At 38.3% G+C, this 977,685-nt stretch overlaps 6 protein-coding genes, 1 non-coding gene and 3 pseudogenes across 9 annotated transcripts; 6 read left to right on the top strand and 4 right to left on the bottom strand.

Annotated features, from left to right (window-relative positions):
• Positions 1-12,819: 12,819 nt before the first annotated feature.
• On the top strand, positions 12,820-13,330 carry LOC122751641 (jupiter microtubule associated homolog 1-like). Its single transcript, XM_043998766.1, has one exon. The coding sequence runs from the start codon at positions 12,820-12,822 to the stop codon at positions 13,276-13,278; it is 459 nt and encodes a 152-aa protein (XP_043854701.1). The 3' UTR covers positions 13,279-13,330.
• Positions 13,331-40,491: 27,161 nt separating this feature from the next.
• LOC122749667 (60S acidic ribosomal protein P0-like) lies at positions 40,492-41,563 on the top strand. Its single transcript, XM_043996134.1, has one exon. It carries the CDS (start codon positions 40,542-40,544, stop codon positions 41,478-41,480), a length of 939 nt encoding a protein of 312 aa, XP_043852069.1. The 5' UTR covers positions 40,492-40,541; the 3' UTR covers positions 41,481-41,563.
• Positions 41,564-83,991: 42,428 nt separating this feature from the next.
• Positions 83,992-114,911, top strand: SLC15A1 (solute carrier family 15 member 1; the record flags this gene model as incomplete). Its single annotated transcript, XM_043996384.1, has 22 exons — positions 83,992-84,009; positions 86,366-86,447; positions 86,548-86,689; positions 88,367-88,486; positions 90,995-91,094; positions 91,316-91,406; positions 95,429-95,509; positions 98,923-99,005; positions 99,884-99,970; positions 100,353-100,442; positions 100,880-100,924; positions 101,010-101,042; positions 101,147-101,235; positions 102,621-102,702; positions 104,166-104,282; positions 105,538-105,681; positions 106,709-106,758; positions 110,382-110,489; positions 111,601-111,685; positions 112,272-112,418; positions 114,199-114,306; positions 114,565-114,911. Coding segments are annotated over 22 exons (2,115 nt in total), but the record flags the coding sequence as incomplete, so codon positions are not given.
• Positions 114,912-251,643: 136,732 nt separating this feature from the next.
• STK24 (serine/threonine kinase 24) lies at positions 251,644-403,813 on the top strand. The gene is given in 16 exon segments (XM_043994998.1): positions 251,644-251,824; positions 312,989-313,219; positions 367,046-367,102; positions 375,332-375,440; positions 375,824-375,981; positions 386,831-386,914; positions 386,916-386,969; positions 386,971-387,038; position 389,524; positions 390,961-391,062; positions 391,064-391,106; positions 393,309-393,432; positions 393,749-393,769; positions 394,975-395,023; positions 397,141-397,277; positions 401,494-403,813. Coding segments are annotated over 16 exon segments (1,317 nt in total). The 5' UTR covers positions 251,644-251,782; the 3' UTR covers positions 401,531-403,813.
• Positions 403,814-406,549: 2,736 nt separating this feature from the next.
• On the bottom strand, positions 406,550-746,115 carry FARP1 (FERM, ARH/RhoGEF and pleckstrin domain protein 1). 3 transcript variants are annotated; one of them, XM_043998981.1, is made up of 27 exons: positions 745,348-746,115; positions 685,806-685,999; positions 526,335-526,439; positions 521,522-521,564; positions 519,162-519,240; positions 512,258-512,355; positions 500,845-500,959; positions 494,111-494,258; positions 491,548-491,643; positions 488,185-488,348; positions 487,279-487,347; positions 484,857-484,932; positions 482,878-483,118; positions 467,455-467,642; positions 465,053-465,142; positions 462,070-462,203; positions 441,144-441,225; positions 433,971-434,208; positions 432,540-432,670; positions 426,592-426,660; positions 425,910-425,999; positions 422,558-422,640; positions 422,358-422,470; positions 420,903-421,066; positions 413,277-413,384; positions 411,294-411,445; positions 406,550-408,245 (listed from the first exon to the last, which is right to left on the bottom strand). In XM_043998981.1, the coding sequence occupies exons 2-27, from the start codon at positions 685,974-685,976 to the stop codon at positions 408,164-408,166; spliced, it is 3,129 nt and encodes a 1,042-aa protein (XP_043854916.1). In that variant the 5' UTR covers positions 685,977-685,999; positions 745,348-746,115; the 3' UTR covers positions 406,550-408,163. The 3 variants fall into 3 exon arrangements, with proteins under 3 accessions (XP_043854916.1, XP_043854917.1, XP_043854918.1); XM_043998982.1 differs by lacking the exon at positions 745,348-746,115 and adding an exon at positions 744,022-744,155; XM_043998983.1 differs by lacking the exon at positions 745,348-746,115 and adding an exon at positions 743,735-743,833.
• On the top strand, positions 607,897-608,662 carry LOC122751819 (annotated as a pseudogene).
• A 66,168-nt stretch (positions 746,116-812,283) lies between the features above and the next one.
• On the bottom strand, positions 812,284-812,445 carry LOC122752411. The gene has a single exon (XR_006356156.1). It is a non-coding gene; the product is annotated as a U1 spliceosomal RNA (small nuclear RNA).
• Positions 812,446-845,397: 32,952 nt separating this feature from the next.
• LOC122745358 lies at positions 845,398-845,730 on the bottom strand (annotated as a pseudogene).
• A 7,383-nt stretch (positions 845,731-853,113) lies between these two features.
• Positions 853,114-855,966, top strand: LOC122747275 (annotated as a pseudogene).
• Positions 855,967-867,643: 11,677 nt separating this feature from the next.
• On the bottom strand, positions 867,644-924,568 carry IPO5 (importin 5). The gene is made up of 26 exons (XM_043996324.1): positions 924,299-924,568; positions 914,969-915,049; positions 908,489-908,681; positions 905,239-905,341; positions 903,799-903,895; positions 903,454-903,558; positions 898,336-898,458; positions 898,135-898,255; positions 894,769-894,856; positions 892,206-892,312; positions 889,553-889,677; positions 889,369-889,458; positions 889,113-889,286; positions 885,142-885,360; positions 884,129-884,212; positions 882,034-882,166; positions 881,819-881,940; positions 877,732-877,828; positions 876,169-876,341; positions 874,558-874,669; positions 874,377-874,432; positions 872,670-872,792; positions 871,840-872,059; positions 871,458-871,686; positions 868,920-869,061; positions 867,644-868,418 (listed from the first exon to the last, which is right to left on the bottom strand). Exons 1-26 carry the CDS (start codon positions 924,395-924,397, stop codon positions 868,332-868,334), a joined length of 3,303 nt encoding a protein of 1,100 aa, XP_043852259.1. The 5' UTR covers positions 924,398-924,568; the 3' UTR covers positions 867,644-868,331.
• Positions 924,569-977,685: the final 53,117 nt, after the last annotated feature.

Raw genomic sequence — 977,685 nt, 5'->3', positions numbered from 1 at the left:
TTCTGTGATGGCTAAAAATTAGAAATCAAAAGAATGGCCGCCAATTGGGGAATGGCTAAACAAGTTGTGGTGTATGATTGTAATGGACTATTATTGTGCTATAAAGAAATGACAACCAGGATGATTTCAGAAAGGCCTAGAAAGACTTATATGAACTGATGTATAGTGAAGTGAGCAGAACCAGGAGAACATTGAGCAGAATCAGTGAGAGCAATATTGTTTGATGAAGAACTGTGAATGACTTGACTATTGTCACCAATACAATGATCCAAGACAATCCCAAAGGACTTCTGATGAAGCATACCATCCACCAACAAAGAACTGATACTGACTGAACACAGACTGAAGCATGCTATTTTTCACTTTCGTTCTTTTATTTTTTTTTCTTTTATTAGAGTTTTCTTATACAAAATTACTAATGTGGTAATGTTTTACATAATTGCACATGTTTAATCTATATCTGATTGCTTATCACCTTAGAGAAGGGGGAGGAGAGGGAGGGAAGGAGGGATAGAATTTGGAGCTCAAAACGTTAAATAAAAATGTTTATTTTTTTAAAATGTTAGTCAGAACTGAATAGTAACTTTCTGTTGACCCGAATATTGGAAGGCCCAGAAGAGCATTTTCCTTGACTTCACTGTTATTTGTGTGTGATTCTGTCCACCAAGGGCATCCCCAAACAAACAAACCCCAAAAAAGGCCTCAAACACTAGAGAAAAATCGTCTAAGAGGAATCTTTTAATGAATGAATATTCTGTGCTCTCTGGAAACTGTTGAATTTGTAGCTAATTTACCTTTCATGTTACAACTAAAGGCAACAGTATCATTTGAGGGAAGGACCTACTTGGGGCTCACTCTCCCCACTTGCAAAAGCACTGACTGGTTGGGTCCAAGGCAATGACTAATTCTCTGTTGAGGGTCCTAGGGGCAGCCTCGAAGGTTCAGGTTTCCAATTCTGTCATGCAAAAGTCCCTGTTATGTCTGTCCGGGCTGTGCTCACTGATCATGAGAGTCCCCCAAGACTTTTCTAGGCCACCTCTTCTCTCTCCACTATGGATTCAATTATCATCCCTAATGGGGCTGATTCTCCAATCTGTTAATCTAGTCCTAATTCTCCTGACCTATTGTCTCCCTCTCCAACTGCCCACTGGGCATTTCAAACTGGATGTCCTAAAGACACCTTAAAGTCAACTTGTCAAAAACCTCACCTCACATGTGGCAGACTTGATTCCTCATGTATAGAATGAAGGAGATCAGAACAGGTGAATTCTCAGGTCTTTTCTAACTCTGGCAGTCTAGATACTTATCACACTTTATGATTTACAAAATACAACTATTATGATCCCTCTTTAACTTATGGGTAAACTGAGGCTCAAAGAAGTGATTCCATGGATTCAGGAGGACCTGAGTTCAAATCTGGTCTCAGACACTTAACACTTACTAGCTGTGTGACCCTAGGCAAGTCACTTAACCCTCACTGCCCTGCAAAAAACAAAGTAAGTGACTTTGTTCAAGGTCATATACTGGTATTCTCTAGTAAAACAGGAGATCTGGATGCAGTCTTAGATCCAAATCCAGAGCTTTTCCCATTGTATCACATTGTATCACAGTTCCCCTCTGAACCCGTAGGCATCTAAAAGACATGTACCATGCTCATTTAATCTTGGCAAGAGTTTATTTTTTTCCCCTTCTCACATGACCACACCCTTTCCAATTCTAGTTCTGGACCTAAGGTCATGTTTTAGTGGCAGAAAAATTGCACCACAATAATCCTTACATCATGGAAAAAACAACAATCTATAGTTGATGAACACTCAGTAGTGTTGCTATTTTAAAATCTCTCAAAGAAGCTAATTAACGTGGTTCATTTTGCCAGTGTTAATCAACAAAGCCTTGTGGTATTATTTAGTCTTTATTCACACTTTGACTTTATGCGGAGCTATTGCTATAGTGACAATGTTTTCCAATCTCATGTCTACTTCTTGAAATTCCTCATATCCTTCAAAATTCACCTCAAGCACGACCTCCTTGGGGAGGCTGTCTTGGCACACTTCCCCTGTTCTTTGTGCTCTCCTCCAAAAAGAATTATTTTCTATTTATTTATATGCATACCTGTTATTTCCCTTCAGTAGAGTATAAGGTTTAATTTTTCATCTTCGTATCCCCAGAGTCTAGCATATGGTAGACCCTTAAGTGCTTATTCAATTAAATTTAACCTCTTTTACTTAACTGTGTGATGTTGGGCAGGTCATTTAACCTCTCTAAGGCTTATTTCCTCATCTGTAACATTAAGAGTTGAGACCATGGGGCAGCTAGATGGCGCAGTGGATAAAGCACTGGCCCTGGATTCAGGAGGACCTGAGTTCAAATCCAGCCTCAGCCACTTGACACTTACTAGCTGTGTGACCCTGGGCAAGTCACTTAACCCTCAGTGCCCCTCCAAAAAAAAAAAAAAAGAGTTGGGACCAGAAGACCCCCAAGGTCCCTTCAAGCATGAATCCTTGACTCTAAGGATCATGGGGAGGGAGACACGGTAACTAGATGTTACCTTCTGGTTTCCTAGACTTCATTTCTTTGTGGGGAGTTGGGGGAGGGGAGAAGAGACAAAAGAATGTGCACTAATAACTGTCCTGTCTTCTGCTTAAGTCCTTCACAGAATGAATTAGTATTGATTAACAGTAGGCAAATGGAAATAGAAGTTTGGAATGTATAAAACTCGACCAACACACTGGACAAAATATCAGGATTTCTTCATGTGTGATCATAACCCTTTAATGACTTTCTCCGTAGCTGACTCACCTCTAAGACAGAAAGAATGCAGGTCTCCTCCCTACTTCACAAGAACACATAACCTGGAATTACTATTGACTTTGAGTGTGACTTCTGAAAAGGAGTGAAGGTCTTCTACTTGTGTCAGGAAAATCTCTAAGTCCGACAGAGGAACAGAAACAACAGGCTCCAGGCTGAAGCAAATAGGTTTATTGAGAGAGTTTAATCCCACAAATCAGGGTTGGACCTAAAAGACCTTGAGTGACAAAATCAACATTTTTTTTTAATACCCCTCCAGAGCTTATGGGCTTCTGTACAATTGTAATTGAAAAGTATCTAAAATTAAAGCATCTTCTTAGGAAATATCAAAACTGCCTACATAACAAATGTCAGCATTTTCCAGTTACTCATATCATCCTTCTTGTGGCAACAAGGTCATAACCCTGCTGCATGACCCCTTCCAATCAAGTATATCACTAGTGAGCTGCATGAGCCATGAAACCCAGTGGTTTCTAAAATATAATATTGCTGACTATTGTATCTTCTGATATTACTTAATGCTTGAGATTGGAAAGTATCATCTGACATTATTAAGTAGTAAAAAAAGAGACAATCTAATAATACAATTAAAATATCTAAATATAATAAATCACAATTTTAGTTAATATGCTGGTTGTTGTCATAATTAAATCACTTATATAACTATATTAAATCTCTTATAACTAAGGGGTGGGGAAAATCTCACTCACACCAGACTTGTAAGAATAATAACCCTTCAGGGATATAGTTAGATAGATAGATATGTCTCTCTCTCTCTCTCTGTACATATATATGGCTTTTAAAATATGACTGGGGGGCAGCTAGGTGGCGCAGTGGATAAAGCACCAACCCTGGATTCAGGAGGACCTGAGTTCAAATCCAGCCTCAGACACTTGACACTTACTAGCTGTGTGACCCTGGGCAAGTCACTTAACCCCAATTGCCTTACCAAAAAAAACAAAAAAATGACTGGAATGTAATCCCACCTGACTGCAATGGGAACGTTGGCCCCTGCTGATAAGTCACTGACAACCACAATAATAATCACACGTTCCTAGCACTTGACTACTCCTGCCATAGGTCCCATAGGCAAAGAGCAGGGAGCGTGTCCTATGTATACGTTGCATCTCTCCTGGGGCCTTGTGCCAGTGGATTATACAGAAGAGCAGAATCTCAGAGTTAAAAGGGCCCTGATAGGCCATCCAGTCCAACCTGTACTTGGACAGAATTCCCACAAGTGGTCCTCTAGCTTTTGCTTGATAACTTCACCCCCTCTCAAGACAACCCATCCCATTTAAGGGTCTATTTATCCATTCTTTCTCTGTATACAGATAGTATCTTTCTTCATATGTACTTTATTGTTAATGAGTATTTATAAGAGTGAAAATAACTACTTTGTTCAAACTCATTCTTTTTTTTTTTTTGGTGAGGCAATTGGGGTTAAGTGACTTGCCCAGGGTCACACAGCCAGTAAGTGTTAAGTGTCTGAGGCTGGATTTGAACTCAGGTCCTCCTGACTCCAGGGCCAGTGCTCGATTATCCACTGCGCCACCTAGCTGCCCCCAAACTCATTCTTAAAACAATATTCTATTACTGTATACAAAGTTCTCTTGGTTCTGTTCATTTCACTTTTTGTTCCTTTGTGCAAGTCTTTCCATGTTTTTCCTTTTTTATTATTATTTCGAATTTTATTTTCCCAAATTACATGTAAAATAAAATTTTTGACATCAATTTTTAAAAAAACTTTGTATTCCAAATTCTCTTCCTCCCTCCCTTTCTACCACCCTCTCCAAGAATTCAAGCAATTCAATATAAGCTATACATGAGCAGTCATACAAAACATTTCCACATTAGCCAGGTTGTGAAAGAAAAGAGACAAAAACAAAACTTCAGATAAAGGAACTTGAATTGAATGTATTTTCCTCATAATAACCCCATGAGGTAGTTATTCTAAGTCATATTACCTCCACTTTCCAGATGAGGAAACTGAGGCTTAGATTGGTTAAATGGCTTGCCTGTGTAGCCTGTCTTTAGGGTATAGCCTCAGCTCTTATATTTCTTAGGATCATCAAGCCAGACCTAGAAGAGACCTCAGAGGCTTCCTGATCACACGGCTAGTAAGTGGCTGAGATTTGAATTCAGGTTCAGCTTCTTCCATTTTCTACCCACCATTCTTTTTTCCAACGGTTAGGGGGAGAGGCAAACATGAAAGTTAAGGTCTACCCACTCCATCAAGTGGTAGGGCTATTTCCCTATATCTCTTTCCCCTAAAATCGTGTTGCACCCACAGTTACACAGCTAGTAAGCTGAGGACTTCCCTATGCAGTTTCTGTACCCAGTAAGAAGAAAAAGGTAAAATCGATGGGACTACTTGCCAGCCCTAGACAATTAGATTATAGCTGGGGGGAGGGGGGGGTTATGTCTAGTCCAACTTTAAGTTTATTAGATGAATATTATGAATGAAGTTGACTGAGAAAGTGACACTGACCCTTTCAGCTTGAGAATATATGACTGAGCAGTAAACAACAGGGGCGTGGAATCTTGGGAGAGGCACTAGGATTCTCTCCTGGATTGAGGAATTTTCTCTATGTTCAGGAATGTAGCCAACCTATCCAGAAGTGCTGGGGAGTAACTAGGTTCTGGAATCTGTTCTATAAGAGCTGTGCACTGTGCTGAAATACATGTGGTCATTTGCTGGCTCAGAGGGTGAGGAGGGCCTCTCCTACATTGTTCCTGTATATGTATATGCATATATGTATATATACATATTTGTATGTGTGTACATATGTACACACACACACATTTATATATCACACAAAGTAGAACCTGGGAAGAAATCCAGGGCGTCCTTCAGATGCTGAAAGGCAGCTTGGGTGGGTACCAGCCATTTCACCAGATGAATGGCAGTATTCTGAATGGTCCAATCCAACCTGACAAGTATTTGAGCACTCTGGGATGCAATGATCAAATGATAAAATAGTCCCTGTCCTTGAAGATATTACATTCTCCTAAGCAGGGAGGAGGGAGAAAGAAAGGAATCAGGCTTTTGTTAAGTATCTGCTCTGTCAGGCACTGTGCTAAGCACCCTCTCAACAACCAGGAGAAGCAGGTGCTGTTTTTAACCCCATTTTACAGTGGAGGAAACTGAGGCAGATAGCTTTTAAGTGACTTGCCTAGGGTCACACAAGTAGAAAGTATCTGAAGGGGGCAACTAGGTGGCACAGTGGATAAAGCACCGGCCCTGGATTCAGGAGTACCTGAGTTCAAATCTGGCACTACCTACCAGACTTGACTGTTTCTGTTATGACTTCCTTGACACTTACTAGCTGTGTGACCCTGGGCAAGTCACTTAACCCCCATAGCCCTGCAAAATTTAAAAAAAAAAAAAAAAGGAAAGTATCTGAAGCTGGGGATTTGAACTCAGGTCTATCCTGGCTCCAGGAGCCAGTGCTCCATCCACTGAATCACCTAACTGGAAAGGTGCAAGGCAAACAATCTCTTCAAGGATAGAGGCCTATGAATCCTATCTCAGCCACAGGGTGGCACAGCTGACTTAGGGGAAATAACTCCTAGTCAGAGAGGAATAGCGGAATAGACAGCAGGCCCCTGAAGAGACTGATTATCCTTAGATAACTGAGTGACGTCAGGGAACATAAAACTGTAGGACCCTGGACTTGAGTGCCTCTCCCAGGCTGGTTTGCTTGGGTTGTTTGGCTGGTTGCTAATAAAGCTCTCCCGGAGTACTTGCAAGTAGGGAAATTGACCTGCCCAGTTATCTTTCCTGGTAGAGGTAGGAAGAGACCTGGATTCAGAATCATGCCTGCCACTTAACTACCACCTGTCCAACCTTGGGCAAGTCTCTTCCTTTCTATTCCTCTCCGTTTCCTCAGCTGCAGAATGAGCTGGTTAGACCAGATCAGCTACCTCCAAAATCCTTCCTGTAATTCTGAAAAGCAGCCAGATGTCGTGGGAAGGGCCCTAGACTTCATGTGCTGTCACAGAAGCTAAGGAAGGATCTGTTCTTTTCTTGTTCCAGCAAAACCCGGGTCCCTGCGGCACTGGTCCCTCCCCTCTTCCTTCTTCCTCTCAGTGCCATCTCCCCAGCTGTTGAATTTAATTGAACTGTTTGGTCAAACAAGTATCCTATGTTTCTGGGTGTGGGCTCAAATTTGTAATGGATGGTTTCAGTCGAGGATGCCTCTTATTAGAGTCATGACGGTAGGATCCCACATACTCAAAGCAGTGGACAAATCCCAAGAAACACGAATGAGCACTTCCCTTGAAAATTTGCAAGCTCACTATACACCTTGAGGAAAGCAGAGTCCAGCCCCACCTAAGAGCAGATTTCCCAGAGTTCTAGAATCTAGTAACCTTTCAGCTCAATATGTGCTGAGTATTACATCTCTTCTTATTGTTATGGCATATTCCAAGCCAAGTCTGATAAAAATTCTTTCCTCTTTCTTTTTTCTCCTTCCCCCTCCCTCTCCTTTCTTCCTCCTCCTCCTCCTCCTCCTTCTCCTTCTCTCTCTCTCTCTCTCTCTGTCTCTCTCTCTCTCTCACTTTCTTTCTCTCTCTTTCCTTTCCCTCTCCCTCCCTCCAGATTGGCCACAACTGTAGCTTGTTTTTCCACCTCCATGAAGTAATTAAGAAACACCTGGAATTACCAGCTCTTCAAGCTGTCTGTGGAAAGACAGCCTATTATCTGTTGGATCCAAGTTGGACAACTAAATGTCCTGTGTGTCAGTTTCAGGAGCACTTCAGACCATGGGCATCAGTGGGCAGCATCCAGGTATCTCCCATATCAAAGTAAATGTCATCAACAATCTGGCACTACCTACCAGACTTGACTGTTTCTGTTACGACTTCCTTAAGAGAAATTCTACTGAAATTTCTATGCAAATCCAGATAAACCAATAGAACTAATCGATTATGATCCATTTTGTTGTTGCTCAGTCATTTTTAAGTTGTGACCCCATTTGGGGTTTTCTGGGCAAAGATACTAGAGTGGTTTTCCATTTACTTCTCCAGATTATTTTACAGATGAGGAACTAAAAGGCAGACAGGGCTAAGTGACTTGTCCAGGGTCACACAACTAGTAAATATCTGAGTTCAGATTTTAACTCAAGATGAATCTTCCTGACACCACACCCAGCAGTCTACCCACTGCACCACCCAGTTGCCCTTATGACCCATAGTATGATTGAAAGGGCTCACAGAAGTTCAACAAATCCCTCTTTCCAAAAAAAAGAAAAGAAAAGGAACAAATCTCTTCACTGACTTAAATGCTTATCTTAACAGTACAGTCTGAAATTCTACCATTAAGAGTTTCATCTTGATTATATTAAATTAAAAAATTTTTGTACAAACAGAAGCAATGCATCCAAAATTGGAAGGGAGGCAGAAAACTGGGAAACAATTTTTTGAGGCCAGTGCTTCTGATAAAGGCCTCATCTCTAAAATATATAGGGAATTAAATCAAATTTATAAGAATCCAAGTCATTCCCCAATTGAGAAATGGTCAAAGGATATGAACAGGCAGTTTTCTGATGAAGAAACCAAAGCTATCTATTCCCATATGAAAAAATGCTCTAAATCTCTAATGATTAGAGAGATGCAAATTAAAACAACTCTGAGGTACCACCTGACACCTATCAAATTGGCTAAAATGACAAAAAAGGAAGATAATAAATGTTGGAGAGGCTGTGGAAAAATTGGAACACTAATCCATTGTTGGTGGAGCTGTGAGCTGATCCAACCATTCTGGAGAGCAATTTGGAATTATGCCCAAAGGACGATAAAGCTGTGCATACCCTTTGACCCAGCAATTCCACTTTTAGGTCTTTTGCCCAAAGAAATCATGGAAGGGGGAAAGGGACCCACATGTACAAAAATATTTATAGCTGCTCTTTACGTGGTAGCAAGGAATTGGAAGTTGAGGGGGTGCCCATCAATTGGGGAATGGCTGGACAAGTTGTGGTATAGGAATACAATGGAATACTATTGTGCTGTAAGAAATGATGAGCAGGAAGAGTTCAGAGAAACCTGGAGGGTCTTACGTGAGCTGATGATGAGTGAGATGAGCAGAACCAGAAGAACATTGTACACAGTATCATCAACATTGAGTGTTGACCTACTGTGATGGACTATATTCTTCTCACCAATGCAATGGTACAGAAGAGTTCCAGGGAACTCATGATAGAAGAGGATCTCCAAATCCAAGAAAAAAAAAAGAAAGAAAGAACTGTGGAGTATAGATGCTGATTGAACCATATTATTTCTTTTGTTTTGGGTGCTGTTGGGTTTTTTTTCTATTTTGAGGTTTTGCATCACTGCTCTGATTTTTTCTCTTGTAACAGGATTAATGCAGAAAGAGGATTAATGTTATTATGTATATATATATATGTGTGTGTATATATCTATATGTATATGTATATGTATAGAGATATATAGATATAACCTATATCAGATTACCTGCTGTCTAGGGGAGGGGGGAGGGAGGGGAGGGAGGGAGAAAAATCTGAAATTGTAAAGCATGTATAAACAAAAGTTGAGAATTATCTTTACATGTAACGGAAAAAATAAAATACCTTATACATTAAAAAAAAAAAAAGAGTTTCATCTGAGTTTACAAGCAGGTGTTCATACCATGGTGTGCACTGGTTTAGTCAGTAATGAAATATAGCTAAGTCTAGGTTTAGTCATAATGGGCTTCTGAATCAACTCTCCTCATAAACTTTTCTTCCTTGTCAACTTCCCTACTTAGCCTGAGCCTCAGGGTCAGCCATTGATATCCTCAACAGGCTAGCCATCCTAGATTTCCTATTCTCTCGATCACTCCCTCTTCCATCCCACTGATCCTCAACCATAGGGGATTTCTTTCATTTATTTTCATCACTCCTACTCACAAGCTGTAGAGAAAGTCAAGAAACTGCTGATTTTATGTGTTCTAAATTTAGTTGAATAGTTTCAAGGAGGGCCCTCAATGCCTCTTGTCAGTCCTTTCATATCACATCAAATCTTTACTACATTCTTCACCAGGTATATCCTAAATCATCTCCTCTAGGTTTAAAAATCCAACTGCATTCTCAGCAAATGACATGACCTCCTACTTTATTGGAAAGGTTAAGGCAAATCTTGACAACCCTGACTTCTCATCTCAAAACAAGTCATAGAATCCTAAAATTGGACCAAGTCACAGAATCCTAAAATTGAGCACATACCCATAATCCCTGCTGCTGGGGAATCCCAGACAGGATTCTGATTAGTTGTCTAACACTAATATGCTGAGCCCATCAGCCCCTACCCAAGAGTAGGGGATCACCAATCTGCCTAAGGAAGAGTGAACTTCCAAGGTAGGAAAATGGAACAGATTAAAACATCTGTGCGGATTAGTAGTGTTATGGGGAAATAGGGTAGGGGGTTTGGGATAGGGGTTGGGGTTCTTAGGAATTCCTCTTTAAAGAATTACACCCTCGGGGGCAGCTAGGTGGCTCAGTGGATAAAGCACCGGCCCTGGATTCAGGAGTACCTGAGTTCAAATCCGGCCTCAGACACTTGACACTTACTAGTGTGTGACCCTGGGCAAGTCACTTAACCCCCATTGCCCTGCAAAAAAACCAAAAAACCAAAAAAAAAAAAAAAAGAATTACACCCTCTTGCACACAAATCCAATAGAATAAGATAATAGTTTATTTAAGGGCTGGGGAAGGGAAATCAAGAGAGAAATCCTTGGACTCGTGGGGAGAAGGTATGGCACAGAACATGGCTCTGAGATACCAATCTCCTTGATCAGGAGACAGGCAGGTACTTTTATAGAGGACTGGTGGGGGTGATCATCTGACTGTGGAAAGTTCCCTTATTGAGGGAGGACCATCTCCCACTGGTGGTGGCTGTGGGAGTTGGGTGAAGGGTGGCTTCAGATCTCTCAAGCCATCTCTCTCCTCCTCTGCCACAAAAGGCAGCAGCCACACATAATCTTATTTTAGCAGGGGTGGGGGAGACTGGAATGAAGAGTGATGGCCCCGAAGCTAGGGAGCTATCTCAGTCCTATTCTGGTTCCACTTATCTCTTTAGGTACATCTATCCTTTGGTTTAGTTTCTCAAGGAGAAGGTTCTCTGATATACCCCAGAAAACTGCTGGGGGGCTAGGCCCATAACAGTAGAGGAATTAAGCCAATAAGTAACCATTGTATTTCCTATTTGGGGAAGGAAGGAAGGAATCACAAAGGCATCTTGTGGCTCCTCTCATTGTATACTGACTCACTCACTTTAGCCAACACAGGCCATGAGGTAGGGCAGAAATCAGCTGTTATAGCCCATGATCCTTCGGGCAGGTGGGGCTCGTTAACCTTGGCAGGCAACCGGCGTAGGGGAAAGAAACCCTGATTTTAAACCCCTGCTGCCTTGCAGCTGTACCCATAAATGGGAAAGGCTTCGGGAGTTAACCCCAAGGAAAAATGAGGAGTCGCAGTCCCTTAGACAGTTGGATGTTGGACATCACATCCCTCTGACAACTCCTGCGGCGGCACTGGTGCCAAACTGTATTGGCTCTGCCTCTTGATCCACCAATGTCGAGGAGAAGGAAAACCTGCTGCATGGGCAACAGCTTGTTTTCCAATTGATCTGCCCAGGCCAGCACTCTGGAGAGGACACTCCAGCTACTCCTCATGGGGTAGATACAACATGGGATGCAGCAGTTACCGGTTATAAGTCACTCAGGAGCTGCGGCTCCTGTATCGGACTGCACAGCCACACGGTGGCCTGTGGCTCTTCAAGGCGCTGATCCATGGTTGTCCAAGACTGATGGAGGCCTACAGCCCATGATCTATGTGCCCCTTTTACATCTAGTCAAACCTATATTTGGACAACAATCCTCTCTAAAACATCTCCAGTAAGTAGTCACTCTTCCTTAAATTAATCCATTTGTGTGGAACCCAATACCTCCTGAGGCAGTCGGTGGATAAGTCTAATAATTAGAAAAACATGGAAAGACTTGCACAAAATAATAAAGAGTAAAATGAGCAGAACCTACAGAACAGTGTATACAAAACCATCAATGTTGTTTTAAGAATGACTTTGAGTGACTAAGTCATTTTGACTACTATAAATACCCAACTTAACTATAAAGGACATATGAAGAAAGATATTATCTGCATCCAGAAAAAGAACTGATAAATAGAAGTATGTATAGAATAATTTTATATACATGTACCTATTTATATCTAATGGTAGCCAGATATCTCTAGGGTAGGAGAGGGGGAAGGGGAGGAAAAAAAGAAATTTATGTGATAATTTTATTATATATTTAAAAGAAATAGCAAGTTGTACATAATAGATTTACAGTTTAATGTGCAATTATCTTTTTATTATACTATGTTATGAAAATTCTTATTTTATTCCATAAATTAAAATTTAAAAAATTTTTAAAATACAAGAAATTATTTCCTTATAGCAAACAGAAACCCACCTCTACCACTTCCATTCATTGTTCTTAGTAGTGGTCTAGGGCCAAGAAAGACAAATGCAATTCCTTTTACATATCTTTCCTTCTGTTTAACATACCGGTGCTCCTAAAAGTCACTTTTATGCTTGCTTTAAGGCATGTTTAAAACTTGCACTAGGGGCAGCTAAGTTGCACAGTGGATAGAGCACTGGCCCTGGAGTCAGGAGGACCTGAGTTCAAATACGGCCACAGACATTTAACACTAGTAAGTTAGTAAGCTGTGTGACCCTGGGCAAGTCACTTAACCCCAATTGCCTCACTAAAAACAAACAAACAAAAAAACAACAAAAAAAACCCATGCACTAAGAGGGTGTGTGTGTGTGTGTGTGTGTGTGTGTGTGTGTGTGTGTGTGTGTGTGTGTCTGTGAGTGGATGGATGGAATATATTTCAACGACCTGATTGAAGACATGACAAAGTCATGGTTCAGTCAGACCTTGTCTGAGAGCGGTGCTGCTCTCTGTCTTCACCTGTCCAACCTTCCCAGCCCTAGTCTGACTCCGGCTTCGCCATGACCACCACCACTACCTTCAAGGGTGTCGATCCCAATGGCAGGAATAGCTCTGGGGTGTTGCATCCTCCAGGTGGTGGGTCAAATTTTACTCTGGGCTTTGATGAGCCTACAGAACAACCAGTGAGAAAGAACAAAATGGCATCTAATATTTTTGGAACACCTGAAGAAAATCGACCTCTTTGGGCCAAGTCAGTAGGGGCTCAGTCTAGTAGGGATTATCCTGAACCATCTGGACTCCAAAGAAGAAACTCTTCTGAAGCAGGTTCTGGAGATTTTTTAGGTCCAAAGGGAGAAGGTGATGTGCATGAAAATGTGGAGGCAGACTTACAAGTTGACCTGGGACAGGATGAAGAGAAATCTGTGCCTGTTGCACCTGTTCCCAGCCCAGTTGCATCAGCACCAGCACCATCCAGAAGAAATCCACCTGGTGGCAAGTCCAGCTTAGTCCTTGGTTAAATATGACTTTTTTTTCCCCTCCCCTTCATGCTTGTGAACTGCACAACTTGAGCCTGACTGTACATCTCTCTAAAATTTATTTCATTAAAAAAGCGCTTTATGTTAAAACAAAAATGCACTAAGACTCTTGGCCTGTGCACGTATGTTGGTATTTATAAGCTTTCTCTCATTGCTGTTTGGAAATATTAAGGATCTATTTCTGGCCTCAATCAACAACCCAGTAGGATCTGCACAAAACAAGATTATTTCACTGGACAGTGGGAGCAGGTTAAAAATGCAGCACAAGCACAAAGAGTGGATTGTGGGGAGGATACCCAGTCAAGATGAAGGAAAAGGTATTTCATCATTTTGGTGCCTATGGTTTTCCTGCACATGTGATTAGATGTACAAAACTGTTTGAATCTGAAGCTTTTCTTTGTAAATCCTGGCAGCACAGTAGTTGTCTGGCTGCAATCATTTTCTCTCTCTTTCTTTTCACAACAATAAAAGCAAATAATAAATCACTTTTTAAAAAATCGAATGGGCATCAATTCTGTTTCTCCCTTTGCATCTAGGATTTTTTTTTATTCTGACCTTGAACAAATACATCCCTTTGCTTTCCTTTTCTGTCTTTAAGCTTCAAAATGATTCATTTTACCAAGTGTCAGGGACAAAAATTTATGTCATGTCTTCAATCAGGGCGTTGAAATATATTCCATCCATACAGCCAGGGTAGCTAGTAGTGCTCAGCTTAGAGTCAGGAAGACTTGAATTCAAATGTAACCTCACACACTTACTAGCTATGTGACTTTGGGCAAATCACTTAAGCCTCTTTGCCTCAGTTTCCTCTTCTGTAAAAATGAGCTAGAGAAGGAAATGGCAAACCACTCTCGTATCTTTGCCAAGAAAACCCCAAATGGGGTCACAAAAAGTCTGAAATGACTGAACAGCAACATCCATACAGACGCTAATCTGAGCTTTTTTTTTTTTTCATTTTTTCCTATACCCTTTAACAGCAGAACACCTATCACATCTTTTAGGTACTAAAAATTGAAGTCCTGTTGGCAAGAAAGACTAATATTTGTACTTTAGAAGCAAATTGCCTTCTTGCTTAGGAACTGTTATTGAACTTTTATACTACTTGCTTTTAAAAAATAAAGTATAGTTGCAAACTACCTCTACGTGTAACTGGAAAATAATAAAATACTTTTATGGAAAAAAGTATATAATAAATTCCATGCATTATTGCTCTCAGGAGGCATGCCACTGCAGTGATCAATTAAGACTTTTGAAGTTGCTTTTCTTTACAGTGTTGTTGTCCATGTATAAACTGTCCTGGTTCTGCTCATTTCACTCTGTTTGTTTGTTTTCCTTTCTTCTTCTTTTTTTTTTTTTTTGTGTGTGGTTTTGTTTTGTTTTGTTTTGGTGAGGCAAATGGGGTTAAGTGACTTGCCCAGGGTCACACAGCTAGTAAGTGTCAAGGGTCTGAGGCCAGATTTGAACTCAGCTCCTCCTGAATCCAGGGCTGGTGCTCTATCCACTGCGCCACCTAGCTGCCCCTCTTCTTTTTTTAGTAAGGCAATTGGGGTTAAGTGACTTGCCCAAGGTCACACAGCTAGTAAGTATTAAGTGTCTAAGGACGGATTTGAACTCAGGTACTCCTGATTCTAGGGCCGTTGCTCTATCCACTGTGTCATCTAGCTGCCCCTGCTCATTTCACTCTGCATCAATTCATAATCCCCAGGATTCTCTAAAATGGTCTCATGATTTATTTAATTATTATTATCTTATAACTTTTGAAAAATTGCGATTAGCAAGTGTTTAACTTCTTTTCTTTCTACCCTTCCACTTATTAGGAAAAAAAGGAAAACAAAACTCTTGTAACAGATATTCACAATCAAACAAAACAAATTCCCACGTTTACCATGTCAAAAAATGACATTGTGTGGGTAGTATGAATCAGTATTTGGTTCCCTGACATTGTGGTTGGTTATTGCATTGTTCAAAGTTAAGTCTTTCAAAGTTGTTTGTCTTTACAATGTTGTTATCATATATAAATTATTTTCCTGGTTCTGTTTACTTCATAGTGCATCTGTTTATAATTCTCATAATTCTCTGAAATTCTCATTTCTAGCAGCACTATAATATTCAATTACATTCATATACCACAATATACTTAGCTATTGCCTAATTGATAGGTCAGGAAGACCTGAGTTCAAATTTAACCTCAAGGGGTAGCTAGGTGGCGCAGCAGATAAAGCACTGGCCCTAGATTCAGGAGGACCCAAGTTCAAATCCAGCCTCAGACGCTTGACACTTACTAGCTGTGTGACCTTGGGCAAGTCACTTAATCTCTATTTGTCTTAATCCACCTGAGAAAGAAATGGCAAACTATTCCAAGTGTCTTTGCCTAAAGACCTTTTATTTCGTTTTAAATTCTTGCTTTGTTTCTTCTAGGTATTCATGTAGTTCTTGTGAAAAATCCATTTTTTTCTTTTGTTTCTTCTTAGATTTGTTAGTTATTTTTTCCTTCTAAACTAGGGTTTGTTTTTGTTGTTGTTGTTCTGTAAATCCACAGTAACATTTTTATACCATTTTATCTGCTTTGTTTTACTCATGTCTCCATATTTATTTCCTGAATTGGGACTTTTTCTTAGAATTTAGGCTCTACTTCTTGATGTATTTTCAGGCAGGCCTGGAGCCTCTGTGTCCCCTAGGTTATGGTGCTGATTTCCACTGGCCAGGATTAGGCCCCATGTATCTTTGAGATTCAGAGTACTGGTTATTCAGGGCCTTCTATAGCATATAGGACCTCAGAGCACTTGGGTACCTGGGACATCTTGGCCTGCATGAACATTGTTTTGAATAGTCAGTTATTATCTGTTCCATCTTGGGCAGTTCAATTTATTTCTCCAACCTTCAGTGTCTTGTTATGCAAAAATTTGAAGGTTGGATCCTTATTCTATGATCCTATTTCCTAGCAGGACTGCAGAATAATCTCTTTCCTTCCATAGTGATCACCTTTGGAGCATATTAGTCCATTCCTTAATCATCTACTTATCTATGTACACTCAGGGCACTGATAACAAAGATCAAAATTAATACAAAACAAGAAGGACTAAAATAATGAACAGAAGAAAAATATATGACCAACATAAGAAATTAGGAATTCATAAAAACTTAGGAAGACTTATATAGAATGAAGTAAGCAGGTTCCGGAAAATAATTTACCCAATGATAACTATTTAAGTGGCAAAAACAATAAAATAAAAATGAATGTTGTGCAACTACAGTGACCAATCTTGTTCTATAAGAGATAAGAAAATGGGCCCTCTGCCTTTTACTGACTAGGTGGGGGTGGACAACAAGTGTAGAATGTTGTTGTTTTGTCAATTTAGATATATCTGACCCTTCTTGACTCCATTTTATTCATTTTTCTGGGAAAGAGGGGACTGGGTGGGGAATCAGTTCTCAGTAAATCTTGTAGTTCTCACTAGAAAATGAGAGATAGGGGCAGCTAGGTGGCACAGTGGATAGAGCACCGGCCCTGGATTCAGGAGGACCTGAGTTCAAATCCAACCTCAGACCCTTGACACTTACTAGCTGTGTGATCCTGGGCAAGTCACTTAACCCCAATTGCTTCACCAAAAAAAAAAAGAAAATGAGAGATATATGGAAGATCGGGCATTGATCTTAGATTATAAACATTTACCAAAGAAGTTAAGGTGATATAAATCATTTGGCATAAGGAGAATAAAAGTGCTTAATAATCACCTCAGCCAGCAAACACTTGATCTCTTTGCCTAACAGAGAGATGAGGTAGTCAAGACCAACACTACTTTGAAATATAAATTTGTTTTTCAGATTTTGTGGAGAAAGAAGGAAGATTTTGAACAGTACTGTTTCCTATGATAGTGAGAAGCACAGTGTAGAGAAACAAGTTTTAATGAAAGTTTGGCAAAAGACACAACTAAGCAAAATCACACTGGAAGTGTGTAATAATAAGGAAGCTGGAAAGAAGACAAGAAAAAAATGAAAATGGAAAAAATATGCAAAAATAAGTATAATAAACTCTTTTCATCATTAAGGATAGTTGGAACCATCATGTCTAAACTCTAATGTAATACTACTGTATGTGCTGCATGAGAAATTGAAGTGTCTCTGAAGAAAATAGAATCGGAGTATATAAAATTTACATGGAGGAAGTTCATGTTGGAGATGACATAATTTGGAGGGTGTTCTGGTGTTGAGTATCAAGGTATATAAAAGAAAATACCAAAGGTTTGGAGAAAATGGCAGATCTTATTACAAAAAAAAAGAACAAAAGCAAATGAGAGAATATTAGTGACTTCCAATTCATGTGCATGTTTTCCCATCTTTAAAAAAATTTATGAGAATAATCTGTTCATACATTGTGAGGATTCTCAAAGGAGGTATAATATGAGAATAGGTGGGTTTTAGAAATCATGGTCTATAGCATATCACATCTTTACAACCATAAATTGAGTCAAAAGAATTGAGAATACACTATCTCACTTCTATTTGTCAACTATCAGAAAGCGCTTGATTCTGTAGAGCACAATGATACCTTAAGGCTCTGCTCCAGCAAGGTATTTCCCATGCATATGTCAAAATCTTGAAAAAGCAAAGAACAGAGATCACTTTCTTTCACTTTGCTATTCATTTCAATTAAAATATAAAACAGGAAGACAGGTGTTCACCAAAGGTGACTGCCACCATCATAGAGGATGTCCAGCATAGAGTCCAAGACATTGAAGATTCTCAGTAGTGAGATCCTCTAGATACTTCTTGCAGAGCACATTTTACCAATTGCATTAGTGCCTAAACATTGAAAAACCTCCTGGGAAAGATTGTAATCATTCAAAGGGTAGGGCTTACCTGTCTATACAGGAAAAATGAAGTAGATGAAGAATGCCGAATGTTAATACTAGGATATTCAGATGGATGAACACCCTATGGATTTCACCATTAGGGCTTGGAGTTGAACAGGAAGAGGATGGGCTGGATTTCCTTTGAGAAACAACTTATTTCTTACTCAAGCTTCTCCCTCAAACCAAGATTTATCTTTTTTTTTTTTGGGTGGGGCAGTGAGGGTTAAGTGACTTGCCCAGGGTCACACAGCTAGTAAGTGTCAAGTGTCTGAGGCCAGATTTGAACTCAGGTACTCCTGAATCCAGGGCCGGTGCTTTATCCACTGAGCCATCAAGCTGCCCCCACAAAGATTTATCTTTTTTTTTTAAGTGAGGCAATTGGGGTTAAGTGACTTGCCCAGGGTCACACAGCTAGTAAGTATTAAGTGTCTGAGGCCAGACCTGAACTCAGGTACTCCTGACTCCAGGGCCGGTACTCTATCCCCTGGCTGCGCCACCTAGCTGCCCCCACAAAGATTTATCTTTAACAACAATTTGTCTTCAGGTGATGTTATACGCCAGTAAGTCATGAAACACTGCTGTCTATGAAAAAGTGATATTCAAGATCACCCAATGAACAATGGAAAGATGTATGAAGGAAAGAATAGGCTACAACACATTGCAAATAAGGAACTACATGGAAGAAGCAGCGTTAATAGATGTCATCAGAGAAATATATGACTAGAAAATAGGATACATTGGTCAAATAGTAACAATGAGGGATAACTGATGATAACATGTGTCCCACTGGCACTCATAGAACATCAAGATAACTTAAGAGCTTCTATCCGACTGTAATGATTGGAATGATGTCACCTGCTAGAGACTTACTGTAGAAAAGCTCCACCATGAGGAGAAGGCCTCTGAGGGCAAGCCATGCAGTCAAGGTCCTTGGTGTCAGGAAGTGATGTTTGCTCGTGGGTACTATCTATTAAGGCTACCAGTCAATCAACTTGAGGAGCCTCCCACTTCTGGGAGGAGGACGCGAAGTAGGAAGCAGATGCTGGTGGAGGGGTTCTGTCTTTTTTGGTTCCTGACCTCGCCATGGTGGGTCGGATGATGGGGTCTCTTAGAAATAGTTAGATTTTTACCTTTCTCTCTGATCCTAATGCTCTTTAATAAATACTTAAATACTCTTGCTAAAGCTTATAATTTATTGGCAACCACTCATTAGATTTTAGAGAGTATAGCTAGAATTTTAGCCCCTTACACAACACAGCACATTGGGAGCACCCCTTATGGTAAATTCATGGGAGATCATGGACAAGAACATCACAAGATGGGCATGCATAGATGGACTATCATATTCATTGTTGGAGCAAGCAAACTCAATGAGATTACATTGAAGTACAATGAATAATATCTTAGTATATTTACACACCCATGAGAAATTCTGCTTTGGTTTGCAGACCCTACATTTGGAGGGAAATATAAGGAAAGAGGGAGATTTTAAGGTTGTTTCATTCCCTTGGGATCCTTGCTCTAGTGCCTCTCTGATACTTTTTTTTTGGGGGGGGGGGGCAGGGCAATGAAGGTTAAGTGACTTGCCCAAGGTCACACAGCTAGTACGTGTCAAGTATCTGAACCAGATTTGAACTCAGGTCCTCTGAATCCAGGGCCAGTACTTTATCCACTGCGTCACCTAGCTGCCCCACTCTGCTACCTTTTTTTTTTTTTTTTTAGTGAGGCAATTGGGGTTAAGTGACTTGCCCAGGGTCACACAGCTAGTAAGTGTTAAGTGTCTAAGGCCGGATTTGAACTCAGGTACTCCTGAATTCAGGGCCGGTGCTTTATCCACTGGACCACCTAGCTGCCCCTCTGCTACCTTTTGAATCATATTTAAAGCCTTTTACAGCTGTCCCTGACCTACCTTTCTGGCTTCATTATATAGTACTCCCTGGCACACATGCTATGGTCTACTCATATTGGTCTTTTTACTATTCCTCATACACTGCATCTCTGTGTTTTTGCACTGGCTGCCCCCCCCCCGCCCCCCCCACCTCTCAAGTCTTTGTCACAAAAAACACATGTCTAATCATGTGTGTATATATATATGTAATATGGATATACACATATGTGTGTACGTATATAGACATTCTATGTCTGTGTATACAGACTATATATAGATCTATATCTATACACATGCATATATCCACATGCACATAAATGCATACACACACATATATATATATTCATGTCTCACTTTTGTATTTGTGAATGTTTGGGTTTTTTTGGTGAGGCAATTGGGGTTAAGTGACTTGCCCATGGTCACACAAGCCAGTAAGTATTAAGTGACTGAGACCATATTTGAACTCAGGTCCTCCTGACTCCAGGGTCTGTGCTCTATCCACTGTGCCACCTAGCTGCCCCTCACTTTTGTATTTGTATCCTCAATGTCTGCTTGTTGATAGAGAGATTGGATAGTTCTGTTGAATGCTTTTCAATATATCCAGAACGAGAAAAACAGAACCAAAACCTTTCTCATTCTCCCTTGCACTGAAAAAGATTCAATTTATGAGGTTCAAGTTGGGATTAGAGGGCAGCTAGGTGGTGTGTATTTAAAAATTCTAAATATGGGTTCTAATCTGTCCCCCCAATTTTGGAGGGAAATTGGCTAAAATCACTGATAAATGAGTTTAGGCTTTTTAAGAGTTTGTTAAAAGATAAGACAATAAAGAGAGAGAAAGATTAAGAACAGATTTCTTATAGCATGGAAATCCTAGCCTTCCTAAACCTCCCACTTGAAGTCCTGCCACCAAACCGATGTCTCGAACCAAAAGAGATCAAATACTGATGTCTCGAACCAAAAGAGATCAATCAACCCTCAGCCAGGGTCCACTTCTTACTTCATGTTCAGAAATGGGAGGTTCTTCAAGCTGATTGGCTAGCGTCATTCAAATCCATTGGTTCACTGGACTTGAAGGTGGTCTAGAGTTAAGTTCAAAGTTTTTAGTTTCTGAAAACAATAACTTTTTTTTCCTTCTTTTTTCTTTTCCGGGCAATGAGGGTTAATTGACTTGCCCAGGGTCACACAGCTAGTTAAGTGTCAAGTGTCTGGGGTCGAATTTGAACTCAGGTCCTCCTGACTCCAGAGGTGGTGCTTTAACCACTGTGCCACCTAGCTGCCCCTACAACAATACCTTTTTTTTTTTTTTTTTGGTGAGGCAATTGGGGTTAAGTGACTTGCCCAGGGTCACACAGCTAGTAAGTGTCAAGAGTGTGAGGCTGGATTTGAACTCAGGTCCTCCTGAATTCAGGGCCGGTGCTCTATCCACTGTGCCACCTAGCTGCCCCCACAGCAATACCTTCTTAAGGGCTAGCCAGTTGTGCTTGCAATCTAGTTAACTGAAGTAGGCTAATCAGCAGTCAATCACTCTCACTTAATTCAATCAGTTTAGATTAATCTCTAAGTGGGCCTTTGAGTATCTGCTAAATCCCCTTATCTATCACATTCCATTATCTTGACACAGTGCCGCAGTGGATAAAGCACCTGCCCTGAAGTCAGGAGGACCTGAGTTCAAATCCAGCCTCAGATGCTTGATACTTACTAGCTGTGTGACCCTGGGCAATTCACTTAACCCCAATTGCCTCACCCCTCCCCCCCCCAAAAAAAAAGGTGGGATCAGAACACTCCATGATATGAATTGCCACAACCAGTAATTATGTCCTGTCCCCTCTGTGGGAACAGTCAGAAAAAAGCAGAGGGTTCCCCCAAGGAGATACCTGATGGTAGATAACAACTCTTAACAAAATCCAGTTACATTTTTCATCTGAATGACTTGTAGTGCAAGTTTTCCCTTTTTACCTGTAAGCACTGTCACTCTATCCTACCCTAGAGTTTGCTATACTCTTCAAAGTGCCCCAAGTGCTAGAATGGAATTTGAACCAATGTCCTGGCCCCAGGGTGACAGTGCTTCCATCAGTCTCTAAATAGGGCTTTCTCAAGACTTTTAGAATGAAACTCAAGAGCTGGCATCCCATCTGTAATTGCCTGGTACAATGCTGGAAAAAAATACCTTATCTTGTACTTTAAAATGCTTATCTTGTCATTTGTCACCAATTCATTGACAGGTATTGGGTGTAATAGAAAGAGGAGACAAAAAGGAATAAAGTGAGTCAGTTCCAAAGTTGAGACTAAAGTCCTCAAATCTCTGTGAATCTTATTTACAGGCTATCTTAGGGCCACAACAGGACATGACTCCTAGATTATAAATTCCTTTAGGGTAGGGTGTCAGGGTCTTATACCTCTGACCTAAGAAGAAGGAATTACTCAGATATTGTCTAAGGTAAACCTTGTTCATGGTTTCATGATAAGAAGTCAGCACTTGGGTGTACAACTTGTGCCAAAGACCTTGGGGAACTAGTGGCATGGCATGGCTAGTCACCCAAGACTTCTCCCGGGACACATCAATGTGTCAGAGATATATAGGAAAAGGTGATGATTTAAGTATTAATTTCATATTCCACTATTTTGCTGAACTTTAAAATTAATTAATTTAACTGTAGTTGGCTCTCTAGGATTCTCTAAGTAAATAATATCATCTGCAAAAAGTCATAAATCTGTTTCCTTTTTGCCTGCATTTCTTTTCCTTGCCATTGCTATAACTAGTATTTCTAGAACAGTTAAATAGTAGTGGTGAAAAAGGACATTCTTGTTTATCCTCTAATTTTACTGGAAAGTTCTTTTTTGTTTGTTTGTTTGTTTTTAGTGAGGCAATTGGGGTTAAGTGACTTGCCCAGGGTCACACAGCTAGTAAGCATTAAGTGTCTGAGGCCGGATTTGAACTCAGGTACTCCTGACTCCAGGGCCGGTCCTCTATCCACTGCGCCACCTAGCCGCCCCTACTGGAAAGTTTATTCCTATAATATATAATGTTGATTCTTGGTTTACATAGATACTGCTTGCCATATTAAAGAAAAGTCTATTTGTTTCTATTTTTTCTAATGTTTTTATCAGGGAAGGATATTGGATATTTTCAAAAAGCCTTTTCTGTATCTATTAATACAATATGATGTTTTGTTGTTCTTGTTATTAACATGGTCTATTTTGTCCATAGTTACCTTTTTAAAAAATTTGTGGAATAAAATAAACATTTCCATAATACAGTATAATAAAAAAACAGATGATTGCACATGAAACTGCAAATCTATTACGTAAAGCTTGCTATTCCTTTTAAATATATAATCAAGTTATCATGTACATTTCTTTTTTCCCTCTCTTCCCCTCCCCCACCCTAGAGATGGCTACTATAAGACAGAAATAGGTAAATGCATGTAAAATTATTCTATACATACTTCTGTTTATCAATTCTTTCTCTGGATGCAGATAACATCTTTCTTCGGATGTCCTTTATAGTTAACTTGATATTTATAATAGCAAAAATGAGTTATTTGCTCAACGTTGTTCTTAAAATAATATTACTGTTACTGTATACAATGTTCTGTTGGTTCTGTTCATTTTGCTCTTCATTATTTCATGCAAGTCTTTTCATGTATTTCTAGGATAGTTATCTTAATATTAAACCAGCCCTACATTCCTAACATAAAGCCAATCTGGTCATAGCGTATGAAATTTTTGATACATTGGCCTCTTTGTTAATATTTTATTTAAAATGTGTCAATATTTATTAGGGATATTGGTCTATAGGTTTGTTTGTTTTTTCTGTATCGACTTTTTCTGGCTCAGGATTTAAGGCTATATTTGTGCCACAGGATGAATTTGGTTGCATCATTTCTTTTCCTGTTTTTACAAACACTTTCTGTTATATTGAAATTAAGTGTTCTTCGACAATTTGCTTCACTTGTAAATCCATTTGATCCTGTGATTCTTTGGAAGCTCACTTTTTTTTAATGTCTTTTTTTCCCCCTAAAATGGTCCTATTAAAATTCTCTATTTTTTGTTCTGTTAATCTGGAGATTTTATATTTTCATATATAATTGTTTCATTTAAGTTTTTGTTTTTATCAGCATATAGTTGGTAAAATAATTTCTAAAATAATTTTCTTTATTCTTTTGTTGTGAATTTTTTCTTTTGCTAACAGCAACTTAGTTATATTCTACAAAAAAAATTAAAATTACCTAATGGTTTATCTATTTTATTGTTTAAAAAATAACTCCTAGCTTTATTTGTTAATTTGATGTTTGTTTCTTTTTCTATCAGTTTAGTTAATTTCTTTTAAAATTCTTTGTATTTCTATTTTGGGTGTTTAATATTTTTATTTATTTATTTATTGGTGAGGCAATTGGGGTTAAGTGACTTGCCCAGGGTCACACAGCTAGTAAGTGTTAAGTGCCTGAGGTCGGATTTGAACTCAGGTCCTCCTGACTCCAGGGCCAGTGCTCTATCCACTGCACCACCTAGCTGCCCCTGTTTAAATTTTTTTTTAATTGTGCATTTTCTAGTTCATTTTAGTTGCATTCCCAATTTATAGATATATTCTTACTCTCTTTTTTTTTCTTAAAATTTTAGTGAGGCAATTGGGGTTAATTGACTTGCTCAGGGTCACACAGCTAGTAAGTGTTAAGTGTTTGAAGCTGGATTTGAACTCAGGTCCTCCTGAATCCAGGGCCGGTGCTTTATCCACTGTGCCACCTAGCTGCCCCTTACTCTCTTTTGTTGATGAAAATGTTTATAGATATAAATTTCTCCCTAAGGACTGAATCCCCCAAATTTTGGTATATTCTCATTATTATCTTCTCTTTAATGAAATTGTCTATCGTTTTTATGATTTGTTCTTTGCTTTTGTTTTTGCAGAAGAAAATATTACAGTATTCTTATTATTTGGTGCTACATTATAAATTATTTTAAAAATAATTTTCTGTAAGGCTGGGAAGAGTATTCTCAGAGGGACTTCAGAACCTTATCTCAGACTGGCAGTCAAGACTACTAACCCTTCAAGGAAGGGAGCCAATTGTCCTTTGCTACCTCTTACCTGGAAGTGAACTTGGTGGACATGCCTCCAAGGGAGAAGATGACTAACGAGAGCCAGGTAGAACACTCTGTTCCACTCACCCTCCCACCTCAGTTTAGAGGGAAATGTTTTATATTACCACATTTCATCTAAGTATACTGTCCCCCCCAGTCAGTCAGTCAGTTAGCATTTATTAAACACCTATTATGTACTAGACTGACTCTAAGCTAAATGCTAGGGATACAAAGGAAGTCAAATAAAATTTAAAAACCCAACCATAAAACAGTATCTGTTCTCAAGGAGCTCACAATCTGTGAGGAAAAATAACATGCAAATAATTATGTACAAATAAGATATAACCAGGATAAATTGGGTGTAGTCTAATAAAGAAGACACCAAGATTGAAGAAGACAGTGAAAGACCTCTTGTGGAGGGTGGGACTTGAAGGAAGCCAGGGAAGTTAGGAGGCTGTGATGAAGAGGGAGAGAACTCCAAGCATGTGCCATCTAGCTGCTAGACTGAAACTTAAGGGAGAGACAATGAACTAATCCTTGAAGGTTACCTATTAATGCAATATGGACTTTGGTGGGGCCTATGCTTTCATGGAAAACCTTTAATTTTTAAAAAATCAAATGCTTTCTGAAAGGTTATTATTAGAGATTAACATTGACTAGCATAAAATATGAACTAGGGAGTTTGGGACAAAGCATTCTGCATTCTGTTGTTAAGCTTCAAAATCTGTCTGTCTCTCTCAGAAGTTGAACAAAGGCAGTAGCTTCTTGGTGTCATGTTCTTGAGCATTGTGGACTCTCTCTCCATTCTGTTTGCACTCTGTAAACAATGGGACACATTGATTAAATAGATTTCCTGCAGTATGTCCAGCATGGTGATGGAACTAGACATCACACCATACGTGGTCTGACAGAACTGCAGCTACTTGGTGTGGCGAGGGGTAGTGATGGTCCATCACTGTTTTTAAGTATTTAAAGTTCTGTTGCTTTGCTTAACCCCACAGGGTAAAACCTAGCTCAATATAAAGACTTCCTAACCTTTAGAGCTATTTTTAAATGGTGGGTTGGCTAGGGAGGGAGTGGTTTCATCACTGGAAGCTGGATAGCTCCTTGTTAGGAATGTCATGGAACCATCAGTCAAATATTGGTTAGACTAGATGACTTAGGTTCTCTTTCTAACTCAGATGCTGGAAATCCATGGCTCATTTATCCTACAAATTTGTAGGCAAAGTATCAAAAAACAACAGACTCTCAGAATGCTGTGTTTCCTTGAGGCCATTTTTCTCCCTTTGCAGATCGTTTAATCTCCTTAGACTAGAGATAACGTCTCTAGACCTAAGGCTAGGACATCACATGACTGCTGGAAATATTGAGCTCCCCTACAAGTAAAATTCTATTCTTAAAAACCACACCCAAACAAATAAAAGAAAGAACAAGCAGGAATGGTAAAGACTAAAGTCCTTAGATTTCTCTGGTTGAGTATCTTTTAGAGCTTACTTAGTTATTCGAAAATCTTGATTACTATTAATCAATTATAAGACAATCAATAGCTATATATTGTCTCTCCTTCTCTGACTCTCCTCCCCCATCAAATTCAAACTTCTTCAAAGAGTCAGAGAATATAAATCCTAGAAGCTACCTTGGAGATCACAAAGTCCAAGTTAATAACATCTTGTTTCCCTGACATCCCCATTCTTCATATCAATGAACAACAAAAAAAAAAGGGAAAGGAAAAAAGGAAGGAACAAAGAATGAAAAGAAACAACAGTTTTTCTTTAAGGAAAAAAAAAATATTGTTCAGTTGTTCAGTCATGTCCAACTCTTCATGACCATATTTGATTTTCTTGACAAAGATACTGGAGTAGTTTGCCATTTCCTTCTCCAGCTCATTTTATGGATGAAGAAAGTGAGAGAGTTAAGTGACTTACCCAAGGTCACACAACAAGTAAGCTGAACCCAAGAAGAGTCTTTCTGACTCCAGGCTTAGCTTTCTATCCACTGCATCACTTAAATTATACTTCTACCTTCAACAGTCTAGCATTAACAAATATTTCCTTTTAAATGTAACAAATTTGAAAATAGGATTTTGCCTGTTTCTTATTTACTAATATAATAACATATATTTATAAAGCACTTTATAATAGTTTTACTTGTTCCCAAATCTGAGTTAGGTATTTCATGGAGTATGCTGGGTCTCTCCTGGGGGGAAAGGGGAAGTTTTATTCTTATTCTGAATGCTCTAAAAGTCGATTAACAAGCATTTATTAAGCCCCTACTATATACCAAGCACTGTGATAGGGACTGGAGTTAAAAGTACAAAAAATGGGGAGAACACAGAGGGGAAGGAGTTGAGCATGACGCCTAGGTTGCAAGCCTGTGCAGCTGGAAAGACGATGGTACCCTAGACAGTAAGAGGGAAGTTTGGAACTGGGGAGGGCTTAGTGGTTGGTGGGAAGGGGAAGATATAAGGAATCTGATCTCTTTGGAAGCAAGGTCAGTCTTGCTTTTCTATTTGTTTCCATTGGCATTAAGCACATTGTTGTTGTTTTTTAGGTTTTTTTTGTTTTTTTTAGTGAGGCAATTGGGGTTAAGTGACTTGCCCAGGGTCACACAGCTAGCAAATGTTAAGTGTCTGAGGCCAGATTTGAACTCAGGTACTCCTGACTCCAGGGCCAGTGCTCTATCCACTGCACCACCTAGCTGCCCCCATTAAGCACATTGTTAACCCATTCTTAATAAATGTCTTTTCATTCCTTCATTACCAATTCCATTGCTAGTAGTGGGCATATCCATTTCTTCAGTCTTGTCTGTACCAAGATAACTAGTGAATGGAGCCACATTGAAGTCTACTCTTGCAGAAGACCTCTGAAAATGCTGGAGTAAAAAAGGTTTACCTCAGCTGGTTATGGTATGGGACATCTGTAATTTCTGCTACTGGGGAGTCTGGTGGATCACTTGAACTTAGAAGTTCTGAACAGCAGCAAGGCTAAAATCAATCAGGTGCATCCATTCAAAGTCCAACACCAATGTGGGAAGTCCCCAGGAGAAGAGGACCAGCAGGCTGCCAAAGGCAATAACTGGCTCAGGTTAGAAAAGGAGCATGTCAAAGCTTCTGAGTGGATCCAAATGGAATGCCTGAACGAACTTAGAGTTCCCACTCCCCTACCTACCCACCCAAATATACCTCCTAAAATTGTCTATGAGATACTTGGAAGAGAAAATTGTGGTTAGCTGTGGATAGTAAAAATGAGGCACAGAAGGACTGAAGCAACTTAGCCAGGCCAATTTGTCATGATGGACCTGCAATTTAGATTGTCTCCTGATTCCTGTCCAAGGTTCCCTTGAGCCATGACACATAAATAGGTCTACTTAGAAAAGAACTGCCTGTCTCCAATGATGTCTGTCCCCACCCCCAACTATTAGGAACCAAAAACAAATCTAAAAATTTCAACTTGCTGAGCTTTAAAAAAGCACAAATGTATTTTGTAAGCTTATTCAAACAGGAATTGTAACATTATTCAAACATAAATAATGAATGATAAAGAATGAATAGTCAACTATTTTAAGTTTTATTTTTCCCCAGTTATATGTCAAAATAATTTTCAACATTCACTTTTTTAAATTTTGAGTTCCAAATTCTCTTTTCCTTCTTCCCTCCCTCCCTCCTCCCTCACTGAGATGGGAAGCAATTTGATATGTTATATATGTGCAATAATATAAAACATATATTTCCAAATGGAAGAAAAATGGAAGTAAAACTCAAATTTTTTTAAAAAGTGAAAAATAGTATGCTTCAGGCTGCATTCAGACTCCATCAGTTGTTTTTCTAGAGGTAAATAACATGTTTCATTATGAGTTCTTTGAAATTATCTTGGATCATTGCATTGCTGAGGATAGCTAAGTCATTCATAGTTGTTCATCATATAACACCACTGATATTGTGTATAATGTTCTCCCGGTTCTGTTCACTTCGCTCTGTATCAGTTCATGTAAGTCTTTCCAGGTTTTTCTGAAATCATCCTGCTGTTCATTTCTTATACCATAATATTATAACATTACAATCATATACAACAACTTGTTTATCCTTTTCCCAATTGATGGGCATCCCTGAATAATCAACTATTTCTTTTTTTTTTCTTTTCTTTTTTTTTTCTTTTAGTGAGGCAATTGGGGTTAAGTGACTTGCTCAGGGTCACACAGCTAGTAAGTGTTAAGTGTCTGAGATCGGATTTGAACTCAGGTCCTCCTGAATCCAGGGCCACTGCTTTATCCACTGCGCCACCTAGCTGCCCCTAATAATCAACTATTTAGAAAACATAAATTTGGTGCTATTATAGAACCGTGCCAAAAATGTAAATACTTGGAAGCAATCAGGGAAGGATTTATAAACAGAAAACCCTACCCCTTCTTGAACATTATTTTTTAAAATAATAACAAACATTTTAATTTAAAGTTTTGAGTTCCAAATTCTATCTGTCCTTCCCTACCAATCCTCCCTCACTCCCTGAGGCAGTAAGCAATCAGATATAGGTTATACATGTACAATTTTGTAAAACTACCATATTAGTCACTTTGTATAATCAAATTTCAATAAAAGAAAAAATTAAAGAAAGTGAAAATAGCATGCTTCAGTCTGTGTTCAATCAATATCAGTTCTTTCTTTGGAGGTGGATAGTATGCTTTATCATTAGTCCTTTGGGATTGTCTTGGATTATTGTATTGCTGAGAATAGCTCAGTCATTCACAGTTCCTTATCCAACCATATTGCTGTTACTGTGTACCAAGTTCTACTGGTTCTGTTCACTTCACTATGCATCAGTTCATGTAAGTCTTTCTAGGCCTTTCTAAAATCATACCATTTGTCATTTCTTATAGAACAAAAATACTCCATTATAATCATATACCACAGCTTGTTAAGCCATTCCCCAATTAGTGGGCATTCCTTTGATTTCCAATTCTTAGCCACCAGAAAAAGAACCGCTAAATTCTTTTTGTACAAATAGGTCTTTTCTTGAACAAATTATAAGAATAGGGGCAGCTAGGTTGTGCAGTGGATAGAGCACCAGCCCTGGATTCAGGAGGACGTGAATTCAAATCCGGCCTCAGACATTTGACACTTACTAGCTGTGTGACCCTGGGCAAGTCACTTAACTCCAACTGCCCTGCAAAAAAAAAAAAAGAAAGAAAGAAAGAAGAGAAAAGAAAAGAAATATAAGAGTAATAAAGATTTCAGGGTGTTGCCTCCTTCATGTGTTAAAAATAACTGAGAAAGCAAAGTTCTCGAGGAAGTCCTGTGTGGAGAACATCACAATCAAATTCCAGAGGACGATTTGTATCACTCATCATTCATTCAAGAAATATTTACCAGCATACCAAAATGATAACACAAAATTTCTGTCATGAAGGAGTTATAGCCTAGCAAAAGGAGATAAGCCAAATAGAAAAATAATTTAATCTCATCTTGAATATGGTAAGTGCTTTAACAGAGTTACAAAGTCCTACCTGTAAATGCAGAGGAAGGGGAGGTGACTTCTTGTTGGAGGAATTGGACAAAGCTTCATGGAAAAAGTAACATCTGATCTAAGCTTTGTACAGTTGGATAAGAGTTCAAAAGTGGGAAATAGCAGGGCTGGGAGAGGGACCAAGAGGAAAAGGCATTCCAGTAAGGGGGAATAGTATAAGAAAAGGCATAAAAGTAAGAAAATGCAGGCCATATTCAGGGAATATTGATCAAAGCAGTGTGACTCGGGTCACGTCATTTAACCCTGTTTGCCTCAGTTTCTTCATTTGTAAAATGAGCTGGAGAAGGAAATGGAAAACCATACCAGTATCTTTGCCAAGAAAACCCCAAATGGGGTCATGAAGAGTTGGACATGGCTGAAATGAATAAACAACAACAACAAAATAGAATATATTGTACCTAATAGAATGTAAGCTCCTCGAGGGCAGGGGCCATTTCATTTTTGTCTTTGTATCCCTAGCGTCTAGCATGGTGTATAACAAACAATCAATAAATGCTGATTGACTGATGTGGATATTTTGCCTCCTGGGAAGGTAGAGGAATGGAGAGATCAATTTCTAATTTTCATTCCTCTAAATTAAAGCCATTCATTAGGCCATAAAACAAGTACTAAAGTAAATTAGAGCTGTATATGTATCAGCAAGGGTCATGATTAAAATAATCCTCATCATCTTTTGGTGGAATAAATATATATCATCTAGAAGGGTAGCAAGGCAAGGCAGATTAAGGGCTGACTTCAGATTGAGAAAAACATAGGTAGAGGTCCTTCTTGTGATCCATATAAGATGTATCACCTTGGCCAAATAACTTAGCCTCTTAGTACCACAGGCAACTCAAGTTAAAACTGAGTTTCTGACCTGGTACAAGGAGGGTGGGAATGGGGAGGGGGAAAGAAGGATATTTCTATAATAAGAGTTCCCTAGATAGATGGAATCATAGATGAGGACCAAATAAATAAATCAGTTAACCATATAATGAATAAAAATTTTAAAAAATGAATGAATGAATAAGCAAATAAATAAATAAGCAAATGAATGAATAGATAGATAGATAGATAAGTTCAGTTGTGGAAGTGTTGTCCAAGTAAGCCCATGCCATACAGAAAGTTTCAGGAAAAGAGAATAAAGGGCTAATTTGTTGGGGGCTTGCTAGGTCAGATGGAGCAGGAAGGAGGATTACAAAAGAAATATAGAAATTGTGTAGACATCTGATGAACCAGAACAAAGCCAAAAGAACACATGTAAGAACATGACAGCTTATCTTACAGTGATCATCTGCGATTATTTACAACCATATACTCCCAAAATAGTTCAAGAAGAAGAAATTCACTAGGATAACGATCCAACTTCTTCCAACCATGCTTGCTTGGGCTATGTTAAACACCTTTGGAATTCACCTTTAACTCCTTCAAGCCATTAAGATAATATAGATTTGGGACCTTGCCAAATTTTAGTCAAGGTTTTATGCAACTTTTTTCTATACTACTGAGCACTTAATTCTCTTCTGCCTCCTTATCTTGGTTAATGTGGAAGTAATGTCATTCATATACATGTATATGTATGCATACACAAGTAAAGATGTGTGTCCTCTGTGTATATATACACATGGAATGTGTATGTGTGTATCTCTCCACATACACATATGCATACTTATACACATAAAAAATGATTTTTTGCTACTGACCACTACTTGAAACCAATTCTATACAAGCAGTTCTGTCTGCTATAACATGACATACGAATTCCCCCAAAGCATCTTGATTTGCAAAATTGTTCAATAAAAACCAGAATTTATGTGGAAAATGGGGTTGTGGCACAATGAACAAAAAACTTTGTAACACATAAAAATATGTAGGGACCTAGTTAAAAAATGGCAACACAATGTTATGCATGTTAAATGGTTAAGAAATACACAAATACTACTATAGAGACTCAATTCCTAGTCCCCTTTATGGAGTCCTCACGAATATCCCTTTAGGTATCATTCTCTGTTGGGCTCTGAGGATTGGTGCCTTCCTGATCCATGGCCAACAACTTTTTTTCACAGAGGGTCATAATCACTGAAGTCACCATGCTCAGGGGATTTTCTTTTCATTTCCATCTTAAGTCATGTTCTCCTCTGTCAGCTTCTACTTGTGAAATATTTTTGATTTGACTAGCCTAATTTGGGGGGCTATTCTGACTGGAGGACTAATCTGGGGACTTTTGACTGTTTAGCTATCTGACTGCGTTTAATTTAATATGGGTCGTTTATAAAGTTCCACCACACTGCTCCACTCCCAAATTGATAAACACAGGATTAAGAAGCCTCTTAACTAAATAATCCAAGCAGAGTTTATTTATGAGATACTATTTAAAATTAAGAATACAGGAAAATAAAATGTACAATCTGACTGCTTTCCTGCGGTCTCTTTCCACTGCGTCTCTTTCACCCCTGCTGCGAGGACTTCTTGAATACAATAATGGCCTTAGCCATTGTTGTATTAAGAGAAATGTAATATAATTGGTAATTGCTTTTAGCAAAAATGACAATGTGGGCAAACTATATTAGACTGTGCCTAAAAAGAACTGGACTAATGTCAGGACAAAATGCAGATATGTAAGTCTCCGGCCTCAGGGCACGTTATACTTTCCCTGGTTTGTATTAAGGCCTGTAACTTTGTCAGCCCCATCTCTCCTTTTCCAAATGGGAACTCTCCTCCGTCCTTGTCCGGGCTCCCCTCTAGTCACACCCTCTTTCTTGTCTATCTCATCCGTCCTCCTCTAGTCAGCCCCTCTCCCAGTCCGTCCCCCCCCCCTACTTCTTTTACTCCCAAGTCTCTCTCTCTGTCTCTCTGTCTCTCTGTCTCTCTGTCTCTCTGTCTCTCTCTCTGTCTCTCTCTCTCTCTCTCTATCTACACACACACACACACACACACACACACACACACACACACACACACACACACACACACACACACACATACACACACACCCCTCTTTTCTTCTCTCCACTCAAATCTCGGGGCTTCCTTCACCCCCACAGACCAAGCTAATCCACCAGCCAGAGCTGCAGCTGGGAGGGGAGGGGGTGTGCTCTCGAGCCTCATGCCTCAGCACAGGCTTTCTGAGATCCTCCAGATAGCTCCGCTCAGGTCGGAGGGAGCTGGGGCTTTCCCGCACCCCCCCCAGCTGTCTGACCTGGCGTCTTCTATGGCCCATGGGGCTTTTTCCGCTCAGCTGAAGCTGAGGAGGAGGGGGAGAGACCCTGAGGGCCTAAGGCTTTCTAATCTCAGTTTAAAGGTAGGGTCCCCAAATCAAAATAAATTTCCACATACTACTGTGGTGGACTCTGCTATTAATTATCGTTGCTGGTGGGACAACTTATGGCTTTGATGGATCTCCCAGTAATCTGTACATGATACCCTTTCAGAATCTTCATTCATTTAAGATCAGGTAAGAACAAACACAAAAGAAAAAAGACGCTATGCCTGAGGACACATGGTGAGTGTATGAAAGATAGGGTAGCTGCCCTCTCTCATTCTTGGCATACTCTATGTCAATCCTTGACACACTTGGTGACCAGGAAGGAAAAGAGGATGAGAAATCATTGTCTTTCCTTTTGTGTTTGAACTCAGTCCTGCCTCAGCCTATTATCCATTCCTTCCATTACATAAGAATAAAGTTTTGGAACCATTCATTTAATTTAAAGTTGGTGGGTTGAATGTTTTTCTTTATCATTTGTAGTTATAATAATAGCTAGATAGTGTTTCCTGGTTTACAAGACACATTCCTGTGAGTTACAGATGAGGAAAGTGAGGTTCCATTAGCTTGCAGGTGATTATTTAAATGGTGGAGATGGGACTCAAGCCCATGTCTCTTGGCCCCAAGATCATTACTCTTTCCTAAACTATTCCAATTTCTCTCAAATTCATCATCCTAGCCAAATAAATCAAACTCACCTCTTTGTTAAGGAGGCTTTGAGTTTGTCATTGTTAGAGGATTCTGGAAACAATATGTGGGACATCTGTGTATGAATGTGTTTGTATATATTTATCTCTAAAAAAATTGGTTTCTATAACTATAGGATATTAGCTATGAGTAGCTTAGGTGGGGCACACTTCATAATAGAATAATGTCAGCCCTTAACCTTCTTTTTGGAAGGAGTAGAGACATGTATTGAAAAGCCTGAGTTTCTCCTGAAGCCATCTTGCCAAAACATTTATATTCTCTATGTTGTCATACTTTCTTATATTCCAAAGAGATCTCTAGGAAGACCTGGGTTCAAATTCTGCCTTTAACAAATACTGGTTATGTAAAACTAGGAAAGTGACTCAACCCGAGTCTTGGTTTCTCCATTTATTAAACAGGGATAAGAAAACTTACAGTGTCTACCTCATAGGGTTGTTGTAAACCCTAAATTAGAAAATATTTGGGTTGTGGGCAGAACCAAGATGGTGGAGGAAAGACATTAAATGCACAGAGCTCCTGATACAATCACCCCAAAAATAGCAATAAAGAACCCTTGGAGCAGAAAAACACACAAAAATATGGACTGAGAGTTTTCTCCAGCTATAGATAGATTTCAGGGGGCCATGCTTGGCCATGAATAAAGCCTAACCCTGCAGTCGGGTCAACACACCAGACACCCACCCGAGGAATTTGCCCCAGTGCCTCTGAATCAGCTGCAGCACCAGCGTCTTCTGGAACCAAGCACAGTCGGGTTGAATGGCTGGCCCAGGGGGGTAAGTGCAGGGGTACCAGGAAGAAATCCTGGTTCATCGAAGCTAAAAAACCACACCACAGAAAGCTTTCTTCCTTGCTTGCTTAATAAGTAGACTTGAGGTTATCTCTGGACCAGAGAACAGGCCAGGTGAGATTAAAACCTGCCCCCCCCCCTTCAAACCAAAGCACCTGGAACCCTCTGAAGCTGGGAACAGGAGGGGAGCCGAGAAGCAGTCGCCCCACCCCACCCCACCCCACAGTGGAGAGTTTAAAATCAAATAAAAGCAAGGCCAGGCAGGCTGAGAAGAAGCCCAATCACCCACTGGGCCACACTGTAGCTTGAACAGTGTGTCCTGGAAGCAGCGCCACACTTTAAGGAGTTAAAAGCCAAGAAATAGTAAGTCAGGATGAGTAGGCAGAGAAAGCAGAAGACCATCAAAAACTTCTTTGAGGTAAGGTAGACCACGCTACAACCTCAGAAGAAGAAGAAGATAATAACAGGGTCAAAGATCCAACATCCAAAGCTTCCAAGAAAAATCTGAACTGGTCTCAGGCCATGGAAGCTCTCAAAAGGGACTTTGAAGAGAAAGTAGGAGAAATATAAAGAAGATGTAGAGAAAGGGAAGAAAGAATAGAAAGATAAATGACCACGATGCAGGAAAGTCTTGAGAAAAAAGTCAACAGTTTGAAAAGCCAAATGGAAAAGGAGATTAAAAAACTGTCTGATGGAGCAGCTAGGTGGTGCAGTGGATAGAGCACTGGCCCTGGATTCAGAAGGACCTGAGTTCAAATCCGGCCTCAGACACTTTACACTTACTAGCCCTGTGACCCTAGGCAAGTCACTTAACCCCAATTGCCTCACCAAAAAAACAAAACAAACAAAAAAACTGTCTGATGAAAATAACTGCCTAAGAATTAGGATTGAACAAATGGAAGCTAGTGACCTTATGAGAAACCAAGACACAGCAAAGCAAATTCAATTGAATGAAAAAATAGAGGGCAATGTGAAATATCTCCTTGGTAAAACAGCTGACAGAAAATAAATCTAGGAGAGATAATTTAAAAATTATTGGACTACCTGAAAACCATGACCAAAACAAAAGCTTAGACACCATCCTCCAAGAGATTGTGAGGGAAAATTGCCCTGATATTCTAGAAGCAGAAGCTAAAATAGAAATTGAAAGAATCCATCTCCTGAAAGAGATCCCAAAAGGAAAACCTCCAGGAATATTATAGCCAAATTCCAGAACTCCCAGGTCAAGGAGAAAATATTGCAAGCAGCTAGAAAAAAGGAATTCAAATACTGTGGAGCTCCAATAAGGATAAAGCAAGATCTAGCAGCTTCTACATTAAAGGACCAGAGGGCATGGAATATGATATTCCAGAGGGCAAAGAAACTGGGACTACAGCCAAAAATCATATACCCAGCAAAACTGAGTATAATCTTTCAGAGGAAAAAATAGGATTTCAATGAGAAAGATGTCTTTCAGGCATTTGTGATGAAAAGACCTGAACCGAATAGAAAATTTGACTTTCAAATACAAGACCCTGGAGAAGCATAAAAAGCTCAGCAGGAAAAAGATTTCATGAGGGATATTAAAAGATCAAACTGTTTACATTCCTACATGGGAAGATAATACTTCAAACTCATTAGAACTATCTCAGTAAGGAATTCACAGAAGACACAGGTCTGAACTGAATATGAAGGGATGATATCTGTAAAGCATTTATGTTTTGTCCTTTGTGGGGCAGACAGGGTGGGGTGTCTTATGTCTGGGGCTGGATTTGGGCTTGGGGCCTCCCGTGTCCAGGGATGGTGCTTTGTCCACTGTGCCACCTAACTAACCCATGATGACATCATTAAAATAGGGTTGAGGTATAGGAGGAATAGACTGGGGGAAGGAGAAGGGGAGAGATGGTCTGGGGAGAGGTAGTTCACATGAAGGAAACAAGAAAAAAAAGCTTATGGAGGGAAGGAGAAGAGGGGGAAGGAGTTGGGGAGTGAGTGAACCTTAATATCATCAGAATTGACTCAAAGAAGGACTAACATACATACTCAAGTAGGTATAGTAATATATTTTTGCCCTGAGGGAGGGAAGGAAGATAAGGGGAGGGGGGAAGAAGGGAAGGGCAGATTGGGAGAGAGAGTAATAAAAAGCAAAACACTTTCAAGGAAGATGATGTTCTGCTTTACTGCACAAGTATGACATATTGAATTGCTTGATCTCATAGGGAGGGTTGAGGAGGGAGGGAGGAAGAAAAACTTAGAACACAGAATTAGTTCAGGGACCTTGATCTCATCAGAGTGGGCTCATGGAGGGAATAGCATTCATACTGTGTGATTTAAAATTGGATATAAGAGCATTAAACTCCCTCTGGCTAAAAATTTTCTGATTCAGCACAAAGAAGGAAAGGCATGTTGTTGCAAAAGAAATCCAGTCATTTCAACAAAAGTGTTCAGAACAGAATTGTTCATCTTTCCCACAGACTACAAATGTAAACTCTTCTTTAGCACCAGTTCTTGTAAACCCAAATGGAAGTATTTCAGCCCAACTGTCTAATATAACTTTCAACAAGGGTATTACATCTTTACCAAATGTGAATAGTTCACGACCACAGACTTTCCCCTCCGTAACTTCAGCAAGTAATTTAGCACTACCAGTTAAAATAAGCCAAAGTGAAACTGGAAAAGTTAGGAACATAGTTTTCACAACCACATTCCCCCGACCTGTTGCCTCACCCACTATTTCCTCAACAATTCAGCCTCTAATATCAGCAGCAACACTAAGTGGATCTACATATCCTAATAGTTCCCTTCACAGTTTAGCATCACAGCCAACTACTGACTCTTCTGATGCAAAGCAAGAACTTAAAACTGTGTGTATAAGAGATTCACAATCAATCCTTGTCAGGACATGTGGTGGAAACACTGGGATTGTAAAAGTGCAGACCAATCCAGATCAGAATTCACCTAATAATTTATCTCCAAATTCAGTTTTCGCATTTACCCCTCAGCTTCAGGCATTTCTGGTGCCCAAGTCTATCTACCGCTTTGTCATCCTCCACCTTTTCACCAGTAGCAGCAGCAACAGCTACATCTTGTCTCCCTCCTTTTGCCCAATCTCCTGTCTCTGGGTTCGTGCCCCCACCATCTTCTGTTTCCATTCCAGCCCTCCCTTCTGGTTTTAATCAGACAACAGGGAAGAACCTCAAGCTTACCTTAGGCCAACCTTCTTGCAGTAATAATTTGGGTCAAATGGTAGATAAAACGGCACCAGTGTCCTCTTCTTCCCCCTGCATGTCCTCTGCTTCTTCTGGCCCTCTATTGCAATCAACAACAAGCAATTCAGTTAATGTAATAAGCATTTCAACAGGAAATTTTGGACAAACCAACACAAATATTATCCATGCTCCAACTACACAGCAACAGGTAGATTATAAAACAAAGAATTACCCTGTTACACCACCTGAGTCAACTACAGCAACAAGTGGAGACATGATCAGTGGTCCTCCAGTTCAGAAACTCATGTTGGTTACAACTCCATCTATTCTTTCCCCTTGTGGCAGTGCTGTAGTTAACATGGTGCCTACACCAACATCCACTGGTGTTTCTACCCAGAAATTAGTTTTCATTAATGCTCCAATGTCCAGTGGCACTTCAACTCCAACTATAATTGCAGAATCATTAAAGCAAGCCAGACATCCCTCCATGAGCAAAACCTATGTTAAGACCACAGAATGGGGCGGCTAGGTGGCGCAGTGGATAAAGCACCGGCCCTGGATTCAGGAGTTCCTGAGTTCAAATCCGGTCTCAGACACTTGACACTTACTGGCTGTGTGACCCTGGGCAAGTCACTTAACTCCCCATTGCCCCACAAAAACAAACAAACAACAAGACCACAGAACAACCTCAAATAGTGCTAATTCCATCTTCAGTGGGAGCCCCAATAAAAATAAATTCATCACCTACTGTATCTCAAATAAAAGATGTAAAACTACTCAACTAACAGTGTCTCCTCAGTGTTTAACATCAGCTTTACAGATCCCGGTTATGAAACTTCTTCAAGAATTATGCCAATTTTAACAAACAGACTGTGTACATCAAATATTGGAAATACTGCGGCTATTTCAACTGTGAAAACAGGGCATCTTGCATCATCTGTGCTGATTTCAGCCCAATAAAGCAAGCATTGACCTGCCAGACCAGTACTAAGGGTCCTTTACAGATGGTGTACAAAATGCCCTGTGGCCCGTGTGTGCCAATAGATCTTCATAATAGTCCTGTTAAGATTCAGATGCAACCTGTGACAGATCCTAAAACAGGAGAGAAAGTCTCATGCAGCAAGTTGCAGGGGCTCCTGGCTCATGGTGCCCCAGGAGACTGCTCTTCCCCATCAGGTCCTGTGTGCCCGGGCCAGAAAGATGCTGTCCCTTCATAGTCGCCAAACTGTGAGATTTAAAATTGGATATAAGAGCATTAAACTCCCCTTTAACCTTTCCCTTATATATATCTCCCAGACCAGTAAGAGAAAGAAACCTCTGAGCTTTAAATTAGAGATGGATTACTTAGCTTTTATTGTTTGGGAATTAATTAGCCAACAAACAGGTGATGCTGATTAGGGAAATAGGAAAGTAGAAATACAAATAAATAGTCTTAGATCTAAGCTTGGTCTATATTCTTTTATAAAACTCACCGAATCCCAAAGCTACCTCTCAGGCTGAGAACTAGCATCAAGCACATGCTGCCACCGAGGACCAGGGCTGATCATCTAAACACACCGTCAAACCTGAGCCAGTGTGCCAGTGTGTGTGTGTGTGTGTGTGTGTCTCGAGAGCGAGAGAGACCACTTCCATTCTCTCCTCGTTTTTAAGCTCGCACCCCGGAAGTGGAGTGCTTGGTCATGCTCTCCCAAGCATCAGCAGGCGCACGGCTGTTAGTCACAGTCTCCTCCCCGAAAGGGTGGTCCTTCAAAAACTGGCAGTCCTTCAGTTATTGTTAGCCAACTCTTAAATTTTAGTTAAAAACTTTCATTTTTTTACCACAATACCCACTTGGGAGGAGTAATCTATTTAACCCTGCAGGAAAGTAGGAGGGGAGGAGGATAAGGAAGGAAGGGTGAAAAAAGGGAGTGCACTCTTTCTCGGTGTCTTCGTGCGAGTGACATTGTCTTTAAACCCCACGTGGCAATCCCTGAAGTACCTTCGAGATGCCCAGGGAAGACAGGGCTACCTGGAAGTCAAATTACTTTCTCAAGATCATTCAACTTTTGGATGATTATCCAAAATGCTTCATTGTGGGAGCAGACAATGTGGGCTCCAAGCAGATGCAGCAGATCCGAATGTCCTTTCCTGGGAAGGCTGTAGTGTTGATGGGAAAAAACACCATGATGCGCAAAGCCATTCGTGGGCATCTGGAGAACAACCCTGTCCTGGAGAAACTGCTGGCTCATATCTGGGGGAATGTGGGCTTTGTGTTCACCAAGGAAAACTTGACAGAGGTCAGGGATATGCTTCTGGCCAATAAGGTGCCAGCTGCTGTCCGTGCTGGTGCCATTGCCCCATGTGATGTCACCATGCCAGCCCAGAATACTGGTCTGGGGCCCGAGAAGACTTCCTTCTTCCAGGAGCTGGGTATCACCACCAAGATTTCCAGGGGCACCATTGAAATTTTGAGTGATGTGCAGCTGATTAAGACTGGAGACAAAATGGGCGCCAGCGAGGCCACCTTGTTGAACATGCTGAATATCTCCCCATTCTTCTTTGGGCTGATCATTCAGCAGGTATTTGACAATGGTAGCATCTACAATCCTGAAGTTCTGGACATCATGGAGGACACTCTGCACCTTTTGTTCTTAGAGGGTGTCCACAGTGTTGCCAGCGTCTGTCTGCAGATTGGCTACCCAACTGTTGCATTAGTCCTCCACTCCATCATCAATGGGTACAAGTGGGTATTGGCTGTAGCTGTGGAGACTGATTACACCTTCCCACTTGCTGAAAAGGTGAAGGCCTTCCTGGCTGATCCTTCAGCTTTTGCTGTGGCCGCCCCTGCAGCTGCTACCCCAGCTGCTCCCGTGCTAGCCAAGGTGGAAGCTAAGGAAGAGTCAGAGGAGTCTGATGAAAATATGGGATTTGGTCTGTTGGATTAGCCCATCTAAAACAACTATTTCAGCCAGTTTATTTCTGAAACAAAGAAATAAAAGTGCTCATTTCTCTGCAAAAAAAAAAAAAAGGGAGTGCAGAGCGGGGGAGAGGATAGTCAGAAGTAAAACACTTTTGAGGAGGAATAGGTAAAAAGAAGATAGAGTAAATGTCATGGGAAGGGAGTGGGATGGAGGGAAATAGTTATGATGATTGATTATAATGGCAAAACATGGTACCTACTTTGCTGGGCTTTTATGAAGAAAATTCTCTGTCAACCTTAAGGTACTATATACAGTGTATGATGAACAGGATACCATCAGAAAAACCTGGAAAGACCTACATGAACTGAAGCAGAGTGAAATGTACTGTATACAAAATAACAGCAATAGTGGGGGATGATCTGCTGGGAAGCATGTGGTTATTTTCAGCAAGGCAATATAACCCTGAAGGACTTATGAAGATTGCAGCCCATCTGCAGAGAAAGAACTGATAGTATCTGAAAACAGATGGAAACACATTTAAAATAATTTTTTTTCTTTTCCTCTTTGACAATTCCTTAATCTGAAATTTTGGGGGTTTTTAACTGTTTTCTCTCACGACTAGCTAATATGGGAATTTTTCCATGACTACTCATTGTAACGATTGGAATGATGCCACCTGCTGGAGACTTACTGTAGAAAAGCTGCACCATGAGGTGAATGTCTCTGAGGGCAAGACCATGCATCTTTTCTTTGGCTTCAGGAAGTGACGTTTGCTGGTAGGAGGAAGAAGGGGGAGCCGGGTGCTCTAATGCGCTCTTTTTCCTGGGGACTCTGGAGGAGAGGGGAGCTAGAAATGTGCTCTCTCTTTGATAGATAGATGAATGTAGGCCTTTCTCTCTCTTTATCAAATTCTTATTCTCCTTAATAAATGCTTAAAAGTCTAACTCTTGCTAAAGCTTATAATTTATTGGCAACTACTCATTAGATATTTTAGACAGACTAGCTAGAATTTTAGCATTTAACATCATGTATAACTTATTTTGAATTGCTTGAGTTCTTGTGAGTGGGGGTGGGAAAGGAAGGAGAAAGAGAAGTTGGAACACAAAGTTTTTTAAAAAATTGATGTTAAAATTTGTTTTTACATATGTTTTGGAAAATAAAATTCTATTCAAAGCAAAAAAAATCTTTGTTACAAGGAAAGGAATAAATTCAAAATTAGAATTTCTGATATTAAAGTCATCATTTTTTAAAAAAAAGAACCCTTTTAAAAAGTCATCAATAGGGGGCAGCTAGGTTGGCGCACTAGATAGAGAACCGGCCCTGGATTCAGTAGGACCTGAGTTCAAATCTGACCTCAGACACATGACACTTATTAGCTGTGTGACCCTGGGCAAGTCACCTAACCCTCATTGCCCTGCCGGAAAAAAAAAAAGAAGTCATCAATAAAAGTCTTACTGAAAAAAATCATCCAGCTAAAAACAAGGAGCTAATGTAACTAAAACTCAAAATATGAATTGAAACATTACCATAGGGTGACATCTCTGTGTTTCCTGAAGTTTCTTTTCCTTCAGTAATCAAATATTCTGGTTTTACAAGTTAAATAATAATTTTCCTAACTGCTGGCACTCTAAATCAAATCTAGCACTTAAAAATCAGGTTTCCAGCCTTTCATTTCACTATACCTTCAACTGTCTTTTTACAAAGAAATGGCCTTTAGGCCTACATAACTTTATACATGTTTTTGCCATTTACAACAAAAGGTGGTATGGACTGTGATGTGGACTCAGGAATACCTGGGTTCAAATCTTGCCTAAGCCATTTACAACCTGTGTGATCCCGGACCAATCACTTAAGTTCTCTGTGTCTTTTCTTCATCCATTAAAAAAAAAAAAAAAAGAGGGGGTTAGACCCAATGTTCTTTAAGGTCCCTTCAGGCTCTTTTTCAATGATCCTATAATCATATTTCCTTTTTGTCCATTAAAAAGCCAATAATATAAAACTTCATAAAAAATATATATATATTTGTAAAGAGCCATATTATTAGATTGACAAGAGTCAATTATTCATTGATAGGGTTAAGTGACTTCCCCAAGATAACAAAGCTAGGAAGTGTCTGAGGCTAGATTTGAACTCAGAAGATGAGTCGGCCTGACTCCAGGCCTGGCACTCTGTGCACTCCGGTGCCACCTAGCTGCCACTTCTACCTTTTCATATATATAGTTTTAGAGAATTATCCCAGATACTAAGAGATTGAATGGCTTGCCCCAGGTAAACACAGCATGCGTCAGAGCTAATATTTGAATTCAGGATTTCCTTATTATCAGGGCAGCTCTCTACTACTCCAGGTTCCCTCCTAGCCACAATGGGATATAATTCCTGTTAAGGGCTAAAATTCTAGCTAAACTGTCTAAAATATCTAATGAGTGGTCGCCAATAAATTATAAGCTTTAGCAAGAGTTAGACTTTTAAGCATTTATTAAGGAGAATAAGAATTTGGTAAAGAGAGAGAGAAAGGCCTAGATTTCTATCTATTAAAGGGAGAGCACATTTTTAGCTCCCTTCTCCACCAGAGTCCAGAGGAAAGAGCGCCTCCGTCTCCTCCTTCCTCCTCCCACTAGTCCGCGTCACTTCCTGATACCAAAGAAAAGACTCCTGGTCTTGCCCTCAAAGACCTTCGCTTCATGGGCAGAACTCTTCTACAGTTAGTATCCAGCAGGTGGCGTTATTCCAATCGTTACATTCCCCAAGGCTTCCTAGCCAGAATATGAAGTGGCCCTTAAAAATACAAATACTTGGGGGCAGCTAGGTGGTGCAGTGGATAGAGCACCGGCCCTGGATTCAGTAGGACCTGATTTCAAATCTGGCCTCAGACACAACACTTACTAGCTGTGTGACCCTGGGCAAGTCACTTAACCCTCATTGCCCTGCCAAAAATATATATATATATATATATATATATTAATATTTAGTTTATTCTTATCAAGAAAATTATTTTCTCACTTGATAATAAAGTGGAAATTAAGGTAGTGATGGAGGAGGCAAAAAGGGGTTAACAGATGAACTGAGGCTTGAGTCCTTATCAATAGTACCTAAAAGGGTTAACAGAGAAATTTAGGTTTGTGTTCTTACAGTAACCATGAGGTTTCAGTCCCTATCAACCCTTACTGTCAATAGAAACTGTAACCAGGGACCATTAACCATTAATATTCCTAGATGACAGGACACCTAGAAACCAGATCTTAAGTAAAGAGATACCATCAACACAGAGATACTGAGACTGACAAGTTTAAGCATGTCCTTGGGAACATGCACAGAAAAGACCAAATGTGTCCTTAGGTTCACCTCATGTCATGTAAACCCCAAAAACACACCTCCAGGGAAAAAGCTACCAGCCTTGGAGGTTGTTTTAGGACCTTAGGAAGTCCAAATTAGAATAAGACCTTCCATGAACCTCCCACAAGGAGGAGACTAAGATAATGAGGAGATAAACCACTTTTTCTTACTATAAACATAACCATTATCATCCCCCTATTTGAGATACAAATCTCTATGGTGCTCTCCCTGTGGTCACTCACAATATTGCAATAAAACTTGGGAAACTGAGTCACTGAGTCTTGTAATTCTTTGGGACACCTCACAATCAATCTGATCAATTAAACCAACAACCCACACTTCAGTAATATTCTTACTCTTTGGCACAATTATGTAGCCTTTCTTTTTTTTCTTTCTTTTGTGTGTGTGTGTGTGTGTGTGTGTGTGTGTGAGGCAGTGAGGGTTAAGTGACTTGCCCAGGGCTACACAGCTAGTATGTATCAAATGTCTGAGGCTGGATTTGAACTCAGGTCTCAGGTCCTCCTGAATCCAGGGCCAGTGCTTTATCCACTGCACCACCTGTAGCCTTTCATACATAATAGAAGAAATATCTTCAGAGAATTACAGGTGATTCTCATTTCTTCTCCCCCCCCCTCCCCCGGCCCAATTGGTTTCCCCACTTAGCATTCTCCATCAAGAAAAATGCTTATCAGCATCAGAATGGAAATAAACAAATCACTATAATGTTTTACAAGTTTATATCAGAATGCTGGTAGAAAATATCTGGACTGGGGGCAGCTAGATGGCACAGCACCAGCCCTGGAGTCAGGAGGACCTGAGTTCAAATCCGGCCTCAGACACTTAACACTTACTGGCTATGTGACCCTGGACAAGTCACTTAACCCCAATTGCCTCACCACCCCCCCCCCAAAAATCTGGACTATAGAAAAGGATACATGGGGGGGCCGGGGAAGGTTAAAATTATTCATTAACATTCCAGCCCTGGAGTCAGGAGGACCTGAGTTCAAATCCAGCCTCAGATACTTACTAGCTGTGTGACCCTGGGCAAGTCACTCGCCTCTGTTTTGCCTCAGTTTCCTCATCTGTGAAATGAGCTGGAGAAGGAAAGGACAAACCACTCTAGCGTCTCTGCCAAGAAAACCCCAAATCAGAGTCACAGAGAGTCAGACATGACTGAAACAACTCAACAATAAGTAGAAGGCTGAATTATAAATGATTTTCTGGGACATAGAAATAATAGAATGAGAACCATTTTTCAATGAACAGCCTAATTTTATAAATATATTTCATTTGTAGCTACCTTACCCTAGGCAGATTCTGAATGATGGCAATCTGACCATGTAACTATCAGAGAAGAAACGTGTTAAGTGAACCTTGTAACCAGGAATAATGCTGCCTATCAGTGTTACTCATTTACGACCCTGTTTATACCAAACTTGCTTTTTTAGCTTTTTATATGTTTTCCTTTACTGGATTTGCAGATATATACCATAAAGGTGCCAATACTTCCTACATGGGTGATTTGCAGTCTTTTTTTTTTTTAATTCTTGCATCAATATATCAAGTGTCTGTGATTTTGTAGATAGGTGAACTCCACCTACACCAATTCAAGGGCAACCACCTATAAACTTAATGAGATGAGGACAGGGCTAGACATGTGACTTCATTAGGATTGTAGGAATTCCTGGGTGAGGCAACACCCTCAGTTAATTCAGGTTTCAATCCTTCTCAGAAATTTATGGGGTTAAAATTATCTAGGGCAGAGGTATTGTGAGGGAAAACAATCCTCTTCTCAATAATTCTTGGAGACTGAGCAGTGGTGTGACAAAGGTTCTTTTATTTCCTTCTCATGAGAAGGAGGCACCTTAGTGTGCAGCTAGTGGGTGCAAAGAAAGGGGGCTCACAGGCCCGGTTTTAAACCCTAGTCCCTAAAGCAAGTGGACCCTCCCCTTTTTCATCATTGATCTGATTACTCAAGGGTTACAATCTATGTGCAAAAACTAGCTAATCTAAACACAATATTCCCACCCCTCTTCCTTATGTGGGCATAACTCAGGAGTGGACCTTATTCTTCCTTATGATATGGGGGGAAATGGGGTATGGGTTGGTGGGAGTTGGGGTTCTTAGGAATTCCTCTTTAAAGAATTACACCTGGGGGCGGCTAGGTGGCGCAGTGGATAAAGCACCGGCCTTGGATTCAGGAGTACCTGAGTTCAAATCCGGCCTCAGACACTTGACTTACTAGCTGTGTGACCCTGGGCAAGTCACTTAACCCCCATTGCCCAGAAAGAAAAAAAAAAAGGAATTACACCCGCTTGCACACAAAAGTAGTTAGAAAAAGGTGGTAGTTTATTTAGGAGCAAGAGAAGGGAAGGGTGGGGGGAGGGAAACCATGAAAGAAATCCTTGGACTTTTCATGGGGGGACAGGCACAAAGCACATGGCTCAGGGGTACCAAATCTCCTCGAACAGGAGACTGGAAAGTACTTTTATAGAGGCCTGATGGGGGTGGACCATCTGCCTGTGGAAAGTTCCTTTAGTGAAGGTGGACCATCCCCCACTGGTGGTAGCTGGGGGAATTGGGTGAGGAGTGGAGGACCATCCCCCACTGGTAGTGACTAAAGGAATTGGGTGAAGGGTGGCTACAGATCCCTCTTTAGAACACAACACAGCCACACCCAAACTTATCTCCCCAGGGTAAGGGAGACCAGAATGAAGGGTAGGAATCCAAAGCTAGCTCAGTCAGATTTGGTTCAGCTTATCTCTCTAGGCCTTATCTGTCCTCTGGTTTAGTTTCTCAAGGAGAAGGTTCCTTGATGTGCCCCCAGAGAACTTCTGGGGTGCTCTGCACCCCATGACATTTATATGGACACAACTCAGGAGTGGACCTTATTGAGACCAGGGCTCCTTGAACCATGTGATTTTGTTAGCCAGAGAGGGAGGAGGGGATCTGAGACCTTTGTCCTACAAACAGGTCAGGAGGAGTATGATTGACTGTTATATCCTCATTGAGAAGAGACAACTACTCATTTTCTCACAAGTATTATTAAGGGTAAAAATTCTAGCTATTCTGTCCAAAATCTCTAATGAGTGGTCACCAATAAATTATAAGCTTCAGCAAGAGTTAGGCTTTTAAGCATTTATTAAGGAGAATAAGAATTTGGTAAAGAGAGAGAAAGGCCTACATTCATCTATCTATTAAAGGGAGAGCACGTACATTTCTAGCTCTGCTCTCCGCCAGAGTCCCCAGGAAAGAACGCAAGTCAGAGCACCCAGCTCTTCCTTCTTCCTCCCACTAGCAAAACGTCACTTCCTGATGCCAAAGAAAAGACACATGTTCTTGCCCTCAAAGACCTTCCTTTCATGGCGGAACTTTTCTACAGTAAGTCTCCAGCAGGTGGCGTCATTCCAATCGGTACAGTATCAAACTCAAGGCACATCAGAAAATAAAGGAAAACTTAGAGAGTAGCTTTGAAAATGATTTGTAGGGGGCAGCTAGATGGCGCAGTGGATAGAGCACTGGCTCTGGAGTCAGGAGTACTTGAGTTCAAATCCGGCCTCAGACACATAACACATACTAGCTGTGTGACCCTGGTCAAGTCACTTAACCCCAATTGCCTCACTAAAAAAAAAAAAGAAAAAAAGAAAAAAAAAGAAAATGATTTGTAGGGGGCAGCTCGATAGCGCAGTGAATAAAGCACCGGTGCTGGATTCAGGACCTGAGTTCAAATCTGGACTCAGACACTTGACACTTACTAGCTGTGTGACCCTGGGCAAGTCACTTAACCCTCATTGCCAAACAAAACAAAATAAGAAAATGATTTGTAGTACTTACTATATAGTTTCTTTTTAAAAAGTAAACAGTGTGAAATGGAAATTTATGGTTCTGCATTGAATCCTCTTTTATGTACATGGAAATGTTCTTTTTTTGTCTTTATGTACTTAAGTTCAAAATGAAATAAAAAATGTTTTTGAAGGTTTATGGGTCACAAGCCCCACAAAACTCCTCAGTGCAGTAGAAGCAGATTAAAATTGGGAAATGTTTTTAAAAAATAAATCAATGGCAATTAACATAAATAATGTTTGTTTTGGGTTTCCTAAATCCATATGAAGCTAGCTGTTCTGTTTTAATTTAAATTTGATGCCCCTGGCTAGAGTACTGAAATATTAAATGGCCTGCTGAAGGTTAGAATGGGTCTTTTTGACTCAGGACAGATTTCTAACTATCACACTGCCTCTCCTGCCTAGTACATAGTAGGTATTTAATAACTAATGGTCGAATTTGAATTTCATTCAAAAAATAAATATATCTGATAATATAGCATAAGTTGGGAAACATTGCTAAAAGTAATAGATAGGGGCAGCTAGGTGGCACAGTGGATAAAGCACTGGCCCTGGATTCAGGAGGATCTGAGTTCAAATCCAGCCTCAGACACTTGACACTTACTAGCTGTGTGATCCTGGGCAAATCACTTAACCCTCATTGCCCCATGCAAAAAACAACAACAACAACAAAAGTAATAGATTAAAATATTTTTTGAATGGAATAATTTAGGATTTTATATTCACAAGATTTCAGAACCTTAGATTTGAAAGGGAATACGGAGGCCTCTAGTCTAACCCAAACCTGAAAAAAGAAACCCCTTGGAGAATGATAAAATTGGGGCTTTTTATAGGAGGTAAAAAAGTCAACCAGCCTTCCAAATAGCACTTTGACATGGCACAGACTTGTTTGACCTTTGTAGAACTCTTTTATGATGGCTGTGAAAATTTTAAAGTGGACAACAATTAGATGCTTTTTGTGTGTCAACAGCTGCAGGGAGGTGAAGAAGGAAGAACCTTTAAATTCAGTGATTAAGAGATCACTGGAGGGGCAGCTAGGTGGTGCAGTGGATAAAGCACCAGCCCTGGATTCAGAAGTACCTGAGTTCAAATCTGGCCTTGGACACTTGACACTTACTAGCTGTGTGACCCTGGGCAAATCACTTAACCCCCATTGCCCCGCAAAAAAAAAAAAAAGAGAGAGAGAGATCACTGGAAATATTGGAGAGAACAGTTTTGGTTGAATAATGACATCAGAAGTCTAACTGGAGAGAGTTATTGGCTTGATTTGCGTGTGTGTGTGTGTGTGTGTGTGTGTGTGTGTGTGTGACTGGAGAGAGTTAAGAAGAAAGTGAGTTTAGAGGAAATGGAAGCATCTATTATAAGTGACCCTCTCTAGGAGTTTAAGGAGTAACAATGTTAGGAGTAGAATTATAATAGCTTCAAGCCCCCAGTTTTCTTGTAGTTACAAGAATTTAGAAATAAGTTTGGCTCTCTGCTCTAATTTGAATTTATGTTTATCTCTAGCTTCTTCATAATTGAGGCAAAGATTCAAGTTAGAAGGTAAAGAAAAAATTAGAGCATGTCACAATGCCTATTAATGGATAGGCACGAGGAAGGCAATTTGGGCAAAGAGCTAACCTGTTCATTTAACTTCTTGAGTCTTTGAGAGGTTGTGTATAACTTGAACCTTCAGTCCAAGTCTTCTGCTCTGAGATGCCTTTGGGGGCCAATGGCCTTTCTTGATCTCTCCTTTCTTTTCCCCACATCAGCTTTCTTTTTCATTTTCCTTTGGCATTTTGCCCTTTTGCTAAGGACTATTTCTGACTTGGATCTTAGTCCCAAGTCTCCTTTGTTTTTCTCAGTCTGCTTCTTGAAGATTGAGTTTCTTTTAGAACTATGGGGTGTGACTCAATTCCTATGTCTGGCTCTCAAGACTGAGGGACTACATATGACTACTTAAATGCTAGAAGATTGCCTTATTGGCAACCTCAAGTCTTATTTCCTTCTAAGGAGAAGCTGATAGGCTATTTGAACACATTATCTGTTTCTGTATGTTGCCTGTGAATCCTCTGAGTCTTGTGGTGAAATAAATGCCATCTGTACTTGTATGGGAGCTGGGGACCCTATTACCTACATTTGGAAAGACTTAGACAATAGGGGACAGCTAGGTGGCGCAGTGGTTAAACCATTGGCCCTGGATTCAGGAGGATCCAGCCTTAGATACTTGACACTAGCTGTGTGACCCTGGGCAAGTCACTTAATCCTCATTGCCCCACCCCACCCCCCAAAAATAACATTTTTTTTTTCAAAAAAAAGACAGACAATGTGAATATGCTATAAAATTTTTGTGGAACAACTTTAAAGATATTAGGGAAATGAAAGACTACTTGTCCTCTAGTCCATTACAATTTTGGAGAGCTTTTTCCTTGTGTTAAACCTAGCCAAGAGAGATAACAACCCTCTTGAGGTTCCAGGTGAACCTAGAGTCCTTTTGGCTGGACCACAGGTTACATATTGTTTTATAAAAATTAAGACAACCACTACTAAGATTAAAATCTGAGCTAAGAGCCTTTGTCATTAAAAAAATGGCAACAGCATTATTATTCTATATAACAATTAAAGATTTTCCTTATAGATACAAAGAATTTTTAAAACTCTGTCTTGTTCTACCTGATAAGTCAATGAATTAGAAACACATACTGTGCTGACCTCTACATATAGTAGACCTCAAGCTACCACTAAGTTACAATATAGAATCTGTACTGCTATTTGAGGGGTCGAAGACGAAATAATTGAGGAAACAAAGGTTTGAACTTCTGAGCATATTGATTTATTAAGCAGTGCATGCCAATTGCATAACAAATCAGGACCAGGCCTCTTCAGCTTGGCACCGGATCCCAAATACAAGAGGAGACAGATTTTTGTGCATTCAAAGAAAACAAATAACAGGATGTAAACCAGGATGCAAGATTAGGTAATCTGATTTCTAATTAGAGCAAAAATTGGAGTCTTTCTGAGTTGAAGAGGGAGTGGATGAGTTTCAAGATCTGGAAGGGGGGGCAGCTAGGTGGCGCAGTGGATCGAGCACTGGCCCTGGAGTCAGGAGGACCCGAGTTCGAATCTGGCCTCAGACACTTGGCACTTACTAGCTGTGTAACCCTGGGCTTAACCCCAATTGCCTCACCTACCCCCCCCCCCAAAAAGATCTGGAAGGGGAGAACAAACAGATGCAATTCCCTGAAATCAGAAAAAGAGGTATCTCCCTCCCCCCCCCCCCCCCCCTGCCAGTGTCTGTATTCAATCAAAGGAACAAGGAAACAGTAACTGATTGACCAGTACAGAGCCAGTTGTCAGATAAGACATATGCCTTGAGATATATAATTGCGAAAAAACTCCTTGAATCAATCTTTGGATATGACTGTGTTTCTGGTCAGCATAACTAAGTTGGTCATTAGTTAAAGGTCTCTAAGCAACATATAGAGGTGGCACATCTTCCTAGCTATGAAGGGCTAGGTTCAAACAATGCATTAAAGTTTTCTCACAATTCCCATAATTGAAGAAAGTTTTCTCACAAGACCAAAATTGGACTGGACCCACAATTAGATAGAAAAGGAACTGAGCTAGATCTAGAATTGAGTCACAAGATGGAGTCAGTGTGGTTCACTCAATTTCCACAATTCCCTCAGTTTCTCTCTAAGATTTGCTCTTTATGGAAAAAAAGACTTCCAGTTCCAGAAATGCCCTTCAAAAGGAAAGAAACTTTGGCTTTTTTTTTTCTTCTACCTTCCCCTTGGGTCTTTCAACTGCATTTATAAAATCATGAAGATGAATCATCTGACATTTCTTATTTTTCCAGAAGAAGCACTGTTCCATATCAAGGAGAGAGAATAGGATGGAGGGAAATACAGTTAGCAATAGTAACTGTGAAAAAAATTTGAAGAAGAGATTAGGTTGGAACACAATTGTGCTGTAAGGAATGAAGAGCAGGATGCTATCAGAAGGATTTATGAAAAGTGCAATCCATCTACAGAGAAAGAACTGATGGTATCTGAATACAGATTGAAGTATGATTTTTTGTTAGTTCCTCTTTCTAAAGATTTTTTGTCTGTTATGTTTTGCATGACTGAACATATATAACTTATATTGAATTGCTTGAGTTCTTAAGGGGAAGTGGGCAGGGAGGGAGGTGGAAAATTTGGAACTCAAAGTTTTAAAAAATCAATGTGAAAATTTGTTTTTACATGTAACTTGGGGAAAATTCTAGATAAATAAATGAATAAATAGAGAAAAGGAAGAAGCATGCTATTTTTTTTTAAATGTCATCTGTAAAGCTCGCTTCATAGACTCAGAGGTGTAAATCTGGAAGGGACATTGGAGGTCATCAAAGTCTAACCCTTTTATTTTACAGAAGAGGAAACAGAGAGATGAAATTACTTGCCCAAGGTCATAAAGGTAGTAAATGGCTGAGCTCAGATTAGAATCTATGTCTTCTGTTTGTTTGTTTGTTTGTTTGTTTTTGGTGAGGCAATTGGGTTTAAGTGACTTGCCCAGAGTCACACAGCTAGTAAGTGTTAAGTGTCTGAGGTCAGATTTGAACTCAGGTACTCCTGACTCCAGGGCCGGTGCTCTATCCACTGTGCCATCTAGCTGCCCCTAGAATCTATGTCTTCTGGCTCCAAATTCAGCATTATTCATATCATCTTAGATTTTAGACATTTTTTTCTCACAAAAATCTTTTTTCAAATATAAATTCACTGCAAATTTGTTAATGTATCATTCATTTAGTTCTTGGAAAGATTTAACATTTGATTGCAAACTTTCAATATATCAGTTGGTGATAAGGGATAGAAAAAGCATAATCCTATTATTAATCATTAACAAATACAGAGATATACATTTCTAATATTTAAAAATTACTTTTAAAATGAAAGAAATGGAAAATGAACACAAAGGATAATTCTTGCTTTCTTTTTGAATTTCCAAAAGAAGTTATTGTTAATAATAAAGAGGAAGTGGTTTGACAAAGAGAAAATTAAAAATAAAAGCAAAATGTTATTATTCTAATGAATGTGGGAATTTTCTTCCTTCTCTAGTTCATCCTCCACACCACTGCTAAGTTACCCAGTTCTATGTTACTTAGCTACTTATACATCTTCAAAGGGCTCCTTATTGCTTCTAGGATCAAAAATGAATTCTTCAACCTGGCACTTTAAACTTTTCCACAGTAGGACTGTCATCATTAGACTAAGGAAGGGGGCGGCTAGGTGACACAGTGGATAAAGCACCGGCCCTGGATTCAGGAGTACCTGAGTTCAAATCCAGCCTCAGATACTTACTAGCTGTGTGACCCTGGGTTAAGTCACTTAACCCCCATTGCCCCACAAAAAAACCAAAACCAAAAACAAACAAACAAAAAGTATAGTCACATCATTAGACTAAGAAGAACTCTAAGAAGGGCTTTTTTTTTGCTTTTCTTTGCAGTTTCACACCCCACCCCCCCTTACATCTCCCACCCCCACCCCTGCCTGGCACATATTAGGTGCTTAATAAATGTTTGCTGACTGACTAGTCTTACTTAATATTACTATCCTTCATGAAGTTCTCTTTTCCCTTTACACAACATCACATCTCTTGCTCCAAGCCTTAACACAAGTGGAAAGGAAAATTGTTAGAGGGGCTGTGAGAAAATAGGCATATTAATGTATACGCCTGTGAATTGATCCAGGCATTCTAGAAAGCAATTTGAAGCTATACTGAGAAAAAAAATCACTGAACTGTGTTTTTTCTTTGACCCAGTGATTACCATTACCAAGCATATAATCCAAAGACACCAAAGACTGAGAGAAAGGACCTGTGTGTACAAATATATTTATAGCAGCACTTTTTGCTACAGAAAGAACTTTTTTTTTAAGTGAGTATCCACTAATTGGGGAATAGTTGAATGAAATAGAATATTATTGTGCTGTAAAAAATGATGAAAAAAACCTGGGAAGACTTGCATGAACTGATGCAGACTGAAGTGAGCAGAACCAGCTAGGTGAGCACAGTGGTGAGTACAACATCTGGAGTCAGGAAGACCTGAATTCGAATTTGGCCTCAGATGCTTACTGGTTATATGACCTTAGGCAAGTGACTTAACCTCTGCTTGTCTCAGTTTGCTCATTTGTAAAATGATAATAATAGCACCTGCCTCCCAGGATTGTTGTGAGATCAAATGAGATAATGATTGTAAAGCACTTTGCATAGTGACCTATCTTTTCAAGCCCAGGTCAAGAACCCTATCATTCAGGGAGTCTTGTGTGACCATGCCCAAAGACTTTGATCTCACCCTCACCTCTATTAGAATAGATTCTAATATTAACATTTACATATTAAGGCCTTAGTAAATTAAATATTACATTTTAAAATAATGTTAGCTGACTTTACTTATAGATATCTCACCTCCCCTTTCTAGCTAAATTGTAAACTCTTGAGGAAAGAGGCTGCTTTATATGTCTTAAATTGGATCTTTGTACCTTCTGAATACTTGGTAAATGTCTGTGGATTGATTAAGATTTCCAAAGCTTATTATTAGGTAAGAACCATGTGACTAGGTCAATAAAACCTTTCCAATTTCTTCCACAGTTTTGTGGTCATATGACTGAGGGAAGGGAAGTGAATCCCATACTTGAGGACAAGGTAAGTGAACACTCAGGTGCCTTCAAGAGTCCAAATCACCTCTCCTAGTCCATCTGCAACCTAGAGTATACAAACTTGCAGATGTGATTCCTGGTAAAATTCTAGAACAAGTGACTGAAGAAGTTGTTTCTTGGGGGCAGGTAGGTGGCACAGTGGATAGAGTACTGGCCCTGGAGTCAGGAGGACCTGAGTTCAAATCCGGCCTCAGATACCTAACACTTACTAGCTGTGTGACCCTGGGCAAGTCACTTAACCCCAATTGCCTCACTTAAAAAAAAAAGTTGTGATTCCCTAAAAAAAAAAAGAATCTCAATCACTAGAATAGGCTCTATAAGTACTAATCCATCCCACTTAAACATTATTTCCTTCTTTTAAAAGTAAGGTTACAGATTACCTGCTGTCTAGGGGAGCAGAAGGGAGGGGAGGGAGGGAGAAAAATTTGAAATTGGAAATCTTATCAAATTAAAATTAATTAATTATTTAAAAAAAAAATAAGGTTACAAGACTACCAGATTGGGGCAGCTAGGCAGTACAGTGGATAAAGCACCAACCCTGGATTCAGGAGGACCTGAGTTCAAATGTGGCCTCAGACACATGAGACTTACTAGCTGTGTGACCCCGGGCAAGTCAAACAAACAAAACAACAAAAAACAAAAACAAGACTACCAGATCTACACAGAATTGCTAATTTTAGCAAGGCATTTGACAATGTACTTCATGAGAGGCTTCTGGGGAAATGGAGATAGTACAATTAGATGGATTCAGAACTGATTAAATGACTAGCCCCCAAGAGTAGTGGTTAATAGATATGTACCATCTTGGAAGAGAGTTTCTAGTCAGGTACCACAAGATTCTGTCCTTCTGTTTTGTTCATAGTGTTTATCAATGACTTAGATCTTAAAGTGTGGTCCAGGGACCCGTGGAGTTCACCAAAACCCTTTCAGGGTCAAAACTGTATTCAGAATCATACTAAGATGTTTTAATTTGCAATATAGTAAATAGCAATAGAAATAATCTACATGAACAAAAGGTTCTTGGTGGGTCCTCAATAATTTTTTAACAGTGTAAAGAGGTTCTGAGACCAGAAAGTTTAAGAACTGCTGATTTAGAAGAAAGGCAAAGATGGCCGACTTGTCAGGTTTTCAAATAAGATTAAGCTGAGGGGAATGGTCAATTAACCAACAAGTTCAAATCCTGCCTCAGACACTTACTAACTGTATGATGCCACACAGGTCACCTAACATCTCTGTACCTCAGTTTCTTCATTTGTAAAATAAGGGGGTTGGACTTGACCTCAAGTTTCTTTCTAGTTCTAAATCTATGATCCTCTTATATACTTAATGTGTGTTAGGCACTGTGCTAAGTGCTGGGAATATACAAAAACAAAACTGAAACAACCCCTCTATCCTAGGAGCTTATATTCTAATAGGAAGACAACATTTTCATACATAGGATGTACCAAAAGTCTTCATACAGTTTTAAGCTATTAAAGCTTAGATTTTCAAGAAGTTTGATGCTATTGAGGCTTAATCTTAAATCACTTAAACCTGCATGAAGACTTCTGGTACACTCTGTATATAGTAAGCACGTTCACAATATGAACACAAGGTGCGTTTTTACATAGAGATGCTTTCAGCACCTAGAGGAATCTGGAAAGGCTTCATGTAGAAGGTAGCACTTGATCTGAATCTTTTTTTTTTTTTTTTGGTGAGGCAATTGGGGTTAAGTGACTTGCCCAGGGTCACACAGCTAGTAAGTGTCAAGGGTCTAAGGCCGGATTTGAACTCAGGTCCTCCTGAATGCATGGCTGGTGCTCTATACACTGTGCAACCTAGCTGCCCTCTTGATCTAAATCTTAAAGGAGGTCAGGGATTCCAAGAGACAAAAATAAGGAAGAAGCCCATCACAGGCATGGAAAGCAGTCAGTACAAAGACACGGAGAGAGGAGATAGACAATTTTATGTGTGAAACAGCAGGCAGGAGAGTACAGCAAGATCTCAGTGTGCATGGTAGGAAATAATATAGAAATATTGGGGAATGACAGAAAGTGGCCATGTCATAAAGAGATTTAAATGCCAAAAAATCTGACCCAAAAGATAATGAGAAATTGGAATATACAAAATAGGGGTGGGGATGCTATGGTTAGATCTTCACTTTAGGAGAATCACTTTGGTGCTTGTGCAAGTGATAGGTTAGGGGGCAGCTAGGTGGCATAGGAGATAAAGCATCGGCCCTGGATTTGGGAGGACCTGAGTTCAAATCCAGCCTCAGACACCTGACACTAGCTGTGTGACCCTGGGCAAGTCACTTAACTCCCATTGCCCCACAAAACAAAACAAAAAAACAAAGCAAGTGATAGGCTGAGAGGAGGAGAGACTTGAGAGAGACAGACAGACAAACACAGACAACATAGGAGCCTATTGTAAGAGTCCAAATGAGAGACAATAAAGGTCTGTACCAGGACAATGGGTGTGTGACTAGAGAGAAGGTGACATACGTGAAAGCTGTTGTGGAGATAGAAGCAGCAAGACTGGACAAATAAATGAAGAGTTGAACACAACAATGACATTACAAATGAGTGGGAGGATTGTGGTGCCCTCTTTGTAATAGGCAAGTGGAGAAGAATAAGTTCTACGGGAAAGATGAATTCTGTTTTGAATGTGTTGAATTTGAAATGCTTAATGGAACATCTGATTCAAAATATCCAACAGGTAGTTCATGATGCAGGATTGGAGTTTGGGAAAAAGACAAGAGATGTGTGTGTATATAGATGCAGGATTCATATGCATAAAAATAGCAACTGAACAGTTTCCATGACAGCTCATGAAAGAAATGTAGAGTCACTGCCCTGAGCCTCAATTTCCTCATCTGTATTTAGGGGAGGATGGGTTGGTTAAGACATTACTGATAGGGGGCAGCTAGGTGGCACAGCGGACAAAGCACTGGCCATGGATTCAGGAAGACCTGAGTTCAAAATCTTGGCCATAGCCACTTGACACTAACTGTGGGACCCTGGGCAAATCACTTAACCCTCATTGCCTCCCCCCCGCCTCGGCCCCGGCCAAAAAAAAAAGACATTACTGATCAATTATTCCCCCTATGTCCAACCAAAGAAATTACAAAAGGGCCAAGGTATTAATTTCTTGAACAAATTACAAAGCAAGGTTTTTACTTCCTTTATGAGTTGTAAAAACATTCTTCATTGATAGAATTAGAAGGGTACCTTGTCATAGTCTGGCAAAAGATCAACTATGCCTCAGATAGCCTTTAAAAAGTTAGCTTGTGGGGTGGCTAGGTGGCACAGTAGATAGAGCACCGGCCCTGGAGTCAGGAGTACCTGAGTTCAAATACGGCCTCAGACACTTAACACTTACTAGCTGTGTGACCCTGGGCAAGTCACTTAACCCCAATTGCCTCACTTAAAAAAAAAAGTTAGCTTGTGGTCCATTTGAACAGTGAGGGTGGGAGAGTTTTGTGGTGTGTGATCCCTGGCAGCTACAAAGGAAGAATCCAGCTCCTGAGAAAGCATCACTCTCTGCCTTTCCTCTTGCCCCTTTAACAAAGGACATCAGAGGGGAGGAGGCTTATTGCATTGGAGTTAATTATCTAATGGAAGAACACAACAAGCAAGTCCTCAACAAGCCAGTCCAAGGATTGTGATCCCTGGCAGCAGAGAAGGAACCAGCAATGTCTAACTCCTGGTAAGTAGGAGGCCATCTGTAGATGGCCAGCCCAGGAAGCCCAGCTAAAAAAGCTGCCCAGCAGAAATAGATCTCCACGTGAGAAGCAAAGTGAGGTCACTACAAAAAGACAAAGGCCATTAGAGCTCTGCATTCACAGGGAAAATGACTTTCCTTTGTCACATGTGATCTTTACATGTGTGTTTCACTATGAATGTAACTGATTTATCTGTCCACTCTTCCAGGTGCCATTGGGTATATTTGTGGGATAGTGTGTCCCAAATTTGTTGCAGGGTGTGGGGTGTTTTGTAGCTACTTAATATACCATCTTAGTAAATGCCTTTGCTTTGAGCTAATTGTTTTTGTTTTTTGGTGAGGCAATTGGGGTTAAGTGACTTGCCCAGGGTCACACAGCTAGTAAGTGTCAAGTGTCTGAGGCCAGATTTAGGTCTGCCTGAATCCAGAGCTGGTGCTCTATCCACTGTGCCACCTAGCTGCCTCTGAGCTAATTGTTTGTACTGGCCATCTATCAAAGGTAAGGACATTAGTTGGGGCTCATGAGCTATATAGTTTAGAAGTGTAGAACCACAGAGTAATTTTAAGTCTGGGTGAGTAATTACCCTCTGATGGACACAACCTGTGAAGATGAGTAAGAGAGCAAGTTGGGGGATACCCACTTGGCAGGTAGCCTACTTATAAAATAACAGTTATGATACCTACCTCACAAGATTAGTGGGAAGATCAGATATGATATACCTGTACTTTGTAAATATGTATGATACATTTTGTAAACCATATAATATTGTATGAATGGCTACTGTTGTTAATGAGAAATGCTACTATGTTTAATTTTTAAAAATCAGCTGTAAGAATACAAAAATGAGAAAGGCAGAGCTGAAACTACAATTCATATAAATAAAGACTTGGGGTTTATAAGTCTCAAGTGCTATTTAACCATGAGTTGTTTTTTTAAATCACTACACAGTGTGACATGGCAGCCGAAAAAGGTAATGTGATTTTAGACTAAATTTTGTTCATTCATTTCAATCCTGTCCCACTCTTCGTGGGGTTTTCTTGGCAAAGATACTGAAGTGGTTTGCCATTTCCTTCTCCAGCACATTTTACAGATGAAGAAAATTGAGGCCAAGAAGAGTTAAGGGACTTGGCCAGTGTCATACAGCTATTATGTATCTGAGGTGAGATTTGAACTCAGGAGGATAAGTCTTTGTGAGGGAAAAATCCATCCTCAATAATTCTCAGGAACTCAGCAGTAAGGTGACAACGGCTTTATTTTCTTCTCATGAGAAGGAAGCACCCTAGTGTGCAGCTAGTGGGTGCCCAGAAAGGGGGCTTGCAGGCCCTGTTTTATACCCTGGTCCCTAACACAAAGGGACAGTCCCCTTTTTCATCACTGGTGGGGTTACAATCTATGCGCAAAAGCTAGCTAATCAGAACGCAGTATTCCCACCCTTCTTCCTTGTATGGGCATGACTCAGGAGTGGACCTTATACTTCCTTATATGGACACAACTCTGAAACAGACCTTATTGAGACCAGGGCTCCTTGAACCATGTGACCTGCTAACCTGAGGGGGAGGAGGGGATCTGAGACCTTTGTCCTACAAACAGGTCAGGGGGAGTATGACTGACTGTTATATCCACATTGAGAGGAGACAACTACCCATTTCTCACAATCCCTCCTCTTTATTTTTGACTATTTGGCTCCTCTCATTACATTTATTGAATATATCCTCTACCTTTTGGTCTAAATCTGTGAATTCTATGCTATCTAGGCAGATTAGAGAGTCAGATGACCCTTTTTGCCCCTCTGGGCTGTGTTTCTTTCTTGATTTAGACTCAGATTTGAGAAATGCTCAGATGCCATGGTAAAGAGGGTGGCCAGCCACACCAACCCACAAGTCCCAGCCCAGTTAGGGGGTAAGGTTGATCTTCCACCACAATACCACCATAGGTCGGCTCAGGGGAGGATCAGGGATAAAAAATCTACCAAGTTGTTCTCGGTTACTTCCCATGTTTGGACACAACTCATATTACCCAAGACCAGAAAACCTCTCACCCATCTGGAGAGACAAGCAGGATGGTTTCCTGGGACTCCAACAAAAGTGGATCTTTTCTGCTGTCCTTTTTATCACAGGGAAGAGTAGCTCCAAATCCCTGCAACTCTCACCCTTTGCCAACCCATTCTGGTATAATTGAAGGAGACACCGGAACCCCTCCAGGCTAAAATGTGGACTTAGAGTATGGGCAGCTGGTCTTCCCAAAGTGCTGACCCATTCCATCTGAGCATTTGAATCTCCAAACCCATTCTCTGTCTCCACTGTCTGTCTCACATCCTTAACTTCACTGGCCTGTAACTCAGGAGTTTCAGGGTTTCCTAATTTCCCTTCTGGACTTGGAGAGGTTATTTCTGGAGTCTTAAAAGGATGGGGGGAAGGGGCAGCTAGGTGGCGCAGTGGATAAAGAACCGGCCCTGGATTCAGGAGTACCTGAGTTCAAATCTGGCCTCAGACACTTACTAGCTGTGTGACCCTGGGCAAGTCACTTAACCCCCATTGCCCTGCTAAAATTAAAAAAAAAAAGGATGGGGGGAGAGGGGGAAGCTAGGTGGCACAGTGGATAGAGCACCAGCCCTGGAGTCAGGAGTACCTGAATTCAAATCTGGCCTCAGACATTTAACACTTACTAGCTGTGTGACCCTGGGCAAGTCACTTAACCCCAATTGCCTCACACACACACACAAAAAAAGGATAGGGGGATGTAGGATCCATGAGATTTTCAAAAGATATTCCTATTCTTCCTATGGGATCAGTTCCTCCTTCAGATGCCCATATACCAAATCCTTTTTGCTCCTCCACTACTTGTTTGCCTGAGCAGCTCCCTCTACCCCAAAATGTTACCTCCCTTCCCCCTTTTTGTACCAGGCTTAGTATATTGTACATTAAAGTCTTTTTTAAACTTCACCCTCAGTAGATCAGATTCCTTATTAACAGTCTACTGCTCATGTTTTGGCTCTGGTTTTTCTTCTGGAAAAGGTGTCCCTTTTACTTGAGAGTAGTGAGTAGTGAGTCCAGTTTTGTTCCTCAGTCCTCACCGCAATGTCAGTGAAAAGTAACACCAGGAACGGCCCTTCCCAATCAGGTTCCAACTTGTTGCACTTCCAGGTTCTTATCAATACCCAGTCTCCAGGCTTAAATTGGTGAGCTGGAAACTTGAGGAGTCTGGGCCAGAAGTCCCTTCTGTCGGACTAAAGAAACAGAGGCAGAGAGGCCAGAAATATCTGAGAAACATGCTTTTCATTTCTATTATTGGGAACTCCCTTCCCAAATAAAAATCACATATACATTTAAGGCTTGGCAAACCCGATTTTCATTAGACCTAAATTTAGGCAAAAAGTACTGAACCTCCCTTGAGGTGAACCCCAGCCCATATTAGGCAACAATATTTTATCATTCTCTTCTTGCATTTTCCTCTATTCTTCTCAAGCTTATCCCAAGTTTCTAATTTGTCTCCCAAAGGACTTTGGGAATTTTAGGGAGGTGTACTTTCTTCCTTTTCTGTATCACTAGACATGGCATTCATCTTTAATGAACCCTTTGAATTCTTGGGGACTACCCCCACCTGGAACATTGCTTGGCATCTCCTGGCACATTGCTTGGCATGCATGGTACCTATGGATGTTAACCGCCTGGCACCCTGGTTGGCACACCTGGCACCTGTGGACTTTAACCGCCTGGCACACTGGTCAGCACACCTGGCACCTACAAACTTTAACCGCCTGGCACCTTGGCACACCCAAAACCAAGAAAGAGAATCCAGAAACCCTAGAATCCTGCATCAGGAGTGAAAAGCTGTTCTAGTGAGAGATGCCAAGAATGCCCCATGCTGCTTTATCTAACAAATTATTTAACATAACAAAACATTCTATAAGTTAGCCATCTCTACTTCTCTTGAAACAAACTTGAGATGTTAAAAAAACTTCCCAAGCCACATACAAAGGAGTCCATAAAGTTATATTCCTATACTCTTCTAATTTAATATAAAACAATTAAGAATAGAATTTTCATCTTGGTTTCATAAAGAGTCTAATACCATTGGTACCAGATACCATGGCCAAATTCAACATTGTGTTTATCATGCCACCTGGGATGATCATGGGGGTTACCATAAAAGAACAGAAGTTGCCAAGCCTCATGGAATACAGTGTAGGGGAAACGGAGTCCTCTCTCCCAGTGGATAGTTGGCACCTTGTTTGCTCAGATCTGATAACTCTGAATAAAGGCAATTAATGTTAATGAGGAGGAGGGCTATATAGGTACAATTTCTTACACAAAAGCTGCAGTGAAAGCTTTCGGTTAATCAATAAACTCAAACAGTATTTAACCCTTAGCAAAATCACAAAACCAATTTACAATAGCATGCAACAATTGCTAAATATTACTATCAACAGTTTACCAATTAAAACATGGAATCAGTTTTCTCAGGATTTTAAAGTGGGATTCTCAAACTTTTTTTTTTTAACTTTTTCTTTTCTAAGAAAAGGCTCTAAATTCACACTCCCCTTTCCCAAGCAAATGAATTGCCTGGGGCTAACCGATCTTTGTTAATCCTAGACTCTAGAAGGATCCATAGGCCTCCCCCACCTTCCCAAGCAAACCCTTTTGTTTTTCTAATGGACCTAGTTTACCAGAGAAGTTCCCTAGGGCAAATTAAAAGAACCCCCTCCCCACGAAACCAAACCAAAGGACAGACACTCTGAGTAACTCCAGGACCACCACCCTTCACTCCAAGTCTCCTCCACTCCCACGGAAGACAAGATTAGGTGTGGCTGCTGTCCCTGTGGTGTGAGGGGGAGAGAGAGATGACCTGAGGGATCTGGAGCTGCCCCTCGACCAAATTCTCTCAGCCACCACCAGTGGGGGATGGCCCTCCCCCAATAAGATACCCCTTCAGTCAGATGATGACCCCACTGGACCAGGACCACCACCACCACCACCACACACACACACACACACACACACACACACAAATGCCTGCTCATCTCCTACTCAGGGATAAAGGCATCCCAGAGAGCCACGCCTCTACACCATGCTCTCTTCTCTAGAGATGAAATTCAGGGACCTCTCTCCTGGCTTTTCCCCCAAACAAAACATTATACTAAACTCCAGTAACATTCCCCTCTATCCCCACAATCCTGGGAGGTAAACTTTCATTCATAAATTCACCCAATACTCCTGCAAAAGACGTATAGCAAGTGACTCCCCAACATGAGCCTAACAAACCAGAGCACTGGCTTTTCCTTCTTCCCCACGGCAGTCCCTGTTTTGATAAATTCTTACCCCTTTGGTGAGCATATTCCACCCTACATTTGACGTCTCTGCTGAGTTCTCTGCTGAGTTCCTCCGACTCAGGAGTTGGGAGTGGCCCCCTCGCTGGTGAAGGGCGCTGGGAGTGCTGGAACCCAGAGGGCCCTGCAGCTCCTTACATCTCGGTGGAACCTCCAATTGTGAGGGAAAAATCCATCCTCTTCTCAATAATTCTCAGGAACTCAGCAGTAAGGTGACAAAGGCTTTATTTTCTTCTCATGAGAAGGAAGCACCCTAGTGTGCAGCTAGTGGGTGCCCAGAAAGGGGGCTTGCAGGCCCTGTTTTATACCCTAGTCCCTAACACAAAGGGACAGTCCCCTTTTTCATCACTGGTGGGGTTACAATCTATGCGCAAAAGCTAGCTAATCAGAACGCAGTATTCCCACCCTTCTTCCTTGTATGGGCACGACTCAGGAGTGGACCTTATACTTCCTTATATGGACACAACTCTGAAACAGACCTTATTGAGACCAGGGCTCCTTGAACCATGTGACCTGCTAACCTGAGGGGGAGGAGGGGATCTGAGACCTTTGTCCTACAAACAGGTCAGGGGGAGTATGACTGACTGTTATATCCACATTGAGAGGAGACAACTACCCATTTCTCACAGTCTTCCCAACTTCAGGTCCAGTATTCTAAGCACTGCTATCTAGTTGCCCCTTAGGCTAAATTAATAAAAGCAAGTTATCCAGATTAAGGGACATTATAGTTTTGCTTTAATTTGATATGGTCAGATTGCTGTTGGAATACTGTGTTCAATTCTGGGCACCATATTTTAGGAAAGTCATTGACAAATTAGAGCATATCTAGATCTATAAAACAATCCTCTGATAATTTAATTTGGTATGGCACATAAATTGATTTAGAGTATTGCCATTTTATTATATTGGCTTGGCCTTACTCATAAACAAGTAATATTTCTCTAATCATTTAGGTTTTTATTTCTGTAAAGAGTATTATCTAATTTTATTCATACAAGGAAGCATATCTAAAGGAAAACAACCAGGACAGAGCAAGTTAATTCATACCTTATGAGATTTGGTTAAAAGAATTGGGGAAGTCTAGTTAGAGAAGAAAAGACATAGGGAAATGTAATATTTATCTTCAAGGATTTGTATGGAAGAGTTATTATTTTTGTCTTGTTTGGACCTAGAAGGCAAACCTAGGTTTAAAGGATGGAATGGGGGGGGGGCAATGAAGGTTAAGTGACTTGCCCAGGGTCACACAGCTAATAAATGTCAAGTGTCTGAGGCTGAATTTGAACTCAGGTCCTCCTGAATCCAGGGCCAGTGCTTTATCCACTGTGCCACCTAGCAGCCCCCATAAAGGAAGGAAATTTTAAGGAGGCAGATTTCAACTTGACGAGGAGGGGAGGGGAGTCCATAATAAGATTGGCAGAAAATGAAATGGACCTCTTCAAAATGTAAGGAATTCCCCATTAGTGCAGGTGTTTAAGTATGGGATCATTTATCCAAGAAGTTGTAAAGGAGATTCTTTCTCAAATACAAGGTGGACTAGATAACCTCTGATGTCCCTTGCAATTCTAAGTATCTATGAATTCATTGTCTTCTCACACACATCCTTAGCAGACATGTAATACCATGGGTTTCAAAGCAATTGCCTTCAAACTATAAAGAGAGAGATTAGATTAAAGATTGCTATAAAAGAATATTTAAAATGAACAAATGCTGTAAATTTGAAGGGAAAGTTTGCCAATTGTCAACATAAACCAGTCTAAGTATGTTTGTTCTTCCTCACCAAAATAAGCCAGCTTTCCTCTTAGCTACTTTGACTTCTAGTGCTACAAAAAGCACACCACAGGTAGGAATTAGATAGGAAGCACATCATTCTCTCGGAGAACTTCTCTCATGTTACCACCTTGATTTCAGTTGCTCAATTTTATAAAAATTTTTCTTTTGGCATTAAGTTTTTGCATACCAACTCTGGGAACTGACCAGACTTAAAACTGGTCTGGCCTCCTTTCTATTACCATTTGTTTTCTTCTGAATGACAATGTGCTTTCTGGACAAGTCTCCAAATGAGATTTTTCAAAATACTTCTTCATTCTCAAATTGTTTGTTGCAGAATTCACTTCTGAATATTAGCATTTCTATAGCAACTAAAGTTGCTTTATTTTTAATTTCTCCTCAATCTCCCTATGTGGGAAAACTCATTTGTTTTACATTATTTTACCTTAGGAGAACTGAGGCAATGAAATGAAAGGAATGATGTTTTTGTTTAAAGGCATTTTTAAAGACATTGTTTAAAGACAATTTGCTCTAGGAAGTTTTTTTTTTTAATTTAAAGAATAGATTATGGGGCAGCTGGGTGGCGCAGTGGATGAAGCACCAGCCCTGGAGTCAGGAGTACCTGGGTTCCGATCCGGCCTCAGACACTTAACACTTACTAGCTGTGTGACCCTGGGCAAGTCACTTAACCCCAATTGCCTCACTTAAAAAAAAAGAATAGATTATGTTATTTTCTTAATATACAGGAATTTATAAGTAAACAAGAAATAATTAAGGTTGTAGTTCCCCCCCACCCCTCCGCATTTTCACTGACTGCCTCAGGCATGGAATTCTTACCCTTCTTATCTTTATCTTCTGGTTTCTTTCAAGTCTTTGCTAAAGTCCACCTTTTGCAAGAATCCTATCTCATCCCTTTTAATACTGTTCTTTATTATCTCCACTTTACCTAGTATGTATGTATGGTATTTAATATATATATATATATACATATATACATATATATAAAGAGAGAATGTTTGTATGTATGTGTATATAGATGTAGATAAAGTCTGTACATAGTTGTTTGCAATGTTATCTCCCTCATTAAACTGTAAGCACTTTAAGAGTAGGGACTATTTTTGCCTTTATTTTTACCTCAAACCTGGCATACAGTATGCACTTAAATGCTTCTTGACTTGACATATAAAGAAAATTAGGTTCTTCACAAATCACTGTTCCAAGTAAACATTGTATTCATCACTAACCATTAGCTATTATGTATTACTATTTTGCTTATAATGTATACTTGCAGATATTCCTGGGTAATCTATAATAATTTCCTAGGACTGCAAATTCTTTACCTGGGGGAAGAATACAGAGGAATAGCTAGGATTTTTCCCTGGCCAAATACAGTACTGCTGACAAATAAGGTTTTAAAAAAGGGCAGAAATGAAGGTGAGTACACAACAATGTTTTTGCCTCTTTAGCTTATCTTTGGTTGTGATACAAATTTATTTGCCGGCCAAACCATAAAGGAATGTGTAATATCTAACCCTAAATTAGATAATTATCTGGAATGAAATATTAATATTCTCAAATTTAGTTGAAGAGAAAAGAATCTTAGCCTGGGGATGATATGCCTAGCTTTTATTAGATAACATCATGGCCACTACTAAAGATCTATAACACTGTCTTTATCATGGAGAAATTTTAGTCAATGAACCCTAGTAAATGAGCTATGGACAGTGTGACCCTGAAGAGATGGTCCCAGAATCTGGTGGCAACAGATAATTCCTAGCCCAGCAGCTACCACAAGACCCAGAAGTCACCATGAGCTTAGCAAGAACCAGGGGAGATAATATGGAAGGAGTTTGGGACATTGGGAGAAGTTTGATAACATCAGATCAGCACCAACCATTGCAATTGTTGCTCTTTGTGCACACACCCTTCTTCATGTCTCATTTCTCTAGCCCCTAATGCACTCACACTCTCCCCACTAAGTGTGCTTATTTGTGAGAGTGTCCTAGGTTTATTGGGAGGAATGTTCTATTGAAACTTTTCTTATATTTGTTCATTAATTTGACCCTCTGTTCACTAGTAAAAAAAAAAAAGGGACAGTTAGGTAGCACAGCTGATAGAGCACTGGGCTTGGAATCAGGAAGACTCATCTTCAGTAATTGAAATCTGCCCTCAGATACATCCTAACAGTGTAACCCTGGACAAATCACTTAACCCTGTTTCTTCAGTTCCTCATCTGTAAAATGAGCTGGAGAAGGAAATGGCAAGTCACTCCATTATCTTTGCTAAGAAAATCCCAAAATGGGGTTACAGAAAGTCAGACAAGACTGAAACAACTGAATAACAAAATTGCTAGTGGAAAAAGTGATTGTGAGCCATGGTTTCAAAGTATACCCACAAAATGTCTTAAACCTGGGTTGGCTATTCTATTTCTTTTTCTTTCTTTCTTTTTTTTTGCAGGCAATGGGGATTAAGTGACTTGCCCAGGGTCACACAGCTAGTAAGTGTCAAGTGTCTGAGGCTGGATTTGAACTCAGGTACTCCTGAATCCAGGGCCGGTGCTTTAACCACTGTGCCACCTAGCTGCTCCCTGGTTGGCTATTCTAGAGGCTCTAAAATAAATGCAAATACCTTAGATGATTGATTAAAAAAAAAAAAGAGGTCCCATGTGAAGCCCAGGAGCCATCAGGGAAGGCTTCCTGGAGGAGATGGCATTTGAATTAGACTTCAACAGATAGGTAGGAATTCAGCTAGGAGATAAAGGAAGACAAGACAGAAAGTTTCTTAATAGCAGACTTTTCTCCCCCCCCCCCTTTGTATCCCTGGCATCCAGCACAGTGCTAGAGATATTTGATAAATGACTAATTAATATTCTGTGAAGAGTGCCACCTGAGTAAGATTTACAAAGTAATTGTGTCTCTTCTGCTTTAAGGGCAGGAAAAGTCCAGTTTCCCAACTGTATCAGCTATGGTAAAATAGTTCCTGACATTGCCAAAGAAAAATTGCCTGCGTCTGGGAGTCAGGAACATCTTAGGAGAGAGACCCTAGGGAATCCAGGAGTTTTGAAAACCATCTAGCACCATATCTAGAATCCTCTTGTGTCCTCTTCTCCCCCCCCCCCTTTTTTTGTTCTCTCAGTGTTCTGCCTTGGGAAAACATTTTCTTCCCCTTAAAGCAATAATAGATGAGACTTGTCAAGGTCAACAATATAAAAAAAAGTCATTCAATTCTGCTGAAAGGTATGATTCTAGTCCGAATCAGAGGAAAACTCGATTCCTTGTGGAAGCAACGGAGCAATGTTTCCAACTACCCAGAAGTCAAAGGTGTATGAGAATGGCAAAAAGAGAAATCCCAAATTGAGAAACTTCAAATTGATCAAGATAAAATATCACAAACTTGATCTTTCTACCTCTGGTTTCTACTTAAGTTTAAAGTAATAACGACGAAATATCCTTTCTTCCTTTCCCGAAGTTTATTTTGGTTATCCCTCAGTAGATCCCATACTTGACTTTTGCTCAAGCCCTCATGCCCTTGGCTAACAACAGCACCTGATATTTAAGAAGAATGTATGCCACGATCTCACGTGCTTACCAACCACACCCCTGTAGATGAAGAAAGGTGAAGAGAGGAGGCCCTTCTGTCCCAGATTCCCATTGCCTAATCAGGGCTGGAAAGTTTTGAGACCAGTCACCCTTCAGAACCTGTAACAAGTTTCTGGTGTAGGCGAGAGAGACATCTGAAGTGGAGGATGTGACACATCTCCATTCTCCCGGCCACCTGAGTTGAGCCCGACTCCCTTGCGGTTAGATAAGGGAAAACTAGCTCGACCTCCCAACCTGTCCTTCCTGATGTTTTCATTCATTCTCCACTTGACTCGAGGCAAAATTCCCCAGGTTGTGCCCATGATTCCTTAATGGTCCTCTTTGCCTTAAGCTTCCCCGCAGATGCTACAGCTGCCCTCCCCACACCTGTTATTAGGAAATTTGGCCCCAGGCCTCTCTTATAGGGAAAGACCTAAGGCATGGTTACCTGCCCGGGTCTTTAAACCTTCAAACCTTAGAGCTTTCCCCCATCCTTTCTCTTTCCCCCTCCCGCCCCCGAAGGTGGAGCCCTAGCCCCGCCCGGCCTCTTACGTTGGACTGGGCTTGGAACAACACCTTTATAGGAGGAAGAAAAAAAACCCAGCCTCCCAGTTCCGCTGAAGCACTCCAACCTGCCGCTATGGGTAAGTGAGGGGATAGAAACTTGGTGAGAATCAAAAGTTTTGTCAAACTTCTTGAACTTCTCCCTTTACCACTGCAGAATGCGTGCTGACGTTCAGACGAAGACCTCTGGACCTAGCGGGTGGGCTAAGCGAGACGCATTCAAACTGAGCTCTTAGAATTTCAGCGGCGCAGTAGTAGGAGAGCGCAGTAGTAGTAGGGGTGGGAGCGGGTCCAGGGTAGCAGCGATCTAGCCCTCCCTGTAATAGCAGCAACCCCCCTCCCCAAGTGAGCCTTTCCTCCGCTCCCCATCCCCGTAGCACCGAGTCCCCCTTACCTCCCCACCTCCAATAACACCTGAGTTGTCCTTGCGTAGCTTCATCCTCCTCTTCCCCAACTCCCGCTTGCATATGAAGCCGAGACACTGGGCTCTGCTAAGTGCCAGGTTCACCCAGGGGTTACGGGGCACGTTCTCTGGGTGTTTTCTACCAGACCCCGTAAGCCCCAGGAGTCTTCAGTCCCACTTCGGTGATTAGGAGGGGGGAAAGCAGACGCCAGAGCAGAAGGGATAAGAGATGGGGAGAACAGTGAGTGCTCAGATATCACTGAGGTTGCTTAGGCTGGGACCCCAGAGTTCGATCCCCTCCCTTCAAATACTGAAATAACGTTAGAGGGCTACACTAAGTGGGTGCTAGGTGCGCGGCACCAAATGGGTCTGCTTGCTTGGGAGGCACTAGTCTTCGGCTACCTCCAGGGAGTCTCTGCCTTTAGGGAAGAGAAACCTGGGAGCAGACTTTCCTGGTTATTCTGTGCGCCGGGATGATTTGGGACTCCTTTTGTGATGGAAGTGGGAGGTTGGGGGGGGGAAGGGACAGAAGAGCTTAAACTAGGAGAGACAAAGACAGTGACAGAGACGTAGAGAGAGTCGGACAGACAGACGGAGACAATCAGAGTTTGTCTCAAGGAGGAAGGACTAACTTAACATGCTCTCTTTGTCCAAAGGATTCCTATTGAGTCCTTCCCCAACTGGGCATTCTTTCTATGTGCTAGAAGCAATTGTTCACTCTTTGCTGTCTGAACAAATACAAACAAGGCGATGCTCGTTATCTTGGGAGGCACTCCTTTCTAAATAGCCAGCCGTCTAAAAATCTCTTCTGTTGCCAAATTGAAGTAACGGCAAGCGAAGTATCCAAAGTAACGGCATCAGTCGGTCCTAGTTGTGACTCCTTCGAGAGGAGGCCCTTGCAGACCAGTGAAGATAGCTCTGTACTCCCTCCTTCCTCTTCTTCTTGAGGCTCCTCATTCACAAAATTTTTTTCCCCAATGTGGCATGATTTTCTCACCACTTGGTTCCTTTCATTGTACTGGGTAGACTCCAATTTGTCAGTATTTTTCTGAAAATTGGGCATCCAGACCCGACTATCATTTCTGTCCCCCTCACCTATGTCTTTAACTTAGTAAAATAACTTTTGGCTGTGGTTTTGGTTTTGGTGGGGATAGGGGAGGAAGATAAATTTGTCCTGCCTAGACAATGGGAAGGAGGGAATGGGTAGAAAAATGAAACTCCAAGTTTCTCAAGTATAGGTCTTAACAGTGGTCAAATCTGTCACCTGGGGAAGAATGAATACTACCAAATTGTGGGCTTGTTTGGCACGGTTTTAAAGGAGTGGTGCTCCAGCAGCTAGGTTGTGTTTGTATTGCGTTGCCTCTTTAGTGCTCTTGTGAAATGGCCCCCTGGTAGCAACTACTCTGCTAGGGGAAAAGAATCAGTGCCCCCCCCCCTTTTTTTAAAGTGAGGCAGTTGGGGTTAAGTGACCTGCCTAAAGTCACACAGCTAGTAAGTGCTAAGTGTCTGAGGCCAGATTTGAACTCTGGTCCTCCTCACTCCAGGGCGGGTGCTCTATCCACTGGGCCACCTAGCTGCCCGCAGAATCAGTGCTTTTTGAGGGTCATCTTTTAGTGTTGTGGAGCTAATATTCTCTCTCTCTCTCTCTCTCTCTCTCTCTCTCTCTCTCTCTCTCTCTCTCTCTCTCTCTCTCACACACACACACATATTTTTTTGCCGGGCAATTGGGGTTAAGTGACTTGCCCAGGGTCACACAGCTAGTAAGTGTTAAGTGTCTGAGGCTGGATTTGAACTCGGGTACTACTGACTCCAAGGCCAGTGCTGTTCACATACTTTTAAAGTTAAAGTTTAAAACTTAAATAATTCTGTGTCTCCAAATAAGTGGCCTCAGCTCACATCTCATCAACTCTAGAGTATTGTATTCTCTTCATGGAGAACAGTAAATCAGCCAGTTGGGCTGAAACATGGAGTAAATGAATGGGAAAAATGCAAAATATGTCTAAAAAAGTAGGTTGGAGCCAGATTTTTGAAAAGTTTGAAGGCCAAACCAATGAATTTATATTTTGTCCTAGAGGCAATAGGGAGCTACTGGAATTTCTTGTGTTTTTTAGTTTTCAACATTAATTTTTGTAAGATTTGAGTTTCAATTTTTTCCCTCCCTATGACAGGAAGCAATACGATATGTTATACACATACAATTATGTTAAACATATCTCCACATATGTTGTGAAAGAAGCATCAGAACAAAAAGGGAAAATCACAAGAAAGGAGGGGAAAAAGTGAAAATAGCATGCTTTGATCTGTGTTCAGACTCCATAGTTATTTCTTTGCTTGTGGAGAGCATTTTCCATCATGAGTCTTTTGGAATTGTCTTGGATCATTGAATTGCTGAGAAGAGCTATGTCTTTTGTAGTTGATCATTGCACAATATAGAAGTTATTGTGTACAAAGTTCTCCTGATTCTTCTCACTTCAGTCAGCATCAGTTCATGTAAGTCTTTTCAAGTTTTTCTGAAATCTGCCTGCTCATCATTTCTTAGAGCACTATAGTAATCCATTACATTCATATATGTGGAAAACACAACTTGTTCTGCCATTCCTCAATTGATGGCCATCCCCTTGATTTCCAATTTTTTGCCACCACAAAAAGAGCTGCTATAAATATTTTTGTAAATGTGGGTCCTTTTCCCTTTTTTATGAACTCTTTGGGATATAGACCTAGTAATGGTCTTGCTTGATCAAAAGGTATATTGGTTGCCCTTTGGGTGTAGTTCCAAATTGTTTTCCAGAATAGTTGCATCAGTTCACAACTCTACTGGCAATGCATTAGCATTGCAAATTTTTTTTTTTTTTTTTTAGCGGGGCAATGAGGGCTAAGTGACTTGCCTAGAGTTACACAGCTAGTAAGTGTCAAGTGTCTGAGGTCAGATTTGAACTTGGGTCCTCCTGAATCCAGAGCTGGTGCTTTATCCACTGCACCACCTAGCTGCCCCCCAGATACTTTTTTTTATTAGTGTTCCAATTTTCCCACATCTTCTCCAATATTTATCATTTTTCTTTTCTGTCTTATTAGACAATCTAATAGTTGTGAGGTGGTACCTCAGAGTTGTTTTAATTTGCATTTCTCTAATCAAAAGTGAATTAGCATTTTTAATATGACTACGGACAGTTTTAATTTCTTCATCTGAAAACTGCCCATTCATATCCTTTCACTGTGTCTCAGTTGGGGAATGACTTGTATCCTTAGAAATTTGATTTTCAGAATTTCTTATTTGGAACTTAATTGAGGATTTTTAATTTGTTCTTTTTTTTTTTAGTTTTTTGAATTGCATACCTAATTCATTGATCTGCTCTTTCTCTGTTATTCATGTGAGCATTTAGAGATACAAAATTTCCCCATAGTACTTCTTTGGCTGTAGTGCTATGTCATCTCATTATTGTAATTTTCTTTGATGAAATTATTGATTGTTTCTATGGTTTATTGTTTGACCCACTCCTTCAGGATTAGATTATTTAGTTTCTGATTAATATTTAATCTATCTTTTTATGTCCCTTTATTACATGTATTTTTTATTACATCATGATCTGAAAAGGATGCTCTTAACTTTTCTGCCTTTCTGCATTTGATTGTGAGGTTTTTATGCCTGAGTACATCGTCAGTTTTTGTGTTGGTTCCATGTACCACTGAGAAAAAGGTATATTTCCTTTCTATCCCATTCAGTTTTCTCCAGAGGTCTATCATATTTAACTTTTCTAAAGTTCCATTCACCTCATTAACTTCTTTCTTGTTTATATTATGTTTAGATTTTTCTAGTTCTGAGGGAGGGGATGTTGAGGTCCCCTATTAGTATAGTTTTGCTCTCTATTGCTTCCCATAACTCAACTTCTCCGCTAAGAATTTGGTTGCTATACCACTTGGTACATATGTTTAGTATTGATATTGCTTCATTGTCTATGGTACCTTTTAGCAAGATATAGTTTCCTTCCTTATCTCTCTCTTTTTTTTTTTTTTTTTTTTGGTGAGGCAATTGGAGTTAAGTGACTTGCCCAGGGTCACACAGCTAGTAAGTATCAAACATCTGAGGCTGGATTTGAACTCAGGTCCTTCTGACTTCAGGGCCTGTGCTCTATCCACTGCGCCACCTAGCTGCCCCTCCTTATCTCTTTTAATTAGATCATATTTGCTTTGAATGAGACCAAGATTGCTACCCCTGCTTTTTTTTACTTCAGCTGAAGTATAATATATTCTGTTCCAGTTGGCTTCTATGCCCAACTGAGTGTGTATATTATCCACTCTTTGAACCAAATGTGATGAGAATAATGTTCATCCCCTCACTTCTTTCCCTCTACTGTAATAGGACTTTTGCACCCATTCATGTGATGTAATTTACCCTATTTTATCTCCTCCCTTCCTTTTCTTCCAGTATGATTCTTTTTTTAACCCCTAATTTTCTTAATATCACATCAAAGTCAACTCACACCCACATCCTCTGTCTATGTATACTCCTAACTGCCCTAATAAACAGTTCTCAAGAGTTACAAGTATCTTCTCCCTATGTAGGGATGTAAACAGTGTAACCTTATTGAATAACATGGTTTGTTTTTTTCCTGTTTACCTTTTTATGCTTTTCTTGAATCTTATATTAGAAGACCAAATTTTCTGTTGAGCTCTGGTCTTGTCATTAAGAAAGTTTGGAAGTCCCCTATTTCATTGAATCTTTTTTCCTGGAAGATTAGGCTCAATTCTTGCTTGTAATCCAATTGTGCTACTTGAATATAAATTGTATAGCTGTGTGAGGCATGGATTGGAGAAGGGGAGGACTAGAAGCACTGAGACCAATTAGGAAGGAAACAAGCCTTTATTAAGCATCTATCGTGTGTCCAACACTGATAAGCACTTTGTTAATATCTCATTTGATCCTCACAACAACCCTGGGAGGTAGGAGTTATTATCCCCATTTTACAGTTGTGGAAACAGAGGCAAACGGGTTAAGTGACTTGCCCAAGGCCTCATGACTAGTATCTGAGGATAGATTTGAGTCTTCTTGACTCCAACTACAATGCTCTATCCACTGGGCTAGCAAGAGATTATTGCAGTGACGGTCTTTTTAATGGAGAGAAAATGATGGTTGTGAGATATTGCAGAGGGAGGGTAAAGAAGTCTTGTCATCTCATTGGATATAATGGATGAGAGAACCTGAGGACTGGAAGATGTCAAAGGTTTTTGAACCTAGAGCACTTAAAAGATGCCTATGCCTTCAACAGAAATAAGTGAAAGGAGCAGAACGGCAGGTTTAGGAGAGATGAATTTTGTTTTGGGATTTGTTAATTTTGAAGAAGCGTATGGTGGGTGCATCCAGGTGGTGATGATCAGTAGGTAGAACTGAAACTGAGATGTGAGGGCTGGATATATAGATATAGGAATTGCCTACACAGAAATAATTAATGAGATCACTGTCAGTATGTGGCAAGAGAAGTGAGCTGAGAAAAGAACTTTGGGAGATAACCTGGAGTTAGGCAGAAGGATTTGGATGATCTCAAATAACTTTGGACAGCTTCATCTAGGTCCCCTAGACCAGTGGTATCAAATTCAAACATCTGGAGTCTGAGAAATTTGAGATTAGTAGTGATGTGGGATAAAATTTGGGGTCAAATTGATTATGAGTTGTCCCAAAAGAATTAAAAGACTCAGTGACTCAGTTTCCCAAGTTTTACTGCAATACTATGGGTGATCACAGGGAGAGAACCAGAATAGTGGAAAGCTATCTCTTGAATAGTGAAAGGAAAGACAGTTATATTTATAGTATGGATAAATTGATTATCAGTCTCATTATAATAATCTCCACCTTGGGGAGGTACAAGGGGAGGGCCTGTCCTTCTCATTATAATATTCTCCACCTAGGGGTGTTACAGGGGAGGGCTTATCCTAATTTGGAGTTCCTGGGGTCCTAAGCCAACCCCCGAGGTGGGTACCTTTTTCAGTGGAGGTGTGTTTTGGGGGTTTACATGTCATAAGGTGAATCTGGTGACAAATTTGGCCTCTTCTGTGCATGTCTCTTTCTGATTCCCATGAGTAGTTTCAAAATATCTCCATTTTTCATTGGAATTTCTATAGCCTTGTCTTTCCTTTATTGTTATTTTTTTTTGTTTTTTTGTTTTTTGTTTTTGTTTTTGTTTTTTGCGGGGCAATGGGGGTTAAGTGACTTGCCCAGGGTCACACAGCTAGTAAGTGTCAAGTGTCTGAGGCCGGATTTGAACTCAGGTACTCCTGAATCCAGGGCCGGTGCTTTATCCACTGCGCCACCTAGCTGCCCCCTCTTTATTGTTATTTTGACCTGACCTGTTTTGGTCCGTTATGGATGCTGATCACTGTGGGTATGAGAACATAGCATTTTGACTTGTAAGTTATCCATTAACTGGGGTCTGACTCCCTTTTTAAGCTAATATCTGAATTAGACCTTGGATCTTAGGTTTTTCTATTAACCCCTTTTTGCCTCCTATATCATTCCCCCCTCTTCATATACCCCAAGAAAAAGGACAAAGATCATCTCTTCTGTTACTGCTTCCTGCTGAACGGGGGTAAAGTAGGGGCCCATAGAGGGTTTATGAATTGAGGGAGATGTAGGGACTAGTGTTACAAATGCAAGAACCACAACACAAAACACAAATGATATACAAACAGACCAAGGGGCAACAGGGACTCTAATACAGAATAAATCTAAGGGTTCCATGAAAAAAACTGGATGAAGCAAACAGTTGTGAACAGTTTCAGCCATCCAGGTAATCTCTGTACAGCAGCTCAAACTTCAGAAGGTGTTCTGAACTATATAGACTCCACCTCAGTCCAGGACCACGTTTGCCAGAGTTCAAGTACTATTCCAATTCTTTTTTTTTTTTTTTGCAGGGCAATGAAGGTTAAGTGACTTGCCCAGGGTCACAGCTAGTATCTTCCAATTCTTGTAACCCTAATACAGTAGAATTAGAAATTTACTCCATTACCAAAGTTAAATTTGTAAGCATAGCTTCATGTTCAAGTTATCCCACAAAAGGAATGGTGAGGGCAGCAGTTTTCCAAACCCACCAAAGAAAATTATCCCAGGTTCCTCTTCTAACTCTAGTACAAGAAGAAGGAGTAGCATTCTTACTCTATAATCCAAATAGCCCAAGATAACATATGGGCTTGAGCTAGTGGTAGTTAACCCTAAAGACTTCTAATCTCCTCCTTGTCATTGGGAGGGGAAATACCTTTGGGGCACAATGGGATACAAGGGGACCAGGGCTAGGGTTGACCGGTGAATGGATCTGGCAACTAATCTAGCAGTATCCCCAGTATCACTCCCCCCTTCTGGAGAGTCATCCCACGTAACAAATACTATTTTAAAAGAGAAAAAGAGGGGGGAAATCAGCGTAAGTAATCAATACTGAAAATATGTGCAAAGTTCAACACTTATAGACTTCCCACTTCTGTAAAGGGGAAAGTGCAAAGCTTCTTAAACTGTGAGTAGGGACTCCATATGGGGTCAAGTAACGGAATGTGCAGGTCATGAAAAATTTGGCAACAGTAAAAGGTAATGTATACCTATTTTATATACATACATACCCTGGGTTGAGTAAAAATTTCTCTGGAGAAAAGCGGTTGTGAGTGGAAAAAGTTTAAGAAGCCTTGGTCTAGGGCAGCTAGATGGCGCAGTGGATAGAGCACCGGCCCTGGAGTCAGGAGTACCTGAGTTCAAATCCGGCCTCAGACACTTAACACTTACTAGCTGTGTGACCCTGGGCAAGTCACTTAACCCCAATTGCCTCACTAAAAAAAAAAAAAAGAAAAAAGAAAAATTAAATTCTAACAATTTGGGGCAGCTAGGTGGCGCAGTGGATAAGCACCGGCCCTGGAGTCAGGAGTACCTGAGTTCAAATACGGCCTCAGACACTTAACACTTACTAGCTGTGTGACCCTGGGCAAGTCACTTAACCCCAATTGCCTGACCTAAAAAAAAAAAAAAAGCCTTGGTCTAGTAGAAGAGTCTTCTCCTATCTCTCCTTTGAATCATGCTTGTCCTTAGGAATTTTACAACAATCATTTTTATTTGTGTGTTCACAGTCTAAATTTCCATTTATATTGTGATAGTCATTATGTATGTAGTTTTCTCTGCTTTACTCTACCAATTCATGCAGATCCTTCCATACTGCTCTGTATTCATCACATTTATTATTTAAAGCAAAGGCATTTTAATGAAGTGACTTGGTAAATAGCCATAGTTGTTGTTGTTGCTGTTTTTTTTAACCTCTGCTATAAACCTAGGGGTGTACTCTCCTACAAAAATATACAGCAGGAAAAATGGGCACAGGTGAGAGCAAAGGTAGAAGGCCATGCATTTGAAACATATGTGTGGTCCTGGAACACTGCGGGAGAGGCCACTCTAACAGTGCAGAGGCACGAATACTTTCAAGCAGACAATGAGATGATTAGTCTCTGCTGGATGGGCCTGTTCCCCAGTTATTTTGTAGTGCTGCCAAAGACTATTTAAATGTCACTACTGGATGTAGTTTAGACCCATACTGGGCCCCTTCATATGCAGATACATCCAAGTCTAACTGAGGCTTGTGCCTCAGTAGATATATTGTTTTGTAAACTACTCCCTTGCCGAAGTCCTAAAATCAGTAAGCATATCTTAAGCACCTAAAAAGTGTCTGGCACTGGTGCTGAGAGCTAGGGGAAAGGAGGGGGCAGGGAGGGAATCTATTTATGAGAAACAAACTAATCCTTGTTGTGAGTCTTCTCTTCTGGAAAGGTTCTTTTCTCCTCAGACAGGGAATTCTTTTCTTTTTTTTTTCTTTTTTCTTTTTCTTTTTTTTTTTTGTGGAGCAATGAAGGTTAAGTGACTTGCCCAGGGTCACACAGCTAATGTCAAGTGTCTGAGGACGGATTACAACTCGGGTCTTCCTGAATCCAGGGCAGGTGCTCTACCCACTGCACCACCTAGCTGCCCTTCTCTCTTGTCCTCCGCACTCCTCTATCCACTCTCTGGATCTTGTGTCCCGCCAACTAAAGGGATGGATGGACTCTTTCTTCAACATTTTGACAAACTGTATTACACTTAATGTAACCAATAAAAGAAATCATTTGCGAAGCTAATTTGGCATTTTAATATAGAAATGTGTAGTGTAAATTTTATGCAGTTATTATTTACAATAACTATTGTAAGAACATACATGTCCCCTTTTCTGCAAAACAAATGGGTTCCTAGCATTAACTCTGCAATACTATTTTCCTAATTCTAGCTAATAACTAAAATAAAAATAATTCTAGCTAATAATTAAAAAATAAACACTTCATTTACTTAGTTCAGAGCTGATCAAAAGAGAAGAAAAATGTACAAAAAATTTATAGTAACTCTTTGTGGTGGCTGAGAATTGGAAATCGAAGGAATGTCCATCAATTGGGGAATGACTGAACAAGCTATGGTATATGATTGTAATGGAATATTATTGTGCTATAAGAAATGACAAGCAGAGTTGATCTCATTGAGGATAATTTCTCCACAAATTGAATTAATGACTTTACTGGGACAGTATCCAGTTCTATTATATGCTGGGTCTTATAGTGCTAAGGTTTCTGCTGAACACTTGGAAATCATTTGTCATAACTGGGGGTGGGGGGTTTGGGACAGGCAGTATTAAGTCAGTGAAGGTTAACTTTTACTGGTGTCAATGTAGGTAGAAGGCACCTGAATTTCATTTAGTTTTTGAGTAGGCTAGCAGCAGTGATGTGGAGAAATTGCCTCTGGAGAAATTGGTATATAAATAGCCCTGTTAAAGGGAGTTCAGCCAAAGAAAGGAAATGACCATTGTCAGTAGGATGGGCAAGAGAGCATTACTGGGATATAAGTCAGGATTCAAGGAACTGGGTTGGGGTATGTACCAAACCCAAAGTCAACAGAGCCAGACAGAGTAATCATGATGACAATACTAAAGAGCAGACGAGTCAGAGGGGAAGAGGGGGAGAGAGAGAGAGGGGATGGATCCATTAAATTTTTATAGGCATTCAGGGGACATGATTGAGGTCAGCTGCACATTGATGAGGTCTTTACAGGAAATGGTTCCTTTTGGTTGACTAGTATAATCTGGTAGCCATTTTTCCATATCAATTCTTGGTCACTGGTTCATTAGCCCTAGAACCTGTGGTACTTTTCTGATTTGCCATGATATCCTATTTTGATTTTGTTGTTCAGTTCTTTTCAGTGTTGTTTAGGGGGTTTCCTTAGCAAAGATACTGAAGTGGTTTGCCATTTAATTCTCCAGCTCATTTTACAGAATTGGAAACTGAGACCTGGCATTGTACTAGTGGAATAGAACACATACACAGATAAATATATTCATAGTAATCCTTCACCTCCCTAGACTTCAGTTGTCTCCTCTTCAGAATGTTGGGATTGGACTAGATTTCTCAGGTCCTTTCAGTCATTATAAGATTCAACTGTATCATATGCCCACACACTCTGGATGTTTGAAATAAACCCCTTTTCAATGAGATTCCTCACCTTCTAACTTCAAAATATTACACTTAGCAGCTGACCTCTGATAAGAGGAGATTGACTATTCTTTTTTCTTTCTTTTTTTTTTTTTTTTTGGTGAGGCAATTGGGGTTAAGTGACTTGCCCAGGGTCACACAGGTAGTAAGTGTCAAGTGTCTGAGGCTGGATTTGAACTCAGGTCCTCCTGAATCCAGGGCCGGCACTCTATCCACTGTGCCACCTAGGTGCCCCAAGATTGACTCTTGGAAAGAGGCATGCCAAGATTCCTAACAGTTTTCATTCTGATAGACAAGGCAGGATTTATCTTAAGGTAAGTGAGTTGGGGGAACAGGAAGAAGGCATATGGAAGGCAACTTGGACATTGACCACCTACCACTGAGCCTGAAAAACAGTGGGGATGGCCTGCTTCCTATTGGTAGTGCCTTTTCAAAATGGGTTCAGCAAACCAATTATTTCAGATCTCTATCAAATCAAAATGAATAGAAACTCCAGTCTGAGACTGATTCATGGTTTTGGTTCTACCTCTATATTGCTTTGCTACCTGTTCCTATCTGTTCTCTTGTAAAATGTAGTAAATTTTTTTTTTTTTGGCGGGGCAATGAGGGTTAAGTGACTTGCCCAGTGTTACACAGCTAGTAAGTGTCAAGCAGCTGAGGTCTGAGGTCAAATTTGAACTCTGGTTCTCCTGAATTCAGGGCCAGTGCTTTATCTACTGCGCCACCTAGCTGCCTCAAAATGTAGTAATTTTAATATTCCTAAGGCAAGTGCTAAAAATCAGTCTTGCTACTAACTCCTAGAAATTCAGTGCTTCATGTTACTACTCCCTGTCTCAATGCCAACAAAGAACACCATTCTATAGTCACCTGATGTTCTAAGAATCATTCGCCCCCACCTACCCTTGAGACAACACCACATTTTCCTTATGCTTTTTTCTTAGGTCAAACTAACCTAAGAACTGTAGTTTACCAGTGCTATTTCAAGTACTTCCTGTTAAATAATGTATTGTATTATGTCGGAGAACCTACAGACTGATTGATGTAGGAGATATCTAAAATGACCCCAGTATTATGTCAATGTCAAAACAATTTTTTTAAAATGTCAGCTTCCCAAAAGCTTTTTGAAAAACTTAACTTGGATTTGTATAGCCTGGTTGTGTAAAGTATTTTCAAGGGTACACACTTAGCCCTTGAGTTATTCATCTCTTTTTTGTTTCTTAGAACCCCCTCTTTTTGATATTTTATTACTCACACGATACTGCTGTAAACCTCATGCTCAGTATGTCTTTTCATCACCTTTGGGATAGCTTCATTTTAGATTCCTCAAATTGTGATATTTTATGTTTTGTCACCATGGAGCACTGATTAGTTAAAATGAGTTAAGGGTTGGCTTTCATGGCAATGAATAACTTTGGATTACTGAAAATACCGAGCAATTTGCCAGATGACAAATCCAGCCTGATGTCTTATTGGTAAATTCTGGGTCTGGCTCATTGGCCAACTATCTAGGCAAGATTGTTTTTTCTGAGCATGTGCCTTTCCATCTGTATATTTGCATCACCTTCCTACAAAGAATGTTAAGTTTAAGTAGATCCACTTTGCAAATTAAGAACAAACATGGTACCAAAGAAAACAAACATGTAGCCCAGCACATAAGCTTAAAATTTCATGTGCATACAAACTTAAATATCAAAGTACACATCATCATCCTTGCAATTGAGCTTTATGCCCCTGATAAATCTGTTTACACATAATATATTAAGATAAGAAATGCTGACCATAATTATAGGCAATAGATTTCCTGAGGGTCTCTTAAACCTAGTCCAATAACCTTTGATCTCTCTTGTAAATAACATTCCCCTTTAGGGAGGCTGTAAAGGTGACTACTTGAAGTACTACTACAGGTGGGGCCTCCCTTCAATGCCAGAGGTCAAGTATTCAATCTCAGATTTTACTTGAAGTTTCTTATACTTCAGAGCTTGGAAGAGACCTATCCAACATTCTCATTTTATATGCAAGGAAATCATTGCTCAAGTTATCCAAATCTTATGTAAAATAACATAGCTGTTAAAACCCAAGACCTCAAGATGCCAAATTCAGTGTTTCTTTTCAATGAGAGGACATGGATATTTTTAGTAACTTGAGATTCTGTAGTATTTATGACGACTGGTGGATGCACATTAATGAAGTCACGGGTCCAATCACACATGAAAACTGTGCTAAGACTCTACCTCTTCATTGAAACTAATCCCTTAAAGGAAACCACTTCTCTCTTTATAGTACAATTCAGTGGCGTTCTCTCATTCCTCATCTACCACAGTATTTCAATACTGAAAACCCCTTCCTTCTGGATCATTTCTCTTTCCCTGGCTTCTCTGACACTTCTCTCCTGGCTGCTTTCTCACAGCAACTCGTCAGTGTCCCTGGCCTCTTTGTCTCTTGTTTCCCCACTATGAAATATCACTCCAGGCTGTATTGTCGACTGCTTTGTTGAATCCATCTGTTTCCATATCACATCTGTGAAGATGACCCCCCCCCCCACCAATTTATATCCCCAGTCCTCACTTCTTGTGAATGCTAGTCCCATATCTCCAACCTCTTCCTAGACATAGCCTCCTGTATCCCTTGATAGCAACTCAGATCAAACACGTCCAAAACAAAAAAAAACCTCTTTCCTCTCTCTGAACCTATTCTTCCTCTCAATTGTAAGGGGCTAAAATTCTAACTAGTCTGTCTAAAATATCTAATGAGTGGTTGCCAATAAATTATAAGCTTTAGCAATAGTTTAGACTTTTTTTTTTTAGTGAGGTAATTGGGGTTAAGTGACTTGCCCAGGGTCACACAGCTAGTAAGTGTCAAGTGTCTGAGGCCGGATTTGAACTCGGGTACTCCTGATTCCAGGGCCCGTGCTCTATCCATTGCGCCACCTAGCTGCCCAATAGTTTAGACTTTTAAGCATTTATTAAGGAGAATAAGAATTTGGTGTAGAGAGAGAGGCCTAGATTCATCTATTAAAGGGAGAGCACATTTTAGCTCCACTCTCCACCAGAGTCCTCATGAAAGAGAGCTAGAGCTCCGGCCTTGCCCCCTCTTCCTCCCACAAGCACTTCCTGACAAAAAAAGCTACATGTCTTGCCCTCAGGCGCCTTCTCCTCATGTAGGAGCTTTCCTACAGTAAGTCTCCAACAGGTGGCGTCATTCCAATCGTTACACAATCTGTCATGAAGCAAAGGAACCACAATCTTTCCAGCCACCCAAGGTTACAACCTCAGTCCTGGATCTCCCATCCAATCAGATGCCAAATTCTATCAGTTTCATCATCACTATGTTTTATGTATTCCCCTCCTCTCAGGGTCACACACACACACACACACACACACACACACACACACACACCATTCTACTTCAGATCTTCTACCACCTGCCTTAACCATTACAATAGTGCTTCCTTGGAGCGGCTAGGTGGCACAGTGAATAAAGCACTGTCCCTGGATTCAGGAGGACCTGAGTTCAAATCTGGCCTCAGACACTTGATACTTACTAGCTGTGTGACCCTAGGCAAGTCCCTTAACCCTCACTGACCTGCAAAAAACCCCAACCAACCAAACAAGAAAAAAACCTATTACAATAGCCATAAATTGAGCTTCCAGTCTCTCCAGGCTTCACATGAAGGGGACACAGAGAGGGGAAAAAACCACAACCTATCTATATAGCACCTACTATGTATCAGGCACTGTGTTAGTACTTTTTACAAATAATTTTTTTTTTTGATTCTCACAACAACCTTGTTAGGTAGGTGGTATTATTATCCATCTCCAATTTACAGTCAAAGAAACTGAGACAGAGGGAGGTCAAGTGACTTGTCTAGGGTCACATAGCTAGTCAGTATTTGAACCTGGATTTTAACTTTTTCAGATCCACTGAGGCATCTAGTATTTAATTTAAACATTAAAGTGACTGGTATGGTTTTATGACTTTCTTCTAAAGTAGCTAGGAAGCCATTGCCCTTCTCCCTCCCCATCCCTACTTTGGTAGCCAGAGCACCCTCTTCCAAGTGGGAAACAAGTTCAATTCTCTTCCAGATAATCTGAGTAAGTTTCCCAATGAGCTTCTCACTATACCAATTAAACCAGAGCATAATAAGCATAATAATAAATCCACAAGGATTATGGGCTAAAGAATATGACTCTTTAGATATCTGGGATTCATTCACTTGTATTTTCACTGAGTAAATCAGGGGTCACCAAGTCAAAATATTGCTTTGGTCCTTTTGAAGTAAACACAATCAGGTCACAGGTATATTGTACTCTTCCTTTTTCAAGAAGAAAAAATAGAAACCAGGATATTTCACAATTTGATTTGCATGTATGTAGGTGGGGCAAGCATAGTTCAGTTCCGAGTTTTTCTTTTTTTAATCACATTGTGAGTAGGAAGCTTTAAAAATTGAAACTTAGCCAAAGTTCCCTACTCAGTGACACAAATCAAAGATCTTTATTTCTGTTTTTTATTTGGAAAATAAACCCCAAATGCATTAAAGTAAAAGTGTAACACAATTGTTTATGGTGTTCTAAAAAAAGTGATTTCATATCTAAAAGAACATATACTTTGTATTCACAGTAAACTGAGTTATCCAGTCATTAACCAATACATTTGAATTCAAGTTTCAGCATTTTTGAGATTAATATAGAAAATATTTAGAAATATTTTATTTGATTTCCTGAACTTAACTAAATTTTTTCCCCTCCATTTTTAGGGACTGCGAAATCACCGGTGAGTATATCATTTTAGTTATTGTTTAGTATCTTCCTTCTTTAAAGACTTCCATATGTGTAAACAATTCTTTTATATTCTTAAATTTTTATTGTTAATTATCAAGTAGTCCTCTACCTATCCCTTTTTAATTATGAATAGGTTATACTGACAAGTAAATATATATCAAATATTTCATTCATAAATGCTGTGGCTAAACTTTTTTCTTAGATCAGTTTATAGTAAGTAGGTGTGAAACAATTTAAGACAAAGAATTGTGAATTTTTAAACTCTGAGTTGTTAGATAACATTGGAACTAAAGTAACTAAATATAGCTGTCTCTTTTCTTGTCTCTGAGCATACTAATGTGAAATAAACTTCTATGAGTCCATGATGTATGCTCCAGTTGTGTAACTAGACTACTTTCTCCCTTTCCTCTTCAGAGTTGCTTTGGTTATCCTGTAAGCATCTTTTTCATTGTCGTCAATGAATTCTGTGAAAGATTTTCCTACTATGGAATGAGAGGTAACTTTTGAATTCACATTTTTCCATTAGCTTCAATAAATTATTGTCTTGGATATTTTAACATCTTTCTTTTCTTACTCCTTGCTCCCTCCACATACAGCAATTCTAGTTTTGTATTTCCAACGTTTCCTTGGATGGGATGATAACCTCTCTACTGCCATCTATCACTCATTTGTTGCTCTATGCTATCTAACACCAATCCTTGGAGCTATCATTGCTGACTCATGGCTGGGAAAGTTCAAGTGAGTAGTTTCTATGTTTTTTATTTAAGGAGAGAATCTTTGTTAATTCAGTATTCTTTTTAGAGTCTGGGAGTTATGGACTAAGCAAAGCGTATATGCTTTTTTCTTTAATGTATTCAGAGTCAATTGTTAACATTCTTTTTAAAAAATTTTATTTATTTCATTATTATTTGGGGGGGGGCTGGGCAATGGGGGTTAAGTGACTTGCCCAGGGTCACACAGCTAATAAGTGTCAAGTGTCTGAGGCCAGATTTGAACTTGGGTCCTCCTGAATCCAGGGCCTGTGCTTTATCCACTGTGCCACCTAGCTGCCCCCAATCTTTAGCATTCTTTAAGTAATAGAACAACATTTAAGCACATGCTATGTGTAGCGCACCATGTTGAAGTAAAGGTCAGGATGGGTACATGGAACATCTTTCCTCATAGGCTTTGTGATTTCACTGGAGTTGTAAACATGAATACACACACAAGAGAATGTTCTAACTTTTATTAAATGAGATTATGCTATAGGTGGTCAAAGAAAGTGGGAAGATTTGAGCTGTGAAACGATTGTTGTTGTTTGCCCCACAAAAAAAAGTCAATAAGGACAATGGGGGTTAAGTGACTTGTCCAGGATCACACAGCTAGTAAGCGTCAAGTGTCTGAGGCCAGATTTGAACTCGGGTCCTCCTGAATCCAGGGCTGGTGCTTTATCCACTGCGCCACCTAGCTGCCCCCTTTCATTGTCATTATTGAAGAGGACTGTGACAGATGCTATGACATGTAATGAATTGGATTTAAGTGAAGGAGGACTGTGCAAGGTCACCTATCTCACTCGCTCCTCCAGAGCCATTTGGGTCCAGTAGCAAGATATACATCAGGATGACTGGAGATGGCCCCAGATGTTTAAAGCAATTGAGGTTAAGTGACTTTCTCAAGGTCACACGGCTAGTAAGTATCTGAGGTGAGATTTGAACTCGGGGTCCTCATGACTCTAGGGCCAGTGCTTTATCCACTGTGCCACCTAGCAGCACCCCCTGGGAAATAAAGGAAGTGTAGGAAGATTTTTTTTTTTTTGGTGAGGCAATTGGGGTTAAGTGGCTTGCCCAGGGTCCCGCAGCTAATAAGTGTCAAATGTCTGAAGCCGGATTTGAACTCAGAACTCTGGTCCTCCTGACTCCAGGGCCAGTGCTCTATCCACTGTGCCACCTAGCTGCCCCAGGAAGATATTCTTAAATGGAAGAATGGTTTGAACAAAGATGAAGAGCCTAGAATTTCTGATTTTAATCACATTAAATCATTTTAATCACTGTACCACAGCTAGGTGGTACAGTTGATAAAGCACTGGCCCTGGAGTCAGGAGGACCTGAGTTCAAATCTCACCTCAGACACTCAACACTTACTAGCTGTGTGACCCTGGGCAAATCCTTTAACCCTCATTGCCCCACAAAAAAAGAAAAGTAAAATAAATAAATTTTTAAAAAGTATTTTTGTAACTGCTCTGTTTAATTCAACAGGTGTTTTTCATAATATTTGTCATATGGGGCAGAGAGTTATAAAAGATCTTGAAGTAACTTAGTACAAATTGTTATCAATATGGTATCATGAGCAATTGATGTTTATGAAATGGAGAATGGAAAGAAGTTTACAAGTATAGATAAATCTTATCCCAACTTTTTGTTTTGTTTTCTTTTAAAGGACAATTGTCTCATTGTCCATTATTTATACTTTGGGGCAAGCAGTCACTGCCATCAGTTCCAGTGGCGACCTCTCCAACATTGATGATAATGGGAACCCAGATAATCTTCCTTTACATATGTAAGTTGAAACTTATTCTCTTATGTACTTTTTTCATCTTTGTCCATTTAATTTCATTCTCTCTTGCCCCCTAAATATGTACCTGTTCTTCCATAGTTAACTTATAGAAATAAGAGACCATTCTTCTTGACAATACATTGGATCTTGGATATATCATCATTTTGATGTCAGATGGCAATTTCTCTCCTCCAGTTTTGATGTCCCACCTAGCTCCGTGTCTTAGTAATAAAAAAGGAATTTGTATTGTGACCAGACTCTCCTTGGCAAACACAGGGTGCTTTCTCAGGGCTTAGGAAGCACCTTTTTGCTGACTTTGGTGTTTAAGTCAAATGTTAATGTTTTCTAGACTGAATGAATTTTCTCTTCAGTGGGGTGTGGCCTAATGGCTGATGGCCTTTGTTGTATACTTTTTTTTTTTTCCATGAGTCTAGAGAAAGTGAAGTTGAGAACTAATACTATGCTTTGAAGTATGAACAACCTGAGCTAGGAAAAATTATTCATATAAAAACTAGGTCCCTTTGAATAATTTTACTTTTCATGGAGAATTGTGGGTCGGTCAAGTAATAGATTCTTTTATGCTAAGAGTAATAATAACATTCCTTCCAAGAAGGCAATGTAACATTTAAAAGCCTCGATAGCTAAGTAAATCAGAAAAACCAAACATTTTAAAGAATTTTTACTTTCAGGCAATATGCTTTAGATTTCCATCTGTTTTTTTCTAAAGTTTACAAGATTTGGCAGGGTTAGCAGCCTTTTATATGCATTCATATTGTTTTTCATGTAAATCTTTGAACAGGACATCCTTTTAATATAAGACAAATTATTTAACCTAAATTTTCTTTTCATATATATATATATATATATATAGCTAAATCTTCTGGCTAAGACTTGCTGGTTTGTTGGCATTAACTTGTTATACTATAGTAAATTTTTTTTCTTTAAAAAAAGGCATTGAGAGAGTGTAGGGTACTAAGTCTTTGCCAACTCTGTAGTCAAGATGAATTATTTAACCTATAAGTGTATCAAGGAACTCTGACAGTAAATAACAGATGAACTGCCAGTCTGTATTAACTTAAGGAACTGGGAATCCCTACACCCAAACTGGGACCCCCAAATAACTGCCCTAACCTGTGTCATTTTATGACAATGTCATGTTTATTCTATACTCCACCCTACAAGTGGGATTCTCCATCCCAAGGGTCTTTAACCAAAACAGAGACTATCCAAGCTCAGGGATTCAGTCTCATATCTTTATGTGAGAACTTAAGTTTCATAAAGAAGTCAGTTACTTTACATAAACTGTCAATATTTAAGGACTGTCAGTAGTAAGAATATTAATATTAGCTAGCATTTATGTAGTATTTTAAGGTTTACAAATGTTACCTCAATTGTTCCTCACAATAGTCCTGTAAACTAGATGAATGTATGAAAAGTATCCCTAGAGCAGAGTTAAATGATTTTTCGCAGAGTCACACAGTAAATAAGTATCTAAGGCAGGATTCAAATTCAGGACTCCGTGACTCAAAACTCCAGCACTCTATCCATTATGCTACCTAGCTGCCTAATTCATGACAAGCGGGTAAGATGTGGCTACTTGAATGTAGCCAATAAAACAAAGATAAAAGTCACATACATTTAAAAAAAAAATTTAGTCCATGTTCCATAATTTTAGGTCAGTGTCCCATTGATTTATTCAGCATCTACACAAGGGGTTTCAGGGATATTTGGCTATCTAATCCCAGGTTCCGGTTTTAGTTTACCCACCCCCATATCACTTATTATGCTAAAACTTAAGACCTGCTCTATTCTTATCGGATGGCTTATACCACTTCCCCTAGAAGTGGTCAATAGATTTTCTTCCTAAGAGGTCAGTCTAAACTCATTTGAATTTGAATTGTCATCTCTATTTGTGAGGATCTGGTGATCACTAGGGGAAAAAGTGAGTCCCTCTTCCCGTTCTGCTTTAAGAAAATTACTTAAATTCATCTTCTGTCATTGAATCAACCATATCTTAGCACTCCAGCATTCTATCATTTGTAAACCTCAGGTTACTTAATACACAGATCTCAATGTTTTGCATCTGTTAGCACAGCCTAACAGAACCACTTGCCACCCAGGACTATTAATCCTAATAGCTCTCTAAAGGCTGATTGTAAGCTGATTTTGTTCAAACTTTAGCTGTTCAAGTATACCCCTTTCAGTTATATGTTGTAGCCATGGAACTTAACCATCCCTCGTAACATTACTTTACTTGGTCATATTTTTTGTGGAACCAATCAATGGCATTGTACTGTATACTTGTGTCCTTCCTCTAGATATGCTGTTCCCTGGGATTAGAGAAAAATTATTGTATGCTACTAAAATATTGTAGACAAAATTTGTAGGAATAAGAATTTCACTTGATTTCTTCAATAAATATTTGAGCCTTCTCTGTCACCATATCAAATATTACAGAAAGGGAGTGTTGTTAAGGAATGGATATTTTTAAAAGTTAATTCCTTTCCCTAGATCTTTGTCTATGATTGGGCTTGTCCTGATTGCTTTTGGTACTGGTGGAATAAAACCTTGCGTGTCGGCATTTGGTGGAGATCAGTTTGAAGAAAATCAGGTATGTGCCCTTTGTTGAAAATGGATGACTGGATCAATATTTCTAGGAATAAAATTCTACTGACATAAGTTCCATTAGCCACTTGGTTGTTTCAAGTATGCTTGGAGTAATGTGCACGGTGATAAAAGATGAGCTACTGTCAAGATAACCAGCTGGTTTTTGTCCTTAACAGTTGATATTGATTTGTGCTCAATATTTTTTTAATATCCTTTTCAATACAGGAGAAACAAAGAAACAGATTTTTTTCCATCTTTTATTTGTCCATCAATGCCGGAAGTCTACTTTCTACAATCATTACTCCCATGCTCAGAGGTAAAATATCTTGACCCATAGGGTTCCTAATTTCTCCTCTTTCTTGGATGGCAAAATCACATTGAATTGAGAGTCAGAGTTTGAATTTGAATGCCAAGTCTGCTAACTGACAATGTGTCCATTTAAGTCAAGTCTCGTAATCTCCATTGCCCTCAGTTTCCTCAACTGTAAAATGAGAGGACTTGACTAGATGACTTCTGAGGTTCTTTCCAGTGCTAACTTTGATTCTGTGAACCTTTCCTTTTTTCCCTTGACGTTTACCTTATAGGAATAGAAAGTGCTTTCCCCTTATTGCAGCTCAGGCTAAGAAGAACAATCTGGACTTGGTTTCTACTCAATTTTATTTCTACATTCTTATTTCTTACTAGTTATATCCCAAACCTCAAAGAAACCTATGAGGACTTTTTATTCATTAGTTGTTGTTTTGTTTGTTTTTTTGGTGAGGCAATTGGGGTTAAGTGACTTGCCCAGGGCCACACAGCTAGTAAGTGTCAAGTGTCTGAGGCCGGATCTGAACTCAGGTCCTCCTGATTCCAGGGCTGGTGCTTTATCCACTGTGCCACCTAGCTGCCTCTATTCATTAGTTTTTAATCCACAATTCAATTTATTTAAAGTGAAGGAGGTTAGTTGATATTCCCATTTCCCCCTCCCTTATCTACCATATGAACTAGAAGTTGTTTCTTGAAAACTAAAGAAAAGAATATCACCATTCAGGACAGCTAGGTGGTGCAGTGGATAAAGCATGGGGCCTGGATTCAGGAGGACCTGAGTTCAAATCCACCATTCAGAAAATAGCACAAGTATTTCCAAGAAAAAAATTGAAAAGACAATATGAAAATCAACAGAATTCATAGGATACCAATAGGAATAAACTTCCATTGTAGCTTACCTGGATGTTGTTATACTTTAAGACTACAACAAGGTTGATTTCATAATAGCTTAGTAGAAAGGTATCACATTAACAATTAGTCATTCACCCAACAAAATTCTTCTACCAAAAAGCCCCACAAACTATGGGTAATACAATAGTTTGAATAAGATAGTCTGATAGTTGATTTTCAAACTAGCTCCTCAGAAAAACCAAATGTTTTTTTTCTAATACATAAAATTGTATTGATACTTTATATCACCTAAATTTCTCCCCATATCCCTTCCCCTCCCAGATAGCCATCCATATAAAAAATATTTTTAAGGAAAAAGAGGGAAAAGATGTTTAAACCAGCAAAACTGATCAATACATTGAAAAAGTCTGAAAAAATATAAGAATAGGGCAAAGATTAGGCTGATCCCTACACAACACTCTCAAATCAAACAGGTAGAGATGTGTTGGAGGAGAAAAGAATATAGGACTGGAAAATGCAAATTTCAAATGAAATCTAGAGTTAATAGTCTAAAATAGAATGATGTTGAGTTATAAATGTTTGCATAGAGTTAATGAAAATGAAATGAAGTTATCTATTCTAATGAAACAATTTTTTATCAAAATATAAGAGAAAATAGAGAGCTTGATTATGAAAATAAAATTCACTGTAAATAAATTGTTCTCCTGTTTAGAAGAAAAGATATCTAAGGAGATTAAACACAATCTAACAATGTTGCTTCCAAGCAGCAACATTATAGCACAAATACATATATACATATGTATATATAAATATATACATATTTGCTAAAGAGGGGATCTATTTGAGTTTGGGGGATTTTATTTTGGGTGGCTTTTTCTCAACTGGAAAGTGAAAGATTTACCACCATGAAGTATTTATTTAGAACTGTCATAACATTTTCCCAAAAGTGTTTATTGATATAATTCATTTTTTAATCTTTATTTTTACTTTATGGAATAAAATAAGCATTTCCAAAACATAATCCAATAAAAATGATTGTATATGAACCTGCATATCCACCATGTACAACTTGCTATTCCTTTCAAATATACAACAAAATTACCATGTAAAGTTCTTTTTTTTTCCTTCTCCCCCACCCTAAACGTGGCTACCATTAGAGACAGAGGTGTGTATATATAAATGTATATATGTGTGTATACATATATAAAACTGTTAAATGCTTTCTTACATATACCTCTTTTTTTTTTGCTCAGTGACCCAAATGTTGTAAAGAACAAGGAAAAAAAGTGTGTGTGTGTGTGTGTGTGTGTGTGTACACAAATCAAGTCAACCATCACACCACTCAGTGTGACAGTATATGCAATATATCTTACCTGTAGTCCCCCTGCCCCCTGCAAAGAAGGGATCATAAACTAGAAGATAACTTAGAGTGCATTGATAACAATTCCCTCATTTTGCAGATAAGAAACTTGAGGATGAAATAGGTTAAAGGATAAGTCTTAATTTTTTTTTTTTGGTGAGGCAATTGGGGTTAAGTGACTTGCCCAGGGTCACACAGCTAGTGTCAAGTGTCTGAGGCTGGATTTGAACTTGGGTCTTCCTGAAAGAAAAAGTTTAGGATTTTGTTATTATTTCTTCAAAGTTGTATGTAGTTGAATTGAAAGTACCATAATAATGAAATCTTACAACTTGTAATTTTAAAATTCATTATGTATTAAAATCTGTAATAAAACATTTCACAATTGCTCATATGCCATCCAGTCTTCTTCCTTCTGCTGGATTCTGGTTCCAATTCATTGCCCATATTAACTGCCTCTCCCTAATACGTGTATAATCTAATCATGAGCTAAGTCAATGGACTTGCTATCCAACTGCATGTCATAGTTTGGATCACACATAATTTACATCTCTTTATTTTTTTTCTACAGTTTTAGGCTAATTTTTTTTTAATCCTCAGATGCTCCTTAGCACCAAAGCCCATTTTCTTAAACCAAATATTTTTCCTGGTCATGCTGTAAGGTTGCAAATCTTGACATTCCAGTCTCCAAAGAACCAGAATAGTATAGGGACTGAGAATCATAATGCATGTTAGGAGCTGTAACATATTTCTAATTATCACATACTGCAGGAAGTGTGGAGTAAAGAGTAGCTGGGAAATGTGTGGTAAGAAAAGATGGCCCTGTTGTGTAGAAAGTATAAGACACAACTGATGGATGGCTATAAAGCTACACTGGTACTCACAAAATGTAAAAATGCCCAGAAGTAGGTCTTTGTAATGTGCATTGAGATCTTCTATGGAGGACCCATGGGATGTATGATCAAATATCTCATAGGATGAGAAGGCACAGATGGGTTGTTATATACTTCAACAGAGATGATACCTGAGTCATTAAAATCACAAATATTTAAATATAATGGATCTAAATATTTCTGTGGATGGCTATTGTTTGTGAATTCTTTTTGAGGAGGCAATAAAAGATCAGAAGCATCAATCTGAATTTTTGTCTAATTTTCAAGAGACATTCTGTTACAGAAACTTTTTTTTGGGTGTGTGACTCATACAAACTTCATGGTATCAAGGATTATATTAAAAATTAAACATTGAGGGGCGGCTCGGTGGCGCAGTGGATAGAACACCAGCCCTAGAGTCAGGAGTACCTGAGTTCAAATCCGGCCTCAGACACTTAACACTTACTAGCTGTGTGACCCTGGGCAAGTCACAGAGTTTTGTTAAGGGCTGGTTGCTGTCATCTATGCCAACTCACTTTTTTTTCCTATGAGGAAACTGACCTAGAGAGGTATCTTGCCTAAGGTTGGGGGGCCAAGTTTGAATAAGAAACTAGGTTTCCTATCTCCAAGGTCATTACCCTTCCCTATTCTTTTTTTGCTCCATTCATTATAACAGACTATTGAAATAGGAGCTGTTGTATGTCAGGCAAAACGGAAAGTCCAAGTGGTTGAGTAAAGAAAAAAAAAAAGTATTTGACTATTAGCTCTTTGAGGGCAGGGTCTATTTTTAAAGTTTGTTTCATCTAGCATCATGCTTTTTATGTGCTAGGTGCTTAATATACAATTTTATCTTTGAATTGGTAACTAATTTAACTTTTATTAAATAAAATGTGTGTGAGAGCTTACCATTATTACTATAATGAAATGTGGTCTGACTTCATTTTCCTATAGTCCAAGTATGCGGGCGTAAAAAACAAGCATGTTACCCATTGGCATTTGGAGTTCCTGCTGCTCTCATGGCTGTAGCTCTAAGTAAGTCTCTTCCAATTCATTAATGCAACAAACTTTCTGAGTCTACCATTGTACACAGCACTGTGGATAGCTTTTTTCCTTAACTGTTTACAACCTTTGAGAATCTAGGAAGAAAAATTATATTCCTAGAATGTAAGTATGGGTGATTTTATGTTTTGCCTTTGTTTCTCTAGCACCTGGTATATTGCTTTATACATCTATCTGGTTGATTCCTCCTTCCTTCTGTTAGAATATTTTTAAATTGACTAGCCTAATTTGGGGGGCTATTCTGACTGGAGGACTAATCTGGGGACTTTTGACTGTTTGGCTATCTGACTGCTGTTAATTTAATGTGGGCCATTGATAAAGTTCCACCGTACTGCTCCATTCCCAAGTTACAAAATATTAAGAATCCTCTTAACTAAATAATCAAAGCAGAGTTTATTTATGAGATACTGTTGAAAATTAAGAATACAGGGAAATAAAATGTACAACCTGACTGCTTTCCTGCGGTCTCTTTCTACTGTGTCTCTTTCCTACCTACTGGCTTTGAACTTCTTGAATACAATAAGGGCCTTAGCTGCCTGAGGCCTTAGGACACTCAGGTCCTTTATTCTAACTCCTCTTAATCTTCACTTTTTCCAACCTGTACCCAGTGCTGACCTGCTTCTGTGCTCTCCGCTGCCTCCTGGTCAGTCTGTCTTCTGCTGCCTTTGCTCCTAGTCCTGCGTTGCTGTTCGTCTAGTCCCCAGTCTCCTTTCTAATCCTGTCAACTGCCCTCTTGACCTCTTCTCAGCCCCGGCTCCTTTTCCGAACCAAACTCTCCTCTATCCTTGTCTGTGCTCCCCTCTAGTCAGCTTCCCTCCTAATCTTGTCTATCTAGTCCGTCCTGCTTCCTGTCTCACTCCCAGGTCTATGTATACCTTTTCTTCTCTCCACTCAAATCTCAAGGTTTCCTTCGCCCCCACAGACCAAGCTAATCCGCCAGCCAGGGCAGCAGCTGGTTGGGGGGGGGGGTGTACTCCCACTTCACGTGCCTCAGCACAGGCTATCCGGGATCTTTCAGATAGCTCCCCTCAGGTTGGAGGGAGCTGGGGGCATTTTTCCCCCCAGCTGTCTGACCTGGCATCTTGTATAGCCCACGGGGCTTTTTTTGCTCAGCTGAAGCAGAGGAGGAGGGGGAGAGACCCTCAGGGCCTAAGGCTTTCTAATCTCAGCCTAAAGGTAGGGTCCCCAAATCAAAATAAATTTCCACACTTCCTCAATGAGTTCAGAAACTGACTGATGGTCTTTCTCTTCTCCCAAACTACTTCTGTAATACTAGGAGACTTCAGCCTCTACTGGCTACTCCCTCAAATACCTTAATTTTCTAGTTCCTCAATTTACTAATTTCCCATTGTCTATTTCTCCACTCCTAAATCCAAACATAGTTATGCCTTTGATATTGCCGTCGCCCACAAATGTTATACTTCCATGTTTATAAGCTGAAATTTCTTTATCTGTTAATAATCGTTTACCTTTTTTTCCTCTGCTTTGCAATGCCTAACCCTATTCCTTATCTTCACTGTGACCTTCATCCCTCAGTTCTTTCTCAGGCCATCATCTCTACACTAGCTACACATTCTCCTCTGTTCTCTTGACCCCTTGGTGAACCAGTTCAACACTACACTATTGTTGATAATCAAGTCCATCAACCCTAGATTATTCTCATTATCCTCTGCCTTTCTCCTCTTATTCAAATGAGATAATGTTTGTAAAGCACTTAGCGTGTGGTAGGAGCTATTCAAATGCTTGTTCCCTTCCCCTCCTCTACCCTTATGTACATGTTACTGAGAAAAGCTAAAAAAAAAACCTATGAAACTGTTGTATCCTACAATGTTATGTTACATAATCTCAACTAGGCTGTCATTACAGTGAGTCAATCCTGTTATACCTCCCTAATTGATTATAATTCTACTTTACTCACCACAATGATTTTCCCAAACTTTTTCATCCTTCCTCAAATCTCCCATTATACCCTCTCAGCTGAGATCCTTGCTTCATACTTTGCTTAACAAAAAATGAGGCCATTTCCCAACAGCTCTAACTTCCCTTCTCCTCATCTTATATCACTCAATTATCTTCCCCCATTACCTCACAGGAAGAAGTGGCCCTTTTCCTTGCCAAAGCAAATGTTCCTACATACATGTGATCTCATTCCATCTCATCTTTTCCAGAAAATTATTCCCTCTATCATCTCTACTCTCTCACTAAACTTTAATCTTTCCCTATCTACAGGCTCCTTATTTGTTGCCTACAAACATGCTTGTGTTTCCTCCATCCTTGACTAACCTCCCTTGAACCATCCATCCTTATTAATTGTACTTCTATATCACTTTCCTTTCCTAACCATATTCCTTGAGAGTCTTCAACAATCACTACTTCCACTTCGTCTCCTCACTCTCTTCTAAATCCTTTTCAGTCCGACTTCCTAGCTCATAATTTAATTGAAGCTGCTCTCTCCAAAGTTACCAATCATGTATTAACTTCCAAATCTTTCACATAATTATTGTTTCTACGATTTGTAATACTTGGAAAGTTAAACATTGGCATAAGGCAGAGCCAAATGGTTATGAGAAATGGTGTTAAAAGAATTCTGAAAATCAAGACTCTGGACTGAAGTATCTGAGAAAGGCGTCTTCAAGTAGGGCACAGAATTTAGGCTGGACCTTAATGGTTAAGCAGAATCTGAACAAACCTACTCAGGTCAAAGTTTAGGGATTCCAGGGGACTCACTGTGAGAAAGCGTTTGGAGAAGGATGAACTATATGAGCTATGGCTCTGCATAATGAGTAAATATTTTTAAAAAAACAGTCTAGAAGGATAAGAGCATGTTTGTTGGATCTTATTACATGTTAACTATTATAAAGTAATTATTTTGTGGATAGTTTTGTTATAGGAGACAGAATTTCTAATATCCAAGTCATGAAAGCAAAATACTATTTAATGGAACAGTAGAGCGATGCTTTAGAAGATTCAAAACTCATAGGTTAGAACTGTAGCATTTGAAATGCTTATGGGACATGCAAGGGGAGATGTCTAGCAGGGAGCTATTGATATAAGATGATTGGTGCTCAAAGAAGAAACAAGGGTTCTATGTGAAGATTTGGGAGTCATCTATCCAAAAATGATTCTCCTATGGGAGCTGAGGAAATCAATGAGAGATGGTGTAGTGAAAAGTCATAATAGCTGATTAATGATTTAATTATGGCATGAGTCAATTCAGGGACATTGTATACTTTAAAGGTCGCAAGGTAATTTTGAATTTGATACGACCCTATAAAATGTAAGCTCCTTGACAGCAAAAACTGTTTGATTTTTGTCTTTTTATTCCTAGCACAGGACATGAATTTAATAAAGACTTGCTGATGATTCTCTGATCTGTTCCTCTCTAGTTGTGTTTGTCATTGGCAGCAGCATGTACAAGAAGGTTCAACCTCAGGGAAATGTAATTGCTAAAGTTGCCAAATGCATTGGTGTAAGTATGACAAACGATTTCTTTTTCTTTTTGTGGGGCAATGAGGGTTAAGTGACTTGCCCAGGGTCACACAGCTAGTTGTGTCAAGTGTCTGAGTTCAGATTTGAACTCTGGTCCTCCTGAATCCAGGGCTGGTGCTTTATCCACTGCGCCACCTACCTGCCCCTGACAAATTATTTCATGCTTATATTTGACCATCTTAGGAAAATCTTTCTGTTTACTACTGGGGAAAAAAAGTTTCCTGTGTATTAGATTCATATTGTTCCTTACTATTTCACTTTTTAAATGCCCTGTAATTTGCATTGAAAGACTTTTTGAAAATATCAGGCAGTTCTAAGATAGTCTTGGGTCTCTTCTAGTTCCAAATAGCTAACTTATATGCTTGACATTACAGCTTTAAGAACCCCAGCAAATCTGCTTTTTAACAATATATACATTTATTCCTAAAGTTGCCTGCAAGAATACATCCACTTCAAACAATCATCTTCTCCTTGGGCTTCCATTTTAAGAAACTAAAGATTTTTCCTCCAAAAAGAGCTTTAATGATCATTTAAATGAGAAACCTGCCACTGACTAGCTGTGTGCCTTGGGACTAGTCAACTTAAGTCACTCTGGACCTCAGACCTGTGAGGACTGATACAGGCCTTCTGACTCTTCATGCAATGCTTCTTCTATTGTGCCACTTGACGGGGAAAAAAAAAGCACCCATGCTTAACTACACTGGTAGTCAGTCATTGCTCAAAATCAATTCTTTTCCATCTTATATGATCAAGATATTCCCCTTACTCTTGCCTTTTTATTGCTGTAGTCTTTTCTGATTTAATTTCTGACTATCTTTAATAGTGACTCTCTTTGTTTTGGTTTTGTTTTTTTTCCAGTTTGCGATCAAGAATAGATTTAATCACCGGAGTAAAGAATTCCCAAAGAGGGAGCACTGGCTGGATTGGGCTAAAGAAAAATATGATGTAAGTGTTTTGTTCATCTTAGATTGGACCCAATCGATGGTTTCCCTCTGGAAAGAGCTTCAGTAGGGCTTCTGTGTGGCAGTCTCTGTCTGAGTTGAATTTAAATCATCATCAAACTTATGAAACCAAACAATATGTTCCTGATTTCAAAGGCAAACCTTATTTTTTGTGTACTTGGTACAGTACTGAAATATGTCTAAGTCTGGAATCACAGTTCAAAAAATTGTCAAGTTCTTCCATAACTTTTAGGCTTTTTAATCATGTGAATTTTGCAATTGCTTATAAATATTTGACCCCTATAAAAAAGGGAGACACTGGAGTTGGCAGGTTAGAAATGAAGGAAATACTTTCATGAGGTGTCCTTTTGTTTCCCCCATTTTAGGAGCGGCTTATTGCCCAAATAAAGATGGTTGTAAAGGTGATGTTCCTGTATATTCCTCTCCCGATGTTTTGGGCTTTGTTTGATCAACAGGTAATAAAGCTATTGTCAGGTCTGCATTTTAAATATTTGGCTTCTCAGGAAGCATCCATTTGACAGGCTGGGAGAGCATCTTGGCTCCCTGTGGCATTCTTTTTTAAGTGACTTGCCCAGGGTCACACAGCTAGTAAGTGTTAAGTGTCTGAGGCCGGATTTGAACTCGGGTACTCCTTACTCCAGGGCCAATGCTCTATCCACTGTGCCATTCTTAGCCACCCTGATGGCTACACTTCTGACTCAGAAATTAAGTGAGAAAGTTGGATTTGGCCAAAACATCCTGTGAAAGCTTTGGCCAAATTTTTAAAAAAAATCATTTCAGTATCTGAGGTAGAAGTGTAGTCGGTGGAGCAGCTTAGAACAGTTGTTGCTTCCTAAGAATTCAGACAATTTCTTTCTTACTATACCATTGGATATTTATAATTATTTTCAAGGGCTCAAGATGGACCCTACAAGCTACAGCCATGAATGGAGACTTTGTAAGTGTTTATCCCTCCCCCAACTTTAGGCATTCATTGCTCATCTGGGCTTGCTGATTGTTGAAGCCTCCTTTCTCTCTTTCAGGGAGCAATTGAAATTCAGCCTGATCAGATGCAGGTATGGTTGAGGAGTGGGGGTACTTGAATTCTTGAAGGTGACTCGAAACTTTGAAAACAGCCAAATTAATTGTATTAACTTTATTCCTTATTTACTTGCAACAGACTGTGAATGCCATCCTCATTGTTATCATGGTACCCATTGTAGATGCTGTCATTTATCCTTTAATTGCCAAGTGTGGGTTCAATTTCACGTAAGTATAAGTTACTTTATATATCAATATGTTTATTTCTTTGTATACATATGCACACGTGTGTATATATATATGAATATATAAATAAAATAACTACATCTGTAATATACACATACCCTATATATGTGCACATATGACTTGTGTTGCTTCTTATTTGTATGTGGGGGTTCTGGAAGGAAATTACTTTTTATTCACTTCCTCTCATGTCCCAACTATAATGCCCATTAGTGTTTTGCAGCCAAGAGTCCAATAAATAGATTCACTTAAGTTGGTCAGGTATGTGTTCCTGGGGCCTCTGAGAGCTTACTCTTTAACATTAAGCACCCCTCAAAGAAATCATGAATGTGTAATCTCTAATTTAGGGTTTCCTTGTGAATCTGGGAGAGGTGAAGGTTGATTAGACAATTTTGGATATCGTTGGATTTAGAATTGGAAGGGATTTTTGGAGGCCATCAATAACAACGCTTCCTTTTACAGATGAGGAAACTGAGGCTGAGAGGTTAACTGATGTGCCTGTGATCACACAGATCCTAAGTCTCTGAGGCAGGATTTGAACTTGGGTTCCTTTTGACTGCAGCTCCAGTGCTCTATGCACAGGGTCACCCAGCTGCTTCAAGAAACAGCCCTTGACTCAAATAAGGTCTACCTGAGATGTTTTTAGCTAAACAGTTTTTTTAAACCTAATCTAGTCATCTCCAGTAGGCCAGCAGTGAATAACTATGTATTATAAATTAAAGCTTCCTAGTAATTAGGAACTGCAATTAAATCTGAATGCAACTAATTATATAATTAAGCTTATTTAACCTGCAGAGAGATGAATTTCTGCTGTAGTCCATTGGTGAAAACTTAAGACACCCCTAATTACATTTTTGGTGGGTCTTTTTGAATGGTTTAGCTAGTCTTTTCAGACCGATGTCAAATTCTTCTTCTTTGATCCAGGCCTGTAGTATCAGGAGTTCCCTATGTAGAAACTCCTTCCACCAGGTGTGCAACTGAGTCACTTCACCTGTAATGAAGAAGGAACTGCCTAATGGTCCTGTAAGAAATGGCACTCAAACCTAGCTCTTTCTAACTCCAAGGCAAGCCTTCTGTCCATCATCCAATGTTTGTCTCTGATTAGTGTTCCCAAGGCCAGTGCACAAATACTCTAAGATCAGTTTGTCCTTTTAAATTTGTTGAGCCATTAAGACCGCCTTCTCTACTTCCTTCTTCCCCACCCCCTCCTACTCCTCCCTTTCCTTCTCTGCCTCCATCTTGCTCTCATATTGACCATCCAAATCTAATGGAATTCAGTCCCGGGCTATGTTTATTTTATTTGCATAAAGCAGTTTATGAAGAATTGATACCAGATACTAGTATAAATGTACCATATCTTTCTTTTGCAGGTCCCTGAAGAAGATGACGGTGGGCATGTTCTTAGCTTCCATGGCTTTTGTTGTGGCTGCAATAGTGCAAGTGGAAATAGATGTAAGTTGCCCTTTGTCACTAGGTAGCATCTGGAGGCATTTCTCCGACTGGTTCTAGGGAGGTGGGGGTTCCTTGGATAATGGAAGAAAGGTTCTTTTTCTCCCATGAAAGCCCCAAAAGTCTAAGGAGTGAACCTTCTCAAGACAGGGAACTTCCTAAGTGAATTAACACATCACCTAAAAGCTAGAGATTGACAAACTATCAGCTTTGACTTTCTCTCCAATCAAGCAGATAAAAAACGAAAAGATTGTGAATCTTTTTTCTGAGAAACTTATCTAAAGAATGGGAGGGAAGAAAGTGGTTTCTCAAATGCCATTTGTAAGTGGATGGACAAGGCATTAGGGCAGGGCTTGACCAATTTTCAAATAGGTTTTGTTTCCTCTTTTGGCAACCTCCTCCTCTCTCTATTTTTTCCATATTTTCACAAGGTGCGGTCTACCCTTCCCCAAAGTGCTAAAAACTAATATTATAGGAAATGTTTGTTTTTCTTCAATGAAATGGATCCCAAATGTTCAGGCTAGTTCTGATATACCTCTCTAAGATATCATGGAACGTTACTTCCTTTTGTGTTCATTGTTGTAGCCATTGTTCTAGCTTTCTTTTATGTCTGTTCTAGCTTGCTTGGTTAGCAACCTCGGACTTGACATTCAACCTCCATTCCTTTCTACAAGCTGTTTCTCCACTTCCCATCTGGAATGTAGTTCTCTGCTTACTTCCACTTATTTCTACCTATAGTTTAATTAGACTCACTCATTGTTTAACTTACGCTGTGCCTCTTAAAATTACCTTGCATTTACTTCTCTGGGTACACTGTATACCACCCACCCAAAAGTAAGCTCCCTGAGGGCAGTTACTATTCTATTTTTATCTTTGCTTTGCTCATAGCAAACCTAAATGTTTAGTTTGAACTCAAAGAAATAGGAAAGATGTATGATATACAACCTAAAATGCAATGTTGGGCCCACATCTTCTAGAATTTGCCAAACAGGGCCATGCCAGTAGGTCAGCTTAGCAAAAAGTATAACTAACAATGAAAGTGTGTGTGTGTGTGTGTGTGTGTGTGTGTGTGTGTGTTCAAGACCTTCATGTTAGGTGATAGAAATGTAAGGGTGTGCTGGTAAATGTTTAACAATCAGATCTGGAGAAATGGGAAGTGAACATACCTAGCACATTCTAAAGTTTAATCTTCATTATTAACATTTTCCTCCATAGATTTTCCTAAGTATAGATAATCAACAAAACAATAAGGGATAAATGCTTATGCTGAAAAATTAACATTCAGTTCTTGCAGGCCACTTTGAGTTGGTTCTAGTACATGCCTGTGTATAAGCCAATTTAGAGGTTTTTCATTATGATTAAGGCTACTTTTATGCAGTTTTTATTTAGATAGAATTCCACTGATAATTATTACTGCACTAAACATTACCCTACCTGCTTTTTTCTTTTCTTTTCATTTTTCCCAGAAAACTCTTCCAGTTTTTCCTACAGAAAATCAAATCCAAGTTCAGATACTGAATGTAGGCAGTGAAAGCATACATGCATATTTTCCTGGACATAATGTGCAAGTACCAGCGGGTATTGTAAGTAGATCTGAGTAACTCTTTTTTTTTTTTTTTTTGGTACTTTTGATTTCTTGTCTGCTTTTACTTTGACTTGGAGAATCTATTCTCCCATAAACCATTAGAAGAAGAATACCTATTACCCAGACTATGATAAATATCAGGATGAATAATTTCTAGAGCTTGTCCATGAGTATATGTAGATGTTCATGTTTGCATGTGTATATACACATGTATATATGTGGGTATATACATGTGTGTGTTCCAAGTCTTGAAGCAGGTATAGAGATGATCGATACAGAACAATTTGGAATGGCATGGTTTATTTTTGGTTTGGACTAGAAATTTTGCTTAAGGCTTAAAGTCCTGAAACCATTTTTATAGAAAGAATTACTTTTGCTGGTTCCTGATGTTTGAAACAGCATATCTGAATATCTAACTGACACCTAGAATAATTGCAGTAGAATTAAGATTTCAAACTATTTCAAAGTCATTAGGCTCTATTCCTATTTCTTTGTTTTTGGGGGGGTGGGGGTGGCAATGAGAGTTCATTGTTCAGCTATTATAGTTAGTAGAAATCTCAATGTATGACATCCAGTGTGAACCGAGCCTTTTGAGAAATTCTAATGTACCCCTTTGTACAGTGAAAAGGATGTTTTTCTTTTTCTTTTAACCATTGAGTATGAGAGAATAAGGGAGGTATAAGACCCTTCCTTATCATGGCTAGGAAGATAACACATAAGGAGAAAATTGTTCACAGTTTTGCTTCTGCTTACTTTGCCAAAAAGAATCTTTATATTGGGAAAGATAAAACAAAAGTTAACTGAGTAACTGGAACCCATTTAAGTAAGAATAAGGTAAGGTCATAAAAGCTGTGGTCATCTGAAGCTTCTCTCGGCCACTTGACATGGTCCATCACTAGATCCATTGTTAGATCCTATCCATTGGTAATAATTTCTGTGGCGATGCTCTTTGACCTTCATAGGATAGAATAAAGACAGATTTGACACAATTTCTGGAAATTTACCAGACCTTCTGTAATTCAAAGATGTCTTGAGGCAAAGGCCAAAGGCAGAAGTTATTGGATAGAAAGTCTAGGCAAATAAAGAAAATGTCAGCCAAAAAAGCCTGACTGTTTGTTTACACATATGAAGATGATTTATGAATGACAGGAAGTGTTCCACAAGCAACTGAATTCCAGAATCCTGAAGTTTCCAATTTGTCATAATATGATAAACTGAATTTTTTGATTACACCATCTTTTTCTCTTCTATAGTCCAGTAACTTCATGACTTTGGATAACAATAGTCCACAAAATATAATCATTACTTATGGGCAACAAAACTATACAGTTCCAAATAACTTTGAAAATGGTTCCCGCTACAGCATTCTAACATGGAATTTCAACAACATTGTTGTGGTAAGTGTTTCTATTAAAGAAGAGTACTAGCTCTATGTTGGTGGGGCCTATAGTTGATGTCATTGGCTTATTACTATAGTTAAATATAATTTCTGTAGACTTTATTTTTTATTAAAAAAATTTTTTTTAAGAATTATCTCTATTCTTGTTGCTCACAAACATTAGTTACTTTATCTCATTTCTATATAAGTTGGTAGGTGAAGCTAGCAAGATAATACTTGATTTTGGTTATAAGGGTGTTAGCACATCGGAGTTCCTTGGGAAGAAAGGAACTGGAGATTTCTGCTGGATATTCTGCTATGCACTGAAGATACGAATATAAAGTTAAGAATTCTCATTCTGAAGGAGAGAAGTTATTCCTTCCACAAGATTCTCGACTTTCCTAATTGTGGTTTTGATGTATCATCAGTAGGCATAAGAAATTACATGGAACTTTTGGGGAGTTTTGCAGAAGCTGCAGAAAACAGAGAAAAAGTTTAGAAATGTAAACACATAAAATATATGTATAGCATTGTATAATATCAACATATTTTATATTTTAATACCATAATAATTTAAACTTCTTCTGATATGAAGGGTGAGCCAAGAAATTTTATGCAGATTTCCCAGATTACAGGAGTATCCCTAATCCCTACAATGTGGAAGGGATAATTATACATTCTATATGTAACACTGAACACTGAAACTAGTAGTGTTTTTTCCAATGAACTAGTAAGCCACCAACATCATCTTAGCTTTCTTACTACTTGAGAAGCCAGATTTCCCAATGAAATTAATATGGTAAAACTAAGCCCTATTATACAGCAAGGAAATGCAGATATATACACTGTGTCTTCTACTGACACACCTCAGCAACAAGGAGGGTGGCAAAATTAATTGCTCTGCCCATTGCACCAGCTAGCCTTTGAACTAAGCATCATTCTATTTCAAAGATATTAATGGTTTATACTTAATCTGATCTTTATTCTGAGAATATGTATTCAAATAACTTCTTTTAAAAAAAAAACAAACATTTTTCTTTTCTCAGCTGAAAGACGGCCTTAAAAGCAAGCCAGACAAAGGACAAAATGGAATCAGGTATCTGTAAATCTACATTTATTTCCTCTTCAGCAGTCTAGATTTCACTTAGGAGATTTGACATTTTCAGTATAATTTTTATTATATTAACACAAGCTATAAGTTGACTTGGCAAAGTAATTGAGGGAAATAATAAAAATTAAAAACCAAATGGAAAAGCTCTCTGAAGAAAATAATTATCTAAGAATTAGGGTTGAACAAACGGAAGCTAATGACTTTATGAGAAACCAAGACACGATAAGGCAAATCCAAATGAATGAAAAATAGAGGGCAATGTGAAATATCTTCTTGGAAAAACAGGTCACCTGGAAAATCCAGGAGAGATAATTTGAAAATTATTGGACTACTGGAAAACTATGATCAAAATAAGAGCTTAAACATCTTCCAAGAGATTGTCAGGGAAAATTACCCTGATATTCTAGAAGCAGAAGGTAAAATATAAAATGAAAGAATCCATCAATCACCTCCTGAAAGAGATGCCAAAATGAAAACTTCCAGGAATATTGTAGCCAAATTCCAGAGCTCCCACGTCAAGTACTGTGGAGCCACAGTCAGAATAGCACAAGATCTATCAGCTTTTACATTAAATGATCAGAGGGCATGGTGGCAAAGAAATGGGATTATAACCAAGAATCACCTACCCAGCAAAACTGGGTATATTCTTTCAGGGGAAAAAATGGGACTTCAATGAAAAACTTAATTTTACCTGAGATTCTAAGGCACCTGCAATTAAAAAATTTTTTTATTAATTTCTTTAGAATTTTCCCCATTTTACAATGAAAAAAGAGAACTTTCAGGCTTTTGTGATAAAAAGACCTGAACTGAATAGAAAATTTGACTTTCAAATACAAGACTCTAGAGAAGCATAAAAGGGTAAACAGGAAAAAGAAATCATGAGGGATGTTAAAAGGTTAAACTGTTTGCATTCCTACATGGGAAGATGATGCATCTAATTCATAAGAACTTTTTCAATATTAGGGCAGATGATAGGAATGAATTTAGACAGAGGCTACAGGTGGGAATTGATGATGATTATGAAAGGATGATGTCTGTAAGTCATTTATTTTTTGTTTATCTTTTTTTTTATGTGTATGGGGCAGTCAGAGGTAGATGGTATGCCCAGGGTTGCACAGCTGGTGAGTGTCTTGTGTCTGAGGCTAGATTTGGGCTTGGGTCCTCCTGGGACACTGTGTAACCTAGCTGCCCCATGATGACATCTTTTTGTTTTGTTTTGTTTTTGTTTTTTGGTGAGGCAATTGGGGTTAAGTGACTTGCCCAGGGTCTCACAGCTGGTAAGTGTCTGAGGCTGGATTTGACCTCAGGTCCTCCTGAATCCAGGGCTGGTGCTCTATCCACTGCGCCACCTAGTTGCCCCCAATGATGACATCTTTAAAATAAAATTAAGGAGTGAGAGGATTGCACTGGGAGAAAGAAAAAGGGAGAGGTGAAATGGTGTAAAATATCTCACATAAAAGAAGCAAGACAAAGCTTATGGAGTGGAGAGAAAGTTAGGGGAGGAGCAGGGGAGTAATTGAGCCTTACACTCATCAGAATTGGATCAAAGAGGGAATAACATACACACTCAAGTTGGTATAGTAATGTATCTTGCCCTGAGGGGGAATTGGGAGTGGAAGGGGGAGGAGCAAAGGAAGGGAAGGCAGATTGGAGGAGGGACAACCAGAAGCAAAACACTTTTGAGGAGGGATAGGGTAAAATAAGATAGAAAAATGGAGTGAATATCATGGGGAACAAATAAGATGGAGGGAAACACAGCAATAGTAATTGGGGAAAAATTTTTGAAGCAGAGGCAAGAACAGTGTAAGATGAGGATAATGAGGATACTTTGCTGGGTTACTGTGAAGAAAATTCTTTGTCAGGTATAAGGTACTATATAGATATTGGCTATTATTGTTATTGCAATAATCAACCTCCTGGTTTTTTGTAAGGAAATCTCCCTTTAAAGTACTTTGTAAATGTAGTTTATTACTATTTAAAAAAAAAAAAACCTGGAAAGACTTACATGAGCTGATGCAAAGTGAAATGTACTGTATGCAAAAAAACAGCAATATTATAGGATGATAGGATGATCTGCTGCAAATGACTTAGTTATTTTCAGCAGTGTAGTGATCCAAGACAACTCTGAAGGACTTATGAAAAATGCAATCCATCTACAGAGAAAGAACTGATGGTATCTGAATACAGATGGAAGTATATTTTTGTCGTTGTTGCTATTTCCTTTTTCTAAAGTTTTTTTCTGATATGTTTTGCATGACTGCACATGTATAGCTTATATTGAATTGCTTGAGTTCTTAAGGGGGAGTTATAAAAATCAATGTTAAACTTGTTTTTACATGTAAGATGGGGAAAATTCTAAATAAATTAATAAACTAATTAAAAAATTTTAAAATGGATGCCTAACGTGGGGCGGCTAGGTGGTGCAGTGTGGATAAAGCACTGGCCCTGGATTCAGGAGGACCTGAGTTCAAATCCGGCCTCAGACACTTGACACTAACTGTGTGACCCTGGGCAAGTCACTTAACTCCCACTGCCCCGCAAAAAAAAAAAAATGGATACCTAAAATTAACTGATCTCTTCATTTTGAATTTTTCTCTCCTAAAAGCAGTGACCAGAAAATACTGGTATTTTTAGAATTTGGAATAGTTGTATGTTGCACTTTTGCAGGTGCCTTAGAATTTCAGGTAAAATTAAGTTTCAACTTGGATTTAGTGGCCACTTTTTATTTATTTAAATTCTGAGAATTTTTATAGTGCTTTGAGACTTCTAGAGTACTCATTTTCCTTGTTAGACTCTCCTAATTTTGTTTTGTTTTGGTTTTGGTTTTTTGGTGGGGCAATGGGGGTTAAGTAACTTGCCCAGAGTCACACAGCTAGTAAGTGTCAAGTGTCTGAAGCTGGATTTGAACTCAGGTACTCCTGAATCCAGGGCCAGTGCTTTATTCACTGTGCTACCTAGCTGCCCCCGACTCTACTAATTTTTAAGGAACCTCCCCCCGCCCAAAGCTTTCAACCTCATTTTTCTTGCCCCAAGTCATGGGTTTCTGGGTAGAAAAGCCAGTAAAGGAACCCAAGTTTTTCAACCCCTGGACTAGTGTTTTTTCTGCTATGTCATTATGGTTATTTTAGCGCCTTTAGAACTTTGTACCTTATTTACATTTTTGCTCTATGGAGTTATTTTCACAATGCCAAAATAAGTAAAGGAATTTTTTCAGATTTGGTACTAAACTAAACAGCTTATACAGTAAGTTCTGTAGTAGATATATTTAAATATTGGGGGAACTCTTCTTTTTAATTAATTGGCGAGGCAGTTGGGGTTAAGTGACTTGCCCAGGGTCACACATCTAGTAAGTGTCTAAGTCTGGATTTGAACTCAGATCCTCCTGATTCCAGGGCTTGTGGTATATCCACTGTGCCACTTAGCTGCCCCTGGAACTATTCTTTTCTAAGTATTAGACATATTTTTAACAGAAATTCCATCAAAGAATAGATCTTAGGAAAGATAATAAAATATGGAGACTCCATTAGAAAACTACTTCCTGATGACACGTTAAGTGCTCAAGATTCTGTACTTTATTGAATTTTTAAAAGCACCTTTAAATCTTTCAGATTCGTCAATGCCTTGGATCAAACCATCAATATCAGCATGGATGGAAAATTGTATCAGAATATCTCCCAGTACAATGCCAGTGATTTTCTTTTTTTTTCTTCTGGCAGGTAAGTAAATTGAAAATTTAAGTGGGAATTTTTAGTTCTGTTTTCTTTAAAAATAATAGTCAGAGGCAGCTAGGTGGCGCAGTGGATAAAGCACTGGCCCTGGAGTCAGGAGTACCTGAGTTCAAATCCGGCCTCAGACACTTAATACTTACTAGCTGTGTGACCCTGGGAAAGTCACTTAACCTCAATTGCCTCACTAAAAAAAAAAAAAAAAAATAGTCAAGGCAAAGCTCAGTGAAGATGGTGAAATAGGAGGCAATACAACACAACTCTACCAACAACTATTTCAGAAAAGGCCTAGAACATCAAAATCCCACAACCAAAGTGTGCAGTTAGATCATAAGGATGAAGAGATTGGGGGATCAGACAACAGTTGAATCTTATTTTCATCTGAACTAGTCACAGGAGGGTAGACTATATCCATACTCACACACATGCAAGGAATTGGGTCCAGATATACACCTCCGTCTACAGGAAAGTCCACTGAAGAAATAATTAAAAATTAGAAATTAAATAACTTAATCTTAAAGAATTAGTAGGTCAAAGAACAAATTATAGAAACAATAGTTAATTTTGTTAATGATAATAACTACAACTAGATAACAGGCCAAAATTTGTGAGATACAGTCAAAGCAGTTCTTTGAAAAAAATGTACATCTCTTAACATGTTTATGAACAAAAGAAAGGGGAAATAAAGGATCAATGAATTGTGTGCAAGCAACTAAAAAAACCCTTAGAAAGCCAAGAAATTAAGAAACCCCAATTAAACACACAAAATGGAATTCAGAAAATAAAGTGATCAACAATACTGAAAGAAAAAACAAAAACAAAACAACCCACTGAATTAATAAAAAAGGAAAAGTCAAGCTATTTGCTAATTTGATTTAAAAAACACACCAAATTACCATTTTTAAAAAGAAAAAGGAATGTTCACAACAAATGAAGAACAAGGGTTTCATTATGAAGTATTTTGTCCACTACATTATGCAAACAAAAAAGTGGGGAAGAAATAGATGTTAATTAATTGGACATCTTAAATTAAAAGTAGTATATGCTTGTGGAAAAATATTGGTTATTAAATGAGAAATCCTTTTTCCCCCCCTTTCAATAGTAAAACTGTCAGTATTTCAGAGGGCTGTGAAGGTAGTATTCCAAAACTTGGATTTGGCAGTGCATATACCTATGTGATCAAAAAGGTAAGTTACCAATCCCATTGTAGCAGATTTGCTACAGATTTCTGTGCTATTTGTCTCAAACCCCCCCCAACATCACCATAGTTAATATTATATTTCTAGTATTTAGAAGGTAATTATCAACTCAGTGTGTATTTAATTTGGGATTTATCTTGTTAAACATTCTTTCTAACCTTAACTCTAATTCCTTAAAACCGGAGAACATTTAAATAATCTTAATTTTTTTGTTCTAAAATTTTAAAAAATCAAGCCCTGTTTTCTTGAAACATTAGTGACTAATAAAATTTGAGAGATTTTTGTCCTGTTAAGATGTCTTAAGCAAACTGTATTTTTGCTCAGATATTATTCTTACCCTTTGAAAGAAGTATTGGTGGCAAACACTTTTATATAGTTAAGATATAATTCCATAATTCCTTCATGTGAATTAGGGCATCTTCCTTAAACTTCATTGGGAATGCTCATTGTTTGTCTTGGTTAAAAGAAAACAACTCATGACTGTCCCATACCCTTTAAATTCCCATTACTGTTGTTTTTTAAGAAGAAAAAAATGTATTGATCTCTATCTCTATTTCTTTTCTTACTACTTTAGTGTGATGCTGGTACCCTGGAGTTGACAAGTTTTACAGATATCCTACCCAATACAGTTAATATGGCCCTACAGATCCCACAATATTTCCTTCTGACTTGTGGTGAAGTTGTCTTCTCTATAACTGGCCTGGAGTTCTCATATTCACAGGTTCTGTATTAACTTGTTCTCTCCCCCAAGAACATTCACATTTGTAGCTTTGTTATTTAGATTGTAGGGGCAGCTGAGTGGTGCAGTGGATAGAGTACTAGCCTTGAAGTCAGGAGGACCTGAGTTCAAATCCAGCCTCAGACACTTGATACTTACTAGTTGTATGACCCTGGGCAAGTCACTTAACCCCAATTGCCTCATCACACACAAAAAAGTCAAAATATTTGGATTGTAGATCTAGAAACATCATGAGTTCATACACATGAAATTCATTTCTCTTTGAAGTAGTATTAGAACAATTTTGTTCTGAGGTTCATTTGAAAATTTATTCATCCTAAACCATATAAGTAATTGAACCCAATCTGAATTGGAATTACGGGGAGCAGGGAATCTCCCCACCTTGATGATCATGGTAGCCAAGTTTTGGAGCAAAGGGTGATATTCAAGCATAATTTAAAAAAAAATAAATAAAAATTTTGTCATTCTCTGTAACTAATATCTTGACAAAGTACAGTTGTGTAGTAATTTCTGTTCTCACTGAGAACACTTTAAAAAACAACACTTAAACATAGCAAAAATAATACTTAGTAAAACATTAATTAAAAGAATGTTTATGCTCCTGTGACTGGAGGGCTTAGGTCATTGAGGTAAACATTTATCCATTTCCAAATGTCCTTAGAGCTATGGTATAGTGGGATGAGCATTGAACTGAATCAGGTGTAGATCCCATCTCTACCATTTCCTGTGCTTGCAATTTGAGGTTACTTCACCTCTCCTGTAAAAATTGAGAGGTTGAACTAGATCGTCTCCATTTCTAAAACCCTGTGAATCTCTTAGGCCTTCCTATAACCAGGAATGTTACCATATCACTCTCAATAATAGTTATCAGTTTAATTCTAGTCATCTTCATTTTTTGGATGCTATGAGAATCCATAACATTTTGGAGACATCTCGCCACATTATCAGTTCAGAATGAAGGTCAGAATAATCCAAATGATGTTTGATTTCCTATATAGTGAAACTTTTTTGTAATAACTATCAAGGTTCTTCATTAATACTTGAATGGGTTTTTCTAAATATTAGCTCATGTAGGAACTATCCCCAAAAGGTCACATGTTTAATGTCAACCTAGTAGGTGTCTAGGTAGCTAAGGAAAAATCATTTTTTCCTAAAGAAATGGTGAACTGGTTGATTTTAGAAAGACTTGCATGAAATAATGAAAAGTGAAATAAGCTGGACCAAGAGAACATATACGGTAAAAGCAATATTGTTCAAAGAATCATTGTGAACAATCAAGTTCTTTTGAGTACTATAAATACTCAGATCAACTATAAATGACTCATGAAGGAAAATGCTATCCATCTCCAGAGGGAGAACTGATAAAAATGGTTTTACATAAATTTATAAATTTGGGTCAGGTGGTGGCTTTCTTTAGTGCAGGGTAGGGAGGGAGACAGTTTAGAACTTAAAGTAACAATAAATTTAATTTTTAAAAAATTAAAAAGATAACAGTATTATGAAGGAAGACAGTTTTCATGTTAAAAAAGCAAATAACCTCCCCTCACCCATATATAGGATAGGATTGTGTGTGTGTGTGTGTGTGTGTGTGTGTGTGTGTGTGTAAAATTTCCTATGTAAGTGGCTATTGCAAGGGTATTTTTTTTCTATATGTAAGACAGAATGATTGGCTTGATGATAAAATTTTAATTCTAACTAAGCAGCAAATAAAATCTTCCTACCATTGAATTTGAATCCTTTTGTTAATGTCTTATTTCTACAGGCTCCTTCCAACATGAAGTCAGTACTTCAAGCAGGCTGGCTGCTTACAGTGGCTGTTGGGAACATCATTGTTCTTATTGTGGCTGAAGCAGGAAAATTCCATGTACAGGTAAGTATTTGCTTGAAAAAGCCCTGGTTATGTTCAACCCCTTTGAGCTCCACTTGGGCAGAGATAATTGGCTCCATTGTTGAGCTCATATTCCCAGTCTGCAGTATTGTTAGTACCAGTGACCTGGCTGTCTTTGTTGCAGTAGCAAGGGCTCCATAGCTTTCCCTGTACTTAGATGATTGGCACAGGGCAATTTCCCTGAAGTATATTAACAATTTTTCCCTCTCTTTTCTCTCAACTATTTCTATACCTTTAAAGTGGGCGGAGTACATTCTCTTTGCTGCGCTGCTGTTGGTTGTTTGTGTTATATTTGCCATTATGGCTTATTACTACACCTACGTCAATCCAGCAGAGATTGAAGCCCAGTTTGATGATGATGATGATGATGACAAAAAAAAGAAGCTTGGAAAAATTGGGGACGTGTCTGATCCATATGAAAAACCTGAATCCTCTTCACAGACCACATTGTGAATGTTAAAAAACAAATGTTGAGAACAGTAGAGTTCACATCAGGACTACTCCATAAGCAGAGCACTATTGGATTGTGACTGTTGAGGAAGAACAATTTCTCAACACCTTGGTGGGCAACCAAAGCAAGATAACACTTCTCAAGTGTACTGAATGACAAACTATGGAAGGGTTTATAAGACTGATTCACTTTTTTTAATGTTTTTTTTTTAAGTGAGGCAATTGGGGTTAAATGACTTGCCCAGGGTCACACAGCTAGTAAGTGTCAAGTGTCTGAGGCCGGATTTGAACTCAGGTACTCCTGACTCCAGGGCCTGTGCTCTATCCACTGCACCACCTAGCTGCCCTGACTGATTCACTTTTAAAAAGAAAGCACATAATTAATTTTTATAGCACAAACTCGACTTCATTGAGGACAACCTCCATCTCTACCATGAAGAAAACTAACCATTATTTTTGTTATTTTTTTTATTGTGAAAAAATTTTCAGAACATACCATACTGTCTACACTTCAGCACATGTATAACGTACAATGTTAGGGAATGTAACTAAAACCCATGCTAAAAACAAACCAAGCAACCAAAATTACCAGTTAGTATTACTTTGCTGTCCACTTTCACAAACCCCTACCTCTTTTTAAGCTGTGTATGTAACTAAAAAAAAAAAAACCACTTAGGTGAAGGCCCGTTATGGTACTGGGTGTATAAATTGTATATTGAATAAAATGTTTAGAATTCTTGCTTTGGAGGAGGTGAACAGTTTTACTTGTTGGGTCTTGAATACTTAATACATTATCATTTCAATGGTTGAACACTGTATATTTACTTATTAGGGGCATTTCATACTCCACAAACTCAGGTTTCTATATTTTCCCAATTTCTGTACTTCTTTAGTCAGCTAATCTAGAATGTGAGTGAAATTAGTTCTTTGGAAATAATTAGTGTGGATATTTACTCTGCCAACCTAAACAGAACCCTTCCACACCTTAAGTGTGGAAAATTTCATCTCCTGATAGTCTTTCTGTATTCTTTGAGCTCAATGGATTGAGAAGTACGTGAGGGATGGGAATGTCTTTGAGATGCTGTTGTGTTTTTTTTTTTTCTCTTTCTCCTCACCCAGGTGAGACTGAATACCTGGTAACTCCTCAAATAGTGGGGAAAGTTTTAATCCCCTAAGGTTCTGAAGTTGTTCAAGGAGTGAAGATAGGGTTGGATGTGAACTCAGGTCCTTCCGAATCCAGGGCATGTGCTTTATCCACTGAGCCATCTAGCTGCCCTGATGGTTGTTCTTAATCCTCAATACTCACCTACTTTATTAAAATGCAGAACTCTGAACACTGTAAGAAATTTAGGCTAAAAAGGATTAGGCTTTGTAAGTAGCTAAAATTAGCCTCAGGTGCTCCTCCCCTATCATGACTACTCTCCCAGGCATGTGCCTCACATGCTCACACTCTGCTCATGTGCACAGAGGGCCTCCTGCCTTAGTGCCCTGGCCAGCCTTGGGCCCAGCCCTGCGGGCTCCAGCAAATTAACTTGATTTGTGTGTGAGTGGCCCTGCCTGAGGCTTCTGAGAGGAAGAAGGGTTATATAGCCTGGAGGGTAGAGACATTAGAGATGGAGGGGAAGAGTGAAAGGAGGTAGTGAAGAGGACAGGTAGAGGACTGAGAAAAGAGACACCACTTCCTATGCTTAATTTTTAGGGTGTTGTTGTGGTTGTTTGTTGTTTGTTGTGGTTGTTTGTTGTTTGTTGTGGTTGTTTGTTGTTTGTTGTGGTTGTTTGTTGTTTGTTGTTTGTTGTTTGTTGTGGTTGGTTGTTTGTTGTTTGTTGTTTGTTGTGGTTGGTTGTTGTTTGTTGTGGTTGGTTGTTTGTTGTGGTTGTTTGTTGTTTGTTGTGGTTGTTTGTTGTTTGTTGTGGTTGTTTGTTGTTGTTGTTGGGCAATGGGGGTTAAGTGACTTGCCCAGAGTCACACAGCTAGTGTCAAGTGTCTGAGGCCGGATTTGAACTCAGGTCCTCCTGAATCCAGGGCCAGTGCTTTAACCACTGAACCACCTAGCTGCCCCCAATTTTTAGGTTTTTATTTCTAGATCCAAAGACCTTACTGAGTTCAGACTAAAACAGTCACCAGAACTGGATCTGACAACTTTGGGAGCACTGAAAGCATGTAGGTTTCCAGCCCAAGCTACCCTCACATCATGTAATAACGCAACACTCAGAATCTCAAGAAAGAAGCAAAAAGACCCAAGAGGACAAAAACTCATCCCAGACATTCTTTCTTGAAGTGTGCAGTCTAGTTCTAACATGAAGTCAAAAGTCAGAAAGTAGGCTAGAAGAATGAGCAAACAAAAAAAAGAATTCCACCATAAAGTGTTATTATGGTGACATAGAAATTCAAGATACAAACCAAGAAGAAAATGATTCTGAAAATCTAAAAGCAAGATGGAGCAAGACTTTACAAAGTAGTTTAAATGTGTTTTTTTTAAGTGAGTACTAGAGGAAAAAAATGGAAAATAAAAGTCATGGAAAAAAGAATCAGAAAGGGAACTAACATGTTGGAACAAGAATTAGAATGGGCCAAATAGAATTTCATAACTTGATGAGACAAGAAATAGACTGAAAAATAGAAGAAAATGTAAGATATCAGCAAAAAAAACTGTCCTGGAAAATCAAGGAGATTTAAGAATCACTGGACAACATGAAAGTCATGACTTGCCCCAGCAAAAAAAATTTTTTTAAAGCCTAGACATTATATTTCAAGAAATCATAAAAGAAAACTGCTTGGATCTCTTAGAACAGGCACAGTAGAAAGAATCCACTGGTTACCTTCTGAAAGAAACCCCAAAATGAAAACTCCCAGGAATACTATAGCCCAAATCCAGAGCTTCCAGATCACAGTAAAATATTGCATACAGCCAAAAAGAAAGAACTCAAATACTGAGGACCTAAAGTCAGGATCACACAGGATTTAGTAGCCACAACTTTAAAGAATTAGAGACCTTGGAACCCAATATTCCAGAAGGAAAAGTATATAGGCTTACAAACAAGAATAATTTATTTAGTTATCAAAGTTGAGTATTGTGACAAAAAGCCCAAGAGACATAATTTCTGGGTGATTATCATTTCATTATTATTCATCAGAGAAATGCAAATTAAAACAACTCTGACATACCACCTCACACCTATTAGAGTTGCAAATATAACAAAAAAGGAAAATGTTGGATGTTGAGGGGATGTGGGAAAACTGAAACACTAATGTACTGTTGGTGAAGTTGTGAACTGATCCAACCATTTTAGATGCAATTTGGAACTATACCCAAAGGGCTATAAAACTGAATACCCTTTGATCCAGCAATACTATTGCTAGGTTTATATCCCAAGACATCCCCAAAAAGAGAAAAAGACCTATTTTTACAAAAATATTTATAGCAGCTCTTTTTGTGATGGTTAAGAATTAGAAATCAAAAGAATGCCCATCAATTGGTGAACGACTAAACAAGCTGTGGTACATGATTGTAATGAAATGTGATTGCGCTACAAGAAATGACAAGCAGGATGACTTCAGAAAGGCCTGGAAAGATTTGTATGAGCTGTGAGCAGAACCAGGAGAATGTTGTACACAGTGACAACTATATTATTCAATGTAGAATTTGGAATTCAAAACTTTAAATAAAAATGTTCATTTTCAATCAATCAATAAATAGGTGAATAAGTAATTAGGGTTAGAAAATAATTAATAAAATGTAGTCAGTGATGAACCTTGGGGACAGCTGAATGCTTAAAAAGCCTTTGGAAAAGGGGGTGTATCTGAGGGTGGAAATCAAGTCTGATTGGTTAACAATCAATGAGGGGGTGGACATATTAATGAGGAGGTGGGCAAAAAGTCTCCAGTTCCTCCTGCAGAGAATGTGGCCTGATTATGAGACTCGGTTATCTCCAGCAATCTGGACAAAAGAATCCATCTCTACCCAAACCTCATTGGCTGGCTTTCCACTGCTTAAGCTGGGTCACCCTAAATTCTAATGGAAGGTTTCAAGGACAGGGGCTTATTTCCTAAGGGCAGGATCTTGCCTATACTGTATTCTGTTTGTAAGATCTTCTAGTTGGATAGAGTCCCAATCAAGATAAAAAAGCATGTACCCCCAAAATTTGGGCAATCTCATCCATCAGCAATGTTGTTTTGAGATTGACTGAACAACCCACAGGTTTCTGGTTTCTGAATGAGGAAATAAAAAGAAAACCTTAATCCTAATTTAATAATTGGTTATTAACATGAGAGAAATAATCATTTCTCTCAGAACCTTAAATGAAATACAGCAGAGGTGTCACTGCATGCTAGAGGAAAAAAATTGGAAAAGAAATGAATGGTCAGTCCACAATGGTCTATGGGCTGTATGCAGCACTTGTTACTATAGCCCAAATCAGAATAAAATGTAATTGGAAAATAATTAACAAAATAAATAAAAATACAATAAAACATAGATAATATTACATTTTAAAACTAAGTCAATATGCAGCCTGTAGGGATCCTTATTTACAGATTAGTGATCTCCATTCCTACTTGAATTTGACACCACTGAAGTAGAGAACTTCCAAGTATTCCTGATCTGAAGACCAGAACTGCATAGAAATTTTGACATATAAACATAGAAGACAAGAGAAACACCAAAAGGTAAACATGAGTAAACAATCATAAGGGACCAAACAAGGATAAACTCTTTACATTTGTCCCTTCAGAACCATATCATCACCAGGGGTTTTAGTGTGAGTCTAATTAGATAGATGGTCTGGGAATGGTTCTCTTAAGTTTTGATCTTAAAAGAAGAATGGAAAGGGAAGGGAAGAAGAATACAATAGGAGGGGAAAAGGAGAGTAAGAGTGTGAAAAATTATCTCCATAATCACTTAACCCTCATTGCCCCATAAAAAAAAATACGGGGGTGCCTGTCTCTGTTCTAGGTTTTAGGGAACTTAGCTGAGGTTTCTAATATATTGCTACTACTATTACTACTAAATGCATTAAGCATTCATTAAAGCATATTGAATATTAGTAAAGAGAGAGAACACATTGTTCAGAATTAGAATCCCTACATACCTAGGTAGAAAGGGGGGGGGGGCCTGCGCCATGTGGCTGCCTCCTCCAGCATCCCAGGCCCAACATAAAATCCCAGGATGGGGAGAGGTACAGCAAGAAGAGCAAGGGAAGAGAGTGACCCGCCTTGCTCCAAGGATTTTTATCCTATCTCAGGTAGAGGTGGGTCACTGCACATTGATCCAAGCTAATTGACCAATCCATTGATTGACATGACTTGGTGGGGGTGGGGGTGGGGGGGAGTCTCCTAGGTGAGTTACCTTTCTTTAGGTAGTCAGGAAGGTCAATCTACATTTCTTTTGCAATTTTACTGACTCGGCTGTCGAGTGGGAGGCCCCCCAAACCCATTATTTTCTCATAAGAGTCAAATAAAAAACTAGTTCAAATAACTAACAACTTTAACAAAGTTGAAAGATAAAATAAGCCCTCCTAAATCATCAGTATTTCTATATATAATCAATAAAGTCCAGTAGCAAGAGACAGAAAGAGAAATTCCATTTTAGTTTTTTATTTTTTATTTAAAAAAAATTTTTTTTAAGTGAGGCAATTGGGGTTAAGTGACTTGCCCTAGGTCACACAGCTAGTAAGTGTTAAGTGTCTGAGGCCGGATTTGAACTCAGGTACTCCTGACTCCAGGGCCGGTGCTCTGTCCACTGCGCCACCTAGCTGCCCCAAGAAATTCTATTTTAAATAACTACATAATTTTAATACTTGAGAGTCTATTTGTGAAGACAAACCCAGGAACTATATGAACACAATTATGAAACACTTTTCATATAGAGTCAAATCTAAACAATTGGAAAAAATTGTTCATGGGTAGGTCAAGTCAATATAACAAAAATACCAATTCCACATAATTAATTTACTTATTCTTTACCATACCAAACTACCAAAAAGTTATTTTATAGAGCTAGAAAAAAATAAAATTCATCTAGAAAAACAAAATCAGGAATGTCAAGCGAATTAATAGAAAAATGTGGAAGAAGGTGATCTCAAATTCTATTATAGAGTGATAATTATCAAAACAATCTGGTAGATCAGTGGAATAGATTGGGTACACAATACACAATAGTAAATGATCTTAGTAATGTAGTGTTTGATAAACCCAAAGATCCAAGATTTTTGGGGAAAAAACCTCATTATTTGACAAAAACTACTGGGAAAATTGGAAAGTAATTTGGCAGAAACTGGGTATAGACCAACATCTCACACAATATACCAAAATAAGGTCAAAATAGTTACAAGATTTAAACATAAAGGATGATACCACAAGCAAATTAGAGGGACATGGAATAGTTTACGAGTCAGATCCATGGATAAGGAAGAATTTATGACCAAATAAGAGATAGAAAACAGTATGGAATGTAAAATAGATCATTTTGATTGCATAAATTTCAAAAACTTTTGCACAAATAAAACCAACGCAATCAAGATTAGAAGGAAAACAGAAAGCTGGGAAACAACTTTTATGACCAGTGTCTCTGATAAGGGTCATATTTCTCAACAAAAACGAAACAAAACAAACAAACAAAAAACACCCAAAAAAACACTGGAAAGACTTACTTATATGAACTAATGCAAAGTGAAGTGAACAAAACCAGGAGAACACTAGAGACAGTATCGACAACATTGTAGAATGATCAACTGTGAATGATTTAGCTATTGTCAGCAATACAGTGATGTTATCCACTTCCAGAGAAAAAAATAGAGTCTGAATGCAGATAAAGCATACTTTTTTTTTTTTTTGCATGGGGCAATGGGGGTTAAGTGACTTGCCCAGAGTCACACAGCTAATAAGTGTCAAGTGTCTGAGGCTGAATTTGAACTCAGGTCCTCCTGAATCCAGGGCGGGTGCTTTATCCACTGCGCCACCTAGCCGCCCCTAAAGCATACTTTTACAAAAATATTTCTTTATTGTTCTTGGTTTTGGTTTGGTTTGGATTTTTTTGGTCTGTGTTTTCTTTTATATCATGACTAATATGAAAATGTTTTCATAACTGCATATGTGTAACCTATATCAAATTGATTGCCTTTTCAATGAAGAGGGAGGGAGGGAGAAAATTTAGAAATCAACATTTTTTTAAAAACCCAAGTTAAAAGCTGTTTTTACAGCTTTTACTTTTTAATTGGGAAACATTTTTTTTTAAATAATGAACTGGGGACAGCTAGGTGGCACAGTGGGTAAAACACCAGCCCTGGATTCAGGAGGACCTGAGTTCAAATCTGGTCTCAGACACTTGACACCTTTTAGCTGAGTGACCCTGAGCAAGTCACTTAACCCTCATTGCCCTGCAAAAACCCCAAAAAACAAAAAGAATGAAGTGAACAGAACCAGTTACAGTATTATTTTTTTTTTGCAGGGCAATGAGAGTTAAGTGCCTTGCCCAGGGTCACACAGCTATTAAGTGTCTGAGGCTGGATTTGAACTCAGGTCCTCCTGAATCCAAGGCCAGTACCTTATCCACTGTGTCACCTAGCTGCCCCCTCCAGTGACAATATTAACACACATTAAAAAAAATTACCAATGAAGAGATTTGTTTTGATTGGTAATACATGTTTATAATGGGGGTTTTGTTATTCTTTCTTTCTCAGTGTGTGTGTGTGTGTGTGTGTATGTGTGTGTATGTGGTATAAGAAGGGAAAAGGTGGGTTTTTAAATTTTCAAAATGTAATAAAAATAATGTTTTATACTCATACAAATGTTAAGTATGGTATAAGAAGTCCTTTTGGATCTAAGGAATAGAATTTGGTAATTGATGCCACTTCAATAATCTATAAGTTTAAATGCTTTTATTTATCTAGTTGTATTTTCCTACTAGCAAGACTTGAAACAGTGTTAGGTAGTATTTTTCCCGGTAACTGTCAGAGACAATCTTTCTAAGAAATATTATTGTATCATAAGAAATTGTGTACAATTATATCCAATATAATGTATGGAAGGCTGACAATGGATTTTCAAGTCCTAAGTCTGACACATATTAACCGTGAGGCCATGAGCAAACTACTGAACCTCTGAGTGTCCTAGGTAGCGCTATTAAACTATAAATTGCAAAACAGGTGCTGATCTGCATTGGGAGAGTTTCCTCATGGAAAGCTCCCTTTACCAGAAAAACTTACCCAAACTATTTCTCCATTATCTAGCACAGTGATTGGCACTTCATAACTGCTCTTTAAATGAATGAATGATTAAATGCTGCTTGTGGCATTCACTTACTCTAAGCAAGAGTCCACACAAGGGTAGGTTGAATCCTTAATCATTCGGACAATCTCAGTAGTAATTTTAAATGACCCAAATAATATAGATATAATCAGGTCATTTTCAGTTGTCAAGCTGTCCAAAATGATTGAACTGTGTTAGAATATTTTGACTGACTGGGTCTAATTTGGGGGTACTAAACTGTGGATGACTAATCTGGGGAGTTTTGACTATTTGGCTATCTGACTGCGTTTAATTTAATGTGGGCCATTGATAAAGTTCCACCACACTGCTCCCAAACTGATAAACTAAAGATTAAGAAGCCTCTTAACCAAATATCAAAGCAGAGTTTATTTATGAGATACTGTTTCAAATTAGGAATACAGGGAAATAAAGTACAACCTGACTGCTTTCCTGCGGTCTCTTTCCACTGCGTCTCTTTCCCACCTGGTGAACTTCTTGAATACAATAAGGGCCTTAGCTGCCTCCGGCCTCAGGGCACAATACACTTTCCCTGGTCAGCTATTTTCTTCTAACTCCTCTTAATCTTCACTTTCTCCAACCTGTACCCTGTGCTGACCTGCTTCTGTGCTCTCCGCTGCCTCCTGGTCAGTCTGTCTTCTGCTCCATCCTTGTCCGAGCTCCCCTCTAGTTCCTCTATCTAGTCTGTCCTCGAGTCTCCTTTTTTTCTTCTGTCTAACTCCCAGGTCTATATATACCTTTTCTTCTCTCCACTCAAATCTCCGGGCTTCCTTCGCCCCCACAGACGAAGCTAATCCGCCAGCCAGAGCTGCAGCTGGTTGGGGCAGGGGGTGCTCTCGAGCCCCATGCCTCAGCACAGGCCATCTGGGATCCTTCAGATAGCTCCGCTCAGGTCGGAGGGAGCTGGGGGCTTTTTTCCCCCCAGCTGTCTGACCTGGCGTCTTGTATAGTCCACGGGGCTTTTTTGCTCAGCTGAAGCTGAGGAGGAGGGGGAGAGACCCTGAGGGCCTAAGGCTTTCTAATCTCAGCCTAAAGGTAGGGTCCCCAAATCAAAATAATTTTCCACAACTGGATATCACACAAGAGTTATACAATGGAGGGCAGGTGGCACAGTGGATAAAGCACCAGCCCTGGATTCAGGAGGACCTGAGTTCAAATGTGGCCTCAGACACTTAACACTTACTATCTGTGTGACCCTGGGCAAGTCACTTAACCCCAATTGCCTCACTAAAAAAAAAAAAAAAAGTTATGCAATGGAGAAAAACACTGTTCTTGGAAACAAGAAGCCCTGGGTTTTAAGTTTACATCTGATAGAGAGTAGCTTTATGACTGAACAAGTGACCTAACCTGTCCCAGTCTGTTTCTTTGTCTGAAAGATGGGGATCATATTACCCATGGCACCCATCTCATAAAGTTGTTATGAGGGTTCAAATGAAATATGGGATATAAAATTGCTGTGCAAATTGTAAAGTGCTATGTCACAGGATCTTAGAGACAGAATGGACCTTAGAAGCAATCTAGTCTAACTCATTCTTTTTTTTTTCTTTTTTCTTTTTTCTTTTTTTTGTGGGGCAATGAAGGTTAAGTGACTTGCTCAGGGTCACACAGCTAGTAAGTGTCAAATGTCTGGGGTTGGATTTGAACTCAGATCCTCCTGAATCCAGGGCCGGTGCTTTATCCACTGAGCCACTTACCACACTCATTCATTTTTAATGTAAGGAAACTGAGGTTCAGAGAACTCATAAGACTTGCCCCAAATTACATAGAAGGTAAATATAAAAGGGAAGATTTTAACCCTTTGGTCCTTTGAGTCTAAATCAAATGCTCTAACCTCCCCCATGTAAATTTCACTTGTTATGATTACCATTAGAGTTAAGTACATGAATGTGGTCTGTAATTGAAAACTAGTATTACATGAAATGAAAAGAAATGGAAAATGGGGAGCAATTGTAATTCTAAGTTAGCTGCCTATAACCTTTCTGGATAGTTCAGTAGATAGAGTGACTCAAAGTCAGGAAGATCTGAGTTCAAACCCTGCCTCACTAAGCTATATGTATGGCCTTGGGCAAGTCACTTAACCTGTGTCTGTCTGAGTTTCCCCAACTGATAAAATAGGTCTAATAATAGCACCTACCTCCCAGGGTTGTTGTAGGGATCAAATTATATAATTGCAAAGTGCTTAGCACAGTGACTGGAACCTAGTAGTGCTTCATAAATGCTTGTTTCCTCCCTTCCTCCTTCTGAACACACTCCTAGATTGCCTCTTCTACTTGTTGGTTAGGATGTGCTTAGAGAAACAAACTAATTTTCAGGTTAACAAATAGAAAAACAAACAGCAAAATAAATCTTGGTGAGGGGACAGTCAAATTGCATCATAAAATAAAAAGTTAATTACTTTAGAATTATCCTTATCACTACTTCTCTCCAGAAGCGCAAACAGTATTTGAAGTGTTTGAAATTATCCATCAGAGTATTTGCTTGGTCCACCCCTCCAGATTCAGTGGCAGGTAGAACTGATGCTTCAAGATCCTTTTAGGACCTTCAATAGCAAAGGATTGAATCTCATGACTTACATTGAGGAATGAGTCTTCAATGTTTGTTTGGAGGAGGAAATTACAATTTTGTTTTGCAACTCTCATTTTCATGCTTGAGAGAATCCAGATATTCTCTTATTTTCTAACATTTTAAGCCTAATTTTTTAAAAGAAGGAACCGCTTTCCCTTCATTTGTCCTTTTATCTAATCCTCACTAAGAAAAGATTCCAAGGGGGTTCCCACCCAGAATATGTTTTATCAATATCAAGTGCTTTCTATATTCCCCAGACCTTAAAAAGAGCCCAAAACGATCCTGCTGTATATTCACTTCTTCTCACCATTTCAGGGGCATGAAGTGAGTGTTAAACCTGTTCTCTGCACTCTGATACACTAAAAAGCTATGAGGGATTTATTTCTATTTTATTTTCCTGGAGATAGGCTCTATTGTGGGTGCAGTATTAATGATCTAGCAGTATTCTTTGTCAACAGCCCAACACATATTAAAGTGAGGGAGATCAAAGGCATAAACAAGAAGAGGGCTACATGCTGTGATGTCTTTGCCAACTATCAGTGATGGCGGTCCACACCCTGGCACCCTGATTCTGGCCTCCCTCCACAGGAACAGTTGCTTTTAATCTCAGACCAGAAATGTGTGTTCAAACATCCTCCCATCCAGCCTGAATCTCAAAATCTCAAAGTCCTTCTGGCTTTTATTTATTTTCTGTAGCAGCTGGCCTGTTCTAATGAGGACCCCTGGCTCTATGAAGTCCTTAGAGATTTGAATGGAGTACGTAGTTATCTATGTGGACGTGAAGCTGCTCCTTTTTGTCTGTGATTCTTGAACCTCTACCTGCTGAGCTGAAGACCGATCTTTTTTTTTCTTCTTCATCTTCTGAAGGTATCTTTGGTATTTTAAGATCCTTTCACTTCTGTAGTAATCAAAAGGCAACTCCCCAGTATAGGACTGGGATTTGGGACTTGGCTACTTTCTCCATTGTTAATGCTATACAAAGATATACACACACACACACACACACACACACACACACACACACACACACACACACACATATATATATATACACAAATATGTATATATTTTTCTTTCTTTTTTTTCCATAACAGTTTCTATTTCATAAGTGACTTTTGGAAACTTAAGCACACCCCATCCCTACCAAGAAAAAAAAGAGAAGGAACCAGCAGCACCAAGTAAGTGCTCATACATGATTAAGTCTGACAGGTTTTCCCTAAATTCATTGTTATGGGCAAATACCACTCTTTAGGGAGTCAGAAAATGTGGCTACTAGTACCAATTCTGCCACTAAGTACTTGTGTGACTTCAAGGAAGTCACTATCTGGCCTCAGCTTCATTATCTGTCAAATGAAACTGTCATTCTAGGTAATAACTGAGAGATCTTGAGCAAGTCATTTGAGACATGGTAGCATGGAATAATCATTGGAGAAGGAAATGACAAACCACTCCAGTATCCTTGCCAAGAAAACCCCATGGACAGTATGGTCCTCAAGGTCATAAAGAGTTGGACATGACTCAATGACTGAACAATATAAAAAAATATTGTTGTTTGTTCTTTGTTCTCAAAGAGGACCATGAGTGACATCAGGAGGTGATGTCATGACTTGCAGCAAATTGGATTTAAGTGAGGGAGGGATGTGCAAAGTCAACAACCTCACTCTCTCCTCCAGAGCCATCTGGGTCCAGTGGCAAGATATAGATCAGGACGTGATCAACTGTGATAGACTTAGGTCTTCTCAGCAATACAATGATCCAAGACAATTCCAAAGGACTTGTGATGGAAAATGTTTTTCTTTTTTTGAGGTTTTACCTTTTGTTCTGATTCTTCTTTCACAACATGACTAATGCAGAAATATGTTTAATATGATTGTACAAATATAACCTATATGAGTTTGCTTTTTGTCTTGGGGAGGGGGAAGGGAAAGGGGGGAGGGAGAAAAATTTGGAACTTAAAATCTTATGAAAACAAATGTTGAAAACTATCTTTACATGTAACTGGAAAATAATACTTTTATGATTAAAAAAGATATATATCAGGATGACTGGAGATGGCCCCGGATGTTTTTAAGACAATTGGAATTAAGTAGGGTCACACAGTTACTAAGTGTCTTAGGTGAGATTTGAACTCAGGTCCTCCCAACTTTTTTTTTTTAAATTTTTAGTGAGGCAATTGGGGTTAAGTGACTTGCCCAGGGTCACACAGCTAGTAAGTGTTAAGTCTCTGAGGCTGGATTTGAACTCAGGTACTCCTGACTCCAGGGCCAGTGCTCTATCCACTGTGCCACCTAGCTACCCCAATTTTTTTCTTTTAAATGACTGAATATAAAAAAAATGTATATATATATATATATATATATATAACGAAATAGTTGAAAGAATACCAGATTTAGAGGAGTTAATAGGCATGGGTTCAAATCTATAGTTCTGTAGCCTTGAGTGAGTTGTCGGTCTGGTCTTCAGTTTCATTCACCATTTGAGTTAGTAACCTCTAAGGTCCTTCCAGATCTCCATCTATGAATTTATTAATGATTTAGCCTCAGTCTTCTCATCTGTAAAATGAATAGTTAGCTAAAATGACTTTTAAGGTAGCATCCAGTTATAAATCTATGGCCGTGATTCCTTTCAGCACTAATTATTGGAAGAATCTGATGGAACTGTCTCATGATGTTCCCTCATCTGTAAGGTCTCTTCCAGCTCTAATAGGTTGATGATCCTATGCACCAAATAGAAACCCAAGCCGGATCTTTGTGCAGAGATTATGATTTCCAGCTGCCCCCTGCTGTTCAGCTGTCATCTTATTTCTCTCACTTTGGCTATTGGGTTGAATACTTAGAGGAATTCTCAGGATGCAACCTTGCTCCAACCAATCAACAAACAATCACTTATTCATTCATTCATTCACTTGTTCATCCGTTCATTCCTTTGCTCATCTATCTATCCATTTATTTATTTGTGGGGCAATGAGGGTTAAGTGACTTACCCAGGGTCACACAGCTAGTAAGTGTCAAGTGTCTGAGGCTGGATTTGAACTCAGATCCTCTTGAATCCAGGGCTGGTGCTTTATCCACTGTGCCACCTAGCTGCCCCCAACAAATATTTATTATGCTCCTACTGTATGCCAGGAATTGTGCCATGTTCCAGGAGTACAAAGACAAGAATCAAGCAGTACTTGTCCTCCAGGGGCTTATGTTCTGTTATGTCATAGAACCCAAAACTGATAGAACTGTTAGAGCTTAAGGGAAGCTGAGATCTCAGGAAAATGAACCCCACTGAGGTTAAGGGGCTTGCTGAAGACCTGACACTCCTATAAATGTGAAGCCATATTTGAATTCTATAAGTGAAAATTCAAATGTAATTCATTATATATAGACTGTATTATATATGGACTATGTGTATTATATATGGACAGTAAGTGACATTCAAATGTAATTTATTATATATGGATGATATGTCCTGTGTTAGGCATTATTGGGAATATACAAGTAGAAACCATGTTCCCTTCCTAAAGGAGTTATCATTTAACTGGGGAGATTACCATGTAAGGAAAAAGCAAGCGAGTGCAATAGATAATTGGGAGTTTCTCTCTCTGTTTCTCTTTTTCTTTTTCTCTCTCTGTTTCTCTGTCTCTGTCTCTGTCTCTCTTTCTCTCTCTCTTTGAGTCAAAAGGTCTCAGACTTTTATTAAGTATTTGCCTTCTATGTGATAGAAGCATACCATATGCCTTAAACTTCAATTTATGTTTATGTATCTCTCCTAGCTCCTGTTCCACCTGTTTAAAATTTTTATTTTATTCTGAACTTAAGAAATAAAGCAAACTTTTCATAACATAGTAAAGTAGGGGGAAAAAGAGATGATTGTACATGGAGCTCTCTTTCAATAGTCTGATTCATCTTCATTTGGGGAACAGATATCTTGATAGGCTCTTTTAATTATCCTGGATCTAACTTGTGGAGGGGATGGGGGCAGGGCTGGTGTGTAAGGCCTAAATGGGATGATGAGAAGACAGAGAATCTGCAAAAGTATTCTTGACTCGTCATCTGTTGACCTTTTTAGGTTCCATCCTCAAATTGTATCTTTTTTGTTTGTTTGTTTGTTTTGTGGGCAATGAGGGTTAAATGACTTGCCCAGGGTCACACAGCTAGTAAGTGTCAAGTGTCCGAGGCCAGATTTGAGCTCAGGTCCTCCTGAATCCAGGTATGGTGCTTCATCCACTTCGCCACCTAGCTGCTCCCCTCAAATTGTATCTTAATGAGTACTTGCTAATCCAGTGAGATAAGGAGAAGTTATTCATGGATCAGAAATGGTTAAATGATATTGTAACAATGCTGGTAAAACTAGGACTGTGGTAGTATTTTCCTTTTTTTGTATATAGTATTTTATTTTTTCCAATTACATGTAAAGATAGTTTTCAACAATCATTTTTATAAGATTTCAAGTTCCAAATTTTTCTCCTTCCCTCTCTTCCTTCCCCTCCCCCCAACAAGATGCCAAGCAATCTGATATACATTACACATGTGCAGTCACGTTAAACTTATTTCCACATTAATTCTGTTGTGAAAGAAGAAACAGAAAAAAATGGAAAACCACAAAAAAAAATGAAAATATGCTTTCATCTACATTCAAACTCCATAGTTGTTTCTCTGGATGTGGAGAGCATTTTCCATCATGAGTCTTTTGGAAGTGTCTTAAATCATTGCATTGCTGAGAAGAGCTAAGTCTTTCATAGTTGATCATTGCACAATATTGCTGTTATTGTGTACAATGTTCTCCTGATTCTGCTCACTTCACTCATCATCAGTTCATGTGAGTCTTTCCAGGTTTTTCTGAAATCTGCCTGCTTGTCATTTCTTATAGCACAATAGCATGTAATGTTTTCCTTTCATGATGCATAGGAAGCATCCAGGTGGCACAGTGACTAGAATGCTGGACTTGGAGTCAGAAAGAACCGAATTCAAATCCTGCCACACACATTTACTAATGGTATAACACATGGGAAGCTCTTTTAGCCTTAGCTTCCTCATCTGTGAAATGGGAATAATAATAGCACCTCCTTCACAAGGCTATTGTGAGGCAATAAATGAGGTAGTATACATAAAGTGTTTTGTAAGCCTTAATGCCTCATATAAATGGTAGCTATGATTATGTAAATATTTTGTTCTGGATACATGATTTCATCTGCATAGGAAATTTCCAGGTTAGGAAAGTTCTTCAGCAATGCAAATCAATACCTGCTCTGCTTTTAATAGTCTTAGAGAGTTGCCCCGGACAATGAGAAATTAAATGATTTGCCCAGGGTCACACAGGCAGTAGGTGTCTGAGCCAGGACTAAACCATGGTCGTCTTCTTTCTTCTCCTTCTCCTTCTCCTTCTCCTTCTCCTTCTCCTTCTCCTTCTCCTTCTCCTTCTCCTTCTCCTTCTCCTCCTCCTCCTCCTCCTTCTTTTTCTTCTTCTTCTCCTTCTCTTCCTCCTCCTCCTTTTCCTTCTTCTTCTTCTCCTTCTCCTCCTCTTCCTCCTCCTCCTCCTCCTCTTCTTCCTCCTCCTCCTCCTTCTTCTTCTCCTTCTCCTCCTCCTCCTCCTCCTCCTCTTCACGGGGCAGTGAGGGTTAAGTGACTTGCCCAGGGTCACACAGCTAGTAAGTGTCAAGTGTCTGAGGTCAGATTTGAACTCAGGTCCTCCTAAATCCAGGCCCGTGCTTTATCCACTGCACAACCTAGCTGCCCCAAGACATGGGCTTTTTGACCCAACTTCCAATCCTCTAGCCTCACAGCTTATTTTGTTAGAGTTAGGGACTCGACCTATGATTTCACTGGTATAAGGAGCTCCCTCAACCAATTATAGTTCATCTTCTCTTAGCATTACCTAGATCAGAGCACTGAGAGATCAGACTTGCCCAGGGTCACACAGACAGTAAGTGGTTGGAGACAGGTCTTGAACCTAGTCTCTTTCTGAGGCTACTCTCTGTTATTCACTGTTGCCTTTCAGAGGTTTATTTAATATTATTATAACTGCAAATAGTTCCTTTCCTTTTGTAAATGAATTGACATTGCTTGCTAGGGAATATAGCAATGGAAAGCTAAAATCTCCTTCCAGAAGGACCCTATTGTCTTTCCACCAAAGAACATGCCTCAAGGTCATTGCCCTTGGCCATAGTCAAAGCATTTAGAGATAAAACAACTCCCTTTAAGATACTGACTGTATTTTCCTGCTTACCTATACAGTTTGCCTCTTTAGAGTTTGGACTGTTCATTTTCCTGCTTACCTATGCAATTTTTGCTTTCCATTATTTTGCTTTTCATTCCTAAACTGCTGATATCTCTCCCTATTTCCAAAAATTACTAGTGTATTTCATAGATAATGCTCATCTCAGACCAAACATAGTCATTTTTTTAGAGTTCTATAGTTCCCATAGATCACATTTCTGTATCCAGAGTGGATAAGGGAAACTTTTTCCCCTTTTTTTTTCTCTTATTATGTTCCTCCCATTAGTATGCCTCCCACCTTCATTAAATAATATTTAAAAAATGAAAAATAAGGCCCACGATAGAAAAATGAATAGTCCAGAAAAAAATTCTCATATTGGCCATGTCTGGATATGTATGTCTCAAATATATTTGCCTTCCCATCTAGCCAGTTACTGTCCTGAAATCTCTGGGCACTAGAAAATTGAAATAAAGCTGACTTGCATCAGAGATGGAACTTTTTCTGTTAAAAAGGGAGAGATAATGAGCCCTTATCGGTGTTGCAATATCCCAGTCTCCCATGAGTCGATCTGAGGCACTGGTCTCAGTGTCTGCTCAGAGAGCTGGTGGAGAGACAACTCAAGATGAAGATTTGAGGGGCCATGGAACCACTATTTCCATTCTTCATGAGACCTCTTCTGACTATAAAGAATATCTTTCAATCTGTGTGGATGTTTTCTTTTTTTCTTAGTGTGACAAATAGTTTCCCACAAAATCAGTCATTTAGAAAGTAATGATGCTAACTGTAAAAAATAATATGGACAAGAGAATTGGATCTCAAAATAACACTAGATGTTCCTGGTATGACTTGTTAGTATTCTAAAGATAAAGAAAATAAACAAATTAACCTTTTCACTCCTAGGGTAGACAGTAGTCGAAATTATCAATGAACACTAAAAAAGTAAAATCTATTTTGGTACACAAAAAGAATTCCTCAGCGTCTTGTCAAGAGGATTTAGAAAACAAAATTTAAAATAAGTAATTAATGAACAAGGGAGTTTTTCAAACAGTTATAGCAACTCCAATAGGACATGAATAATAAAAATTACAACATGGCTATTGTATTAACTAATATATACTTTTGGCTGAATTTTGTATTTGTTTTCATGTAATTCATGACAATTTATCACCATCATGGAAGAAATCCAGAAGAGATGGATTCTCTATAGATAATGAGATTCTGCAGATACCCTTGTTTGCACTTTACATTATACTGAGTACATTAATCAAAAGAATATAATCAACAATTACTAATCAATCGATAAATATTTAATAAGTGCCAACTATGTGCCAGGCACTGTATTAAACTATAAGTTTGCCCTAATTCTCTATGCAGAAAAAACAAAGTGGATTAAGAATGCTTGTTGTTAAGACAATAATGTACAGATTGTACAAACTATTGACATGGGGCTTATGATAAATCAGAAGTTTCTCCTGTGAGAAGCAAAACCAAAGATGACCAGATAACAGGACAGACATATCAAGGAATCAAGGGACTATAAAAGTTTAGATTGACCAACTAGATATCAGGATATACATACCTAAGAAGTAAGGGGAGATAAAATTTTATACCAGGAAAGTCAAGTAGAGATAACCCCAAAGGTCAGGACCATCATTTCCAAAAAAATCCCCATCGACTCTCAGGAATATGACAAGCATCTAAGCTTTCCCCATCCCACTCCAAAAGGAAACTTTCCAGTTTTCAATTGGATACCCCACCTATTCTTTATAAAAGCTTTTGCCTTCCTTCTGTTTGGGGGAGAAGAATGTTTCTAAGACCTCCTTCCTAAGGGGTAAAGTCTTTGACTTCCCATTAGATCACTTTTTCTAGCACCAAATAAAAGACCGCTTTAATTCTAAATGGACTGTGTATGAGAACATAATTATTTTTTTTTAATTTTTTTTTCCCCCTTAGGGCAATGAGGGTTAAGTGACTTGCCCAGGATCACACAGCTAGTAAATGTCAAGTGTCTGAGGCCAGTTTTGAATTCAGGTCCTCCTGAATCCAGGTCTGGTGCTTTATCCACTGTGCTACCTAGCTGCCACCGAATGTAATTCTTTATTGTGGAAATTTATTTTGATTTGGGGACCCTACCTTTAGGCTGAGATTAGAAAGCCTTAGGCCCTCAGTGTCTCTCCCCCTCCTCCTCAGCTTCAGCTGAGCGGAAAAAGCCCCGTGGGCTATACAAGACCCCAGGTCAGACAGCTGGGGGAAAAAAAAAGCCCCAGCTCCCTCTGACCTGAGCGGATCCCAGATACCCTGTGCTGAGGCACGTGAAACTTGGAGCGCACCCCGCCCCCCCCCCCCCACCAGCCTCAGCCCTGGCTGGCGGATTAGCTTGGTCTGTGGGGGTAAAAGAAGCCCCGAGATTTGAGTGGAGAGAAGAAAAGGTATATATAGACCTGGGAGTGAGACTAGGAGGGGAGACTACCTAGAGTGAGGAAAGAAAAAGGAGGGAGACTCGGAGACAGACTAGAAGGGGGGAACGGAGGAAGGCTGACTAGAGCAAGGGAAGCTGACTAGGAAGACAGATTAGAAAAGAAGGAGCCGGGACGGACTAGAGGAAGGAGACTAGAGGGAGACGGACTAGAGAAGGACGGACTAGGAGAGAAGCTGACTAGAGGGGAGCCCGGACAAGGACAGAGGAGAGTTCGGTTCGGAAAAGGAGAGACCGGGCTGACAAAGTTACCGGCCTTAATACAAACCAGGGAAAGTGTAACGTGCCCTGAGGCCGGAGGCGGCTAAGGCCCTTATTGTATTCGAGAAGTTCGAAGCGCAGCAGGGGCGAAAGAGACTGCAGGAAAGCAGTCAGGTTGTACATTTTATTTCCCTGTATTCCTAATTTGAAATAGTATCTCATAAATAAACTCTGCTTTGATTATTTAGTTAGAGGTTTCTTAATCTTTAGTCTATCAGTTTGGGAGCAGTGTGGTGGAACTTTATCAAGGCCCACATTAAATGAACAAAGTCAGATAGCCAAATAGTCAACAATCCCCAGTTTAATCCTCCAGTCAGCTTCAGCCCCCAAAATTGGGCTAGTCATTTTAAAATATTTCTACATTATTAAGGAATACCTAAGGACAACCACAACTCCCTCGTGACACTATGAAGATCTGTTTGTGTGTGTGTGTGTGTGTGTGTGTGTGTGTGTGTCACTCTGTCTCTTTTTCTCTCTACGTATATCTTGATAACTATGTAGCTCTATATATACATATAGTTATAAATAGCTATATAGTTAATTATCAAGATAAATGTTTGTATGTGTGTATGTATACAGAGAGAGATCTCAGATAGTCATTGTGAGAAGAAAATGAGCTCAGACCAAAATCTAACAGGAGAAAGAGGACACAGATCTAATATTGGAAAAATATTAATTGCTCATGAGTAGGATGAGTCAATATAATAAAAATTATAATTCTGCTTAAATTAATGTACTTATTCAGTGCCATACCAAATTACCAAAGGAAATTACAAAGCTTTTTTAATGACTCCAAATTTCTCCTTCAGTTTCTTTTTAATTTTTAATGTTTTTTTATTGATGCCTTCTATTCTGTACAACAGCATAATTATCCCAAATATCCCCTCCTTTACCCTCTGAGAGAATCATCCCGTATAACCAGCAGTATTTTTAAAAAGAAAAAAAAATCAGCATACTTATGAATACATTGAAAAAGTTAAAAAACATGTGCAATGTATAATACCTATGAACCTCTGATCTCCACAAAGGGGTGGGTTGGGGATGTCCTCTTATATCTCTTCATTTGAGCCCTGTTTGAGCTTTATAATTTTGCTGCACTCACTTTTGGGTTTTTGGTGTATAGTTGTTCTTTCCATTTACATTGTTGTAGTTATTTTGCATACTATTTTCTTGGTTCTGCTTACTTCATTCTGCATCAGCTCCTGGAGATCTTTCCATGCTTCTCTGTATTCATCATATACATCATTTCTAATAGCACATTCCATTACATTCATGTACCACAGTTTATTTGGCCATTTCCCAGCCAATGGAAACTTTATTTCCATTCTTTGCTATCACAAAAAGTGTTTTTTAAAGTGCTTTATCTACTGCGCCACACTATTAAGTATTAAAGCCTTTTTAGTTAAAAAAAAAAAAACAAGTAATTGGCAATTTAAAAATATTTAGACTTGAAATTAGAATAAAATATTTTAATAAAAGTCCATCTTTAGAACACCAATATACTTCTGGTGAAGAATAGTTTTGGGTTATAGAACCCTGCACTATCTAAAGAATTAAAGTAGAGAAAGGACAGTAGGGAAATAATGGACTTGGGCGTACTGATATTACAAACAAGAGATTATGAAGGAGAAGTGTAAGGGATGTCATTAAAAATAAATGATGGGGGGCGGCTAGGTGGCGCAGTGGATAAAGCACCGGCCCTGGATTCAGGAGTTCCTGAGTTCAAATCCGGCCTCAGACACTTGACACTTACTAGCTGTGTGACCCTGGGCAAGTCACTTAACCCCAACTGCCCCGCAAAAAAAAATAAAAAAATAAATGATGGAGGATAAAGCACTGGCCCTGGATTCAGGAGGGCCTGAGTTCAAATCCAGCCTCAGACACTTAACACTTACTAGCTGTGTGACCCTGGGCAAGTCACTTAACCCTCATTGCCCTGCAAAAAAAAAAAAAAGAATGATGGAAAAAGATGAGCCAATCACATGGTAAGAGCCAGGAATCACCAATAATTAATGAACATACTCCATTGGTATTCTCATAATGTCAGTTCAAGGAAGATTCTCCTTTCCCTGAATAGTGGGTGGATCTCCTTGTGCTGAACTTATGAGAAAATATGGATAACACATAGAACGGGCAGGCAGGGATGGATTGTGGTCTATGTTGTTAAAGAAATTTATCAATGAAATAACAGATGCATTGAATTTTTTTTTTTTTTTTGGTGAGGCAATTGGGGTTAAGCGACTTGCCCAGGGTCACACAACTAGTAAGTGTCAAGGGTCTGAGGCCGCATTTGAATTCAGGTCCTCCTGAATCCAGGGCCAGTGCTCTATCCACTGTGCCACCTAGCTGCCCCAGATCCCTTGAAATTTTAAGGCATTCATGTAATTGTAAACTACAATGCACATAAATTCATGTAAATTATAATTCATGTAAATTTTTTTCAATAAAGAATATTTATCATATGCATAAGTAAATGTGATTTGATTTTTTTTTTCGTGAGGTAGCATGCTGTAGTGGATGGAGAGCTGTCCAGGAAGACCTGGCTTCAAGTCCTACCTTTGACACATATTGGCTGTGTGATTCTGTGCAAGTCACTTAACCTCTTTTTGGTTTTGGTTTTTGTTTTTTATTTTAGTGAGGCAGTTGGGGTTAAGTGACTTGCCCAGGGTCACACAGCTAGTAAGTGTTAAGTGTCTGAGGCTGGATTTGAACTCAGGTCCTCCTGACTCCAGGGCCGGTGCTCTATCCACTGCACCACCTAGCTGCCCCCACTTAACCTCTTTTTGCTCTAGGATAGGGCTTCTTAAACATTTTCTACTTGCAATTCCTTTCCACCTGAGAAATTTTTACAAAACCCCGGGTATGTAGGTGTCTAACAAAGCTTCTTAACCTTTTACTGTTGCTGTGTCCTTAGAGCAGCTTGGTGGAACAGTGGATAAAGTGCCAGGCATGAACTCAGGAAGACCTGAGTTCAAATCCAGCCTTAGACACTTAGCTGTCTTAGCTTTGTGATCCTGTAGTCACCCAGCTGGTAAGAAGGTATAAGAAACCACATTTCAATGCAGATTTTTTTTTCTGGCTTCAGGTCAGCACTCTATGATAGATTACAATGCAGCCTCTAAGAAAGTTGTAGTCAATTTATGTTTTCTTATTCTGCTGAACAGTTTCTTTCCAGTTCCCTGCAGTTAGATGAACCTTGGAAAACAATTTTTTTTATTATGTGAGGAATCATGACCTCTCAATTAGATGCCTCCTGGTGATTACCATGCACTGGGACTGGGGGAGGGAGATGCGAGGTAGTTCTGGAAGTCTAAAGTCTTTATTTTAGCAGATTCTTGCCTTGAATCTTTGAAAGTTGATGAACCCAGGCAGCATAAGGGCAGTAAAAAGAACTGCAATTTAGGAGTTGAATCTTGCCTCTATTCTCAACTACAAGAGTACCAGTTTTCCCATCTATAAAAGGAGGAGATGTTCTAGATGGTCTCTATAGGGACCCAGCAGTGTTCTAGTAAGTGTTTAATAACCAGCACTCAGGGGGTGGAGTGATGTATACATGACACACCTTTAAGTTTAACCTGTATTATTAGCATTTTCTCCATCTCTTTCTTAAGTATAGAAAATTGATAAAAACAATAAATTAAGGGGGCAGCTAGGTGGCGCAGTGGATAGAGCACTGGCCTTGGAGTCGGGAGTACCTGAGTTCAAATCCAGCCTCAGACACTTAACACTTAACTAGCTGTGTGACCCTGGGCAAGTCACTTAACCCCAATTGCCTCACTAAAAACAAAAAAACAAAAAAAAAAACAATAAATTAAGCCCTTATTTGGTGTAAATGCTCACACTGAAAATTTAACAATTTTCACAAATCAGTACTGCCCTTTTAAAGGTGCCTGCCAACTCTAAATCTTATTAACTCATTTATTTTCCTTTTGTTGTTTAGTCGAGTCTGACTCTCTGTGGCCCCGTGGACCATACTGTCCATGGGGTTCTCTTGGCAAAGATACTGGAGTGCTTTGCCATTTCCTTCCCTAGTATTATTTTCCTACCCTGTAGCTGAGGAGGGATTCTGAGTTTGATATGAGTTTCTGGCAGACCCTGATGTTATATTTTATTTTATTTATTTATTTATTTTAGTGAGGCAATTGGGGTTAAGTGACTTGCCCAGGGTCACACAGCTAGTAAGTGTTAAGTGTCTGAGGCTGGATTTGAACTCAGGTACTCCTGACTCCAGGGCCGGTGCTCTATCCACTGCGCCATCTAGCTGCCCTGATGCTATATTTTATGAGTAAGAGAGATACCAGTCCAGTTGAGGTGATTTGACTTCACCCCATGCTCCAGGAGAGCAAATTAGAAAATAGTTGGGGTCCCTAATCAGCCCTTAGACCATTCAGGAGCAGTTCTTTAGGAGAGGAGAGCCCAATCCTTATAAATAAATGTAAGAAAGATGTCAAGATTAAGCTGAGGTTTCAGTCACCCTACCTACAAAAGGCATCTGTCTAGCTGGCAGCTTGGGAGGGGAAATTCTGGTGAAGCCGGATATTCCAGAGTATTACACAACCATCTGCCATAGTGAATCTTTGTGGTTAAAATTCTAGCTCTGCTACTTACCAGCTGTGTGACCTTGAGTAGGTCACTTCTGCAGCAGGAAGTCCCAAAGGAATGAATAATAGCATCTCTTCCTTGCATAGGAAGGGGGTGTCAGTGTGGCATTGAGGGGGAATGCCCGCTTGGGGTATACACCCAGATTTCTGCCAGGTCACCACTGGGAGCAACTGAGCTGGCCGGCCAAAAGCAACCTGCTGTCCAAAGAGACTACAGGTGAAGAGCTAAGCCAGGAGCCCTGAGAACCTCAGGTCAAAAGATAGTTGGGGTGCCCTGCAAACCAAAAAAAAAAATCATTCGTAGAGTGTTTTAGACTTTACACAATGCTTGACAGATATTATTTCATTTTATCCTCACAGCAATCTCTGGAAGGTAGGTGACCATTATTATCCCCACTTTACAACTGAGATAACTAAGGCAGACAAAGATTTAGTGACTTAACCAGGGATCACACAGCTAGTAAGTGCTAAGACTGGATTCGAATGCAGGTCTTCCTGCTTCCAGGTAGGTTACTATCTATGGAGCCTCCTAGATTGTCTAGCAATGGTGCCTACAGAAATAGGTGTGGGAGGGAAGTGATCCACCCCAAAGAGAAACATCCAAGGGCTGAGGAGAACACTGTCCCTTCTCTGAGGCCCCCAAGTCTATTCACTAAGTACTACACTGAGTTTTCAGAGATGGAAGTCAAACCTCATTAGAAGGTGAGCTCACTGGAAGAGGCTGTTTATTTTGCCTTTGTGTTCTTGCCAATAAACCTGTTCTTTGTTTAATATTTTGTTAGCCTCAGTGCTTGCAGAGAATTTGGTCACTTAAGGAGACATAAGGCAATTCTGATGTTTATAGGGCTACCCTATGTGCTGGCAGAACCAAGCAGATGAAGAGAAGGAAAACTTAAAGACTGAACCTGGTGCATCATAGCTGACCTACTGAGCAATGGGTTATACCACTTTTCTGGGCCTCAGTTTCCTCATCTGAAAAATGAGGTGGGTTTTTTGCTTAAACCAAATTTCCCCTAAATTTCCTCTAAATATAGAGGCAGTTGAATTATTCTTGCATTTGAAATTATTATTGAATATGAAATATTATTGAATTATTAGCCAGATTAATATGTCTTAATGAAGGGAAACCATTTATCTAGCACCTAAATGCTAGATTTATGAATTCTATATGAGAGAGCAGGAACCATCTGGTCAAACAAAGGGATAAGCTCTTAGACTCCTCCTTAAAGATGTATTATGGAATTTTTTTTTTTGCAGGGCAATTGGGGTTAAGTGACTTGCCCAAGGTCACACAGCTAGTAAGTGTCAAGTGTCTGAGGCCAGATTAGAGATCAACCCAAAAGCAAATACTATAATAAGAATGGATGTACCTGAGGCATCATGATAAGATTACAGGATTCCAAAAAAGGGTTTGGCAAGGATGAGGACACTGAGATGTCCCCATAAGATAAGAATTTACTATCCTTAGGGAAAGGAAGTTATCAGGTAGGGACTTTTATCAGCTAGCTATCTGGGTTCAGTTTGGAGTTCAGCTGAAGGACATTTTGCTCCTATTAACCCAGGGTTTCATAAAAAATACTTTTGTATAATAAGGCACCTCTATCAAATGCGGGTGATCCATATATTCATATTAACAAAAGAAACTTAGAAGCTATCAAGTCTGACCCTTAACTGAATAATAGCAATCTCCTCTACATTGACAAATGGTCCCCAGTCTCTAGGAATGGGGAATCCATTCCTTCTTTCTCTTTTTTGGCAGGGCAATGGGCTTAAGTGACTTGCCCAAGGTCACACAGCTAGTAAGTGTCAAGTGTCTCAGGCCAGATTTGAAATCAGGAACTCCTGAGTCCAGGGCTGGTGCTTTATCCACTGCGCCACCTAGCCGCCCCTGTATTATGGAATTTTAATTAGAAAGTGTTGAATTATTAAAATATATTTTCATACCCATCCTCCTACAAGATAATAAATAGGTCAGAGATATCAATAATATCTCCTATAATTTGTTCACCCAGATCAGAGAAGGCTATTTCTGCCTCTCCTACCAGAAGTAGGTACCTCACAGAAACCCAATCAGAGAATGGATAGGAGAAACACAATAACTATTTTGTCCCAAGAAGAAAGAACCATGATCATGTGGAGACTCCCCCTTTTTGAGGGTATATAAGGGGCTTGGGGGTTTTTTTGTCCATGGGTTATAGGGCATTGTCGGTTAGAGATCAACCCAAAAGCAAATACTATAATAAGAATGGATGTACCTGAGGCATCATGATAAGATTACAGGATTCCAAAAAAGGGTTTGGCAAGGATGAGGACACTGAGATGTCCCCATAAGATAAGAATTTACTGTCCTTAGGGAAAAGAAGTTACCAGGTAGGGACTTTTATCAGCTAGCTATCTGGGTTCAGTTTGGAGTTCAGCTGAAGGACATTTTGCTCCTATTAACCTAGGGTTTCATAAAAAATACTTTTGTATAATAAGGCACCTCTATCAAATGCGGGTGATCCATATATTCATATTAACAAAAGAAACTTAGAGGCTATCAAGTCTGACCCTTAACTGAATAACAGCAATCTCCTCTACATTGACAAATGGTCCCCAGTCTCTAGGAATGGGGAATCCATTCCTTCTCTTTTTCTTTTTTTTTTTTTTTTGGCAGGGCAATGGGGCTTAAGTGACTTGCCCAAGGTCACACAGCTAGTAAGTGTCAAGTATCTGAGGCCAGATTTGAACTCAGGAACTCCTGAATCCAGGGCCGGTGCTTTATCCACTGCACCACCTAGCCACCCCGAATCCATTCCTTCTCAAGGCATTCTATTCCTCTTTTGAGTAGCTCTAGCTGTTAGCAATAATTTCCCCCCTTACACTGAATTGAAATCTGCTCCCTTACATCTATGTCTCCTAATTCTTTTATTTAGGGTCTAGCCAAACATGGAATTCCTCTTCCATTTGGCCACCCTTCCAATATTTGAAGACAGCCTCTGAGTATTCTCCAGGTTAAACTTCTCCAGTTCCTTCAAACCAGGAAAAAGTCATCAGCATTATTTCTAGTCCCACCCTCTGAAACCATTTGTTCTCCTCTGTGTGTGTTCCAGTTTGTCAACATACTAGCTGTTCTTAAAATGTGATCCATGTGCCCCTGCAGGTCCCCAAGACATTTTCAGTGGTTTGCTCAAGGTCAAAACTATTTTCATAATAATACCCAGATGTTATTTGCCTATTAAAATATTCCTCTCTTTTTGAACTACATATCTATATGAGGCTAGATTTTCCTTTTATACTTTGAGCAAAACAGATTGGATATAGAAATAAATATGAAAATTCAATTGCCTTCTATTAAGCCAAACATTAAATAAATTTGTAAAAATATGTAAAACAATGTCACATTTCTCACAATTTTTTTTCTTTCGGAAAATACAGTTCTTTTCATAGAAACATGTTATTTATGTTAACATGTAACAAATTATTGTTATTTTAAATGACCAATATATATTTACAAATTTTTATCTTGTTTGATTTCTAATATATCAAATATTGATAGATATAACCCACATTAAAATATTTTGGGGGTATTCAATAGTTTTTAAAAGTGCAGGGGGGTTAACTGGGGGGGGGGCATGGATAAAACACTGGCCCTGGACTCAGGAGGACCTGAGTTCAAATCTGGCCTCAGACACTTGACACTTACTAGCTGTGTGACCCTGGGCAAATCACTTAACCCTCATTGCCACACACAAAAAAAATGTAGAGGGGTCCTGTGACAGTTGGAGTGATGCCACCTGCTGGAGAGTTACTGTAGGAAAGCTCTGCCATGAGGAGAAGGCATCTGAGGGCAAGCCATGTGGCTTGGAAGGTCACTTCCTTGGCATCAGGAAGGTCAGGAAGTGATGTTTGCTCATGGGTACTGTTGATCAAAGCTACCAGCCAATTAGCTTGGAGCTGTGTGTGGATGAACAGGATGTTTCCAGTTTTCACAGGAGGCTTGTGGGATGAAGAAGGGGCTAAAATGCTGGCTCCCTGAGATAGATAGATGAAGGCATTTGGCCTCTTTCTCTCTCCTCACCAAATTCTTATGCTCCTTAATAAATGCTTAAAAGTCTAAGCTCTTGCTAAAGCTTCTAATTTATTGGAGACCACTCATTAGATTTTTAGACAGAGTAGCCAGAATTTTAGCCACATTACAGAAAGCAACCATTCAGATGGTGACCATGAACTATTCAGTCCTGAGGTAAAAAAGTTTGAGGACCACTGAGCTAGAGTATTCATAAGTAGTGGGCCCCACCAATGATCTAAAGAGAACATGGATCAGAAAAAAAATGTCAGTCTCTTTGCTCTTATTCAGATGCATCTTTCTGGAAGTATCATTCATGGAAACAGTGCGTAAAGCACCCTAACATGAAAGGATTTCTCATGTTGGGAGAGTAAATGACCCAAGGAAACACTAGATTTAGAATCTTGCAGAATTTGCTCTAACCATGATTTTTGTTGCTTGATATATAGTATTTGTTGATTTTTATTTCTGACTAATATTATTTTTTTGCTACATTATGCCAATCTACATACAAGTGGGAGTTGCTACCTCTTCTGGGGGTAGGCTGTCTAGTGGGAACACTGTCCTCAATTTCTCAGTGGGTTATGTAAACCAAGGGGAAAAAAGGATGTTGGAGCTAGAAGGAACTTTAGAAGTCATCTGGTTCATCCCCTTCAATTTACATATGAGGAAACTCAATCTCAGACATTATAAATCATAGGATTTAGAGCTGATGGAACTTTAGAGGTCATGTCATCCAGCCCACTTATTTTGTAGATGAGAAAAGCTAGAAAGCAGCCAAGTTAGCACTTTAACCCAAGTCTCTGGACTTCAAGTCTAGTTCAAAGACATGGTGACTTACTCAAAGTCATACATGCTTCAGTAAGTGGGAGAGCTGGGACTTGAATTCATATTTTCAGATTAGAATTCTATTGCATTCATGCCACTATTAAGTCTGTGTCCCAAAGAGATCAAAGACAAGGGAAAAGGAACTGTTTGTATAAAACATTGTATAGAAGCTCTTTTTATGGTGGTAAAGAATTAGAAACTGAGAGAATGTACATTAATTGGGGAATGGCTGAACAAACTGTGGTTTAAGATTGTAATGGGGGGCTGATGATGAGTGAGATGAGCAGAACCAGAAGAACATTGTACACAGTATCATCAACATTGTGTGTTGATCTACTGTGATGGATTATATTCTTCTCACCAATGCAATGGTACAGAAGAGTTCCAGGGAACTCATGATAGAAGAAGATCTCCAAATCCAGGGAAAAAAAAAAAAAAAAGAACTGTGGAGTATAGATGCTGAATGAACCATAAAATTTCTTTTGCTTTTGGTGCTATTGTTTTTCTATTTTGAGGTTTTTCGTCATTGCTCTGAATTTTCTCTTATAACGTGACTAATGCAGAAATATGTTTAATGCTATTATGTGTATATATATATATGTATATGTATATGTATATGTATATGTATATGTATATGTATATAAAACCTATATCAGATTGCCTGCTGTCTAGGAGAGGGGGGGGGAGGGAGGGGAGGGAGGGAGAAAAATCTGAAATTGGAAAGCTCGTATAAACAAAAGTTGAGAACTATCTTTACATGTAACGGGAAAAAAATAAAATATTTTATTAAAAAAAATAAAAGATTGTAATGGGGGCAGCTAGGTGGTACAGTGGATAAAGCACTGGCCCTGTATTCAGGAGGACCTGAGTTCAAATCCAGCCTCAGATACTTGACACTTACTAGCTGTGTGACCCTGGGCAAGTCACTTAACCCTCATTGCCCCGCCCCCCCCCCCCAAAAAACAAAAAATAAAGATTGTAATGGAATACTGTTGTGTTATAAGAAATGACAAGGGGACAGCTAGGTGGCGCAATGGATAGAGCACCAGCCCTGGAGTCAGGAGGACCTGAGTTCAAATCTGGCCTCAGACACTTAAAACTTACTAGCTGTGTGACCTTGGGCAACTTACTCATTGCCCAACCAAAAACAAACAAACAAAAGGAAAAAAAAAGAAATGATGAGCAGGATGGTTTTAGAAACATCTGGGAAGTCTTATATGAACTGATGCAAATTGAAGTGAGAAGAACCAGAAGAATATTGTACATAACAGCAATACTGTAACAGTGTTCAACCGTGAAAGACTTCGCTACTCTGATCAAGACAATTCCAAAGGTCCCATGATGAAAAATGCTGTCCACTTTCAGAGAGAGAGAGAACTAATGAAATCTAAGTACAGATTGAAGCATAAGTTTTTCACTTTCTTTACTTTTTTGTGTGTGTCTGTTTGCTTTTCTTTCACAACATGGCCAATGTGGAGATATGCTTCGCACGACTTCACATGCATAATTGATATCATATTGCTTGCCTTCTCAAGGGTGAAAGGGAGGGAGAGAATTTGGAACTCAAAATTTTTTTTTTAAATGAATCTTAAAAAACATTAATGTAATTGGTAAATATTTAATGAAATGGAAAATATAAAAAAGAATTTGATTCCATTGAACTATACTTTCCTATAGTGTGACATCTCCCCCAAAGAAACATGAACCCTGGGACAGCTAGGTGGTGCAGTGGATAAAGCACCGGCCCTGGATTCAGGAGGACCTGAGTTCAAATCTGGCCTCAGACACTTAACACTTACTCGCTGTGTGACCCTAGGCAAGTCACTTAACACCCATTGCCCTGCCCAAGAAAGAAAGAAAGAAAGAAAGAAACATGAACCCTTTGTGCCATAGCTATCAGTCCGTTAGTTAATAAACATTTATTAAATGTCTGCTGTGTGCTAGATGCTAAACAGATGGGATGAAAATAAGAAAAAGAAAGACAATCTCTTCCCACAAGAATCATATGATCTAATGGGGGAAGAAAACACACAAAAAGATGCTTAAAGGTGGGGCTTAAGTGGAACCCATCACAGGAGCATAATATTCATGGAATCAAAACCAAGCATATCAAATTGGTGGAAAATGAAAAGTTGACTGGAAAATTCTGAGCTGTCTATAGAGAAAGGCTTTGGGAGGGTTTGTTGCTCAGATCTACAGCCCTCCAATTAGAGGGAAGAGGCGATTAAGACTGCTGGAATACCAAATATGAGTCAGTCTGCATCACTGATCCAAGGATTACATTTTATGAGCTATTCTCTTAACAATAAGTTGTCATTCATTGGCATAATGGTAAATGCCAAATTGTTCATTTCTAGTTAGAGTTAGAATAGCAAATAAGCAAAATAGGTATTCATAGGCACTTACTAGCTGTGTGACCCTGGGCAAGTCACTTAACTCTCAGTTTCCTCATCTGTAAAATGAGCTGGATGGAGAAGGAAATGTCAAACTACTTCAGTATCTGTGCCAAGAACACTCCAAATGGAGTCAAGAAGAGTCAGTTATGACTGAAAACGACTGAACAACAAGTTACCGACATGGTAGAAAATAGCCCTAGATGGAATGAGGCTATCTTGATTTTAATCTTGACTGTTTCTAGAATGACAGAATGGGAAGGGAACTTCTAGATCATATATAATCCAGCCTCCTTATTTTATGGATATGGAAATTGAGATGGAGAGTAATGACGTGACTTGTCTAAAGTCACACAGCTAATAAGCAATAAGAGTTAAAACTCAAGTCCAGGCTATCTGTCTCCAAGTAGGCACAAATTTGACCATGTCAACCCCATAGTCAGTCAACTCCATTGGCTCCCTATTGCCTCTAAGATCAAATATAAAATCCTCTCTGACTTTTAAAACCCTCCATCACTTAGCCCCTTCCTACCTTTGCAGTCTTTTTAAACCTTACTCCCCCATCCCCTCCCCCACCAACTCTTCAATCCAGTGATACTGACCTACTTGTTCTTTCTTTAACCAGAGACTCCATCTTTCAACTCTGGCCATTTTCACTTGCTGTTCCTCATGCCTAGAACTCTCTCCCTCTTCACCTTCACCTTCCTTCAAGTCCCAGCTAAAATCTCACCACCTCCTAGAAACATTCCTGACCCCTTAATGCTAGTGCCTTCCCTCTGTTTATTATTTCCAATAAAGCATATATATGTACACACACACACATCTTACAAGTGGTTATTTGCATGTTTTCTCCCCTAGACTATATGTTGCTTGAAAACAGGGACTGTTTTATTTGTTTTTAATTTTTATTTATTTTATTTAAAATTTATGGAATAAAACAAGCATTTCCATAACACAATATAATAAAAAAATGATTGCACATGAAAATGCTACTCCTTTTAAATGTATAATAAAGTTAACATGCAAATTTCTTTTTTCTTCCCTCCCTTCACCTAGATAGCTACCATTAGACATAAATATGTAATGCATGTGTATTATATGTATATGTATATATATATATATACATAATTTGTAAAATCATTCTATACATCTATTTATCAGTTCTTTCTCTGGATGCAGATAGCATCTTCCTTCATATGCCCTTTGTAGTTAATTTGGGGAGTCAAAATGACTTAGTCAAAGTTGTTCTTAAAACAATATTGCTGTTACTGTATACAATTTTCTCTTGGTTCTGTTCATTTCGCTCTTCATTATTTCATGCAAGTCTATCCATGTTTTTCTAAGATCATTGAGTTCATCATTTCTTATAGCACAGTAGTATTCTATCAAATCATATATCACAACTTATTCAGCCATTCCCCAATGGATGGGCATCCCTGAAATTTCCAGTTCTTTACCACCACAAAGAGAGCTGCTATAAATATTAGAACATATAAGTTCTTTTCCTTTTTCCCTAATCATCTTGGGAAACAGATCTAATAGTGGTATTATTATGTCAATGGATATAGGCAATTTAATAACTCTTGAGGCATAATTCCAGATTGTTCTTCAAAATGGTTGGATCAGCTCACAGATCCACCAACAATAAATTAAGGTCCCAATTTTTCCACATCCTCTCCAAAATTTATCACTTTCCCCCTTTATTATTTTAGCCAATCTGATAGGTGTAAAATGATATCTTAAGGTTGTTTTAATTCATTGGAAAATTGCCTGTTCATATCCTTTGACCATTTATTGATTGGGGAATGACTCATAGATTTGACAAAGTTCTTTAAATATTTGAGAAATGAGACCTTTATCTGAGAAACTGTCTACAAAAAGTTTTCCCAATTTTCTGCTTTTCTTCTGATCTTAGCTACATTGGTTTTATTTATACAAAGCATTTTTAATTTAATGTAATCAAAATTACCCACTTTATACTTCACAATGCTTTCTATCTCTTGTTTATTCATGAAATGTTTGCCTGTTCCTACATCTGCTAAGTAATTTGTTTCATGTTCTTCAAATTTTATTGTAATGACTCCCTTTATATCTATGTCATGTATCCATTTTGACCTTATCTTGGTAAATGGTAAAAGATATTGGTCTGTGCCCAGTTTCTGCTGTAATGATTGGAATAACGCCACCTGCTGGATATTTACTGTAGAAAAGTTCTGCCCATGAAGCGAAGGTCTTTGAGGGCAAGACCAGGAGTCTTTTCTTTGGCGGGAGGAAGTGACGCGGACTAGTGGGAGGAGGAAGGAAGAGACTGGCGCGGACTCTGGGGCTCTTTCCTCTGGACTCTGGCGGAGAAGGGAGCTAGAAATGTGCTCTCCCTTTAATAGATAGGAATCTAGGCCTTTCTCTCTCTCTTTACCAAATTCTTATTCTCCTTAATAAATGCTTAAAAATCTAACTCTTGCTAAAGCTTATAATTTATTGGCGACCACTCATTAGATATTTTAGACAGTTTAGCTAGAATTTTAACCCTTAACACTGCCATACTGTTTTCCAATTTTCCCAACAATTTTTTTAACCAAATAATGAATTCTTATCCCCAAATCTTACCTTTACACTTGTCAAATACAAGATTACTATATTTATTTGCTATTGTAAATGTATGTCCTCTTTTCTGTTGATCTCCTTTATATTTCTTAGCCAGTACCAGATAGTTTTGATAATTACTCCCTTATAATATAGTTTAAGAACAGGTACTGCTAAGCCTTCTTCCTTTACATTTTTTTCATTAGTTCCTTTGATATTTTTGACTTCTTGTTCCTCCAAATGAATTGTTATTATTTTTTCTAATTCAGTAAAATAATTTTTGGTAACTTAATTGGGATGGCATTGAACATATAAAATAGTTTAGGTAAATTGTCATTTTTATTATATTGGCCCTGCCTATCAATGATCAATAAATATTCCTCCAATTATTTAAATTTGATTTTATTTGTATAATTTTGTTTATATATTTCCTGAGATAATCTTGGCAGATGTACTCCCAGGCATTTCATATTGTCTGGATTTATTTTAATTGGGGCATCTCTTACTATCTCTTCTTGGAGAGTTTTGTTTGTGATATATAGGAATGCTGATTATCTATGTGGATTTACTTTATATCCCACTACATTGCTACAATGATCTATTGTTTCAACTAACTCTTTGGTTGAGTCTTTGGTATTTTCCAAGAATATTATCATGTAGCCTGCAAAAAGATATAGTTTTATTACCTTGTTCCCTATTCTGATTCCTCTTATTTCTGTTTCTTCTCATTGTTATTGCTAGGATTTCCAATACAATATTGAGTAATTGGTGTGGGTTTTTTAACCTTTCTTTGTATCTCTAGTGCTTGGTACAATGCATGGAACGTAATTGTTAGGTTGTTTTTCAGTTGTGTCCAACTCTTCATGACCCCATTTGAAGTTTTCTTAGCAAAGATACTGAAGTGGTTTGCCATTTTCTTCTCCAGGTCATTTAAAGATGAAGCACTGAGGCATTCAGGGTTAATTGACTTGCCCAAGGTCACACAGCTAGTAAATGTCTGAGGCCAGATTTAGACTCACAAAGATAAGTCTTCCTGACTCTAAGTCCATACCTCTGTCCAGTACACCAACCTAGCTGTCCTAGGTTTATGGGCATGTAGTGTGGTAGGTGCCTAATAAATGCTTACTGACTGACTTACTGACTCATGCTTCCTCAATCAGCCATATTACTTAAGATAAAGAACAAACTCTATGAATTTAAGGTTCCTCATCTGTAAAATGAAGGGCTTTGACCGAACCACATTTAAACTTGCCACTCTACACTTGTGACCTCATTCCATTTAAGTAGATCTGACTAAACCATTTATAACTACTAACATCTAAGAAACATAGAACTTTTAAGCCAGAAAGACCTTATAAGTTATCTAGCCTAATGCAATTTTTTTTAATTGATCAGAAAACTGAGGTAAGTTCCATCCATGTCATTCAAGTTACATCCAAGTCACATCCCGTGTCACAGGCAGAGGTTACTACTGCCAAGGTCTCCTAATTCCTAGTGTAATACTCATTTCACTACCACATTCTTGTTTTTTTTTAGTGAGGCAATTGGGGTTAAGTGACTTGCCCAGGGTCACACAGCTAGTAAGTGTGTGTTAAGTGTCTGAGGCCGAATTTGAACTCAGGTACTCCTGACTCCAGGGCCAGTGCTCTATCCGATGCGCCACCTAGCTGCCCCTTCACTACCACATTCTTGACTACATATAGTGAATGCCAGGATGTATTCCCTACCCTCTCCTCCTTCTTTTTGAGTGGGAGGTGATGGAAAGGAACAACCCTGTTGTTTCATTGATGCAAGATATTCTCTGGGAGGAAACTTGGATGGAAACCTGCTCTGCACCTTCTACTCTTAGAGAGTTGCCCAGTTGGAGTAACTTGGAAAAATAAAATGTGTCTGGCACCATAGTATGTATGAGGATGGATGGGGTCAGTCACTGAGAGAAACTGAAAAGGAAAACAAGAATATGGAAGATATGGCAGAAGCAACTGGGAGAGAAGCTAGGAGTTTGTCCTCATTTTCCACAAGGGAGATGGAACAGAAAGATAAGGCTTATTTCCACCCGGTGTTATCGCAGAGAAACTGGTAGAATAGAAATCATCCTACAGAGTTAGGAGCATCAAAAGAAACTGGTAGTTAAGAAGTCCTGCCTTATTGACCTACATGGAGCAGTGGGTGAAGACCGTACTTCCGAGGGAGTTACAAGGGAACCTTTGCTAGGGGGAATTCAAAATGGTGACTTCCTGAGTTCAAATTTGGCCATAGACACTTACTATCTGTGTGACCCTAGGCAAGTCATTTAACACCAATTGCTTTAATATCTGGGGCCATCTCCAGTGGTCCTAATATATATCTTGCCATTGGACCCAGATGGCTCTGAAGGAGAGAGTGAGATTGGTGACCTTGCACAGCGCTCTCTCACTTAAATCCAATTTACTGCAATTCATGACATTACCCTGATGTCATGGTCCTCATCTAGAATGAAGGACAAACAACAACAATATCAAGAGAAGACCCTGGATAAGTCACTTAACTCTGTCTCAGTTTCCTCATCTGTAATATAAATGAGCTGGAGATGGAAATGGCAACCACTCCAATATCTTTACCAAGAAAACCCCAAATGGGGTCATGAAGAGTCTGACATGACTGAAAATGACTAACAACAATAGGTATAGATGACTTTGGTATTAACGGCTGCTCATTGGAGGATTTATATTTTGTTTTCTTCCTTCCTTGAATAAAACTTTCCTCTTCTGTAATTCTCTGAACTATGTCATTCCAAGTGAGGAGCTGGTCTGAGGATACTGGGGAGCAGTAGCAGGGATTACTGCAGCCCCCTCATTATACAGCCCAGGAAATGTCATGTAGACATTTCTCAAGATTCCGATTGGGCTGTATAAAACCAAGAGAATGCAAAAGTCATCTGAAGTGTCCCTGGACCCTTCATGTTAAGAGAGTCTCTGGGGCAGCTAGGTGGTGCAGTGGCTAAACAGCCAGCCCTGGATTCAGGAGGACCTGAGTTCAAATCCTACCTTAGACACTTAATACTTACTAGCTGTGTGACCCTGGGCAAGTCACTTAACCCTCACTGCCCCACAAAAAAAAAAAGAGAGTCTCTGACAGGACTGTGTTTTAAGATACATGCCTTCTAAATAAAAATTTTGCTATGGAAACCCCATTTCCAAAAAGGGAAAAAAAAGTTTCTTATGTTTTGAACAAGAATACTCAAACTCGCCAAAAAAAAAAATACTCGAACTCTAATTGGTTGTCCTAGATATTTATTTGAAAAATAAAAAGACCTGTTTAATAATAGAGAGCCCCACCTTCTGAATAATGCCTGAAAATTTAGAATAGCTGGGAACATAGCATTTGAGCCGTAACTATAACATTGTGAGAAAAATACCTTGAATTTATGCATTCATATTTTTTATTCTGTGGGTTGTGTCACTTGATGTAGCACGTGCTTTCATTTTTGTTCACGGCAATAATAACAAGAACTCCTTGAGGTCAGGGACTATGTATGGCTTATGTATCTTTATATTCCCCACAGTATCTCATAAGGGCCTCACACAACAGTAGGCTGTACTTAATCAACATCTATTGATTTGCTTTCTGAGGTTTCTAAACAATGGGGGAGCTTGAGGAGCTGGATAGGATCAGAGTTTAGTCAAAGGGTGACAACAGGCTTTTGGCCTCCTGCCTTCTGCAAGCCTTCATACTTTCAATGATTGATGAAAGGATTCTATTGTAAATGGTAAAAATGGAATGTTGACGCTTGGGCCACTAGATGGCAGAAATGTATATGGCTCAAGAGATGTCTAGGAGACAAAGGAATTTCATCCAGAAGAGAAAAGCTATGTAGAATTTTAATAATTTAAGAATTTCTAGTTTACTGCTATAGCAAGACCTGGTAAATTGACTTGGTTGTATTTCTTTTTTTTTTTTTTGGCGAGGCAATTGGGGTTAAGCGACTTGCCCAGGGTCACACAGCTAGTAAGTGTTAAGTGTCTGAGGCCGGATTTGAACTCAGGTCCTCCTGACTCCAGGGCTGGTGCTCTATCCACTGCACCACCTAGTTGCCCCAGTTGTATTTCTTAGAAGAAAAGAAAGAAGTCCTATGGATGTGGGTGGGTGGAAGAATTAGAAATCTAGCGCTGATTTAGGTTTGCTTGTGGTTTCCAGATTGACATTGTGGTAAGGAGTAAGTAGGTCACCACAAGGCCAGAGGACAATTGAAGGAAGAATTTGCATCTGACTTGGTTTTCTGAAGATCCCTGGGCCATTCTCATGCAACTGAAAATGGATATCATTATATCATCCTTACTTATTGTGTCCCCCACAATGCCCCCAACCAAAACCAAAAAATTAAAACAACAACAAATCAAATGGCCATTTATACAGTGTGATGGTCTTGAAACATGAAAAGAGAGAAACCAGATACTAGCATTATGGACGAATCGGTCAAGATTGAGCACTCAACTGTGTACTCTGCGTTATATTATTGTTGTTGTCATGTTTTCAGTCATGTTTGACTCTTCCTGACTCCACTTGGCAAAGATATTGGAATGGTTTGCCATTTCCTTCTCCAGTTCATTTTAAAGATGAGGAAATTGAGACCAATAAGGTTAAGTGACTTGCCCAGGGTAGCACAGCTAATAAGTGTCTGAGAACAGATTTGAACTAAGGTAGATGAGTCTTTCTAACTTCAGGGCCAGCATTCCATCCACTGGGCCAAAAAGCCTAAATGTTCTTAGCGATTGGGTGGCTAGGGCTCCCTCTTGTACAAATAAATCTATTTGGGGGAGGCTAGGTGGCACAGTGGATAAAGCACCGGCCCTGGATTCAGGAGTACCTGAGTTCAAATCCAGCCTCAGACACTTGACACTTACTAGCTGTGTGATCCTGGGCAAGTCACTTAACCCCCATTGCCCTGCAAAAAAAACAACCAAACAAAAAAACAAATGAATCTATCTGTAGCTATTTCTATAAACACCGAGATATAAGCACCTTGAAGGCAGCAACATGTCTTTTTTGTCTTTGTATCTTTAGTATGCTTTAGTGTGGTGTAACAGGGTGCTTGTGAAACAGCACTAGGGGGAGGATTATAAAGCTGTCCTCTCACCAACCCTCCTCCCCTCCTATAGGAGGAATTCTTCAGCCCAGGGCAGCTCCTCACTCTGACTCCAGAGGCAGAAGCTGTGAGGAATACACACAGTAGGAGCTTATTAGATGATTGCTTAATTGAATTGAACCAAATGGGTCCTATCAGTCTCATCATGGGGCAGAATATTTTGGGCCAAGGGTATTTTCTAAGGGAAAAGGAATGAGCTCTTACACCAAGGAAGATTTAGAAAAATAAGTTTAAGGTGAAGTTCTGACAGTATTGTGCTTACTAGTTTTCCCTTATTTCTTTTTATTTTGTGTGCTGTGTTTGTGGTTTTTTGCCATGCTGTAAGCATTTTTTATTTTTTCTTCCTTCCTGTTTTTTTCAAATTAATAATTTTATTTTTTCCCCGTTACATGTAAAGATAGTTCTCAACTTTTGTTTCTACAAGCTTTCTAATTTCAGCTTTTTCTCCCTCCCTCCCCTCCCTCCTCCCTCCCCTAGACAGCAGGTAATCTGATATAGGTTTTATATATATATACATATATACACATCATAATATTAAACATATTTCTGCATTAATCATGTTATAAGAGAACCATCAGAGCAATGACGAAAAACCTCAAAATAGAAAAACAACAGCACCAAAAACAAAAGAGATAGTATGATTCATTCAGCATCTATACTCCACAGTTCTTTTTTTTTTTTTTCCTGGCTTTGGAGATCCTCTTCTATCATGAGTTCCCTGGAACTCTTCTGTACCATTGCATTGGTGAGAAGAATATAGTTCATCACAGTAGATCAACACTCGATGATACTGTGTACAATATTCTTCTGCTTCTGCTCATCTCACTCATCATCAGTCCACACAAGACCCTCCAGGTTTCTCTGAACTCCTCCTCCTCATCGTTTCTTACAGTGTGTGCTGTGTTTTTAAAGCAAATAATAATTTGTAGTTTACCAAAAGATTGGCTACCAGGTGTTGAATATTTTGTTCACTTCAGACAAAAAGTCTTTCTTGATTCCTCTCCCTTCCGTTGTTAGAGCTCTCCCCACAAAAAAAATGCTTTGTATATGTTTTGTATTTTTTTATATCCTTATTTTAATATGTGCCATTTATCACAATGGAATATAAGCTTCCTTGTGGGGCTGGGAGACTTTTTCCTTTTCTGTTATTAGATCCCCATATACACCTAATACAGTAACTGGTAGATAGTAGGCTGTTGAATTAAATTATCTACAGCAAATCCCAAGGACCTACCTATCCCTGAGCTGTATCTAGAATTGGAGTCTATCCACATAGCCAAAAAGAGTATGGCACCCTGATAAAAATCACAGGTTGTTTCAGGTTTTGAAATGATTTTTTTTTTTTTTTTTGCGAGGCAATGGGGGTTAGGTGATTTGCCCAGGGTCACACAGCTAGTAAGTGTCAAGTGTCTGAGGCCACATTTGAACTCAGGTACTCCTGACTCCAGGGCTGGTGCTTTACCCACTGCGCCACCTAGCTGCCCCGAAATGATATTTCTTAAATAAGATTAAAATGGGTATATGATTTAGACATAAAGGGTGATACCATATGCAAATTAAGAGAGGAAGGAATGGTTTACCTGTCAGATCTATGGAGAGGGGAAGAATGTATGACTGGAGAAGAGATAGAGGAAAGATTTTTCTTGTGGCCGGTCACTTGGATTATTTGCTCTTTCTGTCCAAAGCTCTGGAAATGAGGAAATTCCTCTCACTAGAAGTCAAGGTGTGCTCCTTTAGCTTATTACTGACCTTTTCACCCCTTCACTTTGCTTCTCAGAAGGCATCTGTAACAGAGCAGATTGTTCGTTTTCCTGGTACCATCCTAACATTTCCCTGACTGATTTCATAATAACATCATTAATACATTATCATTATTATCATGTTATTAATACATTATAAACCCCAATATAATGTTATGCTACTCCACTGTATCATCATTTGACCAACCAACCATTGGTAACATTTATAACACAGTTGCTATATATAGCTCCTTTCCCAGGTGTTCTTGGTAGACTCCTGAAAGACAGCCATGGGATTTTGAACATCTGTAGGGAGACATCACTCCTGACTGGTTGACGTGTAGGGAGACATGACTCTGAACTGATTGAGAAGTTTTGAGGGGTGATGAAAGAAGTAGAAGAGAGAGATGGGCTCAGAGTTTAAGATAAGGTGAGTTTTCCATCTTGTGGAAGAACATGAGGAGAGTCTTATTTCCTCCCCAGCTCCTGCATTCAGAGGGAGTGAGAACCAATAACAGCAGAGATACTGCTGAGTTTGGTGAGAAAATGCCTAAATGATGCTTTCCTATCAATGGTTCCCCTTATGGGACGGTGAAGGCTGTTATTGTCTCTTCTCTTTTTCTGTATCTAAGCAAGAAGACCCTTCCTTTTGTCTGTGGTCATAAAATCACTGGCTACCCTCTATCAAAGAGAGATGTGCATCTAAACACCTCTCTCTGCAACCCATTAAGCAACGCTTATTTGAGAGCTGGTCCTTGACACCTGATTTGGTTTCGACAACTTTTCTTTGGTTTATTTTACTAATTGTATAAGTTTAGCCTTGACATATTCGTAGTGTATTTTTTTAAAATTTGAGCTGATCACTTCACGGGGTACATTTCTTTTTCTGAGAGCCCAGGTTGTTTGGTGATTAGACATGGGCATAATTGTAATTGTGCTTCCAGAAGGATAGAATCCTGTTGCCATTGTCTTTGTTCTTCTTAGTCTCATATGCTTTGCTATGGTTATTTTGCCTTAGGAAGGGATTCACATTTTGTTTGGCATTTTCCCCATAGTGAACAGATTTTTTTTTGGGGGGGAGACAGTTTTGTTTCATTTCCTGCTTATATACTGGAATTATTTTCCCGGTGATTATTCCAGATAAGTTCTATTATTTACTATTTTATTTATTTATTTTTACAAGGATGCCTAGCAGTTTTTTCAGACCATCTTGGTTTCTCGTATTCTATTTGCTACTAACATGAAAATATTGTTATGAAATATGTCCCACTGAATTGCACTGATGTGCCACATGTTTATTTTTTGAATGCCAGCTGTATGCATACTTATTTGCCATATATTTAGTACCTAAAAAAGTTATCCATGAGTTTCAATTCATGATTAGAGCTTTGACATTTCTAGCATGGTAGTTTATTCACAGAATATTATTTGCGTAGAGCTTAGCTCGCTGTAATAGTTACATTTTATTGCTTGAAATAACTTTTGGGGTATTCATTATGTCACACATTACACAGTCCCTTAAAAAGATGGGAGTTGAAGCATTTGAATTGTATTGTCACCTGTTTGGTGTGGAATATCATGAGAGGCTCCCTAATTGGTATAGACCCTGGTTTTAAGGATAAATATATTTCAAGAATTTTACAAAGGAATGTGAAAGGTTCAGAAGACTGTAAAAACAGGTGAGACGACTCAGAAAGCATCTGTGATATTTTCTATGCCTTTTGGATACCTCCCAGAGGGACTGACATTTAGAAGTAATATCTGGGGGGCAGCTAGATGGCACAGTGGATAAAGCACTGGCCCTGGAGTCAGGAGTACCTGAGTTCAAATCCAGCCTCAGACACTTAACACTTACTAGCTGTGTGACCTTGGGCAAGTCACTTAACCCTAATTTCCTCACTAAAAAAAAAAAAAAGAAGACAAAGAAGAAGTACTATCTGGGGGCAGCTAGGTGGCACAGTGGATAGAGTATCGGCCCTGGAGTCAGGAGTACCTGAGTTCAAATCCAGCCTCAGACACTTGACACTAGCTGTGTGACCCTGGGCAAGTCACTTAACCCCAATTGCCTCACCACCCCCCCCCCCAAAAAAAGAAGAAGGACCCATCCTAATGAAAAAGGCTTTTCCACAGAGAAAATGAATGGTGCTTCCAGGTTCTCCTTCCACCAATCATCACTCAGTAACCTCTTCCTTTGAGATTTACTAATTCCATCTATATTACCCAATCCAAATTCTGGTAGCTGTTGTCTACTGACCTCCCAGGACACTCCCAACTTCTTTCCTCAATGAGGTCAATGCCTGCTTCACAGTATTTCCTCAACTCCTACCCTCATGCTAAGGGACTTCAATATCTATTTTTGATACTTTCTCTAAATTAATTTCACAGTTCCTCAACTTTTTTAACCAAGTGTCCTATTATAGATATCTGAAAGTCAACATGTCCGAAATGGAGCTCATTATTTCCCCCCCAAAAAACCTACCCCTCTTTCTGGTTTGTAGGGGCCAAATTTATTATGGGGAGAGTTAATTAGGTGGCTCACCATAATATTAGGGTTTAGAAAATAATGAGAGACCTCTAGGTCCAAAGTTTCCTCCCTTCTAAACTGCCTTTTTTAGTTATTTCTCCCAGGCTAATAAGAAAGGAGGTTAACGGCCTCTTTTCCACAAACAAACCAGGTTTTATTAATGGGAATAAAATTTACAACAAAGGTGAAGTTAATAAAGTCAGGAACAAGGAAATAGGGGAAGAGAAAAATAGATAAGCTCCCTGGCTCTAGTAAAGACTGACTCAAACCCCAAACTTGCTTCCTGCTCAGTTAGCTCAAAGAGCTGGCCTCGATTCCACTCACCACCTGGGGTCCATAGTTTCAATGGGAGTCAGCTGTGTAATCCCTCTGCGGTACGCTCCTTCACTCACCAAAAGGAAAGAGAGCTTCTCCAAGAGAGCATTCCCTTTTTCTACTTTTTTTCTCCCTCCCCCAAAAGGGAGGTCCTTCAAGTAGCTTGGCTGAGAGTGGTCCCTTAGTGATGTCAGTAGTACATTAACATCACTCAGGGCAGGCCAGGTGTGGCCTATATCTAATCAACCCCAAGTAGGTACTTAGTCAGTTTCTCATTCTCACCTAATTCAAAAAATACTAAATCAATCAGATGGGACCCCTAAGTGTCTACCAAATTCCATTATTTTATCACATCCCCCCTTTGTTTCTTCAAGATACACGGGGTGTTTCCTTGATGAAACAGTAAGAAATAACAGAATATCATAATCTATGCTAACAAACAATATACTAATAACAATATAGGAAAGAGAGAAAAGGGAAAATTTTGTCCAGAGGGGCAGTCCCTTATGGACTCACACTTTGACAATGTCTACAGAGGAAGGGCCTCTGCAGAAAATACGTATTACAGATGGTGTATATAGTAGCAGAAGGGGAAAAAATGTCCATTTAAAGTCCTTGAAATCTTGTTTTCATTGAGTGTTAAGATGTCATCAGGGAGTCTGGATTCTGGTCCAGATTCCAGAGACAACCAGAATCCAGAATGCAAATTAAAACAACTCTGAGGTACTACCTGACATCTATCATATTGGGTAATATGACAAAAAAGGAAAATAATAAATGTTGGAGAAGGTGTGGAAAAATTGGAACACTAATTGTTGTGAACTGATCCAACCATTCTGGAGATCAATATGGAACTATGCCAAAAGGGCTATGGGATTATTCATACACTTTGACCCAGTAATACCACTATTAGGTCTGTATCCCAAAGACATCATAAAAAGGGAAAAGGACCCACATGTACAAAAATATTTATAGCAGCTCTCTTTGTGGTAGCAAAGAATTGGAAATCAAGGGAATGCCCATCAATTGGGGAATGGCTGAACAAGTTGTGGTATATGAATATAATGGAATAGTATTGTGCCATAAGAAATGATGATCAGGCAGATTTCAGAAAAACCTGGAAAGACTTAAGTGGACTGATGCTGAGTGAAGTGAGCAAAACAAGGAGAACATTGTACACAGTAACAGCAACACTGTGTGATGATCAACTGTGATAGACTTGTCTCTTTTCAGCAATACAATGATCCAAGACAATTCCAAGGAACTCATGATGGAAAATGTTCTCCACATCCAAAAAAAAAAAGAACTGTGGATTCTGAATGTAGATTGAACCATACTCTTTCTACTTTTGTTTTTTGTTTTTTGAGCTTTTCCCCTTTTGTTTTGATTCTTCTTTCACAACATGACTAATGCAGAAATATGTTTAATGTGATTCTACATATATAACCTATATCAGATTGCTTTCTGTCTTGGGGAGGGAGAAAGGAGGTAAGGGAAGGAGAAGAATTTGGAACTAAAAATCTTATGAAAACAAATGTTAAAAACTATCTATATATGTAACTGGAAAATAATAAAATACTTTTATGATTTTTTTTTAAAAAGAAGCATATTCTAATTCTGTGGAAGCTATAATACAATATTAAGGAGAAAAGCCAGAAAAAGAAGGTATGATAGGTGACCCTGATCTGTTCAAGATCATTTCTCTTAGGTGGACACAAGCCTAGATGACAACATGACCTGAAATTGAGATGTTTTCCTGAATGTGGAATGTGAGTCTGGTTGGAAAGGGTCAGCATTGGCTGGCCCAGGATCTTCTTCTTGAAGGTATGCCACAAACGCAATTCTTCAATTTCTTTTTCTTCTCTTATTGCTATAGGTAGCATTTCTAGTACAATAAGTAAAAATAGTGGTGATAGTGGGCATCCTTGTTTCACTTCTAATTCTACTGGGAAGGCTTCTAGTTTATTCCCATTACAGATAATGCTTGCTGATGGTTTTTAGATGTTACTTATCATTTTAAGGAAAGCTCCATTTATTCCTATGTGTTCTAGTGTTTTTAATAGGAATGGGTCCTGAATTTTGTCAAATGCTTTTTCTGCATCTTTTAAGACAATTATATGATTTCTGATGTTTTTATTATTGATATGGTCAATTATGCCGACAGTTTTCCTAATATTGAACCAGCCCTGCATTCATGCTATGACCCGGGGGGGGGTGTCATAGTGTATGATTCAAGTTATATATTGCTGAAATCTCCTTGCTAGTATTTTATTTAATTTTTCTGAATCAATATTCATGTAGTTTTCTTTTTCTGTTTTCACTCTTCCTGGTTTAGGTATCATATTTATATCATAAAAGGAATTTGGTAGGATCTCTTCTTTGCCCATTTTTCTAAATATCTTATGTAATATTGGGATTAATTCTTCTTTAAATGTTTGGTAGAATTTGCTAAACTTGAATTCTTGGCATTGAAATGAGCTTTCACTGAGAAATTAAAAGACTATGTAGGAAGTAAAACTCAAAGTATAGATGGACAGATTTCACTGATATGTTTTCACCAGTGTCAAGTAAAGTGTAGTTTACCAGGGATGGGTAGCAACCTTGGCCTCTGTTGATCTGAGCATAAACTACAGACCTAATAAGATCAATGTGGATGTAGATGCCTTGTGCAGAAACCACGCAACATTGAATTACAGTGAAATCAGAAGAAAGTGTGAGAACAATCTGTGATGCCCAAAAAGTTGGACTACAACCAAGCAGAAATATAGTTGAGAGTTTGAGACTGCCACTAGACAATATGCCACATTAATAGATAAGCCTTCTTTTATTGAACCAATTTTCCTTACCTCAGTTGTCTGCATATGATTGGTAGTGAGAACAGATGGCTGATGAAGGACTAAGAGAAGTGATACAAACCAAAAAGCAAAGAAGCAATTCCAAAAAACCTTACGTCAAGGTCAAGAAGGATGAAGCATGAGAAAAGGTCATGAGATTTATTTTTTTCAAAGAGAGGAGACTAACTAACATACATATAAAGCAAGGTTTCATGTATCAGTCTCCATTTTGATATTCAGCAGGAAGTCTGGAAAAGGTAATTTAGAATTGAAGGTTAAATATAAAATTGTGTGTGTGTGTGTGTGTGATTGCACATGTCACAGGGTTCTAATGTTGTATGTATTCATTAGCATTTTTATACAGAGTAAATCCGTGATTTCAATGTAATGGAAGGAAGGGTAGAAGGAAGCAAGGAAGGATAGATTAATACGTGCTTACTATGTGTCAAGCACTGTGCTAAGTGCTTGTATCTGATAAATTCACTTAAGTTCATCTGGGTCAAGATTCTCCTGGCCCTTCCCCATTCCCGGATTCCTTTATAGCTGCTTCATTTTTTTCCTGAAATTGAATGGGTATTCTATTTGTTTAGATATTTTACATTTTTTTTTTGTAGATAATCCTCTATTCCTTTCAAATTTTTAGTTTTGCTGTTATGCAATAGAAACACAAGCATTCTAGTGACGGAAAACCACGTACAAAAATGAAGCTAAAGAGGGCTGGATTTTATGGTCTAGAGGAAATAAGAAGAAGGGCCAGAAGGAGAATAAAAGCTAGCTGGCTCAGGGTCCCTCCACAAAATGGAAGTTTCTGAAAGAACTCACCATTGGTAGAAGGAGGACAGGCTTTGCAGAAGAATAATTTCTGTTGAGTGTGGGAATGGTGATAGAAGACTCTAGTGCTATAAGGAATAATGCTCTGGTTGGTCTTAGAAAAACATGAAAATACTTGCATGAAATAATGAAAAGTGAAGTGAGCAGAACCAGGAGAACATTATATACAGTAACAATACTATTGCTCAAATAATAATTGTGAATATTCTAGTTATTCTGAGTACTATAAATACTCAAATCAGTTACAAAGGACCTATGAAGGAAGATGTTATCCATCTCTAGAGAAAGAACTGATCCTTAAAAGTAGGCATAGTTTGGTTTTACATGTATTTATAATTCTGTGTCAAATGGTGGCTTTCTCTAGTGCAGGGTGGGGAGGGAGGGAGACAGTTCAGAACTTAAAATGAAACAAAAAAGAATTTAATTTTTAAAGAAAGAAAATGTACCAGGGTTTCTGGGAACGGCTAAAGAAGTCCTCGGGGAGAGAAAAAACATATCCCCAAGAACATAAGCTAACAACTAGAAAAAGAAAAAATTAATGGGGGGGGGGCAAAGGTGGCACAGTGGATAAAGCACCAGCCCTGGATTCAGGAAGACCTGAGTTCAAATCTGGTCTCAGACACTTGACACTAGCTGTGTGACCCTGGGCAAGTCACTTAACCCTCATTAACCCACCCCAAAAACATTTTTTAAAAAAGGTAAAAGGAACAGAAAAATCGGGAGATTGGAAGAGATGGTCTCTAAGGTCCCCTCTAGCTATGTGTTATAATGCCTTTGAAGCATTAGAAAAGATTAATGAACTGAATAAACAATATTTAAAATTCTTAAATAAACATAAAATAGAAAATTACAGAGAAAATAGTTAAGTTGAAATAACAAACACTATAGATCTGATAAAAATAAAATCTTTTAAAATGCTAAAAATGGATAAATCTTTCGCTAATCTGATTAAAAGGAAGAGGTAGGAAAATTAAATTAATTTTTTAAATTATCAAGGTGAATTTATAACAGAGAAGAAATAAAAAGAATTATCAGAACCTTCTATACAATTATGGTAGTGAAACTGGGGATTTAAAAGAAATGGAAGGTTACCTACAAAAGTATAAACTATCTAAATTAACAGAATTCCCAATAGAGATCTTAATTCAATTTTACAAAAAGAATTTGAACAAGTTATAAAGGAACTGGGTAGAAGGTGGGGGATGGCGGAACCTGATCCAGATGAATTTAGAAGTAAATTTTATCACTTATAAAGAAAAATGACAGGGCAGCTAGGTGGCGCAGTGGATAGAGCACTGGCCCTGGAGTCAGGACCACCTGAGTTCAAATCCGGCCTCAGACACATAACACTTACTGGCTGTGTGACCTTGGGCAAATCACTTAACCTCAATTGCCTCACCAAAAAAAGAAAAAGAAAAAAGAAAAATGACTACCTATACTGCACAAATTATTCTCAAAAATTGAGAAAGAAAATGCTATCAAACTCCTTTTATAACCAAAATATAGTCCCAATACCTAAACTAGGGAAGTAGAAGGCAAAGAAAGAGAACTATAGACCAGTATCACTAATTAATATGCGTTTTTTAAAAAGATGAGTAATACATCGAAAATATGATCAAATTGAATTTGTACCAAGGATGAAAGGAAACTCAAACTATAAGAAAACAATTAACATAATTGTATAAAATATTTAAAACATGATTATATCAATATATACAAAAAAAATTTGACAAAGTAAAACATTACACAAAAAACTTACAAAGCATAAGCATAAAAGGATTTTAAAGAGTAATATTACACTTATTTGATATGTTGGTTAGTTTTGCTAAATTACTTTTTCTTTTTTTTATTCTTTGTTAAACGGATTAACTCTTTTGGGTGGGGGAAGGTGAGAATATGTTTGGAAATGGCAATGATATAAAAACAAAAGATACATATCATTTTTAAAGATACACAGACATATACATATGTACACATAGAGCAACTAGGTAGCAAGTAGATAGAGGGCTGGACCTGGAATTAAGAAGACAGCTTCCTGAGTTCAAATCCATCCTAAGACATTTATTTACTTTCTGTGCGACACTGGGCAAGTTGCTTACTCTGCCTCAGTTTTTTCATCTGTAAAAATGATCTGGAGAAATAAATGGCAAACCGATCCAGTATCTTTGCCAAGAAAACCTAAAATTGCATCACAAAGAGTAAGACACAACTGAAACCCAGAGTATAAGAAATATGGGGGCAGCTAGGTGGTGCAGTGGATAGAGCACCGGCCCTGGAGTCAGGAGGACCTGAGTTCAAATCTGGCTTAGACACTTAACACTTACTAGCTGTGTGACCCTGGGCAAGTCACTTAACCCCAATTGCCTCACTAAAAAAAAAAAAAAAAAAAAGAAAGAAATGTGTGTGTGTGTGTGTGTGTGTGTGTGTGTGTGTGTGTATGTATAACTTTGTGAGTAAAATGGAGAGAGGTAGACTAGATGATGGTATATTTAGGTGGGTTCAAAACTGATTAATTGCCCCAGTCCAAAAAGGAATTATTAATCGATTCATGTTGATCTAGAGGGAGGTCCTAGTGCCATTGTCTTTTTGTGTTCAACATTGTTTCAATGACTTGAATGGAAGGATGAATAGTATGCTTATTAAGCATGCAGATCACACAAAACTGGAAGAGATATTAGATGACAGAATTGGTATTCAGAAAAAATCTCTAAAGGCTGAGGCTGACAAGTTAAATATGAATACAGATCATAAATCTAGAATGGGTAGAGACCTCAGAGGCCTTCTAGTACAACCCTCTCATTTTATAAAGGATAATTGTATAGTCATATACTCTAGCTAAAATGTGTTGTTGTTGTTGTTGTTGAGTTATTTCAGTAGTGTCTGACCCCAGTTGGGGCTTTCTTGGCAAAGATACTGGAGTGGTTTGCCATTTCCTTCTCCAGCTCATTTTACAGATGAGGAAACTGAGGCATACAAGGTTAAGTGACTTGCCAATGGTCCCACAGCTAATAAGTGTCTAAGGCCAGATTTGAATTCAGGAAGATGAGTCTTCCTGACTTCAGGCCTACCACTGAATCCATTGTGCCATCTGACTATCCCCAGCTAAAAATTAATTCACATGAAAAAATACCTAAGGGATTTTTGGGACTGCCAACTTAATTTGGGTCACCAGTGAGACAGAGAAGACAAAAACAGAGCAAATGTCTTCTTTGGGTATATTAATAAAGGTATAATGTCCAGAGTAAGGGAAGGAATAGTTCTACTATCGTCTTCCCTGATCACACCATATTGGGATCATTGTATCCAGCTCTGGGTGACACATTTTAGAAAGGACATTGACAAACTGGACCTCAGCAGGCAGATGAGGTGAAAAAATGTTGAATGATACCATGCCATAGCAGTTGAAGGAACAATAATGACATAGTGTATAGAGTGTAAAAACTAGAGTCAGGAAGGCCTTGAGTGTGAATCTTGCCTCAGATACTTATTAGTTGCCTGACCCTAGGCAAGCTGCTTAACCTTTCAGGTTCAGTTTCCTCCATATGCAAAATGGGGATGATAGCATCTACCTTGCAGGGTTGTTGTGAGGATCAAGTGAGTTAATATATGTAAAGAGCTTTGCAAACCTTAAAGTGCTATATTAGTGTTTATTATTATTGTTATTATTACCATTATTATCATTGATAAGAATTAGAAAATACATGATGGCTATCTCCAAATATTTGCATGTTTGTCATAGGAAAGAGAATAAACTTGTTCTGCTTATTTTTAGGACATAGAACTTAGAATGGAAACATGTTTGGAAAATTACAGGAAGACAAATTTTGACTCAATAATGACAACCTTCCTGATAACCAGAACTGATTAAGATGAAGGTGCTAAATTCCCTATTGCTAGGGATCTTCAAGCAAAGCATGGATGACCACTTGTCAGGGATATGGCAAAGGTACCCGTGATTTGGGCAGGAATTAGACTAGTATATTTCTAAGCTCTCTTCCAACATTGAGATTCTATAGTTCTAGGAATTTGTGGACGCTAGGTGGTGCTAGAGTATCAGTCTTGGAGTCAGGAAAATTCATCTCCCTGAGTTCAAATCTGACCTCAGAAACTTACTAACTGTGTCATCCTGGACAAGTCACCCTGTTTGCCTCAGTTTCCTCATCTATAAAATAAGCTAGAGAAGGAAATGTGAAACCACTGCATTATCATTGCCAAGAAAACCCCAAATGAGGTCATGAAGTCAGACACAACTGAACAACAACTACCACCACAAGGATTTAGTTGTGACCCTTCAAAATGATCATGAAATCTTTTAAAAAGCTATTTTGATCCATTGCTTTTTATGGTGTAAAATATTAGAACACTTTTCAAAACAAAATTAAATTTGAGAATCATTAAGGACACTTTAAATCATTAAACCAAAGCCCAGGAAAAACATTAATAGCTGTTACCAGTTAGTCTCTGCTTTATAAAAAGTACAGCAAAATGCAAAAAGCATTGTGCTTCAAGCAGGAGACCTGGGTTGCAGTTTAAACTTGGCTAATTATTGGTTGTGAGAGAGACAGTGTAGTGTAATGATAAAATATTAGAGTGAGAGTCGGGAAAGATATGGGTTAAAATCCTGGCTTCAGACTTTTTTAGCCATGGGACCCTGGAAAGTCACTTAACCTCAGTTCAAACTGAAAAAGTGAGCCAATATCTTATAGAATTTTTGCAACCAAAGCTCCTGTGATGTTAATGTGAATGATGATGATACAGCCTTGAATAAGTTATCCCTTTCTCTGAGCATCAGTTTCCTCATCTGTAAAATGAACTGGAGAAGGAAATGGTGAACTACTCCAGTACCTTTGCCAAGAAAACCCCAAATGGGGTCATGAAGAGTCAGACACAACTGAAACAACTGAACAGAAAACATAACCAAATAGTGTTGAGGACCCTAAATTTTGATCATATATATTAGAATAATAACATCCATTACTATCTCCTAAACTGAGCTTTCAGTCTAATTATACTGTTAATTCATTAGTAGCCTCTGTGAGAAATGTAAAATGTTTTCTAATAACATGATAAATTTGAGGGAGACTAGCATCCAGGAATGTTATTTATAGATAATGAGAATATTATTAGTCAAATGAATGGAACTGTGTTCCACAGATGTCCAATAAATCACCCTTCCAGATTATGTCTTTTTCTTCAGAGCTCCATCACATGGATTTGAATATGAAACAACTATTACAAAGGAGATATTTGTAATCAAATTGAAATGGAAACTCAAAATCATTTCAATGAAATATATATGATTCTAAAATACTTTTAAAATTCTATTATACTTCTAAGAGGCAAATTTTTATTTTCTTTTCCATTTGTCACTTTTTATACTTGAAAAGAAAGATATGTGGAAGGGAAGGGAATATGCATTTGTTCAGTCGTTTTTCAGTTGTGCTGGAAACTTCATGACCCCATTTAAGATTTTCTTGGTAAAGATACTGGAGTGACTTGTTATTTCCTTCTCCAGCTCATTTTACAGATGAGGAAACTGAGGCAGAGGGTTAAATGACTTACCCAGGGTCACATAGCTAGTTAAGGAAATGAAGTTAGATTTGAACTCAGGTCTTCCTGACTCTAGTCCTGGTATTCTATCCACTGTACCACCCAGCTGACTCATCAACACATCAAAAGCATGTGTGATTTGGACAACTACATTGGTGATTGGGCACATTATAGAAGAACTTATATTTTAATTAAGGTACATCTATATTTATTAGCAGCAAATTTACAGCTGGAAGAGACTTTGAGTCTATCCTTGTCATTTTACAGTTGAGGCAATTGAGGCCCAGAAATGTCAAGTGACTTGTCCAGGTTCCCCCAGCTAGTTATTGTCTGAGGCAAAAACTGAACCCAGCTCTTCCAGACTCCAATTCTATGCCATGCGGCCTCTATACCCAACACATAGTAGATACTTAATAACTGCTTGTTGACTTGACTTAAACAGCTTAAGACTTCTTTTTCATCTTCTTTATCTTTTTTTTATTTAGAATTTTCCCCCACCTTACATGTAAAAACAAATTGTAACATTGATTTTTAAAACTTTGTGTTCCAAATTTTCTTTTCCCTCCCTCCCTTCCCCTTAAGAACTCAAGAAATTCAATATAAGTTATACATGTGCAGTTGTGCAAAATATATCAGACAAAAAAACTTTAGAGAAAGGAAATAACAACAACAAAAATACACTTCCATCTGTATTCACATACCATCAGTTTTTTCTCTGTAGATGGATTGCTTCAGAGTTGTCTTAGATAATTGTATTGCTGAAAATAACTGTCGGGGCAGCTAGTTGGCCTAGTGGATAAAGCACCGGCCCTGGATTCTGGAGGACCTGAGTTCAAATCTGGCCTCAGACACTTGACACTAGCTGTGTGACCCTGGGCAAGTCACTTAACCCTCGCTGCTCTGCCCCCCAAAAATAAGTCATTCACAGCAGATCATCTTACAATATTGCTGTTATTTTGTATGCAGTACATTTCACTTTGCATCAGCTCATGTAAGTCTTTCCAGGTTTTTCTGATAGCATCCTGCTCATCTTCTCATCTTTTTTTTTTTTTTAAAGTAAACTACATTCATTGAACTATACAAGTAGGAAGAGCTAGAAGAGAGTGTAGAGGTCACCTGGTGGAATCCAGATGAAAAAACTGTGGCTTAGGAGAAGGTTCTTGTTCACAAGTAATAAGTGGCAGAATCAGTATTTGAACCCAGGTCTCAAGACTCTAATTGGGGCTACTATAACATAGGAAAGCTTCCCAGCACTGTCTGGTTTGGGAAATCCACGCGTGTTTTCTGGAGGAGGAAGCTTTCTCCCTTTCTTTGTCCTCCGTACCATCTTCCACCCCTCAAAGATGTCAAGGTCATCCACTGCATCCCAGGCCAATGCCAGTCATCGTGCCTTTTGTCCTGCCACTGGACTGCAATTCCTCTGGAGGAGAGGGTGAAGCTGACAACTTCGCACTGCTCTTCCTCACTTAAAGCCAATTCACTCACAAATTTTCCTCTTCCTCTCTTTTTGTCTTCCTGTCCTGCTTCACCCCCATGTACCATCACTGCCCAGCCAGAAATGCTCCCAAATTCTACTCTCACCCAGCTGATTGAGAAGGGAAGCAAGAAGTACACCAGTCAACAAGCATGTATTAAGCACTCACTCGGTGCTGTGCCAAGTACTGGTGATACAAAGAAAGGCAAAAATATGATCCCTGCTCTGAAGGAGTTCACATTTTAATGGATGAGACAATATCAGTGCAACTAGGTACATACAATATATACATATGTGTGTACATCTGTTTTTGTGTATGTGTTTATGATATATGTATCATAAACTTATTATACACATATCATAAATACACACACAGGAGGGAGGAAGCCTCTAAAAGGTGTTGGGGGGGCAGCTAGGTGGCGCAGTGGATAAAGCACTGGCCCTGGATTCAGGAGGACCTCAGTTCAAATCTGGCCTCAGACACTTGACACTTACTAGCTGTGTGACCCTGGGCAAGTCACTTAACCCTCATTGCCCCACCCTTCCCCCAAAACGATGTTGGTTGGGGAAAGAGGGCAAGGAGTCAGGAAAGGATTTTTACAGAAAGTAGGATTTGAGCTGAGTCTTGAGGAAGTCAGGGAAATCAGGAGATGGAAACAAGTAGGGAGAACATTCCAGTCAGGGAAATAGCTAGTAAAAAAGCAAGGAGTCAGAGATGGGATGTCTATATACTATAAGCAGCACGTTGGCCAGCATCACTGGCCTTCTCACATGGAAAAACATGTTGTCAGAAGATTGAAAGGTCCAGGAAAGAGATAGGAAGGGATCAGGTTGTGAATTTTAAAAGCCAAACAGAATTGTGTGTTTGGTTTTGGAGGGAATAGGGAGTGATTGGCGTTTGAGTATGGACGAAGGAGTAACATGGTCATGCCTGGGCTTAAGGAAGATTACTTTGGCAGTGCAATGGGGAGAGTCTTGAGGCAGTAAGACTAACCAGAAGACTATGGAAGTGAGGTGATAAGGTTCTGCACCATGGAGATAGCTATATATGTGTAGCGAATGGGTTATACAGAAGAGATGTTGTGAAGGTAGCAACCCCAAGACTTGGCAACAGATTGGATATGTGGGTGAATACAAGTGAGGAATAAAATATGCCAAGATGATTAGGGGAAAAGGAAAAGAACCTATATGTTCTAAAATATTTATAGCCGTCTCTCTGTGGTGGCAAAGAACTGGAAATTGTAGGGGTGCCTGTCAATTGGGGAATGGTTGAACAAGTGGTATGTGATTGTCATGCAATACTACTGAACTATAAGAAATGATGAACTCAATGATGCTAGAAAAACATGGAAAAACTTGCATGAAATAATGAAGAACAAAATGAGCAGAACCAAGAGAACATTGTATAAAGTTGCAGTAATATTGTTTTAAGAACAACTTTGAGTGAATAAGTCATTTTGACTATTATAAATACCCAAATTAACTACAAAGGACATATGAAGAAAGATGTTATCTGTTTCCTTAGAAAAAGAACAGATAAATAGAAGTATGTATAGAATGGCATGTGTGTGTATATGTGTATATATCTCTATATATACACACATATGTACATAAATATGTATACACATATTTATGTCTAATGGTAGTCATGTTGGGGGCTGCAGAGGGAAGAAAAAAGGGGAAAAAGAAAGTTACATGATTAACTTTATTATATATTTAAAAGGAATCATGAGTTATACACAATATAGTTTCAGTTTCATGTATAATCATCTTTTTTCCCAATTCTACTATGTTATAGAAATGCTTGTTTTATTTAAGTTTAGAATAAAATACGAATTTAAAAATATATAACAACAAGGTTTCTGAGAATACATCAGTACCTTTTAAAGTAACACAGAAGAAGCACTAAGAGATCAAGGAATTGATGTCTATAGTGTGGACTAAGAATAGGGTTCGGGGTTGTTGATGTGGGGTATGTGAATAAGACATCTTTCAGTGGGGGGTAGAGAATGAGGTTTAAACAATGATAGCCAAGAGTTCAGCCAAGGGGTATGGGGAAAGGGTTTGATGGAGTGGAAGTTTGCCAATCATTGAGTAATAAGTTCAAATAGGCTATCATTCTGATTGGTCAAAATCTTTTTTGGATCTTTAACCTACAAGCTAATGAATTCACTGTATCTCTCAGCTCTGTGTCATCCAAAAATATGAATATCACATCTAAACTTTCATCCAAATCACTCATTAATGTTGATCAGAAGAAAAAAAAAGCCAAGGAAAGACCTCTGAGATATTACATTAGCAACTTCCTATAAGTTGACATCAAATAGTACTCTTTGAGTTCAATCATTCTACCAATTTGGAATCTACCTAAGTATACTACATTCTTGCTCAGGTGTCTCTCCTCCCCTCTTCTCCCCTCCCCTTCTTCCCCTTCCCTCCTTTCCTCGCCCCTCCTCCCCTTTCCTCCCCTCTCCCCTCCCCTCCTCTGTCTGTCTGCTATCTACAGAATAGCATGAGAAACTCAGTCATATGTTTTGGTTAAATCCATGAATCCTGTATTTATGGAGTCCCCCTGATTTTTCGGCCTAGTATGCTTTGAAATTTCAGTTGGTCCATGATTTTTATGGATATAGCCACTCCCTCTACCAATCCCATTACCTTTTTTTGGGGGGGGGCAGTGGGGGTTAAGTGACTTGCCCAGGGTACTTTATCCACTGCGTCACCTAGCTGCCCCCATTAGTTCTTTTTCTTGCTAGCTTATAAGCCCACTTCCTTTTACAGAAATAAATGTCTTCGATGATGTCTTTTGTGCCTCTTCTAGTGCACAATTGTAATTGATATTATGCTGCTACTCCCTACATACAACCAGCATGTGTCTTTCCTTTGTCCCTTGGGTCACCTGAAGTTCTTTCCTTTCCTTTCCATGATTTGCAGCCAGCATCAATGAAAGAATATTGGTAATTTTTTTAAATATTGGTAATTTTTTTTTTAAAGTTGGACTTTTGTATCAGAGAGCACAGTGGAATCACTAAAAGTGTTCAGTAGTGTCTAACATTCAGGCCAGCCTGAACTGCTCCTTTGATTCTAGCCTAGCTCATTGTCTATTTACAGTGTGTGTCCAGAATATATGAACTAATAGACTGGTTAAATGGCCTTCCTATTTAATTGACTATCATAATTATGCCCAAAGGGCTATGGGACTGTTCATATCCTTTGACCCAGTGGTATACTGCTAGGTCTGTATCCCAAAGAGATCATAGAAGAAGGAAATATATTTATAGCAGCTTTCTTTGTGGTGGCAAAGAATTCGAAATTGAGGGAATGTCCATCAACTTCGGAATGGCTAAACAAGTTTGGTATATGAATGTAATGGAATACTATTGTGCTGTAAGAAATGATGAGCAGGCAGATTTCAGAGAAATCTGGAAGGACTTACATGAACTGATGCTGACTGAGAGGAGCAGAACTAGGAGAACACTGTACACAGTAGCAGCAACATTGTGTGATGAACAACTGTGTTAGACCTGGCTCTTCTCAGCAGGGCGATGATCCAAAACAGCTTCAAAGAACTCATAATAGAAAATGTTCTCAACATCTAGAAAAAAGAATTGTGGGTTATGAATGCAGACTGAACCATACTGTTTCTACTTTTGGGCTGTTTTTTTCCCTTCTTTTTTGAGGTTTTTCCTTTGTGCTCTGATTCTTCTTTCACAATATGACTAATGCAGAAATATGTTTAATGTGATTGTACATATATAACCTATTAGATTGCTTTTCCATCTTGGGGAGGATGGAGGGAAGGGAGGGTGGGAGAAAAATTTGGAACTTAAAATCCTATGAAAACAAATGTTGAAAACTATCCTAACATGTAACTGGAAAATAATAAAATACTTTTATTAATTATCTATTACAATCTGGGTAATATGCATTCTTTATCCATTTGATTTTTCCTGTGCAGATTACTAGATCAATCTTTTTTTTTTAATGACCATGCATCTCACTGAAGAGGGCATATAGTGTTCCATGGCTTAGTGAAGGCAACATGACGATATCCACAAATAAGAGCTATTAGAGAGCTTCACTATCTCTAGGCAATACAGCTTTCTCCCCAGGCTATCTTTGTTCCATCGACACTAGAAAACACATTTGGCATTCAAGCAGATGGCTCTATGTTTTATGCCTCTCTTGATGTTGATGCTGAGGGGAAAGTTGAAAAAAAAGTCATCTCTGCTGTTGCACCTGTCATGAAATCTCATATTCTCCCAATGATAGAAATGGAAGTTATTATTATATGATCATAAGATATTCATGAGAAACAACTTTTTGGAAAAGAGACTTTGCATTTACATTTTCTTATAATAATAATAATAACAGCTAGCATTTATATAGCGCATTAAGGTTTACAAAGTGCTTTACAAATATATCTCATTTTATCCTCATAATATCCCTGGAAGCCATGCTATTATCACTATTTTACAGATAAAGAAAATGAGGCAAGCAGAGATTAAATGACTTGCCCAAGGCAACACAAATAATAAGTGTCTATGGGTGAATTTGAACTCAGGTCTTTCAAATTCAGGTCTAACATTTTATTATAAAGCATATTGCAACTTAAAGCACTATCAAAATGCTAATTATTGTTACATACAAAATGTACAGATTATTTTAATATTTCATGGATATCAGGGCAGGACTTGGATTATTACCACTGTTCCATCCACTGTACCACCTAACTGACTCTACCTAGTCAGTTGTTAGTTGGGGATTTTATTTTTGTAATCAACAAACAATAAACAAAACAGAATTTTATATTTTCTATATGTCTTGGTCAGTTTTATGACACGATGTGGATTGTTGTAGAAAACCATCTTCAAAAGCTCGTTTATGTCTTCCTCAAGGAGGATATCCCCAATACATGTGTAGACATTCTTATGAAGATTTTATAGAGGGAATAAAGTAAGGATGTGGTTTCTTGGTTCTTGCTATTTTCTTGATGTTTGTTTATTTAGAAGAATACTAATTGTGTCATTTTCATTCTTTTGGACTCTTAGCCTCTGGAAATGATCTTGAAAAAGAGATTCCCAAGAGTATTTAAAGTGGTGGTGTCTCTAACATGACACAATTTAGAGGGCTGGAGATGACCAACCTAGTGAAAGAAAGTGGCTGTTGAACCTACCTCTGAGTACTTTACTTACTTTAGAATCATTCTTGACTTTTCCTTCTCTCTTACTGCCTTTCTCACTCCCACTGCATCAAATCCATTGCCAAATCCCTTCATGTCATGGGAGTTAGGGACATGGCACCCCAATAGCCTGGAAAAGCTACATAAAATCTTTTGGCCCTCCCTTCATACCAGAGAAGAGGACTGAAATATTTCTTTTTCTTTAATGGGGTGTTTACAGTACCTTATTGTGAAATTTGGGTTAAGTATTTTGGACATAGGCTCTGAAGCATCTCCTAGTTTTCGTGTGTCATCTTCAGCTTCCACAAAACTCCCCCGAGTTTCCCATTTAATTTCTTATGCCGACCCATGATATATCAAAAATGCAATGGGGAAAGCCAGGATGTGGAAGGGATGATGACTGCAGAGTCATTCTCAGCCTTCCCCTCATTTCTGCTTCTGCCACCAGCCAGTATGGGCTCTCCTGACTGCTTGCATGGATTGTTGTGATAGTGTCCAAATTGGTTTCCCTGTCTCTTTCTCTTTCTCCAAGACATTCTTCATGGTACTGCCAAAGTGATCGTTCTAATGCACAAGTCTGACTGTGTCACTCCTCTGCTGAAAGTCTTCAGTGGCTTTCCTTATAAATAAAATAAAAAGTCTTTATGAAACCCAGTTTTCAAGATTTTCCACAACGCTGCTTCAATTTACTTTTGTGGTTTTATTTCATGCTCCATTTCATGTTTGAACTTACTTGGGCAGTTCCCTAATCTCATCTTGTCCTATCCTGCCCCCCAGGCCTTTGTGTAGCTGGTCTGTAAGAACCTCCTTTACCTAATATCCATTATTTGACATCCTTCCCTTCCTATAACTTCCCAGCTCTGAGACTACTTCTTTCTTAAAGTCTTTCCTCATTCCCCCAAAGAGACATGTTCCTACCAATCTTAGATCTTCTGGGGTACTCTGATGAACCTAGCTTATGCACACAGGATAAACAGCATGGCTCAGTGCCTCTAAAACAGGAAGACCTTGATTCAGTTGGTCCATGATTTTTATGGATATAGCCACTCCCCTCTACCAATCCTTTTACCTTTTTATATTGTGTAATTCTTACCCATAGTATTCAATTCCCAGCTATGACACAGACTGGCTGTGTGATACTAGTCTTTTAATCTTTTAGCAGTCATTAAGCTCTTTTTAAAAAACTTTTTAAAAACTTGAAAAAAAATTTAAGCTCTTTAGGACTCTAAGTTACAGGGAAGGTACCTTCATTTTGTTGTTCAGTTGTTTTAGTCGTGTCCAAGTCTTTGTGACTCCATTTGGGGTTTTCTTGACAAAGATACTGGAGTGGCATGCCATCTTCTCCTCTAGCTCATTTTACAGATGAGGAAACTAGGGCAAACAGGGCTAAGTGACTTGTCCAGAGTCACACAACTACTAAGTGTCGAAGGCCAGATTTGAACTCATGAAGATGAGTCTTCCTGTCTCCAGACCCAGCACTCCATCCACTGTACCACCTAGCTGCTTCCAATGCTACCTGCATTTGTAGAAAGAAATTTTACTTCTGAGAGTTTCCCACACTAAGTAAATCACAGGTCTAGTTCCTAACCCTAAGCATTTGATCCTTTTTTCTAACTTGTTTTATTATTTATGTGCTTATCTTCTATCCTACTAAATTTTAAGATCCTTGAGGGAAAGGACTGTGCATTTTCAAATTTTTCATAAAAATCCTAATTTCCTACCAGCTACATTGCTTTTGACCTTTTTTGTCATGCCTTTCTTCTCTGATAAATTCACCACTGGGAAATCTCATTATCCTGCAAGTTTGAATCAGCCTTGGTACTTATCTCATTAATACTCTTTGCCCCTATGATTGGACCCTCTACCTGAAGGGCAGAGCCATGGGCTCCAGGGCTTCTTTTTAAGGATGGGACTCAGCATAGTCTTCTTCCAATTTCTCACCAGACACACTGCTTTTGGACTTTGGACTTTTCCATAATGCCCCAATAACCAGTACCTTCTCCCCTACTCCTCCCCCACCCCCTTTCAGCTTTTGTGTCTGTGTCTGTTGTCTTCCCCTGTTGGGTTGAAAACTCCTTGAGGGAAGGGGCTTTTGTTTTTATTTGTATTTATATCACTAGCACTTAGCACAGTGTCTGGCACACAGTAGGTGCTTAATAAATGTTTATTGACTGACTGTATCTCTAGCTCCTAGCATAGTACCTTGCCCTAATTGGTGTTTAAGGATTAGTTTTTAAATTGAGTTGTGTTGAACTGAATTTATGGACAAGCTTTATACATAGTAACCAGATTGTTAGCATGTCAGGATCTTTATTTTAAATGTGGTTTGAAAATGTAGATAAAGTAGCCATTTAGTTATTGTTGTTTTTTAGCTGCTCAGTCACATCCGACTTTGTGACTCCGTGGATTTGTCCTTGAGGTTTTCTTGGCAAAGATACTAGAATGGTTTGTCATTTCCTTCTCAGATGTGTCAACATTTTATAGATGAGGAACTGAGGCAAATATGGGTTAAGTGATTTGCCCAGGGTCAAAATAAATTAAAACCTAATGCAATATAATGGTAATTTATCATTTTCTCAGTCAACATATGGCCTACAGGGTTTCTATTTGAGTTTAACATCACTGCTTTAAACCAGTGACTTCCAAGCCTTAAGAGGCTGAGCCATATTTTTGGTTTTACTTAATGTGGCAGAGCAGAGCAGATCCATTGCAGGGCATCAGAGCAGATGGTAGACCAGACACACCAACTGGGAGGTCTGCTATGGCCCTAGCACAGATGCTTCTATAGCAGTAGAGTGAGGAAGCAGGCCAGCAAGTGGGCATGCCTCATAATGATGGCCCTTCAAAGAGATCAGAAAGATAAAGCCAGCCTAAAAACCACCCTAAGAGGCTGCAGACAATTCCCACTCTACCAGAACTACTATGGTAACAGGCTCTTTATAACCACTTCCCTTGCCCACCTTGCTTCCTGTCTTGCTGATCACCTGGGTTTTTTTTTTTTTGTTTTTTGGGTTTTTTTTGTTGGGGCAATGAGGGTTAAGTGACTTGCCAAGGGTCACATAGCTAGTAAGTGTCAAGTGTCTGAGGCCGCATTTGAACTCAGGTCCTCCTAACTCCAGGGCTGGTGCTTTATCCACTGCGCCACCTAGCAGCCCCCAGTACATACATTTTTAAATGTAGTCTAGGATTTAAAATATACAGTTATTTTTACACAACTCAAGAAGGTCCATCAGAGAGATCTGCTTAATTAACTGTGGCATATCAAGATTCCCTCCCCCTTTCTTACACATACAGCTTCACCCCCAACCCTGATTCTGATGTGTTTATTTTAGTCCTGACTCACAAGATAGTTTTACTAATAGGAAACAAGGGGAAAAGCAAATGTGAGGTGGTGAGTCAGCTTCATTCCTCAAGCAATTTAGACAGTTCTTTTCTAAAGGGCTCTCCAGTGACTCACATAAGCTGGAGTACATTAAGAAAAGGGGAACATAGACCTGCTAAAATGTCACAGTCCTCACACACAGATGTTTTCTTCTCTTCCCTTAGGAAAAAAAAAAATCTTTTCCTAATCTAGTCCTTTCTGGCAATCCAAGCACTGAACTTCCAAATTTTTCTTACAGGCCTAATTTGGGGTATGGAATGATGAGTATACTAATGTCTTCTACTACAACATTGACAGATAAAATTACAGATGTGTCCAGGGGTTTCTAATTTAGAAGTTTTGGCCAACCACTTTATGATTGGAGCCTAGAATTGGAAAGTCATAGATCCTGGGAGACCTGTGACTTCATTCCTGGCAGGAAAGCAGGATAAAAGTAACTAGCCTCTCCCAACAAATTTCAGGCTTCCTAAATGAATCTATGATGGGGTTTGAAGGGAATATTCCTGCTTTAGCTCAAAGATTAATTTGAATTCAAAGAGTGGCAGCTGAGGTAGAAGTAAAGCAGTTATAAGGTCAGATAATGCCCAAAGGCTCCTCTGGCTGGCTGTGGGTCTGACTCACAAAGAGTTCAAATAAACCCTAGGACTATGAGTTAAAAGAATTGTCTTCTCCCCCAAGGGGAAAAGGTTACCCAGCAGCTAACTATTCAGAAGAAAACCAACAAGTGGTGGCATCTGAGATTCAGCAGAGACATTAATAAATGGCAGACAAAGAGGACCAAGTAGACTGGCAGAGGACTCTTGCCATTTGTAGAAGGAACACCATCACCATATGGCATCTCCAGTATAGCAGATGAAATCGGCAGTTCTGGGAGGAAACAGACAACAGTATCAGAGGCAGAAAGATCATGGATTGTTAATGAATCAAACAGCCAATACAAGCTGTGTCCCATTCAGGGAGCAGGAACAGAAGCCAAGTGGCACCTGTGTCATTATGACCCTGAACTCCAGTGGGGACCTTGAGCAGATTGCAGCTCAGACCTGAGATTGGGTACCAGGAAAGAGTGTTTGGGGACCCCATTCTACAGAGTGACTATGGAGTGCGGAAATCAAAGAATGGAAAACCATTTAGAAGGTTGGCAGTAGGTACTAAGACCCTGAACTGGAGTAATGACAATGAAAATGGAGAGGAGAGGGTGGATGCAAGGCATACTTCATCCGGAAAAAAGTTAAATAATTCTGAGGTTTTGAGCATTGATATCTGGGAGAATGGCTGCTTCACAGAGAAGAAGGGAATTATCAGCTGGTGACAACAAAGGGGATGATGGAGTCAGGGAATGATGTTTCATTTTGGACAGAATGAATATATATAATACATAATGAATGTTTTCATTCATTAACCATTGATACCGTGCAATCAATGAACCAGTTGCTGCATTTTTGAAATCACCATGGCTTTAATCTATAATCTGGGAGAGCATTAGTGATAGACGGCCTCCTGGCAGATATAAGAGAAGCACAGGGAGCAATGTGAACAACATTGATTCTACCAACATGTTCAATCTCATTAGAAGGCTCACCAAAATATGAGCCAAATTCTCTTCATTGTACATCATTCCCCCTCCTTGTTTAGTATCTTCTTATACCAGCCTATCAGTCACCTACAGGGAGTAAGACATGAACCAGGAATGGAGGAGAAAAGTTTTAATCTCTCTCTCAATCTCTCTCTCTCTCTCTCTCTCTCTCTCATATTACTTGATAGTGATAGCAACGGGATTGATGAACAAATTTATCTCTGTGGTTACATTTTTCAGGGAATCTTGTATAATCTTAACATATATATGGATGACACAATGTTGGAGCAGAACTTTTTTTTTGGTGGGGCAATGAGGGTTAAAGTGACTTGCCCAGGGTCACCCAGGTAGTAAGTGTCAAGTATCGGAGTCCAGATTTGAACTCAGGTCCTCCTGAATCCAGAGCCAGTACTTTATCCACTGTGCCACCTAGCTGCCCTGGAGGAGAACTTTTAAAGCTGAATTTTGTTCTGCTTGGTTGTATACTTTTTATGGTACAAAAACCATAAATACAGCAGGATTTTGTATCGTCTGTACCTCTCAGGTCATAATGTACTATAAATATGAAATTGTAATCAACTATAAAAGTTGTCTAGAGGGATCATGGTACCATGGTGGCGGGGGGACCTCTGGAGGAGGACCTAGATTCAAATACTGACTCTGACACTACTAGTTTGTCCATGGGAAAAGCACTTAACCTGGGACTTACCTGTGATGTAATGGCATGAGACTGAATGGCTTCTGAGGTTGATTCTAGCTCAATATTCCTATTACCCCTATTCTCTTTCCATATAGATACCCCTGCTAGTTGCATACACTACTCATTCTTGTGAAGATTTTAGAAAGATAAGAAAGTAGAAACATGCTTTGGTAACATCATATCAAAAACTTTGGGGGGAGGGTAATAATTCCTCAATATTTTCCCATTAGTCTACCTTCTAATATGGTACTGATCTTGACTTTTTCTCTTTTCAGTGTTTTTTTTTAACCTAAAAATTTGCTTCCCAAATAATTCCTATGCTAGTAACCAGTGATTTATTGTTGTTTAAGATGTAGTCAATTTCATTTTTTCTTATTTTGTTTAGTGAACCCCATGACTAATTCCTTTCCATAGTATCTTTTCAATGGGGGCACCTAGGTAGCACATTAGATAGAGCATTGGCCCTGAAGTTGGGAGAACCTGACTTCAAATCTCACCTCAGACACTTACTAGCTGTGTGACCCAGGGGAAATCACTTATCCCTAATTGCCTTAAACATTCAGAGCCATCTCCAGTCGTCCTGATGTATATCTTGGCACTGGACCCAAATGACTCTGGAGGAGATAGTGAGGTTGGTGACCTTGCACAGCCCTCCATCACTTAAATCTAATTCACTGCAAGTTATGACATCACCCCATGTCATGGTCCTCTTCAAGAATGATGGACAAAAAACAACAACTATCTTTTCAATGAGATCCATAACTACTCAGATGAAATCAGCCTACCAGTCCAACAGAGGAAAAACAAAATGAACGAAAAAGTAGCCTATTTACTCAGTCCATTTAAAAAGATCTTAACAGCAACTACAGACAGACAATGAGCTAGGCCCCAGATTAAATAGGAGATAGACAGTGAGTTGCATTATGTTTGAGGGAAGTGTACCATAGCTTCAAAAATCTGAAGCAGCTTCTGGATATACACAAAATCATCTTTTAACTCTAATATTCTCTATATGATGCTAAGGTTCATGAATTATAGAATACCAGCTTATTAATAAATAAAAATGTTGGTGACCCAAAAGGCAATGATGAAATGCCGTCTAGATAATTGCCTACAACATGCTACAGATGACTTCCATAAAAGAAGGGGCACAAAAATATGATATAAAAATATCATTAAGAAAATGTATGACCAGAAAAGAAGACCGATAATAATGATAATAATTTTTGTTGTGTCATTTCAGTCATGTCTAATTCTTTGTGACCTCATTTGGGGCTTTCTTGGCAAGGGTACTGGAGTGGTTTGCCATTTTCTTCTCCAGCCCATGTTACAAATGAGAAAACTGAGGCAAATAGAGTTAAGTGACTTGCCCAGGGCCACACAGTTTGAGTGTCCGAGGTCGGATTCGAACTCAGGAGGATGAATTCAAATCCTGACTCCTGACTCCAGGCCAGGTGCCTATCCACTTTGCCACCTAACTGCCCTAATGAGTAATAGTGTTTATATAGCTCTTTAAGGTTTGCAAAGAACTTCACAAATATTCTCTCATTCTATCTTCACGATGATCCTGGGAGGTAGGTACTATTATTATTCATAATTTACAGATGAGGAAACTGAGGCAGACATAGGTTAAATGACTTATCCAAGGTCACACATCCGGTTAGTGTCTGAGGTGGGATTTGAATTCAGGTTTTCTGATTTTGTGTCTAACATTCTATCTATTCTACCATCTAGCTGGTTCTAGATGAGTAAGGTATATACTAGGATCATGGATAATAGATAACCTGAATATTGCACTGGGACCCACAAAATATTAAAAGACCAACACACCTCTATGGAGATAAAAGTGTATGGCAAGAATTCCACAATATGGTGGATGTATGTGTGCTGCACTTTGCCCTACTGGAGGGAATTCTAAGGGGAATGGAGGTAGGAAAGGAAGACTCAATTGAAGAGTGTACAAGCATGCACTTCCCTTACATGTCATCTTGACTCTTATGGAAGCAGCTGCCCAGCATCCTTCATGCGGAGATGCCATCTGAGCAAGCACATGTGCCAGACCCCTAAATTGGCTTTCATTTTATCGTCAGGCTTAGAAATGTTGCTTCATGTAGGGAGGTACATGGTTGAAAAAGGCAATGAATTTTCATTGTCTTTTTGTAGAACTGTATACATTCACTCTCTATTCTTATCCCAAACTGAGTCATATTTATAAAATTAATTATTAATTGTAACCCAAAACCTGAAGATAATTCTCTAACTTTTTCTTTCTTTATGTCTAGGAGGCTATTGCTTTGGTAATTCACTAGTGGATTTTAAATCAGTCCATTAAAGACTTGTGAAAGCGTTTCCCCAAGTGCTTATAACTAATGCTTGTACTCCGTCTTATATTGAAGTTGGAAAATTCAGAGAATGAAGAAAACATTTCATAATTATTCTCTTTGTCATGCTTCAGCTAAACTTTTCACACTTTTTCTTTTATTAAACGCGGGAGTTTCACAAATTGAAGACTACTTTTAATATCTTGGAGATTCAAAGTTAACTCATTCATGAGTGAGAATGGATCAAATAAACAATCAAGCTTTGAAATTTATTATGAAAACATTTAGCCAAATTTAAATTCTTTTGCTTTTGCAACACTTGAAATTTATATTTTCAAATTTTACCCTAGGGGCAGTTAGGTGGCGCAATGGATAGAGCACCGGCCCTGGAGTCAGGAGGACCTGAGTTCAGATCCGGCCTCAGACACTTAACACTTACTAGCTGTGTGACCCTGGGCAAGTCACTTAACCCCAATTGCCTCACCAAAAACAAAACAAAACAAAACCAAAAACAAAAACTTACCCAGTCAGTGGTTCTATACATCTGTTTTAATGATAGCCAACGTACTTGAACAATAATTTGTAAATGCTTGTGCTCAGATCCCATATTTATATCCCAAATTGTAAAAATTTGTTTATTCAGTGCTCTATTTTTGTTTGTTTGTTTGTTTTTTAGTGAGGCAGTTGGGGTTAAGTGACTTGCCCAGGGTCACACAGCTAGTAAGTGTTAAGTGTCTGAGGCTGGATTTGAACTCAGGTCCTCCTGACTCCAGGGCCGGTGCTCTATCCACTGTACCACCTAGCTGCCCCAGTGCTCTATTTTTAATATAATTTACAAACTCTACTGATTGTATAAGAACTTCAGTTGAACATATTTTTTTTTTGCTTCTGAATGTGCATAGTTAAGAAAAAGTGTACACATGTAATTTTATCTGTCATGACCTCTTTCATTTTCACTCTTGCTGCCAGTTGTATTGGTTGCTTCATCTGTACATAGTCTAACACATTACCAATCAAGAAATATATCACCAACATGTTAATTATTAACTTAATTAGTTAATTAATTAGTTCCAAACTAGTTGTTCTAAAAGATACTTCAGTAGAACACAACAATTCTTCTTTCATTATCATCAGTTCTTATTATTATCATAGTAATTAATAAAATAAGGCCCTCAGTATAACTGCTTGGCTGGATTTCTTTCCAAGCTTTCTTTAAAACACTTTTACCCTCTTGTCTTTTCCAGCAAATCCCCCACACTTGTTAAGCCTCTTTCTAAGCTTCACTCTTTCCCTGGTCACTGACTCATTCCCTGCTGCCTACAAATGTTTCCATCTCTTTCCTATCCTTAAAAACCTTAATTTGATACAACTATCCACACTAGCTATTATGTTTTAACTTTCCTTCTCTTCTTAGCAAAATGCCTTGAGAAAACCATCTACATTAGGTGCCTACACTTCCTCTTCCCAAACTTGCCTTTTTTTTTTTTTAACAGGGCAATGAGGGTTAAGTGACTTGCTCAGGGTCACATAGCTAGTGTCAAGTGTCTAAGGCCCAGATTTGAACTCAGGTCCTCCTAAATCCAGGGCCAGTGCTTTATCTACTGCACCACCTAGCTGCCCCTCCCTAACTTGCTTTTAAGCCATCTTGAAATCTTGCTTCAAAACTCATCATTCCACTGAAATTACTCCTTCCAAAGTTACCAATGATCTTTTAATTGCCAGTCCTCATCTTTGGTTGTTTGTTGTTGTTGGGGTTTTTTTTTTGGGGGGGGGGCAGGGCAATTGGGGTTAAGTGACTTGCCCAGGCTCACACAGCTAGTAAATGTCAAGTGTTTGAGGCTGAATTTGAACTCAGGTCCTCCTGAATCCAGGGCCAGTGCTTTATCCACTGTGTCACCTAGCTGCTCCCAGTCCTCATCTTTCTTGATCTCTCTGTAATATGTTACTGTTGATTGAGTTCTCCTTCTGGAAACTTCCTCTTTTCTAGATTTTCATGACACTTCTCTCTCCTCTCTGTCTGACTAGACCTTTTCAATCTTCTTGGCTGTATCTGTCTCCCAAGGCTGTGTCCTGGGCTCTCTTATTTTCTTCCTATATATCATCTTGCTTGATGATTTCATCAGCTTCCATGGGTTTAACTATTATCTTATGCAGATATTTCTCATAACTTAATACTTAGCCCTAATCTCTCCCTGTAGCTCCTGCACATCATTAATTTCCTTTTGGACATCTTGAATTGGATTGATTATAGTTCAAACTCAGCATATCCAAAACAGAACCCCCATAAACTTCTCTTCCAAATTTCCCTTTTACTCTTTGGGTCACCACTATCTTCCATGTTACCCAGGTTTATAAAACTTGTTATCATCTTCAAACATTCACTGTCACTTCTTTCCCCGATATCCAATCTATTATCAAATTTGATCATTTTTACCTTCACAGGGCAACTAAGTGGCACAATGGATAGAGTGTTGAGCCTGGAGTCAGGAAGACTCATCTTCATGAGCTTAAATCTGGCCTCAGACACTTACTAGCTATGTGATCCTGGGCAAGTCACTTAACCCCGATTTGCCTCAGTTCCTCATCTGTAAAATGGGAACACATTGGAGAAAAGAAGGCCAAACTACTCCAGTATCTTTGCCAAGAAAACCCCACAGACAACACCATGGGGTCATGAAGAGTTAGACACAGTTGAATGACTGAACAACAACAACAAGATGAACATCAGACACTGTGCCAAGTAAAACTTTTGTAGAACAATAAAAATTTGTTGTGTAATAATTCCATTCTGTAGACCCACAGTGGAGAATATTGCTCTGTAAGGAAATGAAATGATAAATCAAATGCCTGCAAAATCATATGTGAATTCACAAGTGAAAATGATAATAACTCACATTTTATATGACACTTTATGGTTACAAAACATTATCTCATTTGGAAATTCTAAGTAACCAAGTTGTTTGCAATCTTGTTGCCCAAAAGTAACCATAAAAAGAATGTGACTATATAATATTGATAGTGACATACAATATTATCGACTTGTTTTGGAAATATTTTCAAAATGATACCTGTGTGAATACTAAACCCTGTGAAAGTTCTTTATTTTGTTTTATGTAACTTTGAGGTATAATGAAAAAGTATTTGGAAAAATCCCACTAAGTGAATAGGGAAAACTTCATAATCAGACATGGGGTAAAGAAGATAATAAAAGACAAACCAATATCTACAGATTAAAACTGTAAAAACTTTTGAATGGACAAAAGAAATGCAGCTGTATTTACAGGAATGATATATTAAGAAGAATCTTGCTATCAAATATCTATTTGATAAAGTATGATATCCAAATTCTATAGGGAATTGACATCTATAAGATTAGGAATAATTTCCCAATAGACAAGTGACCAAAGGATATGAGTAAATTATTTTCCTTGAAATAAATATGCATATATATGTATATACACACATAAATATTCATCTTTGTATATATTTTGCTTTTGTTTTGACATGATAGTTCCCAATAAACACCTAAAAACCTTTCACAAAGTACATTCGCTTGGAAAACGTTTTGATTATTGATTACTAACAGAAGGAGGGCTGTGTCCTATAGCATGTGTATTAAAATTGAGAGTCTTATTTTCCCTGACTTTTGTTGCCTCCAGGTTGAATTTGTTCACACGGTTATAATCATATTGTTTTCTTGGCTCTGCTTTCCTCCTTCTGGATTATTTCCAGTCCAACCTAATCCAATCACTTTATACAAGTCTTCCCATATTTCCCTGGATTTTTCATATTTGTTATCCTGTATGTGACAGTAATATTCCATGACATTCATCTGCCATAAATTGTTCAATTAATCCCCAATTGTTGATCATATGCTTTCCGGCTTTTTCAAAAAATCACTAATAATGCTGCTGTGAATATTTTTGTATATGAGAATCTTTTGTTAATACAAATAAAATCATTGGGATATTATAGTAGTGAGATCTCTGATTAAAGGGATCTAGATAATTTAGTAACCTTTCTGTCATAATATACCAAATTTTCTTATAAAATAATTGGAAATAACTTACAATTCCATGAGGAATGGATTAGCATGACTTTTTTCTCTTTTTTTTTTCCCAAGAGCTCCTTCAACAATAAATTTTCCCCACCTTTTAGTATCTTTGCAATCTTTATGGGTGAGAGGAAATACCCTGAGGTTCTCTTAATTTTAGCAATTTTCAAATAAAGAAATTAAAACTATCAATATTCATATAAAAATTGTTTTAAATCTCTACTAGGGAGATGCAAATCAAAACTACCTGAGACATCACCTCAAATCCATGAAATTGACAAAAATTATAAAAGACGGAAAAATTCAATATTGAAGGAACTATAGGAAAACAAGTTTGTTAATTCACCATTGGTAGGTTAACCACTCTGGAAAATAATTTGTAATTACTTGAGACAAGCTACTAAATTGTTCATAAATTCTGGATTTATGCCCCACTGACAGAAATGGTCAAATTACCAAAGAATTTATATACCTAAATGATCATATTACCCCTATTTGTAACAGTAAGAAACTAACCATATGCCCAGAAATTGTGGAATTGGTAAATAAATAGTGTCATATGAACATAATGAGACAGTATTTTGTAAAGGATGTTAAGAATGATGTAAAGAATTTTCAGAGTAATGAATAAGGAAAGAAGACTTGTTCAAACTGATACTGAATAAACAAAAAAGAGTCAAAAAACAACATACACAGTATTGAAAAATTGACCCAGGACTATGCATTTGCATAGTCAATTTTTTTTTTTGTACGTACAAGAGCCAAGCCATGAATACATTATTGGGTTTCATAGACATAGCCTTCCCTAACCTGAGAACAGAGTGTTCAATTCTTAGTCTTCAAAGTGGATTACCAAGCCAAAAGATAGACGTAGGTAGTGCAGAGTTGAAAGACAAATGGGGAGATGGGGAAGTAGTACAGAGCATTCTGGGACAAGTAACATACTGACAGAAAAACTGATTACAACATGCTGGGCAAGTGCTTTCTGTTGTTCTGCCTAGAGGCAGCCAAGTTTTAAGGGGAAAGATAATTTCTCATGGTCCCTCTGGGTAGCAATGCTGGTCTACACATTACTCTTTGCAGTAATGTCAACTCTAGAAATACAATGAAGAAGGAAGGACAGACCTTGAATCTTGTTTCCACAACGACTATAATTGTGTAAATAAAGACACCACCAACAGACAATATAATTCAGGTCATGTACAATGGACAATGCTGATTTGAAAATCCTTTCTGTTAAAAAGCAACAACAAGGAAAGTAATGTTTACCATTAAAAAAATTAGTTTGTAAATTTTGCTTTTAGATTATGAACTTGACAAACATCAACAAAAATGAATATTTCCATACACAAAGAACATAAAAGAGAATTTTATATGAAACAATCTATAGTATATACAGCTTATTTTCTAGGTCTATATGAAATGATACCTATTAGTACCAACACCACCCTGCTTATCTGTGTTCCTTTCTGAATTTCCTTCTGTTTACCATGTCATCCTCCTACTTAACTCAATGGCTCCCTACCATATCTAAGATTAAATACGAGATTTTCTGTTTGATGTTCAAAACTCTTTGTAACCTCCCCCAATCCCACCCTTCCAATCTTCTTACATCTTTCCCATCATATATTCTTTGATTCAGTGACATCAGCCTCCTTGTTATTCCTTGGACAAGACACTCCATCTTCCAACTCTGGGCATTCATGCTGCCAATATCCCGTGCCTGGGATGCACTCCCTATTCATCTCTGCCTGCTTCACAGGTTTCGTTAATGTCCTCCCCTATCTCCCATTCTCTCTCTCTCTCTCTCTCTCTCTCTCTCTCTCTCTCTCTCTGTCTCTGTCTCTGTCTCTCTCTCTTTTTGATAAGGCAATTGGGGTTAAGTGACTTGCCCAGGATCACACAGCTAGTAAGTATTAAGTGTCTGAGGTCAGATCTGAACTCTGGTCCTCCTGACTCCAGGGCCGGTGCTCTATGCACTGCAACACCTAGCTGCCCCTCCCCCCCCATTCTCTTTTAATTCTAGTGTCTTACCTTTATTGGTTATTTCCTAATTTTCTTTTATATAGTTTTTTTGGTTCATGGTTATTTGCATCTTTTCTCTCTTTTGACTTTGTGTCTTCAGCACTTAACACAGTTCCTAGCACATAGTAGATGTCTGCTGAATGTTTATTGGCTGACCTCTATGTATTTTTCAAAATTGTTCATTGGTGCTATTTCCTTTTTTTTTCTGCTTCCCCCTTCTCCCATTGCTGTTGATACTCTCTCTTCTTCCCACAACTCTTAGCCACAAAATATAAAAGCTTTTCATTGTAACAAGTAAATGTAGTCAACCAAAACAAATTCTCACATTGCTTGTTTCTGAAAATGTAGGTTTCATTCTGTTCCATCAGTCCATTATATCTCTGCCAAGAAGTGGGAAGCATGCTTCCTTATTAGCCTTCCAGAGTCATGATTGGTCACTGAACTGAAGAGAGTTCTCAAGTCTATCAAAGTTGTTTTCCTCTGCATTAGTGTAATCATTGTAAAGATTGTTCTCCTGGTTCTGCTCACTACATTTCCATTAGTTCTTAAAATTGTGTTTAGATTTTTCTGAATCTGACCTTCCTGTCACTTCCTGAAGCACAAAAAATTCCATTAAACACATACCATAGTTTATTTAGCTCTTCCCTAGATGAGCAACCCCTCAATTCTGAATTCTTTACCACCATAAAAAGAGCTGCTATAAATATTGTTGTAGCTCTGGGTCTATTCTCTCTGTTTTTTTACCTCTTTGGAGTATATGCCTATTAGAAATATTTTTTAGACAAAGGTCATACACAGTTTAGTAGCTTTTGGGGATACAGGTTTTTTTCCATAAAAGTATTTTATTATTTTCCAGTTACATGTAGAGATAGTTTTCAACATTTTTTTTTTCAGTGAGGCAATTAGGGTTAAGTGACTTGCCTAGGATCACACAGCTAGTAATTGTTAAGTGTCTGAGGCCAGATTTGAACTCAGGTCCTCCTGAATCCAGGGCCAGTGCTCTATCCACTGCTCTACCTAGCTGCCACTCAACATTTATTTTTATAAGATTTCTAGTTTCAAATTTTTTCTCCCTCCTTCTCCTCCTTTCTCCCTCCCCAAGACAGCAAGCAATCTGATGTATGTACAATCACATTAAACATATTTCTGCATTAGTCATGCTGTGAAGAAGAATCAGAGCCAAAAGGAAAAACCTCAAAAAACAAAACCAAAAAAATAGAAATAGTATGGTTCAATCTGCATCTAGATTCCAGAATTCATTTTTTATGGATTTGGAGAGCATTTTCCATCATGAGTCCTTTGGAACTATTTTGGACCATTGTATTTCTGAGAAGAGTCAAGTATCACAGTTGATCAACACACAGTGTTGTTGATACTGTGTACAATGTTCTCCTGGTTCTGCTCATCTCACTCAGCATCAGTTCATGTAAGTCCTTCCAGGCTTCTTTGAACTCCTCCAGCTCATCGTTTCTTACAGCACAATATATTCCATTACATTCATATACCACAACTTGTTCAGCCATTCCCCATTTGATGGGCATCCCCTCAATTTCCAATTCCTTGCCACCACGTACAGAGTAGCAATAAATATTTTTGTACATGTGGTTCCTTTTCCCTTTTCCATGATCTCTTTGGAAAAAAGACCCAAAAGTGGTATTGCTGGGTCAAAAGGTATGCACAGCTTTATAGCCCTTTGGGCATAGTTCCAAATTGCTCTCCAAAATGGTTGGATAAGTTCACAACTCCACCAACAATGCATTAGTGTTCCAATTTTTCCACACCTTCTCCAACACTTATTATTTTCCTTTTTTGTCCTATTAGCCAATCTGATAGGTGTCAGGTGGTACCTTAGAGTTGTTTTAATTTCATTTCTCTAATCAATAGTGATTGAGAGCATTTTTTCATATGGCAATAGATAGCTCTGATTTCTTCATCAGAAAACTACCTGTTCATATCCTTTGACCATTTCTCAATTGGGGAATGACTTGGATTCTTATAAATTTGATTTAGTTCCCAATATATTTTAGAAATGAGGCCTTTATCAGAAATACTGGCTCTAAAAATTGTTTCTCAGCTTTCCGCTTCCCTTCTAATTTTGGATGCAAGGCTTCTGTTTATACAAAAACTTTTAAATTTAATGTAATCAAAATCATCCAATTTGCATTTCATAATATTCTCTATCTCTTGTTAAGTCATAAAACTGTTCTTCTTTCCATAAATATGAGAGGTAAACTATTCCTTCCTCTCCTAATTTACCTATGGTACCACCATTATGTCTAAATCATGTACCCATTTTGACCTTATTTTAGTATAAGTTGTAAGATGTTGGTCTATGCCTAGTTTCTGCCATACTATCTTCCAGTTTTCCCATCAGTTTTTGTCAAATACTGAGTTCCTATCCCAGAATTTGGAGTCTTTGGGTTTATCAAACAGTACATTACTAAAGTCATTTACTACTGTGTCTCCTGTGCCTAAGCTATTCCATTGACCCACCACTCTATTTCTTAGCCAGCACCAAATAGTTTTGATGACTGCCACTTTATAGTAAAGCTTCAGATTTACTATAGCCCACCTTCCTGAGCATTTTTTTTCATTAGTCCCCTTGATATTCTTGACCTTTTGTTTTTCCAGATGAATTTTGTTATTATTTTTTCTAGCTCTATAAAATAATTTTAGGTAGTCTGATTGGTATGGCACTGAATAAGTAAATTAATTTAGGTAAAATTGTCATTTTAATTATATTAGCTTGGCCTATCCATGAGGAATTAATATTTTTCCAATTACATAGATCTGATTTTATTTGTGTCAAAAGTATCTTGTAATTGTGTTCATATAGTTCCTGGGTTTGTCTTGGCAAGTAGACTCCCAAGTATTCTATATTGTCTACCATTACTTTAAATGGAATTTCACTTTCTATCTCTTGCTGCTGGACTTTGTTGGTCATGTATAGAAATTCGGATGATTTATGTGGATTTATTTGGGGATATGGTTTTAAATTGCTTTCTAGAATGGTTAGACCAATTCATATCTTTACAAAGAGTGCATTACTGTACCTCCAACAATTTTCATTGCTATCTTTGTTGATCTGATACGAGTGAGGTAGAACCACAGAGTTATATTAAATTATATTTTTATTATTAGTGGTTCGGAACATTTTTCATAAGTTGTATATGTTAGCAGTTTACTTTACTTCTTTTTATCCTTCTTTTTCTTGTTTGTTTTTGTGGGGCAATTAGGGTTAAGTGACTTGCCCAGGGTCACACAGCTAGTAAGTGTCAAGTATCTGAGGCTGGATTTGAACTCAGGTACTCCTGAATCCAGGGCCGGTGCTTTATCCACTGTGCCACCTAGCTGCCTCTCTTTTTATCCTTCTGATCATTAGGCAACTACCTGGTACAGTGGATAGACTGCTGTACTTGTAGCCAGGAAGACCTGAGTTTGAATTTGGTCTCAGATGCTTTCTAGCTGTTGTGAGGGCCGAATTTATTATGGGGAGAGTTAATTGGGTGACTTGCCGTAATATTGGGTTTCAGAAAATAAAGAAGGACCTCTAGGTCCAAAGTTTCCTCTCTTCCAAACTGCCTTTTTAAAGTTATTTCCTCAGGCCAATAAGAAAGGAGATTAACAGCCTCTTTTTCATAAACAAATCAGATTTTATTAATGGGAATAAACTATATAACAAAGGTGAAGTTAATAAAGCCAGGGACAAGGGAATAGGGAAAGAGAAAAATGGATAAGCTCCCTGGCTCTAGCAAAGACTGACTCAATCCTCAAACTTGCTTCCAGCTCAGCTAATTCAAGGAGCTGGCCTTGTTTCTATTAACTCACCACCAGGGGTCTATAGTTTCTATGGGAGTCAGCTGTGCAGCCCCTCTCCAGTCCGCTCCTGGAAGCTCGTCAACAGGAAAGAGAGCTCCCAGCCTCAGCATTCTCTTTTCTACATTTTCTCTCCCTCCCCCAAAAGGGACGTCCTTCAAATTGTGTGGCTGATAGTGGTCCCCCTGCTGACATCAGCAGATATGTCACTTAGGGCAGGCCAGGTATGGCCTATGTCTGATCATCCCAAGTAGGTACTTAGTTTCTCAAACAATATTAAATCAATCAGGTGGGACCCCTGGGTGTCTGCCAAATTCCATTATTTTATTATACTGTATGACCCTGGGCAAGTCATTTAACCTCTGCTTCAATTTTCTCATCTGTAAAATGAGAGTCTAATGAGATGATATATGATTTTTAAACCTTAAAATACTATATAAATGTGAGCTTTTTATTATTGTCTATTGGGGAATGGCTCTTGTCCTTATATAGTTGTATCTGATGGATACTATTATTTTTATTCATGGAAATGATTTTGTTTAACTTATTTTTTACAAGTTACTTGGGAATGGATATTTGTTGGGAAGTGATGGATGTGTCAGGATCAACAAACCATTTAGTAAGCACTTGCCTATTTTGTTCCAGGCACTGTGCTAACTGGTGGGACAAAAACCACAAAAATTAAATAGTCCCTTGCCATCAAGGAGCTTACATTTTATCACACAAAATGTATTAATTTTTTAAAATCCCACCAAAGAGGAGTGCCTAGCATTATTTTTTTAAAAGCTTTCATATTTCTATTTTTACAAGTCCCCATTTAATCATAATTTCTTAATCTCTAAGTCACCATATGGGAATAATTATCATGTTGTGTAACACCTGATGAACAGGGAGCCATTCTGAGCCTGTTCAAGCTGAACATTCTTCAACTTTAGTACTTATGCTGATGCTTTCTCTTAGTGAGCCATAGTTAATCATTGAGATTTCCAGGGAAATGAAAATGCCATAAAAATGAGAACAGGAAAAAGACAAAGATAATACATGCCTCTAGCAGGAATGCTCTGTTTAAACATTTGGAAAAGCTAGCCCCTTTTTATTAGCAGCTCAGAGTAAAGGAAATTATTCTAATAATAGATCCTGGGCACCAGTGAACTGAAAGGTCCTATATTGCCATGATGGCAATACTAGCATGCTTGACTAAGAATAATTTGTAGATTGAAGGATAAACTTTTCTTAGTAACATTTTTAGAGGAAGATATTATACCTAAGCAGTTTTGAATTTTGTTCTCCCTCCCCTCCTCCCCCAAATACCCAATCCCCATCCTATAGATCCTACACTTTCACATTTAAAGAAATGTATTCTTATACAATGATCCAAGATAATTCCAAAGACTCATGATGAAAAATGCTATCCACCTTCAGAGAAAGAATTGATTGAGTCTGAATGCAGATTGAAACATACCATTTTTCATTTTCTTTGTGAATTTTTTTAAATTGTGTGTGTGTGTGTGTGTGTGTGTGTGTGTGTGTGTGTGTGTGTGTTTTCCCCCTTTGGGTCTGTGTCTTCTTTCACAACATGGCTAATATGGAAATATGTTTTGCGTGTTTGAACACATATAACCTATATCAAATTGCTTACTATTTCAAGGAGAAGAGAGGTAAGGGAGGGAGAAAGAAAATTTGGAACTAAAAATTTAAAAAAATTGTTGTTAAAATTGTCTTTACAATGTTATTTTAAAATTTTATTTTTTTAAAACAAAGATTTTTTTTTCTCATGGGGTTTTAACACTTCAAATAGAGATGGAAGAGATATGAAAGTGTGGAGAGACCAATGGCTTGTTTTAATTTTCACTTTGTAGGGGCCAAATTTAATACGAGGAGAATTAATTGGGTGGCTCTAGGGGGACCCCTGGGCATCTGCCAAATTCCATTATTTCATCACAACTTCGCTTACTTGTATTTCAGAGGGGAAGAAAAATTGACCATTTTAAACTTGTTTTCTCATATTGCTTGCACGTGATCATTTTACAGAATAAGATGATAAGATATTACAACTGGAAAGGCCATTGTGGAATCCTGAGATTTGAATCTGTAAGGAAACTCAGAGGTCATCTAGATAAGGTTTGTAAATGAGGAAACCAGGGTCCAAGAAGCTAAATGATTTGCCTAATGTGATTTAAGGTGTGAGAGACAGAATCAGAATGCATACCCAGATACACTGACTGCAAATCTAGCTTTCTTTCCCACTGCACCACATTGCCTTATCTTAAATATCATCTGATGCAACTCTCATCATCTTATAGTTTTGCAAACTGAGATTTCAATAATCTAAATGGGTCACATGCTTACCTGGATGTGACAGAGCCAGGATCCAAACCCAGATCCACTGACTCTAGGTCCAGTTCTCTTTCTACAACATCAGATATTCTACAACTCCATATTTCACTACAGTTTTGTAACAGATGAAAGTGGCCCATCCTAGGGCAGCTAGATGGCAAAGTGGATGGAGAACTGGGTCTGGAGTCAGAAAGACTCATTTTCCTAAGTTCAAATCTGGCCTCAGACACTTCCTAGCTGTGTGACCCTGGGAAAGTCACTTCACTCTGCCTCAGTTTCCTCATTTGTAAAATGAGCTAGAGAAGGAAATGGCAACCCATTCCAGTATCCTTGCCAAGAAAACTCCAAATGCAGTCATAAAGAATCAGACACCGGGGGCGGCTAGGTGGTGCAGTGGATAAAGCACCGGTCCTGGATTCAGGAGTACCTGAGTTCAAATCCGGCCTCAGACATTTGACACTTACTAGCTGTGTGACCCTGGGCAAGTCACTTAACCCCCATTGCCCTGCAAAAAAAAAAAAAAAAAGAATCAGACACCACTGAAAGGACTGAACAATAAGTGGCACATCCAGGATTGGGGGAAGTAGCAAAAGATGGAAAAAAGGGGTTAAATTTAAATCAGCAGGAGGGATATACTGGGGTTTAGTGAGTGTTGGATGAGCCAGACAAGAGATGGCTGAGATCTGTTGACTAGAAAGAATCACTGAGGCAGGAAACTCCAGTGGTTGGTGATTGGAAGAAGCATAGACAGGTGGATGGCCTGTTAGGGGAGTGTGACAGCAGGTAACAGGAAGAGAACCAAGTGGGCAGGCAGATTATTTGCATAAAGGGAGGTCTAGTGATGGGAAGTGCTTGGGTTTCCTGCAAGGTAGATGACGCATGACCTCAGGGGTCATAGCTCTGATGGCATATCATATATGAACATCTAGGCAGGCAGCCAAGATCAGAGAGAGACCAGAAGGAGGTAGCAGGAATCTAACCACAGGGACAATGACTTAGGGAAAGGCCAATTGGATATGAGCAAGAATGTGCTGGTAATTGTTTAATTACCTCTTTTTTCAAAATGTACACTGGGACATTTTAAAGTTTAACCTGTATTACTAACATTTTCTCCATTACTTTTGTTGTTGTTGTTGAGTTGTTGCAGTTATGTCCAACTCTTTGCAATCCCATTTTGGGGTTTTCTTGGCAAAGGTACTGGAGTAGTTTGCCATTTCCTTCTCCAGGTCATTTTGCAGATGAGTAAACTGGGGCAGAGTGAAGTGACTTTTCCAGGGTCACACGGCTAGCTAGGAAGTGTCTGAGGCCAGATTTGGACTAAAAAAAAAATGAGACTTCCTGATTGCAAGCCCAGTGTTCTATGCACTGTACCTCCTAGCTGCACCTTTGCTTTCTTAAGTCTAGACAATCGACAGAAAAATAAATCAATCACTGGTTTGCAGCCTTTGCTGATATAGATGTAAATGCTCACACTGAAAATTTAACATTTGGCTCTGGAGCCTGTTACAGCGGACTACAGCATCAACCCTGGACATGAGACATGCTGCCAAAGTTAGAGATTTAGGCATGGAAGATCTAAGCAAAGACCAATGTGCTGAGACTGGGGTAGAAGGTAACTCGTTGGTCGCAGTGAAGCAAGCCAGAGTGAGAGAAGTCACTCAAGTATGTATACTCTTTGACTCAGTGATCTCACTATTAACTGTATACCTCAAACAGAAAGAAAGATCCCACGTATACCAAAGCATTCATATCAGCTCTCTTAGTAGAAGGGAAAAAAATACAGATTATACTGTGAGTGCCCAGTGATTAGAGAATGGATGAATAAATTGGGGTATAATAAATATATTTGAATGGAATTTTGCCTAGGAGATAATAGGCACCTAATAAATTTTTATTATTGATATTGCAGCACAAGAGATAAGTCAAAGGAATATGAAACTTGCATGAAATAAATGATCTTTCTCTAGATCATAATACTTATCCTGCCCCCCCTCCCAACTCGGGGTATACTCCAAGGCTCTGTGCCCTTGGCTCTCTTTTCCCTCTCTCTAAAGTCCCACTCTCAGTGACCTTACCAGCTTCCTTGACTTTAATTATCATTCCTCTGTAATAACTCACAAATCTATTTTTAATTGAAGTTTAATTTATTAAATAAAACAAGCATTTGTATAACAGTATAATAAAAAATATGATTGCACATGAAATTGCAAATCTATTGTATACAACTTAAATATATAATAAAGTTATCATGGAAATTTAATTTTCTTTCTTGCCAAAGATCTATTTATCCAGCTCCAGTCTCTCTCCTGAGCTGTTTCTGTACTTTATTACCAACTGCCTGTTTATTAGACACTTAGAATTGCCTGTCTCAGGCATCTCAAACTTAACACATCCAGAAATGAACTCACTGTCTTTCTCCTGAGAATATACCCCTCTTTTGACTTTCCCTGTTTTTGTTAAGGGTACCATCATTCTTGGAATCTCCTAGGTTTGATACCTTAGGGTCATCCTTGACCCTTCATATTAATTATTCAATTAGTTGCTCAGTGGCTCAGTGGCTCAGTGGATAGAGCGCCTGGCCTGGAATCAGAAAGACCTGAGTTCAGATCCGGTCTCAGATACTTACTAGTCACTCTGGACAAGTTATTTTAATCTTGTTTGCCTTAGTTTCTTCATCTGTAGAATGAACTAGAGAAGGAACTAGGAAAGCACTCTATGATCTTTGCCAAGAAATCCCCAGATGGGGTCGTGAAGAGTCAGACACGGCTGAACAACAACAACCAACTAAAGTTGTGGATTCTACCTCCACACCGCCCCTCACATCTCTCTCTTTTTCTTCACTCATACCCTAATTCAGGCTCTCCTCTCTTCTTGCCTAGACTATTGCAAACTCTCCCTAATTCTTCTGTCTGCCTCAACTCTCTCTTCTCTAATTCATCCCACCCAGCAGCCAAGTGATTTTTTCTAAAGCACAGGTCTGACCATGTCAGTCCTCTGTTGCCCCTAGGATCAAATACAAACTCCTCTGTTTGATATAAAAAGCCCTCCACACCTTGGATCTAACCTGTCTTCCTTCAGCTTTATTATACCTTATTTGCTTTCTTGCACTCTAAAGTCCAGCTAACCTGGCCTTGTGTTGTCGCTCACCCATAAACACCCTATCTCTGGTCTTTATGCATTTGCACAGACTGTTCTTTCTTCCTGGAATGCCTCTTAGAATGCCTAGTTACCTTCAAAGCTCAGTCCATGTGCTACCTTTTGCATGAGGCCTTTTCTGAGCCAAGATGTTAGCACTTCCCTCTGGAAAAATTCCTTATATTTTTAAATATATATTTTTTTATAAATATACATACCCGTTTTTCTCCCCTGATAGAATGTAAGCTTTTTGAGGATAGAAACTTTCATTGTTGTCTTTGTGTCACCAGTGCCCAGCATAGTAGCTGACACCTAATAAATGCTTGGTTTATTGATTGACTGAAAGAGTGCAGAACAAAGAAAACAGAACCTAGAGAAACATATACAAAACAGCTATGATAATGCAAATGAAAAATAACACTAGTAGGCAATTGGCTTAATTACAATGAAAAACCTTGATTCTAGAAAAAGAAGAATATAATTCTCATAACTCCTCTCTTTAGAGAGGAGGGGGACCGTGTATACAGAATGTTGTATATAATGTCATACAAGGTTGTTTTGTGAGTCAGTTTTGCTTAATTGTTTATCTTTATTACTTATTTTTGTTTGTTTTTTGGCAGGGCTATGGGGGTTAAGTGACTTGCCCAGGGTCACACAGCTAGTAAGTGTCAAGTGTCTGAGGTCGGATTTGAACTCAGGTCCTCCTGAATCCAGGGCCAGTGCTTTATCCACTATGCCACCTAGCTGCCCTGTTTATCTTTATAACAAGAGAAGATTTTAATGGGTGGGGTTGGTATGTCAGGAAATGCTTGTAATGTGAAAACAAGGTATCAATTAAAAATAAAGGAGGCAAGAGCCCTGTTATATAAGGGTATACAAGGTCAAAGAGAGACCAGAAGTAAGGTGCCTTTGACAGGTAAGAATCCATGGATCCTTATTTATCCCTACTGTATGAGTCTAGATTCATTCCACAGCCAGGTGTGGGGAAAATCTATGGGAAGAAGTCAAGGGTCCCTAATTGCAGATACAACTAGTAGGATGCAGGACTGGGAAACCAGGCCAACCATTACAGATCTTCCATTGAATGAGCAGTCTGTTGTCAGTGAATTGCAACACAGGACTTTTTTTTTTTTATACCTAAATTATTTATCAAAATCAGTTTGTTGTCTCAGCAAGTTTCATGCAAAAACAAAGTCTTAAGATGACCAGCATCACACAGGTATGTAGTCTTCCAACTTTCACATCCTTCTGATTGGATGAACAATTAGTAATCCCATCACTCTGCTCCTGCCATTGACTTTTTCTTTGGCTTTAACTCTGTGTTTTTGGGCTGAAGATCACCCACACCCAGAAGGAAATAGAACAGAAACCAGAGAGCAAACAGTTTCAAGGTCATGCTGGTGTTCATTGCTCAATAGTGTAAACTCGCCAACCTTCTGGACTATGTACCTTACCTTCCTTGACATCTAAGGCCTGTGCAAATCCTTTAGACATGTCTGATTCAAGCCATTACTCTATCTGTCTAACCTTATAGTCTTTGATGAGCCAACACCAGTTCTAAGCTCAGCTCTCTTCCTGATATAGTAAGTCAAGTCTCATTTCCAGTCCCATCCCTACTCAATGACTTGTGCCTTGGTTTTCTCCACCTTTCTTTCTTATTCTCTCCAATGTGGGAATTCATCATCTATGAATTCACTCGGTATATTCCACTGACATGAATTGAGTGCCTCTTAGGATGGGGGAGATAATAAAGTGGCATTGCCAAGTTAGGTTAGACACAGTCCCTGCCTTTAAAAAAATAAACTTTACTTTTTCAATGAACAAAAATCTATAATTTTCTCCCTCTTAAGCCACCCTTGCCACTGAAAGAGAGAGAGAGAGAGAGAGAGAGAGAGAGAGAGAGAGAACCTTATCAACAGATATGCATAGCCAAGCAAAAAACAAATTCCTGCCTAGGCCAAGTCCAAAAAATATATTCCTCATTGTACATTTTGAGCCCATCACCTCTTTGTCAGGAAGTGGGTGCATGTTTCATCATTGGTCTTCTGAAATCATAGTCATTTCATTGATTAAAGTTCATAAGTCTTTCAAAGTTATCTTCTGTTTGTTTACTTACAATGTTATTGTCCAAATTGTTCTTAGAGTTTATAGTCTTAGAGAATCTTCGAAACTCTGGATTATATCTAGGGAGCTTTGTTAAGTAAGACTGGTCATTGATTAGGAAGCCTCAAGGTCATCGGTCTGGGTGACTTCGAGCCTGGCATGAAGAGAATAAGCCATCACAGAACTGCCAAGTCTGGGTCAGTCAGTGGAGGCTTTTTAGGGAAAAGGATTAGCCTTGGTGTCAGAAGACCTGTGTTCAAGGTCTGATTTTCACACTTAGAAGCTGTGTGACTATTACCAAGTCACTTAACTTCTCTGGTTTTTCTATTTCCTTGTGAGCACAATAGTTACGCAATGTGCCTCATGTTTTCTTTTGTTTTGTTTTAATAAAGAGCTCTGTGGGCAACTAGGTGGCCCAGCGGATAAAGCACTGGCCTTGGATTCAGGAGGACCTGAGTTCAAATCTGGCCTCAGACACTGGACCCTTACTAGCTGTGTGACCTTGGGCAAGTCACTTAACCCTCATTGCCCTGCAAAAAAAAAAAAAAGCTCTACATTTAAGAATACAAGCTAGTATTTATATTGCGCCTGAAGGTTTGCAAAGTGCTTTACAAAGATTATCTCATTTTATCCTCATAACACTCCTGGAAGGTAGGTGCTATTATTATCTCCATTTTACAGATGAGGAAACTGAAGCTTAGAAAGGTTAAGTGACTTACTCAGGGTCATAGCTAATAAGTGTCTGAGGACATATTTGAACTCAGGTCTTTCTGACCCCAGGTCTAGCATTCTATCTGCTACTATGATTATAAAACCAGGTAGAGGGTCATGGGCAAATATTCATAGCCCATAGTCTGAATAGTTTAAGATAGTGGCTGGGAAATCCCAAGTAAAAACCAGAGCTGAGTCAGAACGGTTATGGCAGCAGAGTACCCATAGATATCTCAGTTAAAAGGGGCTATGAGCAGCCTTTGCTCTGGTGGAACTTCTTTTGTCCTTTCATGATGAAGTAGATCAGTTTCTCTTACGTACCCTGTATAGCTGGCTCTTCTATATGGAAAGAAACCTTGCTTAATTATGACCAGACATCCTCACCATGCCAGCTACACAGGTCTATATGCTTAGGAAGAACTGGGGGGACGGACTACAGGTAAGGTCTATTTTCTCAGGGACTTGAAGGGTAGACCCCAAACTTTCTCTTTATCAATGCTATCTCAAAGCAATCATATCCTTCCACCGGGCTCCATAGGGGCCTTGGAAGGCTAGTGGCTGGCATAGTATTGTGCTAAAAAAATGTTCCTGCCCTTAGATCTCAAGTGAGAGATGCCAGGGTTAAGTAGATGTTGGGGCTTGGAAGAGATATTGATGTTGGCCTGGAGAGTTCTTCAATTGCATGAGGAAGAGTAGGAGGTTTGTCAAGTGAATTGATTCCATTTGCATAAAGAATCATAGTTGTGGAAACAGGTTATTTGCTGCCTAGTTTGGGGTGTTTGGTAGGTGTTGAGCCTGAAAAACAAGTTTTGAGAAGAAAAGGACTACCAATGATTTAATTTTCACATGATCTGGAGATATTTATTTATTTATTAGTTGGTTGGTTTACTTCAATACTCAACAACAAGACATGTGTGGATACATAGATACACACACATACAAAACATATGTGTGCATACATACACACATACACACACAAAACATATGTGTGCATACATACACACATACACATACCTATATCTGTATGTCTTGATATGTTGTTTTTCTTCAGTAGTTTCAGTCATGTCCAACTTTTTGTGACCATATTTGGGGTCTTCCTTTTTTTTTTTATTTTGGCAGGACAGTGAGGGTTAAGTGACTTGTCCAGGGTTACACAGCTAGTAAGTGTCAAGTGTCTGAGGCTGGATTTGAACTCAGGTCCTCCTGAATCCAGGGCCGGTTAATTGGTTAATAGGTTAATTAATTTAACTATCCACTGCACTACCTAGCTTTCCCCATATTTGGGGGTTTCTTGGCAGAGTTGTTAGAATGGTTTGCCATTTCCTTCTCCAGCTCATTTTATAGATGAGGAAACTGAGGCAAACAGGATTAAATGACTTGCCAGTGGTCACACAATTAGTAAGTGACTGAGGCTAAATTTGAATTCATGAAGATGAGTCTTCCTGATTCCAAATCTGGGGCACTATCCACTGCCCCGCCTAGCAGCCCCTATGTCTAGAGATCTAGATATAGATAGATCTACCTATATCTTTAGACAGATAGATCAGATTTAGTCCAGCTATTTTTCTCATCTCCTTTTTCTTCAAACCCATTTCTACTTCTTCAAGAAACATATAAAGAACTGTGATGTCAAAGTATAAATAGAGTGACCATCTCGTTTTTGGTTTTGTATCTCCTGTGTTTAGTATAGTCCCCGTCTTATAGTAGGTGCTTAGTAAATGTCTGTTGATCATTTATGATAATCTTTACTGGTCTTTTCCATCTTTAGTCTACTTGTTATCTTCCCAATTGCAGCCTTAAATGCCCTCTGGATAACTTTATTTAACTAGGTACTTTGCCAGGATTTCTTGAATCTTATTTTAAAAATCTCAGACAGATGCTACAGCTGGGATTGAAACTAAATAGGATACAGAGAGCAGACTGACCTGCCTTTGGGAAATTGCAGAATTATTTTAATGAATTCAAGTTTCTCCTTGAAACAAAAGCCTATCTTTTTTAACACCAGTATTGTTCCAGTACTGTTATATTAGCTATGAGTCACTAAATACAAGCCTCCAAAGAACTAAAGTTGAGGATCACCCAAAGTACAATGAAGAAGCATATGGTGGGTGTGAGCAGGCTGAAACACACTGTCAACAAGGATTTATGCAGAAGTGATGTAAAGCATGTCACTGAAGACACAGAAAATGGGCCAGTCACATGGATCCTCATCAGTATCTTCTCAATGTTCATGGAGGCCCCTAACATTTTGTGAAGGCTTACAAAATTATCTGTGATATGCTTATGGGAATACATGAACAAAAGTCACATAAGCACAGAATAGGCAATTACTGACATGGGAATTAGCCCTGAATCAGCTATCTTTCTATATTCAGACAATCAATTTGGAAGAAGAATATCAAAATAAAAATTTTAAACTAGAAGAAAAAAAGAAAAAAGCCCAGCATATAATTAAAACAACTCCAAGCTAATTTGTACCAAAAATGGGAAATGCATAAAAAAAAAAGTATCAACACCAAGGATCAGAATTTCAGGCAGAAGTTTAACTGATAGAAATCAATTAACCTAAAGACAAGAACAAAAGACCCCAGAAACCCCCTCAACCAGTGTGAACATTTGATCTCCTTGCCAAAGATAAATAGTAGCCAAAGCTAGCACTGCTTTAGAAATATAAACTTATTCATAAAGTCTAATGGGAGATAATAGAAGACTATGCATACTGTCACCTCATAAAACAATGAGAAATGGCAGAAGGAAAAATAAAATTAAAGGAAAACAAGCTTAGTGACAGACCCACCTAAGCAAAGTCATAATGGGGGCATTTAAAGATGAAACTTGACAGAGCACAGTAGAGATGAAAAATGGAAAAGTTCCAATAAGATTTTTATCACTATTTTTCCCCATCGAGGGTCTTCGACATTTGGATTCTAACATCCCAGTTTGTACAGTGATGAAAATAAAGCTGGAGAAAAAGGTTGGACAAGACCTAGTAGACACAGAGGAAGTCTCTGCTAGAGAATACAATTTTAAGGTACTAAGGGATTGACTCCCAAGGTTACAGGAAAGAGGAGAAGGCTTTTAAAGGCTTGGAAAATTTTCATATTTTGTTATTACCAAAAAACGCAACCAAGGTAATTGTAAATAATTAATTGCCAATATATAAGTTGGGACCAGAATCAACTGGGAGGAAGACAATAGGCTCCATTGTTCTTGGGAAATTCTCTAGTGCTTTTAATGAACCTTAAGTACTCTCTAGCACAAAAGCCCATCTTTTTAACATAGATGTTCTCTTGGTGATGCTGTGTGGCTGCAAATCTAAGAAAAATCAAAGCCTAAGAATCTAAATGGTAGCTGACCCAAAAGGCCACATAGAAATGCACAGTAGATGAAAGTGGGCTGTAGAATATTTCCAAAAATGGGATAACTACAAGACATGGCATAAGGGATATAACTCATTTTAAATAAATGAGTATTCTCATTTATGAACCAGTTTCCTATGTATCTGGTCAGTGCCAATCAGTTCATCAAGGAGTTGAGCTTCAGGATCTGCAAAACTGAAGACCCTAGAGCAAAGGGAAGTCTATCGGGGTATAAAATGGATTCTGAGGTTCCCTAACAACCCACAAAACCTCCAAGGAAGCAATAGAAAAGACCACTTTTTTGCCTCAGTGAAAGTGAGGAAAATTCCTAATATGCAAAATCTTTCTAAATAGAAAATAATTTCTTAGAAAATTAGTTTCCTTGCTGTGATATGTTCAAAAAGCCAATTTGCCATAATGCTTTCTGAGACCATTTTGTAAGAAATTATTTCCAATCTGAACACATTTGGGCTCACCCCATGTCTTTTTTTTTTTTTTTAGTGAGGCAATTGGGGTAAAGTGACTTGCTTAGGGTCACAGAACTAGTGTTAAGTGTCTGAGGCCAGATTTGAACTCAGGTACTCTTGACTCCAGGGCCAGTGCTCTATCCACTGTGCCACCTAGCTGCCCCTAGTTTGATGACTATTTCAGTATAATTGATTTCCTTTATAATCCTATGCATTTTTTTTACAGGGCAGTGGGGGTTAAGTGACTTGCCCAGGGTTACACAGCTAGTAAGTGTTAAGTGTCTGAGGTTGGATTTGAACTCAGGTCCTCCTGAATCCAGGGCCGGTGCTCTATCCACTGCGCCACCTAGCTGCCCCCTCACCCCATGTCTTAAGAATCTCTGTAGCCAGAACCACCTCAGTGCCAGGAGAAGGATCTCAAAACTATTCATTTTCACCCCAACCTGAGTTTCCTTCAGTAAATATCTCTAACTTTTTAAAACTGACACATAAGTCACTTCCATCACCATGTAATTCCAAAATGAACATGATGAGCTGATCTCTCAGGTTAACATAGGTCCCATTATTATCCCTTGGATCATAAAAAGATAATTCTTCCCCAGAGGGGGCACTAGGTGGCACAGTGGATAAAGCAGTGGCATTGGACTCAGGAGGACCTGAGTTCAAATCTGGGCTCAGACACTTGACACTTACTAGCTGTGTGACCCTGGGCAACTCACTTAACCCTCATTGACCACCCCCCTCCAAAAGATAATTCTTCCTGAGCAAATTCATCACCACGGCCACCTTCACCTCAGGAAGAGAGTCAGACCTTTTACTTAGCCCCAAACGTTTGTTAGTCCTTCTTGCTTCCTTCTCCTATGTCACATTCTATTGTTCTCAAACCTCCTAACAACTTGAGATCCCTCCATGCTTCTTGATCCTTTTTCTTTTTTCTTTGTTTTTTGATCTCTAAGTATTCATAGGATTCCAGAATTAGAGCTGGAGAGGACTTCTCATTTACAGATAAAGTTAAATGGCTTTCACACAGGTACCATCAGTGATCAGATTTGAACCCAGGGTGTCTGATTTCAAAGAAAGCACTTCCGTTCTTTCCAGGAACATTTCATTCCCCTTAATAACCCAGCAAGTAGAGACACATTTCTCTAGATTCATTTGGACTGCTTGTTTTTGTTTTGTTTGTGTTTGTTTTGTTTGCTATTGGTTGTTTTTGTGTGAGGGGGGGTGGCATGATATTAGTTTATAGAAGCAGTGTGGTATAATGGATAAAGAATTGACCTGAGAGTCAGGAAGACTTGGGTTTAAAATCAACTCACACATGTGTGACCCTAGACAAGTCACTTAATATATAATTTCTAGGCAACTCTAAGTTTCAGAGATGCTACTGGCCTGCCATAGGAGGTAGAATCTACTCATTTTGGGAGCATGAGAAAACAAAAATCACATGTCCAGTCCCTATCTTTTAGTTCTTGGTTTGTGATTTTTAAAAATGATGGGATGGACTACTCGATCTGTATCCCAAAAAGATCATAAAAAAAGGCAAAAGGACCCACATGTACAAAAATATTTATAGCAGCTCTCTTTGTGGTGGCAAAGAATTGGAAATCAAGGGAATGCCCATCAATTGGGGAATGGCTGAACAAGTGATGGTATATGAATGTAATGGAATACTATTGTGCTATAAGAAATAATGAGCAGGCAGATTTCAGAAAAACCTGGAAAGACTTAAGGGGACTGATGCTGAGTGAAGTGAGCAGAACCAGGAGAACATTGTACACAGTAATAGCAACACTGTGTGATGATCAACTGTGATAGACTTTGCTCTTCTCAGCAATACAATAATCAAAGACAATGCCAAACTCACAGTTTCTCTGTCCTCTCCCGCCCAACCTTTTTTTTTTTTTTTAGTGAGGCAATTGGGGTTAAGTGACTTGCCCAGGGTCATACAGCTAGTAAGTGTTAAGTGTCTGAGGTCGGATTTGAACTCAGGTCCTCCTGAATCCAGGGCTGGTGCTCTATCCACTATGCCACCAGCTGCCCCTGAAGACAATTCCAAAGAACTCATGATAGAAAGTGTTCTCCACATGCAGAAAAACGAACTGTGGATTCTGAATACAGATTGAACCATACTGTTAAAAAAAATCATGGAATGGGACCCAATATTGGTACTTTTATTGGTATAAGGAATTCCTAATATGCAAAAATACCTTTATCAATGAAGATCTATAATTGCTCAGTATCTTATAAGTTCACACAGCTAGCAATTGTCAGAAGCAAAATGGAACCCAGCCCTCCCTGATCTGGTGACCTCTCTCTATCCACTATCCACTGCCTTTTAAAAACACACACATGGGCAGCTAGGTGGCACAGTGGATAGAGCACTGGCCCTGGAGTCAGGAGTACCGGAGTTCAAATCCGGCCTCAGACACTTAACACTTACTAGCTGTGTGACCCTGAGCAAGTCACTTAACCCCAATTGCCTCACTCAAAAATAAATAAACAAACACACACACACACACACACACACACACGCACACGCACACGCACACGCACACACTTGAGTACAGGTACTTAAGGTTACCTAACAACAACAAAATGAGAGACAGAGAAAACAGATGGTCATAAGGGAGATGTTTCACCAAGTTATAATAGCTTGAAGAATTCTCCATTATCAGGCTTAATGTTTGTCAGCTAACTGTGCTAGAAGGACCCAGGTAAACGCCTCTCTCTTTCAACTCTCCTCTCTGATGAAAGCTAACATTCCAAATTTATGAAAACAATGTTTCATCTGTATTTATTCAAGTCTCTAGTTTCACTTCCTAATTATCTCCTGCCTGGCCTTTGGGCTTCTGCCCCACTGCCCCACTGCCTATTTCCCCTTCACCCAATTCCTCTGTCCAGTTGCCTAAAAAAGGCCTCTGTGCATCTAAATTTACTGAGAGTGGGAGGGATCAGTTGACATGGAGGGAGGGTGAGTGTAAGCCTGGTACATAGTTCTTATCATGGTAAACTGGAGAAACTGGTTTTTCAGGAAGTCTGCTGAAGCAAACAACTGGTTTTGTTAGGAATGTGTTGGCACACAAAAGGCCTAGTGAGTTCAGGTTTGTATTTCATAGGCTCTAATATCAGACAAGGTCCAACCAGCTCCGATCCTATCAGGCTCCAAAGCAGAAGGTACAGGAATTTGTGAAGGTTTGCAAGAGTCTGCAGGAGTGGTGCTTTCAGCAGCTGGGGAGGTATGTGTTGTATCAGATAGAGTTGGACCCGGAGTCAGGAAGACTTTACTTCAAATCTGGCCTCAGACATTTACTAGCTGTGTGAATCTGGGCAAGACACTTAACTTCTGTTTACCTCAGTTTCTTCAACTATAAAATGGGGATAATAATAATACCTACCTCCCAGGGTTGTTATGTTTGTAAAGCATTTAGCACAATGTCAGACATAGATTAGATGCTTAATAAATAAATTAGATGCTTCCCTTCCCTGGACAGCAGAATTCATAAAAACTTTATCAAATCTGCAAGAATATAAGTCATTTCCCAAATGACAAATGGTCAAATGCAATGAATAGGCAATTTTCCCAAGAAGAAATCAAAACAATTTCTAGTCATATGAAAAAAATGCTCCAAATCATTATTGATTAGAGAAATAAAAATTAAAACAACCTTGAGATATCATTTCACACCTACCAGATTGGCTAAACTGATAGAAAGGGAAAGTGACAGGTGTTGGTGGGAATGTAGAAAAATTGGGACACTAATTCATTGTTGGCGGAATTGTGAACTGATCTAACCATTTTGGAGAGCAATCTGGAATCATGCCCAAAGAGTTACTAAATTACCTATATATGCTCTTTGACCCAACTATACCACTATTTGGTCTATTTCTGAAGATAATTGGGGAAAAAAGAAAAGAACCTATATGTTATTTATAGTAGCTCTCTTTGTGATGGCAAAGAAGTGGAAATTTCAGGGATGCCCATCCATTGAAGAATGGCTGAACAAGTTGTGGTATATGATTGTGATGGAATATTAGTGTTATAAGAAATGTTGAGCTCAACGATTTTAGAAAAACATGGAAAGATATACACAAAATAATGAAAAACAAAATGAGCAGAACCAAGAGAACATTGTATCCAATAACAGCAATATTGTGGGGGGTTTGGGGTTTTGTTTGTTTGCTTTTTTTGTGTTTTTGTGGCGGGGCAATGAGGGTTAAGTGTCTTGCCCAGGGTCACACAGCTAGTAAGTGTCAAGTGTCTGAGGCTGGATTTGAACTCAGGTACTCCTGAATCCAGGGCGAGTGCTTTATCCACTGCGCCATCTAGCTGCCCCCACCTAGGATTTCTTAAGCTTGGGATACTGCAGCCTAGAAACAGTGCCCCACTTTAAGGAGCTAAAAGTCTAGTAAAAGAAAGGCAAGATGAGCTGACAGAGAAACGTGAGGACCATAGAAAGTTTCTTCAGTAACAAGGAAGACCAAGGGGCACCCTCAGAGGAAGATGTCAACATCAGGGCCCCTATATCTAAAGCTTCCAAGAAAAATACGAATTGGTCTCAGGCCATAGAGGTGCTCAAAAAGGACTTTGAAGATAAAATTAGAGAGGTAGAGGAAAAAATGGAAAGAGAAATGAAGGAGATGCAGGAAAGACATGAGAAAAAAGTCAACAGCTTGAAAAGTCAAATGGAAAAGGAGGTACAAAAGCTCTCTGATGAAAATAAGTGCCTAAGAATTAGGATTGAACAAATGGAAGCCAGTGACTTTATGAGAAACCAAGACACAATAAAGCAAATCCAAATGAATAAAAAAATAGAAGGCAATGTGAAATATCTTCTGGGGAAAACTGCTGACCTGGAAAATAGGTCCAGGAGAGATAATTTGAAAATTATTGGTCTACCTGAAAACCATGATCAAGGAAAGAGCTTAGACACCATCTTCCAAGATATTCTCAGGGAAAATTGCCCTGAAATTCTAGAAGAAGAAGCTAAAATAGAAATTCAAAGAATCCACCAATCACCTCCAGAAAGAGATCCCCAAAAGAAAACTCCTAGGAATATTATAGCCAAATTCCAGAGCTCTCAGGTCAAGGAGAAAATATAGCAAGCTGCCAAAAAGAAAGAATTCAAGTACTGTGGAGCCCCAGTCAGGATAGCACAAGATCTAGCAGCTTCTACATTAAAGGACCAGAGGGCATGGAATATGATATTCCAAAGGGCAAAGGAAATGGGATTACAACCAAGAATCACCTACCCAGCAAAACTCAGCATTATCTTTCAGTGGAAAAAATGGGACTTTAATGAAAAAGAAGACTTTCAGATATATGTGATGAAAAGTCCTGAACTGAATAGCAAATTTGACTTTCAAATACAAGACCCTAGAGAACCATAAAAAAAAAAAATTGAAGCTGGGGGACATACCTGGGGTAGTACAGTGGGCGACTGTCTTGTGTCTGAGGCCAGATTTTGGCTGGGATCCTCCTGGGTCCAGGGGTGATGATTTGTCCACTGTGTCACTTAGCTAGATGATAACATCTTTAGGGTTAAATTGAGGGGTGAAGGGAATTCATTGGGGGAGGGGGAAGGGCAGAAGCAAAATCCTACATGAAAGTAATAGGAAAAGGCTTATGGAGTAAGGGAAGAGATGGGAGAGGAACAGGGCAGTAAATGAATTTTACACTCATCAGAAAAGGCTCAAAGATCTTAAACTCATTTGAGCTGCCTCAAGGAGGGACTAACAGACACACCCAACTGGGTGGAGTAATCTATTTAATCTGGGCAGTAAATGAGCCTAACACTCATCAAAATTGGCTCAAAGACCTCAATCTCATTAGAATTGGCTCAAGGAGGGAATAATATACACACTCAATTGGGTGGAATAATCTCTATAACCCTGCAGGAAAATAGGAGGGGAAAGGGATAAAGAGAGAGGGGCAAGAGAAGGAAGGGCAGAGTGGGGGAGGGGACAGACAGAAGCAAATCCCTTTTGAAGAGTGATTGGATGAAAGAAGATGGAAAATAGAATAAATATCATGGGGAAGGGAATAGGATGGAAGGGAAACAGTTAACAATAGTAATCATGAAAAAGAGAAAAGGGGGGAAAATTGTACAAAAAATATTTATAGCAACTCTTGGTGGAGGCTAAGAATTGAGAATCAAGGGAATGTCCATCAATTGAGGAATGATGGAAAAAGCTGTGTTATATGATTGTAGTGGAATGGACTTGTGCTACAGGAAATGACAAACAGGATGATCCCCGAAAAACCTTGAAAGACTAATGAACATTGATGTATAGTGAAGTGAGCAGAGCTGAGAGGACATTGTGCATAGTGATAGCAGTATTGTTCAGTGAGTAATTGTGAATGACTTAACTACTCTCAGCAGTGCAATGATCCAAGACAATCCCAAGGAACTAATGAGGAAGCATACTATGCACCCCTATAGAAAGAAATGATAAAAAGAATACATGTGGATTGTACATATATAACCTGATTGCGATCTTGTGGAGGGGAGAGGAAAGGGAGGGAGGGAGGGAGGGAGAAAAATTTGGAACTCTAAATCTTATGAAAATGAATGCTGAAAACTACCCTTACATGTAAATGGAAAATAAAATAAATGTTTGTTGGAAAAAAAAAAAAAAGAATGACTTTGCCCCCCCCCCCGCCCGCCCGCCAAAAGATTTTGAGTAAATCTTATTTTGACCATTATAAATACCCATATTAACTATAAAGGACATATGAAGAAAGACGCTATCAGTATCCAGAGAAAGAACTGATAAATAGAAGGATGTATAGAATAATGCATATAGATACCTATTTGTGTCTAATGGTAGCCATCTCTAGGGAGTAAGGGGAAGGGAAGAAAAAAATTTACATGATAATTTTGTTGTATATTTAAAAGGAATAGCAAGTTGTACATTTTAGGTTTACAGTTTCATATGCAATCACCTTTTTTATTGTACTATGTTATGGACATGTTTGTTTTATTCCATAAATTAAGAATAAAATTTAAAAGAAAAAAGCTTGAACTCTGTGTGATTGGTTATCACCCGTCTCTTTCATTTTCTCAGCAGAAAGTTTGGGTTACTAGGCAGATCGCCAAGGAAATGCTCAGTGCCCCAACCCAGTTAATGCTATGTGGGGCAGAGAACAAACAATATAGAATGAAGAACTCTAGCCTAAAGCTGCCTTCCAGCATGGTGTACTATCTTGCTTGATCAGTCATGGATGAGAAAAGTAACACCTGGCCTCTAACACATGGCCTTAGCTGGAACAAGCATAATAAGGTATGCATCAGTAGAGGCACTGAAAGGATTTTTTTTTTAAGAGCTAAAAGTGATCTGTAAAAAGTTGACATAACTAACTCCATTTTTGTTCTGTAGTTGTCATTTTTTTAAAGCTATGTGATGTCTCAGCACATGCTACAGGGACAGCTTAAATCGAAATGTCTTCCCCTTTCAAAATCTCTCTTCCTCCTAATCACTTTACAAAAGAAGACTCGAGAAGACTTTAACAGTTCAAGGAAGTTGTCACCTTCTCTTTATCTCATCTGATAATGTCCTTATTGGCGATAGTCCTCGTTAAACCTAATCTGAAGTATTGTGTTCAGTTCTGGGTATCACTGTTTAAGGATGTTGCATCTTTGGGTAGTAGGTGCTTAATGAATGCTGATTGACAGACAAAGTCAATGAATTCACTGATAAAGCAAATGGATTAATCAAAAAGACTGATAAAACTGTTTGGTGGAGGAAAAATGACTGAGCTAGCAAGAACAAATGCTTTCCTTTGTAACAAGTGATAACTCTCCCCTGTTATTGTAATAAGTATCTTTCCTGCTTATATGTTGTACCCACTCTGACCAAAACAGCAAGCACATGATGATGATGATGGTGAGGGTGACGACGATGATAGCTAACATTTACATAGCATCTACAATGTGCCAGGAACTGTGCCTCACAATTATTATCTCATTTAGTTCTCACAACCACCCTAGGAGGTAGATGCTATTATTACCCCCTTTTAAAGTTGGGGAAACTGAGGCAAACAGAGGTCAGGTGACTTGCCCAGGGTCACACAGCTAGTAAATGAGGTCAGCTTCAAACTCAGGTCTTCCTGACTCCAGTACTCTATCCAATGACTATCACTTAGCTGCCTATTTCTTTTGTTTCATCTATTTTGTTGTACTCTGGATCACATAGCTTAGAAAGGGAGAGAGAGAGAGTGTGTGTGTGTGTGTGTGTGTGTGTGTGTAGAGGCAACTAGCTGGCGTAGTAGTAGATTGAGTGCCCAGCCTGGAGCTTCAAAATCTGAGTTCAGATCTGCCCTCAGACACTTAGTAGCTGTGTGACCCTGGGCAAGTCCCTTAACCCTGTTTGCCTCAGTTCCTCATCTGTAAAATGAACTGGAGAAGGAAATGGCAAACCACTTCAGGATCTTTGCTCAAAAAAAACCCAAATGGGGTCACACAGAGTCAGACATGACTGCAAAATGACTGAACAACAACAGTAACACACACACATATATGTCATCTACTGAGTTATCAGACACACATGTCCATCACTGACTGGTGGTGTATGTCCCACTACTGAGTGAATAAACAACCTGCAGTTTACTTGTCTGTATCCTATGCAGGCTTATTTATTGGTAGCAGCCAGGAAGGACCCTGAAAATTGTTTCAACAGAGGGAAGGGGAAGTTTGGCAGTGGCACCCAGCCAGAGACTATATTAAGGTGATAAGGATAGGGAGTGATCAATATCCTCTAAATCAGAGGAGTAGTACAAATAGTCCACTCTATGTTCTATCAATCAATCAGTCAACCCGTAAGTTCCTATGTGTGCTTTTTAGGGATGCTGTTCAATTGTTGTAGTCATGTCTGACTTCAAGACCTCATTTGGGGTTTTCTTGGCAAAGACACTGGAGTGGTGTGCCATTTCCTTCTCCAGTTCATTTTTTTTTTTTTGGGGTGAGGCAATTGGGGTTAAGTGACTTGCCCAGAGTCACACAGCTAGTAAGTGTTAAGTGTCTGAGGCTGGATTTGAACTCAGGTACTTCTGACTCCAGGGCTGGTGCTCTATCCACTGTGCCACCTAGCTGCCCTCTCCAGTTCATTTTACAGATGAAGAAAATGAAGCAAGCAAGGTTAAGTGACTTGCCCAGGGTCACACAACTAGTATGTGTCTGAGGCCAGATTTGAACTCAGGAAGATGAGTCTTCCTGATTCCCTGCTCAGTGCTCAGTGCCACTAAGACAAAAACAAAGTCATCTCTGCCCTCCCAGAGCTTACATTCTAGCCAGGAAGACAACACGTACATATATAAGTATATACAGAATGTATATGTAAGTGCTTGCTGAGCAGTCATTTTCCTCTCCACTGCCCCCAACTTCCCTCCACCCCCACCCCGGCCCCGGCCCCACACACTGGCTCACCCTCACATAGGATTCATTCCATTTTTGGGCAGGACATAATGTCAACCAATCTCAGCCGTCCTGAGCTACATTAAGAAAAGAATATCTTTCAGGAACAGGCAAGTGATAGTCCTCATCAGACTTAATCTGGAGCATTGTGTTCAGTTCAAGGTATCACAGTTTAAGGACATTGAGAGGATGATGAAAGGCCTCTAGTCCATGACATAAGAGGATTAGTTAATGGAACTGGGTGTTGTTAGACTGGAGCAAAGAAGACCCAGGGAGGATATGATGGTTGTCTTCAAGTATTTGAGAAGTTATAATGTGGAGAAGGGATGTGCTTTTTTTACTCCAGTGGGCAGAAAAAGAAGTATTGGGTAAAGTGACAAAGAAGCAAACTTAGATTTAATGTCAAGAAAAAAAATCCCCAACAATCAGAACTTTCTCAAAGTAGAAAGGGTTACCCCTGAATGGGATGAGTCTTCCCTCTTTGGAAGTTCTCAAGCAGATTGGATGCTGTTTGTCTGCTATGGTAGAGATTCCTCTTATACTTGGGCTGGCCTGGATGTTCACTGAGGTCCTTCATAACTTGCAAATCCTGTGATTTTGTGAGCACCTCTGTGTGGAAGACTCAAAGTTTGGGTAAGACACCATTTCTGTTCTTAAAGAGCTTAAGAACATGTAGGATATATGTGTAATTGCTTGCTGGACAGTCATTTTGCTGGAGATAAGACACCCAAAAAGATAACTTTAGATGTAAGATAAATGGCAGTGGGGGCAGCTAGGTGGTACAGTGGACAGAGCACCAGCCCTGGATTCAGGAGGACCTGAGTTCAAATACAGCCTTAGACACTTGACACTTCCTAGCTTTGTGACCCTGGGCAAGTCACTTAACCCCAATTGCCTCACAAAAAAAAGAAAGAAAGAAAGAGATAAAAGGCAGAGGGAAATTTGATATACAGATGGTACAGCTTGGACAAGGCTGCCACCTGTATTGGCGGTTAGTCAACAAGTCAAGTGAAGCCAACAAGAATTTCAGCTATGTACCTGGCACTGTGTTGTTATATGATGGGTATACAAAGAAAGGTAAAACAAACAAAAACAGGCCCTATCCCCCAAAGAGCTAATGAAATGGGGAAAACGACATTCAAATAACTATGACCAAAGAAGTTAAATATATATACAGAGTAAATTGGAGATAATCTCAGTGGAGAAGGACAAAGATTAGGGAGGAGTAGGAATGGTGGGACTTTAGCTAAGACAAGAATTAATATCAGAGATATCTCCAATGCTGGTGATCTGATCTGACTTCCTTTATCAGCTTTGGTGAGGTAGACTGCATAACAGCAGAAGGAAAGAAGGAAGGAAACAAGAATTTATTAAGTGCCTACAAATGTGCCAAGCACAGTGTGTTAAGCCCCTACCCAGAAGCCTGGTGTAATTTCACATATGGGATGCTTAAATAGGATAACAGCAGAGGTTGTAGAGCTACAAGTTTTACAATCCTGATAGTAATACCAGAAGTCTAAGGTCTATTCCACCTGTCCCCATTGTTCCTGTAAACTTAGAGGACCTAATAAAGATTATATGGCAGCTAGGTCGTACAGTAGATAGTAGTACCAAGCTTGGAATCAGGAAGACCAGAGTCCAAATTTGGTCTCAGACATTGACTAGCTATGTGACCCTGGGCAAGTCACTTAATCCCTGTTTGCATCAGCTTTCTCATTTGTGAAATAGGAATAATAATAGCACTTACCTCCCAGAGTAGTTATAAGAATGAAATAAGATAATAATTGTAAAGTACTTAGTAGATTGTAAGTGCTATATAAATGTTAGCCATCAGCATCATCCGGGTGTTGGCTTGTGGCATAGCACAAGTACCTTACCTCACAAGTGACCATGAGAACTCCACAAGTACCCTCCATCTGTGAGCAGAACTGAAGCCTTCCCAGCTGCTTTTGTGATTGACCTCACCCCCACTCCAGGACTGTAAGTGAAGCATCAAAATCTTGCTCAGACCTTGGCATTCACACACACACACACAAAAGACCTTCCAGTGGTTGGACAGAGCTGTAGTGAATAGATTTAAGGGTGCTTGAAGCTTAGTTTCATGAATGTGTGGAATTTAAGAAGCATGTGTACCTTTGATATGATCCAACTTAATATGCTTGTAAGAATGAACTGTGTTGGGGCAGCTAAGTTGTACAATGGATAGAGCACTGGCCCTGGAGTCAGGAGGACCTGAGTTCAAATTTGTCCTTAGACACTTGACACTTAGAAGCTCTGTGACCTTGGGCAAGTCACTTCAACCCCCGTTGCCTCACCAAAAGAAGAAGAAGAAGAAGAAGAAGAATGATCTGTGGGTTCGTGTCCAAATTACATACTTTTGTATGTCAACATGAATGTGTTAGTGCCTGTCTATATAAATATGCCTATGTGTGGACACCTAGTCAATTGGGGGGGGGCAATGAGGGTTAAGTGAGGGGTAGTCTTCACGTGCATGGGGTAGACAAAATTGATGAAAGGTTGGCAGAAGTAGGAAAGACCCAGAGACAAAGCTAGGCTCAGGGGCTAAAGTTATTGTCTAGCCACATTCTTAGCTATACACACAGCAGTCAAAGGTTTCAGGCTTTGGGTCCATCCTTACACCAACAAAAACTATGGTACAATGATACTGAGTATTGTCAGATCAAAAGCTTTTGTTGCACAATCAAAGGATTCATCTGCAAATAGGAGCAAATGGAGGGAATCCCCCATCTCTAGGGAATTAGTCTGTCATTTGGACTCTGGCTTGGACATCCTCTGTATAAGAGGAAATATCTTTGGCAAGCATGTCTTCCTATTTCTTTTTTTTAGTGAGGCAGTTGGGGTTAAGTGACTTGCCCAAGGTCACACAGCTAGTAAGTGTCAAGTATCTGAGGCTGGATTTGAATTCAGGTCCTCCTGAATCCAGGGCCAGTACTTTATGCACTGTGCCACCTAGCTGCCCCTACCTGGTCAATTTTTAATGATAATAAACATTTTTATTTAAAGTTTTGAGTTCCAAATTCTATCCCTCCTGTCCTCCCTATCCTCTCCACCCCCTGAGGCAGTAAGCAATCAGATATAGGTTATACATGTGCAATTATGTAAAACATTACCATATTAGTCATTTTGTATAAGAAAACTTGAATAAAAGAAAAAAATGTATGAAAGTGAAAAATAGCAAACAGAGAGATAAGGTTGGGGGGGGGGGAGAGAGAGAGAGAGAGAGAGAGAGAAAGCCCCCAGAGCCATTGACTGGTATGTGAGGGTCAAGTAGTGTGGAAGTCCCCCATTGAGCCTCTCTCATCAGAAGCATGGAGATGACGTGCCTCTCTGCAAAGACAAGATCTCCATATGTACCTACTAAAGTGATTGAAAACCCTGCGCCTCTAGCTCATCCCCACAGTGACAGGCTGTTTTAGAGAGTGGGAAGTGGGCCCATCATAAGATTATAGTTGTGAAATCACAGAATCAGGAGTAGGCAGATGGTTATGGAGATTGTTGGACCATTCTCTTGACTTGAACTGGACCAACCCTTTTACACCCTTCTTCTTAACACCCCCGGTGCTGTAATACTTTGCCTCCTGACCAGCTTAAACTTTGTGGGGTGAAGTGAAGAGGGGCATCACCTGGGACAAAGCAATATTAAAGTAGTTGTGCTGGGCCCAGTTAGAGAAACCAAATAGCCTTGTAGTGAGATATCTAAAGTTCTATCTCGATAGTATTCACACTCCTGGTGAACAGTCACACCCACAGAATCTGTTTTATCTTCTATATGGAAAAGCATATTTTTACTTTGTCAAGTTCAAAAACAAAAAAAATTAAAGAAAGAAAAGCAGAAGCCCTTAGCTAGGACTAGAGGGAAAAAAAATCTTCCCTAGGAGAGAACGGGTATCTTTCTCTCTTTTTTTTTATTATGAAGTAATGTGTCTTGTTCCTTTCAAAATCATGACTAGAAAGTCTTCCATCTCCAGCAGGAGCTTAACTCAGCTGTCAAGCTCTTTAGGAAACAGAGCAGATACTCTCCTAGCTAAGTAACTAAGTTCTCAGGTTTATTATTATTTTTTTTAAATAAATTTCCTTGTCCTGGGTTTGGGTCTCTAAGAGATTTCACCTTAGCATTTATTCTACCTCAGGGTTCAACCACACCTAGTTATTATCCAGGGTAGAGGTAGTTCTTTCAATAAATTCCCAAAGGAGGAGCAGCTAGGTGGCACAGTGCATAGAGCACCAGTCCTGGAATCAGAAGGACCTGAGTTCAAATCCGGCCTCAGACACTTGACACTTACTAGCTGTGTGACCTTGGGCAAGTCACCCTCATTGCCCTGCAAAAAAAATTTTTTAATTAAAAAAAAAATTACTAAGGGCTTTAGGGTTGCATCTCCCCTAGTTTTTCAATTCCCAATCCCTTTCTGCTCTATCATATAAATTGTTGTTGTTTGCCATTCATTTTCAAAGAGGACCAATGATATCACAGGGTTTGTCTTGATTTGTGCATGAATTGGATTTAAGTGAAGCAGAGTTTACACAGAGTTGTCAGCCTCACTCTCTTTTCTAGAGTCATCAAACCAATGGCAAAACAAAAGTCAAGAGACTGACAATGTCCCAGGATGCAGTGGATGATTCTAACATTTTCAGCCAACTTCATGGCTGTTGGGGGGAAAAATTGTTCTGATGCATCCATTCTGCCAGGGGTAGTCTTCACATGCATGCATGGGGTAGACAAAATTAATGAAAGGTTGGCAGAAGTAGGAAAGACCCAGAGACAAAGCTAGGCTCAGGGGCTAAAGACATTGTCTAGCCACATTATTAGCTATACACACAGCAGTCAAAGGTTTCAGGCTTTGGGTCCATCCTTACACCAACAAAAACTATGGTACAATGATACTGAGTATTGTCGGATCAAAAGCTTTTGTTGCACAATCAAAGAATTCATCTGCAAATAGGAGCATCTGGAGGGAATCCTCCATCTCTAGGGAATTAGTCTGTCATTTGGACTCTTGCTTGGACATCCTCTGTATAAGAGGAAATATCTTTGGCAAGCATGTCTCCCTATTTTATCCCTTGCTTGGTATTAATAATAAGAGGGATGCTGAACAAAGTTATCTCTTTGTTAGATATCATATATTATATCTCTAAAGGAATCTTGTATAATTTTGACAAATGAATAGGAAACTCCTTGTTATAAGAAAGCTTTGAGGGGCAGCTAGGTGGTGCAATGGATAGAGCACCAGCCCTGAAGTCAGGAGTACCTGAGTTCAAATCTGGCCTCAGACACTTGATACTTACTAGCTGTGTGAACCTGGGCAAGTCACTTAACCCCAATTGCCTCACTAAAAAAAAGAAAAAAAAGAAAGAAAGCTTTGGGTTTTTTGCTTTTTGTTTTTGTTTTGTTTTGTTTTGTTGGTGGGGCAATGAGAGTTAAGTGACTTGCCCAGGGTCACACAGCTAGTAAGTATCAAGTGTCTGAGGCCAGATTTGAACTCAGGTCCTCCTGAATCCAGGGCTGGTGCTTCATCCACTGCGCCACCTAGCTGCCCCCTAGAAGAAAGCTTCTAAGGTCACTTTTTGCTCTTCAAATGGAACAAAATTATCTCTGTTGTTATACCTTTCAAGGAATTTTTTAAGATTTTAAATATGTGTATGGGGGCAGCTAGGTGGCACAGTGGTGCAGTGGATAAAGCACCAGCCCTGGATTCAGGAGGATCTGGGTTCAAATTTGGCTTCAGACACTTGATACTTACTAACTGTGTGACCCTGGGCAAGTCATTTAACCTTCATTGCCCTGCAAAAAACAAACAAAACAAAAATAAAATAGTCAATGAAGAAAAAGCACAATGAGATCTTGTATTCTCTGTATCAGCCGAATGTATAATCGTAATGACGTAGCCTGCTGTAGAACATCAAAAAGCCTGCTTTTTCCTTTTCATATATTTCTCAAAGATATATGCATATATGTATATATATACTATTCTAATAAATATTTTATAGAAGTGGAAGTATAGATTGATAGGTCAGTAATTATTATTATTTTCTCTGCTGCCACTTTTTTGGTAATAAGTGTTAGGATTTTTCAGAGCTTTAGTACTCTTCCTTTTTTGCATGTCAATCTATCAACCAATCAATAAGCATTTATTATATACCTACTATATGCCAGGCATATATATTTGGTTATATAAAGATAAAAATAAACCGACCTCTGACCTCAAGGATCCTATCTTCTCTTGGGGGAGGCAACATGTACCTAAGTATATATACACATGTATATTACATACAATAAATATTATATAATGATAGTGTGTGTGTGTGTGTGTGTGTGTGTGTGTGTGTGGTACAAGAGGCGATGGGAAAATCTGGAATATAGCATATATAAATTGAGGACCCAGGCAAAATCCAGAAAAACTTTTATATGATTTCTTTTTTTTTCTTTTCTTTCTTTTTTTTGGGGGGGTGGCAGGGCAATGAGGGTTAAGTGACTTGCCCAGGGTCACACAGGTAGTAAGTGTCAAGTGTCTGAGGTAACTTTTGAACTCAGGTCCTCCTGAATCCAGGGCCAGTGCTTTATCCACTGCGCCACCTAGCTGCCCCCAAACTTTTATACAATTTCAAGGCAAGAGATGGACAAATGAAAAGCAAAGAGACTGAAATGATTGCAAAAAGATACATATCTACTCAAAGGAAGTTTAATAATAAACAAGTTTCCCCACCAAAAAGATAAGTACTTAAGACCATTTAGACTTCTCAAATCAAGATAAACCAGTTCTAACAATGTAAGAACACTTAGATTATCATGTCAGCTAAGTTACTAAATGTATCTGAAAAGCATTTCAGAGAAACAAAAAAGTAAGTGCATGGGGGAGGGAAATTCAAAAAGGAAAGAAGGATTACAAAAGTCAAACTCCCATGTTTTATGGTAGGGGAAGTAAAGTAAAAAAAATCTATCTTGTCATTAGGATAATACAGGAAAACTTTGTATTGCGTGATTTCGTTAACTTTGGGTTAATAATAGAAATAAGAGTAAGAAAGTATATATTCCAATAGGATTTAATAAAAGACAAACCTAACAGCTACAAAACTAAAAGAAAATGGATTGAACTCCCTAATAAAAATGCTGAAAGAAAAAGGAATGACATTTTATTCCAATTATCAATATTTTTATCATCCAAGTAAATTAAATAGATTGAGACAAAAATCAGTTGGTTGGATTATAATAAAGATAAAAGTATTTCATTAAACAAAAAGCAATACCTCATAAATTTTTAAAAATAGATTGAGGAAAAATTGTTTTTGTTTAGTCATTGTCAGTCCCGTCCAACTTTTTGTGACCCCATTTTGGAGTTTTCTTGGCAGAGATACTAGAATAGTTTGCCATTTCCTTCTCCAGCTCATCTTATAGATGAAGAAACAGGTACACAGACTTAAAGTGACTTGCCCATGGTTACACAGCTAGGAAGTGTCTAAGGCCAGATTTTAACTCACCAAGATGAGTCTTTCTGTGTCCAAGATTAGCATTCTATCCACTGCAGCACCTAGCTGAGGGAAAATATTGTCTGTAAAATGTATCTGTTAAAGGTCTCACATCTAGAATCTATAAAGAACTGATACAGATCTATACAACTGGTACACAGTCCCCAATGGAACACTGTAAAAGCACTAATTTTCAAAGGAGAAAATTACACTGTTAAATAATTCCCAATTCTCTAATTGTTAGAGAAAAGCAAATTTTAAGAAACCACTTAATAATACCACCATTCACCCACTAGGATTGTAAAAATAAGAAAAAAGAGTTCAGTGTTAATGTCAACATTGCTGAGGGTTACAGAACTCTGCTACCTTGTTGGTGGAACTGGAGATTTAAAGTGAACATTTTGGAAAGCAACTTGACAACAATATACAGCAAAAGTAACATAGTTTTATAATGATAATTGACATTTATAGAGTGCTTTAAAGGATGCATAGTGCTTTACATACATTACCTCATTTGAGTCCTACAGCACCCTGTGAGGTAAGTACTCTAAACATTATTAACTATTTTACTGATGAAAAAATAGACACGGAAAGATTAAATGACATGTCTGTGGTCGCAGTTAGTGTCAGAGGTAGGACTAGAAATCTAAGTCTTCCTAATCCTCAAGTATAGTGCTCTTTGCACTCTACCTTCTGACCCAATTATTCCTTTCCTAGAATTTTGTCCTTAAAATGAAAAAAAATGCAAAAAATTACTTACTAGCACAAATGTTTTCATAGCTCTACAAAAATATCCATTCATTGTATTATTTATAACAGCCAAAATATATGTCCAAACTATTAGAGAGTAGTGTGGTATGACATATTAATGTAACAGAATAATATAATGCTAAAAAAATAAGATTACAAGGAAATATGGAAATTCCTTTATGAAGTCAACCAAGATTAGCAAAACCAGAATTGTATACATAGTGATATAATAAGAAAGGAAGGAAGGAAGGAAGGGAGGGAGGGAGGGAAAGAGAAAGAAATAAAGAAAGGAAGGAAAGAAGCAAGCAAGCAAACAGAGAGATGGTGAAGCTAAGTAGCACAATGGATAGAGAAATCAGGTAGATCTGAGTTCAAATTTGTCCTCAGGGGTAGCTAGGTGGAACAGTGGATAAAGCACTGGCCCTGGATTCAGGAGGACCTGAGTTCAAATCCAGCCTCTGACACTTGATACTAGGTGTGTGACCTTGGGCAAGTCACTTAACCCTCATTGACCTGCCTAAAAATTAAAAAAATTTTTTTTAATTGTCCTCAGATATTTTCTTGCTGTGTGAACTTGGGTAAGTCACTTAACCTCTGTTTGCCTCACTTCTTCGACTGTCAAATAGGGATAATAATAGCACTCCCCTCTCAGGATTGTTGTAAAGATCAAATGAAATAATATTTGGTGCCTGGCACATAGTAGATGCTATATTAATATTGCTTATTATTATTCATTAGAAAGGGACCCCCCAAAAGGACATTTCTTGTTTGATTGCTTTCTGTTAATTTGGTTTCCTGGATTTTATGTAAAACTCTAGACTTTATTTGTTTGTATTTATTTGGTTATTTGGCTATGACGATTTAAAAAAAAATAACTGGAACATTGGCTCCTCCCACCAAGTTTTCAGCCTCCTTGACGGTCATCTATGGTCCCATCTATTAGTTAGATTCCTCATCATTTCTATTATATTTACTGCCACTGACATTTCTGAAGAGCCATCTAGTTGTCATTCCATCCTGCAGAGAAGCTTGGACATTTGTAATGCACAGATTTCATGTTTTACTGTGGACCTGTATCCTCATGGTTAGAGCATTACAGGCATTGAGGGAGTTAAATGGGCAGCTAGGTGATGTATTGTGCTGCGTTTGGAATCAGGAGGACCTAAGTTAAAATCCATCCTCAGACACTTACTGGCTATGTGAGCCTGGGAAAATCACTTAACCTTGTTTACCTCAGTTTCCTCATCTGTAAAACGAGCTGGAGACAGAAATGGCAAACCACTCCAGTATCTTTGCCAAGAAAACCTCAAATGGAGTCACAGAGAGTCTGAAATGACTGAACTGCCTCAGGAGTCCTCATAACCTCCTCCCCTCCTTATTGATTAACGCTGTAAAATTTTGCAACAAATCCACTCTGCTCTGGAGTTTGGCAGATAGCAGTGAGAAGAATCTAGACTGGATGACTGGGTGATATGTATTAAAGCAATAAATCTCAAAGGAATAAAAGCCATGGATTGATAAGGGATTGCAAAGCAGAACATAATGGAGAGAGTACTGAATTTGTAATTAGGAACACCTAGGCTTGAATCTTGCCTGTGACATCATCTGTGTATGAATATAAAACTGAAGATGGCAAGAAGACACAGATCGGGGTAGCTAGGTGGTGCAGTGGATAAAGCACCGGCCCTGGATTCAGGAGGACCTGAGTTCACATCTGGACTCAGACACTTGACACTAGCTGTATGACCCTGGGCAAGTCACTTAACCCTCATTGCCCTGCAAAAAAACCCCAAACAAACAAACAAACAAACAAACAAAAAAGAAGAGACGGATGCAAAAGAAAATATCTGTGTTTTCTTTCGCCTATCTATGTATATATGTGTGTATGTACATATACATACATATAAATATACAGATATATATCTTTCTTTCTTTTTTTTTTTTTTTTGCAGGGCAATGAGGGTTAAGTGATTTGCCCAGGGTCACACAGGTACTAAGTGTCAAGTGTCTGAGGTCAGATTTGAACTCAGGTCCTCCTGAATCCTGGACTGGTACTTTATCCACTGTGCCACCCAGCTGTCCCCCAGATATATATTTCTAACAATAATCTTTACTGCTGTCACACTGCATCCTTTCTCTCTTCGCTATGGAGAGCTTCTTAGCTCTCAGGATCTATGCATGGAACATGCACAGACTTGGTTCAGTTCTGGAGGAACATTGACTCCAAAATGAGGGGTCAGACTCTTTTGTCTTGTTGTTTCTTTGGGTCTTTATGGCACTACCCTGGAGCCTAGAGGACATCACTTAAAGCTTAAGTCTAGGACATGTCTAGGGTCTCCTCCAAAAGAAGACCAGAAATGCATTTGATGTAAAATGGAGAACAAGTAGGATACCCTTTATTTTCTCTATGCCAAAGAAATGCTTAACACATTTGACCCATAAATACATGTTGACAGAAAAACTTCTAAAAGTAGCAATAACATAACTATTCTGTTTTCTTGGAAAACTGGTGAGTAAATATGTAACCATGAAGAAGTTTGGCATACTGCTTGTTTGCATTTTACATTTGACTTTGGCTCTACACTGTCCAAACAATTTCCTCCGGTCCGCGTCTTTTGGAATAGACAAATCCTTATCCTCCTGATAGTGGATGAAAAGAGGGCCCCTCCCTTAGGACATAGATAATGGAAACCAGATACAGATTATGGAAAACAATAATACAGACTCATAAAACTCATAAAGTTGCCTTCAAGGCTGGATCCATCCATCTCTGGATCACTATGTGGTCACCTACATTTAGGGCAAGAAATACAAAGCCCTCCACTCCTTTACTGTAACTCCTAAATCTTGTGTAATCCTGACTGTGGCTTTACAGTATTTGAATTATTTCTTTATGACTACTTTCAGTATTTTCTCTTTGACTTGGGATCTCTGGAATTTGGCTATAATATTGTTGGGAGTTTTTATTTTTGGATCTCTTTCAGTAGGTTATCAGTGGATTCTTTCCATTTCTACTTTGCTCTCTGGTTCTATGATATTTGGGCAATGTTCCTTGATAATTTCTTGAAATATGATTTCTAGGCTCTTTTTTTTCATCATAGCTTTCAGGCAGTCCAATAATTCTTAAATATATCTTTCCTTGATCCATTTTCCAGGTTAGTTGTTTTTCCAGTGAGATATTTCACTTTTTCTTCTATTTTGTCAGTCTTTTCACTTTGTTTTATTTCTTGATGTCTCATGGAGTTCTTAGCTTCTACCTGAACAACTCTAATTTTTTTTAAATTTAGAATTTTCTCCAAGTTACATATAAAAAACCCAAATTTTTTCACATTGATTTAAAAAAAAAACTTTGTGTTCCAAATTTTCTTCCTCCCTGCCTCCTCAACCCTCCCTAAGAAATCAAGCAATTTATAAAGGAAACAATATATGACTGAAAAGCAGATCCAAGAGACTTTAAGATTTTAAGCTTCTTGATATTTTAAGAAGTCAATATCAAGCATTATTGAATACTTAATTGCTAATAAAGGTAATGTGTAAGGAAATATCTTAATAAATGAATTAATATTCTTCCTGTTCATTAAATTGGTAACCTCACTGAATTAATACTTCCTCTCAACTTACACTGAATGTATTCCTCATTTTTGTTTTTCTTGCCTTCTCAACAGATAAGAGGGGGTGGAGGGAAGGAGATAAATTGAAACTGAAAATAAAATAAAATTGAATTTGAAAATACATTTCCCCATGTTTAAAGTGAACATTAGAACATAATCTTTTTCAATTCTTTTTCTGATTGAAATGAGAACTCCAAATTCTGTGTCTCTGCCTTTGTTATCTAATGAGTTCTTTTCTCTAAATTTGTAAGAGCTATCAAATATATTACAGCTAAAATAGGTATTTATAATCATTTCATCTTCCAAGTTACAGACTGTATGTTTTTTTCTTAGTGCTGTATTTTTTCTTTTCTTTTCTTTTCTTTTTTTGTGGGGCAATGGGGGTTAAGCTTCACACAGCTAGTAAGTGCGAAGTGTCTGAGCTTGGATTTGAACTCAGGTCCTCCTGAATACAGGGCTGGTGCTTTATCCACTGCACCACCTAGCCGCCAAGTACTGTAATATTTCTTTTTTTTTGGTGTGGCAATTGGGGTTAAGTGACTTGCCTAGGGTCACACAGCTAGTAAGTGTTAAGTGTCTGAGGCCGGATTTGAACTCAGGTCCTCCTGAATCCAGGGTCGATGCTCTATCCACTGCTCCACCTAGCTGCCCCGTTGTATTATTTCTTAATACAAGGTTGGATGTTTCTGGGTGAGTGCCTTGACCTCTCAGTGTTCTCTAGGCAGAGAAGGTGCCAACCTGCATTACTAAAAGGGAGTTTCCTTACCTGGGATTCCTTATATCTATGAAGTTATAGGTCTAATTCCAGTCCCCTATTCCCTACTATGAACACAGGATTGTTTTTTACCTAGTGTTTTCTAGGTAGTTACATGCAAAATTAGAATTTCTGGATGATTAATTTTTCCTCATCATTGGAAAATATAATTTCTACATGACTACATATATTAATCATTTTTCTTAATATCTCTGGAGGATGAGGTGGGAAAGGAATGGGGACAGAAGAGAGGACAATTATAACCATGAGCACCTCAAAACTCTACTTACATGAATTTCTTCCTACCCCAAGAAAGTTTGGAGCATTTTGAAATCAAGGTTGAGAATAAAAAATTATTCCAAGGGATAAATGAGGAGGTCACCTACCCAGGTCACCACTCTCAAAGGGCATCAAGTCAGGGACCAAAGGGCCTCTTGATGCTATTTGGTTTCTGCCCTGTTATTTTTGCCCTGTTCCCATTTAGTCCAATCATTCACTGATCTGGAATCAAGACTATAGGCCTGGGTTAGGGCTCTCTGAGATTCCTGTTTCTCTTCAATGCTCAGTTTTGGAAAACAGCTCTACTCCAAAGTAGCTATCCAACCGTAATTATAATGTGTCCTATCTGAGTATGTTCCCATCAAGACTAGGCTATGGTTAGACACTGAGGTTTCGATTTATAAACGGACTTAGGAGGAGAATGTGTGAGCAATAAATTGTTGAGTAAGTTGAATACTTCTTTCTTTCATTGGTTCTACATGCAACCCCCAACCACCAAAGCAGAATATATGTTCCTTGAGGGTAGTGACTGAATTAATATTTTGTCCGTGTTCCCCAGTGTCTAGTATAGTGCCTTGTACATATAGGCTCTTTAAGAAAAGTTGCTTCAATTTTATCTTTTTGGTTCACTGAAGCAGATTTAATTAAAATCATTCCTAACATATTTTTCTCTTCAGGCTATTTGTTCCTGTTGTTATTGCTTGCTTAATTAATGAATGCCAAAGCACCCTGTCAGATTAGACCCTCGTGTTATTCTCCCTAGAGTTATGGAGGTCCACATTTCACAAAACAGAGTCCAAGGAGCTGCTATGAAGGTATCAGATAATTTATGTGAAATTCTAAAGAGCAGAAAACAAATCCTTATGTAACCCATGAGCCAGAACCCTATACTCCAGGCTTACACAAGATAAGTTTAATCTTGGGAACCTCTCATAAATCACCCTTTGACTCATGTTCCTCTGGGAACTTCAGAATTTGGCTTGTTTTTCTCCTCAGACCTTCTCCTGGAAATATCAGCATATAGCTCGTGTTTAAGACTCCACAAATGTGGGCAAAAGGGGCCAAGCACTTTATATCAAAACCCAAACAATAATTTCACACAGAGTTGTAAACAAATCATTTTTCCAGAGGAAATCTCTGAACAAGCCCAAAATATAGACAAATATCGGAGACACTTTAATTTGTTTCTGAGGGGATGGATACAAAGAAGCAAAGTTGTTGTTATCTCAGTTGTGTCTGACTCTTCCTGACCCCATTTGGGGGTTTTCTTGGCAAAGATACTAGAGTGGTTTGGAGTCAAAGTTAAAAAAAATCAAAGTAGAACAAATCTATTTGGCTCAATGACTTTTTCCTATCCCCAAATTTCATCTTTATATTATAAAAATTAGTATTTCTATTTAAGAATAGCATTGAGATTTATAAACTAAGTGAGAAATCATTTTCATACAAATATATAATACTTCAGACCTATTTAAATGATATTATCTCAATTCAATTTTAAATACCTAATACTTGGGGCAGCTAGGTGGTGCAATGGATAAACCACCAGCCCTGGATTCAGGAGGACCTTGAGTTCAAATCTGGCCTCAGACACTTGACACTTACGAGCTATATGACCCTGAGCAAGTCACTTAACCCTCACTGCCCCACCAAATAAATAAATGAATGAATGAATGAATGAATGAATGAATGAATGAATGAATACTCAATATTATGCATTTAAACCTACCTTCCCAGATTAAAAGCATATTTGGTCATGATTTATATTTGTAACTTTACTCATTGGGGAACCAATCATTGCTATTAGTCTTCCTATGTCTGAAAGTCCTACCACATAAAAATGTTCAGAATGTAAAATATAGAACTTTGGGGATAATTAAAGGGCTTGGATTTTCTGGATTTATATGATTATATATATATATATATTTTTTTTTTATGTATAAGGTATTTTATTTTTTCCGTTACATGTAAAGATAGTTCTCAACTTTTGTTTATACAAGCTTTACAATTTATATGATTATATTTTATTAATCTAATCTTTTTGGAAACAGAGTTCTAAAAGTAAAAGGAGTCTCTAGGAACTAGATGAATAGACTCTCAAGATATGTAGCTTGGTGTCTCAAAGAACCCTTTTCTCAGCCTAGAAAGAGACAGGATGGGGGCAGCCAGGTGGTGCAGTGGATAAAGCACTGGCTCTGGATTCAGGAGGACCTGAGTTCAAATCCGACCTCAGACACTTGACATTTAATAGCTGTGTGACCTTGGGCAAATCACTTAACCCTCGTTGCCCCGCCAAAGAGAGAGAGAGAGAGACAGACAGACAGACAGGCAGGCAGGCAGGATCCATCATAGGGTTTGAACTGGACTGAGAGGGGTTTATGTCAGTCCCAAAAGGTAAAATAAGTTTGTAATGAGGATGAAGAGGGAGAAGATACAATAGCAACAATGAAGGAAGCTGTGCATGAGGATTGACAGAAAGTCTTGAGCAGCTGGAGCTTTTTTCTCTACTTTTTAAGAGAATCCAGCTAGGGATTACCTGGAAAGACTGTTAGAACAACTGTGAAATTGCTCCACTCATGGCTTCTCCATCTGTTTTATTGCCACCTGAAAAACAGCCAGAATTGTTTACTTCTAAGTGTTTCCCCATTTAAAAAAAATTTCTTACTTGCTATATCGAGAATATATGTTGCTTTTAGATGATGATGTCTTTCTCTCCCTGAACATATAGTGATCTTAATTGTTTTTTGAGTATATCTTTATTTTAGAGACAATATGGATGGGGGGAAATATTGGGTATTTGAAAACACAGAACTTAACAGATCAGAGAGGGAAGGTAATAATAGTACAAAGCAAAACTTCATGATTGGAGATAGGTGTGATATGAAAGGAACCCTCTTTTCCTATCAAGAAAGGACAGGGGATATTACACCCCAATCAAACTCAGGTCTTTTTGACTTGAGGCCCAAAGCTCTATCTAGCTGAGTTATCTAGCTCACCTCACATATCATCCTTCAAAACTTTTATGATATAGTCAACTGATTCACCTATGCACTAATCCTCTAACCTTGAGTTCCTTATGTCTTTGTCCTATTAAGTTTATCCTTTTATGAGCCCCAGTCTGAATTGTTCCTGCCACCTGCCTTCTCTACTCCTACATCCATGTTACTGATCACAGATAAAGTCATACAAGCATTGGGTCTACTCAAGTTTTATGTTAGCCAATTTCACTTGGTTCTTCACTTTTCCCTTACTGAATCTCTATCACATTCTATTCAATATGTCTGTTCCAAACCTTCTCTTCAAGTCATCTGTACCACTCCTTCTTCTTTCCCTCACAGCAGAGAACTTCTTCAGATAATTCACTGAAAAAGCAGGCCATCCACTATAACCTCCTTCATCTCCACAATTCTATATTTAAATGATCTTGATATCATCTCTCATTCGTTCTTCCTTTTCTTTAGTCTTGGAGAAAGAGGTCATCTTTCTTTTTGCAAATGCCAAACACTCTCCTTGTGACTTAGATTCCCTTCTAACTCCCCCTGGGACTTGCTCCTTCAATCATCACCTATTTCTCTGTGATTTTCAACCTTGTCTTATCCACTAACTCTTTTTCCATTACTTACAAACACACTCAGATCTTCCCTTTCCCTAAAAATCCTTGATTTTCCCTATCACTAAAAATCCTTAACCATTCCTTCAAGCTTTCACCCTATATCTCTTTTTTTTTATAACCAAAACTCCTAGAAAAGCTATCTATATATTGATTCCACTTTCTCACCTTATACTTTTCACCCCTTTGCAATCAAGTTTGTAACCTCATCTGGGCATCATGTTCAAAACAGAACTCATTATCTTTCATCTCAGACACACCATCTATTTCTAACTTTCCCCTTTCTGTCAATAGGACCAACATCCTTTTAGTCACCCAAGTATATGATCTCATAGCCAACTTCAACTCTTCATTCTCCCTTACCTCTCATATAGGATCATTAACAAGTCTTCTCACTTCCATCTCCATGACGTATTTATCTCACATTTACTCTTCCTCTCTTCTCATAAAACCATCATCCCAGTTTGGGCCTTCATTATCTTTTGCCTAAACTGTTATAATAAGCTTCCTACTTGTAATGCCTGACTCCAGTCTCCACATTTCCTATCCCACCTCTAATTCAGCAGCCCCACAGCTGCCAAATGAATATCCCTAAAGCATAGCTCTGACCATATCCCCTATCAACAACAACCAGTGTGGATCCTGACTGTCTCTAAGACAAAATGCAAATTCCTCTGCTTGACTCTTAAAGTCTTTCACAAGTCTGCAGCCTACCTTTCCAGGATTTTTTTTATTGCACATTGAGTACATTGTCCAGTCGAATCAACCTGCTGGCTGTTTCTCACACTTGATATTTCCTCTCCCATCTCCATGCCTTTGCAGAAGATATTGCCCTGGAATACACTCCCTTTCTCCTCTCCGACTCACAGAATTCATTCTTCTTCTTCTTTTTTTTTTTTTAGTGAGGCAATTGGGGTTAAATGACTTGCCCAGGGTCACACAGCTAGTAAGTGTTAAGTGTCTAAGGCTGGATTTGAACTCAGGTACTCCTGACTCCAGGGCTGGTGCTTCATCCACTGTGTCACCTAGCTGCCCCTCATTCTTCTTTCAAAGCTCAGTGAAACCACCAGCTTTTTAAGGAAGCCTCTTCTAATTGCCCCCATTGCTAATGCACTCCCACCAGAAATTATTTTGCATGCATTCATATTCGTATTGATTCCTTCACCCCCTACTTTTCCCTTGCCCCATTTCCCAGAATGCAAACATCTTAAGGGCATGGATTTTTCCATTTTTTGTCTTCATATCTCAGGGCCTAGCATAGTGCCTGGTAGTAGTAGTTGCTTTAAAAAATGTTTGTTAAGGGGAACGGAACAGCCTAATGAGGATACAGACACACATAATACAAGCTGCACCATCTGGTAAAGCCAAATTTCAGTGGGTTTCTTAGATGGCATATTCTTGCTTTGTTTTGTGTAGGGTGTTCATGATGAAGTCTTTCATTGGCACTTTTTGAGAAATAGACAGGTAAGAGTTCTGTGCTGGTTTTTGCAATACTAGAATTTCCAACAGCATCCATGTAAGACAATGGGTATTTACTTACCTCAGTCAAATTTAAAGAATCTGTGGATTCCTTAACAGGAGTATTATCTGAGTTGTAACCATGGTGAAATTGATGATGATGAAATTGGCTACCAAGTTCTGTCCTTTTCTCATCATTCGACATATCACCCTATTTTCAACAATTTTACACAGTTCCACTAAATTACCAATGGAATAAGAATTTTAAAACTTGTCTCAATAGTTTCCCTCCAGATGTATATGAGAATTTACAATATAAATAAGAACATACGTTAGCTTGCAAGCTCCTTGAAGGCAGGGAACCCAGTGCTTAGCACAGTGCTGGCACATGGTATGCACTTAATAAATGTTTATTGATTGATTGATTGATATGTTGATCTTTATTCACCTATTTTTTTTGAAGGTGAATAATTATGGGTGAATTTTATTGTATGCATAAAAAGACAGGTTTCAAGGTCCTACAAGTAAGCCCAATGAGCACATTTGTTGTTTCATTTTCTTTTTGGATGATCTACTGTGTAAAAAGAATACAACTTGGTGGCAGCTAGGTAGTGCTGTGGATTCAGGAGGACCTGAGTTCAAAACCAACTTCAGACATTTGACACTTACTAGCTGTGTGACCCTGGGCAAGTCACTTAACCCCTATTGCCCCATAAAAAAACATACAAACAAACAAAAAAGTATACAACTCAATAAGATACTCTTTTGATACATTATTAACTATATTTTATGAAATGATCTTTTAAACTTTTAAAAAATTAAAAGAAATTGCCCACCCTTCTTAGACAGCTCACCATAAAAGTACAGTAGAGGCAGTGTGGTTTAGTAGTAAGGACCCTGGATTTGAAATCAGAAGACCTGAATTCGTATCTGTGATTGGATGTTCATTGGCCATGGCATCCTGAGGAAATCACTTCAGATGTCTGAGCTTTGGTCTCCACATCTTTGGAGAGGAGGGTGCCTCCCCCATTAATCTATTCTTGGCTAATTTTTACTATAAGAATTAGTCTTGGCTAGAAACTATGGACCAAAGTGTATTCCTGATGCTATAGTTAAGAAAATGGGGTCTTCGCTATCTAAATTCCAAAATACAGTTGAAGAGAAATGGGTAGATCTTGGTAGTTAACTTCTTCTTCAGGATGTCCTTGGCCTAGATTTCTTTTCAACCTGACCACATATGTAGGGAAGATGTAACAGGGTTAATAATCTTCTATTCAATGTTATTCTTGTCTTTAAAGATAATTTTTCTTCTGCAAAGCCTAATCTTCCTAGTATTTCAAGCACACATCTGAGAATTCTTTCTCATAACTTCACCACCCCACTTAAACCTGTCCAATGCATACTTACTCCAGCTCCCCAATCAGCCGAGAGAGAATTCTCAGCTCTCCTCAGTTTTCTATATCTCATCTCTTTTTCTGATCCCATAAATACAATTAAAGCCTTAAAGAGAAACAGTGAAGAAAGGGTCTCTGCTCTTTTCACTATTAAAAAGGTTAAGAACAAGGCTCACCCCTTGGATGTCTTAGCAGCCCTTGTTGCAATGGCCCCATTCTGAATAGCCATGAAATTTTCACAAATATCCTTTAAACCATTTATTGTCCCCTTAATCTACTGAAATAAATTTTGTCTGTGAAATGGCAAACATCCAGGAAGTTGTACAACACGAGATGAAAAAGTACAATTACTTATGTGGATTATAAATTCTTACCAGCAGGCACTATAAGGTTTTATGGGAGAAGCACCGTAAGATTTTATAGGAAAGGCATTGCAAAGTAATTTGACAACACTAATTGCTATTGAAATCACTTTTCTAAAAAAAAAATCCTGATTTGAATAAAGGGGATAAAGGCAGTTGTCAAGTGATATTAGATTCTCATCCCTTGATTCAAGTAGATTATTTATTTATTTTCTTTTAATTTATTTATTTTTATAAACTAGTTTTCAAAATTATTAACAGGAAAAGAAGATGAAATTCCTACTGTCCTTTATTAAGCATCTATTCTGTGCTCTGAACTGAGAGAGATGCATATTTTTTAGACAAAGCATGGTCCCTGTCCCCATAATAGGGATAAGGACAGTCACTGGGATTGGGTAAGAAAACTCCCACTACAAAATCAGGTCAAGCTTTTCTCTGCAACTAAGAATTGCCTGGATCAGTGAGAAGTTAAATGACTTGCCCAGAGTCACATAGCCAGAATCTGTATAAGGTAAGAATTGAATCCAGGTCTTCCAGGGTTTGAGGTCATCTCTCTCTCTCCACTATACTATGCTGCTTCTTCTTCTCCTCCTCCTTCACCATCATTATGCTTGACATTTTATTGTTATTCAGTTGTTTTAAGTTGTGTCCACCTCTTCATAACCATGTTTAGAATTTTCTTGGCAAAGATACCAGAATGATTTGCCATTTCCTTCTCCAGCTCATTTTACAGATGAGGAAACTGAGGCAAACATGGTTAAATAACTTACCCAGGGTCTATAGCTAGTAAGTCTCTGAGGCCAGATTTGAACTCAGGAAGATAACTCTAAGATTGGTACTCTTTCCAATGTGATATGTGTGTCAAGCATCCCTAGGGAACTTTATTACACTCTTTTGACTGCTCAGGAAGTACTCATACTGGGCATATGTTAGAACTCTGGGGTCTTGATCAATCTTATGTTTAAGGGCAGAGATCTCCATAATCTAGAAGAATGGTGAGCTTGTTGGTGATCAGTAGATATTTATATGCTGTATTATGCATCATATGTTAGTTATTATACACTGTGTATGTACTTATTGATTCTTTTTTTTTTTTTAGTGAGGCAATTGGGGTTAAGTGACTTGCCCAGGGTCACACAGCTAGTAAGTGTTAAGTGTCTGAGGCCGGATTTGAACTCAGGTAACTCCTGACTCCAGGGCCAGTGCTTTATCCACTGCGCCACCTAGCCGCCCCTACTTATTGATTCTAAGGTAAGAGGAATAACTGTAGCATCCTGGCCATGTAACTGGTGTCTAATGAGTAGGGGTAGTAGATGGGGGCTCACAGCTAATTTTGATTAGGTAGATACTCAAATCCATACCCCTCTGGACATTGGGTAGCACTGCCACATGGAGAGGCAGAGATGCTCACATAGAGAACATGGCAATCATTCAGCACTTTTGCCCCAGTAGGGTATGTACAAACTATCAGGGTGAGCGTGGAACTCCCCAAGGCAGAATAGCTATCAGCACCACCTAGTGGCTAAACAATGAACAGGATAAAGAGATTGTATAACAAACTTTCTGGGTCTCATATACGTCATCTGGGGGTGGGACTCTATCTAAGATCTGAAACTCAATGATTTTAGATTTTAGTCCAATCATGCAATATATGTAGATGTCAGGATACTGCTAGGAGCCATTTGTAAACGAATTGTCTCCCTAACTCCACAAGGTAAATTCCCTAGAGTGAAAGTAATGCTATCAGAACAAATTGGATATACTGGAAAGGTCAAACTTTCTAGTCCTTTTCCTTCTCGGACCAATATGTCTATCTCTGGCCCAGAATAAAACAGATTCCCAGCAACAGGAAGCACCTCAAATCACCCATTGTTACATACAAAACCAAAAGCAAATTAGTTAGCAAATAGCTTCTAAAATTGTCAAGCTGATGAGAATTCTGTGAACTCAGTACTAGCACTCTATAAATCCTATTCCAATTCTATTCTCTCATGGTGTGAAGGTAGTGTTTCATTCTTGAAGGCTTTGCCGATAGAGTATAAACATTGAAGTGTTGTATTATGCTGAAAAGGCTTTGTGTATTGTCCTAGTAACAGACTGTGGCAGTTTTCTGAGGTCTGTTGAACTTAAATGTGGAGAGGCTCATCCATGATAGGGTAGTCATTTAATGATGAATTTGTTGGTCATGACAACCTACAAAACACAGAAAAATGCAAAGTAGTCTTTATTTCTGCATAACCCTCCCCCCCCATCCCTTGCTATTTGTAGTGATAGTAACAGTGGGAAGGGGATCAGAACAAATAAAATAATAAACTTTAACTTGGCTATTAACACTTATTAAAAGATGTCAGGAAAAAATCATATAGAATGGACAAGCATGAATGGGTTGCTATCTGTATCATTGGAGGGAACATCCAAATAGAAGAGATCACAAATCCATTTGAGGTTGGTTTTTTTTTTTTTAATTATATTCATTATAGTGGATGTGGCTAGGCGGCAGCCTATTACTAAGGTAGAATTATTTGGATAAATAGCATAAAGGATGGCATTAAAGAGTTGCATGTCTGGAAAAGGAGGACCGGTCATGCCCATGCAAAAGCTGGACATCCACTGGTATCCAAACAATGCCAAGAGACCTAGAGGTTCTTTGGTGAGGTGGGGAGACTCACTGTAAGTTATTTATGGGGGTAGATGGCCAAGAGTCATGGAAATATATTCAACAATATCATTCCTTTTCCCATCCAAGCCATTGACACTTTCTCCCCCCCCATTTATTAAGAATTTTATTTTTTCCCAAATTACATGTAAAAACAAATTTTAACATCAATTTTTGAAACTTTGTGTTCCAAATTCTCTTCCTTCCTCCCTTCCCAGCCCCCCCTTTAAGAACTCAAGAAATTCAATATAAGTTATACATGTGTATTCATGCAGAACATTTCCACATTAGTTAGGTTGTGAAAAAAACAAACAAAAAAAAACCTGAAGAAAGGGAACTAAAAAAAAACAAAACAAAACCTATGCTTCAATCTGTATTCAGATGCCATCAATTCTTTTTCTGGAGATGGATCGCATTTTTCCTAAGCCCTTCAAAGCTGTCTTGAATCATTGTATTGCTGTAAATAGCTAAGTAATTCACAGCTGGTAAGCTTACAATATTGCTGTTATTTTGTATACAGTATAGTTCACTTTGCATCAGCTCATGTAAGTCTTACCAGGTTTTTCTGAGAGCATCCTGCTCATCATTTCTTATTTTTATATTTGTTCATTCATTCGTTTGTTTGTCTGTTTATTTGGGTTGGGGCAATGAGGGTTAAGGGACTTGCCCAGGGTCACACAGCTAGTAAGTGTCAAGTGAGGACAGATTCGAACTCAGGTTCTGCTTTATCCACTGCGCCACCTAGCTGCCCCCCTGCTCACAATTTCTTATAGCACAATAGTGTTCCATCATAATCATAATTTGTTCAGCCATTCCCAATTGATAGCCATCTCCTCAATTTTGAATTCAACTTTTCATTTTTTATCTCTTTTTGGATACCTACCTAGTAGTGGTATTACTAGAGTCTAAAAGAATCTTCCTATCCTTTCCAAGTTAACCCTCAGAATAAATAATCTTGGAAGGTCTTCTGATTCATGTCCTACTTCTTCAGGCATGAACACATACAAACCATTCCAGACTGGGGAGGGGAGGGAGGAGAATCTATCCTATTTTTAAAAGGCCATCAGGGAAGAGATTCTACATTGTTTCCCTTAAAAAAAAAAAAAAAAGCAATTCTCTGTCAGGAAATGTTTTTTTCATGTCTAATATAGAACTAAGTCCTCTCCTCTGTTGTTTTGGACTGAATACAGAAATAAAACAAGTGGTTACCATTTTTCTAGGTTATATTGTAGCTTTTTAAATACTTGGAAGCTACTCCTCAAACGTTTCTTCTCCAATCCATCAATGTAGTATTTACTAATGTAATCCTTATTGTCAGAGACTCGTGACAACGAAAGGGCACAGGTATACTTTTAGAAGATTTCTCACTTCTACTTGGCTCTTATGTCTTCACTAAGGAAATCTGAGAATCTCCATATGTGGTCCTTTCTACCTCACACCCTCCCTCCAATATACTGAGACCAACTTGAAACCTACAAGCAAGTTCCCAGTTATTTTAAAATAGCCAAAACATCTACCACATCTGAGAGAATTTGCATCATCCCTTATCTATAGTCCCTTACCTATGCAAAAAGGAGGGAGTTGTATTGGCTTATTGCTTTTCCTATGTCTAGATAGGTTATTACAATTATTCTGCATTCAGTCTCTGCAAAGTGACTTTCTCCTGAGTCCCATATCACCAACTGCCTATTACACATTCCAAAATGGGTATCCATAGACATCTGGGATTCAACATGTCCAGAACAGAACTCATTATCTTCCTCACCAAACCCACCTCGTCATTTGAATTTCCTTATTTAGGTTGGGGCTATCCTTCTAGTCACTAAGGTTTGTAATCTTGGAGTCATGTTTAATTCTTTACTTCCCCTCACCTCACATATCTAATCATTTAATAAGTTTTGTTAATTCTATTTCCAAGCTATATCTCATATCCATCTCCTACTTTCTCTAGATCATTACCCTGCCACTACCCCAGATCAGATACTTCTTGCCTGGATAATCTTAATAGTCTCTTAATTGTATTTCCTGTCTCAAATATCTTTCCTTTCCCCCTAACTATAGTTGTCAGAGGTCCCTACTCCCAATTACATCCAATAAAGTTGTACAAAAAAGTAGAAAGAAAACAAGAGACTATTGGGTGAGCATCCATTAGTTCCTAAGATCGTTTTAAATCTTCAGCCACACTTATCATCTCAAATAGGAGGACTTTTCTTGTAGAGAGTCTCTCCCTCTCCTCCTTACAAGTCTTGACATCAAGGGTTTATATCAACTCTTATCAATACAGAGAGGCATATGAGATGGGAGGTGTTTTGTCTTTCTCTGGCTTCCAGCCCTTCCTGTGGCTTTCCCCCGTTCCATACTTTAGTCTATGAAATTACTCAGGAAAAAGTGAGACTAAGATTTTCTGTCATTTTGTGCCAATTCCTCTTTGCCTTCAGGGGTAAAAATCTCCAGAATTCTCTTCCTCCCTTTTCACTGCTTCCCTAGTCTGTTCTTGCCTTTCTCCCCAACCTCTCCTCGATTCACTCGACCACAATGCTTGTCCTTTCCTTTTAGTTTTATTTTTGAATTCTTTATTCACTATGCCACTGAACCTCTTCCAAGTTCTTCACTTCTGTGATTGAGTGTGTAGCACAAAATGAGACTCCATTCCCGATGAGGATCCCAGAAGTTTTGAATTTGGGATTAAGACAATTACTTCATGATTCTGAATGCTCTGCCCCTTATTAAATGAACTCTGGGATCATTTCCTTATTTCTTTGACTATAATATGACTATACTGCATACTTATTTAGATGAACTCTGGGATTATGCTTCCTTCTTTCCTTTAACTACAATATCATTACACTTCAAACTTACTTAGATTATATGGTCCAGTAGCTGGTCTTGGTATCTTCTGTTATATCTATTATATAACTGCAGTTAGTTCAGGTATTATTCTGAACTTGTTCCGTATCAGTTTAATTCTGCTGATGTATAAATACTCATCCAAATTACCAGACAGCTAGGTAGATCAGTGGATAGAGCACTAGGCTTGGGATCCAGAAGACTCATCTCCCTGAGTTCAAATCTGGCCTCAGATACTTACTAATTGTGTGACCCCTAGCTAGTCTTAACCCTGTTTGCTTCAGTTCCTTATCTGTAAAATGAGTTGGAGAAGGAAATGGCAAACCACTCCAGTATCTTTGCCAAGAAAACCCCAAATGGGGTCACAAAGAGTTGGACACAACTGAAAACAACTGAACAACAAATACCAAGATTACTTGAATTTTGATCTTATTTTCCAGCACCTCCTCAGAAGATGCTCCCCCTGACACTAGGTTAAAAAGATCCATACAGTTTTCACATATAGCAAAAGCATTCTGTGGTCCCCACCGGTATGGTCTCATGGAAACCAAACCACCAGGACTAGAAAGGGGAAGGAGAACATAAAAGTTGTTTTCCCTGGGTTAGGCCTTGATAATAGTTAAAATTTATTTTGATAGTCACTTTTTTTTTTTTTTTTTTGCGGGGCAATTGGGGTTAAGTGACTTGCCCAGGGTCACACAGCTAGTAAGTGTTAACTGTCTGAGGCCGGATTTGAACTCAGGTACTCCTGAATCCAGGGCCAGTGCTCTATCCACTGCGCCATCTAGCTGCCCCATTGATAGTCACTCTTAAAAAGATCTCATCATGGGGCAGCTAGGTGGTGCAGTGGATAAAGCACCGACCCTGAATTCAGGAGGACCTGAGTTCAAATCCGACCTCAGACACTTGACACTTACTAGCTGTGTGACCCTGGGCAAGTCACTTAACCCCAATTTCCTCACCCAAAAAAAAAAAAAAGATCTCATCATGTACCATGTTCAATAAGATCAGTTGGAAAAAGGGGCAGCTAGGTGGTACAGTGGATAGAGCACCCTGAGTTCAAATCCGGCCTCAGACACTTAACACTTACTGGCTGTGTGACTCTGGGCAAATCACTTAACCCCAATTGCCTCACCAAAAAAAAAAAAAAAAAGATCAGTTGCAAAAGACCTCAGAGGCCATCTAGCCCAACTCACTCATGTTATAGGACTAGAGACAAGGGGTGTGCTGGTAAATGTATAACAATCAACTCTCAAAAAAAATACTCATAAAATATTTCTAGATTTAATCTGCATCATTAACATTTTCTCCATCACTTTCTCAAGTCTAGACAATCAGAATAATAAAGCAAGCCTTGGTTTTTTACTTTCTCCAGTTTCTAAGGTATAAATGCTCATGGTAAAAATTTAATGATTGGAGCCAGCACAAGCTAACTCTAGCACACCTCTGGACAGAGAGATTAAATGAGCTGCCAAGGTCACACAGCTATTAAGTATCAGAATTCAGGTCCCTTGACTCCAAATCTAAGCCTCTTTCCATTGCACTGCAACTCATCATCACATGTTGACCTTATGTAATATTGCCTATCTTCAATAAATAGTTAAATACATAGCTCAGATGTATATGAAGTTAAATACATAGCCCAGGTTTACATGAAGAAATATTATTTTGGGGCAGCTAGGTGGCGCAGTGGATAGAGCACCAGCCCTGGAGTCAGGAGTACCTGAGTTCAAATCCAGCCTCAGACACATAACACTTACTAGCTGTGTGACCCTGGGCAAGTCACTTAGCCCCAGTTGCCTCACTAAAAAAAAAAAGAAAGAAAGAAAAGAAAAGAAAAAAAATAAAAAAAGGAAATATTATTTCCCCCAGGCTGCCACTTCTTGTCAGAAAACAGGCCTAATGGCCTAGGAGGATTGGTTCCTGCAGTTGTATGACTGTGACTTGGCATAGCATCTTTTTTATAAGCAATGCTTCACTTCTGCCTTTCCCAAAGAGAGTCTCATATTGAAAACAAATCCTACCTGGGGGAATGCTGGAAATCTTCACACAGTCACAAGTCATAAGGCTTGAGCCCTTCCATGCTTGGGGGCTTTTTGATTTGAGCAGAGATCAAATGGTGATGGTTCAGCAGGTGACCAGCAGCCCTGTGAATTGGCTCTCTGTCAAGCAGGACCTCAGATGAGGATTTCAGTTGTAAACATGCCCCAATGAGTCTTTTGAAAGTGCTAAGACAACTTACTATTGTGAACCCCAAGAACTACCAATCAAAGATTGCAAAGCTTATAAAAGAGTCTGCTTTTTTGGAGGGCTCAGCTCCCTGCTACTGAATAAATTTGAGTCTGAAGTCCCAATCACAGAAATGCAGAATGTTAGAGCTAAAACTGTCTCTTAGAGATCATTTAGTATAAACCCTCTTTGTACATATGAGGAAACTGGGGCCCAGAAGGAGGTGATGCCTTACCCAAAATCAGAATATCTAGAATTAAAAATCACATGTCCTTCAAGTGTAGTCAAGTTTGAGGATCCAAGGGTTGGGGAGGAGGTGGCATTTTGTGGTACCCCAGAAACAGTCAAAACTTTTTTCCAACAGAAAAAATATGCTCAGCCTTTTGGCTGAAAGGAATATTTATTAGAATCGAAAGAAAGCCTCCCTACAAACAATCTAACTTATTTCTGACAGATTTTGCCATGGTCAGAAATACATTATCAAGAAACCACCCAGTTGTGCCTGGCCTTTGCTATCAGGTCTCTGGTCTCTGGATTCCTGTGCAGGAGGCCTGTGTTCTGGTTACATATTCTAGGCGATAAGGCTTGACAACTACTCGCCCAAGGAAGTGAACAAAGAAGGTTTCCTGCTCCTGGCAGAGAGGACTCAGTCAAGAGAAGCTTCCCCATTCAGGACTGAAATGCAGAATCTCTGTGGCCCAGAGACCCTGAATAACAGGGCCACTCAGGCAGTGCTGAAGAGTGAATGGGGTAGAACTCATCTGACCCACAGTTGGCAAGCCTGCCAACAACTGCTCTCTATGCCTCAAATTCACAGCCTGGAACTTTCTTCAGATGCTATGTAAGGGGCTAAAATTCTAGCTATACTGTCTAAGATATCTAATGAGTGGTTGCCAATAAATTATAAGCTTTAGCAACACTTTAGATTTTTAAGCATTTATTAAGGAGAATAAGAATTTGGTAAAGAGAGAAAGGCCTAGATTCATCTATCTATTAAAGAGAGAGCGCATTTCTAGCTCCACTCTCCACCAGAGTCCTGACCAAAGGGTGAGTGTGAGAGCACCAGCCTCACCCCCTCTTCCTCCCACAAGCAAATGTCACTTCCTGACGCCAAAGAAAAGCCACATGTCTTGCCCTCAGGTGCCTTCTCCTCATGGAGGAGCTTTCCTACAATAAGTCTCCAGCAGGTGGCGTCATTCCAATCATTACAGTTGTAAGGCATTTATCATTCCTCCATGTACTAGGAGTGTTTTATTTTTATTTTTCTGCCTACATATTTCTCTCCTTATGTCACCAATCCAGGAATCTCTAATGTTCTGCTTTGTTTGTTTTTTTTAAAGATTTTATTTTTTAGGGACAATGGGGGTTAAGTGACTTGCCAAGGTTACACAGCTAGTAAGTGTCAAGTGTCTGAGGCTGGATTTGAATTCAGGTCTTCCTGAATCTGGGGCTGATGCTTTATCCACTGGGCCACCTAGATGCCCCAGCTATTCCTTGTAATGTGGCATTTGGGGTGTTTACCTTTTCAAATAAAAAGGTGAAGAGGCCTCTCAGAGCCCTCCTGAGACAGCACAGCTGTTTAAATGGAAGAGTTCAGGTCAGGAAGTGGGAGCCTACATTCAAAGGTTCTCACTCTGTGGAAATAACCATTACTCCCATTTATATAGCACCCCCCCAAAGAAAGAAATACATGAATTATTATCCTCATTTTATAAATGAGGCAATTGCAGTTCAGAGAAGATGAGGCATGACCATAGTAACACCAGTAGAAAGTGGTAAATTCCTCCTTCTCTCATCCCAAGGCTGAGTCTCTTTCCACTGTACCATTGCCTCCCTAGAATGCTCTGTGAAGTTCAGAAGATTGCATTTGAAAGACGGAGATAGTCCCCTTGTCATTTGGGGAACAATTTTATTTAGCCCTTGGGATAGAGCCTACAAAGCTAAACCATTTGAAGGTCAGTTGAGTCACCATGGAGACCAGGAAATGAGTAATCTTTATGGAGACCCTCAAAATTGTTCCTTCTGGATTTATGCTGATATGGGAGCTATTGTAATTGCACCTGGCAATAAGAGCAGTGCCAATGTTCATATAGAAGGAAAATAACGTTTAGTTTTTCTATGTTATTTTTTTTTTCCTCAAAGAGGTCAAAGCATATGTATATCTCAATTATCCTTCCTCTCTTACTATAAGGCTAGATAGAAGGATTAATAGAAGGATAGATGCTATTTTACATTTGATTGACCGAGAACCTGAAAAGCAGATTGGTTCAGTGATTTGCCCAAAATCGCACAGCAAGGCAGCAGCAGAATCAATTGTGTTATTAAAATACGTGGTTTGTGAGCACATAGAGAAAAGAAGAGATGATCATTAAGAACCAGCATGGCTTCACTAAAACGAAGTCATTCCAAGCTATCCTTACTTACTTCCTTTTTTATCTTTTGTACTTTCCAGACTGGCAGATCAGAAGAATGCCAAAAACATAGTGCAGCTTGATTTTTTTTTGGTGAGGCAATTGGGGTTAAGTGACTTGCCCAGGGTCACACAGCTAGTAAGTGTTAAGTGTCTGAGGCTGGATTTAAACTCAGGTCCTTCTGAATCCAGGGCCAGTGCTCTATCCACTGTGCCACCTAGCTGCCCCGTGCAGCTTGATTTTAGCAAAGCATTAACAATCTTTCATGATATCTTTCTGGACATGTTGGAGAAAGATTTCTAGCTGGTCAAATAAGACCTAAAGGATACTAGTTAGTCTACAGATATTGGTCTGAAGGGAGATCACTTACGGTGTACTGCAGTTCTCTCTACTTGGCTGTATCCCATTCAACATTTTAATCAGTAATTCAAAATGAAGACATTTCATGATCTTTATGAATTCATGAATGAGTAATTTAAAAATGAAGACAGAGAATGTATGCTGCTTATTAGAACTACAAATGATGAAAAGCAGAGTTGGGGTGGTGGTGTCTAAAACTTTGAAGGCAAGATTCAAAGTTTTCAACTAGCTGAAATGACACATTGAAAGCACCAAAATGAAATGCATTTACATCCTTCAATGAATCCACAATCTTGTCAATTGTGGGTGTTCCTTTCCTAGGTGCGGACTGCAACTCATCCATACCTCAGCCTGTGTGATTATCTTCCATGTTTCTAAATGATCCTTAGAAGACCTAGTTTATGAACTGGAGGCCTTCTCCCAGTTCTTTTTTTTTTTTTTTTAGTGAGGTAATTAGGGTTAAGTGACTTGCCCAGGGTCACACAGCTAGTAAGTGTTAAGTGTCTGAGGCCGGATTTGAACTCAGGTCCTCCTGACTCCAGGGCCGGTGCTCTATCCACTGCGCCACCTAGCTGCCCCTCTCCCAGTTCTTTTAATATTCCAGGGTACTAAGGCAACATTCAGGCTGTTTAATCTCTATTCCCTCCCCCTTAGTAAATGACCATCTCCCTTCCTTTCTTGTCCTGAATGATGGCTTTTATACCAATTCTCTCATACAACTCATTGTTGATAATATGCTTACTCACAACTCACCATGAATTTTTCTATTGCCTTTTGGGTCATCTGATTTTTAGTCTTCTGTGCTGACAATGATGTTTCACTGGAAGAAGTGGATGGGGCTTTTGTGGCAGAGACCAGCCTGGACTCTAAAAGTGATATACCATTTACATCCCCCGAGGGCCATTACAAATGTGTAATTTTGGAAACAATTTGAAAGGCTGGGTCAATGTGCTCTTAAGGATGTAATACATTCACCTCTCTTTTTCCTGTTTAGTTTTGGACTCAGTTCATGAAGTGGCCAATGTATATGCATGGATGAGATAACTCAATGGGCTACCCTTCCAACTGGATAAATATTTTAATTTGGACAAATTGTGCTTTTCAGGGTTAGGTCATTCTCCTTCAAATGATTATGGATTCCATTAGGAGGTTTTTTGATGCAATAAATACAATTGTCATCTGTGAGTAATAGCATTTAGAAATGAAATTTCATAAGGAAAAATATAAAGTCCTATGCCTGAGTCCAAAGAAATCAACTATGTGTGGGGAGGTAACTTGGCTTAAATGCAGTTGATGTGGGGGGAAAAAGACCTAGAGATTTTATTTTACTGAAAATTCAACACTAATCAGCAATGTGACATGGCTGTCAAATAAACTGAAGCAATTTCTCATAGCATTTATAGAAGTATAGAATCCAGAGCAAGGGATGTAATAGCCTCCCTTTAAGCTGTCAAACTATACCTGGGATGTTATATTTAGTTCTAAGCATTGATTTTTTGTCTTTTTAATTTTTTTTGCGGGGCAATGAGGGTTAAGTGACTTTCCCAGGGTCACACAGCTAGTAAGTGTCAAGTGTCTGAGGCTGGATTTGAACTCGGGTCCTCCTGAATCCAAGGCCAGGCTTTATCCACTGTGGCACCTAGCTGCCCCCCTAAGCATTCGATTTTAAGATGGAATAAGAGCACCAAGATGTTGAATGGTCTGGGTAACATATCGTATGAAGAATTTTGCTAGGAACTAGGACAATTAGCTAGCATAAAGGATAACCTTAGGGGAGACATGATAGTTGATGTCACCTACTGGAAAGACTATTCTGTGGAAGAGGGTTAGACTATGTAGTTCCAGAGGCAGAATTAGGACCAATTTTTGAGTCTATATTAGGAATGTTTGAGGCCGTGAGGTTCACTTCTCAGGAAATACCCAAACAAAAGCTAGATGATTAGATCACATATCAGGGATATCAAAGAGGAGATTCCTGCATAGTTCAGTTGTCCAACTCTTCAAGACTCCATTTGGGGTTTTCTTGGCAGAGATACTGGAGTGGTTTGCCATTTCCTTCTCCAGCTTATTTTTACCGATGAGGAAACTGAAGCAAACAGGGCTAAATGACAGCTAGTAAGGGAAGACAGATTTGAACTCAGGAAGATGAGTCTTCTTCATTCTAGGCCTGGTACTCTATCCACTGCACAACCTGGCTGCCCTGAATAGGATGGAGAATTAAAACTATATAACCTTCACAACCTTTCATATCTCTGATCCTCATTTTTTAACTTAATGAACCATTTCTTTCTTATTTTCTAGATAGGGATTGGACCTTTAATTTTATTTATATGAGGAATTCCAAGGTGATTACTCCCTTGACCAGTGCAAATCAGCACATTCTCTGCAATTTATAGTGTTGGAGAACTGCCTAGAACACTATGAGATTAGGTCATTTGACTGTAGTCAAGTTTCAGGGGTGGGGCTTGAACCCAAATTTTCTGGTCTTCAATGCCAGCTCCCTACCCACTATGCATTGCTGCCTCCTCTCCTTGTTTTCTCTTCTTTCAGATTTAGTTGATGATAACATTGATCCACTTTTTTTTTTAGTGAGGCAATTGGTGTTAAGTGACTTGCCCAGGGTCACACAGCTAGTAAGTGTTAAGTGTCTGAGGCTAGCTTTGAACTCATGTCCTCCTGAGTCCAGGGCCAGTGCTTTATCCACTGCACCACCTAGCTGCCCCAACAAGTGGTTTTTAAGGTCAACATTGGGCCCACAGGGATCATCATGTACCATTCTCCTTGAGTTTGACACCAATGGACTACATGACCAAGGAGTTTCCTTACAACACTGAGATTCTATGATCTACTTGAATTTAAATAATGAGTAGCTATTATCTATTTTCCCAATCTATTTAAGTGAGAAAAATATTCAGCTATTTTTAGAGCATAGAATTAGTAGCTACAGAACAGACTTCAGAGATCATTTAGTTCAATCCCCACATTTGTTTGTCTGTGTATCTATCCACTCCATCTAGCTATCTAGCCAATAGCTGAGGATACCAATAGAATGTAAGGTTCTTGAGAATAGGGATGGTTCAATTTTTGTCTTTAATACCCCAGTTCCTAAGCATAGATGCACTTAAATAGATAATTGTGGAATCATTGATTAATCTTTTTTTTTTTTTGCGGGGCAATGGGGGTTAAGTGACTTGCCCAGGGTCACACAGCTAGTAAGTGTCAAGTGTCTGAGGCCAGATTTGAACTCAGGTACTCCTGAATCCAGGGCCGGTGCTTTATCCACTGCGCCACTAGCTGCCCCCTCATTGATTAATCTTGATGTCTAGCCTAGTGCACTTTCCACTGCCCAAGAAGACTGAGTTTTGTGTTTATGGAGGCATTTGGTGGAAACATCACCTTGGTCCTTAGAAAGTACATATATATTGACATAGAAGCATGTTAGGAAGAGTTATCTGGTCCTAGATAGTTGTAAACTGCTCTTCAGAAGCAAATATACTATGATTCAAAGCGGGGGCATGTTCTCACCTCCAGCTAATGATGTAAATTGGGAATATCACTTCAGTGGTTTCTTCTGTCCTACCCAATGAGGTTGAATTCCTAAACTGGAATTCCATGGCCTTTCTCAATCTGGCAGCAACTTTCATTTTTTTATATGAAGAAAAAAATACTTGAGGTTTTATTGGACTGCTAGTTCAATGTGAGTTAACAACATTAGCTTTTTAAAAATTCGGTAATAAACATTTTTATTTATAGTTTTCATTTCACCCAGTTCCATTCTCATGTTCTACATTGTAGCTAAAGTGCATGACTCTCTTATCTTTTGTTTTAGCCCTGTTCTTTTCCATCTCTGGAAGCCATTCACTGAGCCTGGAATATATACCATAATTCCCCCCCCCCCCCAATTCTGTTTCTTAAAATCCCTTCCATTTCCCAGGGTCCATATCAGGTGCTGCCTTTCTTCATGCCATCTCTGATCCACCCAGCTAGAAATGGTGTCTTCCTCATCAGATTTTTCATGACACTCTGGACACCTCTTCATTTTCACATTTTGCCTAGTATGTTTACATAAATGTCATCTCTCCTAGAAGACTGAAGGCAGGGAATGTGTTTGCAGGACCTAGTCTTGCTTCTAACTTTTTGTATTTGTATTCCCAGGATCTAACAAAGTGTCTGGCACATATTAAGTGCTTTGCAAATACTTGTTAATTGACTGATAATAGACACTTCATGATAAGCAAAGAAACTTTTTGTCTCTCTCACAAAAATGACAGCATCACCTATGGCTCCGTTTATGAACCTGGTGTCATAATTTCACACTAAACCCCCAAACCTTTTGGCCGCTCTTCTTCTTCTTCTTCTTCTTCTTCTTCTTCTTCTTCTTCTTCTTCTTCTTCTTCTTCTTCTTCTTCTTCTTCTTCTTCTTCTTCTTCTTCTTCTTCTTCTTCTTCTTCTTCTTCTTCTTCTTCGGCAATTGGGGTTAAGTGACTTGCGCAGGGTCACACAGCTAGTAAGTGTCAAGTGTCTGTGGCCATATTTGAACTCAGGTCCTCCTGACTCCAGGGCCGGTGCTCTATCCAGTGTGCCACCTAGCTGCCCCTCTTTATTCTTGAAAGAGAACACAAAACAAAAAAGGAATGAAACAGGATTAGGTGAAAACTTTGTTATTTGTGGGATTAACAAAGTAGCTTGAGGGGGCAGCTAGGTGGCGCAATGGATAGAGCACCGGCCCTGGAGTCAGGAGGACCTGACCTGAGTTCAAATATGACCACAGACACTTAACACTTACTAGCTGTGTGACCCTGGGCAAGTCACTTAACCCCAATTACCTCACTTAAAAAAAAAAAACAAAGTAGCTTGATATAGTGGAAAGAACACTGGATTTGGAGTCAGAAGGTTTTGCCATTAACTAGGTTGAGCAAGTAATTTAAGCGTCTTGTTGGCAAAACGAAGGTGTTAGATTAGAGGGCCCTGCTTTAACTCTATGATCTTGTTTTTAGACAGAAAGTGGAATCTAATTTAGAGAAGAACATAGCGCTCAATCTGAGTATGAGCTAGAAAAGACCCTAGAGATCATTCATATCCAATTTCATCATTTTACAGATGAAGACACTGAGAGGGACATATGGATATGACCCTCCACTGAGATGGAAAGTGCCCCCCCTTCGGCCTAGTGATCTGATCTCAAAGTCTTAAAGCCCTTTAGAGATGTTATTATGGTCAAATTAGATGTCTGTAAAAAGTATAAAAACTGCTTGATTTCTAATCCCGGTGTGTCACACCTCCTGGTTGTCCCAGTGATTGTGGTGCACCTTTCTTTCGAAAGAAATAAAATCAATGCTTCGGCCTCCTTTCTCCCCGAGTCTCTATTACAGGGGTCAGTGGATGTACTTCCCATCCCACTCAACACTGAGGTCCAGAAAGGTTGTGACTTGTTCAAGGTTACCTAGAGCATTAGGGAAACCACCCCTCATTCCGCTTTGTGTGGTTCTCTATAAGGGAGCTATCTATAATAGAGTAAGGAGCTGATATAGGGAAATTAGTCAAGGAAATCTTTGTCCCTCATTTATTAGTAAGGATCCTAGAACTTTTGTGTTGTTTGCACCAAGGAGAGCTCAAAGAAAACCCATCAGGACCTATTGGTTACTTCACTTTTGAAAGAAAGGAAGGGAGGAAGGCAGGAAAGAAGGGAGGGATGGAGGGAAGGAAGGAAGTTCTTTTGATTTACTCTACTGTTGGCTGCTGAAGTTTATTTCACATGTTCGTTAAAAAGAAGATGGCTAAATGATTCAGGGCCAGGGGACTGAGAGTAAGAATGGATCATAGTTTTGGAGTTGGAACGGATTTTAGAAATCATCTAGCTTAATTTCCTCTTTTTACAGATTCAGGACCCAAAATCATGCAGGTAGCAAATCCCCAAGCTGGGATTGGAACCAACGTGCTATGATTCCATATTCAGCATTCAGCACCTCCTTTCTTCCCCAGAAATTCCTGAAAGTGGGTTAAATTGAGAATAAGGGTTACATGGGATCAAAAGCAGAGCATTAATGGGCAGTGTGGTGTAGAGGGCAGAAGTGAAGATTGGCGTCACAAGTTCTGGCTTCCATTGCTACTGAGACCAAGGAAAGTTACTGAAAGAGCTTTATAAGAGGCGGGAAGGAATTTGTGTTACCTTCCTCCCAGGGCTACCCAGGGTAAAGTGCTTTAGACTTTCCTAAGCAGCTGTACATGTTTGAGCTTATTAATTCTTTCTTGAACTCTATAGTCCCCTCCCCCTCCCGTCCCCATTTACTTCCCTTCCCACGCTTGTGGGTGGACTCTTTTGCCTGGGTCCAGAACTAGGAGATGCAGGAACCCAGCGATGTCACTTTTTATTTGTCAGTAGGCCTGGTGCCAGCTGTGGTCATCGAGTTTCCAGCAATAAAGTCCCCTGGAGGTCCCTCCTCCGATTTTCTCCTCTGCCCTGGCCGTAAAGTCCATCGGATCGTCGGAGCATCCACTGGCTACTCTCCCTATTGTTTCCTTTCTCTCCCTCTCCCCCCGAGTCCCCCGTTCCGCTCGCATCTCGGATCGTTCGGAGTGGCCCGGGAAGGACTATTTATTTCCACGGGGAATGTTTGTTTTAGTCTAACTAGTAACAGCGTGACAGCTGAGGAACAAGGCGATGGAAGGGGGGAGGACACGGGGGAATTCTAAGAGTGGGTGGAAGAGCTAATTGCTTCCTCCTCTCTAGGCAGTTTGGTTACTCTCCCCGTGGGTACTCCGGCCCCGGAATTGGTGACTATGCTTGACCCTCGTGGCCACCCCGAGTTCCTGGTGACCCAAGACCACGGAGATCACTTCCCTCCCTCCCATTTCCTTGCCCTCCTCGCCGCCTCGGCCTGGGGGGAGGGGTAGGCTGACCCCGCCGCCGCCGCCGCCGCGTCGCCCCTTCTCCGCCCGCCCCGGCCGCTCCCGGAGCCCAATCAGCGTCGGCGGCGGCCGCAAAGCTCCTCCCCTCGGAGGAGCCCGCCCCCGCCCCCGCCCGAGGCCCCGGAAGGTGCGGAGCTCTCGCGGCTGCGGACTCGGGTTGCCGGGGCCGGCTGTCTGTCGGAGGCCGCCTCCTTCTCCCGGAAACACCGGGCGGGGGGGGGAGGGGGGGATCCCACACCCCGGGGCCGGCCGGGGGGAGGAGGAGGAGGCGGAGGCTGGGGCGGGGGCGGGGGCTGCTGCTGCTGCCCTGGGCGGGGCGGACACGGCTCCTGGCTGGGTGTGCGTGGGGAGTCGCCGAGCGTCCCGCGGCCGCCCCGGAGAGCCCGGAAGGAGCCGCCGCCGCCGCCGCCGCCTCTGCCAGCCCAGGAGGAGGAGGAAGAAGGAGAAGAAGAGAAGGCGCTGCTGCCCGGGCCGCCACAGCTGCCGCCCGACCGTCGTGCATGGAGACTGCGCGGCCCGCTCCGCGCCGCTGATCCCCGAGCCCCCGCCGCCCCGGCCGGGACGAGCGTGGGGGGTGCCGGGCTGGGCAGGCCGCCGCCGCCGCCCGCCCGTCCTGCTCCTCGTCCGAGTCGCCTGCCGCCGCCGCCGCCGCCGCCGCGGGGAAGGGGCCCGGCCTGGCCTGGCCCGTCCGGAGCGGCGGCGCAGCCATGGCTCACTCGCCCGTGCAGCCGGGCCTGCCCGGGATGCAGGTGAGAGCCGCCGCCGGGGGAGGGGCGGGGAGCGAGCGAGCGAGCGAGCGAGAGAGAGAGAGAGAGAGAGAGAGAGAGAGAGAGAGTGTGTGTGTGTGTGTGTGTGTGTGTGTGTGTGTGTGTGTGTGTGTGTGTGTGTGTGTGTGTTAGTGCGGATTGCACGGGAGTGTGAATGACTGAGAGTGAGTGAATGAGTATGAACGTGTGGGGATACGAGTGCGAGTGTAAGTGTGTGCATGCTTGAGTTTGAGTGCGAGTGTGTGATTGTGTGAAAATGCTGGAGGGAACCTATGTGAGTGAGTGTGCGTGGAAGTGTGAGTGTAACTTGGGGGGGAAGAAGGGGGAGCACGCCCCAGAACTTCGTCCAGTAAACACAGACACCCCCCACACCCCCTCCAACCACCCTTCCGGGAGGGGGGCCGCTGGCGAGGCCGATCCCGCCCCCTGGGCTGCCCCCCTCCCCCCGGGCTTTCCCTGGGCTGGGTGGAGGGGCCCGGGGAGGGCGAGGTCTCGTAGGCTCCGTGCACCCGGACACGCTGCCTGCCCAAGAGAGGGAGGGAGAAGGGAGGAGGAGGAAGTGGAGGAGGAGAAGAGAGGGTCCGGATGACCTTCCCCGCTGCGGGGGGGCTGTGGACGTGAACGTGGCCCTGGCTCCGTGGAGAGGCCGCCCATGCCTCCTGGGAGCGTTTTTATGGGGGGGGGCGTAGAGGAGGCGTGCTTGCTCCCCTCCCCAAAGGCTTCCCTCCCCTTCTCCCCAAACTCTTCTCACCCCTGTAGCCTTTCAGGTCCAGCCTTGGCTCTAGGGAGAATTGATGTCAAGAAATGCCCTTGGAGACCCCCTGTTTACAGTGGGTCTCGAGGTATAAACACCACTGGCTCTCTGGGCTGAAGTGGGAAATGGGGGTAGACGGTGCAGAAGCCCCCTTGGGGTACCACTCGAATGCCTGGGCTGGAGAGCGGGCTGTGAACTTGGGGGGGAGGGAGAAAAGAGAGCAGGTCCAGACTCGTCCTCTTCCTTGCACACCTGAACTGCTTCAGCTTCAGCCTACCTGCGGCGGGCCCGGGGCTGGGTCAGGATGGGGAGAGGGCTGCCCGGAGATGGGGAAGGCTCGTGATTGATTGCTGGGGAAGTCGGGGTGGTGGTGGTTGGGTTTTGGTGGTGTTTTTTCTAAACCTGCTTTGCAGGCAAAAGTTGTTAGGAGAGCTTTGAGTTCACATACTATAGAAGCATCAAACTTGGAGAAGCTAGTTTTGGAACTTTGTTTTGGTGCCAGTGAAGGAGGGAAGGAAGGTTAAGGTGGTAACCTCTGGAAGAAATCCCCTTAGGAGGCAATTCTTGTAGTGGATACAATCTTACTCGTACTCTATCTAATACTAGCCTCAGTCTCAACAAATTCCAGGACGACTTTTTTTTTTCTTTTTAGTTTGACTTCCTGTTTTCATGGGGTATAGTTTTAGCTACCTCAATGAACTTTATGTTAATACTTTCCGGCACCTTGACCAAAAAGTACGTATTTTGGAGCAATTTTTTGTCCAAATATGAAAATGTTTTGGCCATTTGACATACAGGGTTTTTTCCTAAATTCTTAGTGCAGTTTCAAACTATAGGATGACTTTTGGGATGCCCTTTATAAATAGTCCCCTCATATCTCCATAGGTTTTATTATACTATTTTAAAGTAAATAAATAGCTTCAGAATTATTAGGGTGTAAAATCCCCACTCCACCCCCCACATATAAAACACAGAACATCTTTGTTTTCACGTTTGATTTTTTTTTTTACTAAAATGGGGAGTAAAAAGCTAAATCAAAATAATATGTACAAATTGTAAGTATTTTTTTTCTTAAAATTAACCAACATGGCTTTACATAAATAATCCTGCTGACCATTCCTTAGGGATTCATCCCTGTTCCTAAACACTTTGAAGACTTCTAGCAAATAGTTTTTATTTTGACCAGAGAACAACCCCATGGCACTTTGTACCTTTCTTATGGGCTTAACATTCTCCCTTACGATTTAGTTATTTGTGTAATGAACTTATCCTTCTTAATACATTGTGAATTCCTTGTGGGAAGGTGCTAGGCCTTACTTTTAGGTCAAGAGGATGTCAACTTAAAAAAATATATTTTTTTGAAAATCAACATAATTTATTTCCTTTGTAATTCTACGTATTATTATTTTTTGCATTTAGAGACATTTTTTCCTGAGAAGGCATCCCTAGATTTCACCAGACTGCCCAGTGGCACAAAAAGGTTAAGAACTCCTCTTGGTAGAGGAAAGAGGCCTTACTTTGGGGTTAGAAAATCTGAGTTTAAGCTTTAGTTTTGATGCTTAGTAGCTGAGTAAGTCTTAAATTCTCTGGGCCTCTGTTTCCTTATCTGTGACATCAGAATAATGATTTTTACTATCTCTTTGTGGTTGTGAGAAACACTTTATAAGCTGTAAGGTATATAACTGTCATTTCTGTCACCATTTTAAAGAGTGCCTTGCATATTAAAGTGCACAGTACATTGAATTGTGACTGTATGAGTCTTCAAAGTCTTAGGTTTTGTTTTTGTTTTTTCCTTTAAGGAAATTAAAATCCTCAGCTGTGTTCATAAGAGATACTTTCATTTTGGGGGCTTCAAATTTTTTTTTAAAATTGTATGTGCGATTGAGGGTTGATGACAACTGTATTTTCACTTGTGTTTTAGCTATGTGCTTTTAGAAATAAAAGTGAAGGTGGTGACAGTGGATCTTGTGAAACAAACTGGCTTTGAAACTCTTAATTCAATAAGATTAATTATGCTATTGCAACTAAGTAAGTAATTAAAAGTGACTCATTTTTTATGTTGGGAAAACTTTTTGTAGAGAAAAAAGAAATCAGTTCTTGCATCTTGATTTGGGTTGAAGCTCTTTTTTGGTTTAATTTTGAGGGGGTGAACTAGGTGGCATTGAATGTTACCTAACCAGTGAAACAAGAATGGCCTCTTCTATTAAAATAAATCAGGAGGCATTTCATGTTGACTGGTTTCTATATGGCAGTGTCAGATACCATATCATCTCAGAATCAACTAACTTTCTTAGATACTTAGAAATTAGACAAGTGGTAAAAATGGCCCATTTATGTATTAAGTGCTAGATACTAGGGTTTTGTTTGCGCAAGGTGAATTGAAATAGGAAATAATATCATGGAGACTTGGATACATTGGGGCATGAAATTATAGGAATCATTTGGGTACTCAGTATCAGCAACTGCTTAAGATAAGAGATTCATCAGGAAAATCTTTTTTTTTTTTTTAATTTTTAAAAGTGAGGCAATTGGGGTTAAGTGACTTGCCCAGGGTCACACAGCTAGTAAATGTTAAGTGTCTGTGGTCAGATTTGAACTCAGGTCCTCCTGACTCCAGGGCCAGTGCTCTATCCACTGCACCATCTAGCTTCCCCCTAGGAAAATCTTTTTTTTAAACAGGAAAAAAAAATTCTTGCCTTCCTTTGCCTTAAGAGTAAACAAGTATACTTTTTTTTAAAATTATATAGTGAGGAAAATTTGTTTTCTGCTTTTGAAAAAAAAAGATGAAAAAAATGTCTTGACAGGAAAATTATCTAAGTTTTGACCTGTTCCTAGTGGGTTCAGGATTGCTCATGTGATTTGAAGGCATCATCTGTGTGCCTTATGTATTTGTTTATACTTCTTACTCCATTTTGGGTGGAAAATAAGAAAATGTTTTCCCTTCATAGTTGGACCCTCTGGTTCCCCACTACCACCTTTTGTCCTGGATTGAAACAGCAACACCTTAGAAGCTTCATTAAGGAGAGCTAATTTAAAAAAAATAACCTGGGTAAGTAGATGGTTAAATTAAAGGAGTAGCTGGCCATTTGCCATTGCCCAGGCCAGTCTGTAATCCTCTACAAGCGTGCTTAAACTTTTTCCACTCACAACCCCTTTTTGTCTGAGAAATTTTTACTCAGCCTGGGTATGTGGGCATTTTAACCCCCCCCCCCCCAATCTTTTACTGTTGCCAAATTTTTCAAAACCCTCACATTTAGTTACTAGACCTCATCTGGGGTTACATCCCACAGTTTAAGAAACTAAGCTCTATACTACCCAGTAGGCCTCCCTTCTCCCTCCCCCCAATCTCTTAACACTGACTAGACTTTGGGTGTGAGGCATTTGGTATAAATTTTGGGTAGATGGAAGAGCTGTTTATTTTTCCTTCATTTTGGTTACTCAAGGTCTAAACCTGACATTTGAAAAGTGTGTGATATTAAACATTTAGTTTTATTTGCAACACATCTCTCTGCAATATTTCTTTTAAAAATTCATTTAGGGGCAGCTAGGTGGTGCAGTGGATAAAGCACTGGTCTTGGATTCAGGAGTACCTGAGTTCAAATCCGGCCTCAGACACTTAATAGCAGTGTGATCCTGGGCAAGTCACTTAACCCTCATTGCCCTCCCAAAAAAAAAAATTCATTTAAAGTTTTGTGTCTGTCATCATGGTACTGTGGGTTACAACGATGGGGGGAAAAGGGACAAAACTTTCTTTTAGATTGTAAACTTTTTGAGGGTTAGGGCCAGGTATGCAAAGAGCTTTAGTATAGCTATACTATATCACAGCTAAGGACTGTACTTTGTCACACTTATATGGTCTGTGTTAGAAATGCATTGGAGGGGGCAGCTAGATGGTGTAGTGGGTAAAGCACCGGCCCTGGACTCAGGAGTTCCTGAGTTCAAATCCGGCCTCAGACACTTGACACTTACTAGCTGTGTGACCCTGGGCAAGTCACTTAACCCCCATTGCCCCGCAAAAAAAAAAAAAGAAAAGACATGCATTGGAGAGGTCAGAAGAGAAATTTGGGGAGTTGCTACTTCTTTCTAGCTGAGGGAATTAGCCAGAGCTTCTTGAAGGAAGTGGCATCTGAGCTAGATCTTTTTTTTTTTTTTTTTTGGTGGGGCAATTGGGGTTAAGTGACTTGACCAGGGTCACACAGCTAATAAGTGTTAAGTGTCTGAGGCCGGATTTGAACTCAGGTCCTCCTGCATCCAGGGCCAGTGCTCTATCCACTGCCCCACCTAGCTGCCCCTGAGCTAGATCTTAAGGAATAGAGGGTTTCCAAGGGGCAGACATATGCAAATGGACCAATGTAGAAATAGGGGATGAAGCAGGTTCTATTCAGTTAGGCTAGTCTTTGTTAAATGCCAAGGTTGGAGAGTCAAGAATGCTACAGGAGAACAGCCAGGAATCCAGTTTGGCTAGAACATATAATGCATTAAGGGCAACAATGTGAAATAAATGTAGGGTTGGTAGAAAGTGTCCTGAAATTGGAATCAGAAAACCTGTGTTACTCTGACATTTAGTAGCTTCATGACCATGAAAAAACACTCAGCCTCTCTCAGCTTCAGTTTCCTTATTGTAAAGTGGAGGGATAGGCATATTTCCTTCCTTACAGGCTTGTTAGGATCCAATGAAATACTGTACAGAGAGAACATTGTAAACCTTAACGCTCTCTATAAATGGAAGCTGTAATTATTAATGTTAAAGAGGAAGGTTGCATGTTCGTATAAGGAGTTTGAGTATAGGTAATGAGACATGAAAGTCTGTCAGGGGAAGTGGGGAAGATGATTGTGACCTTGGAATTGTTAAGATTATTTTGACAGCAGCAGAGCGAATGATGGGAGTTGGAGAGGGGGGACTCCCAACAGGGAGTCAGCAAGTTGAAAGGCTGCTCTATTAGTCTAGGTGAGAATATTGAATACCTGAATCTACTTGGTGTGGTGGTCAGATTGGAGAGGATGTGGATATAAAGAATGTCCTAGAAGTAGAATTAGATAAGACTTAGCCATTTAGTTCAACCATATTTATTTAGTACCTAGTGGGATACAAAGACAAAATGAAACCGTTTCTATCCTTAAAGAACTTAGGTTCTATTACAATACAACATGTATATAGTTAAATGAGTAGCCTCAAAATGAAGCAATACTGAGTAGTCTCAAGAGGTTGAGAACACTAACTCTTGGTAGGGGGATGGATGGGTGGAGGGAGGATTGATCAGTAAAGTCCTTGACTAGGAAGTGGCACCAAATGAATTATGCTTTTTAGGAAGGTAGGGATTCTAAGAGATGCAGTCCAGTTCAGATACAGCAGACAGACAGGCTTGGAAAGCTGCAGAGGTACAGGAAGGAATATAGATGGGAAACAGGTCAGCTGGAATGGAATGGAGAGTACAAGAAGGCAGATAGCATGAAGTTAGAGAAGACCTATACTCGGGAATATTATAAATTCTAAACTGTGCGTTTTGTATTTTACCCTAAAGCAGGTGTTCTTAACCTCCTTTGTGCCATGGACACCTTTGGTAGTTTGGTGAAGCCTATGGAGCCCTTAAAGGAATTTTGTTTTAAAATGCATACGATAAAATACTTAGCATTACAAAGGACACCAAACATGAGTGAAAATAGATATGATCTTTTTTTTCCTAGTCATTCACAGATCCCTTGGAATCTATCAATGGACCCTAGGTTGAGAACCCCAGTATTAGAGACAAGAAGGCTGATACTCGAAGATTCTTGTGTGGAGGAGTAATGTGTCGAGATCTGTGTTTTAGGGGTGTCATTCAGCAAGTATGAAGTATTTGCTATGTGCTAGGCACTGTACTAGGCAGTGGTGACATGAATACAAAAGACAGTCCTTGCTTTCAAGGAGTTTATTTTCTACTGGGAGGGTATCATTTTGGTAGCTAATTGGATATGGATATGAAGAACTCAAGGAATTCCACCTGGGTGATAGGGAAGATTGTGTCACCGTCAGAGATAGGGAAGTTAGTAGTAAATGTGAGAAAGGGTCAAAGGAAGTTAGGTTTGAATCTTGGGGTCTTTTGGGGGGGGGTCTTCTGTTGATTTGCTGTTTATCCAGATCCTTTTTTGCTACTTCTTTCCCCCTACCCCTATATATTTTAAACATTTCGTTGTTTTTATTACTAAGAGGGTGGTATGTTGGGGGGAAATTGGACTGAGAATCTGAGATCTAGTTAGGAGATCTGAGTTCTAGTTCTGTTATACCAGTGATTAGCAACATAGTCTTGGCAAGGTACATCACCTGTCTGGGTCTCAGTTTCTTTAAGTATAAAAAGGGGAGACTGAACTAAATAAGAGGTACTTCACCTTTTCTTGTTTCCTGGTCCTCTTTGGCTATCTGGTGAAACCCATGAGTCCCTTCTCAGGATAATGTTTTTAAATGCATAAAATAAAATACATAGGATTACAAAGGAAGCCAATTATATTAAAGTTATGAAAATATTTTAAGAAACAAAGGTCATGAACTCTTGATTTAGAACCACTAGGCTGGATGATTCTAAATTGTTACTTGTTTAAATCCCTTAACCTCACAGAGCCTCAGTTTCCTGATTTGTAAAATAAAGGAACATGGATTGGATTGGTGATTTCATTGGCATAGAAAATCTTAGATGAGGGAACATTCTACCAATTAAGGTCAACCTCTTTGTAAGTTGTGGTCTTAGAAAGCTGGTGAGAACACTGTGAAGTTAAATGACTTCCCTAGAGTTCTATAGTGAGTTTGCTTCAGAGGCCGAACTTGAACCCCTGGCCTTTCTGGCTTCCAGGCTAGCTTTCTATCCACTATACAGTACTGCTTCTACATTGCAAAATGGAAATAATACTTAGAATACCTAGCTAACAGGGTGGTTGTAAGGGCGTGCTTTGTAAACCTTAAACTGATATATAAACATGGATTCTTATTATGATTAAAGTTGCAAATGAGGTTGGTCAAGAAATGACAACAAATGAAATTGATACCAGTTGAATTTTCTGTCTGTGCTTGTAATACAGTTAAGTTTTTTGATGGAAGAATACTAGAAGCATCTCAAGAATTGGTAGCGGGGGCAGCTACGTGGAGCAGTGGATAAAGCACTAGCCCTGGATTCAGGAGTACCTGAGTTCAGACACTTGACACTTACTAGCTGTGTGACCCTGGACAAGTCACTTAACCCCATTGGGCCCCCCCCCCCCCCAAAAAAAAAGAATTGGTAGGAACCTTAGAGATCAGAAGAATTTGTTCACTTTTGGGGGTTATGTATGTAAACTTGAATTTTCCATGTTCACTCTGACCCTCCATAACTGTAGAAAGTTAGTTTGATAGACTTTGAAGTTGTTTCTTTTAAAGGTTGGCACTGTAGATAGAAAATGACCCCAAGTCAGATTTGTTAAGGTTGGTTTCTAACTTACTTCCCAGAGTTGTTATTCTGTGAATAGTTGCTAATGATGTGAAGCAGGTGCTATTTTGATACTGGGCCTCAGGTTGGAGAAACCTTTTCTTTTCCATTTATCTGCTGTATATTTAAGCACTGTATTGGACATTGGGGCAATGAGAAAAAGAGGATCCAAGACGAGGTCATCATGTCGATGACTCTCTTCTTCCTTATATTATGGGAAAAAATACTATTTCATCTATTTATTTCAGGCATACTTTGAAGGCAGGCTATGGTCTCAAGAGACAGACAAGGTTTTTCTGAGAGATGCAGTTCTTCATTTAGAAAATTTCTCTTCACACTAGAGTTCTGTGCTTGATAAGCCACTCAGGCTCACTCTTTATCTACGGGGAGCAGACCACTCCTGACTTACTCTTAACATGCCCTATTGCATGCTTGAACACAACAATTACTATGTCATAAAATGGCTTCTATCCATTAAATGGAGACAACTTTTGAACTGTTACTCCAGTATTACAGCTTAGATTCACTGTTACTGAACCATCTATGCTTCTTCCATCTAAGTTGTGACATGGAATATGTATGTGTATCTGAATATTGCCTTGGTTGAGGAAGGAAGAAAGAAAATACTTTTATAGTATCTGATCAGTGAGACTGAATGAGATTGGCTTCCTTATCTTAACCTTATATTGCTCTCCTGTTTCCATGGGGATAAGTTACAAACAAGATAGGCCTTTGCTTGATTGCTTTAAAAAGCAAGATAATACCAGGTATGTGGATTGGGAAAGTGCTTGATATGAACATCCTAGTGAACTATCACTTCCAAGGTAGTAAAAGGGGCTGACTCTGTGATTTCTTTGGCTTGGGGAACTCCCAAAGGTGAAAACTACCAGTGTAGATCTTTGGGAGTTGCCTTGGAGCACCAAGAGGTTAAGTGATTTGTCCAGAGACCTGTGATGTACCAGAGGCAGAACTTAAACCCAGATCTTCCTTGGTTCCAAGGCTAGCTCTGTATCCACCATGCCATCCTCATACAAGAGTATGAGAGGGGGGAAAATAAAACACTTCACTCTCCCCCCACACACACTTTTTTCCACTTCACTCTATTTTTTTTTTTGAGGTGACAAAGGCTTTATTTTCTCCTCACGAGAAGGAGGCACCCTAGTGTGCAGTTAGTGTTTAGAGCACCCTCTAAAAAGGGGGCTCCACTTCACTCTTAAAGAATAAGAATGTTCTCTAACAAGTATGATCTGCTTGCTTTGCATGGTCCAGTGGACTCCAGTAATAAAAGGGTCAAGTGAAAAGAGGAAGCTCTCAGGCTAGGCGTTGGTGTACATTGTTACTCTACAGCCACTAGCTACCATATCATATTTGGATTATGGCTCTAAATGTTTACTTTGGCTCATTTAAGTTTATAAAATACTACCTGAAATCCTGGTGAAGGGAGCTATTGTAATTTGAATATTGCCATGCCTTGTCACAACTTCAGTTTCCTGGGACTTAGAGGGAAAAAAGGCATCCAAGAATGAAGGACTAATTCATTCACTTAGTGTGTACCTTCAGGAATTAAAAAAAATATCTTAAATTATCCCTCTTGTATTTCCCTATGTTAAATGTACTAATTGGTGGGGAAATAGCTTAAATTATGATCTTTCTGTTAAACTGTTCTTAATATTACTTTTAAAAACATACCTCCCCCCCCCCCCAAAGTCACTGTCTCTGTATGGAGAGAGCACCTAAATTTCCATTTGCTAAATTTCATGTTATTTTTCTTTAAAAGGTCAATTCATGGTATGATCTCAGCATAGGATAGGATAGGATCCTTCAGGATCAGTTTGCTCTCAGGTCAGAATCTCAAGAAAAAAAGATTGAAACCAGCAGCTTTCGTTGAGGTATGTCAAGTTCAAGGCTGTGTGTGTGTGTGGGGGGGGGTGGTGGTGGTGGTGAAGCAGTTGGGGTTAACTGACTTGCCCAGAGTCACATAGCTAGTAAGTATCAAATGTCTGAGGTCAGATTTGAACTCAGGTCCAACTGAATCCAGGGCTGGTGCTTTATCTGCTGTGCCACCTAGCTGCCCCCTAGGGCTATCGTTTTACAATCTTGGATTTGTTCATTTCTGATGGTGCTGTTATTTTTGACATATGGTTAACCTACTCCATGGCTTTTCAAATCCTGATGGGGTGTGCCTGAGCAGATAGATTTGCCATATTCAGGCACCCAAATCTATTGATTTTTACTCAGAAAGTTTTAATGGCTTTGTCCCTTTCTCCATTCCTGCCGTTGTTCCTAATGTGTAAGTCAAGTGCAGTCTATCCTTCATAAAATGTCAGAACAATCTTTCATAACTACCATGGTGGTTACCACATTTCCTCTGCTCAAAAGTCTGTGGTGGTTTCCTGCTGCCTCTTAAGTCATATCTAAAGTCTAGCATTGAGTCTTCCCAACTCAGTTCTTCAGCCTCATCTTCTTGTTTTTTTGTTTGTTTTTTGTGAGGCAATTGGGGTTAAGTGACTTGCCCAGGGTCACACAGCTAGTAAGTGTTAAGTGTCTGAGGCCAGATTCGAACTCAGGTACTCCTGAATCCAGGGCTGTTGCTTTATCCACTGTGCCATCTAGCTGTCCCCCAGCCTCATCTTCTTGCTTCTTTTTAACTTCATTCTCTCCCCTCCCCAAAGTAAGGCCAGTTTTGATGGAGTATAAGATTTAAGCTAGAGAAGGATTTTAGAGATCCTAGAATCCAGCTTAATCATTTTATAGATGAGGAGGGAAGTGAGGCCGACAAGACTGTTGACTTGTCCAGGGTCACCAGGTACTAAGTAGACAAATTGGGGATTCAAAGCATATTTTCAACTTCGTTGCCAGTACACTACATCTCTGCAACTTCTCTATGCCTAGAATGCTCTTGGGCTTTATGTATGCAAATTCATTTTCATCTCCTCTAAGGCCCAACTTCTGACTCATCCCCTCAAAATGTCTTACAAATGACCCATCCTACTCTGTCTACTCCCTTAGGACATTTTTTATACAGTTTGTGCTGTAATATCACTTGGATTTGTTTTTTCTAGTTGCATCAATGTGGACTTTGTTTTACCAATTACTTTGAAACCTCCAGGGTAGTTTTTTCTCTTGTAGTTTTAATACTACAAGGAAAAAAAAACCGATCCCTACATTCCCAGTGCTGTAGAGGGCATGTTTTGTATTTACTTAGGATCATAGATAATAGAGCTGGAAGAGATCTCAGAGGTAATCCTCTCTAGTTCCCTTGTTTTACAGATGGGGAAACTAAGTGCCTTGCTCAAGGTTACACCAGGTAGTAAATGACACAGTTGGGATTTTGTGTGTACCTGTTGTGGTTCTCTTTGTCTCTCTTCTTTTCCTGTATAAGCTTCTTGAGTGGAGAGACTTCTCTGTTTTTGTCTTTTTTCCCTCAATGCGTAATATAGTGCTTGACACTTAGAAAATTTTGCTTAATACATGCCATTTGCTTTGATAATTTTATCTCTAGCCCTTATATTCACAGTAGCACATTTCCCTTCCTTTATGAATGAATGACAGCTTCTCTGGCCATGGAGTCAGTGGCCTAACTAATTCTCCACTTGGTTGTATTTTTTTTTTGTCTTTGTAATGCTTTTTTAGATGTTCTGTATTTTTCTTCTTACTGAAGTTTCAAAAGGATATTTACTTGTTTTTTGGGAAAACGGGTTTCCAGTCATCAGGTCAAAGGCCTTCAGTACTGTATATGATAAATTTTACTTTTAACCTAGAGAGTGTCTGTATTAAATACTGTATAATACACAAGGTTTTGTTAATTCCAACATTGGACTTTAGCTCAGCTGTATGTCGGTATGAATTCTAATGTTGTGTAGCTTTAATCATTCATTATGCATTCTTCTCATTGGTTTTCTGGAGAATGTAACGTTATAGGTGTTTACCATAGTTCATCACCAATGAAGAGGAAAATTGTATGTTTTGGTTACTTTTTGAATTAATGGGAAATCTAGTTTCCCTTTTTAGTAGACCTGGGGGGGTGGGTGAGGTAGGCCTGGAGTTCTAAATGAATCAGAAAAACCAGTTATAAGAGATTACATTTGTCCTGTGTTTTTTTTTCCTCATTGATGAAAATCTCTGAATCGATCTAACTTTGTTTTAGAGTAAGTCAAATTGTTTCCTTTGAAAAAGAAATAATACATATGAAATACAGTGAGGCTTCATTGCCTACTTCTAGGACCATCTGTAATTTATCTCTGAAGTTGTAGGTGAGATATACTTAGAATCTGTGGGTGAAATTATACTGGTAGCCTTAGTGAAGCTGCAGCAGAATAGCCACATTGACCTTTAGCTTTCTGCAAGTGTGTGATTTCGGATAATAGTAGATGGTGTTTGGTTCTCTAAGAGGCCAGAAGTGAAATTGTATTTTAAAAATAGAAGGGAATTTAAAAATCTCGAGAATTTTGAGAATATAGTGGAACTGAGCGGAAGTGGAGAGACCTGGATTCGAATGTTGTCTCTTATACTATAGTTAGCTGAGTAACCTTAGGCAAGTTACTTTGAACCTCTGAGTCTCTGTTTCCTTATCATTTAAAGTAAATTGGTTTGGACTAGGTGGTTACTCTGTTTCCTCTTTCCCTTAAAGTCTAACATCTTTGTCACCCTGTAAGTTGGTTTTATTTATAAGTTTTTTCATTGACAAGAATAATGTGTAGGGCAGCCTGAAGTATCTGATACTTGAAGAACCCTTTTTCTCATTTAGCAAATTTGAATCCTAGCACAATCCTTGGTGCATAATCCCTGCATTCTATCCCCAGCTGCTGCTGCTTCCTCCCAGTTTGTATTGTAAAAATAGACAATTATCTTATACTGTATGTACTTACGTGTGTGCGCATATTATTTTCCCTGATAGAAAGTAAACTCCTTGACAGTAGGAATTTTAATTTTTTATTTTATGTCCCTAGCTTCTAGCCCAGTTCCTGACACATAGTAAACATTTAATAAATGTTTGTTGATTGATCTGGAATTGTTATTAGGATAAAATGGTTAATATACGTAAAGTACTTTGCTAACCTTAAAGGCTATAAACATGTTAGCTCCTCTTCTTCTCCTAATCTGTCCTTCTCCCCCCCCCCCCCAATTCCTCTTTCTCTCCCTTCCTTTCCTCTTTCTCCCCTCTCCCAAATGTAGTTAATCTTAATTTTTGCAAATGAAGAAACTGAGGCTGAGAGGGGGTATGGTTGGTATGGTTATGCAGCTAATAAGTTTGCTGTTCTTACCACTACACCAAGTTACCTCAAGTAGAATCAATACTGAGCTTGTAGTGAGAGGTTTGAGCCTTGCTTCTACATCCTAATGTTCGAGTCCAAAAAAGAGACCTTGGCACTCATTTACTCCAGAGCCTTCTTGAAGAAGCTAAGGCCCCACTAGCTTCACGATCTTGGACAAGTCATTTCATCTTTAGAGCCTCTGTTTCCTTTCATGAAAGAAATGGGAATAATATATGCACTATCTACTTCAAAGGGTTGTTTTGGAGGAAGTACTTTTGTCATCTTTAAAGTGCTATATACATGTGACCTCAGTCAAACATTTATTAAACCGATACTATGTGTCAGGTACTATGTTAGGTGCTGGGATGGGAAGACAAAAATGAAACAGTACTTTTCCCCAAGGAACTTAGATTATGTATTGTAAATTATTGTCATTGAGTTGTAGTCTTATTGCTATTCTTTTACAGACAGAAAAATTGGAAAGAAATTTCCAGAAGGCAATGGAATGAATGGATTTTCATTTCGTTGCTTCTATGATAGCTTAAACTTGGTGGGGGTGGAATTCTTGATTTAATTATTTTTCAGAGTTAAGAGGCAGAAAATTGTTTATTGGAAACACATTTTTTTTTTAAATGTCAAGCACTTGTGAGACTTAATTACTGTGTGAAGCCCTTTGATAACTTAAGACGAAAGTTACTAGTTGGTTATCTGATAGATTTATGTGTATTTGGGAATATTAGTATTTGGTGCTTTATTTTATTTTCTTAAGTAATAACGTCTAACTTTGATATAGAACTATACAAAAGGAAGCAAAGTGCTTTCAAATGACAGAAGAAAGGGGGTAGTCCCCAGCTTACTCACAGGTATTTATAAGTTGAAAGATCATTCTTTAGAACTTGGAACGTACTGTTCCATTGAAACAGTGCTATTATAAGTGGAGGTTAGGTTATAAGGTTTTGTTCAACTTTTTTTTTTTTTAAGTGAGGCAATTGGGGTTAAGTGACTTGCCCAGGGTCACACAGCTAGTAAGTGTTAAGTGTCTGAGGCCGGATTTGAACTCCAGTCCTCCTGACTCCAGGGCCGGTGCTCTATCCACTGCGCCACCTAGCTGCCCTTGTTCAACTTTTAAGTGTTTCATAACTGAGAATAGTTCTCATTACTCATTTAACTCATGATTTAGCTGAATTTCTCACATTATGCTTTGATGTCTCCCATGGAGATGATGTCGGATTTATTTGAAGGTTATGGCAGTGGATCTAGCAGGCCCTACGTAGCTTGAATGGCTTCACAGATGACCATGTTGATGAACAGTAGGTAGGCTGTTTGAAGACTAGAACTTAGAGGATCATCAATATGTAGAACACAGCAATTTTTGAAGAACATCTATTAAGTCTTGGAGGAGTGGCTTTGATGAAATTACATCCTTGAAGTTTAAAATGTAAGGTGCTGAATTGTGGCACTCAATTTGGGTCCTAGGAGTAGGAATACACAAAAAAGAGAAACGGCTTTCTTTTTGGTGGAGGTCCAGAATTTCAAATTAGACACTTTGTCTTTGGTACTCTCTCCCTTCTTCCTTCTTGTCCCTTTGTCTCATCTCCTAGCACATTGTTTTTTCCTAGCTTCCAGTGTCCTGGGTGCTTTACTGTTGCACCTTGACTTTGGAAAGTGGTTTTGATTGGTGATGGGCACAGGAAGTGGAGTATGGAGCAAAACGAGTCAGAGTGGACTTATTTATATTCCCTAAAATGGCTATTTCTTATAGGGACTCTGTCTTGGGCTGGGCCCTTTGAGGGTAGGCAAGGGAAATGCCAAGACTTGGCTTGCATGAGAGTGACACACCCTGCTGTGGGCATTCCACAGCTTGGATGATGCAACCAGGAACACTTCTAATGAACTCTGAAGTGTCCTGGCACTCACCAAATGGAATAGTGGAAAGTTGGATCAGGCCTTCAGACAGTAGTATTGATGTCAGTGCCAAAGAAATGTTTGAAGGAAGACAAACACCTATAAAGGAGTCAGGCTTTTTTGGATGTAAGATTTTTAATTCATAGGGTATTTCTTAATATTTTTCTTTAAAATGCTAGTTTTGTGGGGAGAATGAAATTTTGAAATTGCATGTCATTGTGGATTTGTATTCTATTAGAGACATTGGTTTGCAGTAGTCAGTATTTGGGGTCCAAACATCAGGAATTTTATAGCTTCTCTATTTACAAAGTGAATAATAACTTCTCTGTAATACTAACTTGGCATAAATAATTATTTAGTAATCAAACTGCAAAGATCTATTTGGAAACAGAGCCCTGTTCCATGTACAGAACAGTAAGCATTCAAAACAAAACAAAACAAAACTTGGGAATTTTGAGTTAGTGAGGACAGTAATGGCCTTGAACAAGCTTGTTCTCAGCTTGGACACTTATTGAGTGTCCCCGACCAAATGGCTTGACCTCTTGGGACCTTAGTTTTAATCACCTTTAAAACAGGGTAGTAAGATATCATTACCTATTTTACCAAGGTTGGTGTGACCACAGTACTTTGCAGACCTCAAGGTGCTATTTATTTTTTTCCCCATAAAAGTATTTTATGGTTTTCTAGTTACATGTAGAGATGGTTTTCAGCATTTGTTTTTTATAAGATTTCTAGTTTCAAATTTTTCTCCCTCCCTCCCCCTTCCCCAAAACAATCTGATATAGGTTATATATGTACAATCACATTAAACATATTTCTGCATTAGTCATGCTGTGAAAGAAGAATTAGAGCAAAAGGGAAAAACCTCAAAAAAGAAAAACAAAAAAATAGAAATAGTATGGTACAATCTTCATCTAGATGCCACAGTTCTTTTTTCCTGGAGTTGGAAACCATTTTTCATCATGAGTCCTTTGGAACTATCTTGGACTATTGTATTGCTGAGAAGAGTCAAGTCTATCACAGTTGATCAACACACAATGTTGTTGATACTGTGTACAATGTTCTCCTGGTTCTGCTCCTCTCGATCAGTGTCAGTTCATGTAAGTCCTTCCAGGTTTCTCTGAACTCCTCCAGCTCATCATTTCTTACAGCACAATAGTATTCCATTACATTCATATACCACAATTTGTTCAGTCATTCCCCATTTGATGGGCATCCCCTCAATTTCCAATTCCTTGACACCACAAAAAGAGCAGCTATGAGTATTTTTGTACATGTGGGTCCTTTCCCCTTTTTTTAATGATCTCTTTGAGAAAAAGACCTAACAGTGGTATTGCTGGGTCAACAGGTATGCGTAGCTTTATAGCCCTTTGGGCATAGTTCCAAATTGCTCTCCAGAATGATTGAATCAATTTCATAACTCCACCAATAATGCATTAGTGTTCCAATTTTTCCGCAGCTTCTCCAACATTTATTATTAGCCAATCTAATAGGTGTGAGAAGGTATCAAGGTGCTGTTTAAATCGGAGTTATTATTGGCAAGGGGTTGGCTGCTTTTGGCAGCCCACCATGAAAAGGCTGCGATTGGACAATTTTGCTCCAGTCTTCTTTTTGTTTCTCATCAAGAATAGGTTTCTGACCCTGATTAAATTACAGAACTTCTGAGGTCTTGGAGAGCATTTATGGGCTGACTTTCTTGAACCTATGACATTTCCTTCATTTCTTTTAAAAAATCTGTTTTATATAACCTACATTACTCAATTTTTCCTCAGAGAGCTGCTCCTTATAACATAATAAAGAGGAGGAAATGACAGTTAAGCCAAACTAATCAACACACATCAAGAAATTTGACATTTGCATAATTCCCCCCCCCAAACCCTACCAAACAACAAACAAGAGAGAGGTACATTTGCATGTCTTTTCCTTGGGGCCTAATTTGATCATTCACTTTCCCCTTTACATTATCTTTTTTCCAGTTTACATTATTGTCATCTGTGTATATATTGTTTTCCTGTTTCTACTTTATTTTGTATCAATTCATTTATATTTTCCCACACTTGAATATTTTTCATTTCCTCCAGTTCAGTACTATTCCCTTGTATTATGGTACCTTAAACAATTGTTCAGCAACTTAAAGGAGCCATTTTCTAACTGGTAAAATGTTCTAAAGGATATGAACATGAACTGGCAGTTTTCAGATGAAAAACTCAAAGCTTTCAATAGTAATATGAAAAAGTGCGTATTAGTAACAACTCTGAGATAACCACCTCACAACCATAAGATTGGTTAAGATGACAAACAAAAGCAAAACAAGAAATGCTGGAATAGAGACACCACAATGCCAAAGGACTCATATAAAATACTATCCACCTCCAGATACAAAATCGTTGGACTAGAAGGAAGATTTAAACATGTTTTTTTCCTTTTAAAATTTTTCTTTTCCTTTTTTTGAGAACATGGCTAATAGGCAAATATCTTTTACGTGACTATATTATATATATATATATATATATAATGGGTATCATATTTCTTTCCTTCTCAATGGGTGAGGGAGGGAGTGGGAGAGGGGAAAAATGGGGAAGTGATAAAAAAATACCACAGGGGCATGGCCCCCCTCCCCCCAACTTAAGCACCTGTTAGGTATAAAACGCTGTTAGCTTGCTGACCTAGGACTAATTTAGCAAAGTTGATTTAGTACTTATAGCATTGATTGTTGCTTTGATAATGTTCTCAGAAATTTAATTCTATTTTTTAATAAAAAATTATTTTTCCCCATAACACCCTTTTTTAAAACATGTGCAAAGAAAGCAAAAAAAAAATTAGTCATGTCCAAAAATGTCTTATTTTGCACCCACTCTCTTTCCTGAAAGGAGATGGTAGGATTCTTCATCATTACTTCTCTAGACCTATGTTTAGTCACCCTGCTGATCAGAGTTCTTAGCATTATAATTTTATTGTTATTTTTATCAGTTATTTTTCTGGTTCTACCATTATGCATCATTTCATGCAAATCTTCCTAGGTTTCTCTGAAACCAGCTCTTGCATTATTTCTTATGGCACAGTAATGTTCCATTGGTTTTATATACCGTAATTGATTTAGCTGTCCCTTTTTTGATAGATTCCCTTCTAGTTCTTGCCATTGCAAAATGATAGACCTGCTATCATATTTTTATACATATAAATTCTTTTCCTCTCTCTTTGGTCTCTCAGGAGTATAAGTGGTATAGCTATGGCAAAGGGTATGCACATTTTAGTAACTTTTGGGAGAGAGTTTTAAATTGCTTTCCAGAGTAGCTGGGTCAGATTATAGCTTCAAAAATGCATCAGTATGTGAAATAATAAGCAAATATTAAATGGTAATCTGCAAGGAAGCTATGTTGTGAGTAGAGAGGACACAGATACAAGGAGGAAGAGTAGGAAGGGCATATATAAGTGCCAAGAAAGAACGTGGGTAATACTAGTTATACTGAGCAACTTTTCATGCTCAAGTGGTTAGGCTTTGCCCTAAGCTTAGGTCAGAATTAATTTACCTCTCTCAAATCAAACTCCCCACTCTTCTTGTACCTGGTATGCTGGCTGTGAGACAGCCCTGTGCTTCATCATCCCCCTATCCATCAATAGGCATTTATTAGGAGCTTGTTACTTCCATGCACTGTGCTAAGCTCTAGGGATATTGAGAAAGGCAAAAACACTGTCCCTGCCCCATAGGGAGCCTCTTAGTTAATGGAGACCACTGATTGGTAAATAATTATGCAGTGCATGTAGATAGACCACTGAGCCTGAAGTCAAGAAGACCTGAGTTCACATGTGGCTTCAGACCCATGAGGTTGACTGACTTTGGGTGAGACACTTAACCTGAGTTTGCTTCAGTATGTTCCACTGTGAAAATGGAGATAATAATAGACTCTCCCTTCCTGGGTTGTTGTGTGGATCAACGAGAGAGGATTTAGTAGCTGCTGTATAATATGGCCGTGGTAGAAGGTAGTCTCAGGAGGAAGGAAAGGCTAAGGGAAGCCGGAGACACATGGAGGTAGAGTTGGGGAGGGGCATTGTAGAGCTGGTGGAGAGATGCAGCATCTGGACATAGAATGTCATGGTCAGGGAATGACGAGGAGGCCAGTATAGCTGGATCATAGAAAGTGTGGAGAAGGAAAAAAAAAATAGGAAACTAGGGACCAGGCTGTGAGGGCTGTTAGTTTGGTGGATGACGTGGATGAGATGTTTGCTTTAGGGAAGGCACACTAAAGAACTAAGGATCTTCGGGTGGTAGTGGAAAGAACACTGTCTCAGCTGTTTCCCATGAAAATTGTCTTTATTATTAAATTAATAAACTTTTAAAAATGAACATTTTTATTTTTTAAAAAAATTAATAAAGTATTTTATTTTTTCCCGTTGCAAGATAGTTCTCAACTTTTGTTTATACAAGCTTTCTAATTTCAGATTTTTCTCCCTCCCTCCCCTCCCTCCCCCCTCCCCTAGACAGCAGGTAATTTGATAAAGGTTTTATATATACACACACACACACACACACACACACATACACACATAATAACATTAGTCCTATTTCTGCATTAGTCATGTTATAAGAGAAAAAATCAGAGCAATGATGAAAAACCTCAAAATAGAAAAAAACAACAGCACCAAAACCAAAAGAAATAGTATGGTTCATTCAGCATCTATACTCCACAGTTTTTTTTTTTTTTCCTGGCTTTGGAGATCCTCTTCTATCATGAGTTCCCTGGAACTCTTCTGTACCATTGCATTGGTGAGAAGAATATAGTTCATCACATTAGATCAACACTCAATGTTGATGATACTGTGTACAATGTTCTTCTAGTTCTGCTCATCTCACTCATCATCAGCCCACGCAAGACCCTCCAGGTTTCACTGAACTCCTCCTGCTCATTGTTTCTTACAGCACAATAGTATTCCATTGTATTCATATACCACAACTTGATTCCTCAATTGATGGGCACCCCCTCAACTTCCAATTCCTTGCCACCACGTAAAGAGCAGCTATAAATATTTTTGTACATGTGAGTCCCTTTCCCCTTTCCATGATTTCTTTGGGAAAAAGACCCAAAAGTGGTATTTCTGGGTCAAAGGATATGGACAGCTTTATCGCCCTTTGGGCATAATTCCAAATTGCTCTCCAGAATGGTTGGATCAGTAAAAATGATCATATTGTTATACAAAGGTAAATAAAGGGATTGGATAGGATATTGTGAGTTTTTGCTACTTAGAGATTTTTAGGAAGGGGTAATTAAAATTTTTAAATGGTAGTCCCACTACTGCCTCGCTTGGCTGTGGCCCCTTCTAAATTCCTTTTTATTTATTTATTTAACAATTCACTGATACTCTTTTTTATGTTTTAAAATGTGGCACTATCACTACCCCTCCACAAAAGAAAAATAAAAGCCCTATTTTAATTAACTAATGAATTAATTTTTTTGGTGAGGCAGTTGGGGTTAAGTGACTTGCCCCAGGGTCACACAGCTAGTAATTGTTAAGTGTCTGAGGTTGAGTTTGAACTCAGGTCCTCCTGAATCCAGGGCTAGTGCTCTATCCACTGCACCACCTAGCTGCCCCTAAAAACCCTCTTTTAAATCCATTAAATATGAATTCTTTACTTCTGGTACATCACATGTTGGGGGCAGTATGAGTCATCACCCTCGGTGATGTGCATTATCTTGGGCACCTAATTTGGTCTTCTTAAATCTTAGTTTACTTATTTGTCAAATGCAATTTGTAAGAACATGAGGTTCCTTTCAGATTTCCATCTGTGAAAATGCATTTTAAATCTGATATTTTGTTTACTTTTGACCATAGACCTGATATATGATGAAATTCAGATAATAAATTCATTATTTTATGAACTTTCTCTAATAATAGATGATTAAGTAGAAATCAAAGACACCAAATGAAAGGATAAAGTTGAGGTAGGTCCTTCAAGAGGTTGCCAATTTATCTTTTCACTTCTATGATAAACTATTATTTATTCACTCTTCAGTGATCGCTTGAAAAATATTTTTGAAGTTTCTCTTTGTCACTTAACTGGGTATTACAAAATATAGTCCTGGCACTTGAGGTGTTGGTCATTGGATTAAAAAAAAAAAGTGGTTTACATGGACTTCTATCTTCAATGAACAAGATGATGTTTGGCACCCTTTAGTAGACATCTTAAAGTAGGAGTCTTTGTGATGAGAAGAGAGGACCTTGATTTTTATGCTGAGAGAGAGAGAGAGAGAGAGAGAGAGAGAGAGAGAGAGAGAGAGAGAGATAACTAAGTGATGAGGGGTAGAGAGATACTGGTGATTTCTGTTTTGGAGAGGAAATCCATATGATGTTTGTTTTTTTGGGTTTTTTTTGCGGGGCAGTGGGGTTTAAGTGACTTGCCCAGGGTCACACAGCTAGTAAGTGTCAAGTGTCTGAGGCCGGATTTGAATTTAGGTACTCCTGAATCCAGGGCGGGTGCTTAATCCACTGCGCCACCTAGCCGCCCCCGAAATCCATATGATGTAATCCATATGAATTGAAGATTCATTTTAGAGGTGTTTACCTGGAGTAATAATTCAGTTTCTAATTGGTGAATGGAGAAACAATTGCTTTGGCATTTTGTTGAAATGGAAAAGTTGGTGTTCCGCTTTGTAGTGTGTCTGGATTAGGTAGCTTGGTTGGTAAGAAAGTGGGGCCAAAAAAAATCAGCCTTTTTTAAAAAAAAAAATTAAAGCTTCACTGATAGTGTTTATTTTTATATCACATTCTGGACAGTTTACCTTGAATAAAGATATTCTTGTATCTCAGGACAATTTCTGAACTTCCGCAATTCAAGCTAGCTACCTCATATATGCATACCATTGGTCATAAGGAGATAGGGCAATTTGTGCCTCTTGAGGAAGGAAAAACCAGCTTGGAACATGCATCCTGCATAAATACTTACTAATAACGTAAATTGAAAACAAATGGAAAAAGCTTTATTAAACATTTATATGCCAGGGACTGGACCAAGCTCTAGGGATAAAAATGCAAGGAAGTAAGACAATTCCTGTCTTCAGAGAGCTCACATTGGATTATGGGAAGGCAACTTATATAGGGAGTGGTGGTCAGAGAGAAGTGCTTTGGTAGTGGTGGATCGATTTTTGTTCATAGGGCTATACAAGGAAAGAGAAGGGAGAAATATAGGTGTAGTGGCCTGGAATGAAGGTGACAGGAAAGTAAGGAGTTTGATGGATCTGAATCTAAGCTACATAGGGCCAGTGCTTGACAGGCAGAAGCTCAAGGTCCCAGGTTGGGAGGTTGGGATTCCTGTACTGGGGGTGGAGGCTGGAGTGCAATAGTATTGTCACAGAAAGATGACTGGTGAATAGAATAATAATTTGCTATGAGTGTAAAGCAGGTGAGAATGCCGGACAGTATCCGAAATCAAGGAGTGGTTGTAACTACCAAGGTTTGCAGGACAGAAAATGTGTGTATATGTATGTGCATGAAAGAGAAAAAGAGATAAGATACTGACCGAGGAGGGAAGGGGAGAGAGTGAGGGGGAGGGAGGAGAGGGACAGACAGAATATGCATGTGTGTGATATGGCAGTTTTTAGTGGAGAAAAACAAGCTTATCTCTTTTGAGTCTATTTCAAACTGTTCAAACCTTCTGGAAATGAAAGAGAAAAATAAATTGGACTTTCAGGCTGGAGGTCAGCCCTTCTGCATTTGTAGAATTGAAGATAAAAGGCTTATAATTGTCCATTGTCGTGTAGTATTTAGAGATTGGCAGCTAGAGTGCTTATCTTGTGTTTAGCTGACCAAAGAAGGGGAAGGACCATCCTGGTGTAGTGGTGGTTATGTCTGTCTTTGATAGGACTCTCATTTAGTGTGTAGTGTAAGCAAGTCAACACTGAAGAAAAGGCATCATTCCCTCCATTGCTCTGTAGCTCTAAGTAGGTCACAGCACAATACCAGCCACTCTTTCCAAAGTCACCTCCTTGGCCTTCAATCCATTGGTCTTATTTCTGTCCTCAGCCTCCTTGAATTGGCTCCAGCATTATCTACTGTGGAATCTCCTTCCTCTTTATTTTCCCATGGCTTCTATGACACTGTTGGTTTTCTGCCTTTCTCTGGAACTACTTACTCATCCCCTGTTGTTGGTTTTTCAATTTCCTGCCCTTTAGGTGAAGGTGTTCTTGGCTCATTACTTTTTTTTCCTTTCTATGTATTCTTCCCTTGCTAATCTAGTCGACTCTTGTTGTGCCTCAGTTATATTCTTGCAGATGAATCTCAATTCTTTGTCTTTGGCTTTAATTTCCCTCCAGAATTTAAGTTTTCATTTCCAACTGCCTTTTTTAATGTTTTTACCTGACCGGTAAATTTCCTAATTGAGAAGTTTCAAATTGACACCTCAAACATATCATGTTTATAGTTTCAGCCTAGTATAATAGTCATTGGCCACATGAGGAGATGGTCACCTTAGGAGCTGGCTGAAAATAACTGTTACACGAGAATCTGGTATAGGCCTGATTACAAAGAAATTAAGCAGTGAGAGGGAGGAGAGAAAGTAGAAGCAAGCAGTTTGGTTCTGAGAGGGATAAGAGATTTAAAATTACAATAGTTGGAGGGAATGTCAAAGTTAAGTGAAAGTTCTTATAAAAACTGGGACCATTTGGTTATATTTTTAGTTACTAGGAAGTAATCAGTGGATAAAAGAGGTTGAAGACTGGGGATGGTGGTAAAAAGGAGAGGGAGATAATGGACAGGGATGAGCTCTTGGGGAAAGGGGGAGAAAGATGGGTTAACAGTACTGATGGAGGACGGAAGGAAATCTTTGCAAATGGTCTCTATTTTTCTCATCTAAGTAGGAGTCAAGAGCTTCTGAGAGGGAAGTGTAGGTAGCTTGAGAAGAAGAAAACTTTTGTAAGTGAATGAACAGCCATGTGTATTTATAACATTTAGTAGAACGAGTTTGGCCCTTTAGTTAAGGGATTGAGGTCTCTGCATTCATGCTGGGCCAGTTGAAATCTGCAATAAATATTAATAACAGAGATGACTGAGGCCAAAGGACACTGCTGGGGAGAAGTCATCCTGAGTGCTTTTGCCAGTAAATCCATTCTGAAACTGAGTTCACATTTACCTTCTGAAATGTGAATCATAGTTTATTATCTTGAGCCCTGACAACACTACTCTGAACTGAACTATTTAAAAGCCTTGAGTTCATCGGTTTTTGTTGCAGTAATTATCTTGCCTCATCTTGTTCTTTCATTCCTGAAAGGGAACACATGTAATTAAACATGCTATCTTTTCATTGCAGTCAGAGCTGCTTAATTTGAACTATTTCACATATCATATGTTATTCCCCCCCCCCCCCTTATTTGTTATTCCCTTTGAGAAGACAAAGATTTGAAAAACCAGCTGAATAGAATCAAAGTACTAATCTAAGAAACTCTCTGTTGGACCCTGTCCTTTTCATTTCGTCATTTGCCTATCATTTATTCAGGTACCTTTTACAAAATCTTAAGGAAAACTTTTAAAATTCCTGATGTAAATGTACCAGGAATTTAATTTTTCTTAATGTTTCAAATTTGTATCAAGCTTTTTAGGATGTCCTTCCTGTGTATCATCTCCTCTTATACAATAGTCAGGGGTGAGTCAGTCTGATATGATTCAGGTTGCTTAATCTAGCATATCAGAACGCTTGCTATTTTGGTTTTCTTAGACTGTCCAGATTTCTTAGAGTTAGGAATTAAGAGCCAGTTGGTACAGACTTCATTGGAGTATTTCTAGACTTATGGGTCACTGAAAGCTGCCTTCCTTGGTCAGATCTTGTGTATTTGAATCTTGTCTATTTGTCCCTGTGTTTATGAATTGATGCTTTGGGAAGACTTCTTTTTTTTTTTTTTACATATAAGGTATTTTATTTTTTCCGTTACATGTAAAGGCAGTTCCCAACTTTTGTTTATACAAGCTTTACAATTTCAGATTTTTCTCCCCCCCTCCCCTAGACAGCAGGTAATCTGATATAGGTTATATCTATATATCCATATCCATATAGATATATATACACACACACATAATAACATTAATCCTCTTTCTGCATTAATCCTGTTACAAGAGAAAAAATCAGAGCAGTGATGCAAAACCTCAAAGTAGAAAAAAAACACAACAGCACCCAAAACAAAAGAAATAGTATGGTTCAATCAGCATCTATACTCCACAGTTCTTTTTTTTTTTCTTGGATTTGGAGATCCTCTTCTATCATGAGTTCCCTGGAACTCTTCTGTACCATTGCATTGGTGAGAAGAATATAGTCCATCACAGTAGGTCAACCAACACTCAATGTTGATGATACTGTGTACAATGTTCTTCTGGTTCTGCTCATCTCACTCATCATCAGCTCATGTAAGACCCTCCAGGTTTCTCTGAACTCCTCCTGCTCATCATTTCTTACAGCACAATAGTATTCCATTGTATTCCTATACCACAACTTGTCCAGCCATTCCCCAATTGATGGGCACCCCCTCAACTTCCAATTCCTTGCTACCATGTAAAGAGCAGCTATAAATATTTTTGTACATGTGGGTCCCTTTCCCCCTTCCATGATTTCTTTGGGGAAAAGACCTAAAAGTGGAATTGCTGGGTCAAAGGGTATGCACAGCTTTATCGCCCTTTGGGCATAATTCCAAATTGCTCTCCAGAATGGTTGGATCAAGACTTCTTTGTTAATAATATGTTGATCATTGGTAGTTATCATAGAATTCGAGAATCTGAAAATGAGACCATGGAGGTGACCTAGTCCAACCTGTGCCTGAATGGAAATCCCCCTGTGGTTTTCATAGTTTACTCGGACCAAAGCTGTGGTCTCTGTGCCTTTGTCTAGCATAGGCTATGGGACCCATTCCTGGAATGCTCTCTCTCCTCATCTCTGCCTCTTCTTGGAACCCCAATCTCTCTTCAAGGCTGTGCTCCAATGCTACCTCCTTTAAGAGACCTTTCTCAATTTCCCCTAGTCGTTTTTGCAAGCACCCCAGCTTCACCTCTCCCCAATTTGTATAAATTTGTGTGTATCATACTCATTTTTCTGTGAACATGAGCTTTTGTTGTTTGTATCCTGAGCACATAGGCCAGTACCTGCCACATAATTGGTTCTTGCTGATTGTAGGGGGAATGAAAATGATTACTTGACGTTGGGGAGAGGTGAATTTGTCAGCTGTAGAGGTGTGCCCCCAGTAGCATCTCTGTGTTGGGTATGGTGGAGTAGGGTGAGTTTGTTCTGAACACATGCCAAAGTGGTTATGGGGTTCATCATCCCCAGAGACTATACAAAACACATTAATGAAGCTCAGCTGCTGCAGTGGTTGATTCATAATTGAATTTTGAAGTGTGTGTGATCTTTTTTAGACTTATAGTTATTGCCTCTTAAAGTATGTCAGGTGCTAGTAAGCTGCTTTGAACAGCTTGAAGATATATTATTTTGTTAAATGTAAGAAAATATAAGCTACTTTTACTCATAAATTCAATTCAGCAAACTTAAAGCACTGTGTCAAATGCTGTGTGTGGGGGAGGAGATAGAATGCTAAAACAATAAAGCTCAGTCCCTGCCTTTAAGGAGCTTATAATGTGTGTGGGTGGGGAAGAGAGGGGGAAATGAAGCAAATGTAAAAAGCAGACGTAATAGAAGAGAGGCAGTGTTGTATATAGATAAGTCAGAAAGACCTTCGTTCGAGGCTGGCTCTGTGATGCCGGGCAAGTCACTTAAGCTCTAACTGACCTAAGCTAGTAGTGTCAAACTCAAATAGAAATGGGGGCCACTAATCCATACCTAAGGATACCTAGAAACCACATAGTGACTTAGTTTTAAAATGTAATATTATCCATGTTTTGTTGTATTTTTTGTTTTGTTAAATAATGCCCAATCCTATTTTAATCTGGTTTGAATGCTGCAGGTCTCATGGGGTGTTTCTAGGCAACTCTCAATTGGCAGGGAAGGAGTTAACCTGCATTGGCCAGAGGTCATTTCCTCACCTGGGAATTACTTTTAACTTTTTTGTTTGTTTGTTTCATTTGTGTAGATTCCCTACACTTGGACCCTCAACTTAAAGAGGAATCAAATGTAAACATTCTCCATTGTGACAATGTGTTCTTATTCTGCAGAGCTGGTATCCACAAAACTAGAGACTGCCTCCCTCCCCCTTCCCTTCCCAGTCTCACACTATAACATGGAATTTTCATTGTGTTTCCAAGCTGGTTTTGCCTCTTAGAATCACAGATTCCAATTCGATGAGCATTAATATTTGAATTTGAGATAGCATCCGGGGATTGGTAGGGTCTAACCCATATCTGAAGCTTTAAATGTCGTTTAGAACCTTCCTGAGAAGTAGTTATTAAACCTACTGAGAGACTTCAAACTCATTACCTTACTTAAGGCAGCCCTTTCTACTTTTGTGTTATTCTGGTTGTTAGTAAGCATTTGAGTGCTTACTATGTGCCAGGCACTGTGCTAAAGCACTAGGCCAAATGCGGGGTGTGTGTGTGTGTGTGTGAGAGAGAGAGATACAGTGGGGAAAGTGTCCTAGTCCTGAAGAAATATACATTATATTTTGGGAGACATGTAAAAAGCCATGTATATAAAAGGTATATACAAAGCAAATGGCAGATGGGCAAGAAAGACATGAGAAGGTGGATGTTTGAGGATTCTCAAGTTTTTCATTATATCAAGCCTAGAGCTTCCTTTTTGAGGCATTTGGGGGGGGGGTAATGAAGGTTAAGTGACTTGCCCAGGGTCACACAGCTAGTATCAAGTATCTGAGACCAGATTTGAACTCAGGTCCTTCTGAATCCAGGGCTGGTGCTTTATGTACTGCGCCACCTAACTGCCCCCTAGAGCTTCCTTTTTGATATTTTTTCTTATTTGGTTTAATTTTTCTCTCTGGTGCCAAGAATAATAAATGTAATTCATACTTCACATGACAGCTTTTTGAATCTTTGATGTTTTGTCATCCTGTCTTCTCTAGATCTCTTCTAGGTTCTTCAACCAATCTTTGAAGCAAAGGCATATTTACAAGTTCCCATGGCATAACTTTGTATTCTTTCACCATTTTCTTATGGATATGTTGTAGCTTGTCAATGTCCTTACTGAAATGTGGCACCAGCAGCTGAACAGAGAAGTCCAGATTTGATTTGTAGGGTACGCTAGGATATTAATACCCTTCCTTCTAGATATTATACTTATATTAATGCAGCTCAAGATCACAGTACCTGTTTTATTCCTGCTGTTATTCTTTACTCCTATTAAACTGCAGGACATTAAAATTGCAGGGATTTTCCCCATATAAACTGTTGTAGCTCTTGTATTATATACTTGATTTATTTTAACCTAAGCACGTGACTTTATATTTATCTCCACTCTTATCATCTTATTAGATGTAGCTTTGTGTTCCAGCTTGTTGAGATATTTTTGTAGCACCATATCTCCATTTTCTACGTTGAACCAGTCACCTTTTCCATTCTCCAGGTTTTTGAAGGCCACTGACATTAGTTTAGCAGTCACATCAGTAGTTCTTTCAGTATCCAGGAACGTAGTTTATTCAAATGTAGTTAGTCATTCAGTGACATGAATTTCTTGAGTATAGTTGGAAGGGTGAGAGTGCTTTCAGTACCTCCTTTTTTCTCCTGGGCTCAGTTTCCCATTAACTATTTTTGTTCCATCTTTCCAAGGGTGAAGATTATTCTCCTTAATAGAGAAAACAGAAGCAGGATGGGAGTCTCCACTATCCCTCATCATGCTACTTATGATATACCTCATAAAGTAGTCCTGTCCCATTAATATGGCTCTTTTCCCTCTTCCTGATAGGTTTTTTAAAATAATTCTTTTTGTTCTTTTTAGCATTCATTAAAAGCCTCAGCTCACTCTAGACTTGAGTTTTTCTTAGATTCTTATAGAACCCAAACCACTTTTATGTTCATACTGGATACCTTAGCTCTCCTTTTTTATGGGGTGTGTGTGTGTGTGTGTGTGTGTGGTAATTGGCACTGAACAGCAATAAAATATACCTTATAATGTATATTTTGTTGATATTCAGTGCCACTTACCATGCTTTTTCAATGATCCCTTTTACAAGCCTTTTGCTTTAGTGTCTTTAGCATTCTTTAAAAATTTTTTTTACCAGACCCTTATTTTTTTTCAAATTACACATAAGGTAGTTTTTAACATTCACTTTCATAAGATTGAGTTCCAAATTTTTCTCCCATTCTCCCTTCTCTCCCCCTTCCCTATGCCATCTAGCAGTCTAATATAGGTTATTCATTACAATCATGTTAAACATATTTCCACATTAGTCATATTGTAAGAGAAGAGTCAGGACAAAAGGGAAAAGCCCACAAGAAAGAAGAAACAACAACAAAAAAGCAACAGCAAAAGTGAAAGTAGTATGCTTCAATCTGCATTCAGACTCCACAGTTTTCTATATGTGGAGAGCATTTTCCTTCTCGAGTCTTTTTGCATTGTCTTGGATCATTATATTGCTGAGAAGAGCTAAGTCTATCACAGTTGATCATCAAACAGTGTTGATACTGTGTACAATGTTCTCTATGTACAATGCTCATTTCACTCAGCATTAGGTCATGGAAGTCTTTCCAGGTTTTTCTGAAATTTGCATGTTTATCGTTTCTTACAGTGCAATAATATTCCATTACATTCATATATCAAAACTTGTTTAGCCATTCCCCACTTGATGGGCATCCCCTCAATTTCCAATTCTTTGCCACCACAAAAAGCTTCTAGAATTGTTTTTGTACATATGGGTCCTTTTCCCTTTTTTTTAATGATCTCTGCAATATAGACTTTGTAGTGGTATTCCTGGGTCAAAGGGTAATGCACGATTTTATAGTTTTGGGGCATGGTTCCAAATTGTTTTCCAGAATGGTTGGATTAGTTCACAACTCCACCAACAGTGCGTTAGCGTTCCAATTTTTCCACAGCTTCTCCAACATTTATTAATTTCTTTTTTTATGTGTCTTTAGCATTCTTAAGGATCCTACCCATATTTAAAGGAAGTTGCAAATCACTTAAACCCATATTCACCTTCTAAACTGTTTTATTACTTCCACTTTAACTTATAGACTTGAATAAATAAATACTGCTACACTTCCTCTTACATTTAGCATCTCATGGCACTCATGAAGGAAGTTGCTGTTACATCTATTATATAGATTTCTATTAAAATCACAGAATTTTTAGTGTAATGAAGGCTATTTTAAAATTCTAATGAAAAAAATTTTAATTGTATGTAGTGGTGAAGATATCCTCATGGTCTCTAACCCACTGAATCAGATTTATCTTATCAGGAATGTAAGCAGGGATTATCTCATTTTTGTATTTACAATGCCTGGCACATAGTAGGTTTTAAATGAATACTTGTTGATGGATTGATTAAGTGGAGTCACATTTCTGGTATGTTATCCCAGGAGGTATGAAAAATCCTTTATCATATGGTTTATCTGAAGTGTAGTACGTAGGAAACTTGTAGGCCTCTGATTAATCATTGCAGTAGAACGAGTTCTAGACTCAGCAGTCCTAAATTCAAGTTCTGGCTCTATCATTTATTAGCTCTATGATGCTGGGCAGATTACTGAATCTCTAAGCCACAGTTCCCTCATCTATTAGCCATGAGTAATGCAGTATTTGCAGTGGGAAGCGAGCAGCCTGTCAGAACAGTTAGCTGGTTCAGAATCAGGAAAAACTGGGTTCAAGTCCCACTTCTGACATGTATTAACTCTGTGACTTTGATCAAGTCACTTAACCTTGTAGGTATTGTTCCTCCTTCATTTTTGAAGAGGATTGATGACATCACAGGTGATATCTTGAGTTGCATGTGAATTGAATTTAAGTGAGCCTACTTTTTAACTGCCCTCATGGCCCTTGGAACAAATTGTTCTCATCCACCCATTTTTGGGGTGGGGCAGGAAGAGTCTTCATAAGCTTTGGGTAGACATCCCCCTCCCTCAACAAGTTTGAGGCCTGTCTGTTACCCTTAAGCTGGTTTAGTTTGTCTGTCTGGGTTGTGGCCCATGCATGTGCTATAGCTTCTTAGAGCCACAGGTGAGAGTTGGGTGACTGGTGGACACCAAAGGTGGATGAGCAGCCCAGAAAAGGGGTTGTTGTTAAGCTCTCATACCAGAGATGTTAGTCCTCCCAGAACACTCCAGTGCACTAGGCACCAGGTGGCCCAGTGGATAGAGTGCTAGGTCTGGAGTCAGAAGACCTGAGTTCAAAGTTGACCTGACACTATCTGTGTGACCCTGGGCAAGTCACTTAACCCTGTTTGCCTCAGTTTCCTCACCTAACTAGCAAAGCAAATAAGATCTCCATTGGAGGAGGAACTCTGTACACCAGTGAAATCACAGTTTCAGTTAAAAAACAATGCTTGGTCTGGTTAACATAGAGGGTTGTTGTCAGAGTCAATTGTGATAATGTATATGCAGAGCTTTGCAAACCTTAAAGTGAGATCTAAATGTAAACTATTATCATTAGCTCTTTCAGAATCTTAGTTGTGGTTCTTTCAGTATCTTAGTTGATGTTAGCAACTTGCAAGCTTCTTTTGCCCTGGAAGAGGTTGTATATAATAAGACAAATATCTTTGGTTGCTCTCCTCCCTCACCCAGTTTTCAAAGTTATTTGAACTATGTTAACTAATTCCAGATTAGAAAATCTATTCAGAAAACCTGGCTTCTTATAATGTTTATTTATGATAATGACTAACCCTAGAACCAGAAAGCTTTCAGAAGCAGGGGGAGGTGGGGGTGTTTACAGTACAGGTTATGTAGTGCTTTGGTGGATGAGTAAAATATGCAGATTTGGTTCAGTATGACAAATATTCATTGAATATTATAAAAATGTACAACATTGAATATTATAAAATGTACAACATTGTGCATGTATTTTGACCTAACTAGACCATTGCAATAACTGTAATTAGGTCTTCCTTGCCTCTGTACTCTCATAAATGTATGTACTAAAACTGTAGTCAGGCAGATTGAGAGGGAATGCTGGTAATTGTGATATTAGTATTTTTATCACAGAATTGCAGAAGTATCTAGTTTATACTTGAAAAAGAAACACGTGTTCTCCCCTTCCCGCTTACAATGTATCCACTAGGAATTTATTTATGTGATTTGTCCTTCATATGTTTGATTTTTGCCTTTTGTGTGTGTTTCTTAAATCTTCTGTGATAAAATTTCCTGAATAAAGCTTCACTATAGAATATTTGGAGAGAATAGAATTATTACCTCCAAACTTTCACATTATAGCAGCAGTGGCTATTTTTTTCTGGTCCAGTAATAAGTCCGTTTTTATGTCTTCTTCCCTTCTTTCCCCTTAGTAGATCTATAAAGGCCATTTGTGACATATTCTATTACACATTGATGCAAGTTTTTACCTCCAAAGGAATTGAGTTTCAAGTATTGATTTGTGGTATGGTTAAAAATGGTAAATTCTTCTCTCATTCTCCACAATGACTTTGGTTCCTCAGTCCTACAACCATCCCAGTTCCTATACTTAAAACAGATACACTGTCCTCCTGTTTCACTCTGAAGGTGCAGGGCAGTCAATGTGAGGTCCATAATCTTTTCTAGTTCTTATTTTATCTCTCATTCCTTAAAACTTCGCAGTGTTCTCACTCTCTCATCCTTAGCTATGGTAACAAAACAGTGTCCTTGCTTCTTTTGCCTTCCCAAGGGTAGTTAGTCCTCCCTATTCTCTTTTTTTCCTTTATTGGATTGTTCTATTGCCTTTCACACTGTTGGCTTGTTTCTTAATTTTCTGGCTATTCTGAACTTAAAAACTAGTAAACATGAATATTTACATATAGAAGGAACAGTAAAAAATGTATATGAAATATCATGTGAACAGTTTGTATTTTAAAGTATTTGGTAAATCAGTATGTTTCAAATCTGTACTACTTATTTGTGTCTTCCTCTGCATTTTCTTTTGTTCACTTGTGCATTAAGAAAAATGCTTCAGAGACAGTTTTCTTTCTCCTTTCCTTTCCCCTTCCTTTCTCCTTCCTTTCAGGACTCTTTCTATGTCTGACAATCCTGGGTTTCTTGGTAGTTTGTTACTATGGATGGTAGAGAGCTGTCCAGGATCTTCAGTGCTCTTTTTAGTTCATACCCCCATATGTATTTTGTGTAAGCACCCTTTTGTAATTGGTTATACAATTGATGTTCTCAGTCAGCACTGAGCAATCTGTAGAATGATGCATCCAGAAAACAATACCATATCATCAGATGGGCCTGTCACGTGAAGAAAATAATTAAGACTTGTGAGGGCCCTCAGTTTTCCAGCTGGTTATTGAAAACAAAACAACTTCCCCCTCCCACTTACAAAATAGAGTTATAAATAGCTTGAAGCTAAAGTCATTGAGCAGTTTTTAGAACAGTAAGGAGAAAACTTAATGGCAAATATCTGAAGCTCTTTGCTTCCAAATCTTTGACATTCCAGAGATGTGTGCATGCAAGCTGATTGGTATCTTGCCAAAGGTCATTGATGGACCTGCTTTAGATCTTTCATGGATGTGACTCCTTTTTGGCTCAGTAAGTGGGTGCCCTCCCATCCAAACTAAGGGTCTGTCTCTTGGATTGTGCTTAACTGAGAATTTTTTGCATTGTGGTCAAGGATTACAATGTGCTTGACTCTGGGGAGGCAACCAGTTTTGGATCAGTAGAGATTCAAACCCAGGCATCACATAGGCTGGTGACCATTGGCTGAACAATTTCAGTTAGTCTCAGTGATTTCAGATTCAAGTGGAATACGTTAATGGGATGTCATCATCATCCTCCTCCTCTAAAGATGAAATGCTCCATTTTCTAATTAGTTTCAAGAAACTCTTGAAGTAGAGATTTTCATTGCTCCAGCTGTTGTTATCCCTTGAACACTCACACGTTTTTCCTGTCTTTGTCCTTTTGTTCAGGCCTTCTGTCCATTTATCTTAATTTCACCTATTCGTCAAAGCCCAATTCAAGTTTGCCTCCTCTGTGAAGCCTTCCCTCACCATGTTAGCCCCTGGTAGCTAAATAGCTGGGTAGTATAGAGCACTGGATTTGGGTTTAGGAGAAGACCTGAGTTCAGATTCGATCTCTTAGCCTCTTTCTTAGTTACAGGGTCTTACTTACAGGCTCACAGCTTAGGCAAGTCATTTAATTGCTGCCTCCCTGTTTCCTTATAGGTACAAAAGGTATGATAAGGCCTACCTTGGTTCTTGTGAAGATAAGAATGAGGTAGTATTTATAAAGCTTTTTGTGAACCTTACAGTACTGTATAAAAGCTAGGAGGATGATAGTGACGGTGTCCTTCTGATGGACTCAAGTGTTTCTCCCTTGGTATTTAGGTGGTCATCACACCACTCTTGGGGCACTCATCTATTGCTTTGTTTAATATCTTCTTCTGTGCTTGTGCCCTGAGGAGAGGAACGATATCTTATACCCCACAGTATATTAACTCAGCACACAGTAATTATTTGGTAAATGTTGTTGATTAATTTTTCAAGGATCTCCTGAAGAATCTTTAAATTGTAAGAAATATCATTTGAAACAAATGCTGAAATATAGAATTCATTACACAAGCAAATCTGACCTTCAATTACAAATATGCTATGATGGTTGGAATAGTAAACTAGGAACCATAAGGCTAGATCCTTTTAGTTCTGACTGCCATTTACTACCTGTGTGACTGTGTCCCAGCCATTTAATTGCAGTTTTCTCATCTGTTAAATGAGAGACATTTTAAGATCCTGAGAAGCTCTAAATCTATAATCCTACTCCACTCACCATTCCTTCCTTTAGACTTAGATATTTGATGGTCTGTGTTAAAACTGCAGTTTGAAGATCTTTGAAGGAATGGGGAGGTTAATCCCTCTCCTTTTTTGGGGAGTGGGATGGGGAAGGACTAGAACCATTCCTTGATCGTATGATTTCTGATTGGAAATGTGCATAGAGTTAAAAATGTCCATGTTTCTAATGATAAAGCATACTATCCACCCCCAAAGAATGAACTGATATTGATTGAACACAGACTGAAGCATGCTATTTTTCACTTTCTTTCATTTCTTTCTTTTATTCAGGTTGTCTTATACAAAATGACTAATATGGTAATGTTTTACATAATTGCACGTGTATAACCTATCTGATTGCTTACCCCCTGAGAAGGGAGGGATAGAATTTGGGCTCAAACTTGAAATAAAAATGTTTATTACTTTTGTAAAATGTCTATGTTCATTAAATTCAGTAAGGACTTATTAATAAGTGCACCTCTATTCCAGGTAATTTACTTGGTGATGGGGATACAAAGATAAAATGCCGTATGTAGTGCCTGCCTTCGAGGAACTTACGTTATGTTATCAGAAACTTGATACTTCTACACCTCCCTTGCAGGATATAACACTGAGCAAATGAATAATACAAAGATGCCTCATTTATTTAGTGGATTTGAATTGGGCGAATTGTAAAATGATATTGACAGAAAGTTATACCCAAATAGTCTACCAGAAGAATATGTTAATGACAGATTGGGACAGATCTCTTGAAAAGTTTCAAAATGTAGCTAGGTACATCATTGGTCAGAGAATAGGAAGTAAAATGAAAATAATCTAAAGCTTTTGAGCTTCTTGAAAACACACTTATAGTTTAAGCTTTGACTGAGTAAAGATTCCTATTTTCAGTGTGGGAACCTGAGGTTTAAGGCTTTTGTAGCAATCAAGAAGCTAAGCCCAATCAGCTACAGAACCAACTCAAACCACTTCCTTTACAGAATTAGTCATATGAGATACAGTGCATTTGAGATATGCAAACCATAGTGAGTGAATATTACACACTAGCTTACTATAGTATTGCAGAAGAGTGATGAACTCATCTGTGGGTTCTTCATCCACCAGTTCTTCCATACTTAAGTAGACTAAGTCATAGACTGCTAAGTAGTAGTCGTGAACTGCTGTAGGCAGATTTTTTTTTTTTTTTACCTTTTTTTCTTGTAATGAATGTCTCTGGACTTGACTAATTTGTTCCTTGGACAGCCCAAGGCTCTTAAGTCAAAGCCTTTCCAACTCAGTATATTTGAGATAGCTAGGATCACGTGTATACCATGAGGTATAAGAATAGTGAAGATATATATTAATATGTATAAAATGTTAGGTTTTATATCAGGTGGTCCAGATTCCAGAATTGTGCCTAAAGGTGTTTTTCTTTTCTTAAGCTGTTAGGCCATGTAACTGTTCCAAGGTGTACTGCAAAGAGCTGTGGCGCCTAGGAGTTAGGGTTCCTAGTTTTCTGCAGGTTCTATCCTCTAACCAGCTTTGTGACCTTAGGCAAGTTCACACTTCCCTCATTTATTAAACAAAAGGATAGGATTAGATCTGAGGTTCTTAACCTGGGGGCAAGGGGTAATTATCTGAGCAGGGATACACGGATTTCACTGGATTCTCAAAAGGGTCCATGACATGAAAAAAATGAAGAATCCTTAGTTAAGGTTAAGACCCCTTCTAGCTCCAACTTTTTATGACTGACTAATCCAGTTCTGATAAACTTCCCAGCATAGGATTCAGATCATGGAATGCTTACTCCTATTGGAGTCAGAGGATTTAATTGTGGGCCATGGCTGTAGGGAAGGAATTGAACACCAACACGTTGTGTGCAAGTACCATATGAAGAAATTTTGTCATAATGGCTTTATCTTGCTAAATGAATGCAACTAAACTAAAAAAAATTTTTTTCAACGTTGGCTTGATCTTTATCATTGTGTGTTGGTAGTAAAAATAAAAGGGCAATATTATATCAATATAGACTCTCTTTATATGACTTTTAAAAACCCCAAAACTCCAGGAAAGCTTCCTTGAATAGTACTGACAGGGCCTGTAATTCTTCTTAGTCTCAAGAGAAGTTTCTTGTCTTTAGTAGCTTATGTCTGGAACTTTTACCTCCATAAATGATCTTAGGTTGCAACCTAAGATGATTGGCACATTTAAATTCATTTCTTTAATGGAAGATAAAGTTGAGTTCAGTGTACCAGTGTGCTACATAAACCTGTGAAACATTTTGAAGTTGTAGTTAGCTTATTCTGGCCATGGATAGACTATGTTCAGAGGCTTAAAAAAAAAAAGAATGTATACAGAATGGTATCAGCTATCATCTTGTAAAATCACCTTTTTATAAATGTTATATAATCACCTGATTTTTCGTGTTCTCTTTTCTGTGAGCTCTTCAAGGGCCAGGACTATCTTTTACCTGTTTTTGTAGATTCAGCACTTAGCATAATGTTTGGCACATAGTAGACCCTTAAATAAATGCTTATTGACTGATTTTCTTTTTTTCTTTTTTGCTTGATTAGATGGAACCCTTAATGGGTATTTATTTACATATTTCTTTTTCAGCATTTCATAGTTTCTATCCAGAGGATGTTTTTCTTTTTTCTTTTTCTTTTTTTAAAGTAATATACATTTTTATTTTTAGTTTTGAGTTCCAATTTTTATCCCTTCTTCCCTTCCCCCCTCCCTGAGGTGGTAAGCAATCAGATATGGGTTATACATTTGTGATTATGTAAATCATTACCATATTAGTCATTTTGTACAAAAAAGCTTGAATAAAAGAAAAAAAAAGGCAAGTGAAAAATAGCATGCTTCAGTCTGTATTCCATGTAGATCAGTTCTTTCTTTGGAGTTGGATTAGTATGTTTCATCAATAGTTCTTTGGGCTTGTCTTGGATCATTGTATTGTTAATAGTTTATTGATTGATTTTCACAGGAATGATGTTGCTTTTATTTATATGGCTAACATTATATTATGGGGTTTTGTTTTGTTTTGTTTTGCGGGGCAATGGGGGTTAAGTGACTTGCCTAGGGTCACACAGCTAGTAAGTGTCAAGTGTCTGAGGCTGGATTTGAACTCAGGTACTCCTGAATCCAGGGCCGGTGCTTTATCCACTGCGCCACCGAGCCGCCCCCTATATTATGTTTATGAAGGGTCTTTTTTTACAGCAGCCTTGTGAAGTTGACAAGGCAGCGTGGTACAGTGGATAGAGCACTGCAGTTGGACCTACCTGAGTCGAATCCTACTTCAGAAACCCAAGAAATTAAGCGACTCAAGTCACTTAACCTCTCTAAGTCTCAGTTTCCTCATCTTAAAATGAGGGAGTTGGGCCTGTAAGGTTATATAAGAAAGGTTATATAGACCAGCTTCCTTAATTTACAGGTGAGGAAACTGACTTTGAGTAGACCTGCACAAAAGCTTACAAAAGTGTCAGAGCCAGTATTTGAACCTAGTTCCCTTGATACCAAATCCTCCATTTTTTTCACTACTACACCACAATATCTCCAAGTACAGACAGGTCATAAGCCAGAGGTCAAGTAACTAGGAAGAGAAGTTGGCAATTCCAATAGCATCGACATTTTGTCATCTTTGAAATCTCCTCCTAGGAATCATGACTCTAGCATAAGAAACACTGTTGCAGTCAGGTGGTTGCTTTTCCTTTCCTTTTCTTTCTTTCTTTCTTTTTTTTTTTTTTGTAAAAGCCTCGGAATACCTGGAGCAGAGGAAGGAAGAGGTGTCAGAGATAGGGAAGGAATGAGAACAAGGCATGGCTTATGAAAGAAAACCTTAGATACCAAATAACATTTTTACAAGATTAATAATTTTGTAAAAACTTTCTGCAAGCCCTTCAACACCCCCCCCCCCTTCATTTGTGCCAAGGTCCATTCAAGGTGGAAGGTAAGAAACTAAATGAAGATGGGATTGAAAGCAGGAAGCTTGTCTTTTTTTCTTTTCTTGCTGGAACCTGAAGTTCAGAGTACCTGCTTAGAACACCAGTAAGAACTTCTCTGTTTCTAGCCTTCAACTGCATGATAAGTATGGTGTAAAGCAAATAACTGACTATAAGAAATCAGGAGGTAGGCTGGGTGCTGACTGCCCTGGCCAGGTACCCTCCTGTGGACATGGGTGAATTTGTTTTGTTTGTTTTTTTAGTGAGGCAATTGGGGTTGTGACTTGCCTAGGGTTACACAGCTAGTAATTGTTAAGTGTCTGAGGCCGGATTTGAACTCAGGTCCTCCTGAATCCAGGGCCAGTGCTCTATCCACTGTGCCATCTAGCTGCCCCAACATGGGTGAATTTGATCTTGACTCCTCAGATGATTCAGGGTTCTAATGAGGGACAAGGTTATCATGCAGTTGAAGGCTAGAAGCAGAGGAGTTCATACTGGTGTCATGGGTACTTCTTACATTGAGAAACATCAGGGACTCCCCCCTTCTCCCCCCAAAAAAAGTCTTAAGCAAGTTGTTGGTTGGTTCCCCATTTGTCCCTCTCGAACCTTTTGATCAAGACCAAGTGGCAAAAGAAACTAAGGAGAAGAAAAAAACCCAAATGTGACAGTATGATTTCTTAGCCAAGGTTAAGGGAGTGAATGTATTGATGTGGCAGTATGATCAGGTTTCTCAGAGCAGGTTTCTTTTAATGTTGAAGCAAATAAAGAAGGGAATGGTAGCATGTATTCTTTGAAATTCTAAGCAGTAGTGAAATGCTAATGATCTTTGAAGAGAGACACTGAAGCACAGTGGATGGAAGATTGTACTTGGAGTCAAGAAAAAATGTCAATACTTCCTTCAGGCCCTTCCACTTTCCTTCTTCCTTCCTTCCCTCCCTCCCTTCCACTTTCCCTCTCATTTTCTTTACTCCTATCCCACCATTTCTCAACTTTCTCTTCCTTTCCCACCCCACTCCCCCACCCTCAAAGTACTATCAGGAGAAAATGGATGATTAAATGGCTAGTAAAATCAGGAACAAATTTTCTAAAATCCTGTTCTGCTCTGTTAAGGGCTAAAATTCTAGCTAAACTGTCTAAAATATCTAATGAGTGGTCGCCAATAAATTATAAGCTTTAGCAAGAGTTAGACTTTTAAGCATTTATTAAGGAGAATAAGAATTTGGTAAAGAGAGAGAAAAAGGCCTAGATTCCTATCTATTAAAGGGAGAGCACATTTCTAGCTCCCTTCTCCGCCAGAGTCCAGAGGAAAGAGAGAGCGAGACCGAGCGCCAGTCTCTTCCTTCCTCCTCCCACTAGCCCGCGTCACTTCCTGACTCCTGGTCTTGCCCTCAAAGACCTTCCCTTCATGGGCAGAACTCCTCTACAGTAAGTATCCAGCAGGTGGCGTTATTCCAATCGTTACAGTCCCCGCTGTTGTTCCTCAAGAAACAAAATGTTTCCTTGACGGAACAGTAAAAACAATATGATAACTATTGCTAACTAATAATATGTGAACAACAATATAGAAAAGGAAGAGAGGAAAGTTTTGTCCAGAGGGGCGATTTTTTTTGTCCTCATGAACCGACGCTTTGACATTAGTCTTACAAAGGGAGGGCCTCTGCAGAGAATACATGTTACAGATGGTGTATATTATAACAGAAAGAGAAAAAAACCAACAAAAAGAACAAATCAAAACTGTTCATTTAAAGTCTCTGAAAGTCTTTTCTCAGATGTCCTCTAGGTGTAGTCGTGGAATGGAAGTCTTTTCAGGGGTTGATGTGTGGATGCTGGTAATCAGCCAGGAAAATTTCCTACAAAATTGAGCTTAACACAACTTTAAAATAGCTTTGTCAATAATCAAATCAAACAATGAAAGTTCTCAAAAACATGTCTAAGGGAATTCAGAATCTTAGTTGTTACACATGAAACATATAATAAAACAAAAATTGAAACATTCTTTAAAATTATAATATTACTATAGTCCCCCCTTATGGAGGGTAATTGAGAAGACAATTGCTGCGATATTAATTATTAAAAATAATTTTTTATCTTTGTTTCATCACTTTTTGCATCATCTGCCTAATTATCCTCATGCCATTATGAGAAATTAAAAAATCTAATATAATTGGTAACAGGTGTCAAGGCCAAATTCAACACTGTATTTATCATGACACCTGAGATAATTATGGGGGTTACCATAAAAGAACAGAGAAATGATGGGATATGAGCATTCCCACACTTGAGCAATATGTACTGCCCATACAGTATGCCAGGCTTAAAATAGGTGGATGGAATATATGTCCATGCCACCGAACATATTGGAGGAAACTGAGTCAGACTTAATCAGATGCATGGGATTGAGATGGTCCATGGCATCAGGCATATAGGAGGGAGCATAGAAGCCAGGTGTAGAAGTGAGATGGGTGGGATCAATACTTCCAGCCATCTGTACAATATTGTGGGGAAAAATAAAATAAAATATTAAACCAAGAGAATCCAACCTCAACATTTGTCAAAAGCCGTTCCCTTGGCCATACCTTGACTTCATGCATGTCTCCCCTCATGTGACAGTTCAGTGTCTGCTCTTGCATGTATTCCTCTTGTGATTGGATGGCATCTTGGCCAACTGGCATCTGATAACTCAGAATAAAGGCAATTAATGTCTTAAATGATAAGTTCCCATAATCCAAGTCTCATATGGATTTAAAAATTGAGGATAATAAATGATTGCAAAAAATGTGAATACATCTTGACTCAAAATATAATATATAATTATGCAACAATTTCAAATAATACCCTTTTTTTTTTACTTAGTATACAATTACTTTTGTGAAAAATCAGAACATACTTAAATACAAGTTAAAGCACAACAGAATCTCAAAGAACTTTTTTTTTGAAAAAAGAAAACTTTTACAAATGTTCCCCTCTTTTTTTTTTTTTTTGGAATATACTTATCAAAAATAATACTTCTAGAATCAATTTACACTTGCCATGGCAAACAATTTGCCAGGGAAATGCTTTAAAGAGTTTGATCAAATAATCAGTTGAGAAAAAAAAATAACAAAAACAAACAACTCAGAATATGGGAGCACAATACTCCTAGAATTAACATTGTATAATAAAATCAAACCCATCTTGCAATGTTTCAAAATTAGATAGACAAATGAATAGAAGAAAATACACATGGAACAATAAAATACAGTGAAATTCAAACTAAGGAAATCTAAATGAATATGAACTTAATATTAATAAGAGTATTACAAAATATAAACTTGATCACATGACTATAAAAAGCTTTTACAAATATTCTCCTTGTTTTAGAAACTAAGTATAAGACACAATCTCAAAAGCATTAAAATCTCTATGAAAATAAACCTATACCATTAATTTCAAAATGCATATGTAATAGCATAGAAATCCTATGCAACCTCTGAACTGATACTATTACTCTGAGTGAATTCAGAACACTTTTGATTCCGATATCTAAAATCCCCAATACTCATATCAATACCTTGCTGCATACTTCTACATTTCTGTAAAATATATACCCTTCCATGGCAAAAGAAGCGGAGTCTTGAACTATGGTGATGATTGTCATTCTTATTCAGCTTAAGTTTTTCTTCTTTAACCCCTCTATATTGTCTGTCAGTCTTTTCACCATACAAATGCTTTATAAGATTACTAATTAAAGACAAAAGCAGGTTAGCAAAATTATGAACAAAACGAGCATATCTGGAATTTAAAGGGCTTTCTAAGGTTGTCTCAGAAGCACAGCCAGGCTGGGGAAGGGCTGAGCCTGAAGCTGCAAATGTAGTTAGAGAAAGTTGAGCATGCGCATCAGATCTCTGGACTTCCCAGGCAGGGGAAGCTATGGGCTTGGCCATAGGAGGAGTAGAGGGTGGGGTCTGGAGAGGAGGGGAGGGACCAGCACAATTTGAATCAGACTTGATTTTGAACTCAGGCCTGGATTCCTCTTCCCCCACTTTGCCTCCAGGTGCTAGGGGATTAAAAGCTTCTAGAGGGTGGGTCATTGCCTCCAGGCATGCAAAATTAGAGCAACAATTAGTGTTAGAACTGGGAAAAGCTGCGGGAATCTCTTCAGGTTTCTCTGAAAAAGCATGGTTGGGAGAGGGAGAGATATTTCCTTGTGTGAGTAAGTTGCTGGCTCTTTTAACAAAAATAAAAATAAAAATAGAAAATCCACAAAAACAAAGCATTAACATGATCTTATCTCCCATTTGTCTGGTTAAACAGACTAAAATCAAAAATAGGATAATTAGGGAGTTTAAAAGGTCCATTTGAAAAAATTTAAAGGAAAACACAGCCAGTTCGCCAGTACTTAGCAGTTAAAGGGAGAGGGAGGGGAAATTTCTTACCCAACCAGCAGATCAGAAGACTGAGGGTTAGCTTTCCTCTTCGTGGTCAGCCATCTGTTAAGGGCTAAAATTCTAGCTAAACTGTCTAAAATATCTAATGAGTGGTCGCCAATAAATTATAAGCTTTAGCAAGAGTTAGACTTTTAAGCATTTATTAAGGAGAATAAGAATTTGGTAAAGAGAGAGAAAAAGGCCTAGATTCCTATCTATTAAAGGGAGAGCACATTTCTAGCTCCCTTCTCCGCCAGAGTCCAGAGGAAAGAGAGAGTGAGACCGAGCGCCAGTCTCTTCCTTCCTCCTCCCACTAGCCCGCGTCACTTCCTGACTCCTGGTCTTGCCCTCAAAGACCTTCCCTTCATGGGCAGAACTCCTCTACAGTAAGTATCCAGCAGGTGGCGTTATTCCAATCGTTACAGCTCAGATGAACACAGGTCTTGTTACACAGAGAGTTATCATGGCCTGTAACTGAAGAACATTCTTAAAATTCTAACAGTTTGTTTACAGATGTTAAAAACAAAGTTTAAAAGAAAAGAAAGAGAAGGAGAAAAGTATCCTCAAATTAGTGAGAGTTCTGAAGTTGTCCTACAAATGTAGGAGGCAGCATGGAAAAGTACACCGTGTATTGGATTGTGAGTCAAAGACCCGGGTTCTAATTTTGGTTGTGTCCCCTTTTAAGCTGTGTGATGTTGGTCCAATCACTTACTCTCTTAGGGGGCTTCAGTTTCTTCATATGTAAAACAAGAGTTAAGTCTGTAAGGTCCCTTCCAGCTTTAATGTGTAATGTAGATCCTTTCTGAAAATTAAACAAAAAATGAATTGGGACTTATTTTTGCTATCCTAATAGTTACTAGTGATTTTCTCCTTTAGTCTTGATGATTGTACTTTAGGAGCCTAGAAACAAACTTAAAAGAGATCAGTTGATCTAGTTCACTCATTTTAGAGACTTGCCCAAAGTTGAATAAGTAATTAATCACAAAGCCAGGACTAAAACCCCAGATCTTCAGTACCATTTCCATGCTGCTCTTCAACCCTTTCATTCAGTTAATTCTGTTTAAACATTCTATAGCAGGTAGCTAGTTCTTTCCTGATTGTGTTTTCAGGATTCACTCATGAGCCTTGAAGAGAACCGCTCATCTAGGCAGGAGAAACGAATAAGATGGCAGGAAAGGGGGGGGGGGAGGTCTTTAGAAGAAGAAGAATCTCACACTACCTTTTTAAAGTACCTCCTATTGGGTTCCCATATGATGATTTGGCTGCTCCACAGTTGTACGATGGGATTATCTATAGAGAGTGTTGGATTTAGCTACCCAACCCAGGATCTCTCCTGCAAAAAGTCATTCCATCTCAGAAAGGTCTGGAGACTGGAGAACCGATTCAGTTGTTGATTGATTCAGCAATTGCATTGGTGCCTCCTGTTATCTCTTTGAATAATGGAGTTTGCCCTTCTGATTGGTGTATTTTTTATCTCTTGCCAAAAATTTCCTTCTCTCCTCCCTTCAAAAAATGCCCCATGGTGTTTTTTTCTTTTTTCTTTTTTTCTTTGCAAGGTAAGATCATGAAAATGCGACTTTATCATTGGCCTTATTGTTTCTTTTCTATCTGCTTCTTTTATAGTTGCCTTCTACGGTTTGAAAGATTCTCAGAATGAAGGGAGTGTGAATGCTGAATCGTAATATATTTAATCCAAGGCTATTTATGAAGACCCTTGTAGGGTTGAAAATGAACTAAGACATGACATTTGATTTGAGTGTAGCCAAAGGTAGAGGGCATGAATATTCACTGTTAGTTAAAGCTGTCATATAGAGAAAGGGAAAGCAGCTTATCAGCAGAGAATGCTTCCTGCATTCAGCATCTGCTTGCCTCTTAATCAGAATCTGATGTTGGAATCATGGTAGCCTAGAAATAAATGAGAAGGACCACATTTTGCCAAAGATTCCTCTATTTGATATATGGTCACACCTGAAATTCAAAAGCATGTTCCTGAACAGCTGTTGATGGGGCAGGAACTTTGGCAACCACATTCACCATGGAAAACTATAGGGGGTGTCAAAATGGTGGAAACAAAAGTTTTGTGTTTTAGAGGGGGGTTAGAAACTGCACTAATTTCATTTATAAAAGACCAGAGACAATATTACAGTACTATTAATAATTATGATAACATTAATAGCTAAATAATTACATAGCACTTTAAGATTTGCAAAGTGGTGCTATTGTTCTCATCATCCACATTTTAAAGATGAGGAAATTGAGGCCAAGAGGGAAGTTACTTGCCCAGATAGTATCTGAGGCTAGCTTGAACTCATGACTCACTAACTCCAAGTCTAGCACTATTTAAGGCATCTTTTCATTTCCATTAACCCGTGATATCTCTGCTTATCTGTGTTCATATAGTATGTTATTCAACAAGAAACAGAATATTCAGAAATAGGAAGCGTTAGGGAGACATCTGGAAAATAGGAACCTGGAATGGACTTAATCACTTAGTGGCTCAAGTTCCTTTCATGTTACGTGGGGATAATGCCCCTTACTAATAAAATAATACCTTATTAATTCAGACTTTGCTCTTTGGAAATAATATAGCTTTAAGGGCAGGTCCACATCTACTACCTGGACACAGAAGTAAACTTTCTCTGTAACAACATGATTTACTTTTCCTGAATCTGTTGTCTGCCTGGTGTTTGTCTTATCACAGTGTCATAAGCCTCTCCATGTTGGTCTTGAGCTCGGTAGTAGGTTTTGAACCTCTCTCACTAGTCTTAAAGGAAGATAGGCTACTTCAGATGTCTAATGTTGACACCTTAGGAAAATATCCTTGATACTTTAAGGATCAATTTTCTCACTATAAGAACTTTATTAGAAATGTATGACTTTTTTTTCATAGTAAAACTTGGATGAAGGCAAGAATTAAACATTACACATCGCTTTAGAAAACCTTTTTTGCTTATGCTTGTTTCTAGAGTTGTGTAGATAGTTGATATCTCTGAAAAACAAAGGTAGAACTTGGCACTTACTAGCTGTGTGACCCTGGGCAAGTCACTGACCCCTCATTGCCATGCAAAAAAAAAAAAGTAGAATAAACTTATTCACCTCAAGATTGCTGATTTTATGCCCTGTATAGTCGTCATTAAAGGAGTGTTGACCATTTAGGGGCAGCTAGGTGGTGCAGTGGTTAGAGCACTGGCCCTGAAGTTGGGAAGACCTGATTTCAAATGTCACCTCAGACAATTACTAGCTGTGTGACTTCAATTGCCTTAAACATCCAAGGCCATCTCCAGTCCTGATGTATATCTTGCCAGTGGACCCAGATGGCTCTGGAGGAGGAAGTGAGGCTGGTGACTTTGCACAGCCCTTCCTCACTTAAATCCAATTCACTGCAAATCTTGACCTCTGTCATGGTCCTCTTCAAGAATGAAGGACAAACAACAGCAACAATTGAGCATTTAAACCTTTGTTCCTCTGTCAGATCTCAGGGAGTTGCTGGCAGTGATTGAATTGCAGACTTTTTGGAAAGAGTGAACAGACCTGTGTGGCTTAGCAAGCCCAATTTGGACAAACTCCTGGCACTCAACTGGAATGTTGAGAATCTGAAACCTTAGCAGGATTTTCAGTGGGCCATTTAGCAGTTTACAGATGTCTGTGTTTTAGACAAGTTCTGTCTGCCTGGTGGGATTGCCTGGTCAAATTCATCTAATAGGCAGGTTTTTCAGAGTCCCCAGATTATTTGCAGATAACAAGTGTATTTTATTTATAGAAAAAGATTCATGTTTAAATGAGAGGGTGTACACAGAAGCATACAATTGAGCAGTATTTCACCAAAAATAGGGTGCTAACAAAAGGTTGAAGAGAGCTGTTTTTGATAGTTATTTTTCATTTTAAGAGTTCTCCAAACTAAAGCACTATTTCAAAAGTAGCCCTAATTGTTCTCTGAATGATTTGTTACCACATCATCTCTGTTGTAGAAGGGGGTGTGGGGCTGAGGGGCACTGGGCCAAGAAATAGGAAGGCATGGGTTCTAACCTTTAGCTTACTTTATGACCTTCTATCATATCCCAAACTTTTGAAAGTTCAATTTATTAATTTGCAAAATGGAAATAATATTTACTGTGCCTACCTGAAAGAGTTGTTGTGAGGAAAGTAATTTGTAAACTAAAATCTATATAAATATGAACCGTTAGTGTTGATTCTCTTGACTTAGTTTATTCATCTGTAAAATGAGAAATTTGGACTAGATAATCTCTCTCTTTTTTTTTCCCCCTCAGTGAGGCAATTGGGGTTAAGTGACTTGCCCAGGGTCACACAGCTAGTAAGTGTTAAGTGTCTGAGGCCAGATTTGAACTCAGGTACTCCTGACTCCAGGGCCAGTGCTCTATCCACTGCGCCATCTAGCTGCCCTTAGATAATCTCAATACTTTTCCAACTCGAGTCTCTGAGCTTTTGCCTCCTATGCCAGATCTATGTGACAACCAGGCCTAATGGTTTCACTGCTTAGTACTGACTGCAATTTTCTTCCAGTTTGTGGTGGGGAAAAAACCAGGTCATTTTGGTATCTAGTTTAGTTGAGTGGATATGAGAATTTCATTGTAGTAAACTCATGTTCAAAAATTGCTAGGCAGTATCCCTAAGGTCAGCCTAGTTTCAGTTTATGTCTTTGATAGTATGTAGAAAAAAGTTGCTTTTAGAGTTGTTTTGTATTTTAGCATGCCCACTTGTTTTTACAAATGTCTCGCCTCATTAAGTGTCCAATTTGCTCGCTTTATATGTGATATGTAAAAAAAATGTCTTGGGATTTTTTTTTCCTGTTTCTGTATGAATAGCTTCAAAGCTGCAAACTGCATTTGTTCTGCCACTGAATGTGTTATAATAGAAGTAAATCACCTGTGGGCTTTCATTATTATTTCATTATTATTCCTTGGGGAAAATAATATAAGAATTAGCAAGATAAAGAAGACAGTTCTTAGTCAACTCTTCTGTTTTATCCAAGAAGGAGAATGACTTTCAAACTGGAGAGGCTGAAACAAGCATATTAGAGTAAATTAAAACTGTCTAAGAGCTGCTTTAAATGAGTTCAGGTATCCAGACCTAGATGAATCACATTGTAGGATTCTGAAAGAAATTACAGCTGTGGTCTCAGAACTTGAACTAGTAATCATTGCAAATTTATGGGGAATGGGAGAGAAGCCAGGAAACTGCAAGTACAGTAGTAAATGTTGCCCTGAATTTTTATAAAAGAGAAAAGAGGTGAATTTTAGAAGTTATAGGCCCCAAAGTCCGACATAGATGCCTGGCAAAAGTTTGGAGAAGGCATTTGAGTAGATGGCAGATGATTTGTGAGAATTTGGAAAAGAATGTGGTGATTATTAAATTCAAATTTAGGTTCACTAAAAATGTCATGTCACAGTAACCTCATTTCATTTTTGGTTAGGATTGGCAGGGTGGTAGAGAACATGCTGGAGACATAATGTATATTGATTTCATCAAAGAATATGACACTCTCTCAAGATACTCGCGAACAAGCTTGAAAAATGGTAGGTGGGTAAAGGTATAAAGTATGTGTGCAACTATTTGAGCCAAGAAGTATACATGCATTCTTATACTTTTATCCACCTTCTATTTTTCAAGGTGTTAGTGCTCCACACTGTTGTAGCAGCAGGGGATGCTGGGACAAAAATGAAGTCATTCTAGCATTCAAGGAAGCTACATTATATTACGAGTACATTGGAGACAGCTGGGTGGTGCAGTGGATAGAGCACCAGCCCTGGAGTCAGGAGGACCTGAGTTCAAGTTCGGCCTCAGACCTTTGACACTTACTAGCTCTGTGACCCTGTCACTTAACCCCAATTGCCTCACCAAAAAACAAAAACAAGTACATTACAAGTTACATTATATTACAAGTACATGTTAAAGTATACAAAATATATGTACTAGCAGCCAGGGGGATCTAGGAAGTTCTCATAGCTGATTTTAATACGGTATATTGTAAAGAACACTGTCTTGGGAGATGGTGAGTTGAATTCTATTCCTCACTTTGTCATTGATTATCCGGGTAGCTTTAGGAAAATCACGTAGCCTCTTTGTGTATCTGTCTTAGGTCAGGACCCAAATACCAGTCACCAAGGCATCTAGAAAAGGCTTTCAAAGGGTGTTTTGGAAAAGTTCACTTTCTAGTCAGGTCCTGAAGTGTTAGTGGTCTGAAGCCTTTCCCCCTGTCCTTTAGCTCAGTGCATGCCAGGAATAAGTCTGAAAAAATTGTAGCTGAGAAATCACATAGACTCCAAGAGGGTTCCCACCAATGCCTGTAATTTGTGATACTAGGCAATGGCCTCTTTTTAAAGTTATGGTGAGAGCAAAATATAAGCATGAGCAAATATGGTAAGAACAAAGCTCTTCCAAAGCTTCAGATAAGATTTTTACCAACTATGCCTCCCCACAGTGAAATTGCTGCGTGTTCCATTGACCTGATGCTTAGAATCTGTGGACTCCCATCTATTAGTCCATCTATAAGGCCATTGGGAGAACAGCAGTGCAAAGATAGGGAATTTCCTTATGTGATTTCCTTGCTCTCTTTTATTATCAATTTCAGCTCTGGATTAATTTCTGTATTTTCACTCAGTTTCTTAAAAATTTCCACTGTAACCAGTTGTCCATTACATTTAGTTCAATTTAGGAAGCATTTATTAAACATTTACTTTGTGCCAGGCAGGCACTTTCCAGAGGCAGCTTTTGGCATAATGATTGAGCACAGGGCCTGGAGTCAGGAAGACCTGAGAGCAAATGTGGCCTCAGATGGTCACTAGCTGTGGGAATCTATGCTCTGTTTGCTTTAACTTCTTTAACTGTGAAATGGGGATAATAGCTCCTATCTCCCAGACTTGTTGTGAGGAACAAACAAGATAATAATTGTAAAGTGCCTGGCACATAGTAGGTACTATTTAAATATTTATTCCCATCTCTTTCTACTTAAACGCTTATTCCTGTTTCTTCCTTCCCTTCTGTTCCTACTTTGTGCTATGGGCACAAAGACAAAATACAAATCTCTACTCTCAAAGACCTTATATTCAACACTAATGGCAGATTGTTTTCTTCCATAGTAAAGTCTGCAGGAATTTGGGGCAGTGCTCAGGGTGAGTTCTATGCACTTTGGGCAAGAAAGTTGAGAAGAATGATTGATGATTTCTTTGTGCTGATGAGTTAGTTAAGGCAGGGAGTAGAGAAAGGAGCATTGAATTGAAGCCAGAAGTGCTAGATTTGAGATCTGCCTGATAACTGTTCGAGCTTTGGCAAGTCCCTGAGCCTCTCTCATGTTCCTTTCCTCCTCTGGAAAATGGGAATAATGAAACTTGCCCTACATTTCTCTCAAGGCTGTTGTGGAGGAAATTATTTTTTGAAACTATGAAGTGTTTTATAAGATGAATTATTGCTCATCATCACAGGGTGACCAGATGGAAACATAAAGAGAGGCTGAAAAACCTTAGTGGCTTCTCTTGGAAGAAGCTCTACCACCCTCATTGATTTCATCATCAGAAACATTGCTTAAGCCCTTTCTCTGGACACAGTACTGTTGTAAAGTGCTGCCAGTATGACTGTGACTAGTGACAGTTGTGGGTGTGAAGCTCTTGGGGAGTTACCAAGTGCTGTGCTCAGCACTTGGACTGTTTGATAGGTTTGATATTCTTGCCATCCTGGAACCTGACTGACTGGAAAGACAAACCAGTGCATGAAATAAAGGAACCAAGTTGTAGAATGCGGTGGGTAGATGATGAAATTTCTGAAGAGTTGAGAGACATGAGAGAAAAATGAGAGCAGAAGTAGTTGGGAGAGATGCTTCATGAAAGATGGGTAAGTTTTGATAAGTAAGTAGAGAGGAATTGATCTCCAGGTTCTAGTTGGTGAATACCAGTTAATATACTTGGTGAAATAAACGGTGAAATAAACGTTCACTGAAAAGTCTCAAAGACAGGGCACAGGGTCATATGAACAACCACTTAGGCAGAATGAGCAATCTCTGTCAGCCATACGCCATTGAGAACCAGATGGGGAAGAATGGGCACTTGAGCTATTTAAAGAACAAGGGAATTAAGGTACAGACTGGTTAAGTGACCTGGTCAAGGTAGCAAACAGCAGAAAACCACTTCAGACCTTGATTTTCTGACTTGAAATCCATTGTACCAGGCTACACTTTCCTGATACCTTTGCTGATTTACTACCAATCCTCACCCTCCTAATAGAAGTGATTTTTTTCTCACTTTTAATTTCTGATGTTCTTGGTCTTATCTGTTCTATGCTTTTTCATTTTGTGACTTGTATAATACTTGCATACATCTTATTTCTCCTACTAGTTTGTAAGTTCCTTGAGGGCAAGGACTGTTATTTTAATTTACTTTTTATTCTCGTTATTCAGGATAGTACCTTGGTACTTAATGTTTGAATTGTTCTCTGGCTCTCTACCTTATGTGACCTTGGAACAGTCTCAGTCTTCTCATATATAAAATGAAGATAATAGCTACCTTTAAATGGTTGGGTAGGTCAATGAGATAATGAATGTGAAAGTGTTTTGCAAGTGGTAAAGTCTTACAGAAATGTAAGGTGTCCAGGTGATCACAATAATTTGGAAGGACTCTTAACTGAATCCATTTGGTTCCTTTAATTTAAAAAAAAATTTTTTTTTTAGCGAGGCAATTGGGGTTACACAGCTAGTAAGTGTGTGTTAAGTGTCTGAGGCCGGATTTGAACTCAGGTACTCCTGAATCCAGGGCTGGTGCTCTATCCACTGCACCACCTAGCTGCCCCTGGTTCCTTTAATTTTAAAGTCACAGATTTATTCTGTGGTCATGGCACTGACAAAAATGCACTTCATTCATTTATTTATTTATTTTTGGCAGGGCTATGGGGGTTAAGTGACTTGCCCAGGGTCACACAGCTAGTAAGTGTGTGTTAAGTGTCTGAGGCCGGATTTGAACTCAGGTACTCCTGAATCCAGGGTGGGTGCTTTATCTACTGTGCCACCTAGCTGCCCCCAAAATGTACTTTATTTGATCCAGACTGAGGCCACTTGAAAGTGTACATCGAAAGAGATGGTGGAATCTGGGTACAAATAGTTTATATGCAAGTTGATCCCAACATAAAACTTGAAAATAAATTTTTGTAGCCATGCAAGAGCTACCACAATTAAAGATCATGCTTTTCTATTTGGTGCTATTGTGCTGGTTATATAGCAAATGCATGGTATTAAAACACCTTAAGCTCATATATTTCCTTATCTTCTTGGAAAAGCAAGTGAAGAATTTTGGCCTTTGCCCAGACAAGCAGAGGAAAGTGTGGTCATATTAGTGCATCTTAAGCTGAGTGACCATAAGCATTAATAACTAATAGTATTTTACAGTGATAAGACAAAAAGAAGCCATAATAGCAATTCAGGTTTTAAATTATAAAATACTTAAAAATCATCACAAAACTACCTTGATGAATTCTCTCAAGAGTCTATAAAATTCTAATGCAACGCTGAGGAAACCTGAGCTCCAAACAGACAAAGCCCTCAGGTATCTTTCTCTCTAAAGTGACAGGAATGTAGTTAACATTTTCACTTGTATGTCAGAAAAACCGATCTACTGACTAGCCTAACAACAAATAAATGTTGCCTCCTTTATAGATAAAAAGCAGAAAGAGCTTTGAGTTTCACAAAACCTGAGGAAGAACAGTAATGCTGATCAATTTCTGCGTTGAGACTAGTTGGAATTTGTAGGAGAGATGAGAGATTTACTTTGTTTTGAAGTGTTGTAACTTTTTTTTTTTGGTGAGGCAATTGGGGTTAAGTGACTTGCCCAGGGTCACACAGCTAGTAAGTGTCAAGTGTCTGAGGCCAGATTTGAACTCTGGTCCTCCTGAATCCAGAGCCAGTGCTTTTATCCTTTGCACCACCTAGCTGCCCCGAAGTGATGTAACTTTTAAAAAATATTGTTGTGTGCTTTGGATTGTAACTTGATTGACACAGTTTTCCCTTTTACTTCTTTTTTTTTTTTTTTTTTTTTTTTTGCGGGGCAATGGGGGTTAAGTGACTTGCCCAGGGTCACACAGCCAGCAAGTGTCAAGTGTCTGAGGCCGAATTTGAACTCAGGCACTCCTGAATCCAGGGCCGGTGCTTTATCCACTGTGCCACCCAGCTGCCCCTCCTTTTACTTCTTAGTAAATGTATTTAGTCCCTGATAGCTAAGCTTTTGCCTTATCTTACTCAGGACTCTATCTGATACTGGTAGAGGGAGTTCCTTTCTGCTTCTTACACTCTTGAATGATGAAACCACAGGTTCAGGTTAAAAAAAAATGTGTAAAAAATTCCTATTGATCGTTTAGTTTACTTGTAGTGGCTGTTTATCTAGTCTGTCTGTAACTTTTTTGCTATTTCTGAGTCCATTTGGATCCATCAGCCTGATTTTGTACTGCTTCAGTGTTCCATATTTATACTCTTCCCTTTCTGCTTTCTTTTCCTCCCCTCTCCCTTTTAATGTATTTTCCCCCTCTTCTCTTAATTCTTTCTTTCCTCACTCCCTTAATTCTTAAGTTTCTCCTCATAGGAAGGGGGAATTCTGGGCAGAGTGAAAGAGCTTTTGGTGGGTAAACTCTAGGCATGAATCACCATTAAGTAGAGGCCTAGGTTAGTTGAACATTGTACTTATTATTAGAAATTAAGGCATTTATTCTTCATAAAGGTCAAGATAATTTCTGTGGTTATGTGGATAATAATAATTGTTCACATTTTATACGACTTTATAGTTTCCTAGTTATATTTTTCACTAGCCAAGGTTAAGCAAATGACCTCATGGTATCTTGGGCAGGTCTTGGGCACTATAACAATGAAGGGGCTCATTGTATTTATCTCTTTGGGAAAATGATCACAGGAGGCAATGCTAGTGGATGGAAAACTGAAATAATTGATCTGGTTTATACCTGAGTGAGCAAGTTTTGTCTTGGGGGAATCGATGTTTTTATTTTTTGTTGACTTTTTGGATTTATTACTTCTGTGGGAATAACACTACTCATGGTGATTGAATAGCTAGTCAGAATAATTGTTATTTTGAAAATTAGAAGGCACATTAGTATGTACAAGAATCTGATGTCACTATTAATATACACGACTTGCTATAGGTAAGTTGGTACATTTGAGTTTTTGTCAACTAACATTTTTATTCAAGTCTAAGCAATAGGAACCCAGGTATTAGGATGGTGGAGAAACCATAGTCCTCCATCTAATCCAACTCTAACTTTACAGATGAAGAAAAGATAAGTGAGTCACAGTACTACTGGTTACCACCTGTGATAGAGACCTTTAACACTGGGACCAGAGGACTTGGGTTCAAATCCTCACTCGCATGACAGGTAGCAACCAGTGTTGCTATGAACCAAATAATGCTAAAGAATTGCTGTAGTGAGTTGGATTGAGAGGTAAACAAGGAAATTCTGCAAGCACCGAGAATGCAAGTGTGAAGAAATAGAAAGGCTAAATATTGTTTTCCTAGGTATAGACATTTAACTTTAAATACCTAGAAAAGCAAAATAGTTTTGTTTTTTGAGCATATGACAAATGGTGTTGAGTTAATTAGGAACTGCTGATTAGGAAAGTCGTGTAAATTAATGCTGAACTGAATGAGAATCTTTGAAGGAAATAGAAAGTTCTGTTTTGTCTTCGCAGTAGTAGTGGTATTTTAGTTCCATTATTCAGCTAACATTCTCTTAGGAACATCTAAAGACAGAGGACTCAATGGTTGACTGACCACTTTGGTGATTGATAGGTGGTCTCTTAACCATGAAGGAGCTCAATTCTGGCCTCTTTGGTTGATTCTCTGGGGTTATTCAGTGTTCTGCTGAAGCCAAGGAAGTGTGGGCATTTGGCTGCTTCCCCAGTGTGCTGCTTTGTTCTCTAGCCAGCTTCTGGGGTTAGTGTACTTCTATTTAAGTCACAGCCCCAGGCGACCTTGCTAGAGTCTTGTGCTGCTCTGATACTCAGCTAATTTGCAGGACTGGAATGTGATTCAGTGGGAAGCCAATGGAAACTGACTTTGAAGAGAAACATTCTTCCAGAAAGTGAGTTGGGGGTTGGATGGTCAAGGAGGAGAGAGTAGTCTGATGATCTGGTTTTCACGGATTTAGCAGAATTCTCTAGCACCCTCTAATACTAGCTTTGTGACCCCTACCCCCAAGTCACTTAACCTCTGCAGGCCTCAGGTAAAACTCTCCAGGGTTTACCTGCTGAGTACAGGCTGGGTTTAGTTTTAGGATCCTAGGGGCTAAAAGCTAGAAGGGATCGTAGAGTATATCTAGTCCAATCCCCTTATTTTCCAAGAGTGGAAATGGAATCCTAGTCCAAGGTCAAAGGGTCATGGCTCTTAGATCTAGAGCTGTTAAGGACCTCAGTGACCATCTATTCCAGCTCCTTCATTTTATTTATTTAGGTGGGGGGGGGGTGGGTGGTGGAGGTGGTGTTTGTTTTTTTGGGGGGTGAGGCAATTGGGGTTAAGTGACTTGGGGTCACACAACTAGTAAGTGTCAAGGGTCTGAGGCCAGCTTTGAACTCAGGTCCTCCAGACTCTAGGGCCGGTGCTTTTATCCACCTAGCTTCCCCCAGCTCCTTTTTACATGTGAGGAAACTGAGGCCTAGGGAAATGAAATGATTTGCCTGATGTCAGGGGTGGAAGGCCCTGTGACTCCAAAGCAGTGCTCTTTTCTACTAAGCCAACAAGTTCCCACACTGGGATTTTCACACAATTTCTTTGGTGATTTGTTAAGTTTATTGGATTGTATTCCCTGCCTCCTGCCTTTTGCTGAAATAACCCAATTCTAGCACCTTTTCTCTGTCTTGCTTTTTAGTGGGAAGTTAACTAGCTCCCACAATTTGTTTGGAGGAATAATGTGGTAAAGGTGCTGTCAGGCCTGTGGATAGGTTTGAGAGAACTCATTTAACTTGACTAATTTCATTCAAGTTTTTCAGGGAAAAAAATTCTTAAGAGGAGTTTATGGAAGGGCACCCTAAATAACCACAATGTTGACTCATGCTACCAGTGATGATGATAATAGTGCCATGTTAACTTAGGCTACTAATCTGCCTGGGTTGTTGTGAGGAAATTAACTCTGCAAACCAGATTGCAGCACAAGGATCATGGATTTTGAGCTGAAGGGACCTTAGTGGCCTTCTCAGTCCAGACCCCTCATTTTTCAAATGAGGTAGGCTGGGAAAGGTTAAAGGAACTTTTCCAAGGTCACCCCGGGAGCAAGGAGGAGGCCTGAGACTGGGACCAAGGTCCTGACTCTAAACCTGCCCTCTTCTCATTGTATTAACCATGACTCTAAACTAGCACTATCTTCATTATATTAATCTTCCCTCCCTCACTGTCCCCCCCCCCCCACCTCCATCAAAAATAGTTTTTGGAAAAACAGCCCTGACAGAAGAATATGAGGTAGCTTTTTGAAGTAGTTTGGGCTTATTTCTATGCAGTGATGAAACACTAGAGAATGAAGAGTTTAAGAAAGAGTTTGCCACAGGGCAAGGAATAGATAGAGGTGTTAAAGAACCATCCTGCATTTAGTGTCAAACTCTCAGAGCATATGTCTTCATCCTGAAGCAAGACAGTTTTCAGCTGGGTTTCCAGTTGCAAATGCAGGAGCAAAGAGCTCTTAATGACTCAGAATCCTAGAAAACAGATGTGACAACAAAGCCACTACTTCTGCTAATTTTACAGGTGGCAGACTCTTATGGAAACGCATTTTTTAAAAAAGGCAGTGGCAGAAGTTGTAGAGAAAGTAGCTGTTTTCTAACCTCTCTGAATCAAGTTAAAGGACAGCAAGCAGTTTGCTATACTGCAACATTATTTCCAGGCTTTTGACTGTCATCTCTGGCATCTGCCTCCTCTTTACTCACACAGCAACCACGTGGTTCAGGCTCTTGTGACAACCTTCCTACATTCTTGCAGTAGTCTTCTAATTGGTTGTCCTGTCTCATGTCTCCCCTTTTTCCACTCCAGCCTTCCACATGTCTGTCAAACTGATTATCCTAAAGAGTGGGCCTGTGTCATTCTCCTATTCTGTCAGTTCCAGAGGTCCCGTATTGACTACAGGATGAAATGCTATTTCATCTTTATCTCATTCTTTTTTAGTTTTGGGTTTTGTGCAGTAGCACATGTGCATCATTTATAAAAAATTTATGCATTCTAAAAAACTTTGCTGAAGGGAGGCAGAGTAAACAATTCTATATTTACCTAGAGGTCAGTGACATAGGGCAATTTTGATAAACTTCTTATATGCATTTAATTTTTAAAATTGTTGATATTTTTGTTTTTCTATCATTCATTTCTGAGTATGCCCCTCATCCCTTATTAGCCTTACCTTGTAACAAATCTGAAAAAGAAAGAACTCAACACAGTTATATGCAACATTTTACAATCATCTTCTTTCATCTGACCAAGGAAAGAAGGCTGTGCCCTCCACTTTCTGAATATTGCATAATACCTGTAAATATGTTTGAAACATTCTTCCCCATAAGCTAAAGCGGTTGCTGTGATTTTCTGAAAGAAATAAAATAAACTATAATGAAGTATAATGGTGACAGAGTAGTTATGTAGTACTTTAAAGTTAACAAAGTATGTTCTTCACAATAATTTGGTAAGATAGGTAGTAGTAACCTAATTGATATGTTTAGCATATACCTTAAAGGAAAAGTGAAGACAGGTAGATAGTGTCAGTCTCATTATGATAGGTTAATGTCTTAATAACTGTATAATTATATTCTGTATGGCTAATGATCATATGGGAAAAGGGTGAAATGAGATACATTAATGTTTCAGTGGGCATACCTTTTGGGGATGGGGTATCCCTAGAGCAAGGGTTCCTGGACCCTGTTGGCAGTCTGGTGAAGCCTATGGACCACTTTTCAGAATAATATTTTTTAAAATTCATAGTATTTTAAAGGCAACCATTTATGTAGTTATTTTTTTAAGTCCATAAAGTCCAATTTAAGAACTCTTGGTTTAGAAATAAGGCAGTTCAGGGGCAGCTAGGTGGCGCAGTGGATAGAGCACTGGCCCTGGAGTCAGGAGGACCTGAGTTCAAATTTGACCTTAGACACTTAACACTTAACACTTACTAGCTGTGTGACCCTGGGTAAGTCACTTAACCCCAATTGCCTCACTAAAAAAAAAAATAAGAAATAAGGCAGTTCAGAAAGCATAATGCTTTTCCTCCAAAAAGCAGTGTTATAAAGGGGGATGGAGGTGAAAAGGGAACAAGAATTTATTTAACACCACCGTGTGCCAGGTACTAGGCTAAAGCACTTTATAAGTATCCCATTTGAGCCTCACAACCACCCTGTGAGGTTTTTTACAGTTCCCTATTTTAATAAAATAATAAAAAGATATTTAATATATAAATTATATTAACATACAACACATTTAATTTATAGTATGGAATTATATACAATATTACTAATAATAGATTAATGTCTAATATATTATAATAATGTAATAATTATTAATAATAATAGTTCCCTATTTTACAGTTGAGGAAACTGGCAGACAGGAAAAGTGATTTACCTTGAGTCACATAGCTAGTGTCTACGGTCAGTTTTTGTTTGTTTGTTTGTTGTTTTTTTGTGGGGCAGCGGGGGTTAAGTGACTTGCCCAGGGTCACACAGCTAGTAAGTGTTAAGTGTCTGAGGCCGGATTTGAATTTAGGTATTCCTGACTCCAGGGCCAGCCTTTTAACCACTGTGCCATCTAGCTGCCCCCATACAGTCAGTTTTGAACTCAAGTTTTCCTGCTACTTAAGTAGTGGCACAAGAGCTCACCAAAAAAATGTAACTGAAATTGGTTTAATTTATTCTTGCCCTTTTAGTTTACTTATTCATACTATGTGGAATTCTCTTCCTGTTCTTTTTTCTTTCCCCTCCCTTCCTGTATCTCCCACTTTTTTTGCTCTCCCTCCTTTTTCTAGGGGATCCTTCTTCCTTGATCCACTTCACATATTGCTATAGCTTCATTATGTGTTAAAAGGCTTTTGTTGGTAGTCTGGAAACAACAGCCAGCCATAATATTGTTTCTTTGAAAAACTGCATTTTGTAACCTCAAGGAAGAGGGAAATTCTGAGACTTGGGGAATACTTGTTTGTGAGCAGGACTCCCTGCAAAGTGAACTGACAGTTTTTGCAAATAGTGTTCATGAGTCAGGAAGGTTGAAGGAGTTGGGGTTTTTTGTGTGTGGGGAAAAGCTTGAGTCCCTTGGCTAAGAGGCTTTGAAAATGTTGTTTTTTTTCCAGCCTCTTATTTGTTAAAGGTTCATTTCACAGGTTAAAACTATGTTAATAGAAACACAGTCTCTATGTTAATAGAGACACATAGGATTTAGAGTGATAAAGCTATCTCATTCAAGCTAGTCATTTTACAAGTGACAAAGCTAGAATCCAGAGAGGGGAATTAGAACTTTCTCCCAAGGTGATAGAACTGATAAATACCAGAGTCAGAATTTGAACCTAGATCCTCTGAAAAAATCCAGTGCTCATTTCACTTACTATATCATGCTGTTTCTCCAAACTGATAATAATAACACATTTGATGTGCAGTTATGAAAAGAGTTCAGGATTTGGAGTCAGGAACTTGGTCCCAGTCCCTACCTTCCTCCTTATTACCTTGGACAAGTTCCTTTAACCTTTCCCAGCCAACCTCATTTGTAAAATGAGGGGTAGAAGGCCACTAGGGTGCTTCTAGCTCAAAATCCATGATCTGTGTACTGCTTTCTGGTTTGCCAAGTTAATTTCCTCACAACAACCCAGTGAGATTGGTAGCATGAATGAAGGCACAAAGAAAGAGGGTAAGTGCCTTCCCTAAATAAAAAAGTGGCAATCAGAACTGAAACCCAGGTTTCTTAGGTCCAAGGCTAGTGCCTTTTCCACAGTCACTGATTGATCCAGTCAATTTTCTTAAGATGTTAGTATTTAGGGTTTCTTTTTTTTGGTGAGGCAGTTGGGGTTAAGTGACTTGCCCAAGGTCACACAGCTAGTAAGTGTCAAGTGTCTGAGGCTGAATTTGAACTCAGGTCCTCCTGACTCCAGGGCCAGTGCTCTATCCACTGTGCTACCTAGCTGCCCCAAGATGTTAGTATTTGGTGAAAATGTTCAGTCGTTTTCAATCTGGTTTTACTTTTCATGACTCCGATTGGGGTTTTCTTGGCAAAGATACTGGAGTGCTTTGCCATTTCCTTCTCCAGTTCATTTTACAGATGAGGAAACTGAGGCATACAGGGTTGAGTGACTTACTTGTCCAGGCACACAGCTAGGGAAGATGAGAGCTCCTAACTCTAGGTTTCATACACTAGTCATGCTGTGTTCAAGTATACAATGAGTCTGAACATTTATTTTGGAAAATACTGAAACATTTATTTTTCTTTATCAAGACTTGTTTAAAATCTGTATTCTTACTGTTGTAAAGAAGTATTATGTGGAATTATAAACACTATAAATTATTTTAATTTATGTTACATATAACTGTTCAGCAAGTATTTGAAACTTGGAAGACTGATATATTGTCTAAATACAGGAAATAGTCAAGTTCTGGAACTAAACAGAAAAATCCTGTTATGGCAATGCAAATGACTCTGACCTCTCCTCTTTTTCTTCTCTACAATAGAATCTAAAAGCGGATCCAGAAGAGCTTTTTACAAAACTTGAAAAAATTGGGAAAGGTTCGTTTGGTGAAGTGTTTAAAGGCATTGACAATCGGACTCAGAAAGTAGTTGCCATAAAAATCATTGATTTGGAAGAAGCAGAAGATGAAATTGAAGACATTCAGCAAGAAATCACAGTGCTGAGCCAGTGTGACAGTCCATATGTCACCAAGTATTATGGATCTTATCTCAAGGTAAGAATTTTTTTAAAAAAGCCTTTTGATTTTTAAATGCAAAAGCCTTTTGCATTTATGCAGAGTTTATGTAAAAGGCTTGGATAGCATAGCTTGCTTTCAAAAAAGAAGAGGAGGAAACACTTTGACCTTTGCAGTCAAGCAGACCTTGCTATCTCTAAAGCATCAGTCTTTTGGGTTTGTACATTGACAACATTTAAAATTGCAAGATAATGTCAATATATATCATAGGACAAATTGTTTGGAGGTTAAAATCTGATTCAGCTTATGAGCTTGTCCTTGAAAAAAGAACACAATGAATTTCTTTAACTATTTTAGTAAGCTGTGTAGATTACCTCATTTTAGAAAGAATTCTTAATAAAATTCATATAGACTTAGGAATTTTGCACTGTTTTGCCAATTATAGAGTTTGCATTATTTAATTGAATACTGTTTGTGTGTTTTTCAATTGAACATACAAATCTGTGTATTAGTTTTACTTCTAAGACTCTTGGGCCCGTAAATGATCATAATGCCTTTTAGGAAAAATTGGAGGCCTAATACAAGTACAATATCCATGATTTGTCTTTATTCAGAGATGTTGGGGCAAAATTTTCCTGCCTTTTCCTTCTTTCCCTATGAGTCAAGTAAAGGGAATGTAGGCCCACTTGAATTAGTCCTCTCTAAAGAACTAGAATCCTACTCATTTCTTTTTTCATCTCCCACTTTAGGTCCTGTTGTCAATATAGTGTTTCCTATATTGGGGATAAGGAATTCTCAGAGGATTGCTTTGTTGGAGAATTCTGAGGAGATTCTTGTAGAAATCTGAACTTTATACCTCCCATTAACTCTTTTGTACATGTGAACCATAAACTATGTATAGAAGGAACTAGTCCTTTTTACCTCTGGGTTTTCCCTCCATTTCTGCTATAAAGTATCTTTTCTGATACTACAAAGAACATATGAACTGCTTTGGTTTAGGGGTTTTTTTAGAGTACTTGGTGATATTTTTAGTTTAAAAATAATGCAGGGGGTGGGTCTTGTCTGATGTAAAAAGTTTGAGAACCATTGGACTGCTAAGTGGAAGTTTTAAGATACTCAGCTTGGAAGGATGGTAATTTTTTTAAATTAAAAGTATTTAAGTTTTATTTTCCTCTCAATATTTGCTTTACTTCTTCCTTTACAAAGTTTCATGGAGTTCACAGCTTTGTACCAAAATGAAAGGGGGCCAAGGTATTTGCTTATTAAATACTTCAGAACTCTCTCACCCATTTTCATTCTTCTAAATCCACATACTGTGTTAAAAACTGTTCTAAAACCAAGAACACTGAAGTAGGTCTGGTGTATATATAACTTTAAAACAAAAAAAAGGTTTTTGCCAACATCATTTGGACTGTTACCTAGGACATGGTATAAGCTACAGGGTGTCCTAAAAGTCTTAATGCAATTGAAAGCCTTAGCTAAGACTTTTGGGACACCTGGTATATCTTGGAAAGTTTTAAGTTTAATGATTAGATGAAAAGCCATGTGATAGAGAGAAAGGCCTTATATATTGGGAAAGTTTGTTAAAATTGTGGGTCTTTTTTTCATAAGGGATAACTTCGACACATTTGAACATGAAACTCAGTCTAGACCCTATCACTACTCCAAGGATAACTTCTATTTATTATCTGCTAAACCAGCATCACTGGTCAGGAGAAGGCAAGCTGGGGGTGGGGACCTCACCACAGCCCACAAGGGCAGTTGTACAAATAAATCCTCACTGTCCTAAGCCTATGGGACAGGAGGAGGAAGCAAGTGAGATAACTTGCTTTTCTTCAGACCCTGAGGAATAGAGGTGGGAGTAGGGGAAGAGTCAGTGGCACAAATAAGACCATTACTTTGCAGTCAGGTACCTGTGAATGGTGCTTTCCTAATAGCCTCATGGGCTGCTAAAACACAAGAGTACAATTAAAAGGTTAGAGACTTTAAGCCAAACTATTTAAGCAAGCCAAGAGCTTGTACTCCCTGCTTCTTTCTCACTTAAACCTATGCCCCCTACTCCACCCTGGACTCCTGCCTAGCAATAATTCCCTTCTCAATATTGGTTACGCTGTCTCCCTAAAGCAAAACTGACTTCAAACCACATTTATGTGGTTACTAAAGATGTTTATAACATAACCGACAAAAACATCACTCATGAGGATTACAGTAACTCACACAGCAAGTCCTCTGCATACAAGTTGCAGGTTGTCTAGAGCAAAATGCAACAGTCTGCCACAGTCCAGGTGTAAGGAGTGGATTGAAGCTGTCCCTGCAGAAGAATATTCTCTTTAGGCAAAGGCAGGGCTATGCTACTGACTTTATTCAGGTTCAAGTAATCTCATAGGTCCAAATATTTCCCTCCTTTTGAATTTACCTCACTGTGATTTGCTTGGCTTAAGTATATTCCCTTGAACCTGCCTAAATCCTTGCCTGAAATTCTAAGTAGGGCTGCAATAACACAGACATCATCTTAAACTATGAGCACACATGCATGCACACACATGCACACTGCAGTTCCCTGGGGCTCTGGCCTTCAAATCAGTCATAGCTACTCAAAAGTAGCATCGCGGATGGTCATATTTTTAACAAAATATTTTTAGTTTTTCACAAGTTACCTCTATATTTTTGAAAACTCCTTATTTATAAGCAGCTTTGAGTTTAACAAGCTTCCTTAGAAACTTCTCTCAATTAAACCTAACCAAAAAATCCTTCCTCAAAATGAATTTTAGTTAAGCAAAACAAAGGGACACATTGACTTTGTCTAACAACATATGCCCTATTTTGCACTTCTCTACTGTTCTGTTGAAAGTGGGGAACTATTTCTCATTATCATTCAAAGGAGTTCATATATAAAGTGATTTGTGAATATTTTAAAAGTCCCATGAATTAGTGTTATCTATCTTTTGAGTATGTCTTTTGATTGTACAGATTTGAATGTTGTGGTCAGTGTGTATATATTGTTTTCTCAGTTCTGCTTATTTTATTCATTTGTCTTCCCAGCAGTTTTCCTGAATTCCTCATATTCGTTATTCCTTGTAATGAAACCATATACTCCAGAATTGCTCACTGGAGTGATAGGACTGGACCATTTTGTGGCATTGCCAGTCTTGTATTAATGTGCCCATTTTCCCCACAGCCTGTACAAGTTTGACTGTTCTTATATTTTACCATCTTGGCCTGTTTGTTGGGAGTGAGAGAAAATTTCAGAATTGTTTTCGTTTATGCATCTCTTTATGATTTGAAGCATTTTTTTGTCTATTAATGGTTTGCGTTTCTTCTTTTGAAAATTGTTTATATCCTTTAGCCTCTTTAAGACTAATTGGGATATGGCTCTTGGTCTTATGTATTTGTTAATCCTCATTAGATTTTTAATATCAGAGCTTTTAACTAAATATTTTTCCTCAATTAACCATTTCTTCATTGGGAAATGGTTATCTTATATAGGTGGTGTCCCAGAAGTCTCAGTGCAGTGCTAAACTGTAAGTACTTAAGTGCACTAAGACTTTTGGGACATCCTGCATTTTCATCACTTCCCACATATATATTTGATATAACAAATCCCCCCCAAGATCCCAAGATATCTTGATTTGTGTTTATATAAAAGTAGTATATAGTTTAAAAAATATCATGTTATTAAAATTTTCTTTTCATGGCAGGATAAAAAAGAGACAGCTCTTTTTTCCCCTCTATCTACCTTCTCTTTGGATAGGGCAGAACTTAAAACTTTTTTTTTTCCTTTTTCTTTGTTATTATGCATGTGATGATCATTAGCAGAGATGAATATTTCGCATACAAAGAACAACAAAAGAGCAGACTATATATGAAATTGTGAACTTTTGTTCTCTTTTTAATAATATTCAGATATAGATGAGATGACCATTTGTTGAGAGTGTTAGATTGAGAATTGCTTGGGTGTGTGTGGTTGAACAAGATGACCTTTGAGGTCCTTTCCTACCTTCAAATTCTGTGAATCCTTTTCAGTGAAGATGTTTAATTTAAAGTAGAAATAATGCTATTCTACATTCTACATACATACTGCATTCTATATACAAAGTTGCCTATTCTACAAATATTCAGTGACATCTGTGTGCTAAATAGCAGTATAGCCTGTTTGGAAAAATTATATCTTATGTCACCAAAATAGAAGATTATACTCTTCTTTGCTAAAGAATATTAAATATTATAAATCTGAATTAGAAATTCCAGACCTCTGATTTTGTTTTCCCTGTGAATTATTTGCAGGATTTAGCCTACCATTTGTTATTGTTTCCCCTTCATACATGCCTTGGATTAGAAGAGAGTGGTTAAGAATAAAAAACTATTTGGAAGTTAAGTGGATATAATCTTAACTTTCAAGTAAGAGATAGATAACTGGCCTCCCTGAACAAAATCCCCAAAGTAGGACTGTATCATAAGTTTGAAAAAAGTTTGGTATATGATGGTACTGTCTGTGTAAGGTTTGTTTATTTTTTGTTACCCTTCAGGAGCCTTACATTCATGGCTGCTGACTTTAGTTCTGCAAGTAGAAATGGGGGAAAAGGGCCTTTAAGCTCCACATAAGATTTTGTTTTGGTTAAATTTACTGTAGATGAATGTCTTAGTAAGTATGTAACTTTTTTCATCATCTGGTGATCATTGTAAAAGTCAGCTAACTCTCCAGTGTTTCAGTTAATCTAGAAAACTGTTGAAAGTATTATAAATAAGTTGTATTATAGAGAAGATTGTCAAAATGGAGTATTTCCTTATAAAGGAACTTCACTTTGGGAGGCTCAGAAAAAAGAAATCTCAAGTGTCCAGTACAATTTACTTGTTAAAACTTAGAATTATTTACATTTTACTACCCAGGGCCTGGCTAATTGTAGGTGCTTAATAAATTCAATTTGGTTGATTGATTAAAGAGGACTTAGAGTGATTGTTAAATTCTTAATTGAGTATTAATTTGACCCCACCTTTCCCCCATTTTTCTCCCTATTCATTCGTGACAAACTGTTCATGTATTGACATCTAGAATTGAGGAACATTTAGAAACATACACAATAAATTAGTTTCAGAAAATGCATTTCAATGCAGATCTATCTGGAACTTAATTTAATTTCTTGTATGAAAACATGAATAATCTTGATAACCTTCCCCCTCTTTCCAGTATTTCTGTTCTTTATGTTTTGGGGGGTGGGGTGAGGCAGTTGGGGTTAAGTGACTTGCCCAGGGTGACAGCTGGTACATATCTGGGGTGAGATTTGAACTCAGGTCCTCCCAACTTCAGGACCGGTGTTCTATCCACTGTGCCACTTAGTTGCCCTATAAAATAGATCTGGGTGTTGAGCCAATTGAACTAATTCTCACTTTACAACGGAGAGATTACCTACCTCTGCATTATTGTTCCTGAATTATAACTCACCTTTGAAAGCCTGAACTAAAGTTAAATGTGTGAACACTGTATCTTGTATATATATGGGGAAAAACTCGGGTACCCAAAGCTTTATATCCTTTATGCTTTCATCAGTCTTAGACTTTCCCTGGGAATAAGAAAAAATGTTTAAGATACAGTCAGTGTTGGGGGCAGGTAGGTGGAGCAGTGGATAAAGCACCAGTCCTGGATTCAGGAGGGCTGAGTTCAAATCTGGCCTCAGACACTTGACACTACCTGTGTGACCCTGGGCAAGTCACTTAATCCTCATTGCCTCCCCCCCATAAAAGATAATGGAATTTTAAATGAGAAGACTCTTGGCTTTAGAAAACAGGAACCTGTCAAGATCTAAGGCTAGCAGGGACTTCAGAACCCATCTAGAAGAACTCCTTCATTTAAAAACAAAACAAAACAAAACCAACAACAAATAAGAGGAACTAGATGTCTTTGTTTCATGTCTTCTTAAATTTTTGCAATATTCATTTTCATTTTTTCCCCCTATTGTACTCTTTGCATATATTATTTTCCTGGCTCAGCTTACTTCACTTTGAATCAGTTCATGTAGGTCTTTCCATGCTTCTCTGAATTCATAATTTTCATCATTACTTTATAGTAATATTACATTATTTTCATGTTCTGTGTTTTGTTTATCCATTCCCGAATGGCATTCTTTGTTTCCAGGTCTTTGCTCCCACAAAAAGTATTAATTCATAGCTCTACCAGTGATACATTAGAATAGCTACAGAGTAATCCTGTCTTTTATTACTTTTGCCAATTTGCTGGGGTCTGAGGTAAAACTTCGGTAATTCTGTCGTTTTTATAGTTTGATCTTGGTTGCCAAGTTAACTACTTGCCACAGCATTCTCTTAGGAATTATGTAGGATTGAAAGATTTTCTCTAATATGTCCCTACCTGACACATTAGGACCTGTTTTGTGTGGCTTATAGAAGGACTCCTGTCATATTTCTGATGAATTCCAGCCTTGGTAGAATTCATCCCTTCTACTTCAAGACAAAAGAAGCCATGGGAAAATGAATGTTTGGGAGTTTCATTCAGTGCTTTCAGCCTGAGTTTGATACAGAAAGCTGCTCAGTATTAATTCTCTGACTTTTTCTTCATTTTATTTAATGTTGTAGATTTGGTGACTGCTGTTTAAACTTGAGCATTCTTTCAAGGGCGCGAGTTTTGGGGCACTCTTGAAACATCAGCTTTTATCACTTCGTGGGCATAAAAAAAAGAGGATGGATTAATATATGGCAGAGGAGTTTGTTACTGTTAACAAAGGTGAACATTTGCCTTATAGAGGTAGCTTCTGTTGATAGGAAGTGCTGTTTGTTGTGTTTGCCCAATTTTATGTGATTTAAGACAGAATGATTTCTCTTTTAAGCTGTGCATACCCTTTGACTCGGGAATACCACTTTTGGGTCTTTTTCCCAAAGAGATCATGGAAAGGGGAGAGGGACCCATATGTACAAAAATATTTGTAGCTGCTCTGTGCGTGGTGGCAAGGAATTGGAAGTTGAGGGGATGCCCATCAACTGGGGAATGGCTGGACAAGTTGTGGTATATGAATACAATGGAATACTATTGTGCTGTAAGAAACGATGAGCAGGAGGAGTTCAGTGAAACCTGGAGGGTCTTAACGTGAGCTGATGATAAGTGAGATGAGCAGAACCAGAAGAACATTGTACACAGTATCATCAACATTGTGTGTTGATCTACTGTGATGGACTATATTCTTCTCACCAGTGCAATGGTATAGAAGAGTTCCAGGGAACTCATGATAGAAGAGAATCTCCAAATCCAGGAAAAAAAAAACTGTGGAGTATAGATGCTGAATGAACCATACTATTTCTTTTGTTTTTGGTGCTGTTTTTTTCTATTTTGAGGTTTTTCGTCATTGCTCTGATTTTTCTCTTATAACATGACTAATGCAGAAATATGTTTAATGTTATTATGTGCATGTGTGTGTGTCACACACACACACACACACACACACACACCTACCTAACCTATATCAGATTACCTGCTGTCTAGGGGAGGGAGGGAGAAAAATCTGAAATTGGAAAGCTTGTATAAACAAAAGTTGAGAATTATCTTTACATGTAATGGGAAAAAATACTCTATTAATAAAAAAGGATTATGCATAACTATTAATAGAGACAGATGTTCAGCAAAGCATGTTAGTCTCTTTAGTTCAACCTGACCTCTTATTAATTAGATGTATTCTTGAAAAAAATTGTTGAGTATGCTTTTTCATTAACTTTGCATTATAATGTTGGAGATGCATTACCTCAGGAAAAAAAAATTGGTTATTCCAAATAACTTAATCTAAGCATTGTTATAAAAATATATAGTCTGCCCAGTTCTTTATTCATATTAAATTTTTCTATGTAGTCCCAGTAAGAAAGTTACCTAATTAGCTGATACTTAACAAGCATTTATTAAGCACTTATTAGAGCTATAAGAGACCTTAGTCTGGTTGCTAATTTTACAGAGCAGATGACCTGAGAGGGTCATCGTGTGCCCGTTGTTTTTGTTTTGTTTTAACAATAGATTCTTATGTAATAACAAAGACCTTGAACTTGAAAATGAGTTGAAAGAGCATTCATATTTCTAAAACTGACCATTGGGACCCTTGAAGGATTTTATAAGCTAATTTGGAGACTCATCTAGAACTGGAATCTGTAGGTCTGCATTTGACTCTAATCTTTTTCCTAGTTGCCAGCTTTGGACCCTGTCAAATCACTTCATGTCTCTAAGCCTCAGCTGGCTTACTGGTAATTTGGGTACTAATGCTTCAACTGTCTACCTCTGGGATTTATTGTGAAGTCATTCTGTAAGCCTTAAAGCCAGGTAGAAATAAATGTAAATCAGAGGCAGCTGCAAAGACTCATTACAGAGCCCCAAACTTAGAATTCCCTGGCTCACAGAATCAGTATGGAGTCTTCAACTTTCATCAAAGCCCAGATCCAGGGTCCCTTTCTACAGGAAGCCTGTGCTGATCCCATGAGTTGGTAGTGCCCCTTTTGTTCTCTACCCCAGCACCTCCCCATCCCATCCCAAAATTATGTTGTAGTTTATATTTTATACTCTGCATATATGTTATTTAACCTCCACACCTCCCCCCAGGATAAAGTAAGCTCCTTTGTATCCCTAGTGCCTAGCACAAAGTCTGTCACATAGTAGGCTATTCATGTTGAATAAATAAATGAATGAAATACCTAACAATATTTGTGGAAGCATGAACAGTGAATTTAGTACCTGTGTGAATAGTTTGAGCAAGCTGCCTGAGCTCCTTTTCTGTCTTTAAGGCAGGGATTTCCCCCCCACCCCCCATGTTAATGGTATTTCATTTTTTTCTAGTTAAATGTAAAGATAGTTTTCAACATTTGTTTTTATAAGATTTCTAGTTCCAAATTTTTCTCCCTCTCTCCCTTCCCTCCCCTTCCCAAGACAGAAAACAATCTGATATAGGTATATATGTACAATCACATTAAATATATTTTTCCATTAGTCATGTTGTGAAAGAAGAATCAGAACAAAAAGGAAAAACCTCAAAAAACAAAAACAAAAAAAGTAGAAACAGTATGATTCAATCTGCATTCAGAATCCACAGTTGTGTTTTCTGGATGTGGAGAACATTTTCCATCATGAGTCCTTTGGAATTGTCTTGGATAATTGTATTGCTGGGAAGAGTTAAGTCATTCACAGTTAGTTGATCATCATACAATGTTGCTGTTACTGTGTACAATGTTCTCCTGGTTCTGCTCACTTCACTCAGCATCAGTCCACTTAAATCTCTCCAGGTTTTTCTGAAATCTGCCTGCTTATCATTTCTTATAACACAGTAGTATTCCATTACATTCATATGCCATAACTTGTTCAGCCATTCCCCAATTGATGGGCATCCCCTCGATTTCCATTTCTTTGCCACCAGAAAGCTGCCATAAATACTTTTTGTACGTGTGGGTCCATTTCCCTTTTTTATGATCTCTTTGGGATACAGACCTAGTAGTGGTATTACTGGGGTAATGCACAAAGTATATGCACAGAAATGGCTCTCCAGAATGGCTGGATCAGTTCACAGCTCCACCAACCGTGTGTATTAGTGCTCTGATTTTTCCACAGCTTCTCCAACATTGTTATTTTCCTTTTTTGTCATATTAGCCAATCTGATAGGTGTGAGGTGGTACCTCAAAGTTGTTTTAATTTGCCTTTCTCTAATCAGAAGTGATTTAGAGCATTTTTTTCATATGGCATTAGATAGCTTTGGTTGCTGCCTGTTCATATCCTTTATCCATTTCTCAATTGGGGAATGACTTGTATTCTTATAAATTTGATTTCATTCCCTATATATTTTAGAAATGAGACCTTTATCAGAAACACTGGCTGTAAAAATTATTTGTTTCCCAGCTTTCTGCTTTCCTTCTAATCATGGCTGCATTGCTTTTGTTTGTACAGAAACCTTTTAATTTAATGTAATCAAAATCATCCATTTTGCATTTCATGATAGATAACTTGTTTAGTCATAAATTCTCCTCTCCTTAGATCTGAGAGGTAAACTATTCCTTCCTCTCCTAATTTGTAAGGCAGGAATTCTTAATCAAGGTTCCATAGAAAGAGTTCAGGGGGGGTCCCTAAACTTTGATGGGCAAAGTCACATCTTTATTTTCAGTAGCCTCTAACTGAAATTTAGCGTTTCCTTCAGTTATTTTAAAACATCAGATTGCCAAATAGGTCTATGACAAAAAAGGACTGTGAAACTGCCAGAAATACCTATAAAGTGCCAACTAGGTGTTTTGTAATGGTAGCCTCTGAAAGACAAATGTAGATTAATTGACTCAAGTGAAAGGCTATGAGGTTTGTGGGAATATGAGAGAAAATTACTGGAGTATTGAAAGTGATTTGTTAAAAATATTTGTTGTTGATTCTGAAAGCTGGCATGAAGGTGGAGGGTGAGTATTTTCCACTCTAGTAGTACTTATAACAAGTCATCCTCTTCTCTAAATGAAACAATAAAAAAACCACGTGGGACCAAATTTCCTTGTTTATTAAGCAGTGTTTGTGCTCTACTAAAAGAGCCTGAATTATTTTACCAGTTAAATGTTGTTTGACCTGGTGGTAAGGCAACGATTTAATTTTCTTCTTCCTAAGATATTTGACCTCTTGTTCTCTCTGCTTCATATTAGCTTTGCTATGGAAAAGAGTGAGGCATTTTATGGCTGACGGGACTTCAGAAATTTTAAAGGCAGAATAGCAATTAAAAGAAATATAAATTAAAATACAGATGTTCATTTATGTGGAGAACAGCTTTGAAAAATTGTGATAGTTCCTTGGCCTTTTAGTTCCCAGCTAAGCTACTTCGTCTGCAGTCACAAAGATCTGAGTTCAAATGTGGCCTCAAAGACTTAATAGTTGTGTGATTGTGAGAAAGTTACTTAACCTTTTTTCCCCTTAGTTTCCTCATCTGTAAAATGGGGAAAATGATGGCAAGGACCAACTGTCCATGGTTCTTAGGTTAAAAAAAAAAAAAGAGATAATATTTGTACGGTGCTTTGTGAGAAAGTGCTGAGTACATGCTCTGTGCTATATGAATACCTGACCCTAACCCTGATGTTGTTGTTCTTATACCTTTACCTCTCACTCACCTACTTGGGGGCTTTGTCATTTAAATTTTATCTTCAAAGCTGGGTTTCTGATCTATAATCTGGGTTCTTAGTCTTGCTTTGTTGGCACTGTGATTCTGTTTGGTACCTGTGTCTGTCTATGCTTTGAACCAGTGATTTTTCACTCTCCCTCATTGCTTAAGCCGGGGAGCTTTCATGAAAACAACTTAGTGCTGGTCCTGCCCAGATAAAACAACATATTAATTCCAAAATGAAGACAACCTCTGTGGAACACTGCATGATTCAGTCTGATCTACTGTTGTGCTATGGGCAGCTCTGCTGGCCATCTTGGGGATTTTCTAGGGAAACTCTAGAGGCTGTGTTTCCTCAGCTGAATTACCTGAATCTTTGTCTAGATAATGTCTGATAGTGTGGGTGTTGCCTGAGTCTCTATCCTGGGGGGACTTCTCTTCTGTATTGATACTTTTTCACTTGTTATCTTGTGTTGATGAGTCTCAGATCTCCTTAGCCAATCCTAACGTCCTGCCTCTTTTCTCTCCAACTGCCTGTTGAGTAGCTCAAACTGGATGCCCTGGGAACATCTTAAATTCAGCATGTCAAAAATCGAATTCTTTATCTTTCTTCTTCAACAATCCTTTATTCCTAATTTCACTATTATTGTTGATGGTACCACCATTCTCCCTGTCATACAGATTTACAACCTAAATGTCATCTTCAACCTTTCACACCCCACTCCATCCCACCCCTTTTATTCAGTCTGTTGCCAGATCTATTGATTGTACTTTCCATTATATCCTTCTCTCCTCTGATACTGCCATTACCCTGGTGCAGGCCCTCATCACTTCATTTCTGGACTTTTGAGATAGCTTACTGCGTAGTTTCCTTGCCTCTTCTCATCTCTTCCCACTCCAACCCATCTTCCACCCAGCTATCAAATTGATAGTCTTCGCGCCCGCCCCCCCCCCCCCCCCCCACAGGGCAGTGAGGGTTAAGTGACTTGCCAGGGTCTCATAGCTAGTAAAGTGTTAAGTGTCTGAGGCCAGATTTGAACTCGGGTCCTCCTGAATCCAAAGCCAGTGTTTTATCCACTGTACCACCTAGTTGCCCCCCAAATTGATATTCTTAAAACTAAAGTCTGAACATGTTTAACACTCCCCGCCCCCGCCAAACCCATTGGCAATTCAGACAGCTCTTAGTGATGCCTTTTTACCTCCGTGATCAAATGTAAAATCTTCTATTTGGCTTTTGAAGCTTTTTATAACTTGGTTTCTTCCTACTTTTCCAGTCTTTTTACACTTCACTCCCCCTAGCATACTCTCTGATCAAATAATATCGGCTTCCTTGCTATTCTTCACCCAAGACACTGGGCATTTTCACAAGCTGTCCTGAAATTTTCTCCCTCCTCATTTCTGTCTCCTGGCTCCTCTGGCTTCCTTCAAGTCCCAGCTAAAATCCTACCTTCCATGAGACAGCTTTCCTGATTTCCCTTAATTGCTAGTGTCTTCCTCTGTTGGTTATCTCCAGTTTATCCTGGACATATCTTGTTTATATGTAATTGTTTACATGTTTTCTCCAGTATATGACTGTGAGCTACTTAAGAAATGGGTCTTTCTTTTGCCTTTTTATCGCTAGCATTAAACACTTTGTGCCTGTCAAATAATAAAATATGTATTAGCTGACTGGTTAGTGGGATAAAAGGGGCCCTGGATTTGGAGTCAGAAGACCTGGGTTTCAGTCCTGGATCTGCCACTTGCTACCTCTGGGGTAGCTGGGGGGCAGTTTATTCAAACTTTATGGGTCTCAGTTTCCATTTGTAAAATGAGGTGATTTCACCAGATGATCTACAATGTCACTTTACCTCTAAATGAATGGAACTATGATTCTATGAAGAGTGAGTTAATTTTCCCATTCGCTTTAGAAATTTTCCTTCTGAGAAAGGAAAACATTTGTTCTCTGCTTAGGAAATCTATTGAAGTTTGATTTGTCTCTCATTTGGATTCCATCATGTTTAGTGGTCTTTTGTTTGTTTTCACCTCAGTCAAGACAACTAGTGGTGAGTCATTTTCTCAGGGTCTCCTATGGAAAGTGTCTCTGAGTTGGTGCAGCCCACCAGCCAGATAACTGCAGTGGAAGGCTGAACTTTGAGCTGTGATTAGAGGTGACATTTTCTGAACTTGGAGGTTCTGTCTTGGAATCCTTGAAAAGGAATGCCTTATTAGCATTCTTCCTCCTGGCATTTTCATCTAGATTGGAGGGCAAACTTCAATCCTGTATTACCTCTTATTAAAGCAGTTATGGAGACTGAGAGAAGCAAAGAAAAACCTGCTTTAGTGGCTGTATTTATCTTTTTTTTTTTTTTCAAAGGCAGCTTCTTACAGTACCCTGCACCTTTTGCAGAAAGGAATCTTTGACCCTGCTGAGGACAATAGGGCACTGCCAAGGCTGCTGTTGGCGGATTTCTTTCCTAGCATTTCCTTTCTGGTCATGGGTTAGGAAAAGTGCTGAGATAGGATTCCAGGTTGAAATTTGTATTCAGTCTTTAAGTTATTTATTCAGATCTTGAGCCCACACGCCTTCTGCATACATGTAACAACGACATGCTATGTGTCTTGTATGGAGGAATAATATTTATGTTTTTCAACTAAAAACAAGTAGTGCCCTAGGTCATGGTAGTTTACTTTAATTGCTATTCAGTGTGATGACATTTCCCTAATTTATAGAGAATTCTGTTGCTTGGGAACTGGTGAGCATAGATAGTTGGAAATGAGGACATGGTTGAGGTTTCTTAGTGGTCATTTTTTGTTTTGAATTAATGCTGTGAGATACTATGAGTGAATTTGGCCATCATGGGTCAGATCTTGTCTGAGGGAAGTGTTGGCAACCCACATTTTTAAACTTGTTTTCAAATGTAGGATTTCACATCAATAAAAAGCTATTCCGGGGAGGCTTCTGGGAAAGACCCCACAAATAGGAGAGAGAATTTGATAACAGAGAGTTGCTGTACAATTCAGAGCTCTAAAGTAGGGCTCTGATGTAATTATAATGAGCTTCTTTCTAGTGCTTATCACTTGTTGACATTGACCCGGAATTCTCCCCTCATTTCCATTGCTGTGCTGTCATCCAAAGCAATAAAGATGACTTCAAGTCTGAGATTCCAATGACCTTAGAATACCGAGTAGGGTGTAGAAGAGTTCTGGGAATGTAGTGTCAGAAGATAACCAGGAACTATATAGGAATCCGAATAGAATAAACAAAACAATCCCCTTTGGAAAGGAGCTACATTCAGTTGTTGAGGAGACAGCAAGTATGTACTTGAGACTCATCTTTCCTTGAAAGGCTTCAGTGATAGGGAACACTCTTTCAAGATAGGCAATTTCACTTGTGGAGAACTCTAATTTAGGAGATGTTAATCTTTTGGGCGGGGGCTGGTTTGTGAACCTCTTTGTCATTCTGGTGAAGCCTTTGGGCCCCTTCTCAGAAAAAAATATGTTTAGATGAATAAAATGATATATACATAGCCTTGCAAAGGAATCTGATGATACTGAAATGGGTGAGGACAATTACCAAAAAATACAGTTTAAATTAAAAATGAAACAGAAGTTCATGGACCTCAGTTAAGAATGTCTATTCGAATTGTTAGACAGTTTGTCTTTACTCCAAGTACAAATCTGCTTCCTGCACCTTTTTCCTACTTCTACACTCTTGGACCAAGAACAGAGAGTCTTATTTCCCACATAACAGCCTTTCACATTCTAATCATCCCATAATCTTCTCTTCTCCCAGCTAAACACCTATACTCCTAACCTGTTTTTATCTATAATGATTTCCATCCTGGTTGTTTTCTTGGAGGTACAAGTTTGACCATCTTCTCTCCCCTCTCCTCTTTCTGCTTAACACCATTGTCTTGTTCTGCTTGACCTTGCTTTTCTTATTTTTTATTTTATTTTTTGTGGGGCAATGGGGGCTAAGTGACTTGCCCAGGGTCACACAGCTAGTAAGTGTTAAGTGTCTGAGGCCGGATTTGAACTCAGGTCCTCCTCAATCCAGAGCCAGTGCTTTTATCCTTTGCACCACCTAGCTGCCCCCTTGACCTTGCTTTTCTAAAAGAGAATTGACCAGATGAAGAAGCAAGATGGTGGGCCACTTTTCCCCATAGTTCTTTGGAGGAGGGTGAGTTCTTCTCTTTAACTAATAGGGGATTAACATCCCAGGAAGTCTCCTTCCTACTGGGACTGTGATTACATACTCAAATGCCCCAAAAGATGTATAAAAGTATTCACTCACCATTTTTTCCTGCCCTTTTCACAGTGATTGTGACAGAAAGCTGAAGACTTGAGAATCAGCTTGGAGGGGAGAATACTTTCCAGAAGATTCCAACCCTCATCTTTTACTGGGCCCTTTTTGTTCATTCCATTGAATGTTTATTACTATTTTCTCTTTTGAAGCATATTTATACACTTCATCTGCTTGGCCCAAAGACCATAACTAAAATATGTTAAAAACGGAAAATGTAGAATGTTGGAGGGAATGTGGGAAAACTGGGACACTAATCCACTGTTGGTAGAGTTGTGAACTGGTCCAACCATTCTGGAGAGCAATTTGGAACTATGCCCAATGGGCTATCAAACTTTGCATACCCTTTAATTCAGCAATACCACTGCTAGGTTTATATCCCAAAGACATCCCCGCAAAGGGAAAAAGACCTATGTGTACAAAAATATTTAAGCAGCTTTTTGTGGTGGCTAAGAATTGGAAATCAAAGGAATGCCCATCAACTGGGAATGGTTAAATAAGCTGTGGTATGTGATTATAATGGAATATTATTGTGCTTTAAGAAATGACAAGCAGGATTATTTCAGAAAGGCCAGGAAAGACTTATATGAACTGATATATAGTGAAGTGAGCAGAACCAGGAGAACTTTGTACACAGTAACAGCAGTATTGTTTGATGAAGAACTGTGAGTGACTTAACTGTTCTCAGCAATACAGTGATCCAAGACAATCCCAAAGGACTAATGATGAAACTTTACTATCTACCTCCAAAGAAAGAACTGATATTGATTGGATACTTTCTTTGATTTTTTTCTTTTATTCAAGTTCTCTTATATAAAATAATATGGAAATGTTTTATATAACTGTACATGTATAGCCAGAGAGGAAAGGAAAGAGGGATAGAATTTGGAACTCAAAACTTTAGGTAAGGTTTGGTTTTTTTGCTGGGCAATGAGCATTAAGTGACTTGCCTGAGGTCACACAGCTAGTAAGTATCAAGTGTCTGAGGCTGGATTTGAACTCAGGTCCTCCTGAATCCAGGGTTGGTGCTTTATCCACTGTACCACCTAGCTGCCCCCTGAACTCAGAACGTCAAATAAAAAAGTTTATTATTAAAAAAAAAAAAAGAAAATATGTTAGACAAGTAAAAACAAGAATATAGTCTTCATAACTACCTCTGCTACTTTTCTGGCTTAGAGTCACCTGTTAGGGCAGAACTAAGCAATTTTTGCCTGGAGGAAAAGAGAGAATCAGTCCACTATTCTGACCGTAGAATTCAAGGAGCTAGGATCAAAGGAATCAGGGAACCTCATGCTTCCAGCTTTCCGATTAAACCTACCAAAGATAAAGAATGTAAGTTCTCCAAGAATAGGGATGTTCTCTGTACATCTTTTGTATGTACCTAGTTATTTACATGTTGTCTCCATTAGAATTTGAGCTTCTTGAGATCAGGCAGTATTTTTGCCTTCTCCAGTGATTATGCAGTTTCTAGCATGTGTTAAGTGATTAATAAATGCTTTTTTGACCAGTTGACTTTGTATTTATATCTCATGCAACTAACGGAGTGCCTGGCACATAGTAGGGACTTGTATTGCTTGTTGATTGTTTCATTACAATGTTATCCATTCTCCGTTCTGCCTTCCATTCTCTAGAGAGACTCAGAGTTTTACTTTCATTCTTCATTGTGGCAACATAGTCTTGAGAATGCTGGATTTGAATCAGAGAAACAGGGTTTGATTCTCAACTCATGACCTCTGTAACCCTAAGTAAGTCTCTTTGCTTCTTAGGACCTCATTTCTTCATCTTTAAAATGAGGGTGTTGGTTATCTCCAAGGCCTGTTTCAGTGCTGAATTTGTGGTCTTGTAGTCAATCCATCTTGTATCTCAAGGTCTTAAGTGTTATTCTTATTGTTCAGTCGCTTTTCAGTAATGTCTGATTCTTTGTGACCTCATTTGGGGGGTTTTTGGGCAAAGAAACTGGAGTGATTTGCCATTTCCTTCTCCAGTTCATTTTACAGATGAGGAAACTGAAGCAAACAGGGTTACGTGACTTGTCCAGGGTCACATAGCTAAGTGTCTGAGACCAGATTTGAAGTAAGGCAAATGAGTCTTTCTAACTTCAGGCCCAGCACTCTATCCACTGGGCCACCTAGCAGTGGATAGGTGTTGAATGTTATGAGAGTGTTGTAACTACACAGAAAGACTTGGGAGAGAGATGTGCTCTTCTTTACATTTGTCTTAATCCCTATATTCCTTCAAAGCATTGTTCTGGTGTCACCTATTATAGGAGGCCTTTTCTGCTCTTCCCAATTGTTAGTGGTCCCTCAGCCTCCCCACATTACATTTATTCTGTATGTGTTTTTGCATGTTGTTTTCCCATAATAGATTCCCTGCTCTTAGAGCACAAGAATTGTACATATCTGATTCATAATAAAAGGTGATTAAAAGTGTTTGAAATTAATTGAAGACTTGAATTTAATCCAGACTTGAAGAATGCATGCTTCCTTATTTTTATTGAGAGTTCATTGTGTGAAAATGCTACTTGCTTGCTGTTAAAGAATTCCCTTTGGGCTCCCCTCTGTTAGAGGAATTATTTGTATTGTGAGTACAGTATGGGCAGGCAAGGAGTTCTGGGGTTGTGCTTTTTTCCATGTGGTGTTAGTCATATTTTGGAAGAGAAGGGTGAGAAAGTGGGGAAAGATTGATATGTTTAAAGGGAAGTTCTGAGGTTTAGATAGCAAATGTATATTACTGATATGATCTGTGTATATAATATAAGAGGTTTGATATTATGGTATTGAATTATTTTTGGTTTCTGGTTCTCTGGAGATTAAATTGTTGGGAATGACATTTATATAACTTGTTAAGTAGATAAAGAAATACACTGGGTTAAGCATTCAGTATAGTGCCTGCTAGGATTTGATTCTTTTGGTTTGACTCAGTATTATGTTGATTTTGATTGTATCCTTCCTTTGTTTCTGATGCATAGGTTTTTCTGGTAATTATAATAGGAATTTTTGAAGATAATTAGCAAAGAATAATGTTAGTGCTTACAGAAGCTAATTTTTAAATATTCTATAGTTTTATATACATAGTACTGTTTTTTGGATATTACTTGGTTTTTCAGGTGGTGCTAGGCATTTGGCATTGAGAGTGGGTATTGCTGGTCTAGAGGTGTTATTGAAATGTAGATTGCTCAGAGGGAATGATGAATGGCTTGCTTTTGTGTGTGATAAGTTGTTGTCACCTGTTTCCACCAAAATTACTCTGCAGCATTCAAGCACTTCTTTTCTCCCCAGATCTGTTTCAGATCCCAGTGGAATGTATTTTTTGATCCTCTATTTTTGTGGTTTGGATGCATTCAAAGGCTGAAAGACCTGTCCCCAGAAGAAAGGGCCATGGAGATGCCGTATGCAAAACCACAATAATTTCTTTGATTGCAGGGACTTTTTGGCCAGCCTGAAGTAAGACCTTGACTTTAGAAGAACCTTTGGGCCCATCAGTGTCTCCATCTCCTCAAAAGGGATGGCAGGCTGAAAGACAGCTGGCAATCACCCTGAGCTCCACAGACTTCAGAGGAGGTAAGCACCTCTGTCGGTACTCCTCAGACAGGCACAGACTTTCTGCTCATCCTTCCCACACCCTGAGCTCCGTCCAAGTCTCATGCAGACCTTGCCTTGAAAACTCCAGCTTTGTCTTCCAGTTCTGGCTGTGCATAGGGTCACCGAAATAACCACTGCTGCCAGAAGCCTTTTTTCCTTCTGGTCCAGAAAAGGGCTGAGAAGGGAGAGAAGCTATTTCATCTTTTCCCTTGATTGAGGACAGACATCTATCTGAACACAGAAAATTTTTTTTGCTGGTTTCAGATCACTTCCATCTGAACTCAGACTCAGTTCTGCCTCCTTTGAGTTCATGTTGCCATTTGAAGACAACTTGCAGAATCTTACTCTCCTAATTTTTTATATTTAGGTTGGGAAGGCAAACTCCTTTTAGGGTTGTCTCCTCCCCTAAATGGTAATCCAGCCAGAACAGAACTTTTGAGGATTTCCCAGGAGGAATTGCTTCTGATCTTGACACTGAAATGGCAGTATGGACCAGAAACTGCATTTCCTTAGAGCTACCTCTTGGGGGAAGTTGTGGAATTAAATATTCAAAACCTGAAGGATGCTTGGATATATTGACAGTCAGGTTCCTAGTGCCAAGTGACAGTTAACAGTTTCCCCATCATCTGTGTATTTGTTCTTTAGTTTTTAAGAAATGAGTATCAGAAGTACTAGCATGAATTAGCAAAATTGCTTAGCCAGATTTTCAGTTGTAACTTCTGTAAATATGTGGGGGTGTGTGTGTGTGTGTGTGTGTGTGTGTCTGGGTGGGTATGGGGGGTATACATTTTGGGTTTTGGAGACAATTAGGTCACAAAGTTGGAAGTTATTCTTGGGGAAAGTAGGGTGGGTGTGAATTTTCTATTGCCTATTTATAATCTCTTAAGAGAGTAAAGAATTGGTAGAAGTTGTGTTTCTACCGAAAAGAGAATTGATCTTAGCCAAATTGATCTCTATCAAACTGGCCTCATTTTTTATCTGATGGCTACATGCTAGAAATAGCAAAGGAGAGCATTTATTGTGTGTGTCACTAGAATTGCAGATTTACTGGGCATAGTGGTGTGCTTTAAGGTGTCATACAGATTGAATTTAAGCAAGAGTTGCTTTCTGGAGATACCAGGAATCATCTGTAGAAAATTACTGAAGGTATCGCCATAGAAAAAGAGTAATAAATATTTACTAGAAATGGGTAAACGTTTTAGAAAAACTGTGTTCCTTTTTGAAAGGAAAAATCTTTAGAGTTTTTTTCTTTCATTTTTAATTATCTTCTGTCTAATTTCTAACTCTTTAAACATAATTGACTGTGGTCTGAACCTTCTCCAAGTGCTACATTGTCCTTTTAAGTCACTAGGCTGATAGGCTCTAATTAGTGCAGGGCACTAGTAGATTTTACACAGTTCTTTAAAGCTTGTATTTTAAGAGTAACAGACATTTTTGATTGGCTTGTAGTTTCTTTTGGTTCCTAGATCTTTGTCTTATGGACTGTGTTAATGAGAAAAAATATTTTAAAGGTGGCAACATAAAAAACAATACATGAAGTTAGGAAATAAGTTGATGGATACTAAATGGTGTTGTCTCTTTGCATGTATGAGTAATGCACCGTATTACAATTATAATTTAACAAATAACAACTTCTGTTTTATGAAGTCTGGCAACCAGAAAATATAAATCTGACCAAATGAATATTAAGTCTGTTAGCTACCATTGGAGGTAGTACCCACATCAAAAGTAAGCTTAATTTTGTTTGCCTTTAATACATTTTATAGCTTAGCTAGCTACCTTAGATTGACTACAGTATCTTAACACAGCGTCTATCATGTAGTAGGTGCCTAAGGTTTCTTGACTGACTAGTTATGTCCAATGTAAGAATATTTTTAGTTCAAATGTCTTTAGTAGCAGCTTGCTGTACTTTGTGACTGAAATGAATATTTTAAGAATATTTAGTGAATTGCCACAGTTCAGGAGGAGAAGATAGAAAAATTGAGAACTAACATTTTCTCTTTGGGTTTAGGAATATGGAGCTATATGGGACTCACAGAATCTCTTGAGTTGGAACAAACTCTACTTGATCATCTAGGCCAGTACATAGCTGAACAGAAATGTCCTTTTCATCTGATTATGTCAGTCTGCTTCCTAAAACCTGGTGCCCTGGATTGAGCATCACGCAACATGTGGGATCTGACAATTGAGGATTCTCTTTATATTCATTCTAGATAGTGTATTAATGCAGACTAAGGATGTGGCCACTTTTGGGGGGGGGCGTCTATGTCATATTATTGTCTATACCTTCCTCTCTTTACTTACATTTTGCATTTTTGTTTTGCTCATTGTTCTAGTATGTCAAGACTTTTTGGGATCCTTTTGTTCACTATGTTAGTAATCTTAGATGAAGTGTAGAACCACTGGTTAGAGACAGTGTTGAATAGTAGAAGGAATATTGGGCTTGAGTCTGGACTATGTCAGGGCAAGTCTTTGCTCTGATGATGCGCAGCAGTGTTAACCTTTTAAAGTTACTTAACCTCTCTCATCCTCATACCTTTTATCCATAAAATGGGGACGATAATAACAAAAATAAAGAATTGTATGTCCCTGGTGGTTAGCATAGAAAGACATGTTAAAAAAGTCTTTGCTTTCTTGCCTGATTTGTGGATGACTTATCTCATGGGGCTGTTGTGGAGAAAGTACATGGTAGATATTGAAGGTTATAGGAATTGAAGTTATTTCTTTCAGTTTTGTTTTATTTGCAAATTTAATGAGCTTGCCATTTCTGCTTTTATCCACATCACTGAGAAAGATGTTGACTATCCCAGCCAAGGACAGATCCTTTGTGTACTCCACTGGAGTTCTCCCTCCAAGTTGATATTAATCTGTTAATGTGTAGTCTCTGGGTGAAGTCATTCCATCAGTATGGACTCTTCCAGTTATGCCATTAGACAGACTACATGTGTGTTTGAATTGAATTGGCCCTCTCTAGTTCACTGGATAGCATAAAGAGATATGCTTTGTGGAAATTCACGTGTACAATCTCTGTAGCATTCCTTAGACCTTTATAGTCTGGTGCCCTTTTCAGAAAAGAAAATGAGGTTATTTTAACATAATCTCTTTTTTAAACAAAAAAAATTGTTATTTAACTTTAGGTCAGTGCCTATATAGAGATTTGCTTTCCATCTTTCCATGTGTGAAGATCTCCTGATGGTGAAAATGTTAACCTTTTTTCATTACCACCATCTTATCTTCCATGAGTATCAGTCCTTTTCTTTTTTTATCTTCTTAATCCCATTATTTTCCTTCCTTCCTTCCTTCCTTCCTTCCTTCCTTCCTTCCTTCCTTCCTTCCTTCCTTCCTTCCTTCCTTCCTTCCTTCCTTCCTTCCTTCCTTCCTTCCTTCCTTCCTTCCTTCCTTCCTTCCTTCCTTCCTTCCTTCCTTCCTTCCTTCCTTCCTTCCTTCCTTCCTTCCTTCCTTCCTTCCTTCCTTCCTTCCTTCCTTCCTTCCTTCCTTCCTTCCTTCCTTCCTTCCTTCCTTCCTTCCTTCCTTCCTTCCTTCCTTCCTTCCTTCCTTCCTTCCTTCCTTCCTTCCTTCCTTCCTTCCTTCCTTCCTTCCTTCCTTCCTTCCTTCCTTCCTTCCTTCCTTCCTTCCTTCCTTCCTTCCTTCCTTCCTTCCTTCCTTCCTTCCTTCCTTCCTTCCTTCCTTCCTTCCTTCCTTCCTTCCTTCCTTCCTTCCTTCCTTCCTTCCTTCCTTCCTTCCTTCCTTCCTTCCTTCCTTCCTTCCTTCCTTCCTTCCTTCCTTCCTTCCTTCCTTCCTTCCTTCCTTCCTTCCTTCCTTCCTTCCTTCCTTCCTTCCTTCCTTCCTTCCTTCCTTCCTTCCTTCCTTCCTTCCTTCCTTCCTTCCTTCCTTCCTTCCTTCCTTCCTTCCTTCCTTCCTTCCTTCCTTCCTTCCTTCCTTCCTTCCTTCCTTCCTTCCTTCCTTCCTTCCTTCCTTCCTTCCTTCCTTCCTTCCTTCCTTCCTTCCTTCCTTCCTTCCTTCCTTCCTTCCTTCCTTCCTTCCTTCCTTCCTTCCTTCCTTCCTTCCTTCCTTCCTTCCTTCCTTCCTTCCTTCCTTCCTTCCTTCCTTCCTTCCTTCCTTCCTTCCTTCCTTCCTTCCTTCCTTCCTTCCTTCCTTCCTTCCTTCCTTCCTTCCTTCCTTCCTTCCTTCCTTCCTTCCTTCCTTCCTTCCTTCCTTCCTTCCTTCCTTCCTTCCTTCCTTCCTTCCTTCCTTCCTTCCTTCCTTCCTTCCTTCCTTCCTTCCTTCCTTCCTTCCTTCCTTCCTTCCTTCCTTCCTTCCTTCCTTCCTTCCTTCCCTCCTTCCTTCCTTCCTTCCTTCCTTCCTTCCTTCCTTCCTTCCTTCCTTCCTTCCTTCCTTCCTTCCTTCCTTCCTTCCTTCCTTCCTTCCTTCCTTCCTTCCTTCCTTCCTTCCTTTTTGTGAGGCAACTGGGGCTAAGTGACTTGCCCAGGGTCACATAGCTAGTAAGTGTTAAGTGGATTTGAACTCAGGTCCTCCTGACTCCAGGGCTGGTGCTCTATCCACTGTGCCACCTAGCTGCCCCCCCCCCCCAATATACCTTTAAATAAAAATCCTTTCCTTTGTTTTTTTTTAATTATAAAAGTATTTTATTTTACAGTTACATGTAGAGATGGTTTTCAACATTTGTTTTTATAAGCTTTCTAATTTCAAATTTTTCTCCCTCCCTCCCCAAGGCAGCAGGTAGTCTGATATAGGTTATATATGTACAGCAATATTAAACATATTTCCGCATTAGTTATGTTATAAAACTTCTCTTAAAAAAAGGAAAAACCTCAAAAAAGAAAAACAGCACCAAAACCAAAAGAAATAGTATGGTTCAATCAGCATCCATGTTCCACAGTTCTTTTTTTTCCCTGCTTTCCTTTGTTTTTAACATTTTTTACCAGACTCTGCTCACTCCAAACTTTAGCACTTCTGACATTCTTCTGCCAAGACTGTGTTGGCATATTTTATATGAACATAAAAGATTCCTTACCTTTGCTTCCTTCTACATGGTACGCCTAAAATGGACATGGGTAAAAAGTAGTTCACAATGAATCTATATGGTCTTACCGAATTATCCCTTCAGTGGCTATAAACTGAGGTTGGGTACTTCTTAAAAGTAAAAATCTGTTACTTCCTCCCCGGCTCTTCTCTCCTCCTCCCCCCCCCCCCCCCAAGCGGATTGTTACTGGTTAGGAAGAGATGTGTTTCAGACTATTATGAGGAAAGAGCTATGGTGTGAGAATGTACATCTAAAGAAATCCACATTGTAATCCATGAAAATTATCATTGCTGAATTAACTATTTTTCTGCATTTGAATTCTTAAATTTCCATTTGATAGTTTGAATAAAGTGGTTTTAAGAAGTGAATGTGTTGGCTGTCTGATGCTTACAACCTATGCCTCCACTTATGCTCCCTCACAGTTTACTTTATTCATAACAATTTAGAGCTTGATGGCTTCTGAGATTCCTTCCAGCTCTTGATCTCTGCTCCTGTCTCCTCCAACAGAGTGCCTCTTCTGTCATCTTTCACATATTTCAATATCTCCTTGTTTACTGACTCATTCCCTACTACCTACAAACATGTTTATCCTCAAAAAATAAACGGACAAAAACCAAAACTCCTTCACTTGATCTTTCCATGCCTGATAACTATCATTTTATCTTTTCTGTCCTTTCTAGCCAAATTCCTTGAAAAGGCCAACTACAGTAGATGGCTCTACTTTGTCTCTTCCCACTCTTCTAATGCCTTTCAATATGGCTCCTGACCTCATCATTCCACCAGAACTGTTCTCCTCAAAGTTATCAACAATTTCCTACTTGCCTTTTCTTAATACTCATTCTCCTTGACCTTTCTGCAGCCTTTTTGACACTATTAATCACCCTGTCCTTGAAACTTTATTCTATTCAGGTTTTTATTGACTGGGCTCTTTCTTAGTTCTACTTCTCTGACTACTCCTTCTCTGTCTTCTTTGCTGGGCTCTCATCCAGATCATGCCCAGTAACTCATAGGTGTTCCTTAGTGTTGTGTCCTTGACCCTCTTCACTATATCAGTTGGTGATCTCATTCACTCTCATGCGTTTAATTGCTATGTCTCTCTATACTGGTGATTCTCAAATCTACCTATTTTTTTACTATTTCTCTTTGCTAACCTTCAGTCTCACATCCCCTTACAGACATTTTGAACTAGATATCCAATAGATATCTTTAAAAAAAATTTTTAAAGTTTTATTTGTGACATATAATTATATTTTATACATATGTCAGATATAATATGCAAAAAGACACATATATGGCATTATAATATAAATTTTTTACATCATTACATTTAGATATACCTATATGTATTAGAATATATAACAAATTATATGACAAATTTGTTTAAATATAATTGCAATGTAAATAATAGAAGAATTTAAAGCATTTTTTATTGAAAGGCCAGGGTTGAATGGGAAATTTGACTTCCATATACAAGGTTCAAGTGAAACGTAAAAAGGTGAAAAAGAAAAACTGTAAGACATTTAATAAGTTTATACTATTTCTAGTTATGTATGATAAAATAATATTTGTAATTCTCAATAACTTTATTGTAAAAGTAATTTTTAATGCAATTAGGAGTAAATGTAAAGAGCTTGTGGCTATAAGATAATATTTAAGGTATGATAATATTTGTAAGTCTAAAAAATGTAATATAAGAATATTAGAGTATATGTAGACAGAGGGTGTGATCATAAGGTGACACTGATGACATAACACCATAGAAAATAAAATAAAGGGCTAAAATGAAAGTGCATGGAAGAAGTAGGAAGGGAGAAACTGAATGGGGTGAACACAAAGAGGCATAAAAATAAATAGATAGATATCTATCTTGCCCTATAGGGAAGTTCAGATAGGGACAGTGATAATGAAGGGGAAGGGGGGACTGATGTGGGGAGGAAATATTGGGGAAGGGGGTGATCATAGATAAGGCAGTTGTGGGAAAGGAGAGGGTGGAGGGGTCAAAATGGGAAGGATGAGCAGATGAAAAATAGCATGGAAAGATATAGACAGTCATAACTATAAATGTGAACACACTTGAGAGAGTGATACACGTTGGGTGAATGTAGAGAGTTGGAGCAGGATTTATTATGCTTTGGCTGGAGCAAGGAAAGCTGGGTTAGCAATTATGATTTCAGACAGAATAGATACAAAAAATAAACCTAGTTGGGGAGGGAAACTATATTTTGCTGAGGGGTACCATGGTCAATGAAATCATCTCAGTATTTAACATGTATACGTCAAATGATATAGCATCTGGGTTTTTGAAGAAGTTAAATGAGTTGGAAAAAAACCAGATGGATTCACAAATGAATTTCTCCCAAACTTTTAAAGAACAATTAATTCCAGTTCTATGGGACAATTGCCTCAGTTTACTCAAATAATCCGAGGAGACCACCATGTCAAGCAGAGACAGATTTATTCCATTCTCACTAGAATGGGCGACCCCTTGCAAGGAATGAGGAGTATGCCGATAAGCTCATGAGTTGGGTTTTTATGGACATTTGAGGGGGCAGTCCCCTCATGCACAAGGAGGGTTCACAATCTAACATCCTGTCCTGTTTGATTTCTGATACTTTAAGATTCTGCCCTTGAAGAACATATTGTATCTTTCCCATATTGTTTTTTTTTTTAATTTTTTAAAAAATTTATTATTTTTAAAATTTGCAACAAACATTTATTTTATTTTTTCCAGTTACATATAACGGTAGTTTTCAACATTCATTTTCATAAGATTTAGAGTTCCAAATTTTTCTCCCTCCCTTTCCTCCCCCCTCCACAAGACAGCAACCAGGTTATATGTGTACAATCCACAAGTGCTCTTTTTATTAGTTCTTTCTATGGGGGTGGATAGTAAGCTTCGTCATTAGTCCCTTGGGGTTGGGTTGTCTTGGATGATTGCATTGCTGAGAGTAGTTAAGTCATTCACAATTGCCCATTGAACAATACTGCTGTCACTATGCACAGTGTTCTCCCAGCTCTGCTCACTTCAGTATGCATCAGTTTGTGAGTCTCTCCAGGTTTTTCTGTGATCGTCCTGTCTGTCGTTTCTTATACCATTCCACCACAATCATATACCACAGCCTCTTCAGTCATTCCTCAATTGATGTGTAAGGAGGGGGCAAGGGAGGGATGGTACCAGGAGCTAGGGCTTTGGAATGCAAGAAGGGAGGGGTGGTACCAGTGTGGGGTTGTGCTGACAGGAGACAGCTCTCCTGCTTGGCCACAGAACGGGGACGGGGAGTGGGGGGGTTGCTTTAGCAATGGGATGGAATATGGACAGAATGGTCTAGCAATAATGGGGACTGGGGGCTGGGTACTTTCCAGACCCCAGCCTCAGAGTCTGAGCAGACTCAAGTCCACTATATCCTATCCCACTGACCAATACTATATAAGTTATTTGAATAAATAAGATCTTCAAAAAAGCTTGGAAAGACATGTATGAAATGATGTATTGGGAAGTGAGCAGAAACAAGAGAACTCTGTACACAGAGATAGCAGTATCGTTTGATGGAGAACTGTGAATGACTTGACAATTAACAATGCAATGATCCAAGTCAATCCCAAAGGAATATTGATGAAACATACTATCCACCTCCAGGGAAAGAACTGATATTGATGGAACAGATTGGGGCATGCTATTTTTCACATTCTTTCATTAAGTGACAAATAATGGTGATGTTTTCCACGATCATGTGTATAACCCATATTGGATTATTTACCACTTTGGGGGGAGGGAAGGGGGCAAGGGAGGATAGAGATTGGAATAGAAAAATATAAATACAAATGTTTAATCTGGAAAGGTGGGGGAGGTGTGTACTGGGAAGGGTCCAGTAGATAATTCCATATGTCCAAAATAGAACTCATCATCTTTTCTCCTTATTCCCCTTCCTGCCTCCCCTGTCGTTGTAGAAGGCCATATACCATCCTCCCAAGTTCTTCAGGGTTTCAATCAACCAAGGAGTTATCCTGGGTTCCTTACTATCTCTCACCCTCCCATATTCAATCTGTTGCCAAGGTTTGTCAGTTTTGCCTTTGTGACATCTCTCAAATGTCCTCCCTCTCTTCTTCACTGCCACCACTCTAGTGTAGGCTCTTTTCACCTTATACTTTGATTCTTGCAATAGCTGTTTAGTGGATCTGGTTGCCTCAGATTTCTTCTCCACTTCAGTCCATCTACCATTTAGCTACTAAAGTGGTTTTCCATTCATGTCATCCCTATCTCTCCCCCCCCCCCCCCACTTCCCCACCTCAATGGGAGCCCAGGATCAACTACAAAATGCTATTCAAAGTCCTTCATAACCTAGTCTTCTTATAATCTTATTTCTTAACACATACTCCTCAATCCATTGATACTGTCATCCTGGCTATCTAGGAACAAGGTACTCCAGGTCTGGCTCTGAGAATTGTCTCTGGCTGACCCCCATGCCTAGAACACTCTGTCCTTTGCTCCAGTCACCGACTTCTCTGGCTTTAAGGCCCAACAAAAATCCCACTTTCTACAGGAAGCCTTCCTCAATCCCCCTTAATTCTAATGCCTTCCTATTTATGCTGTGTATAGCTTGCTTTATGTATGTTTGTCTGAATGTTGTCTCCCCCTTTAAATTGCAACCTCCTTGCGGGCAGGGACTGTCTTTTGCCTCTTTTTGTACCTGGCACATATTAAGCACTTAATAAATGTTTATAGATTGTATGATTGCTTGAGATAGATTGAATATGTGTATATCATTATTGTGTTACTATTTATTGTACCTTAGGAATTATAAATCAAGTGTATATACGATTTTCATTTTGGCTAGTATAGAAAGGTTTATCATGAGAATATTAGACATTAAGATAATATGTTGTTTTTTTGCCCAACCATGAAACATAAAAATACAAAATGGCCCTCAGTCCTGGATTGTCCCATTACCATTTCCAAGAATGGTGACAGAATGGTGGAATAGGGCCCAGAGTATAACAATTTCACAATTCCTTGACCATCCATATTCTTTTTGTTGGTACTCTCAATGTGTGTGATCTTTGTCCATGACCAGTACATATGTTGCAGCAACTGAACCACGTATGCATTTTCTTTCTTGCCGTTCCTGAAACCAAAAGACACAAAGACGTTGCTGTTAAATGGAAGGCAGTCTCATAGGGCGGCCAGGCCATTCAGTGGAGGGCCTGGAATTAGGAAGATTCATCTGGCCTCAGACACCTACTAGCTGTGTGACCCTGGGCAAGCCACTTCTCAGTTTACCTCTGTTTCCTCATCTGTAAAATGAGTTAGAGAAAGAAATAGTAAACCACTCTAGTATCTTTGCTAAGAAAACCCCAAATGGGGGCATGAAGAGTCAGACAAAACTGAAACAACTGAACAACAAAACTCATAGGTTAGTTCCTCATGGAAAAAAAATAAAGCAGTTAGGATCCTGATGCATGCAAAGGCAACGAGAATCATGATTTCATGGGATACTTTAGTCTTGTTTCTTGCCATGTTTACCATGAAAATAAGCTGATCACCACAAATGTAATTGTAGTTGATGCACTGACATCTGTTTAGAAGATGAAGAAGAGGGGAAATTGAGTGAAGAACTTGACAAGATACTGCAAACCAATTCAAAATTGACCTGGAGACTGTGTCTGCATTCCAGGTAAAATATGCCGAGGAAAAATGTCTTAGGCTAAGAAATAAGAGACCAAAGGCTTGTGGACTATTCAGAAATACCATACCCACCCATCATTTATGTGTTCTTTCAAAAAACCCCAAAGATACTTGATGTGACCAGGATGAAACAATAGAACAAAGAAAACATATCTTAATAGATAAGAAATTCTTGATTATTAACTTGTCGCTGCAGAATCAGCTTTTTATTTATAGTCTGATCATTGATATCATTAAAGTAAATGATGGAGATTAATGGTTGGCATTAACAGTAGCACTAGCTTGGAGTATATATTCATATGCAAGCTCCTTTAATATTCAACAGGCTTTCCAAATAGACAAACAGATACGGAATTAAATAGGAGTGGAAGTCTTCAGATGTGTTGGGTGGATCCTCTGTCAAGGATGTAGAGACAGCCTTGTAGAAGAGTTGCACAGGATAAGAGAGCCTAAGTGAATTGCTGTCTACATAGATAGCATGAGGACCCATAACATCAAATCCATCATCAATCCATCAAAGTAGTTGGTGTCATGTAAAACTTGCCTTTACTGTTCTGCTCCTCTTCTTCTCCATGCACGTGATTAATTGGGGGGGGGGGCAGGGGAGGGTTGGTTACAATAGAAGTTTTCAAATCACTGTTAGGTGACCTTTTTGCCGAGGTCTGGTCTATTGATAATTTCTTTAGGTGGTATTCCAGAAAATGACCATAAAAATATTCTGTAGTTTCAGGGGAGGTATCCAGCTAGCTTTAGCTAGGTGTGAGTATTGTTTGGCAATTTAGTGGCATTTTAACCAGTTATCTAGGTGTTTTCTGATATTATATGATTATTATTGTACCATGAGTCTTGTCTGATACTTATGCCTCTATCTTGCAATATGACTAACCTAACTTCTTTTCTGGTTCTATTTATTTTTGTTAATATACAGGCTTCTTGCCCTCTAACAACTCTTATGACTATAGACTGCCTACACACAATCTTTGTCATGCATCTCTCTATTGACTTACAACCTGAATTCTCTAATCATTTTATCAATGATTCCTTTGAGTTATTTATTTCATGGGTATCAACCTCTATTTGTTTAAATGTTTTTGATGGCATTTAAAAATAACTCATTTTTATGCTGATTATTATTTTTTCTATCAAATTCTGTCAGTATAGTTTGCCTTTTAATGGATTTGGATTTATTATTACATCTAAACTTGAAGGATGTAAGAAACTCTGGCAATATGTTTTCAGGGTTGCTGGAAACAGACCTGGGAAGTTCATGCAAATATATATATGTAAATAAACATGGTCAAATGAGTAATTGAGTTTTTAAGAAATTGCTCTGGGACAGTAATGTTTTCCAGATGCTTGTTGTGTATATGTCTTTTTAAATAAGGCGTGTGTATACACACACACACACACACACGCACACGCACACATATATTTATATACATACATACATATATATGCACACATATGCCAAATTGTTAATCATTTGTGTATGGTGTTAAGAGCTAAAATTCTAGCTAAACTGTCTAAAATATCTAATGAGTGTTCGCCAATAAATTATAAGCTTTAGCAAGAGTTAGACTTTTAAGCATTTATTAAGGAGAATAAGAATTTGGTAGAGAGAAAAAGGCCTAGATTCCTATCTATTAAAGGGAGAGCACATTTCTAGCTCCGCTCTCCACCAGAGTCCAAAGGGAAGAGAGCGAGACTGAGCGCCAGTCTCTTCCTTCCTCCTCCCACTCGCCCGCGTCACTTCCTTACACCAAAGAAAAGACTCCTGGTCTTGCCCTCATGGGTGGAACTCTTCTACAGTAGGTCTCCAGCAGGTGGCGTCATTCTAATCGTTACAATGGCCACACCCAAGGAAACAGTAATGGCAGGACCTGAGATAGTAGTGGTATCAGTAGTACACAGAGATGTTTTTGGTCTAATGGATATAAAGTTGTTTGCTATCTATCCATCTCTGATTGCTCAAAGTATACCTGGATGTCTGTACTTCATAATGGGTAGTCAGCACATAGGAGATTTCTTTTTTTTTCCCCTTGCACTGTAGTCACGAGTTGATGTCATAGGTTCTCAGAGTTAATTTTTCTATGAAGATTGCATATCTATGAGCCGTGAGCAAAGTACTTTTCTTACTACTGAATTGGCATTTGCCACTTACCCTCTCTGGTCTTACTGCCACTGTATAATATTGATGCCAAGACTGGGCAGTGAGTAAATCTTCATTTAAAATCTTCCTATTGGGCATTGAAAACTTTTGATTGTCAGAAAGATAATTTCTCCAGATTCATCTTTGGTCATCTGCTGGTAATACAGCCTTGGTTCAAGGATTCTCATGAAATAGGTACTGGGATCTGTGAAGTAACATGTTCGATATTCAGCCATATAGAATTAGTTACCCTGTCAGCCTTACTTTGGATTTGGGAGGTCATCTGAATTCCTGATTGGCTCAGAACAGATGGAATTTGGGAAAAGCACATCTGTTTTCTTTGAGAGTAATTTTTAGCACACTAACTAAGTATCTGTTTGTCCTCACATTTCTGGGAAAAGTAGAGATGGTTTCAGTACATTAAGCCTCTGTTGAATGCCAATAAGTAAAGAAGGTACAAAGCTATTCTTTTTTTTTTTTTTTTAGGTAGGCTAAACAAATGCCAGGCAAATTCTGATTTTTGAAGTAATATGAGATAGCTTTTCGTTGGCCAGTCAATTGTTTAAAAAGTGAGATTGCCAAGGATAATGCTGAAGAAATGTGTTGCATCAGAGTGTTGTGAAGAATGGATGTTGCCCTGTCCATCCTGGGTTTTTTGTTTGTTTGTTTTTGGTGGGGCAATGAAGGTTAAGTGACTTGCCCAGGGTCACACAGCTAGTAAGTGTCAAGTGTCTGAGGTTGGATTTGAACCCATTCTGTCTTAAAGCAATTGAGAAAAGTCCCTCAAGACATTTGGCTGCTTTGCTTTCTTTGTTTCCTCTCCCTCCAAACAAATGGAATGAAGTTCAAGTTCCCAAGTGGACTAAGTATTTTAATTTTTGGCCAAGAAAATTAATCCCTGTTAGTGAGGGAATATTATATTAGATCTTTGCGATTTGTAGGGGCCCTAAAATTTAAGATCTCTTGTCTATTGTGTTATTTTACTGTAAGGATAATCTCAGTGATTCTGGGAATGGATAGTGTTAGACTTCATTGTTTATATTCTAAAGCCAACATAATTAAATTCAACAAATTTTTAGTAAATGGCAGTTTTGTATCTAGATTTTGTCCCAGTTACAGAGACAAAAATGGAAGAATTTTGCCTTCAAGAAGCTTACTAGGGATATATCACACAAGTAAGTAAAAACAAAAGTATACCAAGTAATGCAAAGTAATTTCAAAGAGTAGACTATACTAATAACCGGGTGAATTGGTGAGTGTATGAGGAGGGGTTGAAGGTTGGTGTAAGTGAGGACCAAGAAAGCCCATGTGTTATTTACCCTCGCTAGGCCTCAGTTTCCTTGTCTGTAAGCCTCAATTCCAGTTCCAAATCAGTGATCTTATTATGTAGGGAGAGACTTCTGAGCTTTGCAGATGGTGTAGATGTGGGAAGTGGGATGGGAGGAAGAAACAGAAACACAACACTTGCAGAAAGTCTTACCCCACTTTAAGTGCTTCTTACTTCCATCTCTTATTCCTTCTTACAGGCTGCCACAAAATATTGAAGATAGGAGAAGAATGCCTTTACTCATTCTGTTAATTCTGTTCTTCTCTACACTGTAGGGCCCTATAGGGAAGAGCTAATTCTTTATACTACTGCCTTACTTGTTGTAGGCATTTGTTTACTGTTTTAAAAATTGTTCCCTTGAGAACTGGCTCAGCAAAGAATGAAGGCAAAACGTTCTATTTTTGAGAGTAAATCTTTGGGTCCTTAATTGCTGTGGGAAAAGACAAGTATTTCAATATTTCTGTTGTCTGTCCCTTTTTTGACCCTTGGATAATTCCTGGACAAAATTAGAGGCAGGAATATGATAAGATATGTTTTAATTTTAGTACATTTGATTGAATAAACTGAACTTTTACTGCATAATCTTCAGAGGAGGGGTGGGAAACTTTGGCAAATAAATGATTGAGTTGGTTTTCTTTATTTAGTTATACTTTCTGGTATGAGCGCAGGAAGGGAAAGAAGATCTGAGTCACATCTTTGAGTCTTTCAGCATTTCTGTTTTACTATGAGTTTGTTTCATTGGTGATTCTCCCCCCCTTTAAAAAAATGGAATTCAATTAAACATTAAGCATCAGTTATATGCAAAGTGCTATTTTATCCTCTGTGGGAGGTAGAAGTTTTACTTAAGACCAATTAAGAGGACCTCATTGAGACCAGCTCAGGGCTACTTGAACCGTGTGATCTGTGATCTGTTTGCTGGAGGGGAGGGAAAGGGGGAGGGACTGAGACCTTTGTCCTCAAACAGGTCTGGAGGAGTATAATTTGAATGTATGTCCTTATTGAGAGGAGACCATTCCCTTTTCTCACAAATGATACATGTGGAGTTCAGAAGGGAAGGTCAGAACTAGAGGTGTACTTGAGGGCTATCTTCATAGAAATTAGAGTTAGAGCTTTGCGAGCCAGTGAAATTTTTGAGAAAGAGAGAAGAGGGTATCCAAGTTGAGATTGATTAGATGAGCCAGTGAAAGGGTAGTTAGAGAGGTGAGAAGAGAATCAGGAGACACTGATACATTTGAAGCCACAAGAGGAGAAAGTATCCAAAAGAAGAGGATACTCTGTCAGTAGGATTGCACGGTCCCTTACTTTACTTTCTTAAAGGCTCTCAGCTCAAGCACCACTTTCTTTAGAAAGCTTTTTCCTCATCCCCATAGCTCCTGGTGCTCTCCCTCCCTAAACTGTCTTGTATTTTTTTGCATTCTGTGTCTGCATATATGTACATGTTGTTTCTCTCAAGAGAACGTAAGTTCCTTGAGTGTAGGAACACTTTCACATTTTTTTTTTTTTGGCGGGGCAATGGGGGTTAAGTGACTTGCCCAGGGTCATACAGCTAGTAAGTGTCAAGTGTCTGAGGTCGAATTTGAACTCAGGTACTCCTGAATCCAGGGCTGGTGCTTTATCCACTGAGCCACCTAGCCGCCCCCTTCTTTCACACTTAATTAATGCTTGTTGTATTGTATTGATACTGATGACCGTTGCCTTTTTCATTGTAGTATTCTGTTACCTCATCACAAACTTTAGTTGCTGTTAATATTTTACATTAATGTAATTTAATTATTTTCTTTGATATTCCTCAACTGTATGTTACCTTTAACCCTCACTGTCCCTCTTTCCTCTTCCCCTTTACCTCCCTTTCTGTTTCTCCTTCTCTCTTCCCCTCTGTCCTTCTCCCTCTGACCTTTCTCCCCTTTTCTTTCTCTCCCTTTCTCCCTACCAAGCTCTCTGAACTAGACTAAGTGAGTTGCCAGGAAATTCATAAGCTCCATTGGGATAGAGATTATATCCTAAACATTGGGTATTCCCTAGCACATGTTAGGTCAACCAGTCAGTCAATCAATAAACATTAAAATTAGCCTTAGAGGGAAAAGCATTAGCATCCGATGGGATCAGGAAAAGGGGCTCCTTGGAGAAGTGATATTTGAGTTAGTTTAAAAAGAAATCAGGGGAAAAAAAAAGGAAATCAGGGTGTGTTTTTTTTTTGTTTGGTTGGTTTTTTGAGGAGCTAAAATGATTTCTTGTTTATTTTTCCCCACTGCATCCTTCTCTCAATTGTATAATTTGAAAATTCTAATAATAAACATCCATAGTAAATCAAATAAATTCTCACCTTGGCCGGGTCCAGAAATGTTATGTCTCATTTTGCATCTTAAGTCTATTACCTCTCATACTGAACATGGGTGGTGTTATTCATCCTCAGCCCTCTTGCCTCATGATTTTATCATTACATTAATCATAGTTTGGAAGTCATCCCCCTGATCCCCATTTTGTTTTAATTGTATATATTGTTTTCCTAATTCCATTCATTCTGCCTCACAGGTCTTCTGATCTCCACTTTCTTCCCGCTTCAACCAAAATAGGTTACTTAGCATCTTCTGTCATAAAGACCCATACTTTCCCACCTTTGTGTGTCCGCTGATACCTATATTTGGAATGATACCACTACCCTAGCACATCTGTTGTATTTCTTTTGTTGTTGTTCAGTCATTTCAGTTGTGTTTGAGTCTTCGTGACCCCATTTTGGGGTTTTCTTAGCAAAGATGCTGGCGTGTACTTGTTGTTTCCTCCAATGGAATATAAACTCCTTGAGGGAATATACTATTCCATGTTTGTTTCTGTATCCCTGACACCCAGACTAGTACCATGCATATAATTAGCACTTTAAAATTCTTGTTGAATTCAGCAGATTATGTTCCTTCCATTTTTCTTTCTAAAAATTTTTTCCCAATTATATGCAAAAAGAATTTTTAACATTCGTTTTTAAAAATGTTGAGTTCCAAAATCCTTCCCACCCTCCTTCCCCTCCCCCCTCATTGAGGAGGCAAACAATTTGATATGGGTTATACATATGCAGCCATGCAAAACATTGAGTCATGTTGTGAAAGAAAACACACCAATAAAAATTAAGAAAGTAAAAAGAATACTTCAGTCTGTACTCAGACTCCCATCATTTTCTTCTTTGAGGTGGATAGAATTTTTTATCACAAGTCCATTGGAATTGTCTTACATAATTTTATTTCTGAGAATAGCCAAGTTATTCACAGGTAAAAATATGATATTGTTGTTACTATGTATAATGTTCTCCTGGGTCTACTCATTTCACTTTGTATCATGTAAGTCTTTTCAGGTTTTTCTGAAAGCATTCTACTTGTCATTTCTTATAGTACTGTGATGATTTTTAAAATTATGAGCCATAATTTCTGGGTAACTTTAATAACTTTATTAATAATGCGCCAGCACATTATTAATTAAAGGATTGTCATTTGGCTGTCTCTCTTAGACCAAAGACCCCCTAATGGAGATGGGGTTTATATATGCCCTTCAAAGAGTAGGCGTTCCTTAGGGGTGGCAGTCAATTCTGATTGGTTAACAGTGGGAGGTAGGCTATGTCAAAATGAGGGTCTTGAGGTACTTGACTTAGGTCATGCAGATTGTGGTCAAAGAGACATCAATTTTCATAATCATCTGTCTTGACAAAAGAGAGAATTGGCATTTTCCCAGTTCTGTTTGAGCAAATACAATGAGCAGGAATATATCCATTAGCCCAAACTTAGAATTTCTTTTATTGTTTGATTAGATCTTGGCCTGGGTAAATCCTTAAGAGAGATTTCCCAAACTAGTTGGTTTCTGGATGAGGAAGAAGGAAAAGGTGAAAAACCTTGGTGCTAATACAATAATTAGTTATTAAATATGAGAGAAATATCAATTTCTCATAGTACAATAATATTCCATTACAGTCATATACCACAACTTGTTCAGCCATTCCCAGATTGATGGGCATCGCCTCAATTTCCAATTCTTTGCCACCACAAAAAGAGCTGTTATAAATATTTTTTGGATATATAAGTCCTTTTCCTTTTTCTCTCATCTCTGGGGTATAGACCTAGTAGTGTTATAGCTCAGTCAGAGTGTATGTGCAGTTCGATGGCCATTTGGGCATAGTTCCATGTTGCTTTCCAGAATGATTGGATCAATTAAAAACTTTACCAACAATACATTAGTGTCCCAATTTCCCCATATCTCCAATATTTTCATTTTCCTTTTCTTTCATATTAGCCAATATGATAGATGTGAGGTGGTGGTACCTCACTTGTTTTAATTTGCATTTCTCTAATCAATAATGATTTGGAACATTTTGTAATATGACTACAGTAGCTTTGATTTCTTATTTCTTTGTCTGAAAACTGCCCGTTCATCTCCTTTGATTTATCAATTTCATTTTTCAGTAAGTCACACTGCCTCATTAAGAACTAGCAGAAAAATATTTATTAGGTGAAAAATTGTGCTGCAAAAATCCCTGTTTGTTTTTACAGTGATAAACAGTTTTTATTCATTTATTTAAGAAAAATCCCTGTTTTTTAAAAAGAAAAGGTTGCTTTGCAACTTTTATAAAATTAATAAGCTTTAAGTTGTTACACTAAAACTTCTGGAAAAATTGAGTGAATAAGGTTACCCCAAACAGTAACAGCTATAGAAATGGCTTGCCCTTTGCCTACAATAATATAAAAGCAATGCCTTTTTTGATAACATTTTGAGAACCATATTACTTGATGTTGTGTGTACTTTTAATTTGTCCTTACAGCATCTCTGTTAGTTTTATGTCTCCTGGTTTTGTTAAACATTCTACAGGACTACAATTATCTGTGAATTGGTATTTGTACTTTGGATTCCTTATAGATTATAAATGAGGGCTTGTATGCACATAATTTAAAATGAAAAAATAATCTCACTTCAAGAATCATAAAATTTAATTTTTGCTCTTTTTATCTTTAAAAAAATTTTTTTTTTGTGAGGCAATTGGGGTTAAGTGACTTGCCTAGGGTCACACAGCTAATAAGCATTAAGTGTCTGAGGCCAGATTTGAACCCAGGTCCTTCTGACTCCAGTGCTGGTGCTCTATCCACTGCACCACCTAGCTGCCCCAATAGCTTTTTAAAAAATTAACCTTTCACATACTTCTCCAGTCAAGAGTAGAGAATCAGATGACCTGGGTTCAGTTTTTGGCTTTGCCATTTTCTTATGTGACTGTTACTTTAATCCCTCTGGGATCCAGATGAGAAAGTCTGTTCAACTCAAAACCTAGGAGTCTATGAACTCCTTTGAAAAGGAAGCAGAGGGGCGGCTAGATAGCACAGTGGATAAAGCACCGGCCCTGGATTCAGGAGTACCTGAGTTCAAATCCGGCCTCAGACACTTGATACTTACTAGATGTGTGACCCTGGGCAAGTCACTTAACCCCCCTTGCCCCCGCAAAAAAAAAAAAAAGAAAAGAAAAGGAAGCAGAGAATTTAGGTCATAATAGGTCTATATCTTGGACATTTATCTAGATCTTCCTTAGAAAAACCAGTTCTATGTAAGTGCCATTGTAAGTGTACCTTTTAAAATAATGCCATATGTGATCATTCCTATTTTAAATCAATTGAGATAATTTTCTTCATCTGAAGCTCCCTACAGGTATAAATACTTATCTAAAATCATCCATTTTCCCAGTCTTTTGAAACAAATCCCTCACAAGCCAAATTGTGAAAGGTTTTATGAAGGTTATAATTACATATCTTGACAAATATAGAAGTTAACCTTTACCTGAGAACCAGGAAGGAGGTGTTTTTATTAGACACACCTTGTCAGTCTTTTCTGTACCCCTCTGAGACAGTCATTCGTGACTACATTTTTGTTGAAGCTTAGAGTATTTATAAAACATGAAGACAAATTTCACTTTGGCCAAGAATTTACATCAAAAGGGATACTCTTGTTCTGGTTTTTCATCAAATTTTTGTGTTATCCAGGCGTTTATCAAGTTATTGTGAGCCATAGATTATGATGGTATCGAAAATTAAATATAGTTTTTATTTGCCTGTCTCCTACAGAAAAATAATAAACAGTTCAGAGAAATTAATTTTATAATATCAACTACAATATGTTTCCATACCTGTCTTCCCAGCAAAAAACAGATCAGAGAACGTGTTTCCTAAAGGAAAAATCACATTAGAGACAGACAGGAAAAACATACGACCAGCTTATTTGTCCCAAGAAGAAATAGCATGAATCATGCGGAGACCCCCTCTTAAGGGAGCTCAAAGATTCCCTCTTTCTGAGGGCATATAAGGTTTTTTTATGCTCACTGGTTACAGGATGTTGTCAGTTTCATTAGCGTGACACAAATCAACCCAAAAGCAAATACTATAATAAGAATGGATGTAATGCAAAGCAGTTTTAACAATTTCAGTTATAACAAGTATGGAGGAAATAAAGAAGTACCATGATAAGATTACAGGATTCCAAAAAGGAGTTTGGCAAGGATGAGGAAAGAAGTAACCAGGTAGGGACTTATCTGCTAGCTCTATCTAGTTAGCTAGTTATGGGTTCAGTTTAGAGTTCAGTTGAAGGACATTTTGCTCCTTTTAACCCAGGGTTTCATCAAAAATACTTTTGGATAATAAGGCACCGCCATCAAATCCAGATGATCCATATATTCACATTAACAGTGGTGAAAACAGTAATGAGAGTTTATATTTTACATATGTCATGTGATACACAGCAGAATGGGTAGTATATTCTCAGATACTAGACAAGAAAACTGAGGCTCAGAAGGGAAATGATTAACAGCATTAGACAGTAATTAAATCACACAGCTAGACCCACAACTTGTTTCCTAACTTCTAATCCTAAACTCTTTGTGAACTTTGATTTTACCAGACTGAAAAGATTGTTTCTTATGTGTATTCGAGGCCAGTGATAAGTAGGGTACTTTGGGAATGGCAGCATTGGCTTCAATTCAAGGCAGTGTGGTATAGTTTAGCATTTTTTAAAAGTGATTTGCTCAAAAAATAGTTTGGGACTTGAAATATGTGGATATATTTCATGCTGGTTCAGCATTTAGGGGTATAGAGTTATTACCCTGGGCACTGAAGAGGGCTTTGGGAGACTTCAGAACAAAATAGGGGTGCTTAAGGTTGATTTCATAACAAGAATCTTTATCATATGATGAATACTTTTGACAGTTTCATGTTTAATTCTTTGGAAGTGTAAAAATTATATTAACTGGTCCTAGTCTGTGAGCTCCTGGCTGGCTATCTGACTGCTTTTAATTTAATATGGGAAGAGCTAATTGGGAGGCTCTCCCTCCCCCACTGCCTCTCCCAGACTACAAGAAAAAAGATTAGGAAACCTCTTTTTTTTTTTTAAATTAATAAAGTATTTTTTTCCCGTTACATGTAAAGATAGTTCTCATCTTTTGTTTATACAAGCTTTACAATTTCAGATTTTTCTCCCTTCCTCCCCTCCCTTCCCCCTCCCCATGACAGAAGGTAATCTAGGTTATTTTTATATATATATATATATATATATATATATATATATATATATATACATACACACACACATATACATATATACACATAATAACATTAATCCTATTTCTGCATTAGTCATGTTATAAGAGAAAAAATCAGAGCACTAATGAAAAACCTCAAAATAGAAAAAAACAACAGCACCAGAAACAAAAGAAATAGTATGGTTCATTCAGCATCTATACTCCGCAGTTCTTTTTTTTTTCTCTTGGATTTGGAGATCCTCTTCTATCCTGAGTTCCCTGGAACTCTTCTGTACCATTGCATTGGTGAGAAGAATATAGTCCATCACAGTAGGTCAACACACAATGTTGATGATACTGTGTACAATGTTCTTCTGGTTCTGCTCATCTCACTCATCATCAGCTCACGTAAGACCCTCCAGGTTTCTCTGAACTCCTCCTGCTCATCATTTCTTACAGCACAATAGTATTCCATTGTATTCCTATACCACAACTTGTCCAGCCATTCCCCAATTGATGGGCACCCCCTCAACTTCCAATTCCTTGCCACCACGTAAAGAGCAGCTATAAATATTTTTGTACATGTGGGTCCCTTTCCCCCTTCCGTGATAGGAAGCCTCTTTCAATTTAACAGCAAAGGGTTTATTGAGGTGAATAAACTTAAGGATAACAAAAGTAAAATACAACCTGACTGCGTTTTTAACTTTCTCTGCAGCTTCCCCTCCTTTCACTGCTCCGCTCCTCCGTCTGTCTGTGTAGAGTCCTCCTTAACACTTCCTCCTACTGTGCCTGCTTTCACCACCGACCAACCTCCTTTCCTGCATCTTCACTATGACCTTTCACTCTTCCTCCACTGTCAGCCGCCCCCCACTAACTCTAGCCCTCAGTCCTCTGCAACTCTCAGTCGCGCCCGCTCTCTGTAGCCTCCCCTTTCTTAGTCCCCCTTTTCACTGTCAGTCTCCCCCTGTACTGTCCGCCCACCAGGCTGCATAACCCTTCTTTGTCCTCCTGAAACTCGGGCTGACCTTGCCCACACAAGCCAAGCTAATTCGTTGGCGTCCCAGGGCAGGCAGAGCCCCATGTCAGGTGGGGGGGGGGGCTGAGTGGAGGAAGCTCTGGTGTCCCTGGGGCCTCCCATGCTAGTGGGGGCTGGGCTGCGTGTGGCACGCAAGGCATACGTGTCTGGGGCAGTTTGGGGAGAGCAGAAGCACTGGGGGAGGGGCAGCCCACTTTGGGGCGCCGGAGGACAGCTTTAGCCACTCACAGAAGGGAAAAGTTGCTAGCATCTTAATTTTCTTAAAGAATATAGGTTCAGATCATATGGTTATAAATTTGAAGCTGGAAAGGACTTCGGAAGCCATCTAATCCAATTCCCTAATTTTACAGAAGGAAAAAAAAAACCTGAAGCTTAAAGAGGTGGGGGACTTACCCAAAGAATTGGGTTTTGAATCCAGGCTTTCTGACTCAAAACCTAAATATCCTTTCCATTGCTTTATGCTGTCTCTCACAAAGTTTTATAGTATAAGGATAACATGGTTCCTCAGGAAAAACAGAGTGTAATGGAAAGACTATTAGGCCTAGGTTTCAGAATTAAAAGACAGGTTCATGCTATAGGGGTAATCCCTGCTTCAGGTGTGAATTGGGATATGTGACTTCTTTGGACTTAGAGGTTCTAGGACTCCAAGTCTCAACTCCATCGCTGACTGGCTATGTGAATATTCGGGGGGTAGAGAGCGGGCAAGATGACTTAGTTTCTTTATTCCAAAAGTGGAAGTAATATTGGCACTAATAAATTCTCATTTATGAAGCACTTTGTTTCATAATACAAACTAGCCACGCAGTATCACTGGAAAAATATTGGTACAATGAAAAGTGAGTTTTTGTTTCAGGAAAAGACTTGGGAGCTCTCCGAAGCATTATGAAGTTTCTTAAATACAGTTAGTAGGCCCAGTTCATTTTCCCCTTAGAGAATCAGTCTAAGTTACGATGTAGTTAGTTGGCTCAGCTCCATGATCTCTGGATTCATTGGCATATCTATCGTGGTCTAGGAAGTAGGCATTCTTGATTTTCTATTTTGTCTGGATAGGTTCAGGTCTCCCAAAGGGCAGTGAAGAGACATACCATGGATGTGAAAAGGCTTCTTGCATTTTATCAACAAAGAACCATATTTCAGGGCCAGGATAAAAGAGGCGTGAGAAAGGTCAAGTGACTTAAACAGGGTCACACAGCTAGGAACTATCTGAGGCTGGATTTGAACTTGGGTCTTCCTGACTCCTGGTCTAGTACTCTATCCATTGGGCTACCTAGAATAGTTTTGGGCTTTGTGGATGAGGTGGGACTTAAAGGAATAGCTTCAGTTTCCTTAGTTAAGTAGAGGGAGCAAATGGAAATGTTACAGGTAGGAGTGATCAGAACCAAAGGCACTGAACTTAGCTTTGTATAGATGAGGAAGAATTAGCAGACTGAGCTGGCTAGAGCAGGGGGTAACAGGAGATAAGATTGGAAAGGTAGGCTGCAGTTAGGTTAGAGAGGCCTTGAAAGTCAGGTGGAGGTGCTTAGATTTTATCCAGAGGGATTTGAGACTGAAATCTTTTAGAAGAAGAGTGACAGGATAATGCATATTTTTATATATAATATGGAAGGAGTAACATTGAGGCAGCTCAGTGGCACAGTGGATGGAGTGCTGGCCCGAGTCCAGAAGACCCAGGTCACTTCATCTCTCTGCCTCAAGTTTCCTCAGCTGTAGAATGGGGGTCATTTAATGCTTCCCTCTTAAGGTATTTGTGAGATTCAGATGAGATATTTGTGAAATGCTCAGCACAGTGCCTGCTACATAACAAGTGCTACATCACTGCTCAGAGCTCCCTTTCATTTGAGACTTTGGCAGCATTGTGCAGGCACAAGAAGACCTTCGGAAGAGAGATGAGTGACAAGGAGACTCCTTAGGAGAGATTTGAAGTATTTAAATGTAAGTTGATAAGAGTCAGAATTAGTGTATTGGAATGGGAAGATAACAGAAAGGCTGTTATCACTTAAAATGGGATAATAAGTAAATTATTGGCTGTGAGGTAGAAAGAAGAGTGTCAGAGATGATGTTGAGGTTTGGAATTCAAAAGAATAACTGTGGGGGGCAGCTAGGTGGCACAGTAGATAGAGCACCAGCCGTGTATTCAGGAGGACCTGAGTTCAAATCCGGCCTCAGACATTTAACACTTATTAGCTGTGTGACCCTGGGAAGTCACTTAGCCCTTATTGCCCCGCCAAAAGAAAAAAGAAAAAGAGAATAACTGTTCCAATGACACAATGGCCAAGTTGAGAGGAGAAAGTTATGAGGGAGAAGAGCTTGATTTAGCTTATAGGAGCCTATATTTTTAAATTTTATTTTAATTTTAAATATTTATTTATTTTAAATAGTATTTTTTCCAGTTGCATGTAAAGACAATTTTCAGCTTTAATTTTTTATCTGATATAGGTTATACACGTTTAGTCATATAAAACATATTTCCACATTAATCATGTTGTGGAAGAAGGAGCAGAACAAAAGAAAACAGACACACAAAACAAAGAATGAAAATAGTATGCTTTAATCTGCATTCAAAATCCATTATTTCTTTCTCTGGATAGGAATAGTATTTTCCATCATGAGTCATTTGGAATTGTCTTGTATCATTGTATTGCTGAGAAGAGCTAAGTCATTAGTACTTGAACATCATACAATGTTGCTGTTACTGTGCCATTATGTTCTCTTGGTTCTGTTTACTTTACTTTTTGGGGGGGCACAATAGTATTCCATTACATTCATATACCATAACTTGTTCAGCCATTCCCCAGTTGATGGGCATCCCCTCAATTACCAATTCTTTGCCACCACAAAAAAGCATCTATAAATATTTTTGTACACATATGTGTTTTTCTTTTATTATCTTTTTGGGATACAGACCTAATAGTGGTATTGCAGGACCAAGGTGGTAAGCACAGTTTGATTGCTTTTGGGCATAATTCCAAATTTCTCCCTAGAATGTTTGGGTCAGTTCACAATTCCACCAACAGTGGATTAGTGTCCCAATTTCCGTCATCATCTCCAACATTTATCATTTTTCTTTTCTGTCATATTAGCCAATCTGATAGTTGTGAGGGGGTACCTCAGAGTTGTTTTAATTTGCATTTCTCTAATAAGTAGTGATTTAGAACATTTTTTTCATATGACTATAGATACCTTTGATTTCTTCATCTGAAAACTGTCGGTTCTTAATAGGATCCTCTATTTAAGCTGAGAAACAACTTTGGAGATTTCATTTTATAGATGAGGAAATTGAGACCAAAAAAAGTTAAATGTCTTGTTCACAGTCACACAGCTAGTTAGTTATAAAGGCAAAAATAAGGCTTTCAGCTCCTGATTTGGAGTCTGGTGTTCTGGGAGGGGCTAAAGAGGGGAAGTCAGGAGCACATTTAATTGGAAAAACACTGGCAGAGATAGGGGCCTATAACTTGTTTAACACCTCCAGCCTAGAGACTGGGGATTGAAGGGGAAGAGCAAAAAGATAGATTAAGAGAATTCCATTTCAGGGAATACCCTTGGTTAGAAGGAAGAATGGGAAGAGAAACCAGCAGCAAAGGAGGACACACCCCTCCCCTTATTGCACCCTTCAAGTACTAGGCCAGATCCACCTGGTTATGTGAAGGTTTTATTTTTCTCTCAGAAATGTTTTGTGGACTTTGGGGCATATTATATATAGATATACTCTGAGGTCTAGAAGGCTGCCTTTGGGGCATAGAAGTTCTGGTTAGAAAAAAAGAAACATCAAATTTAGAAGTCTTGGAGATAAATACTTTGTAAGGAAGAATATCATTCAACCAGGGTGTGTCAGTAATAGTGAGATGCCTATTATGGGATAGAAAGGGAGGGTTTTTTTGTGTCTCTTATTCTTTAATTTGTCATTTCGGAGACATTGGCACATGAAGTAAAATTGACCAAAGATGGAATTTGAATGCTTGAGTCTCATTATACTTTTTTGGCGGGGGGGGGGGGGTAGGCAATGGGGGTTAAGTGACTTGCCCAGGGTCACACAGCTAGTAAGTGTCAAGTGTCTGAGGCCAGATTTGAACTCAGGTACTCCTGACTCCAGGGCCGGCGCTTTAACAACTGCGCCATCTAGTTGCCCCCTCAGTATACAATTTTTAGCATCTTAAGTAGGCACACATTTAATCAGAGAAGAATTATCTTTGATTGGTGGAGGTGGACTTTATCTTGAGAGAGAAGAATCATAGCAAGATGTTTGTTAGAGCCTGAGACTCAATGAAATGTAACGTAACATGCTATATTCATGTAAGATGTGGGTGTCCACACAGGATTATCTGAATATAGATATACTCTGAGGTCTAGAAGGCTGCCTTTGGGAAAGGAAGAAAGCCTGGGGCAATGCCTACACCACAAGCAAGGTTAAGGGGTGAGGGACAGGCAGGTCCTACAAGCACAAAAAGTTGGGACAATTTTGGTTCAGTATCTGAGGTGTTTCCTGGCTAAAATGATAATTCTATGTACCTCTAAATATTGTTTCTCTAGGGGTATAGGTATTTGGGGGGCTTCCAGACAAAAAGCTGCCTCTTTCCGCTTCTTTCACTCCCTCAGGTTACACTTAACTGCTTAAGCTTATAGTCTAGCTCATTCCCACTAAATGACATTCACTCAAAAGGCCATCACAAATAGTGAAGAACAAGCAAACCCTTATCTAAGCAAAGTAGCAAACAAATTGGAGAAGTTCTACAAGTTAGAATATACTAGAAAATACACAAAATTAGATAAAGCCCTCTGCTGGAAGACAGTAGCTCAAACCAGAGAGAAGTGCCTATGTCACCCAAGAGGTGAGTCTCCAAAACATCTGGTAAAGCAGTGGAGAAATCAGGGACATGCTGAGAAGCCAGCTTCCCCTCCATGGCTGCAGTGTCCTCTTAAGTCACTCAAGTCTCACCCCCAAGAAACTCTGGCACTAATTCTACTCCCAACTCTGCTCCCTCATGCTTATTCCTTTTCTCTGCCAATTAGGAGACATGTCTTCCATACACAGCACAGAGTTTCCCTTCCCCTACTCAGATCAGGTAGAAATTGAGTCACATTCATAAAAAGTACCAGAAGTGAGACTAATATGTACTCCCTCTCCTATATCCACGTGGAAGATGGTAGCCATAAGTGAGGATGGCATTGTTGGTACTCGAGCACTGAGTGGTCACTTGGTTTTGCTGTTAAGTAGCTGATTATTTTTTGAGTTTTATTTGGCCAAAGGACAAAGCAACATATTAGTAGAAAAAACTGAATTCTAAATGCATGGTGATTTTGCTTGTTAAATTTTAAAAACAATAACACCTCCTTGATATCTCCTCTCTGCCCCCCCCTTGTGGTAGTATTTATTACCCTTTTTCCCCTTTGAAGACTAATTTTCTGCTTTTTTTGCTGACTAATTAGGAGGTGAGAAGCTTAGTAGTAGTTGATAGGGGATAGAGTTTTTAGGAGAAACTACTAGGGGCGTAGTTTGTGGCCTATTACTGTTCCTGGAAGTCCTGTTGTGGGTGTTTAATCTCTGGAGTCAGCAAAAAATTTTCCCAGAGAATAGTATTGCACAATTGGCTGCAGATGGGACTTGATTGGCCTCTCTCTAAAGAGATCAAGGGAAGGTGAGGAAAGATTACCCAGGGAAAGCTTATCTTGATATCAGTAGGGCCTTCCTTTTGATGATCCATGATAGGGTGGGTACCATGGACTAAGGAACACAACTATAAGAATCGAGTGGTACAGATATGTTTAAGCACCTTATTCTTCTGCAGTAGAAAGTATCACAGGAGTTAAAAAATTCAGTGCTCTTCTGTTCTCCTGTATCAGGAAGTGTTGTGGTCCAGACCCCTAAAGGAGCCAGAGAGTGTTATTAGCCACCACACTGCCCACAACAAATACCAGCTGGGGTTGTTGTGGTCCCAGAAGGAGTCCAGCAAACCTGGGGCAGATTGAGCTAACTTTGCTTCCAGGTGGGCTGATCTAGGGCTGTGCTCTGGGCAAGGAAGACAGAGAAACAGTTTTTAGGAGTAGGGAGAAGAGTATTCCTGTGACCTAGAAAATTTCCTTGGTAGTTGCCAGTCTCTTTGCTGGTGGCTTTTATTGTTCTGCACTGCTTTTTACTATCTGGTGGATTGTTGAATATTTTTGTTAAAGTAATTATTTATCTGAATGTTTGGACTCTGAGTGATCCTTTGTACTATAGGTGGAACCATGATTAGGATAGGTTATAACATACAGTATAGTGACCCTAGTCTTAACTGGATATTCGTTTCTGCTGTTATAACCCAAAATAAGGAACATAGGGAGTTCTTAGAGGGAGTAATTCAATTAAGTATTTATTAAGTTGCTAGTATTGTCATGCAGCTGGCTAAGTTCTAAGGATAAAATGAACTGTGCCTTCTGTCCAGTAGCTTATTATATTTTGGGAAATTTTACATGAAAGTAGATAAGTAAACACAATGATGATGATCTATGTAAGTTTAGGCAAATACCAAACTAAGTAAATGAAATTAAAGTTTAAAAAAAAAATCACCTCTAATTTTTGGCAAGAATGGGGCTTCCTGGGCAGCTAGGTGGCGCAGTGGATAAAGCACCGGCCCTGGATTCAGGATTACCTGAGTTCAAATCCAGCCTCAGACACTTGACACTTACTAGCTGTGTGACCTGGGCAAGTCACTTAACCCCCATTGCCCCACAAAAACAAAAACAAAAAGAATGGAGCTTCCTTCAACAAGATTTGAATGAAAGTCAAAAGCTGGGAAACAATTTTTATAGCCATTGTTTCTGATAAAGGTCTCATATCAAAAATATATAGAGAACTAAATCAAATATATAAGAATACAACTTAGAGGCGCTAGGTGGCACACTGGAAAAGGCACCAGCCCTGGATTCAGGAGGACCTGAGTTTAAATCTGGCTTCAGACACTTGACACTTACTAGCTGTGTGACCTTGGGCAAGTCACTTAACCGCCATTGCGCCACCAAAAATAAAGAAAGAAAGAAAGAATACAAGTTATTCCCCAACTGAGAAATGGTCAAAGCTATCTATAGCCATACCAAAAAAAGGTTCTCAATCACTACTGATTAGAGAAATGCACATTAAAACTACTCTAAGGTACCACCTCACACCTATCCAATTGGCTAATATGACAAAAAGGGAAAATGATAAATGTTGGAAAAGTTGTGGGAAAATTGGAGCATTAATGCATTGGTGGTGGAGCTGTCAATTGATTTAAGCATTATGGAGAGCAATTTGAAACCAAGCCCAAAAGGCTTTAAACTCTGCATACCTTTTGACCCAGCAATACCACTACTAGGTCTATATCCCAAAGACATCATAAAAAAGCGAAAAGGACCCACATGTACAAAAATATTTATAGCTGTTCTTTTTGTGGTAACAAAAAATTTTTTTTGTGGAAATTGAGGGGATGCCCATCAATTGGGAATGGCTAAACAAGTTGTGGTATAATGAATGTAATGGAATACTATTGTGATATAAGAAATGATGAGCAAATGGATTTCAGAAAAACCTGGAAAGAGTTACATGAATTGATGCTGAGTGAAATGAGTAGAACCAAGAGAACATTGTACACAGCATCAACATTGTGTGATGATCAACTGTGATAGACTTAACTCTTCAGCAATACAATGATCCAAGACAGTGCCAAAAGACTTATTGTGGAAAATGCTCTCCACATTCAGAAAAAGAACTATGGAGTCTGAATGCAGATTTAAGCATACTATTTTCTTTTTTGTTGTTGTTGTTTATTCTTGTGGCTTTTTTCCCTTTTGTTCTGATTCTTCCTTTACTACGTGACTAATGTGGAAACATATTTAACATGATTGTAATGTATAATCTATATCAGATTACTAAGCTGCCATTGGGAAGGGGGAGGGAAGGGAGGGTGGGAGAAAAATTTGGAACTAAAAAATATCATTATGTATAATTGGAAAAAAATTAAAAATATAATGATGATGATGATAACAAAGAATGGGGTTGCCTTTCTGCCTAAAAACAAACAAAAAAACCCTCTACCTAACAAACAAGAAAAATAGTAACTCTTTAATTAAAAAGCCTTCTTTTGGTCCTCCAAGAAAACCCATGACATCCTCTAAGGTTGCTGTCAGTGGCTTTTGATTTGCCTATGCCATCCAATAAATTATCCAGTGATTTCTATATATTTGCTAACTTGGTGGCCCACAGACAGGTTGTCAGTTTGCCTCCATTCTTTTAAAAAAATTATTGGGGCAGCTAGGTGGTGCAGTGGATAGAGCACCGGCCCTGAAGTCAGGAAGACCTGAGTTCAAAGCCAGCCTCAGACACTTGACACTTACTAGCTGTGTGACCCAGGGCAAGTCACTTAACCCCAATTGCCTCACCAAAACAAAACAAAAAACCAAAAAATTATTGATGTCAATGACAAATATGGTAATGTTTTACATAATCATACATGTATAACCCATATCTGATTGTTTACTGCCTGAAGGGGAAGGGAAAGAGGGATAAAAATTGGAACCCCAAACTATAAATAAAAATGGTTATTATTTTAAAAAATTATTGATGTTCTGTCCTTCTTTTGATATACCACTGCCACTTAGTAATGGTTGCGCCAGCCTCAAGAACTGTCTCTTGTAACAAATAAGTAAAAATTTTTTTTTTGTGGGGCAATAGGGGTTAAATGACTTGCTCAGGGTCACACAGCTAGTAAGTGTCAAGTATCTGAGGTCGGATTTGAACTCAGGTACTCCTGAATCCAGAGCCAGTGCTTTATCTACTGTGCCACCTAGCTGCCCCCCCCCCCATTTTTTTTGTGGGGCAGTGGGGGTTAAGTGACTTGGCCAAGGTCACACAGCTAGTAAGTGTCAAGTGTCTGAGGCCGGATTTGAACTCAGGAACTCCTGAATCCAGGGCAGGTGCTTTATCCACTGCGCCACCTAGCCGCCCCCAAAACTTTTTTTTTTAAAGAAAGAAATTGACCATGTCTGAAAACTTGCCTCTTTCCAAATCTGTAGTCTACCACTTTTCTTCTAATTTAGTCAAGTATTTGTTAAGTGCTTACTATGTACTAAGGGACTATGCTATGTGCTGGCAAGACAAGTGCAAAAAAAAAAAATTATTTTTTAAATGTTGTCTGCCCTCAATGACCTAACTTATGTACATACAAGGGGTGTGTGTGTGTGTGTGTGTGTGTGTGTGTGTAGAGTGGTCAGAAAAGGCCTCTTGTAGAAGGTGAATCTTGAAGGATGCTAGGGAAACCCAGAGGTTAGAAGAGAGAGAACATTCCAGGCTAGCCAATAAAAAGAGACTGGGTTTGGGAGATATGTCTTCAGACATGATGATTGGTTGCTGTGTTCAGTTCCAGAATATTTCATTTTATCATTGTGGTTATCAAGCACATTGTTCTCCTGCTTCCGCATGCTATCTTCTGCAACAGTTTATATGATACCTTCTAAGTTTCTTTGAATTCTTCATATTCACTTCAGATATCTTAGCTATTTCCCACTGTGCCATTTATATACCACAATTTGTTTATTTGTTTTCCAATCATGGACACAATTTCCTTCCGTTAGTGGTATCTTTGGGTTAACATACGTACAGTGTAGTGACTTTTTTTTAAGTATGATTCCAAATAGTCTTCCAGAGCAGTTGGACTAATTCACAACGACATCAACAATTAACATTCCTATTCTTCCATTTCACTTATCCTGAGTTTGTTCATGGGGTGTGAAGCAATAATAGCTTTCACTTCTTAAAGACCTTGTGCCAGAGTGTTTTGGAGAAAGTTCACTCCAAAGGCTTCAGCAGAAAAAAGATGATAGTTCCTCAGGTGTGACACCAAGCCCTAATTTTTCGCCAAAATATTCTCTTAATATCTGCCTTTGAATAGAATTCCAAGCTCAGGAAAAGAATTGAAAATTGCCATTTAATTGCTATAGCAAGATTTACAACTCTGTGGGTTGCCTTTATAGGAGCAATTCTCTCATGAAAACCTCTGGTAATAACATTCATATTCTGAAAAACACCTTCATTTCAGTGAAATAACATTGGCAGGCAAGAAGCTTGGAAAATATTACCAGATCCCCTGCTCTCTGAGAATGAGTTTTAGAATTGTACAGCTTTAGACGGTCTGCCATGTGGCTGATCAGCTTGCAACATTTCTGCCTTGTGGGGAGCTACTGAAGTCAAGACATGTAAAATATTCTCCTCCCACTTACACTATATCACACACAATAGATTTCTCTCCTGGCATTCTCTGGAACTGTTCTTGTGGGTATCAAAGTGTTCACCTCTGCTTTTGTCCCTTTGCCCTGAACAAGCACTTCGGAGACTTTATTCTCTATCTTTGTCACTTATCTTAGTAGCTGTTGCTAATCAGTCACCACTGATGTCTTGTGTCTTTTAATAATGTTTTCATTTTTATTATGGATTTAACAATCAATAAACACCATTTTTAATATACAAAAAGAGAACAAATCTTGGTAAGAAACTAAACATACAAATTTTCAAAAGAAGTATGTGTGTATGTGTTGTGTGTGTATATATGTATATATAATTTAAACAAGCTATTAAAACTTTTTTGTTTTCTATACCATTTAAAATTTTATTTTTATTTAAAAAATAAATCTTATTCGTATCCTTTTATTTCTGTAACTGTTACTACTCACTAACTTACTAATACACCTAGTAGAAGCCCTCTCTCGAAATAAATACATATATTCTTGCAGAATATATTAATGGGCATTTCTGTGAATTCACCTCATCCTGCATCTCAGAAGTCATTTACTGGGGCAGCTAGGTGGAGCAGTGGATAGAGCACTGGCCCTGGAGTCAGGAGGACCTGAGTTCAAAGCCAGCCTCAGACACTTAACACTTACTTGCTGTGTGACCTTGGGCAAGTCACTTAACCCCAATTGCCTCAACCCCCCCCCCCCAAAAAAAAGTCATTAACTTCTCCACCAAGAGGTAGGAGTTAGGTTTCATCACCAACCTTTTGGGGAGGGCAGGGCAATTGGGGGTTAAGTGATTTGCCCAGGGTCACACAGCAGTTACCAACCTTTTGAAGTCATGATTGGTCAGCTGCTTTAGTCAGAGTTTTAAAGTCTTTCAGAGTCCCATCCCGAACTGCGGCGCCCGGCCCCCCCCCCCTTGTTTTCCTGGTTCTGCTCATTTAAATCGGCCTCATTTAGTACGTATTCTCATGTTTCTTTAAATCTACTGTGTTCATCATTTTTATGGTATTCTATTACATTCATATAATATAATTCATCAAGCCAGTTCTCAGTGGGCACCTGTTTCAAGTTCTTTGCTACTGCATAAAATACTTTGATAAATACTCTTGTACATATGGACCATTTTCTTCTAGCCTTGATCTTAGAGGTGCACACATATGTGTAGCACAGCAATATTAGTGGGTCAAATAGTGTGTAGTTGTGGGAGGAGGAGGAGGAGGAGGGAGGGAGGGAGGGAGGGGTGGAACAGAGACAGAAAGAGATTGATTTAGTGATGTAATTCAAAAAATGTTTGGATGTGGTTGAATCAACTCCCAGCTTCACCAATAGCCCATTAGTGTGTCTATACTCTCCTAACCTCTTCAACAATTGTCATTTACCTTGTTTGTGATCATTGAAGATATGATGGGTATGGGATGTAACTTTAGAATTTGCATTTCTCTTAAGTATTTAGAGATTTGGAGCATTTTTAATAGTTTGCATTTGTTAATTTGCGAGTTGGCTATTATATCTTTTGACTATTCACGTATTGGAGAAAACAAGTCTGTCTTTCTTAATTTTTTTTTTAGGCCACCTAATCATTTCTGGGTCTTGAGCCACTACAGAAGTCTGGGGGTTCATACAATGATAATTCCAGCAGGGGAATGGTACTCTCAGGCCATTTTGTCCAACTCCTTCCCTTTAGTTCTAGAAGACTGACCTCCAATTGGCAGAAACTTTACTATTAATGAGTTTACTTTCATGTCTTCACTGTTCAGTAAACATTGTAACAATTTCTTAAAATTACTTTCTAAATTGAACATGTTAAACAGAATTAGAAAATCCTCTAGTTCCAAATTATGTTCAGAAAGAAGCCTTTATTTTGATTGTTTCATTTCTTAAACCTCTTTTGTATTTTATTTTCTAGGATACCAAATTGTGGATAATAATGGAGTACCTTGGTGGAGGCTCTGCATTAGATCTAGTAAGTATATCCTTAAAGTTTCCTTATGCAACATATTCTTAGGAAAACTTAAAAAAAAACCAGTGTCGGCTATGGTTAAATTTTCAATTCTGTGTGTCCTTTTGCAACAGTAGTACTTATATTAGAGGCCCCCACCCCAACCCCAACCTGTCCCCCACCAAATTTGCTCTTAACAGAATTGGTGGCTTTAGTTTTTCATAGAGTGAAGTTAATTATAATTCCGAACCCATTTCCTTTAATAGGATGATAAATGTTATAAGCAAATTAACCTGTTTTTCAAAAGGTTTTCCCCAACCTGGTGACCTAAGAGAACTTCATTAATTTTATTTCTCTGACTATGAAGACCTAGTATGACAGTGATTCTAATCCTTGATATAACTACTGATACTGTCATTCATTATATTTGAGCTTTGGGAGCTCCCACATTTCTGTACTCTCTGAATGATGAGTTACAAAATTGAATAAAACCTGTATTTTGAAGATTTTTAAAGGACTGTCCCTTGAGATAATGGGAAATACCTACTTAAGCAATTTGTGGTGTATATAGGACTTGGCTACTTCTGTTGTCAGAGCTTATAACTGACATTAGGCCTAATTTTAATGGGTCCAATGATTTTACTAGCATGGGGAACTCTTGGAGGGGAAAGCTGCTACTCATGCATTAGAGAGTTGTGCAAAGCCCTGAGAGTGACCTGCCCAGGCTCACATAGCTAGTAGTATCAGAGGCTGAACTTGAACCTGGGTCTTTCATGCTCCTAGGCTGGTGTTCTGTCTACCATACTACACTAATTTTCTTATTGTGAAACATTATAAAAACGTATTGGAGGGTTGGATTTCACTTATAGTTACAAAGATAAGGAAGGTTTCCTAGCTTAAATTAATCATAGTCTGACTTGCAAATGTCCTGACATTTCTCAGTGTTTCTAGTCCTGTTTTTGAACTCTGCTGAGTAGCCCAGTCCTCTCCTGGTGGAGTGCCTCACATTTTCAGTTGATATAGATTCTGTTTGGCAAGTTCATTAATAATGTATGTCAGTAATTTCAGAAAGGCTTAGAAAGACTTCTATGAACTGATGTAGTGAAGTGAGCAGAATGTTGTGCACAGTGACAACAATATTGTTTGAAGAACTGTGACAGACTTAACTATTCTCAGCAATACAGTGATCCATGACAATCCCAAAGGACTAATGAAAAAACTGATATTGATTGAACAGACAGAAGCATGCTGTTTTTTACTTTCTTTTATTCAAGTTTCCTTATACAAAACGACTGAAATGGTAATGTTTTATGTCACTGCACATGTATAACCCATATCTGATTTCTTACTGCCTCAGGGAGTGGGGGAAGGAAGGGAGGCAAGGAGGAATAGAATGTGGAACTCAAAACTTTAAATAAAAATGTTTATTATTATTTTTTAAATTTAAAAATAAATATATGTAAGCCCATTTCCCTATCCCTGAGTTCTATATAGAATTCTATGCCTGCCTTAGGCATCTGCTTCTCAGACTCCTACAACAAGCTCTTTTCCCAGGTTTCCGACAGGCAATGAATGAGTTTGTAATCAGTTACCTCCCTTACTATATGCTTTCTGGGCATGAACCTGTAGACATTTGACTACCCTCAAGTTCCTTCTCTAGTTAACCCATATAGGCTTCCTCCCCTGGACTTGGGCTGTCCTACACTGACCTCATACCTTCTGTAGATATTAGTGGTTTGGTTGCTTAAATGGCTGAAGTGGATGGACCTGGTTGTGCCCTTTATGGTGAAGTTAGCTTTTCTAGATCTGGAGTTGTTATTAATCTTTTTATTTTCATGGACCTCTTTAGCATTCTGGTGAATCCTGTGGACCCCTTAGACTTATATTTTTAAAAAATTGAAATGTACAGTTTCAGTTAGAGGCTATTAAAAATAGATGTGATTCTCTTCTTTCCCCCCCCCCCCCCATCCTCCCCCATACCAGTTCAGGGATGACTTTAAATCTTTACATAAATCTCCAGATTTAGAACCCTTACCTAAATTTACATCTTGGCCTCTTCCTCTCTGGAGATCATATGGCTTATGACACAGGGGAAGGAGGAAGAATAATAGATTATTATTTGTTTGGTATGGAAATCAGACAGGGTGGAGAGGTAGGAAATTAAAACGAGTTTTGAGAAGAGGAGTTCATATATACACAGCAGTCCTGAAGTTTACAAAAGATTTTACTTGCAGCATTTTGAAAAAGATAATGTAAATATTATTTCCATTTTACAGACAAGGAAATTAAGATTTAGATAGACTAAGAGCCTTGTTTATAGTCAAACAACTGGGAAATGATAGAAAATTTAAAGATAGATCTCTGACAAGTCCACTCAAATGTTAAACTGTTTTAAATACATCTGGACCCATAACTCCTTTAGGGGGTAAACACAATTTGTTTTCAAAAATTATATTAAATAATGATTGGGGGGGGGCTGGGCAATGGGGGTTAAGTGACATGCCCAAAGTCACACAGCTAGTGCCAAGTGTCTGAGGTTGGATTTGAACTCAGGTCCTCCTGAATCCAGGGCTGGTGTTTTATCCACTGCGCCACCTAGCTGCCCAGTAATGATTTTTTAAGATAGTATGGCAATATTTTAAAATGTAAGGCATTTGACTTGTAATTAACAGAGGGAAAAAAACTGTTGATGTTGAATCTTCCAGTAGAATGCAAGTTCCTTGAGGGGTAGGGATGGTTTTCTTTTTGTCTTTGAATTTCCAGCACCTAATACAGTGGCTAGCATGAAATGAGTACAGTGGGGGAAAGTGTGTGTGTGTGTATATATATATATATATATATATATATATATTATATTATATTATATTATATTATATTATATTATATTATATTATATTATATTATATTATATTGAAATGCATTTGGAAGGTTCATTTGAACATCTAGAAGAGTAATAGGATTGTTGTAAAAAATAACATGCTGAGGGGAGGGGGAGTGAAGTGTAACTAAACAAACATAAAAACAATCTAATGACTTTCCTGTTCTGCTACTTGACTATGATAAACACATTGAATATCTTAATATGTTTTTATTTCCTTATCCTCTTGGGAAATAGTGCTTAAGGGAAGGTTATAAATTTTGTAGAATTATATACACTAATAAGTTAAAACTTCATTTTTGCAACTCATAAAATTGTATAAAGTTTCTGTTTCTCTTATATGGCAAAAATTTCAGATCTCTAGGCTCTGAATGTTTTAGCTCACCATTAATAGTGATAATGATGGGGGGGGCAGGTAGGTGGCGCAGTGGATAAAGCACCAGCCCTGGATTCAGGAGGATCTGAGTTCAAATTCAGCCTCAGACACTTGACACTTGCTAGCTGTGTGACCCTGGGCAAGTCACTTAACCCTCATTGCCCTGCCCGCCCACCCCCCAATAGTGATGATGACGATCACACTAAGGTTGCTTAAGAGCTTATTGCATACATTATGGACTAAGATGCCCTCTTAGGTCCCTTCTAACTCTGAGCTTGTGATCTCATTTGTTCCTTACGACAGCCTTGTGCAGCAAGTACCAGAAGTACTATTGATAGCCATTTTACAGCTAGCGTAATTCATGGCTGGTGTGTCTCAGCAGCAGGAATCAAAACTAGTTTTCTGCTGACTCCAGAGCTAGTAGTATTTCTACTGCATTGAGCTGTTCATTTTTCTTACCACAGTGATTTAATTATTTTAAATGGATTTTGAGGGTCAGCCATGGTGAAGTGGAAAGCTATCTAGACTTAAAAACATGACTAAGTATTTGGCTGTTAAGATTCAAGAGATAAAAAAAGAATTTGTTTAATTTTGCAATCAGCTGTGAGCTACCAATAAAAGAACAAAAATAGTGTTAATGTTATTAACATTGTGTTTTTATCTTTCTCAGCTTGCTAACCCATGTTAGCAAGGGACTCCATGTCCAAAGCCTTTTCTTATTTCTTTTTCTTTTTTTTCTCCTTTTTAAAAAAACTATACCATGAACTAAATGTTGAAATTTTTGGAAAAGTAATAGTTCCTAGAAAAAAGGTGTCAAAAAGGAAGGTATTGAACCAGAAGAGGAGAGTAGCCTTGGTAATTAAAATAACAGGGAAAAAAGAGATGGACAAATTATTAGTTAAAACATTATTTAAAAATTAAATTATTGTAAAAATTCAAATAGATGAACACCTAGAGGAAGAAGTGAGCTTAGCGATTGTTCAGTATTGAGCAATAAAGCACATGAGACTGTCATAAAGTAAGAATGACCATCTCAGATCATGAATTCTTGCTTTAAATTATTGAATGCCAGTAAATTGAAGCTCCAGGATTGAAACCAGAACTTAAAAGGTTTTAGCTGATTAATGGATCAATCAGTATTTCCAGAACAGCTAAGTGACAGCCTGGGAGTTTAATTGAGAAAGCTCCCTGCTGCTCTCATTGATCACTCTGAGTCATGGATTTCAGGCCAGGGCTCGTGACCAGCTGAAAAATGAGTACTCTCACAGCCTTCTGCAAAAGAGGCAAAGGAAGTCACCTGCCCAGAATGCCTTTGTGAGGGCAAGGATTTCCTGTAAACGTGTTTGAAGTGACCAGGTTCTTTCTGATGTTCTGCTCTCTGGAAGTGACAGTAATGTAAAATAGAGCCTTTCTGTGTTCTACACCGCTTAAGAAAACTTGAGTTGTTTTCATGGTTTAATTTTTCATAAGCCACACATTCAAGTGTGCTATTTTTTTGCAGACAAAAGAATTCAGTAGGAGTATTTTTCCCCCTCTCCCAAAGAGTGATACCAGAAAAAGTTAAAATTGACCAGTTAACTTTGTACTTTAATTGAACTAGTAAAATACAAGTCATGTAGCCAATTCACGGCCATATTATCCAGGTAGTTTAGCTGAGCCACTTTGGTATTTCTCCATTGTTTTGCATGCTACTTGACTATTCCGTTACTCATCATTAGAATTAGCAACTTAACCAGAAACTAGAAATAGGAGCAGGTAAAATTCCCATGAGGCAGTAATTTCCTATAATAACAACAACTCAAGATTTAGGAAACACTTAATATTTTCCTCACAGTGACTCTATGATGCAGGTTATACCCATTTTATAGATAGTGAATTGGAGAAGCATAAGAGCTTATTCATGATAACATGGCTAGTCTTGTAGCTGGGCTTTGAACCAAAGTTTCTTGATTCTAAATCTAGCACTTACTCTATTATACCACCCTGCTTCTTGTAGTTTTGACTTAGTTTGGTGGGTAGGAGATGGGAACCATGGTCTTCAGTTGGGTTATCTATAAGCATCTTTATCCCTATTGGTTTTGCCTTCTATTGCCATAAACATTCCATTAGTGAATTGGGTGCGGAATAAACACGACATTTCAAATTGACAGGTGGTTAGAATTACTATTTAAGGTGGGTTTTCTGCCTGGTATAAACTAATATTCAAAATGGAGCCAATTAACTTTTTACTGTTCAACAAACTTAAAATAGGTGAAACACACACAAAATTATGGTAATTATAGAACAACTAAGTGCTGACCTGCAGTGGCAGAGGTAAAATCTTAAAGAAGATTGAGAGAGTGAATGAATTGTTTGCTCCTATAGCCATAACCTCCTTTTTAAGAAAATCAAATTATATAAGAATCTAGATGAGTATGATTAGCTGGAGTTCAAGTTTTGGACTCCCAAGCAAAATATTAAGAAAGGGCTCCATCTTGGTTAATTGCAAAATGGGTTTCCTGCTAAATGATGCTTTATGACTATCAGAGTTCATAGCAATTATCAGTAGGACAGAAAGCCACAGTGTCCGTGAAATTATAACATACAACATTGAGAAACTGATTGGTTTTTTTTAATTGATTTACACTTAACTTCAGGAACACATTGTATAAAGTAGGTTTCTCTCATGGTGTTTTCCTTGAGGAAATACATGGAGTATATAAATAGAGCAGTCTATGTTTATCCATGCAACTTTGGATTTATCAGTAATGCATTTGACCTTAGAATGAATATTTTAGTTTCATTTCCTTCTGGTTTTACTGCAGATGCTATTTTTACTTGTTTAAAAGTACAGAGTGTTAGGCACTTTCATTCATTGAAATGTTCTCAAAAATGTGCAAAACTATAGAGATCAGTACTGGTAAAAAGTGACCAGATTTTAAAAATACAAGGAAGGGCTTCACTAATTACACGCAGAATATACTGGTTATTTTGTTGAAGATAAACATTGAATTGCTGGGTCTCCCCAGCCTTTCTGGCTATGATCTCATCTTGTTTTCATGGCCTGTGATGTCCACATTTAGGTTTTAGGTCTAGTTTCTCAGGGAAGTAATTTAGATAATTTGTGAAGATTTTCATTTCTTAGTTCTTCACGTTTTGGGTTGCATCACTGACTAATCTTGATCAGGTGGTTAATATTCTTATTTTTCTTTCATCTACTAAATGAGTAGGTGCTTGTTTAATATTGCTTCTTCCAAGATCAAGAAAGATATTGGGAAAATTAAGGAAACCATTAATAATTCTCAGAGGTGAAGATATCTATCATGGACAAAGTATTATTGTCACAAATAATAGGAAAAGCATTAGGGACACAATTGTTATATTACTAAATAGTTTTTTGAGACACACCACATCCTGCCCCCTTTGTGCCTTTTAAAATTTCTGATTAATTTCCTTATTATGCTCTTTCAGTTTCTTTTTGGTCAAGTGAATATCCTGTGAATCCACAATATACTCTAAAGCACATATCAAACATTAAACTCTGTGGTGCAGTGGCTAGAGTGTATGGAATCTGGAGTCAGCAAGGCCTGAGTTCAGATTTCACCTCAGACACTTAATAGCTGTTTGACTTTGAGCAAACCAAAGGTTGGTCTTCCTCAGTTTCCTCATCCATAAAATGGAGATAATAATAGCATCTAATTCCCAAAGTTGTTGTAAGGATAAAATGAGATAATATTTGTGAAGTGCTTTGCAAACCATAAATCACTGTATAAATGCAGGCTATTTATTATCACCATCATCATTATGTGGTCATGTTAAGAGTGTGTATAGTTACTCCTTTCATTAAAAGGGCATTAAAGTTATTAATATTTGAAACGATTCTCAAGCCCAGCCTGCATGGTTTAGTGGGACAGAGGGACTAAATATCTTCTTTTTCCTGAATTATTTTGCTCCAGCTTCTTTAGCCTTACCATGAATCTGGAGTTTCTCTCTCTTCCCGACCCCCCCCCCCCATTTCTCTACTCCCTACAAGTTCTGTTTTCATAGCTCCAAGTATATGGACAAAAAATGAACAGCTCATCCAAGTTTGTTTTTTGAATGCTTTGATATTTGACCTTGTGTAGATAAAACATTTGGATGTTTTGACTTTTAAAACTTTGCCCCCAGCCTTGTGGTGTGCTATACAAACACAGTAAACCACACTCTCTCATACTTTTTTTTTTTTTAAGCCCACAGAGATATTTTTATTTAGAACAGAATATCTTCCTTTTTGTAAGATGACCAAAGAAGGTAGGATTTAGCAGAGATCCTGCAAAGGCATAAGATAGGCCCTTTGAGTTTCTTGACATGCCTTGGTTTCCTGGGCTCTTTAAGTCTTGTCTTAGGGGTATGCCTCTTCAGGCTTTGGATTCTGCCCTGTTCCCCTCCTGTGTAGCATGGCGGATCAGAACTTAATATAAAGTCTGCAACAGATCAGGGTATAGGTCACTGAAACCACAGACCTAAAAATATTTCTTTATCTCCTCTCCTCTGGTCTGAGGCAGACCATCTCCTTAGTAACCTAGTGAGTACATTGGTAGGGGCAGAACAAGGAGCCGCTTTCACCACTTTTTTCCCCCCTTAAATACTTTTGGTATTTATTGAGGTAGAAAAGGGTTTTATATACCATGGTAAACAGAAATTGAGAGCTGCCTTCAGAGTTAGGAATGCTTCTCTCTTATCCTAGCTGTGTGTTCTGAAGTCTCTAAGACTCTAAAGCTGTGAAGCCAGGAGCAAGTCTCTATTGAATTTCCTCATCAGCATTTCCATTTACTAATGACATTATAGGTGTGCTCAAAACATATACACACATACATACCATACCCCTTTCTCTTCTGAGGTTTATTGAAGAAAGTATTTTGTGAAACTTAAAACTCTAGAAACACGAGCCATGTTGCTGTTGTTGTTTACAAGTTGTGTGGGGTCTGATGCATTATCTACCCTCATTTTGATGACCATCACCAATTTATGTTTCTGACAGTTAGAACCTGGAGCTCTAGATGAAACTCAGATTGCTACTATATTAAGAGAAATCCTGAAAGGACTCGATTATTTGCATTCAGAAAAGAAAATTCACCGAGATATTAAAGGTAAGAAAAGCATGTTGCTTTTAACTCCCTTAAAATTTGGGGTAATTAATCAAGCAGCTGAGGACAAAAAGTGAGTGTGGCTCCAGAGCTCTGCGGCTCTCTCTGTTTTTTTGGCAGGATCCCTTTTCAGCTAATAAGCCTTGCATTCATTCCTCTAAGTGCAAAACATTGTAGTGGCTTTGGAGGGGGGGAGGTTGTCATGTGGTATAAAGATTTGTACATATAAAAATGTGTAAAAACTTGATCCCTACCATGAAGAATCATTATATGTGAGTTGGGATATAGCTCAATAGCTCTGAGAAACAAAAGTATGTCCAGAATTGAGTAGTACATGACAACACCACACAAGGTGTCACATGGTGATATATGTTTCTGTTTTCTAGCTGCAAATGTTCTGCTGTCTGAACAAGGGGAAGTGAAACTTGCCGATTTTGGTGTAGCTGGACAACTGACAGATACCCAAATAAAAAGAAACACCTTTGTGGGCACCCCATTCTGGATGGCACCTGAAGTCATCAAGCAGTCTGCCTATGATTCAAAGGTAAGATCAGAACAAAGCATTATGTAACTTCAAGCAAAATTTTTTTAAAAGCTTTGAAACAGACTATTAAAATAAATACCTAGATCTCTATTTAAAAAGAAAAAAAAAAGCAGGGCATGTGCTTCGACGCTCCCTCCCCCCATAGATCTCTAAAGCCCTCTTTTGGTGTTAATTCCACCCCTAGCCTATTCTTTGCCATTTTTACACACACACACCCACACACCCGCACCCACACCCACACACCCATTCACTTTGCTAGTCTCCAGACCTGTTAACTTCCATACCTGATGACCTACATGTTTTATGAAATGAGCCTGGGAAGAAGTTGAGAAGCCTTTAGCTAAACTAAGTCTCAGCCCTGGCTTTCTTTCATATCTCAGGATATCAGCTGAGTTACTTTGGTTTCTAGTTAGCTTGCCCTTGTTTTACAGTTCAGTCTAACATTTAATAGTTGTTGCCTTATAAGTGTTTAAGCAGACCACTGTGCCTTTAAAAAAATTTTTTTAAGAAATGTTTTTTTGCTAAAGAGTTGCTATTTTGAATGGTTGTGCCCACTACCTATATAGCTTATGGAAGAGAATCCCAGTCCATTTTCCTCAGAAAAATATTCTCTGTCAAGCTATTAACTATCAAACTACACTAAACCTTCTGATGTATTTTTTTAAAAAAAGTTATCACTTATGTTGTAGAAAGTATGATAAGCACATATTTAGATGCAATTAGGTAAGGTTTCCCAGTAATGCATGCTTCTTGACTGCTGCAGTAGATCCATCCATGAAGGTATTCATTCTAGGAGTGCAGGGTGTGGCCCTTCCACATCTTCTCATCCTGTGCTATTTTTGTCCAATGTCTTTTCTTCCATTGAAGACCTACCTAATGTGCTAGAGGCTTTTTTTCACCCCTGGGTCTTTTAAAATTATAGGGTTACAGCATCATAGATTTAGAGGCAACAAGCTCTAGACTTCTGGAGACCATCTAATGCCTTGATACCAGTACACCCCGTGGGATAGTTATCCATCGGCACTCACTTCTGCTCTGAATGGCCCAGATTCCCTTCAGATTGAACACCGCTCCTTGTACACACGACTTTATTGGCAGTATGTTGTAGCAGCCTGGATATGCCCACCTTTAATCTTTTTCTCTCTTGCTTTTTTGAAACCACTCACAATCTTTATTCTTTAAAGGTTGTGATGTTTGATGATTGTGAAACATATAGCATCATTGAAAAGGAGTTGAGGAGGTTTTTTTTAGGGTTGGGATTATGGGGGGGGGGGCGTATTGGAAGTGGCCAAGACTGGTGATTTACTGCTATAGGAAACAACATTGATAAATCAGTGAGGATCAGCAGCTATTTTCCAACACAAGGTCTTGTAAAGGTCTGGCCAAGGCCACATAGCCAGCATAGGAGAGGAGAACCAGAAGCTAAGTTTTTCTGCCTTGGAGGCCACCTCCCACTGTTAGACTTCATGTTGCATGTCTTGCTATGTACTGTTCAGCACTCTCTTACACCAGAAAAATATTGGTGTTTACAAAGAAATGGGCCCTTGTGCCATGCAGTGGCAGCCTGGAATAGAAGTGCTGCGCCATTTCCCCAGGGCCGTCCAGCCCATGATCACCCTCTTTTTTCAGTTCTGGGCCCAGCTCATTGTCTGCTTACTGAATTAGGGGAAGCTGTCTTCATCCATTTGGGTTATTTTGAGACATTTGGAATCTCATTAAAGAGACCTTAGGGTGTGATGTTTATAATCAGCACAGAGTCATCTAAGAACAAACATAGGTGGAGAACACCATGTGATAAGGCAGAAGGCCTCCTGTAAGAGATTGATTTTCCAGGTAGATTCTGTACAACTCATCTTCTGTGACTGTGGCAAGGACATTTCCCTTGAGTTTCTGTTCATCTCTAAAATGAGGGAGTTGAGGCCTCTGAGGCCTTTTCCCAGCTTTCCATCTGTGGTCCTGTGATGGTCACAAGACTGTGCTTGATGCCTTGATCTCTCCCAAATCTGTTTTCCAGGTCGACTGTTTTTCCAAGGAGATATTTCATATTGCCTTCTTTTTTAATTCATTTAGATTTGCTTTACTATGTCTTGATTTCTCATAAAGTCACTAGCTTCCATTTGTTCAATCCTAATTCTTAGGCAATTATTTTCTTCTGAGAGCTTTTTTATCTCCTTTTCCATTTTGCTTTTCAAGCTGTTGACTTTTTTCTCATGACTCTCTTCCATCGCTCTCATTTCTCTTTCCATTCTTTCCTCTACCTCTCTAAATCTTCCTTCTATCTCTCCTACTTTCTCTTCAAAGTCCCTTTTGAGTGCTTCCATGGCCTGAGACCAATTCATATTTTTCTTGGAAGCTTTGGATGTAGGGACCCTGCGGTTGGTATCCCTCTTCTGAGGGTGCACCTCAGTCTTCCTTGTCACTAAAGAAACTTTCAATAGTTCTCAACTTTCTTTGCTTGTTCATCTTGCCGTCTTTTATTTGACTTTTAACTTTTAACTCCCTCTTACAGTGGGGCCCTACTTCCAAGCTACACTGTCCCAAGCTTCAGAGGGTCCCAGGTGTTTTGGTTTGAGGGGAGGGCAGGCTTTTCTCTCGCTTGGCCTGTTCTTTGGTCTGAAGATAACCTCAAGCCAACTTGCTAATTAACCATCTAGCAGAATTGTGTGCTGTGGTTCTTAGCTCTGATGAGCCTGGGCCCCTCCCCCACCTGGGCCTCCGGATGCTCAGGATTTCTTCCTGATTACCTGCTGTGGTGGGATAGCTGAATTCTTCCTTAGGTCCTGCAGACACCCCTGTATCTCTTCTCCCCCACCCCAGCCAGCCATTCAGACCTCTCACCCGACTGTAAGCTTAGTTCCAAAAGATGCTGGTGCTGCAGCTGATTCAGAGGCTTGAGGGTGAGTTCATCTCGTGCAGCGTGTCTGGGGTCTGTCAGCGTGATCGAGGGATTGGACTGTTCCGCAGCCCAGCACAGCCCTCTTTAATCTGGAAAATAATTTCAGCCCATCTTTTTGTGGGTTTTGCAGCACCAGGGCTTGTTTTATTGCTGTTTTGGGGGTAATTGCGTCAGAAGCTCTCTGTGTTTAATGTCTTTCCTCTGCCATCTTGGCTCCACCCCTGACAACCCTCACTTGATATTAACGAGAGAGTCACTGAACAGAGTTCTGTCCGTGGCTCCAGCTACCAAGGAATCTCATGGGGTTGTAACTTTTGTGTGGGAGAAGAACCTTTATAGCTCCATCTGGCTTTTTTCAAGTCAAATACTCCTTTTTTTCTGATTGACAAGTAAACATTGGGAATCTGTCAGTTGTATGATTAGAAGATGTCTCTTGCTATAAGAAATCATTTGCAAAAATCTGCCAGTTCCCTCCCTTTTCATATTTTCAGCAAGGTTATTCTTGATATATGTGGAGATCATTTTCAGAAAGTTATCATAGGAAGGAGAAAGTAGGCACATGAATTTATAGTTTCGGATGTCTCCTCAATCAGTTTTTTTAAAGTGACATTAAAAAAATCTGATTTTTTTTTTTCTGGTCCTCTTTCAGATATCTTGAAAATTCACTCAGTGTTTTAAAAGATGATGTCCTGGTTTTCTTCTTTATTTAGCTAGTCTAGCTGCTTCATCAGCCTTCCGTGCTGGTTCCCCTTATTCATATAGCACATTAGGGACTGAGATGTCAGGAGTCCAAATGTTGTAGTTCTATTTAAAAGCCTCCCTTCCACATTTAAGGGGGGTATGGAATTTCTTCAGGCTGCTGTGAGAGCAGTTGTTGGGTATGGGAAATAGTTGATGTTCTCCAGGGCCTCATTAGGACTATGAATAATTGGAATGATGGCCTGTGGTGGGGGAGCTTTTTGATGAAGTGCCTTACTCTTGTGGATGTTAAGGGTCGCTTCCATTGCCTTATGGATACACTGACTGTTATTTGAGGGTCTGTCTTAATTATGCGAGATCTTCTTTTCAGTGAAATTTCTCTTTTTTATTTTAAAGGCACATTTACTATTTAAGTACATTTAATGTTTGTGCTGAAATAGGCTCTTAATGCTGTTCTTCCTGCCCATTATCTTTAGTAGTTGACCACACTCAGTATTCCCATAAGTTGCTTACTAGTGTCAGACAAGAATTGTAATGCTTTTCTTCCTACCCAACATATCATTCTTACTGAGCCAGCTTGCCTTTGTTTGCCTTATTTGCCTGAAGACTCTAGGGTGATTGTTATATACTTTTCCTTTGATACTGAAGCACTCTGAGTATGCTCTCAAAGCTGAAGCTTTGACCAAAGTGAAGCCACTGGCTGCCCCAGGGCCTGCAATGGGACAAAGCCAGCCCTTAATTCTCTATGCCTTACTTATGGCATGTATGAGTCAGAACCACAAAGAATCTGAAACCCCAGCTTACCCGTGGGTTTTAATCATAAATTATACATACATACATACATACATACATACATACATACATACGTATGAATGGTGTTGGTACTAGGCTTTTTCCTCAAATGGTGATGGAGATAGTGTCTGTCTGTCTGTCTTTATTCCCCGCCCATTTCATCCCCTTTGTGACCATTAGTGTGTAGTTGCTAGAAGCTGCCCAGGGTTAGGGTGACCATGGAACAAAGTGGTGCTAAATGACCTCTCCAGCATTTGAATTTATCACCCGGGCATCATAAGCACGCTGTTCTAACCGACTGAGCTGATGTGTATATAAGATATTAATAAACACCTACGTTGGCTAAGGATTGATTTTTTCTTTCTCTTTTAATGAAAGGTGGTGAACAAACATGCAGTAAATGTGAAATGAAGGGTATATGTGTAACCCACTAGCTATAATTTTTAAAAGAATTGGGTGAAATGACTCACAGCTTTTTTCTCTCCTCTTGCCCTATTCTATATATTAATCATGCTTTCCTCTTTTTAAGCTACTTAGGAGGAAACTTATTAGCAGCAAGCTGGCATGGTTCTCATAGTCTTTTTACTTCTTTCTGATAATATTTCATTCTTTGCTTTTTTATATACCCATTTAAAAAAAAAAAGCTTCCATTATATTCTCTGAGTTTTCTGTCTGGATCTCATGAACTCCGATCCAGGGATATCCAAGAGAATGAGGAATGGTTCAGAGAAGTCAAGGATGCAGTTTTCACTGACTGATAATCCTTCCGTGCCCTTGACCTCAAAACAACCTGCAGAAGAGCAGGAAATCTCTCAAGGTTTCCCTAGATGTACAGTAAGGTTGTGGGTCGCCTCCACTGCTTTGTTTTTGACCTTCTTTTCTATTTTTTTCTCCCTTGGCAGTCTGCTCTGCTTTCCCAGTTGTTTAGATGAAGCCTGAATCTCTTGCTGAGCTGTAGTCCCACATTTTCAACTACGTGCTGGACTTCTTCATCTACTTGCCCTGTTACTCCTATTTGAAATTTAATGTCTCAACCTGAACCCATCCTCTTTCCCACCAGAACTTGCCCCATTTCTTGACTTCCCCCTTTTTAGGTGGCAGTGGATCTTCTTCCAACTAACCAAGGCTCAGGACTTCCTTGATCTTTCCCCCTTACCCATCTTCCACATTACTTGCTGGCCACATGTTGATTTTATCTCCTTAAATCTTCCTAATCTGTCCCCACCTCTCTACTCACATTGTTGCTTCCCTCCCTTGGGCAAGAGCCCAGAGTCTCTCTTCTCACAAACTATTGCCACAATCATTTTCCCTCCTGCATAAATGGGACCTGCTTGAAAACCTTGAGTGGCTCTCCTATCATCCTTATAATTGAGGACTTCAGTGTACTCGGTGATGTTTCTTAGATACCCTCACCTCCCGGTTGCTCCAAGTGCTCAACTCCTTCACCCCTTCCTCTGCACTACCTCAGCTGCACACAAGTCATAACCTTTGCTCCTGTCCCTTCATCCACCAGCTTTGTCCTTCTGTGATCTAGATTTCTTAAATACTCTCCCATCATTCCATAGTTTTACTAATTCTTTGTTATATTGTCAGCACCTCCCCCCTTTTCTCTTTTTTATCAGGGATAGGTTACTCATCAGGGTTTAATTCAAGCTCCAAAAGTTTATCTGAAATTTTCATCCTAGTTGCTTAAACCCAGGAGGCTTGGGGAATACTCTAAAGGCTGATATCTCAGTGTTGTTCCTCTATCTTTATAGACATCTTTTGTCATCTTTTCATATAAGCTAGTGGTAAACTTGGGGACTGTCCAAATAACTGACATCACCACCAAAGCATCTTGAAAGAGCATGTAGTTTCTTGTTGACTCTGAAATACTTGATCCTGTAGCCACTTAAGTACTTTTTAAGAGTCATCCTCAGACCTTATAGGTCGACTCTTTTTTTTTTTTTCCTTAAAGCTTATTCACCCCACTTCCCCAGGTTTGGAGAGGACTAATTTTCACATTCTGTGCTTTTCTTCTTCCTTAGCTGCCTTTGGCTTCACAGCTAATTTTCCACTTGTCTCTGTCTTATGGAAAGGAACTTAGAGAATGCAGAAAGTTGTGACATAAACAAGATTTCATTATAGAGAAAGTAGGTCACTGAGTCAGAATGAGGACTTGGCACCTGTCCTTTAGTGTGTCCTTTAGAGCTTTTAGATAGTTCTCTCTTGAATAAAAAGGAAATGATACATAGTTGGCTGCCTGGGCTGTTTTAAATGTCCCTCCTGAAGGAGTAGACTTCTCTTTGACAAGATTAAAAGGCTTTCAAATATTGATTCACTGTCATAGGTAGGGGGCAGCTCAAATCCCCCCCCCCCTTATTATTTGAATCTATGTTTTAAAGTTGACCCCAGTGATATGCTTGGCAGTGCTATTGTTTACCTTTAGGGCCAGAAAAGAGGAGTTTCCTTCTATGTACACATTTCATGGTGGGGGGTGTGTGTGTGTAAGAAGAGGGACAGGGACAGGGACAGAGAGAATGAGAATATATAAACTTCAATTACTTCTGGCAAATAGGAGAGTTGTATTTGTAGAGGGGAAATTAAGGGCTGAAGAGAGTTCATATTCTAGATGCCATCAGACCAGCCAGCACTTTATTGACCTCTGTTGGCTGTTGTCGCTGAGAGGCAGAGAAAACGAATTCCTCTTATTTAACAACCATCAGAATAGTGTGGCAAGACACTGGATTTGGAGCCAGGAGATCTGGGGTGGGACTAACCCTTTTGGGGATAACCTCTCATCTAGGAGCCTGTGCCCAAAGCCTATCTTATCAGAGGAGGTAGGAATCAAGATAGGAGGGAATTCTTTGGTTTGTTTCCCTTTGGCTGTTGAATGGGCGTGTGGATTCTTTTTAAGCAGGACAGTGAGGGTTAAGTGACTTGCCCAGGGTCACACAGCTAGTAAGTGTCAATTGTCTGAGGCCAGATTTGAACTCAGGTACTCCTGAATCCAGGGCCTGTGCTTTATCCACTGTGCCACTTAGCTGCCCCGTGCATGTGGATTCTTAAGTTGGGCCAACAGTAGGCGATCCAGATCTGATGTGGGACAGTGCCAATACCTGTTTGTTTATTGCTTTTATTTTTAAAAATGAATTTTTATTGTTTTGTTTTTATATTACCCACATATATACCTAATATAGCTTTCTCTCCCCTTCCTGACAGCCATCTTTTATTATGGGGGGGGGGGTGTGGGGGAAAAGTTGAGGAAAACATAATATGTTGAAAAAATTCCTTTTTTATGTGTTGTGTTCCATACCCATAACCATGCTGTGCAAAGAAATGTCAGCTTGGCAGGTAGAAGTGCTTTCTCATTTCTGAGTCCTCAGCTTCATTAATATCATCTTTCAGGATTCAGTTTCATTTATCTTGTTGCATTTTTTCCATTTACACTTATTGCGCTTTTATTTGTAAACTTAGAACAAAGGCTCCTTGAAAGGCACCTCTTGAGGTCATCTACTCTGACACTTTCATTTGTTGATTGAGAAGTCTGAGGGTTAATCAGTCAATCAGTAAACATTTATTAAGCACCTACTTTGTCCAGGCACTTCTAAGCCCTTGGAACAGAAAAGAGAGAAAAGACAGTCCCTGCCTTTAAAGAGCTTACAGTCAAATGGGGGAGACAAGATGAAAACAGGTATAAACAAACTATATACAGAATAAGTAGGAAATAATTGATAGAGGGAAGACACTAGGATTAAGAGAAATTGGGAAAGGCTTCCTGGAGAAGATTTTAGTTTGGTTGGGCCTGAAAGGAAGCCAGGGAGGTCAGTAGGGAACAGGGAGAGCATTTCAGGCGTGAGGGACAGACCGCCCGAGAAAGTGCCTGGTCAAAGAAGAGAATTGCCAAGGTCACAGAGCTGATTAGTGGCCGTACTTCTTTTCTGTTAGACCCTCTCTCAGTACTTCTGCATTGAGTTCTGCAAGTGGTGTGATTGCAGCAGAGCTTCAGGCAGTGAGGAGGCAAGGTGTGACTTGACCAAGGTCATGCTATAAATTGTTCTCCTAGTTCTTCTTACTTTAGTCTGAATCAGCTCATAAAGGTCTTCCCAGTTTCCCTTGAAACTGTCCATTTTGTCATGGGCTATAGTAATAAACCATCCATTACTTAATATACTATAATGTGTTTCCTTGTTTCCAGTTTTTTTGCTCCTACAGAAACAACGTGCTACAACCTGTTTTGGGCATGAGTCTTTCCCTTCTTCTCTCGATCTCTTTGGGGCATAGGCCTAGTGATGTGCTGTTGCTGAGTCAAAGGGTATGGGCAGTCGATCACTTGGACTCACCCTCACAACAACCCTGCGCACTATATATAGTGTGCTGTTGTCCCAATTTAACACACAGCCTATTCAGAGAAGGACGTTGACTTGCCCAAGATCACACACCTGCTAAGTGGGTGTACTAAGCTGGGGCTTGAAGTCTTATGTTTATCAATCTGGAAGAGGCTGTGGAGGCTGCTACAGATGAGGGAAGTGAGAGCTCCTGCTGGGGATGCTGGAGCTTGCCAAAGAGGAAGTAGACAGTACTTAGCAGTGTTGGGATTCTCAATACCCAGGTCTCTTGACCCCAGACTTTGTGCCTTGACTTGGACCCCTCTCATTCAAGTGCAAGAGCTCTTCTCACCCCTTGCATTGCCTCTGAAAGTTTCAGAAGCGTTTCTTGTGACTTGTCATTTAGGAGTGTTTTGCAAATCTTTAAAAAAATCTTAACTTTGCATTCTTGCAACCTTGACTTTCTCTCTCTCCCTTTGCTTGACCACTTCTTGGTACTCTCCTCAGCCACCATCCAAAGCTACTGGTGGTGTACAGTCCTTGTGTGTGCACAGTTTCATGGGGGGGGGGGGGGCTGGGCTGATGGTATCTGGAAGCAGCTGATTTAAGCTAAAGTCCTGACCTAAGCATGCAAAATAAAGTTGGAGCAAAAAATTGTAGACAACGGGGGAAGGCAGATTCAGTTACTCTGCGTGATAGTAATTTTGCTCCTTTAGTAGCCATCCCTGTATGTGAACACTTCTTCTCTCCCCTTAGGACAAAAGGGAGAGAGACTACAAGTTTAAAGTGCCACCAATAGTGTAGGTTAGATGCTAGTAAGCATTTTCTGGATGATAGCAGTTGTGAAAAGTGAGACAGATGAACAGTGGAAACAGCCATTTCTAAAGGCAGATAAATTAATCTTGGTGGCTTAGAAACCCTTTGCCAATAAGCCCTTTAATCTTCTGATTACAGAAGCGGTTGTAGAGAAATTTGTTAGGGCCTTCAATTGCTTTGTCTCCATGATGGATATATTGACATAAAATGACCCAAAAGGACAGGTTACAATTCCTTAATTCCTCTCTTTGGGTTGCTTGATGTGGGGGGATCAAGAGCCTGGAAGCCAGTGATCCTTGGCTTCAAGTTCTGCCTCTTAACGTATGTTGGTTCAGTATTGCTTAGTAGTCACACATAAGCGTTCAATGCTTGGCGGGGAAGGTGCCAACTTATATTGGTTGAGGGAGTTTCCACACCAGGGAGTACCCTGTACCAATAAAATCACAAGCCCAGTTCTTAGCATTTTTAAAAAACAACTTTCTTCTTTTCCCCATGAGAGTTTTTCATAAAATTTTTCCTTCCTCCTCAATTTTGAACTGTCTCATTCTCTTTACATGGAAAATTCACCAAGAGCAGTGAGTGGTTCCTTCTCTCTTCTCAGCGGGGAGGGGGGCTGGCAACTTTCTACCAGGGCTCTATTAAATACCTGCCTTTAAGCACTCTGCTTGCTAAGCACTTTACAAATATTATCCCATTTGATTCTCAGAACAAACTCTGAAAGGTAAGATCTATCACTATCCCCCTTTTACACGGGAAGACACTGAAGAAAGCAGAAGTGAAATGACTTGCTAAGGGGTTACACATCTAATTAAGTGCCTGAAACCAGATTTACACTCAGGTCTTCTTGACCTCTGGGCCCTGGATCGCATGACTGCCCCGTTCTGCTCTCTGATTCCTGACATGCCCTGGTCCTCTACCTTTGGTTGGCTTTAACAGTCAAATTCTCTTCTGAGTGAACTGAAGTGTGCTTGTCTGGCATCTCTGTCCATTGTTCTACTTTTCCCTCACAGACAAATCTAATTTCTCTTTTGTGCTAGAAGATAACCATTATTTTCTCACTCCATTCTTCAGCCTCTGTGCAGTCCCCTCAGTACTTTGGTTTATCTCCTTGGGATTTGATTCAGCTCATCATTGTCCTTCCTAAAATGTGGTGCCTGGCACTAAGCACAGTGTTCCCAGTGAGATCTGACATGTTTGCTTACCTTAAAATGTTTATTTAGGCTGACCAAGTGGCAGCTGTTAATACTTTCCAAAGATTCGAACACTGTTGGTATCTTTCTCATGCTACTTCGCCCAAACTAAAATGTTCTCTATACAATCCTGCTCTTGGTCCTTAAAGATTGTTTTGTATTGCATGGCAGATATCTGGTCCTTGGGCCATAACGGCGATAGAGCTGGCTCTAAAGGAGAACCTCCTCATTCGGGAGCTGCACCCCATGAAGGTGTTATTCCTCATTCCAAAGAACAATCCGCCAACCGCTGGAAGGCAACTACAGCAAGCCCCTCAAAGAGTTTGTGGAGGCCTGTCTGAACAAGGAGCCGAGCTTGTAAGTCTTACGAAGAGCTCCAAGCAGGGGGTGACGGGGTTCATGACACTAGTTTGTTTTGTTTTTACGTTGCGGGGAGAACTTTAGTATGGAAATATTCTATTAGAAAAAACATTAGGTGTTGTGGTCCAACACATTGCTAAACGACATATAGAATCAGGAAGAATTCACATGCCAACTGTGAAAACTGGTCATAACAGGGGTGCACAGGAGTTGGTGTGTCAACCACAGGAGTATCTTGATTATCATAGAAAAAGAGCACACACAAACTTCTTGGAGTTTTGCCCCAAAAGGCTTTAAATTTGAAATCAGAAAAAAATAGCTTGAGGTAAATTTTCCATTCTTCAGTCTTGTTGCCAAGCACATTAAATACCCTATAATGGAAGACTTGATCTGAATATAAAATTTAAGCCTAAAGGTCTTTCTATCTCAGAATTTCTGAATAAAAGAAATATGATTTCAGTTCTAGTCATATTATAACTTGGAATATGGTTCCTGCCTTCTTGTAAATATACACCCATTTAAAAAATCTTAATTGTAAACACCACCCCATATCTTTGCCAATCTTAGCCTAGATTGATTGCCTTCACACTTCCAGAAAAATCTATCGTGTTCCTGTTCCTGTGATTGAGAAACTTGAACCCTTTACTGTTTTTGAATCACAGGAATAGGTGAGGAAACTAAGAGAAGTTAAATGACTTACCCAAGGTCTACATTTGATAGCAAATTTGAAAGCTGGGATTTGAACCCAGGCCCTCTGCCTCTAAATCAGTGCTCTTTTCCACTACCCTCTGCTGCTTATGGTCCCCTATAACAAGAGGAAATTCAAAGTACATCAAGGTTAGGAGGTAAGATTACTATTGTCCTTTTTTAAAAGGGTGGGGCCCTTTTTTATAGGACAGCAAAGTTTCAAACCTGTGAACTTGATCCTTGATAGCCATCCTTTATGTTATGGAAAGCATTGCTGTTTTTAGATTTTCAGACACATCCTTGTCAACTATTTTATTTTAATTAGTGGCAGGTTAGAAACAACTATCAGTTCTGATACATATTTTCCTTCCGTTTCTGTCTTTGCTGCTGTTACCAGTTTAAACCTTGTCACATACCCATTTTGTTCCCTAGCCAATTGGTGACTGACTTCTACACATGTCATTTCTTTATAGTTGTTTTGCCTTTTAAGGCCTATGCATCCAGGTTCTCCTTACCTGATCCTGATGATGCTTTTTCTCTCCTGGATTCCGATTCCCAATTTGAGACTGGAAGACGATTTCATTTAAAATAGAAAATCCTAAAGAAAATATTAGTTTATCGAGAGCAAATTGTGATGTATTAACAATGTTTTGGCAATGTCGATGGCAAATGAGAAAACTAGTCACCAATTGAGTTTTTATGTACCTTGTGTTCAGTTTCAACTTGGCTTGAAACAGGAAAGAAAAAACCACCTTGAAAATAAATGCCCCTCGGAAGGGTGGGTGTGTTTCAGTTCTTCCCTCTTCTCTTTTTCTGCCCTTTTCCTCCTCTTTCCCTCCATTTACATTTAATTAGAGGTGGGAAAGCCACAGAAACACTTGATGATGACATAGGTTTGGCTTAGCTTCTGCTCCAAATTAGGTTAGATCCATGAGGCTGGTATTTTAGGTGGAGTTGAGGTTGACAAGATAGGATGGCAGGATTTAGAGCTGCGAGAGCTCCTCGTCCTAAGCCAGTCTGTCCCCCTGTTTTTATAGATGAGGAAAATGAGGTCTAAGAGAGGTTCTGTGGACCTGTCTGTAGAGCATCAGTCATGAGTAGCAGAGCTAGGTCCCTCTGACTCCGAAAAAGCAGACCCTGTTTCTGTGTTACACGTGCTCCTTCCACTTAGTAGTCCTGAGTTTTCTAGCTGTTAGTTGTAAAATGGAGCTTATTTTCATCTTCTCATTGACTATTTTTTAAGGTGTTAAAGCATGGATCATATCACTGTACTAGGGTGTTGTCACGACTCACTGAGGGGATAGTGAGTTAACAGATTTGATAAAGCCAGAAAACTAAAATGTCTCTTGTTCTGTGAATGTACAATAAATTGTTTAGTTCCAGGACCATATCAGTCTTATATGATGGACATTCTCTTTGTTGGGTTGCAGGATAGTAGTTGTAGATACTAATTGATTTGACCCTCCTGTAAATTAAAACGCACACACCCCAGATATAGATAATCACTAATATAGCTATTGCTACCTAGTCTATACTCATAAAGGGAATCAGAAGGAAGGTAAGGGAACTTAGAAACATGATGTGGGGGGCAGCTAGATGGCGCAGTGGTTAAAGCATCGGCCCTGGATTCAGGAGTACCTGAGTTCAAATCCGGCCTCAGACACTTGACACTTACTAGCTGTGTGACCCTGGGCAAGTCACTTAACCCTCATTGCCTGCAAAAAAAAAAAAAGAAACATGATGTGAGGGCATTAGGGAATGAGTTAGAAGTGAGAGGACATCTGATATTGCCAAGTGTGTCTGCAGATCCTTTCTTTTTCACAAGTCTGAGTAATAATGGGGCAGCTAGATGGTGCAGTGGATAGAGCACTGGCCCTGGAATCAGGAGGACCTGAGTTCAAATCTGGCCTCAGACGATTGACACTTACTGGCTGTGTGACCCTGGGCAAGTCACTTAACCCTCATTGCCTCACCCCCCCCCCCCAAAAAAAAAAGACTGAGTAATATGACCACTCTCATTAAGTATGTTATTTGTTCTAAGAGAAGAGTTTTGATCGTACCTCAATCGTAGTTGCTGTATTTCTACCTGGTGGTTTCGGCTTTCATTTTATCCCTCCCTATAATTGGTACCCATTGTCGTCTCTTAAGTGGCAAAAGCAGTTGGCAGGCCTTGGCCTGTTAGCCTCTGGGTCATGGCTGTTGCTCTGCCAAAAGCATGAAACAATTCTTGACTTATGTAACTTATTAGGGATACCAGAATGTGAGTGACGATTGGAGGTTGGATAGAGAAGTTACTTAGTTAAATGGTCTCGAATTATCGAGGTTCAAAACATGGCGAATTACTGAATTTCTAAATAAAAGGCACTGGCAAATGAATGAATTTGTCAAACACAATGAATGATGGTTGCAGGTTGCTATTTAATATCCTTTAATCATATTAGAGGCAGTTCATAATTGTTCCTACGGAGCAAAGCTGGGCATAGAATGTGAAGGAAACAGCTGTCTTTTTTCTTGTCAGTATTTGCAGTGCTACACAGATTCCCTCTGGACACTTCCTACCCTAGACCACACAATGTCGGATGGATTTCTTTTTGGAAGACACTCCAAAAGAGAGAACATGTTCCTAAAAATTGAGCCATGATGGCCTTTTGATAATAACAAAAAGAGATAACATGATAATTGAAATAAACCTGTACAACTTATACTTGGCGTGGGCCATATATAGCATTACATATCAAAGGATCATGTATATAAGTTTCATTGGTGTACATGGTGTATTTTCCCAGTTGAATTTTAGCTCCTCTTTTGACTTTTTTTTTTTTTTTTTTGGTGGGGCAATGAGGGTTAAGTGACTTGCCCAGGGTCACACAGCTCATAAGTGTCAAGTGTTTGAGGTCCAATTTGAACTCAGGTCCTCCTGAATCCAAGGCCAGTGCTTTATCCACTGCACCACCAAGCTACCCCATAGCTCCTCTTTTTATTGTCTTTGTGCCTCCAGTGTAGTACCTCCTGTCACATAGTAGGTTCAAAACAAATGTTGGTTGGATTGGATGCATATCAAGGTAAGGGCAATGTGGAGAAAGATAATGGAGGGCACCTTCCTGTGGGCTCAGCTGGAAAGTCTAGTTTGTTAGAAATGTCATCATTGGAAGCACTGAGGAGGGAGGGGTTCTGGAGGTACCTTCAAGTAGAAGGAAGTGAACATCATCTTATTGACTTTTGTTTTTTCAAGAGACCTACAGCAAAGGAGTTGTTGAAACACAAATTTATAATCAGGAATGCAAAGAAAACGTCTTACTTGACCGAGCTCATTGACAGGTACAAGAGATGGAAGGGCTGAGCAGAGCCAGGATGACTCCAGTTCAGAAGATTCAGAGTGTGGTATCTTCCATCTGTTAACTATTTCATCGTCCAACAATAAAGAATATGTTTGTTCTTTCTTTCTCCTTTTCTCTCGGCTGTCACTTTTCCTCTGGTATTCACTGTCCCTAAATGGGCTTTAGATAGCAGAGAGCTGGTCTTCCAAGCCTTCGTTTGAGTGTTTCAGTTTAGGCAGGAAGCTTAAGGAAGGGAAAGAAGTTTAACTATGAAGTACATTTGTTTCCCTTGGCTTTTCTGAAAGAAATGTTTTGATGTTTCAAGTCAAAGGAAAATGAAAAAATGAATGAATCTGATACATTCTTTGGATATAAAACCAGGGATGTTCCAAAATGTAATGAGCTGAATGTAGGTTGGAGGATCAGGAAGGAAATTGATGTGTGTGATAACATCAGAATATACGTTTCTCTTTAGAGAAAGAGAGAAGGCATTAGGCTGTAGTAAAAACTGATAAAGCCTTATGTGTAAAGTCACTGGGTGATAAGCACCAGAACTTGAAAGAATGAATGTGCATGCATCAAGAGAGCTGATTGATGCCCTTAAAAACTAAGAAGTGAAACTCCTGCCTGATGTGTCTTTATGCCTTTATCCAGATAAAAAGGTCATTGTGATTACCTGACACCACAAATCCCTGTGAATTTTAGCAAATGGCTACATCTTTTTCTTATTATATGTTCACTAAGATCTGACTATCTTCCATGTGTAAATTCATATGTAGCTGCTGCCAAATATGTCCCTTTTTCTATGAACATTGGTAATGGAAATGCTCAGCTTTGTGGTGGGTGGGTCACTAGAATGCTTTGGCTCCTTTTCTCACAGTTCTTTTGGCTGAATACATGAGCAAATATAAGTTAGTGAACAGGTTTACTTGGCTTTATACACTTTTTGGGTGCCTTTAGCTTATAGTAAAAATTGTGTTAAGTGATCAGACTCAGAAGACTTTCCTTGCTTGAGTTGGCCACAGTGCTAATCATCCTTCTACCGTTCATATAATCAGAGAATCACAGAGCAGAAAATGTCACTTCAATTAACTTTATGAATTTTTGGCAGTAAATGTACCAGATTGAAATGATGCCTTTGTTAAGATTCCTTTTTAGAACATGTTAATGTTCTGTTAACCCCCTGATTGCATGAATGAAACTTCCGAGAATAAAATTGTTCATCTTTAACTGGTTCTCTTTCTTGAAAATACTGGTGTGATGTCTCCTTTAAAATACTGTTTAATTTTTTATTCATAACTGCTTCTTTAAGCTTCCATGCCATCTTAGCTAATGAGGTTAGAAAGACAAGCCTGAAGTAACCTCTTAAGCTCCCCATAGCCTTAGCCAGATAATAGACTTTGTATAATTAAGACAGAAAATAACAGTGACCATTTAAGGACCAAATAACTGGAAAGGACTTTTAGCTCTGAAGTCTCAGAGTCCTGAGAGAATTCAATTAGTGAGAAAGGAACACTAAAATGAATGGGGTTAAGACCAGAGATTTAGATTAGCTTAAAACTGGAAATGATTAAGATTTATGAGAGAAGTATTAAGGTGTACCTGGTGGTTTGATCTCTTAAAAATCTTACTTTTAAGGATATATTTTTTATTTAAAAACAACAACATAATTTTTCTGGATTTCAGTTTATGTGACCTGAACTTTGTCATTCAGAACACAGGAGACCGCTGTGATGTGATAACAGCTTGTCTTGTTTGTAGGCAAAGTACCGAAAGGAAGAGATATCTCTTTTGATTTATGGACTTGGGGATCCTAAGATAGAAAATTATGGCATGTTAGCTTTGCTCCGTGTCTAGCAAGTGATGGCCACTTCATTTTTCTAAGCAGTGGCCTCTTTTTCTGCTGTAAATGAGAAAGTGCAATGTTTTCAGTTTGGCTCATAAAATCACAAGGATTCCATTGCTCCGTGGGTGAGGTGGGGGGGGGGTGCTGCCCTGCTGGTTGTCCAGAACTCAGTTCTGTGGCACAACTAGCAAGTATACTGCCAGATGCCCAGTTAAAACAGACCCACTACAAGTTTTGGTGAGCCTGACTTCAGTAGACCACCAGGATGTGGAGTTTGCCCTTGATGGCTTAAATGCTCTGTCTACTCTTGATTTGTGTCTCTAGCCCCTTTCATCCTCCATCCTGTTTTATTGAATTGAGTCCTTTCAGTGTTAATATTACTTAGTGACGGATAGACTTCTGAATTTTTGTTTTAAGAGAAACAGATGGGTCAGGCATCAGGCGGCAGTGACTCAGGAGACTGGATCTTCACAATCAGAGAAAAAGATCCTAAGAACCTGGAGAATGAGCCGTTCAAGCCACAGGAACTGGAAGAAATAAGGTAGAATTTAATTACCTAAATTATATTATATATAGAATTATTTAAACACAATGTTTTAAATATAAATTAAATATTTAGATATAAATAGAACCTGATGATTAAATATAAATAGGTTTTAATGATCGTTTGCTAGGTACCTTTTCAGTTTTGAACACTGGACAGGTATATATCTTATCTCACTGGACATGAGTTTTGGTGTTAAATTGAAAAAATTTGGGAACAGACTGTGGAAGCCTAAAAGATGACTCAAGGAATTGGTTTGTCAGTTGGTAATGACTTAATGTTGATGGATCTAAAAATTCTTACTTAAGCTTAGAACTGGTCAAGTACCAAAGAGGTTAAATTCAGATAGCTAAAAGCCTAGAGGACCTGGCTTGATTGTCTTGTTAGGGAGAGGGTTAGAGCAAAGATTCAAACCACAGCCTCTGTTTTCAGGTATAGCACTGTTCCCAGATTACCACCAGGGTTATGTGCAAAGAATTGATTTTACCCATGAGTTGGTAGACTCCTGGATTGAGAAGGGACCTTAAAGGTCATCTATTCTCAACTCTTATTCATTACTCCATGAATTAGTTCTTTAGCATTCATACCAACTGTTCATTCATAATATGTCTAGTCAGTGGGTGCTTATGTCCCCTGGTATTCCATTCCATTTTTTGGACAGCTAATGATCAGGAAGTTCTTACTTCTATGAGGGAGGAGTGGGGATTGTGTTCACTCCACATAATTTCCAACTATTGGTACTGTTGATGCCCTGTCAGGGCCCAAACAAGAGACAGGTCTTACTGCTCTTCCTGAAGACAACTGTCCTACTCCCTTACGCCTTATATCTGTATTCCTTCCCATTGCCTTTGTTTAACACTATTGTCTCTTCCCACTTTTTATTGCTACTACACTAGCTGTAGCTTTTCCAGTACATATCCAAACTAATGGTTAGCCTAGTCATGGTCTTACAATTCTGCTTTTATAAAGACCTGAATCATTTATAATTAGCTTAGTAGTTGTTTATGTGTACAAGTAGGTATTGCTGTAGTGTTATTAGATATTTTCTCTAAGAAAAGCTTTAAATATCCCCACTCCCATCCTGATTACAGTGTTTAATTTAAAATTTTCTCCATAAGTAATTTAACAATAAAATTCATCCAGCTTCTTTATGGAATGGATATGAACCAGGGATTATTATGAATCAAAATAATAAGATTTTGTTGTACTTTCTGCCACATGTGGCGGAAGAAACAATTGTAAGTTGTCATAGACTGTCCTAATAGCTTGTTATTTCTTTTCTTTAAATTATCTTTCCTTTGTTGGTCTTTACTCTTTAGAGTGAAAAAAACTCCCTTCGGCCCCCCCTGTCCCTCACCCCGTAACATAATGGAATTAGTGTTGTGTTTTGGTTTGTTTTAAACAAATATATTACTTCTTTTGAACCAAGTGACCAAAGTTTTGAAAAGTAGTAAAATTTTGTTAAGTCAGAACAAATTGACTCAAATTTATGTTCATGATTATTATTGTTTTATAGGGTGAAAGATATCAACAAAGGAGGCCTTTGTCTCAATGCTTATCTACAGTCATTTCTCCTCTATTTGCAGCAGTTAAGGATTGCTGTATTGTCAGCATTATTATTTTACAGATTGCTCTTACTGTGTGGTGTTGGTGATGTCAGGAGAGGGTAAATGGGAGGGAATAGATGCTGTCCAAACAGGTTCAGAAACCTCGGGGTGTATCTGACACGTAAAGGTTACTTTTAGGTACTAATGAGTGGCTTAGTGTCATATTCTGAGAAAATCTCTCCCTTCCCATACCTGTCTTCACATGCTTCTTCCCCTTCCCCACAACCAATGGGGCTGTGGCCACTTTTTCACCCCTTTGAAGGCTGAGGGTTGGTCACAGTGGTGTCTTGTTGTCTTGTTTCTGGGTGGGGATGGTAGTGAACACTGGTTACTTTTTTTTTTTAAGTATTTAATTTATTCTGAACCTTAAATGAAACAAACATTTCCATAATGCAGTAGAATACTATTAGAGACTAATTCCTTCCCTCTCCCCTCCCCAAGACCATAGACAATCTGATAAGGGCCATCCCTGGATGATCATGTAAAACATCACCATACTTGTCACTTTGTACAGAGCAAACTTAATCATTTAAAAAAAAAAAGTAAGATGTGAAAAATACTAAAAGTATGTGGATCTCTGCATCATGGGTCTTGATTTCAATTTGAGTTGTAACTCTTTTACCCTCTAAAGTATAATCTTAGTTCAACCCACTTGAGTTTTGACTCAGGCATCTTGTCATCAGAAAAGCAGCAGGGCCCCCTGATACTTTTAGTCCTTTGATCTCTTTCCTTTATCTAACAGCTGTTGTCCAGCTTCAAGTGTTTTTTCTCCTAACCACTTAGAGCGTTCCCAATAAAAGAATGGGAGCACGAGAGCAGCGTCTTAGGAGTCAGATGGCCTTGTCTTTTCTCTCCTTTCTGCCCTGCTTCTCTGGTCACATTTTCCTGTTCCTTACCTTAGGACTATCACCTGCCTCAGGGCATTGTTGATATCAGCGCATTAGTGATCTTTCCAGGAAAGGACCCCATAAGTACTAGGAGAATGCTCCTTAACCATTACTTGGAAAGCAGAAAAGATTCTGGCCTGGACCAAGCCATGCCCACATTCAACAGTTAATTTTCTGTTTCTGTTAAGTTCTGTTTTCAAAGCCCTTTCAGAGATATTATCTTATGTAATTTCCACACCTCTTTTGAGGTAGGAGGGGCAGGTAGGAACATCCTCTAAGACTCCTTAAGGTCTGCTTTCTTTAAAGGCAATTTTTAGTCCTGCCGTTCTCTTCTTCTAGACCTTTGAGGACACGCTCTACTCCTTCATCAGAATTCCAAATCCATATGTCTCATGATGTCTCATCTAGTCACCCTGACTTCTCCCTCTAACAGAACTAGGGCGTGTGGAGTAGTAGGGTGCAGGCTGTGGTTAGAGTGTCACAGAAATGGGAACAGTCACAGGCTTCAGAGCTAGATGGTGTCTTAGATGCCAATGCCCCACTTTCCTTCCTTTTGTAGTTAAGGAGACCAAGGCATACGATTTGACCCCCAAAGAAACAATGATGAAGAGTTCAGAGAATGACTGATGAATCCATGGAGGGCAAAGTCAGAGAACAGAAAAGCAAAATAAACAATGACTAGAAGTGACACTGTCATTAAAAGGACCCAGCCGGGCCCAGAGAAGAGGGTGGGGAGGAATATTCTTACACAGATGCAGAGAGAGAGCCATCCGTCTGGGTAGTGCTTTTGCTGGAGTTTTGTGTTGTGTTTTTCAATCTGTGTTCCAAGCGATGGTTTGCCAGGGGAGGAGAAGCGAAAGGGAGAGATTTGGGCATGAAGGCTATGTAAGGAAAAATAATCATGATGAAAGAAACGTATGCCATTAACTTGAGTAAAGTATGTTCTTCCAATGTAAGATACATGAGTAATATTAAGTACTACTGTTCAGCATTGCTTCCAACGTGTTCTCTAGACACCTGGGGAAAGCATTCCCCCACCTCTCCTCGTTTGGGACAAACCACATAGGATCAAGGACCACTTAGACATCAGGTATAAAGCTGGAACACAGCCCAGGAGATGCATAGATTGAACTCAGCACTGTGCCCATATGTTCGTATTACTTCTTACGAGCAGTTCCCTTGCTAATATATATATTTTATTGGTTTTTAAGTTGAAAGAGAAAAGCCAGGCAAGTGGAGGCAACATGGGATCCATTGAAGAACTGAGAGGTGCAATTTACCTGGCAGAAGAAGCATGTCCCGGGATCTCGGACACCATGGTGTCTCAGCTTGTACAGAGGCTTCAAAGGTAACCAACTCCTCAGTTTCCATGGGAAATGTTCCCCTTGGAGATGAGCCTGAGCTTGTGTTGGGAAGTAGTGGTGCTGTGTGTATTTACTGTTCTTAAATGTTTTTTCAATTTTAATTTATTTTTTTTATTTTTAGTGAGGCAGTTGGGTTTAAGTGACTTGCCCAGGGTCACACAGCTAGTAAGTGTTAAGTGTCTGAGGCCGGATTTGAACTCAGGTCCTCCTGAATCCAGGGCCAGTGCTCTATCCACTGCGCCACCTAGCTGCCCCTTAAATGTTTTTTTAAACTCTGGTCCTGAAGAGGCTTCCAAAAGGGACCAGCCTTACTTCCTGTAAGATCCCAATGGTAAAGCCAAGCAAAGGTGGCCAAGAGCTGCACTGTCCAGAGAAGAGTAACCAAGGCCAGCACATGGGGAGAGAGCCATGGGCCCTTCTGAGAATGTCACTGCATTTTGTGCTTAGGGAGTTCTCTCCTCTCTCTCTCTCTCTCTCTCTCTCTCTCTCTCTCTCTCTCACTCTCACACACACACACACACACACACACACACACACACACCTACCTTTAAAAAAACCCATAAGATGTTTTGAGAGCATAAAGCCAAGACTAACAGCTGAAATTGGAGCAATACCTTGGTCACACAGCGTTCCATATCTGCCACTCCAGCACTGATTACCTGGCTTAAAGTCCCTCTAATGATAAAATTTTTGGCCTGATAAAGTTCATTTAAGCACCAGCACAAAGCTATTCCTTTGTGGAGGGTCGTGGGCAAATGGTGTTCTGGATGAGGATTATAAATGTAGATCTAGAACAGACACCCAGAAATCCTTTAGTTGACATAGCTCATCTTAAAAGGGAGGAAACCAAACTCTGGAGAGTTTGAGTGACTTGCCCAAAGTCACCAAGGCACCAAAGGGGCAGAGGTACGATTTGGACCTGGGCTTCTTGACTCCAAATACAGCACTGTCCACTCTGTCCATCTGCTTCCCACAGGTTGTCTCTCATTAAAGGCATTTGCTGAATATGTACTTGTAGAACTTACTGGGAATGAGATATAGAAATGCTGTTTAGAAGGTCCCTTCTGGCTCTAAGAGCTCTTGATTCCGTGATATCTATGAAGTCCGGTGACCTAGTCAGAATTCCATGCCTATCACAGTGTGGCCGCACAGTGCCTAGCCTATAGTAAAATCCTTTTTTATTTGGTTAATTATATTGTAGTTGAAGGCAGAAAGACCCAGGCTGCTGTTACATCTCAGACAGTTACTGGCTCCATGAGGCTGGTCAAATTGCTTAACATCTGCGTCTCAGTAAAACCAAGGGGCTTTAACTTCCTGACCTCTGAGGTCCTTTGCTTTCGTGATCCTATTATCAGACAGTCATGGCGTCATTTTAGGCAAAATGAGGCAAAAGTTCTGAGCTAGACCTGAAAATACTCAGATGAACTGAAGTCACATTCAGCCCAGTCCCCTTTGTAGATTGTTTCTCTTGCTCCTTTTTGTCTCAAAGAAAGAGGAGCGTTACCGCATTCTGCTTCCCATTATTGTGCATTGTGGGTTATCTCTGCCCTTTGGGGATCCGCGTTGTCTCTTTGAGGCTTGGAGCTCCTCTGCTTAACATGCTCTCTGTCATGTTGTAAATATCCACCTCCCTGTTCTAACTCGCAGCAAAGTCAGGTGAATAATTAAATCTGTTTTTCAATTATCTATGCCAATGTTCCCCTTCATTAGTGTGGCTTATTGAGAGCTGACTGTGACTAAGTAGTCATTTCCCTGAGCTTTTTGTTGCCTTGTCAATGCATGGCATAAAGAGGTTTTAAGTCAGGTGAGCCAATTTTCAGTAAGGTTTGCTTTCTCCTTTGCATCTCCTTGGACTAGAGATGGAAAGAAATGGCTAGCAAGATGGCTCCCCCAGGGGCAGCTAGGTGGTGCAGTGGATCCTCCTGGATTCAGGAGGCTCTGAGTTCAAATCCAGCCTCAGACACTTGACACTTACTAGCTGTGTGACTCTGGGCAAGTCCCCCCACCCACCCAAAAAAAAGAGAGATGACTCCTCCTCAGGGAGCAGGTGTCCTGGACCAAGCTCTCTCCCTCCATCTGTGCGAGTGCATTTTCTGGAAACTGACCACTGTAAACATTCTCTCTGATGCCCTAAGTGTTTTGGGATTTCATGTTTTGGACAGGAATTAAAGTTTGTATAATGAACTGCCTTCATTTGTCTTATGGGCCTGAAAAGTTTAATACATCTAAGCCCTACCTTTCTTCTCATCGTGAAGATAATCATTAGCAGCATGGAGAGAATCCCCAAACACTGCTGTGTTAACCTCGTGTAGAGGGGCATTTCCAGCGCTCTTCTCTTTTCCCATTTGGCCAGGATTGTGAAATTAATAGTTCTGGACCTCAGGGTCCCCGGCAACTCATGGAGATGAGAAGTTGCTGTGCAGCTTCCCATCTTTATTGGTAGAATAAGTTCCCTTGCTGGGAATTCTCTGTACCGAAGAAATCACAAATCATATAAAAAGGGGAAAAAAATGAATAGTTCTGTTGCTTACAGGCAGCAAATAGAGGGGAGGACTTGGAGTCCAGAAGACCTGAGTTCGCATTGGCTTCATACACTTACTAGCTGTGTGATCTGGGGCATGTTATTTCATATCAGTTTGCCTCAGTCTTCTCAACTGTAATATGGAGATTATAATAATAACACCTATCTGCCAGTGTTGTTGTAAAGATTAGATAATATTTGTAAAGCTCTCAGCACCGTGCTTGGAAAGGCTCTTAATAAATTCTCCCCATCAGCCTCCTTTCCTTCCTTGCCTCTTTTCCTGTCTTTCTTCCCTTGTTGACATATAGAGCTTTCTTCACATCTGATCTGTTATTGCCCTGTAAGGCCTTATTTATTTTTTTTCTTCAATGCTGATTCACGATGCTAGATCAACTGTGTCCTTAATTATCACAGGTAATTTTTGAAATGTGTTTACAAATCATAAGCAAGTGTGGAAACTTAAGCATCTTTGAGTCTTGTTTGTCCTTTATCTCAAGAATTGTTTTGTATGGCTTTTTTCCCTGTTAAGTGGGACTTTCCCCCTTCTTGTTGATAGTTAAATTACTTAGTTATTAATTCATGTTTTGTTTGAATATGGGTTTTCCTCTCTTGTTGTTACAAGGCCTTTCTACTGTAGCCTCTTTCAGTGCTGTCCAGTACAGAGGTCCCTTGGGTATAGAGCAGTTTTTTACAAAGAAAGCAGATGCAGAGATCAGAGAGACCTCATAGACCATCTAGTCCAGCCCCCTCCTCTTACAGATGAGGAAACTGAGAGGTTAAGTGATTTGTTAAAGGCCACAGAGGTGGTACCAGAGTGAGCGTTTAAACCCAATCCCCAGCTGCAAGCTTTCCACTCTTTTTTTCTAGCCTGCCTCTTCTCCACTATGGCTCTGATAGCGAGTTTTCTCTCTTTAGATGAGAAAAAAGACACTAGTCTACAGTATTCAATATTGCCAGTCTTACTCTGGGTTCATCTGGGATTTTTTTTTTTTTGGCTCCCTCTATGTGACATCAGTCAGACAGATGTTTATAGAAAACTAGGCCTTGAACATCATTCTCTGAAGTAAAAATTTTAATTTCTTTAAAAACTGAAGCATTGGGGCGGCTACGGTGGCGCAGTGGATAGAGCACCGGCCCTGGAGTTCAGGAGTACCTGAGTTCAAATCTGGCCTCCAGACACTTAACACTTACTAGCTGTGTGACCCCTGGGCAAGTCACTTAACCCCAATTGCCCTCACTAAAAAAAAAATAACAAAAAACAAAACTGAAGCATTATCACCAGTGGTGGGTGTTTTTAAAATGTATCTACACAGGGGGTTCAAAAGGGACACCCTGGACAAAAACACAGGTGTGCTGTTCCTGAGGAGCTCCAGGTGCTTTATAAGCTTGAAAATTAAGTCATTGATTTTTGAAGAAATGTCTTTAAGAGAAATAGGAAATACTCTGACGTGGAAGCTTCGTTGGAAGAGGGCTCTCTTCAATTCCCCAGCCCCTTCTGCCTTTGCTTAATGTGACTTGTGGCTCTCAGGGTCACTTTTGATGTGGCTGGTGGAACAAATTGGATAATTTGGAAAAAATACAGTGTTTTCTTCTTGTTAAAATTCACCTTTTCTTGGTCACTGCTTGGCTTGGTGAACTGTGTCAGGGAAGTGATGTCATTTTTCCTTTTTTCCCCCCAGATATTCACTGAGTGGTGGAGGAACTTCATCCCACTGAAGTATTTTTTGTTATTAGGAGTTTTTGTTTTTCCTTCTTTCTCTTTCTTTTTCTATTTTTTAAAACAAATCAAGAAGACCCTGTGGTGACTCCCATGAAGAGGTGTGTGACTGACTGCAGGGATCATCTCCCATGGCCAGAGGAGGGAGAGCTGTCCACAGAACAAACATTCCTCAATGTGCCACAGCAAGATGAAGTCTCCCAGCTGGGTGGTGTGTCAGCTCCTTAAAGCTAGTTTTATTTTGTTATTGTTGTTATTGTTGTTTTTAATTTTAACCACAGTGCATATATTCAAGAGAAGTCTCTTTTCAAAAAAAGACAAAAACAAATAAACCAACCCTGAAATGTATATTTGGGATTGTGATAAGGCAACTAAAGATATTGTGAAACCTCAGGTATCCTGCTTTAAGTTGATAACTCCCACAGGAGATGGAGAATCGCTCTGTTGGATCTGTGTACAGATTTGTATATAGTGTCATTTTGACTGAAACCCTTTCAGCGTGCATAAGAAATCACTGTGTACAAAATGGCCAAGTGCTTCTGTAGATAATATTGGTGGAGTAAATATTTGACAGGCCATAACTGAGTATATTGCCTTGCCTTTATTACTTGTACATTTTGAATGATGTGACCAGTGATTTGGGTTTGATTTGGTATCTGCAGGGTTTGCCATTGAATAATAATTATGCCCTCCTATGGACAACTCCTGTTCATACCTGAACAAATGCAGAATTTTCCTTTTTTTTTTGACCCCCATATGTCTTTTGGTACACACAGAGGTTGCTTTCATTTTTCAATGATGGTACTATTTCTCAGTGTTTTAAATTGGAACGCGGCTAGCCTCACAAAGCTTTAAATTATTTTAAGTTCTCCCCTTACCCCCAAAATAAGTATCCTCATTTCACTTTGGTTTTAAATTGTACACTGCCAATTTTGCCACCAGATGTATCATCCCTTTCAGTACTCTATTCTGTTGAACCTTGTAGTAGAATCTGAATATCATCTTTCCCACCTAAACATGTCTGAATGCTTACATGAATAAATTTTATATTACACCAGTTTTGAAAAATCTCCTTGAAATGTGACTGAGGAAAGTTGTTTCCTTCCACTATTTCCTGTCTTGTGTGTGTATGTGTATGTGTGTGTGTGTGTGTGTGTGTGTGTCTGCACGTGTGTGCATGCGCATATACCCTCAATTTTTGAAGGAAACCATACGGAAGACTACTAAAAGAACTGGCCAGTTTTAAAACACTGAATCTTATTTAGGCTCTTGCGCATTTTCTTGAAGAGATGTGGATGAATGTTGCCTGTGTTTTTGACAGATACTTGTGAGATTACTGTACTCATTTCCTTTAAAACCACAGGTCTAATTTGGACAGTCTGTCAGTCATTGTGTTTTTCCCAGTGTACACTGACTTCTTGCGGAGACTACCCTTCCAAGGGTACAAAGAAACTCTTGGTTTCCCTAGATAGGGGAGGATCATTGAATTGCTTTAGGGTTTCATTACTAAACGTCTTAACATAAAGTTGTATTGATGTTGGCTCTTTTGTTTCTCATACGTTTTAAAGAGTGTTGGGTATCTCATTGCCTGTCCTTGTGTTAAAGCTAGAAGGCAAGGAATTCCTGAACACACTTAAGTTGTATGAAAAGCTTAGGCACGTGAGGCACCTATTGACTTAGGGCACTATGTACTGTAATGATGAGGAAAAAAAGATTCCCAAATGGTTTTCAGGTGCTTGGGCATTACCTGAATGAAGGAAGTGCTGTTTTTTTAAACTCTGCCTTCAATTATAATGTGATATTAGAAACAGACCTTGGTTGAGCCATGAATTTCTGTGTGGGATACTTTTTGATTATGGGAAATAATCTAGTTGTGCCTCTGCCCTTGACAATATTACAACAGCTATTTTATCCTGACCAGCAATTCTGGGCCTATTTCAGCCTATGTTGCTGAGTCTATATGGTCATAATTAGCTTCCATGTGCCCACGTATATCCTAAATTTCCGTCGAGTTCGTTTGAAGAAGTAGGGGCCACTAAAAGAAACAAAGAGCTATTTTTCTCTGGGAGCTATGTGTTACTAGCATTGTTTTAAAGGTAAATGGAAACATGGCTGTTGTGAAAGAATTTATAAAACTATTGAAACTTAAAATGAATAAAGGACAATCACTATACTTTTCAGTGCTGAGGCCAGTCTTAAAGTAAATTTTGTTCTGAAGGGCCAGGCTTATTATTCAGGCTTGATATTAATTGTTAAATAGTCTTTAATCAATTTAAAATGATAGGTCTCCATTCTCTTCTTTTTAAGAGAACTGCTTTGAATTAGTTCACTTTGGGGAAAAACTTGGAGCATTACTGACTTTCTTTGGGGGAGCTGAGGCTTTCTATGGGTAGCAGCATTTTCTTAAATTCAGAAAATTATGCATTGTATAGTACGCTTCTGCACTATAATGTCCCACCACCACCACCACCCCCCCCCCCAAAAAAAAGGAAAGACCGTTAACAGATTAGTCTCTTTCCTGTGAAGTCTCTTTAAGGGAATCTTGTTTGATTTGGACTGGATGAACACCCTCCAATGTCACTTCCAATTCAGAGATTCCATGATTCCATCTCACTTCTAAGTTTATCATTTGTACATACACTTACAATCTTCACTGCCAGCAGTATGGTTGCTGCAGGACCTAAAATTAGACCTATACTAGACAAGACTTTCTTCCAGCCTATGGAGCTAGGCTAGAAATAGAATAGAGAATTAGAGTAGAGCTTAGTGATACTTAAGGAAAATGATTTTATTTTCTCAAAAAAACAGTGGAGGGGCAGTTAGGTAGTGCAGTGAATAGAGCACCAGCCCTGGAGTCAGGAGGACCTGAGTTCAAATCCAGCCTCAGGTACTAAACATTTACTAGCGGTGTGACCCTGGGCAAGTCACTTAACCCCAAACCAAAAAAAAAAAAAAAACAGTGGAAAGGCTGTGTGTGTGTGTGCGCGCGCGCACATGCACGCACTTCTGTGGTAGGGTAGGGTAGGGGTGGGAGGCTGGTTTGTGGTTTGGGGGAGTGGGTGACGTTCCTGTATCAGCTCATTGTAGAAAATGGTCTTGAAGTTTCTTGTTTTATTTGGATACAAACAGTGACCTTACCTAGCCTTTTAGGAGCAGCAAGCTAATGTCCAACTCAGTATTTGGTGTTGTCACCTTACCATTTGGAAACCTTTCAGTGTCCTTGGATTGTACTAATGGAATGGGTTGGCTCTGCCTTTGTGAGGCCCACTGTTGCAATAGGTGATACCTTGGTAAAGTAATGAAACACTTCTCCTCTTTCTCTTCCTAACAGTTATTTTTGCCCCTCAGATGTCCTTGAGTTGTACCTAGGAAGTGTCTGGTTCAGTTCTTGGTCTTTATGTAGCGTGTTTTTATATTTCCTTGTTCTAAAAGCAAAAACATAGATACTGTATTTGTATTACATAAATGACAATAAGAGGGTAGACCCATAGGAAGTGTTCTTAAGCACAGGCACTGTGAAATGTAAGGGGCATTAAAGGTCACAGAAATGGATGGATTTTTTTGTGTTTGTAATGTGTATGTGATATGATGTGTCTGAAAACCTAATCATGACCTGGGACGGGGGGGGGGGGTGGATTTTAATCAGTTTTCAACCTTGAGAAAGGTGGTCCAAATGATGTCACATATTGCATATGGCTTTGTTCTCCAATCCTGTCCCCTCCCATACAGACCCACCAGTCTTTGGATTCAGAGCTAAATAAGTAAGCGTATGCAACTGAAAAGTGCAGGGGACCTTTAATACTACTTCGATATGTATGGTTAGTAAACCCTCTTATGGTAAGGGGAAATTATTGCTGTACTTTGGGAGGAGAAAGAGAGATGTTTGGTGGGGAGGATTGTCATTGTAAAAAACATTTCTCTGAAAATGGCCATTTGTTTTTGTAAATGTACATCTAGTAGAAAATGTTGACACAGAGACCACTTCATGCCACAAATGGCTTTTAAGAATGTAAACATTTTAATGTGCCTCAAGTCAAGCCGTGCCCATACTTGTCATTTGAACTGTAATTGAAAACTCATTTGCCTGGGTCAAGGTTTATGTGAAAAGTTGGTGAATGGAATTCTTCAAAAAGATGTAAACGGCCATGATTCTGAAAATTGCATTGTGTACACCATCAGCCAAACATTGATCCTCACAGGGGGAGTCTCCCACCTTGGGTCACCTGGTGGAAAACTAGGTCAGTCATTAACCATTTCTGATTGATGGACAGGAGCCAAGGGAGGACAGTGGTAACTGGGCTACTGGCTTGCTTCTGAGCTTTTTTTTTTTTTTTTAAATTCTGGGTCTCCTTCCTTATCTACCCTTCTGTAGATAAGTAGACAGCTACCTGTTGGCAAAAACTTCTAACTGGCATGTAACCAATTTATCTTAACTCAAAGGTGTTTGAGGACAACTTCTGAGTGTCTTGGGCAGCTACGTGAACATTGAGCACAGGACAACCTGTCAGCCAGACACTTTGATGTGCAGTGGGAGGAGGTAGTTAATGAATTTATACTTGAGAGCCATTTCTGTACTCAGTAAGTTTTTTAGGCCTTTGTTCAAACTCAGGCTACCCAGGTCACTACCTTTGTGACCTGGGGCATGTCACTTTACCTCTGATCCTCAAGATTCACATCTGGGAATGCGGTTGGATTAAAAAATCTCTAAAGTCCCATTTTTAGCTGAGTTTTCCTGTTGGCATAGCTTAAAGACAAGGGGGAAAGTATATCAGTAATAAGTAAATGGGGGGTGGGGTGGGAGGAGTGGTAGCTTCTCCACCCCCTCCTTTGCTTCCAGTTTTCTTATTGTGGCTATCAGAGGCTACTCCTTTACCCTGTGACTCATCAATTCATCCCCTTCTGACCCCAGCAATGTTGGCTGTTCCTCCCTGTGTGCCCCCACCCTGGCAAGGAAATTGCAGTGTGATAATCCCACCAGATCAAGAGGGAGGAGGGGGGAACAAAAGGACCACAAGCCATTTTGCCTTCAAACTGCGGTATGCTCAGTGGTGGCGTGAGGTATTTTTATTCCCTTTTGTTGTTAGTACTTTAAACCATCTGGTACATGTTGTAAGGCAAGTGATTAACAAGTCTAAAGCTACTAGTCCATTTCAAAATTGCAGCTTCCATATGTATCAAAGCCAGTCTCAGCTCCATGAAGTCTGTGTATTCCAGCAAAAATGCCACATCAAACTGGCTGATAGGGGAAGGGAAGAGAGGTGTGTTCACTGGGCTGCTGTTCTGCTCTTCTGTGGGTTTTTAGACTTGCATTAGCAAAGGCCTTCAATAAGGGAACATAGATGATTTTTTTGTAGCGGGATATTTAAATGAATGTTCCAAATGCAGTCTGTGTTTGCGCGCTGATTCCCTGTGGATACCAACAGTCCAGCACATGAAATATCAAACTACGCTTAATAACCCAAAACCAGAGGGCAAGGGTGGGTATAGCAGAGTCCTGTTTATGAAGAGACAGTCACAATCTGTATGCCTGTAGAATGCTTTGTTTTAAATGAATTCTTTTCAATAGGATATAGGTCTTAATAATGAAAGCCTGGGGAAGGGGAATAAGTACCATTACTTTATAGTGTTTCTTCATCCACTTAAGCCAACAAAAAACACTTTTCATAACTTAACATGTCACAAATGGCCCATGGTTAATGACATACAGGTATTTTCATGCTTGTGAAACAAACAGCAAAACACCACAGCTTAATATCTTCCCATTGTACACACCATTCACAGTACATTTATAGCCCAAATAATATTGCACTGGACTTGTGTTTCATTGTTTCTCTTTAAAAAAACAAACTACATTTTGCAAATAGTCATCACTGCTCAAAATTAACAGGTAAACAATTTGGTCAACTTGCACCAAGACAAAGGTCTGATAAATGTCAGAGTAAGTAGCTCATTATAACATGAAACCCCAAAGTGAAATATTGTTTGTGTGCTGCAAACTTTTATAACAATAGAAAATTAGTAGGAATTCCTTGATTAATAAAGTAGAAAGATTGAAAAACAAAATCTGAAAATGACCTCCTTTACTGTAAGACTGCCAATTGTGTATCATACACTGTGAAAAAAGCCGTTATTCCATTTAAAATGCAGCAGTCTACTGATCAAAACAATAAAAAGGTTTTTTTTTCTTTTTTTCTTTTTTTTTTTTTTTAAGAAAAAGAAATAGCACTTGCACATGGGATCACGTTTCTTGGGAGGGGGCAAGTACATTTGTACTGCTTTTTAAGGTGCAATCTTGGAGGAAAAGGAAATGTCATTTGGCACTCTAAGAACGATATTTTAATACTGGCACAAGCTAAAAAAAACAACAAACCAAAACAAAACAGCACACCAAGAGAAGGACCCACAGAACGCCACACAGGATAGGAGGTGGTGGGGTTCTGTTACCATTGGGGTGGGGAGTCAACAGCTGAAAAGACTAGAGTAAAAACAGTTTTGCTGGGACAGGACAAGAATTGCTGCAAAACCACTTGTTTTAATTTTACTAGGCTTCGTTAATACAGGAGAAAGTAACTTCAGACGTCCTCTAGAAAAGCAGCAACTGCTGGAACGAAACGTGAGTGAGTGTTCAGCCCTCAATACACATGAGATTCTTTGTGACTTAGAACACAAGCACGTGAGGCAGAGGTGGTGGCGCTCCGGATCACCTCCATCCACCTAGACGAGGAAAACAGAAAAGATCAGCTTCTTGCAATTTCTCTATAAAAACAATTAAAAAAAAAATCCACATAGTATTTATTATTAACTACACTGATGATTTCTGTGACAAGTATCAATATTGAAGGTAAGCATGATATTGGGTACTGAAGAATCAGTATGGGATTCCAGAAGGGATCATAGAGATGCCCTAAACCTCAAGGCAGATGTTTCTGGCTCAAGATCAGTTAGTGGTAGATCAGTAGCCCACTGTGCTTATAGTTGGGAGATAGGGTCAAGTCACCAACCTTCATGCAAAAGGTATGTATCATCAGTTCCTTCATCTGTAAAATGCAACTGGACTAGAGCATAGGATCCATAGCTACATCTTGTAGCTACTCCATCTATGGCTACAAGGTTCTTGGAGATCTAGTCTGACCTCTCAGGTCTCTTTCCAGCTCAGTCTTTAATATGACTTTTTGTTGTCGTTACCATATCCTGCTCTTTGATTAGTTCAGTAGTTTACAACCCTGTACTGTATATCCCTCTTCTTCAGTAACATGTCACAAGATAGATGCCCCTTTGATAAATGAGTGAAGAGAAGCTAATATTTAAAACAATGCAAATACATTACCTAGTTTTTAGTAGCCTCTTTGGCTACTTGACATTAAATTCTATGTTTAATTGAGGAAATCACAAACTTTCCTCATATTTAATGCTGTTTTGGCTTTTGTTTCCTTAGTACGGGGCCTTGGCACAGTAATCGCTTAATAAAGCCTTGTTGATTCAACCTTCTACCAGTAGAAATGATAAGGGGAGTTGTCATTCTGGAATTAGTACTGAAGGAGAAATAAAGGGACCTTTGGGGAAGTTAGTTCAAAAGTTCAAGGAAAGAATATGGTATAATTCCATGACCTAGTATTCTGCCGGTGAATTTTACTCTGTGTACTCTGGAAACTTGCCAACCAACTCAGATCATAAAAAAGAAATCATCAGAGATGACAACAGGGGCATGTGACGGAACGATTTCACAAGAGTGTGCTTGTGTCGGAAGAGTATCAAAATGAAGCTGGCAGTTAATACCAAGCCCACTAAAAAAGGGCAAGAGAGGGGGACCAAATAAAGGAGTAAATGCTGCTTAAGATGGGCAAAGGCTGAATCTCTTGGTTCCCATCTTGCTTTTCTCTTCCAAGGAGAATAAGTTGAGACCAAAGATAATAGAAGAAGAGATGGGAAGGCAGGAAGCACCTCACATTCTTGCAGTTAAAAGAATCTAACTCCATCCTGAAATGTGACTGCTAAGCCATTCTCAATGGCCTCTGAAAAGATCTTGGAAACAGGACAGGCGGCCTCGAATAATTACTTGGTTTTCTAAAAACAATCAGCGTATGAAAACTAAAAGCCAGGAAACTCGATTTGGGGCAACATTTTAAAACATGAAAAGGATGGTGGTTTGTGAGCCTTTCCAAAGGCCATATGCCTAACTTCATTTGTTTGTTTTTTAGCGAGGCAATTGGGGTTAAGTGACTGCTTCATTTGTGAATAAGATGCTGCTACAATTTAAGCGGATTCAGAGCTGGATGAATGACCAGTGCAAAGAATGGTTCTAAGGGAATCAATGACCCCTTGGAGGGAGGTCTCCAGTACAGTGTAATAGAGTGTTCTGCCCTTGGCCTTGTACTGTTCGATGTTTTACAGTCATTTAGATAAATCCCTAGCAGGTACATGGGTCACATTTGCAGCTATCACAAAGTTAAGAGAATGCTCATCAGGAAGGATTTTACAACATACGTGTGTGTGTGTGTGTGTATGCTTCTGTCCTATTTAGTTTCATTAGCTTTGTCCCATTTGTTTATATCATAAATCAGATAAACTATTCAAACGTAAAAGGACATTCTGTATTATATAATGGTTACGAATCACCCTCACAAACAAGATATGGGGGGGGCTACCTCAGTTGTTGAGAAAGAATCATGATAGTTTCAATCAACATACTTTCATCAGACCACATTCAGAATACTACATCGAGTTCTGGGTAGTACAGTAAGTAGATAGAGCACCAGCCCTGGATTCAGGAGGACCTGAGTTCAAATCTGCCCTCAGACACTTAACACTTACTAGCTGTGTGACCCTGGGCAAGTCACTTGACCCCTATTGCCTCACCAAAACAAAAAAACAAAAACTCATTACAGTTTAGATCAAAGACTTTTCCTATGCTGTTGGCTCACATTTACGTGACACACATCTATAAATGTATGTGGTCAGGGCATGTATTTCCTTTGAATTCATTCAATTGTGAATTGAAATTAACTTCATATCCTTTGCATGTGAAAATGGTATTTATGAGCCTGTGAGTGCTGCTTTCCCTCCCCCCTCAATTATCTCTTCTCAGATATCTTTTGGCCTGCCTCTTTACCTATTTTCTGGTTATGGTTCACTCTGACATGGGGAAGAAACTGATTTTTGTTTTCTTTGCATCATTATTAGCAAGTTCTCTTCTCCCTGTTCCCTCCATCTCCATTCACACACTTATTTTCTGCTTTCACAAGGAACTGCTTCTGGAACTAGATTCCCAGGGAGGCAGAGGGAAAAGAAATGAGGAAGGGAAATTCAACTCCGAGTACCCAGATTAATGATGGCCCTCATTCAAATAGTTTCTTGGCTGCTGTGAGAGTTTAGATGAATTTAGAATGACTAAAACAATTGGTTCCCTACACTAACCTCACCCACAAACAGTTTGTTTTTGCTTCATACTAGGAAACATCAAAGTTGCACATTGGAGAACTTGATTTCTATAACATGAATTCTCCCACATTGCACTGATTCTGTTACTCACTTAGAGGAATCTTTTGGCTGCTAAGTGTGGTCTAGCATTAGACTGTATTCCCATCCATATCAAATAAAATAAATTCTTTTTTATGAAGCAGCACATAATAATGAAGACATAGAGGGGGGTAAGTTCGTGTAGCTAAAAGAAGCTCTCTCACTCCATTACAGGGAAAGCCCGGCATTCAACAAACAAGGTACACTCTGCTCAGGTAAGAGGACAGACACAAACCAACCCCTTACCTTTCGAATGTATATTCACTCTCGGCCCTGAAGTAATAGACATGGGACTTGAAGTGTAGTTTGAACACATAGTCTTTGTGGATGTTCTCTGATTCCGAGGGAATGGTGAGTGAATATCCTAATAAAGGCAGACTGGCTAAGGGATGATTGTCCTAGAAATAAAGAGTAGAGCAGGTTTTGAAAGCAGTGATAGGCCAGCTTAACCACAGTGACTTCTCTTTGGAGTGTGGTAATCATTTTCATATCAGCACCATCCTTAATGCTCAGGCAGTCATGAGAACTGGCTTTGATGACTGTTCTGTACCACCTTGTTAGGTGGGACTTAGCATCAGGAGCTATAGAACTCTGGCCAGCTGGTCCACTGAGTCCTACCTTTTCACAAAGAGTTTCTGACAATTGGAAGTAATGAAATCCTTAATCTGTTCTGCCCCATGTCTTTTCTAAGACGAACCAACCCACGTAAAGTGGCCGATGACATTCTCCCCTGGAAAACTTGACCTGTGCTGTAACTTTAGACATTGTCTGGAAGCTTACACTGAGGAGTTAGAACCAGTTTGATCTTTCTTGGCTGCCCCCTGCCCTCTTGCTTTTCATCACAGCCCTGCTTAAGAGGAAAATGGGAGTTTTAGATGCTAAGGCAAGTTGGTGTCCTAGCTCGGGAATGTGCTACGACTTTGGATGGTAGTCTCTGCTCGGTTTATGTGACAAACTGTCTCTTAGAGTAGAGCTAGCAAACGTGGCCAAAACATTAACATGTAGTTGGAAGATTACATTTGAAAACTAAGTCAATGTGTAAGAAGGCTTTTTATCCTTACAATCACTGTGGGAGGTAGCTATTGTTACTCCCATTTCACAGATGATGAAGCTGTATGACATTAAGTGACTTGTCTAAGGTCATACAGTCTTGACTTGAACTCAATTCTTCCTGACTCCTGGCCTAGTACTCAATCCATCGTACAATCTAGCTACCTAAGAATAAGAGAAGCCTCCAGTTATTTTGTAAAACTCTTCCCTGGCCCTAAATCAACCACTCATTGCTCCTTGGGGGTCTTCTGGGGAGAACACTTAAGCTGGAATCTATGTTCAAAAGCTTCATTCTAGCAGGAAAAAAATGTTCCATTAGCCTTCTAATGGAAGTTAAAATGCCAAGCTGAGCCATTTACATAGTCTAATGCACTAACCCTCAGAGGCCTTCACCTGAGTGACATCCTAAGATTCATGGCAAAGGCTGTATTCTCCACTGAGTGCTGTGTGCCTGATGCTGTCACTGGGCCTTGGAAATCAAATGTGCTTTCAATGTGCTGTCTTAAAAAGAAAACAAAACACGGAAGCCTAAGTGTTAACGTGAGGCTTTCTCGGTTGGTGACATCACTCGGATTAAATTCGCCCTACCACCGAACTACATCACAGTACAGAGGGACAAGGGGAGAGAAACACTCTCTGGGAGTCTATATGTGCCTGTCTGAGGATGACCTCTGTCTGCCTCTGGACCAAAGGCCCCCAGGAGAGCCAGGTTCCACCCATTTGGAGTAACCAGTCTTGCTGCACAGTACAAGAGGGCCCCACAGACACATAGAATACCTTGGAGAATGAGTTATTGCTGGCCCTTGGAGGGGATAAAAAGCAACCCCCCCCACCGGGCTACTGTGCCATTGCTTCAAAATAGAGCTCTCAATCATCATTCCCATGATCATAGCTTGACTTCTTATGCTTTTTAAATTAGTTGTTAGAAGCATCCACATGATGTCTCATTTACAAGTCTTTATGCACACCTGATTTACTGGTTTGATTTAGTCCACCATCATTTTTTGGTCAAGGCTTCTTGGAGTGTTAGCTTCAAAATGCGACATGGAAGCCATGGTCGGGGAAAAAACCATGAGCTGTAAAAAGGAGCTCATGACTGAGGGTGTTAAAGGAGGTTGGATTCAATTCTATCCCATGACTACAGGCAGAGATGACCTTCAAGCTGCATGAGGAATTTACCTGGTGTGATTTGTAGAAGAACAGGCAGAAGTTGGTAAACACCACCCAGAGCTTCTGCCATCCGTTGCTATTTTTGAATTTCCTTAACAGGTTCCCAGACAACTGATTCTGAAATGGAAAAAAAAAAAAATCAGTGTTAGAACCAGAAGGGGGTTGGGTTGGAGCATACATGCATCTTCACAGAGAGGGGGAGAGAGAAAAGGGGAAGGGGGGGGGGGGGAGAAAATGAAAACCTTTGCCTGGAACGAAGCAAAACCCCCCATAAAGGAAATTTCATTCCCTTCCCCCCTCCCAATTTTTAGTTACAAAGGAACATCTTTTCCCCAAGGGGCCCACCAACCTTTCCTGGTGATATATTGCTAGAAAAATTAATTTTCCTCTAAATGAATCTTGCCTATAACCCAAAGCGGGGGAAAAAAGGCCTGCTGTTATTCTCTAAATGCAGAAATCCTCGTGGAATTAGGTAAGCTTAGTATACTTAATTCTTCTTCAATCATCCCTCAACAAGCTTGGAATTTTTCCTCCTAGTCTACTGTAAGCATTTTGCATTCCTCATTGGGGGGGGAAATGCCTGTGCAGTAGGGAGCTGGCAGCCTTGGCATGAGTAAAGGTTAAACAGCTATTTACTGCCATCTAGTGTATTGCAGTGTATACCGTGGCTGCGCCCAGATGACAGCAGAGCTGCCAGTCTCTCCTAAACTTTGCTCATTTCTGGGAAGGGATGGGGGAAAAAGAAGGGAGGATAAAGACACACTCCTAGCTTGGTAGAGAGTGAAAGAGATCCTGCCCTGGTTTTTCAAGTTGCTAGAGTGAGATGAAGGTTTGAAGTTTCCTTCCTTTGCACCTGGAAAATCTCAGAGCAGCAGAGATTAAGCATCCCTTGTGAGGGAGGACACCCTCCTGGGACTCTGTTTAACTGCCTAGTTTTCTCTAGTCATTCAGTGTGGGAGAATGCTGCTCTGGCCCAAGGGCTTTTTTGGGGGTGGGGGAGCTGGAACGATTGCCAGAAAAAAATTAAACAAAAACATCCCCAAGTTCAGATTGGAAGCTCAAGGAACAGAAAGTTTAAATTCTGCCTGAACCAGGAAATGACCCTCAGCCTTGAAAAAAATGGGCTGCCCAGTCGGGTCCTTTGTTCCTGTGGAGCTGCCGATGAAAGCAGATACACATAATAGGCTCTGTGTTTCCCATGACTCGAATGATGAAGATAGAAGTGACACTTTATCTGTTTTCTACCTAACAATGACGTAGCATTGTCCAGTGTTACTTATGGGTACCAGTGTGGTTGAAAAGCAATGCATGGTAGGTGGCCCCCATCAAACCCTGTTCCCAAAATTGGCTGGGAGACGATGTAGGAAATATTTGGTGACGTGGAGAATTAAGATAAAGTGGCTTTTTTTACCTAGAATAGGACTTCTTAAACTTTTTCCACTAGCGGCCCCTTTTTGCCCGAGAAATTTTTACACATGGTATATAAGTAAGTAAAATAGGTAGACATAACCTTTTACTGTTGCCAAATTTCCCATGACCTCCACATTTAGTTACATAACTTCATATGGGGTTGCAACCCACAGTTTAAGAAGCTAAGACCTAGGGCAGCTAGGTGGCGCAGTAGATAGAGCACCGGCCCTGGATTCAGGAGGACCTGAGTTCAAATCTAGCCTCAGATACTTAACACTTACTAGCTGTGTGACCCTGGGCAAGTCACTTAACTCCAATTGCCTCACCAAAAAAATAAAAATAAAGAAGCTAAGACCTAGAAAAAGGATTTGGATAGATATAGTAGAGGGGAAAGTGTACTGGTCCTGGAGTCAGAGGACCTGATTTCAAATACTAACTCTGATGCTTAATACCAGTTTGATTTGGCCAACTTAACTTCCCCAGGCCTTGGTTTTCTGATCTGTAAAATGAGAAAACTGGACCAGAAGGCCTGTGAGGCCCGGAAATGGAGTTCTTAACTTTTTTTTTTTGTATCATGTAATAATTGCTAAGTGCTTAAAATGTGTTCTCACTCGATCCTCACAACAACAACCTTGTGAGGTAACTGCTATTAGGATCTCCATTTTACAAATGAGGAAACTGAGGTAACGAGTTGTTCAAATATCACATAGCTTCTAATGTCAGAGGCAGGATTCGAACTCAGGTTGCCCTGACTTCAGGTCTACTGTGCTTTATTTCTTGCCATCATGCAGCTGCCTCTTTGGCATTCTATGGCTGTCTGATCAGAATAACATCTTTAAATAATTGAACACAATGCTAAATTTCAGACAGATGAATGAAAATAAAAGATGTAATTCCCCTCCCCCCCCATCCAAATTCATGGACCCCCTGAAAACTTTCCACTGCTCCCTTTAGGGTTTATGGACCCCAGGTTAAGAACTCCTGTTCTAGAGCTATGATCCTTTAGAATTTAAGATTAAATACTAAACAGGATATGTCAGAGACTCACTGTATTAGTGAAATATTGGGGGAGGGTCATACAATGGATTTCGTCATATATAGGCAAGTCTTCTGGAAGATGAGGTGCTTTGGGTAATTCAAGAGTATGGCTCTCCTTTAAATGGAGTTTATATCAAATTCACTTTAAAACAAGCAGTGTAATAAGAAGTTCCAGGCAGCTAGGTGGTGCAGTGGATAAAGCACTGGCCCTGGATTCAGGAGTTCCTGAGTTCAAATTTGGCCTCAGACACTTGACACTTACTAGTTGTGTGACCCTGGGCAAGTCACTTAACCCCCACTGCCCCGCAAAAAAGAAAAAAAACAAAAAAAAAGTTCCCATGGTGACAGATCCCAAATTAATACATAATATAACTTTGATTACCCAGAATGTTCATGGTTAACCACAAAGTGTATAGTTTAGCTCCTGTCTACTCAACATACTAATAAAATGTTTACTGGTCATCAGATCCAATATTTTTTTTTTTTTAAAGTGAGGCAATTGGGGTTAAGTGACTTGCCCAGGGTCACACAGCTAGTAAGTGTTAAGTGTCTGAGGCCAGATTTGAACTCAGGTACTCCTGACTCCAGGGCCAGTGCTCTATCCACTGCGCCATCTAGCTGCCCCTCCGATGATCTTTGCTAGTCCATATTCTCTCCCACTTTCCCTAGTACTTCATCTATTGAAAAACCGTTCTCCCTTTGCAAGCTTTGGACTTTGTTGGTTTTAGTGACACTGCACTAGGGGACGCATGGTTTTCTAATGATACGCCTGACTCCTTGTTAGCTTATTCTTACTTCATTTTCTTGCTTGCAAATCTTTTTACACGCAAAGATTCAGTGCTTGGCCTGCTTGTCATTCTCTCTGTACAGTCTTCCCTTTGGAAGGTCATCCATTCTAATGACTTCTCTTATCTTCATTTCTGACCTCTTTTTAATCAATGAGCCTATATTTCCAATTGCCTACTGTATGGTTCTACTTGAATATCATACCTCACAAATCTAAAACTGAGCCCATCATCTTTCCCTCAAAACTAGTCCTTCTCCTTTTCTCACTCATGAATCTTTGATTCCTCCCTCTCATTCCTTTGTTCCCTGTATCCAATAAGTCACCAAGTCTTGCTCAATCTCTTGCTTCTACCCTTTCCATTTCTACTGTCATGACCTATATATCAAGGCTACTTTTAATTCATGACAAGACTAGTATAGAATATCCTAACTGGTCTCCTTGTTAATTATCTTCTAATCTATCCTGTACATTAGATTCAATTTTTAGTTTTCCCAAAACCTTCTTTCATCATGTCAACTCTCCCCTCTTGAAGGATACTCTATTTTCATGAGATTAAGTCCAAAATCCTCTGTCTGACATCCAAGGCCCAAAATAACCCAAGTTCTACCAAACTTTCTGCCTTTAAAGACCCTCGATTCTATTGCGACTATTCTCACTACCCTTCTGAAGGTCTTATGTATCCCCTTTATGCTGTTACTCCATCTGTAATGCCTAGAATGGATGAAGATAAAGAGAAAAATGAACCTGAGTTGCCTTTCACAGAGGATGTTGCCTGGAATCAGAGTCTTGAGTCTACACCAAGTCTGAAACATTCCAGCAGTCATTTACAAATCCCATTTTTCAGTGCTCCCCAACTGGGTAAGGACATCTTCACGAAGAGATTTCTAAAATGTCTGAGAGCCACTTAAATAATTCAGGGCCATAATTGTACAAAATCACCTCTAGCATCTAAGGAAGAGGACCTGTGCCCAGTAGGACTTGGTACCTAAGTGGAATTAGGCTTGAAGCCCCGTGGTGTGGATTGCAGGATGCCACTTTGCTCAACACGCCTGAGTCCACAAAGACTCCCTGAAACTCTGTAGTGTTACAAGCCAGCCTTAAGTGTACAATCTTAAATGCTGCAAAGGCATGAGCAAGAACAGGCAATGGTTTGTCTCTTCCCCCAAACAAGAGTTTGGCCAGAATAGATAAGACAGTAGTCTGATTAACTTTTTATAAACAAGGCAGCTGTTGATTCTTTAAACAAGCAGACCCCGTTTTCCTTTGTGGTTACCTCACTCATCTGGAAGACTTCACAAAATATGCTTTGCATCTGGTCACATCAGAGGTATGAAAAGGAAAAAGTTTGCTGACCACAGGTGAGCTCAGCAGGCCATGAAGGATAGACTCCCAAAGAAGAAAAAGGAAGGGGGTGGAAAATTGCAGGGAGGGGGGATGGCAAGAAGGAAAAAGACAGGGATGAGGATAAACTCTAATGCCCATGAGAAAGTCACACTGAGAAAAATATGAATGGATGGCTTCAGGGTACAGGGGACAACTGGGAAGGACGGAATGTGAAAACACAGGGGTGGACATGGCTGTGAGACAGTGGGGACCAGCTCCACTTTTGTTGGATCGGAGGCAAACAACTCTGATATAAGGGTGGGGAGGGAAATAATAAAATAAAACCGCCCACAAAAATTTCATTAAGAAAACATTTGGCCAAGTTTTCAAGACTGTGGGTGTTAGAACATAACTGGAAATATTATGTTCAAGTCATCTCTTGAATGGAAGTTGACTCATTTTCTAGTAGTCAATTTTCCAAGATCAGTGTCACAGACCACGAGAGAGCCAAGCTTGCCTTGTTTTCCTGCACCCAACCCCCCAGCATAGGCCATGAGTTACAAAAGCAATCTACCTCATTAGATTTTCATTTTAAGAAAAAATGGTTTATATACCTTTCAGTTCCTGCATCCAACCTGTGCATAAGGGATAAAAATGAGTCGGGCATGGGGGCGGCTTGGTGGCGCAGTGGATAAAGCACCGGCCCTGGATTCAGGAGTACCTGAGTTCAAATGCAGCCTCAGACACTTGACACTTACTAGCTGTGTGACCCTGGGCAAGTCACTTAACCCCCATTGCCCCGCAAAAAAAACAAAAAACAAAAAAAGAGTCAGGCAAACAGACAGCTCTGTGAATACAATACCACCTTTTCCCCCTACAAAAACAAACCAACAACACTCCTTAGATAAATCCCTTTCTGGGTGTCTCTGTTTATATTATATACAATGGAATTAATATAGTAGTAGAAGTGTGCCAAACCTGGGTTCAAGTTGAACCTCTGACACATACTTGCTGTGTGACCCTGGGCCAGAAGTCACCACCTCTCAATGCTCTAGGCAACTTTCTAAGACTAAAAATTGCCAGAGGAGGTGCCAACCTGTAATGGTACAGGAAGTTTGCTGACCTGGGAGTTCCCTTTGCCAATCAATCACAGGTCCAGTCCCTAGGATTCTGTGATACATAGTTACATAGATATAAGAGTTTTCCATTTCCCCCTACCAAGGTGAGGCCTGGAGACATCTACTTCCTTCTGTTTGTTTTTTTTGTTGTTGTTGTGAGGCAATGGGGGTTAAGTGACTTGCCCAGGGTCACACAGCCAGTAAGTGTTAAGTGTCTGAGGCCGGATTTGAACTCAGGTCTTCCTGACTCCAGGGCCGGTGCTCTATCCACTGTGCCATCTAGCTGCCCCATTCTACTTCCTTCTGAAGAGTTTGTTAATGCAGGATTTCCCTACCTATGGGCTAAGGATCCCCTGAGGGGCCAATGGAGGTATTACTGATACCACTTGTTACTTGTGGGTCCTCCTATCCAAACAAACACAAAGTATGATTGTTTTGACCACTCTTTTTGTTGTTGTTCAGTTGTATCTGATTCTCTCTGATTCCATTTGGGGTTTTCTTGGCAGACACTGGAGTGTTTTGCCATTTCCTCCTCCAGCCCTTTTTTTTTTTAGGGCAATAAGGGTTAAGTGACTTGCCTAGGATCACACAGCTAATACGTGTCAAATGTCTGAGGTCAGTTTTGAACTCGGGTCCTCCTGAATCCAGGGCCGGTGCTTTATCCACTGCACCACCTAGCTGCTCCCCAGCTCATTTTTACAGATCAGGAATTGAGGCAAATGGGGTTAAATGACTTGCCCAGGGCCACATAGCTATTAAGCATCTGGGGTCACATTTGAACTCCAGGCTGGCACTTTATCCATTGTACTATCTAGTTGCCTGTATCATTCTTTAGCTCTAACAAATTATGCAGGGCAATATAAGCAAAAATCCCATCTGTAAACTGCCTCATACATGTGTCCATGTATTTCAAACATATGTACATTTTGCTGTAATTAATGAATCCATTTACAAGCACTTCTGAATAGTAGCTTTCTGTCACATTTTCTCCATCTGCAAATAGTAGTGCAACTCTCATGGGGGAGGGGGGGCGTCTGTGAACTGTTGCACTATTAAAAGTAGATCTTCATACCTGAAAAAGGTTAAGAACTGTTACCTTGAGGTACCTTTCTGGTCAAAGGTATTTTGTTGCATTGTCTATTGCTGTCATTTTGAGGAAAGATTTATCTTTACAAAAAAAAAAAATCAGTTTCTATAAAGTATTGCCCTATAGTCTTCATATTTAAATGAAGACCATTATCAAAGGCACCAGACCCCTGAAGGTAAGTTTTCTTATTATTTCAAATGTCTTTCTTCAAATATTAAACCCCTAGGGAGCCACTAAAAACTTACTCTCTGCTCTCTCCCCCCACCCATTCTTGATTCTGAACACTGGCTATGAATTGGTGTAGCCTGTGGCCAAGATTTTAGTGGTAGCATTTAAGGAATGAAATGAGGAGATACAAATGACATGAAAAGAAAAGACCGTGGTGGATCGAACACATGAAGAACCCACAAGAAAACATCTTACAGGAAGGAAAAGTGATAGTTGGTATAGAAGGAAGTGAAGAATTACAACCAAGAGACAGGTCTGTGCATACCAAGCCCAGCAACGATACCCTTTTGGCTTTTCCCAGGCATGAGGGATTGTACACCCTGTGCTCAATAATAGAAAAATTTGATATGAGATTTTCTTTGGTGGTTGTTGGTTCAGATTCATTCTTCCCTATTGCACCTCCCCCGGGGTTTAGATAAAAATAGATGATGGTTCCACAAGTACAGATAATATTGCAATAGGCCATGAGTCCCAATAGGGAAATTATAGTTTTCAAGGCTTGCCACCATTATTCAAAATGGCAGAGCACAATCAGACCCCTAATGTTACTGGTGGGAAACATGTTTCAGCTTGGCCTGACCTCAGACCAAAAGGAAGTACTGTTACTGGGAGGTCATCGCTAGTTGGGTGGCCCAGGTAGATACCTCCACAGCAATGCTAAAGTCGATCATGGAGACACTGGTATTTCGGTGCCAGCAGACGTGAACCATGGTGTTGCCCCGATGGGGTGACTGCCGCTCGAGGGAGGTGCGGGAGGCACTGAGGTCATCTTCTGATTCCTGGTCTGCTGTGGTGTCATCAGGGCACTCTGCGGAAGGTAGGTAAAAAAGCATCTCTTCTTGCAAACATAGACAGTTTTTCCTCTACAGCTCTAGAGAGCCCTTTCAAAAGTCTAAAATACTGTCACTAGCATTGTCAGAGCCACAAACATTTCCTGCTTTTCTGTGGCTTGGCCTTTTCTCTTTTTTTGCTTTGAAGGAAATTGACTCCGTTGACCCCTGGGGTTTGCAGGGTTTTCTTTTTCCCCTCCCCTAAGAGGTGGCAGAGATCATAGCTTTAAAGCTAGAAGGATCCTTAGAAAGCAGACAGTACAACCCCTTCATTTTACAAAGGAGGCCTGGAGAGGCGGGGGACTTGCGGGGACACACACGGGCAATAAGTAGCAGAAAGTTATAACCAAGCTTATCCCCAAAGAAGAGATCCCCTCCTTTTTTAAACAGAAAGGGAAGATTATGTACGGTAGAGGTGTCAAACATGCATGTGACCTGCAATACTAAGTGCAGCATGAATCAGATTAAAATGTAATTGAGGGGCAGCTAGGTGGCGCAGTGGATAAAGCACCGGCGCTGGAGTCAGGAGGACCCGAGTTCAAATCCAGCCTCAGACACTTAACACTTACTAGCTGTGTGACCCTGGGCAAGTCACTTAACCCCCATTGTCCCACCCAAAAAAAAAAACGTAATTGGGAAATATTTAGCAAAAAATAAATAAATAAAAATACAACAAAACAGATAATGTTAATATGTCGTTTTCTAACTCCTTATGTGCAATTTAATGGCCCCCATTTCTATTTGAGTTCAACACCATTGATATATAAGGAATGTGGCATATAATGTCAAGCTTGGTTGATGCTTATGCTAGGTTTTTTTTTTTCTGAAACAGATTTTTTTCTTTTATTCTTTGTTAATAAGTAATAGGTCTCAGGGTATGTTAGGGGGAGGTATATGTTGAGAAATCAAGGTAACATAGAAAAGATAGCAATAAAAAAATTCTAACTCACTTTACAGTCATCTCCCCCTGCAATTCTTTTCTTAGCCTCTATACTATTCTAATGAGTTGACTATTAGGATCCCTGATTTTCCAACATACACATTAAAGTACATCACAGGCATAAAAGATGGCTGGAAGTAGGATTATTTAAAAATGGATCACAATACAATTTTTCCATAAGATCACAATTATTTTCCTCTAATTAATCTTGGTGTTTTCTCTCTAATTAATCTTGTTCTAATTAATTAATTTTCCCCTAATTAGCCTTCCTTTAATTAATCAACCATTGGGTTGATTGGATAAAGCTTCTATCTTACCACCATACTTACTGTTTTCAGGTGGACTACTTGCTAGTAATTCAGGGGTGGGACCACTGCTTTTTTCTGCTAGATCAATCGCCATCTGTATGTCCTCGATCCACTTTTCCATCTCAATCCGAGAACTGGAAATCGAAATTGACATTTCATTTTCAGACCCAAAGTGTGTGAAAGAAAAAAAATATGGTGAAGAGGCTACATCATTGAATTACCTTGCAGCAACAATGATGGACTGATGCTGACCACAAAGTGTGAGACAATGAGGAACACCCCACTCTTCTTCACTTTCTTCTATCTATAAGATACAAGTTTATAGTACACTGTTACTAGACAGAGAAAACTGCTGAGGAAGTTAGTAAAAGTCAATTTATTGTTAAACAATAACTAAATTAAGTACATGTGAATTTATTTATATGTTATTTATGTTTATAAAGTTAAATATATTAGTTTTATATATGTGTATATATAGTTATAGTTATAATATAAAGGCCTTCCCTAAATTCAAAAGTGTATACATACAGAAGTCTCGGAATAATCTCATGGATAGTTGGGCTAAACATTAGTACAGTTTGTGGATTTAAAACTATGTTGATTGATTGAGCCCAAAGTGTAGCCATTTTATGGGTTAATGTCATTTTAGAAGGAAGCCTCTAATAGAATACCCCAAGAATCTGTCCTGTCTTTACAGGATTTATCTTTTTTTTCTTATCAATGATGGTACAGATGGCATGCTCATTAAGTTTAAAGATAATAAATTAGGCAGAAAAGCTAATGTGTAGCTTGACAGGAACCAAAAAGCTCTCAAATGGAGAAAATGGATTGCATCCAGTATGATGGAAATTAGTTGGAGATAAAATGCAAAGTCTTAGTTCAGTGAATCATTGGCTGAACTGGTCTAGCCATTTTGGAAAGCCAGTTGGAACTAGGTCACAAAAGCCCTTAAAATGTGCATACCTTGCCCTAAAGAGGTCAAAGCAACAAGAAAAAGACCTATATGTGCAAAATTGATAGTAGCTTTTTTTCTAAAAGGAAACCAAGGGAGTGTCCATCTATTAGAAAATGGCTAAACAGATTATGCATATGAATGTAAAAGAATTTCTTGTGCCATAAAAAAACCAACAGCTTTGTGGGTTGTTTTTTGTTGGGCAAAACCCAACAGCTTTGGAAGACTGTGATCCATGCAACGGACAACCACGATTCTAGAGAACTAATGATGAAGAATTCTTACCATTTCTTTACAAAAAGGTAACGGACTCAAGATGCTTTAAGACAAAGATTTTGGACACAGCTAATGTGGATTCCCTTGATTATGCAATGTTGGTTGCAATTATGTTCTTTTTCTTTTTTCTAATGGGAGGGTGGGTGGGAGCAAGAAAGGATATAGGAAAGCCAAAAAAAAAAAAAAAAGAGGCTCATTGAGGCATCCTTTTAGAAAATTGCACAGAAAATAACTGAATTAAGACCAGAAAAAAATGTAGACAATTAGGACAGCTTTGAAAGTTATTGTTTGATCTGTTAACTTAAAAAGAAAACAAATGTAAATAATGAAGATCATTAATTTCATCTACAATTCTCATTTTCTGTTTTACTACAGCTATGGAAATGCTCATTTTATCTGATAAGTTCAGAATAAAAAGCAATATTTCTTTCCAAAAGAAGAAAAGCAGAAAGAGTTAGACAAAAATATTAATCATTAGAGCCATCCATGAGTGGAATGGCCTGCCTCAGAGGGATCCCCTTCACAAGAGGTTGTTCAGGAGAAATTCAGAAGAATCCCTATCTGGAATGTTGTAGAGTACACACTACTGTTCAGGTATGAGGTGGCCTTTTGGTTCCTTTTAACTGTGAGATTTTGTGATTCTATAACTTTAAGCTGGAACCCCAAGGACAAAGAATGAACCTGAAAAACCAGAATGATGAAATGGATAAAGGGAAAGGGTCACTACATAGATAATTTCTTTACCTTCGCTCCATTTGAAACTTGAAATAAATGCACTGAGAATAAACACAGCTATTATACAAATACACACAAAAGCTTAACTTCCATTTGTGCATAATTAGACACAACAAGAGAAGTAGTTTTTCAGCACACAGAAAACCATATTTCTGCTAAACTTGAGAGATTCAACCATGAACACAATAGTGTCAAAGTATGTATCAGGGCTGTGACAACAATCCATTCAACCAATATTAAGCACTTGGCTCAAGTAATAAGGAAATGAAGACGGAGAACACAGTGCCTTGCCTTCACAGAACTCACAAGGTTCTATTACCTGTTCACAGATAAAAACAATAAAAGGTAGACTATAATATGATCAAAAGAAAGAATCAGACTAAGTGCTAGGAGAATATCTGAGAAGAGACCAATCACTTTCAGCTGTGAAAGAAAAAGCACTATTGAGGGGAAGGTGTGTAAAATAAGCCAAGGATCAATTCATTAAATGGTCTTAATCAGAATGCTTTCTAGATTAATACTGGGAAGAAACTTCAGCAATGGGGAAAAACTAATTCTTGCTCACTAAGCAAGATCTAATCAAGGAATTCTTAACCTGGGGACTGTGAACTTGTTTTGTTCTGTTTTTCTGTGGCGCAATGAGGGTTAAGTGACTTGCCCAGGGTCACACAGCTAGTAAGTGTCAAGTGTCTGGGGCTGGATTTGAACTCAGGTCCTCCTGAATTCAGGGGTGGTGCTTTATCCACTGCACCACCTAGCTGCCCGAACTTGATTTTTAAAAATTGTGACAACTATATTTCGATACAATTGGTTTCTTTTGTAATCCTATGTATTTTATGCATGTAAAAACATTCCAAGAAGAGAGTCAGAGGCTTCATTTAGGCTGTCCAAGGCATCTGTGACACAAAGTTTAAGAAACCACTATCAAATCAGTGGACAGAGGATCTAAAGATGGCTTTGCTTTCTGGATTAGTTGAAGGTAACTGCAAAAGTAATTATATAGAAGAGATGTTTTATAAAAAGTTTAAAAAAAAAACCACCTAGAAAAGGCAGCCATTGCAAGAGCAGAAAAGCAGAGGATGTGAAGGTGTGGCTGGGCTATGACCTGTAATGGTTGAAGCAGCACCCACAAAGATGAACTCAGAGGGTCCTCGATGTCTTGAGGAGATAAATAAAACCCTGATTCCAATTTCCCGATGTTTACTCTGGGTTAAGCAAGTTGAGACATCATTACCTTCCTTTCTCATTACATAAGGGGTCTCTCCTTTACCTCCCCCCATCCCCAGAGCTCATTTCTACTCTTAGGTCCATGAGAGCAGAGAAAGTTTCCCCAATGAAACTCTAGAAAACTGAAAAGCAAACATTCTTTACACCTGCCCATTTGTAAGACAAGAGGGAGGAAAAAGGAGAGAATTTGGGAGTCCACCAGCCTTTTGGCCAAGGCAAGGGTTCTGATATTAAAAAGGCCTCTGATACACAAACTTTCCAGGGTTTTGACCATGAATGTCAACAACCCATGTTTCTTTCTACCCTGACCTGCAATCCATCAGCTACTACAAGCAAGAGGTCCCCAGCGGTGATACCATTCTGCTAACTTGTTGCATACTCACCGTCATGCCATAGAGTGGAAGTTGTCCATGGACTTTGAACTGATTGGTGGCGGTCAGTCCTCTACTTGTGTACAGCAAAACATCATTAAACTAGAAAGGTAAGGAAGGAAGATAAAAATGTAAGATCAACAAGTAACAAAGATCACTTAAAACTGAAGTGATTCTATTTTAAAAGACCCATAATAATAAATAAACCCAAATAAACAATCCCAATAACAATAAGCATTTATTTGTTTGTTTATTTGGTTGGGCAATGAGGGTTAAGTGACTTGCCCAAGGTCACACAGCTAGTAAGCATCAAGTATCTGAGGCCAGATTTGAACTCAGGTACTCCTGACTCCAGGGCCAGTGCTCTATCCACTGAGCCACCTAGCTGCCCCCAACAATAAAAACCAATAAAGCCAAAGTAAGGTAAAGCAAGTCTCTAAGACCATAAAGTGTATGAGATGACACTTTCCATTGGAAAGTAGAACCTATGATCCCTAAATCAAAAATGTAGTCCAGGTTTATAAATGGATTCACATTATTTCATTAATCTGTAGACCTTGAGCCTAAGTTATCATTACCTTTTGTGCTTCCCAGGTCCCACTTGTCTGACACAATTCAAATAATGCCACTTCATTCCTTTGTACTATATTTCATTTAAGTAGACAGTAAGCACAACATAGCTGTCCTTACTTACCAAGAAAAACATACGCTGCTGTAGCCCTTTTCCAGACAGCTTACTGAGGCTGCCCAGGCGAATGAATTCCTGTGGAAGAAGCAAGTCATGAGTGCCTCCTGATAAATTCTCAAGTTGAGTTCCTGCCAAGATCCTTAATTTGTAGAAAACACTGCTCTTTATTCCTGGCTGGAATGTTCAGAAAGGATCTGAACCACGGTGTAGACTTCAGTGCTCTTCATGAAGAGAGACGTTACAGAAGGGAGGACAAGCAGGAGGGTGAGACATCCTGCAGGCCTCTGAGAGGAACCCATTTGTCCGTGGGATGGCTGACTGCAATTCCTACTTTATCCTGCCCTATAGAAGGGATTTTAGTCATTGTCCTCAAATTAGAAATTTAACACTTTTAACAAATTTAACAAATAACCATGCCAAATAAAGCAATAAGCTTTGGAGAAGGAAATGGCAAACCACTCCGGTATCTCTGCCAAGAAAATCCCAAAAAGGGTTACAAAGAGTTGGGACATGACTGAAACAACTGAAAAACAACAAATTTAAATGTTTTACATGGATAATTAGAAAAAAATAATACAAGGTAATCAGATCTGGGGATGGAAGAGACATGTGGTCCAAAGTCCTCAATTTACAAATGAGGATACTGAAGTCTAGAGGGAGTAACTGACTTGTTCAGGCTTATAGCAGCGGTAACAGTGGCAGCATTTGTAATTGTAAATTCTACAAGCTTTCTACCATGTCATGCAGAGTCTCCAATTTCAATAAGAATAATAACACATTTGCTCTATGTCCAGTTTTCAATCTGTTTATAGATAGGTATTTACAAGGCAAAACAAAGAGCAAAGTCTTGTTATTTTAATACAGCTATAGTTGGTGCATATACTACTATCTAGTCTGCTGACTTCTCATTTCTTATAATACTGTTGCTTATCTAAAGCCTAGCTTCTTAAACTGTGGTTCGTGACCCCATATAGGATTGCATAATTGAATGTGGGGGTCATGAAAAATCTGGCAACAATAAAAGGTTATGTATACCTATTTTATATACCTATATACCCTGGGTTGGGTAAAAATTTCTTGGGCAAAAGGGGATCATGAGTGGAAAAATTTTAAGAAGCCCTGATCTGAAGCTGAGTTCTCTAATGTAGTAGACCTGCAGGCCCTATAAAATAAAACTCAAAGAACAAGTTTTCCTATTGCTTTTTCAGATTATAAGTTCCTCAAAGGAAGGCACCATGTTTTATCCACAATGCCCTCAAAATCGCTAGTATACTAAGTATTGTGTACATAATACATGCTCAATAAATAACTGATTTTTCAGACTCAACATATCGTTGCACAAATTATTCCAACTTTCTTGGACCTAGGGCTGTGCTTTTAGGAAAGATAAATTTCATTACTATATTGATCCAAATAGGTAATGTGGCACAAAAAAGAGAAGTCTTGGAGTCAGGAAGACCTGGGTTCAAATCCTACCTTTGGCACATAACAGCTCTGTCACCCTGGGCAAGTCACTTAACATTCTCAGGGCCATAAGCAACTCTCTTAGAGTATAAAATATGAGTTGACAATCTGCATTGGTAAAAGGAGTTTCTACACTGGAATTTCCACAGACTAATTAAATAATAGGTCTTTACCCTCTCTCCCTCTCCCCTCAATTACTTATCTGGATATATTATTTGTGTGTGTGTGTGTGTGTGTGTGTGTGTGTGTGTGTGTGTGTGTGTGTGAGGCAATTGGGGTTAAGTGACTTGCCCAAGGTCACAGAACTAGTTAAGTGTCAAGTGTCTGAGTCTGCATTTGAACTCAGGTCCTCCTGAATCCAGGGCCAGTGCTCTATCCACTGCACCCCCTAGCTGCCCCTGGATATATTCTTTCACCCAAAATATAAACCACAAACCTAAAATAAGATCTCTCAGTAAAGGAAACAAATATTTTCAGTTTATACCCATCTAGTGCCCACATTCCAAGCCAGATTTATGGTCAAAAGTGACCTATATTCAGGCCAATAAGGTCCCAAATACTTTTTATTTGAACAACCAACAAAATTAAGAAAACCTCTCCTTATGTGCAAGGCAAAACATAAAGATGAAAAAGACCCTCTCCAAGGATCTTTCCATCTAGCAGGAAAGATGAACAATACACAAATAGCTATTATACAAAGTAGGACATGAGAAATGCCTGAGAGGAGTGTGTCAATAGGCTATAAAAAGTTCAGGGGCAGTAGAGATTCCTTCCGGCTGGGAAGCAATTTATCAATTGAAGAAGTATATTTTGAAGATCAGTAAAATAACACTTGAATACCCTTGCATGAAGGACACAAGAAGACCATGACATATCACTGTTGTTATTTGAGGAAATGGTGTTTTCTTAGAACTGAGTTTGGATGACAGAGGAATAACTAACCATCTATTTAAAAGGAGATACATTTCCAACAGATGCTTCTGACAGAACTGAATGTGGGAAGATAGGAGTGTTGCAGTTAATGCTGTAAACAATTAAAGAAAGAAAAAGGAGAAGGCATTTTTTCCCCCAGCCCCTGGAGCCTACAGATAAGTGAAAACAAAGGAGGTGTGGAGTCAGAGTTCAATCCTATGGAGACAGAGATGGGAGATAATACTTCTTATATCTAACCAATTGAAAATTGGAGGGGGGGGGGCGTGGGGGTAAGGGCTTCATACAACAAAGCATCAAACAGGAATATACCAAATGCCTTAAGTAGGGGCTGAAGAAGTCCATCCTATTGCGATGGGTTGTTTCACCAGCTATTAAGTTTCTTATTTGTTATCTATGGGCTATTTACAGTCATACCACTTTCAACAAAAATCTTGGTCAAGACACTGTTAACCAAAGAAAGGGGAAGGAAACAGATGCACAGCATCTTTAATCCTGGGTTCCTTCTATTCTAGAGTGAAGGAAAGATCACAAGACTCATAAGTGAAAAGAATAAATAGTTCACTACACCAGGTTCTCCTCCCAGTTTCTGCCTTCTTTTTCCTCTTGGGGAAACAGAGGAAGGAAGCAGGCAGGAGAACTACCTCTCCCTTGAACCAGAAATTCAGTCTGGGAGGAAACTAGCTATCAGCCCCATTTCATGTCCATGCCATATTAATGCATGTGGAGCTGCTGGCTATAGTCTAAAATACTGTGTACTAAAAAAGGTCTATCTTCCAGGCACCAGCCTGACTCCTGCTGAGCAGTGGGTACAAACAGTGTCCCTGTAGTGGACACAGCCATGCCATAAATAATTTTAGGAAATAGACGATATGTGGAAAAAATAGGTTGGTATGACTATGTGAGCAGGTTTAAGACATTTTCACCCTCAAATAACAAATTTTCAAATTCTGTTTAGAAACTGACTTATCAGAGACCTTCTGCCCCCACATCAGTCCCTTCAAATCATTTTAAAATGGTTCATTCAACCTTGCAGAATTAAAGCCATCCATTAGAGAATCCTTCTGAAGACCAGTAGACACAGATGCTTCATTCTCTTCAGAGAGGAGTTCAGACAATGAATGAGTCATGGCAATTGGATGAGTAAGTAAACATAGCGATAAGGTGATTCTGCAATGTTAACTGGGGCCTTGATCTTTATTCAATTTTCCTACTAACCAGAGGGTAGACCCAACAAAATTATAGGCATATAGTCACCTGGCTAAAAAAAAAAAAAACCCTTCCAATTATACATGTTGGAGATCATAGAAAATTTGTTCATAATAGTTTCCCATGGAAAACTTGTTAGTCACTTGCTTTAATATACAAATTTATCCAGAGAAAACTGAGTTCTCAATATGATTGCAGGCAACTTAACAAGTAGTTTCCCTAGGACTCACATGAACTGTATATGACACTAAATGCTTAAAGCATTAAGTAGTTTCTACTCCTGCATGGCGGAGATGAGTACTAACTTTAATTTCCACCCACCTCTTTCCATATATAACTATTCCAACAGGCTTCCAACCGAAGATGAACTGTTTTGTGATTTTTCAAGTCTGAAATACCCAGGCTTCCTGGAACCAAAGATTCCATCCCTGGAAGGTCAACTCATCTTTCTTGTATTAGATAAATTAAGCTTTCCAGTGTATCTCTCTCTCATATAAGACCAGAGAATTTCACAAAAATGGTAGATTTATGTTTTTGGAGTTTACATGTAGGGATCAGGAAATTGACGATCCCATAATAATTCTCAATATCCTGTCAATCCCATAGAAACAGTTCTACGTTTCTGACAACTACTGTCATTTACAAAGCCCTTTAAAGTTTGCAAAGGACTAGACAATAAACATAATCTAATTTGATCCTCACAAGAACTCTGTGCTATTATATTATTCCCATTTTGCAGATGAGGAAACTGGAAGTTTCAGTGTGCTGCCTTGCCCCAAGTCACACAGCTAGTGTTACAAGCTTGACTTGAACCCAGATCTCCTGGATCCACTCTGCAACACTGTCTCTCTGTGCGTCTCTTTAGGATACTTATGGTACCATTTTAATAAGATTGGCACAGTGCTGCAATAGGTCCTAGGGAAGGACTGTATCCTAGAAAGCAAGTTGTTTTTTTTTTTAAATAGGCTATAATAGGTTTGTGAATTTCCCTTTAAGTTAGTGTGATTCTCTCTACCTTGGCTTTGCTTCATTCAAAGATGTCAACATGTAGCTCTGGGCTGCTGGAGGATTCTGGTTAGATGAATGCAAAATGACAGAAATGAGCTTGCCTCATTTCCAGAAACATGAGCTGGCATTTGATTCTTGAGCAGCTTGTGAGGGAAGGAAAAAAAAAAAGACACCCTCAGGAGATAAGCAAACTATTAGACAAGAATTAAAGGGCTGCTATCATTCTCCTTCAAATCAAGTCATGGCATCCATCCATCCATCCATAAACATATATTAAGTGTATTAAGTACCTACTATGTGTCAGATACTGTGTTAAGTGCATCATTTTTTTGTTTGTTTGTTTGTTTGGGGTTTTTTTGATGGGGCAAGTGAGGGTTAAGTGACTTGCCCAAGGTCACACAGCTAGTTAAGTATCCAGTGTCTGAGGCCAGATTTGAACTCAGGGCCTCCTGAATCCAGAGCCAGTGCTTTATCCACTGCACCACCTAGCTGCCCCCCGTGCTAAGCGCATCATGATCTTCATAGCATTTTCCCGGGCATGTTGGGGGTAAAAGGAAAAACCCTAGAGGGAAGACATTCCCACAGCAATTTCTTAAAATAAAACAACAGGGGGCAGCTAGGTGGCCCAGTGAATAGAGCACCGGTCCTGGAGTCAGGAGGACCTGAGTTCAAACCCGGCCTCAGACACTTTCACTAGCTTTATGACCCTAAGCAAGTCACTTAACCCTCATTGGCCCACCAAAAAAAAAAAAAAGAAAAGAAAAAAGAAGTTGTGGCAGCCACTCTGAACTTCAGTCACTGCCACTCAGATCATTCAGGAGCCATCAACATTGAGGCAAGATCATCCACCAGCAAAAAGATTATGACTCACTGAAGATTCAGATGATGGTTATCAATTTTTAAGCAATAAAGTGTTTTAAAAATTTAGTTATATACATTGTTTTTTTAGATATAATACTATTGCACACTTAATAAACTACAGTATAATGTCAACATAACTTTTATATGCACTGGGAAAGCAAAAAATTCATGTGACTCACTTAACTGCAATATTCACTTTACTGTGGAGGTCTGGAACTAAACTCACAGTATCTCTGAGGATTGCTGGTATGGAATTTTAAGGCTTGCAAAATGTGATCTCCTTTGATCCAGGTTAAGGGATCTGGTAGTGTCTGAGGCTGCATTTGAACTACGGTTTTCCTGATTCCAAGTTCAGCGTTCTATCCACTGCATTGTCTATCTGCCTGTCTGCTTCTCAGACACAAACTGATTCAAGATGAAAGCAGGTGGATCTCACCTTCTGCTTTGCCCATGGGCACCACCCACTGACCTGTCCTACTTACCCTTCCTGGGATCACAAGATTGTCAATGCCAATCAGATCTTTCTTGAGTTCATGTAGCTTCTGGAAATTCTCCATCTTTATCATGGTACCATGGAGCTGTGCCACCATTTCTGTAATCTCTGCCAGCGCAGCTAATAAAATAAAAAGGAAAGAAAGCGCTGAGTATTTATGAGACACAGGGGCTGTTGGACCCCCCCCCCCCCCCCCCCCCGCCTCCAGTTCAAGCTTCGGGATAAAACCCTCTAGGATGTTGATGTCAGAAACCATCTTGCTAAAGCTTAATAGCACCACTTCCCTCAGAGACACCAGGATAATAAAAACGTAGTGATTTACTTCCAGTGTTAGTTTGCTTGTTTTGGTTTCCCAACAGCATTTGACACATATAAACAATCCCTTTACTCTTAGTTCCATGGGGTACAATTGGCCTTCAAAGATAGTAACCTTGTGGCAGTAAAGAGAAAGGACCAAATGAAAGTGCTTATAGATTTTGTCACCAGGATACAAAAGATCTTTGAAAGTTAATGTAACTGAGAAATGCACCATCCCGTGTCATTCTGAATGGAGCTTCTCTGAATTTAACTAAGCTTATTCTCAGATGGATGTGACTAGAAGGGCGATCATTTTATAGATAAGGTAAGTGATGCCTGGAAAAGAGAACTCATTCGCCCATGGTAACAGTCTACTGGTAGAACCAGGGCAAAAACCCAGGTCTCCTTAGTTACGGAATCTCACATTTGGAAAGGACCTCAGACACTTTCTGATCTAAGCTATACCTGAACAGGGTGGCCTTTTAGTCCTAAATCTATGAGAAAAAAAAAGAAAAAAGAAAATACTTCAAAGGCATTAAATCAAAAGTTCCCCAAGACTAAGGGAAGGTTAAGGGTAGGCCAAACCAGGGATTACATTCCCTGTCAGACTCTGGGGAAAAGATTCTTGCCAGCAGCATATTGCTTTCAAACCACTGCAATCTAGTTTTCCAGGTTAGGAGGAGCATGAGTTAACTCCTTCTCTGGAAAAAAAACAAAACTCATGAACATTTTCCATTTATATCAACAGCATTAGAAGAAAACAAAACATCACAGAGAAAACCCAGTGCCATCACTTATTTGGGAGGGGGGGGGGCAGGGCAGTGAGGGTTAAGTGACTTGCCCAGGGTCACACAGCTAGTAAGTGTCAAGTGTTTGAGCTCAGATTTGAACTCAGGTCCTCCTGAATCCAGGGCTGGTGCTTTATCCACTGCGCCACCTAGCTGCTCTCATCACCTTTTAAACTTCAGAGTTAGTAACATAGAGACAATCCACCACTTCACACTTTTCCCAGAATGTCATTACTGACATAAAAGTCCCTCTAGGTATCAATTTGTGAGTTAACAAAATTGCAGATATAGCATTAAAATCCACAAAACCTGAACCCATCCAGTGTTCTACTTACCTCTGCAGTCCCTGAAATCCGAGTGGTTCGGGGGGTAATGTTTGCACAGCCTCTCCATTATCTGCTTATAGTGCATCAGCCTGTGCAAAGGCCGAAGGAGGAAGGTGTTGAGGGGCAAATAGCAGACTTTCTGCAACTCAAAGTCTCGACAGAAGCTCTCCAGTCTGCGAGAGTTCTTGATTCCATTTTCCAACTCTACCAAAGCTTCATTGTGCTTCCACAGATGACTTGTCAATTGCTTAGAGAAGAGAAAAAAAAGGTAGATGGGGAAGAAACAGATATGATGTTTGTAAAAATGCAGTTTGTATTTGGATCAATATGGTACCTGTCCATTATTTGAAATATTGGGGGAGGTACAAAGATAAATGGAGCAGCTAGGTGGTGCAGTGGATAGAGTTCAGGAGGACCCGAGTTCAAATCTGGCTTTACACACTTACTAGCTGGGTGACTTAAACCTGTTTGCCTCAGTTTCCTCATCTAGAAAATGAGTTGAAGAAAGAAATGGCAAACCACTTCAGCAACTTTGCCAAGAAAACCCCAAATGGGGGTCACAAAGAGTTGCACACAACTGAACAACAAAAAAGATAAATAAGACATTCACTTAAAACATGACATCATAATTTTGTACCCATATTATACTTTGGTTTTTTTTTAAAAAAAGGTTTTGAATTAATAAAATGTTCTACTTAAGTTCAAAAAAATAATGATGGTATTAAATGTATATATCTCTTGGAAAATAATTAAGCAGATCTTGAGTGTAGGGACTGGCTATTTTTCTACATTGTGTAGTGTGGCTAAAACAGAAAGGACACACAATAAATATAGCATAATAAAAATAACATCAGCAAAGATAGCCCAGCCAATGTACTCAACTGGCAAAGCTCCCTGAATAATGTCAATATCCTCCCTTGCCCACAGGCTAGCAACAGCCCCCCTCAAAATAGAAGGCTAATAATAAGACATTCACTACGTCATTCCTATAAGTATGTGCAAGGGATGGTGTGGGAGAGGAGGTAGGGAAATGACAGAGGTGTACTCCTTCTATATTTTTAATAAGTTTGTGGTAATCCTAACTTTAGGCTAAACAACGATACCAGGGCACAGTGGGTTCCATATGGAACACTGTTAAAGATGGATAAAGTGCCAGCCCTGGATTCAGGAGGACCTGAGTTCAAATTTGACTTCAAACACTTGACACTTACTAGCTGTGTGACCCTGGACAAGTTATTTAACCCTCATTGCCCTGCAAAAAAAAAAAAAAAAAAAGATGGGCAGTTGGCTGCAGCGGGCTTTGGTTCTACTGTATTAATGCTGTCTAGAGGTAGAATGGAATAGATTGATAGAGGGGTGGTCTTTGATCACAATGACCTGGGCTCAAGTACTGACTCTGGGCAAATGACTCAACCTCTCTGTGTCCCAAGTGCCTCTTTAAGACTGCAATGTGCGGATTAGGTACTGATCAGAAGTAGAAAAGAGAGTTTCCTCATCAGGTATTTTCCAGAACAAATAAAAGCCGCAGTTCTGGTCCAAAATAAACCAAAGATGTAAAAATGACACTGGTCATTCTGCAATGTAATGCTGTGCAGGCTGGTATATCCTATCAGAATTCTAGTACAAGCCTGTCATTAGGAAACTGGCTTCTGAAGACTTTCCTTCACAGGGTCAGGCTGCTGAGGTCCCTGGGGACATGAAGTAGTTTGCCCTTGATCACACAGACAGCTAGCGGTAGAGCTAGGATTCGAACCCAGGTCCACTGACTTCAAATACATCATTCATTTCACTGCACCTTGCTGACTTTTTTTTTTTAAACTGTATGATTTAGGGGCAGCTAGGTGGCGGAGTGGATAGAGCACCAGCCCTGGAGTCAGGAGTACCTGAGTTCAAATTCGGCCTCAGACACTTAACACTTACTAGCTGTGTGACCCTGGGCAAGTCACTTAACCCCAACTGCCTCACTAAAAACAAACAAACAAAAAAACCCCAAAACTGTATGATTTAAAAAACAAACAAAACAACCAAAAATGTTTCCAAAGTGCCACTTGGAAAATTTCTTTATTTATTTTTATTTTGCTTGCACTGCTCTCCATGCTGTAAACACTCATTTGAAATGCCAAAGCAACAAGGAACGCTTACAGAATGGCACATCAAGTGCCTAGGCTGAAGATGTACTGCATAGAGAAGGAGGGGAGTGTGTGCTTCTGTGTGTGTGTGTGTCTGTCTGTCTGTCTATGGGGGCGGGGTTATAAATGGAAACCATTACAGTTCTTGCGGCCCTTTAAGAGGCCTGGTTTGGTCTGGAAGAAAAGAGATCTGATAGGGACTGAATGTCAGCACTTGGTATGAGAGTGAAATGCTGGAAGTAGCCAGGAAGGCAGCTAGCTGTAAAAGGGAGAAAAGTACCTGGGAAGAAAGATAAAGAAAGGGAGAGTAGGAAGATAGCACAGGACAAGGCGAGGGAGACCCAGCGTACGCTGAACATTGAATGGCTCATGGGCTGGTACTCGGTGGTATAAGATGTGAGTTAAAGTAGGCACAGAGGCTTAAAATCTTAAGAGTTTGAAAAGTTCAACCACCAAGGTTGCCAAAGAAGACTGGAGAGCAAGGATAATGAGATTTATAGCAAGCTTTCTGAGTAGAAAAAGGAAAAAGAGGAAAGGCTGAAGAAGAGGACAAGAAATAGGGAACCCAGAAAGCAGATATATAAATGGCGCTGGAAAGAGGCGGATGTGAGGACGAAGGCACAAACAGAGCAAAAGAGGATGGGAGACAAACTTGAGAAATGGAAAAGAAACAAGTTAGTCTGAACACACGGATCTGCGTGCTTTATGCTATAATCATGACATAAGCATTTCATCTTTGCCTGAGAAACCTATTTAGCAGGAATTCTTTTATCACCACAAATCGACCATATCCTCGGATATCATATGCAGGTTTATCACAGTATTTGAAGTTGAAAGAAACCTTAAAAGATCTTGTAGTCTAAATGGCTAAACTGTACAGATCAGAAAATAGGAAAGAGCCTCAGAAAAGTGAAATGACTTGACTAAGGTTACACAGCAAATCAATGGCAGAGTAAGGACCCAAATTCATTTTAGCTGACTTTCAGTCCCAGTCTCTTACTATATCACACCAAAAATAAGAGCATCACTTACTAATTAGTAAAAGAAGAAACAGGGCATATTATTTAATTGCTAATAATACTATAATCGTGCAGCTAGGTGGTGCAGTGGATAGAGCTCTGGGCATGGAGTCAGGAAGACCTAAGTTTAAATCCAGCCTCAGATACTTACTAGCTATATGACCCTGGGCAAGTCACTTAATCCTGTTTGCCTCAGTTTCCTCATCTGTAAAATGAGCTGGAGAAGGAAATGTCAAACCACTCCAATATTTTTGCCAAGAAAACCCCAAGTGGGGTCACAGAATTGGACATGACTGAAATGACCAAATAACAAGAAATACTATAATACGAATTATTAATTAATGATGTCATCAATACAATATTCCAACCAATGTCTTTGAAAAGAAAAAAAAGGGAGAATGAAAGACTCTCAACAATTTTCTTCTCACTGAATGCTCCAAACTTCACATGAGACACATAAGTACAGAATGTTAAATCTGGAAGAGACATCAAAGCTTGTCTTGCCCATCCCCGTCATTTGACAGATGAGAAAACTGAGATACACAGAAGTTAAGTGATAGGTCCAAGTTAAATTGCCACAACGCAAACCTGGAGCTAGCAACCAAGTCTTTTGATTCCTAGTTCAATGCTCTTTCTACCATAATGCATTGCTATAAAAAAATACTTACCCCTAAATCATGTCCACGACTAAGCTTAGCTCTTTGGTAAGTGCATTAATTCAAGCCTCAAGGATAATTTTTATTGTCCTAGACAAATAGTTTATTAAATTCCACCCTCTTGGCCTACTTAAGCATTTTACTTGCTCCTAAAAGTTATGCTCTCTGACAGTATCCAGCCAACTGGGATGGAAAAAGTTTGCTTTTACTTTAATTCTAAAGCATTTAGGAAGCACTTCATATATAAGGTGCTAAGTTAGGCACTGGAGATACAAAGACAAAAGAAAAACCCAGTTCCCTCATGAAGCTATCGTTATACTTGGGGGACTGAATGTTTACATAGTGTAAATCAATACCATATAATTAAAGGAAAAAAACACTAACAATTAAAGGGACCAGAAATGGCTTCCATGGGTACCTCAATGAGACTTATGTGACAATTGGAGTGATGCCACCTGCTGAAGAGTTACTGTAGGAAAGCTCCGCCATGAGGAGAAGGCGTCTGAGGGCAAGCCATGTGGCTTGGAAGGTCAGTTCCTTGGCGTCAGGAAGTGACATTTGCTCATGGGTACTGTCGATCAAAGCTACCAGCCAATTAACTTGGAGCTGTATATGTGTGTGGATGGGATGTTTCCGATTTAGACAGGAGGCTTGTGGGACGAAGAAGGGCTGAGGCACTCTCTCATTCATCAGGACCTCGTGGAGAGTGGAGCTGGAGATGCTGGCTCCCTGAGATTGATAGATGTAGGCATCTAGGCCTCTCTCTCTCTTCACCAAATTTTTATGCTCCTTAATAAATGCTTAAAAGTCTAAACTCTTGATAAAGCTTCTAATTTATTGGCGACCACTCATTAGATTTTTTAGACAGACTAGCTAGAATTTACAGACAGCAACCATTCACTTAAGAAGTCACAGATTCTAAAATGTTGGAGTCAGGAGGAGCAGATTCAACAAAAAGGATAACACTGGAGAGAAAGAGGTGGGAGATGAAATACCAAATGAGGAAGGGCTTCTAAAACAGTGTGACCCTGGGCAAGTCACTTAATCCTCATTGCCCCGCAAAAAAAACCAAAAAAACAAAACAAAACAAATCAGAGGCATCCGTGTTTTGTTCTAGAGGCAACATGCAGTTATTGATGATTTTTGAACAGGGGAGTGATTGGACAGGAAGGGGAAGAACAGTATCATGAAAGCTGAAAGAGGAGAGGGTATCCATGAGACCACGTAGGCAACTATGCCAAAAGCAGTAGAGAGATCAAAAAGGATGAAGACTGCACATTTTAAATACTTATAGACCTTTATATTCATGAAGAGAAAATTTGAATTTACTGAATTTGTAAATAAAATTTAATAGCTTGAAGACCACCTAAAACTAAAGTTCAGTTGCAAGAAATTGGTTGCTGTTTTAAAAATTAATAGAACATAAACTTATATGTATTCAGTATTCAGAGGAAGAATAAATGTGCACACAGACATGTGGGGTCCAAACACAGACAGGAGGGCAGGTGACACATGGAGGCCATGGACTGACATGAAGTACCTGAACATGATTGAATTGAAGACAGAGAAATGGGGCCAATAAACAATAATTAAGCACCTACTATGTGCCATTCACTGTTCTAGATGGTGATTAATATTATCTGTTTTACAGATGAGGAAATCAAGTTACTAAGGTGTAAAATGTTCTCTATCTTGAATGTAAATGATCAAATTGATTATGATTTTCCATATGCCCCCGAGTTCAGAGTTGGGTCTTGTCTAGGCAATACTAAAACACTCATTAAAGAAAATGTCAACATAATGATGAACAAATCACACAGTCAACAAATCAATTGTTTAGTATGTTGTTGTTCAGCCATTTCTTGGTGATGTCTGAGTTTTTATGACCCCATTGGAGGTTTTCTTGGCAAAGAGACTGGAGTGGTTTGCCATTTTCTTCTTCAGCTCCTTTTACAGATGAGGAAACTGAGGCAAAGAGGGTGAAGTGATTTGCCCAGGGTCATCCAGCTAGTGTCTGAGGCCAGATTGGAACTCAGGAAAACAAGGCTTCTTGACTCCAGGCCCGGGGGCCCATCCACCTTACTGCCCAAATGTTTAGTATACAAAATACCAAGCAACTGTTTTGTTCTATGTTTTCAGTAATATTACCATGTTTTGATAATGCACACATAGACACTTTCCCTTTTTCTGTATGTTTTTCTGTTTTGTTTTTAGTCTGCATGTGATTTCTCTTAAATGGGAATGTACCAGGCAACTAGGTGTTAACAAATTCACTGGCTCCCCCAGGAATTAAATGACTTGTGCATGGTGACACAGCTGATTTCTGTTAAAAGTATGACATGGGGGGCAGCTAGGTGGAGCACTGGATAAAGCACTGGCCCTGGATTCAGGAGGACCTGAGTTCAAATCCGGCCTCAGACACTTAACACTTACTAGCTGTGTGATCCTAGGCAAGTCACTTAATCCCCATTGCCCCTCAAAAAAAAAAAAAAAGTATGACATGAATACAGGTTGTCCTGACTCTAAAGTCAGCTGTTTTACCCACCATGGCATTCTGCCTCTCAGAATCCTTCTTTTAAAAAGGTACAAAAACAGCTTCCTAAGACAGGCCTCATGTTTTCTGCATCCCTTCAAAGAGATTTCTTGGTTTGAAAAATGATTTGCTTAAGGGCAGCTAGGTGGTGTAGTGGATAGAGCACTGGCCCTGGATTCAGGAGGACCTGAGTTCAAATCCAGCCTCAGACACGTAACAATTACTAGCTGTGTGACCCTTGGCAAGTCACTTAACCCCAAGTGCCTCACCAAAAATTAAAAAAAATTTTTTAAAATATATTTTAAAATTGATTTGCTGAAATACCCTCCTTCATAGCTTTATGTTAAAAAAAAAATCCCCTAGAAATTCAGGCCTGAAAAATCAAGAAATGCTTGCTGTAGGGGCAGCTAGGTAGCGCAGTGGATAGAGCACTGGCCCTGGAGTCAGGAGGACCTGAGTTCAAATCCGGCCTCAGACACTTAACACTTACTAGCTGTGTGACCCTGGGAAAGTCACTTAACCCCAACTGCCTCACTAAAAAAAAAAAAAAAAAAGAAATGCTTGCTGTACACAATTGCTATAGTACCTCTGATGTTATCAAATATTAGAGAAGTTTCAACTCCAGGGAGGCATTTCTTTTAGAGAATTTAACATTTAATTTTTTCCCCCCAATTACATAAATACAATTTTAACATTCTTTTTTTTTTTCCTTCAAATTTTGAGTTCCAAATTCTCTCCCTCTTTTCACTGCTGGTGTGGTCATTTAGGGCTTGCACAAAGGCAAAGAGTGGACTCCCTTTACTTGGGAGAACAACCCAGGACTAGGAGGCTGCCACCTGGCTTACCTTCATGCCTTGAATGTTCTTCAGCATGACATCACCAATTCTTTGGTAATCTCCTTTGATGTGTGCATTTGAGCGGCCTTCCCTAGGAGCAAAGGCAAAGGGAATTTTAATTATTGCCCGGTTTGACCAACATCACAGTAAATATGCCGTTACTTCACAAAAAGACCAAGAGGCTTTTTTTATTTTTCAAATGTCATAAGATTTCATCCATGTTCTCTGACTTTGATTACTTTTAGAGTACACAGTCTAGTTTGGATGAGATACGGAAGAAACTTTTGTGTGTGTGTGTGAGATAGTAAAGAAACACTTCTAATACCATTAATTCCAACATCGTTTTTCATGTTAACACATGGATAATTTCAGAGTCCCTACAGAAGTCTAAGTGCCATTTTTAACAACTAGTAGCTGAAATCCTGGCTTCTGATGACTTGCTATTTATAGACGAACACAAGTGCACACAGCACTTTATAGGGCTGAAGACACAAAGGAGAAGGCCTTGCCTTAAAGATCTATTTATCTATATTAGACAGAGGTAGTCAGCAAAGCCTAGGAAGAGAAAAATAAAATCCTTAAAATAAAAATCTGCACAGTCAGAGATGGGAAAACCAGACACAGAAAAAAACTTATAAGTTTGATATCAGTTTTAAGAGAGATAGAGAGGAAGGGGTCAATATATACACTGTAAATATACTATGCTTGAAGAATTAATGAATGAATGAATGAAAAAAAATTAAGTGCTTACTTTATTATGCTAGGCATTGGGATAAGCCCTAGGGGTACAAATATAAAAGCAAGACAGTCATTGTCCTCAAGAAAATATATTCTCTTAAGGGAATAGAGAAAGAGAGAGCGGAGAGTTATGGCCAAAGTCAAATATTTTGGTCTAGAAAATCACAGGGAAGTTTAATGGAGCAACAGGCAATTGAATGACATACCATTGTGAGAAACAAGGGTAGGGTTAACAATTCAATTTCCCGAGCTAGAGGGGGTACACATGGGTGTATAAGTTTACATGAAATGTACCCGGAAAGGACTGTCATAGCCAGATTTTTTAAAGAGAAATTTTCTCACTGTCAATCAAAGGCCACACACCCAAACCAACTCTCAAGTGATGTATAAGTAAACTTTAGATGTGTGTTTCTACGCTTGATGTCTGAGGTGGGTTGTCCGCTAAAATACAATGGTGCAATACAGAACACAAATCAATGGGAAACCTCAGACTGTGTATCTCAAAGGTGTGGTATCTAATAGCTTTCAAACAATAGAACACAATGGCTCCCATTTCAGCTGAAGTCAAGCTGAACAACATTCGGTGCACCTAGAATTGTAGTTATTTAATCTTTAATCCATCAAGCATTTCTCCTGGGGAAGGGAGAAGGAGCCTGATGGTAGGGTACACTCCCATGCTTAATTAAACAAACCAAGGGCAGTTTATAAGGGGGTAAGAGAAATCTTGTTGGTCAGAAACAATAAGTTCATCTCATAAATTACACTAGCTTGTGGGTCACAGGCAAATAAACATGCAGTGAGTAAGTGGCATGCTATTCATTTTGGTGGCTCCAACTAAGCATATTGAGTAAATAATGTCACAGCAACAACGGAGAGCCCCAAAGCCCATTAACTAATTAAATATCTTCTATCATGAAACTTCTGAAGATAGAGTACATACTTTCCAGGCTTGAAACAGGCCCGTTCATCCTCTTCCCTTAGCAAGGTTTACTGAAGACCCTATCTGTCTCCCCCTCTCTATTTTTCATTCCTTTTTAACTAAGATTCTAAAGAAAATTCATCCTCCAAGAGCATTTCTTTCTTCTCACAATTTAAGACAATAACTTTTATCTTATTGATGTTACCAAAAAGGGGGGGCAGGAAATACATCACCATCATGCTCCTAAAATCAACAAAGATGACCCCTTTCTTCTTCAGAATTCCTGGTCTTTGAATTGCCTCACAGGTGAAACACTTAAATAAGATCCTTTCAATGCTTCAGTAATTAATACCCTTGGATGCGGTCCAAGAGAACAAACAACATTAAGCAAGTTCCAGTATACCCTGGCACTGCAATTAATCAATAACAAAGCAAATTTCTGTCTCCCTCGACTCCACATCACTTGGTAAGTTCTCAGTGATATTTTCCTGAAGATAAGTTATAGTCCCCATAGCTACTGTAAGGAACAAAAATCTTGACTTGTAATTGCTACTGTCCTCTTACTTTGGGGGACATAAATCCTACCACTTCATAGAACTGTAGTAACTTATTCATTGTCTGGTTTGGGGCCAAAATTATCATTACTTCAAATCTGGATAGAACAAAAAGTTTATCAGAGGGCTTCAATATATCGATATGGCTGAGATTTGTTGGCAATTTGTTGATTGCACTTAATTAAATGGATGGGGACTAAAAAGCTTACGAAGGCTGCCTTACAACCTTTGCTTTGATTATTCAGCTAACTGGCATTTATTAAGTATCTACTATGTGCCATACACTGTGCTAAACACGAGGGATGCAAAGAAAGACAAAAGACAACTCCTGCACTCAGGGAGCTCACAGTCTGAGGAAGCAGGAGGGACAAGCAGCAAACAAGATATATACAGGATAAATTGGAGATAAACAATAAACGGAAAGCATTACCATGAAATGGGGTCTGGAAAGACTTTTTGCAGAAGATATAACTTTACCTGAGGCTTCAAGGAAGTCAGGGAAGCTAGGAACCTTCAATTTAGCATCTTTTATTCCTTTACAAAATAAATAAAAATAATGATGATGACAAAACTACCACCTCTTGGCCCTTTGATGGGAAGAAAAACTTCTGAACTCAAGCTCCAACTTTGCATCTACTAATTTTCTACCATAATGAGACTCTAATTTCCATTTCATTCAATTAACACCAAAGGCCCCCAATTCTAGTCCAGGCAAATGAGTACTCAAAAATGACCCACGAACATCTAAGCCCTTAACTAACTAGAAAGTTAAGTTTTTGCGTCAGCCTAACCACTTGGCATCGAAAGCTGCCATATGTTGATAAGATTGTCATGGTACCAAAAGACATTGCTTAATTAACATTTGTGAGTTGTTAAATCATCTACAAGCATGCAAGGTTTTCAAGTGAGGCATACCTTCTGAGATTATATAGAAAGATAGCTAAAATTCAGAAAACTACTCTTATCTATTTTGACAGTGACCAGACCACATCTAAGGTAATAGGTTCAGTTCTCAATATTTCATTTTAGGGAGGGTATTAATGAGCAGGGAAAGAACAGGGAAAAAGTGACCAGGATGATTTCATATGAGCATCACTTGAAGGAATTAAGAATTCGAAGTTTGGAAAGATGACAGTGGGAATAATATGGCTGTCTTCAAATATTCGAAAGATATATATGTGGAAGAGGAACTGCTGGGAATGTGCTAGGGCCAGCTTGAACGGTTTCACAAGAGGTGATTGTTAGATTTTCAGTGTGAACGTTTACACTTCAGAAACTGGCAGATGCTACAAATCAGAGCCGGATTTCTTGTTTTGTTGACTGTCTAGACTTAAAAAGTGACAGGAAAAATGTTAATAATGCATATTAAACTTAAAACTGTCATGGGCACAATTTTTTTGAGATCTAATTATTAAAAATTTACCAGCATAATACTGATGGATTTATGTTAATTTCCTTCCCCCAGGGCAGGTGCTGGGCCAATGGATAAAAACTGCAGAAATGTTAATTTTGGCTCACTATAAGAAAGAACATCTTAATAATTAGAGCTCTCTAAAAATAAAATGGACTATTTCAAGAAGAAAAGCCAGGAAGTCTGTGCTTTCCTGACCCTATAGGACACAGGTTCTTAGTGGTGAGAAACTGTTTTGTTTTTTGCCTTTGTATTCCCAGCACCAAAACAGTAGTGTCTGTGTGTGTGTGCGCGTGTGTGTGTGCGCGCGTGCCTATGCACACATGTATGCACACACACATACATATATTTTTCCCTAAAACAATGTAAACTCCTTTAGTACAGGGACTATTTAATTTTTATCTTTGGATGCACAACACTCAGCATAGTTCCGGGGATACAGGAGCTTAATAAATGCTTGTTGCTTGTTTGATTAACAGAAATAACAAATAAAGATAGAGTGAAGATCTTAGAGAAAGTAGGAGAAATGTTAGCCAAGTTCTGGAGATGTCAAGGGATTTAGGGTCAATACCACCTGGGAGAGGTATTAGTCTTGGAAAGAAGAGGGCAAGACTGGTTAGGGAGAAAAGTAAAGCTAGACTGGGTTAGTGGACCAGGAGAACAAGGAACATTGAAAGGATTGAGGGCATGATGTTCCAGAGACATCCCAAATTCAACGTGTCCAAAACCGAATTCATTGTCTTTTTCCCCCCAAACCACTTTTCTGCCAGGCTTCCCCTATTCTGCTAAAGGTACCGCCATTCTTCCATTTTCCTCTATTCTTAACCTTAGCAGTGTCCTGTACTTCCCTCACCACACATACCTAATCTGTTTTCAAGTCTTGCTGATTTTACCTCCATCATATCTACTATATCCAACCACTTCTCTCCACTCATACATCTATTATCTTAGTGGAGACCCTCATCACCTCTCACCTCCTTGTGGCAACTTTTGAGATACAACTCAGAAACAACCTTGTTAGATGAAGCCTTTCCACTAGTGCCCTCCCTCCCTCCCTCCTTTGTACTTACTATCTTTACATTTTATTCCTGTATGTACATATATTTATACACAAACATGTACACATATATGCTTAGATCTGTATTTCAATATACAAGTGTATCTATAAATATATGTGTCACAGACACACACACACACACACACACACATTTTTCCCAGTAGAATGTAAGCTTGTTTTAAGTAGTAATTGTTTCATTCGTTGTATTTTTGTTCCCAGTGTCCTAGCGGGACATGGTGTATGTGCAGTAAGTGTTTACTAAATGTTTGTTGATCTGCTGGTGCAGATGAACCCAGGTTTGGCAAGAGTAAGGAATTCAGTTCAACAAACACTTACTTTTAGAAGTTAGTGCTGTACAGGGTAAGGAGTTGGAGTTTATAGAACCAGGAAGCAAAAGCATAAAGATCATTATTAGCATGAGCCAAGAATGTTAAGTAAGGAAAAAAAAATAGCCAGATGATGAGGTCACCAGGGAAGGTGAGAGAATAGCACGAGAGCTCAACAAACAACAACAAAATGTTTCCTATTCATTTACTAAACTCTCAAAAACTAGATCTTGACTTCAGATGCTTATCACAACTTAGAGAGGAAAGAAACTAGACTGAGCCTTTTATAGGCAATTTTCAAAGAATTCTTTTGTACATCAAGCAAAAGTCTTTCCCCACCCACACCCCAGGCCTTTTGTCATCCCTAGGCACATAAAGCAGTCAGTCCACATGTCCTTAGGTCATTATGTGGCTTCAAATGTGGAGAAATCTTGCTAATTTCATTTTTCCTCCATTACTTACCTCAAAACTCTAGAAATCAAAACCAAAAACTCAATGCTCTAAAAACATAACCAGAGAAACAACCAAATCACCCCAGCGTTGATTCTGCTGTGAACAACTGTGAAAAGGTCATGTTTGTTGTGAATAACATGAAAAGGGACTTATAACATCCTCCGGATGTTGACCCCACAAGTGAAAAAAGTCCTTGTAGAGAAAGCCTATTTGCCCTGAGAACTCGTTGATGCAAATATGTACTGTTGCAATAAAGGAACTGCCCACAGCAAAAGCATTTGTTTGGCATTGTCAGCATGAGAAAATCAGGGGAGGCCTAACTTAACGGGCCTTATAAATGCCACACACTAGGACTTGTGTGTTATAATTAATTGAGCACTCATCTGTGAGCAAATACAATGTTTGGAGGTGGCTCTCTGGCCCAGGAGTTAGGAAGATAAGAATTCAAATCTGGCCACAGATGCTTAGTAGCTGTGACCCTGGGCAAACCATTTAACCTCTGTTTACTTCAGTTTCCTCAAAAATAAAGTGAGGATAGGGACAGTGCCTACCTCACAGGGTGGTTGTAAGGATGAAATATTTGGAAAAAGCACTTCGCACAATGCCTGGCACCATAAAAGGTTCTACAGAAATGCTTTTTCTCTTCCCTCCTCTTCTTAGCAAGCAGAAAAAAAAATAGATCCCTATTTTCAAAACATCCTGACCCTGTTTGAATATTTTACAGCTAGTATATAACTCAACAATGAACTCAATAAAGAAGAACAAACAAGAGAGAAAGTGTTTATATCATGTAAAAACTGGTGGGCTGGGAGACCTTAAAGGTCTAATTTATCAACCTGTTCAGGAAAGAGGGAGGGAGGGAGGGAGGGAGAGGGAGAGAGAGAGAGAGAGAGAGAGAGATATGATTAAGTAATTTGCTCAGTCATTGAGTTAGATAATAAAAAGGGCAGCTATTTGCCAATAAGGAATCACATTCTGGACTCTTAAAAATGAACTAAGTTTATCTCTAAAGTGTTTTAAAATACAATAGTGTAGAGCTGTGTCCCAAGCAGGAGTATACCATATTATCACTATGCATTATTTCTTCAGGCTTCTGGGAAAGAGTCATGAAGCAGTAGGAATCAGGGGAAAATAAACCAGGCTAAATCAAACATAGCCCCCTACTTCACTCTGCACCCTTCCTCTTAGTTATGGTCAACATAAAGTCTATTCAAAACCGTGAAAGAAACGAAATTTACTAGGTAATGATGACCTTGTCTGCAATAAAGTCACAGAACTATCCTATAAAATGTAATAAGCCTGAAGATAGGGCCTCCCTCTGGGAATGTAGTTTTCTAATGCAATAAGTTTAAAATGTGCTTTTCTGGAGGGTTTAAGTAGATTCTTTACCAATTAAAGAGGATACTGAAACTGCAGGTCCTGGAGTCAATAAGATTCATCTTCCTGAGTTCAAATATGGCCTATGACCCCTGGAAAGTCACTTAAGTCTGTTTGCCTCAGTTTCCTCATCTGTCAAATGAGCTGAAGAAGGGAATGGCAAACCACTCCAGTATCTTTGCCAAGAAAACTCCAAATGGGGTCATGAAGAGTTGGACACACCCGAAACAAATGAACAATTGAAATATTACAGAGGAGATCCTTCATTTTGTGTGTGTATGTGTTGCAGACCCCTGTGGAAAATAGGTAAAGTCTGGGGACTAATTTGCAGAATTAATTTAAAAATGTATAACATAAGATACATAGAGTTTCAAATTATACCAAAATACAATGATATTTGTATTGAATTAATTAATTATATTATATATTAATAATACAATTAACTAATCATATTATATATTTCAATATAATTAATATAATTATATTGAAATAAAGTCACATTTGTGTCCATTTATATATGGATCCCACATTAAGAAGCCTAATGTAAAGATCATATTATGAGAAGCAGAATGCTGGAGTAGAGGAAGAACACTGTTTTAAATTAAATATATAGCTTAGAAAAACTGTGCAATAGAAGTTCAGTTTTGCATACCACCTTAAATATTCTATGTTTAATGCTTAAGATCATATTAAAAGAGAAAATATTTAACTTCTTGTGGCCTTGTTTTCTTATTTTCAAACGAATTATCACCTCTGCCCTTGTTTTATTCTTTTCCACAAAGATACAATAATTTTAAAAAGGAAAGCATTTTTGAAAATATGGATGGTGTATAATTAGGTAACAAGGAACTAAGTATAAAGTATATTTTACAATTATGTTTTGCCCTTAGGGGGAAAATATAATTGTAGTATTTAGAACTAGAAAACTAGAAGATAGCTTGGAAACATCTCTAGTACAACCCTCTCATTTTCTAGATGAGGCTCAGTAGAGTGGGGTCTTGCCTAAAGACATATAGTGATTAGCTGAAGTCATCCGATACCAAATCCAGGACTATTTCAACTTCATTATGACCAACTCTGAAATACAGCTGTCATTAGGAGAAAATTATATATATGTACGTATATGTAATGAAAACATCTCTCAGAGTGCTATGTAAATGTTGGCTGCATTATGGTTCTAATTTGATGTAGTTCAGGTGGAAATATTTCTGGCCCAAGGGTTTTCCTGTCTGGGATACTCTGACAAGGATGGATGTTTAGTTTTTATAAATGAATATGGGTTATAGTGCCATTCCATTTTCTATAAACTCTCTCAATGTATTTTCAGGACAAGTGAAAGAGAAAAGCAGTGAAATCTTGGGTCATCATTCTGGACTCCAAGGAAGTAGTAAATGAAGGCCCTACTTGACTGGGGCGGTAAATCAGAATAGGTATAGAAAAGTATCAATCAACTCTCCTTCCATTCACTAGCCCTAAGGGATAGAACCCCCTCCCTCTTTGCTCACCAGTCTTCCTTACAATAAGGAAATTTCCACACTCAACATCACCCCACTGTCTCTTTTTCCAATCCCCAAGACTTGTCCATTGTTCCCCCACCCTAGCCATTAGTTCAAACTCTGTCACAGTGGACAGAGTTCTGGGCTTAGAATCAGGAAGACTCATCTTCAAGAGTTAAAATCTGGCCTCATAGTCTTCCTAGCTGTGTGACCCTGGACAAGTCACTTAACTCTGTTTGCCTCCATTCCTCATCTGTAAAATGAGCTGGGGAAGGAAATGGCCAACCATTCCAGCATCTTTGCCAAAAAAATCCCAAATAGAGTCATGAAGAGTTAGACGCAACTAAAAAGCAGCACAGCAAGTTTTATCAACAATTATTACCTGACTCCCATTTCTGTGAATTGTTCTTTAAAAACAACCACCAACTGGGGCGGCTAGGTGGCGCAGTGGATAGATAAAGCACCGGCTCTGGATTCAGGAGTACCTGAGTTCAAATCTGGCCTCAGACACTTGACACTTACTAGCTGTGTGACCCTGGGCAAGTCACTTAACCCCCATTGCCCCGCAAAAAAACCAAAACCAAAACCAAAAAAACCAAACAAACAAAAAAACAACCACCAACAACAACTTTGGGGTCCTTACTGGCTCCTTTCCCTTTATAAAGCATAGAAAAGGCTGTATCTGGCTAATTCTGGTGATTCTGATCCTGCCACTAACTTAGTAAGTCAAAACATAAAAGAAATAACTTCCCAAGCCGTTCATCCACTATACAAAATAGGCTAACAATAGCAATGACATGACACTTAAAGGTTTACATATTAAAATAAAAAGTTTGCATATTAAATCCATCCTTCAGGTACCACTTTATACTTATCAGGTGCTTTTCTTGATTCTCCCTATCATTAGTGCCCTTGTCCTTTTCAGATTATCTTGTATTTACTTATTTGTGTACACGTGGAAGAAGCAGCATTTGCATAGTGAAATTAGTCCTAAGCTTAACCCCTGTTTCATCATTTGAAAAATGGGGATGAGGGGGCAGCTAGGTGGTACAGTAGATAAAGCACCGGTCCTGGATTCAGGAAGACCTGAATTCAAATCTGGCCTCAGACACTTGACACTTACTAACTGGGTGACCATAGGCAAGTCACTTAACCCTCACTGGCTCGAAAAAAAGAAAAAAGAAAAGAAAAATAAGGATTATAGCACCTGCAGTATTGGCCTCACAGAGAAATCATGCATGTATACTGCCTGACAAACTAAATTCTTTGCAAATGTTGTTGTTACTACTACTACTACTACTACTACTACTACTACTACTACTACTACTACTACTACTACTACTACTACTACTACTACTACTAACTGTTGTAATAAAAACAGTAAAACATAAGTTTATTAAGGGCAGGAAGCGTTTCATTTTCATCTCTGTGTTTGTATTCACACAGTCAGCACTCAACAAACATTTGCTGAACTGAATTTATTTATTTAGAAACCTCACTGTTTGGCCCAAAGTAGCTTCAGTCATCCAATTAGCTCACTCTTGCTAGTAGGGAATCACAGCCACAACAGGTGAAGAAACAATGCTTTCATTTCCCATTCCCACAGCCACCCCCACCAGAGAAGAAAGGAGAGTTAGGAGGGATATAGAATATTTTCTTTCCCAGCTGCATGAGGAGACTGAAAAGAATCTCATTCATTTCATTCCCCTGGCATAGAACTACTGTGATCCTAACCAGATTTTCATACCATTTTCTGCTGTTGTCCTTGAAATAATTGGCAGTCACCCCAAGAGGCACTTTTAAAGTGTTTGCCAAGGAAACTTGCCTACCTGCTTCTGGCAAACTCCTTACAAAGACATGAATATAGTCTGAATGTAAACACTCCAAGAGACTGGCCAAAGCTTGATATGAAGTTATAAAAACTATAATGTTTGAACAGCATTAATATTTGAATTGGGATGATTTATTGCATCACTCAGCCTGGTATATAACATGATAGGTTGTGGAGTACAGAAAGAAGATATGAGTTGGGATCCACTGTGGAGGGAGGGACACGTGGATGTAATATGTAGAGTATGAGGAATGAGTAAGGAGGTACCTCCACCCCTAACCTGAAACATAACTTGATAACATTTCAATGTTAGTGTCATAGTGCAGACTAAAGGAATTAGTGGGTAGTTTGATGATCCTTGGTAACCTTTTACTTCCTTAACCTTTTCTCCATGAAAGACTCTAAGAAACAAAGAATAAGTTGGCTGGAGTGGTAAAAGCTGCTCTGCACATTAGTACCACCAACTTTCAGAGCAGTGAAGGATTCTGACCCCTTTTAAGTGAGTTTTACCATAGCAAAGATCTCCTCATGCCATGCTGGAATCATTTTAAAACCTCTTTGGAAACATTTGCTGCATAGATGATAAGCTCAAGCTGTAATGTGTGAGCCTTCTCAGCTTTAGGTACCGAATCCAACTTCTGGCCTGGTTTTAGGCCAGAGAGGATAGGAAAAACCCCACTATGCCTCGATAATTTCCCAGACACTACCAGAAGGTTAAGAAAACAGAGAGAAAAATCTGATTTCCCAAAAGCTTCTAAGATGCAACATAAGATTTTAAGAATAACAAAAGCTTCCCTAAGTGAAGAGGGAGGAGGAAGTGCTTTCACAAGATGCACTTGTCAAAGGAATGAGTGCCAAACAGCCCACACTGTTTAAAAAGAAACTACATAGTGAGGGAAGGAGGGGGAAGTATATTTTTCCTCTTCCTTAAGTTATTACAGCAATAAAAAAAAGATCACAAATATTGTAAAATGGTACCCTTTGTTCTAACTTGACAGGGAGTCAAGCTAAAGAAAAAATGTCCAAAAGTACTTAATGAACACAAATATGATATAATTTAAATATTGATGGGGGAAATCTCCAAACCATGAAAATCCATTTATTTTATTTGTATTTCTAGCATAGCTGAATTCACTCCCATTTAGTCACAATTCCCAAACTCTCCCGTTGTGGAGGCCGGCACTGTCATAATTTCTTTGTGTCTTTTCTTGATTTTTAAAACTTGTCTAATTTCCCTGATAAAGATTTTGTAAAATGAGATGATAGCAATAGATTTTTAAAAAATTAAAATTTCAGATTAAAAAAACAAAGTAATATTTGGTTTATGTACAAAGATAGGGAAATATATCAGGCTAGGGAAGCTAATATCAGGAAACATTCATAGCCAAATGTTTTGTATGATCAAAGGATAAAGCTTAAACTATTCCTAAGTATCTTGAGCACTCAGTTCAGCCCAATTTAATCTATTAAAGTAGAAGCCTGACAGAAAAGAAAGCAGAGGGGCAGCTAGGTGGCACAGTGGATAAAGCACCGGCCCTGGATTCAGGAGGACCTGAGTTCAAATCCAGCCTCAGACACTTGACACTTAATAGCTGTCTGACCCTGGGCAAGTCATTTAATCCTCACTACCCCACAAAAAAGAAAAAGAAAAGAAATCAGACTTGATTATAACAGAAGCAACTTTTTTCCTCTAACCTCAAGTCAAGACCTTATGCATTAAGTTCCCTACAATTCTCTCAGTTCCTTCAGTGGGCATGAGATCTCCTTGGTTGTAGGTGCTCTCTCTTCTGATGCAGATTGTGTTATCTCTTTTTTAACCATCCCATACAATTAGCATGCATGCCTTTCCATCAGTCTTCCACAGTGAATTCCCTTAACTCAATGAAAACTTTCTGTAGGTCTTTTAAATTTTTTGGATATGACTAGGACGACAACACTTGGTATGTCTGTCCATTATCTCCTATGCTCTCAGTAGGCTACAAGCCCATCTCCTTTTTCCTTGTCCTTGATGAAACATCATTGGTGATATATTGTAGCCTTATACCAACCACATATTTTATCCATTACTATGAAATTTGGAGGTTTCTGAGAGTCCCTCACTCCAATGAATTAAAAACTAAAGGAACTTAAGGGCAGCTAGGTGGCCCAGTGGATAAAGCACTGGCCCTGGATTCAGGAGGACCTGAGTTCAAATCCACAGACACTTGATACTTACTAACTGTGTGACCCTGGGCAAGTCACTTAACTTTCATTGTCCTGCAAAAAACAAAACAAAACAACAACAACAACAAAAAACAACAAAACCCCAAAACTAAAGGAACTCAAAAACTCCTAATTTCCAAAAACCTGAAAAATAATTTTTGTTATTTATATATTTTTAAATATTGCTACAATTATTTAACCAAAGAGTCACTCCTCTCAGTTTAAAAAAAAAAAACAGTCTTCACCCAGTTATTAACAGAGCCAGGACAGCAGTCATTTTTGGACTAGAGTTTGGAAATATAAGCCTAATGCCAAGGTTTGCAAATAGCTTACTCTTCTTCCACCAAATAGGTGAATCCTGATGCTTCAAGGATTTTATTTTATCCATATGGCAACTGCCTCTGTACTTCCGTAGATACTGTTCTTCAGTTATGTTGGCCAGGAAAACCCATTACATGCTGGCCAATTTTCTGATTATCATATTTATTAGCTGCTGTAAATTATACGTCTATTCTACTCCTTGATCTACCTTTCTATTTCTTAGCTAGTACCAGATAGTTTTGATAATTACTACCTTATAATATAAAATCTGGTACTACTAAGCCTCCTTCCTTTACATTTTTTACCCATTATTTCCTATGATATTCTTGATTTTTTTTTGTTTTTCCAAATGAATTTTGTTGTTATTTTTTCTAATTCACTAGAATAATTTTTTGGTAATTTAATTGGGATGGAGTTGAATATATAAATTTGTTTGGATAAAATTGTGATTTTTATTATATTGGCCCTTCCTACCCATGGATAATTAATATTCCTCCAACTATTTAAATCTGATTGTGTTTGTATAAAAAGTTTTTTATAATTTTGTTCATATGGTTCCTGTTATAATTTTGTATATGTAGATTTACATATATAGTTTTGTATATATAGTTATATAGTTGTTTTGGCACATGTACTTCCAGGTATTTTATACTGTCTAGAGTTATTTTTTTTAATTTTGGGGCCAGGCAATGAGGGTTAAGTGACTTGCCCAGGGTCACACAGCTAGAAAGTGTCAAGTGTCTGAGGCTGGATTTGTACTCAGGTCCTCCTGAATCCAGGGCTGGTGTTTTATCCACTGTGCCACCTAATTGCCCCCTAGAGTTATTTTAAGTGTGATATCTCTTCTTGCAGAGTTTTGTTTGTGATACATAGGAATGCTGATAATTTAAGTGCATTTACAGCTACTTTGCTAAAATTATTAATTGTTTCATCTTTTTAGTTGACTGATAGGCTTATACTTAAAATTCTTCCAGCTTGTTAGGGCCTTCCAGAACTAGGATTCTGGAGGCATAGCCCTCCAGAGCTCAGTGTTACCTCCACACCACAATTAGACTTTGGAATAGGACAAGAGAAAAAACCGAACAAACAATGAACCTTTTCAAGTAGTTTCACTGTTTTCAGAAGTCACCAAACCTGTTCCTTTGCTTTTGAAGAAATAGTATTAGCTAGGCTTTTCTAGTGAGAAGGCAACTTTGTGGAATCTTTTTTTGCTCTAGCCAGGTGTATTTACTTGGGAGTATCCACTAGTGCTTAGGGATGTAAACAGGTGTGTTTATTTGAACCCTGGAGTTGCTTCCTGCTATGTATCTGCCCCAGAAGCTTCCTACTATTGACAAAGGTTTATTACATATCCTAATGTACATGTACACACAGGTTACTGATGTTATGAATTTAATAACATGGTTCCATATTCTGAGGTGCTCCTGATACTAAGTAAACTTTAAATTTAATTTCTAGGGGGAGCTAGGTGGCGCAGTGGATAAAGCACCGGCTCTGGATTTAGGGAGACCTAAGTTCAAATCTGGCCTCAGACACTTGACACTTACTAGTTGTGTGACTCTGGGCAAGTCACTTAACCCTCATTGCCCTGAAAAAAACCAAAACAAGCCAAAACAAAAACAAAATTAATTTCTAGTCCATTCTCAAGCATTTGAGACATGTGCTTTAGAAGTCTTAATTAAGAATAGATGAAAATGCTTTTTATGAAGGACATAAATCTCTCTGGTGATCACTAACTTCATGTTTAATGTCTCTTCCCAAGCAACTCTGGGTTTTGACTATAAAATGGAGATCATAGAACCTTGGTGTAATAAGGATCTTAGTAATTTCCCACTCAATGAAAAAAATCTTTCTTGAGGAAGCCAGAAACACGATCAACCAGGCTTAGTTTAAACATCTCCACTGATGAGGAATATCTTAAAAACTATCTGTGCCCATTCCTATATAGCATCAATTGTTATAAGTTTTTTTCCTCTTATCAAGATGAAGCCTTTACCTCCCAGCAAAATGACTAAATTAGAGGTTGTATCTAAATTTATGGACTCTCTGAAAATATCTAGAAAAAGCTTATGAAAAACAAAGAATGACACAAAAAAAGAGGGGAAAAGAAATTTATATAGAATAATCATCCTAGAGAAAAATGAGTAGGTAAAGAAAAGCTATTTATAAAATGAATTAATACCATGTAATAAAATAATACTAGAATAAATCTCCCAAATAAGAAAACAATTCTACAATAACTACAATCAGAACCAAAGAAAAGAAAATGGAATGTTCGACAGAATCTCAAAAGTAATAAGAAAAGGCAGCTAGGTGTCACAGTGGCTAGAGCACTGGGAGACCTGAGTTCAAAACTAACCTCAGTCATTTCCAAGCCATGTGATTTTGGGCAAGTCATTAAACCACTGTCTTTTTTTTCCTTCAGTTTCCTCAACTTCAGAATTGGGGTAATATTAGCACCTTAGACTACCTGGGGCTTTTGCAAGGGTCAAATGAGATAATATTTGCAAGGTGCTTAGCATAGTACTTGGCACATATTAGATACCTGATAAATGCTTAAAAAAAAAAAAGAATTGAAGGAAGAGACAAGGAGTTAAATCAGAGCTCTTATTGAATAATTAATGCAGCAAGAAGAAAAGATACAGATTGGGAAAAATCTGTGTATATAATCTATTTGTGATTAAATCTGACATTCACAATTTGAACTGACAAATTTCTCCAGCAGAAAGTTTTCTTTCAATAAAAAAGATAAGTCAAATAAAAAAGTTTTTTCAAGTAGTAAGAACTATGACAAACCACCTGAAAAAAAAGTTCACAATCACAAATAATCAGATAAATGCAAATTAATACTAAACATCACTAAATACTCATCAAGATAGCAAAATTGGTAGCTTGTGGGAAAACACAGGAAGACAAATAAGTGGATTCTCTACTAATGGAGTTAAGAAAAGTTTCAATTTTCTCCCATTAGAATGTAAGCAGCCTTGAGGGCAGGGACTATTTTTGGCTGCCCTCCCCCACTCCCCCTCCCACCAAGCATTTAAGAAATGTTTGCTGAAGCTCTTTTTGTGGCAGCTAAGAATTTGGAAATCTAGGGGACACCCATCAACCCTCGAATGGCTGAACAAGTTTTAGTATATGATTGTGACGGAATATTATTGTTCTATAAGAAATGACAAGCAGGATGATTTCAGAAAAACCTGGGAATACTTACATGAACTGATACAAAGGTACAAAGTCAAGACAACCAGGAGACTGTTGTACAAAGAGCAATATTGTATGATGAAGAACTGTGAATGACTTAGCTATTCTCAGCAATATGATTATGCAAAACAATCCCAAAGGACTCCAGAGAAAAAACTGATATTGTCTGAATACAGACTGAAGCTTGTTGTTTTTCACTTTCTTTTAATTCAAGTCATCTTGTAAAATATTACTAATATGGAAATGTTTTACATGATTGTACATCTGATTGTGTACAGCCTTAGGCAGGGGGGAAAGGAGGGAAGGGAGAGAAAAGGGAGGAAAGATGGGGTAGAATTTGGAACTCAAAATTTTAAATTAAAATGGTTTAAAATTTTTTTTAAAAATTTTTTTAAAAAATGCTTGCTGATTGATTGTAAAATTGTAAATTGTAAATTGTAAATTGTAAAACAATTTAGATTTATGCAAGAAAAATTATAAAAATTTTCCTACACTTTTACCTCAGTATTCTACTACTGAGTACTAAAGGAAGTTATTACCAGCAAGAAAAGATCTATACAGACAAAAACTTCTTGGCAGCACCGTTTGTGGAAACAAAAAGCTAGAAACAAAATATGTTCCAATGATTGGGCAAGATTTAAATTATGTTACGGCACTGTAATTAAATGTCACTGTGCTATAAGGAATTAGAACTATGAATTCCAAAAAACATGAATAGACTTGAGTGAAATAGCATAAATTGGAGAAAGAAGAACCAAAGGATTAATATATACAACAGCAGAAAAAAATGTAAATAAAATCAGCAGGTAAAGGGAACCAATCGATTAAAACCATCCCCTATAAGTATCATACTGTGAAAGAAAGGCATACATCTCTATTTTCTGGGAACAAAATTTGTAAGGCGGGGTTGGTGAGGTTTTTTTTGAAGTGTCTGTGGTATTAAACAAAATATATCAATAAATGTAAATACTTGACACATAAAGAAAGGCATTGTTCAGTCACTTTTATTCACGTCTGATTTTTTTGTGACCTCATTTGGGGTGTTCTTGGCAAAGATATTGGAGTGGTTTGCTATTACCTTCTCCAGCTCATTTTACAGATGAGAAAACTGAGGCAAACAGGGTTATGATTTGCCCAGGTTCACACAGCTAGTAAGTGTCTGAGGCTAGATTTGAACTCAAGAAGATGAGTCTTCTAGACTCCAGGCCCAGCACTCTATCCACTGTACCATCTAGTAGCTGCCTTCAAAAGCTACACTTGTAATCCTATTCATATAATCTACAAAGTGTGGATCTACGTGGATATTTAGTTTGAGAAAGATTTAAACACCTTGCTAAACCTAAAAACCTTTCTATGATGGAATTGTTGGCTTCCAAGATAGAGGAAGGTTGAGAAAACAACTCAGTGGATTTAGTCTACACTTCTCATTTTAGATCTTGAAACATCTGCCAAGTGAAAGAATAGTTCTCTTGTACTCTGAAGATAACATATCCAACTAAGGGGCAGCTAGGTGGCGCAGTGGATAAAACACCGGCCCTGGATTCAGGAGTACCTGGGTTCAAATCCCACCTCAGACACTTGACACTTACTAGCTGTGTGACCCTGGGCAAGTCACTTAACCCCCATTGCCCCGAAAAAAAAAAAGACCACAAAAAAACATATCCAATTAAGCTGAAATGATATACAATTTGGTCAAATTAATGGCTGGAGTAAAAAAAAAATGGGTTTTAGTTGTACAGTCATTTAATGACTGTATAGTCCTAGAGAAGTCATTTTAGCTCTCTGATCTTTAATTTCCTCATCTGTAAAGGGGCCAGTAGTGGTTGGGAGGGAATAAGCATTTTTATAGCACCTACTCTGTGCCAGGCAATGTACCTTAGTACATTGCTTACACTTTACAAATATTATGTCAGTTGATCCTCCCAACAATTCTACAAGGTAGGTGCTGCTATTATCCTGATTTAACAATTGAGGAAACTAAGGCAAACAGAGATAAGATGATTTGCCCAGGGTTAGTTAGTGTCTGAGGATGAATTTGAACTCAAGTTTTCCTGACTCAAGAATCAGAACTTAACCCACTGACACCTAAGTGCCTCTAAAATGCAAATGAGTAGTAGCATCTACCTTATATAGACAGACATACAGAAAACACCTTTTAAAACCTTAAAGTGCTATATAGATGTTAGCTGGCATTATGAATTGTATTATAGTTTTCAGGCAGAATAAGAGTAGCTTTAAACATAACTAAATCATAATCATGCCTAGAAGAACTAGCATTTATAGAATACTTTAAGATTTGTAAAGATTTACATACATTAACTCATTTGATCCTCACAACAACCCTATGAAATAGATGTTACTATTGTAAAGAATTAATTGTTATTTGAGGTTTTTATGCCTCAGTGTGCACTGGCCTGGGGCTCTGCAAACTCCACCCACTGGTTGTAGCCGTTGCCAGGGCTCTGGCACCATCACCACTCGCCGATGCCATTGTAGCCTTTGCCAAACATAACCAACTGAATGTAATCATTCACCAGTTGAATGAACCTCTATGGCAAATTTGTGGCACAAAGTAGACGCTAAAGAACTCCATATTTTCTACCATAACGGTCATTATGATAGCATTAGAAGAATCAATGATGATTCAGAAACCCCTGCCACTTTGGCATGCAGAGAATTGGGGAACCAGTTTAAAAAATGTGGTGTACCCCAAATTCTAGCATTATAAGCTTTTACCTTAAACAAGCTTTTCCTCCTACAGGTGAAGAACTTCTCCACCAAGAGCACATGGCTCTGTCTTCTAGAAAGGGTTATTGAACCTTATTGCTTGATTTATAAGGCAATTAATGAACATATTGAGTCTCGCTGATGTTTTATTTCTTTTTGATAAATTGTTTATCATTTCAAATATCTGTTATTGTCATTGTACTAGATAGAGAATTCATGGGCCTGGCAAAATTATAATGATTGGAAACCTAGTGAGGACAGTCATGTGACTGTCAGAGTGGCCATCCCATTGGCTGGGACTGTGTGGGGTGTTTCTAGGTTTGGGGGAGGAGAATTGGGCATTCTAGGTGGAAGCTGGACAGCGACAGGCATTATGCTGCCTATTCTCAGCTGATTCCTGGGCGGTGGTATTTTTTCAGGTATTATAATTTCCCTTTCCCCATTTTATTTCCTTTCCCTTGATCCTACTGATCCTGTTTCTGTTTTTTTTTTTTTAAGTTCATTCTTGTTAAAATAAATCTTGTTCTGTTTTGAGGGAGGCTGCTGATCTCCTTCCTTGCCCCAATATTGCAGCGAGCCACTTAGCTAGCACTCCCCAATTAAAAATTGGTCTCCACACTCTTATCCCCATTTTATAGATAAGGAAACTGAGGCACACTGCTTGGCCCAGGGTCACACCGCTAGCATCCAAGGAAAGATTCAAACCCTTTCCCACTCTCTATCCCCTTCACCATCTAGCTGCCTATTATATAAATTTTTAAAGATACAATGGAGACAGATTGAATAAAACCATTCACCTTTGAGACTAAGTCAGCTTAATGTATACATATACTTATTTTTCCCTTATTCACGACAATAACCAAAAGCCAAACTTCTGATATTTTTTTTTTTTAGGTAAAGCTGATTTATATGGATGTGAATGTGCTGTTCTCAGCTGAAAGCTAGATTTTCTTGCTTAGGATTCTTTTTACACAGTTGTATCACCTTTTGTCCTTGGCGTGTATTTGACTTCTGAAGGCCACACTGGACACCTAGTGGTAGCAGAATCTTACATCAAGATCTTATATCTGTACAAAATCCTATATAAACACTATAGCTGATTCAGGTCACAACTTGATGGTTGTTGACAACTTTGTATGTTAAATCTTGTGCTCCATGCTTTGGGGCAAGACACAAGCTTTTGAGACAATCTTTTTCAACTATGAGAAATACTACCTCCCTTCTCCCACCTACCACTGGATACTGTCCAAGAGAGATTCAGATATGAAATCATCCTTTATATCAAGTTACTACATATGGATCAATGGAACCTTAGAAGTCATCTAGTCCAATGCTTTCATTTATTTTGGGAGGGACTTTAAAAAAATATATTTTCTTTAAAAATTCTAGTCAATGACAAGTCAAATTGAATACCATATAAAACATAAGATCCGTCCTGTTTTTCATAGTCTCTTTTGCTTTTCTGAGATTATTGTTATTTGGACTATTTAACATAGTAATATTTTTTTAAAATAATGAATCGGGGCAGATAGGTGGTGCAGTGGATAGAGCACCGGCCCTGGAGTCAGGAGTACCTGAGTTCAAATCCAGCCTCAGACCCTTAACACTTACTAGCTGTGTGACCCTGGGCAAGTCACTTAACCCCAATTGCCTCACTTAAAAAACAAAAAAGAAAGAAAGAAAGAATCACTCTTTTTCTCAGATGGGGCACATTAAAAGGCATCTCAGTGTCACAGTGAAAAGAAAATCCAAATGTTTCCAACCTTCAGAAGACACTAAGCCTCCTCAGGCAACCCAAATACTTTTGGAGAAAATGACCTAGGAGGAACAAGTTGGGGTATTATGCCTTCAAGTTCTCTCCAACCACTGAGTTAGCAATGAAGAAAGTTGAGGACAATAAGTACCAGGTATTGACTGTGGCTGTCTAGGCCAACAAGCATTGGATTAAACAGGCCATAAAGAGGGTGGATTATATCAGTATGGTTGAGTACACCACTCTAGTCTGATGGAGAGCAAATTCCTAACAGCTATGCTTTGGATGCTGCCAACAAAACTGCAACCTTCTAGTTATATCCAGTAAGACCGTTACATATCCTAAAATTAGTTTTTCATTACAAAAAATATATATGTACCAAAAACCTAAAAATATTAATTGAAAAAATACATGGGTTTTATGATAACTCAATTAATCCGGTACGAAGTCAGGTTTTCTCATTTTACCCTCTTATGAACAAGTATTTCCAGTCGACTAATTAGGAATGTGATGAATAATTTCTCAGTATGGTGAAAGAGGTATAAACAAAAAAAGATTATCCTTACCAAAGGGCAAGTCTGTGCTCAATTTCCTTGAGAAAACTCATATGAAATTTGTGCAAAGGTTCAAAGTTAGAGAAGATGAGACTTTTGAGGGTTTCGGGCATCAATTCTTCCTTCTTCACTGTGCTCTGAAACCACTAAAAGGAAGGGAAAAGAACAAAATACTGTGTGTAAAGATTAAAGAATGAATTTTTAATTTACATAGAATTAAACCTATAATCAAATGAAATTACAGGCTAAAAGCAATCCACTATGAAATTTTTAATAACTTAAGACGTTATCACAAGGTATATTTCCCATATGGATGGATACAGTATTATGGGTAGGTATAGCTCCTTCACATAAGGAGGTAAAAAGTACTATTTCTCTATTCTTAGCTCTTTTCTAAATTTGGGAGAATTTGATTGTCAAAAGGTGGCCAAATCTCTTAACAGGAAGCTCCTCGAACCCAGTCTGTACCTGACTGCATCTGCTTCAAGCCATGATTTATGACAGAGATACTTAGTTGCATGATCCACCATGTATACACTCTCTATCATTGCTCACAGGGTCTCATTTTGCTTTTGTTTTTAAAAGAGAGCATTTTGTAAACCTTAAAGTGATAAATAAATCTAAGTGTCTCAGAATCTCAGAATTGAGAAAGAACTTAGCAGCCATCTGGCCCAATCCAGTTTGGAAAAAATATCCCCCCTAAGAATAGCCACCAAATAATTGTTCAGCCTTTGCTTAAAGACCTCTAGTTAGGGGAAAACTGTTATCTCTTGAGGAAGCCCATCCCACTTTGGGACAGTGTCAATTATTGCAAAGTTTTTCTTTCCATCAAATCTAAGTTTTTAGATGCAAGGTTAATAATCATTTCATCTACTCCTTTATTCAAGTCATTAATTTAAGAAATGTCATCCCCAGCACAGGACCAACCAAGAGCCCTAGAAGAGCCCAAACGTTAGACCAATTGGTTTTGTGTGGGCATTTGATCTGACTTGTCATTGGCTAGAATTTTTAAAGAAAAAAAAATTTTAAGCTCCCAAAATAAATGAAAGCACTGGACTGGATGACTTCCCAGACCTCTTCTATGACTTCTTAGATCTCTTTCCAAGCTGACACAACCAATAATGACTACCCTTTTGAGTGTAGGCATTCAACCAATTTTAAATCCCCTTGGCTGTATTATCTATCTGTCTGTCTGTCTGTCTATCTAAAATTTATTTATTTATTTATTGTGGGGCAATGAAGGCTAAGTGACTTGCCCAGGATCACACAGCTAGCAAGTGTCAAGTGTTTGAGGATGGATTTGAACTCAGGTTCTCCTGAATCCAGGGCCAGTGCTTTATCCACTGTACTACTTAGCTGCCCTGACTTGGCTGTATTACCATATAGAGGAAGAGTTCCTAAGTTGGGGCCTGTGAACTTTTTGATAATTGTATTTCAATACAATTGTTTTTCTTTGTATTTTATTTTATGCATTTAAAAATGTTACTTTGAGAAGAGGTCCATAGGGTTCACCAGATTGCCAAAGGTATTCATGAAACAAAAAAGGTTAAGAATGTTTTATGTAAGCTAGGTGGCGCAGTGGATGGAGCACCGGCTCAGGATTCAGGAGGACCTGAGTTCAAATTCAGCCTCAGACACTTGACACTTACTAGCTGTATGACCCTGGGCAAATCACTTAACCCCAATTGCCTCACCAAAAAAAAAAAAAGAATGTTTTATAGAGAGCACATCTTTCTTTTTTCCTTTTTTTTTTTTTAAGTGAGGCAAGTGGGGTTAAGTGACTTGCCCAGGGTCACACAGCTAGTAAGTGTTAAGTGTCTGAGGGTCAGATTTGAACTCAGGTACTCCTGACTCCAGGGCCGCTGCTCTATCCACTGCGTCACTTAGCTGCCCCTAGAGAGAACATCTTTTTCACAAGAATAGCATACTCTACTTAATCAGATGCTTTGTGAATAAAATCTAGACAAACTATATCTACATTATTTTCCTGATCTACCAGTTTAGAAAAAAAATTAAGTATAATCCGATTTTACTTATGTTTATCAAAGCCATGCTGAAACTGTGATTACCAGTTCCTTTTTCAGATATTCAGTAGTAATCCCTATAATAATCCATGGTAGAACTTCACTTGATTATAATTCCTTTAGCTTTAGAACTCTAAATAAAAAAAAATTGTCATTAACATCTGAGTCATACTTTGTGTAGGTCTACATAGGGACAAATCCTATACCTTTGTTAAGAATGACAGAATTCTTAACAAAGAATTAAACAAGAATTATAATAGGGCTAAACAAGTAACATAATGCTACTTTTTAAGTATAAGGGCATTATATTATTGAGCTTGGGGTAGTCCACAATAATTAATAAAAACTCAATAGATCTTAAATAATCTCTGAAGTTCCCAGTTCTTTTCTAACATCCTGAGAGTAGAATAGGTATTTTCAATTTTTAAGGAAAAGACATTTAAGCAAGGAAGACCAGAATCAGTTCCTAAGACTGACAAGAATAGTAATAGGCACTTTGTTGGAGGAAGGGCGTGGGGGGGGGGGTGGGCAGAGATACTGCTGTCAGGATTTATTTTGTTATCAAAGTTACATTGAGACTTCCACTCACCTCCAGATCTCCCCAGAGTGAAAAGAAGTGACTACATTTTGACAACCAGCAAAACACAAAGTGTTCTGGATCAGTGCACACCAGAAGTAAAATGTTTAATTCATATTTCTAACACTATAGAATTTAATTGCTTCTTTTGCATTTTTTAAGCCACAATTACTAGAATTATTTTGCAGGGTACATTCCAAACTAAACATGCTACAGATGTCTGATCAGTCTCCAAGGACCAAAGTTCTTTTCTCTGTATGCAAAGAGTCCTTTCATTACATGTACAGAATTTGGGAAGACCCAACTTTTCTATTAATGATGGAGTGTAGACACAGGTAAAATATTATTGAGCAAAAAATAGGGGCTGGGGACAAAATGTTAAAAGTAAACATACTGAAGTGATGACTTCAAGATCCTTCAGATAAGTCCTTTCAGTGGTGGATACTTCTTTAGCAATGAAGTATGCTTTGTCAGTTGGAAATCTCTGTAAAACACGAAACACATTACTAAAAGAAGCTAGACCTTAAGAGACAAATCTTAGGGTGAAAAATGGTTCTATTGATAAACCTAAGTGTCTGTTATTTGTTTAGCTGGGGTAGTTGGCATCCAGACTAAGCTCATATGCAGTTCCCTTTCTGATGAGCTAGAGAAGTACCTATGGAATGGGTTGGCAGAACAGAAACAGAAACTAGTACCATTTTTTCTCATTCCCCTCCAATTTATTTCTTTTAGTTGAAAAATCTATTCTCTTTCACTCCCCCTGTTGCCTCACACGAATAAAAGAAAAACAAAATCTTTGTAACAAATACACATAATTAAGGAACTATTTTTTACAAGGATATGTCTTAATCTGTACCCAGAGTCCGTCACTTCTCCGTCAGGAGGTAGGTAGCCTGTTTCATTGGAAGTCCTCTGCAGTTGTGGTTAGACACTTCAATGATCAGAGTTTTTAAATCTTTCAAAGTTGCTTGCCCTTACAGTTTTATTGTTATTATTCTCTACATCCTGCTTACTTCACTTTGTGTACAAGTATACCCAGATTCCTCTGAAACTAGACCTTTCATTATTTCTTATGGAACAATAGTATTCCACTATATTCAAAAGCTATAATTTGTTCAACCATCCTCTAATTGATGGGCATGTCCATATTCTCTTTCCCCACAGAAAGAACTAACAAGGTTTTTTGTTTTTGTTTTGCACATAGGCATCCTTTTTCCTCCTTCTTTGATCTCTCAGGGATGTAGGCTTAGCAGATGGAATCACTGGACAAAAGGGTATGCACACAGTTCAGTAAACTATTTTCCCTTATTATTAACATTATTGCCATCAAAAAGAATTAGAGTTGTGCCAAATAATAGAGAGATTTGTGAACTTGGGGAAGAGGGATCTAGATTTGAAGCCTAACAATGACACTTACTAGGATTGTGGCTAGGCATTTTAATCTTTCGGTTTCAGTTCTGTTGTCTGTAAAAAAGGAATAGTTAACATCTGCATTTCCTACATTACAGGGGTGTGGAAAGGAAAGTACTTCATAAATCATAAAGAGAACTATTAAAAAAATTTTAAGCATCTCCTGAGTACAAAATAGATACAAAATGGAATTTTATAGATGTAACAAAAATACAGTTTTTTTCTGAAAAGCTAAGTTGTCATTTGTTCTGTGCTTTGGAGGGTTTAAAAAAAATTCTTCCATATTAAAAAGAATTCATTAATACCATGTATTTTATCTAGGGAGAGCACTTCCCCTGAAAAGAACAGAGACATGCTGGAGCAGCAACTCAGAAGAACAAATGAAATCCTTCACGTGATTGGTTTGCATTTTTTAACATGTTCCTTTTCATCTTGGACCATGATTGAAAAAAATATTACCTAAAAATGGAAGCAAAAGGCTAACTCCCAAAGAAAAACACGAGAAGAGGATATAATATTTTCCAACCTTTTTCTCATATGCCTTTGCTCCATTTGGTTTGGTTATGTCTGTGTGTTTAAAAAGGCAATTCTACCTTTCCAGTTTTATTGTTTAGATTGAACATTACCAGTTCAGTTTCTGTGGGGAGAATGTTTCATAGGAATAAACCGGGCCCTTTTAGGGTAAAAATGAAAGATCTTCCTTCTTTGTGGTTGGTTTATATATCTCTGTATGTTACTTAATATCTTAAAGGTTAGGATATTAAACTTAGCCACCAATGATTGCTCTTTGTTCATATAATTACGCTTTTTTTTTTTTCAGGAAAAGTGCACAAGAAATCCAATTAATTAGTAAGTAAAAATAACAGTTGAGTTTCCTTTAGGGAAAAGAACAAAAGCTACATATACTTTTCTGTCTTCAGCAGGCTACCAGCAGGGTTATAAGAGCAGGAATGTAATTGGTGGCTAAGGGCCTCAGCAAAAAAAAAAAAATTAAATAGCCATTAAGTATGAGTTAAACAGAAAAGTTGGCAATCTGGTTATTCTTATCTGTGATTTTGATGAATCTCAGAGCAGACCAGAAGTCACTGTCTTGTTTTAAAAATAAGCTCCATATCACCAACTTCATCCTCCCTGCCCCGCTTCCCAACACACATACATATACACACACACACACACACACACACACACACACACACACACACACACACACACACACATATACCTTCTTCAGGAAGGGAAGAAGCATTTATATTCTGCAGAGCCTAAGCAACTTGCCCAGAGTCTAGGGTCAAATTTGAACTCAGGGCTTTCTGATTCTAGGCCAACCACTGCACCACCTAGTTCAAGAAGAAACTTTGCAAAATTCAGATAAATTGCACTAGGTACCTTTCTCCTGACCTCTTCCTCATCATCGGTCCTCGTACAGGTCTGGTCATTAAGCAGTGGGCTGACTAGTGGAGATGATTGCTTGGTATCAGGGCTCAAGTTTGGAGACAAGGTCGAGTTTGCTGCAGTTGGTCCTCCCTGAGAGTTGATTGACAGTTCTGAGAGATGAGGACTACCAGTCAGGGAGCCTGTTTGGGGATGGGAGATTTTAAACAACAAAAAAATAATAATTCCTACAAGGACCTGGTTCACCATTTCATCATTTTATGACTTTGCCTAGTATTTGGAAACTAAATGCTGTTAGCTCCTTAATAAGCTTGTCTGAATTACAGCTGCCTTTATAGCTAAAGATACCAAAATGAGAGTAACTACCACATAACTAAACTTCCATTAGCTAATTTACAATAATGTATGAATCTCTCTGATATACCCAGATTGTAACTGTAAAAGTTTAAGAGTATGATATATACAAAATAGTATTCTGTTCTCTTGGGCACTATAATTGCTCCTAAAAATTAGTCCACAAAAATAGTGTATTTCACAAAGAGATGTGGGTAAATCATTAGGAAATAAACTATACTAATAGGAATCTAAATTATTAATGCGTTTTGGAAGAAATGCACTATTACATCATAGATAATAAAAAGGAAAGCAACTAACGCCTCGTTTCTACAAAGAACAGAAGCAAGCTTGGTGTACCTGGTAGTGTCACTCCATGCTTTTCTCACTGTTTGAGATAGAAACACTAGCATCACATTTACATGCAAAGCTCATCATTTTGTATGTGCAAAGCTGGAGATCATGAGAAATTACCACAAATCCACTTTATGTAGCAAAAAGTGACAGTCAATTCTCTGTACAGGGAGATATAGAATATTAAAAATTCTAAAAATGTGTTCACAGTCTCTTAAGAGTCAGCCAGGTTACTGAATGTTGAAATGAAAAGGCTTGTCTAAATATTCAACTTCCCTTTCTTTAATGTCTAATATAGCATAGCTTTTTTTAAAATCTCAATTTAATCTGGTTTCTATTTTATGTTTTAAACATTTCAACAAGGAAACTGCTTATTACAATGACTAATGTTTGGTCATGAAAGGAAAAATATTTAATCTATGAAAGTGACAATAATTATAAGCAAAGAAAATATGAACACTTCTTCTATTTTATAAATTGTAATGTCTGGCCTATTGTCTGTATCACACATAACCAAGGCCCATTCCAATGAGGCACAACCACAACAGAGGTAAGATGTATATAATATAATTTGTTTCAGAGAATACTTCAAGTTGATTGATCTTTGACCTTTCATCTTCCTGCTTTTGAACTGGTTAATATTTACTTCATGATTATTGAAAACTACTATAATAAAAACTAGGCTGAGAGGGTTAGCTCAGGTAATTTCAGTATTGTACTAAACATAGCTAAAAGGTCATGGGTGTGATCTTCATATTGGTCAGATCGCTTCACAAAGGAAAAACCAACAACAAACTTGTCCCCAGCCTCAGTCAGCACCCCCTAATTAGCCCCAAACAGCTCTCTCACAAAGGCATCCTGTTCACCATCAGCAAGTGTATGAAAAGCCACCACTTCTGGAAAAAACAGATGAGAGTATGTGTTCTATTGATAGTGAGCTTTGTAGAGAAAGAACAGAAAATAAGTATTTTAAAAGGTAAATCAAAAAGTTAACCATTTTTATAGCCACAGAGAACGCACAAGAGACAATATGGTGTTATTTAGTTAGCACCCAGTCTCACCACACATCACCATACCCAGTAAAATCCCAGAGAAAGGCCAGAGCTTGCTTCACAAATGTCAATTTTATTGACACTAGTACATAACTGAATACAATGATTGCAAAAGTATTGAAACTCGTCATGTAGAAATGGTGAAACCAATTTAAAAGGCAATTTTTAAAAAGAAGTACTAAACTATTCTTTAGAAATCATATAAGAAAAAACATTATTACTCTAGATCTGATTTACAAGAGAAATTCTGGTACTTCCTCTGCCTGGTATGAAAGATTACAAATGCTTTGAGCACTCATGAGTGACAACCTTGGGTATGACTTTCTTTAATCAGACCATAATCACCCAGGACACATGTAGGCTTACCCACAAGTCCTTACATGGTCACTTGGAATAAGAAGAGGTTCATATTCTGAGTAGCTGAGTTTTAAAGTATACCGCATGAAACAACAAGCAATTGTATAATGGATTTGTATTCATGCCCGTTCATTTCTGTTCCCTGGTATCTTGTGTCAGATACAACAAGCACCAGCACAGTGAACAGAGCAACAAGACTAGTTTGAATGGGGATTTGGGCAAAAAAGAAAGCAACTGGTTGCTGGACCATGCCCAACAAACAAGCATGAAGAAAGTACCGCATTTGTTTGGAGGGGGGAAATAATGGTGACTAAATTCAAATACAACCACTACCACACCCACAGGAAGGAAAGAAGCTAACCTTGAAAGTTTGAATTAGAAATCTACTTAGGAAAGAGCTTGAACTAGAAAAAGGGGCACAGCAGACCAAAAAGGCCAAGCTCATTGGGGAATATATGTGATTGTAAGAAAGAAGAAAATGCCATTTAAAAAGCAGACAGTCTGAATTTAGAAGAAACACATTTGACTAGTTCAGAGGCGGGCAATAACAGACAGTGGAAAGTAGACTTCATCATAACCAGTATAATTCACGGTAGTATGGACAAATTCAGCATTTTTCAATAGACAGAATGTACTACATTTCATATATACAATGTACATTTTTTCCACCCTTTGTGATGCTGGTTAAGTATCAACAATCTAATTAGATTTGTCAAGTTATCTTGCCTTGGAGTAGCTTTAAATATTTATTTAGTGCATATAGGAGGATTCAGGAAGTTTAAAAGTGATGGAAATAGAGGGGCACAGGAAATGTCAGGTAAATAAATTATCAAGTGCTTTTGTCTGTAAGTCTGTTAAGAATTTCAAGTATTCTAAAAATAAAGGACAAAGCCTATGGCTTCCTGAAGGTTATTTTTATGCCCAGATAAAAGTTATCAAAAGAACTAGCTTTGGATTTAGAAGACTGGAGTTTTATCCTGACTCTAATTCCTACTAGCTAGGTGACCCTGGGCAAGTCATTTTCCACGGCTCTGAATTTCTTCTACTGAAAAATGAGGGCATTCGACTAGATGGCCGCTGATCTCTTCCATCTCTAGATCTATGATTTAGTAATCACAATAATATCTAACTCTTAGGGTTAACCAATTAGCTCTAAAAGTGCCAGTGGAGTCTTAAGGCATATTCCCAACCTGTAAGAAGGTATATCTTGAAGCATTTTAGAAAGTTGATACTTGTAGTCGCCAAAGTGGTGGGGGGAGGAGAGGAGGAGGTTAAAACAATAATGACTAACAATTTGGAGGCTAGGCAACCAGCAAAATATGCTGACAAGTATGATGAATAGTTTATTTAGAAGTTTGGTAATTATCTAAAATTCGACTTCAATATAAAACTTTCTGATCAAATCGATGACATTTGGAGTATACACAAATCTAATTCTATATTATTTGTATGTCCTCTGGAAATCGTAAAGAGAAATAACAGCATGATGTTTAAAGTTACTAAGTTGTGTAAACAACACACTGAGTAATTTTGTCACTCATTTTTCCCCTAAAAAAAGTCTGTTTTGAAGCATGGTTTTGAGTTAGCTTGTTAAGAGTTTCATGTTGTGTTGCTCTATTCTAGGAGGCCCCACGTCTGGAGGCATTGGGAGAGAAGCCATTATTAGTTCATTGTTTAACAATGAACTTTAGTTCTTCAATTTTTTAAACTTTTCCCTACTTTTCCTCATCCTAAGAAGCCAGTCCTTTAAAAATAAATGTGTAATATTACCAGCCCCTTTAAGTAAGTAGCTGAGTCTTATGGCAAAAGGAAGAGAGACAGGGACAAGGGATGGGGTTATTATAAAATTAAATTACACATTGAAAGTAAGGAGGTTTTGGATATATTATGGCCATTTTTACTGTTTCAAGAAGTGAACCACAATTTTTTGAAACCTTCAAACAGATCTAAAGGTTAATGGCTTTCAAATTCTTCTCATCTCTCCCAATGATTTCTCTAGGGACATTTCCTTTTTTTTTTTCACCCCAGCCACTTTAACGTGCCTCAAGAGATTGAGTGTTTAGCTGGAAGACATTACACTGTCTCCATAGAATGGAAGCCCTTTCGCATATAAGAGCCCAAGGGAAGCGTTTCTAATAATTGCTTTTAAAATTCCTTTTAAACCTACATATTTATTCCCTTGATACAGAAAGTCAAGGAGCCCCCAAATAGCATAGCTATGGTATTTACTGTACTTTTCAATTTATCACCCAGCACAACAGCCAGTTGGACTCCTTCATTTTATTAATTTAAAACACACTCATAACTCTGTTTTACTGGCAGCCCTGGGGAAGAGGATATTTGCAGGGTCACACATTGGAGAGGCATGTCAGCCTCTTAATCATGAGAACTATAATATATTTAGGGTAAGAGTTTATGATTAACAACCCTCATTCAGCTTCTATGTAACACTATGACTTTGTCATCCCGTTTGGAAGTGAGGGGTTATGCCCAAGCTGAACATTAAACAAGCAAATTTTATATCTTTAGAGCTATAATTCAAAGGATTGGGTTTTTTTTTGTTTGGTTGTTTTTTTGTTTTTTAAATAGGAAAAACCAGAGATCTGAGAATCTTGAGCAATTTTAATTCTATTCTTTAAGAGGCTTCCTAATGCTTAGTCACTGAAAAGATAGGAATGAAATCATTTGTATTTTTAAATCAGTAGAAGTACTGCCTTCATCAACATGCAACCTGTCCACACATTTGCAGATGGTTGCAACTGACAAAAAAAAAAAATTGGAATGTTTTCTCAGTGCCCCTTTTGAAATATAATTAAGTCAGAAATATTTTAAATATTCGCTGGGCCTTTTTCAGCACCTCAAATAAAGATGATTACATAATCAAAATACGTTTAGCTATATTCAAGAATCCACTTCTACAACATTTTTGTCTTCCCTGTTTTCCATCTAAAACATCAGAGATCTTTTAGTACCAAGATATGATTTGAAGGCACATAGGGGAAAGACATTAAACCAGTTCTCCTCCCCCCCACTTTTTTAAAAAGGACCTTTCAAGAGCTATAATAACTGCTTTCAAGAAGACTACAGCAATATCTTTCTAGATTTCATCTGTCCCCTGAAGATCACCTTTCTATGGAACAATCACTAGGTGGGGTTTCCTTAGCAGGTTTTACTATAGTTTAACATCTAGATAAGGCTTTCCCTGAACGACTTTGTCAAACAGGTCTCAGGAATGGTGGTGCTGTTTTTTTTGTTTTTTTTTTTTTTTTCATTTAAATCATAAGGTTCCATGAGATTAACTATTTTATGGGATTACCAGTTTATTAGGGATGCTGTCCTCTTCCTGTTAACATAAACTGCAAGAACAATGAAGTTAGCTATCTATAGCAAAGTCCTTTGAGAAAAGTTTCACCAACAGCTAAACATTCGCTTGGGAGCTCATAATCAAACAACTCAGAAAAGCAATAGAAACAAAATTTGCGGGAAAAGAAAGAGATGCTATTAATGAAGAAATAATGTAGGATAACTAATACACTACCTTGCTCTGACAGATGGGGAAGACAAGAAAAGAAACTCCTTTATTTGAATATGGTGGTAGTGGTAGTGGTGGTGGCAGTGGTGGTGGTGAGGGTGGTGGTGGTGGTGGTGATGGGGGTGGTGGCAGGGTCATGAGATTAGGGAGTAATAACACATCATACCAATGGAAAATATCATCTTGTACTTGGGACAAAGCTTCAGCCATCAGTGAGATAGAATAGTTAAACCATTGACAATTTTTACAGCAAAGATACCTGTTAGAACAAGTAAAAGCTTTCAGTTTAGATAACAAAAAGATATTAATACCGTGCATACAATGTTACATGAGTTTGGCTTGACATGCTTAAAGAGTCACCAAGCTCAGTGTTATTGGGAGAAGCCAGCAACCCTTCAGGTGGTACAAATCCATGCTTTATTGATATACTGCAATATTAGGCAGTGAAAAAGATGAAAACAGACAGTGCTTGCAGCAGCTCGTCTACATTTAGGGTTAACATCTTGCTCGACAAGACCTGGGATTGGTCAAATCTAAAGGTTGTTCTTCTGCTTCCCCTCCCCCCACCCCCACTCTCAATTTACAAGAAATAAAATGAAGTGTAAAATGTCCCGTCCCATACTTAAATATTGGGAACACACATAGTTAAAATGTGACATCCAATCCTTTGTCTAACTAATACCTTCTGTAAACAACTGCCACAGATACTGTCAGTTTTAGCAAAGATTTCTTCCCACAACTACAGTGGTCCTGCTTGCTTCAAAATAAGTCTTCAAATATAGCAGTTTTTTTAAAAAATCACAAAGTACAAGAAAATGAAATATAAAAAGGATACTCTCCAATATGGCAGCAGAGGCTAGTCCTCCCTCCTTTTATTTCACCCACCTCTAAGGAAGTATGGTTCAGAGGAATAACCCAGGGCTTTTGGGTTACCATGAGCAGTATTTGAAGTGAACAGGGTCACTGTATGTGGGGAAAACAGGTATTCCAAGTACAAATAGGTATTCTTCAGTTTAAAAAAAAAAAAAGACATCAGACAGTGCTCCAAACAATGCAAGGAACAGAAGGCACACCATGCTTTGAGGATAAAGACAGAACATTGAAAAGATTTTCTCCCAGAGAGGTACATGCTGACAAAACAGTGCATACAATGGAACAACAAAATCAAAATGCTTTTTTCTTAAACTTTATTAAACAAATGACAAAAATGAGAATGAAGTCCCCAGTATTTTCTATTTTAAAATTAATTTGGTTTGTTAGAGATTTTTATTAAAAATAGATTCTCTATACTGCCTTATCTATACAAACAAATTTTTAAAACACAGAAAGGGATTAATGGTATACAGCCAAGCTTATGAAATTGGGTTAGTTTTCCCAAGTCAATTTCTCAGGAGGAAGAGGGGAAGGGAAAGGGGATTTAGCCCATCAAGCCATTTTAAGTGCTTACTGAGAAAGCAACAAGTTTGAGCTCTGAACTACGGAAGACCTACCTTTGATCTCACCATAAATCATCATAGGCAGAATGACAATTGCTTTCTTCTCCCCAAGGAAATTTGAAACACATGAAAAGGAACTGTTAACCCACTTTTTTGGATTAGAAAGCTCTTATCTAATGATTGTGAGCTCATGGGTCATCACTATGTCACCTCATGCTCTATTCCAAATGTTCACATAGACTATTTGTGCCCAACCTGTGGTAGAGCCTTCTGAGCTCATATTGGTCTGATCAGCCACAATCAGACACACTGTACCTTGACCCCAACACAGTGATGTCATCTTTGGTCCTCTTTGAGAACAGACAATAACCAATTCACACTCTATCAAGGACATTTTACTTTTTCCTGCTTTAAAGCTCACTGAAAAAAAAATCAACCCCTAGTAAAGCAAAATCAAAGTTTTAAACACTCAGGTTTACCCCCCATCACTGTATGTTACATAAGAAGCAATTATTTTAAAGATTTCACACATTCACTAGACTGTGCACACAAGTTATGATTTGTTGCTTGTTTGGTTTTTTAAAAATGCCTGTTCCCCATGGGCAGCTAGGTGGCGCAGTGGATAAGCACCGCCCCTGGATTCAGGAGGACCTGAGTTCAAATTCGACCTCAGACACTTGACACTAACTAGCTGTGTGACTCTGGGCAAGTCACTTAACCCTCACTGCCCAGCAAAACAAAACAAAACAAAACAAAAAAATACCTGTCCCCTGCCTGTTATGTGCTCAAGAGAAGTGACTGACTTGCCCTCTTTAACATTCTTTAGAGATCTCACCTGAAAAAGGAAAGTCACCACCCTAGCAGATGGCAACATCAATTTGTTGGACTCCACGGAGGACAGTTCCCAAATACACAAACTTGTCAATGTCCATGTATCTTAAGTCATCTGTCCTCTTAACCCAGACTAATTTGCAATAAAATACTCTGATTCCAAACCATATTCAAAAGTTATTTTCCAAAGAATTCTCTTAATATTCACTTAATTAAGTCAGTGGACCTTGAATACACTTTTGGGAATAAAAGTGTACAAGTTGCCCTCCCCATTTAGAATTTCCAATAAAATTCCAGCACCTCTAATTAAATTATTTTCTGTTTTGTTTTGTTTTGTTTTGTTTTTTTAGTGAGGCAATTGGGGTTAAGTGACTTGCCCAGGGTCACACAGCTAGTAAGTGTTAAGTGTCTGAGGTCACATTTGAACTCAGGTCCTCCTGACTCCAGGGCTGGTGCTCTATCGACTGCGCCACCTAGCTGCCCCTTAAATTATTTTCTATAACAGGTGAAACTTTTTATTTAATTCTCAGCATCAAGAAACACCAGCATAATTCTCTTCCCTGGTTCAGTAATGTGGAAATGGGAAAATAAATAGAAGAGACAAAAAATTAAAATAATTATAGTCTGAGTATGTGAATGCTTATTAACTCTAGCAGACAAATGTCCCAGACTAGTGAGAAGTATGATTTAATGATGAGATTGGGCTTATTTTAGGTAATATCCCATCTAGATTACACTTTTAACCTTTTTCTGTGCACTTGTGCATCTCAAGTCATGAATTAATTTTGTATTGTCAACATTCCTCTGCATCCCTTTGCCAGAAAAAGTAATCAAGGAAACTTTGATTTCTCTTTTTAAAGAGTTCAAATTTCTTTATTACGGGACATTAACACTAACCTAAAAAAACCTATGTCAACCTTAAATATATGCCAATGTCAAGGAAAATATGTAAGTGCTCACTATAAGTATTACATTTCACTCAATTTAACAGAAGCACATGGAATTAAACCAAGGGGAAAATACACTGCAAGCCTAAGTTTTAATGCTGCCAGGGTAAATTGCTCTAATCTCTAACTGTATCTAATAGCTTATACAGGAATAACTCTCTTTTTGTAAGCCATATATGAAATTAGTGGGAAGTACATGCATGTACCCTTTATCTACTATATGTGGCATAATTTGCAGGAGAAATGGGGAATTGAACATGTTCTATTTGATTAGTACTCTGTGACTGATTTACTTCCTTTCACATATAGGTTATAAGCCTCTGAACACATTCACATTTTTTAAATCAATACAACTGATCAGGAGTAAAAACAGACTTGTGTTATTAGATCATGGGAAGGTCCACATAAAGTAAAGTGAAAAGAACACTGAACTTGCCTTCAGAGGATATGAGTTCAAATTTCAGCTGACTAGCTGACTGACCTTGGGCAAGGTATTTTAACCTCTCTAGGCCTGTTTCCTCAATTATAAAATGGGGGGGACGGGTTGGTTAGATAACCTCAAAACTCTCTTATGGCTCTAAATCTACAATCATGATGATGAAAATGCTATCTGTATAAAATCACACTTGTTAAGAGTAATTCAAAGTTCATTACTATTAGAGCAATGACAGGAAAAACTGACGGTAGAATAAGAAACTTCTTTCCTTTAGAAAAGTATACCTTTTGGGGGGAATCCAAGGATTCTTAAGAGTGATATGGCTAACTTAAATAGGCTGAAAGTAGTCTATAGGCACGGAACAGTTTTTAAGAAAGAAAGTATATAAATTCAAATTCTGTTTGCAACCAGTGAAAGAAAAGGGAATAATTTACTTAATCCAAAACTGAATCTATGCAATAACACAGCAATCTGCCAAAGGGTAAGACTTCAACCAGTCGTTTGACCCTGCAGAAAATACTCTGATTTTTCACTCAACTGCCAGATTGTGTCAGTATCAAATAGACACAATCTCTGGATTGTACATCATTCACTTTCAGTAGGGGGGGAGTGGAATGGCCTATAATCTATTATATAAGCTGACATGGGAGGAAGCCTTGAAGTAACTGAATTCCCTACTAATGGATATTACCTGCTGTCTTCTAGGCCGATTCTTAGGAGAAACTACCAATGAAGTCAAATATCAGTAAGGTTTTTTTTTTTTTGGCAGGGCAATGGGGGTTAAGTGACTTGCCCAGGGTCACACAGCTAGTAAGTGTCAAGTGTCTGAGGCCGGATTTGAACTCAGGTGCTCCTGAATCCAGGGCTGGTGCTTTATCCACTGCACCACCTAGCCGCCCTTATCAGTAAGTTTTAAGAACTGTAGTCAAGACTTAAAAAAAAAAACTACATCAGGCAGAAAAATGGGACTGTTAACTGCATTTGTCAGTGGGAAAATTCTCAGTCACATGTTAAAATACACAATAATTTCACAGGCAAAATCTTCTAAAAGTATAGGTACTTACAAAATGCAAACATAGCTAGTCGTATGGACATAGGAGTGTATCTAAAATGGTGCTCTCCACTGATATGCAAATGTTGTCTTAAGCCAGGCAATGAAAATTGGATTTTTGTATACATGGAAAAGAAAAGGTATGTCACATGTTGTTTCTCCTATAATTGCTCTGCCTTTTCTCCCTTATTCTCTATCAGTGTAATACGTTGGCTTTGAAGCCATTCTTGAGAGTAAAATTTGAATGGTTCTTATTTTAAGTGGCAGAGGCAATTTATCACAGCCCGATGACTTAGAGTCTTGGCAAATTCCCAAATTCCCATCACATATCTAGGAAAGAATCTGGCCCACAGACTGCCTTTAATTAAATGTCTGTCTAATCACACAACTTCAATAGTATACAGATGATTGTCATAGAGAGTTGGAATTACTCACTTTAAGTTATGGATCTCATTAAATACATTTCTTCACACTGGAAGAATTTCCTATGGCTTGACTCAGCCTTAAGGAAAAAAAAACAACTAAACAATAAAAATATTTTGTAGTATGAATAGCTTGCAATACTATCCAGTAAAAGAAAAGGAAAATACTAATTACTAAGCATATGGGCATCACTTCATAAGCCTTCTATATTAAAATATGATTTGTTTTACATACTTGAGCCTTAAAACCATTAACTCCTAGGGCAACAGTGATATGTTGGTCATCCAGAAGGGTTATTCTGACCATAGAGTAATAGGCTCTAAAGGCCATATATTGCCTTAAAGAAAGTGAGCAACAGTTGGTCCACCTGACAATAATCACTTCTGGCATCTGAATAAATTTTTAACATCCTCCTACCTTACTGCAGAACTTACTTAATACATATTTGTGCTCATATGCCACACAATCAGATCCTGTAGGATGAAGTGTTTAGAGAATGGAGAATTTCCCCAGTAAAAGAGAGTCCAGAGTTCGAACTAATAAAGTCCCTTCTTTTATGCTCTTATACGTCATGTGCAATATGCAAAGTATGTCATCTATTTGTTTAATTGGGCTATAAAGGTGTTTGGAATCAGTCTCCGATTAGTGTTTAAAAACATTTATTTTATGTGTGAATGTAAAATAGGTTTCCTTCTAAAAACAATAGCATCCTTTATGTTTTTGCTTTTCTGAGGACACTAAGAGTTGTACCTTTAAAAAAAAAAAACCAAAACTTTATGCCTAGGAATCTGCTGATTGGAATCTAATGATGCCACCATTATTCCTTTCAGAAATAGTAAGAAGTAGGAGTAGGTAACCCCTAGAATGTCATTCTCTGATGTTTCATCATGTAGTAGAGGCAAACTAGGATTATCAGAGGCTACACAAGTGCCATTCCAAATCTGGAATGTCCTACCAAGTTGGAAAGGCTTTGAATGTCAACCCAGTGATGAAGTATGTCAGCAACGTAAGGCTAAGCTCAGCTACACTAGAGTAGCTTGTTGGCCACCAGGTGATCACAATTTCAGCCATGGCAATTGATTTCCACCTTTGTCATTTCAGAGAACATTCACATCAAATAAATCACAAGCACTTAATTTCCTGGAGCTTATAGATAGTAGATAAAGTACACATCTTGGTTACTACAAAATAGAAAGAAGAAAACTGCTGAAATGCCACTGAAAAAGGAGATGATTTTGTCCTCACAGACATGATCTATCCAAGAAATAACCACCTTCTCTAAAATACTTGATATCAATTGACTTCTCAGAAAGGAAGCTGGTTGCATTATATGCATTTGCCTTTGAAAATTCATCTCTGGCATTTCTACACTTGTCACTGTATAAGTTTTTAATTAATTTAACTACCTATTTCAGAAATATATTATGTAAGTATCAAGAGAGGAAAAGAATTGAGGGTATAGATATGAACAATGGATACTTAAAGAGAATCCACAGGTTGCTACACCTGGCTTCACTTAATCTACATTTTATGTAGTATGGGGCACTCATTTGACATCAATTTCTAAGTAAAAAAACAATAGCATGTGCAAGAAAACTTTTACTTAAACAAGATCTAACATCTGTACCTCCAAATAACTATAATATAAGAATCAGATATTCCTACCATTTATCAGTCAACTATTATTACCTATGGAAATTCTGTATGATTATTACCAGTCTCCAAATCATTCAAAATATAATATTCATTCATAAGAAAACACTCCAAACTGAAATATGGAGATAAATTAAAAGAAAAAAAAACTCATTTCTATTAAGTACCATATGTAATGCAAGGAGCCTTAGTCTGAGAGGACAGTTGAATTTCTAGTCCTGGTTCTGCCCCTAATTAGTCATGTGACTCCACATGTCACATGCTTTCTAGGTATCATTTTTCTCATCTGTAAAATATGAATATTGAATTAGATGATCACTAATGATCCGTTCAAATCTAAAATTCAGAAACTGAAATAATAAAATCTGAAAAAAAAAACGCAGCAAACCTAAGTGTACCAACAGTACAAACCTCTCATGTTAAATCACTCTCTGAATGAAGAGGAAAACAGAAGTTTTCCAAAACCAAACAAAAAAAAAATCTGTATTAAAACTGATTAAGTTTTAATAATATTTAAAACAGGCTGATCAACATTAATGTAGGCAGATAATTTTTTATGGTTCACTTAAGGTCAACCAATATTTTTGTTGAGCTTATATTACTGCCAAATCCTGCTTAAGTTAGCCAAATATATCCAGTTCTTCCCACAACATAACGTCACAAAATGATTACAGTAAGGCCACTGGCAGGGATTTCACAGTTGCAACCCATTTCAACATTTTGGTGGTTAATTAATAGCTACAAAATTTGTTCCATGATTCACATTAGTACTAAATGTAGCAAGTAGTGAATGAACTAAAAGGCATGAGAACACTACCGAGAAAATTCTCCAATTCCTACATACCTAAGTACCAAAGTAATTTAATATCTAGTATGTTGCACCGGGGGCACCAGGGGTAGGAGTCTGCTGAGAACAGATCCTTTGAAGGACAAGACTCTTCACTTCTATATACCAAAACACAAATTCTGAGAAAAGGCAGCAATACAAAGGGGACGACTTTAAAATAAGTTAACCACCATCAACTAGAAGGTCTTGTCCATGTACATTTTTTTTCCTCCTGGTCAGGAAAGGACCCAAATTACTTTAGTGAGAATGGGAATATACAAAGTATGATAAAAATGTAAAAACAGAGGTAACTGTGCAGGAAAATATTTTCCTGTGTCATACCCTGTTCAGAGATAGTTATTTTAATCATCTAATCTACTGGTCAACACTCAACATCAACAGTCAATAATGCTTTTCTTTCACATAGAGATTATGAGGACCAGAGTTTCTCAAGACTACTGACCAACAGCAGTTTCTTTCACCAATTACTCAGAAACTAACCCTGTTTAAGTTACAGAAAATGGACATTATGCTAACTTGAATACCAATTTAGACAAGTCCTAGAGAGAAGCAATGCCAAGTAAATTCTTCCCGCCAAAATGTGCAATGTTTTTGACTCGGGTTTCATCAAGATTTGATTATAAATAACAAGTAACTCACACTTAGCCTAGAATTAAGTTTCATCCCTACCCCTATTTATGAGGCACTAAAAAGTGGATCTCCTCTTAAGGAGTCAAGTAAAGCCAGTACGCCTTCCTGTAATTTCAAAGATAATGTAGTCCAAGCACTCAATCAACCAACAGGAAGACAATCTGCTTTACATGATTGGACCCACACGAATATTTTCTGTATAAAGACAACCCATTCACAAGCCATATAAAGTTGATTATGAATTTCCTTTCCCTAGCTACCATCCAAAAAGAAACCAGTAATAGGCATATTATGATGATCCATTATTGTCATTTCTCTTATCTACCTGCTTAAACAAATGTTGAAGAAAGCTATACTGTATAGTCATCTGATGTCTTTTTTTCATTAAGAACTTAAAAGTATTACTACCTAAAGCTTTGCCTGTACACACCTTTTTTTTTTTCCTTTCTAATAAATAGTAGTGAAAAATGAATGAATCATCAGAGTGCAGGCCCCAATCTAAATTCAGGATCTAGGATCCCAAGTTCCTAGCAGCTCCAGATGTGCATGCCATCCTCATAATTAAGACAGATAGGCACACCCCCCCTACTCCGTTTCCTCGTCAAGCTGTAGACTACCAAAGGAACGCTTGTTCCTAGGTAAGGGAGGGGAATTTAGCACAACAGGGTTACCAAACATGAGGGGCTGGTTGAAGGGGCTTACTATTTCAGAGTCTGAATCACTCGATTCAGTCCCACTGCTGGTGGAGCCCTCTGCTATTTGAATAGCAGCCACATGGTCTATCACGCCAGTGGCACACCCAACTTTCTTGTTTGGGCTGAGAACAGTTACACCATTTGCCAATGCTTTGCCTTCTGAACTAGCCATTTTGGTGAGCTCTCCCTTTCCAAGGCTGTCTATCCTGCTTTCTTCCCTTGGGGTGGATACTACATGGCTCAGGATGAATGGATCTGTTTCTGACTTATTAAATGCACTGGAAATATTTTTTAAGCACGGTCTTTGCAAGACAGGGGAATGATTTCCATAATGAGGCTGTCTGTTTGGGACAATGTCCTCTTCCATAATTGTATTTCTATAGTCATGCCCATTTTCAGAGACATAGCCCTGAGACCCAGTTCTATCCCAACTTAAATTAGGACTCGATCCTCTGCTACTAGGAGACAGTGGAGTGGCAAGAGGACTACGATGACCAGAACCCCTAAACATTTCATCCACCAGAGAGCTATGTCTTTGAAGTCTGGGGCTCCCACTCCCATAAAAAGTTATGTCTTCTAAATCATCATCGAGGAACTCTCTGGAAATGGGCTGGGAAGACTTCCAAGAATTGGGGGAATCCCTGTGCCTAGGCTTGTTCCAGTTTTCTTCTCTAGAGAGCATATAAACACCACTGGTCAAATCACCCTCATGATTGTCATTTGTTGGGGAATGCGACTGAGTTACTGGTTCTCTTAGAAGGTCATATTCACTATCTACATCACTGCAGTCAATGAAAGGAATGGAGGTGCTGCTGCCCCGAGCAGCCCTCGATGCTGGACCTGTGCTCGGCTGCTGCGACTGAGGATTACTCTGCCTCGTTCTATCCTTGGTGACCTCCTCCTCTTCCTCCATCGTTGCCATCACCACACCATCAACCTGCTGGCCGTCCTTGGGGCTCTTCTTCAGAGAAGGGCTCCTGTGTTGCCCAGATTCCTCAGCAGAAATGTTCAGTTCTTTCCCTTGGTGGCAACCCTGGCCCCCTGGAGAATCAGCACCATCTCCGTAGGTAAAACTCGAGCTCTGCAATGGAAAGTGAGGGTGAGCGGGAAAACAGAGATAAGGAGAGGAGGCAGAGAAAAAGAGGGGGAGAAGATAGATTAGGTTTGGACTTCTTGGGTTTGTTTGATTTGCTTCCTGACATCTGAGTCCAAATGAATGAAAACCCGTCAAAACTACAGTTTCTAGGGGGTATGTGTTTTGTTTGGCTTTTATTGGGGGAGGGGCTTGGAGAGGGGTTAGAGCAGACCTGTGATGGATCTGGGCAACTCCCAATGTAGAAGCATCCACTGTCAATGCAAACCAGTACTCACACTGGTTTCTGGGGAAAAAGTCCTCCAGATAGCATTTAAATACAGCAATACTGCCCACCTTACTTACAAAACACTTAAACGTTTTCAAAGTACTTTCATATACACTCTCATATACACTAGTCTTCAAATTATGGGTAATGAATATAAATTCACAAAGTATTTTTGAACATCAGACAGAAAGAATTGAGGAACATAGAATTTTAGCCTAAAAGGACCTCAGAAATCATCTCGTCTAGCTCACTCATTTTATAGATGAAGACAATGAGCCCTGGAAAGGTGAAGTGACCTTCTGTGGCCAAGGTCACACCCTACGTAGGTAGAGCTAGGATATAAAGCCTGGTCTCCTAATATTCTATGTCCAGTGCTCTACCATATGTGAAAAGTACAGATCTAGGTGTGACAAATGCTGGCCCCTGCTCTCTAGAAGCGTGTACAAGTTCTTATTTAGTGTTTTATTCTCATCCCTAAGTAACTCAGTGGCAAGAGAAGGGAATTTGTCATAGACCTATCCAGAAAGGTTAACAACAACAACAACAAAACTTTATAAAAACTTTCTGTGTCTAAATTCTATGTGTCAAATGGACATATTTATGTAATGGAATTCCTCAATGTTAAGCCTTAACAAGGTTCTTATTCTCCATCAGGGAAAACTCAAACTCTTTCAGAAATTACCTCCAGGAAAATATTCTCTATTCACCTTCAGAGCAACACGGTGATAATGCCTCTTGTTGAGAATAGCAGTCACTACCCTGTAAAATAAACCCTGGGAACTCATTCCTCAGTTCGATGCCAACTAAGGGTCATGACCTTGGCAATGAGCTGCCGTTACACCCATCAGCTAGCATAACGGTTTGTAATCTTTTCAAGCAAGTGAACCTGTTTAGCTGATGGAGACCCGAGCTCCACAGACAGACTGCTTTAGTTTTCCCATTTATCTAAGTCTGACAACGTGGTGGCCTTCTCTCGCGTTTATATCACACATATAACTAACTGAAGAGGGAATGGCAAGTGGGTTTAATCCAATGGGACCCTATGACAAATTTTAATTCTAGGCTGAGAGGTAGAAGAAACTGATGGTCTAAAGTTTGGGCATACATACATGATAGAACTTCATGCTAAAGTACTAGAACTTTTGCAAAAATTGCTAAAATTAAAATTGCCAAAGTTAAATAGGAAGAATAATGAAAGTATAATATTTAGCAATACTTTTTTTTTTGGTTTGTTTTTAGTTTTTGTGGGACAATGGGGGTTAAGTGACTTGCCCAGGGTCACACAGCTAGTAAGTGTCAAGTGTCTGAGGCCGGGTTTGAACTCAGATACTCCTGAATCCAGGGCTGGTGCTTTATCCACTGCACCACCTAACTGCCCCCATTATTTAGCAATACTAAATAGAAGCGGCTACTTGAATAATGTAAGCACAATACTGGATACTTATCACCATCACTGACTTGTTTTGGCACCTCTGAGTTCTGTTCGGAAGGCTGAGCAGAGAGGCTTCTGATTGACCGAATCTTGCTGTGCTTCCTGGGAGAAATCACATTAGGTAGCTAAGTAAGATAAATGTTTTGGGGTTTTTTTTCCCATGAAAAACTAACATTGAGCACTTCCTTAAAAAAACAAAAGCTGCACCCCCCAACCACTCCAAGCAAGCTTTTACAATTTGTTCTGAAAGTGACTCCCATTCTGCTTTTTCTCATCCCTAGAATGTCTTATGAGTTACTTAAGTATGACAGAAGAGAAGGTCACAGTTGAATCAGTTTCAAGGATCATTACAAATCTTAGCAATGCCTTGCAACTTGCAAATGTCAATGAAGACTGAAAGAGAATTCCATGGAATTTGGCACACTTTGAGCTGCATGCTCCAGGCTAACATTTTGCCATTAGTTCTGTGTATTTCATATATTTACTTTTAGGTCAGCATTATAAAACAGACAGTACTTATTTAATTAGCTTATAGTACTTGAGATTAGCTATCTAGTACTTGAGATTCAAAGGAAAATAAGCAACTAGCCGCTAATAAGAATGGGTAATCTATGAAAAAAGACCTATCCTTAGATCGGTGAAATTATAAGCTGAACTGGACCACAATTTCATCAATAACATCTCCCTTTACTTTCCCCCTTTCTCTGAAAAATAATAAAACTGAATAGAAATTTAGGAACTTTTTTTGAGAAATATAATGAAACAAAGGAAATTATATGGATATAAAAAACTTGATGGTAACATTAGTGGTAACACTAAAAATTGAATTGCAAGGAATTTTCACATGTTAAAATGCAAAAATTAAATGAAATACATTTATTAATTACTTAAAGATCCAGAAAAGATTCTTATATCAGGGTGAAAATGCCATTTAAGATGACTTATGAGAAGAACATGGACTTAATCATACTCATATTTAACCTATAATTTTCCCTGTATTAAAAAAATTCTTTAAAAGTAATTAATAGTCCAAATAATTGTCATACTCTCAACTATTTTTAACATCCTGTTACTTTCCTGTTGTAGTCTCTCCTTTCATTCCTTTTTTCCTTCTCCATGCTAAATTTTCTAATCCTATCTTCTCATTCATGACTTATCTAATTTACAACTCATAAAAATTTATAAAGCTGAATATCAAAAAATATTTACTGTGTGCTTAGGCCCATGTAAGTATTCCCTCCCAATCCTTTATACTCAATTTTCTGTTTTGTATTTTTGTTCTGTTTTGTTTTTTTTCTAATGAGAGTCTTTCTCTTCTGTCTCTGGATAAATAGCTCTCATTGCCTGCTTAGTGTTCTTAGTCTGTTTTTTTTTTTCCTCTCATATTCCTTTACATAGACAAAGAAATATCCCCTGATTGCAAATTGATCCAACCAATCTGGAGAACAATTTGGAGCTATGCCCAAAAGGCGACAACACTGTGCATACCCTTTAACCTAGTAATACCACTACTAGGTCTGTAACCCAGGGATAAAAAAAGGGGGAGGGGGGAAGGGGAAAGAACCTATTTGTACAAAAATATTTATAGCAGCTCTTTTTGTGATGTTTCAGAATTGGAAATTATGGGGATGCCCACCAATTGGGAATGGCTGATTATAATGGAATATTATTGTGTTATAAGAGACGATAAGCAGGATGATTTCATAAAAAACCTCGATAAACTCGATGAACTGATGCAGAGTGAAGTGAGCAGAACCAGGGGAACATTGTACACAGTAATAGCACTATTGTGCGATGAACTGTGAATGACTTTGCCATTCTCAGCAATACAATGATCCAAGACAATCCCAAAGGACTCATGATGAAAAATGCTATCCACCTCCATAAAAAGAACTGATGGCATCTGAATACAGACCAAAGCATACTACTTTTTCCTCCTTCTCTTCTTCCCTCCCTCACTTGTACCCCTCCTTCCTCCCTAGCAACCTCCCTTCCTTCTCTCTTCCTTTTTGTTTTGTTCAAGTTTTCTTCCACAAAATGACTAATATGGAAATGTTTTACATGATTACACATGTATAACCTATATCAAACTGACATCTTATGAAGTAGAGAAGGCAAGGGAAAGAGAGATAGAATTTGGAATTAAAAAATTAAAAAAACAACAAATGTTAACAATTGTTTTTACATGTAATTGGAGAAAAATAAAATATTATTAAAAATAGAAGTATCCCCCAAGAAGACACCCAAAAATATAAGATGGATAAGAGGAGTATGCTTGCCCAGGATCAGTGTAGGGGATTGAGAGTGTAGCTAAGATGTAACAAGTCTGTGATGAGACACTGAGCCTTCATGGAAACTGACATTCTTGGCAGCAATGAAAGGTTACCTGCCCTCAATGAAAGGTTATCACTGCCCTCAAATCAGAAATAGAATCAAAGTTTCTCTCACCTTTCAAATGGAACTTTCTTGTGTCCTCCTTCTTTAACATAGTCAAGAACCTGCTTCTGAGTCCGACCACTAGGATGAAGACCATAATTATGGCAAGAGAGAGAAGGATATACAATAGTACTCATTTATACAGATAAACACAAAGATTTATCATCTTGTTTTTCTTTCTTCCTGACCAGTTAGCTGTTACATTTGAAATATACTTTTCAATGGGCCAGAAAGGATAATATTATCAATAACAACAGAATCCTCTTCCTTCAGAAGCTCTGAGTTTCATGAATGAATAAGGGGAAAAAGGGCGCCTTTCCTGAAAGCATTGTTCATGAAGATTTTGTTTTCTTACTGCAAAACTGTAGGCATTGCTATTGTTGTGGACTCTCTTTGAAAACAGGTAAGCATAATAAGATACCTCAGATTCTACAGAGATTATTAAAATATTTTCAGTCTGAGAAAGGAAAGCTGTGTACAGTGTGTGTGTGTGTGTGTGTGTGTGTGTGTGTTGGGGGGGGGTGTGTGCAATGAAGGTTAAGTGACTTGCCCAGGGTCACACAGCTAGTAAGTGTCAAGTGTCTGAAGTCGGATTTGAAATCAGGTCCTCCTGAATCCAGGGATGATGCTTTATCCACTGTGCTACCTAGCTGCCCCGTGTACAGTTTTAAATCTAGCATTGGGTGGCAAATCTGAAAGGGGAAACCAAGGAGCTTTGCTTTAAAAGAACAGGATTTCTACCACTTGGGATACTCAGTAAAGACCTTACTTATCACTGCTTTCAGAAGCTGATGGATTTCCCATAATGCTGCTACTACATAAAACAACATCTGTATTGGAATTCAAGAATACTTTCACTAAAATAGTTCAGAAATGACAAATAGTGGTTAGAGGTCTTGGGGATGGACCCTACCTTACCTGAACCTAAATGATGACCCTCTTGTGAAGAGAACAGGCTTCGGCTTTGGTTTAGGCTCTTCAAAAAGTCTGAAAAAGGCATGGTGTTCCACACATATTTTCCAGAAGGACTTGCAGAAATCCCTACTGGCCATTAGGAACTCCAACGTGTCCTGGTATGAGCTCTAAAGAGAAAGAAAATTATGACTTTTTTTTCTCTATCACCTACAGAAAAACTGACTGAGCTACACAAAAAGGAAAGGGGACAGGAAAGTAATAGGTCATATTCCATTTCAATTTTGAATGCACCAGAGCAAACATTCCCTTTCAATGTTTGGCAAAGCATCCTTGCCAGTGATGATCTAAGTCATAATTCCGCACATACATTTAATTCTCCACACACTTAATCCAATCCCGAAGAACCAACAAAGAAAGTTTGCCTTCCAGTATGACTGATCAAATTTCTTTAATAGGATTCATAAACAAAATACACATTCTTCATTTGCAATTATGCTTAGACATGCCTAAGTATAGAAACTCTCTTGCAAAGCCTCAGTGGCTAAGTTTCATAAATTTTTCTTCTTCATTTATTCCTTAGGTTTCATGCCAATGTTGAAACATTATCTTATGTCTTCTTAGCATGTGTTTTAGTCCTAAAGGAGGCATCAGGTGACACTCTGGAAAGGAAAATCATTTCCAGGGGAACCAAAGCACCACCTTAACCTAACAAGTCCATATCTTTTGCTTTGGGAAATAGGATACAGTGATATTCTTTAGTGTGCTAATATATCCCCTTTATCATTAACTACCCCTAACTTAAAAGGCTATCCATCCATCCATCTATCTGGTAGCTATCCAGGTACATACATACATGTATGTACATACATATGTTTTTTGTTTGTTTGTTTGTTTTTTTGTTTTTTGGCAGGGCAATGGGGGTTAAGTGACTTGCCCAGGGTCACACAGCTAGTAAGTGTCAAGTGTCTGAGGCTGGATTTGAACTCAGGTACTCCTCAATCCAGGGCCAGCGCTTTAACCACTGCGCCATCTAGCTGCCCCTGTACATACATATGTATTTGTTGTTGTTGTTCTTTCATTTCAGTCATGAACCCCATTGGGGTTTTCTTGTCAGAGATACTGGAGTGGTTTACCATTTCCTTCTCCAGCTCATTTTACAGATGAAGAAACTGAGGCAAACAGGGTAAAGTGGTTTGCCCAAAGTCATACAGCCTCTAAGTGCCTAAGGCTGGGTTTGAACTCAGATACTCCTGACTCTAGACCTGGTGCTCTTTCCACTGAACCACCCAGCTAGCTGTTCATGTATATATGTATGTATCCATTCATCCATTCACCCATTCATTCATTCATCCATCCACCCACCCACCCATCTATCTATGTATCTGCCTGTCTGGAACAATAATTCCTATAATTCTTAAGAGGTGCAAAATCTCACAGGGAATTTACCTGATGTACAATCCCCAAGAAACAAACAGACTATATTTCAAAATCTCATTTTTAGTCAACAGTCTGGAACTCAAGAGTGCATTTTTATATAGAAAGGCCTATTTAGCCCACAATAATTCTTTAGAATCCAATAATCGTTTGTACCATCATCAGTATGATAAAACATGGTCTATAGTCAAATTAGACACCAGAAATGCATTTATTGTTTCCATAGTGTCAGGAGAGCCAAGCACTCCTCTTCCTCCTTCCTCTCCTCTGCCTCCCCCTCATTTTTCTCCTCTGCTTCCTCCTTCTTCTTCCCAAAGAGGGAGATGTCTATCCCTAAAGAATTCTAGGAAATTCTTTGGTCTGAATTATTGCTACTATGGACTCAGATGGGGAGCAGGAGTCCATGGAATGGAAATGTAAAAGGCTTAAAATGAGGGAGGGGAGGGAGGGACTCTAGTGGCAGTGGATCTTTTAGGGTATCAAGGGTTCCAGCTGAGTAATCAAGATGGTAGGAAGAAAAAGAGATGGTGGGGTAGAACAAACTTTTGAGGACATTTCCTACTCCTTCTGGATATCAGAAGTAGCTTTTTGTAGGTGGCAACTCTGGGGTTCCAAGAGTGGTATAAGCAACTACACAGGAACAGCAATGAAAACATAAGGAGATTTCCTGAATTAAAAAAAAAAAAACAAACCAACAACCCACTAGCCTGAGACACCCTATCTATCCTCATGTAGTTGCTCATACTTTCTCTCTTTACTAAGGATCATAGATTTAAAGGCAGAAAGGACCTTAGAAGACATGGAGTTTAACCCTCTCTTTTTAAAAATGAGGACACTGAAAGAAAGGCTTGGGGACTTATATAGTGTCATATTAGCTAGTAAATGTCTGAGGTGGGTTATGAAGCTAGGTCTTCCTGATTTCAAGTATCCTACTGTAAGCAGCTAAAATTAGCCTCAGGTGCCCCGAACAGGCCGCCCCTCCCCCAACGCGGCTGCTCTCCCCAAAACTACCCTAGGCACGTAAGCCTCTTGTGCCACACCCAGTGGAGATGTGCATGAAGGGCCTCAGGAACACACCAGGTTTCTCTGCCCAGCCCCAGGAGGCCTGGGGGCACCATTGAATTAGCTTGGCATGTGTGGGCAGCCATGTAGGGGGAAAGAGTGAAAGGGAGCAGGAGCGAAGGAGCTACAGAGAGGTCTGAGAAGGGTGGCTACAGGGAGCGGGCATGGCTGACAGTGAAAGGGAAGACTTAGAAAGGGGGCAGTTGCAGAGGACTGAAAGAGAGACATAGAGTGAGGCATGGCTGCAGCAGCCGAGTGGCAAGCATATCCACAGGTGAGAGACATGGGAGGAGATTTCATAGTGGCCAGGAGAAAGTTAAAACGCAGTCAAGTAGTATTTTTCTTTGTTTTTTTTCCCTAAGTTTATTCACCTCAATAAACCCTGTTTTGTATGTAATTAAAAAGAGGCTTTCTCTTATCAGGTTGGGAGAGGCAGTCGGGGAAGGGGAGGCTCCCAACTGGCTCTTCCCATATTAAGTTAAACCCTTTACAGATTGGGTCCAGTTATAATTTTTCAGATTAGCTAAGGCAGTTAATATTTTTTTCCACTACTTACTACGTGCTTTTGCCACTCATAAAAGATGACAGTTAAGAAGCTATTTTGTCATTTGGATGCAGTTTCTAATTAAGGGGACCCCAACTCCAATTCACAAGAGGATCTGAGTGGTTGTAAAATCAATTCCACAAATTCAATTCAATAAACCTTAATGAAGGATATTTTATGTAGAAGTCACTGTGTTCTTAGCAACAACTTTTAGTTCAAAATTAAATTAAATTCAAATTACTATAGACAACTGACCCTAAATATTTATTTCATTTGTAGTGGGATAGCCAAACTAGGTCTCCCCCAAATTTTCCTGATCCACTTACATTAGCATCAGGGCGAAGCTTGATGAGAAAACGTTTCCTTTTGAAACTCAGCTTCCTCACCTTAGCCCAGTTGAAGGCATTGATCTTAGTAAAACCCTAAGAAGAAACACAAAAGCACACATCCATCCAATGAAGTACTACAGCGAATTCGAGGGATATCTCCACAAATTATAAAAGGATATTAACACATTAACAAACCACTAGTTCATTAGGGATACAATCCTGTTCTTACAAAAGTTAGCTTAATAAGCAGGCTAGGCACTTGTGAATTAAACCTTTAAGAAAGCTTTGGAATATTTACTTTCCTAGAGACAGCGATAAACTTAAGTTCTTTGGTTCAATGAAACCAATCAACCACTGCTCAGGGTGGGGACTAGAAGCTCTGAGGACCTGATAGATTAGCATTATTTTTACCGTGGAATTCATCTGACCCCCTCCAAAACTAATCCTTTGATTAGGATTTACTTTCTAGTATTTGTTTTGCTTTCTTTTGTCCAAATACAATGTCCACCACCAAATCTAAGCACACCAGGAATTTATTATTGTCCTGAATTGACCTTGAACGGTTCAAACTTTGTTGATTCCAGTGTCAACTGGGCTTTCAATGGCACAGCCAAGAGTTAGGAACAAGGCTGATACTGGAAAACAGAAGTAACTGAATTCTCTGACAAGCATTCATTAGGCCTAAAGTATGGTCTGTAAGCCTGGTATAGATATACTGAGATATCTTTGGCTTTTGGGGTTTGGGCAGCTGGGTCACATTTGGTAAGGAAATCACAAAAATTCAGTAGGTATAAACAAGAAAGCAGCAAATTCAAAATTATAGGAATAAATAAATGAGGCACTAGTAAGAAAATTAACTTTAGTATGTAGTACTTTTACATTATTAATTTGCTATGTAATTCCCAATATTAAAATTACTTAGAATGAAAGGGAAGCAACTTAATTATGCTATAAAGAACTAGGCTTTTATATTTCTGGATTTGGAGGGAAACTTTAATGGATTTTTCTGCAGTCTTTATGGTAGGTTAGTGTTATCTGGGTGTTTAATAACTTGTAGTAAAAATATATTCACTTTTGCAGTAGTAATCATAAGATCACTATCACAAGTGCTGCATCTACATGTTGGAAAAAAGTTTTGGAAGGCTGACCCCTCCTGCCATATATCATAAGTAGATAGTGGCATCTTGAAATCGATTTTATATAGAAACATTTATTTAAATCCTCTTTGAAAAATTATCTCCAAATAACCAGCCAGTCATTAATCCTCAGTGCACAACACTAGAATGTCAGTGTCCATTTTCTTAAGCCTTCAATGGTTTTTTTTTCTTGATCTGAAGAAAACTGGACAATATAGGTATGTAATAATATACAGTTCTAAGAAATTTGGTGAAATGTAATCATAAGACACTATATCATCTGAGGAAAGCAAACATGTCTCTTCAACGAAAGCATGGAATCAAAGCAAGTGCTCATAGCTTTTATTTGGTGAGAGAAGCATGGATCTAATATGTTTACAGGTAAATTCAAGAGAGTTTATAGTCGAGATCACAAGGGGTCACTGAGTGACTTTGGGTTCAGAACAAGCAAAGTTAAATGGACAGTGTTGGCAAGGAGGCCAACAGAATGTTTATCAGGCTTACCTTCTAGTAAGTTATATTGATGTAATAACTGCAATAGTATGAATATTTTTCCTGGTGAATTTCTTAGAATTATAGGTCTAACATGTATACATGTATGTATCCATTTTTACACGTGTGTATATTATATGTATATCACACATGTATAAATTATGTGTATATATAAATACAAATGCACATACATAATGCATATTCCACATTTCACAAAACAGTTATATCTATATAGAGCCTCAATCACTTCCTATCACAGAAAATATCATGATTGGAATGAAATTACTAAGACCTTACTCCAGAATAGCATTGTGAAAAAAATTCAATAATGTAAAAGCTATTTCCTGGGCTGAGGGAAAAAGCATGATCTAATACCAAGTGTTTTTTGATACATTATATGCCATATGTTGATCTCAGCAAGGATTATAAATTTTTAGGCTCCCACAACCCAAATAAATCCTTAATTGAGGGTTCCCTAATTATATGAAAAATGCTAATTAAATTGGATGAAGGAGTTAACTGAGCAAAGGGATAGTGAGAGGAACTAAACCTATGATTTAATTAGCATAGGAAAGACTTTCTAGCAGTGTAGGAGGTTTTGCCTATAGCACTGTTGCAAGGTTAAGGGACTTGGTCAGAGTTTAAGTGACAGCCAGTATGTGTAAGAGGTAGAAGACCTAGGTTTTCCTGGCTCCAAAGCAGACTTTCTATCTATTGTGTCACCCTGACCTCTCTCTAGGACGCGGACTAAAATGATAGAGTGAGATAATAGAAAAGGGGGTAGAAGGAATTTACCTCCTCTCACCAAAACATAACAATAAGGAAGGGTATGGCTGCCTGACCCTGTCCACTTTGAATTGAGTTCAAAAGTCCAGTTTTATTCCTCATCTCCTGGTTAAGGGATGTGAAGAGTATTCTGAAGTAGCTCTCACCTGAAACACTAGAATTCCTGTGTTAGCAACGGCCAGGTTGATCTTAGTACCTTCCCTGTCCTTCGCTGGGTGCAACCGGATTCCATACATTTCCAGCCGACGAGCAATCTCCAGGAGCTGGAAATCTGATTCTGCTGGTGTTTGTCCACTTATAAAACAAAAATTAAAAAGAAAGGCCAGAAGATTTGAATTCCCTACGTCTATTAATTTGGGATTAAGTGGCTTCTCTAGGGACATAAAGAAGCATTTCATCCAAACACTGAGGCTAGCTGATCAGATGATATCCAAACTCCCATTCATTGCTACCCCAAGTCTAGCAGCTGGAACAAAAGCTCTATTGCTCATGTAATTCAAAACCCCAAATGTCTACTTCAAATTCTGCCAGTTTTTCAGAATCTCAAAGAATTTCCTTTAAGGTTATACAAAAGCAAAGAAAAAAAACCCACCCAAAACCCATTATGTTGAAACAAGTTTTCAGTCATTTACAATAGACCTAGCCCTATAAACCAAGTTCAGAATCATACTTTAGAGAACAGGGATTATAGCATCGTCATGTCTTAAAAGCTTTATTTAAAAAACAAGACAGCAACAAAAGAAAAGCCATTGGAATCCTCCATAATAGTAGGGCTGTGGGTCAGAACTTGACCTACCTTTTAGACTATGTCATATGAGACTTTTTTCAGGACACATTACCTGGTGCACAGATTTTTGTTTTTTTAAATAATTGTGCAATGGAGTCCTCCTATGTATGATTATGCTCATTTTCATAATGCTTTGTCATTTCCAAATGGCTGTCAAATAATATTGAGTTCTTACAACGCAGTAAGCTAAGTGAATGAGGCAAGGATGATCATACCCCCATTTTACAAATGAATAAATCAATTCACAAGCATTTCTTAAGGACCTTAGGCACCACATTAGGACCTTGGGAAACAAAAACAAAAGTCAAACCGTCTCTGCCCTCAAGAAACTTACATTTTATTGGCTGAGACAACATGTACACTATGGCTACATACAAAATGAATCCAAAATAACTGGAGGTTGGAGAATAAAATGAAGGATCAAAAAAGGGCTAAGGCTTTTGCCTGGCATGAATAGGACAATGACAACTGAAGGTAAAGGTACTCCATTCTTATTTTATTTCTATTTCCTCTGCAAAGGACAGTGGCTTTAACATTGGAAAAGACAGAACAAAATAATCACTGAAAGGTGGCTGATGCCTAAGATCAGTAAGGAGTTTGCAAGAGAGCACCTTAATGAATTCAAGTCACCAGACGCAGATGAACTATATGCTCAGGTCTTGAAAGAACTGGCAAATATGATTGCAGAGCTACTGTGAGTGATATCTGAAAGATCACAGGACACAGGAAATGTACTACAAAGACTGAGGAAGGCAAGTGCTACCTCAGTTTCCAAAAAAAGGGAATAGAGGAGTCTACAAACTATACCCCAATGGGCTTGACATCAATTCCTAGGAAAATTCTAAAACAGATCTTAGATTAGAGAGACAGTTCACAAGCCTCTAGATAGGAAAGTGAAGCTCATCAGGAGATAGGATGACTTCATTGAAAACAGATCATTCATTTCCTTTTTGGATAGGACCACTACACTAGTAGATAAGGAGAATGTTTTGAAACCTAGATTTTAGCAAATCTTTTGATAAAGTATCTCATATCATATTCTTGTGGAGAATATGGAAAGACAGAGATTACATACAATCAGATGGATTCAGATTTGTTTGGATGGTTAGACTCAAAGAGGTAGTTGTTAACTGTTTGATATCAACATGGCAGGAGGCTTCAAGTGGAGTTGTCCTAGAGAATTGTGCTTGACCCTGGGCTATTTAACATTCATTCATTCATTCATTCATTCATTCATTCATTCATTCATTCATTCATTCATTTATATTTTTTTTTAGTGAGGCAATTGGGGTTAAGTGACTTGCCCAGGGTCACACAGCTAGTAAGTGTTAAGTGTCTGAGGCCAGATTTGAACTCAGGTCCTCCTGACTCCAAGGCCGGTGCTCTATCCACTGCACCACCTAGCTGCCCCATAACATTTATTTTTTATCCATGATGTAGATAAATGCAGGGATAGCACCAAACTGGAAGAGACTGCTAAAACACTGGAGAAAGAGTAAGGATCCAAAACAATCTTGACAGACTAGAGCACTGTGTTGGATCTAAGATAATGAAATTCAATAGAGTAAGTATAAAGTAGGGCACTTGGGTACAAAAAAAAAATCAACTTCGCAAGTATAAGATGGGGAGGCACGGTTATACAGTAGTCCTAAAAAAGATCTGGGGTTTCTTAGTGGTCTGCATGCTTGATAAATCAGCACTGTGATATGACAAAGACTAATACAATTTCAGACTGCATTAAGAGGGCCATAGTTTCCAGGAATAGGGAAGCCATTGTCTCACTGTACTGTGACCTACTGAGATCTAATGTGGAATACTGTCTTCAGTTCAGGGCACCATGGTTTAAAAAGGACATTCATAAGTTTTAGACTGTCCAGAAGAAGGGAATTAGGATGATGAAGGGTCCTTGAGTCTATGTGATATAAAAATAGGCTGGTGAAACACTTTGAGTCCATGTCATATGAGAATTGGTTCAAGGAACTAAGCCTTATTAACCTGGAGAAGGCTATATCTTTAAGTATATGAAGAGCTATCACATGGAAGAGGTATTAGATTTATTCTGTTTGTCCCCCAGAGGGCAGAATCCAGAGCAATGGGTGGTTGTTATAAAAAGGTAATTTTTAGACTTGATTTCAGGAAATACTTCGTAAAGAAATAGAGCTGCCCAGACTATAACAGCTTGCCTCAAGAGGTGGTGCATCCAGCTCCTTGGTGATGTTCAGACAAAAACTGGACCACTTGTTGGCTATGCAATTATGGAAATTCTTTTCTTTGTTGGACCAGATAACCACTGAGGTCCTTCCAACTCATAAATTCTTTAATTCTGTGACTTTGATAGTGAACTAGGGGAAGGAGGTACTAGAAACTGAAGGTAAGAGATATCAAATGACTTACTCCAAGTCATATATGTAGAAAATAACTGCACTACAAGTTGAGCTCAGGTCTTTTGACTTTAATTGCATTGCTTCTTCAATTATACTACACTGTTCAACACTGCTGATATATACTTTGCCACTAATGCAGTTGCCACAATGATCATAAATTAAAGGTAACTACTATAATATACAAAATACTTATGTTTTGATTGGAAATAATGTAAACACAATGACTGTTGATTTTTAAGTAGCTTTGATAATATTTTGAGAGCCATGATCAAGCTCAGAATCTAAAAATAAGTCAGTATTCACTTCAATACCCAAGATAAAGTTTCCTCAATTTTCAGACATAATCAGTTCAGGGTCCAAATCCCTTAAGAGGAAATCGGGGCGGGGGAGCCAGCTAGGTGGCACAGTGGATAAAGCACTGGCCCTGGATTCAGTAGGACCTGAGTTCAAATCCAGCCTCAGACACTTGACACTTACTAGCTGTGTGACCCTGGGCAAGTCACTTAACCCTCATTGCCCCACAAAACAAAAACAAAAAAAGGAAATCGGGAAAAAATATGAGGGAGGAAAAAGGTAATGGCACAGGAACCTCTATTTCCTTAAGTCTTTGCTTCTAGTGGATGTTCTGTTGACCTTTTGTTTTAATGATTGTAAATACAAATTTCAGATTATGTGAGCAGTTTAAAAGTTCAAGGATGATGCAATCCAAAAATTTTAAAAAGATTATGTGAAAGGCATCATACAAAAATGAAAAGGGCTTAGTATCCATTGTGAAAGCACTTAAAGTATAAGGATAAGATATGTACATAAATCAATAGGTTGAAGTAGAACCAAAGTAGTTTCTTAATTTGATAGATTTTAATGTTTTAGGAGAGGCTTGAAAAATTACCTTGTCCATCATCCTTCTAGAATATTTCCAGCCATACTTGAACTTCACTGGCAGAAAACTTATTACTTCAAGAGGAATTCTGTTTAAGGAGCTGGGATTTCACCAGTGTGCATATTCTTCCCTCCTAACAGAAACTACTACTCCTTTACAACTTAAGCAGATTTTTTTTTTTGTGAGTTGCCAAAATATTCACCCTCTTATGGTCAATCTGGCAATGACCTCAGGATCAAAAGCTGAAATCAACCTAGTCCAATTCCCCCATAATTCCCCCATTTTAAAGAAGAAGAAGCTGTGACCTAAAGAAGCAGAGAGACTTAGATGTCTAAGAACACAAAGGCAGTAAGAATCAGACAGGATCTCACTTCTCAGTGGCCCCTTCAAGCTTAGCTAGGCTGGCCTTTGGATGAGAGACATATAGTCCCACATCAAGTCTATCAAGCTAGCTCTTTCCTTTCCTTTCCAAACTTCTAGAAAGTAGGTCATACTCATTGCCTCTACTGTACCAACTTTTCATTTTGAGAGTCCTTGCAATTTGACTTCTTCCCTCACTTCACTCAAGGAACTCTTCCCAATTATTTCATGCAGCTTGATCACTCCTCACACCTTGAAATTCTCTCTTCCTGTGACTTCCATGATATTTCACTATTCTGATTTCTTTATGATTGCTCCTTCTTTGTCATACTCTGCATGTTGGTGTACATGAAGTCAGAGGACCCAGGCTCAAATCTTGGCTTTATCACTTACTACTTGTCATTTAAGTTCTCTGGTCTCATTATTCTAATTTGGAAAATGAAGGATTTGAAATATGTCTTTTCCAGTGTTAAATTTATTATGCTATGTTATTCTCCTTTCAGTTTTCTACGTGGACATTCCCTAAGACTGTCTTCTTGACCTTCTTTGCTTACTTTTTTTTTACAATTTCTCTGTAACTTCAACTACTTCCATAGTTTTATTTAATATCTTCATGTACATAATTTTGCAAAACTATGCATCTTGTACTCATCTCTCTCTGCTCAATTCCATGTGTACATTTCTGACTACCTTCCAGGTGTTTCCATATGAATGCCCCCTGTCATCTAAAATTCCAAGTGTCAAAAGCTGAAGCCATCATGTCCTCCCCTTTAAAACCTTTTTCTCCTATTCTCTATTATCAATTTCTTTTCATGAAGACATTCTTTCTGCCATCCAAATCCCTTTCTTTCTTGTTCCTCACATTTCATCAGTCACCAACTTCTAGAGCCACTTTTATTTTTTTCTTTGTGGGACAATGAGGGTTAAGTGACTTGCCCAGGGTCACACAGCTAGTAAGGGTCAAGTGTCTGAGGCTGGATTTGAACTCAGGTTCTCCTGAATTCAGGACTGTTGCTTTATCCACACCTAGCTGCCACCCAAGACTCTTTTTTTTTAGAAACATGGTGGGTGATAGCTTAAGAACTAATGTAGTTAAAAAAAAAAAGAACTAATATAGTACTAATGGTAAAAATAAACTACTGTAAATGCTGCATTAATAAATCAATAATCAATTGCTGCAGCTATCTCACATGCCCAAAATGTTATTTTAATGGAACAAGGAAGTAACTGCGAAAGCAAGTTAGCATCTTATTTAAATCTATGAAGTAAGCATGTCTCACTAAGTTAGAATAACTTTTATTATGGGACTGATGACAGACTAAGTGTCTGTATCTAAAGATCAAATTACATTCCTCGAATTTGCAGAAAGAATATTGGTAGTGAGGATCAGGGTCGAAACCAAATTGCAATGGGTTGGAGAGCAAATGGATATTGGGGAAATGGAGGAAGCATGTATTTACTGCTCTTTTCAAAAGTTTAATAGTGATAAAAAAGAAAGTAATAAGATGATAGCTTAAAATGTCCACAAGGTGAAGGAAAGGTTTTTCTGTTTTTTGTTTTGTTTTGTTCTTGTATAGAGAAGACATAAGCATGTTTATGGGGTGGGGAGGGGATGAGTCACTGGAGACAGAAAAAAGTGAGCATAAAACAAAAGATAGGGGAGGATTAATTGACCAAAATGGAGGCAAAGTTGTGATCTAAATTAAAGGTAGAACAGGTTAGACTTTGGTAAGAAGGAGTGCCGTTTCTTCTGACTATGAAATAAATAAAGTGGCAGAGGATAAGACATGACACAAGTTCTGAACTGTAGAGAAAGAGGGATCTACATTTGTAAATCACTTAGCACAGTGCCTGGAACATAGTAGAAACTATAAAACTATTTTTCCCTCCCTCCCACCCCCCCCCCCCCCCGCCCCATTCTCCTTATGTCAGATAGCTTCAAACCTCAATAGCATAAATGAGACCATATGCTAAGGGTGAGAGAACAGAGTGGGGGAAAAAGGTTTCATCAGAAATAAAAAGTCAGTTAGATATGAGGAAGAAGTTTTGAACCTATTGTAATAAGGTTCAAGTTGTAGAATTGCCTTTCCAGGATGTCTTTAAATATTTTTTGTTTTTGTTTTTGTTTTTTGGTAAGGCAATTGGGGTTAAGTGACTTGCCCAGGGTCACACAGCTAGTAAGTGTTAAGTGTCTGAGGCTGGATTTGAACTCAGGTCCTCCTGAATCCAGAGCCTGTGCTTTATCCACTGCGCCACCTAGCTGCCCCTAAATATTTAAAAAAAAAATAAATGTTCCCCCCAAATCCCCTTACCCCCACCCCACCAGGCCTGAAAACCATCTATGACATTTTAGGAGTGTTAGTTAGATAGGGATGATGAGGAACTGACCCTCCGTGGTTCCCTTCTTGCCTTACAGTTCTATAAGGAAATAAATTAGAGGAAAATATAAGCAAAAGTAGTGAGACTTACATGTGGTTGTGATGAAATTCCACAATTTTGTCTTCTAGTGCATCTTGCTGAGGTATGTACTTGTTCTTTGCTAAGTGCTCCCGATCTACCGTTTCATCAAAATCTCCAATCTCAGCTAACAAATAATAAAGAAAAAACAAGGTCACATTCAGCTGTCACTTGACTGGTTCTGAATTGTCAGAAATAAAGCTGCCAAACATAATTGCTTTCACCTGATAATGTAACTTAATTGTAGCTGAGTTTTTTGGGGTGCACATTGGGAAAAAAAAAGTGAGTGACTGAAGACTGATCTATGATGAGCCTTCTGCAGATCACATGGGACAAAGCTTTCTCTTTCATTCCCTAATGTCTTAGAAATGATAGAGACTGATTTAATTACCTGCTGGAATCTAATGTGATTTTGAAAATCCATGGATATTTCCATTAAACTTTTAAGTTCATTTCATATATTCATATATATATTATATAGTTTAATATAGATAGACATGCATGTATGTATACATTTATATAGACATACACATGTGTTTATACACACACATATAGACACAGACACAGACACACACACACACACACATATATATATACACACACATACACAGAGGGGCACATAGTTTACAACTAAGTTATGCATGTACACATATCTTTACTATATATATCCCAATGACTAGCTGCTGGTAAAAAAAAGTTCAAAAGACGGTATGCCCCTTCAGCAGTCCCTATTACTTGGGTGCATGATGTTCTTCCTTCTAGACATATCACTGGATAATTAGATTCCTCTACGTTCTTAGAAATATATCAAGCTGCATCTCTGACACCACCTTTGGAATCTTAAAAATCCCATGGAAATTCCAGAATTTGCATACTGCATTTTTCAGTGGGTTTCTAAAAGTAATTTGATTACATAGAAAATGGAAACATTTTAAGTTTCCTCATCTGTAAAATGAGGGTACTGAGTGGGTGGTCTCTGTAGGCTCACTCTGGCTCTGAAACTCTAAATACTATGAAGGAGTTTATATGGTAATAAATAGGTAAAGAAAAAGAGCTACTTTTTAAATAATAATTTGTAAAACCTTAGTGTCCTTTGACTTCTAAGACAAGAAATGCTGGTCAAAACAGTGGTTCCTCAAACTAACCTTTAATGTAAGAAATTGCTTTTATTCTTTCCCTTTACTATAACATAACCCTAAAGTCGTTCTAACATGGAAATTAAGACTGTACTATTTTTTTCTTTCTTTGTTTGTTTTTGTTGGGCAATGAGGGTTAAGTGACTTGCCCAAGGTCACACAGCTAGTAAGAATTAAGTGTCTGAGGCCAGATTTTAACTCAGGTCCTCCTGACTCCAGGGCCAGTACTCTATCCACTGCGCAATCTAGCTGCCTCAAGACTGTACTATTTTAAAGACAGAACTGTCTTGAAACAAGGTTAAAACTTAACCTTGTGCGCCATTTTCTTCCTGTGTCATGTTCTTCAGAAAGACTTAATAAGAAATTGCATTATAGACTGAAGCCTGTCACAGTTCTGAGGATTAAGTGTAAGTCACTAGTTGCTATGTAACCCATCTTTTGAGCCTTGTCAAACTAGACTGGATGTCACTTTGGGGGCCATCTACCTCTTGTAATCACACCAAACATAGCACAAATGCTTCTGCTGCTGCTGCCAAGCCAGCAATCACATTTTACCCCATCATGCTTGCTTGCTTTATACAGGACATCAGTTACCAGCATAGCAACAGCAGCACTATTTACTGCATTCATTTGCTTCCTTCTCTTGTGACAGGTCAATCACATCATCTAATTTCCTAATTTCCAGACACGTCTTGATTTCTTGAATAGTTCTTCCCTTAAATAGACTGAAAATTGCCATCTGCAAAGCCAAAGCCCTCTTAGAGTCTCCATCACAGAAAAAGAACTGAAATAGAAAATAATTACCAGATCATATCTTTCATCCTAAATTGTGCCTTTGCTTCCCTTTCATTTTTCCTCCCTTCTACTAAGAGGAGAGCTCAAGAGGGAATGTAGTGGACAGCTCATCACAGGTTTCCAGTGAATTTCTATCAAGTATTTAATTTTCATGGACTGTCTAAATAGCTCTTTTCTAAAATTGAGCAGGCATACAACAAAGAATCCCAATTATTTTCTTGTCTCAGCAGGATGAATAACCCTTTGTAATTCTCATCTCCCTTGGAACACTTGTCCTTCATATACCACCTAAAAGAGCCTTCAGCATTTTACTGGCTACTAAGCTCATTTTCTTATCTCAATTTTTCTCTCCCTGAGTTTTCCTTAGAAATTTGCCAACATAGTCTTTTCTGATCATTCAACAAACATTTATGAAAGAACCTACCATGTATCAGGAAGCAAGCTAAGCTTTGGAATACAAAGATCAGAAAATGACGTGTTTCCTACCCTGAATTAGCTTATCATCTTGTTTTCTATACACATATAGACACTTTGTTGTTTAGTCATTTCAGTTACATTTGACTCTTCCTGACCCCATTTGGTGTTTTCTTGGTAAAGACACTAGAGTGATTTGCCATTTCCTTCTGCAGCTCATTTTACAAAGGAGGAAACTGAGGTAAACAGGCTTAAGTAACTAGCTCAAGGTCACAGAGCTAGTAAGTGTCTGAGGCCAGATTTGAACTCAGGAAGATGAGTCTTTCTGACTTCAAGCCTGCCACTCTATCCATTTTGCCACCTAGCTGCCCTATGTAAACAACAGAAAATCTTTTCTACCAAAATGCCCTAACACTTTTTACTTATAATACATAGTATGCCACACATATTGTCTTGTTTCACATAGAAAATAAAGTTCCATTATTGTTGCCATAGGGTTTTATGAAATTAGGTTTTGCTAAATGAGATATTTTCACAAGAATACTTTTAGAATATCATTTTAAACCAGATAACTCTAAAATTTAACATGAATATAAAGAGGCAGAAATTAATTCACCTGCTATACCTCAGCTTTTTCCTATTTCATTATTTACATCACTGTCTCTTCTTTTTATTGACAAAAAAACTATTTAATAGATTATAAAAATGATAAAAATGAGATTCTATTGAAAATTTAGACACTAAATTATATTACAGAAAAATACTACAACTGCACAAATGTATGAAACTGATACTCTAGGAAAAATAACTGTGATCTCTTCAGTAAAGAACATATAACAACATAATCATAGTGATGAGAATAATAACTAAAATCTATAGTGTTTTAAGTACTGCAAAGCTTTTTACATACTTTAGCTCATTTGAGTCTCACAACAACCCTGGAAGATAAGTGCTATGAAAACTGTGGCTTTAAAAGGTTAACAGACTGGTTCCATGGTCAGATAACTATTAAGTGTCACAGGTGGGATCTGAACCTGGAACTTCTTTATTCCAAGTTCAATCCTCATTATGCTGTTGAAGCAACTTAGTAATGACTCTAGTCTAGAAGATGATTTTACTATATAGTAGAGGGAAAAATAGAGATTTCAGTCATATGTATGACTATCAATCAAAAAGCATTTGTTAAAAACCTACTATTATGCTTAATGATGGGGATATAATGTCAAAAATGAATAGTTCCTGCTCCCAAGCAACCTATATTCTATCAGGGAAAACAACATGTATACATATAAGCAGATGTTAAAAATTCACGAAGTAAGTATAAGGTCAGTTTGGGTAAATTAGGGATGGAGACATCAGTAGATGTGACAATCAGGAAAGGCCTCGTGTAGAAGATGGCATTTTTGATCTAATAAGCTTTATAGGAAGTTAGGAATTCTATGAGGGGCAGATAAGGAGAAAGTGCCTGCTGGGCATTTTTTGGCTGTGTAAAGTTATAAATACAGTTAAAAGGAATGTTATGTGTGAAGTATAGCAAATAGGCCAGTTTGACTAAACTATAGTGTAAAAGCAAGTAAGGTATAATAAATCGAGAAAGGTAAACTGAAGTGAGATTGTAAAGGATGTTAAATACCAAACAGAGAAGTTTGTATTGTATCCTACAGGAAATAGGGAGCTAGTGGAGTTTATTGAGCAGGGGAGTGACATGCTCAGACCTAGGTTTTCAGAATACCACTTGAGGGGAAGCTAGGTGGTGCAGTGGATAGAGCACCGGCACTGGAGTCAGGAGGACCTGAGTTCAAATCCGACCTCAGACACTAAACACTTACTAGCTGTGTGACCCTGGGCAAGTCACTTGCCACACCTTAAAAAAAAAAAAGAATACCACTTGAGCACTTCTGTAGGATGAAATGGAAGTGAGAGAAAATGCTAGTGGGAAATAATTATACAGGTATTGTGATGAGACTGAACTAAGGTAGTGGACATGTGATTAGTGAGAAGGGGGTAAACGTGAGATATAATATAAGAAGAGCTGGCAAGATTGGCAATTGATAAACTGGGATGAGTTAGAATGAATAGTTGAGGAGGCCTTCATGTCTGCAAATGTGGTTGGCTGGAAGGATCATGGTTACCCTAAGTGGAAATAGCTAGGTTTTGGGGGAATATAATAAATTCTATTTTGGGTGTGATGGATTTGAAATGCCTGTGGTACATGCAATTGGAAATGTCCAAAAGAAGGGGAGAAAAAGGAAATGTCCAACAAGGAGTTAGTAATGTGGGAATGGAACTCAGGAGAGAGGCGAGAATTGGCTATATGGTTCTGGGAATCATTTGTAAAGCAAGGAGATGATAATTTGGCCATGGGAATGGATTAAATATATTTATTCTCTTTTTTGGTGAACTCATCGAGAACTTGGTGAACTCACCAAGAAAAACTCGGGGTGTGTGTGTGTGTGTGTGTGTGTGTAAAGAAAGGTGCCAGGGAAAGAGCCTAAGGAGACACCTCTAGTTAGAAGGTAGGACATGAAGGATGACCCAGCAAAGGAGAGTTAAGAAGCTGCAGTCAGACAGGTAGGAAGAGAACTAAGAGATCAGAGAGAGAGGCCAAATACTGCACAGATGCCAAGAAGGACAAAGGGTAAGAAGGGGCCCTTGGATTTTACAATTAAGAGACCAATGATAGATAACTTAGGAGAGCACAGTTTCAGTTGAGATACAAGGTCGGAAGCCAGCTACAAAGAGAAATGAATGACTAAGTGGTAAGGAAATGAAGGCAAAGAGTGTAGACAGTTCTTACCATGAGCTTGCTATCTGTAAATGGAAGGAGAAATATAGGATGCTAGTTTGGGATGGAGAGGTAGGCCTAGTATGGATTTTTGAAGGAGAGGGAGACCTTGACATTTGTTTACAGCCAGGAAGAAACCAGTTAAAATGGAGAGAATGAAGATTAGGGAAAGGGAAGGGAAGATTTAAAGGTGATATGCCAATAAGTGATAGGAGGAGATATGATCAAATAATAAATAAGAGGAAGAAGGACCTTTAGCCCTCTAGGAGAAGGACCACCTCTGTATAAAAGACTAGAGTTTGTGACAAATTAGTTCTATTTTATTAATAAAGTATGAATTGAGGTAAGAGCTAAGAGGGTGAGGTAAGCTAGAAGGGGGAAGGTTTGGAATTTCCTCTAGGGAGGATTAAGAGGAGATAAAACTTCAGACTTAACAGAAATAATCTCCAGTGATAATTATTCAGATTTTAATGACCAGTCAAAATAGAATTTGAAAAATAAAACAAAGTGATAATTCATGGAATCTGATTAAAATGAGATAATGGAGATCCATACCCACAAAAGAATTCCATCCACAAGCTACCCAAAAATGATAGAAACCCACAATACCTCAAGGAAGAAATTTCATTTTCAGTTAGCTTTCTAATAGGACATTTCCCCTAATATTAAACCTAAATTTGCCTTTCTACAATTCCCACCCATTGCTTTTAATTATGCACTCTTGGGCCAAAAGGAAGTTTTAATCCCCCTGCCCAGTAACAATTCTTCAGCTACTTGAAGACAGTTATCTTCCCCCTCATCAATACCCAATGGCTTCTTGTCTTCATGTTAAAACTCCCTATTTCTCTAACAAATTCAAGGTCCTTCGAGGTCCTCTTCCAAATGATTCCCAGCTCAGCTGATAATATGTTCTTTATAAAATGTGCTGTTCATTCAGAACTGAACACAATACTCAAGAGCTGAGGACAAGAAGACTATCATGAGCACTGTCTTTAACAGTGCAGCACAAAAATTACGTTAGCAATTTTAGCTCTCATAGCAAACAATCCATTAAAACTTCTTTTCCACAGTCTTTTTGGGGGGGGGGGCAATTGGGGTTAAGTGACTTGCCCAAGGTGACACAGGTAGTAAGTGTCAAGTATCTGAGGCCGGATTTGAACTCAGGTCCTCCTGACTCCAGGGCTGGTGCTCTATTCACTGCATCACCTAGCTGCCCCCCAAGGTCTTTTCCATGTGTAACTATTCTTCCCCCATTCTTTTTATGAAGTTGATTTTTCTTTAGCCCAACAGTAAGATATGGACTCAACTGAGATGCCTATGGGATACACAGTTAGAAATAATGCCCATACACATTTATTCCTAGTGAATTTTAACTTATTAAATCCAGCCCAATGTTTCAGTTTGTCAAAACTTTTTAGATCCTCAATCTGTCAATGTGTTTGCTATTTGTTCCAGTTTCTTGTTGTTTGCAAGTTTTGTAAAACATCTGTCGATGTTTGCCTTATTGAAGTCATTGATAAAAATATGAATCAGCATACAGATAAAAATGTTAACCATCACAGATCCCTGGATCACTCCAATCTAAGCTGACATTGAGGCATTAATAAAGAATCTCAGGACCCAGACATTCTGTTATCTATCAAAGTCAGGTAACTATATTACTTTAGAGCCAAAATCACTCCATCTTTTCTATAAGATTAGCATGGAGAAACATTATGCCAAGCCTTCATGAAATCTAGGTGAACTATAGCTATGGAACCCCCCCTACCCTACAAGTCTAGTATTCCTGTTAAAAAAAAAAAAGGAAATTGATGTTAAAACAAACCTGTTTTTGATGAAAGCATGTTGCCTGTTGGTGATCATTGCTTTATCTAATGATATATTCTAGAATTTTGCCAAGATTCAAAAGTTAACTCAATGGCCTCTTCCTTAAGTACTACATAAATGTTAGCTATTATTATTATTATTATTAATTATTATTCCCTGTCTCAAAATTGGAGCATTTGTCTTTTCCAGTTATGCTAGATTTCTTTCGTTCTTTAGTCTTTTAACTATTGCAGATGTTGGCTCAGCAATTCAATTCAATTCAGCAAATGTTTAAGTGGTTATGACACTGAGTGAGGCACTAAAGATGCAACTGGGAAAAAATACACTAAAAGTTGTTTCCCTTAAGGACCTTACATTTTGTTGGGGGGGGGGGAAGAGATAAGAGATGGGATACAATGTATACATAAGTACATAGAAAATAAATAAGGAGGGATAAAATTATAATAGATCAAGAATGCTAATAACTGGGGGTGATAAAAAAGTTATTTGTGTAGAAGACAGCACCTCAGCTGTACTTTGAAAGAAGTCAGGGGTTAAATGAGGAGGAAATAGAGTCTAGATATGGGGCGGAGGTCATTTATGGAAAGGAATGGAGGCAAAAGATGAAATAGCATATGAATATATGAGGAATTGCAAGCAGGCTAACTTGACTGAACAGGAGTGTATAAAGCTGTGTAATATGGAATAAAATTGGAAAAGTAGGTAGGAGCTAGATTATGGAAGGCTTTAAATTCCAGGATGAGTACTTTGTATTTTATTCTAGAGGCACAAAAAAGTCATTGAAGATGTTTGAGTGAGAGCATGGCACGGTTATATCTTGTGTTCCAGGACTATTGGTGTAGTAGCAATCACCTCTGCCAGTTCTTTTAGTAGTCTGGGATGTAGCTTTTTGGGGCCTGGTCAACTGAATTCATCTTTGATGGTCCTTTTGGTCCTGTCCTTTCTAATCCAAAGATCATTTTCTTTGGCAAAAAAAAAAAGTAGGAAAAAAATAATTGAGCAGCTCTTCTCCAAATTACTGGTTATCATCATTTCACATACTAGGAATAACAGTTCAGTTTTTTTGTGGATCCTTCTCTTTCTGCCAATATAGTTTTTTTGTTTTCTTGGTTTTTTGGGTATTTTTTAGTATATGTGTTGCTGAAGCAAGCACACCGATAAAGTTTAAAAAAACTTTTTTGTTAGCTTTTCTTGCCAGTCTTAGCTCAGGATGACCATCATATTCCTCCTGGTATTCTTATAGAACTATGCCATGCATTTGTAGGCACCCTCCATCTTTGTAATAATGGCCAATCTACTCATTTAAACCAACCAGAAAAATTTTCATTGAGGATTTCTTCCCTTCACATGATTCAGTACTTCTGAATAGTAAAGGAAGCTATCTTATACTATCTTTAGGCTGGAGATTCTCAATAATAATAAAAGGATAGAACATGTATATTTCTCATGACTATATTCTAAGTATACAGAGACATAATTACCTTTGAACTCTAAAATATTATTTCCTTTAGAGTAGTGTGAGATTAAAATTGGATATTAGATCATAAATCTCCCCTACTTAACCTTTCCCTTAATTTATCTCCCAGACTAGTAAATGGAAGAAGCTTCTGGTTCTCTAGTTAGAGCTTTTATTGTATAGTAGTCACAAGGTGATGTTGATTAGAAGGATAGGAAAGTAGAAATACAATACAAATTGTCTTAAGTCCAGGCTTAGTCTATATTCCATATAAAACTCACCAAAACCCAAGGCCACCTTTGGGGAGAGAGACCGAGTCAAGCACGTGCTGTTAACCGAGAGCCGGGCCGAGTCAAACTCCAGTCAGCGTCTGTCTGTGCAGCGCAGCCAGGAGACCAGCAGAGCAGGAAAAAAGCCTTACTTTGGTTCTCTCCTTGCCTTTTAAGCTCGCACCCCAGAAGTCGAGTGCTCAGCAGGCAATCTGGCATGCGTCGCAGGCGGACTAGTGTGCGTAGCTCATGCTGTTGGTCTCCTCCCCAAAAGGGTGGTCCTAAAAAAAAACTGGCGTCTCTCCATTATCTAACCGACTGTTAAAACTTTTTACCACAGTAGGGCTTCTTAAACTTTTTCCACTCGTGACCTCTTTTTGCCTGAGAAATTTTTATGTGACTCTGGGTACACAGGTATATAAAATAGGCATACATAAACTTTTACTGCTGCCAATTTTTTTCAGGACCCCCACATTGAGTTACATGACCTGATATGGGGTCACAACCCACAGTTTAAGAAGCTAGGCATTAGAGAATTGAAAACTTTTGGGGGGTGGGGCTAGGGCAATGAGGGTTAAGTGACTTGCCCAGGGTCACACAGCTAGTGTCAAGTGTCTGAGGCTAGATTTGAATTCAGGTCCTCCTGAATCCAAGGCTAGTGCTTTATCCACTGTGCCACCTAGCTGCCCAAATTTAAGACTTTTGAGTGATTTTTAGTACCATATTGGGTCATTAGAAGATTATTAGAGAGGCAAAAAAAAAAAAAAAAGAAGAAGAAGAAAAAAGTTATCTGGAGCTATGTGAATTCCCAGTTTTTATGCACACAAATGAGTTTCACTGTATTAAAATGGTACTTAGGAATTCTGTGTTAAGACAACGAAAAAACATTTTAGGTAGTTATTCCTTAGATGAAATTCATGGTAGTCTTTCTGGATCAGTGGAAAAACAAAGCAGAATTCTTTTCTGAGAAAACAAAGTATGAAATCCAAGTGAAATGGGGAGAATATTCTCCCTTGACCATCCTACCGCTGCAAGTTTTCTTCTCTCCCCACCCCCCAACACAAAAAAGAAGAAAAAAGATGCTTCAGTAATTTTTCATGAAGTTACTACTTAGATAAGCAACTCGTGTTTCCAAACTTCATATTATGTAGGAAGAGTAATAAATCATTTGAGCTGAGGGAATGCCAACATAGAGAGAGGGAAATACACTTTGTACCAAAACATGACTGGTGCACAAAAGGTGGAATAAACTTTCCTCTGAAACACAAAATGTTACCAAATCTTAATCCATAAGCAGCACAGTAAGTCCTTGAGGTGGCTGTGTTTATTTGTTTTTATGATTACACTAAACAGAAAAAGCACCTAGCACCCACTAAATACAGTTAGTGCCAAATAAATATTGACTGATTGACAGAAAGAAGAAGAAAATGTAAATGAACAGATGTGTCAGCAGCCACCCAAAGATACAAGATTAAGATGGAAAGTTCTTTAAAATATTTATTCTCTTATTCTTTTCTCTTTTTTTGGAGAGCATGTGAGGGTTAAGTGACTTGCCCAACGTCACACAGGTAGTAAGTATTGTGTCTGAGGCCGGATTTGAACTCAGGTCCTCCTGAATCCAGGGCTGGTTCTCTATCTACTGCGCCACCTAGCTGCCCCCAAAATATTCTATCTTATTGGATAAAAACAATGAGTTTTCCCCACCATTGACAAAGATGTTACTCTTTAGAACCAAGACAAGCTTCTTAACTGGACAGTTAATTTAGATTTGGCGGTGCTGAACAGAGAGCATTACTTTTTTTTTTTTTTTTTAGTGAGGCAATTGGGGTTAAGTGACTTGCCCAGGGTCACACAGCTAGTAAGTGTTAAGTGTCTGAGGCCGGATTTGAACTCAGGTACTAGTGACTCCAGGGCCAGTGCTCTATCCACTGAGCCATCTAGCTGCCCCAGAGCATTACATTTTATACAGAGGTAATTAAAAATTATAAGATGAGACAACTTTGATCTTCTTTTGGCAAAGTTTAAATGCTTCATATTTGATTTCCATAAAATGACCTTCAAATATCTGTGATTGAAAGTTGTCTGATTAAAAATAGCTCTGATGGACTATCAGGAGGTTTGAATGGAAATGACCATAATCTCATTTCTAATATTTAGAAAACTTAGATAAAGATGAGTTAAAATACCTAGCTTCAGAAATCACTGTTTCAATTTGTCATTCTAAGTATACTGTTTGACTTTAGGCAGCATAAAATGAGAGGATGAAATTGTAGTAGTCTTTCCTTTAATAGTGGTCATAATAAATGACTAATATCAGTACAAAAACAAGGACCCAGTCAAATACTACAAGTTATGTGTCATTTTTCAAATATTTTTCAGACAGTTGTGAGGCATAGCTCATAGAAATCAAAGACATCAGAATATAGAATTGATACCTTAATGTTTCATTTTATTCTATCCCATCAGATTAAACTAGGCATCTGTGATGATCACAATGACCATCTATGTCATTACTCTCTGTCTCGCTCTCTGTCTGTCTGTCTGTCTGTCTGTCTCTCTCTCTCTCTCTCTCTCTCTCACACACACACACACACACACACACACACACACACACACCACACTCACTCATTCACTCATTCCTATGGAAACAGCATCATTTTTGTAGAAATAGCATGACAGTTTATGTGCTAATTTCTGGATCATTCCCTATTTAATTTTTAAAGGAAAAAAGAATAAGACTTACATTGCACAATGTGTGAGATCAAGAGTGCAGCACTGGTTTCATTACATGTTAGCCTGCCCTGAGCCAGGTCCTGTTTCACCTGCAGAGCAAACAGGTACCTGCAAACACAGATGGGAACATATTGAATCAACCAAGCCCAGGAAAAGAGACACTAAGATTAGACTCTCCCTTGGCAACAAGTCTTCCACACAGTTAGAAACCAAGGAAAAACTGCGAAAAAAAATCTTTGGGCTTAAAGGCCAAACCCAAAACAAAGAATAATTTAGACTTGATATTCATTATAATTGGATTCTATATATGAGTAATGACAACATAAGTATCTCTCTCACCTAAAAATAATTGCTTACACTTACATGCCTCTTTATGATCCTTCCCTAACACTTACTACCTATGTGACCTTAGGAAAGCCATTTAATCTCCCCAGATGTCAGATTTCTTATCTATAAAATGAGTTGGATTAAGTGGTCTCTAAAGTCTCTTCCAGTTCCAAAGCCATGATATGGAATTAAAAGTGTTTTTTTCATATACTTTATCTCAATTGATCCTGATAATCTTGCACAAATATTATTTTACAGATCAGGAAACAGAGTCTCTAAGAAGTGAAGGTCACAAAACTGGCAGATGGTAGAGTCAGGTCCAGTACTCCCCCATGTTTTCTTGAGAAAAAATACATTGGTTACCACGCATAATAATTTTTAAAAAATGAAATAGTTGTGTTATATTTTGGAAGTTATACTTCTAACCAGTATAGTTACCTACTGTAGGATTATTCTCCATATAGTTTAGCAAATGGTAATAGAAACTTTAACTAGGAAAGAAGGAACGATGGAAGGAAGGTGGAATGGAGGGAAGGAGGGAAGAGGGAAGGAAGGAAGGGGGAAAGGGAGGAAGGGAGGGAGGGATAAATAAGCATTTATTAAGGATTTACTATGTACAAAGCAATATGCTAAGCACTGGGGATACAAACAGAAAAGTCAGACAGTCCCTGCCTCAAAAAGCTCCCACTCTAATGGAGAGATAGTATGTATGGAAGGTTTCTGCAAATCAGATGGAAAGGTCAGAACCTCAACGTGTCTTCTCTAATGCAATTGCTATTGATAAAATCATGTCTGTTTCTGATGTTGAACTACTTGACAATTCCAAGGGCTTTGGTGGCAAGGACTTTTTTTTTTCTGGGTTTTCAGCAGCTGAAGCTGTTACATCTGCAAGAGCAGTTGCCAGGCTATATCTTTACAGGACTTGCTTCCCAGGATGAAGGCTTAAAGGGAATGTGCTAGTAGCATGGTTATTTCCAAGGCTCCTGAGTCTGTCTCCATTGGTATCTGAGAGAAGATGGTGGTCATGGCTGTGGTGATTATTTGACTCACCTGGCACATGGTGCCTCCTATCTTTCCTGTCAGGGTGTCCTATTGTTTCTGCCTACCCTGTGGGTGGCATTTGCTTGGCAGCTGGTGGGGATAGCTGGATCCCTCTCCACAGGAGATGCTTTACCAGATGATGGCACTGAGGACCATGTTATCACTCCCAGGGCTCTTATGTTCATCTGCTATTGTGCCCATCATTGGTGACTTGTCACTGGTGGCCAGTCAGTAGTTACTGCTTGTGGTGATGAGGAAGGTGGACCTCTTCTCCATGATTTGTCTCCTCAATAACGAGTAGACTTATTTAATATTTCAAATTAAAACTTGAAACAATGTCTTCTTTTTTTTATTCTTAATAGTATTTTGGTTTCCCCCCCCAATTACATGTAAAGATAGTTTTCAATATTCAATTTTGAAAGAGTTTGATTTCCAAATTTTTCTCCCTCCCTCCTGGAGACAGCAAGCAATAGAAACGATGTCTTCTAACGCCCATTATTTAAAGTGCCCCAAGGCCTTTGAGTTCCAAATTTAAGATTCAAGGCTACCTCTTAAAATTTCCCCTAGCATCAGCATTTTACACAGACATACACACATGCCTCCATCTATTAAGAAAGGAAAGAAAGAAGCAAAAGAAGAAATAGGATATGAAGAAAGTAAACTCAGTAGTACATATCGTGCTATTTCTATAGTTCAGAGATACAGGGAAAAAGAGATTTCCAGTCTCTCTCCATCCTTTCCCGAAGCCCAAGTTCCTGGTAACTCTTCACATCTGATTTGGTTGGTGACACTATAAGATCCTTGATTCAATGTAAAATGGAAATTACTATTCTCTGCTTTAGAAGTTCTACAGGGTTCTCCACAAGTATACACCGAAAGTCCAAAGTTCCCTTCTCTGTAGGGTTTCAAGTCTGAGAAAGTGGTTTGGATCGTTGGTTGTCCTTTGTTCTTGAAGAGGACCAAAATGACATGACTATGTTAGAATCAAGTTACGGTGTGTCCGACTGTGGCCGATCAGACCAATAGGAGCTCTGAATGCTCTACCCCAATCCCAGGCACTCTGCCAGTGCTGGCAATTAGGTGACCAAGCTGGAGAATAACATGAGGCTGCTGTAGACTGCCTAGAAACCCCCACTGTCCCAGGCTCTGGCAGGTATCTCTCCCTCCCACTCTGATCCCAGGCTTTTCCCAGAATCTTGATCAGAGGTATAGATATTCTTCTTAATGAAAGCCATGATTCTAAAGGCTTCTCAAGGAAAACTTGAATGCATTTCTGATATTAAAAAAATAAAATCCTCAGGACTTTAGATTGAAGAATTTCCTTTCCTAATTCACCTAGTTATTGATCTGTCCCTCCTCCTCCATCATTTGATATTTATTTTTAATATATCCTATACTTAGGGCAGCTAGGTGGCACAGTGGATAGAGCACCCGCCCTGGATTCAGGTGTACCTGAGTTCAAATCCGGCCTCAGACACTTAACACTTACTAGCTGTGTGACCCTGGGCAAGTCACTTAACCCCAATTGCCTCACTTAAAAAAAATATACATATATATATATATATTCTATACTTATCTATCTGTGAGCATTGGCTGTATCCTACCCTCCCATCCCCATAGAATATAAAGTTCCTTGGGGACAGGGAATATATCTCTCAGTTGTATCCCCAATGCTTGGGACTTAAGTATTGAATCAACATTTGCTGATCGATTCTGACACAATCAGAAGTAAGAACTGAATGCTGTTTTCTTGTTTGTACAATATCACATTGAGAAACTTGCCAAAATTACCCTGAAAACACAATGATAATGTCATTCCAGAAGAATTAAGCCTTAAATGGGAGGTTTGGTTGGTGATAATAGCCTAGAATTGCTTTCTCTTCTTAATTTGAGTAGGAAAGAGGGAATCTAACAGTTGTAGTAACACCGATTTTGATGCTTTTCCTTTTTAAAATTTCTATTTTAATTAGCTTCACTTGGGAGTCCTTATCTAATTTCCATCCCCCTTTTTTTTTTTTTGTATTTGTGTTTCACAGAAGAAATTCCTAACTTCTCTGCCGGTATCAAGAAACAACAGCAAACACTTGATGCTTCAATCTGTCAGCAAGCTGCAGCAGCCACTTCAAATAGTATCCACCCCATTCACAAGGAAATTCATAGCCAGCTGGAGAGGGGATCAGTGACTGTTTTTAGGGAAAATATGCTCTCTGTGACAGAAAGAAATGATACTTTGCACACAGAAATATGCCAAGGCTGGTCAACACAGAAGAAATGACTCAGGGTTCCATAGTGAGGAAAAAAACCCGAGCTTTTAAAAATAAAAATAAAAAATCTAACAAGTTTTATATATGTATTTTCCTCTTTTCACTTTTAGACACCAAGGTTTCCAAGCACATGGAATGGGCTAATTATTAAATATGAAGGAATTTTACCACTTCTTGTTCAATTAAAAAAGTTCAACCCAAGCTATCTTATGTCTGTATAAATGGGAAGTGAGAAACAATTCCTGGATGACCAGTGGATTAATGGTACAATTAGAAGAGTTCGTATTCAGTTCAACTCTAATGCCCCCTTCACTGTCTTACAGAGTCCATACTTGGGACACCGAAAGCATCACAAAACCCTCATAATGAGAAAGTAGACTACGTCTTAATTGCTTTATAGTCTGATTTTGCTGACGTGGGAATCTGGCAGTGTGGCAGCTCTGATACTTAAGCATTTCAGGAGATTGAACAGATGTTATTTATCTTAAAACACCAGTTGGTTGCTGTCGTCAGATTTTAATAGATCAGAAATTTTAGATCAGTTTTATTTCACACCATACTAGAAGACTTTTCTCAGGGGCATTTTTTTTTTCTTTTAATGACCATAGTGAGAGCCAGAAGAAAGTAAACTTAATACCTTCAGCTAAGAATGTAGAATTGTGGATGTTTATCTGTTCTGATAGAGAAGCTGGCACAGTATTCACGCAGGTTTGGTTTGACGACAGTAAGGTGTACAAGATTGTATAAATCACAAAACTCAATAGGGGAAAAATAGAAAAAAGAAGCCATCCACATTGAACTGGATTCTTCCTCCCTCCTTTCCCTAAAAGGTGATGCTCAACAGTGACCATAAAGAACAGAATAATGGGTACAACATAATATTTCCTCCCAAACCTCATAAACTGAACCAAGGGACACAATGAAAAATAAAGGAGGATCACTGAACTGATGAATCAAACCCATATAATACAATACTTTTTCACTCATTCATGACATTCCTGACTATTTATCTACTCTGTATGTTTCATGTACGTACAGTTATTTACATGTAGTCTCCTCTATTAGAGTATAAGTCCCTTGAGCATATGGGCTGTCTTTCTTTGTATCCTTGGTGCTTAGCATAATTCTTGGCATTCGGTAAGTGTTTAATAAATGCTTGCTGGCTAACTCTTACAATATACCTATAGCAGCTGATTATTTATCACAAGTCATGGAAGCTGTCAGAAGGGATTGATGAGAAACTTTCCTCCAAAATGAGCCTAGGCTCATACAAAGGGTATTTACCCTTCATAATAATAATAATAATAATAATAATAATAATAATAATAATAATAATAATAATAGTAATCAACACTACCATTTATATAGTGAATTAAAGTTTTTCAAAGCTCTTGACATATATATATATATTGACACTAGATTGTCACAAGAGGTCTACTGATGTTATTTTTCTTCTAGTTTTAAAATAAAAAAAGAACGGAAACTCAGAGAAGTAGGCTGATATTCACACAGCTAATAAGTTTTTGAGGTGGGATATGAACCCAGGTCTTTCCTGTGGATTATCTACTATAGTATTCACTAAACCTTACCACCTATGGAGAGCTCTATTTGTTTATTTATTTAGAATTTTCCCCCACCTTACAAGCAAAAGCAAATTGTAACATCGATTTTTAAGACTTTGTGTTCCAAATTCTCATCCTTCCTCCCTATTTCCCCCTTAAGAACTCAAGCAATTCAATATGACTTATACTTGTGAAGTAGTAAAAAACACAGTAGGCAAAAACCAACAACAACAAAAAAACCTTTAGAAAAAGGAACTAACAACAACAACAATAAAATATCTGTATTTAGGTACCATCGGTTCTTTCTCTGTAAATGGATTACATTTTTCATAAGTCCTTCAGAGTTGTCTTGGATCATTGCATTGCTGAAAACAACCAAGTCATTCACAGCAGATCATCTTACAATATTGCTGTTATTTTGTATACAGTACATTTCACTTTGCATCAGCTCACCTAAGTCTTTCCAGGTTTTTCTGATAGCATCCTGCTCATCTTTTTTTTTTTTTTAAATAATAAACTACATTTACATAGTACTTTAAAGGGAGATTTCCTTACAAAACACCCATGAGGTTAATTATTACACCAACAACAACAGCTAACATTTATATAGTACCTTATACCTGACAAAGAATTTTCTTCACATAGCTCCCAAGAGCTCTATTAAAAAATTTTTTAAAATCCCCACAAGAGTGATGTGAAGTCAAAGGTTTCAAGCCAAGGATTTTGGCCCATTAATGGTTGCCTTCTTTAGTCTTAAGCTGATAACAGTGAATCAAATAGCCACTTGTGAAAAAATAAAAATCAACCCCACTATGTTATTAATTTAGCAAACATTCATCAGTTATGTAAGTGTTGAACACAGTGAAGGATTAAAAAGAAATATACAAAATATAGCCTAGCCCCGAAGTAGTTTATGTCCTCCTGGCTAGTGAACTTCATACTCACGCACCCTCAGAGATTCATTGGTCAAATCTTCCTACTCTTTGTTAATAAGTGGAAAAACAAATTATTGAGAATACTGAGAGAAGAGAGCATACACTCTACCAAGACATCAATAGGTATTTTAGGTAGTTCCCATAAAAGATAACACAGACTAGAGGAGCACAGGATAAGAGGGCATTGATGAATGGGAAGAGATCTGTACTACTGGAGGGTAGTATGCATGTACAGAAAATCACAGATATCCTAAAGAGTTGAAGCAGAATGACACACACAAAAAAAGTCTTGTGTTTTCATCAGTATGGGAAGTTCCCATGGTAGAACTTCTACCAATAGTCCATATCTTTCTCCGCAACTTGAAGAGTTGCCTGTAGCACTGGGAGGATAAATGACTTGTCCACTATCACACAGCCAGCATGTATCAGGAGTGAGACTTAAGTCTTACTGACTCCAGGGTCTAGATCTCTATTCACTACACCCCTCTGACTCTCATTAATACTCATTAAAACTAATCCATATTGAGATTACACTGAGGCTTCAGAAATGAATTAATAGGATTGTTTTAAGACATAATGAAAGAATGTCTAAGAAAGAAGCAAATACGCACAACACCCTAGGTTTAACTACATTTAATCCATTTAAAATCATTTTTAAAAAAAAGCAGACCAGGTAAAAAGGGCAAATTTCTTACATATAAGTCGTGGGTTAAATAAGAGAGCAAATATCGGTCCATAAAAACTATATACAATTACCACTAATAGAATACAACTTAAACACTAACCTTGTAAGTTCTTCTTGAAGTTGAGCATGGTCAGGTGGAAAGAATTTCACCACAAATTTAACAACAACATGCTTTGGCCCTAAGGGAAATGGAAAAGAAGTCACCTTTAGGTTCTTCAAGTGGAGCCTTGATTTCCAAGTGAACAGAACTTCCAAAATGTCCTTATAAATGACTTACTGATTGCCAATTCTATAACAAACACTGTAGTTTTAAATTTTAAAAAAAGGAAAACATAAAATTAAAATTGAAATAAACTCTTGATTTTTAAAATTCTGTGAAAAAAAGACTTAATATTCAGTCAAGTATGTTAAGAAGGGCCTTCTATAAAGATATAAACAGAAGACATTTTTGTGTTCTGGATTTTGCCATTTTGCAAACGGATGTATTGTGTAAAGCAGGTCACGGTTTAGGGTTTTATTATATGAACCATATGAAATCTCCCATCAGTTCCAAGACTTTTAAATGTTGGAACTGAATTCACATATCTAAATACACATTAGTGCATAAAATCTTCACATGAATTCTCCATGGGAAATAGAAGTGGGAAAGATTTAGTCTTGCTTCTCACACAAGAAGTATGACACTGGATTCTGATCTTCTGTGATCATATATATATGAATAAAATTTTAGAGACAGATATAAGAAACAGTAGGTAAAGCATCTTTACAAAACTCCAGAAATAAAATACTGCGGCAGAAAGTGAACAAAGAATATTCTTTCTTATATAGGCAATATTCCTCAAGAGAGTTACTGCAACACATCCAGAAAAGGCAAACTACTTCTGAAATGAAGGTATATTATTGAGATTTTGCTCTATCGAATTTCATACAGACTCATTAAATAGGCACCTTTACAACACTAAAAAAGTCACCATATTTACTTCATATAAAATTGAAGTTTTTCATTACAACACTTCTAGACTGTAAACTTCCTTAGGACAAGGATTAATTTTACCTTCTCTTTCATATATGCCAGTGTGAAATAAGGGAATTGCTAAACAATCCCAATAACTGTCAACTAAATGAGTGAATGAGCATATTTTGTTCTCTACACCCATCGCTTTTCCAATGAAATTCTGAAAAGTTAGTTAAATTAAATTTTAAGTGAATACAAAGCAGATATTATACTTATGTTTTGTAGGGTATTCCCTAAATATGTGCTTCTACACATAATCACAGAGGGATCGTACATAAAAACAACCCCATAAATAACTGTGTTCTTTGCTCATCTAAAGGAATGACATCTGTGTTGCTGCTAAGTATCTAGTATGAAAGCCACTGGGGGTGAGGGGTACATGGGTGACTGAGACTGACCATCTGAGACCTGTCACTGACCCTGAATGCAGAGAGAGAAAAGGGTGGAGAGAAGTAGAAAACTCTTTCATACTCTCATATTCTCTGTCACTCTCTCTGCCCTCTCTGTCTCCATTTTTCTGTTTCCCTCTGTCTCTGTCTCTCTCTCTCTCTCTGTGTCTCTGTCTCTGCTCCCCCTCCACCCCACTCCCTCTTTGACTAAGTCTCTGTCTTTCTGTGTCTCTGTATGTCTCTGCCCCCCTCTTTACTCCCTCCCTTTGTCTCTGTCTGTCTCTTTCTCTGTCTCTGCCTCATCCTTCTACCCTCACTTCTCACTGTGTGTGTCTGTCTCCTTTTTCTTCCCTCCCTCTCTCTTTCTCAGTCTCTCTCTGTCTGCTTCCTCCCTTCCTCCTCTCTGTTCATATTTTCCTCTCCAACACAAAACTCAAATTCAGTGGAGAACACAGGCCTCCTCTCAGAGAGCTGCTTACAATTTAAAAAAATTACAGCATAAGCTTTTATACTTGATATTAAGAAAACATGAATTTAACTCTTCACACCTTAAATTTATATATATTTTTAGAAAGATGAGATTTAAGGTGTCAAAAGAATACGAGAGCTAAAAAGTGTTTCAAGAGTAATTCCCTTTCTTTCTCCTTCTTCAAGATGCCCATAATAAGCATGTGTGCATACACATACACACATATACATATGTATACACATACATACACACACGTATATGTCTGTGAGTATACACACACATAAATAAAAAAACTAGACAAACCAAATTACTCTTTGGCTTAATGATATGTGCTAGTTACTAATCAAAGACATTTTTGGTTTGCCAAGTAAGATTCTGATTGCCAACGTATTCCATTGAAAATGGTATAATTTTCAAAGATCATAGCAAAATGGATGATGAATGACCAGCAGAGAGACCAAAAAAAGAAAACCCCCCAAAACAAACAAACCCCAAATGCTCCTAGGACTCTATGTTTAACTATGTAAGAATAAAGTTACTTCTAATTCAACTTTTACCAGCACTGTTAAATAGACAAATATACTCACTTCTGATCTGTTTCACAATAGGTTTTAAAAGATCCAGCCATACCTAAAAGAAAAAGCGGATTGAGACATTAGCTCCTAATGAATGATTACAAACGTTTTAAGACTGCTCAAATCTGTTGAAATTCAAAATATTTTTTCAGTGTATTTTGGACCGTCTGCTACTTAATTCTCCAGAACAAGATTTCTTGCATTGTCTGCTATTTTCATGGAATAGAATAAGCTAATCTGTTACTGCTAAGAATGATCCTGAAAATCAAAACCTAGCCTTGACTCCAAAAATGACTAACTGAGCAGGGTAGGAATTTTTTTCTTCTCATTTGCACTTCATCTTTGCCAACAATCAGAAAACATCAATCCTGGTTGTGAGCTCCTCATAAGTGTGCATGTCTCCTCTTGTCTCTCAAATAAACAAAAACTTCTACACTGTGACATTTCTCGGATGTTAAAGACAAGCTTCAAATGACATGAAAATTATTGAAAATTGATTCAATTGACTTCTAATAAGTATATTCATCACTTCCCCCTCTGTACCAACATAAATTAATGTGGATTCCACTCATTTGGATTTTGTGACTGTCAATTCAATTTAACAAACATCCATTCGGGATTTTGCTATTGGCAAAGCACCATGCCAAGCACTAGAGATGCAAAGACAAAAATGAAGCAGTCCTTATTCTCAAGGAACTTCCATTCTCACTGGAGGCACACATCATGTTCACAGATTAAAAATATAGGGTGATTTAAGGGAGATAATTATACATGTCAAGGGTCAGTATAGTAGGGAGAAAGCTCAGCTTGGATTATTCTCCTCTCCTTTATACTGACTATGTGACCCTGGGCAAGTCACTTCACTTAACTTTTCAATACCCCAGGAAACATGATAAAAGTACAAGTTGAAGAAAAGCTTCCAATCTGCATGGGTAATGAAAGTTTCTCACTGAGAGCCTTCTACACTGAAGAAATCACAAGACCACTTAAAAAACTCCAAAACCCAAACATATATACATGGTTTCCCCTGATATAGTGTAAAGTCCTTGCTGGTTTTTTGCATAGGCATTTTTGTGACATAATTGAAGGAGAATTCACTACCAAATGAAGGAATCATGGAAGAAGACTAAGCCTTGAAGGAATATAAAGATTCTGATAGGCAAATATGAAGAAGGCACTCTGGTATGGGGAATACTTTGTACAATGAAGGGGCAGACAGAATGTCAAATTCTGAGAGAAGACACTAGTCCAATTTGATGTGCATTGGGATGAAATTTATCTTTCAGCCCTACACTCTGAAGAAATTGAATTTACTTTAAATCATTAGCATAAAAAGACTGCATGCACATATATTTAAAAGAACTAACTTAAATTATAAACTGTTAAGATACTAACACAATGATTTTTTTATGTAACAGTTCTTCATTATAATTATAAATTAATCTTACCTATTCATCACAACAAACTTGGTAAGGTCTCTCTACCCAGTAGTATTTTGTCAGTGATTAGTTTTTACTTTATATGCTTGGAAGTAATAAAAATGACTTTCCTTTAATATATTCTTCTAATTCACTGATCTTTAGTTCAATAATTTGTGCTAGCCTTCTTCCTTATTAGATCTAAATCAGTAAGATTCCATAATGAAATTATCTTTACTATTCAATATATGCTTTTCTGGCCTTCCATCAATCCCCTCCCCCACAAAAAAGGAGAAGGAAAAATAAAATGATAGCATTAAACTTCTTTTAGAATAGCTATATTGATGATTATAGGCAATATATTCTTAAAATGGAAATAAAATTTAAAAAAATTTTTTAATTCCTAAGGGCAGCTACGTGGCACAACGGATAAAGCACTGGCCCTGAATTCAGGAGGACCTGAGTTCAAATGTAGCCTCAAGACACTTGACACTTACTAGCTGTGTGACCTACTTGCCCTGTCCCCCAAAAAGAAAAAAAAAGGAAATAAAATGTTATCATTAATCTTGGATACTTCTGTTACTTCTCTATCCCTTATCTATGGCAAAAAGGAGTGGCCTGGCATCCAAAGACCTAGGTTCAAGTCTCTTCTTTTACATAAACTGACTGGATGATCCTGGGCAAGTCATTTAATGTCTATGAACACCCCCGGGGAAGATCCCCAAGTCTCTAAGTTGTCTACTAGTTGCAGAACGGCATTGGGAAAGAGAGATTCTTCATGGGAATCTCCCTACAGAAATGAAATCACAGACATGTTCAGACCAAAAAGAAAAAAAAAATTGCAAGCAATTCAAGACAAAGTAACTATATCTTGGCAACATTTTTAGAACTGTTTTTAAACAGCAACAACAACTCTATTCAGTCTTTGGCATTTTTGTGAAAACCACCAAACACAAACACCAGTGTGAGCCAACTAGGCATGTGGTTTTGAAAAAATGCAGGTCTGGGCAACATAAAATGGAACTTAAAAAAAAAAAATCTCATTTTGCCCTCTCCATCAAATCAAATGTTGCTGCTGATTAATATTACAGAATCAGCAGAGGTGTGTGATCTGAAGATTCTAACCCTTGACATGTCTCAGGTGCAGTTGATAATTGGAAGTTATGGTGAAGGGTTTGGGGGTTCTCACACTTTTTAAAGAAAAAAATATAGTACCGGTATTAAAAGCTCCCTGTTAATATTTCAGATAAACATTTAAGAAATACCCATCTTTAGAGTAGGGGGGAGAGGAGAGGGAAGGAAAAAAAGAGAGAAAAATTATATGATAATTCTATTAAATATTTAAAAGGAAAAGCAAGTTGTTTATAATAGATCTGCAGTTTCATGTGCAATCATCTTTTTTCTATTCTACTGTTATAATAATGCTTGTTTTATTTCTTAAGTTCAGAATAAAATAAATAAAATTTAAAAGAGAAATAGCATTTGTCTTTAAACAAAGTGAACATTATGGATTGGCAATCAAACTGTACTTGTGGGAAGCAAAAACAGGTGAAGTTTGCTCAATTATGGTTGTGGGCAAAGGGGCAAAGTATAAAGAGACAGTTCAATGAAAGTAATGATTAAATAATATATTGAAAATAATTTCAATAAAATAATAGCTGGACTAAATCAGCTTAGAATACAATCACTTTCTTGCCCACTTAGAAATAATAAAAATAGGGGCAGCTAGGTGGCGCAGCGGATAGAGCACTAGCCCTGGAGTCAGGAGGACCTGAGTTCAAACCCGGCCTCAGACACTTGACACTTACTAGCTGTATGACCCTGGGCAAGTCACTTAACCCCAATTGCCTCACTAAAAAAAAACAACAAAAAACAACAACAACAAAAGAAATAATAAAAATAGTAACCAAAAAAACCAACTTACATTTAGGATTGGCTAAGCAATTTATATCCACTAACATAAATTTGCTCATAAAAAGAAATAGGGATTCTATATTCATCTCTTTTATTGCCATTGTAATTCCCAAAGTTCATAATGTAGTCCTTTCCTCTTCTCCCACAAAATATAAATCACTGTCTTGTGATAGCACAAAATTTTGCATGTCTGAGTATTTACATAAAATCTCATACCAAGACATGATTTATTCTAAAAATAGGTTTTATTGATGTATTTTTAAAATATCAACATAATTTCCCCAAATATCCCTTCTCAACCTCTTCCCAGGGAGTGCTATGATTTTTTTTTTTGGTCTATAAAGACAAAAAAGAGAGGGGAAAATCAGCTTGTCATTAATATATTGAAAAAGTTTGAAAATATGTGTCATATTCAATACTTGTGAACCTCTCACCTCTGCAAAAGGGCAGAACTGGAGTTCCAAGACATTTTAAAGGCAGGGAAAAGCAGGGCTGAAAATAATTGTCCAATTCCACATTTAAAGAGGGCAAAATCATATGTAGCTCCTAGATTAGTTAATATATCAGGTCACAAAACATGTGAAGGAAAGTTTTGAGATAATGTCAAGACTGAATATTAAAGTTTAACATTTGAAGTTTCAGGGCTTTTAGGTATTTTATATGCACACTATGATAATACAAGACATACTGTATTTAATAATTAAGTAAAAATTGTTATAAATATGCATAAGATTCAAAATCCTAAAAATTAAAGCTCGATAAAGCTATAAATGATAGTTACAAGGGATCCTTATGTAGTATATATCAACACTTTACAATTCAGAGTGAATGGGAGGAAATCATAACATAAAGGAAGCACATGGAGATTGTGTTGTGGACGAAATTCAATAGGTAAAGTTATATGCCATACTAATAAAAGAGATTGTTGTGGATGTATGCTTAGAGGGTAGTGTAACATGTTGGGTGTTTTTTTTCCCCTTTGTTTGTTTTTTAATCCTTCTAGCTTCCTGATAACATTTCTGTTCCTTTTCCCATGACTGTATGGGACCATGATTGCTAGGTAGGTTTTGCCCATACCCTCCTGAATTATTATTATTATTATTATTATTATTATTATTATTATTATTATTATTATTACTATTGGTGAGGCAATCGGGGGTTAAGTGACTTGCCCAGGGTCACACAGCTAGTAAGTGTCAAGTGTCTGAGGCCTATTTTGAACTCAGGTCCTCCTGAATCCAGGGCTGGTGCTCTATCCACTGTGTCACCTAGCTGCCCCTTGAATTATTTTTTAATGGTAGGTGATAACAACAGATTTTAAGGCTATACTCTTTGTCAGTAAAAGCAAAAGAAGTGAAAACAGGGACATGGAGAAAAGAAGGGCACTTTAGGCTGGAAGTAATTCCTCTTTCACCTACAAATACATGATTGATGCCTATCCCCCAAATCTGATGAATATTAAATGAATGAAGGACGAACATCATTTCACCTACCGTGATCTTTTTATGATCTGGAAACTCAAGGCCAAAGTAGTCTCCTTCAACTAGGTTTAGATGGTTACAAACTGCATCCAGCAAGACCTTTCCTGGAGCTCTTTGCTGTAAAATAAAAGAAGAAATTTCAACTCAGTGGATGACAGAAATAAATCAATGAATATGCATGCAATAACCATTTACTAAAGTCTAAGTGCCAATAGTATTTGCAGAGTTGGGGTGGGGGTGGGCAGGAAAAATACATTGGAAAAATGCTTGCACTCAAGGTTTTTATAATCATACAGCCCAGTTAGTCGATTTGCATTTATTAAGCACTTACTATGTACCAGACACTATGCTAGGTGCTGCAGATGAAAAGAAAGGCAAAACCAATCATTGCTCTCAAGCTTATAATCTAATGAACTCTAGCCACTTCTTAGTCTCTTGAGTCATAATCTAAATTAACAAGCTAAAATGGACCAAATTGTTGCCTGTAACCCAAAGAGAACAATATTACACATGTATGACATGTGGTTGACAGTTTTGCCTTTTTTTTTTTTTAACCTGACCTCTGGTAAGAATGAGGTGCATTTCAGGAACCAATTAATTGTCCAATTGATGCACTTGGCAATAGCAGTAATTTAACAAAACAATTAATCTATGCTAATGTGTAAAGATATAGTAAAGATATTATGTAAAATACTAAATTGATTTTCCCCCCTTAAAGGTCACCTATGCTCCTAGAATTCTTACCATATGCCCAAGGTGACGTATATATAGCTATATTATAGCAGAGCCTCAGGGATATAACAAAACAGAATATACTAGTTCTAGACAGTCATCCAGAGAAATTATATCAGTTACTCCCACAACTCCAATAGCTAGCATAAAATAGTCAGTCAGTGAGTCCATAAACATTTATTAAGTACCTGTTATGTGTGAGGCAATGTGTTAAAGTCTTGGGGATATAAAGAAGACAAAAGTCAGCACCCTGCCATCCCCCTCCTGGCAAGATCACAGTTTAATAGATGAGACAACATTCAAAAAACTACATATAAACAAGCTATCTGCAGAATGGATTGTAAACCATCAAAAGAGGGAAGGCACTAGAATTAAGGGTGACGACTAATTAGATGCTTCCTGGAGAAGGTAGGATTTTAGCTAGGATTTGAAGGAGGCCATGGAAGTTTAAGTTTCTCATTCTTTTTCTATCACTATACCCTCAGTATGGACCCCCATCTTGATTAGTAAAGCTATAGACTCTACCCCAAACCCATAGGCCTTTTGTCCTCAGTCCTTAGTGGACTATAATGATTTAAGAATACACCTAAAAGGCCCAAAGAATAGGGAATTAAGTATTTGGCTAACAGTCGCTTGCAGTCTTACTACAGCAAAATAAGAAAATATAAGGGTCTTTTTAATAAGATAAATAAGAGTTGTATAAAGAGGCCCTGCATTATACTTGTTTGTTTGGTTTTGTTAAAAACCACCAAACAAACCAGAAAAAGAACTCAAGATTTATAATCCCTTGACGACAACACCAGACAATACTTCCTTTTGGAGGTAAATTACAAGAATGACCAACCAATTTCCAGATCAATTGGCAAGTGCTCAAATTTCCCAAAGAATTCCTGGAACTAAGTGAACTTCACAAACTCGATCTGGTCTGCATTTGCAGAGTCTGGGAAATAAGTCTTATAACTTCAACACTCTAAGTCTGAAACAAGTACAAAACCCAAAATTCAATGAATACCCTCATACACTTAACCTTATCCTAAGTATTTTATAGGATATATAAAAGAAGCTTAGTATGGTGGCCAGCACATAGTAGGTACTTAATAAGTATTTGAAGGGTTGGTTATAGAAAGCTGCTGTCATCATCCTAAAATGAGTAGCTGTTCTTTAAAAAATAAGAAGTTTTAAAAACTTGTGAGAATGTTTGAGTATTATTAATCAGTTGTGGTGAACCTTAAATCTATCAGCCTTATGTAAGCATTTCAAATTACACCTAGGCTCTGTCTCAAAGCTATGCAAGAATCACATGCCTAAGTCTGTAAGAAATGATGTGTCTCTAAATGATGTCTAGAAACTAATTAGAAAATGTAAAGCCAGACTAACCTTTTTGTAGAATATTCTAGACATGCTTTAAGAAACAATCAAAAACTCCACCCCCCTGTGATAACATTCTTTTAAAAGGGTAACTTTAAATCAGTGTTTATTGACTGACTGACTTACGAAGTACCTAAAATTCAACACAGCTTTTTGTTTGCTCAATATTCTTGTAGTTCAACGAGAAGGGCCCTCTAAAACACCATGTCTTAAAACACTTACTTCATTTTGATGTGACTGTTACCGACATATACATAGATGATTACTGTGTTTCTGAGCAAGAAGATATGTATCACCACCATTGAAATTCCATTATCAGGGTTTAAAGTAACACACATGATAGCCACAGAATAACAAAGTTAATAATCTGTTGAGCATCTCTCTACAGGCTAATGACAACATAATGGACACCAAGGACTTTGACTTAATATTTCTACTTTTCTACATCAGATTATTAAGCACAGTTAAAAGCATGTTCAGATACACGGTGTCAAAATACCTTGTTTTGCAAGGTTGCATAGATATATCTTTGCCCACACAGCTGGATGTGACAATATGAAAGAATCCTCCGAATAGAGGTAGGGTGAAAGGATTCCTACCACTCCCAAAAGAAAACTTAGACAAGGGATTTCTATTCCTTCCTTCCTGTAGGACAACTTTTTGTTCTTGACTATAGAGTGTTTAACCAATCTACAAAAGGGTTCATCAATATGCCAAGTCAGTCATCTAAGCTTTCTGTGAACATCCTTTTTCTTGTTATTTCTGAGAGTCCATGTATTTAATGTCTCTCCTAAAAGAACCGATTATCTTGAACTCACCTGCACTACAAAAAGTAAAAAAAACAAACAAACCCCCCCCCTAAAGATATGAAAGCAAAAGAAACTGAACTTTTCATATCTGTTCTAACCAAAGTCCAATCCTTCCAAATATAGGTAAAAATAATAACTGTGTAATGAGGGTCTAGCACATGTGCAGACCCCATCAACTCGTTTGGATAAAGCAACTTCTTGACATAAAAGAGAATAGCGAATGTCCTTCCAGGAAAGTCAAGAAGACAAGGAATGGAAGTGCTTTGGAGAAATGTGGAGCGAGTACAGAAATTCTGTAGCTTACTTAAATCCAATTCACACAAAAGTCAAGACAGCAACTTGTCATGTTATTGGTCCTCTTCGAAAAACAAGAACAAACAACCACTAATTCTAGCTGGCTAACTATGTGTGGAGGAGGTTTGTGGATTGGCTTCAGTGGCTCATCAAAGGGATTTACCAATTTTAGGCACTTCCCAAGGGCTTCATTTGGTGATTCCTTCACTCATAATGTCTGGGGAGAGAAAATGCAATAAGGAGAAAGGCTGTGAGGTCACCCCTCTGAGGCCACACAGACCTGTGAAAGAATCTCTGAGTCTGAGAGCTCAAATTCTCAGGAGGGTATTCCCCATATCCAGTGTTCTACAGCTTGGATTCCAGAGCCAGAGCAGCATCAATGCCCCAAAGAAACTGAGATAAGGACATATCCAGTGGTCATTTCCTATATGACACCTTTCCCTAGACCAAGGTCTAGGAGAAAGACCCCCAGCCCCATCTTGACCACAGCGGAGCCAGTCCTCGTCCACAGTGGAGACAACACAAAGCACCTCCCAACGCCGAAAACTCAACTGATCGGGTCCAGCTGCCATGTGATCACAGAGAGCCCAAACTGCCCTGTGTGTAGGGAGGTTTCTGGGGGCTGGGGCCTCAAGCTCTTCCGGAGGAGAGGGTGGCTCAGGGGGGCTACTTTTTCTCACCAAGGCCAGCACACTCACAGCGGGAGGCAGCCAGCTGGATGGTCTCCTGGACTTCAGTGTTATAGGGGAGAGCATGCCCCCGAGGAATATCTCATAGGATTTCCCCCTCCACAGTCTATGTTTCAGCAAAACTGGACTGCTGACTATCCTTGAATATTCCCTTTGCTTTCCCACATCTCCACCTCCTTGACTTTGCTCAGTCAGTTCCCTCTGCCTGAATTATCTTTCCTTCTACATCAGTTGAAGTCCTGCCTATTCTTTTTGGGGAGAGGAGGGGCGGGGCAATGGGGGTTAAGTGACTTGCCTAGGGTCACACAGCTAGTATGTGTCAAGTGTCTGGGGCTGGATTTGAACTCAGGTACTCCTGAATCCAGGGCTGGTGCTTTATCCACTGCACCACCTAGCTGCCCCCACCCCTTGCCTATTCTTAAAAGCTCAATTCAAATACCACCTCCTCTGCCATGAAGTCAAAACTCATCCACCAACCGATAATGACCTGCCACAATCTCAGATCAGACACTCACAGGATGAGATTTATAGCTTGAAAGTACTTAAAAGGCTATTTAGTCTAACCCTCTCATTTTACAAATGGGGAAACTGAGACTCACAGAGGTTGTGACTTCTCCAAGGTTGTACAAGTAGTAAATGGCAGACCCAGGATTTGAAATCAAATCCTCTAACTATAAACCCAACACATTCCATTGGCTCTCGCTATCACATCTTTAGGAGATAAATAGCAACAAAATAAAGTCAAGTTATCTTTCCTTGGAAATTTTGTGGAAGAGGAAGCACAAATTAAGTGAATTGAAGTGTAAATACTTTTTTGGAAAGGCATTTCACCAATTCCACCCTATCTCCTCAGTCCTAAGAAGGTTAATGTAGCTATTAAAAACCAGCATTTGATGTGAGATATAGTTCAAGAGGTTTCCTGTGGTATTACTTCAGATAAAGAAACCTCTAAAGATGATACATGGCTGTATTTATACAATTTACATCTCCTGGAGTTTTTGGCTGCTGTGTGGGGAGCTGTTTTGGCCTCCACACTGTGTTTCAATTTCAGTATGTAGGCCACATTCATATAGACCTTCTGTTACTATGTAAGAGTGAGGTGAGGGGTCCTCTCTTAAAGGTATTGGATCTACCTGACCTCACTTCTAACACAAGCTGCGGTGAGGAAATGACTTCCCTTAGTTCCCTCAGTCCCTGTTCCCCATACTGGCATATCACGAAGGCACTGGAGGCCATGGTGTTTTTCACTGACTTCTGGTAATTTTGGATCAAATCAATGAAGGAAATGGTTACCGTTCAAGGGTGAGAAGGAGTGACTCATCTGCGATACCTAAAGCATCATAGATTTAGAGCTGAAAGGACCCTCAACTAGTTCAAACACCATCATTTTCTATATGGGGCCCAGGGAGCTTAAGTTATTTGATCAATGCCTGGGACATAGTACAAGATTTAAAATATATGTTGATGGGGCAGCTAGGTGGCACAGTGGATAAAGCACTGGCCCTGGATTCTGGAGTACCTGAGTTCAAATCCAGCCTCAGACACTTGACACTTACTAGCTGTGTGACCCTGGGCAAGTCACTTAACCCCCATTGCCCCGCAAAAAAAATAAATAAAAAAAAATAAAATATATGTTGGTGAATGTGCAAGGTAACATGGGAAGTAAACAACAGACCTAGAATTGGAACTCCCTCCCTCTTCCTCTCTTTATCTTCTTCACCCCCCTCCCGCCATAAGATGAAAGGTCCTACAGAAATCGTGTGTAATTAGAACAGAAGATCTGTGAAGAGAAGACCTATAGTCTCCTCCTCTTATGCGTATGCTTTCAAATTCAAAGGAAACAATAAAAAAAAAATAGTGAGAAGTACTATATTAAGTAGTACTATAGTCCCCTAAAAAAAGGGCTCACTTACTCATCAAGTGAATAATCTACAAGGTGAACTAGAAATCGAAATCTGTCTATGTGCTGAATGACTTGTATCATAGAACCTTGAGAGGTGGGATAGAAATCTAGGTCACCTGACTTCAGATCCAGGTATCAGCTCAAAATCTTATAGGGAGTCAGGGTGTATATTGGTGCAACACACAGGGCTTCTCAAAGCTGAGGATGCCTGATGCCACTCACTGTCAAATACTCAAAACGAGCTGCCAACTCATTTATTTGGATATTCCTTCTAACAATGCAGACTGCAACCCAGCCATGCTTGCCCATCTTACGCAAAACTAGGTGATACAGTGGATAGAGTGTTGTGACTGAAGTCAGGAAGACTCATCTTCCTGAGTTCAAATCTGGCCTCAGACATTTACTTGCTGGGTGACCCTGAGCAAGTCACTTAACCCTGTTTGCCTCAGTTTCCTCATCTGTAAAATGAGCTGGAGGAGGAAATGGCAAATCACTTTAGTATCTTTGTCAAAAAACAAACAACACAAAACAACCAAACAAACCCAAATGGAGCCACAAAGAGTCAAACACAACTGAAACAAAAGAACAACTTCCAGTCTCCAGGTCGGAACCCCTTTTCCATCAGACTGCCTAATTATCCCAATAGCTCCTCATTGTGGGAGGCATAAAAGGGGGAGATGTACACTTGCCAAAGGTATGTGTCACTGTTATGGAGAAGACCCAGCTCAGAGCTAAAGTTGAAGGAGTCTCTGTGGATAGTGAGGTCCTCCTGATATACTTGTTTGTAGATGACATTGTCCTGATGCCATCGAGCCCTCGAGTATCACAGAACCAGATCTGTAACCACTCAAAAAAGTTTGACTTGACCTTCCACAATAGAAGATCAAATGATTGAGTTATGTCTATTGCCCTTATATTGACATGCATTCAGGTGGACAAACAGCTTGTCCATCAGTATGTGTAGCTTGGACAAACAGTACAACTGGACAATGAGTTGGGTCAGAATTAAACAGGAGGAGAGTGGGCTGAATTGCCTTCAGGAAACTGTGATATAACTTTAATGACCACAGGTTCCTCACAGAAATAAGGTTCTATCTTTAAAAAGGTTTCAAGTTTGGCTTATCCTTTGAGTCTGACAAACAAAATTAAATACAGCAAGAACTTCAATAACATATTATAGAACAGTCTCAATGTGTATACAGTGTACAAAGGACAAATGACCGGTGTTTCTTTTGAGCACACCTGCACATGCAGAAATCAAAGAATATCCTCATTGTTCCATTTTTGTTGGTTTTCTATCCTCAGTATCTACTACAAAAACTAGCACATAGGAGTCATCTAATAAGTACTCCTTGAACTGAACGGAATCATCAGCACTGCCATTTTCAATAACAAAGGATGAATGACATAACAAAATAATTATCCAAATGAGTTGATCTCCCATGTGTTCAATGATCATTTCTATGCATATGCTTCCTGTTTCTATTTCATCTATTTCATCCACTCCTAACTTCCACTATTTCATCCACTCCTAACTTCTCTCCATACCCCCAGGCTTATATTACCAACTATCTATTTGGCATCTCAAATTCAACACATCCGTTACAAAATTCATTATCTTTCATCCCAAACTCTTCCTTCTTCTCAGCTTGCTAACCACTGTTGAAGGTACCACCACCTCCAGGCTTGCAACCTCAGGGTCATCCTCAATGCCCCACTTCTGCTTGCTCAGCCCACACATACAATCTGTTGCCAGATTTGTTGTTTCTATTGTCATAACATCTCTGTTATACTTCCCCTTTATCCACTCACACAATTGCCACCTTGACAAGCCTTTGTCACCTCACACCTGTATTACTAAAATATACTTCTGGTTGGCTCCCTCCACTAGTCAATCTACCCATCTGCCCAAGTGATCTTCCTAAAGTATAGGTCTGATCATCTCTCTCTCTCACACTCACACACAGACACACAAACAGACACACAGACACAGACACACACACACACACACACACACACACACACACGCCCTGTTCAATAAACATCAATGTTTCACCTCCAAGGTCAAACATAAAACGCTGTTTAACTTTTAACTCCCTTTATTACCTGATCCTTTCCCACCTTTCTGGTTTTCTTATTCCTTTATTCCTCTTATTCTTATTCCTTTTCATGTAACTCTACCATCCAGTGACACTGGTCTTCTTGCTGCTTTTCACACTTCACACTCACTGATTGTCCCCCTGCCTAAACTGCATGGAGGACAGCAATTCAACCCAATCTCCTAACTTACTTCAAGATTCTACTCATATCCCACCTTCTTCAAGAGGTCTTTTCCCCATTAGAATGTGAGCTCCTCCAGGGCAGGGACTTTTATCTTTTTTAGTATCCCCAACATTTAGCACAGTCCCTGGCACATAAGAGTTGCTTTGTAAATAAGGGTCTCCTCACCCTTCCTTTACCATTTCCCAGGAGTCCAGTGCTCCTTTCACTACTATATATCCACTCTCTTAGGGAAGCCTTAAGCCACATTTAGCACAGTCCCTGGCACATAAGAGTTGCTTTGTAAATAAGGGTCTCCTCACCCTTCCTTTCCCATTTCCCAGGAGTCCAGTGCTCCTTTCACTACTATATATTCACTCTCTTAGGGAAGCCTTAAGCCATCAGGCAACCAATTACAAATGGAAGGACCAATTGTTTTGTTTTGTTTTTGTTTGTTTGTTTTGGGCAGGGCAATGGGGCTTAAGTGACTTGCACAGGGTCACAGAGCTAGTAAGCGTCAAGTATCTGAAGCCACATTTGAACTCAGGTACTCCTGAATGCAGGGCCGGTGCTTTATCCACTGCGCCACCTAGCTGTCAATTTGGTTTTTGTTTTGTTTTTTGGAAGGACCAATTGTAAAAGGGACAGAAATTAAAGACAGACATAATTTTCTTCCCAAATTATTACAGAGCCATCAACAATTCTCCATAGCACGGCCAGATTGTTACTTGTACCTATATCTAGGTTAGTCATGTCACTTCTCTCTGCATAAATCTGCCTTGCTTCCCTATTTTCTACTGCCCAAACTGTTTTCTTTGCCCAGAAATCAATTCTCCCCTCCTCACAGCCAGGTACCAACCTACTTTTCCAGTCTTTATTATTCCTCCCAACCCACTCTAGTTTTAAAAAAACACTGTACAAAGTGTATTTGAAACTAAGAGGGAAAAGTGAATTTTCTTTCATGGAAAGATTAATTTCGCTTTAATAACCTACAACCAAAGTAAAACTATAATGAAGAGTTAATGTAATAAATAGGTGATTTCACAATTTTCTCCTCCAGGGACTCTAACAATAAAATGTATTGTAATGTAAATTCCCTTCTTCCTAGAAGGGATTAACTTGGAAAAAATAATTCCCTTAGAAAGAAAAGTAAATTAAATATGGTGTGTGCTAGAAGCAAAAAAATTCTTCCAAATACTCTTAAATCCTAATTGAGGCTGGTATCCTCTGATACCCTTTGGGTAGGTCTATACTTCAAAATAGCTCAGTAATATGAATTTTAGATAATATTTTTTTTTTTTTGGTACTAGATGAAGTCCCTCAGAGTCCATGGAAGGTGTCACCAATAATTAGGCTGTATTTATATGCACACAAAAAAGATAAATTAAAAAGTACCTACTACCATGAACATCACCTCCATAGTTTAAGACTTCAATGCTTTGAAGGGGAGCCTCTCCCACTTCTTTTAAAAACATATTTGTACCTTTGTTATGAAACTTCCCAATCTACCTTGTATTTGGGTTAGTCACTAGAAAGTAGTATGAGTCTGTTTAACTCATCTATCAAATGAAGATGATGGTGGTGGTGGTGGTGATGAGGGTGGTAACAATTGTTAGTCAATAAGTATTTATTAAAAAATTATTGTGTGCCAGGCACTGTGCTAAACAGTGAGAATATTAAGAAAGGTAAAAGACACTCTACCCTCATGGAGCTCACAATCTGATAATAACAGTGATACTTGTATAATCTGAAATCACAGATCTATTTCCCACTCTAAGCCCCCAACCTTAAGAAAATGTTGGTTATTATTGTAATGCTAGTGGTGGTTATTATTATTACTCCTAATGTCTCACCTTAAAGAAGGTAGGTGATCTTTACCTCTAAGCTTTGACAAGTCATAGCAAAGCTATGCTCTGAGGAAAGTTACAAATCAAGGTTGAGAGACCATGACAAAGCCTCCCAGAGTGAGATAATTTCAGAAAAACAGAAAAAGCTCTGAGTACATTCAGACCAACGGGGGGGCGGGAGGGGGGGGCAGCTAGGTGGCGCAGTGGATAAAGCACCAGCCCTGGATTCAGGAGGACCTGAGTTCAAATCTCGCCTCAGACACTTGACACTTACTAGCTGTGTGACCCTGGGCAAGTCATTTAACCCCCATTGCCCCACAAAAACAAAAAAACATTCAGTCCAACCACAAGTTTGCATGACTATTGTCCAAAGAGCTACCTAGCTAAATTCAGAAAATCTCAGGGTGATGAACTTCTTGGTCATAGCAATTCTGCCAGACCACTTATGAAGTCTACTATTTGCCTCAGTTTCCCAAAATGTAAAATGGGGATAACAGCATATACATCACAGGGTTGTTGTGAAGATCAAATGAGAGAATATATAAAACATGTATCCCGTAGTAGATATTTAATAAATGCTATTAAATATAGTAATAGCCATACTGTTTTAGAAACAATTTTGAGTGACTGTCATTTTTATTATTTAACCAAATTAACTACAAAGAACCTATGAAGACTCTATCTGCATCCAGAGAAAGAACTGATCAATAGAATATATGGAATGATTTTACATATATACATACTTGTGTCTAACAGTAGCCATCTCTAGAGTGGGGAGAGAAGTGGGGGGGAAGGGAGGAGGGAGAAGAAAAGGGAAAGTTACATGATAACTTTATTCTACATTTAAAAGGAATAGTAAGTTGTACATAGTAGATTTGCACTTTCATGTGCAATCATTAGGTTTTTTCCTATTCTATTATGTTATAGAAATGCTTGTTTTATTTCTAAAGTTGATAATAAATTTTTAAAATGCTTATTCTTCCCCTGTCCCCCAAAGGGGTTGTGAACTTCATTGGTAGATGCTGTAAACATACCAAAAGACTGCTGTTTTTAAAAGATATATGATTATTCAAATAAATCAGAATGTATATCAATCAGAAATAAATGAGTACTTATTAAGTACCTATTAAGTGCCAGGTCGGTAGTTAGGCAGTGGGGATACCTATCCAAAGAAACCATGAAGTTATTAAAATGCAAAGCATTATTTGGTACAGTAACGAGTCAGATGACTCTACCAAAGATACACGAATAACAGCTTTGGGGTAGTTATCTCTTTATACTGTACTGAAAGTGATCCAATAAGATTTTTTAAAGCACTATCACAGTGCTTGGTAGTCAATGAACATTTATTAAGTGCCTACTATGTGCCAAGCACTATGCTAAGCAATGGGAATAACAAAACAAAAACAAAAACACAAAAAAGCAAAAGAACAGTGCCTGCCCTCAAGGATCTCACAATCTAATGGGGGAAGACAATAAATTTTTTAAAAGGTGAAAAGTGAGGGGTAGGAGGAAGGGCAAGTCATTTAACCATAATTTGCCTTAGTTCCTCATCTGTGAAATGGGAACACATTGGAGAAGGAAATGGCAAACCACTCAAGTATTTTTGCCAAGAAAACTGCACAAAGTCCATCGGGTCATGTAGAATTAGACACATCTGACCAATAACAGAGGGAAGAAAACAGCAAGGAATTTCTGGTCTCACCCTTGACCTTGGTTGTGGTAGTGGGGAAAGAAACACCAGCTGGTACCTTCCATCCCAAGACAGAGGTACTGTTTACTGATTTGACTTGGAGTTCCTTTTTGAATACTCCAACAAGTTTCCACAGTAGGAGATTCTAAAGATAGGAGGGAATGAGGAAGGAAGAGACAGGATGCCTGCTGTAGTCAAGGCTCTTCTGAATCATCATTTCTGAATCAAGTTTCAGACAACCTGATAGAGCTTTTCGTGATGAGGTAAAAAGACTTTATCGCTAAGTGATATAATTCCAGGAGCCAAGGCTAGCTATAGTAAAAACAAAAACCCCTTTAAATTTGGTGGTGTTTCTGATGAGCCAACACCTTTCACTTCACACAAAGAGACTAGAGCCCTTGTGTATAAGCTTTCCTAGGCAGCTGAGATATGATTGGTGGAAATTTAAAGCAAACAGAAAACAGATCACCCACCTGAACTCACTTTCTTGGGTTGGATGACATCATCAAACTAGTTCAAAAGCCACACGGTGGATGGGGCACTCACTAGACAAGCCAGGCCATAGTCTGAGGGCTCTGATCTGTTATTAGAATATGCCAACAAAAGCAAGAACTGAAATAAAAACTCAAGGTTTAACTGTGAGTAACTGTCACTGAGCCTTGATTTGGGGGGAAAATTTTGCTACACTTTTAGCTCTGGACATATACCTGTTCAACAAATATTGACATTTTTCTTCCCTCCCACAAAACACTGAATGAGTCTAACCCCTGGCCTCAGTGCCATTTAGCAGCACACTGGGCTCCTTGTTCCCCCAGTGGTGCAGAATCCTACATTCTGAACACTCATTAAACATACTTCAGATTGAATTTCATAGCCCACAACTTTGGGAAAGGAATAGAATGGTCCCATTCAGACTCCTCACTGTAATTTAGCTATGTAACAACCACGATGTCATTAGGGACAGAGCCCGCCTTCTTCCTAACAAGACTTTGCAAAGACAGCCTGTTGGGGTAGCATTTCTGTAGCTCTCTTGTAAACCAGTTAAGCAATGAGCAGAAAATGTTTATAGGGGAAATTTCAGTATTCGTAATGCCGAGTGTGATACTACTTTGATATTAATTTGCCCATTTGATTTGCCTTCTTATGATTATCTAAAAGATGAAAAATGCAAAAAAAATTAGGAGAATAAAAATCTTCCATAATAATATTTGTTATTTTAAGTATGGCAAGGAAAGAATAAAATATTGTACAAATAATGAATAAGACAAATATAAATCAGAAAGCATTGCACCAAAGCCAATAACAGAAAAGAGCTTACTGTTTTGCCTTACATGTATTTGATTTGGCAATTTTTTCTTTGGACTCAAAAGCCCAATCAATCCATATTATCCACTGCATCTCACAGCACCTGAATCCTCTGAATGAAACCTCATTTGACTTGTCATGTATTCTGTTTCCAAAACAATTTGTCAAAATGGGGGAGGTGTGTGGAGAAAAGTCCACCATTTTCTGTTTTACATTTGTAAATTTGAACAGAAGGTGAAAAAAGTAAAATACAGATCCTTGGTTCTCCCTTATTTTTTAATTCATTCAGGTTTCCTTCTGATGGTGTTTTGCATGCAGCTTTTCTATTTGACCTGCATACAACCCTAACCCCCCATTCAAGGAACAGTAATAATTAGAAGTCATTTGAAAGGTACTTCATCAATGAACATTTTGATGGTCTGAAGAGAGAAAGCTAGGAAAGGGAACAGAAAGTCCAAAGAATACTCATTAAAGAGAACTGGGACCATTGAATTTTTATTGAAGGAACTTATATTGACCTTTATTTACAGCAAAGAAATGATCTCTAAGAATCAACCTAAACACCATTGTCATTCATCCGGATTGATGAAATCTAATGACAAAGCAAATCTAACAAGTCATCCACTAATGCTATAACAAATTTAAGTACCCCATTATTTTGGGGATCTCATTAATATAAAATTCCTGCATAAAGCATTGAGTTTCACTGACTTATCCAAATGGAAGTTTCAGGCTCTTTATAAGATTGATGAGGAGTCTTCTTATAGGTTTAAAAAGTCATCCTGGGGGACAGCTAGGTGGTGCAATGGATAAAGCACCAGTCCTGGATTCAAGAGGACCTGAGTTCAAATCTGGCCTCAGACACTTGATACTTACTAGCTGTGTGACCCTGGGCAAGTCACTTAACCCCCCATTGCCCCGCAAAAAACTCCCAGAAAAACAACAACAACAAAAAAAACATACATGGAGGGGCAGCTAGGTAGCGCAGTGGATAGAGCACAGCCCTGGAGTCAGGAGGACCTGAGTTCAAATCCAGCCTCAGGCACTTAACACTTACTAGCCATGTGACCCTGGGCAAGTCATTTTATCCTCATTGCCCCACCAAAAAAAAAAAAAAACCCAAAACAAACAAACAAAAAAACATGTATGGAGAAAGTGTTCAGAGAAAGGAAGGACAAGAAACTCTAACCAAGGAATACTGGCCTTCTGTAAGGAAAAGCAAACTTCAAGATGAAAAGCATGGGTATACTTAAGAAAAAAAGGCAACAAAAGTATTTGTCATCATTATAAATGGGCTTATGGGAGTACAGGTCTTTTTGAGAACCATCTTTTCCATAATTTTCAAACCATAAAAAACATTTCCAGGTTTGGAAATTTTGAAAGGTCATGTTTCATTTTTAGTGTGGAAATTCTTCTGTCATGAAATAACACCAACATTAAAGTCCCTCCCAGTTCAAAGATCTTGTTATCATAAAAACTTCCTCTAGAAGCTTTAACTTAGGGCATTATTTCTTTCCCTACCCCTTATTCATCTTTGGGGTAAAAGTTCTCAAAAAAATGCATAGTTGGACAAAAAAAAGGAGGTATCAGTCTATCAAGAAATATTTCTTAAGCACCTCTGTGCCAGACAATGTGTTGAGTAGTGGGGATACAAAAAGAAGCAAAAGATGGTCCCTTGCCCTCAAGGAGTATACAATTTAAAAGGGGGAACGGGAGGGAAAAAATGAGCAGGATCTCCTAGATAATTAGGCATATCGATTGTATAAAATAGTCCTTTGCAAGCAATAGCCATGGCTTAAGAAGCCATCCAAAAGACATTTTATAAGCAAATGTAGATCTAGAAATTAAATGGGCCATCAGAGTGATCAGATTTGTATACATTCCATTTTTTCTTACCATACAGAACCATATGCATGTAGAAACTAATAAAAAAAATGGCTTCAACCAAAAGCAGAATCATTCAGGTTGTTCATGAAATGCAAAAAGCTATGAGTTCTCTCAAATTTAATAGAAAGAAATACTGACCCAAAGCCACAGTCCATTTAAGAGACTATTCTAGCACAGCATTTCCTATAGCCTGTCTGCCTATCAAAGACATCTTCCTGAAATTCTTTCAGGGTGTTATCTCTTCAAGATGGCATTCCTGGTGAGGTCTGAAGGCATCTACCAACTGGCAATTAGGTGAGGTGAAGACAGGGAAGGTGGCCTGAAACTGGGTCCAGGAAACCAAATTCCTAATGAACAACAATAAGCTCTTTCCTTTATGCACCAAAGTGCATAAAAGTTACCATTAGAGACAAATAAAAATGAAATGCTTTCTACACTATAATGTTTGCAATAAAAAATGTGAATGAATGAGATCCACAGAGTATTCACACACAAGACCACTGATCCACATAAACTGAGTGCATTGCGGGAGGGGCAGGGCAAAAAGGGTTAAGTGACTTGCCCAGGGTCACACAGCTAGTGTAAAGTGTCTGAGGCTGGATTTGAACTCAGGTCCGCCTGAATCCAGGGCTGGTGCTTTATCCACTGCACCACCTAGCTGCCCCCTGCTTCTATATGTACTACAATTGTTTGTACTAACTAGAATGATTGTGGCCTATGTTAGCGGTATCAAACTTCAGCTGCCACTGCAAACCCTACACCCACAACAACCCAAAGTGTGGTCTGGAACTAGATTAAAAAGTAATTGGTAAATATTTTTAAAAAGAAATTAAAACACAATAGGGGCAGCTAGGTGGCGCAGTGGATAGAGCACTGGCCCTGGATTCAGGAGGACCTGAGTTCAAGTCCAGCCTCAGACACTTAACACTTACTAGCTGTGTGACCCTGGGCAAGTCACTTAACCCCAATTGCCACACACACACACACACACATACACACACCACAATAAAACATAGATAATATTAATATGTGGTATTCTAAGCCAATATGTGGCTCACGAGGATCCTTATGTATAATGACTTGGTGGTCCCCCTTTTCTAGATGAGTTTGATAACACTGGCCTATACAATTCATGATAAGAAGAGTCTGGCTTTCTTATTAAATTATTGCATATTCTTGAACAAATTTAGCCCAAAAGCCTTTAAGTTTGTTCAAAGTCAGTGAGTGAATAAGAGAGGTTGCCTTGGATACATCTCACTGGAATGCTGTCCAGGAGTCTGCCATCACTTATATTTGACTTTCTCTTCAAGTTCTTCTCCTGAATTAACATTCTACTTCATAACTCTGCTCATGTGTAAATGGAGGTATGTTTGTTTCTTAAATATTATATTTTGTTTGAAATAGAAAGTGAATGGGAATGTTTCAAACCTTTCTTTCCTGGCAGAATTGCTACCAGAGGGTGTAAGACTGGACACAGAGAATAACAAAATGTTGTGTAGTTTGTATCATTTACTTGTTGACGAAACTCTTTGAACTCTGGTGGTTTTATTCCTTTGGCACTAGTCAGTCAACAAGCATTTATTAAATGCCTACCATGTGCCAGGCACTGTGCCAAGCACTGTGGATACAAAGCCATGGGGGAAAGTGCCTGCTCTCAGGGAGCTTAGCGTGATGGGGGAAACAACATATGAACAAGTAAGTACAAATAAGATGTATATCTGTGTGTATCTATGTATGTATGTATGTGTGTACAGATAGCTAGCTAGCTATATACCTATATCTATATAATAAACTAGAGACAAGATCAAAAGAAAATCACTGAGACAGAGGATCAAGAAAGACTTCTGACAGAAGGTAAGGCTTTAGCTAAGACTTGAAGGAAAGCCAAGAATTGGAGATAAGGAGGAAAAGGATTCTAGGCATGGAGGAAAACCAATGAAAATACTAGGAGCTGGGAGGGAGATGGAGCAACCTATGCTAGGAATAGCAAGAAGATCAGTGTCTGTGGATCACAGAGTACATTTAGGGAGCCAAGGTGGCAGGGGCCAGATGATAAAGGACTTTGATGCCCAAAAGAGAAATTTATATTTGATCTTGGAGGTAATAGGGAGCCCCTGAAGTTTACTGAGTTGGGTGAGGTGACATTATCAGACCTGTAATGTAGGAAGATCAATTTCACCATTGAGTGGAAGACAGACTGGATTGGAGAGCATCTTGATCTGTGTAGATGTGACAAAATACATGCATTTCCACCTAGTACCAAAGATTAAACATTGCCTATGGCTAAAGGTTCATTCGGTTATGTTCATTTCGTTTCATTTTATTGCTTGAAATTACATTTTTAAAATCTTGAAATTTGACTGTGTTCTTCAATAGGTTCTGGGGAAATGTATCTTTTCAGAAATTATTTTAGAGACTAATGTTTTTTTTTAAAAAGAAAGCCCTGCTACTGGTAGCAAATACCTAAATCTAACTTTATACATGAATACATTATAAGTGGCTTCATAAGTGAAGTGGTTTTATCAAAGTAATTTAACTTTTATTGATGTAAGACAGAGATTTGATTTGGTTCTCTTATGCTTATCAAATCATTTTTAAAATTACATGTTACTTATAGCCCATTACTGCAATTCTGGGTTCACAATGAATAGATTCAATCTTAGGACTTCTCTGTAAAATCTCTGACTCATAACACCCACCTAAGGTTTCTCATGGGAACAAAAGAACTTGGTTCATATCTTGGGGGGGGGGGTTGGGAAGGAAAATTAATAGGGTTTTCAGCTCCCCTGAAAGCATTCAGGCTAACAGGACAATGGAGATAGTAAAAATTTTATTTAATTTGACAGAAAATTCAAAGGACTCACATCCAAACCAATAAGAAGTCAGGATAATTCAACTCAAACAGTCAAGACAACCTTTTATATTGGTCTCAGCTTTCCCAGGAACCTACACAGTCCAGGTGGATCATAGTATCACTGGGGCAGGTCCAAGTTGTTTCTCCTCCAAGCTTCTGAGAAGCTATTTGGATACATAGGTGTTTTTCTAGGGAACCTAATTCAGTCTAGCTCCATGAACCTAGTTCTGGTTTGTGGCTCTAAGGAAACAGTGTCCCTCTAGCTTTCCCATGGTAAGTGGGATATGTATGTGTGATCTATCTTTACTCCTTGACCAAGCTGTTACTTTAAGTGCTCTCCTCCTCCTTTGAAAGGTATAGTATGATTTGTGAAATTCCTGAGTAGTAATGTATTTTTTTTCTTTTTTTGTGGTGGGGCAATGAGGGTTAAGTGACTTGCCCAGGGCCACACAGCTAGTAAGTGTCTGAGGCCGGATTTGAACTCAGGTACTCCTGAATCCAAGGCCAGTGCTTTATCCACTGCGCCACCTAGCTGCCCCAGTAATGTATTAATGAGTTTGTCAATTCTTATTGTCACCATCTCATGTGAATTTCATCATTGCTAGAAGAGCAGTACACTTTGTCAAGGGAATTTCATGCTTTACTTAGCAGATAGTAAAAGGAAGACTCACTCCTCTGGAGGCATGTTGAGGGCATGCCCTACTACATGTAATTCTGGAGAACTGAATATTACCCAGTGTAGGATTTCTCTTTACTAGCAGAGGCCAATCGGAAAATTCATTTTCATTTCAAATAATTCTTGCTCAAAAACCTTACCTCTTCCCTCCACAAAACAATTATGCAAACAATTAATGAAAGGGCAATTGCTTCGAATATTCCAAGAATGGCAAAATAAAGAATATAATTCTAACTTTAACCTAATACAAGAGTTAAACTTTTCAGTGTGCAGCAAATCTTATTATGTGAAAACAACATAAAGAATTGATTTCAACAAACATGTAGTAAGCACCCATGTACAAGTACTGTCTTAAGTAGCTGAGGACATAAAGAAACACAGTCTCTACCCCTCCAAGGGGGTTTAATTTAAAAGGGAAGGCAAGAATGTACACATATAAATAAAAATCAAAATAGAGGCAACTGTGCACTCTGAAGAGCTCTGGGAAAATTTGAGAAAGCAAGAGATCACTTTCACTTGTAAGAGATTGGAAAAGGATTCATAGAAAGAGTGGAACTTGTACTGGCTTTTATTTGCTTTCCTTTAAAAAAAAATTTGGTCTACAATTGGCAACAGAAGTATGGCTGGGATACTCCTGATTAGTGAGTCTTAATCTGGTTTGTTTCATTGCTCAAGTCCCTAAGACAAAAGGATAAAAAGGTCATTCTAGCAAATTACCATTTTATGTAGAATCTTGACTTAAAATAGTTGTCCTGTTATTGAGGAGGGTGGGTGAAAGGGTGGCTGATGGTGAAAATAAATTTACTTTACACAATATAAAATAGAACTCAGGCTTCACATCAGGTTTTTGAAACATCAACTAAATTCAGTATAATTGGACTTGGCCAGTCTACAAAGCAGGTTTTATTTGTCTCTATGCCAGCATTATGAAGGGCTTCTACTATATTCTACAGATTTTTCTGAAAAGCATATCAAAAGAAACCATAACAAAATGCTATGAGTTGAATTGAACAGTCCTTACTAGAAAAGAAAAAGATAAATCATTTCATGTTTTAGGATTTCATGGCAAAGACTATATAACTAAAATTTTGGCAACATCTACGGACCATTTAATGTACCATTAAAAACTGATTTGCCTCCTTAAGTATACAACTTTGTTATGTATGGAGAGAGTGTTCCACCAACATTAAAGGGTCTTAATTGAACATAAGAACTTTTGGTGTTTAAAGCAAGTAATTTAAAAAACAACAACGAAGGACATAAAATAAAAGAATTCCTAGAATCCTAGAGTTGGAAGGCACCCAGGAGGCCACAAATCCTACACATATCTGGATCATGAATTATCTCAACAACATTCTCAATACACGATCGTACAAGGATACCTCCAATCATTTGTGACTTCCTGAAACTGCTCATTTCATTTTGGATAACATGAATTTCTTCCTTATTTTGGGCAGAAATTTACTTTTCTGTTACTTTAAGTTAGTCAATAAATACTTATTAAGCACCTCTGTGCCAGGCAATGGGCTAAGCACTTTCTCTTACCCATTGGTTCCTAGATTTGCCCTCTGGTGCCTAGTAGAATAAGTCACATTATCTCCCTCCATATAACACTAAAAATATTTTTGTACATTGCAATTATTTTTTCCTAAGTCTTCTCTAGTCCAAGCTAAGTTTCCCTAGTTTCTTCAAGCAGGGTTCACATGCTTAAGCTTTGAAATCACCTCGCCACGCAATGGCTATATTTTGACAACAACAAAGTTCCTCTCACCTAAAGAAAATTCATCAAATACCCTTAGCTCACATTGGCCCAGGGAAACTGTCCTGAAGGGTTTCAAAAACTAATTTTTTTTCTTCCTCTGCCAATAAGGTCTGTCATGTGAACAATAGGAGTTAACAATTCAAAAACATTTTTAGTGGCAATGGAACCATTCAAGCATATTAAGGCCACATATCCATTGTGAATCACAGTTTCCATTATGTTTTATATGTAACCCCACTCCCACCCAAGCCTGGGGCAGTTTTACTGCTCTACATCTACCCTAAAGGGCAGATACTTCAGAGAGGAATTTGGGGACCTCTGGCAGAGAGATAAGCATAGACTTTAGGAGAAGCAGGTCTCTAATACACCATGATTCCCAACACTTACAACATAGAGACTGCTAAAAATGGACATGATCCCAAGAGGATGAGTAATTTACTCTGCTGTCTTCTATTATCTACCCTCATCTGTATAATTTCTCCAATTGGTGTTTATTGCTTCTTTGATAAAGAGACTGATTCCTTATTTTCTTTTGTGTAAACTATCATTGGTGGGAATGAACTACACTGATGAGAGTAAGATTGTGATCAAGAAAAGTAGATTTGAGGGAGAGCTAGGTGGCGCAGTGGATAGAGCACCGGCCCTGGATTCAGGAGTACCTGAGTTCAAATCCTGTCTCAGACACTTGACACTTACTAGCTGTGTGACCCTGGGCAAGTCACTTAACCCCCATTGCCTCAGAAAAAAAAAGAAAAGTAGATTTGATTCTGTACCCTTTATTGTTCCCATAGATCATGGTTCTCAATTTTCATTATGTCTCAGAACTCCTTTACCTCTTTAAAAATTGTTGAGGACCCCACAAAGAGCTTTTGTTTGTGGGTTATAACCAAAAATTAAAACATCTTAGTATTATTATGAAAATAGGTTTGCCCTCACAAACCCTCCTGTAGGGTCTTAAGGACCCCAGAGGTCCCTAGACCACATTTTGAGAACAGCTGCTCTAGACTATAGATATCTGATGTGTGCTAAACATAATTTGAGCCCAACATCCCTTTTGGAAATAGGAGAGAGATGGAGAAATCTCCCAGCCACAGAAATCCTGGATCCTGTCTGTACATTAACAAACTCTTTTTAACTTTCCACAAAGGAGGAAATAGGGTGGTACAGATCCCAGCTCAGATACATTGTTGTTCAGGTATTCAGTCATGTCTGACTCTTTGTGACTCCATGGACCATATCACCCTAGGCCTTTTATCCTCTGCTATCTCTAAATGTCTATCCAAGTTCATGTTCATTGTTTCCATGATACTATCTATCCATCAAATCCTCTGCCATCCCCTTTGCCTTTTGCCTTTAACTTTCCCACCATGAGGGTATTTTCCAGAGTCCTGTCATTATGTGGCCAACGTACTTACACTTCAGCTTCAGTATCTGACCTTCCAATGAAAAGCCTGAATTAATTTCTTTAAGTATTAACTGATTTGACCTCCCTGCTATCCAAGGGACTCTTCAAAGGACGTCTTCAACACCACAATTCAAATGCATAGATTCTGTGGTACTCAGTTTTCCTTATAGTTCAACTATCACGGCCATACATTGCTCCTGGAAAAACCATAGCTTTGACTATACAGATCTTTGTTGGCAAGATCATTTCTCTGCTTTTTAATACGCTGTCCAGATTTGACGTTACTGAATTTAAATTAGATAACTACCAGCCACATTGAAACATGCATAGTTTGCAGATAGAAACTAATGGAAGAAAAAAAGACAACACCTTGTTTTTTAAACTTCTGTGCAAAAAACATTAGTCTAAACTATCAATCCATAGAAGAGTATTAGAAATAAATGTATTTATTTGCATTTACAAACATAAATAACAATGAAGATTAGTAACTCCTAAGTATATATCTACAGGGAAAACCATCTTAGCAATGTTATATAACCAAAGGGGAAGGAAATGGAATAAGCATTTATTAAGGGCCTATTAAATGCCAGGTATTATACTAAGGTATTGGGATCTGACTCATGAATCTTTTAGATGCAGATATATAATGCTATGGGGAATTCTGATTCTGTCTTAAAAAATATAAGTTAAATGAATAAAGTCATTATGATCATCAATAACACCTAATTTCAGCTTGAGTCTCTGGGCATTAAAATCACTAGCTAACCAATTAAGATGTATATAGTAACCTCTCCTAAGATGGCTTGGTTCAGGTAGGTTGGCATGACCCAGAATTTATAAAAAGATAAAGAACCAGTTAAATAACCTACATTTTTGAAAGATGTCTATGGAGAGTATAGAGACTTGCCATAATCCTCAGGCCCGGTAATAATTTATGGGAGGCAATTATTTTTAAAAGGTCTATTTTATTAATTATCTTTTTAAGACAGGTTGGGGATTAGGGCCAGATTATGTGTTTTTTAAAATTTCTGTGACTTGGCACATGTTTAGTACTCTTGTGTAAGGAAAGATTATAGTAATCTAAAAAGTTATCTTTTCTAATTTTCTTCTTCTTTTAACCCATTAATAATAACTTATATTTATAGACACTTGAAGGTTTACAAACTATCCTGAAAGAGATGTAGGGCAAGTAATATTATCACTGTTTTACCTATGAAGATACTAAGACTCAAGAATTAATTTGCCGACATCTTACACCTACTAAGGGAGGGGGGGGGGTGCGGGGCAGCTAGGTGGTGCAGTGGATAAAGCACTGGTTCCAGATTCAGAAGGACCTGAGTTCAAATCTGGCCTCAGACACTTGACACTTACTAACTGTGTGACCCTGGGCAAGTCACTTAACCCTCATTGCCCCACCAAAACAAAAACAAAACAAAAGAATGAGTTAGGATTGAACTCAGATCTCTTAACTCAAAGTTCAATTCTCTATCCAGAACACTATGCTGCCTCTCATGCTTTAATCTTGGGAACTCCTTGCCTGTTGCAATAAGACAAACATTCTGTGATCAAGGGAAAGAAAAGTGAGGGGAACCTTACTACCACTCTGAAATTAGACCATTAATAAAGGAATTAAAATCATAGGAGTCTATAAGTAGGACCATATAGCTAGATGTTGTCTATAGTTGAAAGGACCTTAGAGAGCATCTGTTGCAACTCCTTCATTTATAGAAGAGAAAACTGAGTTAGAGAGGCTGAGTTGGCCAAGATCACAAAGGTACTAATAGCAAAGCCAGGATCCAGTGGCTCCAATTTCTGCATTCTTTTCAGGACAACATTAACAACTGCTAATTAATAAGTCTGATATTGAAATTTAGTTTTTAACAAGACTATAATTACCCAGATAAGAAGGAACCAAAGAGAAGTCAAGATATAAAATATATGTTTGGAGTCAGGGGATCTTTAGACAAAGGAAAAATTACTAAGGTCTGGTTTGTAGTAGAGCTGGGAAAGGCATGAGAACTCGTATGAAAAGGTAGAAGAGACAACTCAAAATAAGGAAAATGCTACAGTGAAAAATGAAGTTGGACTACAGCCCTATCCAAGCATAGAACTCATAGGATCATAGACTTAGAGTTGGAAGGAATCTTAAAAGTCAACGAACCAATCCAAAATCCTCATTTTACATAGGAGGAAACTGAGTCCTAGAGAGTAACTAATTTTTGTCTAAGGTCAGAGTTCTTAACTGTGTGAATTGGAATGAGAGAATGTGATTTGAATGGGGTCCTCTATAAATCCAATGTTCTTTCCTCTTTTTTATTGTTTCCACTAATATTTACAGCAAAATGAAGGGAAAAAGTAAGAAAGATCCAAAGATTAGTGAAGTATTAATGGATGACCAAGGAAATCAGAAACACTAAATTCCCATTTTTATTTCATTTTCTCCCTGGAAGAGAATGATTTCCAAATCATAAAAAGCACAATAAACACCACTGAGAAGGAACAGAAATCCAAATAATAGAGGACCTACCTACCTTTTTATGAGCTAAGTCTCCAGACCCAGAAAAAATGTACATACTAATTTACTAAAACAATTTTTAGGTACAATTATAGAACTGTTGTCAGTTCTAATATACCACGAAGACTAGGAGAATGCCAGAAGACAGGAGATGCTAAAAATGTAATACTAATTTTTACTCAGAAAAGGACAAAAAGTTGAGCTCCTTCAAGGCACAGATGGTCTTTCTATTTGCTTGGGTTTGCGTTCCCAACACTTAGCATAATGTCTGGCACACAGTGAGCACTTAAAAAGTGCTTGTAGTTGATTTGACTTGTAGAAACTACAAAATGCTCCATTTGAAATCAATCCCTGACAAAATTGTGGAATGGATCATTGAACAAATGGTTGTGAGCATTTATAAAAGGAAGTGGTGATAAGGAGATGGTATTATTTCATTAAAAATGCTGGCATGCCAAACTAACTTATATTTAAAAAGAAAAAAAAATGGAAATTAAGTTTACTAAATTAGTAATGTAGGGATTTTCCTCTGTCCACACCTTTTCACGTGTCATTCTTCCAATCTAATGTGACTTTTCTCTGACAACCCTCATCTATGCCTCTCAAAAAATCCACCTGTCTTCAAGGTCTCCTTTGAAGGCCACTCTGTTCTCTGCAAAGGTTCTTCTGTCTTGCATTACAGTTGCATATACTGCTTGTGTATACTTGGTTCTTTGCATATTTGTATATTATGTATATTTGTATATACTTGGCTTTTCTAAATCGTTTGTCCCTTGATGGTGGGTAGTGACTGTTCTATTTATTTTTGTATCTTCCAAAGTGTTTAACATAGTTCCATGCACACAGAAGACACAATAAATATTTGTTGGATGAAAGCGTAACATAGGGTATCTGGGTTTTTAGCAAGGAATCATATATTTTGTCATGATAACTTTGTGTAGTATTTGAGACATTCAAATATTTAGTTTATTCAGTGGGAAAATTCCAATCCCCAGGCTAGGAGGGTTGGCAAAGTAGGGTCAGAGAGCCAAATATGTCAGCTTCCTACTTTTTGTAGGCCAGAGATGTAAGGATAGCTTTTACATTTTAAAATACGATACAACTTTATTTTTAAATGTAAAAATCATTTTTAGCTCCAAGCCATGCAGAAGCAGGCCTAAGCTGCTGATCTCTGGACTAGGTATTTGCCACCTCCCGCACTGGGCATGTTCCATGGGAAGGAGGAAGAGGATTTAACACTTAACATAGGGGGCAGTGGCACAGTGGATAGAGCACAGGCCCTGGATTCAGGAGGACCTGAGTTCAAATCCGACCTCAGACACTTAACACTTACTAGCTGTGTAACCCTGGGCAAGTCACTTAACCCCAATTGCCTCACAAAAAAAACCAAAACAAAACAAAACAAAACAAAAAAACACTTAACACAGTGCTTTAGAGTTTACAAAGTGCTTCACTTCTTTTGAGGATCTTTGATCCCTGTTTGGTAGATGTGATTAATATTTCAATTTTATACTAAAGAAACCGAGGCCAAGAGAGATTAAATGACTTGCTCAACAAATGTCTAAGACAGTATTTGAACTCATGTCTTCCTGACTCCAAGTCTAGTGCTTTTACCTACCTTACTTTCTATATACCTAATCTGTATAGTTGACAAATGCAAGATGGAACATGCCAGCTGATAGGTAAACAGCACCGTCTCATAGAATCAACTGGTTCTAACTACACCCTTCGGAACTCTAAAACACCTCTACAACACTATAGTCAAACTATTCAATCAGCAATCATCTATGTGATGACTGTCCTTGAACCTCAATTGATCCAAAGCTGAATGTATCCCCATTCAGAGAGAAATGGAATTGGGTATAATTATTTAGGAATTCTTCAATTAAGGACCATCCAAAAGAAAGGCAGACAAGAAGATCTCCCATCCGCTTAGATGCCTTTCCTAGCCCTTCTTCATCTTAGCATCTTCTCTGATATTAATCAGTTTGTCCCATAATATCCTGTCTGCACATAATAGTTCTCATCTTATCTCCCTGTCAGTCTTGTCTGAGAGCCGAGTTTTTGTTTTTGCCTTTCTTGAGTATCTCCAGTACTTAGCACAATGTCTGGCAAGAAGAGTTGTTAATAAAGGCTAAACATTTCTACTGTACAGTGCTTATTATGGGCCAGGCACTGTACTGAGCACTTGACAATTATTATATCATTTGATCCTCACAACAACCCTGGGAGGTAAGGTGTTATTATCATCCTCATTTTACAGATGAGGAAATAGAGGCAAACAGAAGTTAAGTGACTTGCCCAGGGTCACACAGCTAGGAAATGTCTGATGCTGGATTTGAGCTCAAGTCTTCCTGATTCCAGCTCTAGCACTCTGTCCACTGTAGCTGCAAGAATCTGGGTGAGACAGTGGACAGAGTGTTAGACCTGTAGTCAGGAGGACAACTGCCTGGAAAAAAGAATAATTATGAATGATATTCCAGAATTTGAAAGAAAAAGGAGATTATTTCTGTTGTTACTCCACAGGGTAGAATTATGACCAATAGAATGGATATAGTGTGGTATGGTCAAAAGAATGCTGGACTAGAAATGAAAAACCTAGGATCTTGTCCCCAGGTCCACCATTATGTAGCCTAGAGCAAATGACAACCCTTATGAGCCTTAGTTTCCTCATCTTTTGTGTGGGATTTGCTCAGAAGTTTGAATTTTGGGCAAAGCTGATGTTGAGAGCTAGAAGAAAGAGGAAAACTTTTTTTTTTCCCTGAACAGTCACCAGGAATAATGAATTGGGAGTTGATAGGAGCAATATCTAATCTAGGATCATGATTTAAGAGTTGGCCAGGACCTTAAAAGTCATCTAATCTATGTCTCCCGATTTATAAACAAAGGAACTGGAGAATAGAGACTTGTCACTTAAAAAGTGACTTGTCTAAATTTATGTAAGTTGTAAAGAGCAGAGCTGAGATTTTAATTCAGGTCCTCTAACTTTAGATCCAGAAATCATTCTATTTTACCACACATGAGACTCTCTTACATTTTGTATAGGAATGAGCATGAACATTTGTCAGGGTGCCACTAAGGCAGTAAACTCTGGGCACAGCTTGAAGGACTACGACTTAAATCAAGATTTATCTGGAGTTGTGGTAGGACCACACCTCAGGCTGGTCGAGAACACCAACCCTTTTAAGGCTAATCACCAGGGTAAAGCCCTGTGCTAACACTGAACCATGACTCTTGTTGGCTTCCCATATCCCCAGTTCTAATAAGTTATCCATCCTGTATTCAGGGAAATACTCTTAGTCCTATGAAAGAGGCATTTGACAAAGGGTTAATAAAGACTTTTCACATCATAAAAGGAATAAAGGATTCATTTTTCTTCTTCCTTTTGTTCATTGATTTTTCTTTTCCAATTCCTTTTACCTGATTGCTGGGGAAAAGATCCAAGGGTTTTAAATGAAAAAACATTTAGTAGACCCTTACTATGTGCCAAACTCTGGAGATATAAACATAAAAGCAAAGACCATTTCTGCCCTTAACAAGCTCCCTTACAAAGTGAAGAAAACATACATGAAGAAGTGGTCATGAAGGAAGGGAACTTGGCTCCAGAAAGTTATCAGGACAGTCAGTGGGGGCATCCAGGAACAGGGAAATTCAGAAAAGTAAACTGGAAACTCGATAGGTCAACATATTAACTATAGAGTTGGCTGTTTTTGAAAGTATATTGTCATAACCAAGAGCTTAACAAAACCTAATTCGATTCATGGCTAATCTAAACCTGGATACTAGATAAATCTTTAACTCAGGATTCACATACCTACTTATAGCTTCTCCATTGAATATTTCTGATGGATGTTTATTTATTAAATCCTCACCTTAAGAGTCTTTGACTGGCTTTTTAAAATAAGAGCAGCTTTTCTCCACTGAATATTATGAAGAAGAGTGAGACAGTGAATATAAGGCAACCTGGGAGTCAGAAAGAGATGGTTTTAAGTCCCATCACTGATATATACTTAACCTCTCACTGCCCTGGGCAATTCTCGAAGATTATAAATCACAATGGAGTTTCTAAGTGCAGAGTTCTCTATCCTAAAGAAATCACAGGTTTGAAGCCCATAAAAATATATGTTACACATAAACTTATGGTGGTAGTGGGATTTTTTTAAAATAACAAACTCATACTGCTTTGATGACACTACAAATGAAATATGAACCATTTTCTCCAGCTGCAAGTTACATTCTTGATGTTTATCATGAATGCTGTGCTAGTCTATCTATATACTTTTTAAGCAGGAAGGACAAGGGACTTTCCTTTCCTCCTCCTTCTATTGACTGATTCCAGGAGGACTGTGCAAATACAGCACTCATGAATCTCTCCCTACACTACTTCAGCCACCCCCAGGTTGAAGATTTTTGTGAATAAGCCCTGTCTTCAGCTATAGGGAACACTGTGTCTCAGAGAGTCTCTTGAAGAGGGACTGTGGCGTAAAAGATTTACAGCAGTGGGGACAGAGTATCCATTGTTTGTTCTTGAAAGTGGTAGGGTGGGATTCTCATACCACAAAGTACAACGGTTTCCTGCATGGGCAGGTAGTACAATCTGAGCATGCTTATCGTAGATGATGACAGGTTTTAACAATGTTACTTTGGATCCAAAAGCCAACATAAATACTTACGAGTCATATTAGGGTTTTGTTTTGTGTTTTTTTCCCCCAGCTTTTAAGGAAATAAGAACAAAAGACAAGGATTAATGTTATCCCAAATTAGAGTTACTGAAGGGTCTGGAAAAATGCACTGGAAAAATTTGTAGAGATCCCCAGGCTCTAATTACCTACCCCTCCAAGAGCCATCTCAATCCACTCTCATGTATAACTATAGGGTATAAGCCTGAGCTAAAATAGGTACCCCTGGGCATTTGAAAATCATAAATAACCCTAGATAAGTCCACTCTGCTTCCCTGTCCTAATGATAATCCTATGAACTTAATCTTTTCAAATTCCCATGACAGTAAAAACAAGAAGGCATATGACTAAGAAGAAGGCTTATCCAAAGAAAGAAAGTTACACCAAAAATACCAAGTACTGCCATGAATTCATAAGGTCCTATAGAGACTGGCATCACTCAATCTGTCAATAACTGTATTACCTAGAATGCAAAAACCCCATCACACAGTAGTGACTGACACCAGAAAGGTACTAAACCTACACCCCATTCCTGAAACCTTCTAACAACTATGATACTTCAACTATTATTCTGAACATTCTGAAATATAGCAAGTATTTATTATGATTTCTCATAAAGTCATTAGCTCAATAAACTCATTTGCTCAATCCTAATTCTTAAGCAATTATTTTCTTTAAAGAGCTTTTGTATTTCCTTTTCCATTTGACTTTTCGAGCTACTTTTTTTCATGACTTTCCTGCATCACTCTCATTTCTCTTTCCATTTTTTCCTCTACCTCTCTTCCCTTATCTTCAAAGTCCTTTTTGAGCACTTCCATGGCCTAAGACCAATTCATATTTTTCTTGGAAGCTTTGGATGTAGGAGCTTTGACTTTGTTATCTTCCTCTGAGGGCATATTTTGATCTTCCCTGTCACCAAAGAAACTTTCTAGGGTCAGCATCTTTTTCTGTATGCTCATTTTGCCAGCCTATTTCTTGACTTTTAACTCCTTTTTAAAGTGGGGGGCTGCTTCCAGAGCGCACTGTCCCACACTTCCGGTGGTCCCTGGTGGTACAATTTAAGAAGAGGCATGTTCTACACTCCTTTGGCCTGTGCTCTGGTCTGTAAGTAACCATAAGCCTGCTTGCTCTTTAATCTGGGAACAGAAACCTGTTTCACTTTGGTTACAAGCTCCGTGTGCCTGTGCCTGTGCCCGTGCCCCTCCCCCACCTGGGCCGCCACTCAAGACTGCTTCCAGGGGCAAAATAACAGAGTCCTGCCTCAGAGCCAGCAAAAGCCCCTGCAATCTCCCCTGACCAACTGCTCGACACCCCTCACCAGTCCATGAGCAGGGTTCCAGAAGTGGCCACAGCAATAGCCAAAGGCTCCTCCAGAGCAGTCTGCCTGGGGCTAGATCTGCATTGTGAGAACTGAGGGCTGTGATCTACTCTCACCCCTGCACAACAGAGCTTTCCTTCTAAGCTGTTTTTTGTGTGTGAGGCAATTGGGGTTAAGTGACTTGCCCAGGGTCACATAGCTAGTAAGTGTCAAGTGTCTGAGGCCGGGTTTGAACTCAGGTCCTCCTGAATCCAGGGCTGGTGCTCTATCCACTGCGCCACCTAGCTGCCCCCCTAAGCTGTTTTTGGCTGGAAAATGATCTCACCTCATCCTTTTGTGGGTTCTGATGCTCTGGAATTTTCTTATGGCATTATTTGAAGGAATTTGGAGGGGTTTTGGGGGGGAACTCTGGGAAGTCCCTGCCTTTTCTCTGCCATGTGGGCTCTGCCCCCTGAAAGTCATGAGTATTTATTATGTATAATGAATTCCATTAATCTCTCTTTCCAGTTATCCCTCAGACCAGCTGTTTTTTTAAAATGTGATTAAAGTTGACTACTTTTCAATAATCTACAAAGAAATATGCCAAACAGCTAGAATTACAACTGGTACAAACTGCCCTAAACAAATGATAGCTAAGACACGTTCCCATAACCAGGGGTTTAAAATTTCTCCACATCACTATTAGTCAGTGATCTAGTTCCTTCAGTGGGGAGAGAAATTCCCACCAAATGGCATAAAAACAATCCTCCTGAACTCTTCAATTTACCACTTAGAAAAATGCTGCAGTTTTTACTACACTGCCAGGCTTTGGAATTATCCATGGCATAGGCTTAAATGAAAGCTCCCTTTGCCACCTGATTAAATTGGTGAAGTTGAACGTGCCTTTAATAAATGCCTACAACAGAGCTAGGTGTTGGGGATACAAAACCAAAAATGAAACAATCCTTGTTCTCAAGGATCTCATAATCTCCCTGGGGGAGGGTAAGAACAACATACTATTTGAATAAGGGTTATGAGAAGGGACAGACGGGGAGCAGATAAAAATATCTGCAGAGACATGCCAACTGGCATATTTACTGAGAGATGACAACACATTTTGACAGTGGAAAGTAGCATAGTAAGTATTCGGTAGATTTTTTTTTTAATGGTGGTGAAGAATGACTTTGTTTTGAACAAGTTGTGAAAACAGCATTCTCTCCAGGGTAATATTTCATAAAGGGTAAGTCAATTTGCTTCAAGAAAACTAAGCTCATAGGAACATTTAAATTATTATTACATCAAACAATTCAAGCTCACCTCATGGATCATGAATTTCAGGCTGCTGAAAACTTGCAGACAGTTATGAAATTAAGTGGGGAAAACTTAAATACCAAGGGTATCCCCCACAAAAGAAATTTTACATAAGTACCTTTGGGAACACTGAGAACTGTACTCTCCTTATCCATATTGCCAAAATATACAACCTTGGCCCTGTCAAAATTTCCATGTGAAAATGGGGTTTCCTTTATAAAGATTGGATGTTAAAGGCATGAAAGAAACCTGAATATATTTTTTCTTAACCACAGACTGAAAGAAAGAAAGAGAGAAAGAGAGAAAGAAAGAAAGAAAGAAAGAAAGAAAGAAAGAAAGAAAGAAAGAAAGAAAGAAAGAAAGAAAGGAAGGAAGAAAATTAAAAGTTGTTTTAAAACAGAGACCATTTACATAGCAAGGTATTCCCTCTCAGAAAAGGGTAATTTTTATTACAAAAGTATAAATCCATTCTTTTAAGAAAGTCCAACATGAAAAAATTCAAATATGTAAGCTTCTCAAACAGTTACTGGCTGTACCACCCTGAGCAAGTCACTTAACCTCTGCTGCCTCAGTTTCATCAACTATAAAATGAGGATAATAATAATACCTACCTCACAAGGTTGTTGTGAGGATCAAATGAGAATTTATAAAGCACTCAGCACAGTGCCTCACACATAATAGATGCTCCATAAATGCTTATTTCCTTCTTTATTATCTTTTGATTTTTTTATGTCAACAGAATTTCCCCTAGTATGACTTTTTCCTCTTCCCCCCAGAAAATACTTCCATATAACAAAAAAATTTTAAGGAAAAGAAAAAGACAAAAGAGGAGACAAAAGAAAAAAAACTGGTCAAAACATTGAAAAGGTTTCATAATTATTCATTAAGTCCTCTCAATGTGCCAGGAACTGTACCAATCATCCTTGGGAATACATAGAAGAAAGTATAACTGGTCTCTGTTTCAAAGGGCTTACATTTTAACAAGAAATGTAAGGGGAACTGTGCGCATTTCTTAACACCTTCAGAATTATTTGAAAAATATGTGCCTTGGGATTTTTGTTATTTTTGTCATGTGAAAAAAATATCACTAGAAAAGCTGAAAAGTAGTACGTATGTATGTATACAAGTATATACACAATACATTTCTTTAATTTTTGGGGGGGTAATTGGGGTTAAGTGACTTGCCCAGGTTCACACAGCTAGTAAGTGTTAAGTATCTGAGGCTGGATTTGAACCCAGGTCTTCCTGAATCCAGGACTGGTGCTTTATCCACTGCGCCACCTATCTGCCCGCACAATACATTTTTAAATGATGGAAACAAACAGAGAATGACCACTTTACAATCTCTATATAATCTCATTAAGCACCTCATTAAAGTCGCATCCCCAAATGCCTCATCCATGCTGACATTGAGGTGATTCTGGGTTTTTAAAGGCTACCCCAGCAGAAAATAGACTCTGGAAGGAGAGTTCTTTTACAACAGGATTATATGTCTGCTGTCAAAGAACCAATCAAGAGAAATACAGTGAAGTAGTCTATGATCATAAGACTGGCCACCATTCAAGACAATGAATTCCTCAACCACGGGAATTCACTCATGGGAATCCACTCTGCATGGTGGGACTGTGAGCAGCATCAGAGGGAAATCACAGCGTTTGCAACAAAACCACAGGTCTTTTAAATTTATTGTTTTCACTAAACAAAAATCTGTTTTCTCTCTTTCCCAACCCCTCCTATTGAAAAAATAAAAGAAAGAAAAACAAAACCCTTGTAAAAGCTATGCATAGTCAAACAAAACAAAATGACTATATATTTTTAAAATGCTTCATTCTACTTCTTGAGTCCATCACCTCTCTGTCAGGAGGTTGATAGGGTTTTATCATGGGTCCTCTAGAACTGTAAAAACCACAGATCTTTTAAAGTGACAAAGTACTGCATGCTGTCTTGGGGAGGGAGGGAGGGAGGGAGGGAGGGAGGAAAAAAAAATTGAAATTAGAAATCTTATAAAAACAAATGTTGAAAACCATCTCTACATGTAACTAAATAATAATAAAATACTTTTATGACAAAAAAGAAAAAATAAAGTGACAAAGTATAATTTTCATAAAAAATGGGATTCTTTCATCTAATCTATTCTTTGCTTAGAGGATGCTACCCTTCAAGAGTCAGAGAATATTAGAACTAGCATGGACTTTAAAAAAATCTACTCTAATCTGCTCATATAGATGAGCAGTGATCTAAGTAAAAGTGCTTAGTGAAAACTAAGCAGTGATCTGACTTGCCCTGGGTCATCCTGCTGGTAAGTGCCACAGCAGGAACTGGTACTCGGGTTTGAGTCCCCTAATCTTCCATTCTTACCATGCTGTCTCTGGTCTTCTCAAAATTGAAAAATAAATAACACTGTAAAAATTTTTAAATGACAAAAGGAAAAGATTCAGAGAAACCTGGGAAGACTTGTAGGAACTGATTCAGAGGGAAGTAAAAAACAGAACAATTTATACACTGACTACAACCTTGTATAGAAAAACAATTTTGAAAGGCTGAAGAATTGTGAGCAATTGAACAACCGTTTGGGATTCCGTGAGTCTGATAACAAAACATGTTTCCCACCTTTTGGCACAGAGGTAATGAACTGCAGGCACAGAATGAAACATACCTTTGTAGGCATAACCAATACATCACAAATTGGTTTTTCTTGACTATATTTATTTGTTACAAAGGAGGGTTTTTATTAGGGAAGAGAGAAATGTTATAGGAGAATGGGTAGATAGTGATAGCCAGGCAAAACAGAAAAAGGAAACAAGCATATCAATAAGACACATAAATACGCAGAAGAGAGGAAGATATTCAGAAGGTGAGAAAGACAAAAAAGAGGATTATTGATATTAACATGTTAAAATTGATACTAAAAAAAATGACAGCATGCTGTACTCAGTGGATTTTAATGTCACGTGTAATCCTCTTTTCTGTCCTTTATATAGAAAATGTTCATGTTTGTTAATAAATGTAAAATTCATAATGGAAAAACAAGATTTTTATATGAATGGTAATAATCAATGTGCTGTTCCATGTACAAACTATGAACCTTTTAAAATGACAGCCCTTAAGAATCCTCCCTTTAAAAAAGGAATGAAACAGATTATGAATGTATTAAGAATGTATTTAGGGGCGGCTAGGTGGCGCAGTGGATAAAGCACCAGCCCTGGATTCAGGAGTACCTGAGTTCAAATCCAGCCTCAGACACTTAACACTTACTAGCTGTGTGACCCTGGGCAAGTCACTTAACCCCAATTGCCTCACTAAAAGAAAAAAAAAGAATGTATTTATTTAATACCTTCATTTGTAGGGGGTAGTGATAAATATATTTTTGATAAGTCAAAGTCATTCTCTCATTAGAAACTTAATGAATTGTTTATTTTTAATACAATAATGTAAATCCTTATAACACAACAGTGATACTTACTGTATAGCCCAAATGTCAGCTTCAGGTATAAGAAATGAAATTGTTACCTTAGACCAACTAGGAAGAAGGATTCTAAAGGTTTGCCTATATCTTCAAAGTGACAGCCTTGTGCTCAATTAGTGCAGCAGAGCATAATAAAAAATGCAAACAGCCAAAGGGCTCCTAATTAGAAAAAAATGAACCACATTTTAAATCAAAGTCATTGCCAATCTACCTTCACTGCTTTGGGGCAGCCACCTAACCATGATGATGAAAAACATAGCAAGAAGAAAAAAAGAATACATAATGTGAAAAAAAAACCCTGCAAGTATTAAGTAGAAAAAGTTCCATTTTGGAACTAAAGTAGGTATTATAAGAACAAATACAATGAAGTGACAAAAAGACAATCGATCTACTTATTGATGACATGCAATGAATTATATGATTACTTGTCACAAATTAAAATGTGCAGTTGAATGCCTCTCACTGTATTACCTCTCAACCTGAAGTTCTTAACCTGGGGTCCATGAACAGATTTCAGGGTAGAACTTGAGTGGGAAAGAATTACATCTTTATTTCAATAGTATCAGTTTGTTTGGTAAATACACACACAGATGCATTTAAAAGCAAGCTTACAAGAAAGGGTCCATAGGAAAGCTTCAGCTTTCAGCTTTGTCCATAGCACAAAAAAAAATGAGCGGCTCTTGTTCTAGCCTTTACCAAGATAGGTTATATTACAGGTAAACATTCTTTTCACATCTATCTCTAACCTCTTCACTTAATGCAATGGGTACCTAACTGAAAATTCCTTCCATGACATCTCCAATAAATGGCCATTAAGCCTTCACAAGAAATCTGCTAGGGAAAAGAAGAATACACTCCATTCCACCTTTGGACAGTACTAATTGTTGGCAAAATTTCCTTTCATTAGGTTTTAATACTCAAAGAAGGTGATGCTTCCTTTCAAGCAACTTAAGAGTTGAAATTTGGAGGGTATACTGTTCAAAGAGACTTTCCTTTATATGCTTCCAAAAAAACAAAAAACAAAACAAAACAAACAAAAAAACCCCAACACCTGTCAACCATCCATTGCACAATGTTCTAAAACATGTCTTTCTTCCCAACATCACTAGCAGTTTCTCCTTCCCACAATGTGCCCTTTATAATGTATTTCTTCATAAAAATCCATAGGTCACATTAAAGAGCCAGAGAACATAAAAACCTTGGCTGAATTGTATGATGTCTTGTGTTTTCTTTCTCTGAAATGGAGCTGGTTTTGATTTTATACTTCTAAAAGATTATATAACATTCTGTAGACCTAAATATCTATAAAATAGATATAATGGATCTAAATTTTCATAAATAACTTGCACTTTATTTAAAAGTATCAATTCAGACTAAGGATGCTTAAGGGTGGTTAACCAGGGCTGATAAAGGCGACTCTGCTCTGTAGAGATGAAAAGTAGAGACTCTACTTCACTCAAAGTCAGGTTAGAAAGGAAAATAGGAAGAAGGAAAAAGACTCCTCTCCTTTTCGGTCATGTGGGTGATTTATTTGTTGGGCTCTCTGTTCTAGAAAGCAGTTTCGAAGCCTCTATCCGACCTAACCAGATGAAATGGATCTTGTGAGATGCATGGTATCACTTCATAAACTAAAAGTGTAAAAAAAAAAAAAAAACCCCAAACCCCTCAAAACCCTAAAAGTGTGAGATGCTCTTCAATCCAGTGACAATGGCCTCCTAGTTGTAACATAAACAAAAAACTCCATCTCTAGGCTCTTCTATTCCAGGCATTTTCTCTGGCGATTCCCATGCCTGGAATGCTCTCCCTGCTGTTCTGACAACTGACCTCCCTGTCCCCCCGCAATTCCTAACTAAAATTCCATCTTCTACAAGAAGTCTTCCCGAATGCCTCTTAATTCTGGTTGCTTTCTCTGTGTTATTTCCTATAGATCCTGTATACAGTTTGCTTTGGATATATTTGTTTACTCGTTGTCTTCCCCATTGGACTGTAAGCTCCTTAAGAGCAGGAACTATCTTTTGGTAACCCCAGAATTTAGCATAATCCCTGGCACATGGTAGGTGCTTACTAAGTGTTTGATTGCTTTGAGATTCATGATATTATTTCCCACAAACTTATAAAACAGACCCTGAAAGATAAAATGCTAAATACTTTAATTATAATATAATGCTTACAACCCAAATATACCAAGGGCTATTCAGGAATCACCTGCAGAGTAGGCTTATAGTCTTCTAACTCAGAAGCAAGACTTTGTTATATTCAAATTTTACATTCCAGAATGTGTGCCTAAAACAAGAAAAAGCTGTGAATTCAACTCACGTCAATTCAGCAAGCATTTCTTAATGATAATTTGCATTCTGTCAGAGAGAAGCAACTTGCCTACTGATAAACACGAATGTATACAAAGTAAATAAAATGTCTAAATCTCTGCTATATCCTGGCATATGGGAACCAATTCAGTACCTCAGAGGTGCCCAAATTGAGTTCTGGAACCTCCACACTTGAAACTGTCTCTCTTCATCACAGCACCCCTCCCCCAGCTTCCTCGCCTTCCTTCAAATCTCAGCTAAAGTCCTACCTTTTGCAATAAACTACCACTCCCAATTTATCCTATATATGTCTCATTGATACATAGGTGGTTTTACATGTGGTCTCCCTCATTAGATTATGAGGTCCTTAAAACCAGGGATTGGGTTTTGTTTTGATTTGAGTTCTTGCCTTTCTTTTTATCTCCAATGCTTAGAACAATGCCTAATACATAGTAGAAACTTAATAAATTCTAACTGTCTGACTTTCACCACAAAAACTGCTTAAGTTATAGGAAGGAACATAAGAATTTGGGGCAACTGCCTTATGTAATTTCCCCCTCTCTCTACCTGATACAGGTAGGGAGGGATACAGGCAATTATAGTGCCACTGTTAGCTGGGGGCAGTGGATAGAGCACTGGGTCTGGAGTCAGGAAAACCTGAGCTCAAATCTAGCCTCAAACATTTACTAGCTGTGTGACCCAGGGCAAGTCACTTAACCTCTGACTCAGTTTCCTCAATTGTAAAATGGGTATCATAATAGTACCTACTTCACAGGTTTGTTATGAGGATCAAATGAGACAATACTTCTAAAGCACTTAGCACAGTGCCTGACACATAGTGGGCTCTTAAAAAATGCTTGCTACCCCCTCCCCAAATGCTTGCTACCTTCATTGCTATAGAATAACACCATGCTTTTGAGTACAATGGAAACACAATTCCAAAATGTATCATTTTAGGAAATAAAGAAAATTCATTTTAATTCCAATAGAGAAATTAGGTGATTATTTTTTAAATGATTGCTCCTATGTTCAAGAAGAGGTTGAACTAGATTTCATCAATATGAAATGTTCCTCATTAAATTTAATCTTATTATCACAGGATCCATCTTTGATAATGAAGTGGATGTACAAAAGAAAGACATTTCCTCTCCTTGTCTGTTATCTGATGAAGTGAGACCTTGATGGGGAATATATGGGTCCAACAGGAAGTGTATGAAACACTCCACTTCATTCCAAGGGCACTTAACAGCTGTTTGATAGTACTGATTCCAAGTTATTATACTAATAGCGGTAGCCATATCAGAATCAAAAACTAAAGAGTTAGAAGATTCTTGTGTCATCATTTCTTTAGTGTTTTCATTAATGACTGACTAGGATGACTTTAAATTTCAAATAGAAAAAAATGTAGCTTAAGAAATATGACTATACACAATTATTTCATGGTGTTTTTTTTTCAGTTTCAGATATTTGAAATTCTACCTTTTAGAAATATACCCAAAAAAATTTTTTTAAAAGAAATAATACATTTCCACAAAGGTGGATTTTCCATCTATATTTAAGTAATAAAAACTATTCAAAGTGTTTGTTTTGTTTTGTTTTTTATATTTTGCAGAGTATGGGCACTTCATTCAAGTTTCATTATATAAACAGAGCAAAACAGTTATAGGGAAGACAACAAAGTTATGAATCTATGAATATGGCTTGGACACACCCACACATACAATTAAGATATTTTCTATTCCACTGAGAACTGACTGCTTTGAAACTCAAAAAAGCCTCAAGCTAGAAAGAACCTTAAAGGTCATCTCAGAAAGCTTTCCATCCAAGGCAAAAATTCTCTTTGTAATTTCCCTAAGCATATGGTCAACCAGTCTGAGTTCTGAATAAATGAAAGTGAATTGTTAAGTGAGTAAATTGGAAATAAAATAGCAAACTTTTAAAGGAGTCATTAATTAAAATAACAAATGCCCATAAATCAAAAGAGAATCATCCATGAAGTCTAGTGATGTCTGTTTTTTCTTGTTTTGACTCCAAAGAATATCTTTTATGTCAGTTGTCAATGATAAACACTGATGTGAACTTAGCCAGAGGGAGAAGTAAGAAGTGATAAGAAATAATGGTGTCTCTCACACAATCTATATTTACACCTCCCAACCAACATGCTAACCACAAAAGAAAACAAATGTTCAACTTAGTTTAACATGTATGTTGAAGGAATTTTCAACAAATATTAGATTGAGCAGAAATATAATCAGCCTAAGTAACAATATGGCAAACATTATCCACCTAGGAGAAATGTACCTAGAATTATAGCTATAAGAAATATTTTTCAGACAGCTAATTTATTTTGGGCCAATGAACGACTATCCATCTCTTGGTTAAATAAATCTCACTGTGCTGACACTTGGGATAAAACATGATAACAGTGGCTTATAACAAGATATTTAAGAAATGAAACTCATCTCACCTAGTTACATTAAATTAAGAATGATTTATTTTCTTTTATTTTTTAGAAATAAACTCATTCTGCCCAGTTAAATTAAGTTGAAAGTATTTTATTGTCTTTTTAAAAAATAAAATCATGCTTCACTGCAGTTAAATTCTCTCCCTGCAAATATAAGTAGAGAATGTGTACTTTTTTTTTCAGTTTTTCTTAACAGATTTTATAGTTCTTCCTTTGAAATATTTTAGTAATTTTTAAAATGTAGCTAAGAAGTATGCACTTCTTAGTAGTGTGCACACTATGTAGAATACTATATAGTGTGTGTGTGTACACACACACACATATATATATGGAGTGAGAGAATCTATACTATATACTATATAAAGTATAGTATCGTATATAATATAAACACACCCCCTTAACTGCTGAAGAATACTGAACAATAATCCACACATAGAATTGTAAAATCTCAGAGTTAGTAGGTACTTCAGCCTCCCCAAAAGGTGGTCTCTAGACTCTATTTGATGACCTCCAATAACAGAGAATCAATGACCTCTCAAAGCTAGCTACTTTGGCAAAGCAGTTGTCAAACAAATCTATTTATTTTTAGGGAGTTTATCCTTATGTCCTTCAGCTACCAGCTCTTACATGCAGTTCTTTCAGATGGGACTTAAAAATCCACATACTTAATTACACATGGATAACCTATATCTGATTGCTTACAGCCTCAGGGAGGGGAGAGGAGAGGGAGGGAAGGATAGAATTTGGATCTCAAAACTTTAAATAAAAATGTTTGTTTAAAAAGAATTTTTAAAAATATATACTCCAATTTAAAACCAAATCACTCTATATCATCTCCCTACCAGATGACAAATAAATATATTAGGATGTTGTAATAATATCTTTTTTTTAAACCACACCATGAAGCCTTCCAACTTCAAATAAATTTCAGAATTAAATGAAAAGAAATCCATGTATATCACTAGAGTTCTATATACAGCTACACTGATTTCTTAAGACAGAGTTCCCTCTTCCTTCTCCTCTACATCAATTATGATTGTATGAACAGACTTTGTTCTTGAGAGCCTCCCATCCTCTTAAGCAGGTTTCCTTTCTCTCAAGTCCTTCCCAGAAATTCAGGGCTGCCCTAGTTTAGTAACATAACTGCTTATGCTAAGAAGCAACCCTAAGTTTTGACATTTCCCCAAGTGACTGAAGATATAGTGAGTGTGTGTGACTTAGAATCATTGAATATATGCCAAGATTTTATCCTGGGCAAACCAATGGCTAGTGAAGCTTAAGGAATCCACAAGACCTGCTAAGGCCCACGGGGAACAATAAAAATTTATGCTCTGCTAAACTGGAATTTGAGATGATCTGTCCAGGCTTTGGGCTGGTTTAACTCTGCTTAAAGAAATAACTATGGTCACATGGACAAGGAGTGCTGGTACTGGAGTCAGGAAGATGTGGGAGGAAGACCAGGAAGACCTCTGACACTTACTAGCTGGGTGACTGGGCAGGTTAATTTTCCTCTCTGGGTTACAGGTTTCTCACTATAACCTGATGCAGCTGAACTTGGTCATGGGTTCTTACGCTCTTTTTGATGATGTGAACCCCTTTGTCAGTCTGCTGAAGCCTATGAATTCCTCAGAATAAATGCTTTTAAATAGTTGAAGGAAATGCTATATTTTTTTCAGTTAAAGGTTAATGAAAATAAAAATGTAGTTTCCCCTCCCTCCAAGATCATGGATCCCCTGAAATCTATAGCTCTATAGGGGGTATCAATGGACCCCAAGGTAAGAACCTCTAGACCTAGGAAATCAGATTTCAATTATCTAGTAAGTGTGGTACACTAAAAAGAGTCAGGATTTGGAGAATGGTGGATCCAGGATGAAATCTCATTTCTGACACTACCTGTGTGAACTTGGGCAAATCAATTAGCCTCCTTTAAACTTGCTTTCCTCATTGATAAAATAAGGATGTCACCTTGACCTTAAATGACCTCAGAGGACCCTTAACACTCTAAATCTATGATCAAGACAGTGATACTTTGGACAAGTCACTGTAACCTCTTTAAGTTTCAGTTTCCTTTTTTTTTTTAAATGAGGGAAATAAATATTTACCATACCTAAATAATAGGATTATTGTGAGGAAAGTGCTTTGTAAACCTTAAAGTGCTATGGAAGGTGTTACTTTATTGTTGAAGAAATAGGACAGATAATACAAAACAAGGATTAAATTCAAAGATGATTTTTGTTTGACTCTAGGATGTACCACTATTTGGATATTTGGATTGGTGAAGTGTGTGTGTGTGTGTGTGTGTGTGTGTGTGTGTGTGTGTGTGTGTGTGTGTGAGAGAGAGAGAGAGAGAGAGAGAGAGAGAGAGAGAGAGCACGAGAGCAAGAGCGAGCAGATATACTTCATTAAACATATTAAAGAGAAATTGGTTTTGCAACAGGATATTATAATGATTAGTCTTTAAAATTAATCATTCTAATGATGTCTTACCCCTAGAAAAGAGAGTACTTCCCTCCTTTCACTGGAGAAGTTGGGGACTATGGGTAAGAGTCACAAATGTCATCAAATTACTTAATATATACTTTGATTTAGATTATACACAGCCATATAATTAAGAATTTCCCAGGATTATCTGGGGGTGAATATGGCTTTGATACCACAGCCACAAACATTTAGCATTTCATGTATAATATTTGGTCATATTTTTTTTAATCAACTTAACAGGTTTTCTTTTTTATGTTTATTAGTCTAATGCAGGGGATTATTAACCTGAGATATTTGGATCCATCAGTGGTCCATAGACAGATTTTAAGGGGTCTATGAACTTGGAAAGGAAAAAAAATTTATGTTTTTATTTTCACTATTCTCTAGTTGAAAGCTAGAATTTTTTTCAATTACTTAAAAATATTATTCTGAGAAGAGGTCCATAAACTTTAAAAGATTGTTCAAGGGGCCCACAACATCAAAAAAGGTCAAGGACCCTTAATCTAATGTGAATGCTAGCTATCAAAATAATGGAAAAGGCATATCTATCTTTTTTGCAAATTGTTCCCATTCTGAGTTAGTGCTTTATAAAAGAAAAAAATTAACTGTATACATTCAAATTACCAAAATGTATCACCTGCTACACTGAATTCATAGCAATGAGTGTTACAATAGAGTGAGAGGAGGCCAATAACAGATGTCTCCAATGCAAATATAAACTGCCAATTATCAACAATTACATCACGATTACAGACACCCTTGAGACTTTATAGCTATATTCATTGAACAACAATATCATGCCAGGGAATACAGAATTCGATAAAACACTGAGAGGCATGGAGGGAAGGGAAGTAAACAGAAATCAAATCAGTGCAATGAAATCTGAATAATTATGTCAAATTTATAAATATTTTTAGCTTAGTTATATGGAGTTTATTTAATTTTTATGAATGGGAAAAGCTGGCTTTAAAATGGAAAGGAGGCCCTTTTTGCTAATTAGCTACAGTATGCTATAAGTGTTAATGATAATTTAATGTTCTAAGTTAGGAGAGGGCTTTGTGCTATATTATTTGAGGTTGATAAAGACTCAGTCAGATACTTAAATCAATTTGGCATTTCTTGCTCCCCAAGGAGTTTATACTGCTGATCTAGAACACAAAAGACTAGCAAAGAATTCTCCTAATTATAATGACTCAAAAATTAACTGTTACCTTCATCTCTTTTCTTCTCAGCAGCATCACCAAGTTAAGGGAAAGATGCAGCAGCAGGCTGCATCCACCATATATTTTAACTAAGACTGTTATGGTCCATGAAACATCTCATTGCCCCAAGTGCAGCTACATTCCTAGGCAATTGACAGTGACTGGTGGAGAAGGCAGGTTTGATGAGAAAAGCATCTATACCTATGGGAAGCTGTTGAACATCTTCCCTAAAAAATATCTATCCTTTAATCAGACATCAACTGCTCTTATTCAACTTCCTGAACAGATTCAAAGAAGTATATTTAAAACAAAGAGCCAACAGATCCTTTTCCTTTTCTTCATGGCCAATTAACTCTCCATTTCTCAGCTTCTTGGTTTTCTTAATGCTACCGTAAAATACTTTTCCAAAATGCTCTGATTCAACTCTTCCTACCATCTGCTGCTTACAACATAAGCAGATAGACCGACAGACAGAAAGAACAATAGAGAGATAATTAACCAATCAACAGTTTTTATTAAGTACTATAGTGCTAACAATGAAACAATTCCTACTTGGAGACAAGAAGTATTTGTAATCATAAGTATCACATAAATATGAGGTTAATGAATGCAAATATATATATATATATATATATATATATATATATATATAATAGTTAAAGAAAAGGTAGTTTGGGATAAAAGAATAAAACTTAAAAAAAAAACTTTCAGCAACCTATAAAAACAATAAGCAAAGATAGTTTGCTTCTGTTCATCCCCAATGTGAGTGTTTTACTTTTGTGGAGGCAAAACTGACATGTGGTCTCTTTCCCCCATTTTCTCTAATAAGGAGGAAGGAAAATGGATAAGAATGAAATGTGTCCAAAAATGGGATGATAATTTTTAAAGGATAAGTATTTGCCCCAACTCTCCTAATTGTCTTACTTTTCTTTCTTTTCTCATTAAAGTATGTCTAAAGTTAAGCCACACCATTTGAAATTAGACCACAATTGTTTATATTAATTTTTTAAAATTAAAATTAAAATTAAAACCTGTCTTTAAAACATAGCAACTCACTTGGTACCCATGAAAAATTCAGCAAGCTAATGAGGTTTAACACTGAAAGTGATATTAACACCTTTCACATTTCCATAACTTCTTTTTGCCTTGATTGCTTCATCTTCCCTACTACATTTTCTACCCTGGCCATACTGCTATTAGTTAAAGAGTGGAGAACAACAGGACATTTGTGTTTGGCCCTGCCAATGAGTAGTTGTGTGGCCACTACACACAAGGCTTACCTTGTTTTATCAAGCTTCAGATTTAGCACCTGCTTCAGCAAGTATTGTGGGGTTTTTTGTTTTTGTTTTTTAACAAATTGTACTATCAAGCAAGTCTATAGATGCCATTGTTTTTTCCAACAGCATGTACTGACATCATATCTCTGTGTCACATTTTGGTAATTCTCACAATATTTCAAACATTATTATTATTATTATTATATGTTATGGTGATTTTGTGATCAGTAATCTTTAATTTTACTATTGTAATTGTTTAATTTTACTATTGTATTGTATATGGGTGCAGCCATGAACTGCACCCATATAAAATGCAGAACTTAATCAATAAATGTTGCATGTGTTCTGACTCCTCCACCAATTGGCTGTTCCCTAGTTACTTTCCCTCTCCTTGGGCCTCCCAATTCCCTGAGATTTAACAATATTGAATGTAGGCCAATTAATAATCCTACAATAGGCTCCAAGTGTTAACATGAAAGGAAGAATCAATCTCATGGCAAACTTCATTGTTGTCTCATTTTATATTTTATTTTTATTTGCGGGGCAATGAGGATTAAGTGACTTGCCCAGGGTCACACAGCTAGTAAGTGTCAAGTGTCTGAAGCTGAATTTGAACTCAGGTCCTCCTGAATCCAGGACTGATGCTTTATCCACTGTGCCACCTAGCTGCCCCTTGTTGTCTCATTTTAAAAGCTGCCACACCCACCCTAAACGTCAGCAACTGCCACCCTGACTACTCAGCAGTCATCAACACTGAGGAAAGACCCTCCACCAGCAAAACGATTATAACTCACTGAAGGCTCAGATTATGATTATCATCTTTTAAAGCAACTAAGTATTTTTTAATTGAGGTATGTACATTGGTTTTTTGGACATAATACTATCACAAGCTTAATAGACTATAGTATAGTGTCAACATAACATTTATGTGCACTGGGAAACCAAAAAATTTGTTTGACTCACTCTATTGCGATATTCACTTTATTGTGGTGGTCTGGAACTGAACCCACAACATCTCTGAGGTATGTCTGTATTTATCTTTGTTACTCTGATAAGAGGCCACATACATACCCTACATTCCCTGAGGGTGAGAGTCTAATCAATTTGTCCCAGCCCACTGACTGGAAGACTATGCTAAAAGAACTACCAATATACCTCAATATAATTACATATCCCCTAAAATTTTGCCTGAAGATTGAAAATAAAATCCTATGTTCCTGGCTATATATTTGTGGAAATTCTGTCATAAATCCAGGACCCCAAGTTACACTATATTCTAATACAGAAGTTACAAACACAACACACAAAGTATGTCTCTTATATCCATTTCATTCCTTTCTTTAAACTAACATGGCAGCCAACCTAGTTAAGGCCTTCAACAGCTCTCACCTACACTATTATAATATTCCCTCCAAATGGTTCTAACACCAGTCTGACTGTGCTTCAATTCAGGCTCTACACAGCTGTCAAACTGATATTCCCCAGGACTGGTCCAACCACAGTGCGCCCTTTCTTAAGCTGCTTCAACTGCTCCTTCTCTAGAATCAGATACTATCTTCTTCATCTGACACTTAAAGTCTTTCACAGTCCAGCTCCAACTTACTATTCTAAGCGGTTGATGTTGTTCCACTGTTTCAGTCCTGTCTGACTTTTTGTGACCCCATTGGGGGTTTTCTTGACAAAGCTATTGGAGTGATTTGCCATTTTAATCGGCAGCTCATTTTACAGATGAGAAAATGGAGGCAAACAGGATGAAGTGACTTGCCCAGGGTCACACAGCTAGTAAATGTCTGAGGTTGGATTTGAACTCAGGTAAATGAGTCTTCCTGATTGCAGGCTCAGCACTCTGCACACTATGGCGCCACCTAGTTCATTTTATATCACCTTCCTTTGTGCACTCTACATGTCAACCAAATAGGTCTATTGGTTGGTTCCTCATACAAGACTCACCCCATGCCTGGAAGCCACTCTCTCAGGCATACCTCTCAGAATCCCTAGCTTCCTCCAAGATTCCTCCTAGGTTCCTCCTATATGAAGCCTTTCTTGATGCCCGCATTTATTAGGGTCTCCTACCCCATTTTACACCCCACCCCCCCGCCAAATCCCTTGCATTTTCTTCGTATATATTTTGTATTTAGACAGAGGCAGCATTGTTTAATGGAGAGAGTATTGCCCTCAAATCAGGAAGATATGGATAATAGTCCTGCTTCTGACACTTCCTGGTTGAGTGACTCTAGGGAAATCGCTTAACCTCTCAGTGCCCTAGGAAGCCATCTATCTAGCAGAGAAGATGTCCTATTTCCAGTGGTGGAGGAAATTTCCTCATGGGCACTTCTCTATACCAATGAAATCACCCAAAAGTCTGGTCCCAAAACACTTTTACTTGCTCTTTGTCACATCTCCTATCATACTACTAGAATACAGCATAGGTATCTTATTACTTTGTTAAAATACATACATAGGGGCAGCTAGGTGGCACAGTGGATAGAGCACCGGCCCTGGAGTCAGGAGGACCTGAGTTCAAATCCAGCCTCAGACACTTGACACTAGCTGTGTGACCCTGGGCAAGTCACTTAACCCCAATTGTCTCACCAGAGAGAGAGAGAGAGAGAGAGAAGTTAATATACAGGCAAGCCAACTGTTACAATTAAATAATTTCCCTCAATAAATTTCCAGGGGCAGCTAGGTAGCACAATGGATAGAGCACCAGCCCTGGAGTCAGGAGTACCTGAGTTCAAATCCGGCCTCAGACACTTAACATGTACTAGCTGTGTGACCCTGGGCAAGTCACTTAACCCCAATTGCCTCACTTAAAAATAAACAAATAAACAAACAAACAAATAAATGAATGAATAGATAGATAGCTAGATAGATAAATAAATAAATAAATTTCCAGAGGCAGCTTACCTAACTTTCTTTAGGATTTAAGGTGTGTTATTAAATGGAAACTCTTATTACAAATTGAAAATCATTTAAAACTATGCTGTAGGCAAAAATATTTCTAAAATTGAAAAGGACTAGTTTTACATATCAAAAATGTGTAATAGAAATTCAAAATCCATCTTTTATCATATTATTATTAAAGAATAAAACAAAATATATCTTATCTAGCCCTACCAGTATTCCCTGAAATATGCAAGAGAACTGACTTAGAAAAAAAGGGGGTTATGAACAGGAGACAAAAAACCATAAAGAGACTCAAACCCAAAGAGCGATTACAAGGAGGGAGAAGTAAGAGGGAAGTCTCAAGAGAGAGTCTGTGGGAAGGGGAGGTGACAAATGACTAAGGAACATGGAACGATAGGAGACTTTTAAAAGAGCAAAAAGTTTTAATGTAGCAATTAGACATATAGCATAGTCTGGCGAGGATTGTTTTTAAGATCTAGGGAAATTTAGGAGACTATGGTCTAGTAGTACTGGAAAACATACCATCTCTAAGGTCTGTCTTTAAAGGAGCCTAGAGGACATATATTTAGCAACCTTTTCCAATTCTTTTATTCCTATGCTGTGAATGAAATAACTGATTTCTTGAGCAAAAACCTTCAGCATCTGGGGTCAGGATTACAAACTTATAATTATCTTTAGTTTCTCTGTAAGGGAAATGGGATGGATAAAAAAAGTAGTCTCATTTCACTAAGCCAGAATACATTGTTTTTCACTCATCTTCCTTCCTTAAATTAAAAAAAGGCGGGGGGGGGGGGGGGAATGGGGGGTAACAACCCTCAAAAGAGAAGTGTTGGATAGATGATCATCAGGCTGGAAGGAAAAAAAAAAGGAAATTCACCTAAATAACACCCCATTGAAATATGACTTCATGTCAACAAACTCCACAGTTAAGTCAGGTTTAATAAATGCAACACATTTTAAGACGGTATTCCCTTCCTATCATTCAGACTTTGCCAACATTTTTTCTGGTGTCTATATTGAAGTAAAACTTACACACCCAGCGATTGATAGCCTACTTATCCTTTAAATCCAATTTTGGATTTGATCGTTCTCTATGTCCCTGTGAATCAACATTCCAAGCCATAAAACAGCCTTATATCTTTCCCACCCCTAGAGCCCTCAAAAGCCTTCTGCCAAAAACCACTCAATTAAATATGTATGTTATGTATGCATTTTTATGCAGCTGCTCATAAAAGTTAGGCACAGCTGTATATAATAATAATAATGACATTTACTTCATCTTTATGTATGCCTATTTATCTATATTCGGGTTTATTCCAGTTGGATCAGTGTTACACAGAGGAGAAAGAGGATTCCACAGCCTTATTTTGGGAATGCATTAACATTATAATCTCTAGGGAAAACAGAAGAAGCATGAAGAGGAGGGCCCAGACAGAAGATGGCATGAATTAATTAACCTATCTAAATTGTTATTTGAGAAAAGTAAGTGGATGTCACTCTACCCTAGGAAAAAGTCATTGGAGGGGAAGAGAAAAAGCTAGGGACAGATAAACTGACCATAATATGAAAATAATATTAAATTCCCATTTTTTTTGTTTCTCTTTCAAGCTCCACGTGTATAGTTTTAAAATTTAATTTGCCTGTCCACAGCAAGGTAACCATGAAAGGAAAGATCCAGATTGTTTTCTACTTGAAGACTTATTACCTCTAGCACTGTTCCTGTTTGGGGGAGATATCCTAAGTCTTTACAACTTATGTTTTTTCCATGACAACCTATACAAAAATAAGGCCAAAATGGGTACATGATTTACACATAAAGGATGATACCATAATAAAATTAAGGAAGTAGGGAATTGTTTATCTGTCAGATTTATGGACAGGGGAAGAATTTAAGACCAGAGAAGATATAGAGAATAAAATTAAATGTAAAATAGATCATTTTGATTATATAGAATTTTAAAGCTTTTGCAAAAACAAAACTAATGTAACCAAGATTACAAGGGAAGTAGAAAACTGGGAAAGAATTTTTGCAACAAATATCTCTGATAAAGGCCTCATATCTCAAATATATAAAGAACTGCATCAAATTTATAAAAATACAAGTCATTCCCTAATTGATAAAATGGTCAAAGGATTTGAACAGGCAGTATTCACATGAAGATATCAAAGCTATCAATAAGTATATGAAAAATGCTCTAGATCATTATCGATCAGAGAAATGAAAACTAAAACAACTCTGAACCTTATACCTATCAGAGTGGCAAATATAACAAAAAATGGAAAATATTGGTTGTTGGAGGGGGATGTGGGGAAAGCTGGGACCCTAATCCACTGTTGGTGGAGTTGTGAAAAGATCCAACCATTCTGGAAAGCAATTTGGAACCATGCTGAAAGGGCTATAGAATTGTGTATACCCTTTGATCCAGCAATACCATTACTAGTTTTATATCCAAAGACAGGTCTTTTTCTTTTGGGGGGCTATTTGTACAAAAGATATTTTTATAACAGCTCTTTTTGTGGGGGCTAAGAATTGGAAATCAAAGGAATGCCCATCAATTGGGCTAAACAAACTGTGGTATATGATGGTGATGGAATATTATTGTACAATAAGAAATGACAAGCAGGATGACTTTAGAAAAGCTTGAAAAGACATGTATGAAATGATGTATTGGGAAGTGAGCAGAACTGAAAGAACACTGTACACAGAGACAGCAATGTTATTTGATGAAGAACTGCGAATGTCTTGACTATTCGCAGCAATACAATGATCCAAGGCAATCCCAAAGGATTATTGATGGAACATACCATCCACCTCCAAAGAAAGAACTGATACTGATGGAACAGACTAAAGCATGCTATTTTTCACATTCTTAGATTTTTTTTTTTACATTTTTTAATGATTTAATTTGCTTGTAAAAAGTGACAAATATGGTGATGTCTTGCATGATCATACATGTATAACCCATATCAGATTGCTGCCTCAGGGAGTGGGGAGGTGAGGGAGGGAAGGAGGGATAGAGATTGGAACCAAAAACTATAAATTAAATAAATAACTTAAAAAAAAAACTTATGTTTTCTCCTTATTCCTTTCCTCTTGTCCTCTTTCCATTGCTTTTTTTTTTTTAATGGAGGGAGAGAGTGTAAAACTTAACCAAAAGGCTTTTACTCTTCCCTTTTTTCTCTGGTCTTTCCTCCTCCCTATATCCACTCCTTCACTTCCCTCCTCCTTTCTATTATTTACTTACTATAGCACCTATTATGGTGGTATCATAACTTAAGATTTGAAAGGTTTTCCTCATGCCTGGCTCTCATTCACACGCCTAACTAAACAGTACTCTTTAAACTAAGTGTTCCAAGAGACATGACATGTTGTTAGGAAAGCAAGAAAGCCAGTGACCTTTAACTTCTCTATCAGGAGGCAGTTGTGCTCAAAGCAAAATTCCATTCATCAGATAACCTGAATGAGGAATTCTAAACCAGCTTCCAATAAACCTTCAAAAATCCCTTTAGCCTGTTGCTAAAGTCAACCAATTATAAATCAGTGTCATTTAGTGAATACTTACAGAACGTACTGGAATAGCATCCAATCTCAAAAGTAACCTCCAATTTATTACTTTCTCTGAATAAGAAATTATTTCCTATTTTTACATATAAATCAACCATAGAATCCAAAGCAGTGACCTCTCAAAACACAGAGGGGAAGGAAGCTAAAAGGAAGTAAGCCCAGAAGGTCATCAAATAACAATAGGAATAATTACAATTTCCCTTGAAGGTTTGAAAGCTCCAAGCTCTGGCACCTCACCACCCATTTTTTCCACATGTATGCCTATGGAATTCCTACTCAAAAAGGTAGGGCCTAATGGATACCTAAAGGGATATAAGAAAAGGTCAGGTAATTTCTCGCTTTCTATGCAAGTTAGGTAAAAGGTGTGGTCTTACATTTCTTAGGTTCCTGTCAATGAAAAGCAAGGAGAAGGAGGACAAAATGAAATGGTAAATAATTACATAAAATACTGTAATGCATAAAGCACCTTAGAGACTACATGTCGGGGGCAGCTAGGTGGCACAGTGGATAAAGTTATGGCCATGGATTCAGGAGGACCTGAGTTCAAATTTGACCTCAGACACTTGATACTTACTAGCTGTATGACTCTGGGAAGTCACTAACCCTCACTGCCCTGACAAAAAGAGAGACAGACGAAGACACACAGACTACATGTTACTGAAGTCACTGTGACTTGTTTATATCTGTAGTGATTAATTCTATGTATATGCATATGTGTACATACACACAGATGCAGATAAGTGTATATATTTAAAATAAAAGCAAAGGATTTCTAGATTAGCTTATCACTCAACCCTAGGGTAGCCCCTTGGCTCACTTCCAAAGACTGGATATTATCTGACTCTCTGGAACCCTTCACCCCTACTTCCTTTAGCACTTACATGCTCACGCCATGATTCTGAGCTCCAGTGTGCCCCTTTGTAGCTGTGAACAAGAGTTGACAGCTATGTGTCTTAAAAGTTCAATTATTAGGAGAAGAGCAGCTAGGTGGCGCAGTGGATAGAGCACTGGCCCTGGAGTCAGGAGGACCTGAGTTCAAATCTGACCTCAGACACTTAACAATTACTAGCTGTGTGGCCCTGGGCTAGTCACTTAACCCCAATTGCCTGACCAAAAAAAAAATTTTTTTAAATAATGAATTAAAATATAGTAATGGATATTTAAAAAAATTATTGGGAGAAGAAATGTAGCTTGTATTCAGAACAAAATGGCAGAGAGTACTAGAATTTTAGATAAAGGAAGGACCTTAGAGATTGTCTAATATACAGATTAAGAAACTAAATTTCAGGAAAGTTCCCTAAGTCACGATTCTTATTAGATCAGAGTCCTGACTCTGAAATTGAATGGGGGCAGGGGATTTCCATTGGAGTCCCCCTTCCCTATGGGGTGACTTTTCAGTTGATATCCCTTAGCCAGGATTTTGAGCACCACCATAGGGCACATGTGGTACCTCCTATCCACTCTCATAGCCCCTACCCTAGATGAGGTCCTAATTACTTCTCACTAAGATGATTATAATAGTCTCCTGCTTCTAATCTCTTTTCCTTCTAATTCACCTCTCACATGGAGGTGGCCTGGAGAAGGGGGAAAGGAATAAACATTTATATAGTGCCAACTATGTACCAGGAACTATGCTTGACAAATATCTCATTGGATCTTCACAACCTTTGGGGGTAGGAGCTATTATTATTTCCATTCTACAAGATAAGGAAGGTGAGGCTAAAAGAGGTTATAGTTCCTTGCTCTGTGTACACAGCTTGTGTCCCAGACCACTTATTTTGAACTCAGGTGTTTCTAACTACCAGGAATAAGCACTTCTTATCCGCTGCCCTCTAGCATCACGTCGAACATAATCTTTCCTAGAGAAAAAGTCTGATCATATGATTGCCCATGATCAAAAATCTTTAATGGCTCCCTATTTCTTCCCAAACCTAATACAAACTTCTTAGTCTGGCATTCAAGGCTCTTTCAGAATCTGGTTTCTACTCTACTTTTTTTTTTTTTAAGTGATGGCAATTGGGTTAAGTGACTTGCCCAAGGTCACACAGCAAGTAAGTTTTAAGTGTCTGAGGCCGGATTTGAACTCAGGTACTCCTGACTCCAGGGCCAGTGCTCTATCCACTGCGCCACCTAGCTGCCTCGCTACTCTACTTTTCTAACTTTTTTTTTAAAGCAGGGCAATGAGGGTTAAGTGACTTGCCCAAGGTCACACAGCTAGTGTCAAGTGTCTGAGGCCGGATTTGAACTCAGGTCCTCCTGAATCCAGGGTCGGTGCTTTATCCACTGTGCCACCTAGCTGCCCCTCTAACTTACTTTTCATGTTAATCTTCATTTTGCATTCAAAACTCCTAGCCAAACATATGACTGGATCTTCCCAATGTTGTACTGTCCTCTCCCATAACTGCATAGTTACATATATCTTAGAATAGAATTCCCCTCCCCCCCCATACCCTCATCTCCATCTCCACCTTTTGAAATCTTACAAGGCTGAAATGAGAAGCTATTTCCTCCATCAAGCATTTTCTGATCCCCCAAGTTAGAAGTAATTCTTGATGCCTTTATTTCTCAGGCCACTGTGTTTGCACATATCCATTTTCTAATGTATAATTATATGTGTATATCACATCTCCTCTATAGGAACATGTTTTTTTTTCTATTTTTATGCCCCCCCGAACCTAAAAAAGTGTCTTGAACATAGTAGGCACTTAATGCTTGCTAAATTAAGTTGAACCTAAATTTCAGTGGCTCCTTGTTTCCTGTAGAATAAATTCCCATAACCTAATCATAGATAAGAGCTGTGGAGCCAGCTGGCAATCCGTGCATCAGTCTCATTACCAACGTGTACATCCCTAAAAAGTATATTGCCAGGGGCAGTGGATAGAGCACCGGCCCTGGATTCGGGAGGACCTGAGTTCAAATCCAGCCTCAGACCCTTGACACTTACTAGCTGTGTGATCCTAGGCAAGTCACTTAACCCTAATTGCTTCACTTAAAAAAAAAAGTATATTGCGAGGATAAGTAAACTTATCCACAGTATTCAAAACTTCTCCATTTGCTGTAACTGATGGTTCTACATATGGATGGTGTGGTACTGGCTGATAGAGCACCTTGTGTTTTATTGGTATTAATTGTTAGGCCAAAATTATTACAAGCAGCAGAGAATTGGTCCATACTTTGTTGCATCTCAGCTTCAGAGCCTGCACAATCATCTGCAAACAAAAAATCATGCATAAACACTCCCTTCACTGAAGTTCCACAGAGCTGTTGTGCTGACCTAACTGTTTTATGCCTGTGAAACTTGGACAGTAACTTATCATCGCCATGCCAGGAAACTGAATTGCTTCCATTTGAATTGTCTTAGGAAGATTCTGAAGATCACCAGGCAGCATAAGATATCAGCCACTAAGGTTCTCTCTTGAGCTAAACTGCCAAGTACTCAAACTCTACTGTGGAGAGTGCACAACTCTGATGGGCCGATGGTTTGAATGCCAAATGTACACTTGCCTAAAAAACTTTTATGGAGAACTCACAGAGGGCAAACACTCACATGGTAGTCAGAAAAAATGATATAAAGGGGCAACTAGGTGGCAGAGTGGATAAAGCACCAGCCCTGGATTCAGGAGTACCTGAGTTCAAATCCAGCCTCAGACACTTGATACTAGCTGTGTGACCCTGGGCAAGTCATTTAACCCTCACTGCCCTGCCCCCCCAAAAAGTGATATTAGGACCCTCTCAAGGTCTCTCTTAAGAACTTTGGAACCGACTGCATGACATGCAAGACACTGGTACAGGACCACCCAGCATGGTGTGTCCTGATCAGAGGAGGTGCTATGCTCTATGAGCAAAGTAGTATTGAAGTAGCTAAAAAACAAACAAAAAACAAATTAAAAAAACCACCCAACAACACAAGATACACAAATTTAGAGAATCCAACCCAAATGTTCATATGGATTATTTGTGCCTGATCTATGGTAGAGCATTCTGAGATCATATTGGTCTGATCAGGCACAGGCCAACATAACTGTAACTTGACTCTAACATGGTGGTGTCATTTTGGTCCTCTTTGAGAATGAAGGACAACAACCATAACCAGATTAGAGCTGCAAGTATCCTTAAAAGTCATTTTACCGATGAGAAAACTGAAGCACACAGAGATTAAGTGGCTTGCTCAGGGTCACACAACTAGTAACTGTAACATCATTTGAACCTAGGTCTTCTTGACTTGTAGTCCAACATTCTATCCATCATTCTGCCTCTCACCAACTCTTCAGTTTGGCATTTAAATCCCTTTACAATCTGGCTCAAGCCTATCTTTCTAGAATGATTCTGCATTACTCTGCTGAATGTACTCTAAATTACATTTCCCACCTCACTGGCTCTACTTCTTCACTTCTTTACTACTTGAACCTTGCAGAACCCTAAGTTCACCTCAAGGTTCAACTTAAAGAGGCCTTTCCTGATTTCCCATTGCTAGTGAATACTCTATTGCTTTTTATTTATTTTGAATATATATATGTATATACACACACATATACAAACATATATACATAAATAAAACATGTGTGTACACACACACACACACACACACGTTTTATTTATCTAGAAACATGTTGTATCCTCCCAGTAAAATGAAAGCTCTGCTGAAGGCATGGGTTGTCTCACTTTTGCATTTATCCCTAGCATCTAGTAGAATACCTGCTAAACAGCAAGCATTTAATAAATACTTCATAAGTGGTTTGAGGACGGAGGTTGGAAAACAAGCCAGGGAAAGGCATCTGTCATTCGGTTACCTCAGGGCATCTGGTTATCTTTGCTATGCCAATGAAATCTGCCATGGATGTCCCAAAAGTGGTGCCAACTTTGAGCACAGGTAAATTATAATAGAAAGAAGGAAAAGGAATTGTGTTTTAATGGTGCTTGCAAGCCCTCACCAAAGAAAACACAGAAACTGGCCATACAGCAAAGCCATGCTTAGATGGTGGCTTGAGGAGATCAAGGGACAGGTTAGCACCCAGAAAGCTATGCCAGTCACCTTCGGTCAGATTATGGTCATCTCATGGTAAGATTTCTGTACTCTATAACTCATTAAGCCATTACTTATATTATATTATGCCTCTCTCTGCTACTTGCTAGTTAAAGTCTTCTTCTGGACAAAAAAAAAAAAAATATCCAATTTCTGACTTGTCTGAACTGAACCTGACTCACTCTTGAGGGATATGGAGTATTTCAAAGGCTAGGCAAGTTCTCATCATAAGTGACATCTCACCAACCCAACAACTCTGCATTGTGGTCCTAAATTAGAAATAAAATCTTAGGTAGAGTAGAGACTAGGATTTGGATGCATTTTCCCTCTTCCTAAGTGAGTTAACTTCTTTGCATTTGTTTGTACTGTATCTATATCTATATTCTTTTTATTTGTTGTTAATTATCTCGCTAATACAAGAGAGTTAAGCCTCAAATAAACACAACAAAAACTGGCAATTCAAAAGACATTTATATTAAATTTGGGTTGATGTTACATCAGAATCAGACATACTCACTACCTAGGTCATATTCTCAACCACTTCCCCATCTAAACTCAATAATCATCAGTATAGATTCCCAGCTGTGAAAATTGGATAAAATGGGGATGTAGAAAAAGGTTGATATGATTAAACCAAAAAGCAGACCATCTCCCAACTTAGATCAAGCTATTATTAAGACTTTTATACCACGCACTTCACCTTAAAGGGTCAAAATTTCATTGTATATAAAGAGTGCTAGCACAGTGGATAAATGCACTGGCCCTGGATTCAGGAGGACCTGAGTTCAAATCTGGCCTCAGACACCTTGACACTTACTAGCTGTGTGACCCTGGACAAGTCATTTAACCCCCATTGAGAGAGAGAGTGTGTGAGCGAGAGAGTGCTAGATTTGAGATCAAATGAAATGGGCTCAGAATCTGGCTTTTTACCTGTATGACCTTTGGCCAAATCATTTAACTCTATGGAACTCAGTTTCCCTACCTGTAAAATGGGACATTTGGAATAAATGACAGACCTCTTATAGCTTTAAAACCAAGATTTACTTATGACTGACTATATTGAGAAAGCATCCTATTATAATATCGCAATACAAATAAATAAGTGTATATCTTTAATTACTAAAAACTTTCATTTACCTTTTTATCTTCCCTAGAAAATACATCATGGCCACTGTTAATAGTTCACTAAGATATGGTCACAGTTAATGCTTTACCACATAGGTGTGGAGTACTGCAAAGTCCACAGTATATAGTTTAAGGAAGTAGAGACACCAAGAGCTTCATTGGTTACTGATTTAACCTGTTCACTGCATATGATGTGCTTAACCTTTAAAGTCTAAGCTAATAGATATATGTGTACCCTGTTTTAAGTGCCAATCTAAAAAGCTAATATATTAATCTACCTTTTGTCAGTTTTGTAACTGTGTCACACATGAGGACATATACTTATTTGGAAGAAGGAATTAAGGGGAGAAGATTAAAAAAACAAACCAAAAAAAACCAACACCTAAGCAATTTTAGATTTGCAGGGGAGCCATAATCTGGACCTGTGATTTCTATAATAAAGGGAACTACTGGTGTAGAAATTCATTCCATAGAACAGATCAATAACTATTCCATATTTTATAGTCTTAGGAATATACGTAAGACAGTTAAGTGACTTGCCCTGTCAGAGGCAGGATTTGATCCTAAGTCCTCCTTTGTCTAAAACTGGTTCTATTCACTATATCATGCCCCCCAACCCCATCTCTCTCTGTGTCTCAGTCTCTCTCTGTCCTTTCACATACACACACACACACAAATGCACTCACATGCATCTCAATTCATAAATTTAATGTCAATTCATCTTTTTGTTTTGTTTTCCCTCAAATCACTTCTAGAGTACTTTTAAATCTAAGCCATTTTTTAAAAATGGGTCTTTACTACCTAACCCTGGTCCTTATAGGAATAATAGTGACCTCAAAAGAAAGGAACCCCAGATACAAATTAGTCAAAAGAGAAAGAAGCCACTGGATTAAGTGTTTAAGAAGTACTATATTGAGTGATTCATGCCTCCCCAACATTTATTTCACAAATGGCATTTTTTGAAAATGAAAGACTGGTGAAAAACTAAATAAAATCAGAGTATATCAGGAATATCCTACCCCAATATGGTTTGGGGTGAGGGGGTGAGGCCCATGAGGGTTAAGTGACTTGCCCAGGGTCACCCAGCTTGTAAGTGTCAGTGTGGGCCCATGAGGGTTAAGTGACTTGCCCAGGGTCACACAGCTTGTAAGTGTCAGTGTCTGAGGCTGGATTTGAACTCCGTTGCCTGAATCCGGACTGGGCTTTATCCACTACGTGACCTAGTTGCCCCCCGCAAAGTGCTTTAAACCCCCCCCCAAATTCTTCAAATCTCTGATAAATTATATTCCAAATTGATGTTGTCAAGAATATAATTTTTTTAAAAAATTATTATCAGGTAAGAGTAACAGTAGGGTTATCAGACTCGCCCCCACCCCAATCATTCCCCCATTATTTTTACCTATGGCCAAAGCCATAGGTAGAAATAAAGGAGAGCATACACCATCAACAAGCACAACAATATGATTGGTAATTTACTGATCAGAAACGGAATAAAATTATAGAACATTTAAGGCTAGAAGGGGTCTTAAAGATAATTCAATACCAACCCCATGACTTTTTTTAATAGATGTAAAATCTTTGAGGTCATCTACTTCAAAATCCTTATCTTACAGATAAGAAAGAAAATGAGGCCCAGAAAGGTGGATTCATTTGGCCATGGTCAGAGAGCTGGCCAGTGACAGAGCCATGATTAGTAATTGTCAGCCAAAGGCCATTTCCACCCTACCTCAAGTCCCAGGATACAAAAGTTCTGTTTCAGGACACTGTCAAGAGACCTTCTAATAGTTTTTCATCACAAAATAGATTGGTAAGTAAGACTTTTAGTCATTGTTATGCCCCCAAATAAGTCACAATTCCATGTAAGCCAAACAGAGCTATGTTCCCTTCCTGCTTCTATTCAGGGAAATTCAGGAACAAACGAATGAAGAGGCTTATTTAGGTCAAGATTATGGCACATCCATAATAAATATTCTTTAAGGAAAAGCAGCTCTTGTGGAGAAATAAATATTTGTCAGAATGACGAATGTCACAACTGGGGTATGTTGCTTCAGTTTTAAAATTTGCTCAATATGATAAAGACAATCACACTGAGCATACTTGCCCAGATTTGTGCCTTGTTTGTATTTTAAATGATGTTCTCAATTTCTCACTTCCAAAAGAATACATTAAAAAAGTGCACAGGCATTTCAGTACAGGAGACTATACTTTAATTAAAACAAAATCAAAATCCATAGCTAACAACAACAAAAAATTCAAGGAATTCTCCTGCTTTTTTATCATCATCTACCATGGTTTCTTTTTTGTCTTTAAAAAGTATAAATGAAACTGTTTCAAATCCTTACCTTAATTGTTCTCCCTCTGGCATTAACCTCTATGAAAATTAAGAGTTGATTTAATAAAGAATTGAAAGTCTAAGAAACTAAACATCCATGTCACAGAAATGGCATGAGACCTAAACAAAATATCAAAAAGTACCCAAATGCCAAGCTTCAGTGTCACTGCCAGGAAAATTATAAATAGGAAAAGACAAAAACAAAAACACTTAAAAAGTGGCTTAGAAAACCGACACCTTCATACAACTGTTGATTCAATTCTTCTCAGGCAAGCCAGACAATGGAAGTACTGTTTTTCATAATCAGACTGATCTGACACACTCACAAAGCATGAGAAGAGATCTCATCTCCTCACCCAAAAGAGTCTGCATCTGACAAATGGACTCTGAAAATGAAATCGACCATTGTGGAGAAAAGCAAGGTCCCAAGAGAAGAGATACACAGTGTAAGGTATAGGGCACTTCCCCGGGTTAACCTGAAAGAAAGGAATCTCAGAACAGTAGAATGTCCGAGCTGGAAGGACTTTAGAGACCAACAAAAGTGTGTCCCACTTCATTTTCCAGAAGAGAAAACCGAGGTTCCAGGAGATTAAGTGATTTGTCCAAAGTCACACAGCTGTTAAAATGTAGCAATAGCATTTTGATTCCAAAGGCTTTTCACACCACTATGTTGCCTCTACTCCTGGTCAATCAATCAACATTTATTTGTTAAGTGCCCCCTGTGCCAGATGCTGACCATAAAAAGATAAAAATAAAGAGATACTTTCAAGTTGAGTTCCACTAGGAGGTGGGGGGGAAGAACAAATACAAAATGTACACAAAGTAAAGACAAGGGAATGTTTTTGAGGGGACAAGAAGCACTGAGATTAAGGAGTCAAGACAAGTTTAATTTAAGAGCTGAGCTTTGTAGGAAGTGGGGGACTAAGAGATAGAAGAGGAAAGAGATTGTCCTTCTAGGCCTCACTCCTTTCCCTTGCTCTCCTTCTGAGTTCACCATCACAACCTCAACTACCTTCTCACTTCCTCCCTGCAGCATTCTCACCTTGAAAGAGAGCCCTCAGCCCCTTTGGCCTTTCCCACCTGTTGGTGAGTTCCAACTAGAACTTCCATTGGAGTTAGTGCCCTAGCTGACCATCTTTCTATGCCTTCCCCAGTCTAGATCCTGATTTTACTAGCACGACCCAAGACATACCACTTTCCCTTTCAGCTCCCTTTCCTGTTCTGTCTTCTCCCACCAGAATGGAAGGTCCTTGAGAGAAAGGACAGTCTTTGGTCTTTGTTTGTTTGTGTTTTCAGCACTTAGGAAGTCTCTGGCACCAGACAAACATTAATAAGTGATTGTTAGTTTATTGACTTCTAGGTCATGAGAACAGTCTGTGCCCAGGGCACAAAGACAGAAAAAGGGATGCTGAAGCTTAAAGAACGATAAGCTGTATAGCTCAGCTAGAGTACAGAAGGCAAGTAGGGGAGCAATATGTGTAATATGTCTGGAAGAGGGAGGAGCCAAAGTACTCTGTAGTACAGAGAGTTCTTCTAAAATGGGTTATTAACAATGCCATGATCTATAGCACTGCTCTCAGGTGAGGAAAGGGGTCATAATAGAGCGATAAAAGAGAATGTTAGCCTCTTTTCCCCTTAAGATCACAGGGTCACAGGATCATAGTTTTACAGCTCACAAGGAGGATGTTAGAGGTCATTGAGTTTAATCCTATCAATTTACAGGTCAGGAAACTGAGGCAGAGAGGTTTAATGATTTGTTTATTGTCACACAGCAAATAAGCATAAAAGGCAGAATTTGTACCTAGATCTTCCTGACTCCAAGTCTAGCACTTTGTTTGCTATCTCTATAGTAGGTTGGACATTTCAGTCTTGTGTGACTCTTCATGACTCCACTTGGGGTTTTCTTGGCAAACTGCAGTGGGTTTGCCATTTCCTTCTGCAGCTTATTTTACAGCTGAAGAAACTGAGGCAAAAGTGGTTAAGTGACTTGCTCAGGGTCACACAGCTAATAAGAGTTTTGAGACCAGATTTGCTTCTTAAAGGCTCCAATACAATAACACGAGGGACTTGAAATTTTTTTAATTCTAAGAGCACAAGTTGAAAAGATTCCTAATGAATACCAAAATCAAATAGCATTAATTCCATGTTACCACCCCCCCCCAGGTACTAAATTAATTCCTTCTTTCTGTCTTTATACTCTCTAGATTCCCATATACAGAATTAAATTACTTAAGTAATTTTTAGGACTGATCTCCATATCTGACAGTGGCCCTTGATGGATCTACAGATGAACAGATATCCTTCCCACATCATTTGTACATTAAGGGGAATTTAACTGACTGCCAGTCTGGGTACTAAGAAACCTGATAATTATCGCCTGAGATCATAAGTTTAGAGCCAAATCCAGTCCAAATCCCTCCTTTTACAGGTGTGGAAACTGAGGCTCAAAGAGATTAAATGTTTTTCCAAAGGATACCAAAGGCAGTAAATGGCAGAGTCAGGATTTGAACTCAGGTCCTACAACTTCAAAGCCAATACTCTTTCCACTACACCTCCTGCTTCAATCATTCATTCAAGATACATTTATTAAAATCCAATCAAATGTCATACAATAAGTAGTCTACTGGGGAAGACAGAAATGAAAAATAAGCCATAATATCTGCCCTCAATCTACATCAGTATTTGGTAGTTGGCCAGTCTTTGTTCCAGAACTCTGTGATTCTAAAGGGTAACTGGTTTTCTTTAGCCTAAGATTGAACTCAATGAATGCCTAATTTAGATAGAAGTCAATGCAGTACCTCCGAACTGGTTTGATTCTAATACCTAGCATATTATTGGTTCCCAGGAAGAGTCAGTAAGAAGAAATTATTTTAAAGAAATTTTAGATACATGTAAATACATTAAAGCAGAAGGGGAGTGGGATTTTTCATTGAAACTGTAATATTTTAGCTCATATCGGAATAAGAAAACTATATAACAGAAGGGTTTAGAGAAATGGAGACAAAGCTAGATTCAGAAATATCCATTACCAATTAATTATATGCTCTAGTATGAATACTTTTTTATGCATTGGGTATAATCTTTGCTACAGTTACATTATGCAAATAAAACCCCACCCACTCCTCATAATACTTATGGTCTACCAAATTATTTGCTTCAACAAATTCTACTGAAATGATTAAAGAATCATTTCTCTGCCCAAGACAGAGAAAAACACAGACTCCTTAGGAATATTGCTGCCAATTGTATAGTCTTCTTTTAATTTGTAAATTCAAGTTTCTTAGCCAATTGTCCAAGTCAAGTCTTCAGTTTAGGTCTTTTGGACTAGAATCTTGTATTTCTTTATACTCTGTCCCCATTGATAATTATGCTGCCTCTCAGAAGCACAGATACACACACACAATTAGAATGTGGAGTGGAGGAGAGAGAACAATTTGAATACACAGTCAAATTTTAAGCATTTCAAAAACAGCCTCTCAATTTCCATCAATTTACCTGTCTGGGATCTGTGTTTTAAATTAAGACAGAGAACAACAACTGCAACATTCTCTTTGCTCCTGGCTGGTGTGTATCTTTCTCAGTGGATGAGAGACGCTGTGAAGATGGGAGACGTGGAAGAAGCCAAAGAAAGGGGCTGATTTTAGAGAAATGATAGCACTAACACCACCCATACAGGAACTTATTTGGCCAAATAATCTATACATTATTCATTGCAGACTGGAAAGCTAGAAAAGCACGTGGCCCAATTGATCAGGTGGCATCTTAGCAGCAGGTTCCCATATTGACAACCCATCCAGTAGCAACATTTCAGGGCCCAACAAGAAGAGGAAAATGTTCGGTGTAGATTCTCCACATCTTTCAAGATTATTGGAAGGGAAAGGAAGAGTACACTTTTCATCCACTTGTGTATGGGCTCCATTTGCATGTCAGTTACATAGTCATAGACTTAGAGCCAGACAGGACCTTAGAGATTATCCAGTCCAATCCCCAACTTTTACAGATGAACAAGCAGCTAACTGGCATGCCCATGGTCACACAGCTAATAAGCAAGCATCTAAACAGAAGTCTTCCTGACTACCAAGGCTAACACTATCTATAAAAGTTTGCACAAAGATTGCCATCCCTGTCTTACAATCCCACAGGGAACTGTGTCTATTTATTTCACTTTGGAGGTAGGAAACCTGGACTCAAATGACAGTTCAAGCAAGTAAGCTCTCAGCTTCAGTTTCCTTATCTGCAAAATGAAGATAACATCACTTATACTACAGCTACACCTTACAGGGTTGTCATTTAGGAAGTACTCTGCTAAATCTAAAAATATTGCATTAATATAGGCTACCTAAAAGAAGTCAATCTCCCTCCCCCCAGTACTACATGGCATCTGATCTATGTTACCTTATATCTCTTTTTATAGATGTACATTCTCCTTTATGTTTTCTCCCCCCCTTAGAATCTAAGCCCATTGAGGCAGAGGCTGTTTTCGCTTTTTCTTTGTATTCCCAGAGCTTAATTCAGTTTAAGTGTTTAATAAACACTTGTTGATTGATTGGAATCTGAAGATCCAGGTTCAAGTCCTTGCTGGGTCACTAGTGCATGATCAATTTATTTATTTATTTATTTATTTTTAATTTTTTAATTTTTTGCGGGGCAATGGGGGTTAAGTGACTTGCCCAAGGCCACACAGCTAGTAAGTGTCTGAGGCCGGATTTGAACTCAGGTACTCCTGAATCCAGGGCCGGTGCTTTATCCACTGTGCTACCTAGCTGCCCCAGTGCATGATCAATTTAAGCTCTGGGGCAAATCACTTAATTTTTTTTAAGTCTCAAAGTCCTTATCTGTAAAATGTGAGCAAATGAGACTCTATAGATTTAAGAGAATTATCATATGGGATATCCTTTGTTTTTTTTTGTTTTTTTGTTTTTTTGTTTTTAGTGAGGCAGTTGGGGTTAAGTGACTTGCCCAGGGTCACACAGCTAGCAAGTGTCAAGTGTCTGAGGCCGGATTTGAACTCAGGTACTCCTGACTCCAAGGCCAGTGCTCTATCCACTGCGCCATCTAGCTGCCCCATGGGATATCCTTTGTAAGCCACAAAGTGTTTTACAGCTCCTTACTGTTATTATTATTATTATTAAGACAATTGGGGTTAAGTGACTTGCCCAGGGTCACACAGCTAGTAAGTGTCAAGTGTCTGAGGCTGAATTTGAACTCAGGTCCTCCTGACTCCAGAGCCAGTGCTCTATCCACTGTGCCACTAGCTGCCCCCCTTACTCTTATTATTGAAAGAAGGATTGTTGTATGGCAAAGAGCTTGGCTTTAGAAACAGGAAGACCTGGGTTCAATCTCATCCGTGACACTTCTCTAGCTCTGTGGCCAAGAGCAAGCCATTTAGCTTGAAGAAGCACAGAATGGTGGGAAGAGTTCTGGACGTGGAGCCAAAGGACTTAGGTTTGAAACTCTGTCTTGCCATTTTGCTGACTGGGTGGTCTTGGGCAAATCACTTCACATGTCAACATCATCAAATGAGAAGGTTGAACTAAATAATTTAGGGAATTTTTTCCAGCTCCAAATCTATAAAGCCATTAACCTCTCTGAGATCCAGTTTCGTCATCTGTAAAAAATTATGATGGGAACTGTAAACCCTACATCATAAGGTAGCTATCAGGCTCAAAAGAGCTAAAATATGTTTTTAACACCCCCCCCACCAAACTATAATTTTTAGGTACTCTGTTAATTATCATTATAATGCCTTATTTAATTATTATTATTATTATTATTATTTGGTAATTGTTATATCTGTATATATAATTGGTATTGATATATGTCATTTGTATATATGATTGTTAATTATTATTGTTGTTATAATGTTATATATGCCAGTCACAACAAGAAATAGTAACTGAAATCCATAGATAATCTATAAGAATTCATTGTATCCAATAGCTTCAGTCTTATCACACCTCTTATCTTCACTGCCTCAAGAAAAAGAAAAAAGAACAAAGACGGAAATAGGAAATTCAGTTCCCAAACAGATACATTTCAACTTCTCTGGCATTCTAATTCTTCATGATTAGTTCATACAAACTAGAATTAGTCTCAGTGTATGCAGAAGAAAATGGACAAAACAATAGTATTGCTTATTAATAGGCAAGTTTGCTATGCAACATGTTCCCTGAAATGGGCTGACCTGATCTCATTCAAGCAACAGGAAGGAGCAGTTAGGAATCAGAATCATCTAGAAATGAATCCATTTCTGAAAGAGTTAACTCAACTTTTCATATCAACAATACACTTATCCGCAATTCACCTAAAAGTGAATCTGCACCTTCTAACACCATTTGTACAGTGGGTATGATACATGATGGGTTTACTGAGGGAATTAACTTGAGAAGCAAACAGCTGTTCTATTTTAATTTAAATATGACACCTGACTACATTCCATACAAAGCTTGACTCCAGCCCCAATACTTCCAGCTGTAGTAAAACCTGTCACAATCAAAGGATGAGAAGGCTGTGAAGCTCTTCTACTGGCCAAAAGATACAGTACTTCACAGGATAATTAAACCATTACCTCATTTGTGTTAGGACACCTGCAACAAAATGGCTTCAGAGAAACAGACTCACAGATGGCTGCAATAGGTTTAAGTCCACAAAAAACAAAAGTTCATGGGCTTATTAGTTATTTGGAAAAAATGTTGGAACACCATGTATACTTCCCCAGGCAAGTGAATTACCTAATTAGCTGCAAATGATTACTTGTATTCTAGTTTTCAGGTGACTGCATATTCTACTATTTCCCACCTCCAGTTCCCTCTCAGAGGGAGGAACAGAATGCACCAGTGGAAAGAGCACAGGATTTGTAGTTCAGATGACGTTAGTTCAAATTCTGACTTTGTACTTGCTACCTATCTAACCTTGGGCAGTTTTCTGCATCACATTTTCCCCATCTGTAAATGGAACTGGATTAGATGACCTCAAATGTCCTTTCCAGCTCTAAAATGATGATAAAAAAAAATCTGATTAGCAAATGTAACATGATGCTCTAAACTCTGGGAAAGCATTTAGTTTTTCTTTGTTTAAAGTCAAGATGGCAAGTATTGAATTATTATTATCTCAATCAAAACATTAACATATAAATGCACCAATTATACCATTCCAATAATTCTACAACCATTTATTAAGTACCCACTATAATACAAGGATACTAGAAACTGAAATGAAGAAGAAAAAACCCACAACAGTCTCGACCCTTAATCTTGAAAAAGGCAGAAATTTTTTCATTCTATATTTTCATAGAGTTTAGAGCTGAATCTTAGAAGTAATTTAGTCAAACTCCTCAAACTGAGGCCCAAGAAATTTAAGATTCATCCAAAGTCACCCAGATAGTAAGTAGCAAAGCCATAATTGAATGTCCTTTGACATTAAATCCACTGCTTTTTCCAATATTATTTTCAAGAGAGAGAGTCTGAAAAAATCTGTTGCCTGGATCAAAATGCATGCACACATAAACACTCCCTTATACATTTTTAATGCTACGTGAAGAATTTTAACCTGTACACTTCCTGGTGCCCCAGAAAAAACTAAACTAAGGTCAAATCAAGTTCAAGTTGCTCTTCTTTTCTCCATGAGGGCAGAAGAGAGACTTCATCTAACTAGAGGGGGAGTAAAAACCCTGAATCTGATTCCAATCTTCAAAAGACTCTGGTACAGAGAAATTAACAAACAAGATCAATATCACAAATACATGCTTCAAACTAACTCAACCAACTAACCAAATACAATTTTTCAAAACCTTCTCCATTGGACACCACACTTTTATTTCATATTTATCTCACCAAATTCAATGCTTTTAAAAGTTAACTGATGGCTCTAGATTTGAAAATGTTAAACTAAACAGGTAAATCTAATCAATTTTTCTCATAGTGGCATGCCTTTTAAATACCCTTTCACTAACTCAAAAAGAAAGTAACTATTTGTACCAATCCATTGATTTCATTCATTTTTACTAATAATAGGGAAGCAGGCATAAGGGGAAGGAGAAGAATGTTAAAAGAATTGGGTTAATCCAAGATTTTCATGGACTGATAAGATTTTGCTATATGCTATGATTTTAATGGCTGCTAAAGTTAAGGGAAAACAAGGAAAGAAATTGTTAAACACAGTCCTTGGTGACAACTAGAGCTCATAGTTCATAGCTAGAAGGGGCACTTAAGGGTCCATCTGGTAAAGTAACTTTATTTTATAGAGAAACAAAGTGAGGCCCAAGAAGGGTAAAAGGTAGGATTTCTGAGAGTATGTAAAATATACATATATGACCAGAAATTTCACTAAGATACTAATTTATATGAGCTAATAAATTGTTTCCTTCATTCCTTGTCTTTTAGTAAGCCTTCCTATAATCCCTATTCAGTATGAACGAAAATATATTCAAGTTTAGCATGCACATAAAAGAAAATAAGATTAATGTCAATAGGATAATAGTTATTTACCACATATTCCCTTCATCCCCTTAACAAGCTTCTTGCTCTCCCCCCACTCCCCACCCAAGAGTTATACATAATCCAGGTTAGGAATCCCTACATTAAATTTAGCTACTTCCCTTTAAGTCTAGCATCTACCAAGTAATTCAGATTGGCTTTCTCTGTGGGCTTTGAAGGGGTTTTCCCTCTTGAGCCAAAGATGGCAATGAAAGGACTGTCTTTGAAAGGTTTTCCTTCATTCAAACTACCTGTTGGTGTCCAGTCGTTTTTTCAGTCATGTCTGACTCTCTGTCACCCCTTTTCAGGGTTTTCTTGGCAAAGATTCTGGAGTGGCTTGCTATTTCCTTCTCCAGCTTGTTTTACAGATGAGGAAAGTGAGGTAAAAGGGATTAAGTGACTTGCCCAGAAGTTATCAGGCCCTAGTAAGTGTCTGAGGTCACATTTGAACCCAGGTCCTCTGGACTCCAGGCCCAGCATTCTATCCACTGCACTACCTAGCTGCCCATCATTCAAACTAGATGGTACTAGAGAGTAAAGCAACCCATCTCCCAGGCAGCTCTTCCTTCACACAGCATAGGATGCTGCTTTCTCAAATCAATTGTCCAGGACGAAAACTTTTCACCAATCAGATCGTCTCCCTACATCAACCTTTAGTCAGCTGGTCACAGTGTTCAGATCCCTTCAGCTTCTCAGTTCCATCTGCTTTTTTGTATTCTGGTTTCTGATACCTGCTTCTCTAAGCACTTGCCTTCCCTCTATCTTCTCAAGCTGGCTTATCATCTTTCTTAATTCCTCAACTCATGCTTCCTTATGCATAGCAAATCACCTCTTAGATTGAGAAACCCCAAATTCATACTTTATGAAAATTATTATGAAAATAATTCATAAAATTGACCCATAATCCCCAAACAGCTTTCCTCCCCCAGTTTCCCAGCAATAAACTTCCAAGTCCTAAAAACAATCACTTTTATATTCTAGGAGAGCCTCTCCTCTCAATTTCTGCAATACACAAGCATTTAATTATATTCTGTCTTGTATTTTTGTCATTGTTCCCTATGCATTGATTTTTGTCTCTCTAATGAGATTATATGCTTATGAAGCCAGAAACCAGTGTGTCATCCTTTTTTTTTTTTATCTCCCAGAGAGCCCATACATTAGTAGACAATCTGCTAGTGAACGAATAAGTACTTAAGTGACCTCCATGTAATACACACATGAAGAAAAGAGAATAGCTTTTTCAAAATGCTAGGTGCCCAACACAAGAAAACTTCCATAAACTTTAGAGATGTTTGGCCACATTCATAGTGGATGAGTAGTTCATTTTTGAAGGCATACTTGTGACCCTTATCTACTGTTTCTCTAGTTCCAGACATGCTTTGGTTTAGAGGTTCCTCCCAACTCTGAGATTCTATGATTGTAGGTTATTTTTTTTGTTTTGTTTTGTTTTAGCAAGGCAATTGGGGTTAAGTGACTTGCCCAAGGTCACACAGCTAGTAAGTGTCTGAGGCCGGATTTGAACTCAGGTACTCCTGACTCCAGGGCCGGTGCTCTATCCACTGTGCCACCTAGCTGCCCCGATTGTAGGTTATTAAAAAAAGAAATTCTGGCACTTGCCTAGGAGTCAAGACAACTCACATTCAAGTCTAGCCTCTGACCTTTACTAGCAGTATGCCCCTATGCAAGTCACTGAACCCATCATTGCCCAAGACAGCCTTCTAAAATAAGGGTTCTTAACCCAGAGTCCAGGAACTTGTTTTAAAAATATTTTGATAACTGCATTTCAATATAATTGGTTTCTTTTGTAATCCTATATATTTTATGCCTTTAAAAATGTTATTCTGAGATCATGTCCAGTTGGAACCCCCAGTTGCTCCAACTGATCCTCATGAGATATGGACTCAAAACCTTCACTATCTTGGCTGTTCTTTGAATGTTCTCCAACTTATCAATTTTCTTCTTAAATTGTGGTTCCCCAAAACAGATGTTTCCAGATGTGGTATGAACAAGATAAAATATGGTGGGAGTATTACCCCCTAATTCTTGGCCCCCTCTTAATCCAGTCCAAGTTTTTAGGAGCATTGGGGATTGTGGGGTGGGGCTTCCCCATAACACGACTGACTCATACTGAGCTTGCAGGCCACTAAAATCATCAGATCTTTTCCAGATTGCTGTTTAATAATACCTCCCCCCCAATCTTGTACTTGTGAAGTTATCCCCACTATAGGGTATCCCATTCAGTTTTTAGTTTGCTATTTTCCTTTTTGCCTTATCTTCATCTCACTTTTCCAAACTTACCTTCTATGGACTGGCCAAAAGGTTTCCTTTTATTAGTTACTTGATCATCTCCCCAGTTAATCCCCTTAAATTGAGGTGGCACCAGGGTTTCTCTGTAGTCTCAGCTCTCTTATTTTTACATTAAAAAATATTCATTAAAAATTACCAGGTTTCTGGTTAGTTAAGTACCAGTTAAACAGGATTTTACTGTACCCTATTCATAAAAATAGCTGCATAACATGTTTCCTCTGGGGTCACTGACGGATCAGTTAATCTTAAACATCGATGTCAAATATAAGTATATGGTTAACATAGCTCTACTCAAGGCAAAATACTGCCGAACTGCTAATTTTACATCCCCTACTACTACAGTGACTGTTAAAAAGAGAGATAAAGGAAGTAAGATTTAACAAAACCTTCCTGTGGAAAATAACTAAAGGTATTATAAAAGAGAATAATCTAGCCTGGTTTTTTTAAGGTGGACGCTTATAGATAGGTGTCAGCATGATTTCGAGGTTTAGATTATTAATTTGTCTCTTCTGTCATCCTCATGGCCACTTTATCCAGATTACACAACCCAAACTCAAGAGAGACAGCTTTATACCAGAAAAACAACTGGAAAAAAAATGGAAAAAAACTCTTCCATTAATTGGAACACCGATTTTTTTAGCATTCTCTTTCAGTATGAAAATCTCTTTCAGAACACTCAAAATAGATTCAAAGATGTTTGTGATGTAGAACCTGAACAAGGGAGAACCCGAGACGATGATCTTAAAATGTTTAAATTTTCTCATTTTAATTTAATTTAAATTAAGAAATGTTTAAGAAAACAAAAACAAAACCCTCAATTGTTGGTTGGTGGTTTTTCAGTTGTGCCCAAGTCTTCATGACCCCATTTGGGGTTTTTCTGGCCATGGTACTGGAGTGGTTTGCCATTTCCTTCTTCAGCTCATTTTACAGATGAAGAAACAGAGAAAGAGTTAAGTGACTTGCCTAGGATACACAGTGAGTAGAGTTCTAGAGGCCAGATTAGAACTTGGAAGATGAGTCTTTCTCACTCTAGGCCCAGTGCTCTATTCACTGCCTCCCAAATATGACACAACATAGGTAATGCTAATTTTTGCTTTTCTAAGTCAATTTGCAGCCTATAATGATCCATTTCTATTTGAGTTCGATGCCACTGATGATGAGGAAAAGTGAAGGAAATGGAATGGGTAAAGAGAAGGCTGATGGTAACATAAGGAGAGACTTGGGGGGGGGGGTGTTCCTTCTCTGTAAGTTCCCATTCTCCTTCTTTGTACATTCATTTCCATTCACTTTTCCTAATGTATCATATTTAGTGTGGGATCTAATCTTCTGGTTCTGCCCCCTCCCCCAACTTCACATTATTTAATAAATGGCTGGGAATTTTTAAAGGGTTTTTCAACCTTTCTACTTCACATAGTAAAATTCTTTCACATGACTGCTATGATGGGAAATGTTAGCCATTCTGAGGCATCCATGTCCCCACTCCTGTTTTCACAAGCCTTAGTCAGTAGTAAATATTTACCCAGCATGCCGGATCAGGCTTAAGGAGAAAAGTGATAAACTCAATGTGCCTGCTGCTGGAATTAAGGGGGAGGAGGGGAAGCAATTGGCTCTATTTAAAATGCACTGATAAAAAGACAATAAAATGTCAATTGTGTAGAACAGAGTTCAGAAAACTTGCAAAGTTTAGTGAAGAGCCCTTTATTGGAAGTTTTTATTACCCAAAAATTCATAGTTGTTATAAAACACCTCCTCTACTGCCCACTTATCTTCTCAGGCACAGTTCCCTCTAAATCTAAAGTATCTTCATACATTTCTAAATGAAATCACCTTGTGGGTTCAACAATTAAGTCTAAAATGATGCTAGGTGGAAGAAAACAAGTCACATACTTAACTGAGATGCTATACACAATTCTCCAACCCTGACAAATATTCCTAGTATTAGTGCACATCAAAACTGAGATGTGCAAATGCTGTCCACATGTAAGAGTACATTAATAGTTTCAGATGAACTAAGATCTCAAGTCCTTTGTTTTCCTTTCTATCTAGTATTCAGCTGAAAGACTGACAGAGAAAGTACTAAATGGCTACAATTCTTGCAGATTTTTTTAATATAACATTGTAAAAGTGCAGTTAATATGTATCATCTTGCTTCCTCAGATGAAAAGAAGCCTTGGCAAATATAATTCTTCCATGTAATAGTTTCCCCTCTTTTATAGATAAGACAAAAGCAATCTCTTGTCAATTTCTCATCTATACCTCAAGATGATTCTATATTTTTACCCATTCTTTGCAGTCTCATTTCTTTCCTTTCCTTTTTTTTTTTTTTGCATTCCTTTTCTTCCCATCTCATGTACAGCATGACCTTTCTCCATTGAGCATTCCTTGTCTCTCTTACCTTCAATATTTCCTTTCTACTGACAGAAACATGCCTTGGTTTCTCTAATCCTGACAGCCACTTAAAAACTTCAAATCTTCCCTTGACCCTGATATTACTTCAAGTAAATATCCTACCACTCTTCTCTCCTTTAGTGCTAAAATTCTAGAAATAGTCTGATTCTATTTCCTCACCATCCACTTAACCTACTGTGACTTGGCTTCAATTTCCCACTACTCTACTGAAATTGTTCTCTACAAGATCATCAAGGAGCTCTTAATTTCCAGATCCAATAACCTTTTCACAGTCCTCATCCTCCTTGAACAGTTACAGTGTAAGACATTGTTGAAAACCCTCTCTCCACTTAGTGATACTCTTTTCTTCCTTGGTTTCTTTGATACTGCTATCTCCTTTTACCTCTCTTACTGATCTTTTTTTTTGGGGGGGGGTCACCTTCCTCTGCATGCCTCCTATGTACCCCAAGGTTTTATCCTTGGCCCTTATCTCTTCTTCCCCTACATTCTTATCTTCATCACCCTTTTTATTCATTCCCTTGGCTTTACTTACCACTTCTATGCCACAAAGCCTCCTAGATTCCCAGGCTTCCTTCAAGTCTCAACTCAAATGTCCTGCTTTCTGAAGGTCTTTCTTGTCTGTTCTCCCCAATCCACTTTACCCACTGCCTTCTTTCTGAGGTTACTTTCCATTATTTAAACAGTATACATCTTATATGTATGTAGTTGTAATTAGGTGAATGTTTTCTGCCCCATTAGAATGTAAGACTCTGAGAAAGAGACTTTGTTATTGCCTTTGTCGATACTCAGAGCTTAACACAACATCTAGCACACAGTAAGCACTTAATCATTGCTTATTGGCTGCTTTCTGATGGCAGATGAAGCCTCACCCTACATATACGGCCCTGAGTTCCAGGACTACATTTCAATATTGGCTACTGGACATTTCCACATGCTTGTAAACCAATGACACTTCAAGCTCAATGCCTCTAATTAATCTTAATCACCTTCTCCCCCAATTCTGCCATATTTCCAAATTTGCCATTCTGTTCATTCTTTTAACGTCCTGTATGTTGAAATCATAACTGACTTTTCTCTCCCAGTCACTTCTGATTCTACCCCCACATTAGTACCCACCACCCTTATTCAGACCCTCACTGCAAGAGCCTCTGAACAAGTCGGTCTGCTTCTATCTCCCCCCTTTCCATATCCTTCACATAACTGCCAAAAGCAAACCTCCTAGTTTCCAAGTCTTTTATGTCACTCCCCTACTTCAATACTCAACAATACCATGAATCATTCTCCTCTCTGGCCTCGGAATCCTCATCTAAAAAATGAGGGCTCTGGCCTAAATCATAGGCCAAATGTGCAGCCAGCCACATATGGACTTTAATACTCACAGGTATGGCTAGAACTCAAGTAAAACATTAATGGGAAATATTTAATGAAATAAATTAGAATACAATAAAACAGGGGCAGCTAGGTGGTACAGTGGATAGAGCACCGGCCCTGGAGTCAGGAGTACCTGAGTTCAAATCCAGCCTCAGACACATAACACTTACTAGCTGTGTGACCCTGGGCAAGTCACTTAACCCTAATTGCCTCACTTAAAAAAATACAATAAAACAAAGATAATGATAATATATGGTTTTCTATGTCAATATGCACCAACAGGGATCCTCACATAAGGTAAGGATTAGTGGCTGTATTTCTATTTGAGTTTGACACTGCTGGACTAGAAGATCTTCAAATCCCTTATATTGTAGGTGTTATAGCTTTGATTTAAAACCACATTTCATGATTTTCATCATACCACACTTGACTTTGTTAAGGAGCACATATGGGTAGGCAAGAAGTTAATAAGAAAAGTTTAATTACAGTTTTGTTCACTATTAAAAAACAATGTCTCTATCTGCCCATTCAAATTTAGAACATACTTACCAAAGTATCTAGAGTATACTTCCAAAGAAACCCTCATTATTTTCAACTGTCTTTCAAGTAAGGCTTTGTCTCCAAGTTTATTCCAAGATAAGTACTCTTCCAGAAAATACTGGGACTAATTAGATCACACTGTACAAGCTTGAACCAGGGGAGGAGCAGGCAGATTTGATGACCACAGTGGGTTGGCAGAGACTGGGTCACTTATGCACTGAAGGGTAGAAACCCTGGGAAGTGACAGTCATGTTGCCCAAGGAGGTAGCAAAGCAACCACCTGGCCCTGTGGAGAGCCTACTGAAAAGCCAGGAGATCATCATAGCTTTAAAAAGGGGGACAGGGGAGGAAGGGATGGATGGTTCAGTTAGCTTGATGGGGATAGAAGCAGGATTATCCACTGAGTTAAAAACCTTTTTTTTTTTTTTAAAGGATTTCAGTGGGGCAGCTAGATGGCACAGTGGATAGAGCACTGGCCCTGGAGTCAGGAGTACCTGAGTTTAAATCCGGTCTCAGACACTTAACACTTACTGGCTGTGTGACCCTGGGCAAGTCACAACCCCAATTGCCCCCCCCCACACACACACACCCCCAAAAAAAGGATTTCAGGTTTTAGGAAAAAGACTTTTGCTAAGCTGTCAAGGATTTCAGTTGTAGTAAAGAATACCCACTAACAAAAACACCTGAATTCCTTGGCTGGCATTTAAGCCACACCACAATCTGGCTCTCATCTACCTTTCCAATTTCATTTCAGTCTTCATGACATCAACATTCCAGTTAACTCTATCTCCCTCCCTCTTTGCATACACACACACACACACACACACACACATGAACACGCGCACATGCACCCACACACACATGCACACTGGATTCTCTATGCCTGAAATGTTTCCTTTTGTCTCTTTGAATCTTTATCTTCCTTCAAAGCTCATCTTAGGTACAACCTCCTCTCCAATACCTCCTTGATTCCCCCATCCCCACCATATTTGTTAATACTCTCTCCAATTTTCTGTGGACTACATTTACTTGTACAGTTATTATACCACCCCAGGAGAAATTAAATTCCTTGAGATGAAGAAATGTCTGTCTCTCTGTCTCTGTCTCTCTCCCCCTCCCTCCCTCCCTCCCTTTCCCCTTCCCTCTCTCTCTGTGCCCCTTCCCTGCTTTTCCCCCTCTCTCCCCTTCCCTCCCTTTTGCCCTCTTCCCCCCCACCCCACCACACCCCCCAGCAGCGGCACCCTGTCTGGTACATAATAGACACTTACTAAGTGTTGAATTGAACTGAACTCTAGTTGTAAATAGAACAAAATGCATCTGCTAATTTTCTATTCTGGGAACAATATAGAGTTCAATGCCACTAAAGGCGCGGGAGTGCTGGAGTTAGCTCCTAATCCTCATAAGAGCCTTAAATTTTCAGGGGAGCATTTACATCTCAAATACTACAAATCAGGGCTTGATTTATTATATTGTTGATTATCTAGACACAATAAAGTGATATAGGATGTTAATATTACAGATTAAACTTAAAAGTGAGTCTTAAGTACTCTCCCCTCCACCTCCCAGCCAATTTTTAAACGTTTACTAGCTGATTCCTGACTAAAGGTGATCTCACAAAACCTAAGGGCAAGGTATCTACTGATGTCTTCATTGCATACACATGTCATGAAGTGACTAAAAAGAAGAATCTAGAGGACCTTGTCAAGTTTGCAGAACTTTCTAAGAAGCGTTCAGAGAGGTCAGGGAAAGAGAACTCCACATATGAAGAGATGCCAAAGGCTGACAAGGTATGATATGAGATATGATATGATATGATATGATATGATATGATATGATATGATATGATATGATATGATATGATATGATATGATATGATAAAGAAATGATGGACTATGGACCAAGAAGAAGAATCCCAATGCCCTGAAATGGCTATCATCAAACTCTTTCATGTTGTGTTTAGAATGCTATCCCAAAATCAAGTCTAGTGAAATGAATGGATGGATGGATGGATGGATGGGTGGATTGATAAATGGATAAATGGATGGATAAAGACCACTTAAATAAAATTGAGAAGTAACTTTATTATAACAATAAGGTGACTAAACTGAAGAACAGAAAGAATTTAAAACTGAAAGGGAAATCTCATGAAGGCAAAGTGTGAAGCAAAAGCTGCTCAGAAAAAAAAAAGGTAAGGGTGGAAGATAAGACTGAGAAAGATGAAGTAGGAGAGAATAAAGATGACAACTGAAATTGTACCATTTTGTGTCTCCAAGTAATGCCACAGATTAGAGGAAACATCATTAAATGAAACACTTATTTGTGATGGCTTCACATGTCCTCAGTAGCTTTAATTGGACTATGAAAATGTTGTAGCTTCTCAAAGCCATTCTAGAGGTGAAGTGGCCAAAAGTATCCTGGAGCAAAGTGAAACTATATCAAGGTTGTACCTATTTTCAAACATTTTAAAAGTGAAAAGGCATTATCATTTTCTCATTCTGTGCACCAGATTGTTTGTACATAGTTATTTGCAGGTTGTCTCCTCCTTTAAAGGGCAGGAACTGTCTTTTACCTTTCTTTATATCTCCAGTACTTAGTACACTGCCTGGAACACATAAGGCATTTAATAAATGCTTAATGACTGACTAAGATGGAAAGCTATCTGTTCAAGCTGTCTAGACCTTGTTGAATGGGAAGCATGGACTGGGAAAGCCAGATATAGAAATCTGAGGTAAGAACTGATTGACTCATCCTAATGCAGAGCATGTTCTCAATATTGAATGGATTAATAAGGAAGGAAAGAGAGAAATTACAGGTTCTGAAAATGCTAAACAAATAAAATCCATTCAAATCATTTTATAAAATGCAAGTTTCCCACAAAGACAGGTTTTTGGACAGAATAAAATAACTAATAAGTAGTTTTTAATATTTATAGATCTTTATCACTCTCATTCTCCCTCTCCGTTAATTTCTGTCTTTATGCATAAAATATCAGTATGCCCTGACAAGGGAATGATACCATTACCATGTAACATCTCCAAAGATGTCATGCCTGTCTTTTTTTTTTTGTGAACTTAACAACCAGCAAAAAAATGTCCTTTCCTATTTCTAAAAGTGTGACCCAGAGCTATGGGAAATAGCACAGATAAAAGGCAGCTGCAAATGAATATTATTAAAGAAAGTAGAGGTGGCACAGTGGATAGAGCACAGGCCCTGGAGTCAGGAGGACCTGAGTTTAAATCCGGCCTCAGACACTTAACACTTACTAGCTGTGTGACCCTGGGCAAGTCACTTAACCCCAAATGCCTAAAAAAAAAAAGGTACTACTCTAGTCAAGTAAACTATTCAAGATAGCAACTGAACTATTTTCGTGGGGATTTTTTGTTTGTTTGTTTTAGTGAGGCAATTGGGGTTAAGTGACTTGCCCAGGGTCACACAGCTAGTAAGTGTTAAGTGTCTGAGGCCGAATTTGAACTCAGGTCCTCCTGACTCCAGGGCCAGTGCTCTATCCACTGCGCCACCTAGCTGCCCTGGGATTTTTTTTTTTAATTGAAAAGTATTTACAAATCATAGATTCTACAGCTATCAAGGAGCTTAGGCATCACCTAGTCCAAGCAACTCATGAGCCAGAATGAAATATGTTGTAGCATAGCTATTATCAGATGGATACTTACCTGATCATTCTATAAAATATTTCTAAGCAATCATTATTATGAGTGAGAGCCTTGAACCAGTGAGAAACTGAAGAGATTACCAAATGTAAGAAATTAATTTCCAAGTATACCCTTTCCTCCAGAAATACAAAATTCAACAATCTCTTCTTAGTCTCTCCACACATACCCATAATGGATGTGTTCTCAACCACTTCAAATTCTAACACAGAACTCCTATGTTAAAGATGGTAGTTAACTCTAATTCTTCTTACTAGACATAATTCATACTACTACTAGTACTGCTACTACGACTTGTTTTATTATGAGAGAAGTGTTTTTATACTGGTTTTGACACCATAATTAAAGTATGAGAGAGGGAAATCAGATGAATGAGTTAGTTCTATAAGTAGGAAATTGGTGAACAAAGGAAGGATATTAAATTGGTGGTCAGTGCTTTAGGACATCAGAAATCCCCAACCCATAAATTTTTGTCTTAGTTTTCTTTGGATTTTCTGAGACAAATTTCTGTGTATAAGTAACCCCCTAGCAAGTCTGATAACAAAAGCAAGAGAAAGAAAAAACACCTTAACAGATCTGAACTAAATTCTCCAATAAAATTTCCCTAAGAATCCCACATACTTTAGGATTTAAAGTTACTCTTGGAAGAAATTCAAGGGAATATATAAGCGTTGCTTATCAATCTTTTATCCCAAGTTGGCTGTTTCCACATTATTGCTATCTCTACACAGTGCCATCTATATAAGTACTTGGCCTCTTCAGCTCCAAATTCTTTAGATCTTAATCTCCAAAGTCTATGTTCCAATAATGGGGGAAAAAGAATCAGCAGATGGCAAAACAGAACCATTCAAACAAATTGTTAATGGTCTTCGGATATTGCCATAATTAAGGCAATGAGGTTAAATTGGCTCACCAGAGTTTACTATGTATTTCAGCACAGTGCCGGATGGTAACAAAGTAGTTTAGTTTCTAAGCCAGACCCATAATCTTACTTCATGAGTCACTTCTGCATGAACCCAAGATTTCAGTTTGAGGCATGCAGAGAAATGGGACAATAACGCCTTTGAGTCTTAGGTTCCTTCATCTGTAAAATAAAAGCATTGACTTAGATGATGTCTAACGAACTCTGCAGTTCTTAAAGACTATGAGTCTATCATCTTGGGATGCTTCTTGAGGGTTTCATACTGCAACAAATCTTAGCTTATCTAAGAAGGGATCTTCGATCAGAGGACTATAGATCAAGGGCTAGGAAGAACTTTAAAGATCTATCATTTTGAAATTATGATAAGCACATATATTATATAGATGGAAAGTCTAATACACAGAATATACTTTTATTTGGCTGATCCTGCAAATTTTCTGTAAGGAAAGATTTTAATTTTGTCTCCTTGGATCTTTTTGATAAGTGCTGACAGTCCCAGATGCCAGGTTCTCTATGAGAATATCTACTTATCTATTCCGGATAGGTTAAACTACTTAACCTCCGAGATACTAAATCCACTTCTCTTATGGGCATCGAGTTTAAGAAAAAAAAGCATCGTTTTCTGTCATATTAGTTGATTTAAGATTCAAACATTACATTAACATTTTGTAGTTTACTGACAATAAAAGGAACCTTTATCCAAATGCTACTTGGACAATCGTTGTTAAATATGGGGGGGAAAAGAGATTTTTTCCTTTGAGCTAGGACTGTTCCTATGTCCTTAATTCAAAACACCATGCTGTGTATGGAATTGCAGGAGTCTCAGATCAGTCAGTGCATGATGCTGAGCACCATATGGGCATGGATAAAGAGGAATTTTTAATTGTGGAGATAACCTTCTGGAATTTCCTCAACTGTACTTAATTCAATGGAAACACCTTGAGTTATTCAAAATAACAAAGCTATATTCCTTTTTGTTTTATTTTTAGAACGTTTGGCCTTAAGCACACACTCACACACAAAGTCTTGGCATATGGTTTGAGACTGTCACTAGATTCAATATGTTCTCTCTGATTTTTGGCACCGGATTAATGCATTATACTACTAAAGTACATTCTAATGGGTTCTTAGGATCTATTACAGATGACTGTGTGTTTGAGTACAATATATGCCAAATATTAGCAAGTTATAAAATAAAATATCATCCCACCGAATGAGACTGATCATACACTTAGAAAGCAATGGGCAGCTGCTCCTGCACACACAGAAAGAGAATTTATAATCTTCTATGGAACTATTTAAACCCTCCTAGGGCTCAGCCCCAAGGAATAAGGTACAGCTGGGTTTTTTAAAGTAACTTTTTCGTTTATGTGCTGAATGTAAACCAAATTTGTTTAGTTCTTGGGGAAGCAGAGTGTGCAAATTGAGCATATTGATGAGAGGCAGAATGGTTTAGTGGCTAGAGGGCCATCCTGGGAGTCCTAGGCCCAGCTTAAGTCTCTTAAATTCTCAGTGCTCCAGGCAATGAATGCTTAAGACCAGAAGATTCCAAACCACTACAAATCAGCACTGGGGGAGAAATGGGAGTTCCCAACAAGGATAAAATCACAGCAGGTCCATTTACCACCTACCTCCACCCCCTTTAAAAAAGAGAAGCATACTCACAGGCCAGCACTTATCTACCCATCCTGAACCAAAAGCCAAAACACGAACAACCTACAAAACTACAAAAAGAGCTGATTGTAATCAAAATGGGGAGGGGGAGGGGCGCTTGCTTTGCTTCACTGAAGTTCTTCCTCCTACCTTATTTAAGGAATTTAAATGTGTGGTTTCTGCAAATAACAGTGGTTCCCCTATAATCCAGCAAACTATAGCAGACAATAATGGCTAATTTTGAATCAAATCTGTTTATTGATTTGGTATAGGGAACTTCTGATGAAGAACTACATGGGCAGACAATGAAGACTGGCACCTGCTAAAAGATAGCATATAAGAAACAAAACATTTTCTCCCATACTGAGCTCTTTGTGAACAGTAATTTACTTTTTGAATTGTTCTTCTGATGGGGGTGGGGGAGAAGCATTTATTAAGCACCTACTCTATGCCAAGCATTGTGATAAGAGCTTCACAAATATTATCTCATTTGATAACAACTGACAGTTGTTGGTATACTTTTCTCCTTCACTGGCTGGGCCTGGAGTGTTTGCCCTCACCTAGTTATCCGTGAAAAAGACCTTCAGAAATAAGCCTGTGGTGCCATCTGACAACTTGTGGGGAGGCACTTGCAGTTGACAAGAGGGAGGGAGGGAGGGGAAAGGGAGGAAAGGAAAGGGGAGGAAGAGGAAGGGGGAAAAGGAAGGGGGGGAGGGGGGAGGAGGGAGGAGAAGGAGGGGGAGAGGAGGAGGAAGAGGAGACAGTCTTGGTGCAGAGGCAGATCACCAGGTTATGGAATGTCAGGCAAACAGAAACCCTCCTATAAACTCCTGGAGCAATTTATTGTATTAGCCAAAGACACCAATGGCTCAGTCCTCACTGGTCTTATAAGTCAAGTCCTGGAGGCTTCTGGGGTATAAATGTTTGGAGAGCAATGTGCAGAAACTTGCAGAAGGGGTTAATGCTGATTATTTTCAGCTGCTGAGCCTGCTTGCCTATGGAACATACCCAGATTATATAGTCAACGAGAAGAGCAACCTGAACTAACCATGGCCCAGAAAAAGATGCTGAATCACCTCACTATTGTAAGCTTGGAACTTCCTCAGTGCTGCTGAAAAAACTCAAGATGCAGATGGTTTGGAAGCTAGAAGATCTCATCATTGAAGCTGTCTACACGGACATCATTAAAGGCAAGCAGCACCAGTTCAGTTAGCTGCTCGAGGTGGACTTCTGCATTGGCCAAGATATTCAAAAGAAGGATATGGACAAGCTCATCAAGACCTTGCAGGGATGATGTGACAGACGTGAAGCAGTTCTGTTAGGGGCTGAGCAACAGGTCCTGAGAGCCTCCCAATAGAAGAACTTCAGATGGACTCAGCAACAGATGGAGGTCAAGATCACTAACATCAAGAAAACATTAAAGCCACAGAAGTGGCTCATCCGCTCAAGAGACTGCACATCAGCTGGCAAAGTGGGAGCGACCCCCCCACCCCCAATGCTGAACAACGGGAGCCAACTAAGAAGATGTTCAAAGTGAAAATTCAAGTCTCCAGCTGCCATTGAGCAAGCTGGGACAGCAGGCCCTCAATGGGTAGAGGAGGGGGAATAGCAGGGACCAAAGTCTTCCCTTTTTACTCTTAGTGGGCTCCAAACCTGCCTACCAAGCCATCCCAAGTCTCTCATCCTTTGAATGCCCCCCCCCCCCGCACTGGTATAGTACTAGCTAACTCGTGCTCTCATTTCCAGTTGTCCCCTTAAGACTCAGGGGATCCCAGTAATGCCATCTAATAGTGTCTCTCCTTTCCATACCAAATGGTCCACTGATACATGTCCTACTACAGTGCCAAAGCGGTATAGGGAATCTCTAGCCAGGTATCAGTAACACAAGAGTCTTCTTCCTGCCTCATCACTAGCTGGCAGCTCTGATTCAAGCAACAAAGGGATGTGTTCTGGGCTGTGTTTACTAAACTGAGGGATGTCTTGCCTGCCAAGTCTAGTTTGTGTCTCTCACCAGTGGGGAAAAAAACTGGTTCAGCTATTGGCTGGGGAGATGACTAAGCCCGAACAGAATGGTGCTGTGTGTCTTTGCTCAGTATGGTGCTGGGTGGCAGAAGCTGCCTCCCCAGGTGATATATTCCCTTCTGGCCATCTTATCCTGCAACCTCTAAATTCTCAGACCTCCTTTGTCTACCACGAGGCATCGAATGAATGCTCACTCACCAGGGCAATCTGCAAATGCCTCCTCTCCTGAGATCTTCAAATTCCAAGGGAATCTATTGCTGCTGGGGAATGATGCTGGGGATCCCCATCTGAGGGATCTGCTGCCATGCCCCAGCCTTCCTGCTTTTCCCCACTCGGTAGTTGGCCCAGAGTGCCTTTATGGTGGCATTCTGGCAAAGAAAATGGACTTATCTGGCACTTCTGAACTTGAACAGTTTGGGGCTATATTTTAACTTGTTTTGTTCAGGTTTTAATTCTAAAATGTTTCAACATTTTTTTCTCCTTTGTTGTCCTGTGTTGCATATCAACTGCAGGTAATTCACACCTATTTGGAGGTGGGGTTTTTTTTTTTATCAAAAGAGGGAGGTGGGGGTTCTGGCCAGATGCTGAAACAACAGCTCAAATGGGGGAAGAGGGGAGAGAATACTTTAGAAAAAGTTAAAATGCCAATTTAATGTAAAAGAAAGAATCCGATCTTTCCCCTGCTAGAGAACCTTTCATAAAAGCAGAGTAGAACTACAGATAGATAGCACAGTGCATACAGAACTGGGCTTGGAATTAGGAAGATTCATGTTCAGTGAGTTCAAATCCAGCCTCAGACACCTAGTAGCTGTGTGACCACGGGCAAGTCACTTAACTCTGTTGGCCTCAATTTCCTCACCAGCAAAAATGAGCTGGAGAAGGAAACAGCAAACCATTTCAGTATCTTTGCCAAGAAAAGCCCCAAAGGGGTCATGAAGAGCTGGACATGACTGAAATGACTGAACAACAACAAAGGATTACTGAGGACCAGAGACAGGAATAGTAAGCTACAAATTATTACTAATTGCTCAAAAAACAAATGAAATAACTAATACTGAAACTGGCAGTTAGAAGATTGATAATTTTTATATTTCTGGATCTGTGTTCTCATATTCTTAAGTAATATAGCATCTGAATGGAGTGTCTCTCATTTTCTCCATCAAATAACTTGGTTCTATTTTCTTCCCTGGCTGTTGTTTTCTTCACAGTAAAGATGGTGGAGTGCTCAGGTCACACTCACAAACAAGAGCCTGGTTATACGGAGTCAGTTCTCATCAGGGGATGAGATCTAGCTCAAGAGAGTTAGCAGTTTGCCTACTCTTCCTCCCTTTCCAAGTGAATATGAAAGGAGAATTCTATTACCAATGTTCAAGGGATGAGATAAGGCCAGAGAAAGTAGGATGAGTTGAGACAGAGAGAAAAATGCAGTCTCTAGGGACTTGAAGAGAAGTATGCCGACATTTTCATATCTCAACTAGCAAACTCACTGGACAGCCAAAGTGTGTCATGGAAAGAGTACTAAAAATGTTGTATACATTGTCAGAAATACGAAATAAAATGCATCTTTTTTTTTTTACTTGCTGTTTTCGTTTCTCTAATGGAAAGATCAGTTCCTAAGAAGGAGCAAGGAGGAGCAGAAACAGCCATAGTAAACAACAACATAACTAATTACTCCAATTCTCTAACCAAGCCTATTAGGTCCTTGGTTAGGTAGTAAAATGGCTAGCAGTGTAATCTCTGAAAATGACACCCTCTATTATTCACCTGCTGGAGACATCATAGATTGCAAAGTATTTGGGGAATTTAGACTGGAATCCTCTCCTGAATAATTAAGCTCTTTGTTGACACTAATTTGGCTTCCAAAGCATTCGTCCCAAACCCTTCTAAACCCTGTCATTCTGAGATGGATTAATATGAAAAAATTAGCCAAGTCTTTTTAAAAAACAGATTGAGTATACCATATTTAGTATAGCACTGGCATCTCCAAAATATAAATAAATCAAGAGAAAGGCTTCCAACATGAATGGAACGTTAATGGAGGATTTGCGGAAAGACATACACAACTGCACAGTATAAAGTATGGGTGGCAATCTGAAGTGGTAGAGGGCGTCTTCATACTGATGAGGTCAGGAACTCATTCAAAAATAGTAAGTATTCAGACAAAGATGTGTTCTCTGAATAAGGTTTTTCATGAGGCAATGAAAATATGTAGTAGCATACACCAGTTCGTTAACACAATTTCTTTCCCCTCCTCCTAAGTCTGGCACCACTGGAAAATGAGCTTTTCCAACTAAGAGAATCTTCCAAGTAACTGAAATATCCCTCAAGGAGATAAATCTTTTGTTTTAACCAGTTGAAATGTGTGGTTTCTACACAGAGCAACAATCCCCATACAATTTAGGAAGGTAATTTGTGTGTGTGTGTATTTGAAAATATTTCTAACATACATTATCTATTTCACCAACTCTTTAACAGAGGCTACTGGCATAACTTAACCTTTTCTTGATGACTCAGAATTATCAATGAGAATATCCACTATTACACTGTGAATAGCACGATACAATTAATTCTTTTGTAGTTTTCCTGTCTCTCTCTCTTCCCTAATGTCAAGTTGTCACTTATCACTCAATCATCAAGTATTTATTAAACACCTACTACATGACAGTCACTCAGACACTACAGAGAAAAAGATTAAAAAATGAAGCTCAGGACACTTCTGCTGAACAGGTGGCTGCCTACCTTTACAGCCTCTTCTAATATTATCTAATTTTCTATTTGTCATCAGTCCAGGAATCAAGATGATTCAAAATTATATATGAAATTAATTCACAAGGAGCTGAATTAAGATTCTGGCGTGAGGAAGGGCTTTGGAACTGTTATTTTAAGGACTCAGCCATTTTTTCTCCTAGTTTACGGTTTAAGCTCTTTTCTAGGGGTTTGAGGGTAGTAGAGACCTGACCCCTCTGACAATCATGGGTGTTACTACAAGGTGGGCCAAAAGTCACAAATATTTAATAACTCCTTTATTTTTGTTTTTTTAATTTACAATACCATAGCATCATACACGGTATATATAGGAAATGAATTTGCATTACATGTGAAAAATCAAATCACATAAATGGCGAAAAATAAGAAATAATTTTCAAAAAACTATTAAAACATCAGATCCCTTTGTGACTTTTGGCCCACCATGTACATATAATTACAGTTGGCATATCTTTTGCAGAAGATCCAAATCCCAGTTAGAGATGTGACTGTTAACTGATCATAAAGATCAACTATATTCACAGCACTTGAGAGCTGGAAGTGATCTGAAAGATCAAGTAAGCCAGGGCTGCTTAATCTTATCTGGGGCTATGTTATGGATGCTCTTGGCAGTCTAGGGAAATCTATGGAACCTTTCTCTGAATGATGTTCTTAAAATAACTGGACAAAATGCTGAACTTCATTTGGAGTTTGATGAAAATAATGATATAATTTCCCCCCCAAGTTCAAGGACCTCCCCTCCCCACCAGTATCTATTCAACAACTCCTCATTAAGCAATATCTTTTTTAGGACAGACCCTTCATTACACAGAGGTCCAGAAAAGTTAGAAAACAGTTTGCAAAAAGGCTTTATCCACAATGTAAGTGCCAAAAATCAGTGTTAATGATGTTATATCAATGTAAACTACATATAGAGACAGAGAGACAGAGTTTATACACACACACACACACACACACACACACACACACACACGAGATTAGCAGTACTAGTACTAGACATTTAATGTTAAAATTACCTATTATCAAAACTGCTTCAAGGGGGCAGAGCCAAGATAGTGGAGGAAAGGCAGTAAGCTCTCCAGGCTCCTGATACAATAACTACAAAAAACTCCAAATAATGCTATAAGACAATTCCTAGAGCAGCAAAAGCCACAAAAAGATGTACTGAGATCATTTTCCAATCAAAGACACCTTAGAAATTCAGAAGGAGGGGTCTGCTGTACCGGTGTGGGAGTGGAGCCCAACCTCATATTCATGCCTACACAGATCCAGCCCCAGGCAGGCTGCCCCAGAGAAATTTACCCCCAGAGCCTCCAAATCAGCTGCAACACCGGCATTTTCTAGAACTAAGTTCATGGTCTGGTGAGAGGGCTGAGCAGTTGTCTGGGGGAGAATACAGGGATCTCTGCTGGAGCAGAGATGGAATTCCATTGTTCTATCCCAGTGGTGAATCAGGAAGAAATCTTGAGTGGCAGTGACCCAGATGGAGGAGGGGTGCAGGCTCACCTGTCAGCTTGGGATTATTTACAGACCAGAGCACAGGCCAAGTGAGTAAAGAACCTGCCCCTCCTTAAATTGTACCACCTTGGATCCCCTGAAGCTTGGGACAGTGCAGCCTGGAAGCAGGGCCCCACTTTAAGAAAGAGTTAAAAGTCAAAAAATAGGTGGGCAAGATGAGCAGATAGAGAAAGATGTGAACCACAGAAAGTTTCTTTGTTGACAAGGAAGATCGAGATAGACTCTCAGAAGAGAATAGCAACATCAGGGCTCCTACATCCGAAGCTACCAAGAAAAATTTGAATTGGTCTCAGGCCAGAGAGGGGTTCAAAAAGGACTTTGAAGATAAAGTAAGAGAGGTAGAGGAAAAAAATTAGTGATTCAGGAATTCGTAAGAAAAAAAAAGTCAATAGCTTGAAAAGCCAAATGGAAAAGCTCTCTGAAGAAAATAATTGCCTAAGAATTAGGATTGAACAAATGTAAACTAGTGACTTTATGAGAAACCAAGACATAATAAAACAAATCCAAATGACATCAAAATTGCTGAAATTTGATGCATTTTTACCACTTTCATCATGGGGGTATACATTGCATTAGGTGGTCACTGCTGTCCCTTGTAACTCAAATTCTATGATTCTGAGGGAAATTACATTTTCAAAGTGCTAAACTTCTGCTATTGCTTTGTTGAAGAGGTAGTAGAGTGGCGTTAATGTCACAAAGAAAGCCAAAGCACATGTTTTTAATATGCAAGACTCATCAAACAACCAGACACAACAGTCCCTGCTGCCATTCAATTATATGTTCAAGCAAATGCAGTGAAGTTTTGAGACTGGCTACCTCTAAAGCTACTCATACCAATACTTATACTCATACTTGACCAATCTTTAAATAATAATTTGTCCACAAAGCATATAACAATAGGAAAGCACCAAAATTAGATGCATAAATCATGGATTTTTTTTTAATAAAAACTAAATATGGTCCTTGTTCTCAAGAATCTGCAGCTTGAAAGGGAAGATACACCAAAATGCAATTAACAGAATCATGTAAGTTTAACTAATTACAAACTGTTCCAAGAGGCCCTCATGTTCTGTCTGGCACAAATAAGAATATATTCTAGGTGAATAAAAAAAGAATATTCACTCAATAATCTCATGCTGGTAGAGCCTTTCAAATGGGAAAAAAACTGATAGATAATTTGTAAGAGAAAATGTTGGTGATTATTGACAATACTGAAATGAGGGAGATAAGTTAAGGATATGATTATTGCCTTAATTAGTGGGCTAGTAATACTTTGTTAAAAGCATATTGGAGGGGCAGCTAGGTGGCGCAGTGGATAGAGCACTGGCCCTGGAGTCAAGAAGACCTGAGTTCAAATCCGGCCTCAGACACTTAACACTTACTAGCTGTGTAACCCTGGGCAAGTCACTTAAACCTCATTGCCCTGCCCAAAAAACAAACAAACAAAAAAGCATATTGAAGAATCTTTTAAAAATACAAACACTCATAATTCAATAGTGACTAAAACCAAAAACCAGGGAGAAGATAAGAAATAAAAGATACATGTAATTTATGTGGATATTAATTTTTAAAAGCATGCCACTTAGAAATTCATTCCCTTAATAATTTCAGTTACATCATCTTTCAAAACAAATAATTATCGTTAGTTTTTCTTATAATTTCCTTGAAGTGAAATTTGAAAAAAATTCTTTATGATTAATTATAATTGGTAAAAATCAACAAATACTATGAATTTATATATTTCTCATATTAAACATTCTAAAATTTTATTTTTGTGAATTTTTGAGACCCAATCATCCCTCACCTATATGTTTTGTATTTTCTTCTCAGGGAAAAAATAGTATCTAGTTTGAACTCTTCTCAGCACTCTATGGAGATTCAATAAATTGTAAAATAGTAGTGAAGGTGATAAAATAACAATCTTCATTTAAAAAAATAACATTTGACCAAAACAATCAGTCAACAAGCAGGAGAGAAATTTCAAGTCCCAATATTTCAACCACAAAGATCCATTCATCTATTAATCTTGGAATTTAGAAGAGGAATATCAAAAGTCTACTTGTTAATAGGAGTCAGAAAATCTAAATTGTGCCTAGGTTTGTTGTTAACTTGGTGAACTTCAAGAGGTCATTACCCTTTCTTGTGCCTCAGGTTTGTTTGTTGTTTGGTTTTTGGTTTTTTTTTAATCTGTATTAGAATATTTCCATGGTTGTCCTCAACTATAAAAGTTCCTCTAGTTATGTTCTAGTCATGCCAAGCCAATAAGCATTCATTAATCACCTACACTGTGTTAAATGCTTAAAAACAAACAAACAAACAAAAAAAGACAAAACAAAAACAAAAAACCCTTCGATGTTCTCAAGAAGCTCACAGTCTAATGGCAGAGACAACATGCAAACAACTTTGGACAAAAAAAAAAGATACAATATAAATTGGAGATCATCTCAGAGAAAAAGGACTAAAATTAAGGAGGACTTTGGAAAGGTTTCTTGAAGAAGGTGGGACTTTAGCAGAGATTTGAAAGAAGCCAGGGGGCAAAGATGAGGAGGAAGAAGAGCCAAGACATAGGGGAGCTTGAGTGAAAACGCTTGGGGGTCAGGAGAATGTTTTGAGTATGAGGAACAGCAACAAGGAGGACACTCTCACAAGATCACAGATTATGTGGAGGGGAGTAAGGTATAAGAAAACTGGAAAAGTAGAAAGGATCCAAGTTGTGAAGGACTTTAAAAGTCAAACAGAGGATTTTATATTTGATCCTAACCATAATACTGAGCCCTGGAAGTTACTGAGTGGTCAGACCTGTGTTGTGTTTCTAAAGGAAGATCAGTTTGACAGCTGAGTGAAACATTGGATCAAAGGATTATATGATCATCGATTTAGAACCAGAAAATACCTCAGAGGTCATTTAAGCCCAGCCCTCTCATTTTATGGATGAGGGAACTGAGGCCCATAGAGGTTAAGTGACAATCTAAAGAATACATAAGCGAAGCAGCTAGGTGGCGCAGTGGATAGAGCACCAGCCCTGGAGTTAGGAGTACCTGAGTTCAAATCCGGCCTCAGACACTTAAGATACACACTATCTGTGTGACCCTGGGCAAGTCACTTAACCCCAATTGCCTCACTAAAAAAAAAATTAAAAAAAAAAAAAAAAAGAATACATAAGCATTTAATGATACAAAAGGGATGTGAATCCAGCAGGCCTTGGGACTCCAAATTCAGCACCCTTTTACTAAAAACAATGATGCAAACAAAATGTAGGGAATCTGTTCAAATATCCTCCCAATCAAGTCTAGGGTATCCTTAGCTCTACCATTATCAGTATCACTTTGATGATCCCAGGAGTTGACATTGTGTTCACTGTAAAATGTCCTCATACAACATTTTTTAAAAGAAATTTAATATAATTATATCTAAAAGCATCATCAAATAATATTTCCATATTTTGTGCTTGGGAATCAAGTCCTGCTTGGAACATATACTGGCTTTGTGACCCTAAACAAATCATCTAAATTTTCAGTGCTCTAGTCAACTCTCTAAGACTAAACTTTAAGGTATCTAAATTCAAAATTAAGGTGCCAACCTACATAGGTAGGGGTAGCTTCCTCATCTGAGAGTTCCTTAAGCAAATGAAACCTTAAAGCAAAGGTCTGGTTCCTATCCTCTCTTGTGTCAACTAAAGGGAATGTTTTCTCCTGTAATTTTTTCTCGTACTACCAATTTGTTATATGATATGCCCAAGAAAGATCATTTGGAAATGGGTTTCACACTTTTTTCCTTTTGAGTACTCCAAAACTATAATCTAATGAACAAACAGTTCTTGAATTTTCACACCCTGATTGCTAACTGGCATTGGTCAAGAGGAATGAAAGCTAGAACTGAAAGTTTAGAAAGTATATACAGAGAGGCCTTGAGATAAAAAAAAACCCAACCTTTTTGTAGTTTAATTATTTTTGTTTCTTTGCTTGTTTTTTTTTTTAAAGCACGTAATAAAATGGAAGGAAAAAAAAACTTGGAAAAGGAGAATTACACAGCGGCAGATCATTTCTCAAAGAAACCAAATACTATTCTTCCTTTTCCCCACTGCCTTTTCCAGTTTCTGATGAGTCTAAGAAATGGCCTCCCTGATAAAGCTAACTGAAGCAAAGTTGAAAAATATGTGTTATGGCTGGAGCAGCGATGATCTAAGAAGGCTCCATTCTAAAGTCATCATAACCTTGGCGCTCAGCTTTGTGTTTATTTCAGTTTCACAGGCAGATAACTGAACGTCAGTCTCCATTCAACCTAGTGGCTACTATATTTCATAAACATTTTTTTCAAAGACTTGAAGATTTAAAAAAATGTTTTATTGATGCTTAAAAAGCAACCATGGTTGCTTTACAATGGGAAAAGGAGAAGGAGAAAGAGGAAGGGGAAGGAGGGAGGGAGAAGGAGAAGAAAAATAAGAGAAAGAGGAAGAAGGAGAAGGCAAAAGCAGAGGAGGAGGAAAAGATGATGATGGGGGGAGGGGGGGAAGGATGACGACAACCACGACCTTCACTTAAAACAAAGACGCTAAACAAATAAACACACTGGAATTGTTTGCTAATTTCTGCTTCACTCTGAATCTATGGTCTATCACCTCTCTAACAGGGGACAACAAGAGGCCTTTATATCAAGATGGTCATGAATCAAGTATTACAGTGAGAATACTCCTCTTTTCTTCCTCCCTGACTGCTTAATGGGGCCAGGCTAAAGTCACCCACCAAGTGAGTAAATGACAAGGAAGCTCCCCATATTTCAGGCCAAACCAGCAATCTTCCTTATCCCAACATGGTTTTCAGCATTCTAATGCAGACTCAGGTCATAATAGATTCAAGGAGCCTCTGTGTCAATGAACAGCACATTGTGTCATGCTAATGCCATGCTAGCCATAAAGGTCACTGCTGGAGTGTGAGCATGATGATGGATACTAACATCTAATGGAGAAAGGTGTTCACCTGTTCTATACCTGCTCTGGAGAGACCCCAGAACCAGCCTTATTAAAGGATCTCTCTGAATTTATCAGTATATGTAAATATATCCCTCATAAGGCTACTTCAACAGTTTTCCAGTATCTTTAGGACAAATTATAACTAATCCACAATTCTCTGTTACAATGCTTAGTCCAACCTTCTTTTATAATAATCGCTCTTGTGAAATTAACTGTCCTTTTGCTTAAAATCATAATTTTGAAAACCCAATGAACAGCAATAGGTAGAGCTATATCTGTAATGATTAAATACCTTCTAAGGGATCACACTGTGCTTAGCGCTCTTAACTACCTCAGTCTCAGCCCTCTCAGAACTATCTCAATTTAATAGCAAAGAAAAGGAGAATAGGTGAATTTTTTGAATGAATGAAATGGTTGGAGTGGAATATGCAAAGTGGAGAGAGGCAGTTTGCTAGAGCGGACCATATGATGCACTCTTCCATTAGGACAGCAAGAGTCTTAAGTCTCTTTTTTGAATGTTAGTTCTTTGAGGACAGGGCAGCCCAAGAATGGAGAGGAAGAATGAGAATGAGAAATGGAAAGTAGTGGGCCTCCACCCTAATACAACTCTTCACTTTTCCATTAGGGCATCTAGAAAGGAGAGATTCTAAATGTAGCTTCTTTCAGTGACTGAAGTGTACACCTCCTTGCCCCAGAATTCACTGCTACCCAATGGAAAGAGTGCTGGGTTGGGATTCTGTTCCTTCAACTCTCTTCTAAGCAAAATACCCCTTGAATAAATCACCTTTATACTTTTTTTTTTTTGCGGGGCAATGGGGGTTAAGTGACTTGCCCAGGGTCACACAGCTAGTAAGTGTCAAGTGTCTGAGGCCGGATTTGAACTCAGGTACTCCTAAATCCAGGGCCAGTGCTTTATCCACTGCGCCACCTAGCTGCCCCCTACCTTTATACTTTTAAAAGTTGGAGGGTTGGGGCAGCTAGGTGGCGCAGTGGATAAAGCACCGGCCCTGGAGTCAGGAGTACCTGAGTTCAAATCTGGCCTCAGACACTTAACACTTACTAGCTGTGTGACCCTGGGCAAGTCACTTAACCCCAATTGCCTCAATAAAAAAAAAAAAAGTTAGAGGGTTGAGGGGCAGCTAGGTGGCGCAGTAGATAAAGCACCGGCCCTGGATTCAGGAGAACCGGAGTTCAAATCTGCCTCAGACACTTGACCTTCATTGCCCAGGGTGGGAAAAAGTTAGAGGGTTGGTGTTTTGTTTTGTTCTTTAACTTAACATCATGGATTCAAATTAATAGAAAATAGACTGGGTAGGGGGAATAGGATTAAACCTAAAACATTTCAGTCCAAAGGACCACTGGAGACCACAGTCTTAGAACTAATGCTAATAAGCATTTGCCCAAGTTTCTATCACAAATCATCATCTGGTTGCAGCTCTCTACCTAAATGGTGATTTATGTACTGTTTAAGAAGAGCTTTCAAATCCTCAGGGGAAACTATTCATTGTTAAAAGTATTCGCTATTCAAGCCAAAACACAAATACCAAAAATAAACTTCAATAAAACTGAACCTATAGCCTTCAATTCACTAAGTAACAGAATCAGCAGGGAATCAACTTTAGGAGAACACTAAGAGAAATTACAGCCATGTTTTAAAAATTGGCATGGGGAAGGGAAGATCAATTCCTTCTCTACCAAACAAAAGCACAACTGACAGAAAATTGTTGAGGGCAATACACTAAGTTGGAAAACATCATCAATCTCCCTAAAACATTAAAATCTTCATGTTTAAATTATGATGGTTGTAGACATATGATACTTAAAGCTTTAAATCAAAGATCATGGAGCAGAAATCAATATAATTCTGTAAGGGGGAGGTAGATACAATCTTCTTCTCTAGATACCCCATCCAAAGATAAAATTTAAAGGGTCAATGGATTTATTTTTTTAAAACTGGAATAAAATTACAAGGATTTTCTGTGAAATTCATCTTTAAATATGCATATTCCCTAAAAAACAAATCACAAATTTTTTTTGCACATTATCCTAACCCAACCAGTAGCTCTTCCATATTTCTACATGGAATTTGGTGGACAAGTATTTTTAAGTAATGAACAAACCCACAGATCTTTTAAATTTTTTTTAAGCACATGGGTTCCAATGGTCTTATCTTAAAATTTAGACTCCTCTCTTCAACCCTGCCCTTCAGTAAAAATAGTTTTAATTTCAGGGGGAAATGTGAATCTTCCCCCCCCCCACACACACACACACATATACACACACACCTTTCTACACAAGCACAAAACATGTCAATTTCTGTCACTTTGGAGAAAATCAAATATGCTTGGACAAGACTCAAAAATAAGGGAAGAACATCACAGAGAGCTAAAAATCACTGAACTTCAACACTTGTTTGCAATTTGATACCACACAGTGGTAACATCCCATGTCTTAGGCTAAAGTATCTTTGTTCTTCCTAATAAAATGTATCAACTCATCTAAAATGGATTAATTTGCTGCCATGCCTGACACAAGGCACTTAAAAATACCAATTCCCTTTCCCCCCCCTCCCCTTTTTAGTCTCTAAAGTCTAGTTTGGGCATGACCTTTGCACACAGTAAGTTTTATCTGGGTTGGATTGAGCTCTCTGTTTCCCTCATACTAATTTTTTAGAACACAGAACTGAACCCGTTTTATACAATGATTGGGTATATGTTCATGTGTATTTTAGGGTCCTGGATAGCTTCATAAGCTATAAATGGGAATTTGATGATTATTTCTTTTTGGAAGCTTTTATGAAAGGGAAGCAAAATATTCCTGAAGGAAGTCATCTTTATATGTAGATTCCATCAACTATGGGGCCAAAAAAGAGAGGTTTACTATATAGCCACATTTCACATCACCGGTGACGTGTAAGGAATCTGACAAAAGTGACGTCAATGCTAACTCAACCTACCATCACATAGAATTAATTGTAAAACAGAATTGATTAATTTTTTTAAAATTTTATATAAATAAAATTGACTTTTTGTATAAATACAAATTACATTTTTCTTACTGTCTTACTAAATTCCAAAGAGTAAGGGAAATGGTATTTTTAGGTCCGCATATGACTTTTAACCATTATTTTGTATGTTTTTGTTCACATCTATGCTAGACAGATTGTGATTATTAGAATTTCTTAAAGATATGTTTAAGAGCAAAGAATCTATAAGAAATGCATAGCACAATATTTTAGGTCTATTTCTTTAACTGTTACATGAATAATGTGTGCCTCCAGTCCAGGAAATGAACAGGGGTTAGATGTCAGCTATTCATCAGTCTAAGGCTTTATTCTCTTCTCATGCCTGAAATTGTTCAGCCACCACTGCCAAACTATTCACAAGGAGAGGGGGGCATTTTATATTCATTAATTGTCACAATAGCTCAGCTGGGTCTTGGAAAAGTACAAAAAGGAAGGGAAAAGATTTTTTTCTCCAAAATACCAAAATGGTACCTTATTGTTCTGGGCTCAGGATTCCCCCCCCCCAGTTATTCATGTTTTGCTTTGGGGGGGGGCACTTTAAAAAAATCATGTAGGGGGGGCAGCTAGGTGGCACAGTGGATAGAGCACCGGCCCTGGAGTCAGGAGTACCTGAGTTCAAATCCGGCCTCAGACACTTAACACGTACTAGCTGTGTGACCCTGGGCAAGTCACTTAACCCCAATTGCCTCACTAAAAAAACAACAACAACAAAAAATCATGTAGGTACCATTTTTTAAATTTAAAAAGTAACATTTGCTTGTATCCCACAGCTCAACAGTCAAAGGTCAGAGTCCATGATTAATGACAAAGACTTGAGTTCACTTTTTGAGGGGGTTCTTTTGAAAACACTGTTACCTTAGAAAACAGGTTAAACTATTTACTCGTTGCATATTACCACTGAACAAGACCTATATTTCCAATCTTTCAGATCTTTCCCAAAGAGAGTAATATAAGGAGTATTTCCATGTGCCTAATTCACCAAACTCCTGAAGGCTAGGAACAGTATCATGTGGCAGTAGTCCACTTTGTCAAGTAATCATGTTACTTGAGAATTGACTGTGCTCCTACACCAAAACTCCTAATCATCTATGACTGAAACTAGAGCTATATTATGAGGATGGGGACAGTGGGGAGGATAACTGAGGATAAGGTTTGCTCTAACTTTGAACTCCATAATCACTCTCTTAAGGTCACTTTCAACTTTAAATCTTGTAATCCTGATTCCAGATTTACCTTAGGAAAGGTTTAAATTACATTTTCCCTTAAAGTGATAGCTAGCATTTATATAGCACTTTAAGGTTTAAAAAGTGTTTTAGATATGTTTATCTCATTTGATCCTCTCAACAATGCAGGGAAGTAGATACAATGATTATTTCCATTACTTACAGATTAAGAAACTGAGGCTAAAGTAGGTTAAGTGGCTTTCCCAGGATAATACAGCTAATTAAGTGTTTGAGGCAAAAAATTAAGGAAGGAAGGAAGGAAGGAAGGAAGGAAGGAAGGAAGGAAGGAAGGAAGGAAGGAAGGAAGGAAGGAAGGAAGGAAGGAAGGAAGGAAGGAAGGAAGGAAGGAAGGAAGGAAGGAAGGAAGGAAGGAAGGAAGGAAGGAAGGAAGGAAGGAAGGAAGGAAGGAAGGAAGGAAGGAAGGAAGGAAGGAAGGAAGGAAGGAAGGAAGGAAGGAAGGGTCAGTCCTTGAAGGCAGGGTCTATGGATTTTGTTTTGCTTTGCTTTGCTTTGCTTTGCATTCCCAACACTTAGCAAAGAACCTGACACACAGTGATCGACTTAATAAATGTTTAAATTGATGTCTTGGTCATCTTCCTGCCACATAATCAATATGGTCAGGCTCACCCTTCACTCCCACTTTTCAACTCAATACCACCATCACATATGCTAAAAGCAAGTCAACTAACCACTCCACGGCACCGTTCACCACCTTCCATGACTTCCAAAGACCAAAACATCTTTCCCAAGCTCCCAATCTTCTACACGTGTCATTTTCTCCCTTTGAATATAAGATCCTTGAGGGAAGAGAACTGTCTCTCTTTTGGATTTATATCCCCAATTCTTAGCACAGTGCCTGATAAGTATATATATGCTTAATAAATATTTTTTCATTAATTAGTTCTCATTTTGAAACAATTTCATATAACTATAGAGCACACTGATGGAATAACCAAGTGTAATAAGGGAATAGTGGAGATTAGATATAGAATAGAGTTAGGTAAGTTGTTCTTTTGTTTAAGGTTTGTTTGTTTGTTTCCTTGTAACTATCCACAGGCATTCACTCAGATGCCTATTTTATACTCTTTCAGTATTTTAGAGGGAGATGAGAAAAAATAATCAAATGTTGAAAGTTCTATACCATTCCCCAAACCATCTAACCACTAAAGGTTTATTTGTTTTATATAATTAGGTCATTTACAAACTACAGAAATCAGTCATTCTCTACCAATAATCCTCATATTTATTAAATGTACACACCAGCACTTTGGGGCGTTTTTTGTTTAACTTTTACTTAAAGTCATTTTTGCTTGTGTCCCCAGGTCAAGGCATATCCCTCAATGCAAGTCTAAAGTAATGAACCTCCCATTGTTAGCAATGGATACTCCGATATCTCCTCTAATTCAATTATCCATGTATACAAGGTGGCACAGGCAGTGATTTTTAATTACAGTGTTTACACTGTATCTTCATAGTTGACAGAGTAATAAGCAGGGTTTATGTTTTTCCTATACAGAAAAACATAGATGGTTGTGAAGATGAAATATGATAATGTATATAAATATCCCCTGTGGCCATATTTTATAAATGTAAGCTATTATCCATGTTTGTGTGTAAGCCATAAACTGGCTTGTTTGCTGTATTTAGGTTTTCTGTCATCTTGATATGTGAAATTATTATAATACTCTTGACATTTTTAAAGGACTTTTATTGGTAGAGAACTTAAAAAGGAATATGTCTATCAAATATGTGGTCGCATTTTGTTGTTGTTACCGTTCAGTCATTTTCACTCATGTCTGACTCTTCTTGACTCTATTTTTCTTGGCAAAAATCCTGGAGTGGTTTGCCATTTCCCTCTCCAGCTCATTTAACAGATGAGGAAACTGAGGCAAACCGGGTGAAGTTACTTGCCCAGGGTCACATAGCTAGTTAAGTGTCTGAGGCCAGATTTGTACTCAGGAAGATGAGTCTTCCTGACTCCAGGCATAGATGTCTATCCACTATGCTACCTAGCTGCCATTATATTGTCTTCTATGTCTCTTTATATTCAAAGATTTTTAAGTGTAACCCCAAATCTCCTCCCATGAGCTCTATTTATAAAATACAAACAAATATATACACACACCAGCATACACACTAGTTTCAGCTCTCTACTGATTTCCTCCCAACCAAATTAACTTCTAAAACAAGATAAAGTTGGGACCAGAGAAAGAAGTGGACCAAAAAAAAAAAATTGTTCCCATTGAAATAGATTAAGAAAAGTCTCCATGAATAAAATGAGGGGCTATAATAATGGAAAGGGAAAATAACAGCCTTGGAGAATCGATCTTTTCCTCGGGAGGCTTAGGCTAAATTCAAAGTTATCAACTTTAAGAGGACCTATCGATTTCATACACTTGGCTGACAGCTCAAAAGACAAAAGCTTCAGGTTCCCATACATATGCTGCCAAATGACCAGGCAGAAAGCTATCTTGTAAGCAAGTGTTACTGAAGACCCAATGGTACAGATTTTTTTTTTTTTAGTGAGGCAATTGGGGTTAAGTGACTTGCCCAGGGTCACACAGCTAGTAAGTGTTAAGTTTCTGAAGCTGAATTTGAACTCAGGTACTCCTGACTCCAGGGCTGGTGCTCTATCCACTGCGCCATCTAGCTGCTCCCAGATTTTTAAAAAGTGAGATGCTGAAGAATTAGAAACCATATAACATTTGTAAAAATCAAAGTGCAATAAAACTTTCTGTGTGAATATGTGTTATACCTATGCATAGGTAGACTCTCTCTCTCTCTATGTGTGTGTGTGTGTGTATGTGTGTATGTATGTATGTGTATATATATATGTATATATATATATGTGTGTGTGTGTGTATATATATATATATGAAATGCTAAAATATTCTTAGAGTGATAAAGTGTTTATGGCTGCCTGTGACATCTGTGGGAAAATACACTAAAATAAAACAATACATTTTGCCACATTCACCACTGACTTCACTACATAGTTTCCTTGTTTCTCTTGACAATGACAAGAGGAAGAGTGTGAAACTGAAGGAACTTGACCAATGTAGTCTCTGTAAAAAGTACTGATGGAACTGAGCCAGAAGGGAAAAGATTACAGCTTAATAAATGGTTCTTGTCCTAAATCAATCTGGATTGTAGCCACTTATAAAATGGCCCAAACTGAAGCAGATGCAATAGTTGTCTTGGCATTATTAACATCAGAGGAATCTAAGTTTATTCCATCTTTCCTTTAAAAACATAGATAGACAACCAATACCCTGAATAGATTTTGTTTATATTTAGTTATTTGCATCTTGCTTCCCCTATTAGACTATGAGCTCCTTGACAGCAGGAGCTAGGGTATTTTGGGCTTTTTTATATGCTCAGCCCTTAGTACAGTGTCTAGCGCTGAGGAGGTGTTTAATAAATTTTTGCTAGCTTGACTCGACTATTATTCAATGCAACAAGCATCTTTAAATACTACTATGTGCTATGCTGAGATAGGTAGGTAGCACAGTAGGTAGAGTCAGGAAGACATCTTCCTGAGTTTAAATCTGGTCTCAGACACTTACTAGCTGTAAGACCCTGGGCAAGCCATTTAACCCTGTTTGCCTCAATTTCCCCATCTGTAAAATGAGCTGGAGAAGGAAATGGCAAACCACTTCAGTATTGTTGCCAAGAAAACCTCAAACGGGGTCACAAAGAATCAGACACAACTGAAATCAATGAACAACATGCTAAATGGTGCTAAAACAGATGGAATACAAAGTCAAAAAAGTCAATCCCTGCCCTCAAGAAAGCTTACCCACATATGATTCCCCCCACCACAGAGAGGGGAGGGAGGAAAGGAGTGATAAATTTTGGAACTCAAAACTATAAATAAAAATGTTTATTACCTGAAAAAAAATTAGAAAGCTTATATTTCACTTTTTTCTAGGGGGGGAGGAGACTATTTTAACTTGAAGTCCATGAAATTGTTTTTTAAAATATTTTGAAAACTATTTCAATATAATGGTTTTCCTTTATAATCCTAAGTATTTTGTTTTATGTATTTAAAAATATTATACTGAGTCTATAAGCTTTATCAAACTGGCAAAAGGATCCATAATACACATACACACACATTTAAGAATCCCAGAATTCAATACTAAATTCGACCTATGGTTACCATGATTTTCCCCTTCCACCACACACAGGCCTCATGGTCTTCACTGGCCAACTCTATGATCCAGTGTATATGAAGTATCTAAGCAAAATGTAATTGGTTAAGATAAACCATTGCCTCTCCTACTGTAGTCACATTTCCCCTCAAGAACAAAGTGTATCACAAAGTAAACACTATCTTTACATAAAAATAAAATGAAATTTGCTCTTCAGAACTCTCTCTACTTAGGCTTTGGTGTCTGAAGTTCTTCATTTGTAAAACTGGAAGGAGGGATTAGACTACACCAGGGGTTCTTCCCATGAACCAGGATGGGAAAAAATATATATATCTTTATTTTCATTAACCTCTAACTGAAATTAAGCATTTCCTTCAATTATTACAAAATATTGTTCTGATAAGGGGTTGATTCCAGAGGGGTCCATACAAAAATGTTACAAAAAAGGTTCAAAATTCCAAACTAAAAGGTTTCTCAGGCCCATTTCACACTATATTATCCTTTAGTCCCTACAATACTCATCTTCACCAGTCACTTACCATCTCTTGTTATCTGACATTCCACTGAAAATCTTTTTCCATGCCACCTCATGACACGAAAGCAACCACAGATTCTATAAGTCTATGCTAATAGAAATCAGAAAGTTCTGTCAGGTTGGACTAAGTCAGAAAGAATTCAAGTATGGGGACTGGTGACAAACAACCTTGCTGGATAGGCAGCCTAGCTAAACTCTGACAGGCTTGTCCCCAGTCTGGCCACAGAGTGATGAATTTTTCAACCACAGCAACTCTCAGAATCATGAGGAAGTTCATCTTTGCATCCATGGCCCCACCAATTCACTCAGAAAACATCAATGGATTTACTGTCACCTGTAAGGCACCATGCTGGATGAAGAGGAAGAGACAACATTTAGATCAGACAGAGTTCCTGTCTTCATGGAGCTTACAATTTAGGAGGGAGACAGGACATACATATAGATGATGTAATACAAAATAAAGCAGAATATCGTTGTAGAGGGGGCAAAGTGCTTTTTGAAAAAGTTTATATCCCAATTATAAAAAAAACAACTATCAAATGCTTCCTATATATAGGAACTAAAAGAGTCTTCTTTCCCCAACCCCCTGTAATAGGTACTTAAGAGAACTTATTCTTTTAATATAGTCAACTACCTAAAATTAGGACAAATATATGATCATTATAAACTGTCACCTTGACCTATTATTGCCAAAACTGTCAGTAGGATAAAATATAAACTCCTCTGTTTTAGTTTTAAAGCCCTTTCCTTTTCCTTTTTTCAGCCACATTACTCATTCTTTCATATTTTACAATCCACCAATATTGTTCTTCTCTCTGTTCCTCACACAGGCCACTCTACCTCCCATCTTCACAAGAGGGATCCATGCCTAGAATGCATTCCTTTCCTAACCCTCACCCCACTCTTGTTTCAAGATGCTTCTCAAGCGACACCTTCTACATCAAACCTTTCATGTTTCCCTCACTTGGCAGTGCCCTCCCCTCTCAAGGTATTTTGTATTTGCTTTGTATTTATTTCCTTCATATTTATTCTGTATGTGTTTCATGTGTGTATGTATTATGTATGTATCTCCTTGTTGACTCCCTCATTGTAATGTAAGATCACTGGAAGCAGCATTAAAGTACCATTAACTAACACTGACCACTCACAAAGCACTGCGTTTAACACAGAGAAGATATGGACAGTAAATACAAAACTAAAATCATTCTCTAAAATGACGGTGACAGGCACTGCTTGGATTTCTGTCATGTTTCTTCTGACCTTGCCTGAGAGTTTTTGTCAGACACATTCCTTTAGATTTGGCTAGTAGAGGTAGCGCAGATTTCTTTGTTACAAAGCAGGAAAAACTGAGTTTGAGATAGGTTCCACCGGTCTCCGGTCTCCAGTCTCCCTCAACCAATAGCAGCTGAATACTCTGTGGAAGTATATTAATGCTGTTAACAAGGGAAGGTAGCCAGCTGGCTGACGTATCAGGATGTATTTACCCTCCTGACCAAAGGGGAGGAGTTGGGTCACAGCCAAGCTAAATTTGTTCAAAAAGTCCAAGGAAAGGGGGAAAAGGGAAAATAAGATGCATTCTTTCACTCTAAACAATCAACACGGAAGGAAAAATGGTAGCAAATGCACACTTTTCAAAGTAGAATTAGTTAACAACTTTACTCCCCAATAGACAGGCTGTAGCTAGGCCACTTGCTAAGGATACAAAGCTGTGAGGCAATTCTAGCCAGTCTGCCTGGACACTGCCAGGAAATAAAAAGGTTATGTCAGTATTGGAGTATTTCTTTGCACAGTACAAAGTAGTGCTTGTTTCAGGATTAGCCACTGGCTAAAATTCTTTCTTGAAATTAAAACGTCATACTTTCTTTAAATGATCTCAGTTTGGTTACAACACACCACAAATGTTTCTGTACCATCATTGTATTTCAATTGTTAAGAACTTTGTAAGCAACTTGGGTGCTGGTCTTTTTTTTTTTTTTAACCCAAATTTCAACTCTGTAAATGTTGAAAGCCTATGTGAAATTTGGGACTGAGACACACTTTCCAATTGCCTTTAATCAAGTTGGTATCTACGGTGCCAAAAAAGTATGGCATTCTAAATGGTGACTCCCAACTCACCTAATCATCTGGATTCTTCCCACATAAAGCAAGCAAATGATCAAGTTCTTCCTTAATAAACAAACTAAATCATTTCAACACCATGGAAGTGGGATTAGACACTGCCAAACTCAGTCCTACAGATAGTGTATGCTATGTAGAGAGACAGCACATAAATAACACTAAAATGACATGTATAAAAGCTAAAGTAACCAGCACAGGTTTACACAGATCAGTATAAAGCTGATTTGACTTGACAACAGTAATTTTTAAAATGTATAAAGTTAAAGTAGCAAGGATAGCATTAAAGTAGCCAATCCTATATGAGGAGACCCAACTTCTCATTCTGCCTCTGCTCTTAAGTCCCATTTGTTGTTGTCCAGTCATGGTTTGCCATTTCCTTCTCCAGTGTATCCCCACTTTACAGATGGAGAACTGAGGCAAACAGGGTTAAGTGACTTGCCCAGGGTCACATAGCTAGTAAGTATCTGAGACCAGATTTGAACTCAGGAAGATGAGTCTTCCTGACTCCAGAGCCAGTGCTCTATCCACTGAACCACCTAGCTGCCATATGACTTTGCAAATCTCTGGCCATCAGTTTTCTTTTCTTGTAAATTGAAGAATTTGTACTTGCACATTATTTTATCCCTTTCCAACTCTAAAAACCCATGAACACCTACCAATTTATCTACTTAGATGCAATTTAGTTTATTTTTATTATCATGTAAGATAATCAATGTCTGTCCCTTTCCTGCCAAGAATCACACTGAATATTTTTGTCAGTGTGCAGAATTTTGTGATGTCAGTAAAGTAACCATTAGTCATGTTACTGACATAATTCATGCTTCATTCCTATGTTATGAATTAGAACCATCTCAGAGAATCACGGTATAATTCTCAGTAGATAAAACATTGAAAATATGACATAATTATATGTGATTTATGGTAAGAAATAAATGCATACAGATTATAAGACTACAAGTTAGTTGAATATTATGCAAAATAATCACTTTCTAGAGCTAAGAACTGCATTTGACTATACCTGGGGAATAATACATTATGTATATGGACTTTATACTTTTCAAAATGCCTCAACATATATTATTCTGCTTTGTCTTGACAATACCCGTGATGGTAAGATAGATAGCATCATCATCATTATTCTTATGATTTTCAAAGATAAAGAAACTGAACCAGAGAAAGTGAGAAGCATGTAGCCCGTGGTTACACAGTAAATTAGTGACAGACAGAACTAGGACCCAGAGTTCCCAAGCCTTAGTCCAGTTCTCAAAGCCAAAATTCCCTTTACTTGCAGAAAATCTGGCAGATGTTCATATTCCAGGATCCTCAATGGAGGTCAGTTCTTCACTTTGTAAAACACTTCCAAATGAAACTGGTTAAAACTAGTTAAAACGGGGCAGCTAGGTGGCGCAGTAAATAGAGCACCGGCCCTGGCGTCAGGAGTACCTGAGTTCAAATCCGGCCTCAGACACTTAACACTTACTAGCTGTGTGACCCTGGGCAAGTCACTTAACCCCAATTGCCTCACTAAAAAAAGAAAAAAGAAAAACTAGTTAAAACTTCCAAATGAAAATGGTTAACTCATGTAGAGTTCAAGGGCAGCTAGGTGACACAGTGGATAAAGCACCAGCCCTGGATTCAGGAGCACCTGAGTTCAAATCTGACCTCAGACACTTGACACTTACTAGCTGTGTGACCTTGGGCAAGTCACTTAACCCTCACTGCCCTGCCAAAACAAAACAAAAAAGCCAAGTAGAGTTCAAATTAACACAAAAATTATAACTTTCAACTCTAAATAATGTTGCAATGATTTTTTTAATTAATAAAGTATTTTTTTTCCTGTTACATGTAAAGATAGTTCTCAACTTTTGTTTATACAAGCTTTACAATTTCAGATTTTTCTCCCTCCCTCCCTCCCTCCCCCCTCCCCTAGACAGCAGGTAATCTGATATAGGTTATATACACACACACACACACACAATAACATTAATCCTATTTCTGCATTAGTCATGTTATAAGAGAAGAATCAGAGCAATGATGAAAAACCTTAAAATAGAAAATACAACAGCACCCAAAAACAAAAGAGATAGTATGGTTCCTTCAGCATCTATACTCCACAGTTCTTTTTTTTTCTCCTGGATTTGGAGATCCTCTTCTATCATGAGTTCCCTGGAACTCTTCTGTACCATTGCATTGGTGAGAAGAATATAGTCCATCACAGTAGATCAACACTCAATGTTGATGATACTGTATACAATGTTCTTCTGGTTCTGCTCATCTCACTCATCATCAGCCCACAAAAGACCCTCCAGGTTTCTCTGAACTCCTCCTGCTCATCGTTTCTTACAGCACAATAGTATTCCATTGTATTCATATACCACAACTTGTCCAGCCATTCCCCAATTGATGGGCATCCCCTCAACTTCCAATTCCTTGCCACCACATAAAGAGCAGCTATAAATATTTTATGTTGTTACAATGATTTTAATAAACTTAACTCCAAAATAAAACAATATTAGGATTATTTTAAATTAAGTAAATCAAATTAATATTACCCATTTCCAAAGCTGTCTTATACCTAAATAAAAATAAATTACTTTTTATCCATGAGAATCTTGGTGCTTCTCCATCATTATACTTCACTTGTTTATGATTTTATAGGGAATTCCCTATCAATTCATGGTTTTTCCATTGACTATTTAGACCCTAACTCAAATCTTGAAAACATGCATAGGTCCCTAAATGCACAAGTGCTTAAATATGAGTAGTTATCTTTCTGAAAAGAGGACACTAATTGATTCTCAACGAATTGTTGCCCAAAAAAGTCCCAAAAAGGCCAAAAGATTAATTTTTGAGGAAAAAAATGGGTTGCTACATAACACATAATAAAATAACATAAATGGAATTAGCATCAACAGAGGAAAAATCGGTAGGAAATTTATATGAAAACAGAAAAACAAATAATAAAGATGCTGCTAGAGACTGATAAGAACTAGATCTGTGATTTCATTGGTATAGATGAGGAAATACCCTCTACCAATACAGGCTCACTCCTTCTCTGAAATTATAGTTTCAGAGTTGCCTAGTTTCATGAGAAAGTCACAGAGTCAGACATAGGATTTGAACCCAGGTCCTCTTAGGTCTAAGAATGGCTCTCTATATCCACCATGGCGTGTTGTCCATTATTGATAGTAAAACTTGGTCAAAAGTAAATAAACAGATGCTTTATGCAACACAGAATCACCAGATAATCAGAATTAGAAAAAGATAATGCATTAAAAGAACTATTTGGGACTATACTCTGGGCTTCTCATTCTTCCTATTTTTATGTGTTAAAAATATTTCATTAAATAAAAATGACAAGGCCTAGTTCTTTTTCTATACAATCTACAATGGGCAAGTGCCATTTTAATTTATTAACCTTCTGCTATTAATGAAACTGGCAGACCTCCTTAATACTAGTGCCTTCTCTCTTTTTTCTAATTTACCCTGCAAATATCTTGTTTGTACAGTTGTTCATGTGCTGTCTCCCCCTTATACGATGAGTTTCTTGATTGTTTTTGCAAATTTTTTTTTGTATCCTTAGCTGCCTAGTGCAGCAGCTGACAAAGAAATACTTCCTGATTTGATTATAGATAAAAAAAATTTAAATAATAGAGCTAGTTTCATTATTCTATGGCAAAAGTGATCCCAAGTTCTTCTACAACATAACTGCATCATCCTTTGCCTTTTGCATCACTTTAAAGTAGGCTTGTGAAACGGCCTTAGGGTTTGCTCAGCTTTCAGTTATACTAAGCAAGGAAAACAGATCCAGTTACTTAACCTGCTCTGGAAAAAAAAAAAGTTGTAGTCTAATTTACAGACTAACCTCCAGCTGCTGGTGGCTTTCTCCACCCCTCCTCCCAAATAAACCAACTGTAGTCTGTGTTTTGGTTTGGATGGTGGGGGAAGGGGAAAAGTGTTTATATGGGCTATAAGACACAGTGGTCTCAACAGGCATCAAGCTAAAGTAACACAAGGAAGACTATTTAAGGAATGATCTACACAGAGAAAATTCAAGACATATGTTTGATTTTTTTCAACTCCCACACAAGCATGTTTTGCATAAAAAAGTACCATCTGTACTACAAACGTAGATATTTTCGTAAACATTAGTAAATGCCCTTCATATAACTTCATACAATCTCCTTCCCACCCACACCTTTCCCACTCACTAGTTCCATTCAAAGCCAATTTTTCCCCCAGCCAAAAAAGTACATAGTCACTGAGATTTAGAAAAGACAGCTTAAATGTATGGGGGAGTTTTGATGAGAGGAGTGGAAAACAATAACAATGTAGAATAAGAGGCTGAATTTGCTTTGAGTGTGAATGCATTTTGTCACCTTTATTTTCTCCTTGAGAAGCGGGACTTTTTCCATCCCACTCCAACCCAGACAACAGGATATTTTAGCAAAGGAACAGGCTGTGAGCATCTTCCCTCCAAATCTTTCTGTCTCTGGATTATTATTGAAGAAAGCTTACACTATCTCCAAATAAAAGGAGGGATTCGGAGAGCTATCCCCAGCTATGCCTTTTCCTCTTACTTTCACCCTGCTGACAATGTTCAATGAAAGCTGTGAAGACCGGAGTACAAAGCTAACTTCAAATTTTGGCTTGGCCTGTTGCTAACATTCTGCAGATGTTGGAGCCAGTCAGAGAATAGAGCAGAATCAGAGCATCTGTCCACATGGCATGATTCTTTTCCTGTGCTCTCCCAAAGGAAGTAGCAAGAGAGCAATTCACTCTAAGAATGGAAATCTAATAGGTCAATAAGGTGCTTTAGAACAAACATGTACACACAGGACAGACTGGAATGGGTTAAATCTTCATTCTGCTTCCACAAACTGAAGAGTTGGGGCTGTTTTCAGTTTGTTCCAGACCACTGAGTATCATTGAACTCTATCTCTCAAATGCTTATGTATGATGTTTACTTAGAAGTCAGTCGCTGTTTGTAATGGCTAAGACCAAAAGAGGTAATAGTCATTGCTGGGAAAACTTTTTTCAATATATCAAAATCAAGTATAAAAGAAAAGAAATATTATCAGAGAGACATAAAATTAAAACTGGAAAGGACCTTGAAGGTCATCAAATCCAACCCCCCAGTTTTACAGTTATGGAAACCTCAGGCCACAAAGGTTAATGACTTGTCCAAAGATATGTGGCTATAAAGGATCTGGGGTAGGATTTTAAGTTAGCTGTGTGACCCTGGAAAAGTCACTTAATTGCATTAACAGTAACAGTATTTTATCTGGGCATAGACATTGCAGCATTATGAAAAAGACAGTATATTTTTACATCTATGTAACTAGGACATGCCCATGTATGAATAAAAAGCCATCACATAACAACTTCTTTGGTGAGGTGCCTTGGTTCCCTGAGGTCAACTTAGACAGTGTGCCATGTTCATAAATGGAAAAGGTTGGGAAAAGGAAGGAAGGTCCAAAGCCTGTAATCTACTCAGATATTCCAGATTAAAAAGGTAATAGCACTTTTTTGAAATGCTGGATGGAATTTTTTTTTTCACTAAAATTAGAAAGTGTCCCTTCTAAATAAGAGGCAGACAGGAGTCCTTAAAGCACAACATCTTTATTTGGAAACCAGGCATGTGTTAAGTTGTCAGAATCCCAATTTCTGAGGTTTTATCATGCTTCTTGCAAAATCCTCTGGTTTCTGAAATGAGCCACTCATCTAGGAAATTAAAGGCATCTAGCACCACACTGGAGCCAAATTCACATAAATTACCTTGGTCCAAGTTATCCAAAAGTACCAAAGACCGAAAGGAATAAGAGAGAATCACGGTGCCCTCTAAGAAGAACAAAGCTTAGATGTTAGCTTACATTTCTATGGGAAGTTAAAGTTTACAGAAAGGTTTCTTTACAATAACCTGAGGTATTATTATGCCATTCTCCTATACAAATACTTTCTACTCACCACTACTGACCAAGTCAAGTATTAACTTATGGGGCAGCTAGCTTGCACAGGGCAGCTAGGTGGCACAGTGGATAAAGCACCAGCCCTGGATTCAGGAGGACCTGAGTTCAAATCTGGTCCCAGACATTTGACACTGTGTGACCTTGGGCAAGTCACTTAACCCTCATTGCCCTACTCAAAAAAGAAAAAAAGTATTAACTTATGACCATGATATTCAAACCTTCCACAATATGCTTCCAAACCATATTTCCAGCCTAAATTTTGTGTTATTCTGATACTATTCTGTCTTTTTTCACTATATTTGCTTTTTAAAAAATTAACAAGAAACAGGAATTAAGAAACAAAAATTAATTTAAAAAATAAATATTTTCTCTCCATCCTACCTCTCCCCAATGTAAAAGAAAAAGAAAACCCTTATAAAAATTGCATAGTTAATACAAATATCCATGTTGTCCATGTCCAAAAATTTATATGTCTCATTCTACATCTTGAATCTATCAATTCTCTGTCAGGAAGCAGGTTTCATCATCAGTCCTTCTGAAACATAGTTGATCATTGCTTCAACCAGAGATTTTAAGTCTATCCAAGTTGTTGTTACTGTACAAATTGTTCTGGTTGTGCTCACTTTACTCTGTATCATTACTTCCCAGGCTTCTCTGAATTGAACCCTTTTATCACTTCTTACAGCACAATAATATTCCACTGCATTCATGTACCATAACTTGTTAAGCCTTTTCCCATCCAAAGGCTTAACAAGTTATGGTATATGAATCAAATTCAGGTATTCTAACTCCAAATTCAGTGCTCTTTTCACTAAGCACTGTCTCTTAGAGAAAATCCTGTCCAATTCAGCATTTTATACATGGGGAGACTAAAGCTGAAATGTTTATGTAATGAGCCCAAATTCATGTCACCGTCTGAAAGTTCTTAATTTTCTCTCATATGAATCTGTCATGCTGTAATTTCAGCTAAGGTTTTAGTCCTTTTTCTCTGTACTGTCTTCTTAAAAGTCCAAATCTACAGTAATACACTTTGAAATTCTGACACCACAAGTATTTGCAATTTAAAAACCGAAGTCAATATTGTTCTTATTTTATCTGTTCTATGATAGGCATATCCAATACAAGAGACAGAAGGTCCTCAAATCACCTGTGGTAGATTTATAGGCAGAATAAGAAATTTTAGTTCTTGATCCCTAAGGTGGTTAGACTGAAGAGTCAGAAGTCTGGGTCTTAAATCTTGCCTCAGACACACACTGGTTTGTGACTCTTTGCTACTCACTTAATCCCTTCCAGACTTAGTTACACAATTTGTAAAATGGGACGAATGATAGCAACTACTTCACAGGGTTGTTGTAAGGATCAAATGAGAAAACACACGTAAAGTGCTTTGTAAACTTAAAAATGCAATGCAAATGCCAGTTATTATTATTATTATTACTATTATTAACTAATAACACCACCTACCTCACATAGTTGATGTAAGGATCAAAGAACATAACATGTAAAGAGCTTCGTATATCTCAAAACTCTACATAAATGCACACTATTATTATTTAGTTTCTGATTAACTCCAAGCTTCACTTGGTTATTTATTTATTTTAGTATTTTAGATGAGTTTAAAAATCATATGAGAGATGAAAAGCCCTTTAACCCACAGGTCTTAATGTTTGAGAGGAATAAGACATCTTATAATCAGACTTCTTAAGAAGCTTATGATACCTACATAGAATCAGAGAGTGACTTTTTTCTGCTTAGTCTCCAATTCAGGAAATCTCCTGGGGTTTTTGTATAATCAGATGGTTTCTAAAAGCCACACATGTTATTAAAAGTGCTTTCAATGTGTAGGTGGGATTCTTTTTTGAGTTCTACTCTCTTTTCATCTTCCCAATTACCACCATCAAGCATGTGTACGTAAGGAATATATTCAAGTTGCCTTCTGTGGAATGCAAAAGTGCCCAGGAAAAGAATTCTACTTATCTAGGTCTCCACCCAGATTCCCAACAACAAACCTCAAAATACTAGGTTTAGGCTGTATCAAAATACAAGGTGTAGGCTGTAAATATAGGATTCAAGTTGCTATTCATCTTGGCATATCAAAAAGCACACCACCACCAGTCTACTCTGAAGTTTAAAGAAGCTATGGGACAAATATACCGGGTTCAAGAACCCAAATCAAATCTCTAGCTCTCCATATGCTCCACTATTGACAATTTCCCTTCCATTCCTTAAACACACACCCAAATCCACCCCTCCTGAGGTTTTTAAATTTCCTCCTGCATGATGGACACTGTAATCACCAAGACAATATACACCTGATGGTGGAAAGTACTGTCGTGGGTTCTTACTAGTCCACTCATTCATTTGGAAAACCATACATACTTCCATGCAACAGACATTTATTAAGTGGTACAGTACTGTATGAAAAGTATCACACTAGTAATTAAGGGAGATGCAAAGTTTGGAAAAGACTCAATGTTTCTGTCTCCAAAGCATTACAATCTAGTAGGGGAAGAAAACACAAATCCATAACTATATTACACAATACCGCATGATAAGGTACAAAACCCAAGTATTATTTATTTCAAGTCTGGGGAGGAAATGTCTTACTACAAGGCATTGGAGGGAGAAGGGAAGGGAAGGGAGAATCATAAAGAGCTTCAGGAAGGAGGTGGTATTTGGAGTGGGTAAGAACAGTGTGAAAAGGTCCTGAAGTGGGAGAGAGGGTCTGGCAGAAGGAGAGGAAGAGAAAGGAGGATGGAATGAGGCAGAGACAAAGAGAAATAGGTTGACACTTGGTACTCTGCCTTTCTACATGCTACCAAAAATGGAAGCCCATGTGATCCTTAGCATCACCAAGTTTAAAATGTCTACCCTTGGTAATGAGGCTCTTATCCAGAATGGCAAAGGAACTTTACTCTTGGCCTGACATGATAAAAATCTGCTCATCCTACTTTGTAGAGCTTGGACCCTGGTTACCAGTCAGTCCACAAAAGGAAAGCCTAGGACCAATGTGTTGGGGAGGCTCTCAGTAGATAATCTGGCCTGTATATGAATTGGCAGAGATTCCATTAAGTCCCTGGTCATCAGTCTGGTGGCCATTCAGGAAAACTTTCAAGGCCCAAGCCAGAATATCAAATGGGAAATTCTTATAAGTACACCAAAGAGAAAAACATACCACGTGAGGCAATCTTAAGGTAATTTAAGTATTAACACAAGTATAGAGAAGAATATAAGGAAGAAATTCACAAGTTCTCATCAGACATTCTGTTTCAAAAGGCTCAATATGTAAAATAGTCAAGAAAAGAGCTTCTCCATCACAGGCTGAAACAATCGTGTCTAGTTCTCTTGTAGACAACTTGTATGCTATTTTAAAAAAAATATCAAATAAATAGTCTACTTTGGTCTATCATATTTCCTTCCACCTCTCATGAATTGCAAAGACCAGGTGGAATTTTTACCAGATGCTCTTAAAAACAATGGTTAGGTAGTTTTAAGAAGGCTTAATGAATATTTGTTGTCTGGTCTACATTTTCCTTTCATTGTTAATGTAATACTTCTACACCATATCAGACATTTTGCTTTTCAAATTTAAATGGATGTCTCCTAGATTTTACCTAAATTTACTAAAGTTTTGCTTAAAATGAATGGAAATGTGCCAAGCACAATACTTGGCACATAGTAAATGCTTTCTCACTCATTTAAAGTAAATGGCCGAATACTCACAAAGTAGCCCAAATAATTTCAAGAAACTAAGAAATAGGGGGCAGGGGGAAAGTTATTAGTGATTTACAAATCTGAAACATTAGAGATGTTAAAAATACTCCATAAATAATCTTGAGTCAGCTACAAGTCTAACAAGTGCCAACATCAAATTCTTCTCTGATTAACCTTCTCAAAAGGAAAACAAATTCACCAAGGCACAAGGACTGTTTGCCTAAGACCTGTCTCAGTGGTAACTAGGTGGCACACTAGATACAATGCTGGCTCTGGAATCAGGAGAAGCTGAGTTCAAATTTGTTCTCAGACACTTAACTAGCTGCATGACCCTGAGCAAGTCACTTAACCCAGTTTGTCTTAGTTCTTCATCCACAAAATGAGCTGGAAAAGGAAATGGCAAACCACACTAGTATATTTGCCATGAAATCCCAAATAGGGTCATGAAGAGTCACTGAAATGACTGAACAATGACAACAAAGATCTAAAATAATAGCACATCAGCTGCCCTCAGTATTGTGATTGTGAATTTGGGTTCCTTTATTGTGGCAGAAATCCATTAGAAATCTACTTCTTTACAAAAAGATCTTAATTTTACAAATGTGTGTGTGTGTGTGTGTGAGTGAGAGAGAGAGAGAGAGAAATCAGCATGGGACGAGAGGAAGATGATGATAAATGGAAAAGCAGATAAATTTTCATGTCTAATTTGACAAGTTTAGGCTCTCTCAGTAAGAAAAATGAGCACATCTTGCCACACTAACCCTCTTTAAGTGAATATCGTAGTTGGCAGCTATAAGAACTCCATACTGATAGCTACTTTCATATTATCACAATTACATATACTAGCAAGTTCAATGACAAATGACACAATGACAAGCTTTAAAAATACATACCAAAGTCAATTACCATTTTCATGACAAGCTTGAAATTTTAAAGAGGAAATTATGATTGAATTAAGACATTTTTATTTTAAGAAAGCTTTCAGTCATGGGAAATAACTTTCTTTTCCACAACTATTAGTTACCTGGCACCATAAATACTCTCATGCTGAAGAGACTGTGGAAGTCACTAAGTCAATCAGTAGATAATTAACAATAATACAGTCAGTGCCTCTGTGTTAAATACTATCCTATTACTTTAAATGAAGTCAGTATGCTATGCTCCTAGATACACCATTGATTTCCCCCTACATCATTTAATAAAAGTATACTGGATATGTATAATATATTCTTAAGACATAACCTAAGAGAATATTAATTTCTAGTGATAAAAAACTATGTTTCAAAGCAATTGTCTTGTCTGTCTTCCACATAACTCTACTTTCTTTTCTTGCAGCCTTAACTCAAAAGACATTTCCCCAAAGAGAGAGGTCTACCTAACATATAGATAAAATAACTTGATAAATACCATACATTTTAACATGGGGCTCAAAAAGACATATTTCCAGCAGGAAATTTTACTTGACATTTAAACATTAAGGACTGTGTTTAACAGAGCAAAGTACTGTGCTTGATACAGTATCCAAAGATAAATATGAAGCCATTTAGATTCCCTCTCCTTAAGAAGCTCATCCTCTAGGTTCTAGAAGGGAAAACCTGACAGATACAAATATAAATAAGGACAAAATTAAAAGATGCAAAGGGTATGGAAGTTTGGAGAAGGCTTTGTTAAAGAGGTGGCTCCTACTATGCTAAGTACTCTACAAATATTTTCTTATCTGATCCTCACAATAACCCTAGGAGAAAGGTATGATCATTAGCCCCATTTCACAGTTGAGGAAACCAAGACCCAGAAAAATAAAATAACTTACCAAAAGTCAAAGAAAAAAAAAAGTAGCAGAGGCAAAAGGTGGCACTACTCCCATTATACTATTCTACCTTTCACAGATTGGATTGGAAAGGTAGGTTAGAGCTAGCTAGACTGTGGAAAAGCTTAAATATCAGGCTAAGTAGTTGAACTTTATTTGGTAGCTAAAAAGAGGTAGAGAGCCTCTGCAGGCTTCTTAGTGAGAGAATTATGTAATCAAAGATATGCATTAGGAATAATTCTCTGTGAGTCATCTATAGTATATACTGGAACACAAAGAAACCAAAGGCATGAGATGAATTTAGAACACCAATACGATAGTACATCGTCACACTCCAAACATGAGGCAACAATGGCCTGAACTAGCTGCGTACATCTGGGGAGAAATGGAGGGAACCCAAGGCAGAGATATTATGAGGTGTAACTGGCAGAATTTGGTAAGTGAATGTATTAGGGATGGCTGAGTTGGAAGAGCCTGAGGTTTTGATCATCAGTCACTTTGAGAACAGGCATTAACACCCACAGAAATATGCAAGCCAGAAGGAGGAGTGGGTTTTGGAAGAAAGAAAGAGTTCAACTTTGGGCATGTGGAGCTTGAGTTGACCAAGTAACATCCAGATTAAAATGTCCAGCAGGCAATTGAAAATGTGAATGTAGTGATCAGGGCTGAATTGGAACTATAGATATATGAGTTATTTACAGAAGTGATGGATAAAGTCTGGGGAGTAGATGAGATCACCAAGAGATTACAAGAGGGAGGGGAAGTCAAAGATAGAATTGGGGAACAGCTTTATAAGGTAAGAGCAAATTAGTGGGACACAGTGAAGGACTAAAATGAATAAAAACTGTACATATTAATAAAAAATAATAATAGTATTTGTTTTAAAGGGTTTGAAGATAAGGATGGGTAAGACAATAGGAAAGAATTAACCCCCCCAAAAAAAAGAACTAACCAAAAAGATTGTACTCCTATGCACAACAGACAATTCCTCTTTTCATAGCCATTTTATTTGAACATAACCAGTCTCCTTTTCATTACTGAAAGTTTTTTTTAAGACAACCAAGCCAATAAAAGCAAACGAAATTAGAAAGAACAATGTTTCATTATCTTTTGACCTATTCATGCTATAGTGGCTTTGATGACTATAACACAACCTCTTTTGCAATTGAAGTAAAAATTATCAAACTTGTCATGATCTTTTTTCCCCCATGTAAACAGTTGGATTTTACTTATGCTAATTTGAGATGACAAGCAAAGTGCCTGAAAAAGTAAATGGCCACTAACCCTTCCTCTACCAAGGTTTTAATCTCAAGATCAAATTTTTTCTGATTGCAGAAAATGGTTATTTAATGAAAAATTATTCGCACATTTTGGAGCTTTTCAATGCACTCTAATCTTAAAAAACAAATTGGAGAAAAATAGGGCATAAAAAGGAACTTTTTACTAAGTGCATCTTGTTCCCTGCTCCAGCAGTTGCCAAGCCAGCAATTTCTCTCCATGAAGTGGTTCCTGAATATCCCTCAGTTACATTTCCATTTCCCCACTGCCTTCAGTAACACAAACATATGTTTTCATTTACTGCATTATGAGTATTCTCTAGACAGCCAGTCTGTTGAAAAGAAATTAATCCCAGCAGTGAGCTAAGATACTGAATTCTCAGCAGTTTCTTAAGAATTCATGTTAAGGCTATTTATGCTGAGATTGAATCTGAATATGTACCCAGCTGGCCATGGCTAAATTATTTTACATTTTGTGTTCTGGCTTAAATCTCATTTAGAACATGGAACATGATTTTGAGAGGAATGCCTTTCTTATTAAAAGAAACTCCACAAATAAATGGGTCAAATGCTCAGACCAACCTTCTGAAGCATGTAGGAAAGAACCCCATTTTATGGTTATGGGAAACTAAGATAGAGAGGTTAACAATTTGCCCAAGGGCATTCACATAATAAATGGAGCCAGGATTAGAAACAACATTTCTTGACTCTCAAAATCTCAAAGTTGGAATCCCTCCTACAACATCCTAACACGCTGTCATCCAGCCTTTGATTCAAGACCTCCGGTGATAGGGAACTCAACTACATCTCAAAACAGCTCATTATGCTTTTGGATAGCTATAATTATTAGGAAATTTTTCCTTACATGGAGCCAAAACCTGATTCTCCCTCTTCCCCATGATAGCCTTTCAAATATTTGATGACAGCTATCATGCCTAGCCATTCTGCCATCTTCCCCCTCTAACCCTTTCCCTAAGTTTTCTTATCTTCAGTTTCCTCAGCTTATAGCCAATTAGACCATAAAACAGAACTAATTGAATTTACCCATTTCCAGGTAAATTTCAGGGAAATAGATGTTCCAAATGCAGTTCCTCCATTATTTAATCTGCCACATGCATGCAATATGGATATTCAAAACTATTGATATGCTATAATAAATGATACTAACAGTTTATAGCCAACAGGCAAAACTACTACAAATATTCCCAATACAAATCCCATGGTCAGTCACCAGGCATTTCTTATGCTTGACATTTTTTTAAAGTCTCCTCAAGACTTTTTTCAAAGATTCTAAATTAAAATATTTTTTCTGGCTGAACAATGTAGCCATGCAGAATTACTTTTATTATTATATCCCAAACAAACTTGCAGTTATTAATTTATCACACTCTATTCTTACTATATCAGTGTCAGTAGAAGTTTCTCTTTCTCTTGGAAAGCAGTTGATTTTGTTTTCATAAAAGCTACTTAAAATCGCAGTGGAAGATGCCTGCCAAAACTGAGTTTTAAGAGCTGCTCTATTTTAGTTCCAAATCATATAAAAGTGTTTCTTTTAAAAAAAATAACTTACTATGATAATATGGGGGTATGCTATAATTACTTGTTCTCCTGAAGTCTGAATCACTGCTAGGGCCCATTATTATTTTTTTAGTGCTTTTAGTGGGATAGTGTAGTTTTCTGTAAATATCTTTGCACAATAATTCATCTACATATACAACCATGGACACACAAAATTTGATGCCTGCAGAAAAATGCAAAGAATCTGGTATAGATTGATAGTTAAGATTTCAATCAGTATCATCAAAATCACATTAAATGCAACTGCACTCTATTTACAGAGAACGTACACTAGAGTTTCTTATAAAGAGGGGAATCTTAAAATACTATTCTACACAGATGATAAAGACACCTCTTCACATTTTCAGCCTAAAGGCTCTTAAGTGGCCAATTAGGATCGGCCCATATATAAATAAATATGAATATACAGTGAGGAATAAGTATTGGACCTGTCATTTCGAAAAAGAAATTCTCTCCACCAACTCAGGTCAGCACATTTTATGCAACTTATAAAGTCCTAGAAATTTACAAGAATACTTTAAATTACTTACTCAGGGTCACAGTCACTATGTGTCCAGAGGTGAGATTTAAACTGAGGTCTTCCTGGTTCTAAGACCTGCTCTCTATCCATTACTAATGATAAAAACAAAGTGTTAATTAGGCCCTTACCTCAGAGAGCTTACATTACAAATAGGTGAGGGAAAAGGCAATAGGTAAATATGAATACATACATATGAAGTGCTTTTGGGGCACGTGGGAGGAAGGGATCAGGAAAGGCCTCATGTCAAAAGTAAGGCTAATCTCAGTGATAGACTGGCTCTGCTACCTGAAAGACCAATCGACATTAAAGTACAGAGAGGATCACTATAATTAGGCTGGCCACTAGATGATGAATCCTTTGGTCTTGGCCAATCATGAAAGAAAAACAGCAGGCCTCCTTCAGTTTCACAGTGATGGTAATGGTGTGGCAGAAAAGAGAGCCGGAGATGCTAAGAATTGCACTGTTTTTAGATGCTACACAAAAATTCACTGAAATGTAGGTACTCTAAATGTGAAATCTTTATCCAATGACCAATGAATACTAGTGGAGGAACTGAACCACATCAATACTGATACACTAGATCAGGGGTCAGTAAACTAGAGCTCCCTATCATGAGCCAAGAATGTTTTTTGTACTTTTAAATACAATTAAGAGTGTAAAAAACGTTGTTACCTCACATCTTGTCAGCATCTATATTTGATTAAAACCAAAGGGCAAAAGAAAGTTGCAGTTAAATAAAAATATGACTCCTGGTTATCCTGAGTTGGCAAAGTTGGTTTCAACATGTTCAAACATTCCAAAGGGCACTTGTCCATCTTATTGCAGAACACAAGCAAACAGAAGAACATGAAGCTAATTAATCAGCAAGCATTTAGTAAGCACATACTATATGAGTCAGGAACTGTGCTAAACAGTACTTATAAACCAAGATCTGTTGTAGAAGAGATGAAGAAAATCAGTTCAGAACAAGATCTTCCAAATCAAATAACTTAGTACTTGGGTACTTGGTGATTTCGATGCAAAGGTGGGCACAAGGAAGGATAAGCTAAAGAGATGGGAAAATAAGATTCAAATTTAAGAGATATAGGATGCCAAAGATTTGTAGTAGAGTATCAAGAAAGTTAATCTCTACACTGATGTGTCAATTTTAAGCAATCAACAAGAGATTGCTGGGCTTACATCCTCTCTCACAAACCAATTAGAGAGCACAACACTAAAGATGAAAATGAGAAGGTATGGGTAATATAAGTGTTTTGTTCTTGCCAGAATTCTTTTTAAAAAGCCCGTCTGCACACTGTCACTGAGAAAACGATACTATTTCACATTTCCTTCTGCCTTTCTTCTTTGATAATTCCTAGAGGCATATGCTTAGAAACAGGTCCTGTGTGATTTTGATTTCTTAGAAGTTCATCTGGTTTTGTTCATGCCTCACACTGAGATGCATCTCCCTATGGCATCAATCATTTCAATAGCCAAACAATTTAATGTGTCATCTGCAAAGGACGGTAACTTTTGTGGAGAACATGAGGAAAGTGTAAGATTTATGCTAACACCACTAAAATGACTCCCTGCAACCATAAGGGAAAAGTAAAACAATGACTAGGTAGGAAGTTATTCTTAATGTTGTCATCCATCAGGCAGAGCGGCTGGTTCCTGAAGGAGGACAAAGTTAACCCCCAAGAAAAAGGAATGAATTACAAAATTCTGAGGTCCTTAGCTCTGTCAAAAAAAAAAAAGTGGTCCCAGATCCTTTAAAAAGGATTTTTTTAATTTTTGAAGAAAATACTTTGAATTACATAAGCAGGCTTTTAAATATACACAAATACAAAGCTATACTTTAGAAAAATAATATAAATAAAACATTCACTTGGCTATCCACAGTCTGTTAGTTTCAAATTAATATTCTCACTGATTTCTAATTTGTAGAGATTAAATCTCTATGTACATTTAAAATAACTGTTTGTATTTATAGTGGCAAGGAATTGGAAATTGAGAGGATGACCATCAATCAGGGAATGGCTGAACAAGTTATGGTATATGAATGTAATGGAATACTATTGTGCTGTAAGAAATGATGAGCAGGCAGATTTCAGAGAAACCTAGAAGGACTTGCATGAACTGATGATGAGTGAGATGAGCAGGACCAGGAAAACATTGTACACAGTATCATCAACATTATGTGTTGATCAACTGTGATAGATTTGATTCTTCTTGCATGGATTTAAAACCTGCCAGTTCCTGCAAATCTTTGTGTGTGGGAAAGGAGGTGGGCTTGAGGGAGGAGAGGGCCAGAATGAAGAAAGAGAGGAAGAAGAAAAACAATAGTGAGAGCATGGGGGAGAGGGAGAGAGAGGAGAAAGACAAGGAAGATGAAAGAAAGGAAGTAGGGAGAGGAGACAGGGAGAGAAGACAAGGAGACAGAGAGAGAAGACAGGGGAAAAAGAGAGAAAGGTAAACACATATACCTTCCCTATATTACATCAGTTCTGGTGAGCAAAACATTTCAGTCTTTAGGAAATTTTATGGGAATTCAAATGAGCCTATTAAATAGATGAAGTCAGAATTTATGGACAAAACCTCAAGCATCTTGCCTCAGAACAAGGAATGATATAACTGCTTAAAAAGCTAATGCATTGGACAGCGAGGTGGCACAGTGGATAGAGCACCGGCCCTGGATTCAAGAGGACCTGAGTTTAAATTCAATCTCAGACACTTGCCACTTACTAGCTGTGTGACCCTGGGCAAGTCACTTAACCCTCATTGCCCTGCCAAAAAAAAAAAAAAAAAGCCAATAGTATCCTGTCCAGAGGGGACATGGAGTCTCATCTTCAGTTCTGAATGATTCTACTTAAGAGAGACAGAGATCATTTTCATTATATCCAGACCACACTTATCAGGATGGTAAATAAGGGTTTGAAACTGACATCAAAGAACAGATCTGAAACTAGGCATTATGAGCCATAAGCAATGTTTAATATCATGCTCTCCACAAAAATGAAAGGCAGAGCAATTCTGTCCTTAGTAGCTCCGAGACTGAACATGTGTTTTTGCCTACCATAGTCACTCAGCCTTCAATGTGATAAAGTATTTGAATTATCCACAAAGTATAGATCCATGTACCATGGAAAACAGCATTTTCTAGCATAAAACACCAATAAACAGATGCCCTTTACACCTCGAACTTCATTACCTCCTATGAGTTCTTAATCTCTAATTCCATATCTTCTCTAGCTTTCTTCCACATGCATAAATTGTTAAAATTAATACTTCAGAAACAAACTATTATCTTTATGGAAAAGAGATTGCCTAGTTTACCATATAAGGCAAATTAGTTCTAAATTCTTTAGTCTAAACCAAATTCAAGAGTGTATTTTCAATTCTTCTGCTTGATGGTATACGTGGGTGCATGTGTATATACAAAAGTCATGCTTCCCATCTCTTTGAAGTGTTTTCTTTCCAGCCCTTCTTTCAGTGATCCCACTTTTTCTCAAGTGTATGTGCTTAGGCATCCTGCTGGGCTACATCTTCTGCACATGCTCAGTCCAGCAGGGTTCTGCTTTGGCAGTCATAGTTACTATGCTATTGAACTGGCTCAGATTCAGAGCGTCAATGGTGGTGACCTTGTCTATCATTTAATATAATGAATAGCTTGTTCATGATGCTAAAAGAATTTTTTAAATTAGAAGTGTTGTCCATGACCACTTTAAAGCCTCTTGAGATATAAAAGGGTAGGAACTACCAGACTGATTGAAATAAGCCTCAAGCTTGATTTGATGATGTCACCACCTTGCTGTGGGACAGATGAAGTCCCTGGCTGAAAGTACAGAAATCACACATATAGACTAAAGGGGTCTGATCAAGTAGCTAGACTTATTTTTTTTTTAAGTTTTGAAATTAAGGACCATTCAAAGAGCAATGGAGATGAGCATTGATGCATTTTATTGGTCTGCTGCACATTACAAACAAGGAAGTGGTTTTTTGTTTGCTTGTTTGTTTTGGTGAGGCAATTGGGGTTAAGTGACTTGCCCAGGGTCACACAGCTAGTAAGTGTCAAGTGTCTGAGGCCAGATTTTAACTCGGGTACTCCTGAATCCAGGGTCAGTGCTTAATCCACTGTGCCACCTAGCTGCCCTGGACTTATTTTTAACTCAATTGACAATTTATATTACATTTCAGCAGCAAAATATAGAAGCACAGGGACAAAACATCTATTCATTAAGTAAATTTCTAAGTGATATCATAGGGCTCAGGCACCTGGTTAAAGTTAAACTTTTTGAAGTGAATGCCACAGTATTGTCCCAGTACTTATGACTAAGAATTATAAACTTTTAAAAAAATAAATAAAATAACAACAAAAAAACCTAACACCTGTAAATGTGAAAAGGAAAGACTACAAAAAATACCAATAAATATTATTAACATAAAGCCTCACCAAAATATTTGTTGCCAGTCTTCCCTAGCTACACAATATAAGAAAAGCACATTAAAAAAACCAAAACTAACAAACATCAGAAAAAGCTTATTTTTGACATGAACCCAGAAGTTGGAAATCTGTTAAAGATAAGAGGCTAATACTTTAAAGCAATAAATTTTAAAAGTGAAATATTTGCTACTCTAAGCAGTTTGGACTTGTTTATGCATCCTCCCTGCAGAAGAGAACTAGTGTGGATAAGAAATAACTGAGTTTGTGTTCCAGAAAATGCTAAGTGACCTGCATGTTACCCTGAAAAAAAATGCACTTATCTCTTGCTTTCAATTAGAGAAGTTTTTACTATATTATTTATACTGTATCATTCAGTCATGGAAATATTGAATCAAACACAGGAGCTGAAGGCCAGTCTCAACAAAATTTATTGTTATCTATAAACAACTTCGAAATTCTTACCAGAAAGTCACCCAGACAATCATAAATTAAACAATATAGATATTTGGATGTTTTTTGTCTCTTCAGTATTCCACAAGTCATATTACATTCTAATGATATGAGCTGAAAAATGTATGAGAAAATCATTGAAGATAGCACAGGGCACTGGTAGGTGGTAAATGAGGTTTTCCTACTAAATATTTTTAAAAGCACAAATTCTTATAAATTAGACCTCAGTAATTCTGATGAACATTTGAAAAATAAATGAATTAAATTAGGACAGAAGCTGGGTTTAGAGAGGAATGAGAAGAGGATAAGAATTTCAAGACCAAGCAATAAATACAATTCCTCTCCCTTTATTCTCTTCAAACCAAGCTAAGGCTGGAATGAAGAAATCAACCATTATCTAGCTTCTAATATCCCATAGCAGAAAAGCTTTTGTCCTCTTTTCTAAAAGGTCACAGTTTGATATGTGCCTTTTCAGACAAAGTAGTAATTGAATTGCCACCATACAGAACAGATTCAGTTACATAAGTAACAATGCTTTTCCACCTTGCCTTACCTCACCAAGGTATCCAGAACCAGCTCCCTCCTTCTGTATTAAATAACTATAACAACAATAAGCTCAACAAAAGAAAGATGCTCAGATAAGACAAAACACAGGCATACAAAAAACCATGATCAGAGAGAATCATGAAGTCAAGGAAGATATCAGCTTAACACCTTTCAAATATTTCAATAGCATCCAGGTTTGTACCTACATGGAGATATTTAGGAACATTGTCCCATTTGGGGACACCTAGGTCTTAAAATCACCAGCTGTAGCAAGTACTTTTGTAAATCACAAAGACCAATATAAATAGTAGTAGTGGTGGTAGTGGTAGTGGTAGTGGTGGTGGTGGTGGTGGTGGTGGTACTACTACTGCTACTGCTGCTGCTGCTGCTACTACTACTACTACTCATCTTCACTTAATAAATACCTATTCCTGGGGCAGCTAGGTCGCACAGTGGATAGAGCACCAGCCCTGGAGTCAGGAGTACCTGAGTTCAAGTCTGACCTCAGACACTTAACACTTACTGGCTGTGTGACCCTGGGCAAATCACTTAACCCCAATTGCCTCACTAAAAAAACAAACACACACACACACACACACACACACACACACACACCCCAAAATAAATACCTATTCCTTTTCCCTTTGAGAATATGAAGATAGGTTGGCCAAGCCCATCACTTCCTGAAACCTATACCTCCTTTGTGGCCAACCAGCAGACTCTTTCCATTCCATTTTGAAATCACTACCCTTTTGGAACTCTTGCTAAGTTATTCTTTTGATTCTGAAGAGCAATGTTAGCACTCGGCTCATTTGCTGAGTAGAGATAACAAAGTGCAGAACTCAATAAAGGATCATATCTTTCTTACCTTATGTAATCAGTTCTGCTCACTTTACCATGTTATCTCTGTTTGAAGATTCATAATTAAGTCGCTCTTCCTTTATCCCCTTGCTTAGGAGAATGACTTCTCTAGAATTATATTACCACAAGCTCACAATTAAAAACAAATAATCTAAACATTAAACAATAGCACTCCATTTCTGTTAGCAAGAAGAGAATAATTATTTTATGGCAATCATCAAGCCTGACTTACCAAGAATTAATTTGTCAAAATAAGGAAACCACAATGTAAATACCCAATTTAAGAGCAGCTAAGAAGCCAATCAGTTTTCCTATCCTATCCTAGTCTTCAATTCTATCCCAGCAAATCAATAGATGTTAGGTAGAAATAGAGCCCTTTCACTGAAACTGATAAAAGGCTTACTCTTGCAAAAATTGTGGAAAATGAAGGTGGTAAAATTGACAATTCCTCCTTACCCTGAAAGACTCCTCTACCCCTGTGGCCCCTTCCTCTTATTGATCTGTTCCTCCCAGAACGTCCTAAGAAAAGGCTCTGGCCAGCCATAGTGACTCCTTAATTCCTCTCTGGGCTCTTATTCTAACTCTCTGTACTTTTCCCCCTACCATGTCTCAGCTGGCTTTCCATTCCAGAAGATATATCCAACCCTGGGAGCCACTTACTCTGATTGATCAGTTCTTCCCCTATAGTTCAGGTCAGGCATGTTCACTTCTTCCTGCCACAATTTTTCATCTTTAAAATGAAGGAACTGGACTAAGTGACCTCCAAAGGTCCTTTTTAGCTCATCTATAATCCTCTGAACACCATGTTGCCTACAATAGATGTTCATGACATTTCCCCTCTTTCCCTATTACTGAAGCAAGTTCTGTGTCACCGTTTTCTTAGATATATACAAGGCATATAACAGAACTTGTATCACCTGCTTTTTGAATAAACAACTGTTTTTAATAAAGGGAACTCTATAACCCTTAAAGCATGATATAAATGAGTTGTATTTTTAAGCAGAATGAGCATTTAATGCTTGGAAGTGATTTCAGTAGAAAAAACAAAATGAAGATTTAGACAATAACTATGTCCAAATGATAGATTGCACATAATTCCTTTTTAAAAGAGAAACACACACTCACTAGTAAGGTAGTTTTATTTTAAAATCTTTCTTAATATAGGTGGAGGAAAACACATCCACTAAAACCTCACAGTATTCACATCATTAAGTTCCAAGCTGTAATTAACCCAAAATGAAAGTCTAGCTGTAATTTTATTCAGGTCCAAAATTTCCTTCAGGGAATTGATAATTGATACTCAATTTGAACTACACTAAAGGAGGAGTAAGAAATTTGAGAGTTGAGGATATGCCACTGAAAAGTGTTTTTAGTAATATTTAGTCATTTGAGAATAAATGACAGTATATCTTAAAGGAGTTTTTTAAAAAACAGTGAAATTGAATAGCATCTCCCTCTACAACATAAACACACACACAAAAAAATGGAATCCACTCAGGGCTCAGTAATGAAAAATAAAAATTATCTATTGAAGTTCAACATTTTACCAAGTAAAAGAACAAATCAAATTCACAAGTACAGTACAAACAAGGATTTTTTTTAAAATCCTGTTCATCGAATGAAAAAGACACCAATAGCCATTATATTACCAGCTTCTCATCCCTCCAGAACTGAATAATAGATTGGGAATGTCAAATACTATTTCAATAAGCACACAAAATGTTAGTTTATCTGAGGCCCCTGAAAAGAACCTTTTGATAAAGGCACTGCAGGCCCACAACCAAAGAGAATCTTACATTATTTTGGTATATGGATGGGGGATACCTTGTTCGAAAAGGGCCTATAATCTGACATTTACTAAATCAAATCCATTATTTTTAATAAACCAACAGCAATTCACTATGCTAGACACTAGGAATATTAGGATGAAATAAAATAGTGTCTATGCTCAAGAACCCACACACACACACACATTTAGAGCTGGAAAGAACCTTAAAAATCATTTAGTCAAACACTCTCATTTTACAGATGAGGAATCTAAGGGGTGAAGTGACTTATTATGAGCAGTAAGTACCAGAACAAGGATGCTAACCCAGGCCTTCTAAAAGCAAATCCGGCGTTCTTTATACCACATCAAAATATTTCCCTATAATATTTTCCCTCTAGGAATCTACATCTTTTTAAAAAAACCAACATATCAGCAATAAATTACCTTAAAAAGGAGTATTATTTAAAACTTTTAGTTTTGTGGAAATAAAAGTAAAAGAATAATTGTTAATAGTAACAACTGGAATGGTAGCAGGAATCCTTAAAAGTTCAAGTGAAGGAGAGAAAATTTATATGAGTAAATTACATTGACAGGCAAGTAGGTGGTACAGTAGATAGAGCACAGGCCCTGGAGTCAAGAGGACCAGAGTTCAAAGCTGACCTCAGACACAAACTAGCTGTGTGACCCTGGGCAAGTCATATAATCCCAACTGCCTTTAAAAAAAAAACTACACTGAAATGCCTTCTAAGGACTAAATATATCACACAGAAACTTAAGAACTTAGCTACTCTACCAAATGAAGCAAAACCAGGATGTTCTTATACACATGAAAAATTATATATTGGGAAGTTCAGAAGAGGCAACTTCCCATATATATTGCTAGGTACTAATTATTACCTTCTAGTAAAGTACCAGAGCAGAATTACTGCAGTCTACAACTTAGTTCTGGCAATGATCAATGAACAGAAACTGGAGGCATTCAAAAGAACTCTGGGCTAAGAGTCTTGAGAGCCACGTTTTGATCCTGTTTTTCTTTCCAAAAATCTTTGGAGCTCTTTAGGGAAGGTTCTTGGTATCCCAAGTTGCTCATCTATCATAGGGAGGAACATAAGGGAGGGAATATAGTTTCATGAAATCTAAGTGATATCTAAGTTAAAGTTATGCCTCTGCCACTAACTTCTTCATGACTGTGGTCATCACTTCAACTCTCCAGTTTTCTCACTGTAAAGGGGTTCCACTGGTTCTTTGGATGGGGGAGCAATAAAGTTTAAGCAACTTGCAGCTAGTAAGTGTCTGAGTCTAGATTTGAACTCAGGTCTTTTTGGCTCCAGGACCAGCCAGTGCTCTATCCACTGCATGACCTAGCTGCCCCAAGTTGAAAGGTTCTTAACCAAGGGATCCATGGATGGATTTTACTTACTCTGTGAACTTGGAAGGGGGAGAAAATTATGTGTGTGTGTACATACATGCATAGATATGTATATATACATATACATATATATCTATATATATGCATATGTATTTATGTAAAACACTTCATTTCAATATAAATGAAAAACTTCATTCAGAGAAGTCTAGATCCATAGGACACCTCACCAGACTGCCAAAGGGGTCCATGATACTTAAAAGTTAGGAATCTCTACAGCAGTTTACCAGGCTTTAATTACATTAACCTTACCCTGTCTACTTCTCAATGTGGTATAAAATCCCAAGGATAGATTTATGGCAAAGCACTGTGTAAAGCAAAAATGACACTAAATGCAAGGTATTATGTCTGCCCACCCAGAGTCTCCTGATAGAGGGTGATTTTATATAAGCAGCAGACCATGAAGTCTAAGCACAAATGAAGACTGCCACAGATCAAGGAAAACCTAGAGAAATTAATTTGACGCATACTTAATGCTACAAATAATAGGGAGTTTTTTTGGGCTGCATGGTAATTAGGCACAAATAATAAACAGTTTATGCAAATGACTAGAATTAGTACTAACTTTCACACAGCCTGGCCAAATCTTCATTCTTTTTCTCTTCTTACTTTATTAGTCCTCTAGAATTATTCTCAAAGCTGACATTCCTGCGATATCACATATAGCTTAATTCTCCTTTCTCTCACAGACACACATAAGAAGTAAAAAATAGTAGATTTAAACATTAAAATCATGGATTCCTGCCCCCTCTTAAAATCAAGAGGCACCTTCCCAGAACTTAGCACAGAGCTCCACACAAAAAAATTCTTATTGTTGACTTCCTGACTTGACTTATTCCCCTTCATAATAACACAAAGTGCTCTATATATGTTAACTTATCTCACTCTTAAAACTACATGGTGAGGTAGTTATACCCATTTCACATAAAGGGAAACAATAAAAAAGTTAAGGTAGTCACTCAGACAAACAAGCATTTATTAAGCACCTACTATGTGTCAGACACTGTGCTACCCACTGGAGATAAAAAAAGACAAAAGACAATCCTGCTCTAAAGGAGCTCATAGTCTGATGGAAGAAATAACTATGTACAAAAAAGATATATACAGGGTAAACTGAAGATAATCAACAGAAAAGACACAAGCATTAAGAGAAATTGGAAAAGCTTCTTCCCAAAGGTGGAATTTTAGCTGAGACTTAAAAGAAGCCAGAGAAGCTAAAAGGCAGAGAGAGGTGAGGCAGAAGAGGACAACCCGAGAAAACCGCTGGAACTGGGACATTACCAAAGAAAGATGGCTAAACAGTGATAGAGAAAGGGCATAAAAGCCCAGGTCTCCTGACCTATCTAGAGAAAAGTTCCTTAAACTGTGGGTAACAACCCCATATGGGGATGCATAGCTGAATGTGGGGATTGCAAAAAAATTGGCAATAGTAAAAGGTTATGTATACCTATTTTATATACCTATATATCCAAGGTCACATAAAAATTTCTCCAGCAAAAAGGAGTCCTGAGTGGAAAAAGTTTAAGAAGCCCTACACTAGACCTCTTTGTAATACACCCCACAGATCAATAGAGAAGTCCCAAGTTGTGTATCCAGCTGCTCTCTGTCCCTCTTCCCTTGTCCAGAGTATCCAGGAAATTCTGGGCCAAAAGGCTATGTTGAGATGAGCTGTTGATGACAGAGGTGTGAGAAACCCAGGGTAGAGCAAAGATATTCCAAGAATGAAATTTAAGACCAAAGATTAAGAGTCTGGGAGTCTTGAAAAGAAAGGAAGAGTTCCTTTAAATCCATAACTACAAGGGGAGGCTAGGTGGCGCAGTGGATAAAGCACTGGCCCTGGAGTCGGGAGTGCCTGAGTTCAGGTCCGGCCTCAGACACTTAACACTTACTAGCTGTGTGACCCTGGGCAAGTCACTTAACCCCAATTGCCTCACTAAAAAAAATTAAATAAATAATAAAATAAATAAATCCATAACTACACCCAACCCACTTCCAACCTAACTACCCCTTAGGAGAGTGGAGGGTCAAAAAATGAATCCCCTTTGGATTGAACCTGAGATTTCACTGGAATTGGGAACCCCACATAAGGAAACTCCCTTTATCAATGTCATATCTGCTAAGTTCACCGATTCTGAAATGTTATAGTCTTAAGAGAGTGTCCGATAATGAATAAAATACAAAAATTAACTGTGTAAGTGGCATACCTGTTTTGTCAATATTTTGGGTTAAGAAAATGACAAAATTCAGTTTCTTTAAAATTTTCCATGCTGTCAATTTAATTAGCAATTAATAAGCAAAATTATTTTACTTGAACTCTGTAATAAGGGAATACTCCTTTTGCAAAGCAGCAGTAGCAGCAATTTTTTTTAATAGCATGGTTCTTTGAAGAACCTGAAAGCACTTGTTAGCCACATTAATTTATTCTCAAACCTTTCTCAGTGGATAGGGAACAAAAATTTTAATGGCATGCAAATCACTTAAATACTCTGGGAAAATCACTTCATTTATCTGGGCCTCTGTTTATTAATTTACAAAATGAAGAGTTTACCTGTATACTCTCTAAGATCCCTTCCAGATTTAAAATTATACATATATTCACATATGTATATAACCTCAGTTACCTGGCACACCAATCTGGTTAAATGGGAGTTTAATCCACTCACATCTATAATTACAGGTCTAATTAGTAGGTTATTACATTGATTACTTTAAAACAATAATACAACATAGGTCTCAAGTGCCATGTTTCTATTAGGGTTCTTAATCTGGAGTCTTGAACTTGTTTTTAAAAAATATTTTGGTGACTATATTTCAACATACTTAGTCTCCTTTGTAATATTATGTATTTTTATGCATTTAAAACATTATTCTGAGAAGGGGACCAAACCAGACCAACCCCTATTGTGCCGTGGCATAAAAAAGGTTAAAAACCACTGTTCTCTTAAAAACAGATGTTCTCTTTCTAGTTCTACATCTTAGAATTTAACCATCCCTGACTTCTTTACTAAATACTACACAAAGTCTTAACCAAGCCTCCAGAGGTCATATTATTGTTTTTGTCAATGGCGACTGCAGAAAATACTCAAGAATCATGTAACTGGGAGTACCATTTCAAAAGTATTAGCCAAACCAAGACAGGACTACCTTTCAGTAGTTATTATACAGTAGCACATTACTTTTGAAAACCTCAGCTATGTATTTATTGAGTGTTAAACTACAAGCTATGACCCTGAAATCAGATGACAATGGGGGGGGAGGGATCTCTAGTACAATGATAATCTTGTTTTTCCAGAGTTGGTTGTAAGGAGACCTCAATTCCCAAGAACACACCAAGGACCAGGTAGGAAGCATCAAAAGCCTCCCTGTAGCTATAATAGAAGGCACAAAGTACATGCATGAAAACTTTTTAGCTTTATACAATGGAAGTCCACAAGAGTTCAACCATAGCCCCTTTATTCTTTATTTGCACATAATTCCAACAAGCCTAGCTATCTAGTTACTCAAACCACGGGAGATTAGAAGCAGCCAAGTAGGGGTGGGAGGCAGGTCCAGAAAGATTGATAGCAGAAAAGGAAAAAAAAATCCAATTACTCATAATATGGGAAAAGATAGAAAAACTAAAAAAAGCAAATATAAGAATAAGAACATAACAATCTGAGACCATTTACCATTTATAGGCAAACAACCTTACATTTCTCAATATCTTAAGAACATCACTATATAAGCATGCAGTACAAACCACTTTTATAATGGTGGTCCTTAGTAGTCAAGGAAAAGGTCAAATTCTATTGAGTGCAAGTTTAAAAGTGCATTTTAGAAAGATTCCTATAAAAATGGTGAAACAAAAATTTTAATACGAAGCTCCAGAATATGGAAATTCACTTGTGGAACTCTTTATTCTGTAATCATGCCAGATAGAAGAGTTATAGTATTGCCATCTCTATCTAAACTCAACTAACCATCAGCGGGTCTCTTCATACTAATAGATGCCAAGAATCTAAGAATGCAATCTGGGTCTGGGGACTATTGAACACAAGCCCCTTTGAATTTTAATAAGACAAAAAAAAAACAAAACACACACACACACACACACACACACACACACACACACACACACACAGACAAAACAGTTAACTTGTCCATAGGGTAGGGTAGTGAATAGAACACTGGATTTGGAGTCAGAAGACCTGAGTTTGAATCTGGCATCACACACTTAATCCTTCTGTGAGCCTATGAGATTCACTTAATTTCTCTCAGCCTTAGTTTTGTCATCTGTAAAGAGGAGATAATATATTCTATGTAAAGCACTTTGCACATCTTAAAGCATTATATAAATGTTGGCTCTTATTACTATTCATGCTAACAATTATATATGTTGTTATGCTCCACTTAAAATTATTAAATTTCCTTTGAGCAATGTCATAAGAATTCAATATGATTCTCTTACCAAACTAAGGAAAGAAAAAATACAGAAACATAATTTGTTTTAAGCACTAAGGAAAAGAGAGCTAGAAGAGGTGAAAATGTTTGAGGATACTATGTTTATTTGGAAGTGAGAAGGTAAGACTTTTTCCCAGCTCTGCCTCCCACCATCTAAATATGGGAGTTTATAATACCTTAATATAAAACTTTATTTAATAATTGCAAATTACATGTTTTATATATGCTTTTAAAATCAACATATCTTTGAATGTCATTAGTTTCATCTTTTGCTTTGTTTTATTTCCCTGCAACACATTTCCCTAAAGAAAAGGTACAAAACTTAAGAGTTATGGAGAATGAGGACCTAGGTTAGAATCATAGCTCCACTGCTACCTTGGGAAAATCACTTAACCTTTCTGAGCCTTAGTTATGTCTTTTATAAAATAAGGGGTTTGGATTAGAAGACTTTCAATGTTCCTGCCAGCCTTAAATGTAACATCATATTATTTTTTAAAAGATAATTTGTAAGACAATATTATGCATAATTTCAGTAATTTTCTAATAAAATATAACTTATGCTCCCAAGATAATGATTATATATTAGCTATTTTTCACATTTTCATTTATTATATATTTGATTATTTTGGAGGGGGGAGGGTGATTTTAAATACTAGACTCTAAAATGAGTCTTGAAATACTAACTGAAAATCCAGCATTCAGGGGCAGCTAGGTGGCACAGTGGATAGAGCACTGGCCCTGGAGTCAGGAGTACCTGAGTTCAAATCGGGCCTCAGACACTTAACACTTAACTAGCTGTGTGACCCTGGGCAAATCACTTAACCCCAATTGCCTCACCCAAAAAAAAGAAAATCTAGCATTTTAGGCCAAATGTTTTTTGTCAGAAAAGCAGCTAATTGAAATCTAGCAATAACCATCCATTTCAAAATGATATAAGATCATTTGTGGTTTGATTTTTCCTTTAAAAAATATCCATTTTGGGGGCAGCTAGATGGCTCAGTGGATAAAGCACCGGCCCTGGATTCAGGAGTACCTGAGTTCAAATCTGGTCTCAGACACTTAACACTTACTAGCTGTGTGACCTTGGGCAAGTCACTTAACCCCAATTGCCTCACCAAAAAACCAAAAAAAAAAAAATATATCCATTTTTGTTAAGTTGAATTGCTTGCCTTAGGAGGGAATTTGGAACACAGAGTTTAAAAAATGAATGTTAAAAATTGTTTTTACACATAATTGGGGGAAAAATGCTAAAGAAAAAAGCTAATATTAAAAATATCTGCTACTGCGGGCAGCTAGATGGCGCAGTGGATAGAGCACCGGCCCTGGATTCAGGTGTACCTGAGTTCAAATCCGGCCTCAGACACTTAACACTTACTAGCTGTGTGACCCTGGGCAAGTCACTTAACCCCAATTGCCTTACTAAAAAAAAAAAAATTAAAAAAAAATATCTACTATTAAAATGGAGAAGTATTCTAATCCATTCATTAAAAAGAGAAGCATATTTTAGCCTCATTTTAAACTATATTATGGGATGACCTAATAGAACTTAAATATAAATCATAATTTTCTGGAGCCGGGAATGGAATGTAGTCAATTCAGCAAAATCTCACTGATATAAAATAAATGAAAGATGGCACAGTATCTTTTATTACTCAGTATTTTAAAAGTATAGTTTAATGCCAACAATATGTTATAGAGTAGAGAACCAAAGATCTGCTTCAATCAATGGATAAGATCCATTTGCATGCAAATAATACTAAATAATACTAAATTTTAAAATATTTTCCCCAACAATCTTTTTTTATATTTTTAATTTCCTGGGCACAACTTTTTATAGATAAAACAAAGATAAATTTAAGTTAAACCACTGTCTGAATTAACTACTGCACATGAGTATGGTCTAGATTAATGAGACCATAGGCTGAAATAAGGGATTAATTGTCAAAAATTAATAAATTAGGCAAAACCTGGTTTTCAGTTTTAAAGTATCATTAATAATAACTGCAAATGCAAAAGGCATGTGTTATTTACTGCTAAAATGTTCATTAATTAGCATTTAATTAAATCAGAAGTAAACAAACAATAGGGACAATACCTTTAAAGGGATTATAAGAAACTATAAAATTTATAGCCATTTAATTATGCCCTTTAAAAAATCTAAGTTGTGGGAAATTAATGCAAATTGTAGGCACGCATTTTTCCTATATCCTTTCATGAAAATGTGGCATATGATAATTATAAGAGTTTTAATAGTTAATAAAAATTAAAGACATGAATTGTGGGATGAATGAATCCTGATAATGCAAAAAAAAAAAAAGTATATCAACCAAACTGCTGATTTTTCCAATCCCTACAGTATTCCAGTACTTCATATTCACCATAGAAAGACTAAAAATGCATGCATGTTTGAATATTTTAAAGAATATTTTTAAAAATAACTTTTAGGTCTTTGCCCCCTTGATATGGTAAAGCAAAAGAAGCTATACATGCCTGTGAATATGATCCACGTATCAGAGCACCATTTTTTTTAACTAAAGAGGGAATTAGGGAGGGGGTCTTGGGCTGCACTGCATCACAGGCAGCTGCGTTTATTTCACTAGTGAGAAGTGAAACCTCTAACTGCCTGTTACCCATGCACGAGGGTGTCATAAAAGTCAGAGGGCTTAATTAATTCATGTCTATAAAACACTAAGGGCCCCAGGTTAAAAACCTCTATGTAAATCCCCCGTGCTATCATACAATAATTGCACTGAAAGGTCTGAGGCCTCAAACTGTCATCTATTCCACAGCCTTTATTTCAAGCAAGATTGCTCTTAAACCACCCCATGCACTAGGATAGGAACGCTATCTTAAACTTGGTATCTTCCCAGGTGCCTAGGCAGTATTCTATGGATAACAAGTGCTTAATATGATTCTAAAATGAATGAACACCTAGCCTTAAAGGAAACTCCCCCAAACGTAATCTTTGTACTGTTACATCCCTTGGTAGTCTGAGTGTTTAACAGCCTCCTGGCAACCACAAGTCCTTTGATCTTTCTGCATCTCAGACACCCGCTATCTTGTTTTGTACTCCATAGAGACTGAGAAGAGCTCCTTAGAATCCTTCTCATAATATCCTTTCATACATCTGAATACAGTTATTAAAGCCTCCTCTTAATGTGCCCTTCCTTTACTAATACAATTCATTGAGTCACCTCCCCTATGTCATGGTCCTCTTTGAGAACAAACAACATAATCTTTATTTACAGTCCCTTTAAATTCTCTCACCTCATCTTCAAATATTTTTGAATATGTGCTTGCAGTGAACTATCCCTTACTATTTGGGCCAAAATGTGATACACATTCTGCACAGTTGTTTTTTCTTCCTGATCTCAGTGAATAACGAGTCAGAGCATACTAGGCTCTAGTGTTCGTTCTGCCACAAATGTGGCAAATCATTTGAGCAGATCTTTTCTTGATCTTGAGCTAATCACTTGATTTCTCTGGGATTTAAGTTCTTCATCTATTAAACAAAGGAATAAACTAAGTAACTTCAAGGATCCCTTTACACACAACACACAACACACACACACACACACACACACACCTACCTTTTAAATTCTATGTTTATAATTAAAGAAAATAATTGGTAGGGGCAGCTAGGGGGTGAAGTGGATAAAGCAACGGCCCTGGATTCAGGAGGACCTGAGTTCAAATCCGGCCTCAGACACTTGACACTTACTAGCTGTGTGACCCTGGGCAAGTCACTTAACCCTCATTGCCCCACAAAAAAAAGAAAGCAGGTAATTGGTCTGATTCTGATGTCTTGTTGCCTTCCTGAAGAAAAATCTCCATGATCACTGAGGAATCATGTATATAGGCTAGAAAAAACAAAAAGGTTAAGAAAAAAGAGAAGATTAATTCTGAAAATTATTTGGAGATTAGATTTCTCTGATAAGTTAAAAAAGGACAGCTTAGATCAGAAGAATAAAAAGAATCAGGCAATGGAACCAAGAGGAAATAATGATCACAATGATAAGGACCAAGAAAAAGCAACTCATTTAATTAGCACTTCAAAATTTGACTTAGTGAGTTGGAAGATACCAAGGAAAAGATGCATGTGGACTGAGATGTCGGGGAAAAAAGGATAACAAATTCTTTATCTTTTGTTCTTACTTGGACAACTTGTTAAGATGCAGAGAAGTTGGAGGGGGGGGGGAGAGACAGAGCGGGGAGAGGGAGAGGGAGAGGGAGAGGGAGAGGGAGAGGGAGAGGGAGAGGGAGAGGGAGAGAGAGAATAACAAGATGGTAAGGATAGCTATAGTTGTTCCCAATGCACCTAAAAGGTACTGCATCACATATTCACAAACCACAAAAGCTATACTGAACTTTAAAAAGCTATACTGCACTTAATAGTATTTTATTTTTTTCCAATTACATGTAAAAAGCTATACTTGTAAATAATTTGTATTGCTATTATGTCCACTTACTATCAGCAAGTTCACATTGCTACACTCATAACTCTGAGTGCACTGTTTAATTATTTTGAAGAAGGGGTGAGGATTCCTGGATGAAGTCCTTAATCTACTCACTCTTTATCCATGCCACATCCCCTTTCCATACCAGAGGATGGCTGGCTCTCAGCTGCTATCATTTCAAAATGTAATATATTTTAATGATTATACTATGAAAAATACTTCAATGTAGAATGAAATTTAAAAATATATATTAAACATAGGGGGCAGCTAGGTGGCACAGTGGATAAAGCACCAGCCCTGGATTCAGGAAGACCTGAGTTCAAATCCAGTCTCAGACACTTGACACACACTAGCTGTGTGACCCTGAGCAAGTCACTTAACCCTCATTGCCCCGCAAAAAAGCAAAAAGAAAAAGAAAAAAATATTAAGCATACAAACCCTCAAAGACAAAAGTCATTATTTATCTCAAACCAATAAACTAAAAACTCATCCCAATTTTTCCCTCCCTTGCCCCTTCTTCACTTCAGTAACATGCCTTATATTTGCTTGGAAAATTACAGTTTCATAAATAATGTGAAACTGAAAATATATAAATAGTGGTTATTTTTTTAAAATAGTGCCAACTAATTGATACTAAAAGGAGCATAGACTGGTTATAATTTTTTGGTCCAGTTATACAATTTTATTTGTGTAAGGAACTTCTGGTGAGGAACTCCCTCTGCAGCTATTCTGAAACTTATATAGCCTCAGAGAGTTGCCAAAGGAAATAAAAGGTTAAGTGATTTCCCTAGAGTAACATCCAGTATGTATCTAAGGAGTAATTTCCAAACTCTTTTTTATCCATGACTTACATGGCCTCATGCCATTTACTGCTTATGTGATGGGGGGATATGGACACATACTTATCTGTAATGACAGTTTCAACATTAGTGAACAATTAATATAATAAGTAATGGCAGTTGACAAATATACTATTTACCTCATTTTACTCCAAAAAATGTTTTTTGGTTGTTTTTTTTTTCTTTTTTTGCGGGGCAATGGGGGTTAAGTGACTTGCCCAGGGTCACACAGCTACTAAGTGTCAACTGTCTGAGGCCGGATTTGAACTCAGGTACTCCTGAATCCAGGGCCGGTGCTTTATCCACTGCGCCACCTAGCTGCCCCCTCCAAAAAATGTTTTTTTACACAAAACAAGTCAAAATCAGAATATGAGGGAAAGTATTTAACTTTTTAACTTAAAAGAAGGCATATCAGTTGGTTTAATGAGAAAAGTACATTCAATAAATACAAAACATTACTTCAAGGAATTATGATTTTGTTGGTGGTGTTCTTCTCTTGACCAATGCAAATTATAACTTATCTAGGACTTAAAAGATGCTATTTGAGAGTTAAGACAAAAAAAAAAATCCATCACCTGCAACCAATCTGTTGGTTGGTGATAAGTCAACTTGTGAAGTTGGTGAGCTTCCACAAAGTAACCTAGGCTGGTCTTCATACAACAGACACACAGTCTATCACTTGGCCCACAATCTAAGATTTTTCCAGTTTCATATGATATACCAGGGCTTATGAACTTCTTGCATAAACTTCAAGAACCTAGGGTCAACGCTACACCAGAATGTGCTTTTGGAATAGGATTCTGGAGAAAAAACTAATTTCATTTTTTTAAGTAAAGTAAAATTGCTTCTCATTCAAGAAACCTCAGTCTAGAAAGGGGAGAAACCACAATTAAACTAAGCATATTTTCTGTCAGTACTAATATCATCTTAATTTTTCAAAACAACAACAAAAACACTGGAAACCCAGTAGATTCTGATACATTTTATACATCTGTGATGAGGTTTTATACTATTTTCTGAGATTAAACTTTATATTGAGTTTTATATCACAGATATGTTTTAAATAAGACTTTTGATTAAGACATAAGATTCAACCTTTCTTCCTTCTGTGAGGAAACTAGGTGGAGAAATGGACTGCCTGTCTAGAACAATGCTGGGGTAGATGTCAAATAAGAATAATTATCTGAGTTATAAATGAACAAGTCAACATCAATCAACATTAGTTAGAAAATGCAGTTCGTACCAAAGATCCTTTTAAGTCAGTACAACAGGGTTCAGAGCTAGCAGAGGAAGAGGAAGAACATCTTAGTTTCATGGGTCAGAGCAAGTCAAAGGCCTTCCAGGACCCTGGAGAGTTCCTGGAGAAAATTACTCTGAAATCTCTTTAAAAAAGAACCCCGGGGCAGCTAGATGGAGCAGTGGATAGAGCACCGGCCCTGGAGTCAGGAGTACCTGAGTTCAAATCCGGCCTCAGACACTTAATACTTACTAGCTGTGTGACCCTGGGCAAAGTCACTTAACCCCATTTGCCTCACTAAAAAAAAAAAAAAAAAAAAAAATAACCCCAGGTTTACCAAATTGCCTCTGCTCTTTATGCAGAATTCCCTGGTGGCTTAAAAAAAAAAAAAAAAGAAACCATCTCATGTATTTATTTCAGATCTAGTTACTATGAGGTCGTGCAAATATATTCCCCTGCTCAAAGATTTGAATGGGAGCTTCTTAACCCCTACCTATAAACTTAACCTTAATTCAAGCTCTGGGACCAATCCATGCCTTAGAAAGATAAAATATAAGGTTCCATGCTTGCATTAGGCTGTTTATTGACTGGGCTCTTATCCCTGAACATTAAATCATTTCATTGAAAATTTGTATTGTTTGCTGTCAACTCACTACCACCTACAGGTATGACTCTACCCACAGAACTCTTCTGGATGCTTACCAAGGGACCTCCAAGACCCCAACCACCAGCTTACCCAAAACTATGCCCTCATTACCTTTGCCAAACTCCTCTCTTGCCACACCAATCACCTGTTAGAGATATTATTAGATTACCTTCTCCCACTTGGTAAATTCATATAATTACTGGGCTTTGGAATTGAAAACATCCTTGCCAGGAAGGAGAATTTAAGAAACTTGGTGTATCTATGCTCTCTGAAACTCCATGAGGAAGGTTGGAGAAAGAATTCTCTTCTTCAATGGGTGATTTGTTCTATGAAGACCATCTCTCTTCCAGGGCAAGGACTGGACTAGGGGTCATGATTCTCTACATAAGTACTGCATTTACTTAAGGCATGCTAAACTACTCCTTCACTCCCTGTAATTCCTGATACCTCCCCTAATTCAGAGGGGGAAATGTCTTAAAGACTTTTTTCACATTCTTTTCTTCTAAAGGTCTATGGTTTATAAGACAATCTTACTTAAGAAGTTTACTTATACTATCTACACTTGAAATTCTCAAGAAAATTGCTCTCACACTAGTAGAGTGAATGAAAACTATAACTGTTGTGCCAATTCAAATGTGTTTAAAATAATCAGAGGAAAAAGTTTTGTTTCTTTCAGATATGGACAGGTTGTTTTAAAGAAAACTACAGGTCTCAGGAATAAATTGATTTATTGTTACTTCAATATTGATTAAAAAAAAGAGAAGATGCATGAGTGACTTGAGCAAGTTAGCAATCTGGTTGCTATGGCAACTTTCTTATATTAAAAAAATGAGAATAGATGTTTACTTTATTAAAATGGAGGAAGAGACATAACATAATCTCTTTCCTCCATATTTTCTGTTTCTGGCCTAGAAAAGAAAAAAACAAGAAATATAGTAGATCCTCCTAAATAGGACCATTTCCTGGGATGAATAAAAAAGCTGTCTTTGAGGAGGATTAGTTTCTAATAAGAATTAAGCAAAAGGATGTCATGCCATCAACAGATCTTAATTACACAGTTACCTGAAGAAAATGTCATTGTTACTTTAAAGCTATCCCAGGAGGCAAAAAGGCTGGGACTTTTCAATAACCAGGGGAAATTTAAACTAAAAGAAAGTAAAAATGTTCCTGGATATGGAAGTGAAGATGTAGTTTAGTAACCTTTAAATAGCTGTACATTAATTTACATGATTGTATCTCTTTAAATTTTGCTCTAAATTGAATTTTGCCTTAAATAAGTTTTTAATTATTAACCCAAGTCATCTGTACCTATTTCAATTAATAGTTATTTCATTAATAGAACAAGCACGCTACCAGAAAATGTGCTATGAATGATGTTCCCAACTATCCACACTTGGAGAAAAGCCTAATCACTGGATCTACATGGCCAAACCTGACAAATACTACTCACTTCTTGACTGATATAGAAATTGCAAACACAGGACCTTCCTTTTACTGTATTGCCCCTTGGGTTATTGGAATCCTACTGACTCTTTAAACTTAGCTCAAGTCCTCCGACCATAATTCTTTTTTCCCACAGTCTCATATAACACCTAATTGTAACTCTTTTATGTACTTACATTTTATTTTGTATTATACTCATTTGTATATAGACAGTGCCCCAAAAGTCTCAGTGCAGTTTTAACTTTTAACAGATACCTGGTGACAGTATCTTGTTGTATTGTAAACTCCAGAATGCCAGCAGCACTTCATCTTTGTATCTCAACTAGCACCTAGCTCAGTGCTCTAAAATGAAATGGACATAATACATATCTGTCAAATTAATGATAACAATGGTAGTTTGTCTATGTCCAATTCCTCTGTCCTTGTGATCTACCTTCTTGGAGGTAGTTCCCTCTCCCCTCCACGGGTACTGATGGGCTTCAAGGAAGAGATAACAATGAACAAGGATAGAGAAGACATTTACAATGGCAAATCATACAATAAATAAAATCATTATATGTAGGCTCACAAACCAATCAATCAAGGAATCAACCAGCATATTTGTTAAGCAACTGCTATGTCCAATGCACTGTGCTACACACTGGGGATATAAGTACATAGAATGAAATGATGCCTATCTACAGTAAGCTTACATTCTAACACCTGTACCGATCTGTTTTAATAACTCATCCCAGAATTCTGACAGGAACTAATGCCACTTAATTATTAGCTCATAGCTTGAAGAATTCATCTTATTTCGTTTTTTAAAGATATCTGTCCATCCTTAGTCCTGCAATTCCTCTTCCATTTTCCAAGATCCCTTGGAGATCATTGATGGGGTTTCTAGCACTCACATTTTTATTTTATTTTTTATATTTATTTTACTATAGAATGTGAAAACTAGCATGCTTCAGTCTGTTCCATCAATATCAGTTCTTTCTTTGGAGGTGGATAATATGTTTCATCAATAGTCCTTTGGGATTGTCTTGGATCATTGTATTGTTGAGAATAGTCAAGTCATTCATAGTTCTTCATCAAACAATATTGCTGCCTCTGTGTACAGTGTTCTCTTGGTTCTGCTCACTTCCCAATACAACATTTCATACATGTCTTTCCAAGCTTTTCTAAAGTCATCCTGCTTGTCATTTCTTATTGCATAATAAAATTCTATCACCATCATATACCACAGTTTGTTTAGCCATTCCCCAATTGATGGGCATTTCTTTGATTTCCAATTCTTAACCACCACAAAAATAGGTGCTATAAAAATATTTTTGTACAAATAGGTCTTTTTCTCTTTTTGGGGATGTCTTTGGAATATAAACCTTGTAATGCTATTGCTGGATCTGTAATGATTGGAATAACGCCACCTGCTGGAGACTTACTGTAGAAAAGCTCCGCCATGAAAGGAAGGTCTTTGAGGGCAAGACCATGCATCTTTTCTTTGGCATCAGGAAGTGACGTTTGCTGGTGGGAGGAGGAAGGGGGAGCCGGGTGCTCTGTTTTTTTCTCTTTCCTGAGGACACTGGTGGAGAAGGGAGCGAGAAATGTGCTCTCCCTTTAATAGATAGATGAATGTAGGCCTTTCTCTCTCTTTACCAAATTCTTATTCTCCTTAATAAATGCTTAAAAGCCTAACTCTTGCTAAAGCTTATAATTTATTGGCGACCACTCATTAGATATTTTAGACAGTATAGCTAGAATTTTAGCCTTTAACAGATCAAAGGGTATACACAATTCTATAGCTCTCTGGGCATAGTTCCAAATTGCTCTCCAGAATGGCTGGATCTTTTCACAATTCTACCAACAATGGATTAGCATCCCCGCTTTCCCATATCCCCTCCAACAACCAATATTTTCCATTTTTGTTATATTTGGCACTCTGATAGGTGTGAGGTGATACCTTAGAGTTGTTTTAATTTGTATTTCTCTGACTGATAACAATCTAGAGCATTTTTCATATGCTTATTGATAGCTTTGATATTTTTGTGTGAAAACTGCCTGTTCAAATCTTTTGACCATTTATCAATTGGAGAATGACTTGTATTTTTATAAATTTGATGCAGTTCTTTATATATTTGAAATATGAGGCCTTTATCAGAGATCTTTGTTGCAAAAATTCTTTCCCAGTTTTCTACTTCCCTTGTAATCTTGATTACATTAGTTTTGTTTTTGCAAAAAGTTTTAAATTTTATATAATCAAAATGATCTATTTTACATTTTATTTTATTCTCTATATCTTCTTTGGTCCTAAATTCTTCCCCTGTCCACAAATCTGACAGACAATTACCTACTCCCTTAATTTTATTATGGTATCATCCTTTATGTGTAAATCATGTACCCATTTTGACCTTATTTTAGTATACAGTCTAGCACTCACATTTGCAAGTTCATAGAAACAGAGAACTAGAAGGGACTAGACAGGTCATTTTGCCTAAACACCTCCATTTACAGATAAGGAAACTGAAGAAATGTGAAAAGCTTCACCCAAGGTCACAGAGTTAATAAGTGACACAGCTAAAACTAGAACCTTCTTATTTCGACGTCCATAAATCTTGACACTGCATCATAACCTTTTCAATCTAATCAGGTGGAGTTCATATATGCTAGGTTATTTGAACTTATTGAGGACAACTAATTATATGTATGCATGTCCAATCCCTCTTTTGGACCATAAATTCTAGAAAAAGGGAAGGGACCTGTCTTACTTAAAGTCTTCATCTCATCTAGTGTATGGCACATTGTTCTGCACACAGCAGGTGCTTTAAAAAATGTTTGCTGAATTCACCTAAATCAGAAGAAGAGATCCCTCAAAGAATAACTTGAAAAATACTTTGAAAACCTTAAAGTACTTTATAAAATTTGAATTGTGTGTGTGTGTAAATTATGTTTTCCCACTGAAGAATTCTCCCACACTTCAACCAAAGATAGATTTATTTAATCTCTTCAAACACTACCAAGATTGCTAGATGGTGCACTGGATGGAATACTGGGCTTGGAGTCAGGAATATTTGAGTTCACATTTGGCCTTAGACATTTACTAGCTGGGTGACCTTGGTAAAATCACTTAAACTGTTTGCCTCAGTTTCCTCAAATGTAAAATAGAGTTAATAATAGTACCTACCTCCCGGGGTTGTTGTGAAGATCCTTGACACACAATAGGCGCTATATAAATGCTTATTCTCCCTTCCCTTTCCCACTATCCTCCTTTCTTCTTTGGTAAGAGGAGGTAAGAGAGGAAGGAAAATGAAAACCTGTAAGCTTTGGCAGGATTTTCAAAGTCACACCTTATGCCAGTGGCGTTAAATTTGTCTTATGCTACGATCACTCATGGCTGTGATGCTCACCCTGTTCACCTCCACCTCAAGTGTCTGTCACTGATGAATCTATATGTGTATGTTTTAGGGCTCAAAAAGAGAATACTATTACAATAACTAATAATGCTTGACAGGTTCACACAGTTTCTACTGTAAAAAATATGTAAATTGAAAAAGCATCTGGTCAACTACTTAATGCTAGGCAGGTTCTTCTGTGTGTTGTACTGCTAGGACAAAAATCATTTAAAATTGCATGCTAGAAATACTTGGCCCAAAACTACAACACTCTAGCATGAATATTCCTCATTTTCATTATTAAATGAACCTTTTGTAGTAGAGGCTAAACATAACCAAAATTGGAAGAAGGAAAACGAATTTACCACTGACTAAGAATTAATTGGAGCATATTACAAATTATCTCTCAGCAGCATTTTTCTAGGAATATATAATATAACATAACATAACATAATATATCACTAGCTGTAACTTTGAAAAAATGGTTTAAATTACAGGAGGTATGTGCTAAATAACTGTACTTTTTTAGCATATTTTATCCAAGAAAAATTTAATTAAATTTCAAATAAATTAATATCTATCAGCAATATTTATTTCATATTTTCATAGAGAAATGAGTCTGAAGAAAGCTTCTAAATATTTATTGCTTTTATCATTCCAATGAAAATTTGTATTCATAAAATCATATATAATCCTGAAAGAAAATGGCAAACGAACTCCAATGTAAAATAAATTTACTCTGAAAGTCACACCTCTTGTCTGTGGTGCCACAAGTGACTCAATTAACCACTAAACAAAGGGAGGGACAGACAAATATAGCATTTACTAAGTGCTTAATATGTGTTAGGCACTGTGCTGTTTAAACACCAAGGTAAAAATACAAGCAAACAAGGCAATCCCTGACATGAAATAGTTTATATTCTAATGGGAAGGAGAGGGCATAAAAGAGTTCTAGAAATTGCGGGATAGTGTTCAAAGGGCAGAGTCCAAGAGGAATATGGAGATGACGGCTAGAATATAGATTGCATGGTTTGGAAATATGGTGACCAGGGAGCAGCATGGTGGCAAAATACTGTGCCTATTAGTGTCCACGATAGTTTCAGGAGCAGTGGTCAAGGTTCTTGGGGGCAATGGGAAGGAGAGGGGTTGAGTATAAAGTAAATTCCTGGATTAGGCACCATGGTGCCAAATGGTGGCCAAAAAAAACCACCTACTATGTATAGATCCCTGTACTAAACATAACCAGGGACACAAATTATAAGACAAGGTCTTGTCTATGAGGAATTAGCATGTATTTGGAGAAACAGGACATATTTATATAAAAAGGAAAATGAATAACACAAGGCAATGTAAAATTGTCAAGAAGAGATCTAAGCAAATGCTCACTTTCATAACTTACGAAAAAGCTGAAATAAGAATACCTGCATGCCTGAATTGTAGGCACATTTCTTTCTTTCTTTTTTTTTTTGTAGGCACATTTCACTTGGAAGTCCATTTTATTCTTCAAATCAAGAACTATAAGTAATGAGGAAATACATACCTAATCAGACTTAAACATAACACAAAGGAAACGAACAGTTAGACTATTTTTCTATGAATTAGAAGTTGACCAAAAAGAAGTGGTTATTGCTGGGTCTGGTTCACAATGTACTCTACTGTCACCTCCTAAACACAGGGAGGGTCCTGAATTTATACTGAAGGCTTAGTCTTTTCAACCCTGACTAGAGAGAAAGGAATGTCTGTTTGCTAGAATGAGATTGATAACTGTTAAGTTACTCAATAGGATATTGTTGAGAGGAAGTATAAAGTGACTCTCAGACAGCATCCTCATTAACTAAAACTAGTGACAAAGGCTTAGTGGGAGGGAGAAAGAGTCTCCAAACATTACTGTATTTGATGCTCTTTCCTATAATTCAAGTGAATTAAGTAATAAAGATATTCAATCTAACATAGCTAAACAATGACCTGTTTCTGACTGGCCTGTTCCATCCAATTCACCCTTTTATAACACACTCCATCACTATATCACTGGCCTATGCCAAGTTTTGTTCTTATTTCCCAGAGAAATGTGTCATTTTATGTTGCCCTTTCTAAGGGAAAAAGGAAAAGTGAAGCATTTGTGTGACTGGTCACTTGGGTGTTCAGAATCCCAATGTTAAGAGCCATAAATCTTTTTTTTTTAATCTTTCCATGAATTGAAGCTATATGAGAAAAGAACAAGGTCACCCATGGCATGAATATCAACAAATAACAAATTAGATCATTACTAAGCTTAGCATAAAAAAATGCAACACTTCCACCTCTAGGTCACAAATCTAGGTCTTGCCAAACCTCATTTGGTTCACTAAAAAGCAAGAGCCATCTGAGGGTTCATATGGGTTCAATGGCAAGTTCTGAAAAGAGCTTCTCTTTCTTCAGTTCCTTGTGTTCCTTTCAACAATTATCAAAACCAAAATTCACTGACTCCCTTTGTCAACAATTTCAGCAACAAGATAGAGCCCAAGAATAAAGATGGAAGCTGTGCTACCCCCTTGCCCACATAAAAGCACTCTCTGAAATAGGGCACAGGTTGGCAGGACAACTGGGAAGCTGGCAGCATTTTGGCCAGTGCTGAACCAGTTTTGTGAACAAAATGAGAATGTTATTTTCCAAGGATATCTATTCCATGCACCTTTCAGTAGCTTCAAAAAGGAAGCAACAAGGCAAAAAGGAAAAGAGGAGAAACCAGACAGTGGGAAAGGTCACCTTAGGGGAATTAGTCAACCAATTAGTATGTTAGAAACCTCTTTCATAAAACAAAACCAAAAAACAGGCCCCCAGGGGTGAGGAGGTGTTAGGAGGGAAAGAAAACCAGAAAAACCCATAAAGGTTATGTGTGTTTTTAATGGAATTTCAGAAAGGGCAGTGTTAAATAGTCGAAATTATTCCCTTATCTAGCTTTAAAATAATTATCTACTTTTTAATGGGCACAAAGGGGATATAACAAAACTTAATATATCACCTGAGTTCTAATCAAAACAGTCTGTCATTTTTCCCTATCATGCAAAAAGAAACTTCAGTCATCAGAGTAAAAGCTAACTGTATGCAATGAACTGTTAAAAATAACTGTTAAAAAGTAGGCAATAAAGGGAGGGAATGCAATCCTATGAGAACAGATTTATAATTTAGCATTTCTAATAACTTTTCTTGATACTTTTTAAACTAATGAGATTAAATTTTAAAGTAATAAAATTAAAAATTGATGTATAGGTTTTGATTTAATTGAAATACAGTGTATGCCACACAATCTACTGAGATCTTTGTTTAGCTTATTTTGAGATCTCCTAATAATTTAATTTTAATGTCTATTAGTAGAATATATTGCATTCTTAAATTACTACAGTACCCTGGTTTTCATCTGATGGTTTTCCCTATGTGGCTTCTAAAATCATGACACAGTCTCAGTTTATTTTATTTTTACATTTAATGGAAATCTCTTGTTCTTATATGACAGTCACTTTCAGATATATCTTTCCTTTGAAGTCTCCCTTGTAACAAAGAAAAACAAGCAAAAACAGTCAACACAATAACTATATCTAACCAAGCTCACAACATTCTATATCCATAGTCTCTAGTTTCATCTATAAAGTAAGAGAGTTGGACCAATGACCACTAAAGTCCCTTGCAGTTATATATCTGCATATGTGTGTGAATACATTTTCAAAGAACCATGGGAAGACTTATATGAACCAATTCAAAGTCAACTATGCAAAACCAAGAGAGTCATATACACAATGACTTCTAAGTGAAAAGACCACTTCATGAAAGTCCAACTTAGTAATTGTAATGACCTATCTTGGCTTAGAAGAGCAAAAGATGAAACACATTTGTTTCCACTGCACAAATTTTGTTTCCAGGTTTTGGGACCTTTATGCTACCATAAAAAGTAATGCCGGGGCAGCTAGGTGGCACAGTGGATAAGAACCGGCCCTGGATTCATGAGGACCTGAGTTGAAATCCGGCCTCAGACCCTTAACACTTACTAGCTGTGTGACCTTGGGCAAGTCACTTAACTCCAATTGCCTCACCAAAAAAAAAAAAAAAAGTAATGCCATGTGGGGTCAGCTAGATGGTGCAGTAGATAGAGCACTGGCCCTAAATTCAGGAGGACCTGAGTTCAAATCCAGTCTCAGACACTTGACACTTACTAGCTGTGGGACCCTGGGCAAGTCACTTAACCTTCACTGCCCTCCCAAAAAAGTAATGCCACTGATATTTTAGTACATATGGCATGTCTTTCTGTCTTCGACCTAGAAGAGATATAGGCCCAGTGCTACAACTCTGATATATATTATCTTTTCTTACATAATTCCAAATTGTTTTCTAGAACTTTTGAAAAAATCCACAGTTCCACCAGCAGTGAATTAGTGTGGCCCTCAAGCATTAACTATTTCTGTCTTTTGCATTCTTTGGGAATTAGCTGGGTGTGAAGTAAAATTTCAAAGTTGTTTTAATTCGCATTTCATTTATTATTAATGACTTAGAGAAACCTTTTATATGGCTATTAATAGCTTTCAACTTCTTTTGAACATTTTTGTTTATATCCTTTGAGCACTTGGCTAATGAAGAAATAAGAACCATTCTCCATTTGTCAATTTGTCAATTCCATATAAACTATTGATAACAGATTTTTATCAGAAATATTTGAAATTGGGTCCCGCCCCCAGTTTCTGTTACTCATGGAAAAGTTTTTTTATGTACATAGTCAAAGATAAGTATTTTATTTTATGATCAACTCTATCTCTTGTCTCCTTATGAATTTTCATCATAGCCATAGTTATGAAAGATAGCTCTTTTCATTCATCTCCTTTCTTTTTTTAAATGATGTGAACTTTGATGCTTATCCATTTGGAACTTATTGTGGTATATGGTATAAGGTGCTGAGCTAAAGATAAATTCTTCTAAATTACTTTCTGTTACCATAGTAGTTCTTGTCAAATAGGTAGTTCTTCTCCCAAGTAATTTGTGTGCTAGGGTTTATTGAATACCAGGCTATTGCATTCTTTTTTATTTTAATCTTTGTTGTTCTAGTCTGACTCACTGAACCATTTCTTAATTGAATTCATAATGCATAAAAGAAAAACAGAATAATCAGGACTAAGAATCACAAAGGCTATTGCATTCATTTTTTTCCTGGGCTTTCTACCTTCCAAAAATAATTCAGCCATATACCATTGCACTCTTGATGATAGCTGCTGTTCAGAATTCAATATTCAAAACTTTAAAATTCATTATTTTAAAATTTGTTGAAACAGACTGTTTATGGGAAATAATGAAAAAAAATTCACAGGAAGGTGGGTTAGTGGTACCAAACCTGGAGCTTTACTATAAACTATCTGGTACTGGCTAAGAAATAGAGTGGTAGATCAATGGAATAGGCTAGGCACAGGAAACACAGTAGTAAATGACACTAGTAATGTAATGTTTGATAAACCCAAAGACTCCAGCTTCTGGGATAGGAACTCAGTATTTGACAAAAACTGCTGGGAAAACTGGAAGATAGTATGGCAGAAATTAGGCATAGACCAACATCTTACACCTTATACTAAAATAAGGTCAAAATGGGTACCTGATTTAGACATAAAAGGTGATACCATAGGTAAATTAGGAGAGAAAGGAATAGTCTACCTTTCAGATCTTTGGAAAGGAAAACAGTTTATTATGACCGAACAAGAAATAGAGAATATTATAAAATGCAAAATGGATGATTTTGATTACATTAAATTAAAAAATTTTTGTACAAACAGAAGCAATGCATCCAAAATTAGAAGGGAGGCAGAAAGCTGGGAAACAATTTTTATGGCCAGTACTTCTGATAAAGGCCTCATTTCTAAAATATATAGGGAACTAAATCAAATTTATAAGAATCCAAGTCATTCCCCAATTGAGAAAAGGTCAAAGGATATGAACAGGCAGTTTTCTGATGAAGAAACCAAAGCTATCTATTCCCATATGAAAAAATGCTCTAAATCTCTAATGATTAGAGAGATGTAAATTAAAACAACTCTGAGGTACCACCTGACACCTATCAGATTGGCTAAAATGATAAAAAAGGAAAATAATAAATGTTTGAGAAGCTGTGGAAAAATTGGAACACTAATGAATTGTTGGTGGAGCTGTGAACTGATCCAACCATTCTGGAGAGCAATTTGGAATTATGCCCAAAGGCCTATAAAGCTGTGCATACCCTTTGACCCAGCAATACCACTTTTGGGTCTTTTTCCCAAAGAGATCATGGAAAGGGGAGAGGGACCCACATGTACAAAAATATTTATAGCTGCTCTTTACATGGTGGCAAGGAATTGGAAGTTGAGGGGATGCCCATCAATTGGGGAATGGCTGGACAAGTTGTGGTATATGAATACAATGGAATACTATTGTGCTGTAAGAAACGATGAGCAGGAGGAGTTCAGAGAAACCTGGAGAGTCTTGCGTGAGCTGATGATGAGTGAGATGAGCAGAACCAGAAGAACATTGTACACAGTATCATCAACATTGAGTGTTGACCTACTGAGATGGACTATATTCTTCTCACCAATGCAATGGTACAGAAGAGTTCCAGGGAACTCTTGATAGAAGAGGATCTCCAAATCCAGGGGGAAAAAAAAAACTGTGGAATATAGATGTTGAACGAACCATACTATTTCTTTTGTTTTTAGTGCTGTTGTTTTTCTATTTTGAGGTTTTTCATCATTGCTCTGATTTTTCTCTTATAACATGACTAATGTAGAAATATGTTTAATGTTATTATGTGTATACACACACACACACACACACACACACACACACACACACACACATATATAAAACCTGTATCAGATTACCTGCTGTCTAGGGGAGAGGGGAGGGAGGGAGAAAAATCTGAAATTGGAAAGCTTGTATAAACAAAAGTTGAGAACTATCTTTACATGTAATGGGAAAAAAAATAAAATACTTTATTTTTTTAAAAAACAGGCTATTTATAGCATTTGTTCTCTTGTATATGTCTTAATAATTGTTATAATTTTACCCAAAAGTCAGTCCTCTTTTTTCCTCCCCAATATCCTCTTTAAAAAAAAAAAAAAAGAAAAGATCACTCTTCCATTTTTTTTTCCATTGAGAAGTTGAAGCGGTTTTTAGTACAGTACAAATAAACTAGTGTTAAAGGAATCCTTCATGAGACTTACATTGGAATTTGTTTTCATTTTTAATTAATGTAGAAAACTACCTTTCTTGTGACCTTAAAAGCATATCACTAACTAAATTAATACAGGGAAAAAATGTAGTTGTTACCAAGCAGCTTACAAAGAGGTTTCAAAAACTTGTCTCTCCAATACTGTAGCTATTTATTAAGTTATACCAGTTGTGTGTTATTAGGTAACAAGTATAACAACAGACATATAGACAAATGCCCACTTAAGCATCTTATGACCAAATGAACTTAATGTAATCTCTCCAAGTTAAGTCTATAATGAAATTAGATGGAAAAGTTACTGATGACTTCCTTTCCCAGAACTGATAGGGAAAATATGTTCAGTCAAGACTTACAAGCAGTTGCATGCAGAGAAACAAGGCTCAAATTAGTTCTGCTGTGGTAATATATTCAAAGAAAATGCCAAAGGATGCAAATGTTTTAGTCAACCTATCTTCTATTTCTGCTATTATCTTGTTTACATTTTTGCACAATCTTTACTCATAAGCTTTTATGCCTAATTTAGAAATTTTAATTTTTTTCTGTTAATAAAATGTCAGTCTTTAATTAGTGCTATTAAAATAACTAATCTAATTTATACCAACCAGAGAAGTAAAAACTTTAATCAAAACAATTTTCAAGAGTAAGATTAATACTTATGTTGACTTTTTTCCCATTTCCTTTATTTATGAAGTATGCCTGTAGTCACAGTTAAAAATACAACAGAATGGGAGGAGACTTTAAATGATTGCCTACACTTACCCCTCATTTTACAAATTATGAAACTGAGGCAGAGAGTTTAAAAGGCCTTTCCAAGTTCATTAAGCTTTAAGGACTATTCTTCTTGGTCCACTAAGTGTAAAAATGTAATTTTTAGCTAAGTACGAATAAAAGAATTTACATTAATGAAAGAAAACAAAGGTGTGGACTATCCAAAATGTCAAATAGTCCTAAAATGATTTGCACTTCATTTTTAATGCAAATAATTTATTTTTTTCTGGAGGGGGGGGGAGGGGGAGAGACAGACCTATGATTTGTTTAGTGTAGTAAGAGCCAGGTGAGGAAATTCCTTCCAAGAAGGGAAATTAGTAGCTGATTTGAAATTTAGTCATAAACAGTTGCCTGGAGTGGGGAAGGAGGCATTGAGAAGTGACTTGCCCAAGGTCATACAGTCAGTACCAATCAGAAGCAAAACTTTAGCTTAGGCCCTTCTGTCTCCAAAACTCTCCCTAAATTTAGTACCTCTAGGATGCCTTTCATTGTTTTTATAGTAATGGTTCTACTAATTAGAGTAATCATTCTTATACAACTAAAAGATAAATGCTACATTATTTTCAGAACTTTGGATAACCTGCTTTGCTTATAAAATGTCTAAACTAAAGGTGAAGGGACCATCATAGGATCATAGTTTTAGAGTTGTAAAGGGACCCTAATGGCCACGTCTTGTAACAATCTTATTTTACAGACAAGGAAACTGAGGCCCGCAGAGATGAAATGACTTGCCCAAAGTCACAGAAGTATGAAATGGCACATTCAGAACTTGAACCCAGGTCCTCTGAGTCAAAACCAAGGGCTCTTTTCCATTAGGCAAATTCTTCAGGGCCAAGTACATAAATCCCTTTCTAAGGAAGGGATAAAAAGAAGATTAAAGTAATTCTTTTAAAACATTCTACAATATTTTTAATATACTGAAGTAGCTCTTATTTTAGCCTTCTAGACACAGAAATAGACAAGGAAACTGAGTATAGTCTTGTCCAAATCTTTGTTTTATTTTTCTTTCAATTGGTACCAGCAGGTAAGCAAGCAAAGAAACAACTGACATATGACTACAAATAACTAATGCCTACCAGCAAACTTGTTAAAAAGCAAGTGGTACACTGTGCAGGCATATCCCGTAGGGAAGATGGAAAGAGAAAGGGAGAAGTAGAAGCCATGTTTTTCTTTTCCTTTTTTTTTTTTTAAGAGTAGAAGCAAAGGTGAATGCATTCATTTTTAAAGCACTAGTTGGGTCCTCAACTGTAAATAAAACAAAAAGTGAACAAACCATAGGGAAAAATTAATTGCCTATTTCAGAAACTTACCAATAATATGTGCCAAAAGTAAAATGGATCAGAAATTTTAAAAAGGTAACAAAAGAAATCTGAGTAAACCAGTAAAAATATATTTGACTAGTTCAGAACCCCACCAAATTAATAAGCTAGTACCTACTCTGGCAACTCCGGATTCAATCCATTTTGATTTGAGGCCACCATTGAGGGCCTATCAGATGTAAGGTAGAGAAGGATTCTGTGGAAATGTAGACAATGTAAAAACAAAATATACTGATAAAAATCTATTTCTAAAAATAAATAACTTAACTTTAAAATTCTGTTATCAATTTCTTGACCTCTTCACTGGGTGTGGAGTCAGGAATATCAGAGTTCAAATCCAGCTTCAGACATTTACTAGCTGTGTGACCCTAGGCAAGTCACTTAACCCCTACTTGCCTCAGTTCCTCATCTGTAAAACGGGGACACACTGGATAAGGAAATGTCAAACCACTCCAGTTTCTTTACCAAGACCCATGGACCATGAAGGATCAAGAAAAAACAGATACAACCCAACAACAACAATACTATGCTAGACACTAAGAGATACAGATGAGCATAAAATGGGGTCCCTGCCCTATATGAGCTTCCAATCTATCTAGATAGAGAAAAGATACAGGGGCAGCTAGGTGGTGCAGTGGATAAAACACCAGCCCTGGATTCAGGAGGACCTGAGTTCAAATCCAGCCTCAGACACTTGACACTTACTAGCTGTGTGACACTGGGCAAGTCACTTAATCTTTATTGCTCCGCCAAAAAAAAAAAAAAAAGAGAGACACACAGGCAAAGACAAAAACAGGAAATATCACAAGGCACAACATAGATTTTTAAAATTTGGAACCTGCTTACTGGCACCTGATAAGTCATCTAGAGAACCTTTCCATGTTATGACTGAGAAAATCTGAGACGCAACTAAGATACTATTTGTACTGGTTACGCAGTAGTTATTGGAAGTTCCAATATTAGATTCCATGATGAAATACCAAATGAGTAAAACATACAAATTAGTGTCAGAAATCCAAAGAAGAGATCTGATTGGCTAGAGTAGTCAGGGAAAGCTTCATTGAGGAAAAGAGATTTGAGAAGGCCTTGGAAAATGGGTAGGATTTGGAAGGATGGGGAGGCATTGCTAGTAGGAGGAATGGCATGAATAGAAACACAAGAGTTGGAAATCTACACAGTGTATTCGGTGGATAAATCTGAATGAAGCAAAAGTAAGTTTTGATCAAATTTTGGAAGACCTCCTTTGCCAGGATAGGAAGTTTTGACTATAGCCTGTAGACACTGAGAATTCAATTAAAGATTTCTGAGCAAAGGAGTCACATGATAAAAGTGATGCATGGAGTAGGTAATATTTCACATGATCACTGTACCTCAGTCTGTAGCAGCATCCTTACAATTGATGAGACTCAGGTTGTCTGAACATCTTAACCCTCATGGATTGTGAAGTACTCTCATTCAGAACATAAGAATCTCTCAGAATAACAGATGCGTACTTGGTCTACCTGCTTTGTTTCCTATATCTGCTGGCTGACTCTATGCCAAATTATTTTTGAGGTTTGTACATACTTTGTGGTATTTGCTTGGAGTGTTCCTTCCTGCCTAGCTGACAAATGTCCACCTGGAAGGCATCATGGTGTTAAATATAATATTGAAATATGATTCAGGAAAACCTGAATTCAACTCATGTCTCTGACACTAGCTGTGTTATACCTTCAGCAGGTGATTTCACCTCTTTAGGCCTCAGTTTCCTCATCTATAAAATGGGGAAAACAAAACCTATAACAAACATCTAACTCATGGGGTTGTTAATAAGACTCAAATAAGATAAAGTAAATAAAAAATTTCTGCCTGTTTTAAAGCTCTATGTAAGCGGCAGCTAGGTGGCGCAGTGGATAGAGCACCGGCCCTGGAGTCAGGAGGACCTGAGTTCAAATCTGGCCTCAGACACTTAACACTTACTAGCTGTGTGACCCTGGGCAAGTCACTTAACCCTATTGCCTCACTAAAAAAAAAAAAAAAAGCTCTATGTAAAAGCCAATTATTATCATTAATATCAATTGTACCAGTTCATCTTACTAGGCAGTAGATGCTTGGATATTGACCATTTTCTATGAACGTTCAGCCCAAGGAAGACCTTGCCTTAGCTTCAAGCTTCTTCCTCAAGCCCTTTTCCCCAACCCCACCCCATTCCAGGCAACTGGTGTTAAGTAACGCCCAGGGTCACACAACTAGTAAGTATCTGAATCCAGATTTGAACTCAGGTCCTCTAGCCGCCCCTCCCCAAGTCCTTTTAACAAAATTACAGTATATATTACCCAGAGTCAATAGGAAGAATTAGTAAAAATGAATTGATATGAATTTTATTTTACTTTCTCCCTGCCCTCCTTGCAGTGGCATTTAGCAAGCATTAAGACTTGCTACATACAAGGTACTATGGTAGGTGCTAGGGATACAAAAACAAAAAAATACCCAACAAAATGGGTAAATCATTCTTCCGGTTATATAGAGAGCCAAAACGGTCTGCCTCATACAACAAATAATTTTTGAAGAATTTGACAGTAGGCCTCTGAGAGAGTACAAATTATAATGATCATATTCAAAAGGTTTTTAGGGTAGAATTTTCCTACTAACTAACTTCAAAGTCTTACTCTTATGGAAGAAAGAAGTAAACTGATTACTTCAGGATGCCATATTTGACTTTAGGGCCCATAGGACTAATTTAATACAACTTGTATATTGATAAACAACAGGACAAAGCTTGTTTACACACTATTATTCAGGTAAAGATAGATTAACTACTGTAAAAAAAAAGGGATGAGTATATATATTTTTTGCTTCCCACTCTTTTAAGGGGAAAATTGACAAGCTTGCAAAGATGCCCACGTTTAAGTCAGTAGCAAGGGGTGGGTGTAGATCTGTCTATAGGAAGAAAACTCATGTCATATAGTGTGTGCCATCTAAAGGGTTATCAATCTTAGGCAAAGCGGGTATAAATAACGATTGATGTCAACCACAGGAGTACGATGTGGTATTTGGGACTGGAAAAATATTCAAAGAATCTGTACTAAAATGACTACTGTGGCTGCACAGCCACTTTAAAATAAAATAAAAACAATCAGGAAAGGTCCAGGAAACCAAATCCCCAGGGGAAGAAGACACAGTCCACAGAACTTTCCCAAAGGAAAACTGCAAATAATCTTGGCGATATGCCCCAGTTCATCTTCTTGGAGGGAAAAATAAAGCATCAGAATTCATTCACTGAAGACTTGTGACTCAAAAAGGAAAATAAAAGTAGAAGACCTAAATTAGCACAATAATTGGAAAGTTATTATTAACCCAATCGGTTAATAGCAAACTTTTAGTAACAAAGATTTTAAATGGTTAGAGACTTAGTGATTTTTTTCTTTTTGGCAAAGCTGCATAATTGTCTACTGTTTTATAGCCCTCCAATTCAGTGAGCACTAGCATAGACAATCAGTGGTCAGAGGATGTTTCCCAGCTGTTTTATGGTCTAACTGCTCTATTTCTTAAAAGGGCAATGCCTCTACCCCATGGATACAGTGTTTACTTTCTTTTCTTTTCTTCCTATTCTTTCCTTTGCAAAGGACAAAAAAAAAAAAAGAGAGAGACATGTGCTGTGGTCCGCGGAAGAAAATTCTAACAAATCATTTACAAAGTAAATTCTTTCTACCTCTAAAATTGTATTTATTACTAAGTATAATGGAAAACAATAGAAGCAGAAAATAAAATAATGAAGGGGTTTATAATCTATAAATAAGAGGTATAAAGTATGAGAAATCTGAGTACATTGGTCGGAAAAGATAGAGATTTTGTAATAGGGAAAAACTTTGGGTTTTTATGAGAGGAAAAACTAGAGACAATGTACACGTCCAGTAGGCAGAAGAGCTAAACAGACTGTGGCACATCATTATCACAGAGTACTGTAACCACTAGGAAAAAAGACAAATTTTTAAAATACAGAAATATGAAAAGTCTAAGAAAATTGAAAAAAACTGAAAAACATAAATGTACAAACTACAAATATGGAAAAATATGCTCAAATATACATTCATAAAAATTGAAAAATGTAATTATTCAAAAGCTAACACTGACATGTGAATTTGTCACAAATTGTTTTTAAATATTAAAATGGGCAAAAAAGTTAGAAAGAATGCATATAAAGACTGAAAAGGGTAAAGCAATGAAATGATGAGGGGGGAATAAAGTCACTTAACATCTGTCCTTTGTTTTCCATTCTCACTCCTCCAACCTTACCTGAGGCCCTTGTATTTTCTCATATACTAGCAGGTAAGTATGCTTGTTTTCTAATTTAAGGCAACACATATACAATCTTTCCTCCATGATAAGATCATAATGCTTTAAGTGATACATGATTTCGTTCCTGTGATTACTCCCTCCACTGATACAAATCACAGGAAATGGTCTCTAAAAGTTACTATGGGTTCCAAAAGAGAAAAAAACGTTCCATTTCTGTCTGGCTACATGTGTATACACAGAGAAAAAAAAAATCCTAATAGCTCATGAAGCATTTTATTAATGACATTTTCTTCTTAAGAAACATATAAGGTCTATAAAGCATAGTTCCAAATGTTGCCATGGTAGTCAGATACCTGTCTTCTTTTTTTAAAATTAAAGATAGGGAACAATGTTTTGGGGAAGTGATTGTGCTATAAAAACAAACAAAAAACCCCATGAATAAGACAGTCTTAAAGTACAAAATGGGGCAGCTACGTGGTGCAGTGGATAGAATGAGGGGCCTGGAAACAGGAGTTCAGATCTGGACTCAGATACTTCCTAGCTGTTTGACCCTGGGCAAGTCACTTAACCCTGTTTGCCTGAGTTTCCTCATGTGTAAAATTAGCGAAAGAAGGAAATGGCAAACCACTCTAATATCTTTGCCAGGAAAACCCCAAATGGGGTCATAAAGAGTTGGACACAACAACAAAGTGCAATATATACTTCCTACAGACAAAAAGAGAGTCTGTGTATAAGAATAAAATAAAATAAAATACACACATCCCCATCACTCTCCACTGTCCCTTACTCAAGATTAAACTAGCTATTTGCAGGCATAAGAAAACTGCCAATGAAGAAATCACTTTAAAAGCTCAATTTTATTGTGTTTTATACATTCAATACTATTGCAAACTCCCTGGAAATACCTATCTTCTGTGCTCACAATTTCTTTGACTGGCAAGCAACTCTACCTCCTTTGGGGCAGGGCTGCAGGAGAATCCAGTCTAATGTTTACTGCACTTGTCACACAAAATAGAATTTGAAAAATGCTCTAAACTGCATGCAGGAAACATCATTTAACATAGTTTATTGGGATACAATTTGGTTTAGCAATTCATAACAGTCACTAAGCCCAGAATATTTTCACAAGTAGGAAATGCTGAAAGTAAATATCTCACTAATAAACCTGTTTGGAGACTGATAACAAGCAACACCCTCCCACTCCACCTTTAAAAAAAAACTACAGAAAACACAGTAAAGCTTTCAAATATCTAATTTTAGCAGGTGATATCCCATAATATATCCTAAGGTTTCAAAAGATTAGCATAGTTTTATTCAGCAGACATTAATTCCTATGTCCTTGGCAGATTTTAATTCCACAACAGAAAATGAGGAAATCACCAGGGCTTTTTCTACACTATGTATTTAAAAAGGCAGTTTTATATGAACCTCTCCTTAGAGTTCTCTTCCCAAATAACACGTGATGCTAATCTTAAGCCTTTGTAATAATTTTTAGGTACCAATATGGTCACTCAAATTATAGCAATATTCTAAGAAATGGGTTACTCTAAATCAACAGAAATAACAGTAATTGATAAAGAAACCTAGAATCCATCCACAAAGCTCTTTTCTTTCCTATATTGCATACAAAGCATTTTTCTTTACATTGTCTTAAAATACTTTCACTCTCTGACCCTTTCCTTCCCTGCCTTTAGTCTTTTTCAAGTCTTCTCTAGCTCATGAAATATTCTATTTACCAATGTGTGAGTAACCATATTTATCAAATTCATGTAGCATTCAAAGTGTCCATAGCACTTTATTATGTCCTGAACAAAGAGAAAAGCATGTAACTACTCTCTGCCCTCTAGCAATATAGCATCTCAAACTTGCATAGAACATCACAGAAATGAGTCAGGACAGATGAATGGGTAAGTAGCCCCATCCTTGTACTCATCTATAGAATGCAGAAGTATTGCCTACCCATTCCCACCACCACCACCACACAAAAAGGTATATTTTGGAGTTTACTTATTTGCCAACAACTTACTGGAACTTCAAATGCTTCCTGGGTATCATCCAGCATCTGGATTTTAATGGAAATAAGTTTTCCTGGTGGTGCTGTGGGCAATTTCTGTCCGTGTTCCAAAGTACTGATCCCAGCATTCTCAGGAGCTCCTAACCGTGATCCTGGAGTTGGCTTCTGCTCTATTTCACCCATGTTTAAAGTAATCTATATAATATCTAGGAGGGGGAAAAAAAGAAAAGAAACTGAATCAGAAGAGTACTTTTTGTTGTTGTTACCATTTTACAGTAGTTGTCACCACTTACACTTTTTCACCAGAAGTACTACACATTATAAAAGAGTAATTCCCTGTCAGTCCCTTAGTTTCTACGATACTACCCATAAAATAAACCAAAATGACAGGTCACCTTGCTATTTTTAATAGAATCACAAAGGTTTTACTAGAGAGCATAGGATCTAGAGGTAGAAAGGGTCTTTGAGATCCAATCATTCCTCAACTTAGTACTATATTCTAGAGATTAATAATCCTCCTTCTCTGGAATACAGTACATCTTTTTTCTAAACTTCATTTTCAGATCAATTATCCACACTGGATTTCTCAAACACTCCAGAGCACCCCACCCCCATTCATTTATTCATCCAACAAATATTTGCTAAATACCTACTATTTGCCCAATAACTAAACTAGGTGCTGTGGGGTTTATACAACACAAAATAAATATGACGCAATTTTTGCCCTCAACAAGCTTATGATCTGGTTATGGAGAAATGACATACATCATTTGAAGTGAAATGACATCATTGAAATATCAAATGAATAGAACAAATGATACGTTTTGGGGGGTAGAAAGAAGGGAGCTAGAGAGATGAAGAAGTGCTTCATAAGAAAGTAGGAATTAAACTAGATATTGTAAAGGGATAAATACCTAAAGAGCTTTCTCCTGGATACCCACAGAAAATTACGGTGAGCACTAGAAGTATTGCTACTATTTTACAAATGAGGAAACAGACTTAGGTTAAGGGATTTGCTTGTATTTACAGAGTTAAGTGTCAGAGATGAGATCCAAACTCCAAATCTGGTAACACTCTCCAATCTCCCACAGTGCTTCTCCAACAAAGATACACATAGTTTTCAAAGCTTGGTATCACAGTGTTCCGTTTAACTAAGAAACCAGCCAAGCCACATTTTGCTGTGGAAAATGCAATCCGAGGAATCAGAAGATTTGTGCCTTAGTATCACCTCTGACATTAACTAAAACTTGTGACTTTGGTGAATTACTTTATTTCTACAATCTTCATTTTCCTCATCTAGAATATAAGAAAATCTTCCAGGTGACACTCTATGGTTCTATATAGGAACAAATGAGGAGGAAGAGTAAAAAAACAAAAACAAAAAAATATTACAAGATGACTGATGTGACTGAGAAAACAGAGAAAGCAGAAAAGGAAGACCAATGAGAGTGAAGACCAATGAGGGAAGGGAAACAGGAAAGAAAGCTGAGTTCTGTTTTGCATGTGATTAGTTAGGAGTAATTCCAGATGGAAATACAAAACAGGAGTTTAGGGAAAAGACCAAGCTAAAGTTATAAAATTAAGCATACCAACATAGAAGATAGTTGAAGCCATACAAATAGATGAGGTCTCAAAGAGAAAGACTATAAAGGAAATTCAAGCAGTCAAGGAATGAGTCTTAGAATCAGGGCTTGGGGAGAAAGAAGAACAAATAGAAAGTTCCAAGAGTTAAGAAAAGCAAAATGGTAACTTTGCATCAAAGAAGTAAAGTTTCAAGAATGATGAAGTCATCAACTATGTTAAAAAGTAGAAAGCCTTATATACTTGAAGACAATAATTAAAGTTAACTTCACCTTTCTCTTCTTCCAGAAAAATTTATTTCTGCTTAATCCTTGTTTGTCCTCCCTTAAGACTTCTCAGTTCTTGACATCTTTCAGTTCAAGCTTTATAAAACAGACCAAGGCATAGTCCTTCTCACATCCAAGGTTAGAGCAACAAAATGAAATAGATTACTGTCTGAAGAATCGAGTACCCAGGAGCCTGACTCAACAAATCCTAGGCAGATCTGGAATTGTTGTGAATCATACTAAACACATCCATAACTCCAATTAAAAAAAGAAAGCATTGAGTATTGCCTCTCCAGTTAGTTAGTTCAGAATTGATGTTCAGAAACTTAGAAGGTTCAGAATTTAACTCTAAACTTCAATTCTTTCTTACCCCTCATTTTACTGCACAGTTACTGCAGTTTTTCTTCTATTCAAAAGGCTTTGGCAGGGGCAGCTAGGTGGCGCAGTGGATAGAGCACCAGCCCTGGAGTCAGGAGTACCTGAGTTCAAATCCAGCCTCAGACACTTAACACTTACTAGCTGTGTGACCCTGGGCAAGTCACTTAACCCCAACTGCCTCACTAAAAAAAACAAAAAACAGGAAAAGGCTTTGGCTACCACTTCCTAAAAGGGATTTCCTTTGATCTGACAGAAAGGGAGCCTGCATATCATCTTAATAATGCCTGCTAATATTCAGTGACCCCTTCATCATCTCCCCCAAATATGGCTACTCCCTGTACACCTTTAAAGGTAATGTGCTATGGCAAGATTCCTAGGTAAGGATCAAATTTTTTGGGGGGTGGGGGGGGGGGCTTTTCTTAAGAGTTGCTCTGGTCAGAGGATGATAGGATTTACAGCTGGAAGGGGGACTTGCTTACGGGCCATCATAGCAAACCCTTTCATTTTATAGATGAGGAAACAATTTCAGAATGTTCACTTTAAATTTCAACCCTAACTCCTCCCCTCAGGGCATTACTGGTTTTGTAATGAGTCCTAAAGCCACTCATTTTAGTGAGGGTATGGGAGACATGGATTCTGACATCATTTATATGAAAAATTCTCAGTGTGTAAACTCCCTCCACTAATGCATATCAATAACATAGACCAACTTCCAGACAGTTGCCTGGGGCACTTCCTAAAATGGTTTGCCCATGGTCAGAGTTGTGAGTTGATGACATGACTGGAACCCAAATATTTTTAACTTGAAGGCCATTCTTGTATCTGCTACTTCCAGGCAACCACTCAGACCACTCATATTATTTGTTTGGGTAGTTTTTCCATTCTTTTTGCTTTTCAGAATAACCCACATTATGCATTTGATATGGCATAAATAAAGGGTGAAAATATAAACCCACAATCCTCAAGAATACAAAAAATGTTGTAGGGAAATTACCCAAACTAATCTGGCCACAGTATACTTTGGGGCTTGAAATATATTGAATCAACTTATAAATATTTAACTTCATGGTCAAGATCATCGGATTCTTAGGGAATTGAAGGCACATTAGCCAGATGCATAGTTAGCACGTGAGCAAGGAATGGGTATTTGTTTAAAGAAAAGAAGAGGAGGGAGAGGAGGGAAGGCAGGGAGGGGAGAGGAGAAAATCACAAGACACAGGTCAGGGCTATAATCTCTTTCTTTCTTCATCTTTGCTTATCTTTTGCTAAAGGGAATAGGAGCACACATGAATATACAAAGGGGAGGAAGAAATCCAAGGGTCCTGGGGGATGATTTGGCATGCCTCTTGGATGTGGACAAGGCTTCTGGACTGGGTCTTACCTTAAAAAATACCATTCCCAGTAGAACTTAAGTGTTATGGGGAATTAAGCTGAGAATGGGCTGCAGAAGATAAACCCTAGGCTGAAACAGGATTCCTTAGATTAGAAAGCCACCTTTGCAGAGTTGGGAAGAGGGGCAGCTCCTTCTAGATGGCTCAGTAGAATAGAAATTCTCTCACAGAAAAAAGAAATCCTTGTATCAATGTTACTGGATAGCAGCTTTCTTTGTGGTAGTAAAGAACTGGAAATTGCAGGGATGCCCATCAATAGGGTAATGGCTGAACAGGTTGTGGTATATGACTGTGATGAAATACTACTGTGCTATAAGAAATGATGAGCTCAACAATCTTAGAAAAACACAGAAAGACTTAAATGAGCATATAGTAATAAGATTGTCTAAAGAACAACTTTGAGTGACTCATTCTGACAATTACAAATACCCAAATTAACTACAAAGGACATATGAAGGAAAACACCATCTTCATCCAGAGAAAGAACTGATCAATATAAGTATGTATAGAATGTTTAGAATGTATAAGAATATATAGAATGGTTTTACATATACACATATAATTATGCCTAATGGTAGCCATCTCTAGGGTGGGGGGAAAGGGGAGAAAAAAAAGTTAACAAAAAAAGCACCATGATAATTTTATTCTATATTCATTCATTCATTCATTTGTTTATTTATTTATTTTTTGCTCTGGGCAATGAGGGTTAACTGACTTGCCCCGGGTCATACAGCTAGTGTCAAGTGTCTGAGACCAGATTTTAACTCCGGTCCTCCTGAATCCAGGGGCAGTGCTTTATCCACTGTGCCACCTAGCTGCCCCCAATTTTATTCTATATTTAAAAGGAATAGCAAGTTGTACCTAATAGATTTGCATGGTTTTCTTCTATTCTAGTATGTTATAGAAATGATTGTTTTATTTCTTAAGTTCATAATAAAATGAATATAATTTTTAAAAAAGAAAAAGACCCTTCTTCCCACCAAGAAGAGCATTTTAGGAAACTATTCTAGGTTTTTACTTCAGTTCGCATCAGCAAGATACAAAGAGGTAGGTAATGAAAGGAATCCATTATCAAGGAAAGAAGAGCAGAGTGGGCTGGCATACTCTTGATCAATGATTACTTACAGAGAGATTCAAAATATGCCACATTATTATAAACAGTTGCCTTATTATACTACATTTGACTGAGACTGAGTAAAAGGAAAACTGAACTTGAGACAAGGTCAATCCCATTCTCAAGAGTCTTAATCAACAAGTATTTATTAGTCAGGTACTGTGCTAAGTGTTAGGGCCACAAAAACAAATCCATGCTCTCAAGGAACTTGCATTCTAAAAGGAGAGACAACAATGTCCATATATAGATAAAAACCGAATGCAAATAAAATAAATATTAAATCTCCACTTTTATCTTAAACAAGAAGCATCACAGTTGAGCCCTTAGCAATCACTATAGTATTACACATGTTCACAAAAAACACAAACTGGAAGACCATAATTTTCCATAAATTCCATATAATGTTCATATGTTATCACCATCCCATAACCAATATTCTTATAAGTACCAATATTAAAGATTGCTGATCGGAACTTCTAACATCATTAGTCCGATCCCTTCATTTTTTTCAAGGGATTACAACATCAACATTTATTAAACTCCTGTTATGGGTAAAACACTGAGCTAGTCACTAAGAGTAAAAAGTTGAAAATGAAACCATCCCTGCCCCAAAGTAGCTTACATTCCACTGAAGAAATACAAGTATACAAAACAATTATACAAGTTTTGTATACAAGTATACAAAACAATTAAAGACAATGAGAGAGAGCTAATACTTGGGGGAAACAGGAAATGTCTCTTATGGCTAGTAGCAGCTCAGGTGTGCTTTCAGTTAACCAAGGATTCTCCAGGATGGAGTTGAAGAGAAAGTGAAATCTAGAAATGGGGCCAATTACCCAAAGACATAGAGGCTGAAGATGTAATGCTATGTCTTAATTAAGCTCTCAAAAATATAGGCCATTCAAAAGGCTGCATGTTAAATTCAAACTAAGTTAAATCAGTTTTAAGATAAGTTTTTAAAGAAAAAAAAGTAGATTTATTCAAAGCCACAGGCAGAATAATGATTTGATCTCCAAAAGCAATCTCAAATATGCTTCAGAGGTACAAAGATGAGAGAAAATTCACCACTTTGTGAGGATGACCATCCTCATCCTCTCACACCCTCTTGTTAGAAACTCAGGGGGTGGGGGTGACAAATAACAAAATCTACTTAATTGACTGAATTTTCCTCCATGTTTGGGACCTTACCCAAACCTGATTTATCTAAGCTTTAAAGAAACATACTGAAGAAAGGTTATACTAGGGCTGTGTGGGGAAGAAACAAGCCTAAATCAGAGCGGCAGGGCAGACTCTGTTTTGACTACTTATGGAGACTCAGATAAGGCATTTGTAAGAATGTTCAAAGTATTATCTGTTGGGGGTCACTTTACTTATTTCAATATGTCTGTGGTCAGAAGGAAAACCTCCTAAGAGCCACTGTTTCAAAGCATGCAAATACTTAAGACAGGCACTATTTGGACTATTTGACAATTTGAGGAAGACCAGAGGTGGATGTTTGATTTCTCTAAGTAGCAGCACACCATCCTACTGCCATGGTAAGAAAAAAAAAGTTCTAAAATCAAATAAAATATTCACCCTTCGTCCCAATAACTTGAACTTCTTAAACACATCTTTCAAGATAATCAAAATACCATTAAAAATATATTATACCAAAAATTCTCCAATCATAAGAAAAATCCATAAAAAGTCATTTTAAAACATTCTATGAAATGCCTACGGTCATTTGCATAAAAATATCATTTTCCTCTATCATAGCACAAGAAATTCAATCATCTCAAAGAAGAGTCCACTTAAATCTATAGCTGGCTACATTTGACCCAAACAACTTTTTGTTGGCTCATTTTTTTCTCAAATTGAGAAGTGAGTTAAGATAATGTAACTGAATTGAAATGTCTTACTTAGTTTATTACCACATGCCACCTTTGTGATAAAAAGTAACACTGTAAAACTCTCAAATTTTCCCTGCCTTGTTAAACAAACTATGTTTTAGCTGCAAAATGTGTCCATTATTTTTATACATTTTGTATATTTTATTCATATACATATATACATACATATACATATTTTGTTCATTTGATTTTATTCATATGTATATACATACATTCACATATATATACATATATCTTATTGGGTTTGTAGAGAATATTAATATCCAAAAGCTCAGCATACCATAAAACTTCATTATTTCTAGGTCCAACTTGTGATTTCATCAACTTAAGAAGATCCCATAAGGAAACTCCCTTTACCAATACAAATTAACAATTGATTACCAATTATGTTATAGAGGCACCTCAAGTTTAAGAAACTTGCCCAAAGAGACTGAACCATTTATGTATCATCAAAGGTGAGACTAGAACCCATATCTTCTAGACTCTATCCATTACTCTGCCTCTTGAGCTTGATCAAAGATCAAGCATCAAAACAAAACCTGAAGAATATAATACAGGGTGTTCCAAAAGTCTTAGTGAAGTTTTAAGTTCTCAAATAGCTATCAAAGCTATTTAAATTATTAAAGCTTCAAACTGCACTAAGACTTTTAGCATAACCTGTTTAAGTAGAGTTGGGGCATTTGAACAGCAGTATGCTGAAATCAAATTAAGAAGTAAGGTTCACACAATAAAAAGAACACTATAATGGCCAGTGTGGTGTGATGGAGTGTGTTGGACTTGAAGCTGGGAACATGAGCATTTTCATCTCACCTGTTGTACTTGCTCAGTGACCAAGAACAAGTTGCTTGACCTCCCTGAAACCAGTTTTCTCATCTTTAAATAAGGATAACTACTTGTAACCACTAGACCTGAATTGTTGAGAGGCTCAATGGCTAACAAAACACCACACACCTTAAAGAGGTAATGTAAATAACAGCTGTTACTAATAATTCAAAGTTCACTAATGCTTACTTTATGATGTATCTGGTAGTACAAAGTTAAACTCCATAAACAAGATAGATAGTTGGGTTGTTGTTTCATTTACTTTGTTTTGTTTTGCTAAACAAATGGAAAATTTAATTACAGAAAATTCCTTGAACACTTAAAAGACCAATAGTGCTGGGATTGCAACCAACAATAATTTACCCAGCAAAGTTAAGTGTAATCCTCAATGGGGAAAAAAAAAGGACATTCAATGAACTGAAAGACTTTCTGGTGGGGGGGGGGGGGGGGAAGGCCAGAACTCAAAGGAAAATTCAAGAAAAAGAAATCCAAAAGAAATATAAGAAAAATATTAAAGACTAATTACAAAGGGCTCATTAAGGTCAAACTGTTTACTTCTTATATAGGAAAATGTTATTATTAAGGTATTTCTTAGTAGTAGACAGTCAAATCATCATTAGGGTAGTATGAAAGAAAGGTTGGGGCTGAGTTGAGTGTGATGGGGTGATTCTAAAAAACAAAATTGGGTAGGAAAAGGTAAAAAGATGCAATCGTCTCATACTTTTCCAACACTCTTAGAAATATCCATTTTTTATAAAAGCAATGTCAATATTCTGGAAGTTTTTTTCTATTTAAGATCACAGTAAATTGAGAGCTGTATGGGACATTAGACAGCCACTCCCCTTCATTGTACAAATGAGGAAATAGAGGCCAAGAGGTTACATAGCTGACAAATGTAGGAGGCACGATTCAAATACAAGTCTTCTTGACTCAAAGTTCATTCATCTTTAGGTTCCTGCTTTGCCACAGATATTGACTCGTTCTTATCTATTCATTAAAATAAGACTTCGGTCAAGCAACACTTAGCTGATTAATCCAACTTCAATTACCTATATACTCACAAATAACAAAACTTAATTTCTTTAAAAAGTTGGTGAGGTGGGGCAGCTAGGTGGCTCAGTGGATAAAGCACCAGCCCTGGATTCAGGAGTACCTGAGTTCAAATCCCGCCTCAGACACTTGACACTTACTAGCTGTGTGACCCTGGCATTTGGTTGCTACTTCAGGCCCATGATTTCCTTTATCATTTTAACCCCCATTGCCCCAGAAAAAAAAAAAGTTGGTGAGGTTTTACTATAATCATCACAATTCCCAACAATCGGTAACATAAAATGATCACTTTCTCTTCACAGTCATGTGGGCATCTGTAAGGGGATTAAAAAACTCTGATACCATAAGGTTTCTCCCTCTGCCCCAACACACACACACACACACACACACACACACACACACAAAACATAGTGGCTCCCTGTTCTACATAACAGTCCATCTCACTAGTTTATAAACTATTATTTGCTACTTACTCACATTCACTCACTAACAGGTACTAAGACCTCTGATCTTCCTCAGCCAGAAAACTATTTAAAACTAAGTAACCAGTAAAACTCACTCCTGCAATACCCCCACCAACCAAAGAAAGCCTTATGTTAAGATTTGTACATGAAGCCTGGAGAAATAAATCAACCATAATTCCAATGAATGAGGAAGCAGAATATCTATTGAATGAGTCAGTAAATAAACATTTATTGAGTGCCTCCTACTGCTGGTACTAATTATTTAGGAAAGGCAAAGGATAAATTTATTGTTATGCAGTTTACCAAATTCACAGTAGCATTGTTTAGTGTTATTTCAGAATTAGTGTCTTAACAGTTTACAAAAATAAAAAGATAAGACCAGTATCTATTTTTCAACACTGGTGTTATGGAAGAACAAAACAAGAACATTCATTATTTTTATCAGAGGGCAGAAGAAATCTAAGTTTATAAGCCCCTTGAAACAACTATGTAGGTGAATGTTATGAGGACTATAGACAATTAATCTTACCAGAACTTGTAGCTATGATATCTAATCTTGATTATAGGAACTCTCCATCTGAGGCAAATAATTTAACTCATATGTCCCATGGGGCAATATGAATTTACCATGCTCCTCTGTTTTATGTAAAAGTGATGAATTAATTAAGGAGTCTGGGATAATGTATCAAAACAAATGCTAAGTATTTCTTTTATTTTTTGTTAAAGTATTTCCAAATTAATTCAGAAAGAAGTGTAGACGGAATAACCCTAACAACTTCCTTAATTAATAATGAAGTTTCTATTATGAAGTTCACAAACTTTTTAGAACTTACCTCACTGAATGTCACTCTACCATTCTTGGGGCGGGGAGGGGAGACAATGAGGGTTAAGTGTCACAGGGTCACACAGCTAGTAAGTGTCAAGTGTTTGAGGCAGGTTTTGAACTCAGGTCCTCCTGAATCCAGGGCAGGTGCTATAGAAACCACCTAGCTGCCCCCCCATTCCACCATTTTTGCTGTAGTTTGACCACTATGAAAAACATTTTCTAGGAGCTACATGACAAAACATAACCATATCCTACTTTAAAGAAAAGTATTTCATTGACATCAATCTTGTAGTGAATTATAATTTATTGTTTACATAATTTTAAGAGGTACAGGAAAATGTTTTCAAACCTGACATATTAGAAATAAGACAGTTTCCCCTCAGGGTAGAATGAGGAAAGAGGAAAATCAATCTCTATTAAGCTACAACATGTAAAAGTTATTTGTTAAATTCTACAACAATAGTTCCCATATTAATAAAGAAATAAACCAATCAATGTTACTGCATGCTGTTAACTGAACAATATTATAAATACAAAAGAACTGAAAAGCTATACTTATTGGGGGTAATTTCCCATTTTTAAATAAAGGTTAATAGTTAAAAGTTAATATAAAAACCAAAGATGTATTTTGAAAACCCAGCATTATGTAAGAGAACAATGACAATGATGATCAAGTCATAATCTAATTAATAACCACCATTTTATCTTTTTACAGGTTAAAACAATTTCATGAAGAAATTGAGGCGCTTTGCATTTAACATGCCATCAATTAAAAAGCACCCCTCTCTTTCTAAAATCTGCCTTAACCTTCTAGCACAAAAGTGTTTTAGGCCCAAATTGCTGAGCCAGTCATCCATGAAACCTTACTGAGAACACTAAAAAGAAAAAACATTTGCCAAATAATATTCTTTCCAGGTGGAACCAAACTAAGGATAAACAAGGTAATCAACAACCAGATATCAATTCAGTTTACATTTCCAGAAAAACCCATTCAATTACTCTCCTCCAATTCTTATATTTTTGAAGGGCAGATGTCACATTTCCTATCTCAGTGAACCTTACTGCCACCTTAGTCTCTAAGAGAGTAAACCTGAGATTTAAGCAATTTGTCTACTGGCACATCCTTTTTCTGTATCCACATAAAACACAAAGTAAGGGGGCAGCTAGGTGGTGCAGTGGATAAAGCACAGGCCCTGGATTCAGGAGGACCTGAGTTCAAATCCAGCCTCAGACACTTGACACTTACTAGCTGTGTGACCCTGGGCAAGTCACTTAACCCTCATTGCTCTGCCCAAAAAAAAAAACCCCACAACACAACAAAACCCCACACATAGTAAGCCTAATGTAACACTCAAGGCATAGGTGGTGAAATGAATGGATGGATGGATGGATGGATGGATGGATGGATGGATGGATGGATGGATGGATGGATGGATGGATGGATGGATGGATGGATGGATGGATGGGTGGGTGGGTAGGTAGGTAGATAAGTAGACAGATAGGACAGACAGACAGACATTGGCAGAGGAGCAATGCCCATGCTACATATGTGCTCTGTAAAGCAATAACAAAAACTGTTGAAAGGCAAATAAGAAAAAAAGATAGTCAATAATAATTTAAGTTTGGGGGGAGGGGAGGACACCACAATGATCCCAGAGACTTTAGACTAAAGAACTACAGGTGTGGAATCTGAAATCAAAGTGAGTAAGCTCAGTCTAGTAGAAAATTATTACCATCTTGCTGAATTCCTGAAGAAGATAGCAAGGACTGGAAAGGTTTTCCTCGAACATTTTGTCAGTATCTCTTGCTTGCCCTTATTACACCTTGCATTATACTCACCTGTGTGCACATTAGTGTGGGTTTACTTAATATCTATAATTTTTAAAGAAAACCACACATCCTCAACACCTTATACAGTGCATCATGCCTAGTAGGTACTTAATAAATGCTTATCTACTTGAACAAACAATTTACAAGGACTTAAACCATGGAACCAATATCACCTTTATGTACAAAACTCTGGAATCTGAATCTCCCACCCCAACCTCTTTCCTGAACTCCAGACTCATATTTCCTACTGCTAATTGATTATCTCCATCTGAATGATCAAACAATTTCTAAATCAACAGACCCCAAAACGAACTCATTATCTTTCCCCCAAAAAAACCCAAACCCTATTGTTCTTCCTCTCCCTTACTTCCATATTCCTATTAATGTTACCACTTTTCTCCTAATCACTCAGGCTTGAAACTGTTATCTTTGACTCCCTCTTCCTCAACATTTAGTCACCAAATTTAGATTCTACTTCCAAAATCTCTCTTAATTTCATCTCCTCCTTTCCATTCAGAGCTATCACCCTAATTCAGGCCCTCATTAACTCTTATCTGCATTATCCTCATAGCCTACTAATTGACCTCCTCACTAACAGTTCTCTCACTCATCCCCCTCCATCTTACCAAATAATCTTCCTGATGCCCAGTTTACATGATTCTATTTCATCAGAATTTTAAATGACTTTCCAGTAGCCACATAAAAAAGTTCAGATGAATTAGCATGGCATTCACAGTTTAACCTGAAGTGACTTCTCCAGTCTGTAACCAGCATGAGAATCCTGGGCAGCCAGCTGGCTTCTTTCTCCTCCTTTCTCCTTCACTCAACAATCAAATCCTTAACAACACAGACCATGCCTTATTTATTCTTGTATCTGTATGCAGGGCCTATCACAGCACCTTGCACTTTGTAGAAACTTAATAAATGTTTGCTGTGTTTCTAGATCAATGCACATTAAACTCTCTTACTATTTGGCCAGAAGTTTCTAGTAACCAGCACTTCTACTGCTTTACAGTACAATGAAAACTGATGTTCTTTGCTGTTCCCAGACACAAAGCCCTTCTTCTCAAATACTGATAGCCTGGTAAGGCTATATGGCTACAACTCAAGGAACACCAGAGTATCAGGAGAATCAAAATTGTAGGTTACATTGTTGTTGTTGTTGTTTTGGTGGTTGTTTGCCCTTCATTCTCAAAGAGGACCAATGACATGAGGGTGATGTCGTGACTTGAAGTAAATTGGATTTTTTAAATGAAGGAGGGCTGTACAAGGTCACCAACCTCACTCCCTTTCTCCTCCAGAGCCATCTGGGTTCAGTGGCAAGATATATATGAGGAGGGGGCAGCTAGATGGTGCAGTGGTTAGAGCACCGGCCCTGGATTCAGGAGGACCTGAGTTCAAATCCAGCCTCAGACAGTTGACACTTACTAGCTGTGTGACCGTGGGCAAGTCTCTTAACCCCCATTGCCTGCCCCCCCCCCAAAAAAAGGAAAAAAAAAGATATATATGAGGACAAGTGGAAATGACCCCAGATGTTTAAGGCAATTGGTGTTAAATAACTTGCCCAGCGTCACACAGCTAATAAGTATGTGAGGTGAGATTTGAATTCAGGTCCTATTCACTCCAAGGCCAGCGCTATATCCACTGCACCACCTAGCTGCTCCTGTAGGTTACATGAAAGAAAAACGTATGCAGGTGGCAGCATGTTACAAATGATTTGCATATAAGATGTAGCACAAATGGTATCTTCATGATTGAAAAATAATGGGCCAGTCAAAGAAAAAATGAGAAATAATTAATAATTTGAATATTGTCCTGGGCTGTGTGTGTGTGTGTGTGTGTGTGTGTGTGAGAGAGAGAGAGAGAGAGAGAGAGAGAGAGAGAAATCTAGCATGTTAAAAAAAATCCTTTAAGGATAATTTATCAAAGACTATGAATAAGAGTCACAAAGAATGAGAAGGCATGAATGGATCCATACCAATACTCACATGGATGATTTCAAGGAGCAGTGCAGAAGGTGCAATAGAGTAGTACTATGACCCTGAAGTTCCTGAAGTGCCTTCTGAATCAAAGAAATATTTTTATTTTTAAATCATAATTCAGTATAATTTTATTCCTAATTCTTAGAAAAATGTGTAATCCATTTATGAGATAGTGACTGTAACTAAAATATTCAATACAACCAGAAAATTCTATTTTTCAGCCTCATCAGACAACAGAAAATTTAGTGCACAAAGCATAAGTTGAGGGGAAGTCTTAAATCAGTAGGATATAGTTGGGTGAATTCCTACTGCCTCACAAGCATCCCAGAAGAGGAAAGACTGTAACATTTTGACATAGCAAATATGACTCCCATCAAAATGTCTCCAGACTATCTAAAATTACCACATCAGGAAAGAATGTAAAATCTATTTATTCTGAAAGGCCTTTAAAAGTTAGGTACATGTTTACTTTAGATGCTTCAAAGTTTAAATAAATTTGTTTCTGTATCACTGAAGCCTATCTGCTAGAAAGAACACATGACTTAATAAAGTATCATTCATATAACCAGGGCTGGGCTAGAGTCAGGTTGAACCTGCTCAGAGATGCAATGTTAAATTTTCAGTGTGAGCAATTACAACTCAGAAACTGGCAAACTGTGAATTAGGATTTGATTTATTATTTTTGCTGATTGTCTAAGACTGAAGAAGGTGATGAAGAAAATGTTAACAATGCAGATTAAACTTAAAAGTGTGTGTTGCGGTGTTTTTTCTTCTTCCAGAGAACCAGTTGTTAAACATTTACCAGTCCATCACTGTATAACTTTTCTTTCTCATATTTATCCTCAATGCCGTGCGGGGCAGAAATATCTTGGATCTGGAGTCAGAAGACCTGGCTCTGATCAATCGATCAAATCAACAATCAAAAAGTATTTATTGGGGGCAGCTAGGTGGCGAAGTGGATAAAGCACTGGCCCTGGATTCAGAAGGACCTGAGTTCGAATCTGGCTTCAGACACCTGGCACTTACTAGCTGTGTGACCTTGGGCAAGTCACTTAATCCTCATCGCCCTGCAAAAACAAAACAAAACAAACACCAAAAATGACAACAAGCATTTATTAAGTACCCACTCAGGTTCATAGATATAGAGATGGAAGTAACTTTTGAGAACATGAAGTCCCACCTCCTCATTTTACAGATGAGGAAACTATTGTGACTTGCCCACAGTACACACAACAAATTAATATCTAAATCAGGATTCTAACCTAGGGTTTCATGAGTCTGAGTCTGGCAATTTATGCTAGGTATTGGGGATGCAAAAACAAGAATCAAGTCAGTGCTTACATTCTTTTGGAGGGGGATTAAATTAAAATGCATCATACACACATGTGTACACACACATATGCATTGCATATATACCTATATATACAAATAAATATGAAAAGTAGAAAATATATCTATATTATTATGTGTATACAGATATATACACCTATATGAAATGTGCTAAAGGGCTTTAAATAACAAACAAAAGAGTTTACATTCCAGATAAACAGTGAAATTTACAGAGCAAGGGCATGACATGAGACTGGGGTTTTTTTGTTTCTTTGTTTCTTAGGAAAATCATGTTGACAATTGCATGGAGGGTGAATTATAAAAGGCAGAAACTTGAAGGAGCTAGAACAATTTAGAGGAAACTATTTGAAAACTCTAATATAGGGGTAATGAAAGCCTGAAGTAGGATGGGTGGCCATGTGAGTAAAGACAAGAAGATGAATGTGAGATGATATAGAACTGGAATTGACATGGTCTGGCCACTAAATAAACATATATGAGGTCAAGGAGAATGAGGAGTCAAGGCAGTCTGTAAGGTTGCACATCTGGACGACCCTGGCAGGGATGGCAGTACCTTGAAAGAAATAAAGGAGAAAGGAAGGTGGGTTTGGGGAAAAAGACAATGAGGTCTGTTTTGTATATCCTGATCTTGGGATTATTATGGAGCATCTACTTCAAAACCTTCAGTTGGCATATGGTGATATGTAGTTGAATCTTAGGAGAGAGACTACAGATGATCTGGAAGTAATCTGCATGATAAAAGAACCTGAATTTATCACTTACTATATGTGTGCCTATGGGCAATTCACTTTTTTAGGCTCCATGTTTTCTAAAATAAGGGGATTGGACTAAATGACATTTATAGTCATTTAGGTCCATGATCCTCTCATTCAAAAGAGCAATTATTTTAAGTAAAAGTTAAGTATAAGGAAAAACCAAAGGCAAATTGCTTCTCTACAAAGTTCAAAATTCCAAGATCTTACAGCCCTGGTTTGCCTTGGTTTCCTGAAATAGAAAATGAGAGTAACAACAGCACCTACCTCCCAGAGTTGCTGTGAGGATTAAATCAAGTATTATTTAGAAAGTGCTTTTAACACTGCCTGGCACATAGTAGGTGCTTAATAAATGCTTGTTTCATTTTTTTTCTTCTGTACTTTCCCACTTTAAATTTATTTTCCTATTATCTTATGAACTTACAAACTACCAAATATAGTGTTTGTAACGGAAATGAAAATGGGAAATTCTATAATAAGGATAAAGACATTTTAAGGTCAGTTTATAGTAGTGATATAAGATTCTGTGCTTCAGGATACTTCTACTCTAAGAAAATACATAAATTATTTATTCTCTAGGATACCACACATTTACTTTGTACATTGATATTTTAAAAGCATACTGCATTTTAAATAAATGAAGCAGATCACTACAATTTTGTTACAGACCTAGGTCCTAAACAACCCTAGAAAATTACAATAAATTTTAGAACAAAATCAAAAGACTGAAAAAAATAAAAGAAAATATAAGATATCAAAATCAACTGAACTGGAAAATAGGTCAAGGAGCAATAATTTAAGAAGCATTGGATTCTCTGAAAACCATGATTTCTTTTTAAAATGTCTAGACACTATGTTTCGAGAACTTACAAATGAAAATTACCCAGATCTATTAGAACCAGAGGCCAAAGAGAAGGAGGGAAATCTATTAATCATCTCCTGAAGGGAACATGAAGAGAAAAATTCCCAGGAATGTTATAGCCAAAATCTAGAGCTCCCATGTCAAAGGGGAAGGGGCGGGGGAATGCTGCAAACATCCAGAAAGTATAATCAGGATCCCACATGACCTGACAGCTCCTACTAAAAATGAGAGATCTTAGAATACAATATTCCAAAAGGCAAAAGATACAGGCTTACAACTAAAAGTTACTAAGGGAATTAAATAAGAAAAATATGTCCTGGAGGAGGGATGGTTCTGTTCTGAGGATTTGAAGAGAGCAAAGAGAAGGAAGGGTAAAAGGAATACATTGGTGTAAAAAGGAAGAAAGGAAATAGAACTTGGTAGTTCTCATAATTAGGACTTATGAGAAGAGTAAATAAAAATGGTAGAAGTTTAGGGAGAAGGAACCACATGAACTTCACTTTGCTCTGAGCTCGCGCGCACCCGCACACACACACTCACTCTCTCTCTCTCTCTCTCTCTCTCTCTCTCTCTCTCTCACACACACACACACACACACACACAGAAAGAGAGCTTAGTGTTGGCATGTATGAAACTCAGCAACAGTTGGGTGGCCCAGTGGATAAAGCTCTGAACCTGAAGTCAAGAAGACATCTTCCTGAGTTAAAATCTGACCTCACACACTTATTAGCTGGATGACCCCGGGCAAGTCACTTAACCCTGTTTGCATCAGTTCCTCAACTGGAGAAGCTAGAAGTGGAGAAGGAAGGAAACGGTATCTTTGCCAAGAAAACCCCAAATGAGGCCATGAAGAGTCAGATGCAATGGATATCAACAGGAGAACATATAGAGGTGGGAAGGGGGCAAGAAGGAGGATAATACCAAGGAAGGAAGAGCTACAAGCAAAAGAAACTTTCTAATCCTGAAAACAGGATTAAAAGGGGAAGGGGGTGGGGGGGAACAACTAGAATCTAAGAAAATGTTAGACAATTAGGTAATGACTGAACAAACTTTAAGGTGTGAATATAAGAGAATGTTCCTATACTGTAAGAAATGATAGAAGAAACAATTTTGGAGGAATCCTGAGAAGTATGAAATGATAAAGAATATAGAATGAAGTGAGCAGAATCAGGAAAATAATCACACAAGGATGGAAACATTGTAAAAAAGAGCAATGTTGAAAAACTGAAGACTTTTGAACAATACAATGACTAATTATGTCTTCAGAGGCCCTATGATAAAGCATACTATGCACCCCCTGACAAAAGTTAGAATGGGACAATCATTCCTCATCATGGCCACTGTGTGGGTTTGCTTTGCTTGACAACCTATTTATTATAAGAGCCCCCGCCTTCCTTTCTCTCAGTTTTAATTGAAAGGGGGGGGGGGGGAGAAGAACCTGAAAGGAGGAGAGGGTAGCAATAGCGATATCAAAATAAGGAGGATCAAAGAATAAAAATTTTAAAAATAAGGAGGATCACTGAAAGATGTTTTAAAATGTACAGAACTGTATGAAGGTAGAAGGAAGCTAAGCAAGAAGAAGAGTTTTGAAAGTAATGTGTATATTTCAATGTGACTGTACATGTATATAACCCATATCAGATCGCTTTTTGTCTTGGTGATGGGGGAGGGAAGGAGAAAAATTTGGAACTCGAAATCCTATGACAACAAATGTTGAAAACTATCTTTACACATAACTGGGGAAAAATACTATTAAGATTGGGGAGAAAAAAGAACCTGTGGTTGAAAATAATGCATAGAATTTATTATATGATTTTTAAAAAAACAAGCTGAACAACGTTTAAAAACAATGGCTGAACAAGTTGTGGTATATGATTGGGATGGAATACTGCATAAGAAATGATGAGCTTGAGACTCAGAAAAACGTGGATAGACTTGCACAACATAATGTGAGCAGAACCAAGAACATTGTATACAATAATAGCAATACTGTTTTGGGTTTGTTTTTTTTTTTCAGGGCAATGGGGGTTAAGTGACTTGCCCAGGGTCACACAGCTAGTAAGTGTCATGTTTCTGAGGCCTGATTTGAACTCAGGTCCTCCTGAATCCAGGGCTGGTGCTCTATCCACTGCGCCACTTAGCTGCCCCAGCAATACTGTTTTAAGAACAACTTTGAATGAATAAGTCATTTAGACTATTATAAATACCCAAGCAAGTAAAATACAAAGGACATATGAAGGAAGATGCTATCTGCATCCAGAGAAAGAATTGATAAATAGAAGTATATGCAGAATAATTTTACATATATGTGTATACACAACACATATATACATACATATTTATATCTCATGGTAGTGATCTCTAGGGCAAGGAGGGGACAGGAGGGAAGGGAAAAATAAATTTACATGATAACTTTATTATATATTTAAAAGGAATAGCAAGTAGTACATAATAGGTTTGCAGTTTCATTTGCAATCATCTTTTTTATTACACTGTTATGCAAATGCTTATTTTATTCCATAAATTTAAAATAAGATAAAATTTTTTAAATAAGCCATAAAATGAACATTCATAGCTTCATATTGAATCCTCTTTTGTGTTTTTTTTGCACATATGTAAATTTCCTATTTAGTATTCAAAATAAAATCATTGCAAATTTTGAAAATTAAATGACTACTGTTTCAAAGAAGAAAGTTATATGACACATATTAGTTTGTATAAATGAATGGACTAGGGTTTCATAAGCAGAAAAAACTAATCATTATTACAAATCTCAATATAAATTTATATATTTGCAAAATATTTTTTAAAAATTAAACCAGCACTAATGTTTAAACAGTAGCAAATTTTATTTTATCAAATAATTTTTTTAAATGGCAAAATTACCTAATACAGCATTAAGTACATTTTAGCAGTGTATTACATCATATTACCTAAGTTACTCTGAATAAAAACACCAAGTTTTTTACTTGTACTAAAACAAAATATCTAGTAATGGGAAAAATCTGAGATTAGACCAATATTACAGTATGAGAGCTGCCTTATACTTAGGAAAACAGGGGTCAGCAGCATGGCAAATATACTCCTGAAATGTGGTTGCTCCACAATCTTGGATACTACTTTATTCTTAGACTGGGAAAAGGCAGAAAATTGGGAAGACCAAAAAATTTTCATCAATATCAGAGTTTTCCTTCTTTTCCTTCCCTCTCTACCACCCTGATTACTACAGAGAAGCTTTTTCACTGTTATTGATTTTCTCTGCCTTTCTCACTTAACACGGCTGCTCAGAGATCTTAGATTTTTTTCTTTAAGATAAAGACATATTTCTGAGAATTTTTGCTTGAATGTAGAATAAGCTGTTATACTCCCTTCCTAAATGGAATGATGTTAAACAAGCAGTCCCCCTATTTCAGAGAAGGAGTGTTCCCAAAAGTTTGTTTTTAAGTTGTTTTGTCTCTTGGGACCCAGAATTCATCTTCTTCCTTCAGAAATAGCCATTTCTAAAATAGGTAATTAGTGCCTGGCTTGCCCACAATAGCCTATCTTCTCATACTATAGCAGAACTATGGTACTAAAGACCTTAGCCACCAATAAAATGTTTTATGGGAAACTGCAACCTAACTTCTAAAGTGGGATACCAGAAACACACCAGACCTTACTCACAGAGTCAATGCACTGCTAGACAATCTGTCCCAGTAAGGAGTTCTAAGTTCCTGTCCCACCTTACCACATGCCTACTATGCAACTATGAGCAAGTCACTTAATTTATTTGAGCATTATTTTCGTTTTTGTTTTTGTTTTTGTTTTGGGTTTGTTTTTTTTTGCAGGGCAAACTCAGGGCCTCCTAAATCCAGGGCTGGTGCTTTATTCACTGTGCCACCTAGCTGCCCCTGCGCATTACTTTCTTCTGAAAACCAAAGGATTGGGCTAAATGGAAACTTACCTGCTGCTTAAATCATTGTCTCTTTTCAATTCTAAGATTCTATGCTTTAATGCCTCTTCTAGTTCCCCCAGTGGTAGTAGTGTTAATGGTGGTGGTTAGTGGAATCTATGGGACTTTAGCAGAGGCAGCAGCTTGTGCACATGCTAATCTCTAAGGAAAACTTCTTTGGTGAAAAAGAATAGATGGAGCAGTATTCACAAAGAGTTTTGCCATTCTTCACAGTACTGCCCTGTTCTTTGTAGGAAAAAAAAAAGCTGCTTTAAATTGTATTTCTTGCATGTTCATTATTCAACATAAAACATCTTTTGAAAGAAATAATGTTGCAAAGCCCTCTTTTAAAAAGAGAATGATTTAAATAAATCCCAGTAGATGGTATATATTCCTCCTGTGTTTTAGGGCACACTCATTCCCCACCTTAATCTCAAGACCCATGAAAGAGTACCAACTAATATCTAGGCATTGCTAAGCAACACTATTTCTTTCAGCAGATCTGCTCAAGAGAGAAGTTAAGAAATGCTGTTACAAAGATGGGAGGTGGAGTCAGAGAGAAGAGACAAGAAGCAGAAAAGAGACATATAAAGGAAGTAAAGTGTGTGTATACATATATATACACATACACATATGTGTGTACATATATACATATATGTATATATAAACATTTTTGTCAAAGGAAATGTGGGTTCTGAAGAGTTAAAATTACCAAGGAAACAAAGGAGAAAACAGGAGGGGAAAACCCTATTGACAAAAAAGACATAGATGGCTGAAAGGGAGAAGGGAAAAAATACAAATGCAATCAACTAAAAATCAGCTGCTGTTCTTAAGGTTCTGTGATTACATATCTTCACAGGAAGTCTTCCTGGGGCATTGGAAACAAGAATAAAAGAACAATTCATGTCTTATTAATAGCTCAACTTAACGCTGAAATCAAAATTCAACAGTGCGTGGCTTGCAAATTCTTTATAATGTATTACAAAAATTTTAAAACAACATTTAGCATACTGAGCTTTGTATTTAATTTTATTATTATGTTTTGTTGAGGAATTTCTGATCTGAAGAATTCATATATCGAGGTAATTATTTATTATTTTTCATGTTCTTAGGTTAAGAACTATATTACCTATTTGAATTCCCTTCACATCATCTCCCCAAAAGCAATAATTCTGCATGTGTGATTTCTTGACATAAAAAACCTCAAAAGTTTACTAACGAGCATTACCTAGGAAGTCAGTCTATAAAAGACCAAGAGCCATGAAGATACCATAAATACAACCTTAAAAAAATAACACAGCTGAGATTGAAAGCCTTTAACTGACAACTTGGAAATTTTCAATTAGTTTCTTGCTTCCTCAGTGGAATTGTTTAAAATATGCCTAAAAGGATTAAAGAAAGAAGAAAAGAACCCAGAGGAATAAATATATTTATGGTTGTTCTTTCCATCATGTGAAGGTACTGGAAATTAAGGAGCAACCCATTGTGGAATGGGAATATGATTTCTTCATAAGAAAGGATGAAAGGGGGCAGGTTGGTGGTGCAGTGGATAAAGCACTGGCCCTGGATTCAGAAGAACCTAAGTTCAAATCTGGCCTCAGACACTTGGCACTTACTAGCTGTGTAACCCTGGGAAAGTCAACTTAACCCTCACTTAACCCTCAAGAAAAAAAGAAAGGATGAAAGACAGTTTCAGAGAAACATGGGAATATGTAGGTACAGAATAACTAGAGAAACAATTTATACAATAACAGCATTATAAAGACAAACAACTTTGAAAGACTTAAGATTAAAAGAATTCTGAGTAATGGAAAAAATAAAATACCTCATACATTTAAAAAAAAAAGAATTCTGAGATACCACCTCACACCTATCAGATTGGCTATGATGATAAAAGAGGGAAATGACAAATGTTAGAAGGGATGGAGAAGAATTGGGACACTAATACAATGCTGGTGGAACTGTGAACTGATCCAGTCATTTTGGGAGAGCAATCTGGAATTATGCCCAAAGAGTTATAAAATTGTGTATACCCTTTGACCCAGTAATACCACTATTAGGTCTGTTTCCCAAGGTGATTAGGGAAAAGGAAAAAGAACCTATATGTTCTAAATATTTATAGCAGTTCTCTTTGTGGTAGGAAGGAACTGAAATTGAGGGGATGCCCATCAATTAGGGAATGGCTGAATAAGTTGTGGTATATGATTGTGATGGAATATAACTATACCATAAGAAAAGATGAGCAGATTGATTTTAAGAAAACATAGAAAGACTTCCATGAAATAATGAAGAGTGAAATGAGCAGACACAGTAATAGCAATATTGTTCAATGAGTAAATAAGAATGACTAATCTATTCTGAGTTATATGAATATTCAAATCAACTACAAAGAACTGATAGATGGAGTGATGTATTATATAGTATGTGTATGTATTTGTGAGAGAGAGAAATGTTGGCCTTCTCTAATGCAGGATCAGGAGGGAGGGAGAGAGGGAAATGGCTTGGAGCTCAAATGTAACCCCCCAAAAAATTTAAATTCCAAAAAAATATTTCAAGATCTCTGAGTTATATAGTAATCAAACATGATTCCTGAGGACCAATGATGAAGCATGCTTCTCAACTCCTGAGAGAGAAGATGAACTCAAGATGCAGAATAAAGTATACTATTTTTTATAAGATAAATGTGTTTTGAACGTGCACATTTGTTAAAAGGGGTTTTTTTCCCTTTTTTTTCAATTTAGGGAGGGGGTATAGAAGGGAGCAAAAAATTAAATGCTTGTTTATATAAAATAAAATTACATATATTTATATCTGCAGGCATGCATACATGCATTATATGGAGAGGGAGAATCTCACCTCCACAAATCACAAATCATAACAAGGCTACATACGCAACTCAGCCTGGAATATCTACTTATAATACCTGCATGGTCTTATAAATTCTGTGACTGAGTTCTCCCTGTAATTAATGCTTTCCAGCAGACAAATTTCAGTCAAGTCAGTCTAGTAAGTCAGTATTTACTAAGTAAGTTTTGGTCAGCTGGCATGCACTGGGCATCCACTGCATACTCAGCATTGTAGGAAGTGTGATAGAACAGGTGACATTATTTCCACTGGCCTATGGGCACCAAGCTAAGGAATTCCATGGCGCCTTCCTGGCATCCTGATAAAGTCCCACTTCTCATATCCTTATAGGGTAGGGTTTCAACTCCCGAAATATCCTGGTTTCAAAGGTCAAGGAGTTTGTTTCCCTGTGACAACTGAGGAAATTAAAAGTGGACAGAAAAGAAAAATAATATTCTGGATGGTTTATCTTGGGTCCCTCATGGAAAGGATTCCTTTTTCCTCATTATAAATTTTGCTGAACAGTAATATGGGCAGTGAAATGGTACCGTGGATAGAGTGCCAGGCCTGGAGTCAGGAAGAGTCATCTTCTTGAGTTCAAATCTGCCCTCAGACAATAGCTGTGTGACTCCGGGGCAAGTTACTTAACCCTGTTTGCCTCAGTTCCTCATCTATAAAATCAGCTGGACAAGGAAATGGCAAACCACTCCAGTATCCTTGCCAAGAAAACCTCAAGTGGGGTCATGAAGAGTTGGACACTAAAATGACCGAATAGCAACAACAAATGACCACCCCCTCTCCAGAGTACCCATGGAAGCCTAGTCACCTGAGCCACTGCCCTCTCAGAATCCTAGAATTTCAGAGTAGCAAGGATCTTAGAACAGTTCATCCATTCTAACTACCAACCTGGAATAAAAATCAATTCTCCCATATCTCCAAGTGTTCACAGAGCTTTTGTTCTGACACTTAGGATGATGGATAGCCATACCATCATGAGGCAGTTTATTCTATTTTCAGATAATTCTACTTATTAGGAAATTCTTTATAGAGAAGAGAAATTTACTTCCTATTATTTTCCATTTATTTGGTGTCCACTGTGTTCAGAACCCTTTGCTAGGAGTGAGGAGTGTTACAAAGTTTACAAGTGTGGCATGGTGGAGTGAGGAATAGATTTGGATTCTGAGGATCTGTGATCAAATCCCAGAACTGTTACTGCCTGTGTGAGTTTGAGCAAGTCACAAACACTCTGAGTTCCAGTTCTTCATCTATAAAATAAAGAGTTGGACAAAGCGCCATCCAAGGTCCCTTTCAGCTCTAACTTGACATACCTATGTATGGTCCCTGATCTTAAGCAAGCAACAAGCATCTATTACGTGCTTATCAGCACATAGTAGGCACCTATTAAATGTTTGTTCATTGATTATTATATCCTAGGCATTGTGCTAAGCCAAAATACAAATAGCAAAAAGAATGGCAGTATCAGTCCTCAAAGAGTTTACATTCACATAATGGAAAGAGGACACAGAAAACAGAGACTGAGAAGCAGGTGGAGAAGGGAGATGATACCCACATGGGAGCCTAGCAGTGGAGCCCAGAGAATCAGGAGTTCCTGGAGCCTTCTGCAAAATAAAGGCTCAACAGTGGTGAGAACTCACTAGTGGTATAAGGAGCAGAATCAGGATGTAGTTAAGGCATGGGGGTTAGTCTGGAGATACAGGGACGGCTGGTCTGGGGCCCTTCCCCCAAGAAGCAGCTGAGGCAAGGCGCTCTTACGGAGCTTAATATGAAAAATGCATCTAGGGGCAGCTAGGTGGCGCAGTGGATAAAGCACCAGTCCTGGATTCAGGAGTACCTGAGTTCAAATCCGACCTCAGACATTTGACACTTACTAGCTGTGTGACCCTGGGCAAGTCACTTTGCCCCCCCCAAAATAAATAAATAAATAAATTTTTAAAAATGCATCTAGCTAAGCAGGTAGCATAGTGGATAGACTGCTGGACCAGGAGTCAGGAAGACAAGTTTTAATTCTGCCTCAGATACTTATTAATTATGTTTCTCTAGACAATTCACTTAACCACTTAGCCTTGGTTTCCTCACAGTGTTGTTGTGAGGGTCAAATGAGATAACAGGTAAAGTATTTTGCAAATCTTGAAGTGCTACATAATTCTAGCTACTAAACCTAGAATGAAACAATTCAAGAAAAGTGTGTAATAGGAGTTAGGAAAGGTTTCATGGACCCTATGAGAAGGATAACAGGCAGGAATTCAGTAGAGTAGGAGGGAGAAAAGGAAGAGGGGAGATAACTGCTTCAAAACACACACAAAAGAAAGAACTGATGATATTGATGGAACAGACTGAAGCATGCTATTTTTCACTTTCATTTTTTTTCTTTTAATCAAGTTTCCTTGTACAAAATGACAAGTATGGTAATGTTTTGCATTATATTTTGCATGTATAACCCATATCTGATTGTTTGCTGCCTCAGGGAGGGGAGAAGGAAGGGAGGGAAAGAAGGATAAAAATTGGAACCCAAAACTATGAATAAAAATGTTTATTAAAAGACAACAACAAAGGGGCAGCTAGGTGGTGCAGTGGATAAAGCACCAACCCTGGATTCAGGAGTACCTGAGTTCAAATCCGGCCTCAGACACTTGATACTTACTAGCTGTGTGACCCTGGGCAACTCACTTAACCCCCATTGCCCCGCAAAAAAAACAAAAAAAACAAAAAAAAGACAACAACACACATTTTTATAAGGGAAGAAAACCCTGAAAGTAAAGGCCTGTATTAAGGTACCTGATAAGATGATGTGAGGATGTTCAGCTATCTCAACCTAAAGGTTCTTTTGCTAAATAAGAGTGAATAAATTAAGGCAGTTATTAGTCTACTGCCCTATATCAGGAATAACCCCTGCTCCCAGTACCAAAAGAAAGAGGAGTTTGCTAGTGAGTTTGTGCAGAGAAGGATGAATCATGGGAAAGAGCTTAAGGATCAGATGCCACCAAACACAATTCAGGCCAATCCAACCAAGGACAGTCTTCAGCTAAATTATGATACAAGGCAACAACATTGGTAAGCAGGGGAAAGTGCCGGATTTGCATCAGAGGAGCTGAGTTCAGTTATTGGTTCTATTTACTATGTGACCCTGAAAAAGTCACAATATTTGTGGGTGTCTTTCCTGATTCAACATACACTGCTGTTTAAACTTTTTACATATTATCTCTGGCCAGAAAGTACAGAGAGACAATAAACTAGGCCAGAAATTGAATAGCAAAAAGAAATTAGGCTAGATGGCATTTGGGAAACAGAATCACACCTTCAATGATCTCGGACTGTTGCCACAAAAACCAATCTTAATACCAACATTTTTTTTTTCTGATTTTGATGCATGGCTATGAATTGTGAAACTCCATGACCCCGGAAAATCAAAATTACAATGGAAAGGACGTGGAAAGGACAATTAAAAGACACATAGTGGACATAATTAAGCTAAAGCATTCTCCCCACACATGGAGTAGTATAAAAGACATCATGAAGGAAATAAACATGTGACCAGCAAAGGAGATAGAAAAGTCAAATGGCGAGAAAGAGATAACAGAAACGGTAATTATTACCCTCAAGATATTGAAAGCTCAAGAATTGAGCTTCCAAATCATTAGATAGGTTTTCTATGGAGTATTTATGAGGGAAAAAATGGACAAGAATCGAGCAGGATAAGAAATTGTGGAGAAATTGTTAATTCCATCAGTAGTAGGGAAAACCTTCAAAGTTAAGAAAAAAGGATCAGAAGGAAAAGATTATGGACAGGGACTAGTGTCAGGATAGGGAAGAAACAATGGGATGGCAAGAAAGTATAGTCAGGGATAGACAGAGATTTAGTGAAAAACCAGTACATAATATTCTTACTTCTAATTATTTATAACACTTTTTTATGATTCCAAATTCCTACAGTCTTTAAAAAAAGACATTACTTCAGTCCAAATGCTCCAAAAAGAACCAACAATCCACAGCTTGACTAAAATAACCCCAAACAACTGATATTTATGAACACTGAATGCTAATTTTACTTTCCCTGCTGTGCCCTTGTTAAAATTCACCAGCTAAGGGGAATCGTTCTTTCCCATTCACAACTGAATAGTGTCTTAACAATAAAATTATATATCCTAAAAATAAAATAGCCATAACCTAAAAGGATAGTATAGTCAGCCATAAATGTGAATGTTAAATTAGCTTCTAACTAAAAAGGATAGGAAAATTACTTTATCTGTACAAAGGACTTTCCTCATAAATTCTGCAAGTTGGCTACAGAGACTTTCATAAGGATAGTGTAGTCTGTCAGCACTGCTCAACACAATATTGAAAACTCAGCGAGAACATGACTAAAGCAAACAGTTGGACATATTCTGGAAATAGTGAAAGCCATGCCCAATTTGTAAACAGCACATTGTTTAGGTAGAAAAATAAAAACAAAGACTGTTGTAGATTCACTATGATTTCCGTACTATCCTGTCAAAGAAAAATATTAATATATACTCTGTTCTAGGCACAAGTCTGGCCAAAACAATTTTTTAAAAAATATGTTTTATTGACGTATTCTTTATATCACCATAGTTTGTTCCTACTGCTCCTCCCAGAGAACCTTTCCATACAACAAATAGCATTTTAAAAAGAAAAAGAGGAAAGAAAAAAATCTGCACAGTTGATCAATACATGAAAAAAAGTCTGAAAATATGTGCAATGTACAACACCTTGTGGATTCTGCAAAGGAATCTCAAAAGCCCGGCTTGTTCTTTATAATTTTGCAACATTCATTTCTGATTTTCTTTGTGGTTCTTTTGACTTACATTGTTGAAGTCACTGTGGGTATTTTTTTCTTGGCTTATTTCATTCAATCTACATCACTTCATAAGGAACTTTCCATGCTTTCTCTGTATACATTACATTTGTCTTTTCTAACAACACAGTAAGATTCTATTACATTCATCTACCACATCAATTTTGGTGCATCTATTTTGTTTCCAATTATTTGCTATCACAAAAAGCGATGCTATAAATATTTGGTGTAGTTAAGGTCTTTCTCCTTATCAACAGCCTCTGGGGATATAAGCCTAATAATGGACTTTCTAAGTCAAAAAGCACAAATATTTTAGTCATTTTATTTGCATAATTCCAAACTGCTTCCCAAAATGCATACAGTTATCCCTTCCACATCACAAGAGTTAAGGGCACAGTGCCCCTGTGATCTGGAAAATCTGTGTAAAAAATTTTTGACCCTCCCTTCATACCTAAGAAGTCTGAATTATTAAAGGTATTAAAAGGTAAAATATGTTAATATTAAACAACACTATGCATATACTTTATGCATTTCTGAGTTTCTAAACCTTTTCTGTGTCATCTGCTGGCCTGTGTCTGTGGCTTCTGCAGAATTCTCATTTAATTTCTTTTTCTTTTCTTTTTTTTCTTTGGGCAGGGCAATAAGGGCTAAGTGACTTGCCCAGGATCACACAGCTAGTGTCAAGTGTCTGAGGTCAGATTTGAACTCAGGTCCTCCTGAACACAAGGCTGATGCTGTATCCATTGCGCCACCTAGCTGCCAGCCCTCTCATTTAATTTCTTATACTGACCCAAGATAGATTGAAACCAGAGAAAGTCTTGATGTGGAAGGGATAATTGTACTGATTCACAGCTCCATCAACCATGCATTAGTGTGTCCCAACTTTGCCAATATTGACTATTCCCATCCTTTTCTCATGTTGCCAGTTTTTTGCATATGAGGTTAAAATTCAGGGAGTTTTTTTTTTTACTTGAATTTCTCTTATTACTGGTAATCTAAATTAACCTAATATCCAGGCAGTTTCTAGGTTAGGAAAAGAAAGATGATCAAATCAGCACATTACCCCCCCCTTACTACCTTAGACATCTCCTTCTCCTAAGGATTTTGAAATGAACTTTTATAGGAATATTGAAGAAAGAAAATGTCATATAATGTTAAAATATAGCTTAAGGTTAATATTCTAGAACAATAATCAATAATTATTCCTTCCTCTGTGCTTCCTCTCAAGGATTGAAAGGTTTTCTTTCCAATGAACAATATCTTGATTTTAAATGGAAAAGAGGATAATGCCATAAGGTGAGTTTCAATCAATTAAGGAGTTGTAGAGGCAATGATCCGAACTAAATAAGAGTTAAATCTCATTTCCTCTCTCCCTCTTTGATCCATTTCCTGGAACCTTGGCCTTTGTTCCTTACCTTTTACACATTTTCAAACAGGAAAAAGGGATTTTTGATCAGAGAAATATTATTTCTTCTTATATTTTTCAGTTAAACTAAAATGGAGATTATTTTTAAAATATGCTTCCACAATCCCAAAATTTTAACAAGCATAGGTAAGGAAGTAGTGGAAAGGATGCTAGATCTGAAATCTAAGGATCTTGGTTCTAATCCCAGCCCTGATACTTGTTACTTGTGAGACAATGAACAATTAACTTCCCTGGCCCTCAGATTACTCATGTCCAAAAAATTAAATTTAAATTAGAAGGTATAAATGGATGGCATCTAAGGTCTCTCTTCTAGCTGTAATTCTATGATCCCAAGATCCTAAAAGTCAATATGGCATAGTAGATGGATGGCCTGCTTGGATTCAGGAAAACCTCAATTTCAACTGATATTGTCCCTGACACACAGGCAAATCAATTAAAACAGTGGAGGGTGTTTGCTCAGCAAGTTTTCTACTCTGATGAAATTACAGGTAAGGACCAAATATAACAACAACAAAATATTTAAATAAATCATATTTTCCTTGTCAATATTGTCCACTGTCCAATTTTCACAAGAGCTATTAAGTGTACTGGCATTTATTCAACCAATACTATGTAATATTTCTACTCATAGATGCTGTATAGTGAGATGAAGAAAAACTTCACAATCTATTGTTAGAGGATCCAAGTTAGAAAGAAGAGCTGCTGGTTTAATGGTATGTGAAGCAAATAGTTTAAGTCATTCTAAAGCTGAGTCATTTGGTCAGTCTGCTATTTCATTATTGTATTAAATACCCATGTTACATACAGCTTTGCTCTAAGAAATCTTATTACCCTAGATAATAGCTTCTAAAGCTATTTATAAGCATTGACATCTACTCCTCAGAAAGTCTTTGTCAAAATATTATTTTAGTCACCTGATCTGAAACCTTCAAACAAGGATGCAAGCAGAAATGAGAAACTTCTAATAATCTGTGGTTTTCCTTCCTGTTTCCTTCCACCAGACTTTCTATCAAAAGACTTCAGATATTTATGGTGAACTTCTTATGTTTTCCAAACTCAGCTAAACATCTCAAATTTATCAATAGCTTTTCCAACAAACTCGGTCATCACCCTTATTTGTAGCACATTTTAAGGTTAAAAAAAAAAACCTTTTTCTAAATCAGGCCCCAATTTTTCTAAATTGGTCTTATTAGCAGCTGGGTTTTATCTCAAAAGAGACAAACAAGGAAGGGTCTGCATAAGCTTCTTTCAGCTTATGGCTCAAGTATTTGCCAAAGACTTTGCCCCATTAACTTTGGTTTAAATGGCAATGGGAGAGAAAGTTGATAAGAACAGTATTAGACAGAGAATCCATTAACATATAGCAAGGACAAGTCAAAAATTGCATATCCATATAGAGAAATTCAAGTTATATTATAGGAAAGATCTTGTTATAACCAGAAATATCAGATTTCTATGATAAATTAAGGATGTGACATTAGTAATTGAAGAAAGGGGGCAGCTAGGTGGCACAGTGGATAAAGCACCAGCCCTGGATTCAGGAGTTCCTGAGTTCAAATCCAGTCTCAGACACTTGACACTTAGCTGTGTGACCCTGGGAAAGTCACTTAACCCCCATTGCTCCGGGAAAAAAAAAATAAAATAAATAAGTAATTGAAGAAAAATGAGCCATTAAAAGATGGTGAACAAATTTAAGTTTAACCTTTTCTTTATGGCATCTTCTCGTAATTAGAGCTTCTTTTCTACAAAAACAGAGCTAAGTTAAGACCATCTCAAGAGTTTTACTATTTCAAAACTCCAGATCTCCAAAATAACAATAACTAACATTTATATGGCTCTTTAAGGTTTGGAAAGCACTTCACAAATAAGATCCCATTTTATCCTCACAACAACCCTGTAAGACAGGTGCTATTATTATTCCCATTTTAAAGATGAGGGAACTGAGGCTGAGTAAGGTTAAATTACTTGCCCAAAGTTACACAACTAGTAGGTATATTAGACAGGATTTGAATTCTGTTCTTCCTAACTCCAAGTCCAGAGCCCTTACCCACTGCCCTACATAGCTACTTCAGAGTGGTCACTCATAATTTCAGAGACAATGTAAAAGCCAAATTAATTTCTTTATACTTGTTTTTTATCTGAAACCAAGCCAAATTAAAACTAAGGAAATGTTACGTATCCTTGTATATTTTTTATCATCAGTGGCTCTGGCCAAATCATTTAATCTCTCTCTCTCTTTCTTTCTTCATCTGTAAATTTGGGATAATAATAGCACCTGCCTCTCAGGGTTGGTTTTGAGGATAAGGTGAAATGATATTTGTAAAGTGCTTTGCAAACCTTAAAGCACCATATAAAAGGCACTATCACTATTAGCATTCATACTGTAGGTCTCTCTGGAGTCATATTTTCACTAATGTCTGTTCATGGGCAAGTCAGTTAATCTTTCAGTGTCCCAGGCAACTCTAATTCTCTAACATTACAAATAGCAGATCGGTTGCAGATCTGCATTGGCACAGAGTTTCCTCACCAGCAGTTCTCTATATCCAATTAAATCACAGGTCTGGACACTCTGTCCTCATTTTCCATTCACAATGGACATTATAATAAGGTAATTAGCATGTAACACCATGAATGAACCTTTTGGTGCAATCATTATTTGATAATGCTTTTTTAAAAATTAAAAAAAAAACCATTTTAAAAAAATCCTTAATATAGTTGATAGTCACTCCCCCTTACCTCAGAGAACTGAGAGAGATACTTGTGCCCAAGCCCAATTGACTCATCTGTCCCAAAGAAGTACCAGATACATGTACCCTGACCAGAGAAATGGGTTGATTTGTAGCACATTATCAGTGGTTTATCAATAACTCTGTCCTGGGGCAGCAAGGTAGTCCACTAGATAGAGCGCCGGCCTGGAGTCAGGAGGACCTGAGTTCAAATCCGGCCTCAGACACTTGACACTTACTGGCTGTGTGATCCTGGGCAAGTCACTTAACCCCAATTGCCTCACCCCCCCCCAAAAAAAAACAACCCAAAGATAACTCTGTCCCTCTCCCCTAGTACCTCCTGGTGAAAAAGGGAAAGGAAAATCATTTGTACCTCTCTGAGGAGTTAAGCCAAGTTTTGGGTCCTGGATTGGGATAGAAAGAAAAGGGAGAGTTTTTACTGGGATATTCATCCTTACAGGAAAAAATACTGGCTATCAATGGCTTTGGAGAAGACTTCTTCCTCTCTGAGAATCCCTGGCTGAAACTGCAAGCAATCTCTCCAATAGGCCTCTACCCCTAAGGGATATGGGCCAAAGATGTGGCCTCCTCAGGGTCATCCATAAGGCCTAGCTCTCCAGGAGCTACTGAAGATGTCTTAATAAACTTAAGTCAACCGGGAGTAGTCAGTTCTACTACAATCTGACGTGTGATCCTAAAAATCAACTTGCTATGCAATATCATGCAATTAAAAACTACAGGGCTTACGGGGAACTGAAATTAGTAGGAGTACAACACTCAAATCTTTGTCAGTGACACATTGAAAAAAAAAAAAGATAGGGGCAGCTAGGTGGCGCAGTGGATAAGGCACTGGCCTTGGATTCAGGAGAACATGAGTTCAAATCTGGCCTCAGACACTTGACACTTACTAGCTATGTGACCCTGGAAAAGTCACTTAACCCTCATTGCCCCATCCCCCCAAAAAAAGAAAAAGAAAAAAGATAGGAAACTAATAAAAATGGTAGCAAAGTTTTACGCATGTTAAACTGTTAAGAAATACATAAATACTATAGTAAATTGTGGCTGTGGACCAATGCTTTGGGCTGCTTCTCAGCCTCTGACTCTATTCCTATAGGGCCTGACCTGGAAAAGTTGAAGGCTACCAGAGAGGTGTTCAAGCAAATCTTGGGAGTGGGGGGGATGCCATGATCATATAAATGGGGTGGGGAGTGTGTGGGTGCCAACAACTCTTACTGCACCAGAAGATAAACAATAAATGCATCACTTTTCCTTGAAAAAGATGAGGTTTGAGCAGCTAAGTGGCATAGTAGATAAAGCACTGGCCCTGGATTCAGGAGGACCTGAGTTCAAATCCGACCTCAGACACTTGACACTTGCTAGCTGTGTAACCCTGGGCAAGTCACTTAACCCTCACTGACCCACAAAACAAAAACCAAACAAACAAAAACATCAAACCCAGGAAAAAGATGAAGTTTGCTTATGGAATTGGGAGTCAAAAAGAGAATTTATGAGTTATTATTCAATGTTACAGTTTTCTCTGTTCTCACTGTTTCTTGAGGATAAAATCTCACATTAGCAAACCCAAAATTCATGTGATGCTTTAATTGCTCCCTATCTATCATTCACATTGGAATAAATTCTCATTTTTATAACAAGTGTTATAGCAGAACATATAGTATTAAGTTGCTGCCACAATAGGGTGTACCCCAGAATTACAATTCTGGCCTTCCAGAAGTATGTCTAATGACTCCATTTTTTAAATTTAACTTTAGCACCCCACCCTCCTCAAACTTCAACAGATGTTGAGGGGCTAGGAGAGAACCAGACAAGTAACTTTCTCAAAACAAAGGCAATGGTCACAAAATCCTATAGAGACATTAATTAGTTAGTACAGTGTTGAAAAGCTGGGCATTAGTTCATTTCCTTCTCTATCCAACTTCTCCACTCCCATAGGGATAAGTGTATGTTGATTGCCTGGGGTCTAAAAGAAATAAGGAAATGGGCCAATAAAAGTTCTAATAGGCTTTACTTTTCTTATTTCATATTTGGTTTTAATAAGAATTCTTTTGTGCATGAACTTCGAGGCTATTTGGCTTCAGGCAGTCCAGTGTTTCTCACACTGAAGATTGTAACCCCTGGGGTGGTGAGGTCATGGGGAAATTCCAAGGGGGGGAGGGCATCAGAGACTGTAGCTCTAGAACTTCAAACAGCTATTTGGAAGTGACAGCAACTCAGCTCGGCAGGATTACATCTTTCCACAGCATTAACACAGATGCTTTCTCTTCTTTCCAGACACATCTGTTTTGCCCCCTCACCTTACCTCTCCTTCTCACTCTCTCCAACACTAATCATCTTTTCATTTCAGCTCGCTCTCTCTCTCTCTCTCTCTCTCTCTCTCTCTCTCTCTCTCTATATATATATATATATATATATATATATATATATATATATAAGCCACACCCTCTCTACTCTGAACCAAATTACTGATGATAAACAGTCATTCTCAAACTTTTTTCCCACCACACCCTATGATGCACACTCTTTCATGATGGAAAAAAGAAAAAAAGGATTTCTATATTATTAAAATGTAACATCTTTTCTTTGTTCAATACAGAAGAGAAGAGGAAAAGTGCTAAAATGAGGTAAGTGTTGCTAGATAGTCTGTCAAACAAAGAAAGGAATAGTGAAAATATTGCTGTCCTCAGTCTTTTAAAAAATTTTGCTACCAGGCTGATTTGGGGGAGGGGGGCTAGAAATTAAAAGAGATTAAAAGGGGAAGCAAAAGAGAGGGTGTGTGTGTGTGTGTGTGTGTACACACACACACACACACACACACACATACACATATATACATACATATGTAAATTATATATAGCCATATAGTTTATTGTACAATTTTGTATAAAGCACATTTGAAGATACAATTAAATCTTGTCAGACATATTCCCAGTTGGGGCATACCTTAATTTACAAAACAAATTAAAATGTGTTACATGAATTAGCCTAGCAAAATTTTTAAAAGTGAAATTATATTGGAGCCAATCAAAACAATGAAGTATCTTCCTATCCTTATAGGTGGGGAATTTTTTGCTACATGTATCAAGAGGATAAAAAATTAAATGGGCCTTGCTGTGTACAGGGGCATCCCAAAGTGCCATTTTGCTTCTCTCATTGGATGCTTTCTCCAACATCTGATGAGAGATAAGATAAACACTTTTTCTGGCTCCCTGAAATACATCTTTAGGACTTGTCCAAACATAGTTCTAAATGTTCACAATCTAAATGCTATCTGGAGGCAAATCACAATTGTCCTGGATATCTACATGTAGCTAGTTTCAAGATTCACTCTCAATATATGTCATAACTAATTGTTTTAAGTAGACACTTGTTCCCCCTCCCCAGATTCCCAGCAATACATATGTTAACATAACAGATTTAGATACTTAGATGAAACACATTTTTACTGCTAACGTTTTAGTTACTATATATTTAGCTCAATAGTATATATCGTATATATGATACGATATAAATAGTATATATATAATATATATATATGCTAGGATAGTATTTAGGTATATATATATACATATATATATACACACATATATATACATATATATATACATATATATATATATACACACACACACACATATATATATATATATATATATATATATATATATATATATATATATATATGCTATACAGTTACATATCTAGGCTATATAGACAGAGAAAAGTTAGTAGGTGACCTAATGGTCAGAAAACTATAAATTGACAATTACCAAAGGTAAATTGTTGGTGACATCCCACTATGTTCATATCATAATTCTTTTTCTATCTCCATCATTTTTTCCTTTTCCTTCCTTTTCCTCCGACTTACCCAATCTTAGAATCTAAAACTCTCAAACTAAGAAAAGACCCCAGACATCTAAACATGTGGTCTGTCAGCTAACAAAAGTGCAGATATGTTTGGTCCCACCATCCCCAGGTCTCCCAATCTCCAAAGAGATAAAATTAGCTAACACATATGAACTAGCAAAGCCACCATGTAATTTACAATCTCCAAGGTGTCACCAAAATTAGAAATTGGAAAAAAAAATTCACTTAAAACACATAGACTTCTGATATGTGACCCACTACTGAAAATAAAACAAAATGTTGTATATCTTAGATTTTACCCAACCCCTTCCTTTTAGAGATGACTGAAGTGAAACCTAGGGATGTTAAAATATTTCCCCAAGGTCAAATTGCTAGTTGTTGGCAGAGTCAGGGTCTCCTTACTCTTAGTCCAGAGCTCCTCCCACTATACCAAGTTTCCTATCCCTAGTTTCGCTTCATACTGACTCGGTACTGCCAGCTGTAACTAAGGCATTTTCCAGTGTACTAGATCAGATATCAGGACTAAAGAGGGCACAACTTGGACCACTGAAGGAAAACAAATTTCAGCTAAAAATAAAGGAAATCTTCCTAACAATAAAGGTTGAAAATAGAACAGACTGCATTTATGGGACAGTGAATTTCCTAGAAGGGTTCATCAGAGATTTTTTGGTGAAGATTTGCTGGAGGGATTCATGCTTCTGGTTAGGATGTGTCAAGATAACACCTAAAGTCCCTTTAAACTATGATACCTGGTACACACTATTTTTTCTGGTGAGACAGAATAACAAAGCATTATTGGGGGGCAGCTAGGTGGCGCAGTGGATAAAGCACTGACCCTGGATTCAAGAGGACCTGAGTTCTCAGACACTTGACACTAGCTGTGTGACCCTGGGCAAGTCACTTAATCCTCATTGCCCCGCCAAAAAAACAAAAACCAAACAAACAAACAAAACCCCCACAAAAACCACAAAGCATTATTGGCAGTTGACAATAGAAAAACACTAGCCTGAAATTTAAAACATCTGTGTTACAATTTTGGCACTGCCACAAGTTAGCTGCTCAGTCACTCTGGACCAGTAACAACCTCTTTGGAACTTTATCTATAAAATGAAGTGACTGATCTAGATAGATGCTATCATGGGTCCCTTCAAGATCCAAAATCCTTTAACTATTATTCTCTTCATTTATTCCCTAGCCAATTGCTTTATAAATGCTACTTGGACTTAAACTGTCCATTATTTAAAATTCAAAATGGGGCTTTTTTGGTTTGGGAAAATTCAACTGGGGACTGGTCACCTAAATTATGGTACATGAATAGAATGAAAAACTATTTTTCCATAAGGAATGACAAAAGATATAGTAACAGACAAACCTGGGAAGATCTAGATGAACTGATAAAGAGTGAAGTGAGCAGAACCAGGAGAACAATTTGTTCTATGATAACAATATTGTCAAAAGGAATAACCATGAAAAACTTCAGACCTCTGATCAATGCAGAGACCAATTCATGGTACCAGATCAGGTATGCTATACTTCTTGACAGAAAAGTGATAGACTCATTATGCTGAATTAGAAACATTTTTGGACATGGCCCTGTGGGGAATTTTTTTTTTTTTGCCTGACTAGACAAAGGTTTGTTTCCATTATTTTTTGTTTCTGGGGGTGAGGAGGGAAAAAGAGAGAAGGGAGAGGGGGAGGGAGAGAATAAATACTTGCTAATTTCAAAAAGAACATTTATTTTAAAAGAAAATTCAAATCGCCATTGAAGAATGGTGGATGAGTAAAAAATATCTAGAAAACTCATTAAAAAATAACTAGGAAACTCAGAGCTGGGAGACCATAAAGTCTAATAAAAAGGACAATAGCAATTTTTGTTGCCATTTTTTCTAATGTAAAAAGAAGGAACCCACAAAAATAGATTCCCTCACCAAAAGTTTAAAGCTGATTTATTTCCAAAATTAAATGGACGATAAACAGTGAATGTGATATGTGTTTGGACACACACACACACACACACACACACGTATTCAGATTTGTACAGACATAACATCAAATGCAAAGTAATAACATTATTCTGTCCTGGAGCTATTACCTAAGTGAACAATTTCCATTGTCTAAGAATTCTATAAATTGGTTGTGAATTACTATTTGGGGGAGAGGAGAGGGAGCAGTTATGCAGAAGGAAGACAATTAAATGAACATTATATTTAAGGAAATTTAGGGGAAAACTGATAGTTTTACCAGAAAATAGTCATCTGCCTGAGTGCATCTTTGCTGACATCTCATTATTCAGGAGAAAATGCATAATATCCCTTGCAATATTCAACTTATCCAAAGACAAAACTGTCCAGTTTCCCAGTCTATCCACTCTCCTGCTTATCCAACCTTTGTTTATATCAAGCTTCTCTGTGACAAAACCTTAACAAGTAGGTGTCCTGCCTGGCCTTTTTAATAAATATAAATTATTTTTAATTAGCATGTTTTTTTATATGTTTCTAAGGTGCTTAAAAAGTTTCTTCTCACAATCTGCTGGATCTTCATTAGTAATTTTTACTAAGGAAATCTTCAGTCGCAAGAGTGTGAATTTGCCAGATTTATTAATAATATCCAAATTAAGGTGGTTTGGATATACCAAATAGACCATTTAGTATCAGTATTACTGCCTCAGTATTTTCACACTACTTGTTTTAACTTAAGCTATCTTTTAAATAATTACTGTGTTATGCTTATCATCCAAAAGAATGGTAGTCAATTTAAGGTATACAACATAAAATGAATATAATCAATAAGACTAAAATTAGATACACAAAATTTTAACAATTTTAAATTTTATTCCTATGATCTACTATTAATTTAAAAATTAATTATGTAAGCCTTCTTATACACATCCTGACAATCAACAACACACATTTCAGTGAATAAAGCACTGGATTTGTTATCAGAGAGGCTTGGGTTCAAATTTACTTCAAACACTTATTAACAGTTTTCCCCTGGGCACACAAGCTAACCTGAGCCTCAGTTTCCTCATCTGTAAAGTGGAGATAATTATAATTCCTAGTTCACAAGGTTATTTTTAGGGTTGAGAATAAAATATATAAAAATAAATGTGATGCATTTAATATGAATATATTATATATTTTACAATATTGTTTGTTTTATGAAAATATGGTTCTTATAAACATATGAATAAGTAAAATGAATAAAATATAACAGATAAATGAAGGTATCAAACTTTGAAACACTATATAAATGTGAGTTACTGCTATTATTATAACTCCTACATGCCTATTTATACTATGAAGAGGTAACAAAGAACAAAGTCAGAGAAAGAAGCTGATTAATACTCTGACCCCCTAAATCCAATCAGTTGTCAAGTCTTATTTGTTTTTACCTTTTTAACATCTCAGAGATATATCCCCTTTTCTCCTGTTACTACAACACCCTGACACAAGCCTTCATCATCTTTTACCAGGACTATTTCAATAGCTTGATACTGGGTCTCCCTGCCTCAAATCTTTCCCCAATCCAATCCATTCCCTGCTAAACTATCAAAATTATTTTCCTCAAACGCACATCTGACCATATCACCCCACCCCTCTTCCATTAATTAAACTCCAATGGCTTCCTATCAGCTCCATGATAAAAAATAAAACCTACTGTTTAGCTTTTTGAGTGCTTCATAACCTAGCCCCTACCTGTCTTTTCAGGATTCTTACACTTTTCTCCCCTTCCACATAAGGCTGATCCACACAGTGACTGAGGCCTCCTTTGCTGTTCCTTACACATAATACTCTGTCTACTGATAACACTTAATCTCCTATCTTCTATCACTGTTTTCACTGGCTGTCCCCCATGCCTGGAATTTTCTCTCCACATCTCTGTCCCTAACTTCCCTGACTTCCTTCAAGTCTCACCCTCTCTAAGAAGGCTTTCCCAGTCTTCCATGACCTTAGTGCCTTCCTTCTGAGATTATCCCCAATTCAGATCCTGTATATATCTTGTTTCAATGTAGTTGTTTGCATGTTGTCTCTCCTATCAAACTGTGAGTTCCTCAATCTAGGGAATGTTTTTTGTCCTTCTTTGTATCCTCAGCACTTAGCACCTAGTAGGTGCTTAATAAGTGCTAGTTAAGGGCAGCTAGGTAGCGCAGTGGATAAAGCACCAGCTCTGAATTCAGGAGTACCTGAGTTCAAATCCGGCCTCAGACACTTGACACTTACTAGCTGTGTGACCCTGGGCAAGTCACTTAACCCCTCATTGCCTTGCAAAAAAAAAAAAAGAAAAAGAATTTGGGGGCAGCTAGGTGGCACAGTGGATAGAGCACTGGCCCTGGAGCCAGGAGGACCTGAGTTCAAACCTGGCCTCAGACACTTGACGCTTACTAGCTGTGTGACCCTGGGCAAGTCACTTAACCCCAATTGCCTCACAAAAAACCCAAAAACAGACAAAAAAAATGCTAGTTAATGGGGGCAGCAAGGTGGCAAAGTGGATAAAGCACCAACCCTAGATTCAGGAGGACCTGAGTTCAAATCCAGCCTCAGAAACTTAACACTTACTAGCTATGTGACCCTGGGCAAGTCACTTAACCCTCATTGCCCCACAAAAAAAAAAAAGAAAAGAAAAAAAAAGAAATAGCTAGTTTCATTTGGAAGAAGAGGAAGTTCTATGTTACTGAGTGGCTCAAAAAAACAAAAACAAAACTTTCCCCAAACAGCTTAGACAAGGATCTGCCTGGCAGGCCCACAAAATTCCAACATTTGCCTATCATCTACTGTTTTTACTTCATATAAGTAAGAAAGTAGATTCACATAATGCTCTTGGCTAACTACTGCCCAGTGCTTAATAAATCCTTGAGGATGGTGTAAATCTTGAGATTACCAATGAAGGTGACTGCTTTGTCTAACTTCCAAGAGTTGTGTTCTAGTTTATTTGCCCCAGCACATGGAATTTTCACCTTGAAAAACTTTCCTGTGTAAGTAATAGAACCAGAATTTTGGAGCTAGGACAGACATTGAATATCTAGCCCAATTCCTTCATTTTACAAGCAAAGAAAAGAGGGCACAAGAAGGTTGTAATTTCTCTGTAAGGCTTAATTTTCTAAAACATGGAATCAGAGAAGGTCAGAGAAGATGGTTTTAGGTAGCCCACAGTCCAAACCTTTTATTTTACAGACAAGGAGAATGACACCAAGAGAGAAATGACTTCCCTACTAACATGACACAGCAAGTCAATAGCAAAGCCAATACTTTAACCCAGGCTTTCTAACTTGGAGTCCAGTGGTCTTCCAAAGCTTTAAGACAGTATTTTTAGAAGCCAAATAAAGAGTTCATTCACCCCACAAAATGTAAAACAAAGCAAACAGGGAATGAGTGGGGGGGGGGTGGAATTCTTTGCCCTTAAAATCACTTTCCAAGAAGTGGGGAAGTAGCTTATTCTAATTCTTCCTCTCTCTTCATTTGTGAGATAAGCATATTTCAGGTAAACTTCCTTAAGCTACAGATGTTCAAAGGTCAAGCCATCCTCTGTACCCTTCAATGGTGTCTGCCCATGGCTGTTCTTAGCGGAAAATGCCTCTATGAGGCTGTCCTACCACGCATGTGTGACCTTAATGAGTTGGTTTTAGAATTGCAGTCCTTCTTAGCCAAAGTACATTAAAGGTACACATGAGGTACACTAAAGTCCCCTGAAGGACTCACTCTCTAGGAGTGGCAGGGACACCTTCAGCACCTGAAAAAGAAAACCGAGTGATAAGACAGTCTTCAGTCTGAGAAAGACCATTTCCCCCTATTATGCCTCCAGCACGCAATTGCTAAGAAAATGGTAGCACTGCATTAGCATTCTCCAAAGGCCTCATTTCCCAGCCCTTTTATTATGTGACTTTAATTTAAAAACAGAACTCCTTTCTTCTGATACATTAGTACACTGATGCCGAACACATAGCTTTCTGGCCATGCTGACATTAACAGACTTTATCCAAATCTACATTATTAGTCTTATCAAAGCCGGAATTTAAAAATATATATATAATATCCATAGGGTTTCAACAATTGCTTATTTTTTAAGCACAATCTTCAAGAGCAAAACTAAGTTCTATTTGAAAGCTTCTGCAAGGTGATTAAACTTCCATGAAGAAAAAAAATTCAGCTACATTATAAGAAAGTGTAATGATAAATCTAGTTGTTAGCTGTAGTCAGCTTTATCCTATTAACAGAAGATCTTTCTTTATTTTACTTCCCCTCTCCCCCTTTTACTACTACTATGCTGAGCACTGAAGCAAATGCATAGGACAGAAGAAAGGTGCACAGGGATTATCAGAAATCTGTCATACTATACATTTGAGAAGAAAATGGTTTAGCTCTTAAAGGTAGCATAGGAAACGGAAATCCACTAGTTAGAAGTAGGTTTCTAGTTCTAAAAATGAGCATTCAAGTGTAAGAAGAACCACAATATAGTGCACTTGGAATTGGAAGACTTGTTTTTCTTCATTCTGATTCTGCCACTATCTTAGCTCTACAATTTTGGATAAGTCAGGACACGGAAACATATAGAGGTGCATACTCCATCCCGAGGGGAAACATCCACTTCTCCTTTTTGGATCATCCTATGATCACTCTCAATTATGAGCTTCCTTGTTCCCCCACGATTCCAATGCTAGTGTATGTAAAGAATTTTGTAAATTCTACTGTGCTATGTAACTATTCGATATTATAATCTTTCTTATTGTTAGCAGACCGTATAGTTTTGCTTTAGATGGCCAATGAGCCACTCCCAGCCCTCTCCCATTTCCTTAGTGTTAGTTACTTGCTAAAGTAGAACAAAATCATTTCAGGATTCTTAAGCAAGGTAAATAGTCAGTTAATAAGCAATTTTCAAGCGCCAGGCACTTGGCTAAGTGCTAGACATACAAATAAAGGCAAAAGACAGTTGAAATAATCCTAGAATAAGACAGTAGTGGAGGGTAGCCTAGCAAATGTGTTAATGAATAGAAAATCTAAGTGTGTGGGTGCTTTTCCTCTGAAACAGTACAAGAAGGTAGATGATGGATTCCTGTAAATTTAATATAATGTGAATTGGGCGACAAAACTAACTATACATTTACAAAATCCTTACTGCTTCTATGACCTAACCCTAGTCCAAATCTTGCTAATCTGTCAACCAAGATTAGGAAGGAGAAATAAAAGAAGTTGAGAGAATTTAATAACCTCTATTTCTTTCATTCCACTGCTGGTTTTAGTCATAGAGTATCCTCAGACAAGCCTGGGAAAAAATGCCACAGGGTTGTTGCAAATTGGGGGGGGGGGGGAGTCAAAAAATGGCAACAGTCAATGTTGAAAGGGTTGTGGAAAGATAGGCACATGAATGTCATGGAATACTACTGTGCTGTATAATATATATGTGATGAATACAGAGGACTATGGAAAGATCTATATGAACTGAGGCACAGTGGAGATAAGACAATAATATACACAGTAGTCACAAAAATGTTAATGTAAAGAACTGCATGCCAAAAAATCAGAAGTAAATGTAACAAAATTATAAAGACCAAGTGGGATTTGAGTAGAGATATGAGAGGTTATCCCTAAACAACATCTTTGTAGAGGTTGGAGGTCCACAGTTTTTACACACTGCACATATTTTCAAACTTTCTCAATTATTGATCGGTTACCCTAATATTTTTTTCTTTCTCAAAACAAAACACCACACCGCTATTTCTCATATGGAATGACTCATAGGAGGAGAGGGAGGAATACATGGGATACTGTGGTGATATAAGAAACAAAAAATATCCATTTCTTTAAATGCCACAAGGTTGAGAGTGCCCATTAGAATATGCTCAATGAACCCAAACAGCAATAGATCCTGAAGTATATCCACTCCCACATTTAAGCCCCTTTCCTTAGCACTATTTACTTGCAAAGCTAGACCAGTCAGTATCTCATCAAACAATAAGAGAACAGACAAATATACCAATAATTCTTAAAATCAAGAAGAAAGGAAAGGTAGCCCCCTTTTACTATTACATCACTTCAACCATATTCACAACAGGAATTACAGTATTTTGAATACTGATCAAAATAGAAAAGAATTCACTGTGATAGCTTAAAGGACAAATTCAATCTGAAGAAAAACAAAAGCCCAGATTACACAGTAATAATCTCATTTCTACTCTGAACAGAGCTAATTTATCAAACTGTCATTTAACCTTCTAGGTCTAAAATGTATCTTTTTTTTTTTTTGGTGAGGCAATTAGGGTTAAGTGACTTGCCCAGGGTCACACAGCTAGTAAGTGTTAAGTGTCTGAGGGTCACATTTGAACTCAGGTCCTCCTGACTCCAGGGCCGATGCTCTATCCACTGCGTCATCTAGCTGCCCCCTAAAATGTATCTTGAATAACACATTTATTATTTTCTTGGTCTATTAGAAATGAGAGTGAGAAACAGGTGCAGAACTTGGTTTCTGTCTGGCTTAACAGAACTCGATTTGCTCTTTTAGGAATGGAAGCATACATTTTGGCACACAATGACAAAGGTTTAGACTTGGAAGGGACTGTATAGATTTCCTAACCTAATCCAGTCATATTATTGAAAAAGAAATAAAAGATCAGAGAAGGGAGATGATTTTCCCAAGGTCGCACAGCTAGTTAGTTGGCTGGGCTGGAACAAGAACTCAATTTTCATGAGTACCAGTCCAATGTTCTGACCTTCTGACCATCTTACTTTAAAAAAAGCCCCTAAAATTCAAATGATATGCAAATGAACATATCTGTTACTAGAACTAATCTCAAAAGGCTTGCTGATACTAGCTCTTCACCAGATTTTGTTTGTTGTTTTCCCATGGTTAAGAGTGCATATTTTACCCAACTGATTCTTTTTGAATTGTTTTATAGTTTAACTAGCACTACTGTTCGTGTATTCATTCTCACACATAGCATATGCATTTTTAAAATAGTTCTAAAGTTTAAAGTTAGACTGTTTTCTTTTCAGATAAACATTTACAAGACTTATTCCTTTTTTATATGTATTCACTTCCTGCTGGGATCACTGATTTGGCCTTTCCTTACTTAAAACAAACAGCTGGATCACTGAACTATAGAACTTTAGAGCTGAAAGGGATCCTAGAAATGCTCTCTTTGGTGTCCCTCTCAATAAACCAGTAGGTAGAAAATCACTAATTAATTCAGATTGTTTAATTCATTTATCAAATTACCTCCTTTTTAAAGATTTTTCTCATTCTACAATTTCTGCTATCTTTCTGCTGCATTTACTCTGGGAAAAATTCCAATTCATTTTGTTTCCTGAGGCATGCTATATCAGCTTCTTAAGTATCCAACTAGTGTTATTTTTATTACCACCCAATCCTGCATTATTTACTAACTTTTTTTACATCAGTAACATGATTACAATCCCTGTTATAATCATATTACTTAAGATCCTCATTCTCAATCTAAATCTCTTAAGTGTTCTTGGTAAGGAACCAATGTGGACTGGTAGACTTCATAGGCCCCTTCTAATTATGAGATTCTATGAATAATTCAATATGATTATAATCAAAATACCAATGGATTACTCTATAAAATTAGATTAAAGGGCAACCAAATTTATACAGAAAATCAAATGGGAAATAAAAAGTAAAGATATACCAATAATTGGTAATTCAAGGGAACTCCTCTCCATTCATGTCAGCTCGAACCCTCCTATCTTCTTATTTTCTTATCATTCTTCCTTTATAGTCTCCTGAAATCTATTTATTTTTAAGCAAACTCACATTCCTATTAGATTAATGCTTTTGCACTCCTTCCTTTTTTCTTATATGATTGTGAAGTTGGCACCCTCCAATAGACTCTGCATTTATACCGACTGCCTCTACCACTGGATGTTCCTTTCTCCTGTCTTGTGACAAACCAAGAGACTCATAAAGAGAAATGACTAAAAATTCAATGAGAGGACAGAACCCAATGAACCAGTATTATACAATTAAGGGAAAAGAACCAAAATTTCTGATGAAAGAAGGAATTCTGCATCCTTCCTAATAATAAGTTCTGAAATCATTTGACAGAAAAACAGAATTTTTAAAATGCATTAGGAATGAAATTCAGTCAGAAACAACTCTGTTCTCAATGCAGAATTTAAAAAGACAAACAAGTATGTATCATAAACAAATAAAATATGATACAGAAACTATCCTAAAAATAGGGATTAGAGATAGGACATTGATCTGTGATGTCATTAGTATAGAGAATACCCAGGTGAGAAACTTTGTCTATCCATGCAAGTCATCACTTTCTTTGCAACTTAGTGTCTTAGAGAGATGTCTAAAGAACTAAGCAGTTCTATGACTTGCCAGCATCATACAGCCATTGTGTCAAGTAATAGGACATTAACTGATGTCTTTTTGCCTTCAAAACCACTTTTCTGTCACCTATGCCACGCTATTTCTTATCTGAAAAAATAGAGGTTTTTAATAAAGGAATAATAGATCTGGAACACAGAAATATAGAAGTAGAAGAAAATATTCCAAAAGAGAAGCAAAAGAAAGCACTTTAAAATAATAGATGAATTCTATACAAGCCAAAGAAACTGTCTTAGAAGACAGGATGCACATGGATAATTTCATCATCAAAGAAAATTACCCCAAACTTTTGAATAGAGATAAATAAATGATTGATTAGATACACAGATTGTTATCAGAGAAGAATACTATGTTGAAAATGTAAAAACATATAATGATTCAATTTTATAATTTCAATGCCAAACTACAAATTTTAAGAAGCCAGGAGAAAAACCTTCAAAACTGAAAGACTTCTAATTGGAGTAAACCAGGATCATTCTACAGTCATGAGAAATCAAAGAAAAAAAATAGGATAGAATATTCCCTGGAGTTGGGGCCCAAATATGCTGACCAGACATGGTCCCAAGCTGTGGCTATAGGTAAGGTGAATCAAATACATGCTAGTGAGGGTGGTGGCAGAAGGGCAGTAGTTACTAGCAGGGGAACAAAATTGCTGGTTTTAGTTCCAGGGTAGATGGGTGAGTTGAAGTTCACAGTCACCTGAGGGACTGCAGTAAGAGAGTTTAAACAGTGTTGCTGGGAGCCCTGATTGAAGCTCAGGGAAGAGGGGAGTACCTGAGTTCAGGAGCCCAGACAAAGTTAAACCTAAAAATAGATTTAATTAAAAGAGCTTATGAAGGAAGGTGCTATCTACCTCCATAGAAAGAACTGATAAACAGAAGAATGTATAGCATGGGTGTGTGTGTGTGTGTGTGTGTGTGTGTGTGTGTGTGTGTGTGAGAGAGAGAGAGAGAGAGAGAGAGAAAAGCTGGCCTTCTTTAGTGCAGGGTGGGTAATGGGGGAGGGAGACAATTTGGAACTTAAAATGTAAAAAATAAAATAAAATTTAATTTTACATATTGTTTGGGAATAAAAAGTGAAAGAGGTCAAAAAAAAGTAAGGAAAGTTATTTGTACAAAAAAATTTGTAGCAGACCTTTTCATTGTGGTAAATAACTGGAAATTGAGGAAATACCCATCATTTGGGGAATGGCTGAACAAGTTGTGGTATGTGATTGTTATGGAATACTATTGTACTTTAAGAAACAACAAGCAAGAAGGTTTCAGAAAAACCTGGAAAGACTTATGTGAACTGATGCAAAATGAAGTGAGCACAACCAGGAGAACATTGAACACAATGCAATATCATATGATTATCAAATGTGAATAACATTTTCAGCAATCCAATGGAATTGTCTTGGATCAAAGGACTCATGATGAAAAAATGCTATCTACCTCCAAAGAGGGAACTAATGAACTCTGAATGCTGATTGAAAAATACTTTTTTTTACATTCTCTATTTTTCTTTTTTGTTTGTTTGGGTTTTCTTTTGCAACATGGCTAATATGGCAATGTGTTTTGACTGATATTATATGTATAAGTGAGATGAAATTGCTTGCCTTCTCAAGGGGGAGGGGCAGGAAGGAAGGAGAGAATTTGAAACTCAAAATGTTAAAAAAAAGTTAGGAAAAAAGTTTACATGTAATTAGTAAATATTTGGCAAAATTAATTTTTAAAAGTTTTTAAAAAGAAAGGAGAGGGTCCTAAAGATTGTTAGATAACAATTACAAAATCTTGATTAGGTGATAACTATGGACTGAATGAAACTCAAAGTAAGAGTAATGGTGGTAGAGAGAAAGCCTGGAGGTGGCAATGGGGAACAGGGAATATGAGGGAAATTGCAGCCAGTGCTTGGAAAGTGTGGCCAGGAAAGCTAATGACATCAGGAAAAGCCCCAAAACTCAAGAGCAGGAAGATAAAAGGAGTGTGAAAAGAAAAGGTTTAAAATGGAAGCAAATTTGTCACTTTTTGATCAAGCATGCCAAAGGGCTGGATAGTTTTAGAGTGGGGCACTGGCGGGGGGGGGGGGGGGTGTCAGTGAGAGACAGAGAACAGGGATTTGAATAGTAATAGTTAGGGGTTCAGACTCACTGAGAAGGGGAAGGGCATGATGTACAGTAATCATTGAGGAATAAGTTCAAATAGGTACTCATCATCCCAATGTGATTTGTCTCAGGTTGAAGTCTTCCCAGGGTATCAAGCAGCAATTTGTGAAGTCTCAGGCACCATAACTGATGGAGTGGGAGTTACAGCAAGTCATAGAAGGTGCTGAGAGGGAGTGAGATGGAATGGCTGCCTACAAGATATAGGACACTAAGAAGTACCTTCCTTTGGTGGCAGGAACATGGAGACAGAAATGTGCCAATGTGTAGTACCAATCCCCAATTTTCCTTAGTCTATCTCTCTTCCTGGGCTAGAACTTGCTCACTCCCCCTACCAATCCATACCAGCAGTTTGGGTTGGTGTCCCAGAGAGGTGGCCACTTGGCTATGAGTCTAATATTCAAGTACTTAATGAATAGTCCTTGTGGTTGACATCCTATAAACACTATAGCTCTATAGCCTTTACTAATTTATTTCTCATGAACACATCAGCCACTAATACTCAACCTTCAATGAAACATTTATCATAAATGCAAAGCAAACACATTTATGTAATTTTATCTCACAATTATACTTCCCCACTCTACAATAATGCATAATGCAGAGTATCCATAGAGTGCGTTGGCACACTCTCAAAATCCCAGGGTAGTGAGGCACATGTGAGAAGTGCCTGGGACCAGGACAACTCACAACTCCATAACTGTAGGCTTCACTGTCCTTGTTCTGTTTAGAGGCTGTACATAAAAGGCCCTTGAAAGGTGTAGTTTCTTGGTTTAACAAATATATCCAGTGCTAACCCGTGCTAAACCATGCTGTGCTTGACATATGAACCAGAATAGTCCATCCACGGAGCTGCTTCTCTGATGCTTTTCTTCCAAGATGTTCCTCTGCTTAGCTAAGCTTATTCCTCTGTAGCAACTGTAGTAGACATCACTTCTGGATTCAGGCTTACTGGATGTGTTCAGCTAAAGTGGTGTTGTAGGGGCAGCTAGGTGGCACAGTAGATAAAGTAGGGGCCCTTGATTCAGGAGGACCTGAGTTCAAATCCAGCCTCAGACACTTGACACTTACTAGCTGTGTGACCCTAGGCAAGTCACTTAACCCCAACTGCCTCACCAAAAAAAAAAAATTTAAGTGGTATAGTACTCTTTTAGGAAAAGTCACTAACCTTCATCCTAAAGTTGGCAAAAGCAACTCCAACTCTATATTCTTGTAGGATTCTTGTACTTCTCCACTTTTCAGCAATATGTGGCAGTGCAGAAAAGTAAGGGGGTACCACAGGAGGGTTTTTTTTGGAGAGAAGATAAGGTTTGAAACAGCCATTATAGTGAATAGGACAGAGAATCAATTATAGAAGAATAAAACTACATTGCTGCAATGAGGATCCACTTGATATTAGATAATAAAATCTGTTGTGGACCCTGTCAAGACATCTACATAACTTCTTACAGCTCCATTCAGCAGAATGTTGATGAATAGAGACAGATGAAGGAATAATCCAGGGTTCAAATTTGGCAAGATATGTGAAATGTACTATGAATTGTTTTTGCTAAACTGCATTTTTTTTCTTTTATAATCATGGCTAAAAGGAATGACTCCCTGGGTAGTGGAGAGGGGAGGGATATATTCAGAAAATAATGTAATGAACCATAGAGTTGATTTGGTACTGGTTAAAAAATAGAGGAGTTGATTAGTGAAACAAATTAGCTCTATGACATAAAGCAGCAAACTAATCTAGTAGTATTTAGTTTTATAGACTCAACTTGATATTCCACAAAAACTGTTGGGAAAACTACAAAATAATATGACAGAAATTAGGTTTTTAATCAACACTTTACACCATATATCAAGATAATTTCCAAATGAATCCATGCCTTAGATATAGAAAACAATATCATGAACAAGTAGAAGGGCAAGGAAGAAATTACTTTTCCCATTTATGGATAGGGGAACAGATCATGGAGAAATGAGGGATACAGATGATCACTGAAGATAAAAAGAAAATTTTTGATTATATAAAATTTAAGAGTTTTTGCAAGAACAAAACCAATGCATTTAAAGTTAAAAAGGGAAAAGCTAAGAAAAAAAAATCTTTGCACTAGTTTTCTCTGTCAATAGCCTCATTTACAAGCTATATCAATCATTCAATAAACATTTATTAAGTGCTTACTGTGTGCCAGGCACAGTGCTAAGTGCTAGGAGGGAAAAAAAGGCAAAAGACAGTCCTTGCCCTCAAGGAGCTTACAATTTAATGGGGGAGACAATATGCAAATGAATATATACAAAGCAAGCTACACACGGGACAAATAGGAAAAAATTAACAGAGAGAAGGCACTGGAATTAAGAGGGGTTAGGAAAGGGTTCCTGTAAAAGGTCAGATTTTAGTTAGGACTTAAAAGGAAACCAGGAAGGTAAGTTATTACAGGAGAAGAGAGACAAAATTTATAAGAATAAGAGCCATTCCCCAATAGATAACAGGCAATTTTTAAAAAGAAAGAAATCCAAATTATAAGTAATCATATAAAAAATGTTCTGAATCACCAGTAAAAGTAGAGAAATATAAGTCAAAGCAACTATGAAGTTCAACCTTACAGCAGATTAGCAAAAATGATAGTTTAAAGAGTCCCGAATAAGCTAAAAGACAAGCCTATATTACACAAAAGTCTACTCCATAGCAGGAATAGCTATGTCATCTTATCTTCTTCTAAAGCATCATATAATATTAATTAAAATAACAATATGTCTTAGGCTTATAGAGATATGACACTTCTTACAAGGTCATGTTTACCTTATTTTAAAGGTAACAGATTGCTTCTTCTGGGGCATCATTTCTGTAATTGGCACAGAGGATAGAGCACTGGACCTTGAGCCAGGAAGATCTGAAGTCAAATTCAGCCTCAGACACTTACTAGTTGTATGATCCTGGGTAAGTCATTTAACCTCTTGGCCTTAATTTCCTCATCTTGTAGAAAGAGAAGAATAATAGCACCTACCTCCCAGAGTTATTGTGAGGATAATATTTATAAAGTGCTATAATAAGTGCTAGCAATTAAATCAAATAGATAATGTCTTCCTTTTCTTCCTCAAACTCCTTCTGCACTCTGAGGAAGAACAACTTTTCATTTTGCTTTCAGACCATCTGTTTGTTTGATTGCAGTCTTAAGCTCATATTTCCTGTATTTTTAAGACAAGCATGTAATATTTTCATTTTATAGCTCTTTTAAGCTCAGTTTTATTGATGCAATAGCAAAATTCCCATATGTTGTGATCAAGCATGTTAACAATTGTGCTCAAATATAATGTAACCTGACCTCAAATTCCTAAGTAATTTTCATAATTCATAGAACAAGACTACTGCTATTTTATACTTTCAGAGTTGAATAAGTCAATTGACCTTTACTAGCTCCAATAGTTAGCTCATCCTAATGGACTGCCTTCCCCACAAAGCAATATCAGGGACCACTTTTGGCAAGGGTTTTTTGTTTTTGTTTTGTGTGGGGCAATGAGGGTTAAGTGACTTGCCTTGGGTCACAAAGCTAGTAAGTGTCAAGTGTCTGAGGCTGGATTTGAATCCAGGGTCGGTGTTTTATCCACTGCATCACCTAGCTGCCCCCATTTGGCAAGGTTTTAATATGCCAGATCATTCAGCAATAAAAAGTCAGATATTACCAAAGTGTAGACTTCTTTGTGCAACATGTTACATGTAGCAATTAATCATCTTCTGAGTTAAAAGGGGTGGCATTACCCTTAGATTTACCACTGGAAATTACTTCCACAATAATTAATATTTCATAAAGATACAAGCTTGGGGCAGCTAGATGGCGCAGTAGATAGAGCACCGGCCCTGGAGTCAGGAGTACCTGAGTTCAAATCTGGCCTCAGACAGAGGCCAGATTACTAGCTGTGTGACCCTGGGCAAGTCACTTAACCCCAATTGCCTCACTAAAAAAAAAAAAGATACAAGCTTAATTTAAAAACCATGTGTACAAAGGTTTGGCTCCCCCCCCCCCATTTTAGTATGGGGAGTGGAATCGAATTGGGCATCGAAAGGTAAAAGTCTATTTTATGCATCTCTTACAAATGAACAAATTCAAAGTAAATAAAGATAAACAATTAAAAATCTAGTTTCTAAATTCTCAGAATAGTAAGAAGTTGTCAGCACTATTATTAAACTTTTTTTTTTGCAGGGCAATGAGGGTTAAGTGACTTGCCCAGGGTCACACAGCTAGTAAGTGTCAAGTGTCTGAGGTCAAATTTGAACTCAGGACCTTCTGAATTCAGGGCCAGTGCTTTATCCACTGTACCACCTAGCTGCCCCTAAACTTCTTTTTTTTAAAAAATGAAAGACTAGTTTTTAAGTACTCTAAAATCATGGTCAGCACCTAACCAAACCAAAAAAGAGCAACAAAAACTATCTTAAAATTGGATATTCCCATCTTTGTGATGTAATTTGAAACAAATATCAGGCTAGAATAAAATCTTGTATAAAGTAAGCTCAAAAGAGATCACTGGTTATGGGGAATGGCTCTAATATAATAATGCAATGTCCAAGGTAACTTTTCTCTCATTTAGTTTTTTATTTCTATTTTTTTTGTGTGAGGCAATTGGGGTTAAGTGACTTGCCCAGGGTCACACAGCTATTAAGTGTTAAGCATCTGAGGTCGGATTTGAACTCAGGTACTCCTGACTCCAGGGCTGGTGCTCTATCCACTGCACCATCTATCTGCCGCCTTTTCCCTCATTTAGAAGCTAAATGCAATCCAGGTTACCTTATGGTATCTCTCTTGAAAACTTATGGTCACATATGACAATTTTATACATTGAATTGAGTGAACTTATCTACTTCCCACATGAATTCATTCTGCAAATCCTCAGCCATGTCTGGCAACCTTCATTCAGTACTTTAATAGAAAGGAAGTTACAGGTCAAAGTTGAAGATCACTGGTAGTAATGGACACAGATACTAAGAATTACATTGTATTTGTTGGTCCTATCAGACTCATTGTATAAGTATCAAATTCTCCAGACACAATATTTTTCAATGTCTCGACTAAAGCTTTTAGTATTATTATTGCAAGGATACTATGATCCTAAATGCTACACATGAAAAGACAGAGAGTGGGGAAAAACAACATCTAGATTAAGAATTTTCTCCCCTTTAAAATAAACTAAATATTTTTGAGACAATGAGCAAAACCAAAAATCTTTATTTAGCAAGAAATGACTCCAGAAACTACTTGTCCAGCCCTATGAAGCAAAACAACTCTAAAAAACTTTAGCACTATGATAATTGCAATGATAAACAATTCCAGAAAACAGAGGATGAAATGTGCTACTCATCTCCTGCCAAAGAAAGGACTAGATTAAAATTCAGAATGACACACACATTTTTGAACATGCTCAATGTATAAATGGTTTGCATATTTGTGATGGGGGGGTTGCTTTCCCTTTCTATTCAATTGGGGGAGCTGGAAGGGAGGGAAAAATGTGCATAAAACAAATGTTTCATTGCCAATCTTTTTTTTTACTCTCTGTATTCCAAAAATGTTCATGCTTGCTAGTAATTTAAAAATTGAAAAAAAGAAAAGTTGATTTAAAACAAAAGTTCCTTTGTCAAGGCCTTTGGTAGTCAGGGTGTTTTCTAGTTAATTTTACTTTAAATTGGGCATTTGGGAAATGAGTGACAGCATAATACCTAAGCAGCTTCTGTATAGTAACCTAAGCACAGGGACAGAAGAAATACTAACAAGTACATTCTGCAGAAAAGGAGATTTTTGCAGAGCACCACAATCAGAGACTAGTGCAAGCAAAAGAAATAGATCAACTTGGAATTCAGTAATCAGAGATGGGATGGCCCCAATTTGAACAAAACCAGCATATAACTAACATGAATGGAAGACAAAGAATCCACAAACATGGACAGTCTCCATAGTCCATAGCCAACCAGGAGACAGATTAACTGTGTGCCCAGGGGCAAAAATAACTGTCACTTGCAGCAGTAGCCTGAGTCCACAAGGATAACAAACACCACCACGATCAGCAGCAAAATCTTCAATTAGGTAAAAGAAATATTATTCAAAACACATGGCAAAAACAAGGGTGTTTGCAAATAGGTTGTTTAAGGAGCTTAATTACCACTTTACCAAAACCTAGGTGAGAATCTTTGCTTAAATCAAGTTCCCCCATTCTCTGGAGAAATTCTAAAAAGCAGCTTTTCTAGAACTTTTTACATGTTGATTAAATTTCCTTTCTCTCTTTATACTTGTTCACTTCAGGATAGAATCTCATTAATTATTATTATTAATTCAAAATAATATTCTCATATTGCTTATTTCCCAGTGAATTATATAGTTAAATATCTATAAGCACCATGATTGCTGAGTGTAAATTTCTACACTGTTTATTGTTCAATAAGTAATTAAATAAATCTCTTGGAAACTATGTTTTTGGGCAATAATACTTGTGCGGTTTACAATCTTGGTATTTTCTTTTTCTTTTTTTTTTTATGGGGCAATGGGGTTAAGTGACTTGCCCAGGGTCACACAGCCAGTAAGTGTCAAGTGTCTGAGGCCAGATTTGAACTCAGGAACTCCTGAATCCAGGGCCGGTGCTTTTATCCACTGCGCCACCTAGCCGCCCCACAATCTTGGTATTTTCATGATGTAATTTCTATAACCAATCAAGAAAAATGAATAAGGATAGCTAAAACATAGCTGATGAGAATCCTAGCAAAGTGCCATTAGTATTCTAATATGAACCAATGATATTCAATCCCCAGGATCCTTTGAGAAAGAAGATACATAAGGAAAGAGATTATAGAAACCAAATTCCACACTATATCCTTTAGTTAGCTTGAATGCCAGGATTTCCACTTAAAAGTGAAATACGCTTTCTAAAATCACAGGCTCAAATCTTGCAGGGACTAGGAGTCATATCTGAAAAACCTACATCATAATCCAAGTAATCTTGGGTTCTTTCCATTCCATGGTAAGCAAAGGAGTTACAGATTTTCTAAATTAAACATGGAGAGGTTAGAATCTGGTTATCTGTACCCCCAACCTGCATTATACCTTCACCACCAGTATTTCTTTGCCTGATACAGCAATGAGGATAAGGTTAGTTTAGGTTATCCAAAACTAAGTAACTCCTAGTATTGTCACTATTATAAAAAGCCGAGAACTAAGGGTTGGGTTTTTGGTTTTTTTGTGGGGTTTTGTTGGTGGTTTGAATTATAGTTCTGATACTAGCTGTATGAACATGAGCAAATCACTGAATTTCCCTGAGCCTCAGTTTCCTCATATGTCAAATGAGGTTAATGACACCTGTAGCAGCCACCTCACAGGATTGCTATGAAGACCAAATGTGTATATAGAGCTCTGTAAACTTTAAATAACTATATTTTCAGATATTTTTTAAAAAATAATATCTCTTCCTTTTCTTTTTGGGGATTTGTACCTGTGACTTCATTCCCTTGTGTGAGGAAGTTCAAGTGCTCTATCAATGCAGTTGGCAGCTATTCTCCTATATAACAGCCTTAGAGAATTACCCTGGGTCATAGGGCTAGTATGTGTTAGTAAGGACTAGATTCCATTTCTTCATGGCTCCACCAAACTTCCAATTTCATTATGGCTGAACTAATTCCAACACCAAATTCTTGCCACAGATACATGCTGCAAGAATACAGAACAATCCTATTGGCCTGGATTTCCATCACCTTGTATATATATCTAAAGGGCACAGTTTTGTTTTGCTGGTTTTTATTTCCCTGTAGACAAACTGCTTGGAGGTAGACCTGTGCAAAATAAAATAAAATAATAAAATAAAATAAAGGCTATGATGCACCAAATTGAGTCATTCCTCAGCAAGAATGGGGAAGAGGGGGGAAAAAAGGCAGCCAGATGTGCAAAACTCCAAAGAGCTTTCTTTTACCTCATCCTAACAATGAAGCCAATTTAAAAACCAATCTTCAAAGCCCTTCTCACTCTTAGGATGGGAAAAGCCAAGTAAAGAAAAATACGATCAACCGACAGGGACAAATGGTCTCCTAGGTCAACTAGACCACATTCAATTCTTCCACAATCTGCATAGCGGTTTTGGATCTAAGATTATGCTGTCTACTGAAGGACAAGAGTTATGGTTTGTTAAGGGAATCTAGTGAGATCCTAGCTTGGTTCATAAGGAATGGACTACACGTGCTAGAGAAAGGCTGCAAGCAAGAGAAAACATAAACTGCATTACAAGAGTCACAGAGGAAAGATCCGTTCTCTCTCGACCAGTCTGCTAAACAAATAACTGGAAATTCAATGTGATTTTTTACCACAGAACAGGATAAAAAAAAAAAAAGGCACACTAGCCACGCTGCTTTTATATGTCCTGCTAAGCTGTTCCAGATGAAAATCAAGATTTTTTTTTCCCCCTCCAAGTCCTTGCATTCAACAAGCCCAAGGGGCTACACGGGGAACTCATTCCTTTGTAAGGCTCAATCAAGGGGACACAGAACAGATTCCCCACACCAGCAGGAAGCAATGAGTTGCCCATTTGGCATTACAGCTATAAATGCACTTCAGACTCATTAAGAGGAATTTATCCTTTGATTTAAAAATAAACAGACGCACACTCAGCACCAAGCTGGATCACACATTTAAAGTTTCCTAAATTTAAGATTTTAAAATCACATTAAAAAGATTTTTTTTTAATGTGCACCATATTTTCTTTTTCAAAGACAGAAGTTTGCCACACGTGGAAGTGGGGGGGGGGGGGGGGAGATGAAATCCAACTTGTGTTCTGACCAGATCCGTCTTTGTCACACAGGTCTAGGGACTGAAGTGTAACTTTGTGACCAGATCTGTACAAGCTCCGGACACTTCGCAGGACACCCAATCAGATTTAACAACCATCCGCCAGATTCTCGGCTCTAGGGACGAAGATTTACAGCCAAGCGTCCAGAAGAAGCTTCCCAGGGCTGTCACCGAAGAGCAGGGATGGGGGCGGGGTAGTTCGGTTAAGAAGGAAAGGGGCTGGAGACCCAGGGTCCCTGGGATTCCTCCGGCGGGGGAGGGGGGCCGGTAAAGAAGAGCAATGGTAAGCGTACTCCCATGCTAGCGCTGCCCCGGGAGTCCAACAGGGCACCCGAAATCGCCTACTATTGTTATATTACTGCCGTGTCCACCAGCCCGGCCCAGGAACCTCCGGCTTCCAAACAGCCCCACCCACCACCCTATCTCCTACCGAGGCGAAGCCATCCTCACCTGCCCCATGCCCCCACTCCTCTTCCAGGGGCCGCCCAAGGTCCGATCTCCTGCTCCTGGGCCCTTCACCACCACCACCACCACCATCACCACCCAGCTTTCTCCAGTAGCCGAGAGACTTCCACAAGTTGGTGGAGCTGCAGTTGTCCTCCCTCTGTCCACACTCACACCTCCCTCTCGGGTACAAGACTGATACCCTCCCCTTTCTCGGACCTGGCCTCTCCGCACCGCCCCCCCCCCCCACTCCTTCCCCAGTCTTCATTGTTCCCATAGCAGCTCTTACTTACCTCCACGTCTCGGGACTGGAGCTGGAGCTGGGGCTGGGGCTGGGGCTAGGGCTGGGGCTGGGGCTGGAGCTGCCGCCGCAACCCAGCGTCCGGGGCTCGGGCTCCTGCTACTCCCCGTGTTCCTCCTCCTCCTCCTCCTCCTCCCCCGCGCCGCGGGCCCCGGGCTGCTGAGAGAGGCTGCTGCTGCTGCTGCTCGCGCGGCTCCCGGACTGGGGCTGCAGCGGCTGCTTTCTATTAATACTCCCGGACTCTGGTGGCTCCCGTCTCCGGCGCGCAAGTAAAGCTGGCAGGGGCCGGCGGAGGTCCGAGCCATTAAAGGGTTCCCGGAGATGGAGAAGAAGGGGAGGAGCAGGAGAACGAAAGACGAGGGGAGAAGGAGAGGGAAGGTAGCGGGCTCAGGGTCGCCATGTCCGGCTCGACGCCTAGGCAAACACCATTTGCACGGGAGAAGCCCGAGAGGCGGTGGCCGTGCCTCTCTCCTTCCCCGCCCCCTTTTCCCTCCCCACCCCTTCAAATCAAACTCAAAAGGCGGAACGGCGACTGCAAAGACGCCGGCCACGGGCTTGCCTCCGGTAGACCCGGCCGGCGAGCGGGAACTGAACTCGGCGGCCCCAACGCCGCGGTGGCCGCACCTCCCCGCCCCTAAGCCTGCCCCCTCCGGAGGGGGGAGGGGGGAAAGAAGGCGAGGGTGGGGGGAAGGGGAAGCTACGGTCGGGAAGAGAGAGGGAGAGGGAGAGCTACAGCCCCCTCCAGCGTTCGGCCCCGCTTCCAGCCAGCTTGATTCCCAGGCGCCGCCCCGCCCCGCCCCGCCCCAAGCTCCCGGGGAGACCCCAGGACACGCCCCGGGTCCGGGGGACGCAGCTTGGGGGGCAGCGCCGAAAGGAAGCCAAGAGGTGCCTGGGCAGGCTGTCGCCGCCGCAGCCCCTGCAGCGGGAGCCTCTGGGCTGGGGATCGTCACCCATCCTCCCCCACCCGGCACAAACAATGCTCCCCTCTCCCCGAAGAGACAACCCCCTCCCCCAGGCTCCACGCGGGACTCCCTAGCCTAGCTCCTGATCTTAACTGAAGGTCGGGGCATGTTTTCTTTCTGCGACGCCACCAAGAAGGGAACGAAAATGGGAGAAGGAAGAGGGACGTCTGAGCCTTTCTTTATATCTTTTACGAGAAAAAGCTGCTAAAAGAAAGAAAACTAGCCAGGCTGATGAACAGGTAAAGCTTGAGACCGTAGAGAGGTTTGCACAGAATAACTGAGGGTAGCAAGACCCCAGGATTTCTCCCAGTCTCTCCCTGGGGTAATCTGAAGCGGCGTCCCACCTAGCTACCCACCTAAGTGTGTCTTGCCTTCCGCGGTCCCCTGGGGACAGGAGCTCGTCTTTGCTGCGAAAGCACCCGCGCCAGCCCTTTCCTCCAGCGCGGCGCTCCTCCTCTCCCGCGCCACTGCTACCTACAGGCGGCAAAGGGGTTAATCCCGAAGGGATCAGCTGCCACAAAAGCCCATCCCACCCGGCTGGAGGAGCCTTAAGTGGGCCCTAGGTCAGACGTAACCGGTATCCTTGTCTGTTCCCACCCATTCCGGCCCTTCCTTCCCTCTCCTGGACTTTGCTGCAAGGACAGATTCGCTCTGGTGGGAGGCACACCTGGATTCCAGCCCTTCAATCCCCTGCCCCGCACTCTCCCCACAGCAAGAAGCGTGGCTCTCCTGAGAGCAGACAAAGTCCTTATAACCAGTTTATTATTTTTTTTTTTTCCGTGGGGGAGAATGCACTCCCTTGGCTGGAAAGGCTCTCGGACTCTGACCCCAGCCATTTGCAATGCTCCTGTGAACTCAAAAAGACCAGGAGGGCGTGCTCCAGTGGCCCGACTGACAAAAGAGAGACTGTTCCAGCAGGTGTTGCCATAAGTATTCGCCTTTTAGACTGCTATCTTTCTTTACCGCCCCTCCTGCACCTTCTGAGCTTCCCGGTTCTCTCTCTTTTCCCTTATCTTAACAGATAAGATCTCTCTTGCCCCCACCCTTTTTTCTTTCTTTCTTTCTTTCTTTTTTTTTTTAAATCTGAAAAGTCCTTTGTGGCAGTTGTTCAGAATCTGAGCTGCAAGAGATATGAACGAGAAAAACAAAAAGGTACAAGCAGATCTTCCTGCCATTATATCCACTAAAAAGGTCTCACGTTTTTGTGTGTGTTCAAATCAAAGGGACACTGGACCCTTTCCAGTCTGACTCCTACTCAGGATTATAGATCCTAGGCTGTCCGAATGTCTCCACTAACAAGAAAAGTTTTAATAAACAGTACAGTATTTATATTTACCATCAATGCCAACTTGTGGGTCAGGAAGAGTATCCCTTATTTTGGACAACTTAAAATTTACAGATAAGCCAAATGTCTCACTTTCGCCCAGACTCAAACCTTTAAGGAGACCTCATTTTAATGAATGGCTCCAAGAGACTTTAAAATTTTTCATCTCATTTCTTTGGCCCTCCATATGTAGTAAAAATCCAACTGAAGATGGCAAGGTCAAACAGTAGATCTAAGGAAGTTCAACAATAAGTCTAGTGGAGCTGAGTCTCACAGTGTGAGGGAGCCATTAGGTTAAGCTCAGGGGCTAGCCTCCCTCTCCAGTTGAGTGGTTTTAATATTATTCCAGGGATTAGCAGGAGTGAAATGTAATGAAAAGAGAACTGAGCTAGGAGTCAAAAGACATCTCATTAACTAGCTGGTATGACCTTGGGTAAGATATTTGCCCCTCTCTAGACCTCAGTTTCCTTGCCTGTAAAATTGGGTATTGGATGAGAATATATGTATGATACTTTTTGGCTCCAAAATTTGTATAATTTTTAATTAAATTGAAAATAATTTTAAAAGGTTCCTTATCTCAAGAGCTAAATACAGTATTAGTTATGAGAAGGTAAGTGCCAGGGTACTCAAAAAAATCTAATTAGCTCAGGAAAATCCCAAATCCTTCCCAATTCACAAACCGAATTATGAGTATATATCATAGATACATACCTCAGAAGAGACTTCAGAAACCATCTAGCCTACTCCCCCTCCTTTTATAAAGGAGGAAATTAAGGCTCAGGGAGGTCTAAACTTGCCCAGTGTCACAAAGATGAAAGATAGATGGATGAATGGATGGATAGATGAATAATATAGACATAGAAACATAGATGGAGACAGAGACACATACATATATATACACACAAATACTGCCTATATATGTGTTGTATATATACATGTGCATTTATAAACTATATATACACATATATAATTATAGATTATATATAATCTCAAAGGTGGGATTATATATGCTATATATCTATTATATACATATAATAAATGCATTATAGATCATATCTGTAATCTCAGAGGAGGCATTTGAATGGAGCTCCTCAATTCAGAACCAGTACTCTTTCCCGTCAGTCAACAGGCATTCATTATGTGCCAGCTATGGGCACTGTGCTAAATACTAGGTATATAAAGAAAGGAAAAAGACAATTCAGTCTCTCAATGATTCTAAGTGAGAAGATAATAGGAAAACAACAATATCTTCAGTAAAGAAATTCCTGGAAAAGCAAAAATTATCTGTCATTTTTTGTCAGTTATTCAACACATTTAAGCTTAAAAATTCAGAAACCTTTAGGTCCCCAGTTAATCCTCATTGTTTTCATCAATTTCCAGTGCTGCGCTCAACTGGTCAAAAAACTTTATGTACATCTCAGAGCTGTTCTAGATAAAGAAGCAGTCACCTCATACCTAACATCTGCTTTTCAAACCTTCTGAAATCTTTTCTTTTCTCACCGCCTCTCCAATCTCACATCTCCTGGAGTCTGAAGAAGAATATTAGAATGCATAGCTCTTTGGGAGAAGTAAAGTAGAATAAGGTAAAAAGTGAGACTTGCTGGTCCATCCTTTTTTTCCCTTTGCTTTTCTAAAAAATAGTAGAAATCCAGGAAAGTGTCAAAAAGAGCATCATACTGCAAATATTTTGAATTCAGCTATAGTCTTGCCTTTTGATTTCTGGAGAGTGAAATGGGGACTATAGGTCATGTTTGAAGATTACTTGAAATTCTTGCATTACCAACATGCAGGCCTCCTTCTCTCAATGATGACTCCTCCAGGGGCCTCCATTTGGGGAAGAATTCTAGGTCCTTCAAACCTTATTCCCCTCCCTGTTCTACTTCTGACATTTCAGAGTTCAACACCATGCCCTGGGACAAGTACCTTTCTTTCCCCCCACCCCTTCAATTTCCTTTTGTTTTGTCTTAGATTTAAGCTCTTTGAGAGCTGGATCTTTCTACTTACATTTGTACCCCCAATGTTTTGCACAGTGCCTGGCATAGAGTAAGTGCTTAATAAATTCTTGCTGCCTGCCTGCCTACTTGCCTGTGAGAGGAATTAGGATTGTGATGAGAAAGTTATAAATGCATTATGTTCATGCCTCCATTTTTTTGAAGCTTTGTTCAATTATATTATATTATTTTATTTTAGTAAACATTTTTATTTAAAGTTTTGAGTTCCAAATTCTCTCCCTCTTCTTCTCCCTCTCCTCTCCGCTCCCTGAGGCAGTAAGCAATCAGATATAGGCTATGCTTGTACAATTACATAAAACATTTCCAAATTAGTCATTTTGTATAAGAAAACTTGAATAAAAGAAAAAATGAAAGAAAGTGAAAAATAGCATGCTTCAGTCTGTGTTCAATCAATATCAGTTCTTTCAGATGCCCAAAGGGCTACAGAACTGTGCATACCTCTTGATCCAGCAATATGGCTGCTAGGTTTATATCCCAAAGACATGCCAAAAAAGGGGAAAAGACCTATTTGTAAAAAAAAATAATAAATTTTTTATATATATATATATATATATATATATATATATATATATATATATATATATCTCAGCTCTTTTTGTGGTGGCTAAGAATTGGAAATCAAAGGAATGCCTGTTGGGGAACCCAGGAGGCTCTCTGTTGCCCCTCTGACTGAGTTCCCCCTACCCATGCTTGGGCCTTGGTCACTGAGGCAGCAAGTCTCCTAGGAAACTTTGTGGTCAAGGCCTGAATTCCTGAGACAATGCTTGGCTGGCCTCCCAGGGGTCCAAAGAATCAGCTGTACAAACTTTGCTCTGTTAAGGCCTAGAACAGGTTCTGACAGGTCAAGGTTGAAAGGTTGAAAGATTACTCTTATTCTCTAGAATTATTCTTGCAGAGATTTTATTTGATTAACTTTGTGGGGTTTTGCTATAAATACTGGGCTATCCTGGATAATAAAATGCACACAGTTTATCACACATAATGTGGTGCTGATGTGTCAATGATTAATCGTCTCTCATCCTTAACCCCCATCGTTAGGGCATTGGCCCTCGACCCCGACAAATGCCCATCAATTGGGGAATGACTGAACATACTGTGGTATGATTGTAATGGAATACTATTGTGCTATAAGAAATGAAAAGCAGGATGATTTCAGAAAGATCTGGAAAGACGTGTATGAACTGATGTATAGTGAATTGAGCAGAGCCAAGAGAACATTGTGCACAGAGACAACAGTATTGTCTGAGGAAGAACTGTGAATGACTTGACTATTCTCAACAATACAACGATTCAAGACAATCCTAAAGGACTATTGAAACACATTATCCACCTCAAAGAAAGAACTGATATTGATGGATCAGACTGAAGCATGCTATTTTTCACTTTCTTTCATTTTTTTTCTTTTATTCAAGTTTTCTTGTACAAAATGACTAATATGGTAATGTTTTACATAATCATACATGTATGACCCATATCTGATTGCTTTCCACCTCAGGGAGGGGGGAGGAGAGAGAGAAAAGGACATATAAAAATTGGAACCCAAAAATATAAATAAAAATATTTATTACTTTAAAAAAAAAAAGAAAAAATATCAGTTCTTTGGAGGTGGATAGTATGCTTTATCATTAGTCCTTTGAGATTTTCTTGGATCATTGTATTGCAAAGAAGAGCGAAGTTTATCACAGTTGATCATCACACAATATTGCTGTCACTGTGTACAATGCTCTCCTGGTTCTTCTCACTTCACTGTATGTCAGTTCATATAAGTCTTTCCAGGCCTTTCTGAAATCATCCTGCTTGTCATTTCGTATAGCACAATAATATTCCATTACAATCATATACCACAGCATGTTCAGTCATTCCCCAATTGATGGGCATTCCTTTGATTTCCAATTCTTAGCCACCATAAAAAGAGCTGCTATAAATATTTTTGTACAAATAGATATTTTTCTCTTTTGGGTTATGTCTTTCAGATAGAAACCTAGCAGTGGTATTGCTGGCCTTATAGCCCTTTGGGCATAGTTCCAAATTGCTCTCCAAAATGGTTGGATCAGTTCATAACCCTACCAACAGTGGATTAGAGTCCCAGTTTTCTCACATCCCCTCCAATATTCAATATTTTCTTTTTCTTTTTTTTGTTATATTTGTCACTCTGCTAGGTGTAAGGTGATATCTCAGAGTTGTTTTAATTTTCATTTCTCTGATAAATAGTGAAAGCACTTTTTCTTATGACTATAGAGAGCTTTAGTTTCTTTGTCTGAAAACTACCTGCTCATATCCTTTGACCATTTATCAATTGGGGAATGACTTGTATTTTTATAATTTGACTCAGTTGTCTATATATTTGATAAATGAGGTTTTTATCAGTGATAGTTGTTGCAAAACTTCTTTCCTAGTTTTCTGCTTTCCTCATAATTTTGGTTACATTGGGTTTGTGCAAAAGCTTTTCAATTTTATAACATTAATATTACCTATTTTATATTTTAATACTTTTTGGGGGGTGGGACAATGAGGGTTAAGTTACTTGCCCAGGGTCACACAACTAGTGTCAAGTGTCTGAGGCTGGATTTAAACTCAGGTCCTCCTAAATCCAGGGCTGGTGCTTTATCCACTGTGCCACCTAGCTGCCACCTCCTATTTTATATTTTGTAAAATATATCTCTCTATATCTTCTTTGGTCCTAAATTCTTCCCCTGTCCACAAATCTGACAAACTATTCCATGCTCTCTTAGTTTGCTTATGGTATCACCCTTTATGTATAAATCATGTACCCATTTTGACCTTATTTTAGTATATGGTGTGAGATGTTGGTCTATACCTAGTTTTTTCCATATTATGTGTATTCCTCCTAAGGATAACTAATCTCCTTGTAGTCTTGTTTTATAGTTATACATTTAAGGTCCTAATTAAAACAACCTTCATATCCACAAGTGTTATGATAGGATTTATAATATTGATTGAATGAAAAAAGCATTTGTTAATGTGGTAAAAATTATTTGTGGTAAAAATTATTAGAATTTAGCTGACTCATTTGGGAGGGGCCACACCTGGCCCACCCTGAAGTTACATATGCTACTGAGATCAGAAGGAGAACTCTTCATAGGCAGTTTTGTGGGGGGGGCGGTTTGGGGGGGTGGTTAAGTCAATTTTATTTTATTTTCAGTCCTAAAGTCTCCCCCCATAGGCAGTTTTTGAAGGACCTCCCCTTTTGGGGGAGGAAGATTGAATGCTCCCTGAGGGGAGGCTGAGGTGCTTCTGGAATGCTAGTTCTCTCTCTTCTGCCTTTCCGGTGAGCAACTGCAGATGTCCCAGGTGTGGTGAGTGAACACAAATTCCTTTGAATTAGCTTAATTGGAAATGATCTGGGGATTGCATAGACTTAGTTTAGAGTTAAGGAGAATTTATCTGCATTTCTTTTTTCCCTATTTCCTTATCTTTGATTTTTATTAATTTCACCTTTGTTGTTTAATTAATTCCCAAGTAATAAAATCTGATCTTTTTGTGGAAATAAAGCTGTCAGGCTCCTTTCTTATTGGCCTAGGAGAAATATCTAAAAGGGCAGTTCAGAGGGGAGGGAGCTTTGAATCTAAAGGTCCCTCATTATTTCTGGGACCCCAACATTTCAATGAGTCACCCAATTAACTTTCCATATATTAAATTTTGGCCCCTACATTAAGCACTTACTATGTGCCAGTGACTGCTAACCTCTGGGAATACCAAGACAAGTTAGTGAGTCTTGCTTTCAAGGGACCAATTGCCCTCTATTAAGGCAGCCTATTAAGGTCTACATATTAAGGTTGACCCTATTAAGGTCAACACTTAAAGGGGAGCTAAATTGGAAAGAGGCAAGGGAGGTAGCAACTCAAGACAGAATGAAAAGGGCTGGAAAATAGTGTGGGAACCTATTCTGATCAAGATAAAGTGAAGGTCACCTATCAGAGCCCAAGGTCCCCAAGCAGTTTTAGTAGGAATCAAAGGGAGACCAGAATGCTTCCTGCTTTGGAAATTAGTGGGAAGTGGTATGATTACCTGGTTCCAGGCAAGATAAGGAGGGTTCACCTAGGAGAACCCTGGTCCCAAGAGCAGTATCTGAGATTATTTATGTAATCCATGCCCTTGTAACTAATAAGTGATATATATACAATGTTATATTATTTACAAATCTATTTGCAGTGACTCATTTGGATATCAAAACCTCAGAGGTGAGTAGTATAACTATTCTAATTTCCATTGACCAGATGAGAATACTGAGATTGGAAAGTAAAATGACCTCCCCAAGGTCACTGCTAATATGAAACAGATCTGGGACTTAAACCTAGGTTTTCTAATATGAATCTAATGCTTGTTACTCCAGAATACCACATTTTATATCCCAAAATGCATATTTTCAGAAGGAAGTCAAGAAAAATATTTTCCCCTACAAAAGCTCATATAACCCAACAAATAGACAATATTTAGGTCCCAAATCTGAAACTTAAAATTTTATATGGCCCACCTCCATGCCACAATGAAGCATTAGAATTAGGACTTGATCCAGTCTTGTGGTCTTATGAAATGTGACCTATGTATCTGAATAATATCCAGCCCCAGGTTCTCCCCTAAGCTTCAGTCCCCCATTACCAATTATCAGTTGGTCATTTCAAACTGGATATTCTGGAGATGTCTAAAACTTAACTCATTATCTTTCCTCTTAAATCTTATCCTCTTCCAACTTCTGTATTTATCTTGTAGGGACTATTGTGCTTTTTTTTTTAATGTATAAGGTATTTTATTTTTTCCGTTACATGTAAAGATAGTTCTCAACTTTTGTTTATACAAGCTTTACAATTTCAGATTTTTCTCCCTCCCTCCCCTCCCTCCCCCTCCCCTAGACAGCAGGTAATCTGATATAGGTTATATCTATATATCTCTATACATATACATATAGATATAGATATATACACACACATATATATACACATAATAACATTAATCCTATTTCTGCATTAATCCTGTTACAAGAGAAAAAATCAGAGCAGTGATGCAAAACCTCAAAATAGAAAAAAAAACCAACAGCACCCAAATCAAAAGAAATAATATGGTTCAATCAGCATCTATACTCCACAGTTCTTTCTTTTTTTTTCTTGGATTTGGAGATCCTCTTCTATCATGAGTTCCCTGGAACTCTTCTGTACCATTGCATTGGTGAGAAGAATATAGTCCATCACAGTAGGTCAACACTCAATGTTGATGATACTGTGTACAATGTTCTTCTGGTTCTGCTCATCTCACTCATCATCAGCTCATGTAAGACCCTCCAGGTTTCTCTGAACTCTTCCTGCTCATCATTTCTTACAGCACAAGACTATTGTGCTTTTAGTAACCTAGGTTCACAGTATCAGCTTTATTCTAGACTAATCACTCACCCCACTTAGCCAATCCATTGCCAAATCTTGCTGTTTCTACCTTTCCATCTTTCACGTTTGACCCTTTTTCTCCAATTATACAACTACCATTTTAGTTCAGACCTTCATCACCTCTCCCCTCACAGTCTCCTGATTGGTCTCCCTGACTCAAGTATCTTCCCATTCCCATATTACTGCCAAAGTAATTTTTCTTAAATCCAGATCCCACCATGTCACACTCTCTTACTCAATCAGCCAGGCATCCTATTCCCTCTAAAATAAAATATAAACTGCTCTCCACATTTAAAGTACTATACGAGCTGGCCCCAACCTATATTTGTAGCCTTATTGGATATCACATTCTCTCCTACACCCTGTGATCCACCCAAGTAGCCTTCTCTCTCTTCCTCACATAAAATACTCCATCTCTTCTGTCTTTGCTCAGATTTTCCCAATGCCTGGAATACACTCCCTCCTTACCTCTCCCCCAGAGTCCTTCTTCCTTTAAGATACTGCTCAAAACCATCTTTTGCACGAAGCCTTTCCTGATCCTCTTCAAATGTGTGTGTGCTCTCCCTAGTAAACTACCTTGTATTTGTCTACTTTGTATATATTTTACTAATTTATTATTTTTAACAATAAAATTCTGTTTTTAATTAAAATTAAGACTTAGATTTTTAAAAATTCAAAATAAAAATTTAAATGATTTAATTAATTTAAAATTTTGAATAATAAATTATTAATTGGGCAAGAGTGGATAGAGCACTGGCCCTGAAGTCGGGACGACCTCAGTTCAAATCTCACCTCAGATACTTATCAACTGTGTGACCTGGGCAAGTTACTTAATCCCAATTGCCTTAAAGCATCTGGGGGCCATCTTCAGTTGTCCTGCTGTATATCTTGCCACTCAATGCAGATGGCTCTGGAGGAGGGAGTGAGGCTGGTGACCTTGCACAGCCCTCCCTCACTTAAATCCAATTCACTTCAAGTCATGACATCACCCTCATGTCGTGATCCTCTTTGAGAATGAAGGATAAACAACAACTACTAATTTATATTTGTGCCCAATATATCTCTATATATGTACTTTTTATCTATTCCCATTAGGACAGAAGCTGATTTCAAGAGGCAATTATTTCTATATTCCCCAGCATCTAGCACAGTGACTGACACATAATAAGTGCTTACTGACATCTAGCTGATTGATTTATTGATATGGAAATGAAAAAACTATTGATTTAAAGCTCACCCCAGTCTATTGTAGGAATGAGATTTTTTTAATGGTTCTTCTACAGAAGAATTTCTTATGCTTCCTTTTTTTAAATTATCTCTATTTTTATCCTGGTACTTTAATTATAATGTCTTATTTAATGTTTTTAAGGCCATCTTTTTTGATAGAAAGATATAATCATACATCTTCTACTCTCAGTGGCCTTTAAAAAAACAACACACTCAGCCTTTTCATTCTTTGGCTTCTTTTATTGTCTGACTTTTTCATATTGCCTGAAAGAGAAAATTTAGCACAAAATCTGCATTAAATATATGCAGATACGGGGCAGCTAGGTGGCACAGTGGATAGAGCACCAGCCCTGGATTCAGGAGGACCTGAGTTCAAATATGGCCTCAGACACTTGACACTTACTAGCTGTGTGACCCTGGGCAAGTCACTTAACTCCAATTACCTCACTAAAAAAAAAAAAAATATATATATATATATATATATATATATATATATATGGAGATATGGAGATATATATGGAGATATTTCACATACTCCAAGGATACTGCTTTTCATAGCTGGACTTCCTCCACTGGTGGACATTTATAAGCTTGTAAACAGTCTTTGAGAATTGCCATGGCCAAAAATATTCATCAGCCTTCATAGAAGCTGATGTCTGGCTTCTCTGAGGTTAACTACATTGATCTTCAGAGGGCAGAAATACTGTACAGCTCCTGTTCAGGCTTGAATCTTGTACCTTTGAAAATCTCCATAAACAACGATGCATGAAAATAAATTCTATTGAGGGAGAGGGGAATATAAGGACTAAAGATCCAGGAAATTATAAACTTCCTATAATCATTGATCCTGGTTATGTTGCAAGCATAATGATTCTTAAAATTCCATTTTTCATATGACTTTTGGTATTGTGTTGGATCTGTGATTTCAATGGTGCAGGCATAACCTCCCACAAACATATTGTAACTCCTCTTTCACTCCTCATCCTATATGATTCTTGTCCACATCTTTCAGAAATCTCCTATAGAAGATTTCCCCACTTCTTATCCTTGTCACTTGCTCACCCTTCATCACTGTTCATCTCCTTTTCTGGTCATACATATCTTTTATGCAATTTCTCACCAGCAATGATGTGTTAATAATTTTTTAAAATATCTAACATTTATAGAGTACTTACTATGCTAGGTGATTTATAATTATTATGTCATTTGATCCTTACAACAATCTTCATTATCCCCTCTCCACTCATTATTCCCATTTTACAGATAAGAAAACCGAGGCAAACAGGGTCACACAGCTCTTAAGTATATGGGGCTTAATTTGAACTCAGGTCTTCCTGACTCTTAGCCAGGCACTAAATCTACTATGCCACCTAGTTGCAATAATATTACCATCATGGCCCCCCTCCCTCTGTTTTAATTCAGATTCTTCCAAGAATGTGGTGTTTCAAGATTCTGAACCATATGTCATCGCTGGAAACATTGGTATCAAAGAGTTGGGCTTTTACAGTAGGAGCAGCTGAGGATCAATGAAAGCATTGCACAATTTCTAGAATATAGGACTCCATCCACTACTTCTAGAGGCAGCTCATTTCACTTTTGAATGGTTTTAATTCTTTTTTAAAAAACATTTTTTCAATGTGAATGTTCATTTTAGTACGAATTTACCAGTAATCAACAGACATCTCAACATATAAAGAACAAAGGTTTTTTTAAAAATTATAATAAATCAAAGGGGTAACAAAATTACTATTTGTATCACATTCTGGAATTATGGGGTTTCTTTCGGGGGGGTGGTTCTGTGCATTTTAAAATATCTTATTGGGGCAGCTAGGTGGTGTAGTGGATAGAGCACTGGCCCTGGAGTCAGGAGGACCTGAGTTCAAATCCAGCCTCAGACACTTGACACTTACTAGCTGTGTGACCCTGGGCAAGTCACTTAACCCCAATTGCCTCACCAAAAAAAAAAAATCTTATTGATGCTTTTTTTCTTTCTTATTCTAATAACAATTAAAATAATAATAAGATTTTCTTTTTGTGGTGGTTGTTATCTCTATCACCATTCACTAACTCACTACCCAAATTAGCCAAATAAAAACAGTCAAGCAAAACAGATGAATGTATTCTCTAGTCCATCACTTCTTTGCCAAAAAACAGGAGTCATTAAAACTCTCATTGTTGGGAAGTCTTCCTTATATATATTGAGCCTAAATTTGTTTCTTTTACAGCTCCTACTCATTGCTTCTATTTCTGCCCTCTGGTGCCAAGCATGAAAAAGCCCCCTTTCCCATGGCAGTCTTTCAAATACTCAAAGACAGTTATTATATCTCCCCAAAACTTCTTCTCTATGCTAAACATCCTCATTTCCTTCAACTGCTCCTCATGTGACATATTCTCAAAATTCTTTACCTTCTTCATTGTCCTCAGCTTAAAAATGTCATTTCTAAAATATGGCACCCACGACTAGACATCATACTTCATTTGTGCCCTGACCAAGATGGTGTATAACAAGACTATTTCCACTCCCACCCATACCCTGGGCTCCAGTCAGGTGTATCATGCATTTTTAGATGTTCCCTTCCTCAAACATAGTTATGGAACTAAAAATCCGCAGGGGCAAAAATAAGTAAAGAAGCAGGTCTTTATTGCAGTGTGTTTAACTTACCTAAGGTGGGTGGGATGGTGTCTTGAGGCTTGAAATAGAATGCCCTGGGGTAGGAACATAGGAGAACAAGAGAGGTTGGTAGAACCTTTGAGATAGTGGTTTTCCTCAGGACATAGCAGAAGCAGAAAGGGGTGTTCATAGAATCCTTTGGAGGGGTCACACTATGACTAGACATATCCTGTTCCACCACGCTCTCTAACATTCATCTTTTTTTTTTCAGGGCAATGAGGGTCAAGTGATTTGCCCAGTGTCACACAGCAAGTAAGTGTCAAATGTCTGAGGTCAGATTTGAGGTCAGGTCCTCCTGAATCCAGGGCCGGTGCTTTATCTACTATGCCACCTAGCTGCCTGCTTAGCATTCATGCATTCATCTTAGTTAATGTAACTGTAATACTTGGAAGGAGGTGATCTGTAGTCTATTCCAATGCCATCCTCCATGATGTAACACCCTCCATGTGCTGTAGGTGGGGTCTACCAACAATATGGGATATAAAAATCCCTCCCTAAGTGTGTGAGACACACCCACTGCTTTCTGGGTTTGGCTTACTCATTCCCATATGCTCTCATACTAATAGATCTTTTTTTCCAGAGATAGAACACCAAAATATGATTACATTGGAACTCTCTCAGAGTCCCAAGAGTAACACTGTTAAGAGTAAATATACTTCTCCCTGCCTGCCACTCTAACCCAATGTTTTCTATTTACAAAACCAGACACTCAACAATAATGCTTTTGTCTTTTTTAAAAATAATAAACATTTTTATTTAAAGTTTTGAGTTCTAAATTCTATACTCTTCCCCTCTCTCCTCCCTAAGGCACTAAGCAATCAGATATAGGTTATACATGTACAATTATGTAAAACATTACCATATTAGTCATTTTGTATAAAAAAACTTGAATAAAAGGGAAAAAATGACAGAAAGTAAAATACAGCATATTTCAGTCTGTGTTCAATCAATATCAGTTCTTTCTTTGGAGGTTGATAGTAGGTTTCATCATTAGTTGTTCGGGATTCTCTTGGATCATTGTAATAGTTAAGTTGTAATGCTACTTTTGGATCTTAAACATAACCATTTATTTAATAGCAATGCAAAAGAATACGCTATTGTTTTTAGTATATTAAAATGATAAAGCAATCAATTAATGAATATGTTAAATTAATTTAAATGAAAGTTAAAATTAATATATTAAAGAAAATACATACATAATACAGTCCATCATATTACACATATAATGAGATCACACTCTGAGTGGACACACACTTAGAGAAACCTAGCCGTGAAACTTATAAGGGAAGAAAACAAAGGTGCTTAAGAAAACTCATGATCTGGACCATAGGCTTCAATATTGCTGGTCAAAAAAAAAAAAGGGGGGCAGCTAGGTGGCGCAGTGGATAGAGCACCGGCCCTGGAGTCAGGAGTACCTGAGTTCAAATCTGGCCTCAGACACTTAACACTTACTAGCTGTGTGACCCTGGGCAAGTCACTTAACCCCAATTGCCTCACTAAAAAAAAAAAATATATATATATATGTATATAACCGGTCCATTTGGGGAAATCTGCACCACATGAAACTGCATTTCTTCTCACTTCTTGACTGTTGAACTTCTCCACTATTCGGCTGGGGAAATCCTCTTCTCTCCTGGAACAGAGCTTTTTAAAGCTCTTGAGATTAACCATCTCCCTTAAAAGAGCATTTAGAAAGAGCTCACAATATAAGTAGCAGTTCTCTTTAAGCTAGACAACTGCCAAGCTCATCAAACTGGCAATCTCAGGACCATACAGACCAGACCAGACCAGCCAATTATTAACTTACATGGATGCTGTTCTATTTAAACAGAATGAAGCTCACACCAGTAGTGTTCAGGTTCACTCAATGCCAGTCCACCAGGATACTAACCCACTTATAAAACTACCCTTACTTTTCCTTCCTGGCAGAGGTGGCAGCAGAGAGCAAACTATTAGGTAAAACTTCACCTTTCTTCAACTCCAGATGGCACAGGAAGGCAAAACTTGTCACTAGAACTCTTAGCCAATGATGTCAATCCTCACCAACCAATCTGGAATAACTTGGCGAAAGTGTTCTCTGAATTGACTGCCTCTAGCCTGCCAACAGTGTCTTCATATCTTGCTACTGGACCCAGATGGCTCTGGAGGAGAGAGTGAGGTTGGTAACTTTGCACAGCTCTCCATCACTTAAATCCAATTCACTGCAAGTCATGACATCACCCCGATGTCATGGTCCTCTTTGAGAATGAAGAACAAACAACAGCAACATTTCTCCTCTGGTCCCTTTCCCTCTGCTGCTGCTGCTGTCTTCTCTTGTCATGGGGTCTTCCCCTTAGAGTAACTATAGTTGATTGGCTTAAATTAGAGCATCTTGATTTTGTGTCCCACCTTTTACTCAAAAATTCATAATTCTCCAAGTTGATCCTACCAAATCTACAGTGCTTTCTAAAGCCTACCTCCATCTCTAAATGTTAATATAATTTCTCATTTCCATAGTTTTATCATCTTTAATTATAAAACAGTTCTATGAAAATTAGTTGATATACCATCACATTTTACAGTTTGGGGGTTCTTAACACGGTAGCTTCTTTGGAGCTTCTGTGTTTCTTCATGCTCATATTTCTCAATTTTTTGGTTATAATTTCTCTGCCTCTTTGGAATATTAAACTGTTCCCACACAATAAGTCCATGTCGTTAACAAAGAAATCCAAGTCCTCAAATCCATACCACAGATTACTTTCTTTCCAAAATTCCATCTGAAAGCTATTTCTTCATATACTTATTTTAGCATTTTATATTAAAATAAAGGTATTTTCCCACTTGTATTAGTTATCAAAATGTTCTTCCACAACAGTGGCAATATCTTACATTCTTTGACAATAAATACAAATCACCTCTTTTCTTGTACAAAATCACCTTTTTGGATGTGAACAGACAGCTTTCAGATGAAGATATTAAAGCTATCTATAGCATTATGAGAAAATGCTCTAAATCACTATTGATTAGAGAAATGCAATTTACCACCTCACACCTATCAGATTGGCTAATATAATGAAAAAGGAAAATGTTAATTTTGGAGAAGATGTGGGAAAATTGGAACACCAATACATTGTTGGTGGAGTTGTGAACTGATCCAACCATTCTGGAGAACAATTTGGAACTATGCCCAAAGGGCCAGAAGGCTGTTCATACCCTTTGACCCAGTAATACCACTGCTAGGTCTGTATACCAAAGAGATCATAGAAGAGGGAAAAGGACGCAAATGTATAAAAATATTTATAGCAGCTCTCTTTGTGGTGGCAAAGAATTGGAAATTATGGGGATGCCCATTAATGGCTGAACAAGTTGTGGTATATGAATGTAATGGTATACTATTGTGCTATAAGAAATGATGAGCAGGCAGATTTCAGAAAAAGCTGGAAAGACTCATGTGGACTGATGCTGAGTGAAGTGAGCAGAACCAGGAGAACATTGTACACAGTAACAGCAACATTATGTGATGATCAACTGTGATAGACTTAGCTCTTCTCAGCAATACAATGATCCAAGACAATTCCAAAGAAATCATGATGGAAAATGTTCTCCACATCCAGAAAAAAGAACTGTGAATTCTGAATGCAGATCAAAGTATACTATTTTCACTTAATTTGTTATTTTTTCTTTCTTGTGGTTTTTCGCTTTTGTTCTGATTCTTCTTTTACAGTGTGACTAATACAGAAATATGTATAACATGATTACATATATATACATATAAACCTATACCTGATTGCTTGCCACCTTGAGGAGGGGGAAGGGAAGGGAGAGAGAGAAAAAAAGTTTGAAACTCAAAATCTGACAAAAATGAATGTTGAAAACAATCTTTACATGTAATTGGAAAATAAAATACTACCAAAAAAAAAACCCACCTTTCTAACCTCTTCATCATTTTAACTGCCCCATGTGAAAGGAGACAGTGTATCTTGTTTGGGCAACTCTCTGTGGCTGCTGATGGTCATAGTTCTTCTTGGGAGGTGGTAGGCTCTTACTTAGGAAAATGGGATTGATTTTTCATCTCTGAAGATACAAAAAGGGAGATAGGTACTAGCTGATAAAAAGAGACCCCAGACATTTAGAGAGCGCAAACATGGGGTATGAAAGTTTCAAGAAAAAGACCAAGAGAAGGGATGTGATCAATGTCTAGGGTTGTTGTTTTTGTTCAGTGGTGTTGGATCCTTCTTGACTCCATTAGGGGTTTTATTGGCAGAGATACTGGAGAGGTTTGCTATCTCCTTCTCTTGCTCATTTTACAAAGGAGAAAACTAAGGCAAAGAGAGTTAAGTGACTTGCTCAGGGTCACACAGCTACTAAGTGTCTGAGACCAGATTTGAATTTCCTGATTTCAGGTCCAATGTTCTATCCACGGAGTCATCTAGCTGCACTAAAAGAGAGACTTCCTGCCCAAAATGAGGCTTATTGGTAACAGAGAAACTGTAAATTTTAGTTGTTGTTTGTTATTTTTTTGGCTTCTAATAGCAACTTAATATTGCTTTAATTTTCTTCAGTGACTTAACCCACAGTTGACCATGGGTATAGGAAGCATTGGTTCTATGATAAGAAAACCTGCGTTCCACCCCTGACATGTACTACTTTCGTAACCTCCCAAGCCACTTAATCTTCCTGACTATTACTATCTTTAACAATAAAGTGGAAAAAAAAAACCCAAAACAATAAAATGAGAGAATTGAATTAGAAGTTCTCTGAAATCCTTCCAGTTCTTGATCTATTATTCTCTGAGCTCCTTTATTTTCTTTTATTCAATTGTGAACTAATTAATAGGGATCATTGGCTTTAAAATTGGAAGGAATCTTATAGATTATCCAATCCAAACCCCTCATTTTACAGAGAGGTTGAATAGCCTGGGAATAGTCCCAAAGCTATTAAGTAGATCCCAAGTTTCCTGACACTTAATCCAAGGCTGTTGCCATGACAGCATGCTGCATTGGTACATTTTATATTCATTAATGAAGTAGATGCGATATCTCTTTTTCCCTGTTTGAATGACTAAATCTTACATTTCATTCATGTATTTTTACATTTATTATAAATTTGGTCTTGTGGCAGCTCTCTATTTCCAACTAACTCAAATTCAAGCTGATACACCTTCTTTTAGGTGTTTTCTTCATGTTCCATTTGACTTATGCAGTCCGACCTTGGGATTCAGGAAACACTAGCCTTATTTTGAGTTGTGGGCCAAGTGTACCTTGAAGTATACAAGTAGTGATAAATACTCTGTAAAAGCTGAAGCACCCCTTTGTCCTGAAGTTAAGTAGATAAGCAGAACTATGTGCCTGGAGATGTGCTACGCCTTGGCTTGTGCAGACGCTGAACATCTCAGTCCTTTTCCAAAGGCCCATAAACTTAGGAGGATATTTTTTAGAGCTGGAAGCCATCGTTGACTTTGCCTAGCCCAGTCTCTTTACTTTTATGACAGGGAAACACCTGATAAATAGCATAACCAGGATTAAAACTCAGGTCTCAGTTCCCAGGAAGTCTTTCTATTACATTATTCCATTATATTCCTCTTTCCATTATGCCATCACACTCTCTGCGATCCAATTTTTGTTTCTTTCAATAGCAAATTCTGTCCCTTTGTCCCCATGTGAGAAAATTAATGGGGTTTTGGGACTCCCCAGAGGCCGCTGAGAGAGCTGGGCCTGACCTTTCTTAAGGTCAGCCCAGAGTCAGGAAGTTACCTCACTCAAAACCACACCTACCTGAAAGCCTTGTTCCTGCCAGAGGATCTGTTCTCTGACCTCAGCACAACTGCACGTCCAGTGAACCAATAGATTTGAGTGATACTAGCCAATTAGTTTTGGGTTTTGTTTTTGTTTGTTTTTTTTTTTAGTGAGGCAATTGGGGTTAAGTGACTTGCCCAAGGTCACACAGCTAGTTAAGTGTTAAGTGTCTGAGGCTGGATTTGAACTCAGGTACTCCTGACTCCAGGGCCGGTGCTCTATCCACTGCGCCACCTAGCTGCCCCATAGCCAATTAGTTTTGAACAATGTTTATGGGTGGGCTCTGCTCCTGCCCTCAGCTGGGAACTGGATGAGTGCAGACGCAGCCCTCTAGGGCTCCCCATTTTCTCTCTTCTCTAGGCTTTCCTATCTTTCAGAGCCATGCACGCTCTCTTTACTAATATTTAATATACTTTAATAAATGCTTAATGCCCCCAAACTGGTGCAGTAGCCTCTAATTTCTAAGTAACAAATATATGATAAACCCCAGCTAATTTTCCCTACACTTGGGACAGTAATAGGGTAACCACATTTAATTTTACTTGTCACACCCAGAACCACTTTTTAAAACATAGTGCTTGAACTTTGTGTGGTAGCAACAAACTATAAACAAAGTGAATACCCATTGCCTGAGGTACTGGCTAAACAAATGGCTGTACATAAATGTAATAGAGTATTACTGTACTCTAAGATATGAATATGATGAATACAGAGAAGCGTAGGAAGACATATGAACTGATGCAAAGTGAAAAAGCAGGCAAATTTTATATATATATATATATATATATATGATTACTACAATAATGTAAGTAGAAAGAAGAATAACAACAAAACATTTTAAACCAAGTGATGAAATTATAATGACCAAGGTCGGACCCAAGGAAAATGAGAAGGCAACCTCCCCCTACTTATTGTATTTTTTTTTTTTTAGTGAGGCAATTGGGGTTAAGTGACTTGCCCAGGGTCACACAGCTAGTAAGTGTTAAGTGTCTGAGGCCGGATTTGAACGCAGGTACTCCTGAATCCAGGGCCGGTGCTCTATCCACTGCGCCACCTAGCTGCCCCAATCTCCTACTTATTTTGTAGAGGTGAGGGACGATGAATTTGGAACAGTGCAAATAATATCACACTTTAAAAAATTTGATGGTTAATTTTCCTGAACTCCCCTCCCCTTTCTAATTCTTTAATATAAGAGATGGTTCTCGAGAAGGGAGAAAAAGAGGGAGAGGGGGAAGACAGGAGAAGGAGGAAGAGGGAAAGAAGTAGAGGAATGGAGTATGAACATGGAGTACAGAAGTTTTAAGAAAAAGACAGGGAGAGGGAACATATCCAATGTCAAGTGGGATAGATTAGGATATGTGGGTGATCTAAAAACAAAAGATGATATATAATTTGTTTTAAATAATGATGCTCCTGTTTTGGTTGCAAAGCTGTATTGGTATATGGCTTTAAAAATTCAGTAAGTTTTAGAGGTACTGATTTAATTGAAATGGCAAAGTTTAAGAATCAGAACATTTGGGAAATGGTCCCCTAGTTCCAATAACTCTGCTTGGGGGTAAGTCATTTAAACTATGTCCCCATTTTCTTATATGATACCATCTGTCTTCTATGTATCTTGCATGGATGTTCTTCCCTAGAAAGATATTTTAGTGCTCATTCTGTACAGGATTTGGGAGTAGCAGGGGTCAAGGAGTTGAAATATAAAAGTATATTGGGTCAGTAAATCAGCCAAGAACATTTACTGAAGATGCACTGTTTCCTGACAACTATGCTTGAAATACACAGAAAAGTGAAGAGCATAGAGAAGTTATATGGCTTACTGCAATAGTTAATGATGTGGAAACAAGATGGACATTATAACATAAAATACAGAAAACACAAAATTGGTGTTTTGACCATGAATGACCTTATAATCTTCTCCATAAGGAGAAATGAGCAAGAAAAGAAATTCAAAGGCATTGGAGAGTGGGATAGAATAGCATTTCAAAGACCTTTATTCTAGTCCAGTTTGCTACTCTATAACCTTACATAAGTCATTTAATGTTTCTGAACCTCAGCTCATCTGAAAAATGGGACTCATAATCTCTGTCCTATTAACCTTAAAAAATTACTATGAGAATCAAAATGAGTATGAATAGGCTTTTTTAATTTTGAGGCATTATTGCTGCTTTAGGTTGAAATTTGATTTTTAGTGTCTAAAGAAAGATGGGGCAGCTAAGGGCAGTGGATGAAGAACTGGCCCTGGATTCAGGAGGACCTGAGTTCAAATCCGACCTCAGACATTTGACACTTACTAGCTGTGTGACCCTGGGCAAGTCACTTAACCTTCATTGCCCCACCCCCCCCAACAAAATAATATGTCGACATGACATAGTAGAGAGAAAGTTGACCCGAAAGGCAATAAAATGTTCATGTCTTATTTCTGACACATACTAGCTGTGTGACCCTGAGGGAGTCACTTAATATCAAGGTGCAAGGCAACTCTCTAAGACTATAACTTCAGGGAAGGTGCTGACCTGTTATTGGTTGAGAAAATTTCCTCATCTGAAACTTCCCTTTACCAGTGGAATCACAGATCCCTAACCCTAAAAGAAAGAATAGGAGCAACACTTGATTGAAACAAATGTAATAACCTAATAATGCCAGAGAATAATGTTATGAAGTTTGTGGTTTTTAAAATAATTTTAAAATTTAATCCTTCTCCTTGGGGAAAAAAGTTTTAAGTGTAAGCTGGAATGAGAATTATGTGGAATATGTTAAGGTACATGAAGTACTTGGAAAGAAAAGACATTATATAATCTCAAGTACCCTTTTAAGTCTCTGATTTATCTTCACTGGAGTTATTAAGCTCATTACCATGAGCGGAAACCCATGAATCACCAAAGGAACTCTCTTTCCTTCTCCTGGTCCTGCTTGGGGTTCCCTTATTCCCTTCCTTTGCTTTTCCTTTAGACCTCAGGGCCCTGGAGTCATCTCCTTCCCCCATTTTCCACATATCTTGGTATCTAAATTCTTAAAGAAAAAAAATTAACTGAATTGCAGGAAGACATGGACAGCAATACAATAGCAGCAGGAGATTATAATTTCCTTCTCTCACTTTTGGACAAATCTTATTCTTCGAGATTTTAGTGGTCCCCAGGAATTTGGACTCCCCCTCTTCTGAGGCAGGATGCTAGCCACAGAGGCATGATACTCTTTCCAATGCAGTGGTTTCCCTAAGCACCAAATTCCTGCAGATTATACCCATTGTCAGGTTGTTATCCTCAATTACAGAATATTTTTCTCTTCCCAAAGGGTGAAGACACCTTTTTCAGTGGTATCCCTACCCACCACTGAATCAATATTTTCCCCTTACTTTTCTCATGTTTCAGTCCTTCCCTTTGCCACCTCCCCCCCCCCCCCACAGCACTCCTCTTTCTTATAGACTATGGGAGTTATTTTTCCTTCATTATTTACCACTGATTTCTTTTTTTTTTTTTTACCATTGATTTCTTGAGGATACATCACACATTCCCCTTTATATTTTTCATTTCCTTTCTCCCTCCTATTCTGCAGTATAATCCCATAAAAAATATTGATTCAATAATAGGTATGGTGCTGTAAGGTTTTGTCCATGGTGTTTCAGGCCTATTCCTCCAAGATTAATTCTTTTCCTTAGGTTCTGTTTTCCTTTTTATCTCTTTGAATATTTTTAGAGAGAAATTTCTTAATGGTCCCTCAATTGTTATTTTGTTGTTATTTTTAACCCCATGGATGTTCCTTGTAGTTTATTTTCATCCTCTGAGGTAATTTATTTTGTCACCTGTGCTTTCCTTGGTAGCTGTATTTATTACCTTTTATATATTTCCGTTGTGTGGGGTATTTGCAAAGCAACTATGCTCACATATTGATTTTTTAATAGAAAGTCTTCAAATGCTTCTCTTTTATTAAATGAATCTGTTTTCATTGACAATCAAGGTCAGGTTTGCAGGGCATGTCACCTCAGATTTCATCTTGAACCCCTTTGCTCTTTGGACCATGTTATTCCATGTCTTTCTATAGATTCTGGTCTATAACTAGTCATATTATTCAAATTTCATTTCCTTTACATTTAAAGGTCTTCTGGTTACTTGCAGAATATTTTTTTTTATCATTGGAATTGTTAAATTTAACTACTTTATAGAGTTTGTAGCATGGTGGGGGTTTTTTTAGGTGATTTGTGGATTTTTTTTTTTTGATTGGCACTTTATTTTGTTTTTTTGGTTTTTTTAGTGAGGCAATTGGGGTTAAGTGACTTGCCCAACGTCACACAGCTAGTAAGTGTTAAGTGTCTGAGGCTGGATCTGAACTCAGGGACTCCTGACTCCAGGGCCGGTGCTCCATCCACTGCACCATCTAGCTGCCCCCGGCACTTTATTTTGTATGTCCAGGAGTTCTGAGCAATTTTCTTCTATAATTTCTTGCCTTGTGGTGTTTTGATGTGTTATGTTCCTCTAGGAGACCTGTGATCCTTAAGTTGTCTCTATGCATTCAGTTTTTGAGATCAATATTTTTTGCCTGTGCAGAGATCACCTATTCTTTTTTCCTTTTTTATTATGTCTGTTTTGTTAAACATTGTTTATTATATGATTATTATTTTATTTATTTATATTATATATTTATTATAATATTGAACCTGGCTCCCTCCTTAGGCTGTGAGTTTGACACTTTTGATGTAGGGTAGTGTTCTGCCTCAGACATATTCCCTTTAAATCTTTGCCTTTTCCTTCAAGGTTACCTTCAGATGCCCCTTCCTCCACTGAAACCTTTCCTACTCCCCTCCCTGATGAAAGCGGTACTTTCCCTTTTCATATTTCATGGATCACCTTGCCTAGACCCTCACATTCTAAATTATTTGCATATGTTTTATCTCTTTTATTAAATCACAGTTTCTACCCAGTAGGCACATAAATGTTTGTTCAATAAATTAATAATGGGAGGAAGTATTTTACCCATTGTTAACTGTTGGGGGGAGGGGGCCACAGGCTGCAGTATGCAAGAAGTACACAAGTGTCACAATGCTCGAGTGCATAAATATGAAACTCTCTGGCTATCCTGTAATCTATGTAACCACAAAGGTTTTAGGCAGATTTTTAAATGAATTGGTATCAACCCCACTGTTTTTCACAAGTCTTTTCACAGGCAGCCACTATAGAATGTCTCAAGGTGATATTTAGAGGTCTAAGGTCTAATGATATATTCTAGCAAAAGCTTTGGCCAGTAGAACATACTTGTCCTCAGAACCAGATCCTGTACTCCTAACAGTGAGACTGTTGGAGATCACCTATTCTTTTAACATTAGTTTTTTTACTTCTGTTCTTTAAGATTATCCTTTATTTATACATATTTGCATTTCTAATTAGTCCTTTTTTTCATTTTTTCATTTTTCATTTGTTTTCATTTAATTATAAAGATGTATCACCATGATTCAAATTTTTCTATTCTGCCAATGATTTTTGCTATGTAGGCCATAAATTCTGATTGCATGATGCTTATTTCTCTCTGGAACCATCTAGGTACCTGCTATAGTTTTTTTGTTTGTTAGTTTTTGTTTTTGTGTTGTTGGGTTTTTTTTGTGTGACAATGGGGGGTGCCCAGGGTCACATAGCTAGTAAGTGTCAAGTGTCTGAGGCCGGATTTGAACCCAGGTCCTCCTGAATCCAGGGCCTGTGCTTAATCCACTGCGCCACCTAGCCACCCCCAGTAACTGCTATAGTTTTATAGAATATTAGAAATTGACAGAATCCTTTGCCTCATCAAATATTGATTTATTTTTCTTTGTTTAAGGCTTTAAAATAAAATTTCTTCCTCCTGAAATCTTTAGTAATTTCAGGCTTCCTCCCTTTTATTCTCCTATTGCTCATTTTTTTCAACTCCTTCCCATTTGTTGGCAGACTCCCCCAGGGCTGGACTTCAAGGCTGCCTCAGCCTCTTGCTACTTTGAAGAATTCAATTTTCACCTGCCTTAATCCTGTCCTGGAGTAACTTCTGGGAGAATAGAAATAAGCCCAGCTGAATGCCAGTCCCCTTTACTTCAGGCCTGGTGCAGCAGCACACACAAGCTATAATCCTGTCCTAATTCCTTCTGTTTTTTAGTTCTTTAACTGAGTGATGCTGCTGTGGCTCCAGGAAAAACACACTTCCATTTTTTCTATATCTTTTTTTTTTGGTTTTTTATTGAATAGAATTTTATTTTCCAAAACATATGTAAAAGCAGATTTTAACATCAATTTTTAAAAAACTTTGTGTTCCAACTTCTCTTCTTCTTCCATTCCCATCCCCACCCACTAGAATTCAAGCATTTCAAAATAAGTTATATATGAGTAGTCATGGAAAACATTCCCACATTAGCCAGGTTGTGAGAGAAAACAGTAAAAAAAAAACCCAAAACTTCAGATTGAGGAATTGTCAAACCTCCTCTGCATAGGTAGGAGAGACACAGGGGGTGGGGGTGGGGTGGGGGGAGGAGTTGGAGAACTGATTTCTGTTACCACAGAATGGTGGCATGAGGGCAGAGATTGGCTATATTGGCAAAGACTATTGTAGCAGCAATGCAATTGCTGCATAGATCCCAGAGCACAAGCTTATGGGTCTGGTCATGGTGCCCTTTCAGAGTATGGGGGCTGAGGGGGAAAAGGGACACCAGATGAGTGTGGTAGGGATTAGTGATTAGCCTTCTCTGCTGTTAATTCATCAAGATGTTGCCTCATCAGACTTCTTGATGTCTTGGCCCAGAGAGACAGCTGCAATTACTTATTTCTTAGGAATAATTCATATATTTAAAGAATTTTGAGAACTCACAAGGATAGGAGAAAATGTATAGTCCTCTATCTTTTTGGTCATGTGACCCACAATACCATTTTCTTATCTAACCAACTACAAACTATTTGTCTAATGATTCATTCCAGAATTTTGTCAGGCAGAGATCAGCATCATACTTTTTGTACTTTTAGGAAGTCAACCTTCGTGTCTTTGAAAACTGAAACAACATATGCCTATGTCTAATATTCAGTTATTTCTACTGCCTTCCTTGATTCTCAAAATCTTTGAGAATTTGAAAGCAATAAGCACATATAATGCTATTCATTCAGAGCAAATATGTAATTAATGAATCATTACACAACTAAAATGTTAAAGGTGGTAAGAGTTGTGTATCTATTATAATAACCACAAAAATTTACTGTTTCATAAAATTTCAGATGAATAAAAATAACTGGAGAACATAAGAATAGAAGAGAAAGAAACTTTGAAAAGACTTGTTTTATTGCTTCATCCTCCAATTCACACTTCAACCCACATCTAATATTATCATTTGTGATTAATATTTCTTAAGTTAGAATGGAAAATGTTAAACTGGTTTCAAGGTTTTTTCATTAAAGAATTGAGTGCTATTTTATAAATGCAACACATCTATTAAAGAAGCATTTGAGAAATTCACTTAAAAGATGAAAAAACAGTAGTTATTAGATTTTAAAATAATAATACTTTTTTCTCCAATTACATGTTAAAACATTTTTTAACTTTCAAAAAAGTTTTGAGTTCCAAATCCTATCCCTTCTTCCTTTCTTCCCTCCCTTCCCTCCTCCCCCTCTCTGAGATGGTAAGCAATCCAATACAGATTATACTTGTGCAATTGTGTTAAATATTTCCATATTAGTAATTTTGTAAAAGAAGACTCAAAAAAGAAAGGAAGAGAGAGAGAGAGAGAGAGAGAGAGAGAGAGATAGTTTACTTGTCCGTATTCAGACAATCTCTGTTCTTTCTCTGGAGACAGATAGCTTAATTAACCATTAGTCCTTTGGGATTGTCTGGGATCATCATATTGCTGAGAATAACTAAGTTATTCACAGTTCTTCATCAAATAATATTGCTATTACTGTGTACAAAATTCTCCTGGTTCTGCTCACTTCACTTTGCATCAATTCATGTAAGTTTTTCCAGGTTTTTCTGAAATCCTCCTCCTTGTCATTTCTTACAGTATTACAATATTCCATTACAATCATATACCACAACTTGTGTAGCCATTCCCCAAGTGATGGGCATCCCCTCAACTTCCAATTCTTAGGCACCACAAAAAGATCTACCATAAATATTTTATATTAATAGATCCTTTCCCCCTTTTTTGATCTCTTTGGGATATAGACATAGAAGTAGTATTGCTGAATGAAAGGGTATACATAGTTTTATAGTTCTTTGGGCACAGTTCCGAATTGTTCTCCAGAATGGTTGGATTAGTTTACAACTCCACCAACAGTATATTAGTGTCCCAGTTTTCCCATATCTCCAACATTTATCATTTTCCCTTTTTGTCATATTAGCCAATCTGACAGGTGTGAGGTGGTACCTCGGAGTTGTTTTAATTTGCATTTCTCCAATCAATAGTGATTTAGAACATTTTTTTCATAATACTATAGCTTTGATTTCTTTTTCTGAAAACTGCTATCCATATCCTTTGATCATCGATCAATTGGGGAATGGCTTATATTCTTGTAAATATGATTCACTTCTCTATATATTCGAGAAATGAGGCCTTTATCAGAGAGACTTGCTGAAAAGATTGTTTCCCAGATTTCTGCTTTCCTTTGAATCTTAGTTGCAGTGGTTTTGTTTGTGTAAACCCTTTTTAATTTAATATAATCAAAATTATCTATTTTACATTTTGTAGTGCTCTCTATATCTTGTTTGGTCTCAAATTCTTCCCTTATCCATAGATCTGACACATAAACTAGTCCATATTTTCCTAATTTGCTTCTGGTATCACCCTTTATGTGTAAATCATGCACCTATTTTGACATAATCTTGGTATATGTTATGAGATGTTGGTCTATACCTAGTTTCTGCCATACTGTTTTCCAGTTTTCCCAGTAGTTTTTGTCAAATAATGAGTTTTTGTTCCAAAAGCTTGGATCTATGGGTTTATCATATACCAGATTACTGTGGTCATTTACTGCTATATATTGTATACTAATCTATTGTACTGACCTACCACTCTATTTCTTAGCGAGTATCAGATTGTTTTGATAATTGTCATTTTATAATATAGTTTAAGATCTGGTATGGCTAAACTACTTTCCTTCACATTTTTTATTGATTCCTTGATATCTTGACCTTTTGTTCTTCTAGATGAATTTTGTTATTATTTTTTCCATCTCTATAAAATAATTTTTGTTAATTTTGTATGCACTGAATAAATAGATTAATTTAGGTAGAATTATAATTATCATTTTTATTATTTTGGGTAGGCCTACCCACTAGCAATTTATATCTTTCCAGTTGTTTAGATCTGACTTTAGTTGTGTGAAAAGTATTTTGTTCATATAGTTCCTGAGTTTGTCTTGGCAGGTAGACTCCCAAGTATTTTATATTTTCTACAGTTATTTTTAATGGAATTTCTCCTTCTATCTCGCTGCTAATCCTTAGATTTTTTAATAATTACTATGCATATTTATAAATCTGTCATTTTTACAATGCAATAAAGGAACTTCAAAAAATATAATGTAATATCTGAATTAAAGACTTTCTACTGTCTTTTCTCCATTTTATATTCCACCTCTGCTTAATTTTAGTTGTTTTTTTAAAACCAGCCACCTTTTAGAATTCAGTCCTTTGATTCACCAAAAAAAAAAAAAAAAAAGAGCCTTAAGGGACTTTTTCCACCTGGCCTCAGAAATATGTCCTATGACCTTTTCTGAAAAGAAAAGAAAAAAAAAAAAGAACAACAGCCCTCAGCTCCCTGTGGGTCCTGAGAAAGAAGCCAATTGAAAAAGTAGTTTTTGTGATAGTGACATTGATTCAGTAGGAGCACTGGAATTGGGTTAAAAATCATTATACTGAGACTAAGTAGGCCAACATTCACTGTATGGGGAGACATAAGGAAGAAAATGTCACCACCAAAAAAATAAATACTGACCTCATTTCAGACCAGCTATATAGTTAAAATTTTGGAAAACACTTTGGGAAATATCTTTTCTTGGATGAGCAATGAAGGAAGAGTTCCTGTTTTAAGGACTGTAAAAAAAAAAACCTTAAATACATAGGAGTGGCCTAGAAAGTATGTGTTGGTTCTGTTTCATACAATATATATATTTCATTGCATTTTTAATGAAAGAATGTTATTAAATTTCCAGAGATGTAGGAAAACCACATAAAACTATATATAAGACAAAGCTTTATGAAACTTATTTGATTGTTCAATTATAGAATCCCTATAAGTGTGTAAATATATACACAAATATGTACATACAAGTTTATGATACAGAAACCTACATTTACAAAACTATTACAAAAGTTTTTAACTTGGGAGTCTATGGATAGATTTCAGGGGAAATCTGTGAACTTGGAAAGGAAAAAAGCATATCTTTATTTTCTCTAACCTCTAATAAAAATTTAGCATTTCCTCCTGTTATTTAAAAACATTACTTTGTGAAGGGTTCCATATGCTTCACCAGACTGCTCAAAGGGTCACAGACATATAAAAAAAAAAGTTAGGAACTCCTAGACTAGAAGATATTCAAAGCAAAACATCGATCAAAATTGATTGCGGGGAAATTAGCAAAACCTTTAAAAATCGCATTTCAGGGCTTTATTTATAGGTCTTATTTATCATGTCATCCCTCTCTCCAAAGCTCCAGGTAATGAGCTATATGAATAATTTTCTGATTATGGATATTTTTAGATGTCAAAACAGTCAAACTAGTGAAAGGAGTGGGGAGTAGATGAGAGGACTGAAAGAGAAATTGCAAATATGATGTACATGGGAAATAGCATCTGGAAGCAGGGGAGAGAACAAGCGATGGCAATTTTACAACAAGAAAATATATAATAAGCTAAAACTTTCCCTCACCAATTCTCAGAGACTGCTGAGAGTGCATCAGGGAGCCCAAGGCCATTCCAGTGACCCACATTCTGGGCTGGGCTGGAACTTCTCAATGAAATAGCTCTTTCATTTCTCCCTCTCCCTCCTGCATTGACTCATTCTCCCCTCCTCCCACCCCTTGTACCCTTTCTAGATATATGAATAGACAGGAGAATTCAGCCTCAGCATATCCCCCATCTCCCACCCTCACTGAAATTTTGGAGCAGGAGCACTTATTTTTTCAAAGTGACCCATTAACAACAATGCAATTAGCCACCTTTTGCAATGATCCAAACACCATCTGGAGGAGTTCATAGTATCAGTTTTATGGGCAACGAAGCACCCATTTTATCTGGATTAGTACAAAAGCAATTGGCAAGCTGGATAAAGCAGCTCAGATCACAGGTATTGCTGTCCCACAAACAGCCTTCCAGGTTTAGGGATTCGGAGTCCTAAAAGTTCAGAGATCATAGATCCAGAGGCAGAATGGACTTCAGTGATCAATCACATGGATGAAGTACAGAGATGCAGTGGATTCAGGAATGGTTGATTAATCAGACCAAGAGCAGTCATTAATGGTTTCATGGAAGAAGGTAGAGAAGAAGTGGAGTCCCTCAGGGATCAGTGCTTGACCCTGTGCTTTACCAAGGACTTCAGTGAAGGCAAAGACAGAATAATTAATGACATTTGTAAAAGATCATACCTAGGAAGGATAGCTAACATGTTGGATGATAGATCAGGATCTAAAAAGATCCTGACAGACAACAATAGTAAGCATATAGGCATTAAAGTATGGGTCAGCAGCACCAACTCATGTTACAGCATAGCTATGAATGTTAGGCTTATTAGAGTTAGTCAGTTCAAATTGTATAGGGATAAATATAGTCTTACACTAGGGGTGAAAAAATCAACTTCATAAGATTAAGATGTAGAAAGTAGGAGTTTTTCTGAAAAAGATCTTGGGATTTTAGTGAACTTTAAACTCAATATGAGACAATAGTAAATGGGATGTTGAGAAATAGAAGCAAAATGTTCAGAAGATGGGAGGTTATGGTCCTGCTGGATTTTGCCCTATAGACAGACTATATCTAGAGTACTGTGATTAGTTGTTGGTGCCATATTTTAGGAAAGCCATTGACTAACTGGTGAGCATCCAGAGGAAAGCAACCAAGATGGTGAAAGATATCAAAACAATGCCATATGACAATCAGTTGAAGAAGCTGTGAATATTTCACCTGGAGAAGGGAAGACCTGGAAAGGAAATGAATAGCAGTCTTAAAGTATTCAAGGAAATGTGATGTATAAGAGGGAGCAGACTTGTTTTATTTGCCCTAGATGGCAGAATTAAGGAAAAATGGGGTTAAGTTGCAGAAAGGTAGATTTAGACTATAGGTAAGGAAAAACTTCCTATTAAGTAGAGTTATTTTAAAAGGTATTTAGGGGTAGCTAGGTGGCGCAGTGGATAAAGCACTGGCCTTGGATTCAGGAGGACCTGAGTTTGAATCCAGCTTCAGACACCTGACACTTACTAGCTGTGACCTTGGGCAAGTCACTTAACCCTCATCGCCCTGCAAAAAAGGGTATTTAAATAGGTTGCCTTGGTAGGTAATGGCTTTCTTATTATTTAAGGTCTTTAATCAAAAAGTAGATGACTGTTTGCCAGTTATACGGTAGAATGGATATTTATTCAGTTACTGGTGGGCTAGATAGAATAGAATAGCTGGCATTTCTGTAGCACTTTAAGCTTTACAAAATGCTTTACAAATATCCTCACTTTTTATCCTTACAATGTCAGGTAAGTGCTACCATAATCCCCATTTTACAGAGATATAATTATTCCTCAATGACTCTAGGCCCAGAACTCTATTCACTGAACTACCCAGCTGCCTCATCAAGGACTCTTCCGATGCTAAGATTCTTTTTTACTAAAATGATCTAATTTAGCAAGTGATATTTACATGGTGTCCTATCATTTTATGGATCCATTAGGGCTCATATATCTCCTCACACTGTTCCTGATAGCCTCAAAACCAGATTTAACAAAAAACATGATCAGAACGCAAGCAATGACTACAGCAGACTCCAAAACAGAGATTATAAATTATATAAGACATAGTATGATTGACCAGTTGGTAAGTGGAAGAAAAGTAATACTTTCACTGGTTGGCAATGCCTATAAAAGCTAATCCCAAAGGTATTATGGATGAGAAATATAGAGCAAGTCATAGAAAAATAAAGAAGAGAGAATAAAGCAGTAAAAGTAGATAGTAGAGACCACAGGGAATACAGGCTCCTCATGATGCCCTTCAACAATAATGAAAAATCATTGAAAAAACTAAATTGCTAGCAATTCTCACAAGAAAATTAAAATTAAAGGGAAGGAGGAAAACAAGGAGGGAAGAGGACAAGAAATGAATGCCAAATCAATATCAGAAGTAGCACCAGAAATGATGCAACATGTCTTGAGAGATGCATTCAAATGGATAAAACATGCACTTGAGGATTATAGAAAATCAAGTTTTCTTTTAATTAGAGAGGAATTAAAAGGACTAGATATTGGCAAAACTCATCAAAATGGAAAACATAATTTGAAAGTGAATGGAATCATCAAAAGCAGGATTAATACAAAGAAATCGGCAGACAATACAATGAAATGGGGGGGGGACAAGCTTGGACAATCATTTCTGTAGGTGGGGTTGGAGTAGGGGATCCTGGACTAGTTGAATTCCCCCATTTCACTTGATAAAATGATAGAATGTAAGGAGTAGGCAACAAAGACAATGAGCTGTTAGCATTTTTCCCTTTTTCAGACTTTTCGGATCACAATCCTAGCACAGAGGGCACAATCCAGCAATGATTACAAACTTTAATTACTCAGACATCTGCTGAACTCTCTCTGCCAAATGCAGGGCAACAAATGACTTCTTGACTTGCCTTAGTGATAATTTTATACTTCTTGTTGGTTGAAGAACCAACAAGAGGAAATTCAACTCTGAATCTGTTTCTCACTAATAAGAAGGAAATCCTACAAAGCAAATGATGGGAATTCATCAGGGAATTGACTAGTCCTTCTTTGAGAGTCTATGATAGAAGAAAAGAAATCCACTCATAGTCTTTACTGAATTGTAGATTTGGGGAAAGTAGATTTCAAAGAGTTCAGAGGAAACATAGATAGGATCCTATGAACTAAACACTATAGGCAAACTCATCCCCAGAAGGGACAAGAGATATTCAAGAATGAAATTCTGAAGATACAAGGAGAAAAAATTCCTATAAAGAATAAATATGGGCTTTGGCGGAAGAGACCAATGTGGAAACAAAAGGAACTCATTGATCAACTAGAATTTTTTTTTTTTAATGTAAAGAAGTTGGAAGAAAGATTAGGTAACAGAGGATGAATCTAGTAGTATGTCAGTCATAGTCTATGAAAATTATTGTCAGAATGAGCAGAAGCTGTTGAGGTAAGCAAAGGGCAACTAAAAAGTCATTGCTGGTGTTTTTTTTTTGTTGTTGTTTTTTGTTTTTGTTTGTTTTTTTTAGTGAGGCAATTGGGGTTAAGTGACTTGCCCAGGGTCACACAGCTAGTAAGTGTTAAGTTTCTGAGGCCGGATTTGAACTCAGGTACTCCTGACTCCAGGGCCGGTGCTCTATCCACTGCGCCATCTAGCTGCCCCTATTGCTGGGTTTTTTTTAAGTGGTATTGAGAGAAAATAGAGGCTAAAAAAAGAAACATGAAGTACTTTGCTTCATGTGATGGGACAATGGTAACTAATAACAGAGAGGAGACAGAACTGCTTCATTCTCACTTTTTAAATGTTTAAGTTCTAAACTTAAACACCAAAAGAAGAGAATTTCCACACATAGTAGAATACAAAAAAAGAGGATTTTATATGAAATTATGTATCTCTATTTCCCACCACTTACTTTAGGGATAATTTTGCTATCAGTAAATGGTCTTTACATCCCCTGTTTTGTTCCCTAACAGACCCAGTGTCTTTTTCTTTTTTTCTCAAGCCAGAAACAACATGGGGAGAGAGAGTGTGGTGCAGTACGGGAAAAAAACTAGGTTGGGGGCAGAGGACCTGGGTTCAAATCCTGGCTCAGTCAATTATTGCTTGTGTCACCTTAGACAAAAAACTCAATTTCTTTAGGCCTGAGTTTCCTCATCTGCAAAATGAAAAGGTTGGACTAGATGACTTTGAGGGTCTCTTCTGTCTCTACATCTGATCCCCTGGTCCTATATAGATAGGCCAATACAAATCTGTAGATATGTCTATACAAATATTTATGTATTAAAAAGTAATATTGGGGGGTTGGCTAGGTGGCGCAGTGGATAAAGCACCGGCCTTGGATTCAGGAGGACCTGAGTTCAAATCCGGCTCAGACACTTGACACTTACTAGCTGTGTGACCCTGGGCAAGTCACTTAACCCCTATTGCCCCGCAAAAAAAAAAAAGTCTTAAAAAGTAATATTTGGGGCAGCTAGGATTCTAAGAGATAGAAATGAAGAAGGAAAGCATTCCAGGCATGGGGTACAACCTGTGCAAAGGCAGAGGTGGGAGACAGAATTTTAAAGGAACAGCAAGAAGATCGTGTTGACTGGAACATAGAGTATTTGAAGGGTGATACTATATTGCTGTGAATCTTAGAATACCATGATTTCTGAAGAATGAGAATTGCAGGCAACTCAGAAAGCAATGGAAAGATGCTTAGTGGAAGTAGGAAGACTGAAATATATTTGCAGTGAAAAACTGTGTCCAAGAGAAGCGGTATAAGAGACATTTTCCAAGGACAGGTGAATGGAACGGGATTTGATCTGCCCATATAGAAAGAGAAGAATCAATAGAAAACCTGAGGGCTATATTGACATCCACAAAATATTAAAAGAGTATAATTGGGGGGGGGGGCAATGAGGGCTAAGTGACTTGCCCAAGGTCACACAGCTAGTAAGTGTCAAGTGTCTGAGGCCAGATTTGAACTCAGGTCCTCCTGAATCTAGGGCCAGTGTTTTATCCACTATGCCACCTGGCTGCCCCAAAGAGTATAATTTTTTAAAGAAGAAAAAACATTTATAACCTATAGACCAGAGAACTTAACTTTGATTCTAAGGAAAATTCTAGGACAGACCATTAAAGAGAAATTTCATGAACACATAGAAAGAGAAGCAATGATTATAAAGAGCAAGAACAGTTGGTCATATCAGCCAAACTAATCTCATTTCCATTCTTTGACAGGCGAATGCTGTAGATATAGTAGCCCCAGACTTTAAGCAAAGCTTTTGATAAAGTATCTCATGCTCTTCTTGTCAAGAAGATGGAAAGATATGAATGAAACAATAATACAATTAGATAAATTCAGAAGAGCTTGTATGGCTGAATTAAAAGAGTAATTGTTAATAGCTCAGTGTCAATGTGGTAGGAGTGATTTGTGCCTGCCTCTGTGCTCTCTAATTAATTATTGCAATTCGAAAGGCAGTGTGGCATAGTAGATAAAGAGCAGTCTCAAGGCCAGGAAGATCTGGGTTCAAGTGCCACCTTTTACACATACTGGGAAACAATCTAATCACTATAATTCAGACTGTATGACCCTTGGGGCGGCTAGGTGGTGCAGTGGATAGAGCACCGGCCCTGGAGTCAGGAGTACCTGAGTTCAAATCCGGCCTCAGACCCATAACACTTACTAGCTGTGTGACCCTGGGCAAGTCACTTAACCCCAATTGCCTCACTTAAAAAAACAAAACAACAAAAAAACCCCACAAAAAACAAAAAACAGACTGTATGACCCTTGGTACATCACTTAGCCTCTTGGTGCTTTAGATAGCTTTCTGAGACTGAGTTTCAAAGAAGGTACTAACCTGCAGTGGTAGGAGTTTCCTCACCCAGAAGTTCCTATACTAATAAAATTTCAAGTCTGGTCCCTTTCCTATCCCTGTCCCTATCAATAACTTGGATAAAGACACAGATAGCAAATCCATCATCAAATATTCTGAGGACACGAAGCTGGAAGGGATAGATAATTCACTGAATGTCCAGGTCAGGAGATTTTCAAGCAAAAACTGGATGGCCACTTATCAGATTATGTGATACTGGGGATTCCTTTCAAAGCTGAGTTTCATGACTTCCTAAGCACCTTCCGCCTTTCAAATTCTGCGATTCTGTAACTTGGAGTAGCCTTCATTCACATATTGTAAGAGGTGGTACAAAGTCTTTATGTTAAAAGTGTTATAAAGAAGTGTTTACACTTCATTTTTCCCTTAGGTGAGGTGAATAAGTTCTTCAATCAACTTCTCGATGGAATTACAGGGCAGTTATCCATTGTCTGGCTAATGGAATAGCCCTACCTTTTGTGGCCTTTAAAAAGCAAGATACCCTAAGGAGTCAGTCAAACAAGGAAAGGCTGTTAGTCAAGTCAGTCATCTCACATAGTAGAGAAAAAGGCCACCTATGGAGAGGGAACTTAACTCTAAAAATAATACTCTTTGCTTTTTTACTCATACTTTTTTTCAGAATGCAACTGAGGGCAAGGGATTCCCTTTACTCCATCAACAATGGTGTCTTATAGCAGAACAACTCATCAAGTGTACTTACTATACCTTGCCCATCATAAATAAGGCCCATAGGACCGACCTGGTTGTGGAGTTAAACTGAGCTGAAGAGCAGGCTCAAGGAGGCCCAAAAAGTGAAATGTCTATGCATATAGGACTGTGAGGATACCATGAAAAGAAATCAGGGCTGAGAGTGTTAGAAGTGTGAAAAGATATTCTTTATAAGTATTCCTCTTTACTAGCTACTTTACTACTGCATATTCTATATTTTCACTCTCTCTTCTCAAAGGCTCTCTATATGTTTGCAGGAAAGTATGTCCAAGGTTTATGAGGAGAATATTTTGTCACTACTATTTATGCTATGTCATGTCAATAAATGCCTTTGCTTTAAACTGATAAATACAAGGGCAGCCAGGTGGAACAGTAGATAAAGCACTAGCCCTGGATTCAGGAGGACCTGAGTTCAAATCCGACCTCAGACCCTTGATACTTACTAGCTGTGTGACCTTGGGCAAAAAAAAAAATGTAAAAAATAAATACATTGGGGCAGCTAGGTGGCATGGTGGATAAAGCACTAGCCCTGCAGTCAGGAGGACCTGAGTTCAAATCCGGCCTCAAATACTTGATACGTACTAGCTGTATGACCCTGGGGAAGTCACTTAACCCCAATTGCCTCACAAAAAAACCCCACAAAAACCAAAAATAAATACATTGATGGGGAGCTATAAGCTATAGTTTTAGGAATGCAAATGAGGTTTGGTGTAGAAAAGGGCTTTTATAATTCAACTGGGAAAAGATTTGGTACTAATATAGGCTGAAAGGACAGATATGAAAGACAGATCATGAAAAGGAAACCTGAGAATTTTTTTATTCTCAGTGGTAAAAAAAAAGAAAAAAATCTAATCACTATATTTCAGGCAATTATTCTAAAAACATTTTCTAGAACTAACAAAGAGAAGTGGTAGTATACAAATAAAATGAACACATAGGGGTATAAAATAGAAAATTTTAGTGCATATTATCATCAGTCTTCAAAACTACAACAATAAAAATAGAATCCTTTAAGTCATTTGAAGGAAGGAAATGATCATATATCAAAAAACATTCTTTAGAGCCTTATAAAATTTTTCTCCAAAAAAAGAAAAATGTCTCAAAAAATGTGAATGAGGGGCAGCTAGGTGGCGCAGTGGACAGAGCACAGGCCCCGGAGTCAGGAGTACCTGAGTTCAAATCTGGCCTCAGACACTTAACACTTACTAGCTGTGTGACCCTGGGCAAGTCACTTAACCTCAATTGCCTCACTAAAAAAAAAAAAATGAAAGAAAACATGATATTTGAAACATGTCCCAGGGCAGCTAGGTGGTATAGTGGTTAAAGCACTGGACCTGGATTCCGGAAGACATGAGTTCAAATCCGACCTCAGGCACTTGACACTTACTAGCTGTGTGACCCTGGTAAAGTCACTTAATCCTCATTGCCCCACAAAACCAAAAACAAACAACAACAACAATTAAAAACAAAAACAAAAACATGTCCCCCATTGCCAGGATCCATCAGAACAATATATTTTTATTTTTCAATTATTCTGTTAAAGAACCATCAGTACTTCAATGTTCTCATTCTCTCCATTAATGCAAATTCAAATATGTCCATGCCTTTTCATCCTGTATGATCTAGTCCACGTTCTCCCATACATGTGCCAAAGAGGATTTAGCCAACGTGCTGGAGGTTGTTAAGGCTAAAATTCTAGCTATACTGTCTAAAATATCTAATGAGTGGTCGCCAATAAATTATAAGCTTTAGTAAGAGTTAGGCTTTTAAGCATTTATTAAGGAGGATAAGAATTTGGTAAAGAGAGAGAGAAAGGCCTACATTCATCTATCTATTAAAGGGAGAACGCATTTCTAGCTCCCTTCTCCACCGGAGTTCTCAGGAAAGAGAACAAGTCAGAGTGCCAGGCTCCCCCTTTCTTCCTCCCACAAGCAGATGTCACTTCCTGACACCAAAGAAAAGACACATGGTCTTGCCCTCCGAGACCTTCACCTCATGGCGGAGCTTTTCTACAGTAAGTCTCCAGCAGGGGGCATCATTCCAATCATTACAAGGTATTCCTTTAGATCTTTTTACTTTTTATGAGCACCAGTATAGTACTTGGGTATCTATCTAGTTCCCCCTCTCTCTCTACATAAACATCCAGGCTTCTTTTTCTGAGCATATATTTTCATTAAGATACTAATTTTTCCATTTATTTTTCCCACCTCTTATGTGAATACTTTCAAAAGCTACCTTATGTTGAAAGAACAATTTAGATAAGCACTCACTCAAAAAACCTAGTACATAAGCCCACACCAGTGTTTCTTTTACCGGACCAAGGAGGAGACAACTAATTTAAAGCAAAAATAATTTACATCGAAAGTACAAGAAAATAAATTACAAGGAAAACTGTCCCAAATATATTAAGGTATGCTTTCCCAAAGACACCTACAACCACTGGTAGAAGAAAGAATATGCCTGAGGAACACATGTGGTCAGGAAACAAATGGAAAAGGATGCATGCATAAATAACATGTATGATCAGGTAACACACATGGAAGAGGTCATACACATTGGGTTATGTATAAAAAATTAAAGCCAGTCTCAGAGTCAGAAAAACCTGGGTTAAAGTTCAGACTCTAACACATGCCAGTTGCATGACCCTGGGCAGACTACTTAACTTCTTAATTCCCCAGCAAATCTCTACTATAAATTATAGAATAGTTGCTGATCTGCATTGGTTGCAGGTATTTCTTCACTAGGAGTTCCCTACAACATTGAAATTACTGGTTTGGATTGAAAGAAAGGGGTGTGGACAAGGGCAGCTAGGTGGCACAGTGGATAAAGCATCGGCCCTGGATTCAGGAGGACCTGAGTTCAAATCTGGCCTCAGACTCTTGACAGATACTAGGTGTGTGACGCTGGGCAAATCACTTAACCCTCATTGCCCTGCCCCTCCCCCAAAAAAAAGAAAGAAAGAAGGGGGCAGGGGAGATAGCTGCTCATAGTAGGCATTTAATATATATTTGGTGATCAGTTTGTTCTTGAATTTGACCAAAGTAATCATTTGGAACAAAAAGAAGACCCACTGAAATCAGAGGGAGACAGAAGCAGAGAACAGAGAAGGCCACAAGAGAGGATTAAGAAGCAATACCACCTAGAAAAGCACAAGTCAATGTATCAAAAATAAAAATACTTATGAAGTGCTTGCAGCATTTTTTTAAAAAGTAATGCACAATTTATTATATCTTTTTGTGTGTGTGAGGCAGTTGGGGTCAAGTGACTTGCCCAGGGTCACACAGCTAGTAAGTGTTAAGTGTCTGAGGGCGGATTTGAACTCAGGTCCTCCTGACTCCAGGGCCAGTGCTCTATCCACTGCACCACCTAGCTGCCCCCTATTATATCCTTTTTAAAAAGTAAGCAATAAAGAATAGAGATTAATAGGTTCATATGTAATCTTGTTGTGTGTTTTGCTGTGTATGCAGAAATGTTCCTTTTTATTGTTTAAGGTCAGAATAAAAAGTTATATTTTAAAACTAAGCAAATCTCCTTGTTAATCAGTTATGAGCCTATTCCAAACAGTGAATCTTGGGTGGAGAACTGATGTTGTCATCTTCCTTACTAAAAAAGGAGAATGATCTCAATAAAACATGGATAGCCTGGAGAATTTAACTCATTATTTTCTTGGTTGATTTATCATCTTAAAAATAAAACAGGTTGGGGGGCAACTAGATGGTGCAGTGGATAAAGCTCTGGCCCTGGATTCAGGAGGACCTGAGTTCAAATCTGGCCTCAGACACTTGACACTTACTAGCTGTGTGACCCTGGGCAAGTCACTTAACCCTCATTGCCCGGAAAAAACCAACCAAACAAAAAACCCAACAGGTTGGATTCATGTTCTTTTCTGCATAGTGTGAGCCTTGATATCAAGTATTTTTATGGACAAAATTTACCACCTCAACTTTTCCTGTTAAGATCAGCAACAAAACAATCTGAATTGTTTTTGTCAATAATCCAGGTTCTACCAATTGAAAAATTCACCTATAGTTTAATCTTCTATCCAATATTTTTAGCAGCTCTTTTAAAAAAAATTTTTTTGGGGGGGGGCAATGGGGGTTAAGTGACTTGCCCAGGGTCACACAGCTAGTAAGTGTCAAGTGTCTGAGGCCAGATTTGAACTCAGGTACTCCTGAATCCAGGGCCAGTGCTTTATCCACTGTGCCATCTAGCTGCCCCCTATCCAATATTTTTAATCCAAGAGGAATCAAACCCAGGATTTTCTTTCTTTTAAAAAATTATATGGGGGCGGCTAGGTGGCGCAGTGGATAAAGCACCGGCCCTGGATTCAGGAGTACCTGAGTTCAAATCCGGCCTCAGACACTTAACACTTACTAGCTGTGTGACCCTGGGCAAGTCACTTAACCCCAATTGCCTCACTTAAAAAAAAAACAAAAAACAAAAAAACAAAAAAATTATATGTATTTTTTTCAATCAGCAAATATGTGCCTTCATACCCTGCCCCTTTCTGCAATCGAGAATGAAGGAAAAACAAAACCCCTGTTACAAAATAGTCAAGCAAAACAAATTTTACATTGACCATGTCCAAAAGAATATCTATGTGCTTATATACATGTGTACATGTATATATGCATCCATATGTGTTTATATTACATGATTATGTTATATATTTATAAATATACATATAAAATTTCTCCTCTCTACCAGGAGATGAGTGGCATATTTCATCATTAGTCCTCTAGAATAATAGCTGGTCATTACACTGATGAGAGTTCTTGAGTCTTTCAAAGCAGTTTGTTTTTGCCATATTGTTGTCTTTGTGTAATTTTTTTTCTCCTGGTTCTGTCAACTTCATTCTGTATCAGTGCATTCAGATTTCTTTGAAACTGTCCTTTTCCTAAATGTTTACACATAATAGTAGTAGTCTATCACATTTGTATACTATAACTTGTTCACCTATTCCCTATTTGGTGGGCACTCCTTTAGATTCTAATTCTTTGCAACCTCAAAAAATGCCACAAATATTTTGGAATATCCTTAGTTAGGGTTAGTTTTTCTTAAGAGTAATCCCTCCTTTAATCTACTTTCCCTCTAATTCTTCCCTCTCCCTTCTCCACTTTCCCTCCTTATTTCCTTGTTGAGTGATATGGATTTCTGAACCCTACTCTGTGTATATATATATTCTTCCCATTGACTCGAGTGTGAAGTTCAAATTTGTTACTCCTTCACCCCTTCCTCTTGGTTTGTATAGACTTCTACTTGTACACTTCAATTATGTGAAATAATTTTCCCTAACCTTCCTTTCTCTTTCTCCTCTCAAGTATGATCTTCCTCTCCCTTTCCCTTCTTCTTTTAAGGTCATCAAGACATAACAAAACTATTCCCAGCCCTAAGTATCATCTTCCCATATTAGAATGTAAGCAGTTTTCCTTTATTTAGTCCTTTTTTGTCATCCATTTGTGTTTACTTTTTTATGTTTCTTTTAACTACTAAGTTTGAACTTCAGATTTTCTACTTAGTTCTGATCTTTTGATCACCAATACTTAGGAATCTTCTATTTCATTAAAGGTATATTTATAATTTAGTAGGATTTTACTCAATTTTTCTGGGAAGTGATTCTTGGCTATAAGCCCATATCCTGTGCCTTCTGGAATTTTGCATTCTAAGCTCTCCCCTCCTTTTTAATGCTGGCTTCTAAATCATGCTTGATTCTAACTAGCACCTTAGAATTTGAATTCCTTTTTGACTGCTTGCAGTATTTTTTCTTTGACCAGAGTCTCTACATTTTGGCTATAATGGGAGTTTTCATTTTGTGGTTAATTAAAGGAGGCAACTGATAGGTCTTATCAATTTCTCCTTTGCCCCCCCAGAGTTTAAGAGGTATAGGAAGTTTTCTTTTAAGATTTATTGAAATATGATGTCTAGACTTTTTTTTTTTTTCCAGTTATGGCTTTCAGGTGGTCTAATGATTCTGAATTTTTTTTCTCCTTTGCTCATTTGATTTTGCTATGAGATACCTTAGAATTTCTTCTACTTTCTTTCTTTCTTTTTTTTTTGAAAAGGATTAGATGTTTTCTTTTCTTTCTTTTTTTTTTTTTTTAGTGAGGCAATTGGGGTTAAGTGACTTGCCCAGGGTCACACAGCTAGTGAGTGTTGCGTCTGAGGCCGGATTTGAACTCAGGTCCTCCTGACTCCAGGGCCAGTGCTCTATCCACTGTACCACCTAGCTGCCCCTTCTTCTACTTTTTCATTCCTTGACTTTGTTTTAATATTTCTTTCCTTTTGGGGTATCTTTCAGGAAGTGATCAGTGGATTCTTTCAATGACTATTTTATCCCCTATGCTTCAATATCAGAGCAGTTCTCCTTGATAATTTCCTCGAATATGGTGTCTAGACTCAGTTGTTGTTGTTTTTTTCCAGGTAGTCCAATAATTCTTAAATTATCTCTCCTGGATCTATTTTCCAGGTCAGTTGTCTTTCCAATGAGGTATTTTACATTTTCTTCTAATTTTTCATTCTTTTGATTCTGTTTGACTGATTCTTGGTGTCTCATGCAGTGACTTGCTTCTAGCTCATGCTTCTATCTGCCCAATTGTAATTTTTCAGACATTATTTTCTTCATTAAGCTTTTGCACCTCCTTTTCCATTTGGCCATTTTTTCCCCGTTTGACCAATTTTATTTTTTAAGGAATTGTTTTCTTCAGTCAATTTTTGTGCTTCTTTTTCCAAGTTGTTGACTCTTTTTTTATAATTTTCTTGTATTACTCTCATTTTTCTCATTTCTTTTCCCATTTTTTTCTCCTATCTCTCTTATTTGTTTTGTTTTTTTTTTTGGTTTTGCTTTTTTGGTTTTTTAACAGAGCAATGAGGGTTAAGTGAATTGCCCAAGGTCACACAGCTAGTAAGTGTATCAAGTGTCTAAGGCCAGATTTGAACTCAGGTCCTCCTGAATCCAGGGCCGGTGCTTTATCCACTGCACCACCTAGCTGCCTTCTCTTATTTGATTTTTGAAATCCTTTTTGAACTCTTCCAAGAAGGCTTTTTGGTCTTGAGACCAATTAATCTTCCCTCTTGAGGCTTCACATGTAGGCATTTTGACAGTATTTTCCTCATCTGAGTTTATATTTTGCTCTTCCCTGTTGCTATAGAAGCTGTCAATGCCTATTTTTTGACTTTTAAAGTTGAGGTCTGCTCCTGGGGCATAGGAGCCACTGTTGCAAACTTCTTGTGTGGGGGGATATGGACCTGGTCACTGACTTTCTGCTCTGAGGTCTTTGTGGCTTGTGGATTCCTCACTGCCCTAGGCTTGTTCCCTATGCTGGGATGACTTGGCCTAGTAGTGCCTGTCCTGTGGGTGGTTCACTAGCTGGCAGTTTGCCCTCTCATCCAGGACTGTTGGGTCTCACAACTGGCCTGCTGAGCCAGGACCAAGAGGCTTCAGATGCTGATCTGTTCTGTGGCCAAGAGCCTCCTGCTGACTTGCCCAGACCCCCTTGGCACTGCACTGAGCTACACTGTACTCCCCTTCTGCCCAAGTGAGACCAGCCTTTCCTATCTCAAGTTGGAAGATTGTGTCTCTCTTTTTGTAGGTTCTGTAGTTCCAGAATCCATTTAGAGGCTTGATTTAATGTTGTTTTTGAGGGAAACTCGAGAGAACTCAGGCAACTCCTGGTTTCTCTCCACGGCTCTGCCCCACTGTTTTAATATTTCTTGCAATTTCATGGAGTCATTGGCTTCTATATGGTCCATTCTAATTTTCAGGAAATTTGTTACTTGGGCAAAGTTTTGTACCTCTTGTGCCAAGCTGCTAATTCCCTTTCCAATTCTTTCTTCCATAGATCTAATTTCTTTTTCATTTCTTTCCCTCTAGCCTCTTCATTTCATGGTAAAACATGTTTACCTCTTTTTTTGTTTGTTTAAAATCTCTTCATCTTTTCCAGGAATTCTAGTTGAATATGTGCCTAAGCTGTTTTTTTTTTTTCTTGGAGGTTTTGCTTCTAGATGTTTTGAAGTAATTCTCTTCTTCTGGGTTTGTGTCTTGACCATCCCTGTTACTACAATAGCTTTTTATGGTGTGATTGTTTTAATTTGTTTCTCATTTTTTCATCCTACTTTCTGATTTTATGCTAGGTGCACTCTCAGTGCACTTCTGAAGGAAGATCTCTGCTCGTTTGGTTGCTGCTTTCTTGAGCTATTGAGTATTGAATCATACCAAGCTCTCATGGACATCTCAGGATGGGGACCAACAAGCTTTGAGTGTTTTCAAAGTGGTCCAAACCAGAGTAAAGTCTCATCACAGGCCCCCTGGTCTGAGTGCTGCAAGTTTCTGACCTTGTTTGAGTCTGACTAACACCTATCATGATTGCTAGTAACCTCAGCCCTTATCATTGTTGTTAGTCCTTCATACTCAAAGAAAACCAATGACTTTATTAAGTTGGGGGTCAGAGTGTAGTGTGTTTGACTGTGACTGATCAGTCCGATGTGATCTCAGAAGTCTCTCCCTCAGGTTGTGCACAACTCAGCCTTTATCAGTTTCAAAATGAAAGAATTGCAGACTCTCCTTTGGGTTCATAACCCTGCCCTGGTTCTTTCTTTCTTTCTTTTTTTTTTTAGTGAGGCAATTGGGGTTAAGTGACTTGCTCAGGGTCACACAGCTAGTAAGTGTTAAGTGTCTGAGGCTGGATTTGAACTCAGGTCCTCCTGACTCCAGGGCCAGTGCTCTATCCATTGTATCACCTAGCAGCCCTGCCCTAGTTATTTCTTGCAAACTTCAAATTGGAGTGGAGTGAGATTCCCATTCCACTCCTGGTGTCTGAACCACAGTGTTACTGCTTGCTTCCAAACTGCTTCTTTGTTTGTCACACAGGCAAGGCCCCTGTGCCTCTTCTCACCCTTAGAGCAGATTTCCTCCTTGGTTCACGCTGAATCTATTACCAAGAACTGGGTAATGGGTGACAGAGCTGCCATCTGGAACCCGCTCCTGTGGCCTGAGAGGGTTCTGGTGCCCCATATGGGTCTGGAACCTCATCCTGGCCTGATGCAAGGCTCTTAGTCCTCTTCCAGTCCCTGGGCTCTGGAATGCTCTGTTCAGTGCACTCCTAGTGATCAGACTAGCATCCAAAAGTCTGTCTCTTTCTGCTGATCTCAGCTGGAAAAATGACTCACTCTGACTTTTTCTAGGGTTTTCTGATCAAGATTCAGTCTGGTGCATTTTCTAGATCTGTTTTGAAAAGTTTTGGTGGGTAGTTGGGGAGGAGTGATGATGAGCTTGCTTTACTTCTTCCTTCTGTGGTACCATTTTGGCTCCTTTCCTAGGATTTGCTACTTACAACATTTAAGTCAAGTCAACATCACAACAATTTAAGTAGAGTCAACACAGAAAGGCAAGGGAATTCTGGTCAATTACAGGGTTCTAGTCCCTTTTGAATTTGTAAAGACTTTCCATTTCCTTCTCCCTTTTTTTCCCCTTTCCCTTTCTCTTTCCAGCCTCTCCCCTCCTCAAGATTATGTGGACCTCAGGAGCTCTGAGTAGCCTGCACAGTTATTAGGCAAGACTCACACCCAATTTCCATGGCAATGACTCTGGAGATGGGTATGACTAGATTATATTGGAATGTGTCTATTGCATCAAAATATCAATAATCTTTTTTTTAAGGAATATTTTTCCTGAAAGTTAATACTTTTAGATCCTGATCAACTCGAAAATCAGTCAATGTAACAGAATATATTTTTAAAAGTAACTTCTGTTGTGATAAGTTCAAAAATTCTCAGGAAAGTTAGCAAAACAAAGCTGCCATTTTGCTATTGTCTCCTGTTAGAAATCACTCATATCCGGGGCAGCTAGGTGGCGCAGTGGATAAAGCACCGGCCCTGAATTCAGGAGTTCCTGAGTTCAAATCCGGCCTCAGACACTTGACACTTACTAGCTGTGTGACCCTGGGCAAGTCACTTAACCCCCATTGCCCCGCCAAAAAAAAAAAAAAAAAAGAAATCACTCATATCCTAGCCATCACTACTAAGATTCTTTGTGAAACCTTGTTCACCTCCATATTATGTGAACATTTGGTGGGATATGTTTTCTCTTTGTACATTTAGAGAAGATGAATTGCTTATCAAGAATTTTATCTTCAATTTTGCTTTTTAGATTTTTAAAAAATATCTGGCAGGTGACAGTTTTAAAGAACAATCAGATACAAGCCAACTATTACCAGCTGACAGAATGTTTTCCGAAAGTACCATTTCTTGCAAAGGTCAGACAGGGGCAGTTATTACACATAATCTTGTGATAATGGAGAATAAAAGGAAAATCAAACATTTCTCTCTCTCTCCAAGTTCATAACATTTACAGAAATAATCCTTTTTACTAGCCATCACTGACACGTTACTGAAGGACAAATAAGATAAGGTGAAGCAGTAATGATAACTTACAAGTGGGTAGCACTTTATTCCTTTCCAATATATTATTTTATTAAATCTTCATAACTACACTGTGGGGCCAACAGGGCAAGTATGATTGTTTTCATTTTAACTTATGCTTAGTGTTGATAAAACTTGCCAAAGTCCTCAAAGACATTTTCTAATGAAAAAGTCATTGAAAAAAAAACAAACACCTAAGTCTCCTGATTCCCTGTCCACTGATCTTTTTTATATTTCCTCTAGATATTCAATCAATCAATCAGTAAACATTTATCAAATACTTACAGTGTACCAGGTCTTATGCGAGGCACTGAGGATTCAAAAACATGAATTAAACATACACAAAAGATTGTTAGTAAATCCATGCAAATGGAAAAAATATATATATATATATATATATACACACACATATATTAACGTACTAGGAAAAGGGAGAGAGTATTTTGAAATAGCAGGTACTATAATTTATCTATGTGTTGATGCAACTCAACAAAAATTTACTCAGTGCCTGGTAGTTGAAAAGCTCTGTTGTAAGTGGTGCAGATTCAAAGATAAAAACCAACAGAGTGTCTGAAAGCAAGTCTATTTTTAGACTTCAACTTCCTGCTCACCAAGGACAAGGCCTCTATCTTAGGCATCTATCTGTCTTAGGGTTAGAAATCCCTTATACTTCTCATCCAATTTCCAATAGCTAAACTATATTCATTCAAAATAACTTTAAGGGGCAGCTAGGTGGCACAGTGGATAGAGCACCGGCCCTGGATTCAGGAGGACCTGAGTTCAAATCCGGCCTGAGACACTTGACACTTACTAGCTGTGTGACCCTGGGCAAGTCACTTAACCCCAAATGCCTCACTAAAAAAAAAAAAAAAAAACAAAACAAAACAAAACAACAAAATAACTTTAAGGATGATCCTTTCAACAGATCTCCAAGGACTGAACAAGAATTCCCTTTGCAATGTACTGGTCAAGTGGTCACTTGGCCTGTTCTTTAAGCTCTCCTGTGAAAAAGAACCCATTTCCATTTTGGGGAGGATGTTCTTTACACAATGCTGAAATCTATGTCTTTGTAACTTCCACCCATTGCTCCCAATTCTACCTTCTCAGGCAAGAAGAACAAATTTGATCCCTTCACAGCCTTTCAAATGTCTAAAAATAGCTATCATATCTCTCCAAGTTTTCTCTTCTCTAGGCTTAACATTCTCAGTTCTTTCAGCTGATGCTGAGTCTCTCTCTCCCAGGCTAGAATTGCAGCCACCAATGGTGGCCTTGATTCCACTGCTGATTAACATGGGAGCTTTGATTTGCTCCATGTCTGACCTGTGCTCATTCACTCCTCCTCAAACAGTCTAGTGTACCCCTGTCTGTCACCAGGAGTTCACCATATTGGTACTAGACTTAATGCCAACAACTAATTAGCCTAGTGCCTCCCAGGTCAGAATTCCTGAACTTGAGATCTGCCAGCCTCAGAATCCCCCACAGCTGAGATTACAGGGGTGTGCTACCATTCCTGGTTTAATTGATTCATTCGTAGCATGAATTTCAGGCTCTCCTCTGACTGTTCACCAATTAATCAATTTCCTTCTTAAAATGTGACACCTAGGGGGCGGCTAGGTGGTGCAGTGGATAGAGCACCGGCCCTGGAGTCAGGAGGACCTGAGTTCAAATCCGGCCTCAGACACTTGACACTTACTAGCTGTGTGACCCTGGGCACGTCACTTAACCCCCATTGCCCTGCAAAAAAAAAAAAAAATGTGGCACCTAGGCCTGAATACAAAACTGCCACTGGGGTTTAACCAGGGTAGAGTATTGCAGGATTATCCCCTCTCTAGTCCTCAACACTCTGGCTTGCATTATACCCTAAAATTGCATGAACTTGGCTACCATATCACACAGCTGCCTCACCTTAAGCTTACTGTCCACTAAGACATTCAGATATTTTTCAGATGAACTGCTGGTGTCTCACTACATCTCTCCTATCTTTTCCCTGTGAAGTGGATTTAGTGGATTCAAATGTAATATTTCATATTTATCCCTATTATATCTTCTCTTACTTAATTTTGGGGGGGGGGAATATGGCCTGATGTCATGTCTGGAGAAAAGTTTATCGACTTCTCATTATGAAGAATTGTTGCCTTTGAGTAAGCCCTCCCTAATACACAGAAACAGGATCTCTTGAAAAGATGAGAACTCTTCCTTCACACCTAGTTAATTAACAATCCCAAGTGAGAATGAAGAGTGGGTGACCAGGAAGTACTTGTGCTCCACTGTGTTAAGGATGCAGCCATGCTTTCAATGTTGTTGACAAGTCAGAGGACACTGATGACAAGAGGAAAGAAGATAATTTTCTGGAAAGCAAGGCTACCACTTGGCAGGCTGAAGGCAGTGCCTCATATTTTCATGACACAACAAACTATAATGAAACATTACTTAAATGCCTGCAACCTTCATGGAAATGTGGTAGGTCATAGAATCATTCTATTATCATAGATACAGAGCCAGAAGGGACTTCATAGGCATTTAGTCCAACCCTTTCATTTTACAGGTGAGGAAACTGAGTCTCAGGGAGGTTAAGGTTCTTGCCAGGTTAATCCACATGCCCAAAGTGACAGGGACAGTATTTTTTTTTTACATAGATAGTCTGACTCCCAATTCAGTACTTTTTCCATTGTATTACTCTCTCTACCTCCTAATCTTTTCATCACAGCCCTGCTCCCTAAACTCAGACAAAATGGTTTCTCAGGCACTGAAAAATACTGGTGAGAAACATAGCCTCTCAGGGTCACAGATACCACAACTCTCCTGATACCATGTGCCAAGGGAAGGCATGTAAAAGGTCCTACATGAGGGTCATTCTCAGGGTCTCATGGGTCCCCACTGCTTTACTGTGCCTGCCTGCAAACCTCCTTTGACTTCTTTCAAAATCTGCTCTCAAATTTAAATACCCTACAATCCCCAGCGGGGAGGGGGGGAAGCTGAATGTTTATCCAAGCATACTCACATGTATGCAACCTTCCCTCTGTCTGCTTCACTTAATGATGCTGGCTGCAGTCACCCAGGGGAATATGTAGAGGAAATAAGCCAGCTTTTCAGCAGCTGTCCTTAGTAGCTATAGCACTGTCAAAGCATCTTCCATGAGTAGAATCCTGGGCATTGTGCACAGCTGGAATTCTCTTCTACCACCGTCCCCAGATGGACTTATTTCTCCCTACTCTGCTGACATCAGTCCCAATATCTGTATCCACAGCTCCATCTACTGTACAGCACATCATAATCACTGATAATCAGAATGACAACCTTGAGTCATTAGCAAAAGTTTAAATCATGTTCAGTGTATTCTAGCAAGATCTTGAAGGCAACCTCTGTGTGTGTGTATACACATATATATGTACCTACATACATATGTATATGTGTATGTATATGTGTATGTGTATGTGCATGTGCATGTGTATGTATATGTATATATGCATGTGTATGTATATGTATATGTGTATGTGTATGTGTATTGCATGTGTATGTGTATGTATATGTGTATGTGTATGTATATATGTATATGTGTAGTCTGTTAGAAATATTTCTGTTACAAACCAGCTAAAATGAAAATGTTCTGATGCTTAGTCATCAGGGAATCCACTGAAGAAATATAGAATCTTGGAGTCAGAAGGGATTTTAGAGGCCTTCTCTTACTCAGTAGAGGTGGTAAGATTTAGTGGAAACAACACTCGATTTTGCATCAGAAAACTTGGGTTTGAATCCTAACTCCATAATATACCACCTGTAGGATCCTGGGCAAGTCACAACCTCTCTGAGCCTCAATTTCCTCATCTATAAAAGGGGCATAATAACACGTAGTGTTTGCAGCAGCTAGGTGGTGCAAAGGATAGAGCACTGACCCTGAAGTTGGGAGGATCTGAGTTCAACTCTCACCTCAAATATTAACTACATAGCTGTGTAACCCCAGGAAAATCACTTAATCCTAATTGCCTTAAATATATTGGGCCATCTCTGGTCATCCTGAAGTGTATCTTGCCACTGGACCCAGATGGCTCTGGAGGAGAGAGTGAAGTTGGTGACTTAGCACAGCCCTCTCTCACTTAAATCAAGTTCATTGCAAGTCATGATATCACCCTCATGTCATGGTGCTCTTCAAGAATGAAGGAAAAATAACAACAACCTATAGTATTTACCTCACAAAGTTTTTATAGGGATGAAACAAGGTCATGTATATAAAATGTTTCATAAACCTTAAAGTGCTATATTAACTTAAAATTTTGTTATTATTGCCATTATTACTGCTATTATGTCACTTAACCACCCAGGGGCTCATTTTTCTTATTTTTAAAAGTGAAAAGGTTGAGTTAAATGATCTCTATGCCCCTTTTAGCTCTAAATCCTACAATTCTGTAGCACCCTTTCTAGGACTACTCTCATCAATGGGCACTCAAATTCACAGTTTGGGGTCTCTAAAGAATAATTAGCTGCTAATTCTCTTTTCTTTTCTTTTCTTTTCTTTTTTTTTTTTTTTTTTTTTGTGAGGCAATTGGGGTTAAGTGACTTGCCCAGGGTCACACAGCTAGTAAGCGTTAAGTGTCTGAGGTCGGATTTGAACTCAGGTCCTCCTGAATCCAGGGCCGGTGCTCTATCCACTGCGCCACCTAGCTGCCCCAGCTGCTAATTCTCTGAGGATCCTAAGGGTAGGTAACCCTGAGGGTCTGTACGTCTAGTACCATAATGGCTCCTGAGCTCCCACTTTTGTGCTCTCCATTAACAATCAGCCAGCTGACTCCATTAGCTATTAGAAAAGGGATTTACTGAGAAAATATAGCAAAGCCAATAGCAAAACATAAAACATTACCTTAATGCAGTATACATTCTCCCCTTACATACACACAAGGTCCCTAGGAAGAGTGGGCTCAAACTTAGAATATAAAAGTAATGAGGCACATGTGGGGCAGAAGGGTACTTGTAGCTCCTGGCACTGGAAATCCTTTCTCCCCTTTGTGGATTCTTAACTAAGTTCCTATTCCAAATAGCTTTCTGATGGGTAGGTATCCCAGCAGAGCTCTTAAGGCCCATGCCTCTTTTGAGCCCATTAGAGGCATTTCATGACATGTCATGAGGGGTCCCACTTCTTGAAACTATCTTCCTTTTGATAACTATCATTCCTTCTGCATTTTTTTTTTTTTGGTGAGGCAGTTGGGGTTAAGTGACTTGCCCAGGGTCACACAGCTAGTAAGTGTCAAGTGTCTGAGGCCGAATTTGAACTCAGGACCTCCTGAATCCAGGGCTGGTTCTCTATCCACTGCGCCACCTAGCTTCCCCCCTTCTGCATTTGTCTTTGGTATGTTTCTGCTCCCAGTACAGATGCTGCTATCAGCCACAGTGGACTCAACTGCCATTTAACTCTGAGAATAGACGCTCTAAAAGATCCTCTGGATCTCCCAAATTCACAGTGTTGCCTGGGCACTCCCATTTCAGCATACTAATGCAACTAAGATCAGGAAAGAATAAACTCAAAAGAGATGTGGCCCTCCCCTGGGCACAGGCTTACCTGAAGAAGGTGTGCTTAAGGCTGCCATTTGACCAGGTGGGAGCCTAGGAAGCCACCCTTACCCTCACCTGGCTCTTGTGAAGAAACTCAAGAGACACCTTCCACTTCAAAGCCAAGAGGGAAGAAGGGAAGGATGGAAGGAGGGAGGAGAGCGAGAGTGCGAGAGCAAGAGCAAGTGAGAACAAGTGAGAGTGTGAGAGGGAGAATGAGTGAAAGCGAGAGACAAAGAGAGACAGAGACAGAGACAGAGACAGAGAGAGGTAAGCAGGCCATTCTTTCTGAGTCCTGTCTCAGCAACCACTTGTTTCTTATGGTTCTTCATCTAGCTTGAGAACTCTCCATTATTATATAGTATAAACTACTGAGTCATCATGAACCAGGAATACCTTACCCCAAGCTTCTATGTCATCAACTGAACTTGACCCAAGTAGGGAATATCCATGTATGTTTAAAGGACTAGTCCCTCATTGGACAGTACACCTGAATTATAGCCAATAAAAGCATCTTCTCTATGCCCTCCTGATAGATGGTTATTTGGATTTTCTGAGAACAGTTCTATTGTCAACTTCCCAAATCCAGTAAGATAAAATTTAGTAAGGGTACATTGAATAAGTAAAATGCTTCAAATAAATTAGTTTTGCAAGTACACAATAGGACAAGGCTTAATGTTATCCTTGGTGACATTATGAGACGCAATGTTCAGAACATAGGAGGTAGTAGTAGCACTATATTCTTGTCCTGATCAGCTCATAGCATAATATTCTGTTCTGTTCTTTGTGTCACATTTTGGAAAGGCCATTGACAAGCTGAAGAGCATTCATTCATAGGATAGTGAGGAAACTCAAGACAATGCTACACAACGATTAGTTAAAGGGATGGAATATGTCTATAGGCTTAGAGAAGAAAAATCACCTGGGAGGAGTCAGGGAAATAAATGATAATGGCCTTCAAGTACTTGTGTGGTCCAATCATCTTATTATGATAAGGTTGAGTGTCAAATTTTATGGAAGACATTTGTAAACTGTACAGTGTTCAGCAAAGGACAACCAAGATAGTAAAGGGTGTTGATTTCATATCATGTGAGGATCACTTGAAGAAAATGAGGAAATCTAACCTGGAAAAGAGAAGAGTTGGTGGTAGGGATGGAGAACAACATGATAAATGTCTTCTTGTCTCTAATCTCTCCTGCCACTAAATCATTCTCTGCCCAGCTGCCAAAATTATATTCCTAAAATATACATCTGATCATGTCACCACTATGCCCTTCTCAAATAAATTCAATGAGCTCCCTATTGTCTCTAAGATGGTCGTAAATACCTCAGCAGGGTCTTTAAAGCTTTCCAAAATATGACTCTCATGTACCTCTCCAGTCTTTCATATTCCTACCCTTTCCACACTCTCCACTCCAGTATAACTGAATCACTATTTCTCCTCTTCTGTCTATTTGTCTGAGGTCCCTTTTGTCTGAAATTCATTCTCTTCTTATTTCTGCCCTGTAGAGTCTCTAGAGCTCAGGTACCATCTCCTTTATAAAACTTTTCCTCATTCCCTCATTATTGGCATCCTTGAAATACCATTTATAATCAATGTAAGGTAAAGGACTTTTTTTTTTCTATCCTCAGCACCTAGCATGGTGCCTAGCCAATAAATATTTATTGGATTTAACTAGATGGCTGTCGTGGGGAAAAGGAATTGAGCTTTTTCTGCATAGTGGATAGAGCATATGACTTAGAGTCATAACAACATCTGTTCAAATCCTATCTCATCCATTTATTAGCTGTGTGGCCCTGGGCAAGTCACTTAACCTCTCTGAAACTTGGCTTCCTCATGTGTAAATTGACAATGATAACAGTACCTATTTGAGATGATCGTTGTGAAGGTCACATAAGAGACTAAACGTAAAACCCTTTGCACTACATAAATTTGAATTAGTACTATAAGAAATGATGAGCTCATTGATTGTAGAAAAATGAGGATAGACTTGCATGAAATAATGAAAAGTGAAATGAGCAGAACCAAGAGAACATTGTATATGGTAATAGCACTATTGTTTTAAAAAACAACTTTGAGCAACTGAGTCATTTTGACTACTACAAATACCCAAATTGACTACAATGGACCTATGAAGGAAGATGCTATATGCCTCCAGAGAAAGAACTGATAAATAGAAGCATGTATAGAATGATTTTATTTGCATATGCATATTTGTGTCTAATGGTAGCTATCTATCTCTAGAGGGGGGAAGGAAAAAAAGGGAAAAAAGAAAGTTACACGATAACTTTATTATATATTTATGTGAAAAAATAATGGGTTTTGGGAGTCCCAGAGCTCCCCTCCCCCACTTGAGGGAGGCTTGCCCAACTTCTTTTAAGGCCAGCCCAGAGTCAGGAGAATTGTAAAGGAAATGTGGATTGACCTTCTTGACTACCTAGGCAACCATCTTCAAGTTATGTCAATCAATGGATTTGAATGATGCTAGCCAATTGGCTTTGAGCAGTGTGTAAGGGCCACCTCTCCTCCAGACTGCAGAGAGCATATGCTCTCTCACTTGCTCTACTGGCCCGGGACACTGGAGGAGGTCATCACATGGCTTCCTCTCTCTCTCTCTCTCTCTCTCTCTCTCTCTCTCTCTCTCTCTCTCTCTCTCTCTCTCTTCTATCTAGGTACGTAGGGCCTCTGAATTCTAATTCTGAGCAACGTGCTCTTTACTAACATTTAATATGCTTTAATAAATGCTTAGTGCCAAAGACTGTTGCTACAGCCTCTAATTTATAAGCAGCAATATATTAGAAACCCCAGCTAAGTTCCCTAAAACTTGGGACAGAGATAGGCACCCCCATATAATTTCTTTTTTTTTTTTTTAGTGAGGTAATAGGGGTTAAGTGACTTGCCCAGGGTCACACAGCTAGTAAGTGTTAAATATCTGAAGCCAGATTTGAACTCAGGTCCTCCTGACTCCAGGGCTGGTGCTCTATCTACTGCACCACCTAGCTGCCCCCCCATATAATTTCAAACAACACATTTAAAAGGAATAACAAGTTTAATATAATAGATATGCAGTTTCATGTGCGATCATCTTTTTAAAAAACTCTACTGTTATGGAAAGTTTGTATTATTTCATAAATTAAAAACAAAACTAATCTGAACTATTATTATTATTCTGCTTGGTCCCAGAGGGAAGAACTAGATGAGAGGTTGTGAGGCAATGGTTAGAGATTGCAAAGAGTTATAAATTTAGGCTTGATGTCCAAAAATGTTCCTAACCATTAGAGCTATCCCTAAGAGTAATGGGCTGCCTTTGGAGGGAATAGGATCCTACTCATTGAAGGTCCCCAAAACTGGATAGACAACAACTTGTGCATGTTGTGGGATGGGAGATAATGTTTGTTTAAATATGGATCAGACTAGATGGACTCTACAATTCAATACAACTCTGAGATTCTGTAAGGAGATGCTTCTCCTCCCTGGAGCTCTTCAAGAAGAAACCAGATAGCCATTTTGGGAGGATATTATCAAGAGGGGTTCTTGGCCAGATACAAATTGGACTTGATGGTTTCTGGTGCACCTCACACCTCTGAGATTTTGTGTTTAAGAGATATATGAGGAGAGTGCTCTTTAAATCTTAAAGAATTAGGGGCAACTAGGTGGTGCAGTGGATAAAGCATTGGCACTGGATTCAGGAGGACCTGAGTTCAAATCCAGCCTCAGACACTTGACACTTACTAGCTGTATGACCCTGGACAAGTCACTTACCCCCAATTGCCTTACCCCCCCCAAAAAAAAAGGATTAAAAAAATAATAAAATAAAATGGGGGTGGGGGGAAGAATTGCCTTTTTTATACCACATTAATTTCCAAATAAATGTCTGTTCCCAGCCTCTACCCAGTAAGGCTTTCTCTATAACAAAGATTTAAAAGAAGAAAAGCTGTCAAGCAAACTCAATCAAAACACCAAAGACATCTGACCATGTATTTAGTATTCTCTACCCATATTCTCCCACCTTTACATTGAAGAGAGGGAAATGCATTTTCTCCACTTTTTTTGAGGTCCAGATCTAAATTCAAACTTTATAATAATATAGCACTTAGTTTCATTTTTATTGTTCTTCACATTTATACCTTAGTCTTTGCATATATTGTTTTGCTGGTACTGCTTACTTCATTTTGCATCAGTTCATATAAATCTTCCCATGAATAAGAATTCTCCATATTTGTCATTTCTTGTAGTACAGGAATAATTCATTACATATACGTGCCATAATTCTTATAATGCAGTCATACTCCATTACAATGGATGAGCACCTACTCTATTTCTAGTTCTTTGTTACTACTAAAATGTAGCCATAACTCTTTTGGTATTTATGATACCTTTCTTTGCAAATGAGGAAACTGAGGTAGAAAAAAGTTATTTGACTTATCCAAGTCTCCGATTTCCTTAGGAGATATGCCTAGCCACGAGGTCTTTGGGTGAAAGAGTACAAGCATTCCAATGGTAGCAAAATGTAATTCTGAATCATTTCCCAAATACCAATCCCCTAATTTTGCAAATGAGGAAAACTGAGGCCTAGACAGGTTAAGGACAAGCCCAAAGTCACTTAGCTAGGCCTCTACCTCCAAATCAATGCTTTTCTCCCATTACACATAGTACATGGAGGAGCATGAACTTGATGATCTCTTGAGCTGTTTGTTCCCTTCCAATACTGTGATTCCAAAAAATAAACAACACCTGCAAACCTCCTAGATGAATAGTCAATAAGGAAACTGTTTGCTTATGCATGCATTTCCAAATCATTCTGGGAGCTCAAATAAAGATGCCAAATCCAATATTCAAGCACTGTGTGAGCATTTTTTACATGCACAAGGAATCTATAAACCTTTGAAAAGGTTAGACAGGTCTCGTCAGTACATATTTTGTGCCTGACATAGATTTGATTTGGATAGTACTTTTAAAAATAAGCATTGTTCGGCATAATCCTGTATGCATTACTAACAACAGGAAGAAGTATTCATTTCATTTTTTTCTCCTTCCTCAACAAAGTACAATCCCTCCTGAATGAAAATTATTCACATAAAACACAGGAAATGTGACTGAATTGTCTGGGATTTGCAGCACCCATCATCATCTTGGGTATTAGAAGGCTTGTCACATTTTAGATTTTCTACTGAGACATGTCACAAACAGCAAAGCTGCTTAGAAAAGACCTTTTGCTTTGGAGAATGTGTCCTCCCCAGCTCAGAATTGAAGCCCACATGCCAACTGGGTTTAGATTCATAGCTGTTAAAATAAGTAGAATAACTAATTTAAACAGGAATCCATGGGAAAGATAAAAGAGAAATACTTTTATTTCATTGTCACACAGATGTTGCCCAGGCTATTTGGATCCTACAATTTTAAATAAACATTATTTATTTCAGAGAAATAGAAGAAGCTATTTTTTAAAAAAAATCAACACTATGTGCTAAATAACCCAGGTTAATAATGCTGTGTTCAGACAATGGAAAAGTGGGAAGAAAAAAAAGATGGATTCCATACTTTGGAAGTATAAAAATGGTGCATTCTCTTTTTTTCCTTTTGTGTTCTTAATTCCCCTCTTCTTTTCATTTTTTTTTTTTGAGGCTATTGGGGTCAAGTGACTTGCCCAGGGTCACACAGCTAGTAAGTATCAAGTGGCTGAGGCCGGATTTGAACTCCGTTCCTCCTGACTCCAGAGCTGGTGCTCTAGCCACTGCACCACCCAGCTGCCCCCCTTTTCATTTTCTATCTTGTCCTTCCTACCCTTCTGGTCACAACCTTGAATCAGCATTCTATAGGACCTGGGCTATATGTTTATGAGGCACAGGATACATATTATAACAAATGTCCAACTTTTTGGACAAGATGAAAATTCTTTTAAGACATGGAATCAGGCAGCTAGGTGGCACAGTGGATAGAGCATTGGCCCTGGAGTCAGGGGTACCTGAGTTCAAATCCAGACTCAGACAGTTAACACTTACTAGCTGTGTGACCCTGGGCAAGTCACTTAACCCTCATTGCCTCACTTAAAAAAAAAAAAGACATGGAATCACAGCCTGTTTCTTCACACTGAAAAAAAGAAATGTGGAAAAACTTGGTATCAGAACACCTGAGTTTAAGGCCTGCCTCTGTCAACTACTAGCTATATGCCCTTGGATAAATCAAATAACTTTTTTCCTACCTCAGTTTCCTCATCTGTAAAATGGAAATATAACCGGCTTCATTTACCTAGGACTTAGACCCAGGAAAGTTGGATTCAAACTCCAGCCATGGTTGTTGAGTTGTTTCAGTTGTCTCCAACTCTTTATGACCCCATTTGGTGTTTTCTTGGCAGAGATGCTATAGTCATTTGCCATTCCCTTCTCTAACTCATTTCACAGATGAGGAAACTGAGGCAAACAGGGTTAAGTGACTTGTTCAGAGTCACACAGTATCTGAGACAGGATTTGAACTTGGGTACTCCTAACTCCAGGACCAGCACTCCATCCACTGCACCACCTAGCTGCTTCTCTAACTATTGTACTTCACTAGTACTATGACAATGGGCAAATCATTTAAATTTTCTGGGCCTCAGCTTCCACATTTGTAAAACAGGAATGATGATGATAAATTACTTTTCTCACGGGGTTGTTAAGAGGAAAAGCATTTTGTTAGCCTCAAAGTACCCTAGATATATAAGTTATAGGAATTGCATGAGATGATGTCCATAAAAGTTAACTTGTAGATTAGAGATGTCAAACTGACCCTCAGGTTGCCCACAAAATTCCCCAGCGTAGATGAAGCAGATTAAAATATAAATAGTAAATGATTAACACAATAAATAAAAATATAATACAATGTAGATAATGTTAATTTGTGCTTTTCTAAGCCAACTTGGGGTTCACTGTGATCCTCATCTATTTGAGTTTAATACTGTGGATATAGATCACTCTATAAATTTAAGGAATTATTTCTGGAAACTAATAGGCTATATAAATTTCAGTGATGATGATGATGATGATGAAGAAGAAGAAGATAGATAGTAAGAAAAAAACCTCTAAGAAAGTAGAAAAGAATTAACTTCATCTCCAACTCAAACATTTCCCATTAAACAGCACAGAACCAACCACAGATCCCAGGGGGTACTCCACTCTGTATCTCCTATTATATTGACATTGTACTGGTAATAATTACTCTTTGAGTTCAGCCATCTAACCAGGTCTGAATCCATCTTATCCTTTCATCTCCTCCACAAGAACAGTATGAAATACTTCATCAAAAACTCCATTCAAACCCAGGTAAACGATATTCAAATCATCCTCCTCATCTACTAGTTTAATAATTCTGTCAAAAAAGGAAAGGAAATTGGTCTGGCATGACCTGTTCTTGATGATGGGAAAGGGGTAGGGGAAAGAGGATATGTCTTTATTAAGCACCTACTATGTGCTAGGCACAGCACTAAGTGAACTGTCCAAGGCCATACAGCCATTAAGAATCCAATGTCAAATTTGAACTCAGATCCTCCTGATTCCAGACCAGCACTTGTTGCACTACAGTGCCACCTGGCTGCCTCTAAATAATGGATTTTTTGTAATCACTGCTGCCCTGTCTATATATGTTTGTCAACTATCTCTAAATGATTCATTCTCAAATTCTCAGGAATTGAAGTCAAGCTCATTGGCCTATAGTTTGTGAACTCTCTCCTCTTCCCTTTTTTTGAAAACTAAGACCACATTTGACCTTCATTTTTGTGGTACCCCTGACATTTTCCATAATTTTTCAAATATCACAGACAAGCTATTGCTCAATAATCACATCCACCATTTCTTTCAGGATCTTGAGGATATAGTTTAATTGGATTATTAAGGGAAGCTAGGTACCTTATTATTTCCTTGTTTATCTTAGGTACTAACTCTGCTAGTTTTGGGTTTGTTTTTTTGTTGTTGTTGTTGTTGTGTCTTTTCCACTGTTAAGGTAATTGTCCTTTGCAGAGAAAACAAATAACAATTGAAAAGCTCTATCTTCTTTCTGTTGTAGATGTTATTATCATCCCATCTACCCCAAGCAAACGTCCTATCCCTTCTTTGATCTCCTTTTATCTCACATAGCTTTAAAAAAACCCAAACCCTTCTTGTTCTTATCTCCTCTTATTAAAATCTGTTCATTTTGAGCTTTATCATTCCTGACACTGCTTTTACAGGACAGTACCTTGCTTTTACCTCTGTATTACATTACCTGGCCCTGCTTCTATTTTCTGTACATTTCTTTTAAAAATCTAAGTTGTTTGTTAAATTCCCTATACATCAACATTAGTCTCTTTAGACAATCCTAATGTTCCCTCATTGTCTCCCTATGTGTGTTCAGACTTTCATTCTTAAGAATTTCCTATCCCTCCTGAGCCAACTTTCTCTGAACCATTATAATTCATGGACTCCTCACCTGTCTCTCCTTTGAAATCTGCTCTCCCAAAATCTAGAGAGTATATCCAACTATGCCCAGATTTCCTCTCCTCAATCGAAAACTCGAGGATGAAGTGATCAATTTCCCCTAAGTTTTTCCCATTATTTCCAACTCAACGACTAGGATCTAAAATTTCCCTTTGTTCATTCTTTCACCTTTGGAAGAATAAAGTTATCATGAAGGCAAGTTTTGCTTCATAGAGAGCTCCAGCATTTCTGTAGATAATTGGTCTCCCATCATTCCTATATCATGCCTCTGTGCCAAGTTTGCGATGTTTCCCAAATTCTTCATCTGTTTCATTTTCGCTTCCAAGTGCTATGTATTTTACTCCTATGAGAAAACTGTCCAGATGTTATACAGAAAGGTTTTGGACTTGGAGCCAAGGATTTGGGTCAGAATCCCATATTTACTTAACTACTGTGTGGCCTTGGATAAATTACATTGCTCCTCTAGGTCTCTATTTCTTCATCTACAAAATGAAGGCATTAGTCCATATTGGCTCTAAGATCCTGTCTAATTCTCAATCTATGATCCCATGATACAATGCCTGAATAAGGCTAAGTAATTGCTCAATGTCACATAGCTGCTGACAATGTCACATACTTGTCACATAGCAGAGACAGGATTAGAATCATTTCAAATCCATTCTCAGCACTGGCTTTGAATGAGTTTGAAAGACTGTCAATTAATCTCTGTGTAACTATTACTCTGTAGCACTTCATCTCTTTTGGACTCAGTTTCCTATTCCATAAAATGAAGAGGTTAGACTAATATCTTGTAAAGTCTCTTCCATATTTAATATGCTAAAATAATAGCAATAATGGAATCCAGAATGAAGGAGGCAATCATTCCACTCTACACGGCTCTAGTCAGACCATATGTGGAATATCAAATCCAGTTTTGGGCCCTGCATTTTAGGAAATGTTTTGATAAGCTTGCCTGGGTCTTGAGGAATGATTAGATTGTTTAGTCGATTTTAAATTGTGCCATGTTAAGAATGAATGGAGAGGGCAGCTAGGTGGTGCAGTGGATAAAGCACTGGCCCTGGATTCAGGAGTACCTGAGTTCAAATCTGACCTCAAACACTTGACACTTACTAGCTGTGTGACTCTGGGCAAGTCACTTAACCCCCATTGCCCCGCAAAAAAAAAAAAAAAAAGAATGAATGGAGAAGGGGGCAGCTAGGTGGTGCAGTGGATAAAGCACTGGCCCTGGATTCAAGAGTACCTGAGTTCAAATCTGGCCTCAGACACTTGACACTTACTAGCTGTGTGTGACCCTGGGCAAGTCACTTAACCCCAATTGCTCTGCAGAAAAATAAATAAATATTTTTTTTTAAAAAAGAATGAATGGAGAAATCAGAAGGCTTACTCTGGATAAAAGAAGGCTTAGGGACATGATCACTGATTTTAAATATTTGAAGGCTTGTAACACAGAAGAGGTACCAGACGAGGAGGAATAGGTAAAAAGAAGAGAGTGTAAATGTCATGGGAAGGGAGTGGGATGGAGGGAAATAGTTATGATGATTGATTATAATGGCAAAACGTATGGTACCTACTTTGCTGGGCTTTTATGAAGAAAATTCTCTGTCAAGCTTAAGGTACTATATACAGGTTATGATGAACAGGATACTATCAAAAAAACCTGGAAAGACCTACATGAACTGAAGCAGAGTGAAATGTACTGTATACAAAATAACAGCAATAATGGGGGATGATCTGCTGGGAAGCATGTGGTTATTTTCAGCAAGGCAATGATCCAATATAACCCTGAAGGACTTATGAAGATTGCAGTCCATCTGCAGAGAAAGAACTGATAGTATCTGAAAACAGATGGAAACACATTAAAAAATTTTTTTTTCTTTTCCTCTGACAATTTCTTAATCTGAAGTTTTGGGGTTTTTTGACTGTTTTCTCTTACAACTAGCTAATATGGGAATTTTTCCATGACTACTCATGTTTAACTTATTTTTAATTGCTTGAGTTCTTGTGGGTGGAGGGTGAAAATTGAGGGGGGGAAGAGAAGTTGGAACACAAAGTTTTTAAAAAATTGATGTTAAAATTTTGTTTTTACATATATTTTGGAAAATCAAATTCTATTCAAAAAAAAAAAAGAAGAAGAAGAAGAGGTACCAGACCTGCTTTTCTTGGGCCAAAAACAAACCCAGGAGCCAATGGGTAGAAACGAAAACTTCTTAATAATTAGAACTATGAAAAATAATGGATTGGCAGCTTGGCAGATAATAAGTTCTATGTCACTGAGTTTTCCAGCTAGTTGATAATGGATAATGAGAAGGGGATTCATGCTGTGAGGTAGTTTGACTAAGTGACCACTTGGGTACTTTCCAACTCAAACATTCCATAATTCTATAAGTCTCACAAGTTCCTTTACAGTTACCTCTCCACTATAACTTACTGCTCAGCATAGCAGGGTGGTATTATAAAGTATAAATGCAAGTTGAATATTGTAATAAGGATTTTTTAGGGAAGGTAATTGGGGTTAAGTGACTTGCCCAGGGTCACACAGCTAGTACGTGTCTATGGTAGGATTTGACTCAGGTCCTCCTGATTCCAGGGCCCATACTCTATCCATTGCACCACCTAGCTTCTCCTTATAATAAGGATAATTAAGCAGTCAAGGAGCTCTGTATATCAAAGTTCAAGGAAAGTGCAAGTGTGAGAGAGGAACCAGTAGAGACAAACATTTACTTATTTTAGCATCTTACTTATGGGCTAGTCTAGGATCTATATTGCTGCAGCTGATGGTGAAATAATAGAGGAATAATCTCAGAACATTGACAGAGAAGATGAAGTTGAGGGGGAGGGAAAAGGGAAAACCATTAAGATACTCTTGGGTTGACTATTAGAGGACTGTCTGTTTCTGTGACTGACTGCATGATTGCAAGACACCTGGATCCAAGAACCCCCTCCACCCCGAATCAACCAGAGTTCCATTCTAGATAATGCCAAATATCCAGCTTGCTTATACTTTGGACTTAATCTTGCATTGCTTATGCTGTACTGACCAGATGCTTTGGCAATACACTGTCTCACAAAGCTTTAAGGATTTTCCAACAGAAATAAATAGAAGTAAACCAAGGGAGGGAGAAAAAAAACATTCAACAGTTACCCACCTCTGACATTCCCAGTCCAAAACTTTCAGGATGGAGCTTTCACAGGACCTATGGATGAGCTTTTTTTTGGGTGGGGAGGGGATCAGGTCTGATCTCTTCCAGCAACAAACCAGACAGAGGTCTTACTCACATCATAGTGTCTGGAACCAGGAATTCAAATTTATGCCTTCTACCTAAAGCAAGTCCATTTTCTAAGCCTCTCTCCCTCAGGCCTAGGTGATTGTTTAGAACACTGCTATTCTAGATCAGAGGTTCTTAACCTTTTTATGAGTGTGTCATGGACTGCTTGGAAGCCTGGTAAAACCTTTGGACCTCTTAGAATAATATTTTTTCTAGTCTCTCTCTTTTTTTAAATTATAAAAGTATTTTATTATTTTCCAGTTACATGTAGAGATAGTTTTCAACATTTGTTTTTATATAAGATTTCTAGTTTCAAATTTTTCTCCCTCCCTCCCCTAACCCTCCCCCCTCCCCAAAACAGCAAGTAATCTGATATAGGTTATATATGTACAATAACATTAAACATATTTCTGCATTAGCCATGTTATAAGAGAAGAATCAAAACAAAAAGGGAAAACCTCAAAAAAGAAAAACAACAGCACCAAAAACAAAAGAAATAGTATGGTTCATTCTGCATCCATATTCCACAGTTCTTTTTTTTTTCCTGGATTTGGAGAGTCTTTTCCATCATGAGTCCTTTGGAACTATCTTGTACTTGTATTGCTGAGAAGAATCAAGTCTATCACAGTTGATCAACACATAATGTTTATGATACTGTGTAGAATGTTCTCCTGGTTCTGCTCATCTCAGTCATCATCAGTTCATGCAAGTCCTTCCAGGTTTCTCTTAAATCCTCCTGCTCATCGTTTCTTACAGCACAATAGAATTCCATTACATAGAATAATATTTTTTAAAGAGCTGAAGAAAGTGTTAAATTTCAATTAGAGGTTAATAACAATAATATACGTGTGTGTACATGCATATATATATACTATATATATAATATACATTTCCCATTTAAGTCCATAAACCCTATGAAATCTATCCATGAACACTTTTGGGGGGGTCCTGTGGGTCCCAAGTTAAGAACCCCTGTTCTAGATGGATATCTGTAATAAACCAGTGCTACATTGAGCACATACTGGCAGATGGGTGTTCTTAAAATGAGTCTCATTGAAAATTCTTCCCTATCTCATAGCTTGTTTGTGTATGTGCCTATCTAGGCAATGAAAAAGAGTTTTTGGTGCAGATGAACCCCAGATCTCTATTAATTTGACAATATAATCCACTTTAGAACAATAGACAAAGAATGGTATTGTCTAGTACAGAGGTGTCAGATTCAAATAGAAACAATTTCTATGGTCCACATATTGACTTAGAAAACCACAAATTAACATTACTCATGTTTTAGTGTATTTTTATTCATTTTTGTTAGCTATCTCCCTATTACATTGTAATCTGGTTTGGGTGGCACAGTGTGGATTTTTGAGTTTGACACCACGGGTCTAGGATACACGTTCTTAAGCTTAGAACATGAACTTCTCAAAAATAACTTTATTTAATATAATTGGTTTCTGTTGTAATTCTATATATTTTCCCTCATGCTTTCTGCTATTTATTTCTCCCAAACTTCTGATGCTTTCCTTTTCCTTTTTAAAATTTCAAAGAAAAAGCTGATTCGATCCCATTACTGATCAGCATTGGACCAATCCCATTACTGATCAGCATTGGACCTTTCATCCTCTTGGTTTTCAACCTGGGTCTTTTGTCCTTCCTTAAGGCAACCTGGTGATTCCGGCTGCTAGGGCCTCTACCATATAAATATCAAATTTAGTGCAGGCAACTAGTCAGGTAGTCCACTGTAGCTAAAACTCCCAAGCTCAAGTGATCCACTAGCCTCAGCATCCTTGGTAGCTGGAAGCTCAGGCATGAGTCACCATGCCCAGCATGATTCTTCCTTCTACCATCTATCTGCTTGTCATTATCTATGATGCAACTTCTCTATATGAGTAGAGTTACTAGCTCTTTTTTTTTTTTTTTTTTTTTTTTTTTTGGTGAGGCAGTTGGGGTTAAATGGCTTGTCCAGGGTCACACAGCTAGTAAGTGTCAAGTGTCTGAGGCCAGATTTGAACTCAGGTACTCCTGACTCCAGGGCCGGTGCTCTATCCACTGCGCCACCTAGCTGCCCCTTTACAAGCTCTTTCAATTTAAGTTTGGGCTTTAACTTTTAGTTTCCTTATTTGTAAAGAGAGGTGACTTTAATAGATGAGCACTAAAGTTCTTATTAGCTACTGTAGCATCTGTGTCTCCCAATATACAGGAGGGTCCTCATATATAGGACCCCAGAAAGGTACCTCAGGTTCAAGATACTTTGTGGATCATCCTGAGCTCAAGAGAAAGAACAAGATTGTATAGGTAGACCCGGGAATCATCTGTATAGAAATAATGGATGGGGGGCAGCTAGGTGGTGCAGTGGGTAGAGCACCGGCCCTGGATTCAGGAGGACCTGAGTTCAAATCCAACCTCAGACACTTAACACTTACTAGCTGTGTGACCCTGGGCAAGTCACTTAACCCCAACTGCCTCACAAAAAGAAAGAAAGAAAGAAAGGATGACCTAAACCAAACAGAAAGGCTCCAATAGCTCAAAGCAAAACATATTTTATAAAACAATAGTGAAATAACTAAAAAGAAAGATTTCCCCCCTCCTACCCATACACAGAAAAGTATAGGTTACCTACCACAGCACCAAGTGGGGGTGGGAATATACAAAGAGAACATATATGACAAGAGTGGTATACAGAGTGTTTGGTAGGACTACCACCTATGGTGTGAGGGCTTGCCAAGCCTTCTTCAGGGCTGCTCATCTATCTCTGGTGTTTACCTTCACCTAACTCTCACCTGTGGCTCCAAGAAGCTGTATCATGTGTAGTGGTTACATCCTGGTAAAACAGTGTTGGCAGATGAGCTAGACCAGGTTAAGGGTAACCAACAGGCCTCAAACCCGTTGAAGAATTAGGGAGATGGGGCAGCTAGGTGGCGCAGTGGATAAAGCATCAGTCCTGGATTCAGGAGTACCTGAGTTCAAATCCGGCCTCAGACACTTGACATTTACTAGCTGTGTGGCCCTGGGCAAGTCACTTAACCCCCATTGCCTACAAAAAAAAAAAAAAAAGAAAGAAAGAAAGAAAGAAAGAAAGAAAGAAAGAAAGAAAGAAAGAAAGAAAGAAAGAAAGAAAAGAAGAATTAGGGAGATGTCTATCCCAAGCATGTGAAAACTTCCCTGAGTGGAATGGGTGGATGAGAGCAATTTGTCCCAGCAGTTACGAAGGCAACTGAAGCAGTCTCTGTGGAGTGCTTAGAGCTTGGTCAGATGACAAAGATGCCAAAGTGATCCACTGCATCCTGGACCATCTCCAATCATCTTGACTTTTGTCTTGCCTCTGTACTCTGACGACTCTTGAAAAGAGAATGAGGCTGATGACTTTGTGCAACTCTGACTCACTTAAAGCCAATTCACGTACAAGTCAAGACATCACACGTGATGTTACTGGTCCTTTTTGGACATGAAGTACAAACAACATGTGACCAGGGAACACATAGGGCTGGAGCAACACATATCTTAAGCCACAATATTGTTTTTCTCCCCACACCATAAAAGATTATGATTTGGTAATTTGGTTATTTTATGTGTTCACCATTCTCCTGATTGGGAGATTCATTCCTTTTATTATTATTATTATTATTATTTTTTTTTTTGGTGAGGCAATTAGGGTTAAGTGACTTGCCCAGAGTCACACAGCTAGTAAGTGTCAAGTGTCTGAGGCCGAATTTGAACTCAGGTCCTCCTGAATCCAGGGCCTGTGCTTTATCCACTGCGCCACCTAGCTGCCCCCATTATTATTATTATTATTAAATTGTTTTTGCATTTGGGGAAATTGCAGGGTTCAGCCCATCTGGAGTCCAATGGATAAGCCTCACCCTGGGAAAACCACCTTCATGATCATGGAATCACCCCTGCCAGGTAAGTATAGAGTCATTCCTTTTTGAAGATGGGTCAATATTATGCTTGCATTCAAAGGGGAGTACACCATTATCATTCTTTTGAGATTTTTCAGCACTAATATATGTACATATGTTACTGTTCTTATGCATAGTTTGGGAGCTTCTATACTGTATATGTATTTTCATTGATGCATTCCTTAATAGTAAGGATTCTTTTTCCTCTTCTAATTCTTCTTCCTCTTCTTCCCTATTCTTCTCCTCCCCTTTGCCTATTTCAGTGCTTATTAAACTGTTAAATTGTCTTGTTGACAGGACATGATAGAAAATTAACTTCATTTACCTTAGCTAAGAGCTTTCAATTTGGGACTTTTCTCAACCTGATTGCTCATCTATAAAATAACATAGGATGGGACAAATGATCTCTAAGGGCTCTTTCTTTTTTTTTCCCCCCTTTTTTTTCTTTTTTTGTGGAGCTGTGAGGATTAAGTGACTTGCCGAGGGTCACACAGTTAGTAAGTGTCAAGTGTCTGAGGTCAAATTTGAACTCAGGTCCTCTTGAATCCAGGGCCAGTGCTTTATCCACTGCACCACCTAGCTGCCCCTAGGGCTCTTTCTAGGTCTAAAATTCATCGATATGGTTCCTCTGTTTGACTTTTAATGCTTTTCATTCTCTGGCCCCTTCCAACCTTTCCAATATTCTTACACTACTTGTTCCTCCCATACAATACTCCATTTAATTACTCCTTGCCTTTTTACTGCCTGTTCTGCGTACCTGAAGTGCTCCCCCTTCTCATCTTTGTCTCCTGGTTTCCTTGGCTTCCTTCAAGACTCAATCCAAATCCCATTTCTGCAAGAAACCTTTTCATGGTACTCCTTAATGTTAGACTGAGAACAAAGGCCACCACCACCATCACTAAACAACAGCTTTTTCTCTGAGATTACCTCCAAGTTACCATGTATATATATTGTGTATGCATAGTTTTTTGCTTATTGTCTCTCCCACTAGAATGTGAATTCTTTCTGGACAGGAAGCGTGCTTTTGCCTTTCTTTGTGTCCTACCATATAATAGGCCATTCATAAATGCTTGTTGATCAACTGACGGATGACCCAGACTCAAACCTTATGACCACAGCAATAGTGTTCTTTTAACTTTGCTTCCTTATGATAAAACATAAGGAATTAAAATTCTAGGAAGTTGGAAAGCCAAGGATATTGCTACTTTGATTTTAGGGTTTTCATTTTCTTTTTTATTAACTTCAAATACTACCCCCTAATTTTATATCTAATGCTCAAATTCCATTTTTAGCTGTCTATACATGTCTTACCCTTAAGCTTATAAGTAGTAGAATGACTTTATATTAAATTAACAATAATTATATTATTAATTTAATAGCAAGCTAATAGGCATCAATAATTAAAGAAACAAAATGAAGAAAAACTTCTCAAATTAAAAAATTTAAATTACTTATATTTTGATCAACGAAAAACTTTAACAATTTTTAACATTTGCTCTGTAGTTCTTTAGGTTTCTTGCTGATATTTTTTCCCCCTGTGGTTAGAGTCAATATGTCTGGTTTTTTACCAGTTCTAACATCTTCTTTCTGTCTCACTTTATATGTCATTATTTAGTCTCTATTTATATATTTATTTGTATTTTTCAGTGTGGCCATTTTAATGGCACAATAGTATTTTGTTATATGAATATATCAGCTATTCCACAGTCATTCAACATTGAGGTTGTTTCCAATTTCACTGTCTTCCAACCTTATCTCAAACTGTTTCTTTTTGTTTATTATGTGTTACAAGCAAATTGAATTACTTCCTGGCTGGTGTTCTGGTTCTTCTTCCATCTGTCTCCATTCCTTTGCTTATATGATTCCCCATTCCTGGAATGAACTACCTAATCCTTGTCTATGGAAGTCCTTCCCTCAAATGCTTGTTGATTGATTGATTCCTTCAAGGACTAACTTAGAATCGGCTTCCTCCAAAATGAATCTTTCCCTTTATTTCTACCTTCCTGTCTCCTCACATCTCCTTCTTCTCCCAGGAGAGCAATTTCTCCCTCTAAACATTTGTCATTACTCTTTACATTTGTCTCTCTGTTTCCTTAAATAAGGTCAGCACTGGAATCTTTTCCCTCTTCTCCTCCCTCTCCTTTTTAAGTGATTGAGTTTGGGATCTGGGAGGTCTCCCCACCCTTGGCATGGAGAGAGGTTAAAGGAGGAATACAATCAAGTAAGGTTTTCCTGTGAGGAAGATTCACTCCTGTGATTCAGATTGTAATCCATACATCCTGCCCATGTGGTGCAATTATTGTTCCTTCCCTTCCATGAGTTTGCCATAGGGCCCATTTTATGTGTTGCGAAGCATCCTAGATTTTAATTTTTTCCCTTTTATTATGAACTTAATCATTAACAAATACAAACATTTCAATATATGAAGAACAAAAAGGAAGGATCATATAAGAAATGATGAATTTCTGTTCTGTAGTTTGTTGTAGAAATATGTATGTAAAATTACCAAGGTAGCAACAAAATTGTCCCCTTCTGAACTTCTTTCTAATTTCTTTTGGGTATTTTAAATGCTTTTTAAATTTTCTTCTTCTTCTTCTTCTTCTCCTTCTCCTTCTTCTCCTAATCCTCCTCCTCCTCCCTTTTTTTTGCATTTCTATCATTACTCCATTAACCACCCTTCCTTCCCACCCCCCATCCCTTAACATGGAAGCCTTCCCTTGTAACAAATAAGTATAGCCAGGCAAAACAAATCAATATACTGACTATCTAAATATGTCTTTTTTAAAATTTATAAGCCATTTTCTCTTTGCCAACAGGTACAAAGCATTCTTTTTTTTTTTAGTGAGGCAATTGGGGTTAAGTGACTTGCCCAGAGTCACACAGCTAGTAAGTGTTAAGTGTCTGAGGCCGGATTTGAACTCAGGTCCTCCTGACTCCAGGGCCGGTGCTGTATCCACTGTGCCACCTGGCTGCCCCGCAAAGCATTCTTTATCCATAGTCTTCTGAAGTCATGACTGGTCAGTGAATTGATCAGAGTTCTGAAGTATAGAGACCTTCTCTTCCTCTATACTTCATGGAGACCGGCTGTTTTTCCCAACTTTGAATTCCTTAGCATCATTTTTACTTCCTTGATAAGCATATATGGGACTGTGATGAAAAATATGGTGGCTCTACTGTCTTCAATGTTGAGAAGGGTTTATTATAAAAATCTTTGCAGGTATTTTCCACATGTTATAATGTGGGCCTAACTCAGACTGGGCCTCTGGTACTGTAAGTCCAATATTTGAACCAGAAAATCATAAGTTATTCAATAGTTAACAAATGGATGTTTACTAATCCTCAACACAGAAAGGATACTCAACAAGGATATATCGCTTAGCTTGGGTAGACACCAACTTCCTGATCTCCAGACTGAAACACATCTGTTGAGCAGGGTAGGGTGTGGTGACTTGAGTGGCTTTGGGACATATGCCTAATCTTAAGTGTCTGATTCCATGTGAGCTGACTTCTTTTATCCCTTTGACCAGGAAATCAGTCAATTTGGCCCGAGACCAAAAAGAAGCTACACAAATGGTCAGGTCAATCAAGACTGCAATTTGCTTCATTGCCTTTTAGAAAAAGAACCAGCTCAGCTTACATGGAGTGGAGGGTAGAGGGGAATTGTGTTTCATAGCATCTTTCATCTTCTTGTTGTCCTCCTTCCAGTTTCATCCTTAGATGTCTGGACTGACTTTGCAAAAGTCTTTAAAATGATTTTCTACTCCACTGCATCTTATTGTTTTAGAGGCAATATTGATTGCTCATAATCTTGTACCATTCTTAAGATTGTAGTTTATATTCTAAACTAGTACTGCCCTAGGCTGCCATATTTATCTCTTTAGCAAATAAGTCAATGATTTGCTGACTATGACAGTTTTCAGTAACTTTTAGCCTCCTCGTTATAGCAATCAATTTACATGGGTTAAATTTCTATATGAAATTACTGCAATCTTTGTCAATGTCTTTTCCTCTACCCAGTTGCCATTTTTTAGCATTAGTAATTTTTATAGTAGGTCAGATTGGAATTGTCTTAATTGAATGTCATATATTTCCTCATTTTTTTTTCAATTTTAAAAAAATTTATCTTTGTTCTACCAAGTCAGTGATCTAACTGTATATAGCCAACTGATTCAGGAATGACTCCCACATTATAATAAGCTATGTTAAATATAACAGTTTTCATTTTTTTAAATATTATTTGGTTTTTACCATGTCTAATGTCTTGTGATTTGTTTTCTTAAAGCACTCATGATGTCTAGGTATAAGATTTCCTTGTATCCTGCAAGCCTTTTATCACTTTAATTGCTTACAATACACTAAAGTCCAGTCTCACTTTTGCATTAAAGTCACTGAGTATCAAACTATACACTGATTTAATTTGGTCTTACCAAGTTCTTCACAGAATTTCTCATCTTTTTCATCTGTAAGAGTAAACTGCAGGGGGCAGCTAGGTGGCGCAGTGGATAAAGCACTGACCCTGGATTCAGGAGTATCTGAGTTCAAATCTGACCTCAGACACTTGACACTTACTAGCTGTGTGACCCTGGGCAAGTCACTTAACCCCCATTGCCCTGCAAAAAATTTAAAAATAAAAATAAAATAAAAAAAGAGTAAACAGCAATTATTTTCATGTTGTCTCTTTGCAGATACTAAACCCTGCAGTATAAAATGACAAGATGCCCCAAGAAATAGTACTTAATGTTGCTTCTATATACACAATAAAACCAACTCTGTCAGTATATTTATTTACTTCTCTAAGGAAAACCTTTGAGCCCTCCTTCCATTGAATGTGACTTCTTTCTGACTTCTGCTTTCTTTTATAAGTGAAAATGTCAATATTAATATGATTCAGTCCCCCCAGTAGTACAGTATATCTATTTGGTCAGGATCTCACATTTAAAGTGGTAACCTCTAAGTTAATGTTTATAGATGACATAAAACCTAAGTGGTTCTTTCCAATCCTGTAGAATAATGATTACTCTTTGGTAGACCAAGTGACCAAGAATTTATTAAAACATCTGGGAAACAATCATAATTTCCAGAGAATGTCTCTATGGTGGGTCAAAGTGCTAAAGTTTTTAATGAGCATAATTAAAAGAACAGGTAAATATTAATCGGGAACAGTTTTCATGGGTAATATCTTCCTGAGCATAAAAAAATGGGACAATGTGGGTTCGCTATAGAAAAATGTAGTTGCTGAAACAAGGGAGAAAAACAGGTTTATATGTTCTTTCACTTCAAGCCCAATGGAGAATAGTTTACTAAAATGGAAGCATTTAAGCTAATCTGGATTCTAAGGCACTTTCTAAAGAAGCAGGGCCATAAAGGATGGAGAGTCATTTTGTATTTTTCTTTGTTTCCTAGTTTACAACAGCCAAATAAGTCATGACCAAATAATCAGCCTATTGGTGATAATCTTCTCTGTATTAACCAGGCTGGTCTTTGGAAATAAGACATAGTAATGGGGCAGCTAGGTGGCGCAGTGGATAAAGCACTGGCCCTGGATTCAGGAGAACCTGAGTTCAAATCCAACCTCAGGCACTTGACACTTACTAGCTGTGTGACCTTGGGCAAGTTACTTAACCCCCATTGCCCCACACAAAACAAAACAAAACAAAAAAGGAAATAAGACATAGTATATTGGTAGCACCATCCTATAAGCCTCTTCAGTTTATTTAGAATGTGTGCTCTAGTGGCATAATTTTCAAGAAACCAGAGTAACCTGGGCATGTGATAAGGAATTCATTCCATGTAGAGATTCATTCCATGTCTGTTAAACTGAATCACTACATAAACGTGTCATTACTAATAACAATAACAAATTTATCTTTGTATGATTAATTATCAAGGTGCTGAGATTTTCTATAGGAATTAATTTTGATGTTTTTCTTTCTGCACAATTGATGGTTTCCTTTATACATTTAACTGACATTAGTAAGTACTTATATATTTCAAATTAATATGTTCTTATTTTAATGATACTTTTAACCAGGAGATAATTTCCTTGTTCATCTCTTTTATTGCCTTCTTGTTTGAACTTGAATTTCTCAGATGCCATAAATGCAATTTCAGATCTTTTTTTTTTCACTAACTGTAGCATGATTGATTTTAGTCCATCTTTTCACCATAACTTTATAGGAATCATTTTGCATTTTATATGTATCTTATATAAAACATATTGTTGACTTTAGTTTGTTAATCTATTCTACAACGATTTTTCTTCTCAACATGACAGTTAATCTACTCATGATCAATGTCACATTTATTGAACTTGACTGATCTTGTACCATACTTCATTAAATTATTGGCTTTTGCAAAAAAAAGAATATAGATTTTTACTTTACTATTTCTATTCTTAAGCCAAACTAAACAGAAGAGCACTAAACAAAATCTCCATATTTTATGCTCTGTATTTATGCCTAGAATTTAGCCACTACTTCCTAATCTTTTGTTGCTATTTCTAACTTTTTTTCTCACTCCTCTCCCCACCTCCTTGATTTTTCTTTTTTTTTGCTAGACCTGTAATAGTATTGAGAGTCAGTCAGCATCATCTCATGAAGCATGCTGGACTTTGTCAGGAGTAACGTGTTCAAATCATGTCACTGTCATTTATTAACTTTGTTTTTGTTAACGTCTTGTCTCTGTTTCTTAGTTCTTTCTTCTCTAAAACTAAAATAAAAATACCTTTAATGCCAATTTCACAAGACAGTTTTAAGGATCAAATGAGATAATATATAAGAAACATTTTGTAAGTCTAATGTACTTTAAAACTCTCAGTTTTCATAATGGCCGATTAGCAATTTAAACAAAACATTGCATTTTTTTTGGGGGGTGAGGCAATTGGGGTTAAGTGACTTGCCCAGGGTCACACAGCTAGTAAGTGTTGAGTGTCTGAATTCAGATTTGAACTCAGGTCCTTCTGAATCCAGGGCCGGTGCTCTATCCACTGCGCCACCTAGCTGCCCCAAAAAACATTGCATTTAAAAAAATTAACCTACAGGGGCAGCTAGATGGCACAGTGGTTAAAGCACTGGCCTTGGATTCAGGAGGACCTGAGTTCAAATCCAGCCTCAGACACTTGACACTGGCTGTGTGACCCTGGGCAAGTCACTTAACCCTCATTGCCCCATAAAACGACAACAACAACAAAATTAACCTACAGTGGTTCTTATAGTAAGGCAACAACTAGTTAATCACAATTTAAAAAATATTTATTATTCTGATTATGATAATAGTAAGTGTTGCTGCTCCCAATTCTTTGTCAATAAGGAACTCCCATGCTCAAGGTCCTTGCATGTAGTCCAATTGAGTTTGGTTTTGGCATATTGTTGCTTAGTCGTTTTCAGTTGTGTCTGACTCTTCTTGACTCTATTTAGGGTTTTCTTGGCAAAGATACTGGAGTGGTTTGCCACTTACTTATCCAGCTCATTTTAAAGATGAGGAAACTGAGGCAAATAGTATTAAGTGATTTACCCAGGGTCACGTAGCTAAGAAGTATCTGAGATTTTGTTTTGTTTTTTGTTTTTGTTTTTTTGGTGGGGAAATGGGGGTTAAGTGACTTGCCCAGGGTCACACAGCTAGTAAGTGTCAACTGTCTGAGGCTGGATTTGAACTCAGGTACTCCTGACTCCAGGGCCAGTGCTTTATCCACTGCGCCACCTAGCTGCCCCTGTATCTGAGATTTGAACTCAGGAAAATGAGTGTTCCAGATATCACACACCACATTCTATCCACTGTCCCACCTAGCTGTTCTCCCTTGGGAAAGCCTTTCCTCTAATTGGAGGGGTTAGGCTCCATTTCTTCACACAGTTCAGCTCATTAACTGTTAACCCTAATGCTAATTTACTTACACCCAATGTTTGACCTCATATTTAAGATCTGTCCAAAAAGAGGAGTAGAAAAATACTCAATCTACAATACAAATAGGCATGGAGACAGCTATTTGTTTCTTATGCATAAAAGAAATGCTAAACAGATAACCCTCACAAGTGTATATTTGACAGATGTGTCTATCTCATGATTTATATTTGTAATAATAGGAATGGTGTGAGTGGTCTGTGGTCTGTTTCAATTACTCCAAAATGTAACACAATAAATGAGTTTCTAAGGAGGAAAACTTAGGTGCTTAAGGCACTCACAACTCTAGATTATATACACTTCAATGTTACTTTTTCATTCAGCAACACAAAAAAGTGCTTTTCTGTCCACTCCTAGACTATTGATCTTCACCTCTCTTCTGCCGGAGAAATCTTCTCCTCTACTTGAACACAACCTTTATAAACTCTTTCAATTAACCATTACCCTTAAACATTTCAAAAGTGCTAGTTCTTATTGTGAAAGGCAATTCTATTTAATCTAGAGAATTGCAAAACTCATCAAACTATCTCCGGGTGATACAGAACAGCCCAGACATTTATCCACTCACTGAATTGCTGTCCTGACCAATCAGAATAAAGCCCACCTCAACACAGGATATCAAAGCAGCTTCAAAATCCTGAGTTTCCCTCTCAAGCCAGAGCTCTCAGTAGGGCAACAAGCCCTTGGGTAAAGCTTCATGTTTCTCCAACTCTAAGTGGCACTGAAGGGCAATAGCTGTTACCAGAGCTCTAGGCCAATGACATCGATTCTCTCTGACCAATCAGAGACCATTGAACCAAAAAGCCTTCTCTCATCTTCACCTGTCCCAACTCTGACTGAGCAGCTTTTCAAACGTTACTTCTTTAATTAACTCTCAGTCATGGGCAAGAGGTGGGGGTTGGGGGAGGGGGAGGAATCTGACTTAGTGATTGCTGGCAAGATTCTTGGCAGAGTCCTCATTAATAGGCTAATCCTTCACCTGGAAGATGGTCACTGACCCAAGAGCCAGTGTGGCTTCAGAAATGGCCAAGGAATGGTTAGTATGTTGTCTGCCACTCAACAACTTCAGGAGAATTGCCAAGAGCAGGACAGAAGTCTGTATACAACATTTATTGATCTGACCGAGGGCCTTTGATACTGTCATTTATGAGGGCTTGTGAAAAATTATGGTGATATTTTGTTGCCCAGAGTTTATCAGTATTGTATGTCAGACGCCATGCTTGAACAGCTTCTGGGTAATGGATGATACTCTTGAGTTTTCCCATTCACCAATGGAGCGAAGCAGGGCTGTGTGCTTGCTCCCATCCTTTTTAGCATGATGTTTTCAGCGATGTTGACAGATACCTTCAAGAAGGACAAAAAACGGCATCAAGATCAGCCACACATTGACAGCAAATTGTGTAACTTGAAAAGGTTACAAGCCAAGACTCAAGTTGGAGGAAGAATCGGCATGTGATTTTTTTTGTTCACAAATGATAGTGTACTCAATGCAGCCTCTAAAGCTGAGTTGCCAGGAAGTGCTCATTTCGGCCTAACAACCTATGACAAGAAAATAGAGGTTCTCTACCAGGCGGCACCACACCATCTGTATGTAGAACCATTGGAGACACTAGCATAGAACCTAACACTTTGGCATGCCTGACATCAAAGAAGGTGCTGTGTTTCATGAACAGAGCGTAATTGCAATAGCTCAAACGAAATGTGAGATGTGCATATTTAGAGACATTTTCAGTCCAAAAATGTTCATATGAACTATTTGTGCCCAACCTGTGGCAGATCCTTCTGAACTTGTATTGGTCTGATCAGCCACAGTAGGAAACACAGTACCCTGTTGTCATTTTGGCCCTCTTCAAGAACAAAGGACAACAACCAACCAATCAATCCGGTCTCTTATATATACCCCACTTCCTGTACTACTGCTATCTTCTCTTACCCTTTTTTCACTTTAGTTCAATGGAGGACTGGGATCCAAAACCAGTTCCTTTGGCTCTAAAGCTATTATTCTTTCCACTGGACCATGCTGTAAAAATTTGAAGAAAATTTTCCTCCTTTTCAGAGCTTCTGTTGGCTCCCCACTCCTTTTTTTAGAAGGGGGGTGGGTCATAAGGAACCTGGCTACCAGGTAAGCTTTCACTCTGTTATCTTTCTGGAAGTTTTCTTATTTTTATCCTCTATCCAGCTATTCTCATGCAAATGGATAAGGGGATGGAGATTGTCTTTACTTTGTATGCTTAGTTTGAAAATACATCCAAATCGGGGGGCAGCTAGGTGGCACAGTGGATAAAGCACTGGCCCTCGATTCAGGAGGGCCTGAGTTCAAATCCTGCCTCAGACACTGACACTTACTAGCTGTGTGACCCTGGGCAAGTCACAACCCCCATTTTCCCACAAAAAAAATAAATTAAAAAAAAATACATCCAAATGAATCCAAACTCTTTTTGATGGTTACCATCAGAGTTTGACTGTAGATTCAATAATTAGCTACCTCTAGATTCTCAGTCTCCTAAAACTCCATCAACTTCAGTCTTGAAGTTTTTATTTTTTATTTTTACAAAGGGTTTTCTGAAACACCAAGTAAAGGTTCTGCTCTCCGGTGAATTTGAATGAAAATGAAATCTTATTTTAAGTTTTTCTAATTTACAGTCATGTTCTGAAATTACCATCTCATTCATCTTTATCCTCAGTTCCCTTTGATGTAAAGAAAGGTTGAAATAATAACTTCAGATATTCCTTAAAGTGTTTAGAGATCCCTCCACCTGTTCTAAGTTTTGGTGAGCCTAGCACAGTGTCAAAGAGTTGAAAAGTAATGAATAATACTTGTTAATGGATTGACTGGTCATGGGCTCAGAGTAGATCAACAACTGAGATTGTATACTTAAAAGTAGAAGAATTTTAATCCACTCCTTTGCCCTATTCCCTCCCAATACAGCAGCACCTCTGCTGAAACAAAGAAAAAAGCACCAAGTGCCCATTATTGTAATCTCATTGCCCATTAATCCTAAAAACCAATAACAAAAAAACAAAAAACCCTACCAGTTCTCCAGACTTTTTCAAATTGCTAGACGTAATTTCATAGGTTTATGGATTTAAAACTGGAAGGAAACTTAGAAATCATCTAATTTAACCTTCTCATTTTATAGGTAGAGGAATTGAGGTTCCCCAAGACCAGGTGACATCCCCTGCCTCCAGATCACACAGATGGGAACAGTGAGCCAGAGAAATGAGAAGTTCCCAAAGTGTCCTTCTCTTTGTGTTAGGAGGGAGCCCCTGACACTAGAGTTTCTACTCATGTACAAGCTTACAAGCAGCTCATACTGGTGTCACTACTGTTACCACTGTCACCAAGGCAAAGCTTCTGGTCAGCTTCCACAATAAGCCTCTCTTTTTTTCCTTTCAAGTCCGCCCTTTATGGTAATGTTCACCTGACTTCATATATACAAAAACTGAGGGCCCAGGTATAGGAGTGCCCAGACTAAGTTTCTTAAGTATCAACCCCACTTGGGTGGCTCCAAGTCCTAGATTAAAACAATTAGCGGGGGCAGCTAGGTGGCGCAGTGGATAGAGCACCGGCCCTGGAGTCAGGAGTACCTGGGTTCAAATCCGGCCTCAGACACTTAACACTTACTAGCTGTGTGACCTTGGGCAAGTCACTTAACCCCAATTGCCTCACTAAAAAAAAAAAAAAACAAAAACAAACAATTAGCAATTAAATAGCTCTTTAAGGTTTGCAAAATGCTTTACAAATATTAACTTATTTTATTCTCACAAAAACCCTGGAAAGGTAAATGCTATACCTAATAAGCATTGAAGGCTGGATTTGAACTCAGGTTCAGCACTCTATCCATTGCACCAGCTAGTTACCTCTGTTTGTTGTTCAGTGGTTTCATTTGTATTTGACTCTTTGTGACTAGTTGGGGTTTTCTTGACATGAATGGTGAAGTAGTTTGAAATTTCCTTCTCCAGCTCATTTTACAGATGAGGAAACTAAGGGAAACAGGGTTAAGTGACTTGCCCAGGGTCACACAGCTAATATGTGTGTGAGGCCAAATTTACCTTTTTTTTTTTTTTTTTTTTTAGTGAGGCAATTGGGGTTAAGTGACTTGCCCAGGGTCACACAGCTAGTAAGTGTCAAGTGTCTGAAGCCGGACTTGAACTCAGGTACTCCTGACTCCAAGGCTGGTGCTCTAGCCACTGCGCCACCTAGCTGCCCCAAGGCCAAATTTGAACTGAGGAAGATGAGTCTTCCTGACTCCAAGCCTGGCACTCTGTGCACTCTGGCGCCACCTAGCTGCCCTAGCTGCCACTATACATTATCCAATTTGTGCCTCTTGATATTCCTCTTTTCAGGTATTTACCTTTTGGACATTAGTACCTGCATGTGGATGGATGGATGGATGGAAAGATAGATTATAGACAAGAAAAGGGAAAGAGAAGGGTGAAACATGGAACTGAAAACAGTTAATTTGGCTGGTTTTAATTTTATGCAGGGGAGTGAGTTGGGTGTGGGGGAAGAGAAATTTATATCTACTAGCTAAATGAGTTGGATAAGTCCAATGAACAGATTTGTACTATCCATGGATTTTAATGATCCATTAAGATGATATTATAAAGCAAACTCTTTATCGTATAAGCATAAGTAATACAAGGTGTTAACTTCGTCTTTTAGGCTAAATCAGGGAGACATCATTCTTGCTCTAGAGACTCACACATTTCTTGAGACTCCTGTTCAGGATCATTATAGATGATCTCTAAAAGCCCCAAGAATTACATTTTAATTAAAATTCCTAACTATTTATAAAGACTGACTGACAGTGCCGTTTGAAGTCTGCATGAGGGTGACTTATGCTGCCCATTAATTACATTCCTAGGGAGGGCTTATTGATAGAGAGTGAGAAAGGAAATAAACTGAAAAGATTCTGATACAAAAATGAAAGGTATCAACCAAACCTAATAAAGAGAGCTGTACCCTCCTCCCCCAAACAAAACCCCCAAACCTTCTCATCATCTTTTGTATCTATCAATTATAAGGTGTGCGAAATGGGTAGTTGTCTCCTCTCAATGTGGATATAATAGTCAGTCATACTCCCCCTGACCTGTTTGTAGGACAAAGGTCTCAGATCCCCTCCTCCCCCTCAGGTTAGCAAGGTCACATGGTTCAAGGAGTCCTGGTCTCAATAAGGTCGCTCCAGAGTTGTGCCCATATAAGGAAGTATAAGGTCCACTCCTGAGTCATGCCCATACAAGGAAGAGGGGTGGGAATACTGCGTTCTGATTAGCTAGTTTTTGCGCGCAGATTGTAACCCCACCAGTGACGAAAAAGGGGAGGGTCCATTCGCGTTAGGGACTAGGGTATAAAACAGGGCCTTCAAGCCCCCTTTCTGGGACCCACTAGCTGCACACTAGGGTGCCTCCTTCTCATGAGAAGAAAATAAAGCCTTTGTCACTTCGCTGCTGAGTTCCTGAGAATTATTGAGAAGAGGATGGATTTTTCCCTCACATAAGGGAAATAGAGAAGGATGAGAAATAATTGACAAAAATGCCTTACTCAGCAAGGTCCTCATTTCCCCCTCGAAATTGAAGAAAGTTAAAGGGAAGAGGAGTAAGGCCCACAACCTGCCAAATTTACATTTACAATCTGCTTTGAGCCAGAGCCTGCTGCAAGAAAAATATCTACACATGCTGAGAGATGAACCACTGGTTTTAGTAAGAAACCAAATTATGCTTCTGGCAAAACTCCACCAATCAGCCTTTGTTTCCATCAAGCTAACTGTTCCCGGATGTTTGCTTGGAATGTTGGGTTTCTTTTTTTTTTTAAACACACATTATTCTGTCACTATTGAAACATTTTAAAGATTTAATAATAGAAAACTGATGCTGTTCTTTTTAAATGCTGGCTTTTAACTGCAGTCTTTTTCATTGTGACCTTTCTGTGAAATAAGTGACCTGAACTTTTATTGTATGCTGACTTTGAAATCCATTTGCATTATTCAATTTGGGCTAATTTGTCTTCCGGATGCCTAATCCTGAATCAAGGAACTTTGCTTACAGAATCTTGACTATTCATCTACCAAGAGGAAAGGCATCTTAGTTCTGGCTTCTTCATTTTTATTTTCAGGCTAATTACTAGTTTTACTTTTTCAGAGCACTGACCACTTACCATCATCCTTCGAGTGCCTCAAACAGTTTTTGTACAAGAGCTTTTTCAAAAAGCTGGCTAAGGTTCATTCCAATGTTCTTTAGAAAAGAGTCATTCTATAACCTTCCAGTAGAGATGGTGTAAAATCCCAGATCTAGAGGTTCATTTGTAAGAAAAAACTAATGTGGGGGAGATTTTCTATTGTGTTTATTGGCATATTGTTAAATCTACAACACTACTTCTCCATATCCCTTTTCCCTTCTGTAATTCTTCCATAGTCTGGTTTTGGAATCATCTGTTTGTTTTTCATTTTAATAATATTTTATTTTTTCCAATTACATACTAAAAGCAAATTTTAACATTCATTTTTAAAGAAATTTGAATTCCAAATTCTCTCTCTCCCTTCCTCCCTATCTTCCCATTATCTCCCTGAGAAGGCAAGCAATTTTATCTAGGTTACACATGTGCAGTCATGCAAAACATATTTACATATTAGTCAAGTTGTGAAAGAAAACAGGAAAAGAAGCCATAAAAAATAAAGTAAAAATAGTATGCTTCAGTCTGCATTCAGAATCCATCAATTCTTTCTCCAGAAGTAGATAGCATTTTCCATTATAAATCGTTCAGAATTATCTTGGATCTTTATATTGATGAGAATAGCTAAGTCATTAACAGTTGGTATTCTACAACATTGCTGTTATTATGTACAATGTTCTGGTTCTGCTCATTTTGCTTTGCATCAGATCATGTTGGTGTTAACTTGTAAATTAAGGAAACAATCAACATAGGAGAAAATAAGGTCTTTAATCTTGGCAGAGGAACTATAGCTCTTAGTATCACAAAGCAAAAAGCTAGGAATACCCAAAGATAGGAATTGAGGACAGGGTTTTTATGGGGTAACAGAAGAAAAGGAAACCAAAAGACTGCCCCTGAGTTGAGTACAGAAGCTAGTAACTACTTAATGTAAATGAACCTTTAACAAAAGAAACTATAGAACTGCTCCAGAGTTAAGTATAGATGCTACTTAACTCTAAATAGAAACTACTTAATGTAGGTGGATCCTTTTACATAATAACATAAAGTCTAGGAAGAAAGGTGGGGGATCATTTTGTTTTTTGTTTTTGTTTTTTGCTTGGGGGGAGGTCCATAAGTCAATCAAGAATCTGGCATTGAAAAAGACTAGTCAGCCCCAGGCAATTCACCTGCCTGGGTAGGGGGGACTGGGTGGGGAATCAGTCAGTTCTCAGTAAATTTGTAGTTATCATTGGTCTTTTCTGGAATAAGTTGTTACTTTTTCTAGTTTCACTATGAAGTGTTGGGGCAATCAGTTATATAAATCATGGCTCCCCTACCCCAAATGCAATACTCTAGTCAGACAATTGTAAAGAATTAATTGTTATTTGAGGTTTTTATGCCTCTGCGTGCACTGGCCTGGGGCTCCGCAAACCCCACTGTGCTCTACCCTCTGGTTGTAGCCATTGCCAGGGCTCTGGCACCTCACATCATTACTACTCACCGACGACGCCTACATGGGCCTGGCAAAATTATAATGATTGGAAGCCTAGTGAGGGCAGTTATGTGACTGTCAGAGCGGCCATCCCATTGGCTGGGGCTGTGTGGGGTGTTTCTAGGTTTGGGGGAGGAGAATTGGGCATTCTAGGTGGAAGCTAGAGAGCGACAGGCATTATGCTGAGTATTCTCAGCTGATTCCTGAGAGGTGGTATTTTTTCAGGTATTATAATTTCCCTTTCCCCATTTTATTTCCTTTCCCTTGATCCTACTGATCCTGTTTGTGTTTTTTTTTTTTTAAGTTCGTTCTTGTTAAAATAAATCTTGTTCTATTTTGAGGGAGGCTGCTGGTCTCCTTCCTTGCCCCAATATTGCTGCGAGCCGCTTAGCTAGCACTCCCCAATTAAAAATTGGTCCCCACAGTTTTTGGCGAGTCAACCAGGAGTTGATTAACCTAGTGAATTTCTTTAACCCACCCCTCCTCCCCCTTATTTGGCCATGAGTCAACTAACCTGGGGGACCTTCTTGCCCCTCCCCCACTACCCCCTTAGGCAATCTCCCTTGCTCTTAAAAAAAACAAAAAACCTTAGCGTTTATCTTGCTGGTCAGAGAAAAGTCGGTTCATTTTGAACTGCACCATGATTGAATATTTGGCTCCCCCCTTGTATATTCTAATTGACATATTTTGGGACAGCATATTGTCCCGATTTAAACTGTTGGCCTGCTCAATACTTATTCATGGCATTGCTGGTTTCCTCCTCACAAACACAGTAAAAAATCTTTGGAACAATGGTATGGGAGAGTTTATCTTTCCCACTGAGCACATATACAATATTACTGAAAGCATTACAACTAAATTAGAACTTTACTATACCACTATCATTATAACTCAAATGGCTATAAATTTTATTCTTGTTATTGTCATTATTGCAATGTGGTATTTTTTCCAAAAAAGCTGTAAAGAGAGGAAGGGATATGATCATAGTAGACCACGTGTTCAGAGGGATACCAGTACAGGTCTCTCTATTGGAGATGACCTGGGTTCAGAAACAGATTTAGACTAGTCTTTAGAATCAGATCAACAGAAACTGCTCCCCCTACAGAATGTTACAGCCCGCAGAGCAGCACAGCGTAAAATATATAGCCCATTCAGTCCAAAGAATCCGTGTGCATGGAAGAAACTTATACCTAGGTTTGATCAGAATCCGAAGTCAGTAATTTTGCAGTTAAGGTCCATATTTAATACATATCAACCCACTTGGGCCGATGTCACTTGTCTTATGGAAATTATGCTATCCCCAAGTGAAATTGCAGATATTGTCACAGCAGGAAATTCCTTGGTGGCCTCTGAGGAAGCGTTAACAGAGTGGCCTCTCCAGGAGCCAAACTGGGATTATAATGATCCACAGCAATTCCAAGAATTAAAAAATGCTAGGGAAACGCTCCTGAAAGGAATGGAATCCTGTTCTAAGAAATCTGACAACTGGCAAAAGTTTTTAAAACTTGCTCAGGAGCCTAATGAACATTCTAATAGATTTTATGATAGACTTTGTGAAGCTGCTAGGCAATTTACAAGACTGGACCCACTAGACTCAAAAGATTCCTATATTGTACAGAATATATTCGTAGATCAATCATTGCCAGAAATACGTAAATTTTTTATGATGCAGTGTCCAGGCTGGAAAGATATGGCTGTAGAAAGGCTTAAAGAAATTGCCACCTATATCTTTGAGGGGAATGAAGACAATACGGCTAAGCAAAGCATTCTGGCACCAGCACTTTCAGGTCAGGCATTTAAAGGTCAGGACAAAACCCCTAAGGTGTGTCAGTACTGTGAAAAGCAAGGACACTCATTGAGAGAATGTAGAATTAGAAAGCAAGAACTCAGGTGGGCAGTAACTGAGGGTCTGGAATATTTTTTCAGGAGAAACCAGAATAATTATGGAAATTTTTACCAGAAAGGAAACAACCAAGATAATTACAGACCTTATTATAACCAGAATCAGTATAATCATAGACCCTATCAGGGAGGTACAGAAGGACAGAATCAGAATCGGGGTAACTCTAGAATTCCTCAGAGGGAGACACAGGACTGACAGTGTCCAGGGGAGGAGTGGAAAATAAATACAGAAAGCTTTACTTTTCCAGATCCTGAATTTTTGAACCCTCTTATACCAATCCATTCACCTCCCCAGAGTAACGAACCCCATGTGACCCTCAAAGTTGGGGACATGTATTATGATTGTCTGTTAGATACAGGAGCCTCTAAATCAGTCTTAGTGCGTAAACTAGACCCTGGGTGCAATGCTATTGGATCTTTAAATGTGGTAGGAGTCTCAGGTAAGGCCCAAAGAGTGGCAGAATTAACCCCTTGCATGGTATCTATGGGGCCTTTAACTGTGGAACATTCATTTTTACTTATGCCCGATGCCCCTGTAAATTTATTAGGTCATAATCTCCTTTGTAAATTTAGAGCAACCATATCTTGTGTTTCAGATGGGGCTGTCTCTCTGTGGTTGCCAGAGGATACTGTTCATTTATTACCAATTTTGATTGCAGATGCTCAAGGAGCAGTATGGGATACATCCAAAATCCCCTCTGACATTCCTGAGTCCCTATGGGCCTCATCCCCTACTGAAGTGGGGCTCCTTAAATCTGCTATGCCTGTTACTATTAAAGTTAAAGGGGGACCACCTCCATCCATTCTGCAGTATCCATTGTCTAAAGAAGCTATAGAAGGGATCACCCCTATAATTGAGGCTCTGAAAAGTCAGGGTATTATTGCCCCATGCCATCATTCTCCATGTAATAAATAAATAAATAATTCTCCATTTTGCCAGTTTAAAAAACCCAAGCCTGGCCCAGATGGCAAACCTGTTTATCGTTTTGTATAAGATCTTAGAGCTATTAACAATTATGTTATTCCTAGATATGCTATAGTCCCTAATACTGCCACCATAGTTTTTTCAATCCCATGTGAGCCTACAAGCTTCACAGTGGTAGACCTCTGTTCTCCCTTTTTCTCTATACCAGTGCATGAGGACTTCCAGTATTTATTTGCCTTTACCTAGAAAAATACACAGTGGACCTGGACTAGACTCCCACAGGGATTTGTGGATAGTTCTACATTATTTTCTCAAATTTTACAACAGGACCTGGACTCTATTACTTTTAAAGGTTCCACTTTAGAGCAGTATGGAGATGATTTACTTTTAGCCTCCCCTGATGCTGACACCTGTCAGGAAGACAGCCGCCATTTATTATTAGAACTATACAAGAGAGACCACAAGGTCTCTAAGTCAAAGGTACAATGGTGTTTACCTCAAGTAGAATATTTGGGCTTCATTATGGCTGCTGGAACTTGCTCTGTCTCTTCTAAGAGAGTCCAGGCTATTCAACAACTCGCTGCTCCCTCTACTAAGAAGCAGTTAAGGGCCATTCTGGGAGCAGCTGGGTATTGCAGGCAATGGATACCCTCTTTTGGTGAAATTACTAAGCCTCATATAGCTCTAACCAAAAATTCTGTCCCAGAACCTTTACAGCTGGATTCCCAGCATCTCTCAGTTATAACAGAATTGAAGCAGGCATTGTTATCAGCACCTGCACTAGGACTCCCAGATTACGGTAAGCCTTTTACTCTTTTTGTGCATGAACAGAAGGGAGGGGCTTCTGGGGTCCTGACTCAATCATTAGGACCTGTACAGCATCCAGTAGCTTATTATTCCAGCCAACTAGATTCTGTGGCCTCTGGGGTGCCACCCTACCTCAGGGCAGCGGTGGCTACAGCCCTTTTGGTAGAAAAAGCCTCTGATTTGATCCTAGGTAATCCTCTTACAATACAATGTCCCCATGAAGTAGATGCCCTCTTACTACGTCATAGAACACAAGCCTTTTCAGACCAAAGGCTGGCTAAGTATGAAGTAACCCTGCTAGGTCATGAAAATATCACTTTAAAATGCTGTACAGTCCTTAACCCAGCAACACTGGTCCCTAACTTACCACTCTTGGGAGAGCTGTTGCATGACTGTGCCTCTTTAGTTGATATGGCTGAGAAACCCTGTGATGACCTTTTGGATACACCTTTAGAGAACCCTGATATTGTCCTCTATACAGACAGTTCTTCATTTATGAAAGATGGCACCCATTTCACTGGGGCTGCTGTAGTTTCTGATTATGATATTATCTGGGCAGCTTCTCTGCCTTCACATTTTAGTGCATAAGCTGATGAACTTGTGGCTCTTACACAAGCCTGTAACATTGCCAAAGGGAAGAGTGCTACCATTTATACTGACTCCAGATATGCCTTCGGTATATGCCATGCTGTAGGCATGCTTTGGCTACAGAGGGGCTTTCTAACATCCTCTGGCAAAGCTATTGCTAACGGAGACCTTATCAAGGACCTCCTATGTGCCCTGAAACTTCCCTCTGCTCTAGCAATTGTACATTGCCCTTCCCACACAGGGAATAGTGATCCTGTTTCAACGGGGAATGCACGAGCTGATTCAGTGGCTAAGCTTGCTGCTTTAGAAGCCCCTGAACATGTATTTAACCTCTCACCTTCTGAGGATGTTTCTCTCCACCTAACTTATGATGATTCTGAAGTGGAAAGGTGGAAAAAGAGATTCAAGGCTAAACAGATCAATGGAGTCTGGATGTCTTCGGAGGGAAAACCACTTCTCCCCCAGAAATTCTATCATCAGGTATACCTCTCTATTCACAAGAAAAGCCATTTTGGCACACAAGGCATTGTGGCCTCAGTTAGAAGGACCTGGTTAGCACCAGGTATAACTAATATAGCATCTCGAATCTGCTCGGGCTGCTCCACATGTCAGTCTTACAATCAACATGCTTTCTGTGCTAAAGCATATGGAGGGCGCCCTTTGGCATATACACCTTTTGAACATCTACAAATTGACTTTATTTCTATGCCCAAAGCAGGACAATATAAATTTTGCCTTGTTATTGTTGACCAGCTCACTCGATGGGTGGAGGTTTTTCCTACCCCACGAGCAACTGCTGGTGTTGTGGCCAAAGCTCTCCTTAAAGAAATTGTTCCTCGCTTTGGGCCGGCAGCATACATTGACTCTGATAGAGGTACACATTTTACAGATTCAATTCTCTCCCAGATTTATTCTTTCTTGGGAGTAACTCCTAGATTTCATACTCCTTACCACCCTCAAAGCTCAGGCCAAGATGAACGTATGAATAAAGAACTTAAGAGCATGATTGGCAAATTATGTACTGAAACCCATTTAAAATGGCCTGATGTTCTACCTTTGGCATTATTCTATCTGCACAGTAGACCAAGAGGTGAATTCCACATATCTCCTTATGAGATGCTTTTTGGTCACCCTCCTATCCAAGCTAAAACTTTTTCCCCAGTCTATACATCACTGGTGGGAGGTGATACTTCTGTTGCTTCCTATATACAGGAACTACAAACTAGGTTACATGAACTCCATGAAGCAGGAGTTGCTGTACAAGCTGGTCCTTTAGACTTTTCCTTGCATGATTTAAGTCCTGGAGACAATGTATATATTAAGAATTTTCAGTGGACCAGTGGGACCCAGCCCACTTGGGAAGGACTTTTTCAGGTATTATTGACAACTCCTACTGCTATTAAAACTGGAGAAAAAGAATCTTGAATTCATTGTTCCCACATGAAGCCCATACCATTTGTGGGTAAAGTAATTTCAGATAAAATTCAACCAACTGCTAAAGAGCAAAGAAACCAAACAGAGCATAGGGGTAATAGACAGTTCCAATTTGCAAGCATTATCACTCAATTGCAAACCCTGGGATTCAAACTCTGTAAGGTATTAGGAGATGGAAATTGTCTTTTCAGAGCCCCTGGAGACCAGTTAGAAGGTCATTCCAAAAACCATCTCAAACACATTCAAGAAACTGCTAATTATATACTCAGTCATAAAGAAGACTTTAGATCTTTTATAGAAACAGATATTCCCTTTGAAGAATATGTTGCTGATTTGAAAAAAGCTGGTACTTGTGCTGGGAACGACACCATTGTAGCCTTTGCCAAACATAACCAACTGAATGTAATCATTCACCAGTTGAATGAACCTCTATGGATCCTACTGATCCTGTTTGTGTTTTTTTTTTTTAAGTTCGTTCTTGTTAAAATAAATCTTGTTCTGTTTTGAGGGAGGCTGCCGGTCTCCTTCCTTGCCCCAATATTGTGGTGAGCCGTTTAGCTAGCACTCCACAATTAAAAATTGGTCCCCACACAATGCATGCCACAAATCCAAAGGCAAAGCATTTAATTAAGGCAAAATAACATAATAATGGGAGAAATAATTAGATGGTTGAGTAAATCTCAGCTCCGTCCCTTCCCAATACCCCATAAAATCTCTACTACTTCCCAAAATAATGGATGGGGGCAAAAATCTCCTGGGAAAAGCCAATTCAGGGGAGGAGAAACTATACTTCTTGCATATGGATGGATGAAGTTAGGGGTCAGTCTTATAACATGTTCTTGATATCCAACATAGGGATCTACTATAGTCCATTGAGGCTAGATTTGCCTCAGCTTTGGTGCTAGGGTGCTAGGAGTTAGCCTCCTGGGTTCCTATTCTCTGTAGTGTCTAAGGCTCAAATGTTCAAGGGAGACAATATTCTATGACATCAGAGGACTCTAGTTCTGCCCTCCATCCTTGGCAGTTCCTATATAGCAAAGCATTCAATAGGTTTCCTACTTAGAGTTCTAGCCTTATTTCACATTATTCCCTTTCAAGTACTTTATATTCTAGCTGTGCTGGACAATAAGCTGTTGCCCAAACAGCACTCCACCTCCCACATCCAAACATTGCACACAGGCCATCACTGGAAAGCACACCGTCCTCATCTCAGGCTTCTTCAAGGCTTTGCTCAGGTATAATATCCTCCAAAAAGGGTTCTGGGATCTCTTCAGTAGTTTAGTGATATCTTCCTCCTCAGATTACCTTATTATACTTACTTGTCTGTGTGTGGGTTGCATCTCCCTACATTGAATCTAAGTTCCTTGAAAGTAGGGGTCACAGGTTTGCCCCTCTCATATCTGTAGCACCTACTACTGAGCCTTGCAAACAGTAGGCACATAAATGACTGAATGAAATTGAAATTAGCAAAAAAATATCCCTTTGGGGGGGCATTATTGTTTTACCCCCTCCATGTCATTGATCTTAACAATCACCACCACCACTACTACTATTACTACTACTACTGTTGTGTTAATGTATCCTAAGATCAAACTTGCTCTTTTTTTGTCTACCAGGTCATGCTGTTGAGCTTTTAGAGTAATAAACTCCTCAAAGCTCTTTCAAAAGAATTTTAGTCTGAAATCTCCTGTGCCCAACTTGCATTTGGTTTTTAAATCCTCCTTGCTACTGTTGTGAATTTAGCAAACATCAATAAACATGAACACTTCCCTATTCAAAGAAAAAGAGAACTGCATATGACACAATCTCTGGGACAAAGAACTTGCTTTAAAAAAATTCTAAATTAACATGATAGTTCCTGCACTCCCTTGCTTGTCTTCGTCCCTTTCTGAACTTCCTTATTCTTTTTTGTTATTTTTTTAGTGGTTTAATGATGCTCTTTTCTTTATTTTCCCTTTAAAAAAAAAAAAGTATGGGGGCAGCTAGGTGGTGCAGTGGATAAAGCATCCGTCCTGGATTTTTGAGGACCTGAGTTCAAATTCTACCTCAGACACTTGATATTTACTAGCTGTGTGACCCTGGGCAAGTCACTTAACCCTCATTGCCATGAAAAAAAAAAAGAAAAGAAAAGAAAAGTATCATCATCACTGTCTCCCACCAACAAAACAAAACATAAAAGCTCTGCCTTATAAACAAATAAATATAGCCACACCAAACAAATCCCCAGACTGGCTGTGTCTGAAAACCTAACCTGTGTTTCATTCTGTACCTCTAGGGGGCAGCTAAGTGGTGCAGTGGATAAGCACTGACCCTGGATTCAGAGATTCAGGAGGACCTGAATTCAAATCCAGACTCAGATACTTGACACTTACTAGCTGTGTGACCCTGGGCAAGTCACTTAACCCTCATTTCCCTGCAAAACATTTAAAAGAGAGAGAGAGAGAGAGAGAGAGAGAGAGAGAGAGAGAGAGAGAGAGAGAGAGGTGGGGCAGCTAGGTGGCACAGTGGATAGAGCACCGGCCCTGGAGTCAGGAGGACCTGAATTCAAATCCAGCCTCAGACACTTAACACTTAATAGTTGTGTGACCCTGGGCAAGTCACTTAACTCCAATTGCCTCACCAAAAAAAAAAAAAGAAAAGAAAAAGAAAAAGAAAAAAAAAGAGAGGAAAGATAAAACCTCCCCATTTCATTCTGTACCTCTAGTTTATCACTTCTTAGTCAACAGGTGAGAAATAAGATCATTCTTCAGAGCTGTGATTAATCATTGCATCACTCAGAGTTCTTGTCTTTCAAAGGTGTTACACTCTACAGTGTCCTCATTATTGCATAAATTGCCCTCCTTGCTCTACTCACTTCATTCAGTATCTATTCACCCGTCCTTCCTGGTTTCTCTGAGTTCATCCTTTTTGCTGTTTCTTACAGTGTAATAAAGGGGCAGCTGGGTGGTACAGTAGATAAAACACTGGCCCTGCAGTCAGGAGGACCTGAGTTCAAATCTCACCTCAGATACTTACTAGCTGTATGACCCTGGGCAAGTCAATTAATCCCAATTGCCTTAAAAAACAACAACAACAACAACAACAACATCTGGGGCCATCTCCAGTCATCCTGATGTATATCTTGCCACTGGATGCAGATGATTCTGGAGGAGAGAGTGAGGTTGGTGACCTTGTACAGCCCTCCTTGCTTAAATCCAATTCAGTGCAAGTTGTGACACCACCCCAGTGTCATGGTCCTCTTTGAGACTGAAGGACAACCAACAACAGCATGATAATTGTATTCATATATTATGTACCACAATTTTGTTTTCAGTTCTTGGCTACAAAAAAAAAAAAACTTGTTATAAAAATTTGGGGGGTATAACCTTGTAGCCTTGTTGTTGTTGTTGTTCGTCCTTCATTCTTGAAAAGGACCAATGACACCAGGAGGGTGATCTCTTGCCTTGAGAGTGAATTGGATTTAAGTGAGGCAGAGCTGAAAAAAGTCACCAGCCTCACTCTAAGTCCAGTGGCAAGACAAAAATCAAGATGACTGGCAATGGCCCAGGATGTAGCAACTGTGGCCTTGGGTCAAGGGGTACATATACATAGTTTAGAGACTTTAGGGGCTTAGTTCCAAATTGCTTTCTAAAATGACAGGGTCCCTTCCCAGCTCCACTAACAGCGAATCAGTGTGCCTATCCTCTTACACCCTTCCCAAAATTGTGTTCTTTTTCTTTGTCATCTATGAAAATCTGATGGGTAGAACCTCATAATTATTTTAATTTTCATTTGTCTTATTATTAGTGATTTGGACAGTTTTTCATATGGTCCCTAAAAGCTTACTGTTCTTCTCTTGAGAACTTCCTGTTCATTTCCTTTGAACATCTATTGGGGATGGACACTTACTTCTTTATGTCAATTCCTCATGTATGTTGCTATCAGACCTTTATCAGAGAAATTTGTTGCAGATTTCTGCCCCCTCCCAGTTAACTGCTTCTCTTCTAATTCTGTATGGATTTTGTTTGAACAAATCTTTTCATTTTTGTAGAATCAAAATTTCACTTTTTAATTCCTGGGATCCTCACTTTCCCTTGTTTGGTCAGGAAGTTTTCTCCAATCTGTAGTTGAGAAAGTTATCTTCTTTGCTTCTCCTCCAGTTTATGATGTTACCTTTTTTTTACCTTAGTTATATTATATATCCATATAGAGTTTATTACAGAATATAGAATGGAGAGAGAGACTTGAGATAGAAAGACTATTAGGTTATTGCAGTATTCCAAGTATATGGTGACAAGGCCTCCACTAGGGTAGCAGAGTGTCAGACTGTCATATAGATGACACTAATAAGATCTTTGATAAGATATTAAATCACTATTAAAAATTTTAAAACATTGTACAATTAAGCATAGATTCCTGGGGTGTTCCACTAGAAATCTTTTTTATGATTTTAATATGGAACCATTAATGAGTATTTGGGATCCAACATTCAACCAGTTCTGAACTCACTTCATTTCTCTGAACTTTCCCCATCCCCTGGGTCATGGGTATACTGGTAAATAGTTAACAGATGGACTTTCCTGGGCGTTGGGGGAATATATACATATATACAAAATACATATACATACATACATATATATATATAACACTTTTAAGTTAATCTTCATTATTAACACTTTTTAAAAGTTTAGGCAATCACAAAACAATAAATCAAGCCCTGATTTATAGAACCAATGATTTCTGAGGTGTAAATGCCCATGCTAAAAATTTAACAATAAGCTCAAGACATTAGAACTGACTCCAACACACTCCTGGACTATACTCATACATTCCCATCCTAGTAAAGATCTCAGAGGGAATGATTTTATCTGTATAGATTGTACATCCCTCTGAAATCTCTTTGTATGCCAAGAGCCTAAATGTTCGTTGCACATAGTAGTGGTACATTATGTGGGGACCAATTTTTAACTGGGGAGTGTTAGCTAAGCGGCTCGCTGCAATACTGGGGCAAGGAAGGAGACAGACAGCCTCCCTTAAAACAGAGCAGGATTTATTTAACAAGAATGAACTTAAAAAAACACAAATAGGATCAGTAGGATTAAGGAAAAGGAAATAAAATGGGGAAAGGGAAATTATACAACCTGAACAACACCACCGCCCAGGAATCAGCTGAGAACACACAGCAGTGTCCTATTGCCTTCCAGCTTCCAGCTAGAATGGCAGAAAACTTCCCTTCTTCCCAGCAGACCCCAGGCTGACCACACATAGCCCCCAGCCAATTGGCTGGCTGCTCTGACAGTCACATGACTGCCCTCACTAGGCTTCCAATCATTATAATTTTGCCACGCTCATGTAGGCCTTAGTAAGAGGTGATGATGTGAGGTGCCAGCGCCATGGTGATGACTACAACCAGTGGGTGGAGCACCATGCCGTTTGCGGAGCCCCAGAGGTTAGTGTGCACGCCGAGGTTTTTAAAAAAAATTCTAGCCAAAAGACGAGGTCATAAAAACCTCAAATAACAATTAATTCTTTACAATTACATGGTCAGTGAAGATAATGATGATGCTATAGCACTCCTATACAATAACATGTAGCATGCAACATAATTTCTATTATAGAGAATTGATTATATGGAATTTATATGCATTATATATTCTATAGAATAGGATGTTCTAGAAAATCTATTCTATAGAATTTATTATGTATATTATAATATAATACACTATTATATTATAGAATATTATATACAATTGAACATATAGAAAATTTAAATATTATATAAATATATAAAATAGATTATATAGAATAGAATATCTAGAATCTATTATATAGAATCTGTTATATAGAATAACATCACTGTATTTTATATATTTATTACATAAATATATTATATTTGAGAAAATGAACTCAATTCAAGTATCAGCAATATATACTTTAAATTGCTCACTTATGTGCAATTGATATGCTAGTTTGCAAATATTTAAAGATCTATTTATCAAAACAAGCTTCCTTAGGACCTATTCTGTATAATTTGTTATTAGTTTATTTACTGTATTAGACTCTTGAGAGAAATAAAATTATATTTTAATTATATAAAATATAATATATTTTAAAGAAGATTTTTGTATTCAGACTTTTCATTAATTTTGTCTGGTTTACTCATATTAGTCTTAATTAGTGGGAATTTGTTATATCTTTTATTTATTTTTTATTTAAATATTTTTTCTTGATAATAAACATTTTTATTTAAAGTTTTGAGTTCCAAATTCTATTCCTCTTTCCCTTCCTCCCTTTCCCCTTCCCTGAAGCAGTAAGCAATCAGATATAGGCTATGCTTGTGCAATTACATAAAACATTTCCATATTAGTCATTTTGTACAAGAAAACTTGAATAAAGGAAAAATATATCTTTTTTAGAAAAGGACCACAATAATTATATATAGGAATAGCTCATGTTCACCTGTTATTTTACAGTTTACAAAACACTTCTACAATCATTAGCTCTATAGAAAAGACCCCAGTACTAAATTCATTAATTCTGAAATAATTATACTGTAAAGAAAAAAAAAAGGAGACAGGCAATGTGCTACCCATTAATTTTTTTGTTTGCAGGTCAGGTCTATGATCCTTAGTTTTTTTCAATTGAGGTGATTTTTACATCTTTAAATCCTATAACTATGCATATTCCATATGCTGAATAAGTTGGATTGACAAAAATATCGCTTTACCTTGTGATTGTAGAGACACTATATATTTCTTGCATGTTATCAACTTATACACTTTAAAAAAACACCCATCATCTACCTGTATGTTTGAATTCTTGGAATCTACAGTTTAATAATATAGATGTCGTTTCTTATAGATTGCGTCAATGAGAAGTAGCCGCTCATGTCCTTGTTACTTACTTTTTGGCTCTCCTGAGAAATTAATTTGCCAGTTCTACATGGGGTGCTTTTCTCCACTTGATTTTTCCCAGTAGGCCACTGTATCCCTAAACCTCTGATGACTTGGTAAGAACACTGAAAGAGTTGTTTAATGTGCTTAATACTGTGTTCTGAAAGTAAGTGAAACCCACATGAATGCTGACACCTTGGAGAGACATTATGCTCTGGGTTTCAATAGTTGCCAGGATTTAAGTTTTCCCAGGACCTACATAATCTTTTCTTTTCATTATTTTATTGATAAAATATCTGCAAAAATGAAAGCGATAATATAAGTAAATACATTTTTCATGCACACATAACGGGTATCATATGAACGCTGTCCTCTATATTAGATAACATTGTGCTATATGGATAAAGAATGTGAAAAAAAAGTTCTTTTCATGATTTATTTCCATGGAAATTGTATTTTGGTTTGTGGCAAAAGCTTTTTTTGCCTTTAAGGTTTTTTTTGCTATTTGCCTCATGAATTGTACCACATTAACTTTGTTCTAAAGGTACCATTCTGCCTTGAACAACCTTCAGCCAAGTTTTCTGCTTTTCTATTTTTCATCACCTCACAGGTGATTTTTACTAAGTGACTCTGTGTGTGTGTGTGTGTGTGTGTTTGTGTGTGTAAAATCCATATAGTAATTTCTTCTCCCAGTAACTTGCTAAATAACTTGCCTATCAATTTGCTTGTCCTCTGCCTAGGAGAACTAGGATAGCAAGACTGGTTGTTTGGCTTCATTATAGGACTTTTTAAATGTCAATCTTGATTTACCAGTTCCTAATAATATTATTGACATACACTTTAAAAAAATCCTTGAAAAGAATTTCCCTAACACTTATGCATTGGTGGTGGAATGGAGAATAATTTGGAACTATGCCCAAAGGGCTATAAATCTATGCATAGCATTTCACCCAGGAATACCAATACTAGGTCTGTTCCTTGAAGAAATTTTAAAAAGATGGAAAAAGATCTATATGTGCAAAAATATTCATAGCAGCTCTTTTTGTGTTGGCAAATAATTGAAACTGAGGGGATGCCCATCAGTTGGGGAATGGCTCCATAAGTTGATTGTAATACAATGCTACTGTGCTATAAGAAATGATGAGCTGGATGCTGGAAGACTTACATGAACATTAATGCAAAGTGAAATGAGCAGAACTAGGAGAACATTGTACACAGTAACAGCAATATTGTATGATGATCAACTGTGAATGACTTAGCTATTCTCAGTAATACAATGACCCAAGATAATTCTGAAGGACTGATGTTGAAAAAAAAAATTATCCACCTCCAGAGAAAGAACTGATAAAGTCTGAATGCAGATTGAAGCATACATTTTTAAAACTTGGTTTATTGTTCTTGGTTTTTTTGGTCTGCATTTTCTTTTGCAATGTGGCTAATACGGAAATGTTTTGAATGTATAATCTATGTCAAATTGCTTGCCTTTTCAAGGAGGAGGGATGGGAGAGAGGGAGGTAGAGAATATGGAATTTAAAATTTTTTAAAGAATGTGAAATATTTGTTAACATGTAATTTAGAAAATAAAATTAAAATTAAATGTTAAAAAATTATTCTCCCTAAAGCAAAGGTCTAATCATGATATTCTCCTGGCTCAGAACTCTTTAATAAACTTCAATGCTTTAGCCTGTCATTTAAAGCCCTCTACAATCTATCTCTTCTATCACAGTAGTTCTCTTCATATATTCGATGTTCCAGGCAAACCAGATTTCCAAACACAACATGTCTTCTTCCTCAGCAGGTGCAGAGAGCATCCCTTACGCTGAGAATGCATGCTTCCTCATCTCCACCCTGAAGCCACCACCTCTTGTGAAACTTTCTATGGTACCTCAGTCAAAGGTGTTCTCTGAATCCTCAAATTTCCCTGGTACTCAATTTCCAGACCTCCCCTTTGTTTCTATTATACCCCTTTCCATCTACTGTATTACATTTATTTTTATGTATGCCATAATTTTCAAGTGTCCTAAAAGCTCTTTGGAGGCAGAGATTGTGTCATATTTTTTCATCTTTATAACTACAGTGCCTGTAACAATAGGTTTATATTTAGGTAATTAATATCGGTGAATGAACGAAGTTGGATATGTGGCTGACTCAAGTTTACAGTAACACCCTCCTTGTTGAGTTTGGCCTAGAGCTTGGGGTCATTGGCTCTGTCACTCTGTAAAACTGCCTCACTTTGTTCCACATTGTAAGAGAAAACATTTGGAAAATATGGCATGAGCTAGAGCAGATGGCTTCTCTCAACTCCCTTTTGTATTCACAACTCACAATTATAATAAAATAAGCAAGTCATTTCCTCATGTTTTCCATTTGGACCTAATGGAACTCCACCCAATGACAGATGCAGAAATTTCTAAAACAGACTTAAGAATGAACAGAATTTAAAAATTGAAATATTCAAAGTCTCTTCTAAGTCTATCCAAATTCATAAAATCATAGAATCAGAAATGGAAAGGACCTCAGAGACCCCCTAGTCCAATCTCCCTCCCAGGAACTGATGACTTTGTTTCGGATTTAGGTGATAGATGCATTTCCCCTTCTCCCCAACCCAGCTTTCAAAGGAAGAAGAGAAAAGGAATGATGTTACTTATGTTATTGATTCCTACCCATAATTTAAAGGATTTATGGGACTGTTTCAAATGATTTTTTTGGAAGAGACTAAAAGAGACCTGGGCACATTTGGCCCAGGCAAAAATCTAGGTCGTGTAGAGGCCAGGAGGAAGCCCCAGTAGCCATTGACCTTGCCTTCTAATCTATCCATCTTGCTTTTCTGCCCTTCCCTTGAGTATGAACAAGGAAGGAAGTCCAAGACTAAGCTCGAGCAGATGTAACAGCACCTGAAAATAATAACTTATTTATTCATGTCATGCTTTACATCTTATGTGATTCTCACAAAATCTCAGTGAGGTAGAGATTACAGGTTATTGCTTAACTCCCTTATGAAAAGTGAGGTTCAGAGGAGTTAAAGGATTTGCTTACGGGCCACACAGCTAATGTGATTAATGGGTTTCAAAGACATGTCTCTCATGAATCTATGTCCAGTACTCTTTTCAATTTGATATGTTACTTTCCAGTATATTTAAACCAGCATCCCTCCAGTCATTCAATTTCACAACCTCAGTTATCTTTTTTAAAAAATTATCTATTTATTCATCTATCCATCCATTCATTCATTTATTTCTCTATTTATTCATTCATTTGTTCATTCATTCATTCATTTATCTGTTTATTTAATTATTTAACTATTCATTTATTTATTCATTCATTCGTTTGTTCACTTATTTATTTATTTATTTATAATAGAAGTGTTTTATTATTTTCCAGTTACATGTAAGGATAGTTTTCAGCATTTGTTTTCATAGGATTTTTAGTTCCAAATTTTCCTCCCACCCTCCTTTTTCCCCAAGATGGAAAGCAATCTGATATAGATTATATATGTGCAATCACATTAAACATATTTATGCATTAATCATATGGTGAAAGAAGAATCAGAGCACAAGGAAAAAATCTCAAAAAAGAAGGAAAAAAACCCAGCCCCAAAGTAGAAACATTATGGTTTAATCTGCATTCATAATCCACAGTTCTTTTTTCTGGATGTTGAGAACATTTTCTATCATGAGTTCTTTGAAATTGTTTTGGATCATTGCACTGCCAAGAAGAGCCAAGTCTATCACCATTGTTCATCACACAATGTTGCTGTTACCGTGTAGAATGTTCTCCTGGTTCTGCTCCTCTCAGTCAGCATCGGTTCAGGTAAGTCCTTTCAGGTTTCTCTGAACTCCGCCTACTCCTTGTTTCTTTGTTTGTTTGTTTGTTGTTTGGGGGGGGGGGTGTTTGTGAGGAAATTGGGGTTAAGTGACTTGCCCAGAGTCACACAGCTAGTAAGTGTGTCTGAGGCCGGATTTGAACTCAGGTCCTCCTGAATCCAGGGCTGGTGCTCTATCCACTGTGCCACCTAGCTGCCCCCCTACTCCTTGTTTCTTACAGCACAATAGTATTCCATTACATTCATATACCACAACTTGTTTAGCTATTCCCCAGTTAATGGGCATTCCCTCGATTTCCAATTCTTTGCAAAGAGAGCTGCTATAAATATTTTTGTACATGTGGTCCTTTTCCCTCTTCTATGATCTCTTTGGTATACAGACCTAGCAGTGGTATTACTGGGTCAAAGGGTATGAACAGTCCCATAGCCCTTTGGACATAGTTCCAAATTGTTCTCCAGAATGGTTGGATCAGTTCACAGCTCCACCAACAATGCATTAGTGTTCCAATTTTTCTTTTTTTTCTTTTAAACAAGAAGTTTATTTAAATAACAAGATGTTTGACTTGAAGGGAAAACGATCTAGGATCAATTTCTTTATAGTAATTTACCCCTACTGAGAGAGAGAGATTGCCCTACATGTAACAGCTATGTACAAAAAAGTTATAAAATCATCCTTGGTTTTACAATGATAAAAGAAAAATATTGAAATTATCCAATCGAACAAGGTGTGAGGATTTTTTTGTGTTATTGTTTTGTTTTGTTTGTTTGTTAAATAGTGAGAGCAAAATAACTTACTGGAAAATAAAGATAAAAGTTGAATGAGCATGCCACTAATGAAGAAAAGGGATATTTTCACAGAACCAGTTTGTTTTTTCCCCTCCCCATCTCCATTTGATGTTGATCAAAACATACCCTCGGTCATTTAGTTAAAAAAAATACACATTATGCCTGTGCACATACACCAGTTACATTGTGTATAATAAAGGAATGGGGGAAGGTAATCAAAGAAGAGAGAAAACTATACTGCAGTAGTCAGAATGTGGATGAACCAAATCTTGGTTTTCTAATTGTGAATGTGTTGTTTTCCTTGGGAGCACAGTTCTGGAGTAGAGTTGCAGGTTCTCTTTTTAGTAAACACCACCTGTCTGCTGCTGGAATACATCAATTGTATCTTCATCCTCCATTTCCAACTGTGCAGGTGTGTCTGTTTCATTGATTGGTTGTCTATCAAACCGGAATCTGATCTCCCTCATTGACAAACCCAGTCGTTCACAATAGGCTTTCATTAGTTTACTAAGTGGTGTGTGCCTTTTAATGTTAAATTGCACCATCTTGCCCTGGCACCTTCAAATTAATGTAGTCGTTGTTTTCAGTCTTGACTCCTTCCTTCGACTTTTCGTCGGCCATAGCGAGTTCGGGAGTCTCCTCAGCAGCTGCTTCACAAAAGAGGCACCAGGATGGTCCGCTCCAAGGGAATGGAGTGGGGGATGGGGGGATGAAGGGAGGGGGAAGAAGCAGCTGCCGCAGGAGCAGGAGGTGGAGGAAAGTGTTCCAATTTTCCCACAGCTTCTCCAACATTTCTTATTTTCCTTTTTTGTCATAGTAGCCAATATGATAGGTGTGAGGTGGTACCCCAAAGTTGTTTTAATTTGCATTTCTCTAATCAATAGGGATTTAGCACAATTTTTTCATATGGCTTTGATTTCTTCATCAGAAAACTGCCTGTTGAGGGCAGCTAGATGGCACAGTGGATAGAGCACCAGCCCTGGAGTCAGGAGTACCTGAGTTCAAATCCGGCCTCAGACACTTGACACTTACTAGCTGTGTGACCCTGGGCAAGTCACTTAACCCCAATTGCCTCACTAAAAAAAAAAAAAGAAAAGAAAGAAAACTGCCTGTTTGTATCCTTGGGCCATTTCTCAATTGGGGAATGACTTATATTCTTATAAATTTGATTTAGTTCCCTATATATTTTAGAAATGAGGCCTTTATCAGAAAAACTGGCTGTAAAGATTGTTTCCCAGCTTTCTGCCTCCCTTCTTCTTCTTCTTTTTTTTTTTTAGTGAGGCAATTGAGGTTAAGTGACTTGCCCAGGGTCACACAGCTAGTAAGTGTTAAGTGTCTGAGGCCGGATTTGAACTCAGGCACTCCTGAATCCAGGGCCGGTGCTCTATCCAATGCGCCATCTAGCTGCCCCTCTGCCTCCCTTCTAATTTTGGATGCATTGCTTCTGTTTATACAAAAAACTTTTTAAATGTAATGTAATCAAAGTCATCCATCTTGCATTTCATAATATTCTCTACCTCTTATCTGGACATAAATTGTTTTCCTCAGAATTATCATTGACTTTGACTTTTTTATATTTAATTAAGTTTAAGTCAATTCAACTGTCACATCTTTTACACCCACTTTTCCCCCCTCTCAATTCACAGAGCCATCATTCTAGTTCAGTCCCATATCATCTCTAATAGTCAATAGTCTCACAGTTGTAAATGACACTAGTAATGTAGTGTTTGATAAACCCAAAGACTCCAGCTTCTGGGATAGGAAATCAGTATTTGACAAAAACTGCTGGGAAAACTGGAAGATAGTATGGCAGAAATTAGGCATAGACCAACATCTTACACCTTATACTAAAATAAGGTCAAAATGGATACATGATTTAGACATGAAAGGTGATACCATAGGTAAATTAGGAGAGGAAGGAATAGTCTACCTTTCAGATCTTTGGAAAGGAGAACAGTTTATGACCAAACAAAAGATAGAGAATATTATGAAATGCAAAATGGATGATTTTGATTACATTAAATTAAAAAGGTTTTGCACAAACAGAAGCAATGCATCCAAAATTAGAAGGGAGGCAGAAAGCTGGTAAACAATTTTTATAGCCAGTACTTCTGATAAAGGCCTCATTTCTAAAATATATAGGGAACTAAATCAAATTTATAAGAATCCAAGTCATTCACCAATTGAGAAATAGTCAAAGGATATGAACAGGCAGTTTTCTGATGAAGAAACCAAAGCTATCTATTCCCATATGAAAAAATGCTCTAAATCACTATTGATTAGAGAGATGCAAATTAAAACAACTCTGAGGTACCACCTGACACCTATCAGATTGGCTAATATGACAAAAAAGGAAAATAATAAATGCTGGAGAAGCTGTGGGAAAATTGGAACACTAATGCATTGTTGGTGGAGCTGATCCAACCATTCTGGAGAGCAATCTGAAACTATGCCCAAAGGGTTATAAAGCTGTTGTAACCACTGGAATGATGCCACCTGCTGGAGACTTACTGTAGGAAAGCTCTACCATGAGGAGGTCTCTGAGGGCAAGACCATGTGTCTTCTTTGATGTCAGGAAGTGACATTTGCCTGTGGGAGGAAGAAGGGGGAGGCTGGCGCTCTGACTCGCTCTCTTTCCTGAGAACTCCAGTGGAGAAAGGAGCTAGAAATGTACTCTCCCTTTAATAGATAGATGAATGTAGGCCTTTCTCTCTCTCTTTACCAAATTCTTATTCTCCTTAATAAATGCTTAGAAGTCTAACTCTTGCTAAAGCTTAAAATTTATTGGCAACCACTTATTAGATTTTAGATAGTTTAGCTAGAATTTTAGCCCCTTACACTGTGCATACCCTTTGACGCAGCAATACCACTTTTGGGTCTTTTTCCCAAAGAGATCATAGAAAAGGGAAAAGGACCTACATGTACAAAAATATTTATAGCTGCTCTTTTTGTGGTGGCAAGGAATTGGAAATTGAGGGGTTGCCCATCAATTGGGGAATGGCTGAACAAGTTGTGGTATATGAATGTAATGGAATTCTATTGTGCTGTAAGAAACAATGAGCAGGAGAAATTCAGAGAAACCTGGAATGACTTGCATGAACTGATGATGAGTGAGATGACCAGAACCAGAAGAACATTATACACAGTATCATCAACATTATATGTTGATCAACTGTGATAGACTGTATTCTTCTCACCAATACAATAGTACAAGAAAGTTCCAGGGGACTCATGATGGAAAAGGCTCTTCAAATGTAGAAGAAAAAAACTGTGGAATATGGATGCTGATTGAACCATACTATTTCTTTTATTTTTGGTGCTGTTGTTTTTCTATTTTGAGGTTTTTCCTTATTGCTCTGCTTCTTCTCTTATAGCATGTCTGATGCAGAAATGTTTCATGTTGTTATGTATATGTATATTTGTGTGTGTGTGTGTATATATATATTTATAACCTATATTGGATTGCCTGCTGTCTGGGGGAGGAGGGGAGGGAGGGGAAGGAGGGAGAAAAATTTGAAATTGGAAATCTTATGTAAACAGATACTGAAAGCTATCTTTACATGTAACTGGAAAATAAAATACTTTTATTAAAAAAAAAAAAAAAAAGAAAAGAAACAATGAGCAGGAGGAGTTCAGAGAAACCTGGAAAGCCTTGCACGAACTGATGATGAGTGAGATGAGTAGAACCAAAAGAACGTTGTACACAATATCATCAGCATTGTGTGTTGATCAACTGTGATGGACTAGATTCTTCTCACCAATGCAATGGTACAGGAGAGTTCCAGGGGACTCATGATGGAAGGGGATCTCCAAATCCAGAAAAAAAGAGAACTGTAGAGTATAGATGCTGATTGAACCATACTATTTCTCTTGGAGTTTTTTTTTTGTTTTTTTGGGGGGGCAATGGGGGTTAAGTGACTTGCCCAGGGTCACACAGTTAGTAAGTGTTAAGTGTCTGAGGCTGGATTTGAACTCAGGTATTCCTGAATCCAGGGCCGGCGCTTTATCCACTGCGCCACCTAGCTGCCCCTCTCTTGTTTTTGGTGCTGTTGTTTCTCTATTTTGAGGTTTTTCCTCATTTCTCTGATTCTTCTCTTATAACATGACTCATGCAGTTTAATGTTATATATATATAACCTATATCAGATTACCTGCTGTTTAGGGGAGGGGGAAGGTAGGGGAGGGAGGGAGAAAAATCTGAAATTGGAAAACTTGTATAAACAAATGTTGAGAACTATCTTTACATGTAGCTGGAAAAAAATAAAATACTTTTATCAGAAAAAAATAGTCAATAGTCTCAATTGATCTCCCTTCTTCCAGTCTTTTCCTTCTTCTATTCTCCATACAACTGCCAAATTGATATTCCTAAAGCATAGGTCTGACCACGTCACTCTCTTACTCAAAAATCTGAAGTTCTTCTCTCTTGCCTCAAGTGTGAATATGAAGTTCTCATACTGTCATGGAAAACCCTACATGATCTGGTTCTTGTCCATCTTTTGAGGCTTACTTCATAGAGCTCCTGTCTCTCTGTCTCTCTGACTCTCTTTTGGTGGGGCAATGAGGGTTAAGTGACTTGCCCAGGGTCATACAGCTAGTAAGTGTCAAGGATCTGAGATTGGATTTGAACTCAAGTCCTCCTGAATCCAGGGCTGGGGTTTTATCTATTTCACCACCTAGCTCAAAGGATCAACTCTTGATAAGACAGAAGACTCAGTGGAATGTGAGGGGAACATGAACCAAAACACACTGTTCTGCAATGGTTTAAAGGAAAAATGAGAATGAATTTATGGCCCACGCAGCAAAAATAATGGGAAGAATAGAAAAACTTGTATGTATGATGGCAAGTTTTACAAAAGAACGAGAACAGTGGGTTTGGAATACAAATACAAAGAAGAGAGGCATAATCTAGAAAAAAGAGAATCAAAAACATTTAAAAAAATACAGACACTAAGCAAAACATACTGATCTCAAAGGATGCAGAGACAACATAAAGATAATGGGTCTCAGAACATTAGACCAAAACCTGAAAGCCTTGATGCAAGAAATAATACAGGGCAGCTAGGTGGCACAGTAAATAAGGCACCAGCCCTGGATTCAGCAGGGCCTGAGTTCAAATATGACCTCAGACACTTGACACTAGCTGTGTGACCCCGGGCAAGTCACTTAACCCTCATTGCCCCCCCCCAAAAGAAATAATACAGAAGGACTTCCCAGAACTTCTGAACACAGAAAATGACATGCCAATTAAAAGAATTCATGCATCACCAGTAAGGGGGAAAAACCCAAGGCTGCAGACTCCAGTGGTTAAATCCAACAATTCAATTCAGAAATCAATTCTGCAGGTGATTCAGAATAAGATCTTTAAACACAAGGTTTGTAAATTGGAAAAACCGGAGACCATTTTGCACCCATCAGAAAATGCTGGAGGGAATGAAATAATGTGTTCCTAAAAGTAAGAGAGGAAGCAGAGGATGTAGCCCAGAGTAACCTCCTCTGCAAACTGGGCTTGGACCACAAATGAAAAGAGATGGATAGTCAATAACAAAGAGGCGTTTGAAACATTCTTAGAGAGAAAGCCAAGATGATTTGCTTTTCAAACCACCCCAGGCCATAGAAATATAGGAAGGGTATACAAATGCAGCAGTCAAGGTCAGCAATAGGAACAGAGAGAAACCAATAAGAGGCTTCTTTGTAAATGTGCAGAAGGAGATGGCTGAAGGCTAAAGGCAGGTGGAGGTAAAAGTGAAGAGGGTGTGGGGTACTGTGGAAGAACCTAGCAACACCCTGCCTACAGGTGAATCAGTGGCTTTTGTGGAAAACTATGAAAGGTAGAGGGAGAGTTTGTGATGAGCCAGGGTCAAATGAAGGGCTAGCAGTGAAGGGGTGGTGACTGTGATCTCAGGAAGAGGAGAGCTTGCAGGGGGATGGGTGGGAAGGAGGGAGGCCTTTGGTGGTGAGAGGGGGCTTCCCTGATGGGTGAAGGGAGGGGTACTGTGAAAGGAGATGGGGAACTTATACCGGTTGTGGTCTGAGGGATTCAGGACTTGAAAAGACGTCCTACTTTGGGAGGGGAAGGGGAGTTGGAACTCCTGGGACAACTGGTACCTACAAAAGCGGGAGGATTTTGAGGCAAATGGGGGAAAGAAAGTAATCAGAGGGAAGGTATAGATCAGTGGTGGGCTGATTAATCAGGGATATGGGGGTGCAGAGGGGGCTCTACAAGGGGGAAGTGTCCTTTCTGTCACCTGCTGGAAGTGGTATTGTTCTGTGAATGAGGCACAAGGAGAATACCGGGGTAAACTCTATAAGGCAGTGGCAATAACTTCCTAGAGAGGAGAACCGAGAATGGATACATCTGAAGTTCTGATTCCATGAGGAACACAGAGAATAAAGAGAGATTAGATAATTATAGGGGTCATGAACCAGAGAATCAGGGTCTAGAGTAGACAGAGAGGTTGGATAATGAAGAGAGCAAGTGAAACTCTCTTGAAAGGAGGGCAAAAAGTGAAAAAAAAATTAATTAACAGGACTAGTTGAAGGGGAGGAGATGCAGAGGGAGTCTAGGAAAAGAATTAAATAACTAGAAAAAAAGCAGGAAAGAAAAAGGCATTAAAAAGCAAAATCCCAAAGGGAAAGGTGTAACAAACAGGAGTGGGGTTTGGGGGTGAGGGGAAGAGAGCCAGCGGGAAGAGGTCCACCTTTAAAAAGATGAAACCAAAGCAAGCACCTAGTATTGTGCTTAGAGCAGAAGAGGAAAAAAATGATGGAGAAATGTGGATAGAATGATATTGGTAGGTGAATTGATGACTGGTTAAGACACACAGGGGCAGGCAGGTAGGTGGCTCACAGGATAGAGCACTGGGAATTCAAATCTGGCCTCAAACACTTACTAGCTACATGACTCTGGGCAAGTCACTTCAACCTGTTGCCCTCAGTTTCCTCATCTGTAAAATGAGTCACAGAAGGCAATGGCAAAGGACTCTAATATCTCTGCCAAGAAAACCCCAAATAGGGTCATGAAGAGTGAGACATGACTGAATGAGATAAACATACCTGGGATGGATTGGTGTAAAATTAAAGGGAGAGTCCTCTAGTGATTTGTTATAGGATATTGTTCTCGCCCCTGTTCTGTTCATGAATGTTGACGATATGCTATATGTTTATAAAGATTTTCAAGGCGGGGGGGGGGGGCAGCTAGGTGGCACTGTGGATAAAGCACTGGCCCTGAATTCAGGAGGACCTGAGTTCAAATCTGACCTCAGACCCTTGACACTTACTAGCTGTGTGACCCTGAGCAAGTCACTTAACTCTCATTGCCCCAACCAAAAAGAAAAAAAAAAAGTCCTTTCCCCACTCAGATTTTTATGCTGCACTTGTAATATAGTATCCAGAGAAAAGGAGGTGAGACTTCCTCTGTAACTACAGATTGTGCTGTAGTCAGATCCTAATCTAGGCATCACATTTTTTTTTTAGTGAGGCAATTGGGGTTAAGTGACTTGCCCAGGGTCACACAGCTAGTAAGTGTTAAGTGTCTGAGGCTAGATTTGAACTCAGGTCCTCCTGACTCCAGGGCTGGTGCTCTATCCACTGCACCACCTAGCTGCCCTAGGCATCACATTTTAAGAGGGATGTTGGCATATTGTAGTAAGTTCAAATTTTAAGGGGGCTTGAAACGTGGCATCAGTTAAGTATCTGGGAACGTTTAGCCTTCAGAAGAGACGATTTAAAGTAGGCCACCATCACTGTCTTCAAAAAGCCAAAGGATTGTCATGTGGAAGAGGGATTTGATTTATTTTGCTTCACCTCAGAAGGAATTAACTAGTTGATGGGAATGAGTTGGGCAGATTTTTGACTACCAGCTACATGCCGAATACTGTAAAGAATTACACCCTCTTGCACACAAAAGCAGTTAGAATAAGATGGTAGTTTATTTCGGGGCAAGGGAAGGGAAACCATGAAAGAAATCCTTGGACTTCTCATGGGGAGAGAGGTATGGCATAAAGCATGTGGCTTTCAGATACCAATTTCCTTGAGCAGGAGACTGGCAGGTACTTTTATAGAGGGACTGAGGGGGGGCGGTGACCATCTGACTGTGGAAAGTTCCTTTAGTGAGGGAGGACCATCCCCCACTGGTAGTGACTGGAGGAATTGGGTGAGGGGTGGCTACGGATCTCTCAAGCCATCTCTCTCTTCTGGACATAAAGGCAACTGCCACACCCAAACTTATCTCCCCAGGGGTAAGGAAGGGAGACCAGAATGAAGGGTGGAGGTCCCGAAGCTAGCTCCTCCGAACTGGTTCTGCTTATCTCTCTAAGCGTATCTGTCCTCTGGTTTAGTTTCTCAAGGAGATTACTTGATGTGCCCCCAGAGAACTTCTGGGGTGCTCTGCACCCATAACAGAACTCAGAGATTACAAATGAGGCAAATTAAACGATGAGCAGGAGGAGTTCAGAGAAACCTGGAGGGTCTTGCGTGGGCTGATGATGAGTGAGATGAGCAGAACCAGAACATTGTACACAGTATCATCAATATTGAGTGTTGATCTACTGTGATGGACTATATTCTTCTCACCAATGCAATGGTACAGAAGAGTTCCAGGGAACTCATGATAGAAGAGGATCTCCAAATCCAGGAAAAAAAACAACAACTGTGGAGTAGATGCTGAATGAACCGTACTACTTCTTTTAGTTTTGGTGCTGATGTTTTTCTATTTTGAGGTTTTTCGTCATTGCTCTGATTTTTCTCTTATAACATGACTAATGCAGAAATATGTTTAATGTTATTATGTATATATATAAAACCTATATCAGATTACCTGCTGTCTAGTGGCGGGGGGGAGGGAGGAGGGAAAAAAATCTGAAATTGTAAAGCTTGCATAAACAAAAGTTGAGAATTATCTTTACATGTAACGGGAAAAAATACTTTATTAATTTTTTAAAAATGAGGCAAATTAAGCCATGAGGTTAAATGATGAGTTCAAAGTCAACGTAAAGGTCACATAGCAAATTGGTAGTCAGGATGAGACTAATGAAATTCAAGTCTCCTAACTCCTATTCCAGTGTTTAGTTCATTATATCATGCTGCCTCTTTAATGTATAATTTTTTTGCCTGTTGCTTAACTTCATCTTGTACTGGACCAAGTGAAATTGAGGCAAGGACTAAGCCTGTCCTTCAGGTCATGGAATTCACTCCAATTTTATAATTGTATTTTACATTCCCTTCCAAAGTCTTCCATAAGTTTTCTAGGCTATTTCATTAATGTCAGATACTAACATAAGAAAGTTTTGTTCCCATTCTATTAAGTGATCACAAAACCTAGTCACCTCTTTGTTTTCTGCGTTAATCGAAAGGAAGTCTTTGGGTTTTTTGTTTGTTTGTTTGTTTTGCAGGGCAATGGGGGTTAAGTGACTTGCCCAGGGTCACACAGCCAGTAAGTGTCAAGTGTCTGAGGCTGGATTTGAACTCAGGTCCTCCTGAATCCAAGGCCAGTGCTTTATCCACTGCTCCACCTAGCTGCCCCTTTTTTTGTTGTTGTTTTTTGTGAAAGGGAGTCTTTAAATTCAGTGGGACTGTAATGTTCAGAATGAACATTAGTGTTAGTACTTTGTCAACATTAAGTTTTTCAAATTAGCAAAGTATAGATATAAGGAAATTACTTCTGACTTCTCAACTGAAGTGAGGCCTCTACTAGGTTTTCCTTGATCTATCATCCTTTAGAAACTGGAAAATTCATTTTAGAAACTGAAAAACCTTTAAGAATCAACTTAGTTCTAAATGTTTGCAAATTAAAATCATACAAAAGTATTAAATCTTGGATTGGTCTGTGATGCTTCTCTACTGCCCTCCGAAGGTTATAATTTTTAAAAAATATATTACAAATGGGGGAAAAAATTCCTTCCTCCCTTATTGCCTCCATAGTCTTATTCTGCTGTGTCATTAAAGCATAGAGATCTTGGATTCTTAAAGGCTAACCCAGTGGAGTGGAAGCTTTGGTAGGTCCTACTCTAAGCTGGAAAGGCTTAGAATCTAGTCAGAATTATATGTTTGTCTCCAGAGGACCACCCAATGATCTAGACCCTTCTTACCAAATTGGCTTTAGGGTAATAGGCTTTTTTGTCTTGTTGTGGTTGTTTTGGTGAGGCAACTGGGGTTAAGTGACTTGCCCAGGGTCACACAGCTAGTATTAAGTGTCTGAGGCTGGATTTGAACTCAGGTCCTCCTGACTCCAGAGCCAGTGCTCTATCCACTGTACCACCTAGCTGCCCCTAGGCTTTTTTGGACACCTGAACACTTGAAGTCTACTAAGATGTAAAGAGCTGACCATGGTGAGTCTTCCTGGGGTCTAGACGCCATCCGTCTCGCATCTGCGCCATCCTTCGGCTCAGGTCTCAACTCTCCTCTCAGCCTGTCTCCTGGAGGCTTCTTATCCGCTCTGATGTTGAAACTAGCCGGGAACCGTGCTCCAAGAGTGAATGACACTGTGACCATCAGAACCAAGAAGTTCATGACAAACAGATTTCTTCAGCATAAACAGATAGTTATAGATGCCCTTCATTCTGGAAAGACCACAGTGCCCAAGACTGAAATTCGAGAAAAACTGGCCAAGATGTACAAGACAACTCCAGATGTCTTTGGATTCAGAACCCATTTTGGTGGTGGCAAAACAACAGGCTTTGGCATGATTTATGATTCCCTTGATTATGCAAAGAAAAACGAACCAAAGCACAGATTTGCAAGGCATGGTCTATATGAGAAGAAAAAGATGTCAAGAAAGCAGTGAAAGAAATGCAAGAACAGAATGAAGAAAGTCGGGGTACTGCAAAGGCAAATGTCGGTGCTGGCAAAAAGAAGGAATAGGGGCAACTAGGTGGCGCAGTGGATAGAGCACCAGCCCTGGATTCAGGAGGACCTGAGTTCAAATCCGACCTCAGACACTTAACACTTACTAGCTGTGTGACCCTGGGCAAGTCACTTAACCCCAATTGCCTCACCAGAAAAGAAAAAAAAAGAAGGAATAAAAGGCACTATGGAGGATGTTTATCCATGAAGATGATTTTTCATCAGAGCATAAATAAACTATGTAAAAACTTAAAAAAAAAAGATGTAAAGAGCTGACATTTTTGCATCATTCAAGAGTCACTGATGAAATGGTGGGTGGTTGAAATATTTTTTAAAATATACACAATCTAAAGGTAAAAACCTTAAACTTGTGTATTTTTCATGTTATAAAACTTAGGATTTTAAAAAATATCCTCTTCCAAACATCTATTTTCTTTTTATTGTTTCCTTTCTAAGCAAAAAACTCCAGCCTTTTCATTTAGGAAGGAACTTGAAAAAAAAATGTATGTATAAATAGTTAGAAATTTAATATTTTAAATAATCCTTGTATATAGATGTAGAAGAGCAAAACAGCAAATTTCTATCCTTGGGCTCTAACTACTAGTAAAAACTGCTAAATTTTAAAGAATTTAATTTTAACATTAAAATACTCTTAAATTCCGGGGCAGCTAGGTGGTGCAGTAGACAAAGCACCGGCCCTGGATTCAGGAGTACCTGAGTTCAAATCTGGCCTCAGACACTTGACACTTACTAGCTTTGTGACCCTGGGCAAGTCACTTAACCCCAATTGCCTCACACACACACACACACACACACACACACACAAACAAACCAAAACTTAAATTACTTTTATTTTTTCTCATCTTCTTAAGCAGATGGCTTGTAAGTCTCATTCCCCTTTCTCCCCTCAATCACCACCCTCTTCCTATCTATGGCTTCCTTTTTTACTGACTTCAAATATAAACCCATCCTTAAAAAAAAAAAAACAAACTTTCACCATATAAGGTCAGTCCCTCAAATGATCCTAGATCATTCTTCCCTTCCTCAGCCAAACTCCAAGAAAAAACTACTTACACTTGTAGCCTCCCCTTCCTCTCCTCTCATTCACTCAATGCTTTGCAATTTGGTTTTTAACCTCACCCTTCAATGAGAACTCTTCAAAATTACCATTGATCTCTCCCCTTTCCTCTCCCTCCCCACCCATATCTTGCCCTCCCTTATGTCTAAAATATAATTTTATTGTGATCTAAATGAAAAAGAAATGGGAATGACAATAATAAACAAGTGTCACCACCAAATACTGTAATGAGACTACAGCAATCTCATATTTGAAACTCAAGGGGAACGTAATTGGGGTCCAAAATAAATACAGAGGAGTAATAGATGAATCATGTATATATATGTATATTATATTATATATTTTTAAGCTGACAAATTTACTCCAAAGCCCATTCATCTACTTCAACATCCCCCAAATTAAGCATATGTTCTGCTCACCTGCATAGTAAAGTGACAAATTACAACCATTGACATCACAAGACAGTTGTCTACAGCACTAGATCTCTTACACTGGGCTCTAGCTTCACTCTCTTATAGATAGATCTTCATCTTCCATCAGGGTCCACAGCTGTTTGAGCAATCTGCAAATCCAGATCATACTGTGCTGCCAGTGGTGGGTCCATGACAATCTCTGGAAATGCATGAACAGGCATGGCAACAAACTCCAAATTAGGGGATCCAATACATTTTCTAGTAAGTCAAAGGAAGGTCTTCTCAAAGTTGTAGTTACTTATGACCAAAATGTCATAATACTATAGATTATTCTTCCTATGGAAAATACTGGATTTCATCTTGAATTTTATGTCTTTAATATCCATTTTGTTGTCATAAACTACAGGGATATTTTCTATGAACTCATACCAGTTCTCTATGCCATTGAGGTGCATCAGACATTCTATTGGCACACTGTTTGGCTGTAATAAGCATCTCTCAGATCGCCAAGTTCCTCTTGGTCAGCTAGTTTGACACAAGTCTGAACGAAACTTGAAGTTTTCCTCAGAGGCCATAATGATGGTGCTTCCAGAAGTGTGTCTAAATTAACATTGCAAAGATGGCAGAAACAGGGGGCAGCCAGGTGGTGCAGTGGATAAAGCGCCAGCCCTGGATTCAGGAGGACCTGAGTTCAAATCCAGCCAGAGACACTTGACACTTACTAGCTGTGTGACCCTGGGCAAGTCATTTAACCCCAATTGCCTCACAAAAAAAAAAAAAGAGTGGGGAAGGAACATGGTGGCTAGAATGGGCATTCTACACTTGCTTGATTCATGGAATCTTTCAAACCTGGAATGTTGAGTGACTTCCGTTTCAAGAATTGATGCTCGGGGCAGCTAGGTGGTGCAGTGGATAAGGCACTGGTCCTGGATTCAGGAGGACCTGAGTTCAAATCTGTCCTCAGACACTTGACACTTACTAGCTGTGTGACCCTGGGCAAGTCACTTAACCTTCATTGGCCTGCTTTAAAAAAAAAAAAAGGTACTGAGAACTGTTGATTCCTGTTATATGTCTTTGGGGCAGCTAGGTGGCGCAGTGGATAGAGCACCGGCCCTGGAGTCAGGAGTACCTGAGTTCAAATATGACCTCAGACACTTAACACTTACTAGCTGTGTGACCCTGGGCAAGTCATTTAACCCCAATTACCTCACTAACAAAAAACAAACAAAAAAAGAATCGCTCTCTAATACTGAAGAGGAGACCTTTTCAAGAACTCCATTTGGCCAGATCATCATGCTTTCAATCATCTTTCCACCTTCTCCAATCATTAGGCATGGAGCAGAGTGAGAGTTTAAACAGGTTAGGGAATTTATTTCATCTCAGTCACATTCCCCAAAGCCTCAGGCTTTTCATTCTGCCATCCCATTCATAAAATGCAGTCTGCCAGGTCTGCAGAGGTTAAGGGAAAGTGTAGTAAGATTCACATGAGAACCAAAAGACCTTGCTGGCACCTGAGCTTTAACAAAAGGGATCAATTTCCAGGAAACTGATCTTTTTTTTTTTTTTTTTGGTGAGGCAATGGGGGTTAAGTGACTTGCCCAGGGTCACACAGCTAGTAAGTGTCAAGTGTCTGAGGCCGGATTTGAACTCAGGTACTCCTGAATCCAGGGCCGGTACTTTATCCACTGTGCCACCTAGCCGCCCCAACAATGATCTTTTAATGGCCAAATCTGAGGTCTTTTCTCAGTCTTCATTTTTCTTTACCTATATGCTACATTTAACATTATTGACCAATCTCTCCTGGATACGCTTTGCTCTGGGTCTGTCACTATTCTCTCCTGGTTTTCCTCTCAGTGAGTCACTTCTCAGTCTCCTTTTTTGGTTCATCATTCATATGATAACCCCTAGGTGTAGGTGCTTCCCAAGGCTCTCTCTTGGGGTATGTTTTCTTTCTTTCTTTCTTTCTTTCTTTCTTTCTTTTTTGGTGAGGCAATTGGGGTTAAGTGACTTGCCCAGAGTCACACAGCTAGTAAGTGTCAAGTGTCTGAGGCTGGATTTGAACTCAGGTCCTCCTGAATCCAGGGCCGGTGCTCTATCCACTGCGACACCTAGCTGCCCCTGGGGTATCTTTTCTTCGACTTTTTTTTTTCTTCTTCTGCTACCTCCTGTAGTTTCATCATCTCTATGTAGATGACTCATAGATCCATATATATGACTTCCAGTCTCATATGAGCAATAGTACCAGATCAGTATGTATTGAACATTTCTAACTAAATGTCCCAAAGACACTTTTTTTTTTTTGAGACAATTGGGATTAAGTGGCTTGCCTAAGGTCACACAGCTAGTAGGTGTCAAGTGTCTGAGGTCGGATTTGAACTTAGGTCCTCCTGAATTCAGGGCCAGTGCTCTATCCACTGCGCCACCTAGTTGCCCCCCAAAGACACTTTCAACTTCACATGAAAAACAATTTCTCTTTTTTTCCCCAAACCACCCTTTTCAAAGCTTCCCTGCTTCTGTGGAGGTACCACCATTCTTCCACTCTCCCATCTGTGTTGTTATCCCTCTTTGCCATTTGTACCTCCATATCTCTTGCATCTGATTCTTTCTCTGTACTCACAGTCACCAAATTAGTTCAGGTCCTCAATCAACTCTCACTTTAAAAAAAAAATCTCAATGGCCTCCTAGTTGTGGTCTCCATACCTAAAGTATTTTCCCCACTTCATTTTATTTTATTTACATCTTCCAAAGTGATTTTCCTTAAGCCATGTCAATTCTCTTGCTCAATAAAGTTCTGTGTCTTATGATTGCCTCTAGAATCAAACATAAGTCCCTGTTGATTTTCTAGCTCCATACACAATTTGGCCCCCACATAGCTGTCCAGTATCATTCCTCTTCCTCCTTTAGGATGCAGGGCAGTTTCAATGAGATCAAGACACAATGTTAAAATCTCAATGAGATTATTTTCTGACAAAAATTTTCCTGAAATCCTTCTCTTCCTTCCAAGCCTTGGTCAGATGGTACTCCATCTAAGTTTTCCCTGCTCCTTCCAACAATGTTTTAACCTGTCTCAAGTTTCTTAAGGCATTCTGTCTACACATTTTCAGCATCATATTTTGCCTTGTAACATATGTTGACTATTAAATATAGTTTATTTTGCCTACAAACAGATCAGAGAAATTAATCTTTAATCTCTCCTCCAAAATTAATAAACAGATCAGAGAAATTATATCTTATAATATCTCCTACAATTTATTTCCATTCCTGTCCTCCTACAAAAACCCAGATCAGAGAAACATAAATCTACTAAAACCAGATCAGAGAACATGGCTACAAATCAGATCAGAGACAGAAAAAAAAAATAATACTAATTTAATTTTATCCCAAGAAATATATAACATGATCACGTGGAGACTCCCCTCCTAAGAAGGGAGCTCAGGGACTACCCCCTTCTGAGGGCATACAAGGTTTTTTGTCCATGGGTTACAGGGTGTTGTCAGTTTCAATAGTATGATACAGAAGCAAAGGCCGTTTAACAATTTCAGTTATAACAAATATGGAGGAAATACTGAAACATCATGATAAGATTACAGGATTCCAAAAAAAGGGTTTGGCAAGGATGAGGATGCCCAGATTTCCCCATAAGATAGGGACTTGCTATCCTTAGGGAAAATAAATTATCAGGTAGGGACTTTTATCAGCTATTTATCTATACATTGAACCACTGCTAGTTCTAGGTGTTAGTTGGCTTTCTGGGCTCTGGAATGTTCTTCCAGAATTAGTTTAAGTTGTATGAATTTTTCACTTGGCTTTCATTTGCTTTTTTTTTTTTTTTAATTTCCTTGCTTTCATTTGTTACACTTGAAGTTATAAGTTAAAGAATCTTGTACTTTCAATTTGGGAGAAACCATTTAAAAACCTAAAAATTGAAGAAGCCTTTCAATTAGTTATTGGACTTACGGGTACTTCAGTGTCAAATAGATCTGTAAGGCAATCACTTTTCAAAAAGGATCTGAGGGGAGGAAAAAGAAAGATACAAGGGGGCAGCTAGGTGGCGCAGTGGATAAAGTGCCGGTCGTTGATTCAGGAGGACCTGTTCAAATTTGGCCTCAGACACTTAACACTTACTAGCTGTGTGACCCTGGGCAAGTCACTTAACCCTCATTGCCCTGAAGGAAAAAAAAAAGAAAAAGAAAAAAGAGGAAAAGTTGACAAATACAAACCTATGCACTCTCATTTTCTGCGTTTCTATTTTTATATTCTCCAAAGACTTCCTCAAACAGAAAACTTTGACAAAGAAAACCCTTTTCTGTTTTAGCAATTTAATTTCTCTCTTAATCTGACATACTTACAAAAAAAACCCAATTTCTTTCCGATGTAGCATCAGAAATAGGTGAGAATCAAGTCATCGGGGACTGGTTTGTTCAAAGGCCTTGCTGCTAAATTTCAGGGATACTTAGAATATTTCAGAAATGTTGCCTGTGAAACATCTGAAGGTTTGTATCCTGAAATATTGTGACAGTACTTTTCAAGTGGTTTACATACCATCCAGCTTGTTATGAAATTTATACTATGTCCACCCATATTACTGTGTAATTTACTAGCTATTTGGCCTTGGACAAGTCACTTAACATTTCTTGGGCCCAAGTTTACTCACTACTCCTATTTTAAGATTCTCTGCGTCTTAGGATCACAGATCAAGAGTTGGAAAGGACTTTATAAGTCTAATCTTCTAACTATACAGGCGGGGGAAACGCAAATGATTAAATGACTGGCATAAGCTATAATAGGGGTAGTCAGTGGAAGATCGGTGATTTGCGCGCAAGGACTATGTTTCCAAATCCATTACGTTTACCCTTATACTGGGTATCACTTATTTGGTAATGAAGAGCAAACACAGTAATGCAGTAACACTTCTGCCTTTGAATCATTGATTAAAAAGATTTTCAAAACAAGAACATTTAAGTATCTTAATAAAACATTTACTTCTGAGTTTGTAGAGTCCCTTAGCTTCTCTACATTTTATCTAGAATTATGTACTATCTGACAAAACTTTGCTTAGCTGCATCACTGAAAAAACTCCTCGATTTTTACAATTTTTAGAGAGATCTGGTATTGAATGATGGAAGATATCTTTATTAAGTATTGTATATTTATGACGATTCCATGTACTTTATGATCCTCAACAACTGAGCCTCCTTAAAGTCAGTTGCCAAAGGGACATTACCAGTCTCAAGATATTCCATCCTGGCTTTCTTCACTTATGGAAAAGAGATAAAGTATGAATAATTTTATTTCATAAAGTTAATGTACAACACTCCCCCTACCCTCATCCCTCATGAGGGATGATTTTTTTTTTTTTTTTAGTGAGGCAATTGGGGTTAAATGACTTGCCCAGGGTCACACAGCTAGTAAGTGTTGTGTCTGAGGCCGGATTTGAACTCAGGTACTCCTGACTCCAGGGCTGGTGCTCTATCCACTATGCCACCTAGCTGCCCCGGGATGATTTTTTTTTTTAAATAAAATAATACTTTATTTAGGTGCTAGGGAAAGGAAACCAAGAAAGAAATCCTTGGACTTCTCATGGAGAGAAGGCATGCCACAGAGGCATGGCTCTCTGAGATACCTTTCTCCTCGAACAGGAGACAGGCAGATGCTTTTATAGAGGACCGATGGTGGTCCCATGAGGTGATCATCTGATTGTGGAGTTCCCTTATTGGGAGAGGGACATCCCCCACTGGTGGTGCCTGGGGGAAGTTGGGTGAAGGCATATGAGGGATTCTTAAACTTTTTTCCATTTACGACCCCTTTTCACTGGACAAATTTCTACTCAGCCCTGGGTATATAGGTATATAAAACAGATATATATAACCTTTTACTGTTGCCAAATTTTTTGTGACCTCCTACATTCAGTTACTTGACCCCATACAAGTCATGATCCACAGTTTAAGCTTTGCTTTATAAAACTGTGGTTGCATCTCACATGAATGAAATTGTATTTATTTGATCCCCTCTACCCCCTTGGGGCAATGAGGGTTAAGTGACTTGCCCGGAGTCACACAGCTAGTGTCAATTGTCTGAGGCAGGATTTGAACTCAGGTCTTCCCGAATCCAGGGCTGGTGCTTTATCCACTGCACCACCTAGCTGTCCCCTCTTTAACCTTTTCTTAAAGAACCTGTCCCCTAACCTTTGAATCACCTTGGTAGGTTTCTTGAAGCCTCCATTTGTAGCTGTTCTTTTCTAAGGCATAGAAGCACATCATTGTTGTACCCTGCAGTATGTTATTTTCTGTTTAAATGCTTCTGGAAAAAAAAATAGCAACACATATACTAAGCTACAAAGTGATGGAGACATTACCAAAATTTGCTTCAACCTTCCCACATATGCATCAAGTTCTAGTGTCTAATATCCTTAAAATAAGGGGTTTGTGCTAGGACCCTTTCAGTACTAAAAATCAGTACTTCCTTTATTTTATTCTCCCTTAGTCTGTTTCCTGTTTGACTCTGAAAGCTTTAAGTCTGCTATGCAAGCAATATGGTTTTTGTTTTTGTTTAACATAGATAACATTACCCTTTAAGTATTTATTTATTTTTTGGTGAGGCAATTGGGGTTAAGTGACTTGCCCAGGGTCACACAGCTAGTAAGTGTTAAGTGTCTGAGGCCAGATTTGAACTCAGGTACTCCTGAATCCAGGGCCGGTGCTTTATCCACTGCACCATCTAGCTGCCCCCAGCAATATGGTTTTAAATTTCATTCCTCTATACATTTTCAACTACTTTAAATGGAACTGTAGGTATGGAGCTCTTGGAGTGACCATAATTTCTGATTGTCACATTAATATTTTTTGTAATGAAGCTTCCCCTAACATTTGGCTACTTTAGAATGCTGAGTGGGCAAGCCATTGCCTTTATCCACAGGAAAAGAGTGTTCCTAGTTTGAGAATTTGATTTCATCATGTTCCTCTTCTTTTTGACCCCCCAAAAATGTTCCTCTATAGAAAAAGATGTTAGCTAATTCTAGCAGTATTAAGGGATTTTATTGTAGGCAGGCAAATAGAGACTCAGCAGCTAGTTTGCATATGAAGCCAATTTTGTTCTCTTAAAAGTTAATTGCGGAGCAGTTAGGTGGTGCAGTGGAAAGAGCACTGGCCTTGGATTCAGGAGGACCTGAGTTCAAATCCGGCCTCATACACTTGACACTTACTAGCTGTGTGACTCTGGCAAGTCACTTAACCCCAATTGCCTCACTAAAAAAGAAAAGAAAAAAAAAAGTTAATTGCCTTGGGGCAGCTAGTTGGTGCAGTGGATAGAGCACTGGCCTTGGATTCAGGAGGACCTGAGTTCAAATCCGGCCGCAAACACTTGACACTAGCTGTGTGACTCTGGGCAAGTCACTTAACCCCCATTGCCCCACAAAAACAAAAAAAAGTTAATTGCCTTACTTAACTGCTAAAGGTGATTTTTACCATCAAACATACAACTCAATTGTTTTCCATATTATGGGGAAAAAAATCCAAATATAGCTAAAACTAGTCTAAAATATAACATCTGGCAGATGCTTTAAGATTTATAAAGCACTGTTATCTCATTTGATCTTCACAACAATCCTGAGGTAGGCGCTTTTATGCCCATTTTTTAGAAATAAGGAAAACATTTTATACAGCTATTAGTTATTCTATCCATGTGGCGAGGGTTAGGAATGCAGTGCACCTGCAATCCCATAAAATTTTTTGACCCACTCTTCCTACCATGTTAAGATAAAATGTAATAGTTTATTAATTTCTGAGTTTCTAAACCTTTTCTGTCATGAGGGTTCCACAAAATTCCCAAAGGATTCCTATTTAATGTCTTGTGCTGCTCTCACTTGAGATATATTGAACTGCAATGGGGAAAGTTGAAACATGGAAGGAATATGTAGGGCTGGACTTGAACTCAGGTTGTCATCCTACTCCTCGCAACTCAAATATAGTATCATGTATCATAAGCAATGAGCATACCAAAACTAAGTGTAGTTTCTACTTGGGACATTACTAAAGCTTAGTTGCATGATGATTGCCAATTCTTGATAACCAAACATTTTAGCTATGTTCAAACTGCCTCTGAATGGGGGAGAACCATATAATTGAGACAAGAAATAATTTTTATATGGTTTCATTTTGTGACAAATGGCTAGGAATACAAAGAATGTATCTCCATCACCACTCCCAAACACGCAAAAGTTTCAGTTTTTAAAGAATACACTTTATGATACTGTAGTGGCTTTTGATGTGGGGAAGTTAAATAGACTGAGGAGAACCTGGAAGGGTTATCAGTGATTTCTCCTTAACAGTGATTAAGGTTTCTTGGTGCTGGAGGAACAAAGAGTGGTTAAAAAACAAACACACCCGCACACCTGCTCATAACTGCCACGATGAAAAAATATGTGCTATAAATACATATAAACTCTGTACTGAAGACTAAAAATTTTATTGGTGAAACTCACTTCTTCATTCAAAGCTATATAAACTTCTCAGAATACATCTAGATGAGTTTGGGAAGTGGAGAGATTTTCATTAGACCAAAAAAAATATCCTAAAAAATGTCTAGGGGATTTTACTTCCAGTGGACTTGGCTATCTTATGACTGAGGGCATGATAAACATTGCTCAATAACAAGAAACAGAACTGTTCCAGAATTCTGAAATTCCTAAATTGAAGCTAGAATTCTGCAACATGACCATGTATCATGCCACAAGTCACAAGAAATTAAGAAATTTATTTGAAAGATGGAGACGAATAGGCGTCAATAGTCTAAGAATGAATTAGAAAAATGTCTTGTCCAGAGATGCTTAATATCCAAAAATGAGGTAAGCATGGTTTCATAATGAGTAATGTCAAAATCTTAGTGTAATGTTAAATAACTGCAGCCAAAAGGGGACAGAGCATATAAAATGTTTTAAAGATATAAAAATGTTAAGGTTTATTGTACAAATCAATGATTTACTTTGTCCCAATTTGAACACCACTGTACGTAATGATTTCACCTGACATTCAGAACAAGAACCTGAGGACATACTTCAAAGTGTTTTCAGCTGATCAAAGGATTTAAAACATTCAGCTTTAATTATATGGGGCAGACATGATATTTAATGTCTGTAAGTGTAAGGACCTCCCACTTATTCCTTTTCTTAGGCTTCACCTTTATTTGGATTGGAGTTTATAGAAGCTTCAAATGACTAGCCTTAGAATAAAACCTCATTATTGAAATACTGTGTATGTACATGTATGTATGTACATATATATTTACACACATATACACATATGAATTGATATAGCACTTTACACACTGCCACAAACTAAGTGATCACTCAACCACAGTTAACTGAATAATTCAAAATAATAAAAATTAATATTTTGTTTGGTTATAGCTACTGAAAACCATATTTTCATAGCTTCTGTGCTCAAATCTGCAAATGCTTCAAATAACAATGGGGAGACCTTAAAAATATAACAAGCACTTCAGTACATTTAGGGTTTGTTTTAAGAAAGTGATGCAAATCATTTAGTGAAAAATCTTTAATTCTGAAAAGTTAATTTTCTGGTCTAGGCATAAAGTCCATTTTCATATCACGGTTAAGTTTTAGTACAAACTATAAAATGTTAACACTGAAGCTTTCAACAGAAATCTTTTAAGATCCCTTAGAAAAATTGTATATTCAAAGAAACAACAGTAAGCTATTTACTGCTATGAGGTTAATAAATACATAAAGAAAAAAAACATTCAGACACATGAAACTTTTTGCTGAATTTATCAATTAAATATTTTAGTCATAATGTCCCATAATAATGTCACTAGATTGGCAATTTGTGTGGCACTCTAGTAGCTGCAATTTAAAACCAGAAATATTAACCAAATGTTTTAGGTTTGGAATAGGCAATTAATCAGGATGACCTAATTAAAACAAATTGTATTTGCTGAGATATGTAAATCTCAAGAAACATGTGATCATCAATTGTGAGAGTTAACAGTATCACAGCAATGGCTAATTATTTTAAAATCAGTGGGAAAAAGTAAAAATAGAAACTGCTTAAAATGTGAATTGCACAAGGCAAATCTTACTGGGAAAAAACCACCAACAACATATAAGCCAAGCTGTGGCTTAAAGAATATCAAGTTATTGTTATATCTTTAAAAAGAATTAAGTGAATAAAAGCCACACAGCACTGAATTTGTACACAAGCCTCTTTTGTATTTCAATGTTGTTTATTGAGGAGTGAATGAGAGACTCTGTCCGACATGCCAAAGACACTTCACATTCAAGGGTTAGAAACTGAATAGCTCCCCACATTGAGTCACTGCACAAGTCTTTTAGGAAAAAAAGAACTCAAAGTGACATCAATATGAGATCTTCATGCTTGATGTTTTTGTCTTCAGTTGTTTTTTTTTTTTAACTTTTTGATCTACTGGTGTGCTGGGTAGAAGGTTTCTTTCTACCCTACAAAAAGACTCACACTCCAATTAATACAATTAACACTAGATGTATAGAAATGTTTTCTGTTAAAATGCACATCTACTGCTGAATAACTGGTCTTAAAGCTGTTTTTCTTAAATTCATTATGTCTAATGAGAAAATTCATTGTTTCCCTTTCACCTTCCCACAGGTGGCATATACCGATAGAAAAATACTCTTCAGTGCTACGGTAAGGTTTATAGGGAAGAAACTTCTTCGGTCTTATGGTGGGCATCCCGTCAAACACCCTTCTGACACCCAGCGCTTCTCTTCCTGGCCGCTTTGCAGAAGAATGGCCTACACGCACTACAGTTCTCTTGTGCTCAAAAACAAAACAAAGAAACCTAAACAAAAGGGTAAACGTTTATTTGGAGTTAGTTTTTCTGGTAGGTGATATTAAGGCCCTTCAAGCAGAATTCAGGAGCTCCTGTATAGCCGCCTGCTGCTCAGCATTGAGCTGTGATATGCATTCAGTCCATAATCCTCCAGAGGTCTACGGAAGAAAAATATTTCCATCAAGACTTAGAAATAGTAAATGTGTACAATTTCAACAAATTTTCCTCAAGTTTATCTGAATTGTTTCTTTTCCGTGTTGCAAGTGATTTAGAAAGCAAAGACTACTTTAATGACTGTAGGTCTTAAAAGGAGGAATTTGCTTGGTGGCTATTTTTGATAGTCATAGGATCAGAGAATCAAGGCCTAGAAGGACCTTAGATGTCATCTAGCCTTCCTCCTTTCAGGCCTTCAGATCCCAAACCTAGCACTCATTACATAATACCATGCTACCTTCTGGGTTGGTTGTTTTGTCTTTGTAATTCTTGAGCCTAGTTTTATGAATACTTAATATGTTCCTGAAATTGAAAGCATTCATTTTTTTTTTCTTCAAGCATCAATGGTGAAACAAAAGAAATGGGAACTAATTCACTATCATAAAACTGTAATTTAATCCCATTTGAAAATGGGATTAAACTTAACTTAACAGAACCGAGCGTACCTGTACTTGGCGAACGACATTAGCCAGACGTTTGGCACAAGGATCTTCATGTTTAATAGCCTCATGAATTTCACCATCTGCAATTATACTGAATATTTTGGGCAGATTGGAATTGTTCGGACCAAGAACAATTGGATGATTACTGATGAAAAGAAAAAAAAAAAGAATACCTGATTACAGATACTTATGAGTAGAAAGTACCATCTACATATAGTTAAAATTTAAAATAAGAGACTCTCCTTTCTAAGATAAATGAAAAATTTGCAGAAATATCAAATGAAGTGGAAATTGAGGGGATGCTCAACAATTGGGTAATGGCTGAACAAGTTGTGGTATATGATTGATTGTAATGGAATACTACTGTGCTGTAAAAAATAAACAGGATGGTCTCAAAAAAAAACTTTAAAGACTTAAACTAATGAAAAGTGAAATATGCAGAAAGAACACTGTACACAGTTAATAGCAGTATTATGATGATCAACTTGTGAATGACTTAGCAATTCTCAGCAATACCATGATCCAAGACAATCCCAAAGGATTCATGATGAAAATGCTATCTGCCTCCAGAGAAAGTTATGTAGTCTGAATGCAAATCAAATCATACTTTAAAAAAAATTTTCTTCTGTGTTTTCTTTCATAACATGACTAATAAGGAAATATGTCCTTCATGACTGCACATATATGACACCTAAATAAAATTGCTTGCCTTCTCAATGAAGAGGGATGGGAGGAAAAGAATGAGCAAGAGAATCTGGAACTCAAAAACCCCAGAAATAGGGCAGCTAGGTGGCTCAGTAGATAAAACACGGGCCCTGGATTCAGGAGGACCTGAGTTCAAATCCAGCCTCAGACACTTGACACTAGCTGCCTGACCCTGGGCAAGTCACTTAACCCTCATTGCCCTGCAAAAAAACAACCCACCCCCCGGAAATGAATGTTAAAAATGGTTTTTATATGTAATTGGGGGGAAAATAGAATATTAAATAAGAGGAGAAGCAACATTTTTTGTGTATCTCATTATGGGACTTGGACACAATGCCAATTGAGCATCCTGAATAAATTATCTCCATTAAACAATTCCCCCCTAGTGGTTTTTCTTTCAAAAGATGCTTCCTTTTAGTAGTGTGGCTTATGTATCAGGACCAAGAGAGTAAACAGATGGTTTCAAAACAGGTTGCATGCTTGCTCAATCTATCAGGTACCATCAGAAGAAAAAAAAAATTACAAGAGTATTTAACTCTTCAGAAAGAGATCAATTTAGTATCATAAAGGACAATCTTATGAATGACCATGGAATGCACAGAGTCTAATGTCAGCTTGGAGACAACATGTAATTCTGTGTGGATTTGAACAATGCAATTCAAAATATACTTTGATGTACATATGTATGTACCAATGTATCTATGTTAACCCTCTCTTGAACTATTTAGCAGAACTTCACTGATATGCTGGAAGAGTGAGGTATTAAATGAAACAGAGAACTAGAAGGATTTAAAAAATATTATTATCCTTTCCTTCAAATTCCTTAATCTTATTTAAAAAAAATTTTTGGGTGGGGCAATGAAGATTAAGTGACTTGCTCAAGGTCACACAGCTAGTAAGTGTCAAGTGTCTAAGGCTGGATTTGAACTCAGGTCCTCCTGAACCCAAGGCCAGTGCTTTATCCACTGCACCACCTAGCTGCCCCCCCATCTTTTTTTTTTTTTTTGGTGAGGCAATTGGGGTTAAGTGACTTGCCCAGGGTCACACAGCTAGTAAGTGTTAAGTGTCTGAGGCAGGATTTGAACTCAGGTACTCCTGAATCCAGGGCCAGTACTCTATCCACTGCACCATCTAGCTGCCACCCCCCCATCTTATAATAAAGGAATTTGATCCCCAGAAAGGTGATAGGATGTTCAAGGTTGACAGTTGGTAGCAAAGGCAGAACAAAAAATTCGACCTCTATTATCAAGCAATGCTCTGTCTAAGAATTTTTATGAGGAAAACATTACATCTTTATTTTCACCAACCTTTAAAGAAAAGTTAGAATTTCCTTCAATTATTTTAAAACACGATTCTGATAAGAGAACCATCAGCTTTACCACATTGTCATTGTCAAAAAGATCCATAACACAAAAAAAGTCAAGAATCCCTGTGGGCTGAGCTGACTAGCCAATTATTAATTCATGGACTAGTAATCAAAATATCAGAATTTCCATACAGGTGGACAATTGCAGTAAAATAATGTTTTGATTTCTTCTTCTTTAAAAAAAAAAAAAAAAAAGGAAACTGCAAGGGATTTTTCTCAATCCTATTTTTTCACAAATTTCAGGACAAAGTACATCTTTCTTATACCAGAAGGATCTAATTATAAAGTGATCTTTTAGTATGAAAAACAAAGATAATTCAGGAAGGTTATATTTTTAAGGATTCTGAACAGAAAGAGAGATATACTCTAGTTAATCCATTTCAAAATGTCCATGAAGAAAAAGAACAATATATCATAATAAAAAGTATTGTTATTTTTCTTTGTTAAAAAACAGTGTACTTTGATCATACCTTTCAATTAGGTCACATAGATAATTGAAAGTATGAACTGCTTCTTCTTTATCTTCATGAAGTGGAAGCCATGATAACCAGTGGGGTAGGATTTCTTCAACATTAACACAGTCAGGTTTGAACTTCATTATTTTCCCTACTGCAGAGATACAATTCTCAGTTGCATTAACATTTTCTTTGGTTTTAGAATCTGCGGACTGAATCACTCTTACCAGCAATGGAAGTGCTTCTAAAAAATAAAATATTAAACAATAAAAGACTGGTTAAAATCTAAACATACATTTTTGCATGGATACAGTGAGAAATCTGGAATACATAAGGCCTGCCTGTTACGATAGTGACTAACACTGTTAGAATGAAAAAGTTCTGAAACTAGAAGTACCTGTGCAAAAAGGACGATAATTTTCTCCACCAAATTGTGCCATAACTCCTAGGCCATAAGCAGCAGCTTGCCTGACTTCTGGGCTGTTGTCACAGACATACTGTAGCATTGGCCTTAGGAAATATTCTGCGTATTTAAAAGAAGATGGACTGCAGTGCTCTATGACATCATCAAAGATGCACAATCCCCACTGTCTGTCTGGCCACGGTCTGTGAGGACACTACAAAATAGAAAAAAAAAATCCAAAACTTTTCTGAGTAAAGGTCTTTACCAAAGTGTCACAGCATAAACTTAGACAAACAACTTCTTGTGATATAATTCCAATCATAAGCAGCACATATAACTGCCTCCCCTCAAAAATACTGCCTCCCCTCAGAAAATTTTCATGGAGCATAAAAAAAAGATTAAGTTAGCATGGATAAACTAAAACGGTAGGTAATTTTGTTTGTCTTTGAAATGCATTATTTTTGCAGCCCTTACCTTCTTAGGCCAAATTTGATACCAATCCAAGAACCTATGGTGGATATTACTAGTAAGGGAAGGCTTTTCCCCAAGGCAATGGGGAAAAAGTTTGTGAGTTAAATATATAGTGGAGACAATCAAAGGGTACCTGGAAAGATTTGTGGTTTACAAGTTTTTTCTATGATCTCAGTTTGCTCATCAGAAAAACAGAGGCTGCCCTAGAGTATTTTTAAGTTCCTCTCTATTGCTATCATTCTATGATTTTAGTTGAACCTGTATTTAAACTTCTCATCTCTATTTGCCTGAATATATAGCTAATAATCAGATATCTCAACCTCAGAATACTTAAACAGGGAGAAAATACTTACAATTAAATTGACAATTAGTGGAAGCAGCTGTTCAAACCATGGCAGTATCTTTTCCTTGTAGCTACTGAATATTGAATGTAAAATATCTGACACTTTAGTCAGAATATAAACATCACTGTCATCCTGAAAAAACGAACAAGAGTTTAACCTTTACATAACTTTTACAAAGCAGTATCCTGGTTAACAGTTATAAATTTACACTAGTGATTTATTTCAATTTTTCTATGATAACCAATTAGAAAAAAAAATACTGGTTCCGTAATAGGGTCTCTTGAACTTGTTTTATGATCTTTTCAATAAGACAAAATAAAAACTCTATTTTAGTTTGGCTGCTCAGATGTCCTTTAGGAGCTCAAGGAGAAATGTCTACTAAAAGTTTCTCTATGTACACTGACAACATAACACCATGTATGTAGCATTAGGGTCAGGTATGGGTACTAACTCAAGATTGCCACATCTAAATTCTGTCAAAGGCTTTTCTAATGGAAAATAAGATTGTAAATATAAAAAATACATTTCCTTATTAGGACTAAGATGGGAAATCCAGAGAGAACTGGATATGCAATGTCACCTCAGGTAAATAAGTCATTATAATCTGTCTAGGCCTCAGTTTCATCTATAAAATAATTCCAGGAACGAAATGTATGATCCAATTATCTTAGAGGATACATTTTTTTTTTCCATTTCCGTTTACCACCAATTTAATCAAATTTGTCCCAGCTTCAAAACCTCCCAGTATGAAAAATAATACTTCACCCTGAGGAGCCATGTTTTCAAATCTCTACATAACACATGGTAGCTACCAGTTTTAACGGTTGGCCAAAGATGGAACAAAAGAATGTTACAACTGGGGAGGGGGTGGGGGGCCGGGAGGGAAAGGAAGAAAGCATTGGGAGAGAGCAGAAAGTTAACTGGATATGTTCTCATAATAATCCTCCATCGCAAGCCAGGTCTTTTGGGTTGTAAAAATGGTCAAATGGGAGTACAATCAGTGAGTATGATATCCTTTCAAGAGGTAAGTAAAAATTAAAAAGTTATCATTACTATTGCTACAAAACCCAATCAAGTGTGCTCTCCCTTCACCTAAAGCAAATGGCTTAGTAAAAGAAATGATTCAAACATTCAGAAACTTTTTTTTTTGACAGGCTTGTACAGTCTAGTTTTATATTAAAATAGCCAATTAAATTTGGACTCTATTTCCAGTCTAAAAGATCTAAGTTCCATGAGCAAAATCAGGAAAACACTGCAAACAGTAACAGCAGTATTGTATGATGATCAACTGTGAATGTTTTAGCTTCTCTTTGCAATACAATGATTGAAGAGAATTCCAAAGGACCTATGATGAGAAATTCCATCCAAAAATGCTAGCCATCTCCATAGAAAGAACTGTTGGGAGTCTAAATGCAGATTGAAGCATACTACTTTTCAGGTTTATTTTTGTTTGTGTTTTCTTTTATAACATGACATATGGAAATGCATGACTATACATGTATAACATCACCATTTCAAGGAGAGAGAAGAGAATTTGGAACTCAAAATTAAAAAAAACTAATGTTAAAAAACCCCCCACAAAACCAAATGTTAAAAATTGTTTTTACATGAAATTGGGAAATAGACTATGCATGCATGTTGTGGATGAATGTATGTCTATGCACGGACACGTGCATGGGCGTGCAACACACACGTTCTAACAAGAGAGTAAGTTACCTCATCTTGTAAGGACTCTTCTACTTGTTCATCATAGTCTTCATCTTGTCTTTTAACTAAAACAATAAACCCAAATAAAATCCATTAAATGGAAGCTAAACATTGCTAATACATGCATTTTAGAAATTGGAATCAAGCATTTAATTATCAAAACTGGAAATAAAAATCGCAAATAACTTACCCTGTCTTAATTCTTGATTTTTAAAGTGTTCTTCAAGTTTGCCTTTCAGTATTCCTCCAAGCTCTTCAAAGTGTTCATTATTAAGGCATCCATCTCCCATTACTTCAATGCACTAAAATAGTTTTTTTTTTTAAATGTAAAACACAAAAAGTTTGTTAATTTATATTTTAAAGAAAATAATCCCCCTTCAAATGGTATCGGATTTTACTAAAGGCCTGGAAAGGCCAATATTAATTGGCTATAACATGGTCAGTCTATATTTCAGTACCGGACTATATATGACTGAATAGATATACAAACTCAGGCTCTTTTTCTTTGTTAGAAAGTATGAGGGGGCAGCTAGGTGGCGCAGTGGATAAAGCACCGGCCTTGGATTCAGGAGTACCTGAGTTCAAATCCGGCCTCAGACACTTGACACTTACTAGCTGTGTGACCCTGGGCAAGTCACTTAACCCCCATTGCCCAGCAAAAAAAAAAAAGTATGAGTGGTTTAATGTTTATTTTTATGCTTAATAGTCTGGCACAAGCCATTAAAAATTAATTAATATTAAAATATTACACTAATTAAAGTCATTTAAGAGATAAATCAAAATTACTTGTTGATCCTGAAAATAAACCAGGATCATACAGTGACCATAAATAAATCTTCCAAGGTTCAATTAATGTGCAAGCTGCAATTTCATTCTGAGGTATACATTAATTCCAAGATGTGCCTGCTAGTTGGAACAATCAGCATGATAAAAGCCCAAAAACTCTACCTAAGGTTAGCAAGTTATTAGAACTAACTCAATATCTCCTCCTTAAGAAGAATGTTATACCTCCAAAGTGAGATATGATGCAGAATTTTAAAAAACGTTGTTTCTTGCTTTTGCTTGATTTTTTTCCAACATGGTAAGAGATATTTTATATAACTTCACATATATAATTGATATCATACTGTTTGCCTTCTCAATAGGAAGAGGAGGGAGAAAATTTGGAACTCAAAAATTAAAAATAAAAAAAGCAGAGAGCACCTTATTTCTAGTAAGCCAAAAAAAGAGCAGGTGCAAAATGAGATCCCAGAAGTAATGACCATTGTTTATGCTTAAAACTGATTTGTATTCAGAACAAAAAGGAGGGGAATGTGGAAGAATAACACTAAGGCCTTAGCTGTGTTAGAAAACATTAAGAATTTATATTATAACATAACAGCAACCTTGGTCTCACTTGAACCAAAGGGTGTGTGTGTGTGTGAGTGTGAGAGAGAGAGAGATTGATTATCTGTTTACTCTGTTGTAGAACTGTCTTTTGTTTGACAATTACTATGAAAGGGTTTGAGACAAAGGTATTTTTGCAGGGTAAATTCTGCCAACCTGAACCTCACTTATCTAACAATGTGTGTGGATTAATAGATGACCTCTGAAATATTTGGGCATTAAAAAAAAACAAACCTCTTAGACTGCTTAGATCTGACAATGAAAAAGCTGAATAAGTATTAACCAAACTATAATAGTTCAACTGAAACATTTGTTCTAGGTTAGATGTAAAATCTGAGTTGTTTTTTCATTTTAAGAAAATGTAAACAAACAACACAAACTTGCTCCAAAAATAAAATAAAATTGAAACACTCACCTTTGCAAAAGAATGCATGATTTCTGACAGGACATCAGAATCTGGCTCTGTCCCAATAGCCTTGATAAGGGCATCACACATGAAGTGCCACATCTGGGTGAGGTATTCAGGACCACGGACTCTTGCACATTCCAGGAGAAGGGGCATGGACTCTGCAGCTGCGACTCGGACACGTTTTATTATTAAGGAAAGAGAATAATTGGGACAAGAGAGATTGCCAAACAGATGTGTCTGTTATCCTTTCCCTTATTTCTTGAACACTTTTATTATGGTGTGAGCTGCAGTATGCAATATGGCAGAACAGGTTTATCTACGTCTAAGGCCAATGAATCTATAATGGACAGCAGTTTTAGTTCTCATCAATCAGTATGAAAAGTGGGAGTGCGCCAAGAGCAGAGAAAGAGACCTTTCCAAGTGATCATGTCCAAATGATAGATATCAAGGTACCTAGGACAAGCTAGACTAAACTGAGCTTATCTGGATTAAGCTTATATTTTATGATACAGAATAAAATCTAATAACTACAAAGTGATTTGGGGGGGGGGCAGGGCAATGGGGGTTAAGTGACTTGCCCAGGGTCACACAGCGAGTGTCAAGTGCCTGAGGCCGGATTTGAACTCAGGTTCTCCTGAATCCAGGGCCAGTGCTTTATCCACTGCGCCACCTAGCCGCCCCCACAGTGATTTTTTTTTTTTGCAGGGCAATGGGGGTTAAGTGACTTGCCCAGGGTCACACAGCTAGTAAGTGTCAAGTGTCTGAGGCCGGATTTGAACTCGGGTACTCCTGAATCCAGGGCCAGTGCTTTATCCACTGCGCCACCTAGCTGCCCCCCACAGTGATTTTTAAATAGGCATTTAACTAAACCAAACATAAATCTGCTGCAATTAGTACAAGCATCTTGAGAATTTTTTAAAACCACACGAACATGATGATTAAATGAATGTTTGCCATTCATTTGTAGTGAAATCTTGGTAGTTCAATTGCCCCATTTCTCTTATATTCCAGAACTCAATTTTCAAAGAAATGGTCTGAATGTGAATAGAAGCCAGCAAATTTGCGTTGGTTCCTATGACTTTCTACCCAAAGTTGGCAAGTGCAGGATCTACACCAAAAGTTAAAAAAAAAACACTCAAATACTTAAAAAAAAAAATCAAATATTGAAAATTATTACTTTCAAACCTGCTAAATATATGATTCATTATCCTCAATGCTTAGTATTATACAGGCTTAGGTAATTCTTTTTGAGTCTCTAACTTGTAAGAAATCAGGAAACACAGAAACTATGAATTATTTCACAATTATACTCATAAAAACAAGCTAATTCTTAAAATCTCACAGGCAATATAATCCACAGACACTGTGGCCAGGAGGGAATAGAAGTGAAGTTTTTCAAATAATAAACAAGCCAATGTATTGTTAAGACCTTATTCACAACTTCTACTTAAAGCACCTGTTTTTAAAAGAACAAGTTTATCATATGGTGATAACAATACCACCATTAAAAGGCTCTATAAAAATTGTTTTCCCACAACTGGAATTTTATATTTAAAAGGCACAGGATATCATCATGAAAATAAAATTTCAACAAGGGAACCATCAGCTTAACAACTTGTTCAGTATATTCCACAAATCCTTCCTTTAATTCCTTTGCATAGCAAACCTGAAACATAAACAACGAAATGTCAATATTAGTGGCTCTGCTTCAGTACTGATACAACAATTCCAACAGAAAGTGATAAACAAAGTTCTCAGACTCAGACAATTTCTTTTTTCTAAGTGTGTTTATATGTGAATACTTTGGATGTCAAAAGAATTTTCATTCAGTCTCTAAAAGTTGGAGACAAAATGTTCTTAATTTTGATGAAAATATCTATGTGTCATCCTACTTTTCTGAGATTTTACTCAGGATGAAAAGAATAAGAGAGAATGAATAAGAACACCTAGAATCTTACAATTGTAATGATTGGAATGATGTCACCTGTTTGAGACATTGTAGGAAAGCTCCAACATGAGGAGAGGGCCCCTGAGGGCAGGACCATACATTCTTTCTTTGGCGTCACTTTGCTTGTGGGAGGAAGAAGGGGGAGCCTGGCGCGTTGGCTCACTCTCTTTCGTGTGGACTTTGGGGGAGAGAGGAGCTAGGAATGCGCTCTCCCTTTAATAGATAGAGGAATCTAGGCCTTTCTTTTTCTCTTCACCAAATTCTTATTCTCCTTAATAAATGCTTAGAAGTCTAACTCTTGCTAAAGCTTATAATTTATTGGTGACCACTCATTTTAGCCCTTACACAATATAACAGAAGTCATTACCTTGCATACAGGAATCTCAAATAAGACAATGAACCTAACAAAGCACTGAGTAAAAGGCTTTGAAATATCGTTGGATTCTCATGTTAGCCTAACTCTAAGAGGCAGAATGGGACACCAGTAAGGGCACTATGCTCACACAAAAGATAACTAGGATTGCAGTATACTACTGAAGTTCTTATCCTCCAACTTCTCCTTTGTAAAATAAGTTAAAATAACACGGCTTCCATTTTCTACCTCTCAGAGGCAATTTTGCATGCCACAAGCACGTTGCAAACTTCATTAAAAATAAACTAAAAGAGAAACCTAACCATTTGATATTGGCTTATAATATTGAACTATTTAGCTTCATTATTTTAAAGCTCCCTTAACTATCAGACAATAAAAAAGTATTTATGAAGAATCTACTGGGAAGTACTGTGCTAGGGAAAACTCCCTGTTAACAATGAGTATTTTAATAGAGGAGACAATAAGTATATATACAGAATAAATATAAATAGATACAAAACAGCAACCTGGGAGGGATCAGAGAAGGCTTCATGGAAGAGAAGAACTCTATAAAGCAGAGTTAAGGAGAAAGTACATTCTAGTCATGGAGACATACAGTGCAAAGACATGGACACCAGGGATGGAATGTTTTCTATGAGGAACAGAGAAGGTCCATTTGGCTGAATCACGGAGTATGAATAAGGTCCAATGGTGTTAAAAGGACAAGTTGGGACGAGATTGTATAGACCTTTAAAATCTAAAGAGAAGCCACTGGAGTTGGCTGAGAAACGAAATAGAAAGTTTTGGCAACTGACTGGTTATGTGAGGTTAGGAAGAGAGAGGAATCTGAGATAATGCTGTGGTTACAAATATAGGAAACTACAAAGACGATGGTACCTTCAAGAGAAATAGCCAAGTCTGGAAGCAGGTAAGGTTTTACAAGGGAAGATATTGAGTTCAGTTTAAAATATCTTCAGGACATCTAGTTTGAAATGTCCAATACGCAAGTGATGATTTGGAACTGAAGCTCACAGGAAAGCTTTGGAATGGATATATAGAACTGAGAATCACTGGCATAGAGATGCTTGTTAAATCCATGGAAGCTGAAGTTTAACAAGAGAGGCCCGGGGGCAGCTAGGTGGCCCAGTAGGTAAAGCACTGGCCCTGGATTCAGGAGTACCTGAGTTCAAATCTGGCCTCAGACACTTGACACTTACTAGCTGTGTGACCCTGGGCAAGTCACTTAACCCCCATTGCCATGCAAAACAAAAACAAGAGAGGCCCCAGGACAGAATCCACCCCTAGGGGTTGTGATATTGATGGTGAAAGGCTGACTACTTTAGAGAAGGGGCAGGGAAAGAGTGTGTATATATAACATGTTCAAGGAGTTTGGTTGAGAAAGGGAGGAGAGATAAAGGATTGCAATTTGAAGGATGGATGTTACATGGGAATATTTGAAGCCAGCAGGGAAGGAACTAAATAGGGAAAAAATGATGATTCAAAGGAGAGATGACTGAAGATGTAATCTGATGAAGAATTTGGGAGGGTAGACAATCAAGTGCACATATATGTGGAAAAGTTAGTGTTGGCAAGAAAAACAGGTCACCTTTCTCAGAGGCTGGATAAAAAAGGAGAGCTGTTGTCAAGAGAAAAAGAGAGAGCTCATGAACAGTCTCATTTTGTTTCAATATAGTTCAAAAGCTTATAGAAAAGTGGGAGAGAGGAAATGGGAAAGCATTAACAACTAGCATTTATATAGTACTATTTAAGGTTTGCACAATGTTTTATAAATAGTATCTCATTTCATCCCCACAACATCCCTGCAAGGTAGAGGGTACTACAATTATTCTAATTTACAAGTGAGGAAACTGAGGCAGAGAGGTAAAGTGACTTGCTACTGAGTGTCTGAGATTGGATTTGAAATTAGGTCTTTCCTGCTGTAAGAAATGATGAGCAGGAAGAGTTCAGAGAAACCTGGAGGGTCTTACGTGAGCTGATGATGAGTGAGATGAGCAGAACCAGAAGAACATTGTACACAGTATCATCAACATTGAGTGTTGACCTACTGTGATGGACTATATTCTTCTCACCAATGCAATGGTACAGAAGAGTTCCAGGGAACTCATGATAGAAGAGGATCTCCAAATCCAAGAAAAAAAAAGAAAGAAAGAACTGTGGAGTATAGATGCTGATTGAACCATATTATTTCTTTTGTTTTGGGTGCTGTTGGTTTTTTTTTCTATTTTGAGGTTTTGCATCACTGCTCTGATTTTTTCTCTTGTAACAGGATTAATGCAGAAATAGGATTAATGTTATTATGTGTATATATATATGTATGTGTATATATATGTATATGTATAGAGATATATAGATATAACCTATATCAGATTACCTGCTGTCTAGGGGAGGGGGGAGGGAGGGAGAAAAATCTGAAATTGTAAAGCTTGTATAAACAAAAGTTGAGAACTATCTTTACATGTAATGGAAAAAATAAAATACCTTATACATTAAAAAAAAAAAAAAAAGAAATTAGGTCTTTCCACCTTCAAGCCCAGACCCAAGGCTTTGTGCAACTGAGCCTCCTAGAAAGTTTAAAGTTGCTTCTGAGAGGGAGGATGATTGAAAGGACTATAAGCATACAGCTAAAATTAGATAACATAAATTTGTAATTGCCCAGTTGGCTTGTGGGACTTTAAGTAGACAAATGAAATGGTGGGAATAACCTTTGGCAAGAGAAGAGCAGCATAGAACAAGGAAGCAAGGAATCCATGAACAGAGATGAAAGGCCCAAAAAAGTCCTGAGGAGTACAGAGGAAGAAGTTTTCGATGAAAGCTAAGGACAGGTGTAGGAGGAGTGAAGTACAGTAAAGTAGAGGATGCTGCGAGTCTATGGTCAGATAAAGGATGCAGGAAGTCCAGTTATCTTTAAGAAAATTGAAGGTTCTAAATGACAAAAATAGCAGAAATACACAAAGTAGGAGGCAGTAAGTAATATGAATGCAGGTGTTAACGTCAATATGTATTCTAGATCAAGTGGTGTCAAACTCAAAGATAAAAAGTTCCCTGTAGGCTGCATACTGGCTTAGAAAACAAAAAGTTAACATTATCTATGTCTTATTGTATTGTTTGAAATGTAATTTCCCAATTACATTTTAATCTGGTTTGGGCCACACTTAAGAGCGTGGCACATGTGAATATGGGCAAGTGAGGATGACACCATAGTTCTAGATGACACTCCATCCTACAAACTCTTTTTAAGAGAAAACATTTCTAATTTCTCAAAATAATTTTAATGGCATCTATGAAGTATAATTTCCTAAGATAATACAAGTATACAGAGATTTCTTATTTCTTACCAACATCTGGCAAGCAGTTGATTTTTCTTCAAGGCCTGCTGTTTTAATTCCAAAACTCTGCTGGTCTCCAAGGTTCACAAATTCCCAGCCATCATCATCACTCATATTCTCCATGTCTTGTGCTATCAAAGTGATGAGAAAAGAGATTAGAACAAAGACCTTAGAACAAAGAGAAAAAAAATCCCCACAACTAAACTAAACATCAGAAAACTTACTGTCTAAGAGAGCCACTTCAGGCTTAATTGATGCCGTCTTCATTAATGGACCCATAACCACAGGAAGGTACTGCTGAAACTCTTTCCCCAGGATCTTGCACATTCTAGCCCATGCTGAGATCATGTAAGATATCTACGGGGTCAAAGAGGAAAAACCTTCCAACGATTTGCTTTAAGTGTGTGTAACTAAATGTTAATGATTATGACAAAGATAATAGTCTATATAATTGATCAATCAGTAAACATTTACTAAGAATCTTCTATTTACCAAGCAGGGAACAGAGTTCTTGGGAACACAAGGAAAAATGAAACAATTCCCTCTTCTTGAAAAGAACTTCTATTTGATCAAGGGAGATTACATATAGGAAATATATGACGAAGCAAAGATAAACCACTCAGTGAAGGGGGACAGCTTTGTACTGAAGAGGGTACATGAAGTGAGCCTAAAGAAAGTGAGTGATTCATGGGGACACAGGAAGGAGAATACTTCAGGCATGAGGAAGAGGCAGTGCAAAGATGCAAAGGCACAGGGAGATGGAGGGCCCTGTGTGAGATACACAGAGTGAAGCCAACAGACCTAGACTACAATGGAGAAAGGATAACAAGATGGAATGAGACTATAAAGATAGGATGGAGATGGCTTGTGAAGGGCTATAAAAGTCAAATGCAGGAGCTTATCATTTGGTCCCAGAGACAACAGGATGCCAGCAGAGATTATTAAATAGGGAAGTGATATGGTCAAAATCTGAGCTTCAGGAGTATCACTTTGGTGGCAGCTCTGTGGAAAATGGATTGGAGTGGAAAGATTGACAGAGAAAGATCAATTAGGAAACCAGTGCAATAATTCAAGAGAAGTGATAAGAGCCTTAGTTAAAGCGGAAGTCTCATTAATGAGAACAGAACTGCTGCAAGAGCTACTGAGGTAGAAACAGCAAGATTTAGTAACTAATTGGATATAAGGAGGGAGAATGGGTGATTAAAAAAAAAAGTACATTTTATTGTTTCGATCATAATTAATGCTACGTATACAAAATAATCCTAAAATGAGCCATCGGTGGCCTCCAACCATGAACTTGTCACTAAGTATGATGAAATAATAACAAGAGCTAACACTGTATCACATAGATAACATTTATAAAAACTGGCCACATATGTAGATATACTTTAAATTACAAATTGGAGTGCCCTGAAAGGTACGCAGGATGGGTCCCATCCCCATTTATAGAAGAAAAAACTATGGCTTCGTGATTTTGTTCAAAGGTTACCTATGGGTTGAAAGTGAACACTTCCCTATCCCACTAAAACCTATACTTAGGGATGCTTTGATTTCTTATGTTCAGAGGTGTCACAGAGGTGTCCTATATGGAATAGGACATTATGAATGTGTAGAGGATTTTATGATGCATATATGAAAGGGAAAAAGACTGCCAGAAAAACCAATTTGGCACCCCAATTGTCTTTTACTGATCCAGTAATTACTCTGGAGGCTTAGTGAAAAGTGGCAAAGGAATGAGATACGAATAACTTGAACATCAGTCAAATAAATTCAAATTTTAAAACATTATTTCATTGATGTTCAAATGTTGAGATACTTTAAATTATCATGGCTGCTACCTTGCTAGTGGTTTAATTATGTATGGATAATATCTATAAGCTTAATATTATCTCTTTTATTCCAAACAGATTCTCAAACGGAATGACACATTTATCATCTCTTTTATAAATTCATATATAAAATATATTAACAAAAATCTCAACTTTAAGCCATTATCTTCTTTTGGAGCAATTCTTTTAGATAGCAACACTTTCAGGGGCAGCTAGGTGGCGCAGTGGATAAAGGACTGGCCCTGGATTCAGGAGGACCTGAGTTCAAATCCAACCTCAGACACTTGACACATACCAGCTGTGTGACCCTGGGCAAGTCACTTAACCCCCATTGCCTCACAAACAAACAAACAAATAACAACAACAACAACAAAAAGGGATAACAACACCTTCAAAAATTTTTGTCTTCAGTGATATAAGAAAAATTACATTTAATAAAAAGATGTACATAATTGGGCAAAAACAATAGAGTAATATCATAATAATTTACCTGTGGGTCATCGTCTTCCAATTCACTAAAGTCTGTCTGTGTCTTCAGCAATAGTTGCATTACATCTGATGCATCTTGCATAAACTAGAAACAAAATATTTTCAAAGATGAAAATATTACTAAAACAAATTAGAAAACAGAAAAGCACTTGCTCTTATATATTATATATATTATAGGGTTACTCTGAAAAACCACATCCACAACGTAACTTAATGGGTCAGCAGATGTCTCACTTTTAAATAATTTTAAGATAAAAAAAAAAATCCAGAATGACTAGAAAATTTAGATTTGTATCCTAGAATTAACTGTAACTAAACCCTTTATGTACAATGCTTTCATAGACCTTTTACGCTATATACTCTAGTTTGTTTTAAAGTCAGATGTTTGGAACTCAATTATAAATGATGACTGGGTTCTTAGGCAAGACTATAAAAGCTGATTAAAACCACACAGCAGTTGAATTACAGTATTACTAATGTAGCCTATTGCCACCAAAGTTCTTTTGAACCTTTAATGACTGGGTAAATAGGTCAGAAGAGAGTTGGGCAAGGGGAGTTTAGGATACAAGGAATACAAGGAAGGATCTCTTGAGATAGTGGCAGAGTACTAACATACAGGAATTGTTCATAAGTCTTCCTAGATCAAGAGCTACATCTCTAAAAATACACAGATTATGAATATTAGAAATTCAAAATTTCAGACTAAAAGAAAGAAGACAGTAGGGTTGTGATGACCTTAATAAATACTGTTCTGAAGAGTTTTATGTATAAACAATGCTTTCAGAAGACTTGTTGCTTTTTGGATAAGAAGTGGCAAAGATGTGCCATTCTTTTATATTATTTCCTTGTTCTAAGTTATGTTTTTAGAAAAAGGGCAACTGATACGAGATAAATGAAAATGGAAAACTAGTTTATAAGAGGCACAAAATCAAGTTATAAAAGAACATTTCTCAAGTTACAATTCTAAATTGCCAATTTATAAACAGTAAATGTAAACTATTTCATAATTTTTACCTTTTCCTTCCCAACAGCAAGACCAATAAGACTAATGCATTCAATAGTTTTTCCTCTCAGAAGTCTGAGTTCTTTCTGAACAGCATTTTCAACTATGTGTTTTAGAGATGGCATGAACAAATCATAATACGGGACAAATTTTTCTTCTGCTGTATCTGCAACTGATGCAATAGAAGTCACAACTTGTTCCAAAACCAATTTGGTGCCTTTCTGAATCAGCTTGGAAAAGAAAAATACACAGAAAAATAATTAATCACAAAAAAGATAATTTGTGATATGTGAATATAATGAAAAATTACTACACTGTAAAAAATGACGTTTGATTGCTAGAGAGAAGCACTGGAACATTTTTATGGGGAGATACAAAGTGAAGTTATACTTGGCTTATAACAATTTAAAGGGAAACATCAACAAAACAATAAAAACTGTTAGCTGTGAAATTATAAGTTTGGCCCCCAAAGAACAAATATAAAAAGGTACCTTCTCCCAACTATGGGTATGGGAACACTGCATAGAATGCTTTTCCCTGTGTTGATTAGTTTTGCTGAACTGTTTCTTTTTCTCTTTTATACGAACCTCCCCTCTTTTCCTCCCTAATCACAAAGTCAATCAGATATTTTCTTGGAATAATTTGCCAGGCATTCATCTGGGGCAGGGGGGACAGACTATGTTTGAATATTTGTACCCACACTCCCAAATATTCTGGCACCTCTCTATACTTAGTGTACTGATATCACATCTGTACCTTTTCCTACCAAGCCCCTATACTTCTCTTTCATTTGCCATACAACACTGTTCAACACTTTCTACTACCAGGTGGTTACTCCTCAGTCTTTTCCCACCCTGATCCTACTGTACCTCATTTTTTCTAAACCACAAACCTTCTATATAACTTATTTAGCAATGACCTCCTTCTAAGAGTCCACTGTGTAGTTAGGATGAATACTTACTTCTCTTTCTCCTCAAAGTCCTTTCATTCTAGCCAAAGACACAATGTGTACAGAAAGAATTGTAAAGCAGAAATCCCTTCTGTGGGGACCAATTTTTAATTGGGGAGTGCTAGCTAAGCGGCTTGCTGCAATATTGGGGCAAGGAAGGAGACTGGCAGCCTCCCTCAAAACAGAACAAGATTTATTTTAACAAGAACGAACTTAAAAAAAAAAAAACACCATAAACAGGATCAGTAGGATCAAGGGAAAGGAAATAAAAATGGGGAAAGGGAAATTATAATACCTGAAAAATACCACCGCCCAGGAATCAGCTGAAAATACACAGCAGAATGCCTGTCACTTTCTAGCTTCCCCCTAGAATGCCCAATTCTCCTCCCCAAACCTAGAAACACCCCACACAGTCCCAGCCAATGGTATGGCTGCTCTGACAGTCACATGACTGCCCTCACTAGGATTCCAATCATTAAATTTTGCCAGGCCCATGTAGGTGTCAGTGAGTGATGATGATGCGAGGTGCCAGAGCCCTGGCAATGGCTACAACCAGTGGGTGGAGCACCACGCGGCCTGCGGAGCCCCAGGCCAGTGTGCGCTGAGGCATAAAAACCTCAGATAACAATTCTTTACATTTCCTTCTTCACCCCACTATGTTACAAGGCCAGCTTCTGTCCCCCTCCAGTAGTTTGAGGCCACAAGTCACCCTCACATCTCAGGAGGATGGAAGGTCAGACTTGGTTTTGTGCCTTAGTGTCACTTCTGGGTCACTCATTCTTGAACTTCAGGTAAAAACCTTGTTTTTTCTGTGAATCATTCCCCAAATCCTTCCTACCACCATGCTATCCACCTTCTCTGCCTTGAACGCCCACAGCTTGACAGCCAGATATGGGTCTCTCAAGCTATACTCTTATGACCTCAAACCTCATAACTGCCCCCCTCCCCCCTGCTTCAAAATAATGACCCAAACCTATGACTAGACTGCTTTACTCATTTTTACAACTCAAACAATTTTAACCTTAATCACATGAATGGACCATAGACCTGGTATCACTTTACCCCCAATACCTCGTTTGCAGTGCCATCTCAAACTGAATGAAACAATCACTTAACATTACTTATACTTTGCTCTAAACAAGCTCTCCAATGAACTAGATTACTTTTTACCCTTTACTCCCACCATATCTTTACCACTAACTTAAATTATTCCTTTGCCTCATTATGATTAGCCAAATCAAAACACTATGTTAGAGCTGCTGCTTTCAGAACCTCTCAGACCATGTGTTCTGTTCATGTTTCTGCTCAGATGCAGAAACAAACCTGGAAAAATATCAGAGGCAAGAAATGCAGTACTTTGGATAAAGCCCTGAATTTGTAATCAGAAGACCTGGGTTCACAACTCAGCTGTGTATGGCTTTGGCAAGTCAGTTTTAGCTTGGTCATAATTTCCTGAAATGCAAAAAAGGGGCTAGACTAGATTACAGGTTCTAAGACTGAGACCTTCAAGCCTATCTAGACCAGCCTCTACCCATTCGAGATTCTTTCCAAGTCACTTCTAGTTGTAACTTCTATGGGGCAGTAAATCCTAGTTCTGAGAAATATTAGCTGTATATTACTTCTTTCTTAACCCCTTGAAGACTCAGTTTTCCCATCTGTAAAAATATAATTTTATCACTACTTCGGAGATTTGGAGTATAGTACATTGTAAAAGGTAGGGTCCTCTAGATATATGAGCTATTAAGAAGCAATACCATGCAAATCCATCCCACTATGGTATTTCATGTGAATTTGGCACTAGCTACTGTTCAGTAATTCTTTAATAAATCTATAGAATAATCATGTCCAATTATTTGGGAAGGGATGGAGACAATGTACTCTTCGTATAATTTTTGTTACTGAAATTATAACAATATGTGATGTTCAGGGTTTCTATATTAAGTCCCCTCTAGAGAGGGGAAAAAGGCAAAAGAGGGAGAGAAGTCAGCAAGGATCAATATAAAGGAGAAGAGGGTACATAATCTCTCCTGGCCCTTGGATGTGCCTGCTGTAGGGCCATTTGGCAACTGGAGTTCAGAACATAGTGAGATTAAGTGAAATATGCTATAAAGAGGTAACTAGGGGGGCAGCTAGGTGGCGCAGTGGATAAAGCACCGGCCTTGGATTCAGAAGGACCTGAGTTCAAATCCAATCTCAGACACTTGACACTTAACTAGCTGTACTGTATGACCCTGCACAAGTCACTTAACTCTCATTGCCCTGGGGGGGGGGGGGGAAGAGAAGAGGTAACTGGATTGTTACCTGGCTAAAAAGCTCCAGAGGGGAAGAGGCCACTTCAGAAGAGAAAAGCATGTAGGGATCCACTTTGATGGGGAGGACAGCTCTGGGCTTCAGAAGGTCTTCCCTCCCCTAGAAGTTTAGGAACCAGGAATTGCAATATTATGCACACCTTGTTCCTTGATCAATGCATTAAAGTATGTCTCATATTGTAATTATTTTGTGTAATAGTGTGTGTCAATTCTTTTGTGTCAACAGTGAGGGTAAGGTGGGGTGCAGAGCAATTTCCACAACAGTAGCAGTAAGGTTACTGGCAACAGCTCAAAGGATAAGACACAGAACTAGAGGGATATCCATGGACATCTTATGTAATGTGCCATTTTACACATGAGCAAACTGAGGTCCTGGGAACTCACTGAGGGAAGGAAAAACAGGAGATATTTGTTTCCACTGATATAACACTGGCTTTGAAACTGCAGTCTACTGGAAAGAAATGGACCAGTCATTAATGTCTCAGGTTTGAAGCCCTTTCTTTTTCCATTTTTTATTCTCAATAACCTTTTCAGCTCTATACTATAAAACACCATACTATTATATGTACTACGTTGTTATTTTAGCCTAGAAATTATACCATGTGTGCTCAACTAATCAAAGGTTTTTATACATGAATTTTTTCAAACAGAGAAAATATTTAGCAAAAATGAAAGTAGCATTAACCCCACCCCCTGCCCTGCAATGAATTCTAGTTTAACCTACCTCCTGCAGTTTAATCACCATTATGGAATGAAGATGTTTCACCAAATTGTCTAAATATGGAATAAGCAGCGATTTGGGACAATCTTCGGTAAAATTAATCAGAGCTGCTGCAGCATGTGCTTGGACACGCTGATTACCTTGGTCTTCCATGGTTTGTAAAAGAGCTGCAATCACCTGTACAGAATAAAGATTCTTTAGGAAATGGACATTTTGTAACTTTGGGGTTTTGTGTGTGTGTGTTTGAGAGCTTACTTGCCTTCTCATGGAATTTCTTTTGGAAACCAGGTGCAAAGTCTGTTGCCATTTGTCCAACTGCATTACAGGCAGCATACCTCACTCTTGGATGCTAAAATCATATTTTCACAGATACAAATGTTAATGCATTGTAATTAAAGCTGCAGTGAATTAAAAAAAAAAACCAAGTAGCTAATGGCACTTACAGGATCTTGAAGAAAAAGTAAAACAAAATTAACTATTTCATTTAGAATCCCCTCCATTTGCTGGTGACAACCCTCTCCAATGGCAGATAAAGCCATTAATCCAGCATGCCGGTATTTCCAATCAGCTGCAGAAAAACATTACAAATAATGAAACAAATGAATATCAGACAAATAGAAACAAGGTGAAAAAAATTAGATCTAAGAATTAAGAATTCAAAATTACAAGCATATTTAATTTTTTTTTGCGGAGCAATGGGGGTTAAGTGACTTGCCCAGGGTCACACAGCTAGTAAGTGTCAAGTGTCTGAGGCCGGATTTGAACTCAGGTACTCCTGAATCCAGGGCTGGTGCTTTATCCACTGCACCACCCAGCCACCCCCCCCCAATAACTTTCAAAATCTCATAAACGTTCTCACTTAAAAAAGTAGATATGAAGTTCTATGCAAGTAATTTTTATTAGCCATAGTAAATATTTCACACAACCACATGCTCAATTCTCAAAGATCAGACAGAAAAAAACAACAAACTAGGTCTGCATTAATACAAAATATTTATAAGAATCCACTCTCCAGGGAAACTATTGATATCTCATATCATCATATAAATCCTGCAAGGTTGAAAATAAATAGGTATCCTGATTTTTATAGATGGGGATAGATACAAAAAAAAAAAAAAGGACAAATAGTGGTAAACTCAAAGTTCCAAGAAAACAATAGTTTGGTATAGGAAAACATATCATGTTGTAGGATAAAGGAGTGATAGCTAAAATTTCTATAGTATCGGCTTGTTGATTTTTCCACAAGAGCTCAAATGTCAGTAATACTATACAAAGGATAAATGTCAAATTTAGTGAAACTTTTTACAATAAAGCATACCCATTTTTGCTCATTAGAATTAGTCAATCTTTTTCTTTTAACTTTATGTGAAAATGAAATGTAAATGAAACAGAATTTCTTTATAGATATAAAATTGGTTTGGAATGCAAGGCTAACATTATATGTGAAATGTCATCTTAGACATCTTTTTTAAGTAATTTATACCTGAGTAAATGTAAAATTGGCTACTATAACAAGGTATAGAGCTTTTGAGCCTGTATAATACTACTCTTGATCACAACCAACTATACTTTTATAAATGCTTCTAATTAGTTTCAGTTATTTAATTCTAACATAAATGTTAACTTTTGTGAAACTGGAAAGGGAAAGTGAATACATCACCATTTGATGTACTTACTTGCCCCTTTCCAACTTATACCTTTTAATTTCCAAGAATGCAAATGCCAGATCATGAAATCAACATACCTATGATAATATTTATCATTTGACTCTGCATATATTCTCATCTATAAAATTAACAGCACGTATATGTAACTTCATTAGATAATTTATATGGTCCTTGAGAAACATTTGGTAAAACAAACAAAAATAAAGAAACTAATCCTAGTGCTAAATAAACAGATAGATAGATGGGTAGGGGGAACAAAGGGAAACCACAGGAGATATGTCTTATGAGATATGTCTACTGTCTTATTTTAAACTTTACATGCTAGATAATAACACTAGATGATGTTCCCAATTTTGGATAAATGGACAAAAAGTTTCAGTTTACTTTGAGAAAAACTGAAAGGATTTAAAATTTAGAAATTACTCAAAGGAGAGGGTCATTTAAGGAAGGTCTGTTCTATAAACTCACATACAAGAAAAAAAAAAGGGTGAGTGTGGAATAGCTATTTGCCCATCATAACTTCTCCATGTTCTTTTAGGAAGAAATATATATTATGAGGGCAGAAAGAGATTAGTAGATTACTAATGATGCTATTCCCACTGCCAACCATCATCACACTTAGATCAACGTAAAAGATTCCTAGAATGGCTCTCCTGTTTTTAGTATTTACTCCTTTAAATTCATCTTTTTCAACTACTGGTAAGGAAATCTTCCTAATGTTCCAAAGAGGTAACATCATTTCCTTGCTTTAAAAAAAAAGTCTCATTGGTTGTTCAATCAATCTAATTGAGACAATCACATTTTAATTTCTATTATAATTATTTGTGTATATCTCATTGTCCATATTAAACTAAAAGTTTGTTGAGGCCAAGGGTTATGCTGTTTTATGATGACATCCAAACATCTAAATATTTGGTACACAGCAAGCAGGAGCATATTAAATGTTTCCTGAGTTGAAATCCCTTTTCAAATTTAGCTGTTTGCTCACCCACTTAAATGGCTGCATATAATGTATGTGGCAATTATTCACGATATTTCCAAGTGACCAAATCTTATGCTATGAAATGAAATGATGAAAAGAAAAGACTAAGTATTCTAAAAAAACCAGTTATAGAAGATATTTAATGTCTAAGAAATTAAAAGTTAGCAAGCAATGGGGAAGATAAGAAAAATGAAGATGTTAAAGAGATCAAAGTTGACTGAAATTATGAGCTAGTGGAAAGGGAAATGCAAAGGTAAATCTCTAGGTTTGTGGTTGTGCAGTATATTCTGAAGTTAGCCATAAACTATACAATTTTCCTAGTGTACAATTTTGATCAACTAAAAGAAAAGGATACTCAAGTGGTTAAATGGTTATATCTACATACAACTTTGCCAAAAAAAGATAAAAATTAAATCTAACATAAACAATGTCATAAAAATGGCTTACGGTTCTGAAGCATCTGCATGATGTGTTCCTTGATCATTGGTAAAACAAGTTTTCCACCAAGCCCACAAGCCATTCTGTCTAATGCACTCTCACCAGCAACTGCATTGCTGAATTATAGAAATGAAGCATTGATAAAAGTTATTTCACATTTTTGGTATAAAAATTTGTCCTTAGATCTATTCCAGATTTGTAAATGAGTATCAAAAAGGATGCCCCCCCGCCACTGCAATGAAAAGCAAAATGATATACTTTGATTCTTCCATCTGAAATGAACATTTTGTCCCACATAAGCTAATTCACTATTTCTTTAAAAATAAAAAATACCTAAACCATATGCTGCAGTTGAATCTTATTTCATACTAGAATAAAGTTATCTTTTTCATATTCTAAAAATGCCTACATTTCTTAATCTCCTATTCACCTGGTTTGTGTAATGAAGCACTAACAGCTCAAATAAAAAAGCACTGTTAAAACTATGTGTAAACATTAGGAAGAATAAAACATAAGCCTCGGGAAGGAAATGCCATGTTTCTTTTTAAAATGTTAGTATGTTCTATTTCTTATGTTTTGGGTGCTGTTGTGTTTTTTTTTTTCTATTTTGATGTTTTGCATCACTGCTCTGATTTTTTCTCTTGTAACAGGATTAATACAGAAATAGGATTAATGTTATTATGTGTATATATATATATGAGTATATATATATATATATATATATATATATAGATAGATAGATAGATAGATAGACATATATATATGTATATAGATATAACCTATATCAGATTACCTGCTGTCTAGGGGAGGGGGGAGGGAGGGAGAAACATCTGAAATTGTAAAGCTTGTATAAACAAAAGTTGAGAACTATCTTTACATGTAACGGAAAAAAAATAAAATACCTTATATGTTAAAAAAATAAAAAATTTTTTAAAAAAAATGTTAGTATGTTGGATAAAATAATGAATTTAGTTACTTGTGTAAGAAATACAAAAAACATATTTAGTACTGCATAAAAACAAATATGTTTTGCTCTTAGCTCAGTACACTTTGCCTAGATAACCATGCTTATCCCCATCTAGTCAAAATTTTCGCATCTGTGTCTACTGGGAATTTTGTTACATGAAGTCCTCTCTCTAATCATATAAAGCCAGTGGGAAAAAGTACTCAATCAAATTTAGCTGTAAGAGAATTCCGACAAAGAAAGGAATTTTTCACAAAATTAAGAGTTCCAACTAGGTTTCATTGTTTTCTTTCTTTCAATAAACCAATAATCTTTTGTGGGAAAAGAGCTCAATGAATAAATGAGTTAATAGGTAGTATGAAAAACAAATGATCAGGGGCAGCTGGGTGGCACAGTGGATAGAGCACCGGCCCTGGAGTCAGGAGTACCTGAGTTCAAATCCAGCCTCAGACACTTGACACTTACTAGCTGTGTGACCCTGGGCAAGTCATTTAACCCCAATTGCCTCACTTAAAAAAACAAAACAAAAAAAGAAATGATTGTTAATTGAATTAAAAAAAACAAAACAAGTGATCAGAAAAAGAATAATACTAATAAAAGAGGTGGCAACAGATTACAGAAAGAAGTCTGTGTCCTCTTAGCAGACGAGGGGGAAAAAATCCCAAGAATTTAGTCAAGCAAAACAGTAACAGGAACAAGCTAGTAAAACAGATCTAAATTCATCTTCAAAAAATGTCAACTCGATTGATTATGTAATCTTTTATTACATTCATTCACTATATTCTGGGGAACAAAGCTGACTTTCCAACAGGTTTCCTTGCTCATTCAGACACAATGTTATATGACAGAATGTCAGATTTTTCCTGTTTATTCACAAATGTTAAAAATGACAGGCTGTCAAGACTTTTTACCTACATGGCTAACTAATGCTTATTGTCAATCAAAACACCACCTTCAAGTATAAACAATTAAAGATCAAAAAAAAGCTATATGATACACCTCAAAGTCAGTGTTTCCAGGGATTCTGGTTTGCAAAGAACACGAAAAAAAGCTTTGTTATTTGATATATTTAAAAAAAACCCCGTTCTTAGGAAATACATTACTCTTTCTGATAATATAAAAAAGGTTCTTAATATTTTGTACCTGTTAGGTTTTTTTTTTACTCTTTCTAGTGTTAAAATCAAGATTAATAACTGTATAATGTCTAATACAGTGCTATGCACCAAGCAGGCAGTCAAATATTTGCTGTAGAAGGAAAAATAGACCATGTAGTCTAGGTCTAAAAATCAAGTGAAATGAACAGAAAGATAATGAGTAAAAGAATACAGAGTATAGAAAAGGACTGAACTGGAGAAAATATATTGATTCAGAGGGTAATCGACAAATACTTTAGACTTAAGCTAGACAAATCTCTTTGCCTATTACTTTGAATCATGCTTAATTGAAATGCAATTACTCATTTATTCCTCCAAAGTAGTTTCACAGATAAAGGATGTAAACATTACACCAGAAGCCAACGAATTGAGCTGGAATTAGAATTTCACAAGCTTTCACTCCTAGTCTTGAGTTCTACTGGGTCATGTGTTTGAATTTTCTCTGAGCAATTACCTGTCAAAATCATCATCTTCCAGCTCATCAGCATTTGCCCAGTCTTCATCCTCTTCTAGATCTACCATCATTGCTAACATCTGAGGAACTAAATAAAAAACAATTACTTACTTCCTACCTACAGAAACAGGTTTTTTAATTTGATTTCCCCGCCCCCCTCTACCCAACACATACTAGAAAGTAAAATATTTTGCCTGAAAAGGACTGATCAAATTCAAATATTCTGTTAGGAATGTGACATAGTGGAAGGACTTCTAGACTTGGATTCAGGGTTGAGTTGGATTTGAATCCTGCCTGATATTTACAAGCTGAGACCACATATCCAAATCACTTAATTTCTTGGAGTCATATCAACCTCAGCTGTTGATAAGAAAAATAGGTTAAATATTTCTTTTCGAAAGCGGCAAATGATAAAATGCTCTGTCAAACAGATACTATGTAATTCCATTTTATTATTACTTGCAAGAAAAGTGCATAACCCAATATATACACACTAATGAAACAGGGAAATACAGCTGTAAACATCAACTCAAGAAATATTCATCATTTAGTTAAACACATAGCAAGAATTCAAGAGTTCAACACTTATGCAAGACTATTACAAAAGGTGTGAAAATGGTCACTGTTCTTACTGTCAGGATATAACAAGGCTATTGAAGGTATGCTAATAATGGGATATGTGACAATATCCAGGTTCAGAGTGTAGAGAAATCTTTCTACAAAGAAACTTTCCAAGGATTTTGGAACACTGAAAGACATTAATCTTGTTCTACAACTTTCTTTTGGGAAAATAATTACACAGTATGTATCCAAACTTATGTAACAATAGGATATCATGAAATTATGGTAGCATTTGGCTAAAATGTATTACAAATATTGTTGTAAAACAATATTAACTAAGTCCCAATTGGAAAAAAAAAGCCTATAAATATTATCATGGCCCAAAACTATTTTTATCTCAGAGAGGGAACTGTGTGAGTACTTCTATCCTTGCTATCATCTAACATTATAAACTACCTATGCTAGGCACACAACAATATGTTGACAATGAACTTGTATGTCGTTAATTTATGTCGACACATGACTTACTTCAAATGAAAGTAAAAAACCAAGTAACAACCCCCACTTGTAAATACTGAGAACATCAGAAAGCAAGGTGAGATGAGTAGTTGAGTAGGAAAAAACCCCACTAAACTCCACTAGTCAAGAGACTTAGATTTTGATAGCAATTCCATGACTTTCTAGTTCTATAATCTTTGGGAAGTCATTAAGCTTCCCTGGGTCTCTGAGGAGAGAATTTCCATTCTAACCTGAGCATTCTACAACTCTAAAAAAGCCAACACACAAAACTTATTTATACAGAAAGGTAATCAGCATAGATTTATTTGCTTGATGAGCCTTGAACTCTGTATCACACCTTTACTGTTTAGCTTACCCAACCAAAAAGACGAAGGTAGTCCAATCCTACATGTTCTTCCTTTCTGTCCCCCCCAGGGGCAGAGGATAAGAAAGGCCTCTCAAATTGATCAGAATCCAAAATAAGTATTAGAAGTCACCTAATCTCCCTCATTCTACAGGTAAGAGAGTCCCCAAAGCACTGGAGCCATTTGTCTAAAGTCACATAGGAAGGAAGTAGCACAGGCAGGAGTTGAGTCTTGGATTTCTCACTATAGTTATCATCTGTTCCCGAGTTCTTTTTCCTTTAAATTAAAATTTAAAAAATCAAGAACCTAGGGAGGACACTCCATCTTAGACTTCATGAAGATTTGCCATCTGTCTACAATTAAGCAGAGTGGCTTTCAAGTAATGAACAATAGATTGGGCCCCATGGCCAAAAATTTTACATAGTAATAACTAAATGAAGGAAGAGGCTCATACATTTAAAGATTTCAACTCCATAGAGATGAGGAAATTGAGACTCAAAGAGATTAAAGGACTTTATATGGCCATAATGGTTAAAGTTTTAAACCTGTATTCTTCCAAACTCCAAGTCCAACACCCTATCCTCCCTATGGTACCTCTGTCAAGAATGAAAATTCTGATGACACAAATGATTCCAGTAAGGAAGAAAAGTCAAAGCTGGATAAAGACTGGTAAGATACATAGGAATTAAGAGATGAGTTAAAATTTTTAAATGATGCATATGGATGACAGAACTAATAACAGATAAATGGAATGGAAAAGAACAGCATGGTCCTTTAAGAACGATGACATGAATGCTGAGATGATAATGAGTGCAAAAATAAATAAACTGGGCTTTGTTTTTTAAAGAGTTGTGATGAAGACAAAATAGGCATCAGATTTATGCTATTGGTAAATATACAGAATGATAATGTGCCACCCCCCCCCCAAAGGCAGAAATACTCAACTCTCATCTTCTATTCAGTAAGAAAAACGTTTAGACTACCAAAATAAAAGAAAAATGGTTAACAGAAATGTGATGCCAAAGGTTATATGAGGAAAGAAATGGAAAGGACCTAATTATTCTCAATGTGTTCAAACCAATAGTTCTAGATGATCTATAACCCAAGAAACACAAAGTTACATAACTGACTTTATAGCTGCTATCAATGACCTTTTAGAAATTACAAAGAACAAAAAGAGGGGCTTTAGAAAAGATCGGCATATGCAACTCCAAGTTCTAAAAAGGTGGCAGGTAGATTATTCAAACTAGGATCAATTAGCTTCACTTTAATTTCTGGCAAAATTCCAACACATACGCATAAAATAAAATATGTAAAACTGCAAAGTAAAAAGAATTGTTAAAGGTCCTCAGGAAGATGAAGGCACTGAAGACAGTGTCAAATGAGAGTACCAGGGTAGTGTGTGACTTAGAGAAGAGAAGGGGAATGGGATAGCTTCCTTTAAGTAACTGAAGGCTATTACATGAAAAAGCATGAAACTACTTCTGACTCTGGAGGGCAGAACTAGTAATGATAGCAATTGAAGTCGCCACTTGGTTGCAAATTTAGATTTGATATAAGGAAAAGTTTCATGGTTAAGAGCTATCCAAAAGTAGAGAGAGTGTGTTAAAAAAATTACTAGAGCTCTTCAAGTAAAGACTGGCTTACTATTTGCCAGGGATGTTATAGAGGGGGTTTCTATTCAGATGAGTTGCAAAAAAGGGAAAAGTAACATCTGTTTGTTCTGCTTAGGGACGGAAAAGGTAATAGGGCAGAGAGTGCCGACCAATCTGCCTGCTTTCCCAAATAGTCAACATAATCTGTTAATTCAGTGAGGTATGTAGTATATAAAACTGACCAAACTTCTCACTAACAACGAAGACATTATTCAAGAACACTGACTTTCTCTCAATTAAGTATTATTTAAACCAAACAAAGTATGTCACAAAGACTTTTTACTTACTAGCCTGTGCAACAATATTTGTATGTTTTCTCAGCATAGCAGCAGCAGTCTCAGACAGGGTCACTATTACTTCAAGGGCAAGTTGACGTTGCATATTATTGAGGCTAGTGTCTGCACATAACTATAAAAACAAGAAGATCTAAGTACATTTACAAGTAAAAAATATTTAGAAAACAATGTTCTTACAGTGATAAAGTTTACCTTTAGACTCAGCTGTAGAGTAGCTTCTAAGTGGGGACGTAAATACTTTGGAACAGTATCTGCAATCTCAACAAGGGATTTTAGGACTGAGTCATCATTCTGGTAACAGGAGTCATTTACAGCCTATAAGAAACAGAATGGAAAAACTTATTTATATAGTGCCTTCCTTCCCAAGACATCCACGTCAGGTAAATGGATAAACATTAACATGACTAGTTTTTTCAGTTGAGTCACACAATTCATTCAGTAATCATTGTTTTAGAATGTTCCATACACTGATAATTAGAAAAAAAAATCAAATCGCTTCCAGTGACCAAAATATAAGATTCTGGATTATTTTCTAACCAGTTTTTAACATTTGTTCTTTGCTTTGTACTGTTATAATGGGAAAGATGTCTGTTACAGAAATATGTATTTATAATGTAGAGGAAAGAATGTTGGACTTCAATCCTAAGGCATAGGTTCAAATATAAATTCTACCACTTCTTGTGTGTTAGGCAGGTCAATTAATCTTTCTGGGCCTTGCATTCATTATCTGTAAAATGAGGGGACTGGTCTAAAGAGCCACCAGGGTCTCTTCTAAGTCTATAATCCTATGTCAAAACTACAGACTAATCTAAAAATTAAAAGCTACTACAATATTTAATAACAGGAAAGTAGCATCTGTTAAATTCCTAATAAAAAAAGAATTAAAAAAATTTAAAAACCTGAAATGGTTTAAATGGAGTTTGATGAAAATATGTCTAGTCTCCAAAAGTTATTAAATTTCTCATTTGATTGCTGTAGAAAATTAATAAATTTTTATTAAACAAAGATATGAAGAACCCACATTGATTTCTGAAGTTTTCAGAAGACACCGGGGATATACATTAAACATTTCTTTATTTTAAAAAGCCCAGATTTCTAGTTTTCCTAGTTTCAGGCTTGCCATGATAATTCTAATTAGAAATATCCAGTAATGTTGCTTTACTAGACTTTTGTCCATTAAATTCCCTCTATACAGCAAATCTAAATTCAAAATTATTAAATTTTCTTCTGTGTAATTACATTTTGTACATTTCTGATCAAGGGCAGTTATTATTTAAGCACCAATTTAGGCATCTACTCTAAAATCTTTTAAGCTCTACTTTTATATAGCTATGGATGCTCTGCAAAGAATTCTTTTAAAGCAAAGTCTAGTATTTTACTACATTTGTGCCTATTTATAAGATCTTCTTGAGATGCTGATATTTATATACTGCTTTTAAGATATGCAAGTGCTCTGCATATATTATCACAGTGGCTTCTCATAAAAACCCTAGAAGGTACTATATTATTATCCCTATTTCATATATGAGTTAACTGAGGCTCAGAGAAGTTAACTGATTTGTCCATACTCATACAACTCATCTTTGAAATGAGATATAAAACCAAGTCTTTCCAGTCTCCAACTCTGGTATTCTTTGTAAAATATGGAACCAGGGTCAAATAAAAATTTCCTATCACCACAAGGATTATCTTCTTTTATTTTCAATTCAACATTTGTGCCATAGCCAACCTATGAGGAAGGCATACTTTCGGGTCATGTTCTGTGCTGTCCACACCCATACGTATATCCATATTCACCCCACCAGTCCAACATTCCAGGAGTTGATATCAGCTATGATCATCAACATTATATCTTAAAATGTGAAAGCTGATAATTACTTTTAACCATTCCACTTTACTAATGGAACTTCAGTAACTTAAGTCGCCACTGTACAACTTTATCTGCAGAGCAACTCAGCTGCTTTCCCATGGGGGGAAAAAAACTCTTAATAATCACAGGTTACATCTAATACTTTGTAAAAAAAAAAAAAAAGAATCACATAAATTCTCAATAACTCTAAATGTAAACTACGAATGAAGATATATTAATTTATAATAATATCCTTTAGTACTTGTTTCTGGGCACTTTAGCTTAAGTTTTAAGAACGTTATATGACAAATTATTTTTTGCTAAACTCTGTTGCCAATGACATTAGCAGTAAATCTTTTGTTTTCACCTATCAGCCATGGGGTTTCAATTCTAATTCTCCAAACCAGTGTTACTTTTGGCTGCCATGTCTTTCCCCTTGGCAAGGAAACAAGGTGATAAGTGGCTTTGAAGCTAAGTATTAGCTGGTGCATGGGTTCTTCTGGACATATCCTTTGGGTGAGTCAATTAAACTTTTACAGGAAATGGTAAAACAAGGTCAGTATATGTATCCTGTTCCATTTCCCATTTTTGAGTCTCAATAGTTCATTTGAATTTCAGGTTGAATTTCTTACAATTGTTTGCAATATATTCTCATCTGTATATTTTTTGGGGGTGGGGCAATGAGGGTTAAGTGACTTGCCAAGGGTCACACACAGCTAGTAAGTGTGAAGTGTCTAAAGCCAAATTTGAACTCAAGCCCTCCTGAATCCAGGGCTAGTGCTTTATCCACTGTGCCACCTAGCTCCCCCCATCTGTATACTTTTAAAAAATATGATAATTGTGGGCTTTTATTCTAGTACAGGGGTTCCCACCTGAAAATTTTTTGTGACCCCAGGTATATAAAACCTTTTGCTGTTGCCAACTTTTTTTGTGATTCCCCCACGTTCAGTTTTGCGACCCCACATGGGATCATGACCCAGAGTTTAAGAAGCTTTCCTCTAGTCAGTGGTGTGCACATCTGGCTCATTCTTGACATTTCTGAATCAGTAATCAAGTGATTCTTGTTTGTTTCATTTCTTGTAGATTTTGTGCATGTGTGTACTTGTCATATTCATCACCTTCTGAGTAAATGCTTACTGACTTCGTAAACTCCTACTATATGTCTCATCACCATAGAGAGATGATATGGGATTCTCAAAGGCTTTGCCATCAAGAATTCTGACATGGTCTGCTATACTTGAAATACTTGCATGTGGTGTCTTTAGGAAAGACTGGTGATGAAATTTAAGGATTAACCCAATTAACTCTAGGGAGGGCAAATAATTATTTTACAATGAGGACAACTATGAATAATGTATCAATTTTCCAATATGTATATGTATAAAAATAAATTTAAATAAATATTTTAAGAATCACTTTTTAGTCCATCTAAATAGTTATTGAACTACTTGGTAGCTTTTTGACCAGTAAACTAGTTAGATCTAATTAAATCAATATTATCCCCAAAAAATGAAACTGGAAAAAGTTTTGAGAAAAATCATAAGACTGTTCTGTACTCCTTTTCCTCCCCTCACCTAAAAGGGGAAAGAAACTGGTAGATGGTTTTATCATGTTCTCTCCTAAGGCCAAAAAGAACAATGTTTCATGAGACTCATGGTTATCTCCATTTATAGAGCTCATTAGCTTAAATGGGAAGACCCCCATGACGATAACTATATGTTTTTGTGTATGAGTTTGTCTGTGTATATGTGTATATGTATGCCTGCATCTTTTTTTTTACCCCAGTCGGGAAAAACCTTTATTGCTGAGATTCAATTTTTATATATATATATATATATATATGTGTGTGTGTATGTGTGTGTAATTTATATAATTGTTGAACTTGTGAATGACATTGTTTCTATCATAGCAAAACTGCACCCAGAGTGCTGAGACTTTAAGTTTGTTTTAAGAATTCCTCTTCTCCATTGCTGATGATTTTATATTTTAAGAATGATGACAATTGGGGCAGCTAGGTGGCGCAGTGGATAGAGCACCGGCCCTGGAGTCAGGAGGACCTGAGTTCAAATCCGGCCTCAGACACTTAACACTTACTAGCTGTGACCCTGGGCAAGTCACTTAACCCCAATTGCCTCACTAAAAAAAAAAAAAAAAAAAAAAGAATGATGACAATTATAGGCAGCCAAATGTAGAGTTTATAACCTTTTATCTTCTTTTAGTATTGGTACTTAAGTCCAGTTTAAAAAACAGTTATGTAAATCTAAGTGCATCTAGTACTCAGTCAAGGACTTAAAAAAAATGGGCCAGTGTGTTAGTTAATGCCAATTATATATGATCCATAAAAAGCCTGTATCTCCTTTAAAAAAAAAGATAACCATTTTTTATTTATAGTTTTGAGTTTCAAATTTTATCCCTCCTTCCTGAGGCAGTAAGCAATCAAATATGGATTATACATGAGTCATTTTATACAAGAAAACTTGAATAAAAGAAAAAAATGAAAGCAAGTGAAAAATAGCATGCTTCAAGACAATCAATATCAGTCTTTCTATGGAAGTGGATAGTATGCTTCATCATTAGTCCTTTGGGATTGTCTTGGATCACTGTATTTGCTGAGAATAGCTAAGTCATTCACAGTTCTTCATCAAACAATTTTGCTATCTCTCTGCACAATGTTCTCCTGGTTCTGTGCTCACTTGACTATACTCATACAAGTCTTTCCAGGACTTTCTGAAATCATTCTGCTTGTCATTTCTTATAGCACAATAATATTCCATTACCATCATATACCACAGTTTGTTTAGCTGTTCCCCGGTTGATGGGCATTCCTTTGATTTCCAATTCTTAGCCACCACAAAAGAGCTGCTAGAAATATTTTTGTACAAATAGGTCTTTGTCTCTTTTGGGGGATATATCTTTGGGATATAAACCTAGCAGTGGTATTACTGGATCAAAGGCTATGCACAGTTCTATAGCCCTTTGTGTGCCTGCATCTCTTGGAAAGGACAGAGACTGAGAAATACTATAAAGAAGTTAACCAAGTCTAATGTAGACTTTGATATTTAGTCACTTTAGTGCAAAGTTAGGCACTGGGAAAAGTATAAAAAGATAGGGAGAAAATATGCATTAGGTTTAAAGTAATCAAAGTATCCAAAAATATCCCAGAAACATTCAGAAACTTCATACTTGTATGAACTGAATAACCTTTTCTTTGAATACTGGTTAAAAAACAAAAAACAAACCCAACAACTTGGGACTAACAGAATTAAATCTATAGTTTTGTCTATGCACTTTCATATGCATATAATATATAACCTTCCACTCTGTAGAAAGTACCCTGACCAAACTGTAAATTTGGAATATTTAAAACTCCACAACACCTATTTTATGAGGCACAGAGCTGGTATACATTTAAACACAACAAAAAAAGGACAGTAATACCCCATTCTACAATATTTCCTTACCTGTAAGATTCCAGGTAGTAAGTCTGCGAAGTGTTTGAGTAATGCAACATTATGCTCATTTGCAAGCACAAATGCAGCTGCAGCTCTTGCAGATAATGTCCTGATCTGAAAGAGTCAGCACAGTATGGATCAGGGGAAATTAAAAAATAAAATATTGTGCTGTGAATTCAAATCCTCCAACTGGATACTGCTGTGTAAACTTCCTTTTTATTGTACTTTATAAATTACATCCTAATTATTAATGTTTGGAAATGAAAATACCATGAAATATTTGCTAAATACATTTCTTTACTAATAAGCTGCCAAGTTAAACTGTTTATCTTAAGAAATAGAAATTTTTATTACCGCTGGATGTTCCTGATCTTGCATACACTGAACCAACATCCGTTTGATGACATCCAAATAATGCTGTTGTTGATTTCCAAAAATTCCAGGAAAGTTCCTAAAAGTGTTACAAATGTATAAAATAATGAGGCCTTCATGTCAAATGCTTATGTTAAGTTTAAATTATCTTTTTGGTTTGTTTGTGTGTTTGAATTCTCTCTTAATAATTACCATTGAATCCTGCCTACCACTTCCAACAATATAATTTTTGGCTGAGGTGGAAAATGTAAGCAAAGCTAATATCAACAAAGGTGGTGCCTTAGGCTTGCCCAGGACCACTTCTCCCTGATATTTTTTCCCTTTGTCATCACTTTGGTTCCTAGTTGGAAGCTGCTTCTGGTTTAAGAGATGAATAGGAGCAGTGATCAAATCTGAAGCAGGAATGATGATTGGGGAGGAGCTTTTGAATACTTGGTCCTACTCCCAGCAATCCAGGTTATTTGAAATTCTTGTATATTCAAGTCAATGAAAAACTGAATGTTATCTACTGATGTTTGAGGTTAGATGGCCAAGATAATACAGATTAAAAGAGAAATATGATAAAACAGTGGAAAAAAAGAACAGGTTTATCAGATGCTACATTTCTCTTCTCTTTAAATGCTGAACTGAGAGTTAAAAGCATACTTTAGGTACAGCTAAGTGGCTCAGTGGATAGAGCACCGGCCCTGGAGTCAGGAGGACCTGAGTTCAAATCCGGCCTCAGACACTTAACACTTACTAGCTGTGTGACCCTGGGCAAGTCACTTAACCCCAATTGCCTCACTTAAAAAAAAAAAAAAAAACAACAAGCAAACAAAAGCATACTTTAGTGAACATAGATTGTTTCTTGGTAAATTAATCATAACTCTAACCAGAGAATGGAAATAACCCTAGAAGTAAAATAATTATTTTGTAATGTAGGTAAGTATCCCATATGTATCATTTTTCTAATTTGTATATACAAATAAATGTCACATACATGTAATTTTTTTCTTAAACTGGGACACCAGTTTTTTTTTAAAAACTGCTTATATAGAAAAACACATAATTAAACCACTTCTTGATGCTACTGCCACAGAAGGAAAGAGAAAGGCTAATTTGTTATTGTATGAACCCATTATTATACAGAAAAGCAAGATAATTCCATTAGAATTCCATTTATGATTATCAGAAGTAGTCTGTCTATAGAAGGTATAATGTGTAAGACATTACTATCTATCTTTAATACAAAATGCAAGACCATTTATATTTACATATATATATATATATGTATAGATATATATACACAAACTGAAAGGTATTTTAAAGACCACAAAAAGTTGAACAATTTAAGTTTAGAACTCCTAGACAGGTGCTGCAACAAATATTAAATGTTTTATTTTCTTCCAAAAAGTACACCAATAACTAAATCCATGAATATACCAGAAAATGTGAAGGGCAGCTTCCCGCAGTCCCACATTTTGAGAACTGACTGAATCAAAAAGGAACTTCAGACCTTCTGGCCACTGGTTATTGCCATCCTCATCTGGAAGCAGAGAAATTTAGGCAGTAAATGTATATGTAGACTTAACAAATTTAGTTTCTTAAAGGGTGACTGCTCATTTAGAAAAAAAAAAATAATGAAGTCAATGTAGTATTATTTTGTAGTTTAAAAGTAGTATAATAAATTCAGAAGGATAAGTTTAATCGCCAAAAAAGGGTCAAGCCATGTGTTCATAATATTCACTATTTAATATTAAATTTGTAGGTACCAATCATAAAACCTGAATAAATTTTAACCTTTCATATCACTTTCACTACACTCAAAACCATTTGAATTTTTCTTTCATATTTTAAAGCAAATTTTAGTTTCATAGCACAGAAGGAATTTTCTTAGGTTGACTTTTCAACGATCCATATAGTTAATTTAAAAAGTCACTAAGGCCTCCCTCAACCTTCCTTACTTTGTATGTTTTCACTTTAAGAATTCAATGAAGTATATATTTACATCCATATACATACTTTAGTTAAAGTCCATATTGAAATTAGAGTACCATACAGGATGAGAACCATCATTTGGGGGATGCACATGATGCGGTAGCTTGAAAATAAGGGACAACAATAGAGTTCAATAGTAAAAGAATCTTCTCCAAAGTACTTTAGACTGATTTTTGGGGAGAATGAATTACATAAGTGATTTTAATTAATAAACATATTGGATATCAACCATGCTTCACAGATACATTCTCTTTAAAAACCCCACAAATTCATTAATATTTGATTAGACAAGAGGAAATTGCAAAGGTTTATTAAGAAAGAAGACAATTATGTAGCATTAAGAACAGAGTTACTAACTTATAAATGGGCTGCATTCTAAAGCTTCACTTACAAGTTGGTTGTTTGGAACTTAAAATACATTTTCCCATAGAAATAATTTCATAGTAGTTCACTCCCCAGCCTAAAAAGTCTATTAAAAACAACACAAGTGGTAGCTAGGTGGCGCAGTGGATAGAGCACCAGCCCTGGATTCAGGAGGACCTGAGTTCAAATCTTACCTCAGACACTTAACACTAGCTGTGTGACCCTGGGCAAGTCACTTAACCCCAACTGCCCCGCAAAAAAACCAAAAACCAAACAAAAAAACCCACATGGGGCAGCTAGGTGGCACAATGGATAAAGCACCAGCCCTGGATTCAGGGAGACCTGAGTTCAAATCCTGCTTCAGACACTTGACACTTACTAGCTGTGTGGCCTTGGGCAAGTCACTTAACCCTCATTGCCCCAAACCCTGCCCCCCCCCCCCAAAAAAAAGGGTGGGGAGGGCGCCAGCTAGGTGGTGCAGTGGATAAAGCACTGGCTCTGGATTCAGGAAGACCTGAGTTCAAATCCTGCCTCAGGCACTTGACACTTACTAGCTGTATGACCCTGGGCAAATCACAACCCTCACTGCCCTGGGGGGAAAAAAGTAACAGAAACAACACAGTATGCACTGAAATAGTAGGAAATAAGTATTGTTATAGTTAGAAATAAAATTGAATAAGATATTTATAATTAAAGGGGTGCCCTTTTAAACACAAAAAATGTCATGGATTCCCAACTAAGAAAATAAGCAAAAAAAAGAAAATAAATAAATTTAGGTTATTACAAATTTAGTAATGCTTTAAAAAAGAACAGGTACTAGTTGTGTGACCCTGGGTAAGTCACTTAACCTTCATTGCCCCAGCCCCCCCCAATTTTTAATGTGGAGGCACACTGTTTTCTGGATTTAAATAAAGATCAAGATATACACAAAAGGAATGGTAGCCTCTGAAATAATTTTAGTGCTTTCCAGGGGTTCCTCCATTTAAAGACCAGTGAGTAGCCTAGAAGCTGGTGACTATATAGTTTTTATGTCTATTTCCATGTCAAAATTCATGGTCTTCTTGGATACAGGCACACAATTTCCTTTGCATTTTGACCAATAGAGCTGTTTTAGATTTATAAATGGAAGGAAGAGGATTATTCTTGGATAACTAAAGAGATTTCACAAGAAAATGTCTATGTGAGAATGACTGCTTACTGAATTAACTGAGTTTGTGAGTAATGTAAAATGGAGAGAAAGCAGTATCCTTCTGAGAGGCAGTGGGGAAATGATTTGGGGTGAAGCCATAGACCCTAAGAAAGGAGGGTAGAGCACATAACTTGCCCAGCACTCTAACCACAACACTACAAGCTATCTCAAAGTAAAACTGGCACTAAAGTTCTCTACTCCCCACTTTAGAGATGAGGAAACTGAGGTTCAGAAAGGTTCAGTGATATAATGCCCATGGTTGCACAGTTAGTGTCAGAGATAAGATGTGAACTCTGTTCTTGCCTTCCTCCACTTTTCCCAGTATGCTACTCAGTACCCCCAACTAAAATAAGTTTCAGTTGGGTATCTTGGAGTTTATCAGCATTTAATATGATGGATTTGATGGATTTAGAGGTAAATGAAACTGAAACAGAATTTGTCCTTTAAACCAAAACAAGATGTGGCTAAACAGTGATTTCTATCAGATGCAATAGCATTTATTTTTATAATGGGGTGAGGGAACTAGGAAGTTCAGACATGGAAGCCAAAAAATAAAACAAAAAACAAACACAAAACTGGGCAACTTTCTAATTGTTACTCCATTTTTATCTACTTCCAGACATTAGGCATACCCATATTCAAATCTAGAAAGATTCCAAAGCCCCAAATCAAGTAATTTTTAAAATGAATTGCTATTTTGTATTTTCCACAGCTTCACTGGCATAATTAATAGTTTTACTATTGGCTTGCCTGTACTTCTAAATCTTTGCCAAAATGTAAGGGTAAAACATTGATTGACAAGCCTACTCAAACGATTTGTTTCTTAATTACAAAGTTAACAGGAGTGGTCTTACAAAAAGACATGTAAACTGATCTCTCTAAGCACATCTGCATATACATTGGTTGATGCATAATTTTTTGCCAGTCATACACTGAAAATATGAATTGATAATTATTGCATTTGGAGAAGCATAATATGTATATTTCAGAGACCATTCAAAAGACTCCACAATAATCCCAACTCTAGACTCATTTGGAAAAGAACATAGGTCCTCATAAGTGAACCATGGCCCTCACTCCAAAAGATACTTAGGGAATAATACACATGCATTTTCTATTAGTGCATTTTCATTTCATACCTACCTATTAAGTTCCTGGCCAGCTCAGCAGCAATATCACAGACTTTTTTCCTCATGCTAGACTGTGTTTCCATCTGAATAATTAAGAGTAGTTCAGTTTTGATGGCATTCTGAACATCAGAAGGAAGAGTTGGATAGACTTCCTCAAAAGCAGAGGACAAAAGACGTCGTAGGAGGACAGCAGCCATCTGTCTAGCCTAAAACAGAAAACAAACTTTATTACCTTGTGTATTATTGGAGAAAAATAATCTAAGTAAATTTCATTCCATCCTTAACGTGTAATGCATATTTCATTTTTGTTAGTAGATTTCTATAATTTATTAGAAAATTACTCCTTTGATTTTGAATCCCCCTTCCCCTCCCAAAAAAGGTTAAAGTATAGCAAAGTTTTCCATCTATTTATCTGTCTTTGTTCCTTCATTACTATGGAAAACCACTAATACTCCTTTTAAATTCATCTTTCCATATTAAACATAGTTCTTCAGCTCTTGCCCATCATTCTGCATGGCTACCCATTTACAAAGTAGCTTGGAAGAATGCTTTCAAGGCCATTTTATTCCTTAACTATCATCTACACAAATGAGCACAGTATGGAAGCCCCCTTGGTTTTCCATTTCTAATGTGTCTGCCACTTTGTTGGAATTATTTCTTCCCTTCCAGGACCTGCTCAGGTGCTGCTACCTCCTTTATGAAGCTTCTCTGATCCCACTTATTAAAAATAAGCTCTTACCAAAGTCTTCACACTTCTCTTAGGAACTTAAACTTATATTCTAGTTACCAGTGTTATCCATACTTTCTCCCCAAAACAGATTTCTAAGCCCAAAGTGTGGGACTATTTTTTTTATTTCATCTTTGAATTCTTAGCACCTAGAACAACATAATTATTTGTCAAATTCAATTGGAATTCTCAGGTCAGCATTTATTATAAAACCTGAGGCGTCATTGACCAAAATAATAAATTGTTATTTTATGCAAGGTTTAAAATCCCTAAAGTAAGCCTATGACTCCGGATTCCAGAAATAAGAATGTTCTGTCAGAATGTATTTTCTTTATTCACTAGCACACCAAATTTTTGATGATCCTTAAGGCTCAAATGTCTTAAGATTTAAATTACTTTGAAAATATCATTAGTGTTTTACTGTAGTTTTGGAATTCACATATGCTAAGTAAAATCGTCGTTAGGAGCCAACCTCAAAAATTGTTTAGCCCAATCTCCTTGTTTTATCCTTAAAACAATACCCTAATTTCCCAAGCTTGATAGATAATAGAACTTTCTACATTAATCCTGGCATACATTCTGCATATGTTCAATTAAATCTTATATAGCAGCTGAAGACCCAATATTACTAACATTCTCTTTTCCAAAGCATGGCACATAGTAAGCATATAATAAATATTTATTTCTTTCCCTTTGACCATCAAAAAGTCCCGGACCATAGAGTAATCATCTATCCTTCCGGATTTAGTGCTCTTCTTGACCGTCCTTTCATATACTATGTACCTTCTGGTTCTCATACATATTGTTAAGATGGCTGTTGTTAAAGGCAGTTAGGTCACACAGTGGATAGAGCGCTGAACCTGGAGTGATGAAGACCTAAGTTCAAATCCTACCACAGATACTAGTTCTGTGATCCTGGGCAAGTCACTTAACACCTCTGAGTATCCTCATCAGTAAAATGGGGATAATAATAGCACCTATTGGGGTGGCTAGGTGGCGCAGTGGATAGAGTACCGGCCCTGGAGTCAGGAGGACCTGAGTTCAAATCCGGCCTCAGACACTTAACACTTACTAGCTGTGTGATGCTGGGCAAGTCACTTAACCCCAACTGCCTCACTTAAAAAAAAAAAAAAATAATAATAGCACCTACTTCCCAGGGTGGTTGTGATGATCAAATGAAATACTACTTTAAAGGGTTTCACAAAATTTAAAGAGCTATATAAATCCTAGCTCTTATTGTTACTAGGAATATTATCAAATTTAGGCCCAACTCGACCTTACCAAAGACTCTTTTTTATGTCAATTCATTAACTTCAGCATAATTTCTTAGAGTTTATTAAAAAGATTAGCTCTTCAAAAAAACAAACAAAAATATTAGCTCTTGTCTTCAGTGGGATAATGTAATCTCAGGAGTAAGTATTAAGTCATTGCATTTATAAATCCAGTACATAGCTCACAGAAAGTACTTGTTGACTGATACAAGTATTTGCAACCCATTCATGAGCCCAACAGATATCCCATCTACTAACTGGCTTCAGGGGAACCCAGGATCTCCAAAGCAAGGCTTTGTCAAGGAAGTGAATTAGCCCAATTCATCTTTGTCTCAAACCTCAGACACCTTAGCAGGACTTTTAACCTTAGTAAGTTACAGTCAAACTAGGGTAACATGAATATCAAAACTCTTCATGATACCAAACTTCTCTATCTTAAACAAAAACAAACCAAAAAAACTTTAAGGATTATTTAATTTAAAAAAAAAAAGTTAAATTTCACCTTAAACATATTATTTGTCTTAATTTTTTTTGGTAAGGACAACTATGAGAATGGTAATTCAGGAAACAGTAGATCGATATATAAGAACATATTTAAACAGGAAGGGAATTGATGCCAAACATTGGAAAAAACAACATTTACAGCCTAGTTTCCAAGTTTTAACTAGTATTAAAGATTCATACTGATGGATTAGTTGTCTTTGAAAAGATTTCCTGCTATGTTTAAGACACTGAAGTGTTCTTGCACAATTTCAGTTTGTAGAAAAAAACAGCTGTTTTCTATCATCACAAGCAAAATGTAAATACTTAAAATTTAGGCAAAAAGACATTCTGCATGTGGCCACGACTGCAATATTTCACAACAGAATCTATGCCCCCTGAGGGTAGACTTATGTTTTTGTCTTTGTATTCCCTAGGACCTAATGCTTTGCCTTCCCTTTTGAAGGTGCTTAAAGGTTGTTACATTATATGCATGCATGTATGTATATACACACACATATGTACATATACATATAAAAATAATGATCATAGGATCAAGAACTTTAAGGGGCCGTAAAAGATCATTTAGAGGCATCTAAGTGGCGCAGTGGATAGAGCACAGGCCCTGGAGTCAGTAGTACCTGAGTTCAAATTCGGCCTCAGACACTTAACACTTACTAGCTGTGTGACCCTGGGCAAGTCACTTAATCCCAATTGCCTCACTAAAAAAAAAAAAAAAAAAAAAAAAAAAAAAAAAAAAAAGATTATTTAGCCCAACTCCCTCACTTTAGGAAACTAAAGTCCTAGAGGCCTTAAGTGATTTGTACAGTCTCACTGATAATACATAGAAGAGGCGAAATTTAAACTCAAGCTCATATTATATCATAGTTTCTTTTGTAAAAGTAAGTATGCCCTGATAATATATATAAAGATCAGCAAAGATTTAAAAATCAACCTGAATGCTTTTGTGGGTTAGGACTACTCTAGAAATGTATGCAAAAAGACAACAGATACAAAAATTGAACTCTCATTGCACACAGGGCAAAGTTATACCATAAAATCAAAATGTTTTAATGCCAAACTAAGAATGTTCATTAAATTCAGCTAAAAAATGTTTAGCTCAGTATAACACTAACATGAAAGGAGAAAAACAAGAGCATAGTAGTAAAAGTATTGGATTTAAGATTTAGAAAACTTGGCTACAGGTGCTAGTGATGCTCTCTAGTTTGTGACTGAGCAAATCAAACTCCCCAAACCTCAGCTTCCTAGTCTGTAAAATGAGAATATTTATAATACTTCTATCTCACACACACAATTATTATTCATGATTTTAGAAGAATACAAACTGCAGGTGACCCAAAGGCCACTGGAGAGAACTGTGGTGGGTGTAAGTATGCTGACGGTCATAATGATCACTCAAGCAAGAGAAATGTCATAAAAACATTGTTGTTAAGGCCAACATGATCAGAAAAAGACCAGAGCAAGTTGTCACACTTTGAAAGTGAAGGATAACAGACAATCATAGTCCAACTGTCACCCAGGCATCCATGGAACATTTACAACAGGAGGTCTATTTACAAAGACAGGCTATAAGGACACACAGGGAGAGGCATGGATCATCGAAACCTGAAGAGGGCAGTATATCACAGATCCATTGAAAAGTCACTATAGTCAGTTCTGTGATAAGGTGACAGGTACATGCATTCCCTCAAAGCTAAGCAAAATTGTGCAATAAAACCCACAGGACGTATGGGGGAAAAGGGCTTGGGAGACAGAACTCAAAAATTTGATGTTTGTTTGCAGAAGTAGGTTGCGGCTTTGTGAAATTTTCTGCATTCTTGCTGTTTCTTGAGGAAGAAATAGAGCAGAAGCAAACTCAAAATTATGCTCAGAATATTACCTAATATATCATATCATACAAAACTGATTGTACTCTGAATGATCTGTGATCTCATCAATGTGGGTAGAGATGCCACTGATCTAGATAACAACCCCTCCATGCCTTCTTATCCTGCAAGATTCTTTCCTTGTCTTCTTTATAGCTATGAAACAGACAATACCAGTGGGTTGTGTGTGACCATAATAATTTATTTAATAATTTAATTTATTTTGTAAAGTGAAGGCGGGTAAGTAGTTGATCACTAAGATCTGTTCTACTTCTAAATTCTATGATTCTGGGAACACACACGTCACACATTTGATATTTTATTTCGGCAACTTTATCAATGTCATTTTTAAGTTATACTAGATGTTGAAGAGCAAGTGTAGATAGTCAAGCATCCAATCCACCCGGAAAGAGCTACATCAGTACCTATTATATAGAAAATCTGAAGGCCAGAGATAAGAATGCACAAAAGAAATTTTATTAGGTCAACTGTGAAATGCTGACAACCCCAATCTGGTCTGTAGCAAACAAAGAGTTAACCTGTAACTTTGGGGGGAAAAGATCAGGAGATAAAGCAAGTGGGTAAGGCAAGATACTTATTTCTATACCATGTCACTAGTCTTCACACCTAGCTGCCGCATTCAACACACTGGGGAGACTGTAGGAATGTATAAAAGGATATTTTATAATACTTCCCAAAATGATATAACTACATAGAATTACAGAAGCAGCCTTTAGACTGTGGCCTGGTAAAAGTGTGACTACGATGTATATACTGAAGATAGAACCCAAAAGACACACAATCTCTCTTTGTCACTTCCAACTCTTTTTTGCTGAGGACAGAGAGGGAGGCGCAGGAAGCCAATGTGGGATTTCAACAGTGCATGAAGCTCCTGGTGAGGAACTCTCTAATAATGCAGATCTGTAGCTGCTTTGCAACATGTGACTTGCTTGGGGCCACAAAGTTAGGGGTCGGCTTTAACCCAGGTCTTCTAGACTCCCAGGCCGGCTCTATCCATTACACTAACGCTGCCTTTTATAGGCCACATAAAATTCATTACACTTGTCTGTCCCACACAAGAAATGTTAGCTTTTTATGTGCCTATGAGTACATTTTGGGGCATCAAAAAACGGAGACAAATCTCACATGTTTATTTCCATTTGTCCTTTTTGATAGTAGAGAAAATTTTAGCATTCTCTATCACTTCAATGTATTAAGTTTTAAGTTAACAGATCATACATATCATTTTAGTATACTTTCAAAAGAGTGAAAATCCTTTTACTTAGCTAAAGAACATAAAGTTAGCTTTTGGATACAGATTTTTTTCCCTACTAGGCAAACACTGAATTTCTTCCATGTTTTCATGACCTCTAAACTGAAGGTTTTTAGATAATTGTTACTTATAGACTCAAACACAGTATATCTGAAAGCACACTCTTTCAAACTGAGTTGTGACCTTAAAACTCAAGCAATAATGGAGCCCTCAACATTTCAGTAGCAAGACCATGGGGAGGTGAGACCTAATCCCAGGTTCTTGGACTCCAAGGTCACTGGTTTTATATACAAAGCTGTATAACAGCAGTGATTTTTAAAAATATTTTTCTGATTTGTAAACATATCCCCCACCCCAATGGAAATAATTTTGTTAAGTATCACTACCAATGTTTGTCTTGTATCTAGCAAAAAACAAAACACCCCCATCCCCTCAACTTACCGTTTGATGGTTTAACAACATGGACACTGGTCTTACTGGAGAATTTACTCAATGTTTCAAACATACAATGAATAGCATCAGCAGTGTGGTGGTCTCAGTGGATTTTGAAAGAGAGTATGGATTCAAATTCATGACTGCTACTTACCTGGGTAAGCAGATTCATCCTGAACCTCAGTTTCCTCATTTATAAATTGAGGAACAGAACCAGATTTCTAAGGTCTGTCCCAGTTCTATATTTCTACATTTCATTTTTCTCAAGTTATCTAATGAAGGGATTGAACTATATTCTTCTAGGGTAGACCCACTGTATATATCTGTACATAAACTTATCATGAGCTCCCTACTACCCCATTATCTACTAACAATAATCCAATTAAATGTTTAGAGAATGAAGTTTTTTCAGAATTTTTGATACCTCCTCAGCAGCAGTTGTATTTCTGATAGCTTGCAAGAGGAATGTGATCTTAGACTGTCCAGGGATATTCTCATAGGTTTCCTGTGGGGAGAAAAAAAGTTGAGATTAATATATAAATCAATTGATCTCTCCTAAACCATCCTACCCGTCACCAATGTTTGCAACCTCAACTCTTCATTATCTCTTTCCCCTCTCCATTCAATCATGTTGATTCTACATATTTCTCCATTCAAACTTTTTTCTACCCACAGAGCCAACTCATTAGTTCCAATTTCCATCATCTATATTGCCTTGACTATTATAATAGCCCCTAATTAATCTTGCAACCCTATCAGCCCTGCATAGAATGGCCAATGATATTCTTAGAGCAGATTTGACCATGTTTATGCAAGAAAGCCAATTAAGTGGCTCCCTCTTGACTCTAGGATAAAAAAACCAAGCTTTTCTGTTCAGCATTAAAAAACTTCCACAATCTCACTCTAGCCTAGCTTTCCAGGCTTACCAACAACTACACGTCACTTCCTTTCACACAGCCAGACTGGTTTACTTGTTCTCTGAACACCACATTCTAATTTCCATGTCTGTAACTTTGTACAAATTGTCCCAGATTTGGGAGCTACAATGAGGTACTTATATCCTTGGCCTGTCATTCCCCCCCTCCAAGTCCACTGTTAGCATCATCCCCTATGTTACTTTTTAGAGTTTGTATTTATTTTGAATATATTTGTCCTTGTACATACTGTCATTCTCCTCCCCTTAACAGAATGTACCTTTCCTGAGGGCAAAGACTGTTTCAGTTTTTCTTTACATACCAATAGCTGGCATTTCTATAATATCAACTATATGCCAGTACTTCACAAACATATCATGTAATCTTCACAACCACCCTGGGAGGTAGTTTTTATTATCACCCTTTTGCAATTGAAAAAACTGAGACAAACAGAGGTTACAGGCTGAAGCTGGATTCTTCAGGCCTAGCACAATTCCCAACACCTAAGCACAGTCAGAAATCAGCAAATGTTTGCTGAATGATAAAATGAACGACAGTAACAAAGAATATCATAGACACATATGCCCAGAAAAAGGAAGCTGGGAACTAGGTAGAGTTAGGACTTGCTCACGCACAACCCTAATCTGCTTCGTCTGCAGTGTCTAGATTTAGAGGTCCCCAGCACCTCATAGAGGCTTTATAAGAAGACACGGTCAAGATTCTCCCAGGATGAGGAAGTATGGATGAGATCTCTAGAAAAGATAATGACTCAAGGAAATATAGCTATAGAGGTAGGTATATGTTATTGGATATAAGGCTGCACGAAAAAAGGGGCTAATATAGAATCTAGGTAGGAAGAGATCAACAAAGGTCACTGTGTCCGTCCAGTGCCTCCCAACCCTCTTCAATATGTGACACAATTTATACTTGGGATACAATGGTCAGGAACCTGTGTCAGGGGTTCAATTTTCTCCCTGCTATTTATCCAACCACTTGTTCTTCCAAATCCTTCCTCCTTCCTGCCTGTCTCCCTCCCCTATCAATTTCTTATACATGAGATATAGTTATCCTTCTTCATTCCTGGCTGTCATTATTTCTAGCTCCTCTCCTGTCTCCCCACTTTCTTCCCATCTCCCAGGTTAAAAAAAAAATGGCAGAGGGGGCAGCTAGGTGGTGCAGTGGATAAAGCACCATCCCTGGATTCAGGAGGACCTGAGTTCAAATCCAGCCTCAGACACTTGACACTAGCTGTGTGACCCTGGGCAAGTCACTTAACCCTCATTGGCCCAGCCATAAAAAAAAAACAACAACCCAGTCCCCCCCCACACACACACACAAAGGCAGAGAATGAAAAATAGAGATTGTAATGATGTCTCAAGGATGATGATTTCTCTAGAGCCATGTGAGGAAACAGTGACCTAGTTGGGTTGTTACTAACCTTTCAAAAATATGGGGACATTTAAAAATTGAGGACCCCTGAATAACAGTGGTTATACTAATCTATTCAATGAGAAAATTAAATCAGTAACTTTTACATTTGGTATTTTATTAGTCACAACTGCACCTACATAATTTAGCCCACAAAAAAGATGTTGGCTTATTATAAATTTAGAATTGGATGGGACCATAGAAATTATCTAGTCCAAAGCTATGACTTTATAAATAAGGAAACTGACTTGCTCAAGGTCACAGAGAATACATAGCCAAGGTTTTACCAGCATGGTACTAGAACTTAGGTTTTCTTTCCCCAAGTATTCTGATAGAATTTGATAACATCAAAATGATATTTCAATAAATATACTCCCACATATACGTGGATTCTAGGACCCTTTGCAAGTAACCCATTAGTTTATCACCCTCCTTTTTAGGACTACATCTCCACTTTGTGCCAATCTCTTTCCAAAAGCAAGGCCATGAATAGAAAGGTAATTTCCTCCACATTCTCTAGACCAAAGCTTCTTTTAACTGTGGGTCATGACGCCATATATGGTCACGAAAAACTTGACAACAGTAAAAGGTTACACATACCTATTTTATATACTTACCTAGGGTTGCACAAAAATTTCTCTGGCAAAAAGGGGTCACGAATGGGAAAAGTTTAAGAAGCTCTGGTCTAGACCAAAGAAAACCCAGAATTGATTTAAATTACATAAGGCCACTACAGAGCTACATCTGACCTGGAATTAGCAATCAAGGAAAGATAAGACAATCCACCATTTCCTGAGGTACATTTTCCTTATCTTTACTAGAATGAGACCATAACTAAAATATTCTTGTATAATCATCTACTACGAAAAGAGGAATAAGCGTAGATATCAGAAGACAAAGTGATACGGACACACAGACTGAATTTTAAAAAAGGTACCTCAATACTTAAATTCACAGTCCACTTTATTTTTTTCTGGGTGAAAGTTAATTTTTCTCAAGATGTTACTCTTTTCCTCTAACTTAATTACTATCCACTTACTAAATATTAATAGAAAGGCAGTATTACATCAAATATGCTCCATGACTATACTAGCTCTCTCAGACTTAAGCACTGTAGGCCAAGGTAAAGTTTGCTGTTTAGCTGATAACTTTATGGTTAAGGTTTAGAAAGCACATCTACATATTCTCTGGTTTGATCATATATTCCAGTGAGACAAGGCATTTTGAGGCTTAGGAGACTCGCCCAGGACAAACAAGTCAAGCTGCTAGTACTTGAATGCAAGTCTATCTCCCAGTCCAGTACATTTTTCCTTGCACGTGACAGCCTGATTCTTCTCATCCTTTTAAGAAATACTCTCACTGCAAGCACATTGCTGCTCGTTGGGAGGAAAACAGATAAATTTGGGGGTGAAGGGGAGGTAGATGTTTTGGTAAACTTAAGCTCCTTTTTGGATAACATGGCAAACTCACAAATTCAAAGTGATACTGATGAATGCAGAATTTTATAGAAGCTGGTGAATGCAGTTTGCAAATCTCAAAATGAGAAGTCAATTGTGGATAATTTTTAATTTAAGGTAAAAACAAAACTGGGGACGTGCAGTACATTTAGATCAAATGGTTTACCTATCTGAACAGCTATTATATGTTGCTTTGAAGGACCATGAAATTTTACAGAAAACTTGTAGTGTAATGATATGGACTCCTTAGATTCTTTAGACTTTTTTGAATCTTAAGATTCTTTAGGAATGTATATGAAGTGAATATTAGTGAATATAACAGAAAATACAATATCAGGGGGCAGCTATGTGGCACAGTGGATAAAGCACTGGCCTTGGATTCAGGAGGCCCTGAGTTCAAATCCAGCTTCAGACATTTGACACATAACTAGCTGTGTGACCCTGGATAAGTCACTTAACCCTCATTGCCCTGAAAAAAAAAATAAATGAATGAAATAAAAATGAAATACAATATCACACAAACTACCATCACAGTAGGATGGTATGAGAGGCAGCAAAGTAAAATAGAAAGTGTACTAATAGGATTTAAGTGTCAGAACATAAGTTCAAATCCCAGCTCTAATACTTACCAGTCAAGAGACTTTGGGCAAGTCACTTAACTTCTGAGTCTCAGTCTGCTCTTCTGTAAATTAGGCATGATACAATATTCAGGTAGTAAAGAAAGAACTATGTGAGTCTGAGTTACTATTATTAGGCTAGGCATATTGTTATTTCTTTAAATGCTATTAGATGAAAAGCTATAAATCTTCATGCTGGAATGCTTTGGAGAATCTTTGTTATTTACCTTTAAGCATAAACAACATAAAAAATGTATATAGCCTTAGTTCTAGAATAATTATTGTTTTCCCCAAATACTAAGCTATTCTAGAACTAAGTCTACATATTCTATGCTTACTCAAAGATAACTACAAAAAGATCCTTCAAAACATTCAAGATTTATGTTATCACTGATTTCTTTAGCACATATAAATCAAATCTAATCATGAAGATAAGGCTGAAATTCCAGTCAATAAAGATTTTTTTCTTAGCCCACAATTCTCTGAAATGCCTGGATCAACCTTCTTTCAGCAGCCTCCAAGGCCTAAGGAGAATATTTGCATGGCATATTATACCTTAGTTTATCCTAGTAATAGCCTTAAAAATAAAGGTCATGGGGCAGCTAGGTTGCAGTGGATAGAGCACCAGCCCTGGAGTCAGGAGTACCTGAGTTCAAATCTGGCCTCAGCCAGTTAACACTTACTAGCTGTGTGACCCTGGGCAAGTCACTTAACCCCAATTGCCTCACTTAAAAAAAAAAAAATCAAAATACCAAATTATGTTCTTCCAGATTTGCAGTCAATGGAATATAATCTTAGAATATGATTCCCACTAGGAAGTGGGATTCTTTTAATTTTCAGTTTATGATACGTTTTCCACTTTGACTGCCTTAGTGATTATCGAATCAAGCCTGTGAATATTCATTACTTCTGGCTGGAATTTTGTTTCTGAGAAAAGAATAGTTTGGAAATGAAAGCTATTTTGTGACTACAGATCATTTCTTATAAAGATAACTGGCTTAGACAAAAAAAAAAAAAGCCTGGCTACATTCTAGCTCCCAAAAAGAGCTTAATCTAAACTTGGATGCTGAGGAAGCATGAGAACTAAAAGATTAATTATCCTGAGAAAAAGAAACACTTGCCTTCAATAAAAAAAATACCCAGAAGATTTTTTTCTGACCCTTTAAAAGTTCAAAGTGAGCAAATTTTCTGGCTATAGTACAAGTTAAAATTTTAATGTCAAGATTAATAGGGATATCACCTGGACTTGTGATTTCATTAGTATAGGGAACTTACTAAATGAGGAAACTCCCTCTTTCATTTCATGTAGGCATTTTTTCCTGCAAACTTGTCTTAGAGAATTGCTGGGGTGCCTTGCCCAGGGTCACACAATTGGTATGTGTTAGATATGGTCCCTGAAACCAGGTCTTCCCAGCTTCTAGTCAAGTTCTTCTTCCATCATACCATATAAAAAGGTAAAATCTGTTTGCTTACTACCTTCAACCTAATACTATTCTTACAATACAATTTAAGAAAGAAGCACACCACTCTCTATCTATTGATAGACTATATATAACAATATCAATAAACTCCAAATGATCCCATGTTAGTTGTTGGTTTCAATTTATTCCAAGAGTATGGTGTAAAGAATTCTACATTTGGAGTCACAAGACTTGGGTTCAATTTTTTTGGCTGTCAATTCATTTTTCAGGGTCTGAGTTTCCCCACCTTTAAAATTAGGTTCACTGGATGACCTCAAAGGTCATTTTGCAGCTCTAGATCTGTGAAACAGGGTCATCCTGTGAACTGTGGCACTACACCCAAGATTCTACAAGGTCTGTTAAACCTGGCTCTGTGCGTACTTCAATAATCCAAGGACCTGTGTGGCTTCTTCCTTGGTGTGCACCTATTTCGGGGATGAAAATTAAGACCTTCTGAACAATTCAGCAGATGGTCCTTTTTGACTACACCACACCAAACTGGTGATGAGTCTTTCTGAACTTAGCCATGCTGGTCTTTGGACAAGAGACATAACATAAGCCTATTACTGGAATCCTTTCAGCCCCAGCAGGACCTTCTAGAGCTTGCATTCCTCTGGCACAAGACTTCTGGAATTAAGGGTCATTTATCTCACACACTATATAGAGGTACAGAAGTAGTTTTATAGAAAATGCATTATTGTTATGCATGTTTGAGGCTGCTATACATTATAACTTCTTCAATAGAAGGAAAACCAGACACACTAGTCTAGGTAATTTACCAGGCATTTATTGGTTCATAAGTGCTGGCAAACAAAATCCACCAATATTTTGGTCATATCAAATTCTGTCACTGTTACGGAAAGCCTTTTTACCCTTCTCTTATTTGCAAGAGAGTAGTAAAATGAGAAAAAGCAGCTTCTATCTGTCCCTGACTAAGACCATTAAATACATTTCAAGGGAGCTAAGCTAGTCTCTCTTCCTTTCATCCAACTTCCATTGATATTAATGAAGTTTTTTTTTCCTTCCCCCAGGATCAAAGAGAAACAAACTTTCTGGGGAAAATCCACTCAGAATAAAAACTTTGACTTGAAGTTATACCAAGAATTCTATGCATGGGTTTACAGAAATCAATTTCCTCAACTGAATACCCCCTCTTTCAATTATTTGTTCTTTTTCATAATGACCAATTCATTATGATTTTTCTGTTTCTAATTACTGGGACTATTCTCTTTCCCCCCCAAACATCTGAAGATTCATTTTGGGAATAAAGGAGAAAAAAAATCAAGACGTTTATGATTTTTTTTCTTACCGTGAAGCTAAATCTAGCTTATAAGAAAATTCACCCTTGTAGGACCTGGTAATACTGCCTCCTTTTTTAACAATAAAGATAGAGAAGTAGTAAGGCCTATTGATAAATGAGTCACACACTATATGTAGGGAACACAAGGAAACAAACATGATCCACATAAGAGTTAACATCTCACCAAACAAAATTTCCAAAATAGAATTTATACTTTGATAGAAATGAAAGACATTTACTGTATATGATCAAATTTTAATACAAAACAAGTTTACTTCTTCAACAGTTTGGCATTTGGTGTCAACAAAGTATATTTTATTTAGACATTTCCTAAACACCAATTCTTCAAGTTCAAAGAAAATTTGTGAAAATATTTTATATTTCTTATTAACCTAAAATGGCCAATTATCTTTAGTTTGATTTACTAAAGCAAACTGATTATTTCATGTGTAAATTTGATTTAATGTAACATTAGCATTTAGTCTTCTTATTATTGAAACTCAGATGTTGGCAGCTACTCCTTAATATTAGTTTGTCACAAAAATTAGATCTATGTGACTTATAGTTGACTTCTTATAAAGTAGTAGAATCTCCTTTAATCATTTTGCCACTTAAAAAAATTAGACACAAATGATTTGAGATATATAATCAACAGAAATAAGAGAAAAAATTAATCAGTGCCTGAGTCTTCATTATGAAACTAATGAGAACACTGCTTTTCCCCCAATTGTTTATGAAAGAATGTGCTGAACTCACTAACAAAGTGATGCAAGTGATAAAAGACCAAAGACAGCCACCAATAGGAATTCATGCTGAACAGACACTGGTATTTTAGTTCAATAGGAGAGAGATTCCCCACTAAGCTTGACAATAGAGACTTAAGCAAGTGGAGGAAGGAGAATTAACCTAGCTTACTAATTATAATACCATTCTTTGCTTTGCAATACATGAAAAGTTCTACTTCAGGGAGCTAGCAGAGACAAAGTGTTTTAATTTGTCTTGGGGGGGGGGGGGGACAAAACCCAAAATAGTCAGCTACCAAAAAACACCACGGGCAAAAGTAGTAAGTTTCCTTAAAATATTTTCCTCAAGGACCAAATTTCTAGTACTGAAAACCTGAAGTCATACACTCGAGATTTTGAAGAAAAGTCACCAAATCCTTCAAGGGGAGGGGCAAGAAGAGAGAAGATGCCAAATAAACTTTCCTTGGATGTAGGTGTATCTGAAACAATTCTTTGGCCATGGTAACCCAGAAACAAAACAATTCTTTGCAACGTGGTAATATCTGGCACATAGTACAATAATAAATTCAGAAAAGCTTTTCTCCATTCCCCAGCTTCCAAAAGTTTGGGCAACGAAGTCCATTCATAGGTAATCAAGAAAAAAATTTAGTCCAGATTATATATCGCTAAAGTCCCTGCAGGTAACCAACGTGATGAAGCTGTAGACCAAACAGGCAAGTACTCCAATACTGAGCTGTACTTTCTCTGTCCTTTTGAACTTATTAAAACATGTGCTATTGGACCTAAGAATACAGCAAAATCCCCTAACTTACTTCATGTGTCACAAAAATGAGTGCACATGGCTCCCTAGAGTCGGGAGAAAATTTGAAGGAAAAAAAAAAAAAAAGGCGACATGATACATAAAGCTGGGCAGCTGGCTGTGGACAGTTCTTTAGAAAAGCAGTCTTTTGAGGAAGAGAATACCAGAGAAAACAAACCTCTATTTCTCCCCCTCGGCTTAGGGAATGGACAGAATTAGCAAAAGGAGGCTAAAGGAGTCCGGAGGGAAGAGTGACAGCAGCCGAGAATGAAAGCCAGGGGGAAGGGATAAGGTGCGGAATGATAAGAGGACAGTAAGTACCAGGTGGAAAAGAATGAGTGGAAGAGGAGAAATGGGACAGGCGGCAGCACGGGATTTGGTGGAATGGTGGGGGGAGGGGGACAGAGGTGGAGACAGAAGCCTGGATGGGGGAGGGGAAATCCCATTAGGAGAAAGCGGGAAAAGGGGCATGGGGGGGCATGGGAAAGGTCAAACCGTGCGGGAGGGGGAGGGGAAGAGGATGATCCAAGTCGGGTCGGGGTCCAACCTCCCCACCCCCATCTCCGGTGGCAGGATCGAAGCTCTCCTTCCTGACCCCATAGACTATGTGCATGCATAACAGCACCCGGGTACCACGGTGGGGGGCGGGGAGGGGGGGGTAACTGCCAAGGCGGGACGAGACCGGACAGGGCAGGGCGGGGGGAGGGGAGCCGAGGCCTCCCCATCTCAGGCTGGAAGGGGCGGCAGGGGCCGGGATGGAAAGTCCTCGGTGGCGGGGGCAGCGGCGGCCGCGTCGGCTCCAGCTCCCACGTGGGCTGGGCCGGCCCGGCGCCTCTGCTCCGCCTGCCCGGGCCCAGATCAGGCCGGACGGGAGGACAGCGGCCGTGAGAGGAGCGTGAAGTGGAGGGAATGACCCGGTTGGGGGCCCCGGGCCCGGGGTGGGGGGGCGGTATCCCGCGGGGCCGGCGATCGGGCCGAGGGGAGCCCGGAAGATCAGGGTCAGGGTGGGGGGGAGGGGGAGGAGAGACTCAGTTACCTCCGCTTGTTTCCGCACCACATTGTCGGGGCTGAGCAGGTTCCCCAGGAGCAGGTAAAACTGTTGCTGCTCGGCCGCCGCCGCCGCTGCCGCCGCCATTGCGCTGAGCGTGAGAGAGAGGGAGAGAGAGAGGAGGGGGAGAGAGACACGGAGCCGTGAGGCGGGAGCGCTCGCGGGCGGGGAGGGGGAGGGGACACGAGCTGCCGGCACCAGCACCAGCAGCACCACCAGCAGCAGCAGCAGCAGCAGCAGCCGCGGCGGCGCTGGGGCGCGGGAGAGGCGGGGCAAAGGGGAAAGGAGAGGAGGGGCGGGGCCTCGTGACCTCTCACCTCCTGTCCCTCCCACCCCGCGGACACCGCCGCCAGCCTCTCATTGGTCCCGGCGGCTCGAGGCCGAGGCGGCCTTCTCCGCCGGGCCCGCTCCGATTGGTCGCGCACCCCACCGTCCTGCGACGGCGTCATTGGCCGCGCGGGTGGGGCCGAGTCGGGGTTAGTGCTAGGGGGATTGGGGGTGGGGAGGTGGTGCTTCGCGGTCTGGCGATTGCCTGGGTCGTACGTCTAGGCAGAGTTGGGGAGGGGTGGGGAGGAAGGGGAGTGGGGTCGGTCACTGGTGGAAGGCTCAGGCGCGAGCTTCGCGAAAGGAAGGGCGAGCCTGGACACCGTGCGCGGTCTGGCTATCCCTTTTTCCCTTCTCCCCAGCTTCCTCCGAGCCCAGGCCTGAGGACCACGGCGGGGTGGGACGTAGTCCTCGACATGCCCCCTCCTCCGAACCACGCCCCTGGTTCTTCCCTCCCTAGGGAGCCGCCCCCTCCAAGAAGCTTGCGTGACTCAGGCTCTCCGGATCGGGGAGTGAGTCACAGACTCCCGCCAGGCCTGGCCGAAGAAGGCTTCGAGACACCCCCCTCCTTCCTGCGTTTCCTCTCCTCTCTCCCGCCAAATGTGACCACGTTGCACGCTACTCCCTCCCTCCACCCCACCCCCCCAACGCTGGATCCGCCCCGAGAGCCGCGCGAGCTCCCTGGGGTTTCTTTCTACCCTCGGTGCTCTGTCTACCGCCGGGGTGCTCGGGATCTCCTCCTGCACCTTCAATCTAGAGGCGCAGGCCGTGTCAGCCACGGGATCCCCGGAGAGCTGAAGAACTGCCTCCTACCTCGAGGGAGGGCGGGAATACATCTATCTGAACCGGCGCACTAGGGTCCGGGCTAGGCCAGTTATATGTTAATTTCTGGGACTCCACCCTGAAGGGGGCAGGAAAGGTAGTGTCTCCTTTTGAAGACCAATGTGGGGAAACCGAGGCAGGAAGAAGTGGACTGAGAGTTATGGGGCAACCCAGGACCAAAGAGTCCCAGTTTCCATTTACAGTTCCTTGATGCGAGAAAAATGTTCCTTTCTGCCTTCTCTGAGGGCAAGGTGCTGGGATAAATCAGCCAGCATAGACTGAGTGCCTGCCCACAGGTGCTGAACTGTTGGGGGTGGGGTGTGGTGGGGTGGTGACTGCCCTCGAGGAACTGGAACAATTCAAGGGTCATTCAAACGGAGGAGGGTAGTAAGGCAGAGTAATCCTAAATGAAAGAGGGTTCCTCATAAGTGCTAATACGGAGAGAGAACCCTGGGAAGCTAATGGCAACTGGCTTCCTATTTTGCAGGGAATATAAAACGCCTTAAGATGGGAAATTAAGTGAAAGGATGAAGCTTGGCCAAGGTTTGCAGTTGGAACGCTTTACTTTCCTTCATTCATCATCTCTTAGTGATTTTTCTTCTGGGATGGACCCGTAAATCAATGTTATGGGAAATCCCTGTGTGGAGATCCTCATTCACTAAGTGGGGTTAGGTAGCTCTCTCTGATTTGGTTTTACAGTTGTCTGGCGGGACAATGAGTGGTTTAGTGACTTTCTCAGTCTTAGAGTTTGTTTTGATTACTGTGAACCCTGGTCTTTCTGAATCCAAGGATGGCCTTGACCCACTAGGCTGTTTGCTTTCTATAATCATTTTAAATAAGCATATAAAATTAATTTTAAGGAAATAATTATTAAATATTTTAGCTCTTTCCCCTACCCTTTAAGAATTCTACAAGAATTCTTATAATCGAACTGTAGAGAAAAAAAAAACCCTAATGAGATTTAACTGCCCTATGGCTCCCCTCTGCTATGGTGGTTATATAGCCCGGATTTTCCAGGACACCTCTAATTTCAAGAAAAGTATATTTCAAAGCAGATTTTGAAAATGGAATACTAATTGCCAGAATGTACCAATTTTTAGTTTAAAGATTATAGCCATTCTAGATTGGAACCCTATACAGGGCTCTATTTATGGCTCTAATTAATGTTTACACTTTTTCCTGAAGTGGATAATTTATATTACTCCTTTATTGATAGTTCATCAAACAGTGAGATCCTTTCCATTAATTCTGAGTATGGTTCCTTTTTTGTTTACTTGTGCGAGTAGATACCGTAGTTAGTATTCTGTGGAGGATTCTGCACTATAAAATTAACTTTTAAATTCTCTAAAATTTGAGTGAAATTTGGCCACTGAGAAACTAAATTGACATTGAAATAAAATTAGCCGATTGCCTTGCTTAGTTACATTGTGGTTGTGTGTTGCATTCTAACATCAGTTGGACATTTTTTTTGTTTGTGTTTTTGTTTTTTGGGTGGGCAGTGGGGGTTAAGTGACTTGCCCAGGGTCACACAGCTAGTAAGTGTCAAGTGTCTGAGGCCGGATTTGAACTCAGGTACTCCTGAATCCAAGGCCGGTGCTTTATCCACTGTGCCACCTAGCTGCCTGGACATTGGTTTTTGAAATGTAAACCCATGGGAATATAAGCATTTAGCTTCACTTGCATATGAATTTCAAATATTTGTTTAATTATGACCATGAATCCTGACTAATAAACTTGATAAACAGTATGTTAAAAAAAATAAAGACCATTCCTTTTTCATAATTTGATACAGTCATTTGGAGCCCTTAAAAACAGAATGAAGAGGGTTTTATTTATATAAAGGGTGTTTTCATCAACATGTTTGTTTTTTAATCAATTTTCATTTTAGGTGGTGTCACCTGCTGGTGAACTGTGAAATCACAAACTAACCCCATTTAACACTCTTTGGTAAATATTTAATCAAAAACAGCAGGAAAAAACCAAATTTCTTAGATTCTAAGTATGAAAGAATGAGATTCCCAAGCACAGTAGAAAATCATATGACCTTAACTAATGGCAGATTTAGTGAAAGAGAGGGTGACTGACAGTAATAAGATGTCAGGAAGTCCAGAATGCTCTCTTCCAAAGGGTATAATATAACCGAGCTAATCATAACACTAATATTTACATAGCCATTTACACAGTTATGTAGAAGCACTTGACAATTTATTTAAAATGCTATGTGGTTAGCATATCTTAAATTAACCCTTATCCTACCAAATTTCCCAATTTAGTTCATTGTACACTTTCCTCACTATGGGAATGCATCTCACATTTTATATATGGTCAATGGGAAAATAGGGTTCACTTTTATAGAAATTTTTATTTACAATCAACTATGAAAATAATTTTAATAAAATAAGGACTAGCTTCATTATTAAAGCAAGTGACTTTGTAAAAAACTTTGTTATATTTATCACACCCATATGAATATATATGTATGTCACATGTACATATGAATACTTGATGAAACTCATTTGACCCACATGCTAATATTAAACTGGCTAATTTCTATGTAAACTCAAAGAAAATCTCCCCCTCTATGATTTGGAATGTGAAGAGTTTGATTATGAAGGATGTTTTGGATTAATTTGAATATTAGATATTCTCTGAGGCTTTTTAGACATTAATCTCCCCAGAGATATTAACCTATCCTGTGCCATTAAGTGTGACAATGATTCACATTTCCATGTTTTCTTTCCTTGAGTATCCCCCCACCAGTCCTGAGTAGGAAAAACAGCACCTACAACATAATCGGTGCTCACACACAACTGATATTAGGCACTAAAACCTTTGCTGACTATATAAATAAAGGATTCTTGTTTCTAGGCAATAGTTCTGAAATTCTGAAGCCTGCTTGGATAAGAGTAATTTCAAAGATGTAAACTGTACTCAATTAAGGTTTGTTGGAAATAAATGATAGGTAGATCACTAATTACAACATTTGCAACAAAAAAAACCCCACAAAACTAACCTGAGATACAGCTCTGAATGGGACAACCAGAGAACATCCCAACAAAGGGAGAAATTTGTGCCCTAAGATTAACTAATGTGAGGGTGAAATTGTTTTAATAAATTTATTTCTTGCTCTTATGCAACATAAGATATAACATGTAACATGACGGATTAAATTCACTCCATATCTGTATGTGGTTCTTTATTTTAGAACCTTGTTCTAGGGGCTTATAGACTAAATATTTATTACAGATCAAGCTTCCAAATTTGGCAAAGTTAATAATTCTAGTTCTGTATATGAGTTTTCTTGTTAGCAGTATTGAGTAACGAGTTAGTAGTTTTCTTATTAGTAGTAAACTTGTGCAAATGATAAAAGGTCAATGAATGGAATATATTTTAGGCTGTAGGACCTTTATGGGGTTGTTTTTGTTCAGGGATTCTGATAAAGGAGAATGGAGTGTTGTTTTGCACACATAAAGGTTGTCTCACTGTTAATCTAAGTTTGGAATTTTCATTTTTTCCCATGACATAGTCCTATATATTTTAGCATTTTTTACCTTATGGCAATTTATCCTTATGTTTCCAGCTTCGACTCGGATTTCAGGGGATTGGAGACATGGTACTGTACTTCCTGAGCTGAGTTCCTTGCTTAGGAATTCCCTCCTCCTTCTGGTTTGACATAGACAGATTTGTTGACCTTTAGAAGACAAGACCATGTCAAATATATTCTTATTGGTTAAATATAATAACTGGTAAGGATGGAGCTGGTCAAAGAATGAGTATCTTTTTATTATTGGATTCTAATTTTAATTTTTTTTTCCATTTAAATGTAATAGATAGATTTTAAACCTTTGGTTTGAGGCTTCATCCAAAGTAAAAATGACTATATTAAGTAGGATTCAGATTTGGAAGATTTTTCCTAGAGAATGATAGAAAGCAGACCCAGTGCTGAATTATTGTATCTTTGTTATCTTTTCTGTATATTTAGGATTATTCAGAATATACAGATAATAGAATTATGACCCTATTTATTCTAAGCATTCCTGAACCAAGATTATTTTTAAAGATTCTGAGATGACTCATTCATCATGTTTTTCCTCTTCGTTTAGTCAGAGATTACAGCAGCAACTAGGTTACTGTTTAGATACAATGACACACAAAATTTCCCTCCTTATGGAGGCATAAAGTATTATTGTGACATCAAGCCTTCCTACACTATTTCCTGTAGTTGGTGTTACAAATATATTACAGGTCCATAGAAAGTGAAGACTCCAAATAACTCATCCTCTTTAATTCCACCCACCCAGTGTCTGTTTCTGAGCTAGTGCATTAGTATGCATATTAATGAAGCCAGAGTAGTGATCTAGTAGTATTAAATCTATATAGTATTAAATAAAACTTTAGACCTATTCTCTTTCCATTTCTCTCTTGCATCTTTGAATCCAGAAATTATTTTTAAAATTCAAAGAATGCACCAATTATGAAGTTGATGAACTTTCCCTTGTCCAGTTGGAAGAACATTGATATGAAATAAGATAAATTAGAAACAAAACAAGAAAAATTGCACTGACAGCTTTTGGTACTCTTAAATTTGGGGTTGTTTTTTAACCAATGCAGTAAGATCTATTGACTAAGAAAGCAATATTAAATTACCTGTTCAGGATCCCATACTTGATCTACATATAATCTTCTCTTACAAATATCATTATGTCACCATGGAATTAAAATAATCACTTATCAACAATGAATATGCAAAAATACTCTTTCATCTTAGTTTATGAATATATATGCCTGATTACTTACTTTAGTTTATATTTAATCTTTGTTCTGTTCCCTTCCCTCCTAAGGATCATGTAGAGTTGGAGTTGGAAGGGACCTTATAAGTCATCTATTCCAAACTCCCCTTTATTTTATAGATGAAGAAACTAGCTTTGAAACAGCTTTAAATGTAAAGTCACATGGGAGCAATTTTGTTAAATTTTCCTATTGAATTATTTTTTTTTTATCAAATCACTTCTCTTACCCTACACTTTGGCAACCCTGTTGTATTTATATTATTGTACAGTATAGTCATGTCTGTGTTTAGAGAATGTAAACTCCATCAGTGCAGAGACCATGTCTTATTTAAATGTTGAATCTCCCACAGTGCCTAAAACAGTTCTATATACAACAGGTAGTAACAAATTCTGAATACTACCTATTAAGGGAAAAGTAATAATATACATATTTTTAAAGTATTTAGAGGTATGTGGGATAATAAAACAAGAACTACATTGAGACTCCTTTGTGACATCTTGTTAGTTCCATGAATTCAGATATAGCACAGATCAAATCATTTCCCCTAAAATATAATTACATTTAGAAAAAGCTTATAATAGAAATGTTGGTCCTGATACTTTAAACTAGGGATATAGACACATTTTAAAAAAACAAAATGATACATATGTCTTGTTAAGAAAGAACGTTCTCTAGATTATAATTTGTCTTCTAGACTACAGTATCTAGTCAATAATTAGGAATTTGGACTGTGTGATAGAATGAAAAGAGCAGTGTCTCTAGAGTGAAGGGACCTAAGTCCAAATTTTATTATTGATGTTTATAATGGATGTCACTTAGAAACAAGTCACTAAACTTCTCTGGTCTTCAGCTTCCTCATCAGTAAAATCAGAGTTCCCATCTAGCTCTAGGTCCTCTAGGAGCTCAATGGATGCCCAGTTAATTAATTGAATATATAAGAGATGGGGAGAAATTGTGGATTATAACCATATCTGATCTGAGGACAGCGGTAAAATAAGTGAAAGTGGCATCATGGAGTCATTGGATAGGAAGCTGGTCTTAGAGTCAGCACAACTTGGGTTCAAATCCTCCTCCTGATGCATAGTGTGTGATCTTGCTCGACTCACTTAAACTCTCAGTGACCCAGACAACTCTATTACACTATACATTTTGGAGAAGGTACTGATTTGATCCCTAGAAATTTCTCACCAGGAGTTTCCTACAATGATGAATCTACAGATCTATCTTCCCCACCTCCTCCATCAAATGAAATATTAGTTTTATTATTGATCAGCTTCCTGAGGCTATCCATCAACATGCCATCCCCAATACCACATATAATATCTCCTTAAATCATTGGTTAGGGAAATCTGATTTTTATATCAACCATTTGAAACATAACTCTTTAGAAAGAGAAATATGTAGGAATCTTTTAAAGCATGCTATGGGACTGACAATGGCAAATAAGTCACTTAATTTCTCTAGTCCTTGACCATAGGTGTACAATGAGGATGATTCTTATATTGAGCTTTATAAACTATAAGATGGTATGTGATAATAGCTCATATTTACATGTATTGTCTATTTCACACAATCACTCTGTGAGGATAGGTATTATCTTCCCATTTTAAAGATGAAGAAACCGAGTTCCAGAGACATTAAGCGACTTGACTCAGGGTTACACAGCTATTCTGAGGCAGAATATGCATGTGTATGTATGTATATTCCTAGCATGGACTGATCTGATTTAACAAACATTTATTAAGTACTAATTACTATGTGGAGAGCACTATACTAGCTATTGAGAGTGATATAAAATTAAATAATACTTATTCTCTAATGGGATAACATGCTAGAAAGCTTTAGCTTTACCACTGACTTTTTTCTTGAACAAGACATTTGATCACTGTGTGCCTCTAATTATTCACCTACAATGTAAAAATATTTTCTCTTTTATGTACTTGACTGCTCTAAAACTCAGGAAGATGCTTTTTCTGTCTTCTGCAATGCTAAAAAGAAAGGACTAGAATTAAGAGGAATTCATAATAAGAACACTGAGTAGTAGTTCAAAGAGAATATTTTGGGGACACTTGGGGAATTTGTTTTTAAAATACTTTTTCTTAGGTTTATTTAGAAATCTGGTCAGAAAATTCAGAAGGCTCTCATGATCTTGTGAAGAGTAAGTGAAATGGACAAAACTACAGACTTAGACTTGGAAGAGACACCCCAGGGTCCATCTTGTTCAACCTGTTCCTGAAAAAGAATTTTCTCTACAGAATACCTAACAAGTGGTTGGGTGGCCTTTGTTTAATGATGGCTTCCAACAAGAAAGGCACTAGCCTCTAAGGCATTCCATTCCACTTACAAGTAGTTCTAGGTGTTTTTTTTGGTTTTGTTTTTGTTTTTTTTAGTGAGGCAATTGGGGTTAAGTGACTTGCCCAGGGTCACACAGCTAGTAAGTGTTAAGTGTCTGAGGCCGGATTTGAACTCAGGTACTCCTCACTCCAGGGCCGGTGCTCTATCCACTGCGCCATCTAGCTGCCCCAGTTGTAGGTGTTTGTAAGTTTTCCTTGACAAGAAGCCTAAATTTGCTTTAGCAACTTCCTACTATTTTCATTTTGAGGGGAAGACACAGGGTTTTTTTGGTTTTTGCAATATACACAAGAAATAAAGAAACATGAGTTTCAGTGAAGGTGTTAGGGAAAGAATGAAACTAAAATCTGACCATTATTGTCTTACCTGGGTGATTCAAGGATCCTGTTCACGGAAAACAGCTGTTTGCATACATTGGTCCTGGAAAGGTTTTTCACCTGAACCACCTATATGTGAAAACAAACAAAAATAACCCACAAACATTTTTACCTGTTCAGATTTCTGTACAGATCACACAACATTTTTATCCAGATTCTGACTTTTATGATACTTCCTCCAATGTATTGTTAGGTTCCTAAATTCATTTACACAAGATAATGTTAAAGAGAAGTGAAGAATGATGAGTCTTCATTCTTTAAGGCTTGTTTTATATTTAGCAAGTTCTCTGAATCAATTCCTTCTCGTTTTCTTCTAAGGTGCCTACAGCATGCCTCTTGGGAGGCAAAATCTGTAGAAATGAGTGACTCTAGGGGGCTAAAAGAAGTCTCCTGGGTTACTCATTGAAAGAAAAGGTGTTGGGCTTTCCCACCCTACTACCTGCTAACTTTTTCTTGGACATGGAATTAAAACTTACATTCTATTTTGTCTGTAAGTTTTGAAGTTTTGGACATACTTACAGTAGTCAAAGCTGTTCTCTTCACTGTGGTTGCTCCTGTAATGGTATGTCGTTAATCCCACAGTTCCGACCCTCACTAGGTCAGGTAGGTCACCATGGATACGTTTGTCTGTACTTGTGACCCGTGACAGATAAAGCAGCAGCTGCTGGACCACACTTGTGGCACATTTCATCCTGTCTACCATGCAAGCTGCACTGTCCAAAATTACAAACTGCCCTTGCATAGACATTGTGTTCTCCCAGTTGTCCCAAAGGTGTACAGTAGTTGAAGGGAACCCTTAAACTCAGAGTGTGCCAGTACAGCTTATAAGGGGCATTGAAAAAGAGCATAAGTTAAGTTTATGTAATTTCCAAGCACAATCTAGTCCACTATTATCTTCAATTCTGGGCCTAGCTCACTGCCTACTTGCAGTGTCTCTCTATATATATATAGCTCACTCAATGGATTGCTTGTCTAAATGCATTTCATAATCTGGGACATATGCATTCTTCATATGTCTGGTTTTTTCCAGTATGAATACAGTATTAGTAAGCCAAACTCTTTTCAGCTAACTCTCTTTTCTCACTAAAGATGGGCCACATGTGTACTGTACCAGCTAGATGCAGTAAGTACAGTGTCATCTACAAACAGCATCTGGTGAATCGTAGTCTCTACAAGGGATCCTTATTCCACTTAGACTCTGCAGAACATTCCCCATGATGGTGGAGAACACCTTTGGTGGGAATACATCTCATGGATAAATTAATGATTTGATCTTCAATCAATCTATAAGCATTTGTTAAATTCCCAGGGGCACTATACTAGGTGCTAGGGATCCAAAGAAAGACACAAAATAATCCATGATCTCAAGGAGCTTAAATCTGTTAGGGAAGGAAAATATACATATAAGCTATATACAAAATAATTACAAGCTAATTTGGAGCAGGAGAAGGCACCAGCAGCTGGGGGAATCAGGCATCATGTAAAAGATAGTACTTGAGCTGAGCTTTAAAAGTAACTAAAGATTCTGAGAAGCAGAAGGGAGTTCATGCTAGGGAAGGGGGACATCCATTCAGGGCAAAGGCACAGAGACAGGACATAGATTGTAGTGCGTGAGGAAGTGGAAGAAGCTGAGTTTGTCTAAGCTGAAGAATAGCTAAAAGAGAGTAATACATAACAAAGATCAGTGCCCAGTTGTGAAGATCTTTAAATGCCAAGCAGAAGAGTCCAAATTTGATCCTGGAGTTTTTAGGGAGCCTGGGGAGTTGACTGAGTAAGGGAGTGACATGGTCAGGCTTGTGCTTTAGGGAAATCACTTTAGCAGTGTGGAGGATGCATGGGAGAGGAGAGAAAGGAGTCAGGGAGACTAATTAGCAGGCTATCTTGCAATAGTTCAGGTGAGAGGTGATGACGGACAATGAAAATGGTGGCTGGGTGAGTGAAGAGAAGGGGATGAGTGGGAGAGATGCCATGGAAGTAGAAATGATAAGACTCGTTAATTGATTGGATATGTGGGGATAAGAAAGAGTGAAGAACAAAGGATTACTCTGAGATTGAGAACCTCTGTATATCTAGAAGGTGAGTAGTAGTTTTAAGAGAAATAGTTTGAGGCCTGGGGGCAAGGTAATGGATTCTGTTTTACATGTGTTGCCTATGGAGCATCCAATTTGAAATGTCTACTAAGCAGTTGGTGATGAGGAACTGGAACTCAGGATAGATTCGAGGACTGAATATACAGATGTGGAGGGTATCTTCATAGAGATGATATTTACATCCTTGGAAGGTGATGTGGTCAATTCCTTCCCTGCAGGGTCTTCCCAATCCTTAAAAATAAAACAAAATAAAATCTTCACTTGACCTTACTATTCCCTGAAGCTATTCTCTAATATTTCTCCTCCTCTTTACCATCAAACTCCTAGAAAAAATAATCTACTCTAGTTGTCTTTACTTCCTCTTCTCTTTTTCACTTTTCAACCCTGGTTTATGACCTCATGACAACTGATAATGTTCTTTCCAAAAATACCAATGATCTTATAAATGCCAAATCTGCCATCTTAAACTCTTTCCTTTCCTTCATCCCCAACCCCTGCCCCACATTATATCAGTTGCCGTGTCTTGTTCATTCTAGCTACATAGCATTGTTCATATATATCATTTTCTCTCATCTCCATCTTTGTTCAGGCCTTCGTTACTTCTCACCTGGACCATTGCAATCATCTTTAAATTGTCTCTATCCCTTCCTTTCTTCAATCCATCTTCCACATGGCTAGCAAATTGATATTACAAAATCACAGGTATGAGCATTCTGACAGCTCAAGAAATTCCAGTGGCCTGCTCTTATTTCTTGAATAAAAGAGAAACTCTTCTTCTCAGCATTTAAAATCTTCACAATCTGGCCCCAGTCTACTTTTCCAGGCTTACTGCACTTTTACTCTTTATGAATCCTATGTTCCAGTCAAATTTACTGTTTTCTGTTCTCTATTTACTATTCTCTACACATCACATTCTATCTCCCATATACCAATACCTCCATGTCTGGAATACATTCCCTTCTCACCTGTCCCTTTTAGAATCCTGTTTTCTTCAAGGTTTTTAATGAAATTCTGCCTTTTCTAAGAAGTCTATCCTGATTCCTATAGTAGTTAGTGCCCTCCTCCTCCCCCTTTGAGTAATTGCTTTGTATTTAATTTCTATTGCCCCTCAGTATAATTTTAGCTTCTTGAAGCCGAGGACTGTTTTTGTATCCTCAGTAGTTATCAAAGAAAGAAAAATTAATACTGGACTCTAATTTAAAACCAAGTCTTCCAGAGACAATTTTATTTAATTATTCATTAATCTATCAAGCCACTTCTGTTTTAGGAGAGATTACCAAAGTGAATAGTCTTCCCTACCCTCCAACAGAACTCTCTGCCCTAAGAAGATTTCAGATAATAGTTATCAGAAGCTTGAAGGTTAACATTTCAGAATTCCATTCTCTCTGCTACCACTCCCCTCACTCCTTCAAGTGTGTGGAGAGGCAAAGACTAGATTAGAATCTAGCCTTAAGGTAATACCCTCAATCTACCTATGAAAGTTCCTTAATAGTTGCTTGTTAAATAAATGAATGATCCATTACTGTTCATGATTCCAATTGCTCATTGCCACCAAAGTGCATCTTTTTGACTTTGATATTCTCTCAGTGATACTACGTGGCTATAAAGTCTTGGAACTCCACAATTTCAGAAGAATCACAATTAAGGGTGACTCAGGGCACTGGAAAATTATTTGGTGGCTATAAGTGGGCTTCAAGATACCACAAATAATGAGTTTTGTGAAAGATGTGGCATAAAGGACTTAATCATGGACACATATATTATCAGAAAAGGATGTAGTAGTATCCATGGAATACAACAATAACAATGATGATTATCATTTAAACAGATATAGATATATATGTTAATTAATTCAATCCTCACAAGAATCCTAAGAAGTAGGTGCTATTATTTATCCCCATTTTACAGATGAGGAAAATGAGGTTGAGAAATTAAGTGACAACCAGAGATAATAGCTAGTAAGGTTATGCACAGCTTTATAGCCCTTTGGGCATAGTTCCAAATTGCTCTCCAGAATGGTTGGATCAGTTCACAATTTTACCAACAATGTATTAGGAACACAGTTTTTCCTGACTCCTGCACTGTGCCAATATTAAAAGATCCAGAGAAAGAGCATGTTAATCGGATCTTCAATGGAGAATATATGGAAGGACATGCATGAGAATTATACAGTTAAGAAAGCATGTGAAGGTCACAGTCTGCATTAGTGAAGAGTGTATACATTAATGACATCATACATCCATGGAAATATCAAAGTGAATACAATAAGTTGCCAGATTTCTCAGTAACTCACAAGGAGAATTATGCAAAGTTGAGATTTTCTTTTTAGTTCCCTCAATACCAGTGCAAAAAGATAGTATTTTTGATAGTATTTCTGAAAGATAGTATTTTTATTCAGTATTTATATTTATAATAATAGTAGTATTATTTATTATTTTATTCAATGTATTTATGCTATGCTTTTATTATAGCATGCTGGATAAAGTACACTTGCCTCTGGAGATTATAAAACTCAGGAGCAGCACCTGTTGTAACTTCATCTTCATTTTTCTCATTCATTGGGATCCTTTCTTCAAACTCCTAAATCTTGTCTTCCCCACTTTAAAAAAATAAATAGAAAAGGCTTAGCTGCAATTCTGTGTCTGTAGAGTGAGCCCAAATGACATCATTATTCAACTTGTTTACCCCTTTCTACACCCTTCAGCCTTCTGAGGACCCTTTTTCACTCTAACTCTTGATTCTGCTGTTCTCAAACCACTTATAACTTACTCTATCCTTGACATAAACAGTATATTTTAAAGAGGAGCTTTGAAAGTGAAGACAAGGCAAAGATTTAAAAAACTATTCTTTAAAGAGATGTATCCAGACCAAGAATAACTTAATGTAAAGTATATGGGCAAAGTGGGCATTACTTTAGACATGTTATCATTGCACTGAAGTATGAACATTGCCATTAGTGACCTAGCTCTTTAGGAAATCAGTATACTGAAACTTTCATGTAGCCATGTCTTTTGAGTGCATTATATGGGATTTCCTTATAGCTGAGATCATTTTTTAGTTTTTTAATAAACTGTCACAAACAAGGAGCTAAATTGAATTCCTGTCTACTCAATTCTGAATAGTTATTAACAATGCATTTGTTCCTAAGGTATCTCTGGAACACAGAGTGAGGCTGACAACTTTGTAGTGTTCTGCCTGACTTAAATTTAATTCACTTACAAGTCAAGACATCACTTGTGATGTCATTTGGTCCGCTTTGAAAACTAAAGGCAAACAACAACAATCTCAAACATAGTAGTGGATCCTGTCCCAGCCACACCCAGGTTCAGCATGCTGTACAGCTACTCAAACCTTGGCCTGAACAACTATTCAGTACATCTTTCTTTTCTTTTATTTCTTTTTTTTTTTTTGTGGGGCAATGAGGGTTAAGTGACTTGCCCAGGGTCACACAGCTAATATGTGTCAAGTGTCTGAGGCCCAATTTGATCTCAGATCCTCCTGAATCCAGGGCTGGTGCTTTATCCACTGTGTCACCTAGCTGCCCCCCAGTACATCTTTCTAATGTTTGGCATACCACAGACAAACAAATCTAATGGGGAAAAAGCACTTAATTAAAATATGAAGCAATGTATACAATAGAGAAATTAATCATGTAGCAAAACATTATCTGCAGCCATACACAAAGGGCTAAAAACCTCCTGTGTCTCTAGAATAGTCCAAATCTAATTCTCCTTTAATCCCTTTGCTACTCCCTCCACCCACAAAGATATCAAGACGGTATGGTCATACACACTCACTGATCAAGATCAATGACTATTTCTTTAAGTTCTCTAAAAACAGACTGCAGAATAGCTAACAGCTTTCACCTCAGCTCTGAAGCCCTCATTTCCACAGACTAGATAGAATAATAGGGTTCATGATTTTATGGGAGGTAGAGTACATGATCTTTGACTATCAGCTCTCACAGTCCTATGCCTTACAGTTTACAAGGTACTTCATATATATTATCTCATGCAAGGAGGAATTATCTTTTTCACATACTAAATAATTTCAAGAACAGTGGGAAAGGAGGCATGTTGCCAGTTGGTTCCTTTTTATAGAATGAACTTCCCCTGGTAACCTTTGAGCCCAAGAGTTATTTCCTGAAATATACTCATCACTTTTCTCCAGTCCATCACAGTTTGCTCACATATTCATTGCTACAGGAAGCAGTCACTCTCTCTCCTGTATTCTTACTAGTTTCCATTTTGGGTCTAGTTGAGATAGGGACAATCTTGAGAAATATTTCAGTAAGGACCTTTTTAAAACATTCCATTCTAAATCATAAATTCATAGGATTAGAAAGTAAGTCCACTCAAAACTTTTAGGTAAAACAATGTCTAAACATCTCTAAGAGTTATTCATCCCCTGACCCTTCCAAGTCCCCCAAACTCACCCCTTTCAATTGCCTTTTTCAGCATTTAACAATCCTTACTAGCAAGATATTCCTTCTTTTTTAAAAAAATTTTCTTTGTTTTTTTTTTCTTTTTTTTTTTTTTGCAGGGCAATGGGGGTTAAGTGACTTGCCCAGGGTCACACAGTTAGTAAGTGTCAAGTGTCTGAGGCTGGATTTGAACTCAGGTCTACCTGAATCCAGGGCCAGTGCTTCATCCACTCTCAAGATATTCCTTCTTATATAGGGTGTCCCAAAAGACTTAGTGCAGTTTTAAACTTGAATAGCTTCAAACTACACCAAAACTTTTAGGACACACTTATTTAAGCTAAATCTTTTATGCTCCAATTTAAATCCATACCCTGTACTCTTGGTGACATAGAATCATAAAGATGGAAGAGAACTTCCAGGATACATAGTTCAATTCAGATAATAGGAATCCCCTTGGCAGCATTTTCAACAAGTGGTCATCCAGTTGTTATTGTTCAGTCACGATTGACTCTTTGTGACCCCATTTGGGGTTTTCTTGGCAAAGACAATGGAGTGGTTTGCCCTTTCCTTCTCCCACTCATTTTTCAGATGAGAAAACGGAGGTAAATAGGGTTAAGTGGCTTGCTCAAGGTCACACAGTAAGTGTCTGACGCCAGATTTGAACTCAGGAAGATCAGTCTTTCTGGCCTCAGGTGTGGCACTCTATCTACTGTGCCACTTACAGAATTCCCAAGGCAGACTGTTGCATTTTTGTACAGCTTTAATGGTCAGGAAATGTTTCTACATATATATATATATATATATTTTTTTTTTTAATTTATTATTTTTTTGGTGAGGCAATTGGGGTTAAGTGACTTACCCAGGGTCACACAGCTAGTAAGTATTAAGTGTCTGAGGCTGCATTTGAACTCAGGTCCTCCTGAATCCAGGGCCAGTGCTCTATCCACTGTGCCACCTAGCTGCCCCAATGTTTCTGTATTTTGAGTTTAAAATCTACCTTTCTGTAATTTGGCCCTCTGGGGTCGAGAAGAACCGATCTAATGCTTTTTCTATGTGTCAACCCTTCAAATGTTTGAAGACACAAATTATGTCCCTCCTAAGGTTTTTCTTCTTCCAGGCTAAACTTCTCCAGTACCTTGAGATGATTTCAAAGAACATTTATTTTTATTTCATGGACATCACCATTCTTCTCTCAAAGTTTTTGGGTTTCTGCTCTCCTGGTTTTCCTCCTGCTTATCTGACCTCTCCTTCCCAGTCTCCTCTGCTGGATTCTCTTTCGGATCATGCACTCTAATTCTAGGTGTTTCTTAGGTTTCTTTCCTGGGCCTTCTTCTCTTCTCCTATACTATTTTGCTTGGTGATCTCATCAGTTCCCATGGATTTAATTACCATCTCTAGGTTGATGATTCTCTCTCTCTTTTGGTGGGGCAATGAGGGTTAAGTGACTTGCCCAGGGTCACACAGATAGTGTCAAGTGTCTGAGGCTGGATTTGAACTCAGGTCCTCCTGAATTCAGAGCTGGTGCTTTATCTACTGTGCCACCTAGCTGCCCCCAGCCCCTATCTCTTCTATGACACTGCCACTACTCCAGTGCAGGCCCTTATCATCTCATGACTGGACTACTGTGATAACCTGCTGGTGGGTCTGCCTGCCCCAAATCTTTCCCTACTCCAATGCATTCTCCATTCAGCCACTAGAGCAGTTTTCCTAAAATGCAGGTTGGATTTGGGATGATGCAGATTTGAGAATCATCAGCCTAGAGATGGTAATTAAATCCATGGGAGCTGATGAGATTACCCAGTGAAGTAGTGTAGAAGGAGAAGAGAAGAACCCTGAAGGACATCTAGGGTTAGAGAGCATGATCTGAAAGAAGATCCAGTGAAGATCCAGTGAAGTCAAAAAGGTAGGAGGAAAATCAGGAGAGAGTAGTGTCCTCAAAACTTAGAGAGAAGAGAGTGTCAAGAGGGGAGAGTGATCCACAGTGTCAAAGGCTACAGAGAGGTCAAGGAGAGTGAGGATTAAGAAAAGACCATAGAGGGGCAGGTAGGTGGCACAGTGGATAAAGCACCAGCCCTGGATTCAGGAGGACCTGAGTTCAAATCCGGCCTCAGACACTTGACACTTACTAGCTGTGTGACCCTGGGCAAGTCACTTAACCCCAATTGCCCCACCAAAAAAAAAAAGCCATTGGATTTGGCAATTGAGTAACTTAGTAACTTTGGAGAGAGAGCAATTGCAGTGGAATGATAGCAATGGGAAACCCGGTTGTAAATGGTTAAGAAGAGAATGAAAGCAGGGGCACCTGTTTTAGACTGCCTTTTTGAGGAATTTAGTTGTAAAGGGTAGAAGATAAATAGGATAATAATTAACAGGGATGGAAGGATCACGTGAGGGTTTTTTCAGGATAGGGGAGACATGGGCACGTTTGTAGGCAGTAGGAGATGATCCAATAGAGGAGTCATTGAAAATAAAGAAAAGGGCGGCTAGGTGGCGCAGTGGATAAAACACCAGCCCTGGATTCAGGAGTACCTGAGTTCAAATCCCGCCTCAGACACTTGACACTTACTAGCTGTATGACCCTGGGCAAGTCACTTAACCCCCATTGCCCCACAAAAAACCCCAAACCAAACCAAAACAAACAAACAAAAAAGAAAATAAAGAAAAGAGTGGACAACAGAGGGAGCAATCTGATGGAGGAGATGGTATGGAATGAGATTAGTAGAACAAGTAGAGGGGTTAACCTTGCTAGGGAGTAAGACCACTTAATCATGTGAGATGGGGTGACGAAGGTGATAGTGGCAGAAGGCACTTAAGGAAATGAGGAAGATGGGAAAAGAATAAGTAAATGTAAATGGCTTCAAACTGTCTGTAAAATATGAGACATGGTTCTCATCTGATACACTGGTGGGGGTAGGTGTGGGGGAGGAGCCATAGAAGGTCTAAGGAGGGATGAAAAGGGTAGAAGAGCCACTGTGGAGAGTTGGAAGAGTGAGTTGATAAGGGATATTTAGTAGAATTGCCTAGCAGCAGTGAGGGCTCAGTTGAGGTCATGTAACAAAAATTTGTAGTGGCTCTAGTTATGTGATTTTCTCTCCCTTCATTCAGCAGCACATGTATAGGCATGAAGGCAGTGAATGGTGGGAGTCATTCAAGGCCGAGGCATGGCTGGACATAATCAGCATAATCAGGCTAGAATGTAAGAGAGAAAGACAATGTGGAGTTGAATTGGTTCATCAGGGAGTCATTATGGGGAGAAATGGAGAGAGTGGCTAGAGCAGGGGAGATGGCCTGGGAGAGAATTGTGGGGTCAAGAGATTGGAAGTCATGGTAAGGATGAAGAGAAAGGTTTTGTAAGGGAAGACAGAGGGAGAGGTGAAAAGCCAATAGATTATGGTCAGATAAGGGGCAGCTACGTGCAACAGTAGATAGAGTTCTGGGCCTGGAGTCAGGAAGACATCATCATGAACCTCAGACACTTACTAGTTCTGTGAGCTTGGGTAAGTCACGGAAGTCTATAAATGAACTGGAGAAGGAAACAACAAACTACTCCAGTATCTTTGCCAAGAAAACCCCTAATGGGGTAATGAAGAGTTGGATATGACTAGAAAATGACTGGACAACAAAAGGAATTTTGTAATTCTTGAACATGGAGGTGGTACTTTTGCGGGCAATGGCAAGATTAAAGGTATGACCGTCTTTGTGTGTGCCTAAAATGGGGTGGAAGAATAGCTCATGGGAGGTGAGTAGATTGAAGAACTGAGTAGTTAGGGTATTTGAGGGAAAAACAATATGTATGTTGAAGTCTCCTAGTATGAGGGCAGGAGTTGGGGAGGAGAGAAAAATTGTAAGCAGAGTATTAAACTCATTGAGGAAGGAAGGGAGTGACCTAGAGGTTGTAGATAATAGGTGCTAGGATTTTGATTGAGTGGTAGATATGAATAGCATGAACCTCCAAGGAAGAGAGGTTGCTCAGTGAAGGAGGAAGGGAGGGAGCCTGAAAGTGGCAATGGGGAACAAGGAATATTCCAACCCCCTTGCCTGGACAGTGAGCCAAGGAGAATGAATGAAGGTGCAGGCAGTACTGGGAAAGGGTGGCCTTGGAAGCCAGGTTTCAGTAAGAGCTAGTAGAAATAAAATTAAGATGAAGGGGAGTCTTTTGCCTATGGAAAAGGCATTCCAAAGGGCATAGCAGAAGGTCTGGGTGGAGTTAGCATGAAACTTTGGAGTAGGAATGAGGAATGAGTTTGTAGGGGCTGTGGAGTAGGGTTTGGATGAGGATATACAGGAGGTCAAAGTCACTGGGATATGAAGGGTATGACTGGGTGTGAACTCATTGTTCATCATTGAGTGGAGGGCACCACTCCTCTACCCTCAAAGGACAAGTACAGCAGGAGATGGGAGGCTTGAAGTGCAAAGGAGGATTGCTTTTCTTTGAACTGGAGCTTCTTCACATCCCAGTTGGGAAATTGAGATGGCAGCAGAAGTTGGAAGATGGCTTGTGCTGATACAGATGCTTTGGGGTTGATGGAAGATGGTGCAAAATATTCCACTGAAAGTCTATGACACACTTTCATATAAGTGCATACAGAATCCCAGGGGAAGTGGATACAAGCTTTAGCAAGCATTGTTACATACTAATCATTTTATTCTTTCCTCATTGACTCTTAATCATACTCCCTGCATTAACTATTTCTTTTTTTTCTTTCTTTCTTTTTTTTTTTCTTGCCGGGCAATTGAGGTTAAGTGAATTGCCCAAGGTTACACAGCTAGTAAGTGTCAAGTGTCTAAGGCTGGATTTGAACTCAGGTCCTCCTGAATCCAGGGCTGGTGCTTTATCCACTGCACCACCTAGCTGCCCCTTGCATTGACTATTTCAAACCTTCCTTTCCTTCCTCTATAAGACCATTTCCATCAAGGATCTTTATTCCAACTTTCCTAAGGAGTATAACTCATCTTCCATGAACTTCTCCCCGATTCTGCCTTCCTTTGCTCTAGTCTCTGAACAAGAGGTAGCCCTTTTCCTCATGAAGGCCAAATTCTACTTGTACATTTGATCCCATCCTCTCTTATTTCCTATAGGAGCCCATTCCTTCAATGACTCTCTTTTTCTCTCAACTCCAATCTCTTTATCTACTGGCTCCTTCCCTGCTTCTTATAAGCATACCCACCTATCCTCTATCCTTAGAAAACCTTCAATTGACCCAGTCAACCCCTCAAGCTATCACGCTATCACTTCTTCCTTTTATTAAATCCTGGAAAAAAATTGTCAATACTCTATTGTATCCATTTCCTCACCTTTCTTTTTTACTTTTGCCAAGTTCACTTTTTTATTTTTATAAGCATTTATTTTCTTTCCTCATTCCCATCCCCCTGCCCCCACAAGTGAATTAAAAGAAAAGAAAAGAAACCTGGTAACAAATATATACATAAAATTCCCACACTATGTTCAAAAATATATCTCATCCTGCATTTTAAGTATATCAACTCTCTGGTGTCTTTTACTCACTCCTAAATCCTTATTATCTGGCATATTATGGGATAATTAATATGATTAATGCCACCATTCTACTGAATGACTACTTAGAATCTTTTTAATTGTTAAATCATATGACCTTTTCCAAGTCCTCTTGTCTACAGCTTGATTTATCTACAGCTCTTCTCATGGTTATCCACCCCTTCTTTCCAGATTATCTTTTTTCCTTTAAGATGCCACAACACTGCTTTATTTTGGCTGTTTTCCTCCATCTCTGACCATATGCTTCTCAGTCTCTTTGGTTGGATTATCACTCATCTCTCACTCATTGACCTTGGATGTCTGCCAAAGCTCTGTCTTGAGCTTTCTTTTCCTGTCTCTGTATACTCTCTCTCTAATGCTACTGTGCCTGTGGATTCAATTATCATCGTACACAGATGAATCTCAGTTACATAGCCAGCCCTAACCTCTCTCCTGAACTGTAGTTCCATTTTGAATTCCAGTTCCATGTCAGCAAATACCTTGTGCAAACCAAATGTAGTACCTCTTCCACACTTCCACAACCTATCCCTCCTCACTGCTTCCCAATTTCCATCAAGACCATCATCTTTCCTCTGGTCACTAGGGTTCAAAACCCTGGAATTGTCCTCTCTTTTTTCCCCATAGGCAATCAGCTGCCAAGTCTTGTTGATTCTGCTTCTATCTCTTACATCTGTCCCCTTCCCTCTATTCACATGGTTGCCACCTTAGTTCAGCTACTCTTATCAGATCTCTCATGGACTGTTGGACTATCTCAATTTGTCTCGTATTTTGGCTCTTTATTTCCACCAACTCACTTTTCTTTTATCTATCTGCTACGAAGCAGCCAAATTAATATTCCTAAAACACTGGTCCAAAGATACTCCACTATATGGTCTTCAGAGACTCCTTGGCACCTCTAAGATAAAACACAAAATCATGTCCTTAGTACTTTAAGCCTTCTACAATATAGTTCTCATTTACATTTCTAGTCTTGTTTCACATTGCTCCTTTTTATACTTTGTGTTCCACTCAAATTTTTACTTGCTGTTATCCATATATGACATTCCGTCTCCAATCTCCTAGTCTTCGCAAAGATTGTTTTCTGAGGGTGGGACGCATTCTTTCCTCACTTCTGCCTCTTCGAATCCTTAGCTTCTTTCAAAGCTCAGCTCAGGTGCCACCCCTAGTCAATTCTTTCCTGATCTTCTTAGTTACTGATGCTTCTCTCATCAAATTCTTGTATTTGTATTGTATCCATTTCTCTGTATAAATAATAATTTTTATGGCACTTTAAGACCTCTAAATATCTTTCATATATTACCTCATTTGATCTTAATAAGGACCCTTTCTATAACCTCTATTAGAGTCCCTTAAGGATCAGGGACTGTTTTATTTTTGTCTTTGTATTCAAGCACAGTGCAAATAGTAGGCATCTAATGTTGGAAGTAAAGTATTTGCAAATAATCAGACTTGCAGCGGAGCATGAATGAAGGGTTTTTATTGCATTCTCATGAAAATGGGCACCCCTGCCTATGCTCAGAGAAGTGGGTTTGAACAAAGCCACAGACAAGCTTATATCCCTTAAGGTCCCTCCCCTCCTTTCTCCAAGTGGATGAGAGGTTCACAGTCTTTCCAGAAGTCTACCTATGTAACCCCTTAGTATGTTCTCCCCCATTACATATATTTCCATACAGCACATCCAGAAAATGACTGTCAAATCCCACTCAGAGGTGGGGAAATTAATATTCATGATCTCATTAATCCTTATTTAGAATGTGCAGAAAGAAATTGCATTTACTAAAATTTACTTAGCCCACCTCAACCAGCACCAACCAGATCCAGTCAGTTCCCCCCGCCACACACACACACACTTTAGGATCCATTAGGAATGTTTGATTTTTTATTTAAAAAAAATTTATTTTATTTTAATTTTTTCGCTTTGAATATAATTTTATTTTCCAAAATATATGTAAAAACAAATTTTAACATCAATTTTTAAAAACTTTGTGTTCCAACTTCTCTTCCTCCCTTCATTCCCACCCCCCACCCACAGGAACTCAAGCAATTCAAGATAAGTTATACATGAGTAGTCATGGAAAACATTCCCATATTAGCTAGTTGTGAGAGAAAACAGTCAAAAAACCCCACCCAAAACTTCAGATTAAGGAATTGTCAAAGAGGAAAAGAAAAAAAAAATTAAAGAATGTGTTTCCATCTGTTTTCAGATACTATCAGTTCTTTCTCTGCAGATGGACTGCAATCTTCATAAGTCCTTCAGGGTTATATTGGACCATTGCCTTGCTGAAAATAACTACATGCTTCCCAGCAGATCATCCCCCACTATTGCTGTTATTTTGTATACAGTACATTTCACTCTGCTTCAGTTCATGTTGGTCTTTCCAGGTTTTTCTGATAGTATCCTGTTCATCATAACCTGTATATATATATATAGTACCTTAAGCATGACAGAGAATTTTCTTCATAAAAGCCCAGCAGAGTAGGTACCATACATTTTGTCATTATAATCAATCATCATAACTATTTCCCTCCATCCCACTCCCTTCCCATGACATTTACTCTATCTTCTTTTTCCCTATTCCTCCTCAAAAGTGTTTTACTTCTGACTATCCTCTCCCTCGCTCTGCACTCCCTTTTTTCACCCTTCCTTCCTTATCCTCTTCCCCTCCTACTTTCCTGCAGGGTTAAATAGATTACTCCTCCCAATTGGGTATGAAAGCTATTCCCTCCATGAGCCCACTCTGTGTTCTAAATTTTTCTTCCTCACTCCCTCCTCAACCCTCCCTATGAGATCAAGCAGTTCAATATGTCATACTTGTGCAGTAATGCAGAACATCTTCATCTTCCATTAGGAATGTTTGAGGAGGGGCTAGAACAGAAGTTGTTCTCTGAAATGAGTGACACAGGATTCTAACTTCTCACATCTAATAAATGCTTGATGAATAAAATCAAATTGCTGCTTCTAAGATATGAAAACATGCAGTATCACTGGGGTAGCATTTGTATTAAAAAGATAGGTTTTTATAGTTTTGAATCATTAAGTGTAATTTACAATTTCCCAAATCAAATCCACTTTCTCCCTCCTATTTAAATCTGGGTTCAGCTTAAGTTCCCACCCCACACATATGTATCATACTCAATGAACTGTCTATCTAACTTCACATCATCTTCTGGACCATAGTCATTTTTCATTCATATAGTGTTTCTTATATGATTTGTTAGGTCTATCTCTTTTGAATAGCTATAGAAATTATTGCATCTATTGTTCTTTTTAATTTGTCAGAGACCTCTAATTTCATCTTTGTTGGCAACCCTTTGGTGTGGAATTCCTGCCACAGATACCGATCTCTGTAATTTAAAGACGAGTTGCCTGAGGCATTGAGGAGTTAAATATTTCACTCTGGCTCAAATAGCATTTGTTGGACATAGGACTTGAATCAGAGTCTTGCTAACTTCAAGTTAGACCTTTATTCACTATGTCATGCCAACTCTAATGCTCATATGTGACTAGTGCAATAGCTTTCTGCTGCCTCTTACACATATTGGTTGTGTGATCCTGGGCAAGTCACAATCTTGCAGTCCAGGCTGTGCTATAGATAGTTCAAATGGGAAGTTCAAGTGTGAGTATTTACACCTAGGAAATCAGCAATTGTAACAAAGCTGGGCTTGTTTTATTATTTTATTGAATGTTTAGAATTATGAAAATGATAGAGAAAACGTTAATGATGAAGATTAAACTTAAAAATGTGGCCTGCCACATTTTTTGGAAAGTGGATTATTTTTTTTGTTTTTTTTTTGTGGGGCATTTGGGGTGAAGTGACTTGCCCAGGGTCACACAGCTAGTAAGTGTTAAGTGTCTGAGGCCGGATTTGAACTCAGGTACTCCTGACTCCAGGGCCGGTGCTCCATCCACCGCGCCACCTAGCTGCCCCGGAAAGTGGATTGTTAAATGTTTAGGAGCACACCTTTGTGTCTCCAGGAATTCTCTAACTATTTAGATGTAGAGAAGGTGAAGATCTTTATTGGTACAGGGAGTTCATCATCAGAAACTCTCCACACAAATAAATTCACGGGTTAATTTAAAAGACAAAACAAAAATCACCAAAAAAAAAAAAACCCTTTTGGGGGAAAAAGACAATGAAGGCAGTTTGGTATGTTGTTGTCTTTTGTTCTTGAAGAAGACCAAAATGACATCATCACGTGGGGACAAGGTACAGAGTATCCAACTGTGTCTGATCAGACCAATATGAGCTCAAAAGGCTCTACCACAGGTCGGGCACAAATAGTCCATATGAACATTGGAGTGGAGATTTCTCTAAATTTGTGCATCTCATGTTTCTTTTGAATTACTGAAATTCTGCTTTGCTTATAGAGCACAGAGCCTTCTTTGATGCAGGCATGCGATGCTGGGCAGTCCTGTGCCAGTGTCTCCTATATCTCACAATTGTTTGGCACAATTCATTGTTTGTTTTTTGTTTCGAGACCAGGTCTCCCTGTCTCACGCAGCTTGGAAATGCAGCACGTACCTGCCTCTTCCCCTAACCTCCTCCAAACCTCCTGCTCATCAGCCCAGAAGCTTGGACCTGCTCTCTTTCTGACCAGAGCTGGTGTGTCAGCCCCTCTGTAGACAGCCTGTGGCCACCACTCTTGGCAACTCCCTGTTTTGGTGCCTGACAGTGCCAGCATCCAATGGGCTTTAGCTCTCCTTATTGGTGCTCTGAAGTCTTGAACTCAAGTGATCCACTGGCCTCATCCTCTGTTAGCAGTGGGAAATTACAAGTGTGTGTCACCACACCCAGGGCCATGATTTATTTAATTAACCCATAATGGCTCATATGAATTATGCTTTTCTTTCTAATTACTCACAAACTATAATTTTAATGATCAATTCTAGGTTTTTTAGAGGAATCAAAGTCAAGCTCACTAGTCTATAGTTTTCCTTGTTTTGGAAATAGGTACATTTGTCCATTTCTGGTCCTAGGGCACTTTTCCTGATCTCTCTGTAATTTCTTAAGAAATACCTACTGTGTTCAGCTGTAACATCCACAGTTTCCTTCAGTAGATTGTGATATAATTTGTGCCAGGAAACTTCAACTCATTGAGGGCAGTCAGATTGTCTCTTAACTATCTCTTCACTTATCTCGGATTTAAATTTTATGGTTTCATTTTGGTTCTATACTTCCTTTATAGAAAATGTTTTTTTTCTAACTTGTTAAAACTGAAGTAAAATACTAAATGAGTCAGTCTGCCTTTTTTTTTTCTACCATCCTTTGTTGTCTTATCCAACCCCAGTAGTGGTCTTGTCTTTTTCTTATTCTTTCTTTTTCTACAGAATGATTTCAAAAAGCCATTTGGGTCTATTTTTAACCCTTATATTAAGCTTCAGTTCATTCTGATTTTTACTGTTGCAAATGCTATTCTTCTAGGACTGTGCTTTTTTGTATTGAATTATATCCCCTTGTCTCCCATCCTTTCTATATTTCTTTTTAAAATTGGAGCTCTTTGATACGCTTCCTGTGCAGTCATATTGGTATCGTTAAACACTTCTCTTTTTTCTTTCTCAACAAAAAGAGCAAATCCAGGGGAAAGTCAGCCTTGGAACGGATCAGAAGGGCTAACAATTTCATCTTAGCTTATATAGCCAAACTAGCCTTCTGGTTATTCCTCACACATGACATTCATTCTCCCATTTGTGTGCCTTTGCACGGGTCATCCCTTGTGCCTGGAAAGTACTGTCCTCCTTTCCCATTCATAGAACCCCCTACTTCTTTCATGATTCAAATCAAACATGAAACCTTTCTTAATCCCCCACCCCAATTTGCTAGTGCCCTTCTATAAGAAACAGAAGACTTTATATAGAAATACAGGTTGAATAAAGGGCCTTTCTCCATTTTCAGTTACAGTAGTGACTGCATGGTCAGTAGAAGCCTGTCCAGTCGGATAGTGACATGAATCCGGCAAGGTGAACTCTCTTAACTGTAAACCTACCCAGAAGTCTAAATAACTCTCTAGGTTGCATATCCAAGGGTGGTCTACATAAAAAGATCACCTAAATTAAACTAGTTGAAGCTTCTGTCTGAATCTAGTCAATGATGCCAGAAAATTCCCCTACTGGTTGCCATTTTGCAGTGCCTCTACTGGGGTTTTCATCTGCTGCTAGAAATGTGAACTCCCATTTAATGAAAGATTTTTTTTTCTTTTGCTATCAAACTGTGATTTTTATTCTCTTGGTGTTCTCATTATTTGAACCCAGGCCATCTGTGGGAGACACTAGCATAGTCACACAAGAAACATGGGGACCCTAGGTGGAGGTCATGACATTTGGAGCAAAAAGAGGGGAGAAGAAAAATGTGACATTGTAAATTAAAAGAGAGAGAAGTGACATCAAACAGCTGTAGTGAAATTTTGGACTTACTCTTTTAGCATGTGGCAAGCTACATCACCCCCGCAGGGTTTTCAAATTCTTTTGGGTCAATCCTTTCACCACTGTGCTTCTTTTGGCAGATGAGAGTCATCTATAGTCATCTAGCCTTAAGTAGTTTTGAGAAATGAAAGGGTGTTTACTAAGGTGACAGAGTAAGAGTAGTTGATACAAACCATTCCACTGAAAATCTATGACACACTTTTGCACAAATACATACAGAATCCAGGGGGAAGTGGACACGAGCTTTAGAACACTTGAAACAAAGGAGTAACTCATGGCTCCTGGTGGCTGGAAGTCCTTTTCTCCCATTTATGGATTGCTCAAGAAATTCATCTTAAATATTAGTTCTATATCCAATTTGTTCTTGGCTCTTGATGCAGACACTGCTACCACCTAATCCTGTTGAGGGGATGTTAGGGTGCTGATGGAAAGTTAGGAAGTCCTCGGTCCTCCAGACCCTTTAAAACTTTCAAGGTCCTCAGTGGGAAAGTAGGGTGAGGAAGGAGACATAGGTCAAGGCTGAGCAAGGCCTCTCTTCCACCCTAAGTAGTTCCTTTTCAGGATGGAACTCCTGTGTTCTGATTAATTCAATGCTTTTATAAAGGATCCAGAGCATGTGAGAAAATCAGCCAATTAGAACAGACTTCTTGTCTGCCATCATTTCACTTCATCAAATGGCTTTCAAAGGCTTTTCATACTTAATCTAAGACCTAGGACTTATTGATTGGCATAGTCTTATATAATAATATATCAGAACTAAAATGGGGTATGGTGGTTTTAAACCCATCCTTATACATCCATTTAATGATAGTGGATGTATGTTTGTGGGTAGAGATCTTTTACACCCCCCATTATCTGATGTAGCATCCTGTGGTAGAGACCATGCTTAAACTAGGGTATTCTTAGCATTTTGGGGGGTTGTGGACCTCTTTGGCATTCTGGTGAACCTATGGAACCCTTCTTAGGATAATGTTTTTATTATTTCTAATAATATTTTATTTTCTCCCAATTACATGTTAAAACAATTTTAAAATATTTTTAAAAAGGTTTTGAGTTCCAAATTCTATCCAAATTTCTGCCTCTCTCTTCTCCCCTCTCCCTGAGACATTAAGCAATCTGATATAGGTTATAAAGAATGTTTTTAAATACATAAAATAATAATAACAGTAGCTAACATTTATATAATACTTACCGTATCCCAGGCATATGTTATAGCTCAAGTGTTGCAGCTCAGGCTAAGTGCTTTACAATTATTATCTCATTTGATGCTCACAACAACCCTTGAAGGTATGTACTATTGTTATCTCCATTTTATAAATCAGGAAACTGCAGAGAATAAGTGACTTGCACAGGGTCACATAGCTAGGAAGTATCTGAGATGAAATTTGAACTCAGGTCTTCCTGACTCCAGGCATGGCACTTTATTGTACTACCTAGATGCCCCAATAAATAAAATAAAACATATAGAAAATCAATTATATTGAAATTCAGTCATTTCAGTCATCATCAAACCTTTGTGACTCCATTTGGGGTTTTCTTTGCAAAGATACTGCGGTGATTTGCCATTTCCTTCTCTAGCTCATTTCATAGATGAGTAAATTGAGGCAAACAGTTAAGTGACTTGCCCAGGGTCACACAGCTAGTAAGAGAGAGAAAAGACCATAAATTTGGACTCTTCTCAGAGCCATGAAAACAGAAAGTAAGTTTTGTTTCAAATCCTGACTTAAGTTTTGTTTCTTGAAAGTTAAGTAATGTATGCTAACACAGAGCATTGTGATAAGGAGGAGCAGACACTCTTGCTCAGAATATGTTAATGCCTGGTATCAAATTTCATACAATGTAATTGGTCAACTTGGTACAATGTGATTGGTCAACACGATGCAGTGTGATTGGTCCACTTGATACAATTTGATTGGTCAATACTGTATATAAATAGGGGGATGGTAAATACTGGAATGTGATTGGTTGGGAAGAGACCCTTTGTGTGTATAAATAGCTGTGTGGGTCTTCATTTCAGTGCACTCTCTTCCACATTCAGGAGAGTGCCCACCTTCTTGAAGATGTATTAAAGAAGCCTTTAAACACACTCTACTGCCTACTTGGATTATTTGAGCTGCAACACTTGAGCTGTAACACTTATTCAACCTGTTAGCTTTGTTTCTAACATAAGTGTCTGAGATCAGATTTGAACTCAGGCCTGGCACACTATCCACTGCAACATATCAAAATACTAAAAAACCAAAACCAAAAACCAACCAACCAACCAAAAAAAACCCTAACCAAACCAAAACCAACAACAACCCAAGTGTATAGACTTTAGGTAAAGAATCCTGCAACTAGAGAAGCTGTTATCACTGTTACCCTCCCAGGCAATAGAAGAGTGTGTTTTCAGGAATTAGGATGGGTCCTTCAAGAGTCTAGGATTAACAAAGATCGTTAGCCCCAGGCAATTCATTTGCTTGGAAAAGGGGAGTGTGAATTCAGTGCCTTTTCTTAGAAAAGAAAAAGTTAAAAAAAAAAAGTTTGAGAATTCTGCTTTAAAATCCTGAGAAAACTGATTCCATGTTTTAATTGGTAAACTGTTGACAGATGGACATTATGGTAATATTTAGCAATTGTTGCATGCTATTGTAAATTGGTTTTTATGATTTTGCTAAGGGTTAAATACTGTTTGAGTTTATTGATTAACTGAAAGCTTTCAATGCAGCTTTTGTGTAAGAAATTGTACCTATATAGCCCTCTTCCTCATTGATTCAGATAAAAGTTTTCTATTCATAGAGATATTCATTCTTTTACATTAATTGCCTTGATACTGAGTTATCAGATCTGATAGTTGGTGGTGCCAACTATCCATGGGGAGAGAGGACTCAGTTTCCCCTGCACTGTATTCCATGAGGCTTGGCAACTTCTGTTCTTTAGAGTCCATAGGTACCAGGTGTGCCAAGGTGCCAGGTGGTTAAAGTCCATAGGTGCCAGGTGTGCCAAGGTGCCAGGCAGTTAGAGTCCATAGGTGCCAGGTGTGCCAACCAGGGTGCCAGGTGGTTAAAGTCCATAGGTGCCAGGTGTGCCAAGCAGGGTGCCAGGCACTTAAAGTCCTTAGGTGCCAGGCGTGCCAACCAGGGTGCCAGGCGGTTAAAGTCCGTAGGTACCAGGTGTGCCAACCAGGGTGCCAGGCGGTTAACATCTGTAGGTGCCAGGTGTGCCAACCAGGCCAAGCAGGGTGCCAGGAGATGCCAAACAGTGTGCCAGGCAGGGGTGGTCCCTAAGAATTCAAAGGGTTCATTAAAGATGAGGAATGCCATGTCTAGTGATACAGAAAAGGAAGAAAGTACACCTCCCTAAAATTCCCAAAGACAGCCCTTTGGGAGACAAATTAGAAATCGGGGATAAACTTGAGAAGTATAGAGGAAAATGCAAGAAGAAAATGATAAAATATTGTTGCCTAATATGGGCTGGGGTTCCCCTCAAGGGAGGTTCAGTCCTTTTGCCTAAATTTGGGCCTAATGAAAATCAGGTATGCCAAGCCTTAAATGTATATATGATCCTTGCTTGGGAAGGGAAACAGACTTCCCAATAATAGAAATGAAAAGCATATTTCTCAGATATTTCTGGCCTCTCTGCCTCTGTTTCTTTACTCTGACAGAAGGGACTTCTGGCCCAGACTCCTCGAGTTTCCAACTCACCAATTTAAGCCTGGAGACTGGGTATTGATAAGAGCCTGGAAGAGCAACAAGTTGGAACCTGATTGGGAAGGGCCATTCTTGGTGTTACTTTTCACTGACACTGCAGTGAGGACTGAGGAGCAAAACTGGACTCACTACTCTCAAGTAAAAGGGACACCTTTTCCAGAAGAAAAACCAGAGCCAAAACATGAGCAGTGGACTGTTAATAGGGAATCTGATTGACCGAGGGTGAAGTTTAAAAAGACTTTAATGTACAATATACCAAGCCTGGTACAAAAAGGGGGAAGGGAGGTAACATTTTGGGGTAGTGGGAGCTGCTCAGGCAAACAAGTAGTGGAGGAGCAAAAAGGATTTTTTTACATGGGCATCTGAAGGAGGAATTGATCCTGTAGGAAGAATAGGAATATCCTTTGAAAATCTCATGGATCCTACATCCCCCTATCCTTTTAAGACTCCAGAAATAACCTCTCCAAGTCCAGAAGGGAAATTAGGAAACCCTGAAACTCTTGAGTTATAAGTCAGTGAAGTTAAGGATGTGAGACAGACAATGGAGACGAGACTGGGTTTGGAGATTCAGATGCTCAGATGGAATGGGTCAGTGCTTTGGGAAGACCAGCTACCCATACTCTAATTCTACATTTTAGCCTGGAGGGGTTCTGGTGTCTCCTTCAATTATACCAGAACGGGTTGGCAAAGGGTGAGAGCTGAAGGGATTTGGAGCTACCCTTCCCTATAATAAAAAGGACAGCAGAAAAGATCATACCCACTTTTATTGGAGCCCCAGGAAACCATCCCACCTGTCTCTCCAGATGGGTGAGAGGTTTTCTGGTCTTGGGTAATATGAGTTGTGTCCAAACATGGGAAGTAACCGAGAACAACTTGGTAGAGTTTTCATCCCTGATCCTCTCTCGAGCCGACCTATGGTGGTATTGTGGTAGAAGATCAACCTTACCCCCTAACTGGGCTGGGACTTGTGGGTTGGTGCGGCTGGTTAACCCCTTTACCATGGCATCTGAGCATTTCTCCAAATCTGAGTCTAAATCAAGAAAGAAACACAGCCCAGAGGGGCAAAAAGGGTCATCTGATGCTCTAATCTGCCTAGATAGCATAGGATTCACAGATTTAGACCAAAAGGCAGAGGAGATATTCAATAAATGGAATGAGAGGAGCCAAATAGTCAAAAATAAAGAGGAGGGATTGTGAGAAATGGGTAGTTGTCTCCTCTCAATGTGGATATAACAGTCAGTCATACTCCCCCTGACCTGTTTGTAGGACAAAGGTCTCAGATCCCCTCCTCCCCCTCAGGTTAGCAAGGTCACATGGTTCAAGGAGCCCTGGTCTCAATAAGGTCACTCCAGAGTTGTGCCCATATAAGGAAGTATAAGGTCCACTCCTGAGTCATGCCCATACAAGGAAGAGGGGTAGGAATACTGCATTCTGATTATCTAGTTTTTGCGCGTAGATTGTAACCCCACCAGTGATGAAAAAGGGAAGGGTCCATTTGCGTTAGGGACTAGGGTATAAAACAGGGCCTTCGAGCCCCCTTTCTGGGCACCCACTAGCTGCACACTAGGGTGCCTCTTTCTCATGAGAAGAAAATAAAGCCTTTGTCACTTCGCTGCTGAGTTCCTGAGGATTATTGAGAAGAGGATGGATTTTTCCCTCACAATTATATTCATTTTCCAGTTGGGGAACATCTACTTTACTTCCATTTCTACCCTACTATAAAAAGTGCTGCTCACAATATTTTGTTGTCTTAGGTGTCATTCTTTTTTATTTTTTTAAATTGATGTCTTTGAGATAAATATTCCTATCAGTGGAATTTCTGGGCCAAAAGAACTGGTCATTTTAGCCACTTTGTTTGCAAGTTGCTTTCTAGAATGGTAGGACCAATTCATATCTTCAACTACAATGCATTCGTGTGCCTGTCTTCCCATAACTCTTCCAACACTGAGTATTTCCATCTTTTGTCATCTTTGCCAATTTGCTGGGTATGAGATGAAACCTGAGAGTCATTTTGATTTGTATATCTCTTGTAAGTAACTTGGAACATTATTTTTTATATAGTTGTTATTTAGTTTATGATTCTTCTTTTGAGAACTATTGGTTCATATCCTTTGGTCACTTAAGTACTGAGAATGGTTTTCAGTCCTATATGTTTCTATTAGTTGCCTATATAAGATTTTTTTTTGGGGGGGGGGGCAGGGCAATGAGGGTTAAGTGACTTGTCCAGGGTCACAACAGCTAGTGTCATGTGTCTGAGGCTGGATTTGAACTCAGGTCCTCCTGAATCCAGGGCCAATGCTTTATCTACTGCACCACCTAGCTGCCCCTGAATATCAGATTTTTATCAGAGATATTAGATACAAAATTTCCCCAATTGACAATTTCTCTTTTTATTTTAGTAGCATTTTTATATATAGAAAAGTCTTTCAATTTCATGTAGTTGAAATTGTCTGTTTTAATTATATAATATAAAATAGATAATCTCATGTTACAATTACTTGATCCACTTCACAAATTCAAGATACTTCTATGTTTTTTAAATATTGCGAGACTAACCTGTTTCTTTCTAAATAATTGGGGAACTAGACTGGGGTTTTTACAAATATTGCTACTTATAAATTAATGGCCATTGCACCAGTTTGGGGCATTAAGCATTTTTGGTTTTTGTTTTTTGTTTTTTTAGTGAGGCAATTGGGGTTAAGTGACTTGCCCAGGGTCACACAGCTGGTAAGTGTTAAGTGTCTGAGGTCGGATTTGAACTCAGGTCCTCCTGACTCCAGGGCCAGTGCTCTATCTACTGTGCCACCTAGCTGCCCCGCATTAAACATTTATTAAATCATATTAACTGTAAGTAAAGAGCTGACCACATGGCATTTAACCCAAGCCCAAACCCCTTCAGTGCCATACTGTCTCTGCATTACCTATTACTAAGAGGAGAGTGCTCAGGAATGACTGCATTCTAAGCCTAGTATATAACCCAGAATGGCATTCACCTCATGATCTCAGTCTCTTTTCCTCTTCCAATAGAGGTGGCTCTTACACACTGATCAAAGCTAATTGGCTAGCATCATTCAATTCCATTGGTTGACCTGAGGGTGGTCCGTATTAAAATGAGCTATACTATGAGTGATTACATTAGGGTATAGCAGCAGACCCCCTGAGGGCAAAGGCGAATTCAAATAGGTGTGGTTTTAATCTCCTTACTTCATTGAGCTAGTCAAAAAGAGCCTTATCTCTAAGTACCTTTGAGCTGGCCCAGAAAGACACCAGCCAGAGTTCCTGAACTAAACCTTCAAGAAGGGGGTGACCCCCCTCCCCCAAAAAACCCCCATTATTAATAATTATTTTCTCACACTTCAGTATATGAAACTTTGCACAAAAGTCCAACCTCTTTGATTGGTTAAACCAGTTTTTCAGAAATAAAGGAATCCTCCTAAAGGTGCTGTGCAAACAAACTCTTATATGCCCTTTGTATGAGAGGATTTCAAGTAGAAATAAATAGTTGGTATTAGAATAACATATTTGCAATTGTAAGTACAAGCCATTCACCAACTGATGGGCATTCCTTTGATTTCCAATTCTTAGCCACCACAAAAAGAGCTGCTATAAATATTTTTGTACAAATAGGTCTTTTTCTCTTTTTTGGGATGCCTTTGAGATATAAACCTAGCAGTGGTATTGCTGGATCAAAGGGTATGCACAGTTTTATAGCTCTTTGGGCAGAAGATTTCTTTTTAAACCTCTTTAAAGAGATGGGAGACTCTTCCCCTTTTCAGCATGAACACAAGCACAAGTAAGGGGTGGACATGCATACTGTTTGGATTTCATACAAGCAAGAGGTGTGCTATAATTGTATTCCATAGACAGACACAGGTTTCTCATAAAGCTTACAAATATTTACCCAAAATGAATGGTAACTTTAATGGTACCCCCCAAAAATGGTAACTTGAAGAATTGCTGGATTATTATTCCTCTATTATGTTTCCTGAACAACAATTATATTTGTTTAAGGGGGAAATTAAATTTTTGTCTAGTGTTGATGACCTATCCCAGGAGCTAATCCCTGGATATTGGTATTTGTTTGGTCACTGATGGTTAGTGAAATGGACACATCTTTCATTTGGAAGCACCCAGTAGGGCTACAGCAGCCATGTTCTCAGCTCTAGTTTTCTTACTAGATAACCACTGTGCTATACCTATAGCCTTTAATATATTTTGCTAGGATATATGTTTGTTACTGGGCTGTCTTTTCACTTCTTTAGAATGCTGGAAGATATTGCATAACCAACTATCTAGGGAATATTTGCTACTAAATGATGTGTCAAGTACTAGAAAGAGTGATAGCTTCCTCATCTTTTAAAAATGTCACTTTAGAACTAAGAAATGGTCTCTCTCCCCTGTCTATAGTGCAAGAAGAAAGTCTGTTAGGCCACAGGTATGAGAGTGTGTGTGTATACATATATAAAAGTCTAGGAGTAGCATTATATCAATAGGCATACAGACTATTTTAGGCATACCAGTATCTTATACTGCTTTAAATGACTATCACATATACTTCTTCCACCAATGCAGGCTGATATCTTCTTACCACTTATTGTACTAGAGTGTTGCCCTGAAGCACTGAGAAGCAAATGACTTTCCCTGGGTCACACAGCTAGTATGTGTCAAAGACAAGACTTGAACCCAGATCTTCCGGGCTTTAAGGATAGCTTTCTAATCCACTATCCTATACTGTTTCTCTCAGTGATGAACAATACATTTCAATACATTTAAAAAAATTTTTCTCATGTAGGCATTTTCTATATAGCCATGCATATCCCATCTCAACCACATCATCTCATCCTGTGAAATTTAATTCATGTTCTTCCATCCTTCCCTTATAGAAGATCTACCCAACATGAAAGGGACCTTCTTCAAGTCTTTCCACATTTTATGAGCACCAGAAAGACACTCATCCATATGTAATCCCTCTATATCATTACATGATTGACCTACCTTCTTTTCCAATAATATATTTATTTGCTAAAATCCCTCATGTCATATAATGCATACAAGCTATTGTAGGACCTGAACTGCATCCTATTTTCAGTAACCATGGCTCTTTCCATTACCCTTTGGCTTATCCCCAACTTTGATTCTTTGTAGACTGTAGTATTCCAAGATTCACAATTATACAATTATATTTCATCCCCAAAAGAATACCTGTATACAAGAGTGGGATTAGTGATGAAAATTTTGTTTTATTTTTAAACAAACATCTGCCTTCTCTCCCTCCCCCCTCTCCCTCTCCCTCCCTCCCTCCTTCTTTCTCCCTCCCATTGAGAAAGCAATACACACAAAACCCTGTTACAAACATGTATAGGCAAGCAAATTCCTGCATTGGTCATGTCCAAAAAAAAAGGCTCAATTCACACTCTGATTCCATCACCTTTCTTTCAAGGGATGAGCAATATGTTTCATCCTGAGTCCTCTGGAATTATAGTTGGTCATTGTGTTGATCAGAGTTTCCAAACCAAGTAATTGTTGTAAGAGGATCATAGGTTCGTAGATTTAGGACTGGGAGGAATCTTAAATGTTATGAAATCCAACCCCTTCATTTTACAAATGAGGAAACTGAAAGAGAAGTAAAGTGATTTGCCCAAGGTCACAAATCAGGATCTGAACTCAGCACCTCTAAATCAACATCTAGGGTTCTTTCTGCTGGATAACAGAATGTATGTAAAGTGCTTTGTAAGACTCTAAAGTGTCATATAAATATTCGCTATTGAAGATGATTATAAATCCATGTCAATTTCTTAAGTAATATAAGAGTTCTTATTCAAGGGAAAGGAATGAATTATGATGGAATGGGTCCAGCTTATTCTGAAAACATTATTTCTTGGAGAGAACATTCAAAATAATTTCTTCTAATCATAAACCCTTGTAGATTTGTCCATTATCAATTTATCTTTCAGATTTCTATGTGAGAAACAATTTCAATTTCTTTAACCTTTTTTTTTTGTGGGGCAATGAGGGTTAAGTGACTTGCCCAGCGTCACACAGCTAGTGTCAAGGGTCTGAGGCAGGATTTGAACTCAGGTCGTCCTGAATCCAGGGCCGGTGCTCTATCCCCTGCGTCACCTAGCTGCCCCCTCTTTAACCTTTTCTTTTCTTTCTTTTTTTTTTTTTTTTGGTTTGTGAGGCAACTGGGGTTAAGTGACTTGCTCAGGGTCACAAAGGTAGTAAGTGTTAAGTGTCTGAGGCCAGATTTGAACTCAGGTACTCCTGAATCCAGGGCCGCTGCTCTATCCACTGTGCCACCTAGCTGCCCCTAACCTTTTCTTAAAGAACTTGTCCCTAAACCTTTGAATCACCTTGGTAGGTCTCTTGAAGCCTCCATTTGTAGCTATTCTTTTCTAAGGCATAGTGGCATGTGGAAATGGAGATATCAATCTGACCACTAAAGAACAGGCATCATTGCTCATTAGTTAGAATTAGTGAGACTAGCATGCACCCGACAGACAGCAGGACATAGTGGAAACATGGCAAGTCTTAGGACAAAAGACATTTGGTCAGAATCCTAGCTCTGTAACTTAACTGTGAAATCTTGAAGGAGTCAGGCCATCTCCTGGGGTGTATTTGCTCATCTTTAAAATGGAGATAATATTCTTTCCATTCCAACCTCATCAGAGTGTCGTTAGGAGAAAAAGGTTAAATGAAATGATGTGTGTGAAAACACTTTAAGGCTGCTGTTATTAATGAAACAGTCCTTTTGATAGAACTAAACATGGACCTTTTAATTTAGAGTATTGCCTCATCTCCTGTCTTGTTGGTTTACCTTGGAAAGAACATACATAAATTGTTCACAAGACTGCTGCAATACACATTTATTTGGATTTAGGGGGGTTTTTTACTCATAAATTAAAGATAAGTTAGGGTTTTTAAATAAATACTAATCATTACAGTATAGATATAATTATAGTAGGTTGTAATCAAGGGTATGCTGGAGCCAGCTTGAATAGTCTTGCAAGAACTGATTATTGAATTTTCAATGTGTTTATTTACACCTTGGGAATCATCGAATGTTATGATAGGGGCTTGATTTATTGTTTTGTTGATTGTTCAGACTTAAGAAAGTGATGGAGAAAGTGTAAATGATGCAGATTAAATTCTAAATGTCATGTACACATTTTTCTTTTCCCCCAGAGAGCTGATTGTTAAATATATCAGCACATCTCTGGTTATCATGCAGTTTTTTTTCTTTTCTTTTTAATTTATGAAATAAAACAAACATTTCCATAACATAGTATAATAAAAAAGATGATTTACATGAAACTGCAAATTTATTATGTACAAATTTCTATTCCTTTTAAATATATAATAGTTATCATGCCAATTTCCTTTTTTCTGTTGTTTTTATTCCCCCACTATTCCCCACCATTTTCAACAGGTTTCAAACCTTTTCATCAGAAATTCTGTCTTTTACATGGGGAACAAATCACTGAATAGTGCAGTGGAAAGAATACTGGATTTAGAGATAGAAGACAGATTTGAATCCAGGATTTGCTATATACAAACTGTGTGACCTTGGCCAAGTTATTTCTTTTTCAGATTCTCAATCTGTAAAGTGAGAGAGCTGGAATAAATGACTAATCATTTCCCTTCTAGCTTTAAATCTATGATACAATAATCCTTATGGTAGTAAATATAATACAAATACACTTGTAACACATTGGATGAAAGAGTCAGGATCTGAAACGTTCTCGAGAGGTTAGAACATTACGTCAAGGGCAGCTAGGTGGCACAGTGGATAGAGCACTGGCCCTGGAGTCAGGAGTACCTGAGTTCAAATCCGGCCTCAGACCCTTAACACTTATTAGCTGTGTGACTCTGGGCAAGTCACTTAACCCCAATTGCCTCACTAAAAAAAAACCAACAAAAAACCAAAGAACATTAGGTCAAATCTAAAAAGACAATTCCATAGGAATAAAAACAGTCTCACAGTTGTGTTTAAAAAAAACAAAAAAACAAAACCACTAAACCCTCAACTTCACAAGTGAAATATGAAAAAGGTGTAGCTAGGCAACAGTTTGAAAAAGATCTAGAGGTTTTAACGTTCTGGAAGTTTGGAATGAGTCAACTTGCTGGTATACTAGCTACAAATGCTGCTACAGTATTATGCTGCATTGCCCATGACCAAGCATCCAGGATTAAAGGGCAGATGGTCTTTTTGTCCTTTGCCCTGTTAGTCCACATCTCTAGTATTGTATTCTGGTTTGGCCTCCACATTTTAGAACAATAATAAGATGGAGAATGTCCAGAGGAGTGAAACCAGAACAACAATGAAGAAAGTTCTTGCCACCCAAGTCCTTAGCATTGTTAAATGGTTGAACTTCAGAAACTGATAGGATTTTATCAGTGGGAATGATAGCAAAGAAGAAGAATCACCATCTGCTTTGCCTTTGTGGCCTCCGGACCACAGACTTTTCTGTCTGACTTGCAACTGGAAACTTTCCTTATGTGTTCTCCTTCCTATTAGAATGTGAACTCTTTGTGAGTACTAAGAAAACAAATGAAGCTAAAATTAGAAGAGGATTGAGAAAAAAAAATCTTTGTAGCAAATTTCCCTAAGGGTTCCAGTTTCAAGATATTTCAAATTCATAAAAATAGAAGCCATTTCCCCAATGATAAATGGTCAAAGGACATGAGATACTTTTCTAAGGAAGAAATCTAAGTTGTCAATGGTTATATTCCAAATCACTAGTAATTAGAAAAATGCAAATCAAAACAATTATGACATTCTACTTCACATCTAATCAGATATGACTCTATTGGGTTGTCAAAAAATAAAGAAAAATGACAAAATTATCAAGGGCTATAAGGGTGGGATTGGGGAAATGATGCTGCATATTAACGAAATGTTCATGGAGTTCTGAATTAGTCTAGTCATTCTGGAAAATAATTTGGCACAATGCCTCAAAAGTCATTAAAGTGTTACTTTGACTCACCAATACTACACTATAGATATAGATATGGGTATGGGTATATCTACATCTCTATATAGATTGTAGAGGTAGATATTTCTATATCTTTCTCTCTATATATATATATGTATATATGATACAGACATAGAATAGATATAGTATTTATATAGTGTCTACTATGTACCATACACTAAGTTTTTTGCAAATATTGTTTCATTTGGTTCTCACAACAACCCTGCAACATAGGTGCTATTATTATCTCCATTTTTTTCAGTGAAAGAAACTGATAGACAGAGATTAGGTGACTTGCCTAAGATCACACAACTAATAAGTGTCTGAGGCAAGTTTTGAACTCAGGTCTTCTTGACTTCAAGGTCAGCACTCTATCCATTCCACCACTTAGCTGCCACTATTTGGTCTATATCCCAAAGAGATCAAAGAAAGGGGAAAAGGTCTTATGAAAATCTTTATAGCAGCTTTATTTTGTAGTCTCAAAGAGCAAGGCACTAATAAGTTGCCCATCAGTTGGTTAATGGCTGAACAAATTATATTAATGTAAGGAAATAATATTATTGGACCGTAATAAAAAATGAAAGGAGTGGTTCAGAGAAAACTTGGAAAGAGATTGCCACTTTTGCTGCTTCCGATGTCACCAAGCTAAGAGAGCCCAGGTGGTAGCAAATATCATGTGTGATATTGGTATAGACTTTGTGTTGACACAGAAAACTTTTCTCGATAATCTTACAGTTTAATTGGGATAATAACACATAGAAAAATAAAATAGAAGTAGAGAGGAGTCATGTTTTTTAGTAGAAAGAACAGTGAATCTGAAGTCAGAGGAAATTATTCAACTCTTGATTGACCATCTCTGAGGTTATCCTTCTCCCCCTATCCCCAAGGGTTTTAGGTTCCTCTTGCCATTAACATTCTCTAGTTCTATGATATTATATGGCATGAGGATAACACTTGCATTAGTTACTTCAATAGATTTTTAAGAGAGCATGTTGTAATTCTGAAAGCACTATGTAACCATAGAGTGTCAGGATTGGAAGGTACCACAGAGGCCTTCCAGTCTGACCTATCCCCTAAACACATATTCTCCTTGTACAACATACCTGACAAATGGTCTTGTCTGGGAATGTGTTGTATGCTTGTGATCCCTGCTGGTAGGAAGATTGAGGCTGGTGAGTCACTTAAACTCAGGAGTTTTTAGTGCCAGTAGAGCTAAATAAAGCTCATCAGGTGTCTGCACTAAATCTGGCACAAATACGGTGAGCCACCAGGGGTCTGGGGCACGGAGGGAACTAGACTGGAGACCCAGAGTGACTAGAAGTTGGGATCATAGCCCTTGAGCATGTTCTATATTTAACTATGAGCTTATTGGGTCTAAAGTAATGATCATTTATTTATTCATTCATTCATCTATTTATTTATCCATTCATTCATCCATTTATTTATTTATTTGTTCATTTATTCATTCATTCATCCATTTACTCATTTATTTATTCATTTTTCACTTATTTATTTGTTTTTTTATTCCTACATTCATTCGTTCATTCATTCATTTGTTTGTAACATACCATCAGGTTGCTTTCCAAAAAGATTCTGTAGGTTTAGAGTTAGACCAGTAATGAATAAATTATATTTGTTTCTTTACTTTTTTCTTAACATTGATGCTTATTGCTTTTAATTATTTTTGCCAGGTTTAGGGATATGAGGCTGCAGCTACAGTTCAAAGTTGCTTTAATCTCTATTTATTCAATTATTAGTGAGACTGAACATTTTTCAAGTGATTATTAGCAATTTGTATTTCCTCTTTTGTAATTGTATGTTTTGACAAAGTGGTATCTACTGGGCATATGGTTTTGGTAAACATAATTGAAATAAATACATTTTTTAATTTGCTTCAGTGATTTAAAGTTCATTTTAAAATATTTAAATCTATAATCCATCTGGAGTTTATGGGATGAGATATAGATCTACATCTATTCTCTGGAATATTGTAAAGTTATCTTCTAAACCACTTTTATTAAATATTCCTTTCTTCATTTTTAATTTTCTCTGGGGTTACCAAATAATACTCTTTTATATTTGTTTGGCCTGATTTCTGGAATTTTTACTTCCTTTCATTCACATCTTTTTTTGCCCATTGTTATGTAGGTTTTTCAAAATAAGTTTTTATTGATATCTTGGGTTTACTTATATCACCTTAGTTTACCCCATTCTCCCTTCCCCTTCTTCCAAAAAGTGCCATCCTATGTAAAAAACAGCACTTTTTAAGACTAAAAAAGGAAGAAAAAAAGTCAGTATTACTGATCAACACATCAAAAAAGTCTGAAAATTGGGGCAGCTAGGTGGCTCAGTGGATAGAGCACTGGCCCTGGAGTCAGGAGTACCTGAGTTCAAATTCGGCCTCAGACACTTAACACACACTTACTAGCTGTGTGACCCTGGGCAAGTCACTTAACCCCAATTGCCTCACTAAAAAAAAAGAAAAAAAAAGTCTGAAAATATGTGCAATGTGCAACATTTGTAGACCTCCCAGCAGTGGTTTGGAGTCATAGTGTTTTCTCATATCTCTAACTTCAAGACATACTTTTTCATTATGATTTTGTGATATCCGCTTTTGGTTTGTGTAGGGGAGAGCTGGGGGTTGGTTTTTCCATTTACATTGTTGTAATCATGTATATTTTCTGGTTCTGCTTACTTCATTCTGCATCGATTTATGTGAATTTTTCCATTATTCACTGAATTCTTCACATTTGTCTTTTTTTTTTTATAGCTCAGTAATTTATGTACCACAAATTATTTATCATTCCCCAATTGGTAGGCATGACAAAAAGTGTTGGCATAAATATTTTCCAAGTGCATTTTGTTATTATTTTATCAATTCTATAAAGTATCACAAATACTTGGGATACTTGATAATTGGTATAGTGTTAAAATTATGAACTAGCTTTGATAGTGTTGATATTTTTAATATATTGATATGACCCAGCCATGATCATGGACTAGTCATTCAGCTATTTAAATTGTTCTTTATTTCTGTAAGGAGAACTTTGTAATTGGATGTATGCAGGTATTTTGTGTGCTTGATTTATTGATCTCCAAGCATTTGAAGCATTTTGATATAGAAATGCTTTTCTTTTCTTTCTTTCTTTTTTTTTTTTTAAAAACAGGGCAATGAGAATTAAGTGACTTGCCCAGGGTCACACAGCTAGTGTCAAGTGTCTAAGGCTAGATTTGAATTTAGGTCCTCCTGAATCTGGGCCAGTGTTTTATCCGCTGTGCCACCTAGCTGCCACAGTATATCTTTCATTTTTGAAGGTTTATTTTGTAGCCTACAACTTTATTGAAGCTATTAATTGTCTCTATTATTATCTTTACTAATTCTCTAGCATTTTTAATTTCCCTAGCTGCTACAATAGCTTCCCAGTTGCGGGGAGAAGTGTATTCCCTGCTGTGGTCTCTAAATGAGGGAGACTGGAGGCTCAGGGATGGGTCAGCCCAAATTTCCAAGCCCAGGGGCAGGCAGTGTTTATGGTCCCCAGGGACAGGCAAAATATCCTTTGTCTTGGTACTGTATGTCAAATAAACCGTCGTATCATTAGCAAAGAGAGATATTTTATGTCCTTTATGCATTTAATTTTTCTCTTGTCTTATTGCTATCATTTCTGAAACTGTATTAAAAAATGGGGAGAATAAACAACCTTGCTTTAATCCCATATATATTGGAAAAAAGGTTCTAGTGTATTCCCATTGGATATGATGCCAGCTTTCAGTTTTAGATAGATATTACTATGTAGTTTTGTTGGTAAATATTTTGTAATATGTTTAAAGTCTCAAAGTATAAGGATACCCTTATGAATTATTATTTTTTCAAGTGTGTATCCCTTGATAAGTTTGCCTGCTTGTTTTTTCCACATTTATTTTTAGTATGATTTTATCTAGTTCTATAAAGAAACTCATTGGCATTTTATTTGCTATTGCATCAAATATAATATCAATTTTAGGAGTATTGTAATTTTTACCATCTGTCTTTTCAATCATTTAGACCTTTATTCTCATCATTACAATTTTGTGGTTGTCCTTAAAAAGGCAATTTGCTTGGTTAGACAAATTAATTCTTAAATATTTAGTTTTTTTATTGTGGTTGTAAACTGAATTTCTTTTTATGTCATTATATAGATAATTACTATTAGTTTTTAAAAATGAACATGCATTTTTGCGTGCTATTTTTTAAATCCCATAACCTTAGTTAACTCATTTGTTGTTTCAGTTATTCATTTTGTCAAGAAAAGTGGACTTTTTAGGTGTTGTCAACTGAAAATAATACTGTCCTCTTCATTTTCAATGTTAATCCTTCTAATGTCTTTTCCATCTTTTATTTTGTTTCCCTGAACTTCTACTCTGGTGCCTCATTATGAAGGTGACCCTCTTTTCTCAAAGGCTATGCCTGTGAGGCACAAGGTCTGTTGGGTCCTATCAATCTGGAAAGAATTCTAATATAGTTCTAATGATGCACTATATATCTCTTGTCTGAGGTCTAATGGAAATTAATTCTGGGAGGCTCATCAACAAGTTGAGCATATGACATTGACTTTTTTTTAGCCACATTAATTCTTGAAAACTTTCTTTGAAGTCATAAAATGGTTGTGATGTCTGCTGGTGGACAAACAAGCAATCACACATACTTGAAGTATTAAAGAAGTACTACAGTTGCTAGTATTATATGTCAAATAAAAGTAATGAAAGTGTTTGCCCTTGTTTTGCACCTGTTCTTAGTGGGAATCCTATTTTTTTTTTTTGGTAGTAGTCTTCTGATTTGCCTGGCACATGCTTCCTTCTGTCTCTCCCTCAGGGTTCTCCACTCCCTTATCTAGTACATTTTTCCTGCCATGTGAATAGGAATTGGTTGGTACTCAGGGGGAATGGCTGGCTCTCTCATTATAGAATTGTCTTCTCTGGATGATAGCTGTAAGGGCTAGGCTAGAAGCAGGAAGGACAGGTCCAGGGCAAAGGTGTCAAACGTGCTACCTGCCCCAGGAACTTGATTACAATGTAACTGTTGAATAGTTAACAAAATAAATAAAAATATAGTTGAGCATGGATTATGTTAAGATGTGATTCTTTAAATAAATATGTAGCAAGGATACTTATATATGGTTTAGTGGCCGCCATTTACATTTGAGTTTGACAAAACTGGTCTAGAGGGTGCTCTCAGGGTTTCTATGCTTAATTTGCCTGTTGGGAGCATTTGGTTAGAAGTTGTTACTGGTAGGTGAGGCCCTTCTCTACAATGTCTGTCTTTCATAATGGCTGAGGTATTTGGGGTAGAAACAAGGCTGGTGGTTTGAGGGGCATTCTTATTCCTCAGGCTGATGGATTCATGGTCCTAGGCCATTTCCATAAAGGTTAGAGGGGAAATGGTGATCAAGGAGGTGAGTGATAGTTCAATTTGCTTGGCTCATTCTGCCTCCTGACTTTTTCAGAGTACCCCACTGATTCAGCTAGGCGGGCCTACCTCCTATTTAAATACTTTTGTCTCATTGTCCACTTACAGTGATTGTATGTGGTTAGTAATGTAATCTTAGAGATTCTCTTGGGGATGCCATAAAAAAAAAATCAGTTGCAAAAGTCCATCCATTCCTTATCTTGTTTTCACTAAGGATAATCTCAATATGTCCAGGGACTATTCTCATGAGAATTTATAGATATGAGGAAGTAAGTGGCTAGTGATATTTTCTCCATTATTTTCCCCCCCAATAGTTGTACTTTTTCGATTGTTTTTAGAGTCTTCCCCTTTGATATATGTATTTTTTGTGCCTTTTGATATATTTTAAAAATAAGTGTTTGCCTGTAAATCTGTGTCTCCTCCAACACAGATATCTTTTATATGTAAAGACATGGACTGGTCAATACAGTGGAACAGACAACAGATGTACAATGCTATATGGATATTCTTGAGATAATAAAACAACCAAAGAAAGGCTTTCAGTGAATTTATATAGATTTACAGAATGACATAGATAAAAATCATAGAAGATGGAAAGGAAAAGGATAGAGTGGTTACCATCTACATCAATCAAGGAAATAGCCACACCAATAAGATAACAGATCCAGATATAAAAACAGATAATTTTCTAAGTACGAGTTTGATCAGGTATAAGCTGCTTTTCCTGACTTCATCTCAAATGCTCTTGTGGGCAGAGCATTAGATTTGGGCATCAGGAGAGACCTGTTGTAAAGGTGCTATCTGTAAGGGGCTAAAATTCTAGCTAGACTGTCTAAAAATCTAATGAGTGGTCGCTATAAATTATAACCTTTAGCAAGAGTTTAGACTTTTAAGTATTTATTAAGGAGCATAAGAATTTGGTAAGGAGAAAGAAAGAGGCCAATATTCCTTCATCTATTTATCTCAGGGAGCCAGCATCTCAGCTCCACTCAAACCCAGGTCCCAGGCGAAAGAGAGCCCTCGCCCCTTCTTCGTCCCAGAAGCCTCCCGCAAAAATGGAAACAGGGTTGTACACACACACACACACACACACACACACACACACACACACACCTCCAAGCTAATCAGCTGGTAGCTTTGATTGACAGTACCCATGAGCAAACGTCACTTCCTGACGCCAAGGCCACAGCTCACAAAATGTTCCTCCCGGCAGGGGACGTTATTCCAACTCTCACAGTGCCCCCTATTGTTTCCTCACATGAAGCAATAACATTACAGATGCTTATGACTAACTAAATAAAGGGAATGAAAAGAGAGAAAAAGAAATTGAGCGATGCATTGACAAAGGCTAAAGGGGGTACTCCCCTATTAGCAGGTAGACATCACAAGCAGAAAAACTAAAGGGGGCACTGCCCTTTAGTCAGTGGACATTATAAACAGTGTATACAATGTGGAAAAGAAAAACAGGAAAATGTCCATTTAAGTCTTTGGAAGTCTTTTCTCAGATGATTCTTGGGATGCCCTCTGGGTGTAGTTGTGGTATAGAAGTCTTTTCAGGTGTTGATGTGTGGATGCTGGTAATCAGCCAGGAAAATTTCCTACAAAATTGAGCTTAACACAACTTTAAAATAGCTTTGTCAATAATCAAATCAAACAATGAGAGTTCTCAAAAACATGCCTAAGGGAATTCAGAATCTTAGTTGTTACACATGAAACACATAATAAAAACAAAAATGGAAACATTCTCTAAAACTTAATATTACTACACTATGTACTTGTCCTGACCCTGACACTTATAAGCTCAGCAAGTCATTTAACCTCTCTAAGATTCAATTTACTCATGTGTAAAATAAAGATTAGATTATTTGCCCTAATTGCCTCTTTGTTTTCTTGTGAGAAAATAAATGTCTTGTACATCTTCAAATGTAAGCTGCTTCCTCATATCGGGTATTGAGGTGACTGCAAATGTGTTGGTTCCAATATGTGACTGACAAGAATCCATCATTACATAGATGGAAAGGGATGCACCTGCAGATCTGTTCCATTTCATGGGTGTTTGTCCTCTCTTTAGTCTGATCCACAAACATTTTCAGGATATTGCAGATTACTTGCATTTTATACTAAGCTGTCTAGAGTCAAGTTTTTCCCTTTAGTCACTTTTTGCTATTTTGGGAGGTAGCATTAGTTAATGATCTCATTTTCCTCTATAAGGTTTGGGGTGTGAGCTTTTTTTTTTTTTTTTTTGGTGAGGCAATTAGGGTTAAGTGACTTGCCCAGGGTCACACAGCTAGTAAGTGTTAAGTGTCTGAGGTCGGATTTGAACTCAGGTCCTCCTGACTCCAGGGCTGGTGCTCTATCCACTGTGTCACCTAGCTGCCCCTATATTCTTAAGTGTTATTACCACTTCATCACATGATAGATATATTGAGTACTGAGTAAAGTGTAGGTTCAAATATAACTGGGCTATAGTTACGTTAGGAGCAGAACAGAGGGAAGAGTGCTGGGCCTGGAGTCAAGAAGACCTAAGTTTTCATATGGCTTTAGATACTACTAGCTTTGTATCTGCTTCAGTTTCTTCATTTGTAAGATGGGGATGATAATAGCACTTACCTCTGAAAGTTGTTGTGATTGCCCTTAAAGCCCTTTGCAAACCTAAAAGCATCATGGCGATGGTGATGATAATGGCTCTGTCTTTGCCAAAGACACATCATACATCTGCTCTACGGTGGATTTATGGGAAAACATGGGTAAGAAAGCATGGAATGAGTCTTGGCCTGCAAAATATTGTCTAGAACAAAGGTTCTTAACTAGGGCCCCACAGACCCACAAGGAGTTCATGGATATATTGCAAGGGTTCTGTGAAATTGGATGGGAAAAAATTACACTTTTATTTTCACTAATCTCTAACTAAAGTTTAGCATTTCCACTGATTATTTAAAAACATTATTCTGAGAAAGTATCCATGGGCTTCACTAGATTTCTCAAAGGGCCCAAGACATAAAAAAGGTTAAGAACTCTTGCCCTAAAACATATCCCTTTTTATTTATTTATTTTTTTTGTGGGGCAATGGGGGTTAAGTGACTTGCCCAGGGTCACACAGCTAGTATGTGTCAAGTGTCTGAGGCTGGATTTGAACTCAGATACTCCTGAATCCAGGACTGGTGCTTCATCCACTGCACCACCTAGCTGCCCCAAACATCTCCCTTTTTAAAAAAGAAACATTTTAGTTTTGAGTTCCAAATTCTACCCCTCCTTCCCCTCTTTTCCCTCCCCACTCCCTGAGGTGGTAAGCAATCAAATATAGGTTATCCATGTGCAATAAACATATCTTTTTTAATCCCATGAATTGTAATGTCTCCTGTACCTACTTACTTTAAAATTTTTTTGCTGTTTTGGAGAAAGTCTTTTACCTACCATTATAAACTTAAAGTAAAATGTAGTTAGATTAGTTTTGTTACATCTCATCTTGATAGTGGCTCTTAAGAACTGTATAATGTCTCTTTGTGCTATCTTTATTTGATATTCATTCATGTTAACTGATATTAATTTAAAATAATCATAAATTATATAAATTATCAATGATAACAATTAATTAAATAATATTTGTTATTTGATAATGTTGATGTTACAAGTCAGAGAGACTATGAATGAATTCCCATCAGGTAAATTTTTCAGGAAACAATTTAAGTGTGGAAGAAGGAGTACCCCAGGTTATAAAGGTGATAAGTATCTGGACTTGGATTCAAACTGACATTCTTTTGCTCCAGAACAGGAATTTTTTTTTCCCATTGTCACACTGGATAATCATAACCACAAAACTCAGGTTAAAAATAAGGGAGGTTGGTGTAGCCTCCTTAGTTAAGGCGCACAGTCTTCCTGTCTTCTAACAAACTATAAATATTGTAACAGAAATACATAGTTCCACATACAGTTGGTCACAATCACTCTTTTGTATTGTTTTACTTAACTATTTTCCAGAAATGTACTTTGTTTCTTGTCTGTACTTGTTGAATTCTTGTCTGTTTGGTTAAAACAATATTTCGCAATTATGATACTGAGTATTCTTTAACTCTGAAGTGAGAAAACACAAAAGGGAGTATTTTAATTAGCCAGTAGACTTCATAACCTGGGGATGATTCCTCTAAGGTAAAGATTTCATAAGGAGTGGAGCGACAGGGCTTACATCACCATTCCCGAGGCTGAGTTAAGGATAGCTCAGTCATGTGACTGCTGCTGATGTAAGTCTTCTTAAACTTTGGAAAGTACCCTAAGGTTTAGTATTCAGAACTTCAGTGAGATTCAGCCAAGTAAATTTGATTTGGCTATGAGAAATAAACATTGCTAGACTGCTTAGAGAACTTAATTTGAGCAAACAGCTGAGATTATATTTCAGTTAACAATGTTTTGAGATTATTAAATGGAAGAAGACTCCAGAAACAATACAGAATCAGTCTGATGCAAGCTTTTCAGCGGAACATAACATAAAGAACAGAGAAAGCTGAGAGTAGTAATACACATATAGAAGGAGAGAAAGTGTGTGTGTGTGTGTGTGTGTGTGTGAGAGAGAGAGAGAGAGAGAGAGAGAATCTGTTGCTAGGGAGAAGTGGGACAAAGGACAATGGCTTTTCAGGATTCTTTAGCTAGCACAACCACTGCTATTTTCAAAGAACAGAGAGGCCGATAGAGTGAGCTGAAAACTATTTCTTGATACTAATGTCACTCTGTTTGTTCGTTTCCATTTGAAGAAGCAAAGCTTAGGGGAGATTTCCTTCGGCCAGACTGTTTGCTAAAGAAGCTCTACCAACGAAAATGGTTTTCTGACTATGTTAGGAAACAATCGAAATGAATTCCTTTGGAAACTGTAGAAAACAAAACAAGGAAAAAAAGAAGTCCTTCGGTGTAACTGAATTTACTTATTATCTATGTCGGGGTCTGCCTCCCCCTCCCTCTCGCCCCAAGTGCAATGTAAATTGCCCGACTGCAGGGATTATTTCCTCTTTGTCTCTGCATCTGCAGCGCCGAGCACGGTGTCAGGCACATTGCAGATCCTTAAAAAATGTTAGTTAAATGGAATTGAAAGAATTCTAAGAGGAGCTCAAAAGGCAGCTTAGGCTTCTGTCCCTCCTCATAGAGCCTCGCTCAGAGGAGACTTTCACGGCCCATTAATTGAGGTTGGCTGAGAAGACGGAAGAAAATTTCGTAGTTCTTAAGTGAGAAGACTGAAGAAAGCACCGCAGTTATTGGTTGTGACTTCAGGTCGAAAATGGGAGTCTTTTTTTCTTTTTCTTTTTTTTTCCTATCTAATTGCAGCCCCTCTAATAGATGGGTAAGAGTTGCCGGTGGCTCTGAAAACAGCACCTCACATGAGGATTATTAGTTGAGGCATAATAGGACCCTGAAAGAATGGGCTGACAGAGGCAGGCTGAAAGACCTGTAACCTTTTCTGTTTGACAGAGAGGTGGAGGAACCATAGTAACCTTCTTCCGCGCCGCTGGGTAGTGGAAATCACGGAAAGAACTTTTTAACAGGCTGGCTAGAGTGGAGGCAAAGGACCTGTCAGGGCAATGGCCCTGACGTCAGTCGGTGGGGAGCGGGGCGTCAGCCAAGAGTAGTGGCATTGACAGTAGAAGACTCCCGCAGCTTTGCAGCTGCAGGCATACGATTTGTCTCTCCTTGGATGTTTCCTGATCATTCGTTATTCCCTGCTCGGGTATCCTTTTATGCATTTATCTTGGCCTTATGCATTACCCATGTGTGGATGCCCCATGTATAATTCTCTAAGGGTTCTTTTTTTCCCCATTCACTGTGAATATACTTGTGGGAAAAACCAGTTCAAGGTGTGTGTGTGTGAGTGAGAGAGAGACACACACACACACAGAGGGAGGGAGGGAGAGACAGACAGACAGACACACACATGGAGGGAGGGAGGAAAAGAGGGAGAGAGACAGACAGACAGACACACGGAGGGAGGGAGGGAGGGAGGGAGAGAGAGAGAGAGAGAGAGAGAGAGAGAGAGAGAGAGAGAGAGAGAGAGAGATTGATTTTCTATTGCTGCTTTATTTCTATTGCTATTTAATTAAATCCTTTTGTTATACTCTAAGTCCTGTGGTTGAGTGGTATAAAACACAACCATTGGTGCATTTGACCTATGACCGGCAGAGGATTTTGACTCATAAAATATTTAGAACCTGGAGTAGTTAACCAAAGGCCCAGAAAGGTGGGCCTCCCAGGGACTATATATACATAACTGAAAAGACTGTTTTGTTTTTGTCTTTGTAGGACAATGAGGGTTAAGTGACTTGCCCAGGGTCACACAGCTAGTAAGTGTCAAGTGTCTGAGACCAAATTTGAACTCAGGTCCTCCTGAATCCAGGGCCCGTGTTTTATCCACTGAGCCACCTAGCTGTCCCCAAGACTGTTGTTTTCAACAGTGTTTGTTTAGAAGGAAGTTGGAAAGAAAAATTGTACTAGAGAACCTACTTGACAACAGCAGAGTAAAGAAAAGAATAGCAAGAATATTAAAAAAAAATCACATAAAACAAAATATAGGTGTACCTTGGCAGAACATGTGGATCAAATTGGTACCATTGTAACCACCACCTCAAAGAGGTAACAATCTGTGTAATTTCATGGAAGTAGCAATACTTTATGTCCTTGTTCTAAAGGAGTGTGTACTTTTCAAAAGGGGGCAGTGGGACAAAAAAGGTACAGTCACTTTTATCATTTATATCAAAACATGACTGGTGTGACCTCGTTGGAAATGTTAAACTTGGAGAGTCATAGCTTATTTTAAAACTTTGTTCTAAAGCACCTCCCTATTTCAAGAATTCAGGTCATACTCAGTATATCCCTGAAAGCCTCTGATGTGGGTTTCATCCTTTTCCTGAGCTCAACTCCAGGATAGTAATGCATTTTTATTCTAGTCAGAGCAAAAATCTCACAGGAAAAGGTGAGCAGAAGATATAGGTTGAACCAATCTAGAGATCAAAGTAAGATCTGGCCTGTTTGATAGATTGGTATCCTGTGATAGGCTTTATATTGTGTTTGAGGATTACTGTGGATAAATGGTATAAATGAAAATTTACTACAACTGCAAAAACCATCCTGAAGGGAGATCCAGAAATGATAAAGGAATTCTCAAAAAAAGCAGGAGGAAGTTTATTTGTGAATAACCTGTAGAAGGCTAAGAATCTCTACCTCGAAAAGACCCCCAGTATTCTCATAAGGCAAAGCTGAAATATATTTTGTTAAATTTCCTCTTTGGTGACAAACCTATCTTTTCTTCAGCTATTTTTCTCTCCTGTTACTTGTAGCCAATCTTTGTTCAGCTAAAATTTTATCAAGTATAATTTGGCATCTGTCTACATTTTTCTATTGTTACATGTTACCCATGGCCCACTCCCCTTTCTTTTTTCTTTTTAAATCATAGAAGTATTTTATTATTTTCTAGTTACATGTAGAGATAGTTTTCAACATTTGTTTTTATAAGATTTCTAGTTTCAAATTTTTCTCCCTCCCGCGCCTCTTCCCCATGCTATGAAAGAAGAATCAGAAAAAAAAAGGGAAAAACCTCAAAAAAAAGTAGAAATCTGCATCTAGATTCTACAGTGGTTTTTTTTTTTTTCTGGATTTGGAGAGCATTTTCCATCATGAGTCCTTTGGAACTATCTTGGACCATTGTATTGCTGAGAAGAGTCAAGTCTATCACAGTCGATCAACACACAATGTTGTTGATACTGTGTACAGTGTTCTCCTGGTTCTGCTCATCTCATTCAGCATCAGTTCATATAAGTCCTTCCAGGTTTCTCTGAAATCTGCCTGCTCATCGTTTCTTACAGCACAATAGTATTCTATTACATTCATATACCGCAACTTGTTTAGCCATTTCCCAATTGATGGGCATCCCCTCAATTTCCAAGTCCTTGCCATCACAAAAAGAGCAGCTATAAGTATTTTTGTATATGTGGGTCCTTTTCCCTTTTTTATGATCTCTTTGGGAAAAAGACCTAATAGTGTTATTGCTGGGTCAAAGAGTATGCACAGCTTTATGGCCCTTTGGGCATAGTTCCAAATTACTCTCTAGAATGGTTGGATCAGTTCACAGCTCCACCAACAATGCATTAATGTTCCAATTTTTTTCCGCAGCTTCTCTA

This window comes from Dromiciops gliroides, chromosome 3, assembly GCF_019393635.1.
Source record: "Dromiciops gliroides isolate mDroGli1 chromosome 3, mDroGli1.pri, whole genome shotgun sequence".
In the NCBI taxonomy this organism is placed as follows: Eukaryota; Metazoa; Chordata; class Mammalia; order Microbiotheria; family Microbiotheriidae; genus Dromiciops; species Dromiciops gliroides.
This window is presented reverse-complemented; position numbering and strand designations above follow the sequence as displayed.

Coding starts and splice junctions, on each gene's coding strand:
- LOC122751641 (XM_043998766.1), top strand. CDS start 12,820: ATGACCACCACCACTACCTTCAAGGGTGTCGATCCCAATGGCAGGAAT.
- LOC122749667 (XM_043996134.1), top strand. CDS start 40,542: ATGCCCAGGGAAGACAGGGCTACCTGGAAGTCAAATTACTTTCTCAAG.
- FARP1 (XM_043998981.1), bottom strand. CDS start 685,976: ATGGGTGAAATAGAGCAGAAGCCAACTCCAGGATCACGGTTAGGAGCT. Junction 491,644..494,110: donor CAGGAATTCTAGTGTTTCAG/GTGAGAGCTACT, acceptor GTTTCTTCTTAG/GGTTTTACTAAGATCAATGC. Junction 422,641..425,909: donor TTCCACTCTATGGCATGACG/GTGAGTATGCAA, acceptor TGTATCTTATAG/ATAGAAGAAAGTGAAGAAGA.
- IPO5 (XM_043996324.1), bottom strand. CDS start 924,397: ATGGCGGCGGCAGCGGCGGCGGCGGCCGAGCAGCAACAGTTTTACCTG. Junction 905,342..908,488: donor GCTGGCCAGGAACTTAATAG/GTAGGTATGAAA, acceptor CTCTGCTTCCAG/ATGAGGATGGCAATAACCAG. Junction 869,062..871,457: donor CTATGTGACCTAATTGAAAG/GTATGATCAAAG, acceptor TCTTTTCATCAG/TAATCATCCAATTGTTCTTG.